At 38.6% G+C, this 1,130,293-nt stretch overlaps 31 protein-coding genes and 1 long non-coding RNA gene across 60 annotated transcripts; 14 read left to right on the forward strand and 18 right to left on the reverse strand.

Annotated features, from left to right (window-relative positions):
• Window positions 1–4,797: 4,797 nt before the first annotated feature.
• Window positions 4,798–722,506, reverse strand: LOC131429407 (nucleolysin TIAR). 8 transcript variants are annotated; one of them, XM_058593501.1, is made up of 12 exons: window positions 721,981–722,506; window positions 688,987–690,414; window positions 505,285–505,332; window positions 445,189–445,288; window positions 298,736–298,906; window positions 167,176–167,263; window positions 95,391–95,466; window positions 57,850–57,952; window positions 21,317–21,509; window positions 20,918–21,241; window positions 20,700–20,847; window positions 4,798–11,826 (listed from the first exon to the last, which is right to left on the reverse strand). In XM_058593501.1, the coding sequence occupies exons 2-12, from the start codon at window positions 689,110–689,112 to the stop codon at window positions 11,785–11,787; spliced, it is 1,419 nt and encodes a 472-aa protein (XP_058449484.1). In that variant the 5' UTR covers window positions 689,113–690,414; window positions 721,981–722,506; the 3' UTR covers window positions 4,798–11,784. The 8 variants fall into 8 exon arrangements, with proteins under 8 accessions (XP_058449484.1, XP_058449500.1, XP_058449517.1 ...); XM_058593517.1 differs by lacking the exons at window positions 298,736–298,906; window positions 721,981–722,506 and adding an exon at window positions 234,998–235,078 and having other exon boundaries at window positions 688,987–689,716; XM_058593534.1 differs by lacking the exons at window positions 298,736–298,906; window positions 505,285–505,332; window positions 721,981–722,506 and adding an exon at window positions 234,998–235,078 and having other exon boundaries at window positions 688,987–689,716.
• LOC131429443 (uncharacterized) lies at window positions 419,507–420,810 on the reverse strand. Its single transcript, XM_058593562.1, has 2 exons — window positions 420,532–420,810; window positions 419,507–420,473 (listed from the first exon to the last, which is right to left on the reverse strand). The coding sequence occupies exons 1-2, from the start codon at window positions 420,736–420,738 to the stop codon at window positions 419,532–419,534; spliced, it is 1,149 nt and encodes a 382-aa protein (XP_058449545.1). The 5' UTR covers window positions 420,739–420,810; the 3' UTR covers window positions 419,507–419,531.
• Window positions 722,507–723,081: 575 nt separating the features above from the next.
• Window positions 723,082–793,128, forward strand: LOC131429445 (GTP-binding protein 2). 5 transcript variants are annotated; one of them, XM_058593577.1, is made up of 4 exons: window positions 723,082–723,688; window positions 790,733–791,534; window positions 791,603–792,430; window positions 792,497–793,128. In XM_058593577.1, exons 1-4 carry the CDS (start codon window positions 723,582–723,584, stop codon window positions 792,770–792,772), a joined length of 2,013 nt encoding a protein of 670 aa, XP_058449560.1. In that variant the 5' UTR covers window positions 723,082–723,581; the 3' UTR covers window positions 792,773–793,128. The 5 variants fall into 5 exon arrangements, with proteins under 5 accessions (XP_058449560.1, XP_058449577.1, XP_058449585.1 ...); XM_058593594.1 differs by lacking the exon at window positions 723,082–723,688 and adding an exon at window positions 782,924–783,119; XM_058593602.1 differs by lacking the exon at window positions 723,082–723,688 and adding an exon at window positions 783,951–784,106.
• LOC131429525 (tubulin beta chain-like) lies at window positions 744,754–765,914 on the forward strand. The gene is made up of 5 exons (XM_058593703.1): window positions 744,754–745,209; window positions 763,703–763,937; window positions 764,008–764,237; window positions 764,442–764,609; window positions 764,927–765,914. Exons 1-5 carry the CDS (start codon window positions 745,153–745,155, stop codon window positions 765,233–765,235), a joined length of 999 nt encoding a protein of 332 aa, XP_058449686.1. The 5' UTR covers window positions 744,754–745,152; the 3' UTR covers window positions 765,236–765,914.
• Window positions 770,339–778,081, forward strand: LOC131429517 (tubulin beta chain-like). The gene is made up of 5 exons (XM_058593690.1): window positions 770,339–770,601; window positions 770,672–770,901; window positions 771,106–771,273; window positions 771,591–771,855; window positions 777,514–778,081. Exons 1-5 carry the CDS (start codon window positions 770,526–770,528, stop codon window positions 777,903–777,905), a joined length of 1,131 nt encoding a protein of 376 aa, XP_058449673.1. The 5' UTR covers window positions 770,339–770,525; the 3' UTR covers window positions 777,906–778,081.
• A 2,313-nt stretch (window positions 793,129–795,441) lies between the features above and the next one.
• LOC131429508 (evolutionarily conserved signaling intermediate in Toll pathway, mitochondrial) lies at window positions 795,442–796,983 on the reverse strand. The gene is made up of 2 exons (XM_058593679.1): window positions 795,931–796,983; window positions 795,442–795,866 (listed from the first exon to the last, which is right to left on the reverse strand). Exons 1-2 carry the CDS (start codon window positions 796,868–796,870, stop codon window positions 795,550–795,552), a joined length of 1,257 nt encoding a protein of 418 aa, XP_058449662.1. The 5' UTR covers window positions 796,871–796,983; the 3' UTR covers window positions 795,442–795,549.
• Window positions 796,984–797,020: 37 nt separating this feature from the next.
• Window positions 797,021–798,331, forward strand: LOC131429505 (uncharacterized). The gene has a single exon (XM_058593664.1). The coding sequence runs from the start codon at window positions 797,021–797,023 to the stop codon at window positions 798,323–798,325; it is 1,305 nt and encodes a 434-aa protein (XP_058449647.1). The 3' UTR covers window positions 798,326–798,331.
• A 94-nt stretch (window positions 798,332–798,425) lies between these two features.
• On the forward strand, window positions 798,426–805,868 carry LOC131429487 (S-phase kinase-associated protein 2). 2 transcript variants are annotated; one of them, XM_058593629.1, is made up of 4 exons: window positions 798,426–798,522; window positions 804,231–805,234; window positions 805,296–805,455; window positions 805,517–805,868. In XM_058593629.1, the coding sequence occupies exons 1-4, from the start codon at window positions 798,461–798,463 to the stop codon at window positions 805,701–805,703; spliced, it is 1,413 nt and encodes a 470-aa protein (XP_058449612.1). In that variant the 5' UTR covers window positions 798,426–798,460; the 3' UTR covers window positions 805,704–805,868. The 2 variants fall into 2 exon arrangements, with proteins under 2 accessions (XP_058449612.1, XP_058449621.1); XM_058593638.1 differs by lacking the exon at window positions 798,426–798,522 and adding an exon at window positions 804,119–804,158.
• Window positions 805,762–809,850, reverse strand: LOC131429497 (protein cereblon-like). Its single transcript, XM_058593651.1, has 4 exons — window positions 809,551–809,850; window positions 808,602–809,461; window positions 808,316–808,534; window positions 805,762–806,135 (listed from the first exon to the last, which is right to left on the reverse strand). Exons 1-4 carry the CDS (start codon window positions 809,603–809,605, stop codon window positions 805,959–805,961), a joined length of 1,311 nt encoding a protein of 436 aa, XP_058449634.1. The 5' UTR covers window positions 809,606–809,850; the 3' UTR covers window positions 805,762–805,958.
• A 137-nt stretch (window positions 809,851–809,987) lies between these two features.
• On the reverse strand, window positions 809,988–812,188 carry LOC131429477 (protein cereblon-like). Its single transcript, XM_058593619.1, has 4 exons — window positions 811,692–812,188; window positions 810,944–811,633; window positions 810,651–810,878; window positions 809,988–810,583 (listed from the first exon to the last, which is right to left on the reverse strand). Exons 1-4 carry the CDS (start codon window positions 812,103–812,105, stop codon window positions 810,137–810,139), a joined length of 1,779 nt encoding a protein of 592 aa, XP_058449602.1. The 5' UTR covers window positions 812,106–812,188; the 3' UTR covers window positions 809,988–810,136.
• A 4,570-nt stretch (window positions 812,189–816,758) lies between these two features.
• On the forward strand, window positions 816,759–818,193 carry LOC131429533 (dnaJ homolog subfamily C member 8). Its single transcript, XM_058593716.1, has 2 exons — window positions 816,759–816,963; window positions 817,026–818,193. Exons 1-2 carry the CDS (start codon window positions 816,910–816,912, stop codon window positions 817,758–817,760), a joined length of 789 nt encoding a protein of 262 aa, XP_058449699.1. The 5' UTR covers window positions 816,759–816,909; the 3' UTR covers window positions 817,761–818,193.
• A 4,633-nt stretch (window positions 818,194–822,826) lies between these two features.
• Window positions 822,827–943,496, reverse strand: LOC131429539 (segmentation protein cap'n'collar). 5 transcript variants are annotated; one of them, XM_058593746.1, is made up of 11 exons: window positions 943,008–943,496; window positions 941,626–941,897; window positions 915,055–915,225; window positions 914,884–914,956; window positions 861,352–861,470; window positions 860,498–860,947; window positions 838,758–838,916; window positions 837,694–837,906; window positions 832,530–832,620; window positions 825,049–826,271; window positions 822,827–824,975 (listed from the first exon to the last, which is right to left on the reverse strand). In XM_058593746.1, the coding sequence occupies exons 2-11, from the start codon at window positions 941,830–941,832 to the stop codon at window positions 824,610–824,612; spliced, it is 3,072 nt and encodes a 1,023-aa protein (XP_058449729.1). In that variant the 5' UTR covers window positions 941,833–941,897; window positions 943,008–943,496; the 3' UTR covers window positions 822,827–824,609. The 5 variants fall into 5 exon arrangements, with proteins under 5 accessions (XP_058449729.1, XP_058449740.1, XP_058449720.1 ...); XM_058593757.1 differs by having other exon boundaries at window positions 942,896–943,496; XM_058593737.1 differs by having other exon boundaries at window positions 942,864–943,496.
• On the forward strand, window positions 928,929–930,117 carry LOC131429562 (uncharacterized). Its single transcript, XR_009229439.1, has 3 exons — window positions 928,929–928,988; window positions 929,059–929,637; window positions 929,696–930,117. It is a non-coding gene; the product is annotated as an uncharacterized LOC131429562 (long non-coding RNA).
• A 6,183-nt stretch (window positions 943,497–949,679) lies between the features above and the next one.
• On the reverse strand, window positions 949,680–966,294 carry LOC131429570 (endoplasmic reticulum aminopeptidase 2). 2 transcript variants are annotated; one of them, XM_058593786.1, is made up of 11 exons: window positions 965,373–966,294; window positions 965,007–965,304; window positions 957,062–957,163; window positions 956,764–956,991; window positions 956,614–956,696; window positions 956,341–956,543; window positions 956,096–956,276; window positions 954,653–956,027; window positions 954,436–954,578; window positions 951,945–952,697; window positions 949,680–951,877 (listed from the first exon to the last, which is right to left on the reverse strand). In XM_058593786.1, exons 2-11 carry the CDS (start codon window positions 965,116–965,118, stop codon window positions 951,731–951,733), a joined length of 3,327 nt encoding a protein of 1,108 aa, XP_058449769.1. In that variant the 5' UTR covers window positions 965,119–965,304; window positions 965,373–966,294; the 3' UTR covers window positions 949,680–951,730. The 2 variants fall into 2 exon arrangements, with proteins under 2 accessions (XP_058449769.1, XP_058449777.1); XM_058593794.1 differs by lacking the exons at window positions 965,007–965,304; window positions 965,373–966,294 and adding an exon at window positions 960,297–961,723.
• A 4,871-nt stretch (window positions 966,295–971,165) lies between these two features.
• Window positions 971,166–974,990, reverse strand: LOC131429584 (GTP-binding protein Di-Ras2). Its single transcript, XM_058593806.1, has 5 exons — window positions 973,435–974,990; window positions 973,243–973,350; window positions 972,219–972,404; window positions 971,990–972,160; window positions 971,166–971,925 (listed from the first exon to the last, which is right to left on the reverse strand). Exons 1-5 carry the CDS (start codon window positions 973,507–973,509, stop codon window positions 971,614–971,616), a joined length of 852 nt encoding a protein of 283 aa, XP_058449789.1. The 5' UTR covers window positions 973,510–974,990; the 3' UTR covers window positions 971,166–971,613.
• Window positions 974,991–979,442: 4,452 nt separating this feature from the next.
• LOC131429592 (uncharacterized) lies at window positions 979,443–982,297 on the reverse strand. Of its 3 annotated transcripts, none has more exons than XM_058593826.1 (5): window positions 982,153–982,297; window positions 981,623–981,925; window positions 980,412–981,563; window positions 979,974–980,342; window positions 979,443–979,909 (listed from the first exon to the last, which is right to left on the reverse strand). In XM_058593826.1, exons 2-5 carry the CDS (start codon window positions 981,650–981,652, stop codon window positions 979,808–979,810), a joined length of 1,653 nt encoding a protein of 550 aa, XP_058449809.1. In that variant the 5' UTR covers window positions 981,653–981,925; window positions 982,153–982,297; the 3' UTR covers window positions 979,443–979,807. The 3 variants fall into 3 exon arrangements, with proteins under 3 accessions (XP_058449809.1, XP_058449802.1, XP_058449817.1); XM_058593819.1 differs by having other exon boundaries at window positions 982,130–982,277; XM_058593834.1 differs by having other exon boundaries at window positions 981,623–982,036; window positions 982,153–982,171.
• A 340-nt stretch (window positions 982,298–982,637) lies between these two features.
• Window positions 982,638–985,140, reverse strand: LOC131429612 (zinc finger protein 391-like). Of its 3 annotated transcripts, none has more exons than XM_058593855.1 (4): window positions 984,950–985,140; window positions 983,753–984,863; window positions 983,517–983,684; window positions 982,638–983,455 (listed from the first exon to the last, which is right to left on the reverse strand). In XM_058593855.1, exons 2-4 carry the CDS (start codon window positions 984,812–984,814, stop codon window positions 982,790–982,792), a joined length of 1,896 nt encoding a protein of 631 aa, XP_058449838.1. In that variant the 5' UTR covers window positions 984,815–984,863; window positions 984,950–985,140; the 3' UTR covers window positions 982,638–982,789. The 3 variants fall into 3 exon arrangements, with proteins under 3 accessions (XP_058449838.1, XP_058449829.1, XP_058449845.1); XM_058593846.1 differs by having other exon boundaries at window positions 983,753–984,893; XM_058593862.1 differs by having other exon boundaries at window positions 984,939–985,140.
• A 1,806-nt stretch (window positions 985,141–986,946) lies between these two features.
• Window positions 986,947–989,368, forward strand: LOC131429628 (zinc finger protein ZFP2-like). 2 transcript variants are annotated; one of them, XM_058593886.1, is made up of 4 exons: window positions 986,947–987,414; window positions 987,474–988,065; window positions 988,123–989,069; window positions 989,130–989,368. In XM_058593886.1, exons 1-4 carry the CDS (start codon window positions 987,176–987,178, stop codon window positions 989,272–989,274), a joined length of 1,923 nt encoding a protein of 640 aa, XP_058449869.1. In that variant the 5' UTR covers window positions 986,947–987,175; the 3' UTR covers window positions 989,275–989,368. The 2 variants fall into 2 exon arrangements, with proteins under 2 accessions (XP_058449869.1, XP_058449859.1); XM_058593876.1 differs by having other exon boundaries at window positions 987,474–989,069.
• Window positions 989,369–992,105: 2,737 nt separating this feature from the next.
• Window positions 992,106–994,366, reverse strand: LOC131429637 (zinc finger protein 883-like). The gene is made up of 4 exons (XM_058593897.1): window positions 994,299–994,366; window positions 993,975–994,236; window positions 992,328–993,914; window positions 992,106–992,264 (listed from the first exon to the last, which is right to left on the reverse strand). The coding sequence occupies exons 2-4, from the start codon at window positions 994,205–994,207 to the stop codon at window positions 992,147–992,149; spliced, it is 1,938 nt and encodes a 645-aa protein (XP_058449880.1). The 5' UTR covers window positions 994,208–994,236; window positions 994,299–994,366; the 3' UTR covers window positions 992,106–992,146.
• Window positions 994,367–998,147: 3,781 nt separating this feature from the next.
• On the reverse strand, window positions 998,148–1,000,407 carry LOC131429645 (zinc finger protein 883-like). 2 transcript variants are annotated; one of them, XM_058593920.1, is made up of 3 exons: window positions 1,000,056–1,000,407; window positions 998,420–999,994; window positions 998,151–998,359 (listed from the first exon to the last, which is right to left on the reverse strand). In XM_058593920.1, exons 1-3 carry the CDS (start codon window positions 1,000,286–1,000,288, stop codon window positions 998,203–998,205), a joined length of 1,965 nt encoding a protein of 654 aa, XP_058449903.1. In that variant the 5' UTR covers window positions 1,000,289–1,000,407; the 3' UTR covers window positions 998,151–998,202. The 2 variants fall into 2 exon arrangements, with proteins under 2 accessions (XP_058449895.1, XP_058449903.1); XM_058593912.1 differs by having other exon boundaries at window positions 998,148–999,994.
• Window positions 1,000,408–1,002,161: 1,754 nt separating this feature from the next.
• LOC131429655 (zinc finger protein 888-like) lies at window positions 1,002,162–1,004,422 on the forward strand. The gene is made up of 3 exons (XM_058593931.1): window positions 1,002,162–1,002,490; window positions 1,002,550–1,004,145; window positions 1,004,211–1,004,422. The coding sequence occupies exons 1-3, from the start codon at window positions 1,002,255–1,002,257 to the stop codon at window positions 1,004,356–1,004,358; spliced, it is 1,980 nt and encodes a 659-aa protein (XP_058449914.1). The 5' UTR covers window positions 1,002,162–1,002,254; the 3' UTR covers window positions 1,004,359–1,004,422.
• Window positions 1,004,423–1,011,291: 6,869 nt separating this feature from the next.
• LOC131429663 (electron transfer flavoprotein subunit beta) lies at window positions 1,011,292–1,012,553 on the reverse strand. The gene is made up of 2 exons (XM_058593945.1): window positions 1,012,374–1,012,553; window positions 1,011,292–1,012,185 (listed from the first exon to the last, which is right to left on the reverse strand). Exons 1-2 carry the CDS (start codon window positions 1,012,422–1,012,424, stop codon window positions 1,011,472–1,011,474), a joined length of 765 nt encoding a protein of 254 aa, XP_058449928.1. The 5' UTR covers window positions 1,012,425–1,012,553; the 3' UTR covers window positions 1,011,292–1,011,471.
• A 1,445-nt stretch (window positions 1,012,554–1,013,998) lies between these two features.
• LOC131429683 (3'(2'),5'-bisphosphate nucleotidase 1) lies at window positions 1,013,999–1,015,253 on the forward strand. The gene is made up of 2 exons (XM_058593979.1): window positions 1,013,999–1,014,420; window positions 1,014,475–1,015,253. The coding sequence occupies exons 1-2, from the start codon at window positions 1,014,172–1,014,174 to the stop codon at window positions 1,015,162–1,015,164; spliced, it is 939 nt and encodes a 312-aa protein (XP_058449962.1). The 5' UTR covers window positions 1,013,999–1,014,171; the 3' UTR covers window positions 1,015,165–1,015,253.
• LOC131429669 (uncharacterized) lies at window positions 1,015,224–1,017,515 on the reverse strand. 2 transcript variants are annotated; one of them, XM_058593966.1, is made up of 5 exons: window positions 1,017,360–1,017,512; window positions 1,017,083–1,017,294; window positions 1,016,811–1,017,021; window positions 1,016,307–1,016,640; window positions 1,015,224–1,016,250 (listed from the first exon to the last, which is right to left on the reverse strand). In XM_058593966.1, exons 2-5 carry the CDS (start codon window positions 1,017,215–1,017,217, stop codon window positions 1,015,275–1,015,277), a joined length of 1,656 nt encoding a protein of 551 aa, XP_058449949.1. In that variant the 5' UTR covers window positions 1,017,218–1,017,294; window positions 1,017,360–1,017,512; the 3' UTR covers window positions 1,015,224–1,015,274. The 2 variants fall into 2 exon arrangements, with proteins under 2 accessions (XP_058449949.1, XP_058449941.1); XM_058593958.1 differs by having other exon boundaries at window positions 1,017,083–1,017,515.
• A 3,025-nt stretch (window positions 1,017,516–1,020,540) lies between these two features.
• LOC131429693 (serine--tRNA synthetase-like protein Slimp) lies at window positions 1,020,541–1,021,978 on the forward strand. The gene has a single exon (XM_058594006.1). It carries the CDS (start codon window positions 1,020,664–1,020,666, stop codon window positions 1,021,948–1,021,950), a length of 1,287 nt encoding a protein of 428 aa, XP_058449989.1. The 5' UTR covers window positions 1,020,541–1,020,663; the 3' UTR covers window positions 1,021,951–1,021,978.
• Window positions 1,021,961–1,042,231, reverse strand: LOC131429686 (lysosomal-trafficking regulator). The gene is made up of 12 exons (XM_058593993.1): window positions 1,042,076–1,042,231; window positions 1,041,843–1,041,986; window positions 1,041,610–1,041,771; window positions 1,041,468–1,041,544; window positions 1,040,877–1,041,192; window positions 1,040,637–1,040,753; window positions 1,038,077–1,040,570; window positions 1,030,863–1,033,937; window positions 1,026,229–1,026,923; window positions 1,025,598–1,025,757; window positions 1,022,304–1,025,529; window positions 1,021,961–1,022,240 (listed from the first exon to the last, which is right to left on the reverse strand). The coding sequence occupies exons 3-12, from the start codon at window positions 1,041,751–1,041,753 to the stop codon at window positions 1,022,108–1,022,110; spliced, it is 10,437 nt and encodes a 3,478-aa protein (XP_058449976.1). The 5' UTR covers window positions 1,041,754–1,041,771; window positions 1,041,843–1,041,986; window positions 1,042,076–1,042,231; the 3' UTR covers window positions 1,021,961–1,022,107.
• A 3,451-nt stretch (window positions 1,042,232–1,045,682) lies between these two features.
• On the reverse strand, window positions 1,045,683–1,053,352 carry LOC131429703 (adiponectin receptor protein). Its single transcript, XM_058594019.1, has 5 exons — window positions 1,052,847–1,053,352; window positions 1,047,095–1,047,825; window positions 1,046,847–1,047,034; window positions 1,046,588–1,046,781; window positions 1,045,683–1,046,515 (listed from the first exon to the last, which is right to left on the reverse strand). The coding sequence occupies exons 2-5, from the start codon at window positions 1,047,823–1,047,825 to the stop codon at window positions 1,046,375–1,046,377; spliced, it is 1,254 nt and encodes a 417-aa protein (XP_058450002.1). The 5' UTR covers window positions 1,052,847–1,053,352; the 3' UTR covers window positions 1,045,683–1,046,374.
• A 2,619-nt stretch (window positions 1,053,353–1,055,971) lies between these two features.
• On the forward strand, window positions 1,055,972–1,069,020 carry LOC131429714 (leucine-rich repeat protein soc-2 homolog). Of its 2 annotated transcripts, none has more exons than XM_058594030.1 (4): window positions 1,055,972–1,056,131; window positions 1,058,447–1,059,494; window positions 1,065,414–1,066,777; window positions 1,066,847–1,069,020. In XM_058594030.1, exons 2-3 carry the CDS (start codon window positions 1,058,674–1,058,676, stop codon window positions 1,066,282–1,066,284), a joined length of 1,692 nt encoding a protein of 563 aa, XP_058450013.1. In that variant the 5' UTR covers window positions 1,055,972–1,056,131; window positions 1,058,447–1,058,673; the 3' UTR covers window positions 1,066,285–1,066,777; window positions 1,066,847–1,069,020. The 2 variants fall into 2 exon arrangements, with proteins under 2 accessions (XP_058450013.1, XP_058450022.1); XM_058594039.1 differs by lacking the exon at window positions 1,055,972–1,056,131 and adding an exon at window positions 1,057,769–1,057,895.
• Window positions 1,069,021–1,072,624: 3,604 nt separating this feature from the next.
• Window positions 1,072,625–1,106,509, reverse strand: LOC131429726 (lethal(2) giant larvae protein). Of its 4 annotated transcripts, none has more exons than XM_058594059.1 (10): window positions 1,106,443–1,106,509; window positions 1,105,581–1,105,855; window positions 1,089,546–1,090,176; window positions 1,075,670–1,077,488; window positions 1,075,153–1,075,601; window positions 1,074,948–1,075,093; window positions 1,074,594–1,074,890; window positions 1,074,064–1,074,536; window positions 1,073,866–1,073,974; window positions 1,072,625–1,073,786 (listed from the first exon to the last, which is right to left on the reverse strand). In XM_058594059.1, exons 3-10 carry the CDS (start codon window positions 1,089,627–1,089,629, stop codon window positions 1,073,597–1,073,599), a joined length of 3,567 nt encoding a protein of 1,188 aa, XP_058450042.1. In that variant the 5' UTR covers window positions 1,089,630–1,090,176; window positions 1,105,581–1,105,855; window positions 1,106,443–1,106,509; the 3' UTR covers window positions 1,072,625–1,073,596. The 4 variants fall into 4 exon arrangements, with proteins under 4 accessions (XP_058450042.1, XP_058450034.1, XP_058450050.1 ...); XM_058594051.1 differs by having other exon boundaries at window positions 1,105,581–1,105,806; window positions 1,106,443–1,106,495; XM_058594067.1 differs by lacking the exon at window positions 1,106,443–1,106,509 and adding an exon at window positions 1,105,923–1,106,393 and having other exon boundaries at window positions 1,105,581–1,105,806.
• Window positions 1,106,510–1,108,271: 1,762 nt separating this feature from the next.
• LOC131429750 (AN1-type zinc finger protein 2A) lies at window positions 1,108,272–1,109,576 on the forward strand. The gene is made up of 3 exons (XM_058594085.1): window positions 1,108,272–1,108,610; window positions 1,108,669–1,108,711; window positions 1,108,779–1,109,576. Exons 1-3 carry the CDS (start codon window positions 1,108,556–1,108,558, stop codon window positions 1,109,395–1,109,397), a joined length of 717 nt encoding a protein of 238 aa, XP_058450068.1. The 5' UTR covers window positions 1,108,272–1,108,555; the 3' UTR covers window positions 1,109,398–1,109,576.
• Window positions 1,109,577–1,111,843: 2,267 nt separating this feature from the next.
• Window positions 1,111,844–1,113,786, forward strand: LOC131429763 (uncharacterized). The gene is made up of 4 exons (XM_058594097.1): window positions 1,111,844–1,112,033; window positions 1,112,093–1,112,479; window positions 1,112,541–1,113,208; window positions 1,113,285–1,113,786. Exons 1-4 carry the CDS (start codon window positions 1,111,952–1,111,954, stop codon window positions 1,113,507–1,113,509), a joined length of 1,362 nt encoding a protein of 453 aa, XP_058450080.1. The 5' UTR covers window positions 1,111,844–1,111,951; the 3' UTR covers window positions 1,113,510–1,113,786.
• Window positions 1,113,787–1,117,760: 3,974 nt separating this feature from the next.
• LOC131429769 (eukaryotic translation initiation factor 3 subunit A) lies at window positions 1,117,761–1,122,233 on the reverse strand. Its single transcript, XM_058594109.1, has 5 exons — window positions 1,122,029–1,122,233; window positions 1,119,648–1,121,746; window positions 1,118,707–1,119,587; window positions 1,118,352–1,118,635; window positions 1,117,761–1,118,285 (listed from the first exon to the last, which is right to left on the reverse strand). Exons 1-5 carry the CDS (start codon window positions 1,122,075–1,122,077, stop codon window positions 1,118,233–1,118,235), a joined length of 3,366 nt encoding a protein of 1,121 aa, XP_058450092.1. The 5' UTR covers window positions 1,122,078–1,122,233; the 3' UTR covers window positions 1,117,761–1,118,232.
• Window positions 1,122,234–1,130,293: the final 8,060 nt, after the last annotated feature.

The following is a 1,130,293-nucleotide window of genomic DNA, read 5'->3' on the forward strand; positions in this document are numbered from 1 at the left end:
AAGTTTAGTAAGAATTTTGTAAAATTCGGATAAATCTCTAAGAATTCTGTGTTATACGTCTACGCAACATTGTAGACGAGTTTGTGAAATAATTCAAATGAAAACTGGAAAATTATGTCTATATCTAAATTTTACAAAAATAATAACAAAAGTGAATAAAACATCAAAAAGATTCTTCAACATTTTCGAAAATGCTGTGGTAATCTCTAAGACTGCTGTGTTAAACATTTACGAAAAACATAGAAATTCGTGAATCATTTCAAACGAATTTAAAAGGTAAACTACGAAAACGATAAAATAAATGTTTTGTTTATACTGTATTTTAGCATTACTGTCGCTCAGTGAAACATCCTCATAGCTTCAATACCACAATAATATACGTTTGAATACACTTTGATTTACAATTACCACTTGAATCCTTTTTAATATAGTTTGCTTATAATTATAATTGTTCAAAATTATTGAACATGCTCATTTAACTGTTTTATCGACAGTGTCAAAAGGGATAGAAAGAAAAACATTATAAATCTTATGCGTTGCTCTCGTTTCATTTATTTCACGTTGATTTCAACTCTATCGATGAATGCAAATCTAATGGATTTGATTGTATCCCAGAGAACACCCTTTCCGCTTTATCCAATTGAGCTATAGCTGTGTTTGAGTAAATCATACATTTTACCTCATAATATATTCCTTATTGGTACTATTTTTATGAAATTACAAACCTTTGTAGTTTATTCTGCCGGTTTGTAACAAGTGAAAAATTATCCTCGTGTATGATGTAGAGTTGGGACAAAATAATATATTTTTTCGATGAACCAATAATAAATTATTAAATCGAACGTGTAATTGTAATTCATTTTACAGTATGTATGATGGATCACAATGTATTGCTCGAAATCAGAAACAGGTACAAAAAAGTTCGATAAATCAACGATTTGTGTGTTTTTAGACTTTGTTAGGACGTAGCTAGTATTAAATATGATCAGTATCTAACAGGGAAAACAGATTGGAAAATTGACATGTGAAAGCAATTATGTAATGAAAACCGAACACGTAGCTTGTATGACTGTAAAGACTGTAAAATGAATGCTTTGATGACCAAGTATAGCGAAGCATGCTTGGTTTCGTCTAGTCAATTCGACTGTCTCTTCTTGTGTTTTCATATGCAGGGTAGTTTAATTGGTAAAACAATTTCCCCGGTTAGAAGTTAGCTACGGGTTCGAGTCCCGTCTTTGCGGTAACATTTGCGATGTTTTCATTGTACAATTGCATTCACATGTAAATTTTTTAAATTTGTTTTTCCCGTTAGATATTGTTAGATAAATATTTTGGGAGGCTTTGAGATGTGAGATAGAGGCTTTGAAAGTTTCGTGATGGTCGAAATTCCACTGTTGATGAAACCCGCAGCAGGCACAACGAAACGGTTACACAGAACAGTGTCAAAACTACATAAAACCGGGGCAAAATAAACGACAATATTATTACATAAAATTGTACTAGATGATCGGAAAGAGAAAGTGCGCGAGCTTGCCATAATAAGGTAAGATTCTGGAGATGAGAAAGATATCCTGCTGCTGCATTCCACACATACTTATTAAGGACTAAAAAGACGAACGCAAGCGCACTTCGAATTAATGTTAGACTGGGTCCAAGTGCATGGAAGGGAAGCTGACTGGGTCGGAAAGATCATGATGTCGGTTTTCTGGGATTGCTCAAGTATAGTTTTGGAGGCCTACCTCAAAAATGCAAGTATGTATTAGCGTGCACGAATGGAGTAAGTAAAGACCAAAATCGCTGTGAAATGGCCTTACATGAAGCACATGGGCATCGCTACCATGGTTAAAATCAGCAGTTTAGGGTTCCAATCACGTGCCCATCCACCAATCCAAAACCAGTATAGCCAAAGTAAGTTTGTATGGCCATATGACTAATATGATATACAAAATTAGAAGATGTTTTCCGCTCTCCATGAATCGGAGTAAGGTTGCTATCTTGGACCATTTTTCAGATTCTATCGTATCATCACAAGTCTTGTGGATTATTGTGTTCTATAAATGGACATTTAAAAGGTCTTAGACATGTGTGACAGAAATGGAATGACAGTAAACGTTAAGAAATGTAATACAACAATACAAATTTTATTCAAATACTCATAGATGATAGTTCCAGTGGGAAAGTTTCAAGCATCTGTTAAAGACGCCGGTGAAAGGCTTACCGAGAAACGAGAGCATAAACAATTTTCAGCAATATTATTTTTTATCGTGAATACGACTTACTTTACTATTGGGTGCCTTTTCAAAATTTACCCTCTGAGAGAGTGATAAGTTTTTGATCGTGAATATCTCTTGTTGTATCTAACGAATCAACATAATTTTTACTACGTGCCATCGGAAATACGATCACAATTTTATGATAAAATTTTCAGTTGTGTGACATCATCTCAAATAGTTCAGAATTAAATTTTTCTGAAATGTTCGGTATAAACGAGGAACAAAGAGGATAATAGGCGCGTTTACCTTTCTCGTATTTTAAAGCTCATAGCTCAGTGATCTGCGAAAGGATTTATATAATCTAACTAATAATAGAATCGAAATTTTTCAACTTAAGCATGTATAGAAAAAGCATTGAAGTATTTCAATAGTACACTATTGAAAAACCTGTCTCATTTGACCCATGTAAACAGCTGCCAATCAGAACGTGTTCTGAGGAAGAGAACAAAATATCTGCTGCTGTACAACAAATCGTTCGAGAAAATGTTCCGAAAGGTGTTTAATATCGTAGTGAGTTCCACAATTTGGTCCTTCTGAAAGGCAGGAATGAATCCCGTACAGCATTCGGATAGTTTCTTTCAATGAAATGCAAATCCGAAATGAAATAATCGAAATTAAAATTCTATATGCTGCTATTTTTATAGCCGTTAGAACCGCCCATCAGTGAAAAAGCTACAAACGAAATCAGGTAAAAACAAACCTCTCAACAAAAATTGGATCAGTTTGGATTCCATCGCCATGTATTTTGTGTCGTTTGCAAAACTAGTTTTGCTTCCGACAAGAGCGATTACGTCACAGCTGCCAGTCATTTGCATTGATGAAAAAGCAACGGTGGAGAGCATTACACAAAATCAGTCGTTCTAATGGCTCTAAAAGTTTTCTAAAGAGCTATTAGGATTTCTTGCTCGCAAATCGAAGGGAAATATTCTCAGTTTAGTGCAAATCTAGAACTGTTTGATTTGATTTGTGCACTTTTCGCTGTGTGAAATTCACAATAATCTAGATCAAGTGAAGCCTTCTTTGTTTTTGCGAAAAATGTGGAAAAGGGGAATGCTTGCATAATTCATACAATTGATCAACTAATTGATATTCGGAAGTGTTAAGGAACATGTCAGTTGTTTTCGTATTCACAACATCCAGTTATGTCTCTGACATTACCCACCCGCCTTTTTTATCTGAGGGCCCCTCCCGAAACGAAATCCTGGGTACGGGCCTGATAGAAGATAGAGCTGCTCTAAATGTGCATTAGAATGATCCAGTTGGGATGACGCGAAATATTTCGTTCATTGATTACAGTAGGTGGTTGGAGTATTATTAAATAAACCCATATAAAACTATACTACAACGATAATAGCCATTGTGAATTCATGTTAGATGGTTCAATAGAAATTCTTTATAATTATTTCAATCACTTCCAATTTTCTGTTACTACAGCATACAACAAATCATATTTTCTATGTACAATACTTTTTAGTTAAACAAAAACCGTGTAACATACCATAACAAATGATGTTACTACAACAGAAAAGATTTTTATGTAATTTGAACTATTACAATTTAATTACGTGGGAATTTCGTGAGTTTCCCTAGAAAATATAGTATCACTCAAAATCCGTACATCTACGGAGTTTTCCGCAGATTTGGCATCACTGGTAACGAAAGCTCTCAATATGGTGGATCGATTCGTATGTTGAGCATTAAATTTTGTCATGGCATGCTTAGCTACTGTCTGAAAACCTTTACAGACGGACACGGTGAAAGACAAATGCTTGGTTACCTGATTTAAGCTAGGATTTACCTGATTTAAACTGCATTCTCGTCCACCCTGGCTCTTTGTTCTCCCCAACATGAATAAATATGTGCCTGCAAGCAAGAGCAAACAGAACAGCAACCATAACAATTCAAATTCAACCATTTTCGTACATTTCCTGCCTTCGCCTGCGCCATTTAGTCGGTAATCGAACACCAATAACGGTATTTCACAATTTGGTACATCCTCTTCCCCCCCCCCCCTACTTCTCGTCACCCTTCACTATCACCCGCACCCGTTTTTCTTCGACAAATAAAACAAAACCACCGAGAGCAATAATTTTCAATAACGTTCCCCCCGCCATAATTGATACTTAACACATTTTTCCACGCACCGTAGATGACCCCCCCCCGTTCCATCGTTAGTTCGGGGTTATGCGGTTCTCCCTTGTTTCAGCCGAATTAAATCATTGATGACAACACCTTTCAGAGTTACGGCACCGCTACCTGATGATGACCAGCGTCCTTTTGTTCCGATATATCCATGCTTACCCTTTTCATTCCTCCTCCCCTCACCGTTCCCAGGGGGCCCATAACCGTAGAATCAGGCCGATGGGGGGGAATATGGTCGGTCACCGTACGACCATAACAATATTAACTAATAGCGAGGTGAGACAAACGATGCATGGCGATACTGATTTTCCGATTTTCCGGTTTTCCGTCGAACGTCGTTTCGTGGAAGAGGGCTGTCATCGAACACGTAGATTAATGATGATTCTCTTTTTGTTTACCATGTTTATTGATAATTTTCCTTTTCATATATAACGTTATTACTAATATATTTTTGTCTGCTTCTTTTGTTCTTCTTACTTCTCTGTTACAATAATTGTATCGTGAATGTGTGTGTGTGTTTTTTTTTTGCTTGCTCTTCGTGTGTCACTTATCTTTCTATTGTTTAGTTTTTCACATACTTTGCTTATCTTGCTGTTCGATTAAACCCAATTTATCGATTCAAATCATACACAGAGCACGTGGCTTCCAGTGGCGGTGTTTTATCTTTTACTTCTTGTTTCAGTTTTTTTTTTCATTTCTACACATTTTCCTTCTCGTTCGCTTTGATGAAATAATAGTAAAATGTAAATTTTTCACTCTTGATTTTTCAACGATGTTGTCGCTCGAGACGCCATTTTTTTGTTGCGTGATTTCCACCAATTCATGTCTCAGTGTTGGTTGCATTGTGACTTGTTTTTTTTTCATTTTTTCGTTCCGGATTTGTCTCATCTCTCTTGTTTTTTTTCTCTTCACTATTTGGTTATCAAATGGATATCAAAATGTTAAAAATCGTTCGTTTTTTTTTTGCTGGAAAAAAATATGACAAATCGGTTCCGTGCGTTTCCGTCCGCCAAATAATCGGATCTTTCGCTTTACTGCACACGGCATTCGAGTGTGAAAGTCGGCCACCGTGACCTCCGTCGTTTCTTGTAACGCTGTTTGCGTGTTCCATTCCGCTCAGAAAAGATGAAATAAAACACCTATCCGTTAGTCAACCACCGCACCGCAGTTTACGGAAACATGGAAATTGATTTCCATCATGTCTCGCGGAATGCTCGGCTGTTGCCGTCAATGGCTTTTGGTTTTGTGGAAATAAAACCAAAATATTTCGCCCCTTTCTCTGTCGACTTTTTATGTTTCTACTCGTTTTTTAGTTAATTTGATTTTTTTTATTTTCGCCTTAAAATCAATTTTCGTTTCTTTTTTTTTCTCCATTGTGGTTTATAACATTTTTTTTTTGGTTTGCTTAATCATTGTTGTTTTGTGCTTCTACATCTATACTGTGCATATGTTGTAATATTTTTTCTCCACTTAAGTCATTATTTTTTTGCTCTCTTTAATTTCTTGCCACTATTACTTGCTAGTTTTCTTGTAAGATATTTCTGGGAGTGGGGGATTGGCGTATATTTTATTAGCGCAACGGGAAAGAAAACTGTTCTCCGCGAGTACGAGCAGTTTCTGCTCGAATTCGCGATTTGTATGACGGCGGCCTGATAAAAATGTCTTGGTAGCAAGGGGAGGGGTTTTGGGGATGCGGAATTGGATAAGTTTTGGGGGGGAACGTAGCGGATACGAAAAAACAGAAAGCGATCGCCCACCACCGACGGTAGGAAAAAATTGCTTTCCACTGCGATTCGAAAGTTAGTTTTCTCTTGTCTTGTGAGTGATTTTTTCTTCTTCTTCTTGTTCTGAGCTATAATTGCATGCTATTGACTATGGTCTCGTTTAACTGTACTTGGTTGTTTGCTTATTTCTTAGTTATAAATATAGTATGTTTTTTTTTGGTTTTTGCTTTCGTCAAAATAATCAATTCATGCTTGTATATAATTCCTTTACTTATTCTCATTTTGTTTTCTGTTCATTTAACTTTTATTTCGTTATTTTGCATATTTTTTCTCCCAACTTGGTATGCTTCTCCATGCTCGTAATATATAGTTTATATGTGTGTTGTGTATATATATTGGTTTGTCTTTTTTCTTGTTTTGTTTTCTGGTAAAAAATGCCTTACATTCAATTCATATATTATTTTTTCATTATATAGATTATTTACCTTTCACTTGTTTAATGTATATATAATAAATTTATATTTCCATATCAGTTATGTTGTTATTTCAAGTATAACACTATAAATATACTCATTTTACTAATATATGGTTTTCCTTACTCTTCGTTTTAATATAATTTCATTAAAAATATGTATCCACAATTTGTTCCATCAATGATAATTGCCTCAATTAGTATGGAACAAACTAGACCAGACTCGGAACGGAAAACTGGAGTCCAAAACCGAAGAGAACAAGAGACGGAATAAACAAACAAACAAACGGGATTGGATCAACCAATTTCCGAACCAAGAGAAAAAAACACTCGTGCACACGGAAAAAACAGTAGGGAGTAGTAGATTTTGAATCTAGACTGGACAGAATTTCAAAAAACCGAAAATCCCGATATAAAAAAAAGGAACAAAGTACCTATAGAAAACCCAAAAACAAAAACAAGAACTAGTCAACAGCCAACATTTTTTTTTCTTCTTTTTTTTTGCACTAATTTCAGCTAAAATCACAGGATAGTAAGTGTGAGTGTGTGTTATGTTTTTTTTTCTCTCTTTAAATGTAAGTTTTAGTTTTCGTTCACTTTTTTTTCGCCATTGGTAATATTTTTCCTAAGAACAAAACAAGACGATAACACGATCGGAACACAGGGGACAGTAACAGGGGGATCAAGAATTGAACAATTTTTGTTTCTTTCTCTCTCTTTGACGATGTGTTGCAGCAATTGCTTCTGTGTAAGAATTCAATATATATGCTCTTCTAGATAGGTTTCTTTCGTTATCTCATTACTTTTTTTTGCATTTGCTGTTTTATTGCTGAAAATCAATTCTGAGTATGTTTATTGATTATTTTTGCTGTCGTTTTTTTTTCTTCTTCTAAATATTTGGTTGCTACAACAGTTCTCGATTGCCATTATTATTATTATTACGCTTTCCATACTTGCTTGCCTTCACTAGACTTGAATGTTTCGAATATGCAACTGAGAATAGTGTGGGTTCTGCATTCCGACTTTCGAAATTATTCAAATAATGCTGGGTGCAACTTACTCTTACGGCAGAGTGATCAAACTTTTCTTGTGTGGAACAAGCTTTATTTGATTTGAACGAGTTCGCTATATTTTTCTTTCCAGAAGGTTGATACCGTCACAACCGAAACTTGTAACATACATTGCTTTTGTGTATGTGTCTGTTGGTGTGGTGTGTGTGTATGTGTGTTTTGGCTCTATTCAATTATGATCTCGCCCACTCGATTGGTTTTAAGTCAATTTAAGTTACTTTGATTATTCTGTGTATTGTTGTTTTTAGTACTGATTCTGTTATTTTGATTATATTTACAATTTTGATTGAACGCCGGATGTGCGTACGCTGGGCGGAAACGAAACAGGCGTTATTTTTTACTCTCTGTTAACGGCTTTTAAAAATTATAACAAAAAAAACATTGTTGCAGTGCATTCCCGCCAGGGAGCAGGTTGAAGTCCGGAGAAAGTTGACAGATCTCTTGTCGATTTGAAACCAGCCTGCTGGGGTAATACTCAGTCTAACCCGGGACCTGTCGATTCTCCCTTGCCGATTTCCTCTGCCGAGTTCGAGCAGTTGGAAAAATGTGATCAAAATCTAGTACGGAATGTAGGGCTTAAGCTTCGCTAACAGCTCGGAATAAAACTGGAAAACTATTGTTTCGGTGCTCTATTGTAGGCTCTCTTTTTCCACGATCAGTAAACCGGGCTTTTACAGAAACATTAGGCGTAACTCTCATTTGATTTTGATTGTTCATGAAATAAGAGAACACAATTTGAGTCCAAATTGAAACCTTCAACTGTAAAAGAATAGCAATTCTCCAGAATGCGGTGACAACTGAAAGAATAACAAGAAAAAAAAAACAACAAAGAGAATCTAGGGAAGAAAGAGAAAAAAAACCCAAATTTACGCCAATGCCAGCTGACGGCTGCTACTATCGGCCTACTGTGTGATTTGGATTGAAAAATCACCGCACTAAAATGTCGTTCGTTGCTAATTCGCGGTTGCTACCGAACGCCTTCTCCCGGCCTACTGTTCTCACCCACGTGGATCAACAAACCCAGCTACCTAAAGGTTTTTAATTCGGTTATAGTTTTAATTGTGTGCTAGTGTGCGTCGTTTGTTTGGGGTTTTTTTCCCATTAATATAATTGTGGTTGTGGTATTAACGTTCGTTTTTCTCTTCTTCCTCCTTTTCACTGCTTATCAAGTTTTCCGCAGAATTCGCCGAATTTCCGAAAGATAAAAACTGCTCTGCACCGTAGTCTAATCGTAATTGTCACACTTTCGCTTTGTATAGGTTAATGAAAGGACATTCGATTTGAATAATTAAGTTCCACCTACTTACACGTTCCAAATGGTAATTTTTACCGTTTTCTTCCCGACATATCGTTTCCTCTATGTATAATATAAGATATGGTTGCCTCCTTTCAAAAAGTCTGGGAGTAATTTTCAATAGTTTTTTTTTGTTTTATTTTATTTTGCTCTGTTTTGTTTTACTAAAGCCAGAGGGTAGTAGTTCTACTAGAAGACTTGTTTGCATGGTTTGCTTCGATCATAATTTTTTGTTCTGGTTTTTTGTTTGTCGCTGTTGTTGTCTACACAAATTCTACCGAAAAAAAAACAATAAAAGACAATAGATACTAAAAAATCACCGAACATTTTTTCGCATTCCACCGCCAACTGTTTCTATTTTTCGTTTCGATTCGTAATGATTGAGTTGATAAAATACAGAGTTATACAAGTTTCAGGTATAGAATGATACTTGGCTTTCGAGAGAAAGTGGAAGTTGGAGCACGGACATCGGGAAGGGAGGGGAGTCTACTTCGATTAGCGTTTTTAAACATACAAAACGACTAAACTAAACCAAGAAACGGTTCGCCTGTCAAAATAGACAGAACCAAAAAAAAACAACTGGGGGCACAGTGACAGTTGATCAATTACTACTACACACACGGCTACTGGCTACTACTTGGTGTGTCACCACTAATTTAACACCCCGCGAACCGTTGTTTGCCTATCACAATTTTCGCGTGTAAAAAAAGCTGTGTAGAACGCACTAACAACCTAACTAGTGGAGCGATAGAGGACTGGAGGGAGGAAGCGGGAGAGGGCCGGTTTCTAACAATTGGACGAAACTAAAATATCAATCAATTTTTCAACCGTACATTTTCTCTAGTCGCAAGCGTATAACAAACGGGTTCAACAAAAGAAACACTAAAATCATGTGCGTTTATACCGCCTACTTGGTTAGATTTTTTTTTCGTTCATTGACTACTAGGATAGCATGGGGTTTACCGTCATGTTTTGTATTCAAAGTTATATACTTTTGCTTTACAATAATTGTAGTTCAACTTACTATATGTTTTAAACATATGTTTGGTTGTTTTGCTTCCTTTAGATTTAATTGTTTCACGTTTGTTTTTTTTTCCTCTAGGTAATTGCTTCGTGGTTTTATGTGGGAGTGTGTTTAATGTTGTGTTGATTAAACTTGATTTGCTTCACACTTCTTTGAATATTTAGTTTTCCATTTGTGTTCTTCTGTTTTTATCAATACTTGTCTATTCACTAACTTGTTTTTTTTATGATGGGAATTAAGGGGCCCACTTTTTTTTATCATTAAAAATAACATACTTAGTTTAGCCTATGAACAATCCTCATCAGCTATTGTGTCTGTGTCTGTGGTGTATGTATGTGTGTTTGTTTGTTTGTCTGTTTGACTAGAAATACCGGAATCAAATTGATTTGCTTCCCCTTATTTTGTCTTTGTTTGTTATTCTGACAAGTATTCGTTTAAAATAATTCCTATCTATGTTGCTTTTTTTTTCTTGGATGTATATGTATAAGAGTGTATTATAGATTTTCTTTCTCTGCATGTGAGTAGTTCAAGCTTAGGTTTCAGTTAAAACGAATTGGTTTGTTGTTTTACTTGGTTAAAGGTGACAAATCGGTATCGTAATGTGTCCCTACGTCTGGTTGTCTTGGTTCGAAAAAACGTAATACAAAACCAATACGTGTAGAAACTGATTGTTTTCGAATACGGTGTGTATTGCACTGATTTGACATTTTGAGAATCTGGGAATCGAATGGTAAATAGCGCGATTCGTTCTGATAACATACAAAACGTCATAAAAACCCTCGAAAATATAGTGACTCGAAATTTGAAATCAGTGGATTAATACTTCATCAATCTTGATTTTACTGTTCCTATGAGGAGTCGAAAAACTTGTCTCAACAGAACCCAACCATGGTAACTTATTTCCATAATCTAAACGGCTTGCTTTGATTATGCTACTAAGGTAACTACGGAGTCCGCTGTCTACCGACCAGCAGAACCAGTTTTCGTTCAAACACACACACACAGTGAATACTCCTTCCGTTTTACTTCCCCCACATTTTGATTTTGGACGATTCATTGCTGCGTGTGCATATGTTATAATATTAACATTTTTATGTTGTCTGCCTTTCTTACATGTCATGTCTCTCACCTGTGGCTAATAATGATATCATTTACTGTTTTTCTTTTGCTTTGCTAGCATGTTTAATTTAACTTTTTCTTTGCTTTGTAACTATATACAACATCACTATGGCTACTTCTTTCATTGTTACTATCTAAGTGTGTGTATGTGTCTTACCATTAATATCATATTTTATATATATATACCCTTGGGTTGTTCATTTTTTTGTGATTTTTTCTTTCTTTCTTTGGTACAAAGTACCACAATTTTTCTTTCAATGCATGCATGCCTGTATGTATAATACTTCAACATTTTTGATTTTTTTTTTCATTCTTTCATATATATGATTTGCATGCTGCTGCAATTTTCACTCGTACCACGAGTGGCAAAAAAGGGCAGCGAAATTCCGCAACACCACGGATCAACCAAGAGCAACCACCACCGCACACCACCGCCAGTCGACCTTTTCTCCTTCTCTTCATCACTTCACTTCACTTCACTTCACTTCTGGGTGGTACGGGGGAGGGGGGGCTTAAGTTTTTCATGGACAATTTTGATTGATTGATTGACGAGCGTTGTGTGATCGTGGTGTTGTTGGCGACTGATGGAGGAAGGGTTTCCGACGGGAAGGAGCTCTACTTGTGCTGTGGCACACAACCACACAGTGACGATGGCCATCAGGGGAGCTACACAAGTAGGCTTGGTGCTAGCCACTCATCGTCAGCTAACTGTGGATATACGAAAGAGAGACGAAACACAGAGAGAGAGAGAAAGAAAGAGATAGAAATTACACATGAAAAAGAGATTAGATGCAGTTTTTCGTTGGTACGAATTTCGATTTGGTGATGAATATTTTTCATCGGAAATAAAAACAAAACCTCAACTCATTTGGCATAATCAAATCAATCGAAAAAAATGGCTTAGTGCAAATTTACTACCGAAATACAAACTGAAGTTATAATGAAAACATGTCATCATGATCTATCCGAAACCCGATATTGAGGGTTCAGTTTGGTTTCTGAACGTTTTTGACGTGAATACGGTCTATTTCATTAAGCGGTGTTTTTTTTCAAAATTCGACCTGTGGAAGAATGGGTAGAACTTAATCGTGAATCTCTCGAATCGTACATAACACAACAACATACTTCATTCTCCATGCCATCATAGATATGATCAGCAATTTATGATTGAATTTGCAATAGTGTGAGTTGACTATAAACTTCTTAAAAATGTAGTTTTCTCCAACTTTTGGATTGCCTTTTTCGTACCCTCGACGACTGTTTTGAGGTAGTCTCAGTCTCGATGTTCAACTGGACGAGTTTAAAAGGTGAACACCATAGTCAGAAATCGATTCACTGTTCTTGTACTTTATGCGGGACTGGACGTCATGGTAAGGATCTTCTCCCATCAGTAACAGCAAAGCAAAGAAAACAAGTGTTCTGTAAGTAGCAGAAACTTTACGTCTGCTTAGCGGTTCAAATTGAACGCCGAGTTTTGCATAAAGCAGTTCAATTTGAACTGCTATGCACTGATGAGTCAAAGACGAAACGTAAACATATCAGTAACAGCAAAGCTTTTGCGTGATAAAAATACTAAACGCTCAGGTCGTTCTCTCGTTTGCTTTTCGGACGTCGTGGCGAGCAGTCGCCTGCAAACAGTAAAACCAGACCTTCTGCGTGGTGTAAAGCCCTTATTTGGATTTGGGTCGGATTCCGGAATTTGATTTTGACCTGGATTCTGATCCACCTAAATTCTGAACTTAATTCAAGGTATAGTATTTTCTTTTCAGAATTTACCCAAATAGCAAAAGAAACTTATTGAAATTTCAAGAGGTTCTACACTTGTTTTAGAATTATTTTTTTATGTTGGATAAGTTCAGAAAGATTTTTAAATATATTAATATCGGTTTTGCAACTTATCATTGTTGAGTTTTATACAATACTACCCAAAAAATCACTATAGAACAATTTAGGGCACATCTGAAACAATTGTGCAGCAAATCACCAACTTGCCCACGTTGCACTAGCAGTTATAGAACCTCTGCAAAAAAATTCACATCGTCATGTAAAAACGAAGTAACTAAAACAATTGTTCAACTTATCAAAAATTTTCCAAATGACTGTCATAATTGTATCCGACTCAATATATGCCAAAATGGCTGTATACCTCTTGTGAAGAAAAAAATAGTGAAATTATGCTCTCTGCAAGGCAAAAAATGATAAGCCGAATAGAAATCCTCGCAGTAAAAACTATTTTGCTGCCGAGTCCGCATAGTCTTGGTTGGCTCATGAAATATTAGATCAGTGTGTGCAGATTTCTTCATTTAAAAAAAACACAATTCAAAACCTGCAAATAAGTTGTTTCAGATTTATCTGCTTGAAATGAACGCAAAACTTGTCGACATGAGAATATTATCATAAAAGCACAGACTAACAGACAGGACACTCAAATTAGATTCTTTAACCAAATAAACGGTCATTTCGAATATTCCTTTAGTTGGGACAGTACTCGCATATGTTATGATGGCGCCACGTTACCCTATCAAATACATCGTGTCTGTCATCTAGACTGTGTTTATTTTTTTTCATTTACCAACCGAGTTGCCATTCATACAGAATTACCTGTAATGTATTCATTTGTATACCTCCATGCGAATTTCATGCAGGATACAGATTAATCACATATTGCCAAAACTATATACAGAATTGTGCCTACTTCTCATTCTACAACGCAATACAAAATCGAACCCGTTTTGTTACAATATTTACTTGCTTCTGGTCTGCCGCCACTTAATTTCGGGTGAAAATTACCAACACAATCAAAAATAGTCTAGATGAACAACGTTGAGAAAAATAAATGTTTACCTTCCAACATCGCTAAAAAAGTTAAATATATTATCAACGTAATCCAATAATTTATTGTGACGATTCATTATCAAATATTTCGATAAAATCAGGCAACCCTGCAAGCAGCTGATCGGTGTTGACAAACGAGGGGAGACCAACTAGTAAAAAAACTTTTTCGTAACACAAGGGGTGTACCGATAGTAAATAGTTCGCGCAGTACAATATAGGTGGAACTAGTGCATCACGAAAAATGATTTTTATAAGAATTTACTCATACTGTCATGTCTGTTAGTCTGTGATAAAAGTTTCAGAAATATACGCACTGAAAACAAAAATCAGATCAGATAATTTGTATTCGGTTTTCATCTCGCGAAAAAATGAATAGACCTGACATCACTTTTCAAAGATATTGAACGAAAAGTTAAGTTTATCATAGTTACATATTACCGCTTGAGCAACTTGTTTTTGCAACTAAAGCACATGGGCTCACCAAAATCTACAGTGCGTATCACAAATGTCGGGTTCACTAAGATGAATTACTAAACTGTATTGTTGTTTAAGTCAACTAGTTTGATAAAAATGAAAACAACTAACATATTTTGATAAAAATAAAAACAAAATCTCTCTTTTCAATATTTACATGTTTATATATCCTTTTATTTAGGTAAAATAAATCATTACGTTGGGTGAACCATTTTCTTTTCAACACACTGTTACCCTCGATGCCATATTGGAAAATATTGAAGTAAAATTCATTTCAAGATTTTTCAGATTAATTGAAACAACAATATGATTAAAATCGTCTGAAAAGGTGTATGAATGTTTGATAACTTTCTTATACATATTTTAAACACTCTCCCGATCATATTCATTGAGAAGAATATATTGTTTTATATTGGTTTAGTTGGAATTGTTTTTCAAGAATATATTGTTATTTTCATAGAAATTGATGTGCAATCATCAAAACACGTACATTCAAAGGCGCTTGAAAATTTTAGGCGTACGAAGACATGTTTCACCATAAAAATGCAGTTCGTTGTCGATTTTCTATTTGCTACAACATAAAAGATCAATTCTACAATATGTAGTATTACCATTTTTTTATATGTGCAGAATATTTTTAAAGTTCCATGTTTGTGTTACAAGCAGTTGTTTTTAAAATCAAATGTGAAATTGCTATTTTTTTGTTATCATCAATTCAATTCTTGTTTACATTACGTAGTAGTTTCCATGAGTTTCACAACTGTTTTTTCGCTGATTTAATTGCAGCATTTGTAATGGGATCGATGCATGAGATTTTGTATCAGTTGCACAATGATTGTGAAAAAATGTTCGTAGCAACGGAAGAACTTAAAGATATGTTGCACAACAAAGAAAAATTGCGCTTTTCCATAACACAACAGTTACTAGAATAGTAATATAAACTTATTTGATAAATAGGACAATCAGTAGAAAAATACAGGGCAGCAACTTAACGTGCTACTTGGGTAGTTCCAGAATACAGGTTTAAAAGTTAAAACTTAGACTCTGGAACTAAATCTTAATTTTAGACTCTGAAACTAGATTTTGGGAACTGGTTTCTTGACTAGATTTTGAACCTTAGTTTAAGCTCGGAAGTCGTATACCGAATTTTTCTTCAGAAATTCAACTATTGAGCAACATTCAAGACATGAATTCTAGATCTGGATCAAAATTTCAGATCTGCTACCGAGTTTCGGTGGCAGCAGACGTTTATCTCATTTTTCTTGAAGAAAAGAAAATGTTAAAATGTTCATATGATTGTATTTCCTTTCAGCGAACTCAGCAGCTGAGCTCTGCAGCCGAATTCCAGTCGCAGGAAAGATTTATCACAATTTTCTTGAAGAGAGGAAAATATTAAAATGTCTTTCTCCTTCCAGCGCTTTTATTTCTTTTCAACGCATCCAGTAGTTGAGCTACGGTCAAAATATTTCTTGAAAGAAAAGCAAATTGCAAAGAGATTTCACCTACTTGCTTAATTAGAAATTCCCGTCAAGTTCAACAAGAACTTTTTTGCAGTCGCCCAACAAACAACAGCAACAGTAAAAACAGACTTTCTGCGTGATGTGAAGATTTGGGTCGGATTCAGGAACTGCATTTTGAATCTGAGTTCAGAACCTGGATTCTGGTCCATCTGAATTCTGAACTTAATTTAAGGTTTAGAATTTAGTTTCAGATTTTAGTTCCACAATACAGATTCAAAAGTTAAAACTAAAACTAAATCCGAATTTTAAACTCTGGAACTAGATTTTTAGAACTGATTTCTTGACTAGCTCTAAATTCGTATACAAAATTCTGATTCAGAAATTCAACTTCAGAATTCTTGCACAAAACTCGAGATATAAATTCTAGATCTGGATTCTGGAACAAAATTTCAAATCAACACCCGTATTCCGGTGGGAGAAAAAAATTATCCCAATTTACTTGAAGAGTAGAAGATCTTTCTCTTCACAAGATTGTCTTTTTTATCAGCAAAATTAGCAGCTGAGCTCTGAAGTCGAATTCTTGCTGTAACAATTTTCTTGAAGAGAAAAAAAAACCTCAAATGTCTTTCTCTTCACCAAGTTCACTTTTCTTCTCAACGAATTTAGCAACTATGCTTCTGGCATGAAATTTCATAAAATACACTGAGATCTCTTTCTACGCGGGGGATACGACCTGCGTAAAAAACCGCGCAAATCAAACCGCGTAACTTCGGAAATCCGCGTAAAAAATATTAAAAAAATTTTTTTGATACCAAATATCTTAGAAATGCATGAAACGTCAAGATCTGGTGTAATCTGAACATTTTTTTTTGGAAAAAATGTGTCAAAGAGTTGAATTCCCGTCAAGTTCAATAAGAAATTTTTTGACACTTGAAAAAGAAAAAGAAAATTATTTTCTCTTCAACATTTTTGCGAAAGAAATTTAGAAAGACAAACAGTTCGAAACGATCCTGTGATTTTACATCTTATAAGATGCACATAAATGAAGCGTCGTATTTCACACAAATTTATATTCAAGAACATGTAAAATTGTGTGATTTGAAAACTACATGCCTTGAACTCAAATGAAATAAAATACAAAAGATCGATGGCAAACAGCGGGATTTGAACCGAAAAACTTTACATCACAAAGCACATCGTTAAATCGACTGAACCACAGAAACACATATCTGCTTGCTGAATAATTGATACATATTAATAATCCATACAGCGGTAATTGGTATCCGAGTGCCAATTACCCTCGGAACGTGTAAAATTCTGTGCGTGTGGAATATTGCGTAATTTGAAAAATCAAATAGTTATGAATTAAATCGTTTATAGATTTATGTCACAAGTAAAATTCATAAATTTTTTCTGTGCATTTCTTTTCCTTTAGAGATAAATTTAGTAAAACTTTTTAATTTTTTGTTTACGTAGGAGCAATGGAGGTATTATTTGTGAAATAGTATTTGCTTAAGGAAGAGTGATACTGCCTGCAAGAAAAAAAAAGCTACTTCGCCACCGTTTTTTAATTTTTCAAGGATATTAGCAAATCGTCTGAAATACCGCAGGCTAACTTTGAGGAGCTCTTTCGAATGACTTGGCAGCCCGCGACACTGCGGATCACATATTCGCGATAAGACAATAACTCCAGAAGTGTCGTGAATACAACGTACCCACGCATCACCTATTCGTTGACTACAAATCGGCATACGACACAATCGATCGAGAACAGCACTATTGTGACACGTAACCTTGAGAAGATCATGGAAACATACATCGGACTGAAAGCTGAAGCTAGGCGTATCGGACCGGCCATGAATGCGTCAAAAACCAAATCCATGAGAGGAAGAAGCTCTAGAGAACAAGTTGGATCGATCAAGTGGAGGGCGATCTACGAGGCATCCGGGCATTGAGTGGCGGACGACGAGTAGTCATGGATGTATGCTTGATACAGCAAAGGACACCCCAGGACTATACCGGTTAGGTAAGGTAAGTAAATATTTGGCAGAGGAGCTTATTAACTTTTAGATGAAAATAATATAACAAAACCGTTCAATTTACAAGTTCATACAACGTTGAGATATTTTGACTCAGGTAATATTGTAGAACAATCAACAAGAAAAAATACAGTAAATTAACCTATTCTATATAAAAAAAATATTATAGGTTCTCATCAAGTAACAGTTGAGAGTATTTGTAAATATGTTCCTGTTTTGAACCCTAAACTTTCCTGTTGATTTTCCCTTTTCTGGGTAGACTACTGTGTTCGAAATAGAGACGATTGTTCACAAACACGACCTTTTTCAATAAAAATTCACTTGTTTTCTTATCTGTATTTGTAATTATAAGGAGAAGAAAATCCTTAAATGTCTTTTTCTTTACAAAATTGTCTTTTCTTCTCGACAAAATCCGAACAATCGACGAGGAAGAGATAAAATTAATTGCTAAGATAAAATGTAGTTCAATGATTCTCCGCCAGATGGTTTTGAATGTTTCCTCTAGGTGAACAGAGCAAAACATCCTACGATCCACACCAAAAGTGTTAGAAATAAAGTTTGGGTTCTCATCCGATCAGAGTTACCCTAGCTGGGTTACCCTAGCTGGGTTCAGGAAAATAAGCTTGATGAGACTTTCCCGGATCTAGCTGGAGCTCGTTCTTAACTAAGATGAATGTATCTAACATAGGAAAATGCACTTAGTCGTTGGTAGACCGGAGCAGACAGGACTCGTATTAAGAGGTTAAAAATAATAAACTTTTCTGCCAAACATTTAAACATTCGAAATAGCTTCTCAAAGCTGAAATCCGGTTCTCGAACGGATTTCTTATATCCTTGCTAAATTTACGTTAACGAGGTAGTTGAATTCTTTCTTGTCGGCAGTACCCTCTCTTACTTTTGCTAGCAAAAATGCACAAAGAATACCGCTATTACTCCTACGTAGTATTTTTTAAAAAGTTTTACTGAATTTTATCTCTAAGAGAATTATCTTTCTGAATTTGTTTCGCAAAAAAATGTGTGAAGAAAATTATTTTACTTTTCATCTTTTGAACTTGAAGGGACTTCCAAATTAAGAAAAAAAAGGCGTAATCTCTTAGCAATTTTATTTCCTTTGAAAAATTTTCGTGGCCGAAATTCGGTTGCTGGTCACAAAATTTATTGAAAGAAAAGAAAGTCGCAAAGAGATATCGCCTGTTTTCGTATTATGGAATTCCCGGCAAGTTCAAGAAGAAATTTTTGACGGTCGAAAAAGAAAAAAAATCTTCTGGACTTTTTTGGATAAAATTTAGAAAGACAAATGATAGCTTCATACATGGCTACAAGAAATTTATATCGTTTAAATATAATAAAAATTTGAACGGTCATAGATTGCTTCCCTGAGGAACTCCGGAGTTCACAACTAATGAAGGATTTACACAGTTACCCATTTTTCCGGTCATGTTACAACCTGCCATATACCATTCAAGCCAATTAAGGAACGAACCACTGCATTTGAACAAAGCCTGTTTAGACATGAACCCGTGTTGAGTATCAAATATGAAATAACTGGAACAGTAGTGAGTTATGAAGTCCAGTACATATCATAATGCTTCAATTCCTCGATAGTATCGAAGATGTGATTTATCGTGTGGCCAACTAAGAAAGACACATTTTCCGCCAAAAACAGATTTTATTCATCAACTATCTTTCAAAGGCAATGCAATCATTCAAGCGCTTTCAACTATAACTTGCTTGTAAAAGGATTTGTCTTTTGCCTTTCGAATTGTCTTGGTAAAACAGTGTTTTTTTCTTTCGACATATGAGCTCGTTTTTCCTTGATTTTAACATTCAAACGATCTAGCAATGCAATGTAGTATGCGCTATTGATTGGGTTTCCTTTCTCAAGATAGTCGATGAAGATTATACCAAGTGCATCCCAAAATACTCAAGCCATAGTCTTCCCAGCCAACTGTTGTGCTTCTGGACGCTTCGAGCGTGGTTTACCGGATGCTCAGATGATAACCGTTTAGATTCCTTTGTGAAGTGATGTATCCATGTTTCATCCATTGTCACATATCGACGCAAAAAACCTGATTTATTACTCATAAATCACTGATACTGATAACATACTTGTTTTTGATGGACTTTACAAAGAACTCTCTCATGGCCAAAGGTTCATGCATAATTGTAAACACACTGCTTTCTGATATTTTTACGGCTTCAGATATCTCACGAAATTTCAATGTTCTATTAGATAAAACCATTTTTTGAAGTTTTTATGTTTTCTGGATTGGGCGGGGTGCCACATTTAAGTGGCCGTCACATTTTCTGGCTAATCAAATTGTAATTAAATTTCACACATGGTCTTTTGAAAGTTGATACTTCTTAAAAGTCAGTTTTACAACGATACCGCCATCTGTTTGTCAGACACAGAATCAGACAAAAAATCAAAGCTGGAAAAGTTTGAAGTAATCTTTTACAATCTTGTGTTTTACATTTCGCCTTTGATTAGTATTTCACGTTGAACTGCTAATGCCACCTTACAAATTCATATAAACCGCTGAGCACTAAAGAGTCGAAGATGAAACGAAACACAAATGAAAATAGTCATGTGTGCTTAAGCACAATTAGTACCGGTTTGAGGTATCAAAACCTTCCAAATCACTATAAAACTTCTCGGATTCCAGCTGGATCACTCTTCAAACATAAAATTTGAAATTAAAATATGTAAAAATCACTTTTCAACAGAAGAAACAAAAAATCTGTAAAAGGGTATGGATCGTTGGCTACCCACCTGAAATTGCTGCATCGGATAGGCGACAACTCCGGCTGCTTGCGGGAGGGCTCCACCGACTCCGGCTTGCGCAAGTTGTTGAGCGGTGGCAGGAATCTGGGCCTGAGTGGGGACTCCGGGCCAAGCACCTGGCAACTGCATGCCCATTCTGGACAAAAGCATCATCGATAAGAAAAACATATTTTTTTCGTTTCAAATTCACATCAATCCGAACTTACCCCATGTAACCCTGCTGGTAACCGGCAAACTGTCCATAGGTGTAACCTTGCATACCCTGAAGGAACTGACCCTGCAGCGGAGCAGCGGCCGGGGCGGGTGTTGTTGGATAGGTCGGTGCCGGTGGATACCAATAACCGGCCACCTGTTGTCCGTAGGCTGTGTTGAACGGGAATCCGGCCTGGCTCAGGGCTTGACTGGCCAGCGAGGGGGCGTTATTCGGGTCACCACTTTCCTTACCCCATGAGCACTTTACCGTTTGGGCATTGATTTCCGAGTTATGTACAGCGACAATAGCATGGGTTGCAGCTTCCTTGGTTGAAAATCTGAAAATTGATTCAAACAGAAAAAACCGAAATTCAAATTCCGATAAGATAACTTGCTTTCTATGCTGAAATTACCTCACAAATGCGTAGCCTTTATCCTTGAAGACACGAATCTCCTGAATGGTTCCGAACGGTGAGAATGTCTTCTGCAGGATTTCCTCACTGAGACCACCGGCCAGGGTACCTCCGACGCCACCGCAATAAACGGTGCAATTGGTCGGGCTACTTTGATTGTACACCTCGTCGAAGGTGAGCGGTTTAGCGTTCACTGGCGTCACGAAAAGGGGGAAGAAAGAAACAAGAAAAATTTGTTATTCATCAGTGGCTACTTTGATGGTGCGCGAATCAAGCTTCTGATTGGAAGAGAGAGAGAGAGCGAAAAAAATAAACGAGAGAAAAATTGTCGGTAGCAAAAAATGTTTCTGAAGAAGATTAAAATATATGTCTAAGTTGAACCATACAAAATATTATTTCTTTTCTGCATTGGCCTGTTTCACTTTCACGCAGAAGCAAAGATATTTTGTATGGAGCATTCACTAGAGGGAAGGTAGAAATTTGTACAGTTTCAGGAGGATTACGATTCGGTAAGCAAAAATTGAGATGCCGGAAAAAACAAGTCATAGTTTTGTATTGATCTTCCCATTTGCTCAGACGTAAATCTTTGCGGCTTTTAAAAATAAACTCCTGCCTTTGGTGGCGACTAGTCACAAACGTTTGTTTGGATTATGTTCGGTTGTATTCATATGAAACTATAGAATTGAAGGATGTTTATCGGATGGATGAATAGGTCATATGAACTTGTCATCGAGATCAACGAATGATCAGCACTTTATTGATGTAGGACTACGTCTTTCTTCACTATGCTCACCTGGGTGCATTTTCCAAATTCAAAATTTAATTTCTCAATAACTGAAAAAATAGGTCCCAGCAACGAAACATCAAAATCAATCGAATCTATAAATAGACCCTGTTACACGTTTGCTAGCTTCAGTTTATTATAATCCATGAACAGAGACACATCGAGTGCGCAGGCCGCCATCTACGTCAAGATAGTGGAACTACATCCAGCATCATTCAACTGGTGCTCCAGAGTCAATGGCGAATATGAGGATCCGTTCCTCAAGCTTAAACTGTGAGCAAATCTGTTGTTGGACGTTTGCAGTGTGAGTTTCTCAGTAAACAAGTGCGATTGCGTCATCATGCTGCTGGTTGTTTTCATTGCTACTGGGGAATTGTTCCTTATCTATAGATTAATAGTTCTAATAATAATAATAATAACTTTTTTGCAATTCGAAGTTAAAAATCATCAGTTTTATGCAAATCTAGAATAATTTGATTAGCTTTGTGCACTTTCCGCAGTGTAACGAGTGCAAATAAAGCTAGTATTTGGCTTGACAAAAATGTTCGAAGTGTAGAGTATTCCACAATTTGGTCCTTCTGAATGCCGGAAATGAATCCCGTACAGCATTTTGATAGTTTCTTTCACTTAAATATTGTGATGTATAAAATATTGAAATATATGCACGACTTGTGGTACGATTATATTTATGCAATGATTCCTTCTAGGTCAAGGCTCAAACTAACAAATGATTTTGTGAGGCGCCCATCTTCCTGGAATACAAACGTAATCGTCCGTAACAAAATAGTTCATTCCAAAGCTCTAACGGCTTCCCGGATCATCTACGCTTGACGGAAATCCCAAAAATATTTTCAAGTAAGTTCAGGCATATTGACTCTGAGAAAATGTTTTACACGGACGGATCGCGAATTGAAGAAGCGACAGGGTTTGGTATGTTCAACAATAATGTTTCGGCCTCATTTAGGCTTCAAGAACCTGCATCTGTTTATATAGCAGAGCTAGCAGCAGTTCATTATAGTTTGAGTGTAATCGTCACATTATCTCCAAACCATTATTTCCTCTTCACAGATAGTCTGAGTGCAATTGAAGCCATTCGCTCAAACATGACTGGCAAGACTGAACAGTTTTTCCTGGGCAAAATAAAACAGTGCCTGAACGACATATTGAACAATAATTATCTAATCACTATAGTCTGGCTCCCGGCTCATTGCTCCATTCCTGGCAATGAAAGAGCCGATATTTTAGCCAAACGTGGTGCTATTGAGGGTGAAATTTATGAGCGACCGATTGCTTTCAACGAATTCTATAGCTCGTCTCGCCAAAGAACATTTGCCAGCTGGCAAGCTTCTTGGGATAAAGATGATCTGGGTCGGTGGATGCACTCAATTATTCCGAAAATATCGACAAAGGCATGGTTCATGGGACTGGATGTGAGTAGGGATTTCATTCGTGTGATGTCCAGACTCATGTCCAATCACTACACGTTAGATTCACATCTCCTTCGAATTGGGCTCTCCGAGACTAATCATTGTGCTTGTGGCGAAGGTTATCGGGATATTGATCATGTCGTTTGGACATGCGTGGAGTATCGTGATGTCAGATCTCAACTAATAAATTCTTTGCGTACTCAAGGTAGACTATCCAATGTCCCAGTTCGAGACATTCTTGCTTGTCGTGACCTTCCATACATGAAACTTATTTATCATTTCATAAAGAAAATTGGAGTTTGAATTTAATAAAGGCCCCTTTTAAGACTTAGTTCTGATTCCAGCTGCGTCCATGAGTTCAACCAATAGCTAAATTAGAATAAAAATAATGTAATGATACAAACAAACTCGAAACCGTGTATGAAATTATCAACAAAAGGTCTGAAAATAACAGATTATTTTATAATTTATAGAAGTTAATCACTTGGTTCAAATAATATTTCCGAGCAGATTTCATAATTAATGACGAGTTACCTAAGATGATATTTAACTTATAAGAGAATATGTTTTAATAAAGTCAAAACGTTGTGACTATGTTAGAATTAAATTAGGATAAGAATATTATGTAAAAGTGATGCTACGGCGAAGAAAAACTTGAACTGCCTTAAGAAATAAACGTATTTATATAAAAAATAAAAAAAAAAGCTCTAACGGCCTTTCCAGGACCCAAAAAGTAACGTAAAGAACTTATTTCGAAAACTGTCTTAAACTGCCATTCTAATTACTAGAATAAAAAAGCATATGTTCGAAGCCGAATTGTCCATTCCAGGACTACAAAATCTTAAACAGTATCAAGTCGATTAATATCTATACACATTTTTTTTTTTTTATTCAATAATATAATATAATATTAAGGCACACTGCTTAAGCTCTAAGATGCCAAGGGTATTTACTAATCTTAATTATCGTCTAACTTAAAACTAGAGTAGTATCATTATGTAATATAGTATCTGGCGATCGGTAGTGGCCGGTGAATTGAATTTAGGATGAGATGATTCCAGATGGCGATGGTAATTTTCTATTTTGGCCGCATTCTTCGGTCCGTGTGGGTCCGCGGGAAACACCCCCAGGCTACGAAGGCCCGGCGGGTGGCCCGCATGCTGGTCATTGACTGGAGCGGTCTTCCGGTGATGGTGATGTTACGGAAGAGAATGAAAAAAAGAAGTAAATATTGTGGGAAACGGGGTAAAAAGGGGGTGTGGGAACAAAATGTTTGGAAACGACGAAGATCTAATTAGTTGCCATCGAGATGGAGAAGAAACAGGGAAGGGGGAACGAAAAAGTTAGTGACAAAAAAAAAGATCTTGTTAATTCCAATGAAGATGGTGAACAGGGACGGGGATCGAGAGCATCGGGCGGATGTTAGTGTCGAACCTGTAGGTGGAGATTATATTTTCTGAGCGAGGAATAACACATTACACTTGTATATCAATGTGTTTAAGGTACTGGTATATGAGAAGCATATATGAACTATCCCGACTCGCCAACACATCCCGAACCGGCACCTCAGGCGGTCTACCTCGGGCCCTGAGGGATTCCAGTAGCTTCGACCTGGCGTCACGATACTCTACGCACGACCACACGACATGCTCGATGTCCTGATAACCGTCGCCACAGGTGCAGAGCCCGTTCTCCACGATCCCGATACGCCGGAGATGTGCGTTGAATGTATAGTGATTTGACATGAGCCGTGACATAACGCGAATGAAATCACGACTCATGTTCATCCCCTTGAACCAAGGTTTCGTCGATACCTTAGGGATAATGGAGTGTAGCCATCGTCCCAGTTCGTCATTCGTCCATGAAGTTTGCCAACTTTCGAGAGTTTTCTGACGAGAAATACTGAAAAATTCATTGAAGCAGATTGGTCTTTCATAAATATCACCTTCCAATGCGCCCACTTTAGCCAATAAGTCTGCCTTTTCATTGCCCGGAATGGAACAATGCGAAGGGACCCAGACTAACGATATTAAATAAGACCGTTCAGATAAAGTTCTCAAATGTTCCCGTAATTTCTCCAAGAAATATGGGGGATACTTTCCTGGCTTCATTGCCCGGAGAGCTTCTATTGAACTTAGACTGTCCGTGACAATGAAGTAATGGTCTTTGGGCATGGTTTCAATGATCTCGAGGGTGTACTGAATAGCAGCTAATTCTGCGACGTAAACTGAAGCCGGATCACTGAGTTTGTGAGAAGCGGTGATGTTTTGATTGAAGATGCCGAAGCCTGTGGACTCGTTGATGTTTGATCCGTCAGTGTAAAACACCTTTTCACAGTTGACTGTTCTAAATTTATTATAAAAAATATTTGGGGCCACTTGAGGGCGCACGTGATCCGGAATTCCACGAATTTCTTCTCTCATGGATGTGTCGAAAAACACAGTAGAATCAGAAGTATCCAAGAAATGAGCACGGTTGGAAACAAACGAAGAAGGATTAATATTCTGAGCCATGTAATCAAAATACAAGGACATAAAACGGGTTTGAGAGTTAAGCTCAACTAACCTTTCGAAGTTTTCAATCACCAGAGGATTCAAAATGTCGGATCGAATGAGCAAACGATATGAGAGATCCCAGAACCGGTTTTTCAGTGGAAGAACGCCCGCCAGCACTTCGAGGCTCATCGTATGAGTCGATTGCATGCAACCCAAGGCAATACGCAAACAACGATACTGAATTCTTTCCAGCTTGATGAAATGAGTGTTCGCCACTGATCGGAAGCAGAAGCATCCGTATTCCATCACGGACAATATCGTTGTTTGATACAACCTGATCAGGTCTCCTGGGTGGGCACCCCACCATGATCCGGTTATTGTACGAAGAAAGTTGATTCTCTGCTGGCATTTTTGTTTCAGATACCTAATGTGACATCCCCAGGTGCCTTTGGAGTCGAACCAGACCCCGAGATATTTAAATGTGAAGGCCTGAGCTATGGTTTCACCCCCTAGTTGAAGCTGTAATTGTGCTGGTTCTCGCTTCCTCGAAAATACAACCAGCTCAGTTTTCTCCGTAGAGAACTCGATACCCATTTGAAGAGCCCATGATGATAAGTTGTCGAGAGTATCTTGTAATGGTCCTTGGAGATCGGCAGCTTTGGGTCCTATAATAGACACAACGCTGTCGTCGGCAAGTTGTATTAGCGTGCAAGATGTGTTGATACATTCATCGATGTCGTTTACGTAAAAATTGTATAAAAGGGGGCTTAAGCATGAGCCCTGAGGAAGACCCATGTAACTGAATCGTATTGTCGACAAATCACCGTGCGCGAAGTACATGTGTTTCTCAGACAATAGATTATGTAAAAAGTTGTTCAAAACTGGCGAAAGACCATGCTGATGCAGCTTCTCAGATAGAATATTTATAGAAACTGAGTCAAAAGCCCCCTTAATGTCTAGGAAAACTGACGCCATTTGTTCTTTACGAGCAAATGCCATTTGAATTTCTGTTGAGAGCAACGCAAGACAATCGTTCGTTCCTTTGCCCCTGCGGAAACCAAATTGTGTATCTGAAAGTAAACCATTAGTTTCGACCCAATTGTCTAGACGAAACAGAATCATTTTTTCGAACAATTTCCGGATACAGGAAAGCATAGCAATCGGCCGATACGAATTGTGATCGGAGGCTGGTTTCCCTGGTTTTTGAATGGCGATAACTCTGACTTGTCTCCAGTCGTGTGGGACAATATTACCCGTGAGGAACTTGTTGAATAAATTCAGCAAGCGCCTTTTCGCGGGGTCAGGCAGATTTTTCAACAAGTTGAATTTTATTCTGTCTAATCCCGGGGCTTTATTGTTACATGACAAAAGTGCAAGTGAAAGCTCTACCATCGAAAACGGTGATTCGTTTGTATTTGGTGTCGCGGCGCGGGTGATCTTCTGTTCCGGAACAGAGTCTGGGCATACTTTTTTAGCGAAATCGAATATCCAGCGGTTGGAGTATTCCTCGCTTTCATTCGTGGTGTTATGATTGCGCATTCGTCGGGCTGTGTTCCAAAGAGTGCTCATAGATGTTTCTTTCGTTAAGCCGTCTATAAACCGACGCCAGTAACCGCGTTTCTTGGCTCTAATCAAGTTCTTAGTTTTAACGTCTAACGCCGCGTAATTCCGGTAATTATCAGGTGTTCCATTTTTTCTGAAATTTTTATACGCGGAGGCTCTCTCCGCGTTTAAATTTGTGCACTCTTTGTCCCACCACGGGTTGGGAGGACGGATATTAGTTTTTGCGCCGGGTACACGTTTCGTCTGAGCTTGAATCGCAGTATCGAGAATCAAGCCAGCCAAAAACGTGTACTCTTCCTCCGGAGGAAGTTGTTGAGTTCTTTCAAGTTTCTCAGATATCGAGGTCGCATAGCTATTCCAATCAATATTTCGTGTGAGGTCATACGAAACATTGATTGTCTTCGATGGTTTTAAGCCGCTGGTGATTGATATTACGATCGGTAGATGATCACTACCGTGGGGATCAGGAATTACCTCCCACGTGCAATCCAACCGTAGCGATGTCGAGCAAAGGGATAAATCCAGCGCACTTGGTCTTGCTGGTGGTGCAGGAATCCGTGTCATTTCTCCCGTATTCAAGATTGTCATATTGAAGTTGTCGCAAATATCATGGATCATAGCTGATCTGTTATCGTCGTGAAGACAGCCCCATCCCGTACCGTGTGAGTTGAAGTCTCCTAAAACCAACGTCGGTGCGGGAAGGAGCTCTATGATATTACTGAGCCGCCGATGCCCAACCAAGGCTCTAGGGGGAATGTAGATGGAAGCAATACAAAGGTCCTTACCTTTGATTGTAACATGACATGCGACAACTTCAATACCTGGTATCGAGGGGAGGTTAATTCGATAAAAAGAATAGCACTTTTTGATCCCTAAAAGTACTCCTCCATAGGGATCATCTCGATCCAGGCGAATAATGTTAAAATCGTGGAAATTTAAGGATATTTCAGAAGTTAGCCAAGTTTCGCACAATGCAAATGCGTCACATTTCAGATTATTTACTAGAAATTTAAAAGAATCTATTTTTGGGATGATACTTCTGCAATTCCACTGTAAAACAGTGATTAGATCCGTGACCTCGGTGGATGATTTAGCCATCGAAGGATACAATCGCTGAGAGAAGGGGCCAATTTGCAGTCAACTGCTTCAAATATGTTTTTACTGTTGGCATGAAAGCAATTAAAATGCTTCTAAGAGGGTCTGAAATATTGAAAGTTGTAAAAATCCAGTCCACAACATCAGAGAACTTGATAAGTCCAGCACCTAGTTGGTTCTCTGGTATATTTTCTGGGACGCTTGGGGATTTCGTAGTCCCGGGAAGTCGTGGGAATTCCATCTCGGAATTGAGTTTTCCGAGACCAGGAGCTTTTTGCTTCGGCGTTGTGTCCCGATTCCCGTTAGCTGTAACTTTTCGAAGCCCTTCGGAAGACACCTTCGAACCCTTACTAGGTAGCTTATGAGAGGATTTATTTATTCTTTTCCTACAGCTATGAGGGACCGCCGAAGATGGACCTTCCAAAGGGTCGTCAGAATCGCTCTCGTCAGTTGACAAGCAGGCATATGGGTTCGTTGTCTGTTTAGGAGGGGTGGCACTTTTAAGCATCTCTGCGAAAGAACGCTTGGAGTGCTCCTTTAGGGAACGCTTCATTCGATCACCTCGCAGTTTGTAAGCGGGACAATCAGAGAGGTCATGCGGACCCTCCTTACAGTAGAGACACTTTTCAGCATCCTTACCGCAAGAGCCGTCCGCATGAGCTTCCCCACAGTTAGCACAACGTGGCTTATTGCTGCAATGGGTAGCTGTATGCCCCAGTTGTTTGCAATTAGTACAGTTCATTACTCGGGGTACGAATAGGCGAACAGGCAAACGAACCCGGTCCAAGAGGATGTAGTTGGGCAAAGCAGAACCGGCGAAGGTCACACGATAAGAGTCTGATTGGGGATAGGACTTTGTTCCATCCCCGGCGATCAATACTGAATGCAATCGCTTGCAATCCAGTATCTTGACATTCTTAAGTGAGGGGTCTTTGAAACAACCCGCCCCGTACTTAAGAACGTCCTCGCAAGTCAAACTCGAATCGGTGACCACACCGTCGATTTCTACTTCGCGAGCTGGCACGTAGACGCGGTACTCCCGCGTAAAAGGATCATTTTGAACGAGCTCATTAGCCTGTTTTGAACTGGTAAACAGGACCCTGAGCTTGTCTGGACGTATCTTATCAAAACTTTTTATAGTATTGTATCGCGAGGACAGGTCCCGCGATATTTTTAAAATATTTAATTTTTTTTCTTTCGATTTGGTCCGGAAATAGACCGCATAAGGACCGGCCGGTAGTGCGAGCCCATCCGGATAGCTCTTTATGCGAGACTTTTTATAGTCAAGGGAAGTCTCCATTTGATCATCGGGAACGGGGGGGTCAGAATTTAGACTAGACATGTTGCGGAGCTACCTCCGCACAGAAATAAGTGAATCGGGGAGAAATAGAACAGTCGAATGCAGGAAGGAAAAAAAACTAAATAATGATACTTAACTTAAATCCAACGGGGGCCACCAAGGCCTAGCCCTCGTCGATCGGCGTATCGCCGCTGCGATGGTGTGCAAAAAACCTCCGAGAGGAAAAAGCACACTCTTTTTTAATCCGCACAGTGATATCACGTACACCGCTGGGCCTGTTTTGATCGATCGAACAATCACCGGCTAACGGTACTGTTTCGATCGTCCGCTCACAACAATACACTGCTTCAGTATATAATGTGCATAAAACCTCTCACAGGAAAAAGCACTATTGTCTATTACACAATAGCGATCTAGTTTTGATCGTCCGGTCACTTTATCACACACGGCACTGGTTTTCAACGCTTTCGCAGTAAACACAAAGCACGTCCGTTCACTCGGAAGGTTGAAACGGCAATGATCTATACACATTTCTTCAATTGTGAAAAATGAAATCAAAGTAAGAGAAAAACAACGCTTCATAATTTTGCTCGAGCATCGTGAAAAACCGAACTACTCACCCGTCAAGTTGACGCAATTGGTGAATGTCAACAGCAAGGAAACCTGGATCGAAAGAAAATTGAAATCCGGAAACCGTAGAAATAACGTCCAGCAGTTTCAAACGGAAACTCAAGCACTAGAGTAGTAGCAGTAGAGAGTGATGTCTACAACTGAAAATCGAGCCGGTCTGTGGGCTTACAAGAAGGTAGTTATTCCAAACCGGATGATCCTGATTTTATAACCGTTTTTGTTGTTAATTTCCGGAATTTAATTAGTACTGCAGTACTCGGTAAAAATTCCTTATGACTCTTTTCAGTTTCGTATTATGATGTTTGATATCAATCATTTTGCTCATGATATTTCATGAGAAGACATATTTAATGATCATCACCGGCAATACATATTTATCCGTGCAGTCACGCGTTTAGATATTGATTCTTTTTTAGGTATTGTACGTTTATTTCAAAACACTCCGTTGAATGAAGAATGTTGAATCGTTTCATAGATGCATCAATTACCATTTCCGTCATTATGCGAAAACGTTTACCGTAGGACTACGTCTTTGTACAATGAAACCGTACAAACAGTGATGATCAGATTTTGAACATTTATAATTCGATGAATTTCAAGCAGATTTTCGATATCTTCACAGCTATATCTTGGAAACATGTCTACGCAACGATTCGAGAGGACAAAACTATATATCTTAAGTAGCAAGTGGTTGCAATTTTAATTATTATCAAACAATGTCCAATTTTCCCTGTTTACTTTACCATTATTGTGGCTTTCCTCAACAGAAAGGACAGTTTTGTAAACCGTAAACTTGTGACTTTCCTTCGGAATTCCGCTTCTCAATGTGGCTTTCATCGGATCACCGCTTTTTAATGTGGTTTTCACTTTTTACGGAATCATACTGATTCTATGCGAGGTATACGTGATACATATAAAAAATTACTGTTTAAATATTCAAAACAATATTTTACAATAATTTTCAAAATAGTTATGTAGTCCTACCCGGGTTGGCGGTTCAATGCATAGGGCGCTGGCCTAACCAGCCAGTAGTCGTATGTTCGAGCCCCGACCTGGCAGGATTCTTAGTGTCATAAGGATCGTAGTACTAACCATGCAATGATTATGTACGCTATGAATCGGCTGTCTGTTGAATGAAACAGAAAGGCCGAGTCCAACAAAAGGTATGTAATGCCAACGCTTTGCTATGTAGTCCTACGTCAATAGTTCGAACAACCCTATAGAGTTTACCCGAAATTATCTCGTAAATTAAATCGACATTCACGGTACTTTGAAGATAACGCGTAAACATAAACAGTAACGAAAATTAAGGTCTAGTAATTCTTGTACATCTGAAAAAAAATAGCTCACTGGACAACGCATTGGAAATGACAAGAAACTTCTGAGAACTGATTCAGGCGGTCAGCTTCTAGGCCGATTATGTGGGCAAGTGAAGTACATTTGTAGGACACCAAAACCTATTTCATGTGATTACCCGACTACCAAACTTTTTTTTGAGTTCGGGTCGGGTACGAATGGACACTTTAATTTTGTATCTAGTACGAGTAGGGTCCGTTTTTTTTTTAATTTTAGATCGAGTATTGGTTAGGTTCGGCTTGAAGAAATTGCATTCTCGACTATCTCTACTTAGTTATGGGTTACTGCACAGAGTCTAGAAGAGAAGGAATTAGTTGGATTTGTTGTTCTCTCTATCACGTTTGCACAACTGCAGGAGAAGCTTCAGTGGCTTATGTTTATGGCAGTTGAAAACAAATTGCTGTCTCAGTTGCAACATCGAAGCTGTTGCATTGAAGAAGTTATTGACAGATTTGATCGAAAATTCCCATCTAAAAGTGTACCGCTATTTCATTGTATTGCAGAACACTAGCGAATATTTATTCTTCAATCTTTAATTTTCACTTACAACGAACTGTTACATTTGATATCATATCGCATAAAAAGTGCACAACCAGTAAATTTTGTTACGAGACGCCACTTGGTGTAGTCAAAAAGGATTCGCAATTCGTTCCAGTCAACTTCCGGAGACGGGATGTGCACTAAAGATGATCGGGGTTTAGGTATTTGCACTCATAATTCGACCCGAATATGAACCCGACATGTACGGCTCGGGTTCAGAAAAAATGTATTTCGGGTTCGGGTCAAGTATGGGAGACAATTTATATTTATTTTTGATCTGGTATGAACTAGAGATGGTTTAGTAATTTCTGAAATCCAAACTTGATTCAATCAAAAATTGAAAATCTTTACCCGATCCCGAGAATTATTTTTCGAACCCGAACCCAACACGCACCCGATGAAAAATAAAAACCCTTACCCATATTCGACCCGAACCTGTCAGGTTCGTTTTTGGGTCGGAATTCAGGGTTCGAATAGCCGAAATCCGACCATCTCTAAATACAATTTTTTTTATCCCGGATCCGGGTCGGGTTTTCGGGTCTTGTTTTGGGATAGAATGTGCGAAACCAAACCATCTATAAACGCACAAAATCTTCAAATTTTTAAACTTGATCCCCACACCCATACCCGAAATAAAACAAGGGCTTAAAAGTCCCGGGCCTAACACAAAGATGGCGCTAGTTTTATTGCAGTCTCTTTTTTTCAGTTAATACTAACCTTTAAAAAACAGCTGTTAGAATTTCATGATATTCTATTTATTAGTTTGTGAGTTATTGTGCTAGAAGTGACGCTACTTTTGTTATTTTCAAAACAATAGATCAAAAACAATTTCGTGTTTTTTTCTGATTCTTGATGAAAAAAAAAAACCGTTCAAGTGAAGCAATGGCTTGAAGGTGTTATGGAGATTCCGTTCCATCAGAAGCAACAATAAAACGTTGGTTTGCTGATGAGGGCTCCAAATGAGGTGGTAACACCAGAAAACCAAAAAAAATCCTCAAAATCGTTCTTAATGATCGAAAATTGAAGTTCCGTGAGTTAGTTTTTCCATGTTTAAACGTAACAAACTGTAATTTTTGTGTCCATATGTGACAATGGATGAAACATGGATTCATCACTTCACTTCCGAATCGAAAAAATCGTCATCTGAGTGGACAGCGACTAGTGAGCCTCGTCCTCCTCTTTCATTTTCGGACTAGAATGTCTGAAACCTGATTATCTCAAAATGCAAATTTTCAATCCCGACCCGAGTCCGACATTTTTTTTCTTGGCCTGAACCTGGTTCGAATATATCAGGTCTGGTTTCGGGCTAGAATGTCCGAAACCCGACCATCTCAAAATGCACATTTTTAAACTTGATCCCGACCCGTACCCGAAATACATTGCTTTCAGAAACCAAGCCGTACCCGGGTTCGGGTCGGATTTCGAGTACAAATATCTGAAACCCGACCATCTTCATTCAGATTCGATCTGAAAAACCGATCCGATCCGAAAAAAAAAAATTTTTCCTGGACCCGAGCCTTTTCGCAACTCGTTCCAGTTATCTTCCGAAGACGGGATGTGCACTAAAGATGAACGGGTTTCAGATATCTTTTCATTTTTAAACGAGTACGGCTCGAATTTGGGTTTACAAATTTGCATTTCAATGGTCGGGTATTCGAGTCCGAAAATTTCGACCCAAAAACGAACCTGACAGGTTTGGGTTCTGGTTCGGAATCAGAAAAAAAATTGTCAAGTTCGGGTTGGGTGCGGGTGATGATTTTTATTTTCTATCGGGTACGGTCTAGAGATGGTTGAGTATGTAATTTCTTAAGCCCAAACTTGATTCGATCGAAAATTAAAAACCTTTATCCGAACCCGAATCCGACCCCTGCCCGATGAATAAAATCCTTACTCATAACCGTGCCGAACCTGACAAATTTTTTTTTTGTCCCGAACCTAGCCCGAAGGTTCATTTTTGGGTCGGAATTCGAGCTCGAATACTCGAAATCAGACCATATCTACGTACAATTTTTTTTTATCTCAGACCCGAGACCGAATTTTTTGTCTGGGCCTGAAGCTGGTTTGATTATTATATCAGATTCGTTTTCGAGTCTGGTTTCGACCCGACCCGACCTATACCCGAAATACTTTTTTTTTCTGTAATCGAGCCGTACCCGTCGGGTTAGATTTCAAGTGCAAATATCTAAAACCCGACTTTCTCACCCGTACCCGATCACAATCCGAAAAAAAAATTCCTGGACCCGAACCTAACCTGAACCTTCCGAGTAGGTTTTTGGATCGGGTATCGGGTTCCAATATCCGAAACCCGACCAAAATTTTGAACTGAAACCGGAACCGAACGCGACAAACATTTTTTTGCCTTTCTCATATAGAAAGGCTATACAATCACTGTGAAAACCGACTTTTGAACCAGCCGAAGGGCCGAATGTCATATACCATTCGACTCAGCTCGACGTGTGTGTGTGTCACAAATTATGTAACTCGATTTTCTCAGAGATAGCGTGACTGATTTTCACAAACTTAGATTCAAACGAAAGGTCTTATAATCCCATAGATCAGTATTGAATTTTATTCCGATATGACTTCCGGTTCCGGAATTACAAGGCAATATATGCAAATCTATGAGAAAATGCGCGTTCAATTTTCTCGGAAATTTCTCAACCAGTTTTTACAATCTAAGATACAAATGAAAGGTTTTGAGATTCTTCAAAATGTCCTCGGAAAGTTGATCCAGATCCGACTTCTGGTTCCGGTATTACAGCGAGATTAGTGAAACTTTTCAATTTCATGAGTATTTTTTGACAAGTAATGGCGAAACGAGAAGCACATTTTGAAAAAAAAATCTGGTAAATGATGAATTTAGTTGACAGAGTTGGTGGATTTATAAATCTACTTTGGGACTACTAGTGCCCGGTTTCCGCTTCCGAACGCACCGGTAATAGTGAAGAAAAGATCCAAAAACAGAACTCACTTCGATATCTCAGCAACAGTTAAACCGATGTTCTCAAATCATGATTCAAATGGAAGCTTTCGGTGTCTTAAAAGATACTGTGCAATTTCATCCAGATCCGACTTCCGGTCCCGAAATTATAGGGCAATGAGTATCGAAACTTTTCAAACTGTCTTACAAAATATTTCAAAATCGTTACGCACCGGTACGTACTGGTACGGAAGAAGAAAACGCACCCGCCTAGCACACAGCGAGCTTGGTTCAATTTTGTATAGCGTGCAGGGTTGCCACATTTTATTAACTTGACATAACTGTTTACAATCTGAAAAGGGGATGATAGTTTATACCGAAGAAAGTTTTTGATTTTAGTCAAGTTTCAACAAAAGAAACTTGACAGAATCTTCTAGTGATGTTTTTGAACATATAAGTAATATGGTAAAGGCATCATTACATCACTACGGATAATACGGATAATTTTTTTTAAATTTCGTTCGGATACGGATCGGGTCTAAGAAATTGCATACCCGACCATTGCCAGGGAAAATGAGAATCAGGATCGAAGCTGTCTCGATTTTCAGTTCAATGACGCTGAAACTAGGTTCGAAATTGGCTTCTAACAAACGGTTTGACAGCAGTTAAGGTGGAAATTAAGTTAGGTTTGGCATCCATTAGAGTAAAGTGACTACAAAAGGCTTTGCAGGTTGATTGCCAATTGTAAAAGGATTGTGACTCATTATCGTCTTACTCAATTAAATAGGTAATAATTCTAACTGGGTTTTCTTTAAATTCCAAACGATCGGATAAGCTGGTTATCCAATTATCGGTGTACTCGTCGCTAATCATCATCATTCTAGTTCCACAACAACAATAGATACCATGCGATATTATATTACAGTAGAGAGAAAAAAATGAGTTGCATACACACAGACTCACACACACATACCTAGAAAAGGGGGGACTTCGCTACGGGTTCAGATTTTCATCATACCAAAACGAGAACGGAGACATTGAAGGAGAGGCAAAATACTGACGGGGATTGAGAACTATTTACATTGGGAGCAGTACAGATGCGTAGTATGTCTGTCTCTCGTTAACAGTAACAATGAATGGAATGAATTTAGAGAATTGAATGGAGAAAAAAAATGCACCCAACAGTGTCAGTGGGACATGATTCAATCGACCAAATTGGATAACCAAAAAAAAAACGAAGAAAAAATAACACAAAGCAAGTGTGTATTCTGTGGACGTGTTCATCAGTGAGTAGGATTTTATTCCAATCTATTCGTAAATTTCACGTTGGATAGTGTTGATTGAAAAATTGAGAAAAAAAAGAGTGCAGGAAAAATAAATCACAAAATGGTGTGCTGCGGAAAGCAGGACGAGAGTGCGAATATATTTTCGACACGAAAGACCGAATTGATTTGATTATCTGTTCAAAAAAATTAAGTTGAACAGAGCAGGAAAGAAAAAAAAAGAGCAATCGACCAGGACCTAATAAGATTTCGGTTTGAGGTAGGATGGAAAAAAAATTGCAGGAGGTCTGTTGAGGAGGAAAGTTGAGGAAGCGAATCAAAGTAGCCCGGATTGAGGATGATAATGGCAATGGTGGTAGTAGTGATGTTGGTGCTGGTATTAGTAGTAGTAGTAGTAGTAGTAGTAGTAGCAGCAGTAGTAGGAATAGTCATTCTATTAGCAGAAAGAAAAAAGAAATAGTGGAAGGAAAAATAATTATAATTAATTTCAGCGGTAACATGCACCGTAAACTTACATAAAGCATATTCTGGCCGCGCGCAGGTAAATAGGTCTACGGATTTTTTTTCTAGTTTTTTTGAAACTTTTATTGTGAATGTGTGTGTTGAATTCAACTCAAGCATTAAAGCTCTACTGCAAAAAGGCGTGGGTAACATAAATAATGTCAGAATTAGTTCTTTCTTGTTTTTTTTTGTTGCTTTGGTTTTATTTTTGTTTCAGGAGAAAAAAATGAAAACATTTCAGGGTAGACATGAGATAATAGATTGGAGTTGTATAGTTTGAAAACAAGGAAAACAGGATTATAGACGTGAATATTAATTTGCACTGCTGAGGTGGTGCCCTTCTTTTCCATCGCTTCACATCCAAAGTCAAACTATAGCCGTATACTATATCGTTCTAAGTGCCGTAGTGTAAGCCTGAGAGTGAATAAGTGGTGGGGAGGAGGGGGAGGAGGGGGGGGGGGTTTGGAATGGAAGGTTTTCGTGTCTAGTAGCGTTCAAATAAAACGATTGCATCAAACTCGAAACTGGGGAACACTTGATTTTTTCTAATAAATTTTCCCAAACAACGCAAAAGGGGTTTTCTGCTTGATTTTATTGTTTTTTTTTTTTTAGTTTGGTTTCCTCTCCCTAAGCGTGTCCGCTTGCCAACACGGTGCTGCTAGTGGACGACGACGAGAAGCAACTTTTTCGGTTGTTTGGTCGGACGGTTGGGAGACAGGCCCACAGCTGAGAGTGAGAAAGACAGATAGATAGATAGTTAGAGAGAAAGAGGACCCGCATTTAACCGGAAGGATACGGATTCCGAAATTTTACCCCGATGAATAGTTGTCCACATACACGTAGAGTAGTAGCAGCAGAATAGCGTGGGACAGATAGCGGTAAAATGAGAACAGAGAACAATCTACTTTCACTAGGGTGGGAGGGGTTACATCAACAAGATTTATGTGTATTTCTGAATTTTGCATGAAGTGCACACATGATCGTCTTCTTCGGGATTGCCGTTGGGTAGAAAAGAGGTGGGCACTAATGGGGAATACACCACATTTAAAGCGACCAGAGCTTTGCCGGGAAAAAGGAATAGTTTTGGGACAGAGAAACGACACACAACAGTAACAACAACAACAAAAAAAACGGTATAAAAGTACTTCGTTTGGAAATGGGATCGCTTGACAGGATGGGCACATCGAGATCGTTATCCGGTCGTGCTGGAAACACATAAAACCATTCACACAAACACTCGCACAGACAGGCCTCAAATTGAGAAACCGAAGACAGGCAACAAAATTGCGGCAATGAATCGAATCGGACGGTTTACGAGGTTACAGAATTTATGCTGTTGATTGCATCCAATTGGCTTTAATGATAATTTTTCGACTTGCTTTGAAAGGACAAGACATTGTTTGGAATTTTTGGTTGCTCAAATCGCTTACATCCATTGGTTGGTTAGCTTTTTTCCTAAACATTCGAGTGAGCTTTCGTTAAGGAAATCGCAGTAGGCGTGCGAAACGGTCGCGAAAAGTTTTCGCTCCTGTCAAAGTTTCCTCCAACGAAATTAGCATTTATCAAGGAGTTTTCAAAGTGTGAATTTAGTTTTAGTGATTGTCTCGTGCAGTAAAGTCTTGTTTTTTTTACGGTCGTATAAACGCCTGGTGGACGTTGACCGTAGTACCGGCTCCTCAAAAAAACCTCTACGGGTAGGTTCAAAGATATTAGGGGAAAGGTGGGTCTCTAATTGTGAGCTCCTCTTAATGTTTACCACTATTTGCTTGCAATAAACATTGGGATTTAACGCTATTAACTTCATTGCATACTCAAAAATAATCGTATAAATTTACGTCTCACATAAAATTTAATACGTGTTAATAGATTCTGTCATCTCCCAAGACTTAACGGAATGTTTGAGTTTACGTCGATTTTTTCTAATGTCGGTTTTCATTGAAAAACACTGGTGGCGTGGATTGCAATATTCTAATGGTGTTCCATTACCATTGCTGCTCAAAAGTGCAAAACCAGAGCAATCCACGCCATGGAACGGAATTTTGCATCGGGATTCTAATCCTGAGTTCTAAATCTGCATTTTTTTACCTAATTTTTTGGGCTTGGGTTCTTGACCTGCAATTTGGATTTTGGGCTTGGGTTTTGGACCTGAATTCCGAAACTGCATTCTGATCTTGTGCTCCGGACCTGAGTTCTAAACCTGGATTCTGGTCCTGAATTCTTGTCCTGGCTTCTGAATTTGAATTCTGGACTTAGATTCTTGATCTGAATTCTGGATTCTGGAACTGAATTCCGCACCTGAATTTCGATCTGTGTTCTTGAACTGAATTTAGGAATTGAATTCTGGACCTATCTTCTAGACTTGTATTGTGGATCTGGATTCTGAACTCTGTACTTGGTTCCTGGACAAGAAATCTAAACCTGAATTCTTGACCTAAATTTTGTCCTTAATTCTTGACCTGGGTTCATGACCTGGGTTCTTGACCTGGATTCCGGAGCTGGATTCTGGATCTGAATTCTGGACCCTATTACTAGACCCGGATTCGTGACCTTAACTATGGAACTAAATTCTAGACCTGAATCGAGGTTCTGGAACTGATTATAGACCTGAATTCTGAAACTGAATTTTGGATCTGGAGTCTGGTCTTGGATTCTATACTTAAATCTGATATCTTGACTTGAATTCTGCACTTGGATTCTGAACCTAGATTTTGCACTTAGTTTCTGAATCTAAACACGGAACTTTGATTCTGACCTGAATTCTGAACCTTTATTCTGGACCTAGATTCTAGACGGATTTCGGGCCTGGATTCTGCACTTAGATTTAGAGATTCCAGAATTCCTTTGGTCTTAACTTATTGACCTGGATTCTGGACTTTGGAGCCGGATTCTGAATCTGAATTCTGTACTTGGTTTCTGAATCTAGACACAGGAATTTGCTTCTGAATTTAAAGTCTTGACCTGTATTCTGAACCTGAAATCTAGGACTGAATTCTGCACCTGGACCAGAATTTGGCATCTGAGTTATAAATCTGAATTCTAGACCTAAATTTTGGCCCGAGTTCTTAAACTGGGTTCTGAACCTGGATTCTTGATCTGAATACTGAGTCTGAATTCGGGACCTCAACTCTGGTCCTGGGTTCTTGACTTGGATTCTATATCTGGGCTCTGGACATGGATTCTGGATTCGAATTCTGGAACTGACTGAGATCCTGTACTAATTCTAAACCTGAATTCTTGTCCTGGTTTCCAGATTTGAAGTCTTATCCTGGTTTCTGAGTTCTAGACCTGTGTCGTAAACGAATTTAAATAAAGTTATAAATTATTTGTAAGCGAATCACAAACACGTCTACCGACTATCAATTTAGTTCACAGAATGAATGCTTTTCTTTTTTTTTTCTTATTCCAGTAAAACGCATATCCCCACTGCTATTTCAGTTTCCGTTCCGCGCTTTTCGATGAAACGCATATCCCCACTGCTTTTCCAGTTTCCGTTTCGCGCTTTGATCGATGGAAACGCAGAGTTATTTTTAACTCAAAAATCCCCAAATCGATTTCTGTCTGTGATTTCGGAAGCAGCGCTTTATAATGTTTTACATTGGGTGATCAATTGCAGTGTCACTTACAACTGTTATAGGGTTCTTAAATGTCACTTTTATTTTTGATTACCTATGTTCTATTTACTACATTCTTCCTCTCCTCTATTCTTCTAGTGCTAACAGTGTTTGCATACAAATTACTCTTCGATACAGGTTATTAAAATTAAAAAAAATATAGTGTCTGTACGGCTAACAAATTGTTTCACCAATAACATAACTCATACATGAATTTCATTCCGAAGATTCATTGATAAACATCTAGTTCTCCCTTATTGATAAGGAATTTTAAAGTTAAGCTTACCTATTACAAAACTCTGAATCATTCATATTAAAGCAAGTATTTATGATTGGCACCCCTGGATTGTGAATTAGAAGAATTAGAAGGACTAGAAGCGTTTGAAAATAATGCCATTTGGTTGCTGTCGCATTTCATTTTATTCAGTTAGTTCTTATTTGAAGCTTTTATGTTTGAAAATCAACAATACAGGTGATAAATAAAATTATCGTCATATCTCTTTGGCTTTTTGATCACTTCTTTTTTTCGTAATATTCTAGATCCAGTGTTTTCTGCCTGATTGTTACTAAGTAAATTTGAAGTATCTGATGCATGATCTGTAGTTGGACTTATGCCTTGTGTGAAAGTTTTATCATCGGATACATTGGGATTCATTGGAATAATGTCGTGTACCTCATTTGGCTGCTGTTTATTGGATAATATGTCAAAAGGCACTCGTTTGATTTCCTCAACGTTACGTGCATACTGGATACCCGATTTGCTCATAACAACTACTTTAGAACCTTGTCTGGCTATAACCTGGTACCTTTCCGTGGCAAAGGTAGGATCGATTTTACTTTTCTTGTGTTGGGCAAGTAGTACCGTATCACCAACGCTTATATCGGATTCCTTAGCTCCACGAATCGTATCCGCGTGCCTTTTGCTAATCAGCTTAGACTCTGCATCTCGTTCTCGCACATCTGTTCGATCAATTTCATTGTTACGATTCGTCCAAAGGCTAGGAAATGTTCCTCGGAATTTCCAGCCTACCATGAGCTCAAAAGGCGTAACTCCAAGTCGCGAATGTGGAACTAAAGTGTTATGTTTGTGCACGTATTCCTGTAAAGCGTATCTCCAATTGGTTCCATCTAATCTGGATGCTGAAACGGCTTTAATAATCCCTTGATTTTGCCTTTCTACTGATCCGTTTGACTGTGGGCTAAATGGAATAGATTTACGTATTTGGATACCTTTATCTTCCCAAAACTTGGTAAACGCTACACTTTGAAAGGGCGGTCCGTTATCGCTTTGGATTACTAGAGGACAACCCCACTTCTGGAAAATTTCGGATAGTGCTAAGTTTGTGTAGTCTGCTTCCAAAGTTCTCATTTCTACGACAGACAAGTAGCGAGAGTATGTGTCGACCACAACTAAAAATTCGCCATATCCGCATTTCGGGATCGAGAGAAAGTCAATCTGAATAATTTCCCAGGGGCCGTTGGGTAACTCTCTGTTTGTAAGTGGTAAAGGAGGATTACGTCTAGATAATTGGGCGCAAGTGTAGCAAGTTTTGACAAATTGCACTACATCTACAGACATTCGAGGCCACCAGAAAAACCCTCGCATAATGCGTTTCATAGCGACTTCTCCTACATGCCCTCCATGTGCTGATTTAAGCGCTTTTCCACGGAGTGATTTTGGCAAAATGACTCTATCGTCTTTGAATACTAAAGGACCCAATGCAGTCAAATTTTTTTTTTGTGCTTCGTAACTGCGTAACTCTGAAGGCCAAGTATTTGAATCAATAGCATGTCGCACAAGTTTCAGTTCGCTGTCATTTTCTGAATGAGATTCGATTTCAGTCCACGTAATCTCCATGCAACCAGTATCTAGTGCATATAGGTAATGACAATCATCATCCTCTTTGAACGGTTGAGCTTGCTGTGCTGCGGGTATTAAGCGAGACAATACATCAGCTACATTTTTATTTCCTGGAACCCGCTGAATGTTAAAATCGTACGGTTGAAGTCTTAATGCCCAAGCTTCTGCACGTGAGACAGCTCGTTTACCAAGACGATGGTTGCTTGCGAATATGTATTGATTCGCCTCTGCGTCAGTTCTGATTGTAAATGTTCGTGTTAACAGGTAGTATGAAAACCGTTCGACTCCCCATACCACTGATAGCGCCTCCTTTTGTGTCTGCGGATACCTTTGCTCTGCTGCTGTAAGAACTTTCGACGCACACGCTATAATTCTTGGCACTTCACTGTCATTGAACTGAGTTAACACGGCTCCGAGTCCAATGGGTGAAGCATCGACGTACAACTCTATGCGATCTGTTGGACTGTAGTATCCCAAGCGCTTTATAGAATTGAGAGCTTTTTCACGGAAAAAATTAAATTCTGTTTCTTCATTGTCCGTCCAGTGAAATTTATCAGAGTTAGCTAGTAAGCGAAGATATTCTGTTTTTGTGGCTCGATGAACAATGAACTTATCGATAAATGTGATAAGACCCAAAAAACTTTTAACTTCCGAACAGTTTTCAGGCCTTCTAAAATTTTTAATTGCGGTGATTTTCTCGTTTTCTATCTGCCATCCCTCGTTAGTCAAGGTAAATCCAATATATTTAACAGATTGGCTCCCAAATATGCATTTGCTTTCGTTGATTTTTACGTTGTGATTTATCAATCGTTTACGTACTTCTGCCAAATTTGCATCATGCTCAGTTTTTGTTTTTCCATATACTAGAATCTTTGTAAAGTTTCTTGGAACAAATCGGGTGCGTTGCACAGACCGAATGGAAGACGCACACATCTAAACATTCCGAATTCCGTGAAAAAATTAGTAAAATGTCTCGAATCTTCATCCAGCTCTATATGAAAAAAGGCATTTGATAAGTCAATCGTCGAAAACCACTGAGCACCATCTAATTCCGCAAGAATCGATTCTAACGTTGGCATAGAAAATGGTGTTCGATGTATATATTTATTTGGACCCCTTAGGTCAATAACCATCCTTATGTCGTCTTTTCCTTTGGGAACTATTAGCATGGATGAGCAGAATGATGTATCCATGCCGTCTCTCACGGGTTCAATAATATTTGTCCTTACAAGAGATTGTAGTCGTTCTTCAACAAGAGGTTTTACTGCCATTGGAATATTAAGAAAAATGTTTCTGCATGGTGGCTTTGTTTTATCATAAAATATTTTTACAGGAGGAACGTTGAATTTTGGAAAAGCCTCATGTATACCAATCGATGCAATTTCTCCAGCATACAGATGTTCATAATCCGAAACTTCATTACGAATGGGTACATTCATACCCAACAATAAAACGCTGTACCTCGTTGCGGTTGATCTACCCAACAGGGCGCGTACCTCACGAACAACGTAGAACTTTTCCAGAAATATGGGTCTGTCGTCTGATATGTACAAGTGTGCGTAGAATGTCGCTAATACAGCGATTTCTCCACTAGCGTATGCTTTAAGTGATCTATCGGTTTTATATTGTACATCGACTACCCCAATATTATATTTCGTGTTGGTGATAAGACAACGGAACATGTCTTCGGTGAATGTGTTTACTTGTGCCCCTGAATCAATAAGAAAATTACAGTGCATTCCGGCTACTTTAGCATTAATGAACCCGTCAAAAGTTGGAACTGTATTTTCCATTTCTTTGAATGGATTCTGAACCTGTATAAATTAAACAATTGATACTCATACTTGTTACTATTCATGGGGAATACTCACTTGTCCCACTAATGGATAAACAGCATCAGGTTTTATACCTGTAGTAATGCTGGAAGCATTACGATGTTTATAGTTTGTACAACCATCGAAGTTCTCCGTAACCTTACCTTTGGCTGTAACCTTCGAAGATATTTTATAGTATCGTTTTAAAATCACTCGTTGGTTAGCCAGTACCTGTATAATAATACTTCCCATTATTCAAGTGAACAATTTGAATTTACATTGTTTGAAGTAAAACATGTACTTTTACATTTCATCAGTTTTATTTCTTGTCATCGTCAGATGAAAAAAATAACAGATTCATTTTACTTGTTAGATCAAATCAAAATACGAATTTCGCATCAGTTATAGTAAATAATTCAATTCTGATTTGGAGATTTTAAAGTGTATTATTTATTGATGATTTCACTCACATTTTCTTGGTTCTCGTTGATAAGTTCTTCTTTCTCTATTGCAGCGATTTTTGTAGACGATGCTTCCAATTGATCATCTGATGCTCGTTTAAATGTTGAAATTGATTCCTTCGAGCGACAGGCTCGTTGAATGTGTCCGATACGCCCACAGTTGTTACAACTTTTGTCCTTGGCATTACAAACTGTAGCTGTATGGTACACACTATTGCATCGCCAACATTTATCACTGCGCGAAGATCGAATTGGTCCTAGATTCCTGTATGCCTGCTTGTATCCATGTTGATCCTTTTTATTTAATGCTCCACGATGATTATTCCAACGCATGCCGTATGGCTGAAGCGGTCTGTTTCTATTTGTACTCTCCGTCTCGCGAACAGACGCGACAAGTGGTTTGTCAAATTCACCATATTTTCTCATTACGAACTCCTCATTCAGTCTAATTGCTTCGATTTCTCGTACTTTGTCAACGAGATCTGTAAAACACCCCTTCCTATTTAACATTTTTAGAGCTGCTGTTCTGACATATTTATTTCTAGCGTGCTCTGCTACGGAAGCAACTATTTCTTCGAACTCCTTGTTGTTGTCGAACTCACAGAGGCGAGCAATACTACCAACTCTGGTAATGAAAGCCAAGTCAGACTCATCTGTCTTCTGTGTCATTAGAGCTAGTCTTCGACGCATTAACATTACATCGGAGCCAGAACCGAAATATGTTTTTAATCTGTGCATAGCATTTGAAAATGGTTTTGTTTCCGGATCTGGAGCATCCCCTTGAGACTTGGTATTTCGAAACAATTCAAGAAGATGTGTTCCGGCTTTTACTTTGAATACGGTAAATTTGGTAAACTCATCGTTTATTCCCGCTAATTTCATTGAATCATTAAGTAAATCCATCCACGACTCGAACGTCTGACGGTGTATTTCATAATCATCTATGGGCTTGCATTCCGGCACATTAATTGATGCGATTGAAAGCTGATTCATCGACGACATGAATTTTGACTCATCTAAAACCGACAAAGACGTTGCATGTCGTGTGCTCGAGAATCTATTTCCTTGATCAAACTCAACTGTACCGTTATCGACAGAATCAGAAACCGAAGGAATATTAAAACCTGCCAGAATTTCTTCATTCTGTTTACGGCTTTTATTTAGTTCTTTCAACAATAAAGCACTTCTATTTTTTTCTTCTGCTAATTCTCTAGCCAAGTCTCGTTTTTTTGCCTTCTTTTTCGATATGGAATTATCTAAAACAACGAGAAAAAAACAACCAATCAAATCATGTTTTTAATATCGAGACCTCTCGCTCGAATCATGAATTGAGATCTGCCTATCTGCCTATAGGTTCTTGTTGAGAAAGATTGAGAAGAGACCTCTCGCTCTACCTCCAGATATATCATTTCGTCATGTGATCCGAGACCTCTCGCTCAAATCTAATAGTGGATTCAACCACACTTTATAGTTCAAATTTCGTTTATTATTATACCTACCCACAAGCTGCGCCATGTCGTAAACGAATTTAAATAAAGTTATAAATTATTTGTAAGCGAATCACAAACACGTCTACCGACTATCAATTTAGTTCACAGAATGAATGCTTTTCTTTTTTTTTTTCTTATTCCAGTAAAACGCATATCCCCACTGCTATTTCAGTTTCCGTTCCGCGCTTTTCGATGAAACGCATATCCCCACTGCTTTTCCAGTTTCCGTTTCGCGCTTTGATCGATGGAAACGCAGAGTTATTTTTAACTCAAAAATCCCCAAATCGATTTCTGTCTGTGATTTCGGAAGCAGCGCTTTATAATGTTTTACATTGGGTGATCAATTGCAGTGTCACTTACAACTGTTATAGGGTTCTTAAATGTCACTTTTATTTTTGATTACCTATGTTCTATTTACTACAACCTGGACTCTTGGATTTTGGAACTGGACTTTATTTCTACATCTCAATTTCGGCCTGGGTTCTTGACCTGAGTTCTGAACCTGGATTCTGGATCTGGATTTTTGATCTGAATTCTGAATTGAACTTGAGCTCTGGTCTCAGGACCTGAATTCTAGATCTGAATTCTGGACGTGAATTCTGTAGCTGTGCTCTGGATCTGGATCCGAATCCTGGTGCTGACTGGGACTCTGTAACAAGATTCTGAACCTGACCTAGATTCTTGATTCTGGATTCTGGATTCTGGATTCTGGATTCTGGATTCTGAAATTCTGGATTCTGGATCGAGATTCTGCACTTGATTTCTGAATCTTGACAAGGCACTATGAGTGTTGGCCTGAGTTCTGAACCTATATTCTTGACGTAAATTTCGGCCTGGGTTCTGGACCTGGACTCTGGATTCGGGACTTCAATTCTGGTCCTGGATTCTTGACTTGGATTCTAGAGCTGGATTTAAAGTCTAAAATTTTGAACCTGGATTTTATGAATGGATTTTGGAACTGGATTCTGGATCTGAGTTCTAAACCTGGATTCTTGATCTGAATTCTGCACTAGAATTTAGAACCTAAACTCTAGACTTCGATTATCCACCTGAATTTTAGACCTGGTTTTAGGACCTGAGCTTTAGATCTAAGTTCTGGACTTGAATTTTGGACCTGAATTCTATACCTATGCTCTGGACCTGGATCCGAATCCTGGAGCTGACTGGGATACTGTACTAAGTTTCTGAATCTGAATTCTAGATCTGGATTCTCGACCTGAATCCAGAGTCTGAATTGGAGACCTTAGTTCTTAACCATGATTCTTAACTTGGATTTTATATTTGGACCCTAGAGCTGATTTCAAGATCAGGATTTTGGGCCTGTGTCTGGATGCTGGACGAGGATTCTGCGACTGGATCGTATCCCGTACAAGTACGCTGTGTACTATTGGTAGATATCAAATCATATCCCGCGTACTGCGTGATCTCACGTCACAAGAAACATTCACATTCATCGACCGATTCTCTCACCATCATTCTTCTTAAATCAACAACAGCTTTTACAATCTAAGCATTTTTAGGCAGCTTTAGTCCCATAGCATACAAATCTTTGCTCTGTAGAACCAACTGCACGGCAAACAATTGGCGATAAAATTTAAAATGTCCCAAGTATATAAAAAGAGTAACATCGGATGCCCAATCAAGCATAGCACGTGAGCGTGCGACAGGAGCCCAAGTATGAGCAAACTGGAAAATTGTTAAAGAATTCCTGTTTGAGAGAACGATAAAAATGTGAACCTTCAGAAAGAAACTATGCTGCAATTCTCATCAATCATTTTTCCTCAGAAATGGATCGTTGAAATTTGGACAGATTTTTTTCAGCGCATAGAAAAAAAATATATACACAGCTTTAGGTGCTTTAATTTTTCATATTTTTCATCAAGTGTAACAAGTAACTGTGACTGCACGGGGTGAGGCATCGTGTCATTTGTCTCTCTGCTGACAGCGTGACACCAGCAAACGTACTTGACAAACTAGGTGAAGGTAGCAAACCGACTTCCGTTTGCCATATTCGTCACAATCATCGTCGCTACTGGGCTGCGATTATCCTCATCAACCATCTTCCCATCGGATGAGTAGCTGCTGACGCGAATGGTGCCGGAAAAGAACAGCCCAAAATAAATCCCCCGGAGTCCCTCTCCGGTTCGGTTACTGAAATCCCAAAACGAACAGCCCAGATGAGGGGGAAAGGAAGGACCCGCCACTTAACACACGTAACGCAAGCCGGTTCGTGTCGTTTTGCTCCTCATCATCCAGCAAACAAAACCTGGTCACTAGAAAACCCACCGCCCGACCACCGGCACCAGTGAAGTTGATGATCGACGATGTCAGGTACGCCTTCGTGCTGTGTTATTATCGTTGACTGATAGTGCCTCGTCATCCCAATCCCCACAGTCTGACGCAGGCTGACGTGGTGATTGCTGCCAACAAGAGGTAGAGAGAACCAGACGAGATTGAATTAAATCGTGCGGAAAATTTGAAACATTAGGCGATTGTTTCCCTTTTTTTCTCTCTCCCTTCTGTGTAATCATTTGGCAAACTCAGCGGGAAAGTAAGTAAGGATGTTCGCAGGATATTTAACCATTTCGAACAAATAGCGGATTCGATGAATCCGATGAATGTTTTCTGTTTTTATTATTTTCATGAGCGGAATTCGGTATTGTGGTATCGACTCGTACTAATGAAGCCGGGATTAGATTCGCCGAAAGTTGCTGCTCTATCCGCTCGTCATGTTACTCGTTGATTGACCTTTCATTCGGGTCGTCAAAACAAATATTCAAAGCATGTGCATCATCAGTTCAGTCTTGCTCCAACCTTGGTCGTCTTCGGATATGAATAGAAAATGTGATGCGATTGGTGACGAGTGGCTTTCGAAGCGAGCACTGAATAAAATGCACTCGGAATAATAAAGTCATCTAGCAGATTTTGCAAACATTGGTTCTACATTGATATTCAAGATGCCGGAACTATGCAAGTTTTCAAGTTTGATAGCAAACGATGTCTTACTAAATGTTTAAATTGTCTTTGTTTCGTGAGTCGAATTTCGAAATTGTCATAATCACATAAAAAACACGTGACATGAATGAATTCAATAATATTTATAATAACTGATGGTTTGGCAAGGGATATGAAGCTGATGGATTCCAGAAATTCCAAGTTATTTCACTGTCAATACATGTGGGTGAAACAAGCATACTTACTAAGCAAAAGTCTCCACAACATGTCAAAAAGGCTTCACATATGAGTCAGAATTTTATTTAAAAAAAAATGCTTTGAAAATTGCCCTATTTAATAAAATTGAAATGATGCACCATAGAAATTGTTAAGAAAATTAGTTTTCTTATAAAAACTGGTTTTAGGAGACCCATTTACAAAAATACTATCATAAATTTAATCCAAGATTCGGGTATAGTGCCTTCTGCAAATTTGTTTGAATTTACTTTAAACACAATATGGAAATTTCAGAAATAACCTGCTACACATTCCTGGAATGAGTCATATACGGAATCCACTCAGACTGAGTAATGCGTATTCTTTCCGCTTAATAAGCTCATATTTTTCTGGTCAAGTGCTCTAACGAATCAACAAAACAGCTTGATCAGGAACAAGATATGTGATTTCGTTCACAATGGCACAATCGTCGTCTTTTGAATTATGTTAAAAAAAAGTAAGCAAAAAACAATTTATTAGTATCAGTTCAAGAAAACTACCCACATCTCTTTCGCATAACCGAAAAAAAACTACTGCAGCCAACGTTGGAAGCATCAAAAACTCAAAAATTCTTTACCACCAATTTTAAAACCAGAACAAAAAAAAGGTTAGCCGCTGCACAAAAAACACATTAAATGGCGACAGCCCTAAGCGAGTACCCTTAGTAGACGAGTAAAGAAAAGGCTGACTGCTGTGTGCTGTGAATAATAAACAATATCATCAACCGTTCCGCAAATACTCAATATTTTGCCTTCGCTGCCAACGATGCCGGCACCGTGCCGAACAAGCCGCCAATAAGGGTGCGTTGCAGAAGTGAAAAAAAAGAAAGTTCCTTGGAAGATACTCCGTTCCGGCAGGGGGGGGGGAGGGTAAGAGAACACGCGATGATACAAGAAAGTATAAATCCAAAGATCCCGTTTCCATCAAGCGAGAATATTAATTTTGCTTGTTGTGATTTATTAGTTACATAAAACAATAATCACGATATGATTTATTACCAATTTGATTTGAATACCGTGTCAAGAGGATGAAATAAACAGGGAGGGAGGGGGCATGCGTGTGGCGGGAAGATCCACCGTTATCGTGATTAGACACGCTAAATAGACGGGTAGGGGACGGGCGCGGAGATCGCAAATGTTTTCAAAAAGACTGATTAGGCAGAACCCTTCGCTTGCGAAGGCTTCTCTAATTAAATTTTAATTATCGGAATTTTCCTCACGTCTTCGTGAAATTTACTGAACCGGCTGGGGTTGGGGCACCGGTACTACAATAGACGAGACAGTGACGAATGACTCCTCCGGGAACGTGTCGCAAGTGACTTCAAATTAATCAAAATTTAGCTTTGTTTGTATATTCGCTTTTTTTGAAGGGGTGGTAAAAACAACGCCTTATCCAGTCGAACCCACCACGTATTCACAGTGCTAATTGAAGGAAAATCTATACGCACACCACCAACAACTGTCTGTTTGCAGCTTGTTGCTCGTAGGATGTCATGGTTTTACTTCCGCCTCATTTAAGTTCGCATCTCGTTAAAAAGCACAATCAATCATCCTAGTAGGCAGGATGAGAACAAAAAATACCATGCGCTTTCTGCAGTCCAGCGCGCTGCTGATGGAGACGCTTGGTACTTTTCGGAATTGAAATTGAACTTTCATCCTACAAAACCATTGACTTGAATGAATCAGAGAAGAAAAAGTCCGGAACTGGAAAATAAATCGGTGCAATCTCCCTAGCCCTCAGCAGTCGTAAAGCCAACAGAAAAGAATTCTACTCAGCTCAACAGAAACTTCACCATAAATTGTGAAAATAACAGAAACTAGTTTTAATTTCCCACAGCGGTGGCTTTGTATCGTAGACGTATGTCTCCCTCCCGGTTAGTGCAAAAAGGGAAAACAAGAAAATCATAATGTTAACAAAGCACTGCGAATTTATAAAGGAAAGAAAAATGCACTGCTCCCATGCAGTGTTGGCATGCATTCGGGAAGTCACTCCTAAGAAACGAGCGAATGGGGAACGAAGAACACACACCACCTCTCTTTCGCATTGTGGCCACCAGTCTTACGGTTACCAGCTGCTACGATACAGAGTACCTATTTTTTTATTCATCCGCGTGTAGGGAAATCCCGGGTAAAAAAGTTTGATGAGAAAAGTTGCTCAAGCTTGAGCAAATTCACGTGTATGTGTGTGTGTGTGTGCCAGCTCTGTGTTTGCGGTGCTGCCTGACTTTGCCATTTGTAATCCAGTTAAGAAGTGGACGGAGAAGATGACAAACGGGGAAGGAGGGGAGGGGAGGCTCCAAGATCTCCGGGAACTCCGGGCTATGGTGTGTTACTCGTTCCCATTTCGCTTACAGTTTCGCGGCTAAGTTTTTAATCTGTCAGTCTACTTTGTGTTTGTCAGCTATTTTATCACTGACAAAAGGCGGGGGGCCGGTGGTGGTGATGCAGTCTTAGGCAAAAATTAGAATGTGCAAGTGGTACAGCTGCTACCACCGCGCCTGTCATTGTTGGCTAGTGTGAGACGACGTTGACTAAGAAGCCCAATTTGTCCTGACTCGTCGACCGGAGAGTGCCTCTGATGAGACTTGGTTAAAACTTGCGTCAGTGCCAGAATAACGAACTGCACACTATGCTCGAAAGCAGGGCGCTGCCGGTGGGCAAACAATTTTTCTATTTCGTTTTTATATCCAATTCGATCTGATTTCCTATTTGTGTCCTGCACATGGTTCCAGTTTTGATTGCATTTTAGCTATACCTGTCGGTCCGAACCGTATCCGAGTTGCACTGTTTCTGAGGAATCCATCCTTTCCCGTCAATTATCAGCAATCCCAAACACAAAAAAAATGGAATTATTCGATTTCTTTGAACTTCGTAATAATAGATAGGATCGTTTCTTTTCGAAACTATTAGACTCGTACTCTTTTTTTTTGTTGCGTCATTAGACTAGCTCTTTCCTCTTTAGTCTGGTCAAGTTTATTCGATTTTGGGATGGCAAACAAAATTGTTGCAATAAAAATAATGAAATGAGTTTGGCGTAGACGCTTCTGGTGGAATTCATCTTTACATTTTTATCTGTTGACGTTACCGGTCGTTTGATGCGGCTTGCTACATTTTCCACACCCATAGATCGCCTGCCACTACTGCCATCAAAAACTACTTCATAAATTCGCTAACCTCACTCTCCTGGTACTTTTTTGCAACATTCTGATGGGACATGACGACGGAAAACTTTAGACCAGGAGTCCTATTATTGTTATTCGCTTCGATCTACGCCTGTTTTCCGGCTCGGTTGTGCGTCTTTCTGACCTTAACGAACTGAAATCTAGCCCGCACCACTTTCTGCTGGACGAACCAGACGGAAGAATTGGCCTTCTTGACCACATCCCAAATCGAAAGATTTGGATTACTCTACAAGCAATCTCCTACCTTTCTTGCAATCACGGGACTCAATTCCTCGGCTAGATCATTTAATGTCAGGCTCTCCCCGAATGATTTTCCACAACTGCGCCCACTCGATAACCACTTGAAAGTGTGTCATGAAATTTTGCACATGTGAACATTATACTTTAAGCTCGTGTTTCTCAGAATTTCATAAATTTTGATCCATACAATGGAAAGTTATTCTTCATAGTAAGTGTTTATTTTTTTTTTTTGAGTACAGTCTTCGATGTCATTAAAATCAAGGAGAAAGATAACTGGACCGAGATGGCTTCCTTGAGGAATGCCAGAAGTTGCACGAAACGGTGCCGATACTTTTTTATGTTAACCTGTAAATTTCTGCAAACGAGACACGAACGATGCAGTAATCCATATATGCCAAGTTGATCTAGCTCAGCTATTGAGCAATTTACAGAAATGGGTAGCAAGTCATCAGACTTCGGGTAGCAAGTCATCAGACTCCGATTTGCATAATAATTCGTCGAAGATTTCTGTACGAAAAAACATTTGTCCTGCCTTGACGTAAAGACCGATTGGGCGAATGTATTTTTGCATGCCCTTTCTTAGAATCGTAATTATTCGGAAATCGTAAATGGTACAAAAACGATTTCGGAGATGCATGTATGTGGTTAACCTTTTGTCCAAGCCCCATTATCTGGCAGTGGTTGACAGAAGAGGAGATGTTTCCATGTGTTTTGAACCCATTTCGTATACAGAGCAAATCATGTTCCGAGGTTACCGTTCCATCGACCAGATGTGGTAACGGAATGTTTGCATAATATGGACACAAACATTACAGAAAGACTTCCGATCGCTTGCAATTGGTAAGCAATTGACGCGTATTTAGATTATGTTCTTCAGTTTTGTATGAATAATTCCCATTTTCCAATCTTATCAGTATTCGAGTTTGCATTCAATGCTACGTTTCCTTACGTATCAAAACCTTTGTCTTCTGTACCAGCCAATCACACCCTTGGAACATAATATGATACAGGATTTTCAAAAATTTTCGCGTTCCAACTGAATCGTTACATTCTAACCAATTCGCACCCTCTCATTCTGCTACTAACGCAGAAGACGATAGCTCCCAGTCGACGCCGCACTATTGACCAGATGTCATGAGATGAGGCATGAGATAGAAACTTATGAGCACTTAGTTATCTCACATTTTGACGACTAGTACAGAAATAATTTCGGAGATTACCGAAAACTGATTGAAAACTCTAAAATATACGCACTGAAAAAGTTAGATATGTTTTTGGGAGTTCGAAAATTGGCCACAAAAAAAATTAGTAAAAATTTATTATAATTAAATTCTTCGTTGCAAAACAATCGATCAAAGTATGATAAAGATTGCTCACGCCAAAAAGTAGCAGAAATGTGTTTAAATTCTAAAGTAAATAAAAAATATAATGAGTGATAATGTTACTCAATTCTAGTATCAATTCCACGCAGGGAAGAAGTGGCGATTAATGCGCACCCGAACTTTTTGAAGTATTAGAAATAAAATATTACTCTTCCCAAATACGGAAAAACTTGAAACCTCAAATAAACGATTACAATTACACTGAGGTTTTTTTTGGAGAGAATTTTCAAAGTTATCCTGTTTTCTTGATTTGTCTTAGAATTTTTTTTAAATCAACTCTTCTGATACTTATTAAATTTTCGACTTAAGGAATTTTTTTTATTACACCAGGTCTCTGCGTTTCATGCCTTTCTAAGACATTTGGTATAAAAAATTTCAATTTCGAAAATCTCAAAATTCAAGTCCCAAGTTCATGTCAATTTTTTTCTGAGATTACACCAGATCTGGACTATCAAAAATTTCTTCAGCTTTGCGATTCTTTTGTATGCGGACTTTCGAAGTAATGCGTTTCGAAGGTCTTAAAGTCGATTTTTTCAAAATCTGGACGTTTCATTCCTAAGACATTTGGCATAAACCAATTTACACCTTTTTTATTTGCGGTATTTTACGCGGTAAAAAATGACCACAGTATATTATATTGGTTACGAGCATGAAAGTCACACAATGGTCGTGTTTTGTTCCTGCAAGGATAAGGTAATAGTGCGCACAATGAATCTTCCGTAATACTCGGAATACTCGATCATAACATATATAAAGCTTTTTTTCGGTGGCGTCTCGTGGCAAAATCCACGGGTTGTGCACTGATTATATCATATTTAACAGTTCGTTCTTAGTGAAAATTGAGGAATTGATATTCGCTTGTGTTTTCCAATTCAATGAAATATCGATGTATGGATGGGAATCTTTTTATTATACTTATATCGTATCATCGTAATTCGGTAATTTTTTTAAATCTGTGCTCGAACCAAAAATCAGTCCGAGCCATAACATGAAGGTCCCGCCACTTTTAGAGCGTTTAAAAGGACACTTTGTTTACCCTAACAATTGAAAAACTATTAGGAGCTCATTGTCAGTATGTGATTGATTTCAGAATCTGTATCAGCATATTCGGAATTCGTGAAACTCAGATTAATCTGTGAACCTAGAATCGCTGAAGACAGCAATTTGTTTTCAACTGCCATAAGCATAAGCCACTGAAGCTTCTCCTAAAGGTGTGCATACAAGTTCTCACAGAGCCAAACGTGATTGAGAGAACAACAAATCTCAGAGCTGTGCTTTATTCTCTTTTTGAATCTGAATCGAATAAATAGAGAAGCTAAAAAACATAGAATGCGGATGGGGATGCAGTTGATTCCTTCAATTCGCATAGTTGTGCAGTGCACAAGGTACACATAAGGACAAGACGCCACTGCTTTTTTCTAATGACAAATTTTATAATTATTGTTGTCGTATTGATAGGAAATTAACTGGGAAGGTGAAATGCACCCCACACTCTTATGGCGTTTTTCATTGAAGAATACTTCGCTTTTGATTGTTTTTATTTTCCTCAAAACGAAGACAATTACTACATTATGTGTATCCCAAAATACTTAAGCCATAACTTTCCCAGTTGACTGTTGAGCTTTTGAGCACTTCGGGCGTATTTCATCGACCGTAGGCCACTCAGATGATGATCGTTTTGATTCCGTAGTGATGTGATGGATCCCTGTATCATCCATTGTCACATATCGACGTAAAAAATCTGATTTATCACTTGTAAACATGGTTATGGTGTCGTTTTCGATCGAGTGTGAGTAAACGCGGCACCTACTTTCTCATGGTGATATGTTCATGTATAATTTTACACAAACTGCTTTTTGATATCTTTACGACCTCAACTATCTCACAAAATTTTAACATCCGATTAGATACAAGAAATGTGTGCATTTTTCCTAACATTTTCTGAAGTAACCACCTCACCTGGACGACCAAAACGTTCACCCATCGTCGATGTTTGTACGACCACGTTCGAATTGGTTCCTTTCGATGGAGCAGTATCAGAATAACAATTTTTAATCCATTGTGTAGAATCAAGAAGAAATGAAAAAATAAACACACGATTTTTTTTGAAAATGACAAAAGTAACTTCATTGAAATAACATTCATTTTTTTCTGAATAATCAAAATATGAAATTTTACGCACAGTCTTTTGAAATTCGGTTCTTCATGAGCGTTGGTTACGGAATTATAGGATGATAAGTGTTAAAAATTCAAGTCGTCCTTTAAAGTGGCGATGGAAAAAAAACCAGCAGCTCTTTAGTTAATGATCATACAAACTACCATCGTCTGTGCCTGTTCTGGAGATACTGGAAATAGAGATAAAAAACTAAAAAAAAAAGAAAAATTACACTTTCGCGTAAAATGACAAAATTTAAATTGCTTTGAAGCGTTAAGCTCAAAAATATATTCACTTATCCTGAGACGTTCGGCCGCAACGCATTGATTAGAGTTGCTGTTTTAAACGACAGAACTTCAACATGCCTTCATCAGAGTCGTGCTGCTGTATGTATTTTCTTAACATGCAGTGAGCCAAGTTTAAAACTCCAGAACAAATATTGCAATGACCGGTAGTGAGTAGTGCACTTTCCATTTCAAAGAACGCTGCCGAAAGTAGCGATCACGAAAAGATTTACCCAGGAAACCATCCGGTTCCGATCGGTTCCCAGTGGCCCTTCCCGTGAACACAAACAAAGAAAAAAAAACCTCGTAACCTCGTTCTTAAGGTCCTTTCACACCTCATTTAAAATTCCACCTTGCCGTGGCCTGTTTTCGTGCTCCGGCCGAGTACCTTTATTTGGACATCAATTTGTTTCGCACACCTGGACCCGGACAGTTCAAACAGCAAAGCGGAGGCAGCAGCCGCCGGTTAGTTGCATCGTCATTGCACTTAGCTATCGGCAAACCGTAGGGACAGCAAAACAATGCCACCCTTGAAACTCCTTTCACACCGGCAAACAATAATGGGGTAACTAAAAACAGAGAGAATTGGGAGGGGCGGACGAAAACCAAACAGAGTAAAGTTTACACACAACAGAGGGAGCTGCTCAACACCACACACACAAAAATATGGAAGGTAAAGGCATCGTCATACGGGGCAGTGACACACGGTGTTTGTGTGTGTGTGTGATTGTTTGTGGATAAAAGAGTGTGGGGGGCACAGCAACAGACTATGGAACAGTTGTTTTTTTTTGTTGTTGTTAAACAATTCACAGTGAGTGGAAGATTTTTTTCTCAGCTTGTCTCAGGTTCGTTCGAATTAGGTTCAGTCATAGAAGATAGCAGAGGGAGGGAATGAAATTTTACAACGGATTTGAACGGGGAAGGAAAATAAAAAAACTACCGGTACTTACATTCTGCCTTGGTAGCAGGCGGTTTTCTAGTGGCCCAGTTTGTCCTGATGGATCTCGATCCGAGCCATTGTCCGTTCATGGCAGCTATTGCATTTTCCGCTTCCTGTTTCGAGGGCGAAAAGAGAGAGAGAGAGAGAGAGAAAGGGAAAAATCATGAGTTTTCACAGCAATGAAAGTGAGATGGGACACTTAGGGATATGGCATTACAAAAGCTGATGACCTGACACTTGACACGCAACGCTCGTATCGAATGGTGCCGGGTGAAGTGTTCGGTGTAGGGAAGAGCGGTTCTGTTCGGTCCCTGGTAGCTAGCTTGTTCACAGTCAGGCTTTTAATATAAAAGTGCATCGCTCATCTCATCGTTGTCGTTGTCGCACTTCAACTTCACCAAGCACAATTGATGTACTACACTTGTATTTGAGCAACGTGTTTTGGGTTGTCCCCCTATGGTTCTGCCAGTAACGAAGACAAACTTATTCAAGTGGGAGCTGCAAAGGGTGACAATATTGTGACAAATACTTTTCCCGGAAGCTGTGCTTGGCTTTGTATCCCCTTCATTCCTTTGTTGTGGGGCTTCCGAAGAATGAGCTGACAGAAAAAGGATTGGGGGTAATGATAACTTAATCGAAGAAAACTTATGAGATTATTGATACAATAAAATTCACAACGGGAAAAAAATTCGTCGAAGTCAGTTGAAAATACTCAAGTGAGCAGATTTCAGCTTCACATCCGAGCACGTGCCACTCAATCTCAGTAGGCATGGTTGGGCGTGCTGCGAATCACAGACAAACGGACAGTCACGTAGTCATACTATTGTACCTTTGTGTCTATAGAAAACGCGTTTCCCCGCCGTTTGTTCTTTGGAGGTTAAATAATGAAAACTAGCACAACACTCTCGTTATGCACACTCTCTTGAGCCTTTTTTTTCATCATTCTTTTTTTGTTATTTTGCCCACTGCCAACAAACAAAACTAACAAAAAACAACAATGGCGATGATGCAACTGGCTTCGCTTTGTCTTCGTTCGCTGCTATGTATGTCATCTTTCTTGTCCCGCTTTAGTTTATCTCTATGGAACTTGAGTGCACCATCCCCAGGGTAAAATCTTCAAAAGTGGACTCACAATTTTCGACACGCTGAAAATTAGGCAATCAGCCAAGCTACCCCGGAAGTACACGATAGGAAACAAAATTTGTGAAAAGAAAAACATTTTACGCCGTAACACCAGAAAACAGTTGCCAACTGCATCGGGAAAGACCTTTTTTTTCTCTCTCCCGGCCCGGTTTCCAATTTCAGTTTCGTCCCATAATGGGAAGCGTTCGTTGCGCCGGGGACGGCAAAACTTGCAAACTTGACGGCAGCGACAGAAGGACACTTGTGTGCCGATTGGGTGCTCCTATTCGTTCGTTCTCTTGTTCTGGTCTGTGTCTTTTTTCGCAAACTGCTCACACAATTGCCGTTCGCGCCGCTGGGTTCATTTCTCCTTGAATGGCGACAGAGGAGTCAAATTCTAAACGCAATTTTTCACTGCAGCAGGCGGCGTGCGGTGTTCGACACAAAAGCAAACTGTAGGCCCCACCCACCAGGGGGCACGGTGGTGCCGTCGCTGTCGTCGCCGTCGTCATCGTCGTCGTCGTTGTTAATGGATTGTCAGTTGAAATTTTTTTCGGCATGCTTCGATGGGGATGCCTTCGTAACAGGTTCTATTTCAAATCATTTCTGGTGTGTTTTGTATTCTTTCGAACGTACTTTTTGTTCGCTCTAAATCATTTCATGTTTTGCCTTTTTCCCGTACTTTCAACTTCAATTTTTATCAAATTGGTTAGCTGTGTTTTAACTCATATGTTTGTTTGTTGACAACGTGTTCTGAGCACGCATACCATTTGAAGCACTCAATTATACGATGATAACATCTCAAGTATTAGCGAACAACCCTTGTAATAAACTTGTTTCCACACTTAGAATATAAATGTTGATGTCAATACAATTTCATAGGAAACAGTATTCTTCAATAGTTGTAATCGGATGGAGCAACGTCCGGTGAGTACGGTGTGTTAGGTGAGATCTCCTGTTTTTGCATTTCTAAGCAGTTTTTGACTACTGTTGTGCGCTGCTTCAATGGAGAATGATTCAATCTTTCCCTGTCTTGCTGTCTTTTTTCCTTCAGTACTCGACTCAAACGAATTAGTTGCATTCCGTATCGACCTCTTGTGACCTTGGTTTCAGTATATATCACATCTATCTGGTCCTACAAAGTACAGAGCATAAACTTGATATCGTGAATCTTCAGTTTCGCTGTCGAACTCATGCAATTGCGACATTTCAGTTTGGCTTTACAAGTAATTTACAATGATTCCACCACTCGCAGCCCCATGAAAAACCTCAGTGTATTCAGTTCCAGAAATAATTTCGGATTCTAAAAATGAGTTCAGTTCCAGAATTCTAAAACTAAATTTATGAACTTAATTCTGCTCTGAATTTGGAACCTGAATTTTGCCACTGAAAACTAAAAAGTTCCTGTCACACTTTAGTGTAGATATTTTGTTACAATTTTGGAAGCGAATCCGTAAAAGTTGCAATAATACGAACGATAATTGATATTCGGAAGTGTTAAGAAGCATGCCAGTTTTGTTCATATTCTTGTCCTCCAGTTATGACTCTGACATTACCCACCCGCCTTTCCTCAGCAAGAGCATTCTCGGCGTAGGTATTCGAGAGTATTTTATGAATTTTAGCGGATCTTTTCAATAAGACGTAGGACTTCCCGCAAACGTCGAAGATTAGATACAAAAACGGTTCGCTTGAATTCCGCACATCCCCGCAGATAATGAGATATGAACACGTACTCCAAACAGCAGAAACCACGATTATTTCAACGCAGGTCTACAATTGTAAAACTGACAGCTTACCTTTTCATTTTGCTCTCTTTGCTATTTTTCTTTTAAAAATTGGGTAATTTTGAGCTAATTTTTCATTGTCTCCTCTAAATATTCTGGTAAAAACGTTCTTGATCCTGTGGTTAGTCGGATGGCATCAAACCAGAACTATTTAGCGGGTGAGGCAAAATTCCTAATGCATAATGGTATTACATTTCTTTCGTGGAATTCGACCTTCTGTTTCAACAGACTACGCAGCCGACAGATAGCGTACAGAACCGTTGCATGGTTGATGCCACGATCCCACTGACACTAAGATAACATCTTCCAGGTCGGGATTCGAATATACGACTACTGGCTTGTAAGACCAGCGCATTGATGGAGAGTACACTGAAGTCTTTTTTTATGCGAGTTTACGCATAACTCTGAAAATTCGCATAAAAAACTCTATAACTCTGAAAATTCGCATAGAAAAACCGCATAACTCTGAAACTTTGCATAAAAAAGTCGCATAAAAAGACCGCATAAACATAGACCTTAGCAAGTCTTTTTTTATGCGAGTTTACGTACCGCATAGAAAGATTTTGGTCATTCAGGGTTTTTGGTACCTCATGTGTGACGATTTGTGTTGAAGTGCACATGACTAATTTGAATTAGATACATTCGCACTGTTGTGCTAAAGGCGAAACGTAAAATAATTCAAAGATTTGGGTTAAATTGCGCCGGAAGTGATGATTTGTAATAAACATTTGTAGGAAAACAAGGTTTCGGAATAGTTTTGTTCTTTCGATGAATTTTCAAGAAAGAAATAACGACGGATTTAGGTGGACGGGTATAGCGTGAAGGGTAAATCGATGCCTTTTACGCAGCCCACCTGAGTTCGTTTACCAACCCCGCACATAGGGTCAGAAAGTTTTCCTGGTCCGAAGAGGCGAATGACCTTAAGATTAAACCCTTTATAATATCAAACAAACGACGCATTTTGATTGAATTATCCGAATAACTTCTACGTTTTATGCACAGGTAACCTTACATCCTAGCAGCTGAATCGAATCGAATCGTCATTATACAACTGACAGAACATGACAGGTCCTATATGGCTACCTAGAGGAACTGCGCGTTCAATTTTGTAATGTTTTGGCTTACATTTATTTTTACATTTACAGAATCGAGTTGTGCTTTTGATCCGAGCATATTCTCAATAATTGACCTGTTAAAGTCTCTGTTGTGGTGGCAGTTGAAATTCGGTTGATTGGTGCAGAGTGCCATCTGCATATCTTTGACGGTGCTCTCAGATTCATGCATTCTGGAAATCGATTGTCCAATGTTCGGGTTTTTTCAACATGTAGTGAAGGTTTTTCCAATGTTCATATTCATTCATAAATTCATTTAACCGAGAAAAATCCACAGCAAATCCTTTGTGGCCATATAGGATATCTAAATCGGAATGTTGGCATTAATTTCAAAAACATTCTTGTCAAATCCATCTCGAAAATACAAATTAATTAGCGATTAGAAAAAAATAAACCGAAAGTCTTCATGTTGTATTTTAGAAATTCTATAAATATAAATTATTGATATACACTTGACAAGCGTGCACCAAAAGTATCTAAAATTCCTTCAAAAGTTTATGAGTAATAGCAAAATATTATTCACGAAATGCCACAAATTAATAAAATATTCCATCCCAGTTTTCCTCAACTATAAATCTAATCTACTCTAATTATTCCTTTTTGGAACCTGCAAATACCAGTGGAAACTAAATAGAACTCGCAGAAAAAGTTATTGTAGATTCAATAAATTCAATGAATTCTAGGTAATTCTCAGAATTTTATTAATTGATATTAATTGCAATTTGATTCAGCCAATGTTTTTTTTTTTGATACAACCAACATTTGTTCCAAACAATCAAGATCTAGTTAACAGCCTGAATCTACGATTTCTCAACTTAAAGCAAGATTGATAACATATTATTCAGCTCTTTTATAAAATGATGCATATTTGGAATCAACTAGATTATCGCTAACAAATACTGAAAAATTTCGTTATAGACGAGAAACTAATTATAATGAATGACTAAATCAATTGTCTTAAACAACATGCACAAATGTGTTTCCCTCATATCCATGGAACATAATGGTTTATAACCTATGCATATTACACTAACAAAACGTGTCACTGAAAGCATTCCTTATTTCTATGTGTAAGTTTTGCACGATACACTTTGTGCGTGGATTCGTTCAGTTCAAGTAAAGTAAGTCGAATTCACGAGAAAAAATTAAGGTTCGTTCACAGCTCATGTACCGGTAGATAACTCAAATGCTTGTGATAGGATTAACCACGATAGCGCGAGAGCTGAATTGGACGGATTTGGCTTTGGCTTCGACGTTCTGCTTGGAAGAGAATAATGTATCTATCTATTTGTGAAATTATTGTCTTCAAAGAGTATCTCGCCTCTTATGGGGACCCCCACAAGGGTGTCATCTTGGTCCTTTGATCTTCCTATTTAACTTTAATGACATGAATTTTTGTCTGGAAAGTGCACATAATGGTACATCCCAATGGTCTCAAAATCTTTTTCCATTTCAGCAACAAGTGAGGATGCCGCATTTCTTCAACGACAAATGGAGTACTTTACTTTACTAATTCTAGGTGCATTTTTAATACCTTTTGTTTCTTAGAAGCGTGAATCTGAATTCGCATAAACATAGATTCTATGTGTTAAAAGAGAAGAAATCGATCTTAACTCTTTCTCGAACTTCTTCGATCAACATATCATATCTACATTTTATCGCTTTTAAATACTTGTTCGAAAATTTTGCTATTTCAACTACTAACTACTACGAAAACAGCTTTTTGGTATAAATTTGTTAGTCCCATAGAGCGAATTTGCCTTCGGGTTTTGGATTTACAGAGTATCGAATGCGGTAAACCTTCAATTTTGAGAGAGTGTTTTTATAAAAAGGAGCAAATACTTCCAAACTATTCGGTAGGTTCTTATAACGGGTGTGTTTTAGGAGGTTTGTTTTTTTTTTAAATAGGGATTACTCTATTGTCTGAAAGTTGTTTTGACAGTGTAAAGTGACGTTTCCACTCAGTATTGTTTGGCAAATCATCATGAATGGGTTAACTCCAAAACAACGCTTCGAAATTGTGGAAATTTATTTTCCAAAATCAGTGTTTAATTAAAACTGCTTACAGCGCTAAACTATCTTCTGTGATGAGGATGCATTTTTGGTTGACATGCCGTTTTTGAAGCGAAAATTAGCAATGTATTATTTGGTGCGGTCTATGGACTGGTTAAATCATTGGTCCTTATAGCTTTAAAAATGAGGAAGGACGATACGTTACCGTGAATGGAAATCGATACAGAACCATGATCAATGAATTGTTGTGCATGTGGATGTGGACGAAATGTGGTTTCAACAGGATGGTACCACTTGTCATACTGCGACCGAAATAACTGACTTAATGAAATAACATTTCAACGACCACATTATTTCGAGAAATGGGCCGATGAATTTGACGCTACTTGATTATGTTTTGTGGAGATACGTCAATTCATTGGTTTATGTGGATAAACCAGTAACGATTGATGATGTGGAAATCATTATTCACAGAGTCATTGCTGAAATACGCTCTTAAATGGTGGCGGCCGAAAGTTGGACCTCTAGGAAGGCCTTTGAGAAAAATAGTCATGGCGGCCGAAATCATATTAATATGTTAAATGTCAAGAAATAAAAAAAATTGGTCATTTTATGATTTGGCATGAGCTTTATTTGGCTTTGTAATTTTTCCTTCAAATCAGCAATTTCTTACAAAAAAAAACCCTTCATGAAGGTTAAGAAGAAAAGGACATGTTAAGGTCCGAGGACAGAGGGTCGCGTGTTGAGTTTTAAATCGACCACGTGGCTCGCTCAGTTCCCTTTGCGGATCGTATTTCTCTTGTACTCTCTCGTATATGAGCAAACTGTACCGGGGTTCCAGCATACATTTTATTATTTTGATGAGAAGTTTTATCACATAAATCTATCGTATGGGTTGGACATTACATGGATTCCAATGAACAATGAAAAACTATTCAACTTTCACAAAGATTGAATGTCTGCGTGTTCGGCAGCCTTGTCAACCCATTTTCATTTCTCTCTCCTTTTTCAGAATGCTATCAGGAAACCAAAGCGAAAAAAAAATGGTGGATGCATTGAAACTGACTTTGTTTCACAGTAAAATACAAGACTTTGTGTTTATCGCGATAACATATATGTTTTTATGTACTAATCGCATCTAAACTAAATTATCTAGACTCTGTCACTGTAGATTTATGATACAAGCCTTCAAAGCCGAGATATTCGATGAACAAGTAGAGGTATGAATTTCCGAGCGTTCCAATTTTCAGCAGTCTTTCAGTCAGAAAAAAATACAACACGACCGCTAAACTCAATGAATCATTCTGAAAATTTCACAGAATATTATCAACTAAATTTCGAAGATATTGTCAGGTGGGTTTTCCTATATTCTGCACCGTTTCCAAGAAAATTTAATTTGAAACGGGAAAATAGCAAAAAACCTACCACTTTACGGTACTGTCCTCAGCCCTTAATGCTATACCTACTTTCCGGAAAAAAACGACGCATCATTCTCTTCCGCAGAAGTCGCTGAGTTTCAATAGGTATTGGATCTAGGATTCGTCATAAATTAGCGACACTTGACACAAAGAAGATCGTTAATTGTAAAGAAACTTGATGAGTCATTTTATTTAATTGAATACAACTCAGGCTTTGTAAGTTTTTCTTCGAATCACGGTGTCTCCATACTAAAAGTAAATAAAAATGCACTTACACTTAGCATACAACGATCACATAACTACAATCATAAAGAATTCATTCATTACATTTTCCGTGAAAACAAGCAAAAGTTTATTTGACGGAACCAGAAATTTTTCGCGTTTGACGCGCACGCCTGCTGCGATCGACTTTTCTTAATGTTTTATTTTAACGCGCCGCTTCGCAGTCGATTTATTGGTGCAGATGCCAATTGCAAAATAACTACTGACAAACGTAAGACAACTGACATGCGAAGACCAGCGTCTTACAGTTTGAACATAATTAATCCTAAAGTCAATAATTCCTATCTAAAATATTACCAGTAATTAATTACAAAATGAAAACAATCTCCGATGAACCTCATTCCAATGTTGATCTCAAAATCCAAATTCCACTAATCCTAATTCAGATCCGATTTCAGTTTTAATACCATCAGCTCGGAAACAATTGAGCACCCCTTTTATGATAGAGAATAAGCAACAGAAAAAAAGCACCACTAAAACGTGTTGACAGACAGTGGCAGCGGAAGCAGGGCTGCTCTGTTGTTGGAAGCGAATTGCAGTTTATTGCCCATTGTCGTCGTCGTTCCGGCAGGCATTCCATTTTCGAGGGGAGGGGGGGGGGGAGGGGGGGGGGGAGGGGGGCTTCTGACCGCAGCCCTGTAAAAAGCCTGGAATCAAAGACAGTGGGGGGGGGGGGGGGTGGTGGATGTTGTTTTGTGAATGGCATCGATGGAAAATGGCATTTTTCTTCGCGCTTTTGTGTGCCGACACGAATGTCATCCCTTTTCTCGTTCTGCGAAACTCGACGGAACGAGTTTTGTTCTGTCAGGTCAGAAACGTTATCGCTTCGTTATAACAACTACCAACAACGTGAAAGAATGCGAGATAAATGTCTATAAGCCCAATAAAAAGCAAACATTGGTCACTGGAAAGGTCTCGACTTCGAGTTTGTTTATAATGAAGCTTCTTCCGAAAGTTGTTCGTTTTCCGGCGGACCGGAAGTGCAGTTCCTCTTTTTGCTGTGTCGCAGACAATGTTATTTGACCGCACGACCTGGGGCCCCTTCTTGGACGACCGGAGGAAATGGAGCCTATTACAGCAGACGGTGCCCGTGGTCCATTGGAAAGTGTTGAAATTCTGTTTGTAAGTGAAATGATCCTTGAACTGAAAATGGAATAACTCCACTTGAGAAGAGCAGGCAGCTTGAATGAATAAATGATGAGATTGCTCCGCACTTTTCGTCTGCCTGCCCGAACCCGGTTCGATGAAAATAGTTTTGCAAGAGTGGATGCTGCCAGCTGCTGCTGTCCACCCGGCCTGGAAAAACCACCAACTCCGGGAACCGACCGAATTCACCGTAGTTGTGTTTGTAAATATTTAGTTTTAAATAAACATTAAAACACTTTGAGGCTGCGGAATTGCAGATGCAGCTTTTTCAGTTGCCATTTTTTTTTATTTTGGGTATGCTCTTTCATCTCGGTTTTGGTAAAACGTGATGGGCGTTGGAAGTTGAGGGCATTCAGAGAACTTGTATAGCAAGAGTAAAGTGAGTGGTTGTGGAACTGAACTCCGACTCACTTTTAGCTGTTGTTGGAGAGTTCAAATCAATTGAAAAATATATATTGCTCCCTAGTCGGTCGTCGCCGGAATTAGACATAAACAATTTCCGCAAGCTTGTGGTATGATGAATTTAAATGGAAATTCTATTTAAAAACAGTGATACTCGAGCGCTGCCATCAGAATTTTTCACAACCTCAATTTTGCGTTTTGTGTTTCAATAACATTTTTTTCGCAGAATTGGGATAAATTTAAACAACGGGCAAAATAAGGCTTGTTCGCGATAAAAGGAGTGTATCGAAAATAAGCTTTCCACATACATTTGTGCTGTACGCATGTATTTGTAATGGTTTTTTATGCTCAGATCACAGCATGCTGTGCGTTTGGCTGTCAGCTTTCGTTTGTTTACTTGTTTGTGCGGTTGAAATTCTGCGTTTTCAAAATATCGCGTATTGAAAAGGAAGTGAAAATTAAGGTTCTGGACACATGGCTAAAGGAGAAGGGTATTACTATGCGAAAATTGGCGAAGCGATTTGGAATTCATCATGCCAGTGTTAAAACCATCATTAATAAGTTTGGGAAACACTATTGTTTGGATGAACTACCAGGAAGAGGCAGAAAACCCAATTCTTCCTATCTGAAACTGGACCAGAAAGTGGCAGAAATCTATCGATCTGAGTATCTCCAGAAGAGATTGCTGCCTTTATATGAGAAGCATAGTACACCACCACTGTTTTGGCCGGATTTGGCATCGGCTCACTATGCCAAAACCACTCTCTATTGGCATGCGAAAAAGGGTATAAATTACGTTGAGAAAAATGTCAATCCACCAAATTGCCCTCAGCTTCGACCCATCGAACGTTACTGGGCAATCGTGAAGAGAGTCTTCAAGAAGACTGGTAAGGCAGCTGGGAACATGCAGGAGTTCAAAAAAATTTTGGGCTCAGGCGTCCAAAAATGAAGCATTATGAAGATGAAGTCGAAAATTTTTTTAAGAAAGCTATGGTCTGGTAAGCAATTTGTAGCTGCGGTAAGATTTCGAAACCCTTCATCACCACTGCTTCAATGAACAGCGAAATATACATCAAGAAATGTTTACAAAAACAACTTCTACCCATGATTCGAAGCCACAAGGATCCTGTTATCTTCTGGCCAGATCTTGCTTCTTTCCACTACTCGAAATCAATGGTAGAATGGTATACTACCAAAAATATCACTTTCGTCCCAAACCCCCAACCAAGTGAGGAATTTTGGGCATTAACGAAGGCACATCTTAGGAAACATGTCTCGGCAGCCGAAACCATTCAACAGATCGAAAAAGATTGGAAAAAAGTGTCAAAACTTGTCGCCAAGATGTCTGTACGGAATTTAATGAGGAACGTTCGCAAGAAGGTGCACCAGCTAGTCTACAATGGCTAAGTAGCAAATTTTGAGAATAGTATTCTGTTGTTGTAGTCTAATATTATCAGTATATCGAAAAAAATTTGAATATCTAACACTTGTGAATTATTTACAGCGAAATCAAAATGCATCCATACTTTCTGGGACGGTCTTTAATTAGGCAGCATGAAGAACCTACGAAGAGTCTGTGAAGACTTCTCTGCAACCGATGTAGCTGCTTTTGTCCAAGATTTTTTTTCGCAACTCTGGGCAGTTTTTCGGTACAATAGGGACTCCATTCGCTTTATACCATTCCAATAAATTCTTGGCATAGTGACAAGATGCTAAATCATGCCAAAAAAAGCGAAAGAGCATCAAAGCTGCGTAGGAATGATAACAATCGCTTCATTAATAATTCTTACTGGTAAATTTCATCACAGTGATAAAGCTTTAGTTTGCTCGATCGCAGCTGCATATTGCCTGCCAAATCAAATATTGTAGTCTAAATATGTTTGACGAATAAATAAATAAATAAATAAAAAAATATAAAGATCGTCCCCACACACCATATTTACCAGACAATGCTCCATCCGATTACCACTTACTCCAATCCATGGCGCATATCGATTCATGCGTCGAATCTGAAGAACTGAAATTTTTCCAACGTGGTATCAATTGAAAAAATAATGTTGAAGTGCAGGATCGCATAGTGATTTTTGAAAAGTAGAGAAAACATGCTTTACAATCAAATAGTATTGTACAGTGACAGCCCTTCCCTAATTTCCTTTCATAATTGCGCCAAATATTTTGTATGCAAGGATGAACAAAAAGTTTTAAATACCTTATCTGTGAAAATATATCTCTTATTCATTTTTTCTATAATTTAAACTGTGATTCTTCACTTATCAAAGTACTAAAAAAAATATAGTACATGGAACAAGAAGTTCAGAGTCTAACAAAGAAAACGTCGATTTTTTACCCTGAAAACTTTTTTTTTCTTCAGTATAATCTCCATCTAAAGCGATACACTTGACCCATCGGTCTTCCTGCAATTTGATGCCCTTTGAAAAAAAAAAAACAATTTGTCAAGGCCTTCAAAATAGGCTTCCGTTTCTGCAATGACTTCAGCATTCGACGAAAATTTTTTTCCCTGAAGAAACCATTTCAGGTTTGGAAATAGATAATAGTCGCTGGGGCCAGGTCTGGAGAAGACGGGGGATGGTGGACCGCAAATCATTCTACTTCACCGTTGCTTTTATGCATGAATGTGCGTGTGCTTCCATAACTTCGTGAAAACTGGAACTCGTCTGACAAACACTAGTGAATAGATTGTCATGAAATTTGGTATTGGGTCATCTAGAGGCTTCGAGAGGAGGTTCGAAACTATTCACGTTTTTTTTTGGTGAGAGGCTCAGGACTTTGCATTCGTTAGAAATCAGTTTTCATCGACAACAAACTTAAACGTTTAATAAGTTATTTATCATCAAGAACTTGAATTCTTGAAAATATAAAAAAATATTGTTTCAGCTGTCACTATCAATTGTTTTCAAAAGTAACGAACCGAATTAACGTCAATGAGTGCCAATCGACTTTCTACCACTTCTTTTTCGACACAATTTTTCTATGGATAACACTTTCCTAGTTACAACTTGAAGACTTGAAGAAACTTTGAAAAAAAACTCCCTTTTTTAAAACCAGTCGTGAGTCGAAATGGTCTTTCTATTCGTGCAGAAAAAAATGGTTTATTTTACAGAAGATGTGTGAAAAGTTGCATTCGAATTGGAACAAGTTTCTGCTATTAATGTTTTTCTTATGGTAAAAATTCAGATGATGTGACAAAATCAGTTTCCATGGTTACAAGGTAACCATGTCAAACCGTAATGGTCATGGCTTGCCATGTATTTTCGTTTCTAAACTGTTGAACTAAATATTAGAAGTATAGTTTGAAAGTTTGACATCACTGGGTATCATTGTTAGGTCATTTATAAACAAGTTGCAAAAAAAAACAAGAACAACTTGATTAAATTAATAAACCATTCAACCAACTCATCACAGCAGACACCCTTGAGGCTAGACCAATCCCCCTAGTCCTGTTCCCAGAAATGAGAGAAAAAAAATCAATAAAAATGGCATTTAATTATCTGCTGTAACCGAAAGAGCCCACGGATACCGGCTTGCACCAGATGCCGTCAGCATCCTCTAAGCCCCCACCGGGAGTAACGGGCTAAACAAGTTAATCCCACAGAAACGAGAGCAAAATACCGGCAAATTGATTCTTCATTTGCAAAACTTGTTCCGCTGCTGCTGCTGCTGCTACTGCTTCAATCTGTATTTCACCTTTGTACGGATATCTGTGCCCGGTTTTACGGGGGACGGAAGGCGACGAAAGGGAAAATGAGTTCAAAACCCTTCGGGAGTTCATTTACGGAACGTGTGTACATTATCCAGGATCAAAGCGACTGGAAAGTTGCTGCTCAAAAACTAAAATCCAACTTAATTCCAGCTTGCCAACAACAGCCCCAGTAGCCGCCAACCAACCAACTAACCAACGAACCGGCAATTTTCAACAGAACAAATTAATAATTTAAAACCCGGGAGGATAATTCCTGTATGGTTTATGGCAGATATATACGGTCTACAGCTGGCAAGCAAATCTAACAGCGTTCATTTGCTATCCTAATATAAAAATATACATACGCAACGAGACCTAACTTCAACGGAAAGCCCCACTGGAACCGTTACACGCACGTATTGAGTTCTGGTGCTTTGAAGGGCCAGTTTTGTTGTCGGTTTATTTCTTTTTTGTTGTTGTTGTTGTTGTTGGTTGTTGTTGCTCGGTACTCCTGTCAGCTGCTGTTGACCATGCTCTGAAAAATGCACACTGCTGTCATCCAGTCACTTTGCCAATGTTGCACAGCCCACCCAGGGTCCCTGAAATGTCATAAGGTAGCGACAGTTTACGACTGTTCGGAATTAATATTTCATCGTGAGGAAATGTGTTTTTCACGACCATGTATCACCGACATCGAGCGGCCTTTTTACTCACGCAAATATCCCCCCTCCCCGGGGTCACTATCTGTGCCGGACAACATTCCGTCGTTTCGAATTCGCGAACCGCGTCAAGCCGATCTCCTTACGACGACGAGGTGGATGACAACGTGTGCATTTTGAAAGCAGTAGGCGTTGCCAGAATATTTGTTTACCTTTTGTTTTTCGCAGTTTTTCTCGTTAGGTTTTGAAATAGTCAACATTTGAAAAACAGACAAGTGAAACAAGTATCAGCAAATCCGGCACCAGTTGAGCCTGGCGCCGGTTCTTTGATAGTTCTGGTAACCCGCAAACACAACACCGCAATTCAAACACAGGCTGCTGCTGGTTGACCGGCTCATCGTCGTCAACATCATCGTCTTCGTCGTCGTTGTTGTTGTTGTTGAGGCAGAACTACTCAACGCAACCTGTGAACTCGGTTCTGTGCAGGAGGAAAAGCGAAGACCGCATTCCCAACGGTCGCGCGATACTTCCGCAATTCAGCTTCGGAAATTATCATTTGAATATTCTACTAGGGAGCGCTTCCCTCTGTTGTTGTGCAATGCGATGCATTTGCAGGGCACCAACTGATGACCGACCATCCCCATTCAACGGACCATCGGAGTGCGGGTTTCGACGACGCATTCGTCGTCCCGCACTGTTTCGCGTTTTCAATTATTTACCGTTTCAATAATGAATCTCGCATGGAAATATAGTTTCAACCGCAGCAAACGGCATCCCAAAACGCAAAGGGCGAATGCGGCTGAACGTCGTAATCCATCTGTTTGTGATCCGATGCTGCACCACCGATGCTCACTGGCAGGTGGTGCCCAGTATCGATCCGAAAGCGTACACGTGATTGAATTAGAAAATGAAACAGGAACCATTTAAAATCGGATTCTGCCGTCGGTCGTGAGATCCATGACGGGTAATATTTCTGTTCTTGTACGCCACTGGGGACTGGGGAAAAGGTTCCCCACATGCGAGAATTCTTCGGAAACCTATGTCTGTCTGTGTGTGTGTGGATAGTTAAGCAAATTAGAACACTGCGAGTGTTATTTCTGCGCCAGCGGTGCAGATGATGAGCCTTCGTTTTCTCAATATTTAGACAAAATTAGCAAACGAATGAAAACTGGCAACAACTGGCAGTGTTCGCTGACGAACGAATGGACGTGGTCCACTGCTGTCTGTCTGTCTATCTGTCTATTTGGATAGCAGCCGGAAATCCCAGATCAGTAGGAACGACTGCTCGAGAAAGAAATGCGAACGGTGGTTGGTTATTAGTTGATTGCGGATCCGGAAAAATTTTGTTCACGATTGCGCTTGGTCGGCATATATTAGCGTTTTGCTTATCGGTTATGAGCGAAAATGATCCAAGCAGGCAGGGGATGTTCGAATTTTGATTTATTTATTCTACTAGCCTTTTCGAGACTGGTAACATTTGAGCAAAAGCTTCTTCTTCTTCTACCTGGGGTCAGGGGGTCATTTCGCCGTATGCCATTTTATCGGAAGGGTCATTTCACCGAATTGTACAATTGTCTCAATGTGGTATTGCGAAAAATTTAAAATAAAGAAAATATTTGATTCAGCATTCTTTATTGATGGAATTCTTCCGATTGAAAAACTAGCAAGCAAAGCCTTGGTACTACATTCCGGTAGTGGAATTTGACCTTCTGATTCAACAGGCTTCGCAGCCAATTCAGAGTTGTTGACTTTATTAACTACTAAGCAACAACGCAATCGGTTTAGTGTATTTGCCAGGCCAAGTTTCGCGGTAGTTTCCCGTTAACTGAATGCAAATGAAAAAAAATTGTAATGTCCGCGAAATAAGAAAAACTATTTACAAAAAGGCGACACATTTCCAATAAAAGCTCCACTATCGAATCACCCCACGAGAATAAGCGACGAGAAACGCGTATGAATTGAGTTCACGAATGAAATATATCATAAAAGATGAAAATCATTTTAGATTAGACTATTCTTAATAACCCAAGGAAAACATTCTCTCGAAGTGATAGTGTTCTGATAACTGAATTCCCGCAATTCGGAGAAAGAATCATCTATTTAGCCCTATCCCCTTCAAATTAAAGGTGTATATGAGGTACAATAATTGCTGTCGCGTTTTTTTTAAAACCGACTACGGATTCCGGAGATTTGGGTCGACTAGAAATATAAATTTGATACTCAGCAAAAAAGAAGAACCAATTGCTTCGATAGGTGATTGACTGAAGCTCTGTTAACCCCATTGGTTTCCAATCAGGGGAAGGTGTTCGGTTGCCGGCACCCCACCGTAACTTTTGACTGAAAGCAGATAGCGTCATTCCGACAAATGTCATGTGTGTGTGTAATAGCAGCACGTTCTTTTTGTGCCGAATTCCGGAGCAAACAGAAGCTTGTACTTTTTGCTGCATTTAAAACAAATTTTAATTGTGTGTAAAGCAACACAAAAGTTTTTTTCTGACTTTTTTTATAGTATCATATATTGAAAAGCATCAATCGGAAAGGTGAGTGGATTGAATATTTATGAGGTGAAATCGATCTATTTCAAATGCTATCAAAAGTTTCGCAACCAATGATTTGTTTTGTCATTTTCAAAATGTCTACCGATTTCGGTTACCGGCACCTCATTTTTTTCGACGAATCGTCGTCTACAACTTTCTAGAACTGCGCTATTCAACAAAAATCTAAGTACTTTGAGTTTGAATCTTCTTGTAGACAATGTTACAATTAGACATTCGATGCCGTAATCTTCGAACCTTTTTTTCGGATTCTCTATGCTCGAACCAATTATGGATATAACTAGCCCATTGCTAGAATGTGCTGCATATTCAATAACTGTTTCAATAACTTATACTTTCATTTATTGCGTAACGTTATCAAGAAATCATACCTCAGTTTACTGGCAAATTAGTTGTAATTTCCATAGAACTAAAAAAAGATGTAACGTAATTCTTTAGAGGGGGTTTCAAAATTTGTGACCTATCGTGACAGGGGGGAGAGGGGGGTTTAAATTTATTGAAATTTAGCGTGACGTAATTTATGCATGACGCCTAATTCCATTTTTTTCTAATGACCACCAAAAAATTTCTTCAGAAAATAACTGCGTAGTACCAAGCGAAAAAGTAGCATGTAAATGACAGTTGTCTAGCCGAATTTCAGCAAACGCATTTTCTGATTTCGGGATAATTGTTAATCGCCGATGAGTTCAGCACAAGGTTTTGCGAAATCTCTGCAAAAAAGATGCACTTTGGCGAAAAATCAGTAAATAAACTAAACGAATCTCGGAAAACATAATATTGATTACTGAACAATCAGTAAAATTGTGTGTGGTCGATCTGTCTCGGCATTTCACTTTACCGATCTCGAGAATTGGTTTTCAGTGTGCATGCTCGAAGCATTTCACGTGGATTAGTCATACAAGTCTTGTTGGAAGCACCAAAGACTGTAAGTGTAATAACTTTCCGACGTAGGAATGTTCTTTTTTGGAAATATGTTTATTTTTCTGTCAAATCTATAGAAACCTTTGCCTTCTTGCAGAAGTCAGGATCGATTCATAGTTGCTGTAGGTTTATGCTGGAGATTGATTTGTACTAGTCTAACAATAATTGATCAGAGTAATGCACCTGAAGACACCATTTAAATTGGCTGTAGCGAACCATGGAAGTTTTTTTTGAGATATTTAAATCTCATGAGTTGCGAAAAGTCGGAAAATCCACTGCTTCAGAGCTTCACTGAACACAGTTATGGCAACGCTGAAGATGTTTCGATCACGATTGACTAACATTCGGTTTTCATTTTTTAATATTCGGATTTCACGGCCCAGTGAGAATGACAAACAAGGTTCAACTCAAGTTGGCTTTGTTCCACCTTGCCAGTTCTTTGGGATTCGTATATCAGATGGACATAACCAGAAATAAATAAATGTAATTTCAAGCTATTTTCCTTGTAATACACAGATTTCAAAAGTCAGCTGAAATCTGCGCTGTCGCTGTCGAAAAAAAACCATTAATAAAAGGAAAAGAAGTGTTGATATGAGAAAGTAGGCATTTCCATTCCCTCTAAACAGTGCGTTCCTATCGGGTCCCATCATGATGGTGGTATTTTTCCAATAGCCTAACTCAAATCTTAATCAGACTGTTCGAAATCCCTTCACAAACCTTTTAGGGGGTGTTTAGGAAATCTATTCACACACAAACACAAGAAAGTTCCATTTTTCACTAATAGTGGGATCACCACTCAACAACCCTCCTTCTTCCGGTGCCTTTGGAATTACAAGGAATGGGCAAAGTTGACTGACTGCAAATCCGGCAATGAATCGGGATCAAAGCGAACGGCTTTCCACTTCCCACTTTACCTTACTCCGAGGAGAATACTACCATAATAATATGCTTATGATAAATCAACACTCCAGAAATATTTTTGCGGTGACTTGTCCGGAAAGATGGTAAGAAGGGTGAGAAACGAGGGAGGGGGAAGGTTACTGCGTCTATGAGCTGCGGCACTTTGTTAGTGAACGTGCAAATTCCATAAACATAACGACTTGACTGCTTGCCGGTGGTGACTCTGGTGGCGTTCCAGCTTTTAGATCATGGTTTTTATATTCACAGCAGCAACTCCTCTTTTGCTTGCAAGACTTCTTAGCGTTGTACCATGTGTGTGTGTATTTGTGTGTTTGTGTGCTTGAGAGACTTAAACGATGAGACGAAGAGGGGGAAAGAGTAGGGAGATTCTATGCTGTCATGTTTGCTGGATCTGGGCTTCTCGATGGAACACCATACTCGATAACTATTAAATCTGACACACGAGTATTTGCAGTCGCATTCCAGGAATTCCAAAAGCACGATGGTTTACCGCTGCTACACCTCCACCCCCCCCCCTCCCCTACATCTACTCCTCATCGACAAACCCCTTTGCTGCCTATCAATCCGGGGTGCAGACAGCGTTCCAGTTCAGTTGGAGCGAAGTGTTTGTGTACTCGTCTGTGGCCAGTAGAACCACCCTTACCCCGTTTGGCCCGTAACGAAGGTATTAATGTGTATGTTGGTGTGTGTGTGTGTGTTTGTAAGTACGATGAGCTCTGTTCAATGCCACATGTGCTTCCGAGCGAAATTGGTGAGAATATCAAAGTTGGATCCGGAAAACCAGCAGCAGTCGAGAAATGTATAGCGTATAATCCTTCGATGGGCAAACATCTCATATATTCGAATAAATATCTTTATTTGTGTATTTGCATAAGAATCTAGGCTGTTTTCTGAACGTTATTGGATTGCAAATAGTGTTATTTATGTTTGACGTGCTTCTGCAAATAGGGGTTTTCCTCGTCTCTGGCAGTGCAGTGCAGTTGTGGCATCCAGCATCAAACAGTGAACTGAAGAGTTCCTAGCTTTCCTAGTGTGTAAACGTGCATAAATCTCGAAACAAGAAGAGACCGACAGAGATAGAGACATAGAGAGAGAGAGAAAGAGAGAGAGAGAGAGAGAGAGAGAGTGAAGGAAAACGAAATCAGATAAAGACATACACATACCATTGGCTCGATGGCGATGCTAACTCAAGCCAGCAGCATCAGTCAGGCCAAGGATTCCACACACCACTTATAGTGTATCATCATCAACAACAACAACAACAACAACATCATCATCATCATCATCAGCAGCAGCAGCAGTAGTAGTAGTTGCTCTCGTGGTCCTCCTTCCGCATTTAAGCTTGCCATTTTGCTACCCTTCCATCCATCCATCCATCCATCCGTGGTCGGTTGATCGTCTTTTGCTCAATCCAACAAAGAGTTGAGTGAGTGCGAGCTGAGCATGGAGTGGAATCTTGATTACCCTTCTACCACCGTGGGATACTGGGCGACTTTTGCTTCATTCATCGGAATTTCTCCGCAAAGGACGATGAAGCAGAAGTAGTAGTAGTGGTAGAATAAGAGGAAAAAGATGAAACCCCGGCATCCGGACAACGAAGGAAAAAGGCTAATGTGCTTTCCTTAAAGCTGCACTTAAATCGAGCAAAATAAACGATCTATAATTTAGATTACACCACTTGAGAATTCCGCTGCACTCTGCTACTTGTGTGATATGGTTGGTTTACTTGATGCAGCAGCAGCCTGCCGGGAATCAAAAAAGGAGGGAGGGGGGGGGGAACTGGTTAGACGAACAACGAAATCCTAGAATCGTTTCCAGCTTATTGGCAAGCGTGCCGGATGACAGTGACAAAGAGCCCCACTGTAAGCCGCTGACAAATTAATGGGTTAACCTAGAGGAAAAAGTTTAAAGCTATATTTTAGTTCCGGATGGTAATCCATCTATGTTTTAGCGGTGTACTACTTCAGCTCACTGTTCGTCGAACGAAATGCTTAATTGATGGAATCCCGCAAGGTGTCGACCTGCAGGCATTTGGAGTGAGACTTTTTTTTCTGCGGTCGGATGCATTGTTTTGGACTGTGATTGAATATTTTGAAGGATCAATTATCTTTCTTTTGAAATGTTCCACACTTAGCTTATGGTCACGTTCGGTCGAGCCCCAAGAACATTTGCTCCAATTATTTGGTTCAATTGGAACTGAAATGCGCTACAATTTGGAAAGAACTGTTTCGAATATGCTTAAGAATTTCCCAATTAGTCGGAAAACTAGTTTTGCAGAAGAAAAACTTTGACACGAACATTTTTCACACGAACAGTTCTGGCAAGGCCTACTGTGACTCTCCTCTTCGAGTCACCGATAATTGTGATCGATCACGATAATAAACTGGGCAACGATTTTAAAAGCCACTTGTACTTGGATTTGAACAAATTCCTACAAAACATTATTGTATTATTTAACACGAGTTAAAAAAAGCACCCGATTGCTCTCGAAGCATGTCAACTTCAAAGACACACAATATCCAATATACTTTGAAACCAATTCGTCGAGACCCTTATAATGGTGCACGCTTAACTGAATTATTGAAGAACGATTGCAACTACAACAAACAGATCGATGGAGTTGTTCGAATTGTTGAAACTGTTGCCGAAATCACTGTTTTATCAGTTCGGTTTTACATCTCATCCAAGTCAGTCGATAAAACAAAACCGCTTACGTTGGAAACAGAAGAAACCAAGTACAGTATTGTGTAGTGAACAATAGACCTCGAAAATGAGTGAACCAAACAAACAAAAGCTACCGCCGACACGAACGAATACAATTGTTGTTGACTTTAGGTAGTGCAAAATTCGACCTTCAATACGAGAACTTGAAGATTTGCTTAAGGAGCAAATGCAGCTGGACATTAAACGTGTGCATTTACTTCATAATGCAATAAGACGAATAATGTTGTTTACATCCAGTTTTATAAAGAGTTGGATGCAATTCAATTCGCAAAAGACAATAACAATGTGCACTATGTGGAACACGAGAACATTAGGTACAACATTCCAGTATATATGGAAGATAGTGCTATAGAAGTGCGTGTGCATGATCTTCACTCAAGCGTCACCGATTATTATGTTCCCAATACGGAGAGATTCTTTCTATCGACAAAGAAAAGTGGAAGAACTTTTTTCCCGGTATTCTAAATGGCGTACGTTTATTACGCATGCGCTTGAAGAGGGCCTACACATTCTTATGTGACTTTTAGTCAGGATACAAGAATTCCGTACAAATCACTTGTTACCTATGACAATCAGATGGCCACATGTCAATATTGCCAAAAAGCTGTTCACTACGGTAAGCCATGTGATAAACTGGACAAGGAAACCACCACACCAAAGGACAACGGTGCTTCCTTCACACCAACCCCAAGCAACCCCAGTACACCTATGACAGTCGCCAACAACAGTGAAGCATCCCCTTCAACGAAACCATCCAACGTATCCCCTATAGAACAAAATACATCAGCTGCAATTAACAGCTTACCATCTAACCAACCAGCAACTGCAACCAATGTACAACAAGGCGCATCTACAGCAACTCTCAACGAGCCTAAGACTACGATCAACAAGGACAACGAAAAGAAAACGGAAATCACACACAACACCGACGATGAAGCAATGGATGATGAGATAAGCCGCGGACGAAGTGATCCCCGATCCTCGTTGGATGGAAATGGAAACTCATCTCCCCCTAGAAAAAGGGTGACAACGAGATCCAATAGCAAAAAAAAATTGTTAAGTAACAAAAAATATAAGCCAATCGACCACGTAAAGCTTTTACACAAAAAGGCCAGAATAAAAATTTTATTATATAAAAAAAATTGAAATTGTAAAAGAGTCTCCATAAGCTATCAAAAGTTTCACAGTATATAAAAATAACCACATTTTGGCTGCTTCAAAGTGGATGAGGAATTTTTGGCAACTTGAAGGTACAGAACAAGTTATGAACTGATGTTTTTGCTGGTCTGAGCTAAAGTACGTTCAGTTGCGTTGGGTGAGTTTTCAAATGTGGATAAACCATTCCCTCTTTCCGAACTTTGTGTTACTTGACCAATTACTAAATGCAAATAGTAAACATCAGAGCTTAAAATTGTCACGCATTCTCAATAAAAGAAACCATTCCAACAGTCTCATTTTCCATGTTTTACTGTCTCATTCGTAAATGACCGATACCAGAACAAACGAAGAGAGACGAAGCATTTTCGTTTCTCATCGAAAAAATGAGAGAGAATATTTGCCAACGTCACTCTTTCCTCTGTGACAAGACGAAACCAAACTAACGTCTTCAGGTAGCAACAGCAGAATTTCAACTCTCATTCTTTCATCGATGTATTGAAAATCTGTGACACTTGGCTATTAAAAGTGACTGAAATACGGTAAATCGAAGTAATTACATTCCAGAACTTCTTTGGAAACCAAAACTACTACAAATTCGAGCACCAACAGCTAAAACTTATTGTGAAACCTTTTTCTGTCGTTTTCAATTCTCACAGCTTTGGTTGAATATCGACACTGCATACTATGGGATTTTCACTGAAAAGTGCAAATGACTGAAAGGGCAAATGAAAGAAAAAACACAATTTTGAAACTACTGTCCCGCTTATGTCATTGACTGGACATGGATTTCGTTCTCATAGTCTGCAAGCAAAGCTGAAAGAGACAGTAATTTCTTGTCATTTTCGTCTATTTTTCAGTCAATGAAAATGACTTTTATTAGCTCTGGTAAACATCATATCTGGAAGCGATGACTATTTTTTTTCAACGACATATTTGATAAGGCACACCATCTTAGCTCTAAGATGCTGTAATCTGTTGATACAAAAGATGAGGAGGTTTTATGCCTACTGGAGACAGTAATAGATTGACAATAAGTTATCCCCAGTGGACTTTTCCTTGCTCCAGAAATAAAGAAAATAAAGAGACATGGTAGCTTAAAATTGTTAGTTGTAAGATCTACTGCCCCTGTTTAATGCTTTGGCTAAAAAAAAACGTGCTCAATCCACCTAGCAGTGAGATGATACCTTTTTTTTATCAATTCGCATGTGTTTTTTGCATGAATATTCTTGGGTGTTCATGACATTATTCTAATGTCCTTCGTTTTAAGTGGCCATTTGAGATTTTAATCACTTATTACTCTGTAATGTCGAAACTGCAAATCGAATCGAATTTGAATCTAAAAATGTAACAATCGATTAAATATTCCAAGATATGTCGAAGTAAGTTCCAATTGCAATAGTCCAACTTTAAAGCTTTTCGGGATTGTCATTTTCTATATCGCTCTGAATTTAAAAAATTCATCATTCTACAATTCCACAATCGATAGTCAGAATTGGGTAAAATTGGATTTATTTTAATTTGAACTTTTGTTTCTGAAATTCGATTTGGCTTTTTTTGAGAAACGATTCGATACTGGAACCGGAATTAGAAATTCGGTGTAGCCTAAGTCAGACAAATTCACCTGAATAGCTGTATAGTTTACATTTGTTTCAAAATGTCTGAAAACCAATGTAGACATCTTTGAGGAATCGTAGTGCGAATTAAATTTTTGGGTGCCTTCCGAAACGAAAACTGAATACAACCAAAAATTAAATAAGTTTATTTGGTTATCGACTATCCAAATCTGCTAACCCGATAAACCTGATTAATTTATGTGAAATAGACATTTTTATACTAATAACCCTGTATCTCCGAAACCGGAAGTTGGATCTGACTGAAAAGCAAGATGTTTTATAGAATCTTAAAACTTTTCATTTGAATCTTAGATGATTCTTAGATTTCATTTGAATCTTAGATCGGTTCAGCCATCTACGAGAATATCATCCTGTAGTTCCGGAACCAGAGGTCGGAACCAAACGTAATTCAGGAACCTTGTTTGGGAGTTTCATATGAATCTGAGTTAGTAGAAAACGGTTGAGTCATCCCCGAAAAAAATGAGTGAAATTATTTGTCACACACGCATTTGCTGATCTCGACGAACTAATTCGAATGGTATATGGCTGTTATGGTCTTCCAGCATTTATTGATGTAAGTAGTTTAAATCAATGTAATTGTGGAATTGCTTTCAACTCGAAAATGCTGATATCATCTGGTTTACATATGTCATATTCGAACGATTATGTTGCCAAAAACGAACCGTGCTAAAATCGGTCCGAGGCAAAATGTCATGAAAAAGGATGCTGTACACAGTGTTTTGGGTACTTAGAAACAAATGTATGTAACAGTATAAAAAATCGTGTTTCACGTTGCTCCCAAGCAATGCTTTGTCATACAGCGCTCAAAACTCCTACTGCTGGAATTAGGGGGGGAAAAGTCGCGTACACAAAAATGTCGATATTTCCGTTAAAAATGGACGGATTTTAAAAATCGATGGCTTGTTGGATAGGTATTACCGTACGGAGTCTAAGTCCGGAAACATATTCTGTTTCAAGGTCAATTGTGAAAATTTTGACATAAAACTTCGCATAACTCAAAAAGTAAACATCCGATCTCAAAACCATTCAATGGCGTTCAGGGTGACGGGGAGACCTTTCATTTGCGACCAGTTTGATCAAAATCGGTCCAACCATCTCTGAGATCTCGATCTCTTAGTTGACAACACACATACAAACACACACACACACACACGGACATTTGCTCAGTTCGTCGAGCTGAATCGATTGGTATATGACATTCGGCCCTCCGGGCCTCGGAAATTTTTTCTAAAGTTTGAGCGAATTCTATACCTATTTTTTATATATATAAAAAAAGGTAAAACAGTTTCGAAATTGTGTGTTATGATTTACTTGCATGATTCTATATACTAATTATCTGAATAAGTCAACAAAGCACGAATCAAAGCCTACTAGGATCCCATTGCAGTTGTCAACCAGTGGCAGACCTTTTTTCCCACACCCAACGAAGGGGAAGAATTCCGCAATCTATGCAATCTGACAGCAAATCAATGGCGAACAGGGGCGCAAATAGCGGGAGTGCTCAATTGGGTTTGGTGGGGACATACCATGACCGCTAACCGTGTATGTCACAAGAACAAATCAGTTGGGATGAAAAATGTATCCGGGAAAACCGCAGCGAACTGGTCGTAAAGAATGACATAAATAAAAATTGAAACAAATACTTAACTCGAGTGAGAATGGGTGCTGCTGCTCGTAGATATATTAGAAGGAAACGCGGGGTTGTTCGGTCAGACGTGAAGTGAAAATCAAGTGGCTGACGCGAGGAGCCGGTTTCGTTTCTCGACTCCCGAAAACCAAAATAAAAGGGTGTGTTCAGTAGTGTTCATTTGATCAAATTATCAATTTATATTACGGCCAGTCACGCACGATTTTCGGGTGGCATAAGGTTCATTCCCTTTTCCGCCGGGCATTGGAAAAAGCGAGTAAATTATTGACCGCCGTCGTCGTTGTCGTTCGCCGCCTGCCTTGTTTTCAGGGTTGCTTATCGCTAATTTGTTTATTCGAATTATATGTTCGTTTTGGTCGTTTGGTGCCTACTTTGTTTTACCGTTTTCGCTACAATTTAGACAAGCAAAAGGGAATTCCTAACAAGCGGCACCGCATTAGGGACGCGCCAAAGCGAGCGCATTAACTCCGATAGCCGTCGATTTTCATTGGTTTTTCTTTCGATATTCGGTCGCTTCTCCCGGCGAACGATAAAATTTATCGCTTTTAAACACATCAGACTGCTGCGAATAACGAGAATCATGGAAAAAAAATTGCTGGGGAAGTTCATTTGGAACAGCTGCCGCAGTCCGTTCTCATACATTTTTATTACCACAGCCTTCTGGAGGGGACGGATGGGAGATGGTGGCCGCCATCCGGGAGCCCGGATCACGGAACTCGGAAAGAAGAAATTGTGAACGATGTAATCTAGAACAATGATGATTCTTTTTCCACCGGAAAACTTTCATTCCAATCACCGTTGAGAGTCCCTTCGTTTCTTTCCCATCAGCCTAGCCCCTGCCTTTGGACAGCCTTCCACAAACATTTTACATCATATTTTGCCATCGTTTACAGCTTGTTTCAAATTGATACTTTTTACCGGCATTAATTCAATGCCATACGAAATAGTAAGTATGTGTGAATCGGGCAGAACATTTTCGCACTTGTTTAAAAACTAATTAACAATTTCGTTTCGGGTCATCCAGACGGGCGCATGTGTTCGACATAATGTAAAACATAATAATTGACAAAAAGTGCTATGTTTTGAGCTATTGGATGTTTTGCTTTGGTTGCGTTCGGTTTATTTGTTATTATTGTTGTCGGGGTGGTTCAACGAGGATTGTAAACGTGGCCACTTTTCGGCCGGTGCAGCTATGTACGTTAAGCAGGCCATGATTGTTGTTGCTGTTGTGACTGCCGCCGTGTGCCCCAACCAAACTGCTCGGCCTACTGTTGTGTGAATAATTTCATTTGAGAGTTACGTCGTTTCTCACGTCGACCGCCGGACTTCCCATCACCATCACAGCTAGCTCATGATATTAATTTCTGAATTATATATATATGTGTGTGTATGTGGGGGTGAACAATATACAGACTGGATAATTTCCGGCAGTAACGAGCTGTTAACATACCTACTTCGGGTGAAGTGCGTACATTGTTTAAACGGTTATCACTTACTGTCTGTCCGGTTACGGTTTTTGTGACTTCTGATTGAGACAACATCTTATTAAACAATACCATCGTTGTTATGATGTTGTTATCATACTTGTGTTACGATCGGTGGAAATAATCCACTTATGCTTCGCGTATATTCATTTATCACCGCAACAGCAGCGACAATACATAATACGATAGTTCGTCGCACGCACATGTGAATAAAACCGCCGCGCATTACCTCATATTTTTTTTGGTGCAAAATAATTCAAACCATTAGCGTCAACAGGCTCCCGCGCCTCAATCACCTGCCTAACAATGGATTGAACCGCCGTGTATTGTCGGTGGGATCACGATGATTGTATCAGCCCAAAAACACAGTCCCAGTCTGCCTTTGCGTGTCAAAGTTTTCGGCACACCTCATGAATTTGACAAATTAAATTTTCATTATGTGCAACGCCGCCACCGGTATGTGCAGAGACAGACAGAGACAGAGTGAGTGAGGAGGCACATAAACAAATATACGGTGTCATATGATAGCATTTCACGCCCGACGCTAACTCACGTCTCAATTTGGCACCGTGTTCCGTACCGTGTCATGTTGAATGAATTTCTATATCGGTGTACAACCCCACAGTAGGCCATTATTAGCACACGTCGCCATGGCAGTTGTAGTACAACACTCTATCACGATTCCGATCGTTGTTTGTTAGCCTTCCTGTGGGGGGAAAGATTTACGACCTGAGAGTTTGGACCCGGAGACCATAGCATGTCCGATGTCCGAGTCCGACGCACAAAATGTTGGCCACATTTTCCGAAGCATAAATTTGTCACTATTCGCTTCAAGCTTCCAATCGGGTATCCTTTAGTTGTGATGCGGTAACCGGTAACGATCATTCGTTAATTCTTCAGATTTAATTTAGCCGCCTACTATTGGCGGAAATCGTTCCATGAAATTAACTTGTTTTACGATGTTTACTTAGAACCAATTATTGTTCGACGGATATTCCCGTAGCGGGATTTCGGGTGTTCATATACGGTGCCCGCCGACATTAGTGTCAGCATCCAGTGTAACTTTGGAGAGAATACCCCCCCTCCCTTCCCCTTTCCTTTTTTCCCCAACCGATGGGAATTGCGAACTGTCGTGTGTCGTTAGCCTAGGTGACTGTCTCTGTGTGACTCTCGGCAGCCCAGCCCACAGTTCGAAACTCGTATCAGCTTACTGCGGCAATGGGAATTGTTCCGAAAATGAATGTCTACACTTTCGACTGGTACTAATTCCCAAAGCATTTAATTAGATGAGGTTTTCTTTCGGTCGTATACTCGTTTTGACGCGACACACCGAATCACATCAAAACTGGAAAAGAAACAAACAAACAAAAAAAAACAGTGGCTAGAAGCCCGAAAATGAGCTTCGTTTTTTTATCCTCTAGCTTCCAGTAGCAAAGCCCCATCACGTAGTTGAAGCGTTTAAGACAACCCCTCAACCTCCACAGCTCCCATTGCCGGCTGTGTTTGTGCGAAAATCCGCAAAGCTTTAACCTTGCTCTCAGTGCTCTACGGAGTAACGATGATGGCGGCAGCGTGGGCGTCGAAAACATAACAAACGAAACATCATTACAGCTTAGATACCATATTGAAAAGAATCTCGTTTTCGCTCCCCTATATTCTTGTCGGGTTGCTTGGATCGGATCGACAGCTCGAGAAGTACTCTGTTTGGGTTCGAGTGTGAATGGCTGGTTCGGGATTGCGAACAGGATTCTTCTGTTCGGCGTAGAACACAGCCCTGTCTGCCCGGCCCTGCCAGCCGTGCGAAACCGGGGAAAACAATTCTAGGAATAAATTTGCTTCAGATGGAGTGAATTGTGGTGTGGTTACTTTGATTAGACCTAATTTGGAACTCGAAGCGATGAGTTCTTTACGCGTATCGATGTCACCGGGTTTTCGAGTCGACGATAATTGGCAGTACGCTACTTAAAACACGTGGATCAATTTTGTGCTAGCAGAGGATTAAGTTAGGAAAAACTGACTATTTTACCATTTCACAAATGAGGCAGTTACCCGAATAAAAATATTTTTTTGTCTTATGTTGCTTGTAGAAAATTTAAAACCAGACCCATAACTGAAAAGCACGGCCTACTGTCAGATACATAGATAGCGTTACCAACGAAATTTCATTATGCATGAGTACCACCCTTCAAAAGATAGCTGTCAACATTGCGTGGCATTCTAATGTTTGATCCACGAATTACAGTGATTCCAAAGAAGCTAGTATTGATATTATCAAAACAATTGATAAGAAAAAATTGGTGTCGTTTGAAACTGTTTCGTTGAAAAAGCGGGTAATTTCGCCGAAAGGGTCATTTCTTTGCTTTAGTTAGGTCCGAACGAGCGGTAGCGTGGTCGGATATCACCCGAACCAAGAACGATATGACGATTTTTTTATTTCGATTATAGAGGTTTTAACCTTAAGGTCATTCATCTCTTCGTTTTTCTGACCCAATGTGCGAGGTTGGGAATCGAACTCAGGCGTGACGCTGTGTGGAGCGATTTTTTTTTCATTTTTACTATACCACAAACATTTGCCTGGTAGATATACCTATGAAAATGTGTTGATACTTAGTAGTTAATAAAGTCAACAAGTTTTCTTGGGAACCTCGTTCTGAGGTTCATGAATCAATCTATATTCTAGAGTATAAGAATCAATTTTTATTCAAGAATTACAATTTCAAATCAACAAAACGGGAGTTAACGCTATCATCTTTCATTTGTCTTCATTTTAAATCAATTCCAATTACGATATTAAGACAATTGCAGGATTCGGCGAAATGACGTTTTCGGCGAAATGACATTCGACGAAGTGGCCCATTCGGCAAAATGGCTTTCGGTGAAACGGCTTTCAGCGAAATGGCTTTCAGCGAAATGGCTTTCGGCGAAATGACCCTGACCCGTGACAGTGGACCTAAACGGGAAATTGGCGAGACAAAAATATTTTCGCTATTGAATTTTTTTTGTGGTGTGAGTTTTAACAACAGTTGTTTGTAGTAAAATGATGTAAAAAGTCATTACGGTTGTTCAATGTTTGGATTGAAATCTGGAATCTAATTTTCTTAATTGAATTTTAAATAGGTTGTGATTTACTGCAAAGCTGAAGAATTTTTTTTTCTGAGCAACTTTGCTGAAGAAGTAACTTTTATAACTCTTGAATCCAGATATATCGAATTTTCAGATTAAAAGTAAGTAAATCATTTTTACCTTTTTGTAAGTATACAAATCACGCACAGAATTCGATCTAATTTTAGAAAACTTTTCCAGAGGGCCGAGTATCATCTACCAATCGATTCAGCTCGACATACTGAGAAAATGTCTATGTAGTGTCATCTTTGAACCAATCATTGTTGCAGCCACGGTTTCCTGCGTGCTGGAAAAAATCTTATATGTTCCTGATCTACAAAAAAGGAGACAAACAAAATATTGCAAATTACCTCTCTGTGCTGGATCAAAGCTGTTTCAAAGAAATTTTAGTGGGGAACACTCTATTCCTTAAAACAAAAACATATATCTCTAATGATCAGCATGGTTTTTATCCAGGCAGATCTACAATCACTGAATGGACACCCTTTGTATTGAGAACATTGAACCTGGATCACAGATAGACACAATATATCGTCTGGTTTCTCTCAGTGGCTTAAATCATATCTCATAGGCCGAGTTTTATCAGTAAAGCAAGGAAATGTCGAGTGGCACCACTTCATTAATGAATCAGGTGTTCCTCAAGGAAGCAATCTCGGACCATTGCTGTATCCATTATTTTTAAAAGACATTTCTTTTATCATTCCAATAGGTTTTCGTATGAGGACGATTCGAAACTGTTTCTTGTTGTGCGATCGACAGCTGATTGCATAGAACTTCAACAGCACCTAAACAATCTCAATATTTTATCTATAAGTGTGTCCAAATGCTCTGTGATTTCTTTCACACGTAAAAAAAAGTCCGATAGGCTGGAACTACACTATTTCTGGGGAAACACTTGAAAGAGTAACTGTTTTCAAAGATCTTGGTATGCTTCTTGATTCCAGCTCTCCTTCAGACATCATTACTCGCATATAACTGCTCAGGCAAATAGAAAGGTCGGAACTTCCACCATACATTGAGCGCTGTCGTTTGCTGGACACACTAGACAAACGACGAAATATACTCAGAGCTGTATTTATAGCGCAATATTTATAGGACAAACTAATGCTCCTGAGATTCCCTCACAAATATGTATTAATGTCCCGCTAAGAACGCTTGGAGAGCGCAATTTCTTGCGCCTCATGAAAAACGGAGTATGGTCAGAATGAACCGATTAGGGCAATGTGTAATGTTAATGTCAGATGGCAAGAAATAAATAAATAAATAAATAAATACATAATAATATGCATATCATTGTCGGTAATATCAGATTTATATGGAATGCGTGAATATTTATTTAGTCAATCGTGTGATTTAAGATGAAAATCTAAAATTCAGTAGTGATGTGCCATCTCACGCTGTTGACAGCACTGCGAAGAGAAGAAGCAGGATACTGGTGAGATCATTTTTTAGAGATATATCACATTCACGATTTTCTTATTATTATTCGGGGAACGTTTGATCAATGGATCTATTTTTATTCGGGTTCCACGTTAAGTTTAAGACACGTGCGTGCAGATATTTCTTGCGACCGTGCTTCACAAGGGCGTATGAAAATATAGTTGAAGCTGCGAGGAGAATCCATTTGGTATTTTATTATTTTGGTTAGGAAGTAGATATCGATATTACTTCGTATCGGGTAAGACGTTGTTGTTCCACTGATATTTTGCCAGTACTACCGCTGTCTAGTGAAAAAACCTGTTTTAATCCACCTAGTGGTGTAATGATGCTTTTCTCATATCAATTATACCAACATATATAATACTGTGGTATTCTTCAAAATAATTTTGTTAGATTCCTTAATAGAATAACCGAAGTGGGTTTGTTTGACCGTCTACTGATAAAAACTATTAATTGGAGAAGATTTGAGGTCGATTTAGAAAACTTTTTACGGTTTTTCGCCCTTTTTGGTGATGGTATACAATTTTTAACACACTTTACCTTATATTTCCGGATCCGGAAGTCGGATCCAGATGAAATTCAGGAATTACGTATGGAACCGGAAAATCTTTTATTTGAATCTAAGTTTATGAAAATCGGTTGCGCCATCTATGAGAAAAGCCAGAAAACATATTTTCATTTTTTTGCACATTTTACCCCATAACTCCGGAACCGGAAGTCGGATCCAAACAATATTCAGAAATTTTGTATGGGACTACAAAACCTTTCATTTGAATCTAAGTTTGTGAAAATCGGTTCAGCCATCTCCGAGAAAAGTTTTCACATTTTTTTTGCACATTTTACCCCATTAATTTGAGATTTACTTTTCAGTTGTCAAAATGACTGCGAACAAGATGAGCAACGCGTCAAAATCTTGCTCGCGCATCATAAAAATCCATAAACTACTCGTACACAAACTAAGCAAAATTATGGTAATATCAACTTTTAGCAACCTAGTAAATATATTCGTAAAACGTTTAGAAATTCAAAAACCATAAGATCGTGAGAATGAGCATAGCATGTCTACCAGATTTCGATCGCGAAGTTTGTGAAGTGTGATTGCGTGGTACAGTATGATTAAAGCTCCGTTAAAATATCCTTTAAAAGGCTTTCTGGACAAGAAGAGGCGAGATGGTTGAGATTTTTAAACACTTAAGGCTGACGAAGTTCGTAAAAAAAATATCGTACATTTACAACGACAAGCGGAATCTTAAAAAGACGCGAAAGGCGGTTGTTAGTGGGTGGCAAACTGGCGTTCAGCGACGAGGGAGGCTTTGTGAAACTTCATGGAAGAAGTCCAAAAGAAGGCTCGCATCAACTAATAACGGAAGCTTGAGTGAACACTTTTTCTTTATTCTGTAGGGATTGAAAACAGAAACATGAACTGATTTTATTCTCTACTCTATAGAAAGGAAATATAATAAGTGGAATGCTGATTTTCGACCGGAGCCCCAAAGACTTTCGGAGTTATAATATACCATTCGACTCAGCTGGACGAGATCGGAAAATATTTGTGTGCCAATGTTTAGGGGTCATCTCTAATTTCCTAAAGCGGTAGTGGTCAAAAGTTAAGGTTTGAGGGTACTTTGACTTTGAGATTCTAGCAATTGAAAAAATAATTTGAATGCCAAATGTCTTAGAATTGTGATAAATTGTTTGAGATAGCACCATATCTACACGTTTCAGACTATTCTAAGACATTTAGCATAACAAAAATTTTCGATTTCGGAAGAAGTACCAGAGAGTCGATTTTTCTGAACGAAAAAAAATTCCGAGTTAACACCACATCTCGTCGTTTAATGCATTACTAAGACAATTATTGACTTCGGAAATTTCATGGCATCATCGCAACCTTGAAGTGAAAGAAGAAGCTGGTTAAATAAAAAGTTGAACCGATTTACACACATCCCTGTGAGAGCCATTTTTTTATCATAACACACTTTATTAGAAGTGGATTTGCTACTCTATTTGTGTTCTACCGATGGAATCTCAAACAGACAGATATACGTTTGTCCATAGATTCACGGAGAAGTCTTCTATACCGATCTATAGATGAATTTCTTCTAATCTGCAGATTTTTCTTTGTTTCGCTAGAAATTATGTACATAAATTATGTAAGAAATTCTCAATGACTCGTTTGTACAGCTTATGGATTTTAGCTGGATTGTGGGAACTCATTTGAAATAGCTTAATGTACCTTTTGTAGGTCGGTTAACATTCGATTCGGGACCATAGTAGAGCTCTACTATTCTGATTCGAAACCAGTAGTTCGTTTCATTCTGTCGATAGGTTTACTGCGAGTTTAGATATTTTGGATTTCTATTCTAGCAATGGAATTTCAAAATCATGGCCAGCCATTGAATACTGTATCAGGTAAGAAAAGTGATAAAACAGTCGAAGAACCCTTTAATTTGTTATGACTAGAGTAGATATTGTAACGGAAATACTGACCTAACAAGGGATTAAAGCTATGTCCGCTTAAAATCCGAAATAACAAAATCATCTGTATCTCGGTAGCGAACTGACGTACAAATAAGGTGATATACAATTAAAAAACAAATGTAACTCGTTGCACTTAAAGGTAGAAATATCAATACAAAAATCATTTCTCTTCGTTTCTAATGAAAATTCGCACTTTCTTCTTGATTCCTCCCAACAAACGCTGCGCATCGCCAGAGTCAACTTCCTAGGCACAGTTGTTCCACATTTTGGTCATCCGAGTCGCGTCCCGAGCCGTTTTTCCACTTTTCTTGAGCTTCATTATTGCCAAAAATCTCTCGATGGGCCGGAAATGCGGACAGGTGAGTCGATTTATGGTTTCATAGTGGCAACTCACCAAATCGAGCCGAAATTTCACTTTCAAAGGCTTTAATGAAAGGTAGCACGCGGTTTTTAAAAAAAATCCTCCTTGTACAGCTTCGAGTCAATTGTCTCATTCGTCACGACACTTTGGTCTTTTCTCCGCAGCTGCATATCCCTTGCCAAGTCCTCAGTTTTTTTGGCAAATTCGTCCATAAAAACAAACTCATACTTGACAGGAATATCTGCTCGTGCCGTCGCGATGTAGAATTTTCCGACAGAAAGCTGTCCGAAATCCAATTTGACATAGGTTTCATCGTCGATGAGCAGGCATCCTTGCTACTTCGTCAAAACCTGCTGGTATAATTTCCGAGCTCGCGTTTGGGTGACAAAGTTTTACTTCAACGCTCTGTTTAGTTGCTTGCTGGCTCGATAAAGACGATATCCTACTCGCAAACGAATTGTTCGTAGAGCAGTAGCGTATTTTTTGTGCGATTTCTGATAGTCCAGGGTTTGCTCTGGCGGTTCTCAACACCTTCTGGTTCAGCTTGCGGTCACTCAATGAGGCACTCAATCCACACTCTTTCGCTCCCTGGAACGTTTGAGCACATGATAACCGCTATGAAATAATTCTTGCAGCGGTCACTTTCCGTGCCGTTTCCGTTTTGTGCTGCAAAAAGTGATTACAGATTCCTAACTGGACAGAACTTTAGTTGTTGAAACTGAAGCATGGTTCTTCAAACTAGAGATTACATAATTAATTAATGCGAACGAGATCAATTTTCTAACAGAAAATATTATTTCCTGTATGAATTCAGTAGACAAAATCGAAGTTGAGTATTATAAATTCCAGTGGCGTCTCGTCCTCATGTGCACCTCGTGCACTGCACAACCAGGTAACTTGAAGGAATTAACTGCATCCCAATCTGCTTTCAATTATTCTGTTTTTATTCGATGAAAGCAAGTGGGGTATAAAATAATAAGGGATTTTTGTCACAGCAGAATGTGTACAAATTTACCCTAAGCTGCTTGCGCTTGGTGGTCAATGACAACTCACAGATCTTTTCATATCGCATTGCCGTAGCCAATAAGTGGAGTTCTGAACTTCAGCACTTTGCCTTGTACATCTCATCCAATATAAAATTTCAAACATCTCTTGTCGCAGTGTTAGTATCTTTTCCGTGCACATGAGCTACTGCGTAGATTCAAGAAGAGAAGGAATTACTCCGCTTAGCTCTGAGATTTGTTGTTCTCTCTGTCACGTTTGGTTTTGTAAGAACTTGTATGCCCACCATCAGGAGAGGTTTCAGTGGTTTATGCTTATGGCAGTTGAAAGCAAAATGCTGTCTCATGTGCAACGGTTTTATTGATGAAGTTATTGACAGATTTTCTCGACGTGCAGAGCGCTGAATTCTTATATTGTATCGATGATACGAAATAAGTTTAATAAAAAAAATACCATTCAAAAGTGTATTGTTATTTCGTTGTATGTAAAAACGCAAGTAAATTTTCATTCCTCAATCTTTAGTTTTCACTTACAACGAACTGTCATACCACATAATCAGTGCACAACCCGTAAATATGGTCACGAGACGCCACTGATAAATTCTTTCGTAAATATGACTGGTATTTCGCGAAGGTGATAGATTATTTCCATTTTGTCTAAGACACTCGAGTTTCCTCGTTCAGAACGTGATGTGGTGTCTTGATTTCAATCCCATAGTCTGCTGTTTGAGATTCTTTACTAAAAATCAGCTCTCAGAAAAAGAGTCTGATGAGTAGTCGTCCTCGCGTTAAGTCGATGAAGCAGCGTTATTTGTTCTCTTTCTTATTCTCTATCCGTCCAAACGTGATTGTGTGAAGCCACCGTCGCAATGTAATTGGGAAAAATAGATTTTCATTTGTATTTGAAAACGTTTGTATTGAAAACAAAGGACAACTTGTGCAAAAAAGGATTCAGTAATATGAGCCAGAAAAACCCTAAATAAGACATTTTGCATTGGATAACATTTCACGATTTTGTCTCATATTGAAACTACAAAGTAGCTAGCAAAAAAACAAAAGAAATATGACGAACACATCGACAACAAAAAGACAAAAAACGGAAAACGAAATCTATAACCGACGATGTGCCGTTCTTCGCTCTGCTGATAGAAACTGTCAAAGCAAAAACTAAATACACATAAACAAATAATTGATCCATTCGAAATAGAACATCATAGCCACCTTTGATTGAACGTCACGGAAAACGTTGTCCCTGGGTCAGTGTTGCCGAACGGAAAAGAGCAGGAGAAAAAATCGGGAAAAAAATGAGAAAAACTTGTACTGGCAGATTATTATTAGCGAATGTCGTGCAGCCACGACCAGCAGAAGCTCGTTCCGTCTTGCATCGTTCTTCTCCGGGCGCTTTGTTTTATCTATCAGAATAAATCTTGTAATCTTCTTTACTTTCTGTCGATTTTTCCGTTGTTGGCTTAAAGAGGACTAGATCAGAGAAGAGCAGAGAGCTACGTGAGATGAAAGTTCCTTTGACATGGCGCTTTTGTGTTGCGTTTCTTTTACCTTCTTTTGCCTTCCCTCGCGTACTGATTATTTGTTTTATATGACGGTATTTCCCCCACCTCTCGTACTTATCCTCCAATTAAAGTCTTGGTGGGGCTACCTCCTGCTCAATTCTCGTCACTATTCGACAATGTCTGTCGGTTTATGCTGTCGTCATCCCCGGTGCAATTCAGATCGGAAGTGGAGTTCATTTCTTTCCGACTTACTGAGCTAGGCTCGGGGATGGGGGGAGGGGAGGGGTGGTCAACTATTAGCCGGCAAGGCAAGTGCTGCCTGCAATTTTCCGATCTATTTTTCTCCCTATCTAGGATCGGTTACACTGAATCTGGCAACCGGAGATTTTTCTCCCTCATTGAAGCTTATGACACCGAGAGTGAGCAGCGCTTTATCACAGTATCTATCAGTCCGGTCCGGTCGTTATGGCATCATCGGACCGAGCCGCCTGCTGCGATGGACCACCAGACGACTGCTGGACAGGACCGAAAAAGAACGGTGAATGGTTTGTATTCCGTTTTAATAGAATGGTCAGATAAAGTGTTATGTGTTCATCGCCGTTCTCTCTGTATCAATCTGATGATTAGATGAAATTCGCTGTAATTTGATTCTGCCAGTTGGCTTTCGTACTCGTCCCGCGCCCGGTCAGAAGATGGTGGGAATGGCAACGGTATTACAACGACCATGGGTTGCCGAGAGAGAGAGAGAGAGAAAATGTGTAACCTAACCGCCAACCAGAGCCAATCATTTTGTGCTGGCCCTGCTCGATGGAACCGAGACTAACCGAGACGTGGGGGAGGTTTATTTCCCCCATCGTATCATTTTGCTCTGACTGACTGGGAACATCGCAGTGTGCTGGGGAACGGCGTTCGAGTGTTCAAGTGTCGTTATGATTGAGAAAAGTCACTTACCGATTTCTTCACGAACGACACAAAGCCATAGCCTTTGGATTTCAGCGTCTGTGGATCTCGAACTACGCGGCAATCTCTGCGAAAAAGGAAAGAGAGAAAAAAAAATTAACATGAGATTTCAAAAAAAAATCAGGTATTAGCGCACACCCTGCGTGATTCGAAAAAAAAGAGGAGAAATAAAGAAACAGCTCAATGCGGTGTGTACCGACGAGCCGACGTTTCTACGATATCTTTTATAATCCCGGCTGACACGTTCAGTCTTTGTATTTATTTTAACTCGACGGGGCTCGGATCTTACATGGCCAGGTCTAAATATTTGCGTCAACAATTTGCGAATTATACAAATAGAATCGAAATTGTTCCGTCGGTTGGGATGAGAGAGAGAGAGATAGAGAATAAAAAAAACGGGGAAAATTCCTACATTTCCATAAACCATAACTCGGGCTTAAATGGGGCTTCCCACCAATTCGATTTCGATCGAGTTCAATTTTTCGTTCTATCCTTGATGCCGCTAGCAATTGCCACCGGTTTATGCAAATAAAACCAACTTTTTCATTCACTTAAAATTTATTTTCTTCCCGTTCCGACTTCGACACTTCGCCGTCTTCTCGCCTCGCCGATAGAAGAAACAGTTGCTGCTTCCCCCTCGAGTATTTACTTGCCAGCTCATCACCAGATTGGGAACGGAATGGAATTGCCTCCCCCCCACTCCTGCCGAACTGTGAGTCGTTCGTTCGGTCGTTCTGCCGTCCGCACTTTGGAATGTGAGGATCAATCTAAGGAAACAGAGCACCCACCACCCACCCCACTACTTTCTGCAACCAGAAGCTAATGATAATTCAATAAACAGAAATGGAAAACTATTAGCTAAAGCACTCGTTAAATCTTCGAACACATCCATTTATCAAGTTGTATCTTTTTATTTTTGTTGGTGAGGTTGTTATCGCTGTCGGATTCTGGACAGCCCCTAAAAACTGACTGTTCACCACTGAAAGGGTGTGGAGGGGAGGTTAGAGACGGGTAACGGCGCCAGGACCCATTTATAAACTCTGACTGTAATTCAATTGTTCTTCTACCGGGTACTATTTTTATCTTCTCGCACAGTGTAACCTCGACGAATGAGCTCCCTGGGAAACGATGCCGGTAAACGATGACAAAGCATTCCCAGAGGATGGAACTCCTAGCGATGGAGTTTTACTGGTAAAACCGGGCGGGGATTGGAAGGTTGGGGGCAAGTGTGAAGAAATGGTTTCAGATAACAAAATGTGAAGGGATGTAAAGGGTAAATAAATGTTTTCTCCGAGCGATCGTTTCGTACTGCTGTAAGTAGTGTGTGCAAGTGCAAAGCAGGCCATGAGTTTTTCTTTGGTTTCTTCTGGCACCCGGAGAGAAAAGGCACTGTTTGCTTTGATGCAGGGAAAAGTATTGAACATATTCCATGAGGTTTGATCGTTTGAGCTGTTCCAATTTTATTCCTTCTGTTGTTTCTGTTTTTGTTCCAGATGACGTATCAAATCGTGACAACGTCGTTAGAAAGAATCCCGTGAACAATTCTCAGATCTGGCAAAATCCGGCGCGAATCAATTGTGACTGGTAATTTTCAATCAAAATAAAACTTCGATTCGCAGTTGTTCGATTTCAGTAAAGCTACACTTTTCTTTTCCAACGCTACTTGGTATTGAATCTGGTTTTCTGTGTTTTGGCATTATTAGAAAATTCTAATCTACAGAACAAAAACCAGTTTTAATCTAACTATTGATTCACAATTCTATAATTTGTCTAAAAATCTATCTATGCAAACACCAACAAATTATTCATGTATGATCTACGAAGTCTGTTCAAAAAGTTCCCGGAATTTTTTAATTGCGCGCGTCTGGAGAGTCCGGTGGTCAAAATTTTTTTTTATTGTGTTGGTACATATGTCCCTAATGTATGGTGAAATTTTCAGCTGTATTCATTGTTTACATTCTGTCTTGTAGCGGCTGGTGTAGACGTTTTTTTTGGAGCTCGGCGATTTTTGTTAGTTTAAACAATGGAAGAATTGAAGAGTCAAAGAATTTGTATTAAATTTTGCGTGAAAAATGAAATAAAGTGTAACCAAGTGTGCGAAATGTTACAGAGAGCCTACGGTGAGTCTGCTATGAAAAAAACAAGTGTTGGCCGCGAAGACGTTGAAGACGACGAACGCTCCGGTCGACCCAGCATGTCAATAATCGATGAAAATGTGGGAAAAGTGGAAAAAATGATTATGGATGATCGCCGAATCACTATTAGAGAAGTTGCTGATGAAGTTGGCATATTAGTTGGCTCATGCCATCATATTTTTTCAAATATTTTGGGCATGAAACGAGTGGCAGCAAAATTCGTTCCAAAACTGCTGAATTTTGATCAAAAAAACAAGACTTTAATCATGCCCCAACCTTCTTATTCACCAGATATCGCTCCGTGTGATTTTTTCCTGTTTCCAAAGTTGAATAGACCCATGAAAGGACAGCGTTTTTCATCGATTGAAGAGATAAAGGCAGAATCGCTGAGAGTGCTACAGAGCATTACAAAAAGTGACTATCAGGGGTGTTTCGAAGACTGGAAAAAACGCTGGCATAAGTGTATTATATCTTGGGGGGATTACTTTGAAGGGGACCATATAGATGTAGACGAATAAATAAATATTTTTTTAGAAAAATGAGAATTCCGGGTACTTTTTGAACAGACCTCGTATATACTGTACTTCAGATGAATAGAATGAAGTTTAGCATTAGTCTGTATTTTAATAACGTATGGGACTATTTTTGAAAGTCGTATTCACGTCAAAAATAACTCTCGATATGTAGCATTTTCTACATATCGAGAGTTATTTTTGACGTGAATACGACTTTCTTTACTATGGGGCGCCTTTTCAAAATTTACCCTCTGAGAGCGATTAACAGTTCGGCTGATAAGTTCGTATCGTTTAATAGAAACACACATTTTTTTGCCAACATTCGTTTTTATTATTCAACATAATTGCCATCAGAGGCGATACAGCGATTATAGCGATCTTCCAACTTTTCGATACCATTTTTGTAGTACGATTTGTCCTTTGCCTCAAAATAGGCCTCAGTTTCAGCGATTACCTCTTCATTGCTTCTAAATTTTTTACCAGCGAGCATTCTCTTGAGGTCTGAGAACAGGAAAAAGTCACTGGGGGCCAAATCTGGAGAATACGGTGGATGAGGGAGCAATTCGAAGCCCAATTCGTTCAATTTCAGCATGGTTTTCATCGACTTGTGACACGGTGCATTGTCTTGATGAAACAAAACTTTTTTCTTCTTCAATTGAGGCCGTTTTTTGAAATTTCGTCCTTTAAACGCTCTAATAACGCTATATAATAGTCACTGTGGATGGTTTTTCCCTTTTCAAGGTAGTCGATGAAAATTATACCATGCGAATCCCAAAACACAGACGCCGTAACCTTACCGGCCGATTGTTGAGGCTTTCCACGCTTTGGGTTCGGTTCATCGCATGCAGTCCACTCAGCTGACTGTCGATTGGACTCCGGAGTGAAGTGATGGAGCCATGTTTCGTCCATTGTTATATATCGACGAAAAAAATCGGTTTTATTTCGATATAACAGCTCCAAACACTGCTCAGAATCATCAATTCGTTGTTGTTTTTGATCGATTGTGAGCTCACGCGGCACCCATTTTGCACAAAGCTTTCTCATATCCAAATATTCGTGAATAATATGTCCAACAAGTTCCTTTGATATCTTTAGGGTGTCAGCTATCTCGATCAACCTCACTTCACGGTCATTGAAAATCATTTTGTGGATTTTTTTCACGTTTTCATCGGTAACAGCCTCTTTTGGACGTCCACTGCGTTCATTGTCTTCGGTGCTCATATGACCAGTACGAAATTATGCAAACCAATTACGAATTGTTGCTTCGCCCGGTGCAGAGTCTGGATAACACTCATCAAGCCATTTTTTGGTATCGGCGGCACTTTTTTTCATCAAAAAGTAGTGTTTCATCAACACACGAAATTCTTTTTTTTCCATTTTTTTCACAATAACAAAAGTAGCTTCACTCAAAATGCAATATCTCACAAACTAATAATCAGACAGCTGTCAAATTTATACACGTATCTTTTGAAGGTTGGTACTAACTGAAAATGGTATGGATTTAATTCTAGTGGCGCCCTCTCATAGAAACGATACGAACTTTTCAGCCGGTCTGTTAGTTTTTGATCGTGAATATCTCTTGTTGTATCTAACGAATCAACATAATTTTTGCTACGTGCCATCGGAAATATGATCACAATTTTATGATAAAATTAAATAAGTTGTGTGACATAATCTCAAATAATTCAAAATTAAACTTTTCTTAAATGTTTGGTATAAACGAGTATCAAAGAGGATAATTCATAAGGCGCGTTTGCCTTTCTATTTTTAAAGTTTAAGCTCAGTGATCTGTGGAAGGATTTATTTAATCTAACTACCAATAGAATCGCAATTTTTCAATTTAAACTGAAGTATTTCAATAGTACAATATTGAAAAACCTGTCTCATTTGACCCATGTCAACACCAGCCAATCAGAACGCGTTCTGAGGAAGAGAACAAAATATCTGCTGCTGTACAACAAATCGTTCGAGAAAAATGTTCCGAACAGTAGTAGTGTAGTGAGTTCCACAATTTGGTCCTTCTGAAAGGCAGGAATGAATCCCGTACAGCTTTCCTGATAGTTTCCTTAAATGAAATGCAAATCCGAAATGAAATAATCGAAATTCTATGTGCTGCTATTTTCATAGCCGCTAGGACCACCCATTTGTGAAAAAGCTACAAACGAAATGGATCAGTTTGGATTCTATCGCCACTGCGAGCAAATGTGTTGTGTGTCGTTTGCAAAGCTAGTTTCGCTTCCGACAAGAGCGATTACGTCACAGCTGCCAGTCGTTTGCATTGGTGGAAAAACAACGAAAAGAGGACAACGGTGGAGAGCATCACACAAAATCAGCCGTTCTAATGGCTCTAAAAGTTTTCTAAAGAACTATTAGGATTTCTTCTTCGCAAATCGAAGGTAAATATCCTCAGTTTAGTGAAAATCTAGAACAGTTTGATTAGATTTGTGCACTTTTCGCTGTATGAAATTCACAGTAATCGAGATCATGTGAAGCCTTCTTTGTTTTTGCGAAAAATGTGAAAAAGGGGAATGCTTGCATAATTCATACAATTGATCAACTAATTGATATTCGGAAGTGTTAAGGAACATGTCAGTTGTTTTCGTATTCACGACATCCAGTTATGTCTCTGACATTACCCACCCGTCTTTTTGTATAGTAATTAAGTTTAACTAGAACTACGGCTCAATTCAAAGTTTGGCGGATGGAAATATCTTGGGTTTATTTGCAACTGGAAATAAAATGAAAAGAAGTAGAATAATTACAATACAGAGAGCATAAGAATTTCTACAAAAAGTTACTTCGCTTGACAATATATTGAAATTTTTGATGGGATATTGGGTCACAAGTAGTGACTTTTCAGCCTTATTAAAATGACAATTATCATACTCAGTAACCGAACCGCAGATCCGGTTCGGGTACCATTATGCCATTAGGGTTTCGCTTTTCATTCGATCGTACAACGGTCCCGCGAAATTCTGGCCTGATTTTGCAAGCTGCCACTAGAGTCGGGATGCCATCTAATTTGTTCAAGAATCAAGTATATACATCGTATTCAGGAACTGACCCTGATCGTGAATACTTTTCTTTTTTTACCTGCATTTTTCAACTCCTTCTCTGTAAACTATCTATCAGAACATGACATTTCGACAGTACAAATAAAAAGATGGCATTTAGGTCAGTTGGTTTCTTGTCAAAACATTTATTTTTCGTTAACGGCCGTTAACCGATTCACCAAAAAGCCATTTTTTTATTCGAAACAACATTAATTGGTCGCACCCCCATCGAATAATTTCGACAGCACTGAAAAATTTAGACGCCTCAAAAGGACCTGGACCTAACAATATACCACCGATATTCTTAAAAAATCTTACTGAAGAACTTACACTACCACTACAACTTCTTTTTAAAGTTTCGCTTAATAAATGTACTTTTCCTAAAGCATGGAAATCTTCTTTTCTTGCACCAATATTTAAGGCTGGTGCAAAATCTAACATTCGAAGTTACCATGGAATAGCCGTTGTCTCTTGCATTCCAAATTTTTTTGATAAAATTATAAACGGAAAACTTGTAAGTGTAATAACTAACAAACACTATGGCTTTTTCAAATCTCCTAGAATTTGTGAGATTCACTCTGAACGTAATGGACGCTGGCAACCACACTGGAAACTTTTTACACCGACTTTAGTAAAGCTTTAGACCAGGGGTTCCCAAACTATTTTGGGTCATGGACCCCTTTACTAAAATTAACTTAGGCCTCAGACCCTCATCAACAAATTCCTTTGAAAATTCGATTTCTTTTTTGAATATTGATGTAAAATTCTTACCAATTTCTGCGGATGGTGAAATAAACACAACTTTTTTAGTGTAAATGTTTCAAATAACAACTTTTATCAAACAATAGTCAGTTTTCGTTTACGTCGACCTCCGCAAAAAGGATATCGACCGCAAGGGGTCTATATAGACCACTTTGTGAACCCCTGCTTTAGACTGTACTGACACACCATTACTTCTATAGAAACTACAAAAATATGGCATAGAACATAGCCTTCTGGAGTGGCTTGAATCATACTTGAGGAATCGTGTACAAGTACAAGTAGTTCGTTTCCAAAACATAAACTCTGAACCAATTAATGTAACATCTGGCGTTCCTCAGGACACTCACCTAGGGCCTCTTCTTTTCATCTTACATATAAACGACATTTCCTTCATACAAAAAAATCTGTGCTTATATTTGAAGAGGACATGAAACTCTTCATGGACATTAAAAAAAATATATATAAAAAAATGTACGCTGTAATATTCCAGAACGAAATCAATCTTCTCCACATTTGGTGCTGCAAGAGTCTACTCCAACTCAATGTAAAAAATGCAACTCAATAACTCATTCTATAAAACGAAACGAAACTCATTCTATAGACATATTTTTAAGAAATGAAATAGTAGGAAACAGTAAAATTGTAGATTTAGGTGTAACCTTGGACTCCAAGCTAACATTTGTGGAACATTACAACACAATAATCAATAAAGCAAATAGTATGCTGGGCTTTATCAAACGCTTAAGTCATAAATTTCAAGACACCTTATACTATAAAATTACTATATAGCACATATGTCAGACTCATTTTGGAATATTACAACCTAGTATGGAATCGACGAATTCACGAAGTACGCATTGAATAGATCCAAAAACCAATTTCTTTTATATGCACTTCGTAAATGAAACCAGACAGCATTTCCTCTACCATCATATGAAGCACGCTGTATACTCATCAATATACAAACACCTAGCCGTCAATAACGAAAATGTATTTATGGGGTAAAAAGAAAGAAACAAATCATTCTGCATCCCCGAAAGGATGCTGAACGACCTGCAGGTGCCAAAATGCACAGTTAATGAAACCTCCAACCCCGAGAGGATTTAGAGATTTCAGAATGCAGAACGATTCGCAGTATGTACGAGCAGAAGTAAATTCGGCACCCCATAAAGGATGCCAAACAATCTGCTAAAACCTATTCAAGGTCAATACAGGAAAGGATTCATTCACCACAGGAAGAACGATGAACCATTCTGACTATAGCTCCTCACCACATTTGGTTGGGAAACGATAGAATATCCTTTAATTTTAGCTCCGCATACACAGACTCAACCATGTATGGAGAACCAAAAACCCGTAGGATACGTCAATGCGGAACACATATCAGATACATATCAGATGATATGATGAATTGAAGGAATCAAAACACCGCTTGACTTGAAGAAATAATAAAAAAGATGGCTGATTTGTTTGACAGTACAACTGTGTCAGAAATGATGAGAGGTATTCGCTATAAAGTTCGCCATTCATCTATATATATAAAAATGCAGAGATCATTCTTTGTAATCGCATCACTTAAGAACGGATGGACGGATTTACATGATTCTTTTTTTGTTTGATCAGTTTTTACCCCCACCGGGTTCGTACATCAAAAAAATTAGAAAAACTTGCCGGAAAAGTGGGAAAAATCCATAAAGTTGTTTTGTATGGAAAATGGAATTTTCCACTAAAAATGTCGCCAATGATTGCTAGATCTACGATTGATGTTTGACGCGCAACGAGTTGCATAACTGCTTGACCGTCAAAGAAAGAATACTAGATCGTTGCAAAAATCAAATGATACCCTTAAGGTCTGAGGACAGAGGGTCGCGTGTTGAGTTTTAAATCGACCACGTGGCTCGCTCAATTTCCTTTGCCCATCGTATTTCTTGTACTCTCTCGTATATGAGCAAGCTGTACCGGGTTGCCAGAATACATGTTATTATTTTGATGAGAAATTTTATCACATAAATCTATCGTATGGGTTGAACATTACATAGATTCCAATGAACAATGAAAAAATATTCAACTTTCACAGAGATTGAATGCGAAACAAAAAAAGTGTTTATATACAATGAAACGTCTGTGTGTTTGGCAGCCTTGTCAACTCACTTTCATTTCTCTCTCCTTTTTCAGAATGCTATCAGGAAACCAAAGCGAAAAAAAATGGCGGATGCGTTGAAACTGACTTTGTTTCACAGAAAAATACAAGACTTTATGTTTATCGCGATAACATATATGTTTTTATGTACTAATCGCATCTAAACTAAATTATCTAGACTTTGTCACGGTAGATTTATGATACAAGCCTTCAAAGCCGAGCTATTCGATGAACAAGTAGAGGTATGCATTTCCGAGCGTTCCAATTTTCAGCAGTTCTTCAGTCAGAAAAAATACAACACGACCGCTAAACTCAATGAATCATTCTGAAAATTTCACAGAATATTCTCAACTAAATTTCGAAGGTTTTTCTATATTCTGCACCGTTTCCAAGAAAATTTGATTTGAAACGGGAAAATAGCAAAAAACCTACCACTTTAACGGTACTGTCCTCAGCCCTTAATGTTTTAGTATGATGCATCCTTTTCAATAAATAACTCATTTTAAGCAGATAAAATTTTAAATAGAGCATTATTTGGCATATTGTACTGAAAAAATGAATATCAACTTGCTCATCGACTTGATGAGCTAAGCAGATATGTAATTACAATTAGTGGCGGACATCATTTCATGTCACGTTATCTCATGTTATGTCATGTCACGTCATTCCACGTCGTGTCATATCACGTCGTACCATGTAACGTCATGTCGTCATATTGTTGGTCATGACGAAATTACTGTAATTACGAAAAACATGCAATTTTTTGCCAAATGTGTTTTCATAAAACGTCGAAATCTGATAATATCTAGATGAAAAATACCTCTCAGAGTTGGTTTAAAAAAAAACACAAGAACACTGATGAGTTTTCACTATTGACATGAAAAAGCATAAAAAAACGCAAAACTTTAATAAAAAATAATCGCAAAATTTTAGTAATTCGCATTAAAAAAGTCGCATAAGAAACTGTCCAGAAAAACGCATCAAAAGAGGCTAGAATGTAAATCGAGTATTGAAGAACGAAGGCGAATTATTTCGTATTCAAAGTATTGGCTCTCGCTTCCAATACATTTTATCCATGTCTCTGGCGATTGATGAATACCAACTCGAAAGCAATTTTCACCTTTCATAAACATTCATTAGTGTAGCCTTTTCCGTACATCCTCGAAAGTTAGAAAGTGCTGTTCTACCAGTGCGAGTCCCATCAATGAAAAGAGATAATAATTAAAAGGTGCCAGATCTGGTGAAGATAGCGGGTAGTTTAAATTGCAGTAAAACTCAAGTATGTCTATGAAAAGGACTTTTAAGCATTTTTTCCCACGGATTTTTATGTATTTCATTTACGAAAGAGCACTGGATCATACGTTCAAAATGAATATTTGCTATATGATGTTTAAATAGTACCAAAAATAAATAGAAAATGTGAGAAAGATTTCATTACACCTATAGGAGTTCCGAAACTAGACATTTCCGCAGGAATGACGATTAAAAATATACATATTTGAGACTTACTACTAAGAGTTTCCATACATATTAAGTTTGCTACTGACACGGCAAAATGCATTTTATTTTATTTCTACCGACTATATTCCACGGTATAAATAAAAACATCCTCGAAGTTGGTCCAATTTAAATCCAGTAAGAAGATCAACCTTCCGTTTACTTTCGCAATCTTCCAGTCGGTTGCGCATTCTTAAAGTCCCAGGACTTGCACAGAAGCACTTCTCTAGAGCGAGCGCGACACACACACAAAAAAAACTATCTTATTCACTACAATTTCGCCTTGGCGTACACAGACACACATACACCGTCACATGTACAATAACGTACCAGATCCTACACATTACTGGCCCCGAGGTTGTACTTGAACGTTATTGTTTAAGTAGGTATTATTTTCTTTGTCCGATTCGATTCATTTTTCTTTCCCCGACAGACGCGTTGCATCATCACCCCCCACCTTCCCCCCTTTCACAACCCGGCATCGAAAACTCCGGACTTGGTTCAAGTGTGGGTTGTGTTTTGCAACTGCATTCCCGGCCTGATGGCCGCGAGCAATAGAACACGAAAAAATGGAGGAAAGTTGGGAAAAAGTAAACTGGAATCTTCGACTCTGACAGACTAATGGGAAACTGGGGATCCGACAACGACGACGTCGAGGACGACGACGACGAATGAAAGAGGGAAAAAGTGAACAGCTACAGCTATAGTGAGTGAGAGCAGCGGAAGTGCTTGTAAACACATGGTAGTCATCTTCCTCATGTGAGGAATTTTCATCGTTTCCTTTCTAGCAGTTTCCAATTTTTTTTCTTGCTTTACCAGGATCACTTTAAGGCCTTCTCCATTGGGACGATGCTGTGAAGCATGTAAGTAGGAAAGAGTGTCGAGATGCCTTGATAAATTGTATCTTGATCCTCTCGAGTCCTTTCGGCAGCAGATACTTTCTGTAGTAGCAGCAGAAGCAGGAGCAGCAGCAGCTGTAGCATCAACAGGACCGCGGAGAAAGCGAAACGTGTTGATATGAAAGGTTATCCTGAAATTACTCTGGATGACATTATCCGGCTGGAAATTGCTTGATAGTTTCGTTGGTCGGGATAAGCACCGGAGCATCTCGTGTCGCAGCAGGTAGAGGAGAAGCCGGTTGTTGCTTTCCGTTCTCAGAGTTTTGGTTGTTACAAATTGCCAACCTGTCAAGGATGGATTTGCTTTCTCCCCCAGCCTCCCGCGCGAATGCCGGATGGATGTGTGAAAGTGAGACAGCTGGAGAGAAAGAGAACGACGACGGTATGATGATTGGAAGAACCGGTGAATGCAACCAAGCTCATTCAAGACGACAATAGTTACCAGTCATCACGTTTCGAGCTTAGCGCGTTAGGTGTCTAACAGTTGAAGAAAAGCTTGGCGATGGTGATGGGGATGGGGATGGAAGAGTTGGAGGGAATTAATTTGCAAACACTGTATCAGAGTACAGGTGTAAGCAGATTACACCGACGACTTACAAGCGAGTAGTGATCTCGTTTGTCATGCCGGTAGATGACGAAGGCAAGGCTAGCAGAACCGCTTGCTGTGAGTTTCGTCAGCTTTCCCGTGTGTGTGACGTTCGTGGTGCCGGTGGATCAAAGCAATCGTCGGTGGGATTCAAATAACTATAGACACGTGATTGTTTGGTAACGTTGGTAACGAATGGGAATGCACTAGAGCTGACTGATTTTAATATTTGAATATTTACTCGGTCATATTGAGAATACAGGGAGCATCCATTGGTGGAATAACGTCAAAATAAAAAAAAAGATGTTAGTGGATATCAAAACAGAAATAAACCACATCTAATCCGGGAATTAAATGGATTAAGCAGTAACTCGGTTCGTTTTTTTTCCTCTTGCAACCAATAAAGCTTCCAGTAACTGGAGTAGGAAACGGAATGGCGACGCAAGGCGGTCGGAACCTATTAGAAAGTCCGAGTGTGCAGTGAAAAGAGGAAGCTCCCATTCGGAATCCATTAGGCAATCTGATCGTCATAAATATCATGGATAATTGATTAATGCATGCGTCTGCCCGGGCTTCTGCTCCCGGTTCACGTCGTTTTTCAATAAATATGGATCAACTCACCTGGTACCCGGTTGGAAATGAGTGAGTGCGTGTGCAAAATCCGGTCAAATCAGTGCTGCAGCCAGTAGCAGATAGATATGGCAGCCACTTCATTTTACATATTTCAGTTTGTTTTATGACATCCTCCGTAACATCCTATTTGCTGCATTAAATATTCATAAACCCGAGCAGATTGAGATGTGTGCTCGTTCTGTATATTATGCCATGGAGGTCCTGTGCGCTCGTCGACCAATGGGAAAACGGGGGTCTTATCTTGTACTGGAATATACAATAGACACAGCCAGGCCAGAATGCGTTCCAATCCGAAGAGAGTGAATGAAAGCACACATGCATTATTCATACGAAATATTGTCCTTTGCCAGAGCTTTCCGGCCAGTCACTCATCGCCCCAAACCCAGTGCGCACAGATCAAGTCGTCCTTGCCAAACGCATTATCTGTCGAAACGGACATTTTATTGTGTCTCAATTATTGTCGACGCCATCATTCTTCCCGCTCACTCACTCCATTATGTTTACGCATCTGAACAGAGTTACAAGGCAGTGGTTACTGTGATCCACAAACGGCTTGTGTCAATTCCACCACTCCACTGTTTGGTTGATGATCGCCGTAGATAGTCCGAGAGTGCCAAGTGCATCGTATCGGGCAAATGGTGGAATGCAACCGGAAGGATATTAATTAAATTAAACTGATACAAAACAGTGTCGAAGCATAACTCAAGATGTTCTACCGTAGGCAGCAGGGAAAGCGGTATAATATCGATATGTATGCAAATGGGCCGATACACAAAGCATTTATCATTCTTCGCCTACGACCTCCCGCAGGCTTTTCACACAAACTAATCACCCGCAAACCAACCCGGAACAAGGTGGAAACCTCATTACAGTTATTGGTTATGTGCGGTAAACCGAACGGGAAACGGGTCCCGGGTGGGTTTTGTGGAAAGTACCGCGAAGATAGATAATGGATTCACCGCATTCATTGAAGCACTGATTATAGGTATTCGATCATTAAAGAAACAATAAATTCATATTAAATTTGATTATTACGAACAAATAATCATAAATTATCTAATTACGATCCATCAATTAGTGAAAGCTGTATTTCCCGGCATATATTAAAACGAAATTCCAGGGAGTTATTCGCCAGGTGCAGAGCGGAACCGAGTTTCTCCACATACGACCGTACGAACGAACGAACGAGGTAGTGACGCATTGCTGCCGATTTTCTGCGACGCGGTGGTAATGAGTTATTAGCCTCCCATTTTGACTTCCCTTTTCACTTCAGTCCACGGCAGTTCCATCGGTCGGGTTTTGTTCGTTGCTCGTTCATGGTTAATTAGCGCACTAATCCAATCCGTTGTCCGTGCTGGAAGAGGAGAATTTCTGTTGATTGGTGCGTGAATTTGGGCTGTTGGCACCACTACAAAACCGAGTGTGTTTTCCTAACTACGGCTCGACGGCACGAAAACTCGATGTCATGAGTGTCGATGAGCTTGCCAAGGCTGTCAAAGATATTCGAATCAACCGGTAATCGCTTTCCCCGTCGGAGATTTTTGTTCCACCCAAGTTAACCAACTGGCATGGAAAAATGTATTATAGTATTAACAATGCTTTGAAGCTTTATATTTGAAATTTAAATGCATAGAAGCTCTATAAGATTATAAAGTGCTTATATAAAATCTACAAGCATTAGTGAATATTCTTCTAGTGTTACTATCGAACAAGTATAACTCTATTATGATATCGATATATTACTTGGGTTATTTTTCTGCAAAATGGCGACAGATCGGTTTGTCTGACAACAAACTTAGCATGAACGTGGAAAAAACATTGAAATAAGGGGAAAAAATCCTCCAATTTTTCATCGCACCCAGATATAAGTGGTACGGTTCAAACAGAAGAAGTTGCACTTCAATAAAGAATGTTAGAGGAATTTGGTCAGGCGATCTGTCTCAGCTAAATAATTCGCATTTTCTGTTTTTTTTATCAGCACAGTTCACAGTTTATTCTATACATTCAAGCATTCTTACCACTTTCCAAAATTTGCAGGAAAAAAGAGTAGAATAAAAAAACCTAAACTGTCTTGCGCAAGATTTATGTATCAAAGAACGCTCACTCGCAACTCTTCACACGATTCAATAAGTGCCATCAAAGAGAGACGGATATCATCGCAGCAACAAAAAACCGGCATGGTTCATTTAACATAGAATAGACACCAGTGCGAGAGCGAATTTCTCTCGATGACCTGTCTGAGAATCAAAGGTTAGCTCGCTGCTGTGGGTATTCTCTCTGAAGCAACAAATGGTCGCTTATTCTCGTTTCGCGATCCGATTCTACATATATGGGTAGTTGATAGTTGCGATAGAATCATTTCACTATTGCCGCTTATTCTAACTAACAGATCGGCTGAAAAGTTCGTATCGTTTCTATGAGAGGGCGCCACTAGAATTAAATCCATACCATTTTCAGTTAGTACCAACCTTCAAAAGATACGTGTATAAATTTGACAGCTGTCTGATTATTAGTTCGTGAGATATTGCATTTTGAGTGAAGCTACTTTTGTTATTGTGAAAAAAATGGAAAAAAAGGAATTTCGTGTGTTGATGAAACACTACTTTTTGATGAAAAAAAGTGCCGCCGATACCAAAAAATGGCTTGATGAGTGTTATCCAGACTCTGCACCGGGCGAAGCAACAATTCGTAAGTGGTTTGCAAAATTTCGTACTGGTCATATGAGCACTGAAGACGATGAACGCAGTGGGCGTCCAAAAGAGGCTGTTGCCGATGAAAACGTGAAAAAAATCCACAAAATGATTTTCAATGACCGTAAAGTGAAGTTGATCGAGATAGCTGACATCCTAGAGATATCAAAGGAACGTGTTGGACATATTATTCATGAATATTTGGATATGAGAAAACTTTGTGCAAAATGGGTGCCGCGTGAGCTCACAATCGATCAAAAACAACAACGAATTGATGATTCTGAGCAGTGTTTGGAGCTGTTATATCGAAATAAAACCGATTTTTTTCGTCGATATATAACAATGGATGAAACATGGTTCCATTACTTCACTCCGGAGTCCAATCGACAGTCAGCTGAGTGGACTGCACGCGATGAACCGAACCCAAAGCGTGGAAAGACTCAACAATCGGCCGGTAAGGTTATGGCGTCTGTATTTTGGGATTCACATGGTATAATTTTCATCGACTACCTTGAAAAGGGAAAACCCATCAACAGTGACTATTATATAGCGTTATTAGAGCGTTTGAAGGACGAAATTTCAAAAAAACGGCCTCATTTGAAGAAGAAAAAAGTTTTGTTTCATCAAGACAATGCACCGTGTCACAAGTCGATGAAAACCATGCTGAAATTGAACGAATTGGGCTTCGAATTGCTCCCTCATCCACCGTATTTTCCAGATTTGGCTCCCAGTGACTTTTCCCTGTTCTCAGACCTCAAGAGAATGCTCGCTGGTAAAAAATTTAGAAGCAATGAAGAGGTAATCGCTGAAACTGAGGCCTATTTTGACGCAAAGGACAAATCGTACTACAAAAATGGTATCGAAAAGTTGGAAGATCGCTATAATCGCTGTATCGCCTCTGATGGCAATTATGTTGAATAATAAAAACGAATTTTGGCAAAAAAATGTGTGTTTCTATTAAACGATACGAACTTTTCAGCCGAACTGTTATGTGCATATGTTAGCTTTTGTATAAGTTGTGTCTATGAAAATGTCTGTAAATCCTTCACGCAAGGGTTTTGAAATATTGCAACCTAGTATGAGAGTTATCAAGTCGAATCATCGATTCGATTTTCTGCGACAATTGTCCACTTTCGATTCTCTCTTGGTAAATTCCACACAGTACCAATCATTATCAGACTGTAATTTTTTTTTGAGTATGAAGTGGAGCGAAGAAATGTAGAAAAATTCTCTCGCAGTTCATGCCTTGTGAGGATTGAAAATGTTGTATACAATATAGATAAATATCGAGCAGCTTCTGTCAAATTTTCGGCAATCACCAACACTGGGTATAGGATTTGATTTAAAAATGAAGATCCAACATATCGGTATTTCACGAATAAATGCTGCAATCTTGACTTCCAATGCCTCAATCGTTGCTGGTTCATCCTTGCAGACACGAGCCTTAGAATGGCTCCACAAGAAATAATCCAAAGGCTTTAAATAACAAGCGGCTCTCAATTTGGTCATTGTTTCGCGTGCCGTGTGGGATGTGGCACTGTCTTGTTGAAAACCACATGTCAGGCATGTCCAATTCTTCCATTTTGGGCAAAAAAAACCTTGCCATTCACAGTAACGTTCCACCCATCGTCGCCTTGGAAGAAGTACGGTCCGATGATGCCACCGGCCCATAATCCACACCAAACAGTGACTTTTTTGGGATGCATTGTTTCTGGCTGGTCTTCCCACCAGATGCCGCAATTTTGCTTGTTGACGTATCCATTCAACCAGAAATGAGCTTCGTCGCTGAACACAATTTTTCGATAAAAAAGCGGATCTTCTTCCAACTTCATGACTAAATTATAAATCAAACTATAACGCAAGGCACTATTCACGCGTGATCTGTCAAAAGCACTGTTAGCAAAAAGATACCAGTAAAAAAATCACTCTTCAGTTCTCTGTCTTTGTGATATTATGGAATCTGTGCTCGGAGAGTCTTAACAATCCGTTCTAATTCATGATAATCGGGAAAATTGACGAGTAGGGATCATTTCGCCGAAAGCCGATCTACCGAAATCAATTTCATCGAAATAGTCACTTCACCGAATGTGTTGTTTCGCCCAAAACCCGTTCCGCCAAATCCCATTTCATCGAAAGGACCTAATCATAGAATCGTTCTAGAAATAAAATGATTTCGGAAAAATAAAAATTGAACATGTTGGTGTTCACATTTTTTTCTAATTTCCAGAGAGTCGATTTTTTCCTCGAGAAAACACCAGATTTTGCCGTTTCGTACGTTTCTATGACGAAACTAGAAAATGAATCAATAAAATTAATTAATAATAATTTAATAAAAATAATTTAAAAAATTGTTATTTGAAATAAACTGTTCGGCGAAATTACCCGTTCGATGACACAATCTTCAGCAAAACGACTCATTTGGTGAAACGACTCATTCGACGAAACGACTCATTCGACATAACGGCTTTTAGTGAAACGGCATTCGCAGAAACCCACCAGCTTATATAATCTAAATATTATTCGCAGAATCGAAAAATCGTAATCTGAATGAAGGATACCGAATATGCTCAATGGTCTAATTGCTTGCTTAGAGCAAATTAAGTTCGCAGGTCTAGAAAATATTCAGTAATCATACATGAATATTTAACATGAAATTAAAGTTGGCCATTGTTTGTACTGCTCTAGGAATGCAACCACCAAACTCCCGTTGTTTCGGCCCTCTAGCTTAGCGCACAGTGTCCTTCATAACATATTTTATGTCCTAGTTTTATTACTTTTAATTTAAATTTTTTACCGCGGTTATTTCTGTTACTGCCGCCCGGCATGCTTTCGCTCCGAATGGGGCCCTTCGCCGGTGAACGAGAACAGCGTGAACGTGTTTTTAAATGGTTTCGTTGAAATTACCCCCACGTGACCGACTGAAGCCTGAACTGAACGGAACGGAACCGGCAGAAATGCACATGCAGATCATCAAGCCAGGGGCACCTGGCTACCGGCGGGATCAGAAAAGTAAATTACCACTGACGGTGTCGTCGTTCGGAAAACCACTGCACCAACACGACCGACCACCGACGAGCTGGCGCAGCTGGTAGGTGTAGTAAGGGACAGATCCATTAAGTACGCTCCAGACGAGCCGTCAACTTCCGTCAATGTCAACGCGGTACAAAATGACTACCGTCCGTCAAGATTAGTTTAATGATTTTCCAACGGGGCCAACAGGTTCTATGTGCATTTGTCCCCCTTTGAATTTGCCGCTAGTGTTGCTTGCCAGAAACGTGTGAATCACACTTCAAAACAAGTCAGTAGATCCCAGCAGACCGAGGGGAACATTCAACTTCAATGATCGTAATGCGACGAAAGTTTGAATTTATTTCCATCGTATTTTTTTTCTTTCAATAAACACAACACTTTTTCTCATTTTTAAATAACCTACGTTTTTCTATGGCAATCTAGTTGCCATCTTGGTTATTTTTTTTTGTTTCTTGCCTCATTTTGGATAGTCGGTTTTTATCCAGTATATCACAAACCAGAACCTTACGGTTATGTAAATTACTAGCATTGGCCATATTCGGTCTGAAACGAACGAACGAACGAACGAACGAACGAGGCGAAGGAAACCGGGTTTGGTAAACGGGAACATCTGGAACACCTGCTTCGTTTTCTGCTGCCGTAGGCCCCCTTCGGTAGTAGTAGTAGTAGTAGTAGGCTGTGGTTGGCCCTGGTGAGACGTTGATCAGAGTTTCTAGTAGAAGCATTGCGGAAGAAAAATGCAGAACGACAAAAAACGAACTAAATTAAAATGGAAATTTAAATATATTGCGCTCAGGCCCGACTGACGGTAGCGACCGGGACGAAGGCGAAAACGAAGGGACCGGTGTGTAACCGGTAGAAGCTGCAAATTACAACGCTTGTATTGCAAGCGTTTCCTTTTCGCATTAGAGTTGAACTTTACATTTTTTTTCGGTTTTCGAGTTTTCGAGGTGAAAATATGCCAGGTGTTTTTTTTCTCTCTCCGTCTCTTCAGCGGGTGCTGTTTCAAATTAGACTTTAAAATGCACTTGAGATGTGTTCTATCGTTGTTAAACTATAGACTAGTTCTGCCGGGAGCAAAGTAGGCCATCGCTATGTCAACAATGGAGCGTCGTGTTTTTAGTTTTAGCTGTCAACGCTGACTGGATGGTGGATTTGAATAAAAATTGAAAGAAAGCAAAAAAAAGAACGCATGATGGAAGAACCGGATAATAGTCGGAATTCTTACTGGTGTCTGCTTTGAGGACGACTCATTTCAGCAATCTCAAAAGTGCCTCTTACTCGAGTCGATATTTTCCCGAATTGACACGATGTCAGAGTCCATTAAGAAAAGTGCTATTGGCAGAAAGCACCGTTCTACAGTCGTCGGTTTCTAGTGTTTCTAGTGCTCTCTGGCGAGGAGAGGATGACGTTCGGTAAAGGATAACACAGAAGGTTGGAGGAAATGTAGTGAGCCCGCGAGATATGTACGTAGAACGGGAGAGAGAAAACCTCCGGTATTCAAATTCCGCCCCGTTGGAGGAAGGGGGGCAGAAAATGAGAATGAATAATTTAAGTCCAAATTGATACGATATGCTAATTTTGTCTAATGCGAAAAAGCTGATGATTGGCATTCGCTTTCTTGTTTTTCCGGAACGACCAGACACCATGGGAAGGGGGAGGGAAGGGGGAAGGGAAACGCGAGAAGGGAACACGCTGAAGCTTCTGGGCATGTAATACCATCGGTAAAACAAGCCACTGCCATTCGAGTAGGGTAATAAAGAAGAGAAAGAAGAGCTCTTCTCCGTGTCTTATTAATTCCAGATGAATTATCTCGCCATCGTGGCTATAAGTGAATGGAAGTGTAGGGAAAAGAGATGCTGAAATAGCTATTAAGGATACCTGGATAGGATGCTGCTACTGCTGCTCATCATAGAAAGTTTCAACAAGCGGCAGCCGTTTTCCAGCGAATTTCGTCAGCCAAAAACGCGACAAGACAACGGTGGAGGGAAAATATTTTACGATGCTTAAAATTCACGTAGTTAAAACTGATTTGAATATAATTGCTCTTGCGGAAAGTTTTGCACTTCACTTGGAGCCGAACCGAGCCACACTCACTCACTCACTCACTCACTCGCTCACTCACTGACTCACTCACTAGCGCGGCGCTTGTACTGATGTTGATCTAGTCTTCACACAAGAGCGAGATGGCAGAAGAGATAGAATTAGCATAGTTGGCTTTGGCTGGTTTGAGTTTCGGTGGTTCTACTTTCCGCGGTTAACTGCACCGAAACCGAGTATAAGCCCTCTTGGTATAATACAAACCGCCCCACTCCTCCCCTCGTTGCCACCAGCATCCTCCTCACCAACACCGTCATCATCATCATCGCGATGCTCCTCGATAGCAAAAGGTAAAAGTTATCTTCGGTTCTGGGTAATTGATAGTCTGCTCTGCGTTGCTTTGAAGTGGGATTCTTAGCAAATCCTAGTTCACAAAAGGCTGATAGCAGTAGCAGCATTTTACAACTTCTCTCTGGAAAATAGTAACGGGCAATCGAGCGGATAGGGGATAGGGAAGGAGGGAAGAGGTGGTTGGTAGGATCCATTGAAATTTAATGGTGTAATATTTTCGCCGTCCGTGTTTGTTTTTGCCTCACAGCTAACTTTCCACCGGTGAAAGTTTTCCGCACAACTTCGGGAGGAAAGTTTTTATTGATCTTTTGCTCGAAATGTACTAGAAAATTATTTTCGGAGTCAATTTGAAATGGCGTATTGCTTTTAAAGAGCATGTAAATAACCTTTTACGACTTCGGAATCTCGTCTATCGCTCAAGTCCCGGGAATTCGGACCGGAACACGGTGAAGATGCGGTGCGCTCTGCTTCAGACTGAGGTGCAGCAGCAATTCATCCGTCGTAAATCACGCCCGATTACGATTTTTATCGCACCTTAACTGGAAAACCAGCACCAGAATTCCGTTTTCTGTTTCCACACGTTTTTTTTTTCATTCGGGTCCAATACTAAAATGCCGGGAAGCAGAACAGATTGGTTCAAGCGGAACGCGTCTCGTATGTTTTTCCCCGAGGTTTGTTTTTTTTTTCAATTTTTGTGGTGAGCGAAAGCAAAATCAGATCAGATTTTTTCCACTATTCTTCTACGGAGAGATACGTCTCTGGCGAGGATACATCTTACTTTTGGATGGCATCGGTTGGAACACTGCCAGCATCGTAGTGAAACTAAGAATTTGAAACTGTATTTGAAGGTGTTGAGAGTGGTTAGAGCTGTTAGATTATGATGACGTCCAGAAATGCAATTTCGTTCTTTTCAGTTCAGTAAGTAGGACACTGAAACTAATTCTAGCGAGCAAAAGACGTGTCCGGAAGATGTACAATGAGGATTCTAGGAAACACGAAGGAGGCTTCCACAAGGATGACGAAACGAACGTGAAGATGAATTGGACTTCTATAAAGCCATTGGTCGAGATCAGGCAAGTTCGTTTTTGGTGAAAAAATTTCAAAAAAAAAATTATGAATTGGCAAGGTATTTGAAGCTGCGGATGAAAAGTTCAAACTTTTACCAACAGGGATTCTTGAAAATGTCTGAGAAGGTTTAGATCGAGAAACGGGTTAAATTTCTTTCGAAAAAGACATCAATTCTCAAAACTGCCCTCAATTCCATCCAAGAGAAACGTTTGGTAATTGTCAAATAGAAGTTAAGGAAAAGCAGGAGGGCCATTCGATATAATTGCGATATAATATCACGCAAAGGCATGTGAAATCTGCCCCCAAAGGGAATTCATATTGTTATACCACATTCAAAAGGTCATAGACTGGAAACAATTTTCTCAAAGTTTCAACCCTTCAACTGCCATATTGACGGAGCTAGGGTGGTTCTATTGATTTTTATTTTATTTGATTTTTGAAGAAACCGAAAAATTTGAAAAAAATCAGGTATATTTAAGGCATTATGGATTTCAAAATTTTTGAAGATGTATTTCTTACATTAGAAAATACTAAAAAATTTTGAAACATGTTTTTTCATTCTTCAAATTTTTCACCACCTTGGATTTTTTAGTGACAAATAAAGAATTTTTGGACATGTTATCATATGTTTAAAAAATGTGGACGATCACAATATTTGCTTTTTTCTAAAAAATAAATAACAGTCGACCATGCGTCCCCATCCAATTCTGAGAAGGAAACGCATGGTGCTTTGTTCTAGCAGTTATGCAACTCAAGTGCAGGGTCAAGAAATCAAAGTAACGAAAAGAAAGAAATGAGTTTCAACCTTTGCATAATACATACACGATCGCAGAGAAGCATCAACAGACTGCTGGCAGAGCATTCCGAAATGGATATGCGAATCTAAAATACTGCAACCAAGAGCATACAAGAATATTTTCTACTATCAAAACCAGACTCATGCCAGAGATTGTTATATTTATTGCTGTAAACTGGTTGTTACTTGCTGATTTTATTATGAATGGTATTAGATTTAAATGAATTTAAATTGAAGCTCAATATTTACAACGGCTAATTTTACTAATAAATTTAGTTCGCACCGAACTAATAACAGTTGTGCAACATACACTTAAAATTATTAAATAAAAAATTATGTTTTTCTCTTCAGGACTAAACTTTTCACTGAGAACTGTTTATGAGACATACAAACTGAAACAGTTCATAGCTTCCACCCGAATGCGCATCTACCTAGCCGAACACGCTTCCGAAGTGTGCTTGCGTTCATGTTTTTGGTCCGTAGTCAGCACGCGTGGTCGTGGTCGCGTAGTCAGCACAGCTTTCTGGCAAGATGATTTTTTCGTAGTACTAAACCGGGATTCAAGAACTAAGTTCTGGCCCTGGAACTGAACTGTGGACGAGAAACAAAATTCAAGACGTGGATTTTTGAACTGAGTACTGGATTTGAAACTATATACTGAGCTTGGATTCAGGAAATTGCATTCTGAACTTTCTGTTTCCGATTCCGGATGTACCTGGATTCCGGAACTGAATTTCGAACATGAAATCTGGAAATTAATGCTGGATCTGAAACTAAATTCTGAACCTGGATTCTCAAGCTGTATTCGGATCTGTAAATGATTAGTGTCAGTAGGATACATAGTACTAGCCATGCAATGAATCTGTACGCTTTCTGTTGAAACAGAAAGGCCAAATTCCACGAAAGGAATGTAATGTTAAGACTTTGCTTTGCTTAAATGATTTCTCAATCTGGACTCTGAAACTGAATTTCAAATTTGGATTCAGGTAATGAATTCCGATTTTGGCACTGAATTCTGGACCGGGATTCTAGATCTGAAAATAAATTCTAAACCTGGATTCTGCTTCTGAGTTAAAAATCTGGATTCTAACACTGAATTCTGGGCCTTGATACTTGAATATAATTCTGTACGTACTGAACTCTGGACCTGGATTCTAGAATTAAATTCTGAACCTGCAATCTGTAACAGAATGCTGGACCAGGAAATGATTTTTTAATCTGGATTCTGTTATTGAATTCCGTGTCTGGATTTGGCTACTGAATTCTAAAGTTAGATTTTAGAACCGAATTCTGAACCAAGATTCTGAAACTAAATTCAGTACCTGGATTCTGCTACTAACTTCTCAAGCTGAATTTTGGAACTATATTTAGGACCAATATTCTGCTTCTACTTTCTAAAGATGGATTCTGGAACTAAATTTTGGATCTGGAACTGAATTTCTAACTTGGATTCTGAATCTGGAAATGAATTCGGAATCTGGTTTCTTGAATTGAACTACGGATCAAAATTTTGGAACTGAGCGCTGCACCTAAGTTTTGGAAATAAATTCTGGTCCTACAGCTGCATTAAGGAATTGTATTATGAACCTGGATTCTGCTTCTGAGTTAAAAACCTGGATTCTGAAACTGAGTTTCAAATTTGGATTCTAACACTGAACTCTGGGCATTGATACTTAATATAATTCTGGACCTACAGACCTGCAATATGTAACTGAATGCTGGACTAGGAACTGATTTTTTAACCTGGATTCTGTTATTGGATTCTGCTTCTGAACTCTAACATTAAACTTTGATACCGTATTCTGAACCAAGATCCCGAAACTAAATTCTGAATCAGGAACTAAATTCTGAATCTGGATTCTGCTACTAAATTCTCAAGTTGGATTTCGAGATTAAATTTTGGATCTCGAGCTGAATTTCTAACTTGGATTCTGAATCTGGAAATGAATTCGGAAGCTGATTTCTTGAATTAAATTCTGGTTCTAGATTCTGGACTTGAATGCTGAACCAAAATTCTGGAAATTAATTCTAGTCCTAGAGTTGCATTCTGGAATTTTATTCTGAACCTGGATTCTGCTTCTGAGCTAAAAACCTTGATTTCCGAATTTTCATTCTAACATTGAATTCTGGACCTGGATCCTGGATCTGGTAATGGATTCTGAGTCTTAGCTCTAGCATATAATTCGGGACCTGGATTCAGCTACTGATCTCTGGATCTGGATTCTAGAATTGAATTCTGAACCTGCAATCTGTAACTGAATGCTGGACCTGGAACTGAATTTTGAACTTGGATTCTGGAATCAAATACAGAGCCTGGATTCTGAAATTAAATTTTGAACCTGGAACTGAATTCTGAATCTTGATTCTGCTACTGATTCTGCTGCTTCCAATTTCTAAAGCTGGATTCAGGAACTAAATTTTGGATCTGGAACTGAATCTCTAATTTGGATTTTGGATCTGGAAATGAGTTCTTAACCTGGATTCTGGAACTGAATTCTGGACTAGAAACTGAATTCAGAACCTGGATTCTGCTAAAGATTCTGGAACTGAATTCTTGATCTGGAATTGAATTCTGAGCCCAGATTTTGCTACTGAATTCTGATACTAAATTCAGGAATTGCATTCTGAGCTGGGATTCTGGATCTGCAATTGAATTCTGAACCTGGAACTAAATACTTATCTGGATTCAAAAAATGAATTGTGAACATGAATTCTGGAACTGTATTCGAATCCGGAACTGAATTCGGAACCTGGATTTCACTACTGAATTCTAACCTGAAATCTAGAACTGAATTTCAAATTTGGATTCTGGACCTGGATTCAGGAACTGAATTCAAGATCTGAAAATGAATTCTAAGCCTGGATTCTGGAATTAAATACTGGTCCTAGATCTGCATTCTGGAATTGACCCCTGAACCTAGATTCTACTTCTGAGTTAAAAACCTGTATTCTGAAACAGAATTCCTAATTTGGATTCTGGAAATGTATTAGGAATTATGATTTTAACACTAAATTCTGGACCTAGATTCTGGATCTGGAAATTAATTCTGAGCCTTAATTCTTGAATATTATTCTGGACCTGGATTCTGAAACTAAATTATAACCTGGATTCCGAAACTGAATTTTGAATCTGCAATCTGTAACTGAATACTGGACCTGGAACTGAATTTTGAATTTAGATTCTGCTACTGAATTTCGAATCTGGATTCTGGAACTATATTCTGAACCTTCATCTAATTTCTATAGCTGGATTCTGGAACTAAATTTTGGATCTAGAACTGAATCTCTAATTTGGATTTTGGATCTGGAAATGAGTTCTTAACATGGATTCTGGAACTGAATTCTGGACTAGAAACTGAATTCAGAATCTGGATTCTGCTAGAGATTCTGGAACTGAATTCTTGATCTGGATTTGAATTCTGAGCCCAGATTTTGCTACTGAATTCTGATACTAGATTCAGGATTTGCATTCTGAACTCGGATTCTGGATCTGGAATTGAATTCTGAACCTGGATTCTGCTGCTGAGTTGAAAATCTGGCTTCTGAAAATAAATTTCAAATTTGGATTCTGGAAACGAATTCCGAGTTTGGATTCTGGCACTGAGTTCTGGATCTAAAAATAAGTTCCGAACATGGATTTTACAACTGAATTCTCAACCAACAATCTTTAACTAAGTGCAGGAATTCTTAACCTGGTTTCTGGAATTAAATTCTGAACCAGGATTCTGCTACTGAATTCCGAATCTGGATTCTACTGCTGAATTTTAAAGTTAAACTCTGGAGGCGGATTTTGAGCCGGGAGCCCTCAAACTAAATTCTGATCCATGGACTAAATTCTGAAACTGGATTCTGCTTTACATTTCTAAAGCAGGATTCTGGAGTTATATTTTGGATCTGGATCTGAATTCAAAAGCTTCTGGTTTCTGGTTTCTGGATTCTGGAACTAAACTCCAAACGTGGATTCTGGAGCAGAATTTGGTATCTGGATTCTAAGGTTCGGATCAGGAATCGAATTATGAATCTAGATTCTTGAACTTAACTCCAAACCTGGAATTGAAATCTGGATTATGAAACTGAATTCTAGACCTGAATTCTGGGACTAAATTCTGGACCAGGAACTGAACTTTGAAAGTAGATCCTGGAACTGATTGCTGGACCCGAAACTGAATTCTGAAGAACCTAAAGATTTGGGCTGAACTTTGAACATGGAACTAAATTCTGGACCAGAAACTGAATTTCGAATCTGGATTCTGCTACTAAATTCTAAAGTTAGATTCAGTAACTGAACTCTGAATCTGGAACTGAATTCTGGACCTGAAGTTGAAAACTGAAACTGAAACTGGAATTAAATTCTGAGCCTGGATTCTGAAATTGAATTCCACAGCAGGATCCTGGAACAGAATTCTGAACCAGGATCCTAAGACTTAATTTTTAAGCTGCATTCTGCTTCCTAAATCTGAAGTTGGTTTTTAAAACTGAATTTTATATCTGGAACTAAAGTCCGAACTTGAGTTCTGGAGCTGAATTCGGAATCTGGATTCTAAATTTCGGTTCAGGAACCGAATTCTGAATCTGGATTCTGGAACTAAATTGGAACTGCATTCTGAACCTGAATTCAGTGACTGACTGCTAGAGTTGGATTCTGCTACTATATTCTGAAACTGGATTCTGCAACTGAATTCTGGTTCTGGAACTGAATTCTAAACCTGTATTTTAGAGCTAAAATCTGGATCTGGAACTGAACTCTGAACCTGGATTCTCATCATTTCTCAACAGTCGAACCATCATTTGGTTCCGAGAGTTTTGCAAACAGTTTTTTTTTATGATATTTTTAAACATTTTGAAAAACTCGAATTTTCGATAGCCATGTTTTGCCATCGGAGCACCTTTTAAACGTTCGAAACGATAAATTAAAACACTTTTGCATATGTACAAGCGATACAGCGAATCCGGACGGATTCGGAAAAACATAATTCAAATATAAATGCATTGGGATGAAAGCGTATTGCGTCACTCTCTCCATGCCGTGATTTATTAATCAAATGATGCACATCAACGGACGTGGCAAGCGTCGTTCTCGGCTCTCCAGCGTCTATCATCGGGGAAACTCCTCGCAGCACGTTGAGGACTGAACCGGAACGGTATTCGAAAATCCGTGGCGGCAGCTGCAACAAATCGAACCGGAGCCTGTCCTCGGTCCCGCCGGCACAGTGATGAGAATAGGCAACTCTCATCTCAATTATGTTTATAATTCATTATGCTTCCTCATCCGAGCTTACTACCATTTTGATTCCGGTCACACGCGGTTTGGCGGTGTTCTTTGTGTGTAGCATCCTGAATCTGTGAAATGCGGCAGTTGTATTCCTGCCTAAATCAAAATGTATTACTTTTCATTCGTCTTTTAATCAAGTTAAAAAAGCCACACCTTCAGTAAAATGACGTTTCCGCAAATCGAAACCGATAACAAAAGAGTAGGCTCTGACTTCCACTTTATTTAAAATATGTGTCATAAATTCAGAGTTGTTTTTCACGGATTGCTACGTCGAAATCGATTTTCGCTGGAATTGAAAATGGAATCTATATGCAAAACTGTAAAATGACTTTCGCACATCTCATCGCTCGGCTTTGGATTTTTTTTTCGGTTGTAAAAATAACCACTTTCGCCTACGAAGGAACAAAAATAAGCCAATTGTCCGACTATCAATATGTTATCAAGATTTATTCATCATATTTGCCAACACAAATCCTAATAAGCTTCCAGGCCCGACCCGAAAGTCTCCGAGTGTGTTGCAGATGGCGTTGCCAATCCTCCGGCAAACAAAAAAAAACATCGAAGAAATCCGTTTAACATGTAAATTTATTTATCCACCTGTTCGTGCTACCTAACCTACTTTTATCGTCCAGGTGGAGAGAAGCGGACAGCCAAAAATAAACGAAAAAAAACGGCCAACTCGGAAAGCAAAATTAAACCACTTTTCATAATTCCATTTCCTTCTTCGACTTCCTTTAGCCTAGAACCCATTCTTCATTTGCAGTCGACTTGAAAGTTGTGATCTACCGGAATCTACATTTTTTATCCTTGTATACGGTATCCTGCGCCCCTTTCGGGTTCGTTCGGAAGCAATCGAATGCAAAGCCCTTTTCGAGCAAATTTTCAATCCCCGGATGCGGAACGAACGAAGAATAGAACCACCGACCGACGGACCGACCGACCGACCGACGAAATCAGGAAAGAGCAAAAGTTTGCTTTAAATCAACGTATTTAACATATTTCTTTTATCGTTTAGTAGCCATAGTCGTGGTCGTCCCCTTTGCCATCTGGCTGAATGGAAAAGTTGTCGCCTACTACGACCGGTCTTTCTTCGAACTTCGATAGAAACGCGTCCTGTGTGTGTGTGTGTGGGTGTGTGAGCAGGTGTAGAAGAAGTAGGGGAGATTGGCGAGATGGACTTTACTTGTGAAGTGGTCTATGCTGGTCCGAAAAAAAACTCACCCCGTGCGACAACCATTTTCTCAATTTCGCATCGTTCGAGACTACAAAAACTACGGTTAGAAGAAATTGGTACGGTTACCGATTCTGCAGTCCTTTTTCGGTCCGAGAGTTTGGGCACGTGTCGGTCGGTCGGTTGGTTGGTGCCTGTCGCCGGATGTTTTCATTGTAATTGGATTTGAACTTTCAGCACTTTTGAACCGGGGAAGAGCGAGGAACTGGTGGCGAAAGTGCATGGACTAGTAGGATCATCACACAGTTACTTCTTGGTTTCGGGGTTTTCGGTTGGTCTTTTTGGTGCAGAGAAACAGTGCCGTCATCTCGACTGATCGACTCGTTTGGTTTTTGCATGAAAATGTCAAAAAAAAAAATAATTTAAAAAGTGTTCAGAGAGGAAACTGAAAAAAACCGAAGTGTCCCCCTTGATGTTGCTAACGTTTGTAATTCGTGAAACTGCTCTGCCATTAAGCTAACATGGAACTGTCGATAAAATTAGATATTTGAAGCATTGATAAAATGATTTTTTTGAATCTTCTCTACGTTTCGTTGTCGACTCGTCAGTGCATAGAAGCTTATGTAGAACAGTTATGCCCCTTAGTAGCTCAATATGAACCGATAAGAGAACGTAAAGTTACTGCAGAAAATGTTTGCCTTTCTTGTATAGAAATCACTATGAAAACCGACTTTTAACCGAGGCTATTCGACTAAGTTCGTTGAGATCGCGAGATGTGCACTTACCGAGAAATGGCGATGATTGGATCGATTTCAACCAACTTAGATTCAAACGATTCCCACAAAAAAATTCTGAATTTTATTTGGATCCGACATTCGGCTCTAGAGTTATAGGGTAATAAGTGAAAAAAAAATTGTGCACATTTCTCGGAGATGGTTGGAGTGATTTCCACAAACTGAGGTGAAAACAAAGGGAAGTGATTAACAAATGAAAGAGCAAGCAAATATTCAGATCTCTTTAGTTGACGATCATACCAAACTGGGTTGAAAATACCGGTTTCCGAAAGTACCGGAAATGATGATTAGAGGGTTCCGGGAAGTAACTTACTACGATAATCGGAGACAGTTCGACCGATTTTCGCCAACGTACATTCAAATAAAGGATCACATGATATCCCATAAATTGCTACCAGATTTCATCCGGATTCGGATACCAATTTCAAATTCAAAAGGCAAAAAATGTCGAACCGCCATTTAGGTGACGATACAGAGAACGAACATATGTAAGTCTTGGCCAAACGGTCTCCTAGTTTTCCGTACCGGAAGTACCGAAAATAATGGTTATTAATATCATGGAAACCAAACCCATTCTGATTTCTCAGGACCAACTGAACCAATTCCCACAAACTTAAGATCCGTTTTCCAATCTGTTTTCCTCGTTTAGATATTGATCAAATTTCAAATAAAAGGTCACACGTTTTAATCGGTTACTATGAAGCTTTATCGGAATCCGACTTACGGTTCCGGATTTATAGGATGAAAAGTGTTAAAAATATCAAACTGTCCTAAGGAGGACGCTGAAAAGGTAATACTTTGTAGGTTTATTGTTTTGAATATTACCGCTTCCGATTCCGGAAGTACCGAAAATGATGGCTAAAAACTAAAAAGTGGAGCTCATCTCGAAATTTCCGAGATAGTTGAATCGGTTTTCGCTAACTTAGTACTGAATCAAATGTTTATAATTTTTCGTTTGTACACGTTAAAGTAACATTATTTTATTTGTCATTCAACTTGTGGTTCCGAGTAACTTTCTAAAATTGGCTAGCTTTTCGATCGGATTTAAAAGATCCCAATACTAAAATTCATAAAGTGCTTTACTGCCGTTCTACGCATGATTGTCCCATGTATATAGGATATCTCATATTTTTTCACATATCATTTATTTCACCTCGGCTTTAGCCGTTTTGGTCGTTCATCGGGTGAAATTCCATAGAATATGGGACACTATTTTTCGTTATCAAAATAAAAAAGTTTCAACAGCAGAAATTGAGCGAATTCTGAAAAGTTAATATGTTTAATTATTTTTTAATTCATAAAGGTTTTTTCGGCTTATTTGCGCTCCGGCTTAACGTGGCCGTTAAACAACGAAAAAAGGTGGGTGGGTAATGTCACAGACATAACTGGAGGACGTGAATACGAATAAAACTTGCATGTCTGTTTCACGCTTCCGAATCGAATTTTTTTTTCTGCTTCGCTCCCAAAAGTGTAAAGATGCATTGAAGCTAAAGTTTGACTTATTGGCGACAAACGTATTCTAGCACACAATTGAATAACGCGAAACAAATGAAGGTAAAAATACAAATAACACTATAACAGTGTTATTACTCAGAGCCAAAAAAAAATTCGCATATGTCTCTGGGAAGATTTTGATGGTTCCAAAACGAACCGATTTGTGGAATTTGTCTGATTACAACTGTTGAGTACTTTTTGCCATAATTTTTCTTATCTACATCAGAATCTAAATTCTGGTCCAGGTTTCCGAAACTCGGAATCGTGATCAAGAATACTAATTTTCAGTTCGTGCTCGCATCTCACCCGACATAGTCGAAAATCGTTTACGGTCGAAACAACAGAAACAAAGACAATACAGAACAGTGAACAATAGAGTGTACGGAATGGTCAAATACGATTTAACAAAGCCTGAAACTTGGCCTACAAGACCGAATTCAATTTGTATAGATTCAAAGCGTTGCAAAGTTAGACCAGCGGCAAATGATATTGAAATCTTACCTAAAGAACGAATGCATCTAGACGCTAATAATGTAAGTTAGATTCAAATCAACAAGGCATCTAACTGTGTGTACATTATGTTTGAACGTGAAAGCGATGCACTTGCATTCGCTTCGGTTAACAACGAGGTGCACAGCGTTGAGTGTGACAACACTAAATACAAAATCCCTTTGCACATGGTGGACAATGCCATAGAAGTACGCGTGCATGACCTTCCCCCGTAGGCCACCGATAAGTTCGTTCGGGAGAATATGTCGCAGTACGATAAAATCTTTTCCATCGAAAGAAAGTATGGCTGAATTTTTCCCCGGCATCCGGAATGGCGTGCGAGTTGTGCGTAAGCAACTACGTAAGGCAATTCCATCTTACATCATTTGTGGTCAAGGTGGAACACGTCCGTGTAAAACGTTGATTACCTATGGAAATCAGCTGGTTACATGTCAGTTTTGTGAACAACCTGCACACTACGGTAAACCTTGCACTGAAACTGCGAAAAAGACATCTTCAACCAATGACAAGGTCAACCGTTCAACAATGGAAACTAGTGAGCGCAGTACTCCTGTTTCACCATCAAACCAACCAGCAACTGCAACCAATGTACAACATGGCGCATCTAAAGCAACTAGCAACGAGCTCAAGACTACGACCAACAAGGAAAACGAAACGAAGACGGACACCAACAACAGGCATGAGGCAATGGATGACGAGACAAGCAACAAACAAAGTACCCCTCAACCCTCGCAGGAAGGAAATGGAAGCTCTTCTCCTCCTAGAAAAAGAGTGACAACGAGATCCACTTCAAAAAATTCTTTATTTAAAAAATCGGCTAATTTGGCCACGTAAAGCTTGTAGGCAAATAGGCCTGAATAAAAATATCTTTAAAAAAAAAATACTAATTTTGGCACTGATTTTCAGAATAAAATCTTGAAATCTAAAAATAAGCTCTGAATCTGAATTCAGCCAATAAATTCTGAAACTGATTTCAGAAGTTAAATTCTGGTTCAAAAGTCAGTCCCAAAATTTAGTTCCGAAGTTCAACTCAAAAAATTGGTTTTAATATTGAGATTTAAAATTCCTAAGGATTGTATCAAAAATAAGCTGTCCACATACATTTATCTTGTACGCATGTATTTGTGATGGTTTTTTTTTATGTTCAGAGCACAGCATGCTGTGGGTTTGGCTGTCAGCTTTCGTTTGTTTACTTGTTTGTGCGGATGAAATTCTGCGTTTTCAAAATGTCGCGTATTGAAAAGGAAGTGAAAATTGAGGTTCTGGACACATAGCTAAGAGAGAAGGGTATTACTTTGCGAAAATTGGCAAAGCGGTTTGGAATTCATCATGCCAGTGTTAAAACCATCATTAATAAGTTTGGGGAACACTATTCTTTGGATGAGCTACCAGGAAGAGGCAGAAAACCCGGTTCTTCCAAGCCGAAACTGAACGAGAAAGTGGTATCTCTAATCATGAAGGACAAATCAATGTCAATACGTGATTTGGCCAAAAAAGCAGGAACGAGAGGCGAAATCACCTGAAGACCTACAAGAAGCAGAAAATCTCGAAACAAAGTGTAGAACAGAAGAAGCGCATGTCCGGATGCATGCGTTTTGATGGACGATGAGACTTATGTAAAGGGGGACTCAAAAACCCTTCCAGGTCCACAATACTTTACCGTCGTCGTTGGGGAGGATGTGAGCGATGCGGACAGATCGGTTCAAGTGGAGAAATTCGGTCGAAAGGTACTGGTATGGCTAGCAATATGTTCCTGTGGTTTGAAGTCGATGATTTTTTACACTACCGGATCTATAAATGCAGAAATCTATCGATCTGAATGTCTCCAGAAGAGATTGCTGCCTTTAAATAAGCAGCATAGTTCAAGAAAATTTGGGCTCAAACATCCTAAAAAGGCGACGCAACACTTGTCCGGAACTGAAATACACGTAAATTAATAAAGATTTTTAAAAATATTTACAATTCTCGGAGCAAGCAATTTTCACTTCATTCACCGGCATCACTGGCCACCAAACGTGTTTTTTTTTCTCTTCTTCAGAGGCTACTGCGATCGTGTTACACCGCAACGAAAACTACACTCGTTTTCTTCGGTAGTTCGGACGGATGACATTAGTTAAATGTTCGGCGAAAAAAAAAAAACAACCAGACCATTCTCGTCCCCCTCTTTCCATCCACCGTTCCTTAACCATTGCAGAACAAACACAAGAAGCAATTCTTTCGAAAGTTGTTACACGGGAAAAAGTTTTGATATAAGTAAGGGAAATTTTTAATGTTTATCCAACAAACCCAACTTGAATGAAATGGAGCTCACGTGGAAAATTCTCCAGATTGCTTTTGGAGCTTTCCCTTCGTCTTTTTTTATATCCACCTTCCCGATTAAACTTCTGGCAATGTGACATGAAGTTAACGCGGGGAGTATGTTCCAGGGGGCACAGGCACAGACTAGAGAGCCTGGTTTTCCCTTCCAGCTATTCTGGGACTTTACATTAGAAAGTTAATTTCTATTCTTACTTTCGCGGAAAATCCACATATGTGTAGTCGAAGTTCCGACGGTTTCGGGGTGGTTTAGGTACTAGCCATGCATGAAATATTTTTTTTTGTTATTGCTATGCAAATTGATCTGTGGGAAAAATTACATTTGCCATTATTGTGGAGAAAGGTTTTTCCAGTGAAAAAACCCGAGATGCTTCGCTTCGATAAATGCGGGTGCACTGAAGCGTGTAGAAAAATTCCAACTGCTAGGATATAGAAAATCGAGTCGATAATCCTAATTGAAAGCTGTTATTGCTGCTGTCAGTGTCCATCCATTCCGCGGAATGTATTGTCCCATTTCAAACCAATATCTGCCAACAAAAATCGACATTCCTCGGGGGCGCAGATTGCGAAGCATAGCTTCCTCCTTCTCCTCCTCTCTTTCAACGACCGGTCACCGAATCCACCGTTGATCGAATAGAAATAGCCCAGGGTAGTTTGCTTGCTACCTGCTGCTGCTGCTGCTGCTACTGCCGTCAGATTGAAGAGCACGGTGTCGGTATCGGATATGCATTCCAACACATCAAGCAGCGAATATCCGGAAACGAGCGCACGGACGGCTGCTGAAAACAAAAAAAAAACACAAACCGTTGCCAACAGGCAAGCATTCCATTTGTGCACACCGAAGCACTTTTTCCCGGCGGGCACTTCACTGCACTGCAATTCTTCTGCTGGCGAAAAATCACATTCCACACACCGTTTCGGGTTGTGGTTTCTTCGGAAGGTAATATTATCGATTAAGGCCAGGCGAAAATACGAAAATCCGAAAAAAAACATTCAGCTAGTGAAGTTTTGAAAAACCAAACCACAAATTTAACCAACCACACATCGTTTGTGTTTACACTCAGTGTTCAATCCGGCGAGGAAAAGTGAAAACTGACACACGCGCTATTGGTTAAGGCAGGGGAAAAAACAGGGTGGCCAAAATTCCTGATACGACGTCCAAATTCTTGGCCTACTGTGCGATCGAAGAGAAAAGCTGTTGTAGATGAACTTGAAGTGGCGCACAATTCAACCTCTGCCCGGGGAGGTGTATTTGCTCTTCTGGAACTGGAACTACTAATTTTTTTTCTGTTATGGGTTTGCAATTTTTTTAGAATTATCGTCGGTATATAAAACACATTCCTAGTGCATTTCCAGGTGGAACAAAAAAAACCAACAAACTCGGTAAGTGGTAGAAAAAGAGCGAGCAAAGAATCAACAAACAGTTTTGCTACCTCCGGCAAGGTTAGCCTCGTTCCGGAAGAACCATCCGTAACTATCCCGGTTTAGGCAATGGGGTGCTGGAGAATAGCAAAATATGCAAAAATCAACAGCCTGCACAAACCCATTTGAATTTTTGCTGGCGTTGGCTCGAACGGTGGCACAGAGGAATGCATTAAACTCTTCCTCCCCTGTCGTCGTTGTCGTCGTTCCGGGAATCGTGCTAGTCTTTTATCGTCTGTGTGTGTTTTTTTTCGGGTGTGTATTCTCGTCGTTCGACAGTGTGAGAAAATAAATAGAGCTAGAAAATTGTTGTTACCACTGCCAGTGCCTACCTCCTCCATGCGAGAGTACATTCGAGCGTAAGAGGAATAGTTATTTTTGACATCCGATATTTTTTTTTCGGTCAGGGCATTTCTTTTCCTGTCGCCACATTTTTAGCTCAACAGTCCGGCAGATGTAAACAGGCACAAACTTTTTTTTTATTACGAGTGGCATCACCAATGCACAAATTTTAGCGGGTGTGTTTGCAGATGAACAATATTTTTCTTGGCAATAAGGACCTTCTCGTGTGAGAATCAACACGAGTACGCAGTCTATTAAAACTAACAATATTCTAGAAAAAAAAACCGAAAAAAAACTTCTTGTATGGCAAAGAATGTGGGGATGCGATGCTAGAATCAAAGATAAGTATTTTATCCCCGAAAGCTGTCAAAAGCTACAGGAAACAAATTTCTGATTAAAATTTTTGTAACATCAAGACATAAACACAGGTAAGAAAAATACAATTAAAGTTTCCAAACAAATTGCTTGTATGGCAAGCGTTAAGAGAACGCGGCCTTGGTAGTAAAATGCCGTAACAAAAAAGTCCGAATCGAAATCGGAGTCCAAATTCAAGTCCACATACACGTTGAACTCCAAGTCTAAACCCAAGTTCAAGTACAACTCGAAGTCCAATTTGAAAGTCAAAGTCCAATTTAAAAGTCAAAGTCCAATTCGAAAGTCAAAGTCCAATTTAAAAGTCAAAGTCCAATTTGAAAGTCAAAGTCCAATTTAAAAGTCAAAGTCCAATTTGAAAGTCAAAGTCCAATTTGAAAGTCAAAGTCCAATTTGAAAGTCACAATCCAATTTGAAAGTCAAAATTCAATTTGAAAGTCAAAGTCCAATTTAAAAGTCAAAGTCCAATTTAAAAGTCAAAGTCCAATTTAAAAGTCAAAGTCCAATTTGAAAGTCAAAGTCCAATTTGAAAGTCAAAATCCAATTTGAAAGTCAAAATTCAATTTGAAAGTCAAAGTCCAATTTAAAAGTCAAAGTCCAATTTGAAAGTCAAAGTCCAATTTGAAAGTCAAAGACCAATTTGAAAGTCAAAGTCCAATGTGAAAGTCAAATTCCAATTTGAAAGTCAGAATCCAATTTGGAAATCAAAATTCAATTTGAAAGTCAATTTCCAATTTGAAAGTCAAAGTCCAATTTGAAAGTCAAAGTTCAATTTGAAAGTCAAAATTTAATTTGGAATTCAAAATCCAATTTGAAAGTCAAAATTCAATTTGAAAGTCAAATTAAAATAAGAAAGTCAAAGTCCAATTTAAAAGTCAAAGTCCAATTCGGAAGTCAAATTCCAATTTGGAAGTCAAAGTCCAATTTGGAAATCAAAGTCCAATTTGGAAGTCAAAGTCCAATTTGGAAGTCAAAGTCCAATTTGGGAGTCAAAGTCCAATTTGGAAGTCAAAGTCCAATTTGGAAGTCAAAGTCCAATTTGGAAGTCAAAGTCCAATTTGGAAGTCAAAGTCCAAATTCAAAGTCAAAGTCCAATTTGAAAGTCAAAGTTCAATTTGAAAGTCAAAATTTAATTTGGAATTCAAAGTCCCATTTGAAAGTCAAAGTTCAATTTGAAAGTCAAAATTCAATTTGAAAGTCAAATTAAAATAAGAAAGTCCAATTTGGAAGTCAAAGTCCTATTTGGAAGTCAAAGTCCAATTTGAAAGTCAAAGTCCAATTTGAAAGTCAAAGTTCAATTTGAAAGTCAAAATTTAATATGGAATTTAAAGTCCCATTTGGAAGTCAAAGTTCAATTTGAAAGTCAAAATTCAATTTGAAAGTCACAGTCCAATTTGAAAGTCAAAGTCCAATTTGAAAGTCAAAGTCCAATTTGAAAGTCAAAGTTCAATTTGAAAGTCAAAATTTAATTTGGAATTCAAAGTACCATTTGAAAGTCAAAGTTCAATTTGAAAGTCTAAATTCAATTTGAAAGTCAAATTGAAATAAGAAAGTCCAATTTGGAAATCAAAGTCCAATTTGGAAGTCAAAGTCCAATTTGGAATTCAAAGTCCAATTTGGAAGTCAAAGTCCAAATTCAAAGTCAAAGTCCAATTTGAAAGTCAAAGTTCAATTTGAAAGTCAAAGTTAAATTTGAAAGTCAAAGTCCAATTTGAAAGTCACAGTCCAATTTGAAAGTCAAAGTCCAATTTGAAAGTCAAAGTCCAATTTGAAAGTCAAAGTTCAATTTGAAAGTCAAAATTTAATTTGGAATTCAAAGTCCAATTTGAAAGTCAAAGTTCAATTTGAAAGTCAAAATTCAATTTGAAAGTCAAATTAAAATAAGAAAGTCAAAGTCCAATTTAAAAGTCAAAGTCCAATTCGGAAGTCAAATTCCAATTTGGAAGTCAAAGTCCAATTTGGAAGTCAAAGTCCAATTTGGAAGTCAAAGTCCAATTTGGGAGTCAAAGTCCAATTTGGGAGTCAAAGTCCAATTTGGAAGTCAAAGTCCAATTTGGAAGTCAAAGTCCAATTTGGAAGTACAATTTGGAAGTCAAAGTCCAATTTGAAAGTCAAAGTCCAATTTGAAAGTCAAAGTTCAATTTGAAAGTCAAAATTTAATTTGGAATTCAAAGTCCCATTTGAAAGTCAAAGTTCAATTTGAAAGTCAAAATTCAATTTGAAAGTCAAATTAAAATAAGAAAGTCAAAGTCCAATTTGGAAGTCAAAGTCCAATTTGGAAGTCAAAGTCCAATTTGGAAGTCAAAGTCCAATTTGGAAGTCAAAGTCCAATTTGGAAATCAAAGTCCAATTTGGAAGTCAAAGTCCAATTTGGAAGTCAAAGTCCAATTTGGAAGTCAAAGTCCAAATTCAAAGTCAAAGTCCAATTTGAAAGTCAAAGTTCAATTTGAAAGTCAAAGTTAAATTTGAAATTCAAAGTCCAATTTGAAAGTCACAGTCCAATTTGAAAGTCAAAGTCCAATTTGAAAGTCAAAGTCCAATTTGAAAGTCAAAGTTCAATTTGAAAGTCAAAATTTAATTTGGAATTCAAAGTCCAATTTGAAAGTCAAAGTTCAATTTGAAAGTCAAAATTCAATTTGAAAGTCAAATTAAAATAAGAAAGTCAAAGTCCAATTTAAAAGTCAAAGTCCAATTTGGAAGTCAAAGTCCAATTTGGAAGTCAAAGTCCAATTTGGGAGTCAAAGTCCAATTTGGGAGTCAAAGTCCAATTTTGAAGTGAAAGTCCAATTTAAAAGTCAAAGTCCAATTTGGAAGTCAAAGTCCAATTTGGAAGTCAAAGTCCAATTTGGAAGTCAAAGTCCAATTTGGAAGTCAAAGTCCAATTTGGAAGTCAAAGTCCAATTTGGAAGTCAAAGTCCAATTTGGAAGTCAAAGTCCAATTTGGAAGTCAAAGTCCAATTTGGAAGTCAAAGTCCAATTTGGAAGTCAAAGTCCAATTTGGAAGTCAAAGTCCAATTTGGAAGTCAAAGTCCAATTTGGAAGTCAAAGTCCAATTTGGAAGTCAAAGTCCAATTTGGAAGTCAAAGTCCAATTTGGAAGTCAAAGACCAATTTGGAAGTCAAAGTCAAAGTCAAAGTCAAAGTCAAAGTCAAAGTCAAAGTCAAAGTCAAAGTCAAAGTCAAAGTCAAAGTCAAAGTCAAAGTCAAAGTCAAAGTCAAAATTGAAATGAAATTCAAAGACAAAACCATAGTTCAAGTTAAAAACTGAGTCAAAGTTAGTTTGTGATAAAGTTTTAGTAGAGGTGGAACTTTTCCGCTCCTTTCAGAATTCAAATTTCAGCAGGAGCATGCTAATAGAATTTTCCCACATAACAAACTTTAAAATCGCCTCGATGCCAGCATTCAAGTGAGCAACGTAGCGAAGCTCTTCTCGTTTAGAAGAACATTTTACTTAGAAAGGACTTTTTTGTTGCAGTACTAAAAATTAAAGGCAAAATCACCTTTCAATTTGCGCGAATGGGAAACTAGTAAAAGATTGATTCTAGAAAACGGGACTAAATTAAAAACGCCAAATTTATCCGAAATCAAATTTTTTAACTGGATCTTTGAAGTTTCGAAGCATGGAGAAATGTTTTGGCAAAAAAATAAAACTGCCACAACCGTCAAAGAAACCCTTGGTATAGCAAGCAATATGAGAGGGTGGTGTAGTGGTGTAACGATGCCTTTCTCATATTACTTATATTTTCAAAAATATCACTAGAAGATTCTATATTTTTTTCAATCTTGAATGAAATAAGAAATTTTCTTTGGGTATGAACTAACATAATCTTTTCAATTTTAATGTGACAACCCTACACGCTATACAAAATTGTACAAAGCACGCTGCGAACGGAGCAAAGCCGCACGTACCGACGCGTACCAGTTTTGCATCGGCATTTTGAATGACGGTTTGAATGTTTTGACACTCATCGCCCTATAATTTTCGAACCGGGAGTCGGATCAGGATGAAATTGCACAGTATATTTGAAGACAATGGGAGCATTAATTTGAATAATGTTTCGTGAAAATCGGCTTAACAGCTGCTGAGAAATCGAAGTGGGCTCCGTTTTTTGGAGATTTTCTTCACTATTACGGTGCTTCCGGAAGCGGAAATCGAGGACTAGTAGTTCCCAAGAAGTTTTATATATTCACTAACAAACAAAATCTGCCAACTAGATAAATTTGACAATAAGTTTTATAAAAATGTGCACCTCGTTTAGCTATCGCTTGTGAAAAAATACTCATGAAATTGAAAATTTTCACTAACCGGAGGTCAAATCTGGATTATTTTCTCGGGGACTTTTTTTAAGAGTTTCAATTTGTTTAATTTGATTCTTAGTTCGTGAAAATCAGTTGAAAAACTTCCGAGAAAATCGAGTGCACATTTTCTAATAAGTGTGCATATATTTCCTTGTAATTCCGGAACCAGAAGTCGGACCCAAATGAAATGCAAGAAAATTGTATGAGGCCATAAGTCCTTTCATTTGAATCTAAGTTTGTGAAAATCGGTTCGGCAGTCTCTGAGAAACGTGTGTGGCGATTTTTTGATTTTAACGAAAAAACTGCTTGTAACTGAAGCAAAATATGTTGCGTTTTCAGAAACCTTTTTCTTAACAAAACTATCGATGTATACAAAAACAAACTTATTATTTGATAAGCAATATTAACATGTAGCCTTAGATCGAAAAATCTTGAACTAGAGTTCAGAAAATTTGTCTCAAGTGTGAGCTGCCATAGCTCTTTTGTATGACAAGCAAAATGAAGAGGCAGCGTTAGATTCTTAGAATGTAAAATTTCGCCATAACAACTGCAATCGTTTACAAAACTCCTCGCGTATTAACTCCTTGTAACTGAAACAAAATGTATAAAATGTATGCATTTTGATAAAACGAAATTCCTGCAGCAGAAGAAACTTCTTGTTCGGAAAGCAATACACTAAGGTTTTTTTTATGCGTTTTTTTATGCGACTTTTCTATGCGAATTTTCAGAGTTATTTTTTATGCAAATTTTCAGAGTTACGCGGTTTCTTTATGCGAAATTTCAGAGTTATGCGGTTTTTTTCATGCGGTTTTTTTTTGCGGTACGTAAACTCGCATAAAAAAGACTTCAGTGTATCAGGATTCGGTCCTAGAAACAAATTCTAGAACAAGAGATTTTAAAATTTGTTTCAAATGTGAATATATTCGCAAAAAAACTAGCTACCATCCGAGAAACTGCTTGTATGACAAGCAATATGAACAGGCAGTATTAGATTCTTAGAATGTATATTTTCACCAGAGAAACGGCCAAAGCTTTTAAGAAAATTTACGTTAACTCATTGTAACTGAAACCCAATGTGGATCCGTTTGAAGAAGTGTATTCTTATTGTATAAATCAAAATCGAAGCTCACGAGAAGAAACTTAGTATTATTATTATTTAGCTTAATTTTAAGCCGTTTAAGACTCTTTGAGTCGTACACCGGCGCAAAAGAAACTGACATGCATAAATAGAATTCGGTCGTAGATGCAAATTTTTTAACTGAAGTTTTTAAAATTCGTCACGAAGAAATTTTTTTACCAAAAAAAAACTTTCCAAGCTATTTAATAAATTTCTTGTATGGCAAGCAATATGGGGAGGTGAATTAAGAACCAAAATGTATATATTAGTACTAAAAACTGCTCAATCCTTCAGAAAATTTGCGAATCTACTCCTTATAACTGAAGCTAAATGTAATGTATTATTGTATAAGCCAAAATTGCCGAAGCTCATGAGAAGTGATTTATAATAATAATAATAATAATAATAATTATTATTATTATTATTTAGACTTATTTTAAACAGGTTTTAACTCGTTGAGTCGTTCACTGACACGAAAGAAACTTCTTGTATGGCAAGCAATATGAGGAAGTAGTTTCAAAATTTCAAATTTTGGTCATAAAAATTGCCGAAGCCCTCAGAAACTCCTTGCAGCTGAAGCAAAATGTGGATGCATTTGAGAAAAGGATTTCTTTTTGGATAAAATACAATTACCGATGCTCCCGAAAAGAAACTTCTTGTATGGCAAGCAATACTAGAATTCGGTCCAAGAAGACAATTATTGGTCTCTACATTCTTTACATTCGTGCAAAATAAATGGTTTATCATATTGGAATCCTATACAAGGCTCCATCCCGATCGGAGTATGTAAAACCTGATGACTTTCTACTCATTTCTAAGATTGTTCTATATAATAGCCATTTGTTTAAATGAAGAGAATTGAAAAAGGGAAAGTTTGAATCCATTTGCTGCAAACATTGCATTGTGCTGGGGCAAGAAGGATGGACTTTACTCTATATACGGAATTTTTTTTCAGAATTCAATTGAATTGAGTTCTGAAATTAAACCGAAAGCCAAAGACACATTTTCAAAGGAACTCTGGAAAGATATTACACAGACTTGCATTCAATCTGCTTCTCCTTTGACTAATACCAAAAAGCAGAAGTCTAACCACTCTCTCAGACATCTACCAGAAACACCATCGAATATACAACCATAAAAAAATCGCTTTTTAACACTTGATCAGTTCCGGTAGTTCGCATGTGTTGCTGATCCGGTATCTGTCTGTCCCCCTTGTTGAAACCCCAAAAAAACCCGCCCCCTGGTAGCAAATCGTGGGATCCAAACACACGGTGATGATCCTGGTATCGTGAGGGGGTGTGCGACCAAAGCCAAAGTGACAAATTGGCACGCATTTCTGGTTGCCGGTCGTGGCCAAACTAGCGAGGAAAAAATGGCATCATCATCCGGATATTATCGTCATAAAAAATTAGCCCTCAACTAAAACTGCCGACAAAGCTCCGTTTCGTTCCTGCTCGAGAGGAGATCGTAGTAGGCGGCGGCGGCGGCGGCAGCGGTGTCGCTGGCAGTAAAGAATAATGTGTCAACCTTGTCGAACCGCACCGCATGAATCACGACAGTCTCGGTGTGTCCAATCTTGATATCGACTGTTCGTTTTGCTCACACATCCTTGGAGAAGGGGGTGTTGCGAGGGAAAACGGCGTATCATTCTTTTTCCGGGAAACCGATAATGTAAGACAGAAAATTTATGATCCTCCTTCCCCCGATCACCCAGGTTTGTTTACTACGACGAGTCTGTCTGGATGGCATCGAATCGTAGGATCGGTGAGCAACAGTAAAAAGAAAACGCGACAATTTGATAATAGTACGCACTTTTTTTACAAATGATGATTTCTGTTCCATTTATTTCGGCACATTGCGGCTAAAGTGGGAGGGGAAAGCACCAGCATCACATGACAAAAAGCATATTTCAGCGTGACAAGAGTTTTCTCGGGCGAGTGTTGCTAGGTAACCAAACAAAAAAAAACATGAACATATGAACATGTTTATCATTTTGAATTTTGAATCAATTTCAAAAGTGATGACAGACTAATCGTAGTTGGCTGACGACGGAAATTAGTTCAGTTGTGACACCGCCGCAGTATTTACGAGATACCATCAAATTAGCTTAGTTGCTGATAATTTATTGCGGAAATAAATTTATTAATCCTTACACTCGAGCTATTTACTACGAAGGCGTAGCGCCCATAGTGACACGTGTATTGCGAATAAGTATGTCGCCGCCACTGCCACGGGACGAGGTTGACAGATGACGATGACAGCTCTGACAACTGACTCTTCCTTTACCGAAAGCAATAAAAGCAGGCAAATGGGTGTACCGGGCAAAAAAAACAGAACAGAACCATGTTCTAAAGAGATGTAGACCGCGTTCCTTCGAGTGCTTCAATTTCACGATTATTTTTACGACCACGGCATCCGCAAAGCGTCAAAAAGACGAAGAAACCAAGGTTCCGCGCTCGTAGGTTACAGGTCGTGAATCGCAGAACCAGAAACATGTAGTGTAACTACAATCGATTTACTGTCGGTAGGCATGGGAAATCATTTCTAGTTTATGGGCTTCGTATAAAGTATTTACAGTTAAGTTTTACATTTCGATGGGGATCTGTTAAATGGATAAATTTTATTCGCCCAGCCAGTGTTGCCAATAATGCAGATTTTCTCATATGTTTGCGATTTCATCAGTTATTTTGGATTTCGTAGATTGATCCGTCTCCAGTTGAAAGGAATCAAGGGACAACCCTTTAGGATGAGGTTGGTGATGATTAGTTCACATGTGACCAGAGGTTTTTTATTTTCAGAGGTTATTGAAGGATGAATCGATTAAAGACCACTGTAAGCAGCTTTCCTGTGGGTTTCGTTGACCTATCGACGTTGGTCGATTCATTTAATACTTCACAGTGCTCGAAAAAAGCGCGCACGGAATTATTGCAACACAGTTTATTTACTGAAAAATCTCACGTAATTATCGAATAAAACTTTAAATAGCAGAACAGTGTTTCACATTAAACAAGCCTTTATAAATTGGATCAATATTTGGAGGTTATTTCTGGAAAAGTCCTGATAGTTTCGCTTCATTCCATCCAAACAACGTGTACAGTCGTATTCGGTGCTTTTTTTTTTTCTTTCTAAATTTCAATCCTGTTTATTTGGTCGTTTTGAGTAGTGGCATGTGGCTGAATGCTACAAAAATAGTAGTTTTTCATGTTACTGCTTCAAAGATGACAAAATACGGGTTTCGGAAGCCTTCAGTCCTATAAATTTCATCAAGTATCGTAAATGTTGTGGCGAAAATTTCATTTCGCTATCCACAGTTGCAGATAGCCTGCAAAATGTGAAATTACTATGCGAATTTCAACATGGTCTTCTTTTTGAAACGATCATTTACTTCGAAGTTATCTCTTTCGGTATAAAACTGTGCTTTTTATCAGCTTCCGAAACATTTGATTTCCCTCCTGCACTTTTTACTTGGTCTTTTTAAATAGCAGCATGTGGCTAAATCCTACAGAAACAGTAGTTTTTTTTCATTGTACTGCTTCGAAGACAACAAAATACGTTCTTGGGAGCCTTTAGTCTTATAAATGCCTTCATTAATTTGTTACTATTTTGTAAATTTCACCATACATTGTAAATGTTGTGGCGAAAAATTTCATTTTGCTATCCACAGAGGTTCATAGAGCTGACCAAATAGTTCATTTCCTCGAAAAATCTCACGTAATTATCGGATAAAAATTGATTTTGAAGAACAGTACTATACATTTAACAAGCCTTTATAAATTGGATAAATTATTAGAGGCTGTTTCTGAAGAAGTCCTGATACCTTTACTTCATTCCATCCAAAAGAACGTGTACAGTCGTATTCGGTACTTTTGTCTAAATTTTTATCACCCATTATTTGGTCGTTTTGAGTAGTGGCATGTGGCTAAATTCTACAAGAATAGTAGTTTTTCATGTTACTGCTTCAATCACGACAAAATACGATTTTTGGGGGCCAGTCTTATAAATTTCATTATGTGTCGTTGTGGCGAAAATTTCACTTCGCTATCCACAGGTGCAGATAGCCTGCAAAATGAAAGATTACTCTGCGAATTTCAACACGGTTTTCTTTTTAAAACGATTATTTATTTCGGTGTAAAACTCCTGTCTTGGTATTAGTTTGAGGTCCACATTGACGAATGTTTCGTCACCAAAATTGTAGCTTTTTTCACACGTTGAAATGTTAGTCATGTCACATTCAGTAATTGCTTCTCTATTTGAATTGAGTTTTTTTTTCAGCGAGCAGTCGGGGGGCCAAATCGAGACTAAACGGTGGACGAGTAATTAGAAGTGTAATTCATTTGATTAAATTAAATCAGTGGTTTTTTTCTTCGACATAGAAGGTCGTTTTTCCTTGAGTTTCGCATTCAAATGATTTGACAACGCTATTTAGTATTCGCTATTGATTGTTTTTTCCTTTCTCAAGAAAGTCGATGACGATTATATCATGTACATCCCAAAATACTGAATCCATATGCTTTCCCAGCTGACTATATTTCTTTTAGACGCTCCGAACGTGATCCACTCAGATGGAGATCGTTTTGATTCCGGAGCGAAGTAATGGATCCATGTTTCATCCATTGTACGTCCTCAGCTATCTCACACGCAATTTCAATGTACTATACTTTCAAATACAAATTAGCGAGCTTTTTTATGTTTCATGGTTGTTCATCATCATATGTGTCTGTTAGACCAAACGAATAACAAATTGTTGTTTTCGAAGGAACAGAGCCTGGAATACACTTTTGATGTCATAGCTGAGCTTGTACAGTATGTTTTCATCAAAAAGTAATGCTAAACTAACACTCGAAATTGGTTTGAACTAATTGTTTTGGGAATGACAAAAAGTCGGATGGGCAATGTCAGAGACATAACTGTATGACGTGAACAGAAATAACACCGGCGTGCTTTTTCCACACTTCCGAATATCGACAATCGTATGTACTACGTTATTGATTGTGTACATTTTGCAAACTTTCAATGCTTCACTTGCAGAATTCTAACGTAAGTAGTAAAAAACCAAGATTTTGCCACTTCCGATCTGATGAGAAATCAAATCCCATAGTTCGAGAGCTAAATATCTTCACTAAGCAGATTACCCATAGGATACAATCCTTTTACTGAGACCAAAATTAGTCCACTTAGACAAAACCATGCGTATTTCCTAAGCATAGTAGATTTTTTGCAGTGCAAATAATACAGAGTGATAAATTCTCAAGTACCACTTCAGCAACAGATACTGCATCACATCGATTTTAGAATGTTTGTGGCGTTAGAAGGAAAGTAGAAAAAAAAATCTCTTCGTTCGCGGGTTTTTTACAATCCGAAACAACTACCGAGCAAGGGATGCTTCCGAGGGGGTAACCCTAATCGAAATACGGTATAAAATTTTTTATCTGGTAGAAATATATGCAGAATCGAGATGAGGATGGTTTTTCTCGAATGTTGCGTATTTCCACAGAATAAGATAACAGTTTGGCTGCTTGTCGGAATCTTGATCATTTTTCCCGAAACTCGAATGAACCAGCAGATTCATATTCTTTGGTTCAAAAAGGCGTCACTTCGAAATTTCAAAGGAGTAGGTTTGAGGTCAGTTTAGAATATTTTTTACGTTTCTTGTTTTGTTGTTACGCCCCTCTAAGTGTTCGTATTAAATTTTTAACACACTTCACCCTATAATTCCGGAACCGAAAGTCGGATACAGATGAAATTCAGAAGTTTTATAAAGGACTATAATACCAGTCATTTGAATTTTGGTTGGTGGAAATCGGTCACGCCACCTCTGAGAAAAGTCAGTATACATATTTAGATTTTTTTGGACATTTAACCCCGTAACTCCGGAACCGGAAGTCGAATCCTAACAAAATTCTGGAATTTTGCATGGGACCATAAGTACTTCAATTTAAGCCTGTGAAAATCGTACTCATCAGTACATACACGGATCAGGGTCATTTCGTCGAATGCCCTTTCGCTGAAAGCCGTTTCGCCGAAAGCCAATTCGCCGAAAGGGTCATTTCGCCGAATGACATTTTGCCGAAAGGCTCATTTCGCCAAATGATATTTCGCCGAATGACATTTCGGCGAATGGATCACTTCGCCGAAAGGGTCATTTCGTCGAATCTAACAATTGTTCTAATGTCGTAATCCAATTGATTAAAAAAAAAAACCACTTACTTAACTTACCGCTGCCGCTTCCGATAGGCTCAGAATTTAAAAGCAAAATTCAGGTTTGGAATCCAGCTCGAGAATTCTGTTCATACTCTGAACTTTTCAGATTTTTCAAAATCCAGGTTTCAAATTAGGTTTTAAAACTGAATTCTGATCTTGAATTCCGATCCTCAGTTATAAAACTTTTGTCGAATCAAAATTTTGTTCTGGTATGCAGGTACTGAAATCAGGAAAAGGATTCTAGAAACTGATTTTATTAATTGAATTCTTATATTAATTCCGGATTCCAAAGCTCAAATCTAATATTGAGTATCAGAATCTGAAGTTTCTGAAGTTGAATTCCGAGCATGAATCAATCAACAAAAATTTAGTTTCAAAATCTAGCCAAGAAACCAGCATTTTTTTATCATTAAGTTTATTTCATTCGGCTTCTTTGCACTTAAGCTCAACGCGCTCGTTAAACAATATTAAGTTATTTTTACGTTTCGTCTTTGACTCATCAGTGCGTCGGCCAGAAATAGTCGAAAACACGTTTTCGTTCGGCACGTCAGAAAAGACATTGCACTCCGTTACAAAACAAAAAGTGTTCAGGTAAGAAGCAGAAACTTTACGTCTGCTTAGCGGTTCAAATTGAACTGCCGAGCTTAGCACTACGCAGTTCAATTTGAACTACTCTGCACTGATGAGTCAAAGACGAAACGTAAAAATAATAAAAACGGTTATGTGCCCTAGCAAAAAATTTGGCTAACCCCTAAATGACAATATTAAGTGTTTATTTATTTTTTGCAGGATCTCGTTGTTATTTTGTTCCTTGGAGGAGAGGCGCTTACATTGCTATCCAGCGAATGAAGGAGGAGCAATGGTTCGCTATTCATGCTCCCGTCCATTGGTTCGGCATGACTGTTGTTGATGGAATATTCGTCGTTACGTTTTGCCCAGGCGTTGGGGAAGTTGTTAGTTGCAGCTAGGGAATACTAATGGTTTTGTTGAGGAGGATGATTCATTGTTGTTGTTGGCTATCTCCGAGGAATGATTCTTTAAAGTGAATGCACACATTTAATATCAAGATGCATTTACTCCTTAAGCAAACTTAAGTTCTCGTATCGAAGGTCGAATTTTGCACTACCTGAAATGAAAAATAATTTTATTCTTTCGTAGTGGCGGCGGCGGTAGCTTTTGTTCGTTTGTAGATTCACTCATTTCGAGATAGTTTTATTGTTCACTACACAATACTGTACTTGGTTTATTCTGTCCTCAACGTAAGTGGTTTTGTTCTATCGACTGACTTGGATGAGATGTGAAAGCGAACTGACCAGCTATTATTACTATTATTAATATTTAAAAAATATTTTCGATTCATCTGAAAATATCTTTAAAATTAGGTAATAATGTTATGGGATATGTTCAGAATTCATTTTAGAAATTCCATTCCAGTATAGCTGAATGTGATTACAGATCAAACTTCATGTCTAACGTTCAGTTGAACATCGAGTTGAGTTTTCCTAATTGCTTCCAAAAGATAGAGAATTTTTTTTCACGCCATTCATGGTTATCTCACACTGTTGAAAAAAATAATCACTAATTGTTGATCATATTGCTGATAGCATGAAGGATAAAATATGCTGTTACGTTTAGTACAACTTGAGATATTCACGTTTAAGTTCTACCCATTCTTCCATAGGGCAAATTTTGAGGTAAAGTGAGACGTATTAACGTCAAAAAATGTTTCGAAGTTGGAATACATACCGAAAGTTACACGTCGATTCCAAATTAAAAAAAATGGATCGCACGAAATTCCGAAAAACTTTTCAACCAATCACAAATCTACACGCAGAAAGTGTCAAAATCTGCAATATCTTCTGGCGATGCCCGTTTGTACGTTCGAATCGATTAAAACCAAAGCAATCCATGACCACGGTGGTGTTGTTTATAGAAGAAAATCGTTTGTGTTGGACAAAAATAGCAAATCCACGCTTGACTCACCAGCAAACATCAACTCAACGCCTACCACAATTTGGCCACGGCTACCGGAGTACCGGAGCTAGCTAGGTTCGGACGATTGCATGGCACACTCAAACAGAACAAAAATCATCCAGGCAGGCTGGTTCGGCTTATGTCTTCTGTCGTCAGATGCAATGCGGTTGGTTTGACCTGCTCTCCTCACCACTAATCCACATTCTTCCACTTCACTCCACGCCGAAACTAACTAATGGCATGTGGGAGTGTGTGGGACACGGTCAACTTCCCAGCCGGGGAAGAAAATTTGTTCAGCCATTTTCGGTTTTTCCGGTCAGAAAACCATCTCCCAAAATGTATCCACCACTGCCGCCGCTCGGGCACACAATGTGGCCCAAAGCCACTAAATCTCATATTCGTTGGTGGCAGTGGTAACTGGTTACCATTCTACTACCGCCTCTACTACTGCTTGTGGGGGACGTGCAGGGGATAACCGGCTTCCCTTTCATTCAAATTCGCACCGGTTTTAGCTCCGAAAAACTGTTTCTTTCCGGCTTCCCAACAACATCGTCGTAGTGACCCCGAGCAACGACGACATCGTTGGAAACAAATTTAGATAGCCCGAAAACCGCAGAAACCACTTTGTTGATGATACTAGAGGTGATTTTTCTGCTGCTTTGTTGTTATCGCCGTTGCTTTAGTCCTCCTCCCTACACTTGGAAGGGACCTCCGTTGGATCACTCACCGACCGACCGACCGACTGACTGGCTGCTCGATCCGATCCGGTCATGATGGCCAACTTGGATGGAAGTATTATTACATCAGCAGCTGCCGTTGGCGACGTTGTCTTTTTCCTTTACAGGGCAGAAAATCAACGCCTGCTTAGATTGTTGTTTGGGTTTTGTTGTTTTTGTGCTTCGGCTTCGACTCTCCGGTCCGATCCAGTGATGTTTCGTTACGACCTAGCCCTTTTTCGACGGATGGACGGACGCTCGTTTCTGTTTCATTAGGGAAGCTTGTTGAACTGTCAAGGGATCGGCCGCAGCGCAGAAGGAAAGATTTTATTTCTGTTGAATATTGTTCGAGTGTATGAGACCTGAGAGCGAGTAGATTGACGAGAAAAAAAAAACGACGACGAAAGAATATTATCTGCGCTTTGGTGGGGATTGCCTAGCAGAAGACGAAGAAGAAGAAGAATACGAAGAAGGAGATTTGCGGGAGGCTGCCGGTCTGCTCTGTTCTGCTCGGGATACAAACAATGGCCAAATTGACCGCTAAATCATTTGAATTTATGGCAACTGCTTCGAGTGAGTGGAAAGCCGGAGGGAATTTTCTCGTTCTAATAATTTTGGCCGCTCGTTTCAAGTGTTGATTGCTTTGATGGGGCCACCATTGACCTTGGCTGGAGTCGAATGGAATGAAAATGAAGCGTAAAGAATGTAGTTTATTGAAGTTGATACCTCGTCGTAAAGAGTGGGTGTAGTTTTTTCCTCAGCTTCCGAAGAAGGTTTGGAGAAAAGTAGATTTATTTTTCAAACAGTAAATTTTTGATGTGGCAAGGCATTTGAAGCCGCAGTAGATAATACTTTCATTGTCAGTGATGACAATTTTTCGCTCGCAGGTCTCAAATAACAACCAGGAAAAAGTGGTTCATACTTGACACACACACGAATGGCATTATAATCGAGTCGAAGAGGACGTCGACTTCGTTTCTCCCGAAACCAATATCGAAAGCGATTGGTTCACATATTAGATGCTCGGTACCTCGGCGACATTCGGCCCATACATCAATGCAATTCCGCCTTCCCGAAGTCACTCGAAGCCACTTACTCGGAGCGTGTGTCCCGGTTCGAATTTCCAATTATCCTGTACAAATGGAAATAACTCTGCTGCCATTCGAGAAGTACCGGCACAGTACGAGCATCGGTAAAACAATAGCCCAACAAGTAGCAGTAGTAGTAGTAGTAGGAGGTGATATCACCGTAGCACCGGTGTGTAGCAGCTCAATTTGAATCTTTCAACAGAAGCGGAAAACGTTGAAATATTAATTCAATTATGTACACATCAATAACATCCACAACGTACGACCATCCGGCGCGGACCGACCGACCGAACGAGCGTCTTCGAGCCCGGAGGCGGGGCGAGCGCCTGAGAAGGGACCGAGAAATGATAACAAAAATATAAAACACTGACATGAAAGATGAAATCAACTGCGGTGAATTTTGATTGATGGCAAACATAATTTGGCTCGGTCCTTTGTTCCAAAAAGTTGAGGAATTTTTCGAACCAAGACAAAACCGAAATAGGAACCTTGTCTCCCTCAGGCGTTTGATCTATTTTCGAGAGCTTCTGCATGTCTGACAATCCATCTTCGAGAAAACATGGAAAACAGCGCGTGCATACAGACGGCCAGAAGTTTCGAGAAGAAAGGATAGAAAACAATGGAAAATGTTCACCGAAAATTGGGTCCGCTCGGGACACTTTTCTCGGCACAACGGAAAACGACAAGCCCGGCTCGGCACACCGAGTAGAACCTCTAGAAAAAAAAACAGAAGAATGTCCGTTTTTTTTCGCTGGAATCCGACATGACGGTGGTTTATCGAAATCCGTGTTCATATCTGATGAGACTATCCAGGTCTGGCTCGTCCGGCCGATCCGGTTCGGAGAACAATCGATAGCGATGATGAAGGTCTGCTGCGGGACAGAACCAAAAAAAAAGGATCCACACAGCACCAAATCCTAGGTTGGAACGAATCACCAGACGAGCGCACTTGAAATTCTCGAACCGAATGCTGCTTCAACTGTCGCTATTTGGAGTTGATTTTGGCTTTGTTCTTTGCTGTCGTGTTTTTTTTTCTTCTTCTGTTTGTATGTTGAGTTTTGTCGTTTGTTGGAATCGGGAGTTTAGATACCATTTTTTGCAGCTACGGTACTCTAAATTTGATTGAATTTTAAAAGAAAAATTTAAATACTGTTTTCCATCACAGACATCAGAAAGCAATAGCCTAACGCATCACCTCTATCTTAGTAAACTTACGAATGGAAATAGAATCTATTGAGAAAAAAAATCATGACCTACTAGGTTTCTGGGAAAAGTTTGCAACTGCCACACCGAGATCTACACGAAAAACCAAGGAAAGCAGCACTAGGACGGAGAACAGCAAAATCGAATCCTAAATTTTCTGTCCATGAGATATCAGCAAAGCAAACGAATTAAAATTCGAACAATAAAAAAATAGATTTGATCGAACCCTTCGAAAGACCTCCTGGTCCGTGGCTACCACACACCATGAGGACCGACCAGAGGGACGTCGTAATCGAAAAATTGAGCTGAGTGAGAGGGAATGGCTGAGGTTGAAAGAATAAACCGACGTTGTACAACACAATGCAATCAACTTTTGAATGTTTACTTTTTTTGCTCTAATTCCCTGTTCGCAGATAGTACCTGACAAAGTGCTTGACTTCGCTTCGAACCACAGGAGAAAGTATTAGCTTTTTTAACTATCCTTTTCACATAGTTTAACTCGCCAGAAAGTACTAAGTACGAACCGAGCGACACATTTCCATGAAACTGTTACAATTTTAAGGGCACGATATTCCATTAGGAAACGAGGCCGGGTGAATAGGACACACACACATCACAACCCACATCACACCATCGCAGGGGTTAAGTTAAACTTCATGTTTTTCTAGCATTATTATTAGCGTGTATGGAACACTCATTCTACCAAACCGAGTACGAAAAAAAAGCGGGGAGGGGTTACATATCCGATGTGACAAGAGTTGTGACTGCTGCCAACACTGGTGAGAGCTGAGACACTGTTGCAGTTATTAGCCCAAGAACATCTGGATCGATGTGAACAGCAAACCGGGAGAAGGAGGCTACTAACTACCGCTTTCACCTGTGATTAGAGTACCACTACTACTAATAGTAATAGTTTTACGTGGGTCAAGTTTCAGTCCGAGTCCGAGAGTGAGAAAGAGTCAGAAAGAAGAGAAAAAAAACACAAGAAATTGAGAGCACAAACATTAATTTGCATAAAATTTACATACATAAATATTGCCATAAGTATAATTAAAATATTCCAATTATTTATGTGTGTTTGATGGGCGGATGGGAAACGATGGCTCCAGGTGGAATGGTTGGCAATTTACTCACGGGAGCTCTTCGGCGAAGAACGATTGGTTCATGCTGTTGTTTGTTATTAGTCGAACATACCCACTCTTGACTTCTGCCGCTGGTTCTGCGACTGGAACCGGCCTTAGATTCCACACCGGCTGGATCTCGGTAACATTAGTTTTTTGCACGTCATCGGTGTGCATGTGTTTGCCCGAGCCAGCCATCCTGCATGCTTCACGACGATGCAGCAAATAATTGATTTTGATAGTATTCCCATACTCCCTCTCCCTTACAGGTCCGATACGAACAGCACAGATGTTACTTTCTTGGTTTTACGAACTATATTTTCTTTAGAATATTTCATCTCTCTTGTCTATCAAAGTTAGACCAAAATTGAAATAGACTCGATAGACACATGTACCGATAAGATAATTTGCTTTTTCAGTTCACTTTCAAAACGTAAGGGGCATGCAGTGCCCCTGTTTTGTCATAGGCTCATACTAAGGGGAATCCTCTTTAACATAAATCTTGAATGTTGATAGTAATTTCTAAAAAAAAACCTATGACCATCAAGTCAAGTTTATTTCTATGGATCATTATTCATTCATTCCGTGTTCAATTCATCCCATAATGTGAACTGAACTATTTATTGAATCCTTTTCACTTTTTCTACGTTTCGTCTTAGACTCGTCAGTGCAGATCAGTTCAAATTGAACTGCTTAATGTAAACTTAAACAGACATCACCGTGTGCACCGTGTAAAATTGTTTAAATTTATTTATTATTTCAGGGGAGAATTGTTTTCTGTAAAATATGAATGTTTATGATTTTTAATATAAAGACCAACAATGTTTGATAGAAAAATTAGTTTTTACTTTTTATACTCGGAATTGCATTAATCCTTTTTTTCCCACGAGATTCCCGATTTTTTATTTTCGAATTCATTTTTACACCGCGATCTTGAATGAAATGTTGCTAACAATAAACTGTCAAAGTTAGGATTCGATCAGTGGCATGTGTCGGCAGGCTAAGCCCGTATTCGAGCGAGTTGCGCTGCGGTACGCTCCGAGCGTGCGGGTCGTGATTGAAAAATTCACTGCTCCGAAAGTATTATTCTTTCCACTCTGTAACGTTGCCAAGATTGAGTTTAACCCCTAAGGCTTTTTTTTCAACTAAAAAAAGAAAAAAAAAATAGAACTAAAATTTTTCTTGAATTAGTAAATCTGGAAATAGTTGCGAAACCTTCTAAGCCACACGCTGCATGAAAAACACTTAATACCTAATCCTTTAAGTATGACTTGTCGAAAAAATATAAGGAAAATGATCGATGAAATGAAAAATGTGAAATAAAAAAGCTGTAGAAAAACAAATCGATTCTGTCAAACGAACTAATCAAGCTTTTCCGCCTTCAATTTTGTATGCTTTCTATTCTCCTGCTGGGTAACGATATGTGAGATTTTGTTGTATCTCTGTCGCTGTCTACTTTTTTTTCAGCTGAATATTATGAAAATAACGAGTTGCTTTTTTTAAATCTTGCAAGATACGGGAGAAATTAGGCTTTTCTTTCATTTCTCTCAATTCCACAATTGAAAATTAGGTAAAATCACCACAAAAAGCCTGAATATCAAAGAATTTGGGAGTTTTTTTCTTGGTGGGTAGTGCAAATATTGATAAAATGATTAATTGTATCGAAAATGGCCATTCGACCAAAAAAGTTTGGGAACCACTGGTCTAGAACTATTTTAGAAAAACCCTTCTTAATCCACCTAGTGGTGTGATAATGCCTTTCTCTTCTTTCATAACAGTCTCATGAAAATATGTTTCATACATTTATTAAATAATTTTAGACGCCAATAGATTCAGATTGATTTGAGTAGTTCACAAAAGCATGCTTCAGTGTTTATGTCACACAGTCAGCATCATTTTTCCAAACTAGTGCTTGACATTTGCGCTGCCTATTTATATGAGAACAGTAATGCTAATCTAAAATAAAAAAGCCTTCTTAGTCCACTTAGTGAAATTTTCATATATCTTGAAAAATCACCATAGGGGGGAGTACATGAAATTTTCGAAATCGAAAAAAAATTTTTGATGCCAAAAGGCTTAGAATTGCATGAAACGTCGAGATTTAGTGTCATCTCGAAAAAAAAAATTTTTTGAAAAAATCGACTTTGGGACTTAGAAAAAATATGAAAATTTTTCTAAGTCCCAGAAAGTTGATTTTTTCAAAAAAAAATTTTTTTGAGATGACACTAAATTTCGATGTTTCATGCAGTTTTAAGAGTTTTGGCATCAAAAAAAATTTTCGATTTTGGAAATTTCATGTACTCCCCCCTATGGTGCTTTTTCAAGATCGAAAATTGTCAAACCTTTACCACCGGGCAGCACCCCTTAAGCACGTCCGATTTAGGTCAAATTTTGCATGAAGGCTTTTTTCGAGGTGCTTGAACTTTTGAGCACTAGAACTTAACGAAAATAGAGGTGATCCCAAAATTTTGGCACCCATATATATATATATATATATATATATATATATATATATATATATATATATATATATATATATATATATATATATATATAAGAGCGGTAAAAATCAACGTGTTTTGTCGGTTACGTCACTTATACAATTATATATCTGGAACCAAAAGTCACAACCATTTGATCTTCGAACTTGATCAACGGCCCGACAGTAGCTTTCAAACGAGCCCAAGTTTGTTAAAATCGGATCAGCCATCTCTGAGAAAATTGAGCGCGTTCAAATACAACGCTTTTTGTCGGTTACGTCACTTATACAATCATATCTCCGGGACCAAAAGTCACAGCCATTTGATCTTCGAACTTGATCAATGGCCCGCCAGTAGCTTTCAAACGAGTCCAAGTTTGTTCAAATCGGTTCAGCCATCTCTGAGAAAATTGAGCGCGTTCAAATACAACGCTTTTTGTCGGTTACGTCACTTATACAATCATATCTCCGGAACCAAAAGTCACAGCCATTTTATCTTCGAACTTGATCAATGCCCCGATAGTAGCTTTCAAACGAGCCCAAGTTTGTTAAAATCGGTTGAGCCATCTCTGAGAAAATTGAGCGCGTTCAAATATCTTCGAAAAGTGCACACACATACACACACACATACACACACACATACACACACACACACACACACACACACACACACAGACATTTTCCGATCTCGTCGAACTGAGTCGAATGGTATATAACACTATGGGTCTCCGAGGCTCCGTTCGAAAGTCGGTTTTTCCAGCAATTCTAATACCTTTCTATAGAGAAAGGCAAAAAGCCTTCTTAGTCCACTTAGTGGAATTTTCATATATCTTGAAAAATCACCATAGGGGGGAGTACATGAAATTTTCGAAATCGAAAAAAAAATTTTGATGCCAAAAGGCTTAGAATTGCATGAAACTTCGAGATTTAGTGTCATCTCGAAAAAAAATTTTTTTGAAAAAGTCGACTTTTTGGAACTTAGAAAAAATATGAAGTCCCAGAAAGTTGATTTTTTCAAAAAAAAATTTTTTCGGGATAACACTAAATTTCGATGTTTTATGCAGTTTTAAGAGTTTTGGCATCAAAAAAAATTTTTTATTTTGGAAATTTCATGTACTCCCCCCTATGGTGCTTTTTCAAGATCGATAATTGTCAAACCTTTACCACCGGGCAGCACCCCTTAAGCATGTCCAATTTAGGTCAAATTTTGCATGAAGGCTTTTTTCGAGGTGCTTAAACTTTTGAGCACTAGAACTTTACGAAAATAGAGTTGATCCCAAAATTTTGGCACCCTTATATATACAAGAGCGGTAAAAATCAACGTGTTTTGTCGGTTACGTCACTTATACAATCATATTTCTGGAACCAAAAGTCACAACCATTTGATCTTCGAACTTGATCAATGGCACGACAGTAGCTTTCAAACGAGCCCAAGTTTGTTGAAATCGGATCAGCCATCTCTGAGAAAATTGAGCGCGTTCAAATACAACGCTTTTTGTCGGTTACGTCACTTATAGAATCATATCTCCGGAACCAAAAATCACAGCCATTTGATCTTCGAACTTGATCAATGGCCCGACAGTAGCTTTCAAACGAGCCCAAGTTTGTTGAAATCGGTTCAGCCATCTCTGAGAAAATTGAGCGCGTTCAAATACAACGCTTTTTGTCGGTTACGTCACTTATAGAATCATATCTCCTGAACCAAAAATCACAGCCATTTGATCTTCGAACTTGATCAATGGCCCGACAGTAGCTTTCAAACGAGCCCAAGTTTGTTCAAATCGGTTCAGCCATCTCTGAGAAAATTGAGCGCGTTCAAATATCTTCGAAAAGTGCACACACATACACACACACACACATACACACACACATACACACACACACACACACACAGACATTTTCCGATTTCGACGAACTGAGTCGAATGGTATATAACACTATGGGTCTCCGAGGCTCCGTTCGAAAGTCGGTTTTTCCAGCAATTCTAATACCTTTCTATAGAGAAAGGCAAAAAGCCTTCTTAGTCCACTTAGTGAAATTTTCATATATCTTGAAAAATCACCATAGGGGGGAGTACATGAAATTTTCGAAATCGAAAAAAAATTTTTGATGCCAAAAGGCTTAGAATTGCATGAAACGTCGAGATTTAGTGTCATCTCGAAAAAAAAAAAAATTTTTTGAAAAAATCGACTTTGGGACTTAGAAAAAATATGAAAATTTTTCTAAGTCCCAGAAAGTTGATTTTTTCAAAAAAAAATTTTTTTGAGATGACACTAAATTTCGATGTTTCATGCAGTTTTAAGAGTTTTGGCATCAAAAAAAATTTTCGATTTTGGAAATTTCATGTACTCCCCCCTATGGTGCTTTTTCAAGATCGAAAATTGTCAAACCTTTACCACCGGGCAGCACCCCTTAAGCATGTCCGATTTAGGTCAAATTTTGCATGAAGGCTTTTTTCGAGGTGCTTGAACTTTTGAGCACTAGAACTTAACGAAAATAGAGGTGATCCCAAAATTTTGGCACCCATATATATATATATATAAGAGCGGTAAAAATCAACGTGTTTTGTCGGTTACGTCACTTATACAATTATATATCTGGAACCAAAAGTCACAACCATTTGATCTTCGAACTTGATCAACGGCCCGACAGTAGCTTTCAAACGAGCCCAAGTTTGTTAAAATCGGATCAGCCATCTCTGAGAAAATTGAGCGCGTTCAAATACAACGCTTTTTGTCGGTTACGTCACTTATACAATCATATCTCCGGGACCAAAAGTCACAGCCATTTGATCTTCGAACTTGATCAATGGCCCGCCAGTAGCTTTCAAACGAGTCCAAGTTTGTTCAAATCGGTTCAGCCATCTCTGAGAAAATTGAGCGCGTTCAAATACAACGCTTTTTGTCGGTTACGTCACTTATACAATCATATCTCCGGAACCAAAAGTCACAGCCATTTTATCTTCGAACTTGATCAATGCCCCGATAGTAGCTTTCAAACGAGCCCAAGTTTGTTAAAATCGGTTGAGCCATCTCTGAGAAAATTGAGCGCGTTCAAATATCTTCGAAAAGTGCACACACATACACACACACATACACACACACACACACACATACACACACACACACACACACACACACACACACACACACACACACACACACACACACAGACATTTTCCGATCTCGTCGAACTGAGTCGAATGGTATATAACACTATGGGTCTCCGAGGCTCCGTTCGAAAGTCGGTTTTTCCAGCAATTCTAATACCTTTCTATAGAGAAAGGCAAAACCCTTCTTAGTCCACTTAGTGGAATTTTCATATATCTTGAAAAATCACCATAGGGGGGAGTACATGAAATTTTCGAAATCGAAAAAAAAATTTTGATGCCAAAAGGCTTAGAATTGCATGAAACTTCGAGATTTAGTGTCATCTCGAAAAAAAATTTTTTTGAAAAAGTCGACTTTTTGGGACTTAGAAAAAATATGAAGTCCCAGAAAGTTGATTTTTTCAAAAAAAAATTTTTTCGGGATAACACTAAATTTCGATGTTTTATGCAGTTTTAAGAGTTTTGGCATCAAAAAAAATTTTTTATTTTGGAAATTTCATGTACTCCCCCCTATGGTGCTTTTTCAAGATCGATAATTGTCAAACCTTTACCACCGGGCAGCACCCCTTAAGCATGTCCAATTTAGGTCAAATTTTGCATGAAGGCTTTTTTCGAGGTGCTTAAACTTTTGAGCACTAGAACTTTACGAAAATAGAGTTGATCCCAAAATTTTGGCACCCTTATATATACAAGAGCGGTAAAAATCAACGTGTTTTGTCGGTTACGTCACTTATACAATCATATTTCTGGAACCAAAAGTCACAACCATTTGATCTTCGAACTTGATCAATGGCACGACAGTAGCTTTCAAACGAGCCCAAGTTTGTTGAAATCGGATCAGCCATCTCTGAGAAAATTGAGCGCGTTCAAATACAACGCTTTTTGTCGGTTACGTCACTTATAGAATCATATCTCCGGAACCAAAAATCACAGCCATTTGATCTTCGAACTTGATCAATGGCCCGACAGTAGCTTTCAAACGAGCCCAAGTTTGTTCAAATCGGTTCAGCCATCTCTGAGAAAATTGAGCGCGTTCAAATACAACGCTTTTTGTCGGTTACGTCACTTATAGAATCATATCTCCTGAACCAAAAATCACAGCCATTTGATCTTCGAACTTGATCAATGGCCCGACAGTAGCTTTCAAACGAGCCCAAGTTTGTTCAAATCGGTTCAGCCATCTCTGAGAAAATTGAGCGCGTTCAAATATCTTCGAAAAGTGCACACACATACACACACACACACACACATACACACACACATACACACACACACACACACACACACACACAGACATTTTCCGATCTCGACGAACTGAGTCGAATGGTATATAACACTATGGGTCTCCGAGGCTCCGTTCGAAAGTCGGTTTTTCCAGCAATTCTAATACCTTTCTATAGAGAAAGGCAAAAAGCCTTCTTAGTCCACTTAGTGAAATTTTCATATATCTTGAAAAATCACCATAGGGGGGAGTACATGAAATTTTCAAAATCGAAAAAAAAATTTTGATGCCAAAAGGCTTAGAATTGCATGAAACGTCGAGATTTAGTGTCATCTCGAAAAAAAATTTTTTGGAAAAAATCGACTTTTTGGGACTTAGAAAAAATATGAAAATTTTTCTAAGTCCCAGAAAGTTGATTTTTTCAAAAAAATTTTTTTTTGAGATGACACTAAATTTCGATGTTTTATGCAGTTTTAAGAGTTTTGGCATCAAAAAAAATTTTCGATTTTGGAAATTTCATGTACTCCCCCCTATGGTGCTTTTTCAAGATCGATAATTGTCAAACCTTTACCACCGGGCAGCACCCCTTAAGCATGTCCGATTTAGGTCAAATTTTGCATGAAGGCTTTTTTCGAGGTGCTTAAACTTTTGAGCACTAGAACTTTACGAAAATAGAGTTGATCCCAAAATTTTGGCACCCTTATATATACAAGAGCGGTAAAAATCAACGTGTTTTGTCGGTTACGTCACTTATACCATCATATATCTGGAACCAAAAGTCACAACCATTTGATCTTCGAACTTGATCAACGGCCCGACAGTAGCTTTCAAACGAGCCCAAGTTTGTTAAAATCGGATCAGCCATCTCTGAGAAAATTGAGCGCGTTCAAATACAACGCTTTTTGTCGATTACGTCACTTATACAATCATATCTCCGGAACCAAAAGTCACAGCCATTTGATCTTCGAACTTGATCAATGGCCCGCCAGTAGCTTTCAAACGAGTCCAAGTTTGTTCAAATCGGTTCAGCCATCTCTGAGAAAATTGAGCGCGTTCAAATACAACGCTTTTTGTCGGTTACGTCACTTATACAATCATATCTCCGGAACCAAAAGTCACAGCCATTTTATCTTCGAACTTGATCAATGCCCCGATAGTAGCTTTCAAACGAGCCTAAGTTTGTTAAAATCGGTTGAGCCATCTCTGAGAAAATTGAGCGCGTTCAAATATCTTCGAAAAGTGCACACACATACACACACACACACACATACACACACACACATACACACACACACACACACACAGACATTTTCCGATCTCGTCGAGCTGAGTCGAATGGTATATAACACTATGGGTCTCCGAGGCTCCGTTCGAAAGTCGGTTTTTCCAGCAATTCTAATACCTTTCTATAGAGAAAGGCAAAAACGATCTGATGTTCAAAATTTTCAAAATTGCATCAGTAGAAGACACTTTTCACTCAAAACTTTAAAAAAATACTTTTCATCTTCTCGCAGAGGCCTAATCTATGAAATGGCCCCCCACTTACTAAGCGTAAAAAATATTAGTGACCCAAAGTGGAACATATTTCACTCCCATTAACCGAGCTGAAACGTTCATCAAGCATTCATCAAATGAATTTTTTACCTTTCCAATGAACAGTGAAAACAAATTCAATATTCTTCACATGGATACCGGACGAACCATGGCCTACTACTGAGTGCCTTTTTTTGTTTCTTTGGTGATTGCATGGAATGACGGCAACAATAACAATCTTGTTTGGAAATCCGGGCGAGTGTTAATCAAATTTCCGAAGGCGTCGATTTTCGTGTAAAAACCATATACGGGAAAATGGTTGGGATCGGGACCCGTTTCCAGAGAAATTGTCTACCACGATAAATGACGGTCTTCACTGGCATCGTCTTCGACGTCGTCGTCGTCGTCGTTGTCGTTGTCGAAGAGATTTCCGTTTGGATGCTTGTCGCCCGAGAAGCTACTCAATCAGATTTTTGCTAGTTTTGTTATTAAATTAGTTTCCATCACACTTAACATCCCGGGCATAATATATCTTGATACGTCTTCGTCACCTATGCTGTGAGCGTGACACGGGATTAGCTGCTCGGGGTTTCATCAGTCCGTAGCTGCCATGCAAAGTCATCCCTCGGCCGTCATTTGCCCAAGCAAGCAAGCTGAGGTTGAGCATAGCAACCGCGTCGTACGTCGTCGCATGCTGCGATTGCGCTGGTAGTGAGAAATGTTTTCAAAACGTGTCTTACGACAACTGTCGGGCGGTAGGTAACCTAGTTACCAATAATTTCTGGCAGCAAATATATGTAAAATTTGTGCTTATCTCTCCGAGAGCGACGGAACAGGCAGGATTATCCTGGGCTTTAGTTGGCTTGGTGAGGATGGTGAAATCACTTTTAAAAGACGGTGAACCGGTGACGGATCCTTTCACCCAGAAAAAGGGATCATCTAAGCCGTACCCCGTGGCAAACGGTGGAACAAAGGAACGAACGATACATTCTGCAAACAGGGTTCGATGTTTACTTCTGTGTGTCATGATGGGTTGTGTGTCTTCTGTTTGCTGATGGGTGCAATGTGTGAATCATGGTTTGTTCATTCCGCAAATGAAGGCTGATTTATCTACCAAAATCAGCAGCAAATAAGGGGCGGTTTTTTGCCCTCCAGATATAAACAAGAAAATTGAGTTTTGTGAACTACCTAAACGAAACCCCATTCGTCAGGCAGCCCTCCCCAAAATATTCGGGATAGTGACAATTTCGTCGTCGAAGCAACAACGGTCTGTCGGTGTTGTCACCGGAATCATTTCTCATTCGGTGGGAAGGATTATGTGGCGGGATTACAACTGGCAACAATTAGCCCGTTGGCGCTTTGTTTGATGACGGAATTACGGGTGACTAGTGTTATCTAAGTAGGCCAATTTGGGCGGGTTTAACGTTGATGTGTGGTGTATTTTCCCGTTGCTAGGAGCACGTGATTTGAAAGTTGTTACCCTACAGAAAAGGGTCGAGCATTTTATGATTGACAAGTACATATTTTAGATCAGCTTTCTCGTTTGATGATGTTTTTTTTGCCTATCGAAAAACATTCTTATCTGCAAGATGAGAGGGAATTTCGTTTATACAAGAGGGAAGTAAAAAATGTGAGAAAACGTTGTATTGTAACACAACCCTCCATTTTCTGCATATCCCACCGGTGAGCTACGAAATAATCCCTCCTCCTGCTGCTGCTGTTGTTGTTGTTGTTGTTGTTGTAAGAATCAGTGAAAATTCCGAGAAAGCAATCATGATCCGTTCGTGTTAAGTAACAATTCGGCTCCCTGCATATAATATATTAGCATGAGATCCAAAAACCGTAGCAAATAAAAACCGTTTGACATTACCCAAGCCTCTGGTTTTAATTTTCTTCTACCGAAACCTTGAAGATGAATTTTATATACAAAATTACAAAATACAAAGAGGTTCGTGCCAAAGAAAATGATTTCGCATTAAAGCTTCCGTACGTGTCCGTTGTTCACCTTAAATGGTATTTTATTCTGTCTAAAAATATCCAACGCCCATTGACATTCAGAGCTCAAGAAGAAGCTACCGCGGAATGCAGACAGGTACTACAGGGCAGAATGGCACCCTACCTTTTTTCCAGAACTGCAGCTCACAGACACGAGACCCTGGCCCCGACTCGACGACGTTGGAGGTTCACACGCTTTCGGTGTTGTTACAACACTTCCACCACCATCCATCCATCCATCCATCCGTGCTCCCTGAAGGCCCCCACCCTTCGACGAATGTTATTTTATTTATATTTACGTTATGATACGTTCTCGTGTACATATATTTAAGGATTTTCCGTAACGATCGAACGTCTGCCGTTTTTGGGGCGGGTGTCAGGATTCACCCGAAAAACCACTTTGAAGCCTCGATGTGCGCCGTTCCTTTCCCAACCACAGGAACGCCCCGGGCGGCTCGGCTCGGCTCGGCTCTCCCATCAAAACGTGGTATTGATTTCGTTTATGTTTTTCATTTTTATAAACCTTCCGTTTTATAAACTCAATCCAACCCGCATCCGCCCTTTCGAAGTGAATGCCACCGCCGCCACAGCAGTAGGAATGTTTTCCGCGTCCCCCGCCGGGAACATTTTTCTGCATTTCATCGAAGCAATCCGCATCCAAGTAGGCGGTCGAAACGGGTAGTCGAAGTAGGCAGGCAGGCAGGCAGTGTAGGTATATGATTCAGTTTTCGCCTCTATATTATTTTTTGAGCGAGAACTTCGCCGTTTCCAAGCAGTCAGTCGGTGTAATACGATCATAGGAGCCATGTTTTTCGGTACTTTTCTTTCGAATGGCAAGGCAACGGCGGAAACCCCCGCGCCCGGTTTTCTGCCACAGAACTATAATATGGCAAATATTTATCAATTGTGAGAAAATTGAATTTCCACCCCTTCGGCCACTCGGCTTGAATCGACTCCCCGGGATGTGTATGTGTGTTGTGTGTGTGTGTGATGTGCCCTTGCGGTGGTGGGCAAAACCGACTGAAATGTCTAGGATCGGATTCTCCATCCACTATTACTACAAATCATGATTCGTGAGCGCACAGGATTTTCGCGAATTGGGACTGGGAAGAACCTTCGCCGAGCTCTCCTGTGTTCGCGTGAAATTCGTTTCGCCCAGAAGAAGTTGTGAGCTCGGCTTGGGAAATTAATAATCGTAAAGTATCCGGATGGTGGTGGTGCTGGTGGTGGTGAGGTTGGAACTAAAAGGGTTTCGTTTCTAGTTAGCTGCTGGCTGGGGTTGCTTTCGTCTCTTTCCCCCTCTTGGCCCGAATTCGAACGATTTTCTCCAAACTTGATTTTGAAGCTTTTTACAGATGAAGCGAAAAAGTTGGGACTGGCACGCATCAAGTATTAATGTGTGCGGTTGACAGAGTCGCCTCCCAACTAAGCGCATGTGGTTTTCGGGTGGGAGGAGTGCGAGGGGTCATGTTTTGGAATTAATGTATTCGAAAATTTAATCAGAAACTTGAAAATTTGTTAAACTCAGGCGACGGTTTTAGAGTGATATCTGCTCGGAAGCGGGAATTCCCCGCAGACCGCGATAATCACTGTCATCCGAAATATTCTCCTCCGACTGGTAAGGGCCGGCATTCGGTAGAATAGTGGTTCTCATTTATGAGCACGAATCATGTTTAATCAACCGAAAAGTGAAATACAAAATAGTTCACTTCGGAATAGCGTTGGAAAACTGGTCCAATCGAGTTTAGTAATATGAAATAACTGAGTATTTTTCAGCCCAAACCACTTTCTTTCAAACTAATGGAATTCGCTCAGAGAACAACCAACAGTAATAAACCGCCAAAAATATGATCAAGAACTCAACACAGATTCAATTTCTGTAGCGCATTTTTACTCCTACGAACTAAATTTAAAACTAACAAAGTCGCATCGCTTCTGGCTACAATTAAAGCTCAATGACATTCTTGAAATTGGTATGAGCAGAGCTTTGAAATTGTCACGCATTTTCAATGGAAGAATTCAACCCAACAATCTCATATTCGATTTTTTTCGTTGTTTTATTCATAAATGATCGCACCCGAAACAAACGAAAAGAGACGAAGCACTTTTGTCTCTCACTGTAACAGAAGAGAGTATCAATGCCAAAGTCACTCGTTCCCCTGCGACAAGACGAAACCATAATAACGACTGCAGTGAGAATCGATTGCATTTCAATTCTCATTTTTTCTTCGATGTAATGAAAATCTCTGAAGTTTGACTATGTTTAAAATATAAGATATATATAAGTTACATAAGAGCATGGTCACTGTTGTGAGAAAATCAAAAGACTAAACATGAAAATATTTTTGAATATTGATTTATTAGATTTCAGTTTCAGATTTTTAATAGAATTCTGTTCCAAATTTCAAAATCCAGTTCTAGAATTCAGTTCCAAAATCCTGGTTCAAAGTTTAAGCTTAGAATTCAGTTTCAGTTCCTGAATCCAGATCCCGATTTTAGTTTCAAAATCCAGGATAAGAAATCAGTTACAGAATCCAGGTCTATTATTCAGGTCCAGTACTCAGGTTCCGAATTCCGCTTCAGCCTTCAGGTTCCGAATTCAATTCCTAACAGTTCGGCTGAAAAGTTCGTATCGTTTAATAGAAACACACATTTTTTTGCCAAAATTCGTTTTTATTATTCAACATAATTGCCATCAGAGGCGATACAGCGATTATAGCGATCTTCCAACTTTTCGATACCATTTTTGTAGTACGATTTGTCCTTTGCCTCAAAATAGGCCTCAGTTTCAGCGATTACCTCTTCATTGTTTCTAAATTTTTCACCAGCGAGCATTCTCTTGAGGTCTGAGAACAGAAAAAAGTCACTGGGGGCCAAACCTGGAGAATACGGTGGATGAGGGAGCAATTCGAAGCCCAATTCGTTCAATTTCAGCATGGTTTTCATCGACTTGTGACACGGTGCATTGTCTTGATGAAACAAAACTTTTTGAAATGTCGTTTTTTTGAACGACATTTCATGAGGTCGTTTTTTTGAAATTTCGTCCTTCAAACGCTCTAATAACGCTATATAATAGTCACTGTTGATGATTTTTCCCTTTTCAAGGTAGTCGATGAAAATTATACCATGCGAATCCCAAAATACAGACGCCATAACCTTACCGGCCGATTGTTGAGTCTTTCCACGCTTTGGGTTCGGTTCATCGCGTGCAGTCCACTCAGCTGACTGTCGATTGGACTCCGGAGTGAAGTGATGGAGCCATGTTTCGTCCATTGTTATATATCGACGAAAAAAATCGGTTTTATTTCGATATAACAGCTCCAAACACTGCTCAGAATCATCAATTCGTTGTTCAATCAATTCAAATTCAAATCAATCATTTTGTGGATTTTTTTCACGTTTTCATCGGTAACAGCCTCTTTTGGACGTCCACTGCGTTCATCGTCCTCGGTGCTCATATGACCAGTACGAAATTTTGCAAACCACTTACGAATTGTTGCTTCGCCCGGTTCACAGTCTGGATAACACTCATCAAACCATTTTTTGGTATCGGCGGCACTTTTTTTTCATAAAAAAATATTGTTTCATCAACACACGAAATTCCTTTTTTTCCATTTTTTTCACAATAACAAAAGTAGCTTCACTCAAAATGCAATATCTCACAAACTAATAATCAGACAGCTGTCAAATTTATGCACGTATCTTTTGAAGGTTGGTACTAACTGAAAATGGTATGGATTTAATTCTAGTGGCGCCCTCTCATAGAAACGATACGAACTTTTCAGCCGATCTGTTAGAATTCAGTTTCAGAATCCAAGTTCGGAGTGCATTTTCAGGATTTAGTTATAGTTCCAGAATTCAGTTTTAGAATCCAGATTTAGATTTCAGTTCAAGAGTTCGGTTCAAGAATCCAGATCCATAAAAAAAGTTCCAGAATCCAGACTTGGAATTTTGCTCCAGAATCTAGGTTCTGAATGCAATTCTAAACCTCCGTTTCAAAATCTAGGTCCAAATCAAGTTCCGAAATTCAATTCTAGAAATCCATTTTCTGATTCGGAATTCAGTTCCTCAATTCTAATTCAGAATCCAAGATTTAGTTCTAGAGCTCAGTCCATAGAATTCAAGACCGGAACTCAATTGCAGAATCCAGTTTCATAATTCCGATTCAAAATTCAGCTCAAGAATTCACGTCTACCACTAAATTTTGAAATTTTATTCTATAGTCTAGGTTTTGACAGGTGCTCCCAACTCCTTATTTAGCTCTCGAATACAGGTCCAAAATTTAAGTTCAGAATTCAGTTCTAAAATTCAGGTCCTCTTATTCAGCTCTAGTTCATTTCAGGAGCAGGAAAAGGCCCAATGGAACTGGAATAATAATCTCTCACTCCAGCAGGCATAAAACCTCCTCATCGTTTATATCAACAGATTACGACAATCCAACAGATACATGTATGTACTTAATACTATCAATTAAAACTAATCCTAGCTAACTAACTCTGACACTAAACCCATTGGATAAACGATGGTGATTTTGCATTAAAACTAAAGAAGAAAAGAAATATGCTTTAAAATGGGAGGTAGAAGGAGGGAGTGGTGAATGAGAGTTGGCGAACGAAACGCGGTTAGGTTCGGCATGTAGATCTAATTAGTGGTCGAAAAAGATGGTGGAAGACGGTGCTCTGTCAAACATTTAGTAAAAGTGAATATTTTTTGGTAATTCTTGGTTTATCACGCTGAAATTTAATATGAAGAAAATGCTTGAAATTTATGTACGAGAAAATGATTAGACTTGATAGCAGAAATTAGATCATTTAAAAATTAAATCTTTAAAAGTCTGCGAGCATGGAAGAAGGAAAATGATTTGTGCTGTTGTATATCGTTGTAAGTTGCCTCGAAGTTGGTATAAACTAAATGTGAATAAATACTTCCACGACTTACGAAACAATTAAGATTGCAACTCGTAAGAAAAATTCCAACATTAAGCAAAGCTGTGGTAATGCCTTTTTGCCTTTCTCTATAGAAAGGTATTAGAATTGCTGGAAAAAACCGACTTTCGAACGGAGCCTCGGAGACCCATAGTGTTATATACCATTCGACTCAGTTCGACGAGATCTGAAAATGTCTGTGTGTGTGTATGTGTGTGCATTTTTCGAAAATATTTGAACGCGCTCAATTTTCTCAGAGATGGCTGAACCGATTTTAACAAACTTGGGCTCGTTTGAAAGCTACTGTCGGGCCATTGATCAAGTTCGAAGATCAAATGGTTGTGACTTTTGGTTCCAGATATATGATGGTATAAGTGACGTAACCGACAAAACACATTGATTTTTACCGCTCTTATATATAAGGGTGCCAAAATTTTGGGATCACCTCTATTTTCGTTAAGTTCTAGTACTCAAAAGTTTAAGCACCTCGAAATAAGCCTTTATGCAAAATTTGACCTAAGTCGGACATGCGTAAGGGGTGCTGCCCGGTGGTAAAGGTTTGACAATTTTCGATCTTGAAAAAGCACCATGAAATTTCCAAAATCGAAAATTTTTTTTGATGCCGAAACTCTTAAAACTGCATGAAACATCGAAATTTAGTGTCATCTCAAAAAAATTTTTTTGAAAAACTCAACTTTCTGGGACTTTATTCGCATTTGCAATTTTCATATTTTTTCGAAGTCCCAAAAAGTCAACTTTTTCAAAAAAATTTTTTTTCGAGATGACACTAAATCTCGACGTTTCATGCAATTCTAAGCCTTTTGGCAACAACATTTTTTTTTCGATTTCGAAAATTTCATGTACTCCCCCCTATGGTGATTTTTCAATATATATGAAAATTCCACTAAGTGGACTGAGAAGGCTTTTTTTTATTCTAGATTAACATCACTGTTCTCATACCAATAGGCAACGCAAATGTCAAGTACTAGTTTGGAAAAATGATGCTGACTGTGTGACATAAGCAAGCATCAATCAATTGGTGTCAGAATTGGTATCCGAAATTATTTAATAAAAGTATGAAATATATTTTCATGAAACTTTTATGAAAAAAGAGAAAGGCATTATGACACCACTAGGTGGATTAAGAAGGGTTTTTTAAATAGAATGAAACAACTGGAGAAAAATCTCCCCAAGAACAGATATTGAAACTGAATCTTCGGTGAAGATCTTTTCTCTGTGCCTATTGAGAGGCATCTAGAGCCGTAAATAACTCATCGTTCGTCAGGTAGAGATATTTGATGTTTATGTAATCATCTTTTTTCTTTTCAACACTGTATAAAATAATACTCCCTATAAATTGTACATTTTCTCTCATCATATTAATAAACATCCCTGACATTAGTCATTATAATGACTAGTTTCGTCGAATTGTCGGATATTCATATAACGTTAATGACTCATAGTTGTATTTTGGTAAAAAAACATCAACTTTTTTTTTTTTTTTTTTTTGTTTCAATTATAGAGGCTTTAACATCTTAGGTCATTCGCCTCTTCGGACCAGAAAATCTTTCTGACCCTATGTGCGGGGTTGGGAATCGAACCCAGGCGGGCTGCGTGAAAGGCATCGACTATCCCATCACGCTATACCCTTCCCAACATCAACTTCTTTTCTGTATTAATTCTTATCAAAAATACCCACTGACCACTAAAAACAAATCTTTCAAAGCCTATTAATTATCTGTGAAAAAATCATCGCCTACTTGATATGAAATATCACCCACTGGTGGGCACTACGAGCCCACTTTGAGAATCATCAAAAAATTCTTATTTAAATAGCATTCAGTTTGAACACAAACAGTTTCCATTATTCACAGAATGACAGAAAATATTTCGTACGCCACGATTTTAGCAGGAAATCTCCGAACCAACTAACTGCAACAAGCACGAAGCATACCGAAAGCATGGTACAATTATGTTAAAAGAACACGTTTCGGTATGAGAAACGGCACTCCATTTGTCTTTATTCGAAATGGGCCCGCTTTTTAAAGTTGCATTTGCGAGCGAAAAGTGTAATTTGCAATTCATCCCAATCCCACCCAATCCATAACTGGCGAAGCGGCGGCGACTGCCGAAAACTGATGGGTTTTAATTAAAAAGTTTTGCGAAACTGCTACTGCTGGAATATGTGCAAGGTGAGCGCACATATGAATTACAGTGGGATTTTTTCTCACGCTTAATTCAAGATTATTCTGTGGTTGGCTGAGAATATTTAAAGTTTGCCACTAAGAAATCGTGCTATCGAAAATTGTAAACATTTTTCTAGACGTTGCAACGTTGGCTTTTCATTTCATTCACTATTTCTCTTTCTGTCTCGTATAAATAAGATAAATTCGAAATTTCAACACTAGCTGCCGTCGAATCAAGTTAAAGAATCTGATCACTATTGATTTCCGGTCCCATATCCGGCCGAAAGTGGAAAATTGAACTGGAAGTTTCAGCCCACACACACACACACATACAGTCGCAATAAAATGCCATATATCTTGGCGTGATATCGGCAGCTGCCGGGCTTAAATTGACCACCCCGGGTCGAGCTCGATTTGACAGTTTAAGCATTTCACGATGCGCCATCTAGCGATCGGACAGTTTTGAAGATTTCGATTTCCACCAAACTGACCGATGGTGATGGGTCAGAGGAAGCCAGACAGTAGGCGCTGAAGATTCTATCGCAAGCTTTTCGCTCACTTTTCGGAATTCCAAAATGTCAACTGTGTGTGTGGTGGTAATGCGGCGATGCAGCAGGCTTTGCTTTTTCCAGTGGCGTCAGAGATAGGAGGAGAAATTTTCGGTACACTCTGCAATCAATTCAATAGTCTCTGATGGTGGGTTGTGATGGTAGCTACTTACGATATATCCCCAAAAGGAGCGAAGGCATCTTTCAGTGTCTGTGTTTCGATTTCCGGGCTGAGATCACCGACAAATATGTGATAATGCTCTGTAAGTAAAGAGAAAGAGAGAGAGAAAAGAAAAAAAATGGCATGAGATAACGTGGCAAGTGAAAGGATGTGAGAAATAAATTAAATTAATCTCTATCGTCTGTCTGACTGGCGTTGGTTGGCGGTCGACCAGAGGTCGGAGGTGGTGCCACGAGAAACACGAAAACAACCTTCGAAATACACGAAATCGTCGGCCGGTTTTTGCGGGGTGAGAAACCTTGTCGTAATATCCTTTCGATTGACTGTCTGATAAAAGGGACGGTTTAATAGGTGTTGAAGAATGGAGCTGCGAACCGTGGAACCGGAAAAAAGGTTGTGGCTGCCGGGCCGGCGGGGTGCTCGTGCAGGTAGATATGCGACCCGCAGTAAATGAAACAAGCTAACCGTCGTCGTTTATTGGAAACACGGGAAAACAAAATGAAAACATACTCGGAACGCGTTTTTGTTATCATTCGGATTTTGTTGTTGTTGTCATTTAGTTGCCATTCGTGTTCCAGTCGGCAGAGGTTTTTTTTTGCAGGACGAAATACAGGACCGTGATCGTGAAACGGTCGGAACTATTAGACCGGGGGAGATAAATTGAATGACGATATGTTCAATTTGTATTTAGATTAAACAATAACAAACTACCGATGGATGGAAATGGATGATGACGGGGTCACTCGGCGCTCAAAGGGATGCGGCGAAAACGTTGCATTTTCAAATGGATTCCGTCGTTTTCACGATTTTCACCCCACTTTCATTCTCGGCGTTGAATGATTACCGGAAAAAAGTTTGAACGGCATTGAAAAAATCTGTTCACCACACAAAAGTGCTAAGAATATAACAGTAGAAAAGTCATGTTAAAGTAACTTTCAAAAACGTTTTCACATTCACACGAAAATCGATCGCAGTAGTCGGTGACGAAAATGCATCAACAATGTCAAAGCATTTCCAAACATAAACGTCTTTTTAGTATTTTTTATTGATTTGGAGCTTTTGCATTTAGATTCGCAGGTCTAATTTTCTTGCATAAGCTTTCTTCATGGCCAAAACGGACAATTTACATCGCCATTTTGACTCTAGCTTTACTTTTGAGATCTTCGATTTCGTCAATATTTTTTCGAACATTTATTGAAGCTGCAAACTCCAGGACACTCAAGTCTTCTTTATGCGATTTTTAAGCGAATTAAAAAATATATGCGTTTGTTTTATAATGACGCAAGTTGTCGAAGTTGCGCGTCTCTTTTTGTCTTCCGAATGCATGTCGAGATCTTGAAAAAAATCGATTTCTACTCTTTGAGACTAGTATAAATTTCCTCCTCTTTAGGTACAACATAGACTCAATTCGCTTTGTATTATTCCAAAACATCTTTGGCGTAGTGACGAGATGCCAAATCAAACCAGACCAGAGGGAGAGTTTCAAGGCTGCTTATGAATGGTAACAATCGCTTCTTTAGACATTCTTCACGGTATATTTCCTTGTTTCACCGTTCCGGTAGTGATGAAGCTTTGGCTTGCTCGACGACCACAGCTGCATATTACCTGCCAAACCAAATATTTTTGTTCTGTTACATGGTAATATGAAAAAAAAACATTCCGGGAAGCTGCCGCAAATCTTCCAGCCCATAAGTTTCATCGTCCGTTATCATGAAGGAAAACTGCGTCAAATATTTGCGGTTTCACCTTGAACGACTTCATACCTTGCCAGGGCTTGAAAGTATGCACGAAAAATGGAGATATTTTTATTTTTGTAGTCACAGTACGTGTCGACCGATCTGGTTTCTTCTGCAATATTTGCTTCAATTCGGGTTCTACTGCTGATTCTTGAGATTCTGAGCCTTCCTCGCTGTTGTCAAACGTGTATCATAGAATCTGATATGTAACTATCTCGCATTAACGCAACTACGTTTTTACGGTCTTTTTGGTTCTCCACATTTGATTGAATCTGTGTATGGGGAGCTGAAATTGAATGATATTCTATCGTTTCTAAACCAACATGATAAGGAGCAATAGTCAGAGGAGTTCATCGTTCTTTCTGTAGCAGATGAATCCCTTTTGTTTCTATCCTAAAAGGCTTTAGCAGTTTGTTTGGCATCCCTAATAGGGTGTCGAGTTTGCTTCTGTTCATAAATATTGCGAATCGTTCAGCATTCTTCCGGGAATGCAGAATGGTGTCGCTTTTGTAAAATCTTAAAATCCTCTCGGGGGTTGGAGGTTTTATTGAATGTACATTTTGGCACCTGCAGATCTATTTTCTATAGCTTGATGAAAACTAGAACTCGTCTGATCAGCTGTTAATCAAACATTGTAAATCGAGGTTTGTGTGTATTTTAAGAAATACTCAAGCTTCAAATTTCGGGTCAGATCCGTTTCACAAAAATAAATTCATTTGGAAGCCATTTTGGTCACAAGAGTCATTTCGAAATGACCGTACAATCTAGAAATCTTGACTGAGGTCATTTCACCGAATACTGTTTCGTCAAAAATCGAATCGAGTTATTTTGAAACGAACGTAAAATTTCGATTTCTTGACTTTGGGACATTTCCCCGAAAGTCGTTTCGTTTTATTAAATGTACATTTTGGCACCTGCAGATCGTTCAGCATCCTTTCGTGGATGCAGAACGATTTGTTTGTGCTTAGGACACAGAACCGTTTTTACTTTTCCTTGCGTTTCGTCTTAGACTCGTCAGTGTCAGTTCTAAGTCTAAGACGAAACGTAGAGAAAAGTTCTCCAATATATGTTTCCACTCAGTCATTGCAAAAACTGAACTTAATTATGACGACTTTTCATCAAACCAATCAAAATTAATAAATCATAAGCTTCTTTGCAATTTTCTTACTAACAGATCACACAACATTTACACAATGAACAGACATACGTTCATCACTCTGCGAAATATTTCACGCTTGATGACGTATTTCCAGAGATACACTTATTTAGTGGTGTCCAGATTTTATCCTAGTTCTTTCTTTTTCAATTAATTTAAGGTCAATTTTTCGAAAGCTATTACAACGAACGACATTTCGTCGAATAAGTTATTCCTTCCTGAATTATTTCTAAGGAACAAGACTTCGAAACCGGTCAATTTCTGATCAGGCCCATTTGATTGATTCACTGGATGAGAAATTTCGGAATAACAAAAATATTAAAATTGATATCTAGTCCCATCGAAAGTCGAAAGACGAAATTCAGCTCCGCCGAATGAGTCGTTTCGATTCATCTCAACGTAACCGAAAAGTTTAAGAATTTCTTTTCAGAGAAATTTTCCCGAAAGCCATTTCGACAAATCGGTCGATTTTTCATAAATCATTTCACGAAATGATGCATTTTGAAATTATCTAAAATGTTAAAATTTTGTGAATAAATTTCGTTGAAAACACTTTTCCTTTTTATGCGGTATTTTTAGGGGAATTTTCAAGTTTTCTTGTTTCGTCTTAGAAATTTCGCATAGTTTGTGATAACGGTCAATAAGCCACCTACTACATGGAATGAGGTTTAACAAAGAAAATATCGATTTTTAATCGTGAAATTTTTTCATTCTTCAGTTTAATCTCCATTTAGAGCTATACACTTGACCCAGCGGATTTCCAACATTTTGATGCCCTCTAAAAAAAAGATTTGTCAAGGTCTTCAAAAGAGACTTCCGTTTCGGCCATGACCTCAGCATTCGACGAAAATTTATTTTCCTGGAGAAACCTTTTCAGATTTGGAAATAGATAATAGTTGCTGGGGGCCAGGTCTGGAGAATACGGGGGATGGTCCGTACAGCAAATCATTCAATTTTACTATTGCTTTTATGCCGAATGCTGAAACTCGCGTTTTTCTATAGCTTGATGAAAACTAGAACTCGTCTGATCAGCTGTTAATCAAACATTGTAAATCGAGGTTTGTGTGTATTTTAAGAAATACTCAAAGCTTCAAATTTCGGGTCAGATCCGTTTCACAAAAATAAATTCATTTGAAAGCCATTTTGGTCACAAGAGTCATTTCGAAATGACCGTACAATCTAGAAATCTTGACTGAGGTCATTTCACCGAATACTGTTTCGTCAAAAATCGAATCGAGTTATTTTGAAACGAACGTAAAATTTCGATTTCTTGACTTTGGGACATTTCCCCGAAAGTCGTTTCAACAAAAGTCACGTCACCGAAAGTCGTTCCGCAAAAATGAGTTGTATTGAAAGAACCTTAATATGAGAAACTTCCAAATCCCATTTCGTCGAACGGCATTTCACAGAATGAGCCATTTCGGAGTCAATGTGATAGAAACAGGTGGGGCAAACACAACTCGTTTGAGTTAGTGAAATTAAGTTTTCTTTGGCAAGCCAAGTAAAACTAATAACCACGTTATTGCTTTTGCCTCACCGTTCGGACTAGTTGGCATTGAATCATAGCATATTTTTTTTCAAGTTTTGATTTCTAACACAAGCAATCCATGTGGTTTGCCGTACCTGTTTATATCACATTGTTTCGGAGTGGGAAAAAAGGATACCTTTTGTTCCGGGTTAGTCTTTTTGAAATGACCTACAAATATTGGAATTTCATATTGGAGGAGGTAAATTGTGATCAATATAATTTAGAAAAATATACAGCTACTGGGAAACTTGGTTCAAGCGGTAGTCATCATTTCCAGGAACGTCCTCTCAGTGACAGTATTCATGTTTGATAGTATGGTTCAAAAATCTAGACTAGAGGCCGTTGGAGTGCGATCGAACCGGTGAAGCGCGTGTTAACAAGTCATAATCTGAAAAGTTCTCTAGTGCCCGTAGGAAACTGCCATAAATGAAATACACGGAACCAAATTCGATGCACAACTTCGAGTATGTCACTCAACAGGGGAAGTGCGTGGTGGGCCGGGTCACACAACGATCAGCCCTGGGGGTCCAAAAATTAAATACACGAAACAAATGTAACCACTTGTCATTTTGCGAGGTTTTGTTCCGGTTTTGTTCAACCGAAAATTTGGTTTGTTGCAATCCCCGAACGCTCACGGCGGGTAACACAGACAGGCAGACCTTTGACGCCCAGGAACCCAACACAATCCTCGGTCGGTCAACGGTTGGATCAACAGTTTCGATTGTGTTGGCGGCGGCGGCGACGACGCAGCGGTTTACCTCGTTTGTGTGTGCTTTTGAAAAGGGTGTATGCTTTTAATGCAATTATTTGAACAAAAATAAAACCGACAGCAAAGCCTACCATGTTTGTTTTTACTTTTTTTTCTTTGGTTTCTAGATCGTGCCTCAATCGGTCGGTCAGAGCTATTGGGGCGTATTTTTGTGCGCTTGGTGTGCGTGTGTTAATAAATACACAATTGTTTTGGGGATTGCACGAGTGGAGGAAAAAAGATCCATTCTGTGTTTTTTTTTGGCTTCGTTTGATTCTCGTTGGTTTGCTCGGGAAAAAGGGGTAGGGGTACAAACGCGAAAATTAAACAATACGCGAGAAGCTCAATTGTGCCGATGGCCATTCAAACGAAAACGAGTGTTGAATGGTCTGAAAACAAAACACACACACACACAGAAAAAAAAGTGTATCGAATCCTCAAACAAGCTCCGGCCTCTGTCGAATGGTCAGAGGAAATAGTTTGGCAGAATCCGGCGGCGTGTTTTTCAATTACGCTTTTTTACGGCTATTCAAAATGGATAATCAAGTGGATAAAGTTACCAGTGAGTGAAGCGTAACAGTTAAATCTGGTAGCGCGCGGGCAGGCAGGCAGGCACAGGATGATGGTGGTGGAAGGGATCTAAATAAAGCGGCATCCTACCCGTGTTCGTTTGTGCAGAGCACTGTTTGACCGATTGTGCGTTATGGGGCGGGTTATTGCCGGGATATTTCGCACGCATCGGAAATTTTTCGAACGTTTCTGGCAAAACCGACTGTGAGAACAGCTTTTCCCTCATCGAGGCATCGCAGAAGGCGACGAAAAAAATGTTTCATTAGAAACAGTTGCCTGCCGCCCCTTTGCTGGGGATATCCCGGCGAATCTAAGTAGGCGGTTGATAGTCGATTGAAGAACGATGGCATGGTGTCGCGTAGTGAAATGAATGACTTTTCATGCTTCGCGGTTCGACGCTTCCGGTGGTACTAAAACGAGACGAGCGTGAAAAGCCATTATGGTCACCGTACACGTGAAGGAAGCTCCAAAGGAGAACTGTTAATGCAGTTCATTTTTTCCGAATTGAGGTTACTATGGAAAATTTAAATATTTGACCAAGTAACCGAAATATAAAACGGTATTCATTCAGGCAATTTGTAATCAATTGAAGAGTTAAACTATGCGATACATGAATGAATTGGAAATAGCAACGAAAAAAAGAAACGATAAAGGATAAAATCGATATTTCAAGTGCGTCCAGTTGAAATACAGCATCCAGGACAAAAGGGCACCCTTATTTTTGAAATATACGACCACGATGTGTTCACCACAATTCTGCAAACGAAACACTATTCTGTCCGGTGATGGTCCAACCGGGGCCGAAACCGGAGCCGAAACCGCGTGCGCTTTGCTTCCCCGAAACAAACCCAACAGCATCACAACTGGCATCATCAGCATTGCCACGATGAAAGTTCGCTACACCAAAATTCAGCTAGGCGAAAGATTTTATTTATGAAGCCATTAATTATAAATTGTTACCGCCTAGTCTAGATCCTCTGGCCTCGGACCTGTTCCTTCCGCCGTTCATTCGTACTTCAATGAGTTTTGCTTTCCGCCCGTCCGTCCGTCTGTCGGAGTTGAATATTCCAGGACTCACTGTTGGACTTTTCGAATTGATTTGCCGAAGTATCGGAAGTTTATTTCAAATCAGCTATCAGCATCGGACTTTTCGCATTCGAAAGTGCAGTTAGGATAGGATCTCGATTTTCCAAAATCGCCAACGTCATCCAACAGTGCCGAAATTTTTGCATTTTTTGATATCATGGGCATTAAATTGGAAGATGGTAATAAATTTATTCATTCATATCAGGATTTGTTAGATCAATTCTCATACGATTCCAAAATTATGCGAAATGTTAAAACTTTTAGTTTTTTTCGAAACGACCTATCCAACGAAATTTTTTTCGGTAGTAGTGTGCCATCTAGTGGCTAGTAGTCATTACGGTGTTAACGTTTTTTCGGTGACAAAGCGCCATATAGCTGCAAATTGCAGAAGCCAAATCAACCATTTATGTTGGTTGAAAACAACGTTTTATTTCTCTAATTCAACTAAAAAATTAGTTGAGTGGAAATGAAGTGTGCCTTAGTTAAGAAATGACAGCACGTTTAATTGGTGAATTCAACTAAAAAAAATAACCAATTGAACAAATATTTTATTATTATTAAGCGAATTAGAATCAAAAAATTTAAATTGGCAAATGTAAGATTTTTTTAATTGTCTCAAAAAATAACTAACTAAAATCAGAAAATCAACTAATTTTTTCGCCAAAATGCTGATTTCGGTCTTTCCGTGCAGAGATCCTTTCCGTTGAAAGCCGTTTTACTGAAAGCCATTTCGTTTGATGGGTCATTTCACGGAGAACCCGTTTGACTAAAAGTCACTTCACTGGAAACTACTTCGTTGAAAACCAATTCACCGAAAAGCGTCTCGTTGAAAGTAATTCGCTTTGAAAGCCATTTGCTTAAGAACAATCCATTTTGCCGAAAGTTGTATCACAAAAAGCCATCTTATTTAAAGACTTTTCAACGAATTTCATGTTGTCCCTGAGAGCCGTATCGATGAAAATCGTTTCCATTTCGCAAGAACATTCTTCGAAAGCCGAATGTCGTTTCGTTGGAAGTTTTTTAGCTGAAAGGCAAAGCGGGCAAACGAGGCGGTTACAAGGTTTGTATGCAAGAGGCCGCAGCTTTCGACGGCGGGACGGCGGCTTTGTGACGCCGAGCCATCTTGGCTTCGGTTATGTGGCTGCGGCACATCAGTTATACAGGAGACATGACATGACTGACCCTTTCGGCGAAATGACTTATTCGACGAAACTACTTTCCGCGAAACGGCTGTCGGCGAAATGACCCACTCCCATTTGAAATTAAAAAAAGCCAAATGTCTTAGAAGTACATAAAACGTCAATATTTTGTGTTATCTCGAAAAAAAATGTTTTTTTGAAAAATCTCGCCATAGCAATTTTAAAATTGAAGAGATCGAATTTTTAGTTGTCGTCGACTGTCTTAGAATTGCATGAAATCTTTTCGAGGTAACACCAGATCTTCACGTTTCATCCATTTCTAAACCATTCGATATCAAAAAAAAAATTAATTTCAGAAATCGCAAAATTGTCCGAAGTCTGAGTAAAGATTTAAAAAAAATTTTTTTCGTGATAACACAAAATGTTGACGTTTCACGTACACTAAGGTCTATTTTTATGCGAATTTTCAGAGTTTTGCGGTTTTCTTTCATGCGGTTTTTTGCATTAAAAATGCCTTACTCTTCACTATACGGGGCCGGGGGTCAATAAATAGTTTCAAAAATAGCCGCGTAACCTTTTTACATCATAATTTTGGACGTTATAACTCAGTCATTTGTTGATGGATAGACATAATTTAACAACCAATAGATTCGGAAATTTTTAACTTGAACATGTATGGCAACGTCGTTTCAGTATTTCAATAGCATACTATTGAAAAAATGGTTAGAATTGACCTAAGTTTTCATCCACCAATCCCAGCTGACCAAATTGACGTCATTTTCTTGTTCGGCATAGGAGGCTTTGCGTCATGCATAAAAACACCGCATCATTCTGCGTAGTGTGAAGAGCAAATGCTGCAAATCATTTCTTGATTTCAGTTGATGCTTGACTGTGAATGAAACAAGTAGCTCGTCCAGTGAGTTCGTATCCAAAATTGGTCTTTTAAGTAACTTTGAAATCATCATATTTGACTTCCATTTAAGCTGAAATGTAGCGTCATAAAATGTGCGCAAAATTTTATCCGCCTCAGTTGCACGAACCGTCGCACAAAGCATAACAAGAAAAAACCGACACATAGAAACCAGAACTTTTTATAGAGATTGAGCGCAGTGGGCTTACCTCTCGTTATGTTGGCTTGTAAATAAGACTGGACGTAATGGATTTTTGAATCCTTCACACTTTGAATGTATGCTAGTTCAATCGTTATTTTTAGTGATTACTCTTACACTAGAGCTATGAATCACGAGTAATTATGAATGAGGTTATATGTTTATGTATTGACTAACTTGCTCACCACGTATATGCCTGAGTTTAGCAGCAAGCATGAATTCTTCTTCAAAAGAACGATTGAAGACAAGAGAATATTCAAGTATTTTTGATATCTTTGCCAGTAGTTCACCAGGCCACATTGTTTGTATCACAGGTTATATAAAAGTTATATTTTCAAATATTCTACATGAACGATAATAGTTGGCTAGTATTCATTTCATTCAGTAGCCTGTCAAGGTTGAAGTTTTAGTTTTAGTATAAAAATTGCTACAATCTGAAATAATACTTATTATATAATATTACACAGCCAAGCATTATTGCTTCAGCAACATCAGTGCATTGAGCTCAACAGAGTTGGACATTTTTAGCATTATAAATGACAGTTACTTAGAAAATAGACGACTTCTTATAATACCCATTTCATTGTATTCAACTCGTTTTCATTTGAACACAAAACCCAATGCTGCATAAATTCATAAATAAATTCGCATAAATTATTTGATATGCAATTTTTGCTCACGATATAATGCCACCGAGTCCACTGTGCATTTCTCACACCATCTCAATACGAAACAGCAGCGCGCAAGCAATAAAAAAAATGCGGAAAAGTTTTTGTAAATTTTTTCAAATTTCGGTTGTTTTGGCTAAAATTTTATAATTTTGAGTTGCATTTTCAGATTCAGATTCTGCTACAAACACTACTTTTCAAAAAATAGTAAAAAAAATAAAACACATTTCCTCTTGCTGTCCCAGAGTCCAAGTGAGTCGATTTAAAAAAAATCGAGATAACATTAGATTTCGATGTTTCAGATAATTCTAAGGTATTTGGAATTTTTTTTCACTTTCAGAAATCTATTTTTTAAGTCAACTCTCACATTTAGAAAAAAATTTCCAACTTTGAGTCAAGATTTTTCAAACAAGGAATTGTCGAAATAACACAAAATCTCGACGTTTCATGTAATTCTAAGACTTTTGATATCAAAAAAAAAAAATTCGTAAATCATAAGTTCCAGAGGGTCGCATTTTTACAAAAAAAAATCGAGATAACTGTAGATCTCGACGTTTCAGACAATTCTAAAGCATTTGACATCAAAAATTTTGTTTTCGACTTCGATCCCTTACCCATATCCGATTTAGCTCAAATTTTTCATAAGAACGTTTTTGAGCACTACCACTTAACGAAATTAGAGATGACCCCCAAATATTGGCACCCTAATGAACAACTACGACAAGGCATTAAAACTTACTATCAAAATTCGTGCTAGACGAAAACCTACGATAACTAGTTGAAAATAACATCACGACAATGGACTGGGCCGCACAATCCCTCCATATGCCAGCGCAATTGAAAATGTATAGAAAATTTTGAACTCCTAACTCGGGGAAAAACCACTGCTCGATTTAAAGCAGTTGCCACGCAAAATTTACTAGTGTCGGTCCATCAACTTCAACTTGAGAAAAGCAATCGGAAGCAAATCCAGAAGGTGTGTATAATGGTGTGTTGTTTTAAAATAAATAAATGCAAGCACACTTTTTTTAGCACTGTACAACTTGTTCTAGTTAAACTGATGATTGATCATAAGTAATGCTGGAAAGTATGGAACAATAGAGAATTAAAGTTCCTGTTTTTCCTTTAAATTACTTCATCGATTTATCGGTGCATAAGCAGTTGAAATTAAGCTACTTATTTCTACCTGGCAGTTTTATTTGAATCGCTTGGTAGAAGACAACTTATTAGACATTGACTTTTAGACAACTGTATCGACCATGTATCAAGTCTGCTTCGTAATCCTCACCAAAAGTAACAGAATTACTCTTCCGAAGAACTGTACGCAGTGACTTTCTTTTAATATTGGCGACTCTACAAATTTATATCCGCAAGGGCGGGGCTAACGAGAAGCAAACTATAACAAACGAAGAAGCGAATTGTCTCTTGTTTAATATGAGGAAAATCTCAATCAGTTTTTTGAGGGAAATATATTGATGCCAGGCGCGGTTCAATCCCTTTCCGAAATTAAAAAAATAATCATGTTATAAAAACTGTTCTCTATAAATATGACGAATTTTGCACCAACGCGAACGAATTCTGACAGCATCCTCTCTGATTTGATTGAAATTTTCTGGATATATGGACATTGTGTCAAAAAGACATTTTGCATACTTTATTTTTGCAAAATTGATCCAGTCTGACTTTTGAAAAGGGCTAAACATGTTCAACTAATTTCTACAGAAAAATTTTATACTAGTGATTTTCTCAAAATAAAAATGCTGGAAAAAATTCTTATCGAATTCTACACTGAAAAAAAAAATGATATTAAAAATTATTGATTTTGATAAAAATTGGTCCCAAGACAGGCGATAATGTTCCCTACCAACCGATCATACATTGCACAAAAGCGAAAAATTGAGGGATTCGATTAAATGTTTCTGAGCCATGTAAGACGTATCCACGTTGAAAACTAGAAATCAAATTTTCAAATAGACTGGGCGATCAGAGCGTCAGGTATCTAAACACAACAGTTTAGTTGACAAAAAAAAACAAGAAATTTGGACTAATGAGCGTTCGGATTACCGTTCAATGCCGGCATAAGTTTTATACCGGTATAAAGGCGATACCGATCTCGCCTTGACGGCATTCATTGACACAATAGAAGTAATTCTCGGAGCCACCTTTCGGTGAACCGATGGTCCATAATTATTGCCCTAATCCGATGATGCCGATCCTAACCAGCGAAACGATAAATATTTTACACACTGCACCAAGAGTTGCGAGCAGATAACGAAGCAGATTTATTCCATAAATTTTACTGGTCCCCTCTCTCTCTCTCTCCTGGGGAAGCTAAAATTTTACAGCTTTCGGATGACGCGTCCTTACTTATTTTGTGTAACCCGGCTGTTGAGGCTAGAGCATCGTCGTCATTCAAATTCGGTGATGGATTCGCGTTTCGCTTTACCAAACGAAAAACCAAAACCCATTTTTTGACAAGCCAACGACGAACAAATGCCGGCGAAATGTGTTTTCATTGAGTCACCCGGACTACGGAGACTTCTTCCAATCGTTACCGCCTACTGAGACCATACACCGCCGGTGAATGAATCAGGAACCGAAACGACACAATAGGGACAAGTTAAAGCCTTCGCCATTGCCATTTTCCATGCCCCCCCCTCCTCTCTTCCGAATATTTCAGATTTACTATGAGACTGGTTCTTTATTTTCTTCTTGTGGGGACGAGATAAGATAAAAAGGAATTTCACTGCGTGCCGTGGTAGAGTAAGCGACCATCGAAGAAGGGGGAAGACACAGGCTTAAACCGTATAATCCAACCCTTTTAGGCGGATATAAATTTGATAACAATCTCTGTCCTGACCCCCGCATAAATAGAGACACGGACATGAAATCATCTAGGGACCGGTTGACGGTTTCTCTTCGGTTCGTTCTATCCAAACAAACTCACAGCGAGAAGATTGCGGGTATTGCTATAAACTTAACCTAGCCCATTCTTCTGTGCTTTTTGTAGTCGAAAGAAGAAAAAAAAACGATTTCTGACTTTTTAGTCTTAGAACCGGAGAATCCAATCCTGAGGAAAGAGACCGTTCTCCATTGGAATAGAGCTTTCGAAAATAGGAATTTTCATGCCAGCATGGAGAAAACAAAAAATCCCGATGCTGTTCATTGCCTGCTGCCTGTGTCGAACAAAAGTCGAAGAAATAGTATTCAACCGTAAATAAGGTACGGCAGTAGACGATTTCAAACCACCCAGGAGAAGAAAAAGGAGGAGGAGGAGGATGGTGGTGGAACACATGTTCCGAGATTTTATGGAATGTTCGAATTTTTCGGCCCGCTTCGGTTCTTTCGGTTCTCTGTTTGCTTGAACAAAAGGTTATCCTGAAGGAGCCATTCAAGATGATTTATCACACAGGTTATGGGACCTTTAGGAAATTTTACCAAATTACATTTTCTATTTCAAATTCCTGACTAGAAGAGAACGAACGTCCCCCGCCCGGAACATGGACAATTAAATACGAATCCGTGTTGCCCCCCTTGCTTGCCCTAGCTTTGATCATTTGTAGCGATCCCTTTTTTCTCCCAGTCAGCAAAAACAAAAAAAAAAAAAGATAAACTGCAAACAAGTAAAATAGAACTCGAACCGAGCCGGGAACAAACCCCAGATAGAGCGAGTGGTGTTCAAATAAATGCTTTACTTTATTGCAACTCATTTATCCACGTTCAGAGGTACCTGTGCCATCTAGTGATCCATGGAAAAAAAAGCACAACGGGAACGGACGGAAAACTGGATCAGGGTTGGTATCTAAACATCACCGCGCTATTATGAGGGTACGATGAATCCTTTTCTGTCTTTTGTTGTTCCTCCACTTCGCGAGAATGGCCTCAAACCTGTAATGATGGTCAGATAACGACTTGCTTCCATCTCTCTCTCTCTCTGACCCATCATCCTTCCCCATCAAAACAAAACCGATCGTAAATATTCAAATGTGTTATACAGTCTGTTGGTTGATTGTACTTTTTTTTCCTGTTTCTTCCTCTTATTTCAATATCTCGACCGACCCGCCGCCGCGTTTCTCCCGATTGTCCAAGTCAGTGCAAGCAGAAAAGGACGCCCCCCCTGGAAACGGAAATGCACTGGGACACGGTCAAAAAACCGGGCTCCCATGCGCGAGAAGACCAAAACAAATAATAACAGTAATAAAATTAAATGAGAAAAAAAAATACGCAAACCGGTTCTCCATCCTAGTGCGTCTTTCCGGTCCGGCTGGAGTTAAATATTCATCTCATGTTCCGTGTAATGTGGAAACGTCATAACGGTCATATTTATGGCTGCAAAGTGGCACTCCGCCACCTGCCCCCTGCCACCCTCAACCGGCCGGATCTTTTTCCAGTAGTGTAAATTACTGGTGACCAGCGGTTCAAAATAGGACACGAAGGGAATTCATCCAAATTCGGAATTTACGCCTAGTTCGAGTCCAAGCCCATGCGCTTGAAATCGCAACAATTCTTTGAGCACAACTACCATTTGTCAATAGAAAAAACCAGTTTTCTAACGTTAGTTTCAGCAAAAATAAACCCTTAAGGAGTGTATCGAAAATAAGCTATCCACATACATTTGTGCTGTACGCATGTATTTGTGCTGATTTTTATGCTCAGATCACAGCATGCTGTGCGTTTGGCTGTCAGCTATCGTTTGTCTATTTGTTGGTGCGGTTCAAATTCTGAAAATTAACGTTCTGGACACATGGCTAAGTGAAAATTTGCGAAGCGGTTTGGAATTCATCATGCCAGTGTTGAAACCATCATTAACAAGTTTGGGGAACACTATTCTTTGGATGAGCTACCAAGAAGAGGCAGAGAACCCGGTTCTTCCAACCCGAAACTGGATCAGAAACTGGTATCTCTAATCATGAAGAACAAATCAATGTCAATACGTGATTTGGTCAAAATAGCAGGAACGAGTGTCGGAATGATCCAGCTTATCAAGAGACGAAATCACCTGAAGACCTAAAAGAAGCAGAAAATCTCGAAACAAAGTGTAGAACAGAAGAAGAGAGCAGCAACACGGGCCCGGGAATTGTATTCACGTCTTTTGCAGTGTCCGACGATTAGACTTGTGTGAAAGAGGACTCAAAAACCCTTCCAGGTCCACAATAATTTACCGTCGTCGTTGGGGAGGATGTGAGCGATGCGGACAGATCGATTCAATTGGAGAAATTCGGTCGAAATGTACTAGTATGGCAGGCAATATGTTCCTGTGGTTTACAGTCAACCATTTTTTACACTACTGGAACTACAAAAGCAGAAATCTATTAATCTGAGTGTTTCCAGAAGAGATTACTGCCTTTATTTAAAAAGAATAGTAAACCTCCACTGTTTTGGCCGGATTTAGCGTCGGCTCACTATGCCAAAACCACTCTCAATTGGCTTGTGGAAAAGGATATAAATGTCAATCCACCAAATTGCCCTCAACTTGGCCCATCGAACGTTACTGGGCAATCGTGAAGAGGGTCTTCCAGAAGACTGGTAAGGCAGGAGTTAAAAAAAATTGGGCTCAAGCGTCCAAAAAATGCGATGCAACACTTGTCCGGAACTTGATGAAGAGCGTTCGATCAAAAGTTCGAAAATTCGTGAAGGAATCACTTAAATTTCATCCGGTTTTCATTATGCTCAAGTTTAACCTCGTACAATAAAGGATAAATTTTTAGTTTGAATTAAATATCGTTTTTTATCATAATTTGAAAGAAAATATTGTAGATAGCTTATTTTCGATACACTCCTGAATACCGAAATCGAATCCTGGTGAAATTTACCAATCACTTGTAAAACTTGATAAGCGTTTCACGCTAACTCGAACAAAAGTTGGCAACACCATCTCGGATTTCAGTGGAAAAAAAGTATTTTCTAAACTGAAAACGAAAAGAAAAATTCCCATTAGAATTGCCAAATTCCGAAAAATGCAATAATTACGATAATTTCTTCCGTTGAATTGAGAAAATCGGCAAAAATGACAAGATTAAAAAACAGTTTTATGACATTTTTGCTCGCGTTAGCTCCACCCTTTTAGATGGCAGTTTGTAGTAATGCTGATATTTAAACAGAGCCATTTCACGCAGGTTGAATTAGTATTGCGCTGAATTGGCTTTGGTATGCAAGTGCCGATTTAATATCGTACTGTGGATTTCGTTGCAGATGGGGAAATTCGAATAATTGATTTTTTTTTAGGACCAACAAATTGACTGCAATGAATAAATTTTGATATCTTTTTCCATAGAAAGTAGCGATTTAAAATATGAAGAAATACTGAGTTTGTTTTTTGTTTTGTATTTTCTTTCAACTGTCGTCCATAAATTCAATTATTCGAGCTTTCAGAAAAGCGGAATTCGGATAAACGGAATTTAAAGAAATGGTAAAACTGAAGCTCGGAAAAGTCAACTCGTTCCGGGTGATATTTTTATCAGGACACGAATATTTTTAAAAATATCCAAATTAAAAAAGACGGATTGTTTCCAAGACCCTCCTTCAAAAATCATCCTTTCCACGCAGAATGAATGAAAAATCTTATCCAGCATTTTTGTATGATGAGTAAAATGTGATTATCGTTGTCTAATTTCGGATAAATCCACTAATTAGATATTTCTCAGGAATAACAAATCGATCCCAATATGATATTTTCTTCCATTGATAGAGGTAAATCTGCAGTAAAGTACTATAAGGAACGAGAAATCCCAGGCCTAACAAAGAAAAATCGATTTTTTATCGTCAAAACTTTCCTATTCTTCAGTATATTCTCCAGCCAGAGCGATACACTTTACCCATGGGTCTTCAAACATTTTGAAGCTCTTTGAAAAAAGAGATTGGTCAAAATGCCTTCAAAATAGGCTTCCATTTCTGCAATGACCTCAGCATTTGACGAAACTTTTTTCCCTGGAGAAACCTTATCAGAATTGGAAATTTATAATAGTCACTGGGGGCCAGGTCTGGAAAATAAGGGGGATGGTGGATCAATCCGTACCGCAAATCATTCAATTTCACCAATTTTTTGCACTGGTGCGTCTTTTTCCGTAGCTTAATGAAAACTAGAGCTCGTCTGACACGATCAGCTGTTATTCGAAAACTAGTGGATAAATTGTCATTAAATTCGGTTCGAAACTATTCCCTCTGTCTTTTCTGTGAGAGGCCCGGGACTTTGCATTCCATGAATCAATGAAGTAAAACTCTTCATAACAGGAAATTTTTCTAATTTTATCGAATTTCGCGACAGTTCCAAACAATGTTGGCAGCACATTCTCAAATTTTAATGTAACTTACGGGACATATAGAGTTCATCTCAAAATACCACTTTGCATACATCGATTTTCCAAAATCGATCTAGGCTCTGTTTTGAAAAGGTTTGGACTTTTTTCTCCAATCTGTTTTTCACTGTCGAAAAACTATAAATCCTACAAAATTTTCTAGTACTGGTGATTTTTTCAAAATTGGTTAAATTTTCAAATAAAAATACAAAAAAAAGTCTTAACCGAATCCTACACTGAAAAAAAAATCGAAATAAAAAATATAAATTCGATTCATGAAATATAACCTTTTTTTTATTTCGAGAAATCTTTGTCCTAAAAGAGATAATTCTGTTCCCTATCAACCGTTCATACAATGTAAGTATTAGGAAACAATGATTTTTTTCTATTAAATTCTTTTTCCGTATCAAACTGAATTTTTTCCTGGTGTCCTTTTCAAAAACTTTACTTAACTGAAAGTCATACTCATCCAATAATTCAATTAAACTTAATTTATGAGGCGATATTTGCAAAAAGTTAATTTTTTCTCTCTTAAAGGCTCTCATCTGTTGACACAAATGATAAGGAGGTTTAATGCCTGCTGGAGAGAGAGATTGCCAAATTTCATCTCCATCGGGCTTTTGGCTGCTTCAAAACAAAAATGGTGGTTTTTGTGAATCGATTTAAAATTTTGAAAATCGATTTTTTTCGGTGTATGATTCGATTACACTGAAGTTTTTTTTATGCGAGTTTACGTACCGTATTAAAAAAACCGCATAATTCTGAAAAATTCGCATAAAAAAACCGCCTAACTCTGAAACTTTGCATAAAAAGTCGCATAAAAAAGACCTTAGTGTACACGAATTTCATACCAAATCGTATTCGGAGCTGGCAACATCCTCTTAGATTTCAGTGAATCTTTCTGGACATATAGACTCTGTCACGATAAGCCTTTTTGCATACTTTAACTAAAATTGATCTAGATTGAAAAGGGTCAAACTTTATTTACCACTTTTATTAAATGACTAAATCTAAACATTATAAAATAAAAAAAAAATGAATGTTGCACTAGCGATTTTTACAAAATTAATCAAATCTTAAAAAAAATGCTGAAAAAAATCTTTACCGAGTCCTACACTGGAAAAAATCGACTTTAAAAATTTTAATTCGATTATTAAATTTTTTAAAATGTTTTTCTAACAATTTTTTTTTGCTAAAACTGAATTTTTTTCCAGTTTGTTTTTTAAACTGATTCTTTAAACAATCTCAAAATGAAACTCAATTTTTGAGCAGATTTCATACAATGTTCTACCGCTAGTCGTATGATGTTTTCAACAAATATCAGCACTGAACCAGAGAGATATTTAGTTGGAAAAACATATTTTTCTCGAAAGTGCGGAAATTTTTTTCTTAAATTGAACTCAAACCAGTACAAGAACACAAGAAGACAAGACAAGAAGACAAGAAGACAAGAAGACAAGAAGACAAGAAGACAAGAAGACAAGAAGACAAGAAGACAAGAAGACAAGAAGACAAGAAGACAAGAAGACAAGAAGACAAGAAGACAAGAAGACAAGAAGACAAGAAGACAAGAAGACAAGAAGACAAGAAGACAAGAAGACAAGAAGACAAGAAGACAAGAAGACAAGAAGACAAGAAGACAAGAAGACAAGAAGACAAGAAGACAAGAAGACAAGAAGACAAGAAGACAAGAAGACAAGAAGACAAGAAGACAAGAAGACAAGAAGACAAGAAGACAAGAAGACAAGAAGACAAGAAGACAAGAAGACAAGAAGACAAGAAGACAAGAAGACAAGAAGACAAGAAGACAAGAAGACAAGAAGACAAGAAGACAAGAAGACAAGAAGACAAGAAGACAAGAAGACAAGAAGACAAGAAGACAAGAAGACAAGAAGACAAGAAGACAAGAAGACAAGAAGACAAGAAGACAAGAAGACAAGAAGACAAGAAGACAAGAAGACAAGAAGACAAGAAGACAAGAAGACAAGAAGACAAGAAGACAAGAAGACAAGAAGACAAGAAGACAAGAAGACAAGAAGACAAGAAGACAAGAAGACAAGAAGACAAGAAGACAAGAAGACAAGAAGACAAGAAGACAAGAAGACAAGAAGACAAGAAGACAAGAAGACAAGAAGACAAGAAGACAAGAAGACAAGAAGACAAGAAGACAAGAAGACAAGAAGACAAGAAGACAAGAAGACAAGAAGACAAGAAGACAAGAAGACAAGAAGACAAGAAGACAAGAAGACAAGAAGACAAGAAGACAAGAAGACAAGAAGACAAGAAGACAAGAAGACAAGAAGACAAGAAGACAAGAAGACAAGAAGACAAGAAGACAAGAAAATTGAGTTGCTACGAAATCGATATTTATCATTGAATTGGTAGGATTTTGCTCCATGCCATTAATGCGACTAATCCACCATAAATTCATGAATGACATGAATCCACCAAACTGACTTCATCTTTTGATCCAATCAAAGTCTACTGGGTATTGGTGAAGCGAAACTTTGGAAGATTAAAGGAGAGACGAACGACGTAAGGCAAATGTCGAACATTTAACCAAATTCTAAAATTTAACCAATATATGTCATCTAATTTGGTTCTATTTCGATAACTGGAGCCGATTCACCACTCAATCGAAATTATCAATCCGACTTCGAAAATAATGAAAGTAAAAGAAAACTACTACTTTTAGCAGCTTTGGAAAAAAATAAAACCAAAACCGCAAGTAACAAACTGTGCAATAAAACTTCCAATATAATGCATTTCCTATGTTGAAGTTAAACCACAAAAAAGGCAACTCGACCCGTTCGTGTTGGTGCTGTATTCTAACGACTATCTATTACTGGTCTACTTCCAACAAAAACCAAAATCGGATATTTCCATATTTCCTCCCGTGTATAAAAATGCGAATCAGAAGTTAGAATTGCGCTCATCTCAACAAAGGTGTGTGTGTGTGTGTGTTTACTGTGCGATGGTCGATCCGAGTGTTTGCTGCACGTATGTCCTTTGGGTATGACACCGTTGTGGCCGGCACAGAACCCGTCACCGCGTCGTCCAGCTGGAGAGGATAGGGGAATGGGAAGAAGCACTAACCTGACCATCTATGGACCTCCGCCGAGTGATCAGGAGTGGGATATCCTAGGAATGGCTAGGAAGGCAGAGGCGCAGCAGACCAAGGGCCATTAATATTTTCCTCATTAGTAATTCTACAAGCAACGAAAAAAAAACCCCGGTTGGACGGGTTCGCCTTTTTTGCGCTTACTCAACCTCAACCGAACCGCCAACCAACCACCCGATCGCAGCAGGCGAAGAACCAACCGACCGACCGACCGTCGTTAGTATCGTCGTAGTTGGCCTCCGGAGCACGGTGACCCCCTTTCTGTAGGTGGTGGTGGTGGTGGTGATGTGGCGGCGGTTTTGTTGTGATTTAAATTAATTAATTGTGCTCTTTTTTTCTATTTTAGAGTTCGTGCCTGGGTTTAGCTGAGTTGGCGAACGAGCGCAGCTGGAGTGAAAACTAAATGGAGCAATAAAGAAGAAGGAAAATCACAGCGCAAAACACAACACCGCACCGCACCGCAGAGGCGGCGGTAGCAGCGAAATAACTCGACACCGAGGACTACTAGATCAGTGTGTGAGGGGTCGGTCATTTTGACTTTCGAGTTATCGATTCACTGGAAGGAGAAGTATGAAAATTTATTTATCATACAATCGGAGTTGGATAGACGGACGGACGGACGGGCGGTGCAAGTAGCAATTTTCTTCACTTTACCCCGACCAGGAAATTGTAGTGGCGCATTTAATGCACTGCTTCGATGGTTTCTTTTCCTAGGTTAGAAAGTTTCCCGGGAAAGAACCTTAATTACGCTGGTGCATAAATAATTCAACTGCCATCGAAACTAATTTGAATGAGGATTCCTAAGTAGCAAAGTGTCACTGCTGGTGAAACGTATTTTGATTTATGACCACACAACTTTTTTTATCGAATCATCTAATTAAGGGCATTTAGGAACGGTTGAATGGCTTGTTCCCGTACCGGACGTTTGTCGCAAGATAATGTATTCATTCCGCTTTTCATAAATTGTTGTAAAATCCTTGAAATTGGGGGCTTAATACTGCATACGGATAAAAGACACGCTATAATTTTACCTGAAACTAGTCAATAGTGTAATACTGATTTCGGCAAGGAAGCACGACTGTGGCTAAACCCCCCCAAGAAAATTCTTGTCTGGCAGGTGATCTGCAGAAGCGGCAAAATGAGTCGGCCCTTTTTCACATTTGACACCAAAAAAGGGATAAATTTAGAAGAATCAATGTCTACCGAAATGCCTACTGCTCATTATGAAGTCCCACGGAGTCTAGACACGGTTTTTCCTAAACTAATGATCAGTTTAAATAAGCTGCCATCTCAATGTGGTGAAAAAGTGTCCAGAAAAAAGGCGGGTGGGTAATGTCACAGACATAACTGGAGGATGTGAATACGAATAAAACTGACATATTTCTTTCTCACTTCCGGATAGAGATAATTTTTTGTATTAGATTGTGTATATTTTGCAACTTTCATTGCTTCGCTTCCAGAATTTTTACGATGCATCTTTACTACAGTACGACTAATTGACGGCAAACATATTCTACCATACAATTAAATAACACGGAACAAATACAGTTTTGTAGATTAAGATACTAGTAGAAATACTCAAAATCTTTTGGAAATATTTGAGTGGTTCTATAAAACCGCTTTGCGTAATTTGTCCAATGTTTATAACTGTTAAAATTCAAGAGCTAATATATAAATCTGGGGCACGCTCCAAATTCAACTGCAATTTTTTGGAATCTAGATCAAAAACCCAGGTCATAAATTTAGTTCTAAAAGTAAGGAACTGAAGTTATTTTTAGAATTTTCCAAATTGCGTTATAGAACTAAATTCTGAACCTGAATTCCAAGTCTTAATATAGAAACTGAACTCAGTTCCAGCATCTAATTCCAGAAATCATGTCCACAATTGAGTTCCAACATGTAGGTTCTGAATTCTTGAAATGAATGCTGAGACTGAATTGATGAATTTATTTCTAAAATTTAAATCAGGAATTAAAGTTTTGAATTCAGTTTTTAAATTATTCGGTGTTCAGACCCAATATTTAGTTTCAGAATCCAGATCAATTCATATCCTGAATTTTGTTAATGAATTCTGAAAAATCCTAAATCATATCTCTGGATTCGAATCCCTGAATTTGAAACCATTTTCAAAATCCTGAAATTGGATTCAGTTCTAGAGTCATAGTTTTATTTTTATTTTTTTAGTCTGTGATCTGGAACGAAATTTTGAAATAGAAGTATGAAACTAAATTCGGAACTTAAAACTACAAGAATCAGCCCCATGGGGTTGTTCGAGCCATTGATGTGGAACAAGGCAACCAAAATTTCTAATGATCGACATTTTCAATTAATCGTCACACTTTTGAATCCACAAATGCACGAGAATCTGCAAACCCAGAATATAGACTCTATTTGTCGTGATTTGAATGAATTTGTTTTGTAGCCGACGAAATTACATCAATAGCCCAAATGTATGCAATTATATGTTGGTACATGATTGCGATACGAATATCGATATTTAAGCTTCTCTTCGCCAAGCTTGTATTCAAGTTTTGTATGCAAGCAGTAATTTTTATAGCGGTTCTCTACCTTTCTGCGATTTCGATTGAAGTGATAAACGTTTTTCTCATTATCAATCGAGTTCATCTTATATAAATAAGAAATTATTCTTATGCACTCAAAAGCGATGCTTTCCCTTCGATATATCGCTTACTTCTTCAAAACCGTCGACTATGGCAGGGAAATCCGGTATGCCGGAGATTTTTTGCAGACAAAATAGGACACTGCTAGCTATTAATCATAATTTCAATGATATACAATTAAAAATACATGGCTATGAACATTCAAATCAATACGTAGAAATATTTCCAATCAAATGGTGACATAATATTAATAATTGATTCAAAATTGACTGAGCTGTAATTGTTAAAAAACCTGACCACATTTTTCTTGAGTTTCTAATAAATAGAAAACAAAAATGTGTTCCACATAAAAATTAACTTCAGAATTCAGGTGGACCAGAATCTAGGTTCTGAGATTAGTTCTTGAATTTAACTGAAAATTCAGTTCTCTACTACTGCTGGTTTACTGCTAGCCACGACGTCTGAATGCGAAGAAGAGCACCACCTGAGCATTTGAAGTTTTTACCACCTCATTACTACTGATGGTGGGGAAGAACCTCAGTACGATATCCAGTTCCGTCTAACGTACTAGAAAAAATGAATAATTCTCGGTCAAGATTTAACTATTACACTCGGCCAGTAGAACACCGCAACTGATATGTGCCTGACTACCTTAAAACCGTCGTCCTGGTGCGAAAAAGGCAAGCAAAGGAGATGAGTTTTCCTCGTTGTTTCCAAAAGTTTGAGAAAAAATAGATTTTGAGTTATTTATGGTTTTTTTACACTGTTGAAAATTTAATCACAAATTCCTGATTATACTTCTGATAGCATGGAGAAAAAATTATGTTGTTGCGTTAAATATAACAAGAGATATCCACGATCAAAAACTTATCACTCTCCCAGAGGGTAAATTTTGAAAAGGTGCCCCATAGTAAAGTAAGTCGTATTCACGACAAAACGCACGGATATTCGGTTATGGCATAGGTTCAAAACGATTCAAGAAGATCGAGAATCAAACTGACAACAAAAAATTGCTATCGCCAACCAACCAACCGATGGAACCGCATGGTCACTCACAACAAATGATTGCAAATCGCTTCAAATTTTCGCACTGACGCAAACATGAACATTCGCCATGAACCAGCCATGACGGAGGGTGTGAGAGAGAGAGTGTGTGCAAAGAAAAAAAGCATCGGGTTGCTTTGATATGTGTAAGTTTTCAAGTGGCTCGTCACCCACTCGAGTGCAATCCACTTTGACAACAACACGGCAAACAAACGCAGCTAGCCAGGCATCCAGCCATCGATGGAACGTCCGATTTGCGTCGTTTTTCGGTTTCCTGTTCCTGGTCCACTGTGTGTTCTTTCTTTCTTTTTTTTTGGATTCTGTTTTGTTTGGTCGTTCCACCGAAGACACTTGTCGGGAGCGGTCGTTTTGTTGATCCAGTCCAAAAACGGTCGGTGATGATGTCGATGCGTTTCTGTCACGAACGGAGAAATTTTTGGCAGTCACCAGTCGAAATGATGCCGGATATCACAGTGCCGGATCTGTTTTGCATTTTGGGGCCGCATGTTTCCCCTCTCGTTGACGGAAACGGATGCCTACAAACGTACAAACGTCTGGATGCGTCCCCAAAGGCGGGTGGGGGTTTTGTTGAGCGAACGTTGAAAATACATCGTCGCATCGCTTCTGATCGGTCGTCGGCAGCTGAAGTTGCAGTTCCACTGGGAGAAAAAATGAATAATAAGGAAAATATGCAAATTGCTTTCCGAAATATTTCCACCATGTGACGGGTCTCTTTTCGGTGTGCATGAGGGCGAGAACTAGTGTTTGTGTCAACATCAGAATTGTCGGCGAGGTTTCTCTTCCTGGTGATTTCCAGTTTTTTTTTTGGTTTTGATCTGATAAGGGAATCGATTGAAGAAGAGTATCGGAGGAAAAAATCTTTTTGCAATCACAACCAGCTTTTGGAGCAACGACCACCACTCTACTACCGTGGACCGTCATCAGAGGAGGCTTTGGCAGCTGCTGCTCGGTACGAAATTTAGTGCGACATTTTTCCTGGACTGCTGCGATTCCGGCCACTTGTGTTTGAGTGTCTGTGTTGTCATCCACAGAAAGGATATCCTTGCGAACAACGCAGCTTCCCAACGCCGAGTACTGAAGGAAAAAAACAAAACGGATGCTTTTCGGGGGCCTCGCGGTGGTACCAATTGTGAGTGTATTCCTTCTGTGTCCAAACGCAAACGGTTTTCTATTGTTGTAGCCACTTTATTCGCACCGGCTTTGTGGTTCGGCACGACCAATGTAGGTCATTCTTTCCAGTTGTTTTTTTTTCTGTTCCAGTTGGCAATTCTTGCTTCGTGTTTTTTTTTTGCTCGTTATGTGTCACCATAATTTACGGCAGAAACACAACATCGACGAGAGCCGTTTCCCAATTTCCATAAACCACGCGACTCGTTCGGTTTTGGTTCAGGCCGGCAACCAAGACAAATATTGATTAAAAAACCACCAGCCAAAAACAAAAAATATTGATTCGATTGAAACGCAATTGCATCATCATCCATTGTCGTTTGTTATAATTTGGACGGTCACAAAAACAAACGCAATTCTCCTCAGCTCGGACCGAACCGCACCTTCGCGCCATCCTAATGTTGTTTTCCGTTGACCGAAAGCTGGCGGGGAGTCAAACCGAAACCAACACTTATGGAAAATCGGAAACTCTGTTTATATATTTTGAGATAATTTTCATGCAATTTAATAAAATTTGCGAAAAAGAAGAAATGAAAAAAAAAAACAATTATGCGACGGCCAGAATGATACGCGGATTCGAATTCCGAAACAGGGCTTCGGGTGGCTTTCATTTGCCCTGTAAATGGCAGTTATACTGGTTTCATAATTAATTTCAAAAGCGGACACCGCAACGATGCGTGCTTGTTTCGTTTCGATGCATTCGGTTCTTTATCGGTTATTTTTTTTCGGTTTTCGTTTTGTTCGGGGTTTGGTTTGGTGAATTTAAATTAACTGGTTTCAGCGCGGGTTGCCACAATCGAAATAATCCTCGGGCCAAAATTTGGCAACAACAACAACGGCTTGCTTTGATGTCACGCGACAAAAAAACGCATTATAATGCCGTTCGTATGACGGCACTCGTTGTTTTCTTTCTTTTGGCCCACGCATTCAAATTGAATTGACGAGCCTGGGAAATGGGGAACTAAATTTGACGACCGGAGATTCTCTTCTCTGTCGTAAAAGCAATGAATGCACTTTTCTCGCTGCCGCCGAAGTGGTGGGGCATCGGTCATCTTTCTCTTTTCGACAACTCGTATAGTAATAATACATATCGTAGCAGGCGGCGGCGGTTTATTGAAGCTGGATAAAATAAAAAACGTAAACCGAAGATGGATGCTCTTAATCTCGCATATAAAATCAATGAAATTTTATTACGCTCACTGGCCGTCGCCGCCCGTTGACAGCTATCGTGTGCGGCATATGAAATCAGCGCTCTCCGAGATTTATCGCACCCAAGGAGGCAAGGATTCGTTAAATCGGTAACTACTGGTCGGTCGGTCGGTGGAGGGCTCAATCATCTGATAAATCACACCGACAAAATGGAGTTTCCTTTGACTACGGATGCTGCAGATGAATGAATGAAATCCGGAAGGAAATATAACTGAAACGACGGTAGCAGTTTCCGTTTGGCTGTGCCACATTCCGTAAGAATATTCGAAAAAGCTTTCAAACGAGTGTAAGATGTTTTCAAATTATTGGCAATCTTTATGGGATCCAGATAACGACAATGAGTCACAGTCAGTCACAGCAGGCTGCTGTTCTCCGTTGCCTAGTAGGCGATGCGGAGGGTGATTGCGTGATCAATAAAATCTGATCGATTCCAGTGATACGCTGAGTATCAGGCAGTAGGCGTAAACGGAAACGTTCTAATTGTGCTGTGGTGTTTGTTGTTGTTGTTGTTTTTTTTTTATTATTGAAGAATTTCATTAGGCTGATTAAAATTGCATTGCTCGGCTCACTTCTCCATCCTACAAACCACTGCGTTTTGTGGTCATTTAATGGTAGGTGACAGATGGATTGATTTAATTAATAGCCAACACTAACACGATGCAATTATTATGCGGAAAACGTATCGTTGTCTGGAATCTTGACAGGACAAAAATAATGATGCTGCATTCAACAGAAAATAAACTTGCATTTTCTCAGATTCAATGAATGTATGCAACTTTGCCCCGGGTTGGCGGTTCAAGGCATAGGACGCTGGTCTTACAAGCCAGTTGTCGTATGTTCGAGCCCCGACCTGGAAGGATTCTTAGTGTCAGTAGGATCCATAGTACTAGCCATGCAATGATTATGTACGCTAAGAATCGGCTGCGAAGTCTGTTGAAACAGAAAGGCCAAATTCCACAAAAGGAATGTAATGCCAGGACTTTGATTTGCTAACTTTTGTTCGTCAAAATGATGCACTTCGGCGTAAGAAGTGTTTTGTAAGTAGTAATAATAGTTTAGTTCAACATAAACTGCTAGTGCACTGATGAGCCGAAGACGATAGGTAGAAACAAGTTATACAATTTGTTTCGTTGTCTCAACGAGTTCGTGATTGAACAATTTAAAGAAATATTAAACAATTTATTTCCTCCACTGGTGGATTAGCTCGGCAATTTGTTAAGCATCGACAATTTTCTAACGTGAAAATATACATTTTTTTGTAAGAACAAATTATAAACTCATGTTTTATACAGTGAAAAATTCGTGCGCTTCGGCAACCATAAAACCATACTCTCTCTAGTAACAATGTTTTCCACACGAAAATTCCTAGTTACTAGAAAATTCTATTTATGTATTTTAGAATCGGCCAATAAGAGATTGAATAATTAAGTGCACACAAGTTCCTATCTCATGCCTGGTTTATATCGCCTTGGATATACTATTGGTGACGTGGGGAAAACATTGTTACTAGAGAAAAAAAAACTACCTTACTCTAGCCGGACAGTCTCATTTCAACTTGTTTTTTTTTTTTATATCTCCGAAACCAGAAGTGATAGCTATTTAGACTTTGAAAATTGATCAATGACTCAATAGTTGCTTCCTAACGAGCCTAAGATTCCATTTAATAACCATCTCTGAGAAAATTGAGCGAAGAGAAAAAAAAGTGTTTTGTCGGTTACGTCATGTATACGATTATATCTCTAGAACTAAAAGTGACAGCCATTTGGACTTCGAACCATGTTCAATGACCCAATAGTTGCTTTCAAACGATTCTAGGTTTGTTAAATCATTTCAACTATCTTCAAAATTATTAAAAGGTGAACGATTTTCTGATTTCTCTGATCTCATCGAGCTGAGTCGATCGGTATTCATCTCTATAGAAAAAAAAACAAAACTACGGAATGCTGGTAGTTTGAATTTTAGACACTGTAAATATTTTCCACGGTCGCCAAATGGAGAGTCACCACTCAAAAGGCCCTATCGCGGAAAAGGTCTAACACATTTAAAAAATCATTTATTTTTTTCTTTATATTTTCTTATAGTAAAAGATTTCAAGAATATTCTGTGAAGTTTTCAAGCCTATCGGAACAAAACTCAGCAAGTTATGGGCCTTTATCTTTGCTTATCACATACTGCGATGAAGTAAGAGCTCGGCACACAGGCCAAAATTTTCACTTCGATTGATCATCAAACTTGACAAAGATTCTGGAAATGTTTCCTTCGATTTTATAAACAAAAACCTTTGAACGCGTTTTTTATAGACAAAACCTTTGAACGCGAGCATGAACTTAGCGAGGCACCTCTCGCCCGATGATAACGCAAATAGGTGAATAAATTGTTGCTCATTTGTTACTAATTAGTTACGATAATTTTGAATTTGTTGCTCAATTATTATTTATTTTTTTTTGTAATACTTCGCTAAGTTCATATGAAGTTAGCGAAGCCACACTTTCAAATATGCTTCAAAACAAATCGAAGCCCAGTAAATAATTTGTTGCTATTTTGTTGCTAATTAGTTACAGTAATTTTGAATTTGTTGCTCAATTATTTTTTTTAGTTTTTCGAGTACTTCGCTAAGATGGTTAAAAATCGACTTTTGTTTTGGACCGGGATTTCTCATTTCATGTAGTAATAGCATAAAATTTGGCTTTTGAGCCACTGTGCATTGGTGATATACCGGCCAAAAGTAGTTGATCCTTTAAAGCATAACCTTGGGCAAATTCAAGTTAAATTATCTTCAAAAAGTGTATGACAAAATTGTACCGTACTCATTGAATTTTTTTTATATAGTAAATTGAAATGAACGACTACAATTCTCAATTTAGATTTTTATCATTGGCAAAACTAACGATTTGAGACTAGGATTGTAGGATTTTTAACAGAACTTAATGCTACGTGTTGCTTCACGTACTGTATGAGTGCCGCATTCTTTGTTTCGTTCAATTGTATTTCGCAAGTCGAACCAGGCCAAATTTAAATTTTTGATCTACGATACGGTTTCTAAAGAGCTTAAATTTTTGGGTGTCAAAGTTGATTCACGACAACGCGGAAGGAAGGAAATTTTTTTCCTTCACTGTTCTGTGGTGAAACATTCCATAAAATTTAACACTTCATCTGTCGACATCAAAGGGCCAGTTGCCGAAAAATGTTTGCAATCGTTTATTGATGGTATCGTTATTTGCGTGCTGCGATTCTACCGAACGGAGAGACATCATCACAGTCAAGATAGGTTTTATATTTCCAAGAGCACAAAAAAAAAATAAAAAAACGCGGAAGATTACAAATCGAGTGGCACCTCCTACTTCGAAAGTGCAAGGACATCAGGTGCCTCCATTCGCTCGGAATGCTTCGTAATGACACACTTAACTATCTCGCTCAGTTACTCAGTTACTTGACACCAGCCAAGTAGTGCCAAGTGACTGCTGACGATGCGGCAAAGGAGCGAACAAGTTACCAACTTCGTATCTTTATGTTGTTGGATTGGATGCTGCTGTACGACGCAGAGCGCAAAAAGGAACCGGGAACAGCCGCATTAAACCGAACTCACAAGGGACCATGAGGGCACATGTGTGTGTGTGTCTGTATGTGTGTTTATGTATGTGTGTCCCAGAGTGTACTCTAAACATCATCCGACCAGTTGAAGGAGAAAGTTTTGCGCCCCACTCAATAACATGTGTGTGTGTGGATGCTGGATGATGGTGAACTACTCTCTCCCAGCCTCGAAGGACCAACAAAATGGAAAAAATGAACTAAAGTGTCTCCTGGTGAAAGTGATACAGTTGAATGAGCCTCTGTCGCGAAGGGAACGGTTTTTTTTCTCGTTGTTGTTGTTGCCTTTCGGGGATGCTGCTGATAGTGAAATCTTCTCACCCTGGCTGCTGCTGCTGCTGCTGGCTGGTTGGTTTTCAAGGTTTTCAGCATCGAAAAGTTTTCAAGCCCAAAATCAATATTTTGAAATAATTGACACTGCTGACGTGACGGACGGACGGGGGGTGCCCCGGAGGTTTGTTTGTTTGTTTTGCACAGTTAATAAACTTCTTCATCAAGACGGTCCCGAAAACCGGGTCGATTGTTTTTTTTTCATTCGGCGGTTGTGGCTGTGAGTAGTATAAAAAGGAAGAAACCCTGATCGGAACAGAATATTTCTAGAAATCTAGTGTCTAGATCTCAGCTCTTCGATGTGTGCGCTAGTATTTAAGAAAATCGTTCTCACAAATGTTTCAGTATCGAACCGACTCGAACTCTGTGCGGTTCGATAATGCCGTGGAGATGGCTGCTATGCATATCAGCAACTGGCCCGTTTAAGGATTTGTTTTATGCGCCGTTCTCTTCTCACAAAAGACATTTTCATCGAAATTGCTCTGTTTCTTCGCATTTGAAGGAATCGCTTCCCATCATCAACTCCATCAAATTAAACGGTCCTTTTCAGAGCATCCAATTTTTTTCTTAAATTATCCCCAAAAAATATTTCGCATAGATTCAACTAAGTTAGTATGGAACACAAAATCACTACTGCCTAAATATTCAAAACAAATATTGTACAATAGTTGTGTAGTCCCACGTCAACAGTTCGAACAACCCGTTGTAGTTTATTTTATAAAATTTTCTTTTTTTCTGTCAATAACATCTTGAGTAGTAGGAAAGAAAAACGTCAATGAAATGAAGTTATTTATAAACAATGTTTTTTGAAGATCTTGCTGATTTTAAATTTAAATAAAACGCAAGCCAAATTATGAAATGGCAAAATTTTTGTTTCATTTGGTAGATAAATTTAACATTTAAATGTGATTCCGGGTATATGGTCGCCACGACTATTTTCCACACAAGTTATTCTTCAGCTTTGCAGAGCTGATTTTATTTCTCTCTCATTTTTCGTTGCGTTACCAGGAAACTGGAGTAGAAAAAATGGCGCGTGTACAGAAATCGGCTTACCTTCACATAAATAACATTTACTTCATTTTTATTGCGGCAACATATATGTTTTATGCACTAATCGCATCTAAATCAAATTATCTAGACATTGTCAGGATAGATTTTTGATATATGCCTTTGAAGGCGAGATATTTAATGAACAAGTTGAAAGTTGCCGTTTTTAGCTATGCAATTCTTCCTTCAGAGAAAAGACTTTCCCGACCGCTACAGTCAATGAATTATTCTGAAATTTTCACAGAATAATCTAAACTAAATTTCTAAGAGATTGTCAGTTGTTTTTTTTATATTCGTCATCTGAAGCGTGAAAATAGCCCTTTAAAACACCCTAAAACACACTTGTCTCCGACCTGAAGAGCGTAACGAGCGTGCTTTTGAACCACTGTGCAATGACACGTTCATTGTCGTTTACAATCATGTTTGATTTGTCCACATAGACAAGATACACAAAAAACCCCAAAACTGCTCGATTGGTACATGGTTTCCCGTGCAACATGGCATGTGGCATTGTTCTATGAAAAATACATATATAATCGAATTGAGTCCAATTTAAGCACTTTTAAGTCGTGGACTTTCCTCAAAAGTCTTTGAAGAAGGGAGGCAAAATGATACATTTGTTGGGAATCATTGGTAGAAGCTGGGTTACATCTGGTTCAGAACTAATTGACTCAAGTGGCACGTTCCTCGAGTTATTTGAAGATTTGTGCCTCTGGCTATTTTTAACGGTATTTTTAACGCGGTTTTTATACGATTTTTCACGCAGTTTATATGCGATTTTTAGGCGGATTTCCGAAGTTACCCAGTTTTTTTTACGCGAATTTTCAAAAATATCTTGTTTTGTCTTAGAAATGCAAGAAACAACGATATCTGGTGTTACCCTGACTTTTTTTAAAATCAGCTCTCTGATTTTTGGCTGCTCGGCCATCCATGGAAGTTGACCATCAATGTCAATTTCCCTCTCTGAGCAGCCTAGATAGCCGTGTAGTGTCGGTAGCGGTTTCCCAACTGGCTAAGAATAACGCTACGGTCCACCTGTACCGGTGGTATAAGTCCACCAAACAGGTAAGCCGTGTGGCATCCGGCGGAATTATTTTTTACCAAGAATTGATCCACTGGTTTCCTGTTCCATGTCGTAAAAGGCCACAAAAATAGGAACTCCTAAGTCAAGGTGTATTTCCGTGCCGATGGCTGAATGGCTGCAGGAGGTTAAACAATGCAGTCGTGAACGGAATATCTTGGGATTTTCCCTTACTGTGTTAAGCGAAGCTCTGGCACAGTGGACGACTTCTTTCTTCGCAACTCGTGGGATTTAAATGATTAAAACATTTAAAAAAATCCTTACATGGTTCGCTATAGGCGATTATAAGCCAATATATTTGGTTTCTTGTAGTTGTTGTACGGTAAGTGCTGGAGGTGGAGTGTTCGTTACTTTAATTGATAATGGTTAGAGTAGCACAAATCAATCTCCAGCATAAACGTACAGCAACTATGAATCTATCCAGACTTCTGCAAGAAGGTAAAGCTTCTTTAGCTTTGGTTCAAGAACCATATTTCCAAAAGGGAAACTTCTACGTTGGAAAATTCTTAAACCCAGTCTTTGTTGCCTTTAACAAGACCGGAATGACTAATCCACGTGAAATGCCTCGAGCATGCATACTTGCAAATAGTGCTCTCGATGTCTCTCTCATATCAGAGCTCACAACTCGGGATATTTGTGCTGTCACAGTTGGTATGACTACTGATGGCATAGACAGGAAATATGTCTATTGTTCGGCATATTTGCCGCATAACCAACCTTCGCCAAGCGATGACTTCAAAAAGGTTGTATCATACTGCTGCAAAAGTGATTTACCGCTTGTAATCGGCAGTGACATAAATGCTCACCATATCATTTGGGGCAGCACAGATATTAATTCGAGAGGCTCTGATATGATGGAATTTGTGAGCAGTACAAACCTGCACATAGTCAATGCAGGAAACCGTCCAACTTTTGCGAGATCTGGCAGAGAGGAGGTTTTGGACGTAACTCTCTGCTCTGATAGAATTGCGCATGAGTTGGTGAATTGGCTCGTCTCCGATGAGCTCGAACCTTCGTTGTCTGATCATAAGTACATATTCTTTGATCATTCAAACGTTAACTTTGATATTATCACATATCGTAATCCCAAATCTACAAACTGGGACCTCTATGAAGAGGGCTTGGCGACTAGATTTTACGGGTACCAACCAACAATTGAAACCCCAATTGATTTGGAAAATGTTGTCGACGAGACAAACTCACTCATAGTTGCAGCATATGAAGAGGCTTGTCCACTTCGGATTGTGCGAGCTACTAGAGGAACTCCTTGGTGGAATGCTGAACTTGCTAGACTAAGGAAACTATGCAGAAGAGCTTGGAACCACCGTCGCAGAAATGGGTCGGAGGCATTCGTGTTGGCTCGAAGGGCTTACAAAAATGCTCTTCGATCGTCTGAGCGAAGTGGTTGGAAAAGCCTCTGCACAAATGTCTCTAGTCTCAACGAGGCTAGCAGATTAAATAAGTTACTTTCGAAGTCTAAGGACTTTAATGTCAGTTTCTTAAGAACTTCAGATGGTGAACACTTGTCTGATGAAGGTGATGTACTTCACTATCTTTTTAACACTCACTTTCCAGGATGTATGGATCCATCACCGACAGCTCTTCCCGAGACTTTTTCAGGTAGTTACGATTCTTGGGCCCTTGCTCGAAGCGTTGTGACGATTGAATCGGTCAAATGGGCAGTTGAGAGTTTTGCTTCGTACAAGTCTCCGGGAAAGGATGGAGTTTTCCCAGTGTTACTGCAGAAAGGGTATGAACATTTCAAACATGTTTTGAAGAAAATACTTACTTTTAGTCTTGCGACAGGATATATTCCAAGAGCCTGGCAGGAAATAATTGTCAAATTTATTCCCAAAGGCGGTCGCGACACTTATGAGGAAGCGAAGAGTTTCAGGCCTATCAGTCTAAGCTCATTTCTTCTTAAAACAGTGGAACGCATAGTCGATCACTATATCAGAAATGTTAGTTTGGGCCTGCATCCGCTACATGGAATGCAACATGCTTACCAGCGTGGAAAGTCCACTACAACCCTGTTACATGATGTTGTGTACAATATTGAAAAAGCTTTCTCACAAAAGCAATCTTGCTTGGGAGTTTTCCTAGATATTGAAGGTGCCTTTGATAACGTGTCTTTCAATTCAATTCTGGAAGCAGCCCGTGGTCATGGCATACCTTCAAGTATCACAAATTGGATACACGCAATGCTTAGCAATCGACTTCTTTGTTCATCGCTTCGGCAAGCAGAGATTAGAAAGCTAAGTGTCTGTGGGTGTCCTCAAGGTGGTGTACTATCCCCACTTTTATGGAACCTTGTCGCTGATGGTTTGTTAAGAAAACTTAATAACCTTGGATTTCCGACTTATGGTTTTGCCGACGATTATCATATATTGATGACCGGTATAAGCATTAACACTCTCTTTGATTTAATGCAGCAAGCCCTGCGATCTGTTGAACAATGGTGTTGTCAGGTTGGATTATCTGTAAATCCGGGCAAAACATCAATGGTTCTTTTCACTCATCGTAGGATAATCACAGGAGCTCGTCCGTTGCAGTTCTTTGGTTCAGAGGTCACTGTGGTCGAACAAGTTAAATACGTCGGGGTTATTCTTGACTCAAAACTGAATTGGTCTGCTCACATTGACTTCAGAATTAAAAGAGCTTGCATGGCTTTCGGCCAATGTAGACGAGCTTTTGGAAAATCATGGGGACTCAAACCCAGATATATTCATTGGATCTACACAACTATTGTTAGACCAATTTTAGCATATGGATGTCTTGTATGGTGGCAGAAAGGAGAAGTCGCGACAGTTCAGTCAAAGCTAAATCATCTCCAAAGGATGGTCCTAATGGCGATGACAGGAGCATTCACGACAACTCCTACTGCTGCTCTAGAGGCGCTACTGTGCATTAAACCACTACATGTGTTCCTAAAACAAGAAGCATTATCTTGTGCATATCGTCTTAAGGTTACAGGGCTTTGGAACAGTAACCCATTAGATTATGCTACCAGCCACACTCGCTTGTGGTCTCAAATGGTTACGTGGGATGAGTATTTACTCGCTCCTAGTGACCTAACTCTCACATGCAGTTTTCCTTTCAAAACATTCAATGTGAGCTATCCTTTTCGTGAGGAATGGTTGTCTGGTTGTCTGGAACGACAACTTGATGAACACATAGTTTGTTATACGGACGGTTCTCTGTTGAATGGTCGTGCTGGTGCTGGTGTCTACTGTCGTGAAATGAGGCTGGAGCAGTCTCATTCACTTGGTAGATACTGTACTGTGTTTCAAGCAGAAATCTACGCGATTCTGTGTGGAGTACAATCGGCACTTCAGCAGAGGATCTGTGGTAAGCGAATTTATTTTTGTTCCGACAGTCAGGCAGCGTTAAAAGCACTCAGTTCGAATGACTCACGGTCGAATCTAGTGATCGCATGTCGAACTCAAATTGAAGACCTCAGCATTTCAAATGCTGTTTACTTCTTATGGGTACCCGGCCATTCTGGTATTACTGGAAATGAATGGGCTGATGAGTTGGCTAGAGCTGGTGCAACGAATGATTTCGTTGGTCCTGAACCAGCTTTACCACTTTCAACTAGTTGGATAAAGCACAAGATTCGTTCTTGGGCTGTATCCAAACATGCCAGCTACTGGCGCAGCTTGCAAACTTGCGCTCAGACAAAAGCATTTCTACCAGATTTAAATCTGAAAATGTCAAAGTGTCTACTGCATTTCTCCAAGCATCATTGCAGTATTCTGGTCAGAGCTCTGACTGGACATTGCAAACTCAATTATCACATGGCTACTATTCAACGTGCTGAGTATTATTCGTGTGATTTGTGTGAATGCGATTATGGTACTTCATATCATCTGATATGTAACTGTCCCGCATTGACGCAGCTACGTATCCGGGTTTTTGGTTCTCCATACATGGTTGAGTCTGTGTATGCGGAGCTAAAATTGAAGGATATTCTCTCGTTTCTTACCCAATGTGGTAAGGAGCTATAGTCAGAAGGGTTCATCGTTCTTCCTGGAGTGAATGAATCCCTTCTGTATTTACCTTAAATAGGGTTTAGCAGATTGTTTGGCATCTTTTAGGGGGTGCCGAATTTACTTCTGCTCGTACAAACTGCGAATCGTTCTGCATTCTTCCGGGAGTGCAGAATGGTGTCGCTTTTGTAAGATCTTCAAATCCTCTCGGGGGTTGGAGGTTTTATTAACAGCGGACTGTTCGGGACCTCGTAGAGGTTCAGAATTTACTTCTGCTTCCACTAAATGTGATCCTCAGCAGATTGTTCGGCATCCCTTAGGGGTGCAGAATTTACTTCTGCTTTTATGTGTTTTTGTGTCGTCAATTTTTCCCATCCTCCTAGTCCAACCCTTACCATTTCCTTTCAATCCTTCCCTCTTATATATCGGGAAAATGATGCTAAAAACAAATTGATGGCAAGGCACAAATCTCCAAATATCAAGGGGAACGTGCCATTTGAGCCAATTTGTTCTGATTCCTGATACCCTGACTTTTTTTAAAATCAGCTCTCTGATACTAGAGAATTTTTTTCTAAGGCTGTTAACCAATTCGCGGTTAATTTTAACTTTTGGTTAAAATCTGACACTCGAGCGGTTAATTTGATGTTGTCAAAAATAACCCTGCTCGAGAGCACGGTTATTTTTGACAGATCGATGGTTGTTTACCGAACCTAAAAAAATCTTGCGATGAAAATTCTAATATTATTTCTTTAGTTGAAATCATCACCAGGGGAAAATAAACCCAAATAATGGGCCGCAGTTTTAGCTAAATTTAACTACTCGACACAAAATCACCACTCAAGGGTCAGATTTCAACCAAAAGTTAAAATTAACCGCGAAACAGTTCACAGCCTAAGCCATTTGGCATTAAAAAAAAACATTCCGTATTCGGAAATCTCAAAATCAAGTCTCGAAGTCAATTATTCTCTAAAAAAATTTTTTAACATTACACCGGATCAAATCAGGGTCATTCTGCCGAAAGCCATTTCGCCGAAAGCCATTTCGCCGAAAGCCGTTTCGCCGAAAGTCATTTCGCCACAAGGGCCACTTTGCCGAATGTCATTTCGCCGAAAGCCATTACGCCGAAAGCCGTTTCACCGAGTCATTTCGCCGCCAGGGTCATTTCGCCGAATGACATTGCGCCGAATGGGCCACTTCGCCGAATGTCATTTCGCCGAAAGCCATTACGCCGAAAGCCATTTCGCCGAAAGCCGTTTCACCGAAACTCATTCTGCCGCCAGGGTCATTTCACCGAATGGGCCACTTCGTCGAATGTCATTTCGCCGAAAGCCATTACGCCGAAAGCCGTTTCGCCGAAAGCCGTTTCGCCGAAAGCCGTTTCGCCGAGTCATTTCACCGAAAGAGTCATTTCGCCAATTCCTGCAATCTGTTTCAATATTATAATTAGAATTGATTTAAAATAAACACAAATGAATGATAATATGTTAACGCCCGTTTTGTTGAACTACAATTGTACTTCTTAAATAAAGATTAATTTTTTTTTGTTTCGATTATAGAGGTTTTAACCTTAAGGTCATTCGCCTCTTCGGATCAGAAAAACTTTCTGACCCTATGTGCGGGGTTGGGAATCGAACCCAGGTGGGCTGCGTGAAAGGCAAATCGACTTACCCATCACACTATACCCGTCCCCCATAAAGATTAATTCTTGTGCTCTTGAATAAAGATTGATTCATGAACCTCAGACCGGATTTTTCAAGGAAACTAGTTGTTTTTAGAGATTACATCAGATCTGGACGTTTCATGCATTTCTAAGACATTTGGCATAAAAAAAACATTTCGTTTTCGAAAATATCAAAATCAATTTCCGAAATCGATTTTATCCTAAAAAAAATGTTTTAACATTGCACCGGATCTGGAAGTTTCATGTTTCAGACATTTAGCATAAAATAAAGTTTTACGTTCTTTTTTACACGCGGTTTCCAAAGTTACGCATTTTGTTTTGTGCGAGTTTTTCGACGCGTTGCGTATCCATCACTTAGTCGCTGAAGACATTTAGAGATAGGAAAGCGAATCCTTATTCAATTTTCCTGAGACTCATTCATCACTAGCTTAAATTTTTCGGTAAAATCTTCTTCTTCATCGGCGATCACTGCCGCATTGATCGCGATATCACCGTTATCGAAAACAGCAATATTCTCTTCCGGATACGATTCGGTGCATGATGTCCAATTTTTTCTCACATTCAGGTGAAGAGCAACAATTCTAAATTCTAATTATCAATTTCAATAATTGTCAAACATTGTTCAAACGTAAGTCGTTTTATGACGAAATAGAAATCAAACTGAATTGGAATTTAATCTGAAATTATTCAGATTAACTTCCCATGTCGAGTTTAAATGAGAGCTATCGGAATGGAGACTAGTCCCAATCCGGGCAGGCATTTCCACTCTCCCTGTCTAGTACGGTCCTATCGAAGGCCCTTTAAAAGGCCCTTCCGGACTCATTCATCCGTTGTAAATTATATATTTACTAATATTTTCAAATCTTATTTAAATTTTAAAGTATTTAAACAAGGTGACTAGAGGAAGGTTAAAATTATTCGAAAAACACAACAGTTTAACTGAGAGAACAACGGTAGGCAATATATACTTCTCTTATGGGATAGCATACGGTTTATCTTTTTGCTCTGCTAGTATCAGAGATTAAAATCATTGGTAATGAAGAGCGTTTTTCTCTGGTTCCAGGATCCGATTATCGCGTGGAACACATAAGTTTATTCCCCACCCGCAAGCCAAGGTTGGTTGTGACGTTAGCAATTACGAATCGTTTTGCGAACAACGGCTACAATAACCGTTGCCATTTTGACACCAATCCCACGGTCCCGACCACCCGACGAGAGAAATTCCAAAATTCGGATATGTGTTGCATTTGGGGATCGGTTCGTCTGCACACCCGGACGGACAGGCTCTAGAACCAGGCGCCGCCAAAGTAAAGGTACATTGCACATTGGGCTTCTCGGTTCGTTGAATCTTTTATATGCATCAGCCGTGTATAATTTTTCATGTATGGATGACTGGAAAAAGCACATCTAAAATTAATATCATCATCTACGGCTACCGACTACCGTCAAACCGAATGCCACACCGCCGCCGCCGCCGCCACTGCACTGCACTGACTGACTGTCGGAATCCAAGCAGGCGACGACTGGTTGGTACGAGCAACCAGAGCAACGTTGAACCGTCAAGCAGGCTCCCAGAGCCCCGGTACGGATTAGCCGGGCGCAGTGCCGGGGATGGATGACCGGTTGGTCCCCAGAGTCGACATTAGCAGCGGCACCTTGTGCAATTTTTACTCTGTATTCCGGGTACATAATCGTTTGCCGTGTGCATTCAAGCTGCAGTAGGTTCCGTCATGTACTTCGCTCTACTCGCTACGCCACTGCACATACGATGGTGGGAGCGGTGGGTGGTGGGAGCGGACGGGGAGAGGCTCTTTGTGTGGAAAGTGGACCGACCGACTGGTGGACTAAAAGTTGTAGGTACCATGGCATACATAAAACAAAAATTCTGAGGTGAGTTGAATGCGAATTTTATTTCAGTTTCTTTGCCACTTTTGTCCCTCCTCACCCCCTCCCACTTGGTCGTACAAAAAAAATGGAACTGAGTTTCGTCACCGAGTTTCACAGGAGGCAGTCGGTCTTCCACTGTCAGTCTGTTGCTGATGATTTTCTGATACTTGTTTTTTTCTTTCTCTTCACCACCGCGTTGTCTTATTTTTTTTTTCTTCTTCTTCACTTCAACTAAAAGCTGTTACAGATTTCGTTTGCACGAGACCACGGTGCGGAAGGCAAGATAAAGCACAAAATCTGGCTAAAAATTCTTGATTTCGGAACTCCCGTGTGCTTCGAAAAGCCACCGGGAAATGCAGAGCCATTCCCGAGCGGAATATATTACTTTCGAGGGAAGAAAATATCACTTCCCAGAGGAAATAAAATTGTTTAAAGCGGAAATACTTGATCCAGACTTGGTCCGGTGGGGGGAAGGAGATGTAAAGGAGATGAAGAAGAAATAACGACTCAACTGTGGCTTGGAAATCTGAGCAGGCAGGCTAAAGCTAAGGAGTGTGGTTGCTTGTTTTACATAATAGTATTTTCTGATATCAACTTTGCGGCCACGGGAATGGGACTTTGCGATGGTTTTATTTTCCGTTAGCAACGAGAGGAATAATAAACAAAATTTACTGTTACTTTATATCTCGAAGTGTTCCGGTTTTATTCATGGCCTGCTGAGACCAGACCGCTTTCTGCTATTAACTGACCCGAACTGTGAAATTGTTCAGGGAATTTATGCTCGTATAAATCATCAATCAGTCACAAGGCATTTTGAAAACGTTACTGAATTTCCGGTGGCACAAATCCAATTTATCCAAAATTCAGGTTGATAACTAAACGCCATCTGAATGCCATGGCAACCCAGCCAACTATGATTGCCTGCTCCGCTCCGATTCAATCGAATAATATTTTTCCGTTTTTTTCTTTTGAATGGGTAAAGCACCCGGAAATCCGGGAGTCGTCAACGATGACGAAAGTACTTCCGAGATGCAATTTTCCGGAAAATTTTTGGTGTCTATTGGCGTGTCCGTTCGCCGGACGATGACTGCTACCGGATGAATTTGCGGAAAAAGATTTCGCTTGGTTCAAACAATTTAAACTGATGTATTCGCTTCAAAAAACACGATGATGATGATGATGCTGATGATGGTGGTTTTCAACATAAGATGATTTTTCATCCTGCCCGTACAAACTAATCTTCATACTCATTTCCGTTTTCATGGCCATTTTGCACCGGATATCTTCTCTAATACGAGTCAGCGCCGAGTGGAGGGGCAAAAATATGGCGTGCTCCTTCCTTACTTTTATTCCGTCGTTCGTTTTCGTACGGTTTTTGTGCGGGCCATTTAGAAAATAAGCATAGTTCCCGCCGTCCGTTAGGGGAAACATGTGCAATGGGGCGGCAGGGGGTGGGAGGGGGGACCTTTTGTTGGCCCCAAAAGGATCTATGAGCACTCGTAAAAAAAGTCAAGCTGACAGCGAAAGTAGAGGATAACTTCCATTATCTATCTTTTCGCCAGTCGGCAGCCTCCCGAACCGAAAATGATTTTATGATAAAGTTGTACCCCCTGGCATAGTATAGTAGGCTGCGTGTAGCCTGGCCAGGCACACTTTGATGTTTCCTTCGTTCCCTCCGTACGTTCATTGAAGTCACGAACAGGTACGCGTTCTACGTTCTTAGCTCGACGAGGGAAATCTTTTGACAGGGTCAAATTATGGCGCATTATGATTATGATGGAACATCCACAGATTTACGACTATCATCAGACGGGGTTAGGCGTGTGTTTCGCTCTTCATTTCATTACACTACCCCCCCACCCCAGGCACCCGGGTCGCTTTTTGATTCCTGAGTCGTGATTGTCATTAAAAATTTCCTGGTAAACCCCGTCGACAAGCAGGAAACTGTATACCGCGCGAGGTACCGAGTTGTTTTTTTACAGCCAAAGTAGTACAAGAGAGTACAAAAGCCTAGGTGGATCGTAAAATATCAGTTACCACGGATTATGAATGAATTCTGCATGACGGAAAAAGGGCAGTAAAACGTAAATCCTTTCGCAGTAGGCTGTGGGCTGTGCGCGCTCGCGAAGGGTAACTGTCAAATTTATGTGTTTTGGATGAGCAAAGTGGATGAAGGTTGTAATGCTAGATGATGGAAAAGGTTACCGGCGGTAGTTCATATAACCTATTACGAAATGTTGGTTTTATGAAATCTGTTGGGATCACACTATAAATTTTCGGTTCTACCGAGAAAGTTTCCCCCACCCGTTCCGGACTCGGAATGAGTTCCGATGGGATTCTGAACCCTTTGAATAGAATGAGCCTAAAACGCACTGGAGCATAAATTTTTCATTGCTTATTTTAATACGGAGCTGAATTTTTCGTAGTTGTCACGCACGAATCTGCGGTATTCGGTGATAGTGAGAGAGATAATGGGACGCCTTTTCAAAATTTACTCTGTACAAGAATGGACGGAACTTTATCGCGAATATCTCTTGGTGTACCTAACCCAACACCATAGTTTTTTCTACAAGCTATCGGAAAATCAGTGTGAGATAACCGTAAATAATTTAAAGACAACCATTTCTAAAACTTTTGGGAATAATGAGGAAAATTCATCACGCTTGCTTGCCTTTTTCGCACCCGGACGACGGTTTTGAGGTAGTCAAGCACATTACAGTTCCGATTAAGAACAAACCAAGTATAAAGTGTGAAACGCTCAGGTCGCTGCTTTCATTTGGACTTCGATCGTCGGGAGCAGCAGTCGCCAGTAATGAGAGCACACTTTTAGAATGGTACAAAATCTCAAATGCACAGGTCGCAGAGTCAGTTTCCCTCCAAAGAAGATCGATTGCGTCATCCTACTGCTGGTCGTTTGCAGTGGAGCAAAATGCAACGAAAAATGGACAACAATCGGGAATATTATGCAAAATCAGTCCTTCTGATGGCTCCAAATTTTATCTAAAGAACTTTAAAGATCACTTCTTTGCAAATCGGTAATTAAAACCATCAGTGTTGTGCAAATCTGGGATAATTTGATTATCCCATTACCAAATTTGTGCATTTTTTGCCGTGCAAAATTCGCAACAGTTTTTAATATCTTAGAGGATTACATAATTTGGCCCTTCTGAATGCCAGAAATCCATCCGGTACTGCCCTTTGAAAGTTTCTTTCACTGTAATATTCAAATCCAAAATTAAATAATCGACTTCAAAATTCTATATGTTGTTATTTGGACCATAATGGTATACCCAAAGAATTATGCGAAATAATCCTTCACTATACTGTATACGGCTCATTTATCAACCAGTTGTAGTTTGTAGTAGAATTTTCTGCTGATTTGCTATATGAAATGTATAGCACCGACTCAGAATAGATTCGAACTCAACTCGTCACTCTCTATCAAGGACGCCTTCATAAAAAGTTTTTTAAGAACCACCATTAATTTATCACAAATAACTATACTGTTTATTTCGTAATATTTAATTGTATGTCAGAATGTTCAATGTAACTAATATGTACTTTAGTTTAGGTGCATCGTTTGAAATTCTAGAAGTGAAAAGAAGAAAGTTTACACAATTCACACAATCGGTCAACTAATTGATATTCGGAAGTAAAAAGAAAGAGTGTCAGTTTTGTTCGTATTCACGACATCCAGTTATGTCTCTGACATTACACACCCATTTTTTTCTATAACTCCGTTTATCGTGCAGTGAATTACGGGGCCGGGTGTCAATTAATTGTTAAAAAAAAAGCCGCGTAACCTTTTTTTCTGTCATTTGTTGATGGATTGATATAATTTAACAACTTTAAACTTTTAACTTAAACAAGTATATCAACGTCGTTTCAGTATTTCAATAGCATACTATTGAAAAATTGGTTATAATCGACCTATGTTTTCATCCGCCAATCCCAGCTGACCAAAAAGATGTCATTCTATTGATTTGTCGTGCACGGTTGACGGTTTCGATCGTTCCCTTCTGCATCGCAAGAACGTTCGCACAAAAGATGTATGCCAAATATGTGTATGTGTATGTATGTGAGTGTTCACTGCATTTAATTCACCGGTGAACGATTGGATTGTAATTATTTGTCATAGGATCACGATTCAAAGAAATATTCCTTCATCTTCAGACCAAAACGACAGCCAATAATACGTTCGAAGCGTCATTAGAAATATCAATAACTATTCTTCAACGAACTAGAAATGATTTCAAATTGCTCGTGAAGGATCGTGAACTTTTTCTAAGTTCATTTCGTCGAAAGTCACTTCATCAAAAGTTACTCCGTTAACAAACGCTCCGTTTAGAGTCATTTCGTCACAATTAACTTCGTCAGAAGCCACTTCGTTAAAAATCACAAGATTACACATGTAAAAGCTACTTCATTGAAAATCACTCCGTCGAAAGTCACTTCAAAAGTCACTTCATCGAAAGCCATATTGTCGAAAGCCACTTGTAATTTGCGTATGTTGCGTATGCTTATTCAAAAGTCATGTGGTCGAAATTTACTGTGTCAAAAATACCTTAATCGAGGCACACTGTCGAAAATCGGTTGCCACATTGTCGACAGTTTCGCCGCCAAGAATAACTTAGTTGTAAATCACTCTTACGAGATTCAGTTAATCAAAAATCACTCAGTCGAATTTCACATTTCCGAAGGTCATATTGAAGAATGTCACCTTGTCGAAAGTCACTAAAGGCATTTGGTGAAGTAACTGACAAAGTAATTTTCAACGGTGCGAATTTCGTTAAAAATCGTTTCATCAAAAATCATTTCATCGCAAGATACTAAATCGAATGCTCTTCTGCAAATAAATAATCACTCGATCGAAAATCACCTTGTCAAAAGTTGCTCCGTTAAAAGTCGCTGTCGAAAGTCACGTTGTCAAAAAAAGTCATTTCATCAAAAGTTATTCCGTTAACAAACGCTCCGTTTAGAGTCACTTCGTCAGAAGCCACTCCGTTAAAAATCACATGATTTAATGTCATTCTGGTCAGAAGTCACTTCGTTCAACATTTCTTCATCGAATCACTTCGTCTGTAGTCTTTGACTGTGTCCTATAATGCCAAGAATAATTTCGTTAAAGTCAGTTAGTTACAATTTTATTACACCTCAATTTTAAGTATTCAGTCTTTCGCCGGTGTTTGCAATGAAAGTCGTAGAAAGTCACTTCATCGAAAGGCGTATTGTCGATAGGCACTTGTAATTTCCGAATGTAATTTTCTCGAAAGTCACATAGTCAAAAGTCACGTGGTCGAAAGTCACTGTGTCAAAAATACCTTCATCGAAAGTCACGTCGTAGGAAGTCAGTTTAGTCGAATGTGACATTGACAAAAATCACATAGCCGAAAGTCACTAAAGTCACTAATCGAAAATCACTTCATCGAATGTCACTTTGTCGAAGGTCATTTTGTCGAATGTCACTTCATCGAAAGTCACACAGTGACAGAGTGACTTTCGAGAAAACTACATTCGACGAAGTGACTCTCGATAATACGGCTTTCGACGAAGTGACCTTTGATGAAGCGGCTATTGGTGAAGTGACTGACGAAGTAGTTTTCAACCATATGACTTTCAACGGATCGAATTTCACTTTGTTGAAAATCGTTCCATCAAATGTTACTTGATCGTCATTTCGTTGAATATCATTTCATGGAAAATCATTTCATCTAAGAATACTACGTTGAATGTTTTTCTGAAAAAGAAGTATTTAATCAAAAATCACTTGATCGAAAATCACCTTGTTAAAAGTCACATCGTCGAAAGTTACTTCGTCAAAATTTATTTTGTCGGAAATCATTTCGTCGAAGACCACTTCATCGAATTTCATCGTCGAAAATTATATCTTTGACATTTCGTCAAATGTCACTTGGTGAAGAGTAACCTGGACGAGCCTAGCCCCTTTATCTAACGACACTTTTTCGAAAGTCACTTCGTCGAATGTCACTTGAACGTAACTAGCTTGGTCCATTCATAGACAATCGACCTTGTTGAATGGTGCTATATTCAAATATCACTTCGTTGAAAGCCTTTCCTCGGAAAGTCACTTAATCAAAAGATACTCCATCAAAAGTCACTGTCGAAAGTCACGTTGTCAAAAAAAAGTCACATCGTCAGAAGATACTCCGTTGAAAAACGTTCAATCAAATAAAGTAATGCTATATTCGAAGTAGACCACAGTAAGATGGAATTGTACAATAAAATGAAATAGAATGGAAGGAATCAATTCGTTGAAATCGATTTGTTGGTCCTAAAAAGAACCGGGTAGTTACTTTTCTTCGTTGTTTTGTTAAACAAATGCGAAACGGACTTCCCCGATCAATTCTTTTACCGATGATTTCATTATCTCAGTATAAGAAAATTTTGTGATCAACTCTTGGGAATCGATTTATTGATCCTAAAAAGAACTGATTTATAACCTTTTTGCCTTTCTCATATAGAAAGGTTATGCAATCACTTGAAAAACCGACTAGTGAAAATTGGCCCGGAGGGCCAAGTGTCATATACCATTCGACTCAGCTCATCGAGCTGAGCAATGTCTCTCTCTCTGTGTGTGTGTGTGTGTGTGTGTGTGTGTGTGTGTGTGTGTGTATGTGTGTATGTGTCAAATAATCTCACTAGGTTTTCTCGGAGATGACTGAACCGATTTTGACAAACTTGGATTCAAATGAAAGGTCTCGTGGTCCCATACGGAATTCCTGAATTTCATCCGGATCCGCCTACCGGTTCCGGAATTATAGGGTAAAGTGTGTTCAATATTGTACACCGTCGCTTAAAATATTTTCGGATACAACAAACCGTTAAATCGTAATTTAGACTGCGTACTAGAAGAGTTTGTGTGTCATGTTAGTTGGTGGCCGTACGAACCGACTTTGGTTTGTGGAAATGTGGATGACTCATGCAATCAAAGCATTGTTTTATTCTATATGTTATACTAGTTAATGCACAAACAATCTCTTGGTTTGTTTCAAAAATCGAAGATATAAATTTTGAATGGAATACCACAATATTATATGTACATGAGAAAGGCATCATTACACCACTAGGTGGATTAAAACAGGTTTTTTTTATTAGCTAGCAATGATAGACTTATTTCTTGGATGCGAAGGACTAACCAAACGCCAATTAAAATATTTGCATCTTGAGTGGGACGGTCTGTGCCCTTAGCAAATTGGCACAATAATTCACTCGTTGGCTCGATTTATTCTCCCAGGGCCGAGTTGCTTATTTAAATGCAAGAAAACTTCATAATCAGTTATATGAATTTGAATTAAAGAATTAATAGAATATGGAATCGATTTGTTGGTCCCAAAAAGAACCGGGTAATTAAATTTCTTCGTTTCATTATTAAACATCGAAAAACATTTTTAACACGTTGACGGACAGTAGGAACAAGCGAAGTTCGAAAATTGACATTATATGTTTTTGTGATTTTTAGAATGTTAGAAGTATAGTTTTACTCTTTCTGCTTAAATAATAGTACCTTTAATTAGGTTGCGGCTATAACCGTCATGGCGCCAGCGGACTCTATACACTATGCTTCTACGTATACGCCAGTAAGTGCACATTTGTGCTGCTATAGCCGTAGTGTCTAAAAACGACCGTTTCGTTTTGGACGGCTATAGCAGTCATGCCACATTGTGAACTTCGCTTTGACGGCTATAGCCGCAATTGTCCGTCAACGTGTTAAGACATTTTCCTCGAATGCGAAGAACCAGTTAAATATTTTTAGAAAAATAACTGTAAACAATTATAATCTGCGCTTGCAAACTTCACATATTGGAAATCAGTTTTTAACTAATGCAGAATTTATGAAAGGGTTACACTGCGGGCAAAAGTATTACAAATGCACAACTTATTCTTTCTTGTTTAATTTTTTCACTACTGTTTATTCATCATTTAAATAGAATCTCTTTGGAATCGATGTGTAGAACCAATGTTCTCGATTGCGAAGAACCGACAAGTGGCCCAGCGAGCAAATGGAATATCATAATCAGTTCTTAGGAATCGATTTATTGGTTCTAAAAAGACCCGATTTATCGGTTATTCAAAATGACAACCATCGCTGTCAAACGTCCTATTCTGGAGCTATTTTTACCTTTTCATATAATGTTTTCGAAATAAACATGATTTCATCTTAAAAAAGGTTTTTGAATCAGTAGATAAGACGGGTGGATAATATTAGAGGCATAACTAGATAACACATTCGAATAGCGACAATCGTTTTTATAAGTTGATCAATTGTGTGAATTGTGCAAGTATTCAGCTATTCTCTTTAGTCTATCTTCACTAAAGCTCGAATTATTCATGTCAGACTTATTTAAACATACAATTGAATAAGGTATAAAAAAAACGTTTTCCATGTTGAACAGAAGAATGTAATAAAAAAGTTCGATGAGATCGATTTGTGGTTCTTAAAAGAACAAACAAACTGTCCGGTCACAGAGCTAAAATTATTACTGACGCTAGCATTTAATGCAAAAAAATATCTAAAATAGTTCTTTGGGATCAATTTTTTGACGATTTTTCGTTTATTTAGGAGCAGGGAAAACCCACTGGAGCTATATTGTCTGTCAAACTTGCTTTCCAACGAGCATAAAACCTCCTCATTTTTTGCATCGACAGATTACAATTATCCAAATGAAACATTTTGCAACAGATTACAATTATCTAAATGACACATTTTCAATATTATTAATACCAGTTAGACTAAAATTATATTAATACTGATTAGACTAAAACTTGTATTTTTTATTAGATGGAAGTCAAAAGCATTGAGACAATTATTGAACACGCAGCACATGTTAGCAAAGGGTTCGTTGAATCCGTAATTAGTTCTAGCGCGGAGAATCCGATGAAAAAGGTAGGTGCGAAGATTACGACAATGAATATCTAATTGTAATAGCAGTAAGAGCTTAAAGAAATCGATTCGGGAATTTTAAAAAGCAAATCTTCTACTGCCGAATATTTTGTAAAACTACTTCCAGTGGATCCTCGCAAACAGCCCACGAAGAGTAAATCTTCAAACTGATCTTCGCTGGTATCAGGCAAACCAATTAAACTGTCAAAATTGATACCGGATAGAAAACAGCATCCAGAATTGAATTAGTACTGACGATCTATTTAAATACTGCGTCATCACACGTTTACAATCGATAAGGCGGGTCTAATGAGAGCTCGTAATATCCCGTCATCTGATGCAAATAGAATCAAAACTGACATTAGCGTTTTGATGGGAGAATACATAAAATAGTTATTTGGGATATATTCTGGGGTCTTAGTAGATCCTAACTGTTTGATTTTTTCCATTTTTAACAAACGAAGCTCCTGTCACTGGTTCGGCACTATGCTTTTGACGAATAACTCACAACCGCTATTGAATGATTTTTGGCGTGTTTTTCATTGATTAGAAGAATGGATTCCTAGTATTCTAGATTCTTAGTGAAAAATATAAAAAGCAAACCCGTCCAGGCCGGGGCTCGAGCATACGACAAATGGCGCTTGTAAGACCAGCGCCCTACGCATTGAATCGCCAACCCGGGTTTAAAAAGTATTCAAGTTCTATAAGCAACTAAATATCGGTACTGTTTCCTAACCAGGCACGTTTTACTCGAAACCACGGCCTCGATTCTTCGCGAGCAATTTGTGAGCATTTCTAGCTCGTTGAACAAGAGTTACTGGTATTTCTAATGACGATTCGAACGTAGATTTTTTTATCCTAAGGATAAACGTTGAAAAATATTTCCTGAAATCAAATTTATTCATTTTAACCAGTTACGATAATAATAGTAATGATAATAGAAATAGTCCGAACGATCTTCTCTAAGGTGGTTTAGGGAAATGTGTGTGGAGAAAAAACCAACACCAACATCTCGATGCTGTGATTACACGTGCAAAAGTGCTACAGACATAAATCTGGGAAATAATCCTTTCAGTGCACGGTCAACAAAAGATACCAACACTTTCCATAAAAACTGAGTTCCTCCTGCTGATGCACGGAAGGTAGCGTTGCCAGTAAACTTCGTCGGAAATCACACAAAATTCATACAAAAACACTTATTCTTAATATCATCCGTGCAGCTAACCCCCACGGAGAGTGCGAAAAAAAAATCCGCCACTTTATCCCATGACGTGCTTGTTCAAACGAAATGCGAAAGTAAAAAGTAGTGGAAGAAAAAAAACTGTCGGTTTGGCTGAGCTACGACGATATGCAATGCCATTCACGAAGGTATCACACCGACCGTCAGTCAGTCAGTCCGTAGGAGATTACAAGCCACTCCAGCACCGACAACCGAACGAAAGAACGACTCAAACGACCGTGGCATCACACAGCAGGCCGCGACGATGTGAAATCTCAATCGCCTAGAAGAAGTAGCAGTAGCAGAAGTAGCAGCACGTCTGTCCAAGTTATTCCAACGCCATCCGAGTAAGCGGGGGACGATTTTCCACTTCACACTCGCCCACACTGCACTGCTGCGGTAAGAGACATCGCCTACTATGTGTTGTCGTAGTACGCATCGCATAGCTGGTGCACTTTTAACTTATCTCCACTTCCACGCTTCCTGTGCGGATGAACAAAGGAAATCCCATCTCAAGATAGGAAGCCATTTCCGCTTAATCGATGAATCAACATGTTCTTCAATCTAAAACTTTTGTCTACTTTTCCCATGGACGACGACGACGACGATGGCAGTAACACCAGTTAAATTCAGCTCCGAGCCCGCTACCTCCCGTTACTCTGACCGGTTACGACGCGATGACACCGAGATGACAACCATGATGATGCTTTGAGAGGATGCTATAATCTTCTTATAAGAGTATCAACAGCATTTTAAGTGCAACATTTTTCTCCATTTTTCCGCTTATTTTAAGCGCATCTCATCGCAGCTTCCAGTTGAAGTAGTAGTCGCAGTAGAGCAGTAGAGCAGCGGTGAGTGGTTGCGGTGAAGCTCTGCACAAAATGGACACCTTTGTGTTCGGCATGAGGATCCGATCCATCGAGTCTAGAGCATGGGGGGGGGGGAAGGACTCAGAAAACGAGCGAGAAAAATGATGCTTGATCACTTGCTGTTTTACTTTTAAAAGCTTCCTTCTCGCATAGCACGAGAACCGTTGCGCTGATGGAATCTCGGTCGGCGGGCATCCGGGCGGGCAGACGGGAATTCATCGAGGGTGTTCAAGTGCTCTCTTGCGTTGCTCTTGCTTGCACAAATAATGCAATACAAAATGATATTATCTAGAGCAGTAGTAGTAGTAGTAGCAGCAGACTGGCGGAATGTGAATGTGGAGGAGGTGGCAATACTGTTGAATCATTCAACAATGATTTAATTTTTCCCAAGCATCTCACTATTATTGTACCCTTGCTTTCACCGCCACTAGCTGGGTGATGCGGTGACTTCACACACACACACACACACACAGAAAGAGAAAGCATCTAGCTTTCCCGTTCGTTTGTTTGCTTTGCACTACTAGGCAGCAAGTGATCTAGGAACCGACGAACTTCACTGTGGTGTTTGATTCGCTTATTTGGAGGTTCGGTTGCTTGTTGTTACCTGGGCACTTTGGTTGCTTGGATGGAACGAAAGCAAGAGGTGGGGGGGGGGGGGGGGGGCTCCATTTGCAAAATCTGCTTTTCAAACAAAAAACCGGAAAGACCTCCTCTCGGTCGAAGCCGAACACTCCATCACAAGTGCAAATAGGATGTTGCACTCTTTCACCCAAATAGGATAAAAAGTAAATGAGAAAATGTGTTTTGATTGCACTTAAAGTTTTACTTTTCTCGATCCCTTCCCGCTCTCTCTGGCTTGCCTAAATGCCTTCGGTTGCAGTTTTCCACGAACGAACGGATGAAGAAATACAAAATCACAAAAGCTGTGAGCAAATGCAACTGGTGTTGTAACCCACACCCCGGGTGCTGGGAATCTGCAGGAGGACCTGTCAGTGGCAGCAGGAGCGAAATGTTCAAGTAGGTTTTCACCTTTTACACATTGTTATAACACTACTACTGAAGCTGTGTTTGGATTTTTTTTTTGCCTCTACTCTTCGACTAACTCCGTTGCTGTTTGTCTGTGCTGCCAATTAGTGCGGAATCTGTTTTCTTTCGCTCACTGAAGTTCGAAACCTCGGGGGCCAGCAGCAGCAGTTTCACTGTGAACAAAGTTTCACAAAACTTTTTGTTAGCTCATCCGGCAGCTTGCAGATAAACAGATGTAGTTATTAAAAATCTAATGCTTTTTAATGCTGCTACGATACGACTACGACTACCTGGTCGCTTCTGTTCCCTGTGTTTGTAAGAATCGTGAAACAAAACGGCAAGTACGAGGAGAGAGAGAGAAAAAAAAACAAGCAAGCATAAGCCACTTCGAAAACTTTACACATGAAGGAAGCAATGAGATGAAATATTAATGTGCTTTTCCCATACAAACACCCACACACACACACACAAACTCGCATATCGCAGAGTGCCATGCCGCGCCAAACCAAATCAAACCAAACCCAAACCAAGGCACCGTGGAGAGAAGAGAAGAGCTGGGGGATGTGTTTTTGCACCTCGCCGTTGTACGTGAATATATTTTTCACAGATCGTGAATAATTTATCACGAAACATGCAGTGGCAGCAGCAGTAGTAGAAGCAGAAGCAGAAGCCAGTCAACCACCACCCAACGGTGGTATGTTCTCGGGTGGTGTTGTATTTGTAAAGTATTTTTCTTTCCATCCGAAGACTCCGTCCTCGTCCTCGTCCACATTTCACACCGCACGGAGAAAAACAACAACAACAACAGATTTTTATACGTCGTACGAACATGTATTACCATGATGTCAAACACATGTTACCGAGAACGAGTTTCTTCGGAAAGTTAAATATGTGACACGTCAGTCAGAGTAGGCTCTGCCGCCGGTTTGGGAAAACAAATTGTTTATTTTTATCGATTGCGGGAATGGACACGGAAAAAATCGATGATATCGATATTTTTTCAATACTCGATTTTCGTGGTGATCATTCGAGCGATCACAAAATTTCTAGAAAGAAAAGAAAATTAGAAAAAGATTTCGCCATTTTTTTGCCATGTTTTTTTTTTTAGAAGGACATGGGAAAGTATCGCAAACATATTACAAAAGAACATTATTTTCATGCAAAAAGACTATTGGGACGAAGGTATTGGATCAAATGAGGACTTTATCAAAATATGGATTAAACAGGATGATAAAGACACATATGGTAGCGTACTAGAGGTAGATAATTTACAGAATAGGAAAACACCACAACGCAAAGAATGGAGGGATGGAGTAATAACGCAGATTAAGAAGGGAAACAATAACGTCATAGATTGCATTAGGCATCAGTTACAGATAGCATATGAGCGAGAAACGGAGGAAAAGGTAAAAACAAAAATGCATGAAAAGTACGGGAACTGGCTAAAAGAAGGATTAGAGACCACAACCTTAAAATGTCAAAGCGGAGAGTTATTGGAGCATGTAAGTAACTGGCTAAATTTAATGATTGTTATATGGTCATTGGATGGATCTTATGAGGAAATCGGGAAAATCTTCCAACAAAATGGAAAAATTATCAACCTAGTATTTAACGGAAGAAGTTATGATAGTTTTGTCCCGAAAGTAAGACATGAAGCGGAAAAGAGGATAAATACGGAAGGAGATAAAATAAGGAATGGAAATGAACATAAAACAGAAAGGGTTAACAAAGAGAAATTTTATTGGATATATGACTTCAACTCACATAACAGAATGAAAGTAAAAGAAATTGAGAAGGATGGCAATTGTTTGATAAGAGCTGTATTGGACCAGCTCAAAGGAGCGAAACAATATAATAATATCAAGGAAGAAGACATTAAAGCTTTAAGGGATTCAATTGCAGATCACATGGAACAACATAGAGAACGTTTTGAGCTTTTCATAATAGAAAGCTTGGAACAGCAAGGCTTTGAAAACTTTATAGAATACGTTAAAAGGATGGGTACTTGGTTAGGGTTTGAAGCACTAGTGGCTGTATCAGAAATGCTCGATAAATACATCATAATATATCAAGAAGACAGCCCAAGCTTGACGATCGGAATAGAGAAAACAAATGAAGAAGATATAATACGAATTTTATATACAGGTGGAACCGTCAAAAATCACTACGACAGCATAATGGATATCACACATGAACATTACAGCAACCCCAGCGAGGCGGATGAAAAAAACAGGGATGGGTCAAGAAAAATGGAAGAGTTAGTGGAATTAAAAAGTGTTGAAAAGCCAAATGAAATAGAGGAAAGCGGAATCAATAGAGAGATTGAAAACAGAGGAAAAGAATCCGAAAGGAAATTTAGCGAGGAGACCAAACGAAACCTGCAGAAAAGGCGGAAGGAAAAGGGAACAGGCACATTATCAGAAAAGAAAATCGAAGGAGGAATAAGAAGTACGACAATAAAGAGGAATAGAAACGGGGATGCAACGGAAGCTAAAGAGCAAAATGACAAATTGTTAAGGATTGCAACATGGAATGTTCGCGGATGCAGGAGACAGGAAAAAAGAGAAGAAATAGATGAAGTATTAACAGACTTTAAAACTGATATAGCAGCACTGCAGGAAGTAAATACGGAGGGAGTATTAATAGACACAAGGCATTACAAATGGCATGTTACACGGAAGGGGCAAAATAAAGCGAGAGGATTGGCAATACTTGTCAAGAAGGAGTCGAATATAGAGTTAAATGAATTAAGACAAATCAGCAAAGACATTTTATCGGCAAGTATGAAGATAGACCAGGGGGAAATTATCATAATAAATGTTCATGGACCCAACAAAACAAGCTATAATTTTCTAACAGAGATCGGCAAAATAGTTGACAAGAAACACATTCGAGATAAATTAATATTAGTCGGAGACTGGAATGCACAAATAGGTAAGGAATCAATAACGGAGGAGGATAGTAAATACATCGGGAAACAGTTAGGCTTCCATAATAGCAACGATAATGGAGAGGAATTTAAAATGTTTTTACATATACATAGACTAATAAACATATCATCGATGATAGGATCGGACATAACAACAACTTGGCGCAACAAGAGCAAGGAAAGCCAAATAGACCATATTGTTAAACCAATTGATGGAATGCTAGGGATAAGATCCATTAGAGGAAAATGGACGAGAATTGACACTGACCATAAATTGTTGATAGCAACAGTAAGAGCACCGGCAGCTAAAATGCAGCAAAAGGAAAAAAAAATTAAACAGATTGGATATTTCGGCACTCAAGGAAGAACCTGTCAAAGAAAAGTACCATAGAAAACTAAGGGAAATGCAAATAGGAATGGAGTGGGAGAAAAGTGACATTGATGAAGCGTATCAAATATTGACGAAGAAAATGAAGCAAGCTGCAAGTGAGGTCCTTAAAACTGAAAGGATTCCTTTGACTCCAAAGCGAAAGACAGCGCTAAATAGACTCAATCAGGCGATGAATAGAGCTAACAAATTTCCAGATATTCTTCCGTACAAATGGAAAGTAAAAAACCGGAAATGGGAATTCCAGGAAGCAGTAAAAGAACACAATGAAAAAGAGATTAGAGAATTTTATCAGAATCTAAGCGACTTGGACGTCGCAGTTAGAGCACGTAAATCTTATAAATTCTTAAAAAAGTTCTCTCAGAGGAAAAAAAGGAGCTATAGTTACATACCGAAAAGATTATGGGATGAGATCTTGAAGGAAAGCGAAGGACCAAGCGTGGAAATGACATCACAACATGATACTTGTCCTTTGACTGCACCACCAACAAGAGAAGAAATGAATGAAATAATACAAAAATCATGTAATGGAAAATCGGAAGGAGCGGACGGTCTGAGAATGGAACACATTAAGTACGCAGATGAAGAAACGATGGAACAGCTGAACATGATATGGCGCAGGATGTGGATGGAGAATGTTATGCCGAAAGATATGACGGAATCCATTCAAATACCAATACCGAAAATAGGCAGACCAAAAACAGTGGATCATTTTAGAAGGATCAGTCTCTGTAATGTGGGCTATAAGCCATACGCAAAATGGATTAGGAACAGGTTAAAAGAGTTTACAGGAGAACTGGATCTATACCAAGCAGCTTTTACGGAGGAAAGATCGACGGATGATCAAATTTATCTTGCTAGAAGAACTATGGAAGAATACTGGAATGCAGGAAGAAGGTTAATAGCAGCAACATTGGATATAAGGAAAGCTTTCGATAACATTAGTCAAAATTCCCTTAAAGAAGTGTTAATTAAAAGTGAAGTACCAACACATATCGTAAATAGAGTAATAAATTGTGTGAGAGAAGACAGGACAAGAGTGAAGTGGCAGAATCAGCTGTCAGAAGAAGTCAGAAGAGGAAGAGGCATTAAACAAGGGTGTCCATTATCACCATTTCTATTTAACCTGATAATGCAAAGTGTAATTCGGAAAGTTGCAGACAGTGTACCAGAGGTACAATTGATAAGAGAAGGAGTTCTCAAACTACCGTGTATTTTAGCATTCGCAGATGATTTGCTAATATTAGCAGAAAAAAAAAGTGATTTAGAAAAAGTAATACAGGCAGTGGAGAAATACCTAAGGCAAGTGGGATTGGAGATAAACAATACCAAAAGTCAAATTCTTATAAGAGTGCCCAATCCCTCAGGAGTACAGCCGGAAGAGATGATACTCAATGGGAAAGCATATGAAGTATGTGAAGCCATTAGATATCTGGGAATTTGTTTGACTCAAACTTTAAATCGCCCAGCTACTATAAGGAACAGATGCGCAAACGCAGTAAAATCAGCAAAAGTAATTGTTGAATTTTGTAAAAAATTTAAGCCAGATTGGAAAACAGGAAAAATGATGTACTCTACAGTAATAGCTCCATCCTTAATGTATGGTACAAAGGTAACCACACTCACCAAGAGAAATAGGCAACAGTTAGCAAAATACGAAAAACTAATTTTGAAAGACATTTGGAATAATTGTAAGACCGTTGAGAACAGGATATTTAATGTTAGAAGAGAATTAAAAGGCAAAACAATCAACCGAAGAGTTAGAGTGGGCAGACTTAAATATTATGGGCACATAATGAGAAGAGATATAAACCACCCGTTAAAATTGGCATACAATATGAAATTCAGGAGGAAGAAGGAGGGCAGACCAAGTTATACGTGGAAGGATTCCCTCATGCAAGATATGAGCAAGTATGAGGGAAATATAGAACAATGGGAGGAGTTAGCAAAAGATAAGATACAGCTAAAAAAGAAAGTGGAGCAAATTTACGAGAAGGTGGAAAGTGAAATCTCGGAAGGGGAGGAAAACCTGAACGATAATGACCAGAACCACTCCTAACAAATACGCTAAGAGTAAAGAAGAACTCAAAGAGCACCGAAGAGCAACAGAAAAGGGGGAGAGAAAAACAAATAAAACAAACCAATATTAAAATACAAAGTACACAACTGAAAAACAACTATACGAACAGAGAAGAGAAACAAACTAGGATACAGGGGACACGGAGACCTTAGTGTAGACAAGGAATCAGAAAAGAAGGGAAACAGCAAAGCATCTCTTGTAAGAAAATGAGCAAATAAGCGGCTACGTAAACTGTCCTGTAAAGTTATCGAAGAAAGCAATATATAAAGGAGCCGAACACTACAATGCTACAATGCCATGAAATTGCAGATAATAAGGTGCTTGAAGCTGGCTCTCTCAACTAGTAATAATTCCAATAAAAGAAATCTGTAACTCCTAAAACACTAAAATTCCAATGGCCCAGAAGCCTATAATTATAAACTGTATAATGCCCAAATTTCAATATTCGTAAATTCCGAATTTTTAAATTCCTTAATGTAAAAGTTTTTAAATTTCAAATATTCTAAATCTCTAAATGCCCAAATTTATAAATCTTTAAATTCTAAATTTCAATAATTATAAATTTCTGAAATCCTAAATTCCTAAATTGTTGTACCAAAAATTAATAAATTCCTAAATTCCAAAACTCCTAAATTCCTTAACACCTAAATTCCTAATTCCTAAAATTCTAAATTCCTAAATTCCTGAATTTCTAAATTATTAAATTCTTAAAATTCTAAATTCCTAAATTCCTCAATACCTAAATTCCTAAATTCCTAAATTCATAAATTCCTAAATGCCTAAATCCCTAAATCCCTAAACTCCTACATTCCTAAATTCCTAAATTCCTAAATTCCTAAATTCCTAAATTCCTAAATTCCTAAATTCCTAAATTCCTAAATTCCTAAATTCCTAAATTCCAAAATTCCAAAATTCCAAAATTCCAAAATTCCAAAATTCCAAAATTCCAAAATTCCTGAATTCCTAAATTCCTAAATTCCTAAATTCCTAAATTCCTAAATTCCTAAATTCCTAAATTCCTAAATTCCTAAATTCCTAAATTCCTAAATTCCTAAATTCCTGAATTCCTAAATTCCTAAATTCCTAAATTCCTAAATTCCTAAATTCCTAAATTCCTAAATTCCTAAATTCCTAAATTCCTAAATTCCTAAATTCCTAAATTCCTAAATTCCTAAATTCCTAAATTCCTAAATTCCTAAATTCCTAAATTCCTAAATTCCTAAATTCCTAAATTCCTAAATTCCTAAATTCCTAAATTCCTAAATTCCTAAATTCCTAAATTCCTAAATTCCTAAATTCCTAAATTCCTAAATTCCTAAATTCCTAAATTCCTAAATTCCTAAATTCCTAAATTCCTAAATTCCTAAATTCCTCAATTCCTAAATTCCTAAATTCCTAAATTCCTAAATTCCTAAATTCCTGAATTCCTAAATTCCTAAATTCCTAAATTCCTCTATTCCTAAATTCCTAAATTCCTAATTTCCTAAATTCCTAAATATCTAAATTCCAAAATTTCTAAACTCCTAAATTCCTAAATTCCTAAATTCTTGAATTACTAAATTTCAACCAAATTCTTGAAATTACTAAATTCTTAAACTCTCAAAATTTCTAAACTCCTGAAATTCTAAATTCCCAAATCCCAAATTTCTAAATCCTTAACTCTTGAATCTTGATATAAACCAGAGACCTTCCACTCAAACAAACGTCCAGAATTCTAAAAGTCCTAGAACCTAAAATCCTAAAAATCTAATTGGTTGAAACTCTAATGGTTGAAATAGAATGTGGCAAGTATATACATTATCACCCTTGTTCTGAATGACGACGTGGTGATTTTCCGATCGAATATGGTTCGATCGAATCATAGCCACCTTTGATTTTGCCAGCGTTATTAAGAATAGAAATGAAATACAATCGAAGAATCTATACGGCTCTATTCAGAACAAGAGCGTACATACACGTCTATGAAAAGCCATAAGAGTGGGTTAAGCGTCTGGATGCCTAAACGGAACGATTTAAAGCGACAAGTGCACTTGGGACCGATATTCTACATGGTACCATACGAAACAAATAGATACAGAATTGAATGGGAGGAATGACAGCTAAAGAGAGGTGAGTAGATGTGAACGAAAAACAGAAAAATAAAGGTATACTGATCACCGTATTAATTATAAACAGTATAACGAACGAACAATTTTGGCAAGTATTGACCATAACAGTATTAATAACACAGATAACAAACACATCTATGCAAAATAAAAAAAACTGCCATAGGTTCTAGCGGGAAGAAAAAGCAGTTAAAGCATCGGATTATGAAGGAGTAGGCCATAATGAAACACATACCCAAACACAAGGTGAGTGACCAATATATCAAGGCCAATAGATTACTATATTTAATAATTTATTAGAGCTTAATGCATTGAAATATTGAACGTCATTTTAACGAAGCGTGTTATATTATATTGTACTATATTATATTATATTATATTATGTTATATTATATTGTATTATATTATATTATATTATGTTATATTATATTATGTTATATTATATTATATCATATTATATTATATTATGTTTTTTTTATTCAATAGTATAATATATATTTTTAGGCACACTGCTTAAGCTCTAAGATGTCAAGGGTATTTTCAAATCTTAATTAACGACTAACTTGAAACTAGAATAGTATCATTAGATTATGTCGTCTCGAGCTTTCGAAAAAAGCTTTTAGCTGGCGTTCGGCAGTGGTCGGTGAATTTAATATTGCATGACTTCAAGATAGCGCTATCTATGGCCGCTTCCTTTCGGTTCGTGTGGGTCCGCGGGAAACACTACCAGGCTACGAAGGCCCGGCGGGCGCATGCTGGTCATCGACTGGAGCGTAGGACCGTAGGCGGTGATGGTGATGGTACGAAGAGAATGAAAAAATATTATATTATGTTATATTATATTATATTGTATTGTATTATATTATATTATACTATATTATATTGTATTTTATTATATTATATTATATTATATTATATTATATTGTATTATATTATATTATATTATATTATATTATATTATGTTATGTTATATTATATTATATTATATTGTATTGTATGGCATTATATTGTATGGTAGTATATCATAATATAGTTTAGTTCAGTTTTCTTGACGTGAGAGACTCTCAGCCGGAGACTGGTTCTTTTATGTATGGTGCAGTATATTATATTACACTGTATATTATTGAAACATACTATACTAGATTGCATTATAGTATATTATATTATTTAATCATGTATTGAAGTACATTTCATTTAAATATATTTATATATTCTATTATATTGCATTACATTGTATTATATTATATTGATATTGATATAAAACATTTATTATGGGGACGTAATGGGAGGGAGCATCAGGGCATCGGACGAATTGATGACTGGACGAGGGACTGTGGATAGCCAGCCCAAGTCACTTGAAGGAAACTTGTTTCCTTCTGAAGGTTTGACATGAATCTTCGCGCCCTTCTCAAACAAACCATCAGGCGGGTTCAAGCATGTAAAGCGATATGCTTCACCCATGCACTGGATATTATGGTTGGAAGAGCATCTTTTATTCCCGCGGAATATGTGTAAGTGACTCTGCTGATATATCCGCCCAACCCTTTTTGTTCGCTTTTCGATAACAGCTATAATAAGAAGGTGAATGGGTGAACTGTATCGGGTCTACTGTAAGTCTACCCGCATCCACTGGCAAGACCTTGAACTGATGGTGGCTTCACTTCACATCACATCACATCACATGTTTTTTTTTCTCATATAGAAAGGCTATGCAATCACTGTGAAAATCGACTTTACCACCGTGGCCCGGAGGGCCGAGTGTCATATACCATTCGACTCAGTCCGCCGAGATCACAAAATGTCTGTGTGTGTATGTGTTTTTTGTACGTGACAAATAATGTCACTCAATTTTCTCAGAGAGGGCAAAATCGATTTTCACAAACTCAGATTCAAATGAAAGGTCTTCTGGCCTCACACAAGTTTCATTTGGATCCGATTTCCGGTTCCGGAATTACAAAGAAATATGTGCAAATTTATGAAAACATACGAACTCCATTTTCTCGGAAATTTCTTAACCGATTTTCACAAACTAAGGAGCAAGTAAAAGGTGCTGAAATTCTTTTAAAAGTCTCAAATAAACTGATTCAGATCGGACTTCCAGTATTACAGTGCGATTAGTGAAAATTTCCAATTTCATGAGCATTTTTTCACAAGCGATAGAAGATACAAGAATACCGTGCAAATCACTTGTTACCTATGACAATCAGATGGCCACATGTCAATATTGCCAAAAAGCTGTTCACTACGGTAAGCCTTGTGATGAACCGGACAAGGAGACAATTATACCAAAGGACAACGGTGCTTCCTTTACACCAACCCCAAGCAACCCCAGTACACCTGTGACAGTCACCAACAACAGGGAAGTATCCCCTTCAACGAAACCATCCAACGTAACCCCTATAGAACAAAGTACACCAGCTGCAGTTAACAGCTTACCATCCAACCAACCAGCAACTGCAACCAATGTACAACAAGGCGCATCTACAGTAAATAGCAACGAAATCAACAGCAATACCACGGCAATGGATGATGAGACGAACCACGAACAAACTGCCCCTCAATCCTCGCAGGAGGAAAATGGAAGCTCATCTCCCCCTAGAAAAAGGGTGACAACGAGATTCAATACAAAAAAAAATTTATCTTAAAACTCAGCTAAATCGGCCACGTAAAGCTTGTACGCAAATAGGCCTGAAAAAAATATCTTTTTTAAATAAAAACGAGGTGCACATTTTTATAAAAAATCACTGTTAAATTCATCTAATTGGCATATCCTTTTATTTAGTGAAAGCACCGATAACAGTAAAGAAAAGCTTCAAAAACGGAAGCTCTTTTTGATTTCTCAGCAACGGTTAAGCCGATTTTCACAAATTATGATTCAAATTAAGGCTCTCATTGTCCTCAAGAGATACTGAGCAATTTCAACCAGATCTCACTTCCGGTTCCGAAAAGATTGTCAAAAGATTCTAATCGTCATTCAAAATGACGATGCAAAACTGGTACGCGTCGGTACGTGCGGCTTTGCTCCGTTCGCAGCGTGCTTCTCTTCAGTTTCGTATAGCGTGAAGCATTGCCACATTCAAATCTATATTTTTCAGGTGAAAAACATGCTAATTTGTAAATTATTTAGTTAATTTGTACCTACTTGTTAGTATTATCAAAAAAGTACACTTATCTCATATAAAAAAATTATGCAATAACTTGAAAAAATGACTGGTGCAGATTGGCGCGGAAGACTAAGTGTGTCATTCATAAAATAAAAAATCTGATAGTCCCATAGGTTGCTATTGAATTTCATCCTGCTTTTATAGGGTAAAGTGCAGAGATGCCAGGTAAAAATTTCAAATATCGTCAGACTGGGTTGCAAAAGTCTGTATATCGAAAGAAAAATCTGCAGTTTGCAAGTATGATACGCTAAACTGACTTGACCAGCAAAAAAAAAACAGGTTGCGACAAAAAGTCTGTAAATTTTGACGAAAGTCTGCGAAAAACTAGATTTTCGGAAGTCTGCACAACAAAAAATGTCTGCAGCACTAGACAAATTTGCAGATCTGGCATCTCTGGTAAAGTGTGTTTAAAATTGCACACCATCATTTAGAGCGACAATGCAAAAGATAGAATTCCGTTTTTTAAATTTGGCTCAAAACTGATTGATAGGCTATATTAGTTACTTACTAAACGAACCGATTTCAGCTATACTGGTTCCAAGGTACCGGTTCCAGAAGTACTGGAAATAGTGGTCAAAAACTCTAAACCATGACTCACTCAATTTTCTCAGACATCCTTTGCACGATTTCCACAAACTAAGGCTCAAATTAAAGTTCCTATAGTCTCATAGGTTGCTGTTTATTTTAATCCTAATCCGACTTCCGGTTTCAGAACTATAGGATAAAGTGTGTTGAATCATTTAGGGCGACGATGCAAAAAGAAATTCTTTAGTAACTTGAAATATCTTAGAAAACAAACTTTCTTTGGCTATACTGATATCGGTTTCTGGTTCCGGAAGTAGTAGTCAAAAATTCCAAAACGAAACTCACATCAATTTCTCTGATATGGTTTGAGATAATAATTGAAGGAACCCAAATCAGGGAAACAAGGTGGGTGGGTAAGTAATCGAAACACTAAACCGTTGATTTCAATCATGGTAGCGATGCTCATATGCTTCTGGTACGGTCATTTCACAGCAATTTCGTTCCTCAATCGCTCCATTAATGCACGAAAATACTTGCACTCCTGTTTTCAAGTAGTCCTCCAAAAAATGGTATACTTGTAGATGGCAATCCCATCAAACCGACATCATGATCTTTCCGACCCATTAAGTCTCCTTTAGGCACTCGTGCCGACTTCAGTCTACTGTACGATAGTCATGCTGTTCTCTAGCATATAATAATAAATTCTGCCAAACATGTATTCGAAGTGCGCTTGCGTTCGACTTTCTAGTTCTACATAAGTATGGCATACTCGCGCACTTTTTCTACCCAATCATCCAGTACAATTTGATGTATTATTAATATTATTGTCGTTTAATTTGCCCCTCCATTTTATGCAGTTTTGGATTGATTTCAGCCCCAAAATATTCATCACACAATTTTGTTTCTGTTTCTGATTTCGGGAGGAGCCAGGATCCCTCGGGCCCTCCCCTATGGGTACGTGTCTGGTTGTATTGCTTATGCCTTCTCATCGGTCAACATTGTTCGTACTTTCGATTGAAGAACTTGATCCGATCTAGCATGAACGTAAAATAATTTGTCAAGCTCGAACAAGGCCAAGATTATCAGGAAAAAAAACTGTTTTAATCCACCTAGTGGTGTAATGACGTCTTTCTCATAATATTCTTAACATCATAAATATTACTGTGGAGTTTGCAAAAACAACTGTTTATTGAAAAGAAATAGGACAGTTTGCTCGGAGTTATTCAAACAAAATCTATAAATCCTGTTTAACCTGTAGCTCTTGAACCGGAAGTAGAATTCACAACAAATTCAGGAATTCCGTATGAAGCAAAGCGGTAACCGTTTCGTGTTCTTTATAGCGAGTACAAAAAAAAAGAACAAAGCACGTATCGTTGTGTTTTCTTCTTCCACGTTGCACGTATCGATGTTGTATTGTCTGCTGGGAACTGGAATTATACCAATAAAAGACGATGAAACAAATGTGACATTCGAGTACAAATCTTTGCCAGACAACAATATTATACGCTATGAGACGAGCAACTATTGAACCAGCCCGAGACAATAATTGTAGTTGGGGAAAAATTGGTAAAAAAATATGATCTAGCAAGCTATTTGTGGCTGCGGTAAAATTTCGCAACGTTAGATAACAACTATTTCAATGAACAGCGAAAAACACGTCAAGTAATATTTACAGGGTTGCTACGAAAAAAAATCAAATTCAAAACGCGCGAAATTCGCGATTCATTTTAATTCTCCATTGTTTTCGATGTCCTTAGTAAATACTTTCTGATATACCGAAAATGTAAGTCAAAATATAATTGCAATTTTGTGACTTTGAAAGAAGCTAAACAGATTTCGGCGAAGACAATTTTTTAGCTTCAATATTATCTTGCTCGGCATGGTTTTCCTTCTCGGTTAGCAGAATTTTAATGTAGGCCTGTTCAAAATGATATGATTTAATCATTTGAATTTCAGTTTAAATTATTTATCGCCTCCTGTTTAGCTTTTGTTTTCTGAGACAGTACCTTCTCTTGTTGTCGAATTTTACTTTGAATATCTTTCTTTTCCTCCTCATCTTTTATTATTTTATTCTTTTATTTGGAGCAGGGATAAGCCTACTGGAGTTAGTTTCTGTCAAACTTGCTCTCCAGCAGGCATAAAACCTCCTCATCTTTTGCTACAATCATCCAAATGATACACTTCCTTAAATCTAGTGCTTCTATAGTAACTAAATCTAATGAGACAATAACATGAGGTACGATGTCTTAAAAACATTACGTGGTAAATGAAAGTCGAAAGAATTGAAACACTTGTCTATAACTAGTTCTAACAATCCGAAGAAAAAAATATCATCGAAGATTACGACGTCGAATGTCAAATTGTAGCAATTGCAATTGCTCTTCAAACATCGCGACGGACACCTGAAAAATCGAGATATCTCCATGGAAGACGTCGGAGAGCGAATCGGACAAATTTGCATTGAATCGCTTCATTGCGCAATACAAAGCTTACAAGCAATGTAAATCAGAGAATTTTTTAGTAACGCGGAAAATAAATCCTAATAGCTTAAGAGGCTTTGGAAATAGTAAACTCGATGTGCTGCTTAAAATTCAACTTGGAATCCAGAAGAACACCCAGGTCCTTAACAGACGATGTGCGTTCGAGAACAGTAAAAGTGAAATATTATAGTCGAACTTGAATTCAGACTTTTTGCGACTAAAAGAGATGACGGAGCAGGCATTTAGAACCATTTTGCTGATGTTACACCAATTAGTTAAATTTTCCAACTGTTCTTGTAGGAACTCTGTCAGTCATTTATAGATTTGATCATATGAATAATTTTAAAGGCATCGGCGAACGATAGTTTCAAACAGTTGATCGAAAAATTTAGGTCGTTGAGATACAATAAAATTATAAACGGTCCAAGGTGACTTCCTTGAGGCACTTCAGAGGTAACAGAAAATCAGTTAGATATGATCGAAGCCAATTCAAAAATGATCCGTTAAATCCTAGTCTATTTAACTTGGAGATCGTTATGTGGTGATTGATTTTGTCGAACGCAGCAGCGAAATCGGAGAGCATAAAATCGAAATTTTGAGAAATCGAAATGAGTTCTATTTTTGAAGTTTTTCTTCACTACTTTCGGTGCTTCCGGAACAGGAAAAGGGGGAATTAGTGGTGCCGAATTAAGTTTATATGATCACAAACTAACAAGTTCTGCAAGCTAGAAGAATTTATCAGACAATTTTAAGGGCATGGAATCTGTTTTTAATTATCTTTCTTAAAAAATTCTCATGAAATTTGTAATTTTCCACTTATCACGCTTTAGTTCCGGAACCGGAAGTCGAATCCGAATAAAATGTTCTAAAATTTTTTAGGAAACCATTGGATCTTTCATTTGAAGCTTAGTTTGTGAAAATCGGGTTTTCTCTAATTTTCACGTATTGCTCTGTAACTCCGGAACCGGAATTCGGATCCAAATAAAGTTCAATAGCAAACTATGGGACTGTACGACCTTTCATTTGAATCTTAGTTTGTGAAAATCGGTTCACCCATTTCGGAGAAAAGACATTTGCTCAGTTTGTCGAGCTGAGTCGAATGGTAAATGACATTCGATCCTCCGGGGCTTGGTTCAAAAATCGGGTTTCACAGTGATTGCATAGTCTATCCATATGAGAAAGGCAAAACAGCGGTCAAAATTCGAGCTTACAACTGGCATAGCATGGTTCCCTACTTCCTGAAACACCAACGCGATTGGAATTTTACTGAACTTTTCAAACCCACCTAATATTTCAATATATCTGTTGCATGAACTTGTCCTTGCATTGTCATGAATAACTCGAATACAGTCAGTTCCGCGGTTATGTCTCTGACATTAGCTACTCCTAGATTGATTTTCTCAATACCCACCTTATTGGAAGTAATATTTTTTCTTTCCTTTATTTCTAACCCTAATCCTAATCGCGGAAGAATCAAGTCTCTGATTCGTCCGTCCATCTAGGCGTTTATTTTTTTTGTGCTGTTCATCGTAATGCTCCATGCAACATTCCGACCCGACCATCACAAGTGAAAGACAGGTCAACTTATTCGCAATGATTAATGACAGGCAATTTCGCACCACGCGTGGCGAATGGGGAAGCTCACATATACACACATACGCACGCACAATCCCCAGCCATCACCGTTGTGATTTTCCTTCGACCACGCATAAATGGGAAAGTGATTCCCGGTAGCATCAGCATTACAATGGAGAATGGTAGACAGAGAAAAAAAAAGAAATAGGCAAAAACAACTTCCTGTTGCATGCGTTGTTTTTTTCTCGGAATCATCTTTCTCGGCTTGTGATTGTGGTTACGGGCAACAATCTGCCAAACATCGAAATTCGTCGATGCGATTGACGGAAAACGCAAAGATCCCTGATCTTCGGTTGTCAGCACAGTAGGCCATGGCACACTTGTCTGCGTCGCGTTACCGGGCGACAGCAACAGAAAGAAACTGATTTGTTGTCTTTATCTCGGGTTGCTTTGTCGATTAATTATTTTCGGTGTCGATAATGGGCCCTGGCTGTGTGTTCGTGACATTCCGATCGGTTGCCCCATCAAGACTATTCCAGCTTCGAATGCGCTTGAAAGTGAAGTCAAGAAGACACGACCTACACGACCGGATGATTGATGGAGGCTCTCTGATCCATGATTTGTATGCTCAGTGCGTGGTCAAGAAATATTAATTAACTTTTCGGCCATACGACGACCACCCACCCACAAAGACTTCAGAAATAGTATAATTTGAATAAATATTTGCTCACGGTGTCCAATCCGATGATTGACATGTTTCTCGTAGTAATCACTCGACGAAGAGGCATTCTGAAATTCTGTTGACGACTCACCTGAAATGAAACGAAAACAAAGACAAAAGGTTATCTTCCGGGTACCGAACAAAGAAATATTATGAATTCATTCTAAGTTCTAGTTTGTTGGATTCTTTCAGCAAATACTATATTAATGAAAACACACAAAATTAAAATACTTTACGCGTTCGGATCTCCGACTGCCATGAGAGAAGGACAGACCGACCACAAAACGATTCCGAAGCAGAAAGCAGCTTCTTCCCACACACCCAAACGGAAACAGTCCTCGAGAAGTTCGCTAAAATTCAAATTCTCAGACAGTTACTTCGTTTGTCTTCATATCTGCCATCACAGGGCCGTATTGTCTCTTGTGCATGGGCAAAAAGTCAATGCTCAAAGATCGTCTTACCCCTCGTCTCGGTCGTTTGATAGCTGCCCAAATGGAGTCAGTGCCTACTTGGTCGGAAGCACAGAAAACCAACCAACCGAGGGGCCTCTCGTCACGCACAGAAACAGTCGCCGGGCACAAATTTCAATTCCAAATATTATCATTTAATTTTCGGTTGGAAAAATAAACATTTTCCTTTAAATTATTATGCACGATCGAGGAAGGGAAAGTTCTCGACTTCATCAGATTCATTTGTATGTCAGGCGGGTGTGTGTTTCTCAATGCAGAAAAATAAAGTTTGTGGAAGGAAGAGGGAAGTCGTTTTTTTATGTAGAATGTGTGTGTGTGTCTTTTGCTAGTCATTGCTACCAAGCTTTGCGCATTGTCCGTTTTTTATGTTGTGTGTGTGTGTGTGTAATTTATGAATAGAATCACATGAGGCTCGAAACAATGTTATGTTTTGCCTCGAATCTACTCTGCTCATGTTACTGCAAAATAATTCGGCCTCATCTGTCCGACCGATGTGTTTGCGTAACAGAACTTATCATCAGAGATTTCTGACTTTCAAAACTCGCCTCTGTGAGAGGCTTTGATTCTAGTTGTACAGACTGGTCTCCAAGCTAGTATCACAGTATCCGAGTATGGGAAGTCTTGAAATAAAGAAAAAAACTTGGTATGGATATTCTGTCGCGTAATTGAGACCTTTGGTTTCAACAGACTGAGCAGCAGTCAAATGATTTTTGTGATAATTTCTTGAAACGTCGAAATCTAGTCTCGTACCGATTTTTTTTCAGAAAAATATCGACTCTCTGGAACTTAAAAAAAATTGAGATTTCGAAAACCCAGTCGATTTGAAAAAATTTGAACATGGAACTTAGAACTAGGAATTGAACATTGTTGATTGTTACATGCGTTACTTTTTTATGAGTTATAGGCGTTACGAAACGTCACATGCGTTATTTTTTAGTATGTTTTATGTGCGCTACGAAGCGTTACATGCGTTAATTTTTTGTGAGTTATAGGCGTTACGAAACGTCACATGCGTTACATTGTAGTATGTGCTATGGACGTTACGAAGCGTTACATACGTTACTTTTTAGTATGTTTTATGGGTGTTACAAAGTTACATGCGTTACTTTTTTATGAGTTATAGGCGTTACGAAACGTCACATGCGTTACTGTTTAGTGTGTTTTATGGGCGTTACGAAGCGTTACATGCGTTACTTTTTATGAGTTATAAGCGTTACGAAGCGTAACATGCGCTACTTTTTAGAGAGTTATAGGCCTTACGAAGCGTTACATGCGTAGCTTTTTTGTGAGTTTAAGGCCTTATGGAACGCTACATGTGGAGTACTTCAAAAAGTGAAACGGACTCGGGAGATAAAAATCAGGAACAGAGATCCGGGAGTTTAAAATTTGGATACGAAATTGGAATTATTTTGTTGGAAAAATTTTGAAATTAGAAATTTGAAATATTGTCAGAAAGTAGTACCGCGATTGGAATCATATACATATTCCCGTCCTGGATTTTTCCGGCGGCAGATCTCGCCTGGATGTTCCGGAAGAAGAAGAAGAAGGATAATAAATTCCTTGAGAAGTATTTGGCTAAGGAAAAGACGCACATTTTTATTTCCTGGACGATTTTTTTGTAGCTTTATTAGATTTTTCATTATAGCCTGTGGAAACAAGGCTCTTTTTTGTGAATGCGGAATTTCAAAAAATCCTTTCTCGAAAAACCCACATATTAAATTGATATAAAAAATACGTATCGAATATTTTTGATTGCATTACCGGAAAAAAAGAGATGGCTGATTTTGTGTGGAATGAAGAAGAATGCCTCCCGAAGCACATTTTCGCTCTTCTTTCGGTCTCACGAAAGAGACAATCTTTTTTGGGCGGGATTTGGCATCGTACCATTTCGCGAAACCGATGACGATGAAACCAACGATGTTGTTTTCGTGCAGAAGGAACCAAAACAGCCAAACTCGTTAGAATTTTGTCCAATCCGAGAAATATAGAAGGTCTTTGAAACCATATCCAAAAAAAAAATTTAGAAAGAGTGGATGAAGGTCTGTAAGAAAGATGGTGATGAGTGTTTGATAGGTAACAAGAAAAACCTTGCAACGTATGGACGATTGGTAAAGAACAGAATTACCTATCTTGGGACAAAATTCCATCCAAATCAAATTTGTAGTTCCGCTTCAAATTTTTACAATCGATTTTTTTTTCAGTGTACGACGCAATTCAGATATTTTTCTATATTTTTTATTCGAAAATTTTATTTATTTATCAATAAAAATCCCTTCATGGCCGAGGGGGATATTTTTTATTCGAAAATTTGATTAATTTGGAGAAAGTGTCCCATACAGTACTTGTTCCGAAAGTTTCATTGAAATCTGGGAGGCGGACATCGCCAGCACTCTTTCGAGTTGGCGCGACATTTATCAATGTGTAGAATTTTAAAAATAAATAAACAATGCAAATAAAACTCAATATTTCTTACGATTTGCAGAACTCAACAAGAGAATTAAGAGGGACACTCTTTTCATGAGATTTTTTTGAATGCGTTTTTCATGCGAATTTTCGAAGATATGGTTTTTCTTTTGAAGCTGTTTTTCAAAGTTTTGCGGGCTTATGCCAATTTTTCAAGCTTTGGTGTTTTAACTTTTAAAATGCACGAAACGTCGAGATCTGATATATCGAAAAAAAAAATTAAGTCGATGGTCAATTTTTCTAAATTACATTAGATCTTGACGTTTCATGCATTTCTAATGCATTTGGCGGCACTAACAAAAATTTAGATTTCGGAACTCTCAACATTTTGCTTAGTCCCAGTCTTTTTTTTTCAAGAAAATGTTTTTTTTTGCGGGATGAAATAATGACGACCTAGAAATGTTTTTTTTTTGGATTTTGATGCGAATTTTCTGAAAAAATTTGATGCGATTATGAAGGGCGAGCTCCGGAAAACAGGGAAGATCTTTAAGATCGAGATGGATTGAAATAAAGCATTTACTGTAAATTTTTCGTTTCGCCATTTGTGGCTTATTCATTGGAAGGATCCGTATAATGATTCTAGCTTATAAGAAGTGCTAGTGAAATAGTAAATTATTTACTATTTTTCGCAATCCCATTATTGATTTGGAAATTCCCGATGCATAAATATTGATTCAACTCATCAATCTGAGCAGGGCGATTGAAATCGGATTAAATCTTGTCTGATTTTTTACCATTTAGAATCTCTTCCCGCGCATTTGATACGAACCAGATTTCAAAGTCTCATTTTTGATTCTGATCGCACTCTCAAACACGCTTCACCGACAGTAATCTCAGTAGGCTGTGTTAACAACCCAACGCCTCTGAGCGGAAAATTCTTGGAAGCCGCCTCCGAATCCAGCCTGCCTACTTTGATTGCTTTGATGAACATGATGTAGAACCGAATAAACAGCGGATCTGCCACACCAGGAGCTTTGATGTGATTTTTCTGGTTTCTTGTTTCGATTTTCATGTTTGTCATTCAAAATATTGGAAATGCTGTCTGCCAGCATCGAAATGTTTTCGGTCACCGATATATTAAACGCAAGAGAAAATCAAACGCAACCGATTCCAACCTACAGCTATTTGCCAAACTTGCAGCAAGTTTAGAAATGCTTTCCCACAAACCAAGGCTGAAATTTGATTGTCAGTAAGCCAAAAATACTTTGACAACCGGAACACCGCACCAAACAACGTTCCTCCTGCCTTGCTCGTTTTCAAGAGCCATCATATGACACACACACAAGCACACCCACTCGTTATCCGCTGCTGAAAATGGTGTGTCTGTGTGCACAAGATGGAAGCTTTTCGCCTCAGTACAGTAGTCGTTAGTTAGTTGTCTACAGGCTACCAGTCTCCAATTGATAGCTTGATTCTTATTGCCTGATTCGGTCACACATTTCACTCAGCTTAATTCCTAGGATGAAGAAAATCACACACTCGAAACCACCTTCATCGGGTCTGGCAAATATCCGGACACGCAACGGGACTCTGCAGCGTACAAAACCGGAAAAGCCTAAGCCTACTGCGCCCAGTGGGATCCCACCGATGGTGGGATGAGATGGGATGGGATGGGATGGGGGCACTGTTTGGCTCTTAGCCTTGTTCACATGGCAAAATATCCGAACGTTTATTGACGGGACTTCTCTGCTGCTAACCCAGGCGTGTGCCAACACATGTGTGAGCTTAGGCGTGAGTTTTATAATATTTAGTAAATAAATATTTTACGTTTGAGTGATATTTGGGTGTGGAGCGGTCTTTGAGAGAGAGAGAGAGGGCGTCGGATATATTCAATTGAGTGTATTTACTCTACTAGTCCGTTCGAATGAGGCTAAGCTTTTCAACCTTTTGCAAAGATTATGAGACGGCATTTTTTGAGAAAGTTGGTTCCCCATTGCCAAAGATCTGATAAGGATTTACTGGAACAGGCCTCAGTGCGCTCCGATCCGGCCGGGAAGGATATAAATATTTTAGTTGTGTTGATTCCTTGCCTAAGCTGCTGTCACATTTAATAAACAGGCCGACGTGTGAGGAGCGATTATAGCTGATGAAAGCGGATAACCATAAAAGAAAAAGTTTTATTACGGGATTATTCCATTGATTAGCTTCTGATTCGAGAAAGAGAGACAAAGATCGAGACACATCGCGGAAGGTAGAAATTAACGGGAACAGAACAAAAAAATGTGTCGACAAGCACTCCACCTTAAACGAATCAAATTCTACATATTTAAGCATCAATTTATATTCAAATCACATATTCAGCATTCAGCAGCAGGAATTCACATTCCACGCTACGACCAAACCCATACTTTCCAATTATCTCTTCACCCGACTCTCTCTCTCTCTCTGTCTCTCTCCGACAATGATTGCGGCAATTGGATCACCATCGCACGAATTCACTTACGCCCTTTGAACTGTGCAACCGAAACGAACAATGCGGCCAGATGCTGCACGGCAATCGACGACAGAAAGCGAGAATGAGCGAAAAAAAAAATCCAGAAAGAAAGAATGAAATAAAGAAAGAGGCGACACCGCCTACTGTGGAGAGTCGGTTACGTCCTTTTCGCCATCATCGTCAGCATCGAAATCAGCATATAGGTAGAGCAGTCCACCCACGTGCTAAAGAGAGGACACCAACGAGACCAGATCACCGGATCAGAAGTACGATTAGAAGGAGGAGGAATGGGAGAAACCGGTGGTGAGACGGTGGTTGATAACTAGTCGAGGAAAGTGCCGAAGAAGCAGAAATCACACACAGCCAAGAGTGCAGTTAAATAAAGAAATAAAATGGAAAAGATACCAACAGTCCCCATTTCAGTCGTTCTTTATCGAAGCAACCCGCTTAAACGATTCCCGTTGATATCGGTTCTTCTCGTTTCATTCCATGGCATGCTATGCCATGCCATTCCGAACCGCTCCTGCCAGTGGTCTCTGCCAGGCAACAGGCAATCAACGGACGCAGCAACCAACGATACCCAAAAACCGAAGCCAACTTGGATCGGTGGTAACACAATCAGAAGAACGGGAGCCGAAGAGAAAAAAAAATACGACGGCAAAGTGGAAACCTTTATCCTGAAAGAATTTAAATGAAATTTCGTTCAATGCTAATAAAATTCGACCATTTTATAGGAACATACCCTTTGACTCCATCCGGCGATTCTCGTTCTCTACGGTTCGGTTCTGGATTGAAACGGAGTAGCAAAATCAATAGGTATCGGTATTGAGAGGGGGAGGATCTGACTTTTTCTTCGCTGTCGAATTTTCACAATTTATTTTCGTTCGCTGTTTTTCCCACATATTCAGTTTCGCGTCCGATTGTGGCTCACCTGCCTTCAGACCGATCCTTCTTCCAAAAAAAAAATAGACTTAAACGTTCGAAGACAAATCCGAGGCGGAAGGATTTCGTCTGGTTCCGGTCCGTAAATCCCGTTGGGTGCGAAAAAGGGTTCCTTCCGCTCCTTCACCCAGGCAGAGGCCATTCACATTCATTCATTCATTCACGTAGTTGACTGTTGCCGATTGACCGTTCGTTTGTCTGTGTTTGGCCGTCGTCGTCGTCGAGTGGGGCTGGTGTTCTGCCCTTTTGCGGAGTTTAACCATCCGTTGGAAAATTGGAAATCTTTCCCCATCCCATCTGAAGTTAAGGGATTTGACCGATAGCAGACGGTTTGACGGAATGGGATTTCGCTCCGAAACGACAACGGCGGCAAAGTTTGGTTTTGTGAGAATCAAATTCAGCGGAAAAAAGGTAGAAAATTCACAGGAAAACTTGGTCAACGTCAACGATTTAAATCGGTTTCTCGAGAAGGACACTGGTAATGGAGGTTTTACGGTTTATCGGATCGAGAATTTGGCGTGAGTTATCACCATTTAATTGTGAGTGGATAGAAAAATGTGCTGATGTAATGAGGGAAAAATCTCGTATCAAACTTTCATACAAACGCGCGCGCACACACAAACATATAAACATCAACACAGTACCGAAAATCCCATTGCACTCCTCCAGACCGGCCGGAGCCGTCGGGGCGTGAAATGCCGACATCCAGCAGAGTGTGGAATTGAGCAACCGACCGACCGTCAACAAAAGGAAGAAGAAAAGAAAAATCATTTTGCCCTCCCCTTCTAAGTTTCCCTTCTTCGTTATGCTCAACCCGACAATGACTATGATGAAGGAACGTCTCCCGTATGGTTTTTCTTTTCATCAACATTTTTATCGCAAACACTTGTGCCTTTTGTATTGATTTATGATTCGAACTGTTTCGTTTCTTTCGTTCAGTGCATTTTGACGCCCACTCGGAATAGTTGGCCAGGCAAAAACTAAGATCCCCGGTGTGTGCATGAACATGAGCAAACAGAAATCAAAGTAAGCCATGGCACGTTCCAGACCCCAAGTGTGGACCTCTGTGTGGATGTGTTTATCGTACTAAACTGATCCCACGTGATTAGACTGCGTCTCGCAGATGGCCTTGCGTCAGAAAGATGACTTCTCCAAGCATGGCAACGGAAAACATGGCGTCGGACGGGTTGCTGCAATCTCACTATCATATAAACATCACAAGCTGTTATAGCGTGCGAAGTGAGAAGCTACTTAAACTTTTTTTTTCGCCCGGTTCTCGTCTCGTTACTACTCCGACACTTTGCTCTTTGGCACCGTTTTCCTAGCCAGAGGTTCGTTCATTTTTTTTTGGCGACGAGTAGTTAAAGCCCCTTCTAGCCCGCTGTCGATTCCACTGCTGCACCCGACCGACTTCGGTAGAGCAAGTTCCTTTCGACACTTTTTTTCCGCATCGTTGTGCCCGGCTAGTTTTCTATTGAGTCTGGTTCTTTTATTTTTTTTTGCTCTCTCGCTGTCCCCCCATTGCCACGGCTTGTAACGTGAAAAGCAGTACCAAAAAGAACGGGGGCTTTATTATGGATTTTATTTTCTGCTTCCCGCTTATTATGGCACTTTTTTTTTGATGACTGCGACAACACCAGATAAGGGATTAATGGCGGGCAATTTCCGGACTGCGGGTTGACGAAATCCGGCACGATGCAAGATAGGGACGACCGGAGAGATAGCCGTCGGTTTTTTTTATGAACCTAGTGTAGTCCGGTTTCCACCGCCGTCGTCATCCAGCATTGTGAGTTTTCCCAGGTTATTTTTTTTTTGACTTCTTGCAGTTGCAGCACGGTTAAACTTGAACGAACTGCGGACATGCAACCGTCAATCTGTTTGAAACATGATGCCGATAAGTTTCCGACTTTCTGGGTTTGAATTGGATCGCTCTGAATAAAAGTTACCCGATAGAGAAGCTGTGTCGTTAAATGGTAGAGGTAAAAATTAAAGTGCCAGGATGCTTCCCTGAGGAAATTTTATTTCAAATTTTGGACACTTTACATTATAATCATCTTGAATCCGTCGACAATCATATTTTCATTCTGGTATTTGAAAATCATGTCTTTATCGTGAATGACATGATTTTTAAATACCGGCATGAAAATATGAATGTGAATTCTCGATCAATGGTACTAGTGTCCAAGATTTCGAACTAAATTTCCTCAGGGAAGCATCCTAGCACCTTAGTTATTACCTAATTATTACCTTAATTTATTTTATGTCGAGTATTTTTGCTCTTCTTGGGGAATAAATAATCACATATTTCTGCAAAGTTGGATTGTTCACTCTCTTCTCCTTCCACTAGGTTAAATGCCCGCTACTTGAGCTTAACGCTACCCATCAAAGCCTATGCAACATTTGCGCTATTTTTCTTTCATTTTCATCCACTCTTTATTCCAAAATCCAGGTCGATCTTGATGATCTTCCCTGTTTTCTGGAGCTTGCCCTTCATAATCTCCCCGAATTTTCCTATTTCGTGAAGCGGGAAACTTAACATAGAAAATTGACATAAAAACTCAAAAACAAAGAATAGCATTTTTCTGCCGTCAAACGTTGTTAATTCAATAATTTATCCCGAAAAAAAATCGACTGGAACTAAGAAAAATTTTGAGAGTTCTGAAATCGAAGTTTTTGATATAGGCATGAAACGTTAAGATAAAAATTGTTTGAAAATAATCGAAAACAGTCTCTGAGAGTCGACTTAAACAATTTTTTGTTCGAAATAGCACAAGATTTCTAGACGCTTCGACGTGCATTTCGAAGACAGAAGATAAAAATCGCATAACTTTAAAAACTGCTCTGCACTGACGAGTCTAAGACGAAACGTAAAGAAAAGTCTAAAAATTCGCTTGAAGAAAATCCGCAAAAACTTCGCATTATAAAAGTATAACTTAAAAAATGTCGCATGAAAATCGCATAAAAAGAGAATGGGTCTAAAAAGAGAAATAGAATTTTGTATTGATCATTTAGGGATTAACCTTATTTTGTGCTTGGACACATAACCAATTTCACTATCTTTACGTTTCGTCTTAGACTCGTCAATGCACAGCAGTTCAAATTGCATTGCTAACTGCAAACGTTCCTCATTAAATTTCGTACAGACTTCTTGGCGACTAGTTTTAATATTTTTTTCCAAACTGTTCCAAACTGTTGAATGGTTTCGACTGCCGAGACATGTTTCTTAAGATGTGCCTTCGTTAATTCCCAAAATTCCTCAATTGGTCGAAGTTTTGGGCAATTTGGTGGATTCATGTCTTTTGGGACGAAAGTGGCATTTTTGGTAGTATACCATTCTACCGTTGATTTCGAGTAGTGGCAAGAAGCAAGATCTAGCCAGAAGACAACAGGATCCTTGTGGCTTCGAATCATGGGTAGAAGTCGGTTTTGTAAACATTTCTTGATGTATATTTCGCTGTTCATTGAAGCAGTGGTGATGAAGGGTTTCGAAATCTTACCGCAGCTACAAATTGCTTGCCAGACCACTGCTTTCTTACCAAATTTTTCGACTTCAATCGATGTCTCGGACTGGTTTAACACTTGCCCTTCTCGCACCGTATAATATTGTGCTCCCGGCAAGGATTTGTAATCGAGTTTCACGTAGGTTTCGTCGTCCATGATTATGCAGTTCAAATTTCCAGCAAGAATCGTATTGTACAGCTTTCGAACCCTCGGCCTGATCGATGCTTCTTGTTTCGGACTACGTTTTGGTTGTTTCTGCTTCTTATAGGTTGAAACCTCCTTCTTTTGCTCGAACGCCTTCAGTTATCCAACTGAGGGTTAGCAGGACCTTTTTTTCGACCCGTTTTCGGTTTATCCTCAAAGGTGTTATCCTCACCGAACTTCCTGATTGCATTTCGCACGGCTTTTTCACTTACTCCTTCCATTTTTGCTATCTTTCTCAGTGACAGTCCGCGTTCTGTGCACCATTTGTACACAATTTTTCGACGTTGTTCTGCCGAAAGTCCACGCATTTCGAAACGAACTAATGAAAACGAATAAACAACTGCACAAGTGGTTAGAGAAGAGTGTAAACAACAGGACGCATCCATAAAAATTGACAGATTCTGAACCATTGCGAAATGGCAGCCGGTTTTGGTTGCGTCCATACTTTCTGGGACAGTCTTTAGCCGAAACCTGTTTTCGTTCGGCACGTCAGAAAATACTTCGGTGCTTAATACAAGTGTGTTACAAATAGCAATAACTTTACGTCTGCTTAGCGGTTCAAATTGACCTGTTTAAGTTTGCAGTGAGCAGTTCAATTTGAACTGGCGATGTCCGCCTCCCAGATTTCAATGAGACTTTCGGAACAAGTACTGTACGGGACATTTTCACCAAATTAATCAAATTTTCGAATAAAATACATATAAAAATATCTGAATTGCGTCGTACACTGAAAAAAAAACCGATTGTAAAAATTTGAAGCGGAACTACAAATTTGATTTGGATGGCATTTTGTCCCAAGATAAATTATTCTGTTCTTCACCAATCGTCCATACTTTGCAAGGTTTTTCTTGTTTCCTATCAAACACTCATCACCATCTTTCTTACGGACCTTCATCCACTCCTTCTTAAATTCCTTGTTGGTTTCAAAGACTTTACATGTTCTCGGATTGGACAAAATTCTAACGAGTTTGGCTGTTTTGGTTCCTTCTGCACGAAAACAACATCGTTGGTTTCATCATCATCGGTTTCGCGAAATGGTACGATGCCAAATCCCGCCCAAAAAAGATTGTCTCTTTCGTGAGACCGAAAGAAGAGCGAAAAGGTGCTTCGGGAGGGCATTCTTCCTCATTCCACACATTCCACACAAAATCGGCCATCTACTTTTTTTCCGGTTAAGCATTCAAAAATATTCGATACGTATTTTTATATCGCTTTAATATGTGGGATTTTCGAGAAAGGATTTTTTTTAAACTCCGCATTCACTAAAAAGAGCCTTGTTTCCACAGGCTATAATGAAAAATCTAATAAAGCTACAAAAAAATCGTCCAGGAAATAGAAATGTGCGTCTTTTCCTTAGCCAAATACTTATCGAAAAATTTATCAACCTTCTTCTTCTTCTTCCGGAACATCCAGGCGAGATCTACCGCCGGATAAATTCAGGACGGGAATATGTATATGATAGGTTACGTGGTACTACTTTCTGACAATATTGCTAATTTCAAAATTTTTCTAACAAAATAATTCCAATTTCGTATCCAAATTTTAACCTCCCGGATCTCTGTTCCCGATTGTCATCTCCCGAGTCTGTTTCACCTTTTGAAGTACTCCACATGTAGCGTTCCATAAGGCCTTAAACTCACAAAAAAGCTACGCATGTAACGCTTCGTAACGCCTATAACATACTAAAAAGTTACACAGTCACAAAAAAGTAACGTATATGATGCTTCGTAACGTCAATAACTCACTAAAAAGTAACGCATGTAACTCTTCGTAACGCCTTTAACATACTAAAAAGTAACGCATGTAACGCTTCGTAACGCATGTAACGCTTCGTAACGTCTATAACTCACTAAAAAGTAACGCATGTAACGCTTATAACTCATAACAAAATAACGCATGTAACGCTTCGTAACGCCTATAACATACTAAAAAATAACGCATGTAACACTTTTAACTCACGTTACAATTTTGAATTCAAAAAATTCGCATTCCCTATCAACAATGTTCAATTCCTAGTTCCAAGTTCCATGTTCAAATTTTTTCAAATCGAAATCTCAATTTTTTTTAAGTTCCAGAGAGTCGATATTTTTCTGAAAAACAAAATCGGTATGAAACTAGATCTCGACGTTTCATGCAATTATCACAAAAATCATTTGACTGCTGCTCTGTTTGTCGAAACAAAAGGTCTCAATTACGCGACAGAATTTCTATACCATTTTTTTTTTATTTTTAGACTTTCTATACTCAGAACCTAGACCAGTGAAATTTGTGATACAATCTTCGAGACGAGCCTGTACAACTAGAATTATTGAACTTATGCTATGGATCTGTTGCAGTTTATCGATGAAGATTATGATTTTACTACTTCTTTGCTGTGAACGGTCGTCAATCAGTTACAATCGTTGCTTTCATTCAATTGACGTGGATGGTAAATTTTTGTGTTGAGCCTTGATTAGCAATTAATCGAGGAAAAAACTACGTTCACGTAAACAGATGGAATGATTTTTCTGAACAACTTATCCAACGTTTGACGAGAGATAAAATTCCTGATTCGATTAGGTTTTCAGTCCCGGTTTTGAATCAACAGTACGAGGTACGAGAACCTACATCGTTTAGAAACCCTCCAATTAAGCAAATCGAGATCTTGAAAATCAATAAGTTCCAAATTTGCAAGGAAGTCCAGTCTTCAAAGTCTTATTCATATCTTCTAAGTCTTGAAATTATTTATATCTAAGAATATTCTTGGACAAGACATTTCTCGTGGTATTGAAAAGAGCCCAGCCTGAATACAAAGCTATAGACGGTTTACTTTCTTGTTTCTTTCGAAGTGAAACATTTTATAAGTTTCAAATTTGCAAGGAAGTCCAGTCTTCATAGTCTTATTTATATTTTCTGAGTTTTGAAATTATTTATATCTAAGAATATGCATGCACGAGACATTTCTCGTGGTATTGAAAAGAGGCTAGACTGAGTACAAAGCTATAGACGCTTCTTTATCTTTTTTCTTTAGAAGTCAAACATTTTATAAGTTCGAAATTTGCAAGGAAGTCCAGTCTTCAAAGTCTTATTTATATCTTCTGAGTCTTGAAATTATTTGTATCTAATAATATGCATGCACGAGACATTTCTCGTGGTATTGAAAAGAGCCCAGACTGAATAAAAAGCTATAGACGGTTTATTTTCTTATTTCTTTAGTAACGAAATTCAATGTGTGTACGAAATTTAACGGTTTTTAGGCACTTCTCGCAGCCCAGCAATCCCTTATCGAATCCAAACAGCTTTCGTTTTCAGTCCGAATGATTTTCTACCACTTCCTCATGAATCTTCCCGATATCCGGATTGAACAACGAATGTTTCGTTTCGGTGTAGATTTATTCCATGCTGACGAAAGCCTTGCCGTAACCCATAACAACAACAACAACAAAGAAAGAACGTTAAATCCTTCGAAAGACACAACTCGATCGAAAACTATCGTTTCCTTTAACCACTTAATGTCTTCCATAAATTAGGTTCTGACATTTTGCGGATGTTATTCGTAATATCGAACGAATGGAAAGGCCGAGTAGAATTAATTAAAATAATTGAATTTTCTGCAACTGTCTTGTCAGCTTCCAATCCCCACTTCTATCACACACACGCATGCATACACATACAAAGCTCGTCAGTTTTTGAATCGAGTTTGCAAAAGAAAAGAAAATCTTCAATTCTAACGACATTAATTTTGTCGTTTCCTCCCCACGGGGGGATAAGAAACGTGTCCCACCCCACTAGTGTAGTATCTGCATTTCTGGTTGACTGGTTCAAACAACCGCAGTTCTATTTTCAACTCCTTCGTTTTAAAGCCAACCGGGATTCCTGATTGATGACTAACCGACTTGCAAAATGTTAAATAGATGTCGCAACGCACGGGGAGACTCTTGAAGTCATAAATATATGCAATAATCGACAGTAATTTAGCAGAAGAAAAAAAAACGACACAATTAGGCTCAAGTGACACGTTCCCCAGGTTATTAGGACCGTTGGAGCGTTTAGCGAGCATTCGTATTTATTTACGATGTAAATGGGATTAAAACTTCTCGACTGCATAATAATAGATTTCCCTAATGGGCCAGCAACCGACTTGGACTACTATTGCATCCCTAAACGCTACTCGTTCGTCTCCCCCTCGTCCTTTTCTCAGTGTTGCGATAAACCCCTTTTTTCCCGTTCCGGCTCGATTCACGATTGCCAGTGATGCTGCCGATGCTGATGCTCAACAGGAAGAACGAATAAATATTCATCGATCAGTTTCCATGATTGAAGTCATTAATTTTCCTTTGAAATTTATAATCAAATTGAAACACTTTTCATTCAACTTTCCACTTCCTCGTCATCATCATCATCATCGGGCCGATTTAAGCGGTCCTCGTTGTTCGGCCAGTCAAGCGGAACCATTTCCGATTGATTATGGTTTCATTTAATGGTAATGATTTTTCATCTTCAATCAAGTACCGAAGAACGAACATCATTTCCCATTTCTGACCCGGATTTTTTTCCCTTGCTCCTCCTCTCTTGCTGATGATCAGCGTTAAATAATACATCTGTCTGTCTGTCTGTCGGTCGGTCGGCCGGTAGGTGGACCACAAAGACCTTCCGCACTGGCACAAACCATTTTTATTGTAAAGTTCGCATAGATCATTTCCCTCCCCTCCTTCTCCGGCCCGAAGCGGAAGTGGATAGAAAAATCCCTTGTTAAAGTTTTCCTCTCGAAATAAAAGACGTCGATAAAAGAAAAAGTAGCGACGGTAGGACGGAGAGGAACGGCGGAAGAACTGTTTACACAACACATGGCAAAAGAAAGCTACCCTCGGTTGTGACAGGATGTGAGTTTGTGTGCGATTGTTGGTGCGAAAATTTATGATTTAAAGAAAAAGTGCGCCCCAGATGAAATATTATTGAAACTCTTTCCGGAAGAACGCGATGATGATGATGATGATGATGATGATGATCATGGTAGGCGCTGACACGGGAAAATGGGGGACATATGAACTGGTTCATCAAACGAAGCGCGTTTACATTCTGCTCCGCTCATGGCTTGCTACGGTTGCTCTGCTCGAATGGATTGAGTCATTTCAGTTCGCGGTGCGATTCAGTCGGAACAAAGAAACAAATTTTCGTTCGTTTCTCAATGTTTTTTTTTGTTTTGAGAATTGCAAACTGAGTGTAAAACTGTTTGTGTGAAGATGGTGAATATTTCAAGGCAGCGGTGGGAGAAGTTTCACATGAAAACAAACTGCCTGCCGCTAGAAGTGAGCAATTGAAACGAAATTCACAGTCTGTCAATCGTTTTCCGGTTGTGGAGTTCCGACTCGTTTTTTTTTCTTCTGCCAGGTTTTCTCTTTACCAGGTTATCCTCCGCCCGTCAAGTTTGCTTTGCTGTTCGGGCCGAACGGGGGAAGATTAAATATTTGAACAGGTTTGCTGTGCGCCAAAATAACGTTACTTCTGCTTGATGTCCCGTAAGAGAACGGCAGATTGACGAGGAAATGTGCCTGTAGAACCAAACAACACACACACACACACAAAACAGAAATGGCGACCATCAACAGTATTTGCTGAATTATTCATCATAATGTTCGGCCAGTTTTCGGAAACAACATCGTCGTCGTCGTCGTCGACTGCACTCATTGATGTTTACCGTATTCGTTTCGTCGTTTTTTTTTTGGTTGGCCTCTCTCGTTGGTTGGGCTTTCAGACGAGTTCGGGCAGAATGAAAATAAAAACGATAGCATCGAAGCATAAAACGTCCCGCGTGCACCATAAACACAATTCCATCGAAAAGTCACTTCCGCTTCCACACGATCTACGTGCGTGTGTGAGAATATGTTACCTACAAAATCCTGCCGTAGTAATTTGTAAATATTTTATTAGACTTTACGACTCCCATCCTGATGATGGTTGTTGCCGATATCAACAACTTTGGGCCGTTTTGGTTCTCGAGGGGAGTGTAGGATGTTTTGCAAAGGCCATTTTTTAGAAAATTAAAAAAACGAGCCCACTACTGCCAGACGCAAATATTTTCGATGTATAAAAAGTTAAACATTATTTTATGGGTTTTTCTCCCGTTTTTTATTCTGACTCGGACCAGTCATGTCAAGAATTTTACCCAACCCCATTCAGCCGGCTGCAATTACCCGCTGGTTACAGGGTTTCGCTGTTGTTGTTTTTAATAACCGAAAAAAATGGCCTACAATTTTACGAGTAACATATTAGCATTTTTGTTTCTCTCGTGACGTGAAGTGACGTGTCGTGCCGTGCAGCGAACGAAAAATAACGGATCGGCTCGGGGGAGGCTTTACCGAGTGAAAAAACCTGTGTCACACTAGCTGTTACATGGCGCAGAACATTGTAGTAGCGCGCCAGCTGCCGGCCGCCGCCAGGTAGAATGCCGTTAATTGCGACCCGTCACGGAAATTTTAATTCATTAGAATATCGATATGCTGCGACTGGTTGAGGTTTTGTCGTTCCAAAGGTAAAATTAATAACTGTGCGAAATGGGAAATTTACTGCCCCAATCAAGTAGGAGGCCATGCTGAAAGCTCCGAATCGAACACGCCGTAACATATCGGGAAGCGATGGAGTTCATCATAGGCTACTTCGATTGATGCGCTTGTATTTTCAGTAATCTTATTCATAAATATTCTGACCATTTTTCACAGTCCTCTCCATTTGATTCCAGAATAAGATTTCCCTTGAAAAAGGCCATCAAAACCGGCCGAAACGTCGTACAATTTTAGAATTTTTTTAGAATCGTTTGCCAATTAAAAAGTGACTGAGGAAGCCGTGAATAATCATTAAAACGTTGAAATGAAAAATGGAATAGTCCGAGTCTCGATTTTGGTCTTCCCATTATTAACTTCGGTCATATAAATTGTGTATTTCGGTTCTCTCGAATTTTGATTTCGGTTTCTTTCTGGGTCTTGATTTTGGTCTATTTGGACTTGATTTCGGTCTATCCGGGTCTTGATAATTTCGGTTTTCCAGAGCCTAAAATTCGATCTCCCGGCTCAGTCTTACCGGGTTTGGATCTCTGCCTTAATCTTGATTTCTGCCTTTCCGGGTTCAATTTCAATCTTATTGGGTCGTCTTGATTTCGTTCTTCTCAGATTTCGATTTCGGTCTTCCAGGTTTTCGGTCTCTTCTCGTTCTTGATTTCGATCTTACCGAGTCTTGATTTCAGTCCTCCCGGATTTTGAATTCGATCTTTTCGGGGTCTTGTTTTCGGGTTTCCGGTCTTGATTCGGTAGTTCCGGTAGTTTTAATCTCTGTCTTCCCGGGTCTTAATTTCGATTCTTGATTTCTTGATTTTTCTCTACTTTGGAATAATTTAAGTTTTCTCGGGCCCTTAATTCGAAGTTTCTCTGGGTCTTAAATTCGGTCTTCCCGAGTCCCAATTTCGGTTTCCTCAGTCTTCTCGGTCTTGAATTCAGTCTTTACGTTGTTCTTAATATCGGTTTTCTTGGGTCCTAATTTCTAAGTTTCTCTGGGTCCTAATTTCGGTTTCCTAGGTCTAGATTTCAGTTTTTCCGGGTCTTAATTTGGGTCTTTCCGGGTCTTAATTTCGGTTTCTTCGGTCTTTCCGGGTCTTGATTGCGGTTTCCAGGGTCATAATTTCGGTCTTCCTAGGTCTTGATTTCGGTCTTCTTGTTCTTAATATCGGTTTTTTTGGGTCCGATTTTCTAAGTTTCACTGGGTCTTAATTTCGGTTTCCTCGGTCTAGATTTCAGTTTTTCCGGCTCTTAATTTCGGTCTTTCCGGGTCTTATTTTCGGTTTCCTCGGTCTTGATTTCAGTCTTCACGTTCGGTTTTCTCGGGTCTTGATTTCGGGCTTCTTTATCTAGATTTCGGTTTTTCCGCATCTTAATTTCTTGTGATTTCAGTCTTCTTGTTCTTAATATCAGTTTAAGGGGGTCCTAATTTCGAAGTTTCTCTGGGTCTTAAATTCGGTCATCCCGAGTCCCAATTTTGGTTTCCTCAGTCTTCTCGATCTTGAATTCAGTCTTCACGTTCGGTTTTCGCGGGTCCTGATTTCGATTTTCTTGTTTTTAATATCGGTTTTCCTGGGTCCTAATTTCTAAGTTTCTCTGGGTCCTAATTTCGGTTTCCTCGGTCTAGATTTCAGTTTTTCCGGGTCTTAATTTGGGTCTTTCCGGGTCTTAATTTGGGTCTTTCCGGGTCTTAATTTCGGTTTCCTCGGTCTTCCCAGGTCTTGATATCAGTATTCTTGTTCTTAATATCAGTTTTTTTTGGGTCCTAATTTCGAAGTTTCTCTGGGTCTTAATTTCGGTTTCCTCGATCTTGATTTCAGTCTACTCGGTCTAGATTTCAGTTTTTCCGGCTCTTAATTGCGGTCTTTCCGGGTCTTATTTTCGGTTTCCTCGGTTTTGATTTCAGTCTTCACGTTCGGTTTTCTCGGGTCTTGATTTCGGTCTTCTTTATCTAGATTTCGGTTTTTCCGCATCTTAATTTCTTGTGATATCAGTTTAAGCGGGTCCCAATTTCGAAGTTTCTCTGGGTCTTAAATTCGGTCTTCCCGAGTCCCAATTTCGGTTTCCTTAGTCTTCTCGGTCTTGAATTCAGTCTTCACGTTCGGTTTTCCCAGGTCTTGATTTCGATCTTCTTGTTCTTAATATCGGTTTGTTTTGGGTCCTAATTTCGAAGTTTCTCTGGGTCTTAATGTCGGTTTCCTCGGTCTTTATTTCAGTCTTCTCGGTCTAGATTTCAATTTTTCCGGTTCAGTCTTCACGTTCGGTTTTCCCGGGTCTTTATTTCGGTCTTCTTTATCTAGATTTCGGTTTTTCCGCATCTTAATTTCGGTTTCCTCGGTCTTCCTAAGTCTTGATTTCGGTCTTCTTGTTATTAATATCGGTTTTCTTGGGTCCTAATTTCGAAGTTTCTCTGGTTCTTAATTTCGGTTTCCTCGGTCTAGATTTCATTTTTTCCGGGTCTTAATTTGGGTCTTTCCGGGTCTTAATTTCTAATTCTGCTACTGCTACTGCTACTGCTACTGCTACTGCTACTGCTACTGCTACTGCTACTGCTACTGCTACTGCTACTGCTACTGCTACTGCTACTGCTACTGCTACTGCTACTGCTACTGCTACTGCTACTGCTACTGCTACTGCTACTGCTACTGCTACTGCTACTGCTACTGCTACTGCTACTGCTACTGCTACTGCTACTGCTACTGCTACTGCTACTGCTACTGCTACTGCTACTGCTACTGCTACTGCTACTGCTACTGCTACTGCTACTGCTACTGCTACTGCTACTGCTACTGCTACTGCTACTGCTACTGCTACTGCTACTGCTACTGCTACTGCTACTGCTACTGCTACTGCTACTGCTACTGCTACTGCTACTGCTACTGCTACTGCTACTGCTACTGCTACTGCTACTGCTACTGCTACTGCTACTGCTACTGCTACTGCTACTGCTACTGCTACTGCTACTGCTACTGCTACTGCTACTGCTACTGCTACTGCTACTGCTACTGCTACTGCTACTGCTACTGCTACTGCTACTGCTACTGCTACTGCTACTGCTACTGCTACTGCTACTGCTACTGCTACTGCTACTGCTACTGCTACTGCTACTGCTACTGCTACTGCTACTGCTACTGCTACTGCTACTGCTACTGCTACTGCTACTGCTACTGCTACTGCTACTGCTACTGCTACTGCTACTGCTACTGCTACTGCTACTGCTACTGCTACTGCTACTGCTACTGCTACTGCTACTGCTACTGCTACTGCTACTGCTACTGCTACTGCTACTGCTACTGCTACTGCTACTGCTACTGCTACTGCTACTGCTACTGCTACTGCTACTGCTACTGCTACTGCTACTGCTACTGCTACTGCTACTGCTACTGCTACTGCTACTGCTACTGCTACTGCTACTGCTACTGCTACTGCTACTGCTACTGCTACTGCTACTGCTACTGCTACTGCTACTGCTACTGCTACTGCTACTGCTACTGCTACTGCTACTGCTACTGCTACTGCTACTGCTACTGCTACTGCTACTGCTACTGCTACTGCTACTGCTACTGCTACTGCTACTGCTACTGCTACTGCTACTGCTACTGCTACTGCTACTGCTACTGCTACTGCTACTGCTACTGCTACTGCTACTGCTACTGCTACTGCTACTGCTACTGCTACTGCTACTGCTACTGCTACTGCTACTGCTACTGCTACTGCTACTGCTACTGCTACTGCTACTGCTACTGCTACTGCTACTGCTACTGCTACTGCTACTGCTACTGCTACTGCTACTGCTACTGCTACTGCTACTGCTACTGCTACTGCTACTGCTACTGCTACTGCTACTGCTACTGCTACTGCTACTGCTACTGCTACTGCTACTGCTACTGCTACTGCTACTGCTACTGCTACTGCTACTGCTACTGCTACTGCTACTGCTACTGCTACTGCTACTGCTACTGCTACTGCTACTGCTACTGCTACTGCTACTGCTACTGCTACTGCTACTGCTACTGCTACTGCTACTGCTACTGCTACTGCTACTGCTACTGCTACTGCTACTGCTACTGCTACTGCTACTGCTACTGCTACTGCTACTGCTACTGCTACTGCTACTGCTACTGCTACTGCTACTGCTACTGCTACTGCTACTGCTACTGCTACTGCTACTGCTACTGCTACTGCTACTGCTACTGCTACTGCTACTGCTACTGCTACTGCTACTGCTACTGCTACTGCTACTGCTACTGCTACTGCTACTGCTACTGCTACTGCTACTGCTACTGCTACTGCTACTGCTACTGCTACTGCTACTGCTACTGCTACTGCTACTGCTACTGCTACTGCTACTGCTACTGCTACTGCTACTGCTACTGCTACTGCTACTGCTACTGCTACTGCTACTGCTACTGCTACTGCTACTGCTACTGCTACTGCTACTGCTACTGCTACTGCTACTGCTACTGCTACTGCTACTGCTACTGCTACTGCTACTGCTACTGCTACTGCTACTGCTACTGCTACTGCTACTGCTACTGCTACTGCTACTGCTACTGCTACTGCTACTGCTACTGCTACTGCTACTACTACTGCTACTGCTACTGCTACTGCTACTGCTACTGCTACTGCTACTGCTACTGCTACTGCTACTGCTACTGCTACTGCTACTGCTACTGCTACTGCTACTGCTACTGCTACTGCTACTGCTTTTGTTTTTGTTTTTGTTTTTGTTTTTGTTTTTGTTTTTGTTTTTGTTTTTGTTTTTGTTTTTGTTTTTGTTTTTGTTTTTGTTTTTGTTTTTGTTTTTGTTTTTGTTTTTGTTTTTGTTTTTGTTTTTGTTTTTGTTTTTGTTTTTGTTTTTGTTTTTGTTTTTGTTTTTGTTTTTGTTTTTGTTTTTGTTTTTGTTTTTGTTTTTGTTTTTGTTTTTGTTTTTGTTTTTGTTTTTGTTTTTGTTTTTGTTTTTGTTTTTGTTTTTGTTTTTGTTTTTGTTTTTGTTTTTGTTTTTGTTTTTGTTTTTGTTTTTGTTTTTGTTTTTGTTTTTGTTTTTGTTTTTGTTTTTGTTTTTGTTTTTGTTTTTGTTTTTGTTTTTGTTTTTGTTTTTGTTTTTGTTTTTGTTTTTGTTTTTGTTTTTGTTTTTGTTTTTGTTTTTGTTTTTGTTTTTGTTTTTGTTTTTGTTTTTGTTTTTGTTTTTGTTTTTGTTTTTGTTTTTGTTTTTGTTTTTGTTTTTGTTTTTGTTTTTGTTTTTGTTTTTGTTTTTGTTTTTGTTTTTGTTTTTGTTTTTGTTTTTGTTTTTGTTTTTGTTTTTGTTTTTGTTTTTGTTTTTGTTTTTGTTTTTGTTTTTGTTTTTGTTTTTGTTTTTGTTTTTGTTTTTGTTTTTGTTTTTGTTTTTGTTTTTGTTTTTGTTTTTGTTTTTGTTTTTGTTTTTGTTTTTGTTTTTGTTTTTGTTTTTGTTTTTGTTTTTGTTTTTGTTTTTGTTTTTGTTTTTGTTTTTGTTTTTGTTTTTGTTTTTGTTTTTGTTTTTGTTTTTGTTTTTGTTTTTGTTTTTGTTTTTGTTTTTGTTTTTGTTTTTGTTTTTGTTTTTGTTTTTGTTTTTGTTTTTGTTTTTGTTTTTGTTTGACTGTTTGTCAACATTTGTTTAGTTTGGAAACTACTGAAAAACCACCGTTTCAGACACCAAAAAAACTGAATTAGTGAAAATCCTAATCACACAAATTATGAAAACTGCTGCTGACAGCAGTTTGCGCCAGTAGGCGCACCGAAGCGTTCCCTAGTGCACACAAATCGTCAGATTTCACCGTCCGGAATCCTAAACAATGCCGGAGTTTTCTTGGTCTTGCCAGTCGGAAAGCCTTGGATGAGCGATCTTTTCTTCCCTACAATCGCATGGAGGAATGAGAAGCGCCTATTTAACTGGGAACGAAGCAAAAACATTTTATGAATATTTTATATGCTTGTTGGGCGATTGGCACAGCACCGGGGAAAGTTGTTCGTTTTGCTATCTTTGCCTCGAAACAAGACATAGCACAGGAAGGGGCCAGGCGAAATCCTAGACGAAACCGAAACAGTCGAAACTTTTAGCCCAACCAGTTAGTGGTTAGAAGGGAAGAGGGCTGGCAGAAGCAGCGGCGTAGGATCTGGAACAGCATAAGCTCTTAACGGTGCCGCAGCGTGTAAGTCTATTACATGCGATGCAGATGTAATTTTTTATATACTTAACACTCCTCCTATTTCCGTCAGATTTTGGCCCTTGCCACCCGTCTTTTATTCCGACGATTTTCGGTTCGGCGAAAAAAAAAAATAAAACACCCGCAATCAGTCTGATGATGTGCACGGGCGGGGTATGATATGACTGAGGAAAAAAGGCGAACAAAAAAAAAATAACGATTGGGAGAAAGCAGCGGAAAGCAATGAACTTTTTGACTGGCGATTAAATTGCGGAATTGATAGCAGGTATTTTTTATGGAGGCCAACAACTACGGGCCCCGTTCGGTACGGGAGATGAATCGTTAAAAATTTATACTATTTCGAAATTGGAAATATTGGGCAATAAAACAAGTGCTTTCGGGTACTGGCTGCCATCGTCCATCGTTGACTATCGAGAGGAGGTGGCGGCGGTGGAAATCTGTGCTGTGACGGGTTTTTTTTTAATGACTGCAAATGTAACAGAACAAAAACAAAAAAAAAATGTGCAATACAAGCGTTTTATCCGGCTTGCAAAAATTGATTAATTGCTTAACGATTGGCTTTTTGTGCTTTGAGAGAGGGTGGTGATGATTTGTGGATAGCCCCTCGTGACTCGGTTGAATGGCGCGACATCGCAGTAGGCCACACACAGTCGAATGCATCCAGCAATTGAACTCCCGTTGAGAATCGTGTGACCTCGTCGCGCGCTCTCTCTCTCTCTCTCTCTCTCTCTCTCTCTCTCTCTCTTTTTCTCTCTAGTGATTACACCCGTAGCCAGCGCGTCAAAATCACAAACACTGGGTGCCTCACCGCCCTCGATAAGTCGTAAAATCGGCGAAGCCAACTACGATTGCGAGTCGACCGTAAAGTTTACTTCACTGAAGTGCGTGACGCCGAATGAATGGGCCCCGAAAATATTAAAGTGGGTGCCCAATGAGTCCAATGAGCGCCCGGAGCGATCGAAATGAGCCGCAGATAATTCAACCTGAATCGGGACAGAAATTGGTATCAGACATAACCCAGGGAACGACATGTATAATGACTTTGGGCAATAAATTATTAATATTTATCAATTTATATTTATATAAACATGCATTATATTTATTGCGCTTCTGCCACCAAAAGAACACAGGAATCGGATCCGATGGTGACGGGGTACTTGAGAGGAAGTGGGAAAGGGGGAGGATAGACGATGGCGGCAAACAGCATGGACGAGCACACGACACGATACGCAATGCAGTATTTACAACCTCGAGCCACCAGCCGGCAGAAAACACAGGGAGGCTTTTATATATCATCACGACTTTTCTCTCCTGAAATACCATTAATATGTCATATTTTTATGGGTTTATAATATGAGCAGAAACGAATGTGTGTTTCTCACTCCACTCGCTCGGAACGAAATGGCTGCCGCTGTTAGTGCATGTGTGCATGTCCGTGTGTGTGTGTGAGCGTGCATGTCATTGCATGTTTGTTTGTTTGTTTGTTTGTTTGTTCGGTTGGTTGGTTGCAGTTCCATTTTACCGAGACCATCGGCAAAATCGGAGTTGGAATCGAATCGAAAGGAAAACTCGATCAGCTTTCTATTCCGCTTTGGTCAGACCAGATAAAATTAATAATTTTCATTTTTCCATATCTGCTGTGGACAATGAACAAGCGGCAGCACCTCGTTTGAGTGCATTGGTTTTGCTGCTGCACACCTCTTTCAGTCGTGTTTGAACGGATTTTGCGAAACCCCCCTCTCTTTGGTACAAGGGTTGTAGGTGAAGAGGGGAGAGAGTATGCCGAGCGTGTCCAGTCATCAGGTCTCGCTTTTTAAATACAGCCGAGCCTCAGTAAGGTTCCGATATGTTTGTTGTCACACATCTGGGGGTTTTCTGGGGACACGAGGAAAACGGCTTTCGATGTTGCACCGAGCCGACCAACGTTCATCGTTGCATGTTTATTTATAGACCCTCGCATGCTACCCAATATCAGCAACAACAACAACAACAACAACAACAACAACGAGGGGATGCATAATTTTTCCAAAAGAATGCATGGATCGCAGCGGAAGCGGAAGAGGGTGTAGTGAGTGATGAAAGTGACCACGATACGATTTATTGGTCCCTTATGCGTAATAAATGGGACATGCAGCGTTCGTTTCTCCCCCTCCCCCACTCGGTTTCTGTTCCTCTTTGTTGTTGCCGTTCCCGTTAAAGGTTGAATTTAAAAGCTTGGATAGAAAAGCGATTCCCTCCTTTTTCGGAAGGAACGAGAGACTGGCAGCAGCAGCAGCAGCAGCAGCAGCACCGCTCAGTTGATCTCACTTGATGGGACTCCCACAGAAAACTCATCAATTTAAGGATTAAGCTATCAATTCATCAAATGAACATTTCGCTGGTATTCTAGGATTAGGAACTGCACCGCCACCGAAGTTTCGCGATGCGTTTTGCACGATGATGCCGCTCGGTAAAATGTTCGCCAGCTTCGGAGCTACTTTCCGTCGTGGCCTGCTGCGATGATCGGTTTTCGGTAGAATGATTAAATTTTTCATTTCGTTAGACGTTTTACTGTCAGGAAATGCTATTGGATCTCGCGTTAGCTCCCGTAATATAAGTGACAATTGATTGAATTAATTCTCCCTACTTGAGACGTGGAAATCGTTAACGAGGTGTCAATAAATAACATACACATGTCGTGGATCATGGGGCAGGTACGTGGTTGTTGTCTAATAGAGTAGCAGACTGGTGCTCAATTGAAAAGACGATTTATGGATCAAATTATCTGAATTGAATAACAAAACAAACTGTTGCCATCATTTTATTGGCTTTGAAGGTATATGAAAAAGATTAAGAAGAGGTTTCCCTTTTATCTGGATCTTTGAAATCATGTAATCAGTAACTTAGAGGTTAAAATTAATCCTTAAGTTTCTTCTAAGGGCATAAACCCAGTTTTACTTGTATTTTTCGTTTCGTCTTCGACTCATCAGTACGTTGGCAGTTTATGTTGTGCTGCTAACGCCACATATCGGTTTAGTATGAAACGATAAGCAGAAGTAATCCTAGTAACCTAACTCTCACATGCAGTTTTCCTTTCAAAACATTCAATTTGAGCTATCCTTTTCGTGAGGAATGGTTGTCTGGTTATTTGGAACGACAACTTGATGAACACATAGTTTGTTATACTGTTCTCTGTTGAATGGTCGTGCTGGTGCTGGTGTCTAATCTACTGTTGTGAAATGAGGTTAGATCAGTCTCATTCACTTGTTAGATACTGTATTGTATTTCAAGCAGAAATCTACGCGATTTTGTTTGGATTACAATCGTCACTGCAGCAGAGAATCTGTGGTGAACGAATTTATTTTTGTTCCGACAGTCAGGCAGCTTTAAAAGCACTCAGTTCGAATGATTCACGGTCGAATCTAGTGATCGCATGTCGAACCCAAATTGAAGACCTCAGCATTTCAAATGCTGTTTACTTCTTATGGGTACCCGGCCATTCTGGTATTACTGAAAATGAATGGGCTGATGAGTTGGATAGAGCTGGAGCAACGAATGATTTCGTTGGTCCTGAACCAGCTTTACCACTTTCCACTAGTTGGATGAACACAAGATTCTCGCAGCTTGCAAACTTGCGCTCAGACAAAGGCATTTTCACCAGATTTAAATCTGAAAATGTCAAAGTGTCTACTGCATTTTTCCAAGCATCATTGCAGTATTCTGGTCAGAGCTCTGACTGGACATTGCAAACTCATTTATCACATGGCTACTATTCAACGTACTGAGCATTATTCGTGTGATTTGTGTGAATGCGATTATGGTACATATTATAATCTCATATGTAACTGTCCCGCATTGGCGCAACTACGATCCGGGATTTTGGTTCTCCATACAAGGTTGAGTCTGTGTATGCGGAGCTAAAATTAAAGGATATCCTGTCGTTTCCTAACCAAATGTGGTAAGGAGCTATAGTCAGAAGGGTTCATCGTTTTTCCTGGAGTGAATGAATCCTTTCTGTATTCACCTTAAATAGGGTTTAGCAGATTGTTTGGCATCCTTTAGGGGGTACCGAATTTACTTCTGCTCGTACATACTGCGAATCGTTCTGCGTTCTTCCGGGAGTGCAGAATGGTGTCAATTTTGTAAAATCTCTAAATCCTCTTTCGTGGATGCAGAACGATTTGTTTTTTTTTATGTTTTGTGCTGTTTTCCCACCTCACCTACCTTTTTTTCTTCCCTTCCTATCAGGAATTTTTTTTAAACGTTTTATTGGAATATGAGTTAAAATTAAATTATTAAGCAATTCTGTGAATTTTGTGTAAGGAAAATTGTAAACCTACTTGTATTGTGTAATGTGGCAAAGGAACTTATATTCTAACTTACTAACTAATACAGAGAGCGAATCGATTCAATTGAAGATTGCATCGATTTTTGTCGGAATTTGCTTATAATATTATGTGACATTACATCCAATGGTTCTATATTTGTGAGTCTGTGTAACTCAATTGTACTAAACCAGGGAGGACGCTTCAAAATCATTTTCAAAATCATTTTCATTTGAAGCGTTTTCTTCCTGGTGGAACAACAACTTGAACAAATTGGTACTGCACAAAGCATGGCTGGTCTGAAAATTTGTTTATAAATTAACAATTTAGACAGAGCTTAGAATTTCTGTTTATAAGAGGATATAAGCATTTAATATATTTATTACACTTTGCCTGGATTCCTTCAATGTGATCCTTGAAAGTGAGTTTTTTGTCATACGTTAAACCTAAGTATTTAGCTTGATCAGACCAAATTCAATTCCAAGCCATTCAATTTGATAATGTGATTATTGTTTGGTTTAAGAAAAGAAGCTCTTGGCTTATGAGGAAAGAGCATATCAGAAAATTGATGAGAAGCTACGGCAAGGCACAAATCTCCTAATAACTAGGGGAACGTGCCACTTGAGTAAATTAGTTCTGATTCCTGATATTAAGTAACAGTAAGGTTAAAATACGTTCATCACAAGAAATTTCTTAGGAGATAAATGCACTTCGAAATTGAACAGGTGCATTTACTTCAGCTAAATAAAACGAGTGCCGTAATCTGCATTCATTTTTTATACAGATGCACTTTTGTTTACTACAAACAACAAGAACAACAAGCTTTATGTGGAGCATGGAAACATCTAACACAACGTAACAGTGTACGTGGAGGATCAAACCAAAAATGTACGTGTGAATTGTCTTCCGTTAAGCAACTTCCGACGAATTAACTCAAAGAATCATGTTACAGCATTGAGAGATTATTTTCTTTACATTCGTTGAACATGCATTAATATTTTTGAAGAAACATTTCATTCAAAGTCCGTGTCCAACATCATTGAAAAATTACTGCAGCAACTATTTTCACACTGCACACACTTTCTACATTTAAAATACTCAACCCAAACGTTTTTCTTCTCATTTTTTGTTACTTTGGGGAGGTTTTTCAACAAGAGGCACCATTCAACAAGAAATAGGCACCACAAAAACTTAAAAAAAAATCAAATGGAAACGTAGAGGTCTAGAAAGCGACATCGAGAATACTCTTTCGACCGTCTGTTTTTCCAAGAAAAAAAAACGAAAGTGTTGTTCGAAAGACGCTTTGTATCATGTAAAACACTTAAATTCATTTTTTTGAACGATTGCTGTAAAAAAAGTTGTGTTTTTTTACATCCGTTAGACCCTTCCCCCATAAAAAAAGGTTACACCTTCTTATGTGACTATCTGTCAGAGCACGAGAATTCCATGTGAATCACTTGTCATTAGCGATCCTCTGCGTGTTCCACGTGAACTTGAATAGTGCTACTACTTATTCCCTATTCGATAGTGAAGAGAGTGCCTCTTCCCAAAGAAATAAGAACTAAAAATTTGTTTTAGTGAACCTCACATTACTATTACAAAATTTGTTTCGAAACTACCAAAGTATGCGAAATAAAACAATTTTGAGTCAAATTTTTACACTCTAAATGACAATTTCGAACTTTTCGCATACCTAATTCTGTAATTGGAGAATTTCGCGCCAACTCGCACAAATGTTGACAGAATCTTTTCAAATTTGAATGAAACTTTCCGAACGTATAGACTTTGGCACAACAAGTCACTTTGCATTCTTTGATTTTTCAAATTGTATCTCAACTGTCTTTTGAGAAGGGTGAAATGTATTTAATCACTTTTTTTCAAATAATTATTGTCAAAAATGACAATGTCTTCAAAGTGATTTTCACAAAACCTGTTTAGTTTTCCAATAAAAATACTTAAAATTTTTATTGATTACCAAATTGGTTCCGAAACCGAAACCTGGGAATCGGTATAACTAAAATCGATTCGTTAGGCCGAAAACTAACATAACCTAAATACTAAAATAGTTTTGAGTCGAGTTGAAGAAACGAAAAACAAACCAACACACTTCACCCTCTAACTCCTGAATTTGTAGTCGATGGTAGCCTATGGGTGCCATAGGATCTTTCATTCGTGCCAAAGCTTTTTGAGAGCTTTTGACCACTATTTCCGGAACTGGGAACTGAAATCCGATATAGGCAAAAACGAACATGTTTGACCCTCAACTAACCAAGTCTGCAGAATTCTAGAAGTTTACGGTTAAGGAATGTTGCTATTTTTTCAGCGGCTAGTATAAAAACACGTTCCGGAAATTGATTTTTTAAAGTTTATCAGCCTGTAATTCCAGAATCGAAATCCTTGACTAAATAAAATTAATTAGTGTTTTATGAAATCGCAAGACTTTTATTTTGGAACTAAGATCGTGGAAATTGAGTGCACTTTTCTTTTTTTTTTTGACACATTCTACCTCGTTACTCCGCAACCGGAAGTCTGATCCAAGTGCAATTCAAAAGCAGTCTATGTGACTGTTGGACCTATCTAAGTTTGTGAAAATCGATAACGTCTATAGAAAAATCGGTCATTTTTTTGTTCGTTTTATTTCGTCTGTCCGGAACCGGCTGCTCGATCCGGATAAAATCCAAAAGCAGAGTATGGGATCACGAGACTTCAAGTTCATGTGAACATTCGAATTGGTTCAAGACAATAGAAATGAAAGGTAAACCAGTCATGACAGCTGGAATATGAATTACAGAATAAACATAAATCAATTGTTTTCTTTCAGTGTTCATTTTTAATACTTTGAAGCATATCTCAATACATCTCAAACAGTCGAAAATTATCGATGTAAACTTGCTGGTGACGATCGAAAACTCAAATGGAAACCGCCACCCTCTATTTATAGTTTAAGTCTGTTCATTCGAACTTGCTCACTACCAACAGCGAGCACAATGAAGGTACAGTTATTTAACTGACGATGCATATTGCGAGCATCATTTAACATTTATGCCAACAAAAGTCCAACGGAATGAATGGCCATGAATTTCATTTTCATCAAATAATAATAATAATAGCACGGACACACACACGTTTACACGCGTAAACATCACACTCTGAGCTAGTTTTACCCAAAATTTCATGAATTTTAACTCATACAATAAAAAGTTCAGTTTTAGCAATGACTGAGTGGAAACATATATTGAAGAAGCCAAATTAATGAAAAACATAAAGGATGATTTTTTGGAAAAAGATACGCTTCCGTGCATACGTGCTACAATTTCGCCACCCTAAGCCTTGTGGTAGACACAGTTCTAACACACGACTAGGCATGATAAAGCGTACATCGAACATGATCTACATCCTAGCCGTCTCACGACCGGTACCATACATCCAAACATCTTCTCTGTTCATCAAACACTAGTCTTCTCGCTCTATACCTATTCTCCGCTCAAGCACTGAGTAGGAACCTGCATAAGAACGCAGGTTCGAGTTCTGTCTCTAAGCGTATGTTTTTTCAAAAAATTATTTTTTCTGTAAATTTTTCATTCATTTGGCTTCTCCAATGTATGATTCCATTCAGTCATTGCAAAAACTGAACTTAGTAATGGCGACTTTACGTCAAACCAACTAACTTTTAATAAATCGTAATAAAAAGTTATTCACCAAGAAATCCATTGTGCATTTTTTCGAGTACACTAAGGTCTTTTTTTTGCGGTTTTTTATGCGACTTTTTTATGCGAATTTTCAGAGTTATGCGGTTTTCTTTTATGCTGTTATTATTATACGGTACGTAACCTCGCATAAAAAAAGACTTCAGTGTACAGTCTATAGTAAAATTCACAAGATCAGAAGCAGGAGTTACATTTTTTCGAGTACAGTTTTTAAACTAGTTCAACTATTTTTTTTTTGTGAATGTGAGAAATGCATTATTACACCACTAGGTGGGTTAAGACAAGTTTTTTTTTTCAATGGAATTGAATTAAGTGACTAAAATTATGCCAAACTAAGAGAGCCGCAATTGACATTCGATGCCTAACCCGTACTCGGGGGTAAAAATTGTCCCTCGGCTTCAAACAACCAAACAATTTCCCGGCCAATTTTGCCGACCATAATCTCCCACATTTCACACCTCATTGTCGGAAGAGAGAATGCGTAGCAGGGCATATTCAGTCCTGAAGGCAAGTGTGAACAGCCACAATTTTCCACTTCATTGAAAATCCCTCTAATCCGGTCTCTCAAATTGAAAATAAACCGAACCCTCGACTATTTATACTATGCCGTTTGTTGCGCCCGTGTTCGCACGGAAAATGAGGTGGGGAAGCGGGCATCTAATCCAAGTAGCCACCGCCGCCAAGCCCTCGATCGGGGTTCAATCGCAACAAAGCAGGCCACTTGAGGAACGTCATCAAGTGAGTGCAAATTGGTGCCCGCTAACGAAGCAACTTTTGGTCCAAAGCCCGAAAAGCTCGAAAAGTCGAAGGAAGAAGAGGGTAGCGGCGAGCGAGCGCAATTCCCTTCCGAAAACTAAATCCCACCCGAAAACTCCGAATATATATGCATAATGTAGCGTGTAATAATGAATAAATTGAATCTTGAACTATCCCTTTGAATAAATTCATGCACAATCTCACACACGACCCTGCCACCGGTTGTACTAAGCTCGACTTTCAACTTGGTGGTCTTCTTTTGAGGTTTCGTCCTTTGCTCGCCCCTCGGTATAGTAGCAAGTGGGAATTTAACAACCTAGAACTAAATATGAACGTAAACAACAATAACAACAACAAGAACAGCAATGACAAACCAGGACTGCCAACTGGAAGTAGAAGGCGCGAGCAGAGAAAAAACAGACAGACTCTATCGCCTTACCGCAGCAGCAGGCCTGTGCACTGCGGATTCAACCAAGGCCTGCTTTGTGGAGATCCCGTTTGCAGCGCAGCACTTGCAAGATGGAACGTGTTGCGAAATCCAGCAAAATAGATCCACTTTACTCGACTCGCTGTTGCACGCTGCCTGCTGATGGTTTTCCATGACTTACTCGTCGTTCACTACAGCAGCTGCGGCGTAGTGTGCTTACACACATACAACCGTCGTGGTGGTGGTGGTGGTGGTGGTGGTGGCAGTAGGTGGTAGGTATATTTAATATCTCCGTTCATTTTCAGTGCATGAACCGACCGGCAGCTGCTAAAGCGGCATCGTTGTGTATATTTTCGCAACTTTTTACCTACTGCTCTACTACTGTTGCGGGGCGAAGCATTATTTGCTTGCTGGGGCTCCACTGCTTGTTTACTGGCGAAAGGTGAACGTGGTGGGTGAAAACAAGCCGCAAGGTTCTGCCAACAGAAATAACAACAACAACAACAACAACAATGTAACGAGTGTAGCAGCGAGTGAGAGAGAGAAGAAGTAAAAAAAACGCCTGACTCGGTGAGCGAGTACAAAGAATTGGAAAACAACAGAAGGAGGTTAATGCACACCCGTTTCGCTCCACTTTTAAGCGCACCGCAGTAAGTGTCTTCCTTGTGAGAGAAAAATCATTCTTCTTTTTTTTTCTCTTCTTTTTGCTCTTTCTGCTGGTGCTTGCTGTAATGCTTCTTCTTCCGTTTCTGTACGGTTTGGTTGTTTTTTTTTATTATTTTAGCTCCTTGCTACACTGCGGCATCGCGGACCTGGACACGGACTGGTATCATGCAAGTCACTACCACCTCAACTACCCCCCCCCTTCACAATCCGATCGAGGCAGCCGAAGGAGCAATTTTGTGTTGCACGCTGCTGACACTACCCGCATGGTTCCACCCCCCCCCCCCCCCTCCCTCTAGATTCCGCGCGCGTTTTGCCGGCTGACCCCGTCCCCCCTCCTCCTTCATCGCATTCAGGGGTCGACAGGGAAATCTCGGCTTGTTTCCACCACATTCGCATTCACACCCGCTTCGCTCGGTGCTATGTTTATAATTTTAAAGTAGACTGCTTTATCTGTCAGGCGACCTTCTGCCCCCCCCCCCCCCCTTTCCTGGGAACCGATGGGTTACCGAGATTCCCGCTCAGCCCCGGAACGCGGAAGGATGATCCTCGAGGGTGTTTGTTTTGTGATTTCGGACTGCAGCTGGAACCAGTATGCCAGTAACAACAGAAACAACAGGATGATGAAACAATTGAGCCCCCCTCCTCTTCTTCTGCTCCCAACATTTCCACCACAACAGCAGGAGCAACGAAGATGGGCTTAATGGAGATGGCCGTTGTGAAAAAAAAACACTGGTCGGTGGCTACGGAAGGGGACGGGAGCGGTGCGGTGCGGTGCCACCGAGCAATTGCGGGAGATGATGAGAAAATCTGCGGGTTTTATGCTGATTATTACGAGTGTGCTTCTGACGGAGACGACGCGCAGGAGATGACTTTTCTTGACAGCGTAATGAATTAATGGTAATTGCATTCTTTTTAACGCGGTGAATTACCAAGCGTTTGCGTTGGTTTTTCCTTCTTTCTATCATCCGGTTGCCGCACAGCGAAGGCAGCACATGGTGTGTGGTGCTGCTAATTTGGACTGCAACCGTGATGGATGTTTGATGATTTTTAGCCGCCTTTTGCAACAGGGGTTCTAATTTTTGAAGGATTGAGCTTAGAACATCCGTAAAAGAAACATTATGCGCCAACTGCAACGAAAATCAAATCAAACACGATCTACTATTATTTTGGAAGGTGAAATTAGAAGAGCGAGTATGAAGAACTCGAGTGGCGCGACAATCCTAAAGGCAATGGCGAGATTGAGACAGGAACTTTTGTGTTGATGTTGGAAACATACATCGGACTGACGGTTGATTATTTAAGAGTTTCTGCTAAGTGTACATAATTAATTCTTTATTTTAACGATTCGTTTTTGACTCATAGACGGACATAGATTTAGGTAATTTTACAATGGATTCGGATCCACAAAAGTGTGCTTCACGCATTTTTTTGGGTCCTAATATGACGAATTTTGTACCAAAGAACAAACGCCAGGAGGAAATTATGATTTTATATTTTTATTTGAACAAATCCGCAGCCGAATCACATCGAATCAGAAATCACATGCAAGAGATTCGAAACCAACGCTTCAAAAACGAGGAACGTAGAAGACCGTCGAAAAATTACGAAGACATCGAATAGCGGACATTATTGGATGAAACGCAAACTCAAAAACATTTGGTTGCGACTTGAAATATATTTTCAGTTAGAAAGACCGCTTGAGAACCATGTAAAAAGCTCATAAGATGAGAAAACGGTTACTACATGAATTGAACGAATAAAAAGCTCATAAGATGAGAAAACGGTTACTACACGAATTGAACGAAAGACAAGCAAAAACAAAACTGGTAAATCGTATTTGAACGTTATTTTGGCTTCGGACTGGCGATGAAAAGTAGACTTATCTTGAAAATACCAAGTGCCAACAAATGTTGGCTTTGTCTAAGTGAGGCATCAACGTTAACATTTATTTAACAAAAACTTTCATATTACTGCTCTTACTAAAGAAAAAATGGGTTAAGTGGACCCGTTAGCAAAGTCACCTACGCACATTTGACGGGAGTTATGAATCTGGTACGATATATCAGGGTATTAGATTTCCTCACAGTCTGTCTCCTTACTAAGAAACAGTCTCAGCTAAATCGAAAGATTAACATGAAAATGCAAATAAAATGGAATAATTGAAATAAACATGTTATTACAATCCTTTCTAGAATTGCGAATATCCTCTCTGTTAATATGTTTTACATCATGCCGGAAATTCTCATAGTGATTGTATTGTACGGATTTAGGTATATCGAACCATGAGTTGAAACATATTTTATTATAAACTACGGTCAGAATTGTACAGAGATATGCTTAGAGGTGCTGCATGTCCCCTTACTTACGGAGCTAGATGCCACAGCGAAGGTAGCACATGGTGCATGGTGCTGCTAATTTGGACTGCAACCGTGATTGATGTTTGATGATTTTTAGCCGTCTTTTGCAACAGGGGCTCTAATTTTTGAAGTATTATTCTTAGCCGTTGGATTGAGCTTGAAACAGGAATCAAGGCGATCAAATACAATTCAATTCAAATTAAATGGTGTCTAAGAAATTTTTTCCGGAAACCGACCGCGCAGAGTCAGATCAAATACCAACCTCTTTTCCATCGGGAAGTCTTCTAAATTGTGTTGCATCACATCCGCAGTAGTTCAGTTGGCAGAGCGATTTCCCCAAATTGGAAAAGGTTGCGGACGGATTTATAACTGTCTCTGAAGCTAATAACTAAGCATATCTAAATCTGGCTTCCGGTCCTGAACAAGGTTTCCGGATCAGAATCAGGAATCACAACTAATTGGCTCAAGTGGCACGTTCCCCTAGTTGTTTGGAGAGTTGTGCCTTGCCATAGCTTCACATCAGCTTCCTGATGGGAAGGGAAGGATAAAAGAAACATGGAAGGGAATCGGGAAGTGGGTGAGGTGGGAAAACAGCACAAAACATGAAGGAACAAATCGTTCTGCATCCCCGGAAGGATGCTGAACGATCTGCAGGTGCCAAAATGCACCTGGTTAATAAAACCTCCAACCCCCGAGAGGATTTAGAGATTTTACAAAAGCGACAACATTCTGCATTCCCGGAAGAATGCAGAACGATTCGCAGTATGTACGAGCAGAAGTAAAATCGGCACCCCATAAATGGTGCCAAACAATCTGCTAAAAAACCTACTTAAGGTGAATACAGAAAGGATTCATTCACTCCAGGAAGAACGACGAACCATTCTGACTATAGCTCCTTACCACATTTGGTTAGGAAACGACAGGATATCCTTTAATTTTAGCTCCGCATACACAGACTCAACCTTGTATGGAGAACCAAAAACCTGGACTCTTGAAAGAGATTCTTTATCCGAATATGGATTCTGAACTTGAAGCAGAATTCAGTACTTATACTGGGAGCATGGGCTCTGGATTCTAGACCTGGAGTTAGATTGTGAACCTGAAAACCTGGCAGAGACCTTAACCTAGATTCTGGATCTGGACTTAGGGCCAGAATTCTGTTTTCTGAACTTCTGACAGAGTTTCCGAAACTAAACTTGGAACCTATTTTGCACTTGAACTGTGAGCCTGGATTGGATTGTGGACCTAAGTTCTCTAGGATTCCTCGATTCTAAACTTGAACCTAAATTATTGACAGAGATTCTAAAACTATACCAAAATTCTGAACCAGGACCCTGGAGTTGAATATCCGACAAGGTTTTTGGATCTGAATACTGAATTTGGACATGGTTTTTGAACCAGAATTCCGAACCTGAGGCAGAAATCTACACTTAAATACTGAACATGGATTTGGATTCTAAACCTGAACCTGATTTCTTGGCTTGAACTCTCGGTGAAAGTTTTATGTCTAAATCTGAAGCAGGATTCTAGAGCTGGATTCAGGATTCCAAACAAGATTTTTATCCCAAAAAATTGACTAAGTTACTGGGAATGCACCAGAATTAAGATAAAGGACCTGGTTTCTGGATCTGAGTTCTGGACATGCATTCTGTCCTTGGATCCTGATTCTGTATTCTGAACCTGACACAGAATTCTGAATTCTGTACACGATTTCTAAGCCAAGATCTGAATTCCAGACCAGGATTCCGTACTATAATTGAAACTCACAACCTGGACCAGAATTGAGTAACTTGACCTAACCTCTGAACATGAATTTGTGATCTGAGTGCGGAAGCTGAGTTCTGAACCTAAAATCGGAACTACGATTCTGGGCCGGAATTCTTAGTCTGAGTTTGAATTCTGGATCTCAATTGGACTCACATTCTGGACCAAAATTCTTGACTGTGATTTTTTAACCTGAATCTGGATTCTGCATCTGGATTTTGGAATTTAATTTTCAACCTGGACTTGAACTTTGCTTCTGGGCTAGAATTCTGACGCCGGCTCTTGACAGAGTTTTTGAACCTGAAACTAGATCCTGAACCTTGACTCTTCACCTGAATTTTGGACCTGGTTTCTTGAGCGAAAATCGGGATCCGAATTTCTGGGTTGTAGACCTGATCTCCTGTGTTTTGAAAATGAGTTCCGATCCCAGGCCTAGATTTTGGATCTGAACCAAAATTCGGAACCTGAATTCCGAACATAAATCTGAATTCTGGATTTGACCTCAGGATTCTAAACAAGATTTTGGACTCGAATTCTGAAAATCATTCCGACCATCTGGATTCTGAACGTGGACCTGAATTTTTATTTCCGTATTTTGTATGAAGTGAATTTGGAATATAGACATGATATGAATTTCTAATGAAACATAGAAACTAACAGTTCGGCTGAAAAGTTCGTATCGTTTAATAGAAACACAAATTTTTTGCCAAAATTCGTTTTTATTATTCAACATAATTGCCATCAGAGGCGATACAGCGATTAGAGCGATCTTCCAACTTTTCGATACCATTTTTGTAGTACGATTTGTCCTTTGCCTCAAAATAGGTCTCAGTTTCAGCGATTACCTCTTCATTGCTTCTAAATCTTTTACCAGCGAGCATTCTCTTGAGGTCTGAGAACAGGAAAAAGTCACTGGGGGTCAAATCTGGAGAATACGGTGGATGAGGGAGCAATTCGAAGCCCAATTCGTTCAATTTCAGCATGGTTTTCATCGACTTGTGACACGGTGCATTGTCTTGATGAAACAAAACTTTTTTCTTCTTCAAATGAGGCCGTTTTTTTGAAATTTCGTCCTTCAAACGCTCTAATAACGCTATATAATAGTCACTGTTGATGGTTTTTCCCTTTTCAAGGTAGTCGATGATAATTATACCATGCGAATCCCAAAATACAGACGCCATAATCTTACCGGCCGATTGTTGAGTCTTTCCACGCTTTGGGTTCGGTTCATCGGGTGCAGTCCACTCAGCTGACTGTCGATTGGACTCCGGAGTGAAGTGATGGAGCCATGTTTCGTCCATTGTTATATATCGACGAAAAAAATCGGTTTTATTTCGATATAACAGCTCCAAACACTGCTCAGAATCATCAATTCGTTGTTGTTTTTGATCGATTGTGAGCTCACGCGGCACCCATTTTGCACAAAGCTTTCTCATATCCAAATATTCGTGAATAATATGTCCAACACGTTCCTTTGATATCATTAGGGTGTCAGTGTCTCGATCAACGTCACTTTATGGTCATTGAAAATCATTTTGTGAATTTTTTTCACGTTTTCATCGGTAACAGCCTCTTTTGGACGTCCACTGCGTTCATCGTCTTCGGTGCTCATATGACCAGTACGAAATTTTGCAAACCACTTACGAATTGTTGCTTCGCCCGGTGCAGAGTCTGGATAACACTCATCAAGCCATTTTTTGGTATCGACGGCACTTTTTTTCATCAAAAAGTAGTGTTTCATCAACACACGAAATTCCTTTTTTTCCATTTTTTTCACAATAACAAAAGTAGCTTCACTCAAAATGCAATATCTCACAAACTAATAATCAGACAGCTGTCAAATTTATACACGTATCTTTTGAAGGTTGGTACTAACTGAAAATGGTATGGATTTAATTCTAGTGGCGCCCTCTCATAGAAACGATACGAACTTTTCAGCCGAACTGTTATTTAAACTCGTTCTCATTTGACCAATTCTTGGTCGTAACAGTACTTAAATAAAATTATATCAAACCATGCGTTGAAACATATTTTATTAAAAACTACGATCAGAATTGTACAGAGATATGCTTAGGGGAGCTGCATGTCCCCTTACTTACGGAGTTAGATGCCACTTGCGAGATTTTTTTTTTCACAAGCTGATTTCGCTGAGATTAAAAAAAAAACTTTACAGTTCCATAATTAACAAATCATCATTGATGAAAGTATCAGATTTTTCATTCTCAGATCGACCTTCAGCTCTATCATTCTGTAAAATTTGAACAATATACCAACAGAATGTTTGAGTTCATTGGTACGTTAATTATGTCTTATTATATTTTTTAACCTGCCTTATTCATTCTCCGATTATTATTCTCTTACTTGAGGGGCTTCTAAGTACCTTCAAACGTTAAGCCGACATTGATACTACAGAAATAAAAAAGGGCGTATTTTTAAGCAGGGAATGCGGCAGAAATCGGACTCATACCTAGACTACGACGTACGACCTCGAAACCAAAACTATATTCTTATATTAGCATTCCGCCTTCGTCTAATCAGTGCAATAACAGTTTATGCTGAACTACAAAAGTTGATTGATCAGAATACTTCAGCTCCTTGAGTTGCTTGCGGTGACCGGATGTGAACTTAGTTATTTCAATACTTTTATTCAAATCCCTTAGTTATATCGCAAATAAATATCGATAAATTTGAAGAGTCGGATTCAATAATTAAGACGGATTCGCCAGAACAATGCACATGTACAATATGACGTCTATAGCGATTAAAACATGGAGGATAATTCGATACAGTGAGCCAACTGACCTCCAGTCGTACCGAACAAATAAAATCCCAATTATCATCTGCTGGCTGCCTGTAGCAAATAAAGTATTTTTCACTGCGACCATAATTAGGTTGAAACCTGGGGTAGACAAATTTTTGAAAAAGGCGTACGTGTTTTAAGCCATATTAGTTTGAAACAATTTACGCTCAAAACTAACAGGTTCTACGGGAACTGTTTCTCAGAATAAGATAAGAAGGTATGTTTAGTAGAAATTAAAAAAAAGTATTCGCTGAAAAAATAAACTAAATTTCAGATATCGTCCAATTACGAAATGAAAATCCTTCTATGAGAATTCTAAATGTGCGCAGATTTCCTGCATATCTTTATGTTTAGCCTATCGTTTGTCGAGATACGGAGTTTGTGTAAACTTCCGACAAAAGTTTGCATGTGAAGCAAAATATTTTTTGTGATGATTGAATTGATGAAGCATTGCTCTGGACCTGAATCAATCGGATTACTTTATTTCCTGCCCAATCAACTACGCAGGTTAGAATGTACGGAACAAATCAAATGTTAACCTATAATACTGAACGAGAAAAAGTTTTTTTCTATCAAAAGTTTTCTTCGATCTTTAGAATCCAATAAAGAATTATTTGATTCGATAAATAATGAAAAAAATTTAATGAAACAACATTGCAATAGTGAAGTTGAAGTGGCCATTGAAGATAATATAGATTCTAGAGAAATTTATCGAATTAATGCATATAAACAAAATGCTAAGACCAACGTAAGAAACAACTGAAGCTGTTGTGACCTGCATTCGTTGAACTGCTCTGCTCTGCAAGAAACAAAGCAGGCGTCGGTGTCTGTCCCTCTTCACTCGTGTCAGTTTTCTTCAAGTTCATTTTTCAAGTGCCTACTAGGATACTAAATCCAAGCAATTATTTTCAAACTGTATTTAAAATCGATAATTCAATTCCAATTCCCATTGTTTTCTTCTCGAACCAACCGGCAATTGCATCAGTCAAATTAGAGGAGTACCAGTTTAAAGCTCAACCTACTGTGGCCAAGGCTTTGTAAATCGACTGCAACAATGTAACGAGCAGTCAGTACTCGGTCGGAGGAACGGAACGTCGGGAACGGAACGCACACGGTTGGTTTGCATTGTTTCAGACCGAACCAAAACTGCATGCCGAAGGAAAGTTGACCAACAAGACAGCAAGTAGCAAACGCAAGCCGCAACGAGAAAACGAGATAAGCCAGCTTCCCAGCTAGCTAGCTAGCCCACAATGATACTAGTTATAAAAGGAAAATGTTCACTAAATAACACAAAGTCATCTCGGTGGCATCTCGTTCACCGACTTCGCCAGCGTTCGCCTCCGTCCCCTCACGCCAACAGTGAGCCTCAAGTCACGCCAGCCAACCAGAAGAAGAACTCCATCCTTGCAATGTTGGGTATTTTCTGCAATGGATGCTTCTGCAGTGGCCTTAACGACGATGACGACGTGCCAGTGGTTCCGGTGGTCCTCCCGTAATTCCCATAACCTCTGACCGGTGTTCCCCTTGTGTCCGTCCGGAGGGGGGACGGTCTGAGAACGGGGGACTGGCAGGGTGGATCATATCCTATGTTTCACACCTTACCAGTCTATTTAGCACACACACACACGGAACTCGCATGTAGACCCGGATCGAAGAGTGAAAATTATAACTTGCAACTACCCACAACTACTGCTATCAGAAGCAAGCTGATGATGTGGGACAAATGAAAAACAATGTATGCCAGACCAATGAGAGAGAGAGGGGGGGGGTGAGAAAGTTTGTTCCGAGTACCCGAAAATGTTTTCGTATCGGAATTCTCGAAGGGGGGAAAGAAATTGGTTTAGTATAATTCATATGATGTGTCGTTTTGTGCGCAAAATTGTGGCAATTGGAAAAGGAGGAATGTGTGTGCTTTATAATGTGGAGGGTGGGAGCTGAATCTGTTTTGGAATTCTCCAGGAAACAGAGGAAGAACCCGAACACCGACTAGAGCGGAAAAGCACAGAGCAGCAGTGAGACTTCTTTCTCGAAGATTCAGCCGAGGGCATTGTAACTCATCCGTACGCTGTTCGAATAAAAGTACAACTAGAAGGGGGACATATTTCCTCCCGAATGGTTTCATATTCGTGATAAGAAGCTAAATTTTGTGGATACAGCAACAAAAATTGAAAATTGCTGAAGCTGTGACACTTCGCCTTCGATCTTTTGACCCGAAAAGTTCACGACGAAAATCCGTAAACCCTTAAAGCGATGTTTCATTAGAACAAAACAGACAGACCATGGTCGTCGTTTTGTGAAGTACAAATCTTTGTTCTTCGCTACAACAAAGCAACGTGTTCCAATCTGCTAAGCGAATCAAAACTTTGATCCGTAAATAATCATCAGAACAAAGCGTTTTGGCGAGAGAGCGAAACGCAACAACTAAGAAGCAACAACACAACACAACAAAAAAAAACTAAACAAACAGAAACGCTCTAGAAACAAAGCGAAAAGACTATAAAACTTCAACCTCCCGAACAATACATCGGAAGTTTATAGCAGTTGAAGGCGCACCCGCGCGCTATGCCGCAGCCTGCTTTGATGTCGATATGCTGGTTTCGCACCGTCGCCCCCCACCACCCCTCAACTTTGAAAGGGAAGAAACGAACGAATTCGCGAAAGTCGATAAGACACTTTTCAATCGGTTCTGTCACTTTTTTTGTTCGCCGCTTACTTTTCCAGATTCCGCTTCCAGCGAGCAAAGGACAGTGGTGCCAGATCGACGGAAAGATCCGTATATTTTACTATCACCATACTGAACATGTTTCGACTTGAGAAGACATTCTTCAAATTCTTGTTTGATTCATAATAAAAAAAATCGGTTTTCTTTTCCATATTTGATTTTGTCACATAGGAATCAATTCCAAACAAATTCATATTCTACGGATTCACACAATCTGATATGGATCAGACTTTGCACACGTCCCTAATATGACAAACCATTTATTTTTACTAGGATGAAAATTGAATGATTTTTGTATGAACTTTTTTTATATCACTGTGGCTTGGAAACTGTGATTTTTTCTGCCTAGGTTAGAAAAAAATCGGTACTTTTTTTCCCTAGGTTGGCACAATTTTCTTTGACATTCCTGTTAAGTTTGAGCGGAAAATGTCAACTAGTGTGTGTTTGGCAGCGGTTTGTTAACGACACAAAAAATTTGTGTGGCTATTTTTCCTATGGAAAAAAAATGGAACGACGAGTTTGCTTAAATTTTTGTGTTTCAAACGGAATTTCGGCTACGAAATCAGTAAAAATATTGCAGAAGTATTTTGGGGAGTCCACTCTATCGAGAAAGTAATTATTTGAGTGGCATAAAGCGTTCAGTAAGGGTCGTGAAAATCGTCGTGTTAGCATTAGAAATTTAGCACAGGATCTTGGCATCTCTTATCGATTGACTCAACACATTTTGGTTAATGTTTTGGGTATGAAACGTATCTATGGCAAGCTCGTACCGAAAGAACTTTGAAAGAAGTTTGTTTTTTGCATGATTGGGACTGAACTTTTGACAAAACACAAAACAAAAGTCATCCCTCAGTCACCGTATGCGCCAGATGTAGGGGGGCACAGGTGACTTTTACCTTTTTCCAAAACTAAAATATCCTGGATTATTCACGTCTTCTAGTTATATCTGTGACATTACGCACCCACATTTTTTTGCAGTTTTAAGTTCCTGATATAAAATAACGATGAAAATAAAAAGATATGATTATACGCATAAAAAGAAATAAATTTTTGATAATCATTTTGTGGTCTTGATTCAATCTTTAGTGACCTTTTTTCTAGAAAAACCCGTTTTCTAGACATTTACACAAAAAAAAAATAAATCACTCAGGCTTTTAACGAATTACTTAGTTTTTCAGAAGACACGAATCGCATGAACGTCGCATATGTCGATTTCAATAACAGGTTTAAAATGAAAATATCGAAAATTCAGACTTTTTTATATAATTTTCTGGTCAATTATTGAATTCTTGAATATGCATTTGACTTTTTCAGTATATAGGTGTTTTAGAGCTCCTATTCGATTTCCTACCATTTTGTTTTCGACGCGATTTTTCTACCAATGAAAAAATAATCCTCCGTTTCACAAAAAAAAAACAGTCCTAAACCAAATTGGTCTCTTCAATCCCCGCAAAGCAAATTGTCGAAATCCATCCAAATTGAAACAATTATGAGCGCGAACTTAGCGAGGCATCTCTCGCCGATGATAACGCAAATAAGTGAATAGTTTGTTGTTAATTAGTTGCGGTAATTTTGAATTTGCTGCTTATTTTTTTTTTTAATTTTTTTTGAGTAATTTGCTAAGTTCATATAAAGTTAGCGAAGTACTCAAAAAAAAATAAAAAAAAAATTGAGCAACAAATTCAAAATTACCGCAACTAATTAACAACAAATTATTCACTTATTTGCGTTATCATCGGCGAGAGGTGCCTCGATAAGTTCATACTCATGAAACAATTTGGTCATGATTTTGCCTACTTTTTTGCTGTTAATTATTTCGTCTATCTTTCTGTTCTTCAAACAATATTGTGTGTGTGTGTGTTGTTACGACTGAGCTCTTCTTACAGTATTTCAAGTAGGTAATAAATTCTGCCCATAATAAAGTAGTCTGCAGATGATTTCTTACAACTGGTATAATTTGCAAAATCTTTTTAGAATTTTTTTAACATCAGCCAAATTTAAAATTGAAAGAGATAAACATGAAAAGGCTTCTAACGAAGAGACGATGATTTGCAGATGATATACAAGAAATTTAAAAAAAAAAAGAGGGTGGGTAATGTCACAGACATAACTAGAAATCGTGAATACGAATAATACTGACATGCTTCTTTCACACTTCCGAATACAGAGATAATCGTTCGTATTAGGTATGTGAATTTTTCCACTTTTACTGCTTCGCTTCCAGAATTGTAAAGTACGACTTATTGACGAAAGAAATATCTACCATAAAATTAAACAAAACGGAACAAATGAGAGCAAAACAATACAACAAACAATGTTTTAGTAGTTCGATGTGGATTTACATGCTCAGTACAGGAAAACTTTGCATGATCCTTTGGGAACATTTTTGTTAATGGTTCTAAAATGAAACCCATTTACGGAATTAAACCGATGTTTACAACTGTTGAGTACTGTTTGCATCATTTACTTATCTATACCAGAACTAAAATTCTCAACCAAGATTCAGGAACTGAAACTGAAATTAAGAACTAAATTCGAAATATGGAATAGGCTCACAATTCAATTTGAACTCAACAAATATGAAACTGAACTGATTTTCAGAACCACTTTCAGTTCTAGACCTGAAATCTAAAATCTAGTTCCAAAGTCCAGGCTCCGAATTTAGTTTCAGCATGCAGGTTTTAAGTTCTAGATCTGAAACTAGAAATTAAATTACGAAACGGAATCCACGAATTGAACGCGTTCAAATTCCAAATATAAAGTCAAGGTCATAGTTTTTATCTCTGAACCTGTAATCTGGAACTGAATTCTGAAACTAAATTATTAGAAATCAGGTGGACCAAAATCCTGATTCATTTTTCAGTTCCGAAATTCAGTTTTAGAATTTTGTTCCAGCAAAGCAAATGCGAGTGCGGCCTTTTGTTGCTGCTATTGGCGGAAGGTCTTCATCACGATGTCCCAGTTTCGTGTAAAGCACAAAAAGATATGATCGAGTTTTGACCATGATTTACTTTTTATTGTCGTTCAGTTGAACATCGGAACTAATATGTGCCTGTGAGCGTTCAAAAACCGTCGTCGCGGATACAAGAAAGGCGATGAGTTTTCCTCATTGTTTCTAACAATTCGAGAAAATCAAGTTTATGAGTTATTTATAGTTGTTTAACACAAGTTTGTATATATCGACTGTTTTGGAGTTTTATCGGAAAAATGCCGCTTTCTCAGTCAAATGGATATAGGCAAACGATTTGTTTATAAAATTGCCCGACGTTTCGGCCGTTTTTGATGGCCTTTTTTCAAGGGAATAACGATTAGACCAAATTTCCCTTGAAAAAGGCCATCAAAAACGACCGAAAAGTCGGGCAATTTTATAAACAAATCGTTTGCCTATATCCATTTGACTGAGAAAGCCGCATTTTTCCGATAAGTTGTTTAACACTGTCAAAAATCAGATCATAAATTGCTGATCATATTTCTGAGGACATCGAGAAAGAATCATGTTGTTGTGTTTAGTACACCTCAAGATATTCACGATTAAGTTCTACCCATTAGTTCTTGGATTATCAGCGTATACCTTAGATTTCAAATAGTATCACAAAAAAAGTCTGGTGGTGTCAAATCGGATGATCTCGAGGGCCAGTCAAAATCACCGTTATTCGATATGACTCGTCCGGGGGAACAATGTTCGTAACAACTCGATTGTCAATCGAGCTGTATGGCATGTTGCACCGTCCTGTTGAAACCAGTAGCAATTCAAACCATTTTCACGAAGCGATAACGATCGCCATTAACTGTTTTTGTTGCTCCATCATCGTCTTGGAAAAAATAGGGACCAATATAGCATATCAGCACAAACACCACATCAAACTGTAACTTTTTGGTCGTATAGAGGGCTGTTCATCAGCGTTTTTCAGTGGCATAGAACCGGCAAATTTGGCTTATAACCGCATCACTTTAACGTGAAATGTGACTCGTCTGGCACGATGATTTTTCGCCAAAAGAGAAGAGGTTATTTTAAATGGAAAAATGAAGAATTTGAGCACGTTCTTTTGGCTTGTACTGTTCCATGGTAAAATTGTCTTGGAATGACGCGGTATGTCATTAGTCGAACTGACAATTCTGTCCAATGTGCCCGATGCTTACACTTTAAATGGCCCACCCTGTAGTATTAACGTTATTTAATTTCGATCGTTATATTATGACTTTCGAAGACATGTTGAAATACATGTTATTGTTTTTGAGTTATTTCATCGAAATAAAGTACAACAAAGCTGGTTCACATTACCGTTTTTTCTTCTTTCTTGAATGAATTGAAATAGTTAGTCAATAATTTAGAAAGCAGCTAATTTTGTGAAGCTTTCTATCCAATGGCACACCAGATTCCACAATTCAAGGGGAGCGGGTCATTTCGCCGAAAGTCGTTTCGCCGAATACCATTTCACCGAAGGTCGTTTCGCCAAATGGATCATTTGGCCGAATGGGTCATTTCTCCGAAAGGGTCATGTCTCCTGTAAAACTGATATGGCGCAGCCACATAACCGAAGCCAAGATAGCTCGGCGGGACAAAGCCGATTTTAAGACGATTTCAGGATTCGGCGAAATGACCCTTTCGGCGAAATGACCCTGTTCCCAATTCAAGAGCTAAAATTTTTCACTAACTAGTATATTACTGTTTGTAGTCCACTTATACAAAAATTGTTTGATACAAACATCCTACCGATGTGGGAATACTGCAGTATAATGAGTATTTTCGGTATATGAAGGAAAGTTGAGAAAACAGTGCTCCTCAATTGCAGGACATTTTTGTATACATAAAATTGCTGTCGAACGAGGGATGATTTATTTTAGACTTCTTTTTCATGAGGGATGTAATCAGTATCTCAAACATATTGGTTTCCACGGTAGGTTTTTAAACTGGACACTACTTTCTAATCGTGCACCATTACCTCTGGTGTGCCACAAGGGAGTCACCTTGGACCTCTTCTGTTTTTGCTTTATATCAATGATGTTAATCTCTCGTTGAAGTGTTTCAAACTCTCTAAATTAACCTTCTGTGATCACATCGTTTCATCCATCCAAGCAACTTAGTTTTATCTTTCGTTTGACGACATCGTTTGAAAATGACCACTGCTTGAATGCATTGTACTCGAGTTCTCGGCAGCCTTTTTTTTTCATCCGATTTGCTTTAAGTCAGTGGCCATGGTGAGATCTATACAACCTTGTCTTCTTGGACAACTGGACATAAACATCAGGCACAGAACTCTTTTCTCGTCTATCAGTTTGCTTGCAAAAACTACGCCAAGAATGAGCCAACCTTTAGTATGACTCGCATATTTAACTGCTGTTGTAAAATAATTGATCTGTCCCGTATAAAACTTTTATTTATTGCTTTTTTTAAAACTTGACCTATTTTAATATGTATTATAAAACCATTGTAAGTATTTCTTTGTATTAGTGTAATGTTACAACTGTTGTGTATTTTAATCATGTATTTTACTAGTTTTAAGTACTATCTTTTGGCTTGTGTTATATCTGTTGGTACAAGAGAAAAGAAGGTTTTGTGCCCGTTTGAGTGAGTACTCTAATTTGGTCAACTCCAGGGGGACTTTTTTCTGCTTCAATAAATGAATAAAATAATATAAATGAGTATGTTAGTTAAATTTTTAAGTTGTAGTACCACTACTTCGAGACCTCCCGGATCCGAACACGGAGGACCGTTACAACCAGAGTATGTGTAAAACCATGAAGACCTACAAATTTGAGCAAATCATGTGACAGGTTGAAATCGGTATTTTTTTCTCACTTATCCTGTAGTTCCGGAACCGGCGGTCAGATTCGGATGAAATTCAATCATCTGGGAATATGACAAAAGTATGGAGTGAGTATTTTTGTCAAATACAAATAGACAGACATTTTCCAATCTCGATGTTAAAATTTCGAACACTTCTACGAATAGATTAAAAAAAAATCGTTCAAAATATACTCGATCATCGCTTTGATTTTTTTGTCTACACTTTCGATCTATTTTCACAGTCAAACTAAAATCTACGGAGTTCACTTTGTAACAATCTGGCAGCACTGGTTCCGAGCCGACAGCAAAGTTTCAGTTCTGATTCGATACGTTCGTTGGTTTGCTTCGGTAACCCGTTCAAATTTCTTTTTGGCTTCATTGTTGCTACTTGCTCACATAAAAATAATCTTTACTGTGCACAATGTGCCCTGTCCCCTGTCCCTCCCAGACCTTCCTTCCTACTAATAGCTTCTTCAACGGCTGAAGTTTGCTCAAGTCTCAAGGTGCGGTTGGTTGAAGACGGAATGTCGAAGGGACGAGGGGGGATCGGTGACTGACTCCGGAGCAAAATAATGTTCGATAGCAATTTTTTTTTGCTCGTTCTCTGCTGCCGAATCCAATCCCCACGTTTGTGTGTTGAACTCAATTGGTATATACTATTGTGTATCCGCTTCTTTGATTCCCCTTTCCGATCTCCGCACTCCGAACCGAACAGGAGTCTCGTTAGTCAATGCCGGGAATTATCGGGGAACAGAACAGGAAACGCAACAGTGAAGAACGAACCAAACCCAAGAAAGAGCATTTGCAGCGGAAGGAAGTTTCCACGATGAACGACTCGAATAAATTGAATTTAAGTGTAGCAACCTACGATGCCATTTTTCCCAATCGTTTCGTTGTTGCGTTGCTACTACTCTTCTCCAACAGACGAACGACGAAATCGAAGCAACCTTTGCCAGCGGCTATTGCCGAGCAACAGGGGCGCAGCAGTTCGTCGAGTCGAGCAGACAGACACAGAGATTGAGCGCTTGTTGGAAGGTGTTTCGGTGATGCCATATTTTCCAATTGTCAGACTTGAAAGCTTACGACTGCTTACCGCTTCTTTCCCCCGTTCCTTCTTCTATCGGGGAATTTCTTTCAAACTTAAAGTGATTTCCGTTACCGAAGTGGATAAATTTCCCCTTCTCTTCTTGCATTGTGAAATATATCCGCACGATTCTTGGCACGTCGGGCGCAATTAAAATAATTTACTTTCACAGTACTTGGACTCCGAGTAACTTCGAAGCTCGTATCAAATTACTTAATCACAAGAACAAGAAAACTCAATTTTTTTTTTCGAAAAACATCTTCTTTCCCAACTCGGTGGTAGTCAATTTGCTTGCCAATAAAATAACCCGATAGCACTTGGCAAACGTAAAAAAAAAACAAATCGTCCCTTCGGCCATTCCAATCACCTTTGCACCCTATTCCAATCAATTGTGATTCTGACACTCCCGAACTCCGGCGTGAAGTTCGGTCGCTGAGGAAGCGAAGCCATAGAAAAAGTAGTAGCAGTCACACACAGAGAGTCACCCGAAACAGCGCAATAACAAAACAAAAAACAAAAAACTGAACGAGCTTGAATCGTTTTGAAATTGGATTTGTTCATGACTTTTGGCAATTTTGCCTCGTGTGTTTCGAGTTTAAGGGGCAGTTTAGCGCCTTCCGCCTTCTGGTTGAAAGCGTGCAGCGAGTGTGTCAGTTATTTTTTTTTTGTTTTTTAGAAAAATAACAGCCGAAATTTATTATCAACCATTGTTGGGAGTAATAATGGCGTACAACTTATGGTGCCTACCAACAGAGGGCACGCTAAGCAACCCGAAAAAAAAACCGAACAAAAACGACACACCGAAGTAGGCGAGGGAAACCGAAGCCGAGCGTCGTGTCGTTTGTCGAGTTCATGTGTATGTAATGTTGCCAAATTATGCCCCGCCGATAGGTTCAATTCGCCTTCGCACTCGGATCGCCCGATGAGCCGTGAGAGGTTGTCTATGAATAATTTATAAACTTAGACGTTTGATCCCTTCTCGCGCGCTCAAAAAAGTTTCTAGCGCTTCTAGCTGCCAACAACAACGGGGAGGGAAAAAGAAAAACAACAGCTCGCTGGAGAATGAAATAAAAATATCCATTATGAATTTGCTTTGAAATTGGATATTTATCGTTATCATTATACCGAACATTGATAATGTAATTGAAACAGATAAATTGTTCGAAAACTTGTATTCGAGCTTGTATCGAATCACAGTAGGCGTCGAGCTTAGTACGAGTGGAGTTTGATGCACAGTGGGCCAATGACAGTCATTATGTGGCCATTCAATTTACTGGCTGTCGTTGGCAGGCAGCTGACAAGTGAAGGCGGAGGAGAAAAAGTTTTAATTAAAGCTCACAAGTAAACTAAGTTCATGCGTTTTGGGTGAAGCAAGAAGACGGTGACAGGGGCGGTGGCACAGAGGGTCAGACATGTTGAAACCAGGTTCGGCTATTGCGAGCCCAAGCGTCAAACGCACTGTCATCAATTATATGCCCCGGAACGATGGGGAAAATATGGGAACAAGTGCTTGACAGCTCCGTAATGGGACAGAACGAATGAACCGGTCACCAGAGTTAATGAAAGTGCTTTCCGAGTTTGGATGATTTGTTGTTGTAATGGACAGGAAAGGTGTTGATAAGTGACGCTGAATGATGGAATAGTATTTTGTGGTAATGGAATGAAGTTGTTTGCAGTTAACACTCAATAATGTCAATGTTAATGAATTGAGGATTGAGTGGCCGTTCACAGTTCAGGAGGGTCCGAACATAGAAACTATCAAATTCAATTACGCGGAGGCATTTGCGTCGTTTCGGGGGAGGGTTGCAATTAGAGAGGTTTTCGAAAAAGAAAAAAAAACAGTGAAGCTGCTATTATATAATTGCAGATTTACGGAGTACGATGTCATCATCGAAAAGAGTTTCAAAACTACCCAGCTCATTACTCATTAAACTAGTAAAACAATGATTACAAAATAGGTAAATAATTTTAAAAATAGTTCAATAGAATCTGTACTAAGACGCTTTCAAAGCATACTAATAAAAAGGTCCCGAAAAAACTATAGACATAAATTCGTTTTTTGATGATCAGTTTGCTAAAAAAGTTCTTATTTAGCAAGCGATTGCAAAAAGATGCGGACAAAAAATTGAATTTGACCTAACATAAGATCTGAAAGAAAAAATTTACAGGGTTGTAAATTTGATTCGCTCGAGGACAATTCCATTAATGAAGCAATTCTAAGGTTCATAAAATAAATACAAACATGAAGATGGTGGTGGATGCACCCAATCAAAAAATTGAATACTTATTCCAGTTTAAGCGCATAGATTGTTTGCGGAAGAGAAAATGGATTTTATTTTGACCCTTTTCTAAACATTTTTATATGGCAAGGTACTTGAAAAATATTCTATCAAAGGTAAATAAAGATAAGGATAGTTTACACTATCAAATACAAATAAAAAGAAGATAGTGTTTTAGCCACATCTAATGCAAAAAAGTATCTATGATTGTATTCATATTACAGCTTTGTACTGAATCCATTTGCAAGCCACCGTTCCGATTGTAAATTGAGATTCCAGTGCGGACACAACCACGTCGACAAATCAATCCATTTTTAAGCGTACTATATTGAAGTAATGCTTTCAAATGAAGTTAAATGTGGAAAATCTATCAACAAATAACCGAGATTCAAACGCTTCACAACGGACCTGCTAGTTACCGGAAATCAAAATAAAAAGCTAATTGGTATTCAATATACTCAAGCATACACGGTCGGCAGCAGACGAAAAACGACACCGCAATCGGTGCAAAATCGACTATCCAGCGAGCCAATGGATATAACTTTCAGTTTTGTCATCTACTCGCTCCACAGTCAAACTACTTGCCTCGCTCACAGTCAAGTGTGTGTGTGGTTTGGTTTGATGTGTTTGGGCACATTCTCACTGAGGTCTCTTTTTGTGTAACTTCGAAGATCCACGTAGAAAAAATTCAGAACTAAAGAATAAAATTGCATGAAACGTCCAGATCAAGTGTAAGCTTAAAAAAAATTTGTTTGTGAAAATCGACTTAGGAACTGAAAATTTCGACCTAAAAATCGATTTTTTTATATCGAATGTCTTAGAAACGCATGAGTCGTCCAGGTCTGGTGTAATTCAAACTTTTTTTTTAATCGAAAAAGAGTTGACAAAAAAAATTCGGGATAACACCAGATCTCGATGTTTCATGCATTCCCAAGACAAAACAAGAGAACCACGTAACTTGGGAGATCCGCGTAAAAAAACGCGTAACTTCGGAAATTCGCGTAAAAAAAATCGCGTAACTTCGAAAATACGTGTAAAAAAGCCGCGTGTATTTACAGATTCCTTTCTGTGGTATAGCTCGTTCTGTCAAGAATGGTCGAGGGTGACATCATTATGGCAAGCTGTGCTTGGCTCGTGAAAACATAGGTCAATTCAAACCAATTTTTCAATTGTATACTACTATTGGAATTGGAATTTTTCAATTGTATACTACTATTGGAATTCGTAAACAATGTTGCCTCATACGTTTAAGTAAAATATTTCCGTATCGATTGGCAGGCAAACTATTTAAATCCATCAACAAATGACGGAGTTGTAAGCGTTCCAAATCATGACAGAAAAAGGTTACGCGACTAATATTCCAATTTTTATTTGACACCCGGCCCCGCATAGTGAAGAGTTAGGCCTCGGAAATCTTCCAAATTTCATCGTAGAAGACACTAATAAGCTGCCTTTGAAACAGATTGCAGGTATCAACAAGATTGGATGGTTTATTTATTTATTTGATTGGCGAATAAATCAAGCTGTGGTTGTAAAAATATTGTCTCTTCTTGAGATTTAACCTGATAATATAGCCTGGCATCAGTTTAAAGCATTTTAGTGGAAAATTGAGATCGTTGAGGTTTAGTAAAAATATGAATGGTCCCAAATGACTGCCCTGGGGTACTCCAGAACTAACGGCGAAGGTGTCGCCGTGCAGTCTTCAATTTTCACAGACATTTTAAGACCAGTTAAAATATGAATGAAGCCGATGTAGAAAAGATCCATGGAAACCTAAGCCTATCTAGCTTGTTCATCCAGTAATGGAAAAAATCTTTACCTCATGAATTCATTCCAATAGAGTAAGAAATTCCTCAAAAGTTATGATTTGTATTCCTTAACTCATAATTCATGCAGAAGGAAAAGCACGCGGGAGTGGATTGTTAGCTAGTCCTTCTCCTGTAGGCACAAAACCTCATCATTTTTTCAAGTACCTCAACTGTTGGTAATGTTTTAATTCCTGTTTAAATTCACCTAGTGGTGTAACTATGCCTTTCTTATATTACTCATACCATCATAAATATTACTGTGGAGTTCTAAACATCAACTGGTCATTGAATAGAAACAGGAAAGTTTGTTCGAACGTAATCTAACAAAGTCTAAGAAACGCAAACATTCTATAGTTCCGGAACGGGAAGTATTATTTCGTACGAATTCAGAGATTCTGTATGAGACCGTTAGAATTCCCATTTGAATCTATAAGTTTGAGAAAATCGATTTGGCTATCTTGAAGAAAAGCAAGGTAGATCCTTTTTGCAGTTTCTAACCACTACCTAATTACGAGGACCGGAATAGTTGGTTCGTATGACCAGCAACAAAAATGATATACAAATTGGACCTGTTTTGAACCTGGAGAAGCTCTTCAATTCGACGCTTTAGGTGGCGCTAAAAATTTTTTTACGCTCAACCCAGTAGTTCCGGAACCGGAAGTCGAATTCAGATGAAATTCAGGATTTTTGTTGGATTATAAGACCAACTACTTAAACCTAAGTTAATGAAAATCGACCGAACCATTTCGGAGAAAATAGTCTGAGTTTCATTCTGGAGTATTTAAACACTAGATTACGAAGTGCGAATTCGAACCAGTGAGTAATTTTTTTTTGTGACACGAAATATGAGGATTTGAGGCTTAGGAAATTATATATTCAATTTGATTTTTTTAAAATTCGGCTTGGTAACTAAGATTATTCGTTTCAAAGAAATCTTCAACAAAGGATTCTCACTTCAGAACTATTTGCGATAGATTAAAATCATACGAAATCAATGAACGCTCGCGAGCAAATGACACAACTGAGAATTTTGGTGTTCATATTGCACTACATCGCGAATGCATCCGACTGTGTTGGTAAGAAGCGAGTGTCTTTTGGTCTAGTTTGAAATCATCGGCAAACGACAGCTTCCGACACTTTACAGAAAAGTTAATAGATCATTGAGATAGAGTAAAAATATAAACGGTCCTAGATGGCTGCCTTGAGAAGCAACTTTGGCAATGCTCGACACCCGATCAAGTCAGAGTTTGAGTAGATAATGGTTTAGTTACTAACAATTATGAACTCCATAAATCCATTCCATAATGTCAAAATTTCACATCAGATGAAAAGATATTTTTGTTAACAAAGTTAATTGAAATGATTTTGTTTTAATATTCCTATTTACATAAGTTTGTTTAGTTTTTGTCAGTACTATTTTACCATTCGAACCCATCATCATTGATCCGTAATCAGTAATGAATGAGTATTTAAACAATTTGACCTATTCTTCTCCGGAAAGCACAAACTGCATTCCGAAGGACCGGGTTCTGTGTTTCCGGCTTTCCCGAACGCCAGCAAATAACTAATGACAACCTTCGGAATGCCAACAGCGAACGCCCATTTGGACGCCATCGTCGTTATCTGCAAATCGCTGGAGCTCACCAAAACCCTTCTTCTGATTCCAAACTCACAGAAGCAGTGTGTCACAGAAGCAGTGTCCTACTGCGACGATTGCCTTTGGATGACATTGGGCCAAGTAAATAACGCCAAAAATCCGGTCCCAATGTAGGTCTTTTATTACACTCCAGAGTGCAGTCTAAGTACATCCCTTGGATCCGTTCGGTCGTCCGTTGTTGTTTGGCCAGTGTCGCAAAACTCGGAAGGCCCATGAGGTGCATGAGTAGACGGCGGTCGCCAATAACGCGTCTCGCTGGCTGCACAAAAGCGACGGTCCGGTGGGATTCGGATGGTATTATTTTTTTTTACGGTCGGTCGCGGAAGATGTCTCTGGTAAAAGACGGCCCCCCATCCTTCTCTCTCGCTGTCTTTGTCTCTCTGTAGCTTTTTATTTGCACTAATAGTACAAGTCCGGACTACGGTTCGTTCGGACTAGGATTTTGGATTTCCATCCTGCGGCATCGGCACAGAAGGAATGAAAACTGGCTCTTCAAGGATCTATTATCGGGATCGTAATTTATGGACACAGCTTCTAGGAGTAGGAATTTTATATTCCGCTATTTGTTTTGCCTCTCTGTTAATGGTTTTGCACCGCAGAAGGTCGATGGCGGCTGGTTTCCCAAGGAGCTCTTTAACCGGAAGGGTACGAGACTGTGTGTTGTTTGCGTTGTGTTTCGAAACACAAAGCGTCGGCTGTTGGCGGAAAAGTGTTGAAGCAAGATTTTACATTCCGAAACCCCCTGGAGTGGGGGAAATGACTGCGGCAGACTACCACTAGTAGTAGCAACAAGCGCACACTCGGGAAGGGGATGTCGATTGGTCTACTCCATTGAATTCTTTGGATCCTTTTTTTCAAATCATCTTATCTGCTAATGAGAATCAGTTTTCGTTCGTTTACACGCTTTTCTTTCGTCGACATTTTCTGATGAGTTAAGCAGAATATTGCGCCATCTCGAGAAGATTTCCACTAGGAGAGGCCATTTTGAGAAACGACGCTAGAATTAGCAGTACCACATATAGAACAAACACTCGTGTGCAGGTTGTTTTTCAAGACGCTCATCAGGCTGCTAAATGGCTCGTTTTCCCTTGAAGTGTAAGAACCATTGATTTTGATAACACTTGTTTCGGAAAGGGCGGAGGAAAGGGGTTCGTTCCCTTTGTTTGCGTCGTTAAAGCGGTAGGCGGATTCATTAATTGATGCTGATAACAAGGCCTACTTCTGCTTTTTTAATGACTAGACATTTTCAGCATTTGCTGGAGTACATAAATTTCAAGGTATGTGTGAGCAGTCTTCGTATTTACTAGGTCGATCAGACCATCGGCAAGCTGACTAATCAGAATAAATGAGTTTTAAGTTGAAGATGGGTTATGGCCCTTTTAATACTAGAAGATTCCCTGGTTCGGCTTCCGGAAATTAATGAGGTTATTGGAGTGATCCGAAACTTTTACATTATCCGGGAGCAGAAATATAGAAACTGTTTAAAACGTCAAGCTGCTGTCGTCCCAAATTATACTAATATGAAAGCAAACCCATTGCCTTGATAAAATGAATTTTAATTTGGCTTAGTACCAGTCACCAGTGCCAGTGCCAAAGAACATAACGTAAAAGAAGAAGAACGATCGTCTATCCGGGTTTTTCCTTTATTTCTCGAGGAGCAAACATCAGGCGCGTATACAGGGGGGTGTTTTAGGGGTTCAAACCCCCTCCGAAACTCAAAAAAGTATGATATTATGTAAACTCTTTTTTTCAAATAAGTAAAAAATAAAATGAATAATTTTCAACAAACGACTCCACAATAAAAAAATTTCAAATAATTATATAAAAAGTTCCATTTGTATGGAAATTGATCAACATGTTCTGAAACACCCCCCGAAATTTTTTTCTGGGTACGCGCCTGGCAAACATCATAAAGAACAAACATAAACCAGCACTTTCGTCCCATAAGGCCGAAGACAGCACAGTCGGTGTCGGAATCCTAGAGTATTATATAGAAACTTACACACACACACATGCATACAGAGGAGAAGCCCAAACTGCTGGAAAGCACGCTGTAAAGATTTTAATATTTATCATTACCACATATCTTTTCGCCCGGTTTTAGTCCCCTGGAAGCACTCTTCCCAGCAGCAAAAGAAGTTTATAATGGCCGTATATTCCCAACTGTAGTAGGTTTCAGTACCACAACGAAGCAGGCCGAATATAGCAGCTTTTTTTTCGCTTCTCTCTCCCCTGTGGAGTCATGGCACACTACGACTCGACTGCTGCTAGTACTACACTGGCAGACTATAAAGAAGAGAGAGCCTCTGTTTGCCGATGCTCAACACCTGTTTCCATATGAAGTAGACGATAGTTTTCGTTTCAGTTCTTCCTTCCAGCACGAACAAAGAGATTTGGTGCTTAAAAAGTACAAATGAAGAAGAACATCAACCGGGAAGAGGAAAATCCAGAAGCATTATCTTGTATTTAATGGCTGTCTTGTTTTTATTTCAGCAATAACTAAAACATATAGTGCCTTTAAAAATGGAAGGGTTGGAGCTCTATTATTGTTTTCGTTTATTCCAGCAAAGGAAAGTGGGGGGAGGGGGAGTGAATTTTACGGGGCCAAATTGCCACAAGATCTTTAGTGCATTCCTTTTATGCTTTGCCTCGTTTCCAGTTGTCAGAACCGCGCCCGGTTCGTTTTTCTCGGTTCGCCCCATTCCACAGCGAGCGCACCAAAAGTCAAGCAGCACTTTTCTTCGAGCAATTTAATTTTCGCCCGAAACTTTTTAAATTATTTATACGAAAATTTATGATTTTCCTTTCCTAATTATGTGGGGAGAGCTCCCCGGGCGGAAACAAGTCTTCGGACCCAAGAAACCCCTTCCCTTCCCGTATCTTTTCCTGTTCGTGGGAGTGCGGGCCGCACGCGAACCATCGGCAGTAGCTACCAAAACTGCGAGGAAAAAGAGTTGAAAAGTTCCTTTCCTACCGTAACTATCCGTTAAGGAAGAACTATTTTCACTAGGCGACGGTGTGCTGGCGACAGGCATGGGGGGCCGGGGAAGTGGGAAACATTCAAGTAGGCAAAAAGCGGTACTGATGTTATTAAAACGCGATGCGAAAAACCGCTCGCTTTCCCGGACTAGTTTCGTTTCCCCATCCTCAATCGTTCCAGTCTCCGTCACCGAGTTCAGCGGCATCCCGGAAAACTTTCCATTGTTTGTCCCCTTTTTCTACGACCCGGGTCCCGGTCCCGGACCCGGTCGGTCGGTCGTCGCTGTACAAGTCGAAGTCCAAAGTCAGATCACCACCCAGCTTAATGAGGAAGTAAGTTTCCGTCTGACCGAAAAAGGACGAGGTACGGTGGGTTTGAAGGACGAGAAGAAGGGAAGAAAGCGTAGATTGGTTAATATCATAATTCATTTATTGTTATTCATTGCTGAGCAGCACTGTCAGTTGATGGAAACGTGGCGCAATGTGCAGTCCGATCGTAGTTGGCTGGTTGCTCGGTTTTGACAGTTTGCGATATACACTGAAAAACAATGTCGCCTTTTGAATAAAACGGCGTAGTAATTGCATGAAATTACAAGTAAAATCGGATGCAAATGTGGTTCTGATTGTCAGTCCAGTGCCATGCCGAACTGAATCGGACTTTGTTTGATACTTCAGAAACTAATAGCTTATTCAATTTTAGCGAACAAACTTTCTACTTAATTTTTTGACACACTGACAATTTCATTCCAAAGGGCTATTCCGAAGTATGTTAGAATTATCAAAAGTATCAAAACTGAGAAATGAACTGTCCTGTTAGGCATTCACGAAACAAAAGGGTAATAATATGGGACCTGACGCGTGTCCGTCATTTTTTATCATGACAACGCTCGGTCAAAAGTTTCCGATTCCGACCAAAAACTTTATGTAGAATTTCACTTTAAGGACAAAAACGGCCATTGTTGCAAAACGCAAAAGCAGTCGTCTTCGCAGTTGTTAAGCGGAAATTTACAAGAGAAATATCAGTTTGTTTGGAACATTTGTAAAACTGATGTGTTTTCTCTTGAAGATTCATCCAGCAGCAGCGAAGGAAACTGCTTTAGTGTTCTTCAACAATGGCTTTTTCTGAGATTGTAAGTAAGAACCCGGAAATAGAAAATAAAACATCTAACTGATGATTCTTTATGTACCAAGTTCTAGGTGCATCTCTAGTTCCGAATTAGCATAGAAAGTATATTCAAATTTAAATATTGCTTCTTAACAAGTTGAGATGGAACTATGAGTGAAGAAGTTCTGTGTTAAAGGGAAAAGATGGATTTTTTCATTTCTTTTATATGTGAATTTGACTTCCAAAGCTGGAATTACAGAGTGATGAGTGTTAAAAGCTTCGTTTTTATGAGTGACAATGCAAAAAGAAACAATTACTTTGAAGGTATTCAGTAAGATCTTCTAGTTTGCAAGTATTGTTCATCATTTATTGAACAAAATTCAATTTACAGATGTTTATCGATTCCCCAGAGATGCTTGAACCGATTTTTACAAAATTATATTCAAATGAAATGTCTTATATAATCCCATATGATCATATTTAATTTCATAGAGCTCCAATTTTCCGTTTTATTCATTGCAACGCGAGAGCCGTAATTCCTTATTAACAGATCAGCTAAAAAGTTCGTATCGTTTCTATGAGAGGGCGCCACTAGAATTAAATCCATACCATTTTCAGTTAGTACCAACCTTCAAAAGATACGTGTATAAATTTGACAGCTGTCTGATTATTAGTTTGTGAGATATTGCATTTTGAGTGAAGCTACTTTTGTTATTGTGAAAAAAATGGAAAAAAAGGAATTTCGTGTGTTGATGAAACACTACTTTTTGATGAAAAAAGTGCCGCCGATACCAAAAAATGGCTTGATGAGTGTTATCCAGACTCTGCACCGGGCGAAGCAACAATTCGTAAGTGGTTTGCAAAATTTCGTACTGGTCATATGAGCACCGAAGACGATGAACGCAGTGGACGTCCAAAAGAGGCTGTTACCGATGAAAACGTGAAAAAAATCCACAAAATGATTTTCAATGACCGTAAAGTGAAGTTGATGGAGATAGCTGACACCCTAAAGATATCAAAGGAACGTGTTGGACATATTATTCACGAATATTTGGATATGAGAAAGCTTTGTGCAAAATGGGTGCCGCGTGAGCTCACAATCGATCAAAAACAACAACGAATTGATGATTCTGAGCAGTGTTTGGAGCTGTTATATCGAAATAAAACCGATTTTTTTCGTCGATATATTACAATGGACGAAACATGGCTCCATCACTTCACTCCGCAGTCCAATCGACAGTCAGCTGAGTGGACTGCACGCGATGAACCGAACCCAAAGCGTGGAAAGACTCAACAATCGGCCGGTAAGGTTGTGGCGACTGTATTTTGGGATTCGCATGGTATAATTTTCATCGACTACCTTGAAAAGGGAGAAACCATCAACAGTGACTATTATATAGCGTTATTAGAGCGTTTGAAGGACGAAATTTCAAAAAAACGGCCTCATTTGAAGAAGAAAAAAGTTTTGTTTCCTTAAGACAATGCACCGTATCACAAGTCGATGAAAATCATGCTGAAATTGAACGAATTGGGCTTCGAATTGCTCCCTCATCCACCGTATTCTCCAGATTTGGCCTCCAGTGACTTTTTCCTGTTCTCAGACCTCAAAAGAATGCTCGCTGCTAAAAAAATTAGAAGCAATGAAGAGGTAATCGCTAAAACTGAGGCCTACTTTGAGGCAAAGGACCAATCGTACTACAAAAAGGGTATCGAAAAGTTGGAAGATCGCTATAATCGCTGTATCGCCTCTGATGGCAATTATGTTGAATAATAAAAACATTTTGGAAAAAAATGTGTGTTTCTATTAAACGATACGAACTTTTCAGCCGAACTGTTACGTTTTGGATTATGAAACAGTATGTTGATTTGACTGATATTCTTTGTACGCGTGTTTTTTTGTATAAGCGACTTTTCGCCTTATTCCAGTAGTAGGAGTTTTACGCGCTTGATGATAAAGCGATGTTTCGGAGCAAAGTGAAGCACGATTTCCAATACTGATTTATGCAATTGTTTCTTAGCATCTAATAGACTATGCATAACACCCTTTTTCATGACGTTTCGATTTTAGCACGGTTCGTTTTTTGGCAACATAATCGTTCGACCATACCACATGTGTTAGAAAAATGACAGTATTTTCAAATTCAAAACAATTTCATATTTATATTGATTTATACTGCTTGCAACAATAATTGCTGGAAGAACACAACTTCTTACACCTTCATACCATTCGAAGAAGTTCGTCGCGATAAGCAAATTTATGTGTGAAAAACAGTTTCATAATTTTTTCAAATGATCCTATATAAGGTTTCTGAAATTCATTTGGATCCGACTTCCGGTTCCGGAACTACTGGGTTGAGCATTAAAAATTCTCTACCGCCAACTTCTAAAGCGACGAAATGAAAGAGGGAAAAGTTCTTAACCAGGTTCGAAACAGGTTCATGTTGCCGGCCATACGAGCCAACTTCGGTTATTCCGGTCCTCGAAATTAGGTTTCGGAAGTATTGGGAATAGTGGAAAAAAAATCGAAGGCTTGCGGTTTCATACAGAATTCCTGAGTAGATAATACTTCCAGTTCCCGAGAAACGGGTAGGAGCACTTTTGTTGATTGAATTGGCTTTTTTGATCATTTGTTGCTTTTGAAATCGTTGGCCGTTAACGTGAAATAAATATTTCAAAAGCAACAAATGATCAAAAAGCCATTATTCAATACACTTCCTGTTCCGGAAATATAAGATGTTTGTGATCCGTAGACTTTTTTAGATTACGTTCGAACAAATTTTTTGTTTGTTGTTGTTGTTGTTTAAAACTCCACAGTAATATTTATGATGGTATGAGTAATATAAGAAAGGCATCATTACACCACTAGGTGAATTTAAACAGGAATTAAAACAGGACCAACAGTTGAGATACTTGAAAAAATGATGAGGTTTTGTGCCTACAGGAGAAATACTAGCTAACAATCCACTCCCGCGTGCTTTTCCTTCTGCATGAATTATGAGTAAATGAATACAAATCATAACTTTTGAGGATTTTCTTCTTCTATTGGAATGAATTCATGTGGTAAAGATTTTTTCCATTACTGGATATACAAGCTAGATAGGCTTAGGTTTCCATGGATCCTTTCTAAATCGGCTTCATTCATATTTTAACTGGTCTTAAAATGTCTGTGAAAATTGAAGACTGCACGGCGACACCTTCGCCGTTAGTTCTGGAGTACCTCAGGGCAGTCATTTGGTACCGTTCATATTTTTACTATACCTCAACGATTTCAATCCTTTTTCTATAATGTTATAAACTGTCTTTTGCTGACGATTTAAAGCTATATCATCAGGTTAAATTCCAAGAAGACAGCTTGATTTATTCGCCAATTGGTGTCAAATCAACAAAATAGCATTGTATACCTCAAAATGTTCTGTTATTTAATTTAATATTAACTATCAAGAAAGACTCCTAGATTTGTTCGATTCAGATCGTGTGAACTACCCGAGATAAATTATACTAAAACTGTTTATAAAATAGTTTAGCTAGCGAAATTATTGTCCTGGATTTTACCGAGCACGTCTTCAAGTTGACGCAAGCTATACAGATTTCTCCGTAGCTTCGGACAAGATAAATCTTTAAATAACAGTTGCCATGCTAGATAGGCTTGGTTTCCATGGATCTTTTCTTAATAGGCTTCAATCATATTTAACTGATCGCAAAAAGTCTGGAGTCTGCTCGACGACACCTCCGTCGTTAGTTCTGGAGTACCTCAGGGCAGTCATTCGGGATCGTTTATATTTTTACTTTACCTCAACGATCTTAATTTTCCACTGAAATGCTATAAACTGTTTTTTACTGACGATTTTAAGCTCAAATCTCAAAAAGACACAATATTTATACAACCACAGCTTGATTTATTCGCCAATTAGTGTCAAATCAACAGGATGGCATTGAACGCCTCAAAATGTTCGGTTTTTTCATTCTCTGGGAAACACTCGTTCATAAGATACGAGTACAACATTACGGCAAAAGTGCTGAGACGTGAATCGTTCGTGAAGGACAGTAGGTATTATTCTTGATGTCAAATTGAACTGTAAAAACACACTTTGTTCGTGTGCTATCATATCATGGTTACCTTACTATCAAATCGACGATGAGCGTGTCGAAGCTATCCAGCGAAAACTTCTTCTTTTTTACTCCAAGATCGCTGTTAACTTATAGGCTTGGGTCTATTACTTGTTTGTAGGTATTGCTCGAAAGCAGTTTTATCATCCCTTTTTGAGATTACCTTCCGCCAGAACAACTTTTTTTTTGTCTTCGATTTCCATTTATTTCTAAATATAATAAAACTATTGATTCTTTGTCCGTTGTTAGGCCCGGGACTTCTCGTTCCATGTAGTATTAGAATGAAAATTTAAGCACAGAACTTCACCCGAACTGTACAAACATCTATGGATGATAGTCTGTTTCAAACAACACAAACAGCATTTCAGATAGGATCTATCTACAGCAACAACAAAAAAAGAACATCTTTTAAATATTCAACACCACTTCCGTGTCGCAGGGTTAGGATAAACTAGCGAATTAAAAATTCCCCCCCTTCCCCAAAATCATGTAACAGCAAAAGGGGTTGAAAACCCTTGTCCCCGGGTCCGTGAATCAACCTCAAAAGGAAGTCTAGCACCGCCAGCAGTAGCAAAGAAATTTGCATCCTTTGCGCGAGCAAAACTGTTCCGCTGAATGGTTCCACCTTTCCTCCCCCCCCCCCTGCTGCTGGGCCGCACCCGACGACAATCCCAATTTCACTTAATTAGAAAATTTGAATTCAAATATTTACCTAAGTTCTCATTGGAACCGTGGTGCCGCACCGTCGTCCCCGCCGCCGTTGTCGTCGTCGTCGTCATCGTCGACGTCTTCCAGGGCAGCTTGACGAGGTTACCGCCGCCACCACCGCCGCCACTGTTCGCCGCCGTCGGGGGCAGATGCCAGTGGTACGAGGACGACATTTCTACCGGTTATTTCAGTTTCGAGGTTCAGTTTTTTTTTTCGTTCATTTGTTTGTTTGTTTGTTAGTTTTGTTTCAGTGTTTTCGACAGATTCATCAACCCAGGCAGGCAGGCATCGTCGCCGTCGTCGTCGTCGTCGTCGTCCGCGCGGGGGTGGGTTTTTCAACGAGGGTGGAAAAAAAAAAGAGAGAAAGAAAGAGAACGAAAGTTGCAGAATAGTTTTGTGTGATTTCGACGATTCTTCTTCAGTCGGTTTTTTTTTTGTTTGTATCATTGTGCTCGGGTGTGTGTATGTGTGTTTCTCAGCAACTCACAACCCGACTGCAAGACAGAAGTTTATTCAAAATTTGATGTAGAACTAGTTTGAATAGAAAAGTAAAACAATTGAATGCATTCAAGATTCAGATAGAAGAAAAGAAGTAGCTCGTTAGGAAGTGTTAAAACATACTCTCAATCTCTCACAACGGTTGAGGATTAAGTGTTGAAAAAAAAGGTAGCAGGGATCTTCTTACTTACCTGAAAGAGAGACAGAGATAGAGAGTAAAGGTCAATAGAATGCGTAGAAATAGTAGAAGTTGTGAACAAACGCAGTTCAAATTTACGATCAAAGTTCGAGTGCATTTAATAGCATAATAGCAACACGCTGCCAATTGGGTATCGTGTTTCCTTCAACAATCGGTGCCTTTAAAAAAAAACAAACGGTAACAATTCAATCAGTTTAAAGATAAGGTCATACAGCTACTTCAATATTGTCTCTCTTTCTTTTGGAAGAAGTTAAAATTTTAAGAAGTTAACCTCGGCAGTTAACTCGACAACTATTCAAAATACATTTCATACATGGCTGCCCAATACTTCGCTACTTAAGTTCAGCCGTTCGTAATCGCAAAATAGTCGGTTAAAACTGAACAACATGTGCCCAGCCGCAGGATGAAAACTTAGCACGGCAACTCACGAAACTTAACTTCCTGGTGGTGGCGATGTTGGTGCCAGAAGGCACACACCAAAATTTAAGATTACTACTCTGCTCAAGCTGCTGTCGGTGTCTCTGCATCCTGCACTCCTTCCGGTTACAGAGAGAGAGAGAGCAGAACGTGACGACGATATGCAGCCCCCCTCCCCCTCTTCCAAAAAAACCCTTCCTCAGCCTTGATCGATGTTGAAAATTAGATTTTTGTTAGCCAACGGCAAACAGAGCGCTTCAGTTTTGTGCAGTCACTTTTCTACTTAGCCGTTCTTCGTCGCGGTTTGTTTTTTATCGCTTCGCTGACTCGACTGCTGCTGCTGCAATGGCAGCAGCGTTGCCAATCAACAAGATACGGCGGCGGTGTTGTGTTTGCTGCACCCGACGATCAATTATTAACAGTTGCTTGACTTACTTGGATTACGATGATGCATTCCAAGCAGGCCACGATGATGATAAATTGTCACGTCTGACCGAGAATGTGGTTGTATGAGCAGCAGCCTGCGGTACGCGTTCGGAGTATAAATAACGGCCTACTATGACCTCTCTGACTCTGAATAACACAATCAACGCACAGGGTAGTGAGGAAGTGTTGGCAAGGAAGCAGAATCAGCTGGAACATAATTAGTTTCTGGCGGTTCGGTTGGTGGGCGGAAAGAAAACAAATTCTTTTTTTTTTGTTCTTTTTCCATTCAAACCTACCACCACCACCATGCGGCATGCGGGCATCTGCTGAATGGGCGGCCGTCGTAAGGGGACATATGGCGGTCGGTTGTTTTTTCCGCACCTTCACCATATTTGCCACACAAAAGGCACAGAACAAGTTGAGCTTTATGAAAAAGAGGGAAAAAATATGAGCAGGTCGAAAGTGTTTTGCAGGTTAATAAATTATTTTTTCGACTTTCGGGTTGCTTCCCAGCTGAATAGGTGTGATTTTCCTTCTGGCCGACGCGCACGGGCTCACAGTCACACAAACAAACACACACAGAGAAGAGAAAGAGGCCCGGAATGGTACGTGACTAGTGAGGCTGAGAGGCGAACAAAGAATGAAGCGCTGCTTTTCCGAGATGAAATAGGAATGAACTGCGAGAAACCGAAGCCGGAAACCGAGGAGGTGTGTGTGATTGCTGTGGCCAACGGAGGCTTGCTTTTCGGTAGTTAATGAATATTGCAGGCCGTCTGGAGAATTGGATTAGCAGGCCGTGAAAATGAACATGACTTCGGTATGCCGTTCAGAATATGGTTTCAGTGCAGCAGAAGTTACTGTTTAGCACGCAATGTGTTCATAATCGCAGTTGGCTTCGGAGAATTGGAGAAAATTGTATTTGTTTTCCAGGAAAAGGTCCATTCGTTAGGTTGAATATTACCGACATAAAATCATAAGAGCAATCGTGCTGCGTGTTGTCGCAGACTCCAATCCGTGCCCCAAACCTACAGATTACAGATCAACACACACACACAAAGAAAAAAACATTGTTTACATTCAGCTGAGTATAATCCCCGCACATCCATCTTACAATCAATTACCGAGATTACATCTCTATCCACAAAACCCCTTAGAATAGGGCCATTAGAATAATTGCTTTTATCATTTCTCGTTTTGGTAAAATCCACCACCACCGAATTGATCCTCACTGATCATCTTGATGGCGTCTTCGATCGATGGAGAAGCGCTACCGGGCAAACAATTCTTCAACTACTCACTCAGTAGCCTAGCCTGCGCCTACTTGGATCAAATAAAGCATAGTTTTCATTTCTTCGACCTCAGCAACCGATGCCATTATTTCACTCAAGATAGCAACCACAGGAAACGAAAAAGACGAAGAAAAAGTACAAAAAATAACAAAGTGAGCACTCCCGTGGCCCACTTCGAAACGCCCAGAGAGAGACTGAGAGCTCATCAAATATGCATTCGATTCGAAATTTAAATCCCGCCAGAACCTCGGTAGCTCGATTGAACCAGATAAGAAATAGCTTTTCCGTCTGATTGTCCATTTCTTTCCCGGGGAGGGGTTTGTTTACTTCCAGCGATAGACTGATCCTGCCCGGGGATATTCCGTCGGCGAAATCTGATCGTATTTACCCATCGTCGAGAGACGGCATGTCTTTCTCACGGGGCACATAAAATCATTCGAATTCGTAGTTGGTTGGTTTTTTTGGTAAATTTATTTTGCGTTAACGGACAACGTTTCGATGGTTTTTGGCTTCATCTTCAGGGTAAAACGACTACACTTTTGAGGTCTTTTTTTAACGATTTTCTTCATGCGGTTTTTTTACGCGGATTTTCCAAAGTTACGCGGTTTTCTTGTTCTGTCTTAGAAATACATGAAACGTTGAAATCTGGTGTTATTCTGAAGTTTTTTTTCAAGTCAACAGAAAATTTTCGATTAAACAAAAAAATTTTTTTTAGCTTACACCAGATCTTAACGGTTCAAGACATTTGGCATGAAAACAAAATCCGAATTTTCGGATTTCCGAAGTTAGTGGTCTCAAATTTTTCATGTTCCGAAGGCGTTTTTCTTTTCAAAATAAAAATTTTGACATCAAACCATATCTCAACGTTTCATGCATTTTAAGACATATGGCATAAAAAAATTCGATTTCGGAAATCTCCAAGTTCCGAAGTCGATATAAAAAAACAATTGGTTTTTGAGATCGCACCCGATCTGGACGTTCTATCCCTGTCTTCTGGTCTTCTTTTCGCTTCCTCTCTTCTAGTCTGCCAATCTTCAAATCTTCAAGTCTTCTAGTCTTTCAGTCTTCTAGTCTTCTAGTATTCAAGTCTTCTTGTCTTCTTGTATTCTAGTCTGTCCCTGTCTTCTATTCCTCCTCTCTTCTAGTCTTCCAATCTTCTTTAGATCTGCGGTTTTATACGCGGATTTCCGAAGTCACGCGGTTTTTTTGCGCGGTTTTTACGCGGTATATTTCCCCCCACGTTAAAAGGGGACTTCAGTGTACAAATATTTTCAAGAGAAATTTTCGAAACGGTAAAGGTTTTGACGAGAAACCAATGGACGAAAAGGTCATCTCTGAATTGGAAGCAACACAAATAAATCCCACTCGCTCTCAAATAAAATCGACAAAAAATCATTCAACGATTGTACTCTACTATTGGGTCTAAAAGTAAGTTAACAGTGATTGGTGGACTGTAAAAATAATTGGTGGACTGTAAAACAATTTCGATGCGAAAAACTTCACAACCGACTCGTAAGTGTACATAATTATGATCTAACTAGTGCGGGAACCCTATGGACACTAAGAATCCTTACAAGTCTTGACTATGACTGAGGAGTTTTAATATTAATTTTCTTCCGTGGAATCGTACGATCGGTTGGTTACAACACCGTTTCTTATTTATTTATTTTTTGTTGAGAAACGTTCATTTTCGAGGCCGTCTTTTAAGGTAGTCAATTGAAAAAACTTTACATTATTCACAAAAAAGGAAGAGATTCGTTGAGAGCTAGGTGAGGGCTCAAGGAAAAAAAATTGATGACTTTCATGAACGTGAGATTTAGGCATAGCCACATTTTCCGTCTGCTCAAGAAAGATTGAATCTTCAAGAAACGGAATTTGAGCCAGACACGACATAATTAAGTAATGTTAACAAGAAAATAAACTATTCTTTACGTTTGGTTTTCAACTCATCAGCAGTTAAAAGAATATAACATTACAATACCGTTCCAAAACGCGAATTTTCGGTTCAACGAAACCCATATGGAAAAAGGCGGGTGAGTAATGTCAGAGACATAACCGGATTGACGTGAATAGGAATTCTTTCCTCTAATTTAATGCAAATTTTATGAACAATAAATTATCTGACTTCACTCACATATCTTGAAGTTACCAAAATTTATTCAATTCAATACACGCAATGCATTTTTGCTCAAACGCCAAGTAGCTGGATGTTGGTTTTATTTGCACTCGTTTGGTGCGAAGTTCACACTGCCAACGAGTCTCGTAACTGGTTATTTTCGCTTCAGATTAGCATTTTTCATTTAGAGTTGAATAACTCTTATAGCTCGTTTGTAAACAATTCAAATTCTAATAAATTGGAAGTAAATCTTGCGCAGATACCGGCTCTTTAGGAAAACTGCCGTCGAAGCAAAACTGAACAACTCATTTTAAAATTTACAACCCAATAAATTCACGTGTAAAAATTAAATTCGACTCAAAAACGTTGACTCGTCGAAATGGTTCTTGAAATGATTGGACAAAAGCAATGAAACTATGAAAAAAAATGGAATCTGGTTGCGGGAAAGGACTCTGTTTAAATATTAGCATCACCGTGCATAGCCACATATTAAGGCGAAGCTGACGAAACAAATTTCGTTATCAATTTTTTTAGGTTAGAGTTGTGGGTTCTAAATGGAAATTTGAATTTCGAATCGCGTTTAAAAAAAATTACACAAGGATATCGGTATGTTTTTGGTAACCTTCATCAGTGCATCAATTTAAATCTCTTGTCGGTTTTTTATTTTGAGTTATTTAAAGTTGTCTCAAAAACTGAATTTTTGTTTGCATGGTTGAAACCGGGCATAAACAAATACTTTGAAGAAAATAAAAACAAGAGGTCATTTCGATCAAAAAATAGTATAATACCAAGGTAAAATTTTTTGCTGCCAAAAATTTTAAATTTAAATTCTTTTTAGAAGGAATTTAGTAACAATTTTTCTCGGTTACACTCAAATACTTGAAGAAAAGCTTAATTCTCGAAAAAAAAATTTCTGATGTCTTTTTTTTTGGACAGCTGAAACAAGTCAGCTCTAACGCAAATATTAAAAAAATGATCAATAAATAGACACGAATATTTAAACTCTACCTGAAATCTTCTATTCCGGACAGCAAGCCACTTAAAAAACAAGAAAAAAATAATGCTCGAGGAGCGATGAAAAAATTCCACTGGCATCTACCCATCCTAATTAGTAATTATTTTGCGGGACTACCAGGACTAAATAATGCATAATAGAATATTAAATGACCCGTATCGCATTTTCCTTCTCGGTAAAAACGGGGCGTTTTGAAGTGCTCAACAACAACAAAAGCATACCTTTGCATCGTGAACCGTGTTGCTCTTCCTTTTAACTGCCTGTTTTTCATTCCCCATCCCTTCGAGGAGGGGTATTTCTCTGGATGTATTTGTTTCTTTTTATTAAACTGTAAAAAAGCAGTATAATCTGAGCAGGAAATTCGCCGTGGTTTTTTTTAACTTTCAATATGTAAGATAAATTTGACCCAGGAATCAGGAATCAGGAATCAGAACAAATTGGCTCAAATGGCACGTTCCCCTTGATATTTGGAGATTTGTGCCTTGCCATCAATTTGTTTTTAGCATCATTTTCCCGATATATAAGAGGGAAGGATTGAAAGGAAATGGTAAGGGTTGGACTAGGAGGATGGGAAAAATTGACGACACAAAAACACATAAAAGCAGAAGTAAATTCTGCACCCCTAAGGGATGCTGAACAATCTGCTGAGGATCACATTTAGTGGAAGCAGAAGGAAATTCTGAACCTCTACGAGGTCCCGAACAGTCTGCTGTTAATAAAACCTCCAACCCCCGAGAGGATTTAGAGATCTTACAAAAGCGACACCATTCTGCACTCCCGGAAGAATGCAGAACGACTCGCAGTATGTACGAGAAGAAGTAAATTCGGTACCCCCCAGAGGATGCCAAACAATCTGCCAAACCCTATTTAAGGTGAATACAGAAGGGATTCATTCACTCCAGGAAGAACGATGAACCCTTCTGACTATAGCTCCTTACCACATTGGGTGAGAAACGAGAGAATATCCTTCAATTTTAGCTCCGCATACACAGACTCAACCATGTATGGAGAACCAAAAACCCGGATACGTAGCTGCGTCAATGCGGGACAGTTACATATCAGATGATATGAAGTACCATAATCGCATTCACACAAATCACACGAATAATACTCAGCACGTTGAATAGTAGCCATGTGATAATTGAGTTTGCAATGTCCAGTCAGAGCTCTGACCAGAATACTTCAATGATACTTGGAGAAATGCAGTAGACACTTTGACATTTTCAGATTTAATTCTGGTAGAAATGCTTTTGTCCGAGCGCAAGTTTGCAAGCTGCGCCAGTAGCTGGCATGTTTGGATGCAGCCCAAGAACGTATCTTGTGCTTTATCCAACTAGTTGAAAGTGGTAAAGCTGGTTCAGGACCAACGAAATCATTCGTTGCACCAGCTCTAGCCAACTCATCAGCCCATTCATTTCCAGTAATACCAGAATGGCCGGGTACCCATATGAAGTAAACAGCATTTGAAATGCTGAGGTCTTCAATTTGAGTTCGACATGCGATCACTTGATTCGACCGTGAGTCATTCGAACTGAGTGCTTTTAAGGCTGCCTGACTGTCGGAACAAAAATAAATACGTTTACCACAGATCCTCTGCTGAAGTGCCGATTGTACTCCACACAGAATTGCGTAGATTTCTGCTTGGAACACAGTACAGCATCTACCAAGTGAATGAGACTGCTCCAGCCTATTTCACGACAGTAGATACCAGCACCAGCACGACCATTCAACAGAGAACCGTCCGTAAAACAAACTATGTGTTCATCAAGTTGTCGTTCCAGACAACCAGACAATCATTCCTAACGAAGAGGATAGCTCACATTGAATGTTTTAAAAGGAAAACTGCTTGTGAGAGTTAGGTCACTAGGAGCGAGTAAATACTCATCCCACGGAAACATTTGAGACCACAAGCGAGTGTGACTGGTAGCATATTCTAATGGGTTACTGTTCCAAAGCCCTGTAACCCTAAGACGGTATGCACAAGATAATGCTTCTTGTTTTAGGAACACATGTAGTGGTTTAATGCACAGTAGCGCCTCTAGAGCAGCAGAAGGAGTTGTCGTGAATGCTCCTGTCATCGCCATTAGGACCATCCTTTGGAGATGATTTAGCTTTGACTGAACTGTCGCGACTTCTCCTTTCTGCCACCATACAAGACATCCATATGCTAAAATTGGTCTAACGATAGTTGTGTAGATCCAATGAATATATCTGGGTTTGAGTCCCCATGATTTTCCAAAAGCTCGTCTGCATTGGCCGAAAGCCATGCAAGCTCTTTTAATCCTGAAATCAATGTGAGCAGACCAATTCAGTTTTGAGTCAAGAATAACCCCGACGTATTTAACTTGATCGACCACAGTGACCCCTGAACCAAAGAACTGCAACGGACGAGCTCCTGTAATTATCCTACGATGAGTGAAAAGCACCATTGATGTTTTGCCCGGATTTACAGATAATCCAAACCTGACAACACCATTGTTCAACAGATCGCAGGGCTTGCTGCATTAAATCAAAGAGAGTGTTAATGCTTATACCGGTCATCAATATATGATAATCGTCGGCAAAACCATAAGTCGGAAATCCAAGGTTATAAAGTTTCCTTAACAAACCATCAGCGACTAGGTTCCATAAAAGTGGGGATAGTACACCACCTTGAGGACACCCACAGACACTCAGCTTTCTAATCTCTGGCCTACCGAAGCGATGATCAAAGAAGTTGATTGCTAAGCATTGCGTGTATCCAGTAAGGGAAAAACCCAAGATATTCCGTTCACGACTGCAATGTTTAACCTCCTGCAGCCATTCAGCCATCGGCACGGAAATACACCTTGACTTAGGAGTTCCTATTTTTGTGGCCTTTTACGACATGGAATAGGAAACCAGTGGATCAATTCTTGGTAAAAAATAATTCCGCCGGATGCCACACGGCTTACCTGTTTGGTGGACTTATACCACCGGTACAGGTGGACCGTAGCGTTATTCTTAGCAGTTGGGAAACCGCTACCGACACTACACGGCTATCTAGGCTGCTCAGAGAGGGAAGTTAACATTGATGGTCAACTTCCATCTAATCTGAGCAGGAAATTCGCCGTGGTTTTTTTTAACTTTCAATATGTAAGATAAATTTGACTCACTGAAACAGTTAAAATGTATTCCACATGGAAATTAGGCTACATTGCCCACTTGAACACTGTCCACAAAGAAATCAGGGATCGTTCGATAATTGTTACTTATTGTTCTCTCCGTCGTTCCAAAACACTTTCTGAATACTATTTGGCATAAAATCATACTTATTTTGCAGTTTTGCCATTATCGATTGTGTGTGAAATATGATTTGGTAGTACAATTTATTGTAGCAGAAAACAACGGTCTGCCCTAACATTACGAGTAAATCGTTCATCACTCACTTCTAACCTAGTCAGTTAGACAATGTATGAAAGAGCAAAAGAAAGAGCGAAGTGGTTCCAAGATCAATTTGCTTTTAGGATGAGGACAAACAAACACGAGACTGTTATAGATTTTATGGCGTCAGTCGCAGTGGAAGTCGTAGCAATGAAGATTAGTCCAAAAAAGGGATTGATTGCATTTTGCATTTCCACTCCCCCTACCCTATGAGTTTTTATTTCGGTGCCCACTAGGGTGCCAATGGGTTTTATGAGAAATGAATGACCGTAAAATTTTACAAAGCTTTATGATAAGGTATGTGAAATGTCCAAAATTGATTGTTTTTTTTCTAATGCAATATGTCTTAGAAATACAAACGTCCAGATCTTGTGTCTTGAAAAAAAATATAAAGGTAAAATATCAAATACCACATTTGAAACACGAGTCGAAATGATCTAAACTATATTTCAAAGCTATTGCGAATAAATAACCAGCAATTTTATCGAAAAGTCTCATCAAACAAAATTTTTTCCAAGTTTGAACGATATTCTATTAAAAAAAATACTCAATTTCGGAAATTTCACGCTCCCTCGTGTTTTGACATCATAGTCTCATATCAGGTTTAGGTAAAAGAAAGTCGCTCTCAACACCCGGCGAACGATTGAAAGGTCAAAGCCTGGGCATGAATAAATGGCATTTATAATAATAATAAAATCGCTCTTTTTACTTAAATTTCAAGACTTTATATTACATGTTCAGGATTTTCTAGTTTGGACCAAATACAAAACGGTGCTGTTCTATAATTTGTCACCTTATTAAGGGTCGCCTTATAACCTTTCTCATGATAGACTTGATTTCCATTGACGAAAGACTCTGGTAAATAATTTTTGCGGTCCTCTCTCTTGATGTCAATTTTCTACCATCAAGAACGATTTTCGGTGCAAGAATAAGATGGTAATCGCTTTGGTACCATTAAAACTTTCGAGTCAAACTCCCAGAGTTTCTGACCAGTCACTATAGAAGTGAGTGGCCTGGCGTTGTCCTGATGAAAAACGACTGTCGTTCGACTCTGGACCGTTTTTGATAGATCGCCGCCAGCTGTAAACGGTGCCGTTAAAAACAACAGATGTGAAATGGTATATTCCGGGTCTCCGGGTTCTTTCGAATCTTGGTTTAAAAGTCAGCCTCTGCTATGATTACATAGCCTCTCTGTATGGAAAGAGAAAATATGTAAAAAGTTATCTAGAAAAAAGTGCAGCGGAGGTTTATCTTTTGCTTTTGAAAATTTATTTGGTAGAATATACTGGTCATTCTTCCTGTTGTAGTTAAAACAGTTCAAAAGTGTAAACACAAAAGCTCTGTTTGGAAAGCTGAAATGTTTTGGGTCCGGTCAGAAGCGATATGGATTGATTCCCATTTGCGAAAAATTCTAGTAATTAATTTTAGCGGTCGGCTGTTGATGCCAGTTAATCGCTTGGTGCCATTGAACATTTCCAGTCAAACTCCCGAAGTCTCTAACGAGTCACTATAGAAGTGTGTGGCCTGGCGTTGTCCTGGTGAAACACGACAGCTTTTCTGTTGGTCATTTCTGAACCTTTTCTGATTAACCGCCGCCAGCTTAAAATAACCCAATTATTGACTGGAAGTGCGAATTTCGGTTTAAAAGTCACCCTATGCTGTGATTACGTATTCTTTCTGGTGGAAAAAATAAAATTTATAAAGATATTTAAATCCTGCTAGAGACAGAATTGAAAGCTTGATTATTTAGTATCAGTAGGCTTTCCCGTGTCTCGTAAATATAGTCAACTGAATCCCCAAAGTATTCGATATGAAAGAAAGCTTCGAGTGATTTCTAAAAGATGACGCCACTGTTAAATTTCAGTACGGTAGGAATGTCAGATTTCATGTGTCAGAATTGTCATTTTCGACAACAACAAAAAAAGTACAATTGAGGTTTATCATTTTCTTTTCAAAAATTTATTTGGTATATAATATATTGGTCATTCTACATGTCGTGAGTTGTTGAAACGGTTCAAAAATGTAAACACATAAGGTCAGTTTGCAAAGCTGAAATGTTGTGGATCCGGTCAGGAGTGATGTAGATAAGAAACTCTATAATACCACCCTTACAATCCAGATTTGGCCCCATGTGATTATCACTTATTTTGATCAATACCCCGAAATACGATCCTCGCCAGACAAGGTAATCAAAAATCGGCATTATTTTTACTAGAGCTCAATTTTTGTCCGAAATTAATATACTGACAGACAAAGAGGAAAAAGTTAGTTTTCGATCAAGAATAAGAAATATTTAACAATACAATCTCAAATTTTTGAGAAAGAAAAAAAAACACTGAATATTTTCTCTACACTGTATCTAGAGCCAATCGCTGATTTCAATTAGTAAATTAACGCATTTACATTCGAGCCTTGCCGGTGCGTTATGTGTTTTTTTTTAACGAAAATATTTCCAAAATTATGCGGTTTTCTAGTTTCGTCTTAGAAAAGTCTTCAAGTCGACTTGCTGGGAATTTTTTTTTCGAGATAACACCAGTGCATTTATGGATCAGATGGATTTTTGGATCCTTAGGCTGCATCATATTTAATTTTCGTATAAGCAAAAGATTCATACAGTTTCTCTCATTCTTCAGTTGAGCATGTACAAAGCACACCTAGTAATTGGAGTGCATGATAAATAAGCAAACAAAGCCAAACTAATTAACTCAACGTAAATATTGAGAGGTAGCTTATAGGTCCTTATTAGAAGAAAAAAAAGCGACAGTCATAAACATAAGCATACTCAAGTCTCTTTATATGTAACTTATACTTGAAAAATTTCAAAATAAATCGCTTTTGTTTAGCGAATTTTCAAAGCTATGCATTTTTTAAAACGAATTTTTCCAAAATTATGCGGTTTTCTACTTTCGTCTTAGAAAAGTCTTCAAGTCGACTGCTGGGATTTTTTTTTTCGAGATAACACCAGTGCATTTTGTTTTCCAAACTTTTTATGTGGAATTGATCAGATGGATTTCTGGATCCTTAGGCTGCATCATTTCGTATAAGCAAAAGTTTAGTGCAGTTTCTCACATTCCTTAAGGGGCGGGTAGGGTCTAACACTTTTGAAAAATCATTTATTATTTTCTTCGTATTTTCTTATAGTAAAACATTTCAAGAATATTCTGTGAAATTTTCAAGTCAGTCGGAACAAAACTCGGATAGTCATGGGCCTTTACTTTTGCTTATCTCATACCGTAGAGAAGTAAGAGCTCGGCACCCAGGCCCAAGATTTCTGTTTCGTTTGATTTAAAAACTTGACAAAACAATCTTGAAATGTTTGATTATAACAAATTATAAAGGAAAAAAATATGATTTTTTGAAAATGTTAGACCTAGACCCTACGGGGTCTCTTGAAAAATAAATTGTTTCAAAATTTTGAACGCGTTTTTCTCGAAAGCAGGTTTTGAAAGTCCGTGTCCATCGTCATGCAAAAACTACTGAACCATTTTTTTTTTCAAATTTTGCAAATACTTTCTACATATAAAAACTCAGATAACAACGTTTTCTTTTTCGTTATTTGTTACTTTGGGGAGCTTTTACAGTTACAAAATGGGGGATTTTTTTCGTTAAAAATCATAGTTTTCACTTTGAACAACCACCGAAAATTCAAAAAATAAAATAAATGAAACAGAAACGTTGGGGTCTAGAAAAACTTCTCCAGTAACTATGCTGCTTTGAATTGTTCACTTCTGATTAGTCTGCGCTGAAATCCAGTGGACACGGAAATCATTTTATTTTACGAAGTGTTCTCAAAAATACCTCTTCACCGATTTATTTCTAAATATTTTTCTACGAAAAAAGTACAAAATGTTGTGCGAATGATGCTTTTTGTCATGCATAACATTTGAATTTATTTTGTTGAATGATAATTCTAAAAAAATCGCAAAAATGATGATTTTTTTCATCGTTTAGACCCTACCCCCCTTAATAGAGCATTTTCAAAGCACACCTAGTAATTTGAGTGCATGATAAATACTATTTGAAACAAAACTTTTAAATATATATCCAAATTTGCACAGGTACTTTTTGCTATTTAGAGATGATCACATGCGTATTTTTATAGAGATGGAAGCCTAGCAATTGTCGTAAATATACCGACCTGAAAGCAGCGTTTGACCGTGTAAATCATACGCTCTTGATTGCGAAACTGGAGCGTCTAGGTGCATCGTCTAGTTTCTCTCAGTGGCTTAAGTCATATCTCGTAGGCCGAATTTTATCAGTGAAGCTAGGAAATGTCGAGTCACAAAACTTCGCTAACGAATCAGGTGTTCCTCAAGGAAGCAATCTCGGACCATTGCTGTTTTCATTATTTTTTAATGACATTACTTTTGTCATTCCACCAGGATGCAGACTTATGTATGCGGACGATTTGAAACTGTTTCTTGTTGTGCAATCGACAGCTGATTGCATGGAACTTCAGCAGCACCTTAACAATTTTTGTGAATGGTGCAATCTCAACCTCTTAACTATAAGTGTGTCCAAATGCTCTGTGATTTCTTTCACACGTAAGAAAAGCCCGATAGTCTGGAACTACTCTATTTCTGGGGAAACACTTGAAAGAGTAACTGTTTTCAAAGATTTGGGTGTGCTTCTTGATTCTCAGCTCTCCTTCAGACATCACTACTCGCATATAATTGCTCAGGCAAATAGAAACTTAGGTTTCATCATGAGGATCGCCAAAGAGTTTACTGATCCATACTGCCTGCGAGCGTTATATTACGCGTTAGTACGGTCTACCCTTGAAACCGCAGTGCACATTTGGTGTCCTTACGCCAGTGTTTGGATCAATAGAATTGAAGCAGTACAATCACGATTCCTGCGATTTGCTCTCAGATCTCTGCCATGGCGTAATCCGTCAGAGCTCCCACCATACATTGAGCGCTGTCGTTTGCTCAACATGGACACACTAGACAAACGACGAAATATACTCAGAGCAGTATTTATAGCGAAATTGCTGAATGGAGAAATTGATGCTCCTGAAATTCTCTCGCAAATATGTATTAATGTCCCTCCAAGAACGCTAAGAGCGCGGAATTTCTTGCGACTCGACTTACGAAGAACGGAATATGGCCAGAACGAACCGATTAGGGCAATGTGCAATGTTTTCAATAGTGTGTACGACCTTTTTGACTTTTGTGTATCTAGTATTGTTTTCAAGAATAGGCTTAAGAGACTCGGATAGAATATAAGTAGAACTTAATTATTTTTTAGCACTGGACAATGTTTGTATTCGTTAGGCTAATGTTTTTGAATTGTAACTATGTAAACAAATATGTAAAATGTTAAAAAAGATGATGGGTTTTTACGCGCATTTGATGAATTTCAAATGGGCTTTTCCCACTCCACCAAAAACTCCATTGAGATCAATCCAGGTCAGATGGAAAGAAATAGATAAATAAATAAATAAATAAATAAAAGGGAGGGGGGGGGGAAGAGCCATGCAAAAATTCATATAATTCATATAAATCGATACTTTTTGAAGACCATAGTCTTTAAAAAGGAGAGTGTAATGTTGGCAACGAAACAACTGGACGATATAATATCAAATTTATCAAATTTGGCACAGGTAGTTCTTGCTCTTCATAATTGATCATAAGGGTTTTTGGGTGGGAAGTGGTGGACGCAATCTAATTTGACCAGGATCTATACTTTTTGAAAGCTATAGATACTTTTTACACAACTTATATATGATTATAAGGGTATTCGTGAGAGGTGGATGTATTAAGCGACTATAAAAAAGGGGTGTAATATTTGTAACTTCGGAACTACTGAACGGATTGCTATCAAACTTGACACTAAGAAGTGTATCGAAAAAAAGCTATCCACATACATTTGTGTTGTACGCATGTATTTGTGATGGTTTTTTATGCTCAAGATCACAGCATGCTGTGCGTTTGGCTGTCAGCTTTCGTTTGTTTACCTGTTTGTGCGGTTGAAAGTCTGCGTTTTCAAAATGTCGCGTATTGAAAAGGAAGTGAGAATTAAAGTTCTGGACACATGGCTAAGTGAGAAGGGTATTACTATGCGAAAATTGGCGAAGCGGTTTGGAATTCATCATGCCAGTGTTAAACCATCATTAATAAGTTTGGGGAACACTATTTTTTGATGAACTACCAGGAAGAGGCAAAAAGCCCGGTTCTTCCAATGCGAAACTGGACCAGAAAGTGGTATCTCTAATCATGAAGAACAAATCAATGTCAATACGTGATTTGGTCAAAATAGCAGGAACGAGTGTCGGAATGATCCAGCGTATCAAGAGGCGAAATCACCTGAAGACCTACAAGAAGCAGAAAATCTCGAAACAAAGTGTAGAACAGAAGAAGAGAGCAGCAACAAGGGCCCGGAAATTGTATTCGCGTTTTTTGCAGGGTCCGAGTACATGCGTTTTGATGGACGATGAGACTTATGTAAAGGAGGACTTAAAAACCCTTCCAGGTCCACAATAGGTCAATTTAAGTGGAGAAATTTGGTCGAAAGGTACTAGTATGGCAAGCAATATGTTCCTGTAGTTTGAAGTCAACCATTTTTCACACTACCGGAACTAGAAATGCAGAAATCTATCGATCTGAGTGTCTCCAGAAGAGATTGCTGCCTTTATATAAGAAGCATTGTACACCTCCACTGTTTTGGCTGGATTCAGCGTCGGATCACTATGCCATAACCACTCTCATTTGGCTTGCGGAAAAGGGTATAAATTTCGTTGAGAAAAATATCAATCCACCAAATTGCCCTCAGCTTCGACCCATCGAGCGTTACTGGGCAATCGTGAAGAGGGTCTTCAAGAAGACTGGTGGGGCAGCTGGGAACATGCAGGAGTTCAACAAAATTTGCTCTTGACACTAATACTTCTTGTTCAGAGATGACCATTGAAACATTTTCAGAGGAAAGAGTGTGCAGTAGATGTCTTTAACATGAAGGGGGGGTCATGATAAAATTATCAAATTTAAAGAGAATCGATACCTTTTATAGTCCATCAATAGTTTTTGAAAAACTCAAATACAGTACAGATATTATTTGCACTTCAGATAATCCTAAGAGTATTTTATAAAGGGAAGGTGGCGGGAGCTGATAAAGTAAGGGTTTTATCTGAGGGGGTTTAAATTGTTTATATGATCGACCATAACTCCGAAACAACTCAAAAGATTACATCTAACTTGGTACAAGTTATTATAGCTGTTCATAGGTTGCTAAAATAAATTGGAAATTTTCGAAATAAATCGGATTTGTTTAGCAAATTATCAAAGTCAAGTGTTTTATATGTGAATTTTTCCAAAGTTAGGCGGTTTTTGATTCCGATGTTTCATCAGTTTTCAAGACATCTGGCAACAACAAAAAATTTAGTTTTGCGTTTTTTTATGTGAATTTTCAAAATTTTGTGATTTTTTTATGCGGCCCCACATAAAAAAAATTGAATGTAATAATCAACTGCTGACCGAACCAAGTACGAATTTCTAACAAAGAACTGAAATCGTTTTAATGACAGTGCGTTCCTAATGTTCAAATGGGCAAAGTAGCCTCGCATAGAATCATAGAAGTTCATGAGAAGTGTTACTTGGGAATTTCTGGGTGGGTGGCGTGGTCGTGGACGGAAATCCATAAACAGCAACTCCGGTGACAGCAACTCAACGGTCCAACGTTGCCGCGGACCACCAACTCACCAGCACACAAACCGAAAACCGGATGACCCACAGAAACCGTATAATCATTTCACAATTGTAATTAACCACTGACTGCTCGGAAGGAATGGATGAGAATCCAGCAGAGACTGGGGACGACCACCAAGCGAACAACGCATTTCCGCGCGGATGACGAGAAATCGAGGCGGGGGAAAAGGTGTCGAGGCCCATTTGAAGACTCATTCCAGTAATAACGCTAATAATAGGGACAATAATGGCTTCTTGGTTTTGTTCATTGTGAAGCCACAAAACACAAAACGGACGGGAAAATGGACAGACAGACAGACACTCGCACACAATCACATTCGGAGGCGAGTGTGGCGCGGCTCCTTTTGTCCATTTCATCTTTTTCTTTTTCTTTTTTTTGGGGCGGTCGAAAAAGAGCCTGGTAATAACCCTAATTAAATCAAATTTAATTAAATGTGATAATGAGTAATCAGAGCGAATAATAATTAAACGGGAAATTTGTTTCCTTGTTTGTGCCGGTCTGCTGGATGGCGATGGTGTGGCTTTAGGATTTTCAATTCCGCGTGGTGCCACTTAACGGTGAGTAATTTAAACGTAGAGATATTTTAATTAGCGAAAGTGCGAAAAATGACACTGGTGCAAAGTAAACAGATTTGTCATCGGCAGGAGAAAAAATTTTCAGCATCGCAGCAACCCGCCTGTCGGCTTGGTTCATAATAATAATAATAATAACACACACACACACGCACACAATTGGAAGGAGACGAAATAACAGTGTGGAGAAACTTTTGGGTTCTGGTTGTCAACCAGCTGGAGGACCGTAATTCAAACATCAAACCTCAATGGTTTGGCCTGTTGGGGTCATTTATTATTCAAGTCATCCTTCGATACACACACGGAGAATGCTTATTGAATATCAACAACAGAGAAAGAAAAAAAAGAGTAGAAACTTATCATCATTTCGGTCCTTTTTTCAGCCCTAGTCAATCGAGCACGAAACTAATTCATCCTAATTGAAAACCAAAGGGTGTGCACGAGAAAATCAAGCCCCGGGATTGCTTCGAATTGAGACGGTATTGTTTTTTTTTCTGCTGTTGTTGCCCTACTCGGTCACAGGTGGCCCCCATCATCATCGTCAGAAGTCGTCTAATTTCAGTCGTGTTTGTTCCCTTCATTACACTTCCAATAGATCCAATTTCGATTCGAAAAGAGTCAATCTAACCTTTTCCTTTTGCCTTCCGACCGGCGGCTTGTTGAAAAGAGGGGGTACATTTTTCAGCGATCAGAATCTTCCACACGTTTCGCAAACAAATGATGAATGAATGAGGAACAATTTTCCCACCAATATCCTCCTCTCTTCATTCTTTCCTTCTCCGGTTTGATAAAGAAGGAAAAATAACTCCGAGATCACATCTTCAATGTTGGCGAAAAATAATAGACCTTCCGACGTTATTTTTTTAGTCGTGCCCGCCACAACCTTCCCACCATCGGCAAACGGAAAAAAAGATGAACCATATGAGCACGGCCGACTCATCGAAGCAGGCGAAGACTGCATATATAAAATTTGATAATCCTGGAAGTGCTCTTTCCTGCAGCGTCAAAACCTACTATGATCTGCACAGCACACACCACACCGCCCCCGGTACGTACGTAGGGTAAAGTGTTATAATATGCCCCCCTTAAGAAAACATTGAGATATTTCCAAGTGTATTGATATATTTTCCTCAAGAATGTAAGTATTTCATTGCAATACGGATGAGGAACATAATTTTCAATGACTCCAATAGAAAAGATGAGAATTGATTGATATAAACACATTTTCCAAAACGGTCACATTCTTAGTTTTTTTCGCTCGCCTCAGACATAATGCCCCAGCAGCCGTAAAATATGTCTCACAACAAATCAGTGGTATGACACACAACAAAAGACATTTTATCCCACAACAATGATGCATTATGCTTCTTGAAATGTCCATAAAGTTACTGTTTTAAGATAATCAGTATGTCAAAGAAATGGCGGATGAAACATCTATTTAGTCGTAGCAAAACCTTACATCGAAAAGCTGTCAAATGAAATTTTTAGTTTTTTCATACTTTCCTGCAAAACGACAACCACCAAACTTGCATAGCAGAAAGATCCTACGAAAAGATAGTGTTAGTGATAAAACTTTGGTTCAGAAAAGTCTTTAATGCTTAAGAAAGGAAAGGGGGCATTTTGGTTAGCAGGGGCGCTTTATAAGACTTTCCCCTACGTACTAAAGCCAAAAAAAAGGGTAAGCCGGGCAGATGATATTTTCTTGTCTCGGCACAGGTTAGAAGCAGGAACAGCGAGTAAGATGGAGGTGAGAGAACGAAAACGACGACGTATCGGTTTCTTGCCTGGGCAAAAGTGAGGACGTGACTTGATCTCGTCTTTGGACGCCTCACGTCGTCGTCGTCGTCGTTGCTCCGGTTACTCCGGTTTGCTTCGGTTACTAAAGGGATCATATCACCTTTTTTTTGCTTGGAGGGACTACTTGGACTGTTTGGACAGTGAGGTATAACTGGAAAGGACTTGGTAGGGGCAGAATTCTTGCCCCCCTCCTCCTTCCTCTTTTCCTCCTTCTGCTTGAAAACTGATGAGATTGATGGAACTTATCGGTGTGCGTTTTTTTTTCTTTCTCTCTTTCGTTTGAGATATCAACGTGAAATTTTGAAGGTGGTAGCAATTGAAGGAAATCCAATTACTGTTTGCCGGATTTGGATTTTTATTTTTTGTTTGAAGTAGATTCTTGTTTTGCGTTTCATTTGAGTCGGAAAATGATCCCCGTAAAATAGAAACCGTTGTTTTTCTCCCTTTCGCTGCAAAAATAAACACCGCGAGTCGATGTCGGTGCGGATGGTGGAGGTCCCCCCCAGCAATGGATGGGTAAACCGCCGAGGCACTTGATTGACGATCCTCACTTGCAGGATCATTTTCAGGCGAGTTTTGTTTTCAGAATATAATAATGGTCATTTTTTTTGTCTTTCGCATGGAAAGATATATTTGGAGCATGGAAATGGCCACTGGAGTTGACACTTACTGTGTGTCTCTCTCCCTCTCTCTCTCCAGCAGGCATAAAACCTCCTCATAATTTCTACCAACAGTTTATTCGGTTCCAAATATACAATTAATCTGAACATTTTTGTGCTCTCGGAGCCGATTTTCACAAACTAATTTTCTAATTAATGTTATGGCCCCTAATAAATCTCCTGATTTTATTTTCGGATCCGACTACAGGTTCCAGAAATACACGATGATGTATATGAAGTATTTCAAGTTGTCATTCAAAGCACGAAGCAAACATCGTAAAAAATCATCTAAATTTGACCTTAAAACTAATTTAATTTGTTAGATGATGTTTACCCCTTTTTGTAGCTTATACTGTTAGTTGATACACAAAGAAACTTTTTATGTTTTCTTCGAAAAACCAAAAAAGATTATTTCGATGAATAACAACAGTATTTAAAATATTAGAATATGAGATTTTCGCCTATCTCTATAGAAAGGTATTAGAATTGCTGGAAAAACCGACTTTTGAACGGAGCCTCGGAGACCCATAGTGTTTTATACCATTCGACTCAGTTCGACGAGATCGGAAAATGTGTGTGTGTGTGTGCACTTTTCGAAGAGATTTGAACGCGCTCAATTTTCTCAAAGATGGCTGAACCGATTTTAACAAACTTGGGCTCGTTTGAAAGCTACTGTTGGACCATTGATCAAGTTCGAAGATCAAATGGCTGTGACTTTTGGTTCCGGAGATATGATTGTATAAGTGACGTAACCGACAAAAAGCGTTGTATTTGAACGCGCTCAATTTTCTCAGAGATGGCTGATCCGATTTTTACAAACTTGGGCTCGTTTGAGAGCTACTGTCGGGCCATTGATCAAGTTCGAAGATCAAATGGCTGTGACTTTTGGTTCCGGAGATATGATTGTATAAGTGACGTAACCGACAAAAAGCGTTGTATTTGAACGCGCTCAATTTTCTCAGAGATGGCTGATTCGATTTTTACAAACTTGGGCTCGTTTGAGAGCTACTGATTACAGTTCGAAGATCAAATGGCTGTGACTTTTGGTTCCGGAGATATAATTGTATAAGTGACGTAACCGACAAAAAGCGTTGTATTTGAACGCGCTCAATTTTCTCAGAGATGGCTGATCCGATTTTTACAAACTTGGGCTCGTTTGAGAGCTACTGTCGGGCCATTGATCAAGTTCGAAGATCAAATGGCTGTGACTTTTGGTTCCGGAGATATGATTGTATAAGTGACGTAACCGACAAAAAGCGTTGTATTTGAACGCGCTCAATTTTCTCAGAGATGGCTGATTCGATTTTTACAAACTTGGGCTCGTTTGAGAGCTACTGATTACAGTTCGAAGATCAAATGGCTGTGACTTTTGGTTCCGGAGATATAATTGTATAAGTGACGTAACCGACAAAAAGCGTTGTATTTGAACGCGCTCAATTTTCTCAGAGATGGCTGATTCGATTTTTACAAACTTGGGCTCGTTTGAGAGCTACTGTCGGACCATTCATCAAGTTCGAAGATCGAATGGTTGTGACTTTTGGTTCCAGATATATGATGGCATAAGTGACGTAACCGACAAAACACATTGATTTTTACCGCTCTTAGATATATTAGGGTGCCAAAATTTTGGGTTAACCTCTATTTTTGTTAAGCTTCAGTGCTCAAAAGTTTAAGCACCTCGAAAAAAGTCTTCATGCAAAATTTGAGCTAAATCGGACATGTGTAAGGGGTGTTGCCCGTTGGTAAAGGTTTGACAATTTTCGATCTTGAAAAAGCACCATAGGGGGAAGTACATGAAATTTCCAAAATCGCATTTTTTTTTATGCCAAAAGTCTCAAAACTGCATGAAACGTCGAGATTTAGTGTCATCTTAAAAAAAATTTTTTTTGAAAAAATCAACTTTCTAGGATTTTTGATAGTCAATTTTTTCAAAAAAATTTTTTTTCGAGATGACACTAAATCTCGATGTTTCATGCAATTCTAAGCCTTTTGTCATCAAAAATTTCTGAAAGTTCATGTACCAACACCCCCCTCCCCCACCCCTTAGTGAATTTTCAAGATCTATGAAAATTCCACTAAGTCGACTAAGAAGGGTTTTTTAGATTAGCATCACTCTTCTCATACAAATAGGCAACGCAAATGTCATGCGCTTGATTGGAAAAATGAACTACTTGAATCAATCTGAATCAATTGGTGTCAAAATTATTATCCGAAATTATTTAATAAAAGTATGAAATATATTTTCATGAGACTGTTACGAAAGAAGAGAAAGGCATTATCACACCACTAGGTGGATTAAGTGAGTGATTTTTTAATCAGAACTGACTTCCGATTCAGGAGATACAGGCTTATCGGGTTCACAGATTTTGAGAGTCGATGACAAAATAAACCTTTTTCATTTTTACCGGTATTCGGTTCGAAGGTATCAAAAAAATTTATGCAGAACACCCTACGATTTACTGATTTTTAAAAATTTCGAATCGATTGAAATGGTTAACAACCCACTAGGCGAATTCAACTGGCTTCGGCTACACCGATTTCCGAATTCCATTTCCGAAAGTATCGAGAATAGAGAAAGAAGACCGGAACGACTTTTATAAACAAAAATTCCAATTAAAATAAACTTATGGTCCCATACAAAATTCGTGAACTTTAACCGATTCCGACTTCCAATTTTGAAATTACAAGGTGATGATTTTTTAAAATTCCAACTGTCAAAGTTATGCAGAGTTGGTCTCTGAATACAGTTTCCGAAAGTACCATATAAATAATGACAAAAACTTAAACACTTCTGCATCCCATGGAAAGCTTAATCGATTGTCACACGTTTACGCTTAAAGGAATAATTTTAAGGTTCCATACAACTTCTAACTTCGTTTCGTCTTACAGTTCCAAAAATACAAGGTAATGAGTGTTTAAAATTCAAACAGTCAGTAAAATAATTTCATGAATAATTAGTATTCTAATTATTCATGAATAATTGAATATGAATAAATTGCTTTCGAGTCGCTACCGCACTCACCATATGCGCTCGAGTTAGCCCCCCAGCGACTATTTTGCTATCAGATTTAAGAAATAACATTTTGGAAAGATTTTGCATCGATTGGTAAAATCATTACTAATACTGAGGCGGTTTTTGAGGTCAAAGAGAAATTGTTGTATAAAAGTGGTGTAGGACGACCTGACCGACGTTTTATTTCTGCTTGACTAGAGATTCGTGTCCAGATTTCAGTAGACCGGATTAAATTAGTCTTGTAAGATATTTCATATAAAACCAAATTTCCTAAACTTTTAAAGCCTTAGTCTTTACTTTGTTATTTCATGTTCAATGTTTCAGAGTTTACCTGCCTTCCGTCAATCTAGTAGGCACCGACGAAAATCGATAAGTTTTACGATATGAATTCATTGAAATTGAATGCTAAATAAAACTGGCTTGCTTTGATGACACGAAACCCGTATAAAATGGCGTTGGCCAAGGTCTGTGAAACAGCGCAGACGACTACAAATACACTCGAGAATCGAGGCCAAATCTCGATGCGGGGTCGCTAAATCAACTTACAACCATCCACACCAGCCTTAAATTTACTCGCCCAATGGCTGTGTTTGGGCTTTACAAAATGAGAACTTCCTATTCCTCTTCCCTCTCCCCGCGTACCTTCTGTCCGATTTGTTCGAATTAGATACGATATGCGCGCTTCACAAACGGTCGTTCCCGGCGGTGGAGGATAGCTTCGAGTCCAGGCAGTCAGTGCCGAAAATGAAAATATGCCGAAACAAAAATCCTCCACTCATGCAAAGTAGCAATATATCATTTCTAATGACCGGCTGGCTCGACACTGCGCCCCCCACCAATTCCTACGTGTTTGGGATTTTGCAGGACAGAGCGTGTGCGTTTCGTTTGAATTTCAGAATATCAACCAGGATTTAAATTAGTTCCAATGTCGCCACGTCGCTTCTGGACGCAAGTAAATTTTGTTCCATATTTAGAAGAACCAAAGTTTTTTTTTTCCAGCGGGGGGGGGTGAGGCACCTTGGAACTTTAAGTATTTTGTCCTCCCTGAACTGTGCGTCACATTCTCTCTTGTTGTGCAAGAGGGAAACATAACTAATTTTCACCGTGGAAACAACTCAATCAAGCAAAAATATTATCATACTTCACTTCAACTAACAATTCGAAACTCGTTGCCAAAGAAAATCACGCTCCTTTCTCTGGTTGTGTTCCCGAACCGGTGCTGGTGTTGGTGTTGGTCGTGGTGGTGGTCTGTGGGTCCCTCACCAACACCAGTTCCGAACCCAACGACGAATACTGGCACAAAAATCCAAATAAATGCACTTAATGTTAGGCAAATAAATCATCTCTTTTTTTTGCCTCCCGTTCCAACTGGCAAACTCGTGATGCACTTTTTTTTATTCTATGAATTGAAAGTTTTTTTTTTGCAGAGATTCTTTCCTCTGCCGGATTCCGACCGTCCGTCCGTCCGTCCGTCCATTCGGTAGATGAACCAATCCCACGCGAATGCGACGTTTTTCGCTCCGCTCGACAGCGGCAATATTTCTCAACAACTTTTCCAGTCGTTATCAACCTCCCCCTCGCTTCCTCCCGGTTCGAACTCTCGACAATTTGATCGGGACTTAACAAAAGAAACACTCATGAATTTCAAAATAGTTTTTCATAATTAGATTTTATTTTAAATTAATTTATGGATGGTAATCTTGGCTCTCTCGTGTGTCAGTTCAGCCTTTCGTTGTGTTTCTCGATTGTTTTGTTTGTTCGCCTTCATTTTGCCCTTGTATTTAGTTGTCTTTGCTTTATTGATTTTCACCATCATGGCGTGCTATGTTTCTGTTGTTGTAGTGTTTTTTTTGTCTATCCCATTCACGAATGCTCGAGTTCGTTCGCCAAAAGTTTTTTTGTCGTTTTCAGAGTCGGCATTGGAGAATAAAAAAATATGAAAAAAGATGGAACTTTTCATGATCCTGCAGGGTCCTTCCGTGCCGCCACCACCTCCGCGGTTGCATCGTTCATTGTTTTCTGTACGAGTTCTTTGTTACGCCAATTGGCACGGGCCCCACGCGCGTCGCTTTTGATTCTCCCACACCCTCCGAAGTGTCACGCGACTGCGATGACGGCGACAACGAGAGCAATTTCCTCGTAATACGACTCTGTTGTCTATTTTACTGTTGTGCCCTGTGTTCGGGCGCTGTAGTGAGTGCCGTCGTACAGAGTTGTGGAGAAATAATTGTTATTAGTTTAATTTTCTGGCTCTATGGCTGGCTGCCACTAGATCGTTCCGGATTGATAGCGGGAATCAATGGTTTCTCTGCTACGGGGCGGGCAAGGTCGTGTCACATGTCGATGAACGATGTCGCCCGGCCGGATCCCAGGACCGCGAAAACGAGGAAACGAAACGGAAAACTGGTACTGGAAAATTTTGTACACTGGAAACCATGGAAGCGTGCCGATAATCGCTTGCTTTGTTTTTTTTTGCGAATGATTGAGATAGACGATCGGTCGGTCTTGAGCACATTCCGAGTTTTGTTGTTCGACAATTTGACATGTATTTTATTAAAATTTCAAATCAGCAAGCTTTTCAAAAAAAACATTCTTTCTTAGAAAGGGTCATGACAGAAAATCTAACGCGACTAGTTTCGAATTTTTTACTGACGCCCTGTAAAGTGAAGAGTCAGACATTTTCAAAGCCAAAACTATACACGAATTTGCTCACAAAACCCTGCTGCATCGTAATGGATGACGAAACTTACGTCAAAGGCCGATTTTCGTCAACTTTCGGAGCAAATGAATTGCGTTGCCCAATCTAAGTTCAATATTCCGGAGGATGTTAGATGGAAGAAATTAAACAAAGTTCTTGATGTGGCAGACGATTTGTCATCTCTTTCAGAACAAATAACGGTGCGATTTACACGTCAGAGTGCCTTATTAAGCGAATGTTACCATTCACAAGGAAGCACAAAGGATCAGCTCTGTTTTGGGTTGTTTTAGCATCCGGCTACTACTTTCGAAACACGTTGGTATGCTACCGAACCAACGAAGATACCATCAAATTCACCGGAACTTCGCAGCAATTGAAAAATTATGGATAATTTAGGAGACGGATCTTTGCAAATATCTTAAAACTATTTAAGTAGAGCCAGAGCTCGAAGAGAATTTATGTAAACCAACAAAAACAATAAAAAATTAGTTAAATGGAGTAAAACGGTGAATGGGTAATGTCAGTGACATAACCGGATTGACGTGAATACGAATAATACCGGGTACTGATGAAACATGACTCTGGAACTGAGCTCTGGACCTGAACCAACCTAAATCATGCACTTGCTTCGATTTCTGCTCAGTCAACTGCGCAGACTAGAATGAACGAAATATCAGGTGTACAACTTTGCTTCCGCCGTTTTCCGATAGATGGCTGTACCGGCTGAGGCAGATCAAAATACATAGATGATAATGCCTTTGAAGTGAGTGTGTACAGTACCTAACGAATTGTCATCGCCGTTTCAGTGACAGTTGTTCTTGTTTTCGTATTATTCACGCTCGAAAATGTCTGTTTATGTGCCCAATTCTCGCCATTTGCGGGAAGTTTTACTTATTTACTGTTATAATTCGAAAAAAAAATGCAGCTGAAGCGCATCGAATACTCTCAAAAACTTACGGTGATGCTGCTCTGAGTAAAAGAACGTGTCGGGAGTGGTTTCCACGTTATAAAAATGGTGATTTTAATGTCGAAGACAAACATGGAGGTGGAAGAGAAAAAACCTTCAAAGATGAACAGCTAGAAGCATTGCTAGATGAAGATTCGTGCCAAACCCAAAAGAGCTTGCCGAATCGTTGGGTGTGAGTAAGCAAGCTATTTCAAAACGTTTCAAGGCCCTGGGCATAATTCAGAGAGAAGGAAACTGGGTGCCGTACGAGTTGAAACCGAGGAACATCGAGTGCATGTGAGCAACTGCTTCAAAGACAAAATCGTAAGGGGTTTTTACATCGAATCGTAACCGGTGATGAAAAGTGAGTTCGATACGATAATCCTAAACGCAAAAAATCATGGGGAAAGCCCGGGCATACTACTTCGTCGGAGCCAAACCGAACATTCATGGCCCTAAGGTTATGATTTGTATTTGGTGGGATCAGCTCGGTGTGATTTACTGCGAGCTCTTAAAACCGGGTGAAACCATCACAGGAGATCGCTACCGAACGCCTGATGCGCCTGAGTCGTGCGTTCTGATGCGCCTTAGTCGTGCGCTAAAAGAAAAGCGGCCACAATATCAAGAGCGACATGACAAAGTCATCCTCCAACACGACAATGCTCGGCCTCACGTCGCAAAAGTGGTCAAAAAGTACCTGGAAACGCTGAAATGGGAAGTCTTACCCCACCCGCCGTATTCCTCAGATGTCGCCCTTTCTGACTTCCACCTATTCCGTTCGGTGGCACACGGCCTGGCAGATCAACATTTTCAATCCTTCGAAGAGTAGGAAAAATGGATTGCTTCATGGATAGCGTTAAAAGAGGACTCCTTTTTCCGAACCGGGATCCGAAAATTGCCGGAAAGATGGGAGAAAGTTGTCGCTAACAACGGACAATACTTTGAATAATACATCTGTAAGCACTTTCTCGCAATAAAGCTCTTAGTTTTGAAAAAAAAAAACGGCGGAAGCAAAGTTGTGGTGGAGCGATTACGTCAATTTACGATCAAAGTTGTCGCCATAACGATAGACTCACTCTTGCAATTAGAACAAACCAGTTTTTTGTACTTGGTTTTTTGAGCAGAATACTGACATAATTGTTCTGGGTTGGCGGTTCAATGCATAGGGCACTTGTCTTACAATCCAGTAGTCGTATGTTTGAACCACGACGTTCTGTACACTCTGAATCGGCTGCGAAGTCTGTTGAAACAGAAGGTCAAATTCCAGTACAGGAATGTAATACCGAGGCTTTACTTTACTGACAATATTGATATGTGGCCATCTGATTTTGGTAAGCGATCTGCGATTTGAGTGGATATTTTGTGACCCGATAGAAGACTATATAAGAAGGAAATTGACTTCTGTTTTTTTTCAAAGAAAACTTAAATTTCATACCCCTAAGATCAAATACGGCAGTGTTTGAAGTCAGTAATGGTAGAGTTTGTACCCTGAAGCAGTCACGTACCCAGAATGAGAGGGAGAGGGGGGGGGGGGTGGTTGAGGGCCCTGGCCCCTCCCGAAATCAAAATCAGATATATAATTATTTAGAAGACAATTGTAAATAACAAGATTGTAAACGTAAAGAGATGTAATACAGTAACAGTTCCAGTGGAAAAGTTTTAAGTGTCTGGTAAAAGCACCCGTAAAAGACACATCGAAAATAAGGTACATCAGCAATCTTCAGTAACATCATTTTTGTCATCTTTCGGCCCCTCCCAAAACGAAATCCTGGGTACGGGCCTACCCTGAAGTTCTCATGTGTCGATGATATTTGTTCGACAAATTTGCTAGTTTCGATCGTTATCTATTTATATGGGATGAACAAGCAACAAAGTCTTGATAATTACCAATTATTTCGGAGTAAGTTTGAATTCAATAACGTTGGGCTCCAAAATGGAAGAAAAAACTTGCTGCAGACCATTAATGGCACCATCATATCCGTAATTGTAATTGTAGTTAATTCCGAAGTTCTTTACTGCGAACGTTTGAGGAAATATGACAGAGGAAAGGAAGGAAAAAGGTTTTGTCATTAAATATATCAGCGAAGCTTAGGATGTTAGGAGATTCAACTATGTTGGTCGTTTCACGGTAACTGACCAAAAGCAAATCAAACAAATATGTGCTGTATATGGGAAAAAAGTTTGGCAGATAAGACAAGCACTTCTACGGACAGATTTCCATCGTTGGAATATAGGAGGAAAATCAGCGGTTCTTGATGGTTGCCCTGTGGGCTCACAGAGTCTTACATTTTGAACGCACAACGGTGATTTTTTCAACTATGAATGAAATTTGTTGGACGATTAACTGTATCACTGTATCGGAAAGATCGCGTCAGCTTGAATGTCTGGCGGTTTCTGTCATACACGATCGTTTAAGCATGGCCTGTACGAGAAAAGCCATTATATTTATCCTTTTTTATAAATTTTCACGCTATTGGCGCAAGATGTGATAAAAGCACGTTTGCTCGCCTAATCGATCAGCACGGCAGAGCAGTTTATCGCTTATGAAAACGAGTGAAAATGGCATTACTTTGATTGTATCGCTTGGAACATTCATCTGTTCTGCTTGACACAGTAAAAAAGTGTTCTTCAGTTTATTTCCGTTTGGATAGTAAAGAGTGTTAAACTAGTGGTCTTTAAACTTTTCGCGTCAGAATTGAAAGTGAGAGTGAGTGATAAGAAAATTTTGAGTTCTGAATTTTGCTAGTTATAGGAAACCTCACAGCAGGTAAAAAAACCGCAGCTTTACCGACAGCACACAGTGTACATGAACGATGCGCTGTTTGTGTTGAGCTGTAATTTTGCAAAGCACCTCAATGACAGAGAAGTTTTGTAACGCTAACACGAAGCCCAGTCGGAATCAATGAAGTATTGTGACCTGATTGCCCAATGATTCGCTCGGTGGCGCTTGTTTTAGATGATTTGTCGTTAGGTGATTTCGATTTGACAAAATGCGCCCTGGAATGAATTCTAAACAGGTTGTTTCATCGAAATATGTTCGTCTAATGAGGCAAATCGTTAGATGGGTCATTTTACCAAATGAGTTTATTTTGGTGAAAGTATTTTTACTCCATATTAGTCATTTTGCTTAATATTAGCAAAGTCTTGGAATTACATTCCTTCGGTAGAAATCGGCCTTTCTGTTTCAACAGACTTCGCGGTCGATTCTTAGCGTACAGAGTCATGGCATGGCTGGTACTACGATCCTATTGACACTAAGAATCCTTCCAGGTCGGGACACGAACATACGACAAATGGCTTGTAAGACCAACGCCCTATGCATTGAACTGCCAACCTGGGTTTCAATCTCCAACTTACTGGTGTCTTTCTGTCACATAAAGGCACGTTCGCAAGGATCGAAATAATTACTGGTTTATAAGATATTTATGCCGTTCGGTTTAACCCGAGCCTACCACGGTCTCCACTAACGATTTCTTGAGTTTCGAAAAAACTTACTCACCATCCCACCCACAGGGTAATGATATCGCTTCCAAGCTAGAAAACAAATAAACCAAGACAGATGTGGTTAGTGCATTTATACTTCCCATGATGCAGCGTCAGTTTACACAATTGAATTGTATTCGCGAATCTCGGCAAAAAAATGTATGTATAACTACTGAGAACTACTCGGCAATCCTGAATTTGTCAACTGTCAAATGAAACTGCTAAGTGGCATAACAGTTCAACCTAAACTGTAATGCACTGACTAGTCTAAGACTGTTCAAGGGGAGCTTCTCCTGGAAACGGAGGTTTTCGATCCTCAATTCCTAGCGTGGATTAAACTATGGATTCTCTAATTTTGAAGCTTGAGAGGTAGTTATTATTCTCTTTGAGTGACTGCTACAGTCATTCCAGAGATATGATTGCTCAAAGTGGGACGCAAAATTTTTCACGTTCGTGGCAAAGTTTTAGGAATCAGAATTTGCTGTTTCCTTTACTAGTGAATTTCTAACAAATGAAAGCTTACATTTGAACTGATGTAATGTTTATAACTTCAGCAAAACTATTTTAGGAATTCAAAAATTTCATAAAATTTAGTTCAATCAGTGACATTACATGACTGTTTAAGCCAAATTTAACCTTGTGCGGATAAAAATTTGAATCTTGCAATCGTGATCAAAAAGTTCCCGGAATCACCACCGTGTGGCGCTCTCAGTCATCAAATATCAATTGGACAAAGAAAACAAAAGTCAAATAGAGGTCGGATAGAGATGAACTACAAATAAGAAAAGCAATTAATCACGAATCCAAAACCAACAGAGAAAATTTTCAATAGATTTTTTTTTCAATTAAGTAATTTGTTTGGTTTACTCTTTTGGGTGCATTCTTGGAACCATGTTTGACCTAGCATGAAGTGATAAGAACTTTGCTACAACATTGGTATTAGTTTTAGTAAGCATTTGGAAGTTTCCCTTTTTACTGCAAGCTTTTCACAATTTTCGGTCAAAGCTTGGCAATTCAAAAAAAAATCAGTACTTTTGGTTGTTTTCTTACTTAAATTTGATAACTTTTTGCATTCACTTCAATATAGGAAGATGAAACATGTAAAAATAATTAGCCTTGCTCAGTTGTCTGAATTCCAAAAACAAAAATGCCCCAATGCCCTCGAACGGAATAAAAAAAATAAAATCTTGCAATTGCAATCCCACAGTAATTGCTCATGAAAAAGTCGACTTTTTATGCATCTTTTTTCTCTTTCAACATTTCAAGGAACACTTTGCCTATTATTTGTTACGCACTGTGTACTGTGTTTGTAGCATTATGCCTTTCAGACACATAAAACAATCTGTTTCTCAACATTAATGTAACAAAATACCTTCAGTTTCTAATAAATAGATCAATGAAATCCACACGCCGTTCAAGAATTATCGATGGATCTCGATAAATGGACTGTTTAGTGCGGTCTACCCGATCAGATGGTAATAACAGAATTATAACGACTGGAGTAATTTATTTCAGAAATATTTTGTAACAAATTTTTGCAGGTAAGCTGTTCAAATAACAAAAGTCATAACGAAAACGACTCTAGCAGGAACAAAATCGTAACAGATTTTGAAACGTTCGTATCACATTTGGATTATTGAATTTGATATAACCACATAAAAACTATATCACAGCACACTTTTAGCATCGTTTCAATTCTGAATTGTTGAATGATTTTTTTATTAAATGAATTATTTATTTAGTGATCTGGTTTCTTCGTTTAGTTTTTTGAAATTAATATTGTTATCATAAGTTTTAACTTTCAACTGTTTTCATGTGTTAAATATCTCAAAATAACACAGATTGTTATACATATTAACTGTTGATATACTTGTGTTATGATTTTGTTATGTGCATCTGATTGGGTATGTGCTGGTGGAATCATCGGTTCTTATTTCTTTAAAAATAAGGTAGGGTGACGCGTTACCATGAATGGAAATCGATACGGAACCATGATGAATGAATTTTTATTGCCCATCTTCAAGATATGAATGTGGATGATATGTGGTCTCAACATGATGGTGCCACTTGTCATCCTACGGCCAAAACAATCGACTTATAGAAAGAACATTTCAACGACAATATTATTTCGAGAAATGCGTTCGTTCGTGTGATTTGACCCCAGTCATTTTTTTTTGTAAAGATTTATGAAGTCATTGGTTTTTCCCACGGAAGACCGCTCCAGTCAATGACCAGCATGCGGGCCACCCGCCGGGCGTTTGTAGCCTGGGGGTGTTTCCCGCGGACCCACACGAACCAAAGAAAGCGCCGGCCATAGATATAACCAACGCCATCTGGAAGATTCATGAAATATTCAATTCACCGATCACTGTCGATCGCCAGCTGAAAGCTGGATTTTCAAAAATCCGAGACGACATTTTCTAATGATACTATTCTAGTTTTAAGTTAGTCGTCAATTAAGATTAGAAAATACCCTTGGCATCTTAGAGCTTACGCAGTGTGCCTAAAAAGGTATTATATTATTGAACAAAATAAAGTCATTGGTTTATGTGGATAAACCAGCAATGATTGATGCTTTGGAAACCAATAATCAACGTGTCAATCCTGGAATAGACCCTGAAGAAGTGATCGAAAATTGGACCTCCAGAATGGCCTTTGTGAAAAATAGTTGTGGCGGCCATATGCCCGAAAGCATATTCAAATATTAAATGCCAAGAAAATTTGACAGCATGAGATGGCATGTGTTTTATTTAAATTTCAAATCAGCAAGCTCTTAAAAAAACACTCTTTATGTATTCGAAGTTTTAATATAACAGACGAAAATTTCCAACAAAGTATCAAAATGAGAAACAATTTTGAACAAAAAGTTCCGGATTTTTTAAAAAAAATTTTTCTTTTCGTTTCGTCTTCCTTTCGTAAGTACATTACCAGTCCGAATTGAACATTGATCCTAACTTAGTAGTTCAACTTGAACCACAAACCGTTTCAACTGGACTCGTAAATCGCTGGTTTCTCGTCAAATATCAAATTTATAATAGAAAGCAAATCAATGTACCAAATTTCGATACGAGTTAAGTCTCTCGAGTAGTAATTTCTACAAAAATATTTCCAACAAGCATTCACGAGAGAAATAATTTTGAAAGAATTCGTTTACGAAATGATGATTAGGTATTTCTTATATTTTATTCGTTTTGTGCTGTCGGCATCTCAACTTAAACCACAAACAGTTTCGACTAATTCCGCAAATATTTACTTTACAGTTAGAAACAACTTTTAACACGTTTCGTTGATGAGAAAAAGACAATTTTTTCGTTTTCATATATGAAATTTTTAATTTATCAGAAAATTAGTTTCCGAATTGACTAAAACGACAACGAAAATTGTCAAATTGATTGGCATGATAAATGTTGATTTTTTTGTACTAATGACAAATGGTAGAATCGAACAATGATCGTAAATTGAACCAATTTAGTAGGAGAAGGAGTCTTAGAAGTAGTTCAGAAGTCAATTGACGAATTGACGAATGGGGCACTCACCCTGCTTGACGGAGGCTGCGAGCTGCTGCTGCAGTTGCTGTTGCTGCTGGGCCTGTTGTTGGGCTTGCTGTTGCTGCACGGCAGCCTGCTGTTGGGCGGCCGCTTGCTGTTGGGCCACAGCCTGCTGTTGTTGCTGTTGGGCGGCCACGGCCTGCTGTTGCTGTTGGTGCTGCTGGTGCAGTTGATGCTGCGGTGTTGTCTGGGACTGCGAGTGAGCCGGATGGATGGTCAGCAGTTTCGTCTCCGGGGGTTTGTGCGGCCCAACCGTCAACTGGGGGGCAGCACTGAGAGCCATCGTCGGTGCAGGCATCATCAGTGTTGACATTGTCAGCATTTTTTCTTCGCTCCGGTTCGCTTCAGAGGCGCACACACTTGACTGCGACCGCTGGCTACTTCCAAAACTGGCGTCACTCGATTGACGGTAAAGTCTCTAAGTCTCGCTTCCGCAAAATAATTGACTACACCAACAACCCAGCAGCTAGAGAGCTAACTGTCGCTACTGTTTTTAGAACCGTTAGCAGTTTAATGAAGGTAATTATTTCCAAACAACACTGCGCGAAACGAGCACGTCCTTAAACCCGAAACGTTCCTCTGGTTGCGGAAGCACGGCTGCCCTTTTTTTTCTTCCCCGAAACGTGCGCGGGGGTTCGGGTTGCACAGCTATTAAAAGGAAATGAAATGTAAATAATATCTCTGCACGATATGCACGATTATACGGCGCGATTTTTCTCGCGCGAAATGTTGTGACGGTTTTTTTTTCTGCTCGCTCGTTCTTCTTCGTCGTCGTCACCGTAGTAGGCTGCGGTGGAACAGGCGACAACAGCGGTATGGGTCTCGCTTCTTTTTCGCAGACACTTTTCCTTATCGTGGCCTACTATTACTCTGCTGCTGTGCTGCCGTTTAGTCCCACCCGATATATTTGAACTTTAAAGGCAAACTCGCGATATCTTCTTTTACTTCTTACTGCCGCGGCGAGGGGGTTTGCCTCCTTTTACGATATACTCTACGACGGACGCTGTTGGGTCCTCGGGGGCTATGATTTTTTTTATAGACTAGTTTTTATTATATGCCCGTTTATTATTTTTTTCCTTTTTTTATTATCCTCCCCTGCTCGTCATCCCGCAGTTTTGGGTGATGGAATGGCCCCCTTTTTGACTGGAGGAAATTCGGGTCAACCGGGCAAGCAAAGTTTTCACTATTTCTCTGCTAATTATCTGTACACAAATGGAGCAGCACTAACACACTTTTACTTCTGACTCCACTTTTGGTTTTTAAATCGAAACAAATCACCGAAAAAAAATAAGCGCAATAACCAATTAACCGAAGGTCGTCTTCTCGCGTAGAATTGAAGGAACACACGGATCACGGAAACAGCGAAGGATATCGAAAAATAAACTTAAATGTTCCTGACAGTTCCGCTTAATTTTCCTTTGTTCTGACTCTGAGATTTAGCCTTTTTTTTCACGTGGTCTTCTTCTGCTGGTGCCTTGACTGTTTTGTCCTGTCCGAAGAAAAGTGATACAGAGAGAGAGACTGAGTGAGAGTGAGAACGGGAAGAAGTGACAGGAAGGAAGGGACTGACTACACACTGTAATAAACACACACTGAATTTTTTTCCGACTTGTTTTTGTGTTTCGTGTGTGCGAGTATAACACCTTCACTGCCAGGTGGCCTCTTTTGCTGTAGGATTATTCGAGCTTAATTGGGACTGTTTCCGTTTTGTCCGTTCCGTTCAAAAAACTGCAACACCGAGATGTTCGACGCGACGAGCACCACAAAGCCTACAGAAGCCGTTTTTGTTCCGGATTTTTTTTTACTGCTTACAATATTCTATAAACATGTGTGTGTATATATGTATATAGGTATAAATTTTTATTAACGTACAGGAACTATACAGCCAAAAGCACACAGGGTCCTAACTAAATCGTACTAACCGTAAGGCGACACTGCTCTAACTAAAGCTCACCGACTGGTCTCAGACAAAAGAAACCTGCCGTCGCCGCCGGAAGGGCCGACGAATATCCTTCGCCCGGAATCGGGTTCCGGTGTTCGTGCCTCGGGTTGCGTCGGCGCACACTCGTCTTCGTCGTCCCTTTCGTCCGGTCGGCGGTCCGATCGGTTGATGAGCTTCGCGCGGCTATGTCCTCGTGGTTGGATCCTGTTCCACAACAACAATGTGGGAATCTCGAGGTGGTTGGGTTTACAACCGATCAAACAACACCTGGTTGCATTGGTGTGCGTGTGTGTTAGCGCACGAGTCGATGTCTGAGAGAACTTTGAACAACAACAAACCGAGCGTTTCGTGCTCTCCCCAACTGAACCGGTTCATGCCGAGCTTTATCCGATTGTGATTCGAGTTTCAACAGGCGGAGGAGGGAAGGGACTGGAAGCGGTGGTTGGCGAAACGAAGACGGTCGGTTTTAACCAACCGAGGGCAAAAGAACAAAGGAATCAAGTCGCCGAGTGTTGGCTGCTACTGCTGCTGCTTCTGTCACTATTCTGTTATTGATGACTATTGTGAAGACGGTGTTGCCACTCAAAACATGCGATGATTTCCACGAACAGGTAGTAAAAAAAAAACAATAGTTTTTGTTACAGCTTTCTATTTTCCAAAATATCGATTTTTTTTTTATTCGATCAACGTTCCTAAATTCACGCTTTCTACGTCTTTGCGAGAAAGCAAGAAAATCGAAAGAGTTGAAATTCAAATCTGGAATCCAATCGGGATAGCAGTACGTAATAACATGTCCCGAGTTTCACCCCGGGGGCAATGTTTGCCTTGGCCCCTTCCAATCGATATCAGATGGTTAACGAAACAAATTTCCTATTAACACAGTAGGCTACTACTGTCTGCAAATTTTCTTGTAGCAAGACAATGTAAGAAAATTATCTTCAATCTAAGCTTCATTGTCAAGGCCTACTACTACTACTACTACTACTACCTGCTGCCTGCTGCCGCTTCCATCACCACCGCTAGTTTCCAGCCCAACAACGTTCGGTAAACGGTTCCCAGCCTACTAGCGTCGGTTTGTGGTCGGCCGTTTTCACAATCTCACACACCCCCGAGATTGGCCTCCTTGCGAAGTGGCGGAAAATCCGATACCGACTTGATTGTGCTTTGTTTTCACATGCCTCTCGTCAAGCTTCTGGCGACATTCGCACAAAACAACGATTTACCACGTTGTTTTTTTTTATGTCCCACGTTTCTTTCTTCATTTTTTTTTGGTTTTCCTTCGCCTTCTTAGCTTTCACAACTAACGTGTGACTTGTGAGCTTGACTCGGCGTCATCTCATCAACGAAAAGTCTCCGGTTCCCCTCGTGACCACCCGGCTCACGACATCAAAATTCAACCCCCAGCCCCCTCTCGAACCTCATCGCACACACAAAGGCGACTTTTGCTCACCGAACACGAAGCACTCTATCTCACAGTCACGCACCCCCGAGAACGATGAGAAGCTTTTCCTTGTGCACGCACGCCACCCCCAACCGAAAGGCCCATTCCAACCGAGCCCCGACTCGTTATGATTCGAACAACTTTACATTTCATGGTTTACTTTGTTGGTGTTGTTGTTTTTGTTTTCCACTCGGTTTGGTTTCGGCAATTTTCTCGTTCTGTTCGATCAAAGCAACCCGTCGCCGTCGCCGTCGATGCTTTGGTCGTTGTGGGGTGGTTCGTGTGATGCTAACTGACTGTGTGCGTGTTCGCTCTCCAGCGGAGAAGAACCGGTTCCGAACGGCCCGAATCGGAAAAACGAAAACTAAACTTTTCGATGGTTTTTCGAAGCTTTCGTGAATAGCGGATAGCAGCAGGCAGCTCACATCCGACGCCGAGTTGTAACCGAATCGACAACAAAGCGCCTCAGCGGCTGGTGGTTCGTGCATTTCAACCCAATGACGACAGATTCTGAGGAAAAGTGACTTTTTTTCGCCCGTAATGATACGATTTTACGAATTGAATCTTCGAATAGTGTTGTAAACGAAACAAGGGGGAATGTGCGCCGTCGGTTGTTTCGTTCGGTTTCACTCATGAATGAATGAATGAATGTACGGCGCGATTGAGAAAAACTTTCGGATCCAAAGCTCGTTACTATTTTTTTTTAAATATGATCCCAACCAAATCTCTCTTTCTCTTTTGCATTTTCTCGCTCATCGAGACTCTCGGTCGTGCAGATCAACGGAAAGTGTCCGACACTGAAAGCCGGCTTCCGTGTTTCAAAACTTCCCATCTTCAATATTCGAATTCGATAATAAATTATTTCCAGTGATGACAGCACTTTTCAAAGTCATCAAAAATCCCTTCGTCATGTATGGGTATTTTGTATCCACTCCTCCTCTAGGAGTTTCACACTTCTAGGCGGACGCAGGAAGGTTTTTATTGGAATCTCCCTCAACTTCCTATATACCTACGCTTCTTTTTGGTTTGCTAGGGTGCTTCACGTAATGGCCGTAAGCGGATTGTGTGGTGCTACTGAAATAGGCCTCATAAAATGCAGTGGTGGTAGAGAGTTGACATAGACACTGTGTCTGTCTTCAAACGCATGGTCGTAAAGTGGCAAACCGTCAAGCGGGGCGAACCGGAGATGTTCCCGAGTTCCCGGTGGGCTGGGATTCTGTCAGATTTACTTCCACCGTGACTCGTATTTGAGTCCATACTTACTGATTAGTCCTTTTTGTCGAGTCAAAATATTTCAAGCAGTGCCTGAACGTCATATTGAATAATAATTATCAAATCACAATAGTTTGGATCCCGGCTCATTGCTCCATTCCAGGCAATGAAAGAGCCGATATTTTAGCCAAACGTGGTGCTATTGAGGGTGAAATTTATGAGAGACCGATTGCTTTCAACGAATTCTATAGCGTGTCTCGCCAAAGAACACTTATTCCTAAATTTCGACAAAGGCATGGTTCAGGGGACTGGATGTGAGTAGGGACTTCATTCGTGTGATGTCCAGACTCATGTCCAATCACTACACGTTAGATGCACATCTCCTTCGAATTGGACTTTCCGAAACTAATCATTGTGCTTGTGGCAAAGGTTACCGCGATATTGACCATGTCGTTTGGGCATGCGTGGAGTATCGTGATGTTAGATCTCAACTCCTACATTCCTTGCGTACCCAAGGTAGACTATCCTATTGTCGTGACGTTCCTTACATGAAACTTCTTTATTATTTCATTAAGTCCATTGGAGTTTCAATTTAAATTTTATTGTATGTTAGACTGTTTTCTTTTCCATGAGTTCAACCAATAGCCAACTATATGATATTGAAAAAAAGTGATGAACTGATACAAACAAACCTGAAATAGTTATAAGATCATGTACAAAATAAATGTATTTCATTTAATGTAATTTATAATACCAACTCGCTTGATAAAAACAGAGTTTAGATTAACTGATGAATACCAACATACTGATATGATATTCGAAATGTATTAGGTTTAAAGTACTATGTATTGGGGATGCCACGGCGAAGAAAAACTTATGTAAATTGCCTATGAAATAAACGTATTTACGGAAAAATATTTATTTCAAAGATAATTTTATTGTGTTGTCGTCGTTTGGCATTTCAGTCACATGTTCAGCCCAAGTGTTGTACTATTTTTCTTTGCTGTACGCAAAGATATACATGGTCTGAAGATTTGTCTGTAAATCTGCGGATTTTTAAATAAGCTAAAGACATGTTTTAGTCGCAGATTTTAAAAAATCACCCGACACTGTCAGAATTTACAGTCTTTTAAAATCGTTAAACATATTCCGTGAATCATGGTTCATACAGACTTTTTCAACCCTGTTTGAAATTTCCACCTAACATCTCCTGGTACGAATAATTTATCACTTCGTAGGGCCAATTTATTAGATTAGATGTAAATAAATCGAAACTACTCTCAATCTATTCTAATGATTATTGAAAAAAAAAGTTAAACTGTTCTATGACAGTGATTCCCAGCCTTTTTACATCACGAAATAAAGGTTGGGAATAGCTGCTCTATGATAAACAACATTTTTTTTTGTATCTCTAATTCCGGCACCAATAATAACAACCGATGATTTGCCGACCCTCGAACAGACAACTTACAATTTTTCATGTAAAAACACTACAAATTCACGCCACAAACTCTTAACGGTAACCCTTGATCTTTGTTGACGGTAACAGAAAGGCCAACCGGATGGGAAACTGACACATCAGTGGTTATCATTGGAATGAGTGACAAAAAAAAACTTTTTCACCTTTGAATTTGCCAGTCAAAATTGTTGTCTCGATAACATTTGCCATTAACTTTTTAACTTCAAACTTGCGCTCTTTGATTTCCACTGTATTTTTACCCTTGGTTCTGTACCAGAGATGGTCGGACCCGACCCGAACTCAACGGGTATTGGTTGAGTCAAGGATGGCTTTTATCGTATCAAAGAACGCTCTCTAGCAACACGATTCAATCAGTGCCATCAAAGAGAGACGGATATCATCGCAGCAACAAAAAACCGGCATGGTTCATTTAACATAGAATAGACACCAATGCGAGAGCGAATTTCTCTCGATGACCTGTCTGAGAATCAAAGGTTAGCACGCTGCAGTGAGGTTCTCTCTGAAGCAACATACGGTCGCTTATTCTAGTTTCGCGATCCGATTCTATACGGGCAGTTGATAATTGGGATAGAATCATTTAACTATTGCCACTTATTTCTAACTATGTGCATATAACCTTTGTATAAGTTGTATCTATGAAAACGTATGTGAATGCTCCACACAAGGGTTTTGAAATATTGCAACCTAGTATGAGAATCATCAAGTCGAATCATCGATTCGGTTTTCTACGATAATTTTCAACTTGCGATTCTCTCTTGAGAAATTCCACACAGCACCAATCATTATCAGGCTATTATTTTTCTAAGGGTCGTGAAATACTCAGAGTATGAAGTGGAGCGAAGAAATGTAGAAAAATTCTCTCGCGGTTCATGCATTGAGAGACACGATATCTTGTAGCATCTTCTACTAGCAGCTTCTGTCAAATTTTCCGCAATCACCAACACTGGGTTAGGTTCGGGTACAGAAAAGATATGTTTGTACGGTTCGGGTTGGATTGAAAATTTTTTCGAGTTTGAAAGAAAAATTAATCTCGGGTTCGGGTCGAGTACGGGGTAAAAGATTTTTATTTTCGATGGATCATCTCGACTCTGTACTTATTGCTGTACTTTTATCACCTGCACCTGTATGTCAAAAATTTCAACGAAATCGGTTATATGAAATTCGTTGATTTTCCATGAAAAGCGTGAAAAGGTTTTCCAAAAATGTGTCCGAATGTAATCTTTGTAGCCATCATCGATTTTTTTTCAGTGTAGGAGTCGATTAGGATTTTTGCAGTGGCGTCTCGTCCTCATGCACACCTCGTGCACTGCACAACTGGTCGAATAGGCTCTGTGAGGCACACATTCAGGAGAGGCTTCAGTGGCTTATGCTTATGGGAGTTGAAAACAAATTGCTGTCTCAGTTGCGACGACGAAACGGTTTTGATATCATACCATATAAGCAGTGCACAACCCGTAAATTTTGTCACGAGACGCCACTGGATTTTTTTCCAATATTTTTATTCAAAAACTTGACTAATTTTGTAAAAACTATTCATTCAACACTTTTTTGTAGGATTTGTCATTTTTCCGTCCAAGGCCATTAGAAAAAAAAATTGATAAAAAAAAAGTTTAGCCCTTTTCAAAAGACAGTCCAGATCATTTTTGGAAAAACAAAGTCTTCAAAGTGGTTTTTTGCAACAAAGTTTTTATCTACAGCAAGTTTCATTAAAATCTGAAAGGGTTTGTTCGAGTTAGCACGAAATTTGCCTATATATGTGTGTATGTCTCAAATAATATCACTCAATTTCCCCGATTTTCACAATCTCAGATTTAAATGAAAGGTTTTATGGTCCAAACGACTTTTATTGGATTTTATACCGATGCGACTTCCGGTTCCGAAATTACAGAATTAGTAATTACTTTGAAAAGAGACCATCTACGATCACGTTCAGCTCGTTTAGGCACATTTCGGTTGGCGTCGAAAGAAAAACTTGTTCTTCATTATATATCACATGGGCTGAGAAGTAGTTTTGTTGCAGTCGCCTTTTTCTCAGTTAAGGTAGCGCTTCGCAGTGGTCACGGGAGTTCGCTGCCTATCCCGGGGTTTCACGCACTTTACCCAAAATTGTGAGAAAACGGGGAAGAAAACGGAAATTCCAAGAACATACGATTCTAGATAACTAATTTTTCTATCGATTCGTATATAAATTGTGCCTGATAAACATTTTTATCGAAAGATTTCGTGCGAGTTATAAAAATAAATGAGTTTTTCCTTATTCTTTCGCACGCACACAATGTCAACGCATGTATTGGGGTGTGCAAAATGCCACATGTGGTAGACGCTAACAACATTTCTTTTGTTTTCGTTTTCCGTTCTCTCTGCGTAAACGTTGAATATAGATGAGTAGAAAATGTAAGTAAGTGTTACTACTTTGTAAAATAATTTCTATTCATGTTTCAGTAGAACCAGAAATCAGTAATGATTTTCATCGCTACTAGCTTTGACGCTTTGTTGAAAACGTAGCACATCCCTACAAATGCGAGTTGTTTATAGCGAGAAAAGGAAAAAAGAAAACCAAATTTTAACAAAACTCGCGAAAGAAAAGCTTTCTAACTGATATTTTTCGCCAAATGCATAGTAAAATCATTTACCTACAATCGTATGTTTTTGATTTTTCGTGAATCGGGTTAGTATTTTAGAAATTTGCAATTTAGGGTGAAATTTCGGCGACAAAGCAAGAGGAAGCAGTGAGTTGTCTTGCTTCGACCTGACCACGGCGAAGCGCTACCTTAATACTAACGTTTAAAAGACAGCCGTTAAAATTTCATGATATTCTATTCATTAGTTTGTGAGTTATTGTTCTAAGAGGGACGCTACTTTTGTTATTTTCAGAACAATGGATCCAAAACAATTTCGTGTTATGGAGATTCCGCTCCATCTTCCGACTTTAAATGTGGTCATAGAGACACCGATTATACAGAACGCAATGGGAGTCCATATGAGGCGAAAACATTTAAAAAAATAAACAAAATCGTTTTGAATAATCGAATAGTGAAATTATGACAGTTAACTGACATCGTAAAGATATCAAAAGAACGTGTTGGCTTTATATTGCATGACCATTTAACTATGAGAAAGCTCTATTCAAAGTGGGTACCGCGCTTGCTCACTGTTTACTAGAAACGAGAACGTGTTGATGATCCTGAACAATGTTTGGTCATGTTTAAATGTAACAAAATGAAATTTTTGCGTCGATATGTGACAATGGATGAAACATGGATTCATCACTTCACTCCGGAATTAAAACCATCGTCATCTGAGTGGACAGTAACTGGTAAACTTCGTCCAAAGTGCCCTAAGGCACAACAATCGGTTGGAATGGTTATGACCTCGGTATTTTTAGATGTACCAATACCATTAACAGTGAATATTATATTGCTTTTTGCAGCGTTTGAAAGCTGAAATTGCATAGAAACGACCACATATGGCAAATAAAAAAAATTGTTTCATCAAAACAACGCACCGTGTCACAAGTCAATCAAATCAATGACAGAACTGCAATTAATTGAACTTCAAATTGCTCCCACATCCACCGTATACTCCAAATTTGGCTCCCAGCGACTACTGGCTCGCTCGCCGGTAAGAAATTTCGCTCGAATGAAGAGGTTATCACAGAAACGGTTGCCTATTTTAAGGCAAAAGATAAATCATTCTACAAAAGAGGTGTTGAAATGTAAGAGCAGCGCTGGAATGATTGCGTTGCTCTTGATGAAATTGATGAATAAAGTCAATTTTGAACCAAAAAAAAAATCGTGTTCTATTCGTTAGAACCGAGATTTTGTAGCCTATGTGTTATCCTGCTGTCTTACTGTTTTACTGCCTTATCGACTTACTGTCTTATTGATTGTTTTACTGGCTTTTTATCGTACATGCCCCTGCAAATTTCGGGCAATTAGTGTATTCGGAGAAATCTCCTTATTTTGTGGAATTTCCTCACAAATTGAGTTTCATTGGATACTTGAATTATAATACCTTTTAGTTTAGTTATTTTTTTCTAGAAAGCTTTTCTTGTGTTTAAGGCAATAGTTATTTGGTTGTCGTGATTCGAAGTGGTTCTGGCCTTAACCTTCAACTGAACCTTATTAGCTCCGAAAATAGTGGAACCAAAAATGGTTGGTTAACTGGAATCTAATCAGCATGGGGAGAGATTGTTGAGAGTCTAAAATTAACTTTTAAAAACAAATCCAGCAAATAAACGAAATAAATGATATTTAAGAGCGGGAAAACTCGCAACACGTCATGATTTTGCTTCAGAAGCGCTGTCTGTCTGCCTTATTTTTCCATTCCGTAGACCACCGACACATCGCTAAATTTTCTCAACGCGAGAATGTGACGGCAGCAAAGTTACTCATGCTGAAAACATCAACAAAGTTTAGCAGCGCTAGCAAAAGCGCAGCCAACTTTGTGATCCGAAACCGGAGAAGCGAAAAAGACAGGAGGCGCTCCTCCAATCGCAGCCTACTGTGTTTTTGCGATACGACCGCGTGTGCGCCCGCCCGGGAGGGAACGAAAGTGAGGTCATAAACCATAAACCCAACACTGAAATTGATTTTTACCCTCGCGGTCCCCCTTACATTCACAGTATGACGACAAACAAACAAAAAAAAAAGAAAGAAAGACTTCATTCGCGCAAGATTTAACAAATTCGAAAAATTTGCAAAGTCAATTACCGGCAGCGATTTATGCTCCCAATGAGAGAGCAAAGTTGCCGCCGAGGAAAAATTATTATAACGACATGATAACAGATAACCGGTTTTGGCCCCTGCCAAAGTTTACACTGACTGAAATTGTTCCACTTTGGTTCAATGTGTGCTTGTATGACTGTGTATGCAACAAGCTGCCCCTGCCTTTCTTTCCACTTGTTCCGTTCCAAGTCCGGGCGAGAGAAGGCTGCGAGAAGCGTGTGCAATATAAGAATTTAATTTATTAAACGTGTTAGATCCGAAGATTTATAACTCAATTTAACCAAACAATGCAAATTTTCCACTACAACTGGCCCTCCGAAGAAGGCACGAGAGAACGGACGACGAACAAACGAGGAACTTCTGGCTGCTTTATAATAGACACTATTTGGCGAGAAGTCGCATTCATTCATTCATCCGTCCGGATGCCATAACCAGGGGGAAGAAGTTCCGACCGGAAGCGATGCAAAGACCTCGGACCGGTTGGATGGGTGGCGTTTTGGCGGTGAAGGCGTCGGCGTCGGCGTCGGTGGCGGTGGCGGTGGTACCAGTGGTCGGTTCATTTTGCCTTCATGCACTTGACTCTCCTTTTTATTAGCTTCCGCGCGTTATAGCCACGAGCTAACGATGTAAAACGACTATCACTTTAGCAACTTCCTATGGCAATTCATGTCGCTGCTGTGGATTGCACTGCACTGCTGCTGCTGCTGCTACTCATCGGAAGAAAACCTCCAACCAGGAAAACCGGGGAAAACCGTACGAGAGATCGGAGATAATCTATTCAGGAAAACTTGTTCCAAACTGTGCTTATTTGTTCGTCGCCGGAAAAGTCTCAGCAGTGTGTGCCACGTAAATTTCTTTGTTTTAGAATAAATTGTTCAAAGCTCTGGTTGGTGGTTGGCTTCTTGCGGGCCGCCACCGGGGAAAGGCGGAACACTCCGAAAGTCCTTATCGTCGTCCTGTCCTTTTGTCCTACCCGGGATGCGCACCTCGTTCACGATTCTTTGCCTCCCTCCGGTAGCCTCTCTTTTGGACATCATATGCAAATCGAGTTAGTCACATTTTCAATGCTTAAAGTAACAGATCGGCTGAAAAGTTCGTATTGTTTCTATGAGAGGGCGCCACTAGAATTAAATCCATACCATTTTCAGTTAGTACCAACCTTCAAAAGATACGTGTATAAATTTGACAGCTGTCTGATTATTAGTTTGTGAGATATTGCATTTTGAGTTAAGCTACTTTTGTTATTGTGAAAAAAATGGAATTTCGTGTGTTGATGAAACACTACTTTTTGATGAAAAAAAGTGCCGCCGATACCAAAAAAATGGCTTGATGAGTGTTATCCACACTCTGCACCGGGCGAAGCAACAATTCGTAAGTGGTTTGCAAAATTTCGTACTGGTCATATGAGCACCGAAGACGATGAACGCAGTGGACGTCCAAAAGAGGCTGTTACCGATGAAAACGTGAAAAAAATCCACAAAATGATTTCCAATGACCGTAAAGTGAAGTTGATCGAGATAGCTGACACCCTAAAGATATCAAAGGAACGTGTTGGACATATTATTCACGAATATTTGGATATGAGAAAGCTTTGTGCAAAATGGGTGCCGCGTGAGCTCACAATCGATCAAAAACAACAACGAATTGATTATTCTGAGCAGTGTTTGGAGCTGTTATATCGAAATAAAACCGATTTTTTTCGTCGATATATAACAATGGACGAAACATGGCTCCATCACTTCACTCCGGAGTCCAATCGACAGTCAGCTGAGTGGACTGCACGCGATGAATCGAACCCAAAGCGTGGAAAGACTCAACAATCGGCCGGTAAGGTTATGGCGTCTGTATTTTGGGATTCGCATGGTATAATTTTCATCGACTACCTTGAAAAGGGAAAAACCATCAACAGTGACTATTATATAGCGTTATTAGAGCGTTTGAAGGACGAAATTTCAAAAAACGGCCTCATTTGACGAAGAAAAAAGTTTTGTTTCATCAAGACAATGCACCGTGTCACAAGTCGATTAAAACCATGCTGAAATTGAACGAATTGGGCTTCGAATTGCTCCCTCATCCAACGTATTCTCCAGATTTGGCCCCCAGTGACTTTTTCCTGTTCTCAGACCTCAAGAGAATGCTCGCTGGTAAAAAATTTAGAAGCAATGAAGAGGTAATCGCTGAAACTGAGGCCTATTTTGAGGCAAAGGACAAATCGTACTACAAAAATGGTATCGAAAAGTTGGAAGATCGCTATAATCGCTGTAACGCCTCTGATGGCAATTATGTTGAATAATAAAAACGAATTTTGGCAAAAAAATGTGTGTTTCTATTAAAAGTTACGAAATTTTCAGCCGAACTGTTATATGCTCCAACTTTTCTCGGTGATAGCAGAACCGATTTAAACGTACCTAGATTTAAAAGACAGGTTTAGAGATAGCATACGAAATTCCAGCTTTTGATTTCGGTACGAATTCTGGTTCCGGAATTACAGGATGTAAAAAGGGTGGAAATTTTGATTATAAGTTTTTTTTGTTATAAATGACCAAAGACGCAATTTTCGTAAAAATTGTTAATAAATTTCTTCAGTTTATAGGTCTTGTTAGCAGGTGGCCACCAAATAATCTCACTTCAGTTTGACCGGTTCCCAGTTTTCGGTTCCGGAAGTATCGGAAATAGTGAGAAAAATATATAAAAATAGAACTCGCTCAAACTCTTCAGAAATTGTGAAGACCGATTTCCACATACTAAGCCACAAATGAAAGGTTTTACAGCACTTTACAAAGATTTTAAATTCTATTCGGATTCGACTTCCAGTTTCGATATTATATTTTATTCCAAGTAACGATGCAAATCACAGGAAAACTCTTCGGCACAGTGCTAAATCTAGTCCAATTCGTAGGAACTCATTCGGCTATGGTCAATCGAAACAACTTTGATTATACCGATTCAAAGTTTCAGGTTCCGGAAATAGCGGTCTAAAACTCCAGCACGGAATTGACTACCGATTTTTACCAACTCCGTTTCAAATGATCCACATTCCCGAATGACAGGGTGAAGTGTGTTAAAAAATTCAAATCGCCATTCAGAACGATGCTGCCAGGAAAAAAACGGAAATATTTTCTTTTGAGTTTGGTTCAAAAATGTTTACAAACGGAAGATATGTCCAGTTGCTAGTAGTTTATTCACAAATAACATTCATAGTTTTTTTTTCTTAGATTCATGAAAAGTATTGGTTTGTGATTTGATGCTGAAGATAATTGATGAACATGCACTTAGCGATGTACCCCTCGCCGATGATAACGCAAATAGGTGAATAATTTGTTGCTAATTAGTTACGGTAATTTCGAATTTATTACTCAATTTTTTTAGAACATTTTTTTAGTACTTCGCTAAGTTCATATGAAGCTAACGAATCGCCCCTCCCAAAACAAGCTTGAAAACAAGTCGAATCCCAATGTATAGTTTGTTTCTAATAAGTTACTAATTAGTTACGGTAATTTTGAATTGGTTGCTCATTTTTTTTAGTACTTCTCTAAATTAATATGAAGTTAACGAAGCACCCCTCCCAAAACAAGCTTGAAAACAAGTCGAATCCCAATGTATAGTTTGTTGCTAATTAGTTACGGTAATTTTGAATATGTTGCTCTGTCTATCCTACTATCCTCTGAGTTTCGATTTGTTTTCAAGCTGATTTGGTAGGGATACTTCATTAACTTTATATGAACTTAGCGAAGTACTGAAAGAAAATAGCAAATGAATTGAGCTACAATTTCAAAATTACCGTAGCTAAATAGTAACCTATTAGTAACAAACTATCCTCTGGGTTTCGATTTGTTTTCGAATGGTTTATTTAAAAAAAGAGCAACAAAATCAAAACTACCGCCATTAATAAATAACTAAATAGCAACAAATTATTCTCCTGTTTGCGTTATCATCGGCGAGAGGTGCCTCGCTAAGGTCATGTTTGTAGATAATTGCATTCTAGGATTTCATCATGTTAGCAGATTGATAGGGGATTATGGGATAAAACGCATCCACTAAGGTTCCGAAACTATAGGGTGAATTGTGTGTGAAATTGGAACCCATCATTTAGAGCGACGATTTTAAAATAGGGGAAAAATCTTCTAAAATCGACTCGAAACTGTTTCAATTTGTAGGTTATGATAGTTGTTTGCTAAACGTACTGACTTCGGCTATACCGGTTCTCAGTTCCCGGTTCGGTAGTGCTAAAAAACTGCAAAACGCAACTCCCTTGTTTTTCTCAGAGATCACAGGCTGAACCGATTTTCACAAACTTGGGGCTCAACTGAAAGGTTCTATGATCCAATAAGCTGCTATTGAATTTTATCCGGATCCGACTCGCGGTTCCGGGACTAGAGAGTGAAGACTGCTGAAAATTTCAAAACTTAGAACGAAACTGCAAAGAACGGGATTTTTTTTAATTTGGCATGATTGTTTACAAATTGAAAGATTATGTTAATTTGTGTCCAAATAATTTTGACTCAAATTTCTAATAAAATTTTATGGAAGAACCGCAATAAACTGAGGTTTTTTTACGCAGATTTGCGGATTTTAGAAGTTCCGCTGTATTTTCTTACGAGGATTTCCGAAGTTAAGCGGTTTTCTTGTTTTGTCTTAGAAAAGCATGAAACGTCGAGGTCTGGTGTTATCCCAAGTTTTTTTTAAGTCAACTAACACAGAAAATTTTCAATTTAAAACAAAAAAATTTTTTTTTTTATTACAAAATTTACCAGATATTTACAAAAAATTTTTCTGAGGTTATACCAGATCTGGACGTTACATGCATTTTTAAGATATTTGGCATAAAAAAAAACTTCAATTTTGCGGTTTTTTCGGCGTGGATTTCCGATATTACGCGATCTCAAGTTCTCTTAATCCAGAAGTCATTTATTGTCCAAATTTTTTTTTGAGAACATATCTCAACGTTTCATGCATTTCTAAGATGTTTGGCTAAAAAAACATTTCTTTAGTTTTACGTTTTTTATGTGGATTTTCGAAGTTGAGCGATTTTTTCGCGGATTTTTCAAAAGTTTCCAAACTTACGCGATTTTCTTGTTTTGTCTTAGAAATGCGTGAAACGTCGAGATTTGGTGTTATCCCGAATTTTTTTAAGGTCAACTTTAACTCTCTAAGTCCAAAAGTCGTTAATTTTCAAAAAGAAAAAAAAATATAGTCTATAACATATCTCCACGTTTAATGCATTTCTAAGCTACACTGAAGTCTTTTTTATGCGAGTTTACGTACCTCATAAAAAAAAGCATAACTATGAAAATTCGCACAAAAAAAGTTGCATAAAAAACCGCATAAAAAAAGGCCTTGGTGTACTTGTATAAAAAAAAAACATTTCTTTAGTTTCGCGGTTTTTTTTACGCAAATTTCAGAAGTTACGAGGTTTTTTTCCACGCAGATTTCCGAAGTTAAGCGGTTTTTATTGGGCGGGTTCTTTTTTACGCGGTACGTATACCCCTAATATCCTTTCAAACGCCGTGTTAATTTTGAGATACGCACGAAAAAAAAACTACGTCAATCCGTGGAAAAACGGTATTAATTCCAGAACTCTGTCAAAACATTCGAAACTACTGTAGTGTATCGCAAAATGGGTGACGCAGCATAGTATTTCTTCTTTCACCGAGGTCCAATATTGAAGAATTGTTTTTTAGGAAAAAACTTCGTCCACGAGGCCAATTTGGCACGCTCATAGTCAAAATCCAAAATGTGTTCACTCGAACAAAAGTAGGCTGCGTGAAAGATGATCGTCTTACGCAACTCGCTCTTCCTACGGTCGCCGCCTACTTCTTCAATTGGTTTAAATTTTCCATGGGAAGTTTGTTCGCGGATGATACAAACACCTATTTCAGAATCCAATGTGCTGAGAATTCTGTTCGAAGGATCTTGTACAGATGGAATGAACTATAATTTTTTTTTCATTTTGGTCACTTGTTGACGCGGGGAACGCAGAAAGGATACCGACATTCATCAAAAAGTCCTGATCTGTTGTGTTGACCACCATTCGTAGATTGCGTTTCCTGTACGACATCGAAGTTTCAATCAGACACTGTTTGTCGATTCGAACCGAACCGAACTCCTGCACGGTGTTCAGTTCGTCAGTCAAAAATGATTAGAACTAGTCGACTAAAGTTTCCCCCCGTTCCACCCTAATACAGAATAATTGTTCACTTCTCCCGTTCTATGACTGACTGAACAAACTCGCAGCAGCAGTTCAAGAATGCTGAAACGAAAACAATTCGCTGTGTTTGTTTGTTTGTTTGTTTTATGAATTGTATGTGCACCGGAGAGAGTAGTGCCCTGGACCCGGTGGTTCAAAGCTGCATTCGTAAAACAAAATATTCTCCACTTTCGAAACAACACAGGCCAGCAATTGCTTCGCTCAAGGGCTTGAGTCCTTTGCGATTGCACGAGCACGTAGTAATTGAATACGGTTACCGTTTAGCTGGCAGCAGCCGGTCCAGTATTATTAAAGCTGAATCGAATTTACCATCCGAACAAACCGGAACTCTTGCATTCACTAATCCAATATATTATAGTGGTTAACCACTTTAAGACATGAAGTTTTTGACTCTGATATAAGATAGTCATTTGAATATCTGTTGTACATTTTGAACACCCTCCAGGCTCGTCGCTGGGTCGGATTCCACAGTAGGAGGAGGAGGAGGAGGTGTGCACCGACCACACGGGATGAGGTTGACCACTTCCTCCCGAAGGGCTTCTTTTCGCATGTTTGGAGATAAAAAGGATAAGGCACAAAAGCTGGCACTACACGGCCGTACACACAAACATAAACAAATACCGCACCGAAGTGGTATCTGGGGCTAAAGTTATGCTCCACCGCAACGCCGTGCAGTACGAAGTCGAGGATGGCTATCCAGAAGAGAGAGAAAGATAGAGCGGCGGAACGGTGGAAGGGTTGGTCGTGAAACGAGAAAACGAGCCATTCTTGGCATGGCTTGCTCGTACTCAGCAGATACTTCCGGACTCTTCACCGTTTTCCCTGGTACAGAACACCATTCGACCGGTTCCCAGCCAGTTCAGGTCCAACGATAGTCTCCTGCTACGGAATACGGTCATGCCGGCTACTGCTACTTCAGCATTGATCGGATCGCAGCGGCCCGAGAAAATGCATTAACATAACCTTCTCATTTCCCGTGTGATCCCGAAGTGCACGCTGGAATGAATCCTTTTTCTTCTAGCTGCTGGCTGCTGCTACTCTTCATTATACATGCTGAAAATGTGGAACAACAAGCACCATTTGTATACACACATCGTTTATCGTTTCAATATGGTTCGAAAATTAAATAAAATGAGGAGGGAAATGTTGACCATTAGGCGCACAACACGGCAGGCCACTCTTACTAAGAGGTTACGACGACGATGCTGGTGTTGATGATGATGATGATGATGATAATTATGATGATGTTAATGACGATGTTGGAGACTGTGAAAAAAAATTCCCAGTGAGTCGACATCTGGAGAGAAAAATCCGATCGAATGGTTTCGGTTTTAAATCTAACAGGATTTACAAGCTATGCAATCCAATTCGATCGAAGAGATAAAGCATTCTGATTCATGCAAAGCATAACGAACGAAGCCTGTTGGTCAGTCTGGTGTCACTCTGCTGGATTTGTTCGATTTATGGGTAAAAAGCTACGAGCATTGAAACGCTTACTTGAGCAGTTTGCAGGGGAAAAAAAGTAGAATAAAAAATCTCAATCTTAAAAAAAAACTTGATAAAAACAAAGCCACTTGTAGAAACGTCGGACGGTAAAACAGCCGTTTTTCTTCTAAGAAGACGAATACATCACAATATTTCATTGCATTCACGATTGTTTTTTTTTTCATATCCTACTAAAAGTAAGTGAAATTCATTAGTGTGCATTTAATTTAAAAAATAATTTCGCAAAATTACCCGTTCGGCGAAATGACCCGTTCCTATTCCGGAATTAAATTCCCATTAAAGGTATTATGGTTCCGTCCAAAGTTCCTGAATTTTATTTGCATCCGGTTTCCGGTTCCGGAATAACAGGATGATAATCACCAAACAGGTTAAAATAATGTCCATAACTTTTTTTAAAAGATGGCTCAACCGATTTTTACCATCTTAGATAAAACGAAGAGGTCTTCAGATATCATAAAAATATCCTCATTATTCTTGATGTAATATAAACTGAAGCCTTTTTTACGCGGCTTTTTTATGCGGATTTCCGAAGTCACGCGTTTTTTATGCGAATTTTCAAAGTTATTCGGTTTTCTTGTTTTGTCTTTGAGCCACATGAAACGTCGAGATCTGGTGTAATATCAAACTTCCTGACACGTAGAAAATTTTCGATTTAAACCAATTTTTTTTCGATTACATCAGATCTCGACAATTCATGCATTTTTCAGACTTTTGGCATCAAACAAAAAGTCAAAAAAAGGTCCAAAGTCGATTTTTTTCAAGAAAAAATTGAGATTTCTCAGATATTTGGCATAAACAAAATTACCTTCAGTTTTGGCATAGAAAAAAATTTCCTTCAGCTTTTCCGCGAATTTTCGAAGTTACGCTGTACGTATCCCCGGAATAAAAATAGAACTCAGTGTATGAGATAATGAATAATATGAGAAAGGCATCAAAACAGTTTTTTTTTCAACATTAAAATATGATTGTCGATGATTCGCTTTCGGTGCCATTCGGTGCTGTAAACCTTAGAGTTCATCGTTTTTTCAACTACAAAAACCTTTGTTTCTCGGCTGCAGCTGCAAATACCTTTTCAAATCATATGTCTGTGTGGGCGAACTTATACGCAAACCCAATTTGAATCGGGAAGAAACATCTTTTAGAACACTCATCTTGTAAAAATTTTGGCCCAGAAATCAACCCTCATACCTGGGTTGCTTCTAATACATATTATGACTTTTCAAATCTACTTGATCAGTACATCCGTAGAAAAGCCTCCGAACCCGTAAATATAACATCGCTGGTTTACGAGCAGGCACTAACTGAACTGAAAATTTCAACCGAGCATATATATATAGAATGTGTTTGTAAATCCTCCCTATACAATATCGAAGCAGAATTGCTACTAAATGAAATGCGAGGTGTAAGGCAACGATCGAAATTGTTACATATTAGAAATATTTACGATAAAAGACTTATCACTCTTCTAGAGCAGGGGTTTTCAAAGTCGACCAGACACCCCCTGGGGTCGATATCTTTTTTTGTGGGGGTCGACGTAAACGAAAAATTGACTATGGGAGTCGACGAGGTCTAGAAATCGACCCCCTATTGTTTGATATAAGTTGTTATTTTAAATATTTACGCTAAAAAAGTTGTGTTTATTCTACCAACCGCAGAAGTTGGTAAGTATTTTACATCAATATTAAAAAAGGAAGAAATTGAATTTTCAAAGGAATTTGTTGATGGGGGTCTGAGGTCTAAGTTAATTTTAGTAAAGGGGTCCTTGACCCATAACACATAACAGTTTGGGAACTCCTGTTCTAGAGGGTAAATTTTGAAAAGGCAACTCATAATAAAAACTATCTATGAATAACTTCATAGCACAACTTCGAATTGTATCCATTTGCGAGTCACCGTTTCGCTCGAAAATGGAGATTCCGGTATGCACACGACCCCGTCGACAAATCAATCCATTTCTAAACGTTTTACATTGAAGTGATGCTTTCGAATCAAGTTGAATGTGGCAAATCCTTTGACAAACCACCAAGATACGAACGCTTCAAGTCAAGTCCGAAAAATCTATCACCGATTGTCCTAAATTGGCTTACTAGTTACCGGAGATTCGGAATCAACAGGTATTTGATATTCAATATACTCAAGTGAACACGGTGTGTGCAGCGGATGGAAAATGACATCCAGTGACTTTCAGTTTTGTCATCCACTCATTCCCGGCCATATAAATGGCATTTTTCATACAAAAATTTTAATGAAACCGCGAACTTTCCTGTCCAATACCACTCCCTATTTGTGAACCTGTCAAACCATTTTGTTTCAGTATCTCTTCTTCTACTTTGTCACATCCTGAATTACTTTCTCTAACTTAAGTTTTTTTTAACGATTGTCCAATATTTCTCGAATGTGCAGAATCGAGGGCAGTTGGATTGATTGAATATCACTATCGTAGTACTTCTCCGCTGTTGTGACAGCTTCGCAAATCAGATTAAAACTTTACAGGTCCATTGTGAGCTTTCATCTACGAAAGTACACGCTTTTTCCGGCACCTCTTCTTGCACGTCCAAAAAAACTCTAGTTCGTCACGAAAACCTGGGTTTTTGTCCGCAGCTGCAAATACCTAGCAAGATCATAAGTTGTCGCTACTTTGATTTGAATCCTTGCGTCAATGCCAGCTGGGATGAAAAAGGAGGAACAAATTATAGAAAAATTGACACAACGAAATGAGACAGGATATTTGGGAACTGAAAAACCACCGAGGCACGTATTCACATTTTTCTCTTGTTTAATAATGAGTATAGAAACTGGGGATAAACTGAATTTCTGAAATTCTAAACGATAGCTTGGCAAGAAAACACGAAAATCCAATGATAAATGTGCAAAGTTTTATACGATTGAGCTTCTAAAGCGAATCAAGATAATTTCACAGTAATCTCATTTTGTAATAAGTCACAAGAGGAATAATGAAGATAGGGATGTAGATTGGAATCTTTCAATTTATCAACGAACAAAAATGATTCAAGGTACATCAGAATATCATTGCCTCATTCCAATAACAGAAAATAAGATTGCTGCGAAATTATTTTCAACAGATACAGAAATGAACTATTATATTATATATAAATCTGCGAAAAATAACTTCAAATTGAAAATAGACTATACAATAAGTATTGGTAGATGAGAAATAATAAAGCTGGTTTGCAAAGCGACAATTGTCTTATTTTTTTTTTCTATATTTATATATCTTGAATATTGTACTACAGGAATAAAAAATCCCGCGCTTCGCAAAGAAAATAGGTGAATATATTTTTGTTGATTTACCAAAACCAAATTTCATGGCAATTTGATAGATGTGATTAAAAAATAGCTTATCGTGTCGGACGAATTCTAGTTTTCATCAAGCTATGGAAAAAGACGAGTTCCAACAACGGTGAAATTAAATAATTTGCGGTACGGATTGGTCCATCATCCCCCGTATTCTCCGAACCTGGCCCCCAGCGACTATTATCTAATCCCAAACCTGAAAAGGTTTCTCCAGGGAAAGAAATTTTCGTCGAATGCTGAGGTTATTGCAGAAACGTAAGCCTATTTTGAAGGTCTTGACAAATCCCTTCTTTTTCAATGGGCATCAAAATATTGAAGGTTGGATGGGTCAAGTGTATCGCTCTAGATGGAGATTATGCTAAAGAATAAAAAAGTTTCACAGTAAAAAACAACCGATTTTTTTGTTGTTAGGTCCGAGACTTCTTATTTCATGTAGTACTTTGCAACTTGAATGCAGTTCGCCTTATTATTGCTTCTGGAGAATCGCAACTAATTTATAAAAACTGTGATTTTTCTTCGATTTTGTTTTCAAAATATCTCGAAAACCACTGCTCCTATTGCCTTAGCGTCAAAGAATAATTTATTCAAAATATCACGAGGATTGCAAAAAAACAATAAATGAGGCGATGGAGAATCATAACTGAAAAAAGGCGTATTCTCATGAAATATCTACTTTCTCGATTTTGTTTTTATCTTATATCTTGAAAATAACTGCATTTAGGAAGTAGCTGTCTATGACTTTTTTCATTGAACGTAGCTTGCAGAATAATATCATCATTTCTCAGTCACTTTTATTCCTAGGTAAACATCGTTTTTAGAAAATCGTTAAAAAGGTTTTCTTCGGAAAACTTTTTATATCGATCATCTCTCAAGCTTTTTAAATATTCATTAGGTTTTTTTGTAATTTGACGTTTTTAGTTGGTATAAAATGAAAAAAACTACGAATTTTGAAAAATAAATTTCATTTTTGATTTTTTTGAAATATCGGAAGGTTTTTTTTGTTCAGTGTATGTTTCTTTAGAAAGTTCGATTGATTACCTACAGCTTCTTCCTAGGCACAATTTTCGTAGAATCTATAGATTTTGAATCGGAATTTTTTAGAATGAATGTGACTTAAAACACATACGTTCTTCTCAAAAAATTAGTCTCGAGTGAACGAAATCTCTAGACTGATTACACATGCAAAGTTTAATGCTAATCGAAGGGGGTCGTGCAGTTATTTTTTCCGTTTCTGAATAATTTTGGTGCAGAATTGCTCATATGCCAAGCTTCCTATCTTAGACCTTTGTTTGTTGCCTAATACATTTCCAGTTGTTCCAATTCGTCGTCTTTGCTAGATTATTCAATAGTAATTATTTTCAGAGTGAGTTAGTTGGCCTGCACAAACCTCCTATCTCTCTGAGTTTTTTTTGTGTATGTTTAGTTTTAACTAGGCTAGGGTTAATGGAGCCATTGCTCACTCGCAACCTCTCATTCAGCTACTACCACCGGAAGCCGCCGGGATTCTGTAGAACAAGAATGTAGGTTTTCAACTCAGTTTTGCTAAGGCTTCTAATAGATCGTTTGTCGAAATGAGTTCCGCTGAGGATCTTTCTATGGATTAATGTAAATGGACCGACATTATCTTACTCTGCGACAAGTTAACTTATTGATAAAATCTAAGAGATTCGTTGGAAACAACGGAGAAGATTACTTAACTGTTATAGGGACATTGTGACGAACCAACCAAATTTACTTGAATAACTAAATGAAACCACAGCATGAGTCCGAAACTTTCCTTCACGACAACGCTTGGCCACATGTTTGAGCACTACGGGCAAAAACTATTAGGACAAAAGTGAATAAAAATTCAATCTCACCCGCTCCAAAATCTAAGCTTGCCAGTATCCGACTTTCACTTGGTTCGGTCGATGCAAAACCGGAATACACTGAATTGTAGTTTCCGATGTACCACAATTTGAAAAGAAATATGTATTCAATTTTCCAATGAAAACTGCTTCCCTCTAGACCCGATTTATATGACTAGTACAGACTGTTTCTTCGAATACTAACGACGGCATTGATTAAAATAACTGACAATCAGAGTTACACGATAGAGCAAAAAATAAAAAAAAACTCGACTGAAGCTCTGCAATTGATATGTTCGGTTGCGGTTTCATTTGAATACCAGATTTGTCAAATGCAACAAATTATCCCGCAGCATTCTTTTTTTTTGTTTTTGATCAACCAGAAACTGCAGAGGAAATAATTTAAGCAAGCTTTTGTATGTAATTTATTGCATTCCGCATGGTGCAACATTCGGTCCAACGACTACAACTACTGCAGTGTAAAAATGCGTGTCCGTCACATTCTCGATCCCAGTTATTTGTAAAACAAATCAAAATGAATCCCGCAGTGAAACCGAATCATGCGTTATATGTAACAACAATAAAAAAATCCCATTTTCCCCCCCACCGTTACTCCTAGTTTAGGGCCTTAACCGTGGGAATCCATGTCGATTATAGTTGGAAATTTTCCAAAAACAATCGATCCAAACAAAGTAGCGTCCGTTATCGAGTGAACTGGTCATCAGGAACGGTGAATTTCTGCTTCGATTGTCAATCGAACGAATGAATAAACATGAAATTGAGTTCCGCGCAGTAGGCGGCGTTTTCGGAGATACCACAGAAAACCACGCGTCTCCATCAAACCGAGAGATGGTTGCTAGATGGGAGGTTATGATTTTTCTTTAACAATTTGGTATTCTAAACAAAAAAATAAATCTAAACCAAGCTACGATTTTCGTTCGAACCGGGATTTTAGTTCAAATCGCTCACCACTGTGCAAATAACGTACGTATTGGCTAAAGTTAAACAAAACTTGCGATAAAATTCCGGGTTTTTTTTTGTGACCTACGTCGGAAAATATACCTCAATTAACGATCCGATCCCATCTGTTCCATTTCGGATCACTACCCACCCGCATGAACCGCATGCATGTTTTCATCAACAAACAAGACGTACTCGCAATTTGAAGCTACACAAAAAAAAACAAACAACAAAAAATATGGGGTCGAGTCCGACCGATGGAACACGAAGTGCAAGCTCAGGCTGAGATTTTTAAACCTTCGTCCATTCCTGTTTGCCACACACACACACACCCACACCCTCCCATACAGAGAGAGAGAAGGAGAAGAACATAAATTATTGCTTAATGCTACATACTTCCATCCGAAACCTAACCGATCCGCGTCCACAGTATAGAATATTGCGAAGATTTACCGAATATTTCATAGAATGCGGGCTGCGGAACAAATTGATCCGCGCCACTGTTTTCCTTTTTTCCTTGTATTTTTGTTCGAAGAACAACATCACACCACGCACAATACCGACGACCAAACCAAACATAGCGGAAAGGATGAACGAACCAACGAACGAACGAAAAGATAACAGAGAGAAAGGAAGGATAACAGCGCTGGAAAATTACCGAAAAACTGTACCAGCGCGCACAAAAATCTGCATACAAATAACGTGTGCGCGGGCACACACACTCGGTTGACTTTTATTTATTCCACATGTGTACGAGTGGCGCTCTGGGTGCGGAAGGACGGGGATTTCAGAATTTCTAGAATTTTTTTCTGTTTCAACACCCCGGGAATAGCGCGGGATTTCCGCATAGTTTCGGTCAGTCAGTCAGCGAGCCAGTAGCCAGAAACGAAGTAGGCGGGAAAGGGTCAGCAGCAGCAGCAACAACAACGACGACGACCTCGACGACGTCGACAGGGATGAATGGCATTTGGGTGAGTTGTTCATGTAAACAAAATTTTTAACAGTTTGATTTATTATGGGAATTTACTTCGTGGGAAGGCGGAAGGGCAGGCGGAAACCGAATGCCGGTTTTGAATTCTCACGCTCACGGAGCCACTGCGGGTTTCGGGAAGAAGAGGAAGACTGTGATTTTCATAGCAACCGCGCATAGGCTGACGACGGACACTGGGTGAAATGATAATCACTGCATGGCTTGCTGCGATAAAATATCCACGAGAAAATCCGAGCGAGATAATTTGATGGCGGAAATCTCCGCATAGAAACCATGAAACCATGGTGTAATTGAGTAAGGTCATTTTATTTTTTTTTTTCGCTGGTCGCTAGTGCTTGACGTTATATTCTCTTTTTTTTTACTGCTATATGTTTTGGCACACTATCCCGGGAATAAAACTCGGGCTTACATCAGATTGGAGCAGCTGAATATTCCCGTTTACTGCGTGAATCAGTAAGTTTCCGAAAGCAACTGCAGCGCGCGCGAGGGGAAGCCACCAATGGCTCAGAGCATCCAGAATAAATGTACGCGTTTTACATAGAATTTATCGTCAACGATTAAATTTATTTAAAATAATCCACCAACGGGCGGAACAGAAACAGGCGTTGGTAAAGGGGAAGTTATCGGCGCCGCCACTGGCGCATCAGAAGGCACCAATCTGGTGGTAGGCTTACGTTGGAAACTGCACACACACACACACGGACGGACGGAAAGAAACAAATCAGCACTGTGTGCAATTTCAATCGAAAACAAAATTCTCGTTAACAACTGTAATTGTGATCAAAATCAGGAAAAATTGACCCACTTTGAGCTTGTGTACAATTTTTAACACGGGCTTGTACCCAGATTTGCTATCTGAACCTGAACATCGTACACTAGAGTTGTACATAAGTGCGTGAGCTTAAGTTTGAACATATGTTTAAATATCGAGTTAGTGCATTTCTATCCGTGATTGAAGTTTTAGGTGGATATTTTTGCGCGGTTAAAAAACAACGCGTTTCGTCGGTTACGTCACTTATATCATTATATCTTCGGAACCAAAAGTCACAGCCATTTGATCGTCGAACTTGATCAGCAATTTGTCAAAGAATATTCAGTAGTATGAAATAACCATAAGTAACTCGAAATTAAAGTTTTCTAGAATGTTTGCTAGGTAAATATTTTAAGTTTCATTCATTCTAGTCTGCGTAGTGGACTCGTTCAGTTCAGACCGGAATCTAGATCCAGTTCTGAAATTCAGTCTCAGAATCCAAACATCTACCAATCGATCTTTAGAACTTGATTCTAGACCTAGACTCGTGAACTTAATTTCGGAAATAAATTCTGGACTTTGATATGAAATTTGAAATAGAATTATGGAACTGAATTTGATGTTCAGACCAGAATTCAGTTGTAAAATCCCAGTGTGGAATTCAGATTTAAAACTCAGTTTTTGAGTTTCAAACTGAAGCTCTTGATTTCAGACCGGAATACAATCCATGATCAGAATTCAGATTCGAAATTCATTCGAGAATCAAGGTTTAGAACTCAGTTCCAGAATGCAGGTATAGAATTTGGTTCTAAAATTCAGTTCACACTTTTTAAAGTGCTACTAAATTCAGAAACAAGATTCTGAAAATTTTTGAACCAAGTTCCGGATCTGAATTCAAGAACTGCGCTTCGGAGCTGAATTCTGGAACCGAGCTTGAAAACTGAGTCCTGGACCGGAGTTCTGTAACCAGAGTTCGGAGCTAGGATTCAGGTTCAGAATTCAGTTCTGAACCAGAATCCTGGTCTAGAATTCAGTTCCAAAATTTCTGTTCCAGTTTGACTAAATTCAATTTGACGATCATGTTAGTTGATTTGATGGTCATTCGAATCGACTTCCAGTTTTTTTTTGCGCTTTTTCAAGAATTAAAAAAATACCAAAGTATAATATATGAGAATCTGAGTGATATGAGAATGGCATCATTATACTAGGTGGATTTAAACAGATTTTTCCTCTCAATGTCAACAATTCAAATTGGTTGAATATATCTTTTCTTTTACCAGTTCAACTAACACAATAGATAAATGACATTGGATTGAGTCTCTGCCAAAACTGACAGCATGTAAATTCGGACAATCCAATTGAACATTGTTTTATTTATTCAAAACTTTAGCCTTTCTTATTGAGATTAGAAATCTCAACAATAGTGAGAATATTTTAACGTGAATAAGGTCTTACTTTACTATGGGATGCGCTTTTCTAAATTTATCCTATCGGGCGAGTGAAAAGTTTGTGATTGTTAATATCTTTTGTTTTATTTAACGTATCAACGTGTTTTTTTTTTGTTCTCGTCGTCGGAGATAGGATCAGTAATTTGTATGAGGTAACCACAAACAACTCGAAATTTAAGTTTACTAAAATGTTTGATAAGTATAAGGGGTAAAAATTCATTAAATAATGAATAATGGGGGCGGTTTCAGAGGGTTTTTTTCACAAATCTGATTTTCTCAGAAACGGTGACGAATATCAAAAAACCCAACTGATAAGCTCTTAGAAAATTAGTTATTATTCTGTGGAAATTTCAAAATGATTCATTGACTTTAGCGGTCGGGAAAGTGTTTTTTTCTGAAGGAAGAATTGCATAGCTGAAAACGGCAACTTTCAACTTGTTCATTGAATATCTCGCCTTCAAAGGCATGCATCAAAAATCTATCCTGACAATGTCTAGATAATTTAATTTCGATGTGATTAGTGCATAAAGAAATAGATGTTGTCGCGATAAAAATGAAGTGAATGTTATTTTAGTGAATGTCGCGCCATGTTTTCTGCTCCAGTTTCCTGGTAACGTAACGAAAAATGAGATAGAAATAGAATCGGCTCTGCAAGGCTGCCAAACAAGCGGTTGCTTTATTGAATCGAGACACATTTTATGCTTATATATGTGAGTCCTATTCGACCGCTTGATGTAGTCAAACTTATAACCGAAAATATCAAAACTTTCGGTTTACGCGGTATTCGAGCTACAGTATTTTCAGCAAAATTATTCAGAATGATTGGTGCCAAATTTTATTTATATTATAGCGGGATTAATCCCTAAAAGTGAGATAAAAATATTAATTCAGTTCAGGGTCAACATAGGGGTTGAGTAACTTCGACCAAGTTGTGCAAAATGTTCATTCAAGTAGAGTAGAATTCTTGATTTAATGTATTTTCTGAAAAAGGTTCTCCTGAAACAGTTTTTGTAAAAAAAACTTATATATTTTGACTTTTTATAAGTTTTTCATCATTGAAAACTACACAACTTTCTCAAACAAACTATGCCACTATCATTTCAGTTTAATGAAATAGAATCATTTTTCATGTTTTTTTAGCTACAAAACTTCATTAATTCTAGTATGCGTATTTAACCCGTTCAGTTCAGACCAGAATCCAGGTCTAGAATTCAGTTCCTTGTTTTGAATTCGAAATCCAAGAACAGATTTTCTAATTCATTTCCAGAATCCAGATCTAAATTTTAGTTCCTCGTTTCGAATCTAAGGCCAGAATCGAGTTCAAGAGTTATGGAACTGAGACCGAATATTAGATTTTGATTCTGAGTCCGGATTTTGCAATCAAAATCTGGAACTGAGATCAGGATCTTGATTCTAGACCAGGACTGTCCAGCTAAATTTCGGAAATAAATTCTGATCCTGGAACTGAAATTGAGGTTCAAACCAGAATTCAGTTGAAAAATTTCTGTCCGGAGTTCCGAAACTGGGTTCTGAACCTGAAGTTCTTGAGCTTCAGATCAAAATCAAGGATCAAAATTCAGTTCCACAATTTATATGTATTTCCAGAATTCAGCTCTAAAATGCATTCTCTAGTCCAGGTTCAAATTTCAGTCCCAAAGTGTAGGTCTAGAATGTGGTTCAAAAATTCAGTTTTACAATTCTAGAAGTGTAACTGAATTCAGGAACTAGATTTTTCAATCAAACTCCAAATATGGACTCGAATTCAGTTCCAAAATTCCGCTTCACATCACAGGTTCAGTGATCAGTTCAACAATCCAGATATGAGTTTTAGAATGCAGCTTCAGAATTCAGTTCCAGAATCTAGCATTGAAATTGAGAATTCAGAATCTCAAATTCAGTTCTAGCATTCGGTTCTGAAATTTGGTTTCAGAAATTCAGATCCAGAATTCAGATTCTGTAAAGTCAAAGAAACTGAACCACCTCTTTTATTCGTGTTTACGTCTTGGCGTGACGAATGAGTTCAATTTAATGTCACATAAATACAATAATAAATGAAATGAATGTGTTCACGTCATCCGGTTATGTTTCTGACATTACCCACCCGTTTTTTTAAATGTTCCAAAACAAAAGTAGCTAATTTCAGAAAATCAACAAATTTTTTCGCCTGATAGCTGCTTTCAGTATCTCCGTGCCCCGTCAGCGGCGTGATACGGCCCCGGGATTTGCATAGACTCTTTTCCACTTTCGCACAACCCCGAAAAGCGCCCATTTGATCCGCACCATTATACCGTTGATCGATGGGTTCAGATCTAGCCGCGGCCTACTTCGTTCGCGTTTCGGTTGTTTTGGCGAAGTGCATCCCGTGCACAAATGTAGACCGAGAAATGACGTGAGTGAAATTAGTGTTCGGGAGTTGCTTCGGGACTGGAAATGCTAAGCAGTAAAAACACCATCATAAATACATCACAACAGGCGTAAACCAACATAAATTCATTAAACTGCGAACAGATTAGCATTGAATTATGTGTAGATTAGCTATGCTCTATGTTGATTTTCCCTTCGGCTCAACACACGTAACCACTTCACGATTGGATGCTGCTGCTGCTGCTGCCGTCAGCGGTCTTCAGTGCTTCAGTTTGCGATATACGTGAATATGCGTTCCATGTCGACGGAGTAGATTTTACCAGGAAAAGCCTATCCAACATTCTCCAGAGCGCTCCAATCTGATAGTAGCTAGCAGCTCCCTCGTACATACACGTGTATAGGAAAACATTAAATCTGACACGTTTGAACGTAATTGTTTTCTAATACCTCTTGACAAGCCGGTTGGAGTTCACCGGCACGAACTACTACTCCATTATACGTCGATTACGATCCGATACCGTACCATCAGACATGAACCGCAACAGGATAAATTGTTTAGCATGCACATATCGCCCGAAAAAAAACTATTATTATTATCATTTTCTCCCCACTGTTCCTGTAATAATTGATGATGGTTCATTCAAGCAGCTGGCCGAACAAGCATCGGCTATGTGATCGTAGTAGACTGGGTGAGCGGAGTGTGTTTACAGCTTTTTTTCAGGTTTCGGTGAGGAAAAACCCCCGAACCGCCAAACTCGCCTACTGCAATTACTCACTCTTGCAGAATGAAAGACTATTGCAAAACAGTTAACACCAGTAGTGAAATGTGAGAAAATTTGCAAAACTGGTTATTTTTTTTTTTTTCTACCAACTTGTTCTTCTATCACTTCCTACGACTGCCGAACCCCCGCACGCTCTCTGCCTTGGCACTTTCTAACAAACCCGATGATTTATCGAAGTCATTAAAGCGTTTAATTATTTTCTACTTTTCGCGCGCGATTCATGAGGATGCAAAACATTAGGGGAGGCCGGGGTGGAAAAGTTCCCGGATAGTATATAGCAGGAAACTTTTAGCCGAGCGCCTTTGTGATATTTTCGCTCTCTTGCGCGTTCATCGCCGCTTGACCAGAAATTTATTTTCTTCCGCATACTGAAGAAGCACTTTTCTTTCCTTTTGCTGTACGCAAATTCCTTCAGGTTGCTGCTACTCGCTGCTGAATGGTGCCATGTTCGGCCAGGACGAAGGTTTTTTTTTCTTCCAAGATACTATTCCCCGTTCTGTTGTTTTTCATACGTCCGCAGTTTTCCGGGACCGTTTTCGAAAGAAAAGTAAAAAAAAACTTTACATTTTAAAGAAAACGATTTTTCTTTCCGCTGTTCTTTGTTCCCGGTTTGGTTAGTGCATTTTTTTTATCTTCATTCTGTTATTCTGCATTCCGAAAGTTAGCGTGGAGATTCTCTCTAACGCTACTATGCTTTAAACTGAAAAATTCTAAACGCAATTTTTTAGGCAAATTATTTGCAAAATTTCCAGCTACAACAGACTCAAACTAAAAAAACAAATTTATTCGCGATTTTGTTTATCATTGCCACCTTTTTCTAATAAATAATCTATTATGTTAGTTAAGAAGTTTTTAATTCACCTAGTGGCGTAATGATGCCTTTACATGTTACCTATGTTACATCACTAGAAACTTTAGTCAAGATTTTTTTTTCCAAACTTGAATTAAATCAAAAACTTTCTTCTCTATAAACTATCATCACTTTTTCAATTTGTAAACAGTTATGTCAAGTTAATATAGATTTGAATGTGGCAACCCTGCACGTTATACAAAATTGAACTAAGCATGCTGTGTGCTAGGCAGGTGCGTTTTTTTCTTCCGTACCAGCACGTACCGATGCGTACCGATTTTGTATGACAGTTCGAAAGTTTTGGTACTCATCTGATCTGGATGAAGTTGTACAGTATCTTTTAAGACACTGAGAGCTTCAATTTGAATCATGATTTGAGAAAATCAGTTCAACAGTAGCAGAGAAATAGAAGTGAGTTCCGTTTTTGAAGCTTTTCTTCACTATTATCGGTGCTTTCGGAAGCGGAAACCGGGGACTAGTAGTCCCAAAGAAGATTTATATGTCTACCAACTAACAAGATCTGCCAAATAGATGGGTTAAGCAGTAAGTTTTATAAAAATGTGCACCTCGTTTCGCTATCGCTTGTGAAAAAATACTCATGAAATTGAAAATTTTCATTAATCGCACTGTAATACCGGAACCGGAAGTCGAATCTGAATCAACTTTTCGAGGACTTTGTAAAGAATTTCAAGACTTAGTTTGTAAAAATCTGTTGACAAAATTCCGAGAAAATTGAGTGCGCATTTTTTCATGCATTTGCACATATTGCCTTGTAATTCTGAAACCGGAAGTATGATAAATATGAAATACATTAGCGAGCTATGGATCCATACGGCCGTTCGTTTGAATCTAAGTTTGTGAAAATCGGTCACGCCATCTGTGAGAAAATCGAGTGACATTATTTGTCACATACACACACACGGACATTTGCTCAGTTTGTCGAACTGAGTCGAATGGTATATGACATTCGACCCTCCGGGCCTCGGCTCAATAGTCAGTTTTCACAGTGATTGTATGGCCTTTCTATATGAGAAAGGCAAAAACGTGCTTAATCCACCTAGCAGTGAGATGATACCTCTTTTTTTATCAATCAGCATGTGTTTTTCGCGTCAATATTCTTCGTTGTGTTCATGAAATTATTCTAATGACCGTCGTTTCAAATGAATTGTAATTAAATTATTCCTTGCAATCTTAACGTGTGACAATCGATTAAGCCTTCCATGAGTTGTAGAAGTGGAATCTTCTTTAAAGTTTTTGTCGTTATTTATGGTATTTCAGGAAACATAACCAGCATAACACAAAATAGTTCGTATGTTCATGAATTAGTGAGGAGTGTATCGAAAATAAGCCATCCACAAATTTTTTTTCCAAATTATGATAAAAAACGATATTTTATTCAAACTAAAAATTGATCCTTTATTGTACGAGGTCAAGCTTGTGCATAATGAAAACCAGATGAAATTTAAATTATTCCTTCACGAATTTTCGAACTTTTGATCGAACGCTCTTCATCAAGTTCCGGACAAGTGTTGCATCGCATTTTTTGGACGCTTGAGCCCAAATTCTTTTGAACTCCTGCATGTTCCCAGCTGCCTTACCAGTCTTCTTGAAGACCCTCTTCACTATTGCCCAGTAACGTTCGATGAGTCGAAGCTGAGGGCAATTTGGTGGATTGATATGTTGCTCAACGAAATTTATACCCTTTTCCGTAAGCCAATTGAGAGTGGCTTTGGCTTAGTGAGCCGATGCTAAATCCGGCCAAAACAGTGGTGGTGTACTATGCTTCTTATATAAAGGCAGCAATCTCTTCTGGAGACACTCAGATCGATAGATTTCTGCATTCATAGTTCCGGTAGTGTAAAAACTGGTTGACTTCAAACCACAGGAACATATTGCGTGCCATACCAGTACCTTTCGACCGAATTTCTCCACTTGAATCGACCTGTCCGCATCGCTCACATCCTCCCCAACGACGACGGTAAAGTATTGTGGACCTGGAAGGGTTTTTGAGTCCTCCTTTACACAAGTCTCATCGTCGGACACTGCAAAAGACGCGAATAGAATTTCCGGGCCCTTGTTGCTGCTCGCTTCTTCTGTTCTACACTTTGTTTCGAGATTTTCTGCTTCTTGTGGGTCTTCAGGTGATTTCGCCTCTTGATACGCTAGATTACTCCGACACTCGTTCCTGCTTTTTCGGCCAAATCACGTATTGACATTGATTTGTTCTTCACGATTAGAGATACCACTTTCTGATCCAGTTTCAGGTTGAAAGAACCGGGTTTTCTGCCTTTTCCTGGCAGCTCATCCAAAGAATAGTGTTCCCCAAACTTATTAATGATGGTTTTAACACTGGCATGATGAATTCCAAACCACTTCGCCTATTTTCGCATGGTAATACCCTTCTTACTTAGCCATGTGTCCAGAACCTTAATTTTCACTTCCATTTCAATACGCGACATTTTGAAAACGCACAATTTCACCCGCACAAACAAGTAAACAAACGAAAGCTGACATCCAAATGGCCAGCATGCTGTGATCTGAGCATAAAAAACCATCACAAATACATGCGTGCAACACAAATGTTTGTGGATAGCTTATTTTCGATACACTCCTTATGACGAATAAATTGAAATAGTTTATTTTAATTTGAATTTTTGTTTATTATAATTATTCTTTTAGCTTCTCCATTTTCGATACTTTTGGAAACGGAATTCGGATATCGGAGTAGCCCAAGTCAATTGAATTCTCCTAATGGAATGTTTAACATTTCATTAGATTCAAAATTTTTGAAAATCAGTATAGCCAGAGAGAAAAATTGTAGTGCGTGACACGTGAAATTTTTTATACCTTCTGGGAGCGAAAACCGAATTTCGGTAAAACTGAAATAAGTTTATTTGGTCATCGACTCTCAAAATCTGTGAACCCGATAAACCTGTATCTCTTGAACCGGAAGTCGGATCTGATTAAAAAACAAGCAGTTTTTATGGGACCATAAGAACTTTCATTTGAAAGTTAGATGGACGAAATCGGTTCAGCAATCTACGAGCAAAATAAGTGTTATTATTTTAATTTATGTAACTCCGGAACCAGAAGCCGGATTCAAATGAAATTCAGAAACCTTATATGGGAGCATACGACTGTTCATAAGAGTCTAAGCTTGTAGAAATCAGAAATCTCCGAGAAAAATTATTTTTCACACACAGATTTGCTTATCTCGACGAACTTCTTCGAATGGTATGTAGCGGTAAGAATATGTGTTCTTCCAGCAATTAATGGTGCAAGCAGTATAAATCAATATAAACATGAAACTATTTTAAATTTGAAAATACTGTCATCTTTCTTACACATGTTATGTTCGAACGATTATGTTGCCAAAAAAGAACCGTGCTAAAATCGAACCGTAATGAAAAAGAGGTTGTTGTGCGTAGTCTTTCAGGTGCTAAGGAACAATTGCATAAAACAGTATATTTACTAGCTCCGAAACATCGCTTTACCATCAAGCGCGTAAAGCTTCTGGAATATAGCAAAAAATCGCTTAAACGAAAATATCAATATCTGCGTTAAAAATGAACGGATTTAACCAAACAAAGGGCTTGTTGATAGCTATTACCGTGTGGAATCTAAGTCTGAAAACATATTTTGTTTACAAGGACAATCGTCGACAAGGACAAGATGTCGATGAAAATAGGAAACCTCACAACAGTTCCTTTTACTGTTAGTTCTGGGGTACCTCAAGGAAGCCACTTAGGACCGTTTCTATTTTTACTCTACCTCAATGATCTCAACTTCTCCGTGAAAAGGTTTCAAACTATCATTTGCTGATGACTTCAAACTATATCATCCTATAAAGGAACTAGAAGATGCACGCTTTCTGCAATCTCAATTTGACACATTCGCCAAACGCTTCCAAATGCTTCATTATATCTTTTTCCCGAAAACGCTCAATAATTACATATGACTATCATCTCTTGCAAAATGTCCTCAAACGTGAATCCTCGGTTAAGGACTTAGGTGTTATTCTCGATCACAAATTGGATTTCAAGAATCATGTCGATTATGTAATTTCGAAAGCTTCTAAACTCTTAGGCCACTACACTTCCTGAAGACTCTTTATTGTGCGCTAGTTCGATCAACATTAGAATACGCAGCTATAGTTTGGTCACCTCATTATCAAATCGACATCGACATCGTGTCGAAAGTGTTCAATGCGAATTCGTTAGACTTGCACTCGGCAATCTACCATGGAGGGACCCATTCAACCTTCCTAGTTACAAAGATCGCTGTCGGCTTATTGAGCTAGATCCGCTGTCTGTACGTAGGAACGTTTGCAAGGCTGTCTTTATTGCTGATCTAATTCAATCACGTGTTGACAGTCCTGATCTCCTACAATTGATCAATTTTGACATTCATCGTCGAAGTTTTCGTTCTCATCCATTTATACGAATTCCCCATGCTAGAACCGGATTTAATGAACCCTTTTCCAGTATGTGCCGTTTATTCAATAGCTGCTCACAGGAATTTGATTTTCATCTCTCTCGTAATGCGATACAACGATTATTTCATGATTCTTTATTGTTGCAGTTATAATACTAATGTTAATTCTTTCCGCTCGACCACCCCTTCGTTCTCTCCACCATCTCCATTGAAAACTAATAAATTCGCTCGTTGTAACTAATCCTGTCGTATCACTCCTCTTCTCCGCTCTTCATCGCTCTTCTCCTATCTTTTCGAACATTAATTAGATCTATATGTCGGTTCTAACCACGTTTGCTCGCCCTCTTTTTTTTATCCGTCTTCCACCATCTCATTAGATCTACATGCCGAACCTAACCCCGTTTCGTTCGCCAACTCTCATTCACCACTCTCTCCTTCTACCTCCCATTTTAAAGCATATTTCTTTTCTTATCTAGTCTAATTACTATAGAGTTAGTTAGCTAGGGTTAGTTTTAATCGATAGTATTAAGTACGCACATGTATCTGTTGGATTGTAGTAATCTGTTAATATAAACGATGAGGAGGTTTTATGCCTGCTGGAGTGAGAGATAATTATTTCAGCTCCATTGGGCTTTTCCTGCTCCAAATAAATAAATAAATAAATAAATCGTGACAGATATTGTCAAAAAAATAACAATTTTGACATAAAACTTCCTATAACGCGAAAAGTAAAAATCCGATTTCAGGCTGACGAAGAGACCTTTTATTTGCTACTAGTTTGATCAACATCAGTCCAGTCATCTCTGAAATCTCGACCTGTTCGTTAACAACACTCATACACACACAGGCAGACATTTGCTTAGTTTGTCGAGAGGAATTGATTGTAAAATTTTGTCTGCAAAAATTCAAAAAATCCTAATTAAGAATCTTCGTACATATCGAAAAATATGTTATAAAATAATCTGATTTGTACTTTTGGTCCCAATAATTTGCTCCAAAAAAACAAAGTACCAACCAAAACGACACATCCATCCGAAATTACAACGCCAGTCGTCTTCGTCCCTTGACTGGACGGACACAGGATTAGCGCATCTCGCCGACAGAACTGAGGCCATATTTTAAAACTGCACCCGATTTCTGTGCCACAGTCCTAACCCAATTCATCATAGTAAGCCAAAAAGTGTAGTGTGTATGTGAGAGCGAAAGAGAGAGAAAGAACAAGGTCGCCTATGAAAACGAAGCACGCAACGGCAAGGCCTACTACTGTGTGTTCCGTTGCATTTTCACATTTTAACCGTTCGGGTTGTGTTTGTGTAAGCTAGGTGTGGTCCGATTAGAAGCTGCTGCTGCAATGTTTTGAGTATGGGTGCCGTGTGGAGGGAAGCCTACCTAGCCTACCGGGACATCATGTGCGTTTTTTTTTATGATGGTACCACCACCTGCCCTTTCCCCTTTCCTTCTACAATTTCACCGCGAAACCCCATAGCATCATATCGACGATGGCATTCCGGAGATCAGATGGTTATGTTGATATTGGTTGAGTGGCAAAATAATGAAAATTTATTGTGCTTTTTACGGAATGCTACTACGGTTCTCCTTTTTCCCGGATGGAGTGTCATCCTGCGGTCCTATGTGCGTGTATGAGCTTTAGTGTGTGCGGCGCAGCAACAACAACAACAACAACAACGAAAAAAAAACGTATTTGAAAAGTGGATAAAACTATGTTTCCACCCTTCTGGCCTGACCCGTTGGCCTTCCGGAGCTACACAATGGCATCACCACCCTTCATGGTTTCACGCGTGTAGGAATTTGATGTTCACGGAAGCGTACTGCGTGCTGATGTCATCAGATTTCATCATGTTCTCCATTGCGATCTATCTGCACACGCACACGAACAAACACACACAAACACATGCGGTTGAAGTGGTTTGCGGTGCCAGGAACCAGGAGGATTCCAAAGGGGGGGGAAGAAGAAATGCTTTTTGGTGGGGACATTGGTCATCGTTGGATACACAAATACAACAGAGCCCCGGGAATGGAAAGCTGGACGACGGTGGAACATACGCAGTCACGTCCGGACTCGAGTAGAAACATGTGGACATGATAAATGTGGGCTACGGACGCTAAATGATCCGCGTGGACAAACGCGAAGATATGGGATTTTGTTTTGTTTTTGTTTTTGTCTCTAGCTATTTGATTTCACAAACTGACAATTATCAATAAGTAGGCTTTGCCTTTACGAACTCCCTACGCTTGGGTTCATATTTTCGATCGTAGTAGGTATTTTCATTAATTTCTGTTCTATTCTAAACGAGCAAAAGAAATAGCAAAACAAAGAAAATTGCTCACTGCGGAACTCATTTGCACCGTCTACCCTCGGGCGGACAACCGCGTAGCTGAAGTTCGTCTTGTTGCTGCCACCGCCGCCAGGTCTTGCCTCTGCTTTCCGAAACCTTTCATGTTGCGTACTTCTTCTTATATTTTTGCATACCGACACTGGCTGCCACTCAAATACCTCACGGCGAAAGAACTAAATTAGATTGATGTTTTTGTAGGTCTGTCCGTTGGCACCTGTGCTGCTGCTGGTGCTGCTGCCTCTATTCCACACAAGCACATGGCAGGCAACGGTGCGGTTACAGCAGATGTAGTCGAAGGTAAATCACCGAGATTTACTGTTTGCCGCTTCCAACGAGTTCCCTCTCTCTCTCTCTCTCTCTCTCTCTCTCTCTCTCTCTCTCTCTCTCTCTCTCTCTCTCTCTCTCTCTCTCTCTCTCTCTCTCTCTCTCTCTCTCTCTCTCTCTCTCTCTCTCTCTCTCTCTCTCTCTCTCTCTCTCTCTCTCTCTCTCTCTCTCTCTCTCTCTCTCTCTCTCTCTCTCTCTCTCTCTCTCTCTCTCTCTCTCTCTCTCTCTCTCTCTCTCTCTCTCTCTCTCTCTCTCTCTCTCTCTCTCTCTCTCTCTCTCTCTCTCTCTCTCTCTCTCTCTCTCTCCCTCCGATATGGTGATGGTCTTCCGGAGCGAACTTATTCATTATTAATATTTCAATTTGATTCGGAAACAACACCACGACGCTACTATGGGATGAAACGCGTTTATGGGACGCCATATCGAAGTTGACTTAGAACGGTGGTGAAATGAAATTTGCACTCTTTCGAACCCGGGGAAACCGTCAGAATGGGAACCAGGAAAACGAATAGAGTTGATTTTTGTTGGCTTGCTACGCTCGATGGGGTTGGTGAAAGTTGTTCATTTCATCGGTTACGGCGAAGCTAAGTTAGAGCCTTAGAGAAAAAACGGCTGGTTATTGTTTCATGTTTACAGTGGCAAATTATTCTCGAGTTATGCACTTGTATAAAATTGTGCATGCACGAAACATTCCACGTTGTAGTGAAAGAGCAACGCGGGTTGCGATTTAGAGGATTCGGTTATAGTTTCTCTTTCGGATCTGAAATTAGTTTTGAAATAAGAAGTGTATCGATAAGTACAGTTCAAACAGTTCAGTACTCTGAAATGGCAATATTTTTTGCAGCGTGTTTTGCGGTGATATGTTTGTTTACATGTCAATAACAGCTGCGCAATCGGTACGGTTTATCGTTTCAATGATGAGTCGAATTGGTCCAGAAACGCGAAAGAAAATTCTGCACACTTGGTGCTCAGAAAGTGGTGTCACGTACAACGAAATTGCAAAACGGGTGAAAGTGCACCACACTAGTGTCAAAAATATTATCGAGAAGTTCAGTAAGACCCTTTCCATGAAGGATTTGCCCCGATCCGGTAGGAAAACGGATCCCAGCCAGCTGTGCCGGGACTTAAAAGTGGTTGAGTACATCGGGAAAACCCATCGGCGTCGACGCGGGATTTGGCCAAGCAGTTCAACACCAGCATCGGAATGATTCAACGGATCAAAGTTCGGAACTCCCTGAAAACGTACAAGAAACAGAAGGTGCCGAAAAAGTCCCTGGTACAGCAAGTTCAGGCCAAAACAAGAGCGCGAAAACAGTATAACCGGATTCTACAGAATAAAAACGGATGCATCCTGGTCGACGACGAAACCTACGCCAAGGAAGACTCTCGAGCGCTGCCCGCACCGCAATATTATACGAAATCGGTGTACCAGGACCTGGACGACGCTGACAACACGGTGACGATGGAAAAGTTTGGGCAGAAGGTGTTGGTGTGGCAAGCAATTTGTACCTGTGGTTTGCGGTCGTCGATTTTCTTCACGAAGGGCACAATTAACGCCAAGATGTACGAGGAAGAATGTTTGAAGAAGAGAATGCTGCCACTGTACAGAAAGCATTAGGCTTCTCCTCATTTCTGGCCGGATTTGGCTTCAGCCCACTACGCCAACTCCGTTCTACAGTGGTTGTCAAAAAATAATGTACAATTCGTGGAAAAGGACATCAACACACCGAACTGCACGGATCTTCGGCCAATTGAAAGGTATTGGGCAATTGTCAAGCGGCACTTTCGGAAGGAAGGTACAGTGTCCCAAAACATGCAGGAGTTCATAAAAAAAACTGGACAGCTGCCACCACTGTGCAGAGTTTAATGAAGAATGTCAAGTCCAAAGTGCGAGCGTTTCACAGAAACTAGGATTTTCTTCAATATAATCAGTGAAATGCATAAAAATGTAATTTTTCTACAATATATCGAAAACTGATGTCAAAATATGTTTTTTTCAATGTTTTATTCAATAATCAATGTTGATAACTACTTTTCGATACACTCCTTATTTCTTCTTTGTGTAATGAAAATTCCCCCGCTTATGTGTTCAATCAGTGAAATGGGACTCAATACACTAGTTCTCGGCGAAATGATTGATCACTTCAAATGGCTCTTTGCAAATCGGTTTTCGAAGAAACTACATTCAGTCAAGCGACCCTATCTTTGAACCATTTTACCGAGTAAATCGATGATTATTTCTACAAAATGGTCAATGATGAATTGCCTATTCAATAAATTGAGCTTTTGGCGAATTCGATCTAAAACTTGATCAGAACTATAGCATGTCTAGTCTAGCGCCTAGAAACATGACATTTATATAAAGAGTGATTTTTTTGACTGGTATCTTTTTAGCAACACTGTTATTGACAGATCACGCGAGATTGGTGTCTTGTGTCATTGTCAAACTTGTTCATTTTGGTCTATAATTTAAAAATTATTCGCCATTTGGTCTGTATTTTAATCAGGAATGGGCGCTGGCAAAGTTGTGTTCAGCGACGAAGCTCATGTCTGGTTGAATGGATACGTCAACAAGCAAAACAGCCGCATCTGGAGTGAAGATCAAGCGTTACCGTGAGATGATTGATGATTTTTTTACCCTGACATGTGGTTTCAACAAAACGGTGCCACATCCCACACGGCACGCGAAACAATTACCAAATTGAGTTAATATCGGGCGATATGTACACAGAATAAAATTATGAATTTTACAGGTGACATAATTCTACAAACGATACAATTCATAACTACTTAATTTTCCAAATGACGCAATATTCCACTAGCAAAGAATTTTACACGCTCCGAGTGTAAATGTGCTTCTGTGATCTAATGTTTTTCGGTTCAAGTCGCGCTGTTGTTATCGATCTTTTTTTTTATTATTTCATTCGAATTCAAGTCATGTAATTTTCAAACCACACAATTTTCCATGTTCTTGAATATAAATGTGTGTGAAATACGATGCTCCATTTATGTGCATCTTATAAGATGTAAAATCACGAGATTTTTTTGAACTGTGTTAGGAAAGAGTTACTATTTTTTTTTGGAGTACTCCGCTAAGTTCATAAAAAGTTGAAGAAGTACCTCCACTAAACAAGCTAAAAGACAAATGGAAACCCAGTGGATTATTAGTTGCTAATTAGTTACGGTAATTTTGAATTTGTTGTTCATTTTTTTCAGTTGTTTAGCACTTCGCTAAGTTTATATTTATATGATAAACTTCACACGCAATTAATTAGGTTTAAAGTCCTGGTAAAAACTGACTCAAGATTGCGAGGTCTGCGACTTTCACTGTGTGAAATTTAACGCGGATCAACAACCGATTGACCGGCAAATTTTGTGTGGAACTTTCGCAGAAAATCAGATTGTGCTAAAAAAAATGCGACGGAAACGGTAATAGAATTCATCATTCAACTATTTTTCGGATGGGGCAGTTATTTAAAGAAAACCCAAATGATACTTAGGCGGGATTTTGTGCCAAAAAATAAACCGAAAGCAGTAGACATGGTTATGAGTCTACTCAAGCATCGGTGGAATCTTTTTTTTTAATTTTAAACTAACATCAGTAGGCTATGGTGCGAAGACGTTACCCTACCTACCGTTGCTGCCAAAGCTACCCTGATGAAAAGTTCTTTCCTCTTTATTACCTTCATTTGCCCTGCCTGCTAAATGCGTTATAATTGATTAATTACAATTTAATTTTCAATGTTGAGAAATCACTGAAAGCGCTTCTGTTTTTTTTTTTGTTAGCCTACAAAACTGTACCGTTTCTCGATCTCTAATTGCCGCTCGGAAAGCGCTTTGGGCGGGAAAGCCTAGAGCAGTGTATTTCTTTCGGAAACAATCACGGGGCAGAGAGGAAAAAAAACACACACAACAGAAGCAAACAGAAAACATCACTTGGAGCGGATGGGAACAGAACCAACAGCAACCGACTGAATTGTTTTTCTTTGTAACTACCCGCTATTTGCTCATTTTCTTTTAATGGGTTTCGGCCTTCACTGCTTTGAACCGTAGCGGCGCAGTACAACAACAGGAAAAAATAAAAAATAAAACAAAAACAAAGGCGGCCGGAGGTTTGTAAGTGTTTATCTAGAAGAAAGCAAAGTTTGCCCTGAGTTTTTTTGTTTGTTTTTCTCCTGCATCGGACGCCTGTCGTGGGTGGTGGCTAAATGAGAGTACTCAAAACTGCTGTAACTTTAAATAGTGATCAGACTATTCTACTTATTTTATGTTTCAAATGAAAAGCAAACAGCCACCAAGCTTCGAAATGGTGGGTGAAAAATGTGGTTGAATTTCGAACTTGTCAGCGAATTAACACTTCCCTTAGCCGACCAAAGCCTCTGTGGGGCAGAGGGAAATTACAACAAATTTCCATTTCGTCAGCGAAATTAACACTTGGAAATTGCCAGCTGGAAACGTGAGATGCCAACCCGCAGGAGAGAACAACACAAACAAGTCGGTAGTAGAGCAACAATTGTTCATCACGTACGTTTACAAATTGCAGCCGAAACGTAGTAGGCGAGGATTAATTACAGCCTGCCACCCACTCAGGCGGTTCGGTGAACGAAAAGAAAAGAAAATAAAAAAGAAAATATCACTTTGCCGGTTTTGTCGAACGAAACCCCGAGGGTAGCCCGGCGACCCCAAATTGCCGGAAATGAATGGCTTTTTCGACCTGGGCTAGCCAGGTTCCGTTTCGTCTAATTCTAGGCTCGCCGTCAACTTCGATGGATGACATTTCCCGGCATGCGATTAACATAATCATTCGAATGAAAGGGTAAGCGTCTTCAACAAATCAAACCGAATCGCGAAAAAACAAAAAAAAATCAACCGGAAGACCTAAATTCTGCTACTCTAACAGGTGGAATAATATTCCTCTTGATTTATTTGCTCGGCTCGGTTGTAGCGCGGTTTCCGACGGCAGGCCTGGGACCCGTGTACTGCTTCTTCCGCAAACGCCGCCAGTTGGTTGGTGTGTGTGTGTATCTTTTGGTGGTTTATTTGCTCCTTCCCTTTCCCGGAACATCGCTAACTAGTCCGGTCGCCTTCCCCTGGGTATTTCGTCGAAGAAGTTGAGCTAACCGGGCGAGAACGAAGCTACTACTAGTCGATTCGGTTTTTTTTGTGCCGTGCATATGAAAAAGAAGAATGAGCAAAAAAAAACGAACAGCCGAAGCAAGGGCGCATTTAGATGGAACACACAGATTTCCCCAAACGATACCCGGGGTTTCGTGAAGCGATGGGAAACGGATTTACTGCGAAGGCTTTGGCCCAAAGTAGGCTTTGGCTAATACAACCTGTGTATGTGTGTGTGTGAATTCGGAAGGCAAGTGAAGAAAAAAGCAATTCCCACAACCAAAGGCGTAAGCAAGCAGCAACCGGCAGCAGTAGTAGGCTTTGACTGTTGCAGCCGGGTGATTTCGAAGGTGCCAGAGCTCGACCAAGTGTTTATCAATCAAAGATGGCATGGAGTGAGACAGAGAGAGAAAGCGAGAGGGTTGTGTTAGTCACGTGAAAAAAAAAACTACCAACCCAACAACGATTTGAGCGATTGATGACGATAACGTCAAGCGAGTCGAGCTTTATCGTTTTGTGTTTCTTGCTCTGTTTGGTTTGTATTTTGTTTCCTTTTTTTTTGCTTTGCTTTGAGGAGAAGAAGAAGGAAAAATCAAGCGGTTCTATTGCTGTTCAACAAGCTGGCGGGAAGTGGAAGCATAGATTAGCAGATTAGCACGATTAGAAATGAGCGTCCTCAGGAAGGGGGGGGGGGGTCAGGATGGGGGGGGGGGGGTTTGAGTGCTTTGATATGATATTTTATTAATTGGCCAAAAGTTCGCGTTTGTTTGTTTGTTTTATCGTTGATTTCGAAGTCGAGAAGCCTTTTTGTGGTGCCGTGATCCGGAATGCAAATTCTATCGAAAATTGAAAATACTTATAACTGCTGGTAAACTTTGAAAAAATTTCTATATTTTGAAACCTAAACCGACCCGTACCCATTTTGAAATTAAAAAAAAAACCTTCTAATTCTACCTAGTGGTGTGATAATGCCTGTCTCTTTCTTCAATACAATCTCATGAATTTTTTGTTATCTTTTTCATTAAACAATTTCTGACACTAATTTGGGCTCATTTTTGACACACCCAGTTCAGATTGATTGTAGTAGTTCACAAAAGCGTGCTTTAGTGTTTATGTCACATACTCGGCATCATTTCTCAAACCAAGCGCTCAAATTTCAATTTTTTTTTTGAGTCCCAGAAAGTCGATATTTTCAAAAAAAAAAAAAAAAATGTTTCGACATAACACTAAATCCCGACGTTTCATGCAATTCTAAGACTTTTGGCATCAAAAAAAATTTTCGATTTCGAAAATTTCATGTACTTTCCCCGATGGTGCTTTTTCAAGATCGAAAATTTTCAAACCTTAACCGCCGGGTAGCACCCCTTACCCATGTCCAATTTAGCTCAAATTTTGCATGGGGACTTTTATCGAGGTGCTTAAATTATTGAGCACTAGCGCTTCACGAAATTAAAAGTTATCCCAAAATATTGGCGCCCTTATATACTATATAAGAGCAGAAAAAAACAACGTGTTTAGTCGGTTATGTCACTTATACCATCATATCTCCGAAACCCGAAGTCGCAGTCATTTGATCTTTGAACTTGATCGATGGCTCAATGTTAGCTTTTAAATGAGCCTAAGCTTGTTAAAATCGGTTCAGACATCTCTGAAAAACTTGCGCGGTAAAAAACAACGCGTTTTGTCGGTTGCGTCATATATATCATCATATCTCCATTTGATTCAGTTTCAGTTATCTCAGAGAAAATTGAACGGTAAAAAAGTGCACACACGCAGACATTCGCCGATCTCGTCGAACTGAGTCGAATGGTATATAACACTATGGGTCTCCGAGGTTCCGTTCGAAAGTCGGTTTTTCCATTCTAGAATCTTTCAATAGAGAAAGATAAAAAGCGTCACTCAGTCCGAACCCGTAAAGAATTTTTTTTCCGATCGCTATCCGATTCAAAATGAAAAAGCGGACGGGTAATGTCAGAGTCATAACCGGATCGACGTGAATAAGAGTCACACTGGCTCGCTATCGTAGAGCACGATGTCAACTCTGGCGAAAAAAAAGGTTAAAATAAGGATTTTTTGAGAAAAAAATATCTATGTTAATTTCATATAGTAAAAACACAAGCTTTCCAGTTTGGACATCAGTTCGCGGAAATCAAACATAAAATTCCAACAAGCCCAAGAATTTCGCAAATTCTGTGTTGGCTACTGCGACAGTTCCCGGTTCCATTCTCGGATCACTGTGCCGTAATCTTACAAAAAAATCAGGTTTGAACCAGACTCATTGCCCATCAAAGGGCCGTGGCAAGACCGGACACGGGGTTAAACCGAACCGCTCAAATAGCAATTATTTCGATCCATGGATTGACTTTGTGAACGCGCTTTCATGTGACAAACAGACGCCAGTTAGCTGAAGATTGACTTATGTTCGAGTCCCGACCTGAAAGGATTCTCAGTGTCAATAGGATTGTAGTACTAGCCATGCAATGGTTCTGTACGCCAGAGATGTCCATCTCCTCTGTGTGACGAAGAGCAAGTATAATTTCTCCCTTCGTTCTGACATTACATATACACAGGGTGGCAAGTGAAAGAGCGATTTCTATTTCCCGGTTTTTCCCGGTTTTCCCGGTGCGCGAGACTAAAAATTCCCGGTTTTTTAACATGTCCAAAAAAACATCGAGAGTTGAGATAAATAAGTATTTTTCGGGTATCTACTTGGAAATACGATTAAAACTCTCATTCACAGTTTGTCCAAACGTTCATCTTTTAAACTAACAGTACCACCCAGCCCAATGTATTCCATCTTTATTTTGTCTTCTACTTCGTCAGTAACTTCGATGTAGCAATAGGATTAAAACAAGAAACATATCTGGCCAACGGTGATAAAAGTGATCAGTATTGCATATCACGAAGGAATGAAGCATCAAAATTATTGTAATTTTCTTGAAAAATCAACACATTTTATTTAAACTTCTTGCTTTTTCCAATAATGCTCTTGAGCGCAGTTTTCACATCATATCCGACGATTATTGGTGGTGTTTTGTAGTTTTCCAGAAATATCATCAGTTATTTGCAAGTTAAATTTAAAGTCTTACAATTAAAATTGAAATAATTATTTTTCGAACTATTCAATCTCTTTCAAGACTACCACTGAATCAGTCCTTCAAAGGCTATCTGGAAAATCAGTCCTTCTTAAAACTTATGCAAGTTAGGAGTGTATTCTAAAAATCGGCAAAACCGTTCATTTCAAAGAACTGTCGAAAACTTGACAGTTGTGCCGAAAGAATTAGTTCTATTGAACCGTTCTTTCGTTTTTCTGAAACTTTGTATGTTTCTTCGAAAATAATATGAGAGCTAAAATTAATTTTGTAGTAAACGGATTCAATAATAGTGAGTACTTTTTGCATGTGTTCTACCAATTATCATTCTCTTTTGTATACATTTTCAAAGATCGCGAACTTCTACCATATTCCTCGAACCAGAAAACGTTTCGAAAGACGCAACTTATTTGTATACATACTCAAAAAAACTCGATTACTTTCATTTCTATCGAGAAGAACAAAGAGCTATCATTCTTCAATAAAGAACTCCAGGAGAACTAGTTCTTTTGGACCATTCGCGGACTGACCATCTCTAGTGTATTCCAATACTTTTTAGCTTAGTATAGTCTAGAAAAAAGTATAAGGTTAAAAATTAAAAATGGATGAACTAAAGAACAACGCTCCTCTCGCAAACCCGATTCCAGTTGATCCTTCTAACAACCAGTGGCGTCTCGTCACAAAATTTACGGGTTGTGCACTGCTTATGTGGTATGATATCAGAACCGTTTCGACGTTGCAACTGAGACAGCAATTTGTTTTCAACTTCCATAAGCATAAGCCACTGAAGCCTTTCCTGAATGTGTGCATACAAGTTCTCGCAGAGCCTATTTGACCAGTTGTGCAGTGCACATGAGGACGAGAGGTCATTGCTAACAACATATACGATATTCTTTCAGAGTTGGGTTTTGGCGAGAGAACAAAATCCCTCTAGAATTCTTAAAATATACGCTTGTCACTTTGGGAAAACAACAACCATCTATGCCTCCAGTGACTGATATGATCTAAATTTGATTCTCCTATCATCGACACTGAACAGGCTCTTCCGAACTCTGAAAAACCAGCTGTCAAAGAAGGAAATCAAATACTCCTTGCAAACGGTGGATAAAATGAAAGTCGACAGCTTTGTCGATTTTGTGAATCCTATTGAAATCAATACCAAAATTATTAAACAAGTATTGTTACAATTTGACATTACTGAGACAAATTTTGATGAAATTAGGGAAATCATTGGCTGGCAACTAAAAACACGGCTCCTAAGAAGTCTTTAAAAAAATATCCTGATGTTACTTTTACCATTATGCATATTTATTCTGAAATTTGAAAAAAAAACACTAGAAAAAGTCCTACGTGCAAATGACAGTTCGTCTTTCTTTTGATTATTGCCGTCCTATAGGCAGTCATTCTATCTTACACTTTGCATAGAATAACGACTTAAATTATCACCTTTCGATTTGCTTTTAAAAAAAATGTTGGAAAATACAGGAATACGCCGTAATAATTGAAAGAGAAAATAAACAAAGAGAAACTGTCATTTGCAACTGTCTTTTCTAATATTTGTCTAGATTTGATAGAAATCCTGCAGAAGCATCCAAATTATATTTATCCTTCATTATGAGCATTCATTGTGCTGTTATTGATGGCAACTATGAAAGCTCTTATTGATTTAAAATTGCTGAGGTGTTGGCTTCATGTTCAATGGATTGTGCACCATTGAACCTGTGAGGGACAATAAGAAGTTTCAAAACTTGTACAGAACTCCTTCATCTTTTCATTTGTTGTATCAGGAAAATCATGATGCTGAAAATCGTTACTAAGATTGGGACTAGTAAATTTTTCCCGGATTTGCACTAAAATTCCCGACTTTTTTCCGGTTTTTCCCGGTAAAACCGAATTCCCGAACTTTTCCCGGTTTTCCCGATTTTCTCGGTCACTTGCCACCCTGTACACACCGCTTTTAGATAGAGTATGCACGTATCATGAAAGCGCGTGTTTATTTTCTTCCGCCTCTAGCACTGGATCACACCAAAGCGCTAGCGCATAACTCTGAAATTCTCTGAGATGTTTTCACCGAAGTGTACATGCCGGTGAGCAATCTGGTGTACGGCACGCATGAGAGAAGCGTGAGTCACGCATAGTCAGCAAAAATTCAATTTATCGTTGAAATTTCGCATTTCCTTGTTGCGAAAAAGATTTTCATAGCATGGCCAACGCTATATTCTATAAATTAAAATAAAAATCACAGAAATTGATAGATTTTGATATTCGTCGTCGTTGTCTTCAACTCATCCTTTCTTGCGCATTCCTTCCGCTAGAACAATTATGGCCACAACGAGTCATTTGTCAGTATATGCCGACTGTTCAATCGCTGTTCAAGTCAGTTCGACTTTCATCTAACCCCTGATACTATCAGGAAATTGTTTTCTACACTACATTCTTACATTCTATAATCTATATTCTGTAATCTGTTGGTACAAAAGATGAGGAGGTTTTATGCCTACTGGAGACATAGTGATAGATTGACAATAACTTATCTACAGTGGGCTTTTCCCTGTTCCAAATAAATAAATAAATAAATAAATCCTGTAATTCCCGAACCGGAAGTCGGATCCAGATGAAATTCAGAATTCGGAAGTCGGATCCAGATGAAATTCATAAAATCCCTATGACCCTAACTTGAAACGCCCGAAAGACTATTTCGCTTCCCAAACAGCTAATTACTTTCGCGTCGTTTCTCTCGCACCGTGGCCTAGCTCCGTTTGTCCGAAACTGCGAATTTCCAGGTCGAGTGCGCATCGTCGTCACCGAACGAGTAATGTTTGATTTAGTTAGCACTAGATAATTGAGCGAGAGATAATTATGAATAATGGGGACAATGCAAGCGTCAGTTAAGCCGTGCCATGCCATGCCACATTCAGGAGAGAAGGGGGGTGGGGTGGCCTCCCTGTGAGCATTAAACCTAGCTCCGATGGGTCACCGATGTCAGCACTGGGTAAACTGCACAAACGGAAAAAAAGAGAAAGGAGGATAGGGGAAAGCCCGGGAGTTTTTGTACGAAAATCCGGGTGGCTTTATGTGTGTTTGTGTGTGTCCTGAATTTCATTTTGTTTGTATGGTGGATGACAAATTTTTCACCGGGCACTAATTTATGACCCCTGTGACTCAAACAAGCTGCCTTCCAGCCAGCTAGCCAGCGAGCAAGTCAGTGCCAGTGTGGATACGCCGTCAGCATCCGGGACTTGAATGGTAAATGTGGAGCGCGAGTTTTATCTGATTTCCGCCGGAAGTGTAAAAAAAATTACTGTAGACATAGTGTGGAAGTTTAGACAATGTGTGGTGGGTGGGTGGAAATCTGATGTCGGGGAATGGGAAACGGGGTTTGTTATAGAAATTTTGCATCCGGATCATAGCAACCGGGTTTCGCTCTAATTGTTGTCGCCTTGTTTTGTTTTGTTTTGTTTGAATAGAGAAACTGAAATACTGAATCAGGAGGCTATAAATAACTCCGCCTGATATCGTTTGGGCATTGATCAGCTCATCAATCAGCATAAATGGTGCAATGGAAGAGTAGTGCAGAGTAGCAGCAGTGGGAAATTTATTCCCTTTCAACGTCGCAGCGTCGTCGTTGGCTTGGCTTCTCGTGCAAGTGAATCGTAAACTATTGTAACACTCATTGATTTGAAAGCGAATTTGCTGATGTATGGTAACTGCAAGCGGTAATTTATGGGTAAGATTTCGGTCGGTGTGGGGGGGGCGGGTTTGCGGTCAGCGGAAGATATGATTCCAACACAATCGGATGACTCTATCGGCAGCGAGAACAAGACAATCGACATTGCCGCATCGTGCTGCTGATCGGGTTCCTTCGTTCACAGGCCATAAATTTTGACCGCAATCGCATTCATTATGGAATTGCTTCCGGTGCTGAAACCGTGTCGAACCAAACGGAATTGCGGATTCCGCGGACTTGAAGTCGGCGGCCGGACTAAAGCATTCTACAAACTACTTGGCGTCCGCTTGAAAACTCATTACAGTGGAGAAACCCCATCTGCCACGAGAAATAAACAAAAAATAAAATGAAACCCAAACCTCAATTCAAAAGCCAACTACGTTGGCTCACACAATAAAAACCAACTAGCAACATCTGACTTTGACCCGTCCATTAAAAAAGTAGCCTGGAAACGAACGAACGAACGAATTCAAACGCCGCTTGCTTGTTATTTCATCCCCGCTGACTTCCAGCGAACAACCGTTGCTGAACGGTGAAGTGGCCACTCGAACATCATCTAGCAAAAACAAAAAAAAAAGTATTTAGCATGTAAATTTTCGCCAGTAAAAACTTGACCCAAAGCGGTGTGCGCGTTCATTTGAATTTTTATTTAACGCGTGGTCCTTTTCTGCAGTTTCTTAGCACAACAACTGCGAAACTGGACGAAAATTATCATCGCTCGCTCGCAAATGCATGCAGTTCCAACCCAAGGCTCTGCCCAATTGGTTGGGTCGGTGGCGGCATCTTCTGATTCTGTTCTTCTGATGAAGCAAAATTGCAACATTAACGGAGCTAGAGCTAGCAGAGAAAAAAAAAGCACATCGACACATTTCGCCTCCTTTTTTTGTTTTATTTAAATGTTTGCTTCTCAGCAGATTTACATTTTTTTGCAATTAACTATCGCACCGGCGAGGCCTTCAGGAAGCAGGCCAGCAGGAGAAGGGACGGGGGAAGCGAAAAGAAAGATTTTATGCAACCCGTAATTATATCGTAGATTAACGCAATGGCGAATGGGGAATTTCCAAGTTTTCTGCAATTTTTTTTTTGCTCTGCCTACTTCGATTCGTATCCCACGCTACGGTATGTTGTTTGATAAATGCCGAAGAAAGGGAAGGGTGAGGGGGGCTACGGAATACACTTTTATTGCTTTCTGCTCTAATCTTAGTTGGTTGGTACGGTGCGATCCAAGAAGCAACCGGCTTGCCTGGTTGTTAATGCCGCGAACACAAACGTACAACCACAATAACAATAAATAATTAATAATGCATATGCGGGAAAATATTTATTTCCCGTTTAATTTCCCGTAGTCGTGTCGGGCCTCTCTCTCTTCATGTTTGTGCAAAAGTATTCGACTGTAATTATATTTTTAATTGTTGTTTCATTTCTTTACCTTTCCACCTTTGGTCGTGTAGCGTGTTATCTCTTAACTAGCACATTGCGGTGGCTGCTCTAGAAATGCGAATGAGTATCCCTACGACTGAAGAATAACGATTTGCATTGCCAGGTGTGATTTATGTGTTTATTTTTGTTTCCCCCTCATCCCAGCCACTGGTTAAGGGCTCTGAAGTACAATATAATTATTTGTTTTTAGTCTAATTTCTTTGACTTATGACAGGAATTTATGTTTTAGTCGGAACAATTGTGCTTCGTGACCTTTTCCGTTATTTCGCTGACCTGAATGGGACCTGATGGACGAATGTTTAACCATTCATTTTCCTGGCAAAGTTGTACGAAAGCTATCAACGGAACATGCTAAACATTATTGTTTTTTAGATTTTATCTAGCAGTAATATTTCGTCGAATTTCGCTTTTTACTATATGTGATAAGCAAAATCCGAATACAAAACCTAAACAAGTCATCAGTCCCATAATGTATGCAAAGTTAACTCTACATTTGTACGTTAATCAAGCTGCAACCTGAGAGGAGTGTCACCAAATTTCGTCTTAACTAAAAACATTTGTCAGTATTTTTTTAACAACTAGAAATTTACATTCGAGAGCTATCCTGCTCCTGATCACCTACTGGAAATGATTCCATTACGCGGATTGACCATACTCTCTGTTGACGTATTTGATCTGCCCGCGACATGCCCCCTCCTTGCGGTGATTGAATCCTCCGATGGCTACTATGATAAACGATGTTAAAATTGTGATTATATTTACTTTTTTTATGAATATAAAATAGGTACAGAATTCAGTCAAGTCATTTCTGTGTGTGCAAAATAAAGAAGCGTGGATCGCAAGAATGGCTTTCACCAAACTAGTTGCAAATGAAATGTCTCCTTGGAAATATTTATGTTATTGTTTTTGTTTTTGGATCTGATTATTACTTTCCGAGTTATACAAACGTTTATGTCAAAATTATTTAATTTTAATAAAACTAATTCGTCAGTAACTAATGTAACTAGCATCACTTGTTAAATTTATCAAATTTCCTACAATTCAAAATACTCAAGTTTCATAATATCCAAATTTAACAACTTCCAAACTTCCGTTTTCTCAAATTTCTAATTTCCAAGCTACTAGTTTTACATATTTCCTAACTCCAACGTCCTTTTCGAAGCTTTTAATATTTACAAAAATGTCCCTGAATTTTCTTTAATGTTTGTTGATTGCAATTTTATAACATTCCGGAATTCCTTGGTTATACTCTTCTAACAGTTCGGCTGAAAAGTTCATATCGTTTAATAGAAACACACATTTTTTGCCAAAATTCGTTTTTATTATTCAACATAATTGCCATCAGAGGCGATACAGCGATTATAGCGATCTTCCAACTTTTCGATACCATTTTTGTAGTAAGATTTGTCCTTTGCCTCAAAATAGGTCTCAGTTTCAGCGATTACCTCTTCATTGCTTCTAATTTTTTTACCAGCGAGCATTCTCTTGAGGTCTGAGAACAGGAAAAAGTCACTGGGGGCCAAATCTGGAGAATACGGTGGATGAGGGAGCAATTCGAAGCCCAATTCGTTCAATTTCAGCATGGTTTTCATCGACTTGTGACACGGTGCATTGTCTTGATGAAACAAAACTTTTTTTTTCTTCAAATGAGGCCGTTTTTTTTTAAATTTCGTCCTTCAAACGCTCTAATAACGCTATATAATAGTCACTGTTGATGGTTTTTCCCTTTTCAAGGTAGTCGATGAAAATTATACCATGCGAATCCCAAAATACAGACGCCATAACCTTACCGGCCGATTGTTGAGTCTTTCCACGCTTTGGGTTCGGTTCATCGCGTGCAGTCCACTCAGCTGACTATCGATTGGACTTCGGAGTGAAGTGATGGAGCCATGTTTCGTCCATTGTTATATATCGACGAAAAAAATCGGTTTTATTTCGATATAACAGCTCCAAATACTTGTGATTGTGAGCTCACGTGGCACCCATTTTGCACAAAGCTTTCTCATATCCAAATATTCGTGAATAATATGTCCAACACGTTCCTTTGATATCTTTAGAGTGTCAGCTATCTCGATCAACTTCACTTTACGGTCATTGAAAATCATTTTATGGATTTTTTTCACGTTTTCATCGGTAACAGCCTCTTTTGGACGTCCACTGCGTTCACCGTCCTCGGTGCTCATATGACCAGTACGGAATTTTGCAAACCACTTACGAATTGTTGCTTCGCCCGGTGCAGAGTCTGGATAACACTCATCAAACCATTTTTTGGTATCGGCGGCACTTTTTCTCATCAAAAAGTAGTGTTTCATCAACACACGAAATTCCTTTTTTTCCATTTTTTTCACAATAACAAAAGTAGCTCCACTCAAAATGCAAAATCTCACAAACTAATAATCAGACAGCTGTAAAATTTATACACGTATCTTTTGAAAGTTTTAATTCTAGTGGCGCCCTTTCATAGAAACGATACGAACTTTTCAGCCGATCTGTTAGGTTGTAAAACTTTTCGGTTTCGCTGACGACGTTGCTATCGGGACTCGTAGCTTTGCAAGGATGATGAAAACATACATCGGACAGAAATATGCTTCGGAACGTAAACCGAAAGAATTTTCGCTTTCGACGAATTGATTGCCAACTAGAACAAATGTTGGCAGCACCATCTTTGTTTTTCAAAATTAATTTAGACTGTCTTTTGAAAAAGACCAATTTTTTTTTTATTTTCGGCTTTCAGCAAGACTGTGCAATCACTGTGAAAGCAGACTTTTCAACCTGTCTGTGTGTGACAAATAGTGTCACTCATTCTTCTCGAAGATTGCTGAATCGATTTTCACAAACTTAGATTCAAATGAAAAGTCAGTCCTTAGATTCGAATGAAAAGTCAAACTTACCCAGATAACCAATAAGCACTAATATTGGCAGTAAAATAGCCTTTTATGAGCACCAAACATTCTTATAGCTCTATATCTGCAAACTGAAAGCTCATCTGTTGTAAATCAATCAGAATTCAGCTTTCAGAATGCACACTAGTCATAAATAAGCATTATCTATGAAGCAATATTTATTATCTATAGCTATATATTCAGGGTTGTTACGAAAAATTTCAAAATCAAAACGCGCGAAATCCGCGCGAAGTTGAAAACTAAAACACGCGATATTCGAGTGAAGCGTTAGACAACTATTTTTATGTAGGTGATACACAGATAAAAATACTTTGTGAATTTACATTTATTTTCATGTATTTCTGTTCAATAGTACTATTGGTTTACATGTCGTGTAAGTTTCATCTTTTCTTTCGGTGTACTTTACGCAGTACTTGAAAATTCACTTAAATATAATTTAAAAATCTGCATAAGTTTGTTATATGAACACAATAAATAAGTCCGCATACAGCACTTCACTTCGAGAAACCCCATGAAAACGATTTCATTTTTATTCTTCATCTTTTTCGATGCCCTTAGTTAAGGAGGAAGACTTTTTGCAAGCGTATGGGTAATGTCAACAATATGTGCGTAAAACCAATTCCGGCGCTTCTTTTCCTGATTATAATCAATAAATCTTCCATATGGTTGAAAAATAAACCAATCAGTTCATTCTGCTTAAAATTGCAATTCAAGAAAAGTGTCTTAGTTTAGAACTCTTCGGTTTTCCTTAAAACTGCTCGAGAAAAATTATCTCAGTTTCAGCTTACTTCCAGTGACACATTTGATTAGCAACAAAAACACATTCCTATATTGCAGAAATTTTTTTCGTAGCTTCTATAAGTAAACTATAAGTAAAATAGGAACCTTTAATTCAACATGCGAAAAGCAATGGAAATGGCATGTTGTCGTAAGACTATTTATTTTTCCGGAAAAATACGTTTGTAACAGAGAATATTTAGTTTTGCTTACTTTGTGTAGCGCAATCTAATACAAATGCTTTGAAGCAGTGTTGCCAACTTTTTTATTAGGGAATTAAAATATACATTCATAAAATGTAAGCAATTTTCCATCAAACGTTGGTGAATAATTGTTCAAAACTGATATTTCATACAAAATGTCAGGCTTAACGTTTGTTAAGCCTATTATATTGATTGAAACTCAATCCTGCAAGTCACTTTAATAAACTCGTTGCACTGCATATATCAATCTATGACATACGTACTGAATACATAAAATGTTCGTAATGCACAAATTACCAACACAAATTAGCTTGGTTTACTCTTGATCCTTAATTAATACTCTCTGATGTACGGAAAATGTTACGGTAAAAATAGAAATGCTTACACTTGTGATTTTGAAAGAAGTGAAACAGATTTCATCGAAAATATTTTTTTTGCTTCGACATCTTTTTGCTCGGCAAACATTTCCTTATTGGTAAGAAGAATTTAAAGGTAGACCACATCAGGATGATCTGATTCATTCTTTTTAATTTCAGTTTCAATTATAATAGCGCCTTCTTCTGTTTACTTCAGCTTTTACTCTGAATGTCTTTCTTTTCCTCCTCATCTTTTATTCTTTTATTTGGATCAGGGAAATTCCACTGGAATTAGTTTCTGTCAAACTTGTTCTCCAGCAAGCATAAAACCTCCTCATCTTTTGCATCAATAGATCAAAATCATCCAAATGATACATTTCCTTAAATCTAGTGCTTCTATAGTAACTAAATCTAATGAGACAGTAATATAAGAAACGATTACTTGATAACATTACGTGATAAATGAAAGTCGAAAGGATTGAGCTCGTTATATCCATAATTAGTTCTAACATAGGCATTCCGAAGAAAAAAAAATACGAAAACTACGACATCGAATGTCAAATTGTAACAATTGAAAGCTCTGTGTGCTCTTTAAAATTTAACTTGGTTTCCAGAACACCCAGGTCCTTAACAGACGATGCGCGTTCGAGAACAGTTTGTGGTATATTATAGACGAACTTGAATACAGACTTTTTGCTACAAAAAGAGACGACGGAGCATTTAGTGGCATTTAAACCATTTTGAAATTTGAAACACGAAAGTTATCGGCGAACGATAGTTTCATACACTTGATCGAAAAATTTGGATCGTTGAGATACAATAAAATTATGAACGGTCCAAGGTGACTTCCTTGAGGAACTCCAGATGCAACAGCACATAGTGAGGTTGTACAGGCTCCTATTTTCATTATCATTTCATTACCAGTTAAATATGATCGATTAAAAAATGATCCGTTGAATCCCAGTCTGCTTAACTTGGAGATCTTTATGTGATGATTGATTTCGTCGAACGGAGCAGGAGAAGTCAGAGCAACTATGTGTTATAAAATCCAGAACTATAATTTCAAACAGGTTCGATACAGCGCACAAAGCAACAATTCAAAGGTAGTTTTATACTATACCCTTGTTTTTATAGGATAGTGGAACCAACAAACTATTAGAACACTTGTTACCATATTATTGAAGAATCGCATTCCATTTATTACGTTGTTTGCATTATTGAATGTATTATTACTGAGACGATATCTTCCATCTGACATCAATATCCTTGAGTGCAAAATGTTGAAATAGCAACTTGTATCACTCGAGATCGAAAAGCATGAAATCGAAATTTTGTCCACTGAAGAAAACATTGGCTAGAACCGCCTCCTAGTAAATTTTAGTTTTATATAGGAGAAAATTCGGCCATCTCGACCAATTGCTGAAACGTTCGCCCATCTTTAATTTTTTAGGGTTTCATAAAATTCACAAGCTTCAAAAATTGGCAAAGAATTTTGTGGAATGATGTTTGTTGAAATTCGCGCGAAGTCCGCGCCATAGCATCAAAATCTTAGCAGAAACCGCGCCAAATCCGCGAAAATCGCGAAATCCGCGAAATCCGCGCGACCGTAACAACTCTGTATATTTTGCGAAAATCGGCCCTAATTCAGTCTCCAAAGCGATTGAAATGCCAATTAACGATTATTTGCAGTCATAATGCGGCATTAGTATATGCTTATTGGTTACCTGGGTAGATTCAAATGAACAGTCAATCCGAAATTACAGGATGATATGCAAAAAAACCAAATGAAAATACTGTCAATTCAATTCAGTAGATTCAACTGAGAGGTGATCAGAACCATAAGAGTAACCCGATTTTTATTCAAATCCAACTTCCTGTTCCGGAGATACGGTATTTAGAGTAAAAATGTCAATTTCAAGAGCATTTTCTCATAACTAATCACTTGTGATGAGTAACGAAATTTTTAAATTGTATAATAAATTTCTCTAGTTGCGAATCAAGATCGTCTAGTGCCAAATATACTGGATATCAAATTTTCAGCAAATCAAATTCAGATTATCAGGACGGACACACTTTGGTCCTTTTTTAAGTGGTTTTATGCGAGGCGACTTTTTTAAGCGGATTTTCAAAGTTATCCGGTTCTCTTGTTTTGTCTTAGAAATACGTCGAGTTCTGGTTTTATACCGATTTTTTTTTTAAAGCCAACTCTCTAACACTGAAAATTTTTGTTGTTTTTTTTTCAAAATTTTTTACATTAAAAAAAACATTTTCTTCGATTTTGCGGTTTTTTCTACGCGGAATTCCGAAGTTACGTCGTCTCAAGTTCTCCAAATCCCAAACAAAAATGTTCGATTTTGGAAATCTCAACATTTTTCTTAGTCCCAAAGTCGATATTTTTCTATTTTTTTTTGAGGTTACACCAGATCTGGACGTTTCATGCATTCCTAAGATATTTGGCCTAGAAGAATTTTTTTTTCATTTTGCTTTTTTTACGCGGATTTCCGAAGCTAAGCGTTTTCTTTTGCACGGTTTTTTATCCCAGTCCGCCTTCCGGTTCTAGCAAAATGTAAATTTTCAAAATTTCAAACCCTCATAGAAAATCTAATAATATCTTATCGGTTGTGTTCAGTCATACTGAATCAGTCTTTTATTTCAAGTCACCATTTAAATTTAAGATGCGAAAATATTTTGGATTTTTTTTCAAATTGGGCACTAAATTAGTCTGCCCTATCTCGCTTATTTGGAATATAGCTACGAATAAACCTAGGCAAATGTGCAGATCAGCAACTAAAGTCGTCTCGGCACTAAATCATCTCTGATGAATTGCAAATAAGCACCATCGTTGAAGAGTGACAGTCGGTAATTTTGGTAATTTGACATTCCCATTAGACGAAACGACTTTCGATGAAATAAGTATCGATGAACCGTTTGGTGCTGGAAAATCTCCGAACCATTTTAGTTCTTGTTGGTAAATGAAATCAATGAACACTTTCTTTCTTGTTTTAATGGTCAAATGAACGGCGGAGGGACAGTTGGTTCACTAATCGCAACTTCATCCATTGATTTTTTTTTCAATTTTGAATTTAACAGTTGGGCATTCTAAATTCGAAGCAAATAACGCGATTTCAATATTCCACATTCTGGTGCCCTTCCCAATGCAAATCGCCATAAAGCATTCTCAAGCCAAAAGACACGAATAATTGCAAGGTTAAAAACTTCCACATCGCCAACCGTAATCTACGTAAGAGAGCCCCGTAGGCTTTCAGTGTCAGCTGTAAAAGTGGTTCGGTTGTGTGTTGTTTGCCGCCACCGTCCAAGAAAACAACGCTCATCGGTTCATCCGGGAAATGGGAAAGGGTTGTTCGTTCGTTCGAATCGATATTCGAGTTGAATGCCAAAAAGGGACCATGTACGAACAACAACAACAATAATAGGAAAAGAAAGGCCAGCCATGACACTTTCACACTGATTGCCCAGATTCCTTTTGGCGTCCCTCTCAACATTTTCAGCTCTTTCTTGGTAATGATAGTAAGCGCCTCTCTTTCCCCTCCTCCTCCACAGTCACCAAAACGCACCATGAAAGTAGCTCATGCAAGGCTGTCGTAAAAATGTCATTTCTTATGAGACTGGCTATCATGGAAAATAACGAAATATATATATATTTCCACACACTTCTCCTTCTTCCGCTTGTGCTTGTACTTTTCTTTGCATACACTTGAAGCAGCCGGAGAACAACTCGGTGTTTCTTCCCTTCCCCAACCGCCTGTTCAACCGATTGTAGAATATGGGCGCGCTTATAGAAGGAACTGAATAATTCATGAGGACTACGATGAGAACACAGCATTTATGAGAAATGTATCCTTAAACAGACACAACTGCATGAGCGTATCAATCAGAATGAGGGAATTATAAAGGCGGAAACTGGGGGGGAGATATTCGATACCGGAAGGCGAACACAATTTTCATATGCAGTTTCTTCTTCACCAAAAAAAAAAACACGAGGAATATTCGCTCGTTCACTCACTCACTCACGCATGCTTTCCCACTCAGCTGAATTTTACGAGCACGGTTCGATTTCTTGCTTCAGCCGCCACGCCATTCGTGCATTGTTTCGATTTGCGAAAGGATAATAAGCATGTTTTTTTTTATTTTTACTGTTCCATTCGGGTGTTTTCATGTCTCAATCAGCCTAGCAGCCTACTAGGATTGCATTACAAGTTTTACTATGCGGGACCACCAACGGTTTCCAACTTTTCCAACGCCTCCTTCGATGATAAATGACAATTTTACGACGAGGCAGAATAAACAGCTACGTACTGTTCAAGCGTCCCCCGACAATCGAGTTTTGGTTTACTGGGGGGCCAATGATGGGAAAATAAATATTTGATTGTGACGACGAAGCAATCATCGACAGGCGGAACGTAGTCTCGGTTTGGTTAGGCCCGGATTCGATCAAGAGTCAGAGCAAGCATAAATAAACATTCCACGGAACCACGGTTTAACGAGTCACAAGGATAATAATCGTTTAATTTCCGTACGCCTTCGGAATCGTTGACATTTGCTGGTCCATCATTTGAAAACGGAGTTACGTTGCTTAAACATATAATTTAATAAGCAATCTTAATTTTTTGATTCCAAAGCATACCTTCATTGTCATCATTTAGGTACTTTAGAATTGCAGAAAAGATACAAAACTTACCTGGAAAGAAAAGACAGAAAAAATATTATGTTACTTTTATTATCGAAATTCAAACTCTGGAAAAGAGTGCAAGTAATTGTCGAAAGATGAAATAAATTATGGTAGAAATGCAGTCGGAATTATGACTAGCTGATTGATAATGTTAATGAAATTCTCGAATTTTTTACTTGAATATATTTCAACAACAGACCATGCCTCAAAGGCGGCACTTAATTTTTCTGTGTTCAGCTAGTTATAATCACTAGAATAAGGTCTTGAACAGTCCTGGTTTTCCCTTTTCTCTAAATGAGTTTGAATTTTAGATCTATTTTGCCACTTTGTTAATCTGTCCGAAATGCAATTTTACGGAAAGTCTAGGATGATTTTTTTTATTCATAATCCATCTTCCGCGGTTTCGGAATATATTACAGTCCGAGGGAGCCAAATCGAGCGAATACGGTGGATCGAGGAGCAATTGGATGCGTGAATCATTGATTGACACTAATTTTTCTCCATTTTTTCGCTGTCAGTGAAGCAATTTCCCTGTTGTGCATTTTCGACACCTCACATCAAGTGCTAGTTCTATTTTCTGACGTGTAACAGTGGAACCATATTTCATCAACAGTGATGAGGTGTCGCATCAGTATGATCAATCACGCTTCCGAAGTTTGCTCGCGTTTCCCAAAGTATTTATTCAAATGGTCTGTTTTTGCGTCAGCCATCTTTTGAGGTTTGAGAGCAGATAACAGTCCGAGGGAGCCAAATCGAACGAATAAGGTGAATCGGGAAGCAATTGGATCCGTAAATTGTGCGTTTTTGACATGATTGCGATATTTTTTTCAATTCAGGTGAGGCTATTTCTAAATTTTAGCCTTCAAACCCTTCAATAATGTACTCGCGTTTCCCATAATGTTATACCTTCTGATCAAAACTGACCCGGACTAAGTTGAAAAAACAATTTTTTCCATACCCTTGTCATAGACCTCGGCGGAATGGCCTTCACTTCCTTCAGCGAATTTCCTTCTAAGTTCTCGATCGAGTCATGGCGCGTTCCTCGGAGTGAATATTTTAGTTTTGGAAATAGGAAAAAAAAAGTCACAGGGGGCCAAATCTGGCGAATATGGTGGCTGAGAGATGACTTCCGTTTCGTATTTGGCCATCGTCATTAACAGAAATGGACGGACAAACAGCATGAAACATGAATGCTTTATGCCACTCAAATATTTGCGTTCTCGATAGAGTAGACTCCCCAAAACACTTCGGAAAAATTTTGAATGATTCGAAATTCGAAATTCCATTCGAACACACAAAATTTCAAGCAAACTTGTTGTTCAATCTTTTTTCATAGTGAAAATAAATAGAAAAAAATTGCCGTGTCGTAAACAAACGGCTTAAACTAAAACTCAAACAAAAATCAAATACGAAACAACCACCATGCTAGTTCTCTTCTAAAGCTTGAAATCGAAAACATTCTTACAAAGGAGATATGCGACTATTTTCATCCGAACGTCTTTTAGATGCGCTCTGACTTCAAAACACCTGGAAGCAAAAAATCTTGTTTGGCAAGCAATTTGTAATTACAGTCAAAATGATAGAATTTTCATGGCTTCTGGTTCCTCAAATCCTGTCTTTTCCGAAGCTAGAAATCATGAACATTTCAAGCAATCATCTGCTTTAATTTAATGAGTACGAAATTTCTGTTGAATATTACAGACTTCATATTTCATTCTGGAAATAATTCCAAAGCCGTCCGACCGTCGGTTAGGAAAAGAACTAGACATTGCAGTGAAACCAAAGACAACCTATTATTCTAGTAGGTTGTGTCCAGCGAAACCGAATGTTTTGTCCAAAAAGTAAGACACAAATTGAACCAAATTGAACAAAATTAATCAGGATGCAAGGAAACGACAGAAAATTCGTGACAATGTCAATAATAATAATTTCGTTTTCGTAAACAAACGATCTATTCCTCATCCATAGTTTGTTTAGAGGTGATCTGGCCTCGAAAGACGTCGACATGCTCGACACAAATCTGTTGTTTGGCAAGCAATTTGTAGCTGTGAAGAAAATAGAATTACTTTAGCTTCACAATCCGGAAAAATTATTCATCGGGAAACTTGAAACATTCGTTCAAACAATGATTATTCCAAATTCCCATAGTGATGAAGTAGCTGTGGTAAAAGCGTTTAATTTAATACATTCTGGTCCCACGAACGGGAAAAATTTACAATCGAAGAACTTTCAGAAGAGTTTATAAACTATTCTGAACCAGTTCGAAGATGATAGCTCTTTATGCCTCGACTTAAAAAAACTGTCACTATTTAAATTTGACCACACAATGAAGCGCTCAAAAAAATACGACGCAAATTTTTACTAACAAACACAAAACAAAATTTCTTTACTAGAAGTGTTTCTAGGCTATTCTGAAGTAAATTACTACTTTCAATGACTGGACTTGAAAAACCACTTGCCACTGGTAAAATTCGTTCACACAGTGATACAAAAAAATGGTGTCACGTAGATTCCCAAGAATTCCGAAACAGAGACCGATTCATGGATATTGAAAACAAGAAAACGGACCTGTAGAATTGTTATAGACAAGAAAGAGTTTCAGCGAAAATTAAATTTGACAGTCAATGCCGCCGACATATTGAATAATAAGCAATTATTTTACTTTAAAGAAAATTTTAATCTCTAATCTCTAAAGATGGCGAAGAAGTTAATATCCCGTGGAAAATTTCCTTGTTTGGCAAGCAATTTGTAACTGCGGGCAACCTAAACGTTCATTTTCTTGATTTCTGATCCCTTCAATCAAATTTTTCAATTGCAGAACTTTCCGAAATGCGTTTAGGCAACTATTACTATTACTATTACTATTACTAACACTATTACTATTACTATTCAAATTCGATTATTGATACAACATCAATGGCGTTACGGTGATTCCAAAGGAATACAACTCAGCCAGGCTCTTGCAACCTACTCACGAAGAAGACTAAATTGTTAGCAACAAAAAAAAACGTTTCCGCAACAATAATAATACAACAACAGTCCCGGGTTGGCGGTTCAATGCATAAGGCACTGGTCTTACAAACCAGTTGTCGTATGTTCGAGCCCCGACCTGGAAGGATTCGTAGTGTCAGTAGAATCGTAGCACTAGCCATGCAATGGTTCTGTACACTCTGAATCGGCTGCGAAGTCTGTTGAAACAGAAGGTCAAATTCCACTACAGGAATGTAATACCAAGGCTTTATTGCAACAAAAGTGATGAAATTTGTTAGGGCTATTGTGCCGAAAGGCAAAACAAAGTCAAATCTGAAGGCGGCAAGGAAGCTCATGAAAATCCAACCAAAATTTGCTAACAATGGCGTCGTTATGAAGAAAGTAATGTTTTTTTTTCCGGACAAATCCCTTGACAAGAAGTTCATTTAGAGTTTTTTCATGACCCTTAAAACCCGGAAAAAATATTTTTCAAAAAAAAAACTTTTTTGGAAAGCAATTTGTAGCCGCGGTCAAAATGATCACTAGTCGGGAATTTGTCTGCGTCGGAGATCTTCCCAAACAGTATGTTGGTTGTTGTATGTTTTGGTATGTTTTGAAGAAAGCTATGGTTGTTTTCGGACAAATTCCTTGACAAGAAGTTCATTCAGATGTGCCCATGGCTCTAAAACCCGGAAAAGAAATCAATATTTTCCGAAAAAAAATCGATTTTTTGGAAAGAAATTTGTAATCGCGGTCGAAATGGAAACCTTTTACTTTCTGGTGTCACTAACCGGGATTTTTTCTGAATCGGAGATCTTCTGAAGCAGTATATGGATTATTGCTTTCTATGGTTGGACATGAAATGCGATCAAGCATTGGTATACAGGGAAATTGCAAATAGACTTCATTTCTAGAGGAAATGTGCTGACAACGGACAATTACCGTTTTTTGAATAATGAAATCCTCGTTTTCGGACAAAATTCTTAACAAGAGATTTATTCTTCAGTTCTTCTAGAGGTGCCTGTGCTCTCTAAAGAGCCAATTTAGGACGCTGTTGTCCAGGTAAATTTCTTGTTTGACAAGCAATTTGTAACCGTGGTCAAAGAGGAAACACATTTATGATTTTCGGTCCCACGAATCGGCGTAGAATTTTCGGAAGCAATTACTGTCTATTTTGAAGTTGAATTGGCATGGAGTTACATAATTTTATTTAGATTTTTATTTATATTTGAATATTTTTTATGAGTTCTACTGATAATTTAAAAGTATACAAAATTAGTAAAAAATACAAAGTCTCAAAGGTCGGAAATATTCAACAGAAGATGTGACAAAACTGGAATCATAATTTGGGTGAAACTACCGATTACCGATACCGATTTGAATCAAGTTCATTTTTTGTATAGGGCGAAGGATCCTTGTAGCTCGAAGACTAGTACTTGTACAAAAATGTTGTTCAAGAAGAAATTGTAGAAAATCGCATAGAAAGCACTCTTAAAACAAATGCACTGACAAAAAGAATGAATTTCAGAGAAGTAAACAATTAATAATTCCAAGCTGTTTGCCAAATTTCAACTACAACTTGATGTAGCCATTCTCGAGATATTTAGACATGAAATTGAAACCTCGCCAAATAAGGATTATAGAACCCTTTTCGAAGTACAGATTCACAAAAACCAACGCAAAATAAACGAATCGACATTAATTATCATAAACTGCCTTTGTCTAGAGTCTAGACAGAGAATAAATAGATAGACTTCAGGAAGTATGCCATTAATGGGTTACCAATTGGAACCCATCAAAGCGTTTCCTTGTCTAGTCCGGCGAGCGATCTCAGTTTGAATAAGACTGAGGGTCCACACTCAACATCAATACTCCGCCCCGAAAAAGAAAAACTGGCTAGATATCAATTAATCAACTGCAAAGCAATCGCTGTCAGAGGATGGAAAGCTTCCCCAAAAAAACGAGAGAAGAGGATTTGTTTTCATTATTTTACAAGCTTTTAAGCCACCATAAAAGACTGACTCCTTCACCTCTGAAATAATAATACAACAAAAAAAAAACAAGCAAACACAGCCACAACCAACGCAAACTAGAACAATAGGAAGGAGAAGTATAGTCCGTCATAAACATTCAATCTGACAGGCAATTATTTTTTTTTCTTCACTGTCTGATGTTTTTGCTGGTTTTGTTGTTGGCAGATTATTATCATGATAACTTGGGCTTGCTTTCCATAGACGGATGATTATAATCTAGTATCGTTCATGGCCTACTGGATGCCGAGAATTTGGATGCGTATCCAATGGTTACACCTCGTCTGCTATTTTACTTACTGGGCCTTAGACGTATGAATAGAGGCCAAATAATCTATGGCTGCTTCAATCGAATAAACGCAGGATTATTATCGTCCTCGTCGGTTCCGCCTCTACGAATCAAAAAGATGAATGACGAGCGTAACATGAGGTGATTGCAGCAATTCTGCATCCGCATGGGAAACAGATCTCCAATTAATTCCGCCCGGATGGTGCAGCAGGATTGATGATCGGGAACCGGACTTCTCCACTGAGCCGTCATCCAGCATTTCTTTTTTTTTTTTTTTTTGGTGTGTGTGTGTGCTTTATTGCGCAACGTCTGTTCTGGTGGTGCATCATCCTCCAGCGAAAGAGTGTGACCTCAATGCGGTTACCATTCCTGGGGGCTATAATTCTGAAATTATTCCTTCAACCGCTGCCTGGTGCACTGTGTGTCTGTTATCCGGATCCGGACGAACGAACAAAGATGAATGGCGTGTAGTTTTAATTTATGGTATTTTCATATTTCATGTGATATTTCATTTTGTTCGGGGTCTGCTCAACTCGTCCTTTGCTCTGTTCATTTCTTCTTTCGGTTTGGTTACGCCGCAACGTGTGAATGCAAATTCGTGCCTTTTCGGGAGGCATCCAGCTGCTGCTTCTGACCTCCGCACGTCCACGCGCTAGCCTGTGGGCCCATTGAAGACCGTTCGGGGAGACAGGAAAAAAAAGTACTGCACCAGAAGAGATGAGTTCAGGAAACACTCCAGGAATTAGCATAAAAAATAATAAAATATAGTGTACGTATTATGGCGCGGTGCTACGCGTCTCACTATTTATGGCGTTTGGGGAAATATTTTTCCCAATCCCAAAAACCAGTCGAGACATGTTTCCTCTCCGCTGTAGCGACAGCTAGAAAACACACAATTTGGCAACTGTCTCAGTTCTTTTCCATTCCTTCGGCAAACTGACCGCCACACGTTTTCCATCCATCGCGGAAACTCACAAACTTGTTTTGACATGACGGGAATTCACACTCAAAAACAGAGTGCAGAGGCATGGATAACTTGGATCGCTTTTCATCGCTGTTGCATCGAAGCGAGTAACCGCATATCTCCAACGTGAACGACGCTACTACAAACGAACATAGTTGGCCATGTGATGTGATGGTCAACAGACCGGCAAAGAAACACCATCGAAACGCCAACCGCTAAACCGAAACCAAAAGTCAATTGTAATGAAGATCAAGTAGGCTGGGTTTGTTGGAAAACTGAGAACCGAGGAGACTTGTGGTCGATTTCCGAGGGGAAAATTATTTATGGCTCGCTGCACATAATCGAACTGCGTTCTTTCGTGGTGAGGATATCTGGCACACAGATTGAGTCTGCGAGAAGCTGGGATTTCTGTAGGCAACGGCAACGTTGTCTACTCATTTGACAACGCTTCTTGGTGAGTAACGGAGAAGAATTACTTTTCATTTGCGTAACGTAGATAATAAGAGGGCATTTGAATCCGGTCAATGAAAAAGTTCTGTTCGATTCGAATTCTACTTATTAATTGAAAAAAAAAATACTGATTAAGTACTGTAGAGTAGAAGAATTTTTACTACTACTACTTCTGCAAGTTTCATCGCATTTTTCGATGAGAAAATCACCGATTTGCTTCAATCAATCGATCCTCGAATTCGAAAAAGTCATGGGAATCAGTTACCAATTTCAATTTGTTTTTAGAATTAAATTGTCATTATAAATTATTCAACTTATCGGCATTGTCTGTCAATCTCCCTTTGTGCTAAATTTTTCTTTGTCGCAAACAATTCTACACATCTGTTTTTTTTAATATTTTCGTCAATCAGTCTCTGTTTCGGTATTGTAGATGGATTGCACTTCTTGAGAATCAACGTGAGATCATTGTTTTGGTACCATTGTGTAGTCGAATTTCATTAAATAAAGTTTTTTAAGTACATTCATAGAGAGCTGTCGTCTTTCAACTGTTTCAAAATAGCATATAAACGTTTCCCAAAGTGCTTCGATTGTAAATCTTCCCCTTTTGTGGGGCCAGAATGTATTGAAGAAAGCGCTTTTACCACAGCTACAAATTACTTGCAAAACCAAAGATTTTTTTTTTCGAAAGTATCAACCTCTTCCGAGGCCAGAGAGCTTCTAAGAAACACTTCGGACGCAGAAAAAATCCTTCGTTTGAGAATTCGATTGAGATTGTCAGTGAATTGTCGCGGAAATTTTCTCGGTCGTTTCATCTCATCCCTTTTTAACAGTGCTTTACAATTCGATTTCTGTCTTCTGTTTGGATTAAACTTTCGGCTTCGATTGAAATAGTCTCTGTATTCGAACAAGTTCTAGTTTAAGCAACCTTTGATTTGCTGCGATTTATATTTTTTTGTCGACTGTAAAACGGTATTGAAATTATGCTCAGTCATCACTCTGTCAATTTGGGATAATACAACGGGGAATTTGTACTCCCAAACCATACAAATGGCATTTATTATTTGAACGAATGTTTGCGGTTTCAAGTATCCGAATATAAAGTGATTACTTACGAAAACTCCGATTAATACTTTTTCTCCGGTTTTTGAAAGCAAATGAGTTTCCGTTTTGACCACAGCTACAAATTGCTTGCCAAACAAGACACTTTTCCTTGGGATATTGATCTCTTCTTCATCATCAGAGACCAGCTTTTTTTTTTCAAAGAAGTCCGAATGGGGAATAATTATCATGTTATCGTTTTCATCCGACGATTTCATTACCGACATTAACGACATTAATGTCTTTTGTAAGCAAATTTCCGACAAATTTTCTAGTGTTTTGTTGCCCTCAGGTTTAACGTGGTTTTGCATTTCAGTCTCACTTTTTTTGGGTTGCAAATCTCCGGTTTTGCTTGAAACAATCTTCGGAATTCGAATAAGTTTTTGACTTAGCTAATTCAAATTTTCGTTAAAGTAGAACAATTGTTTATTATTCAATATGTCGGTATTAACTGTCAAACTTCATTTTTGCTGAAACTCTTTCTTGTCGATAACAATTCTTCAATACCGTTTTCTTTTTTCAATATCCATCGATGGTCTCTGTTTCGTAATTCTCGATGGAATTCTTGGGAATCTACGTGACACCATTTTTTTTTGTACCACTGTGTGAACGAATTTTACCAGTGGCAAGTGGTTTTTCAAGTCCAGTCATTGAAAGCAGTCATTTACGTCAGAATAGTCTATAAACGCTTCCTAAAGTTCTTCGATTGAAAATTTTCTCGGTTTGTGAAACCAGAATGTAATAAAGTAATTTTTTACCACAGTCACAAATTACTTGCCAAACAATCTCTGAGATTTTTTCAAACTTCCAAAAGAACTTCGGATGAAGAATAGAACGTTTGTTTGAGAAATTTTATCAAAAACGAACTATTCATGATTGAAGACGAAGCAAGTGAACTTTTTCTTGGTCGTTTTACTTCATTCTTTTTGCCTTTCTCATATAGAAAGGTTATGAAATCACTGTGAAAACCGACTTTTGAACCGAGGCCCGGAGGGCCGAGTGTCATATACCTGAATCCTGAATATTATTTGGATCCGATTTTCGGTTCGGGAGTTATGGGGTAAAATGTGCAAAAAAGAAAATATGTGTTCTAACTTCTCTCATAGATGGCGCGACCGATTTTCACAAACTAAGGTTCAATTGAAAGGTCCTGTGGTCCGATGCGTTATTCCTGAATTTCATGCGGATCCGACTTCCGGAACCGGAAATATAGGATTTTTTTTTTTTTTATTCAATATTATAGTATAATTTTAAGGCACACTGCTTAAGCTCTAAGATGCCAAGGGTATTTACTAATCTTAATTACGACTAACTTAAAACTAGAAAAGTATCATTATGTAATGTAGCGGTAGCGGATTCTCGAGAAGCTATCGGTAGTGGCCGGTGAATTGAATATCGCATGAGGGTCTTCTATATGCCGTTGGCGAAGATCCATGTTGGCCGCATCCTTCGGTCCGCGTGGGTCCGCGGGAAACACCCCCAGGCTACGAAGGCCCGGCGGGTGGCCCGCATGCTGGTTTTCGACTGGGGCGGCCTTCCGTGGACGATGATGGTGATGTTACGGAAGAGAATGAAAAAAAAAGTAAATATTGTGGAAACGGGGTAAAAAGGGGATGTGGGAATAAAATGTTTGAAAACGATAAAGATCTAATTAGTTGCCATCGAGATGGTGAAGAGATAGGGAAGGGGTAACGAAAAAGTTAGTGACAAAAAAAGATCTTGTTAGTTCCAATGAAGATGGTGGACAGGGACGGGGATCGAGAGAATCGGGCGGATGTTAGTGTCGAACCTGTAGGTGGAGTTTATACTTTCTGAGCGAGGGATAACACATTACACTTGTATATCAATGTGTTTAAGGTACTGGTATATGAGAAGCATATATGAACTATCCCGACTCGCCAACACATCCCGAACCGGAACCTCAGGCGGTCTACCTCGGGCCCTAAGGGATTCCAGTAGCTTCGACCTGGCGTCACGATACTCTACGCACGACCACACGACATGCTCGATGTCCTGATAACCGTCGCCACAGGTGCAGAGACCGCTCTCCGCAAGCCCAACACGCCGGAGATGTGCGTTGAAGGTGTAGTGATTTGACATGAGCCGCGACATAACACGAATGAAATCGCGACTCACGTTCATCCCCCTGAACCAAGGTTTCGTCGATACCCTAGGGATAATGGAATGTAGCCATCGTCCCAGTTCGCCATTGCTCCATGAAGTTTGCCAACTTTCGAGAGTTTTCTGACGAGAGATACTGAAAAATTCATTGGAGCAGATTGGTCTTTCATAAATATCACCTTCTAATGCGCCCACCTTAGCCAATGAGTCTGCCTTTTCATTGCCTGGAATGGAACAATGCGAAGGGACCCAGACTAACGATATTAAATAAGACCGTTCAGATAAAGTTCGCAAGTGTTCCCGTATTTTCCCCAGGAAATATGGGGGATACTTTCCTGGCTTCATTGCCCGGAGAGCTTCTATTGAGCTTAGACTGTCCGTCACAATGAAGTAATGGTCTTTGGGCAAGGTTTCAATGATCTCAAGGGTGTACTGAATAGCAGCTAATTCTGCGACGTAGACTGAAGCCGGATCACTGAGTTTGTACGAAGCGGTGATGTTTTGATTGAAGATGCCGAAGCCTGTGGACCTGTTGATGTTTGAACCGTCAGTGTAAAACACCTTTTCACAGTTGACTGTTCTAAATTTATTATAAAAAATATTTGGGGCCACTTGAGGGCGCACATGATCCGGGATTCCACGAATTTCTTCTCTCATGGATGTGTCGAAAAACACAGTAGAATCAGAAGTATCCAAGAAATGAGCACGATTGGAAACAAACGAAGAAGGATTAATATTCTGAGCCATGTAATCAAAATACAAGGACATAAAACGGGTTTGAGAATTGAGCTCGACAAGCCTTTCGAAATTTTCAATCACCATCGGATTCAGGATGTCGCATCGAATTAGCAATCGATATGAGAGATCCCAGAATCGATTTTTCAACGGTAAGACGCCCGCCAGTACTTCAAGACTCATCGTATGAGTCGACTGCATGCAACCTAAGGCAATACGCAAACAACGATACTGAATTCTTTCCAGCTTGATGGAATGAGTGTTCGCCGCGGATCGGAAGCAAAAGCATCCGTATTCCATCACGGACAATATCGTTGTTTGGTATAACCTGATCAGGTCTCCTGGGTGGGCACCCCACCATGATCCGGTTATTGTACGAAGAAAATTGATTCTCTGTTGGCATTTTTGTTTCAGATACCTAATGTGACATCCCCAGGTGCCTTTGGAGTCGAACCAGACCCCGAGATATTTAAATGTGAAGACCTGAGCTATGGTTTCACCCCCTAGTTGAAGCTGTAATTGTGCTGGTTCTCGCTTCCTTGAAAATACAACCAGCTCAGTTTTCTCCGTAGAGAACTCGATACCCATTTGAAGAGCCCATGTCGACAAGTTGTCGAGGGTATCTTGCAATGGTCCTTGGAGATCGGCAGCTTTGGGTCCTATAATAGACACAACGCTGTCGTCGGCAAGTTGTCTTAGCGTGCAAGATGTGTTGATACATTCATCAATGTTGTTCACGTAAAAGTTGTATAAAAGGGGGCTTAAGCATGAGCCCTGAGGAAGACCCATGTAACTGAATCGTATTGTCGACAAATCACCATGCGCAAAATACATGTATTTCTCGGACAACAGATTATACAAAAAGTTATTCAAAATTGGTGAAAGACCATGCTGATGCAACTTCTCAGATAGGATGTTTATGGAAACTGAATCAAAAGCCCCCTTGATGTCTAGGAAAACTGACGCCATTTGTTCTTTACGAGCAAATGCCATTTGAATTTCGGTTGAGAGCAACGCAAGACAATCGTTCGTTCCTTTACCCCTGCGGAAACCAAATTGTGTATCTGAAAGTAAGCCATTAGTCTCGACCCAATTGTCTAGACGAAACAGAATCATTTTTTCGAACAATTTCCGGATACAGGAAAGCATAGCAATCGGCCGATACGAATTGTGATCGGAGGCAGGTTTCCCTGGTTTTTGAATGGCGATAACTCTTACTTGTCTCCAGTCATGTGGGACAATATTATCCTCAAGAAGCCTATTGAATAAATTCAATAAGCGCCTTTTGGCAGAGTCAGGCAAATTTTTCAACAAGTTGAATTTGATTTTGTCTAACCCCGGAGATTTATTGTTACACGATAAAAGCGCAAGTGAGAACTCGACCATCGAAAAAGGTGTTTCGTTTCTGTTTGATGAAGCGACGCGCATGATTGTCTGTTCCGGAACAGAGTCAGGACATACTTTTTTAGCGAAATCGAATATCCAGCGGTTAGAATATTCCTCGCTTTCGTTTGTGGTGTTTTTGTTGCGCATTCGTCGGGCTGTGTTCCAAAGAGTGCTCATTGATGTTTCTCTCGATAATCCGTCTACGAATCGACGCCAATAACCGCTTTTCTTCGCTTTAATCAAGCTTTTCATTTTAGCGTCTAATGCCGCGTAGTTTCTGAAATTATCAGGTGTTCCGTTTTTCCTAAACTCGACAAATGATGCAGTTCTCTCCGCGTTTAATTCTGAGCACTCTTTGTCCCACCACGGGTTGGGGGGACGGATGTTAGTTTTCACGCCGGGTACACGTTTCGTCTGAGCTTGAATCGCGGTGTCGAGAATCAAGCCAGCCAAAAACGTGTACTCTTCCTCCGGAGGAAGTTCTTGTGTTGTTTCTAGATTCTCAGATATCAAATTTGCGTAGCATTTCCAATCAATGTTTCGTGTGAGGTCATACGAAACATTGATTGTTTCCGATGGTCTTAATCCGGTGGCGATTGAAATTACGATAGGCAGATGATCGCTACCGTGGGGATCAGGGATTACCTTCCACGTGCAACCCAACCGTAGCGATGTCGAGCAAAGGGATAAGTCTAGCGCACTTGGTCTTGCTGGTGGTGCAGGAATTCGTGTCATTTCTCCCGTATTCAAGATTGTCATATTGAAGTTGTCGCAGATATCATGGATCATAGTTGATCTGTTATCGTCGTGAAGACAGCCCCATCCCGTACCGTGTGAGTTAAAGTCTCCTAAAACCAACGTCGGTGCGGGAAGAAGCTCTATGATATCATTGAGCCGCCGGTGCCCAACCGAGGCTCTTGGAGGAATGTAGATGGAAGCAATGCAAAGGTCCTTGCCTTTGATTGTAACATGACATGCGACAACTTCAATACCTGGTATCGAGGGGAGGTTAATGCGATAGAAAGAATAGCACTTTTTGATCCCCAAAAGTACTCCTCCATGGGAATCATCTCGATCCAGACGAATAATGTTAAAATCGTGGAAGTTTAAGGGTATTTCAGAAGTTAGCCAAGTTTCGCACAATGCAAATGCGTCACATTTCAGATTATTTACTAGAAATTTGAAAGGATCTATTTTTGGGATGATACTTCTACAATTCCACTGTATAACAGTGATTGTATCCGTGACCTCGGTGGGTGTCTTAGCCATCGAAGGATACGATCGCTGAAAGAAGGGGCCATTTTGCAGTCAACTGCTTCAAGAATGTTTTAACTGTAGGAATAAAAGCCATTATCAGGCTTTTAAGAGGTTCAGAAATATTGAAAGTAGACATGATCCAGTCCACAATATCAGAGAATTTAACAAACCCAGTATTTGGTAAATTTTCTGACTGATCTTTAGGGACTTTCGGGGGTTTTGAAGTCCCAGGAAGTGATGGAAACTCTTGCTCGGAATTTAATTTTCCAAGGCCTGGAGCTTTTTTCTCTGGTTTTTTGCCATCACTACCAGTTGTTGTAATTTTTCGGAACCCATCAGAGGACATCTTCGAACCCTTACTAGGGAGCTTTTGAGAAGATTTATTTCTCCTCTTTCTAATTGATGAGCTATGAGGGACAGCCGAAGATGTACCTTCGAGGGGGTCATCATATTCGCTCTCGTCAGTTGACAAGTAAGCGTAAGGATTTTCGGTAGGTGGCGTAGCACATTTCAACATTTCTGCAAAAGAGCGTTTGGAATGTTGCTTAAGTGAACGCTTCATTTTATCCGGAAATATAGGATAAAGTGGGTTAAAATTTGTATAGCATCACTGAAAATGGGGAAAAACCTTAAAAAAATGTCTAAATCGACCTCAAATCTTCTCCAATTGATAGTTTTTATCAGTAGACGTTCATACAAACCGATTTCGGTTATTCTTTTAAGAATCGAAGAAAATTATTTTGAAGAATACCACAGTATTATATATGATAGTATGATTGATATGAAAAAGGCATCATTCCACCACTAGGTGGATTAAAACAGATTTTTCTCAGTGTCATACACGGGTAAAAATCTATTGCCGGTACCATGATTTTTTAATCATGAAATCATGTTTTCTCATAAAATTTCTTGAGCAATATGATTGTTCTTGATATCAATCGTTTTGATAAAGAAATTATGACTTATTATTCAGGAGATTCATAATTTCATGATTTTTAATCATGGTTCCGGCAATATATTTTTATCCGTGTACGGTTCGATTTGAGTATCATTTCTTTGGACTGAACTTTTGGCTTCAATTGGAATATTTGAATAAGTTCTAGTATCAACTAGTTTTGATTTTCTGCGATTTCTGGGTCAAAAGGTTTTAGAATTGTATCCGGGCATAACTCTGTGAATTTTGTACAATTCAATGTGGAATTTGTAGCTCTAAACCAAACAAATGACATTTATTGTTTGAACGAATGTTTACCGAATATAAAGTGATTATTAACGAAAGTTCTCCGAATAACAATTTTCCTGGTTTGTGGGAGCAAAAGGGCTTCAATTTTGACCGCAGCTACAAATTGCTTGTCAAATAAGAGATATTTCACTAAAGGAACTTCCGATGCAGAATAGTTGCACGAGGCTCAGATTGCTAGTCAGTGATAGTTCTATTCGAGTTGAGTTCGTAAATAGTAGTTTTGTGGATTTGTGTATTGTGTCGGATAAACTAATATTTAATTCTTGATAAACAAACAGAACTAGTCACTAATTTCCACCTCAGACTAGGCCATTTTCACAGCATGCTTCGATTCGCATAAATTGCATAAAATAACAAGACTGAAATACACTGTTTTCATATGTTCCACTACCTGTTCTGTCGTTGCTAGATAATCTCCGCTTCGTCGGCACACGGCCACTGCAGCAATAGTCAAAAGTCGTGACGTAAACTGAATTGGCACGTTCCAACACAGTATCTCTGTCAAGTCAAGCCAAAACACGAGAGTCAACCCGTTCGGTGCGTTTCTCGTTGCATTTTTCGAACTTCGCATGTAGGAAAACTTTGCTGCAGCATTCCATTTTACCGGGACGGACTCCTTTCGCAGACCTCGACGGTTCCATCAACTGGACTGCTGCTGCTGCTACTGCTGAACCAGTCCGAGGCGAAACTAGTTGAAATTGTTTTAAAACAAAATTCTATTAATGTAGATATATGAATCGGAAACGGCGGCCTGCTGTGGTGCAATAATATAAATTTGTGCACGCAGTGTGGCGAAGTAGGCGGTGGCAGCCTGAGCTCGGTAACACAACAGTAGATAATTTATCCTACTTTTACTCTACTTGGCCTGCATACGGTTCATGGATTATATTCGCACTTCGTACAGCGCAAACTATGCAAAGAGGACAGCATGAGCCGATTTTCCGGTTTTCTGTCGGTTTTTCAGTTTTCGAAGTGGGACAGTTTTAATTGAGAACGGAATTCCTTTTTGGACTCACACGCAAGTCCACCCATTGGAAAAGGGAAACCCGTGCCTGTCATTTGATACGGGATCTATTATTCTGATACCGCGTGAAATTTCAGCGGGCATCGGAAAATGAATTCATTATATGTAGAATAATCGATTCTCCTCGTAGTTGTTGTTTTTGTTTTGCGTGTGTGCGATTTGCAACTGGTGATGAGCTTTGAATCCATTAACACCAGTAGTAGGCGCTGAAATTTACAACGACGCGAACGACAATTTAATCTGCTTGGCAACGACGTTCGGTTGCTGTTTTGGATACCGGTTTCGAAACGTCATCGTCGTGTGTTGTGTTTGAGAAGGTTTGCCCGGTAAAATTAACATTCCGTTAGCATTGTGCCAAAAACCACATTTCGGCAAGACCTCACCGTAGCAATAAAACGGGAAACGATCGCGGAATCGAAATAAAAACATACCTCCTGTCGGTCGTCGTCGTCGTCGTCGTCGTCGTTGTCGTTTCTGCACGGTTTCGCAAACGCAAACGCAACTCTTAATTCCTGCAAAACCACAAAAGGAAGCAGCACCTTTCTTGTTTCTCTTCTCAACAGGCACCGGGAAAATTCGGATCCGACATGCAGAGGAGAGCACATCAGGAAGCGTTCAGTGGCCCGAACGGATCGACTAATATGCTGTACTCTTTGGTCACACAAACTCTCGAGGTCCAATCAGCACACCACCGGGCCCATACACAGCGAGCTGCTGTTGGTATTCGCTTTTATCGCTTGCCATTTTCATCTCGTTCCCGGTGACGATGGCAAACAGCAGTCATAACCGTTATAATTCCTCCCCAGCCCCCGCGGCCAGACGGGGTTTGGGGTTTGCGGGAAGGCCCGTCGAGTCGACAAGGCTGTCATTGTCAACCCGAAAAGAGCGAACCAGAAAACCTTTTAATTGTTTTGCTTCCAACCAAGCAACTGGCCATTCCGAAGCGCCTGAAACTATACAAAACGAAACGCTCGTCGACGAACCCTAAATGGAAATTGCTGAAAGGTGGGAATAGTATATTTCTCGCATGTCTCAGTAGGCTCTGTTTTTCGCCACTGCCAATGGGGTACCGTAGCTTGATGAAGAAGCCTCTTCTGTGCACGGCTGTTGTGTGCATTAAATTTCAAAGCGAGCTATGTTTGCTATGATGCTCTTCGGGTGGTGGTTGTTGTTGTTATTATTATTGTTACCGACGCTTGCAGCCGATGATCAATAGAGTTTGAATAGCCTACTATGTATTATGGTGATCAGTGTCGGCAGGATTACCGCTGTTCCATGGTAGAATCATCAGCCTTCCTTCGATTTCGGTTCCCATTGTAGTAGCCGGACGACACTCTTCAGGTTGACGTGCCCCAAGGGTATTAAAATTGTTAATTCCTCCACAAAACATGATACATTCTCATAACTCACACACGTACACGGCGGCGGCGCCCGTAAGTGGAAAATTGTCGCATCACTAGATGAGCACCCGGAGACTCGGTTGATGCCGACTGGAGGCAAGTAAAGCTCCCAGTTTATGGTCCTGTTCATGGTCCTTTTTTTCTCTTTGCTGGGCAGCTCATTACGTTTTATTGCACTTCATGCGGGTAGACCATTTCGAGGAAGGTGTCGGTTGGCGCCGCACCACCAGCAGTAGTAGTTCGTTGTACATACAAAGAAACATGAAGAGGTTGACCGATAAGATTTGCCCTTTCTTGATCGTTATTCCGCCACGTATGTACGAACGTGGTTATGGCCGGGACGCATCCAAAGACAAAGGTGAGATATTCCACCGGAATTGAGGATGTTTGATTAAAGTTGATTTGCTAGCTTTTATGGACTCTTTCAATCCGATAAAGGTATTTAATGGTGATGCAGTTTTTTTGATTAAGTTGCGAAACAAGTTCTATCACGAAACGTTATCAAGAAATTGTTCCTAGGGATACTATCTAATTAGTTTTAGTTAGTTTAGAAATGCTATATTTAAGTGAAATGTATCATTTGGATGATTGTAATCTGTTGATGCTAAAGATGAGGAGGTTTTATGCCTGTTGGAGAGCAAGTTTGACAGAAACTAACTCCACTGGGCTTTTCCTTGCTACAAATAAACGAATAAACAAATAACTCTTGATGAGCGTGTTAGTTCTTATTAGTCCATTGTTTATTTGAAAGTTCCGAATATCAAGGGGGTAGAAAAAAAATTGGAACACTAACTTTAACTGACGATATCTCATCTATTATTCGATCGATTTCGAAAGTTTCATCACCAACAAATGTCACAAAAATTGATATTTTACAGAACTTTTTTCAATATTGAATTTGACACCAGCTTTAATTTCTAGAGAGGAATAATTTCAAATTCCTGTCATTTTCTCCGGTTTCGCTTAAAACAAACCTCGTCTTCGAATAAGTCGTCGCATCAAATGCCATTTTCAAATTGTGTTAATGTAAAATTGTCATTTATTTGTTTTTCAATTTATTGACATTTGCTCAATTTTGCTGAAATTTTCTCTTGTTACCAACAGTTCTGCATTACCGTTTCTTTAGTCTTCGACATTCAATTTCTGTTTCAGAGTTCTGACTGGATTGTTCTCCTTCGGAATCACAATTGCGCTATTTTCTTTGTACCAATGCTTGATCGAATTTCACTAGTACCCGATTTTCACGTCCAGCCATAGAAAGCAATAATCCATATACTGCTTCAGAAGATCTCCGATTCAGAAATCCCGCTTAGTGAGACCAGAAAGCAAAGTGTTTCCATTTCGACCGCGGTTACAAATTTCTTGCCAAAAAAGTTTTTTTTATCGAAATATATTGACTTCTTTTCCGGGTTTTAAGGGCCATAAAAAAACTCTAAATGAACTTCTTGTCAAGCAATTTGTCCGAAAACAACCATAACTTTCTTCAAACGCAATTGTTTTTTTTTTGTTAGTGAATTTTCGTCATAATATCTTGAGCATTTCTTTGCTTTTAGATTTGACCATTGTGTAGTCGAATTTAAATAGTGACATTTTTTTCAAGTCCATGCATAGAGAGCTGTCGTCTTTGAACTGCTTCAGAATAGCTTATAAACGCTTCCGAAAGTTCTTCGGTTGTAAATTTTTCCCATTTGTGGGACCAGAATTTATTACAGTAATCGAACTTCGATTTTATGTCCAGCAATAGAAAGCAACAATCAACATACTGCTTGGGAAGATCTCCGACGCAGGCAAATTCCCGACAAGTGATCATTTTGACCGCGGCTGCAAATTGCTTTCCAAAAAAGTTTTTTTTTCGAGAAATTTTTTTCCGGGTTTTAAGGGCCATGGAAAAACTCTAAATGAACTTCTTGTCAAGGGATTTGTCCGGAAACAAATATTACTTTCTTAATAACGACGCCATTGTTAGCAAATTTTCGTTGGCTTTTCATGAGCTGAGCTTCCTAGCCTTCAGATTTGACTTTGTTTTGCCTTTCGGCACAATAGCCCCAACAAATTTCATCACTTTTGTTGCAAACAGTTACTATTTTTCAATATTCGTTTAAGTAAAATAACGTTGTATTATTATTGTTGCGGAAACGTTTTTCATGTTTTCATCGTGAGTAGGTTGCGAGAGCCTGGCTGAGTTGTATCATTTTGGAATCACCGTAATGCCATTTACGTTGTATCAATGATCGAACTTGAATAGTAACAGTAATAGTAATAGTAATAGTAATAGTAATAGTAATAGTAATAGTAATAGTAATAGTAATAGTAATAGTAATAGTAATAGTAATAGTAATAGTAATAGTAATAGTAATAGTAATAGTAATAGTAATAGTAATAGTAATAGTAATAGTAATAGTAATAGTAATAGTAATAGTAATAGTAATAGTAATAGTAATAGTAATAGTAATAGTAATAGTAATAGTAATAGTAATAGTAATAGTAATAGTAATAGTAATAGTAATAGTAATAGTAATAGTAATAGTAATAGTAATAGTAATAGTAATAGTAATAGTAATAGTAATAGTAATAGTAATAGTAATAGTAATAGTAATAGTAATAGTAATAGTAATAGTAATAGTAATAGTAATAGTAATAGTAATAGTAATAGTAATAGTAATAGTAATAGTAATAGTAATAGTAATAGTAATAGTAATAGTAATAGTAATAGCAATAGTAATAGTAATAGTAATAGTAATAGTAATAGTAATAGTAATAGTAATAGTAATAGTAATAGTAATAGTAATAGTAATAGTAATAAATAGTAATAATAATAGTAATAGTAATAGTAATAGTAATAGTAATAGTAATAGTAATAGTAATAGTAATAGTAATAGTAATAGTAATAGTAACAGTAATAGTAGTAAAAATAGTAATAGTAATAGTGATAGTACTAATAATAGAAATAGTAGTAAAAATAGTAATAGTAATAGTAATAGTTACCTAAAGTTGCATTTCGGAAAGTTCTGCTATTGAAAAATTTGATTGAAGGGATCAGAAATCATGAAAATGATCGTTTAGGTTGCCCGCAGTTACAAATTGCTTGCCTAACAAAGAAATTTTTCACGGGATATTAACTTCTTCTCCATCTTTAGAGATCAGAGTACTTTTTTTAAAAGAATTTTGGATGCAGAATAGTTATCATGTCGCCTTTTTTTTCGCGACGCTTTTATTATTTATAGCGGCACTATCATCTTTTGTAAGCAAATTTTCGACGGATTTCATAGTGTGTTGTCTCACTTATTGAGTTGTGAATCTCCGGTTTCGCTCGAAACAGTCCCCGGAGTTCCGGAGAAAATTTTGAGCTCAGCAATTATTTTCAAATTTTCATTGAAGTATAATAATTGTTTATTATTCAATATACTGGCATTGACTGTCAAACTTCATTTTTGCTGAAACTCCTTTCTTGTCGATAACAATTGTACACATCCGTTTTATTTTTTCAATATCCATGAATCGGTCTCTGTTTCGGAATTCTCGATGGAATTCTTGGGAATCTACGTGACACCATTTTTTTTTGTACCACTGTGTGAACGAATTTTACCAGTGGCAAGTGGTTTTTCAAGTCCAGACATTAAAGGCAGTAATTTATTTCAAAATAACCTAGTAACACTTCCGAAAGTTCTTCGATTAAAAATTTTTCCGGTTTTTTTCTGAAACCAGAATGTAATAAAGTAATTGTTTTTACCACAGTTACAAATTGCTTGCCAAACAAGAGATTTTTTTCGAATTTCCAAAAGTAGTTCGGATGAAGAATAGAACGTTTGTTTCAGAATTTTATCGAATAGCAAATTCCGACTCAAATTCCGGATAACTTAACTGACCAGCGCTCCCATGACGACTGACGACTTCTACTGACAGGCTTTCGGTGTGGTTTTTTGCTGTGTACCCGGCTACGACTGCTCTTCGGCACAATTCTGCTGTTCGGCGCTCGCTTCATTCCAAAAGCGTGAGGTCTTCGATGTTTCTCTCCCGTATGTCTCTCTTCGACAAGTGTTGCTCAGAAAATTATGGGAAAAAGAAGAATGTTCCTCTTTCATCAGTGTTGGTGATTGCCGATAATTTGACAGAAGCTGCTCGATATTTATCTACATTGTATACAACATTTTCAATCCGCTAAAAGATGCCACAAGAAGTCGTGTCTCTCAATGCATGAACCATGAGAATTTTTCTACATCTCACGGCTCTTAAAAAAATTACAGTCTGATAATGATCGGTGCTGTGTGGAATTTACCAAGAGAGAATCGCAAGACAATTATCGCAGCAAATCGAACATACTAGGTAGCAATATTTCAAAACCCTTGTGTGGAACTTATACAAAGGTTATATGCATATAGTTAAAATAAGCGGCAATAGTAAAATGATTCTATCGCAACTATCAACTACCCATATAGAATCGGATCGTGAAACGAGAATAAGCGACCGTTGGTTGCTTCAGAGAGAATCCCCACAGCAGCGTGCTAAACTTTGATTCTCAGACAGGTCATCGAGAGAAATTCGCTCTCGCACTGGTGTCTATTCTATGTTAAATGAACCATGCCGGTTTTTTGTTGCTGCGATTATATCCGTCTCTCTTTGATGGCACTGATTGAATCGTGTGAAGAGTTGCTAGAGAGCGTTCTTCGATACGATAAAATGCATCCTTGTCTTTCATATCGATGCAGTAGTACAGCAGGAGATTATTTGTTCTCTTCCTCAGAAAGCGTTCTAATTGGCTGGTGCTGACACTTCAATGTGCAATGTTAGATTATATAAATCCTTCTACAGATCACTGATCTATGAGCTTTCAAATTCGAAAAAGGCAAACACGCGTCATGAGTTTTCTCCTCGTTGCTCCCAAAAATTTCAGAACAGTTTAATTTTGAACAACTGCAAATTTTATCATAAAATTATGATCATATATTTCCGATGGCATGTAGCAAAAATGAGGTTGATACGTTAGATACAACCAGAGATATTCACGATCAAAAAAATTATTACTCTCTCAGAGGGTAAATTTTGAAAAGGTGCTTCATAGTAAAGTAAGTCGTAAAAACGACAAAACGTGATTTTGAAAATAGCCTGAACAACTCCGTAAGAGCAGATCTTGTCAATAAGACCGCGTTTTCGGATAACGCAGGAAGAAAGCAGATTGTTTTTAATTTTAAAAACGATGATCTGCCTTACAAATTGCTTGCTCAATCGTCAGTTATTTATATTGAAAGCTCTGAACTATTTTCAATTTCTATCTTACCGTGCTTCAAATAAATTCGAGTTAAACATTCTACACATTAATCTACATTTTTCAATCTATTACTCGTGCTGATTGTGGGCTATTATTGATAAATAACAATAGGTTTATCGGGTCTTCGAAGACATTATCCCATTTACGGCATTCTATCGCTCAATTACCCCTTCTCAAAACCGGTTTTGGTTCCAATTCGCCGGAAATCAACCGTTGCCCACATGACACCACTGGACAGGTGGTGGCAGCGTTTCTATTGGCAACCAATTATTCGCAAATCAGCGGTTGCTTTGTTTGGACAGCACTCTCATTAGGCAGCACCGTTATATCAGTGGTTTCACGCACATTTGATGATTTAATGAACCAGTACGGTCCAACGCTGAAAGTGAATTGAATTTAACTACTATAGAAAATCTGTGCAATTTCGGTGCAACATTAAATCAATTTGTGTCGCTCCCCAAGTAGCAATTAAAACATGTTAGATTAGAAAAAATAATATAAGATGTTCAATAGGTGTCTCATAAGAGTATTTTATGTTTGGCAGGTTGATGTTGTTTCATATGAGCATTTCAAAGCATTTAATTGTTTTACAGTATTCTATTTCAATGTATTCCCAACTTTAAAATAAGATGTTGTTCTTGATAGTAATAAGTCCTTCTACAAAACAAGTTAGATATGTACTTTTGAGTTAGATGTATCATGCATGTAATAGATAGGAATTTCAGATGATTTTAATAACTATGTTGGAACATCGAAGATCTAGTTTTCTCTAAACATACCAAGTATTCAGACGATGTTCTATTAGTGATTTTAGCGTGTGTTAAACATCTTAAACTTAAAAAATATTTTTTATCTTGCAAAGGCTTGCGGTAGCTCAATCAGTTTTGTCGCGAATATAGTGCACAGTACATTTGGAAAAATGTTTAGTGATAATCACCTTTGGAAAAATATAAAAAGAAACGGTGCTTTTCGACTAAAAAAAATGCAATGATTAAGAAGGCATTGAATAATCTAGATATCGCTGAAAACAAATCTATTTTCACTTCGGAGGTGGATGGGAACAGTGAAATACCACAAATGGAAAACTCACACATCGTATCGTGGCCGGAATTTCAATCAAGTACGATGGAGGATATTGAAGAAGAATATGAAAACAATGATATCGATGATTCAAGCCTGAACAATACCTCATTGAAAAGTAATATCTATGATTTGCGAGAAGACTTAAAATCATGGGCTATTCAGCATCAGATCAAACACACTGCCATAAACTCACTTCTAAATATATTGAAATCAAACGTTCATGACAATGCTTTACCAAAAGATGCCAGAACTCTTGTACAAACACCCTCAAGAACAAATGTTTTAGTAAGCGAAGAAACAGGTGGTAAATATTGGCATTATGGCTTGGAGCACGCACTTATAAATGTTCTGTCAGCGAGTGAAAAACATGTTTTAAAACAAGTTTCTTTAAACGTAAATATCGATGGACTGCCAACTTTCAAAAGTTCAACATTATCGTTATGGCCAATATTGGTAAACATCCATGAACTTAAATTTATTCCACCTCAGGTCGTTGGAATATTTTGTGGACAATGTTAGAAAATTATAAAAAAGTATATTAAATATGTCTACAACACGTTTCTTCTATTTTTAGATAAGCCAAAAAATGTAAATGCATTCTTACGGCCTTTCGTTGAAGAACTAAATGTTGTGTTGCAACAAGGAATCAGAATAAGCAGTAATATTATAAAAGTTTCGTTGCGGTGTTTTATATGTGACACACCCGCTCGAGCCATGCTACGAGGTAATTAATAAATTAATCATACAATTTATAACTTTTGAAAAAAACTTGTTATCAGGTGTGATTGGACATAACGGATATGGATCATGTCAAAAATGCAAAACTGATGGAGAATATTCTCATGCGTTCGGAAAAATGATATTCCCACAGTTGGACGCACCCCTACGAAACGACGAGGAATTTCGAACAAAAGCAGATGAAGGACATCATAAGTTCACAAGCATTTTGGAGAATATTCAAGAATTAGATATGATTAAAGACTTTCCCATTGGTGATTCATTGCATTTGATTGACTTAGGCATCACAAAACGGTTCCTAAGTGGATGGAAAACTGGTACACTTATGTCGTTTTTGCTTGAGAAAACTGAAACTGACCCAGGGTAGTTTCATCAAACAAACGCTTTTCACGAAACTGTGTTGTTTACGCGCTTAGCAACGGCGGTTTGAGCAAACCTGATATAACAACCAGGTTCGAAACTGACTCGATTTTCAGTTCAACAACGTTAAAACTAGGTTCGAAACTAGCTTCAAACAAACGGTTTGGCAGCAGTTAGGGTGGAAACTGGGTTAGGTTTGGTATCAAGCGAAAACGACATTGATAACATGAAAGCCAAATGGTCCTCGTCGGAATCTCAGCAAGTCAGCAATTTTATGATTGGATGTAAAATGCCAAAGGAAATACTAAGACCAATTCGGGGATTAGAGCACCTTTCTCGATGGAAGGCATCAGAATTCCGAACATTTTTACTGTACATAAGCATAGTGGTTACAAAAAAATATTTTATCTGTTAGAACATTATCGAGCATTTTCTTCATTATTTTTGTGCTATACAAATCTGTGTTCGTCATGAGCAAAGCAAGCAGAATTATAAAATAGCAAAATCGTTACTAACAGATTTTCTCAGAGGTGTAAAAGTTTTATATGGTGAGCAAATGTTCTGCAGTAATATGCACAATCTAATCCATTTAATTGACGACGTGGAAAGATTTGGACCGTTGGACTCGTTTGATGCTTACCCATTTGAATCGAGACTATATTATCTCAAGAGAATTATAAGAAGTGGAAATTTGCCACTTTCTCAAGTAGCTCGACGAATAGTCGAAATCCAACAAAATTTATCTACTCAACCAGATTCGGACTTCACAAACAACGAACCTATATTGAAATATGAAATAGACAGAAAAAAATTACCTAATGACATACTTCATTATCTTCAAAAGCACCGACTACAATCATATGCCTTCTTAAAGCTCAAAACTTTCTGTATTAATATTAATTCCAATTCAGATTGCTGGATTCTAACAAAGAAAAACGAAATAATCAAGGTATCGAGTATTTTGCACAATAACCGCACAAAAACGATTTCATTATATGGCAATGCTCTCGAGAAAATTGTTGATTATTTTATAAAACCCATAAAATCATCCGCTTTGCAAATATATGCATCAAATGTAGAACTGAAACCTCCCGCAAATTACGCACTTAAAGAATTATATTCAAAAATGGTATGCGTCGAAATCAGAGAAAAGTGTTTACCAAAATGTTTATTCCTACCACTGATTCATACGCTACAACAAAACGTTTACAATTAATCTGTTCAATACTTATTACTTCAAGGCGTTTCATAATAAATAACTGAAAATACATGTTATTTTTCCAAAGATTTCTTTTATTATTTCTGAAAAATTAAGTAGAATTAGTTAAAGGTAGTAAGTTTAATATGATTCATTTGCTTCTACTAATTATCTGCATTAGATTCTGAGCTGCAACTAGTGTCACTCTTGCCATCGTCGTCTTGTGATTCTTCACTCGTAATCGAATTATTATCCAACTCATTTCTTTCCATTTTTATATTAGGGATAGCAGCGTCGTTTACATTCTTACCCTTTTTTGGCTTTTTGACTAATACATTTTGATTATCATCAATATTGTTTGGATTTTTACGTTTTCTTGTATAAGCTGCACGACCTCCTTTGCCAGACTCGAATCGTTTAATTTCTGTGTTTTTCATCCGTAGAAAATTAGAGAATGATTTATTATTACTCTCTTCAGTAAACTCGAAATCTGCCGCTCTTATGACTAAAAAAACGAAATGAACGAAATTTGGGAAGTTTCCTCTGAAACTTTCATTATGGCCACTATGACTGCCATCTGAATTTTTCATGAGTCTTGGATTTCCCTGCCAAGAAAACGGTTTGAGAATCTTTGGAGATAATATTTTACGTAGGAAGGTTTTAAAAAAGGGCGTTCCTTCACGCTTTCCAGTTAAATTAAATATCGATTTACAATATTTGAGTATGCGATTTTGAAAATTGTCGTCTTTTAACTTTTTTTCCAGTAGTATCAAATCTTCCTTTGTTTGTAGTGATAAAAATTCCTTACATCCTGAAAAACTCTCAGTTTCTGGTTTGATTGTAGTCCGACTTGAATCATTTTTTTTTGTCATGAATTTATCCATGTTGGCCATAAAATTTGTCATTTGCAGTGTAAGAGCTTTTATTGCTTTTATTTCATTCTCTATATCGTCGAGTCGATTTATTACTTCTGTAACATGACAACAACGTTTATTAAAATCGTTTTCATCTTCGGTTGCGTTTTCATTTAAAGCAGGTTCACATATTAGAGGCATTACAGCTCCATTTTCAAGTTGAATGTATTCAATGTTGCTTTCACAGATGATCTAGTTACAAGACATAACAATATTTTATTTTTATCGTATTAGTCATGACATAACTTACCTGCTGATCTGCCGACTGCGTTTGTGTGTGATGTGAAACGGAGAACGGATTTTCGGTTTCAATAGTCATCACGGAACCTAATGATGCCGCATCCGATAAGACCTGGTTTGATGGAACAGGTAAACTCGTAGGTAGCGCAACTTTAGCACTAGCAGAATCGAACAAAGCACAAGACTCCGGAGTCTGGGACACATGTTCGGCCGTCATAGCCGTAAACGTTTCTCTATTTTCTTCGGTAGAAACCTGCGTCTAAAACATATAATAAAAAAATAAAATTGTTCCTTATGTCGTTTTCGCTTGATGTCAGACCTAACCCAGTTTCCACCCTCATTGCTGTCAAAGCGTTTGTTTAAAGCCAGTTTCGAACCTAGTTTCAACGTTGTTGAACTGAAAATCGAATTAGTTTCGAAACAGGTGTTTATATCAGGTTTGCTCAAATCCCCGTTACTAAGTACGAAACCAAAACAGTTTCGCAAAAAGTGTTTGATTTATGAAACTACCGTGGGTCAGTTTCTGTTTTCTCAAGCGGAAATGACATTATTAATTAGTGTTTATCTTACCACACTTTGTAACTCATATGTGTTAGTAATGAATTTTCCTTTGCTTTTTACCGGATTCTTTCGAGTTCCAACGCCTTCAACATCCTCAGAATCCGTGATAATTTGTAATTCCGCCAATATTTTTTCTGCTTCAGTGAAACTATTGGCTCTTCCAACCACCTTTGCTTTTGTAGCAACCCAAGAAGAACCTGGCTTCGTGTTAGGATTTCTTGACAAAGAAACTAAACCTTTTGGAGGCCAAAAGACACATTTGTCACCGGTCCAATTTTCAGGAACAACTGTAAGCGAGGGTTTAGATTTTTTTCCCTTTCGGGTTTGCACTACCGCGAACATTTCACCACACGAAATTAGTTTATTCGAAAACACTTTCTTTTTATTTTTCCTTGAGTAGCTGTCAAAGCGAGAGCGGTGAACTGTGAGACAGTGTTACTGGTTTTTTTTTATTTTCGACTTATTAATCGGTTTATGAGTCCAATATACAAAAATATACACTTGATTTGCATTTTACAGTCTAATGCATAATTGAATTTTAACCTAAAATAAACAATCAAATACAAACGATTCTTAAAATCATTACTAACATGACAAGAATAACAAATGTTCTTATAATGTTTTATATACAGTATTGCACGAGTTTATTCAACGTTGATTAAACACATGTTCGATTAGCTTTCTTAAAGGAGTTAATGGCACTTTGGTAACGTAAATGAAACAATAAAAATGGAGGAGCGATTTTGTTATCATGAACAGTAATCGTCACAAGAAATGGACTCTCAAGTCTATGATAATACGATTATGTAGAGAGAAAATAATTATAAATGCTATTTTAGAAGCATGGTACAATTTCATTGAATTGAATATAAATTCGTAGTACTGATCATATTTGAAATGTTATAAAACTCTCCTGTAGTGACTGGAACTTAAATTATGGGACATACTGTTAAATGTCGACCGTTTCATTTATTAAATGGCAATGTTGATTTGGGGTTTTAAACGTCTTTTACAGCATTTAGAATTAGAATGGAAGTATACCTTTTCACTATAATCAATAATCTATTCTTTATTAAATGTTTTAGAACATAAACAATGCATAACAAATTTAATTTATCCAAATAAGTTATTAGTTCTAATTCAAAACAAACCTTTCCAAGTAGCGCGTCAAAATTCTGAAGGTATGATAGCACGTTTCACGGTAAAATATGATTCGTATGTGTTTTTAGCTCGCAAATATCGCACAATAATTTTATCTGTATTTTCGTATATTTATAATCACTAAAGATTTAGAGAGTTCTCGAAACTTCAAACTTTAACTAAAAACATTGCTGGAACATTATTCTTGGAAATTAAGTTCGATTCGTTTTTGCATTCAAAAATTAATTCGTTCTGATGTTTGTGATTGGATTTTAGCATTCCAAACTACTTCAGAAACATCTTCAACTTTAAAAGTGAAAATCGATCACATTCAGATAGAATCGCTTATTTCATCATTCAAAACATCCTAAATACGTGTTGAATCAAGTTTTTTCAACCAAAATAAATGTTCTTGGGAAATGTTCAGGAACTAGTAATAAACCAAGGAACTTGTTCTACATCAAACGTTAAACTGCGCTTTTTCGGTCATACAAAAGTACCAATACATGTTTTTTCAGCAAGCAAAACTTGTTTCACATCAAGTTCAACGTGCAATACACAAACAAAGTATGCTACTTGGGTCTCTATCTCTCTCTCTCAGATTACATACATTCATAAACAATGCAATCCAGGTTCGTTATTTCTCTACCTAAAAACACCCCTTTTCATTACGCATTTCAGCAAAAGGTTCGAAGCACTTTGAAACAGTTTGTCAAAATGTGTGTAAAATGAAGCATCCGTGGTTTTCCTGGTCCAAGTTGGTTGACACAAAAAGTGATGGTAGAAAAACTACCAAACTGCTCAGCTGGAGACTGACCGATTCGTCCCGGTTAGGAGACTGTGAAATGCATGTTCCCCTAGTTCCCAATCACGAGGAGGAGGTCGCTTGGTCGGTCTTCCACGTTTTGCCTGCCCGAGACTGCTTATTTGCGTTTTGGGTTGTGTGTATTTTTGCCTGTCAGCATATGCACACACTCGCACTTGCCCTCGCAGTCTCTGTCTCTGTCTCATCTTCCTGTGTCCTCCGTCGGGCTCGCACAATAAACGTGTGGTGCATGCATGCAACTCCGGTCCTTGCTGTCCTGAGCTACATCCTGAGCTTGGTGTGTGTCTGCATGAGTAAATGCGTTTTCGTACTCGGCTTACAGATATATTTCCTGTCTAGCTTTCATTCGATACAAGTTATAGCTGCTTTTAGCTGTCACATGTTAAAAAATTTATGGGAGGCTTTTTGGGGCTTTTCTACATGACCTCCCGTGGACTGCAACCCGATCCCGAAAAGGCCATATATTTTTGGCTGGCAGTGAATTTTCCCTGAACCGAGTGCACCCCGGTCATTCGGAGGAACCTTTAGGAAGTCATCCCCGTCGGTTGGAACTTTCTCTAAAATATATTGTATCAACATACGTAAGTTGGCAGACGCTTCCCGGTTCCCGGTTCCGGTCCTACTAGGCTATTGACCACGCAGCAGGCTGGCCAAATTGTATGCGTTGTTGAATGACCACCGTAGCCATTCCAGAGGCTCGTATCTCTTACCAGTTTTGGGAACGACCGGAGGAACGGTTCTTCTTTTATCTCTAGAATGGTCATATTTCTAAATTACTGGTACAATGCCACCAAGATGGCGTTCTTTGAACGTACATTTCAAATTCTAATGCTCATTGAATAATGTACGAACAGTAGCGACAGTAGTTTAAGTGGACACAACTTCGAGAAAGACAATCCTACATTTCTGTATTGTTCATTAATCATTCAACAAAGCGCACGAAAATCCTTTGAACTTTTCTAGTGACGTTCACCATTTGCAGCCCCATCGCAGTAGACACTGACAAACGTTTCACCAATTCCCGACTGCTGTAACACCGCCAACCACCACCGCCACCGTCCACAAGTGATGAGGTGTAGGCAAAGCTTACTCGCGCGTGAACTGCAAAACTAATGAAATCATGGCACTCTTTGCATCCTCTATTTACACCAGTTGTTGCACCAAAGCACAAACATGCACACATGTACACACAGAGGCACCACAAACAAAACTATCAGTCGTAAAATTTAGCGAAAAACCCATTGTGCACATCCCGCATGGAAAAAGTTCTCGCTTTTAATTTGTATCAACATAAACTTTCAAGAAATTTACAGTTTTATTATGCTGCAGTGCGGAGCTTTTTTTTTGTTTTGTTTCTTGCTGTTGTTGTTGTTGTTGTTGCTTTCCTACGGGCGTACGGGACAGCCCAGAAAAATCCACGCCATTTTCCTCCCCTTCGTCAACTCTTTCGGCGGGTGTCGTCCTCTTCGGTGCAGGCAACGACAGCAACAAAAAAAGAAGAAAGAAAAACAAAAAGCAAACCGTTGCTTGCCGTGCAGAGCAATTGCATGCAGATTTGGTCCGGGGCTTCGGGGAATGACAGACAGAGACAACAGCTGAGTGCACTTTTCCCCGTCGACTGTCGGAACATACCTGGGTGGAATACAAGTCGAGTCGGAGGTCGTCGGAGAACGTTGTTTTAATTTAAATCCTCCTCCTCCGTTTTCCCCCCCTCTCCACCATTTCCTTCTCCACAGCAGATTAGATGTTCCGGCAAGATTACAGTAGATTTTGCTTATAACCATCTTTTAACCCTCTAGGCGACGAACTTTTTTTCTTCTCTCTCTCTCTCACACACACTCTTTTTCTGTCTCAGTCCATTTAATGACACGTTCTGTACTTTACTATAAATTTATAATTTATGAGTAATTCGAGGGTTGTGTGTTGGTTCGTTTGGAAACCGCACCGGAATTACCGAGCTCAAAGTTCCACTGCTACAGGGTTAATCATGCCGCTTGTGTCCTCTCCAGCAAATGCTAATATAAAGGGAAATTTTTAGTAGTTCCTGGTTCGGTATCCAGATGCAACATCGGTTATCGCATCGTACAGAATAAATGATAACCGACTGTCCGGCGATCGTAGTACGATTCAAGAGACAAATTTTAAAACACAAACGGCACACGGTAAAACACCAGATAAGAGATAAGGTTGCCCCGGACGGATGAACACGAAGAACCCGACCCGAATACGGGGTGGTAAAGCACACAAAAACATGAGCACTTTTTTTTGTCAGCGAATTTGAATTAAGTTTTCAAATTAGAATTAGAAAATCGACTACGTCATGTAGTACCACAAACAAGTCATGCATTTTATGTTATGTCATGTCATGTCATACTATTTTTGCTTTTTATGCCGTGTCAAGACATGTTCTGTTATTCCATGACATTTGATGTAAAATCATGAATGTCATTTCAGAGCAAGTCATGACATGGGCATGTCATGTCATGCCATGTCATGTCATGTCATGTCATGTCATGTCATGTCATGTCATGTCATGCCATGTCATGTCATGCCATATTATGTCATGCCAGAACATGTCAAGTTTGGACGAATTTGAACAAATTTAGACGTTATTCTTGTCTGAACAAATCCAGAAAAGTCTGAACAAATATGAAAGTTTGAACAAATCTAGACAAGTCTGATCAAGTCCAGTGCTGTAAAACTTCATTCAATTCAATTGAAACTGAATGTGGAACACATTGACGATCTCTCTAATGCAGTAAACTTCACTCTCTGACACACACAATGTTTGCTGACGGCCCGAACGGGCAGCATTCAATTCATCACTCGTTTCTCTTCAATCGAGGCTCAGTGTTGATCTCTTGAAATGACAAAATATCTCTTTCAATAGTGTGAGAGCGGCCTTCAAATGAGGTTCATGTAAACATTCGAATTGGTTCAAGAAAATAGATGAAAGACAAACCAGATAGATGAAATATCAATCACAGAATACACATAAATTAATTGTTTCCTCCTTCAGTTTTCATTTTTAATACTTTACTTCATTTATAATTCTATTTGTTCGAATTTGCTTACTACCAAGAGCGAAGGCATTGAAATAGGTAGACTACTTGGCACTCGAAACTGAGCAAGCAAAACTTCAAATGACTAGATACGATTATTCAACTGACGATGAATTCCGGGAGCTTCACTTGAAAATGGCAGCAAAAGTCAAATGAATTAGTAGGGATATGCTGACTGTCTGCGGCCATAAATTTCATTTTCATCTTATTTTATTCGATTGAAAATGAAATTTTACCGCACTGATCAAGTCTAGACAAGTCTGAACAAATCTAGACAAATCTGAACGAATCTAGACAAGTCTGAATTAGTCTAGACAAGTCTGAACAAATCTAGAAAAGTTTGAACAAGTCTGGACAAATCTAGACAAGTCCGAAAAAGTCTAGTCAAGTCTAGACAAATCTAGAAAAGCCTAGACAAGTCTAGGCAAGCCTTGACACGCCTAGACAAGTCTAGACAAATCTAGAAAAGACGATAAGTCTAGTCAAATCTAAACAAGTCCGGTTAAGTCTAGACAAGTCTAGGCAAGTCTGGACAAGTCAGGACAAGTCTAGTCAAATTTAGTCAAGTCTGGTCAAGTCTAGATAAATCTAGACAAGTCTAGACAAATCTAGCCAAGTCTAGGCAAGTCTAGACAAGTCTTGATTAGTCTTGTCAAGTCTGAACAAGTTCGGTTAAGTCTAGACAAGTCTTGACAAGTCTAGACAAGTCTGGAAAGTCAGTCTTGACAACTCAAGTCAGGTCTAGACAAGTCTTGACAAATCTAGACAAGTCTAGACAAATCTAGACTAATCTAGACAAATCTAGACAAGTCTAGAAAAGTCTAGTCCAAATCTGAACAAAATCTAGACAAGTCCGAACAAGTCTAGTCAAGTCTAGACAAATCTAGAAAAGCCTAGACAAGTCTAGGCAAACCTAGACACGTCTAGACAAGTCTAGACAAGTCTTGACAAGTCTGGACAAGTCTAGAAAAGTCAGGAGAAATCTAGTCAAGTTTAGTCAAGTCTGGTCAAGTCTAGATAAATCTAGACAAGTCTAGCCAAGTCTAGGCAAGTCTAGAAGAGTCTTGATTAGTCTTGTCAAGTCTGAACAAGTTCGGTTAAGTCTTGACAAGTCTAGACAAGTCTGTACAAGTCAGGACAAGCCAAGACAAGGCTAGACAAGTCTTGACAAGTCTGGACAAGTCAGGACAAGTCTAGTCAAGTTTAGTCAAATCTGGTCAAGTCTAGATAAATCTAGACAAGTCTAGACAAATCTAGACAAGTCTTGATAAGTTTAGTCAAGTCTAGACCAGTCAAAACAAGTTTAGTCGAGTCTGGTTAAGTCTAGACAAATCTTGACAAGTCTAGAAAAGTCTAGGCAAGTCTAGATAAGTCTAGTCAAGTCCGGTCGAGCCTAGACAAGTCAAGTCTAGTCAAATCTAGTCAAGTCTAGTCAAGTCTAGTCAAGTCTAGTCAAGTGTAGTCAAGTGTAGTCAAGTGTAGTCAAGTCTATTCAAGTCTAGTCAAGTCTAGTCAAGTCTAGTCAAGTCTAGTCAAGTCTAGTCAAGTCTAGTCAAGTCTAGTCAAGTCTAGTCAAATCTAGTCAAGTTTAGTCAAGTCTAGTCAAGTCTAGTCAAGTCTAGTCAAGTCTAGTCAAGTCTAGTCAAGTCTAGTCAAGTCTAGTCAAGTCTAGTCAAGTCTAGTCAAGTCTAGTCAAGTCTAGTCAAGTCTAGTCAAGTCTAGTCAAGTCTAGTCAAGTCTAGTCAAGTCTAGTCAAGTCTAGTCAAGTCTAGTCAAGTCTAGTCAAGTCTAGTCAAGTCTAGTCAAGTCTAGTCAAGTCTAGTCAAGTCTAGTCAAGTCTAGTCAAGTCTAGTCAAGTCTAGTCAAGTCTAGTCAAGTCTAGTCAAGTCTAGTCAAGTCTAGTCAAGTCTAGTCAAGTCTAGTCAAGTCTAGTCAAGTCTAGTCAAGTCTAGTCAAGTCTAGTCAAGTCTAGTCAAGTCTAGTCAAGTCTAGTCAAGTCTAGTCAAGTCTAGTCAAGTCTAGTCAAGTCTAGTCAAGTCTAGTCAAGTCTAGTCAAGTCTAGTCAAGTCTAGTCAAGTCTAGTCAAGTCTAGTCAAGTCTAGTCAAGTCTAGTCAAGTCTAGTCAAGTCTAGTCAAATCTAGTCAAATCTAGTCAAGTTTAGTCAAGTCTAGTCAAGTCTAGTCAAGTCTAGTCAAGTCTAGTCAAGTCTAGTCAAGTCTAGTCAAGTCTAGTCAAGTCTAGTCAAGTCTAGTCAAGTCTAGTCAAGTCTAGTCAAGTCTAGTCAAGTCTAGTCAAGTCTAGTCAAGTCTAGTCAAGTCTAGTCAAGTCTAGTCAAGTCTAGTCAAGTCTAGTCAAGTCTAGTCAAGTCTAGTCAAGTCTAGTCAAGTCTAGTCAAGTCTAGTCAAGTCTAGTCAAGTCTAGTCAAGTCTAGTCAAGTCTAGTCAAGTCTAGTCAAGTCTAGTCAAGTCTAGTCAAGTCTAGTCAAGTCTAGTCAAGTCTAGTCAAGTCTAGTCAAGTCTAGTCAAGTCTAGTCAAGTCTAGTCAAGTCTAGTCAAGTCTAGTCAAGTCTAGTCAAGTCTAGTCAAGTCTAGTCGAGTCTAGTCAAGTCGGATTCAAATCCAAATCAAATTCAAGTTGAATCCACAGAAATTAGAAAAAAGCTTACGCTTGAGTAAAAAATTATAGCGAATATAGACCAAGGCGAATGGAAAACCAATAAAAATCAACTAGAACGAAAGTCCTCCGTTTTTTTTTGTACCCCAAAAATCACATCTCACACAAAAAAGTAAACAATCGTTCACGTTGTCATCATAAGCTAGAAAATTGACATAAATGAAAGCTTAAGAAGAAAAAACAAAACAAAGCAAAAATGAACCCAAATCCATCTGAACTGTTATTTTTTCATTCGAGAAGACGATCGTCACCACAGTCTTCCAAACCCTAGCTACTAGCTGAAGACAGTTCCAGTCGACAGTCTTTATTCCGACACCTTCAGTTCTAACTCACAAAGCAGGCCACGCCATCGAAGAAAACCGTGTGCATCTCTCGTTGGCAAACTGCGACTCCTTCTGTTGACGTGGATTGCTTCGATGAGAGCAGATGAAAAGTGCGCGAAAAAGAAAACGGTTACGCTGGCTGTATTGCACCCTCGTCGAATGGTTTGAATTTTTCATATAGGACCATATATTATTTTTTATATTTCATACATTTAATATTACGGAGAGCGCATTTTTGCCGCTGCTTTCGACACTGCAGTACCGCCCGCCTGTCGGCATGCAGCTTCCTGTGCATTCTCTTCACCCCTCGAGGCAGGAACGGGTTCGTTTGATGATGGAAAGAAAAGGAAATTTCACCCGTTATCAGTTCGGTATCAGTAGAAAAAAACTGCATGAAAATAATAAATAATGTGTTTTATATTAAAACACCAAATAGACGAGGAGGTAGCTTCCGTCTCTTGTTCATACTTTCTCTGTGTGCTCTGCAGCGAACTTTTCCAGCACCACGAACAGGAGGAGAAACGTGTGACTTTTCGGAGCCAATTTTCCGGAAGCCATCGCTGGAAGAATGCACCGTTGTGTGAAATTGGGAATAATAGATCCGAAGATTAAACGTTAGATCGTGGGAAAAAGCGGTCCACGGAGAAGACTTTTACGGTTTGGTGGTTCGTACATATTGGAAATTTCGCTACTTTATCTGATGTGTTATTTACGTGGCAGTACAAGATAAAACGACAGAATATAATGCAAAGTTTACTTCACAATTAGAACAGGGGAGTGGGGGGTGCGCAGATGAAATCCAATCAACGTTCGGAGCTCTATTCGCTTGACTCGCACCGCGTTATTAGATCAGTCTTCGGTGATAATCCAACACAGAGCCTCTTTCGTTTGATCTATCAATACACCTTACAGTCCGCGCCATTTCTTCAATCTCGGGGAGGGTAATTCACTTTTGCTAATCCAACCAACGTCCACAAAGTTTCCAGTGTCGTCCCCCTTTCGCCGGTTGAAATGAACTGAAAACCCCTTTTTCCGTATGCAAATTCAATTGAAAACGAAAAGTGATCCACCACCACCACCAACAACAACAACAACAACAACAACGAATAACAAATAACAAAACGTAGTTACCTCAGCAACCCGCGCCAAATGGTGATGGTTGATAACGAGACAAGTGTCACAAAGACTACTAAGATTGGGTTCTCTTACGACACTTTTCGAAACTTCCACCGAGGGGTCAAAAGGTGCACGTACATCCTCGACCCTACCAGGAATGGAACGGAATGGCCTTCGCTGGAGGTTCGGGCATTCGGTAGCGCTATGCCACACAGTCAGTTGGAACCGAATTTGTGGGGGGAGGCATGTTGGGATGGGGTTGACTCGGGGACGTTAAAAGGATTTTCCCATCAGAATTTTATGACGGGCATGCAAATGTCGCATTACATGACAGGCAGGGCAGAGCACGAAAGGACAGGCAGGCAGGCTGCCAGAAAGCACTATGAGATTGAAAGCCGAAACTAACACCTCCATTATGTCAATAAGTTTGGATTTTGTGCTCGACCGACCGACCGACCGACCGACTGCTGGCACCAGCCCCCAAATTCGGGATCTGCATGTTTCTACTACGAGGCTTTCGTAGTGTGGATGAGTGCGTGACAATTCAAGTGCGTCCGGGTAGAATCAAGAACGGATGGATGGAAAACGGAAACGTTTAAAGGATGTGGCCCTGGACAGTAAGTTGTAATGAGCCGGGAATGTCGGTGAATGTCTCCGTAAATTTGACGTTTCTTTGAAATCAATGAAATTTACATTTTTGATTATCAAAAGACGAGCTACATCATAAATTCATACCTTCAGAAACACTCAGCCAATTTTACAGATTTTTGACCAAATTGATGTTTCAAATAATATACAGTGAAAATCAATCAATGCTTTAGAAAAGGTTTTAGATTCGAATTTTTCTTCTATACGTTACATTCCTTTAAAAATTTTCATTTTTTCGCTATTTCATCTTTTCCTTTTGGTAAGTTTCTCGTTAGTAGTGAAGAAAAGTAGAAAAACATTTCATTTATTACCGTCATAGTATTATTATTTTTCCCAAGCTAGCTGATTTTCAGAATGCAAACTGATACGAATTTGTTCACGTCATAATCAGATGGATACCAAGACTACGGAAATTCAATAAAAAATTATGCAATTCTTTAACTAATTGTAGTAAATTATCAATGTAACGTATCGAATATAAGCTACCGAAGAACCAAAAATCAGAAGATCCAAATCAATCACAAAGAAACATACGAATCAGAAAATCCGAAAGAACAAGAAGAGTCTAAGAGTAAGGAGAACAAAAAAGTAATTCTTTCAGAAGAACCAAAAAAAAATAATAACAAAATGAATTTGAAAACCAGGAGCAGAATTGAAAAAGCAAGAGCTGTTAAATAATGTGAAAAGAACATGAAACAATAGAAGCAGAACATAAAAAATAAACGAGAATAAAAAGGTGAGAAAACTAAAAAAGATAGCAACATAAAAAGAACCAAACCAGCCGAAAGATACAAAAAAATTAAATATCGAATAAAAAAAACAAAATCAAACAATAAAACCCAAGAGTAAGCATAGAACCACAATTATGAATAAAATCATAACCAAAAAGATCCAGGTCAATCAAAAGATCAAGAACTAAAAGAACCAAAACAACCAGAAGTGTCAAAATCACCAACCAGATTACCTAAACTAAACAGAAATAAATATCAAATGAAGCAAAGAAAAAAACAACGAATAAACTAAAAAAATTGAAGGAACAAGAAAAAACCGTCTAAAATCCAAATGCATAAAAAATAAACAAAAGCATTTAAAGAAAAAAAACAGCAACACGAAAAAAACAGAAGTAATGAAACAACTTGAAGAACCAAAAGAACTAGAACAATAAGAGAAAAGAGAAGAACTAGAAGAGTCTTTTGTTTCTTCGTTATTACTGTTCAACTGATTTTTCTCGTCCCTCTGTTCTTCCGTTTCTCTTCGTTCTACTTATTTTTTTTAAGCATTATTATTATTATTTTCATTATTTTTCTTAATTTGGATCTTTTAGTCATTTATTCAATTGTTTCGATTTATTTTTTTAAATTCTTTGCTTCTTTTGTAACATAGAATACAACGAGTAAAACCGAAAGAACAGAGGGGCGAAAAAAACAAAACAACACAAAAAAACTTGCATAATAAAACGAACTAAAAGAACTCAATAAATCAGAAGAGCAAAAAAAAAAAAACAATAAATACATATAAGATATAAAACCATAACACCAAAAAACAAACATGAATAGAACCAGTAGAACCGGATGATGCAAAAGAACCAAAGAAGTTATGAAAAATTGAAATAATAAATCGAATCAAGTGAAAAACTAATTAATTCAAATTAACAAAATAGCTTCCAAAAACAAAGGAATCAATAGAACGAAAACATCCGGAAGAACATGGGTGTGAGAAAAATCAGTTGAACTGTAATAATCAAGAAAGAAAAGAACTAATAGAATAAAACGAACCAAAAGAGCAAAAAAAAAAACAACAGAAATATACAAGATATAAAATCAAAATATAAAACATGAATAAATAGAACCGTACGAACCAAAACAATCAGAAGAGCCAAAATCACCAACCAGATTAATCAAAACAAACGGAAACAAAACAAACATCAAATGAATCAAAACAAAAACGAATAGATTTACAAAATCGGAGGAACAAGAAAAACCATCTGAAATTCAAATGCACCAAAAATTAGACAAAAGCGTTTAAAGAAAACAAAACAGCGACACGAGAAAACATAGAAATAACAAAACAACTCGAAGAACCAAAGAACAACAAAAACATGTTCACCAACCAGATTAACCAAAACAAACGGATATAAATATCAGCTGAATCAAAACAAGGAAGAATAATTTTGAAAAATCGGAGGAACAAGAAAAACCATCTAAAATCCAAGTGCACCAAAAATTAAACAAAAGCGTTTAAAGAAAAAAAACAACAATACGAAAAAAACAGAAATTATAAAACAACTAGAAGAACCAAAAGAACTAGAAGAATAAGAGAAAACAGAATAGCTAGAACAACCAAAATATTCAAAACAACTGATTGAACTAGAAAACAAAAAAATGAATCGAAACAATTCAATAAATTACTAAAAGATTGAAAATTAAAAAAAATAAACAAAGGACCCAAAAAGCTTCAAAAAACAAGTAGAACCGGAAGAACAAAGGGAAAAGAAAAATCAGTTGAACTGTAATAATCAAGAAACAAAAGAACTAAAACAATAAAACGAACCAAGAGAACTACATGAACCAGAAGAGCAAAAAAAAAAACAGAAATATATTATATAAAACCATAAAACCAAAAAATAAAACATGAATGAATATAATCAAAAGAAACCCAATGTAACCAAAGCACCTAATGATTAAATTAGCAAATTGTAAAAAAAAACTGAATTATGGAACACAGAAAAAAACTAACTAAAAAACCATACAATCGGAATAGCGAAAAATGCTTAAGCTTCTGAAGAATTGAAAGAGCTAGATCAATCAACACAAACGGAAGAGAAAGTGAAATCAAATGAATTAAATTAACAAAATAACGAATAAATCAACTATTTTTTTACGATTCGTCTTCGACCAGTTCAAATTGAACTCAAACAGTTCCATTGGAAAACGCTAAGCAGACGTAAACTTAACGCTGTTTGCGAAACACTTACATTCAATTTTAACTGCTCTGCCCTGACGAGTCGAAGACGAAACGTAAAGAATAATTAGAAAGGTTATGTGGCCATAGCACAAAAAGGGCTTTTAACCAAACCTCAAAATAATGCGTAAATCAGAACAACAAATTATTAAAAAAAAAAGATTCTGAAAACTATGATAAAAAAAAAGAAAACTATGAAAGAAACAGAAATACGAGGAAACCTTAAAAACTAAACAATTTAAAGAAATACAAGCATCATAGAAAACAAAATCAAAACAGTTACAAGAATCAAAACAACCGAAAGAATTAGAAAACAAAACAAAAACTAAATGAAAAATTGAACAATAAATCTAAAAAAATGATAAACTAAAAAAATCGAAATAACAAAAACAAAGAACCAAAAATAGCGTTTAAAACCAAGGAATTAATATAACGAGGAGAACCAGAGAAACAGAAGGACGTGAACAATCAATTGAACCTCGATAACCATGGACCAAAATAACTTAAAGAATAAAACATCCCAGCAAACTAAATGAATCAGAAGAACAATGAAATAAACGAGAACTAAAAAAACATAAACCAAAAGTACAAACTCCAAATGCTGCCATAAAAACATAAAAAAACTTGATAAATTTAAAATAAACTAAAGCAGTACACTCTTTGCGCAAAAAAACACGTAACTTCGGAAATCCACGTGAAAAAATCGCAGAACTAAAGAAATTTTTTTTTGCCAAATATCTTAGAAATACATAAAACGCTGGATGTTTGGTGTAATCTAAAACAATTTTTTTTTGAAAGTGTCTAAAAATTGACTTGAAACAAATTTCGGGATAACATCAGATCTCGACGTTTCATATATTTCAGATACAAAACAAGAAAACCGCGTAACTTTGAAAATCCACGAGCCGCATAGAGAAAAACCGCGAAAAAAGACCTTAGTGTTCATGAATAAATTAGTAAATTAAAGACTGCGACTGACCTGAATTCCAGACCAGAACCAGGATTCTGGATCTGAGTTCTTTATCAGCATTATGAACCAAGGTTCCAGACCTGAAATCAGAATTCTGGGCATAGATTTCAAAATTGGATCGGAATTTTGAAACTGAATTCTGCAAAAGAATTTCGGTGCTGAATTAGGGATCTGAATTCTGGACATAAATTTTAAATTTCGATCAAAATTCATGATCTGGATTCGATATCTGAAATTAGAATTGGAATTCTGATCCTGAATTTTTAAGTGGAATTCTGGACCATAATTAGGACCTGGAAATAAATTCTGGACTGGGATTCTTGAACTAAATTTTGAAAAGTTGACATGAATTCTGGAATGTGATTCATGACCAGAATTTTGAATCCAGACCGGAATTCTAGATCTTCTAAACCTAAATTCGGGACCAGAGGTCTGCACCTGGAACAGAATGATAGATTTGAGCATAGGTTCTGAAACTGAGCTTGGAGTGGGATTCCAGACCTGAATTCCGGGGCAGGAATATGAAGTGGGATTTTTTCCCAAGATTCCGGGAATTTGATCTTGAATCTGAATTTCTGGAGCGGGATTTTGGCCCAAGATTCTGAACCGGAAATTTGAGCCTAAATCTGAATTTTTAACACTACTTCTCAATCTGGGGGTTGAACTCTGGTCTTGGTTTCAGGAGCTGAATTCGGAATTTGGACATTGGATTCGATATCTGGACCTATATTTAGGATCGGAATTTTGAACCTGAGTTTTTAAATGGCATTCTGGACCATAATTCCGAACCTGAAAGTAAATTCCGGGTTAGGATTCTTGAACTAAATTCTGCACTTGAAAAGTGGGTATAAATTCTGAAATGTGATTCTAGACCAGAATTCTAGAACCGGGAGTTCTAAATCTCCAAACCTAAAATCGGAACTTGAGGCCTACACCTGGAACAGAACTATAGATTTGGACATGGGTTTTGAATCTCAGCCTTAAACTTGGAGCGGGATTCCAAATGCCAGGATTCTATGCCAGGTTTATGAAGCGGATTGTGTTCCAAGATTCTATACCGGAAATTAAATTCTGAATCTGAATTTTTGGAGCGGGATTTTGGTCCAATTTGAGCCTGAGTCTGAATTTTCAACCTGGGCTTGAATTCTGGTCTTGATTTTAGGAACTAAATCTTGAATTTGGACATGGACTCTATTTAGGCTCCAAGGTTCTGGACCTGAATTTTGAACTCTTTCCGGGACCAGAATTCTGGATTCTGGACATGGATTTTAAATCCGGAAATCTAAACTTTGAATTCTAAATCGGTATTCTGTACCAAAATTCAGAACCTAGCCCAGGATTCTGAGTCGAGATTCTTGAAATAAATCCTGAATATGAAAAATGGACATGAATATTTTGCATCTGAATTCTGAACTTAGACCGGAATTACAGATTTGGATCAGGGTTCTGACCAAAAATTTTGGACCTGGATTCTGAGTCTGAACTCTGAACTTAAACCAGGATTTCTGACATGAATTCGGAACCTGGTTTCTGAAGAGGGATTCTGGCCTAAGATTCTGGACCGGGTATTCGAGCCCAAATCTGAATTTTGAACTGGAGTTCTCAACCTGGGGTTGAATTCTGGTCTTAGTTTCAGGACCTATATCCTGAATTCTAAACCGGGAATCAGAACCTGAACCTAGATTCAGGATTTAAATTCTGAACTTTTACATCCAGGATCCGAATTTAAAATCTGAACTCTGGGTCAGAATTATAGACCTGGATTCTGAACCTGAACCATACTACTAAACTAAATCTGAATTCTTAACTTGAGGCTCAATCCAGGATCTGGTTCCTAAATCTGATCTGGGATTGTAGATCTGGATTCCAGAACCTGGACCGCATTTCTAAAATTGGACCGGAATTCTGGACCTGAATTCCGAACCTAGATCAGAATTTCGAGCCTAATTTCTGAACCTGAAGCTGAATTCTGAACATGAATTTAAGAAACCTGGACTAGAATTTTAGACTTAAGTTTGGGATCTGTATTCTAAACCGGGAACCTAAATCTGAACCTGGATATTGCATCAAGACCAGAATTCTAAACCTAGACTATGATTCTGGGCTTTAATTCTGATCATGGGTCTGAATTCTGAATCAGGATTCAAATTCTTGATCTGAATCCCGGACACAGAATTCGGGAATCGGAATTCTGGATCGGGATTCTAGATCTAAATCCAAAACTGGGATTCCGCAGATAGATTCCTGATCTGAATTCTGATTCTGTGCCGGGAGCAGCATTGCGGATAAAAATTCTGAGCCAGGACAAGAATTCTGGTCCTAAACCGCACATCAGGGCTACTAACCTTGGATGCTGGACCTAGGCTTACTTCCAAGAACTAATCTGGAGGTGAATTCTTGAACTGAATTCTGAATCCTTAATTCTGGGGCTAAATTTTGGAAGTGGAACTTTATTCTGAACTTGGAACTAAATTTCATAACTAAATTACAGACCTGATGTTGGAGAACTGGAACTGAATTCTTGAATATTTTTCAGAGCCTAAACTCTAGACCGAGAATACTGGGGCTAAATTCAAAAGCTGGAACTGAATTCTTTGCCTAGTGTCTGGAACTGAAATTAAATTCTGGAATTTAATTCTGAGACCGAATTCTTCAAATGAATCCGGCTCCATGATTCTGATCTCAGATAATGGATCTGACTTTTGGAATTATATTTTGGGCCGGGATTTGGGATGGATTGCAGACCTTGATCGACCGAAATAACTGGCTAGAATGAGTTTATGCGTGAAGCGGACAAATTTTTTCGTCTTTACTATATTAGAACCATGTGAAGTACTTATTTGATTTTTGTATGTTACCAAAGGTCCTCAGAAGGTTGAACCCACCTAACATATGAAGGAATGGACATGACAAAGCACATACGCAGTTCTCATCCACAGTACTGGAGAATTTACTGGTTTTCTTCTGAACGCACGTATCACATTCTTCTAGGAATTTCCGTTCGACTCTTGTATAAAAGCCAACAATAAAGTTTTTCGTTATCGGACGAAATCGATGAACTTCAGGCTACCTTCAACCATTTATCAGCCATTATCCAACTCCTCGAAAGATCGCCGACTCAACCGACTGGGGGACTAGCATACGATACACCTCATCAAAACTTTGCCCAACAAGCACCGTTTCAAACACTAATTCAATAATCGACTTATCCTTCACAGCTGACCAACCAATTTTCCGGGATCTTCACTTTCAACCTTTTCACAAAACCGAGCAGCCGCTTTTCCTTCAGTAACTTCCGAAAGTGTTCTCATTCACAAGACGTCGACGACGAGGCCGAAAACTTTCCATGGCCAACTTGGATTCAGTGTGCCAAATGTTGCCTGCGGTTTGGGCAGGGCCCATGCGGTCTGTGTCTCCTTTTCTCCGTACGCCGGGTTGGCGGCATCTCCAGTGCAAATGGTGACCATGGGCTGCCTGCTTGCCTGCCTGCCAGTCCGTCAGAGCCAACGGCGACAAACCCCTTCCGGTGTGTCAGGATTTGGATCAGTATCCAAAGGGCAGAATGTGATACTTTATCAAACTCTCGAAATCAAATATCAAAGAAGCTGGATAGCGTCGGAAGCCAACTTCCGACCAGGCAGCAATGGTGCGTTTTATGTGTACGCAGTTGTTGACGTGAAGCGACCGGGTTTGGTGAGACAGACGGTGGAGAGAGACCATAATTTGCATATGTTTCACCAGATAAATCGCTTTTCTCACTCGAAAGAGATTCTGCCGGCTGCCGGCGCACTGCTGGACTGGAAAGTTGCTACCTTTTGCTGCGTGTATGAATATTAAAATGGTTCAATTTAACCTCAATAACTTTTCAGCACAAGTCTCGAACCTGATGTTGATGGTCGTCGCTCTCAATCTGGGCACGGATGAATAGATTCCCATCCCGGTGCAAAGTAATCCCTTTCGTGCGATGAGTGCAAACTCCTTCTGCCTCAGACTACGGTTCGGAGATCAATGTCGGCGGATGAAAGGAGGAGCAAGGCGACTGCTTTTATAAAGACAAGAGGGAATATTAAGTGATTATGGCGTCACATTTCCGACTAGGCTAACGAGGCGCACTCGGATAAACCCCATGCGTCACACAGGTCGGTCATCCACACTGGACTGGACCGGACGACTGAAATCCGAGCAGGTCATGCAGGACATTTTCATCTTCTACGGGTGTCTATTCACAGTAATCACAGTAGGCCTTACCGGTTTAGCTCTTCTAGGATGATGTCCGTCCAAGGAGGGCAATTTGGGTAGTAAAAATTTAATTTATCACCAAATCAAGCATCAAATTACACCGCCGACAAATTGTTATGCTTGTCATAATTCACATGCCTTTTTCCCTCCGTTAGCTTAGGGGTATCCTTCCTATGGTCGAAATCAGGACCGGTCACTCCGGACCGGATTCGTTCTTGTACACTCCCGGCTAATACTAATTAATGACTGGCACTTTGGGTCGTAAAACATTTCTTAGTTATTGTTATATGTTTGACCCTCCTTCCCTGTTTTCCCGACTTCCCCGTCCTGTTTGACTCCGGTGACAGTGCGGAATCGGAACCAGAGCAGAGCCTCAAACGAACCAGCGATGCGTTTCATTGCGCTTTGATGGTCAGTAGTACAGTACCGGGAAGCGGAAAATAAACGAAAAGTTGTGTGTTATGCTCTATGAATTAATTTCCGGTGAACCCGGCGAGAGTGTTTTACGACCACGACGACGACGACGAATATTCGTTTCCAGTTTATGTCTTTGTTTTACGAGTGATAATTGATGATGTAAGACGGTAAAACTGCAATCAGAGAAAGTCGATCGCCGTTAGTTTTGATACTTTCATGATAGTTTGTAAATTGTTTCTAAAATATGTTCTTTTTTTTGGGTGTTTATCGAAGTAGGCTACTTAGTCTAATAAATAACTTGGCAACGGGTTTTGCTACGGGAGCGTGTTGAAATACAGGCAGCAAAAAAAAAACTGGCCTACTTGTTTCTCGGTAGTGTAAAAGATTTTCTGATTTTGAAACGGCTTACGATTCTTTCTTACATTGAATTTGATAATTTTTCAATTTCACATCGATGAATCGAACTTTAGTACAATTTTTTTCAGCCCCGATTATATTCAAACTTTCAAACTATAAATTACAATTTTGAATAGCGTTTACCACTCTTTGAAAAAATTAATTTCATTGTTAATTTTTTGGGTGATTTTATACCCCGGACTGATGTCGGGCTTGATGACAAGATCCCAAATCCAGTGAATCTACTAACTGTTGGTACAATGACCCGATTTAAAATCAATGAGCATGAGAAGAGTGAAAAACTCATGACTCGTGATTACATTTATTCTAGTAAGAATGTTTTAATAATTCAACAAAGGCACGTTATTACGGTCGGTCCGAGAATTAAAGTATAGAATCCCGGTCCGAAACCCTGATCCACATCCAGGGTCTGAAGTAAGTCTAGAAAAGTGATTCATAATAACGATCCAGAATTTAGTTGCAGGTCCAGCGCATCCAGGTCTGGTCGTGATGTCCGGTTCTGGACCAGAATTCTTGTCCAGTTTCAGAATTTAGAAAGTAGCTCCCGACCTGGAATTCAGGCCCAGAACTCAAGGTCAAAAGTCCAGTCCAGAATCCAGATCCAGAATTGCAATCCAGGATTTGAATTCCGGTTCAATTCTTGAATTCAATGTCCAAGTACCGATTTAAAATTCAGGTCCAGAATCCTGAGTCAGAATTCGGAATTATTTTCAGCATTATTTCAAACTGGTTTCAAAATTTTCTCTTCTAAATTCGCCTCAAATTGTCTCGAGATTATGACTTAATTCTGTCCAAATTACAAGCACTCACTTAAGCTTCAAAATTGTGCCAAAACTGTCTCATTTGAATTCACTCAAAATTTAAAGAATTATCTCAAAATATCTTCAAAATCGTTTCTAGTCGATCTTAAAACTGTCACCAAATTGTCTCAAAATTGTTTCAAAATAGTCTCAAAACTATCACAAAAATGTTTCCAAATCTGTTTAAAAACTGGTTCAAAATAGTTTCAAAACTGTCACAAAGTTGCACAGATTTGTTTACAAAAGTTAAAAAAAAATGTCTCGAAAATATCTGCAAACTGTCACAAAACTGTTTTAGTTTTTTTCTTTCAAAAAAAAAAGTTGATTTTAAACATTCATAAACTGGTTCGGAATTGTTTAAAAACTGTAACAAACTCAAAAAAATTACTTTGAAAATTTCTCAAAAATTAGTCTGAATCTTTTTTCTAAAATGTAGCGAAATTGTTTCAGAATGGTCATTGAATTGTTTAAAAATCGTCCTAAAATAGTAACAGAATTGTTTCAAAATTACTTCAGAACTGATTGCTTAAAATTCTCAAAAAATTGTTTCGCGATGGTGACTTCAAAATTGTCTCCTAACTGTCACTTCTAAATTGTATCTAAAGTGTCTCAGAATTGTCTAGAAAATGTTTCAGAATAGTTCTAAAATCTTTTTGAAATCGTCCTGAAATTGTTGCAGAATTGTTTCAAAATTGCTTCAAAACTGATTCTTTAAAATTCTCTAAACATTGTTTCGAGACGGTGACTTCAAAATTGTCTCCAAACTGTCACATAGTTGTTACAAAATAGTCTCAAAACTATCACGAAATGGTTTACAAGTCTGTCTGAAAACTGGCTCAAATTTAGTTCGAAATAGTTTCAAAACTGTCACAAAATTGCCTCAAAATTGTTTTACAAAAATTTAAATAACTGTCTCAAAGTTATCTAAAAATTGTCTGAAAGCTGTCACAAAAGCTTCAAAGCAGTCTCTAAATTGTCATAAAAATGTTATAGAATCTGTTTCGACACTTCCTCAAAGTTAGTTCAAAATAGACTAAAATTAATTAAAAATAGTTTTGGAGCTGTCACAGCCAATAATTTCAACCAGTTTAAAAATATTTGAAAGATTTTCCAAACTTGTTTCTGAAATGAAATTAAATTGTTTCGGAAAAATTCTAAAATTGTTTCGAAATTGTTACAGAATTGTTTCAAAACTAATTATTTAAAATTCTCTAAGCATTGATGACTTCAAAATTGTCGCCTAACTGTCTCAGAACTGTTTTAAAATTGTCTCCAAACTGTCTGAGAATTGTTTCAAAATTTTTCTCTAAACTATTAAAAAATGGTTTTCAAATCTATCTAAAAGCTGACTCAAAGTTGGTTAAAAATAATTTCAAAACTGTTACAAAGTTCCTCCTTTTTTACAAAAGTTGAATAACTGTTTAAAAATTGTCTGAAAACTGTCTCAGAATGTCTATAAATGGTTTTAAAGTAGTCTGCAACATGTCAAAAAACTGTTAATTTTTTTTTCAAAGCAAAAAATAGTTAATTTAAATATTCATAAACTGGTTCGGAATTGTTTCAAAACTGTAACAAATTCAAACAAATTATTTTAAAATTTTCCCAAAAACTAGTCTGAATCTCCTTCTAAAATGTAGTGGAATTGTTTCAGAATGGTCCTTGAATTGCTTAAATATTGTCTGCTGGTTGTCTCAGAATTGTCTCAAAGTAGTCTCTAAGCTGTCTCTAAACTGTCTCAGATTTGTTTCAGACTTGTTTCAAAATAGGCACGAAACTATCACAAAATGGTTTCCAAACCTGTCTGAACACTGGCTTAATTTCATTTCAGAAACAAGTTTGGAACATCTTTCAAATATTTTTAAACTGATTGAAATTATTATTTGTGACAGCTCCAAAACTATTTTTAATTATTTTAGTCTATTTTGAACTAACTTTGAGGAAGTTTCGAAACAGATTCTAGAACAGTTTTATGACAATTTAGAGACTGCTTTAAAGCTTTTGTGACAGCTTTCGGACTTAAATTGAATCGAAATTGTTTAAAATTTGTTACAGTATTGTTTCATAACTTTTACAATACTATCTGTCCTAAATGATCTTAAAATTACCTCGAGATTGTATCAGCATTTTTTGAACTAACTCAAAACTCTCAAAGTTGTTACAAAATTATCACAAAAACTGTCTCAAAGTAGGTTAAAAATAGTCTTAAATTGGTTCGAAATTGTTTCAAAGCTGTTAAATGTTTTTTTCATAAATAGTTTTAAAATTACCTAAAAAACATCCAACCCAAACATGTTTCTGACATGTTTTTGTGTTGTTTCAGAATAATTCATTAATTGCTTTGAATTGTTTTTAGATTGTTGCAACATTGTTTCAAAACTGTCTTTCTGCAATTCTTTTAAAATTGCCTCGAGATTGTGGTTTCAAAATTAACCCCCAACTATCTTACAAAATCTGGAAATTATTTTGAAATAATTCAAACAGCAAACCTGTTTAAAAGTAAGCTCAAAATAGTGTTTAATTGATTCGAAATAGCAGTTCCAATATGTTTTGAAACTATTTTCAATTTTTTCCGACATTCTTTTCGATAATGTTCAGATAGTCCTTGAATTGCTTCGGAACTAGTTTGAGTTGTTATAGAATTATTTCAGAGTTAATTCAAAATAACTTCATTTAAATTTTCTTAAATTACCTGGAAATTGGGGATAAATGGTCTCAAAATGCACAGAACTGTCTTAAAACAACCTGAAACTCGTTCCAAAATTGCTACAAAACTGCCACAGAATTGTACCATTTTCACATGCATTTCAAAAAATTGGGCTCTGGGTAGCTGGCTACCACGAATATTTAGTGTATTTATCTTGAAACGTTCACATTATTAACATCAAAAGTAACAGATTTTCGTCAAATCTGCTTTTTATCATTTGGTTTAGGAATAGAGGAATAACACAAAAATTTCCCAAAAAAATAAAATAAAATTTAAGGAAACAGAAATTTGTGGAAACAATTTGTTTGGCACTTTCGTGGTACAGATATTTAGCAGAATACTAGAATCTAGTATATGGAAGTAGAAAAAATATTCTCAGTTAAATTTTCTGCCACTGGATCCGACTGTCCGACAAAGAATTATCATAAAATGACAATGAATCTGGACTAATAAATAATAAATCGAAAAATTATAAATAATCAGATTAGATTGATTGTATTTTCATGAAAATGAAGTCAGATTGAAAAGTGTTTTTTGGCTCTTTCGACCCGCCTGCATCCTGACACGCTCGTTTATGCTTATGCTCGTTATAAATAAAGGATTTTGAATTCAACGTTCGTTTCATACAATATTCCATGAGACTTGTCCTAAATATGCATAAATCAAATAACAAAGAAGAAAAAAGACATCAAGTGAAACGACTGGCCGGCCCCTGTTAGTATGCATACAGATGCGGCAGTGAGGTTCCCGAGAGCACTCTTTCTGCAGCCCGCCCGGTACAACAATGCCGTTTATGAATATTTAATATAGAACATGCCAAAGTACAGTTCTTCTTCTTCTTCTTCTTCTTCTTCTTTCGGAGTAAATCACAATCATGAACACAATAGCCTAGCTGTTGCCCTACGTAAAAGATACACGTTTCTTAAAGCGAGCGTTGAAAACACAAGCTTTTGAAAATCGAAAATTAATTTTAAAATCTTGTAACCGAAGTAGGCCTAACAAACCTAAGCCACGTGACAGTTTCATCCATCCATCCATCCATAGATCGAAGAAGGCCGGGTGTTCCATGTATAGTTTAAATTTAAAGAAATGCGATACGTGCGTTGCCGTCGTCGCCTACTGGAACAGCATACCACGACAACAACAACAGCAAGATTCCCACTGCCTGAAGGAGGTAGTAGAGGGGCAGATTAAACTTGAATATTTGATTGCGCTAGAAATTTGAAATTCTTTCTGTGTGCTTCCTGGAATTGACACGTTTATTGAGAAAGAGAATAATTAATGTGATGCCTTGTTTCTGCCCGAGCTCTTCACGTTGGCTGTGGGTGTATTAGAGCGAGACAGTATATGGTTCGCCGATTTTTGCATCTTTTTTCTTCTCACCTGGTTTTGCCCCACTCAGGAGGAGGAATACACTCGGGTCGGTGGTAAGTCACAACTTGTTTTGCTTCTCTGTTAGACAACCTACCTCCCACAGCCAACGAGGCGTTGCTCCACATTGCTCCACACTCACATGTGTGTAGTGGCGCAGTAGTAGTAGAAGATGGAAGGGAATATTAAAAAGCATTCCAGTCCATGGAGCCCGGAGAATAGTACCAGTTTTCAAATTGACCTGGACAGATAAAAGCAAAATGCGATGCTACTAAACAAGTCTCTCTGGCAAGGTAACACACAGAAACCGGAGACAGAGTAGTAGAGTCAGAGTAGTGTCAGAGAGCACCAAAAACCGCCAGTGAGGCGGGGCAGAGTGCATGGCAAATTGTTAGACCGCCCACATAAAAAAAAATACCATTGAAAGGTGCTACTTACTGCTAGTGTCCACCTTGGAGACCATCGGGTATCCGTTCGGGGTAATCGCCATCGTCGTCCCGGCTGTCGTCGTACTTTGCCAGTTGAGTGGTTTGGATTCCTTGGAAGAGAAGCAACAAACAAAAAAACATAGTAAATTATTCGTATTGGTTTCATTTTATTTATCTAATGGTGCCTGTGCATAATAAATCGTTTCGACTGAATTGTCATCGCAGTTAGAAGACTTTTATCACAACCTTCAATATTTTGCACTGATTAAACGTCAAAAAAAAAACTGGGAAAACAAAAAAGGGCACAACCATCTTCTCAACTCCAACCTTCGACGAATTGTGCAAAATTGCTCTTTTCTTCATCTTAGGTCGGATGCAGGAAGAAAGCACTACCTGTTTCGTAATTTATCAAAATTTATTATTCATGATGGGCACAGCATCGAAACACACCGTGCTGATAAGATAATTCGCTGCTACACGCTGCCGATCTACTTAACCTGCCCATCTAACTACGGGGAACCGGGCTCCTTCATCAAACGGAATGTAAAAAAAAAACTTTTCGATCATCCGGTTTCCGGTTCCTTTCCCGAATTTCACTCTAGCAGCGACTACCACTACTTCTACTGCTGCTGCTGCTGCTTCTGCCATATAATTTAATTTATGAGTAAAGCGCGCCATGTCTACGCGCGGGTCCGGGGTGGCAAAGGCCGAAAGTCTTGCATCGAAGCGCCTCTATTTGATCTAAATTATTCAGTTAAATGCTTCCCACGACTGTAATTAATTAGGACTTTTTGACTTTCCACTTCCCTTCCTTTCGTGAGCCAATCGTTCGCTCGTTCGCTTGCTATGCCATCGGATCACAGTTGGCGGGTATTTTTTTTCGTTCTGGACTCTTTCTTTCTCGCCGTCGCCATCGCAGTTTTCATCGGCCAGCCTAGCCTACTACGACGACTGCTGCTGCTGCTGATGCCACACTCCCGTTTGAGCTGTCATCGTTATTCCATCGCGACATCTTTTTTTTTTTGCTTGCTTGCTTGTCTGGCGGCTTGCAGCAGCAATAAAACAACACAAAGGGGATCCCAAATGCGGCAACGAAAGAACGCTCAATTTAATCTATTATTCGGAAATGGGTACCGGCCGCACTGGCCGGCCGGTCGGGAACCGGACACGACGTGGGGAAGGCGGGACGGAAAAAAAGTTCGGCAAGAGATAGTCTGATTAAATATTTAAACTAGTTGAAAGAGTTTTATTATTATTGTTATTATTATTATTATGATTACGATTATATTCAGCAGCAGTTTCCAGGAGGCATAATTTCCATCGAAAGTTTTGGGTCTGGAAACAATCGTACCGACCCCGGATGCAGTTATGGGTTTTTGTTTCTTCTGGTTTCGCCTCTCCGACGAGGCAGAAGAGCGGTACGAGAGGGGAAAATATTGACAGCATATGTGTTCGGAACCACAATCGCCATGAGCCATGTTTTTGTGTTGTTATTTTTCAGTTTTTGGTTCACCGAAAAAGCGTCGAGACCTCGTCGAGCCGAAACTAACCGAACACTACTAACAACAAGAGAAGCAGTAGCAGCAATTTTCCCTCAACGATGTCACGTAGGCTTGGCAGTGCCGTACAACTTTCCAACTTGAAATTGAAAACTCCTACTCTAGCAGAGTTTTGAATTATTTCCCCTACAGTCTACTGCAGGGTTCGATGCTTGAGTAGAGTGAAGCAGATTTCTTCAACCGAATCGTAGTAGTCTGTGTTATAGGAAAAAAAAACCTTTTTTTTCTCTCTCTAGTATTCAGAAATAGAAAACGTTTAGAATAATCTCAAGTAGCAAGAATAAATCCGTTTAAAATGAAATCGAAACCGCTTTTCACTTCGGTATTTTTACGCGGTTGTTTAAATGCTCACGTTTTGATGATGAGAAATGAACATGCTCACTATTTCGTATCTCATGCCTTTCCCGTGAGCGTAAGCACTATTAATGGCAGTAAAATAGCCTTATTTGAGCATCAAAAAAAAAATCAGAGCTCCATATGTGCAATCTGAAAGCTCATGTGTTGTACGGCCTTGTCACATCTCTTTGATTAGAATGCAGTCCAACGCTCGTAACAAACTAAGTAGGTCAGGCTTCATGAGCGAATCAGCGAGAGATTTTACTGCTTGACTGTTTTCTTCTTGATTAACTGTTTGACTATTTAAAAATACCACTTTTACTGATTTACTGATCAAATATTTTATCCATTAACTGTTTTACTAGTTTAATTTTTAATTGCTTTGTTGTTTGTCTGTTTCATTGCCTTACAATATTATTGTTTTATTGTTCTAGTTCTAGTTTGACGAGTTTGCTGTTTGACTGTATTACAGCTTTACAGTTTGACAAGTTCACTGTTTCGTTGTTAGCATATTTTATCGCATAACTGGTAAACTGTTTATAAATTCCACTGTTTCACTGTTCAAATAACACACACTAACATCTTTTTTTACTGCTACTGTGTTTTACAATTTTAATGTTTTACCATAGGGGAATATTCCAGGGTTGTCAGAGTTGGGCCATTGCTTTTTCTTTTATATGACACGTGCTGCCATCGGTGTTATATCATGGAAGCATTATCCTCAATGATAGCAAACTTTTCAGTGCATTGTTTGTCACGAAGAATGTTTTGTAAAAGTTTTGTACATTTGTCTTGCTTTTGGCAGTCCTAAAAGTTTCAGAATAACCGTGAAAAACAGCTCAAAGCTTGAACAAATATGATGACACCTTCAAAGAAAGTACACTGAAGTCTTTTTTATACCAGTTTACGTACCGCATAACTCTGAAAATTCGCATAAAAAACGGCATAAAAAAAGACCCCATAAAAAAACCTTAGTGTACATATTTCCATTATGTGGATAACCATTAAAAAGTTTTTCAAGAGAAAATATTATTTCTGTAACACGAACATGTTGTGTTTCGCGATTAGAAAAGAAAAACTCTGGACTCTGAATTCTGAACTTTGGACTCTGAACTCAGAAATCTGAACTCTGCACTCTGAATTCTGAACTTTGGACTTTGAACTACGGAATCTGGACTCTAAATTCTGAACTTTGGACTATGAACTCAGAAATCTGGACTCTGAATTCTAAACTTTGGACTCTGAACTCAGGAATCTGGACTCTGGACTCTGAATTCTGAACTTTGGACTCTGAACTCAGGAATCTGGACTCTGGATCCGAATTCTGAACTTTGGACTCTGAACTGAGGAATCTGGACTCTGAATTCTGAACTCTGAATTCTGAACTTTGGACTCTGAACTCAGGAATCTAGACTCTGGACTCTGAATTCTGAACTTTGGACTCTGAACTCAGGAATCTGGACTCTGGACTCTGAATTCTGAACTCAGGAATCTGGACTCTGGACTCTGAATTCTGAACTTTGGACTCTGAACTCAGGAATCTAGACTCTGGACTCTGAATTCTGAACTTTGGACTCTGAACTCAGGAATCTGAACTCTGGACTCTGAATTCTGAACTTTGGACTCTGAACTCAGGAATCTGGACTCTGAATTCTGAACTTTGGACTCTGAACTCAGGAATCTGGACTCTGAATTCTGAACTTTGGATTCTGAACTCAGGAATCTGAACTCTGGACTCTGAATTCTGAACTTTGGACTCTGAACTCAGGAATCTGGACTCTGGACTCTGAATTCTGAACTTTGGACTCTGAACTCAGGAATCTGGTCTCTGAATTCTGAACTTTGGACTCTGAACTCAGAAATCTGGACTCTGGACTCTGAATTCTGAACTTTGGACTCTGAACTCAGGAATCTGGACTCTGGATCCGAATTCTGAACTTTGGACTCTGAACTGAGGAATCTGGACTCTGAATTCTGAACTCTGAATTCTGAACTTTGGACTCTGAACTCAGGAATCTGGACTCTGGACTCTGAATTCTGAACTCAGGAATCTGGACTCTGGACTCTGAATTCTGAACTTTGGACTCTGAACTCAGGAATCTAGACTCTGGACTCTGAATTCTGAACTTTGGACTCTGAACTCAGGAATCTGAACTCTGGACTCTGAATTCTGAACTTTGGACTCTGAACTCAGGAATCTGGACTCTGAATTCTGAACTTTGGACTCTGAACTCAGGAATCTGGACTCTGAATTCTGAACTTTGGATTCTGAACTCAGGAATCTGAACTCTGGACTCTGAATTCTGAACTTTGGACTCTGAACTCAGGAATCTGGACTCTGGACTCTGAATTCTGAACTTTGGACTCTGAACTCAGGAATCTGGTCTCTGAATTCTGAACTTTGGACTCTGAACTCAGAAATCTGGACTCTGGACTCTGAATTCTGAACTTTGGACTCTGAACTCAGGAATCTGGACTCTGGATCCGAATTCTGAACTTTGGACTCTGAACTGAGGAATCTGGACTCTGAATTCTGGACTCTGAATTCTGAACTTTGGACTCTGAACTCAGGAATCTGGACTCTGGACTCTGAATTCTGAACTCAGGAATCTGGACTCTGGACTCTGAATTCTGAACTTTGGACTCTGAACTCAGGAATCTAGACTCTGGACTCTGAATTCTGAACTTTGGACTCTGAACTCAGGAATCTGAACTCTGGACTCTGAATTCTGAACTTTGGACTCTGAACTCAGGAATCTGGACTCTGAATTCTGAACTTTGGACTCTGAACTCAGGAATCTGGACTCTGAATTCTGAACTTTGGATTCTGAACTCAGGAATCTGAACTCTGGACTCTGAATTCTGAACTTTGGACTCTGAACTCAGGAATCTGATCTCTGAATTCTGAATATTGGACTGTGAACTCAGGAATCTGGACTCTGAATTCTGAACTTTGGACTCTGAACTCAGGAATCTGGACTCTGGACTCTGAATTCTGAACTTTGGACTCTGAACTCAGGAATCTGGTCTCTGAATTCTGAACTTTGGACTCTGAACTCAGGAATCTGGACTCTGAATTCTGAACTTTGGACTCTGAACTCAGGAATCTGGACTCTAAATTCCGAACTTTGGACTCTGAACTCAGGAATCGGGATTCTTGACTGAGAAATCTGGATTCTGGATTTTGGATTTTGGACTCTGAACTCTGAATTATGAACTCTGGACTCTTGACTTAGAACTATAGACTCCTCACTTCACTTTCACGAGAGAAAACGGACAATTTGGCCAAATATGGTGTTCCTGAAGATAACGCAACTGGAAAACACCATTGTTTCCAATGAATTCTACAGAGCGCTGCGAAGTCCACTATATGCTGTAATGATTGCATTGCGGTGTAATGATTACTTTGTTTCTTTGATTCTGATCTGAAAAAAAGATTTCTACTTTAGTGAGAAACTGAGCGAGTGTTCAGAAATAGCCTCTCATTTCTAGATCGTCTCTGATACACCACAGACGTTCCGAGAAGGATGAAAGTGTTGTACCAACGAAATCAAAAGACTCATCCCAACTGTCAAACAACCCTTCCATCTAGAGACATTCGACATTGGAGCTGAAACTATTTTGGGTGGGCAATTAACTTGCATTTAATTGATATGTTTAAGTCAACATTTGAAGGATTCTTATTTACTCAGACGTTGGACAATTCAAACAGTCAAATTGGGAAAGATCTAGTGATTCGATTTGGCTTGCAGCTGCCGCCATCGCTAACACATCAACCAATCAGCGCACAAATGTCGGTGGTCATCAATTAATAAAAAACACTCACTCGTGTTCCAACCGTGTGTAAACGGCATTACTCGTGTTGTCCATTTTGAGTTTCATCGGATTAATTAAATTTAATATTTTAGTACTGAGCCAAACCACGAGAAAATGAAAACATTTACCTGCACCTGTGTGGAATATCGTTTGGCAAACGACACCCTCGTACATGATTTTCCCTCCCACTTTCAGAATCCTCATTGACAACTGCCGAAACAAAAATAAACCTACTCAGAGGACACACGAGTCTTATAAATATGAATTGTTTGATCAAAAATGGTCCTCGGTTCGATTGGCACCAGTTATTCGGTCATTTCACCATTCCGACCGGATTGTATATTTTTCTTCCTGAAATAAAAAAAAACACACTTCTCCATATAAATAATAAATAACGAACGAAAACAATCCTTGCTGACAATGGGAAGAAACAATGAAACAGAAACGAAATAACGGTCGAACAACAGTTATTTTAATCCAATGTTAATTCGCAGTGATTAAAATTCCAAATTAGCCTGTGCATTAAATATTAATGAACGAATTTTCCGCGTATGAAACGTTTATGTCAATATTTTCCCATGAGTGCACTATTACTGTTCGCCCGACAGGGCAGACGACCCTGTGCCCTTTTATTCAGCACCGGGTGACGCACCGGGGTCCTTCCCGAGAGCCCCCGCCACCGCAGCATCAGCAACAGCAGCGTCGAGCTGCGGGAATAATCTCCCAAGGGTGGTGGAAATAATGACAGCAGCAGCAGCAGCTGGCAACGCCGAGAAATGCAGCAAAACAAACTCACCTGTCACCGTCATCAGGGGGATTAAAATGCACACACGACGACGAATCGCTGCGACGAAACAACAGAACGAAACGACAAACAAAAAAAAAACAATACATAAATCCTTTGTTTTACGAAAACCGCAGCGCCGCGTCGAACGAAGTAGGCTGTGCCAGCAGTGCGGAACGTAGCGCAGTGGGCAACCCGAATGTCAGCTTCATTTCGCGCGCGCTTGATGAATTAGGTAAGGGATAATGATTGTGGCTGGACTGCATCTGTTTGCGGTTATTGATATACTTGCCGGCCGCTTGTTACACGCTCTTAATGCTATGCCAATGGCTATTTTGTGAGTGGGTGGACCAACGCAACGAAACCGTGGGGTGGCTGGTCGAAGCGAACTGATTGGATGTGATGGCAAACGAATTAATTTGACTTGAAAGTGTCTCAGGCTGTTGTTGTTCGGGGCCGGAACAACAGGCCATGTTTGAGCACCGGCGACAGAATTTTTTTTAATCCGACAGTTTTAATTCGAACCGATCAATATTTGCAGTGTTTGTGAGTTTGACTCTGCGTTTGACCACATTTTCACTGGGTGGCAATGGTTTATAGAAAAAAAACAACTACCTGAATTAACTGATGTTGTTCGCAAATGTTTCAGAGCGGTTCATAAATCATAAATGGACGAATACATGTAAAATTAATTCAAACGACAAGTCACCCTTTCATATTCCTCCATATTAACTCATTTAATAAATTTTTATCTCATTCCATTCTCTATTGTCGATGTCAACGAGAAAGTCGAAGTCTTCTTTTTTTTTGCACTTTTATTCCACTACATCATGTATTTAATCACTGATAAAAGTAATAACTGATAAGTTCAACATCTGGAGAACATGCGAGTTCGAGAGCCCGAAGACTTCAAAACGGGAAAACCAAGTACTGGAGATTCCAGAGTCCAAAGTCCAGAGTTCACATTCCTGAGTCCAGAGTCCAAAGTTTAGAGCCCAGAGTCCAGAGCCCCGAACCGAGAGTCCAAAATCCAGAGTCCAGAGTCTAGAATCCAGAGTCCAAAAATCAGAGTCCAGAGTCGAGTCAAAGTCAAGAGCCCAGAGTCCAGAGTCCAGAGTCCAGAGTCCAGAGTCCAGAATCCAGAGTCCAGAGTCCAGAGTCCAGAGTGCAGAGTGCAGATTCCAGAGTGCAGAGTGCAGAGTGCAGAGTCCGGAGTCCAGAGTCCAGAGTCCAGAGTGCAGAGTGCAGAGTGCAGAGTGCAGAGTGCAGAGTGCAGAGTGCAGAGTGCAGAGTGCAGAGTGCAGAGTCCAGAGTCCAGAGTCCAGAGTCCAGAGTCCAGAGTGCAGAGTGCAGAGTGCAGAGTGCAGAGTGCAGAGTGCAGAGTGCAGAGTGCAGAGTGCAGAGTGCAGAGTCCAGAGTCCAGAGTGCAGAGTGCAGAGTGCAGAGTGCAGAGTGCAGAGTGCAGAGTGCAGAGTCCAGAGTCCAGAGTGCAGAGTGCAGAGTGCAGAGTGCAGAGTGCAGAGTGCAGAGTGCAGAGTCCAGAGTCCAGAGTCCAAAGTCCAGAGTCAACAGTCCAGAGTCAACAGTCCAGAGTCCAGAGTCCAGAGTCCAGAGTTCAGAGTCCAGAGTTCAGAGTTCAGAGTCCAGAGTTCAGAGTTCAGAGTTCAGAGTTCTGAGTCCGAGTCCAGAGTCCAGAGTCCATAGTCCAGAGTCCAGAGTCCAGAGTCCAGAGTCCAGAGTCCAGAGTCCAGAGTTCAGAGTCCAGAGTCCAGAGTCCAGAGTGCAGAGTGCAGAGTGCAGAGTGCAGAGTGCAGAGTGCAGAGTGCAGAGTGCAGAGTCCAGAGTCCAGAGTCCAGAGTGCAGAGTGCAGAGTGCAGAGTCCAGAGTCCAGAGTCCAAAGTCCAAAGTCCAGAGTCAACAGTCCAGAGTCAACAGTCCAGAGTCCAGAGTCCAGAGTCCAGAGTCCAGAGTTCAGAGTCCAGAGTCCAGAGTTCAGAGTCCAGAGTTCAGAGTTCAGAGTTCAGAGTCCAGAGTCCAGAGTCCAGAGTTCAGAGTCCAGAGTTCAGAGTCCAGAGTCCAGAGTCCAGAGTCCAGAGTCCAAAGTTTAGAGCCCAGAGTCCAGAGCCCCGAACCGAGAGTCCAAAATCCAGAGTCCAGAGTCTAGAATCCAGAGTCCAAAAATCAGAGTCCAGAGTCGAGTCAAGAGTCCAGAGTCCAGAGTGCAGAGTGCAGAGTCCAGAGTCCAGAGTCCAGAGTGCAGAGTGCAGAGTCCAGAGTCCAGAGCCCAGAGTCCAGAGTCCAGAGTCCAGAGTCCAGAGTCCAGAGTCCAGAGTGCAGAGTGCAGAGTCCAGAGTTTATTTAATCACTGATAAAAGTAATAACTGATAAGTTCAACATCTGGAGAACATGCGAGTTCGAGAGCCCGAAGACTTCAAAACGGGAAAACCAAGTACTGGAGATTCCAGAGTCCAAAGTCCAGAGTTCACATTCCTGAGTCCAGAGTCCAAAGTTTAGAGCCCAGAGTGCAGAGCCCCGAACCGAGAGTCCAAAATCCAGAGTCCAGAGTCCAGAGTGCAGAGTGCAGAGTCCAGAGTGCAGAGTGCAGAGTGCAGAGTGCAGAGTGCAGAGTGCAGAGTCCAGAGTCTAGAGTCCAGAGTCAACAGTCCAGAGTCCAGAGTCCAGAGTTCAGAGTCCAGAGTTCAGAGTTCAGAGTCCAGAGTTCAGAGTCCAGAGTTCAGAGTCCAGAGTTCAGAGTGCAGAGTCCAGAGTCCAGAGTCCAGAGTCCAGAGTCCAGAGTCCAGAGTCCAAAGTCCAGAGTCCAGAGTCCAGAGTCCAGAGTCCAGAGTCCAGAGTCCAGAGTCCAGAGTCCAGAGTCCAGAGTCCCGAGCCGAGAGTCCAGGGTCCAAAATCCAGAGTCCAAAAACCACAGTCCAGAGTCTAGATTCCAGTGTTCAGAGTTCAGAGTCCGAATCAAGAGTCCAGTGTCCAGAGTCCAGAATCCAGAGTCAAGAGTCCAGAGTCCTGAGTTAACAGTCCAGAGTCCAGAGTCCAGAGTCAAGAGTCCAGAGTCCAGAGTCCAGAGTCCAGAGTCCGAAGTCCAAAGTTCAAAGTCCAGAGTGCAGAGTCCAGAGTCCAGAGTCCAGAGTCCAGAGTCCAGAGTCCAGAGTCCAGAGTCCAGAGTCCAGAGTCCAGAGTCCAGAGTCCAGATTCCAGAGTCCAGAATCCAGAGTCAAGAGTCCAGAGTCCAGAGTCAACAGTCCAGAGTCCAGAGTCCAGAGTCAAGAGTCCAGAGTCCATAGTCAAGAGCCCAAAGTCCAGAGCCCCGAGCCGAGAGTCTAGAGTCTAGAGTGCAGAGTTCAAAATCCAAAGTCCAAAGTTCAGCGTATAAAGTCCAGAGTTTAGATTCCTGAGCTTAAAGCTCAGGATCTAGAGTCAAGAGTCATTGGTCGGTATCTCACTCGTTGTTTTTTGTCGAGTTACTACAAAATCATTTGCCGGACATTAAATTCTACAGTACAACATTACAATGAAACTACTTGATTAAAAGCTATTTTTTCGGCTTTAAAATGATGATTGTTTTCATTGGCCCTACAGTCAGACGATTGCTAGCGAAACTGTTTCGAACAATTTCAACAGGCGTCATTCTGCCAGGCAGGAAAAAATCTTCACCACGATGCATTGGATTCCATTTAACCCCGGAGTATTATTGTAACAAGACATGAGAGCAGAAAGCCTGAAATAGGTAACAAGTCATCAGACTTTATAAACGTCGACACACGTTTACGGTACTGACAGACAATTTATCTTGCGATTATTTTACATCGGTTAGATCAATTCGGGACCAAGGCAGAATTTCACAAATGACAGATGCATTACCGCATGCACTTTTTTCAGGTCGTTGAAACGCAGAAACTTTTAATTGTATACAAATAGAGTCCAAGAAGAAGTTGTAGGGAATAGATTGAGCAATGTAACAAAAACAAAAGCTAGAAAATTTACATAGAAAAAAAAACAAAATTAAAGAGAACTAGTCTTCACTACGTTCATTTTCAACGTATTGTAAAAACAAACAGCAAACAAGCAGGTCAAGGACACTCAAGGATTTATACGTTATTAAATTGGCAAAAAGTGGTATAAAGTAATTAGATTTTCATAGGTACACTGAGTATTCTGCAAACTGTTTGGGGAATAAATCCACTTTCTAAGAACGAACAAAAATCAATTTAATAACGAATCACAGCACGTTTCCAATGGAACATTATATAAACATTTCATTTTAAAAAACATCAATGTTTAGAATTCCAGAGTGACTTCGGTCACTAAACACTCATTACCAAGCAAGGCAACCAAACCGTCCAGCTGTTGTAGTTAGTTCAAAACGACCGCAGACCGAATTGCACGGCAAGCAAGCAAAGTGATCAGTTCCGGATAATCCCATCGGATCGCCATCGCATATCCATAATAACGGAAAAAGTTTGACCATTGGCCGAAGAAATATGATCACCATGGCGACCTGCGACAGCGCAGCATTCCAGTAGTATCTGCCGCCTCCCGTGAAGCTCGTTTGCTATTAGAAAATGTTCTGTAATTGTGCTTGCTACGCTCCAACCAGCGCACATAGTCTTGTGCTGTTATTGTTTTCATTTTTTTTTTTTGTTTTTGGTTCGCCTCCTTCCCACTTCTTCTGATCACCCAAACAGAATGGCCAACTTTATAGAGAATAAACGAAACAACAACGACGACGACGAAAAAAAAAACAGTACGAAGTAAGAACCAACCGAGTTCACTAGGACCCGGTCCAAAATAGCATTCGTGGGGCACATTAAGAGCAATAATTCGAAGCGAGTTTTGGTTATAAATTTCACAAAGTATAACCAACAGCCGTGGCAAGTTCGCACAAACCAACACACAAACGCAGACACGCTTGCACAAAACAAACGCACGGCCGGGAAAAAGCAGCAACATTTCGCCATAATTTTCATTAGAAAATAAACAGAAATTGCTGTAATGCCACGGAGACTGGTGGCGGTAGAAGCAGCAGCGGTTGTGGTGGTGGTGGCCAAAAAAGTGGTTTTTCGCCTAGGATTGGGGCGGAGGGATGAACTTTCCGGAACACAAAACGCAACGACGGCGCTGACTACTGCGATGCGATGATGGTTTGTTTCAAGCGCCAGTAGCAACAGAAAGCAAGCAAGCAAACAAGCAGGCGAGCGAGCGAGCAAAAGCAGTAGTTCGCAGCCGCTGCCTACTGCCAAAAACTACCAAGGCTAAGCGTGAGAAATTCTGAACTCTTTGTCTATGAGTGTGTGTGTGTGTGTGTGACTCTGTTTGTTGTTGCTTCCAAAAACCACGAGAGGGCGTCCATCGGAGTGCACTTTTTCGCCTACTGGGAGGGGTTCAAGTCAGGGACATACTGTGCGCGCTGTGACATGACGCCTGGACTCGGGCCTTGGGCCGAGGAGGCTTGTAAAAAGTTTTCATTTTATCATCTTCTTCAGCGGCCGGCCGCGTGGCTGTCGTTTGGATTTCGCGGTCGTATTCCGGTGGAGAACGGGGTCACAGCTGTCTGTTTGGTGGTGGTACTCGCTCTGCTTCCTTTCGTTCCCGTCGTTCCAAAGCTCTGGTGTTTGCTTGTGGGTCTCGTTTTTCATTATAATTAAAAGTTCGTTTTTTCCTTCGGTTTTGTTTTATTACTCCTCCTGTTTACTGTTATTGTTCTAATTCGAGTTTCGAACTGGTGGTCGTTTTGTTCGGGTTCCGCTAGTGGATGGGAATCATTTTCTGGCTTCCCGTTCTCGGTCGAACTTGGTACTAGTTATCTATGGAGGGCGGGTAAATTTGTGTATGTGTGTCTGTGTGTTTGTGTTTTAAATTAATTTAGAAAGTTAATTGAATTTCTGTTTTTCCTCTGCACTAAAAGCGTCCGAGTAATTTACGAATTAAGGAACAGTCAAGGTTCTGCTGGGTGGTAACAGTTTTAACTTGATTATTATGTCCGTGACGAGCGGCGTGGAAATGCAATTGTTCATTGGAAAAAGGGCATTCGAACTGTGAATCGGGAACATTTTATTCCGCCTGACGACGACGACGACGACTACTGGAAACTGCAATTGGTGAATATAAATAAGGCTAGTTTTTGCCCAATGCTGATTTCCTCATCAGTATGCATATTTTTTCTTTCGCAACCAGTGCAGTTGGTCAGATAGAAAACGGTACGCTTGCACTTGTGAGAAAAAAAGCAGGTGGGTAATGTCAGAGTCATAACTTTTACTGTTTCGCGTCCAGAGTTTTAACGGCTGAAATATGACTGGAACTGGCTCCGAAATCAGGTTCGGAATTCAGAACAATAATTTAGTTCTAGAATTATGGAACTGAAATCATTTTAAGTTTTCGAATTTATTCGTAGAACTGAATACTGAATAAATTATGGCACTGAACTGAACTCAGTTCCAAAATCTAGTTTCAGAACCCAAGTTTCGGATTCAATTCCAGCATGGTTAATCTGAATTCTGGAAATAAACTCAGAAACTGAATTTAGGAATTGAATTCTGGTTCAGAAGTCAGTTTCATATTTTGGGTCGGAGTTCACATGTAAAATTTTGTTCCAAAATCCTGATTTAGTATCCATATTTTGAATTTTGTTCCAGAATGAGAATTGAAGTTAGTTTCTGTCAAACCTGCTCTCCAACAGGCATAGAACCTCCTCTTCTTTTGCATCAACATATTACAGTCATCCAAGTGATACATGTTACTTAAATATAGTATTTTGGAACTAACTAAAACTAATTAGATGATAATTCCAGGAAAAATTTCTTCACAACTTGATCGAAAAATTTAGATCGTTGAGTTAAAGTAAAAATATGAACGATCCAAGGTGACTTCCTTGAGGAACTTTAAATTCCGAACTTAAATTGAAGCACTAAATTCCAGTTCCAAAAACCTAGTTCCAGAGTTCAAGTTCCGAATGCAAATTCCAGCATGCTGAATTTAGAAACTAAATTCTAAACTCAGAAACTGAATTCAGGAACTAAATTCTAAAACTGAACATAGGAACTAAGTTTTGAAACTGAATTCAGGAATTAACAGATCGGCTGAAAAGTTCGTATCGTTTCTATGAGAGGGCGCCACTAGAATTAAATCCATACCATTTTCGGTTAGTACCAACCTTCAAAAGATACGTGTATAAATTTGACAGCTGTCTGATTATTAGTTTGTGAGATATTGCATGTTGAGTGAAGCTACTTTTGTTATTGTGAAAAAAATGGAAAAAAAGGAATTTCGTGTGTTGATGAAACACTATATTTTGATGAAAAAAAGTGCCGCCGATACCAAAAAATGGCTTGATGAGTGTTATCCAGACTCTGCACCGGGCGAAGCAACAATTCGTAAGTGGTTTGCAAAATTTCGTACTGGTCATATGAGCACCGAAGACGATGAACGCAGTGGACGTCCAAAAGAGGCTGTTACCGATGAAAACGTGAAAAAATCCACAAAATGATTTCCAATGACCGTAAAGTGAAGTTGATCGAGATAGCTGACACCCTAAAGATATCAAAGGAACGTGTTGGACATATTATTGACGAATATTTGGATATGAGAAAGCTTTGTGCAAAATGGGTGCCGCGTGAGCTCACAATCGATCAAAAACAACAACGAATTAATGATTCTGAGCAGTGTTTGGAGCTGTCATATCGAAATAAAACAGATTTTTTTCGTCGATATATAACAATGGACGAAACATGGCTCCATCACTTCATTCCGGAGTCCAATCGACAGTCAGCTGAGTGAACTGCACGCGATGAACCGAACCCAAAGCGTGGAAAGACTCAACAATCGGCCGGTAAGGTTATGGCGTCTGTATTTTGGGATTCGCATGGTATAATTTTCATCGACTACCTTGAAAAGGGAAAAACCATCAACAGTGACTATTATATAGCGTTATTAGAGCGTTTGAAGGACGAAATTTCAAAAGAACGGCCTCATTTGAAGAAGAAAAAAGTTTTGTTTCATCAAGACAATGCACCGTGTCACAAGTCGATGAAAACCATGCTGAAATTGAACGAGTTGGGCTTCGAATTGCTCCCTCATCCACCGTATTCTCCAGATTTGGCCCCCAGTGACTTTTTCCTGTTCTAAGACCTCAAGAGAATGCTCGCTGGTAAAAAATTTAGAAGCAATGAAGAGGTAATCGCTGAAACTGAGGCCTATTTTGAGGCAAATGACAAAACGTACTACAAAAATGGTATCGAAAAGTTGGAAGATCGCTATAATCGCTGTATCGCCTCTGATGGCAATTATGTTGAATAATAAAAACGAATTTTGGCAAAAAAATGTGTGTTTCTATTAAACGATACGAACTTTTCATCCGAACTGTTAACATATGTATATCGGATCAACGGTTTAGCAGCTAGAGAATTTTTGTCGATTTAAACCACTGTGTTATGTTTTTATGCACTTATCACATCTAGATTAAAATCTAGCCTGGATAGATTTTTGATCCATGCTTTTGAAGGCGAGATATTCAATGAACAAGATGAAAGACGGCGTTTTCAGCTATGCAATTCTTGCTTCAGAAAAAAAGACTTAGTTAGGTTTTTTTTTATATCCGTCACCGTTTGTGAGAAAATCAGATTTGAAGCGTGAAAAATAGCCCCCTAAAACGCCATAAAACACACTGGCATCAGCCCTTGAGGCCATCGTCCAAGTATCATGCGCGCGTGTGGTTTTAGGAAATTTTCGATAGAAAATTTGAAAAATTTGCCGACACCAAAATTTTTTTTATCTCTCTGCGGGGTAAAAGAAGCTGAAAAATTCGGAGGATTTTCCGAGTGTTATCAAGAAAAGAGTTTTCGTGATCTTTTATAATTATTTGGAAAAATAATGCGATTTAATTTTTTTTCTTCAAATAAATCTTTTGGTGGCTACAAAGATTATATTTAGACACATTTTTTTATAAGCTCTACACGCTTTTCATGGAAAATCAACGAGTTGTAGTTTGATGATGTGGAAGTGCTCAATGAAATACAAATTATTTTGCAACGATGCGGATTTACTTCAGTTAATTGAAAAATGGATCTTATTCTGTGAAAAACTTAGGAAACTTTACGAAATTAACAATATTCCGATTATAAATTGAATTAGCATCGGTGCAAAATAATTAGTAGATTTGGTTGTACATGAAATTTCCGAAATCGAAAAAATTTATTTGATGGCAAATGTCTCAGAATTGTATGAAACATCAAGATCTAGTGTTATCTAAAAAAAAACTTCCACATAGGAAAATCTCGCCACCCGCACATTTTTGCATCGTGTCATCAGGTGGAGTTCAAGCGATTGAAAAAAAATCTCACGTCTTCCGAAACATTCTCGAATTACGTCGATAGTTAGCTACAGTTTCAGTCTTCTGGCTCAGTAGAATTAGGTAGCAAAATGAAAACATGTCACACAAAAATAATACATTATTTATCACTCAATATCACCAGCTAATGCACTGAGAATTTCTTCCTCTTGTCCATAGTCCATGTAGTTCAAAGCGCTAACGACAGCAAACAAACCCACGATAATAACCTCACCGATTTGACAACCAATCCAATTGTACTTCTTAATCACCGTTTCTTTCGAAACGGACGCACCGTCGCAGTAGGCTGCTAATGATAATTACTAGCGAATGCCTACCCGTTAATAATTCACTTTGCTGCCTACTTTGATGCAATCGTACCGCTTCAAGTCAAGTCCGTGTGTGTTTATCAATCGCGAAGTCACTGGGAAAGGCAAGGCGCACACACGGAGTCGTGTTTATTTTTCATGCCTACTAGATTTACCCCCTCGGCTGGCTCCTTTGATTACGAGTCGAGTGGACGGACGCAGGCGAAGGTCAGTTCCCCGGTGTGGTTGGTTGGTGCGTGTCTCACAACGTCTTTACCTTCAACAAGCACTTCCCACACTCTTTGTTCCGGACTTCCTCATAATACCCTCATTACAGTGCCGAATCTCATACCCGGCGAGGCGCACGGAGCGGCCGTCCTGGCGCGTCGAGTGCAATCGCATGCGTACTCTAAAGTACCTGCTAATGCACCCCTAACGACATTACACCACAGCAGGCCATGTCACGGGGGGTCGGACGGCTTTCACCTCTAATGCCTTTATTTAGCATACATGATGAATGGAGGCAATCACGTCATTAGCTTATGACACGATTTATGTGCACGACCCGACCGACCGACCAAAACCAGCCAACCATTCCGGCCACCCACTTTCGACTGCGTGCGGAAAACTTGACATATATGTGTGTTTCGCATCCCCCCTTTCAGGTCGTATTTTTTTTTTTGATAAGAGTAACGAGAGGCGTGTCGCATTGTTTCGTTCTTTTTCCTCGTATTTCCATTTTTTTTTTGTTACTCTTCCAAGCAACATACACCCAGTATTCGGTAGTATTTTTTTCAATTTCTGCCACGCTATTTGATTGATATGAAATGAGCCCTGTATTATTCACATTGGTGTTACGGACTCCTTTTCCCTGCCGTCACTAAAGCTAGAAGCTCCGGAAGGGGTCGGATAGCTGATGGGGCCGATGTTTGTGTGCTTGTTCGTGTGTTGTACGGTTTTTTTTTGTTGTTTTGTTTTCATTTTGCTCTCATGTTCCCCGCTTGCGTTCCGTTGTTGTGATGAGTTATGACTGGCTTCGTTCCCGTTTCAAGGCGCACGGGTTCCGTCGAGTCCCACCGGTAAGGGAAGAGTGAAATATATTCCTACCGCACCACTAGCAGCAGCAGCAGCAGAAGGTCACACCTCATTGTTCTTCATTTTGAATGATTGAGGAGGGGGGGGCGGAGTGGTTCTGCCTACTGCAGCAACAGGTTTACTCTTCCGAGGAAAGCAATCTTTTTTTCCTTCAGATTTTAAGTTTATCTTCTGATATTAACCCGATTGATAATGGTATGTATCATTCAAGTAAAACTGAAAAAAATCTGTCGCTAGGTGACTTCCTTTCAGTCTAAATAATTTTCCCATTAACGTACCAACCAACAGACACAAAAAACGTCCACATTCTAAAATTTTCGAACGACAAATTTCACCACCTAACCTACCGCATCAAGGTCTGAGTCCAAAGCCAAATGTTTCGCCTTTCGCCGTCCTCCCCCAGCACCCCTCTGGCTCAAGTGGAACCACTGCCAGTGACAAATTAACCTTTGAAAAGCTCCATTCCTAATAGCAGCTCACTTATTTGTCACGTGGAAACGAATAATAAACTCTTGAAAAGAGTGCAAAAAAAAAACAACCCCGAGTAGGTTCACCGACGGGAAATCCCTTTTTCTCGTTTTTCGGGCTCGGGTCTTTTATTTTTCCACGAATGTATAATGGCTCATGTAGAGAAGGTGGGGTGGGGGGAGGGGCAGTGCGACCCCCTCCCGCTCAAGCGACGGATGAAACATATGAGAATTATTACGAAACTCTGATCTGATGGCAAGGGGTCCGGCCGGGTTGGGTCGTAGGGGGGAGGAGTTTAGAGTTAGGTAAATAAAGTCGAGCAAATGCTAGACCAAAAAAAACCTGGGAACCTGGTTGTTTGGCGCGTTTTTCGTCTGCGAATGCAGGCAGGTATGAAGATCAAGTGTACGGAAAATGCTTCTTCCACCACGGAGCACATCCGGAATAATTTATGATTGCAAATTTGGTTTCCATTCTTCTTTCGTATTTCATTATTGTTATTGTTATTATTGTTTGAAGAAATTCTATTTTTTTTTGGTTCGAGAACGGAGGAAAGGTTGCACATTATTCCGCCATATTTCATACACTCAGCGACACCGACGCCGCCGTTTGGAGAAAGCAGTGAATTCACCGAACTCAGTCAGTAAGTGAAATGAAGCAAAACTGGGTTCCATCCGATCCAGTGCAGTGAAGTGGGGATCCGAGTCCGGGTAGAGTGAGGTAGAAACCAATTCCTTAGATCATAAAGCGAAGGCGAGGGGAACGGATTTGTGTGTACATATTTGAAATATTTTTCATATTTTGTCGGTCTCCGTCTGCTGATTGATGGCAAAGGAGAAGTGAGCAGCAAAACAAGGGGTTGGGGGAGATTGAGAAGTACATTCACCCTTTCTCGCATTCCGTCGGGACCCTTCTATGCTGTATTTTTATTCGCATATTTCAACGCAAGAGCAACAGCAGATTGCTGTTGTCTTTATAACATCACTGCCATTGGGACTCGTCTGGGATGTGGGAAAGAATTTCGAAGACCTTGGCGGGTTCGCGTCGTGGACCGAGCGCAAAAAAAAATATGCGGGACACGATGGAACGAAGATATGTAGAACAGCTGAAATCTCAGTTCGGATGCTGACTGCGTTCGGTGGTAGACAAATTTATCTTGAATGATGAAAGGATAAATCGAATCGGGATTATATCATTTTGGGGGAAAAAAGAACTCCCGTGGGAATATTACTAGAATAAACGGGTTAATTTTGTACAAGTCCAAGACCCAAGACCCAAGACCCAAGACCCACGACTCAAGACCCAAGACCCAAGACCCAAGACCCAAGACCAAGACCAAGACCAAGACCAAGACCCAAGACCCAAGACCCACGACTCAAGACCCAAGACCCAAGACCCAAGACCCAAGACCAAGACCAAGACCAAGACCAAGACCAAGACCAAGACCAAGACCAAGACCAAGACCAAGACCAAGACCAAGACCAAGACCAAGACCAAGACCAAGACCAAGACCAAGACCAAGACCAAGACCAAGACCAAGACCAAGACCAAGACCAAGACCAAGACCAAGACCAAGACCAAGACCAAGACCAAGACCAAGACCAAGACCAAGACCAAGACCAAGACCAAGACCAAGACCAAGACCAAGACCAAGACCAAGACCAAGACCAAGACCAAGACCAAGACCAAGACCAAGACCAAGACCAAGACCAAGACCAAGACCAAGACCAAGACCAAGACCAACACCAACACCAAGACCAAGACCAAGACTAAGACCAAGACCAAGACCAAGACCAAGACCAAGACCAAGTCCAATACCAAGACCAAGACCAAGATCAAGATCAAGATCAAATATGAGTCTATGTTCAAATCCAACTCCAAGTTTATTTCATGTCTAAAACCAAGTCTAAGTTCAAGTCCAAGCCCAAGTCTGAATCCATTTCCAAGTCTGAGACAAGTCCAAGTCCAATGGCAAAAATTATATACGTCCATGTTCCAAGTCCAACTTCAAGTCTGGGTTCAAGTAAAAGATAAATTCAAAGTCTAAATTCAAGTCCAAGTCAACGACAGAGTTAAAAAAAAATCTGCGTCCATATCCAAGTCCTATTCATAGTCTGAATTCGAGTCCAAATCTAAATCTGAGTCCATGTCCAAGCTCAAGTCCGAGTACAAGTTTTAGCTCAAGTCGAATTATGAATCTAAATCGAAGACTGAATCCAAATAGAAGTTTGAGTCCAAGTCCGAGTCCAATTTCAACTCTACGTTAAAGTCCAGGTCCAAATCAGGGTTCAGGCCCAAATCTAACTAAATGCCCTAATGTAAGTTTGAGTTCGAGTCCAAATCTGAATCCATGTCCAAGGCCAAATCGGAGTCTGGATCCAAGTCCAAGCCGGCGTTCAAATCGAAGCTTGATTCCAAGTCGAATTTTTAGACCAAGTCAAAATCCGAGTCCATGTTCGAGTCTGAGTCCAAGCCTGAGTTCCAGTACAAATCCAAATTGAAGTCCATGTCCAAATCTAAGTTCGAATCCAAGTCTAAGTTCAAGTCCAAATCGCAATCTGACTCCATATGCATGTCAAGTTCCAGACCAAATCCAAGTCCGCGACGAAATTGGAGTGTGAGCCGATGTCTGAATCCAAATAGAAGTTTGAGTTCAAGTCCGAGTCCAAGTTCAAATCTGAGCCCATGTCCCAATGCATGTTCCAGTCCAAATTCAAGTCGGACTTCAAGTCCAAATGAGTAGAATTTCAAGGCCAAGTTCATGTTCGAGTCCAAGTCCAAGTTTAAGTTCAAGCAGCTCGAATTGAAATCCAAGTCCAAATCCCAACCTGAGTTCATGTTTAAATCCTAGCTCAAGCCTAAATCCAAGTCCGAGTCGCAATCTGAGTTCAAGTCGATGGTTGAATCCAAATAGAAGCTTGAGCCTAAGTCGAAGTCTGAGTCCATGTCCGAGTCCAAATTCTAGTTAAATTCCAAGTCAAAGCCCAAGTACAAGTCCAAGTACCACTTGAGGGGAAATTTTAAATCTAAATCTGAGCTCTTGTCCAAGTCCAGTACAAAATCTATGTTCCAAAGTCTGAATCCTAATCCAAATCCTAGTTTGAGTTCAAGTCCAAGTACAAATCCAATTCCAAATCCATTCCATTTCCGACTCGAAGAGAGCTAAATTTGAATTTTTCAGTACCCAATTTCAAACCTTCAATTTGTTTTCTTAGTGTTAGTCAAAGTTAAAGTCAAAGTCAAAGTCAATGTCAGAGTCAATATCAAAGTCAAAGTCAAAGTCAAAGTCAAAGTCAAAGTCAAAGTCAAAGTCAAAGTCAAAGTCAAAGTCAAAGTCAAAGTCAAAGTCAAAGTCAAAGCCAAAGTCAAAGTCAAAGTCAAAGTCAAAGTCAAAGTCAAAGTCAAAGTCAAAGTCAAAGTCAAAGTCAAAGTCAAAGTCAAAGTCAAAGTCAAAGTCAAAGTCAAAGTCAAAGTCAAAGTCAAAGTCAAAGTCAAAGTCAAAGTCAAAGTCAAAGTCAAAGTCAAAGTCAAAGTCAAAGTCAAAGTCAAAGTCAAAGTCAAAGTCAAAGTCAAAGTCAAAGTCAAAGTCAAAGTCAAAGTCAAAGTCAAAGTCAAAGTCAAAGTTAAAGTTAAAGTTAAAGTCAAAGTCAAAGTCACTGTCAAAGTCAAAGTCACTGTCAAAGTCAAAGTCAAAGTCAAAGTCAAAGTCAAAGTCAAAGTCAAAGTCAAAGTCAAAGTCAAAGTCAAAGTCAAAGTCAAAGTCAAAGTCAAAGTCAAAGTCAAAGTCAAAGTCAAAGTCAAAGTCAAAGTCAAAGTCAAAGTCAAAGTCAAAGTCAAAGTCAAAGTCAAAGTCAAAGTCAAAGTCAAAGTCAAAGTCAAAGTCAAAGTCACAGTCAAAGTCAAAGTCAAAGTCAAAGTCAAAGTCAAAGTCAAAGTCAAAGTCAAAGTCAAAGTCAAAGTCAAAGTCAAAGTCAAAGTCAAAGTCAAAGTCAAAGTCAAAGTCAAAGTCAAAGTCAAAGTCAAAGTCAAAGTCAAAGTCAAAGTCAAAGTCAAAGTCAAAGTCAAAGTCAAAGTCAAAGTCAAAGTCAAAGTCAAAGTCAAAGTCAAAGTCAAAGTCAAAGTCAAAGTCAAAGTCAAAGTCACAGTCAAAGTCAAAGTCAAAGTCAAAGTCAAAGTCAAAGTCAAAGTCAAAGTCAAAGTCAAAGTCAAAGTCAAAGTCAAAGTCAAAGTCAAAGTCAAAGTCAAAGTCAAAGTCAAAGTCAAAGTCACAGTCAAAGTCAAAGTCAAAGTCAAAGTCAAAGTCAAAGTCAAAGTCAAAGTCAAAGTCAAAGTCAAAGTCAAAGTCAAAGTCAAAGTCAAAGTCAAAGTCAAAGTCAAAGTCAAAGTCAAAGTCAAAGTCAAAGTCAAAGTCAAAGTCAAAGTCAAAGTCAAAGTCAAAGTCAAAGTCAAAGTCAAAGTCAAAGTCAAAGTCAAAGTCAAAGTCAAAGTCAAAGTCAAAGTCAAAGTCAAAGTCACAGTCAAAGTCAAAGTCAAAGTCAAAGTCAAAGTCAAAGTCAAAGTCAAAGTCAAAGTCAAAGTCAAAGTCAAAGTCAAAGTCAAAGTCAAAGTCAAAGTCAAAGTCAAAGTCAAAGTCAAAGTCAAAGTCAAAGTCAAAGTCAAAGTCAAAGTCAAAGTCAAAGTCAAAGTCAAAGTCAAAGTCAAAGTCAAAGTCAAAGTCAAAGTCAAAGTCAAAGTCAAAGTCAAAGTCAAAGTCAAAGTCACAGTCAAAGTCAAAGTCAAAGTCAAAGTCAAAGTCAAAGTCAAAGTCAAAGTCAAAGTCAAAGTCAAAGTCAAAGTCAAAGTCAAAGTCAAAGTCAAAGTCAAAGTCAAAGTCAAAGTCAAAGTCAAAGTCAAAGTCAAAGTCAAAGTCAAAGTCAAAGTCAAAGTCAAAGTCAAAGTCAAAGTCAAAGTCAAAGTCAAAGTCAAAGTCAAAGTCAAAGTCAAAGTCAAAGTCAAAGTCAAAGTCAAAGTCAAAGTCAAAGTCAAAGTCAAAGTCAAAGTCAAAGTCAAAGTCAAAGTCAAAGTCAAAGTCAAAGTCAAAGTCAAAGTCAAAGTCAAAGTCAAAGTCAAAGTCAAAGTCAAAGTCAAAGTCAAAGTCAAAGTCAAAGTCAAAGTCAAAGTCAAAGTCAAAGTCAAAGTCAAAGCAAAATTCAAAGTCAAAGTCAAAGTCAAAGTCAAAGTCAAAGTCAAAGTCAAAGTCAAAGCAAAATTCAAAGTCAAAATCAAAGTCAAAGTCAAAGTCAAAGTCAAAGTTAAAGTTAAAGTTAAAGTTAAAGTCAAAGTCAAAGTCAAAGTCACTGTCAAAGTCAAAGTCAAAGTCAAAGTCAAAGTCAAAGTCAAAGTCAAAGTCAAAGTCAAAGTCAAAGTCAAAGTCAAAGTCAAAGTCAAAGTCAAAGTCAAAGTCAAAGTCAAAGTCAAAGTCAAAGTCAAAGTAAAAGTCAAAGTCAAAGTTAAAGTTAAAGTTAAAGCATAAATCAAATAAACATAGATTTCCCAGTGTAATACTAATGTAGTTGAGCAGCCCGTGACAGCAAAAGCACCGTCTGGTGGAGAATGGGTGCCACCGTCTGGTGGAGAATGGGTGCGTAAATGCTCCTAAAATGCATGCATAAAGTTGCCTGCGCATTTAACAAAACCACAGTAGCTAATGGAAAAAAGTACACCCGTTTCTCACTAGAGGTGCTGTTAGTGTCACCGTACAGTCGGAAATCTATGTTTATTTGATTTATGGTTAAAGTCAAAGTCAAAGTCACTGTCAAAGTCACTGTCAAAGTCACTGTCAAAGTCAAAGTCAAAGTCAAAGTCAAAGTCAAAGTCAAAGTCAAAGTCAAAGTCAAAGTCAAAGTCAAAGTCAAAGTCAAAGTCAAAGTCAAAGTCAAAGTCAAAGTCAAAGTCAAAGTCAAAGTCAAAGTCAAAGTCAAAGTCAAAGTCAAAGTCAAAGTCAAAGTCAAAGTCAAAGTCAAAGTCAAAGTCAAAGTCAAAGTCAAAGTCAAAGTCAAAGTCAAAGTCAAAGTCAAAGTCAAAGTCAAAGTCAAAGTCAAAGTCAAAGTCAAAGTCAAAGTCAAAGTCAAAGTCAAAGTCAAAGTCAAAGTCAAAGTCAAAGTCAAAGTCAAAGTCAAAGTCAAAGTCAAAGTCAAAGTCAAAGTCAAAGTCAAAGTCAAAGTCAAAGTCAAAGTCAAAGTCAAAGTCAAAGTCAAAGTCAAAGTCAAAGTCAAAGTCAAAGTCAAAGTCAAAGTCAAAGTCAAAGTCAAAGTCAAAGTCAAAGTCAAAGTCAAAGTCAAAGTCAAAGTCAAAGTCAAAGTCAAAGTCAAAGTCAAAGTCAAAGTCAAAGTCAAAGTCAAAGTCAAAGTCAAAGTCAAAGTCAAAGTCAAAGTCAAAGTCAAAGTCAAAGTCAAAGTCAAAGTCAAAGTCAAAGTCAAAGTCAAAGTCAAAGTCAAAGTCAAAGTCAAAGTCAAAGTCAAAGTCAAAGTCAAAGTCAAAGTCAAAGTCAAAGTCAAAGTCAAAGTCAAAGTCAAAGTCAAAGTCAAAGTCAAAGTCAAAGTCAAAGTCAAAGTCAAAGTCAAAGTCAAAGTCAAAGTCAAAGTCAAAGTCAAAGTCAAAGTCAAAGTCAAAGTCAAAGTCAAAGTCAAAGTCAAAGTCAAAGTCAAAGTCAAAGTCAAAGTCAAAGTCAAAGTCAAAGTCAAAGTCAAAGTCAAAGTCAAAGTCAAAGTCAAAGTCAAAGTCAAAGTCAAAGTCAAAGTCAAAGTCAAAGTCAAAGTCAAAGTCAAAGCAAAATTCAAAGTCAAAGCCAAAGCCAAAGTCGTCAAAATCAAAGTCAAAGTTAAAGTCAAAGTCAAAGTCAAAGTCAAAGTCAAAGTCAAAGTCAAAGTCAAAGTCAAAGTCAAAGTCAAAGTCAAAGTCAAAGTCAAAGTCAAAGTCAAAGTCAAAGTCAAAGTCAAAGTCAAAGTCAAAGTCAAAGTCAAAGTCAAAGTCAAAGTCAAAGTCAAAGTCAAAGTCAAAGTCAAAGTCAAAGTCAAAGTCAAAGTCAAAGTCAAAGTCAAAGTCAAAGTCAAAGTCAAAGTCAAAGTCAAAGTCAAAGTCAAAGTCAAAGTCAAAGTCAAAGTCAAAGTCAAAGTCAAAGTCAAAGTCAAAGTCAAAGTCAAAGTCAAAGTCAAAGTCAAAGTCAAAGTCAAAGTCAAAGTCAAAGTCAAAGTCAAAGTCAAAGCAAAATTCAAAGTCAAAGCCAAAGCCAAAGTCGTCAAAATCAAAGTCAAAGTCAAAGTCAAAGTCAAAGTCAAAGTCAAAGTCAAAGTCAAAGTCAAAGTCAAAGTCAAAATCAAAGTCAAAATCAAAGTCAAAGTCAAAGTGAAAGTCAAAGTGAAAGTCAAAGTCAAGGTCAAAGTGAAAGTCAAGGTTAAAGTGAAAGTGAAAGTGAAAGTGAAAGTGAAAGTGAAAGTCAAAGTCAAAAACAAAGTCAAAGTCAAAGTGAAAGTCAAAGTTAAAGTCAAAGTCAAAGTCAAAGTCAAAGTCAAAGTCAAAGTCAAAGTCAAAGTCAAAGTCAAAGTCAAAGTCAAAGTCAAAGTCAAAGTCAAAGTCAAAGTCAAAGTCAAAGTCAAAGTCAAAGTCAAAGTCAAAGTCAAAGTCAAAGTCAAAGTCAAAGTCAAAGTCAAAGTCAAAGTCAAAGTCAAAGTCAAAGTCAAAGTCAAAGTCAAAGTCAAAGTCAAAGTCAAAGTCAAAGTCAAAGTCAAAGTCAAAGTCAAAGTCAAAGTCAAAGTCAAAGTCAAAGTCAAAGTCAAAGTCAAAGTCAAAGTCAAAGTCAAAGTCAAAGTCAAAGTCAAAGTCAAAGTCAAAGTCAAAGTCAAAGTCAAAGTCAAAGTCAAAGTCAAAGTCAAAGTCAAAGTCAAAGTCAAAGTCAAAGTCAAAGTCAAAGTCAAAGTCAAAGTCAAAGTCAAAGTCAAAGTCAAAGTCAAAGTCAAAGTCAAAGTCAAAGTCAAAGTCAAAGTCAAAGTCAAAGTCAAAGTCAAAGTCAAAGTCAAAGTCAAAGTCAAAGTCAAAGTCAAAGTCAAAGTCAAAGTCAAAGTCAAAGTCAAAGTCAAAGTCAAAGTCAAAGTCAAAGTCAAAGTCAAAGTCAAAGTCAAAGTCAAAGTCAAAGTCAAAGTCAAAGTCAAAGTCAAAGTCAAAGTCAAAGTCAAAGTCAAAGTCAAAGTCAAAGTCAAAGTCAAAGTCAAAGTCAAAGTCAAAGTCAAAGTCAAAGCAAAATTCAAAGTCAAAGCAAAGCCAAAGTCGTCAAAATCAAAGTCAAAGTTAAAGTCAAAGTCAAAGTCAAAGTCAAAGTCAAAGTCAAAGTCAAAGTCAAAGTCAAAGTCAAAGTCAAAGTCAAAGTCAAAGTCAAAGTCAAAGTCAAAGTCAAAGTCAAAGTCAAAGTCAAAGTCAAAGTCAAAGTCAAAGTCAAAGCATAATTCAATGTCCTGCGAAACAAACACGAAAATGGGCTCGATGACAATATTCAAGTGGGCAACGTAGCCAAGTGTTTCTGGTTTGGAATGCATTCTATCCAGAAGCCTTCATCGTAGTAACTTATAGATAATTATAGGAGAGTGTTTTATTTAGATTTATTTTTCGTATCAGTTTAATTTTTGAGGCAATATCACGTTTTGATTCTAGGAAATGCCACTTTTGACACTACAAAATATTCAGCCCTCACAAGACGCCTTCGAAATCTTAGATTGTTGTGTTTTAAACGAACGAAAAAAAAGGTCTCCGGTGTTCATCGCTTCTAGAACTCAAAATCGTAAACAGTAATTCATCCCGGCTGTGAAGGTACGAATTTTCCCGGCAGGGACACAAATACTTTCACTGTAGAAAACAGATTTTGCCTTCCTCTCCCTTCGTTCCCTCTTCCGAATGTGCACACAATAAACAACTTCGGTTGATCCTCACAGCGCGTCCAAAAAAACCGTGCTGGGGAGTCTCACATTTTTGACTCACGTGATGTCGTAAATTTTGCCCTCTAGTGTGTGTGTGTTCTCTCCTATAAACTGAAATCCCTCGCAGCGTCACCGCCGCCTACTATGCCGTGTCTTTTGCTGGCCAACAATGATGAAGTCGTTGCTTCTGTTCTGTGTTACGACGACTAGAGCTTCACAGCCCCTGGAAAACGAAGTCGAAATTTTCTACCGCTCAGGAAATTGTATTTGTACACCGAAAATGTGCATAAATATTCCGCTTAGAATCCCGGTGCTTATTTCGAGTTCCCACTCCATTGACGCTCCCGTCAGCCATGAGCAACGAAACGTTTAGAGGTACGATTATGAGCTACAAGTGTAATATGCTACAAATTTGACCTGCACAGCCGCCTTCCCACTCCACCCACACTCGTCGCGTCGGTCGACGACGGTGTCGCGTGTCGGCGCCTACTGCGGGCAGCCGCCATCTAGAGCAGAACATTTCGATATAGAAAAAAAAATTCGCTTGCTGCGACAACGACAACGACGACGACGACTACCAAAAAACCGGCGACTTTCGGCAGCCAGAAAAATCAAAACGGCGCATGAAATCCTAAACTTTATCCCGGTAATCTTTTTTAATAACCCCAGTAAATTTGTGTATGTTTTCGGTGGTTGTTATTGCTGCAGCTTTTGTTCTTCTCCGGCTCCGTATCTACATGCTAAAAATTAGCTACTTCGTTATGGTAATATACTTCTAGGATTATTGTGTCCCCCCTCCCAATTTTCCTTTCCTAACCATACCCCCCCCCATCAGCAGCTTACAATGCGAGATAATATTTCGAATAATCTCCTGGCAGCCGCTTTGTCGACGCGCTATTTCAGTTCCCAGTGTCGTATTGCCGCTAGCTAGACGGCGACGGCAAATAGTAGTGTGTGTGGCTGAAGTTACGCGAGGCTTTCCACTTTCCATTACTACTGTTGGGAAATCCTTGCAAAAGAAATCGTTTCCCATTTTGGAGCGCTTAATTCCTGACAGTTAATTTTGTGCGCAATATGAAAATGTACCCCGTGAGCACCTCGGTGAGGCTTTTCGCGTTCAAGAAATCGGTCCAATTTTAACGATAGCGAATTGTTTTCATTTTTCATGAGCTCATCTCCAGTAACGAATTTCGCCGTAGAACGGCTTTATAAAATTCTCTTTGATAACTTAGTAATCACATCGAGGCTGTTATTATGATCCAAAGAATAGCCACCAGGCGCAGATGGAAACTAGTCCTCAAGAACGGATTGCACTCCGATTCCGACAAACAACGGTCGTGTCGGTTCGGCAAAATTGTAATATGACTGCTTTCTGACAAGATCCCGGGCGCACTGGAAAGTGGCAGGATTGATGATGGCATGATTAATTCATGTTTTCTAGTTTACCTTTCCGCTTCAAAGTAAACGCCAGCTAGATGATGAAGGCGTGAAAGGATGCAAATGATCAAAGGTGAGCCTAGCCTTTTCTTTCGTTCGTTCGCTCGTTCGTTCGTTCTTTGTAGCTTCGAGCAGTTATTCTGTTTACTGAAATTATCGCGAGCTACTGCCAGTGACGGGCCGGTGAAGTTTTGTACGGAAACATCGCCGTCATCCACCCCCGCCACCCACCCAGTGATCTGATGTAACAACGGAGAGAGAGCGTGATGAAGATTGTAAATCGAAGAAAAACAGAACTGATTTCTGAACCCCTTATTAACCAAAGCTTCAACCGTCTTCGATTCAAAGAAAAAAAAAGCTCTTAAAAAATTTCGCAAAACCAGGATCTACTTTCTACGAATTTGTGGTGGATTTGGATGAAATGCAATCACGAGAAACGCAAGGAAAGTTAAAGATTACTTATGCAGAATCCCAAACTTTCTATTCGGGACGATACCAAAAAGCTCAATTAATTCGTCTGGTTCGTCCCGCAGACAATGAAGCGAAATTCATGTCTTCTTTTTGTGATAAACAGAATACGATGGTCAAATTCCGCGATATGGAACTGTACCGCGAATAAAAATTGAAGAAATTTTTTTTTTGACGAATTTGGCATCGTGCCATTACGCGACACCGATGATGGAACCAACGATGTTGGTTTTTTGCCGAAAAAAGCAAATCAGCCAAACTCACCGTAACTTTGTCCGATCGAAAAAAACACGAAAGGTCTTTAAACCCGACAAGGATTTGAAGAAAAAGTGTATAAATGTGTATAAGCAAAATATAACAGTCTATAAATCTCATTAAAGAACCTCAATCGTATTAATTCCTTTGCTGATTCACATGTTACCAGGAAGGTTCAGACTAAATTTCTATTTCCGTTGTATATTTTTTAAGTTGTGGATATTTTATTTGAATCATTGAAACTTGTAAACTGTCACTTCTAAAAAATCGTATTAAATAAGAAGTCTTAAAAATTAGCAATTTAGTCGAAAAAGCAAAATTTTAGAAACTCATTTAGAATTTTTTCCCAACATTTCAATGTTAGGCTTGTTATGAAAACAATTATACAAGAAGATTCAAACTCAAAGTACTCAGATTTTTGTTGAATAGCGCAGTTCTAGAAAGTTGTAGACTAAACACGGGGCAAGTGTGTAGACTTATTTACTTCACGTTTCATCTTCCACTGGTCAGTGCATTACAGTTTGCATATTTTAATGCTATGCCACTTAGCGGTTCAACTCGAACCTTAGCTAAGAAGACTTGAAGATTCTGCTACTTGTAGAACACTTTTAACCGAAGAGCCATTCCGTAGATGACGTCCCGACTGTTGTTCAAACGACGCAATTCATTGGAAACCTTACTTCTATGAGTTTCATCTCTAAAGATCTGAAGAACGTGTACTTCTAGAAGAACTATAAGCAAATCATCATCATCAATCAAATCATCAAATCTATATAAAATCATCTATTGATTAATACCTTATGATAAAAAAAGAACCGGAATTTTCATTTTAAAATTCCCACGCTTGTCCAATCGGTAAACTTTTATTCTCTCAACGTTGGCAACACTTTTATACACATTCTGTCAAATTTTGACGCATATCGTACGATTAGTTTTTGTTTGGCGTCTATACAAAGAAGTTGAAAAAATTTCGTGTGGCGATTTTTATAATGGATGGAAGTTTAGAACAACGTGCGTGCATCAAATTTTGTGTTGCAAATGGATTTAAGTGTTCCGAAACGTTGAAAATGTTGGAAAAGGCCTTTGGTGAATCGTGTCTAGGAAAAACACAGGCATACGAGTGGTATAAACGCTTCAAAGGTGGTCGTACAAGCTTGGATCATGATGAGATCCCTGGCCGCCCAACAACATCTGTTACTGAAGAAAACATTGAATCGGCGAAGCAAATCGTGTTGCAAAATCGTTCTGTACCGATTAGAGAGATTGCTGTGTTGTTGGGCATCTCTTATGGATCAGCCGAACACATTTGAACTGATGTTTTGGGTTTGAAACGCGTCGCTTCTCGGCTGGTGCCAAAAAAAGCTGAAATTCACGATAATGCGCCGGCTCACACAGCGTTGGTTGTGTCGCAGTTTTTGGCCAAAAACTAAACCAATATCATCAACCAAGCACCGTACTCTCCAGATATGGCCCCGTGTGACTTTTTCCTCTTCCCCAGACTCAAATTGCCATTGCGGGGAACGCGTTTTGAGACCATAGAGACCATAAAAGAGAATTCGCTGCGTGAACTAAAGGCCATACCTTCGGCGGCCTATAAAACTTGTATGGAAAATTGGATCAAGCGTTGGCATGCATGTATTGCCGCAGGAGGAGAGTACTTTGAAGGCGATAATAAAGAAATTTATTAAAATTGAAATTTTGCGTTTTTTAATATCATTCCGGATCTTTTTTGATCATAAGGTATACTGTTTTTCATAGAATATTGAAGTTTTTCCAACTTCCTAACTTGGATCTTCTTCATTAAAAATTTCTAGGCTGAAACTAATTTAGAGTGTAATGTTCCCAAAGACACTCTAGACTCGAGTCACTGTAACTTTGATTCGTCATATTTTAGTCTCACTTTGTAGCCAAACTGCACAGATTTTCATTATATCGATGAAATAATTAGGATTGAAATTCGACTGATTCTTCTTGCAGTCGTTATGTTGGTTTTGCCTTGTCGTTAGGGAATGAGCGACGTTAGCATTGATACTCTCTTTTGTTACAGTGATAGACGAAAATGCTTTGTCTCTTTTGCGATCATTTACGAATGAGACAGTAAAAAATAATAATATGAGATTGTGGGATTGGACTTTTTTGTTGAAAATACATGACAATTTTAAAACTTTGGCCGGTGAAATCATTCACGGAGACCCAGACAGCTGAACGGCAAGTTGGCACCGAAAGAAAAGCGAAGTAAAGAAACTTCGAGAAAACGCAAGGAAGTTAAGAGGCTATTTTAAACGCAATCCAAGCTGTTCGCTTCGGAACGAAACTAAAAAGATCAATTCATTCGTCTGGTTCGTCCAGCAGACAATGAAAGCTCGGACTTCATGTATTCAAGGTCATAAGGGTGCAACGAAACGTACATGAATCCGGACGTCAAGCAGATCCTGAAGACTGTCCCAGAAAGTATGGACGCAACCAAAAACCGCTGCCATTTCGCAATGGTTCAGAATCTATCAATTTTTATGGCTGCGTCCTGTTGTTTACACTCTTCTCTAACCACTTGTGCAGTTGTTTATTCGTTTTCATTAGTTTGTTTCGAAATGGGTGGACTTTCAGCAGAACAACGTCGAAAAATTGTGTACAAATGGTGCACAGAACGCGGACTGTCACTGAGAAAAATAGCAAAAATGCAAGGAGTAAGTGAAAAAGCCGTGCGAAATGCAATCAGGAAGTTCGGTGAGGATAACACCTTTGAGGATAAACCGAAAACGGGTCGAAAAAAAGGTCCTGCTAACCCTCAGTTGGATAAACGTATACTGAAGGCGTTCGAGTAAAAGAAGGAGGTTTCAGTTCGGGATGTGGCCAAAAAAGTGGGCACTTTGAAGTTAAATGTTCTTCGTGCTAAAGAACGTTTGAATCTTCGAACCTATAAGAAGCAGAAACAACCAAAACGTAATCCGAAACAAGAAGCATCGATCAGGCCGAGGGTTCGAAAGCTATACAATACGATTCTTGCTGGAAATTTGAACTGCATAATCATGGACGACGAAACCTACGTGAAACTCGATTACAAATCCTTGCCGGGACCACAATATTATACGGTGCGAGAAGGGCAAGTGTTAAACCAGTCCGAGACATCGATTGAAGTCGGAAAATTTGGCAAGAAAGCTATGGTCTGGCAAGCAATTTGTGGCTGCGGTAAGATTTCGAAACCCTTTCATCACCACTGCTTCAAGGAACAGCGAAATATACATCAAGGAACGTTTACAAAAACGACTTCTACCCATGATTCGATTGTACAAGGATCCTGTTGTCTTCTGGTAAGATCTTGCTTCTTGCCACTACTCGAAATCAACGGTCACTTTCGTCCCAAAAGTACGGAATTCAATGAGGAACGTTCGCAAAAAGATGCGCCAGCTAGTCTACAATGTTCTGTTGTTGTAGACTAATATTATCAGTATATCGAATAAAATTTTAATATCTAACACTTGTGAATTATTTACAGCGAAATCAAAGTGCGTCCATACTTTCTGGGACAGTCTTTAGGCCAGAAGTCTATCCGGAAGCCTGTATGTTCCGGAGAAATTCCGATAAAAGAATTTTCCAATAACTATCTGAAGTGTAGCGACAAATTTACCAAACCATGCATATCGACTGGCACTATTAACGGCCACATATATATGAAGAAGAATACCTTCAGAAGCACTTTCGGCTTTTCTTCCGGTCCCAAGGAGGTGAGACACTCTGTTTTGGTCGAATTTGGCATCATGCCATAATACGAAATCGACGATGCAGTGGTACGAAGCTAATGATGATGGTTTTTGTGCTGAACAAAGCAAATCAGTAACACTCGTCAAGAAATTTTGTCCGAGCCGAAATACACGGAAGGTGTTCAAAACAGACAAGAATTTGAAGAAAGAATGAATAATTGTTTGTAATCATTCACGTTTCGCATTAGCAGATTACGTTGATCTACTAATGCCACCTCGATATGCCAATGCCACCAACATAATCCACTAAGTAGACGTGAAGTCTATTTGCTATTTGCAACGCACTTATTTTACACAAACGTGCTATGTCTGTTCTGACGTGCTGAAATTGAATTGAATCTGAATTGTTGGTAAGAAAAATGGCACAATTATTGGTTAGCAAAATAAAACTTTTTTTCTTTAAAAGTACACATCTTGCAACGTATGGACGGTTGATAAAGAACAGAAATATCTATTTTGGGACAAATTTTTTTTAATATAATTTTTAATTTTTTCCAATGTCTGGACTCCACAAGGATATTGTTCAATAAATTTATTTGGAAATTTGATCAATTTGGCGACGATGACTCGTACAACACTTGTTCTAATGGTCTTACTAAAATCTGGAAAGGTGTTGTCAGTATTCTTTCGAGTATAAAATTGTGTAAAAGAAATTAACAGAAAGGTGCACTCGATTTTTTCAGAGACCGCTGAATCAATTTTCACAACCCTATGTTCAAAGGTCTTACAATCCCTTAAACCACAATCGAATTTCACCCGGATCCAGAATTACAGAGTGAAGTGTGTTTGAAATTTTAAACCGTCATTTAGAGTGACAATGTAAAAACAGAAGAATTCATCTAAACTTAGTTCAAGACTGTTTACAAATTGAAAGGGTTAAACTGCTCAAATAAACTGTTTTATTCTTATTCAAGATTCATATGTTGCGGATGGTTTCTTTTACCGATACCTTTGAAACATCACCAAAATCTGAAATACTAAGGGAAAAGAAAAGAACACGCTCTCAGAATGGAAATAAAGTACAACATATTTGGTTCACATTTAGGTTATTTCTCTCTTCTCGAATGGATTAAAATATTTGGTCAATGCTTTAATAAGTAGCAGATCCCACAATTCGAAATATTAAAGGTCTTCACTAACTAGCCATTGTTGCCAAAAACAGAACTAGTCCACTTAAACCAAACCATGCGTCTTTTCTACGTATAGTAGATCTTCTGGGAATTAGAACTCTAGTTTGATTTCTCATTGACAATGACAGCTTCTCTCTACAGTTGCTGAATATTTTGCCTAATCGCAGAATGATTTCGAACGATGGCTCTGTTGGCTGAATTTTAATAAAATGTAGTACCATTACTTCAGAGTTCAGAGTAGTTCAAGACCCTTATTCCATCTACAAGGTAAAATATTCTTGAAACTCAATCATCAATGACCGTGGAGTAGTTAAAAAATATTTTAAAATAAATATTGACGATTCCGTGGCGTCATTCTCCATAAACCGATTCAAGTTGGTTTCTGATGACGAGTAAAAATGTTAACAACTGCTGGACAGAGATGCTTTTTCTCAACCTTAAATTTAACAACCTTGAAATTTTAAAATTTATCACATAATGACGAAAAATTAAAAATCTCGATAAAATACAAAATCATTAAAATCAGCAAATAGACATCCAGAGCCCGCTTTGATTGCGAAACTCGTTATTGCTTGCAATGCAGTCATTGATTTGTCGAGGGTTGCTTCGATTTTGCGATTTTCGAGTTCTGCTTCAATCGGCTCGTACGACACGGGAATAGGAAAAGAGTGCACCAATTCTCAACTTAACAAACTATTGATGAATTTAAAATGATAATGCACGAAGCTAGACTCGAAAAAGATTTCGTATGTCGACGCGAAATTTCGATTGAGATCTTGAATATTTTCAGTAACTTCGAGACTAAAAATTTACTTACAAATAATCCTTAATTGGAGACGACCTTGATAGTGGAAAATCGATGCTTGTTTCAAACTCAAGGAACAACAAAATTTTCAGACTGGGTTTCACCATGAAAAAAAAATGGAGCCAACACGTCAGCCTGCATACAACTACAACTACTACTACTACTACTACTACTATATCTCTCTCTCGTGCAGCAAATCTGGCTGCAAAGTAGAAAACTTTAACAGAATCCAGTTTCCCGGCGAATAAATGCTGAAACACCTTCCAACTTCGACTGACGCGTTCCGCTGTCAATTTCATTTTTCTCAGTGTCTCCCCTCTCCAGCTTACCAGCTTTGAACTATTATTTCTCCTATTTGTGCATTCGTCAACCCAACTCCTGCGCTCCTGTTCTCTCCACGTTCAGCAGACCACGCAGAGGCGCAAAAGTTGATCGCGATCGAACATTTTTCCTCTCCGACAATTCGATTTATTATTGTCAAGAGGGTATTCGATGTGAGCCATTGATATGCAACCGCATTTTATTTCCATCTTCTTATTCGATCCATAATATAGGCACCTCAGCTCCTCAGCTTCAGCCACCGTTCACTGCCTGGATTCCGTCCGCGTCCGCTGTCAGAAATACTCTTGTTTCCGGTCGCGGTGGTTGGTGGCGGTGTGGAGGGAAAGTCGATCCAATTTTCAACCGCAGCCACTTCTTTTTTTTTTGCCGCCGCAAACCCCTGATCGGAAATGTGTGTCGTGTATCCTGGTGAATACCGGCCATGAAGGAAGAAAAGAAGGCGGTAGGGAAGGAAGGAGCAATACTTTCGAAAACGACCGCGCCAACCATCCGATCGACTATCGACATACGAACACGAACGACAATTTCCTCGATAGCAGCTAATAGAAGAGGTGGAAGGGGGGGGACGGAAAAGAAAGGATTCTAGCACCACACATTTGCCACCGCATCAGTGCAGAAATTTGCTGTATTTCTCTCGTTTTTTTTTTTGCACAAACACACAGTGCATAAAGCCAAAGCGAATGTATTTTCAATAAGTTGATGCAGGAAGAAAAAAAAAGAAAGGAAATTGGACGATTTTTCCTCTTTTTTTGTCCCCGTGTTCTATTCACTCAAAACCCTCGTGCCAATTTGAACTTTAGGCAGGAGGCTGCGTGCCTGAAATTCTTTGGTTTTGGTTGAAGTGTCGTACGTATGGTGAGAAGGTAAATGTTCCGAAGCTAAAATCGAAACCATTTTCTCATTCCAAATAAAATTCCGACCCGTGGTCCGAAACAGGGCCCTACACCCTACCCTGCTGCCATCCGCCGAACACGTGAAGCAAACTTGTATCGCACGTGTATCGTGCATATTGCGGAAATAATTCCACAGTCATTCGCAGCTTGCTACGATTGACGACGATTGTGTCGAAGAGAAATGCTTCGCCCCGGTCGGCCGAAATCGTGAAATAAATTCAAATTCGCTCGAGTTAAAGACGTCTTCTCTCTACTTGTGAGGTTTTGTCATGACTAATGGCAGTACGAAATTGGCCAAATCGATTGGTTTGTGGGGAGGCGGTTCTTCCTCTACCGAAGCAGGGGATGTGGTTTGTGCTGTTGATGATGTTATAGATAAATGAATCAAAACATGAAGTGCAATCAATTATCTACCGGTTTCTTGTTTCACCCCTGTATCTTCTTATTTTTGTACCTCAAAATTAATTTACTCCTTTTAATACGTTTCGTCTGATTATTAAGAAATATATTGAGAAGAACTTGATTACATGATCATAAATTCGGAGAGAACTCTTGAGAGATACTTCTGCTACGGTTAACTCTAGTATAAAATGTTAAGCATTTAACGTTTATGGAAGTTAGTAAAATGTCAATGCTTTTTGGTTAAAAAAAGTTAAAACAACATGGACAACAATTTTCGTTCCGTCTCGCCGGCTTCGACTCGTCAGTGCATGACAGTTTATGTTGAACTGTTGTGTCACACCTAGCAGCTCAGTATAAACTGTAATGCACTGACGAGTCGAAGACGAAACGTGAAAATAGTGTCCGAATGAATATTGCAAAAAAAAACCTGTAATTGCCAATATGAGAAATTATTGCTAGCTTATTTTCAAATATTTTCAAACTATTTCCGTCGAAACAGCCAAGTAGATTTGTATGGCCATCAGCTAACAAGATTGTCGATTTCAAATTAACACTTCACATTTCTAATACCAGAACCGAAAGTCGGTGGATCTATCTAAAATTTCAAAGTAACCTATGAAGACATATGACTTTCAATTTGAGTCTAATTTTGTGAAAATCCCTATCCCGGATTATCGAAATGAGTTCCGTTTTTTAAGAGTTTTTCGCCACCAGTACTTCCGGAATCATGGACCGGGTACCGGTATAGAAAAAGCCGATTTGTCTGTGTCATCAAATGACAATATGTTAGACCAGTTTTTAGAATACAATTGCTTGTTCCAGTATTTTCCGGTAAATTCGAATTTTCGCACATTTTATGCCGTTACTCAGGAACCGGAAGTCTGATCCTGAAAAGGAAACCCTCATAGCAAGCTGACAATTCGATCTCACATTGTATACAATGATTGCAAAAATTAGTTCAGCGATGAATGAGAAAATCGAGTCCTTCTTTTATCCTGTTCCGGGCAGAACCGAAAGTCGGATCCGAATAAAAGTCACTAGCAGATTATGGGCCCAGAAAACCTTTCATTTGAATCTTGATATACGAAAATTGTTGCACCAGTTGCCGAGAAAATCGACGGCCAATCAATGCTAGCAAACATTGGTTCACCGGTGTCCGAGAAAATCGAGAGCACTTTTCATATTTTTTGCATATTCCATCTCGATACTCCGGAACCGGAAGTCGGATCCAATTGAAAATTCGTAGCAAGCTCAGTGACCAATAGAACTCATATTTTAAACAATGTTTTCAAAAATTAGTGCAGCAGCTTCCGAGAGGATCGAGTGCCCTGTTTCATTTTTTTCACACATTTTACCTTATCATTCCGGAACCAGATTTCGGATCCCGATAGGAAACTCACATTTCAATCCATAGTAGCAAAAATTGGTTCACCGGTGTCCGAGAAAATCAAGTGCACGTTTCCATTCTCTTAACATTTTTCGAAACCGAGAATCGGATCTGGATGAGATTTAATAGTAGACTATGGGACCATCCTAGCACGCGAAAATTGTTCATAAAGTTTCCGAGAATACCGAGTGCTCTTTTTTTCCTATTTTTTACACATTTTGCCTCGTTACTCCGAAACTGGAAGTCAGATTGGAACATAATTAAATGGTAATGAGTATGATAAAATTAGACCTTTCAAATGAATCTATTTCGGTTTACTAGACTCAGAGAAAATCAAGTGCACTTTTTACCCTGTAAACCCCGGAACTGAATTTGAATCTTAATATGCGAAAATTGTTCCACCATTTGCGAGAAAATCTAGGGCACTTTTCCTTTTCTTCACACATTTTATCTCGTTACTCAGGAACCAAAAGTCGGATCCCGATGGCAAACTAAGTGCCCATTAGAACTCACATTTCAATCCATGGTAGCAAAAATTGGTTCAGAGGTGTCCGAGAAAATCAAGTGCATTTTTTTTCTCCATTTTCTACACATTTTGCCTTGTTACTTCGGAACCGGTAGTCGGATCCAGTAAAGATTTGCTATTAGCCTTAACATTTTATCTCGTTACTCCGGAACAGGAAGTCAGACCTTGATAAAATCCCATAACAAGCAGACCATTCGATCTAACGCTTTGATCAATATTTCGGCGGTATCTGAGAAAAACAAGTACAACTTTTTTCATCTTTTGCACACTTTACTCTGTGAATCAGAAACCGAAAATCGGATCTGGCTAAAATTTAATGGCAAATTATGGGACCAAGCGATCTTTGATTTGAATCCTAGCATGCGAAATGGTTTCCGAGAAGACCGAATGCCCCTTTTCAGTTTTTTACACATATTGCCTCGTTACTCCATAACCGGAAATCAGATTCGAGCATAATTAAATAGCAGAGTATGAGATAATTAGACCTTTCAAATGATTCTATGGTTATTGGAACCGATTTAATAGTGTCTGAGAAAATCAAGTGCACTTTTTACCCTGTTAATCGGGAATTCAATATCTGGCTATGGGACCATGAGATTTTTGATTCGAAACTTGGAATTAGAAAATTGTTTAAATGATTTCCGAGAAGATCGAATTCACATTTTTATGACCACGTTTTGTCTACACGTTTTGCCTTGTTATTCCGGTAGCGAAAGTTGGATCCTGATGAAAATTCGTAGCAAGCTAACCAGAGCATTAGATCTCAGTAGATGCTTGCAAAAATTAGTTCAGAGGTGTCAGAGAAAATTGAGTTCAATTTTTTCATTCTTTTACACATTTTACCCCGTTAGTCTGAAACCGAAAACTGAATCTGGATGAAATTCAATGCCAGGTCTATGGGACCATAAAAACTTTGATTTGCATCTCATTCTACGAAAAGTGATCAAGCGGTTTCCGAGAAAACCGAGTGCACTTTTTTTCGCTTCTTACACATTTGGCCTCGTTATTCCGGAGCCGGAAAACGGATTCAGATACAATTTGAAAGCAAACTTGGTTACCATTAGACCTCACATTTTATTCAAAATTTGAAACACTGAAATGAAAATTGATCACCTTTTTTTCGTTGTTTTGCACACTCCACTTTGTTAATTCAACTTCGGATCTGGATAAAATTTAATAGCAGATTATGAAATAATCAGTTCTTTCATTTGAATTAAAGTTTATAAAAACCGAATGCACTTATTTTCTCAATTTTTAGTAGGGGCGGAAGTCGGATTCGGATAAAATTCAATGGCAGGCTCTTGAACGATTGATCCATTCTTGTGAATTTAAGTTTATGGAAACTTTTGGCGGTTTTCCGGAACTGAAAGCCGGATCCAGATAAAACTCCACAGAAAGCTATGAAATAATTAGACCTTTCATTTGAGTTTAATTTTATGGAGATGGAATGCACCTATATTGTATCATTTTTAGCATAATTAACCCGTTATTCCGGAACCGGATGTCGGATCTGGATAAAATTTAATAAAATATTATGAAATAATTAGATTTTTTATTTGAAATTTACGGAAATCGAATGCACTTTTGTACTTAATTTTTAGCATATTTTACCACGTTATTCCGGAACCGGTAGTCGGATCCAATTGAGTTTAAAGTTTACGAATCTCGTATGCATTTATTTCCTCCATTTTTTGCATATTTTACCCCTTTATTCCAGAAGATTAGATTAGATGTCGTTTATTTTACCCCGGTTTTAACAACTTAGTCGTTCCCTTTATTCCAGAAACCAGAAACCGGGAAAGCGGTTAAAATTCCATAGAAAACTATAAACTTATGAATGAACATATTTGTTCGATTTTGAGCATATTTGACCCCGTTTTTCCGGAAGCGAATAAAATTGAATACCTGGCTATGAGACTACAAGACATCTCGCAAAAATTCTTCCAACGATTACCGAGCTAATCAAGTGCACTTTTTTTCTCTCACCACTAGTGCAGCCGTTTGTTGGTTTCCATCAGTTTGTTTCAGAATACTTTCAGCAAAATAGCGTCAAAATATTACGCACAGAACCTGGACTGTCACTGAAAAACGATGACAAAAAATGCAAGAAGTAAACGAACAACAGAACAGAAGAAGGTTTTAGGCAAAAAAAAATTGAACGTTATTTAGTACGTTTGAATCTTCGATCCTATAGGAAGCAGAAACAGCCAAATCGGAATCCGAAACAAAATTCATCACTCAGGTTCTGATATGCGATGATTGCTGGGAACTGGATTTATACCAATAATAGACGATGACACCAACGTGAAATTCGATCACAAATCTTCGCTAGACAACAACATTAAAAGCTGTCAGACGAGTAAGTATTGAGCCAGTCCGAGACAATGATTGCAGTGGAAAAAATTGGTAAAAAATTTGATCTAGCAGGCTATTTGTGGCTGCGGTAACATTTCGCAACGTTAGAAACAACTATTTCAATGATCAACGAAATACACATCAAGTAAAATTTACGAAAACGACTACTATCCAGGTTTCAAAGCCACCAGAATTCTACTGTCTTCGGACCCGATCGGGTGTCTTGTCATTACGAGAAGAATATTATATCAGCAAAAATTTGTTATTTATTATTTGGTCCAAAAGACATGAGCGCATCAAAGTGCACGCAAATTCATTTTTGGATATTTGTATAACATGAAAGCGTTCGAGCAGAAGAAAATGGTTTTAGTCCGGGATGTGGTAAAAAAATTAAACTTCGATCCTAAAAGATGCTGAAGCAGCCAAGTACAATAATACAAATCAAGAAGCATGGACGACCAAATCGACGTGATTTTCGATTACAAATTCTTGTCAGACCACAATATTATATGGAGCGAGACGAGCAAGTATTGAACCAGTCCGTGACAACGATTCATGTTGAGAAAATTGGTAAGAAAAAAAATAGGATCTAGCAAGCTTTTTGTGGTTGCGGTAAAATTTTGTAACGTTTCAAAGCAAACAATTTTAATGAGCAGTGAAATACACATCAAGGAATATTTACAAAAACAAATTCTGTCCATGATTCGAAACCACAAGGATCCAATTGTCTTCGGGCCAGATCTGGCGTTTTGCCATTGCACGAAATCGATGGTAGAATATTATATCAGCAAAAATGTTATTTGGTTCAACAGACATGAACCCATCGAAGTGCCCGCAAATTCAACCCATTTGCGCAAGTCTGCGCCGAATCTTATGAAGAACGTTTATAAGAAGGTGCGTCAGCTAGTCTAATATTAAAAGTTGGTATATTCTAACTCTTTTGTATAGTTTTTCTACTATAGATGGACAATCCGTTCCCGAACGGTTCAAAAGAACTAGTTCTTATTTAAAGAATGATAGTTCTCTATTCTTTTTTCAAAGGAAATGGACTTCAATTCTTTAAGAGTGTGTACACATTAACCCTTTCACGACCATAAGATGTGCATGACAAAATATGTCAGCACAAGACAATATTTTAGCTGTTGGGGGTGTAAATTAAGAGAATATCACCAGAAAATAGCATAGCAGGGTGCACAAGTTTCCTACAATTCCATGGAAAATATGATTCTTGGAAATGAACAAAAGAAGAGTTGGGTTGGGTTATCGTAGACTTGCCATTACTATTAGATCAGCGGTCGATCTCCGTAGAGTTTGAAAGGTTTTTGAGGCAATTCCCGTCTCAATGATCCGCTAGACCATGGGTCTCATAAAACAAGCTTGTCCAGGCGAAAAGAAACTACCAGTTTCGAAGTAGTAGGCCGTGACGTGAAATCCAAGAAGCTTTTGGGAAATGGATGACGACGACGACGACGACGACGACGACGGGACGACTGACTTACGGGAGTGGTAGAATGTTTGTGACATATACCAAATGACAGAAATTCCTGACTGGCACCATTTCTGAATCTTTTTTTTTGTTTTTGAAAGACTGCAAAGCAAAATGTTTCAAAGTGTGAAAAACCAAAGAAAGCAGGTGCAAAGAAATAACTTCTGCTACTGCTTCTGGTAAACATTGTAGCAACATTTCACATTGTTGTAACTTTGTCGGAGGCAAGAAGCATGGATGCGGTTTTACGGGGGGCGGACAGGGCAGAGAAGTGCTGACGACGGGCGGTACATTCCAGCAGCGACGTGGACTGGAATGTGTATGTGTATTAATTTCATGCTTATGTGCAAATTCTTCCATTCAGTACATTTACTTGAGGTTTTCTGTTTGCAAATGAAGAATTTCCATACCGGTTTTCCACCACCGATTTCGGACCGGTGATGTCGGGTTTCGGAAGGAATGTGAAAGGATGGGGTATTTCGAGTCCGGAATGTCACTGCAAGGTTATTGTAAGGTAACTTGCACAAAGCACCCGCACAACTTGAGTACGATGTTTCATGAAAAATAAATATCATTGATCAAATTCGTCGCTTGATTGCGGTGTAAATTCTACCCACTTAGAGAGGTAAATGATGCTCGCCTAGCAGACAAATGAACTTGAGCGCCATCCCAGCTCAGTAATAAGTCAACCTGTTGTGTGAATCCTCGGAGCAGTAATTGCCCCCTAAATCCCAGAGATTATACGCGAATCGAGTGGTGAATATTAATTTTCTTAGCATCACATTCCAACGAATTCAAGCTTTTTTTTCGCGATGGGGAAGTAAGGTAAATGTTTCGCCCTCCGTGTCCCCCGTATTTCCGTGCGGCATTTCTCACGCCTGTCATAATTTGGATGAACAAAACTGCAGAGGCAGAGCAGCTATCGGTCTCCCACTGGAATTGTCCGGTAATATTTTTTTTCTGCTCGCCTATTCATCATCTCGAGGCAGCACCGTAGTAGGCACTGATGACGAGCGGGGAAACCAGTTCGGCAGTGGTTACCATCAGCAACCAACCAACCAACCGGTTGCCGCGTGTATCTACGCGATACTAGAAAGGCGTAGCCTCCTATGTTTGGATACTGTCGAAAATAAAAGGGGAAGAATGACGGTACTCAAGAGTGACGCTCCGGTGCCATAAATCATGGAAACGAATGCCAGACGCTGCAGCAAAAGCATAAATAAAAAGCATAATTTAGAACATCGTCGTCGTGTTAGAAAATTTCGGCCGTCTTGCGGGGGTGGGTTTCCACTAAAAACCGAAGCTCAGCACTCTAAATTTAGTACGTAACTCTCTCCTAGGTAGGTTGATCCGGTATCGACAGGCATGTGGTTTTTGCAATCTTGACTTCGACATGCTGACGAAAGCTCACTGCCTCTGAGGATTTTCTGTCTCTTTTTGTGTGTTTTAAGATCGAAACAAATTTTCTCCCAAATAATAATAATAATATTTGTATCTAAATTCATCTTGAGGCACAAAAACCAGATACCGACCACGCACATTATGCTAATGTGCGTAATTTTCGTGGAGAAAGATATTTATAGACTGCCTACGAGTTTGATAACAGAGATTTCTTATTGAGAATTTGGCATAAAACTTTTGAAAATATTTGAATGTGTAATATTGCCACAAATCAGTAAATTGAAGATTTTAATTCTCCGAAATCTTGGTAAAACGCTTTAACGGAACCGAAATTTGGTAAACTTACAAAGCAGCAAAAGGTTTTTACTGTACGAGACGAGTAGAGAAAGCGGTTAAAACTTGACTCTTTCCATGTAAAACGATCTTCCGTATTCCTTCGAAAGCAAGTTGCTCACGGACAACCAGCATTATATCCCAAAGGAATTAGGCTACGTTGCCCACTTGAACACTAAAATTGAGGCTATCTTCGGGTTTCTTGTTTTGAAATGGAATTCTTTTAACTGAAATCTTTTTTTAAACGAAATGATCAGCTCAACTTCTAGCATTACTTTTATTGAGTTTAATTTAATAATATTGCTATTTGAAAATCGAATTATTTGCTTAGTTATTAGTCAACAGACTAGTTTCGTTAGTGATTCAAAATACAAGGTTTTCGATACAAGAAAGGGTTTAATAGTAATTTCAAGAATATTCCGAGCTCTTCGTATGATGCATTGAGAACAAAATAGAATGGGTATCAAATTTACCTTTAAATCTGATAGATTCCAGTAAACTGCTAATGGTTGCAAGCAATTCCAGCAGACAATTCTAAGACAGTTAAAGGAAAACGTCTTTCAATCGTAGAAAAACGGGAAACATCGAGTTTTTTAATGTTTTAGAAGATCTTCGAAGAGCCTACTACTAAATTTGAAAATCTTGTGGTTGAAATACGAAGCATACAGAACAGGTTTAAGGTTTTCGGAAGGACAACCATTTTGTATCAGTAAATCTAAAACCATTACGGAAGCCGGAACTCTGAAGATAGAAGGTACAGGGTCCGGCACTCGAAGTGTAACCAATTAAAAAGGCCATAAATTCAGTTCGGAAAATTACTTTTACTTAATTCAAAGTACAAAATGTGTAAAATTAATACAAAATTCAGAATCAATTCACTTTTGCTCGATATGACCACCTTTTGCCTTGACTATGGCCTTGAGACGGTCAAAAAACGAATCGCAAGTTGCCGAATATGACTTGCAGGTATTTAGGCCCACTCGCGGACAATAACTTTTTTCAGCGCCTCGAGACTGGTGTATCTTTTAGTTCGGACTTTGCTCTCCAAAATGGCCCAAAGAGAATAATCCATTGGATTCGCATCTGGTGAATTCGAGAGCCATTGTGTGGACGTGATGAAGTTCGGAACGTTGTTTTTCAGCCATTCTTGGTTCACTCGAGCTTTGTGAGACGGTGCCGAGTCCTGCTGAAACGTCTGCCACCGACATGTTTGTCTGCCCACGGCTTCAAAGCAACCTCCAGAATACTTTCCCGATAATATGTCGCATTTACCTTGACGCCAGGCTCGATGAAAACGATTGGAGAGCGCCCATCTGCGGTTACAGCGGCCCAAACCATTATCTGTTGCGGGTGCTGCCTCCTGGTGGCCAATCGATGACTCAAATTCTCGTATGAACGGTCGGTCAAGTGAACCCTATCGTTTTGAGAGTTTACGAATTACTCAATTGGAAAAATTTTCTCCTCAGAAAATACAATGTTCGGAAATTGACCGCTTTCGGCCAAACGAAGCAACTCCTTCGCTCTCTCAAGTCATCAAGTCAAGGCAAAAGGTGGTCATATCGAGCAAAAGTGAATTGATTCTGAATTTTGTATTATTTTTACACATTTTGTACTTTGAATTAAGTAAAAGTAATTTTCCAAACTGAATTTATGGCCTTTTTAATTGGTTACACTTCGAGTGCCGGACCCTGTATATAAGAATCTAATAAAATAACAGAAGACTTAGATTCTCTGAACGCAGGGTGGCAATTCCCGGTTTTTATAGTAGGCTTAAATCGTTTCTGATTAGGTTTTGTACGAATATTCTTTTAATTCAAGCTTTATTCCATGTAAAAAAACGAAACATTATAATTGAAATCGCTAGTTGAGGATAGAAGTATTGTTCGAGTATCACGATGCATAAATTTTTTTGATTGGATTTTGGAACTAAATGTTTCAAATAAATTCTGAACATGGATCGGAATTGTAGAACTAAATTATGGAACTATAATTGAGGTTCAGCTAGATTTCAGTTCCTAAAATTAGGTTTTTTTTTTTCAAAATTCAGTTCTAAAATGGATTCCAGAATTGATTCAGAATTTAGTTCCAGTCAACTGTCTTCAACAAGTCTGAATCCAAAAATTGAATTCAGGAACAAGATTCTAGCGATTTTTCAACTAAATTCCGAATCTGGATTTTAGAACTTTCGAATTTCGGAGCTGAATTCTGAATCCGAAAATTGAAAATTTAATCCTGGACCGAAATTCTTCAACTAAAATTCAGCTTTTGATAAGAATTCAGCTAGAGAGGTCAGTGATAGGACTTTGAAGCCGGGTATAAATAAATGATATAAAAACTAGTAATAAGAATCCTGGCTTCGAATTCAGTTTCAAAATTCAGTCCCAGAACTCAGAATTTAATTCCCGAGTTCAGGTTCAGAATTCAGTTTCATAATCTAACATCAAAACTGAGTTTCAGAATTCAGCTCTAAAATTCGGTTCAACAATTCCAGGTCCAGAATTCCGATTATTTAATCTAAAAATAACTGAACCATCCTATTTATTAGTACTCACGTCATCCGGTTATGTCTCGCCTTTTTCGTAATGGGATTCTAAATCCTAAGCATTTCTCGTGGAATGTCCAGAAGGTATGAGTTCTTCATAATGAACTCTCCGTTGGTTTCTAGACAGTTTTATTTCCAAATAGCCCAACTAGTTTATCTTCTATGAGAAACCCTTCAACAATTTATTTTCAATTTAACATTTGTAGATTTTGATTCAGATAATACTACCAATACATTCATTCAGAATTTCAAAGAGAGCAATGATTAGTTCAACTGGTTCTATATGCTACCTAAGAACTAATCGAAATTGTTTTGGGAATTGTCGATACTGTCGGACTAATAATATTTTTCCCGGTTTGCACTCAAAACTTCCGACCTTTTCCCGGTTTTGCCGGTAATACCAAAATAACGACCGGGATTTCCCGGTCACTTGCCACACACTGTGAACGTACACTTCTGCAAACGGAAAGACCGACATTAGCTCCGCGCCTAGTTCGTAACACATGGATCAATAAGTCCCGAGACTAACAATGGAAACATTTTTTTTGCAAAATTTTTTTTTATTCATCAACATAATCACCTTTTGAGGTGATACAATGGTTCTACCGTTTTTCCAATTTTTCAATACCATGTTTATAAAAAAAATTATCTTTCGCTTCAAAATAAGCGTCAGTTTCAGCGATGACCTCCTCATTTGAGCCAAATCGCGGCCTCTTGCATACAAACCTGTAACCGCCTCGTTTACCCGGTCTACTACTCAAAGCTAGATTTCTTTGTTTTAATTAGGTCCGAGCGAGCAGTAGCGAGGTAAATAAAATACGGAATATTTCTGATGATGTTGAAAATATCCGGAATTAGAACAAAACTAAAATTGCTCAAGTCGATGAAATAAATTATATGAAGTAGAGTAACTTTAGGATTCAGTAATTCGTACGATTTTGGGTAAAATTCTGATATTTTGCTGAGATCTATTACATTTTTTTTGGCAGATTTGAGAAGTCTAGTTATTAGAAATTGGTACGAAAAGGGCAGAAAAAATTAAAACAAAATTCGATTAAAAGAACGGTAACTAGGCCTTATTTTATCAGGGTCTATTCAACTTAGCTACTGGTTCCAGTCCCGTCTTTGCGGTAACATTTTCATATGTCAGTTTTCCAATCTGTTCCCCGTTAGATACTGATCATATTAAAACATTCCTTCAGGTTTTGATTGAAGCATTACTCTTTATGAAACTTCCGAGATTGATACTCATAATAATATTTTTAGGCAAATTCAATGAATTCATTGATTTTAAAGCATTAAAGCAAAACATTTTAGTTTCAGCAGGTCATTCCCCAATGGTTAATAAAACACTTGAAAATTGTTACTATGAATATTCCAGAGAAATGGTTCGAGCTCATCGGGAAAAAATTCAAATATAAGAGATAAATCGGTAGATTAAAAATTGCATGCACGAGGCATTTCACGTGAGTTAGTTATGCCATTCTTATACGAAAGCTACAGAACTATATTTGGAACATTTTGGGACTTCTTCGGTTTGCACAAAGAGTACATATTTTGTTTTGATTTCTTCGCGTGGTGCCTTGGCAACATGAATCGGAGCTTTACAAAATCTGCAATGAGTTTCGACAGGTCATTCCCAAATGGTTAATAAAACACTTGAAAATTAATACTATTAATATTCGAGAAAAATGACAAGAGTCCTGATTCAAGTTTAATTTTGCAGAATCTTTTGAAGCTCTTGTTTCGATACTAAACAAATAGTCAAGAAATACTAGGGTACAAATATTTATGGGTCATCTCTAATCTCGATAAGCGGTAGTGCTCAAAAGTTTAAGCACCACAAAAAAGTCTCAGAGTTCGAGTTTAATCGGTTAAAGTTTAAAAATGTTTCATCTAGAAAAATCTAATGAAATTTCCGAAATCGTTAAATTAATGTCCTAAAATAGCATGAAACGTCAAGACCTGGGATAGTACCTGTGAATCCCAGTCGCCAAGTTCTTCTCATAGAGATTCCAGTTTGTAGATTTCAAACTACAATAAGTGGACAATATCTAACTTAACGTTCGAATGACAAAAACAAAAGCAGAAAGGCACAATTATGATCAGATAACGAAGGTTCGAGCTCATCGGGGAAAAATTCAAATATAAGAGATACATCGATAGATTGAAAAAAAAATGCACGCACGAGGCATTTCACGTGAGTTAGTTATGTTATTCATCTACGAAAGCTACAGAACTATATTTGGAACATTTCGGGGTTTCGTTTTGAGTTTCTTTCAAGTAAAAGCTAGTTAAAACTGAGTATCTGCCGACCAGAATAATTTTTGAAATTGTCACTACGATCTGCGTCAGATACGCTGGGTGGGTTGGTTCTTTTCAAAGTTTACAGCAGAACCCCGCAAGGATAACCATTTCGAAGAATGTTTCGTTGTGGCTTATTGAGCAGAACAACACGCAGCACTTCGGCAACAAGAAATTCGGAATATCGGGACGGAGCGTGGTTTGAGGAGGTTTTAGTAGCGCAATAATAATTAAATGCCACAAAATATATAAAGAAGTAACATCATCATCGCTAAGAAAAAAGCCATCCTCATAATTTCATCTCCCCCCTCCTCATTTTTACCACACTCACACAGCGAAAGAGACGTTCCACAGCCTCCGGATTGTTTGGGCTCTCTTCCGACAGTAAACTAACAGATCTTTTCGGTGCAGAAAGGCGAACATGTTTTTGTGGACTATTAAAAGAACACGGTACATTAGAGATTCCTCCAATAGCAGCGCGGTGAGGCAAAAAACTGGAAGCGCAAGCTCTTTCCGAAAGAAAGTAAAGTCAACAGCATCGTTATACTTTTATACAGCAGCAGCAGCATGCCCGTTGGTAAAACGGACAATTTCGTGGTGGCATTGCTTCTTGCTTCATTTGCTCTGTATGTTATTCTTCGGCTTTTTTTTTTCGTTCTTCTACTTCTACTTCAACCGAATCGCCCCCGCCGTCAAAACCAACCTGAGATTGGGGTTGTTAACTTTACCGCTTCCTCGTGCCACAATAGCCGCCGTTGTGCGGGGGAAGCCTTCATTATTAGACATAAGCTAGAGCAGTCCTTCACTCATTGCATCACAGTGTGCCATGCTCGTCATAGTTGTTGTCATCGTCACCCAACAGAAGAAGGAAAAGAAGAAAAAAACACCAACGAAAAATGAAAGCAAATTTAAATTACCATGAAATTTTTAAGACTTTCGGTCGTGTTCTCCGCCGGCCGCACAGTCGACTAACGTCTGCACTGAATTTATGACCGAGAATTACTTCATTATGTGGTAGATATTATTAATGTTAGATCGCAGCATGCGATGAGAGCGGGACAATTTCATTTCAGATTATTGTACGGAAGCAAACTAGATTGGAACGTTATGCCGCCATTAGCCTACTGGGATTATTGGTCTCGACATACGTAGCAGGCTTAGCTCGAAATATCTTTCCGTTGTACCTTCGAAATCACCATGGGATTTGTTTCTTCCGTCCCATCACCGTATTTCCTTTCTAATAATTGCTTTTCATCTATGACTGTCGTAAATTTCCTCTCTCACCTGCATTGATTCGGAGTTCCGTAGCGACAAACAAACGGAGCGAAAACAAAAATGCTGACGTTTTCCAGGTCGATCTCTAATAATCATCTCAGTCAATATCATCATCATCATCACTATCGACATTGACATCGTCATGATTGCGGGGATATGTGAGAGCTGAAAGTTGTTCTTCCCTTCCCTTGCTCTCTAGGAATCATTACACGCTTACCTTGGGTTTTTATTTTCATTTTATTATCCACCCTGTAATTTCGGCCATCAACCGACCGACCGACCGATGGAACGACACAGACCGTCCCCCATGAAGCAAAACGGTGAACGGAAGACGGCAAACGAAAACCCCTCACCACGAAAAACAGAAACGCCACCAGTCAGCCAAGGATTGGATTATTGTTCGGTAATAGAAACTTGATTGTCTAGATTCTCCCAGATGCTCTCTCTCCCCTACCTACATCAGGAGGAAGTTTTCTGCGCACTACACACTATACTCTATGCCGGCGGTGCTTTTTGATTCCTTATACAGTTGGACAATGCGCCGTGGTGGTCGGTGGGACGGCTGATGGCATATTTGGAAAATAAAATACAGATGACTGCTTTTGGCCGGAAAATGCGAAAAAGAGGTGTGCTGCGCTATTCGTTGGGAATAATAAATGCTGCACTGGCTTGTGAGGAACTGGAGAAGAAGAAAAAAACCCCGAAACGAAAGGTTCGGCTACCAGATAGTAGAGATTGTCGGGAACGGGAAGGATTATCTGATATCAAACTGTCCCTTTTTTCGCGCTCTAGGTTTTTTTTTGTTTGCTGTCATATTGAAACTAGTGGCGTTCGATAAAAACGAGAAAAAAAACATCTTTTTCGGGGTGGTCGTTTCGATTGGCTCAAAGACACCTGTGTGAAAAGCGGTTTAAAGCTGAAGCCTACACTTGAGAATGAAGAACTTTAAGTACCAAGGATTTGTTTAGAAGATTCTATTCAAATTCAAGGAATATCGAAACGACAACATTATTTTTCGGCATTCACCGAGAAAAAAAATCGTGTCAAACAAGTCGAATTTCAATGATTGGAAAGATAAACCGGAAGGCGCCATCTTGGATTTAAAGACGTTTTCAAATATCGTTTTGTATTATCTTTTAGTCGAATCCGTCCCGCCCTTGAACATAAATTTCTGGAATATACTTAATTTCATTCCAAAAGTAACCAATTCCTAAAGGTTTTCAGAAAATTACGATAGACCGGAAGACGTCATCTTGGAGTTTGAAACAACTTCAAACATCGTTTTTTGGGATCTATTCATGAGATACGTTTCCGAAATACCCTGTAATGTTTTTCGAGAAATTTTGATAGACCGGATGTCGCCAGTCCATGCCATTAAAGAATTTAAAATAACAAAGTTTTGGGTGTTCACAAGTTTCTATCTCATGCCTCCCTGTGAGTCACGTTCGGTTAATGGAGCGGCCTCGGTCGTGCAGAACCCATCCCAAAAAATTTAATTTAATTGATTTTTAAAATTTTCAAAAAAAAAATAGAGACAGATGAGATTGTTTTTTGGCATCTATTTGCCATATCCGTTCCAAACAGAGCACAGTAATGATTTTCGATAAAATTCGATAAACCGGAAGACGACTTGAAAAATCATTTCTTGAGATCTACTCATAAAATACGTTCCGAAAATATCCAACTAATTTCAAAAAATTTCGATAAACCTGAAGCCGAAACTAATCTAATTGTAGTAAATAGGAAGTCTTGTATTGTAATATTGTAATAAATTTTCACCATAATAAAGTTGTAGTTTCCCTTGAAAAAGGCCATCAAAAACGGACGAAACGTCGGACAGTTGAACAAATACATCGTCTGCCTCATACATTCGACTGAGAAAACAACAAATAAGAACTATTCACTCTACTTACAGTCGATATATATAACATAATAGGAAGACATTTCGGTAAACCGGAAGTCGCCAACTTGGAACTTGAAACATTATTTTCTGGCATCTGCAGATGAAATTCGTTTCAAAACTAGTCTAATTATCGTGATTACGAAGAAATTCCGATAAACCAATAGGCGTCAGTTTGGATTTAGAAACGTCTTCAAACTTCACTAGGGGAGCGTACCATTGGAGCCAATAAGTTCTGATCTTCTCGTCGAATCCGTACCCAAACAACGAAATTTGCTATTTTTTTTTCGAGGACGCCATCATCAAATTTACCAATCAAATCCGTTCAAAAAATCTCAATTTTCAATGTTTTTAAGGAATATCGGTAGACCGGAAGAATTTCCGAAAGACTTTAAACATTGCTTTCTGACATCAACTTGTCTTTTCCGTTCTGAAAACTTCAAATTTTTAATCATTACTTGGAAAACGTCAATTCAAATTGTGGAATGTCTTTCAGCATCGTTTTCTGGTCGTAGAACGTCAAGAAATATCAATAAACCGAAAGTCTTGGATCTTGAGACGTCTTCTTACTTCGTTTTCCGGCATCTACTGATGGAATTCGTTCCAAAACTAGCCAAACTGCAATGATTAGCCAAACTGCAATGATTAGCAAAACTGTAAATTTCGATACACCGGAAGTTGCCATCTTGGATTTTAAGACGTCTTCGAACATAGTTGTGTAGCTTCTACTTGTCACCAGTGATGGCATTTCACTAGAGTGATACACCAGTGTGTGAGTTTCGTTACTACACTGCGGATGCATTCGGTGAAGCTCCAGACAAAAAGGAAAGCGCACTTCTTCTCAGTGTGCATTAGTCAGACTTTAAGTGAGTGCTTGTGTTGAAAGAAGCATGAATCACTCTCATGTGCTCTCGCCTAAATGCACCCAAGTGATCACTGGCGCGTGATGGTGAGCGAACACTTCTGTGAACTTCAATTAATAGAGAGTAAATCTGGCCTTGCTAGAAAAATAAATTCAACGATAAATTACCTTTTTTATACTGATTTTTCGTGCTCAACGGTTCTTCTACGCAAGCCATACACCAGAGTGCTCACTGACGTATACACCTCTGTGAAAATATTTCCAACCACCTCAGAGAATTTGATAGCTCTGCTCTAGCACTTTGGTGCGATTCAGTGCTAGAGGTAAAAGAAAATAAACACGCGCTCTCATGATGCGTGCACACTTTATACAACAGTGGTGTATAAAAGTAAAAGAGAAGAGCTTTCGTTGAAGTTGCCAGTGCGAGGGGAGAAATTTTGCATGCTCTTCGTCACACAGAGGAGATGGACATCTCTGCTTGTCACATCCGTTCCAAAATTACCCAATGGTTTTCAAGAGATGTGGATAAGTCGAAAGCCACCATTTTGAATTTTTAAGTTTATTAGTCTATACATTTTTAGCATCTACAGCCTTTATCTTGGGTTTTGGAACTTTTTCAAACTTCGTTTTCTAGCACCTACCAGTCGAATCCGTCAAAAATTCTGTATTCTGAATTTTTTTAAAAGGAATATTGATAGACTTGAAGCTGCCATCTTGGATTTTGGAGCTTCAAACTTCAAACATCTACTCGTCATATCCGTTCCGAAAATATCGAATTTGTAATAATTTTCTATAGGAAACGGAGATCGCAATCTTGAATTTTGAAACCTCTTTGAACATCGTTTTCGGTCCCGAAATATAAATAAACTGAAAGCCGCCATCTTGGATTTTGAGGCATCTTATAACATCGTTTTCCGGATTCTGCTCATCAAACCCGGATTCAAAAATTCTCAACTCTTAGTGGTTTTTCATGCATATCGATAGACAGGAAGTCGCCATTTTGGATTTTGAAACGTCTTCAAACATCATTTCCTGGCATCTATCCGTTTCAAAATGGCCTTTACGAAATTTTGACAGATCCTAAGTCGCCATCTTGAACTTTAAAACGTCTTCAAACCGGGTTTTCTGCCATCTACTAAACGAATTCATTCCAAAATTCCCATTTCTCTATGGTTTTCAAAAAATATCGATAACCGTGATCATGGTTGATATACGAACAAATCATGATAGACCGGAAGTCTCCATCTTGGATATTGGAATGAGTTCAAACCTCGTTTGCTGACAATAAGTGAAGCTTCAGTAATTGAACAGAATCCGTTGTACGTGAGGAAATCTAGTAGGGAGAGTTTCACAGGTTCTGGATACTTGACATATGAACTAGGGATAATGAGGTATAAATTACTTAAGCTCGAACCCGACCCGTACCCGAAAGAATATAGAATCTTTACCCATACCCGTACCGAATCCGTCATCGAACCCGTAACCGAACAAAATTAAAAATTTCTACTCGAACCTAATCCAAACCGATAGATTCGGGCCAGGAAAATGTCCGAATCGGATCAGGTTTGGGTTAGGAAACAAAATTTCGAGCTTAGATCGGGCACGTGAGGAAATTTTTATTTTTAACTCGAATCTCTTCATGCAAATTCTTAAACCCACACGCGTTTAAAAATTATAAATTATTATCGAGCTCAGGGATTTTTTATTTTTAAATGGGTACGGATCGGGTTCGAGTTTGAGTACACTGAAGTCTTTTTTTATGCGAGTTTACGTACCGCATAAAAAAACGCATAAATCTGAAAATTCGCATAAAAAACCGCATAACTCTGAAAATTCGCATAAAAAAAACGCATGAGACCGCATAAAGAAAGACCTCAGTGTATTTGCATTTAGAAATGATCGAGTTACGGGTATTTGAACCCAAAACTTGACCCGAAAACGAATCCGACAGGCTCGGGTCAGGTGAGGAGCTCGAAAAAAATAAAAGAAGTTCGGATCAGGGTCGGATTTTTAATCGGTCACGGATCGGGTTCGGACTAGATAATTTGCATTCATCTATTAGAGATGGTAGAGTTTCGAGTATTTGCACCCGAAACCCAACTCGAACCTGTCGGGTGCACAAAAAAAATATATTGTGAAAATTAAAAATTTCTTCTCAAACCAGACCCGAACCCGTCCCGGGTCAGATTACAGAATTTCTGCATGCAAATTGTTAAACCCGAATCCAACCCGCACTCGTTTGAAAATTGAAAATTTTTGCCAGTACCCCGATTCAATCTCCTCGGATTAGGAGGTTTGGGTTCAAGTGCCCGAATCCCGAACAACTCCAATAAGAACCATTTGACCGTCCTGATAAATTGGGAAAGAAAAGAGACTGAGATACACTCAACAAAATAATGCTGGTTATTTTAAAAAGATCGTTGGTAAATTTAAGAACTCTCGTTGGTTCTTTTTTGCAAAGACCTTGGACTCTAATTTTAAGAGCCGAACAACTTTTATTAGAATTAATCCTCTAAATTTGAATCGTTATCTTTTTCAATGAAGCGTGTGGCATTGCTAAAAAGGATGTAAGCTCATATCAATATAAGAAGTTTTTGCTTTTCTTGTGAATTGATCATGGTTTTGTATTGACAAATATTTTATATTACACGGAAAGAAAATAATATCTAATAAAATTATATTTGTTGGAATTTGATCGTGAGAATTGATCTGGAAGTTTTCTTTTAGTTGCAATCTCCTTCCAAGAAATACACAGTACAAATAACGAAATTTACACGACATTAATTTTTTACAGTGCCATTCCATAAGTTCCTCAGATGCCCTGATGTCCTGGTGCACTCGCTCCAATTAATTTAGTATTGAAAGTAAGTTTATTAAGAAAATGTGTCTGCTCGATTGGCGTCACCCGGTGGATGAGCACGTATCCATCCCTTACAATACCATCACTTTCACGAACATATGACATAAAATATGCGAATGATGATGAAATTACAACACAGATTAATTTGACAATGATATATGGACTGGTGAAAAAATGATAGCATTGCTGACGAACCGCTATTCGAAAAAAAAATAATAGCGACAAGAAACGCGGACGAAGTGAGTTCATCACCACCCGGACCGGAAATACACATTTCAGTATAGTGAGAATTAATCCGGAGGTTTTCTTTCAATTCCTATCACCTTCAAAAAACTACACAGTAAAAGTAACTAAATTTACACGACATGTAAATAAATAATACTATGAAATAGACATCAGTTGAATTGAAAACCTGTCTTAAAACCATGATTGATGTAAAATTAAATTGGAATGCATTGATTTTTCAATTAACAAGGCTGTATAATAATAATAATCAGGACACGCGCGAGATCACCGAAGAAGACTTCAACGTTCAGGCCAATAAATAAGACAATAGATCAACCAAAGCTACAGTCTTTTGGAAACCCGAACAAAGTTGGAAGTGTCGACTCCAAAGACTGTCAAATTTGCTTATACCGTCACTTGGAGTCGGCCGCGATGCCAGAACGAACTGAGATGCCTTTTCTTACAGCAGCTGGTCAAGTAGTTCCGTATCGGACAGTACAACCCTCGCTTTACTTTCCTTATCGGCAAGTTCCCATAGTTGTTTGGAGATTTGTGTCTCAAAAAAAAAATGGCGGGTTAGTAATGGCAGAGACATAACTGGATGTCGTGAATACGAAAACAACTGACACGTTCCTTAACACTTCCGAATGTCAACTTATCACATTTCTCGCAAAACCAAAGAAGGCTTCACTTGATCTCGATTACTGTGAATTTCACACAGCGAAAAATGTACAAATGTAATCAAACTGTTCTAGATTTGCACTGAACTGAGGATATTTACCTTCGATTTGCGAAGAAGAAATCCTAACAGTTGTTTAGAAAACTTTTAGAGCCATAAGAACGGCTGATTTTGTGTGATGCTTTCCACCGTAGTCCTTTTTTCGTTGTTGTTTCACCAATGCAAACGATTAGTAATTGCTCTTGTCGGAAGCATACTATACATCTGCTCGCAGTGGCGATAGAATCCAAACTGATCCAATTTTTGTTAAGACGTTTCATTTTACGTGATTTCGTTTGTAGCTTTTTCACTAATGGGTAGTCCTAACGGCTATAAAAATAGCAGCATATAATATTTCAATGCCGATCATTTCATTTCGGATTTGCATTCCATTGAAAGAAACTATCAAGATGCTGTAAGGGATTCAGAAAAATGCCTTTCAGAAGGACCAAATTGTAGAACTCACTACGATATTAAGCACTGTTCGGAACATTTTTCTCGAACGATTTGTTGTACAGCAGCAGATATTCTGTTCTTCTCCTCAGAACACGTTCTGATTGGCTGGTGTTGACATGGGTCAAATGAGACAGGTTTTTCAATAGTGTACTATTGAAACACTTCAATGCTGTTGCTATACACGTTTAAGTTGAAAAATTTCGATTCTATTGGTAGTTAATCTAACTTTCTTTTATAAAATCCTTTCACAGATCACTGAGCTATGAGCTTTAAAAATATGAGAAAGGTGAACGCGCTATAATAATTATCCCCTGTGATACTTGTTTATATAAAATATTTAAGAAAAGTTTAATTTTGAATTATTTGAGATTATGTTACACAACTGAAAATTTTATCATAAAATTGTGATCATATTTCCGATGGCATGTAGCAAAAACTATGTTGATTCGTTGGATACAACAAGAGATATTCACGATCAAAAACTTATCACACTCTCAGAGGGTAAATTTTGAAAAGGCGCCCCATAGTAAAGTTAATCGTATTCACGACAAAAAAAACTAGTAAGCAAGTCACTTTGCTACATGGCGTTGTTATGGAAGCTGATACCAATCAAATGGGGACACACTTGTCGAACTCCTCTTAGTAGCAAAAATGCTCAAAGGAAAGAAAGCTTCTAGGGCGAAATGATTTGCTGGATTCTATAATGAGAGTTTGAGTGACCTATCTAGTGTCCACAATTGAATATCCCTTGTCAAATCAAAATCGTTTATGTCAATGAACACAGTAGCAAAACTTCAATTAGAAAACATGTCTTACATTCATTTCAAATGTCTTCAACTAACCTTCAAAGAAAACACGTAGAACAAAACAGCAACCCGCCACAAAATGGCTGCTGTGCTCGCCTGGCTGATGGATTTTGAAGTGCGCTGTGAGCCACAGCAGCAGCAGCAGCAATGCGTTTTATTTGTTTTATACCGTTTTCGTTTTTGAACCTAGACGCGGGCTACTCTGACTCCGAGTAAAACGAACACGTGGTACGCGCCCTAAACAACAACTCATGAAAAAAAGAAAAAATAAACAAACTCGGCTGGATGCGTGGTGCGACCCGAGAAAATTTTCAGAGCGAAACTACGCGATTGGAGTCCGATCTAGAGCGACCTCAGGTTGCTAAAACAAACATATCAAACGTTGTTTGGGCGACTCTGGGTCAGCTTTCGGGCTGCTCTGATCAATAAACGAAAACGGTATTAGTTGCACCCACAAACAAACAAAGAGTGCCTTGAAACTGTTGCTGTTTTCACCAGCTTATCCGGTCGGGTCGGTCGGTCGGTCGGTCGGTCACAGACCGTACTACTTTCTGTAGGCACAGTAGGCACTGTTCTCAGGCGATTTCATTCAATACGGCTTCCTCCTGAACATGTTTATGGTAAGTCATCGTCGTCGTCGCCTACTAGCTTGCTACCGTCTTTTACAGTCGCTGCTGCCTGAACCACGCTCTCTTACCCGACATCAGTTTCATACAGGGAGTTCGATCCCGCAGCTGGAGCAACGCAGGATTAAATGCTTGACATAATTTCTCATTATAATCCCCGGCGTTTGTGTTGCCATGTTTTCTTCTGCTAGCCGAGAAAATGTACCGTTTCTTGATACGAATTTGCAAAAGTTATTCTACACGACACACACCGGCTTTTCCCGGGCAATCGATGGTATCGGGAGAGGTAGCTGATGAGGTGGATTGGATGCATATGTGTAGATGCAAAAACTTACCAGCTGGTAGGATTTTCCTCTCGTTTTAGCTTTTCTTCTGTTTTGTTGAATTGTTTAAAGTTTTTGCCTCCATCGCCTGCATGTTTTGTGTGAAAGCTTTCACCCAACCCAGGCAGTCTGTCTGGGTGCTCTAAAATTTAGATGATCTGTTGTTTTGTCAGGGTCAATTGTGCGGGCTCTCGCTTCTTGTTGGTGCAAATTTGCCCTTCTGCGGAGACGAGCAAAATGTTCCGCAGCTGTTGTTGTTTGATGGTTGGATGCTGGCTTTATTTTTTCAGGTGTGGAATGTTGTCTTCAAAAGCAAGAAGTTTCATTTTTTATTCTTCAAACCACAAGAACTGCAAGAAACCCATCATGGCATGCAAACGAAATGTAAACAATGGAACAGTCTTCTGTCTGTCGTCTGTCAAAGGTATTTCCCGATGTCAGCGAGTCAATTTTCCACGATAAACAAGTGAAATTTCGTTTCGACTTTCGGAACCATAACAATAACAACAATCGAAAACAAATAAAACAAAAATCCGTTGAATTTCTTTGTTCTTGACGGCACACAGTTCATCACTTTTATTGTCCTCCCACGGGAGTAGTTCATCCGGTGGATTCGTTCCATCTTTGCCGGAGCAAAGACGGAAGCGACTTCCCCACGCCCGGAATCAGTCAGAGAGACAGGAACTCAATCCAGATGTTGATATATTATTTAAACAGTATATCGTAAGCTGTTTTTGCAGTCTCCGCTAGCTGGTTGCTAGTGGCTTCCGTCAGTCATTGGCGTAGCATCCACTAAATCTTCGAAGCATTGCTCGTTGGTTATCGTAACTATTTTATTACCTCGGTAACGGCGCATCTCAGTAGTAGTAGCAGCAGCAGCAGCAGCAGAAGCCATGGTCTCGTCCTCGTTCACAATGAATTACCCCTCAAAACAGGCACAGACGACGAGAACCAATGGAAAATATTCAAAAAGGCTACCATTCCGGGATGCGACCGACCACAACGAACCCAGGGAACTCTGACTGAGTACGAAAACCGGTGACTCCATCCGTTTCACCACCCCCATCAACCGTTTCTTTCTGTGAAGCCACCCCCGTAAAACGAAACAGATCCGGAAATTGAATCTGAAAGGAGAAAATTAATCCGGAATCACTGATGAGTTTCCCTCCCGAATGAAAATGAACTCCCCAGCACTTGGCGAGCATTCGATGAACTGTCGAAGAAGGGCAGGTAGAAGTAGAAGTAGAAGGAACCGGACCAGGATCAACCCACCCTAACTCTAGCTGCGGTCTTTCAAAATGGAAGTGTATGAAAAATTACTATCTTATATGGTTCTGACTTGGGGGACTGAAAGGTCCCCGTTTTGCATATAGAAGAAGTACCAATCATCGGAACACGGCTCCTGTATGCTCATTCAAGGAGTCGATGGGGTTTCGTTTGGTCGGCTTGGTACCTCATCGGGCATGTAGATATCAATTACGGCCGGGCAGGGCAGCTGTTTGTGCACGAGTTCATGCATGCACACACAAACAAACAAACATGCATGATGCAACCAACGGACGCTCACTTAAAATTGTACTTACGTGCTTCATCTTGCCGCCGCCGTCCAACACCGCCGTCGATGTGGAGAACTGTAATCAAAATGGAAGAGGATAAAAGTGGCAGAGGTTAGTGTGCTGGGAGAAAAATAAATATTGTGCAGAGAAATGAAAGCTTGTAGAGCCAGGTCGGATACTTGATCATGTTAGTTCTAATTATTTATTGAACGTCGAGAAAATGTTGGGGGGAAGCAAATAGTCTTGCTACGATTCCCACAATTGGCTGCCGGTCGATATCGACCAGGAAAATGCCGCATTATTATTGCTGGTCAGGGTGAAAATGGAAGATAAAACTATTTTCATTCGGATTGAATTTGTTGAAATCCGAATTCCCCGGAGCAGAGGAGAGAAGAAATGGGGGTTCGGATATGCCACCCTGCTAGGTGGTTCGATCGGTGACTGGGGAAATTAACGGCAGGCGATCATCGAACGGCAATCCAAGCAGGCGATGGAAGTAAGGGAAGAGAATTATTTTAACGCTATAGTGCAGAAAAGTAGTTACATTGTAAGCGAAGGGAAAGAGCGTTTTCTGCAGCAGCAGCAGCAGCAGTAGGCCATGATGGAAAGTATCGAGTCTCGATGAATGTCGGGAGGCCTGTGAAGTGCCGGTTTGTAACTGATTGAATATTATTTGCAAGCCTATGATGCGTATTTGCAGCAGCTTGGGGTTAAATGTGTGTTCCACAGATTGCAAAACGATTCGAGTAGTGAATTGGAAGTTGAGGTTAAATAGCTATGAACTTTTTTGACAATGAGAAAATGTTATAAGTTGGAGCTAAACCAAAGTTTCAGAACGAAAACTTATACTCCATTGGGAACTGCAACATTTTAACAATATACGTATTCTAAACAATCTACAAGAAATGTGATGATTGGGTAATTTTAATTGCAAATATCATTCAAGAATAGCACAAACAGAAGTGGTCCGAGATGGCTCCCTTGGGGAACACCTGATGTGATTTCGAAACGATTAGAATGTACAGTACAGTTCCGATTCGAAGAGAGGTTTTGGAATTCGATTTTTAAATTTTAGAAGTTCTAGAACTAAAAATTCTGGTTTAAACCAGATTTTTGAATTAAGGTTCAGAACTCAGGAATAGTGAACCTGAACCTTAATTCTGGAAGTTGGATTCCAAGCTGAGTTCTGAACCTGCATTCAGGTTTGAATCTAAACTCTAGTTCTAGAACTCTGAAAACTGAATCCCAGAATCCAGGCTCGGATGCCAGTTCCTAAATTCACATGGACTTGGGTTCTGAAACTGAATTTTGAAATTAAATTTAAAAACTATATTTGAGACTGGAATTCTGGAACTAAAATTTAGATTAAGACCAGAATTGAGATTCAGAATTCAGTTCCAGAATCTAGGCGCCAAATTCAGATGCATAGGTCAATTGCAGAATTCATTTTTTGAATTCAATAAAGAAAAACTTATTTGGTATCCTCAGTTCGGTTCAAAAATTCTGGTTTGGAATCCTGTTCCAAAATTCATGTAGAGTATTCAGTTCCAGATTCCAGGTTCAACATTCTTATTCAGAATTCAGTTCCTGAATCCAAGTACAAAATTCTGATTTTCCTCTAAGTTCTTAAATGTACATTCACAATTCAGTTCCAGAATCCAGGTCCTGAAGTTCAGTTAAAAAAATTCCGGCTTGGGATACAGTTCTAATTTTCAGGTCCAGAATTAAGTTATCAAATGTAGTGCCAAATAGCTAATCAATTTCTGAACAGAATCCAGGTTCATAATTCAGTTCTATGTTTAGAATTCAGTGTCAAAATTCAGTTCCCAAATGCAAGCTCATATTTCAGGACCTGAAATTAAATTCTGAAATCCGAGCCTAATTTTTGAAATTCGATTTTTAAACTAAATTCTAGAATTGAAATTCAGGTTTAAACGAAAATCCAGGTCAAGAATTCAGATCCAAGATCCCGGTCCAGAATTCCGGTGCTGAATGAATTTTTATCCAGAATCCAAGTCAACAATTCAATTCTTGAGTTAAAGTTCAGAATTCAGTGCTAGAATAGTGGACCTGAACCTTAATTCTGGAACTTGGGTTCAGAGCTGAATTCTGAACCTAAGTTCTAGAACTCTGAATACCGCCAAGTTCGAGTTTAGTTCTAGAACTCTGAAAACTGAATCCCAGAATCCAAGCTCGGATTCAAGTTCCAAAATTTACATGAACTTGGATTCTGGAACTGAATTTTGGCATTGAATTTGAAAACTATATTTTTTGGACGAATTCTGGAACTAAAACTTAGATTCAGAACAGAATTGAGGTTCAGAATTTCAGTTCCAGAATCTGGACGCAAAATTCAGATGCATAGTTCAATTGCAGAATTCATTTTCTGAATTTAGTTAAAAAAATTCGTATTTGGTATCCAATTCCTTAGTTCGGTTCAAAAATTCTGGTTTGGAATCCTGTTCCAAAATTCATGTCCAGTATTCAATTCCAGAATCCAGGTCCAACATTTTGGTTTAGAGTTCAGTTCCTGAATCCAAAAACAAAATTGTGATTTTCCTTCAAGTTCTTAAATGTAGATCCACTATTAAGTTACAGAAACCAGGTCCTGAAGTTCAGTTGAAAAAAAAATCCGGTTTGGGATACAGTTCTAAATTTCAGCTCCAAAATTAAGGTGTCAGGTGTAGTGCCAAATAATTAATCAATTTTTTTAACGGAATCTAGTTCTAGGGTTAGAATTCAGTACCAAAATTTAGTTTCCCAAATCAAAGTCCATATTTCAGGACCTGCTATTAAATTCTGGAATCCGAGCCTAGTTTTCGAAATTCGATTTTCAAACTGAGTTCTAGAAAGCCCGGTCCAGAATTCAGGTACTGAATAAAGTTCTAGATTTTTTATCCAGAATCCAAGTCAAGAATTTATTTCTTGAGTTAAAGTTCAGAATTCAGTGCCAGAATACTGAACCTGAACCTCAATTCTGGAACATGGGTTCAGAGCTGAATTCTGAACCTAAGTTCTAGAACTCTGAATACTGCCAAGTTCGAGTTTAGTTCTAGAACTCTGAAAACTGAATTCCAGACTCCAGGCTCGGATTCAAGTTCCAAAATTTACATGGACTTGGATTCTGAAACTGAATTTTGAAATGGAATTTAAAAACTATATTTGAAACTGGAATTCTGGAATTAAAATTTAGATTAACACCAGAATTGAGGTTCAGAATTCAGTTCCAGAATCAGGACGCAAAATTCAGATGCATAGTTCAATTGCAGGATTCATTTTCTGAATTTAGTAAAAAAAATTATTTGGTATCCAATTCCTTAGTTCGGTTCAAAAATTCTGGTTTGGAATCCTGTTCCAAAATTCATGTCCAGTATCCCGTTCCAGAGTCCAGGTTCAACATTCTGGTTCAGAGTTCAGTTTCGGAATCCAAATACAAAATTCTAATTTTCCTTCAAGTTCTTAAATGTAGATCCACAATTAAGTTACAGAAACCAGGTCCGGAAGTTCAGTTGAAAACAAAATCCGGTGTCAGGTGTAGTGCCAAATAATTAATCAATTTTTTTAACGGAATCTAGTTCTAGGGTTAGAATTCAGTACCAAAATTTAGTTTCCCAAATCAAAGTCCATATTTCAGGACCTGCTATTAAATTCTGGAATCCGAACCTAGTTTTCGAGATTCGATTTTCAAACTGAGATCTAGAATTGCAATTCAGGTTTGAACCAAAATCCCGGTCCAGAATTCAGGTACTGAATAAAGTTCTAATTTTTTTTATCCAGAATCCAAGTCAAGAATTTATTTCTTGAGTTAAAGTTCAGAATTCAGTGCCAGAATAGTGAACCTGAACCTCAATTCTGGAACATGGGTTCAGAGCTGAATTCTGAACCTAAGTTCTAGAACTCTGAATACTGCCAAGTTCGAGTTTAGTTCTAGAACTCTGAAAACTGAATTCCAGAATTCAGACTCGGATTCAAGTTCCAAAATTTACATGGACTTGGATTCTGGAACTAAAATTTGAATTCAGACCAGAATTGAGGTTCAGAATTCAGTTTCAGAATCTAGGCTCAAAACTCAGATTCGTAGCTTAGTTCAAGAATTCATTCTTAAACTTAGTTAAAAATTTTTTTTTCCTAAATCTAATTCCTGAGTTCAGTTCAAAAATTCGGGTTTAGAGTTCAGTTTCCAAATACAAAGTTCAGGTTAATAAATGCAGAATTCAATTATAAAAACCAGGTCTTGAACTCAGTTTCAGAAACCCGGTCCAGAATTCACATACATAGTTCAATTTCAGAATCTAATTCCTGAGTTCAGTTAAAAAAATTCTGTGTTGTTCCGAAATTCAGGTCCAAAATTCTGGTTCAGAGTTCAGTTCCAGAATCCAAATACAAATTGTGGTTTTCATTTGATTTCTTAATTGGTCGAAGTCTTCAGATTCATAGTTTAATTCTAGAATTGAATTCCTGAATTCAGTTAAAAATTTGTGGTTTGGAATCCTGTTCTGGTGCAGTTTACAAATCATGATTTGCACTTAAGTTCTTAAATTCCCAAAGTAGGATTCATAATTGAATTTCCGAATTCAGTTAAAAAGATTTGGTTTGGAATCCTGTTCCAAAATTCAGGTCCAATATTCAGTGCAAGGTTCCAAATTCTGGTTAAAATTTTAGCTTCTGAATAAAAAAAATCTTGTTTTCCTTCAAGTTCTTAAATGCAGATCAAGAATTTAGCTCCAGAATCTAGGTCGACAATTCAGATTCATAGTTCAATTTCAGAATCCAATTCCTGAATTCAGTTAAAAAATTCCGGCTAAGAATTTTGTCACAAATTTCAGGTCCAAAACTCAGTTTCAGAATCCAAGTCCGAAATTCTGGTTCAGAGTTCAGTTCCTGAATTCAAATAGAGAAATATTATTTGTGATTAGGTTCTTAAATTCAGTTCAAGAATCCAGGTCAAGAATTCAGATTCATAGTTCAATTTCAGAATCAAATTCCAGGATTCAGTTAAAAAATTCCCAGTTCCAGAACCCAAGTTCATGCTCAAGAGTTACATCAGATCAAGAGCTCAGTTTCAGAATTCGAATAAATATTTAAGTTCCAGAATTCATTTTCAGAGTCCAGATTAAACTCCTGAACTTAGTTAAAATTCAGTTCTACAATTCAGGGGCGGAACTCAGATTCATAGTTAAGTTCCAGCATCCAATTCCTCAGTGGAGTTAAAACAATTTGATATGAAATCCAGTTCCGAAATTCAGATCCAAATTCAAGTTCCATAATTCAGAGTTAGGACAGATCAAGAATTTAGTTTCAGAAATTTTATTCGGAGTTTAGTTTCAGAATTCTATTCTAGAATCCAGGTTCAGAATTCCGCTTCCGAATTCCGAATTCAGGTCCTGGAATTCCTAGGACTATGTTCTGGAACTGAATACCAAACCGAAATTCGGAAACTGAATTCTGTTTTTTTTGGTTCTAAAAGAATTCTGAAACTGAACTCCGAATCAAATTTCTGAAACTAAATTCTTGACCTGACCAAACTATGAATTATGGAACTTGAATTTGGACCTGCATTTCGGAACTGAATTTCAAGTCAAATGGTTTCAGAATTCAGTTATGGAAATCAGGTTCGGAAATCTGCTACCAAAGCTACTATATTACCGGTAAAAATGTCTGGACATGTACCTGTATTTACAATACTATGGGTTCAAATTCAGTTTTATGATAAGATCGGATCCTGTTCCAAGATCTGGTTCTGGAATTCCGATGTTCTTTCGCATTGCAAGATAAATGTACTCGTTAGTGTCTAACGTCAAAGAACTTGAACAATATTTGTTCTCACGGCACCCGGTTATGACTCTGACATGAACCACCCGACGTTTTTCTAAAACCGTATTGCACTGTTCTCCACAAAGTTTTCGAATCTATGAATATTGCATAATTGCTTTTCGACTATAACATTCATTGTTACGTTTAATATGTTTCTGAGTTCCTGTTTACTCTGAAGAAAAATGTGCTTTCATTAAAAAGTAGGATACGTACCGCGTAACTACGGAAATACGTGTGAAAAGAAACCGCATAACTAAAGAAATATTTTTCTTGGTGCAAAATATCTTAGAAATGCATGAAACGTCCAGATCTAATGTAATCTGAAAAGAATTATTTTTGTAATATATCGCCTTAGGAAGTTTTTTTAGATGTCAAACGTTTTTGAAATGCATGAAAAGTCGAATCCTGGTGTAACCTAAAAAAAAGTGTCAAAGAGTTGACTTAAAAAAATTCGCGATAACATTAAATCTAGACGTTTCATGGATTTCTAAAACAAGACAAAAAAACTGCGTAGCTTCTGAGATCCGCGTAAAAACCGCGTAGCTTCAGAAATTCGATTAAAAACGCGTAACTTCGGAAAAATGGGGAACTTCGAAAATCCGCGTGAAAAATGTAAATTTTCGTATTTAAAGTACTACGATAAAAAGTTCGTACTAAATTTAAGATATCTCTTGGCTTCAACTCATGCGGCACCCAATTTCCAACCTGCTTTGGGATAACTCCAGTGATGTTATCAGCTGTAATATTAATTAATTTCCGCTTTACCTTTCTCTAGAATAGAAAGGTAATAGAATTGCTGGGGAAAATCGACTTTTGATCCGAGCTCGGGAGACCCCTAATGTTATATTCCATTCGACTCAGCTCGACGAGATCGAACAATATTGTTTCTCTCCGCACAACTTTCTCGGAGCTGGCTGAACCGATTTAAACAAACTTAGGATCGTTTGAAAGCTAATATTGGGTTGTGAATCCAGGTTCGAAGATCAAGTGTCTATCACTTTCGGTTCCGGAGATATATTGGCATAAGTGACGCAACCGACAAGACATGCTCTCTTTCTATCCTTACTTTTTCTTCAGAGAGTAACAAATAAGCAAGTTCAAATGATTTATTGCTGATACTTTTGATTTCGAGAATGCTGTCGAATATGTGATGTAAGCGTTGAGTCACACTTTTCTGAACGAACCAAAGCGATCTGAATCAATTTATGTTAAAAATTGTCCCAATTCGTGTCAGTAATAATTCTAAGTTGTTTAGGAATCTGTTTAAACGACAAGAGAAAGACATTAGCACACCATTAGAAGTCTTAATCCTTCTTAATTAAAAAGGGTTTTTTTTTAAATAAAATACATAAATTTCCTTTCCTTGCAAATCGTGACTGTCATTTTATTCGAAATATTTTCCCTGGCTTTCTACAAAACTGCTCCATATTTCCGGTCATTTGTGGTTTTCTTGTCAGTAGAATTGACTGTCTTCGGTGTTGAACCACTGAATGAGACATTTTCGGGCATTTTTGGTACAGAGAAAGTGTATAACTACGTGGCCCTGCCAGAGATGATAGTCGGAAGGAGCCAGATCTGGTGAGTAAGCCACATGGTCAAACACTGAAGACTTTCCAGAGTTAGAGCATAGTAGTAGTACCAAAACACCTTTTTCTAGTCGGTGTTTCGCAATTGCTCGGCTCAGATCATTTATTTGTTTTATTATTTTAGTTTGTTTGACGTAAGGTCGTCATAACTAAGTTCAGTTTTTGCAATGACTGAGTGGAAATATATATTGGGGAAGCCAAGCGAAGGAGAAACTCACAGAAAAGATGATTTTTGGAAAAAAGATGCGTTTCTGCTTCTGGTAGAAAAGAGCGGACTATCAAACAGCCTTCATAGGATCTGTGGCTGATGATAGCCAGGCAGCGAATGGCACAGTAGAGAAGACAACAAGTGATTATAAATATACTCTCCTACCCAGTGCTTGAGCGGAAGAATAGGTATAGAGCGCGAAGACTAGCGTTTGTTGTCTGATGAACAGTGAAGATTTTTGGATATATGATACCGGTCGTGAGGCGGCTAGGACTTAGACCATTTGTTCGATGTACGCCGTGTCTACCACAGCTCAGGGTGGCGAGAATGGTATGCGTATGCACGGTTTGCAACGCAGGTTAGATTCCTGTCTCAGAGCGTATCTTTTTCCAAAAAAAAATCAACTTTTCTGTAAGTTTCTCATTCATTTGGCTTCTCCAATATATGTTTCTACTCAGTCATTGAAAAAACTGTTCATTTGTTATTGGTAACGAACGCCGTCGACAGTTTTACCAGGTTTAAACGGCTTCAGGTAGATCACACTTTCGCTTGCCGGAGTGGTTGTCGTTGGGATCGAAATTCCCCTCACATTTCACTTGTTCGATGTGCTACAGCACGAAATCGCCATTAATTTACTCGAGCGCATGTTGGTTCTCCGTTACTTTTTTTTCCTTTTATTGAATATGAAAAGCAATTTAATCTTCTACTTAAATCAGGAATGTTGACTGGAATTGCAATCAAAATCAATAGCAATAGTATTTCGATCACGGTTGATACCGGTTAAGGGGCATACAGCAACCCTAATTTTCCTATGCAAGAGCAAACATGCTCTTGCATAGGAAAATGCATGTATAAAAAACCACTGGGGTGTAATAAACGCATGATAGTTGAGAATTTTTTTCTATTCTGTTTCATAAGCGGCATGCAACAACCCTTCAAACCAAATAGATTTATCTCAATTAATGGAAGCAGCTATAGTTGTAGTTATGTTTTGTTCGCTATCATCCGATTGCGAATGACTTTCGTCCAATTACCGATTCCCAGAGATTACTTTTTAATCGGTTTTCGTATTCGAAATCTTTCACATTTTCAATTACAATATAAATCTGCATATGGAAAACAAAGCAGATATTCAAATTTCACTCAACCGAATTTCGCCTCCGGCGAAGGAGCTTCCCGACGATTCTTTTGCGATGTCCTGTCATCACCGGGCACGAATCGCAAACGATCGTATCAAATTTGTACCCCGCGGGAAGGTATGCTCGACCCAGATTATTATTTCGAAAACATTCAATCCTTAACTGTTCGGTGCTGGACTCTCTCTCCTCCCTCACCCCCCCATTTCTCTTTCGGTTCTTGTTGGTGAACCAGGGTGAAAAATTCTTCCAATACAGAAGCAGTAGCAGCAGCTGTCCTTGGATAAAACACACTCACAACCGTTGGCGCACCCCAAAAACGGTGAAGGATTCACCAGTAACACAAAAAAAGACAACATCACACAGCAACAGCAGACAGAAGGTTCATTTCCACTCCATCAGCAGCATGGCGAGTAGCAAAAATAATTTGATGATGTTTTTAATTACATCAAAATGGTCTTTCTCTTTCTGTTCTTGGATCCGTTGGTCGGTCCGTTGGTGGATGCTTTTGGTTGATGTGGTCGTGTTTGCCGCTGTTGTTGATGTGCCCAGGCACATACGATTCAATCCCGATGGTTTCGCATTCAGTGGGGCTAAAGGACCTTTCTTTCAACATGTGGTAAAAGAATGGTTGGAGGGGCGAGGGATCTGCCTGCGGCAAGATTCACTGCGACGATGTGCGAGAAAGGTTCAAAGTCACAGTCGTTAAGAAAAGCAATTAGCAGACAAAAACCTTTCCCAGTAAAGAAAAAAACGTCCGAAACCGAACTTCTATTTCTGGCGACGGGAGTTTGGTTTACTACGGCAGTGGTGTTATTTTCTATCTTTTTTTTTTCTTCGTCTCTTCCCTGGAAACTAGATAAAGCAAGTAGAATCGAAAACGTAGAAACAACAACCCACCAACAAAACAACAGCAACAGCAAGCCATGTGAAATTTCCGTGGGTACAAACCTCTTTCGGCAAAATGCCATGCTCCGCCCACAGCCAATCAGAATATTATTACGTGCAGTAGCGCCAGCGCCTACTACGGGACCCATTTCCAGAGGCAGGGGCAGAGCGAAAGGCAAAAGGCACAGCCAACATGTTGGCTTCCCGGTCCGAGTTTTCGACTGGTTTGTTCTTCCCTCCACATCCGAGACTTGACTTTCGTGGCCTGCTTGGTTTGGCTTGCATTTACCGGTGACCTGGTAGCTTTCCTTTTTTTTTTACTATTCCTACCGTCTTGTTGTCCTAGAGGCAAAGCAGTATCAGCAACATGCTCTGCTTCGTATATTTTTTTTTTGTTGTTGCTCTCGTCAAAAGTTGTTTCGTGATGAAAAACAAGGCCTGCTTCGCCAGCAGCGTTGGTAGCGTTCGTGCAATTTCCTACAAACTTTTTGTTTTGTTCGGTGCATTTCGGCTAGTAAGCTACGATGCCCCGTGTTCTATCATTTCGACTCCAGATGCCCTCCGGAATCTATTTTCGGACCGGCAGCAGCAGCAGCATCACAAGCTAACGAAGATGATCGCTTTTTTTTGTGAAACAGAAATTAATATTCAACCGGAAACCGACGACGACGGAGCGAATGCGATGCGATGCGATGCCCAGCAAAGGATAAGCTCGGAACCGGAACGGCTCAGCAGTCTATTTGTGCGAGAAAACCAGCGCCCACCGAATGCCGTTTTCTTTCGGAAAATAATAACCATAACGATAATCGACGGTAATAACGGGTAAGCAGCAGCAGCAGGAGCGCATAATTTCCTGACATTGAGCGTTAAAATATCGTTTAATTTCGTTGGACCACCGAAACTACGGACCTAGGGGCCCTTCTTAGGACGACTGTTTTGGTGGCGTGAATAGCACCAAAAATGGGCACGCAACATCTGCCCGAGGGGGTGACCATTTTTCGCAATTACTTGGGTGTAATTGAGAATATTGCAAAAATCCTTTCTACACTACACCGACTCCCTCCTTCGTTTAATTTTGAACTCGCGATTTTGGTTTTGGTTTTGGCTTCGTTCCCTGGGAGGGGAAGGGGGTACCAAATCTGACGGTAATCTGTTTAATTTGCCACAGGAATTAGACGTTTGAATTAAATTGGTCGCACGTAATGGTTGGAAGGGATTTTGGATTGGTGGATTTATTGGCCCTTGGGGAACGGGAACAACAAGGGTTCTCTTGTTTGGTTTTCTAATTGTAATCGGTTGCGGGATTTGGATTTGGTGAGATTTTCTAATTGTTTTCGTTCAGTACTTAAGGATTATCATATTTTTTACAATTAAACCCAGTCGTTGTAGTAACTTTTTATTAGGGCTTTAATTACGCATTAGCTTGGTAAGAAAAAGCACACAATTAACCAACAAATGAGACACAGCAATGTTCTAATATGTGATTATTTTTTATAATTTTTATAACGTCTTCGAAATACGCGACAAAATTATAAGAGTTTTTTGGATCGTAAAAAAAAGGATCGATAAATGTGAATGAATGTGAATGTTGTTTGCGATATGGGACCACACAAAGAGCAACGACCAAAATTAGTTTTGCAGCAATTTTTTGCCACTGTTTTTGAATTAGTTTTTTTTTAACTACTAATATTACTAATAAATTAGTTGAAATTCAGAATTTACTTTGCTGAACTAAACTAGGAAAGCTACTCGGAAACTTAAGAGTACGTTCACGCCCGGTCCGGATGTTTACCTTGCCGAGCCATTGTGTAGAATTTATAACCAGTCACTTGTTGAATCTCGATTCCCGGCGATTTGGAAACAATCGTTTATGGTTCCTGTTTTCTTAAAAAAGACAATAAACGGAATGTTGCCAATTATCGTGGCATCACAAGTTTTTCAGCCGCATTAGAAATTTGTGAAATATAGCTAAAAGCTATATTTCGAACGATCAGTTACCAAAAATTTTCTCCAATTCGCTACAACGTGTTCGTTTTGAACACTTAGAACACGGAGCGCAAGTGGATCTAATTTATACGGATCTTAAAGCTGCTTTCGATACAATCGTTCATGATATTCTGCAAGCAAAGTTATCTAAACTAGCAATTTCTGAGCGAATAACTAATTGGCTCGTCCGTTGCTACCCCCAAGGAAGCAACCTAGGTCCGTTGCTGTTCATTCTGCATTTCAACGACATATTACGAATTCTAAGGCGTGGATGTAAATTACAGCACACCGATGATTTGAAGATTTATTTCACCGTTCGATCTAACAGTTCGGCTGAAAAGTTCGTATCGTTTAATAGAAACACACATTTTTTTGCCAAAATTCGTTTTTATTATTCAACATAATTGCCATCAGAGGCAATACAGCGATTATAGCGATCTTCCAACTTTTCGATTTTTGTAGTACGATTTGTCCTTTGCCTTAAAATAGGCCTCAGTTTCAGCGATTGCCTCTTCATTGCTTCTAAATTTTTTACCAGCGAGCATTCTCTTGAGGTCTGAGAACAGGAAAAAGTCACTGGGGGGCAAACCTGGATAATACGGTGGATGAGGAAGCAATTTGAAGCCCAATTCGTTCAATTTCAGCATGGTTTTCGTCGACTTGTGACACAGTGCATTGTCTTGATGAAACAAAACTTTTTTCTTCTTCAAATAAGGCCGTTTTTTTGAAATTTCGTCCTTCAAACGCTCTAATAACGCTATCTAATAGTCACTGTTGATGGTTTTTCCCTTTTCAAGGTAGTCGATGAAAATTATACCATGCGAATCCCAAAATACAGACGCCATAACCTTACCGGCCGATTGTTGAGTCTTTGCACGCTTTGGGTTAGGTTCATCGCGTGCAGTCCACTCAGCTTACTGTCGATTGGACTCCGGAGTGAAGTGATGGAGCCATGTTGCGTCCATTGTTATATATACCGACGAAAAAAATCGGTTTTATTTCGATATAACAGCTCCAAACACTGCTCAGAATCATCAATTCGTTTTTGTTTTTGATCGATTGTGATCTCACGCGGCACCCATTTTGCACAAAGCTTTCTCATATCCAAATATTCGTGAATAATATGTCCAACACGTTCCTTTGCAAACCACTTACGAATTGTTGCTTCGCCCGGTGCAGAGTCTGGATAACACTCATCAAGACAATTTTTGGTATCGGCGGCACTTTTTTTCATCAAAAAGTAGCGTTTCATCAACACACGAAATTCCTTTCTTTCCATTTTTTCACAATAACAAAAGTAGCTTCACTCAAAATGCAATATCTCACAAACTAATAATCAGACAGCGGTCAAATTTATACACGTATCTTTTGAAGGTTGGTACTAACTGAAAATGGATTTATTTCTAGTGGCGCCCTCTCATAGAAACGATACGAACTTTTCAGCCGATCTGTTACTTGAGCCTGTTGGTGATGGTATGGCTGGTCTCTTTCAAATCTAGTGGCAGGTAGCCAAATCCTCCAAAAATTTACCACGCCTTCGTGTAGGGTTAGATATGAAATGATAAAGGGATTGTTTTTTTATGGAATCGACTGTTCAAAATAATCGACAATATCTTGAGCCTATTGGTGATGGTATGACTGAGGTCTCTCTCTTTCAAATCTAGTGGCAGGTAGCCAAATCCTCAACAAAATTTACCACACCTGTGTAGGGATGAGGGATGGTAGAATGCGTTTTTTCTTTCAGACACTCTTCCTTGTAAAGTTTTAAGATTCTTCGACGGCTACTACAAATCCCTTGCCAAATCCCGAATTTTCTAGTGAATTTATGAGCCACAAAAAAAGAATTTAACAATTCTGTCGAAATAACGTTTAAAAAAATCATTCATTCAAACTGTTGCTTCTGGCAGTTCTCTCCTCTACACTCCTAATAAATTCCCACAACTTACTGCGTTAATACCGTTTCATCGATAACAGTGCTGCCAGTTTCAACAACTCGGAAACTATTGTTTTGTGCAAAAATGGTGTCAAAGTAGAAGTTCTGAGTTACCAGTTGAGAACTCTAAAACGTATTTACAATGGAAAAAGAGTCGAATACAAGTTTTATCCCGTTTTCTCGTTGATTTCATTATTAGGTATGAAACTGCAGAAATCCCGCAGCGATTTTCGGGTGGGTAGGGGCTAACACTTTTAAAATATCGCTTTTTTCTTATAGTAAAACATATCAAGAATATTCTGTAAAATTGTCAAGTCTATCGGAACAAAACTCTGGAACTTGAAAATATAAAAAATAATTCTTGAAATGTTTTATTATTAAAAAATACTAAGATCCTACGCGCTTCCCAGAACAATAAATTGTTTCTTTCGATTTTATAGACAATAAACTTGAAACGCGTTTTTCTCGAAAGCAGGTTTGAAAGACCGTGTCCATCGTCATTCCACAAACTACCTCACCATTTTTTTTCAAATTCGGCCCACAGAAAGTTTAAAAATGGAAGCGACTCGTTCTAAGGATCAGGAATAAACCTACAAAAATTATTCAAGTCTCTGGATCATTTGAGAAGTACGATTATACGGGAGTTGGAATAATTGTTCTGGCTCTTTCGGTGAAATGGCATTCGGCGAAACGGTTTTCGGCGAAATGACCCTGATTCATATAAAATACCCAACCCCAACGTTTTCTTTTTCGTTTTTTGTTACTTTGGGAAGGTTTCAAAGTTACAAAATGGCAGACTCTTTCATGAAAAATCGAAGTTTTGGCTTTCAACAGCCCCCTCCTTAAGAATCTCTCACGAAATCTATAGATTTCCAATAATTTAAATTGGACAAAGGAATTTCGCATTGCATTTAGTGTGGTGTTTAGTAAGAAATCATGACAAATTACGGATCGAACGCGAATTGTATTTGACTGACGGCACTTGAAGTAGACAATAGGTCGTTAGGTGTTTTCAAGCTAGCCGCCGCCTTGGTTACCAATTCGAATTGATTTGATGCGGTTGGAATGAATCTGGATCAGGAATATGGGTAAATTGATATCCTACGAACCGTAAAAGACTATCAATATTCTTCTCTAGCACTAGCAAACCAATGATGAGATGCTAATCGAAATATGCATCTTTAACAAAATATAAATCACGGGTACCATTTCATTCAACCACACACCTAGTAATTTTTGGGCATGATAGGTTTGGATTGCATGATCATAACTCTTTCTACGTAAGAAACTGACACTTTTTCCTACGGAAGGTGTTCGCTCTTTCAGTTGGTCGAATGAAAATGGGTTTCCGTTTCGTAAAATTCAATTGGTTTGTTTCAGTTTAATTCAAGAATTTCATAACGACTTCTGATACGTACTCTTGTTTTTGACCACCAACGTCGAAATAGAGAGCGCACATGAAGCTGATCGCTGGTTTTGCTAGTTTTAAGTAAGAAAGAAGGCTCCAGTTGCACAGCAATGAAGTATATCATAAATTTTCCTGTTATATATTATACCACAAGTCGGCAACTCCAAACCACCCAAGCAGTTTGATGTTTCAACCCTCCACACGGTATTTGCCCGGTGGATCCCGAATGTAAAAGCTGGACCAACAGTCAACCAATCCCGAAACCATTCCGAAAATAGACGGCGGGGAGGGTCGGTCGGTCGGTCTTTTTCGGATGACAAAGATAAGGGAAAAATTAGAAAATAAATAAGTCAGTGTTAATTTACCCAAACAACACGCCATTAATTACGTTTTGTGCTGTAATTTATTGAACAACTTACGGATGTAATTATTGTTGAATTTTTAATTAAAACTACCTCCAGAATCGAGCGAGCGTTCCTCTGTCACCGTCGTTACCGCCTGATGCGATCTGGAGGGGGGAGAAGCTAACGTACGGTGGTTCATATTACCTACGTCGGTACAATCACAGACCGACAAGCCCGAATGAGACTGTGAAATTTATATCGGATGACCATACAGCAGCGTGCAAAACCCAAACACACCTGGACGGGTCTGGACTGGTCTGGCCGGATCTGGCAGCTGAGAAGTCAGGAACGAACGACGATGTGGCCACTTCCAGTCAGCTAGCAGAAGTAGCAGCAGCAGTTAGCAGGATGACACACGTTTTTTTTCTGGTCGGTTATTGAGGGGAGGGGGCTCAGTGCTTTTCCGAAAATGTCCCGGCAAACAATATTGCATTTGCACACTCTTCATTCTTAGTCAAATGGGTTTTCAGGATGGTTACAATTAGAGTTTGGATAGAGCGGACAGAAAGACACCACCGTCAATTTTGGGGACAATCTGATCCTTGAGTGGAATACAGCTGAGAGATGAGCTTTGGACCATTTGATAACCGGTATCGGTTGCCGGTGGTATTTTCATTGCCTATCTTTCGTCCATCATCGAGAAACTAAATTTCAATTTTCTATTAGACAAACATGACCATTGCGACCAACTTTGATGATTTTGAATTTGAAGCTAATGTTTAGAGTATAAATAGAAACGAATGTGGATTCTTCCCAACGTCATATTCAAGTCCAATTTATATTGTTATTATCATAATGTTAATTTCAACAAATACCCTACAGTTTTTTTCACCTAATTTGAACCGTTGTCATGAGTTCAAATGCTTTGTGAAAAATCGAGTGACGTAAGAAAAGATTTTACTCCTGACGTTTGAAATGGTATGGGTCAGGAGAACTCTATTCCTTCGTACGTGGTTTTCTGTTTGGACTCAAGGTATCTATGCAAACCGCTGGTCATCTACGACATTCAGTTGGCCACATATCAATATAGAACACAGAAAAAATGTCTATATTTGTGTACAATGGTAATTTATCGTCGTTTTATTCAATTTCAATACCCTATCCAAAATACACGAACCTTTCTCTCAAAATCACTCATGAGATCTAGTATAACGTTTGGACCAACACATTTTTGTGTTGAAATCGATTTTTTCTTCACGTCTTCCTTCGATTTTTTTTCATTAGAATATTTCCGGAGCGTCGGTTTCATGATGGCCCAGTACCGTTCACGAAGTTGGCCTCATTAGTTTTGTACCACTTAGAAACATATTTCGAGAGATGGCACGAGGCCAAATCCAGCCAGAAAAACGTAGGACCATTGTTTGATCGTTGAAGTGGAAGTAGGTGTGTGCCTATTGATCGTACCACATTGACAAACAAATGGAAAGTTCTGCATTTCACTTGAGCAATTTGATTTCCAGATCTATTTTTTTTGCAATTTTTGACATATTCTGCTTTCTAATGACTACAGGAATCCAGGAAGTCTGCTTTTATGTACACCTTTAAAATGAGCATAAACTAGAAGCCATAGTATTTGATTGAGGCAGACTTGATTAGTTGCAAACACACACACAGGCAGTTCCAAAAACATCACGTAAACATCTAACGCAGTGGAGGAACCTCATTTAGTCGCAATTAAAACAACGCGTAACAAATGAACCTCGCCAATCATAACTCATTAGAATATATAATCTGTTGTGGGATACGTTCGAGCCAAGCTGGATAAATAAAGCCGCACTATTTCCCGCTATTCAAGCCCCGGTTATTTAAAATTCAGAACACAATTCATATGCTTTCGTAGAACAAACAAAACATTTTATCGGTGCCAAAATATGAGCTTGGCGCGCGGGTTTGGCAAGATCGGATATGAAAATTTCAAATTACCATTATCGTCGTGATGGAGCTCGTGAAAACTCCTAGCGGAAAAATCATGAAACGTACGCACACACATAAACCATATTTACCATCCATCTACCATGTTCATCATTTTGTTCGGAATAAAAAAAAATTCGTTACAACAACCGTAAATTTTGGCCCTGGTAAAATTGGTTAAATCAACAAGCGAGCGCTGTTTGATCCAAGTATGCGACGACCGACCGTTCGTTCCCCGCCTGAGCCAAACAGCAAAACAGCCTACTATGATTTATTTTTTTTACCCGCTCCGATTGTCAGCAGCGACCAGGAGGAAAAAAAATCCCTACTTGATGCCGCCGTATCGTTACTGTGCGATATGTGAGTTGGCAATTTCTGCTTCGGATCCCCATCAGAGGAATTCATCAGTTTTGTACACGCGCGGACCGAGATATTCCAGCCGGGAGTAATTAAACAATTTTGACATATATGGCGTGTCAAAACTTTTCGGATTACTTTCTCCCCTCCGGCTCCTCCGGTCCGAATCGCAAAGCCGTAAATCAAATCGCAAGCCGGAGACAACGCGTGTGTGCATCTGGCAGTCCAGCGATGCCAGATCTAGGGATTTTGAAAAATTATGGTTACAAAAAATTAAACTGGTAAATCATTCTTAACATGAGTAACCAATGAGAGTATTGATTCGAATCATAACTTTTTCTATTCATTTTTATTTTTTTCGACTGAACTGTACATGAAAATTTATCAACTACTGGAGGATCGTGTGAATTTCTAGCCAAGTTCAATACGACTTTACGTCTTAACAAATGAAATTCATCGATAAATTCACAATTTATCAGCACTCGCAAATCAGCGGAAGTTCGGACAGGAAGACATCCGAATAAAACTCAGAAATATTTCGATATTCTTCGATATTATTAACGTGAGATTTTTTTGTGAAATTCTTGATTTGTTTTGAATATTTTCAACATCGAAAAACAATTCAAATTCTAATGCTTTTATCGTAAGATCGCTCGGAATTTAACCCATTTCAACATTGATTAGAACGACGCGAATAAACTTGAAAGGAAAATTGAACCCCGAAGTATCTCTTCGGGAAAACGACTATTCCTTCCAGTGAAGGATTTTTTCGGCAAGACGATTTCGTACGAACTTTTTGATAAGTGAAATATCAGGATATTAGCTGAGTGAGTTTCTCGTTATTATTTGAGAACTTCCAACATTTCCCGGGTGGTCTTCTGATACTTATTCAGATCGTCAAAAATGGTTTGTCTTCTGAATTCTTTTAAGAGTTGTTGTCATTGTCATTGGAATTTTATTCATATTCATTCGGAAACTAATTGAACGGGCAACACTCGAAGATGACTATACCTTTCTATGTGACTTCCGATCAAGACACACGAATTCCATGGAAATCATTTGTCACCTACGACCATCAGCTACGACAAACAGCCATTGCTTACAATGGTAAACCCTGCATCCACCATCAGGAAGAAATAAACGCAATAAGAGAGGAAGCTCTTGTAACGATGAACCAACCAACAACAGTGATACCGAACCAATGGACGAGGACGTGAATAGTGAGCCGTCGACATTTTCTTGAGTGCTCTAAACATGTTCAAGTTTGTTCTGGATGATTTATTAGTTCAGAAGATATTGATTTGGAAAGACCACATCTGTAGTTGTGGAAATTGAATGAACAACTGCATTCCATCGAAGATCACGAGGGTACCGAACGACTTCGGAGCCTTTATTCAAACATTTTCAAATTTCGACCAGCTGGTCGAAAAACTTTGATAAATTTTCTAGGAAAAGTTTTGATACTATTGATGGTATTGTGAGCAGAGTTGCCATTTTAAAATCTGTGGTTTAACTTGAAAAATTTGTGCACCATCTGTGTAGCATATTTGTGAAAATCTGTGGAAAACATTTTGAAAATCTACCATTTTAATGAAATATTCATAAAAATCGGTAGATATCTGTCAGTTTTGATAAAATCTGTTTGGCAAAATATGTAAAAAAAAATCTGTGAATATGGTTACTCTTATTGTGAGCACACTGAGGTCTTTTTTTACGCGAAGGGAATCGTACCGCGTAAAAAAATCCACGTAAACAAAACCGCAAAACTGAAGAAATTTTTTTGTAATATTTCAAATATCAACTATCCAACATCTTAAAAATTCATGAGTTCAAATTGAACTGCTTAGTGCATAACACGTTTTCGTTCGGCACGTCAGAAAAGACATTGCACTCCGTTGCAAAACAAAAGCGTTTTGTAAGTAGCAGAAAATTTACGTCTGCTTAGTGGTTCAAATTGAACTGCCGAATTTTGCACTAAGCAGTTCAGTTTGAACTGCTCTGCACTGATGAGACAAAGACTTTTGATTCCAAATGTCTTAGAAAATGCATTTCTACGTCGAGATCTAGTGTAATAAAAAAAATGTTTTTTTTATATCGAAAACTAAAAAATAATTTCATAACAATAAATTTGAAAAATAACTAATCGAATTTGTCGAAAAAGAGCAACGCAAATACAAAACTTCTCCTCTTTTGAGCCCAAGAATATTCGATGCCTTCGTGGGATTAGAAGCTATTTATTTCCTCATGAAAGGAATTTTCGGTTTTGCAAGTAGTAGTCGGATGGCAGCAAGTTGGAAGCAAAAACGAGAGTAGACTAGCTTAATATTCATGGCTATGAAAATCGTCATTGACCGAATCCGCAACATGAGGCCAAACGTTGTCGTGATGAAACATTATAGACTTGCTTCAGGTCTCACATTCTAGCTATTTGTCATAATAAATCTAATTTTCGTTAACAGTGATAAAACAAGTGCATTCGCTTTGAGTTTCCGCGTCACTAAAACAGCAGTATTGACCGGTTTTCGAGCTCTTTATTCTGCGGAATTGCTTCTTAGAAGCAAAGATATTGTTTTCGATTTTATCACAATTCTTTGATTGAAAGTCAAGTAAACGGCGAAATCAATGTTGCACATATTCTTCGTGTACCTAATTCATTCATCCATCTTCAGTGCGAATATCCTTACATTACTCACGCCCGTCTCGAACAACGTTGAACAAGACTATGGTATTAATACAGAAGAAAACGTTTTAATTTGACGATGATCGCTGCATGAATGTTCGTTCCACATTCGCGTTAAGTCATTCGGGGGTTTGTTCAATGCGAATCTCAACGATGTAGAAATGGTCCTCATACCAGCAGCGATGCAGCATCGGCTTCGTTCGTTCCGAATATACAACTAACAGATCGGCTGAAAAGTTCGCATCGTCTCTATGAGAGGGCGCCACTAGAATTAAATCCATACCATTTTCAGTTAGTACAAACCTTCAAAAGATACGTGTATAAATTTGACAGCTGTCTGATTATTAGTTTGTGAGATATTGCATTTTGAGTGAAGCTACTTTTATTATTTGATGAAAAAAAGTGCCGCCGATACCGAAAAATGGCTTGATGAGTGTTATCCAGACTCTGCACCGGGCGAAGCAACAATTCGTAAGTGGTTTGCAAAATTTCGTACTGGTCATATGAACACCGAAGACGATGAATGCAGTGGACGTCCAAAAGAGGCTGTTACCGATGAAAACGTGAAAAAAATCCACAAAATGATTTCCAATGACCGTAAAGTGAAGTTGATCGAGATAGCTGACACCCTAAAGATATCAAAGGAACGTGTTGGACATATTATTCACGAATATTTGGATATGAGAAAGCTTTGTGCAAAATGGGTGCCGCGTGAGCTCACAATCGATCAAAAACAACAACGAATTGATGATTCTGAGCAGTGTTTGGAGCTGTTATATCGAAATAAAACCGATTTTTTTCGTCGATATATAACAATGGACGAAACATGGCTCCATCACATCACTCCGGAGTCCAATCGACAATAAGCTGAGTGGACTGCACGCGATGAACCGAACCCAAAGCGTGGAAAGACTCAACAATCGACCGTTAAGGTTATGGCGTCTGTATTTTGGGATAATTTTCATCGACTACCTTGAAAAGGGAAAAAACATCAACAGTGACTATTATATAGCGTTATTAGAGCGTTTGAAGGACGAAACTTAAAAAAAAACGGCCTCATTTGAAGAAGAAAAAAGTTTTGTTTGTTTTGTTTCATCAAGACAATGCACCGTGTCACAAGTCGATGAAAACCATGCTGAAATTGAACGAATTGGGCTTCGAATTGCTCCCTCATCCACCGTATTCTCCAGATTTGGCCCCCAGTGACTTTGTCCTGTTCTCAGACCTCAAGAGAATGCTCGCTGGTAAAAAATTTAGAAGCAATGAAGAGGTAATCGCTGAAACTGAGGCCTATTTTGAGGCAAAGGACAAATCGTACTACAAAAATGGTATCGAAAAGTTGGAAGATCGCTATAATCGCTGTATCGCCTCTGATGGCAATTATGTTGAATAATAAAAACGAATTTTGGCAAAAAATGTGTGTTTCTATTAAACGATACGAACTTTTCAGCCGATCTGTTAAGTCCGAACACCAGAGCGATAATCGAACAAAGGCGAAGGAAAGCGAACGATGATCGTTGACGTTAGTTGCATTTTCCATATTCGAGCAACATTGGGCGAAATAATGTTCTAATGAGATGATTGATTATTGGTTCAAAACCTTTACGATGGAAAAAACTGTTTATGCCACTTCAACCATATTTTGAAAATGCATTAGCGCGCTTTTCGATATCACTCCGGTTCCACTCGTGCGACACTTGATTTCCAACCCTTCCGAAAAACCCCAAAGGTTTTGGGCGTAGGGAAATGGAATCCAATGAAGTAGCTTTTTACTCGTCTGGGACAGATCTTTAATTTCCCGTCTTAATTTCGACCCTCTGAAGAGAACGGACGAATTTCGTGCCAAATCGTATTCGTAGTTGACAAAGCTCTCTTAGATTTGAGTGAAACTTCCTGGATATGTAGAGTTTGTCATAAAAAGACACTTTGCATACTTTTTTTTACCAATTTTTTTTTCAGACAGATATAGATCAAATAGTATAGCACTGTCTACAGCAAGTTAAGACTTATGGCCAGGTTCCTCCAAAAACGTGTTTAAAAAAAACACTTACACTTAATTGTACTTTGTACAAATAAGAGAACATATATCAATTTTCATAAAAACAGCTGCTCAAGCTCGATCGATTTTTTTGTGGGAGTTCTCATTTCTTGGAAACCAATAATCGAAAAGCAAAAAGCAAAACAGTTTCATATTCTGTATCGAATTGTCCATGGTCGGAACTAGAATGAAATATTTCCACCGAGAAAAAACAAAATGGCGGTCTTTTTTTCGATTTTTTACACTTTTTTGGCACTGTTAATAACTTTTTCTTAAATAACAATGAATATTTTTGGTTGTAGTTCCGACCATAGAGAGACATCTAACGAGTAAAATGCCATTTGGTTCACATTGATACGTGCAATAGTTTTGAAATACGAGCGACACCCAATTGGAAAACCGAAAAGTTTTTATTCGCGACTAGTCGTGCCTGGGCGCGAACCGACTCCCCTTTGTTTTCTACTAACTTCTCGGTCGCGTGTACCCTCGGCACTAATTCTAAATAATTTCAAATCGTATTTTCTAGTAATTTACGAAAAAACATTTTTTCTATTTTTCGAAAATTGTTTAGAGGAACCTGGTCTTACTTTTCTATGGAGCGCCTTTTCAAAATTCGCCCTGTGGAAGAATGGGTAGAACTTAACCGTGAATATCTCGAGTTTTGCCAAACACAACAGTCTAATTGTTTCTCCATGTTATCAGAAATATGATCAGCATTTTATAATAATTAAAGTGTGATATATTGTGTCTCACGCTTCCCAAAACTTTTTCGATTGAAGTTTATTGAAATATTAATAAAATCAATCGATCGGAGCGTTTTGTTTAAGGAGAATTAGAATACCTACTCTCTATATAAATGATTCTAAAATGCGCACTACGCTTCTGAGTATGAAATTTTTTGTTCTTGTGGTGGATTTTGCATTTCTCTGTGTGTGAACAATTTTGTTAATTGGTTAAAATTATTTTTCAATTTTTAACACCTTAAAGATACTTTTTGAGTCTACACATTAGGAACTGGAGATACTTTTTAAGTTTAATAACTCGGTGCTACAAAATATAAGAAACTTAACTGAACTCAAAAAAATACTGCACATCCTGGTTGAGTAGCGGGTTGACTTCAACTTGATATAGAGTGTCAGTTAGACAAATTTACCCAAAAACCAGAGAATGAGCATAAAAATAGGGTCGCTGCATGCCCCTTAAATTTTATACCCTATTGTTAATTTTCATAACTTAACATGTCAAATTTTTCTAAATGGTGGAATGGTTTGATTCCGTTCGAAATCAAGATTGAGCTAAGTAATAATAAAGTATTTCCGTTTCAAGTCAAATTTTGATAGGCACAGCTCCCGTCATAATCAGCAGTCATAAAACATTTTATGCGGGAGAATCGAACTGTTACTTTTTCGAATTTATGTGCATGTTCATAGCATCTTCCGATTCGTTCAACTGTAATTCTAGCACCTTTTCGGATCGAAGTGTATTTTGCAAATCTTCTTTTCCATTTTCTGTACAATGAATCCAATAATACTTGAAGTCTTGGTTGCGGGTTTGCATCGGCTCGAGTTTGCTCATCAGGTCTGGAAATCGTCTTATTGTTCATAAAACTGTACACTGAGGTTTTTTTTATGCGGTTTTTTTTACGCGACTTTTTTTATGCGAATTTTCAGAGTTATGCGTTTTTTTATGCGGTACGTAAATTCGCATAAAAAAACTTCAGTGTATTAATATTTATTTATTGTTGGAAGTGTTGTTCTGGAATTAGCCTATTCATGATGATTTGCCAAATAATACTGAGTAGAGACGTCACTTTACACTGTCAAAACAACTTTCAGACCATAGACAACACTCGTCAAAACTCTAAATGTAAACGCAGAACTAATCGAATTCATCTCAATGCTACTAACAATATTTTTGAATTGAGTGTCAAAATTTTTTGATTTAAGAAAAAATCTAAACCAAAATCAGATTTACTATGATAATGCAGGAATGGAAAAATCTTGACCAGAGAAATTTCATTTCATTATCACTCGTGCAAAAATCACTTCCGATATTTTCATTTACGAAACAAGCATCTACAAAACTCTGAAGCTCGAAGTTCATAGGAGCAATTTTTGTGTCAGCGAAACTTGATGACGAATTTCGACCCGCAGAAATATCGCAAAATCGACCATCGAAACGGAGAAGAGTTATTGTAGTGACAAAAGGCTGTTCTTATTACACTGCATTGTTTAGAATAAACCCAATAAAACGCTATCGAGCATGGATTTGATTTATAGAAGTAACAGGAGCGCAGAATTTCGCATGTCTTGGACACACAGCAGGTGCAGCGTTTGACTGGCACTTCTGAATTAGCGTTGCGATAGCTTGTGCTCTTGTGACTTCTACGGATGATATTCAAGTTAAATTGAGTAAACTTTTAAAACAATCAACTAGCACGAACGATAATCTTTATTCGGAAGTATGAAACCCCACTATAAGTAGATCATAAAAGAATTCAAAACAAATGATTTCGATATATTTTAGGACTAGCTTTAGATACTTAGAATACATTTTCAACCAGCAAAAATCTACGGGGCTGCCATTGTGTCGATCTGGCAGCACTGTTTTGCGTTCCAGTAGCTTCCCATTCCGGCCGAGCGGACAACAAGGAACCAAGCGACGAAGCTTTTGGTGAAACGCGATAAATTTTTGCGATCTAAATATTTACCCGTCGAATCAAATGCCACCAGAGTGAGCTCTTGCCGAAGCCGGGTATCAGAGCACGTGGTGATCGGATTTTGGCAAACGCTGCTACTAGAATGTCACAGACACGATGGTGACGAATAGGGTTCTCATTTGGTTCATCTGATTGCATGACAGGGCAATTTTGAAACAAATTGTAGAAAAAAAAACAACGAAATTTCAGGTCAATAAACGAAATGGTTCATAATTACTTATCTCATCCTTGCACCTGAACCCAATTACTTTTTAAGGGCAGTAGACAAAGTTTTGAGCCAAATTTACCTCCCCTGTTAGATTTTATCCTTCCAATCAATTGTCAAGTACCTTCCCCCGCGATAAAATTGACGGTAATCGCAGTTTTGGAAACTGTCTGATTGACACACCACTGTTGGAGAAGATTGCACACATGATATATTGCCTCCCGATCCTCTGTCTTCTCCTGCCTTTTTTTTTAGTTCCGTGCATGTTCTTTCTGCGTTAGCACAAAAGCACATTGTACACAGAATTTTGAAAAATCACCAAACCGACGAGAACGACGACGACGACTACGACTACGACAATGCCATCCACCGTCTTTTTCCGTTTGCTGTTGTCGTTATCATCACCACCCAATCATGAGCGACAATCAACGTAGGCTGTGATGTGTCTGATATCCTTCACCGACTAAACAAAAGACGGTTTGCTTTCACTTTAGCCGTGACAAAAGCTGCTGGCAGCAGTACTTACCGACTAGCACCAGTAGTAGGCTGCTGCTGCTGCTAATATCCGTCTCCTAGGGAATTGCACGCCTGAATTGGCAGAGCCGTGCGATGAAGAAAAAGGAGGAGGAGGAGGAAGAGGCGACGTTGAAGAAACAAACGATTCCGCAGTGTAAATTCGTTGCTGTTGCGTGTTTGCTGCGGTGAAGGTTTACTTTATTTTTTTATTTATATTTTCGTTCCCTTCCTTTCACTAGGGAAAATGGGAAACTTTCGAATTATCTTCCCCATTAAAAGGAAAAGTTATGAAACAGTGGAAGTGAAAAAATGATTCGCAGCAAGCAGTCGGTTGGGTGAAGTAAGTTTCCTAAAAAAAATGAAACCCCATCCATGAAAGCAAAAGGCGGACCCGGTAGCTGAGAAGGGAAAAACAAAAAAAAAAGTTTTTCACTTTTGAGCTTCGCACTTCTGGGTTCTTCCTGTCTGTCTGTTCACTGCGGAAAGGCAACAATTTATTTACGATCGTCCGGAGGTTTCGCACCAATCGTCGACGCATTGTTTCACGAAACGGAACAACAGCATCCTCCTCGTCCCGTCGATTGTGTGTGTGTGAGTGTCCGCGACCATGTATGCAGGAACTGGCAAAACTTTTATATTTCAACGCGAAAAACAATTTGTGTGGCAGGAAAGATTAGCCTCTTTCGTCGGTAGGTATCAATGATCCCACCCACCCCGCTAGAATGCTAGAAGAAAAAACAATGGCCAGGGGAGGGGGGGGGGGGGGGGGTTAAAAGACTGTGAATGAAGACGACACCAGATGTGTCAGAAGGAGTCACGCCATGTTAGTTGATCAATTTTCCATCTTTTTACCCCTTGGCTGCTACTGCTACCGCCCGCCTACTTCGATCGGCAGCATACCGCACCGGGAGCTGTCAAATATCGGTGGCTGTGTGTGTGTGTGTGTGAGTGGGAGTGAAAGTATGCGGTCCCCGTTGAGCCCTTTTTCATCGCCTGAATTTTGAATTTTCTTTATTCAATTTACATTTTTCCTATACTCGCGCAGGCAATATATATTCTTTGACATAAAATAAAACTTTATTACCTTCTTTCAACGTTTTGATTTATAATACAAAAGATAATAAAAATAAAATTGAAAAGAAGACACATCTCGTGGAAACTCCTGCTGCTGCTGCCGGTGGTGCTGCCTGTGTGTTACCACTTCTGGTCTTTTATTCGGTTTTGGTGGGGGGGGGGAAGAAAAAGAAACCGGTGGGGAAAGATGGCGGCGGATGAAATCATCTTCGTCCTTCCGATCTTCTCAGTGGAATACCAGCAGCAGCAACAGCAGGAGTCAAGCTAAACAACCAATATGCATGATGGTAAGTTGAAGATATAGAGTTATTCGAAGCGCAAAAGAAAAAAAAATAAAACCGAAAGGAAGTCGGTAGTAAAACGCAACGGAGTGAAAAGGATGAGTGGAATAGTTGAAACCTGTTTTATCCCCATGAGATAAAAGTATGGAAAAAGAAAGACAATTCGGATCCCAGCGGGAGTGGCCATTCCAGCGACCGTTGCAGGCTGGGCAAAATTGGTTCTAGCGCGATGATTGCATACTTTCAGAAGTTACGTTTGGACGGAATGTCGTCTTCGTCGTCGTCGTCGTGGGATTCAACGAAAGTTGATTTTTAACCCGGTTAAGCTGAATCAAATGCAAACAATCCAATGTACTTTACATGAATATTAACTGATAAAAAATATCATGAATGAACATTCCCAAAGCAAACAATATTTCAGTGGAAAAAGTTTTCTTACGATTTAATAATATTTCGAAGCCGAAATAAGGAGAATAATTGTGGAAACCCATGCTGAAAATACAGTATCCCAAGACAAAATTATTCCATGATCCGACTAGTGAACAGATAAAAATTAAAATATTAATTTAATAAATAAAATAATAAATTAAAACTGTTCACTAGTCGGATCATGGAATAATTTTGTCTTGGGATACTGTATTTTCAGCATGGGTTTCCACAATTATTCTCCTTATTTCGGCTTCGAAATATTATTAAATCGTAAGAAAACTTTTTCCACTGAAATATTGTTTGCTTTGGGAATATTCATTCATATTTTTTTATCAGTTCACTAGTCATTCATTATTAAGAAAAGTTTTGCCTAAAAAATTCTGATTCGACAAACGATTTGCAGTTGTGGACAAAGTTTTCGTAACATAGTTGCAGTGTGCGCCTATAAACTCAAAGCTCTACGTGGCAGAGTGCCAGAGAAAACCTGGTTAAATCCACCTAGTGATAAAATGATACCTTTCTCTTAATATTTCTATTTTCACATATATTAATAAGGGATTCTGAAAACAAAATTTTTCATTGAATCTTGAATAATAACAATTAAGTTAGTATGGGCTAAATCTAGCATAAACTTTTCAATTTGCAAACAATTTTTAGTAACACTTTTGATAATTTTTTCGTGTTTTACGTAGTTTCTCATATTAGCCATATTTTTATAAATATAACTAAAAGGATTCTTGAAAAAAATTATTGAATCGTGAGTAAAAACAATAGTTTGTTTGTGCAAAAACTAGCATAACTTTTGTAAACACTTATGTACCAAAGAACTTAACAATTTTGTACCAAAGTTTCAGCAGCGTCGCTCTAAATGACAATTGAAAACTTTAAACAAATTTTACCCGGTAGTTCCGGAATCGGAAGCCGGATAAAGACCTTTCATTCAAAATTGTGAAAATCGACTCTGCAGTTTCGGAGAAAAGGAAATGAGATTTTCTAAGCCAAATAAAAAATCCCTTCTTAATCCACCTAGTGGTGTGATAATGCCTTTCTCTTCTTTCATAACAGTCTTATGAAAAAATATGAAAATTTTTCTAAGTCCCAGAAAGTTGATTTTTTCAAAAAAATTTTTTTTTTTGAGATGACACTAAATTTCGATGTTTCATGCAGTTTTAAGAGTTTCGGCATCATAAAAAATTATCGATATATCATATATCTGGAACCAAAAGTCACAAACATTTGATCTTCGAACTTGATCAATGGCCCGACAATAGCTTTCAAACGAACCCAAGTTTGTTAAAATCGGTTCAGCCTTCACTGAGAAAATTGAGTGCGTTCAAATATCTTCGAAAAGTTCACACACACACACACACACACACACACACACACACACACACACACACACACACACACACACACACACACACACACACACACACACACACACACACACACACACACACACACACACACACAGACATTTTCCGATCTCGTTGAACTAAATCGAATGGTATATAACACTATGGGTCTCCGAGGCTCCGTTCAAAAGTCGGTTTTTCCAGCAATTCTAATACCTTTCTATAGAGAAAGGCAAAAACAATATCCAGTTTTGAGGTTTGGACGGTTTGAAATATTAAGCACACTTCATCGTGTATTTTCGGAAAATAAAAAAAAACTGTCTATGGGCTAGACGATCTTTCTCTTGTGTCTAAGTTTGTGAAAATTGATTCTGCAATCTCTGAATAAAATGCGAGATATCATTAGACACAACTCAACTCGACGAACTGAGTAGAATGGTATGTAACACTCCGGATCAATTTTCCATAGTGGAGAATTTCCTAGCGATTGCAATAACATTTTAATAGGATAAAAGCTAAACACATTCCTCAATTCATTAAATCACGCATAGACTGTAAGTTTTCGTCTGATTTGGCTAGTTGCCACTGAAATCTAGAGACACTTCAGCAGTACCGCGACAACAGAGCTCACAAGTCCAATTATTCTCAAATCCACCCGACAGAGAAACATTATACGAATAAGACAGTGATTTTATGACATTAATTGCTAATCATAGCAGCAAAGATGCATATTTCAAGGATGGCTTTTATCGTATCAAAGAACGCTCACTCGCAACTCTTCACACGATTCAATCAGTGCCATCAAAGAGAAACGGAAATCATCGCAACAACAAAAAAACCGGCATGGTACATTCAACATAGAATAGACACCAGTGCGAGAACGAATTTCTCTCGGTGAACCGTCTGAGAATCAACGACTAGCACGCTGCTGTGGGGATTCTCTCTGAAGCAACAAACGGTCGCTTATTCTCGTGTCGCGATCCGATTCTGTATGGGCAGTGGATAATTGCGATAGGATCATTTTACTATTACCGCTTATTCTAACTATGTGCATATAACCTTTGTATAATTTGTGTCTATAAAAATGTATGTGAATGCTCCACACAAGGGTTTTTAAATATTGCAACCTAGTATGAGAACCATCAAGTCGAATCATTGATTCGATTTTCTGCGATAATTGTCAACTTGCGATTCTCTCTTGGTAAATTCCATACAGCGGCGATCATTATCAGACTGAAATTTTTTTAAGGGCCACTCATACTCAGAGTATGAAGTGGAGCGAAGAAATGTAGAAAAATTCTCTCGAGGTTCATGCATTGAGAGACTCGAATTATTGTAGCATCTTCTACCGGATTGAAAATGTTGTATACAATATTGATAAAAATCGAGCAGCTTCTGTCAAATTTTCAGCAATCACCAACACTGGCATATTCACTGTCCAGCTGGAAATCACACCGGTGAGAAAAATTTACAAATGAGTCTGCGATTCGAAAGAGCCAAAGTTAAAAGAAAAACTAAAAACATCGCCATCTACAATTCGAAGAAAGAAGTTAATAATTTTGCGCATCGACGAAATTAAATTAATAAAGTCCATTTAAGGACCAACAAATCGATTTCAAAGAACTGATCACCCCATTTTTTTCCGTAGACATAAGTGAACAGACCCAAAAATTAAACAAGTAAGCTAGCGAATAAATTTTTTCCATCGATTTGCTTGGTGAACCGTTCGGTCTAAGCGAGCAAAAATTTTTTTGGATTTACAAAGGAATCTGCGATTCGAAAGAGCCAAAGTAAAAAGAAAAATTCAAAAAAAAATCACCATCAATAATTCGAAGAAAAAGACAATAGTTTGGCGCATCGAAGAAATTTAATTGATATGTCCATTTAAGGACCAATAAATCGATTTCAAAGAACAAATCACTCCATTTTTCCCGTAGACATAAGTAAATCGACCCTAAAATAAATAACTAAGCCACCGAATGAACTATTTCTCCGATTTACTTGGTGAACCGTTCGGTCTAAGCGAGCAAAAATTATTTTAATTTTTTTTGCTATCATCGTTATTAGGTGTTAAACAAGTTATTTAAAATTATAATACTGAATAAAAAAAAATAGTTTAACTAATTGGTTCTTTTAAGGGTCAATAAATCGATCAATGACATTTTCCGCAATTAAAACACGAACGTTTTGGTGCACGTCCAAATGCATTCGATTTCTCTCTTTGCTCGACTTCAATTCGACTAGATTGCACCTGATAAACATTTCCAGATTTACACGGTTACCAATCATCATCTCAATTAGCAGTAACAAAGGCATTGCTAATCCAGTTCATATTCCATATGATTTTACAAAAAAATGTTGACTGGATTAAATACCAAAGTAGTATCTCTAGTATTTTGAATTCAATGGAAGAGTTCCCCCGCACTTGAAGAATATGACTTTCTCGTTTGTTCGATTCTGGAGGCCGTAGAATAACCCGAACCAATCAATTTCTTGGTCCGACGACCAAACCCTTGGTAGGACAAAGAGTGCTCAGATGCTAAATATGCAAAACAAAATGCTTACAAGACGTTTTTAAAACGAGGAGGAGGAACTCCCAGGAATTTTGAAAAATTCTTGGTTTTACAATTCAAGTACAAGAGCATACTACTTCGGGCCAAGAAATGTAGCTATTGGAGATATTTTGTAGATGGTTTGTCAAGAAAAACCTCAATGAGCAATCTTTGGAATACGGCCAGACGGGTGAGGAATCGTAAAGTACAAAATGAGAGTGAGGAATACTCGAGTCGATGGATATTTGACTTTGTTAGGAAAGTTTGCCCAGATTCTGTTCCTACGCAGAGCATTAATCGAGTCTCCTAAAAATAATAGTTCCATTGATAGCCCTTTTTCAATGATGCAATTTTCTATAGCACTCTTGTCTTGTAACAATAACGCTCCTGGGTTGGACAGAATTAAATTCAACTTGGTGAAGAATCTGCCTGGCCTTACAAAAAGACGTTTATTGGAATTGTTCAACAAGTTTCTTGAGCAAAATATTGTTCCACCTGGTTGGAGGCAAGTGAACGTTATCGCCATTCAAAAACCCGGTAAACCAGTTTCCAATCACCGTAGAAATAAAGGGACGAATGATTGCCTTGCATTACTTTCGTCTGCCATCCAAATAGCCTTTGCTCAAAAGCAACAAATGGCATCTGTCTTTTTTAGACATTAAAGGACCATTTGATTCAGTTTCCTTTGATGTTCTTTCAGACAAGCTCCATCAAACATGGTCTTGCAGCGGTTATAAATAATTATTTGCACAACCTTTTGTCAGAGAAGTGCATGTATTTTTCACATGGCGATTTGGCAACATTCAGAATTAGCTACATGGGTCTCCCGCAAGGCTCATGCCTCAGTCCGCTCCTTTTTAATTTTTACGTGAATGACATTGACAGCTGTCTAGTAACCCCATGTACACTAAGACAATTGGCAGATGAAAGCGTAGTTTCAGTTACTGGACCCAAAACTATTGATCTGCAAAAACCATTGCAAGATACCTTACACAACTTGTCCGTTTGGGTTGTTCATCTGGGTATCGAATTCTCTGCGGAGAAAACAGAGCTGGTCGTCTTTTCAAGAAAGCATGATTCCGCGCAGCTTCAGCTTCATATGACGAGAAGAATTATCGCGCAGGTTTTGACTTTCAAATATCAAAAAATTTCAAAAGCACGTGGAGAGGACACATTAGGTATCTGATAACAAAATGCCAACAAAGAGTAAATTTTCTTCGAACAATAACGGGATCTTGGTGGGGTGCTCATCCGGAAGATCTAATAAAATTGTATCAGACAACGATACTTTCAGTGATGGAATATGGATGCGTTTGCTTTCGTTCCGCTGCAAACTCTCATATTATCAAACTGGAGCGAATTCAGTATCGTTGTTTGCGAATTGCTTCAGGCTGCATACATTCGATTCATACAATGAGTCTTGAAGTTCTGGCGGGAGTTCTTCCATTGAAGGATCGTTTTTGGGAGCTTTAATCGCGACTGCTAATAAGATGTAAGGAACTGAATCCTCTGATTATTAATAACTTCGAAAGGCTAGTAGAGCTTCAATCTCAAACAAAATTCATGACAGTATATTTAAACCATATGTCACAGGAAATCGACCCGTCAATCTGCAAGCAACAATGATAAGAAGAGAAAAGACGTAGTTCAACAAGAATCTGTTTTTTTTCCATTCCATGTCTAAATATGTCAAAAACGACCTGTAGTATAATTTTCTAGTATCATTTGTTTTACGTTTCGTCTCGAAAATGCGGGAATCGTCAAGATATGATGCAATTTAAAAAAAAAGGTAACTAGGATATTCTCAAAAAGTGTAATTTTTTCAGAGATTCAACAACACATTTGATATAAAAAAATATTTAAAAAATCGCTTTTTTTCAAAAACTGCATTACCTTGAAAATTTGTATAAAAAACCGCAGACTTCAGAAAATTCGCAAGAAAAGCCGCTTTTGATATTCTCAGTGTATTTTTTTAATTTTTAATTCTAGATTTTCGATAAATTTATTTTAATTCTTGAAGAAACACTCGACATCTTACTTCGGTGTATATTATTTTAGGGCGATGCACAAATTTTATCCAATTTCTTCTTCGACATCATTTTTGCACAATTAACAATCTCCGAGCTACAATGATTAGAAGACGAACGACGTAAATCAACAAGAATCTGAGTTTTTTTTTGAATTCCATGTCTAAATATCTTAAAAACTCCCTGTAAGATCATCATTCTATAAGGTTTCGTCTTCGACTCATCAGTGCATTAGCAGTGTTTGTGTTGAACTTCTAATGCCACCTCGCGGTTAACCATTTTCTAGTATATATTTGACTATTTTTGATCAAGCACTTGAATGCAACTGAAAATTCTTTCCACTATAACTACTTGATTTTTCAAAAGACACGAACCACTTGAACGTCAATGGGTTAGCTTCCATAACAGGTTTACAAAATATCTAAAAACAAAATTTGGGAGGCGTTTTTTCATAGTGAATTTTATTAATTTTTTTGAAAAGCGTTCTACATTTATTTCAGTGCAAAGTTTTTTTTTAGTACGCCCAATGCTTCGTTTTCGACACTATTTTTCGAAGATACAACTATTTCAAGCAATTTTCATACAAAGGCACATTCGATCTTTATAAAAAGGGGCGGGTCAAAGACTTTGGAAAACTCATTTATTTTTCAAGAATTTCAAGTATGTTAAACAATTTTCAAAAATTGTCCGAAAAAAAACTATAGAAAACGTATCTCGAGTTTTATTGTCGATATTTTATAAACCTGTTATGGAGACTAACAACACAAACCCAACAACAAATCGACACCAGAAAACATATTCAGTTGTATTAAAAAATTCAAGTTATTGATCCAAAACAGTCAAAACTATACAAGAAAACGGCTAACCGCGAGGTGGCATTAGAAATTCAACACAAACTGATAGTGCACTGATGAGTCTAAGACGAAACGTAAACGTGGTACTAGAAAATAATTTCACTGGTTGTTTTTTGAGCTATTTAGACATGGAATTAAAAAAAAACAATCAGATTTATCTCGTTATTTCACGTCGTTTCTCTTCAACTCATAGTAGCTCGGAGGTTGTTAATTGTACAAAAATAATGTCGAAAAAGAAAAATTTTTGAGCACATTATAAATATCTACACTGAAATAAAGAGTCGAGTGCTTCTTCAAACATGAAAAAAAATTATCGAGAATCTAGAAATGAACAGTGATTGAATGATTTCCTTTTCCTTTTTTGTTACTTTGGGTAGGTTTTACAGCTTTAAATTGGTGGATTTTTTTGTGAAAAATCGTGTTTAAAGTCAAAAAAACAATCGCCAAAAATTCAAAACTACCCTAAAAAATTTAAAAAAAGCTTTTACTACAAAAATTTTGCTTGGATTTTTTGACTTCTGATAGTTTTGCACTGAGATACAGTGGACATCGCAAATCATGATTTTTAAAAACGTGCTCCAAAATACTTGCTTTTTCACATTATTTCTTATTTCTCAATATTGTTCCACGAATAAATTGCAAAACATTTGATTTTTGTGTTTTTTTCCCATCTGCTGTTAAATTCCATTTTTGCTATGTTAACTTGAGGAATTTCTCCATTGTGTTTTAAGTATTTTAGATAGCTTGAGAAATTCCAAAAAATACAAGAAGTATTGAAAATTTATTTCAAGTAAGCGGTTTTTAGAAATAATTTACTAAAATAATCTGTATTTTTCATCACAGTGCACGCCGTTATTCGCCCAGCCTAATCTTGAGGACCGGCACCCCGGTTGCTTGGATTGAATCGTAGAAGAAAAGCAAAAAAAAAAATAAACATTCCGATAAGCATAAGCATCACTCCACCACACTACCAGCAGATGAACGGAACGTACGTCGGTACACTGCTCCGATACGGACTCAAAAAAAACCGTGGCTAAACCCACAGAGCGAGAGAAACAGAAGTAAACGCGGCAAGCCAAGTGCAAGTCCTTCTGCACAACCGACCGCGCGTCGTACTGGAAGTTATGAAATAAACTGCGAAAGTGCACAACAGTGGCAAACACTCCACCATCATCACCACCACCACGTCTCCGTCCCTTTTCTTGCAGCCGGTTTTCTAAAGGGAAATCATCCTGGCGAGAAATATGGATTTTCTGAAAATGAGCCAACGCTGGACACTTCCTGTGCTGGCTGATGGGGAAAAGTAAAGCAAGCTTCTTGGGGCTACAACAAAATGTCTTTCTCGGATAGAAGGATATGGTTTAGCGGAAAAGGCAAGGCAAGCCAGAAGACACGGGTCGAAAAAGACACAAACTTAATGCATAACTTCTAAGCCATAAAATTTTGCCCATAAATATGAAGTCTTATGAGTGTGAGAGTGCGTGTGTGTGTGCGAGATCGGGTCCAGTCCAACTGCGAGGAAGTGGAAACTGTGTGTTTCCAAAGCCACCGGAAGCCAACCAAGCCCAGAGCAGCATACTTATCTAGAGCATTCTGTATCTGTGTGTACACAGACAGAGCATAGTAGGCCTTGGCCGGACGGACACTCGAGTTGTATCAAGCAGAGATACAGTCGTGCAGGAAAGAAAGCATGAAATAAAGCGCGCGGTCAGTCAGAAAGAAATATGTGCCAATGCAAAGCCCAGCGGATGTACGATTCGAAGAAAGATGAAAACTCTCGAGAGACTGAAGGAATTTATGGCGAAAACTGGGCTGAATTTGCTTCGCTTGGCAGATGACAACAGAAAAAAAAAATAGATGGTTTTGATGTTCGTCAAGTTGGAAAATGAAGTTTGTTAGCCGGTTCGGATGAATGGGAAAAAGTCGTAATATTAATTGGTTATGGACCCGGGCCAAACCGATTCGTAGGCGGAATCGTCTGGGGATAAACCGGAATGCGGCTTTATCCGGAGCAATTGCATTATCGGACATGAAATAGCCAATGAAATATTACGATAGCAATTCTATATCGAAAAAAAAAGGCTGCTCAGTTGTTAGAAGGCTTTTGAATTCCTAAAGTGAACATTTAGTGTAATTGAAAGTGCCCGTAGCAAAGCACCAAGTGAAAAGGAAGTGAAAAATTAGACCATTCAATTCTCGAGCTGTAAATGGAAGTAAACCAATATTATGTCTCCAAATAAATACCTCACCGAGATGCAGTTGCCGGAACAAATGCAGCATGATGCAGATGTACTTCCTTAGTACAGCAACAGAAGCAGCAGCAGCACATTACTTAATTGGATTTATTTAGCCCAGTATTTCCGGTTCCATTCTCGGATTCACTCTGTCTCTCGCAAGTTGCTCATCTCCTTTCGGAAGGAGATTAACCCAACCCGAATATCTTACTAGAGAAATGGGGACCTACTGCCCCCACCCCCACAACACACGAGCATTGTTCATTATTATCAAAATATGTTCTGCTGCTTGTAAAGATCTTGAACCGTGGTAGATTGTAACCGGAAAAGGGCCCTTTCTTCGGGACGACGGCACTGGCACTGTCACTTCCTTCCGTACGACTCTGACTGCTGCTAGCTGCTAAGTGTCTCCTGCACTCCAGAGCAAAGTAGAGTGCTGCTGTAAAGTACACATTTGTGATCTACCCACTTTCGATCCACTCAAGGCCCGGTTGCATCAGAATTGATCCAAAGTCCCCCTCTCCTACCAACCAACCAACGAACCAACCAAGGGAGGCTACTAAACAACCCGAATCCGTACACGAAGAGAACAGCAAAGGCACTTTACTTTGCAAGATGCAGCCAGAGGAAAACCCAAGCAAACAAAATATATGGAGCATGAATTTAATTTAATTGATCTCGGTCCATAAACACATGTTGTTAGAAGGCAATTAATTTTCTTAGCATTTTGCCGCATGGGTGCTGCCGCCGCCACTAACTGACTGCCACGCGAATACACGACCAAACACGACGCACACACACACACATACACACCACTGCCGGGACTGGGGCTTGGGTTGGGCTTGCGTTGGCAGTTGGTTTTCTGGCATCATTATTAGCTACTTTCCTCTCAATTAGTCGAAATGGGTAAGCCTTTTCCCAACCTCGAAATATCCCACACAAACACACACACCCCGTATTTGCTAAACGGACACTAATAAAAATGAAGCACCGTTCGATGTTTGGCAGATCCCTAGCCTCATTCCCATCGGCCACATTCAATAGCACTGTGGTACCCCGCGAATCTTAATAGGCTGTGACACCGCGACGTCGATTGAAATTCGCCAACAAACGAACGGTAAACCCACCCCCCTCGAAAGGCACATGTTCGGTGGACATCACAGTAGGCCATCGAGTGAGCGTGACAGTGGTGCATAACGACACACAGCGGATGCAGCAGTGGCGTTGCATGTTCTTGAAAATGGCGCACCGCGCTGCGGTACCCATGCACACGTGTGTGTTGTTATCCCGGGTCGGCCGCCACTTCGGTTCGGTTCGGTAGGATTTTCGATTGTGCTGAATTCGATGAGGCAAAGCAGAGAGGAGGGGTACAATTTATGCACACATTACGCATTAAACTATTTCACACGCACTCTGGTGGGTAGTTTACGTACTAGTTACGAGCGGAACCGAAACCCGTACCGCTTGCCAGAGGTGAATTTAGGTGATTGTACTGTCACTGCGTATTTCGTTCGGGTGCCGCAGGAATGCGATAAATAAATGGATATGAAGTTAATTTTCCCAATGATGTCGTCAGAAGAAGGATGTGCTTGCCCCTAGTAAAATAGTGAAATCTGGTTCCGGGAAAAATATGTGAAACATAAATAACTCTAATCTCACGATACAATATTTACCCGCCTACAAAAGTTCAACTTTTCATGTGGATCAAAGTTTATGGAAATTGGTTTGGCGGTCTCTGAGACCACTCGATTGTACTAGGTTTTTTAATTTATTAGCACATTCTACCGTTACTCTGGAACAATAAGTCAAATCCGGACAATATTCTATGTATAGACAAACAATTTTCGATTAAATTTTATGGAAATATGTACAATTTTGAATAAACAAAATGCTAATAAAATACATGCTACCATTCCCGAGATACGACGATTTTAGCTGCACATTTCTTTCTTCTGTTTTCTGTATTCTGTATTCCGTCTTCTGTCTTCTATTTTTATCTTCTATCTTCTATTTTCTATCTTCTATCTTCTATCTTTTATTTTCTATCTTCTATCTTCTGTCTTCTATTTTCTATCTTCTATCTTCGATCTTCGATCTTCGATCTTCGATCTTCGATCTTCTATGTTCTATCTTCTATCTTCTATCTTCTATCTTCTATCGTCTATCTTCTATCTTCTATCTTCTATCTTCTATCTTCTATCTTCTATCTTCTATCTTCTATCTTCTATCTTCTATCTTCTATCTTCTATCTTCTATCTTCTATCTTCTATCTTCTATCTTCTATCTTCTATCTTCTATCTTCTATCTTCTATCTTCTATCTTCTATCGTCTATCTTCTATCTTCTATTTTCTATCTTCTATCTTCTATCTTCTATCTTCTATCTTCTATCTTCTATCGTCTATCTTCTATCATCTATGTTCTATCTTCTATCTTCTATCTTCTATCTTCTATCTTCTATTTTCTATCTTCTATCTTCTATCTTCTATCTTCTATCTTCTATCTTCTATCTTCTATCTTCTATCTTCTATCTTCTATCTTCTATCTTCTATCTTCTATCTTCTATCTTCTATCTTCTATCTTCTATCTTCTATCTTCTATCTTCTATCTTCTATCTTCTATCTTCTATCTTCTATCTTCTATCTTCTATCTTCTATCTTCTATCTTCTATCTTCTATCTTCCATCTTCTATCTTCTATCTTCTATCTTCTATCTTCTATCTTCTATCTTCTATCTTCTATCTTCTATCTTCTATCTTCTATCTTCTATCTTCTATCTTCTATCTTCTATCTTCTATCTTCTATCTTCTATCTTCTATCTTCTATCTTCTATCTTCTATCTTCTATCTTCTATCTTCTATCTTCTATCTTCTATCTTCTATCTTCTATCTTCTATCTTCTATCTTCTATCTTCTATCTTCTATCTTCTATCTTCTATCTTCTATCTTCTATCTTCTATCTTCTATCTTCTATCTTCTATCTTCTATCTTCTATCTTCTATCTTCTATCTTCTATCTTCTATCTTCTATCTTCTATCTTCTATCTTCTATCTTCTATCTTCTATCTTCTATCTTCTATCTTCTATCTTCTATCTTCTATCTTCTATCTTCTATCTTCTATCTTCTATCTTCTATCTTCTATCTTCTATCTTCTATCTTCTATCTTCTATCTTCTATCTTCTATCTTCTATCTTCTATCTTCTATCTTCTATCTTCTATCTTCTATCTTCTATCTTCTATCTTCTATCTTCTATCTTCTATCTTCTATCTTCTATCTTCTATCTTCTATCTTCTATCTTCTATCTTCTATCTTCTATCTTCTATCTTCTATCTTCTATCTTCTATCTTCTATCTTCTATCTTCTATCTTCTATCTTCTATCTTCTATCTTCTATCTTCTATCTTCTATCTTCTATCTTCTATCTTCTATCTTCTATCTTCTATCTTCTATCTTCTATCTTCTATCTTCTATCTTCTATCTTCTATCTTCTATCTTCTATCTTCTATCTTCTATCTTCTATCTTCTATCTTCTATCTTCTATCTTCTATCTTCTATCTTCTATCTTCTATCTTCTATCTTCTATCTTCTATCTTCTATCTTCTATCTTCTATCTTCTATCTTCTATCTTCTATCTTCTATCTTCTATCTTCTATCTTCTATCTTCTATCTTCTATCTTCTATCTTCTATCTTCTATCTTCTATTGTCTATCTTCTATCTTCTATTGTCTATCTTCTATCTTCTATTTTCTATCTTCTATCTTCTATCTTCTAACTTCTAACTTCTATCTTCAAACAGATCGGCTGAAAAGTTCGTATCGTTTCTATGAGAGGACGCCACTAGAATTAAATCCATACCATTTTCAGTTAGAACCAACCTTCAAAAGATACGTGTATAAATTTGACAGCTGTCTGATTATTAGTTTGTGAGATATTGCATTTTGAGTGAAGCTACTTTTGTTATTGTGAAAAAAATGGAAAAAAAGGAATTTCGTGTGTTGAATAAACACTACTTTTTGATGAAAAAAAGTGCCGCTGATACCAAAAAATGGCTTGATGAGTGTTATCCAGACTCTGCACCTGGCGAAGCAACAATTCGTAAGTGGTTTGCAAAATTTCGTACTGGTCATATGAGCACCGAAGACGATGAACGCAGTGGACGTCCAAAAGAGGCTGTTACCGATGAAAACGTGAAAAAAATCCACAAAATGATTTTCAATGACCGTAAAGTGAAGTTGATCGAGATAGCTGACACCCTAAAGATATCAAAGGAACGTGTTGGACATTTTATTCACGAATATTTGGATATGAGCCGCGTGAGCTCACAATCGATCAAAAACAACAACGAATTGATGATTCTGAGCAGGGTTTGGAGCTGTTATATCGAAATAAAACCGATTTTTGTCGTCGATATATAACAATGGACGAAACATGGCTCCATCACTTCACTCCGGAGTCCAATCGACAGTCAGCTGAGTGGACTGCACGCGATGAGCCGAACCCAAAGCGTGGAAAGACTCAACAATCAGCCGGTAAGGTTATGGCGTCTGTATTTTGGGATTCGCATGGTATAATTTTCATCGACTACCTTGAAAAGGGAAAAACCATCAACAGTGACTTTTATATAGCGTTATTAGAGCGTTTGAAGAATGAAATTTAAAAAAAAACGGCCTCATTTGAAGAAGAAAAAAGTTTTGTTTCATCAAGACAATGCACCGTGTCACAAGTCGATGAAAACCATGCTGAAATTGAACGAATTGGGCTTCGAATTGCTCCCTCATCCACCGTATTCTCCAGATTTGGCCCCCAGTGACTTTTTCCTGTTCCCAGACCTCAAGAGAATGCTCGCTGGTAAAAAATTTAGAAGCAATGAAGAGGTAATCGCTGAAACTGAGGCCTATTTTGAGGCAAAGGACAAATCGTATTACAAAAATGGTATCGAAAAGTTGAAAGATCGCTATAATCGCTGTATCGCCTCTGATGGCAATTATGTTGAATAATAAAAATGAATTTTGGCAAAAAAATGTGTTTCTATTAAACGATACGAACTTTTCAGCCGAACTGTTATCTTCTATATTCGGAACAGGAACCGTGATTCTAAAGCAAGATGTAAGACCAGGATGCTGAAACTGAATTCTGAACCAGGATTTGGATTCGGGAAAGAAATTCTGGAACTGAACTCTGGACTTGGATTCTGGAACAGAATTCTGAGTCTGAATTCGAAAATCTGAACTGGAACTGAATTTTGAAGTGAAATATGAGTGCAGGATTCAGATGCGAAATTTCGAACCCGGATTTTGAAACAGAATTTCGAACCAGGAACAAGAACTGAATCCTTGACCCGAATTCGGGATCTGGATTTTTGAATCGAACCTGGTTTCTGGAAACGAAATATGAACCTGGATCTAAAACTAAGCCAGTGACGTAGACTCTGAGTTTGAATAATGGAATTGCATTTGGAAACGTGAACTGAATTCTAGAACTGAGCTCCGAACCATGAACTCTGCTCCTAGATTCTGGAACTGAGTTCTGAACCAACCTGGATTCTGAAATTGAATTCATAAAGTGGAATGTGAAAACTGAACTCTGGACCGTAATTCTTGAGCAGCATTCCAAATTTGGATTCTGAAATTGAATTCCGAGCCTGTATTCTGAGACTAAAATCAGAAGCTGGAATTTAATTTTTAAACTGAATCCTGCAACAGAATTTTGGATCGAACTCTGGACCTGGATTATAAAAACGAATTCCGCATCTGGATTTGAAACTAAATTTTCAACAAAGACTCTGGATCTGAAAAGTGGAATCGCATTCGGAAAAGGGAACTGCATTCTGGATTTTAAATCGGGACCGGATTTTGGAGCTGAATTCGGGGCCTGGATTCTGTAACTGAATTCCGAATTTTTACTTTAGAACTGAATTCTGGTCCTAGACTTTGAATTCTGAACCTGGATTCTGAAAATGAAATTAGAAGCAGGATTATGGAGCAAGAATCTGCAATTGAATTCCTAACCTGATTCTTTCAACTAAATTTAGAAGCTGGATTCTGCAATAGAATTCTGAACTTGAATTCATTATCTGCAACTGGATTCGGGAATTGAATTCCTAGATTCTGCGGCTTAAACTGAATTCTGGATTCTAAAACTGGTCTCTGAAACGGAATTCATAAGCTTGATTTTGAAACTGAAATAAGGAGTTGGATTATGAACCAGGATTCTGGAATTGAGTTCTTAACCTGAACTTTCAAGCTGAATTCGGAATCTGGATTCTGCTACAGAATTATGGACCTGAATTCTGGACATGGATTCAGAATCTGCATTTTAGAACTGAATTCTTAGCCTTAACTTTGGAATTGAATACTGCTCCTAGATTCTGAAGCTGGATTCTAAAACTGAATTCTGAAACTGGATTATGGACCAGAATTTTGGAATTGAACTCCATACCTGAATTTTTAAACTGAACCCTAAAGATGAATTCTGCAAACAGAATTATGGACTTGAATTCGAGAGCTGCATTTAGGAACTGAATTCCGAACCTTAATTTTGGAATTGAATTCTACTCCTAGATTCTGCAGCTGGAACTGAATTCTGGATTCTAAAAATGGTCTCTGAAACGAAATTCAGAAGCTTGATTTTGAAACTGAAATAAGAAGCTGGATTATGGACCAGGCTTCTGGAATTGAATTCCAAACCTGAATTTTTAAACTGAACTCTAAAGCTGGATTATGAAAACAAAATCGATAACATTAATTCGAGATCTGCATTTTGGAACTGAGTTTTGAACCCGGATTTCGTAACTGGATTCTGGAATTGCACTGTGAACCTGGATTCTGAGACTGAAATCAGAAGCTGGATTAAGGACCAGGATTCTGGAATTGAATCCTTAACCTGAATCTTGTAATTATGGACTTGAATTCTAATTTTTGAATTGAATTCTGGAATTAGAATTGGGGAACTGAATTCCGAACCCTAATTTTAGAATTGAATTTTGCTCCTAGATTCTGGAGTTGGATTCTAAAACTGAGTTCTGGGCCTTAAATTTTATACTGAATCCTGGACCTGGACTCTGAAACGCAACTCAAAAGCTGGATTATGGACTTGGATTCTGTAATCGAATTCTTAACCTGAATTTTTGAACTGAACTCTGCAAACCGAATTATGGACTTTGATTCAGGGCTCGAATTCAGTAACAACTTTCTAGAATTACATTCTGAACTTGGATCCTGGAGCCGCATTCTAATGCTGGATTCTGAAACTGAAATCAGAAGCTGGATTCTGCAATAGAATTCTGACCCCGCAATTTGGAACTGAATTTCGGAAACGGACTAGGGAACTGAATTCCAAACTTTAACTTTGGAATTGAATTCTGCTCCTAGGTTTTGCAGCTGAATTCTAATTCTGAAGTCTAGACTCTAAAACGGACCTCTGCAACGGAATTCAGAAGCTTGAATATGGAAACTGAGTTCAGTACTTGGATTCTGGAACTGGATTCTAAAACCGTATTCTGAAATTGAAATCAAAAGCTTGATTATGTACAAGGATTCTGGAATTGAATTCTTAACCAGAATCCTTAAACTTATTTCTGGAGCTGGATTCTGCAACAGAATTATGGACTTGAATTTGGAACCTGCATTTTGATACTAAATTCTGGACCCGAACTCTGTAACTGAATTCCGAACCTTAACATTGTAATTGAATTTTGTTTCTAGATTCTGCAGCTGGATTCTAAAACTGAACCTTGGACCTGGATTCTGAAACTCAGTTCTGAACCTGAATTCTAAAATTGAAATCAGAATCTGGATGGAAAGGGAATCCCCTGAATTCTTAACTAGAATTTTTAATCTAAATTCTGAGGCTTGATTCTGCAACAGAATTATGGACCTGAGTTCTGGACTTGAATTCTGGAACTAAAATCTGAACCGGGATTCGGAAACTGATTTTGGGAATTGAGTTCTTCACGTGGATTCTGGATCTGAGCCGACAGGAACGACGTGTTTATGACTGTGCAGGGTAGAATGAATGAACACTTATTCAATTTGTATCCATTTTTACTTTTGGACAAGAACCTAAAAAAATTTCTTGGAAATCCTCAAAAAATTATTGGTTCGAGAGATTGGATGTCTTAGGTGATGTTTTAGGTGATTCCCAAGAATCATCTCAATAGAAGTACGTCAATACTTCTATCTTGGATCTTCCTATCTCGGTGTGTGCGGTCTCGATAAGAAACTGAATTTTAAAATTCCTTTGGAATTAAAAAAAAATCTGGACCGGAACTCTGGTGCTGGATTCAGGACCGGGATTTGGGAACATATTTTTGGATCTGGAGTTATGGAGTTGAATTAAATTCTAGATCTGATCTATGGATCTGGATTCCGGAAATAAACTCCAAATCTGGATTCTAAAATTGAATTTTGAGATCTGGTACTGGATCTGACTTCTAGGAATCAGGGAATAGGAACAGAGTTTCGGATTTGGATTCTGGCGCTGGATTCTGGGGAGGGATTTTTAGTCTGAATTTTGGAACTGAATTTCAGGTCGGGTCTGAAACTGAATTTGGAATTTGAATTCTGGAACAGGTACCGAATTCTGGATCTGAATGCAGTAACTAGATTCTGTATTTAGGACTGAATTTTTGACAAAGACTCTCGATCTGAATTTGAAAACAGATATAAAATTCTGGACAGGGATTTGGGAACATATTATTGGATCTGGAGTTATGGAGTTGAATTAAATTCTAGATCTGATCTATGGATCTGGATTCCGGAAATAACCTCCAAATCTGGATTCTAAAATTGAATTTTGAGATTTGGTACTGGATCTGACTTCATGGAATCAGGGAATACGAACTGAGTTTCGGATTTGGATTCTGATGCTGGATTCTGGAGTGGGATTTTTAGACTGAATTTTGGAACTGAATTTCAGGCCTGGATTCTGAAACTGGAACAGGAACCAAATTCTGGATCTGGGTTCAGTAACTAAATTCTGAACCTGGATTTAGGACTGAATTTTTGACATAGACTCTGGATCTGAATTTGGAAACAATTTGGATCTGGAGTTATGGAGTTGAATTTTGAATCTGAATACTAGAACATGAACTGAATTCTAGATCCGATCTATGAATCTGGATTCCGGGAATAAACTCTAAATCTGGATTCTATAATTGAAGTTTCGGATCGGCATTCAGGAACGGGATTTCTGTCGTGGATTCAGAAGCAGATTTTTCGACGTGAATTCTGAAACAGAATTCTGAATCTGAATTCTGAAATTGTATCCGGAAACAGGAACTGATTTCTGGACGCAAAATCGCGGTCCAGATTCGGGACCAGGATTTTGAACTTGAAGTTTGGAACTGAATTCTGGGGTCTGATTTCTGAAACTGAATTTGAATCTGAATTCTAGAACGGAACCTGGTTTCTCAAATTAAATCCTAAACTTGAATTATGGAACTGAATACTGGACCTGAACTCTGGAACTAAATTCTGAACCTGGATTCGAGAACTAGGTTGTGAACTGAATTCTCCATCTGGGTTCTGAGAATTGCAGAAATCAGAATTCTTGACATAGACTCTGCTTCTGAATCCTGGACCTAAATTTGGAAACGGAAACTGTATTCTAGATGTGGACCTGAACTCAAGAAGTGAATTCTGGATCAGGATTTAAAAATTTTTAACCGGGATTTTGCAACCGTGTTCTGAACCTGGGTTCTGAGTCTGACCCAACAGAAGTGACGTGCTTATGGTGCACTGAATAAGAAGACTGGCTTAGTACACATCCTGTACTTAATGAATGAAAAGGATCAAAATTTTACATTGTCCGAGAACGATGACATGCACGCGAAAAGAGTTGTCCTCGTTGATTTTAGAAAATTCAATTATTAGTGCTCTTTACAGATTACATTGATATTTCTCTTGTTTAACTGTAGATGAATCGAGGATCAGCTGCCGCGTTTTTTTGACTTTCACCAACCTTTCCATTCTCAATTCTAGTGTCACGCTTCTTGAGAATTCTCGAGGGATCTGTACTGCTGGAACTCTTCATATGTGAGGTAACTTCCGTCACTCTGCACTAATACAATACTAATACCAGCCTACTACGATCATGCTTGATTTTGTCAACCCAGCTAAACGATAGAATTGAAATCGCCGACCTTTCCAAGATGCCATCCAAGCAACCATAACCTTAAATTCCAATCCCACCCTGACAATTTGATGGTGGTACTTGTGTTGGGATAAACAATAGCGTACATCCCAAATGTAAAGCATCTAACAACTGTGTTTGTTGACACAAACACAGTCACACACGAAACTTGCCAAACAATCAATCCCTTGGTTGGTTTTGTCCGGCCGAACTTTACAAATGGGAAGGTCCGGGTTAGATTATCACCACCGGGGAAACAAACCATGATCCGGTGTGTACCGATGTGATTACCATCAAATGTTTTATCAAGCGGACGGACACCTCGAACACCGGAATTGGCAAGTCCTGACCATCGCCACAACCGACGGATTTCGGAATGCGTTCGAGGTATATTTTGAGGATGTATTTTTTGAATAACAAAAGCCATAATAGGGTTAGGATTCTTTTCCATCGTCTTCTAAATGCGCTCTTTAAAAACCATCGCCCATAAAAAATAAAACAGAAATGACACGGGCCACGTTTCACCACCGCCGCCCCCGTCCCGTGCGTTTATTGCTCCCGGCTGTCGTTCACCAGAGCTGACATTTTTTTCCAATTCCGTCAGTGTCACTGTCACATCTCGTCACACGGGCGGCGGATCTCATCTGGTTGGTTCGGGCTCCGGGAGAATGAAAGGAAGAAAAAAACACACACAGGATCCGATCGGTACGATGGATCCCAAAACCACGGCCAGAAACAGAAATAGACAAGACAGGAGACTCTGGCTGCTCCGAATGAATGCCGGAGAATAAATCTAGCATCAATCTAAAACTTTATTAAAACCTTCGCTCGTAAAATAATTTCCCAACCCCGCGCGAATGCATTTCTAAGCTCCTTGTGCTTGCCTAGACGAAACTTTAATAGAATTCTTCCTAGCCAGGCAATTTGGAGGCTCGCTGAAAAGAATTTCGGATCTGGGAGATCTCGGCAACGGGGAGATTAGTTTAAAAGTTTTCCCTATTTTCTTCTTCCCCCTCTTATCGCAAATTCTTCCAACCCCCACACAGCTTCCAACTCGTCGTAAACCAAAGCAGATGATCGGTGGTATGCACAGGAGCTGGTGGAAGCTTTTTGTTTATGGCATCTTTTTTCTGTCTCTCTCTCTCTTTCTTTCACTTGTGTCATTCACATTCCCGCTTGCTTCTTTACTTTATTTCATTAGAGATTGAAGAGCTTTAATCCCAAATCGCTGATGAGAGACGACCGACGGCAGGCAAGTTGAAGAAAACCAAAATGTAGCATCGGTATTAGTTTTGTTCGGAATTTTTTTTCCTTTGGTTCGTTCGTCGTTCCCATCGGCTTGGCTTAACTGAGGCCGGGGGAGTGGGGCAGGGTGGGGGGAGGGTATGGGAAAATGTTTCCATTATCGTCTATTTAGTCGCAGTAAGACACGATGGCGGCGAGGAAATTGTTAGCGGAGTTTTAGAGCGGAAATTGAACATTGCAAAAATAGCGGTAACGACTGTCTGGCGAAAGTTTACTTCCCATCTTGGCGAACCAGACCTTAATCCCCTCGCTAGATCTTTTTTCCATTGAACAGTTTTAATCGAATTTCCGATGGAGACGCATGGTTTTCCTTGTGTGTTTGAGACCTTTTTCGGAGCACGCAGCATCTCCATCGAACCTATTGGTGGTGCGAATGGAAATCGTCTAGAAACATAATTTGGACATCTTTTCTTTTCTTTTTTTTTGTGTTGCCACTCCGAGTACAGAAGAGGCGAAGTTCGAACGGAAAGAAAAGTACTGCCATAAATTTTCCTTAATATCATTTCGTTTTATATTCTGCACATTTGAATACATTTTCATAATTAAAATGAAATAAGAAAAACTACGATACGACCGCCCAGTTCCTTTTCTTTGCGCCTGTGTTTATGTGTCTGTGTGCATGTTCCTGTCCACAAGTGACTCGCTGTCTGTGACTCGGCCGGATATTCTTGTCGCTATCTCTTGTACCGGCGGCTTGCGGAGAAACGCTCTCTCCGTCCGTCCGTCCGTCCGTCCGTCCGTTCAGATAGTTTTTGCGCTTTCTGATGAAATCGCAGATTGCGGCGAGAACTTTTTCCCTCCTGAACTACCGTCCACTCCCAGTCCAGTCCATGGGAACTCCACAAAGGCGGAAAGAAACAGAATCACAATGCAGAAATTTAAAGTGTTTTCCGGCTCATTCCAAGGTTAATAAATGTTTTCAATTCGAGCATTTAGTACGAAAAGTTTAACATGTTGATTCGTTGGTTTCGCAAAGTGAAGTTCGGCTGTAGACACAGTTGAAATGTGGGCGTCGAGTAAACTCACAACCCGAATCATCACAGCAAGCCTTGAAGGACAGTGACGAGTTTTTGTTTGCTGTCTGTCGTACTTTTTACTGTCTTCTTGGTTTTGAATAATATTTGATTCAACTTTTGACGCATGCTTGGATGAAAAGATTTCAATTTTTGCCTTTCTCATATAGAAAGGCTATGAAATCACTGTGAAAAACGGAGTCATGAACCGAGGCCCGAAGGGATGAGTGTCGTATTACGTAAAATGTATGATTTTCTCGGAGATGACTGAACCGCTTTTCACAAACAGTTTCAAATGCAACGTCTTTTGGATCAATTTCCACCCGGATCGAACTTCCGGTTCGAGAGTAACGAGGTAAAATGTACGAAAAGTACGAAAACTGGTCCTCGATTTTCTCAGAGACCGTTAAACCGATTTTCTCGAACTTAGATTCAAATGAAAGACCTGCTACTAAATTTTATCCGAGACCGATTCAGTTAGGCTTAACACATGGGGTGAAAAGTCCCGGACCTGACACATAGATGGCGCTAATTTTATTGCAGTTAATACTAACTTGTGAAAATTTCATGGGAAATTTCATGAGAATATTCATTAGTTTGTGAGTTATTGTGCTAAGATCGACACTACTTTTGTTATTTACAGAACAATGGATCAAAAACAGTTTCGTGTTTTGGAGACTCCGCTCCATCAGAAATGAAGACAAACACGAGAAAAGGTCCTAAGTGCAAATGACAGTTTCTCTTTGTTTATTTTCTCTTTCGAGTATTACGGTCCAATCAGCAATCTTTCCATTTAACAATTTGTTGGGAATGACTGGAATCTGCCGAAATAATTGAAAGAGAAAGTAAACCAAGAGAAACTGTCATTTGAACTTGGGACCTTTTCTAATGTTCATCGAGAAATAATGTACAGCAGTTTTGGGGTTTCCTATAACATTCGTAACTTGTAACTTGAATAGAAGTCGAGTGTAGTTTTCTGGAATAGCCTACTTTCATGTAAAAAAGTCTGGAGAATCGATTAGAAGAACCCACACTGGCCGCACGAAATGTTTTGGAGGCTATTTTACCCTAATTCCTCCAATATGTGAAATTTTCATCTAAATCACCGTAAAGTCTTACGCGAACCTCGTTGAAAGCATACGAAAACTATCTTATATTATGTAAAAAAAGTCTGTAGAACCGTATGGAAGAACCTGCACTGCCCGCACGAAACGTTTTGATGACTATTTTACCGAGATTTACAATAACACATCATGAAATGGAGAAATGGGGTAAAATAGTCACCAGAACGTTTCGTGCGGCCAGTGTAGGTTCTTTAATTCGGTTCTACATACTATTTTACATAAATTCAAGCTATTTCAGTAGACCGCACTCGATGTCTTTTCAAGTTACAAAACAAATACACTGAGGTCTTTTTTTATGCGACTTTTTTATGCGATTTTTTTATGCGAAGTTTCAGAGTTATGCAGTTTTTTTTATGCGGTACGTAAACTCGCATAAAAGACATCAGTGTACTACAGAAAACCCTAAAACTGCCAGGCATTTGGGGTAAAACGAGCGGGATGGCGATTCGTGTGGCAATTAAAAACCATTCCATGGAATTTCTTGGGTTTTTTTTACATAAGAAACACTCTTGTTTGTTGCCGTTTTCTATGGTTCCCGATTTCTTTGCGTTGGTTTGCTGACTTCAAACGTGGTTGTAGAGACACCGATGATGCAAAACGCAGTCGGCGGTCACACCAGAAAACATTTGAAAAAATGCACAAAATCGTTTTGAATAATCGAAAAGTGAAGTTGCCAACTCACTGACATCGTAAAGATATTAAAAGAACATGTTTTTGCGTCGATATGTGAAAATGGATGAAACATGGATTCATCACATCACTCCGGAATCAAAACGATCGTCATCTGGGTGGACAGCAACTGGTGAACCTCATCCAAAGCGCCCGAAAGCACAACAATCGGCCGAAAAGGTATTTTGGGATGAGCGTGATGTAATATTTATCGATTATTTTGAGAAAGGAAATTCCACTAACAGGGAACACTATACAGCGTTATTAGAGCGTTTGAAGGCTGAAATTGCAAAGAAACGACCGCATATGACAAAAAAAATTGTTGTTCCATCAAGACAACCCACCGTGTCACAAGTCAATCAAAACAATGGCAAAACTACATGAATTGAACTTCGAATTACTCCTACATCCACCGTATTCGCCAGATTTGGCTCCCAGTGACTACTGGCTTTTCGCAGACCTGAAAAAAATCACGTTATCGCTGAAACTGTGGCCAATTTTGAGGCAAAAGATAAATCGTTCTACAAAAGTGGTATTGAAATGTTAGAGATTACGTTGATGAATAAAGTTAATTTTGAACAAAAAAATGTTCATGTTCTCTTTCTAAGGTCCGGGACTTTTCAGCCCATGTGTTATTAAAATTCTGTTATTCAAAATTTTACCGTCGGTCTACAATGTTAAATTTTTAAAAAAGCAAGGAATTATGACAAAATGAGCATGTTTGTAAATCTAGCGATCACTCTACCTAACAACAATCGATTCACCGGACATTCATGCACAACAGACTCATAATAACAAACTATTTGCTTGGATTTGCATGCAATTAAAGTGAAGGCCCGTGTTCGATCTGCAAAAAGATAGTAGTTTAAAATATTCAGCAATACAAAAGAAACGTTTAGATGCATGCACGAAGCATTTCACGAGAAATATCTATAACAACCTTGAGGAATGCAACAAGATGTTAAGTTTTTAACGACTGTGTGTGGAATTATAAGCTCTAGTCTGTAACTTTTTCAGACTACAATATTATGTAGGCTATGTTTTTTTTTTCAATGTTTAGACCATTTTGGTGACATTTTGAAGGGAAATTTAGTCGTTTCGTCATATTCAGTGTCGAAAGAAAATACAGATGTAAATTGACTTGTATTTGGTAGGTAAAAATGTTCATACAATAATTAAATAATTCAATTGCCGGAAGCCAAATGATTCGAATTTGCGGTCAACAAATCTCTAACTATCCGGAGAACATATAAATGATTCTGTCACTTGAAATATTTCCGCTGGATAGCTCTATGCTATTCAACGCGACTGAAATTTTTCACATGTGACAAGTTCACAAAAAAGTCATCGATCCGAAGACTCACTGCAGAAAAGTTCAGTACAGATTTTTTGACAACACGATTCTCACTGAAACTGATTTCGCATGGTATAAAATCATTTGTGAAAAGTTCACTAGCGAACAATCTGCTCGATTATATTCAAGAGAAAAAACTCGCACATTGAATATATCTGAAATGATTCTCGAACAGAAGATTTTTGGGGAATGAATTTTCATAGCCGTTGTGTCCCAACCCTTTGCCGAATACATGATTGATAAATTAGCCGGTGAACAAAAACTGAACCTTTATGAAAATGTTCAGTGTGCGTAGGGGTTGTTGATAATTGCATCAATAGTGGTGATGAATTTGAATTTTTGTTCGGTACTACATCATTGATAAAAGCAGCAAGTGCTGTGATTCATAAAAGTTGTAATGGCAATAAAAAACATTAATTAAAAAAAAACAATCACAAAGCAGTTATGCAGCCATTGCCATGCCACTTAGCTTGAATAACGTACGCAGAAAAAACAGGAGCGCAGACTACCGGTATGCCAATTCAAACGCGCCATTCAATTACTGCGCCTACTGTGACTTGCTGACAATGCTGCGCTCCTGTTACTTCTATGAATCAAATTCATGCTAAATAGTTTTTTTTTGTTATTTGGTTTTTATTGCCGCATAATGTCTACTATATCGATTTTGATCGGTTCTTTTCGGCAAACTTGTCGAAAAGAACCAATCAAAATCGATGTAGTGAATAGTTTTTCATTCGGTTCAAACTAAACAGTACAGTGTAATCAGCCAGCTAGAATTAAAACAGTCCTTCGTCGTTATAATCACTATTTGGAAAGTAGCAAAAATAGTACGTACATCGACAATATTGCAGTCATTATTTCTCAGTTGCGAATTTATTCATTAGAAATTGTTTTCATTGATGAAAATATAATAATTAAATCTTGCAATGAAGCGTAGTGGAAATTTGGCATCGAAGTACCATTAGAGACTCTTCTCCCTTTCGATTAACTCTTTAACGATATTTCTTTGGGTGGAAATTCGTCATCAAGGTACGCTAACACAAAAAATCACTTGTGAACTTTGAGGTCCCGAGTTTTGTGGATGTTTTTTTCATGAATAAGAATATCGGAAGTGATTTTTTCAGTTAGTTTTTTTTTTAATCTTTTGAACTGATGTTTTCACGAGTGATAGTGAAATGAGCTTTTACTGATCATGATTCTCTCAACACTGATTCCACTATACTCTTATTCTAACCCATGCATACATGAGGCATTTCACGTGAATCAGGAAGCGCTGTCTTGTTTGAAACAGCAAAGTACTGAACTACACGAAAAAATGCCTTTCAATGAATATTGCTCTTGCTTCCAAGTTATGGAAGTATTGCCTTCCTGAAGAAGGCGCGATGAATTCAGAACTAATTGTACTATTTCGGTACTAAAATAAGAAAATTGTGCAACAAGATCAAAATTACCGTAACTAATTAGCAACAAACTATCCACTGGGATTCGATTTGTTTTGGAGCTTTTTGGGACGAGGGCTTCATTAACTTCATATTAACTTAGCGAACAATTCAAAAATATTAAAAAAATTGAGCATCGAATTAAAAATTACCGTAACAAGATAGCAACTTATAAATAACAAATTGTCCACTGGGCTTCGATAACATCGAAAATTTGCTCTAGAATACGATGAAATTGGAATTCATTTTCACGTTACGTCTTCGACTCAGTAGTGCACTGGCACTCCATATTGAACTGCCAATGCCACAACGCGGTTCAATATAAACCACTCAGCAAACATAAAGTTAATGTTACTCGAAAAAAAAATTTCGCACTGTATGAATAAGGAATCGTGAATTACCCAGCAAACGACCGCAACTAGGTTAAAGCCAGGTAGAAATAAATCATATTAAAAAAATCGTAAAGTTCCAGTACACTCATTATTTGGGGTAAAAATGTCTCTTTTTCATTAACCTGGTAATATCCAAAGATAATGTTACTTAACTAGTTCGTCCGAAACAAATGTTTTTATCCGGGGCTTGCATTCGAAGCCCTTTTGACAGACTGTCATCGTGGACGAAGCATGCTGTGCTTTTTTACGAACGACCTGATCCATGCTACTTCTCACAGTGACAGTTGGTAGAAAAGCTTTGCATGCAAGAACCGGATAAAAAATTTTTGTTTCAGAAGAGCTGGTTAAGTTTGTTGCATTCAAGTTTTTTTATTCGATTCTCAAACTTAGCTGCACTTGTCGGATTTTTGCATTCAGTTGTTCAAATCCAGGTCCGGATCTTTTTTGTGCATTCAAAAATACCTGAACGGACTTCCAAACTAAGTTGCACTTATTCGATTATTGCATTCTGTATCGGAATTCTGGGCTGGAATTCTAAACTCTGAATTTGGACCGTAAACTTGCACCTGGATTTTTGAAATTCTACGAGACGGTTAATACAAAGGCATTTGCAACCACAATGAGAGGAGCCTGCGAACGATTCGAGTCTGATTTGTAGCCTGAGGCAGCGACTTCACATGCAAACAGGAAACGATACCAGAAGGTGCGAGTAGCCGGGAAGAAATTGTTCACAGAGCTGAACTGAGAATGATGCGAGTTGTTTTAAAAAGATGTGCGTTCGGCGGGAATACCGAGAAACTATTCTGTGGTGGTCCTAGAGAACTCGTTCGGTCACATTGTGGAGACGGAGTGTGCACCATTTAAGACAATTATGTTTTCGGTGAAAATTTTCCGATTAATTTTCTCAGATTGGATTGACAATACTATTCGCTGATTATATCAAAAGGGCATAATTTGGCCCCCTTAAATTGACCTAACGTGCACCGAGTGAGTCGTGGGATTAACAGATTCGTCCGATAGTTCGATTTAGTTGCGGCAACAATCAAAACCGAATTGACACGACAGTGCAATCAATCGCTATCTAACAGCGCCCATCTGCATCGGTTTTACATCACAATGTCCGCAAAATTTAAATCACATCCCGCTTATTGAAAACGCATAAAATTTTATCGTTACGCAATTGTTAATACGTGGGGACATTTTTCCATCTGACCGCAATAACTTGCAAACCTCTCCCCTCGTCTCCCTTCAACCTTTTTCTGAGCCTGATACGATTATTCGGAATCCGCTTACGGCTCTACAGGAGTAGTTGAACAATCAACCAACCCCGAGCAGGTGTTCCGGTCGAGCACGGAAAAGGGGTAATAAAAATTCTAATACCCATATTACCACTCTCTGACTGTGACAGCAAAACGAAGAGGGGGGGGGTTAAGGTGGGCTACATGGCATTCTAGCTCTCTGGTCACCACATCAATAAAGCAGTCACTAACTAAGCCGCTGGGCACATCATCATCATCATCATCATCATCATCAAAGCAGGCTGTGGAATGATTATACCAACGGAAGAGGGTCGTACAAAAGTTCTGTCAGGTCAGGAAGCCGACCTCCGGGCTCCAACGGTGAAACATATTTCGTACGAATGCGTGTGAATGTGACCATCCGTAAACCGCCCAGATCCGGGAACGAGATCCGATAGTAATTAATGTAAAGCATCACTAATAATTATCGCTATTATTATTATTTTTGTTATTGTACCTAGGAAGGCATAAATATTTAGGCAATAATATTACATGTATGTTTTGATATAATTATATGATACCCCAGAGCTGTCATTATGAAAATAAAACAACATTTCCGACCCGCTGTAGCACCAGACGGTGGTTTCCCGGTGTTCATATGCGTGCCCTGTCCCGGGTGATGCTCGGAAGTCATCACATACCGGATCCCCTTAGGACCTTAACCAGTAATATACTCGCGAAGTTGTTCTCCCAACTTTGCATTATAGCAACAGTAGCAGCCCCGAAATTCAAAAAAAACACACACACACCCAAACGCGCATAAAGAGTAATTAATATAAATTTTGTACATTCGCGGAAAGCTTTTGCTATGATGGTCGCATTGCCTTGGCAACCGAATAAACAAGGTAAGCCTTGAACTTTCGAAGCCGTGTGTGTGTGGAAAAGTGATGATATTGTACTTTGCATATTCAAAGGTGTCAAACAGCGAATCATCGGCTAAATTTATGGATGCATGTCACGTGTGGACTTAACCGGTTAAATGTACGTAAGAAATTTCTGGTACTGCTTTAATTTTTGATTAGTCGATCGTTTCCAGATTGGTGGAAAAACTCTGGCACATTTCGAAGTAAGTTATGATCTACCGTAGACGTGTTGATGCATTAACATAAATTTCCACTTTACGGTGATGCGCGACGACGAACATCATTACTTATTAGCATCCACAACGAGGAGGATAAACCGACGGACGAAACGTTCGCGACTATCAGCATCCTCACGCAGTCAGTCACTGCCATCAAAGGGTGGGTGGTTTTGGGGGTTTTCGTCTACTACTACTGTAATAACGAACGCAAAATGTGCCTTAATCTGGTTTATTACCGCAGGAGCCATGTTTGTTTTTCGGGTGACTGTCAGGACGCCACTCACGCTCTTTTAATTATAATAAACATTGCGTCGAGTGTTTTTCCGTCCTACCTCTCTCTTTCTTTCGTTGTCAACTGAGAGTTGATAGCAGTCGCCACCACGCTTCACTGCCTACTACGATAGATAATATATTTTCATAAATTTTGGCGACTTTCCTCGATTTTTTTTAAATGAACAAAACTCTAACACTGAATTATTGTCGGCAAAGGGTGGTCAAGTTTCCGTGTTTGGTTACCATCAAAATAGGTGAAGGGTAGTGAGAAAAAATCATTTTTGTCATCATACTATGCATAAAAATCAGAAGAAAAAAAAACATGATAAAAGCAATCACCATTTATGAAATGCATTTAACGCGGCCTTTTATCTAAAACTAGCTCGATGGGCTCACCTTCATCATCCGTTCAAACGGAACAAAACGTGTCACACTCCAGAGGACTCACACGGGAGGAAATGGGAGTGATTGTGATTCAAAAAAAAAACTACCCCTAGGGCAGTAGTAGATATGCGATATACACACTAATCAAAGATTGACCATGTGACACTGATTGCTATCAGGTCGATGCTAGCCGGTGCTTGCAACCGCAGTTGGCTTTGTGTACTGACGTGTAACGTGTGTAACGGTCAGTCAATTATGAAATTTATGGTTTGTTTTAAATTTGAAATGTGCAATAAGTAGTCTGTGTTCTAGCTTTCAAAGTTACGTTAAATTCTAACGATGAATGCAAGTTTCTTATTCGAACGTAATCGACCAGTTTGGTATGAATGTCTATCTGTCTTTGTCTTTCGAAAAAGTAAGCACTTTTGGTTATAAAACAGCTAGCTTAAAACCACGTAATGACTGATTGTCCATTTCAAGTGCCATTTGCACAGTTTTTTCTTCGATCTACGCGAAATACATCACAGTTTCCAATTGTACTCCGAATCGGATGCAATTGATTTCTAGTCGACTGCTTCCCTTGCAGCCAATCCCTGCGCCCCTTAATAAAATTAGTTCTCGGGCAATTTTTTTGGGTGAACTATCAAAAATAGATTTGAATAATTTTCGCTCTTACGAGTATTCGTTCATGACAGCTTTGAAGGATCTGTTGGATTTTATGTCATACGAAAAGAAAAACTATATAGTTTCTCAGATTGATACTGAAGAAAGTGTTTATAGTCTTCCAATTCGGTCACTAAGACTCAACATTCTCCTTTTCGTCCGATTTGGTAAGCGATTTCCACTTGCGGCATACAAACAATGTCTCCACGCGATCGGCATGCGTTAGTAACTTGCGCGAGTTTAGTTATCTCTGCTATTTATAACCTAGAACCTAAAATGGCACGCATTTTTGAATCTTCAAAACTGAATTTTCACACTCTCAGGACTCATATGGTTGGCGTATAACACGACTCGAATTCCGGAATTGAAATTTTTGAGCCTGAATTCTGGTCCTGGCTCCTGGAGCTGAATTCTGGAACCGGACTTTTGCTGAATGATTATTTCTGAAATTCTGATTTCTAATCGAGATTCTTGAACTTGAATCTGATCCTAGATTCGCTACTGGATTCTGGTCCTGTTTGCTAGAGCTGAATTCAGCATTCGGAAACTGAAAGTGAATTCTGGACAGGGATTCGCTGCTGAATTCAGAACTTGGATTTGGGAGAGGAATATTTTAACATCGAGTGAAATTACATTAGTTTTGATTGCTTGATTTCATTGTCAGGGGATTTTATGGCCGCTTGTGTGGTGTGTCGTGGATGATGTCCTTCCGGTGTTCCTTCCAGGTGGTTGTGGTTGAGGGACCGCGAATCTTGCATCTGGATTCTGGAGCTGAATTTGGGAACAAAGACTTTATTCTGGATCAGGATTACGGAGCAAAACACAGGACCGAAATTTTTGATCTGTATTCGAGAGCTGGGGAACAGATTTTTAGACCGGAATTCTTAAAATAAATTCTGGATCGAGGTTCTGGTGCTGAATTCGGGATCCAGATTCTGAACCTGGATTTTTGAACTGAAATCTGAACCTGGATTCCTGTTTGCTTAATCTGAATTTGGATTCTGAAACTGAATCCTTAATCTGAATTCTGGAACTGAATTTTTGACCTGGCTGAAATGTTAGAAATAAATTCTGATTCGAGATTCTGGTGCTGGATTTTGAACGGATACATGAACCTGTTTTCTAGAGCTTAATTCCTGGAAGTGTATTCTGGACTAGGATTCGACAGCTGAATTCTGTACCTGGATTTTGGACCCGAACTCTGGACTTGAACTGAATCCTGAACCTGGACTCTGGAAAAAAATTGAATCTAGATTCTGGAGCTGAAGAATTCAGGACCGGGATTTTGAACCTAAATTAGAGAATTGGAACTGAATTTTGGACCGGAATTCTTGAGATAAATTCTGACTCGAGATTCTGGTGCTCGATTCAGGATCGGGATTCTGAACCTGGATTTTTGGGTTGAATTCTGTACTTGGAATCGGAAATTTGGTACTGGTTACTGAAGCTGTATTCGAAAACAGAGTCCGAATTCTGAATCTGAATTCTAATCCTGGTTCTGGTTTCAAGAGTCGAGCTTGGAACCTGAAACTAAATTAAAATTAAATTCTTGGCTAGGATACTGCAGCTGAAATCAGAACCTGGACTCTGGAGACATAGATTCTGGAACTCAATTGTGGGCCTAGAATCTAACCTGGATTCTAAAACTAAATTCTAATCCTGGATTTTGGAACGGGAATTTGAACCTGAATTAAGGAGCTGTATTCTGGATTCGGAATCTGGATCTGAATTCTGTAATTGAACTCGGGAACAGGAACTCAAATCTGGTCCAGACTACTGGAGCAGAGTCTTGGACTGGGATTTTAGATCTGTTTACTAGCTAACAGAGAATATCTTCGAAGCAACAGACCTGATAATATGCAAATCCTATGATTATTATCCGATCCGTACATCAGAACAGGAATATATCAAAGCCACATTTGTCGCAGATACTTGCTAGAATTTTTCATTATAACTACTAACCAGACCATATTAAAAATTAAAAAAAAAAGAAAAAAATCTTCGTAACTTTTCATCACGACAACGCACGCACGGAATAATAGTGGAAGGGTAATTCTATCAAACTCTCCTTGTAGAGCTCAGATTCGTTTCCTTTTTGGGATCTCAATACGAGAAATTTTTTTAGCCAGAAGCTTATGGTTTGTTGGATAAAATCTGTAGCATCCGGTAATAAAAATTTAACCAGTTTTTCACTACATAATAGGGACTAATCCAGTATGTTTAATTCTGCGATATGATCTGAAATATTATTTCGCTTGATTAATCGTGAATTTTTCGTCTTGAAATTAGGGAAAAATTATGTAACAATGTTTCCAAGAGTAAATTGGATTATTTTTTCGTGTAAATTCGTCTTACTTCAATATGGAAAGAGATCTATGGCGAGAAGTCCTTGCCTTTTCCTGTTTCAGTATAACACGTTCAAAATTGGGTTGGATGGCAAGATACCAAATCCCACCAAAATAGTATCAGAACTACGTGCGATTTCAGGAAGAATGGAAGATACTTCGTGAGGTACTCAACCCGGTAAATTTTCCCGTTATATTCTACCACATCCATGGATCGCCTTCCGAACAAACTAGTTCAAGGTGAATTAATCGTCTTACTGTAGTATGAATATCTGTAGTATGAAACGTCTTACATTTGCCGCGGCTGGGATCCACTAGAGTATTAATATTACCCATTATCTTTCTCCGCCCAGACCAGCCTAAAGGCCGTGTGGAATCAAGCGACAAAAAAATGTAGCCAAGAGTAGATCCACTGGGTTTCCTGCTTCCATATCGTAAAAGGCCACTATTGCAGCAGTTTCTCTTAGTCTATTTTCAGTTAACAGATTTTTCAATATGGAGCTGTAAAATATATATTATTGTCTCATGTTTTTGTGTTATGTCATTAGTGAGTTCAATTCATACCCGTCTCTCAATTCTAGTTCAGTTCTCGCGGTTCTAGCAATGAAGGTGTTCTTTTACTAACTTGGATTTAATTGAGAATTCGGGTTTCTAGTTCATAATGATAAGTTAACAATATTGTCCGTTTTCATTGTCATACCACCTTAGTTTAGAACTAATTCTCGGTCTCTATCTCTCGGTAATCGACTGCCTAGAGATTGAGGAAGAAATACTAGAAGTTCAGTCATCAGTCATTTGGATTATTTTGATAAAATAATACACTTTGATATCGCGGATTCAGTTAGTTTCGAATCACTCGACTACCGTCCTGAGAATTTGAACTTTACCTGATGTAAGTCGTTTTCAAATGAAAATATCGCGGAGTTAGGTGGTTCTTCTAGTCATTTAGGCTTTTTCTTCATGTGTTTCATATGAAGTGTAGTGTAATTAGCAAAACAATTTACCTTGATCAGAGCTAGCTACGGGTTCGAGTCCCGTCTCGGCGGTAACTTATTCATTGCATAGTTGTATTCGCAAGTCATTTTACCAACCTCGTTAAATACTGATCAAATTGAAAAACTAGCTCAAGGCGGCTTCACGTCTTAAAAACAACATATAAATAGGAATTTTGTAAATGTGTGCTCTATGTTGTTTATAATTTTCCCACCGAACTTGTGCGTGGATAAAAAAACACGTACTTTTTCCAACAATTTCTTTCCAAGTTATGACTCATTTCTTGAATTGCTCCTTGTAGTGTCACTTCAGTCGCATTTCATCCATCTGTCGAATATTTTTTCGCCTAAATTGCGGTTGATATCAAATATCACGTTCATCAAACAGCATTTTCCATCACCCAATTGAATGTGGTTCGCCTCGACATTGTTTTATGGCAACCTTTTTCTGCCTAAGCAATACCTCATCGGCAGAATTAATCACTTAGTCGACCGAAAATACAGGCACACTCACACACACATCGAAACCCACAACGACATAATCACGCTTCCCACTCAATTATTCATTTATTTCGGGACTGTCGACTGTCAACGACGCATGAAACGGTAAAATGTGACCTCACTCACAAATCATATTCCCACCGGAATAGTTGCCAGAGAGAGTGAGAGAGAAAAAAAGACGAACCACATTTCGTATAATGTTTTACGACATGTTTGCTCAATTCCCAATTTGCTACCCGCCGGATAAGCTTCGGCTTGGAGTTTCCGAATTCCGAATTCGACATGACGGCGGTGGATGACACAAGTTAAGACCAACTTTCCTTGCTGCTCGATAAACGCGCAACAGCACGAACAATACAACATGTCATCTACTGTCAACATTTTAAACCTTTTCTGAGAGCGGGCTCGGCGAATTTTATCCGAGTCAGAGAAAAAAAAATCACTTTCATCAGGGATACTTAATTATTAAAACCGGATCCCATTCCGAGGAGGACACAAAACAAAATGAACTCCGGGATAAGTTTAATGTGTCATGAAAACGAAAGCGACTTTCCCCATGACATTTTTTCTCCTCCTTCTCCTCCTCCCCAACCAACGCGCAACAACGTCTTCCTGTTTCTATGTATTAGCTTTATGCTAAACAGGTGTCGAACCGAGTTCCCCGGAATCACTTAGCTCCTTGATTTCTGTCTTTTCGGTTCTCCCCGTGGCCCGTCGTATTCGGGTTAACAAACGAACAACGTCTTCTTCTTTTTTTTTTTCGTTTTGGGAAGTTTTCTCATTACAAAAATTGCAATTCATTGGCTAACGCAGAAGAAGGTGAACAGTCGAGATTTGAGTGGTTTCAACTCAGCAAAAACCACGCTCCACCAGGGTGGGGAAGGCAGACGATTCGATGCGATGATGTTTTTCTTTTCTGAACACATTAATGAAGACACACAAAACAGTGGAACATGCCTTCCGGAAAATTAAACAAATGAAGATCCGCTCGGTGTCTAATTCTTCGTCGAGTGTGTTTTTTTTTGTCTAACTGAAAAATTCCGCTCTGCTGACTGACGGACGAACGTGCAAAGGTGAACCGGAGCAGGGAAGCAACAACAACAAAAAAAATAATCACTGAGATCATCACCAGCAGAAGAACACAAAATGGACCAAAGGAATGTAACGTGATGCGACAAAAAAGGGAAAATTGCATGATGTTCCATGATGACAAAAGCGGTACACAGAATACAGCCAGAACCAAGACACGGTATTAGATTTCGTCAACGCGAAAGTTCTCGGTCTTTCAAGCAACAAACCCCCTCTACCTCACGGTTCCGCCTCGTCCAGCGTTCGGTGGAATTTAAATAATTACGTTCATTTGCTTCACTTGTCGGTGGATGGCGCTGCTTTCTGGAAGGAGGATGCTAGCGGAACACACTACTGTCTGTTGTGCTAGGGTTTCCAGGAACGAATAATTTTCAGTCGGGTTTGGATTTAGATGTTTCATTCGGGGAAGCTCGGCGACCGGTGCCACAGGGTGGCACTCTGGAACCCGTTTTGATCTTATTGTTTATCAATGATATTTTCTGGTGGCGGGCGAAAGTTTATTTCAAGTTCTAAATTATTATTTCTATTATGTTTATTTTATTTAACTTCGGCCGAGGTACTACAGAAACATGAACTACAAATACTATAGTTTGATCGAAGTTTCAACTAGTAAAACCAACTATTGCCTAGAATGCAACACGATGGATTAGAAGTTGCTCGAAATATTGAAGAGAGGCATGCGGCAACCTAAATTGTTCGAGAGTCGAAAAGGTTTGAAAGCTATGAAGAGACATAGTTTGTAATACACTGAGGTCTTTTTTTACGCGTTTTTTATGCGGTTTTTTTTTCACGGATTTCCGAAGTTACGCGGTTTGTTTTTACCAGGATTTTTACGAGGTTTTTCACGTGAATTTTTTAAGTTACCCAGTTCTCTTGTTCTCTCATAGAAAGGCATGAAACTTCGAGACTGGTGTTTTCCCGAATTTATGATTTAAGTCAACTGTGACACTTTTTGATTTACAAAAAAAAAAATTTTTTTAGTTCACACCAGTTTTCGAAGTTTTATGCGTTTCTAAGACATTTGAAATAAAAAAAATCGATTTCGGAAATCTCTAAATTTTTGTCCCAATGCAGTTAAAACATTTTTTTCCGATACTACACCAGATCTAGCTATTTCATGCATTTCTAAGACATTTAGCATAAAAAAATTCTCTTGTTTTGCGGTTTTTACATGGATTTCCGAAGTTACGTGGTTTTTTACACAGGTTTCCGAAATGACTCGTTTTTTTGTAACGCGGTACGTATTCCCCGCTTTAAAAAAGACCTCAGTGTTATTGTGAAAGTAAGGAAACAAAAACAATGTCTTGAAATCGCGGTTTAGTGCATCCTACGTGGAAAGATGATTTTCTGGGATTAAACAATGTTTTTAGGCAAGCGTTCAGTTCAAATGAAGCGTGTCTGTTTGGGAAACAGAACTGGCTTTGTTCTCCGCACAGTCGGAGCATCCGGTGAAAGTAAATGTTTGCGGGTGCTTCTCAGGTCGGGGGTTTCGTTGTTTGCAGTTTTTTGAGCAGAAATTGAATGCTGCGAAATAACTGTAAATTTTCAAACGGAGCCAGAGAGCTTGGAGAAAATTATAAATGTTAAAACAGGGGTTAAATGAAACGAAAAAATAATAACAGTCACCATCATCATAAATAACTAAAAATAATTTTGAAACAGAATTCAGGAACTGAAATTAAGGTTCAAACCAGAATTCAGTTTCCGAATTCAGGTTTAAAATTCGGAAACTGAGTTCTGATTCTGAAGTTCTGGATTTTGAGACCGAAATTCAGGACCAGAAATCAGTTCCACATTTCTAGTAGTGTAACTAACATGAACATGAACTTAGCAAGGCACCTCTCGCCGATGATATTTGCCTTTGGTCGAATAATTTGTTGCTAATTAGTTACAGTAATTTTGAATTTGTTGCTCAATTTTTGTTGAATACATTGCTAAGTTCATATGAAGTTAACGAAGTACCCATTCCAAACAAGCTTGAAAACAAATCGAAACCCAGTGGATAGTTTGTTACTGATTAGTTGCTATTTAGTTACGGTAGTTTTGAATTTGATTTTTTGAAAACTTTTTCGAGTACTTTGCTAAGTTTATGTGAAGTTAATGAAGCACCCCTACCCTACCAAATATAAGATTGAAAACAAATCGAACATAGTAGATGGTTTGTTGCTGATTAGTTACGGTAAAGAAACTTATTAGCAATAAACTATCCACTGGGTTTTGATTTGTTTTCAAGTTTTTTTGATAGGGGTGCTTCATTAACTTCATATGAACTTGGCGAAGTAATCAAAAATATTTAAAAAAAACTAAACATCGAATTCAAAACTACCGTAACTGATTAGCAACTTATTAGCAACAAATTATCCACTGGGTTTTGATTTGTTTGGAAGCTTATTTAATAGGGGTGCTTCTTTAGTAAGCGGAGTGCTAAAAAAAACATTTTGAAAAATTAGCAACAAATTCAAAATTTCCGTAACTAATTAGCAACAAATAATTCATCTACTTGCGTGCATCATCAGTGAGTGTTCATGTAAGTAATTGAAAGCAGGAATAAGGTTCGGGAGAACTGAGTTTCGGAGCTGAATTCTGGATCTGAATTTGAAAAGTGAATCTTGGATCGGACCAAAATTAAGTTCCAAAATTCTGTTCCAGAGACCGGTTCAGCGATCAGCTCAACAATCCTGATCCAGAATTCAGCTCTAGAACTCAATTTCAGAATACAGTTTCAGGATTCAGATTCCTTAGCATCAAACCATCCATTTTACTTGTATTCACATCATCCGGTTATGTCTCTGACATCAACCACCCGACTTTTTGATTATAAACGTCTAATTAATAATCAGGGTTTCATTTTATTTTCGTATAAACAATTGAAACTAATCAAAGAATTCGTTTTTTTAACATCCAACTGGGGATCAAGATTAAAATTGAAAAATATGCTTTTTGGACCAGACGTCTATTGTCGAAAAAGTTGTTTGACCTGTTTTTCGACAGTGAAAGCAGGATCTGGAAGGTGCTTTTTATAAATAATCGACAACAATTTGCAGTTATTATACTTCCTGAATAGATCGAAGACTCTTCTTTTGGAGATTCTTTTGAACTAATTCCACCTATTTCAATGACCACAGAAAAATTTCTCCAATTTCGAAAATAATTGCGTAGTACCAAACGAAAATGTAAAACGCAAAGCAAATGCTGATTTCGGGATAATTGTTAATCAAATCTACTAAACGAATTTCGGAAAACATATTAATACCGTTAGCCCGCCTTATTGCCTGTAAACGAACAATGTCACGAATATCAAAGGCACTATGGCGAGGTAGTTCTGTGGCCTTGTTGAAAATTGCAAGGCGGATTTGGGTGGTCACAAGAGGTCGATTTGCTACGTGCACTCTTTCGCTTCGAGTAAACATTTTGCAACGATCTTGAACAGACAAGAAATTTGGCATATTAGAAAAATGCATCCAACACTGTCTATTAACGAAGAGACTCGGTTCTTTTCAGGACCAATTAATCGATTTCAATTAACTGTTTCAGATGTTCTTCCTCACATAAGTAGATTTATACTGTAAGAAAGAAATCGCGTCAGATTTGGTCGCATTCATGTCAATCTGGTTATGTTTCTGACATTACCCATCATCTTTGTGCTTTACTTATTGAATTATTTCAATATTTGCATAAAGATGGTTACTGACTCACAACTGAAAAGTTACGGGTTTGTCTAAAACTTTACATTAGATCGCAATTTTGGAATTCTTCTTCCATTCGAATCATTAGATTTCGTGATATCTTTACAGGTATCATCTCGAAAATAGTTGATTGCTTTGAAAGATCTTCAGAGTGAATTCTGGTTGTATTTAACAGATCGGCTGAAAAGTTCGTATCGTTTCTATGAGAGGGCGCCACTAGAATTAAATCCATACCATTTTCAGTTAGTACCAACCTTCAAAAGATACGTGTAAAAATTTGACAGCTGTCTGATTATTAGTTTGTGAGATATTGCATTTTGAGTGAAGCTACTTTTGTTATTGTGAAAAAAATGAAAAAAAAGGAATTTCGTGTGTTGATGAAACACTACTTTTTGATGAAAAAAAGTGCCGCCGATACCAAAAAATGGCTTGATGAGTGTTATCCAGACTCTGCACCGGGCGAAGTAACAATTCGTAAGTGGTTTGCAAAATTTCGTACTGGTCATATGAGCACCGAAGACGATGAACGCAGTGGACGTCCAAAAGAGGCTGTTACCGATGAAAACGTGAAAAAAATCCACAAAATGATTTTCAATGACCGTAAAGTGAAGTTGATCGAGATAGCTGACACCCTAAAGATATCAAAGGAACGTGTTGGACATATTATTCACGAATATTTGGATATGAGAAAGCTTTGTGCAAAATGGGTGCCGCGTGATCTCACAATCGATCAAAAACAACAACGAATTGATGATTCTGAGGAGTGTTTGGAGCTGTTATATCGAAATAAAACCGATTTTTTTCGTCGATATATAACAATGGACGAAACATGGCTCCATCACTTCACCCCGGAGTCCAATCGACAGTCAGCTTAGTGGACTGCACGCGATGAACCGAACCCAAAGCGTGGAAAGACTCAACAATCGGCCGGTAAGGTTATGGCGTCCGTATTTTGGGATTCGCATGGTATAATATTCATCGACTACCTTGAAAAGGGAAAAACCATCAACAGTGACTATTATATAGCGTTATTAGAGCGTTTAAAGGACAAAATTTCAAAAAATCGGCCTCATTTGAAGAAGAAAAAAGTTTTGTTTCATCAAGACAATGCACCGTGTCACAAGTCGATGAAAACCATGCTGAAATTGAACGAATTGGGCTTCGAATTGCTCCCTCATCCACCGTATTCTCCAGATTTGGCCCCCAGTGACTTTTCCCTGTTCTCAGACCTCAAGAGAATGCTCGCTGCCAAAAAAATTTAGAAGCAATGAAGAGGTAATCGCTGAAACTGAGGCCTATTTTGAGGCAAAGGACAAATCGTACTACAAAAATGGTATCGAAAAGTTGGAAGATCGCTATAATCGCTGTATCGCCTCTGATGGCAATTATGTTGAAAAATAAAAACGAATTTTGGCAAAAAAATGTGGGTTTCTATTAAACGATACGAACTTTTCAGTCGAACTGTTATGATAAAAACGTGAGCAGTACAAGATTAATACAAACATTTTAAAAATCAAGGTTTCTATTTTTTTGGAAAATTCATCATCGCCTTGTTCATAGAACATAGAACATAGTTCCCAAATTACCATAAGCATTAAGCGATAGCACTGAATTGGCAAGAAATCAACACTAACCTGACCTAAATGTCGTATTGTAGCATTAACATTACTTTTAAGCTGTATATGTAAAATTTAAATGCGTAGAAATACTGCTGTTACCTAGCATCTTAGTTAGCTTCATGTAATTATAAAATGCTTAGCTTTAAAGATGTAATGCTGTGAAAATTCATGTAGTGCTATTATCGAGCAAGTGTAATATTACTATAATGCTAGTATATTGTTTCCTGTTTTTTGTGGAAAATCTAAAGAATACATTACATGACCGTGAGAAAAAAAAACATTTTAAAGTGTGAATAATTTCCTCGAAGAACAGATTTTCATTCCTCTAACAGAGACCAAGGAATGGCTCTTATTGTACGGTAGAATATAATGGGTATGGACTGAATAAAAAGGTTGAACTTTATGAAACAAACTAATAGCTCTTGTTAATGATAAAGGAGAATAAAGAAATCAGAGGAAACTTTTTTTTGACAGCAAAGCCTTTTTCGACAACCTTAACGGCCCTTTCCAGGGCATCTAAACTTCTCAAGGAAAATGGTTTTGAATGTATTTTTTTTATTCGGAACACAGAAAAACTGCCGTCTAAATATTCAAAACAAAAATTCACAAATTTTGGTAATTGTTGTGTACTCTAACAATGTCTTTATTTAATTTTTTTAACAAATTTGATCTTTTGAAATGGTACGTTCGGAACGAGATCCAGCAGGATTTGAGTTTGGAAACCCTACCCGATTGAGCTATAAGTCCCAATGTCAATTCAAAAAAAACCCGAACCACACGTGAGTACGTCTTTCGTCCCCGCAAAAGAAGAACAGACGAATTGTCAATTTTTGCCAGCAAGCCATCAGCTTCGTCTCTCGTCGACTTTCGTACGATGGCGCGAATAAACGCCATGAGAGAACATCTTCTCTAAATGCTAAACAATTTCCAGTTCTCGCCGGGTTTGGGGATCGTGCCCCAGAGAGAGAGAGAGAGAGAGAGAGAGAGAGAGAGACAGAAATGAAAATTTTAAGATGATAATTAAAAACATCAACCGTTTTTTGCAAACCTCCGGGCTGCCACCCCCCTGGCCTCACCACCGCCACTTATCACGTTTTCAACGATCCTGCATCAACCGGACGGACGAACGAACGAACGCGGGACCTCCTGGCGATGATGATGAGAAGTGGGAAGCAGTTCAGTTCTGGTGCTGGAAAATTACTGGCTTCCACTTCGAGCAGTCTTTTTGGGCAAATCGACAAAGACGTTGGAAAAAGGTTTAACAGAAATATGCAAATGTAAGAGCTCCCATTTCTTGTAAAACACCAGCACATCTACTGGTGTTTCACGGTCCCCTTATCAAAACTTCTTATTATTATTATTCGCCCGAGTTTTCCCACCAGTCGTCAGTACCAAAAGCGGTTGATTGTGCGTTTCGCATCAAAACCACCACACCCCGACCACCACCCGTCGAACCATCGTCTAACTGCAGGCGAAAACCCATTCTCCACACCTCATTTCTCACTCCGACAGCTAATGGCCCCCCAGGCCCGGTGCCGGTGCCGAGAAAAGAGGTTCATTTTCAAAGACTAACACTCCGCTGATATCAACGCCGAAAAGGCAAACGTTCTCATCTAATTACACAAAGTATGTAGCGAAAGTCTTTTCATCCTCCATCTCCTCCTAGAATGGCTGCTGCTGCTACTGCTTCTTCTTTTGCTTTTGGTACTTGTGCGGGGTGCCTACATCCGGCCAAAAGGGGTGTGATGCGTGTTCCTACTGGTTGTTTGCTTTAGTTTTCGAGACTCCCCATTATCCTCATCATCATCCGAACGGCAGCAGTCGAAGCAGGCCTTGAAATTGAGTCCTTCACTTCGTCTGTCTGCTTGCCTCAGCCTGTTCTATCCAACTCAACTCACCACCACCAGCCTGCTGCGACCGAGCGAGGTTCTTTCCATCATCGAATATTGTCGCTGCTCTATCTCGCTCCGGCACACAGATGAATGATTTTCCGCATTTTCTGCAAACATTCGACCGGCTGTCGTACATCATAGCAGGCGAATATTATTAGCATTACAAATTAGCATTAGTCGATTAAATGTTTACATTGTACCATAGTGTATGGGGTTTCGACCGTAACGAAGTGGTTTGGTGGATTCGCTCGTCTCGGGGCTTGTGGTGTGGTGTCCCAGGGTTTCGAAACGTGTGGTGGCCAACGACGGTTGCGACGGTTGGCGGTGGGAAACATGCGTTTTAATAGCTATTCCGGGCTGTTTGTTCTGTACTATTACTGCAGGTGTTTACCCGGTTCGGCCTGTTGCGATTAATAGGCTGCGGATGTCGAAAGATCATATTTTATGTTCCGTTCCGTGAAATTTATTATTTTTTAATTCGAACTCATGCATCGCAAATTGATGACGGAGCAATAAAATCAATTTTCATAATCGTGTAGTAAATCAGTGGTGGTGGGACCCGGTTTCGGCTGGGTGGGTGTTGTCCCCCCTGTTACTAGCTTGGCTGGCCACTGGGCAAAGGGTAGTCGATGGTGGAGGAGGAGGTGTTGTCGGTGCATGTGTTGGGATTAGCTTTAGCTAATTTGAATCGAGCAGGCAGGCCGAGGGTTATAAATATTTCGATTTTGTGGGTTTTGTCACGTTTGTCGCTGAAATATGGCTTGCTGTGTTTTTGGTTTCCAATCGGAATTGGTATTGTAAATGTGTTTTCTTTTTCGTTTCCTCTTTTGTTAAACATAATTGCGAACTTTAAAGGTTATTTTTACCTCAGACCTTTTATATTATTTTTTCTAGTTATTTTCCTTATAGAAATGATATTTCCAATTTTTTTTCGAGTTCTTTTCTAAGTTCATATGAAGTTAACGAAGCACTTCTCCCAAATAAGCTTCAAAACAAATCGAAACTCAGTGCATAATTTGTTGCTCAATTTCACAAAGTTCGAAATACGGTGGAAGTAATTCGTAAGGTTGACATGATTGGCAATTCGTAAGGTTGGCATCCCTGGTGAAAATATTGAACTTTTGGAAATATTAAAGAAACCTCAATGGAAAGTATGTTTATTAATATATTTGTATCATTTAGCTTCAATGTCTTATTCCTAAAATTACGACTTTACATTACATAGAAAAACGCAACCGTCTTTCTCTGGCAATAACGCGAATATGTGAATAATTTGTTATTATTCAGTTGCGAAGGTTTCTGAATTCGTTGCTCAATTTTTTACGAGTTTTTCGCAAAGTTCATATCAACCAAATCTAAAATCTAAATAAGCTTGAAAACCAATCAAAGCGCAGTGATAATATTGTGTATAATAAGTTGCGAAGAACTCAAAGTTGTTCCTTATTATTTTATTTTCAATTTAACGGGTGCTTCGCAAAGCACATATTAAGTTTAAAAAAACAAATCGAAACTCGTTTGTTTGTTTCTAATCAGTTGCTGATACATTACGCAGATTTTTAATTTAGTACTTGAATGTTCATGAGTTCTTTAGTAAGCACCCTTCCGAAATAAGCTTGGAAACAAATCATTAACGAAGGACCTCTCCAAAATAATCTTAAAAACAAATCGAAACCGAGTGAATAATTTGTTTTTTTTAGATGTTGCTAATTAGTTGCGGAGAACTCGGAGTTGGTGCTAATTTTTGTTTCAATTTTACGGGTGCTTCGAGAAGTTCACATCAAATTAACAAAGTACCCCAGCAAAAAAAAACTTAAAAACAAACAGAATTTGTTTGTTTTGAATAAGTTGCTAGTAAGTTACGGTGATTTTGAATTTGATACTTATATGTATACGAGTGTATTGGTAAGCACCCATCCGAAACAAGCTTGAGAACAAATCGAAACCGAGTGGATAATTTGTTTCCTATACGTTGCTAAATAGTTGCGAATGTCTCGATGCTGTTGCTTGATTTATTTCTTTTTTTTACGGAGGCTTCGCTAAGTTCACGAGAAGTTAACAAAGTACCTCTAGAACTAAGCTTGAAAACAAATCCAAATATTTTGTTTCTAATTAGTTATTGACAACGGGAAGATGATTTTTTTAGAGTAGCTTCGCTAAGTTCATATGCAGTTAGCGAAGCACCCCTCAAACCAAGTGAATTGGTTGTTTATTACTGGTTGCTAATTAGTTACGATAATTTTAGATTTGTTTTTTATATGTTCACGAAAGCTTTGGTAAGCACCCCTTCCGAAATCAGCTTGGAAACAAATCAAAACCGAGTGAATAACCTGTTTCTAATTAGTTTCGAAGTTCAAATGAAAGTTAACGAGGGACCTCCCCAACACAAGCATGAAAACTAATTGAAATTTAGTGAATCATTTGTTTTTTATACGTTAATAATTAGTTTCGAAGATATCGAAGCTGTTGCTTGGTTTATTTATCTTCACGGGTGCTTCGCTAAGTTCATGAGAAGTTAACAAAGTACCTCTAAAAATAAGTTTGAAAACAAATCCAAACAGAGTGCATAACTTGTTTCTAATTAGTTGCAAAATTCTCGGTTTTATTTTTAAAGTAGCTTCGCTATGTTCATATGCAGTTTCTAATTGATTGCTAATTAGCTCCTCATTCGTAACAAGGCTGGAAACCAACAAGAACCCAGTGAAAAATTTGTTTCCAGCAAGTTGCTAATTAGTTTGAGAGAACTCGAAATCGTTGCTATTTTTTACAATTTCACGAGTGCTTTGCAAGGTTTATATCAAGTTAACAAAGCACCCCCACTAAATAAGCTTGAAAACAGAAACCGAAACGAAACCGAGTTATACACTTGTTTCTAATTAGTTGCGAATGTTCCTAGTTTGTCGCGCATGTTTTTCTGTTTTTACTAGTACCTTATTGAGTTAATATGAAGCTAATCGAAATCCGTTAATTATTTTTTTTTTCTAATTATTTGCTAATCAGTTAAAGTGATTTTACTTTGCTACTTATTTTTTTATTTCCACGAATGCTTCGCTAAGTTCTTAACAAGTTCACGATGCATACCATCGAAACAAATCTTCAACAAGAATTCGAAATCCAGTGAATAATTTGTTCGTACTTAGCTGCTAATTAGTTACGGTGGTTTTGTGTTTGGTACTCTTTTTTTTACGAGCGCCCCTCCGAAACAAATTTGCGCCTCTCCGAAAAATAGTTGCGAAAGCTCTGAATTTGTTGCGCTTTTTTCTATTTTTACGAGTGCTTAGCTAGTTTCCTATGAAATTAACAAAGCCTCTCCAAAATAAGCTTGAAAGCAAATTAAGGCCGATTTAGTTTTCTGTTTCTACTACGTTGCTAATTAGTTGCGGAGATTTCGAAGTTGTTGTTTAAGTTTTTTGACGGAGGCTTCGCTAAGTGCATATAAAGATAACGAAGTACCCCTCCAAAAATAAACTTGAAAACAAATCCAAAGATAATGGATAGTTTCTAATTAGTTGCGAACGTTATGAGTTTGTTGCGAATTTTTTTTTCAACTTTTACGAGAGCTTCGCTAAATTCTTAATAAGCTCACGAAGCATCCCACCGAAACAAGTTTGGAAACAATTCGAAACCCAGGGAATAATTTGTTGGTATTTAGTTGCTAATTAGTTACGGTGGTTCTAAATTTGTTACTCATTTTCTTACGAGCGCCCCTCCCAAACAAATCGAGTGAATAATTTGTTTCTAGTTACCTGCGGAGATCTCGAAGTTGTTTGTTAATTTTTTTTTTAATTTTTATCGGGGCTATTCGCTAAGTTCATACGAAGTAAACGAAATACCCCTCCGAAAAAAGCTTGAAAACAAATTGAAACCGAGTGAAGAGTTTGCTTCTAATTAGTTGCAAAGGTTCTGAATTTGTTGCGCATTTTTACCTATTTTTAAGAGTGCTTAGCTAAGTTATGAAGTTATTTTTTATTTTGACGAAGGCTTCGCCAAGTTCATATAAAGATAACGAAACAGTCCTCGATAAAACAAATCGAAACCTAGTGAATAAATTGTTTCTAATTAATTTTTGATTAGTTACGGTGATTTTTAATTTCCTACTTATTTTTGTACGATTGCTTCACTAAGTTCATATGAAATTAACGAAGCACCCCTTGGTAAATGATTGAAACCCAACGAATAATGTGTTTCTACTAAGTTGCTAATTAGTTTCGGAATCTTGGTGTTGTTACTAATTTTTTTTTATTCAGTTTTATGGGTGCTTCGCTAAAATCGAATGAGGTACAAGAAGCATCACTTCTGAAATAAGCATTAAACGAATCGTTTGTATTTGTTTCTAATTAGTTGCTCAACATGTTTCGTTAGGTTTGCATGAAGTTAACGAAGCACCCATCCGAAATAAGCTTGAAACCATATCGAGTGAAAGATTCGTTTTTAATTAGTTGCAAATTAGTTGCGGTGGTTTTTAATTTGTTACACATTTTCCAAAGTATTTTGGTAAGTTCATATAAATATAACAAAAAGCAGTATGAAAACAAATCGAAGCCCGGGAAATATTTAGTTTCTAATTAGTTGCGAAAGTTCAGGATGTATTACTGATTTCTATTTTTACCTTCCTCTATAGAGAGGTAGTAGTAGAATTGCCGGAAAACCCGCTTTTTGACCCATGCTATATACCATTCGGCTCAGCTCGACGATATCGGATATCGGAAATTTTTTTACGCAATTTTATCAGAGACGGCCTAACCGATTTCAACAAGCTTGGGCTCGTTTGAAATCTGGTAATAAACTATTGATCAACATCGAAGATTAAAGGACTACGACTTCTGGTTCCGGAGATATGATGATATAAGTGACGTAACCGACAAAACACGTTGTTTTTTTCACCGCGCAAGTTTCTCGTAGATGGCTGAACCGATTTCAAAAAACTTGGGCTCATTTGAAAGCTATTGTTTAGCCATTGGTCAAGTTCGAAGATCAAACGGCTGGATGACTTCTGGTTTCGGACGTAAAATCGTATAAGTGACGTATCATACAAAACGCACTTTTTCTCTCCCCTCAATTTTCTCGTTTATGCTGAACCAATTCAACAAAGTTAGGCTCGCTTGGAAACTGCTATTGGTTCATTAAACAGTTTCGAAATCTAAATGGCTGTCACTTACAGTTCTGGTGTTATAATTCCATAAGTGACGTATACGTCAAAATCATTACCACTCAATTTTCTTGGATATCGATTAACCGATGTCAATAATTTCAGGCACGTTTGAGACAAAAATTGGGCTATGGGTCGATTTCAAGGATCATCATGACTGACATTTCAAGTTTCGAATCGTACAAGTGACAAATCGGAATTTTTTTTTCTATTCGTATAATTATTTCAGATAGATAGTGGATCACGCTCGCTGATATGCTTGGTTTGAGCTTGAGAACAAATCTAAACCGAGTGAATAATTTTTTTATTATAATTTGCTAATTACTTGCGGAACTCGAAGTTGTTACTCAGTTCATATCAAGTTAACAAAGTACCTTCACCGAAATAAACTTGAGAACAAATCGAAACTCGTTTGTTTGTTTCTAAACAGTTCCTAATAAGTTACGGTGATTTTGAATTTTTTTACCTATTACATGTTTACGGGTGCTTTGGTAAGCACCCCTCCGAAACAAGCTTAGAAACAATTCGAAACCGAGTTAATAATTTGTTTTTAATTAGTTGCGAAGGTTCCGAAATTGTTTCGAATTTTTCTTTCTATTTTTACGAGTGCTACGCTAAATTCTTATGTAGCTAACAAAGCAACCATCCAAAATAAGCTAAAAAACAAATCGAAACCCAGTGAATAATTTGTTTCTAATTAGCTTTTGATTAGTAGCGAAGATCTTGAAGTTGTTGCGTGATTTTTTTTTTACGTTTTACGAGTTATTAACCCAGTGGATACTTTGTTACTTATTAGTTACTAACTAGTTACGGTGGTTTCAAATTTGTTGCCTAATTTTTTAAAATGTTTTGATGACTGCACTGAGTTCACATAAACGAACAGTTTGCCGCTAATTAGTTACGGTAATTTTGAATTCGCTGCTCAAGTTTTTTAAATTTTCTTTGAATACTTTGTTTATGCACTTATACGAAGTTTAAAAAGTACTCGTAAGAAAAATTGAGCAACAAAGACCAAACCAGCGTAACTGATTAGCAACTAAAAAGCAACAAATTATCCACCGGGTTTCGATTTGCTTTCAAGTTTATTTAGAAGACGTGCTTAGTTAACCTCACATGAACTTATTGAAGTACTCGAAACATAAAAATAAACTAAAACAAATTCAAAATTTCCGTAACTAATTAGCAACAAATTATTCACAAGATTTCGAGTTGTTTTCAAGCTGCTTCCACTAACCAGATCTTATGGGTCAGACGCAATGAAGATCAGTTCCAATAGATGGAAAAAAAACTAATGAATATTTGTTACAATAGGTGAGAAGAAGAACTTTCGTTTTGGTTCGTACATTTGTTAACAGTAGTAGGTAGGCATTTCCATTCTCCCTATCGAGCAAGTTCGTATCAGGTGACCCAAATTTTAAGTAATTGTAAAACTATTGCATGTCTCTGAACACTTGTTTCAAATCCTGGCCAATCGTGAGCATGTTCGTGGCAGCCTTAATTGTGTTTGAAATCTTGTTCGCAGGCCCCGAATCATAAAACAATCACGAAACGAATTTTCGTGGGAACGTTCCACGATACAATCATGATGGATTTGCCATCGAAAGTATGGAGGCAGGCAGTGCAGTGGAATCGATCCGTCTTCCAGAACCAATAACACTAAATTCACCTCCTCCGCCACCCCCTCCCTTGCAATTGTTGATCGGACCTCGTTAGCCTTCGGAATTCCACCATCAAATAGCAAACAAAAAAAAACTGCACCAAGCTGGTGGGGTTTTAGAAGGCGGGTATTCCTGTTTTTTCCCCCTATCTGTCTGTTCCCTTACCCGGTTCATAAATCTTTAAAATTAAATTTGTACTTTACTACCCCGCTCACGTGTCCGGCCGCCATCGTCGCAGGACCGGCAGCTTCTCCTGCAGGCACGAAACAGCAAAAGAAAAATAAACTAACTAAAAATCTAACATTTTTCAATACATTCCTCTTCCGGGGCAATTCCCTCCTCTGGACGGCTCAGGACGATTCAGATGCTGGGCGTGTGACGAAAGTGAAAGAAAAAAAAGCTGAAACCAACTGAAGCATGGGGTAACATATGTAAAAACGACCCCATTCTCTGTGTCGTCCTCCTCCCCTTTTCCTCCATCATTGCTAGAACGAAGAAAAATGTGGTTTCCCGCAGTATTGCATAAAAGCAGTCGGCGGGCCGCCTTCCAACCGCAGCTCTCACACAGCTTCTCACACGACGACGACGATGACGACGCTACTGCAGCAGTGTGGTGTGTGTCTCGGTTCCACAATTTCATCCAATCGTCCAAGATATTTTAATCAAACCCGGAGACGCTAGAGTAAAATAGTTGGCAGTCAGCAGAAATGAGGAAAGGAAAGGAAAGGAAAACTGGCAGGCGCGCGCTACGTTTTACATACCAACTGAAGGATGTCGCCAGTGTTGCCAGTCGATGGATTAGATTGAGCTAATATCGGAACGACGTCACGCGTTGGAAGTTTGGCAACCCTGGCGACAACCCAAAAACCCATGAACTGGGAACGTGAGACGAGCGAAACTGCGGAACTGCGTCTCTGAGTATCTGTCGCTTGATTGCGTTTTGATACATTGCCCACTGCTGCGTCTCATTACCTCAAACCCCCCCGTCCATCCGTAACACCCTCTTTGTATTGGTTTTAGTTTCTTTTTTTTTCGCTCTCGCTTCCGTGCTGTCCCAATTTGTATGCTACCAGGCTCAGTCGTCCTCCAAGGATATGTGCGGTTGCAGACCCGAGCCTAGCCCAGAAGATTGTGATTCACACACCCGGCATAGTCATGTCTTACAGTCAGTTCCTTTCGCCTGACTCTTTACCCCTTATCCGAACGAGTCCGAAGAGTTCTCCCTGCAGCGCATTATTCTTAGTTCGTTTTATTTGCCAAATGTTGGCCAAGCAAATTAACGACCCCGGAACGTGTTAAGAATTTTAAAACCGACTCCCCACCCTTCCCATCCATTATCCAGAAACCGACGCCAGCCAGCCAACCGACCGCCAGTCCAACTCGAATGAATATGTCGCAAAGTCCTGTGTTTCTCTGCTAGGCTCTTCCTTCCGCGACTTGGTCCTCATGTCCTCATAGTGGAAACCATACTGTGTTGTATAGCACCCGAAAAATTTCACTTAAGCGCGCACTTTTTTTCTTCCTCCTGCCTGCCCCCACCTACTTCTCCATTTTCATATGAACACGGCTAAACGATTCCAAACCACTGCTGCTGCAGTTGATGGTTTTCGGAGTGGGGAAGGATGATGATATGGGATGGGGAGGGGAAAAGAGGCACCGACGCGCGGCCACCATCGTTAGTCACAACGACGAGCGGCGGCGGGATATCTTTGATTTGCTATGTGCTGTGGTGAAATTAGGATTTTCCAACTTTCTATTGCAGCTGAATTCGAAAGTAGTGTGCATTTTGAGGAGACCGACCGGCTTCTAACGAATCCGAAATCCGGCTCCCCCGAGGGCTTGTTCCTTCTGCCTGCCAGCCAACCAGCCAACCAGCCAAAGTCGTTATTGTTGTACTTTGCGGCCGCTGCTGCTTGCTTGTACTACTGCAATCGGAAGCGACAAAATGGTGTGCAGTTTCTGTTTCTTTTTTTTTTCGATTGCACCTTCGGTCGATTCGGAGGCAAATTCGTGTGCGAATGCTCTGTTTCCTTTCCGTCCCGTGATTCAATTAGAAACGCGGGCTTGTTCACGGTTCTGTTTCCTGATTTTCAAGTGCCACAAATTTCAATCGTTTTGGGGGACTTACTTTGTTGTGTTCGGTTGGCACGATGATTGACGATCAGTGCTTCGGCGCTTCCGGGAAAGGTTTTTCACCGGTTCGGAAATGTTTGTTTGGGAATGGATGTGATGAATAGACTGAGGCGACAACAACACCATTGGTGACTGTCCCCGTCTGTATCACTCAAAGGAAAGGGTCGATAATTCACCTACTTAACGGGAGGACGACGACTCATCAGATTTTGACTTGTGATTCCGTCTCAGCCATCGATGCGATCATGACACCGTATTTGTTCTATTTATAAATGCTCTTTTGACATATTTTGGAGAAGTCTAGGAATGCCACCAGCGGGACATTAAAGTAGCTGATACAACTTACAACCGAACTTACAAAAATCCGCCTGGCCACAGTATGACCGACGACATGGGTAGGATTATTATCAGTTCATTCGTAAAATACGTGACGTAACTTGACTTAACTATCAATTAATGGCCAACAAATAAGCAATGTCTCGGAATCACATTCCTTTTGTGGAATTTGGCCTTTCTTTTTTATTAGACTTCGTGCCAGATTCATAGCGCACAGGATCATTGAGTGGCTAGTCCTACTTACACTAGGAATCCTTCCAGGTCGGGACTCGAGCATACGACAACAGGTTTGTAAGACCCAACAAGAAACAGCTTGGAAACGCTAGACGATGAGACAGGATAGCCATAAATGTAAGAGTTTTTTCTCAACAATAGCCAACCTTCTCCAATCCGTAAAACAGTTTTGTCTATTTCAGGGTTGTTAAGAAAAATTTCAAAATTAAAACGCGCGAAATCCGCGCGAAGTTGAAAACTAAAACGCGCGATATTCGGGCGAAGCGTTTATACCACTACACTGAAGTCTTTTTTCATGCGAATTTACGTACCGCATAAAAAAAACCGCATAACTCTGAAAATTCGCACGGAACGACCGAAATTAGCTCTGCGCCTAATTCGTATTATTGTTTTTGAAATATCCTGGACACAAACCAGCAATATTTCAATCCAACACGAAATTCTCATTGACAACTAATTTTGTTATTAAAATCAAAAAATTTGTTTCTATTTATCTATCACCGTCATTACTGAAGCACAGCACAAAGAAAACAAAAATGAAATTTGTTTTTTTAACAGGTTTATTAGCCAAAAACTCATGAGAAGTGTCAAAGCAGAACAATCCATTAAAAAGTTAAAAGGGACAGTCTTGTTGAAACTGCTTGCAAATTGTTTAGATGTTTTTCGCATGTGTTACGATATATTCATATATAAATTTCTAAACCGATATGTAAAAATGACGTAAACTGTTAGTGGAAAGTGTATTTATTCAGAATTTGTGCACATTTGAAGCGATTGTGGGTAATAATGTTTTTACGCGGAACAGTAAAGTGAGTTTCGAATGTTGCACTCTAATTGTACACGTCAAATGATGTTTTTTGTATCTTCTACGGTTTTTGTTTTCCGAGTGCTCAAAGTTTTCAGTGAGAGAGTCGATTTCGCGAAGTCGAATGAAGAAAACGACGATTTAGAAATAAAAGTTTATGTTTTGCTTATGTCATTTTCTCCAATACAACATCGTATTTATACCTGCCCGCGACTGAAATTTTTTTCGGTAGTAGTGTGCCATCTAGTGGCTAGTAGTTATTACGGTGTTAACGTTTTTTCGGTGACAGAGCGCCATATAGCTGCTAATTGCAGAAACCAATTCAACCATTTATGTTGGTTGAAAACAACGTTTTATTTCTCTAATTCAACTAAAAAATTAGTTGAATGGATATGAAGCGTGCCTTAGCTAAGAAATGACAGCACGTTTAATTCTTGAATTTAACTAAAAAAATAGCCATTTCAACAAATATTTTATTATTATTAAGGAAACTAGAATTAAAAAATCTAAATTAGCAAAAGTAAGATTTTTTTTGTCTCAAAAAATAACTAACTAAAATAAGGAAATCAACTAATTTTTTCACCAAAATGCTGATTTCGGTCTTTCCGTGCGCATAAAAAAACAGCATAACTCTGAAACTTCGCATGAAAAAAAATCGCATAATTGAAAATTCACATAAATAAAACCGCATAACTCTGAAAATTCGCATAAAAAAGTCGCGTAAAAAACCACATAAAAAAGACCGCATAAAAAAGACCTCAGTGTATTTTTGTGCAGGTGATGCTTCCAGCAGAACTAACAGTGAACAGTGAGCAATTCAATGCTTACAATTTTGTGAATTTGAAAGAAGGTAAACAGATTTCAGCAAAGACAATTATTTGCTTCGACATCTTCTTGCTTGGCAAGCTTTTCCTTCTCGGAAAGAAGAATTTTAAGTTAGACCACATCAGGATGATCTGATTTAATCTTTCTAATGACAGTTTCCATACAAATTATCGCTTCCTGTTTGGCTTTTATTTTCTGAGGCAGCGGCTTCTCCTGTTGTCGGATTTTACTCTGAATGTCTTTCTTTTTCTCCTCATATTTGATTCTTTTATTTGGAGCAAGAAAACGCTCACTGGAGTTAGTTTCTGTCAAACTTGCTCGCCGGCAGGCGTGAAACCTCGCCATCTTTTTCATCAATAGATTACAATCATCCAAATGATACATTTCCTTAAAATCTAGTGCTTCTACAGCAACTAAATCTAATCAGATTATAACATGAGGAACAATTTCTTGATAACATTACGTGATAAATGGAACTCAGAAGAATTGAAACATTTTCTTAATAAACGACACATGCTAGCAATGGGCTCGTTATATCCATAATTAGTTAAAGCTTAAGGAATCCGCAGAAAAAATATTTGCTTGAGCCGCATCCTCGTAAACTTTGGTTTTATCAAATTTACCATTTCGGTCAGCTCGACCTGTTGGCTCGATTGCTGAAACGTTCCCCATCTTTAACTTTTTGGGGTTTCATAAAACTCACAAGCTTCAAAAATATGTAAGGAACTTTTCTCGAACAAATGCCTCACAAATCTGAAATAATGTTTCTTGCAATTCGCGCATAATCCGCGCCATCGCATCAAAATCTGACCAGAGACCGCGCGATATCCGCGAAAATCGCGAAATCCGCGAAAACCGTCACACGACAGTAGGGCCAAACTACCAACGAGAATCACTTATTGATTACTTTCTTTTCCGGAAATTAACAGCAGGATCGACTTGTTCTGAATTGAAAGAAGCTCATATTAGCTTCATCATTTATTTTACCCGGATGGATACTGATTAATACAAGAATTTTTCAAGTCGTAACTATTAAACATTTATTGATAGAAAATTGTGTCGAAAAGGAAATGGTAGAAAATCTTTAAAATCTATATATATATTGTAAAAAAAAAGCCGGGTGGCTAAATCAGAGACTTGACCGGATTGACGTGAATATGAAAAAAAAAACAATTGCTAGCTGAGAATGAAACTATGCATTATGTACATAGTGAATTGTGAATAGGCGCGACCATTAGTGAAGTGAGACGTATTCCTCATAGAAAATGTAGCACATTGTTACGAGAATTCAAAAATTGGGGGACGGGTACAGCGTGATGGGTAAGTCGATGCCTTTCACGCAGCCTGCCTGGGTTCGATTCCCAACCCCGCACATAGGGTCAGAAAAATTTTCTGGCCCGAAGAGGCGAATGACCTTAAGGTTAAAACCTCTATAATCGAAATAAAAAAAAAATTCAAAAATTACCCGAAATATATAATAAAAAAGACGCGTCCCGAATTTTCTTTATCGATATTTTTTGAACCTGTTATTGAACGAAGTCTTCAGAAAAACCGCACCGAAACGTTGAGTGTTGAAACAAAAATATCAGTTTTAATACACTTTAGTGACGGAGATGCCAAGTTCTAAAGATATGTTGGATTTTGAATATTGCTCACTTTATGCGATTTTTCTCTGCATAGTTTCCAATTTATGCAAATCTTTATGCGAATTACATGAATTATGGAGTTCCCGAAGTCATTGTATTTAAGATATGTACGTTCTAACGAATGCTTCTCTTCGATTTCTATGGAAAACATCTTCGTACCCCATGTTGAATCATAACATCTATCATTACACTCTTTATTTCCAGTCAGTGATTGCAAACCATGATAGTTAGAAAAGCAAAACCTGCTTCTATCCATCTAATGGATCTCAACGCCAACGTCCCGGGTTGGCGGTTCAATGCATAGGACGCTAGTCTTACAAGCCAGTTGTCGTATGTTCGAGCCCCGACCTGGAAGGATTCTTAGTGTCAGTAGGATCCATAGTACTAGCCATGCAATGATTCTGTACACTAAGAATCGGCTGCGAAGTCTGTTGAAACAGAAAGGCCAAATTCCACAAAAGGAATGTAATGCCAAGACTTTGCTTTGGATCTCATTGAACATTATTTCCGGTCTTTACGGAACCGGAAACTGGAGACCGATAAAGTGGAAGAAGTGTGTAGAGCGATCAACTAACAAGGTTTACAGATTGAATTAGTTTTGAGTCCAAATTACTATATTCCATACCTTTTTTGCGTCGTCAATTAAATGACAGTTTGAAAAGTTTAACACGCACAACCAAAAACCAAACCAGTAGGCCTAGATTACTGATATGAGCAGTGTGGTACAATAATCACTCATAGCAGCGAACACGAATCAAAGCAGACAGTAGGCCTTGTCTTGTCGATGTAGAAGACAAAGAGCGTTCAGAAGAACGATCAATAAATTGTAGGCGTTACAGCATGAAGATCTGTTATTTAATTGCTTTTGATTTGTAAAATCATTCTCTATTAGTCTCTTAAGACTTCTTACTAAAGCGCACATTGTTTTATTTTTTAATTTTACATTTCGTCTTCGACTTATCAGTGCATAGCAGTTCAACATAAACCGCTAAGCAGACGTAAAGTTATCTTTACTTGAGACACTTAAATTGTACCGAAGCACAGTTTATTTACTGATGAAGGCTTGAATGTAGACAAGTAAACAAGACTTTTTTTTCGCGGTTTATGTTGAACTGCTCCCTGGCGTGAACTGTTCAACATGTCTGATGAATACGAATTAAAATGAAAATCGTTCGTATCAGTTGATTGTGTGAATTTCGTGACTTTTACTGTTTCGCTTCCAGAATTGTAACGGTGCATTTATACTAAAGATTGACTGATTGGCGACAAATATTTTCTACCACACAATTAAATAACGCGAAGCAAGTGAGAGTAAAAAATAGCATCATACAGAATTTTTATGTCGATTTTTTCATTTCGGATTTGCATATTTCAATGAAAGAAACTATCAAAATACTGTACGGGATTAATTTCTGGTCAGAAGGGCCAAATTGTGAAATTCTCTATGATATTAAACACTGTTCGGAGCATTTTTCTCGAACGCGAAGCAGTCAAATGCAGGCTTTATTCGCACTCGTTTCGTGCAAATTTCGCACGGCGAAAAGTGCACAAAGCTCATCAAACTATTCTATATTTACACTAAACTCATGATTTTATCTTCGATTTGCAAAGAACCAATCTTTTTATTTGAAACATAATCATCAATCCATACCAGAGGAACTGTGCTCCGTTTGCCCTACTTGATTACTGAACTCGAGATATTCTTCGAGTTAATTTTGAACAAAAGTTCTGATTATAATGTACGTATTGTACTGAATGATGTGCTGTAATTCTAACTGTATTTTATCTAACCTGATTTAGTGAAGTTTTTCCTCATCAAATACAATATTTTTATTTGTTGACCCACAGCCAATCGTATTTTTTATTTATTGGTTTTCAGATCGGTAATTTCAATGTTAGAAGTATTGTGAGCTCCAGTAAGTTCTGAGATCTCCTTGTGTTTGAAAAATAACTTTCAAGTGATCAAATAACAAGGTTTAAAGATTGAAGTAGTTGTGAGACCAGTTTAGATATATTTAACACGCACAACAAAAAAAAAGAAACAGACAGTAGGCCTTGCCTAAACTGGACGTGAAAAAATTTCTATCAAAACTTGATTTACGAGGAAATGATTCTCTCGAGCATATTCCAAACAATACTTTTATAAGTGTGTTACCTCAATTTCGTTAACTTGTAGGAAACAGTTCGTTTTTCCTTCGGGATTTATTTTTCACTTTGTAGAGTTCGAGGAAGTGGGACAGATAGTCAAGTGATTAATCTAAGGGCCACCATTGAAGCTCGAACAAATATGAACCTTCAAGGTGCAAGATCTGACGAATATAGCGGATGCGGCAGATGTTCCCAATCAAGCAGAGAAATTGTTTCCTAGACCATTTTGGCAGAAAAATCCCATGACATAAAATTCATTAAAATAAATAGAAAATGAATACTGACAGCAACCGCGGCGGCTTAAACCGAGAATCATTGGATCGCAAAGTACGCCCGTTAATCGACTGATCCACAGAAGCACATATCTGGTTGGTTGGTGTATTTCAATTCAAACAGTCGCACCTGCTAGCAGAATGCAAGTTACAGTCGGAACCAGTAAAATTCATGCTAATCTAACACTAAGTCTTCAAAAATGAAATTTTCCGTCATTTGATGAAGTGGGTCATTATGAGTTACATCGTATGAGGCATTATTGTAGAACTTTTTGATCTTTTCAAAAATTGAAATTGTTGTAACTCGTATCGTGTGTACTTCTGCAGGCAAAAAATGTTTGATTCTATTTTGCCCTGTCTCAATAGTTTGTGTATTAGAACAAACCTTGAACAATTCACACGATCTATCAACTTGTGAGAACGAATTTAGATGCTCAGAAGTGTGAAGAAACGTGTTGTCAGTTATGTCTCTGACATTACCCACCCACTTTTTCGTAGTGTAAAAATAGAATTTCGAATTTGAAATTTGAAGAAATTTAAGATTTCTTTTGCTTTTCCATCTGTCATTCATTCAGTTTATGTGGAACCCATTTTCCAATCTTTCGATTTTTTTCCATAGCTTTCAGGTGATCGAAAATGGCTTACCGAGTGACATTCAACCATTTGTTTTGTTTGTGTATAATAAATTTTGTCCAATATTGATTCCGTTATGTTTAAACTTTTTCGGTCGATTTTCACGTTTTCTTTTTCTGTTAAGAACATAACCATCCCTGTTTTCAAAAGTAGAAAACACTATTCACAACAAGACGGAACAATAGTTCGATGAGTTTCCGATGCCGTTTTTTTTTTAATTAAACAAGAAAACCACCACATGCCACAAATGCTCTTCATTTGACTCGAAATTCGTCATGTTTAACACGAACAAAAGTACATTTCTATCTGAAAACCAAGTAAGTAAATGGGACGTTTTAAAACGGCGACCTGCAACCAACACAAAATAGCGCTTTAGGTTCGAAACATAGTTGAATAGAATCATCTGTTGACAACAAAACGATATTTTAAAATTGCGCAATTTCTTCTAATGTTCGTTCATATCGCGCTTTCCCCATCGCTTGACGGTGGTTTCCTTTATAACTAATTAACTACGTACTGATAAAATGAACAATGATTTCGAGACGTCTCTCTTTTCTTTTATTCTATAGTCGAATAACTTGCTTAGAGTGAATTATAGTCTAAATCAGTAGCCTGATGAGTCATCGTACTTCTGTGAAGAAGGTGAAGCATCAGCATTTTTTCCCTTCCATATACATTTAGAGAAACGATCCTGTCAATTACTTTATTCAACTAAAAATCTGGATAAAGTATCGATTAGCGAAACAGTGCTACTACAGGATCCAAATATAGTCTCTGTGTGAGTTGTGAAAATAGTCAAAGATCCTTTAAAAACATATCAAATATTGAATGTATCTTCAACAACTTTTAGTACACCCACAGAAAAAGATTTTGTTCAAGTTTAAACCGATTTTATGAATGTAACAAATCTTATTACTTCACTACCGGTGGCCTCCAACTGGCAAAGTAGACAATCGAGTTCCACTGCCCACATGCAAACTTGATACAATGAATAGTAAAAGGGAAAAAATAATCAGCTCTTGTCCGTAATATGACACCGAAGCACCATCACCACTAGCAGCTACAGCAGCTACAAAAGACGACTGAACTTGGCAAAAGTAAAGTAGCTAAAATTCCACCGTGCCAGATGAAAAAGTGTGAACGAAATTCCAAGTTATCAGTTTACAGCATCAACATCAAACGCAGCAGCAAAAATAGCAACATGCCTCGGAAGTGTTTAAAGAAAGCATCGCTTTCCACAGCTTTGTGCAATACAATACTCTTCTGCAGAGCATTCCATCTTGGCCGGTTCTAGTTTAAATTTCCACCAACGGGGAATGGAACAACAACGATAAAAAAAAACATAAAACCCGAAGACCCGAATGCCAGTGCATCCGACAAGCCCCGGAATCGAGCATGGCGAGACATCTGTGTGTGATAGGAAAACAGTGTGAAAGCTCCGGTTCCGGTGAAAGTTTTGTCCCAATTTCACTGTGCGAAACAGCAGTGAAATATTTCACCTCCCAGAATTGGAAAGCTCAGCCGGACGTTGAAATATTTCGCTCAAGCACCGAAACACCACCCACTTGGGTGAGGCTGCGCGCCTTTTGTTAACGTTGGCCAGACCACCGCACCGGGAGAATGATAAAAGACTAAATTTGATTAGCAACTCCTCATTGCCATTCAACATAAATTAGCATTCATTTTCAATGTTTCCCGTCGTCATCGTCGTCGTCTGTCGGCGTTGTTCTGCACTGCATTCATCCGACTGTCATATTCTCGCCCCTCCCTGTCCCCTCATCTTCCGGGGCGAGCAACCACCAGAACGGGATCATGACCACGGAACGAATTGCCGAACGCCAAAATGACAACACAAAAGACGACGATTGTCAACTTCTTGTCGTGTTTTGTGGCGTCGGGTCTTCTTCAGTCAGATGCTGAGCCCCCCACCCCGACCAAAGGAACTGGAAACCGACGTCGATCAGACCAAAGCCAGCGGAAATCGGAAGTCGAATGATTTGTGCCTCTTTTGGATGCGGAAACGGGAGTGATGCGTTTTCTTTCACCGAGTGCCAGACGACGATGACACAAAACGTGAGAAATTTACGTCTACAAAGCGCGCTGCGGAAATCGACTCCCGGCCAAAACATCGTGCAGTGGTCGGATGATGATGACGGAACAATTTCTCCTTTTGTGGCTCCGTTTGTGATGCCACAAAGGGAGGAACTATTTATTAATAAGCCAGATGGTAAACCAAGACGACTTTGATTGACGGTTGGGGTGGGGTGGAAACAAGTATTACAAGAAAGAAAACGTTTTCCCGCGGTTGAAAAGTTTATTTCCAGAGTGAATCCACAACATTTCCATCTGCGGAAGGCTAGTAGCGTTTAGATTGGATCACATTAATCTCCAGCATGAACTAACAGCAAATATAAATCAAAGTCGGTGCAACAAATGTAAATCTAGGTCGCCCTTTGCAAAGGAAAACGGAAAAGCTTCTGCATTGCCTAATTCATTTCGGGAGAATTCTACGATAAATTCACGTGAAATGCTTCGTGCATGGACAATTGAAAGGGATGCTAAAAGTTCGGCTGAAAAGTTCGTATCGTTTAATAGAAACACACATTTTTTTGCCAAAATTCGTTTTTATTTTTCAAAATAATTGCCATCAGAGGCGATACAGCGATTATAGCGATCTTCCAACTTTTCGATACCATTTTTGTAATACGATTTGTCCTTTGCCTCAAAATAGGCCTCAGGTTCAGCGATTACCTCTTCATTGCTTCTAAATTCTGAGGTCTGAGAACAGGAAAAAGTCACTGGGGGCCAAATCTGGAGAATACGGTGGATGAGGGAGCAATTCGAAGCCCAATTCGTTCAATTTCAGCATGGTTCTCATCGATTTGTGACACGGTGCATTGTCTTGATGAAACAAAACTTTTTTCTTCTTCAAATGAGGCCGTTTTTCTGAAATTTCGTCCTTCAAACGCTCTAATAACGCTATATAATAGTCACTGTTGATGGTTTTCCCCTTTTCAAGGTAGTCGATGAAAATTATACCATGCGAATCCCAAAATACAGACGCCATAACCTTACCGGCCGATTGTTGAGTCTTTCCACGCTTTGGGTTCGATTCATCGCGTGCAGTCCACTCAGCTGACTGTCGATTGGACTCCGGAGTGAAGTGATGGAGCCATGTTTCGTCCATTGTTATATATCGACGAAAAAATCGGTTTTATTTCGATATAACAGCTCCAAACACTGCTCAGAATCATCAATTCGTTGTTGTTTTTGATCGATTGTGAGCTCACGCGGCACCCATTTTGCACAAAGCTTTCTCATATCCAAATATTCGTGAATAATATGTCCAACACGTTCCTTTGATATCTTTAGGGTGTCAGCTATCTCTATCAACTTCACTTTACGGTCATTGAAAATCATTTTGTGGATTTTTTTCACATTTTCATCGGTAATAGCCTCTTTTGGACGTCCACTGCGTTCATCGTCTTCGGTGCTCATATGACCAGTACGAAATTTTGCAAATCACTTACGAATTGTTGCTTCGCCCGGTGCAGAGTCTGGATAACACTCATCAAGCCATTTTTTTTTGGTATCGGCGGCACTTTTTTTCATCAAAAAGTAGTGTTTCATCAACACACGAAATTCCTTTTTTTCACAATAACAAAAGTTGCTTCACTCAAAATGCAATATCTCACAAACTAATAATCAGACAGCTGTCAAATTTATACACGTATCTTTTGAAGGTTGGTACTAACTGAAAATGGTATGGATTTAATTCTAGTGGCGCCCTCTCATAGAAACGATACGAACTTTTCAGCCGATCTGTTATTTACTAGTAAGCAACTACAGAAATGTGCAACAAGTATTCCGACTTGAAGTACTCCGTTCCGTAAGTGACTTTGAACCTTTGAACACGTCTTCAGTATGGCGAAACCATTTTTTTCGTTCGGATGAAAAGAAGGATTCGACTCAAAACTAATTTATTTTAGGGGTGAATATATTTTTCGCTTGAACCTTTGAGGCACGGAAACCGTTAATTGTAAGGAGATTTTGTCCTAGAAGTATTTGCATGAAATCGTTGGGCTGTCAAAAAACAATTCACACTAAAAAAATTTGCATACTTCTTCAAAAATTATCTTGAGAACGGCAAGCCAAGGTGGCAAGTGAATTGCCGATTTTATTATCCCGGTTTTCCCGGTTTTTTCGACATATAAATTGCCGGTTTTTGGAATAGGTTCAAATTATTTTTTTTGTGTACATATGATTGAAAATAAACCAATAAGGAACAACAATCCCAAAAACGGACGCTTGCTACTCTAAAAAAACAACAACAATCTATGCGTGTAATTTCAAAGCATTTTGTGCGAAGCTTCCCTACCTCCTTCCGGAAGTGAAAGTGGAAATCTATATCAGCTCGGCGGGAAAATTATAAACGGTATGATGGCACAGTGAATCTATCATAATACCGTCATTGCCAGGGTTTCGGCCATGGTACAACATATTGTCATATGGACAAACGATTTCAATGCGTTGAGGAGCAAATAAATCAAATGATAGCTGCAAAAACGCAATTATAAAGTTCTAAATGCTAAGTATCTCTCGCGGAGCAATCGGAAAAATAATTAGAAAGTGCGAGTTCTTTATGATGAACTCTCCGCTGGATTTTAACCAGTTTTATTTCCTAACAGCCCAACTATTTTATCTTCTATGAGAAACCCTTCTACAATTGATCTAGTTGTATTGAGTTGATTTTGATTCAGATCATCTACCAGCTACCATTCTAACATTCAGAATTTCAAATTAAGCAATGATTGGTTATATAACTAATCGGCTAGAATACAAATATCATATCGAAAGCAATGAGAATCATGAAATTGTTATTAAAATCGGTTCATCATTGAAGTTAGGAGTCTTTCAGTTCCAAAAGCTTAAACTACATTCAATTCTCCTTCATCTACATCAATCTCTACGTTCTTGTGACGTACTTTGTGATCCGATGTTTCTCGGTTCAAGTCGCGGCGATCGCTATCAGTATTCATTTGTTTATATTTCAATGAATTTCATGTCATGGAATTTGAAACACAATATCAAATTTTCTTGCACGTAAATTTGCGTGAACTACGACGCTTATATATATATGGGCATCTAATAAGATGTAAAATTACAGGATTTTTTTTCGAAGTGTGTAGATTTGCGAAATCATGAAGTTTTTCTATGCAACTCGAACCTCCTTTAAAAAAAAAACTTCAGTGCAATAAAAATAAAATGTATAGCGGTCTGACTGAAGATTTTGTCAGTTACCCAAATCAATTAACAATAAATCTGGAAAGCCGTCTGCAGAAGGTTAAGATTCCTGCGACAAAGTCACGTGAAATGCTTCGTGTATGCATTGAGAATTATAAACATAATATCTTATATTCCGGATAATAGTAGAACGCTATTTTCACTGCATTATATTTTATAAACGAACAATAAATCCACGTCATCGGAGTTTTATAAACAATCATAAATCCTTCATAGCGTTACTTCCATAATAATCATAGTTTGGGAATTTCAACAGAAAAATTTTTGATTTCAAGAAGCTAATGTGAAATGAATCCTGCATGCATAGTTGCAAGACATTACTAGCAACTATATCATAGATTCCAGTTCTTATATCAGGGAACACAGTTGTATTTAAAATTAAATTAAAATTTTTCCAGCTTTTATGGGAAATTCATATGAAATGCTATCTGCAAAGATAGTTCCGTTGTAGCATCTCTTACATTAAAGTGAATTTAATGGTTATGCTTCCATCAACGAACAGCTACTAGAAATCGATGAAGCCATCTGCAGAAGGCTTAAGTTTCCATAGCACTGGTTCGAAAAGTCTATTCCTTAGAAAAGAAGTACATTGAGGTATTTTGTGCGCGACATTTGAAATAGCTTTTTGAGTTTTTTTAAAGAAAAAAATTAACATTTAACCATGCGTCTCCATAGTTCTATTAGAAGAAAACGCATGGTGCATAACTACTAGCACTAATCACCATGCGTTTCCTTCTATTAGAGGTTCATTGAAAACGCATGGTTGATTGTTCATATATTTTTTAGAAAAAAATTAAACATTGTGGTTATAAAATATGAAACCGAAGCAGTTTTATTGCTGAAAAATCCAGAGTGGTATCAACTATGTTTAAAATTTTTGAAGTATTTTTTTAAGCAAGAAATACATCTGAAAAAAATTGTAAAGCTTCCTGAAAATGCATAAAAATCCCTGATTTTTTTCAATTTAAAAAATTAAACAAAATCAATGGATCCAACCAAGCTCCGTCAATATGGTAGTTGAATGGTTGAAGTTTGGGAAAATTATCTCCAGTCTAAGCTCTTTCAAATGCGGAGCATGTCTTCTGAACTAAAAAAAAAAACTTCATTCACAACAGTCTTTTGATGCTAAAATTTTTAATCGTGTTTTATGTAAATATTTTTAATCCCTGTGGATTATGCAGTTACGCAGTTTTTTAGGGACCCGAGTCACTCTTCTAAAAAAAATCAGTGTGATGAAAACAAACTGTACAGCGGTATGACTGGAGATTTTTTAAGTTACCCAAAACAACAATAAATCTATGAAGCCATCTGCAGAAAAATTGAGATTTCTGCGACAAATTTACGTGGAATGCTCCCTGCGTGCATCAGAATTTTTAAAATATCTTATAATACGAAAAATAATGGAACGGCCTTATGTTTTATAAATAAACAAATCGACATGATTAGAGTTTTATAAACAATAATTAATCCTTTATAGCGTTGCTTCCAGAATGTCCATTATTACAATTACACTGAAGTCTTATTTTATGCGAGTTTACGTACCGCATGACTCTGAAAATTCGCATAAAAAAAACCGCATAAGTCTAGCAACCTATATCAATAAATAACTATTTCGTTTTTATTTAAATTTTCGATATTTAAAATTTTTTTTAAATTATCGATATTTTAAAATTTTTGATATTTAAAAAAAATTGTTTTTTTTAAATTTTTTAAATTTTCGATATTTAAAAAAAATTGTTTTTGAGAATATACCAAATATCTCGACGTTTTTCGCATTTCTAAGACATTTGACATAAAAAAAAATTCATAAGTTTTGCGGTTTTTTACACAGATTTTCGAAGTTACGAGGTTTTTATGCCGCAGATTTTTTTTTTACGCGGAGCGTGTCCCGCGTAAAAAAGACCTCAGTGTACTCTGCAAAGAGCGCTAGCGGAAAGGTGAAGCATATGTAGCATATGAATTCCAAAAGAGGAACTTGTATCTCTGGAATATGTCGAACCTCGCATTCGCTTAAGTCAACCCGCCAAACTCACGTGAAATGATTCGTGCATGCATAATTGCAAGGCCATTATGCCATCACGAGCAACTATATCACAGACTCAAGTTCACATCTCAGGGTTGAATCTTCTGATAGATAATGTTTTACACAGCACAAATCTATTTCCACCATTATCCGTGTTTGATTTCGATGCATATCATATTGAAGCAAATTTATTGATGGTTATGCAGGGAATAAATTGAATACTGGAGATAGAAGGATCCGTACCCTGATTGGCGATTTTATCAATCGTTGCAGATATTTGCAGAAAGGTTAGGTTCCTGTAGCGGTTCGAAAATTAACTCATTTTTTCTTTGTCATTACTAAATCACGTGAAATGCTTCGTGCAACCATACTTGCATGGACAAGCAGAAAGATTAGGCTTATACCGTGTCAGTTTGAGAATCAACTTCTTTTACGTCAAATTTAAAATTTTGATTTGACTTTCAAACTAATTCACGTGAACTGATTCGTTAAACTATACTTGAAAGATATGCCACAAAAAGCAGCAGTTTTTTTTTTAGTTTCCATTATTCCTACTGTTTTTTTTTTTTTTTTTGATTAGTTACTGAAATACGTATTTATTTCTTTCAACAGGATTTTCCCGACAAATCCGCATCGTGCATATATTGCATATATTGAAAAGCATACAACAATTCTCTTGAATATAACAAATATTAACGCTTAATTGTGGAAAACCGGTTCTGTCACTTCATCACTTCACTCGGACGAAAAACAATTTTTCATACGGCAAACGTTTCATTGGAATTAGATCAAATCTTTTTGGTTGTCATCTTGAATCCTAATTTATGGAAATACTCAGAAGTGCATATTTCTATTCTCCATTCTCCAAAAATATAATTTTTAGTGTTTATTTCCAAAGTGGCCGATAGCGATTAGTATCGATATCGTTTTCGTAGGATACGGCATAAACGAAAACTGATTTTGGGGTCATAGAAAAAGCATTGATTGTCATCTTCAAAACCGGGAGCTTGTAGGGAAATGCAATCAAGGCTCAAAGAAGTTCCAATTGTAATGCACCATTGAAACATTGTTTCGTGAAAATAATTAATACTACAGATGGAATGTACAGTTGTCAGTTGTCTGAATCGACAGAAATTTTTTTTACACTGTGTCCTAGGACACATTGGGATATCTGGCACAGTAAAACCCGATGAATCAACAAATGAGGGAAGAAACGGACATTCAATGATCATCTCGTTTCTCTCTCAAAACGTTGTACTCTTCGTTGAGGAGGAAATCTGGAATTTGAGACAGAAAGACTGGAGTCGAGTGGCCGGCAGACCTTTCACAAATCAAACCTAGCATAGCGAACAATACCGACGTGCATATTTGAGCTGTAAACGCGTGTGTAGGGAACTTTGGAAATCCTCGAAAAAAACTGCAAAACTAAACACTAAACTAAACAGATCTGGTGTAATGTCGAAGAATTTTTTTTTTTTAAATAATCGACTTAAGGATTAGAAAAATTTTCCAATTTCTCAAATCGATTTTTTTATGCTAAATATCTTAGAAATGTGTGAAACGTTGAGATCTGATGTTCTAAAAAAAATAATTTTCACGGTCACGGTTCACTTTTCGGTGCATTTTGCTCCACTGCAAACGACCAGCAGCTGGAAGACGCTAACGCTCTAGTTTGAAGCGAAACTCAACGAAACTGCGAATGTCCTACAGCAGAACTGCTCGCTGTGCGGATTGATTCAATACTGAAGCAATTTTTTTGTGAAGGAATTTCCCTATTTTGTTTGCAGCTTTTTCATTTTGTCGTGAATACGACTTACTTTACTATGGGACGCCTTTTCAAAATTAGCCATATGGAAGAATGGGCAGAACTTAATCGCGAATATCTCGACTTGTATTAATGGTAGCAACATAATTCTTTCACCATTTCATCAAAAATATGATCAGGAATTCAGGATAATATTTTGAACAGTGTGCGATAACCACAAACAACTCAAAAATTAAGTTTTCTTAAAATTTGAAAACAACGCGGAAAACTTTTTACTTTCGCTTGGGTTTTTCGCGCAAGGACGACGATTTTGAGATAGTCAGGCACATATCTTCAACTGAATGCGTATAAAAGGGGAACCGTGGTCGAAAATCGATCATTTCTTTTCGTGCGTTCGATGGAAGCAGACGTCGTGGGAGTGGAATCATCAACCAGCAGCGACAGAGAATGCACCTTCTGCGTGGTTAATAAAAACCTCAAACGCTCAGGTCGCATCTCTCATTCGCTTGCTGGCCATCGAGGCGCGAGGACCAGCCAGCAGCAGCAGCGGGAGTTAAACTTTCCACCAGCAGCGAGAGAGAATGCACCTTCTGCGTGGTTAATAAAAACCTCAAACGCTCAGGTCGCATCTCTCATTCGCTTGCTGGCCATCGAGGCGAGAGGACCAGCCAGCAGCAGCAGCGGGAGTTAAACTTTCCACCAGCAGCGAGAGAGAATGCACCTTCTGCGTGGTTAATAAAAACCTCAAACGCTCAGGTCGCATCTCTCATTCGCTTGCTGGCCATCGAGGCGAGAGGACCAGCCAGCAGCAGCAGCGGGAGTTAAACTTTCCACCAGCAGCGAGAGAGAATGCACCTTCTGCGTGGTTAAAAACCTCAAACGCTCAGGTCGCATCTCTCATTCGCTTGCTGACCATCGAGGCGCGAGGACCAGCCAGCAGCAGCAGCGAGAGTTAACCAGCAGCGACGGAGAATGCACCTTCTGCGTGGTTAAAAACCTCAAACGCTCAGGTCGCATCTCTCATTCGCTTGCTCGCCATCAAGGCGAGAACCAGCAGCGACTGAAACTGGATTCTGAGTCTGTTATTGGATCTAAATTTAGGTCTTGAACTCAGGGTCCAGTTCTCTATTCCAGACTTCTATTCGGTTCTTCTTAAAACCATAATAATACTCCTAAAGAATTATGCGGAATTTACTTTACTGTACCTCTATACAACCCATTTTTGTCGTGAATACGACTTACTTTACTATGGGGTGCCTTTTCAAAATTTACCCTCTGAGAGAGTGATAAGTTTCTGATCGTGAATATCTATCGTTTTGAGACATAGTCTCAAATAATTCAAAATTAAACTTTTCTGAAATGTTTGGTATAAACGAGTTTCAAAGAGGATAATTCATAAGGCGCGTTTGCCTTTCTCGTATTTTTAAAGCTCATAGCTCAGTGATCTGTGAAAGGATTTATATAATCTAACTACCAATAGAATCGAAATTTTTCAATTTAAACGTGTATAGCAAAAGCATTGAAGTATTTCAATAGTACACTATTGAAAAACCTGTCTCATTTGATCCATGTCAACACCAGCCAATCAGAACGCGGTCTAAGGAAGAGAACAAAATATCTGCTGCTGTACAACAAATCGTCCGGGAAAAATGTTCCGAAAAGTGGTGAATATCACAGTGAGTTCCTCAATTTGGTCCTTGTGAATGCTAGAAACGAATGCCTACAGCATATTGATAGTTTCTTTCAATAAATTATGCAAATCCGAAATGAAATAATCGACAATAAAATTCTGTATGCGGCTATTTTTATAGCCGTTAGGACCGCCCATTAGTGAAAAAGCTACAAACGAAATCACATAAAAGGAAATCTCTTAACAAAAATTCAATCAGTTTGGATTCAATCGCCACTGCGAGAAGATGTGTTTTGTGTCGTCTGCACGCTTTCGACAAGAGCGATTTCGTCACAGCTGCCAGTCATTAGCATTGGGAAAAAACAACGGTGGAGAGCATTGCACAATATCAGCTGTTCTAATGGCTCTAAAAGTTTTCTAAAGAACTATTAGGATTTGTTGTTTGCAAATCGTAGGGAAATATCCTCAGTTTACTGCAAATCAAGAACAGTTTGCTTAGATTTGTGCACTTTTCGCTGTGTGAAATTCACAGTAATCGAGATCAAGTGAAGCGTTCTTTGTTTTTGCGAAAAATGTGAAAAAGGGGAATGCGTACATAATTCATACAATTGATATTCGGAAGTGTTAAGGAACATGTCAGTTGTTTTCGTATTCACGACATCCAGTTATGTCTCTGACATTACCCACCCGCCTTTTTTTTGCTGAATTTTGAAGTTGATTTTTTTATGTCGGATTTGTATATTTCAACAAATGACAGTATCATAACGCAACACAGAATTCATTTTTAGCTTTCAGAATCGATCGAATTGTGAATATTTCTCCGACATTGAACATGGCTCGGTACGTTTTTTGCGAACGTGAAGCAGCTGAATGTTAATTTACTTGCAGAACGGGGCACTAAAATGATGGAATAGAACTCTGAACCTGAAATTAAATTCAGAAGCTTGATACTGGAACTGAGGTCTGGATCTGAACCAACCGAAATGATACACTTGCTTTACTTACTGCTCAGTCACTTGTGCAGGGTAGAATGAACGGAATATGTCAAATGTGAACCTTTCATTCCTACCTAGTAGACAAGGTGAAAATGAAAAGCCGCTTACTGGATCAAAACCGAGTTTCTCTTTGATACTCGCTGATACAAAACATTTTAGAACACATTAATTTTGAAATATTTGTGGGAGTTTTATCATAGAATGCTGATCATATTATCGATGGTATGTAACAAAAATTACGGGAAAAGCCCGCTGGAGCTGAAATTTACAATCTCTCCTTCTCCAGCAGGCATAAAACCTCCTCATCTTTTTATATCAACATATTACTAAAATCCAACAGATATATTTTTTAATACTAAGGGCTTAATACTAAGTAAAATACTTTGCTACGATGGATACTACAAAAGATATTCACGATCAAAAACTCATCACTCTCTCAGAGGCTAAATTGTGAAAAGGTACCCCATAGTAACGTAAGACGTCAAACTGAAAAACTGAAGTTTTCTTTTTGGATGCCAAATGTCTTTCATATCACGTTTTCACTCTTAACCCGTAACAACTTACCTCCACAGTCGAAGCCTACGGGCTTAAAATAGAATTCACTCTTAACCGGCAACTTCATTGTATGAATAGTGTCTTTTTATGTGCTTCCTAAAAAATCCTTCTTCGGTTAATGCCCGAGACCATTTCGCTCAATTTCCTAAGAGATAAACCCGTTTAAAAATTCAGTTAGCATCGAAAAACCATCGTTAGGAGAAACTAAAAATAATAAAGCACTCAAACTGCTTCCCAGTGTTTCAAAACGCTTCAAAGAATAAATTTTGCAGTTAAACAAACTCCAAGTTATGTTTTCTTGGTGAAATACTGTAATGTAGCCCGCCGCAAAGACAATCTTATAAAATATTCAGTACACCGGTGATTCAAAGCATTGTCAAGCACCTCTCACCGTCATGCTTTTTACACATACTCACACAAAAAACACGATCATACTGCCGAAGAAACGCATCGCCGAGTATCGATCTGATTTGTCCTTGCGTGAAAAAACGCGTAACACGAACCAACCCCCTGCGGAAACCCCTTTGGGGAGGTTGAACAACTCATTTGAATCGTTGTTCCAGAAAACAACGAACTCTCCCATCACGCGAAAAGGTTTTTCCTGAACCTTTGAATTCTTTCTTTTTTTTTCTTCCGCCTCCACGACAAGAGGATAAGTAACTACTATCTGTGTTATGACTGCCGGCTAGCTCTAGCTTCGTGGGTTGGTTGGTTTGAAGAGAGGTGGATGAGCTGCGATTGCTATTCCTTATCGTGGTTGCAGGTGTTGAAATGGTAAATATCTTTATTACCAGCCCGAGCTCACGTACGACGACGACGACGACCGCGTGGAATGGCACACTGCTATCTCTATACACGTACGTGTAGACAGGACTGAAGTCCTCCCCCTCTCCCTACTCCCCTACTTCGCTTATGCTACTCTAACTCTAACCGGTGAATGGATGAATGAAAGGATATATGGAAAATATGTGTGGAATTGTGGGTGGCGAGCAAAGGAAAGGCAAATGATGAAAAAGCCCCGGCTGATGTGTATTTTTGCAATAAAAAGCCACATTTTTAGAGGTTTTGTGTCGACCCCCGGTGCTTCGGCTAGGCAGGCAGCAGAGCCCGGCCAGTGATTTTCGCGGGTGCCTAACAAAGGAGGATTGTTTTATTATTTTTATGGGGTACTCGCGCCAGTATTCAGAGCCAGTCACACTGCACTGTGTGTACAGTTCATCCATAAAATACGAATCTGCGGTGTTAGTTTTCGACTCCGGGGACACACGCGCGCGACTGGGCTGTGTCTGACTGGAAATGGTACCATTATGGAATTTGTACGATAATATTACCATATTCATCACACAAGACGCCCACCACAGACAAGAAGCTCGGTAAGCTACAGGAACGAAAAAAAAATCCTTGGTTTCAAGCATATTTCATCGCGTGTAATTCCCAACTTGGTAGTTACATTCCAGCGTGTAGATCGCAGTCAACCAACGGCCGGGTGTGAAAAAGCTCATCGTTATACGCGGTGACACACCTTGGCATCATGGCATGCTGCGAAACAACTGAAGCATTTTCGTCACGACCCACGACCACGGTTACGGCAGCAGCGACCGTTGTAGTGACAGGTACGTAAGCACTCACATTATTTGCCACCACCATATGAACGATTCCTTATTGTTTCTATTTTCTTTTTTGTTTTATTTCCACACGTGAACCCGGGAGTAGCCGGAAGCAGCTAGGAGGCTCTGACTGAAGATGGCAAAGAACACAACAACCAATCATCCAAGCATGCCACCCTCCACCGAAGGTTTCCCAGTTATTTTCACGCTTTCAGGGTAGACGGAAAATTTTCACTGCACACAGCATATAGTGAGAATTTTACGATATCAAATTATGAACTTGGCTCGTTCCACTGTTTCGCTGTTATTATTCTTTTTCTTTTTTGGTTGGATTCTTTCTTTTATGCTCACATATTGCCACACTGACTTGGTGTTGCCGAGCTCATATTCAATATTGTTATCGTTTGTTCAATGTGTTTCTCTTTCGGGAAAATTTAGGAATGTTGCCGGACGATGTTCGAAAATATGGGTTTTTATTTAAAATCTGAAATGAATGTTTTTTCCCTTAAGATGTGATAGGATAATTTTTCTTGTCTACTTATCAGTATTAGAATTCAGCTATGCCAGGTGCGCTAGTAATAATGCGAGATTTTCAGAATGGTTACTCTATTCAAAGTAGCTACATTCGAAAACCATGCCCTTTTTTCCATATTTTCACCAAGTCACGAATACCACGTGGAAAGAACTGTTCGGCTTTTATCGTGAAGCCATTTTTTCACTAGAGAAGTGCTACTGAGCAAGCGCTTGAAACATCGATGAAAACAAATGACAGTCGAAGGGGACCAAATCTGGGAAGTGTGGCGGATGGAGCAAAAATTCTCATTAGTTCAAAAATTATGTTTTAGCCGCTTTCACTGTGCATGCGCGGGGGTGTTATCGTGCTGCAATAATGACGATGAATTGGAATCCAGAATGGCACGAGAAACAAACCAGAATGCTTCACGAAACAAGAATTTTTCGATTCTGGTTCTTTTTTTCGGGCCATACTAGATTTAAAATCATTATTCGCCGTTCGTAAGCGTTTAATATTCACAGTTTCTCTGCTTTGTGCAGCTCACTATGGTAGTTTGCTTTTGTAATTCCACTAAATGCACAGTATCGTTTTTTTTTTCGAAGCTATTAAATGTTGCAGTTGATGTCAATAGTTGGCCAGGATCGACCCATTCACAAAAATAAATCCTTTTTTCCTCCCGTCCCGATCAGGCACAGAAAACCCTATGTTTCATTCGTGCCGTGACTATCGGATCGATCGGACGTAAATTCGGCTTTCTCCAATCGCGTGGTGAATTGTTTTATTCCGTTATCAAGGTCATTCCGTATTCTATTGTTTGCATCAGTGATAATTCGAATTAATCCGTTCTCAAGGCCGACTGTGAGCTTGTGTGAAGCAGCACTGCGTGCGGTACCGTTAGCCAGCGCCAGCGCTGGGCGCCGCGTATATATCGTTGTACATTAGAAACAGTGATAAATATATATAGTGATAAAAAGAGAAACGTTTCATTGGACAGTGTAGTGAGAGACAAAAAAAAGTGCTTTTTCCTGAAAGAGGTTTTTTGCACTCTACTGGAAGGAATATTTACCCATTGCCTCGGACTGGGTATTGGCAGCCGTTCACCGTTTTGGAGCTTAAGCTAAGTAAAACTTTATTTTCTCTGTTGTTTAATACCACTTCAATTGCACCCCGAATCTGACCGCACTGACACAAGTCCGTGACATGACAGGCGATATCAAATTGCCTGACCTTCCCCTTGATGATCAGATGGATGCTTCAGATGGCAATAAATCGCGCATTAGAAGCTATCCCGATGGGCTTGCACTCTCGGCCGGACCGTATGCGGTTTACATCCGGACCAAAGCGAATGGTAAAAAATTGAACCTTCTAAAACTTTCTAATGACCTGTCCTCGCGATACAATACTGTACAAAAAATTGAAAAAGTACGCCCGGACAAGCTTAGGGTCTTGTTAGCCAGTGCAAAACAGGCTAATGAGATCGTTCAAAGTGAGAATTTCACGCGGGAGTATCGCGTATACGTACCAGCTCGCGAAGTCGAGATAGACGGCGTGATCACCGATCCGAGTCTGACTTGCGAGGACGTTCTTAAGCATGGGGCAGGCGGATTTAAAAACCCCCTACTCAAGAACGTTAAGATACTGGACTGCAAGCAATTGCGTTCAGTATCGACCGCTGAGGATGGGACTAAGTCCTATATCCCATCAGACTCGTATCGGGTGACTTTCGCTGGCTCGGCTTTGCCTAATTACGTCCTCCTGGACCGAGTTCGTTTACCTGTTCGTCTTTATGTACCGCGGGTCATGAACTGCACCAATTGCAAACAATTGGGACATACAGCATCCCATTGTTGCAATAAATCCCGGTGTATAAAGTGTGGAGGGAGTCATGCGGATAACTCCTGCAGTGGAGACAATGAAAAGTGTCTCTACTGTAAGGAGGGGCCGCATGACCTCTCTGATTGTCCCGTGTATAAATTGCGTAAGGATAAAATGAAGCGTTCACTCAAGCAACATTCCAAACGCTCATTTGCGGGAATGTTGAAATGTGCTACGCCACCTACCGAAAATCCTTACGCTTACTTGTCAACTGACGAGAGCGAATATGATGACCCCCTCGAAGGTACATCTTCGGCTGTCCCTCATAGCTCATCAATTAGAAAGAGAAGAAATAAATCCTCTCAAAAGCTCCCTAGTAAGGGTTCGAAGATGTCCTCTGATGGGTCTCGAAAAATTACAACAACTGGTAGTGATGGCAAAAAACCAGAGAAAAAAGCTCCAGGCCTTGGAAAATTAAATTCCGAGCAAGAATTTCCATCACTTCCTGGGACTTCAAAACCCCCGAAAGTCCCTAAAGATCAGTCAGAGAATTTACCAAATACTGGGTTTGTTAAATTCTCTGATATTGTGGACTGGATCATGTCTACTTTCAATATTTCTGAACCTCTTAAAAGCCTGATAATGGCTTTTATTCCTACAGTTAAAACATTCTTGAAGCAGTTGACTGCAAAATGGCCCCTTCTTTCAGCGATCGTATCCTTCGATGGCTAAGTCACCCACCGAGGTCACGGATACAATCACTGTTATACAGTGGAATTGTAGAAGTATCATCCCAAAAATAGATCCTTTCAAATTTCTAGTAAATAATCTGAAATGTGACGCATTTGCATTGTGCGAAACTTGGCTAACTTCTGAAATACCCTTAAACTTCCACGATTTTAACATTATTCGTCTGGATCGAGATGATCCCTATGGAGGAGTACTTTTAGGGATCAAAAAGTGCTATTCTTTCTATCGCATTAACCTCCCATCGATACCAGGTATTGAAGTTGTCGCATGTCATGTTACAATCAAAGGCAAGGACCTTTGCATTGCTTCCATATATATTCCACCAAGAGCCTCGGTTGGGCATCAGCGGCTCAGTGATATCATTGAGCTCCTTCCCGCACCGAAGTTGGTTTTAGGAGACTTTAACTCTCATGGTACGGGATGGGGTTGTCTTCACGACGATAACAGATCAGCTATGATCCTTGATATCTGCGACAACTTCAATATGACAATCTTGAATACGGGAGAAATGACACGAATTCCTGCACCACCAGCAAGACCAAGTGCGCTGGATTTATCCCTTTGCTCGACATCGCTACGGTTGGACTGCACGTGGAAGGTGATCCCTGATCCCCACGGTAGCGATCATCTGCCTATCGTGATTTCAATCGCCTATGGATTAAGACCATCGGAGACAATCAATGTTTCGTATGACCTCACGCGAAATATTGATTGGAAATGCTACACAAATTCGATATCTGAGAAACTAGAAACAACACAAGAACTTCCTCCGGAGGAAGAGTACACGTTTTTGGCTGGCTTGATTCTCGACACCGCGATTCAAGCTCAGACGAAACGTGTACCCGGCGTGAAAACTAACATCCGTCCTCCCAACCCGTGGTGGGACAAAGAGTGCTCGGAATTAAACGCGGAGAGAACTTCATCATTTATCGAGTTTAGGAAAAACGGAATACCTGATAATTTTAGAAACTACGCGGCATTAGACGCTAAGATGAAAAGCTTGATTAAAGCGAAGAAAAGCGGTTATTGGCGTCGATTCGTAGACGGATTATCGAGAGAAACATCAATGAGCACTCTTTGGAACACAGCCCGACGAATGCGCAACAAAAACACCACGAACGAAAGCGAGGAATATTCTAACCGCTGGATATTCGATTTCGCTAAAAAAGTATGTCCTGACTCTGCTCCGGAACAGACGATCATGCGCGTCGCCTCATCTAACAGAAACGAAACACCTTTTTCGATGGTCGAGTTCTCACTTGCGCTTTTATCGTGTAACAATAAAGCTCCGGGGTTAGACAAAATCAAATTCAACTTGTTGAAAAATTTGCCTGACTCTGCCAAAAGGCGCTTATTGAATTTATTCAATAGGCTTCTTGAGGATAATATTGTCCCACATGACTGGAGACAAGTAAGAGTTATCGCCATTCAAAAACCAGGGAAACCAGCCTCCGATCACAATTCGTATCGGCCGATTGCTATGCTTTCCTGTATCCGGAAATTGTTCGAAAAAATGATTCTGTTTCGTCTAGACAATTGGGTCGAGACTAATGGCTTACTTTCAGATACACAATTCGGCTTCCGCAGGGGCAAAGGAACGAACGATTGTCTTGCGTTGCTCTCAACCGAAATTCAAATGGCATTTGCTCGTAAAGAACAAATGGCGTCAGTTTTCCTAGACATCAAGGGGGCTTTTGATTCAGTTTCCATAAACATCCTATCTGAGAAGCTGCATCAGCAAGGTCTTTCACCAATTTTGAATAACTTTTTGTATAATCTGTTGTCCGAGAAATACATGTATTTCGCGCATGGTGATTTGTCGACAATACGATTCAGTTACATGGGTCTTCCTCAGGGCTCATGCTTAAGCCCCCTTTTATACAACTTTTACGTAAACAACATTGATGAATGTATCAACACATCTTGCACGCTAAGACAACTTGCCGACGACAGCGTTGTGTCTATTATAGGACCCAAAGCTGCCGATCTCCAAGGACCATTGCAAGATACCCTCGACAACTTGTCGACATGGGCTCTTCAAATGGGTATCGAGTTCTCTACGGAGAAAACTGAGCTGGTTGTATTTTCAAGGAAGCGAGAACCAGCACAACTACAGCTTCAACTAGGGGGTGAAACCATAGCTCAGGTCTTCACATTTAAATATCTCGGGGTCTGGTTCGATTCCAAAGGCAACTGGGGATGTCACATTAGGTATCTGAAACAAAAATGCCAGCAGAGAATCAATTTTCTTCGCACAATAACCGGAACTTGGTGGGGTGCCCACCCAGGAGACCTGATCAGGTTATACCAAACAACGATATTGTCCGTAATGGAATATGTATGCTTCTGCTTCCGATCCGCCGCGAACACCCATTTCATTAAACTGGAAAGAATTCAGTATCGTTGTTTGCGTATTGCCTTAGGTTGCATGCAGTCGACTCATACGATGAGTCTCGAAGTGCTCGCGGGCGTATTACCGTTGAAAAATCGATTCTGGGATCTCTCATATCGATTGCTTATCCGATGCGATATCTTGAATCCGATGGTGATTGAAAACTTCGAAAGGCTTGTCGAGCTCAATTCTCAGACCCGTTTTATGTCCTTGTATTTTGATTACATGGCTCAGAATATTAATCCTTCTTCGTTTGTTTCCAACCGTGCTCATTTCTTGGATACTTCTGATTCTACTGTGTTTTTCGACACATCCATGAGAGAAGAAATTCATGGAATTCAGGATCACGTGCGCCCTCAAGTGGCCCCAAATATTTTCTATAATAAATTTATAACAGTCAACTGTGAAAAGGTGTTTTACACTGACGGATCAATCATCGACAGGTCCACAGGCTTCGGCATCTTCAATCAAAACATCACCGCTTCTTACAAACTCAGTGATCCGGCTTCAGTTTACGTCGCAGAATTAGCTGCTATTCAGTACACCCTCGAGATCATTGAAACCATGCCCAAAGACCATTACTTCATTGTCACGGACAGTCTAAGTTCAATAGAAGCTCTCCGGGCAATGAAGCCAGGAAAGTATCCCCCATATTTCCTGGGGAAAATACGGGAACATTTGAGAACTTTATCTGAACGGTCTTATTTAATATCGTTAGTCTGGGTCCCTTCGCATTGTTCCATTCCGGGCAATGAAAAGGCAGACTCATTGGCTAAAGTGGGCGCATTGGAAGGTGATATTTATGAAAGACCAATCTGCTTCAATGAATTTTTCAGTATCTCTCGTCAGAAAACTCTCGAAAGTTGGCAAACTTCATGGAGCAATGGCGAACTGGGACGATGGCTGCATTCCATTATCCCTAGGGTATCGACGAAACCTTGGTTCAGGGGGATGAACGTGAGTCGCGATTTCATTCGTGTTATGTCGCGGCTCATGTCAAATCACTACACCTTCAACGCACATCTCCGGCGTGTTGGGCTTGCGGAGAGCGGTCTCTGCACCTGTGGCGACGGTTATCAGGACATCGAGCATGTCGTGTGGTCGTGCGTAGAGTATCGTGACGCCAGGTCGAAGCTACTGGAATCCCTTAGGGCCCGAGGTAGACCGCCTGAGGTTCCGGTTCGGGATGTGTTGGCGAGTCGGGATAGTTCATATATGCTTCTCATATACCAGTACCTTAAACACATTGATATACAAGTGTAATGTGTTTATCCTCGTTCAGAAAGTATAAACTCCACCTACAGGTTCGACACTAACATCCGCCCGATTCTCTCGATCCCCGTCCCTGTCCACCATCTTCATTGGAACTAACAAGATCTTTTTTTTGTCACTAACTTTTTCGTTCCCCCTTCCCTGTCTCTTCACCATCTCGATGGCAACTAATTAGATCTCTATCGTTTTCAGACATTTTGTCCCCACATCCCCTGGTTTACCCCGTTTCCACAATATTTACTTTTTTTTTTTTCTTCATCTCTTCCGTAACATCACCATCATCGTCCAGGGAAGACCGCTCCAGTCGAAAACCAGCATGCGAGCCACCCGCCAGGCCTTCGTAGCCTGGGGGTGTTTCCCGCGGACCCACACGGACCGAAGGATGCGGCCAACATGGATATTTGCAAACGCCATATGGAAGACCCTCATGCAATATCCAATTCACCGGCATTACATAATGATACTATTCTAGTTTTAATATAGTCGTAATTAAGATTAGTAAATATCCTTGGCATCTTAGAGCTTAAGCAGTGTGCCTTAAAATTATATTATAATATTGAATAAAAAAAAAAAAAACCCTATGTTTCATCAATTTTATCAGTATCTTACGAGGAAAACTGATTGAAGAAAGCTACCGCAGAGATGGAACTCGTAAACAAATTTTTAATCCACCTAGTGGTGTGATGATGCCTATCTCATATTACTTATATTTTCAAAATCATCACTAGAAGATTCTGTCGAGTTTTTTTTCAAACTTGAATAAAATCAAAAACTTTCTATAGTATAAACTATCATCACCATTTCAATTTGTAACCAATTATGTCAAGTTGATATAGATTTAAATGTGGCAACCCGGCACGCTATATAAAATTGAACCAAGCACGCTGTGTGCTAGGCGGGTGCGTTTTCTTCTTCCGTACCAGCACGTACCGATGCTCACCCGTTTTTTCATCATTTTGTATGACAGTTTGAAAGTTTTGATACTCATTGCCCTATAATTTCCGAGCCGGAAGTCGGATCTGGATGAAATTGCACAGTATCTTCTAAGACACTAAGAGCTTCAATTTGTGATAATCGGTTTAACCGTTGCTGAGAAATCGAAGTGAGTTCCGTTTTTGGAGTTGTTCTTCACTACTATCGGTGGTTTCGGAAACGGAAACCGGGGACTAGTAGTCCCGAAGTAGATTTATATATCCACTAACTTACAAGGTCTGTCAACTAGATGAATTTACCGGCAAGTTTTATAAAAATGTGCACCTCGTTTCACCATCGCTTGTGAAAAATACTCATGAAAATGAAAATTTTCACTAATCGCTCTGTAATACCGGAACCGGAAGTCGGATCTGGATCACTTTTCGAGGACTTTCTAAAGAATCTCAAGACCTTTTATTTGCATCTTAGTTTGTAAAAATCAGTTGAGAAATTTCTGAGAAAATTGATTGCACATTTTCTCATAGATTTGCACATATTGACTTGTAATTCCGAAACCGGAAGTCGGATAAAGATAAAATTCGATAACGATTTATGGGACCTTTTTTTGAATATGAGTTTGTGAAAATCGGTTCAGCCATATCTGAGAAAATCGAGAGACATTAATTGTCACATACAAACACACACACGCGCGCGCCCGGGTTCGAGTCTCGTCACTGCGGCAGCTTTTTCGCAGTTATATTCGCAAGTCATTTTTGCCTTGTACAAAAACATGAAAATATGCGTACTAACTTCTCTTAGAGCTAGCGTGATCGATTTTAACAAATTTAAATTTTAATAAATGGTCTTATGGTACTTCTCAATTTCATCCGGATCCGATTCACGATTTGATATCACTTAAAAAGGCGAAGCAGAAAACGTAAGAAAAAATCTGAATCGACATCAAAACTATTCCAATCGGTAGTCATTATGGGTAGACGGTCAAACATAGCGATTCCCGGGTTCGAGTCTCGTCACTGCGGCAGCTTTTTCGCAGTTATATTCGCAAGTCATTTTTGCCTTGTACAAAAACATGAAAATATGCGTACTAACTTCTCTTAGAGCTAGCGTGATCGATTTTAACAAATTTAAATTTTAATAAATGGTCTTATGGTACTTCTCAATTTCATCCGGATCCGATTCACGATTTGATATCACTTAAAAAGGCGAAGCAGAAAACGTAAGAAAAAATCTGAATCGACATCAAAACTATTCCAATCGGTAGTCATTATGGGTAGACGGTCAAACATAGCGATTCCGGTTACTCTTTTAAGAATCCAACAGAACTATTTTAAAGAATATCACAGTATTATATGTAATAGTATGATTGATATGAGAAAGGCATCATTACACCACTAGGTGGATTTCTCGTTAGATACTGATAAAACTTAAAACTAGTTCAAGGCAGCTTTACGTCTTAACAAGACTAACTTAACAAATCATCTTTTGTTTCATGCGGAGAAAACAAAATTTCGCTGATCGTTTATCGCTTTTTCTGCTATCCATCATTCAGTTCATGGGGAATTCATTTTCTCACCTTCTGAATTGACATTACGATCAACGTTTAATTGCTCCGCAGGTTGTAACTTCGTTCCACAATGCTTGCGATTCAGCATCTTGAAATGTTTTGGCTTGATCTGTTCATTTTTGTGACTTTTAAATGTTCCTTTTAAGCTTCGACAAAAAATCCCGCCAACCATCCCGAAATGTCGATTTACAGTTTGGCTCTTTTGTCGTGGGACTATCGAATTTACTCTTTAAAATCTCAAGTAGATATATTCGGTGAGCCACCGAAAGAAGAATCGGAAATAGTTTCGGCTTTCCTGGTACTCTTTGGTCGGTTAAGGGGGATAGGGTGCAAAATTCGCTACACAAATTCGAACACGAATCTGGAAAAAGACCATTGAAATTCTTACATTCTTAAAAATAGAAGCGAGAAGGGTTTTACAACTCGAAAGTATGAAACTTTGAGCTACTCAATTACGGAACACCTATTTTGATAAATATATCTGATTTTATGATAACTAAATCGGAGAGTTCTCTAAGGTATCAATTATCCCTTGTATCTAACAAAAAAAACCTTCCAACCTGCATCATGAATTCGAAGAATTGCTCAGCAAACGACGGTTGTTTCACGCCAAAAAAATTAAATAATTGAATACAGTTACAAAACCAATAAACCTAGTCAAATGTGACTGCAGAATTTTATACACTTTTGGGTCCTCTTCCTCTCTCAACATCCATTTTTAAGATTTAGTTCCAAGTCGATTCGTCCAAATGGAATTTGTACTCACAAGCCATTAACTATAACTGTTACCCGAACGTTTTGAAACCAACAACTATACTTGTTTGTCATCAGTTAATTGTATGATTTAAAATTGTGAAATAGTAGAATTATATCATGACTGAAAATAAAATAAAACCATTTCGATGTTGCAACTAAGACAGCAATTTGTTTTCAACTGTCATAAGCATAAGTCTCTTCTGAAGGTGTTCATAGTAGTTCTCGAGGAGCCAAACCTGACAGAGAGACCAGCAACCGAGTACCGAGCTGAGTAATTCCTTCTCTTCTTGAATTTGTGCAGTAACTCATGTGCACGGAAAAGACCCAGATACTTTAAATTTTAAGTTGGATGTATTTGAGATGTGTGTGAATACACGCAAAGTACTCGAATTCAGAGCGGCACGGCAATGCGACATAAAAAGATCGTCTGATTGTTATTTACCAGCAAGCGCCATCAGCTTAAGAAGAATTTGTGCATACTGTGCTATGAACAAAATCGCTCATTATTTTATATTCGGTACCATCCGACATGCTTTCATCGAATAATTAGAGAATATAAAAAATAATTTAATGAGGATGGTGACAATTGTTGAATTTCTTAACATATATTCTTTCTAGTGCTCGAGCATACTTTTTGGACTGGAAGAAATTGTCAAAAACAAAGAAAACAGTTAAATTCATATTTCTTTTGACTGAAGTGAGGCATATTCCGGCAAAAAGGTAATATTTCTTGAACCCGCAACATACGACCAAACGTTGTCGTGACGAAAACTTACACAAGCGTCTTCTGTCTGGTCTCATATTATGGACGTTCTCAAAAGAAACCGTAAGTTCCTAACTGGATGGCTTCGATATTTGCACGGTTTGACAAATCGTAAGCCTGACACCCATCCGAAAGCGCATGCCTTTCAAAATAGAACCTTCGATTCGTTGTCTTTACACAATTTGCTTTTCGAAGCGCTAGGCAATTAATAAAATCCCAATAAAAAAAATGCTCAGATTATGGATCTCTGTATCAAACCTTTTAGCAAAATTCAGAGTGTCAATTTTTTTTTGTGGAACACACGAGAGCAGAAAGTTACAGAGGACCACAAATTACTATGACATAGAAAATTCAATGATCAAAGTCATTCACATATTCGTTTAAATTTGAAAAACACTCAACAAATTGTTCGTGGCCATTTTGGAATTCTAGATTTAGGTTAGAAATTAATATGATATAAGTTTCAATAAATTACTTGTCAAACCCGTCTCGAAAATACAAATTATACAGCGATTGAAGAGAATATACACAAACCGAATGACGCTATCTTGAATTGTTAGAATATTACAACTGCCTTAAGTCCATTGCACTCAATCATTGAAAATATTCCGTTTTTCTAAATGTCGATTTTACACGATACGCTTTGTGCGATGGTTCGTTCAATTCATTCGGTTGAAATTTCGCGCACCTTATTTTAGCAATGAATTTCGCCTTAATGCTCGTTCATACCAAACATTTCAGAACACTTCAAGTTTGAGTTATTTGTAGCTATCGCATACTACTGAAAATTTTAACATTAATTGCTGACGATATTTCCGATGGTATGGAGAAAAAATTATGTTGTTTCGTTAATTACAACAAGAGAGTGATCCCCACTCCGTCTCTCCATTGGAAACTAACTAGATTCGCTCGCCGAGATTAACCCGGTCGTCTCTTCTTCTTTCTCTTTATCTTCCATCATGCATTCTTCGATCACTAATTAGATCTATATGCCGATTCTAACACCGTTGTTAGCCCACGCTTCTCTACCAACCCTTTTATTCTATTCCCACTTTTTTCTTCTCTCTCACCTTTTAAGCAAGAGTACTATTACTGCCATGTAATGCTTGGTGTCATCAACTAGTTATAGGGTTATAGATTTTGTTTTAATACTTAGTTTCAATGCATCTGTTGGATCATTGTAATCTGTTGATACAAATGATGAGAAGGTTTTATGCCTGCTGGAGAGAGAGAGATTGCCAAATTTCAATCTCCATCGGACTTTTCCCTGCTCCCAAATAAATAAATAAACATAAATAAATAAGAGATGATCGCGATTAAGTTCTGCCCATTCTTGTAAAGATTAAAGTAAAACGTAAGTGGTCATTAGTTTAAATTTAAAGACATGACTCTGATATGAAAGCTTTATTTTCGAATGACGAATAATTTTCTATCTATTGATTTTATTTTTAATTTCAATAGACAACTTTTTTGTTTATTCGATATATTTTATTCCACAGAAAATTCAAATTACGGAATTCAATAAATAAAAATCTGCCCTAAAAATACTGCACACCAAAAACTTTATTTTCGCCCCAGAGGTTTAACGTTAGCATGGAAAGACAGATTTTTTACAAAAAAAATCTTCCGACGCTCTCCCTATAGACTTTAAAAATCAGGGAATGTGTTATTTTCATTGCAAAATTTAACGAGGAAGAAAACTGCAGAACGAGCTTAATTACTTTTCTACAAACGTCGGATCGTTTTACAGTTTTCAAAGTTTTCTTTCCAGTTAATGATATATGAAATCCGATACAAACTGAAAACCTCGGGTGCGAAAATATAGTTTTATCGATAAAATATGTTTCAACTCTTAAAAATGAATCAAAATGAAAACTGTCCCCACATTTTAGTCGGACGTTGATTGAAATTCAAAACTTATGACATTACAAAATAGCCCCGCTATTCTCAAACCCGCCCAATTTTTCACCAAAAGTTTCCAGCACCGCACCACGCTGCACTCTGCCTGCAAAAACCTCCGGAAGGCAAACCACGGACGGACGGCTGGCTACGTGGGACGTGATGTTTAACAACGTTTCGCCTTGGTATGGAACGCCGCAAGTTCCAATCCAAGCAACCGGTATGCGTGAGTAGATTGGCTAGTAGTAGCTCGCTATGGATGTTTTTACGAAACGCAGTAGGCGCTGTTGGCAAACAAAACTGCGCTAATACAGCAGCAGAGGACCGCCGAAGTACATCCAAACGATGGTCTTCTCTGTTTGTGTGTGTGTGTGTGTGTGAATGTGTTTTATCGAAGGAATATCTTTTCGAAAATCCTGATCACGACTGGCGGACGTGTGCTTTCGAGAAACTCCCGTTCCGGGGAAAAGACTTCCCCGGCAGAAGCAGTAGATTTTTCAAGTTTGCACCAACAACCGGCTAATATAGTTAATTATTCATCAGACACAGCTCTCAGTTCCCGGCGACGACGACAACGACTACGCCAACGAAAACGACGCCACCGAAAAAAAACGGAGCGGCAAAACTTTGAGTGCCTACTTAAGCATCATTAATCGTGTTATCAAAATGAAATCTACTTTTGAAACTCCTCTCTACGCGGGCGAGATTGATATAAATGAACTCCTGATATGTCGTTTAATTTTATTTAATTTGTTACTCCCCTCCTAACCGCCCGCCGGCGCTCACGGGTTTTACCACCGTGATTCCTCTCTAAATACTGGCGGATGAAGCGGTAGTTTGATGCTATCTATCTTTTCTTGGGATGCGAATGACTGCTTCCAATGACGATGGCAACGAAATCAAAGGAAAGGGGAGCTTGTCCCAGACGCGACTAAAACAGAAATATAAACGCGACACCGGTAATTGACAGGTTCAAGAAGATTTTCTTCTTGGGAGAAAGTCAGATTTCAGGAAATTGTCATAAACGAATGGAAGGATGAATTTAATTAACGTTGAACTAGTCATACCTGGTCAACTAGAGCCACCCTAGTAGCGTAATCTTCCACCGGTTGTGATGACTTACCTGAAAAAAAAAGAAAGAAATCATTATCGAACAAACATCAAAATATTCAAACGAATGCCAAAACTAATTAATCGCATTACGAGTTCATCTCTGCCTCACCGAATCGGCAACAAGAGACAAGAACGAGTAATTCAATTACGCATTCCAGGGCGCGAAAAATTTCGCACCCGCTTTGAACCCTGTGCCTAACCCCGGAATTTTATAAATCACCGCACCGGCAACGAACGAACGAACAAATGGGTAAATAAAACTACAGAACAGAACCGCTCAGCTGTAAAATTAACCAGAAAGCTTTATTTACATTCCTTCCCATCGGCGGCGGTCGTGGCCATATGCCGTTGTGTGAAGCAGCTTTAAAGTCTCCATTCCCGATGCGATGCGGCGGTGCATCGATTTTTCTATAGATTTTCCCATCACTGTTTTCTTCCGACGTTCGACACTCGGCGGAGATTCTCTCGCGAGAGTTAGTGTTAGTAGTTAGTGAAAACAGATAGCATTCTCTCACTTGTTCACACGGCCGCAGCCTACTGCGAGGATCGACCGATTCAGTCCATTCAAACCGATCCCGAACGTTGCACAGCGAGGTGTGGTGTCATGAAAAACTTGACGGTCCCTTGGTCGGTTGGTGAAATCGATTCGTCGAAAATTGATCAAACAAAACATCATGGAAATGTGAGAAAAAAAACTTCGGAGAAAAGTGAACATCAATCCGTCCGCGAAGTGGCATAGTGTTTCTTCTGTTGGCAGCAATCGTGACGAGGGGGTAGAAAAAAAAATCCGGTCGACGGATCAAACTTCGTTCCGTTCTATGTTTGACTCATGCACGCAGCAGACACAATAGCTTGTGGAACAGGAACAAAACAAAAACCGAAAAGTAAGAAAGCAAAAAGAACGAACAAAACCGGCAACCGCAAGCTACTACTCTTCCGAGAGAGGTGTGGCCTAGCGCAGTAGCCTGCTTCGATGCGATGCTGCCAACCGAACCAATAAAGTTTTCCGCCGTCAAAGGCGGAGTTGTGGCTCACAAAAATGTGTGCGACTTTTGAGGATGCACTTGGCACGGAACTGTACCACCATTTGCAGGCAGGCACCGGCCCGAACCGACCGAGAACGGACCGAAATAGTAGTTATGGCTCTTTGGCACTGAACTGCTACCACTGTAAACCGGAAACGAGTGTGGGATGCGGAGTTCCGGATACTTGAAACCGTGTGGGAAACAACTGCGGAAATCGGGACGTACTCGGAGCTTCCCCCGGTTCAATTCTAACATGCAGTAGTCAGAAATTTGTTGGTCAGACTGATGGAGTTTTCTTCACAAAAAAAAAATTTATTTTTAATCTGTGTTAGGAATTTAATGATTTAGAATTCTGCAGTTTTAAAAATATCGATTAGAAAACTGTTTTGAAAGTCGAGGGGGAAGGCAAAGTCTGTGATTATGGTAACCCAACATAGTTCTACTGGCCATTCTTATCAGAATAAAGCGCGCTTGAATCAAGGGTGTAATTATTTTCAACAATATTTAGCGGCAGAAACTTCGCCCTCAAGGAAACTGCACTTAAACTTGTATAGCATTGATGAAATTAAACCATTTGGTTCTTTTAAAGACCAAAAAATCGATCCCTGTTTTTTTATTTAAATACTAGCGTCAGCTTAAATCGGTATAAATTGAAAACATTTTTTTTTTTTGACCCCACCTCATTTCAATGAGGTAGAAACTGGTGGATGAATCGTATTGGCAGATTGCACACTTAACAGTTCGGCTGAAAAGTTCGTATCGTTTAATAGAAACACACATTTTTTTGCTCAAATTCGTTTTTATTATTCAACATAATTGCCATCAGAGGCGATACAGCGATTATAGCGATCTTCCAACTTTTCGATACCATTTTTGTAGTACGATTTGTCCTTTGCCTCAAAATAGGCCTCAGTTTCAGCGATTACCTCTTCATTGCTTCTAAATTTTTTACCAGCGAGCATTCTCTTGAGGTCTGAGAGCAGGAAAAAGTCACTGGGGGCCAAATCTGGAGAATATGAGGTGGATGAGGGAGCAATTCGAAGCCCAATTCGTTCAATTTCAGCATGGTTTTAATCGACTTGTGACACGGTGCATTGTCTTGATGAAACAAAACTTTTTTCTTCTTCAAATGAGGCCGTTTTTTTAAATTCCGTCCTTCAAACGCTCTAATAACGCTATATAATAGTCACTGTTGATGGTTTTTCCCTTTTCAAGGTAGTCGATGAAAATTATACCATGCGAATCCCAAAATACAGACGCCATAACCTTACCGGCCGATTGTTGAGTCTTTCCACGCTTTGGGTTCGGTTCATCGCGTGCAGTCCACTCAGCTGACTGTCGATTGGACTCCGGAGTAAAGTGATGGAGCCATGTTTCGTCCATTGTTATATATCGACGAAAAAAATCGGTTTTATTTCGATATAACAGCTCCAAACACTTCTCAGAATCATCAATTCGTTGTTGTTTTTGATCGATTGTGAGCTCACGCGGCACCCATTTTGCACAAAGCTTTCTCATATCCAAATATTCGTGAATAATATGTCCAACTCGTTCCTTTGATATCTTTAGGGTGTGAGCTATCTCGATCAACTTCACTTTACGATAATTGAAAATCATTTTGTGAATTTTTTTCACGTTTTCATCGGTAACAGCCTCTTTTGGACGTCCACTGCGTTCATCGTCTTCGGTGCTCATATGACCAGTACGAAATTTTGCAAATCACTTACGAATTGTTGCTTCGCCCGGTGCAGAGTCTGGATAACACTCATCAAGCCATTTTTTGGTATCGGCGGCACTTTTTTCATCAAAAAGTAGTGTTTCATCAACACACGAAATTCCTTTTTTTCCATTTTTTTCACAATAACAAAAGTAGCTTTCCTCAAAATGCAATATCTCACAAACTAATAATCAGACAGCTGTCAAATTTATACACGTATCTTTTGAAGGTTGGTACTAACTGAAAATGGTATGGATTTAATTCTAGTGGCGCCCTCTCATAGAAACGATACGAACTTTTCAGCCGATCTGTTAACTTGCATTCTGCTAACAGGTGGGACTGTATGAATTTAAATGCACCTGTGTGCTTCTGTGGCTCAGTCGATTAACATACGTACATGCGATCCAATGATTCTCGGTTCAAGTCGCGGCGGTTGCTATCAATATTTTTTCTTTTATTTCAACGAATTTCATGTCATGGAGTTTAGACACAATATTAAATGTTCTTCCACGTGAATTTACGTGAACTGTGACGCTCCATTTATGTGCATCTCATAACATGTAAAATCACAGGGATTTTTTTTTTTAATGGGAATGGCATGAAAATGTTGGCGGACCGATGGATCAAGTGTATCGCTCTAGATGAAGATTATACTAAAGAATAAAAAAGTGAAAAATCGACTTTTTCTTTGTTAGACCCGGGACTTCTCATTCCATGTAGTAGCACAGAGTCACAATAATAAAGACTAATTCATAATACGTTCCAATAAAATGGTAAAATTAACGACTTTTCTAAAAAATTTGACGGGAGTGAAAATTTTCCACGTCCGAAGCGCATATGAGCATCAACTTAGCGAGGCACCTCTCGCCGATGATAACGCAAATAGGTGAATAATTTGTTGCTATTTTTTTTTAATTAGTTATGGTAATTTTGAATTTGTTGCTCATTATTTTAGTACTTCGCTAAGTTCTTATAAAGTTAGTGAAGTACTCAAAAATATAAAAAAAAATGATCAAAAAATTCAAAATTACCGTATTTAATTAGCAACAAATTATTCTGCAGGCTTCGATTTGTTTTGAATCATATTTGGGAAGAGGGGCTTCGCTAACTTCATATGAACTTAGCGAACTACTCAAAAACATTTTAAAAAATTGAGCAACAAATTTAAAATTACCGTAACTAATTAGAAACAAATTTTTTTTTTCTCCATAAATACGTTTATTTCTTAAGGCAGTTTACATAAGTTTTTCTTCGCCGTAGCATCACTTTTACATAATATTCTTATCCTAATTTAATTCTAACATAGTCACAACGTTTTGAATTTATTAAAACATATTCTCTTATAGCTTAAATATCATCTTAGGTAACTCGTCATTAATTATGAAATCTACTCGGAAATATTATTTGAACCAAACGATTAACTTCTATAAATTATAAAATAAGCTGTTATTTTCAGACATTTTGTTGATAATTTCATAAACTGTTTCGAGTTTGTTTGTATCATTACATAATTTTTATTCTAATTTAGCTATTGGTTGAACTCATGGACGCAACTGGGATCAGAACTAAGTCTTAAAAGGGGCCTTTATTAAATTGAAACTCCAATTTTCTTTATGAAATGATAAATAAGTTTCATGTATGAAAGGTCACGACAAGCAAGAATGTCTCGAACTGGGATATTGGATAGTCTACCTTGGGTATGCAAAGAATTTATTAGTTGAGATCTGACATCACGATACTCCACGCATGTCCAAACGACATGATCAATATCCCGATAACCTTCTCCGCAAGCACAATGATTAGTCTCGGAGAGCCCAATTCGAAGGAGATGTGCATCTAACGTGTAGTGATTGGACATGAGTCTGGACATCACACGAATGAAATCCCTACTCACATCCAGTCCCCTGAACCATGCCTTTGTCGATATTTTCGGAATAATTGAGTGCATCCACCGACCCAGATCATCTTTATCCCAAGAAGCTTGCCAGCTGGCAAGTGTTCTTTGGCGAGACGAGCTATAGAATTCGTTGAAAGCAATCGGTCGCTCATAAATTTCACCCTCAATAGCACCACGTTTGGCTAAAATATCGGCTCTTTCATTGCCAGGAATGGAGCAATGAGCCGGGACCCAGACTATAGTGATTAGATAATTATTGTTCAATATGTCGTTCAGGCAATTAGAAACAAATTAACAGCAAATTATTCACCTATTTGCGTTATCATCGGCGAGAGGTGCCTCGCTAAGTTCATGCTCATGAAGCGCACGCCTACTGCGTTCGTTTTCCGAGAGCAAACCTGCGAACCTCAACGGCAAAAAATAGATTTTCTAAAAGCAAAAAAAAATATTTTAACTGTTACAGTGTGCATTTTAAAACTTTAGCTTGGATAAAAAAAAGACAATATTCGCTCAATGAGAAGAGTTCCTGAGGGATTGTCATTCCCGAAAATTTGCTTTTGGGAGGTCCAAATTCAATCAAATGTGCGTGTGCACAAAGACTTCTGACTCATTTTTTTCAGTACTTCGCTTCGATTTGTTTTGAAGCATATGTGGGGAGAGGGGCTTTGCTAACTTCATATGAACTTAGCAAAGTACTAAAAAAATCGTCAACGAATGAGAGCATGAAACGTTTACGGTGAAGCTGAGATCGTTGAGATAGAATAAAAATATAAACAGTCCTAAATGACTTCCTTGTGGCACTCCAGAACTAACAGCAAATGGTATTTGTATCGTGCTTCCTAATTTAATTAACTTCAGGTTATAATTTAGTTTCAGAATGTAGTCTCAGATTAACTATAAGAAAAATCTATTCTAGTTTCTGAAACTGGTTTCTTGACTAGATTTTGGAACTTCTTTTCATTCCGAATTTACATCCAGAATTTTGGTTCAGGTTTTTTATTTCAAAATTCTGGAACAAAATTTAGGATATGAATTCCAGAACTAGATGGTAGATCTGAATTTTGGAACTGCCTTCCAAAATAGAATTTAATTCCTGAATTCAGTTTCAGAACTGAATTACTAAATTCAGTTTCATTTCCTGAATTCAGAAATGGAATTCTGAAGCTAGATTTCGGAACAGAATTCAGTTCCTTTATTCAGGTTAGAAATTCAAGTTCAAAATTTAGTTCTAGAGCTTCTGGATACTGAAAATGAGTTCATTTTCATAATTCTAAAACTAAATTGTTTATCTGAACTTCGAACCTGACTCCGATTTTGCAACTAAACACTGAGCTGTTTCTTATTTCAAATTTAGTTCTAGAACTCAGTTTCCATTCCTGAGCCCTGATCCAGAATTTTGTTTCTGGTTTAAATAAATAAATGATGACAAAAAGTACTGAACAGTTGTAAACAACGGAGAAATTCCGCAAATCGGTTCTTTTTAGAACCGTTGAAATATTCGCAAAGAATTATGCAAAGTTGTTCTCTATTGAGTATGTAAATCCACAAATGGTTGCTGTATTTTTACCTTTCTGATACAGAAACTGTGAAAATCGATTGTTTAACCGAGGCATCGGTAGGGCCAAGTGTCATAGACCATTCGACTCAGTTCATCGAGTACTGTATGCCCGATTTTCACGATTCAAACGAAAGGTTTTGTATTCCCATACATACATTCTTGATTTTTTTTTGGATCTGACTTGATGAAAAAAACAATCATAACTGTTCAGTTGTAGCTAATATTGAAAAACTTAGTTGAGCACCGGAATTAGTTTGTCAACTCTTTGGAAGACAACACTCTCGTAGAACTGCTCACAGAAAAAGTTTGAACAAAAGAAGTGATTTTTTAGAGACACCCTAGTTTTACTTCGGAAAAAATTATTTAACTAGATCAAACAAAAAGCTAGGAAAGTAGCTTTTTCAGCAAAGTTTCTCAACATCAAATTTCCAACAACTTTGCGGTGAAGCGCAACAATTTTCAAATTCAATGAAGAAAGTTAGACTCCAGATTTTAATCCAAACATGCACCACCCTAATGGTCTTTCACATAAAACGGAAGCGCCAGTTGATTGTAACCAACACCAACCACAAAAAAAATTAATAACGATAATGTTTTCGACACACCAATTTTCCGTTTAGGACCACTGTGCACTGCGTAAAAGGTTATGCCAGAACCTCACTTTTAATTTATTATGGCAAGGTTTTCTTAGATTTCAATAGTAGTAGCCTGTAAATGTTTCTGTCAACGAACGCAACCTACTAAACATCGCAGCATGCGTCGTTTCCAGCCTGTTCTTTTTAACAACAAACCGCTATAAATTTCGTTCGAGAAAAAAAGGCGACTTTGTTTTTCTGCCAGAACAGACAAAATTCCATGACTGTATTTAAGAACTGTTGTGAAACAAACAAAAACAGATGCGTTTGAGTGAATTTCAAGTGCTTCCGGAATATTACAATATTACAGAATAACGACAAAAACTTGCTAAATTATCGCCAGTTCAACGTGAATCAAACATAAATCCGATTCCTTCACCCTAGAGCCCAGCATCGTTACTGTAAAATGAGGGAAAAAAACGAACTCCCCACGGGCGCCAATTTAGCAGATACAAATCTTTGACAAGAGTCGCCGAAAAAAAACACTGGAACTGGAAAAATCCAGGGTCCCAGTGTGCACCCACAATCGAAAAGACGAGGTTATCTGCCCGCCTTAATTTGATTGTAATTGTTTAACAGCAATATTTCAAACAGGATTTCCGCCAGTCCTGCGACGAAAAACTGTCCACTGAACCCAACCCTAGTAGCAAGGCCCAACGGTCCCTTTATCCAATGACGGGGGGTTCTGGTTTTTGTCGTTGTTCCGATTCTGTTTTTTTTCACTTGTTTTGGTGTGCGAAGCAGGACAAAAACTTTACCGATGCAGAACCTTTCCCGGTTGACGATCAACCCTTGGCGCAACCGCCACCGCAAAAGACGGAAGAAAGAGTTTTCACCAGAAAGGCAAAAAAAAGAACGAACAAACGGTTCAAACCGGCCCCGGTGCGAAAGGGCGCGCCTAACAAATGGATATAAATAGCACCTTTTTTTCCCGCAGCTTCTTCCGCAGTATGTCCTCATCTCGTTTGCATATCGTTTTTTGCGCACTTCTAATGAGACTTTTATAAATAAATGACTCGCCTGGCGAAGGAAAATTTTCACTTTCGGACGGTTCCCTTTCCCTTCTCGCGGGTCCACCTGATTTTCTATACGACATTTGCTGAAGCTGGTAGATTTTTTCAGTTCGCACCCACTTTTTAGCACTTTTCCACTTGGTCAGATAGAACAACGGAAAAGATTCCAACTGTGTCGGTGCTTACTTCACTTATCTTTGGATTTTTTTCCCTCCTTTCTTCACTCGCTCGTCCTGCACCTCTATTTTAGATTAAATCCTCCGGTGCTGCATGGCCACCGGAGTAAAAAAAGGGAGCCAAGTTTTCATCCCCGACGACGACGACGACGGTCCAGCCGAGTGCAGCAAGGCGTTAAATATTTCAGGATTATGTTAATTTTGCAATGTCTCGGAAATTTCCCGCTTGGCATTACCCGAAACCATCCTGCCAAGTCTGTCCATCCAACCAACGTTTGGCTGGCCGTTTTGGGTTGGCCACGGTCGCACTCTCCAACTCAACAATGTTATCAAAAATTGCGCTCCTTGTCAAGGGCAGATTTCGGGTGTTGTAATGAGCGTTCGCCAGACACAGCATCCCAACGCGAACGAACGAACGAACGACCGGCAGTCAAATTAGAGGCTGTTGTTGCTTGTTGAATGGCTTTTTGGTGGTTTTCACAACTGGGAACATAGCGTGGGAGGAGAAATCCGGCTGGTATGGTTGAGGTCTCACCCAAAAACGCCTTTAAATACTTTAAGATTACTCAACTGTTTGAACGTCGGCAGATGGAGATATGCTTCTAGTATGGAAAGACTGAAGAATGACATTTTAAAATGTTATTTACCAGGAGTTCCCTTCTCAAATCTTAAAAAAAAAACGTTTCCATTGGATTCCAGAAAGTAAATTTCTTCAAACTTTTAGATCGAACTAACCTGTCACAATCCGGTTGGCAGTTTCCGCGGGTGATAGCATCACACAAAAAAACCATTTTTGGAACCACACTTAACGTCGTTTTCACTTGAAGCTAAACCCAATCCAGTTCCGATCTCAACTACAGTCGTTGGGATCGGAACTTAGGTGAGTTTCCGTTCCAAATGAAAACGACTCTCGCACTCATTTGCTTTGAAAAACCTAACAGCTTTACTCACTTTCCGCCGGATTGATTGGGACGGAAAACAACACATTTAGGGCCATATTTTTCTTCAACTTTTTCACTATTAAACACCATGAGAACAACACACATTTGTCACCGCCTACTTGGCGGATTCAAATATGAAAATGCCAACTTTTAGCAGTAGCCATTTTCTGCAAAGAAGCACGCGGAACGCGAGAAGCCGAAACCTTCGTAATTTTTTTCTTTTCTCGGGAAATTTCCGAACAATAAAACCGAAATACCGAAAAAAATTTCAATGGAAACTTTTATCCATTTAAAATATTTTATAAAACAATCACGACTGATGGAAAACCAAGCAAGCGACGCACCGAACGTGTTCGAACCTGTTTAAACTGACGCCAAGATCCCGTCATTAGCAGCCCTTACACGTGACAATATTATTGTCAATCCAAAGTATTGTCAATACCGTCAATCCAATTGACTTGGTAACTTGAGTCCGCATTTTTCGAGAAAATCAAGCGTTTGGAGCTTCAAATATTGCAAATGAACATTGAAATATTGAGAGATGAGTTCATTGCACATATTTGGCAGTTTCCTCTCTGGAGAGAAAGTATTGTCGGATTGATGAGCAGTTTTGATTTCTTGACAATATTTTCGTCAATCCAATAGCGGCCCTTACACGATCATTAAAAGTGTCATTACTAAAAAGTAATGGCACTTTTAATGATCGTGTAAGGTCTACGAGTTCAGTAATGACACGAGTAATGATGGAATTCCGGATTTTCCATCATTACCAACATTATTTCTTCTTCTTATTTTTTTTGTGGAAGTGCTGAATATCTTTAGAACTATACGCGAAAAAATGGCAAAGTGTAGTTTTAAATTGTTAATATTTCATAAACCTTAACGTTTCAATGGCAAATCAAATTTATTTTCAGCTAAACGAAAATAAAAATATTGCTATTGCTATTGCTGGAGTAGTTACAAATACTCATCATTAATAATGAACGTGTAATGCTAAAAAGTAATGATGTACAGTAATGCAGTAATGACGAGCGTTTGAACAGAAGTGTCATTACTTAGTAATGACACTTTTAATGATCGTGTAAGGGCCGCTAATGAAGTTTCCACTACACGATCAAAAGTATTGTCAATACTCCTTGTATTGACAATAATATTGTCTCGTGTAAGGGCAGCTATTCGAACGGTATTTTTTTTCGAGCCCGCACTCCACAGCAGCGATACCAGATAGTAGTAGTGTCATTTCCATAGATTGGAATTTTTCTCGAAAGCGCTCACGGTGAAAAGCTTTTTTGTTTTTGTTCGCCAGACAAAACTTGTTTCCGTAGTGCTCCGTTGATATATTTTAATTTCTGTAGATTTCCGTAGAAAAAATCCAATTTCCGTAGACGGATCCGTAGATGCGTAAAAAATGTTCGAATCCGTAGAAATACGGAGATTTCCGTAGATCTGACATCGCTGCTCCACAGTCGTTGCCGCGTCACACCGATGTAAAACGATCGAACGGTTTTCAAAAGTACTACACGGAGAAAAATGGGACTAATTTGATATAACTAACTATAGGATTGAAACTCAAACTTGAATTGTGGATTTGAAATTGACAGAAATTTACCTAACTGTTTTTTCAATTCACTTTATCAAAAAAAAAATTATTTTCCAAGTTGTCCCAAACAAAAACGAGGTTAGACGCTAGTCATTCCCAATGAAATCAACCTTAAATATCAGTTGTAATCATCGCAAATATTAAACAACCTAAGTTTTCAGTTAGATAAATTTATGCTTCTTTTTTTCACAAACCTGTAGGCAGCTAGTAGGACTGCTGTGTTTGATATTGAAAATTTTCATTGATTTGTGGCTCAGATCACTTGAATTTTAGCTAGAATTTTTATAACATAAGTTTCACAAAGACTACTTCACATTTGAATCTAAGGCTGTGAACCATTTCACGGTTATTTCTAACTTTTGGTTAAAATCTGACACTTGAGTGGTTATTTGGTGTCAAGTAGTTAAATTTGACTAAAACTGTGGCCCATTTCAAAATTTGACGGACGGAAAGTCATTTGGGTTTATTTTCCACTGGAAATAATTTCAACTAAAGAATTAATATTAGAATTTTCATTGCGAGATTTTTTTCAGTGTTGGAAAATAACTAGCGATCTGTCAAAAATAACCATGCTCTCGAGCAGGGTTATTTTTGACAACATCAAATTAACCACTCGAATGTCAGATTTTAACCAAAAGTTAAAATTAACCGCGGAATGGTTCACAGCCTAAGTCTGTGAAAATCGGTAGGGCCATCTCTGAAAAAAAACGATAGGAGTTTCATTTTGAAGTTTTCGGTCATTATTTCCAGACTTTCGAGACCGCTGAAGCTGAAGCCGGTAACAATAACCTACAAATGAAAATAGTTTCCTGCTCAATTTATAACAATTTTTATGTTTGTTGCTTCATTGTTTTATGCGACGGTTTAAAATTATCGGACATCGTCAACCCGTTTTTCAGTCAATATTATTTTTCTTCGAAAAGCTCTTGCATTAATGTGAGCTTACATGCACTCTGTATAAAAGAACCAACAAACATTCTTCAAATATTCAGTGTTTTGTGTGTGTGTGTGTGTAAATTTGGTAGCCGTCAATTATTGCCAAACTTATCAGCAACAATTTTACTGTTAGCACGACAAAAGCGTTCAGGATTGAATTATGAATTTTCGAGTACAAATAATTATCCCAAAAGGTAAAACTGAGAAAATTAAGTATGCTCACCAACGCCTCTATCGGCAAAGAAGCACATATTTGAAACTATTTGCGGACAAACACTAGAAAAGGTACTAATTGCAAATGACTGTTTCTCTTTGTTTACTTTCATCTCTCTGACGCTTCACATAGAAGAACGACTGAAACCATAAATTTTCGATCTGCACTTTAGAATTTGTTGGAAAATACAGGAATAGGCCGTAATAACTGAACGATAAAGTAAACAAAGAGAAACTGTAATTTGCACTAGGGACCAGGCACGAATCCAGAGGAGGGGAGAGGGGGGGCTAAAGGGCCCTGACCCCTCCAAAAATCGTAGAAAGTAATTTCTAGTTTGGGATTTTCAACCACTATTTCCGGAATCAGGAACAGAAATGAGTTTTTTTCCATCAACTAACAAGATCTGCTAATTAGAAGATTTCATCAACCAGCTTTAGATAGCAATCGCAATTTATTTAAGCTCAAAAGGTTTTCACAGTGATTACAATCAATGTCAATATTGAAGGAAATGGTACTGAATGACCAGAAAGTTTCTTGAGAAAGTGTCTAGTATTTGTCCGCCAAGATGTCCTGCCGCTGGATGCTGCACTTGCCTGCTAAGGATTAAAAAGATGAACGCGAGCACACTTCGGGAGCACGTTCGCCTTTGCTGATGATGAATGAGTCGGTTGGTTACTGTTGACGAAGTCTAGATCCATTATTAAACGCCAGAGAACAGAATGATTAACCGACAATAGACTAAATCGACACGAGTGCTCCGAAGGCCTCCGGCCTACGGAGGCTAAATTAGGCGGAATGATCATGAAGCCGGTTCTTTGGATTTGTGTAATATATTGCATATATAAGTGTGCATTATTGGAGGGATTGAAAATCGGTTTTTCGAAACAATGCTTCATTTTGGAGTTCTGACCGCTACTTCCAGAACCGGAAGCCGGATTCGATTGAAACTACATACAAGTCTAAGAAACCATAAGACCTTTCATTAGAATCCATTTTTACATTTGTGCAAATCGTCCTAGTCATCTCTGAGAAATTAATTTATGTGAGTTCTGTTTTGGAGTTTTGGACCGCTACCAAACAGATATTTCTATTGTTGTAACGTCACTTCCACTGACGGATTTAAATTTCTATACTCCTCACCCTGTATATCCAGACCACAGATGCAAAGTAAAAAATTCAAATATATTCGTGCAGGGCTGAAAATGTCTGTAAACTCGAAAAAAATTCTTCGGACTCCAAGTTTTCTTCAAAGAATGATGCACGGAATGAGTATAGCGAACAGAAATAAAAGACCGCGGCAATTTCAAAAGTCTGTAAATTTTTACGGATCGACCATATGTTCGACAAATAATCAACATATTTGACAAACTAGAACGGGCAGTTTTCCGGAACCAGAAGTCGAAGTCAGTCTATGGGACTATATGATAAGAGAAATGTAAAAAATCGATCCCTTCCCTTCAACACATAAAACTTCTTGCTTCAATCTCTCATTATCCAATCCAAAATATGGGAGCATTTTACTTAAATTTCTAATTACTTGATCTCACTCTTAAAAATAAAACAAAAACAAAGAAATACTAATGGCACAAGAATCATCAGTTAGATGCTTTTTTTCTATTTGTGGGCCCCTCCCGAAACGAAATCCTGGGTACGGGCCTGCTAGGGCCCTTTTCTAATGTTTATCGAGATATATGAACAGATGGATTTGATTTCACTTATCGTTTCATAAAATATAGATATCGTTTTTCTCCACCTAAGCAAAGTCCTGGCATTAAATTCCTTCCGTGGAATTTGGCCTTTCTGTTTCAACAAACTTCGCAGCCGATTCATAGCGTACAGAATCATTGCATGGCTAGTGCTACGATCCTACTTACACTAAGAATCCTTCCAAGTCGAGATTCGAACATACGACAACTGGCTTGTGAGACCAGTGTCCTATGCATTGAACCGCCAACCCAGGCTTTATAATATAAATTAGGCGAAGAAAGTGAAGTATATTATACTTTTCAGCTTTACTTGAAATGGCTACATGATGCAGTGAAAATCGACAAGTGACATTAAATAACAAGTGTCTCGCTGAATGTCAATAAATACTGACTATACTGTTTGAAATCTCGGCAAACGGAATTGCTGGTCGGTATATTCGTTTTATACTGACAGGCTCAACGATATATTATTCAAAACTTGCACGTATTTTTTATCAGTTATTTCAATTTGAAACTGCGCTTCGTATGAATTATCGTGTAGATTGATACCAATGCTTTTAGAAACCCGTTAGGAATAATAGAAAAAAACATACGTCCTTGAAATAATTTTCATACGAGTTAGCTCAATGTATAAGCGGCCCTTACACGTGACAATATTATTGTCAATCCAAAGTATTGTCAATACCGTCAATCCAATTGACTTGGTAACTTGAGTCCGCATTTTTCGAGAAAATCAAGCGTTTGGAGCTTCAAATATTGCAAATGAATATTAAAATATAGAGAGAATAGATTGTTGCACATATTTAACAGTTTCTCTCTGGAGAGAAAGTATTGTTGGATTGATGAGCAGTTTTGATTTTTTTGACAATATTTTCGTCAATCCAATGAAGTTTCCATTACACGATCAAAAGTATTGTCAATACTCCTTGTATTGACAATAGTATTGTCTCGTGTAAGGGCCGCTGTTCGATTAGCGGTTTCTCTCACTATTAAAGATGGCGTTGATTTCGTTCGCGCAGTGAAGCTCAATTCCATGCGGGTTCGCCGCTTGCTTAGTTTTTTCGTTGTGGCGTCGTGAGTGTGAGATTTCGCGTTTTTCTTTGAAACATTCAATGGCTTCCATTATCAAAATTGAGTTCGATTAGTTCGAGGTTTCGCTGTTTTGGGTAACGAAAAAATCGAAGTTTCTTGTGTGGTTTTCCTCTATAGCTATTCATGTGCGCTTTACTTGAAAAATGGCTGCCATCGGAGGCTCACTTCAAGGAAAACCTGTGATCAAAAATTAAGATGGTGGAATGGTCTAAAAATGTGCTAGAAATTTATCAATTAATTTTCGTGATAAAGTTGTTAAAGTGTGGCTTTCATTATCCTTAACGTGTCACGTTTTTCGGTCAAAAAATACGGAAGTGCACAGAGCTTTCATTCCTGATATGTGTGCGAGTGAGACAATGTAAAGTGCTTTGGAATGTTCGGTGAAAGTTTATATCAGCCTGATTATTATAGCGATTTGGATCAAATATTTTAAGTGATCGTATCACCTACGGAAACTGCCGATCAGATTATCGCAGATTAGTTCAAATTAAGAGTTCAATTCTGTATGGAATCTGCTTGAAATATTCGTTACAACCTAAGTAACATAATTTAACGAATCGAGTTTTTTTTTCTATTGCATTTTGTTAGAATAGTTTCTCAATTCGAAGTAAATTATTCAAAAGGGCCTAAAAACCATGGACAGATTGACACGATAGGCCCTTGCGAATGTTACAAAATATAATCCTCATTGCTCGGCTTTACAACCTTTCACCCTAGAATGAATCGAAGGTTTCTTAATTCCATGATACAACCGGTAATCGGACGGTGTCAAGTGTGAACTATATAGCGTGTGAGGCAGAATTTTCTTTACAATATTATTCAAATCCTGAAGTGAGGATAAGTGAAATAAGAATATTCGAAAAAAAATTGAGCAAGTAACGATGAATCGCAGTCTACTTTCCCTTAAACGTGGAGGAGCCATTTTCTCGATTGCAACCCGCAAATGCGGATCTTTTCCCCGCTTCGATGGTAATAAATGTAACAAAATTAACCAATCTCAATATTGAATCGTCGTACCTTCTCTGTGATTGAATTTTCTTTCCACATTTTCCGGTTTCCGGCTATACCGGTGAACTATCGGAACTTGGGTCGGTTTGAAGCGAGCCGGAAAATACTGTTGATTTTTTTTTGATTGCCGTGTTCTATTGAAAAATTGACGCCGTATTCCACCGTTTATGGTTTACGTGTCTGGGATCCCGTCGGAGGCTCCGCTGACAGACAGGTAGGCAGGCAGGCAGCACCAGGAGACAGGCTTCGAGTGTGCATTATTAAAATTCCAATCCTTGATTATGATGTATCAAAGTATGAGCAAGTGTATGAAACGAAACCCACGTCGTAACCCCCGACGGTCGGTTCTCGTGCCGAACAGATTCTGTTTCAACGTTCCGACCTTTGCATTAAACATCGAATGGGTGAATGTGTTTCAGTTGATACGGATCAGGTGACCGGGCCGTGGTTGTTGTATGTTTCCCTCACTCTCTCTTTTCGACTTCCGGCATCGGAATTTACGGTGCGTGGCCTGCTTCGACCGGCAGAGAGAGAGAGAGAGAGAGAGAGAGAGATGCCACCATCGGATTGATGGTGATCAAGCAACTAATGGCGAGAATTTCGATTTTCGCCTGCATTTGACTTGGACGACCTCTTCAGACTAGCTTCCGTACCACGCATCAGTCGTTCGTTGAAATGCATGGACAAATGGGCGACGGACGGACGGACGACCGGGAGTGGAGTTGAGTAGAGTTGAGTTGTTGAGTGAGCGATGACGAGCAGTGCCAGTGTTGATGGTTATGACATTATGAATTCCATTTGAAAATCAATTCTACGAGCTAATTTTCTGTTGTATAAATATTGCAGTTTTGATTACTTCCATGCTACGAGTTATATGCTGCTTTCGAAGCTGCTTTATGGGGCCCCGTTCTGGTGCGGAGGGAATTGCATTCGAGAATGATGGATTGGATGCGCTTAAGGATCTGTCGGCTGAACGCATGTGTTGCAATGCGTACTCTGCAGTGTGCTGCAGCTCTGGTGATGGGCAAGAAACCGGTGTTTCATTTGAGAACTCAATACTTCAATCATATGTTGTAAAACATTCCAGTACAAGCGGTTTTGTTGATGCTAAAGTACTGTGCATACAGGCCTTGGGCCCTGTGAGGACTATTCAGAATTTGCTGGATTTAATTCAACAGCGAAATGAAGGTTCTACGAATGAAAATCTCATACGAATGCAATGATTTAAAATGTAACTATGTTTGCCGTGATTCATATTAAAATTCCTTATATAACTACACTTGTGAACACATGATTCCAAAACCGAAGTTCTTTTCCGAATCAATTAAAAAACAAGGTAAAAAAGGGGTAAATCATCTTTACATAAAAATTCCTGAAAATCAATACAACTCTATCAGAACTCGCTATTGTTTTCCTCAACACTCGAACTAACGTTTTCTAATCGAGTGAATTCAAGTATCCACAATTGCGGAACCGAAGAACCGGATCTGGACAAAAAAAAAACAATGAAGTCTGTGAGACAGGTTGATCTTTCGTTTGATTCTTAGTTTGTAGTAGAGTCTGGAAGTAGTTGCCAGCCCCTGCGCGATCGTTCCAGTACCCAACGGGAAACGTTAGATCAGTGGTTCCCAATCTACTCTGGTCGAATGCCCATTTTGAATGTGATATTCGTTCTACCCTCTCTCCAAGTAGAAAATAATTATTGAAATTCTCCGGCAAACGAATCATCATTTTACAGTTCAGGAGTGTATCGAAAATAAGCAATCCTCAAATTTTTCTTTCAAATTAAGATAAAAAACTCAAAATTGACCCTTTATTGTACGAGGTTAAACTTGAGCATAATGAAAACCGGATGAAATTTAAGTTATTCCTTCACGAATTTTCGAGCTTTTGATCGAATGCTCTTCATCAAGTTCCGGACAAGTGTTGCATCGCAATTTTTGGACGCCTAAGCCCAAATTTTTTTGAACTCCTGCATGTTCCCAGCTGCCTTACCAGTCTTCTTGAAGACCCTCTTCACGATTGCCCAGTAACGTTCGATGGGTCAAAGTTGAGGGCAATTTGGTGGATTGACATTTATACCCTTTTCCGCAAGCTAATTGGGAGCGGTTTTGGCATAGTGAGCCGACGCTAAATCCGGCCAAAACAGTGGTGGTGTACTATGCTTCTTATATAAAGGCAGCAATCTCTTCTGGAGATACTCAGATCGATAGATTTCTGCATTTATAGTTCCGGTAGTGTAAAAAATGGTTGACTTCAAACCACAGGAACATATTGCTTGCCACACCAGTACCTTTCGACCGAATTTCTCCACTTGAATCGACCTGTCCGCATCGCTCACATCCTCCCCAACGACGACGGTAAAGTATTGTGGACCTGGAAGGATTTTTGAGTCCTCCTCTACACAAGTCTCATCGTCGGACACTGCAAAAGACGCGAATACAATTTCCGGGCCCTTGTTGCTGCTCGCTTCTTCTGTTCTACACTTTGTTTCGAGATTTTCTGCTTCTTGTAGGTCTTCAGGTGATTTCGCCTCTTGATTTTTTGGCCAGATCACGTATCGACATTGATTTGTTCTTCATGATTAGAGATACCACTTTCTGGTCCAGTTTCGGGTTGGAAGAACCGGTTTTTCTACCTCTTCCTCGTAGCTCATCCAAAGAATAGTGTTCCCCAAACTTATCAATGATGGTTTTAACACTGGCAGGATGAATTCCAAACCGCTTCGCCAATTTTCGCATAGTACTATCCTTCTCACTTGACCATGTGTCCAGAATCTTAATTTTCACTTCCTTTTCAATACGCGATATTTGGATATTTCAACGGCACAAAGAAGTAAACAAACGAAAGCTGACAGTCAAACGCACAGCATGCTGTGATCTGAGTGTGATAAACCATCACAAATATATGCGTACAACAGAAATGTATGTGGATAGCTGATTTTTGATACACTCCTTTACACAAGATTCAAATATAAAATGGATATAAATGGTACAAAAAATATGAAACTATGGAAATCCTGAAACTAAACTTTAAACCTAGACTGTGGACGTGAATTCTGTGCCTGGGTTCTTGACCAGTATTCTGCCCTTGGACTGTCAATTTGGACTGGATTCTGGACCTGAGTTCTCTGGAATTCCTCAATTCTAATCTTGAACCTGACTTATTGACAGAGATTTTAAACCTAGACCAGAATTCTGAACCCGAATGTCCAAAAAGTTTATTGGAGCTGAAACACTCAATCTGGACATGGATTTTGAACCAATATTCTGACAGAAAAATTCCGAACCTGAAGCAGAAATCTGCACTTGGATTCTGAGCCTGGATTCGGATTCTAGACCTGAACCTAGTTTTTTGACTTGACACACTGACGCAGATTGTGAGTCTAAATCTTCTTGACATGCACCAGAATCGTGTACCTGGAACTTGATGCTGATTTTGGATTCCAAACCTGAATCTGGATTCAGGAACAGATATGTGGGCTTGGATGCTAGGTCCGAGTTTTGTAGCCTGATTAGGGATTTTAATTCTGGATCTGTACCTGCATTCTGGATCAAGATTCAGACTTTGGATCTGTATTCTAACCCTGAACCAGTATTCTCTGCTTGGATTCAGAACCTGGACCTGAATGGAGTAACTTGACCTAACCTCTGAATATGAATTGGTGATCTGAGTACAGAATCTTTGTTCTGAACTTAATTTCGGGACTTCGATTCTGGACCTGGATTCTGGAACGAGATGCTGGACCTCAACTCTTGACCTATGGATATGAATTCTGAAGTTGGACCCAGATTCTGGACCAAAATTCTTGATAGAGTCATTACCTGAACCTGGATTTTGGGTCTGGATTCTGGAAAATAATTCTCAATTTGGAGTTGGACCTTGGTTCTGGGCCAGAATCCTGATCCCGGATTTGGATTCAGGTCCGGAACTCCTGACAGAGTTTTGGAACATGAAACTAGATCCTGAACCTTGACTCTAGTTTCAGAACATGAATCTGGATTTCTGAGTGGAAATCGGGATCCGAATTCTGAGTTGTTGTCTACAATAATACTACGATTTTCTTTGTGGAATTGGTCCATTTTGTTTCAACAGACTTTGCAGTCGATTTTTGGCTTACAGAATCACTACTAAAAATTCGAATGGACTCGTGTTGAGTCTGGCAAGAGTAACCTTTCGGCCCTAACACGAGAATTTTTAATGTCATTTTTAATGATTACTCAGTAATGGATGGAGAATTCAGCATTACTGCCCTTACATGTTCATTAAAAATGACATTACTTTTTAGTAATGACACTTTTAATGATTGTGTAAGGGCCGCTATTGAACTGACAAGACGACTTTTATTTGAATCAAAGTTAGTGAAATTCAATCTCTGAGAAATTGGTGTGAGTTTGGGATTTTGTTTGACCACTTTACCAACTTGACTCTGATTTGTGACCAATCAAAAATGTCTGCTCGTTTAAGAAATTCGCGAGAAAATTCGAACATCCCTAAATACGCATATTTCTGGAAATACTTCATCAATGCGTGAAATATTTCGCAAACTGATGAATGTATGTCTGTTCGGTGTGTAAAATCAATTTTTGGTAATACTACAAGCTTTCAGATCGAAGATGACGTCGAAAAAAGAACAAATGCGAAAAGTAATTGTGTGTGGTCGACGTGAAAATCGATATCTGTCAGTACGAAAACTTGCCAAAAGGCTTGATGTTCCTGCAATCACTATCCATAGCGTTCTTAAATCTTTCGATACACATTCGACAACAGCCAGGAAGCCTGAGAACGGAACAAAAACGGATGTCAGGAACTATCAGACAAACGGGAAGGTGTAGGAAATATTGTAGAAAGGATCAGATCTTTCGGTACGTACTGTGGCTAGAAGAATAGAAATGTTTCCAATTTTTTCGTGCAAACTTTCAAGCACCGACAAGTTGTGATAGGTGAAAACTGTACCGAACCGTAATGACACGCACCGTAATGACGGCTGAAACTCAAACAAGTTGTATTGCGAATATTTAATGAAGTTTTCCTGCGTAATAGTGGACGATGAAATTTATGTGCTGGAAGACTTTAAGCAGTTTCCAGGAATGTCTTTTTATACTGCCATGCAACGGAACGGGGTAGAAGAGCGTTCCAGTTCCCCAACAAAACTATTTGGTTTGGCAGACAATATGCAGTTGTGGTCGAGTTATCCAAAGATTCGTCTCTACCGGAACGGTAAACAAGAAAATATACCATAGGTGTTGAACAGTCGTTCGCACCGCACGCGTATAGCTCTTGGCTCCTGGAAATTTTTTCCGGCCAGAGTTTCATTGATTCAAGGCTACCTGAATCACTAACAGTGTTTTTAAAGACTAACAATTAGTCAGCCTTTCTCAAGGCTATACAAAGAGTGATATTAGAGTGACTAAGAAATTAATCAGCCTTTTTAAGGCTAGCTAGGAGTCTAATCGAAGACTAATTTAGCCTAGTTAGTTTAATTTAAAATTTCATTCATTTCAAAAATGCCTGCGTCCAACCGGAAAGGCAACAAGCCTAAGGCTAAAAATAATTCAATACGGAATAAATCACAGTCCGTTATTCAACATTTTTCTAACAACATTCACGATCTTATAGAATCTGAATGTAAAAATAAAAGACAACGGACGGATTTCCCTTCCGCTGATCCTATGCCGTCTAACAATATTTACGAGATTCTTCCTGAATCCGATTGTAGCGACATAGAAGAAAATTCTTCAAAAATTCCCAAAATGGACGCTTGTCGTTCTGGGAAGAAACATCAATCTATGCCACCAGTGACGATGATGATTTCTGACTTCAAAGCTTTCCGTACTGAGCTTTCTACTTTTCTCCCGGAAGTAAAAGTCTCATTTCAAATCGGACGAAGAGGAGAATGTCGAGTCTTGGTGGATGGATTGGAAGATTACGAACGTCTTATTCGATATTTGTCCGAGAAACTTCACAAATTTTATTCATATGATATAAAATCAGACAGACCCTTCAAGGCTGTCTTGGAAGGCTTATCAAATGATCAAAGTATTGATGAAATTAAAAATGAACTTAAAGAATTGCTTGGTTTTGCCCCTTCCCAAGTAATACTTATGAAAAAAATAGCGAATGATACTTCTAAACCACGCTCTGGAATTTCCCATGAACTTTACCTAATACACTTCAATCGAAGTGATGTAAACAATTTGGAAACTTTAGAAAAAGTACGTTTCATTTCCCACATTATAATTCATTGGGAACATTATAAACGGCATAATCGTATTGCAAACTTAACGCAATGTCGTCGTTGCCAAGGCTTCGGTCATGGAACCAAAAATTGTCATATGGATATACGGTGTTTGAATTGTGGTAAATCGCATTCGAAAGACGTTTGTCCAACGAATGAAACCACTGATAAATTTCCATGTTCAAATTGCAATGGAAATCATAAATCCAATTATTTGAAATGTCCTGTCAGGGAAAAAAAATTTAAACGCTCGTTCGCTTAGACAACAAGTCAAATCAACGACCTTAAATTTACAGAACATACCTGAAAATTTAAAAAACCGTTACAAATGCCACGCCTAATTTTCCTAAGGCACTTATTTCTTCGAATTCAAAACAAAAAACAGGTACGCCTGCCAATTCGTCTTCTAACATTGACAGGTAGATCGACCTCGTCATCATCTTCTTCTAATGTCAGTTATGCTGGTATAACAGGTAGAAAACTACCACTTAATTCTTCTAATGTAAATAATCAAAACACAGGGCCGCCTTGCAGTTCATCTTCTAACGAAAACAATTTATTAATAGGTAGACCGGCCAAATCATCTTCTTCTAATGGCAGTCTACCTACAAATATTCCTTCAATGCCATTCGCTTCTTTAAATGAAGTCGATTTAGGCGATATAACTGAAAATAAAATTATCTACCTACAAGATCAACTTTTTCAAATGATCATCCAAATGAATTCGACTTCATCATTTTTTGAAGCATTTCAAATCGGATGGCAATTTGCAAATAATATTATAATGAATTTAAAATTTAACAGTGATGTTAAATAATTATTTGAATATTTTAAATTGGAATGCTCGATCTTTGAAATCGAGTGAAAATGAATTTTATAATTTTCTCGAAGTTCACAAAATTCATATTGCCATTGTGACAGAAACTTTTCTTAAACCAAATGTCAAATTGAAAAGTAATCCACATTTTGTGGCTCATCGATTCGACAGGTTTACTGGAATGGGTGGTGGAGTTGCCATTTTTGTCCAACGGCAAATTAAACATCGAATTTTACCTTCTTTCAATACTAAAGTTATTGAAAGCTTGGGAATCGAAGTTGAAACCATTCATGGAATTTATTTCATCGCTGGAGCATATTTGCCATTCCAATGCACCGGCGAACAATTAAATTTCTTTAAAGGCGATTTGCAAAAACTTACAAGATATCGATCGAAATTTTTCGTAATAGGGGACTTAAATGCTAAGCATGTCCAGTGGAATTGTAGGCAAAATAACAGTAATGGTAAAATACTTCATAATCAACTCTCAGCTGGTTACTTCACAGTTCTTCATCCCAGTAATCCGACTTGTTTCTCTTCCGTGAAAAACCCGTCTACAATTGATCTGGTTCTAACGGATCAAAGTCACATTTGTAGTGAACCGATTACACATGCTGACTTTGACTCAGATCATCTTCCTGTAACATTCAGACTTTCTAACGAAGCTATAATTAATCCAATTAGTTCTATATTCAACTATCATAGAGCTAATTGGTTGGATTACAGATCTCACATTGAAAATCATGTGGATCATGAAACTATTTTAGAAAATTCTGCGGACATCGACACAGCAATTGATAATTTGAATCATTATATTATCGAAGCTAGAAATCTTTCAGTTCCCAAAGCTCAAACTAAATTAAATTCTCCTATCATCGATGACAATCTTCAACTGCTCATTCGGTTGAAGAATGTTCGTCGACGACAATATCAACGTTCTCGTGATCCTGCTATGAAAAACATAGTTAAGAATTTACAAAAAGAAATTTAACATAGATTTATAGTTTATAGTTGAACAAATTAAACCATATTCTAAACCTTTATGGAAACTGGTTCTTAAGAAACCTCAGAAACCAATTCCTGCTCTCAAGGAAGGAAATCAAATACTTCTTACAAATGGCGAAAAAGCTCAAAAACTTGCTCAGCAGTTCGAGAGTGTCCACAATTTTAATTTGAACGTAGTGAGTCCTATTGAAAATGAAGTCTCACTGAAATATGATCATATTTCAACTCAAGTGTTATCACACGATGACATTATTGAGACGAATTTTGATGAAATTAAATCAATTATTAGGAAACTCAAAAACATGAACGCTCCTGGTAATGATGGAATTTTTAATACTCTTATTAAAAATCTTCCCGATGTTGCCTTGAGACTCCTGGTTAAAATTTTCAACAAGTGTTTTTCATTAGCTTACTTCCCAAAAAGATGGAAAAACGCTAAAGTAATTCCTATCCTCAAACCTGATAAAAACCCAGCAGAAACATCAAGTTATCGCCCAATTAGCTTACTTTCTTCTATCAGTAAACTTTTTGAAAAAATTATCTTGTTAAGAATGATGACTCATATAAATGAGAATTCAATTTTTTTACCAGAGCAGTTTGGATTTCGTCATGAACATTCAACTACTCATCAACTTGTCAGAGTAACGAACATGATAAAATCAAATAAATCTTCTGGGTTATCCACTGGAGTTGCTCTTCTAGACATAGAAAAAGCATTCGACAGTGTTTGGCACAAAGGTTTAATAGCAAAAATGTCTGATTTCCAGTTTCCTATTTATTTGATCAAAATGATTCAAAATTATTTAACTGATCGTACTCTTCAGGTTAGCTATCAGAATTGTAAATCTGAATTGCTACCCGTGCGAGCCGGTGTTCCGCAGGGTTCGACCGTAGCTCCAATCTTGTATAATATTTTCACTTCTGATCTTCCAAATCTACCCGTTGGTTGTCAGAAATCGTTATTCTGTGACGACACAAGTCTGTTAGCCACAGGTAGAAATCTGAGAGTGATCTGCAGTCGCCTACAAAGAAGTTTAAATATTTTCAGTGATTATCTGTCAAAATGGAAAATTAAATCAAATGCAGCAAAAACGCAATTAATTATCTTTCCTCATAAGCCAAGAGCTTCTTTTCTTAAACCAAACAATAATCACATTCTCAAATTGAATGGCTTGGAATTGATATGGTCTGATCAAGCTAAATACTTAGGTTTAACGTATGACAAAAAACTCACTTTCAAGGATCACATTGAAGGAATCCAGGCAAAGTGTAATAAATATATTAAATGTTTATATCCTCTTATAAACAGAAATTCTAAGCTGTGTCTAAAAAACAAATTGTTAATTTATAAACAAATTTTCAGACCAACCATGCTTTATGCAGTACCAATTTGGTCAAGCTGTTGTTCCACCAGGAAGAAAACGCTTCAAAGGATTCAGAATAAAATTCTGAAAATGATTTTGAAGCGTCCTCCCTGGTTTAGTACAAATGAGTTTCACAGACTCACAAATATAGAACCATTAGATGTAATGTCATATAATATTATAAGCAAATTCCGACAAAAATCGATGCAATCTTCAATTGAATCGATTCGCTCTCTGTATTAGTTAGTAGGTTAGTATATAAGTTCCTTTTCCCCATTACACAATACAAGTAGGTTTAGAATTTTCCCTACACAAAAATCTCAGAATTGCGGAAGCAAATAATGTCCTCGTGGTAATAACCAAATCATATATATAATAGGGCTGAAAAGTTACCACTTGTGGCTGAACACCCAATTTAAATCGTAATAATTTAATTTTAACTCATATTCCAATAAATAGTTATTTAAAAAAAAAGTCATCATATGGCTTCTTGTTACACACAAGAGAAACGTTATCTACGTGTACTGATAAAATTCACCCCTTCGGTGAAACTTTTTTTTTTGCATACGCTCCCAGTAAAGTATTCCGGATCGATTAACACCCAGAAAGTACATAAATCCTTGCATTATTGTGTTCATCTCTGGCACCCAATTCAAGCTTCACATTGCAATGCACCGTTTTTTTCTATTTCTTCATCTTCTCTTTCTTCGGTGATGATCCATCAGAAGGCAAAAGTCTTTAACAAACTCAAACAAGCATAAATTTCCAAGCTGACATGCAGTACGGTATTTATCTTATTGTGAAGTACCTCCGTCTCCATCCGATTCCGGAGTGAGTGAGTGAGTGGCACCCAGAAAAGCCAATAAAAACTTTATGCCATGAATTTAGGGCCGGGAATGAACGGTTCAACTCGAACCTGAACTCGGAATGGAGGGAGCAGGATTGGGCAGAAACCCGTGAAGCATATCAACCTCTCCGAGGCACTTTCTCTGTCTCCTGGGAAGCCGAAGGTAGGAGGTGTTCGCATGTGAGTTCACATGACGGTAGGCAGGCAGCCAGGCAGACACAGGAGCCAAGCGTATGCTTCCAAACTTTCTCCAGCTTCGGTCCCATCTGTTTTTTTCCTCTCCCTCCCTCTACTGCCGGACAAGAAACGAAGGAAAAACGTTGCCGCCAACGAGAGTATGTTGTCCTGAAGAGGCTTAATGTAAAAGTTAAAAGTATCATAAATTCAATGATGTGTTATGGAGATTTCCAGTCAGAGGGGCTTGCCACCATTCCTTTCCTATCAGAAGCAGTTTGACTTTTTGCGTTTCCTGTGTGAAAAGGGCAAGACACATTTTTCGTGTGTTTCCAGTATTGTTTTCACAAAGCATTGCTCTCGGTAGCCAAAACAGAGTAACCGAGAGAAAAAGAATAAAAAAAGGGTAAATATAATAGGGAAGGCAAGTGGCACCACCGTTGCGAATACACTATTCACTTTGTTTCGTAGTGCCAAAGAGGCGGGGGCTACGGGAAAAGTTATGAAAACTTTCGCCTATTGTGCGAGCGAAAAGTGTATAAAAGGTTTTTCGCCCATTCAACACACTTCTCTAGTGCCTCGGTCTCGAACATATCATAAGTGTGTGTTCCTTGCTTTCGTTTCTTCGGATGACATAGACCTCACCAAGGAACAGACAGAAGAAGAAGAATAAAAACTTCCCAGTTAGTTGATCTGGTCGGTGTGTGGTAAAAGTGCTTTTTTTCATGTGGCTTTGCTCTTTCTGCAATATTTGCTACTGCTTGCGGTGGATTGCAAAAATGTATGAAACTGGAAGTGTATTTTTTCTTTCGGTTAATAGTCTGCCCTACTTGAGATAATCAGTTGCGTGACAGTGGCAGAGAAAAAAAAAGAAACCACACACACACACACACACACAAAATGAATCGATTTCAATTAGAGTGAAAGGTTTTCTCCCAGATGACTCATTTGGTGGGAGTTTTGTCGTACAAGATTTATCGTTACCGGGTATACTAATTTCAAACTACTGGTAAACTGCCTGGAACCGCCGGAAGATGATGCACTGGAGTGTACGTGTTTTCACACAAAATGCTCACGGCTAAACCGTGCTTTGGCTAAACTTCTACCGGTCTCTAACGAGATTAAACCGAAACCGGAAAGTCCAACACTCGAACTGTGCATCCCGCCGGCACCACACAACAATAAACATGAAAACGCCCACTTGCCAAAGCTATTATAAACTATCTACTCTGGAATATTTATTATTTCGAGAAAGTTTCAACTTGCATGTATGCATCTCTATACATGCAGTGTCTCGTCCCCGTCTTTTCCAGAACGAACCGTAGTTTAAATGTTTTGCTTTGTCCTGCCCGACTGATCCTCTACCCATGGAAGCTATGTTCTGGTCTTTGTAATCCCTTCGGTAAGCCAATTCTGGTCGGTATCCGAAGCACCTGACTGTGGTTTTGCTGTCCTACCCAAAATGTGCCCACGGGATTAATCTGTCTTAGTTTCGAACCGGCAGCAATTCGGAAGTATGTGCCATCGACAGTAAATAGAATCTGGTGCATTCAGCTGAGGTGACACTCCAAGCCCGTTGAATTATTCTGAATCAGTTATTTTGTGGTTTCTGGTGAAAAAATTTCCGACTTATCAGTCTGTAATTCCAGAATCGAAGTCCGGATCCAGATAAAATTCGGTAAATTTTCATGAGATTGTAAAACCTTCCATTTGAAACAAAGCTTGTGAAAATTGGACAAACGGTCTTTTAGAAAATCGAGTGCACTGTTTTTTTTTATTGTACGGTAAATTCGATGGCGTTTGGTCCTCATGTGCGAGGTGCACAACCGGTCAAATTATAGGATTTAACTGCTTTATAATTAGATTCCCTGATTTTTCTATGAGAGCATGTACCGGATGGTACCGAATAAAAAAATAATGAATGATTTTATCCACAGCATAATATGCACAAATGCACTCTAAGCTGCTTGTGGGCCGATGACAGCCAAACGATCTTCTCATATCGCATTGCCGTAGCCCATACGTGACGCTCTGAACTCGAGCACTTTGCCTTGTGCACCGAAATTTAGTCACATCTCACATACATCCAACATAAAATTTCAATTAGCTCTTGTCGCTGTGTTAGTATCTTTGTTGAGAATTGTTGTTCTCTTTGTCAAAACTTGTATGCACAACTTCAGTAGAGGCTTATGCTTATGGTAGTTGAAAACAAATTGCTGTCTCAATTGCAACGTCGAAGCGATTTTATCGATGAAGTTATTGACAGATTTACTCGACGTGCAGAGCGCCGAATTTTTCTATTGTGTCGATGATACGAAATAAGTTTAATGAAAACTTTCCTTCCAAAAGTATATCGTTATTTCCTTGTATTGAAAAACACAAGCGAATATCCATTTCTCAATCTTTAGTTTTCCATTACAACGAAATGTTATATCACAAAATCGGTGCACAACCCGTGTATTTTGTCACGAGACGCCACTGGGTTCTAAATTTGAATCTAAATTTGTGTAAATTGATTAGCAAGTTTTAGGTTCAAATTAGAAAATTTTTACCTTTTTGCATCTACGCTCTCAACAACGGTTCGAAAGTTCTAGCACTAATCACCGAAAGTCGGATCCGGAATAGATTTAGGAGTTTTTTTTGTGGAACCATAATCAGTTTTGGTGATTGCCGAGAATTTGACAGAAGCTGCTCGCTATTTCTCTATATTGTATACAAGATTTGCAATCCGGTAGAAGATGCTACAAGAACTCGAGTCTCTCAATGCATGAACCGTGAGAGAATTTTGCTACATTTCTTCGCTCCACTTCATACTCTGAGTATTTCACGCCCTTGAAAAAAAAAATTACAGTCTGATAATGATCGTTGCTGTGTGGAATTTCTCAAGAGAGAATCGCAAGTTGACAATTACCGCAGAAAATCGAATCGATAATTCGATTATGCACATGGTTAGAATAAGCGGCAATAGTGAAATGATTCTATCGCAATTATCAACTGCCTTTATACAGGGTGATTTTTTAAGAGCTTGAGAACTTTTTTAAACAATAAAACGCATAAAATTTGCAAAATCTCATCGGTTCTTTATTTTAAACGTTAGATTGGTACATGACATTTACTTTTTGAAGATAATTTCATTTAAATGTTGACCGCGGCTGCGTCTTAGGTGGTCCATTCGGAAAATCCGCTTTTTTATCGACAAATTTTGTTCAGCGATGAGGCTCATTTCTGGTTGAATGGCTACGTAAATAAGCAAAATTGCCGCATTTGGAGTGAAGAGCAACCAGAAGCCGTTCAAGAACTGCCCATGCATCCCGAAAAATGCACTGTTTGGTGTGGTTTGTACGCTGGTGGAATCATTGGACCGTATTTTTTCAAAGATGCTTTTGGACGCAACGTTACAGTGAATGGAGATCGCTATCGTTCGATGCTAACAAACTTTTTGTTGCCAAAAATGGAAGAACTGAACTTGGTTGACATGTGGTTTCAACAAGATGGCGCTACATGCCACACAGCTCGCGATTCTATGGCCATTTTGAGGGAAAACTTCGGAGAACAATTCATCTCAAGAAATGGACCGGTAAGTTGGCCACCAAGATCATGCGATTTGACGCCTTTAGACTATTTTTTGTGGGGCTACTTCAAGTCTAAAGTCTACAGAAATAAGCCAGTAACTATTCCAGCTTTGGAAGACAACATTTCCGAAGAAATTCGGGCTATTCCGGCCGAAATGCTCGAAAAAGTTGCCCAAAATTGGACTTTCCGAATGGACCACCTAAGACGCAGCCGCGGTCAACATTTAAATGAAATTATCTTCAAAAAGTAAATGTCATGTACCAATCTAACGTTTAAAATAAAGAACCGATGAGATTTTGCAAATTTTATGCGTTTTATTGTTTAAAAAAGTTCTCAAGCTCTTAAAAAATCACCTGTTAGAATCGGTTCGCGAAGCGAGAATAAGCGACCGTTTGTTGCTTCAGAGAGGATCCCCACAGCAGCGTGCTAACATTTGATTCTCAGAAATGTCATCGAGAGAAATTCGCTCTCGCACTGGTGTCGATTCTATGTTAAATAAGTCATGCCGGGTTTTTGTTGTTGCGATGATATCAGTCTCTCTTTGATGGCACTGATTCAATCGTGTGAAGAGTTGCCGGTGAGCGTTCTTTGATACGATAAAAGCCATCCTTGACCATAATACGCTTCATTTGAATCTGTAAATTTGGAGTGAGTAACATTTTAAAGATTTAATCACTTTTCCAGTAGTTCTGGAATCGGAAGCTAGTCGGTTGGTGACCGCTCTAGCCAAAATCGATTTAAAAGGGCTATCAATCAGCAAGACCTACGAATAGGGGAGAGTTGGCTACCTTTGGCCACTCGTGTTTTTTCGAAAAGTATAGGAGGAATTTATTTGACGTTTTTATTGCAAGTAAATTGAGTAATTTCTGTGACCTTCATCCTAATTTCATCAAATATATTTGAATCATAAAATAAATTTGGTTGGCCTTAGGCAACCACTGATGAAGAGAGAGAAAAGGGAAAAAACGGCCCTGAAATGTACCAATTCGACCAAAAAACGTAAGAGGTCAACACCTAGAAAATCAGCAAAAAAAAACTCTAAGAGAATGTATTGCGTCATGTTCAGGAAGAAATTTCACTTCAAAGAAACATTTGTTCAATATTACTAGAAACAATATGAATTTGTGAGCAAATACCAGATTATTAATTTTTTTCTTCACAGGGAACAGTATTATTTAAAGTTTTATGAATTGAAACAATTATACATCCAATTATGATGGCAGTCGTAATTCAAGACACCCAGATAGGCCAGATAGGGTGCCTTGGGCCAAATATCAACAAATTCTCAAGTTCAATCAGTGAGTGTCTCGTGACAAAATTTACGGGTTGTGCACTGAATATTTGGTATGACATCAGATGTAACAGTTTGTTGTAAGTGGAAACTAATGGGAATTTTTTATTATACCTATTTTATTATATCGATTCCGCGCTCTGCACGTTGAGAAAATTTGTTAATAATTTCATCAATAAAACCGCTGCGACGTTGCAACTGAGACAGCAATTTGTTTTTAACTGCCATAAGCATAAGCCACTGAAGCCAAACAGAGTCAAAGGTGACTAAGAGAACAACAAATCTCAGAACTAAGCTGAGTAATTCCTTCTCCTCTTGAATCTGTGCAGTAACTCATGTGCACGAAAAAGACACTAACACAATGACACGAGATGTTTGAAATTTTATGTTGAATGCAATTTCGGTGCACAAAGCGAAGTGTTCGAATCTAAAAAATAATATTGAATGCGTAAGGAGATAACAGTTCGGCTGAAAAGTTCGTATCGTTTAATAGAAACACACATTTTTTTGCCAAAATTCGTTTTTATTATTCAACATAATTGCCATCAGAGGCGATACAGCGATTATAGCGATCTTCCAACTTTTCGATACCATTTTTGTAGTACGATTTGTCCTTTGCCTCAAAATAGGCCTCAGTTTCAGCGATTACCTCTTCATTGCTTCTAAATTTTTTACCAGCGAGCATTCTCTTGAGGTCTGAGAATAGGAAAAAATCACTGGGGGCCAAATCTGGAGAATACGGTTGATGAGGGAGCAATTCGGGGCCCAATTCGTTCAATTTCAGCATGGTTTTCATCGACTTGTGACACGGTGCATTGTCTTGATGAAACAAAACTTTTTTCTTCTTCAAATGAGGCCGTTTTTTTTAAATTTCGTCCTTCAAACGCTCTAATAACGCTATATAATAGTCACTGTTGATGGTTTTTCCCTTTTCAAGGTAGTCGATGAAAATTATACCATGCGAATCCCAAAATACAGACGCCATAACCTTACCGGCCGATTGTTGAGTCTTTCCACGCTTTGGGTTCGGTTCAACGCGTGCAGTCCACTCAGCTGACTGTCGATTGGACTCCGGAGTAAAGTGATGGAGCCATGTTTCGTCCATTGTTATATATCGACGAAAAAAATCGGTTTTATTTCGATATAACAGCTCCAAACACTGCTCAGAATCATCAATTCGTTGTTGTTTTTGATCGATTGTGAGCTCACGCGGCACCCATTTTGCACAAAGCTTTCTCATATCCAAATATTCGAGAATAATATGTCCAACACGTTCCTTTGATATCTTTAGGGTGTCAGCTATCTCGATCAACTTCACTTTACGGTCATTGAAAATCATTTGGTGGATTTTTTTCACGTTTTCATCGGTAACAGCCTCTTTTGGACGTCCACTGCGTTCATCGTCTTCGGTGCTCATATGACCAGTACGAAATTTTGCAAACCACTTACGAATTGTTGCTTCGCCCGGTGCAGAGTCTGGATAACACTCATCAAGCCATTTTTTGGTATCGGCGGCACTTTTTTTCATCAAAAAGTAGTGTTTCATCAACACACGAAATTCCTTTTTTTTCATTTTTTCCACAATAACAAAAGTAGCTTCACTCAAAATGCAATATCTCACAAACTAATAATCAGACAGCTGTCAAATTTATACACGTATCTTTTGAAGGTTGGTACTAACTGAAAATGGTATGGATTTAATTCTAGTGGCGTCCTCTCATAGAAACGATACTTTTCAGCCGATACGTTACAGTTAATTCCTTCAATTTGACCAGTTGTGCAGTGAACGAAGTGCACACGAGGACGAGACGCCACTGTTAGAACCCTTACCGAAACGGATCCAACTTCCGGTTCTGGAGTCGCACGATAATTTCAAACCGTCGTTTTTTCTCAATTTGACTTCGACGGTTTCTAAACTCAAAAAACTTATGCGTCTTAACGAACAAATCGAATGAATCAGTCAAAAACTAGAATTTTACGTAGTGGAAATAACACGCTAGATAGATGGCCCGTGAGCGGTCTCAACCGTTTGCCATGACAGCACAATTAAAACTAAAACGGCTTACTTCGATTGACGTTCGAACATTTGTTTCTGCGAAATCAAAAGATTCAATATAGTGATTTAATCAACTGCAAACATTTCAAATTGAAACCTTGAAAAATATAATATTTGAAATTTATGTTGACGCTTTGTCGATAAAACTTCCACTTTCCAATCGATATTCATTATCTAAACTGCCATACCTTATCTCTGGGGCCGAATTCGATTCCAAATTTCGCATATGTAGTAAAACAAATCCACCATTCAATTCATGCAATCATGAGAATGCAATACAATAATTTTCCATGTCTGCTCAACACCTCGCCCAAACACACAAAATTGTTGCTGTAAGCACCGTAGAGAATCCTAACCCGAAAACGATTCCAATCCGTCCCTGTGCGGGGGTGCTTCGGTCGTAACATGTTGTTTCACTATTGTCGATCCACCGAATGCCAATCTGTATCACAGTCCATCCGTTCAAAGTGCTATCAATACACGCATTACCAAGCCTCTCTTTTCCGCGCCCATTTCCCCTTTGCCAAAGTACAGTACAGAATCATACCAAAAACCAAGTGCTGTTATGCAAAAGCAATTAACCCTATTGCGCTGTGGTTAGGCGTTAGGATGTCGAAGCGAGTGCCGACCACCATTGTTTGCATTCTGCACAAAGTTCAATTTTCCGATGCCGCCCGAAAATGTCACCGAGTACCCTCCCCCCTCCCCCACCCAATCCGATCCATTCTAACAACGACGTAGAGACTCGTTTTCATCGAAACCGCCGCCGCCGCCACCATCCATCGCACATCTCAGTAGGCTATGAATGAATAGATCCAAGTAGACGGGGAACTGCACTGCAACGGAATGCAACAGCTCATTCAACGCGACTGGATGGAAGTGGATGGACTAGATTCGTTTCCATGAAACCATGCCTAACACACCGGGCGCAAGGCTTGCTTGGATGGTTGGTTGGTTGGTTGGTTGGTTGAATGAAATGTCCCCTCAGGGCTAAACAGGGCCCTATCTCGTTTGTTTCGCATGAAATATTCGATGAAATGTGTACATTGTCTCTGTTTGCTTTTCATTTATTTTAGTTCTAGATGAATGGAAAGGTAAATACCGAGACTGTCGCCGGTACCGCCGGAGGCCATTCGAGGTTCTTGCTTCAAGGACGGAAACTTACATACTTCAGATGAGCTGGGAGGGTTGCTAAATTTAGCACCCCCCCCCCCCCCCCCCCCCCGTGTTCCATCAGGCCAAGGAAACCGTGCCCGTCATCCTGAACATAGCAGTAGTAGTAGTCCCCTTTGACGGTGTCTGATTTCTATATAAAGTGGTGGAAGTGAGAGGCGTTATCTAGAGTGAGGGAAGAAAATAATTAGGGATCAAAAGTGAAGATAAATAGGATGCGGTCCCCGTAGAACAAGAGATTGCGGCAAAGTTTTCTTTTCTGCACCGCAGCAGAGGATGGCAACGTGGTTGGCTCCAGGGCAAAGGAGTGCTTATTACATCTTAGTCTTCTCGCCGGGTGAATGCGAGAACCTTAGCACTCCAGCACTCCAGTACTGCCTCTAGTCCGGATCAGACCCCACGCTCCGCACAGTATCCTGGCTGCCTGCGGGTTAGATCTTTGTATACTGGCTCCTTTTTTTTTCCACCAACGGTTTTCCAACGGACCGTGGAGCTGCACTTTTATGAGCTTGTAAATTTTTCATGACCAGACCAACGGTCGTAAAGTTACATTGCGTTGTAGAGCTTTCGATTGTTGGAAAGGGGCGAAAATTAGATTACTAATTTTGCTATAAAACATTTTTTAGACTCTGAACGGTTCATCAATCTACAACTGAATTTTAGTTAGATTTTAAATTAATTCCAACTATTTCTGTTGTAAAAACAACTCCGTTTTGACATTCCGGTTGTTTTGTCTGCACTCTGTTGCATATTCTAATTTTTCTCATTTATTATTTTGTCTTTCCGTTTCTCCACGGGTGCCGTTTCACGTGGTAACTAAGTTTATTCTACCGGGTTTTTTGTTTTACTTACAGAACTGTAACCGGCAGAGAAGCCAACGAAAGAACACAAAAAAAACGGTTGTAGAATATTCAAGTGCACAAATTTTACGGGAGAATTATGAAAATTAATTTAATATTCATTAGATTTATTGTAATTTTATACCGCATTAGTACATTGTCTGGTTCAAACTTTTTCCTCCGACGTTTCACGTGATGACACTTCGGAACCAGAAATAAAAGAAGATAAAACTGAACATTGGCAGACGGAAGCAGTTGAGCCAAACAGTAGAAACGTAGTGCAAAGACCAGTTTGCTGTCAATACCTCATAAAAGTTGTACCACCAACTGGAATCGTTTCAGTACCCAAAATTCCACCAAATCGTGATCGAACCTTTCCGAGCAGGAAAGGTTCTGCTCTACCCGGATATTAAAAAGCCATAAAAACTTGTCCCAAGTGCCAATATTGGTAAACTGGCCGAAGCGAACTTCTATCCACTTGCGAAAATGTCAGCATAATAACGGCTATAAAACGCTTTTCCTCCCCGTTCTCTTCCTCTGTGAAATCATCCCAAACTGCTGGGCTAGAGAGCAAAAGCAAAAAAAAAGCAAATTGTACTTGTGTCAGTTTTACAATTGCCCTATCCCTCGCAATACAACACGAATGAGATCAAGTGAGGGAGAGAACGGACGTCACCGGGTTTGGGTTGGGGAAAAAAAGGGATAAAGAACTTAAATTAAATTGGCTCTCAATTTTCGAGGGTGACTGATCGTTATTTAAATCTTACTTCCTGGATACGGGATGTGCATTCGTTTTCCGTTTCGCTTTGTGTATGTGCTCTGCTCGACAATCTCAGACAATCGTCCGGGTTGAAGCCAATTCTCGTGAAGTGGCACCCCCTTTCTGCGAGTGCGAGTAAGTACAGTGAAGTCTTCTACAGTGTGATTCACTCGGGAGCGGGAAAAAGATTTGGATTTCGACTAATTTTCGAGTTGTGTAATTTTCTAGATTTCATGCGGCTGCAAAAGATCGTTGATAAATAGCACAAGTAGGGGCGGTACCAGGTGACTTCCTTGAGGAACATCGGCTGGTGTTTCGAGTAGATTTGATCAAGACATACATTCACCGTTCTCCGTTGTGAAATTTCTCAACTCAACCAACAATTTCTGTTTCATGTCGTGAGAGGCGGAACTTTTGTCGTGAGAGGCGGAACTTGGGCGGAGAACTAGACGGCTGAAGGAATTTATTGTCAGCTGTTGGTTATATGTAGCTTATGGGATTCGTAGTGCCCAGTAGTTCTTTCACGGTTTTTTTGCAGGTTTGTTCCAGCTTTAAAAGGTGAAGTAATAAAAAATCGGATTTGAGACTAAACAAAAACCTAAGTTTCACAAAAAAAAACTTTCCATTAAATCTTGAAAGTTTGTCAAATTATCGTAACTTACAAACTGAAACAGCTCTGAGCCAAATTGAGAAGAAATTTTCCGTTATTTGCCTTATTCTTCACTGTATGGGGCCGGGTGTCAACTAAAAGTTTCAAAAGCAGCCGCGTAACCTTTTTCTGCCATAGTTTTGAACGATAATAACTCAGTCATTTGTTGATGGATTGATATAATTTAACAATCAATCGATTTGGAAATATTTAACTTAAACATGTATGGCAACGTCGTTTCAGTATTTCAATAACATTCTACAAACCAATCCCAGCGGACCAAAATGATGACATCCTGTTGATTTTTCGTGTACGACCGACGGTTTCGATCGTTGTTCTGTATCTAGAATTTCATATAGTAGCTTCTGCTTCTTTGCCATAGGAAGATTTCGCGTTGTGCATATAAAAATACCGCATCATTCTGCGTAGTTTGGAATTTGGCACAAAGAAGATTCTATTAATATATGCCATTTTACCATTTCAGTTTTCAGTCGCTGCTGGTTGTCTGTAAAGGAAACTCGTAGTTTGTGTAGTGAGTGGATAACAGAACAGAGTTATATCCAGTTAAACTGATAGTTGCGTTCGGGTGTGTTTGGATATTTTTTTACGTCTGCTACACATCGTGTTCGCTTGAGTGTATTGAATACCGATCAGCTGTTCTTGATCGTACTAGACGATGATATATTAGTAACTGAAGTTTCTAACTTCCTAAAATTAGCTTTACAATCCTAAATAGCGTTTCACAATAATTTCCCAATTTTTCCAAATTTAAATCTGTTGATAGGAGAGTTTTAAATTTGCATTTTTAATGTCATCATGATCGGTCAGGTCTCGTATTTTTTTTCATCGGTTTGAAATTTTAAACACACTTCACCCTGTAGTTCCGGAACCGGGAGGCGGATACGGACTAAATTCAATGGCAGTATTTGGAATCATAAGACCTTTCATTTGAGCCTAAGTTTGTGAAAATCAGTTTCGCCATATCGGAGAAAATGAAGTGAACCGGAACCGGTAACTGGGAACCGATATAACCAGAGTTGGTTAACTGACATAACCTACAAATTGAAACAGTTTTGAATCAAATTAAGAAGTAATATTCCCTTTTTTTGCTTCGTCGCGCATATATTTTGCAAATTTTTTACGCATATCACCTTGTAATTCTGGAACTGAAAATCTCATCCGTATATGAGAATTTGAGAAAGTAGGACTTTTATTATTATCAGTAGCATTTTATGAGAAAGTAGAACCTTTTATTGTGAATCAGAATTTGTAGAAATCGGTTCTACCATCACCCTGTACTTTTGGAACTGAAAATTGTATCCGAATAACATTAAAGCAGTAGGATCTTTATTGTGCATCTAAGTTTCTGGAAATCAGCTCTAGCAACTCCGAAAAAAATGAGTGCCTATATTCTGCTATTTTATTGCTATTTTTAACAATCACCCTGTTATTCTGGCACTGGAAGGCGAATCCGAGTAAAATTCAAATGTGTTCTATGGGAAAGTAGGTCCTTTCATATGAATTCAAGTTTATATAAATCGAATCAACCATCTCCGAGTAAATATGTTCAGCATTTTTTGCATCACCCTGTAATGAAGTAATGAATCCATGTTTGTGAAAATCGTTTCAACAATCTACGAGAAAATTGAGTGCAAATCTTTTGCAATGTTTTGCACCTATATCTGCATCATGTAATTTCGGAACCAGAAGTCGTATCTGGATAAAATTCAACGGTGTTCCATGGGAAATTATCAAGAAAATCGATTCACCCATCTCTGAGAAAATCCAGTGAATATTTTGTCACATACTCACACAGATGGTTAACCCGGCGAACGACCAAAATTAGGTTAAAGTCGGGTATAAATAAACGATATAAAAAAACACAGACATATTGCGATCTCGACTAACTGATTCGAATGGCATATGGACAACCGGTCCTTCAAGCCTCGGTTCAAAAGTCGGTTTCCATTATGATTGCAGTGAGTGAAAGGCAAAAATACTTAATCGAATATTCGATAAACTCTTTAAAAACTTATAATATTTAGCAATTTTTAGAAACTCTCGTAGGAAGCTTATGGTCTCTCACCATAACAATTAGAATTTCAAAAGAAACTCCCCACAAGAATTTTTAAGTGTAGCCACCGAAAATGGCAGAAGTGGCGAACGTTAATCTACAACAGTTAATAATTTCTGTAGAAAGATTGCTTCTGTTCAAGAAATGTATTATCTAAACATCGTTGTTATCGTCAAGAAACGACGGTTACGATTCCCACGTGAAATGCCTCGTGCATGCATATTAGCAAACAGTATCAAAAATGTATTTCACACTTCAAGGTGAAACTTTTGTCGCTTCAACTGAACATAGCATCATGAGATTGAATCGAGCAGTACATTTGAAGCGTTTTTTTAAATATATTTTTGCATTTCTTTGTGTGGCGTTATTTGTTGATTGGTTGCTCGTCGACAGTCAGTCAAGACTCGGATGTGGAATAGGCTTTGCTCCTTTTCGTCTCGGATCAGATTCAAGAATTCTTTTCATTGGGCTCCTAATTACATGTCTAGCTCAGCCGGCATCCTGATGAAATGCCCAGTTCGTCGTAGTCATCTAATATCTACTGTGCGAATGATAACTGCTTCACCAATTTCGGTTTAATTATGCAAATTATTCGACTTTCAATCGACGGATTGTGAAAAAAAAGAACCGGTAGGATATCGTTACTTCGGCTCTAAGAAATAATACCACAGAAAAAAATAGTTCGACAAATGTGCAATACTGCTGTTATAGCGACACGAAAACTCGAAGCGAATGCAGCTGTTTTTTTATCTTACACGTAATGTCCATCTATCGTAGACTGCAACTCCCATTCTAACTAACTGTTTTCGTATATGAGATGACTACTGGAGAAGTTCCTAATAAAGGGTGATTTTTTAAGAGCTTGAGAACTTTTTTAAACAATAAAACGCATAAAATTTGCAAAATCTCATCGGTTCTTTATTTTAAACGTTAGATTGGTACATGACATTTACTTTTTGAAGATAATTTCATTTAAATGTTGACCGCGGCTGCGTCTTAGGTGGTCCATTCGGAAAGTCCAATTTTGGGCAACTTTTTCGAGCATTTCGGCCGGAATAGCCCGAATTTCTTCGGAAATGTTGTCTTCCAAAGCTGGAATAGTTACTGGCTTATTTCTGTAGACTTTAGACTTGACGTAGCCCCACAAAAAATAGTCTAAAGGCGTCAAATCGCATGATCTTGGTGGCCAACTTACCGGTCCATTTCTTGAGATGAATTGTTCTCCGAAGTTTTCCCTCAAAATGGCCATAGAATCGCGAGCTGTGTGGCATGTAGCGCCATCTTGTTGAAACCACATGTCAACCAAGTTCAGTTCTTCCATTTTTGGCAACAAAAAGTTTGTTAGCATCGAACGATAGCGATCGCCATTCACTGTAACGTTGCGTCCAACAGCATCTTTGAAAAAATACGGTCCAATGATTCCACCAGCGTACAAACCACACCAAACAGTGCATTTTTCGGGATGCATGGGCAGTTCTTGAACGGCTTCTGGTTGCTCTTCACTCCAAATGCGGCAATTTTGCTTATTTACGTAGCCATTCAACCAGAAATGAGCCTCATCGCTGAACAAAATTTGTCGATAAAAAAGCGGATTTTCTGCCAACTTTTCTAGGGCCCATTCACTGAAAATTCGACGTTGTGGCAGATGAAATTATCTTCAAAAAGTAAATGTCATGTACCAATCTAACGTTTAAAATAAAGAACCGATGAGATTTTGCAAATTTCATGCGTTTTATTGTTTAAAAAAGTTCTCAAGCTATTAAAAAATCACCCTTTATTTTAGTTTTAAGATCTTACTAACAGAAGCTGCAGTTTTGTCGTGTGAACGGTATCAACACAGTCATCACGTGAGTATGATCAAGATATTCACGTGAAATGCTTCGTGCATGCATATTTGCAAACAGCACCAAAACTTCAACTACACTTCAGTCGTAAGTTCTTCAAAATGATTTAGACTCACGATTACATATTGTATCTACAACAGCTTTATGGCTAATTTCTTTGCACAAGTTAGGAAAATTTAGGTACACTAAACATTCGACCGTTTTGCGATAAACGAAATCGAACAAGACTATACGACTAAAGTGAGTTCATTATACACTCTAAAATGTTTCATGTAAAGTCTATTGTATATGACACAAACATGGTTTTTATAGTTTCCCTTGAAAGGTCTCAAAAATCGGGGCCAAAATTTCGCCCAAAACAAGAAATTAAATGGTCAGTTTTAGACTGAGAGGGAAGCCATAAACTACAATAACAATGGGTTTTTGGATCAAAAATAAAGAACGTTGCAAAAGACGCAAGATAGAGCTTGACTCAAGAAGCCATTCTCCTGCCTCACAACAAGCATTGGTGTTCGCCCAAGAGGTTGGAAATCGGGACCCGCACAAGTTGAAGCCGAGATATATTTAAAAGCGATGCTATATGCAGCGAAATTTTCCGAAGGAATAATAAAATAATTGCGTCATTACACGTTTACAGTCAATAAGGAGGGACTAACGAGTGCACAAGAAATGGCTCGGACTCATAGCAATTTAATCAAAAGTTTTTGATCCTATTTGCACTGGCATGGAAAAAGAATGATGATGTTATCTTTGGGACAGCTCAAGATATTCACAATCAAAAACTTTTCCCTCTCCGACCTGGTAAATTTTTGAAAAGCGAACCTTATTTTCTCATACCCAAAAAGGTTACTTTTCACTTCACCTAGTAATTCAGTTTTTCACTTTTCAAAGATCATATTTCTCATATTTCACAACTTAGTACTAGTACATCTTACCGATTTAACTTTATCCGCTTAGAAAGAATTGGTGACTAAAGTTTGAGACTGAATTAAACTGCTAAGTAGCGTTTGATTTATTGTGTACTGAAAAGTCGAAGACGACACGTAAATATAATCAACTTTTTCGAGTCCGGAGGCGATATAGTCGTCAACAGTCCCGATTAAAAACCGGTAATTAGAAATCCGGCAACAAGAATTACGGCCAAGCCTTAAATCCGCGTTTTAGAAGATTTCACTGTACGTTTCGGTTAGTCAGGGGAGGGGTCGGACTACCAGCAAACACTAGCTTGTTTGCCAGCCTGACTTTAATTTGATTGAATTTATCAATCTTGATGATCTCATGTCGGCTTTGTTTCCCCGCATTTTCCTTCCAAGGATGAACGCACGAATCAAAGCAATTGTTTAGAGTCGAGGGGCGCAGCACAACACTCGGAAGCAGCACAGCAAAAGAAGGAGAGCCAGCAGAAAAAAAAGGTTACAATTGAATCAAGTTCCCTTCGGTTCGGGCTCGGAACTGACAAGACTGGGAACTGCTGCTTTGTATGTCCTTTCAGTGGCCGTACAAACAGAGGGACTAGGAGCGAGCCAATTCTGTTGTCGGCTTTAACAAGCTTTTCAATGGCTATTACGGTGCTGTTTGCAGCTGTTGGCGATAGTGTGGTACTGCCTGAAAGCACACAAAAAACCGATGTTTATTTTTTTTTTGATCACGTTACTTGGTGGACCATGCCTTCCACTTGATTGGTGCCTTCTGGAGGCAGTGTTGGCAAAGTCAGCGATTGTTTCATTACACAAATGTCAAAACCGACTTCAAGCAGCTTCTAGCACTACAACGTGGCAAGGTTGACGATCATTGCAAGGCCAGAAAGTGGTCGAACTACCTAAACACATACTGTGTTTGGCAAGCTATTTGTAGTTGTGGTTAGATGAGAAAAATCATCACTACTACAGATACAATTAACCAAGAAGTTTATATCACCCAGTGCCAGCGAAAACGGTTACTCTCATGTATCCAAAAGCACACGAGTTCCGTTTTGGTTTTGGGCTGATTTGGCATCTTGCCATTACATCAATATTATTTCAATATTCGCAGTGGATTGAAACAGGTTATTTTTCTGTGCTTCTGGTTTAGATATAACAAGTCCGAATAATTTTTCTATGTAAATAAGTTGTCACGATGATTTTTTGTCGATTTTTAAATAAATAGAATGAATGTTAATTGTTATGTGATTGTGCTCTGGGTAGCCGACTACCCAGAGACTCACCTTTATGGCACAAAAAATAAATCATCATTATCTAATCAAAAGTTATAAAATAATGAAAATATGCAATTTCCTGTGAGCCACAGATCGTAACAATGCCGTTAAATTCACCGGAACATCCCGTCATTTCCGGACACCGATGGCAACTCCATCGGTGTCCGAGTCCTCCCCCGTTCTCAATAGCTTCCCGTTGGATCGACGAATGGCGGCGGTGATGATGATGACGATGATACTTTCGTCCAGAGATAAAAAAAAACTTCGTCAAACTTCAATGCCCATACCGAAGAAGGATTCGATTTTCGGCAGCAAGAGATTTTCGATCATTTCTCGACCGAAGGCTAACGATAGATGACGGCAGCAAGCTCTCGGCGGTGTTAGAACAAAGCCACGCGTCAAACCATCCGCGGGGACCTTTCGAAGCGAGAAGCAAGAGAGATGGCGAACGAAAAACTCGCAGTCGGGGTGAAATTTGAAGAAGCAATTTCCACCGTTTCATCAATAGGGTAGAAACCGGCATCGCGGATAAACGGGACGAAATTGATTCTTTAAATTTGATGTTTTACAGATGTTTTTATCTTTTGCGTCGATCGGATCACACAGATTCAGTCTGACCCTCGTTCCGTGCTCGCACCGAACTGAAACGGGTAGCGACAAGTTGGATGGAAAACGGTTGGAGTCCGGATGTAGACGCTTTTTTTCGGTGATTTCCGTCTCCACCTCCGAAAGACGCCGGCAGCCTGAGAATGATGAGAAGACGACAGATTCTGGAATATGAACCGAACACCGTCGGGAGGGTGGACATTTCTCAATTCAATGTTAATTGAAGTGGATGAGCTATTAAATTTAATTTCGTTTCGGCGAGTGGGATGAAAGAAGTTCTCTGCTAAAAGTCCTAACGGCTGGTGGTTGTTTGATAGGGTGGTGAAATTCCGGACGAGTCCAATATCCAATTAAATTTTATGATTTGATGGTTTAGAGTCAGAATTACAACTCTTCCGATGGTTAGATCACTATCAAACAAAGTCACCTGGAAAAATGTTTTGTGTGTGAAGAGAATTCCATGGCACACTTGGATCGTACTTCTAGAAGACGATTGCTATGATTTTGGACACCGCCCTAGCGTTCCGCCGCTTCAGTTCCGCAACACATTGGCAGCCGGATATCAAGCGGAACCTGATTGCCGAGTTTTGATTGGACCCTTTTTTTTCTCCTATCCATTCGTCTACAAGCTACTTGATCCTTGTCAAACTGTCGATGACTGTTGCGTTGCGTCGCTGACAAAGGTGACAAGGGTAATAAGATCATCACCATCTGGAGCCGTCGAACCTGCTTGGCTGCTGGTTTGTGATTGTTAATGCTGAGATACTTGACATCCGCCGGTAGGAAAATGATTTCGTCATTATTGATCCCATCATTTATTTTGTGACTTTTTTTTGTATTCAGTGAAAAGTCACTTGAATATTCGACTTCCTGGTGTGTGATACCGTCCCTGTTGATTGATGGGGATCTGTAATGACCTGTAACTTACCGGCAATTTATCAAATTTCAACATAATGCGAACAATGGCTGACAACCCGTTTCTAAGTTTTGCAGCAACAAAAACAACAACAACCACTACTACTACTACTACGAAACTGGTAGACGCATTAGTGCCAGAGCAGTTTTTTCCATGCAACCATAGACAATAATAAATGACTAGTACTTCCACTAGCTTCAACTACAGCGGAGATTTACAGAGAAAAAGAAGTAGTTCGATTTTCTTCCCTTGAAAATCCAGCAAAAACAACAAATGAGATCTTCTTCCTGCGAAATGTGTGGAAAACATGACATGGTATGTTTTGTTGGTAGCAGTTTAATCGTGGCACCGGTGGCAAAACTACTACTGCCGCCAAAACCCGAAAAACCATTGGTTCCCGGTCAGACCGGAGGTCGTCACAAGCGCAAAGTGAAACGAAACAAATAAATTCAACTGTGCTACCAGCCATCGCATCAAGGTTCGACTATCCTACTAGCTATATAGTGAGCTAGTGAATGGAAGCGCAAGCGGCACAGTTTTTAATGGATGTCTGTCTGTCTGTCTGCCTGCCTGTGAAACACTGTAAAGCGTGCTGCCAGTGCACATTATTTGCACGTGATTCCAAGCACGTGTTTTTTTCCTCGTTTCGCTGTTGTTTCTGTTCATCGCCTACTACTGGAGCGAACGGTAGTTAGCTGTTTGCTTGTGGATCGTGTTTTGTTGATGTTTGTGAGAAATGGTTAGCACTGGCGTTAGTTGTTTTCACTGCCATTCAGACTGCATTTCTTGTGCTGCCGGTTACTGGTTGTGGCTTGAGGGCTTTAAGGGTACAAGTTACTGTTAACATGGTTTCCGTAACTTAAAAGTTCCGTATGAAGCCAAAATTTTGTATTTTGAATAATTTGGCTTAAACAAAAACCACAACAAAGAGAAATTTTTAAACTCTAACTTTGTTACTCTCAACAATTTTAAGTCGACCTAACCACGTGAAATATCTCATGCATACATGGTTGCAAATAGTGCTAATAATTTAATGCTCTCAATGATTATTTATAAGAATTCTAGCAGACACCTTCACTTCATGAATATTAATATATCATATTCGTCCTGAACTTGGTGAATTTAATTCTAAAAGGAGGACTATTGTTATCAGGAATAGGAGTAAATTGATATCTTATGAACCGTTTAGGAACTTTCAAACCTTTCCGATCCGGCTCGGTATCGGTACAGCGAAACTGATCAATCAGGTGTGAATACACTCTCAAATCGGGAAAGGTTTGAATGTACTTAGATTTCTCCAACTTGGACACAGATGTCACCTTCTAACTAACATAAGAGTGTGAGATGTGTGTTTCAAGGAAGAGAACTGTTCACGTGAACCATTTCATCCAATCACACCTAGTATTTCTTCACGAAATACATGTAGTTCTTGTTTCCTGGATGCGTGCTCAACACTAGAAGGCCCAAAACTTAGTTTAGACCCAAATTGCTCAAAAGTAGTCAAAATGATTGAAAGAGAGAAAGTCATTAATATAAACTGTGACAGAATAAATAAAAGCTAGTTCAGTGTGCCTAAGTGCATATATCGTTAAATAAAGAATTAAAAAAGTTCACAGAATTTTAAGCAATCCTTCCATTGCACAGTGGTTCAAAAGCGCAATTTCACGCTCTTAATTGATAACTCATTAAAAACGTGGTTTTCAAGGACCAGTATCTTCAGCAAAGTTGCTCATAATAATAGACGCCATCTTTTGGCAAATTTTATTTATGTGATTAATTCCCCTAAAAGTGAGATCAAAATTTTATTTTAACTCAGGACCAACATAGGGGCAAAGTTACTTCGACAAAGCTGTGCAGAAAGTTATTTCAAACAAGTTTGCTGAAGGTACTGTTCTTGTAACTTGAGTGTAATTCATGATATAATGTATTTTCTGAAAAGGGTGTCCAAAAACCAGTTTTTGTAAGAAAACACATATATTTTAAATTTATATGAGTTTTTCAAGTTATACAAAGTTTTTCATCTTTAAAAACTACACAACTTTCTCAAACATACTATGATGCTATCATTTCAGTTTAATGAAATAGAGCAATTTTTCATGTTTTTTATAAAATTCTAACTTGTCTATTATCAAAAGGCGCAGGAAGGTGCAGATGAGACTACTTACATATTAAACTACTTCAAAAGAGCTTTCATACCGTGGTTGAATTACTCGTCTGCAGGCGAGATATGTTCTTTTCAAATATCCTTGTTCTTGACATTTGCAATGATTAGGCTCATCGTATCTCAGAACAGATTTCAGTATACATTCATTACTATGGTACTTGCCACAAAATATGATATTTTTTGCACATTGAAGTCTATAAATTGAATAGTTTAGCAACTGTTTTGTCGACACGACTTTTAAAAAAGCCATCATCAAATCGAATTAAGTTATGTCATCTTCTGGTAGAAAAAAGTATTATCAAAACTAATTTTTTAATTATTTGTATTTATTTTATGATAGCTGACAATGTTCTTGACCAGCTAAAAGACTCTTAGTATCGCTCGACAGATTCTTCTTGGACTGTTTTGGCCATTCGCGAATATTTGTAACCAAAGGATCCAATGAAACTAATTATTAATTCATGGGATCCCGATTCGTAAGTGATCTGGATTGCTCGCGTTTATAATACTCCCAACATCTGTATAAACTAAACTTCTTAATCATTATGATCAGTACAATATAGCAAGCGTTTATCGATATCCACTTTAATTGATGAATAGAGGATATCTATCCGCAGAGCTTTTCTATAGAAAAAAACTTACCAAAAAATACATAACGTAATTCGACATGATGATTGCCTTTTTTCCAAGTCGTGGCTTCTTATCTCACTTTCAAAAAACGTCGGGCAGTTACTTTCAAAAAACATCTGTTATTATTACTAAACTTTTCTATTTGTAGACTTTGATGTCCATAAAAACCTTTTATTGTGAGAGTTTCCATGGTAACGAATATATACTGAAATCTGATCTGATATACAATTAACCTTATCATTGCAAATGTCAAGGACAAGGATATTTGAAAAAAACATATCTCGCCTGCAGACGAGTAATTCAACCACGGTATGAAAGTTCTTTGGAAGTAGTTTAATATGTAAGTAGTCTCATCTGCACCTTCCTGCGCCTTTTGATAGCAGACAAGTTAGGATTTTATTTAAAAAAAATGAAAAATTGCTATATTTCATTAAACTGATATGATAGCATCATAGTATGTTTGAGAAAATTGTGTAGTTTTTAAAGATGAAAAATTTTGTATAACTTGAAAAATTCATATAAATTGAAAATATATATATTTTCTCACTGGTTTTTGGACACCCTTTTCATAAAATACATTATATCATGAATTACACTCAAGTTATGGGAATATTACCTTCAGCAAACTTGTTTGAAAAAACTTTCTGCACAACTTTGTCGAAGTAACTTTGCCCCTATGTTGGCCCTGAGCTAAAATAAAATTTTTTATCTCACTTTTAGGGGAATTAATCACACAAACAAAATTTGCCAAAAGATGGCGTCTATCATTCTGAGCAACTTCGCTGAAGATACTGTACCTCAAAAACCACGATTCTATGAGTTATCAATTAAGAGCGTGAAATTGCGCTTTTGAACCACTGTGTATTGGTTGAACTCATGGAAGAGAAAACAGTCTAACATAAAATGAAATTTAAATTGGAACTCCAATGGACTAAATGAAATAATAAAGAAGTTTCATGTAAGGAACGTCACGACAAGCAAGAATGTCGCGAACTGGGACATTGGATAGTCTACCTTGGATACGCAAGGAATTTATTAGTTGAGATCTGACATCACGATACTCCATGCATGTCCAAAATACATGGTCAATATCGTGATAACCTTCGCCACAAGCACAATGATTAGTCTCGGAGAGTCCAATTCGAAGGAGATGTGCATCTAACGTGTAGTGATTGGACATGAGTCTGAGAATGAAGTCCCTACTCACATCCAGTCCCCTGAACCATGCCTTTGTCGATATTTTAGGAATAATTGAGTGCATCCACCGACCCAGATCATTCATATCCCAAGAAGCTTGCCAGCTGGCAAGTGTTCTTTGGCGAGACACGCTATAGAATTCGATGGAAGCAATCGGTCTCTCATAAATTTCACCCTAAATAGCACCACGTTTGGCTAAAATATCGGCTCTTCCATTGCCAAATGAGCAATGAGCCGGGACCCAAAGCTTAATAGAGTAATGAGTAACACATGGATCAATAAGTCCCGAGATTAAAGCAGAGATGGCGCTCGTAGTAAACCAGTAACCACGTCTTTCTAGAGTACTAACCTTTGCTTGAAACGGGTCAAAATTTTAAGTCGATCCGACCAGAAACAGCTGAGTTATCGAGGTTGGAGTAAAGTCGTTTTGTAGTTTGTTTAAAAAATGGAAAAACCGAGTTTCGTGTTTTGATAAAACATTGTTTTTTAATGGGTAAAAACACCGTGCAAGCGAAACAATGGATTGAAAAATGTTATCCGGACTCTTGTCCATCCAAAGCAACGATTTGTCGGTGGTTCGCCGAGTTTAAACGTGGTCGTACCGACACAAATGACGCAGAACGCTTGGGTAGACCTGTGGAAGCCGTTACACCGGAAAATGTGAGTGAAGTGACAAAAATTATAATGAAAGATCGTAAAGTGAAGCTACGTGAGATTGCTGAGATGACATAGATATCATATGGAAGTGTATTTACTATCCTTCATGAAAAATTGAGCAATTGTAAGCATTTTTATTTTTACTCTAACATTTTCCGTACATCAGAGAGTAATAATTAACTAAGGACATCGAAAAAGATGGAGAATAAAAATGAATCCGTTTTCTTGGGGTTTCTCAAAGTGACGTGTTGTATGCAGACTTATTTATTGTGTTTATATAAAAAAATTATGCAGATCTTCAAATTATATTTAAGTGAGTTTTCAAGTTCTGCATTAAAATAGTGGTGTGATGCTTCGCTCGAATATCGCGCTTTTTAGTTTTTGGCTTCGCGTGGATTTCGCGCGTTTTGATTTTGAAATTTTTCGTAACAACCCTGAAAATGTTCTGTTTGAGTTGATTTGAAAAAGAATTCGGGATACACCAGATCTCGACATTTCATGCATTTCTAAGACAAAGCAAGAAAAACGAAAAACTTTGAACGACACTGCATTACTTCGGAAATCTGCGTAAAAAACCGCGTAACTTTAGAAATCCGCATAGAAAAAAAAATTGCGAAACTAAAGAATTTTTTTCTGATGCCAAATGTGTTAGAAATGCGTAAAATGTCAAGATCTGGTGTAATCTGAAAACAGATTCTTTGCAGAAATCGAAAATTTTCTAAGGATCAGAGAGTTGGCTTTAGAAAAATCGGGATAACACCAGATCTCGACGTTTCATGCATTTCTAAGACAAAACAAGAAAACCGGATAACTTGCTTTTAAAACACCGCATAACTCCTGAAATCCGCGTAAAAAGACCCGGTTTTTCACCACCAATTCTAAGATTGAGATACAATTCGGTGGAATTATCTCTTTGGTGAAATGACCTGTTCGGTAAAATGGCACTCGGTGAATTGACCCTGATCCAGAGAAAAGGCACAAGAAGACAGAAAGTTTTAACGACTTTCCCGAACATGGTGAATCAAGAGAACCGTGCAGAATCGGCTTAGTGGCAGCGCAGATATTTAGGAATAACTCCACTCTGAGCCACGATCAGCCGCAACTTGAATAGGCATCGCCTACAAGCAGTGTGATCCAAGTGAAAAAAAAAGCCAAAACTGAGTGAAAAAGCATAGGGATCGCGATTATTCGAACACGATTTGTTCGGATAAAGAATCTTTGAGTTCGAATGAAGCGTGCCTGGTTGAGAAACAGTACCGTATTCGTTCGACTCAATGTAAATATTTGGGGTGCACTCTAACCGGGAGTTGTACTGTTTGGAGCTTTTCTTACTCTGAATTAAGAAGCAGCAACGTGTCCGAACATTCCAAATGGCTAATAAGATCATGCTTGGACCTGATAACAGAAACTGAGTCCTTCAAAAGGAACAATAACCCGAAGTGCAGGTACTTGAAATTGGACGTTTTTTTTCTATTGATTTTCATCGGCGACCTAATTCGAATATGAACAACATGACCTGAATTATCATTATTCTGATTCGATACGGCAACTGGCAACCCGGAATGGGAGGGGGAGAACCGGGAGAAGTTTGCTGCCGGAGAGATTGTTGTTTCGAACCGGTGCACAGGTGTAGTGTAGTAGTCTAGTGCCGGGTTAAGCAATTAAAAGCCTCGAAATCATTGTGTGGAATATTTATGGTGATTTAATTTGATACGGTTGCATAATTATTGTTTGTTTGTTAATTAGTTATTTTCAATTCATGTACTTCCATCGTGCATCGTGTGCTTGCTGTGCCTCGAATCGTTCTGACATCGTTATGATCAAGCACACACGAAACGGGACCGAACGTTGGAATGACGTTGCTTCTGTCCTCTGCTTGCACACACGGATCCAACGTGTAACGACAAGCGGAGGCTGCAAGAATGGGATTCAAGCGGAAAATTACGGTTAAACAGTGCGGTGAATGGAATTCCGTCCGGTTTCTGGGGTCCAGTCCGGTCGTATCTTCGTACGATGGATGTATGGAGTCGTTCTATCCGTCCGTCCGTCCGTCGATAGTAGTACGGTCTAACGGAAGCATCTGCTGGTTGGTGGCCTGGACTCCCGGACTCCCGGACTCCCGGACAAATGGTACAATAGCTCATTGTGTATGTGTTTGTGAGGTTATTTAACTTGATTTATAAATTTAAATGCCAGCTTTTCCGCATTTTTTTTTATTCTTCTATGTTGCAGCGTAAGCTGACACTTTTTGGTCCGCATCCGGGATTATTGTGATACACAACTGTACAACAGTTACGGTATAATATTATATCGAATCGAATCGGAATATTTTAATATACATTGCCTAACCGGGGCGCACTTAACTTTCGTCGAACCAAAACAAAATGCTGGCACAGCTCTCCGGCAAATTTTCCCATCTGCGCGCCAATTCCGAATTGGCTGAAGCACTTTACGATTTATAGACTTTTTCTTTCCACTTATCCTCTATCCTCTATCATTACAGCGCACACATGGTGAAGAGACGACTATGGCTCACTCAATGTTCCTTTTTGGCCACCCATTTCAATCTCACATTCAATGGCCATACGAAATAAATCTTTCGTCTTTCTTCTCAATCTCGGTAAGTGAACCCTTCAATTCGCAATGAAAGCCCATAAATTTGGCTGCCGTCACTGCTTGTAGCCCGGCGGAACGAACGGCACTTCTGGCCGTTGTTCGTTGATCGCTGCCCCCGGACACAAAGAAGATGGATTAGAAAGGCCAGTTTGCCTTTCTTTCCTCATAAATCCAGTCGCTTCGAAGAAAAAGAAGAAGAAAAAAAGAAAGTAAATTATATCCTTAAACTTGACGGCGACAACCGCCCCATTCCCCCTTTTTCCAGTAATTGAATTGCACGGTCCAAATCTGACCCTCATTTTATGAACCACAATTTCACTTTAAATAGTTCATTAACACCGATAATTTCCATAAGCCCGCATTCCTCGGGTGCTGCAACGGCGAGCGATGAATGTGCCATCATCGTAGCAGGCCGAGACTAGCGGGAAAAACGAGCCGAACACTAACTGGGGAAAATTTTCGCCTCCGTTAATTTCCTTGGCCTCCTGCCGGCGGTTTTGTGAAAGACACAATGGGATTCCTTTGCCTTCCCTTGTCATGGCAACGAAAAAGCTGCTCCATTCGGCAGAGACACCGCAGCAAAAACTCAAGTTAAAGTTGTGATTGGCACTCGGCTGCTGCGATGAAAAACCGTAGATCTCTCGGTATTCTGAACGTTTTGTTGTGTCTATCCGACCTGCTGCTTCTGCTGTTGTTGTTTGTTGCAGGAAAGAAGTTTTCGCTGTTGCTTCCCAAATACTATTGTGATTCACCAACCGAGCAACACTATGATGCTGCTGCTGGTCTCCGCGACGGTGTAAAGAAGCGTAATGAAATTTGGTATTCATTAGGAAAATAATTTATGTAAAACCCTTGTACAAATATTTATTTTAGAGAGCAGAGCGGATTGAATTTATACTGGAGGGGGGTTTTTGTGCCACACTCTTCGACACTTGCAATGAATATACCAGCCGAATCCGCTTGAATTGTAATAGAAAAGTTTTTCCATTCCTCCGGATATGAAGCGCCTGCCAGAAGTGACTGGAACAATAGAACAACGTTCGAATGTTTTAGAAATGCTCATCCCACACATCCCCCCCCCCCCCCCCACCATCGAATTGCAGATGGTTCCATCGGTGTTTGCAAACTTGTGGGTGTGTTTAGTTTTCCGATTCGAACTTTAGTCCTGCTGGTCGCCCCGCAACAAAACACAGATAATAACTTGGCCTTTCAAAACTAGGGAACAAAAAACTCGTTCTCGTTAGAGTCCGTGGGGGGAAGGTGTAACTGACGGATTCTGCCAGAGCACTCGTAACCGTATAGCACTACCAGTAGCAGCAACATCATCCTGGGAAAACGTGAATCTTGGGAAAAATAATTTATCAAATTCTAAATTATTGTACATTGCTGCAGGACGAAATTCTTCACCAAAAACGTACACCGAAGAAGCCGGATACGAAGCGCCGGAGAGAGAGAGAGAGAGAGAGAGAGAGAGAGAGAGAGAGAGAGAGAGAGAGAGAGAGAAGCAAGCGCAACCACGTCTCGTTTCACGCCATGACGGGCAATATATTTCCATCGTTTGCTCGGCTGCTGCTGCTGCTAGTTTGAGGCCACGGAATAAACATCCAACAGAAAATACACATGAGAAAAACGCGACCCTGTTTCTTGCCGGCTCGGGAACGAACGGAACTGACAGTCAGACTGCGTCCTATCCTACTCGAACACTGGATAGACTAGACTGGCAACAGTAGTGCATCACCATTAGCCGGTATTTTTTTCTTTTTTTTTGGTCTGTGAAACTAACGGGACTGAAGGACGAAAATAATGATTTGCAACATGCAACATCGACGCAAGGCTAGGGATACGGAAGAAGAAAATTTCGAAATATTGAATTTGGAGCGATCGTCATGAGAAATTATACTTAGGTGACTCGAGTATTTTAGTGGTAGTGACAGACATTGCCCATGCTAGACCAAATACTACGCTTTGATCTATGGAAGGGAAGCGGATTATTATTTGCAATAATGTGACCAGATGATGATCCCGTAATATATCCTCTTTGCTTCCCTCGGGAGCCGAAAACGGTGTGGACAACATCGTCCAAAATCGACACACCTAGTAGTTTGGTTGCATGTTACATGTAGCTCTGAGCAGTTCCATCTTAGCTTTAGCATGCATTGCGCTTAAAATTTATGTATCTTCGACCTAGCTGAGAAATTTTTAGTATACTACTGTGGGCAAAAAGTAGTAAGACTTTTTAATTATATTTTGCGCGGAGACCTTATTCATCGAAATTTTTTAGTATGATGATGAACACGTCAATAAAATCAAGGAATTGATGCCTCGAGAATCGAAGATTAACAGTCAGTGACCTTACTGGGAACGTTGGAATATCGAAGGCATCAGTAAATATCATTTTGAAAGATCATTTGGGCCTAAAAAAAGTGAAAGCATGCTTCCAAAATCAATCTTTTTTGTGTCGAAAAACAGCGTTTTTTGTCAAAATTCAACCAGCATCGTTCGGCAATCACCGTATTCACCTGATTTAGCTTCGTTTGACTTCAGCAAACTCGAACGACCGCTCTGTGGAAACCGTTTTGAGTCAATTGAAAACATCAAACGTGAATCGCTACGCGCATTGAAAGCTATTCCGGAAATTGACTTTAACAACTGTTTCGAGGATTCGAAACAAAAAACAACGTTGGCACAAGTGTGTTAGTGCCGGGAGGGAATTACTTTGAGGGGGAACGAAATAGATTTCAAAGAACAAATAAAGAATTTTCAAATTATGAACAAAGTCTTACCATTTTTGGTCCACAGTAGATGCAAAATAATTTTGAACGCTGTCGTGTTCTCAAAATTCTGTATGTATGAATTACTATTTTCACATTAGATAGTGATCTGCAAGGCTAGCAGATCATCATTTTTGTACTTCATCATCAGTTAGTTCAGCTCATCTGCTAATCAGTTTCACTGAGCAAGTTGAGTAACTGGGCAACCATTTGGGTAGAGAAAGCTTCGCTTCGACATCGTAGTGTCAAGTGATCAGAAAATGTGCATTGAGCGCACGTTTAATATTAGAACCCACTGAAAGACGATGGGTGAGCTGTGATTTGATGTGTTTGTACATTAGGGTGGGACAAGATTGTATGGGAAAAATATGAAAAGGTTTATTTTCTCGCTCCACCAAACTTTTCGTGTTTCTTTTGGTTCCCTTAAGAACTATTCAAAATTTTAGCTCGATCGGTGAAACTATATTTCTGCGCTCGAGCTTTAAAGTTTGTATGGGATTTAGTATGCGAAAATTGATTTTTTGCTAAAAAATCGACAGGAGATCAACCTATAAACTCTAAAAATCAGTGCATGTATTACTTTCGTGAGAAATTTAATGACGAAGAAAACCTTCAAAGACCGTAAAAACAGTCCGACATTTGTTGAAAAAATTATTATAAACTGATAAAAAATCAAAAAATGGCTTATAATTCAATATATCTAGCTCCACTGCCTTGCCCATACTTGCATATCAGTTCCATATGCTGAGATGCCAGATCTGCAGATTTGACTGTAAATCTGCAGATTTCGTGTATAGTGCTGCAGACATTATTTGTTGTGCAGACTTTTTCAGACTTTTACTGACTCCAGATTATTTTTCGGATTTACAGACTTTTTCCACCCAGTCTGCAGATATTCCAAATTTTTACCTGGCATCTCTGCCCATATGAAAAATCGGCATGTCGAGAAAAAAACGATCAAAATTTTATTTCCAATTGTGCTACCTAATGCTAAATCATGGTATTATTACATGAAATATCGGTAATACACCTTTGCTATTCCAATATTGCAACAAATGAAATTATTGAAATTTGCACTGAATGGGACTGGCATGTGGGTTATTAGTATATGGGACAGACATAAGTTGATAGTTTTTTTTTACATTTTACTGAACAAACCCTCAACTTTTATTGCATTGTCTGAGAGTATATTGAGAATAGATTTCATTCCTCAAGTTAACCCAAAATTGGAGAAAATCGATATAGGACTGATATGCGAGTATGGGCAGTGCAGCTAGTAGTCGGTATATGATTTGACTTTTTTATTATTTGAATAAATAAATTTTTGGTGCCTTCAATAACTTTTCCAAAAACATTCCCTCTCTATCTCATATAGTTTAGAAAATATGGGCTGAGTAACTATCGTAAAGACATCGAATAACTCAGATCAACCGTTGAATCATATTAAAGGAAATCAATTCATATTGCATCCACTAGCAGCAGTGGTGCTAGATATATTAAGGAATGAGTCATTGTTTGGACTTTGTGTAGAAAAATTTTCCCAGTAGTTTGGATTAACCTTAACTAAATAACTTAAAATTGATGCCAAGTGCACTATTGTACGATGTTTCATTGCCTTCTCTGCTCGAAATTTCAAAACCAGAACAATCAACGCCACCAGTGTTTTTCAATAAAAAACGCCATGAAGTTTTTTAAAAGGTTTGTTATGAACTTGCGTTAAGCTGAAATTAGTGCAAAATTTAAACCACATGAATTGAACGAATCATCGCACAAAGCGTATCGTGCAAAACCGACACGTAGAAATACGGAATATTTTCATTGGATGAGTGCAGTGGGCTTACGATACGTTTTATTCGCTAGTGAAACTAACAACAACGACGCACAGTGGTTCGAAACTGAAGAAAGACGGTCAAAAGTCTCTACTGACGTCCATTAATTTTTAAGAGTTTACGTGTATTCGAAGAAGTTTTACAAGGTTATATAATGCTTCTTTCGAAAGTGGCACCTTAATATTTATTAAGAGGGTAGTACCGATTTTTTGAAAAAAAAATCGACTTTGGGATTTTGAGATTTCCGAAATCGAAAAAAAATTGTTATGCCAAATGTCTTAGAAATGCATGATACGTCGAGATCTGGTGTAACCTTCAAAAATACTTTTGGAAAAAAATCGAAAATGTCAGTGTGTGTCAGAGAGTTGACTTAAAAAAAACGAGACAGCACCAGATCTCGACGTTTCATGCATTTCTAAGACAAAAAAAGAAAACCAGATGACTGAAAATTCGCGTAAAAGAACCGTCTAACTTCAAAAATCCACGTAAAAACCGCGTTACTTCGGAAATTCTCGTAGAAAAAGGTGCGTGAAAAAATCGCAAAAAAACATGTAACAGAAACCTCAGTGTATTCTCTTTTGCAAATAAATTCTTCCAATATATTTTTTTACACTTTTACTGTATTTCATCATATATTGGTTATTGAAATTTTGACGTTTTTTTAATTTGTGTTGAGCTTTCGAAAATTTTTCGGGATTCTTAATAATTTAAACAAACTTAAACTTTTTTATTTCTTCTAGTATTAGGAATATCTTTTCCTATAAGTATTGTAAAAGTCAGCAGCATTAAGTTGCATATTTCGCTTCGGCGCAAGGTTTTATCTTAGGTAAAAATAGGTCAAATGTCGTATAACTTTACCATAGAGGAATACCTAAAAAAACTATGGGATTTTGAATTTTCTACAATAACTCCGAACAAAGTATTCAAAAAAAAAATAACTCGAAACAAGTTATGATTGAAAAACTGATTTTAAGGGGATTGCCATAAAAACCGCTTTGTATATCCGAAACAGTGCGACCTAGACTTTTGGTATTTTCGATAAAGTAAATTATCTTCAATAGTTCTAGAATTTTTTAAAGGAAATCACTTTTCTATCTCTTCAGGAAAAAAAAACTTTCTACTTTATACTTTTTTGTCAAAGTAGGCCATGAACAATTAGTGACAGAATCAGATTACGCGGTATATATTTGTAAATAATTTCTCAAAAGCAATTACCGGAAATATAGATTCGATTGAAGTTGAATCATTCAATAATAATAAGAATAATAAATTAATAATTGGAATAAATAAATTCACATTGTAATGCAAAAAAAAATTTCGGGAGTAAACAAGAATCTTTTTTTTTCAAAAAAAAGGGCATGAGACTCATACAGGGCTCATTCGAGACCATCATTGTACTGAAGGTAGTATGTTGCTACGTTTTAGCATTTAGGAGCACTAATGTTTCTTCAAACTTTCCTCATTTTATGACCTTTCAGAAACCGTATAAGATTAGTTTTGATCGATCTGGCGTCTGTTAAATATTAATATTAGAAGGTAGCTTTGGATGAAAAAGGCGGGCGAGTAATGTCACAGACATAACTGGACATAATGATTTGCGTAATTATCAACGATATTAAACACTGTTGCGAAGTGATTTTATAATTGATTTTCTAGTCTGTAGCAAAATTGCTCATTTTTCGTTACAGACCATTGCCTTTGGCATGATGGCAATACTTCAGTTAGCTGATTCCAACTATTAGGATATAAAAGAAGTGAAGAATTTTCAACTCTTTTTGCCTTTCTCATAAAGAAAAGCTATGCAATCACAGCTGAACCGTCCTGGAATCTATAGTTCACAACTGCTCTAGTGATATATGTGATTCTTAACTTGAGTTTATGTCAAAACGGTCTACGTCTGCTGGTCTCGTGTCATATATGTCTTATATTATTCGTTCATTGCTAGCTCAACTCAAGTGTGCATTATTGAAGCGATTGAATACCGAATCCAATTGCTTCCCTATCCACATTATTCACCCAATTTGGCATCCTTGAACTATCACGATCTCCTTGCGCTTATTTGTTTCAAAATATTAAGATATATCGATGCGAGTTTCATTTTGAAGGTTTCAACTAATATGACTTACAAATTGGAGTAAGAAGTTAAGAAGACTTTCCTGTTCCTCACGAGTCCAAACAAGAGAGCCACCTTGGACCACTCATTTTCATGCTATTCATGAATGATCTTTGCAGTGAATTCTAAAAATATATCGCATTATCGCAAATCCTTGTGGATTGGATTTTCGAAGGGATATTGAGAGGTTTTTATACATGTGTAACCGAAGCGGCACTCAGATTGTTTCGGATTACGGTCCAGAATTTAGGATTCAGTTCCAAAATACAGTTTTAAATATTAATTGCAGAATTTAGTTCCGGAATTCTAGAACGGACTTCTGAGCCTAGAGTCTAGATCAGAGTTCAGTAGTTCAGGAACTGAGATCAATTTCTGATTTAGAACTCAGTTGCAAGATTCAGGTTTAGAAATCAACTCTTAAATCAGGTTAGCTATACAGTTCCGCCATTCCGGAACAGAATTGCGAGCCTGAATTCGAACCGGAATTAAAATCGGTGACAAAACAGAATTCAAATTTCTGTTCTGAAACTCACTTCCAGAATCCAGGTATCAAAATTCTGGAAGCTCAGTTCGCTTTCACGTCTCATCCAAGTCAGTCAATAAAACAAACCAAGTACAGTATTGTGTAGTGAACAATAGAACGATCTCGATGAGTGACGAAAAAATACATTATTGTTGACTTCAGACAGTGCAAAATTCGACCTTCGATACGAGAACTTGAAGGTTTGCTAAAGGAGCAAATGCATATTGATATTAAAAAAGTGCTTTTAGTTCAATGCAACAAGAAAAAAAATGTTTTTTAACAGATCGGCTGAAAAGTTCGTATCGTTTCTATGAGAGGGCGCCACTAGAATAAAACCCATACCATTTTCAGTTAGTACCAACCTTCAAAAGATACGTGTAAAAAATTGACAGCTGTCTGATTATTAGTTTGTGAGATATTGCATTATGAGTGAAGCTACTTTTGTTATTGTGAAAAAATGGAAAAAAAGGAATTTCGTGTGTTGATGAAACACTACTTTTTGATGAGAAAAAGTGCCGCCGATACCAAAAAATGGCTTGAAGAGTGTTATCCAGACTCTGCACCGGGCGAAGCAACAATTCGTAAGTGGTTTGCAAAATTTCGTACTGGTCATATGAACACCGAAGACGATGAACGCAGTGGACGTCCAAAAGAGGCTGTTACCGATGAAAACGTGAAAAAAATCCACAAAATGATTTTCAATGACCGTAAAGTGAAGTTGATCGAGATAGCTGACACCCTAAAGATATCAAAGGAACGTGTTGGACATATTATTCACGAATATTTGGATATGAGAAAGCTTTGTGCAAAATGGGTGCCGCGTGAGCTCACAATCGATCAAAAACAACAATGAATTGATGATTCTGAGCAGTGTTTGGAGCTGTTATATCGAAATAAAACCGATTTTTTTCGTCGATATATAACAATGGACGAAACATGGCTCCATCACTTCACTCCGGAGTCCAATCGACAGTCAGCTGGCACGCGATGAACCGAACCCAAAGCGTGGAAAGACTCAACAATCGGCCGGTAAGGTTATGGCGTCTGTATTTTGGGATGGTATGCATGGTATAATTTTCATCGACTACCTTGAAAAGGGAAAAACCATCAACAGTGACTATTATATAGCGTTATTAGAGCGTTTGAAGGACGAAATTTTAAAAAAACGGCCTCATTTGAAGAAGAAAAAAGTTTTGTTGGTTTTGTTTCATCAAGACAATGCACCGTGTCACAAGTCGATGAAAACCATGCTGAAATTGAACGAATTGGGCTTCGAATTGCTCCCTCATCCACCTCATATTCTCCAGATTTGGCCCCCAGTGACTTTTTCCTGTTCTCAGACCTCAAGAGAATGCTCGCTGGTAAAAAATTTAGAAGCAATGAAGAGGTAATCGCTGAAACTGAGGCCTATTTTGAGGCAAAGGACAAATCGTACTACAAAAATGGTATCGAAAAGTTGGAAGATCGCTATAATCGCTGTATCGCATCTGATGGCAATTATGTTGAATAATAAAAACGAATTTTGGCAAAAAATGTGTGTTTCTATTAAACGATACGAACTTTTCAGCCGAACTGTTATATCCAGTTTTATAAAGAGTTGGATGCAATTCAATTCGCTGAAGACAATAACAATGTGCACTGAGTGGAGCATTAAGAATATCAAGTACAACATACCAGTGTATATGGGAGATAGTGCTATAGAAGTGCGTGTGCACGATCTACCCTCAAGCGTCTGCGATCCTTATATTCGCAAAACTATGTCCCAGTACGGAGAGATTCTTTCCATCGAAAAAGCAAAGTGGAAGAACTTTCTCCCCGGTACTAGGATTCCGTGCAAATCACTTGTTACCTATGACAATCAGATGGCCATATGTCAATATTGCCAAAAAGCTGTCCACTATGAGCCACTGGATAAGAAGACATCTACACCAAAGGACAACGGCGCTTCCTCCACACCACCTGAATAGCGAACCACTGCTCTCCTTCATTCGCAGAATAACAACGAAAGCGCCTCTCCTCCAAGGAAGAAAATAACAACGAGATCTAGCAATGAAAACAAAATATTTTTTTGTTAAACGGCCACTTAAAACCGAAGAGCGAGTGAGCCGAAATAGAAAAATATTATGAATAAATAAAACAAAAATCTAGGAGTGAATCTAAATTAGAAAATTCGATTCTGAACCTACGTTCTGGAATTGAATTCTGGAACTGAGTTCTAGAGTGACTCATTGAAAGCTTGCAAATTTCACACAATCAATCAACTAGTAAGTACGATTATCGATACTCGGAAGGGTAGGAGAAGCACGTAGGTTTTTTTTTGTATTCACGTCATCCAGTTATGTCTCTGACATTATTCAACCGCCTTTTTTCTCTGAGTTTTTTTCCTTCCATTTCTAACCGATGACAAACTGCTGTCAACTGTTTCAAACAAACGGACAGAATTCGTGTTTAAACTCGTTTGTATTGAATCATGCCAATAAATGCCAACGATAATCGAAATCTGCTTGTTCAAAATGTAGGAAATAATTGACCGAAATCATCCTTTCAAATCCGCTTTCCTTCCAGCTAAGATTTGTGGTGACCAGTCTAAAAAAAACGAAAAAAATATGAAGATAACTGCCCGTTTCGAGACACACAATTTTTCCTGCACGGACGGCACCGAAGTGGGAGATAAATTGAAAGATTGGGCCAGCTACATAATCCTTATGATTACTTTGGCACTGCCTGTCTCCATCGTGATTTGTTTTGAGCTTTCCGTCCCTCTACGGCAGGGGCACTTCATCATCTCCAGATCGAGCACGGATGCCACAGCCACAGAGTGCGATCCAACAAAGACCGATAAACCGCAACCATTACCGTGGTGGTGTTTGCCATCCGTGCCGAGGTGGTTCCAAGGAAATAAATATGAGATATGTGACAGGTCATCTTCCGTCTTTAACTTCTTGGGTTGGTTGGTTGGTTGGTTGGCGAGTGGGAGTTGAAGGGTCCATTGGCTTTGTGATTTTTACCTTTTTTTTCTCACGAGATACGTTTTGCTGAAAGATGTAGTGGAATTTAAGAGGGGAATGACATTATCCGTCAGCGGTAATTCTATTTCAATATCATCCTTATAGCTTTAAAATAAAAGGAAACACTTTGCGTTGGTTAGTTCTGTGCCTGAAATGATCGATTTACAGCATCTACTGCTTTCACTACGAGACGGAACCAACACAGGACATTTTTATTAACAACCAATTTCCCGCTTGTAAACGACAAGGAAATTGTGATAACGATAGGACGCCATCCGTCCTTACGGCCGTAAACCATCTTCGTGCTGCTTGGTGAGAAACTTGACCGCAACACATCACAGTAGGCGATGCAAACCGTTTAAGGGGTGACAAGACAACTCGCAGAGATAAGACAGCTACCGATTTATTTTCACTTCGCCTGCTTCGATCCGGAATACCGCAGTGGTTGAGGTTAGCCTTTTCCTACAGGAAACAAACAAAAATAACCGGCTCTCACTGGTACAATAAATAAACGATGCTCACGTACGCACCCAATTTGGCCTTATCGTGTAGGGGGCCATTTGCTATCCTATAAATGATTGCCGGGAGTGCGGGAGTGTGGCACGAGCCCAACTTATCACGGATAAAATCACGCGATTCGTCCGTTGATGGAGGGGAGTTCGTAGCCTGTCGAGACCGCAATGGAACAGTTCTTTTGATATTTCCCCATCCGCTGAAATGTAGATTACGCCCTGCATGGTCATATCGATTTCAGGAATCTCCTAGCTGTTGCTGCCGCCGGTGCATGACTGGCATTCGTTAAACAAGCGACACTCGCCCTCAATGGATTACACTTGGCGTACGTGAACTGCACATATGTATCGACTTAATGGATGATTTCATTCGCGGGATTGCCCGGTTGTTGGCCGCACTTGTGAACTGTAGTTACCCGGTCCTGTACCGGCTGTGGTCGCGAAGCGAGGCGGTTTTGTGCTCATTTGAATAATTTTCAATCCCGGATGTGATTGCATTTCGACATTTTTGCAAATGCTAATTATACGTACGCTAATTGAATTAATTTAATATTCAGTAGTTTGGATTATGGCAAATTTTCGGAGTGGGAAGCATTCAACATAGTTTTTCATTTGCATAAATTATCTTCGGCCGTTGATCCGCTCGTAATTCCTCATATGGTAAGGATCGTCCCACGATTGGGCTCGGGGTGGAATTTGTGATGCATATGAAAAACCGCACATTGGTTTACCTAAACCCCCCCTATATGTAGGCACGAAACTTTTGCTATACAACAAAATCGGATATGCAGCGGTTTATCTGAAATTTTAATAAGCATGACTCGGCCTGTGATTCACAGTGGAAAGTACTGGGCTTACAAGCCTGTAAACATGTGTTTAAGTTTCGACCTGGAAGAATTCATTATTTCAAAAGAGTTGTTCCACTAGTTTATTCTATAATCTTGCTGTAGAATCGAGTACACACACATTCATCAATTTGTGGAACTGCTCTACCAATTGAGCTACTATGGCGATGTAGATGAAACATAATGATGTTTATGAAACAGCCGGTTTCTGCGGTGTCTTTTCGTCACTTGGTATTTCGAATAAATGCGATCTCGTAATAACGTTCCTAGAGATTGGAATCATCTGCACTTGAGAATATAACGATTTCATTGAACTGATAAGATCGGCTTGTGAATTGCTTGTCACCTAGAATAAGAGAATCTGCGTTGACTTTCAAAAGTGGAGGGCTGGATTCATGAGTATAAAACAAGCAACGAAAATTTGCGAGAAGGATGGATTTAGAACTGCCGAATTTCGGTCTATGTGATGTGGATTGATTTTGTAGATACATTATTCTGTAATAAAACTGTTAAAAATCCGGAGTCTCAGTTGAGATGAAATAGCTTCGCGATTAATTTTTTATTTGATTTGATATGACGTAAAAAGCCGTCATAAACTTAATTTATCAAAACTAAACCAGGCAGAAATTGGATTCAGAAAAATAAATTAAAAAACAGAGACGTAACCAAAGTGGCAAAAATATTCAAAAAATATCTCACACAAACTATCCAGTGGATACCGAAAGTGTACTGTTTTGTGGAATGACGTCACCGGGCACAATTGGGTTACTTTCTGAGTTGTATTTCATCACACCACAGAATATTTCCCGAGGAGTAGAACAAAGTTGCAGGTTTGCGTTCAGTCTCTTGATTGTATATTTTCGCAAATTTTCATTAGAGCTATTCTGTTCATCAATCTTTTTGACATGAATACGCCCTTATTTACTATAGGACGTCTTTTTAGTCGCGAAGTGACTAAAACCTGGGTCCAGCATCATTCAACTGATCACGGAAATACGCACTCGAATCTATTCAATAGCGACTGTCCGATTTGCTTTCGCACTGACAAAGTTACAAATAAATTCAACAATTCTCAGCAGCAGCAAAAGCTCTGCATTCAAGGAAAGTGCACTCGAACTTGTTCAACAAACAACTAAATTCAAAATTTCTATTCTTTTATGAATCAAAAATCGATCCCGAAGAATTATTTGATATTCTCGTTCTTACTATAATGCTAGCGTCAGTATGAGTGTGATTCGCATTCGTGAACAAGTTGTGCTTGAGTAGAAATGCAACAGATAATTTCGGTAGCAAAGAAGTGAAAGCCCTCCCGATTACCACAATCAATCCACTAATTAAAATGATTAGCGATATTTTCAAATGTGAGAGAAGCATGACAGTTTCATTTTTAATTCACGTCATCCAGTTATGTCTCTGACATTACCTACCCGCTTTTTCTAGAATTTTAGTTTTTCGTTCCATTCCGCTCAAAAGCTGAATTGAAATTTTCCAGAATATGAGAATTTCAGACTCTGTAGGTAAAGTAAAAATATCAATGGTCTGAAATGACTGCTACGAGACCCATCAGAGCCCAATATATTGCGATAAGGCAGGCTGAGTAGTTAAAGCATTGGCGTCTTCTGGCCATTTATTTGTTCACAGCTCCGATTGTTGCAAAACTTTGACCTTTGCTACCACAACTGCAAATTGCCTACCATACAAAGGATTGTTGTTGTTTTCAATCTCCGGTTTTTCCTTCGTACAGAATCCCTTTTCTTTGCATGGTGGAGTAAAAGTTCTGTACTTGTATGCTGCGTAAATTATTCTACGTCGAGTCATTTCATTACTTCATTACTATGAAATCATTTTTGTAAAATACAACAACAAAAATTTGTGATCCGGCAAAGTTTTTATCATTCAACTAAGTCTTCAATCCCTGTTTATGTTATTGTGAACAGCTTTCCATTTTCTGGGCACAGAAGATTGTTCTTGTTCTTGTTCTTGTTCTTGTTCTTGTTCTTGTTCTTGTTCTTGTTCTTGTTCTTGTTCTTGTTCTTGTTCTTGTTCTTGTTCTTGTTCTTGTTCTTGTTCTTGTTCTTGTTCTTGTTCTTGTTCTTGTTCTTGTTCTTGTTCTTGTTCTTGTTCTTGTTCTTGTTCTTGTTCTTGTTCTTGTTCTTGTTCTTGTTCTTGTTCTTGTTCTTGTTCTTGTTCTTGTTCTTGTTCTTGTTCTTGTTCTTGTTCTTGTTCTTGTTCTTGTTCTTGTTCTTGTTCTTGTTCTTGTTCTTGTTCTTGTTCTTGTTCTTGTTCTTGTTCTTGTTCTTGTTCTTGTTCTTGTTCTTGTTCTTGTTCTTGTTCTTGTTCTTGTTCTTGTTCTTGTTCTTGTTCTTGTTCTTGTTCTTGTTCTTGTTCTTGTTCTTGTTCTTGTTCTTGTTCTTGTTCTTGTTCTTGTTCTTGTTCTTGTTCTTGTTCTTGTTCTTGTTCTTGTTCTTGTTCTTGTTCTTGTTCTTGTTCTTGTTCTTGTTCTTGTTCTTGTTCTTGTTCTTGTTCTTGTTCTTGTTCTTGTTCTTGTTCTTGTTCTTGTTCTTGTTCTTGTTCTTGTTCTTGTTCTTGTTCTTGTTCTTGTTCTTGTTCTTGTTCTTGTTCTTGTTCTTGTTCTTGTTCTTGTTCTTGTTCTTGTTCTTGTTCTTGTTCTTGTTCTTGTTCTTGTTCTTGTTCTTGTTCTTGTTCTTGTTCTTGTTCTTGTTCTTGTTCTTGTTCTTGTTCTTGTTCTTGTTCTTGTTCTTGTTCTTGTTCTTGTTCTTGTTCTTGTTCTTGTTCTTGTTCTTGTTCTTGTTCTTGTTCTTGTTCTTGTTCTTGTTCTTGTTCTTGTTCTTGTTCTTGTTCTTGTTCTTGTTCTTGTTCTTGTTCTTGTTCTTGTTCTTGTTCTTGTTCTTGTTCTTGTTCTTGTTCTTGTTCTTGTTCTTGTTCTTGTTCTTGTTCTTGTTCTTGTTCTTGTTCTTGTTCTTGTTCTTGTTCTTGTTCTTGTTCTTGTTCTTGTTCTTGTTCTTGTTCTTGTTCTTGTTCTTGTTCTTGTTCTTGTTCTTGTTCTTGTTCTTGTTCTTGTTCTTGTTCTTGTTCTTGTTCTTGTTCTTGTTCTTGTTCTTGTTCTTGTTCTTGTTCTTGTTCTTGTTCTTGTTCTTGTTCTTGTTCTTGTTCTTGTTCTTGTTCTTGTTCTTGTTCTTGTTCTTGTTCTTGTTCTTGTTCTTGTTCTTGTTCTTGTTCTTGTTCTTGTTCTTGTTCTTGTTCTTGTTCTTGTTCTTGTTCTTGTTCTTGTTCTTGTTCTTGTTCTTGTTCTTGTTCTTGTTCTTGTTCTTGTTCTTGTTCTTGTTCTTGTTCTTGTTCTTGTTCTTGTTCTTGTTCTTGTTCTTGTTCTTGTTCTTGTTCTTGTTCTTGTTCTTGTTCTTGTTCTTGTTCTTGTTCTTGTTCTTGTTCTTGTTCTTGTTCTTGTTCTTGTTCTTGTTCTTGTTCTTGTTCTTGTTCTTGTTCTTGTTCTTGTTCTTGTTCTTGTTCTTGTTCTTGTTCTTGTTCTTGTTCTTGTTCTTGTTCTTGTTCTTGTTCTTGTTCTTGTTCTTGTTCTTGTTCTTGTTCTTGTTCTTGTTCTTGTTCTTGTTCTTGTTCTTGTTCTTGTTCTTGTTCTTGTTCTTGTTCTTGTTCTTGTTCTTGTTCTTGTTCTTGTTCTTGTTCTTGTTCTTGTTCTTGTTCTTGTTCTTGTTCTTGTTCTTGTTCTTGTTCTTGTTCTTGTTCTTGTTCTTGTTCTTGTTCTTGTTCTTGTTCTTGTTCTTGTTCTTGTTCTTGTTCTTGTTCTTGTTCTTGTTCTTGTTCTTGTTCTTGTTCTTGTTCTTGTTCTTGTTCTTGTTCTTGTTCTTGTTCTTGTTCTTGTTCTTGTTCTTGTTCTTGTTCTTGTTCTTGTTCTTGTTCTTGTTCTTGTTCTTGTTCTTGTTCTTGTTCTTGTTCTTGTTCTTGTTCTTGTTCTTGTTCTTGTTCTTGTTCTTGTTCTTGTTCTTGTTCTTGTTCTTGTTCTTGTTCTTGTTCTTGTTCTTGTTCTTGTTCTTGTTCTTGTTCTTGTTCTTGTTCTTGTTCTTGTTCTTGTTCTTGTTCTTGTTCTTGTTCTTGTTCTTGTTCTTGTTCTTGTTCTTGTTCTTGTTCTTGTTCTTGTTCTTGTTCTTGTTCTTGTTCTTGTTCTTGTTCTTGTTCTTGTTCTTGTTCTTGTTCTTGTTCTTGTTCTTGTTCTTGTTCTTGTTCTTGTTCTTGTTCTTGTTCTTGTTCTTGTTCTTGTTCTTGTTCTTGTTCTTGTTCTTGTTCTTGTTCTTGTTCTTGTTCTTGTTCTTGTTCTTGTTCTTGTTCTTGTTCTTGTTCTTGTTCTTGTTCTTGTTCTTGTTCTTGTTCTTGTTCTTGTTCTTGTTCTTGTTCTTGTTCTTGTTCTTGTTCTTGTTCTTGTTCTTGTTCTTGTTCTTGTTCTTGTTCTTGTTCTTGGTCTTGGTCTTGGTCTTGGTCTTGGTCTTGGTCTTGGTCTTGGTCTTGGTCTTGGTCTTGGTCTTGGTCTTGGTCTTGGTCTTGGTCTTGGTCTTGGTCTTGTTTTTGTTCTTCTGTTCTTCTGATTCTGATTCTGATTCTGATTCTGATTCTGATTCTGATTCTGATTCTGATTCTGATTCTGATTCTGATTCTGATTCTGATTCTGATTCTGATTCTGATTCTGATTCTGATTCTGATTCTGATTCTGATTCTGATTCTGATTCTGATTCTGATTCTGATTCTGATTCTGATTCTGATTCTGATTCTGATTCTGATCCTGATTCTGATTCTGATTCTGATTCTGATTCTGATTCTGATTCTGATTCTGATTCTGATTCTGATTCTGATTCTGATTCTGATTCTGATTCTGATTCTGATTCTGATTCTGATTCTGATTCTGATTCTGATTCTGATTCTGATTCTGATTCTGATTCTGATTCCGATTCTGATTCTGATTCTGATTCTGATTCTGATTCTGATTCTGATTCTGATTCTGATTCTGATTCTGATTCTGATTCTGATTCTGATTCTGATTCTGATTCTGATTCTGATTCTGATTCTGATTCTGATTCTGATTCTGATTCTGATTCTGATTCTGATTCTGATTCTGATTCTGATTCTGATTCTGATTCTGATTCTGATTCTGATTCTGATTCTGATTCTGATTCTGATTCTGATTCTGATTCTGATTCTGATTCTGATTCTGATTCTGATACTGATACTGATACTGATACTGATTCTGAAACTGACTCTACCTCTGGCTCTGCCACTGGTTCTGTCTCTGACTCTGACTCTGGCTCTGACTCTGACTCTGGCTCTGGCTCTGGGTCTGACTTTTAGGTTTTTAGGTGGAATGAGTTGCAGAAAATTATTGAATGTCAAACAAAATGAGCTGTTTAAGACATTTAAACTATGAAAAGTTGCATTCCGACGACTCAATATTTTGAAAGTCTGAAAAATTGCCCTTATCGAATTTAATTTAGGGGACGGATTATTTAGAAATGAAGGAATTTTGAGTAGATTTTCGAAGATAGTAGATTGCGGTTCAATGCAATCAAAAATTCAACATTTCCACAAGAAATTTTCACCGAACAAAGCACAATCTAGACATTCAACGTAGAGCTTATTTACCCCAGTAACCACTAATCTTATATATGCATGCGTATATAAAGCAGACATAACACACCATTGTCTTACATCAGCTCTTTATGCACCAACGAAGCATATATACGACTTTGTGGTTACTCAAGTAAAGTCATTCATTTCGTTAGATTCCTCATTATTACGAGCAATAATAAAGCTGACTCTATGCACTTTGTGGGGATCAGCGAGAAACTATTGAGGGTTTTCCAATGCTCAATTGCTATCTGAATTTATTTTATTATCAGGATATGATTTTTTTTACTTCATTCCAACATTGATTTGAAGGTTGATGAGTAAGAATACTTATGATCAGTTCGTGCTCGCATCGCTTCCTACGCAGTCCAAAATTTCTTACGGTCGCGACGACAGAAACAAAGACAATACAGTGCAGTGAACAATAGAGTGTACGAAATGGGCAAATACAATTTAACAAAGCCTGAAACTTGGCCTACAAGGCCAAATTCAATTTGTATTGATTTCAAGCGCTGCAAAGTTAGACCTGCAGCAACCGAAATTGAAATCTTGCTTAAGGAACGAATGCATCTAAACGTTAATGATGTAAGTGAGATTCAATTCAACAAGGCGTCGAACTGTGTGTACATTATGTTCAAACGTGAAAAAGATGCAATTGCATTTGCTTCGGTTAATAACGGGGTGCACAGTATTGATCATGACAATGTTAAATATAAAATCCCTGTGTACATGGTGGACAATGCCATAGAAGTACGCGTGCATGACCTTCCCCCGCAGACCACCGAGGGGTATGTTCGGGAATGTATGTCGCAGTACGGAGAAGTTCTTTCCATCGAAAAGGAAGTATGGCGGAATTTTTTCCCGGGTATCCGGAATGGCGTGCGAGTGGTACGTATGCAACTACGTAAAGCAATTCCATCTTACATCATTTGTGGTCAAGACGGGATACATCCGTGTAAAACGTTGATTACGTATGAAAATCAATTGGTTACATGTCAGTTTTGTGAACAACCTGCACACTACGGCAAACCTTGCACTGAAACTGCGAAAACAAACAAAACAAACAACAACAAGGACAACCGCTCAACAACGGAAACTAGTGAATGCAGTGCTCCTGTTTCAAAAACACCTTCACCATCTAACCAACTATCAACTGCAATCAATGTACAAAGCGCATCTACGGCAACTGCAAATGAACCCAAGACGGCGATCAACAACGAAAACAAGGAAACGGAAACCGCTCACAACTCCAACGATATAGCAATGGATGATACGAGCAACGGACAAAATGACCTCCAATCTTCGCTAGAAGGAAATGGAAGCTCCTCTCCCCCTAGAAGAAGGGTGACAACGAGATCCAACAATAAAAAAATAATTTTATGTAACAAAAACATGGGTAAATCGGCCACGTAAAGCTATACGCAAATTGGCCTGAATAAAAGTTGTTTAAAAAAAAAAAAGAATACTTATGATGAGTAAGTCAAACTGTTTACCAGCATATTAAGGTTGACAGTAGAAAAAAACACCATGCGCCTCCTCCAAAACTGGAGCAAATCACGTCCATTAAATGGAAATGCTCAATTTTTCAACGCACAATTGCCGTCGATTCTTTCTCCAAAATTTCCTAAACTGCTTACCGGAGCGGTCGACCATTAAGTTTTTTTTTCCTTTTTAAACGCCAATTGATTACTTCGTTTGTGTCCAACGGATCCCAACGGTGAGATTATAAATCAACTTTCCCCAGCAATTTCCGCTCGGCTACCACTCAATTCAAAACATCAAACAGCTGTTTTTGTCACAATCAATCCTAATCAGAAAATTTACCGCCCAAGCCCGAACCATTTTCAACGCCTACTCTGGTTGTTTTTTGTTTTTTGATTTTTCTGTTCATTCCTGTCTCCTGTCGCTGGAAACAATCGGGAGCAAAAAAAAAGAAGAAACGTCACTCACCTTGCCCATGCTGTTCGTCGTCGTGTAGCCGGCCGCCGGATGCAGATGATGGTGGTGGTGGTGATTGGTCGCCGGAATGGTAGGCGTCCCGAGTCCGGCCGGGACCGAGAACGGAACCAGTAGCATCGGATTCAGTGCAGTCGGTGGCACTGGCGGAGGTGGAACCGCGTTACTGCTGTAGTGATGGTGATGTTGATGAACCGTTGTGGTGATTGTTGCTCCCGTCGCCGGTGTGAACGTGTATGCACCGGGGCTGGTCGAACAGGGAGACTGATTCGGTAGGGGCCTAATGCTGGCTAAATTGGTCGCTGCAAAGACGGGAAGAGGAACACGCGGTGGTCGCGGCGGAACCGGTGGCAACGGGGCTGGAAGATTAAGTGTGGTACTGCTGCTGCTGCCTGTCTTTGATTGACCGTTATTGATGGCAGAATTGGAAGAGGAACAGTGACACGTTGTCGTACTGTTGCTGCCGGTCGTGACCAGTTCCGACGGTGATGTAATTGTGATGGTCACCGGCGATGCTACCTCGTGATCGAAGGACGACTGGCTTTTCGATATGTTGGTACTGTACGGTGCTGCTGTTTGACGATGCACGGCCAGGGAAGATGATTTCGGTGCTTTCGGTGCAAATACTGCACACGGCAGAACCCCGACCAAGCGCAGCCCCACGGGGCTCGCGTCGGGTGATGCCTGAGAGCTTATTTTTAACGGTTTGTGGCTGTTGCCAACGATGTCTCACGGGTTTTCTCAAATTTTCTGCCACTCTACCAATGAACAACCGCTTCTAACCGGAGGGGGGGACACCACAATTGGGTCACACTAGCGCCTGCTAGACTAACTTCGAACGATTTATCACTCACGTTTGAAATCACTGTAATTTAACGATTCGATGGCACATTCTACGTTTATCCAAATTCTGTGGGCCAGGCACGCACACTTACCGCTCTTCCGGTAAAATTATTCGCTTGCTATCTTCACGATTCGAACGTCGCTACACAGCACAAGAAAAAAACACACCAGGCCTACTGTTGTCTTGGCAGCGAAGCCTACTAAGATTTGGTATGGCAAAAATCCTCGTCGAATTCACCACAGCTCGCCTACTAGAAACGAAACACCATCACACCTCGAACATAGATAAAACTTTCGGTTTAGTTGCTTGTAATTATTATAATTTAGCACGAAGGTTTGTATCCTTTCGGTGTTTTTCTCCGGCCGTGTGAAATAGCACGTGAAATAATTATTCCATCCGGCTTAGGGAACAACAAAACAAAATCATCTACACTGCGGGTTTGTGTTGGGTCTGTTGTTGGCACATCGGGTCTGGGTTTTGCTCTGCCGACGCTTGTTGTGATAGTTCTTGCACAGTTCGTTTCGGGCTAACGGCTTCTCTTCGGGTTTTAGTAGAACGAATCCGGATGACGGGTGACTCTGATTGTGAACCATGGAAGAAAAAGAATGAAACAAAACTATGTTATTAAACAGATTAGCAAAGTGTTTCAAGTTGGTTGAAACTTTATATGTTATGTCGCGTTTTTGGATTTTGATTTTTGCTTCCAGAGTTCCCATTTCGAGCTAGTAAAAGGAAACATCAGCAATTTTGGACGAAGCATCCTCTGCACTCTTGATGAAGGGGTGTAACTTTAAGTCATCAGCAAAAGATGGTTTTGGGCCTTCCAGTGAGTAGTTTACATTCTTAAAATACAGGATAAAAATCAATGTGCCGAGATGACTACTTTGAGGTGTTCCGGAAAAAGCCAAAAATTTCTGCGATCTCTAAGAAAAATGTTGGAAATTTTTTTCATGAACATTTCCGGCGATAGGCCTTAAACAGCATATAGTCAATCACCAGTTGAAATTTTGAGCTGTATATTAACGTGGAAACAGTTGAAATTGCAAAAATCACGGACCATAAAAAAACAACAGATTTAATTGTCATTAAGTCATTTAAATAGGAATATATTTCGAAAATTCTTCGAAAAAAAAACAATTTGCTTAGAACTCATGTAAATAACTCAAGATTTTATTGATTTGCGCCGTTTAAACAAGTCAGTCGTGATTCTAAACAGCGTATTTGATCGTATTTTACACCTTCCTGATCAACTGCTGGGTTTCAGCACGGGCATTGCTTTGAACCATTCCGGTTACATGTTTACGATGGTTGTCATCGTGGTTTTTGGAGATATCACAATCCAATAGTTCGGAGTTTCCTTTGATTGATCTTCACAATTTTCTGATCAGTTACCGAATCAAGATTGGGCAAAATCATTCCGGGTCATATGGTTGTGATCATTATCCGGGTCGTGTTGGTTGATTTTTTTTTAAATAACGCGACCCAAGAGGCTCAAGTTTATTCTTATCAATCTCTACAGCTTCCTGAAAAGATTATCCGGATATATTATCGCGATCATTTTCAGCGATTTTTATATAAAACACCATGATTCTATAATTCTGGTCAGTTGATCAGTTGCCGATTCCTAGTGGCCGTACGATCTTTCGGATCATAACCTCGTTGTGGCTGGCATCGATTTTTAGGGAATATTGTGGTACGAGAGTTCCTGGTTTCTCTTGATCAATCTCTAGTCTTTACAGAACAACTTCCATTGTAAGATTGAAGCACGAGCATTGAAATGAACATTCCAGACTGATATTGTAGTTTTCGGTGACATCTCTTGTATTATCAATACGAGTTTGGATATGTCCAGTTTTTTTGGAGATATCTCAAAAATTGCTATACGATCAGAATATCAGAGTTCTGGAGTTCCGTTGATCGTGCTCTACGTCGTCTTTGTCAGGCGCTGGTTCAAGGTAACAGTACTGATCTGATCTGTCAAGTTTTGCTACTTTTTGGCCTCGGAAACCCATAGTATTATATACCAATCGACTCAGTTCGACGAGATCGAAAAATGTCTCGGTCTGTGTATGTATGTGTGTATGTGTGTGCACTTTTCGATGATATTCTTACCGCTCAATTTTCTTAGAGATGGCTCAACCGATTTCAACAAGCTTAGGCTCATTTGAAAGTTACTATTGAGCCATTGGTCAAGATCGAGAGTCACTTTTGGTTCCGAAGATATGAAGGTATAAGTGACGTACCCGACAAAACGCGTTGTTTTTTACCCTTCAATTTTCTCAGAGATGGCAGAACCGATTTCAACAAAGCTAGGCTCGTTTGAAAGCTTCAATTGAACTGTGGATGAAGTTCGAAAACCAAATGGTTGTCACTTCTAATTCTAGAACTATAATAGTATAAGTGACATAACCAACTAACTGCACATTGTTCATCGGCTGGATTTTCTCGTAAATCACTCAACGAACTTCGATAAACTTATTTGAAAGCTAACAATTTCAATCAAATTTGGAAGGGTTATGGCGAATATTTCCGAGATGTAATGTTATATGTGACGTAATCGACAAATCCCAACGTTTTTTCAATGCATGCGTTTTATTCTCGGATATGAAAGAATCAATTTCGAAAGACAGACTCGTTTGAAACCTACACAGCAAAAAAAAAATGAAATTTACTGGTGACGCAAATCTACATATGACAATCGTAATCCGTGAAACGACTGAATTTTACAATAATGATATAATTATACGCCCGTATTTCAAGCAAACGTGTAAATTTACATGTTTTAGCACTTAAAAGTATGTCAGAATGAATTAAATATAGGTTATATTCACTGAAAAATTGAGTTATATTTGACGCTCATATATGTCGGTCTCAGAAGACGTAAAATTATCACGATTTTTTTTAGGTGTGTACTATTAGATTATTTGATTATTATTGGATTTGATTATTACTAAAACCCTGGATAGAATCATACAAATGTTTTAATAAGACTATTGAAATGTCACAAATGTCACATAGTCACAAATAAAGGCGGAACTAACGCGAGTAAAAAAACAAAAAGGAAAAACGACCAATGTTATTATTCCGGAATCGATTTTTTGCCCCAAAAAGTACCGTTCCATGAAACTGTTTCGATGCAAGACAAAGTTGATAGCTTTCGCCTCGAAAGCGACGGTTACGAATAGTCGTAACCTGCTTTAATATGATAATTTTCGATGAAAATTTATTATGATCTGTTGATTGGGAACTGGAATTGTTACATAGATGAGGTCCAATGGTGGAATGAGTCACGGATACGATTCGATTATATTTCCTCACATCAACGCTCGGCCATATACCATAATCAATTTGGATAATAAGGAGTGTATCGAAAATAAGCTATCCACAATTTTTTTTTTCCAATTATGATAAAAAACGATATTTTATTCAAACTAAAAATTGATCCTTTATTGTACGAGGTTAAACTTGAGCATAATGAAAACCGGATGAAATTTAAGTTATTCCTTCACAAATTTTCGAACTTTTGATCGAACGCTCTTCATCATGTTCCGGACAAGTATTGCATCGCATTTTTTGGATGCTCGAGCCCAAATTTTGTTGAACTCCTGCAATGTTCCCAGCTGCCTTACCAGTCTTCTTTCGATTGTCCAGTAACGCTCGATGGGTCGAAGCTGAGGGCAATTTGGTGGATGGATATTTTTCTCAACGAAGTTTTTACCCTTTTCCGCAAGCCAATTGAGAGTGGTTGTTGGTATAGTGACCCGACGCTAAATCCGGCCAAAACAGTGGTGGTGTACTATGTTCCTTATATGAAGGCAGAAATCCCTTCTGTAGACAATCATATCGATAGATATCTGCATTTATAGTTCCGGTAGTGTAATAAATGGTTGACTTCAAACCACAGGAACATATTACTTGCCATACCAGTATCTTTCGACCGAATTTCTCCACTTGAATCGGCCTGTCCGCATCGCTCACATTCTCCCCAACGACGACACTAAAGTATTGTGGACCTGGAAGGATTTTTGAGTCCTCCTTTACATAAGTCTCTCGTACATAAACACGCATGCATTTGGACAGTGTAAAAGACGCGAATATAATTTCCGGGCCCTTGTTGCTGCTCGCTTCTTCTGTTCTACACTTTGTTTCGAGATTTTCTGCTTCTTGTAGGTCTTCAGGTGATTTCGCCTCTCGTTCCTGCTTTTTTTTCGGCCAAATCACGTATTGACACTGATTTGTTCTTCATGATTAGAGATACCACTTTCTGGTTCAGTTTCGGGTTGGAAGAACCGGGTTTTCTGCCTCTTCCTGGTAGCTCATCCAAAGAATAGTGTCCCCCAAACTTATTAATGATGTTTTTAACACTGGCATGATTAATTCCAAACCGCTTTGCCAATTTTCGCAAAATAATACCCTTCTCACTTAGCCATGTGTCCAGAACCTTAATTTTCACTTCCTTTTCAATACGCGACATTTTGAAAACGCAGAATTTCAACCGAACAAACAAGTAAACAAACGAAAACTAACAGGCAAACACACAGCATGCTGTGATCTGAGCATAGAAAACCATCACAAATACATGCGTACAGCACAAATGTATGTGGATAGCTTTTTTTCGATACACTCCTTAAGAAATTTACTCTCACTCTTAAGTTCGTTTACTCACTGGTGAATATTTCGTCAAAATTCACCTACACAGGCCAAAGTTCTGAAATTTGTAAAACTGTAAACTAAAACTTGAATAATCAGCTGGATTATGTACAATACTCGGGTTGTGGTATATTCGACCTAACCAGCACTGCAACCAAAAAAATGTTATACTAGAAATCCACTCAAATTCATTAGAAAACAAGCCAAAAGTTTTCGTTTTCAAAAACTTTGACAAAAGCGAAAACATTTTGCGTCCAACGCACATTACGCCTAATGCGATTATCCGAATTGTGTCGAAAAAAGACAATCCAATCAAGAACCCATTTTGTATTTTGCTGTTTATTTTAGGATGCTGTCAGTTTCATTTGAAGCCCCGAAACACACTTCAACTTCAAGGGACCAATGTAACCTGGAACAAAAATTTGATCTGTTTCTGTCATCACCTTTTCATTACCTTTTAAGCTAGCACGATAAGTAGCAGAGCAAATAAAACAGTAAATTTTTGATCCACAAAAGCAAGACGAAAAAATTTAAGAAGATGTTCGAAAACATCCCCGAAAAAAAAACGATAACACGGTGATGAAGGGGGAAAACTTATTTTGTTGTTTCTGTTTCGACGTTTTCCCCAACGGTTGGTCTATTCGGTAAACCAAGGAGAAGCAAAGAAGAAACAAAGCAAAATAAAAGGCATCAATGAAGATTCCGATGGTCTTGGTTAATGGCTTCAGTCGACGTTTCGTGGAAAGGGGGAAACCGTTTTCAATCGGCAGAAACGGTCCGAACAGGTATCAATTCATTTGCCAGAAGCCGTTTCCTTCCGCCATGCGGGTGTTGGGATGGGGTGGCGTAGCGAATCGAAGGGGGGAAAACTCCTAGTTCCAGTGATTTAATGCTACACAAATGCGGTGAATGGGGGTGGTGCTGATGGAAACAACAAAACCTACTATTCCGATCGGTGTAACGAAAAAGGCACCAGGTGGTCGACAACGTTCGATAGTGGGAAATTGAAGCACCGCACCTGCTACTGCTGCCATTTCAGTGACGGTTCATTGGCAGTCAGTCAGGTTCACCTGTTGACTCGATAGTGAAGGTGTAAAAGTGTGGGAGTTGAACAGTGATGGGTCAGATTTATCTTTGTACATCATTGTGGGTCTTGTGGTTTTGAAGTGGTTTGTTGCTTGTTAGTTCCGTGTTTTATCGTACGACGGTACACCTTGAGATAGGGGAATTGGATTGCTACCTGATGAAGCTTATTTGTATAGTTGCCAGGTACCAGTACCAAGGAGTGTTTGTTGGGATAAAATCACATACTTTGCCATAAAACATGTCCGGACGGATGACGGTGGCATTTGTAAATGTTGAACATACCCAAAAAGAACAAATGTAATGAAAGATTACCGGCGGTTATTCTGGTTTACCGATGGAATACATTTGGACGTATTTGACTCATTATTTTCTCGACTACGTTGTCATCATCACTGTTGGTGTTTGTTAACTGTTTAAAAATTTTCTATTCAGCAAAGAATTTATTATTCATCGAAAAATATTCTGTAACGTTAGAAATGATATCGATTTCAAATCACAACTTCTTTGATCATTCTAGCACTGCTTCCCAAACTATCGATAATGGCAAATATGGGCTGATATCATTTATGAACAACTCTGAGTTGGCCATGATTTCCTAGGACCGACAAATACAAATCGTTATAACAGGCGCGTCAGTTTGAAATGTTGTTGTGTTCTCAACAGCTCGCGCTTAAAATCTATTTAAGTATAATTCGAATCTAAAACGCTATTATTTGAACTCATCTCTTCGAAGCGTTGTACACTCAAACCTCCATTTACGTAATAATTGGGACTTCGTAAATCGAATTATGACGCAAGAAAAGTTTACGTTATTTGGAATTTTCAACGTAAGAAAAGTTTTCCCTATGTATGTATATTATTGGATATTTATAATATAACTAGCTGACCCGTCGAACTTCGTCTCGCCAGAAGAATTGTCAAAAGACTAAGTGGTCAACGTTTCTCTCCATTATTTTTCTGATTTCTTAACTTACAATCAACGGAATTCGACACACACTCGCTTTAGCTCGAAAAGAAGAAATATCACCAAAGATTATTGTGAAAATATGTAACACCTCTGTTAAGCGAAAATTGAACAAATGCACAGATATCTATTCTGAACAGTCCGTTTTAAGGAATTACTCATACGTGAATGTTCACCCGACAGAACAAACTTCAAAGCAGTTTCTTATACACAAAAAATTTCTATTTTTGTGTTCGGTAATAATTTTTCCGGCAACGATCTGTAAAATACTATTTTTATTGAAAGATACGTAAAATTTACTTACGGTCATCTGTCAAAGAACTACTGAATATCGGAAAATCCTATGTAAAAGTTACGATTATTTATTATTTACTGACACGGTCTGTGAACTCTGAAATGTCATTTCTCTTAACGAACTCAGTAAAAGTTTTACCAATATCCAGAAAATTAATAAAAAATAATGAAGAATTTCAGTAATCATCACTAAACATTCAGTAGCAATAAAGATCTGTCAAAAAACATAATTTTCGGACGAAAAGGTGTGAAAATTTCTAGATTTGTAAAGAAAAAAATAGTGGTGCGAATTGATTGCTTGCGAAAAATAGATAATACTGATTCCTAGCGGTAATTTTTCATTTAGTGAATATATTCAAAAAGCCTTCTACAACTTATCATTTCTGCTCTCTAAAAATATGAAGGGTGATCATTTTATTTGAAAAAAATATTTCTGAAGAGCTAATTCAATTCAATTCATTCATACACGCAAATAAATAAATTAATCGGATGAAAATATGTTTTGAAAACAAAATTGCTCCTTCCTTTCATAGATCTCTAATACAATTTACCAAAAACAGTAATACTTTACGGTTCAAGACGTTTACATATTTTTAGGATTGTTTTATGATTTTTGCCGAACGTCGGTATTGAATGATGAAGAAGTCATTAGAATTATGACAGATCGAAGTTCATTGGAACTATACGGATCATTCAGCAAATAAAACTTTTACCGAACGAATTACCAGTCTGTCCAGCTGTTTGAAAGTGAGTAAAACTGTACCGACATCCGTAAAAATAATTCGGTGTGTACAGCTTTTAAGCAGCGAGAAATTTTTCTCAAAATCTGTTCTGTACTTTCAAGTTATCAAAAAGTACCATGCGTACTTTAGAGCTCTAATGAAGTGGATATTTTCAGGTACTGTGGAACTTTTGATTGCTTGGAGACGACGCTGAAATTGTAATTTGATATTGATCTTACCAGTTTGAACATTCTTCACAGAATATGCAACATGAAATGACAGTCTCAATTCATTATGGTAATTATCTTGAACATTGATATCTGATAGCCACTTACTGTGTGCGCATAGTCTAATCTAAATCATTAGAAAGAGAAATGCAAGGAAAATCTCTTAGATTGACTACACAAAGCATCTCGTTGCGCTCCAAACAATTTTTTCAACGGTCTAGTATTCTTTCATCCGACTCTTTTTCCTTATTTTTCTGATTACTTAACCTACAATCAATAGAATTCGATACACATTCGCTTTAGCCCAAAAAAGAAATATCACCAAAAATTAATGTGAAAATGTGAAACACTTCTGTTAAGCAAAAATTTATCAAATGCATAGATTGTAATCTCATCCTTTGAGTCAATTCTCTGAACAGAGAGCAGTTCCTTGCACAGCTTAAAGGCAGCGGGAAAGTTTTCTCAGAACTTGTTCTGTATGTTTAAGTTGCCAAAAAGTGCCACGCAAACTTTAGAGCTCTAATAAAGTGGATATTTTTCATGTACTGTGGACTTTTGGTTGCTTAGAGAGGCTTAGTATACTCTAAATCATTAGAAAACAAACTGCACGGAAAATCTCTTAGCTTGACCTAAACGCTTATACAGCACAAACTTTGCATTTATTTATTCAAAAATTTACTGATTTGTTAGGCCGGGATGGCCAATATTTATCATTAATCACAATTCATCAACAGGTAAATGATATCAGAACTTTTTCTGCTGCCTACAGCGGTTTTCTAGAAAACAGTCATATGCATTCCGTCATTGAGTCATTTGTCAAGTTTTAATACCCAATTAAGCACGTGGCTCTAAATGATGCACGGGAAATCTCCACTACTAATCTTTGCGCGCCAAACGATTTTTTCAACGATCTAGTATTCTTTTCTTCGACGGTCAAACACTTATGCAACTCGTTGCGTGCCAAACATCAACCGTAGATCTAGCAAGCATTGGCGACTTTTTCAGTGGAAAATTCCATTGTCCATACAAAATAACTTTATTGGTTTTTCCCACTTTTCCGGTAAGTTTTCCTAATTTTTTTGATGTACGAACCCGGTGGGGGTAAAAACTGATCAAACAAAAAAAAAAGCATCTCAATCCGTCCATCCGTTCTTACGTGATGCGATTACAAAGAATGATCTCTGCATTTTTATATATATAGATAGATGGATAACTATGGAACAAAAATTGTTAATATTTGCAGAAAGGGATGTTCTAGATCGCATAAATTTCCAAGATGACGACTTCCGGTTCATCGATATTTGTGACAAACCATCAGAATATGGGTATTTTCGGAACGGGTTTGATGAGTACATGTCAGAAAACGATGTTTGAGGTGGTTCTGAATTCAAAGATGGCGACTTCTGGTTATTCCTTGAAAAACCTTACAATTTGTATCGATATTTCTAAAATTGCTTGAATACTTGAATACATTTTTGAAGCAGTAACCTAATATCGGCGGGAGACCTAAATTATAACCGGATTAAGTAGAAAAAAGATTAAAATACCAGACAAACCAGTTACAGATTATCAAGACTTTTGAAACTGCTGATCGAGTACGATAATAAAAAAGAAATTCTGGATATAAAAAACTGGAAGAGATGGCTATGCCATCTTGGAATTCAGAACCACCTCAAACATCGTTTTCTGATATGTACTCATCAAACCCGTTCCAAAAGTGCCCATGTCATTAAAAGAGTTTTTCAAGGAATATCAATAAACCGGAAGTCGCCATCTTGGAATTCAGAATCACTTCAAACATCGTTTTCCGACATCTACTCATCAAACCTATTCCGAAAATACCCATATAGTAATAATTTTCATGGAATATAAATAAGCGAGAAATGATTTTCATTGTATGCACAAATCTCTTTTTACGAAGTAGGTTCGTTATTTGGAATTTTGTTCATAAAAAGAGTTCCGTAAAAAGAGGTTACGTAAAAAAAGTTTACGGAAAAAGGAGGTTTGAGTGTATTTGTATTCTTTTTTTCGAGCTAGAATCATACTCAGGGTGGCAAGTAACCAGGAAAACCTGGAAAGAAACCCGGGAATTCTAGTGCAAAACCGGGAAGAATATCACTAACCTAAATATGAGTAACAATTTCAGTATCATGATTTTTTTTATTCAACACGGATAGACCGAAATAAGCTCTGCGCCTAATTCGTATTACTGACAACTAATTTTGTGATTAAAATCAGAAAATTTGACTATATTTATCTGTCACCTTCATTGCTGAAAGACAGTACAACCCGGTGAACGACCGCAACTAGGTTAAAGTCGGGTATACGAGGTCTGTTCAAAATTTATTTATTTATTCGTCTACATCTATATGGTCCCCTTCAAAGTAATCCCCCCTAGATATAATACACTTATGCCAGCGTTTTTTCCAGTCTTCGAAACACCCCTGATAGTCACTTTTTGTAATGCTTTGTAGCACTCTCAGCGATTCTGCCTTTATCTCTTCAATCGATGAAAAACGCTGTCCTTTCATGGGTCTCTTCAACTTTGGGAACAGGAAAAAATCACACGGAGCGATATCTGGTGTATAAGGAGGTTGGGGCATGGTTTAAGTCTTGTTTTTAGCCAAAAAATCACGAATAAGCAACGATGAACGAACGAATTTTGCTGCCACTCGTTTCATGCCCAGAACATTTGGAAAAATATGATGCCATGAGCCAACTGATATGCCAACTTCATCAGCAACTTCTCTAATAGTGATTTGGCGATCATCCATAATCATTTTTTCCACTTTTCCCACATTTTCATCGATTATTGACGTGCTGGGTCGACCGGAGCGTTCGTCGTCTTCAACGTCTTCGCGGCCATCTTGGAAACGCTTATACCACTCGTAAACACTTGTTTTTTTCATAGCAGACTCACCGTAGGCTCTCTGTAACATTTCGCACACTTGGTTACACTTTATTTCATTTTTCACGCAAAATTTAATACAAATTCTTTGACTCTTCAATTCTTCCATTGTTTAAACTAACAAAAATCGCCGAGCTCAAAAAAACACGTCTACACCAGCCGCACCAAGACAGAATGTAAACAATGAATACAGCTGAAAATTTCACCATACATTAGGGACATATGTACCAACACAATAAAAAAAAATTGACCACCGGACTCTCCAGACGCGCGCAATTAAAAAATTCCGGGAACTTTTTGAACAGACCTCGTGAATAAACGATATAAAAAAAAGACAGTACAAAAAAACAAAACAAAAAATGAAATTGGTTTTATTAACAAGTTTATTAGTCAAAAATTCACGAGAAGTGTCAAAGCAGAACAATCCATTTAAAAGCTACAAAAAAATAGACTGCTTGCAAATTGTTTTGATGTTTATTTTCTAAACCGATATGTAAAAATGTCGTAAACTCTTAGGAGAAAGTGTATTTATTAAGAATTTGTGCGCATTTGAAGCGATTGAGCGTAATAATGTTTCTACGTGGAACAGTGAAGTGAGTTTCGAACGTTGCACTCTAATTGTATATGTCAAACAAAGTTTTTTGTTTCTTCTCACTTTCCAGGCTACGCCGTGTGAGAGAGTTGATTTCGCGAAGTCGAATGAAGAAAACAGCGATCGTATCCTGCCAATATAGAAAATACAACCGCGACAGAAAAATTCTTTTCGGTAGTAGTGTGCCATCTAGTGGCTAGTAGTCATAACGGTGTTAACGTTGTTTTTTTCAGTAACAGTGCGCCATATTGCTGCAAATGGCAGAAGCTAATTCAACCATTCTTATTGGTTGGAAAACAACATTTTATTTTTTTAATTCAACTAAAAAATTAAAAATCTAAATTAGCAAATGTAAGATTTTTTTAGTTGTTTAAAAAAATAACTAACTAAAATCAGAAAATCAACTTTTTTTTTTTGCCAAAATGCTGATTTCGGTCTTTCAGTGAGCAAGTGAAAAGTTGGAGGCAACGCCCAACCTAGCGTTTGAGCGAGTAGTTCAGCAAAAGTCCCATACAGGTTCTATGTTGAACAATCCATTAGAAAAAGACCAACACCCCATATCTCGTCCAACGATTTTTTAAAGAATTTAACAGCAGTTTCAAATCAATCAGAAAGCATCGGAGCTTTTCTTGAACTATGCTAATGATTCCCCCTTATTTCATCAGTAATGTCATCTTGCGACAATACTTGTGTTTTGCTCATATTTGTGTGCGATATTGATTTCAAAAGGACTCACAAAATTTGACTTTATTTACCGTTTGCAGGGAGTATTTAATTTCCTTTTTTGTGAGCTGCAACTGGTTTGAGAGTATGTTTAATTTACTTTTATGTTTAATTTTCTTTTGATTGTGGTCAACTATGGATGTCATAGGAGTATTTAAAGAATATTGATACCTACGAATGAGCCATTAATGATAGAAGAATCAGTCGAATTTCCCAAAACAATTTTAGGGTTCACGTTGCTTTCGGTATAAGATCTGCACCCCAGACGATTAGTTTACAGGTGGTAGAATATAGAACTAATTGAATCAATCATTGCTTCATTTGAAATCTTTAAAATTATTGGTAGGAAATCTGAATCAAAGTCTGCTTGATTAATCAGTTCACTATAAATGTTACAATGATATGCTAGATCCAGTTCAATTGTAGAAGGATTTCTCATAGAAGATACACTAGTGGGGCTATTAGGAAATAAAACTGGTTAGAAATCAACGAAGAGTTCATTATGAAGAACTTGTACTTTCTGATCACGTTGCTGGTTATTCCACGAGAAATATTAAGCATTTAGAACCCCATAAAGAAAAAAAAATATCTTGCTCGTTCTTTGAAAATTTCATTTGATTCACTTTCTCAATTTGCGAATGCCTGTAGGGATCGAAACAGTCAGGAGAGAATGCTGCGTGCTGGAGCTGGTGCAACGAATGATTTCGTTGGTCCTGAACTAGCTATACCACTGTCAAATTGTTCCATAAAACACAAGATTCGTTCTTCGGCTGCATCCAAACATGCCAGCTAGTGACGCATCTTGCAAACTTTTTTCCAAGCATTATTGCAGTATTTTGATAAGAGCTCTGACTGGACATTGCAAACTCAGTCCTCAGTGGGCTACTATTCATTGTGCTGGATATTATTCGTGTAATTTAATTGTCTAGCATTGACGCAATTACGTATCCGGGTTTTTAGTTTTAGGTTCAATTTGTATATGGGGAGCTAAAATTGAAGGATATTCTATCGTTTCTCACCCAATGTTGTGAGAAACTATAGCCAGAGGTATTCATCGTTCTTCCTGGAGTGAATGAATGTTTTCTGAGTTGTGTCGCTTTTGTAAAATCTCTAAATCCTCACTGGTGGGGCATTTTGGAAATAAAACTGGTTAGAAATCAGCAAAGAGTTCATTATGAAGAACTCGTAGAGCTCGAGGTGGATAAGTTATGTTTCAGCTTTGAAAAATACCGCTTTGGACCCATCAACCTGGTCACAAGGAATTTTATTTCGTGAGTTCGAGGACCATCGGGATCAAAAATTTCGGGAACCTTATAATCAATCATTACAACATATGTTTATGCCGAAATGATATGCGACTACCAATCTCTTATACTTATCCTAGGACAAATTGGGCTTTGATTCTAACATGCTACGTCAGTTTCGTTCATATCTTAATAATCGGCGATTAGCGCGCAAGATAAATGACCAAAGAGTTTATCGCTCCATCTGGGATTCCACAAGGTAAAGTCTTGGACGTCTCATCTTCCTTCTGTACATCAACGACTCGAACCCAGATTCATTCATTGGATCTACACCACTATTGTTAGACCAATATTAGCAATTTTTGTATGCTGACAGAAAGGAGAAGCTCATATGAACTGACCGTGGCTCTTTCGAAAGGACGTGGTAAAGCAACCGGCATTGACAACATCGGTTATCCTCTACTTCGACATATGCCTCCCATAGCCAAAAAAATTTTACTAGACAGTTTCAATAGGATTTGGCAAGGTGACCAATTGCCAGAATCATGGAAAACAGCCTTAGTCATTCCTATCCCAAAAAGAACCCAAGGAACCAGAACAGCCAAAGATTTTCGCCCGATCAGTCTGCTACCATGTATAGGAAAGACTCTTGAGCGAATGGTCAATCATAGACTAATTACTTTTTTGGAAGACAAACAATTGTTGGACTACAGACAACATGCATTCCGTAAAGGAATGGGAACCGGTTCTTATTTCGGATCTCTGGCTGAAATTCTTGCTCAGGCCATGGCGGATGGCCTTCACACTGACATGGCCGCCCTAGACATTGATAAGGCATACAATACTATGTGGCGCGAAGGCGTTCTCCGTCAACTACACAGTTGGGGGATCGAAGGTAACCTTGGATACTATATCAAACGTTTCTTAACAAATCGAAGCTTTCGTGTAGGTATTGGAGGGTATCAATCAGAGATTTTTACGGAAGAAAGCGGTGTTCCCCAAGGATCGGTCTTATCCGTCACACTATTTCTAATAAGCATGCAAACGATCTTCGAAGTGCTTCCTAAAGGTGTATATATTTTCATTTATGCTGATGATATTGTTTTGTTAGTAACCGGTAAAACGACCGGTCGAATTCGTATCAAACTACAGGCAGCTGTCAACGCAGTCAGCAATTGGGCAACATCCGTTGGTTTCCGCATTTCATCTAGCAAGAGTTTTGTTTCGCACTTTTGTTCCTCTTTTCACCGCGCCACAGATAGGCCAGTTCACGTCGATGGAATGGCTATTCCATTCATCAAAGAACCCCGAGTACTCGGAGTCACTTTTGATCGAAAATTATCTTTTATCCCCCACTTCAGAAAAATTAAAAAAGATTGTGACAGCCGCAAACGATTAGTACGTACTATCAGCTCTCGTCATCCAAGGTGTAACCGACAGCTCTCGATCAATATAAGCAAATCGATTATTTTCAGTCGTATCTATTACGGTATTGAGATTACTTGTACCAAGTTACAAGACCTAACAAATATTTTGGCCCCTACCTATCACGGCCCTATTCGTTCGGCTTCCAACCTTCTGCCTAGTACACCTGCGGAGAGCGCATGTGTGGAGGCTGGAGTCCTTCCGTTACGCTGGTCGGTGGCCTTGGTGGCTTTGCGAAGGGCTCTTAGCTTTCTCGCAAGGACAGCAGGGAATGGCGGGATTTTACACGATATAGCGCACTCTATTTACAGCGAGTTCACCGGACTATCCTTACCAAAACTAGCACGTCTTCATCGTACCCGAGACCGGTGTTGGTACGACACAGCTCCCGATACGGATTCTTCGCTATCTCTTTCAATTCGATCAGGAGCCTCACCGGCTCTTGCACAGATTGCGTACCATCAATTAGTCCATCGCCGATTTTCGAATCATGTCAAAATATTCACTGATGGTTCGAAGGCAAATGAAAGAGTCGGAATAGGATTAAGTGGCATTGAAAATGGTATAGCATTCCAAATGCCATCTTCCTGTTCCGTTTTCTCGGCCGAGGCAGCTGCAATTTGGTTGGCACTCATACGGAGACCACCTGACGTAGCGGTAGTCATATTCTCGGATTCTTTATCTGTTATTTCCGCCTTGAATTCCGGTGTATCTAACCATCCTTATATACAAACAATTGAAACCGTCTGTGATTCACTTACTACAATTTGCTGGTTGCCAGGACATTCGGGAATCCGGGGAAATGAAGAAGCTGATCATTTGGCCTCTCTCGGTCGAAATTCGCGATCATTCCTCACTACCGAGGTCCCAGCTGAAGATATCATCAAAAATTTCGACAGATGTATTCATAACCATTTCATATCACATTGGAGAAGTACACAGGGACATTTACAGAAGATCAAAGGAAACCTTGAAAAGTGGACAGATCGGGAATGCCGAATAGAACAACGGATTTTATCTCGATTACGTGTAGGACACACTAGAATTACACACCCTCATTGTATATCGAATTCAGATCCTCCTCACTGCACTGCATGTGATACGAAAATCTCGGTAGAACATATATTAATAAATTGTTCTGAATTTCACAACTTCCGCCTTCGGCATCATCTGCCATCATCGATTCGAGATGTGCTATATAACGATCCGGATAAAGAAAAAAATACTAATTCAGTTCTTAAAGGAAGCGAACATTTATGATACCTTATAGTCATGATACAACTGGCACAACCGTTTGTACCATACGCGGGCCCTCCGCCATCTCTTCGTGGGTTTTGGGGAGGTCGCCCGTAGCCCGGAATATCATTAACAAGCATAATAATAATTCTTGCTGAGTGGTACCATTTTACTGATCTAACCCATTAACATTACCGAAAACTAAGGCAACCTCATTAATCCATAATCTCTCACTCTATTTTTTACCGTTACATGATACGCTGCCTTCGCTAAAAACTATTGGTTTCAACGTACACCCACGAACCTTTCGCCTGACTTCCGGAGGTGTCAAGGAAACATCGCTGCAATCCAGAACACGCCCAATGAAACTGCGATATAGATTAATATGGTGATTCTTCGGAATGTCATGATTCCGACGTACAAATTATTTGGGACGAAATACCTTTTTAAAATCCAGTAAAACGAAATCATAATCCTCTATCTCTAACAATAACAAAGAAAAAAAAAACGAATTGTATCGATTATTGTGAAATGACATGTAAAATACACACTCTTCTAATTTAAGTGCAGTGAATGACCGGAAGGTTAAACTGCTAATAAAACAACAACAAACAAAAGGAGAAGCTTCGACAGTCCAAGCTAAATCATCTCCAAAGGATTATCCTAATGGCGACAACAGAAGTAATCACGACAACTTCTACTGATACTCTAGAGGCACTACTGTGCATCAAACAAGAAGCATTATCTTGTGCATACCGTCTTAAGGTTACAGGGTTTTGAAACAGTAGACTATACTACTAGCCACGCTCGCTTGTGGTCTCAAATGGTTACTTGGGATGAGTATTTACTCGCTCCTAGTGACCTAACTCTCACATGCAGTTTTCCCTTCAAAACATTCAATGTGAGATATCCTCTTCGGGAGGGATGAAGGAACGACAACTTGATGAACACATAGTTTGTTATACGGACGGTTCTATGTTGGATGGTCGTACTGGTGTCTACTGTCGTGAAATGAGGCAAGAGCAGTCTCATTCACTTGGTAGATACTGTACTGTGTTCCAAGCAGAAATATACTCGGTTCTGGGTGGAATACAATCGGCACTTCAGTAGAAAATCTATGGTAAATGAATTTATTTTTGTTCCGACAGTCAGACAGCTTTAAAGGCACTCAGTTCAAATGATTCATAGTTGAATCTTGTCATCGCATATCGAACTTAAATCGAAGACCTCCGCATTTCAAATGCTGTTTACTTTTTATGGGTATCCGACTATTTTGGTAATACTGGAAATGAATGGGCTGATGAAATGGCTAGAGCTGGTGCAACGAATGATTTCGAAAGCTTTATCACTTTCAACTGGTTGGATAAAACACAAGATTCGTTTTTGGGTTGCATCCAAACATGCATCCGAACTTTTTTCCAAGCATCATTGCAGTATTCTGGTCAGAGCTCTGACCGGACATTGCAAACTCAACTCTCGCATGGCTACTATTCATTGTGATCAATATTATTAGTGTAATTTAACTGTCCCGCATTGAAGAACAACTACGTATTCGGGTTTTTGGTTCTCCATACATGGTTGAAACTGTATATGGGGTGCAAAAATTGAAGGATATGCTATCGTTTCTCACCCAATGTGGTAAGGAGCTATAGTCAGAGTGGCTCATCGTTCTTTCTGGAGTGAATGAATCTTTTCTGTTTCTAGATTAAAAGGTTTTAGCAGATCAGGGGGGAAGGGTGCACTGCTTCTGCTCAAACATTTTGCGAGTCGTTCTGCATTCTAACGGGAGTGCAGAGTTGTGTCACTTTTGTAAAATCTCTAAATCTTCTTGGGGGTTGGTGGTTTCATTACATGTGCATTTTGAGAACGACTTTCGACAACAAAAGCAGCATAGATGAACACATGATCTGTATACCATTCGGATCACGGTTACGGTCACGGTCACTAAAATCTAATTGGCTTAGGTGTATTTTTGCTGTCCGATCCGACGCAGCTACTCGTTCGCATTTAATCAAACCATAGGAACTTAATATAAAAAATGAATCATTCGGCAGAATAACTTTCGGTGAAACGGCTACCGAATAAATAACTTCAGACGAAATGACCCGTTTCCGAATCAATTATTCCTTGAATTAGTTCTAGAACTTCTTCAATTAAAGATAAAACCAGTGAAACATTATGAATGCCGATTATAAATAATGTAATATAAGTCAAGTCCTAATTCGGAGCTACAATCACTTAATTCGACAACCTTTGTTGTAGAAATCGAGCTACCGGTTGATCGTCACAAAGACATGAATCATTACAACCCGTACCAAGTATGCAAGAATACTGACATCGGATAGCTAATAAAATACCGAAGAGCTTGAAGATCTAGAAGACCCTCTGTAGGTTTTTGTAGTACAAAGACTTCATAGTTGTCTGTACAAAATATTGAATAAGCTTTCGAAATATTTGACCCGTGGCTAACTGGTCCTTGTAAGTTACTAGCCATTTTTGTGGCATCGACCGCCCTGATGCAATACAATATTCGAAGGAATAGGCTTTATTACTCGCATCCATATTGTAGGGTATCGAGGTCAGCCATACAAGAAACCGTCACTGTCGAATTCTTAGCAATTTATTAACAAGACAATAACAACACTGCGTCTCAAACAACGTCGAATATAACTGTAAAAGACTGTAATATTTGAAATCTTAAGGTGATTCCTTAACATCTGAGATCAATCCCGCAATCAAGGCAGTGATCAAACCAACAAAATTCTTTCGAACCTGCAACTGTCTCGAACTAAAATTAACTGAAAAACAATGTAAACATCAGATTCCAACGACGAGAAAAACCCAAACTTCTTCCCGGTTATCCCTCAGTCATTTGTCAGTACACACCACAAACAATATTGCAAACAAGCTGCCAAACAGTATCAAAACACCATCAGAGAAGCCATTTACCCTCTTCCCCCCCGAAGGCTTGTAAAGACCAACAATTGCCACTTTTCCACTTTCGGGAAAATTTTTGCTTCCGGATTCCATCTGTTCGTTCAACTCGATTTTTATCTGCTCTGCCTTTCCCCTTCCGCTTTTCCACCACCGCAGCAGCCAGCAAGTGTCAAAAGCTCAATTGAGCGATTGAGATTCACACCGAAGTTCACCAGACAACCAAACAGATGCAGTGCAAACTAATAGTTTGCCGGAAGTTTGTGCCACTGCCGCCTACTGCGTCCGGGAGTGAGAGGCCCTAGGAAAGTGGCGCTCAAGCCGCCACTCCAAAAGTTATTGTTGTCGGTTTCGTCGAATGGAAGAAAAAGTTTCGCAATTTGTTATTTATAGCAATCAACGAAAGCGTTATTCATTTTTAATACGGTGATGCTGTGCGTGATACTTTTGGGAACGAGAAAGTCTTTCGGTTTGACAAAAGTTTTCCGTTTTTCACTCGTGAAGGGTGGGTGGGTAGCTTGGTTGGTCTTTCCATGTTTACATAGGTGTTTTTTTTCTTTTTCTTCTTCTTTCTTCCATTCGACGGCCTACTTCGTCCTACGAGTTCACATGACAGCGTGTGGGAAACAAGCATTTTACTGAAAGTTTGATTTCTGTGGGTTGCTAGGATGATGTGACGAAGGTTTGAATACATCAGCAGCAGAAGTTGAACAAAATTTGAAATAACGAAATAATTATGCTGCTGATGACGGGGGAAACATTTCGAGTATGGATAAAAAATTACCTTATTGCTAGAACAAGCACCTCTCCCGGCCTTAAGTTTTGCTACAACACATTAACCATTTGACTTGTTTGAAAGCGGAAGGTGACGGATTAATTTCCGCTTGCACTTAATCTGGTTAAACACAAAAAGTGCGCTCGCCTTTCAACCCGAGGCGAAAGCATTAAAATCGAGACATAGCCGCAATTCTATACTTGGTACAATTGCACTGCTCATACTTCATACGAGTAATTAAAAATAATTTTTCATACAGCAGCAGCAGCAATTCCCCTTTCACGACTCGAACCTCCAACCTTCATGTGCCACTTCGGCATGAAGGCGAACGGTCGCCATCGCCGCCGCCTGCTACGACGTGTAGAGCAGATCCATTCAAGCTGACGCGAGACTGCTGGATGTGAGCGTATCCGCTAGGAAGGAATGTATCGATTTTCTTTCAGTTCCAGCGTTTTAAATGTTGTACAATTTTCAGCAAATCTGCACCAGTTCCGCACCCAACAGCCAGTGGCTTTCGATGGTGGCAAGGAAAAGTGCACACAATATTTCGGAGAGGTTTAATGGATGGATTCAAGCAACGGTCCAGGGCGTCACGTTAGGCAGCGGTCAAGTGTTGCCAGTTAGGAATTGAAGCCATGAAAGCGAAGGGTTCTCGCAATGCGATAAGAAATTTTTTTGGGGGGTGATTGAGTGAAGCGAAGTGAAGAACAGCAATCACTGCGTGGGTTCAGAAGTGGACTGTCACAGTCCTAAACTCAACTTCTAAAAAGGCCTCAAGAAAATATTGAATTTCAACATGTTCATTATATTTTCTTAGGGTCCGATTTGTGATATCTATTTTTATTGTCATTTTCACATATAAAAGCAACTAAATGGCGGTTAAAGTGAAGCTTTTGAGATTTTTGCATTTAGCCTGATTTCAACAAGCTTCAAGTAACAAATATTGTTGCGGAAACTTATTTCAGACCAGTTTGAAACAACAACAAAAAATTATTGGATTTCGTTTTGTTCATTATTTTTTTTATGAGGAGTGCTTCGTTAGCTTTATATAAACTTTGCGAAGTACTCGAAAAAATACAAATACAACAAATTCAAAACCACCGTAACTTATCAGCAACAAATTATTAACCTATTTGCGTTATCATTGGCGATAAGTGCTTCGTTAAGTATCTATTAATAAATAAGACGGATGGGTAATGTCAGAGACATAACTGGATAACTTGAATACTAATAAAATTGACATGCTTTTTCCAAACATCCGAATAACGATAACCGCACGTATTACTTAAATGATTATGTGAATTTTGCAAACTTTCAATGCGTCACCTCCATAATTGTAACGGTACAGTTATAAGAAGGAACACACGAAAGCAAAAAAAATTACGTGGTTGTGAAGGGGACAACACCGATTACATCAAAAATGCAATGTTCAAATTTATTCCTAAATTGGAAAATCCCCACCAAATCGTTTTTAGCCATCTAGAATTTCAAAAATTGATACTACATTAAGTTCAATAACTTACTTGTCAAATAGTTCTATAGTTGGTTGTAGCTTCGATCGTTTTGAGTCAAACATTGTTGGTTTTCCATTTTTCGATAAATCGCGAATACTAGAATTTCAGTTAAAATATGGAATTGATTTTTCTTATTGAAGATGCAATTATTTCTTCCTGTAAATTTTAGCTGGTACCGATCGATTAGAATACAAAATTTCATTGATGTTAGTTTTGAATTCTTCGTTAAGCTCCGACACTCATAAAATTCTAGAATTTACTAGATGTTTTTGAGATTTTGTAGCAAGTTTAGAATTATTTTATCAGCTGCTCACTTCAAACGATCGAAGAACAAAATTGCATAGACATTGGCTTTGAATTTTACATGTATGCTACAAACTTCTACAAACTCAAAATTTCTATGAAAATACCGAAATTTTTCTATATTTTTGAGTAAACAGGAAATAGTTTCCCTCCAAATATTTTACCTGGTGCTAATTTCAATCGATTGGTTAACAAAAAAGTTCAAGATTTTAGCTTTGAATACCCCCGAAAATGCCAAAATTTTTAGTAGAAACTGAATCGTTAATTGTTTAGTACAAAGAAATTATATGTGTACTTAGTTTGGTCGTCAAATGGTGAGATAACTAAGTCCTCACAAGTCCCTATCTCATGCCTCCCCGAGCGTCTATGATGACATTTGGTCAATAGGACGGCGTCGACTGGGTGCTATCGCCTTCTGCGTTAGTAGCAGAATGAGAGGGTGCGAAACGGCTTGCAGGTTGAAGCCCATCCTAAAGTGCAGTGTTTATCATAGTATATTACAACATATAATTCTGTTGTTTATTACATCATGTATTATTATTATTATTATTATTATTATTATTATTATTATTATTATTATTATTATTATTATTATTATTGTTATTATTATTATTATTATTATTGTTTTTATTATTATTATTATTATTATTATTATTATTATTATTATTATTATTATTATTATTATTATTATTATTATTAGAAGAGCGTAACTTACACTGCGACATTAACTGTTATATTGTATCATAGCATATTATTTCACATATTATCGTCTTACACTATTTTATGTTATTATATACTATGTTGTATAGTATTATACTGCATTGCATTATATCATATTATATTGTATTATATTATATTATATTTTATTATATTATATTGTATTCTATTATATTATGTTATATTGTATTGCATTATGTTGTTTTTAATTATATTATATTATAGGCTTTATTATGAGTAGTACTACGTACCTCTGCGCAAAATATAAATTTGTTTTCCTTATAAGTTATCATTTTTAAAGTAAATTTTAACTAAATATCAAGGTCGTCACAAGGTGAGCTTGGTGCTCACTGGTTCCTGTTTCATGCCTACACGTGTATCTGTGGTGACAATTGGTCGATGGAATGCGTTGATGGCAGAATGAGAGGATGAGAAATGACATATAAATTGAAGTAATATAATATCATAGCATATCGCAACATATCATTTTATTCATGCTATTATTTATTATATAATTCATTGTACTAAATTATGTTGTTTTTTATTATTATTTTCATTATTATATTTATTGTTATTATTATTAATTTGTCATCAATAATAATAACATATATTATTTTTATAGATGTGGATATTATTATTGTTATTAGAAGAGAAATATTCTACTTCCTGCAGTATTGCGAAGATAGAAGAGCATAACTGACACTCTACATTAACTGTTATTTTATATATTGATTTATAATATATTATATTGTATGACATTGTATTATATTATATTAAATTAAAATATATTATACTATATTGTGTTATATTATATTATTTTGTAGTATTTAAGTATTATTATTATTATTATTATTATTAGTATTATTATTATTATTATTATTATTAATATTATTATTATTATTATTATTATTATTATTTTTATTACTATTAATATTATTAATAATATTATTAATAGTATTTCTATTGTTTCTATAAGTATTATTTTTATGATTATTATTATTATTATTACTATTGTTACCATTATTATAATCTTTATCATTATCAGCTACATTTTCATTTCCATACTAAACATTTCACTTTACACATATATTATTAAATTGTATCATATTATATTACGTCATATTTTGTGGTATTATATTATATTACATTGTACTATATTATACTATAATATGGTACAATGTTTGGTATTGTTTTATATAGTATTGTAATACATTTTTTTAATACACAATTATAAGTGTATTATATTGCATTGTGATGTATTACATTTTTATATTTTATGCATAATAATATTTTGTAATATTCAGTGTCGTATAGTGACCAAACTATATTATAATATATTATGGTATATTTTACTATATTATGTCACATAACATTATGATACTATTATATTCATCATAAAATATTATAGTAGACTATAATACACTGTACCATACGATTTTGCACCGTTTTATACTATATTGTGTTTTATTGTATTATACTGCCGGAAATTATATTTAAGTGTATTATGTTACATTATATAATACTATGCTCAAGTACATTGTAAGGGAAGAGGGATGGGAGTGCATCAGGGTATCTTACAAGTGAATGACTGGATGAAGGAGTGAAATGTCAACCCGATTCACAGGGGAAAGCTGTGTGTTTTCCCCAGAAGGTCTGAAATGAGTAAGACGCACCCTTCTAACAAACAAACCATCAGGCAGGTTTAAGCTGGTACAGCGAATTCTTTTATTATATGGCCGGATGTTATTGCTGGAAGGCGCCGGGTCCTCAAAACCCATTTTGGCCTTCTTAACAGCAGTAATATGAAAGTTATCTGATAATCAAATTCGGATCTACTGTAAGTCTACCTGCATCCACTGGTAATGCCTTGAACTGATGGTGGCTTCACACATACATACATACATACATACATACAAGAAATTATATGTGTACTTAGTAATATTCCAATTCTAATATACTAAAATTTCTGTGGAAATTTTTTTTTGCGATATTTTGAGAAAACTAAAAAAAAGTCCTTTCTTGTAGCTGGTATTAAATGCAGTCTATTGGTATTTGAAAATACAGATGCCATCGCTTTGCATGTCAAGATATGTCACAAATACAAAGTTTTCCATGACTTATATCTGGACTTTTTATTACTTATAAACGTAATTAGAACTTTTATTATCTAAATGTATTTGAAGGATGAGTTCATGTAAAAATTATGTTTTAAATGATCATAAATTTTTCAAAATCGGACTATTAGCGACTGAGATGTGGTAAGCCAAAGCAAGCGTTCCCATTTTTTTAGTCTTTGATTTAAAGTTTTCCTTAAAATTTTGGATAGACAACTCTATTTCTCATAACCTTTAGTAGATTTAATTCTCAATTAATTCACCATTCTGATGGTTATACAGGATTGCGCAAAAAAACTGAACATATTTTGTTCTCTGGGAGGAAGAAACCGAACACGGCATCGGAAAGTAGAAGAATGAAGTTTCATTTTCGTCTAGTAGTTTTCCATCATGGAACACTGGAGTGCCGCTCACCGCGTTTTTATTTATGACTCGTTTCTGAAGAACCAGTCGTACGTTACAATTACATATATATTCCTTGGGCCTTCAAAACTATTGCGAACATTTATGTCTGCCACGGACTGTTAAATTTTACTCTAATGGATCCAATCAGTTCCGATGGATGGATGGATCTGCGAAATGATGTTCGAAGAATTTGTCTTTACTGGATCGGTATTTTGTCAAACAAAAAGACATGATCCATAGATAACCATCACCAGAGCACATGAAAGTCATTTTCAGTTCTAGAAAGCTAGATGAGAATGACGAAATAACTTTCAGTCCTGCTCGCATAGTGTAAAACCAGAATCCATATTCAGTCGACAGTACGAGTTAGGCAGTCGTTTTGAAGCCGTGTTCTTTCTTTCGTTTTCCCACTCATTCACTTTTCGATTTGAATGAAAGCCAAACGTTGTACTGTATCGATATTCAACCGAAGCTTCTAGAATCGGTAGTGACAAAATCGATTTACAATGTTTTTTTTTCGGATATTTTCTCGTTTTTAATATTCTAGCGACCAAAGTGGAATAGTTAACGTTACTATTCGTAGTTTTGATCGCACTTTTGATCGACAAATATGACAGAATTTTGTGTACACTGAGATCTTTTCATGCGGTTTTTACGCGGCTTTTACGCGGCTTAGTCAGTTATCCGATTTTTTTTGTTTTGTATTGGAAATGCATAAAACGTTGAAATCTGTTGTTATCTCGAATTTTTTTAAGTCAACTCTCTGACACTTTACGTTTTTATGAATTTTTTTTCAGATTACACTAGATCTGGACGTTTCATGCATTTCTAAGACATTTGGCATCGATACGTACCCCCCCACATAAAAACAGATCCCAGTGTACTTTATATCGGGAAATTACATATCTTTCAATAAAAACTAAACATCTCAAATTCAGCGTCAGAGTCTTCGTTTTCATTTTTAATTCTTTTGTGAACCTATAATAGATCCCAAAGAACTGACTTTGATATTTTCTTCCTTTGAAATACTAGCGTCAGTATTAATTTAATTCTCACCGAACGCAGTTCAATTCGGACACTTGAACCCACACTCGACGTATCTTTTCAAAATAAAGAAGTAACAGTTAATACGATATACAGACATTTACCAAACATCAAGTTTTTGATGATAAATTAATCTTTTAAACACTAAAATATGATAAGATTCTGTAGACCAAAAGCAAGAAAAAACAGGGAGATTGAAATATTTCCCTGACCTTTAAAAAAAACACGCTCTTTTTCATCTGGTAAAAACTGTGAAGTTCTGCTGTAGTAGAACCAATCAGTTTAGCTAGATTCGGTTTCAGCGAAATGATATTCGAAGAATTTGTCTTCAGCGGATCGGCACTCGGGCAAACGAAAATTCATGATCTCATAGCATATGTGGTTTGCTTGCACCGGAAGCGTAATATTCCCTTACGAGTTCCGACTATCATACGGAGTATGGTAATGCTTCTAAAAATCCATTCTTTTGTAACAAATAAAATTTCAAGGGTAGAAGATATAGTCTGGAAAAAAATCGCACACCTAGTAAATTGGTTGCATGATAAACATAAATCGTAGTGACAATAGCAAATTATTTCAAACAATCATCTCGGCAATTCATCGTATTATATTGAATCATCCAACGTGTTTGTGCAGCTTAATACGACAGTTGTGTGCCTCATACAAAATAGGTTTCTCCGTCGTTTTTTGAAATCTACGTAGAAAAATCTGTTTTAATCCAACTAGTGGTGCTGCTTTTCTCATATAACTCATTGTTTCATTAAGGGATTCTTCAAAAAAACTTCTCTTTGAATATTGAATAGAAACAAATAAAGTTTGTTTGGGCATACATTAGCATAACCATTTCAATTTTAAACATTTTTAACCTAAGTTAATAGGAATTTTTCGTTTGTGCATTTTCGCTTTAAATAACTCTTAATTAAAATTTAAAACGTATTTCAACCTGTTGTTCCGGAACCAACAGTGAGATCCGAACAAAGGTCAAGGACAGTGTATTTCTATATACGTTTGACCCTTTTATTTGAGTATAAGTTTGTGAAAATCGACTTAGCTGTTTCGGAGAAAATTACTAGAGTTTCGTTTTTGACTACTATTTCCGGTACTTCCGGAACCGGGAACTGAAAACCGGCGTAGCAGAAACCGGTTCGTTTGGCCAACAGCTATCATAACCTATAAATTGAAACAGTTTTGAACCAAATTTAGAAGAATTATCCTGTATTTCCGGAACCGGAAGCCGAATCTGGATAAAATTCCACATAAACTTACGGAAACATAATACCTTTCATTTAAATCTGAGTTTGCGAGGATCGGTTTTGCCGTTTCTGAGAAATCGGAGTGATTTCCGGTTTGGAGCACACAAGCACTTTTCCGGTACCAGGAACGATGATTATATTTTGTCATAAAATAAACGTACCTGCCTAATAGAAGAATTATACGGTTATTGTAAGTATTTGGCTTGATTTTACCGTGTCATGTATAGAAACACGCTCCTGAAAATGAAACCTTTATACTTATCAGCTTGTACCTCTGGAACCGGAAGTTATATCCGGATGACATTTGGTAATGTTATATGAGGTTGTTAGACCTTATCTTGTGAAAATTGGATGAGCGGTCTCTGAGAAAATCGAGTGCACTTTTTCAATTTGTTTTTGCAAATTTTACCCCGCAACTCCCGAACCAAAAGTCGGATCCAGATGAAATTTAATAGCACGCTATGGGACTACAAGGCCTCGAAGGCACTTTTTCTTTATATTGTATTCAAACAGTTAATACTCTGAAATGGCTTGATTTTTTTTTCAGCGTATTTTGCGGTGTCATGTTTGTTTACATGTCAATAACAGCTGCGCAATCGATTGGTTTCGGTACGGTTTATCGTTTCAATGATGAGTCGAATTGATCCGGAAATGCGAAAGAAAATTCTGCACATTTGGTGCTCAGAAACTGGTGTCACGTACAACGAAATTGCAAAACGGGTGAAAGTGCACCACATCAGTGTCAAAAATATTATCGAGAAGTTCGGTAAGACCCTTTCCATGAAGGATTTGCCCCGATTCGATAGGAAAACGGATCCCAGCCAGCCCGGCCGGGACTTAAAAGTGGTTGAGTACATCAGAAAAAAACCCATCGGCGTCGACGCGGGATTTGGCCAAGCAGTTCAACACCAGCATCGGGATGATTCAACGGATCAAACTTCGGAACTCCATTAAAACGTACAAGAAACAGAAGGTGCCGAATAAGTCCCTGGTACAGCAAGTTCAGGCCAAAACAAGAGCGCGAAAACTGTATAACCGGATTCTACAGAATCGACGACGAAACCTACGCCAAGGAAGACTCTCGAGCGCTGCCCGGACCGCAATATTATCCGAAATCGGTGTACCAGGACCTGGACGATGCTGACACCACGGTGGCGATGGAAAAATTTAGGCAAAAGGTGTTGGTCTGGCAAGCAATTTGTACCTATGGTTTGCGGTCGTCGATTTTCTTCACGAAGGGCACAATTAACGCCAAGATGTACGAGGAAGAATGTTTGAAGAAGAGAATGCTGCCACTGTACAGAAAGCATAAGGCTTCTCCTCTCTTCTGGCCGGATTTGGCTTCAGCCCACTACGCCAACTCCGTTCTACAGTGGTTATCAAAAAATAATGTACAATTCGTGGAAAAGGATATCAACCCACCGAACTGCCCGGATCTTCGGCCAATTGAAAGGTATTGGGCAATTGTCAAGCGGCACTTTCGGAAGGAAGTTACAGTGTCCCAAAACATGCAGTTCAAAAAAAAACTGGATAGCTGCCACCAGGAAAGTCACAGAAGTAACTGTGCAGAATTTAATTAAGAATGTCAAGTTCAAAGTGCGAGCGTTTCACAGAAACTAGGATTTTCTTCAATATATTCAGTGAAATGCATAAAAATGTAATTTTTCTACAATATATCGAAAACTGATGTCAAAATATGTTTTTTTTTTTCGCTTTTTTATTCAATAATCAATGTTGCTAACTACTTTTCGATACACTCCTTACAACACATTCGGCACTCTGGGCCTCGGTTAAAAAGTCGGATTTTCACAGCCTTTCTATATGAGAAAGACAAAAACTCATCATGGTTGCTTGCATTTCTCGAACCAGGACGACGGTTTCGATATAATCGAACGAGTATAAAGGAAAAACCTTGGTCGAAATTAGGTCATTCCTTCTTGCGCGTTAGACGGTAATGGATCACAATTGATCCGGAGGTAAAATTTTTGTGCCTCTGAGATCACTGCCATCTAAGACAACTGACGGAAAACTGTATCCACTCGCAGGCATGTAAAATTACATGTCAACATGTTTCAAACCTGTATTGAATCAACTATGGAAATGTGTATGAAAAATTTTTTATCTTCAGAAGACAAATTAACCAAAAAAATCTAAGTGTACAGCCGATTTAATTTCATTAGTTCCGCCTTATTGGCTGCAAACGTGCAAAGACGCATTATTTACAGAAGCTTTTGCGTTCAGTCAGGGTCTGTATTAGAGATGGGGCGATCCATTCGCGAACGGTCCAACACAATTATCTCTTCTGGAACAGTTCACAGTTCTTTGTTGAAGAACGATAGTCCTCTAATCTTTTCAAGAGAAATAAAAGTGATTGCATTCTAGAGAGAATGTGTATTAATCAATGACGTCTCGTAACGAAATTCACGGGTTGTGTGCACTGATTATATCAGATGTAACAGTTCGTTGTACGTGAAAACAATAGAGTGATGGGATTTTTTATTAAACTTATTTCGTATTAAAATAGAAGAATCCGTGTGCTGCACGTCGAGCAGTAAAACAATCGATCAATAAAACCGCTTCGACGTTGCAACTGAGACAGCCAAGGATCCAAAAATCAGTCTGAGCGAAAAAAGCAAACGCCCTGCAGGACACTTTGTTTGCCCTAGCAATTGGATTACTTTTAGCGGCTCATTGTCAGTCTGTGATTAATTTCAGAAATCTGTGAAAATCTAAAATAATTTTTGAAAACTGCGCAACATACTCAGAATCTGTGAAACTCAGATTAATCTGTGAACCTGGCATCTCTGGAGACAGCAATTTGCTACGGGCAAGATGCGATATGAAAAGATCATTTGGCTGCCGTTGACTATCAAACGCAAGCAGCTTATAATGACTTTGTGCATATTGTGCTGTGGACAAAATCGCTAATTATTTTCTATTCGGTACCATCCGACATGATTTCAATGTTACTAGGGTGGTCCTCATATAGATTGAAATCTGAAATCTAACTTTCTTGATTGAACTCAAAAATGATTTTGTTGTACAATAAAGTTGTAGGAAATTTTATTTTGAGCAACTTTGCTGAAAAAAGCACCACTCTAGGTTTTCATTTGATCGAGTTATATCGATTTTCCCGAATAAAAGTAGGGTGGCTCCTGAAAAATCACTTATTTTGTTCTAACATTTTTGTGAAACGTTCTACGGAAAAGTTAACTTCAGAAGAGTTGTTGTACTATTCATTGCGCACAATTTTTCTCAACCAAGCTTTTTCATATGAACTACCAGTAAAAAGTTATGATTATTTTATCATCAAAAACTAGTCAAACTTCAAATATCAATATTAATTAGATGCCAGATCTATAAAAATGTATCCTATACGGTTCCTGATAGGCCATAATATAAGTAAAATTTTAAGAGAAAATTGGGTGTGAGTTTTTTAAATTTTTAAAATTAGTTTTAAAGAAAACCTTCAAAAAATTCAAAAATATTGCATAACTCTTAAACGCCTTAACGTATCAACATACTTCCTTCAGCAAAATGATAGTATCAAATTAGTTCTACAAGTGTTCCATACATTATCCTTTCGAGAAATGTTTAAAAGAGTAAAAGAAATAACACCCTTACAATTTTCTCTTAAATTTTTACTTATATTATGACCTTTCAGGAACGGTATAGGATACATTTTTATTGATCTGGCATCTAATGAATATTGATATTTGAAGCTTGACTAGTTTTGGATGAAAAAATAATCATAACTTTTTACTGGTAGCTTGGTTGAGTAAAATTGTGCGCAATGATTAGTACAACAACTCTTCTGAAGACAAGTCTTCCGTAGAATGTTTCACAAAAAAGTTAGAACGAAAATTGTAATTTTTCAGGAGCCACCCTACTTTTATTCGGGAAAATTGATGTAACTCGATCAAATGAAAAGCAGGAGAGGTGCTTTTTCAGCAAAGTTGCTCAAAATAGAATTTCCTACAACTTCATTGTACAACAAAATCATTTTTGAATCAGAAAGTTAGATTTTAGATTTCAATCTAAATGAGGACCACCCTAGCAACATTTTTCATAAAAAGAAGCGCCATTTGATTACAAACAACTTTTGTGAAGACACCAACTACAAAAAACTAATATTTAATAGTGAAAATATTTTTGTCACGCTAATTTCCCGTTTCGGACCACTGTACAATGGTATTAATAATAAATTAATATTAATATTAAATTAATATTAATAATAAATTAGTATTTCGAAATGGTCGTAGTTTTTAAGAATGCAACAGAAATTGTATATATTAGCATAAATCAAATAAACATAGATTTCCCAGTGTAATAGTAATGTAGTTGAGCAACCCGTGACACCAAAAGCACCGTCTGGTGGAGAATGGGTGCGTAAATGCTCCTAAAATGCATGCAAAAAGTTGCCTGCGCATTTAACACAACCACAGTAGCTAATGGAAAAAAGTACACCCGTTTGTCACTAGAGGTGCTGTTAGTGTCACCGTACAGTGAGAAATCTATGTTTATTTGATTTATGATATTAGCAACCTCTGAAAATGTGCACAAAAACGAACGATTGCTTCTTTAAATACATGCGGAAAAATTACTACATCTCCATTAAAAAGTATTTTTTACCAACGAAAAATAATCATTTTTTCATTAATATTCAGCTGCAGAGGCTTTGCATTGTTTCATGTTCTTTTAAGATCCAAACAAATCGATCCCAAAAGAAATCGATGTTCGTTTGCCTTGTCTACAGAAAACTAGGAGCTACGAAAGACCAAAATTTTACATATCTGGCAACACTGGTCACACATTGCATTTCAATGGTAGTCCACCAGGAGCAACGAGCATTGCAGCCCCAAGCTCAACAGCATCATCCCCCCATCTAGCTATTCGTAGGCAAAGGTGGAAAATTTATAATTCATAAACTCATAAATTCTAACGATTTCTTGTGCTGTTCAAATATTTATACTGGAGTCAAGATTGCCACCGTCGTTGCAGAACACAAACAAACCTTTCGTTCCGGTGTCCGGAGTTTCCACTCGTGGTAGATTTTGTAATGTGTGCTCGTTATTCAAAGCACTCGATATAAACCAGCGTCTTTAACACTTCTCGCTAACAATCGAGTCTCATGTTCACTTGCTGACACACTTTCCTGATGACACTTGAATTTGATCAAAATCTTAAATGACATCCGAAATGATCCGAAGATTCACCGAAGGTTGTATCCGTGTTCCGGGGGCGATGCGATACTGAAACACACAACAGCAACCAAGTGGCCACTTTCGAATTTGGCTTGTCACAGCGCGCGCTCCGCCACGCTCCGTATTCAGGAAGATATTCACCACACCACACAACAAGGTTCCGTTTTGGTGCACCGAATCAACAGAAGAAAACACGCCGCCTGCTGCCGTCCAGTTTATTTGCACTAACTCGCCTGCAGGGATTTGTCCGAAAAAAATGAGAACGGAAAAATCTCGGATTCGCACGCACTAACAGACGTCACCTCGCCAATGCTTATATCACACTAAAGTACGAAGGATCCTTGATAAAACATCCCTGCTTCATCCTGGTTGAGTAGTTTCTCCGCCGATAGCCCATCGGTTTGTGGGGTTAGAGGGAAAATTCCGAGAGCGTGCGCCTGCTCTCACAATTTCCCGGAAAATGTCTCACCAGGCGTACACAAGCAGCAGCTTTCACACGCTCTCACTCTCTTACCCACGAACAAACGACAACAGCAGCAACAGCTCATTCACAACCGGTATTCGCTTTCTCCTGGCCGATAGCAGTTGATACAGAGGCGGAGCTAAATTCGATTTGTCTCGTAGAACGGGAATAAGTGTAGGTTACAGTTAAAATCTGATTGAAATAAAGCATCAGTCAGCCATTTTGTTTCCGCCATTTATCGACGGATTGCTTTTTCCGGTAACAGCTGAAAACAAATTTCACGGAAAAATTACAAAAACAGGCTGCCCCCACTTTTGTTTATGTTTTCCACTGACGGCGCCACTGTCGAAAAACAAAACACGTGCTTTCCACCCGAAGTACTCTCGTCAAACGACGGTCCTCCAGCAGGAGGCAGTGAGCATTGGGACTTCACCGACTGCTGCCTGATGACGACGATCAGAGGCAGAGGATGAGCAACCGGCCGGCCGCCGATACAAAACAAACCTCCGCGTTGATTCGCACACCGAGAATTTCGCAGTGAATTCGGACGAACTTAATTATGGTCCGACAAAATCTAACACTTATCGGAGTGCATCCCGGGTGAGACACCAAAACGAAACAATTTGTTTCGTCCGACATCGATTATCGTCCAGGGAGATCCAGGGAGCCTATTCCCTCTCACATTCCGGAACTCTCGTGTATCGCGCGTTCCAACATGCCTGGTATTAGTGAAAGGCCAGGCGTTTCGGTAGAACACACATGGCCCCAGTGAATCGAGTACATTGGGCTGACAGTACCGCACATCGTTAGGCCGACCCGGACCGGCCGTCAGCGAAACTAACCAAGCAGATTCAAACGGAGAAATTTCAATTCGGTGATGGTGTGTCTGACAAGTGAAAATATGGTTATTTGAAACTGTGCCCGGCCACTTGTCCTGTCCGGGGTGCGATGAAGTGTGTTTCAGTTGAGCATAAAGTGTACTGTGACATGTGTAGTGAGTTTAGCCGGGAACGGGTTCTGAGTTATAATTCTTCCGTCCCAGCGAAACTATCCGGGTATGTAGTGGAGCAGTATGGAAATTGACATTCGAACCAAACAGTAGGCGACAACGAGTTTTTTTCTTTCTTTATTGTTACTATGGTGTCAACGGCTTGTTGATTTGATGGCACTCAATTAGTGTTCGGTCAATATGTGCCGCCTATTGAATTGACGTTTTTGCAAAGACATTGAGCATTTTTTCAGTTGATTTCCGAAACACGTTTTAAATGCTGATAATAGATTTGGAGTTTTGAATAAAATTGGAATGCTAAAATTCATCATCTTGCGACTATATAAATAGTAACTGAAAATTTTTGCAGAGCGGAAAAAATCTTCTGAAATTCATGAAATCACTGAGGTAGTGTTTCTTATGTAATAATATCGAAGAAATTCAATCGATTTTTTTGACAAGCTTGAATGTGGCAAACTTGAGTAGCCTGATTTTATTTTCCCATAACTTGGATAAGATAATATCAGAGACATAACCTCGAGACTGACGTAGGACTGCTGTCGAGCTAAATAAAAATTCTCTGTTTTAATACCACTCAAAATCCTGCAGCTGATACTTTGAATTTTCCGAATACGTTCTTTATGGTATTTATGGGGTTCTGAACAGGACCTTTTTTCTATCAGTTGATAATATCGTAATGCAGTCAATATTATTTCTCTTATGTTTTACACTGTTCAATGTATTTCACTCAAATACAAAGGGTTCGGAAGCTGAAAAGTCGGAGTAAAAGTTGTCCCGCGCTGGAACTGCAAAGAGTGCGAATTGATACAATATTGATACGATTTTCGTTAAAGGCTTTTTTTAAATGAAGCTATCTTTTCATTATAATCAAAACGGTCGCTCCTAACGCCCACAAAAAGCATTGAAGAAAATGTTTCTGTTCCCAGACGAACGACCACATTTAGGTTGGAGCCTAAGTTAAATAAATAGATATAAAAAAAAACATATTGTTGATTATATTATTTCGGATTGGCATATTTCAGCGAAAGAAACTAACATAGTGCTAATGAATTCCAACATTTTTCATTGGTTCATTTGGTTAATTTTTCTCCAACGCATGGCATTCACCGAAAAGTGAACAACGGAAAAAATCCAATGAATTGGCCCTTTTAAGGGCCATAAAATTTTCACAAAGAACTATAAGAATTATTTTCCAGTTGAAATATGCAAATTAGAAGTCAAACTATTAGTTTAGTGCAAATCCGTAACAAAATATTTAGATTTTTATAGCTCTGTGTGTAAATTTTATGGCTCTTAGAAGTGCCGATCAGTGTTGGTGTTTGCCGATAATTTGACAGAAGCTGCTCGATATTTCTCTATATTGTATACAACATTTTCAATCCGGTACAAGATGCTACAAGAACTTGTGTCTCTCAATGCATGAACCGTGAGAGAATTTTTCTACATTTCTTCGCTCCACTTCATACTCTGAGTATTTCACGACCCTTAACAATAATTTACAGTTTGATAATGATCAGTGCTGTGTGGAATTTACCAAGAGAGAATCGCAAGTTGACAATTACCGCAGAAAATCGAATCGATAATTTGACTTGATGATTCTCATACCTAGGTTGCAATATTTCAAAACCCTTGTGTGGAGAATTAGCATACATTTTCATAGACACAACCTGTACAAAGGCTACATGCACATAGTTAGAATAAGCGGCAATAGTAAAATGATTCTATCGCAACTATCAACTACCCACATAGAATCGGATCGCGAAACGAGAATAAGCGACCGTTTGTTGCTTCAGAGAGGATCCCCACAGCAGCGAGCTAACCTTTGATTCTCAGATAGGTCATCGAGAGAAATTCGCTGCTATCGCACTGGTGTCCATTCTATGTTAAATGAACCATACCGTTTTTTTGTTGCTGCAATGATATCCGTCTCTCTTTGATGGCACTGATTGAATCGTGTGAAGAGTTGCTAGAGAGCGTTCTTTGATACGATAAAAGCCATCCTTGAGGCCGATTCATTGAAATGCACACGACCAGTAACTATATTACGATGCAGATGCTATTTTCTCTGAAAGCAGATGAAGAATTCCAATGAAAACTGTTTGTCTCCCTATGGAAGCGAATGCTGAAAAAAAAAACGTGTTTAATCCACCTAGCAGTGAGATGATACCTATTTTTATCAATCCGCATGTGTTTTTTGCATGAATATTCTTCGGTGTTTAAGTTTTCATGACATTATTTTAATGACCCTCGTTTTAAGCGACAATTTGAGATTTTAATCACTCATTACTCTGTAATGTCGAAACTGCAAATCGGATCGAATTTGAATCTAGAAGTGTGATAATCGATTAAACATGCCATGATATGTAAGTTCCACTCTAGAGTTTACGGTAATTTAAGGTACTTCCAGAGCCGGTATTCAGGAACCAGCATAACCCAAACCGATTCGTATGGCCATATGACGAATAAATTACAACAGTTTTGAGTTCAACTTTGAAGCTTTTCGGGATTGTCATCTTCTATATCGGTTTGAATTTTAAAAATTCATCATCATGTAATTCGAGAACCGGAAGTCATAATTGGATAAAATAATTAATTTTTGTATATAAGTTTGTTTTAATTAAAATTTTTGTATCTGAAATTTGATTAGGCTTTTTTTGAGAAAACGATTGAGCTTTGAGAAACGATTTTATACTGGAACCGGAATTCTAAAAGCGGTATGGCCGAAGTCAGATAAATTCACCTGAGTAGCTGTATAGTTCACATTTGTTTCAAAATATTTGAAAATCAGTTAGGACATCTTTGAGAGATCATAGCACGAATTAAATTTTTAGGTGCCTTCTGATCGACAACTTAATACCACTAAAACTGAAAAGTTAATTTTTTTATCGACTATCCAAATCTGCTAACCCGATAAACCTGATTAAATTATGTGGAATAGACATTTTTATACAATCCCCGAAACCGGAAGTTGGATCTGACTGAAAAGCAAGATGTTTTATAGAACTTTGAAACTTTTCATTTGAATCTTAGATGATTCTTAGATTTCATTTGCATCTTAGATCGGTTCAGCCATCTTCAAGAAAAATGAGTTACACAATTTTGATTTCGTTTCACATATCATCCTGTAGTTCCGAAACCAGAGGTCGGAACCAAACATAATGCAGGAACTTTGTTTGGGAGCATACGACTTTTCGTATGAATCTGAATTTGTAGAAAAGAAATTTTCCGAGAAAATTAATTGAAGTTATTTGTCACACACGCATTTGCTGATCTCGACGAACTGATTCGAATGGTATATGGATGTTATGTTGTTCCAGCATTTATTGCTGTAAGTAGTTTAAAACAAAATAATTAAAAAAAATTCTGCCATCATCTGGTTTATATATGTCATATTCGAACGATTATGTTGCCAAAAACGAGCCGTGCCAAAATCGGTCCGAGGCTAAATGTCATGAAAAAGAATGCTGTACACAATCCTTTTGGTTCTTAGAAACAATTGTATGTAACAGTATAAAAAATCGTGTTTTCCGTTGCTCCCAAGCATTTCTTTGTCATACAGCGCTCAAAACTCCTACTGCTGGAATAGGGGGAAAAGTCGCTTACAGAAAAATTTTGATATCTCCGTTAAAAATGGACGGATTTTAACAGTCTATGGCTTGTTGGATAGGTATTACCGTGCGGAATCTAAGTCTGAAAACATATTCTGTTTTCAAGGTCAATTGTGACAGATACTGTCAAAAAACTGAAAATTTTGACATAAAACTTTGTATAACTCAAAAAGTAAACATCCGATCTCAAAACCATTCAATAGCGTTTTGGGTGACGGGGAGACCTTTCATTTGCGACTAGTTTGATGAAAATCGGTCCAGCCATCTCTGAGATCTCGACCTCTTAGTTGACAACACACATACGGACACACACACATACACACACACACACACACACACACACACACACACACACACACACACACACACACACACACACACACACACACACACACACACACACACACACACACACACACACACACACACACAGACATTTGCTCAGTTCGTCGAGCTGAATCGATTGGTATATGTCATTCGGCCCTCCGGGCCTCGGAAAAATTTTCGAAAGTTTGAGCGAATTCTATACCTATTTTTTATATATATAAAAATAGGTAAAACACAAAACCAAAATGGACTTCAAATCTTCATCAGGAGCTAAACTCATTACTGAACCTGTTTTGTGGAACTGAATTCGAGACCAGGATTCTTTTTTGGCTCTGAATTCTGAACCTGAATCCTAACACTGAACTCTGGACCTGGATTCTAATCCGCAGCTGAATTTTAATTACCGAATTCCGATCCAGGATTTCGTTTTCAAATTCGGATCCGGGATTCAGCTCTGAAGATCCAGAATTTAGTTCAAATATCTGCCGAATCTAGTTCCTAAGTTTAGTAACATTTCTAGAATTGTAGAACTGAACTTTGTTTACAAATTCTAGCCGAATAATATTTTAACACCATTCAATTTTACTATTCTATTCTACTATTCTACTATATATAGAATGGTGTCAAAATATTATTCCAGTGGAATTATTCTACTAAACGCTCAAGTGACAAATTAGTGACCAAATTCTAGACTTGCATTCTAGTCTAGAACTCCGAACCTGGACTCTGAGTTCTGAGTTCTGTTCCAGGATTTCGACCTGAAGATCCAGAATCTCTGATTCAGAAATTCTTAAACTATATTCTAAATCACAAATCCGGCAAGGAATTTCTGAACTGAATTCTGATATGAACCATTATTTCAGTTCCAGAATTCAGTTCCAAATTCAGATCCAAAGTCCAGGTCTCGAATCTATCCTTATATCAGATCCAGAATTCGGTACCAAATTCCGGGCTCAGAATCAAGTTTTGACATTCGGCTTCAGTTCCAGAATTATGGTACTTGATTCTGGGCGAGGAACCAAATGTTAGATCTGGGTTCGGGGAATGAAAAAATTATCAGGTATTGAATTCTGAAACTGAATGTCAGGACTAAACTCTAGAATTGGATTCTGATCTGGATTGAACGAGTCAACTACGTAGGCAAGAATGAATGAAGCATCAATTAGAAGGGGCTGATTTGTATAATGTTCCCCATTTCGCTTCAATGCAAACGACCATCAGCAGGATGACACAATCGTTCTTGTTTGAAACGAAACTGACTCTGCGAATGTTCCGCAATTAATTCAAAGTTGAATTCTTGATACTAGAACAGGAACTTAGCTCTTTTTTTTAACATTTATTTTACCAGTCAACCTTTCATACCTACCCAGCTACGAGAAAGGCGTCATTCTTCCATAATCGTTGATACCAAACATTTTAGAAACCTTTAATTTTGAATTTTTTGTGATTATGTCATACAACTGAAAATGTTATCATAAGTTGCTGATCATATTTCCGATGGCATGTATCAAAAATTATGTTGATACGTTAGATACAACAAGAGATATTCACGATCAAAAACTTATCACTCTCTCAGAGGGTAAATTTTGAAAAGACGCCTCAAGTCGTATTCACGACAAAAAGCAAATTTTTTAATAACATTTTTCCAAATAGGCGGTCCTAACGACTACAAAAATAGCAACATACAATATTATATATCGAACTTACATTTTTCAGTCGAAAGAAACTACTTGGGATTCATTTCTGACCGTTAGAAGTACTGAATTGAGAAATTTTCACCGATATTGCACAATGTTCGGTGCATTTTTCTCGAACGCAAAATAGCTGAATGTTGGATTTATTTACACTTGTTTGATGCGAATTTCGCATTGCGAACGGTACCCTATATTGATAATATTGTGATGGATTTGCACTAAACTAGTCATTTTACATCTGAATTGCATACATATTTCAATAGAAGAATATCTTGTGGCCTTTAGAAGGGCTGAATAATTGATTTTTTTTCCGTTGTCATTCATTTTTCGGTGAACATTACTCGAATGCAAACGAACTAAATGATGATGTAATCGCCCTGAAGCGAAACTCGCACTACAAACACTGCACTCAACAAATTGAACGGTGCACGCGATGAATTACAATCGTCCGTTTTCTACTAACGCAGGAGGCCAGGGAAGTGCTCGCAGTTTACTTTTCTGATCCGTCCGGCAGCAGAACTGCTCACAATGCGATTTGATTCAATACTGAAGTAATTTTGTGAAGGACTTTTTTTATGCGATTTCATACTGAATTTTGATGAAACAGTTGTTTAATGTTCATATTTCAAAGATAGGAATTATTACAATGCTATATGGGATCCGTTTCAGGCTTCCAGAAGGTTCGTATTATAGATTTCTCTACGACTTTGAATACTATCCGGTGCATTCTTTTTTGTAACACTAAGCAACTGAATGTTGATTTCTTTGGTGCGAAGTTTGTCCTGCGAGCTGTGAAAAAAATAATGATTTTCTCTTCCGATCCGCAAATTTTAACAGTTGAACTATTCTTATAGCTCTTCGGTAAACATTTATAGCCCTTAAAAGATCTGATTTGTGGAAATTCCTCCGCTGTTGTTCAATTTACGGTATACATATTTTGCTCCAATGCAAACGGCCAGCAGCTGAATGATGATGTAATCTGAAGCTAAATCCACACTGCGAACGTCCCACAGCAGAACTGTTCACAGAAAAACCAGTTGTTGTTTTTCTGGGTTTAGGATTGAGGAACGGAGCCTCATATTCGTCATTGACTGAGGCACCAGTTGAGTAATGCTGGGTGTAGCTCCACTGTCTTGATGTAGATGGCGGTCTGCGCATTAAATCGATTTTATGGTTTTTGTGTTTGGGCCTATTTTTTCACTATTTAAACAACGTTTACGTAATAAACGTAATAAATTTTACACCTTCTTCTATTCGTTTAGTGAAAGAATTGAAGAAAACACTCAAATAGGAATAATGTTATTGGGAAATCAAATCTGGAAAAAATTCGTAACGCTCTAGAGTGAGTATATAAAAGAAAGACGTAGTCCTTCGTCAAAAATTGTGATCTAAGGGTGAAAATCACCCTTTAATTTTGGTGAAACTCATTGGAAATTCACTGGAGATATTTTTTTAGTGTTCAGTTTTTTTTAAAGCTATTTATTCAGGCCTATTTGCGTACAAGCTTTACGTGGCCGATTTAGCTGAGTTTTTAGATAATTTTTTTTGTATTGGTTCTCGTTGTCACCCTTTTTCTAGGGGGAGAGCAGCTTTCATTTTCCTCCTGCGAGGATTGGGGGCAGTTTAGTGTTCAGTTATCAAGTGTTCGAAGAATCGAATGAAATGTCAGTAAATTTAATTCTATACGATTAGAATAAACTGTTACGTCAATCATAAATTCACATCACTTACATAATTTACTCCGCACACGAGTTGGAGGAATGGGCTATAACAATAAAATTTCCTCTCAAGTTTATAGATGTATCAATAAATTGGTTTTTGTTCGAGTATTTACATTTCCTAATACGCGTTAGAAAGTTACAGTCATGCAGTTGCAGAATCAGTATGTGTCATTTAGGTGAAGCGTAAACAAAAATACTTCTTTGAAAAATTTTGTTACGAAAAAGCGTTTTTGCTGGGAGTTTTTCTTCATTATTTCATTACGAAAGTCTCAGCCGTCTGTCAGAAGTGGTTTGCGCGGTTTATAAGTGGTGTTAATTTAGTTCAGTTTTCAGGTCTCTTCCGAGTGACCGGGACTCACCTACCGGAATGAGAAGGACCAATTCCTTCGACGGTTGAAAGATATTTCTCGAGTTCAAAAAGGGGTCAATTTATTCCGTCGTAACAAGTGCAAATCAGATTTCTTAATGGAAAATTCATATCTGCAATAAACCTAGACTTACTGTGAATCTGATTTTGTTCTCTCAACCGGTGGAAATTCTCGTTTTGGAAAATGAAGAGCGAGCCGGAGCGCCACAAAAGTTTGAAGATAAACATTTGGAGGAATTACTCGAACAAGATCTGTCGCAAATGCAAGAAGAACTTGCAAAATCACTCGAAGTTACTCAGCTTGCCTTTTTACAACGTTTAAAAGCAATGGGAGTGATCCGAAAGGTAGGCAATTAGATGCCGTATGAATTGAAGCCAAGGGACGTCGAATTCCGTTTATTCACGTGCATAAAACTGCTTCAGCGGCACAAAAAATGTTTTGTTTTTAATTTATTTGTACTGGCGATGAAAAGTGGGGCAACGTATATGGATAGTCCGGCAATGCATCATCATCTACGACCGTTGAGAATATGCATGGTTTGAAGGTTACGCTCTGTATGTGGTGGAACCTGCTGGGTGTGGTGTATTATGAGCTACTGCAACCGAGTGAAAGGATCCAACAACAATTTATGCGTTTGAGCCGTGACCATTACAAAAAACACGGTCACAATTCACCGATTGACACGACAAAGTATTTTTGCTACATGAAAATGCTCGTTTCACAGCAGTTAAAGCATACTTAAAAGCGCTCAAATGAGAAGTTCTATCTCACCCGCCGTATAGTCCAGACCCTACCGATTATTATTATTATTATTATGATCAACACTTCTCCGATCGACTCGTGGATTGCGGCCAAATCGGTCGAATTTTTGAAAAAGGTATCCGTGAAATGTCAGAAAGATGAAAAGATCTAATGGCTTGAATGTTGAACTCGTATCCTTTTCTTGTCAGTAAAGATTGAAATTTCGACAAAAAAACGACACGAACATATTTATATACCTAATACAAAGCTACTAAAATATGAGACACAGCAAAATCTGGCTTCCCTCGATCTATTATTCTTTCTATTTTTACAAAAATCCGGAAAATATCATTTTTACAAAGAGTTAATTACAACTCATTTCGCTTTCTTGCGAATTTATCAGTAAATACGAATTTGATTTGAACTTGTTAAGAACTTCACCTCGACCAATGGTTTTATAGGACGTTTGTCGATGAAGCTGCCTATAATTTTTCGGGTTTTTTTGCAACGATATCAAACTAACTAGAGATCGTGAAAGGAGAAAGAATTTGAAAGTTGTAGAGCAATAGAACTCAAGGAATAGCAAGGATGTGAAGAAAAAATGCGGAAAGTGAGACGTGACAAGAGTCATTTAAGTAAGCAGAAGGTTTCTCGTATCTAAACTTTTACCTTCTCGTCGTCAATGATGCATCAATGATGATCCGTATTCATTCTGCATTTTCAGGAAACATTTTTCGCTAACTTAATTCGGTTTAAATTTATTGGAAATTTTTGAGAACGCTGCACACGATCGATTAAGCCAATTTCCACGAGAAGTGCATTTGCTTTTACTGAACAAACACAATAACGAAGAATGCATTCAATTTTATGAGACGTTCAAAGTAATTTAATTCGTCAATAACAACAACAACTTGCACTACGTGGTATTATACTACAAAGACTACTACAGAAGTGCCCTCAGCCGATAACGAGAGAACCATTCGAATAATCATGCTAGAATGCGAAAAAATTCTTGCTTTCGAAAAGAGAGTATGAAAGAGTTTTTTCTCCGGTTTTCTAAAAGGCATACGTTTGTTATACACGCGTCCTAAGAAGTCCATTCCTTCTTATGTGACTTTTGGTCAGCAAACAAGCTACCAGATTAAATTGTTGGTCACCTACGACAACCAGCCGACCACATGAAATATTGTCTTAAAGCTGTTAGTTTTTGTAATCCCTTTGAAAAACAGGACAAGACAAAAAAACAAATTAGTCAATCATCAAACCGCGTAGTTATCAATAAAATTATTATCTGTTCAACTGTTTATTTTTATACTGGAAGGATTACTTAGAAATTACTAAATATTAGTACCTTACGCGAAAAATTGGAAAAAGGCTAACGAATTTTCTTTTGCAGTTCGCGAAATGAAAATCTGCCTAAAAGTTCCCACAGAGAAGTCACTCGAACCTGTTGCTTCTCCCATCCATTGAAATCGTTTATCCAATTAAACTACTCTGCATGTGTAAAGCCAATTGTCATGTGTTCGAGCCTCAACCTGTAAGGATTCTCAGAATCGTAGCACTAGCCATGCAATGATTCTGTACGCCACGTTGAAACATAATGGCCAAATTCCTCAAAAAGAATATTATACCAAGACTTTGCTTTACGAATTAAACGAGCAAAGATTCATAAAGCTTTTGAATCGATTACTATCCAACATAAATATAGTTTTGGTGTTTAAAAACTCTTTAAATTTGGTATTCAAAACTGATTATTTTTCTATGGGGATATGATCCGGCTTTTCATTCAACTAAAATTTACTCTTTTTCGTTGGACTTTATCTTAGACACAAATTCATCCCATCTCGAGGATGTCTCAATCACAGAGCATTTCCACGGGTGGGACTGACTCTCTCAGAGATACATTTCGCTAGTTTTTTTTATCGCTAGATATTCGGTAAAACAAACATTGCCTGAAACTGATACGGACTCCCAGAATTTTCCATCAAACAGTGTCCAGTGCTCAAATCAGGCTCAGACCCCGAGTGTTTCGTAACCGGTGGAAATGAATTCCTCAGCAGAGCCCCAAACTAGAATGCAGTCTCTTGTTAGATAAATGAACAAATACTTCGCAGCGAAGCGGAAATAAGCATCATTTTTCCACTTTACTAACTGTTGTGCGACCAGTTATCCAGCAGAAGAGCGAAGAAAGGGAAAGAGAGAGAGAGGATAAAATCCTACACCAACAATGCGAAAATCAGAGGAAAAAACACCTTGTTTTGTTGTAGAAAATTAATTCCAAACAGTCCCGCTTTCATCCGAGATCGAGTTTCTTTCACTGTATACACGTTTTTTTTATCTGATATTGCCATTAGATAACGATTGCGGCTGGCTCGTGTTGAGCTGGCTTCTTCGCTCCAACGGTTTCAAGGGCGGAGGTGTACGGTATCAGAGTGGAAATTCTTTCAATCGAGAACTTTGTCTGTGTAGCGCATTCAATTTCATTGTGCGCACCGAGGTGTGATGGGGGAATCGAAAAGAAATTGAATCTGGTTCAGAAACAGTTGTAATGAAGCGAGAATCGCGCCCAGCAGCAGTCCAAGTCGGTCGCTACGAAGGAAAACTTTTTTCTCAATCAATTTTTCATTAAAAAATATTTTCTACTTTCTAAATACTTTTCTTGCCGGCACCGGCAGTACTAGATTGCTTCGTACGTTCGAACGGGCAGAGCAAGCGTCTTTCGGCGTGTAGCGTAGCAGTTCATATCGGAGTTGGCGTTGACTGGCTGACTGGTAGGTCGGAACCTCGTTGTTGTGGACAACATTCAACACGTGGTTGGTAACGGGTATTCAATCGAAGCGAAATTTCGTGTTGATCATAGCTTACTTTGATGTTTTTCGAATCGGCAGTATGTTAAGGAAGAAGATAAGGGTTATGGAATTTGTCACTAATGGAAATGTTCAGAACAAAAAAAAATCGTTAGTGAAACAACCCGTGAAATTGCTTCTAATTTACTTTTTGATTGAATACTTAACGATAAGAAAATTGTAACCGGATCAACAGCATTTGCTGTTATTATAGGCATCTTATCCCAAAAGACGTAGAAACGAATTGTCGTCCATTCCCATTCACTTTTTTCTCGGAAGCATCGAAAATACCCCACAACCCATACGACACGTACCAAGCAGACATAAATTTGCAAATATTTACTCTAGACGTGTGTTATTTCTTTCCCAACACCGGCATCAATCAAATATTTGACCGGAAGTATACCCCCCCCCCCCCCCCCCCCTTCGCACCGGAATCCATGTTGTTATTACTATCGTCTCTATAACTGTCTCTTCGTCTGTGGTTCTGCCAGACTTCGGAATATCAATTCAACCGTCGTCTCGGCTTCGCACTTAGGAAACGTACCACCCGTCTCCATTTGGGGCTACGAAGCCGAACAGTTTTCGGATCTATTTGTAATAGACTGGGTAAATATTTGCCCAGAGGAAGCATGCTTCCATGCATGTCTAGTACCGTTCCCGACTAGGCAGTAGCCTAAAGGAGTTCTTTTTTTTCCGTGCCAAACGAAGAAAATCCACCCTTCTCATGTCGGATAAATAGGTTTAACAGTAGCGGTTTTTTTGTGTGGGGTAATCTGAATCCGGTATGCTCATAAAACACAGTAGCGAGAAGCTAATCTAACTCTAAATTAGTTCAATTCTGGAAAATGCAAAGATACTTGGGAAGATCCATTCTGTCGAATTTGTACTCAAGTTACAGTTAAGCTGTCATTCCGTTCATAAAAACAGAACGCAATGAATTACAATTATATTTTTTAAATACTCAAAATACTATTCTGAATCATAAATCACTCTTAAGCGTTCAAGTGAGTATGTACTCACTTTAAATTCGTGTCAAAATTCTACTAAAGACTGTCTCAGAAAGTATAGACGCAACCAAAAACCGCTGCAATTTCGCAATGGTTCAGAATCTGTCAATTTTTATGACTGCGTCCTGTTGTTTACACTCTTCTCTAACCACTTGTGCAGTTGTTTATTCGTTTTCTTCGACTTTCAGCAGAACAACGTCGAAAAATTGTGTACAAATGGTGCACAGAACGCGGACTGTCACTCAGAAAGATAGCAAAAATAGGAGTCAGTGAAGAAGCCGTGCGAAATGCAATCAGGAAGTTCGGTGAGGATAACACCTTTGAGGATAAACCGAAAACGGGTCAAAAAAAGGTCCTGCTAACCCTCATTTGGATAAACGTATACTGAATGCGATACTTGGTGGAAATTTGAACTGCATAATTATGGACGACGAAACCTACGTGGAACTCGATTACAAATCCTTGCCGGGAGCACAATATTATACGGTGCGAGAAGGGCAAGTGTTAAAGCTGTCCGAGACATCGATTGAAGTCGAAAAATTTGGTAAGAAAGCTATGGTCTGGCAAGCAATTTGTAGCTGCGGTAAGATTTCGAAACCCTTCATCACCACTGCTTCAATGAACGGCAAATATACAAGGAATGTTTACAAAAACGACTTCTACCCATGATTCGAAGCCACAAGGATCCTGTTGTCTTCTGGCTAGATCTTGCGGAATTTAATGAGGAACGTTCGCAAGAAGGTGCGCCAGCTAGTCTACAATGGCTAAGTAGCAAATGTTCAGAATAATATTCTGTTGTTGTAGTCTAATAATATCAGTATATCGAATAAATTTTAAAAACCTAAAACTTGTGAACTATTTACAGCGAAATCAAAGTGCGTCCATACTTTCTGGGACAGTTTTTACTTTTATTACTTGTAACATGACGGGCTTCGTCGATATGGCAAAGGCCGGTTTTTCAACATCTGCATTATCAACGTCCAGAAGTCCTAAGCTTTCGTTCTTTGAAGATGATGAGGACGCTTTCAACGAGCAACTTGAATGGGTACACGATCTCTGCCTTAGGCCGCAGTAATTCATTTCCTTAGACCGTGCTGTAGGCTTTTTACAAATAAAAGTCTTGACATTACATTCCCTTTGTGGAATTTCGCCTTTCTGTTTCACCAGACTTTGCAGGTGGTTCTTAGCGTACAGAATCAACGCATGGTTAGTACTGCGATTCTACTGACACTACTGATCCTCACTTTGAGTTTTGAGTATCGTCCATCGCTGATTACTACTTTTTTCCACCTCTCAGGTAATTTTTGAATTCCATCTCGCAAAAATGTCTCGTCTTCGAGGTGATAAAAGTTTGCTGCCAATTTTCGATTTCTGCGTGTTGCATCCGTCGAAACAACCAGTAATCAGAAGGAGCAATGTCAAGAGAATACGGTGGGTGCGGTAAAATGTCCCAGTTGAGCGTTTCCAAATATTTTTCAACGACTTTTGTGACATGAGGCCGAACGTTGTTATGCAGGAGAAGAACTTTACCATGCCTTTGTTTATATTCCGGCTGAGAATAAAAACTCTAGTCCACTTGTTATCGGTTCATAGTACGAAGTGTTCATACTCCTAACAAATTATTTACGTGTTTTTATTAGTTTATTATTTGTCGATAAAACGAATAAACTCCACACTGTAAGTGGAAAACGTGTCGAATAACATGGCCCTTCCCAACATGCCTGAGTAATTTTGTGATATGTTCATAAGAGTGATAAAGTAGGTACAAAATGTCAGCAATAAAAAGCAAGAGTTTTCCTTCAACTCTTGTACACATTCCACCGAAAAATTTCCCACTCAATCGCCTCAAAGGATTCCGGTGCCAGTGAGCCGAGGTTTTTCACGGTACACTTGAGAGAACACTCAACATGGGTATAACCTTCAAACTTCAAACTCAATGCCGGTCCACTTTGAGTTCGGCAGCATCCGCCGCCAAGCCATCACCACCTCCCCCCCTTCGTTCGTTCGTGGCATCCGGACGAGAGTACATTGAAGTGGGTGTTAAATGAAAATAAATTGAATGATGCTCGAGTTTCGTTTCAATTTCCCAGTTCGTCCTTGCCTGGGTTTCGGTAGCAGCTGATGATGCCCGATTGTGTGGCTGAGCTCAACTCGATTCGACTCGACATTATGGCCCCTTCCGAACGCTCGTTCTGTTGTGAAGTGTAGAAGAGGAAAAGTGTTCATCTGACCGTCTAAATATTGATTATTTCATAAAAAAAAGCAGCAAGATCGGTCGTTTCTCATTTGCATTTGGAAATTGTCTGCCCCTTTCAGAACAGAACTACGGTTGTGCTTTTTTTTATTGCTTCACCCTGTTGTACTCCAACATGCACTCATTCTAACCACCTATTTTTTCCGAACACACTAAAACTGAACAAAGCAAACAAGGAATAAGCGAAACGATTGGTTGATCATAGCCTACTGTGTCTACAGGGTAGATGTTTTAAAAGGGGCATGCATAAAATGAATGGAGTTGTCAGTTTCATGATTTACACCAGTTTTGCTTGCATAATGAAGATGAACTTCCGTAGGATGCAGAAAGGTTTTAAAATTTTGGCAAATCCTCTCTGAATGTCTATTGAAACGATTGAAAGGATTTATGGTTGATCGGATAGTTGTGCGATTCCGAATCAATTCAAACTAATCTTCCACTGTCAGTTTCCGCACTCAAGAGTGTCAGTGTCTACTGCCGAATAATTGATTTATAGCAATCGTCGTTGCGACATTCGACAAGATTCTACCCAAGCAATCACACCAATGTGACACCGAACAAATAGATCAATTAACAACCTTGTCGAGATAACATCATCGGCAGTCGTCATTCCTGTTGAGAAAACATCGACCAAATTCAGTCAGCATTTCGCATGTTTCTACCGTAACCGACGCCGGTCCAAAGCAACAATCTACACTTGTTACTGACTACAATAGACTCATTCGTTTAATTTATTGATAATGCAGAACTTGCTCGTCACACAACCAATACTGAAAGGGTCTGCACTCTTGCGGAACACCGTAATATCGGATAACCACAAGCGCGGCCTACTACGACCCACCCATGTGTGCCAGTGGCAGGTGACGAAGATGAATCGAAAAATGACCACCTCTGTTATTCATGAAGCTTTTGACGTATTCATCGCTCTTCATGATTGACGGTATGGGTGGCCACGTACCGATATCTAATCAAAACACACATGCGGTATCTCAATTTCACCTTACACCTCTTTCATTCGATGTTCATTCGGCTTTAGTTCTGTAAATACATACTGCTGGTGTGTAAGATTGGATCTGGTACTCAAAATCGGTACTTAAAATTTCCATTCTCTCTCTCACTTTGAATGAATACTCGAATCCATCGGTAGGCGTAAAAGAAATGCGCAAACGTGACAGTGACAGTGTGCGCCGGTGGACTACTTTTCGACCACACGATTATTGACGGTTATTGATGGCAGTGATGCCAGATTGACTCTGTCTTTCGATAAAAAAAAAAAATATCGAAAATGTCTAAGCCAGAACTCGAGTCCACAACCTTCTCCAAACCGAGGAAATTGTAACAACCTGTTCCTAATCGGGGACATCGTTCCGTCAGCTGAACTAATCGGGAAGTCTCGGCTTTTTGGTGTTATACGTTAAGAAAATAATTAAAAGTCATTCCCAATCACAAATCTAATTTCCCTATAAGCGCACAACTTCACAGGTTTGAAAAGTTTATTAAGGTACTGTTTTCCTGTGTCCTATGAACTCACTCAATGTACTGCTAGTTTTCAGTCAAAAGTAAAGTAAAATACAACTGTATTAAACCATGATCTTTATCTGCAAGTTAAATCATTTTTTTTTCAACACATTCGGAAATATTTCGTTTTCGTTTTGCTATCTGCATTCTTCACAATGATATACTCTCCACTTTACCCTAATTATCGTATTTTTTTCGTGCATTATTATAAGTAGTTTACATTTTATTATGATCACTCATTTCGCACTGTCTCGTGACGGCATATGAATCACGAGCAAGTCACATCGTCGTGTCGCACAATTTGATCCCAATTTTCCACACTGCCAGACAGAGAATGTTCTCATTTTATTTGATGTCCTCGATTTATTTGATCACTTGTGATTTCAAAACCACAAAATATTGGGGCGTCCATGAATATATACGAATGTCGAATCGTTAATATGATACTGACGTATTTTTTATGTTCAAAATTTATTTTTGGGATAAATTCTTTTCTTCAATATTTTCATTCGTAAATTAAACAAATTATGTGGTAGTCATCAATTCAATGTTTCACAGGATTTGTTATTTTTCAGTTGCATTAATTTTAACCAAATCATCGGTAAAAAGTTCAATAACAGTTCCTTTAATAACACAGTCTAGATCAATTTGAAAACAGTGTGCAAAGTGTTTTTTGTCACAAAGTCCAAAATGTTTGATTGAAATCCGAAAATTTTCTGCCAGTATTTTCTCAAGTTAGCGTGAAATGCATCTATAGGTTCCAAGGTAACTGATAACCGGGAACATAATCGCAAATAGATTTTCTCCAGTAAAATTGAAAGGCTCATGTAAAACAAGGACAATATCGTTTTTCTCGTGCAAAGGTAATCATTAGCTTCTTTTCCTATGAGAGAGTCGCACTAAACATTTGATAACAAAGCCGTTCACCTCGAACCCAGTGCAGTAAAACTTCATTCAATTTAATTGAAACTAAATGTGGAACACATTGACGATCTCTCCACTGCAGTAAACTTCACACTCTGACACACACAACGTTTGCTGACGGCCCGATCGGGCAGCATTCAGTTCATCACTCGTTTCTCTTCCAATCGAGGCTCAGTTTAACCACCGTTTAAGTAACAAAATAGTGTGAGAAATCCTTCAAATGAGGTTCATGTAAACATTCGAATTGTTTCAAGATAATAGATGAAAGACAAACCAGGTAGCTGAAATATCAATTACAGAATACACATAAATTAATTGTTTCCTCCTTCAGTTTTCATTTTCAATATATAATATATAATTCCATTTATAATTCTATTCATTTGAACTTGCTCACTACCAAGAGCGGAGACAATGAAGCGGATAGACTACTTGGCACTTGAAACTGAGCAAGCAAAACTTCAAATGACTAGGTACGATTATTCAACTGACGATGAATTCTGGGAGCTTCACTTGAAAATGGCAGCAAAAGTCAAATGAATTAGTAGGGATATTCTGACGGTCAGGGGCCATAAATTTCATTTTCATCTAATATTATTCGATTGAAAATGAAATTTTACCGCATTTCTCGAACCAAGTGCTAATGCGTCGCAACAACAATTTCCGAATGATTTTCGATGGGGCACAATGAGTTTTGATTGAACATTAGTTTCCCCAGTTATGAAATGGTGACAATTTCACCTGTATTCAGTCATGCGGAACGATTTTTCGTTAATGAAACTTAATCGATAATTGCAGCAAACCCGTAATTTTGCAAGTTCAGGTAGACTTTTCATATAGTTGAATTAAATTTTGTCTAAATCGGGAGAATGATTATTGCATGAGAAACCTGTTTCAATCCACTTAGTAGTGTAATGATGCCTTTCGTATATTACTTATATTTTCATAAATATCAGTAACATAATCATTTCAATTTGTAAACAGTCATGTCAAAATTTAGCGGTAATAATAACGAGCTTTTTGTCGGTTACGTCACTTATACTTATCTGGAACCAGAAGAGATTGCCATTTGATCTTCGAACTTGATGATTGTTTCAATACCAGCTTGCAAACGAATCCTAGGCTTTTTAAAGTCGTTTCAGCCATCTCCGAGAAAATTGAGAGGTAAAAAAAGTGCACGTACAGTAGATAAATTTTTTCCGTCAAGACAAAGGCCCGCGAGATAATACTTTCATATTTTATCCAGTCAATACCCTCTCTTAAATTCATCTTCTATAATTGGTAATTGAAATAATCATTGATAAGTGAATACTTCTGTGAGGATCAGAATACTTTCCATTGGATTGATGTCGAACAAAGAAACAAATCTGATGCACTTGGTCGTGAAGGAGGTCTTGTAGTTCGTGTCATTTTTAACTGAACTTGTTGCATAGGTTGTTGGTTGATCCTCTCTGATGGATTGGTTGTCATTGTAAGGAGAACCCCACTTGTCATCATGCAAATTACAGCTTACAATCGACGAGCAGATGAAAAATCTTTAGAGAAAATTTTTTGAATACATGCAAGCATATTGAATGCTTGTCGAGATTTTGTCGACTTACTTTACTAAGGGACGCCTTTCCAAAATTTACCCTCTAAGAATGATAGTGAATATCTCTTGTATTTAACGTATCAAGATAATTTTTGCTACGTGCCATCGGAAATATTATCTTCAATTTGTGATAACATTTTTAGTTGTATGACATAATCACAAATAATTCAAAATTAAAGTTTTCAAAAATTTTTTTGATATGTCAATTATCGCCCTTATTCTGAATAACGACGTATTGATTTTTCGATCGAATGTGGTTCAATCGAATCCTAGCTACCTTTGATTTTGCTAGCGTTATTAGGAATACAAATGAAATACGATCGTAAAATCGATACGACGTTATTCAGAATAAGGGCGTATGTCTATGACATTACATACCCGCAGTTTTTCCCAATTTCAGGAAAAAGATGCTAAATAATGTTAGGAGACCGGGGCTAGACCAGATTTGAGGTAAAACTGTAGGACTGCTGAGTTATATTATAAACTTTTATGTGACAGACAAACGCCAGGGATGACACTGAGTCAATTCAGTTTGGCGTCAATCGTATTAACGTCAAAATATGTACATATTTCACTGAATTTTTTTTTCGTTTTCTGATTTTTGGATATATTTGATTTTTGTGGATCGTAACGACGGCCTGGTTAGTGTTTTTGAAAGTTTATTTCGTACTGAATCCAGTGATTATTAGGTACTTTCTTGGATCACCTCGAAATACGAGACATTTTCTCAAGGTAGAATTCTTAAATTGCTTGAGAGGTGGGAAAAAGTAGTACCTAGAGATGGACGATACTTTGATTAATCTTTAAATTCATTGCATTTTTTTGCCCCAACAGACTGAATTAATTTGTACTACAGATAATAAAACTAGATTTTCTAAAAATTTAAGAAAATGTTCATTATTAGTTACACCAGGGGGTCGTCAAAAGGTGAGATAACTAAGTGCTCACATGTTCCTATATCATATCTTCCCTTAATAACATTTGGTCATTAGAACGTGGAACGCCAACGTAGAAATTGAAAATAGTTATGTGCACTTAGCGCAAAACTGGTTCCCATGCGGAACCAAAACCCCTTAATAACTACAATCTGTTGACGGGCCAGAACGCCGTAGTTTCGTTTCTTCCGATACGTTAGTAAAGACATAGCACTTCGGTGCAAAGTGTATACGCAAATAGAATTAACTTTATGTCTGCTCATCAATTTATGTTGAACCGTTAGATGGCGTTAGCAGTTCAACATAAACAGCTGACGCACTGATGAACCGAAGGCGAAATGTGAAAATAGAAAATAATTATGTGCACTTAGCACAAAATCGGTACCAAACCGCCTAAATAACTAGATTTTAATGATTGTACGTTATTTGAAAGGTTGGTTTTGAAATTTTTCTGAAAAATAATTTCGTTCAAATGACCCCCACGACTGGCTTGGCAGTAGTCAATCCTATCTAGCCAATTTTTGAAAACATTTTCAATTATTTCTGGCCTTATGTCATCAATAGCAACTTGAATTTCGTGCTTGAGGTCTTCAATTGTTTCTGGATGGTTCGCGTAACAATTATCTTTAACCGCTCCCCAAAAAAATAATCCAGCGGCGTCAAATCGCATCTCCATTTCTGTTGATTATTCGATTTTCAAAAATTGTTCGCATAACATCGATTATTTCGTTGGCGGTGTGACAACCGTATCGCCGTCCGGTTGAAACAAAACATTTTTGATACATAAATTTCATTTTAAATTCGGATTTATTATTGCATTTTTAAATTCGTAATTCTCGGTTGATTTTCCAGAAGGCCGTAAGAGCAAGTGACAGTTTCTCTTTGTTTACTTTCTCGTCTAATAATTACCAAGCGGTTTACACGTTTATCACTTAACTCTTTGCATAGAATGATGCTCGAAACGTTCGACTTTCAAACAGAACTGTGAAATCCAAGAAAATCTTTTTAAATCACATCACAATAATCGAAAGAGAGAGTGAACAAAGAGAAACTGTCACTTGCTCTTACGGCCTTCTGAAAAATCAACCGAGAATTTTTCGTAGGACACCCTGTTCGCATTTCAAAGCCCTGAGTAAAACAGTCAATATTCGTGACAATTCTAATCGATTAACAACCTCACGCACAGCTAATCGATTACAGCGTAATCGATTTCTTTCATAAATCTGCCATCACTACTCATAGCGCACTAAGATGTTTGCCTCGGCAAGAAAACATTCCATCTACCAGCACTGCTTTCACCATTCTCGAATAAACACGAAGTACAGCGACTACAGTTCATTTCGTGGAAAGCATGAGTCGCACTTTCTTGTCTTCTTTCAACACGACACCGGCATTCACATACCGGCGGCGGAGTGGTATGAGTGTCTTATGCCTCAATTGAAACCTAAAATGAAACGTGATGCGTAGCTGCGTGCGGCCGGCTATGAGTGGAAAAACATCAAACCGTTGCTTTTCGTTGGCCACTCACTACTACTACCAAGGTGGGATGGCAGTGCATGCCTACACAGAGTTGCCGGTAGTAAGCGTGTGCTGACGGACCACCCGAAAGCCCCCTCCCTGTAGTGTAGAGTGTGGATCGATGCTGTGTCTTTGCCCAGTAGCAGGTTACATTAGTTGATGAACGGTGCATACCAGTTGAGCGCGTGTGAAGCATTTTTTCAAACCAATAAATAGAATTAGAACATTAGTGGGAGCGCAACGTTCACAAAACCAATACACGCGGTCCATTAATTTAGTCCAAGTCCATCGATTGACAGTAAAACCGTGACAGTTCATCGGTCGGTTTTCTTTTTTTTTGTCACCGTTCGCAGTGTACTAAGCGGCGGTCCGTTCAAGTGCACAAATCGCTAATCTAATTATTATCTACGGTGTAATCGACAAGCTCGAACTACTAACCATCACGCATCGACGACATCATGAGAGAAATTGTGCATCTGCAAGCCGGCCAGTGCGGCAATCAAATCGGATCAAAGGTTCGTGTGTGTATGCAATAAATGTAGGGAACAAGAGAACAAGAGCAAACAACGTGCCCTGCCGGAAATCTCCGGGTATCGCAAGTAAAGCTGATCTCATATAGGTACAAAATGGGAACGATTTCTATTTTTGAATTGCATGAACGGTAAAATATGACCAGCAGCAGCCAGACGAGGAAAGCACGCAAGCGATCCTGATTAGTGCGATTACATAAGATGGTGTCATCTAAGCAAGCGCCTCGGCGAAGTGTATGATATCTTATCTAGTTTCCACCTTGTTGGTCCGAAGTCTGCGGTAAAAGTTGAATTATCGACGTGGCCAAAAACGGAAAGAAAAATGGAAGGATTTTTTTTTACTTCTTCAAATTAAGCCATCAAAGCAAACTGTAAAACCTGATTCCTAAACCTGGCAAATCGGAAAGCAAGCGCTCGGCTTGCCGTAAGCTCTTTTATGGAAAGGCCACTTTTTAATGCGCGCTATTTTTCTTCAATTAGGTGTTTTTTTTTGCTTTTTGCTGATGGTGGATGATGGTTGACGGTAGTATCAAGGGTGGAGATCGGTGTGTGGCTCGAAACGGTGAATGTGCGCAGCATAATCTGTCATCGTTCGCCAGTGGCTATGCTCGGCCACATTCCCACACTAGCACCTTGAATACAATAGTGTTTGACCTTACCCGGTGTGATGTTTACGATTACATTAACCGGTTGTAACGGAGTGTATGGTCGTTGTAACTTCCCATTAATACTGGATACCGAGCTAATCCTAAAATTTCAATGAGGGGGGCGTTTTCGCTCTGTGACAAAAAAACACAAAATGAAGTATTCATCAGGTAGCTTACCTCGACTCGTCAACCGAGAAACGTGGCACCCAGACAATTCTTCGGTGGCGAAATCTGCGGAAGGAAAATAACAAGCCTTCGAACCGTGACGGGTGCTACTGCGGATGCTGCTTGTCGTGCGCATGTTGAAATAAAAATATCACTAGAATTGTGCCACCAAAACGGAACGAACGAAGATGTTTGGTGATGAAATTAATTTTGTGTAAAAGAAGAGGCAGTAAAGGTTCGGTATGTAAACGGTGAACTGACAACTAACGATTCGAAATGGAATCGAAATAATGATGATTTTATCGATTCCCAAGAAAAATTTAGTTACTGAGATAGTTCAAATTATCACATCTTGTTTTCAACAGATGTAAATAATAGCTAGTTCAATGATGACTCTTACACCTCTCATTAGTCAATGATCGACATAAATTCCTCCCAATATATATCGTCTGCGATGAACAGATTTCGATGTAGTCAGTATCAATGCATTTGCTTCGACTAAGCTCGAGTTGAAAATGCTTTAAAATCCGAATCGCACGCTCAAATGTGTATCCTATTTATTGTTCCAATCAACATCTTCGAAATAAGAATACAAAACACCATAAACGAAAATCAAAAGCTAAAGTCTGTACTCGTCAAAAGGGGTGCCATTCCGATGGACAATTAGAAAGTCGATGTTTGATTTAATGCATGCTCATTACATGTTGTCTAAATCTAACACTTTGTTGAACAAATTATTTCTCTAGAATTAGGGTGAAAAAAGTTAGAACGAAAAAAACTGATTTTTTAACACCTTTTAGTGATATTACCGAATAACGAGTTAACGGTTACAGTTAGCGAAATGTTTTCTTCAGCAAAGTTACCAGGAATTGCAATGGCTACAATATTGTCGAAGACGAAAAATCTCTATCTGCCTCTAGTAAAAAGTTAGTTTTTCTATTTGTCTTCACTCGCGTGCTGGAACATGGTCGTTCATTCACGTCAGACCGCGTTAATAATTCCTACAACTTTGCAGAAGACACCAACAAGGAAAAGTTTATGGTAAGACTGCTAACTAATTAAAGGCATGAAATTGCAGTTTTGAACCACAGTGCGCCTATAATAATATGCAGCGCTTGAGCATCTGCCAAAAATATTACATCAACCAAAAATATCGGTACCGTGTACTGTTCTGAACGAAAACATATTTTGAGTCGAAGAGGCTTCGTTTGCGAAAAGAGATGCTCAATTCGATACTTCAAAAATAAAGAAAAGTGCCGCTGACGCCTATCATTTTGATCTCGGAAATGTTAGACATAACTGGAGAACGTGAATACGATTAAAACCGACATGTTTTTTTCAAACTAGATTGCTTCACTTCCAGAATTGTAACGGGGCATCTATACTAAAGTACGACTTATTGACGAAAACCAAAGGACACCATGAAATTTAATAACACGGAGCAAATAATCAGTAGAGGTACACTTCGCGTAATCCTTTGGGAATATCAAGAAATCAAGTCATGAATTCAGTTCTAGTATTATGGAACTGAACTCATTTTCCGTATTCAGGTTTCTAATTTAGTTTTAGAATTGAATTCCCAACTTGGAATTCGGAAGTAAATTTAGTTCCAAAATCCAGGTTCAAAATTTGGTTACGGCATGCAGGTTTTGAATTCTGGAATTATTTTATATCATTTATTTTACCCCGTCTTTAACCTTTTTAGCCGTTCACCGGGGGCTTCTGGAATTAAATCTTGAAATTAAATTCGGGAATTCAATTCTGGTTTAGTAGTCAGTTCTGAAGTTCGGATCTAGCTTCGTAGTTCAGATCTAACATTTAGTTACAGAATTCATAACTAAAATTCATGTCCAGTGTTTTTGTTGTTGAATTCTGAAATTGAAATTTTAAATCAGAATTCTGGATTCGAATCCTGAATGTTAATTAGGGATCTAAATTCGATTTCAAAATCTAGTTTCAGTTCCAGAATTAGGATTCAGTTCCAGAGTCATAGTTTTTAATTCTAAAGTTACAATCCTGAAATTAAGTTCAGAATTCTGATGGACTAAAATTCAGGTTCTAAATTCTGTTTTATAATTCACTTCATTCCTGAATCAAGTTCACTGGTGCTGCTGGTTGAAGGCGACTGGTCGTCATGATGTCTGAGAGAAGCGAATGAGAGCACGACCTGAGCGTTTGAGATTTTACACCACGTAGAAGGTCTGTCTTCGCTGCTGTTTGTGGAAGATCCTCACCAAGACGTCCAGTTCCGTCCAAAGCACAAGAAGAAATGATCGAACTTCGACCATGGTTTACCTTTCATACTCGTACAGTTGAACATCGGAACTGATATGTGCCAAACTACCTCAAAACCGGCTTCCGAGTGCGAGAAAGATAAGCAACTTTCCTCATTGTTTCCAAAAGTTTGAGAAACCCTCTAATCTAATGTTATCTAATTTAATCATAAATTGATGATCATATTTCGGATAGCATGGAGAAAGAATCGTAATATTCACGATTAAGTTCTACCCATTCTTTTACAGGGCAAATTTTTAAAAGGCGCCACATAGTAAAGTAATATGTATTCATGTCAAAATTGGGGAAGTAGTTCATTTTAATATGACCTTTCTATCATAGTACTTCACTTTATGCGAATACTGAGAGTAAATCATGATGACGAAAATTCATCGTTTTATTTATAGAAGCACATCTCTCTCCAGAGTAGAAATAAACTCAGAAACGTCAGAGAAAAAGGAGGGTGAGTAATGTCAAAGACATAGCCAAATGTCGTAAATACGAATGAAAAGGATTTTTGCCTCTTTCAAATTCATCACAAGAAGAGCATTCTTACTTGAACTTACCGTTTTACTGGTCCAAGTACCGATCTAGATCAACTTCCAGATCCTGGGACTTGAACTAGTCTTATCGTATTACTGGATCTGAACCCCATAATATAGTCCAGGTACAGATCCGGTTCCAGTTCAAGGATTTTGATCAACAGCATAATAAGTCCAGATTCAGGATTGCTGGTAGGTCCAAGTTCAAGACCACCATCTGGATCTAGCCCAGTGACAATGACTGAATTCTTGACATGAATAGGGGAATTAAAACCTGAATTCGGGAACTGAAATCTGAATCTAAACTCTAGGACTGAACTTTGGACCAGGATACCAAGCCGGAATCATGAAACTGACCTCTGAATCTGAATTCTGGACCTAAACTGTGGATGTGGATTTCAAACCAGAGCTCGAAATTTCGAAACTGGATTCGGGAACTGAACTCTGAATCTGAATGAAAGAACTTAATTTTAGAAATGAATTCTTGAACTGAATTATGAAACTGGATTTCAAACCAAAATTCTTGAACTGAATTCAGGAACTAGATTCTGAACCTGAATTCTGGACCTAGATTCTGGAAATATATTTTTGACCTGGATTCTCGAACTGAAGTTTCAACCCGATTTTTGAACTTAAGATAAAATTCTGAACCTGATCTCAGCTCCTGGATTCTATCCAGAAACTGATTTCAGTTCCTGAACTACTGAACTCTAATCCAGACTCTAGGCTCAGAAGTTCGTGCTAGGATTCCGCAATTGAATTCTGCAGTTTATTTTTAAACTGAATTTTGAAATTGAATTCAGAACCTAAAATCCGAACCGTAGTTTGGAACCTTCAGTTTTCAGCTGAATTCTGGTCTAGAATTTAGTTCCAGAACTCCAGTCTAGAACTCAGTTCTAGAATTCAATACCAGAACCCAGGTTTTAAATTTAGATTAAAATTACAGAATTAAGATTCATTTTCTGTATTCTAAAACTTGCAACTGAGTTGAACTTGATTTTAATTTCAGAATTCCGGTCTAGAATTCAGACTCAAAAGTTCGCAACTTAATTCAAGAAACTAATCCTCAACCAGGATTCTGAAACTGAATTCAGCTCCTGGTTTCTGCCCAGAAACTGATTTTAGTTCCTGAATTCAGTTTCAAAATTATGATCAATTCTAGACTCTAAATTCAGAAGTCCGATCTAAAATCCCGGAATTGAATTCTGGAACCAATTTCTAAAATTGAATTTTGAAACTGAATTCAGAACCTAATTTCTGGACCGGAATCGAGAAACCGAATTCTGGACCTAGATTCTAGTCCGAACTTGAATTTCAGTTCCAAAATTTAGTTTCAAAATTAAAATCCTGGATACAGGTATAGAACTCATTGCCAGAATTGTATTTCAGAATCCAGGTTCAGAATCAAGTTGCAGAATAAAGATTATAACCCTAAAACTAGGATTCAGTTTCAAAATTCCGCAACTGGATTTTGGACCTGTATTATGGAACTGAGTTTAAGAACGGAAATTTGGGCATGGGTTCGGCTCTGAAACTGATGTTTATTTCAGAATTGCTATTCAGAATCCAGATTCAGCATTCAGCTCCAGAATCCCGGAACTAAATTTTGATCCTGAGTTGAAGAAATAATGTCGGGATTCTGTCCAGAAACTGATTTTAGTTCCTGATGTAGTTCTTATTATTTCTTCAATTCAGGATCAGAATTCAGTTCCGGGATTCTCTAGAATCAGAGGTCCGTTTCTTGTATTACGGAATTGAATTCTGTAACCAATTTTTAAAATTGAATTATGGAACTGAACTCAGAACCTAAATTGTGAACCGGAATTTTGGAACTGAATTCTGGACCTGGATTCCGGTTTGAACCTGAATTTTAGTATCAAAGATCAGTTTCAAAATTCAAATCTTGGAAAAGAATTAAGAATAAAATCCTAGAATTAGGATTCAGTTTCTGAATTCTGAAACTGAATGTTGGACCTGTATTATGGAACTGAGTTTAAAAACGGAAATTTGAACAAAGATTTTTCTTTGAAACGAATTTTTAATTTCAGAATTGTGAATCAGAATAAAGATTCAACATTCAGTTCCAGAATTTCGAAACTGAATTATGTATCTGAACTCAAGAAATATTTTCTGAACATGGATTCTGGAACTGAATGCAGCTCATGGATTCTGTCCTGAAACAGATTTTAATGACTAAACTACAGACTATAGATTCAGAGGTCCGTTCTAGAACTCCGGAATTGAATTATGGACTAGCTTCTAAAATCGAGTTTTGGAACTGAATTCTAGAGCTGGATTCTGGGATTGAACCTGAATTTCAGTTGCAAAATTCAGTTTCACGTTTCAAAACACAAATCCAGGTCTAGAACTCAGTTCCAGAATTCAATTCCAGAACCAAAGTTCAGAATCAAATTCCACAATTAAGATTCATTTGCAGAAATCTGATTTTGGACCTGTATTGTAGAACTGAGTTTTAGAAAGGAAATTTGGGCGGATTCGATTTTAGCTTTAGAATTGCGGTCCAGAATTTAGTTTCAGAAATCCGGAACTGAATTTAAAAATTGATTGCTGAACCTGCATTCAGAAACTAAATTCTCAGCCTGAACTTTGGAAATGAGTTCAGAACCTGGATTCTGCTCAGAAATTGTTTTGAGCTCCTGAATTCCATTTAGAAATTAAGATTAGACATCCAGGTCCTGAGTTCTGGACTCCAGGTTCAGAGGGGTCAGTTCTTGATCTCCAGAATCGAATTCAAGAATTGAATTCTGGAACTAAATTCTAAACCTCATTTTTTTTTGACTGAATTCAGAGCCTTAGTTTTTGACCTGAATTGAATTATGGTTCTTGAATTTTAGTCCCATAATTTAATCCCAAAACGCATGTTGGAATCAAGATTCAGAGTTTAAACTCAGTTCGAGAAATCTGGATCTGAATTCTGGAAATAAAACTGAATAATCAAACTGAAACATGGATCTGGACCTGGATTCTAAATATGAATTCTAGAACTGAATTATCGCCCTTATTCTGAATAACGTCGTATCGTTTTTTCCCTCGTATTTCATTTTTTCCCAAAACGCTAGCAAAATCAAAGGTAGCTTTGATTCGATCGAACCACATTCGATCGAAAAATCAATACGTCGTTATTCAGAATAAGGGCGTATGTTCTGAATATGAGTTTAGTTCCAGAATTTGGGCCTATAATTCCAGTTCCAGAATTTCAGTGCATATCTGTGTTGGATTGGTCTACTTGCAGTGTTGAAATTTTCGTCAGTAAGAAGCATTCTAGAAGTAATTCCGTCCTCTTCGTGTTTTACACTCACAAAAGACCAAGTGTCTTGAATTTTAAAAGTAAAGAAAAAAATCCTATATTCCTTATATTTGAAGGAATTATCGATTCTGATGAAGAGCAATTGTTCTTGAAATTTTTAATTCACTGACTTCAAGATAGTCGTTGCTTCTAATTGGTTGAAGCTTCAAAAGACCATTATATTGAACCCAGCCCCAACTCGTTCATTGGAAGTGATTATTGAAGGAATAACGTACCGAATATGAGAACATGGCATTTTTCATCACGACAATGCTTTGCATTGTTGAAAAATTTAAGTTTATTCTGGTATCTTATTGAAAATTTTTTGTCCAAATGTTTAACATTTTGACATAATTCTAGTTGCAATAACGGTATTCTCGTGATAAATGGCTTATTTTGGATTTCTATGCTAAATTTGTACAATCTTGAATCGTGGATTGCTTCGATTAAAATATGATACACTGGTGTTAAAAGTAAGCTACCGTGTATTGAAGTATCGACATAAAATTATTCATTTTCCGGTAGCAGAACTAGTCATACAATTATCGTGTACGGTCTAATTAAGTTCAGAGGTGTTCATAATATTATTCGGCTAACAATGAGCATATGAATAAAATATTTTTCAACCTTGTTCGGTAATGTTTTTAGCTTGTAGAATACTATTATCACATCATTCAACGGGTTAACATTTGAAGTGGATCTTAATATTTAGCACAAATCTGAGTGCAACTAAAGTGCTGAAATCTTCGGCCTAAATCCTGCCTCGCCATAAACTAACCGAAAGGCGTGAATAATCCGCCTTCAACTAGTACACAATAGCAATAATATCGCATCAGGCAACCGCACGCACCAACAACTAATCAATAATAGAACTGGGCATTAGCCGACCACAAAATACCGGTAGACCATATTCTACTCTCGCTTCATAATCCGATTAATTTGTTCACTGCTCCGTGGAAACGGAACTGACAGCATAATGGTGTAAATCACTTAATGCTAATTAACGATTACGCTAAACACTTCCAATATAGCCGGCCATCGGACCAGGAGAGTGCGTCTTCTCACGCATTGTTCATACACAAGATCCGGATTTGCAGTTTCACTTCCCAGAAGCTCGCCAAACATCATTACTATATTCATTTCCATGTTCCATCAGCGAAAGCTGCTTCCCGCAAGCTGACGCACTCTAATATCCTTCTTCGCCCGAGAAAACGGTCGGCAACAAGAGGATCTGATACGGGAGAAAATGATGATATTGACAATGTTGTTATCACATGTTGTAGGGTGCGCTTATATGAAGACTATTTGCGAGGAAGCAATAAAGGACCTGGTGTGATTCGCATGGTTCGGAAAACATTTACTCTCGTGCTTATTTTTTGAGCAGAGGAGGAAGGCATTGTTTCAATGCCGGTATCATTCAAGCCAGGAATAATTTTCCTATGGGTTATTTTGTGATGAATTGCCGGTCGGATTTTGTCACTGCGCGAGCATTTAATAAGTGAGTGTTGAATGAATTTAATATTTTTGAACTAAGGTAGCTTTGATAACACAGGTGCTACTATGCATCAGTAAATTTATCTTATCGTGTGTGAGGGCGAAACTCTATATCGGTAGCATTGCGTAATCTTATTTTGAAAAGCAGTTGATTCCGCTAAGCCCCCCCTGACATTCGTAATCTTGGGCAGCTTAACAAATCTGAAAAGAACATAATGAAATAGAAACGATCAATTTACCTACTGATACATTAACGAATTTATCTTTCAAAAATCTGGATCTGGAGATAATTATTTTAATTACGGTTTGAATTTTTTTAAACATCACATACAAAAGAGTCCAAATGTCGAGTGCCGCATGGTAGTAAATTTGGGCCACTGCTGTTTCTAATATATATCAAAAATATTGGAATCTTCAAGTTAAAAAAAAACAGATAATTTACGAACAAAAGAGCCTAATTTTATCCACAAGCGAATGAATTAGTAAGTTTTTTTTCTACCAGAATCTCAATTTTATAATAATTTTGTTTAAACGAACTACTTACTTACCTGTGTTTATTTTCGGCATTAATTTTATTTTTTTCGATAACAATGTTGAAAATTTCTTTTGACCATGAGTCCAGTTTGAACTCGGGTCGACGGTTCAAATTGTAAGGCGCTGGTCTTACAAGCCAGATGTCGTATGTTCGAGTTCTGCCTTGAAAGGATTCTTAGTGTTCGTAGGATTGGGATTAGGGTCATTTCGCCGAAAGAATTATTTCGCCAAATGACATTCCGCCGAATAGGCCACTTCGCCGAATGCCATTTCGCCGAAAGGGTCATTTTGCGAATCCAGAAATCGTTCTAAAATCGTTATTAGAATTGATTTAAAATAAAGACAAATGAAAGATGATAGCGTTAACGCCCGGTTTGTTGACCTTTAATTGTACTTCTTGAATAAAGATTGATTCATGAACCTCAGAACGGAGTTCCCAAGAAAACTTGTTGACTATTAGCTACTAAGCATCACAGCAATTGCATAGGTGTATCTACCAGGCAAATTTATGTGGTATTTTCCGTTAATTAAGTGAAAATGAAAACATATCCAATGCGACCACGCCACATTGTTATGGTTCATGTGCTGTCCGACCTCGCTACCGCTACCTAACTAAAGCAAAGAAACCTAGCTTTGTAGGTTTGTATGCAAGAGGCCGCCACTTCCGCCGGCGGCTTTGTGCCGTCGAACCATCTTGGCTTCGGTTATGTAGCTGCGCCACATCAGTTATACAGGAGACATGACCCTTTCGGTGAAATGACCCTTTCGGTGAAACGACTTTCGGCGAAATGACCCGCTCCCGTAGGATTGTAGCACTGGTCATGTAATAGGTCCAATATACTTACGAATCGGCTGCGAAGTCTGTTGAAAACAAAAGGTTTAATTCCGCACCAGACTTTACTTTGATTTGAGTTCAAAAATTTGTTGAACGGTTATTCAAATAATATGAAACAGTTCCATAAATTTTCGTCGAAGAATTTAAAATTTGATTAAAAAGAGCTCATACAATTTGAGAAAATTGATGAAATATTTTTGAAATCAAAAGAACGATCAATATAATTTAATGTTTGAAAATGATTTCATGTAAATTTCCAATTTTGGCACACTCCCTCTAACATATCGGCCGGTATTTCACGAATAATGCTTCAATATTGGCTTCCAGTGCGTCAATCGTTTCTGGTTTATTCTTGTAGACATGAGCCCCACAAGAAATAGTCCAAAGGTGTTCATTCACATTTCTAGGCGGCCAATTGACGAGCCCATACGCCACTGCTTCGCGTGCCTTGTGGGAAGTGGCACCGTCTTGTTGAAACTACATGTTAGGCAATTCCCATTCCATGGGCAAAAAAATCGTCAATCATCACACTGTAGCGCTCGCCATTCACAGTAAAGTTCCGCCTATCGATGTCCTTAAAGAAATACGGTCCGATGATGCCACCGGCCCATAATCCACACCAAACAGTGACTTTTTTGGAATGCATTGGTAGCTCATGCAATACTTCTGGCTGGCATTCACTCCAGATGCGGTAATTTTGCTTTGCTATCCATTGAACCAGAAATGAGCTTCGTGAACACAATATTTCGAAAAAAGTGGATTTCCTCCAACTTTTCCAGCGTCCATTCACCAAATGTTAGACGCTGTAAGTCGATTCATGATTAAATTATAGAACAAACTGAACAAGCTTGACAATTACACAAGGCACAATTCACGCGTGATCTGTCAAAAACAGTGTTGCCAAAAAGATACCAGCAAAAATCACATTTTATAACCTGGATGACATGAATACGGTTCTCTTTTTGTTTTTTTTAGAAGAAAAGATTTAGATTTGCTGGAAAAAATGGCAGTATCTACTCACCTTTTAATGCTTTTTCAATACGCTCATTTTCTTGGATATCGAAAATCTCAGACTTGTTTGGTAGTCTAAACACTTCAGCATATTTATTCTTCGCAGATTATTTCATTTTTTCAATGTCGTCATCGAAGCAAGCGATGATCTATATCTGACTGTGATCAGGAAGCACTCAAAGTGAGCTTTTTAGCACGGGACTGCGTAATAAGAACAGATAAAAACAGAATAAATAAAAACTCTTTCAAATCCAACGCTTGGCAATCGTCAACAACGTGAAACAGCTCTTCCAGAAGTGACAGTTCGTGTCTGGTAAGTCAATGATGACTCGATGGATGACCCAATCTGTGCATCCATTGCTGCAATAATGAACAAACAGAATCAGTGAGGTTAACAAAAAAAGTTCAACCGGTTATTATTTTCATTGAAGTAAATTTATTCCTACGACCTTCGAGAAACTCAAATGTTCTGCCTGTCATATCTCGCACCGTTTCTAGTATTCCTGTTTATTCCAGCGGCGGTGACGGCTCGTGGACTGGGCCAAAATAGACGATAACCTAATTCATCTATCTGCGCTCTCTGCGGTGTTCCCTATGCCGGCCCAGATCTTCGCTTACTCGCCTTTATTGAAAAGGTTAGAGAGCGGGCTTCAACTTTCTCTGCCTTGCCTGTGTGCGGTACGAGGATAATGCGTTTCCTCTGACGACATCCCAGCTCGTTTCGGTGGGCACCCATTTACCAAAAGTTATTTGAGTAGTTTATTATCATTAGCCCGGTTCATTTGCGCACACCCCACCGCCAGCATGTGTTTGATGAGTCCGATGGCGAAGCCAATTATCATTCACCGAGCTGTGAAGGCGGGCGTGTTAATAAGTTGAACTTTTTTCTTTCTTTTGATTATTAGATCACCATGGAGTCGGTTTTCCAAGGGTTGCTACATAGACGAATGCGTTTTGATTCAAATGTCAAACCGAGCAAATTATTCATACTGGCTCGTGTTTTTGTTCTGCTTTGGCAGAATTCAGACGTTATTCCGCTTTACTCATGTCATGCAAAAATCGTATTCTGCAGCATAAGGCGATATCCTGTGGAACGACAAACAGAACGTTTCGAATGAGAGGAAGCAAGTACCATATTTCATATTACTGGAGAAACTCTGAGTATGACATATTTATTGCATATTTGAACAGGCGGGAAAACGACTTCTTTCTCCATTCCATTTCTACTGGTTGGAAAATATTTTCGTACGCCATTCAATATCAGATGAAAAATGCTTCTTTCAAGGGAGGAAACACAAGGTTTTCCGTTCGATTGTCTTTCGGTCTCCGGATTTTTTTTTTACTGCTGTTTGATTAGTAGGAATTTTACTCACTACTAGTGATAATTTTGAATACTTTTAAATTCAAAAAAATATCATTGAAAAATTTGTTACTAGATCACACTCAACCTTGTTTATTTGTGTTTTATTTTAAACTTTACAATCACAATCTGGGTTATTTGAATTTAAGATAAGACAAAGGCAGAGAGAGAAAATGAGTCAGAAAATACGTTTAACCCAAAATAAGCGAAGTAATCTGGAAACCACGGAATCGGATTAAATGATTATCTACTTCTTATCGGAAGGGTATCAAATTTCTTTTTGATCAGGTTTCAAAACTAGAAACAATCATTCCAGCAAATCGAAAGTTATTCCTCCAGTAGACTAAATTTATTGACTACCAGCTGAATTACCCGGCGTTGCCCGGTAATGTTTCGTGATGGCAAGGCCGCAAAAAGATTCTAAAAACTGTCCTGGCTATCTCGAAATACTCTGAATGTAGTTAAATCCGGCAACCCGATTGAACAATACTCCGTACATGTTCAGATTGCGCACGGGCAGTGTCCCATCTCAGATCACAGCATTCTCGTCAAATCGGGTCAGTTTTATGTTTTTCGTGAAATCCAATCAATTTTATCTTACATTTCCGATCAATTTTACTTACTTTAACGTAATAATCTTATTTGATATAAAATAGTATCTGTATTTGTCAAGAAGCTCGTTTCTCGTCTAATAAATGTTATACTGAGCTCCCCTGTTTTAGTGAACTTATTACAGCTCTCCTCCATGAGTATACTTACTTCTGAGTAGTGAAGAAAGTATCTGAGTTCGTCATAAAGTATCGATTCCCACCTTTCATACATGTGCCAAAAGTTTTGCGTAATTTGAATAACAATAGCAATACTATCTAGCACTACCTTGGAATTCTTATCCCTCTTTTGTTTTACGAATAATGGTAGATGAAAATTTGTTTTCAAAACCCTCTCCTTGCCGTCTAGATCTGCCAACCCCCTTCTGTTTGTCGAGAAATAAGAAAAAAAATGCAATAAACACCCCTTTTTAGAGGTACTTTCTACAAACTTCCTTCTTTTGATCACCTTTGCAATGAATATCTAACTTCGCCGAGAAAAATAAAAAATACCCTTATAACCTCTGAATTGCAAAAAGTACCTGTGCCAAGTTCGGGAATAATTTACTGAGTTGTTATATCGATCATCTTTAAGATATTGTAAATATCTGTGCCTGTTGGAAATTGTTTGAATTTTTGAAAAATTCGAAACATTTTGCCTCAAATTCCCTCTGTTAGCAAACGCTTACTACGACCCCCTCCCCCTCCCTAAATATCCTTATAGTAACATATCAGCAGCAATAATAGCTTGAGCCAAGTTAGGTGTGAGGTGCTGTAATCTATTAAGTTGTTTCGGAGTTATGGTCGATCATAAAAACAACTACCGTCCCTCTTTTTTTTTAAAATGCTCTTAGGATCACCTGAAGTGCAAATAATATCAGTACTGTATCGTTTTTTGGAAAATTCTATTGCCTTCACATTGAACCTTTTTTTAGAGGCACTCATTATAACAGTTCGACTGAAAAGTTCGTATCGTTTAATAAAAACACACATTTTTTGCCAAAATTCGTTTTTATTATTCAACATAATTGCCATTAGAGGCGATACAGTGATTATAGCGATCTTCCAACTTTTCGATACCATTTTTGTAGTACGATTTGTCCTTTGCCTCAAAATAGGCCTCAGTTTCAGCGATTACCTCTTCATTGCTTCTAAATTTGTTACCAGCGAGCATTCTCTTGAGGTCTGAGAACAGGAAAAAGTTACTGGGGGCCAAATCTGGAGAATACGGTGGATGAGGGAGCAATTCGAAGCCCAATTCGTTCAATTTCAGCATGGTTTTCATCGACTTGTGACACGGTGCATTGTCTTGATGAAACAAAACTTTTTTCTTCTTCAAATGAGGCCATTTTTTTTTAAACTTCGTCCTTCAAACGCTCTAATAACGCCATATAATAGTCACTGTTGATGGTATTTCCCTTTCCAAGGTAGTCGATGAAGTTATACCATGCGCATCCCATCTTTCCACGCTTTGGGTTCGGTTCATCGCGTGCAGTCCACTCAGCTGACTGTCGATTGGACTCCGGAGTGAAGTGATGGAGCCATGTTTCGTGTATTGTTATCTATCGACGAAAAAAATCGGTTTTATTTCGATATAACAGCTCCAAACACTGCTCAGAATCATCAATTCGTTGTTATTTTTGATCGATTGTGAGCTCACGCGGCATCCATTTTGCAAAGCTTTCTCATATCCAAATATTCGTGAATAATATGTCCAACACGTTCCTTTGATATCTTTAGGGTGTCAGCTATCTCGATCAACTTCACTTTACGGTCATTGAAAATCATTTTGTGGATTTTTTTCACGTTTTCATCGGTAACAGCCTCTTTTGGACGTCCACTGCGTTCATCGTCTTCGGTGCTCATATGACCAGTACGAAATTTTGCAAACCACTTACGAATTGTTGCTTCGCCCGGTGCAGAGTCTGGATAACACTCATCAAGCCATTTTTTGGTATCGGCGGCACTTTTTTTCATCAAAAAGTAGTGTTTCATCAACACACGAAATTCCTTTTTTTCCATTTTTTTTTTCACAACAACAAAAGTAGCTACGCTCAAAATGCAATATCTCACAAACTAATAATCAGACAGCTGTCAAATTTATACACGTATCTTTTGAAGGTTGGTACTAACTGAAAATGGTATGGATTTAATTCTAGTGGCGCCCTCTCAAAGAAACGATACGAACTTTTCAGCCGATCTGTTATTAACCCCCCTCAAATAGCCTTAAGACCATATTTGAGTTTTTAAAAAAGTATGGATGGTCATCAAAAATTATCGATTCTCTTTATATTATAAAAAAATGACATCCCCCCTTCTATGTTAAAGACATTTACTACACGCTCTCCCTTTTGAAAATGTCCAGCAAGAAGTATCTGTGGCAAGTTGGATAGCAATCCGTTCAGTAGTTTCAGAGTTATGCCGTTATAAATATTACACCTCCCCTCCCCTGTTTAAAGGCACTTGCTACATTCACCATCCATATAGTCATATCTAAGGTATGCAAAATTTCTCTATGGTCTCGTCAAATTCTATGATTTTTTTCATGACTCCCAATGTTAATGACACTTGCTTGCTAACTTCACTAAAAAAAACACGCTAATGACAATCTCAGAAGTGCAAGAAGTATCTGTGCCAAGTTTGGGGGCAATCCGTTCAGTAGTTTCGAAGTTATGCAGTTTTAAACATTACACCCCCTCTTTTTAAAGGCACTTGCTAAATCCTGATCCTGTTTGTTTAGTGTCTTTAGGCAATGATTCAGGGAGAGCTTTAGAGAAAAATGTATACACTGTAAACAAACTGTTGTTTTTATTTTGTTCCGCTTATGAAATTAATTTAATTATCGATTTTTAAAAATTTCATATGTTGTAGTTAACAATAAAAGAAGTTTAGGAGAAATCATGGACAAAAAAGTTGTAGTCTTTTAAAAACATTGATTTCTGATACCTGCAGAATTTTTTTTAGAATTTTTGTCGCATTATTATGACAGCACGCAAAAATTCAAATAAAAAGATACCAATCGAGATTTTGTTTTAGTTTTTGCTTTTAATGAAAATTTTCTGAAAACTTTGATTTTCTCTACTATCTGGATATTTTGAGTATATACACATTTAGATTGATTTCGTTTTAATTTAAAATGTTTATACAATGTTGAAGAATCGCAAATCAGTAATTCTGAATAACAAAGTATGCTACCATCGCGTGTTGCAGATTGCTGTAGTTCTATTATACCTACATAAATTGGAATAAATGAAGGGTTATTTTTCATTCTCACTCCAAATTATACTGTAGTTATAATTTTGTTCTAAAATCGTTGTTCCTCGGGAACGGTATCAAAATGTAACACATTTTTATTTAAAACTCTATCTACTTTCATAGAATTGCGTCAAAAATTATCAACAAGAAGTATATCATTATTTTCAAAAATCCAACGATTCTTACAAGATAAAATATTATTTCTCCATCTTGACTTAGCATTCAATGATCTTATTTTTTATGTTTCCCCGACTTTAACTTAACTGTGGTCGTTGGCCAGGGATGAATTTTTTTTATTATTATCTACAACATATCAAAACTGAAGACTTTCTACATATAGCCCCAATAGTTACTTAAAGAATTACCGAGGACACCAAATCAATCGGATTAACCGACCTAGAAATTTTTTCCTAGGCCCTTCTCAAAAGCTAGGCCAAATTGGAAACTGATGACACAAATTGTTCCTTTTGGTTAATTTGAGTCAAATCGACCTTCGAATTCAAATGCAATTTCACTTACGTTGTTTATGAACGGTCCCAACAGGTCAATATTCTGGAATCATTTGAGAGGTTTGGTAAAATATTCAATTTTTTTTTTATTGAAGACCGTTATAAAATCAAGAGGAACGAACGACAAAATAAGTTTTTACTAGTTGTGTGCTGAATAAAGTAACAGTTTTTCTAGTGTTGTTGCACTCTTCGATGTTACCCGTGGAGACCACATAGATAATGGCAATATTTTTCCATAGCCTACTGAGCACATCCGCCAAGTCCACACTTATTTGTTCTCGTGTAAAACTATTATCGAAGTGAAAAAAATCTGTTCGTTTTCAAGCAGAAAACGTTTGATATTATCGTTTTCCTTTCTTCTCTTAAAAAATAATTATTGCTTGTATCACGCATATGACCTACTGATGAGATCATGAAAACTAATAATTTAGCGTGCACCTGCCGAAAGGATGAATCATGCTACTTTTAAATATCGCTGTCACAACAATTTCCTCATAACAAAGTCCTTGGTCATGCAACATTTTCAAATAGCCTCTGAATAATTGAAACGAAGGAGGAAAAAAGTCACGATTTCTATTTGTTCAGACAAATCCATCCAGTCAGCGGGATAAATGTTTGACACTGTGCCCACCCAACCGAAAATCATCGTCATGTTTTCAAATTTTCCCGGAAAGCAACCGACAACCGTCACAAACACTGGAGAAACGAATCTCTCGATGCGGTGACAGTACCCGAAAAAAAAACAAGACGGAAATGCTAAACTGATTCCGATTCCCTACAGAGCGAGCGGTCGTCGGTCGCCCCTTTTTAGCTTGCAACCCACAGAAGTAGGATGTTGTGGCGAGCCAAAATCCTCTCCTTCCTGACTTGGCCTGGGATGACCGGAGGGGGGGGAACTTGCATACGTTCACGTGTCGATGCGAACCCCAGTCCGGTGAAGTATGTGCCCTATCTCAGCCTGCAGGCGACAGACGTCAGATGTTGCGTTTCCAGTTTGCTGCGATGGCACAATTTCTGTACGCCACCATCATCAGAGCAGGCCGGAACCGACGACGGTGACGACGACGTTCGAGAGCTAGAGTATTTAGGGTGGTGGTGGGATCGGTGGAAAATTAAAAACCGTTGTCGCTGTTTCGGAATCTACACTACAGCCACCGGAAAAAAGGGGCGCGCTTGTAGCATATGGGGATTTGTATGTTTAGCGACCGACCGACCGACCGGGTTGCTTTTGGTAAGGATTATACTGTGCTCCATTCACGGTAGGCGTCCGTTTCGGTGGTCATAAGCCGCGGTACGATCTTGATGTTAGTTTAGGAAAAATTGGAAATTCAGAGAGCTTTTGCGAATTTTTTTTTGCGGCCATCATGAATTATTCAAAACTCTTTCTTTTTTTTCATCCTGATATGTTTGTTAGTAGCAGTGACCGAACAAAAAAAAAAAAAGGTGCAAGACGTGTGACGGTTGAAATGAGAAAGTTTGTTCGAATGTGACGGGCTCATTGATCCAATCACTGACCATAAAACCTCGATGGGAGATAATCTGTTCGATTACTGCTCTGCGCTAGTCGAATGACGCTGTCGTGTGCCGCAATATGATTCATTTTCCGAGGAAAGAAAAACTTTGTACTTGTATTATAAATTAACATTATTTATCAATGAATATTTTTCCTTCCTTCCTTCGGTTTGATCTGATGATCTGTTTGTTATATTTTCAACCAATAAAAAAACGTCCAATCCATGTCCCAGGTGCAGCTTCCCCTTGGCTTGGACTGGTTTGCTCGAAAAATTATATCCAATTTGTCATCATTCTTGCTCCGGGGTAGCAAAGTCTTCCTGTTTCGCAAATACATACTTGCCTCTTGTTCTCTAGTGCCGACATTAATCCACGACCTGATGGACCTTGTTGTACCAATATGATACACCAATCGGCACCTTTTTCCTTACTCAATCGTCGTCTAGTTCTGGGAAATCATATCAGATGAGCATGGTATCGATCCAACCGGTCATTACCACGGCGATAATGACCTCCAGCTGGAGCGGATCGACGTGTACTACACGGAAGCTAATGGGAACAAATACGTACCGCGTGCCGTCCTGGTCGACTTGGAACCGGGTACGATGGACTCGGTACGACAGTCTCCGTATGGAGCTCTGTTTCGACCAGATAACTTTGTCTATGGACAATCGGGAGCAGGTAAGTTTGGGATTGGCTCCTATAAACTCCTATAAACAATGAATCAAAATTGGTATCTGCTTTCGGACAGGAAACAACTGGGCCAAGGGTCACTACACAGAGGGTGCCGAACTGGTCGACAGCGTACTGGAAGTGATACGCAAAGAATCAGAAGGATGCGACTGTCTTCAGGGATTCCAGTTGGCACATTCACTCGGTGGAGGAACCGGGTCAGGTATGGGAACACTACTCATATCGAAAATACGCGAAGAGTACCCGGACAGAATTATGAACACATTCTCCGTTGTACCGTCACCGAAGGTAAGTTCCATTACGGAATGATAATTTTTTGTGCGACTCATCATCGTGGTTCACCAGATCATTGAATGTTTGCTTGGGTTGGTAAGTGGATCTCAAAACCAAACTTTTCTTTTCTCTTTCCTCGTTCCATCTGCCCATCTGTCTGCGTCCCGCTACTCGTGAAACGTGTTTCATCTACCCACTCGACACGAACGTCCGGGATAGGTTTCGGACACTGTCGTAGAGCCGTACAATGCCACCCTGTCCATCCATCAGTTGGTCGAAAATACCGACGAGACGTTCTGTATCGATAACGAAGCGCTCTACGATATCTGCTTCCGCACGTTGAAGCTTACATCACCGACGTACGGTGATCTGAATCATCTAGTCTCTGTAAGTAATATTTTATGATTATCTTTTTACCCGACTCTCCGGGACTCTAGGTTTCCGACGTGGTACTTGAACCGTACAACGCCACCTTATCTGTACATCAATTGGTGGAGACTAGCGACGCCTCGCACTGTATTGACAACGAAGCCCTGTACGACATCTGCTACCGAACACTGCGACTGGTGGATCCAACTTACTCTGATTTGAATCACTTGATTTCAGTGAGTCAAAGTCTGCTACGTCTGACCAACCAATACCACTTAAACCAATTCTTTTGCAGTCAAAAATACAAAGCAATAACAAACTGTTCACTTTTGCAGATAACTATGTCCGGTGTGACTACGTGTCTACGTTTCCCCGGTCAGCTAAATGCGGACTTGCGGAAGCTGGCTGTCAACATGGTTCCATTCCCTCGGTTACATTTCTTCATGCCCGGTTTTGCCCCTCTGACGGCCAAGGGCTCCCAGCAGTACCGAGCGCTCAGCGTACACGAACTGACCGCCCAGATGTTCGACGCAAAGAACATGATGACGGCGTGCGATCCCAGGCACGGTCGCTATCTGACCTGTGCTGCCATCTTCCGAGGTAAGTTTTACTGGTTATATAGCATTACTTTAGGAGGGGGTTGAGCTTGCCCACTTCTACTCGTGTCGGCGGTGAATTCGGAACCTGTCGATACCGGGATACTCCTGGAATTAACTCCTGCCATCGTTTCTCTACGGGAGATTTACGTAATGAACCTTCGGTTTAGTTCTCGACCAACGTTTCCGATTCCCGTCTACGAATCCAGTTGGAGAATGGTTTCCACTTCACCATCACCTCGATGATCCTATCCAGTGCTACATCACGAACTTCTCGTCTAGTTGCCGACGAAAGATCTAGACTACAGCGATGGAGAGTTTTCTGATGGTACACCCAAATGAATGTCTAGATCGGTCCGGTGACTCCGTTTGGAGCATGGACGATGGATCTAGTGTACACCGATGGAAAGATCCTTTGCAAAGGAAGTTCTACTGGAAACTGCGCTTTCAATATCCGTCTACGAATCAAGTGGAAGGATCTCGCGGTCGGTTCAGCGACTCCGATTGGAGCATGGCTTCCAATTCACTGGCGCCCCAACGATCCTAACCAGTGTTACGATACCGATACACCGAAGCCTCCGTTCTCGAACTAAACGAGGGTTCGTTAATCGAGATAGTTCGTAAAAAAAGTTAACGTTATTTGGGATTTGGTTAATACAAATATCTTGCCAAACCACAAAAAAATCTTGCCTCCAAACCCATGAATACATGAAAGCGGCGCTGTTGTGCAGTGAATATAAAGATAACGACTTCCGTGTTAATTGATATTCCTTTTAAAACCTTACAATATAAGTATTTTCGAAACCGTTTTGATGAGTAGGTATCATAAAACCATATTTGAGGTCGAACCTGAATGCAAGATGGCGACTTTCGGTCTATTGATATTCGTTGAAAACCCTCACAATATGGGTATTTTCTGAGCGGGTTTGAAGAGCAGATGCTGGAAAGCTTTGTTAGATGTTGCTTTGAAATCCAATATGGTAACTTCCGGTATACCTTATGATCAAAAAAGAACCGGAATTTTATTAAAAAAACGCAACATTTCAATTTTTAATAAATTTCTTTATTATCGCCTTCAAAGTACTCTCCTCCTGCGGCAATACATGCATGCCAACGCTTGATCCAATTTTCCATACAAGTTTTATAGGCCGCCGAAGGTATGGCCTTTAGTTCACGCAGCATATTCTCTTTTATGGTCTCTATGATCTCAAAACGCGTTCCCCGCAATGGCAATTTGAGTCTGGGGAAGAGGAAAAAGTCACACGGGGTCATATCTGAAGAGTATGGTGCTTGGTTGATGATATTGGTTGAGTTTGCGTTGGAAATCATCTCTTTGGCCACATCAACACGACGCTGTTTTTGAATGAAATTCAGCTTTTTTGGCACCAGCCGAGAAGCGACGCGTTTCAAACCCAAAACATCAGTTAAAATGTGTTCGGCTGATTCATAAGAGATGCCCAACAACACAGCAATCTCTCTAATCGGTACAGAACGATTTTGCAACACGATTTGCTTCGCCGATTCAATGTTTTCTTCAGTAACAGATGTTGTTGGGCGGCCAGGGATCTCATCATGATCCAAGCTTGTACGACCACCTTTGAAGCATTTATACCACTCGTATGCCTGTGTTTTTCCTAGACACGATTCACCAATGGTCTTTTCTAACATTTTCAACGTTTCGGAACACTTCAATCCATTTGCAACGCAAAATTTGATACACGCACGTTGTTCTAAATTTTCATCCATTATAAAAATCGACACACGAAAATTTTTCAACTTCTTTGTATAGACGCCAAACAAAAACTAATCGTACGATATGCGTCAAAATTTGACAGAATGTGTATGAAAGTGTTGCCAACGTTGAGAGAAAAAAAGTCTACCGATTGGACAAGCGCGGGAATTTCAAAATGAAAATTCCGGTTCTTTTTTTATCATAAGGTATTGACATTCCTTGAAAACTTACATATGAGTATTTTCGGAATGAATTTGAAAAGTATATGTTAGCAAATGATGTTTGAGAACGTTTCAAAATTCAAGATGATCCACCGTATTGGTTTTCGAAACGACATCTAGCATAGTATTCCGGCAGCTGCTCTTCAAATCCGTTGTAGAAAATATCCATATTGTAAGGAATTTCAAAAAATATCAATTAACTGAAACCGCCATCTTGGATTTAAAAATACCTCAATCATCGTTTTCCCGAATCTACTCTTCAAGTCCGTTTCAAAAATATCATGATTGTAGTAGTTTCCATAGAAATCGTTTTCAATTTATGCAAAAAATTTATGTTACGAAGTAGATTCGTAAAAAAACGATTACGTCATTTGGGATTTGGTTCGTGAAATGAGCTACGTAAAGGGAGGTAACGTAAAAAAGCGTACGTAAACGGAGGCTTGAGTATACTTCTGTTACAGCACAAGAATGAGTGCCTAAGTCGGTCCGGCGATTCCGGTTGAAGCATGGCTTCCGCTTCACCGGCGGCTGACTGCTCGAAACCTGTGTTGGGACGGCTAATCGACTAGATTTAGCCTTAATCGACGGTAAGCTCCTCGACAAATGAAGTTCTTCCAGAATCAGCACTATCGACACCCTGAGATTCTGAGAATCAACCGGAAGGATACCTGAACCCGTCCAGCAATTCCGGTTGGAGAAGGCCAGACCTGAACTACTTCATGAGGGAAAAAAATCAACTGTTATAATATTCCATTCGACACAGTTCGTCGGGATCGCCGCAAAATGTACGTGTGTGTAACGCAAATGGATTTCCCCGAAGGTGATTGGACCGATTTTCACAAACTTAGATTCAAATGAAAGATCTAATTTTCCACAGAAAATTTAGTTATTTTCATGCAGATCCCATTACCGGTTCCGGAATTACGGGATGATATGTGTAAAAGTTTGCAAAAAACTATGCACTCAATTTTTTTTTTGTTTTGAGATTTTGAAACTGATTCTCAAACTCAGGTTTATTTTTTTTCGATTTTATCTGGATTTGACTTCCGGTTCCGGAGCTGCAGGATATGCAAAATATGAGGAAAATATGCATTTTCTTAGAGATGGCTACCGCAATTTTCATAAACTCAGAACGAAATGAGAGGATCTTGGTTCCCACAGAAGACCTGTGATATTTATTTAGATCTGTCTTCCGGTTCCGGAAGTCAAAGAAGCGAAAGAGTTTGTTAATACATTATTCTTATTTGTAAAACTCGTTAGTTGATGCCCAAATGAACTCAATTCACTTATACCGGTACCCGATTCCCGGTTCCGGAGGTACCAGGAATAATGAACAACAGCTCTAAAACGGAACACAAACAGATTTCTCAGAGATGGTCACTCCGATTTTCACAAACTTAGGTTCAAATGAAAGGTCTTATAGTTGCGAAAGTTACTGTCAAATTTGATTCGACGATAAATGTATAAAAAACTCAAATCGCCGTATTAAGTGACAGATACAAAAAATGTAAAAACTTCGAAACTTTGCTAAAGACTGTTCTACTTTGGAGGTTTTGTTAATTGAGGGTCAGGCATAGATTTTTCAAAGATGTCTCCACCAATTTAAAAAAAAATAAATTGAAATAAAATGTCATATTCCCAGGGCCGTTGAGAGAAAATTCGGGCAATATTACGGGCCCATAAACATGAGAATTACAAAACATTGGAGGATGGAAATATCATCGAATCAAAAGATTTTTAAAAACATTCTGTTAACAAAATAATCCGCCAGCCAACTTAATTTGTTTCGATTTTTTTTTGTTATGAACCATGAAAAAACAATTTTGTATCTTCCAATTTCCAGGAGGATTCCTCCCTTTTCCCCTTCCACCTCTACGGTTCTGCATATTTCCATGGGTGCCTATTAAATGTTATCTTTAATCTTTTTCCGGTTTCGGTTTAAAATTACAACCTTCGAAACCACACCTAAAACTATTCTTATTAGTTAATGGTCAAACAAACCGACTGTGGCTATGTGGCTGTGGCTAAACTGATTCCGATTCCCTACAGAGCGAGCGGTCGTCGGTCGCCCCTTTTTAGCTTGCAACCCACAGAAGTAGGATGTTGTGGCGAGCCAAAATCCTCTCCTTCCTGACTTGGCCTGGGATGACCGGAGGGGGGGGAACTTGCATACGTTCACGTGTCGATGCGAACCCCAGTCCGGTGAAGTATGTGCCCTATCTCAGCCTGCAGGCGACAGACGTCAGATGTTGCGTTTCCAGTTTGCTGCGATGGCACAATTTCTGTACGCCACCATCATCAGAGCAGGCCGGAACCGACGACGGTGACGACGACGTTCGAGAGCTAGAGTATTTAGGGTGGTGGTGGGATCGGTGGAAAATTAAAAACCGTTGTCGCTGTTTCGGAATCTACACTACAGCCACCGGAAAAAAGGGGCGCGCTTGTAGCATATGGGGATTTGTATGTTTAGCGACCGACCGACCGACCGGGTTGCTTTTGGTAAGGATTATACTGTGCTCCATTCACGGTAGGCGTCCGTTTCGGTGGTCATAAGCCGCGGTACGATCTTGATGTTAGTTTAGGAAAAATTGGAAATTCAGAGAGCTTTTGCGAATTTTTTTTTGCGGCCATCATGAATTATTCAAAACTCTTTCTTTTTTTTCATCCTGATATGTTTGTTAGTAGCAGTGACCGAACAAAAAAAAAAAAAGGTGCAAGACGTGTGACGGTTGAAATGAGAAAGTTTGTTCGAATGTGACGGGCTCATTGATCCAATCACTGACCATAAAACCTCGATGGGAGATAATCTGTTCGATTACTGCTCTGCGCTAGTCGAATGACGCTGTCGTGTGCCGCAATATGATTCATTTTCCGAGGAAAGAAAAACTTTGTACTTGTATTATAAATTAACATTATTTATCAATGAATATTTTTCCTTCCTTCCTTCGGTTTGATCTGATGATCTGTTTGTTATATTTTCAACCAATAAAAAAACGTCCAATCCATGTCCCAGGTGCAGCTTCCCCTTGGCTTGGACTGGTTTGCTCGAAAAATTATATCCAATTTGTCATCATTCTTGCTCCGGGGTAGCAAAGTCTTCCTGTTTCGCAAATACATACTTGCCTCTTGTTCTCTAGTGCCGACATTAATCCACGACCTGATGGACCTTGTTGTACCAATATGATACACCAATCGGCACCTTTTTCCTTACTCAATCGTCGTCTAGTTCTGGGAAATCATATCAGATGAGCATGGTATCGATCCAACCGGTCATTACCACGGCGATAATGACCTCCAGCTGGAGCGGATCGACGTGTACTACACGGAAGCTAATGGGAACAAATACGTACCGCGTGCCGTCCTGGTCGACTTGGAACCGGGTACGATGGACTCGGTACGACAGTCTCCGTATGGAGCTCTGTTTCGACCAGATAACTTTGTCTATGGACAATCGGGAGCAGGTAAGTTTGGGATTGGCTCCTATAAACTCCTATAAACAATGAATCAAAATTGGTATCTGCTTTCGGACAGGAAACAACTGGGCCAAGGGTCACTACACAGAGGGTGCCGAACTGGTCGACAGCGTACTGGAAGTGATACGCAAAGAATCAGAAGGATGCGACTGTCTTCAGGGATTCCAGTTGGCACATTCACTCGGTGGAGGAACCGGGTCAGGTATGGGAACACTACTCATATCGAAAATACGCGAAGAGTACCCGGACAGAATTATGAACACATTCTCCGTTGTACCGTCACCGAAGGTAAGTTCCATTACGGAATGATAATTTTTTGTGCGACTCATCATCGTGGTTCACCAGATCATTGAATGTTTGCTTGGGTTGGTAAGTGGATCTCAAAACCAAACTTTTCTTTTCTCTTTCCTCGTTCCATCTGCCCATCTGTCTGCGTCCCGCTACTCGTGAAACGTGTTTCATCTACCCACTCGACACGAACGTCCGGGATAGGTTTCGGACACTGTCGTAGAGCCGTACAATGCCACCCTGTCCATCCATCAGTTGGTCGAAAATACCGACGAGACGTTCTGTATCGATAACGAAGCGCTCTACGATATCTGCTTCCGCACGTTGAAGCTTACATCACCGACGTACGGTGATCTGAATCATCTAGTCTCTGTAAGTAATATTTTATGATTATCTTTTTACCCGACTCTCCGGGACTCTAGGTTTCCGACGTGGTACTTGAACCGTACAACGCCACCTTATCTGTACATCAATTGGTGGAGACTAGCGACGCCTCGCACTGTATTGACAACGAAGCCCTGTACGACATCTGCTACCGAACACTGCGACTGGTGGATCCAACTTACTCTGATTTGAATCACTTGATTTCAGTGAGTCAAAGTCTGCTACGTCTGACCAACCAATACCACTTAAACCAATTCTTTTGCAGTCAAAAATACAAAGCAATAACAAACTGTTCACTTTTGCAGATAACTATGTCCGGTGTGACTACGTGTCTACGTTTCCCCGGTCAGCTAAATGCGGACTTGCGGAAGCTGGCTGTCAACATGGTTCCATTCCCTCGGTTACATTTCTTCATGCCCGGTTTTGCCCCTCTGACGGCCAAGGGCTCCCAGCAGTACCGAGCGCTCAGCGTACACGAACTGACCGCCCAGATGTTCGACGCAAAGAACATGATGACGGCGTGCGATCCCAGGCACGGTCGCTATCTGACCTGTGCTGCCATCTTCCGAGGTAAGTTTTACTGGTTATATAGCATTACTTTAGGAGGGGGTTGAGCTTGCCCACTTCTACTCGTGTCGGCGGTGAATTCGGAACCTGTCGATACCGGGATACTCCTGGAATTAACTCCTGCCATCGTTTCTCTACGGGAGATTTACGTAATGAACCTTCGGTTTAGTTCTCGACCAACGTTTCCGATTCCCGTCTACGAATCCAGTTGGAGAATGGTTTCCACTTCACCATCACCTCGATGATCCTATCCAGTGCTACATCACGAACTTCTCGTCTAGTTGCCGACGAAAGATCTAGACTACAGCGATGGAGAGTTTTCTGATGGTACACCCAAATGAATGTCTAGATCGGTCCGGTGACTCCGTTTGGAGCATGGACGATGGATCTAGTGTACACCGATGGAAAGATCCTTTGCAAAGGAAGTTCTACTGGAAACTGCGCTTTCAATATCCGTCTACGAATCAAGTGGAAGGATCTCGCGGTCGGTTCAGCGACTCCGATTGGAGCATGGCTTCCAATTCACTGGCGCCCCAACGATCCTAACCAGTGTTACGATACCGATACACCGAAGCCTCCGTTCTCGAACTAAACGAGGGTTCGTTAATCGAGATAGTTCGTAAAAAAAGTTAACGTTATTTGGGATTTGGTTAATACAAATATCTTGCCAAACCACAAAAAAATCTTGCCTCCAAACCCATGAATACATGAAAGCGGCGCTGTTGTGCAGTGAATATAAAGATAACGACTTCCGTGTTAATTGATATTCCTTTTAAAACCTTACAATATAAGTATTTTCGAAACCGTTTTGATGAGTAGGTATCATAAAACCATATTTGAGGTCGAACCTGAATGCAAGATGGCGACTTTCGGTCTATTGATATTCGTTGAAAACCCTCACAATATGGGTATTTTCTGAGCGGGTTTGAAGAGCAGATGCTGGAAAGCTTTGTTAGATGTTGCTTTGAAATCCAATATGGTAACTTCCGGTATACCTTATGATCAAAAAAGAACCGGAATTTTATTAAAAAAACGCAACATTTCAATTTTTAATAAATTTCTTTATTATCGCCTTCAAAGTACTCTCCTCCTGCGGCAATACATGCATGCCAACGCTTGATCCAATTTTCCATACAAGTTTTATAGGCCGCCGAAGGTATGGCCTTTAGTTCACGCAGCATATTCTCTTTTATGGTCTCTATGATCTCAAAACGCGTTCCCCGCAATGGCAATTTGAGTCTGGGGAAGAGGAAAAAGTCACACGGGGTCATATCTGAAGAGTATGGTGCTTGGTTGATGATATTGGTTGAGTTTGCGTTGGAAATCATCTCTTTGGCCACATCAACACGACGCTGTTTTTGAATGAAATTCAGCTTTTTTGGCACCAGCCGAGAAGCGACGCGTTTCAAACCCAAAACATCAGTTAAAATGTGTTCGGCTGATTCATAAGAGATGCCCAACAACACAGCAATCTCTCTAATCGGTACAGAACGATTTTGCAACACGATTTGCTTCGCCGATTCAATGTTTTCTTCAGTAACAGATGTTGTTGGGCGGCCAGGGATCTCATCATGATCCAAGCTTGTACGACCACCTTTGAAGCATTTATACCACTCGTATGCCTGTGTTTTTCCTAGACACGATTCACCAATGGTCTTTTCTAACATTTTCAACGTTTCGGAACACTTCAATCCATTTGCAACGCAAAATTTGATACACGCACGTTGTTCTAAATTTTCATCCATTATAAAAATCGACACACGAAAATTTTTCAACTTCTTTGTATAGACGCCAAACAAAAACTAATCGTACGATATGCGTCAAAATTTGACAGAATGTGTATGAAAGTGTTGCCAACGTTGAGAGAAAAAAAGTCTACCGATTGGACAAGCGCGGGAATTTCAAAATGAAAATTCCGGTTCTTTTTTTATCATAAGGTATTGACATTCCTTGAAAACTTACATATGAGTATTTTCGGAATGAATTTGAAAAGTATATGTTAGCAAATGATGTTTGAGAACGTTTCAAAATTCAAGATGATCCACCGTATTGGTTTTCGAAACGACATCTAGCATAGTATTCCGGCAGCTGCTCTTCAAATCCGTTGTAGAAAATATCCATATTGTAAGGAATTTCAAAAAATATCAATTAACTGAAACCGCCATCTTGGATTTAAAAATACCTCAATCATCGTTTTCCCGAATCTACTCTTCAAGTCCGTTTCAAAAATATCATGATTGTAGTAGTTTCCATAGAAATCGTTTTCAATTTATGCAAAAAATTTATGTTACGAAGTAGATTCGTAAAAAAACGATTACGTCATTTGGGATTTGGTTCGTGAAATGAGCTACGTAAAGGGAGGTAACGTAAAAAAGCGTACGTAAACGGAGGCTTGAGTATACTTCTGTTACAGCACAAGAATGAGTGCCTAAGTCGGTCCGGCGATTCCGGTTGAAGCATGGCTTCCGCTTCACCGGCGGCTGACTGCTCGAAACCTGTGTTGGGACGGCTAATCGACTAGATTTAGCCTTAATCGACGGTAAGCTCCTCGACAAATGAAGTTCTTCCAGAATCAGCACTATCGACACCCTGAGATTCTGAGAATCAACCGGAAGGATACCTGAACCCGTCCAGCAATTCCGGTTGGAGAAGGCCAGACCTGAACTACTTCATGAGGGAAAAAAATCAACTGTTATAATATTCCATTCGACACAGTTCGTCGGGATCGCCGCAAAATGTACGTGTGTGTAACGCAAATGGATTTCCCCGAAGGTGATTGGACCGATTTTCACAAACTTAGATTCAAATGAAAGATCTAATTTTCCACAGAAAATTTAGTTATTTTCATGCAGATCCCATTACCGGTTCCGGAATTACGGGATGATATGTGTAAAAGTTTGCAAAAAACTATGCACTCAATTTTTTTTTTGTTTTGAGATTTTGAAACTGATTCTCAAACTCAGGTTTATTTTTTTTCGATTTTATCTGGATTTGACTTCCGGTTCCGGAGCTGCAGGATATGCAAAATATGAGGAAAATATGCATTTTCTTAGAGATGGCTACCGCAATTTTCATAAACTCAGAACGAAATGAGAGGATCTTGGTTCCCACAGAAGACCTGTGATATTTATTTAGATCTGTCTTCCGGTTCCGGAAGTCAAAGAAGCGAAAGAGTTTGTTAATACATTATTCTTATTTGTAAAACTCGTTAGTTGATGCCCAAATGAACTCAATTCACTTATACCGGTACCCGATTCCCGGTTCCGGAGGTACCAGGAATAATGAACAACAGCTCTAAAACGGAACACAAACAGATTTCTCAGAGATGGTCACTCCGATTTTCACAAACTTAGGTTCAAATGAAAGGTCTTATAGTTGCGAAAGTTACTGTCAAATTTGATTCGACGATAAATGTATAAAAAACTCAAATCGCCGTATTAAGTGACAGATACAAAAAATGTAAAAACTTCGAAACTTTGCTAAAGACTGTTCTACTTTGGAGGTTTTGTTAATTGAGGGTCAGGCATAGATTTTTCAAAGATGTCTCCACCAATTTAAAAAAAAATAAATTGAAATAAAATGTCATATTCCCAGGGCCGTTGAGAGAAAATTCGGGCAATATTACGGGCCCATAAACATGAGAATTACAAAACATTGGAGGATGGAAATATCATCGAATCAAAAGATTTTTAAAAACATTCTGTTAACAAAATAATCCGCCAGCCAACTTAATTTGTTTCGATTTTTTTTTGTTATGAACCATGAAAAAACAATTTTGTATCTTCCAATTTCCAGGAGGATTCCTCCCTTTTCCCCTTCCACCTCTACGGTTCTGCATATTTCCATGGGTGCCTATTAAATGTTATCTTTAATCTTTTTCCGGTTTCGGTTTAAAATTACAACCTTCGAAACCACACCTAAAACTATTCTTATTAGTTAATGGTCAAACAAACCGACTGTGGCTATATCAGTGCCCAGTTTCCGAATTTCGATATGTATCGGAAATTGTGTTCAAAAATTTAAAAACGAAGCCTGGTTCGATTTCTCCAATATGGCTTAACCGATTTTCATAAGCTAAGAGTCTAATAAAAGGTCTCATAGTCCCATGGATGACTGTTAAATTGCATCCAAATCCAACTTCCGGTTCTAGTGTTATAGGATGATGAGTGGTAAAAATTTCAAACCTTCTCCTGTATTCGGAGGGATGGTATGAAGGTTCTTCGGAGTTGTGATTCGTTTCTCAGCAACTCAAAGCTGAAAGTGGAAATGATTCGGCGTATGGGCTTCTCCTTCATATACACCTTGAGCCATGTAAGTTAAGGAACGTGTGTGGATTGACGAAAATAGTCACACATCTATGTAACTTTTTCTCATATCAGCGATTATGAATAAGGCATCATTGCACTACTGCAGGTAAATCACGATTTTTTTCCTTTCTCTATAGAAAAGTAATAGAATTGCTGGAAAAACTGACTTCAGAACGAATTCACGGAAGTCCAGAGTGTTATATACTGATCGACTCAGTTCGATGTATTAAGGTTTTTTGACTTCTATCAACAATATTCGGTATACAACGGACCACTTTTTGTAGTCTAAATGTGATGAAGTTTGTGCCAAACCACGAGCAATCTCAGACCGATAAAAGTTTTGTGTTTTCATTTGAAGAAATCTGCGCGTATCGTGGTTAAAATAATAGTCTTCACTAGAAAATCGACATAAATTTTCACACCCCGAAAACGCATTCGACAAGCAATTAGCCGGAGATAACAAGGGTGATTACAACCCCAGCCTCCGGAGTTTGTCCAACATTCAAATTACTACCGTTCAGGTATAAGACAGTCTAATGGTGGGGTAATGAGTGTTAAATGCTTTATATTCTTTTCACGTTCTTTACGCGATTTGGCTTCGGCTTGTTATCTACACTGCAGGCATGATGGCCTCTTCATTCGGGACTCGCACCAAGCGCGGCATCATGAAACGCCGCCGAATGGTATTTCTTTTGTTAACTTCCGCCCAAGCGGAAAAACGATGTCGCGCATTCCTTCGTCCTACCAACTCAACCCAAGCAATCACTGCTCTGTTTTGAGGTAAAAGAGCTGGGAGTGTAAATCCCAGCACCCTTGCGCGCCACGCCTGCCATAATTAAGTGTGGATGATCACAGTTGGCCCTGCCAAGCGTGTCTTGATTGGGGTTGGTGCCTGCACCGAAAATTCATGGCGAAAATATTTCAACACTTGCTCGATGGGGTGGGTGATGAACCGAAGCGAATGCAGTCCTCGCTCGTCGTTTTATCATCCTGCCACGACGGGGATGCAGAATATGCTCGCTCGCCGGAAAATCTTCGAACGGACCAGGAATGGAATTATGATAATGGTGAGATAATGATTCTGTTGTTCGATTCTAATTAACAGATTACAATGGGCCCATCCGTTTCGGTAGTGTAAGGCCATGGTTCGTAAAACGAAAGTAATAAATTATTTTATCGCAATTTCTTCCTCTCGATTTGTTTTTTTTTTTATTCCTGGGGAGCTTCTGATTCCTGGCTTGATTCGTCGTCTCAATTTTAACGATCAGATAATTATGATTTGATAGTGTTTGGTGTCTGGTTTCGGGAAATTCTTGTTCATTCAATTTCATGTATAATTTTTTTTCTTCTTCAGGTGTTATGTCTATGAAAGAAGTAGACCAGCAGATGTTGAACATACAGAGCAAGAACAGCAGCTACTTTGTCGAATGGATCCCGAACAACGTGAAAGTCGCTGTGTGTGACATCGCACCGCGCGGCCTCAAGATGTCGGCCACGTTCATCGGAAACACCACTGCCATTCAGGAGATATTCAAACGCATCTCCGAACAGTTCACGGCCATGTTCAGACGGAAGGCCTTCTTGCACTGGTACACCGGCGAGGGCATGGACGAGATGGAATTCACCGAAGCCGAGTCCAACATGAACGATTTGATTTCGGAGTACCAACAGTATCAGGAAGCGTCCGTCGATGAGTATGAAGATGGTGAGGAGGTACCGGAAGAAGAAGAGCATATAGTGGAGTAAGAGTACAGTTTTTCTGCACAGCTTCAACAGACATACGTTGCCTGAGAACCAAGGCGCGGAGAAATGTGTTCCATATATTATTTTACTGAAACTAAAGTCCCTACAAAAAAATGTTAGAAAATGGTATTTAAACTTGTTACAAATAAATATTGGCAATTTTAAAACAAAACCAAAAAGTCTGTTAATAAGTTTCAGCGAAAAAGTTTGGGGTTTAGAAAAACATTTACTTTTACTATACTGCTTTGATTCGTTGACTTCTGATTAGTCTAAGTCATGATTTCTAAGAAGCGTCCTCCAAACAACTTCTTCACCGGCTTATATCTCAATATTTTTCTACGGAAAAAATACGAAATGTTGTTCGAATGACAAAACATTTGAATTTATTTTGTTGAACGATAGCTTTTTTCAACCGTTAGACCCTGTGTAAAAAAGGAGCATTAATGATGAGAATCTGAAAAGTGATCTTTTCAGAACCATTACTTTTTTTCTGATTTTTTTTCTAGTACGATTAACACTTCACAATATCGACCAAAATTAGGCTCACTATTCGGTTATTTTCGCGGTAACAACTGATATTTTTTAGAATTCAACACGACTTCTTTCCGTATCAAAAAAAATTTTTTCTCAAAACCACTACTCTTATCATGAAGAATTATTTCTATTGATTCCTATTACTTTGTTATATTTTTAAATATGTTCGATGTGAATTAGTCCTTCTTTAGTAAAGAGACAGTGGAGCGATATTCGATATTCTGAAGCGCAAAAAAGCGTGCAAGATTTATTCATCTAATACTAACCTAATAAAAACATTTCGAATTTTAGTTCAATAGTGGTAAATTTAGATTCGATATTAACATCAAACAAACGTTTTAATTTTCCGAAGATGAAAACTATGTTAGGTTTGCCGGAATACATCAGTGTCGATACGATCCAGGAACTGACCATTCAAATGTCTTGTTCGCCAATAATCTTCCTATTGAAATTTACCACAGAACGGTGTTTCAAGGAATTGAGATTGTGTAGATAATTAACATTTAGTAGCACTATATAGATTTTATTTATCAATAGAAGGTCTGACAAGTTGGTTTCAAAATTAAATTTTATGTTGATATTTTTTGTACAAAATCCAGTCTGTTTTTCCAAATGCGTTGCATTAAATGAACATGATTGAGTTCATGGCTCCTCAAATAAGAAATCAAATCTGATATATGATCATCAATACCGATCGATGGATGGTCCTGCAACGGTAAATGTTCACGTTTTTCTTCCTCGCAATTTTCTTATTTAGAAATTAAAATCTTGTTTGTAAAAATCTGCAAATTTGACATCCCTGCCCGCATAGCGTTCTGGCTACCATGGGCAGCCATGGTCACCAGACGGCTACCGAAATTGTTTCAGTGACGGCTGTGAAATCAAATTTGGCAAAACATAGTAACCAGTATCTAAGTTAGCCGAGCGTTTTCATCTTTTCACCTTCGCTGAAAATGTCAAAGAATTCCATCGGTATGACAAACGGCTGGAAGCCACGTCTACCTCAGAAATCCTGGGGGATACGTTTGTATCGTTTAAGGTGTAAGTCTGGTAACGGTGAGGCAACCGGACACCAGAATGGCTACCAGCCGGCAGCCGTTAGTCAGCCGTCGGGCAGTCTAGCCAATGCGGGTGCTCACATCTTTCTGTTCATTTACCGTAGAGTGCCTATAACCAGAGTGACGACATCTCATCCGTAATGCTGGCAACAACTCAAAACGTTTAATCCGAAATGTTGACAGTTTCGTTCGCTTTGTATTGTGTTTGACAGGCCGTTTGCTCGTTTGGAACAAAGCTGCCTTTCCAAACGAACAGCTGTCGTCACTCTGGTTTAAGGCACTTTAATTTACCGCCCTGTCATATAGAAAAATGTGATCACCAGTTCATTCCGCATCGTGTCCGAAACCGAGGTTAACTATTATATCTATTTGATTTGAAGACAAATTCTCATCCTGGCTAACGAAAAACTAAGGTTGAGTTGAAGTTATTGGCAACGTATTTGTTAATTCAATCGTGTTTTACATTTATATCAAGAAAAATATTGATTCATTTTATCTATGATCTTATTTGTGTAATGACAACTAAGTTTATTGTTTGAATTAACCGTATCAGTATTGTTTCTTATAAAACAGAGAATTTTTCTCCCGTGGATAATCAAAAAAGTTTTCACGTGTTTTAGAAGGAAACACCTTCCTTGGGGTCTTTTAACAGTTCAAGTGTATGTATGTATGGATATATAAAAATATTATTAAACTTGCATTACATTACATAACACGTTTTTTACAGAAAATATTTTATGCAAGAATTTTATCGTGACCAGATTGATTGTGACATGTGAAAAATTTGATCGCAAAATAAATCGTTGCGTGAAACCAAAATTTAGTTTCTCTTTGTTTACTTTCTCTTCTATTAATTACCAAGCGGTATCCACGTTTATCACTCAACTCTTTGCATGAAATGATACCCGAAACATTCGACTTTCAAACAGAATAGTGATATCAAAGAAAATCTTTTTAATCACATCACAATAATCGAAAGAGAGAGTGATTAAAGAGAAATTGTCACTTGCTTATACGCCCTAATGAAAAATCAATCGAGAGATGATATCGACAGTCCCACGACAAAAGGGCCTAACTGCAAATGACAGTTTCTCTTTGTTTACGTTTTCTTTCACGATCTACCGGATTGATTTTATATTTGACGCCTTAGTCTTCGCAAAACTTTCAAGTTCAAACTACAAGCTTTCGATTTATATAGAAAACTTTCAAGAAGTTGCAGTAATGGCACCGTAATAATCAAAAGAGAAAGTAAACAAAGAGAGGCTCTCATTTGCAAAGGTCTCGTAGCAACCTTTTCTCCTGTCTATCCATGCTATCGACGAAAATCGGTATTTATATGTACGATTCCTGAATTATCGGTATTTTGGGAGTACATATCTGTATTGCGGTATAGAGGTCAAATGTCTGTATAAATACCGATATACCGAATACGGTATACCTGGCAACGTTGATGCACATGACCATCGGCCAATCGGGGTGGATATTTCGCGTTTTTTTTCAACGTCCTAAAAACCAAGTGATCCGATTCGAAAAAAAAATGAGATTGAATTCTCATGAATCTGTTTTAATACGCTATTTAAAAACTTTATTTTCAATCAATCGATTTGCATTTTAATCTTTTTGGGAGGTAGTGCCGTTTTGGGCAAGTTTTGAATATGATCAGTATATGTATCAGTATATGATATTCCTATTAATTTCAAAACGGTTATGATGATTCAAAATTTATTGGACATCATTTAGCTTTTATGTGCACTTTCATTGAAGTTTATATGTATTTTATGAAATATCAACTGCGTACGATCCATATGACACATCAATTGAATATGAACTGTGTAATGGGATGAGTTCAATCAGGTTTTTATATTGATTGTACATAATACTCTTATGGATTTCATCTACATTTTTAATAAAGATTATAAGTTTCCATATGACTTGTGAATTATAAGATGTGTACGATTTATATGACAAATACTACTTATTCGTCGAAATTTTCTAGGTTGGTATGACTGTCAGTGACATCTGTGCCAAGTGTCACGTCGAAATATTCACTAGTGTTTAGTCTGTCTTTCTGAAGTATGAATCGACGACACGACCAGGCACTCCGAAGAAAAATCGAAATAAAACGTGTCTGTTAGCGATTAACCACCAGTTACCACAAATATAGCGACCCCTTGATAATGATAAAAATATTCTTCTCGAGCAACACTGTTTAAGTTGCTACGAACTAGTTACCTAGGAACCCCGAATAAATAAACAAAACTAAGTTGAGGAACAGTTAAAATTATTTAACTTTTGGTCCCTCATTACCACTTTATAAGAGTAACTTAATAATGTAGAACGTGCAAATGTTACAGCCATCATGAGTGCAAGCTGTAATAAAAGTGAGTTCTTGAAATTTTATTTGTTAGCTTTCAATATAGGTATGTTGTGGTATATAAACATACCATGATTACGTTCCAAAAAGTATTTTGATATTACATCATTTTCATTCAGCTAACACAGATTTTACTCTTTGCAGTTCATCGTATTCGGAAATGATCTTAGAGTTGGACATGTACGGCACAAGGGTGATATACTAGAAAAGGGCGATATTCCCTAGAAAAACATTTGCCAATGTTCATTTGTCTAATAAAATTTTGCCAATACAATGAATAAAGGAGAATTGAAGGATTCGCTTAAAAATCATTCACTATTTTTATTTCATACTATTACGTACATTAAACTATCTGAGGAGAATGACGAATAAAAACAAAAAGATTTTCCATAGTGAGTCCAAGCTTCTGCAAAACATTCGATCATTTTAAGATCAGTTTAGTTTTTGGTATGTCCGTTTCCTTCAAGTAGATTTTATTTCAGGTATCATTATTTATCGTTAGTAGCATGGCATAATTATTTTGAATGCCGAATCCGTGTATTCTTTTCAAATACAGTAGTACTTCGTAGTCCCATCCATAGGCTAATTTCAAACCACAAATGTGGCTAAAATTACTACACCAAGACCGACTAATTGATCCACTGCTCTAACAGTAACTGTATAAAACGGATCTTCCACTTGAACCGATGAATCCATTCTAATTTTTTCGTAAAAATATACCCGTTTTGCAGTTTCATTTGTTTACATTTCATAAGTCTTCAGTATACAGTAACCAAGGTTATGGTAACTGTTATTCAAAATCAATAAAATATCATCTTATGTTGCCAGTTTGAATATTTTTCCAAGCGATTTCGTTTTGACATTACGAGTTACTGAGGGGTAGTTAAATTTGCGATACAGTTTTAATAAACGAGTGGCAGGTCGTGTCGTCGTATGAATCGTGCAACCGGAATTTTTCTGCGTTAATGCATTGATTTTATTGTAAATGAGGCAACACTGAAGCGATGCACTGATCAATTTTGCAACGCGCTCGCATAAAACGAAACGTCGAAAACGGTTTCTGGCAGAAACGGACACTGTAGAAGATGACGCGATTATCGTTGAATGTATTTTCGTAGTAAAGTTGCACAAAGGAACGAAATATTCGAGCGGAAAAGTGTTCCGTATCGGTTGACTAGGAAAGTGGCCGTATTGAAGTGTCTAGTGACCAGTCAGTGTTTTGTTTTTCAAGAGAAAAACTCGATAGTTTTGGTGAGTTTTGTAGTAGTTTACACAGTGGAAACAAATAATGGACACTTGGCTGTAACCGTGAAAAGTGACGAAATCGAAGAAAAAATTAACTTCAAGACGATGACTCGGGGTTCTATCGATCCGTTAAGGGTCCATAAACTATGGATTGCTTCGTGGAAAATCTTGCCGCAATTGGCGAATCAGATTCCCATAGCGTCTCATCAGATTGTTTATCAACAAATTTTGCAATGATGAAATTTCGATTTTTCTTATTATTTTTACATCAACCCCCTGCGGGGCGGGGTGGGGTGATGAACTGTGATGGGTAAGCTGGTATATCACCGAACGTTTATTTATTTTTAGTTTTCTGTCTTTTCTATCTTCGCTTGTTATGGTTGCAACTTGCGAGCTGCGGTGAAATAATGCACGGAATAAGAACTGCAATAAGAGTTTTTTGTAAACAACAGTATAGAATTTTTAGAACCATGTTGAGTAATGTTTCTTTAACCCGTTGATCCCTGAAAGCAACGGAAGTGAAGAATTATGGTTTAGTGAAAATAAATAGATTATCTTGCTTAAAGCGCTTACCCCGATAAATTTTAGATCAGATAAGCAGTAGACCATTTTCCCCCGAACTGACAAAGATCATCGATATAATAAACAATATTTCATATTTTATTATTTTGTTGCTATTCTGTTAATCTGCCTGTTTGCGTCAAACAGAATCAGAAGTAGCAAAATCGAAAAGCGTTGGCTTGCGTGTGTGTTTATTGTGGTAGCGAGCGGCTTCACGATATGTCAGACCCACCACCACCAGACCCCCAGGCAAACGCTAGGCGGTCTGCTTTGGTAGAGTACGAGCCGCGCCATCCGTCTTGCACATTATCCATTCATCGGTGGTGCAAATAAGTTGTGTTACCATTCTGTTTTCGGGCTGTAAAAGTAGGGCTCCGTGGCTGCATTTTATCAAGGTCAGACCTTTTCTCGTGGCCTAATCGGCTCGATAAGGTAAGGCAGTGAAAACTATCGTAGATCTTTTGTTGTTGAAATACGGTTCCTTGTATGTAGGGCTTAGAAAAAGCCATAACACATTTTAAAAGCGATTGAGCCCCAGCTGATGTTGGAGATTGAACTAATAAAATAGGATAGCAAAAACCTCTGCAAGGTCAAACGAATGGTTTTAGCTAACTACCCTTTTTCTCCCTCCCCGATATACCCCCAATGAAAACGTTTCTCTCAAGCATATAAAGTGAATCTAAAATTAAACTTTTACAAAATATTTATCAAAATTTGTTTTGAACAGTGAATTCACGGAACGCGCGTTCTGTTTGTGGTTTAGGCGAACTAAAAAACGTAAGCAAATGTACAAGGAAAGTGAATGGTCAGAGATCATGTATATTTACGTATTTATTCATTCATTGAATTAAATAACTTTAGACACAAGCTAAAAACAGCTGGCAGCAGTAGTCCCGCAAACCGAACTGCTGCCAAAACATCAATACAATCAACATCGACGACCGTTCTTTGCTTGCAGTTTGCTGTTGATGTTTTGTGAGTGAATGGCATAAACCGTAATCAGCTGTGCAGCTCTGTAAAGGTTATTTATTCTTTGCCCTTTCACGACGAATGTGTGTGGATTTAAGAGTAAGATAATTTTCATTTATGTGTTACCAAGTACCAATATTCTAACATGTTTTATTGACATTTCGTCGATAAGTTCTAGCTTAAATTATGCCAACAAGTATCGACAATATTCTTCTCGAGATACACTTTGGTATTCCTTTAGTACACAATTCTGCCACATGTACAAAATGCTATAGTAGTAGGCGTGGCGATATATTTGACAGACAAGTCATTGGTGTGGATTGTTTCGTATAGTCGATAGCTCAAACAGAATAACCTTATTTCGCACAGCTCTACTTTAAAGTTCTCGAAACAATTTTGCACTTTGCCTGACGTAGGTATAATTAGTTTCTTTTGTCATTTTGCTGGTCCCGTCCCTGTTTAGTTTCGGATTGCTGAAATTATCTTTGTTTTGTATATTAATGACAACAAAACGAGTACAGAAAATCGATTGTTTCAATACAGAATATCAGAGTTAAAGATCGAGGTGCTGGGGCCCACTAGGAGATTGATAGTACCTATTATCTTTCTCCGGATAGTACAAGCCTAGATGCTGTGTGGAATCCAGCGGAAAAAATGGGACAAAAATAGATCCACTGGGTTCCTGCTTCCATGTCGTAAAAGGCGACATTTGCAGGAGTTCCTTTTTTTCAGTTCTCAGATATTTCCAACGTTTCACTTCTGATTACTCTATTTTACTAAATTCTCTCTTCATTCAACTTATCAATTTGCGGTTAGCTTTGGAGAAAAGTTTTATTTGGTATGTTTCTTCTTCCATGTTATTGCTTGTCTTTAATGATTATAAATTGATTGATAAAAATCAACCAATGCGCAAATCCATTAATATTACAAAGTTAATAACAGAGATATTGAATAAATAATGAAAAAAATACTTGTTTGTTTGATAAACTAATATTTTTTCTCGGTAGCCGGCTGCCCAGATCAACCAAAATAACCAAATAATAACTTTAATTAATAATTAAAGTAATAATAAATAATTTAATTATTAATTAAGGTAATGAATAATTATTACGTGAAATCTGTTGACCTTTGTTTGGTGATTTAAAATGATTTTATAAAAATATTGAAAATATGTAACTAGAATGAATCTAAAAACTGAAACTATTTTGTCTTAATCCTATTCACTCGTTTATTTTGTAGCAGGTCATTCCATTTAGAAAAAAATGGAAGTTTTTATTCGTTACGCGATAGCATTTAAAATTTTCCTTCACGAATAAGAACTGTGAATCAAGACTTTCCGGGACTTCAGATCGGATATTGTTGAAACGTTCACTAGGGAAGTCAGTGAGTTTAGTGGTGCATCCGAACATACTAAGTCGCACGCTAATTCTACCATTACTGAAATTTATACTAACAAATATCCTTCTCCCGTGACACTTGTGGAGTGCGCAGTAGTATATACGGCCTCCAGTAACAACAAGTGTTGGACTAACATCCCTTCCCATTCCTTAGACGATCTACGTTCGGGCCTGGACGGCGCCGGTTCTGATCAATGAATTCTGGGGTTACCAGAAGATGTACGTTGATAGATGATTTACCAGTCCCAGGTTGGATCATCTAGAAATTCCCCGTACAACTTCAGCTAATCCCGATCTGTAACGGAGTGGCAACCAGGGGTGGTCGCTAAAGCTCAAGCTCAAGCTCAAGAATATCGGAGTTAAAGATCGCTATGTGACTGTTTATTTTGTCGTAGGACTACGTCTTTCTTTACTGTGCTCGCCTGGGTGCATTTTTAAAAATTCACGACACGAAAGTGTAACGAAATTACTCCAGATTTGATTTCCTTATAACTGTTTCCCTGATTGAGTATTTTCTCTAATTCGAAAACGAAAACGAATAGAAAAAAAATGTAATATTGTTGCTAATACCACGTTTCTTACGAAAACAGCACAGTGGTCCGAAACGGGAAATTGGCGTGACAAATATTTTCACCATTAAATATTAGTTTTTTGTAGTTGGTGTCTTAACCAAAGTTGTTTATAATCAAATGGCGCTCCTTTTGACAAAAAAAAAGTTACAAGAGTGGTCCTGAAATCTTCTTAATTAAACTCAAAAACGATTTTATTGTACATTAAAGCTGTAGAAAATTTTATTCTGAGTAACTTTGCTGAAAAAAGCACCTCTCTAGCTTTTCTTTTGATCGAGTTACATCAATTTTCCCGAGTAAAATTAAGGTGGTTCCTGAAAAATCACTTTTTTGTGAAATGTTCTATGGAAAGGTTGTTTTCAGAAGAGTTGTTGAAATAATTATTGCGCACAATGTTGCTGAGCCAAGCTTTTTCATATGAGCTACCAGTAAAAAGTTATGATTGTTTATTTTCATCAAAAACTAGTCAACCAATGAATATCAATATTCATTAGATGCCAGATCCTTAAAAATGTATCCTACGCGGTTCCTGAAAGTTCATAATATAATAAATCATTTGAGCGAAAATGGGAAGGGTGTCATTAGTATCAAGTTAGCTCTTCAAGTGTTCCATACATTGTCCATTCGTGAGATGAGACACACAAAAACTACAGCCGAAAATAGATGTTTTACTGAACAATTTTAACCATTTTTTTTACTATTTTTACCTGGAGCCGTTAGCGAACATATTTTTGTCACGCTAACTTCCCGTTTCAGACCACTGTGCATTGTTTAAACAGTGAAAAAATAGGTCCAAACACGAAACATTAAAATTAACCGAATCTATAAATAGAACTCGTTGCACGTTTGCTAGCTTCAGTCTATGATAATCCATGAACGGAGACACATCGAGTGCGCAGGCTGCCATCTGCGGCAAGACAGTGGAACTACACCCGGCATTATTCAATTGGTGCTTCAGTCAATGGCGAATATGAGGTTCCGCTCCTCAAGCCCAAACGCAGAAAACACCACAACTAGTTCTTTTGTGAGCATATCTGATGTTGGACATTCGCAGTACACTGGGGACTCTTCGGAAATCCCCGTAAAAAAACTCAAAACTAAAGAAATTTTTTTTTATGCCGAATGTCTTTGAAACGTCGAGATCTGCTGTAAAGTTGACTTAACCGCGTAACTTCGGAAATCCGCGTAAATAGAGACCCCAGTGTATGAGTTTCGCTTCAAACAAATATGCGTGCATCATCTTGCTGGTGGTCGTTTGCATTGGAGAAAACGAAAAGTGGACAACGATGGAGAACATTATACAAAATCAGCCGTTCTAATGGTTCTAAATGTTATCTAAAGAACTATTAGAATTGATTCTTTGCAAATCGAAGGTAAAAATCATCAGTTTAGTGCGAATCTAGAATAATTTGATTAGCTGTGTGCAATATTTTGCTGTACGAAATTTGCAACAAACGAACTATCACTTAGCTGCCACGCGTTCGAGAAAAATGTTCCGAACAGTGTTTAATATTGTAGAGAATTCTACAGTTTGGTCCTTCTGGATGCCAGAAATGAATCCGGTGAAGTATTTTGATAGTTTCTTTCACTTAAATATTGAGATAAATGAAATATTGTAATATATGAGCGATTGCGTCATCATCCAGCTGCTGGTCGTTCGCATTCGAGAAAAATACACCGAAATATGAGCAACACGGAAAAATCAATTAATCGGCCTTTCTAAGGGTTTCCCAAAAGACTATAGGAATTATTCTTCTTTGAAATATGCAAATCAGAAGTAAAAATAATCCGTTTAGAAAAAATCTAATGAAATGATCAGTATAGTGAACCGTTCACAGTGCGGACTGCGCATTAAACGAATGCAAATAAAACCAACATTCAGTTGCTTTGAGTTCAAGCAAAATGCACCGAGCAGTGTTTAATATGGAGGAAACTTCCACAATATGGCACCTTTATGGACTAGAAATGAATCCCAAATGACATTATGACAGTTTCATATCGGAAATCTTTCAGTAACTTTTAAAATGCTTTAGTTTTGAAAACCTAATATGGGCGGAGCTTAAGGCCATCGTCCAAGTACCATGCGCGTGGATGGTTTTAGGAAAATTTCAATTTTGAAAAATTTGCCAAAACCAAAAACATACAGACCTTTGAAAAACTTTTATCTATCTGTAGGCTGAAAATTCGGAGGATTTTCCGAGTCTTATCAAAAATAGCTCTGAAAAAAAAAGTTTTTTTTGATCTTTCACAATTATTGACATGACAATTTTTTTTTCAAATAAACCTTATGCTGGCTACAAGGATTACATTCAAACACATTTTTGGAAAAAAAAACTTTTCACGCTTTTCATGGAAATTCAATGAATTTCATATAACCGATGTCGTTGTATTTTGACGATTTGGAAGTACTAAATGATATACAAATTATTTTGCAACGATGCTAATTCAATTTATAAACAGAATGATGTTAGTTTTGTAAGTTTTCTAAGTTTTCCACAGAACAAGATAAATTTTTCAATGAACTGAAGAAAATCCGCTTCAGTTTGAATGTGTGTAATAATTGTAAAAGATCACAAAAACACTCATTTTTCTGAGCTGTTTTTAATAACACTCGAAAAATCCTCCGAATTTTTAGCCATCTTTATTCTGCAGATAGATAAAAGTTTTTCAAAGGTTTTTGGTTTTTTGCAAATTTTTTAAAAGCTTCATTGAAATGGCCTTAAAGCAGAAATGTAACCAATCGTTTAGTTGTATCTTTGTAAAAAATTGGTGAAAGCTTGAACATGTTTCAATACATGCAGGTAAAATACGACGCGGCAAAGGCCAAGAGGAAGTGCGATAACGAATGTTCGTGTAATTCGTCCAGGCCCCGACATGTCAATTCTGGAGCGCGTTTAGCGTCACAGAGAGAACAAAATACAAACGCAATCTTTTGAACCCGAATGGTCCTTTTCAATACTACAAATTTTAAACATCAAACGGTATCAAATCAATTGCTATCTATACCCATCTGGAATGCCTGTCCTGAGTCAATCTCGCGGTTATGTCTCTGGGATTATCTACTCTAAGTTATTTTTTAAATCTTTTATTTAATCTCGGTTTTAACCTGATTCATTGTCGCTATGTGATTATTTGTATCCCAAATTTCAGTTCGTAACAAAATTTACGGGTTGTGCACTGATTATCTCAACGTAAGTGAAAACTAATGATTATGGAATGGATATTCGCTTGTGATTTTCTATACAATGAAATGACGATATATTTTTGGTGTGGATTTTTTTATTAAACTGAATGCAATGTGAGAAGTGAAGAAACGATCGAAACCGTCGGTCGTGTTTGAAATATCAAGAGGATGACATCACTATGGCATGATGTGATTGGCTCGTCAAAACATAGGTCAATTCAAACCAATTTTTCAATGGTTTACTAAATTTTTACTATACTAAAACGACGTTGCGATGCAAGCTGCATTGATTCCGAATCGAATGGCAGTTGAATTATACAAGGCATTTTTTTAAGTCCAAAAGTTGTTGAAGGTCTAATAACTGGATTTTATTGCATTAAGCTGATTTTTCTGCAGTCTATAGTACCGAGTAAAGAGGACAATTCGTAATTTACACGGTTTAGCCACGGAAAAGATAGATTTGACGGGAATGAATCTTTCAATACGATAACCACGAAGGAAATCAACGAATGTTTGAATAGTGATCCAATTTCATCTCAAGTATCAGTACTACTAAAAAGGGCGATTGAGATCATCTCCCTCACCCAAAATTAAACAGAAACAGTGCTGATTAGACTAAATGAATGTGGAATTTCCGTTGAACGGTTATCTCTGACCGTTTTTCATGAAACATTATCGATGAACCCGATAAACACAGCTTTTCGAAATGACGAGGTGGTGAAGAAACTTGATAACAAAATGTGTGAGTGCTGTGAAGGTTTTTGTTTGTATTTACAATCAGTAACCAAAAGATATCAGAGCAGACCCTCAAAACATTTGTCACCATAGTCATCACAGCAGTGTTGTTATTAGGCCTTCAAAATGTAAAAAAAAAATTACATTTGTCTACTTGAAGATCTCCCACAAAATCAACTCGTTTTCGTTTTTTTTTTTTTGCAGGCAACCTTACTTCGTAACAATGAGCACCTTTTTTGATTTATTTGATCCAACCGCTTGTTCCTCCTCGACGGGTGGATGCGATCTCAGCGATAACATAAACAACAACCGCAATGAGGACGATGACAACGATGACGACGACGATGAGATGCTTCTGTCGTACGAGGAGTTTGTACTGAAAAACAAAAGCAAACAATCGGTGCCGATTCCGAACCGGGTGCTAGACCATCATCAGCAGTTTGTTCAGCCAAACTCACCAACATTGGCACTGATCGATTTCGATCTGGACATTCTACCTCCGGAGCCCCAGCTGGGCAATATCGAATATAAGCTGAAATTAATCAATCCCTCCAAGCAGCGATTCGAGCACCTGGTGACCCAGATGAAGTGGCGTCTGCGGGAGGGCAACGGTGAAGCGATCTACGAAATCGGTGTGTCCGATTCGGGGCAACTGCACGGACTCAGTGAAAGCGACATGAACTGCTCGCTACACACACTGAACCAAATGGCACGGAAGTTGGATGCTTCGACTTCGGTGCTTCGACGAAAGTCCCTCAAAGCTGGCCGATCCGTAGTCGAAGTGTTGGTTCGAAAAATTCCCGATGATCAACACAACATTGAAGTGCGGGTTGCCGTTCTCGGAGGAGCCGATGCCGGCAAGTCGACGCTGCTGGGAGTTCTGACACAGGGCGAATATGACAATGGACGGGGTCGGGCCCGTCTCAACATGTTTCGTCATATGCACGAAATCCAAACCGGGCGAACATCGTGCATTTCCCACGAAACATTGGGTTTCGACCAACAGGTAAATATCCTTTCCTATATTTTTTCCCTATCACGGATGTGACCTAATGAGTTCGACAATCAAAAAAGGGCAATGTAATTAACTACAAATACAACGAGATGATGACGGCCGAAGAGATAAGCGACCGTTCGACGAAGCTTGTGACATTTATGGACCTAGCGGGGCACCGTCGGTACATCAAAACGACGGTTTTGGCACTGACCGGATATTCACCGCATCACGCACTTATCGTAGTGGCCGCCGGAAGCAATATCAGCAACATGACGCACGAACATTTGGCCATCGTGCACGCTCTGGATATGCCGTTTTCGATAGTGGTCACCAAACTGGATCTGGTTCCACCGGACGAAATGCTGTTCGAATTGAAACACTTGCTTACTTCCGTGGGCTACCGCAAAGTGCCATACCTGATCGTGAACGAGGATGACGTGCTGAACGCGAATGCACACCAAAATGTGGAACAGATTGTGCCGATCTTTTGTGTTTCGAATGTTACGGGCGATGGGATGGAACTGTTGACGAAGTATCTTTACGTGCTATCGCCCGGAATCAGCAATTCTGAAAAGGAGAGACTAAAACAGGAACCGATCGAATTTCAGATCGATGAAATTTTCAAAGTTGCCGAAGTCGGCCCGGTGGTCGGTGGCTTACTGTCGAAAGGAGTGCTGATGGAAAAGGTTCAGGTTCGCATTGGACCCCTACAGGACGGGACATTCTACCCTGTGACAGTTCAAACAATTCACCGAAACAAAGCACCCTGTCGAGTGGTTCGTGCCGGTCAAAGTGCATCGCTTTCCTTCTATCCCAGTGACGATTTGCCACCGCTACGCAGTGGTATGGTGATACTGCCCGGCTATGAGGAAGATGACAGTGCCTATGGCTCCTACTTCTTCCAGGTAATGCCCCGCTACCATTATTAAAAATGGATCCATTTTCAAATTAGTCGTTTATTTCGTTTGAAGGCACGCGTCTCCGTCCTGTTCCATGCTACCCGGATCTACAAGGGCTTTCAGACTACGGTGCACATCGGAAGCATACGGCAAACGGCCATCATCGAAGGGATTATGGGAGTGGGAACGAACGGAATATCCACCAATCAGACTGCCTCAGTGCTGTTCCGATTCGTACGTCATCCTGAGTATGTTCGGCCAGGTATGCGGATATTGTTCCGCGAGGGTATTAGCAAAGGTATTGGGAAAGTGACGCAAGTTTTTCCGCTTAATGAAAAGATGAAATAAGTTTATTTTTTGTTTGTTTGTTTGACTACGTTGCCGGAAACGTATGATGAAAAGTCAAAATTTGACGATTTTTTTTTTTTTTGAAAGTTTCCTGCTACTCCGCCTGTACATAAAGACTAAAACAAAACCTGTGATTTCGTTATATTTAGTAGTGGATAGAGCTTTGACTTCCTTTTTCAGTACTTCAGAACGTTCGCGTTTTTTTTTTTTCAATATATACCAGTATGCGTGTACATGATTTTAAACTTTAAAAAATACTTGAAATCGAATATCGTTAAACATTTGTCATCAAGGACTCTTCTAAGTGTGTGTGAATCCTTTTATGAATCAATGAATAAAATGATAACAAAACATAATTAACTGTTCTTCAATTGTCAATTGTCGGTAGGTGATGAGCACCTATCGAAAGATTATTTCGTAAACCGCATTGAATCGAAGAGGTTCCGCCCTAACTGTTGTCAAAGTGTGTATTTCAAGTCAGTTTCGAACCAGATTTTTATATCGGATTAGCTCACACACGTGTGAACTAAACCTCCTAACTTATCGCTGGTCAGTTCCAGTTTCCTAAAGCGAAAACGATGTAAGATTGGCTACATATTGTTAGACAACTCAGGTTGTCAGTTTATACTCGCCAACACGAGAACGATTCAACTATGGGGATAAAAAATGATCGCAGTAGGCGTGCGCTCAGGACGTGAAATGTTTCAAATTGAACGTAGTGTTTTGCCTTAGGCAGTTCAATTTGAACTGCTTTGCACTGGCGTTTCAGACGAACCCCAAAATGACCATACCTGAATCGGTCAGTATAAGCCGAAAGCAAACGTTTTCGCTCGGAGTTTAAAAAAAAACGAGGAAAATAAAAATTGTTCTGTAAATAGCAGAAACTTATCGATTCAAATTGAACTGCAGAGTTTTGTTATAGTAGTTTTATGTTGATTTACATACTCCGATTGGCAGAATTTATTTATCTACACCAGAACTTAAATTTTGGACCAGGAACCGGAACCGAAACTTTTTTTTTATTCGATTATAAAGGTTTTAACTCCTGATCTTAAAATTCGACTCTTCGGATCAGAAAAACATTCTGACCCTATGTGCGGGGTTGGGAATCGAACCCAGGTGGGCTACTCACGCTACTTCCGTCCCCATCAGAAACTGAAACTGAATTCAAATCAAAATTCGAAATATAGAACAGACTCAGAATTCAGTTTCAAAATTCTAGTTCGGAATCCAGGTCAAGAATTCAGTTCAAACTTAATTCAGGAACTGAATTCAGGAATTAAATTCTGGTTAAGAAGGCAGTTCCAGTTGAGATTGTTAGGAGTTGAGATCTAAAATCCAAATCTTGAATTTTAATCCAGAATTCGGAAGTTGGAATCCTAAATCAGAATTCTGGATTCAAATTTTGAACATAAATTAAGGAAATGAATCTAGTCAAGAGAACAGTTCCAGAATTAGGATTCAACTTCAGAGTTATAGTTTTAATTTCTAAACCTGTAACCTGGACCTAATTTCTAAAACTGAATTTTGAAACAAAATTCTAAAACTGAAATTAAGTTCAGAATTCAGGTGGACCAGAATTACACATTCTGAGTTTCGAAATCCAATGTTCGACCTTTTCTCTCGTCCAATTCCAACTACCCAAAAGTTCGGATAAAAATGACTGATTTGGCTTAAGCAACTTACGAAGTTCATGAATAGAATTCTGAGTAGCCTGAGTAATTAATTAAATGCTCTAAGTTGCTTCTAAAATACATTGTTCAGCTTCTATGCAGCGAAAAAGTTCACACTTTCAAGTTCTCAAAAATTTGATTTATTTCACGTTTCGTCTGGTTTATGTTGAGCCGTTAAGTCGCGCTAGCAGTTCAACATAAATTACTACGCACTGATGAGTCAAAAACGAAACGTGAAAGTTTCTGTAACCGACCCGCACACGATAAATTTATTTGTTCTTGGTTTGAGACGGACTTCAGGTGCAAATATCATCTCTCTGCACATCCGTAAAGTGCTCAGTCATCATCATTAAGAATCCTAGATTACCGCTTGCTTTAGCTACAATGTGTTTCCTGAATGTATGCGGTTCGTCGAGAAGAACGCTAAGATCTTTGACGTTAGTCGATCCCACCAAGGACCATTCAGAAAGTAGTCGAATTGTAATGGCTTTTTTTCTCCAATCCAGAAATACAATGTCTTCTAATTTGCGGATGTTGTAGTGTAAATCTTGGTATAATCAACAGGCGATTGACGAGTACTCTCCAGGGAAAAGATACAATTGTTGAAGTACAACAAAATTATTAAAGACACCAAATGGCTTCCCTGTGGAATTCTGAATTCGGAAATGTGATCTCCAATTATAATTGTTCAACGCTGTTGTTGTTGTTTATATATAATTTACCACTTGCTAAATTTCCCGCACCCACAAATCGCTTGCCACACCAAAGTATTTCTTGGAAAATTTTTCGACGAAAAACTCCTGGCCGGGGAAATGATTGGCGTCAGATTCACTGTACGTCTCGTCGTCAATTACGATTAATTTCGGCTGAGAGTAACAATACTTTCTACTCCACGGTAGATTCTGTAAGAATTTTATTTGCGCTGAATCACGTGGAGGTCCCTTCTACAATTGGCGGACTGAATACGCGTCATCAAATTTTGCATAGATGGAAATAATTGATAAAAATTTAAATGCATATCAAATTGGTTATGCTCTCTATTTAAATAGATTTACATTTACATTATTAATTGCATTTACAAGATCCACTCATCTACAACTCCAGTTAAGTTTCATTCTGACGCACGTCCCCTTGTTTCTTATGCGAAGCGCCGGAAGCAATAACTTTAAGCTGGTCCGGTATCTGGGAAGTAAATTTAAACAACACAGGAAGATGTTCTAGACAGGGATTGCCGTTCTTCTCCAGTAGTCGTACCCAGGATAACAGTGAATCTTTGGTGGACGAACCAGTACAGCAAATGGCAAAAATCGTTCCATCGTCCTGCTCGTGAACAGACCTTTTGAGTGCTAACTTATTCTTCGGTGGTGGTGCTGAATGGGTCATACCAATGCCCAAGAAAGGTACTCGCAGTCGGCGAACATCTACAAAAAAATAATCGCATTTCATTAATCAAGTCACTACAATTTAAAAAAATGTTAGAAATACCATCCAGATCTTCGTCATCTGGCAAAGGGGGCGGGTTCGATTCGCTTTTCAGTAGAAAATAGTTTATTGATCTATTTCGCAGCCATATCAGGAAGGGGCCTTCAATGAAGACGGGTTTCTGCTTGTGTCGGGCAAGCAGTTCTGATTGTTCCGAACTCTGACCGCTAACGATCCACGTGTGATCAAGAGCTTCAGGAACATCCTTCGAATCGAACAGCGAAATCTGTGACAGCAAATCGACCGAACACATCCGTTCCACTGCCATTTTAGCTAGCTCCAGAGAATCATCCGGTACTGGGTTCGGTAACGGCCAAGGGGATAGATTTTTAAATTTTGGCATCCAGTACATCATCCGCCAGTACTTCCGCACAGGGTGACCTTTCTTTCCGAACACATTGAGCAACATTGATTCCATTTCGTAGTCTGGAATAACTCCATTGTCCTCCATCTGTTCCAGCAGATCGATGATTACCTGCTGCTGGCGCGGATAATGCATGAATTCCGCCTGGAAGATGTTGGTCGGAATAAACTTGCCCTTCGGCATCACCTCAATCAGAGCTTTGTAGACCTGAAGGTCTTTGTGTACCCCAAACTCTTCCATGTGCTTCAGGGCAGCATAAATAAATTCTACGTGATTCCTTCGGTGGACACTTTGCTGTTCAAATACCCGTACCATATCGATGTAGGTTTGTTTATCCCGTTTCGAAACATGCTCGAAAAATTGTGTTCTCAGTGCTAGTTTGGCCTCGGAACGATTTTCTCTGCTATCATCACCTTCTTCTGAAGATTTCTTAGAACTGGCACTACAAGCCCGAATCGTTGTGCGGGACAATCGATAGACGGTTCCAATTTGTTGCCTAATCAGTATCATTTGACCGGTGCACAAAAATCTGCCGATATCGAGACGAAAGTGAAGATCAAAACAAACCCGAACTGACATTCGTATTAAGCTTCAATTGCCCAGTGCCCCCATATGCCCTTTCTCTTTCGGCGGCAGAAAAATGTAACGCAAGTTGTAACGCTCCTTCCAGCTGATTAGAAGTTTGTTTATTTTTTTTTCTCGTTAAATGTTTTATTACAAAAGGCAAAAATGGAATCTAGCATTCAGCTTTGCATCCGAAATTTTCCTGAATCGTTCAGTGAAAGTGACATTAAAGAATTTCTCAATTGCTTTGGAATCGAAAGCGTAAAATTCCTCAAGCGTCGGAGCAAGATTACCACTATAGTAAACCTGCAGGATGAAAGACTGGCCGAAACGATTGTTACTCGACTTCATCAGCTCAAGATACTTAGCAAGCGCCTATCGGTGGAATATTATAGTCCACGGGAAGTGGAGATTGTTGATGTGGTCCCAGAAGAACCGACTCTCAAACAGACAGCTCAGGAAATGAGCAAATTTGCGAAGGCGCTCCACTCAGTTCATCCGGTGGATTTCAGCCAACCTCCGCCTCCCTATCTGAAGTATCGATATCCACGGCCAACACGGGAAATTATTGACAGTATATGCGTTGCACTAGAGTCCGTCCCCAAATTCTACACTCAGGTGCTACATCTCATGAACCGTATGAATCTTCCGCCGCCTTTTACTGATCGTGATTTGCACCGCACCGGCGTTCCTATAGAAAAGAAAGATACCGGCCAACAGACGGATATAACTTGTCTAACAGATTCCCTACTAGCAGATGGAGAAACCGAACTCGAATCAGATGAGGAGCCGACGCCAAAAATACCCTCAAAACATAAAATAAAACTTCAGCAACATCGCTTCAAACCGTATATTGTTTCACAGATTCTTCCAGTTACCAAAAATAATTTAGAGCAGAAAATGTTCGAAAAACCTGAAATAAAAAAAGTTCACCCCATTAAGATGCGTCTTCCGGAAGAATTGAAATTGAAACAGGTGCCGTCGGATCGACAAACAGTGAATGAAACAGTAGCAGACCAGCAGGAAATTGTAGAACTTCCACCCGTCGACTCTAACAAACTGTCAATCGTCACCGAACAGGAACTGCTGTTCAACCGAATCCCGCAGGACCAATTAGTCGAATTACCCATATTCAAGAATTATTCTGCCGGCGAACCATCCAACAAACTGTACATTAAAAATCTTGCCAAAACTGTAACGGAGGACGACCTTCGGCGGATCTTTTTCCACTTTTCGCTCACCGATCCGCAGCGGGAAATCGACATCAAATTGCTGCGTAGTGGCCGCATGAAAGGCCAGGCCTTCGTTACCTTTTCCTACGCGTACGAGGAAGATCTGGAGCGGCTAAAGGAGAAACCGATCGAACGCGCACTGCGCCTCACCAATGGCTTCATACTGAAGGACAAACCGATGGTAGTGATGTACGGAAAGAGTGGTGCGGGAAGGGAGAATGAGAAAGTGTTTGCCTAGTACTTATACGACTGTTCATTTGCGTCTCAACGAGTAGGGGACGCGCCAAGATTGTTCGTGAATACACGCCGCGAGGATGACGAAATTGAGTAAAGCCTGCGATTGCGTAGCAGCTGGATGTGTTAATTTTCGCTAATGGAATCCAAAAGGAAATTTAAGCGCAAGGTCGTGAATGGGAATCCGTCGGCATACAAGAGGTGAGTGTTTGCATATTTCGTCAGAATACTCGAGAGGAAGAAGAATCCTAGATAAGGTTAGAAAGTTGCTTGTGATAAAGAATAAATATTAAATCGTGCGCAATTTCCTACATATTTTTTTGTAACTTCGAACGGTCTTTCACATTGAATAGTCTTACACGCTTTGGGAGCGCATTTCATGAGCACCAACTATCTGCTCGAAAGTGCAAACCCAGAGCAATCCACGCCACCAGTGTTTTTCAATGAAAAACGGCACTAGATTGTAGATGAAACTAGGCAGTGATCCATTTCAGTGTAAGTTTAAAAACATCAGTTCCGAAAGACCTGGAGTCAATGTTGTTAACTAAACTCAATCCAAAATCTAGTCAGGAAACCAATTTCAAAATCTAGAATTAGGATTTAATTTCAGAGTCATGTTCCGATTTCTGAGAATGTAATATGGAACTAAATTCTAAAATTAAAATTAAGCTTAGAATTCAGGTGGACTAGAATCTAGGTTTTGAATTCAGTGCCTGGAACTAAATGTTGGTTTCGAACCAAAATTTGGGAACTGACTTCTGAACCAAAATATAATTCCTAAATACAGTTTCAGAATTAATTTCCAGAAATTCGGAATTCCAGTTCAGAATTCAGTTCTAGAACTCCCGGATACTGAAAATGAATTCAGTTTCATAATTCTAGAACTGAATTCATGAACTAAATTTTTGATCCGTATTTCGAATCAGAATTTAGCAACTGACTTCTGAACTAGAATTTAATTTCTAAATTTTCAGAACTGAATTTCTAAATTTAGTTTCAAAATTAATACCCAGAACTCGAAATCGGAAGTAAATTCGGAATTTGGATTCTGGAACTAGATTTTGGAATTGAATTTAGCTCTCTTTTTCAGGTTCGGAATTCCAGTTCAGAATTCAGTTTTAGAACTCCCGGGCACTGAAAATGAGTTCAGTTTCTTAATTCTAGAACTGAATTCTTGATCAGTATTTCGAATCAGAACTTCGTAACTGAATTCAGAGTCAGTTTCATTTTTCGAATTTCGTTTTTGAATTCAGTTTCAGCTCCTTGGTCCAGAATTTCGGTTCTGGTGTGTATGAATAAATGATGGCAAGAAATACTCGAACAATGGTAAACATCGGATAAATTTCGCAAATCGGCTTAGAACCATTAAAATATCCTCAAAGAATTTTGCGAAGTTTTCCTCTACTGAGTATATAAATCTCTAATAAAGAAACTAGTATAACATGGTCTATTTTATATTCTTCTACTCCCATTTTTCTGTATTATTTAATTGTATGGTAGAATATGTTTGTCGTCAATAAGCCGTACTTTAGTATAGGTGCATCATTACAATTCTGGAAGCGAAGCGAACGATTATCTATATTCGAAAGTGTGGAAGAAGCATGTCAATTTTATTCGTATTCACATCATCCAGTTATGTCTGTGACATTACCCACCCGTCTTTTTTTTTTGGAACAAAATAGTTAAAGTTAAAGCTAAAATAGAGCTTCATTAATTCTACGCAGTGGACATCAGGACGCCAATCTATTGTGGGGGATAAAATTACCAACGAATTTCACAAACTGTGGTAGTGCTCGAAAGCTTTAGCACTTCACAAAAAGTGCCATGGTTTGAGGCAAATCGGACCATAGGAAGAGGACTTTCCGATATCAGAAAATGTACATGAAATTTCCGATAGATTTATTATGCTTGAAATAACCGTATAATTTCTAGAATTCACTTAAAAACACAAAACAAGGGAAAACAATTATTAAAATCAAGATTTGTTATTATCAGAAACAATTTTTTTTAACTATCGACTCTGGGACTTTTGGGGTTTTCAAAATCGAAATTTCATTTTTGATACCTGTTTTGGTTTGTAATTTTAGTTTTTATCAGTTCAACAGCTTCCATCCAATGTCCTATCGCTTACCAACCGTTAGTCTTTAAAACCAGCTAACTAACTTCTGGAAAAACATATTTTCTTTTACTCATAAATCAAGTTAACAAATAGTCATTGATAAAAACATCTGCATTGGATTTTTGAAGTTCATCGTATGAACAGAAAACCTTAGTTGTTTTCTGTAACGCTTAAATTTGGAACAGATTCGTAAGCACGTAGCTCCTAGAACCACTGATGGCTTTTATCGTATCAAAGATCTCTCACTAGCAACTCTTCACACGATTCAATCAGTGCCATCTAAGAAAGAAGGATATCATCGCAGCAACAAAAAAAACCGGCATGGTTAATTTAACATATAATAGACACCAATGCGAGAGCGAATTTCTCTCGATGACCTGTCTGAGAATCAAAGATTAGCTCGCTGCTGTGGGGATTCTCTCTGATGCAATAAACGGTCGTTTATACTCGTTTCGCGATCCGATTATATATGGGTAGTTGATAGTTGCGATAGAATAATTTTACACGCCGCTTATTCTAACAATGTGCATATAGCCTTTGTACAGGTTGTGTCTATGAAAATGTATGTGAATGCTCCACACAAGAGTATTGAAATATTGCAACCTAGTATGAGAATCATCAAGTCGAATCATCGATTCGATTTTCTGCGATAATTGTCAACTTGCGATTCTCTCTTGGTAAATTTCATACAGCACCGATTATTATCAGACTGTATTTTTTAAGGGCCATGAAATACTCAGAGTATGAAGTGGAGCGAAGAAATGTAGAAAAATTCTCTCGCGGCTCATGCATTGAGAGACTCGAGTTCTTGTAGCATCTTCTACCGGATTGAAAATGCTGTATACAATATAGAGAAATAGCGAGCAGCTTCTGTCAAATTTTCTGCAAACACCAACACTACCTAGAACCAACATTATTTTTTCTCCTTCGGAAGCAAATAGCACGTTCATGATTGAAATGCAACTTAAAACTTTCTTTTATTTTAATTTTGTTTTTTTTTTGCCTCTGGAAAAACCGACTTTCGAACGGAGCTTCGGAGACCCATAGTGTTATATACCATTCGACTCAGTTTTTTTGTTGAAGTTTGCAAAATTTTACCCATTTATATCTTGAGTTTGCATTCTAAGAAAATCGAATAAAAAACGAACAGCGGTGAACGTTCTTTCGAAACGATTTTTGCAAGATTTATCAGCACATTTCGTATTAATATTTATATTTTTATATTTAATTTTATTATATTTCTACTCAAAAAGTCATTTCGATAGTCCCACGACAGAAGGGCCTAGCTGCAAATGACAGTTTCATCTTGTTTACTTCATTCTTTCACGATTTACCGAATTGATTTTTAATTTGACGTCTACTCTTTGCAAAACCTTTAAGTTGAAACCCCAAGCTTTCGTTTCGGCAAACGACCGCAACTAGGTTAAAAAACAGGCTTTCTACTCCATACGTTAATTGCTAATTACTGATTACTTTGCCAAACACCGTTAAAGTTCTTACACACATTGAGTTCTTTACTTCGATGTCTGTTCTGTTGTCGCAAAATAGTCTTCCATGGCGAGGATCGTCGTTTTTTTTTTTTTAAATCAGAATTGTCAAAATGAAGAGATGAGTAGTCATAAGTAATCCAGTAGCTACCAAAGTGTCCCAGAAAATGCAAAATTTCTAGTGCGATTTCAACCACGTGGTTTTATGAAAAGTTATAAAATATCTTTTTTTTTCAATTTCGTTGAAGAGCTTTGATCCACAGTCCAAAAAAATGGATCATGACGGGACTTAGACTTAGACTATTCACATATATCCGGTCCGGATCAGTGCCGACACGACACCGTGCACGGATACTGATATTATTTCATTCATTTTCTATGCGCGCATTCACACCTATCCGGCACCATACCGCTTCAGTGCAGCTCGCCGTCAGTGTAGCGTCCGTCCGGCAAACACAAATTCGTCGTCACCGATATTTTTTAATTTTCACTGAAGTTGGTATGTCACTGCATTTGCTGTGCCGGAACGGATACAGCACGGAAACGGAACGGAAGGGTTCCAATAAAAAAAGAACACTGACGGCGCACTGAAGGCACTTTCACTGAACCGTCACGGAACTGAAGTGTGTGAATAGTCCTTAAATCGTATGATCGGTGTACGAAATGGAGCATTTTCGAATGCAACAGTGGCGTATCGAGGAAATTTGGCGCTCGGGGTAAGAAATAAGAAAAAAAAAATAAGCTGAACTCCATCTCCGGAAAGATGACTTGAACGCGCAAAAAAGATCCAAAGGATTGATTTGCCGCCCCTCTTAATAACGTTGCGCCCGGAGCGAGTGTCCTTTTCGCCTCCCCTAGATAGCCATTGAACATGCGTGATGTGTTTTCATGTTCATTATTTTGCCTTTTTTTGGCATCAATCAATTGGTACATTTTCATCAACACAGTTTTACAGATTCATTCAAAATCTTGTAGCAACGATCTATCTTATAGTTTGTATGTGCATTACAAATAAATGTAGCCTGGTTTCCTCTACACACTTAAAATTTCTTGCTGAATCTCGGCAAAAAAATGCCGAGATTTGCACAGCCGAGTGCTCGGTAATCGTCTCGGCAAAATGTATAATCACTGAGAATCTCGGCAATCCAAAATTTGTCAACTGTCAATTATTGCCGAACTTGTCAGCAGAAGTTTTGCTGTCAGCTCGGCAAAAGTTATCAGGAAGGAATCATGAATTGCCGAGTCATCAGTAATCGAAAAAAGGAAAGATATTTTGTTATTTTTGTATGAAATTAATATCAGCAAAAGCTAATGTTGGTGAAAGGAATATTTTATTGATGTTCATTTCAATTCAGCAAACCACAAAAGCGCAAACACCAAACGAAAACATCACGGCTAAAGACAATTGTGTCTAGTGCTCCTCACCTCACCTGTAAATAAGCGGATATAAATATATATGCAAATTAGATAGTTTTCGATTTTACTTATCTTTTAATAAAATATACAAATCTTCTTCCTTCATCCAGTTTAGATGTTTTCCAGTTCCACGAGCAATGGCGACGTGATGCTTGGAAAATCTAAAGGAAACATTAAATGACAAGTGTCCAACCGAGTTTCAGTAAAAGCTAAGTCGCTATTCGAAATCTCGGCAAACGGTTTTGCTGATCTCGGTATATTTATTGTTTACTGACACGTTCAGTATAATATTTTGCCAAACTTCAGCAAAAGAACTCGCTTTACCGAGATATCAGCATAGAACTTTAACGATTTTCGGAAAGGAGCATGTTAATTACTGAATAGTCAGTAAAATTAAGTGTTGCCGATATAATTCGGCATTTCATTATGCCGAGCTCGAGAATCGGTTTTAAGTGTGTAGGAAAAAACACAGTGTTTTACACTCATTTTAGCAGTTAAGTAAAATTTTCATGAATTCCATGTGTTTTCGATGTACATGACGCTAAAGTGCAAATTTGTATCAGTTTAGCATCCATAATGGACGGGACGCTTCAGACGAAAACTTAAAATGTGTTTCAAAACCGTTCAATTTTTGCTCAAAATTTGTCTAATCAAAAATATCAGGCAACAAATTTACGACGTTTTATTCCGGTGTACAAGCGTTACGATTTTGGTTCTGAGGTGAATATGGTTTCGTGGTGAACTACGCAAATGTCAAAAAATAATCGGCGCCATTCGTGTTTTCATTAGTTCGCGATCGATAGTTTCTTGAATTGGTAGTGAAATTTCTTCAAAAGATCGCAAGTTCTGGCTCAAATCAATGTTTTTAACTTTGTTTGTTCTAACAGCAAATTTTTCCGATTTGACGTGCGTAATGAACAGTGCGAGCGCCTGCTAAGAAACAGTTTCCGATCAAACAACTGCCTGTCGCAGCTGGGACTGGGAATACTCGTGCAAGAGCAACAGGAAACTGCGCCGGTATCGGACAAAACGTGTGCCATAATGTCCAACAGTAACATCAATTGTCCTAAGGGGCGCAGTCCATTAGCCAATGTATCAAATCAAACAAAAAGCAATAGTTGTTATTCTTCTGCTAATCCAACAGCAGGCCCGATTCCGAACAGCAACAGTGAAACCAATCTGAGAAAGTACGTTGGTTTTTTGAATGAAGAAACATTCTTCTTATATCGAAGACGACCGACAAAGCAAACAAATTGTATCGATTATTTTAATCGGCTATCAGACGAAATGATGCTCCAGATATTCCGTTGGTTGCCGAAGAAGACACTTATGCGATGCAGTCAGGTTTCCAAGCGCTTCAACCGAGTGTCTCAAGACGAGACCTTATGGACACGGTTAGATCTCTCCTGTAGATCCCTTCGTGAAGGTGCTCTCGGAAGAGTGATCTCTCGAGGAACTGTGATTTTGCGATTAGCACAGACACAAATATCTCATCCGGTGTTTGCGATGAATAGTGAAGAACCTCAACGTCTAACGAAGTTACAGTTTCTAGATCTAAGTATGTGTTCGATCGAGCTTAACACACTCCATGAATTGCTCTCTAACTGCAAACTTCTGCGGAAACTGAGTCTCGAAAACGTGCCACTAAATACAAAATGCTGTCAGGATATTGTTTGCAACGAAAATCTAGAAGCGCTCAATCTGACCATGTGCGAAGGCCTTAAAGATTCCGATGTGACCCTGCTGATGCAGAAACTGACTAAACTGCACAGTTTAAATATTTCTTGGACCCACCTCGACCGACTGTCGGTGGAAGCACTTGTGAACAACATAACGCCCTCATTGTTGCGACTAAATGTCGCTGGTTGTCGCCAATCGATGAGTGATACATGTAAGTCCAAATGCAACTTTTCTCATTATAGTTTAATTCATTTTATCTTGTATCATTGTAGTACTAGAAAAACTGATAACTCGGTGCCCGGATTTACTCGAGCTGGATCTCTCTGACTGTACGCAGCTAACCTCGCAAACCATAACACTAGTTTGTAAGCTGACCAAGTTGGAATATCTGTCATTATCCCGCTGTTACAACATCAATGTCACTTCCTATTTGTAAGTTTGTTTGATTACTGGTAATAGTTTGAAATTAACTGACAAAAAATGAACCTTTCAGGCAGCTGAGCGACATGCACTCGCTGCTGTTTTTAGATGTATTCGGGCTCTTGTCCGAACAAGCCATCACAATGCTGCAGACATCGTTCCCCGGCGTTGGAATCAACAAATTTATGCATAGTTCGGTAGCACGGCCAACCGTTGGCACCCGGAGAACCTCGATCTGGGGGCTCCGAACACGGGACTGATGGAATCGGCAAACTACATTGTAAAGACTAGATCGGATACTAGCTAATTGCTTAGCGATTAGAGTTCATACTGATGTTTTATTTAATTTCACGTTCAAAAACAAATGCACATCTACGCCTAGGAGATGATAAATACAATAGAATGAATACTTTTATTTCATAGAATCCTTTCAGTGTGTAAATTTCTGTTACGGTTACGGTTGGTTCCTTATACAGTCTCGATCGGTTGTAATTTGCTAGCGGGATTTAAAAAAATTATGCTACTACACTGACATCCTTTGCGAGTGGTTCCGACTCGTTGTCCGCTGGTTTTCGGTTCGACGTAGCCACCCGGATGCTCTTGGCGGACAGACCGTAGAATTTTTTCGGCTTGTAGCTACGCTTGGTGGCCACAAACTTCCATCCGATGTGGTTGTTACATGCGTTGCAAATCTGAAATGAAACAGTAGACGTGGATTTATTTCACTTGGATTTTTTTCGTACTGTCGTCGACATCTTAATTTCTGTGAAGACCAGGTAACATGTTCAAGAGTGTTCTAGTTCGAACTGCATAATTTATGAGTTACAAAATTTGAATCTGACAATTATAACCAAAAAAATTGCCAACCTAAGCAGTGAACATGCTTTGAATGTAAAAAAAAGGCAGTGTTCGAATAAATAGAACTAAAACTGCTATTCTAGTTCTAGATGCATAATTAATAATTGCAGTTTTAAAATTTAAATCTGAAATTTTTAACAAGAAAAACTGGCAGCCCCAGCAGTTCAAATATAGTGTACTCGCTTGAGGAGCAAACTTTTGCTTGAAAAAAGAATACGAATACGGTTGAAAAAAAAAACAAATTAAAACGTCAGTGCGTTCGTTTCGTAACCATGCGAACGCTGTATCAAAGAAGGCTGGTGGAGCATCGGGTTGCGAGAAAAACTAGATTTCGAAAACACGTGTTTGTCTGAGCGGGATCCGAATGTGAAAATGGAAAATGATGTGCGATTCGTTTCTATTCGTAAACTGGGACCTCGAAGGAAAAAATTGGTCTATTGATGACCACCAGTGACGCCAAAGTAGATATGGTCAAATGTTCAAGGGTAGTTTGAATGATGCATACAATAATGTATTAGGTAGGTCTAATGGTACTTTTTACATGTGGATTAAAGTGAGTGTTTTCGAAAATTTACATTTTTATAGTACAAGAAGCACGGACAGCCTTCCTCATCTAGAATCACCGGTTACTTAACAGAAGTGTGATAATATTAGTCGTTTGACTACATTTCCGGAAATAACGCTATTGGTAAGCAACAGGTATGTCGTTGAGAAAACTGAAACTGACCCAGGGTAGTTTCATCAAACAAACACTTTTCACGAAACTGTTCTGATTTCGCACTTAGCAACGAGGGTTTTAGTAAACCTGATATAAAAACCACGTTCGAAACTGACTCGATTTTCAGTTTAACAACGTAGAAACTAGGTTCGAAACTGGCTTCAAACAAACTTTGTTTGACAGCAGTTAGAGTGGAAACTGGGTTAGGTTTGGCATCAAGCGAAAACGACAGTAGTCTAATTCAAAGTCACGTGGAACTGAGAACAGAAAAATTTCCATCATCGCAAGGCGTGCTGTAATGGGAATGTACAGCTTGGTTAGGGCATTAATCGAACATGCTTAAACCAACGGACAAGACACAGTCCGAGATCTACAGCACTAGGTAATCGAGATGGCCGAGTTTTGAGAAAAAGTTGTTTTGGAAAGGGGTTAAGATTTTAATTTTTTCAATGTGTACGGACCGAATTTGGGTTTAAGAAATTGCATATATACGTGATCGGATATTAGAATCCAAACCCCGATACGACCAGTTTGGGTCAGGTTCAGCTTTAGGGAAAAATCGGGGTCGGATCGAAAACTGGTAGAATAATATTTAATCGGATTTAAGAATTCACATAGTCAACCATCTATGTTGCTCAAAAACGCTCATCAATCCGATTTTCAACACTGAAGGTCATCGGTAGCGATAATAATTTTAACTACACACGAGAAAAGTCAACAGTATTTAAAACAACAATATGTTTAGTTGTCTATCAAACCAAAAAATTGTTATTTTGAATGAATAAATTCATGTTTTCTTATTTCTGTGTTAAGCTATACTGACCATACTCGCATATCAGTCCCATTATTAAGTTCTAAACATTCACAGCATACTGTATAGTTAGGAAATATACAATTTATTATCTTGATAGAAAACTTGAGCAGAAAAGTGTTGCATTTCAGTTATTTTTAATGAAAGTGAAATACGCCCTACCTACAAGCAAACAGTCGTTCCACCCATCGATTCGCCCGTACATTTGCTAGCACTGTACATTCGCCGTGGAGTTCTACCTTGCCACCATTCTTGGCTTCTGCTACGCCGGAGAACTTCTTCCTTTTAATGAGTACCTCTATCACCCCTAAGAAAACCCACCCCCATAGCCATTGATTAATTCTTCTCACGATATTATGACTGCTCGTATGTCACTACGTTCGAACGATTACGAACGTACTTCCGTCAAAATTAGTTTAATACGAATGCCAGGTCGGTCTGATAGTCCGGATGCAAATAGTCCTTCACTGTCGAGAAATACTCACCGCGATCTGCCACGAATAGCCAGGGAACCAGCTGAACTCCGTTGACGGTTTGCTTGTCGTGCGAGTCGTTTTCTGCACCGTTCTGTACACGGTCAACGTTTCATGAACGAATCCCGATGAGTTGCAATAGCTTATACTAACACCCTGTTTGGACATGGCAAACATATCCGCATAGCTAGCGATTTGGCGGTCGCACTTTTTGCAGCAAAATGCACATGTCTGTGAAAGAGAAAAAAAAGTCCTAATTATTCTCGAACGAGAGAAACTTCAATCATACATAACATACGTAATCAAGAATGTTGTTAATCAGCAACATCCGGGTGAGAACAGAGTTGGAATAAAAAAGCTCCTTACGATCGGATTCGCTAAGTGGAATGTTTCTGGCAAGCCAAAAGGACAACATTACCGGATCGGCAGTTGGAACGGATTCTATCTGAAGAAACGCCAGGAAGCGTCCAACCTTGCTCAGAATTTTTTCCGATCCGTACTGATCGTAGACAAACTTCGGCCAGACGCTGGATTGCGCCGCCAGCAAACGATTCCGATTAATGTTGTTAATTTTGACCATGTTATTTGTACAGAAGTTCATTAAAGGATCCGGTAGTAGCACTTCCGGTAGGATTTTAACCTGAGCATAATAGTGGGCACGGTCTTCACGTCGAACCGATCTGGTCAGAGAACCATCTTGCTGAGGAACGAGTTCGAATCGTTGTTGTGCTACAGTCTTCAGTACTATTATTGATTCCCGTATGTCTTTTCCGCGTACCTGACATACCACTCCGAAGATCCGTTGCCGGTAAGGATGCTCCCAGAAAACCAACCCAATTCGGTTACTTTCGCTTCGCCCATCAAAATTCATTAACGAATTGGTCAGTATCAGTGGAATCGTCTCGCCTGGGTATACTATCGAATGATGGCCACTGATCGGAATGCGGTGGATTGATCCGGGCTCTAGCCGTTCGAGGCTGTCGACTCTCTCCAGTTTTCCTAAGTATGTATGCTCTGAGGGTAGTTGTATATTGTACGTCAGTTTAAAACGGCTTCGATGCCCATCCTGAGAATTAGTAGACGGCCCAGCAAAGACGTCATGCTCCTGTCGACGATCGTTCAAAGGTACGCGGTTGACCAACTCGACATGTTCGTCATCTTGAAGATGCCAAAAAGAAAATTTGATTATTGCGTTTTACTTTGCAGCCCTTCACGGTGAAGGGAACTCTGCTCATGAAACTGCTTACCTTGCTGGTGCCAACATTTGAACTTAATACTAGTATAAAACTGTCGGAAACACATTTTGTTAATTGTATTTCAAATATCACCCAATGCTACCGTAGATTCCATTTCAGTTTTTTTTTCTCTCAAGTCAACTTATAAAAATACTGCATAGCAAACACCCGTCCGTCTCTCAGTCGTAATATAAAGACAGCACTGAACACCGGTCCCACAGTAGCAGTCTCATTTTAGATAACCAAAAGTACGTCAGCTGAACTCACTTCTTATCGGGTGAGAAAATCGCAACATTTCTGTCAAAACATTTTCTTCCACCTCGTCGGGTGATTAGAAATGCGCATGGGCGCAGCTCAGTAATTTGTGCCAAATTGCATCAGAGGCAATCAAAATCAAAAATGCGATTTGTGTTCAAAACAGTCTAGACAAACAACCAGCGTTAAAATGATTGTTTATGTATTTTTGATAGAACATTTTATTCAACTAAAATCGATACGACAGAGTTATTGCGTATTAGTGAGTAGTACAAGACCGCTGCGATCTTTCTGAACAATAAACAGAACGAAAAAACCTTCTTGGTTCAATGAGAAGAAATTATTACTCTGTCGCATCCTGAAATCGATCCTCATCCTCTTCTTCTGCTGCTGCTGCTGCTGCTACTCCATCTTCTACGTCCACAACCTGACCCAGTTCAATTGGTGGCTCAGCGGCATTAACCACATTGCCCCGCTCTTCTTCCACCACATCCATCACTTGGTATATTATATCGAAGCTACTTTCTGATTCGCTACTGTCCCGCGAACCCCGTCGTCGTCGTCGTCGTCGCATGATTTGTCTCTGAGCGCCACTTCCACCATTATCGCCATCATCATTATCATCATCATCATCATCATCATCACCATCAGCGATGTTTTCCGAGGTAACTTCAACGGTCGAATTTACCTTGATACTGCTGCCTGTCAAACCGTAGAAACTTACTGGCAGATAATTTTTCTTGGTGGCCACAAACTTCCAGCCCAAATGCTGTCGACAACTGGCACAGAGCTGGCGAGACGAAATTTCGTTAGGTTCTCGGAATGTTCGTTCGATGTACTGAAAAAAAAACACTTACCGTAATTTGCCATGCGTAACCCGGAAACCAGCTGAATGCCGTCGAGGGACGGTCCACAACGAATGTGGAATTTTCCTTGGTTTTGTAGATGGTCAACGTTTCATGAACGTATCCGGACGGATTACAGTAGCTCGTCTGGACGCCCTGTTTGCTCATGGCAAAGATTTCATTGTAGCTGGCGATTTCGTTTTCGCAACGTTTACACATAAAATAGCATGTCTGGAATCTCTGAAATACAACAGCGATTTAGAAAAAAGAGAGTCCGAACCCAATATTGTCGCAGTATGACTTACGTTGTCTAGTGATTTGTTGATCACCAGCATACGACTGATAACAGCATCGGCCTGGTAGATCAGTCTTCGATCTCGTTCATCAATGGGAACATTTCTTGCCAGCCAAAATGACAGCTTGACCGGATCGCTAGGAACGCTAGTAATCTTCAAAAACGCCAAATACCGCTCGACCTTTGCCAGTACCTCCTCGGTCCCGTACTGATCGTAGACAAATTTTGGCCACACCATGACATGTGACATGAATGACTTGAATCGGTGTGACAACTCTTTCTTGTTGCTGAATGCATGGCGCTTCATTAGATTCGAGCAACTACTCAGCAACGGATCAGGCAGTAAAATCTCCGGTAGGATAAGAACATCTGCCCTTCTACCAGCCGTGTGGCGCACCATGCGAAACCTTTGCAGTGCGATGGTTTTCACCACAATCGATCCACTGGTGTCGTGATCGCCTCGCTCGAATACTTGACAGGTTACGCCATAGTAAAATTTGTCAGGAAACGCAGTTCGAAAAATTAATCCGAACTTTACTCCATCCGAGGGGTCGTTGCAATTCAGAGTAGCCTCATTCAAGATCATTGGGACAATTTCTCCAGGAAATACAATCGAATGATGGGTACAGATTGGTAGACAGAACACTTTCCCTGGCTCCAAATAATCAACTCCTTCAACACGCTCCAGTTTGCCAAGGTACTGAAAAGATATCAATATGACTACGGTTGCATTTTAAGGCATTACATCGCTAATTTACGGCATGTTCTGTTGGCAGTTCGGTATTGTAAGTTGCCGCCGCGGTCAGCTGCTGCTGCTCTCGGCTATGAATGTAATCGTCAAACAATCGATCAGCATCCGAATCGTCCAACCCATTTTCAGACGAATTGTTAGATCGTTCAGTGCTGCTACTGTCACTGGGGGCATCAGCTTCCATCAATTCCTGCTGATCTGAGCTACCTTCTTCTTGATCCGAACCTCCCACTGGTTCCTCAACAATTGGACCATCGTCCAGTTCCTCCTGTGCCTCGTCGTCATTAACCGAAACTTGCACAAACCGCATCCGACTCAAACGCTGACTGTGTCCCTGATCTCGCTCCGGCAAATTTGGCAGTTCCACCGGCAGAATCGGAACCTCATCGGACCGATCATCGACTGTCTCATCGTTTTCCATTGGTTTGAAAAGTTTTTCCGAAAATTTCACAGAAAATTTTTTCACTCCCTTTGTTGACAACGATACTACTGTGGTAATTTTTGTTTTTGTTGAAACGCATGGTTGCCAGATTGATCAAAACATTCGTTGGTTCACAGGATGAAAAATATTCAAAGCATTGTCAATACCAACGGGCAAATCACTCTCAGGTTTGTCTGAATTATGATTTAGTTTAGAAAAATCGAGAAGAGATGGCCACGTTATCGAAATGACTGAATGAGCAATGAATTCTTACTCGACTGCACGATTTTTCAGTGCTCGATCGGTTCAGTGCTAGAATTTTCGCCTGAGTTGGCTGCTCGATCAACCCGATTGACAGTGGCACCGACGACACGACCAGGCACTTCGAAGAAAAATCAGCATTAAAACTGTTCGCTAACGATTCACCGCCAGTTACCACAAATCTAGCGACCCCTTGTAAATGATAAAAATAATCTTCTCGAGCAACACTGTTTAAGTTGCTATGGACTAGTTACCAAGGAACCCCAAAACAAATAAACATGTTTTGAAAGCGGTGGAATAGTTCTATTAGTGTTAAACTTTGTTCAAATTAAGCAGAAATGCATTTAAATGAACCCGATTTTCGGAATTTAATCGAAACTAAGGATGAAACCAACGAACGAGGACAATGATCTGCTTCCAGCGATTCATCCGTACACTTCAACTGCTAGCTTTTCTGGGCAGTAGGATTCGGTGTAATATACCGGTGTCAAAACTGTTTTGTGTCGGTTGATTGCGCAGAAGTGGAAACAGTATTTCACCTTGTTGGCCACTATTCGAGGATTACTAGTGGAATTCCACAAAGAAATCATTTTACCGTACGTTATGTAGGTACCGCAGAGCTCTAGCCTCGCTCAGCTCATTGTCGGTCATTTCCATGTCTTCCTTCTCACACAACGGTTTCAAGTCAAGCCCTGAATTTTGAACTTGGCTTTATAAAAGACATAACTCATACTCCTCATTTTTTACATTCCGCTCGAGTCAGGTAAATCCATTAAAATGTTCTGTAATATAATCACCCCGATTCTGCAATCCGACGGATTTGTGATACGAACGAATCTACACTTTCGTTCGAGTTCGAATTTTGCATTCTTGATTCCGTTCGACTTGTATGATTCGATCGGCTCTCGTTCGGGAACACTTGAAATTTCGAACACTAACCATCAAAGCTGTCAACACTAGTTACACGTTCTATATTATTTATATTTTCCATTCCTTGGTAAACGAAACCGTCACACTTGTATAAACAAGTTAGAACGATTCTAAACCGAGCAGAAGTCGTACGTACGCAAGTCGATCGAGTAATGTTCGAAAATTTAACAACTCGAACGAATGATATTCGAGTTCTTACCCAACTCGAACGGAATGCAGAATGGAAATTGCACATTCGATCGGAATATTTCGAATCGATCGACGTACAGAATAGGGGTGAATAACCGATCTGAAATTTATTTTGTTTACATTCATCTTGCCTTCGATATGCAGTAACCAAGGTTATGGTGACTGTTATTCAAAATCAATAAATATATCAACTTGTGCTGCCAGTTTAAAAAAATTCACTACACGCTTAAAAATAGTTACTCAAAAATGAGTAAGATGTCACTCATCTACAGAAAAAGTGGAACAACTCTAATTTAGAGTAACTCCGGAGTTACTCAAATTTGAGTTCTTCCACTGGAAACGATATTTGGGTAAAATCTACTCATTTACTGAGTAATGCTTTATTTGTACATGTACCAAAAATAGAATAACTATCACTCAAATTTTGAGTGAATTTTTTTTTCACATATACCAAATTTACAAAAAAATGCTCCTTTTCTGAGTGTTCCCCTGTATTAAAATATTAAGTAATTGAACTCAATGCTATATCAAGTGGTGGTTGCTTGGAGTAGTGTGTTAATCGCAAATTAACATACATGTCAGTTATGCTCAGGCACCAATCATACACTTATTCCTCATAAATGACATTTGAGCATATTCGGTTTCATTCTAAAGCACAACACGGAGTTTATCATTCCGGTTTTTGCAGACACAACACCGGTTGTGTTGAGCGACTCACCCTCGAAATACGCGATCTCACTAACAAAATATACAACCTGTTGCTACAAATGGTTATTACAACTTTCAGACTGATCTTGCGAATAGTAACAAAAAAACGAGTTATTGTGTTAAACTCAAATTTAGAGTAGGAGTTACTCAATATCATTGATGATAACTACTCAATTTTTGACGTTTCCATGTATCATTAGAAAATGAGTAATTAGTACTCAAACTTTGAGTAACTTTTTCTAAGCGTGTAGCCTTTTCGATTTGACATTTCCAGTTACTGAGGGGTAGTTAAATTTACGATACAGTTTTGATAGACGAGTGGCAGGTCGTGTCGTCGGTGGCACTATAAATGTCATTGAATATTCGCTCATTTTATGAATGTGTTGGTGTAAAAGTTGTCCCTGGTTGGCGGTTCAATACATAGGACGCTGGTCTTACAAGCCAGTTGTCGTATGTTCGAGCCCCGACCTGGAAGGATTCTTAGTGTCAGTAGGATCCATAGTACTAGCCATGCAATGATTCTGTACACTAAGAATCGGCTGCGAAGTCTGTTGCAACAGAAAGGCCAATTTCCACAAAAGGAATGTAATGCCAGGACTTTGCTTTGGTGTAAAAGTTAGGCGATTTAAGCTAATTCACTACACTCCAGCTATACAGGAATGATTGATGCTGACTAAGGTAGGCCGTTTTGTTAATTTCCAGCGAATTTCAACAGTTTATGCTGGAATTCTAAGAAGAACTGGTTACTTACTAGTTATGTATATCCGGAAAAACTGTTTTTCAATTAAAAATAAACTGAAAATCAGTAAGAAAAGCCCACAGTCCGCATCTTCTCACTAAATTCCGACAGATTTCCGAATCAACCGGTTGTAGGCCAAATTCATTCGGAATCGGTTGCTGCACTGGAGTTTCGGATTTGATTCGGAATTCATTATGATTTCCACATGGAATTCCGAATGAAAATTTCTCGCCGATTCGGAATTGATTCGGAATCCATTCGGAGCTGATAATGTGGGTGTGTGAGATTAGCGAGTGATCAAGATTGATTTTTTAGAGGTGCAGATGTTTTTTTTACATATTTACGTCACCCCGTGATTTGATAATGTAACAATCGTTTTATCCCAAGTAACCACGACGCATTATAACTTTACATTAATCAGACCCTGTCAGCTTGGAGCGAAATCAATCTTTAGTTCAGCAACGCCATCGAACGGCATCACATTTAACATATCATGTCAATCGTATGGGTGTGGAGTGCTGCTATTTTGGCGCGCACCAATTTGGCATTTCTCTCCCTCACTTCTATGTACGAGATTCGATGCGGATTCGCCTGAGGGCGCCATGTTCGCAAAAAAGGATGTTGCCAATTATATGTTCGGGAAATGTGAGAGCTGAAAATCTTGTTAATATGAAGTCTGCATTAATTCAGCTTTAAAAACTCGTGTAAGATTTGATTAAATGCAGCTGAGTTACACATGTGTTTACAATGCTTTTATAAAGCTAAAAAGGGCAATTATTAGACTCTTATACGATTATCACTCTTGTAGTTATTATTAAAGTGTCGTTACTCCAAAATATAGCATTGAATGTCGATATATAGCACGGCGAAAGGTTGTTGTAAAATAATGCTCAGCTTCGTTTTGAATGCAAATGTAATGCACATTGCTTTAAAGTATATAGGATTAATTACACTAATACATTAACAATGTAAAAATAGAGTTGTAAATGTGCAGTGATGTAATGAATATGGTTACTTGGGATGATTCATTTTGAATAAATTTGTATTTGAATAATTGGGATTGGATTGGAATGTTTTGGAATGACAGTAGGATTGTAAAATAATACAGACTAGTGTGAAATAAGAGCGACTGAAACATTTAAACCACTTGAAGTTAACACTGACAGATTTTCTGACATAATTTCAAGCGAAGTCTGCTAAAAATCTACATTTTCAAAATGTGTTTCCTTCTGTACATTTTAAGTTTCTAGATATCAAATACACTTCATTTGGGCTTCAGAAGTTTACGCATAAATGATAAGTGTGTCGTCACCTTTTGATATAGAATACTTTGCACATAAGAATAAAGTGCTGAAGCTGCATCACCCAAAATAATGGCGATTTCGACGACATCTGCTAATGTTCGCCAACCCACTGAGAAAGTAGTTAGATCTTGATGAACGTTGAGGGTTTATTGGACGACTTGGACTGAACGAAATACTAGTTCAGTTTCTTGCAACAATTTGTTGTTTTTTATATATGAATTGTGTGAAAAATTGGGTGTTTTCTTCACATAAAAAATGTGTGGTTATTCTAAGCAAAGGAGAAGTGTTCTAGAGGTATGTAATTCTTCTTCAAAGGAAAAGGTGAGGACGGGGATAAAACTCATCATGTTGAAAATGATTGGATTTTTCATTGCATCTAGAAAATTGGAATGTATTTAGAAAAAACACATTTGGAAAAAGTTTTGCCTTTTAACAGTGTAAGTAATATGCCCGCTGCTATAAATATCTGCTATAAAACGTTGCGTTCAACTCAAGTGTTGGTAGCGTTTGCTAAGCGTGTACACAATTCCTGACCGACGGCCGCTTGCATCGAATGTGTCAAAAGAAGGATTTGAATGTTTTGCTTTAGTTTTCAGCGCGACCCCAGCTAGTTTTTTTTTCATTTATCTGTCCATTTCCACGGAAAAATCTGGGTCCCCAGTGAACGAAGGCAATGTCGCATAGTTCCAGCAGCGAGGAGCAGCGTTTCAACGCTTTCTACAGTGAGGTAAGCAAGGAGCTGTTTGCGAGTGTGTAGTTCGAACGAATCCATTCTGTGATTGGTTGCAGGTAAAGCAAATCGAGAAACGAGACTCAGTGTTGACGTCTCAGCAGCAGATTGAACGGTTGCTTCGTCCGGGTGCAACGTATTTCAATTTGAATCCATTCGAAGTGCTACAGCTGGAACCGGAAACTCCAATTGAGCAGATCAAAAAGAAATACCGCAGTTTGTCGATTCTCGTGCATCCGGACAAGAACCCGGATGATAAGGATAGAGCTCAACAAGCGTTTGAGGTCATAAGCAAAGCGTACAAGGTTCTGGAAAATGATCTTACCCGTAAACGTTGCCTGGAAGTATACGAGGAGGCGAAGGGTAGAACTGACATGATGATTAACGAGAAACGAAAAAAGCTGCGTAAGGATGGGAAATCTGACTTCATTCCGGAAGATGATCCAGCCAAATACAAACACGCCGTCTACGTTATGGTTATGAAATTGTTTGCGGATATGGAACGCCGTCGTCAGCAACTGGATGTTCGCGATCAGGAAGAACGCAAGCGAAAACGTGAACAGGAAATTGAAGAAGAGGAACAACGTAACTATCAAAAGGAATGGCAGAAGAATTTCGAGGAATCTCGTCAGAATCGGGTTACTAGTTGGCAAAGCTTCCAAGCAAATGCCTCTACTTCGTCATCTTCTGCTGCCACGTCATCGGCGATGTTAAAACCCGAAAAGCCGAAGAAGGTCAAGAAAACTAAATACACTTCGTTCAACCCACCCAAAATCAAGCCGGAATCGCGATAAGCCACGACAGGGATTTTTTTTTATTTTTTTCACTAGTGCTTATTCATTCCTGTTCTTCGATTCTACAGATTGAAGAGTCAAGGATATATTTTTTTTTCTGAGTGATGAATGGAAGCGAACCTACACAAGCGACACGATTATTGTTTGATACTTTTAGAATCCCGTACAGATGTCGAAATTCGTCTTTTATACTATCCTATTTAAGGCATAAGAAGGAAAATAATGCATTTTTCTATCGCACTAATAACGTATTGCTATCTAGCTTTGGTGAGATAACTACGAACCGATTGCGATAGCCAGATTTAGGTTACGGCGATGCAATCCGAAACAGATGAAGCAGTGTAGACATGTTAATGCACAGCAGACGGCTTGAAATGTATTACGAAATAAGACAGAATTTACATTAGTAATGGAATACAACAACAAAATACAATCCGGAGTTGTTTTCTTTTTGGTGTCCTTTTTCGTCTTGGACGAGACGTTGCAGTTGATGATTGAAATAAATCTGCCACAGTTCCATTTCAACAAAGGAAATTTTTCCGTACTGCCCATGTCTCTTCGAAAGTTATTCTAAGTGATTGTATACGCGTACCCACGGCACCGTCTTCAACGTATACCGGGATTTTGTATTTGGCGTTACCTTATTCGACACTGCGTACGTTGATATTACCCGAAGCGAATGTTTTCGTATCACGTTCACATTTAAACCTAATTACATGCTCAGTTTATTGTAGTGTTTCAATATTAGCTGTGCGTACGCTGTTGCAATTTTAGTTCTAAACCATTCGTAGTTCTATTTCTATACCAGTTTACCGAAAGCCCTTATTCTCCGCTAACCAAAAAGTCTACAGGGTCCTATAATCGAGGTACTACATCGAAACAAACAGATAAATTGATCAAAATTACAAACATATTTTTTCACTTTCACTATAAAATAAATTGTGTCTTGTAGTATTTTATCCCAGTCTGTTGCAAAATGGCGTGTTTTTCCCTTTCTCATATAGAAAGGTTATGCAATCACTGTGAAAACCGACTTTTGAACCAAGGTCCGGAAGGGTTGACCTTCATCTACCATTCGACTCAGTTCGCCGAGTACGCAAAATGTCTGTATTTATGTCACATTTTTTTGCGCTCACTTTTCTCGGAGATGGCTGAACCGATTTTCATGAACTTAGATTCAAATGAAAGGTCTTGTAACCCCATACAAAGTTCCTGAATTTTATGCGAGCCCGACTTCCGGTTTCATAATTACAGGGTGATATGCGCGAAAATAATGGTAATAAGTGAACTTACTTTTCTCAGAGACGGCTTAATCGATTTGCACAAATCTAGATTCAAATGAAAGGTTTAATTGCTCCATACAAAGTTTCTGAATTTTATTTAAATCCGACTTCCGGTTCCGTAATTCGAGGGTGATGAGTGAAAAAATTTATATTTCTTATTAGTTCCTCTATTTTTTCAGGGATGGCGTGATCAATTTTACCAAACTTAGGTTCAAATTTTAAGGTCCCAGAGTTCCGAACAAAACTCTCAAGTTTATCAGAATCTGATTTCCGGCTTAAAATGTGTTAAAATTTTGATACCGACACTTAAAGCGGCGAAACGAAAAACGTAAATCTATTTCTAATCTGGCCTCAAAGCTATTCCAATTATATATTCCAAAACGGCTTTTACACACTTTTCTCAGCGATAGCTTGACCGGTTTGCACAAACTCAAGTTAAAATGAAAGGTCTTATAGTCCCATATTGAATTCCTGAATTTCGGTTCCGGAATCACAGGATCAAGATTGTTAAATAGTCATCCTAAAGAAAACGAAGTAGGTTCACTACTATATGTACTTCCAGCATCGGAACCCGAGAACCGGTATTATCGAAGTACGACCACCAACTAACATGACGTACAAACTCTACTAGTTTTTATTCGAATTTTTTAGATTTTATACGATTTTGCCATCGTACTCTAAACGACGATTGAAATTCTTCCAATAACCGAACTTTTGTGAACACTGATTGTCGTGAAACTAACTGTCAAACAGTTATTAAAATTTCCAGTAAGTGTCTTTTTATCAACCAAACGAACGAAAAAAGTCTTGAGGAGTTCATCGAATGGATTGAGGTATAGGTGCTAACGTTTTTAAAACATGGAATTTACTTCATTCGATTTTGTGTTGTTTTTTAAATTCAAAAATCCAGAATTTAAACCAAAGGAAAACCAACAAACAAAAGATTACCGAACAATCCGCTAGATCCATTTGCTTTACAGTTTACTGTAGCTGTTTGACAGTTCAGCAATTACCGAACGATCGGTAATCAATTTAATTGCTGAACTGATTCCCGAACGCTCAGCTGTTGAAAATTCGGTAGAAAATTACCGAATTCTGCGATATTTTCTAAGTGTGTAACAGATCGGCTGAAAAGTTCGTATCGTTTCTATGAGAGGGCGCAACTAGAATTAAATCCATACCATTTTCAGTTAGTACTAACCTTCAAAAGATACGTGTATAAATTTGACAGCTGTCAATAATCAGTTTGTGAGATATTGCATTTTGAGTGAAGCTACTTTTGTTATTGTAAAAAAATGGAAAAAAAGGAATTTCGTGTGTTGATGAAACACTACTTTTTGATGTAAAAAAGTGCCGCCGATACCAAAAAATGGCTTGATGAGTGTTATCCAGACTCTGCACCGGGCGAAGCAACAATTCGTAAGTGGTTTGCAAAATTTCGTACTGGTCATATGAGCACCGAAGACGATGAACGCAGTGGACGTCCAAAAGAGGCTGTTACCGATGAAAACGTGAAAAAAATCCACAAAATGATTTTCAATGACCGTAAAGTGAAGTTGATCGAGATAGCTGACACCCTAAAGATATCAAAGGAACGTGTTGGACATATTATTCACGAATATTTGGATATGAGAAAGCTTTGTGCAAAATGGGTGCCGCGTGAGCTCACAATCGATCAAAAACAACAACGAATTGATGATTCTGAGCAGTGTTTGGAGCTGTTATATCGAAATAAAACCGATTTTTTTCTTCAATATATAACAATGGACGAAACATGGCTCCATCACTTCACTCCGGAGTCCAATCGACAGTCAGCTGAGTGGACTGCACGCGATGAACCGAACCCAAAGCGTGGAAAGACTCAACAATCGGCCGGTAAGGTTATGGCGTCTGTATTTTGGTATTCGCATGGTATAATTTTCATCGACTACCTTGAAAAGGGAAAAACCATCAACAGAGACTATTATATAGCGTTAGTAGAGCGTTTGAAGGACGAAATTTCAAAAAACGGCCTCATTTGAAGAAAAAAGTTTTGTTTCATCAAGACAATGCACCGTGTCACAAGTCGATGAAAACCATGCTGAAATTGAACGAATTGGGCTTCGAATTGCTCCCTCATCCACCGTATTCTCCAGATTTGGCCCCCAGTGACTTTTTCCTGTTCTCAGACCTCAAGAGAATGCTCGCTGGTAAAAAATTTAGAAGCAATGAAGAGGTAATCGCTGAAACTGAGGCCTATTTTGAGGCAAAGGACAAATCGTACTACAAAAATGGTATCGAAAAGTTGGAAGATCGCTATAATCGCTGTATCGCCTCTGATGGTAATTATGTTGAATAATAAAAACGAATTTTGGCAAAAAATGTGTGTTTCTTTTAAACGATACGAACTTTTCAGTCGAACTGTTATATGACAATACGGGCCAATTTTCACTAGTCAACTAGGTTTTTCAAGTGATTGCATAACCTTTCTATATGAGAAAGGTGAAAACTTGAAATAATTTCTAAAATCGCCTTAAAACTATTCCAATCGGTAGTCATTGGCAGTAGATGGCCAAACAAATTAATTGCGGCCTTCCTGATTCCCGGTTTTCGATTAACGAACGAAAGTTTTAGCCATTGACTCAAAAATAGATCTTAATCCCTTTTCTCGAACCGGCTTTGATTATGCCGGTTCCTGGTTTCTGTAGGTTATACCAGTTTACGGACAATTCTTTTTGTTTTTCAAGAATCAAAGAAAATTATTTTGTAGAATACGTCACATCTATATATAAGAATATGTGAGATATGAGAAAGGCATCATTACACCACTAGGTGGATTAAAACAGGTTTTTAGAGTGGACATCGGTTTCCAACATACTCCTCACTACTACTAAAAATGACGACTTTTATACATCTTCAAACTTCAATCGTGTTAAGCATAAGAATCAATGAAAGATAAGAACGTTTCGGCGTCATTACAATCAAAACGGAGATTAGTCTTCGAATGTCTATCACGGGTGATTACAGTTGGTTACGGTCTCCTAACAGCATGTCGGCATAGGTTCGTGATTATTCTGGCAATCGAATGTTCTGCTTATTCACGAGCTGTCAAACACCGTCAAAATTAGTTGAATGCATTCTTATGAAAACATTCACACACAACGGAATGACAGACGGACCGTCTGAATCCCGCATTAGTCCGACCCGACTTCGACTATTCTTCTGCTTCGGTTATGGTAGAGCTGTAAATGCTCAAGGAGTCCGCATAGTTTTGATGCATGGATCGTTCATATCTTACTGCCACTCTTTCCTAAGATAAATTTGAACAGTCGAAAGCGGCAGCCTAGGCATCAAAGTAAATCATTTTTTCTTGCACCCAGGAAAAAAACAATAAATTCCGAATCAAATGTCGGACGATTCAACTGAAAGTCTGTGGACGATAATCTTAACAAACTAACCTGTAAACCTGCTGCCGACTTCAAACTCATCACAGTTTTCTACTAGTGAAGTGACTAGTGTTAACTATACTTACAATGACTACCGATGAAGGCCTCGTCGTGTCGCACATTATTCCGGCGTAGAGCGAATGAAAAATCCTTTTTATTAAATTCAAACTATACTCTCATAAATCGTGAATATGAAATGACGTTGAGAACCGTACGCCACATCAAAAAGTCAAACTGCTGCTGGCAATGCCTACTATGTTTCTTACAACAGTTTAATTCATTATTTTGAAATTCTGTCAAAAGTGTCTGTTGTCTGGTGGTTGGATGGAAAATACACTGAACACATAAAACCAAAAAATTGTTAGATTTTCATAGATTTTATTTCTGTATAATATATATATTTACACAACAATAGCAATCTTAATAATGCCTTAGAAGTATCGCTGCATTTTCATGTTTGCTTTTACATGCACTTATGTTAACGGTATTCAAATTTCATTCCAAATAGTTTTGTTTTTATCAGATATTCACCCAGAAATTACATACCTCCACGTTGTTTGTTATTCGTTAAATTTTCAATTAGAAAAAAAAACAACACACTGCTCTCCAGGTGTTATTATTGTTCAAAGAAGAAGAGAAAAGGAGTATTAATGTACGAAGAAAACGGAAAGATTAGTTCAACCAGGCACAAAATACCAACCAATGATAACTAAACAACGATGCAACCAGAAAGCGGGGGCGGGGTAGTTTACCCCCTCCACTCTACCTAGAGGCTTACCAGATTAACGCTAATTATCAATTAGATACGTTTATACTGTCTATTGAAGAAACGACTTGCTTTTTTCTTTCCACCTCATTGTTACGCACTAAAAGAAGCTTTACTGTTTGCCAACTGTATTCTGGATTTGGCTAAATTCAATCACTTTATCTTTAATCCAGAATGTGTTCATTTTTTTTTGTGTTTTAGTTTTTTGTTTTGTCATTCCTACGAACTATGTACAAAATAAGTATTAAATAATATTATTCATCACAAACATATTTTTTCGTACTATTTGTACCTTTTGATTTTCCGCTGATGCGGTTTTCCTGGGTAGACTTTTGTCCAATCGGAAGCGTGTATCTAACTCTGTAATATTGCATGCAATTCACACTTTCAGCGATTTTTTTTCCTCTTTCAAGATTGGATCGATTAGTAGTACATTGTGATGTTCGGTTTTTGTTTCTCAATTTTGTTTTTGTCTGAATTTTGAATCCCTACCTTTGATACATTTCATTACTTCACAAGAATTCAACAAATCTTAACCGAAAGAAAAGAAATAATTCTATAAATCACTTTGATCAAAACAATGTTGAACAAATCGGGAATGTGTGAAATTTCTCTGCACTACCTCTTTACACCGCAAGGTAGAATCCGAAACTGTGTATGGGGGTAGAAGAAGTTCGCATGAATAAGTGGTGTATTCCGCGCGGATTAATCCACATTTAACGCGCTCAATATGAGCGCATCCAACTGGACGACGCACCGACATGCAGAATTGTTCCGAAGATGTTCTGTTTCAGGTTTTGTTTTTGTTCTTCTGTGTTTTGCTCGATTGTAACGCTGTAGTAAAACTTCAACGTCTGAGAGTGTGTGAGTTGAGTTTGTGAGTGAGCCCCGCTACCAAAATTAGGTTAGATTTTTTTTTCCTTAGTAGTACTACTCTCTTCTAGGGAATCAGACGAAAGTAGAATAGAAATAAAGATGACCTCAAATGTCCCTACTTAACTAACACACACGGTTCGCTCCTTTCACATTTCGATTTAGTACAACAACGTCTGTATCTCGGTGCAGTGCAACACATGTCAGTAAGCACGTAAGGCGAATCAACGCTAGCTAGGACAGGGGATGTTCTATGTTTTCAAGGGTCTTTAAATGTTCTTAAATTCCTGAGGTACGTTCGTGTGTGGATGTGTTGTGTGTGTGTGTTTCTGTCTGTATCTACTTTACTCTGTTTTCTGCTTCAATTTGACCCTTCGGTTCGTGTTTAGTTAGAACGGGTTTCTCAGACAGATTCAGCAGAGCATCCCGCTATGGATTAGTAAAACAACGGTGGCCACTGATGGTGATAAGGATACCGTTGGTAGTATTGTTGCAACCGGTCTCACTCCTTTGTACGGTGCTGGCTCGTGTTGTTGGCGCTTCCGCTAGATGGTGTTCCATTGCTTTGGTGGTGCTGACTGCTGCTATGGTGTTGCGGATGATGTTGATGATGGTGTGGGTGGTGGTGATGAAGATTTTGGTGCGAATGTTGTAACCCACCACCACCACCAGCAGCAGCGGCTGCTGAAACTGAATTCATTCCTAACTGCTGCTGTTGTTGCTGCTGCTGCTGGTGATGACTATTGCTTCCAGCTAGATCCGGTTGGCGATCGATTCTACGTGGCACCAACACAACCGAACCATCTGCACTCTGCTGCAGACTGTAGTGCTCCGGAGAATACAGGTTACCCTCGCTGTCACGTAGGTTCTGTTTGGAAACATTGAATCCGGATGATTATTCGTTCGTTGGTTGCAAAAGTGAATTTTTCAACTGAACTTACCTGAAACACGTGACGGTGCAGGGCAGCAAATTTGTCCCGTATTCTCTTTCGCTCCGAAAGGACGACATCCTGATCGTGCAGCAACCGTTCCTTGCGCATTTTCATTTCCTTCACTTCGTCGGCTAGTGAAACGATCTGGTCCAGTTTGCGTTTGCGACAGTTTTGAGCAGCGACCTTGTTTTTACCACGTCGCCGAATGTCTCGGATTAGCGAAAGCTGTTGTTCGTTCAGATCGTACTTCGACAGACGTTCGTTGAATTCGTCCATCGGTAGATTTATGATGTCCTGCACCGCAATCGGGATCTGAAGGTTACGGGCGCGCTTTTCATCTCGAGTCAGATGTTCCTCCTCGCTCTTGCGGATCCGTTTGTCTCTCGTCTGCGGCTTTGGATTGGCACCGTTGTTATGCGGCAATGTGTAGGTGTGGTTATGATGAATCACGTCATGATGAAGACTTCGAGCTGCAGAAGCAGCGGACGGATTCTGACGGGAAAAGTCCAGCGAGTACGGATATTTCATATCCACTGAGGATAACGGATTATGAGCACTGGTTTGATCTTCCTGTTTCGTAATCGGCCCGACCGCACCTTCCAAGTGGTTAAGCGATGTCGGTGTCATATAGTCGTATTCGTACTTGATCGGTATGCTGGCGTTTAATTGGGCTTGATGATCAACGCCTGTGGCCGGTGTGGTATTATTCGACGGCGCCAGCGCCGGAATCGTTGTGTTCTGTTCCTGGAAGTATCTTTTGGCAAACATGTGGTGTTTTTTCTGGGCTACCGGGGGTTGTCTTGATACATCGCCGAGTCGACTGCTGCTGTTGTAGCTGTAGTCGAACGGTCCTCCGTACTTGTTATGGTACTCCTGTGCGGAATCGCTTCCACCGTCACCCCACTCACCGTCGGATAGCGACGGGACGCGTTCCGATCCCATCGAAGAAACGGCACTATCACTGGATGCGTCCAGCCGATCTCCGGAGGTTGTTCCTCCGGTGGTAGCTCCGTTCGGACCATGACCACCACCGTTTGCCGATCCGGCCAGAGATGTTTGCATGGCACCGGCTGCGGCTGCAGCCGACGCAGCTACAGCAGCACTGGACATCAGCCCACCCAAGTGGGTCGAATTGTTGAGACCAACCACTGAGCCTCCGCCGACGGCACCGCCCAGCACGGACGAATTGCTGCTACTCGTATTATGCTCCAGCATGCGCATGGTGTACATGCCTGTATTGGGAAGAGATAAAAAGGAACAAGAATTTTGATTAGAATTTTGATATATTTTCAATAGGTTACAAAAATAAGGATGCGATGGAGGTCTCACACATTTATCAAAAAATTTCAAAAAAAAAAAACTTTTGCCCAGTGCGATTACTCGAAGGGGGGGAATTTTCCACCGCCATCGTGTTGTATGAATCATACTGGCAACCGTGCTATTGTAACGAAATGAAAATTAATCAACAAAACGGAGTAGGCCTTGTTTAAATCACACGTGAAAATTTTGCTGCTGTCGAAATTTTACTAGATTCTACGTTGGTTAGTCAGAGAAAACATTTTAAAAGAGGACCAATTTAGTCGCTGGTATTATCAACATTTAGTGATAAATATGCCATAAATTCAGTTATCAATCGGAGAATTTGGCACTTAGGCCAAGGCAAACCCGCTCAGAAAAACGAGAATTCGAATGAATTGAAGTGTGAACCATGCAATAAAACGAGAAGATGAAAAGTGCGTATATGCAGGTAAATTTGGTGAAACATTACCAGATAACTTCTAACACTGCGAATAGTGCGGACTAAATCCTAATTGCTTTCAGGGCTAATCAATCTTATTGAACGTATCAACACTTGCAACATGTGTGTTTCTGCGAAGTATATTTGCTTGTGAGTGCACTGCCTCAAATTGATTACGAACGAAAAAACATTTTGCATATACTTTTGTGAAAATAGTGACTTTGTGGGAATGTAATGATCGGGCACAGTAGAATTAAACGGTACAACAACAGTACTATTAGTGAAGAAATAATGGAATTTACACGACATGTAAATCAGTAGTAACATGGAATACACAGATAATAATATTTACATCTATTTCCATGCACATATTAGGAGCAGGAAATTGAATATAAAGTTACTCCTCAGATCTTTACTTTTCAATTTACTTTAAAAGCAAAACTAAGCATAAATTAAAATGTGTTGTATAATTCATTGAAAAATCATGGCATTTTTATTTACTTTTACATCAATAATGGTTTTCAATCAAATTTTTGTTTCAATTCATGTTTATCTCAAAGTATCATTGAATGTAACGTGTAAATTTCATTACATTTTTCTGTGTAGGTATGGGTTGAATCGAAAATTTGATTGGAAACCTTCATCAATGCAAAACTGAATTCGATTGCAATAATTCTTCAATGAATATAACTGTATCTTTCAATTAACGCTTAGTCTTGCAATTAAAGTATATTGAAACGTATAGAATCGTAAAGTAACTTTATGTTCAATTGCCTGCTCCAAATATGTGCATGAAAATAGAAATAAATTCACAAAATATTTTTATCTGTGTGTACTTGGGAGAACTTTTCAGAGCTCTGTGCCACTCGGCCTGTGATATACAGTGAAGTCTCCTACAACACGTCTCCTCTGTTCGAATTTACTTATTAGTCAAAAATTTGAAGCCATTTGATCCGGCAATGAGTTGGGAAAAGCTCCCTCGGGGACAATGTGATAGTGAAAGAATCAAGAAATCCAAAAACGTATTTGTTTGCTCCAGGCATTTCACAAGTTTTGATTATGAAAATATATTCATGAAAGAAACTCGTAAAAGGTAAAAATCAGCTGATAACTGAAATTGATTTTTCTTATACCTGCGTTTAGTAATATTAGGAAAAAATATGAAAGGGCATACTTTTCTTTACGTTTCGTCTTAGACTCGTCAGTGCAGAGCAGTTCAAAATTGAACACCTTAGTGCAAACTTAAACAGTTCAATTTGAACCGCTAAGCAGACGTAAAGTTAATGCTATTTACAAAACACTTTTTCAATTGGCACCGAAGTGCCAGTCTTACAGTCTTTTCTGACGTGCCGAACGAAAACGTCTGTTTTCAGCTGGCCGATTCGTTCGGCACGTCAGAACAAACACGGCACTTCGGTGCTAATTGAAAAAGTGTTTTGTAAGTAGCATTAACTTTACGTCTGCTTAGCGGTTCAAATTGAACTGTTTAAGTTTGCACTAAGCAGTTCAATTATGAACGGCTCTGCCAGACAACTCTAAGATGAAACGTAAAGAAAAGTAAAAACGGTTATGTGCCCAAAGCACAAACTTAGCAAAACCCCTAAATGATCATATACGAATGTGCAATTAAGAAGAAATCAGAACACTCAAGATGACATTCTTGTCAAGGAATTTTTCATGACTGAACTATTTTAATGACGTATGGAAGATTCAGAGGCCGAATTAATCACCGGTGGTTCTGAAGCCTTGGATGAATTGTTGGAGGAGGCAGATGGGACCGAATATGTATTTGGTTACATTGTCCGTAGCCTTATGAAGGATTTTCCAATAATCGGAAAAAGAACGGAAGAAGTTCTTGAAAGTTCTAAAGACTACTTCAACCTTCTCAGGAATCAATGAATGTAACCAATAAAATGAATAGTTTTTTTTTTCAACTATCTACATAACATCGAAAGTGGTGATTCTGAACCCATTGGTTTTGAAAATCCTATAGATTTTGAGAAGCAAATTTTTGAATATTTCAAAAAACAATTGCCTGACATTCCTGATATGGATTGTATGCACCCATATTTCTAAAAAAAATATTAGGATAAAACATGATACAAAATGAAGCGGAATACCAAGAGAAATTCAGCTCAAATATCTGATCATGTAACGCAGAAAATAAGAGATTCTACGAAGTTTCGATCCTTGGTAGAATTATAATTAATGTCTTAATTTTATAAAAATAGTTTTATTTTAAACCGGTTATTAATATACGTGTCTTTTGACAAATTGAGTAGGTACTACTTAAACAATTTTTAGTTATTTTCAAGAATTCAAGTTCTCGATAAAAAAGAGCCAATTTATCACTAGAAAATGATTTTACAGATTTAAAGCGGTAAGTTGACTGCTGGAAATATTTCTCCTAGCAGTAACCGCTCTCGAAATTCAGGCACGAAATTAAAAAAACGCTGTTTCTTGCTCTTTTTCCTCTAATCGGTGTAGCACAGAAGCTGGTATTTGAACAAAAATGGCGTCGCAGAAGAAGTTCTAAGTAATCGGAAAAGTATAAACAAAAAAAAAACAGTGAAACATTTTTTCAAGGATTAAAAAACTAACCGCAAAAATCAAACTAAAAAATAAAAATCTCGATGATTTTTTCATATTTTTTTTCTTTTTTAAACTTAATGCATATTTATTGGTAATTTGGTTAAAAGTGAAAAAGTTAAAACTGAAAAAAAAACAATTAGACATATTACCGCTTCTAATGGAAAACAATCATTTAAACAATAAAATATGAGCAGAGCTCTGATTGAATAAATTACGGGTAGCGGTATGTTTCATTTGGAAGTACTATATCTCGAAAACGGTTACTTTTAGAAGGAAGGTCACTGTGCGTAAATTTATTGATTTTCGTGTGTAGAATTATACTGCATTATTTAAATGTTTTCAATTCCATCAGAAACTAAAAGCTGAAAAAAAACAAAAAAATATTTCAGCTGTTATTTTTCAATTCAAACTAACCAAATTAACAACAGATATAGATTTTAAGTTTACGGTAAACATAAATAGGAAGACATTTATAATATTTCATTTTTTTCAATGATTTTTTACTTTTAGAAAGATTTTTTCAATCCAAGAGTGTCCAATCGATTTTCTAGCACTTCTTCGCGACAAATAAATGGTTTGTCATATTGATGCCTTGTGCAATATTTAATTCCAAGCGGAGTTTTATGTGAAGCTTGATGACCTGATTACTCTGGAGGTGCATTTTATTCATAGATTTCTTAGCAGTGAGCCTGGTCGTTGGTTTTATGCAGTTTTTAGTACGAAAAAATTGCGAGCTCACATTAGACAGAAGAAAACGTTAGGAAAGATATTAAACCTCCTCATTTCAAGCAGGCTCACAGAGGCTCGTATGCTGACAAAGCAAAATATAAAACATGGTGCCTTCTCCGAAGTTGAGCTATTGCAAAATCTAACTTGAATTCTATTTTAGGTTAAGATAAGATTAGCTGTTACGCATCGTTCATTGTTAAGGGAACATGTGGAATGGAAAAAGAAAACTATATACTAGTTACTAGTCGAATTTGACAAAAATTTTAGTTCGTCCACCGGATTACATCTCTATTTGAATCCATTTCCGCACCTGTAATGGCAGCTGATTCAAAATTAGTAATCACATGGTCACGTGTTTTTACCTAGACACATATATGGTGATAGCATCGTCTAATCGTTCTCGCTCCGGTTTGTCTGCAGTCAAAATTCGCCGAAAATCAACGAATGAAGCGAACTTAGACTCAGAATTTTCACATCAACTCACTACGAATTGTTTACTGTTACCATGACACTTCACAAAATCGGGCCTGCACGTTTTACACTCGATCGAATGTCATTGCCTGCTAGGCTTGCAAAATCTGGAAAATAATTCACTCGATTCAGTTGTTATTCTCTTTCGCTTCCACTGCGCTAGCCGATTCACTTTCCGTTCGATTCGTATAGTAAATAGAAGTGACTTGCAATCGTGTAGTGGTAGCTCGACACAGATAAGGCCAAGCCCCAAAAATCACGCGATAGTGATCTTTCTTCTCAGGTTGCTGCCAGGATTGGGGTTTAGATGATGCAGCGGGAACCGAATAATTTACACTGGGGTAGATTCCAGTCATGAGGCAGGTTTCTGAATCATACCAATGTTGTCCATAACACAGCAAAGAAAAACCTTGACCGTTGGCAGGCCACAGCGGAATCACTCGTAAGAAAGCAAGTTCGCTTCCCGACCACCACCAGCACCAGGACAGACCACCATGTCTATAAATTCGTAGAAAAGCACCGTTTTCGTTATCTTATCAACGAGCTATTGTTCACTTTCACACATACAACCTTGGGTGACAGGGTTGCGTTATCAGCTTTTTATTGCCGGCAGTTCCGTTGCTTCGCACAACCGATAGACGATTTGATCACGTACTCTACTGTGACTGCAAGAGCACTAAGAATGATGATGTGCACTTATTCGAGTGATGACATTCCAACTTCACTTCCAACTCTCATTACGATTCTTGCAATGCGAAATAGTTCTTCTTTTGCCTCCGATCGCTTATCACTGTTAACTGCAACGGAACGCGAGTTCCAGTCCGTTTTTTTGTGGGCGCAATTGAAATTTGATTTTGATAGTCTAGCAAATAACTGTAGGTGAATTAAATGTAGGTAGCAAAAACAAAAAAAAAAATATTTCACTCGGAAAGAAAATAAGAACAGCATTCGAAATGATCCGATTGAACTACGATCCACGAGGAAAGAAGTGAATAAATTCGGTCTCCGTGGATTGCACACACCTATCGTGACATGACTCAGCATTTAAAAATAGTAAACACGGTGTGTAACCAAATCTACACCGAAAAAATACTTCTTGATTTCGCGAGTAATGTTTTTTATTCCACCGAGTGAATCGTGCTCTCTCCGATCGAGAACCTACACAACGGCGCGCACTGTACGGACTTTCTATGCGGTACAGCACGACATCGACTAGTGCCGGGGACCGACCGGGGCGAGTCGTGTTCTCCCTTTTTCTCGTTCGGTTGTAGTGACCACCGCTACACTCTCGCAAGAGACCATGCCGCCACCCGGTCGGTGTGTCGGGAACTAGGGAAAAATTTGCTTTTACGGGGAACTGCTGAGTAGGCGAACATTTTATCAGTCTTTTCGTCCAATTTCAATGGGGCTCACCAACCCGTTCGGGACAACCGGATGAAGGTATTTGATTTTTGTTTAATAAAAATCCTGATTCAGAATTGGTTCTTACGAAGTAAAACAAACTAATCTATTACAGCAACGGAGTTCGATTATCGGAACCATGACACAACTTGCACCACTGCCCTATGTTTACATGAAAGAGGAAATTTTACTGGGAAATCAAAATGCTTAACACACCACGTATTTTGTTTTGTTTTGCGCTGACATCGCAGTAGACTTAGATATCGCACACAACAGTCGCGTCACCGGATGGCCGGTTGTCAAAGCAACATTGGTAGTGTTGTTGCACTCGAAGAGTACGGTTCGCTGATACGGAGTTAGTTATCAGCACGACAAACCCGGAATCGCAAATGATTCTCTATACGAGCGCTTGTGCTGAACCACACGGATTGTCAGTTTCGGAAAACCCAATGAATAATTTGTTTATTTCATTTTTTTTTTTTCAGAAAATGTGAGACCAGAAGCACCAAGTTGATGTTCTAACCTCAAATACTGCAATGAGAACATTGACGCAACTCACCTTCGTTCACTGCGATGTCCATCAGTTGAAGATCGTCATCCAGAATCGAGTTGAGGAACCCATCGGTGTGATTCATTTCCGATGATGCGTTCTGGAAGGAAACATAGAAAGGGTTCACGTTAAAATTGTAGTGATACGAACAGCCCACATTTTAATTGGTTTGGCGTTAAAAAGTGTCATAAATTGTCGTGTGGATGTTACCCATTAGTTAGAGTGAGCTCTGCTGTCTCTGTTCGATAGATTAACGTTAAGAGTGAGGTGAAAATAGGTTCATCCGCTTCGAGTTTTCGCGTTGAACTATTTTTTCTGTAGTATTGCTTCTTAGAGCCGTAACAAAGATATTGTATACGATTTTATCACAATTCGTTGATTGGTAGTGTCGTAACTGGTAAAAAATTATGCGATGGTACAATAGCTCTATTTAAAACTCAATAACAATTGGTCTATGTTTTTAGTTTTTCCAATAAAAAAAGCTATATAATCACTGTAACAAAACCGAGTTTAGAAGCACAATGCTCGGAGGATCGAATGTCAAATATGATTCGACTCAGTTCGTCGAAATCACAAAACGTCAGCGTGTATTTCAGATGGTCGGGTATGCAATTTCTTAAACCCGACCCGTGCCCGCAGATACTGATCAAATTTTAAACCAGCTCAAGAAGGGGAGGATCGTTGCAGAAATAGTTAGTTGATAATCAAACAAACTCAGTACGACTCACTACTACTCCAAGATTCCGGAAGTACCGGTAGTCAAACGACACCGAAACGGAACGCATGTAGACTTCTACGAAATGGCTGAACCGAAACTGAATGGCACAAACTTAAAATGAATGGCACAAACTTAAAATCAAGTCTTGTGGTATCATAATAAATTCGAATTTTATTGAATTTTATCCGAATCCGACTTCTTGTCACTGACTCACAAAGAAATGAGTTTTAAAATTTTAAGTACTCGTATAACTGCCAACTTCAAAATTATTTCAAATTTGGTCTCTTTAGTTGATTGTTAAAAACAAATTCATTTCTGCTATATTTACCGTCGACTTTCGGCTCCGGAAGCATCACCAATGGAGATCAAAACACACCAGAAATGAACTTACAACGATATCTCTGATAAGGTTGATCCATTTTTCCACAAGCTTGTGCTTAGGAAGCCAACGGTTACTATTAAATTTTGCTCAAACCCGAAATCCGGTTCCGGAGTTACAGTGTGATGAGTATTAAAAAAATTCGAACAATGGTTTAAGTAGTGATGCAAAAAATATATAAATTTTTCAAACAAATTCTCAACACTGGTGCTCATTTTCCGGTTCCACCTGAAGATGTGACGAAAAAAATCTGAAATGGGGATTAGATCGATTTAATGAGAAAGGCATGATTATACCACCAGATGCATAGAACAAAACAAATTTTTAGGACAACTATTTGATTAGATCTATCCATCAGTTGAAAAATAACTACAACTTTTTCCTAACTTTTTGGCAAATTATGCATTCCGAGCAAAAAAAAATCTCCTATTTTGAGCCCAAGAAGTTATCGATTTTCTTGATTAAGGTAAGAATATTCTGCCTCGGAACAAGTGATTGTCAGATGGTGCCCATTGTGGACAAGAAGGCGGGTAAAGTAGAATTTTCATCTTGCTATAATTATTTCAATTTTTTCCTGTCCGAACAACGTCATGATGATTATGAACTCGTGTCGCATTTTCTTGCTATTTTTTCTTCAAACCCCTTTTTAGTTTAGTTTTACAGCACACAGAAGCAGTTTGTAGTATATGAACCTCAAGTAAATCCATCACATGCAGAGCATCTACGCCAATATCTTGCTTTCTATATCGATTTGGATATTTCATCATCAAACTTCGCTCATTCCAGAAACGAAACTCAAATGATCTCATCGTATGGAGAACATCTAGGTCAACATTTCGATTCTTACATCGATTTGACCTTTTCAGCATCACGATTTCAAAACGGTTTCTAAGTATAGCACTCCTAAAGCACATTCAATGTTTTCGGTTTCAACTAGTACGGCACCTAATTTTCAACCTTTTGAGTTTGAGTCTCATTTTTTAGAACGCAGTTTTTTTGTGCCACGTCGTCTTGCGTCTTGTGACAGGAATCCTCCTTCTTGTCTTACTTGTCTTCAAAAATTGCCGGTTTTCTTAAAAACCTCAGTGTTTCGACCGAATATATGTTAATTAAGGGGTTATAAACCTTTCGGCTCGAGGAAAGGATCGAATTTGTTTTCATTAGATTTAAATTTTATTTAAAAACATATTTTTCAATTTTTCAAAGAGTTAAAAAGCATGGAATAATATGAGTTTTGCTATACTTGCGAAAAAATTTTAGTCAATGTAACTCTGTTTTTGATCAATACACTTTTTTCAGCGATTTTTAAATTTTTTCCCCGCCCGAAAAGTAATTTCCCGGGAAGTCTACAAAATACTTCTTCGTGGCACCGAGCTCCAAAGTATTCCTACAAATTTTCTTCATTGATCAACCATTTTCTGAGGTTTGAGAACAGATAATAGTCCGGCATGGCTTTTTGTTCAAGTGTTGTTTTACAAAGTATTTATTTAGCAACATTTTGTAAAGCAACACTTGACCAAAAAGCCATCTTTCGATAAAATACAACAAAGCGGTCGTACCGCCTTCACATTCATGTTGTTCTGTTGTGTGTAATAGGGGAATCAGGTTACATCAATTACCATTCGACGTCTAAAGTCCACCCTATTTCGCAGTAACATGACCAAACACGCTCCCGCAATGCACTCGCGTTCGTGTATTTAGTCTTCAGTTTGCATGCGGGGCACCTAGCTGCACAGAAAAATATATCAAATAGTGACGTGTGCTCTCGGTATTGTCGTATGTTCGAGTCCCGACTTGAAAGGATTCTTTGTGTCCGTAGGATCATAGCACTGGTCATGCAATTGCCAACTGCGAAGTCTGTTGAATCAGACGATCAAGTATCGCAATGTAGTGCCCGGGATTTGCGGGAGCTTACGGTCGTTTTGCCTATCAAAAATACTGTTTTATGAAATAACGAAAATCGGTTTTGTTTTTCACACTTAACATTATGCCGGACATGTAAACCGAATCGACTGTCAAAGCGAAACAAATGACTGTGTCGAGTTGAAATTTAACACATCTGTCTAAATGTGAATGGACTGCTTGGAACTGTTATCCTTTTTTACGATTACAGCGTAGTTTTGCTTAGTTCAACTCTAAGCGTCTTTTTCACTCCTTGACTGGCAGCCTTGTATTTGATGGACATCAGAAATAATTTTAAAAAAATTGGTAACTGATTTGTAATGTATCTAACATTTTTTTTTTCAAACTACAGGCAGCCGGCTGCCGAAAGAAAGAGCAAAAAAGGCTACCGAGAGAAATAGCAAATTTTGTTGGAATGATTTGCTTGGGATTTTTTTCTCGAACAAACTGGTTCACACATATCTGCCTACATGCGGATGTACTGCAAGGAACCATAATCTTTTTCTACGACTGCAGCGTTTATGTGCGGCCAAGAAGGCGATTTAATATTCACCATTATTGCATGAGCCAATATGAACATGAAAAAAACAAAGTTCAACTATAAACGTCCCTGTCTGTTAATCTAGATTCTTGTGACCGATGGACAACAGAAATTTTAAAAAATGACACTAATTTGTAATGTAGCTAACAAAATGTTTTTTATATCATTATAATTTTCAAGCTATAGGCAGCCGGCTACCGAGAAATAGAATTTTTTTTGAAAAGATTTGTTTAGTATTTTTTTTTCTAAAACGAACCGATTCACACGAGCAACTATGGGTCTTGTTAGGTGGTAATACGACCAAAAATTCTACGATGTCTAAACCAGTGCGAATTCAGACTGAGGTATTCAAAGTACTCGATGCCCACTCAGACAATATAATTCGTATTTTTCCCGCATGTTGTGCGGGATCTGTACGACAGAGATCCCAAATAGGTCAAATAAATGCGTTCAGTACGAAGATATCCTGTCCTACTGCTCCTTCTCAATAATATAACTTTTATTCCATACATAAAACCAGCTTTTGGTGAAAAACCTAGTGGTGTAATGATACCTTTCTCATCTCAAACCAACTATCATATATAATACTGTGATGAACTTCAAAATAGTTTATTTTCGATTCTTGAAAGATTAATCAGAATAGGTTTAGTTGATCGTTTACTGATAATGACTGCCGATTGGAGTAATTTTTTTGCCGTTTTCTGTTTCGTCTCTTTAAATGATGGTATAAATTTTTTACCACACTTTACCCTATATATCCGGAACCAGATTTCGGATCCAGATGAAATTCAGAAGTTTTGTACGGGACCATAAGATCATTCAGTTTAAGTTTAATAAAAAAAATCGTGCATAAATTCAGTGGATCATTAGAAATGATAACATTACTGACGAATCGTTATACACTGGGATCTCTTTTTACGCGGATTTCCAAAGTTACGCGGATTTCCAAAGTTACGCGGTTTTTTTTCGGCATCAAAAAAAAATTTCGATTTTGGAAGTCTCAAAATTTTTCTATGTGCCAAAGTCGATTTTCACAAAAAAAAATTTTTTGAGTTTACACCAAATCTGGACGTTTCATGTATTTCTAAGATATTTGGCATCAAACAATTTTTTTTTAGTTTGGAGGTTATTTTTACGCGAATTTCCGAAGTTACGCGATTTTTTGCGCGGTAAAAAGTAATGAGAGACACGTACAGGTTGAGATCACCGCCACCCAACATCAAAATATTGAATATATCATTAGTTTAAAATGTTACCAATACATAACTAATATTTCAATATATTAAATTAATAAAATTTACACAATAAATAAGACTGATATGCGGGTACTTTGCATATGGAACAGACAAGAGTAAATATTTTCTCGCATTTTACTGATCAAACCCGCAATTTTCATTGCAATTTTCGAAAGTATATTAAGGATAGGCTTAAATTCATGAATTTTATTCATAATTTGTTCGAGGTATGCATGATTTCCTGATGAGAATTAGAATAGCATATTTTTGAGATGTTCCATTATAGAAGTTAGTGTTAGTTCTTTGATTTACAGAATTTCTTTCCAACCTTATGACGAGAAAAGTAATCAAATAGAAGTTCACAAATTTGTGACAGTCAAAAAAAAAATAAAACTTACCGAGTAGTACATCATTTCGTGATCCATCTTGTACCCGGTAGCTCCCGCGTCCGTTTCCGAAGTGGAGTTCGTTAGGTGCATGCTGGTGGCAACGGCCGAGCCCAGGTTTGGACCGTAGTGGGGCTGCGTAGGTCCGATATCCGCCAACGATGCATTCTGTAGAACGGCCGCATGTGTATGGTACTGGCCATGCTGCGGGATGGCACCGGTGGACTGTTAGGAAAAGCAAACATTTTTTTTACAATTATTACATTTAGCAGGACATTTGCAAATCATGACTAAATTCAGGAAGGCGAAACAAAGCCACCGAGAATTGCAGGTTGAATTTTTTGACCCAAAAAGGTCAACCACAACAACAAAGACCGACAGGAACCGTTGCCGTGTAGTGATTGGCAATCAATTTGTGTGTGCGTTTTTTTTTATCTCAAGTTAACCCGTGAGTAGTTTGTAATTCAAGCAAAGCAGCTTCTGTGTAATTTTCGATGGAATATTTTCGCATATTGAATCAATTAACTTCGATGATGGAGGGAGTTCACGCGAATGGGAGGCTAATTGAACTCCTTCTTTTATGGCACTGCTCGGCTCATTAACTCCCAGAAGAACACCATCGCAACAACAAATAACACGCTGCTTGTATTCCTCCCTCGAAATCCAACTCGTGCGAAAACAAGTGCATAACGATTGTTATTGCTCTGGTCCCGGAACTGAAAATTTGGAGGCAAATTGAAGACGTATGGCTTATTATTTGGGTTCTCGCAAAAAAAAAACATGTGCCTCGCTAATAATGCTTTCAGGCTACCCCGAGCGTACGCCGTCGTGTGTTCCTGTTCGTCTAGACGGATGTCCTTGATAAGGATTCTACGTCGCAAGCGTAAATTTCCGGCTCCGATAGATAGATCTTACAGCCATAAGTGACTTGAGTTTTTTCTTTGCTTTAAAAACCGAGCAATGACAGATGTGAAATGCAACCCCCCTCAGGTGGCTGTTTCTGCCCTAGCCTAGCCTAACCAAGCCCAGTAGTAAGATCGAATAACTTAATGACTTAAAAGGCCGATATCACTTACCTGGTAGGAGTAGTGAGGCGGATAGTGCGGATGTGGATGCGCCGGGGGCATCTCGCCGACTCCCATGCCGACACCCATGCCCGGTGGAAAGCTGAGCAAGTTGGCCAGATCCTGCCAGCGCTGTTCCACCGAAACTGCGCGGCTCAACGGAACACGGGACTGTAACAACATCAACAGTGGAAAATTATAATTAAATTTTGGTTTGAAAGCTTTTTACTGGTGGGAGTTCGTATGTGAACCGATGCTAAGCGATATCAAATAAGCGTCTATGTGACGACGCTGTGATAATGATTATTCCCCGTTTTTTTTCTACTTCTAAGATACTATTTTTAAAGGTTCGAGTGGCAAAAATTATAGGCCACCCGGAGAGTGAGTTGAAACGGATGATACAGTAGCAATTAGTTGCCGGGATTTTTATAACTCACCATTAATTCTAGATTTGATAACATGGAATCACACAAAATACACATACTTTTGGCGAATATGCGTTACTTCGATCTTCAATAGTTGGTGTGTATTGGAAAGAGGTTGATTAGTGGGAGGGTCGGGCATTGGTGGGTCTCAAGTTCGCATCGAGTGGGCGGCAGTTGAATATATAGAGAGAGAGAAACAGCGATAGCAAACAAACGGCAACCGCTTTTAGTGGCCCAAGGGAAAAGGCAAATACAAAAGGGGGAAATAATTCTATATCATTTGCTTCAATTTTCAAACGGTGAAGGTCATGTCGCACTACGACAATTTAAACGCACGTACGTTTGTGTTTCAAATGATTCTCTCTAAAGGTAGTTAACTGCGTTGTCGCCACGGTCACCAGAGCGCAGAGATGTAATAACTATAGAGTTGTTGCGGTAGTTGTCGTTATGCTCCTCCAGGCCCTATGGCCCAAGTGGTCAACTCTCAACCCGATGCCCAGTAGCAGTTTTAGAGTTCGAGGTCTCCAAGACCTGCAATTTTGTACATTCCATTGTGTTCGAACCTGTGTCGTCGCCAGCCGGGGTTCAGGTTGAGTCTTGAACGGTTACGGTTGTTATGTACTGGGTCAAGGTTCATTTCCCGGCTGCCAAAATCGTGATCGATCGAGACGAAATCCAGCATATTTGTATAGTGGCCCCTTCTGTCATATGAATCATGCATATTAGCATTCACCATCGGAAGACAAACATTGCGTGCCAACGAGAACCTCGAAGCAATGTTTCCTCTATTAGTTCCACAAAAACAGCACCTGTCCCGATTCATCCGCCAGTTTCATCAGTATGTGTGTGTGTTCGGTTTGGCTATGCGGTTGCGTTAATAGGCTGTAATTTCGCAGCATTTGCTGTCAATTAAACTACTGCTCTGATGGCAGTAGGCCGGGGCCTGTAATTACACATCCGCGTAAGTGCGGCCGTTCGTTTACTTGTAGCAACGTGCGTGGCATATTCGAATGGGAACTCATTTTGTGTTGGGCCCTGCAGTTCCTCGAGATGGAAACATTCAATAATGCCCTATCTAATCCGAAACACTAGCGATATGATAACTGTTAGGTGTTAATTTGATGATTAGATGGTACGAAAATGGTTCTTTATGGCACTGTTTTCATTCTAATGGATATCGATTTCTTTGCAAACTGTGATTGTTCTAATAGTAAAAAAACAATTGAACAAGTTTTATTCATCTGAACTCTTCCAGGAATGTTCGGTACTCTATTTCCAGATTCGGTATTTCACACGTAAAACTTGTTAGCTGCCATAGCCGATTAGTTCGCTAGCAACGCGACGCGAAAAAACTTGATTTATTTAGAATCAAACAAACTTCACCCGTTACTACGGTAACGCAAAACAAACGTGGTATGGCATTAGTTTTTCACAGCTGCACACTCATTAAGAACGTAACTCAAAATTGAGGACACGCCACTCAATTTCATGAAAATTGAACGAAGTCTGAACTTGAGTTACCACCCATCTACTCATTGTTGATTTTAGGGACGAAGCTGTCAAAATTTGAGTTTCTTGCACTCGTGAAGAGAAATGCTTTTTCGCTTATATTTAAAGCGAGAGGAGTCGAAATTAAACGATTCGATAAGAATGTTCCTAAAATGGAAACGCACTAAACTGTACAACGCAGTTCAAATAGGGGATACCGGAACTAAACCGGACAGCTTAAATATAAACCAATTATTTTGATCCAAGGACTAACTTTGTAAACGCGCTTTCACGTGGCAGAAAAACGTCAGTGTGCATTGTAATGGCGGTCTGGTTAGTGCTTTCAAATGTTCATTTCGTGCTGAATCCAGTGATTCGATTACGTGGAAAATAAAAATAATTAAACCGGACAAATATGTGGGGCACAGTTTTCGATTTAGAATTCATACTTGGAACTTTATATTCCGGTTTAACCTGGCGGTTCCTAGTACAAAAAAATGCTTCACTAAAAGCTGGTTGTTACTTTTCTTCTGACTAATCGATATGTCATGAAATTTCACAATGAAATTTCGCACATAGTCTGCTGAAAGGTATAGATAATGTGGGTAAAAACTTAGGTCTAATGGTTTTTTGTTCAATTTCCAAGCAGTGTTCGGTTCAGCCCCGGTCTCCCCTACTATTTTCACTCAAATGTACGAAAACTCAACGCTTACTTTGATGTATGAAAAAATGCTAGAGAACACATGGCTAGATTAAGTTTTACTCAAATTTTATCATTTTGTTTCAGTTTATGAGTGAGTTCAGAAGTCGTAACTCAAACCATGATTTAAGCTCAAAGAGCGTGATGTGGAATTTTGACAGCAGATTGTTAAGGAAGATCGTCGCTTTAAGTGGTTAAAGTTTTGATACGATTCATTGGGATTTAAGAATGTTGTGACTTTGGACAACTTTACGGAGAGGATAAAAAGAAGATGTACCAAACAGACAAGTTTAATAAATTTACTAGTGAATTCCTGATTTGGCAAGCAATTTGCAGCTGCGGACTTCTTTAGTTTTTTTTTAATATTTGAATTCGAAGTTCAACAAGGAAAAACTTATTCTACTGTTCATTAAATCGTACAAATTTTCGGCTCGATTAGGCTATCTACTGCTACAGTAGAGAAACACTTCATCAGAATGAAAAACTGAAATTGACCCAGGGTAGTTTCATTAGACAAACACTTTTCGCAAAACTGTGTTAGGTGAGAGATTAGTTAGGTTAGAAACTAGGTTAAGTTTGGTATGAAGCAAGAACGACATAAGTTTTTTTGCGAGTTATTCCACAAGCGATTAGATTTCTGTACTGAGTTTTTGCGGTTCTGATTTCGATTTAAATTCCAAGATTTTTCAGCTATTTTTAGTAAATATAAAACATTTTTCTAATAATATTTTGAATTCACTCAACCTTACTGTTTTTTTTTGTACAATGTAGTTTGATCTCAGATTTTCCAAAAAACATATGCAAGTATTGTTTTTCAAGCGACATGAATTTTTTGGATAATTCCAACGCGAATGCTTTCAAAAATACTATAATTTCAATCGATTCACCGAAATGTAGTCTAATAATATAACACAATAACACACTCAATAAGTCATGTGACTGACACACAGATGGCGCTATCAAATCCATATGACGTTTATGAAGTACTAACTTTCAGTAGACTATGTGCGAAATTTCATGACATATCGATTAGTCAGAAGAAAAGTAACAATCATTTAAGGAATACTATTTTTTTGATTTTCATCATTGCTTTTTTTTTGATTTTATCATTGCTTCTTAATGAGAAAAAAAACCCTGTAAAAGTTTAGTAATGGCTTCAGAAGTGTTACCCGGACTCTGCTCTGTCGAAAAGAACCATTTGTTATTGGTTAGCTAAATTTAAACGTGGTCGTCCAATAAGAGGTGGTTATTTCAGGAAATATTTAAAAAAGTTCAAAAATTGGTTATATTTAATCGTAAATTGAAATTACGTTATAAATAACATATTTTGCTTCGATGTGCGACAATGGATGAAACATGGATCCATCATTTCACTTCGGAATCGGAACGATCATCATCTGAGTGGACTGCAGCCGGAGAACCAAAGGTTCCCGAAGCGACCAAAGGCAGGCCGGTGGTCATCAAAAAATAATTATTTTACAGAACTACGCTGACAGATAAATTAAGTGAAGATAACGTTTTGCAAACAAGAACAATCACAATAAATGTGTAGTTGAACACAATTATGTTGAATATGAGAAACAACTACCTCCTGTAAATGATAACTACCTCCGAATTAGAGCAACAGTGCTGAAAAAAAAAACGACGGAGATGTGGACAGTGAACTAATTGACCCTCAACCATGGTTCGGAGACGCTACGGCAGAGCTCGAAGAAGAACTACAATGAGATGCACGTTTTTCCAATTCACTGCTAGATTTATTTCAATTTCTCACACAAGTAAATTAAAACAAATTATAGTATAAATTTTTCGTTGAATAAATTGGTCACGTCCGACAGCTCGGCTTTGGATTTTTTTCCCAGTAGAAATCTTAGCAAGTTTTAAATCAAATAATGTACTGAAATATGAAGAATAGTGTAACTAACATCCTATCATCGCTTCTGGAAATTTTTGGTTCAGGTTGAATTGATGAAACGACCTGTTGTAAGATATCCATTTGATTCGAAAGTGGTAAGTTCGACCTTGAAGACAAGGAGTGTTTCGAGAGACAGAAAATGATTAAGAATGAGAAATCGAAGACCTTGTTGCATGAAGATCCGTCATACGGCATCATTGGGTGTAACACACAGTACCATTTTCTTGCGCCGGTACGCATAGGGAATTATCCAAATGGTTGGAAATTAGGTTCCGTATAAGTCGATATCCAGTGATCAGTAATTAACTTCTACTGAACTAGAAATAGCTTCCATAGTATTGTAGTCAAAGAACATTGCGTCGTGGCTTATTTTAGAATTTTGTTTTGCCTCATCAATTAGTAACTCTGAATGCGAGACTTGGATCCGGATAGAATCAAAGAGTAGTTGAGGTAGCTTTAAGATTCCTATGTAAGTTCCGTTTCCGAGTCTTTTAAATTTTTACCTCGGGGTGCGCAGAATCTGGTATTTTTACGATATTTTACGCGGATTTCTGAAGTTACGCGGTTTTCTTGTTGTTTTTTTTTCTAAGAAATTAACGAAGATCTGGTGTTATCTCGAATTTTTTTAAGAGTTGACTGACACTCTGTTTTTATTAAAAAAAAATTACGAGATTATACCAGATCTCGACGTTTCATGCATTTCTAAGATATTTGGCATAAAATATCCCAAAGTCGATTTTTTTTCTAAGAAATGTGTTTTCTTTTAGTTTAGCGATTATTTGACGCGAATTTTCGAAATTACGCGGTTTTTTTTCGCAGATTTCCGAAGTTACGAGTTTTTTTTTTCACTGTTTTTGTACCCCCGCGTAAAAAAGACTTCTGTTTAGTTCAATTCAAACGGTTTTAAGCACTGATGAGCCGAAGGCGAACCGTGCAGAAATTTGAAATAAAATATGTAATTTTTGTACAAATCAAAAAAACACATAAATGATCTTAAATTGTTAAGATGCAAATCTTGTAGCGCGGAAATCGAGTTGACAGAATCCAAAGTGCGTTGTATACAACAAAGCTGCATTTCGTAATTTTCCATCGCGACAACTCTCAGCCATATGAAGCGGCCGGGGATAAAATCAAATCTGGATAATAGTAGATGCAAACATCGACCTCACTCGTTATGTTGACCAAACCACGGAACTAGCCGTGTGCAAATCGCTCTTAACGGAATACGATTTTGTTTAGGTAAAATAATTGAAAATTGACTAAAAAGATGAGAAATTTGTTAATTTATTGGAAACTTATTTCTAGATTTGTTTTTTGTGTGTTGGTAGAATTGTGTTCAAAAAGATTCGGAACGACCTTCAATAGTCAAAAACTAACCCTACAATTTTCTACTGCACGGTCGTTTTTCTTAGAAACTTTAAAAGTTTTTTCACTCATCCGAGTTAAAAAACTTCGGAAGCGGAACAAGGATCCGGGTCCCGTTTTCAAATCGTTCGGCTTTGTAACGTCCTGAATCAAGAATCAATTTAATTTTTTATCGACTTCAAATCATTCAAACTCGAATCTCGCCACTCGGAAAACGGAACACACATCGGGATAAAACTCAAGCTGGAAACTATGGATGATGAGGAATTTAAATCTTGAGAATCGTGGTAGGCTGTGCTTTTGAGTAAACATAGCCGTTCAATATGAGAAAAACAAAGGCTTACTTTGATCCACCTATCGGTTCCCAAATCTATGACTGACAGCACCAAGACTGCTCTGGCCAGGGTGGATCTGAATGATATTTATTAGCAGTCAACTTGATCAAATGAAATATTTTTCGATTTTAAAGCAAGTATTCATACTGTGAGTAAAATACTCAAAAAAAAATAAATTTTTAGATTGCGCACCAAAAATGCCGCATACGTCATGAAACCATACAAACACTCATCCCTGAAACTATTTCTACTCCCTCTACGTAACGCACGAAGCCATCAGTACACCAATTAATTTTGAAATTACACACAAATTAAATAATTACTCCACGGCGATGCTTTTTTTGTTGCTGTTTGCTGACCCTGCTGACGAAATCTGTTCTGGATATTCCAAGTCGTACTCAAAATCCAAGAGCTCGCGTTCTGAAGCTTCACCATACCACATCATCACAACACTCAGTCAAGTGTAAGTCCAGCCAAATCGACCACGAGCTGAGATGCGAGTACAAACCGAGAAAAAAAACGCCAGTGCAGAGTCCATTAGCAAAAACCACAATAATTCCTTTTAACCGTACAGCTTACGGAAGAAGCAAACAGAATAAAAAAAAACACCTCAAATCTTGACTCAAACGACAACCTATGAGTAGCTCCAACAAAGAAAGAAACGTTTTGATTGATTACAACAATCGAGTGTGTTAGTTATTATTATTGAGTGAGTTTTTATCGCCGCCAATTCGTCTCATAATTACGCATTCGAACAACACGACTGCCGCTGAGAACACCCTCGACAAATGACAGTCGATCGTTAAAGCATTACTGTGATTGTTTCTTCACTGTTTCTTCAGTGGGCTCCTAGAAAGCTTCCAAAAAAGTTCGTTTGAGGACCGCGGATGGAGCAAAAACAATACAGGATGAGACTAAATTTGAGTCGACACCAACAATAAAACCGATAAAAAGACCCGAAACCGTTGTCGTCGTCGTCATCAAGGAAACCCTGGAATATTCACTTGTTAGTACATCTTCTATGCCGTACACAAGTTTTTTTTTTCCTACTACAGTAGACTGTGTCCAAACAAAGGTCACCGTCGTAAACGTACTTACGTTCGTACGCAATTAAACCGTGTTATGATGAATGCGGATACACGGATGAAGCCCATGCAAAGAGGGACGGTGAACGAATTTTTCATCTTCAATTTGATTCACTACCGAATGCTGATGTGCTGCCCCTGGTGGAAGTGTCCACTGCGATACTTACATCGAAGGAGGCACCGAACAGCTCCAGGTTAGCATGTTCTAACGCTATGCGGATTCCGAAATCCGTCGCCACTTTGTTTTGTTTTTTTTTTATGTTTTTATTGAACCACAACAGCACTAGTGTTCCGGTTTTCTGTTGTTATGATTTCGTTTTTTTTTTGTTTGCAACTATCACGAATTAAAATTTGAGGCGTAATTTTACATCGAATGTTGTGTCACGATCACACTTCTTCGATCGAAAAAAAAACCAGTTGAGATCCGTAGCACGCGACAATGACCGCAACTAATGTACGAACGCACGCACGCACGCACTGACGCAGTAGGCGACAAGATGAGGAAAACGGCGTGTTACCATAGCACAAGTCAAACTTAAACTAAAAGCTTCTATTCAGCAGCAACCTCGGTCAAGGTATCAATCTGCTGCTGCCGTTGCCGTTGCTGCTGCTTCTATGCTATTCAATCAGATGGAGGAAGAGGACGAGCCGAGATGGACGGACGGACGAGACGGTTGAGAACTCATAACAGCCACAAAAGACGAGTCGACTGTGGAAGTTTCGTACTGCACGGAAAGGGGCACGGATCTCGTGGTTTCGTTTGCTGGATGTAGGAGCTTTAGAGATGTACATTTCGATATTTTTTGTTTTGCCACTCGACAATATTCCCAATAACACTAATTGATTTCTACGTACCTTTGGATTAATAATTTTGAACACGAAAATCTAGCAAAGCAAGCTTAGGAACCCAATCATTTCGAACAACCCCAGCGTAAAATGGTTCTTAACATTTTTTTTCGGGGGGATGCTACTCAGCGATTGCTTCGACAGAGACCGACACTTTTTTTCACGTCCGTACCCTTCCATTCTCAGTTGCCAAGCAACGCATTCACGAGCGTTGATTGTTTCGTTTTTTTTTCGCTTCATACCCACCAGCATCGAAGTATTCTGCCCCAGCGATCGAAGCAGCCTAAAGTTCTTGCTCCCGCATCCTGATTGAAGCCAAGTAAACGACTTCAACGCTTGCTCAAGTGGTGAACTCACGACCGAACGAACCGAGGCAGCCACCTTCTCATACCTCACAGCCTACTTTGCTTATAAAAGCTTCACGCAAATAGTTTCGGCATCAGGAAAATGATTGGATGAAAAAAAAAACCGAACGACCCCTTCTCATTGCGAGCCGGCGACTTGACGCGACGTGATGCGGACCGGTGACTGACCCTATTGTTGTCCGTGTGGAAATTTATCCACACTTGACTTCTTCCTCAAATGTTCGCGTGGCGATCTTCGTCAACTTCGATCAATCGCATGCAAATCGGCCACAGTCAGGGACACCGGAATCTAGATTTTTTTTTGCATCTACCTTGACCATACGGAATTGAGGGTGATGGAGGGTTCCTAATTAGTGTGTAGCAATTAGCGATTAGGCTTTGCTACTGGTCGATTCGCAGGTATTTCGGTTTTAATGGGCTGTTTTGAAATTAGCAACCATATGATTGATAACTGCGCTAGCGTAGCACTGGAAGCTTAAAATTGATCAATCTCAACACTCTTTTTTCATCGAACATTGAAAATACATACAATTACTGCATTTTAAATGTGCGTATGTAGTATAATGGCAACTGTTTGAACTTGACCTTTGCTCTTCAGTTGTAAAAATGGTTTCGAAGCGTCAAAATTTTGCTCTCGCATTCCGAAAATTCGGACTACTCACATCCCAGGTTGGCAGAAACGTTGATTGTGGCCAAATCAACTGTTACCAATGTAATAACGGGATTCGGAAAAAATTTGTCGACAGTCAGAAAGCCATTTCATTGAAAGTTATCTCGCCAAGTGAGTCAATTTGCCAGAAATCAGTTCACTGGATGGGTCAATCTACCGAAGGTTAGTATGCTCATTTCACCGAATGAGCTAATCCACAAAAAAAAAACGTCTCACTGAGTGAGTCAATTATTTGGAAAATTTGTTCACCGAATGGATCAATCCACTAAGACAAAGTTTCTGAAGGACAGGTAGACTGAATCGCGTGAAAAACCGGAGGCCATACAAAACGGAAGCCTTTTCACCAATTGGGACAATTAGAAGAATATCATTTCGCCTAGTGGGTCAATTTGCTGTAAAAGCTGAAGGCCGTTTATTGGAAATTGCAAACTGACAACCACCGAGACTCCTCACCAACAGTGAATCAATATTGGTAAAACTGCTGAAGGACATTTCGTCGAAGACCATTTGGCCGAATGGATCGTTTCACAACAAACCAAATGGGTCATTAGGACGAGTATCAAATAAATCTAGACTTACTCTGAGGTTTCGAGATATTGGAGATGTAGATATTCAAACCAGTGTTGTTGTTCGGAAGACGGGTAAATTGATACCTTTCACGCAGCCCAATTTTGCATCTGGGTTCGATTTCCAACTCCGCACATAGGGACAAAAATTGAGGCGATTGAACTTAACTGGATTTTTTAATAGTTATCTAGCTTTAAGTATACCGGCCAAAACGAACAAACCTAGACATATGTGACAGTAGTCGGCGCAAATGACGGGTCTTCTAGGCTCCCAGAGTATTCGGTAAAACCTCATCTTAATCCATCTAGTGATGTGATAATGCCTTTCTCTGGCTATTCAAACAGTTTTATTAAAACATATTTTTTTCGCTGGGATAATTTCTGACACAAATTTGGGCTCACTTTTGACACAAACTGATTTAGATTATATCGGTTGCTTCAGAAAAGTGTGACTCAACGCTAACGTCGCATATTCGGCCACATTTTCAAAACCAAAAGTATCAGAAATAATTCAACTCGATCATTGGTTACTTTCTGGAAAAAAGGGCGAATAGAAAAAAAACACGTTTTGTTGGTTGCGTCATTGATGTCAATATATCTTCGGAACCAAAAGTAACAGCCACTTGATCTTCGAACCTGATACACAATTCAATACTAGCTTTCAAACGAGCCTAAGTTTGTTAAAATCGGTTCTGCCATCTCCGAGAAAATTGTGCGAAGAAAAAAAAGGGGTTTTGTCGGTTACGTCACTGATGCCAATACATTTCCAAAGTGACCAAAAATGACAGCCACTTGATATTCGAACCTGATTTACAATTCAAAACTAGCTTTCAAACGAGCCTAAGTTTGTTCAAATCGGTTCAGTCATCTCCGAGGAAATTGCGCGGTGGGAAAAAAATTATTTTGTCGGTTACGTCACTTATATCAGTATATCTCCGTAACCGAAAACGACTGCCACTTGATCTTCACACTTTGCTCACAACCCAATACTAGCTTTTAAACGAACGAGTTTGAAAGAATTCAAAAAAATTGTGCGGAGAAAAAAATCTTTAAAAAAGCACAACTAGATTTTTCCCGTTCTCATCGAGCTGAGTCGAATGGTATGTAATACTGGGTATCTGGAGCTCCGATCAAAAGTCAGTGTCTTCAGCAATTCTATTACCTTCCTATAGAGAAAAGCAATAATGCACTAGACGGACAGCTCTATTCTGAGAATGCACCCTTTCGACGGATTGACGTTCGATCAAATGACCCCCAACCGCTAGATAGTGACTATAGAACTCAACTCAATATTGAAAAAAAGAAAACAAGGCTAATCGGTGAATCTGGGTAGTTTGGCAATTTTATGAGCTATATTAAAATACATAACAAAGAGGTCATTCTACCGAAAGTCATTTTACCGAAAGCCGTTTCGCCGAAAGGGCGAATGATTTCAAACAAATAAAAATGAAAAATATCTATGCAATTGATATTACGTTTTATCGACCCATTGAAAATCTTGCCGGAACGGAATTAAGAATAAAACTGTTCCGCCATGATTTTTTTTCATTGATTTAACTTCTCATATTGATTTTCAATTCCCAGAATGGAATTTTGCTTTTCAGGCAAAATTTTGCCAATTTTTTCCGGTATCCGCTCAGTAAGCGAGCATAAAAAAAGAGAATTATATTTGCATCCATTTGATGCTAACATAGCAATTAGGCGGGGCCGGTCGATGATAATTTTTGAACCCGATAAGCAAAATTTTCGCTTGTCATTCGAATGGAGACTGAATACATAAATGGTTTCAAGTTATCAAAAACAACTGAAATAACTCCATAAAAGAGAGCCGCTGATTCTAAGTTCTGTGGAGCTTGATGGCTAATGGCAAATCATTAGAGCAACTTTTTCTGTCGACGAGAAAATTCACACGACATACGAATTTTCTTATTACCAAAGTTTTGTCTCCAGCCATGAGTGAAACCTATGGTCAAACAGAGCAAACAGAGCTGAAACAGTGCGGGGGGCTGGTCCGAGCCGTCAACAACACAATTGAAGCTCACAAACAACAGAACAGTTGCAAGCTGCGGCCTGTCATGCAGAGCCGTTACACTTGAGTTGAGTTCCCCCTCGACCGATCCGGGACGACGTCCCCAGTCCTAGCGCAGTGACAATATTTACTCAACACATATTTCGTAATTTGTACACAAATGTTTACCCTGCCGGGTCAAGTTTCCCACACTCCGAACCGAAGCAACGCACATCCTTGTTGCTTGTTCGGTAGGCATTCCGAAATGCACTACTTGGACCAAAGGAGCAAACATTGGCCAGCCCTACCAACCGGCCTCGATCTTTTATTCAAGGATGCCCTCACTTCACTACTCAATCAACTGAACGCACGGAATTCGTGGAAACAGGTTCTGGAAAAAAGATTAATTTTTATAAACGTGAACTCGAAAACGTTTTAAAATAACAGAGCGCAAAAGTGAGCAAGTCGAAGAGGCCTTACAAGTGTTTTCTTTAAAAACACTTGTCGATTTAAAAACACAAAATTTCCTGCATTTTCTCGTCCTCCACCGTCCGTCCCGGTCCAACGATCCAGTGCTCGCTGTCGGACTGGAGTGCTCTCCGGTTGAGATCTCTCAGTCTGTTCGTCTCCGGTATGTTTTTTCACCCAGCCCAAGCTCCGCTTCATAATTCCGTACAAAACCAAAAAGTATACATTCTTAGCATTAACTTCTCTAATGATCAGGTTCGGAGCGAGAGAAAACTTTTGTAGGATGCGATCAGTCCACAATCAACTCTGACTTTGTTTTTCTTTCCATTCCTTCGTCGAGAAGACGTTTTTTTTTTGTTGGTGCTCTCCCTCTAATTTTCCCTGCCACTTTTCGTGCGTAATTAGGATTTCAAACTTCAGAAGTCAAAAGAACATCGTAGAAGGCGACGACGATCGAGAAGTTACACACCACAAGCTTGCTTGCCTCCTTCCATCACAGCAACCCGAAAAAAAAACCTAACCTAACCTGCCAGCCAGCCAGAGTCACTTGTCTTATTTTTGCTTCCTTTTTACCCATTTTTGGCTAGTGTACACACGAAAGTGGGAAAAAGCAATTTACCATCTCTGATTGCTTATTGCTTTTAACAGGTTTTTTTTCCCTTCTGCTCTCAATCATCATCCTTTTTCTCGGTATCTCCGTGCTTCATCTTGTCCGAGATGGCGAAGTCGGCGGCAAACGGGTGGAAACCTTTTTATTTATTGTTTTATTATTTTACAACACAGGTAGTGGTTTTGTGGTGTCTTTTCTGGTGACCCGCCGAAACCAGAGGGGGTGCGAAAAACAGGACACATTTGAGGGTATGCGCAAACACCACCGCCTGCTACCAGGTTCAGTCAGGTCCTGCCGCTGTGTCGTGTTATTTTTTTTATGGAGGCTTAACCGGTCGCCAATTTCTGGCCGGGTTAGAGCCTATGATGACCAGCAATGTCAAAGGGTTGTGTGTGACGTCTCGACGGGATATGTTTTCATGTTCGCTTGTGTTTTATAATATTTGTTGTTCTTTCACCGGTTTACCGACCGAAAGGCCAAAAAGCCAGTGCAGTAGTTATGGAAATGCTAATCTCCATTCCCCGCACACAGGTTGTCTGTCTCGGTCGATTCGGTAGGTAAAACACCGGTACGTACTGACACTGTGCAATTTCGTTGCTACACTTGAAAGGATTATGAGAATTTATCCTCGACACTCCGCTTTGGCTGTGGGTTTGGCTGAATTATCAATGGACGAGGTGATAATTTATTGCTTGCGAAAAGAATGGGACTTTTCGGAGAAAATACACCTAATGATGACAAAGTCAGGCTTTGTCCGTATTGTTCAGAGGGGAAAAAGTGTCAAACGTCAAACGTTAATGCCGAATCTGCTGATCTGGGAGTTCACAGCCAACTGAGTTTAATTGAATTAATTTCCGGTGATCTTCGAATCTCGAATTCACAAAAATATGGATCAAATGAAGTGGTATTCTTTATTACCAGATGTGTTTCGTTGTGATGATGCTTTTGGCGGAATTTCATAATGATTTCTGTTGATTCACTAATAAGAGTAGCTTAGAAAATGCTATTTTGAAAAGAAATGTTAATGCTTAACCTACTTCGCGGCAGGGCGACGACTCATCAGACTCTTCAATTGGAGTCGCGGATTTTTTGTTCTAGGTCTAAGATTCGTTTCTAGAAAACATTTCGACAGAAGAATAGAATTGTGAATCCAACTGCCAGACATGGTCGACGATTCAACACAACCAAATAAATGAATGAACAAGTTTCAAAAACTCTCCATTATTTATTGATTCCTCTGCTTAAAACTGCAACTTTCAATCAACTTTAACTTTCACAACTCTGTTCATCATTCTTAAAAACTTCCAAGGCTAAATAATGTTCCAGTGTCCACTAATCCACAAGATCAGAGATGTCAGAAATCTGCAGAGTTGGCATCTCTGAACAAAAATAATGCACTACTGCACGAGTTCAGTACAATTTACAATCCAGACAATGAATTTACGTTTTACTGAGCATAACACGAAATTTTCACAGTTTCTTCAAATCACACTGAATTGCGCTTTTTGATCGGTAAATTGCACTTGAAAAATATAAATTTGTCGAACAATTCTTCACATTCGAAATTCTTTGACAGAAACGAAATGCCTTCGCGTAGGTCGCGAAAACACACACGCCTACTGCGATTCAATTCGACATACGAATGTTTTTGCAGTCGTCGAAAAAATTAGCCTACACTGATAAAAATTTGTAGGGTCGATTCATATGTAAACAGCACTTCAATTTAATGTGCTTTTTCATTTCAATACATAACCCTAGCGATTTGTTTTAAGATTTCATGTGCAAATTCACTAAGATGCAAGATGAAATTATTTCATGAGCATTTCAGATAAATGTGGAATAAGTTGCACTAAATATCAACAGTTTTTATACTCATTTTAGGAGTTAAGTAATTGTTTTCATTAATTTCATGTGTTCTACAAGTAGTGATAGTTCAAAAGCTTTGTACATGATGCTAGCGTGCAAATTATTGTCAATGTAGTTGGAGAGGTACGGCACAGACTCCTTGCAAAAAAGCAAGAGTTTTCATTTTCGCGTGATTGAAAACCGGGGTTTGATGGTATTTTTGCTTAGGCCCTTAAACTAGCAAACCGATGATGAAAATGGTCTTCTTTGTCCATGAAGAAGCTTATGACGGATTTCGCGCCAACTTGAACATGTGTTGGCAGCACCCTTTCAGATTTGATTGATATGTAGACTTTGTCACAAAAAGCCACTTTGCATATCTTGTTTTTTTTTTAATTGATTTAGGATTTTGCTTTGTTAACCAATTTTTTTTTTCAAATAGTTTTTGTCGAAAAATGTCAAATCCTACAAAAATGTTATTCTTGTGATTTTTATAAAATCAGTCGAATTTTCCAATAAAAATACTGACAGAAATCCTTATCGATTTCTACACTAAAAAAATAACTTCATAAATTTTAAATCGATTTACAAAATAAACATTTTTGTATTTGATTAAATTTTGTCCCAAGATAGGTGATCATGTTCCTTACCAACCTTTCATACATTGCAGGATGAGCACATTCAAGGGAAAAAACCTGTTTTAATCCACCTAGTGGTGTAATGATGCCTTTCTCATATCAATCATACTGTCATATATAATACTGTGGTATTCTTCAAAATTATTTTTCTTCGATTCTTAAAAGAATAACCGAAATAGATTTGTTTGACCGTCTACTGATAAAAATTATCAATTGGAAAAGATTTGAGGTCGATTTAGAAAACTTTTTACGGTTTTTCGCTCTTTTCAGTGATGGTATAAAATTTTTAACACACTTTACCCTATATTTCCGGATCCGGATGTCGGATCTTGATGAAATTCAGGAATTACGAATGGGACCACAGGACCTTTCATTTGAACCTAAGTTTGTGAAAATCGGTCGCGCCACCTATGAGAAAAGTTAGAACACATATTTTAATTTTTTTTGCGCATTTTACTCCATAACTCTGGAACCGGAAGTCGGATCCGAATAATATGCAGGAATTTTGTATGGGTCCACAAGAGCTTTCATTTGAATCCAAGTTTGTGAAAATCGGTTCAGCCATCCCCGAGAAAAGTTTGTGCAAAAAACGTTACATACACACAAACGCACATACACACATACACACACACAGACATTTTGCGTACTCGACGAACTGATTCGCATGGTATATGACACTAGGCCCTCCGGACCTCGGTTCAAAAGTCGGTTTTCACAGTGATTGCATAACCTTTCTATATGAGAAAGGCAAAAAGTTTTTCTGAAAAAAAAACTGTTTCTCGACCAAATTGAATTTGTTTATCCAGTGTCTTTTTATCGCAAACTAAACTTAATTTGTGAGACATTAGCAAAAAGGATCAGTGCTGGATAGGAAAAAAAATTGCTAGAAAAACTTTTTTCCCTTCAAAATGCCCATCCTACAATTTATGGAAGGTTGGCAGGGAACATAATTATCTATGCCGGGACAAAATTTTATTCAAATAAAGAATGGTGTTTTTTTGTAATTTGATTTAAAATTTTAGAGATCGATTTTTTTTCAGTGTAGAGTTCGATAAATACGATTCAGTATTTTTTTTTAAATTACACTAATTTTGTGAACATCACCAGTACAATAATTTTTTGTAGGATTTGTCATTTTTCGACTACACATTTTGCAAAAAAAATTGTAAAAAAGTCTAGCCATTTTCAAAAGACAGTCTAGATCAATTTTGGAAAAACAAAGTAAGTAAAGTGATTTTTGTGATAAAGCATATGTGTCGAGAAAGTTTCATCTAACGGATCGGATGCTGCCGAATCCGAATACGAATTGTTGCGAAATTCGTTTATTCGATTCCTACACTGGATAAAAAATTCAATTTGAACAAGAAAAATTTTTGCAAGAAAAAATTTTTTTCCTCGAAAGTGAATGGTTGATAATCCTCACCCATCTTGGAACCAAACTTAATAGAAATTTTAAAAAAAATTGTTTTGTAAATCGATTTTAAAATTTCTACGGCATTTTTTTCAGTGTAGGCCTCGATAAGCTTTATTTCAGTATTTTCATTGGAAAAATTAACTGATTCTGTGAAAAAACCCCTGGTACAACACTTCTTTTTTTCTATTCGAAAAAAAAAATAGAAAATTAGTTCAGTTTTCGATAAAGAGACACTGAAAAAAACATTCAGTTTGAGCAAGAATATATTTTTGTTAGAAAAACTTTTTTTCGTTGAAATGCCCATCTTGCAATGTATGAATGGTTGATGGGAAGCATAATCCTAATCTATCTTGGGACAAAACTTTCTCAAAATTTTATAATGTTTTTTGTTTGTAAATCGGTTTTTAATTTTTAAAGTATTTTTTTTTTCAGTGTAGGAATCGATTCAACATAAACTGCTACGCACTGATGAGTCTAAGACGAAACGTAAAATCAAGTGAAATTGGTTATGTGCACCTAGCATAAATTAGGGGGTAAAAGCTCTTTACCTCTCAAACTTACCAAAATCTGTACGGCTAGTAAGCCGAAACTTGTTTCGTTCGGGACGTCAAATATCAAAGAAGTGTTTTGCAAATAGCATTAACTTTACGTCTGCCTAGCGGTTTATGTTGAACCGTCAGGTCGGAGGTAGCAGTTCAACATAAACTGCTACGCACTGATGAGTCTAAGACGAAACGTAAAATCAAGTGAAGATTAAATGATTTTGTGAAAATCACTAGCATAACATTTTTTCGTAGGATTTGTCATTTGTCGACAATAACTATTTGGAAAAAAAAGTTTAATCCTTAATTTTGGAAAAACAAAGTATGCAAAATGGATTTTTGGGATAGTCTACATGTCCAGAAAGTGTCATTCAAACCTGCGAGAATTGCGAATACGATTTAGATCAGACTATCAGAGAATGTCTGCTTACTCTTCCTTTACTTTACTACAGAAATATTCTATTAACATTGGTAATCATCGAACAATTCACAAAGAACGAATTTTCTTAATAAAAAGACATAATTCATCAAAAAACCACCAAACAGTCCGCTATGTTTTTCTTATATTTGTGCGCCATTCGTTCTACTCTCATCACCAACACCAAAAAACTAAATGGCCCTTAAAAATTCTCAATCATTTTTGAAAATATATTTCGCATTTATAGAAGATACATAAATAATCTTGTTTTAATCCACCTAATGGTGTTATGATGCCTTTCCCATACCATTCATTATATCCTGTATATTACAGCAAGAATAATCAAAATGATATAAATTGAAAAATTTTAGAACCCAGTTTTGAAGACTTCTTTTCCATAATACTACTACATTTAAATACTACATTTGAATTTAAGTTGATGATATTTGAGTAAATAAAGTGAGCTCGATTTTAGATTTTGACCACTATTTTCGGAATTTCCGGAACTGAAAACTGAATGCCGGTAAAATGAAATTCGGATCATTAAACCATCAGATAATATGAACTACAAACTGAAGCCCAATTTGAAAGAATTTCCAAATTTTTCTGTACCTTCGATGTAAATGGCGCTTTGAAATAAATTACGGGTCCAGTGTTACTAAAACCGGTTTGTATGGGCATAAATGAACATGACCTACAAATTGGAACAGTTGCGAAAACAAGAAGATATTTCAAATTTTCTATGACGGTTTAACGTTTTGAAACCTTGTGATGTTAGAACTGGAAATCGAACATGGATATTTTTATGGGACTATCAGACCTGTTAATTTGAGTTTGATTTCATGAAAATCTGTTTTGAGTTTATGGCTTTGATATGCAAACTAGAGAATTTAGTAGCCAATTAGCACTCTTGAAATTGATATGTTTGGTGCATATCACCCTGCAATTTCGAAACCGGAGGCCGATTTTCAAATTGAATTGAGGAACTTTGTAAGGTGTTCGAGACTGTAAGAACTTTAATGTGAATCTAAGTATGTGAAAATCGGTTCAGCCGTCTCCGAGAAAATTGAGTGACATTATTTTTACTTTTTCGGTGCATATCACTCTGTAATTCCAGAACCGTAAGTCGGATCCAAATGAAATTCAGGAACTTTGTATGGGACCATTAGACCTTTAATTTGAATTTAAGTTTGTGAAAATCGCTTCAGCCATCTCCGAGAAAACTGAGGGAAAATATTTGTCACACACACAAACACATTTGTCAGTTCGTTGAGCTGAATAGAATGGTATATTACCATCGGACTTCCGTGTCTCGGACGAGAAGCCGATTTTCACAGTGATTGTATAGCATTTCTGTATGAGAAAGGCAAAAAATTACCACAGTGATTCTGATAATTGTTGTGTAGTCCTACACAGATAAAAATATTTTGTGAATTTACATCTATTTTCATGCACATGTTTGGAGCAGGTAATTAAACATAAAATTACTTTACAATTCTGTACGTTTCAATACAATTTAATCGCAAAATAAGCGTTAATTGAAAGATACAGTTATATTAATTGAAAATTCAATGCAATTCAATTTAGCTTTGCATCGATGAAGGTTTTCAATCAAAATTTCGATTCAACCCATGTCTATTCCATGTTACTATTGATTTAGATGTTCCATCTATTCCATGTTACTATTGATTTAGGTGTAAATTTCATTATTTCGTTCTGTGTACGTCAACAGTTCAAATAAGCCCAGAGAGCTGTCTTTGGTACACCGTTCGGAATAATCTTGTGATTTTACATATTATAAAATGCACATAAATGGAACGTCGTAGTTCACGCAAATTTACATGCAAGCAAATGTAAAATTGATTGACTTGAAAATTACATGGCATGAAACAAAAAAAACAGGTAGTAACCATGACTTGAACCGAGAATCATTAGAGCCACAGAAGCACATATAAATTTATTACAGTTAGAGTCTGTAAAATCTTTTCAAATTCTTTAACAAAAAAATCAAATCTATTCCAACGCAAAAGGGGATCTGCTTCGGAGGAAATTGTTTAAAAAGCAATGGTTTGGTACACCCAAACCTCCGTTTACGTAAACTTTTTTTTACGTTACATCTTTTTACGTAACTCTTTTTACGACAAAAAACCCAAATAACGTAATCTTTTTTTACGTTGAAAATTCCAAATAACGTTAACTTTTTTAACGAACCTACTTCGTAAAAAGAGGTTTTTTGCATACAATGAAAATCGTTTCCTGCTCATTTATATTCCATGGAAATTACTACAATATGGGTTTTTTTGGAACGGGTTTGATGAGTAGATGTCGGAAAACAATGTTTGAGGTGGTTCTGAATTCCAAGATGGCGACTTCCGGTTAATTGATATTCTTTGAAAACCCTTACAATATGGGTATTTTCGGAACGGGATTGATGAGTAGATGTCGGAAAACGTTGTTTGAGGTGGTTCTGAATTCCAAGATGGCGACTTCCGGTTTATTGATATTCCTTGAAAATCTTTATAATGTGGGTATTTTTGGAACGGCTTTGATGAGTACATGTTGGAAAACGATGTTTGAGTGTAACGATATGAAGAGGAACTGTTTGTTGCTAATTCAGGTCTGCGAAAAAGTCACCAAAATCATTTTAAAATCTAATTGTTTGACTCATTAGTTTTTTGTGATTTACCGGAATGAAATAATGTGGAAACTATTCAATAGTTCAGGGATTGAAATCAGTCAACAAAAACGAAAATAACAGTTTTAACAGCAGTTCAAAACTTGAATCTATTCAAATTAATCATATTTACTACAATACTGAAAATTAAATATTATCATTTCTTTCATCAAACAATGAACCTTAAAATGTTTACATCGAAGCATTTTCATCAATTTATGTATTTGTTTGACAGTTCGATTGTAAGTGTCAAGCTCATATTATGTTGAATTTGGAATAAAGTTCCTGAAGTTTATTTGAAACAACTTTCTTCCTAATGTTGACTCGTAAAATCCATTCCGAAAGTAACAATATTATAAAGTATTCGACAGTAAGTCATAATTACTCAAACAACATTTACTAAGAACTGTTCTTTAAACCGGTTCCGAAAACATTCGTTTTGCAACGGGTTTCGAGAAACACCATCTTGGATTTTGAAATGACTTTAAACATCATTTTCCGACATCTATTCATCAAATCCGTTCCGAAAATACTCATATCGTAAGGGTTTTCAAAAAATATCAAAAAATCGGAAGTCGCCATCTTTGAAATTGATGCTGCTTAGAACATCCTTTTCCTGTAAATACTCATAATTTTCGTTTCATAACTATCCAATATATTACACATATCTAATAATACATATACACAAGGAAAACTTTTTTTACGTCATAATTCGATTTGCGTAGTCCCGATCATTACGTAAATGGAGGTTTGGGTGTATTATATTTCTTTTGTGAAATTTGACCTTCTGTTTCGACAGACTTCGCAGCCGATTCAGAGCGTACAGAACCAATGCTTGGCGGGTGTTACGATCTTACTGACACAGAGAATCCTTCCAAATCGGGGCTCGAACATACGACTACTGGCTTGTAAGACCAGCGCCCTATGCATTGAATCGGCAATCTGGTAGGACTTGGAAGATACTTGTTTACGTATGTTCATATCTCCTTCTATGAGAACACATTCCTTATATATTTATTGGGATATTCCAACAAAATCAAAGAGTTGAATGCAAAAAATACAGGGCTTAAATCTGGGAAAACATTTTCGAGAAGGTGCACCGCACATGTGCACTGTGTACGGTGACGCTCTAGAATCACCCTACGTACTGGTCTCTATTAGATCCATCTCTCTTCATTATAAATGGAGGTATTTGACTCAAAACATTCGCAATTTTACGGATGAAAGATTACACAAACAGTCCCTAGTTAATTTCCACGATTGCTATAATTGTAATGAAATTAGGCATACTTGTTTACTGTTATGTGACCTGGGAAGGATGATAAAACAATCCGGTAGTCAGACGAAAAGTAAAGCTAAAATTATTTTCGCTCACCTGATGATGATGGTGGTGGTGATGGTGATGGTAACCGCTCTGTCGCAGGGTGCCGTGCATCCCGTGGCCATAGTTTTGCATCGGCTGCCGGGGATGCTGAAAGTGCCCCGATGACGTTTGGATCATCATATCGCACAGTAGATTCTCTAGATCATCGGCTGCACTGCCGGCGGTTGTGTCCGACTCGACGTCAACGGAGATACCCTGATCCTTTTCCGGCGTTGATGTTCCCAATTCCTTGAGCGAGGAGTCTGTACCACTTACGAGGCTACTGGTGTCAGCTGCAGAGGAACCGAAACTAGAATCACATGAACCACTGGTACTGGCGGCAGCACCTTGGCACAGTTCATCAGCCGATGTTTCGAGTTCCCGCTCAATTCGTTTGACCTCGGACTCCTCTTCTTCCTCTTCGGCGGTTGTCTTCGTTTTTGCACGCTCTTCGTTGGTTTCCTGCATTAAACAAACATATAATTTATTGGTTCTCGCTCCCTCACACAGGCACCGGCTGTCCACCCGTCGGTCGGCACGCAAATATGTACATTTGCCTTCGCCGTTCGGAAACCAAAATTAACAGTAGTGTGATTATGGTCGATAGTCTTGTCAGTTCCAGTGGTCATCGATAATTTGCTTAACCTCACCAAACATTAAACATTAAGCGCCAAGTTATAGGTTCAAAAGGACGAATTATACGTTAGAAGGAAGGGAAATAGAATTTTGTGTTCACGTTGTTCTAACCCCGTGCAAAACTAACAATTTACTTTTAAGGGGAAGCGGGAAGATTGCGTGTGTGTGCCGACCGATCGGTTTGATAACTTATTTCAATCGACGGGACGGTTTTGTGGTCACATTCTCACCTCACTGCTATCGTTGATCAGCTCCGGAAGGTTGAGTTCCTCGGCAAGGAATAAATCGGCTAGCGGCGGTGGAAGCGTGGCCTCACTGTCGACGTCCGTGACGTTGAGTACATATTCACCTGAAAGATTGATGTTGCAAATGCAGAGAAGTGGGTTGAAAAAAAAAAAAACGCGTGGCTTTGTGTAATTAATAATGCATGATAAATGACAAGGGGTGACGGGTCGATTATGATACAGTGTGTGTGTATGTCAATACTGCCGCTGCGAGGCGACAACGAGATCTAATTGAATGTCGATACGATATCCACAAACAATATCTTTTTTTTTTTCAAACGGTTGTAGGATTGGTTGTTTAATGTGATTTTTGACCAGAATTGGGTACAGTTTGAAGTTATTCAAAATATTACTTTGATGGATGACCCTTGAAATCAATATTTTGAAAACTTGTTTTGCACCGGGCTACTTGAATTGTGTTTCCCAGCAAAAAAAAGAGGAAAAAACAATTGTGCGAAAATTTACCGTCACAGTAGGAATCGGTAGTCTTATAAATATAGTGATTTCCCTTGAGATTTAATTCATGAAACGAAACAAAACAAGCGAAAAATTTCGAATCCCACAAGAGATTCCCATGCTCTACACCAGCTACAGGCACACTCGAAATCACCTGGCCCTTGTGTTACCGGGTTGATTCCGGTTCTCAATGTCATCGATCCACCACCACCACCGGCGGTGGAAAGTGATGACTGGAGGGCTTTGCCACTGCACTGGCCCATTCATTGACTGGTCCAAAACTTCCGACTCATCTCTCGCAGCTCATTTCGCTCTGATTTCAATTGTCATCATCCTTTCTCCCTCCGGGTACTGGTGCTACTACTACTATTTGGAGAGTCACACTTCTAGCCCAGAAGCGTCATCAGCCGAAACCTGAGACCGTTGAGCTCGTTGTGGTTTCAAAATTCAGCAAGTAATACACCTCTAGTAGTAGTAATAATGAAAATGAAACCTTCCCGTCGCCCAGCCCCATGCCATGCCATTCCTGAGCGGCCTTAAATCGGTACCCAAATCAAGAAATTCGTGTAGTCATGGCGCCATGAATCAACATAAACAACCCATTCAAAACCAACAACAAACATCGACAGCAGCATGCCATGGATGCGCACACAACACACAACGCTTATTTCAAGTGTGTTGTGAGCCAGGAAAAGCATGGCATACTTTGCATAACAGCTCCAGCTCATCACAGCCGCATACACGATCATCGCATCGGCAGGGATCACCAAATGTGCAGGTGACCGTGATGAAGGTTGCGAAAAATTTTCTCGACTTCTGTTTATTCTCCTACCATCAGGAATGTGCTGCGTTAATAGATCGTTTCGCGCGAGTTCTAGAAATGCTGAATTCCACCGTGCAGACGTCGAGAGGCCTTAAATTTCTGTACAGTCATCAAAATAGAGTTTTACGATACGCATTGCTCTCTGCACCACACTTTCCGCAGATTAATTCCCCGTGAGTGTGTAGAGGCAAATTATGCAAAGGCGCGCACCATTCCGATTCCGACGGATCGGGTGTGTTGGGTGGGTGGGTTTTGTTCGGTTTGTCTGTGATTGCCCAGTAATAGCATAACACATTTCGAATCTTACCGTAGGTTAGTTTTAATAGCCTTAATTCGATACTTTTCACCTGTGCCTCAAACCACCCCCCTTCACCCACGGGTAGACATTCGGTTGTGAAGCTTGTTGAGGTGTTGAAGTGGCCATACTGATCTTGACATTGCCAATGATTTCTTTTGAATTTTCGAGGGCCTCCGACCGACCGGGTCTGTTGTGGCGGATGAATGAATAGATTTTCTGATTTGAGTGGACTGGGCTCGCAGTGCATTTCCGTGAAATCGCAGCAAGCCTGTCTGAAATGTCGTTTTTTTTTGCTGCACGCAAAGTTGAAATATTTCAACAGTGCTTGAAACATCAACAACGTAGAATATGCTGTCGATTGATTGACTCTTGAGGTTAGCAGAGAATTTAGCAAACCTGCCACACATTTGCCGCTTGTCTGTTGTTTAAAAAAGCGATTCTACAACCTCTCACCCATCGATCTGGCAGTCTCTCGGAGCTGGAACTATTTGTACCTTGTCACGATCCTGCTGCTATCTGTCTTGAAGGAATCTTCACTCCTTCACTCAGTCTCTCGCTCCCACGAGCCAGGTTTATCGGTTTCTTCGCATCTTCTTATCGTGCTGTCCGCGCCACATTCTTCGCTGTCTCTTTCATCTGCTCTTGTGGCACCTCGCCTAGCGAAGGCGACGGCTGGCGGAACTGGCCTGCAAGCTGAAGAGTGGAAACATAAAGGAAAAGCCGGCCTCTGCCTTCTCATCTGTCTGCATCGCCTTTCATCGGCACCACCAGAAAGCATCATCTAGACTAGAAATTATGTCGAATGCTATTAATTTCTCTGCTTATTGATTTCGATCACAAGATATCGGATTCATTATTAGTCAATTCTTTGGTAAAAAAAGAAGAAAAAAAACGTTCCAATGCATTCCGACGGTGCGCCGTCTTATTTTTGAGATGCCGATGGATTCTTTTGGCCGGTCCTGGACAGCAGCGAACCCGATAATCGTGATTTGTACTTGGTTGTTGGTTGGAAATGCAAATTTCGATTTTGTTTCCATTTTAAGCCAAGTTACAAAATCTATTCGAAACGAGAATGTCACGCAACCGACCAATTTCGTCAGTCTCTAATTACGGGTAGCCTGCTCTGATGCTCTCGAACAATGGTGAGAACATTTGGCACAACAACAACTATTCCATGGCTTCCTACGATCAGAGCTTTATGGTAGCTCTCTACTGATACGATGTGAATTTCTTTGCAGTGAGAATAAAATATGGAATAACATCGAGACCCCGTCAACGGGCGCCATTTTCTTTGTTAGTCTAGCGCACCTCTACACCGACATGTGTGTAGTCAATTTATGTTACGGCTAATTTTTGTCCATTTTCTCTTGTAGACCTTCTCTTGTTTTGCGCCACATTGCGTTTGATGAAACCGAAGATGGGAAATAATATCCAAAAGTATAACAAAACGGCCAAAACAACAACAACAACAAGCAGCGAGAAAAAAAACTCAGGCGAGGTGGAGCCCCCCTTTAGTCGTTCAAGAAGGTAATAAAAAAAACACAGCGTGAACCGAAAATAAAAAATTTAAAAGATGGTCGTAGCTTCAAATGGGAACAATTCTGATGGGTTTTCGTTGCGTGTTCTCTGTTATTAACCCTGTGTGCGGCAGCCATTTCGGCATTGGCCACCAAACCCCAGAAACTGGCAGACGCGCTCTAGAACTTGGAACGAACAGAGCGACGACGACGATCGTCCCGGTTGTGCCATGAATTCGTATTTATGTATACGCTCTTTGGTTTCGGTAAGTTTTACGGAACGGTACCGTAAAACAAAGAAGACATAATTGCGCATACGGGAAGCCTAATTCATTGTTAGTATATGTGTTAACTATATTCAAGAGGAAACCAGCAAAATTTCATTGGAACTGGGCCGCTTTAGAATACTGAGTTATTTTTCGCGTAAACACAGTAATCCGCAGTTTGAAGTAACATGTAACTGGTTGATTGCTGACAAAACACTGTTTGAAAAAAAATAGCGACAAGGGACGCGGACGAAGTGAGCTCACCACCACCTTTTTTTAGCTTTTATGCTGAAATCGACGAACCGTAACACGTTTGAACTTGTACACGACTCGTGCGACTAATTCGGGTATGGTTTTGATTCCTTAGCCATTTTCTTATTTTCCTACAGTTCTTGCCAGTTATTAAGGTTGCGCTCTCGTGTACAAAAAGATTTTCATTTCTTGGATACCACAGGCGCTGACAGTAAGCTTCTTTGTAGAAGGGTTTAGTAAAGCTGATGCAGTGATACTGAAAATGCTTAAAAGAGAACCGTAATCATCGAAAAAATGAAGCACATTGTTAGAAAACTAAATATGCTAATATAACCTGTTACATATGCTTGTGGTTTTTTTTACTATGAAATGACCTCCCTCTTGGCACTTATAATAACGCCAACAAATTTATTTTTAGAACAATTTCTTGTATTAGAAATGACACATTTCTCCAACACAGAATGACAAAAAAAGCGATTTTTATGCTGCCCAAAAAATTTTTGAAAATTAAAAATCTGTCAAATTTTACATTGAATAAGTGAAAACCCATTTCGGCAATTTCCATTTAGGGTAATTTCGAACAAAAGCCATTTCGCCGAAAGCCGTTTCATCGAAAGCCATTTCGCTGAATGGGTTATTTCACCAAAAGGGTCATTTAGCCGAATCCATCAATTGTCTTAATATCATAATTGGAATTAAGTTTAAATAAAGACACACGAAAGACGATAGTGGTTATGCTTGTTTTGTTAACCTACAATGCTACTTCTGAAATATCTTATATTTAAAATAACAAATAAACTCATTTCGCCGCGTTTAATCCAGAAAGACTTGAATATTTTTGAGCTTGATTAATTCATGATCCTCAGAACGGAATTTACAAGAAAACTTGTTGACTTTATTACCTATTTAGCATCAAAACATTTGCTTTTGTGTATCTACCAGACAAATGTTTGCGGTATTTTTTGTCAACTGAGTGCAGATGAAAAAATAAAATCTAATGCGGCTTCGCCATCTTCAATTATCCAGGAGGCAGAAAATCGAATAAATAGTTTCGATGAATAGCCTATTTAGTAATGTGATGCATTCGAAATTACCCTTTCGGCGAAATGACATTTTCGGCGAAATGACCCTTTCGGCGAAACGACATTCGGCGAAAGGACATTCGGCGAAACGTCTTTCGGCGAAATAACCCGTTCTCAATCCGTTGTTCCGAGAAAATCCTTTTCTTCAGTTCTTCTGCTTGTATTGTGATTGTATTTGAGTTTTAAAAAGCAAACGCATCAAAGAATATTTTCCAGTTTTGTTTGCCGCTCACTTACTAGAATGCGAAGTAGAAAGATATCCATTTCGCATTCTATGTAGGAAGTATATAAAAAGATTATTTTTAACTGGTTTTGGAAAGTGGCGCACCCTCTGAGTGAACAGGAGATCTGTTTTTTTTTGCAAAATGCAGAAAACACTCATTAATATTCGGAGAAACTTTTTTCGATGAGTAGATGAATTCATAATGAATGAATTCTAATAACTACATTTCTTAAAACTAGAACTGAATTGTGATAATTTCCAGGAAACTGTTTAAGATGCAGTGAAGTCGGTATGAAATTTGCCAAGATGATCGTCACAACGCATTAAAAAGTAGTACAGCAAAAAAGAGTAGGCTGTGCGTTGAAGCTAATAAAAGAAAATTTGTCGCGTGACATTTTTATTATCTTGTACACACTTAAAACTAATTTTCTAGAGCTTGGCACAGTAAACTGTCGAATGAGAACGACAACGCGGTAAATTTTACTCGTTGTTTTGTAATTGATAAGCTTTATTCTTAGATTCGTTAAATATGTTTCCAGATAGTTCGATAAAGAATGTTTCTCTCGTCGATATAAGTCAAAAAAGTCCGTGAAATTTCGCTTATGTAAGCTTGTCACTTCAGGTGGTTTGTTCATTGCTAATTGCACTTCGTCACCATTTTTTCGAAAAAAAATAGATTATGTTTGCACTACACTAGGGTTCTTCCGATTTTTAAAGTCAATTCTCTGACTTAGTAAAATTCAGACGAATATGTTTTTAAATTATATCAGAACTTGACGTTTCATGAATTTCTGAGACATGTGAAATCAAAAAAAAATTTCAATTTCGGAAATCTCTCAAGTCGAATTTTTCAAACAAATTTTTCTTGAGATAACATCAGATCTCGATGTGCCACGAATTTTTGAAGACATTTGGCAACAAAAAATCTTTACTATAGTTTAGCGATTTTTTACGTGGATTTTCGAGAGTTATATACTATTCGACTCAGTTCGACGAGATCGGAAAATCTCTCTCTCTCTCTCTCTCTCTCTCTCTCTGTGTGTGTGTGTGTGTGTGTGTGTGTGTGTGTGTGTGTGTGTGTGTGTGTGTGTGTGTGTGTGTGTGTGTGTGTGTGTGTGTGTGTGTGTGTGTGTGTGTGTGTGTATGTGTGTGTGTGTGTGTGTGTGTGGGTAGGTGGGTGTATGTGTGTGTGTGTTTGTGAGTGTGAATGTATACACTTTTAAAAGATATTTTTACCGCTCAATTTTCTCTGAGATGACCGATTTTAACAAACTTAGGCTTGTTTGAAAGCTACTAACTTCTAGTTCCGGAGATATAGTGCTATAAGTGACGTAACCAACAAAACGCGTTTTTTCAAATATTTTTAAATTCCAAGAATAAAAATAAACAAATCTTCGAATTCCCAAACCCCAAAAAAGAGAGATTCCCCCCTTTCCTCTCGACGACCCTAAATTGAAGAACTAGTGTTGACACGAGTGAGACAATCTGTCTAAAGTCGGTCGAGTTTTTATTTTAGTTTCGCTGATAAAGTTGATATTATGACACGTAATTTTGGAACGATGGGGGAAACATACATCGGACTGAAAGCCGAAACTAGGCGGATCGGATAGATTATCAGTGCGTCGAAGACAAAATACGGAAACGAACGAAACTCTAAATAGAAGACGAATTATGAAGACGGCGCGTTACTACTCAATAATTCCATAGAAATCTATGTGAATATTTTCGCAATGGGTATTTTTTATGCTCACCACAAAATTTACAATCATGTCTCTTTTGCCCTAAATCTTACTACGAAAAACTGACTGTAAAACTCTGAAAAAATACGGAGCGGTTTCTTGAGTCGACCGAATAAGAAAAAGTCGCAGGGAGCCAAATCAGGTGAATTCGGTGGTTGCTGAATGGTATTCGTTTCGTTTTTAGCCAAATATTTACGGATAACGATAGCATTGTGCGACTGTGGATTATCGCGGTGCAAGGTCCACGACTTGTTTGCCCATAAATTTGGTATTTTTCGGCGAATTGCATCACGCAAACGTCTCATAACTTCTCTGCCATCTCTGTAATAGCCAATTTGCGGTCTACGATCATCCCGTTCGTTAATTTTGATGATGTTTTCGTCGGTTTTCGATGTCGATGGCCTACCACTCACGGCCACTTCTGAAACATTCGTGCCATTGATAAACGACTGTTTTCTTCAGAGTATCGTTGCCGAAACATTCTTCTAACATTTGCAATGTCGTCGCACTATTGAAACGCAAAACTTTTTAACGCAAAATTCAATGCAAACTCGTTGTTGCAAATTTAATTCCATTTTGAAAATTGAAAAAAATCGAGGACACGCTCAATCGAAGATGTACTCAAAACAGCGGAACTTTTACAAATACCCAGGTATCAAGCTGAAAATTTGATAGAATATCAATGATAAATTTGGCAACCTAAAACAAAAATTTAATCGGGTGACTGAGAGCGCCACACGGTGGTGATCCCGGGAACTTTTTGGTAAAGGTAGTATAATGGGAAAGACAGTACTTGCTCGTTTAACCCATTTTACTTTCTTTCATATTACGAAAAGAGGTTGATTGCGGTTGTTTAAAATCGATTGATATTACGTAGAAACCACTAAGTACATTACAAATAGATGGTAAAACGGTATAACATGATTCCTATAACATAGTCATTGAATATATTTAGACTCTACTTTAAAGGTTTTCTACGTACTATCAATTGATGTTAATCAGTCACAATCAGCCTCCATGGCACTAGACATTTATTTATTTGGCAAGCGATTTTAAGCTGTGAACAAAACAAATGGGTAGACAGTGTTAGAGACATAAATGAAAGATGTGAATTTGAATAAAACTCACATGCTGCCTTCACACTTGCACTCGATTTTCTCAGAGACCGCTGGTCTAATTTTCACAAACTCCGGATACGACTTCCGGTATGGCAGGTATGATTAGTTGATGACCGAAATGCGTTGATTTGAGGTATACTGGATCATCGTTCCTGGTTCCGGAATATCGGAAAAAATGATCCAAGCCGGAAATCACTCCAATTTCTAGGAAACGGCTGAACCGATTTTCACAAACTCAGATTCAAAACCAAACGAATAATTCCTATAAACCTGACTCATAACTTTTTATAAATTGGAAATGTTATGCTAGTGTAACGAACTTTTTTACTTTGAATCCCTTTGTAATATTTATTAAAACGTGAGTTATATGCGAATGGCATCATTACACCACGAGGCGAATTAAAACGGAGTTTTCCCTACTAACACATGGATCAATAAGTCCCGAGACTAACAATGGAAACAACATTTTTGTGCAAAATCTTTTTTTATTCATCAACATAATCACCTTTTAGGGTGATATTTCCAACGTTTTTTCAATTTTTCAATACCATGTTTATAAAAAAATTAATCTTTCGCTTCAAAATAAGCTTCAGTTTCAGTGATGACCTCCTCATTTGAGCCAAATCTTTTTCCCTGGAGCATTTTTTTAAGATCAGCAAAGAGCCAGTAGTCACTGGGGGCTTAATCTGGCGAGTATGGGGGGTGGGGAAGCAGATCAAAGCCCAATTCGTTCAATTTCGTCATTGTTTTCATCGACTTGTGGCAGGGTGCATTTTGTTCTATCGAAAGCAATCGCGGCACCCACTTGAAAAAAACCTTTTCCATGCTCAATTTTTCATAAAGGATAGTAAATACACTTCCATATGATATCTGTGTCACCTCAGCAATCTCACGGAGCTTCACTTTACGATCTTTCATTATAATTTTTGTCCCTTTCTTTCACATTTTTCGGTGTAACGGCTTCCACAGGTCTACCCAAGCGTTCCGCGTCATTTGTGTCGGTACGACCACGTTTAAACTCGACGAACCACCGACAAATCGTTGCTTTTGATGGACAAGAGTCCGGATAACATTTTTCAATCCATTGTTTCGCTTGCACGGTGTGTTTACCCATTAAAAAAACAATGTTTTATCAAAACACGAAACTCGGTTTTTTTTTCCATTTTTAAACAAACTACAAAACGACTTTACTCCAACCTCGATAACTCAGCTGTTTCTGGTAGGATCGACTTAAAATTTTGACCCGTTTCAAGCAAAGGTTAGTACTCTAGAAAGACGAGGTTACTGGTTTACTACGAGCGCCATCTTTGCTTTAGTCTCGGGACTTATTGATCCAAGTGTTATTAGCTAATGTTTCAAAAAGTTTGCAAATTGAGATAAGTTGCATAAAAAATTAACTGAAACAAAATACACTATGACGAAACTTCTTGAAATTTTTAAATGTAAAATAAGTCGGGTAATTTCGTAGCATTTTTCCTAATCAAACTTTCCTATTTTTTCCCATAAGACTATGAAAAAAAGCATTGACGACAAATCACGAACAAAAAATTAATGTTTGCTTTCTAAAACTCGTGTGACCAATAAAAAACCGTGCGAAAAGCCATTTTCTTTCCATTTTGATCCGACTTTCAACCAACAGCCAGCCTACTTTGATTGCCGGCAGGAATCAAAATTCTGACACAAATTGTTCATGCCAACCATCAGCAGCAAATCACCACTCACTCCGCAAGAAGGAATTCCTTTCAGACCTACCCGTTATATTCTAACCAGACTCCAATTTAGCCAATTACTGCCTCCGTCGCACAATGACTCTCCCGCATATATGTATTTTTCTTCTTCTTGTTTTTTTTTTATTAATTTTTATATGTATATTTCTTTGCGCTGACAGACAGAATCGGTTCAACGCGCAGCGCAGTAGGCTGGACGACAAACGGACAGTCATATGTGAAATCGTCCGTGTGCGGGTACTTTGGCAGAGATGCCGCTGTTCGAGGGTCGAAATTACCAAACAATTATCCTTTCTTCTGGTTGTCTCGACACGCGGTTGCCATGCAGAAAAGTCGGTGACCTGGGCAAAAAAACACTGACAGTTATTACGCCCGTTATAAATTTTCCACCTTCGGCACGACAATATTGCAAACGTTGACGCGGTCCGTATGCAGTTTGCAGTGCTTGGTCTGAAAGCTTTCGTGAATTGCAATGTGGGAGGGTACGGATGAAAGCTTTCCCCTCCTCCCGATTCCAAACTGCATTATAGCGCTATCGACACAGTTTTGCGCTCATGTTCATGAAAGAATAAAAAGACAGACGCTCGTTCGCTTCAGTGGCACGGGACGGAAGGGAAAATAAAATAATAATGGAACCCTCACTCGTGGGACGGCCATTTTGTTCCGTAATTACGCTCTCGTGGTGAATGGTGTCGGTCGGTACCGCTTGCAAACTGCGCTTGGCTTGCTGCGATGACTCGAGAGTGCATTGCATGCATGTTGCCAGTCGCAGCCGATAGGGATCAGCGCAGCCAGTGATCGCACAATCCAGCTGCAGTGAAAAAAAAAAGAAAAATGGTGTTCGAAATCATTTGCATGAACACATGCTGGGTCACCTACACGGTCATTGTAGGCATCAAAAAAGCCGATGGCGCGACGGTTTCAAGTGTCGCAATGGATGTCGCAGAGTTGAATCAATTTGAATAATGGAGAAAAATTGTTTCTACTTTTGAATCTTTTCCCAGGATGGAAAACGACGCAACCAACAATCGTCTGATCAAACAACAAGACGCAAGATATCCGATTACGCCAAAAACCGAAGCCAAATTAGCTGTCCGGCCCTCGCGGCGAAAGAAGTGTTATCGGTTCGATTAAAAATCTCATTTCCTCATTTTTTAATAAATCTTTGAAAAGGGAAAATGTGCGCCTCTCGTTCGCAAACTTTCGGGGAATCCAGCCGGATGATGATCGGATGGCGATCGTGTAGTAGGGGAGCCGAAATTAAAAAAAAACACACACAAAACCATCCACCGAACGGACGGACCGAATCGAAGCAATCGTGCCGATCGATGATCCAACGTTTAATGAAAAGAGCCCCGTAACAATAAGATGTAAAGCGCCAAAAAGTGATCAAGAAGAAAAGCGGTGCACCGCGTAGAAGACTGAAGAAGAAAAAAACAAAAAAAAAACAAAAAAGAAGCAACGAATGAGACTGAAAAGAGCGGAAAAAAACATGGATGAAGAGACGAAAACCGAATAAACCGAACGAGGAAAAAAGCTAATTTAAGAACATTGGTGTGTTTTGAAGTTGAAGGTTATTTTCATAATTGAATTTTTTTATGCGGTAAAATTTTTTCGGTCTCGTTGCGTCCGTCTCGCTCCGTGGCCGGTTGCCACCGGGTGCTCGTGCTAAACAAAACTCTTCAATGCTGTAATTTATTTACGGAAAACTATGTACTTTTGGGCGACTGGAGCGCGCCACAGAGGATCGCACACTTGATGCGTAGCCGCCGAACTTGAACAACAGCCCGGTCCGCCCAGTTCCCTCTTTCCTCAAGCGTTTTTATTTTTTTTGTGTTTTGGTCTCTTCTCTCTCTCTCTCTCACTTGTCGCTTGTTGACTCGATCGTTGTTGTTACTGTTTCGGGCTTACCCTCAAGCACCGATGGTCGTTACTTTACAGCAGGGAACAGCAGGAATTGGTTAATTGAAACAAAAGCTACGTACGTCCGCTCGATCGATTGACCGCAGCGGACAGAGACTTGCCCGAGCAAATACTTGAGACAACAGACGACGAACTCATTTCTTGGGCTTCTGTTTTGCGTTCCAAGTGGAAGCGTTGACTTTGTGGGTAGTCTCCTTGTTTGGCTGAGGATCAAGCGATTTTTTGATTTTGTTAGTACAGAAATTTAAAGATGAGCAACTTGAATTAGTTGCCAAAATTGGATAAACACTGCTAACGATTTGTTTTTTTTTTTTCCTTCCAATTATCAGGGCACAGCAGTTCAAATTGAACCACAAGTGCCATTTAGTGGATTTTTTTGGGAGATCAGAAGGCACTTGGCGCATTAATATCTCAGTATGATTTTAGTAACAAGTTCGGAATAGAATTATTGAAAAACCTGTCATAACCGCTTAGTGGAACTTTCTTTAAAAAAGCTGATCATTGAATAGACAAATTACGCGTCAACTAGAACAAATGTTGGCAGCACCTTCTCCAATTTGTGGACATATAATTTCCAAAAAATCAGTAAATATTTTCAATAACTGAAAGAAATCCATATCAAATATTGCACTGAAAAAAATTACTAAAGATTTACAAAAAAAACATTTTTGATTTTGATAAAATTTTGTACCAAGATAAGTGATTATGTTCCCTACCAACCATTCATACACTGCAAGACGGGAATTTTCAAGGAAAAAAAGTTTTCCTAACAAGAACTTTTTCTTGTCCAAACTGATTTTTATCCAGTGTCTTTTTATCAGAACAAAGCTAAACTGAAAGCCGTAACCATCCAAGACTCCAATGGAACACAATTTATGAGAAAATGGTACCGAATGAATACCTTACCCGATATTACCAAAAGGTATCAGTGCTGGATAAGAAAAAGTTTTTAATAGAAGAACTTTTTTTCCTTCAAAACCCCCATCTTAAAATAGATGGAAGGTCGGCAGGGAACATAATTTTCTATGTAGGGATGAAATTTCATTCAAATAAAATTTGGTGTTTTTTTTGTAATTTTTATGATGAACTTTTTTCAGTGTTATTCGAAAAGTAGATTTATTTTGTGAACATCTTTAGCACAACAATTTAAATAAAATTTCATTCAAATAGAAAAATGTGTTTTTATTTTGTATTTTACTTCAAATTTTTAAGATTAATTTTTTTCAGTGTACAATTCGATTAGTAATTTTTCAGAAAATTAGACTAATTTTGTGAACACACATCTAGAACAACAATGTTTTGTAGGATTTGTCATTTCTGTACTGTAATTGTTTGCAAAAAAAATGGTAGAAAAAAGCCTAGCCCTTTTCAAAATACAGTCCAGATAAATTTCGGAAAAAACGAAGACTTTTTGTGATAATGTCTACAAGCTGCCATCTCCGAATACAATTTGGCACGAGAATCGAGAAAAACGATTTTTTCAGTAAAAAGAAAAGATTCTTTTTACTGAAAAAATCGTTTTTCAAAATTTAAAGTCAATTTACAAAAAAAAACGCAATTTTCAAATTCAATGGTAGGATCAATATGTTCCCTTTCAACCGTTCATCTATTGTAAGACGGGTAGTTTTAGATTCAAGGTTGATTTTTTTTCCAGTGTAAAATTTGATAAGCAATTTTTCAGTATTTTTAACCGAAAATTAGACTAATTTTGTGAACATCTTCAGCACAAATATTCAAATAAAAATTGGTGTTTTTTTGTAATTTTACTTCAAATTTTTTTCAGTGTACAATTCGATTAGTAATTTTTTCAGTATTTTATTCAAAAATTAGACTAATTTTGTGAACATCTTTAGTACAACAATTTTTTGTAAGATTTGTCATTTTTCTAAAGTAATTGTCTGCAAAAAAATGGTAAGAAAAGACTAGCCCTTTCCAAAAGACAGTCCAGATAAATTGAGGAAAAAACGAAGGCTTTTTGTGATAAAGTCTACAAGCTGGCATCTCCGAATACGACTTGGAGCGAAATTCGTCTATTCGAATCCTACACTTGAAAAAAAAAATCGTTTTCCAAAATTTAAAGTCGATTTACAAAAAAAAACACCATTTTCAAATTCAATGAAATTTTGTCCCAAAGTAGGTTCAATATGTCCCCTTCCAACCGTTCATGTATTGTAAGACGGGAATTTGTGGATTTAAGATTGATTTTTTTTCAGTGTAAAATTTGATAAGTAATTTTTCAGTATTATTAATTGAAAATTAGACTAATTTTGTTACCATCTTTAGCACAACAATTTAAAAAAATTCATACAAATAAAAATTGGTGTTATTTGTAATTTTACTTCAAATTTTTACGATCGATTTTTTTCAGTGTACAATACGATCGATCAGTGTACGATTAGTAATTTTCCAGTATTTTTCTTCGATTAATTTTGTGCACATCACTAGCACAACAATTTTTTGTAGGATTTGTCATTTTTCTACTATAATTGTTTGCACAAAAAATGGTAAAAATAATCTAGCCATTTTCAGTGCAGATGAATTTTGGAAAAAACATAGGCTTTTTGTGATAAAGTCTACAAACTGCCATCTCCGAATACGATTTGGAGCAAAATTCGTCTATTCGAATCCTACACTAAAAAAATCGTTTTTCAAAATTTAAAGTCGAGTTACAAAAAAAAAACACAATTTTCAAGCCCTTTCCAAAAGACAGTCTACACAGAAAAAAAATTAGATTTACAAGGCATGTAAATCAATAGTACTATGAAATAGACATCGGTTGAATCGAAAATCTGAACGATATAAAATTATATTGGAATGCATTGATTTTTCAATGAACAAGACTGTATGTTTCAAAAAAACGCTTAGTAACTTTCCATTCAATTGCCTGCTCCAAATACGTGCATGAAAATTGATGTAAATTCACAAATTTTTTTAATCTGTGTAGATAAATTTTGAACAAAAAAACAAAGCCTTTTTGTGATAAAGTCTATATGCTGCCATCTCCGAATACGATTTGGCACGAGAATCGTCTATTCGAATCCCACACTAAAAAAAAACGTTTTACAAAATTTAAAGTCGATTTACAAAAAAAAAAAAACAATGAAATTTTGTCTCATTAACATGCTCCCTCCTTTCCAACCGTTAAGACGGACATTTGTAGTTAACAAAAGTGTTTCTTACTCTTTACTTTTCTTGTCCATTACTGATACTTTTGGCAAATATCGGGCAGCTAGCGATAAAGTATTCTCTGAAAGCTCCTCACAAATTGAAATTCAATGAATTCTTCGATGATAATGACTTTTAGTTTTCGATGCAAAAGCCATCGAAAAACCAGTTTCTGTTAGAATACCTTTTTTCTTTGAAAGTGCCCATCTAGCAATACATGAATGGTTGGTAGAGAACGTAATCACTTATCTTGGGGCAAAATATTATCAAAATCTAAGTTTTTTTTCTTGGAAATCTTTTTTAAATTTTAAAAGTAAATTTTTTTCAGTTTAAGACTCGATAAGGATGTTAAACTATTTAAAAAAATGAAGACAGTCTAGATAAATTTTGGAAAAAAATAAAATATTCAATGTGACAATTTGGGACATGTCCAGAAAGTTTCATTCAAATCTGACGCAGAGTGTTGCCAACTGCGAATACAACTTAACACGAAGTTAGTCAGTAGTAACAGAACAGTTTGTTTGTGCGTAAACTAGCCTAACCTACCAGTAGTTCTGCAACCAGAAGTCGCATCCGGATAAATTTCAGTTCCAGCCTATGCGACATAATACCTAAGATTTTGAAAATCAGTATGAGTATGCAGTATGAGAGAATGAAGTGAAATTTTTTTTCAATGTTTTTCACCACTATTCCTGATACTTCTGAAAACGGACTCCTGGGGAATGGTATAACCAAAGTCGGTTCGAATGCCATCAACAATTTTGAGTCCAATGAAGAAGAAATTTTTCCGTCGTAGGAATTTTAAACGCTTTTTGTTCAGTCCTTTCGGAACCGGAAGTCGGATTTGGATGGACCATAAGACCTTTTATTTGAACCTCATCTCAGAGAAAAGTGAGTGTAATTTTGTAATATAAGACCAAGTTGATGAAAATCGTCCAAGTGATTATAAAATCTTTGTATATGAGATAGAAAAAATGAAATAAAAAAGCGGTTGTTAATTTGTCCAGCGTGTATTAAATCGTGACAACAGGAGCTCCTAGTAGGCGTAATGTTCAACGTAACCTAAGTGGCACAGTTTTGAAACTGCGCATACGCCTACTTTGATGTCGCAGACCTGTGAACTCACAGCGAATCGTCTTCTGTTTGCTCCGGCGATATTAGAAAAAATACACTAGATTACTTTCAGCTCGATTTAGAACTTTGTATCCGGTAGTAGTTCATTAATAGTTCTAGCAACAAAGTAACCAACTATATAGTTCCGATTTATAAGCACTATCCATTTAGAACTCACATTTGACTCCATCCACTTCAAATCGCTCTCCTCAGTCGTCAGGCGTAAGTCATTGTTGAAAAATCCATCATAATCAGTGAGGCCGCTAATGGAATTTCAATTTAACTGCCTCGGCATTCTCCGGCATTCTCGGCCACGTTGGCTGCCAGCTCTCCCAATTGATATTAATTAAAACTGTGATCACTCGTAATTGACACTTCAGCGTGGTTCAAAGTTTAAATTAAATGTTCGTTCAACCGAAACGAAATGTTTTACCGAAGCTACTAGGAATGCATTTCCCGAAAAAAAAACCGATAAACATTGCCGTTTGAGAGTAACTTTTCACTGCGAAGCAGCGGGGAGTAAAATACAGAAATTTTTCTATAAAAATTAATGAAGTTAACGTTACACAGCAAAAATGGTCGAACAATGAAAATTTTTGCTCCTGTTCCAGCTCGGAGCAGCAGCGAAATCTTCCACCGTCGAAGCGGATCCTTTTCGGGTTTCCTGAAACTGTTTCGATCCAGCAAAGCTGGATCTCCACACTCACGTATTTTCCGTTTTTCGCTTCAAGAACGTCAAAATTGTATGACTAATGATTGTATTTTCATAATAATAAAGAACGCTCGCTGCTCGTTTGCTCAAGGCAAGGGAGAGAATGAAAAAAAAACGAAAAAGCCTCCGACGAGGCGTCCCTTGGCGGCATTATGGCGTACGCATTGAGTGAGTATGTTTGGACCGACATTACCGGCCAGGCCAGCATGAAACGTAGACAGCGTTCCGAAGTTCTCTCTCTCTCGCTCTCGCCTTCTGATCCTCGCGTGAAGGTTTGATTAATGGTTACGCGCTTCGTTCGTCGAGGACTTCCCAGACCCGGGAGGGGCGAATCAAGAATATTCTATCCAATACAATTATTTTCATTATATTTCATATATTTAAATTGTATAGAGAGCAAACCGGTGATCAGTGCCGGAATGGCGAGGAGAAACGAGAGAACGGGCGTATAACAAACTGAAATTAATGAAAAGGCAAAAAAAACGTTCTTCGGGATACATTTTGTAGAGGGGGAATTAAAGACACACAATGGCAACCATTCATTCAACGGGTCCATTTTTCCCCGGGGAATTGAGATGTCTGCTGGGACGCTGGAAGACCACAAAATCCAGCCGCCTGACTCCGTCCCGAGCTGGCTGTCATTTCGATAAAGTTCGAATGCGGAAAATATGGAAACTCCGACATCAATAGAGAAGCTTAGATTAGATCTCCGAGGTTCAACTGAAACGTGCTTTCGGATAGTAAATTAACCTTATTGATAGATTTGTCAACAACCGACCGAGGGTTGAGATGCGATTTGACTTCATAGGCAAACTGCTTTGTCACCCGTTGCCTGTCGAATCCATTTCGACAGTGATTGGGTCCTAAATTTCTATGCGGATATTTATATTGGCTGGAATATGTTGAATGCTACTGGTTTGGTTATGTCGAACGCAGTTTTGTTAAAAAAAAAACAGAGCAGTCATATAGTCGTCAAAAATAAGCAAATTGCAGTCAATTTAACACGAATCTATTGAAAAGTACTACACAAAAAAACATTCAGGAATTAAATTCCTGCGTCGCATCCAAACTGGAAAACTACAAACCTGAGTCACTTAACGATCTGTCATTTCACATTACCAACAAACGCGCGGGAATAATGAATTCAGTCGTCGCCTACTCTGACAAGGCGCGATTTTTTTCAAAGCTTCAAGCTCCTCTCAAATTGTTACCAACTGCTAAATAGTCATATCGAAGTAGGCGATATAACGGAAAATAAATGAAGCTTTTTCAAATGATCATCGGAATGAATTCGACTTCAGCACTTTTTGAAGCATTTCATGTTGGGTGGCAATTTGCCAATAATATTATTATGAATTTGAAATTCAACAATGATGGTTAATAATTTTTTAAACAACTTAAATTGGAATGCTCAATCTTTGAAGTCGAGTGAAGATGAATTTTATAATTTTATCAAAGTTCCCAAAATTAATATTGCTATTGTGACAGAAGCCAAAATTGGATAAACACTGCTAACGATTTTGTTTTTTTTTGCCTTCCAATTATCAGTGCACAGCAGTTTAAATTAAAACCACTAGTGCCATTTTGTGGATTTTTTTTTCGGAAATTTTATGTACTTTTTCAACCGTGACGTTAAAAATTTAAAATCAATTTTCAAAAAAATAAGCATTTTTGATTTTGATAAAATTTTGTCGCAAGAAAAGTGATTATGTTTCCTATCAACTATACAAATGCTTTCCTAACAATAATTATTTCTTGTCCAAACTGAATTTTTTATCCAGCGTCTTTTTATCGAAAACAAAACTGAACTGAAAGTCATAATTATCCAAGGTTTCAATGGAACACAATTTATGACAAAGTTACACCGAATACCTTATTGCTAGTTGCTCGATATTAGCAAAAAGTATCGGTGCTGGATTTTTTCCTTCAAAACTCTCATCTTATAATAGATGGAAAGTTGGTTTTCTATTTGGGATAAAATTTCATTCAAACAAAAAATGGGTGTTTTGTAATTTTACTTCAAATGTTTATGATCGATTTCTTTCAGTGTATAATCCGATTAGTAATTTTTTCAGTGTATAATTCGATTAGTAATTTTTTCAGTATTTTATTCGAAGGTTAGACTTATTTTGTGAACACATCACTGTGAAAACCGACTTCTTTTGTATTTTACTTGAAATTTTTAAGATAGATTTTTTTCAGTATACAATTCGATTAGTTATTTTTCAGTGTTTTTCTTCGAAAATTAGACTAGTTTTGTGAACATCATTAATACAACAATTTTACTATAATTGTTTGCAAAAAATATGTAAAAAAAGTCTAGCCTCTTTCAAAAGACAGTCCAGATAAATATAGGAAAAAACAAAGGGTTTTTGCGATTTAGGAAAAAACAAAGGCTTTTTGTTCCAATGAACCGGCGAACAATTAAATTTCTTTAAAGGCGATTTGCAAAAACTCACAAGACATCGACCTTAATTTTTCGTAATAGGGGACTTAAAGGCAAAGCACGTTCAGTGGAATTGAAGGCAAAATAACAGCAATGGTAAAATACTTCATAGTCAACTATTTACAGTTCTTTATCCCAGTAATCCGACTTGTTTCTCTTCCGTGAAAAACCCCTCTACAAATGATCTGGTTCTAACAGATCAAAGTCACATTTGTAGTGAACCGATTACACATGCTGACTTTGACTCAGATCATCTTCCTGTAACATTCAGACTTTTCAACGAAGCTATAGTTAATCCAATTAGTTCTATAATCAAGCTAATTGGATTGAATACAGATCTCACATTAAAAATCATGTCATGTTGCACATATGCGAGACAGCATGGAGAGAAATGTAATACGCAGAGCGAGACACGTGGTTATACGCGGCCTCAGCCCTTAAGTCAAGCTCCTGGTAATGATGGAATCTTTAATATTCTTATTGAAAATCTTCCCGATAATGGCTTGATTGAGAAATAATTATTGAGGAATTTTCAACAAGTGTTTTTCATTAGCTTACTTTCCTAAGAGATGGATAAACTCTTTTGAAAAAAAAACTTATTGAGAATCTAAATCCGAACTGATACCCGTACGAGCAGGTGTTCCGCAGGGTTCGAGCGTAGCTCCAATCTTGTATAATATTATCACTTCTGATCTTCTAAATCTACCCGTTGGTTGTCAGAACTCGCCTCATAGTCTAAGAGCTTTTTTTCTTGAACCAAACAATAATCACATTCTCAAATTGAATGGCTTGGAATTGACATGGTCTGATCAAGCTAAATACTTAAGTTTAACGTAATTTAAAATTAACTCATATTTCAATAAATATTTATTTAAAAAAAATTATCAAGGACTGAAGCTAGCAAACGTGCAATAAGGTCTATTTATAGATTCGGTTGATTTTGATGATTCGTGTTCCGACTATTTAAACAAGAAAAATGCATAGTAAAGAAAAATGTAGTCCTACGTCAAAAAACTGTTCCGTACCGTGTACATATATACGATGTTTTACATACCCAGGATTATTAGGAAAAAAAGTTCGACATAAATAGGATAACGGTTTCGCGAATTACTCGACTTTTAATCACCGATTTGTGATAAAATCGGATGCAAAATCCTCGCTTCGGATTCAAGAAAAAACCACCTAGTGTTAAAAACAGTCTAGAATTTTCAGTTCATTTGAGTTAGTGAAAATCGATTCAACCATATTTGAGAAAATGTTCTCGGAATTTGCGGAACCAAAGACAGGATGCATTTGGATCATTAAATCATTGGATAATATGAACTACACACTGAAACATTTTTAGTCTCAATTTCAAAAAAAAATCCAAAATGTTTGGCACCTTCGATTCAAATGGCGGTTTGAAATAAATGACGGATCAAGTATAACCAAACCATCTCGTATGGCAATGAACTAATATGACCTACAAATTGAAACAGTTTTGAGTTCAACCTAGAAGTTTTTTTACGATTTTCTCTGACGGTTTGAAATTTTGAAAGTTTATTACCTCGTAATGTTAGAACCAGAGGTCGGATTTGGACACATTTTATGGGACTATCAGTCCGGTTAATAGGAGTTTTATTTGATAAAATTATACAAATGAGTTTATTTGGCCCTAGGCTACCTTGATCTGCGAACTAGAGAAATTTACTAGTCAATTTAAGGAATTCGCTACTCATCACATGGTTGTTTACTTATGAAAAAACCTGTTTTTATTCACTTTGTGGTGTAATGGTGCCTCTTTCTCATTAACATTTCACGAGAAATCGATGCATGTTTCATATTGGACATTTTGGATAACTGTTTCCGGAACAGGAATCGAAATACTGTCATAGACGCAACTAGTTTACCCCATAGCTCTGGAACCGCAAATCAGGTCCAAAAACAAATCAGGAATTTTGTATGAGACCACAAAACCTTTCATTTGAATGTAAGTTTGTGAAAATCGGTTCTGACATCTCCGAGAAAAATTAGTGCATAAAATAAACGTAACATACACACATACACAAACAGATATTTTGCGTACTCGACGAACTGAGTCGAACGGTATATAACACACGGCGTCGGTTCAAAAGTCGGTGTTCCCATTGATTGCATAACTTTTCTATATGAGTAAGACAAACCTACTTTTGAAATTGATATTTTTATTCTAAGCAACCTAACTCTGGAACCGGATGTTGGATCTGAATAAAAATCGGGATATTCTTATGGTATCTGAAGACCTCTTACTTGAATCTAAGATGGTAAAAGTCAGTAAAAGCATCCTTTCATTTGAATCTAAGTTTGTGAAAATTGCTTCAGCCATCTCCGAGAAAATTTAGTGACAATATTTGTCACATACCCACAGATATTTGCTCAATAAGTCAAGCTGAACCGACTGGTAAATGAACGTCTAGGCTTCGATTGAAAACTCGGTTTTCGCGGTAAATTACATAGCCTTTCTATATGAGAGGCAAAAATAGTCTGACAAATGCAATTTTTCTTGAACCAAAATATTGTAATGAGATAGATTTTGACTGAAGCCATTTCACAGAAAACCATTCCGCTGAATTCCGTTTCACCGAAAACAGTTTCCTCTGAAACAAAAGCAATTTCGCTGAATGCAAGTCACGTCGAATGTCGTTTCAGCGAAAGCGATAGTTTTACTAGAAGTCGTTTCGTCGAAAGCCGTTTCACTAAAAGTATCACCGAAAAACGTTCAACCAAAATTCAGTTTAACCGACGTTGAAAATCGATTCGCTGAATGTACCATTTCGACGAAAGTCAATTCAACATACGAGGTTTCAAATTGAATTAAGCACTGATGAGTCGAAAGCGACACGTGAAGGAAAAATCAATCAAATTCAAAACGGCCGGAATTGTCAACATTGGTGAGGGTCATGAGTACCAACATGACGCCACCAAAAGATCAAAAATCGAAAATTAAAAACTATTTCAACAAACCTCGTACAGTGTTTCAGTTAATCGAAGAAGAGGCGAGAAAAATCACACCTGTCTAGGTTTACTCGTATTTACCAGAAAAACTGTAGCCTCCTAAAGTTAAAAAATTGATTATCATAGATATATCCATTTTCAATGTTGTCTTTTGCCGCGTAATAAAAAAAAACAAGAAATGAAATGTATTTGCAGGAAATTGAGAACAATCAACCAGTGAATCTACTAGTGATTAAACAACTTAACAGTCTACTGGTGATCTAAAACAAACTGAACGATTCATCGAATTCGAATAATGATTGCGATCAAGCGAGTGACATACGCATAGTTTTGTCAGATTGTTCTGAGTTTATCCATTTCAATATACATTGACTATACAAAAAGAATTAAGACAGGAGGGGATAAGCAAATCAAAGTAGCCGAGCTACAGTAGATGTTTTTCTACACCCCAACGTTTCTGTTTGATAATTTTTTTTTAATTTTTGGTAGTTGTTTAATGGGCGGATGGGGCCAAACACTTTTAAGAAATCATTTTTTTTTTGTTTCAATTATAGAGGTTGTAACCTTAAGGTCAATCGCCTCTTCGGATCAGAAAAACTTGCTGACCCTATGTGCGGGGATGGGAATCGAACACAGGCGGGCTGCGTGGAAGGTATCGACTTACCCATCACGCTATACCCATCTCCCGAAATCATTTATTTCTTTTTTGTGTTTTCTAATAGTAAAACATTTCAAGAATATTCTGTGAAATTTTCAAGTTTATCGGACAAAACTCCGTTATGGGTCTTTATCTTCGTTTTTCTCACACTGTGAAGAAATAATAACTCGGCGCATAGGCCCAAGACTTCTGCTTTGATTGACTTGAAAACCCCAACCTTTTTCTTTTCGTTGTTTATTACTTTGGAGAGATTTTACAGCTACAAAATGGCGGCTTTTTTTTGTGAAAAATCGTATTTTTCACTTTAAATAAACACCAAAAATTAGAAAAAAAAGAAATCAAACAGAAACGTTGGGGTCTAGTAAAAATTCTACTCTAATTTTGCTGCTTTGGTTTGTTCACTTCTGATTAGTCTGCGCTGAGATACACCGCAAATCATGATTTTCAGGAAGCGTTTTCCACGAAAAAATTACAAAATGTTGTTCGAATGATGTTTTTTAACATGCAAAACATTAGAATTTATTTTGTTGAACGATAATTCTTAAAAAAAATCGTAATTTTTTCATCGTTTAGACACTACCCACTCTTAAAGAAAAAAAAAACAACGAAACGAAAAAACCGCCATTTTATAGCTGTAAAGCCTTCCCAAAGTAGCAAACAACAAAAAGGAGAACGTTAGGGTCTAGTAATTGTTACATGTAGAAAGTGTGACGTTGGACACGGACATTCAAAACCTGCTTTCGAGGAAAACACGCTCAAAGTTTATTGTCTATAACTTTTAGAAAATAAATTCATTTTTCTAGAAAGCGCATAGGGTCTAACACTTTCGTAAAATCATGCTTTTTTGCATTTTGTTATAAAAAAAACTATTTGAAGAATGTTTTGTCAAATTTTCAAGTCAATCAAAGCATAATTTTATATGAGTCTACTCGCAGGATTTCTTCAAAAGAAGATTTTTGAATAAAAGAACTAATAACAGCATCGTGAGAATTAAAAAATAATGTTGAAAATCCTGTTCTTATTTAAGGAATGTAAAACTTTTACAGTTTAATAATAATAATAATAAAAATAGATATTTCTAAGTGATATTATTTAAAGGTTGAAAGTTAAATATGCATACGAAAAAATTACCTATAAAACACGTTCGGGCGTGGTAATCAAGTTTTTCGTTATAGTTGTCCTTTTGTCTTTAAATATTCGATTATTCAGTATGGTCTCTTAAACGCCTTGTACAGTATTATTTGTATTCCTAAACACTTTTTTTTTCAAACAAACAAATCACTTATTTCGGTATTTCACTGTTCACATCGAAATCGCTTTTCGTGATGATTTCATTTTCCCACGGTTTAGATCACATTTCTTCGAAATCACGCTGCACATCAACAATGATTTTCCAAAACGCAACACCCAATAGAAATTCTGATTTTCATTCTACATTGCACAATTTCAGCAAACACATTCGGAAAACCTCGATATCGGAGGAGCTTTTCACTGCTCCTTTTTTTTGTTGGATTCTTTTTGGGGGTATACCAAATTTCCTGCTTCTCTCGTTGTACAGCAGCACACAAAGCACTCGGGGTGATGCGACACCGCAACCAGACACTCGAGACCCGTCGCACAGAACTCGAGAAAACCGTACCAAACAATGTAAAAACTCGTGTAATAATGACTACACAGGAAAAACTCCAATCGACTCACAGCTCGAAGCGTGAAATCCCGAAGAAACGCGCGCGCGAGGCAACCCCAGCAAACAGCGAAATACGCTCATATACTCTCTACTATCCGAGTAGGCTGCGACGGAGTAAATGATGTGCTGTGGGACCGACGAAAAAAGCTCCTTTGGCTTTGGTCTGGGATCGCGCGCACCCGTCCACCGTCGGGGTCTCTCGATTATGTGTGCGAGAACGAGTACACTGCATATAAAGAGCGGATTATGTACCCACTGTTGTTCGTTGTGTGGAAGCTTTCATGGGTATATATGAGGCGGAACGAACGAACGAACCCAAGAAGAGCCCCGTACTGTGTGACAACACTTTACCACCATCATCAGCATCATCATCATCATCGCCATAAGCTCTAGCATAGCGGGAGAGACTGGAAGGAAAAATGTTCTCCCCGTACAGCAAGCCATGAAATTTATTCGGATACAGAATCGAGTTCGTTGTCACGAGGGTGAATCTGATGGTGGAAGTTTAGGAACAGAGAAAGTTTTAAATAGTTATAAAACGTTCATTTAAAAATGTGACATCAAGAGCGAATTTTACACGGATTGAGAAGTGTAGTTCTAGAACTTTGGGCCCATTGCTGTCTCAATAAGCGTCAACTCAATTTGAAGTTCAGTGTTTCGAGTTACGCTATTTATATTGATAAACAACCACCCTAGCAACGACACTGTCCATTGCCAGTATCCATATAAAAATCCAGCATTCGATTACGACCGGACTGACGACTGGCGATGGCAGCAACCGCCTCCACACAAAACGGCCCGTAAGTTCTGAACAGTACGAAACATTAATCACCTAGCGCCAGCTTTGATCAGAATTCTCTCTGACTACTTACAATCGTCGTACATAGGCGGTAGAGGGACCCCTGTTTAACCAATACTCAGACCGCCGGTTACCACCCCAGCAAGCGTCGACGGCAAACGAGTGAATGTGTGCATGTATGTTCGCTTCACCAAAGGACGGAACACCATGGTGGAAACGCAGCAGTCCATGTCCATGTTCGGAATAAATGGAAGTCAAAGCGCGTCAGAATGCCGACGACGGAGGGCGTGGCTTTCGCCGAGCTTATGCTAGATCAGAGCGAATGCCGCTGCTGTCGGGTTTTGGTTTATGTTTTATTGTCATTCTACGGCCGCTGGTATGTTCTATACTCGGCTCGGCTATCACCGTCGTAATATGCGAAAACATGCGTGTTCCTGGCTGATGTGTTGTGTGAAGCTGCTTTTTCGTTGGCTTTTCTTGTAAATAATATGATTTTTTCTACCAGCTCGTAGCTTGTGGCCTACATAGCCGTATGGCAGAATAGAAAATTACAACTCTACCAACAACAACAACAATGCAAAACAGGGCAACAATAACGGCAATCAAAAGTCGTTCCTTATTCTCGGGCTATCAAGGGAGGTGTTACATAAGTCAGACGTAGAAAATTGAGGTAATATTGATCCATTGTGTGGATCACGAGCTCTCGATGATGGAGGATTTGAATCCAGTCAATTATGATGTTGTTGAGTTAATGAGTGCCCTACTTAGAAGTTTTCTAAGGTTCGACTGTATAAAATTGAGACATTGCAGGTCAGAGTCACTTAGACTTCACGATTGGTGGAAATTAAAAAGCTAATGATTCTAATAAAGTTTACAAGACTTAAAATTTTAAATGAAAAATATGCATGAATTTTCAAACTAACTCTTATCGTCCCGCAATTCTGGAACAGAAACTCAATTCAGGATGAAGCTTGAAATCGTCTCGAAAATCTTCAGCTCATGCAAATAATTCTTGCCATCTATAAAAAAAACGAGTTTCTGAAACTTTACTCCTAATTGGCACACTTCAACTTTAACTTTATTCTGCAAACCAGTAACTCCGGAACCGTTAGTTTGGATCATGAATATCTAATAAAATTCAACAGCAGCTGATATTTGAATCTAAGTTCAGTCAACTCAAAAAAGAATATGATGACCTACACATCATTGTTTTATAAAATCTCGTACACATCGAGATATTATCCGATTTCGACGAACTGAGTAGAATGGCATATGGCACTTGATCCTTTGTGGGGAAAATATGAAACATTTTCTCTCGGGAGCTAATGGGTTGAACGGAATTTCGAAAAACCAAATTTATTTAATTGTCATTGCTTCCTCCATCGTAGAAACTCTTCACGTATTTTTGAATCACAGATTCATAAAATCATGGCTCAACTTTACCAGGTGCTGTAATTAATTAGTAGAGTTTCACGAAAGATGGCGTTATCCAGCAATCATACTAGCAACTGACATTTCCATTGAAAAGTGCCGCAAGTATTCGAGGAGCATGCTCTCGCTTAGCCAATATGCACGGGTAGAGTTCCAACTTTAAAAATGAGTCAAAATTTTGGGAAAAGAGTGCTTCTCCATGATGAATAAATTAAGCGAAACACTTACATTGATAGATATAAATTCAGGCGTAATTTTGTTGTGATGGCCTTCTTCGTAATATAATTTCAGGCGTTATGTTTTGAAATATGAAAGTATTCCAAATATGGTATAAGGAAAGATTTTTTTACGCGTGATATATTTTGAGAGCTCTTGAATTTAACTAATGTTCGAAATACTATGGTTTCAAATAGTGAAAGAGTAAAAAAATCGTCTAAGGATCAATTTTTGAAGAACGCCGTCTTTAATATTGCGTTCTCTGAACAGTTTCTTTAATTCGACGGTGTTAATATTTTTATACATTTTTTTCGGGTGGGGCTCAGAACACGTTGATCAATTTCCATACGTATGGAAATTGTTGGAAACTATTCATTTTATAATTGACTAAATATATAAAGAAAAGAGTTTTCATAATATAGGGGAGACCGGGGCTAAACCGGACACTTTGGAAATTCAGCTACATTTCCCAATTTGTAAATTTGGGAACAATATGCATTAGTTTTTGTACCAAGTCGCGTAGACCGGAGCTACTTCATTGAGCGCGAAAAAAATGAAGCCTGGATTCTCTGTTGGCTTCAACCTTTCGTCAGACTGACGTCTCAACCTCCAGCTAACTTTACAAAGTAAATCCATGAATCAAAATAATTGCTAGTTTTAAATATATTTAATCGGTCCCCGAGCCCGATCTACCTTCGGTCTACCCTAATAATTTCTTTAGTTTCAGAGGGTTTGAACTCCTGAACCCCCTCCTGTATACGCGTCTATTTTCATGCGATTTTTTTTTCTTCGGTTCAACAATATTCAGATATATTTATACGAGAACGTTTCAAAATGAAGCGGTTTTTATACGAGGCATTTGAAAATGAAGCGTGAAAAACAAGGAACGGTTAATGGAAAAAGTTCGAAGATAAAGATTTGATGACATTGTTCGATGAAGAGCCAATAACTTCTGGTGACAGAAATCGTCGCGACAAAGTAATTTTGCATTATGACAATTCAAGACTCCATGAAAATCGTCAACAATAATTTGGAAACGCGGAAATGGGAAGTTCAGACTCTCCCGCCATGTTCACCGGACATTGCTCCATCCGATTATCGTTTGTTCCAATCCATGGGGAAATGACAAATTGACTATATGAAAATTAACAACTTTATACCTCGGTGATCATAATGCTTCGAAATAAAACCAATGTTGCTCACACAGAAGGAATTCAAAAAATTCTGTACTTTTTAGGACCATCCAATCCATGATAAAAAACTGATTTTGAAATTTTCTTCCATCGAAATAAGTAAATTTATAAAACAACAATCAATTTAGTAATTTATTTCTACAGTTATAAATTACGCGCACACAAAAACAGCTAGTAGGTGGTGAGCTAGTAGATGGTGAAAAAAAGCGACTATAGTATAGAAATCGTCAGGATAAAGGTTATCAAAAATTATTCGGAAACGCTGAAACGGGAAGTTCAGACTCTCCCACCATGTTCATCGGACTTTGCTCCATCCGATTACCGTTAGTTCCAATCCATGGTGCATGACAAAATAACTACACGGAACGACCGAAATTAGCTCTGCGCCTAATTCGTATTACTGTTTTTGAATTAGTTGATTCTAACAACAAAATTTCCAAAATAACTATAAAATTAGTTAAAATGTAGAATTTACTGTGCTGAAAAAAACTCTTATTTTTAGAGAATGTGTTTAGTTGGCGAATATTCTGGACACAAACCAGCAATATTTCAATCCAACACGAAATTCTCATTGACAACTAATTTCGTTATTAAAATCAGAAACTTTGATTCTATTTATCTATCACCGTCATTACTGAAGGACAGCAGTGTCAAAGCAAAACAATCCATTAAAAAGCTAAAAGGGACAGTCTTGTTGAAACTGCTCGCAAATTGTTTAGATGTTTTTCGCATGTGTTACGATATATCCCTATATAATTTTCTAAACCGATATGTAAAAATGACGTAAACTGTTAGTGGAAAGTGTATTTATTCAGAATTTGTGCGCACTTGAAGCGATTGTGCGTAATAATGTTTTTACGCGGAACAGTGATGTGAATTTCGAATGTTTCACTCTAATTGTGATGAAGGTTTTTTGTATCTTCAAACCTTCCGAGCTGCGCCGTCCGGTGTACTATTTGTATTCGGTTTTTGTTTTCCGAGTGCTCAAAGTTTTCAGTGAGAATGAAGAAACAGTGATTTAGAAGAAAAAAAATTCAAAAAGATGTTTACGTTTCGTTTATGTCTTTTTCTCCAACACAACATCGTATTTATACCTGCCAATATAGAAAAGACAACCGCGTCTGAATTTTTTTCGGCAGTAGTGTGCCATCTAGTGGCTAGTAGTCATTAAGGTGTTACCGTTTCGGTGACAGGGCGCCATATAGCTGCAGATTGCAGAAGCCAATTCAACCATTCATATTGGTTGAAAACAACATTATATTTCTTTAATTCAACTAAAAAATTAGTTGACTGGATATGAAGTGTGCCTTAGCTAAGAAATGACAGTACGTTTAATTTGTGAATTCAACTAAAAAAAATAGTCATTTCAACAAATATTTTATTATTATTAAGGGAATGAGAATAAAAAATCTAAATCAGCAAATCAACTAAATTTTTCGCGAAAATGCTGATTTCGGTCGTTCCGTGTATATAAAATTTATGAATTGAGGCCTCGGTGATCATAATGCTACGAAAAAATACCAGAAAAGTGACAATTATTTTTATCCTGATTTGTAGCAACTGAACTATCGCATTGGAACAACACCGAGAGAATTTTAAAAAATCTGTACTTTTTAGGACCATCAAATCAATCATGAAAAACTGTTTTCGAACTATTTTGTATTGTAGTTTTGCTCCTTTAAGATCCGTCTTATTTCATATAAACGTGTGATGACGCGAATATTTAAAAAGAGCAACTAGTATCAATGTTAAATTGATTTCCACGGTGTTGTAGTTGTGTAGCCCCATTTCTTATTAACGAATGTTGGCGAGAAAAAGAAATGAGTAAAGCCAGTGATGACTGTAGAAAAATTATATCTTCTAGAATTCTCACCGGACTACATACATCTTGGAATCGTCAGTGAAATATAGTCTTGTGATGAAAAACTAGGATTTTCTTTAGATGAGAAGATTCTGCTGCTGAATAATGACACTGATTTGGTGCGAACGGTACTCAAAGCTACATCAAAATCATCATTCGAGTACTAAATTTTTCGTTTTTGATACTTGTCGATTCGGAAAATTTGAGAAAACCTAACTCTTGACTTATATAATTATCCCACGCTGCTGAAATTTAATCATAATTTTCAGACAATTTTTCGATGGTATGGAGAAATAATGATACCGGGTCGGGTTAAGAAAATCTTCGTCGGGCTTTGATCGGAAACGGATTTATTATTTTTAAACGGGTACGGATCGAGTTCGGGTTAGCAAATTTGGTCGGGTTTCGAGTGTTCGAACTAGATACCTGGCCCGAAAAAGAACGCAGCAGATTCAAGGCTGGTTCGGTTTCAAAAAGAAAACTGTGTTTCGGGTTAATAATCGGATCGGGTTCGAGTTTTGGATAAATTTATTTTACGGTTTCGGGTATACTTGGAGGTATCAGAAATGAGAATTTATTTTTGCGATTCAGCTTGGGGTTATAAGTCCAAACCCAACCCGTACCCGATCAAAATTAAAAAAACTACTGTTCCGTACCCGAAATGAACCCAAGAATTTTTTTCCCAAACTCGAACGCGATCCGTACCCGTCAAAAAAGGAAAAATCGTCACCCGTACCCGACCCGAAACCAACAAACATTTTTTCTGAACCCATGCAAATACTCAAAAACCAAAACACGAATCTTGGTGTCATACAAATCTTGTAGGAAAAATGTGTGTTCAGAGGATTTTGCGACGGAAAAGTAGTTATATCTCGTACTGGCAAGAATTACGGATAGATGAAAAAAGACGAAACACTTTGAGGCGTTTAATATCATCCTGTTCACTTGACTTGACCAATACACGGCCAAATGCAGTGATAACTGAAGAGAACATATGTCTTTTACAGCAAAAGATAGTGTGTAGCATTTAAATGAAAAATTGCGATCATTGAAACAGTGCAAAAATATAAGTGGTTCTAAGTGACTGCCTTGAGATACAACGATGCTAGTGCGTGAGTCACTAACAATAGTTGATTTTCGACAAAATTCTTTACAAGCATTCAAGAAAAAGTAGTTCCCACAAGTTCGCATAATCCTTCTAAATAGAATCATCGACTTAGACTGGCTCAGAAAAAAACCGTCAATTAATTTATTGGTTGTAGACTAGAAAGTACGGTCGTTCATGAATCACTATTAATTTAATTGACATTTAGGATACTGATTCGATAAAAATATCAACCAGAATTGAGTGTGTAGTGTTTCATCATGGACTCAGATTGATTTCAGTATGTTAATACGAATCAAGCTGAAGTACGTACGACTATTTGGCTAAATTGTCCAACGAAACCATAGTAAATTTATTCTTCATAACCATTTTTCTGTGGGACTACTGTTCCCGGACTATTCATTATTTATGGCAGTCTATTCCCAACAACAACAACAAAATAAAAAGAACGGTTTCGCTTAATATGGAGAGGAACCAATTGCTGATAGAAGTCATGCACGTAGGAAACAACAAGATTAGTAAAACGGAAAGAACTGGTGGCAATCGGACGGGAAAAAGAACTCGGCACTATAGGGGTGAAAAAGAACTCGGCAGAAGAAAGCGACCGATGGAAGGGCAGAAGGGAGAAAAAAAGAAGAAGACGAAGCAGAATATTATACTGATACGGGAAAAAAGAAAAGAACACGCACAATGTGCCGCCATTGAGATGAAAAATGAACGCAAAATGAACTTGCACATTTTTCCTTCTCGTTCGGTTTTACTGGCAGGATGATGGAAAAGCCGCTGCTCGCAGGCGCGTGTGGAGTGAGTGCAATGCGGTATAATATCCCTATGTGAGTAGATTTGAAATTGCTTTAACTGGATGGATCTATTTCCTTTGCCCGGACGAGTCGAAAGCGGGTGCGCATGTTTCATTTTACCATTAACGAGCAGCGACATAGTATTAACGGTAATAGCATGTGGAAATATTGGACTAGAAAAACTTCTTGCGATGCCATCACATTTCACGAGACCCACTTGGGCACCACCGTTGTGTGTTGGGGAAATAAGCTCTATATATTTCCCCCTGTTCCATCCCATAAACCTATCACTCATAGAGAAGTAGAAACATTTATCATTCCGTCCACTTGCTTTTCCCTGATCTAAAATGCATTACGAAGAATGAAATCATTTTTTTGTTCCTTTCTGTCAGTTTCGATAAAAAAAAAATTAAATCCTAGCAAGCGAGCTTCCGGGATTCATCAGTTATTCACAAAGCATTCCAAAAATGTAGATGTCTTCTCCCGGATCCCAATTCCACATGCCAAACACCACCAAACAATCGGTCAGAGTAAACAGAATTATTATACCTGACTCGACGCCACCTGTAAACCTGTTACCCCTTTTCGAAGAGTACGATTATTGCGCACACGGAAGCTGCCACCAAATTCCGGAAAGTCATTTTAAAATGATAACTACTTTTCTGGGACGAGGAAAACTTCCGTCTCATGATTAGATGCTACTTTTCTGCCGTCATGCAAAACCAAGCAGTCCAGCCAGTCCAGTTCTATGCTCTAGAACCGGGCGAGGCACCGCAGCTTGTGTTGAACCCAAACCCAAATACACTGGTGGCGAAATGCAGCGTCATATGGTTAGTGGGTGAAATGAGCCCCGTGCAGTCGAAAATTCGGCTTACTGCGATCACCTTTGGGACGGTAGGTGTGAACTGCGTTTCTGACTTTTAGCCCTCTTGCTTCAACGTTTTTTTTTTGTTGTTTTCTTCACAATCATTCCATCCAAATTAGGAGTGCCTAATAGAATTATCCACGCGGTGATGACAGCTGATGACGAATGGAGGAGAAGGGCTTCCGAAACCATTTTCCAGGTACGTGACGTGTCAACCTAGGAAACCCGGTGACAGAGAAGAAACATAATAACGAAATGTGACCAATTTGCCGCTAGCATCGGAAAAATAATGAAGTCATCCCGGGAGTTGTTTGTTTATTCCCAAACCCTGGAAGCATGTCTTTTTTTTGAATGTCTTTTAATTACATTTCGAAAACAAAAAGCGATAGTTGTGATGAGTAGCTTGAGCAGTTCTCGGATGAACGCAAAGCAGCACAAAATTGAAGCGACGACACGACCTGCCACTCGACTATCAAAACTGTATCGCAAATTTAACTACCCCTCAGTAACTGATAATGTCAAAACGAAATCGCTTGAAAAAATGTTGGAACTGGCAACACAAATTGGGAAATTATTGATTTTGAATAACAGTTACCAGTAGCCTTGGTAACTACATAAGGAATGTAAACAAAAACAAGAGATTCTCACTTAAAACGAAACCACTGAGTGTAGTTGGTTCGGTGGCAGGTATTAAATTTATTATTTCAGGGAGTTTTGAGTCATTTTGGCTTATTTTTTATTTAATTTGTATCTTTTCTTTAATAAACTGGAACAATTTCGTCGCTGCCACGAAGAGGAAGGCTCTATTTATTTCATATTCGCAGCTAGAAAGTTGTATTGTCGGGTGGTACTGAAAGATTTGCCTATGGGTACACTTACAGCGCGAAACTGTGTTTGGATAGGGAATATTCCAACGAACTTGGAACTAAAAAAAATGCTAAAAAAAATTATTTTATGCAACTATCGTAAACAATGTTTTTTATTGAAAAAAGTTTACTCGTAGTTAAAGGACATATAAACGAAAATTAAAATAACATGATATTGAAAAAATCGTATGTCTTTTTCTAACAAAATCAGAATGAAAATCATTAATTAGTAGCAAAAGTTATTAAATCATGAAATAAAAATATGTATATTTTGAAAACAATTCAAGAATATCTTTCAGCCATTTTCACCCTGTACATAGATAAAAGTATTTCAAAGGTCTGTATGTTTTTGGTTTTCTCAAATTTTTCAAAATTTCCATCGAAAATTTTCTAAAACCACCCGCGCGCATGGTACTTGGACGATGGCCTTAACTGCAATTAGAAAAATTAAATTTAATAATAAAATTCAAGCACTCTCCTGCACTAAGCTTTATCATAATTTGCATCGATCATTATTCAAATTATTTACTTGCTCTCCGGAATTCACTAAATAACCGGAAAAGACACAAAAATTCATGTCGGTGGAATTATTGCACAACTATTTCAAACTGTTTGTTTATTTATTCTGGTGCTCCTTGGTAACTAGTTCATAGCAACTTAAACAGTGTTGCTCGAATAGTTAGTTTTTGTCATTTTCAAGGGGTCGCTATATTTATGGTAACTCGTAGTAAATCACTCACGAAAACTTTCTATTCCGAATTTTCTTCGGAGTGTCTGGTCGACGACACGACCTGCCACTCGTCTATCAAAACTGTATCGTAAATTTAACTACCCCTCAGTAACTGGAAATGTCAAATCGAAAACGCTAGTGAATTTTTTTAAACTGGCAGCACAAGTTGATATATTTATTGATTTTGAATAACAGTCACCATAACCTTGGTTACTGCATATCGAAGGCAAGATGAATGTAAACAAAATAAATTTCAGATCGGTTATTATATTACGGAACATTTTTAAGGATTTACCTGACTCGAGCGGAATGTAAAAATTGAGGAGTATGAGTTATGTCTTTTATAAAGCCAAGTTCAAAATTCAGGTCTTGACTTGAAACCGTTGTGTGAAAAGGAAGACTTGGAAATGATCGACAACGAGCTGAGCGAGGCTAGTGCTCTGCATAAAGTAAGGTAAAATGATTTCTTTGTGGAATTCCATTAGTAATCCTCGAATAGTGGCCAACAAGGTGAAATACTGTTTCCACTGCTGCGCAATCAACCGACACAAAAGAATTTTGACACCGGCATATTACACCGAATCCTACTGCCCAGAAAAGCTAGCAGTTGAAGTGTACGGATGAATCGCTGGAAGCAGATCATTGTCCTCGTTCGTTGGTTTCATCCATAGTTTCGATTAAATTCCGAAAATCGAGTTCATTTAAATGCATTTCTGCTTAATTTGGACAAAATTTAACACTAATAGAACTATTCCACCGCTTTCAAAACATGTTTATTTGTTTTGGGGTTCCTTGGTAACTAGTCCATAGCAACTTAAACAGTGTTGCTCGAGAAGATTATTTTTATCATTTACAAGGGGTCGCTAGATTTGTGGTAACTGGCGGTGAATCGTTAGCGAACAGTTTTAATGCTGATTTTTCTTCGGAGTGCCTGGTCGTGTCGTCGGTCTGGTCGTGTCGTCGATTGAAGTCTTCCAATGTGCAACCTGGCAGTCGGTCGTTTGTAAATTTTCAATCATAGCCACCCTGCTTGAGCAGCCCACGTGCGTTATTGGCAGGCCAACGGAAAAATTTTTCACTACACATTCAATCGATTTGGCTTCCAAAATTTTAAGAATGCGAAGTGTGTTATCGATTAATGTCAATATCGTTTGCTCTAAGAACTTTTTCTGAGCGAAAGAGTATTGTTTGTCTTGTAAACAAAAGAATAAGATTTCTACCAGGTACCAGAATTTGTACGCTGCGTAGGATCAAAAGAGACGGCATATATCGCGAGGTGCTACACTGCAAGCATCGCATTTGATCGCCACCAAGAGCAAAAGCACTGTACCTGGGGTCAGGTACAGCAAGTGCAGTGGTGTTCACAACGACGGCAGAGCAACTGAGATAGCAGTAAACGACAGAAGACTGCCAATTGGAAACAGCAAAAGACTGCCAATTGGAAATCGTTGGAAGAGCTTCACGTCGTTCTTCACGATAAAGGAACAGAGACATCAGCTACAAGGTAGATTTAATTTAATTTATTTTTTATTTCTTATATCTGAAATTTTACTAAACATAAGTTTTTATTTTGGTATTATTAATTTACAAAAAAAATTTAATGTAATGGATGATCTCATGGAAGATCATCCGAATCCGATTCCGGATACTAGTAAAAGTTTAAATACTCCGAGGGCTAAACATTATCCACAGGGTACCACTGGGCCATGGATAGTCTATCTTCGAAAAAAAGAAAAGATTTTAAACTTGATGCAAATTACAAAGGATTTGACATCACATTTCTCTGAAGTTAAAGAAATCTGTAAGGTTAATAGAGATAAAATTCGAGTTGTAGTTAACGACTTGAAACAGGCAAACGATATTGTAACCTGTAAATTATTTGCTATTGAATATCGAGTTTACATTCCATCGAAGGAGGTAGAAATTGACGGTGTTGTGACTGAAGCAAGTCTGACAGCAGATGATTTACTTAAAAATGGAGTTGGCCGTTTTAAAAACTTCATGCTTGAGGGAGTTAAGATACTCGAGTGCAAACAATTGTACTCAGCATCTATTGTCGATGGAAAAAAGTCTTATCGTCCCTCAGATTCGTTTCGCGTAACATTTGCCGGATCTGCATTGCCTAGCCATGTCTATATCGATAAAATTCGTCTTCCTGTTCGGCTTTTCGTACCGCATGTTATGAATTGCACGAACTGTAAAAAATTCGGACATACAGCTACTTACTGTAGTAATAAGTCCAAATGTATCAAATGTCAAGGGCCTCATAAGGATAATCTTTGCGATAAAGATGTTGAAAAATGTGTTTATTGTGGGGAAAGCCCTCATGATGATCTTTCAGTGTGCGCTGCATTTAAGCTGCGTAAAGACAAAATGAAGCTTTCTTTAAAAGCACGGTCTAAGCGCACATATGCAGAAATGCTCAAAACGGTCATACATGTCTCCCCTTTGGAAACCGAAAACGGTTTTTCAAATCTTGCGGAGCCAGAGGAATCTGACTCTGACGGAAATAGTGAAGATACCTCGTTTGTCACTCCTCAAGGGTCTGTTAAGAGGAGATTAACAAACCACAAAATACCAAAAAAGACACCTAAAATTATACCTTCAAAAAAAGATCCCCGTGTTAAAGCTAAAAAGCCAAATTTAAAACCAAAAACTGTGCCTCCTGGTTTGTCAAATTCACAAACCAATCCAGGAACTAGCTCAAGAAAAGACAATAATCCAGTGGGCTCCATTTCACATTCACCAACAGGATTACTGAAATTTTCGGAAATTGTAGAATGGATTTTCGCTGCATTCAATATTTCTGAACCTCTAAAGACCATCATAACAGCATTCCTTCCAATAGCTAGAACTTTTTTGAAACAGTTATCAGCTCAATGGCCAGCTCTTTCAGGTTTTGTATCATTTGATGGATAATTTATCATCCGCCGCAAATGATTCAATCACTGTCCTGCAGTGGAATTGTCGAAGCATCATGCCAAAACTTGATTCATTTAAAGTTTTGTTGCATAGTCAAAAATGTGATGTATTTGCTTTGTGCGAAACATGGCTTACATCAAACATAGCCTTAAATTTTAATGACTTTAACATTATACGTCTCGACAGAGACTCCCCGTATGGTGGAGTGCTTTTAGGAATTAAGAAATGTTATTCCTTTTATAGATTAAACATTCCTTCGACTTCTAGCATAGAAGTTGTTGCTTGTCAAATAAACATTAAAGGAAAGGACATTTGCATTGCTTCGGTATATATTCCTCCAAGAGCTCAAGTTGGACAACGACAGCTTAATGAAATTATCGAAGCCCTTCCTGCTCCACGTTTGATTTTAGGAGATTTCAATTCGCACGGAATGATGTGGGGTTCCGTTTACAATGATAGCAGATCATCTCTAATATATAATATTTGCGACAATTTTAGCATGACGGTACTAAATATGGGTAGCATGACACGGATCCCAAGACCTCCTGCACGTCCAAGTGCATTAGATTTATCTCTTTGTTCGACTTCAATTCGACTAGATTGCACCTGGAAAGTATTTCCTGATTTACATGGTAGCGATCATTTACCAATCATCATCTCAATTAGGAGTAACAAAGGCATTGCTAATTCAGTTAATATTCCATATGATTTGACAAAAAATATTGACTGGATTAAATACCAAAGTAATATTTCAAGTGTCTTAACTTCAATGGAAGAGCTTCCCCCACTTGAAGAATATGACTTCCTCGTTTGTTCGATTCTGGAGGCCGCAGAACAAGCCCAAACCAAACGATTTCTTGGTCCATCGTCTAACAGAAGACCTCCAAATCCTTGGTGGGACAAAGAGTGCTCAGATGCTAAACACGCGAAACAAAATGCTTTCAAGACGTTTTTAAAACGAGGAGGAGGAACTCCTCAGAATTTTGAAAAATTCTTGGTTTTAGAAACCAAGTACAAGAACATACTTCGGGTTAAGAAATGCAGCTATTGGAGACATTTTGTGGAAGGTTTGTCAAGAGAAACCTCAATGAGCACTCTTTGGAATACGGCCAGACGAATGAGGAATCGTAACGTAGGAAATGAGAGTGAGGAGTACTCGAATCGATGGATATTTGATTTTGCGAGGAAAGTTTGTCCAGATTCCGTTCCTACGCATAGCATTGTTAGGGAGTCTTCTTCAAATGATGATTCCATTGATAGCCCCTTTTCAATGATGGAATTTTCCATAGCACTCATGTCTTGTAACAATAACGCTCCTGGATTGGACAGAATTAAATTCAACTTGGTGAAGAATCTGCCCGACCTCGCAAAAAGACGTTTGTTGGAATTGTTCAACAAGTTTCTTGAGCAAAATATTGTTCCACCTGACTGGAGACAAGTGAAAGTTATCGCCATTCAAAAGCCGGGGAAACCAGCTTCCAATCACAACTCATATAGACCCATTGCGATGTTGTCCTGCATCAGAAAATTGTTCGAAAAAATTATTCTACGACGTCTCGACACTTGGGTCGAGACGAACGGTTTGTTGTCAGATACTCAGTTTGGCTTCCGTAGAAATAAAGGGACGAATGATTGCCTTGCATTACTTTCGTCTGACATCCAAATTGCCTTCGCTCAAAAGCAACAAATGGCATCTGTATTTTTAGACATTAAAGGAGCATTTGATTCAGTTTCCATTGATGTTCTTTCAGACAAGCTTCACCAAAATGGACTCCCAGCGGTTATAAATAATTATTTGCACAACCTTTTGTCAGAGAAACGCATGCATTTTTCACATGGCGATTTGGCAACAATCAGAATTAGCTACATGGGTCTCCCGCAAGGCTCATGCCTCAGTCCGCTCCTCTATAATTTTTACGTGAATGACATTGACAGCTGTCTAGTAACCCCATGTACACTAAGACAATTGGCAGATGATGGCGTGGTTTCAGTTACTGGATCCAAAGCTATTGATCTGCAAAAACCATTGCAAGATACCTTAGATAAATTGTCCGTTTGGGCTGTTCATCTTGGTATCGAATTCTCTGCGGAGAAAACAGAGCTGGTCGTCTTTTCAAAAAAGCATGATCCCGCGCAACTTCAGCTTCATATGATGGGAAGAATAATCGAACAGGTTTTGACTTTCAAATACCTCGGGGTGTGGTTTGATTCCAAATGCACGTGGGGAGGACACATTAGGTATCTGATAACGAAATGCCAACAAAGAGTAAATTTTCTTCGAACAATAACAGGGTCTTGGTGGGGTGCTCATCCGCAAGATCTAATAAAATTGTATCAGACAACGATACTTTCAGTGATGGAATATGGATGCGTTTGTTTTCGTTCCGCTGCAAATTCTCATATTATCAAACTTGAGCGAATTCAGTACCGTTGTTTGCGAATTGCTTTAGGCTGCATGCATTCGACACATACAATGAGTCTTGAAGTTCTGGCGGGAGTTCTTCCATTAAAAGATCGATTTTGGGAGCTTTCATCACGCCTGCTAATAAGATGTGATGTGCTGAATCCCATGGTAATTAATAATTTCGAACGACTAGTCGAGCTTCGATCTCAAACAAAATTCATGACAGTATATTTTAACCATATGTCACAGGAAATCAACCCTTCAAGATATATTCCTATCCGTGTCAGCCTCCTAAATGTACCTGACTCAACTTTATTTTTCGACACATCCATGCAGCGCGAAGTGCGTGGAATCCCGGACCACCTACGCTCTATGGAAATCCCAAAAATATTTTCAAGTAAGTTCAGGCATATTAACTCTGAGAAAATGTTTTACACGGACGGATCGCGAATGGAAGAAGCGACAGGGTTTGGTATGTTCAACAATAATGTTTCGGCCTCATTCAAGCTTCAAGAACCTGCATCTGTTTATATAGCAGAGTTAGCAGCAGTTCATTATAGCTTGAATGTAATCGTCACATTATCTCCAAACCATTATTTCCTCTTCACAGATAGTCTGAGTGCAATTGAAGCCATTCGCTCAAACGCTGCTGGCAAAAATGAACCGTTTTTCTTGGGTAAAATAAAACAGTGTCTGAACGACATATTGAATAATAATTATCTAATCACAATAGTTTGGGTTCCGGCTCATTGCTCCATTCCAGGCAATGAAAGAGCCGATATTTTAGCCAAACGTGGTGCTATTGAGGGTGAAATTTATGAGAGACCGATTGCTTTCAACGAATTCTATAGCGCGTCTCGCCAAAGAACACTTGCCAGCTGGCAAGCTTCTTGGGATAAAGATGATCTGGGTCGGTGGATGCACTCAATTATTCCTAAAATATCGACAAAGGCATGGTTCAGGGGACTGGATGTGAGTAGAGATTTCATTCGTGTGATGTCCAGACTCATGTCCAATCACTACACGTTAGATGCACATCTCCTTCGAATTGGACTTTCCGAGACTAATCATTGTGCTTGCGGCGAAGGTTACCGCGATATTGACCATGTTGTTTGGACATGCGTGGAGTTTCGTGATGTCAGATCTCAACTAATAAATTCCTTGCGTACCCAAGGTAGACTATCCAATGTCCCAGTTCGCGACATTCTTGCTTGTCGTGACCTTCCATACATGAAACTTCTTTATCATTTCATTAAATCCATTGGAGTTCCAATTTAAATTTTATTTTATGTTAGACTGTTTTCTCTTCCATGAGTTCAACCAATAGCCAACTATAGGATATTGAATATAAGTGGTGAACTGATACAAACAATCCTGAAATAGTTATAAGATCATGTACAAAATAAATGTATTTTATTTAATGTAATTTAAAATAGCAACTCGCTTGATAAAAACAGTGTTTAGATTAACTAATGAGTACCAACATACTAATATGATATTCGAAATGTATTAGGTTTAAACTACTATGTATTGTGGATGCCACGGCGAAGAAAAACTTATGTATATTGCCTATGAAATAAACGTATTTATGAAAAAAAAAAAAAAAAGAATAAGATTCGGAAAATGGTAATGTTTTACCTAAAATGGAACAGAGCGAGAACTCGCAGTAAAAAAACAGAAAAATCGATTGTAATCGAGCACTGCTATGAAAAAAAAACTTATCCCAAATAAAATTGAAATTAGTGAAGCAAAAAGTAAGTGTTTAGGTTGTTCAAGATTATCAAACGGCTTAATGAAAAATTATTTGAAATGGTGTTGGAATTTGCATTGGAAATTTAGACGAGGTAAAATAGCTTGTACACCGTTATGAATGAAGAAAAGTAAGTCAAATTAATCTACAAGACACTGCCGAAAGCAAAGCTTAACACTGTAAAGCGTGTTGAGGATGGTGCGGAATTCGGACAAGTAAAGTTTTTGAAAAATTTTATGATTTGGCAAGCGATTTCCCAGTGTGGTATAAAATCATCATTTTATTCACGACTGCGAATATGAACACAAAAATGTACCCAGAATGATTGACTTAAGAAATTAATTCTGACACTTATCTGAAAACATAAAGCAAAACCTTGGTATTACATTCCTTTTGTGGAATTTGAGCTGCTGTTTCAACAGACTTCGCAGCCGACTCATAACGCACTGAACTATTGCATGGCTGTTGGCACTAAGAATTCTTGCGGTCGGGACTCGAACATGCGACAGCATACCAACTCGGGATCATAAAACATAAAAGTCCAAAATGTTTTTGGCTTAATTTGGCATCCTGCTACTACGCACGTACCACCTTGGAGCGATATCAACAACACAAAGTCATCAATCGGTGGATCCTTCTAAGCGCCCACGAAAAAAAATCTGCTGCAAAATTTTGGGCTTCGATGAGAGAAAAGTGGCGGACGAAGGATAGAAGAACGACTGACCAACAAGTTAACCCCTTAACGCTCGAGGGAAATATGTTTCCCTTCTATGAAAATCGTTATAGATTCTTCAATTACTATTAAATCGATGTTTTTTTACTGAATATTAAAGAAAACTTTTTTTCCAAGGCGACAAATGTGTTTCTGAACGAATAAGTAAAAAGAACTATCAATCTTTATTGTCATTTAGGGGTTTGGTACCTCATGTGTACCGTTTTGTGCTAAAGTGCACATGACTAGTTTTCATTTTTTTTTACGTGTCGCATTCAGCTCATCAGTGCGTCAGCAGTTTATGTTGAACTGCTAACGCCACCTAACGGTTCAACATAAACCGCTGAGCAGACGTAAAGTATTTGCTACTTACAAATCACTTATTGGCACCGAAATGCCATGTCTATCCTGACGTGCCGAAAGAACAAAACAAATTGACGACATACTGGCCGCCAACAGATTGTAGTCATTTAGGGGTTTCGGCACGTCAGGATAGACATGGCACTTCGGTGCCAATAAGTGATTTGTAAGTAGCAAATACTTTACGTCTGCTCAGCGGTTTATGTTGAACCGTTAGGTGGCGTTAGTAGTTCAACATAAACTGCTGACGCACTGATGAGCTGAATGCGAAACGTTAAAAAAAATGAAATCTTTATTGTACTGAAAAAGTTAAACATACTTGAGAAAAGCAATTTCGGCTGTACTCGTACTGTAGTGAAATTTGTGTGGAAAACGTCTACGTCAAATTACATGTAGATATCTATTTTCTTCAAACAACGATAATTCCTATAATAACAAATATTTCTATTATTCTCTTGACGAGTATAGAATTGTATTTTTTTCTGGAACTAGATTCAAATGCAATTTATTCGAACATAAACCTGCACAGCTATTTACTTACATTTACATATGACAACTGTCAAATACCGCTTCTATAATTGAGATTCTAGAGTTTCGCAAAAGATGGCGCCACAAATATATTTTTTATATATTTAGAATCCAACTATACAATTCCAGAAATTGACGGCAGAAAAGGTGGCGAGATCTGGATCGACTTGTTCCGATTTCGACAAAACTTTATGTACAAACCATTAATTTTGTATGGCAAATCATTATTTTGCTCAGCTAGGGGACCATCAGAGATTATCGGGTTTCGGTTATTTGTACCCGAAATCCGACCCGAACCCAACCCGACGAGCGTTGGTCGGGTTCGGGTACAGAAAAGATATGTTTGTCGGGTTCGGGTCGGGTCGGGATTTCTTGCATTCGGTATAGACCACGTGGGACTATCTTGGTGTCGTGCATGTTCAGTTTAGTTGTCAACGTAGGAAGATTTACGGTTTTGTCTTATGCTTAAATTACCGTAATGTTTCCTTGCTTCTGAGTCATTCCCACAAAATTGCGACATTTGGACTTGACTTCAAAAGTTTTACGAAATGTCTTGTCAAGTTATTTCTCTGTAAGAGAATGCTCGGCTTAGGTATTCGAGAGCATTTTATGAATTTTAGCGGATTTTTTTTTCAATAATAAGCAAAACTTACCGCAAATATCGAGGAGTCTATGCAAAAACGGAACGCATGAAAACCGCACATCCCGCATATAGTGAGATATGATCACGTACTCCAAACAGCAGCAAACCGTGTTTGTTTCAGTTCTACAATTATACATTTTACAGTTTAACTTTTCATTATAAATTTATCGTAAGCTTTGATACTTCACTGTAAAAATTTACATTCCATATATTGAGTCTAAAAGTGAATTCCCAGTTTCTATTTCTGTAAAATTGGAGCTTTTCTAATAAACTACTGAGCGAGAATATCACGTCTCTTGAGCCCAAGAAGCTATCGAGCTAATAGTCTATTCTCCAGCCTAAGGTGAAGCGAATACTGGCAAGAACGTTCTTCAAACTAAGTGTAGTCGGATGGTGTCAAATCTGAACTATTTAACGGATGAAGCAAGTTTTCCAATGCAATCTTATCTAAATAGTCATCTAGAGGTAAGGTTACAATAAACCGGTTTGTACTTAGCGCACATGGCTGATTTTGTTTTTACGTTTTGTCACTGTAACTCTACGTCTACTTAGCGGTTTAAGTTCAACTGCACAATGGCGTTCACTGATGAGTCGAAGACGAAAAGTAACAAAAATCTATATCGAGCATAGTCAGGATGAAGAATTGCAGGACCGTATCTTTTTTTGTTTGTTTCAATTATAGAGGTTTTAATCTTAAGGTTTTTTGAAGGAATTCCAATGCATTTGGGTGCAGAGAAATGCGTTTTTGTGCCAAGTGCTATAATAAGACTAACTCTACTCCATCAGACACATTCCCTGAATTAGTAAAACAATCAATCCACGCTTTAAAAAATTGCGGTTTTCCGGAACTCCTTTCATTTCTTATGTAAAAATCATCACTTTTAAGGGGCGGGTAGGGTCTAACACTTTTGAAAAATGATCTGGAAGTTATGGACCTTTATTAATGGCTATCTAATTCTGCGAAGAAGCAAGAGCTCGGCACACAGGTCCAAGATTTCTACTTCGATTGACTTAAAAACTTGACATTCTTGAAATGTTTCATTATAATAAATTATAAAAGAAAAAATATGATTTTTTGGAAATGTTAGAGCCTGGAGTAATAAATTGTTTCCATTGATTTCATAGACAAAAAACTTTAAACGCATTTTTCTCGAAATCAGGATTTGAAAGTCCGTGTCCATCGTCATTCAAAAACTACTGCACCAATTTTTTTCAAATTTTGCACACACTTTCTACATGTAAAAAACCAGACCCCAACGTTTTCCTTTTCGTTGTTTGTTACTTTGGGGAGGTTTCACAGCTACAAAATGGCGTATTTTTTGCGATAAAACGTAGTTTTCACTCTGAGCAACCACAAAAAAAATTTAAAAAAAATCAAACAGAAACGTTGGGGTCTAAAAAAAACTTCTACTCTTACTATGCTTCGTTCATTTGTTCACTTCTGATTAGTCTGCGCTGGGATACAGTGGACACCGCAAATCATGATTTTTAAGAAGCGTCCTCAAACAAGACCTCTTCACCGACTTATTTCCCAATATTTTTCAAAGAAAAAATTACAAAATGTTGTTCGAATGATGCTTTTTATCATACAAAACATTGGGATTTATTTTGTTGAACGATAATTTTGGAAAAAATAGCAAAAATGATGATTTCATCGTTTAGTAAAAGTTAAGTATTTTCCTGCTTCAAGAAAAATTACCTGAATTTAAAGAATGTAAAAAGATTTTTAAATTGGATAAATCGAAACAGTCATGCATGTTGGATGCAAGAGTTTTCCACTTTCCGTTAAGTTATCAACAATGTGGAAACAATTCTTTTAATCATTTCCGTAAACTTTTTGGTCAAAACTCATAGAAATTGTGGCCGTGGATTATTTTAAAAATGACACTTCAAATAATGACTAACAGCTCTAATAAAGTGCAATATTTGCTACAGTTTAAAATGATCGTTATGACCGCAATCGATTTTCTGCAAGATCGATTGATAGAAGCTCGATTTTTTTTTCAAATTGGCAATCGGAAGCGACTGTTATTGAAGTGGGGGATCACAGCAACCTCATTTTGTTCTGATCAATAACAGCGTAACAACACACACACGAGAGCACCTACGGCCTCCTACGATTAAATAGAAGACATTTTCATATTTTTCGCATGTAGGCCACAAACGGAAATTTATCAAAACCGTCGCAGTAGCCCCCCCCCCCCTTTGAGCTTCAAGAAACGAAGTTTCAACACATTTTCTTCGGCCAATCGCACCAATGGTCTATATAATCGCGAAATGTTAAGAACCGGAGGCACCCTTCCTCGGAATGGCTTGGCTTATTGATGAAACTCGACGAAATCTAATTTCTCCCTTTTTTTGGAACGGAGGCAAGCCGGAGTTTCTACACCCATGTTTGTGTTCCCATCGGACCGCGGTCCGACAATCCCCGAAACCGAGCACCCCGGCGTGTGACGTTGATAGATGGTTTCAGCGGCGGATCGCCTATCGGACGACCAGGCTGATGATGAATAGATGGTTGGGGGTCGCCGACCGGAGGGGGGGGGGGGGGGGGCTCTGCTCGAGGTTGGATAGAAAACTCATTAACCATTATCATCGCGGGCAATCCACGGCACGCGGTGCGGCAGCACTCGGATCGGATCGGCTCGGTTCGGTTCTGCAGTGTTGTTATTATTTAGAAGTAGAAGAAAAAATTCCAAACAACAGAAAAAAAAATGAGAAGCAAAACCACCAACCAGCAGCGAAACATGGCTGAGAATTATTAGCGATGTAGTGTAACAGTTTTTCATGATGGGGGCGATATCATCTTTTATTTTTTTCTTCTTCTTCTACCTCATCCACCTCGTTGTTGGTGCCCATGTTTGGGTTTATGCCATCATCGGTTTCACAGCCGCGCCAGGTACACGATAAGCATCTTAACATTATGCTTTTTTCGCCTCTTTCCTCCGTCTCATTTTACCCAAAAGACACCAAAATCAAGATACGAAGCAAAAATGAATAATTAGTGTGTGTGGCTCGACGGATTTAGGTTTTTTCTTTTATTTTATTTTTTGTTCGAAAATGGTTTAGCCTCGTAATTTGTAAAACAAAGGATTACCGAAGCGGGGCGAAAAGGTGATGTTGTTCCCAGTGACGGCGAATGTTGAAGGGAGACTTTTCATCACCAAGGTATTAGTTTTGAATGGAGTGAAATATTGCCCTCAATTCATTTGCATTTGACGAAAAAATCAAAGATCCCGAGTGGCTTCCTTGTGCAAATCCGAATATCAATTTCATAATTCTTTCGAGTGGTGGTCGAACGCGTCACAGCCGTCAGTATGAAATCCGAAGAAATTTCAACATGTTTTGATGTCTTCAAGAATAAACTTGAAGGCTGGGAGGCGAAGGAGAAAATATCTTGCGGACATGAGGCCGGGTGAAATATTCCGAGAAGAGCAGCCCAGCAGCGGCTTGTCTTAATTGCATGTCTTGAAAGGCGAAGGAAAGCGGCGAGATATCACAGTTTTGTGTACACACACACATAGCATTTATACGCACATGGAGAACTAAAACCGAGCATAAAATGTGAAATAACCTCGTCATGATTTGATTATTTTTCAAATGCGGGGAAACTTTTGCCCCCCATAATTCATCATCGCCATTGCGGCACGCCGGCAGATCCGCTTGGCGGTTCGGGTTCGGGTAACAGCGTGCACTGATTGGTTCTTTGAGTATGGACGGAGGCGGCGCACAGAAAAAGACACGTTAGAGGGGTTAGGATCGATATGTGTTTGGCTCAGGGTTCGAGTGGTTGGCAGTTGATGTCACGCGGTGAAGTTTTGATTGGATCACAGAAGGATATATGGGAAAGTTTGCCTCAGCTATGGAACAAACGGTCGTTCGATTATTCCGTGAAAAGGTTTAATATCTGCTCACAATGGGATACTAATAACTAATGAATCCCCAGCAGCGGTTGTTGTGCCGTGAGCAAAAGCACGCATTCGAGATTCGGTTGATTCGACGATTTATTGAACAGTATCGCGTTTATCAATCTGATTATGGTTCGAAAGCGGCTGATAAAGTTGAGAATAACATCAACCACAGCTGAAATGTCATCATTTTGTTGACGCTGTGGCCAGCTCGTAATTGTCGACAATATTGAAAACCGGAAAATAATCGTACCCAAAGTACGAGTAACTATTTGTGATGTGTCTCGATTATTCTACTACAAATTTCTTTTATAGTAATAATCAATCCCACAAATCCGACAGTACTTGGTCTGATTTGTTTTCGTCAGAAAAATCCGTCACATGTGAGGAAATCCAGAAGAGTTTTTTATATCAATTTGTACTGACCAAAACTGTCCTCTATGCATAACACTCGACTCATGGCGTCAACTGTCATTTCAGTTCTTTTCAAAAATATTATAGAAATTATTAAAATGAACGATTTCTTCCTGTCTTGAAAATCTTTTCGGTTGATGGCAAAGCTAACTCACTTCGGCTGCATTTACTGGTTCCCGGTTTGCAGTTTCAAAAGTCCCAGAAAAGAGTAGGCTGTTACTTCTGTGTTTAGCCTTGGCAACGCTAAGTGTTGCCCGGTGGATTTGACGTTTCCATCATAAAGTTTGATATTTTTAACCTGAGCTCTATTCGTTTTGTTTACAGTGAGAGGGAAAACTTTTCCTCAGCAAAAAATGGTATTGAATCATGAACATTTTCGTGCAATGATTTATTTCGATTTTCGTCTAGGTTTATCAAGATAAAAGTGCTTCAAACAACTTAGTTCGACTTTTGGCAGTGTAGCACCATCCTATGCGACTGTGAAAAAACCGGTATAACGAATATAGTCGTCAACCAAAATCAATTGTTTTGCCAAAAAATTTCGAAACAAAGAGTATAACAGAAGAAGCGAGCAGCAAGAAGGGACCGGAAATTGTATTCGCGTCTTTTGCAATATCCGAATGCATGCGTTTTGATGGACGATGAGACTTATGTAAAGAAGGACTCAAAAACCCTTCCAGGTTCACAAAACTTCACTGTCGTCGGATGTGAGCGATGCGGACAGGTCGATTCAAGTGGAGAAATTCGGTCGAAAGGTACTGGTATGGCAAGCAATATGTTCGTGTGGTTTGAAGTCAACAATTTTTTTACACTACCAGAACTATAAATGCCAAAATCTATCGATCTGAGTAACTCCAGAAGAGATAACTACCTTTATATAAGAAGCATAGTACACCTCCGCTGTTTTGACTGGATTCAGCGTGCAAAAACCACTCTCAATTGGCAATTGCGGAAAAGGGTATAAATTTCGTTGAGAAAAATGTCAATCCACCAATCTGCCCTCTGCTTCGACCCATCGAACGTTACTGGGCAATCGTTAAGAGGGTCTTCAAGAAGACTGATTAGGAAGCTGGGAACATGCAGGAGTTCAAGAAAATTTGGACTCAAGCGTCCAAAAAATGCGATGCAACACTTGTCCGGAACGTGATGTAGAGCGTTCGGTCAAAAGTTCGAAAATTCGTGAAGGAATAACTTAAATTTCATCCGGTTTTCATTATGCTCAAGTTTACCTCGTACAATAAAGGATCAATTTTTAGTTTGAATTAAATATCGTTTTTTATCATAATTTGAAAGAAAAAATTGTGGATAGCTTATTTTCGATACACTCCTTATTTGAGCACCCAAAACGTCGAATTGATGGGCCACCCGCCGTATAGTCCTGACTTGGCACCTAACGACTGCCATTTGTTCCCTTCCGTGAAGAATAAACTACGTGGAAAGCGATTCAATACTGCTGAAGAAAAGTTCAAAACCATGTTTCGGGGCTACCTCAAGAGTGGAAAAATGTTATGAAAATTGGTTCAAGCGTGTGTTAAAGTGTATTAACAATTTGAAAAACACTAAAACGTAGTAGATTTAATTTAACTTTGCAGTCGATTAGAAGCGACCATTTAATTTTAGCCGGATTCATGATTTCCGTAAATGAAAGTTCTAGAGAACAATTAGAAATTGAGACCGTGTTCTTAGATGTTTAAACCGATCACCATAAAATCAAAAATTCAAATGAAGGTTACACATTAATGGGTTTTTGTTGAATCCAGGTTACTGAGGTTCAGAGAAAAATATTTACTTCTACTTGTTCAAAGTCTTCGACAAGGTTCCTCACCGTTTTGTCTGTTATTTAGATGATTGAAGAAGAATTACATATTTTAATTGTAAATAATGAATCTACTCTACCCCCAGGTATTTTTTCCGTCTCTCGACTCTTGAGTCGATTTTTAAGGGGGAGACACAAAAACGATTAACTAAGTTTGCAATGGCCTTATTTGAGTTTATTCTGCAATGAAATGACAGCAAGCAGTATAATAATTTCAGTATAGTTCAAATTAGGATGCCAATATGGTAGGTCATCTCTAATTTCGTAATGCTCGAAAGTTTAAAAACATAAAAAAAAGTCCCGATGTAAAATTTGAGCTAAATCGGATATGGGTAAGTGGTGCCGCCCTGCGGTTAAAATTTGTGAATGTTCGATCCTGAAAAATCACCGTAGAGAAATCGAAGAACTGTTTTCGATACCAAATTTCTTAGAATTGCATGAAACGTCGAGATCTGAGAAATTTGACATAAAAAAATAATTTCTTTTTCAGACCTCAAAAATCCCAGTCGATTTAAATTTTTTTTTGTCAAGATGACACTAGATCTCGACGATTCATGATATTCTAAGACATTTTTCATTAAAAAAGATTATGCTTCATCTTTTTTTTTATTCAATAATATAACATATTTTTAGGCACACTTAATGAAAATGTGCACCTAGCATAAATTTGGGGGTAAAAAAATATTTTTTCCCTTTCAAATTATCATCGATATCGGAAATCTCATGGCTTTTCTATCCGTAGAATCATATTCTATTGTTTGAATGACTATTTTTCATCAGAAACTGAAGCTCGTAAAAGGCTTAAAAATTATTGCAGCAATAACTTTTTCACTTTTAAACTCAAACTAATCATTCTTACAAATACAAATAGACGTTTTTTAATTTGGGTTTTATTTCTTCTAAATTCTTAATTTTAAAGAATATATTCGATTTTTTCAGTTTTTTTAAGAATGCTCAATCGATTTTCTATAACTTCTTCTTCGACGCCTTTTTTGTTGTAATTAACAATTTCAATTGTCATTCCTGAGTCGAATTGGTTTGTTATATTGAAGACATGGGCAAAGTTTTTATTTTTAATCAGAGTTTCATGATATTCTAAGAAATTTTTCGATATCGGAAATCTTATGGCTTTTCCTGAGTAAAAAACCATTCGGCCTTCTTTAAGTCTGATTAGTGAAGTAGTCAAATGTTAGGAACCCGATAAAATAATTTTCGGCTCGGGATATTTACGCTTATCCCTCACACTAGAAGAATATTTAGTATTTGGGAGCGAAACATTTCTAAAACTAAATGTCAAATTAAAAACAATCTAAATTATGCAATTTAAAGATTGAACGTTTACTGGAATGAGTGATGGAGTCGCTCTTTTTTTTTTGCCCAACGTCAAAACAAACATTCAATACTAAGTTTATCGAAGGCTTCGGCATCGAAAAACGAAATCGTTCTTATCGCTGAATGACATTCACCATTCCAATGCGCTGGTGAACAGATAAATTTCTTCAAAAGCGATTTGCAATAACATCTGAACTTTTCGTGGAAGAGGATATAAATGCATTTCAAGTGAAATAACCAGAAACTCTCTGTTGGTTATTTTTTTTTTACATTTTTATTTCCAAATATCCCAACGTGTTTTTCTTCTGTGAGAAACCCTTCTACAATTACTCTGTTCCTAACTGATCAAAATCACATTTGTAGTTAACTGACTTGTTATGCTGCTTTGATCCCCTTCCAATAACATTCAGAATTTCAAATTAAGCAATAATTATAAACCCGAGAGAAACATCCATTTATTGAACAATTAGTGTACCTTTTTCTACCAGGTGTGCCAGTTAATAATGTGGGATTTTTCCAAGAGATGCCCATGCAAACAGAAATCATTGCTGTTTTGTCAATTGTAACTTAATGGCCCTTATTACCGTTCTCACTTCCACTTTCACATTCACTTCACTTACATGTCACTTCACTTGATTTTACCTATTACCAGTATCACGCATACTGAAGTGATCATTGTAGTGGAAAAAACTCATTTTTTCAACAAAATGTTAGTGGCGTGATGTTCATAATGACATCAAGTTCATCCAAATAATTACTTTTGCCTTTGAAGCGACTTCCGTACTGAGGACCTACATTCACTTCACTTGATTTCCATTGTGAAGTGATACCCATAATAAGGATCACAGTCACTTCACTCGGTGTAGTGACACCGGTAATAAGGGCCAGTGTCATGCACATTTCGTGAGGTGCACATGTCAAAATTCTTGCCAAATGAAGAGCTTTTGCGGGAATTGTGGAATTGTTGGATCATTACTTTGTTTCACCCCAATGCTGTTGAAGTTTACGGGGAACATGTTTTATCGGTCGCGATTTTTTAACATTGTTTTAAACGATTTTGAAGTGAAAATTTCAGTATGAATAACAAAACACGCACAGGTCATTCCCAAAAACTTGAAAATGCCGAATTGCAAGGATTGTTAAACTAAGACAAGACCCAAAACCAAAAACAAGTGGCAGAATGTTTAAACGAGACGGAAAAGATCCAGAAGGTGAGAAAATGGGTTCCTAATAAGCTGAATGAAAGACAACCAAAAGCAAAGAGCGAAATTTTGCTTTCCCCATGTGGAATCAAGAGTTTTTTCTCCGAGGTAGTGAAAAAAGATGAGAAATGAATTTATTCTGAGTATTCCAAGCGCAGCAAATCATGGGTCGACTCTGGCCAATCATCGACATTACAGCAAAACCTAATCGCTTCAGAGAGAAAACGGTACTGGGCATTTGTAGGACCAAAGAGGTGTCTTGAGGCTACGAGTTTCTCAAACCATGTGATACTATAAATACTAATATCGCAGCCGACAGCAAATAAATCAAGCATTGGTTGATAAACGAGCAGAATACCCCAAAATTGCATAAGACAAAATACTTCTAGGGACCCGATTGAATGGAAAAATTTACCAAATATGGCGAAAACACTATTTGTTAACTTTTTTCCTTAAACCAAACAAAAACCACATCATCAAATTAAATTGTTTAGAATTGACTTGGTCTGATCGAGCAAATTACTTTACTTTTGCTTAGCGGATTGTGTTAATCTGCGAGGTGGCATTAGCAATCCAACATAATCTGCTAATGTTAGAGCTTAAGCAGTGTGCCTTAATATTATATTATATTATTGAATAAAAAAAAATAATCTGCTAATGCACTGATGAGCTGGAGGCGGTACCCATGACATACTTAACCCTAAATGGAAATTATTTAGGTTTAACATATGATAAAAATCTCACTTTCATGTGATAAATATATCAAAAGTTTATATCCTGATATGACTGGAGTTCTAAGCTCTTGCTTAAGAACAATTTCTCACTTCATAAACAAATATTCAGACCACAACTCACCATTAAATGTAATAACACATAGAATAATAGGTAAATTTCGACAACAATCGATGCTAATCGAGTCTCTTCTCGTCCACAGATATTCATACTTAATGATTTTTCTTGAAACAAAAATCACAGAATTGCGTAAGCAAATGATGGCCCAATACCAGTTACACCAATTAATGTGCTGAATGTGAATCATGGCATTATACTAGGCATTGCCGATATCGATACGGCAATAGATTATTTAAAACATCAGATTAAAGTTCACTTTTTGCTATCTTCGACAACAATCTTCAACTGTCCATTGGTTTGAAGAACGTTCGTGGATTACATTGTCAACGTTCCTGTTATGAAATTCATAGCTAAGAATCTACGAAAAAGAAATGAAACAACCTTTCTGGGGAATTTTCTAAGATTTTAGCGAAATCTTCGTAACCAAATAATTAGCTATTTGAGAGTCTTCAATTGTTCAAAACTTCCGTAAATTTTACATCACTGAAAACATCTCGAAGCCCGGCTGTACCCAATTCTGTTTCAACATCTTATTACGCAAAATTGCATGCAAGTCTGTACTAACACACACAGAAACTATCTCGTACTTACCCGTCTCGGTATCAACTGTGTACGACAGTCCAGCCCATGGATCTTCTTCAGCTTCCTGCTTATCATCTTTCCTCTACAATCCAATTACACCGAGAAAAAAACAAGAAGAACAAGGGGAAAAAGTGTCTCAGACTATATTTCACAACAACATGGCCTCGGTCGTCGTCTCACCTTATCTTCACCATCCTTGATCTCCAACAGCACTTTGAGTTTCTCCAGATCATCGGAGCTGTTGGCGCCTCCCTTGGCTGTACCACTTCCGGCTGCCACTGCGGTCGGAGCCGTCAAGGTGAAACCCAAATCTACGTCCTGCTTCCAAAGCACCTCGATCAGATCCATTTCCTGAAACGAACAAAACAAACAAAGTTACAAATTAAATATCGTCGTTTGATGATCAGCAAACAAGGCTACGATGAGAGCCGACAATCGACCGTGCGGCTCTCTTTGGGACCGAAGTAACTGCGAACCTCTTGACTTGGACGCATTTGTCCCACTGACGATTTACTCCCGATGTAATGTGACTTCAGAAAACTCTCCCAAATTATTATCGGAATCGAATTACACTACAACGAACAGTTTAATCAGATAATAAAATCCAGAATGCGAATATTTCCTTTTTCGTCCACAACACGTCCACGACACGTGAATTGCGAAACACTATTATTAGTCGTAGTCGGTTGTATTCCAACCGCCCTCGTAGAGTAGACAGTATCTAGTGGAACAAATTATTTTTTTTTGCTTTCGCAAAAACAATTTAAAGCAGGGAGATAAGCGGTTATCACTCGGTTTCGGTCCTACTCGACACAGCACTGATAGCAGCACCTTCGAAGTGATAACACAACAAACACAGACACAACACGATCTCACGAAGCTGTACCAACAGATAGCAATAACATTTCCGAATTTGACAATCAACCGAACGTTTTGAACGCAAACTTGAATACTTGCCACTAGAGTGCCTATAACCAGAGTGACGACATCTCATCCGTAATTTTGGCAGCAATTCAAAACATTCCATTAGCTCTACATTGAATTGACAGGTCGTTTGCTCGTTTGGAACTGGGAGCTGTCATTCCAAACGAACAGCTGTCGCCACTCTGATTATAGTCACTCTACTTGCCACTAGTGTTGGGAACACTTTCTGTTGGTGAGTGGTGTTTTTCGATGCTGCATCCGAGATTGGTATTGGGTTTTGAGCTTATGACACTACTTTTCCGAAGAACGACGACTCATTAGTCTCTTTTATAAGTTTTGCGGAGTTAAAAATTGAAAACGTTTTACCGACTGCACCATTCCTGTCAAATCGAGATTTCAATCTCCTGATTTTCGGTACACACAGAACGTTTCGTAATTTTTCCGTCAAAGCACACGTCTCATCACGAAAAATAAATAGACAAGTACATCTACTTAGTATAGAATCGCCACATAATTACAACTAAAGACACTTCAATTATTGCATTTGCTATAAATGAACAATTTTGACGGAAGCGAAAATTTTCACGTCCGACGCGCACGCCTACTGCGATCGTTTCAAGTTAGTTAAATCGAATACAAGTGAGTGGTTCGAAAAACCCTCAAAGTCCAAGAGAGGCGATGTTTGGAAAGTTAACATTTGTTCCAGATCTAGATGTTGTGTGAAGAAGTTTCGTGATTTCGAAAATTCCACCATTATGACCGTTAGTTTGAGCATTCTTGAGGGCCCTGGATATATGTAGGAACTATACTAATGCCGTTTTTGCTCTGGTTTTGCACTTTCGATCAGAAATTGGATGCTGTTTCATTGTTATTTCTGCTCGAAAGTGCAAAATCAGTGCAATTCACGCCACCAACGTTTTTCAATGAAAAAAAAACGTAATTGTACCTATCAAGCGGGTTAGGATAAAAAACTGATCAACTTAAATTTTGCGCAATTTAGCCATTCTCAGATGCAATCACTGTGAAAACTGACTTTTGAACCGAGACCCATAGTCTGCTTTTGAATTTTACCCCTATCGAACTTCCAGTTCGAGAGTAACGAAGTAAAATGCGAAAAAAATTTAACATAGTGAACTTGGTTTTCAAAAAATCAAAATAAGGGAAAAAATCTTCTAAATTTGGCTCAAAACTGTTTCAATTTGTAGTTTAACAGTTCGGCTGAAAAGTTCGTATCGTTTAATAGAAACACACATTTTTTTGCCAAAATTCGTTTTTATTATTCAAGATAATTGCCATCAGAGGCGATACAGCGATTATAGCGATCTTCCAACTTTTCGATACAATTTTTGTAGTACGATTTGTCCTTTGCCTCAAAATAGGCCTCAGTTTCAGCGATTACCTCTTCATTGCTTCTAAATTTGTTACCAGCGAGCATTCTCTTGAGGTCTGAGAACAGGAAAAAGTCACTGGGGGCCAAATCTGGAGAATACGGTGGATGAGGGAGCAATTCGAAGCCCAATTCGTTCAATTTCAGCATGGTTTTCATCGACTTGTGACACGATGCATTGTCTTGATGAAACAAAACTTTTTTCTTCTTCAAAAGAGGCCGTTTTTTTAAATTTCGTCCTTCAAACGCTCTAATAACGCTATATAATAGTCACTGTTGATGGTTTTTCCCTTTTCAAGGTAGTCGATGAAAATTATACCATGCGAATCCCAAAATACAGACGCCATAACCTTACCGGCCGATTGTTGAGTCTTTCCACGCTTTGGGTTCGGTTCATCGCGTGCAGTCCACTCAGCTGACTGTCGATTGGACTCCGGAGTGAAGTGATGGAGCCATGTTTCGTCCATTGTTATATATCGACGAAAAAAATCGGTTTTATTTCGATATAACAGCTCCAAACACTGCTCAGAATCATCAATTCGTTGTTGTTTTTGATCGATTGTGAGCTCACGCGGCACCCATTTTGCACAAAGCTTTCTCATATCCAAATATTCGTGAATAATATGTCCAACACGTTCCTTTGATATCTTTAGGGTGTGAGCTATCTCGATCAACTTCACTTTACGGTAATTGAAAATCATTTTGTGAATTTTTTTCACGTTTTCATCGGTAACAGCCTCTTTTGGACGTCCACTGCGTTCATCGTCTTCGGTGCTCATATGACCAGTGGGAAATTTTGCAAACCACTTACGAATTGTTGCTTCGCCCGGTGCAGAGTCTGGATAACACTCATCAAGCCATTTTTGGTATCGGCGGTACTTTTTTTCATCAAAAAGTAGTGTTTCATCAACACACGAAATTCCTTTTTTTCCATTTTTTTCACAATAACACTCAAAATGCAATATCTCACAAACTAATAATCAGACAGCTGTCAAATTTATACACGTATCTTTTGAAGGTTGGTAATAACTGAAAATGGTATGGATTTAATTCTAGTGGCGCCCTCTCATAGAAACGATACGAACTTTTCAGCCGATCTGTTATGTTAGTTGCTGGTCGAACGAACCAATTTCAGTCTCGGAAATAATGGTCAAAAACTCAAAAACGGAACTCTCTTTATTTTCTCCGAGACGACTGAGTAAATTTTCACAAATTTAGACTCAAATGAAAGGTTTCTATGGTCTCATTGACTGCTATTGACTTTTGTTCGGATACGACTTCTGGTTCCGGAACAACAGGGTGGACCGTCGTGCAATTAAATTAAAAACTTTTTACCGTCGTGCACTTAGCTCAAAACTTTTTATAAATTGGAAAGGTTATGCTCAAATAAACTTTTTTGTTCGTATTGAGAGATTCAATTGAATGTTTTTTGAAAATATTTTTTATTTTTTTTTTATAATATTTTTGATTACTAGTTATACGAGGAAGGCATCATTACGGGTTTTTCATCATGCATAAAAAAATGCAGCGCATCCGTTATTTTAAAGACTTGTACACTGGATTGTGCCATCATAATTTTACCAATTGGCATCAAATCAAGAATGGTTAACGTGACAAAATTTTCGTTCGAGCATCGCATAAATCCAAGCTACCCACCAACTACGGGCTAAATTCATAAATGTGGTCAAATCAACTGTCCCCAGCTAATGAAAATGTTCAGAGATCAATTATGCACAGCTTGAAAAAATGGATCCGAAAGGAATCGAAAGCCGAAGGTGGCGAAAACGTTAAAAAGAATGGTGAACTGTTTTAAGCGGAATTCCCACCTTTTCATCCCAGATGTAACCGAGATCTGATGCAGAAATGCACGTTGTATTTCAGTTCTATTTTTGGTTGGATTTGGTATCTAACCATTAAAGAAAAAAGGGTATGAAGCTCTGGTTGACTCAATAGGAGAATACTTGATTGTGGCCGGAGCCCCAGGAGGACGCCAAAACCGCGTTCTACAAACAGGGAAGTGAACGGGGAAGTTGTTGTAAAACTTTTTGAGATAAGTCAACAAAAAGCCAAGCAACTCGCATACGATCACTGCGCAGCACCGCTTTAGAAAAAAAAAAAAATGAGCATTTTTTGGCTCCCTAATGGCCAATCATGAGCTGTGCAGTAGATTGTCAATGCGATTGTCATGTGCCCTGAGAATCGGTGACGCTAAATGAGAAAAAATACCTAGCTTAAAATTTAGAACAGAGTAAAATTTTATACCAGTAATGATATTAGTATTCATTTGTTTGTCTATACTAATACTAATAATAGGGACATTGTGTTCGGCATTTATGTAATTTTTGATGAGGGACACATTTTTGTTTTCTATATAGAAATTCACATTGTAGCAAAGCAACGGGTTTGTAAAGAACTATGCTTCCAGTGTCTAGATATGGGTCAGTCGCAATGAAAATCGTCGAAATAGAGTTAAGTCCTAATAGGTGAAGAGAAGAGCACGCCATTTGTTTGCGTATTGCTAATCGTAGGAAGTTGGCATTTCTACTCTCCCTACCCAATACGTTTCTGTTTCGGTGCCCTGATGGTCCACAGATGTATAGTAAATGTAAACCATTTTTCAAAATGGAATTCGAATCTGTTTCTCATAAGCGGGTGGACTAATTTTCACAAAACAACAAAATTACAACTAAATTGAAATCGGAAATATAAAATTGAAATTGTATTTTGACGACCAATCACCAAATATTTAATATCATATATGCTTTAGATAATTAGAAATGTTTTTTTTTTTTGACACACTACTGCTTATATTCGGTTAATGCTGAAATTATCAAATGTCAAAGTTATAGAATTATACAATACCGATACAATAAGTGGCGCACCCTGCATAATTCGTTACTATATTCAAGTTTTGAACTCAGGAGAAATTCCTAATAGCGATGGCAGTGATGCGATTAGCATGGAAGAGTGTACCTTGAAAAGCGTCTTCTGCCTTTCATAAAAATGTACAACTTTGGCTTGATCTAGCATCCTGCCTCTAGTAAATTTTATGCCAAAATATGAGAAATTTCACCAAATTATCCGGAATTTCGCCCAATTGAAAAATGCTGAACGATTATGAAGACGGAAATTCGCAAACATTCAACATTCATCAAATGGAAGTTTGAGCATAAGAAAATGTTATTTAAAAAAAAAAAAACAATGAGAAAATTGCTTGAAACAAAATGTGAAAGGTGCAGGATTCGGGATGTGATACGAAATGGAATAAATCATATTTTATGAATCCTAACTTATTTGTAATTTTTCATACTCTGAAATTTCCAAGGAACCACGATAACCTGTTTGATTTTGGAGAGTTAATATGTGTGAGAATGGTGAAAACACTTGAAATTGAAAATTTTACCCAAAGTCAGATCTCAATGAAATTCGGGAATTTTCTACGAAAATTTGAACGTTGAACCTCGAGTTGGTATAAGCTGTTCACCATAAACTGCTAATGCACTAATTAGTCGAAGACTAAACGTAAAGATATAAAAATAAGTCATGTGCACTTTGCCCAAATCATAACTCATTAAGCTGTCGGAGTACAATTGCTCCTTTTTATTTGGCGAGATTTAGCATCTTGTCGTTGCGATAAAAAAAACTTCAAAGGAATTGTATACCGCGGAAGACCCGCCGGTCCTGGGAGTGCGCCAAAGGCCTAAACTATTTCAACGCATCATATATTGCGATTGGACTAGCGAAAAAGAGGAGGAGAATTGTATACTTTTCAAGAATTTGTAAAATTGGCGAAAACTCAGTAAATAAAAAAAATGATTTTGTACCGATCTTATAATAAAAGGCTTTGCGATCGCTGTGAAAAGCGATGTTTAAACCGAGGCTCAGGGGAGCGAGTGTCTTGAACCATTTGACTCAGCTCGTCGAGATAAGAAAATAACAAGAATATGTACTCGATTTTCTCAGAGATCGCTCGGCTAATTCTTACAAGCTTAAGTTCTAAAGAAAAGTCTTACAATCCCATCGATTTTTTTCAAATTTTATCCGGATACGACTTCTTCTAATCGAAAATCACTCCAATTTTTCAGAAACCGATTCGCACAAAATTAAATTCAAATGTAAGGTATAATAAGTTGATGAAGAATTTTGTCCGGATCTGGATTCCGGGTCTAGAATTCCAGGGTAATGAGTTTTCAAATTTGCAACCTTCATTTAGTCGAGCGACTATGCAAAAATCAATTTTATGTATAAATTTGGCGAAAAAGTTGGTAGCCGAACGAACCGTTTCCGGCTATACAAGTTTCCAGTTTCCGGTTCCGTAAGTACCAGAAACAGTGGTCAAGAACTGTAAAACGAAATTCTGTTCATTTTCTCAGGGGCGACAGAACCGATTTTCTCAAATGTAAATTTTCCTAGATTTATCCAACGATTTGGGCTTCTCTGCATGAGCGGAAAGGTATATAAATCCATAAGCCTTTTTTTGGGGGTCGTTGTTCTTACGTTAAACAGGTGTAGTATCAACACTTCTGTTTTTTATAGTTTTTATTCTTCTGTGCAATATTCTGTGGAATATGGTGCAATCAACGTTACGACCTCGTTACAGTGTAAATTCACTGCATTGCTTTGAATACTTGAACTCCGACGGAGAAAAAATCGTTAAAATTGGTCAGTAAATTTTTGTACACTTCTGAACTGGTCTGTTGAAATAGAAGGTCAAACTTCGCTTCGAAATGTAGTAACCTGCTCTTTTTGCTTGACAAAGATTTATATTGTAAATGTCAGCCTAAAAGTTTGATATCTTTTTCGACTATCAAGCTGCTGCAAATTGTTTCGTTTGCTCTATATTTAGTCTGACAAAATACGGATTCATATAATCAACCCCATTCGATCTCCTTAAGAGGAGACAACGACAAATATATACTCATAATGTGAACTAATCTGCATCGGCATGACCACCAGCAGCAACCAAAAGTGTTGACAACAAAATTAACAAACCGTCAAAGTAAGTATCAATGACAACAGCAAAGACCCGAAACGAAATCGATAGCAAACACACCGGGCAGTGCAGGTGCGGCCAGTCTTTTTTTGTCTACTATTAGCATCAATTTCGCTATGACTGAGCGTCTGCAAGTTCCACTCTAAACCATGAAGTGGTTCCAGCCAAAAAAAAACCTAATTCAATCCAATCAAGGAAGAGGTGTGCGGCGATGTACGGAAAAGAAACAACGAAAGCCACCGGCAAAATCGGGTAACTTGAGGCTCATTTTAATAGGCTCAGAATTAGACAGATTAAAATTAAATAAATATTCAGGCACTGTATGTCAAATGATTTGTTTGATCTGAACAGGACCCCCTCCCCCCTTTTACCTCGAATTTCCTCGACCGAGTTTAATATGACGGAACGAGTCTATCTATCTTGCTCAAACTTCCAATCCATCGCAACGCAAACGTGATTAATAACAAAGAGAAAAACTTTTATACAACATTGCCATGGATACACATTCGGGCACCCTTCCTCCATCAATTTGGCTGCTTCTTGACACAGGGATCTACCGTTGCTTATGGTAGTCCTGATATCCACTCACACATACAGTTAAACGAAGCAAAACATAACATAATGGAATGGATTCACGTAACCATTTTCAAAAGAGAACCGAACACAGTATAATTTATCACTTTAGGCTCCTCCTCTTAAGGAGTTTGAACGAGCTTCGCAAGCGGTGCCATGGTAGGGCAAAATACATCAACCACACTTGGCTTGGCTTGCTATGTTGTACATAGAAGAGGCGGGAGCGAGATGGAACTCACCGCAGCATACACCGAAAACGAAAAAAAAACAAAGCACCAAGCTTTTCGTGTAGTAAATAAATAACGCATTCCTCGTTCGGTTTTGTGTTGGTGAACGGGAAGTAAGCAAAGCACACTTTGAAGACCCGTGAAAAGCTATCCAATCACTTCAGGCATCGCCCCACCTTCCCCGCAGCTTGCTTAGACCGACTCTAGTTTTGTGCTTTTGTCAGTATGCTTTCTTTCGGATGCGAGGGGGTAAAACAGGATACTGCGGGTGAAACTTTGATTCAATTCGATAATTACACTCAAGTCGGTAGGCGATTTTTATAGAACGATTTCCATGCGAATTTTAAATTGTCATTTTTTCAAAAAAAATATTTTTGAGGTTCTATTAAATCACGACGTTTCATGAATTTTTATGCGATGATCGATAAAAAAGAAGAAAAACGTTTTAACGATTTTCTAAGGACGATGTTCTTTTTGGATTGAATATGTTTGAGTAATGAAATATTACACTGAGGTCGCTTTTTACGTGGAGGATGCGTACCACGTAAAAACTGCGCAAATAAACCGCGTAACTTTGGAAATCCGCTTAACTTCGGAAATCCGCGTAACTTCGGAAATCCGCGTAAAAAAACATCAAAACTAAAGAAAAAAATATGTTTATGCCGAATATCTAAGAATCCAGATCTGATGTAATCTAAACATTTTTTTTAAATCGAAAATTTTGTGTCAAAGAGTTGACTTAAAAATATTTAGGGATAACACAAGTCGCAGTTTCCGCGAAATCCACGTAAAAAACCGCATTTATTATTATTTGTGCAATTTCGAATCAATTGTTCTTTGATGCAAGACAATTGAAACAGTTGTTTTCGATATATTTTGAGAATAAAATCGAAAAACAAATACACGTATTTTTTATAAATTTGGGTGCAGTTTTCCATGAGCAATAATAAGATTGAAAGAATAATTTGTGAAAAGTAATAAGACCATTGTCGTTTTGCAAACCCACTTTAATATTTCCCATTGGCACCAATACTCATTACAGTTGTATATTTTCATGTTTTGATTATCCGAGTATGTTGAAAATTATTTCGTAGTAATCTTAATAATCACCCTTATTCTGGTTAACGACGTATCGATTTTTCGATCGTATCTCATTTGTATTCCTAATAACGCTAGCAAAATCAAAGGTAGCTAGGATTCGATTGAAAAATCAATACGTCGTTATTCAGAATAAGGGTGAATATAACTACAGATAGATGCGAATATTCGTTTTTGGCCGCTTTTGAAGGTTCTCACCGACCGGTGATGGATCCAGGTTTTATCCATTGTTACATATCGACACAAAAAATTCGGTTTGAAACGGCAAAACATCTCCAAACAAAGCTGGGGATTAACAACACTCTGTCGTTCTTAGTCCACCGTGAGCAAACGTGGCTCCCACTTTGATAACAGCTTGGTAGTTGACCATGACCTTGTTTATGCTAAATAGTACAAAATATTCAAGATGTAAACTATCGAACACAAACGATTTGTTGGACGTTTTTCCCGGTTTCCGGTGTAATTACCTCATTTGGCCGAGCCAAATGTCTGTTTTTTTCATCAGATCTTATTTGTCGATCACCAGAATACGTAATAATAAAAGGTGTTTTTCTAAGAGTTTCATGATTTGAAATTTAAATATAACATATTTTTTATTTGGTAGATAATTATTTGGCATTTAACATTGAAATATGATGGCCGCTACGACTATTTTTCACAATGGTCATTCTGAAGGTCCAATTTTCGACCACTTTTTCAAGCATTTGAGGGCGTATTTCATAAACCAATCGCCCCTGTTCTGAATAACGACGTATTGATTTTTCGATCGAATTCTAGCTACCTTTTGCTAGCGTTATTGGGAATACAAATGAAATACAATCGAAAAATCAATACGTTGTTATTCAGAATAAGGAGTGAATGACTCTACGTATCCCCACCACAAATAATCGAGTGGCGTCGAATTACACGAACGCGAAGGCCAATTCACTGGTCCATTTCTCGAAATAATGTTGTCGTTGAAATGTTATTTCAATAAGTCGATTGTTTCGGCCGCAGTATGATAAGTGGCACCATCCTATTGAAAGCACATTTCGTTAACATATAATTAAGATTTGGCAACAAAATTGCATTGATCATGGTTCTGTATCGATTTCTATTCACGGTAACGCTTCGTCTTTTTGAAGGAAATAAGGACCGAAATAAGAATCTTTTTATTGAAGGAAATAAGGACCGATGATTTCACTAGCCTATAGATCGGACCAAACAGTACATTTATCGGGATGCATCGATAATTCTTCATTATATTCAACCAAAAATACGCCTCATCACTGAAAAGAGTTTTGCGCTATAAATAGTTTTAATGGAACACTGATTTTGAAAATAAATTTCCACGATTTGAAAGCGTTGTTCTGGAGTTAACCTATTCATGTTGATTTGCCAAACAATACTGAGTAGAGACGTCACTTTACACTGTCAAAACAACTTTCAGACAATAGAGTAATCCCTATTGAAAAAAAAAACTCATTAAAAACACCGGTTATTAGAGTGCAATGCGGCAAGACAATCGTTAGAACGCAACGCAAAGCAACTGGAGAAACACTTTATATTCCCACGTAATTTGCTTTTAGAGTGGAATAGACTATACTATCACTGGACTACGCAACATAGAATCACTAAAAAAATAACGAATACAAATTTTGAAATACTCGAAAATACTGCCCTAAACGCAAAACGAAGTTTTCTTACATCGGATGTGCGATGTTATTTCTGAAGTCATTTACGTCTCAATTTCGGATTCATTAACGTCTTACTCTCCCTTCCCCTATAGTGCAAATATACAGTTGAAAACAACAACACAAACTAATGTGGGAAAGCTCTCGACTATACACAGCTGCACGTGCGTGCGGAATAAAGCTTGCAAGGTTGCATTTTCGAAACACAGATGGCGATGGTGTGCGAGCAGTTCTCTTTGCTGCAGTACGGACGCTTCGCCTCCTGTCATGGGTTAGGAAATTTTATTACTTTGACACCGTACTACTCGCGATGGTTGATGGTAAAAGTCCAGATTAGGTTGCCTAATAGAAGATTGTATGATTTTAAACTCGATACACTGGAGGTAACATTTTTTCTTCTGACGTCGCCAAGGTTCGGGGAACAGTTTTTCGTTAGACCATAAATTTTCGACTTTATGCACTGCTATGACCGTTGCATTACACGTGCTGTAGTTAAACCGGTCCGCGGAAGCGCGAAGGAAAATTTGCAAATCGAAAATTTCTCTCGCCTTACCAAACCACGTCGTGTCGGCCACATTAAATTGAAAACATGTCAAACACAAGTTCTAAATTGAAAACAAATCAGCAAATCAGCTGTTCATCGCCTACTGCGCAACTGACGGTCTTTGTTGTCAAAATGCACTTCTCGCAAATCGGCACCGCACCGACTAAGAATTTGTATAAACAGTTGCTAATGGATCATGTTTTATGTTCGATCGTTCGATCGATCGGTTCGTCGGATCGGTGAGCCACTAATGATCATAATTCACCGCATCTTGATGGTGGTTGACGGTGAGTTTGACAAATTATCTACGGACAAATATCGATCAAAATACCACCCTCTTAGAAGTTTATTTCTTTGTTTAGAACACGAGTATAAAAGATTCTAATAGTTATTTGACAGGCTAACATTGATTTTGATGAGTAACAACAAGGCGGTCGGAGATACAGACACAGAACCGATGGTTAGTGATTAATGAAGTGCAAGGAGACAGTGAAAGTGACCTTTTCAGAGATGCCTACTCGAATTGTCAAGTGCACAGAGGGAAATGGGCGCATCGCTTGCTGCGATTGTGATAAATGATCGCACGGACGGACAAAACCACAAAATTGTTGTTGGCCACAGCCGAATAGCGATAACAGACACCAGATAAACCAGAATAAGGCAAGGGCATGCTTTCGCCGCCGCCGCCGCCGCCATCAGAACAAAAACACGTGGTGCAACATTGAAATCGGACCGTTTGAAGTGGCCATCATTGGCAACGATCGATTAGTCATTATCGAATTATTTAGGAATGGAGAAATGAGACACGAATTGACTGAGAATTTTTCGACCGTCAAGTTCATATTTCACCGACTATTCAGCTATTCAAAATCCAGTAAACTGAACAAAGGCTGCTCGTTAATCTTTAACCGGGGACGTTAACTAGGCCAGTGCAAGACACCACCGCCGAAGGATGTCCGACCTGGATTCCATTTTCAAAAATAATCGCTAGAGTATTTTAATTGACTGCTTACTACGCAAGCTACTTTTGACATGTGCACAAATGTTGCAGTAGGCCCTGAACGCTGCGCGGTTATTGCATTTGTAGTACACACGACGTTGATTTGTGCGGTAAACACATTTCTCCTGCAAGACGTCGTTGGTACACGAAAGGCAGTTAATTTTATTTAGAAGCTGCCGTTTTTCTTTGTCCAAAAAACGAGAACGCGAATAATTTACCTTTTAGACTGAATTCGCGCAGATTTTGCCTTTCTTCTCATAGACAGTCTGTGTCGACGCTGATCTCATCTTATCCACCACCGCGTGCACCATTGCACATGCACCAAAAACACCCGGCGCTGCGTTGCGTTTGCAGATGTAGAGTGTAGTAGTAGCGCAATCAGGACTCAGATCGTCGTGGCGGTGGTGGTGGTGGTGGTGGTGGCGGAGTATAAACAACCTACTTTCGCACAAGTGAGGTTCGCAGAAAGGTCATGACAAGGAAAAACAACAGCTTCGTCACAAGGTAGCGATGATCCAATCGAGATCAGTAATGTTTGATGGAAAAAGTCATTGATCTCTCAGTTCCCAGAATTTCGCCAACTAACCGACAGAATACATTGACCCTGCCGTGCAGCAGCAAGCGTATTTGTCGGTACACTCAACCCGTGCTTGTTTTCGGGGTGTTTTATATCTGCGTTCTGTTTTTAGTATACACACAGGCAACCTCCCATCGATCGAGCAAAATGCATTCACTGCGACGAAACGAAACCAAAAAACAAGCACAACAAACCAACGCGAAAAATCGCCGGTTTATATTTTTATCTCACAGTGCAGGAAAAAAAATCAAACTATATAGATTTGCTTTCGGATTTTTCTCTTTGTTTACATGTTCAGGGACGAACGGAGTGTTTTTGGAGTGTTTCAAACCGGCAAAGAAAAGCTATAAAATATTGACGTCCTCCGAAATGACAGTGTCACCGCAGTCGACCTCGAAACGGTCGTAGTAGGCAGTGCCGCCGGTTAAAGCAAACAAGGAAAATCCCTGACAAATCAGCTGTGACCTAGCGACAACATAGCGATGACATTTCCCACGCCACGCTCGCTGCTCCCACGTGGAAATTTGTTATGGGACGAAAATTCGGGGACGAGCGAGGAACGGACGATGGGATAAAATTTCCCCGGTACGAATCGGGAAGCCCCATTACGAGCAAATGAGTAATTTTAGTGAATAGAAATAAGTTTTGTTTGACAAATTGGAAAGAAAACATATGGAGAAAAATTGGGAAATAATTAAAATTGCGTTTGATCTTAGACAAGGCTTACCAGAATGGCAAAAAGTAGGTCGCAAGTGGAATTTGACTGTTTTGTTATTATTCTTGGCTAGCGTACGGGAGAAGCTTTAGAGAACATGACACTCATTTGCTTATTTGATTACAACAATCGAATTGACTTGTATTCTTACATATAAGTACAAATAATAGTACGGAACACTCCGCCAAATTTTCGAGGACACGTTTTGCAATATGCGATACACTGTCGGAATGACGTGATGTACCTGAATAAACTTACGATACATCTGGCCACACTGCACGACAAAGTAAAAAAATTAATTCGTTTCCATAGATACGGTACAAGGATTGTGTTTGTTATAAAAGTAGAAGAAAATTTCATCATTCCAACGTAGAATTTCAGCTACGCAAGTAGTTTGAATAAGGTATGTTACTGGTGAAATATTTTAAACCCAACAACCTACAAAAAACGAAAATAACCGTTTTGTTCCTTAGAGTACTTGTGCCGGTGTTATTTTCAGAATTGAAAGATCGCCGAACAATGAGTTCTTTGGATTTACACAATACTGACCGCAAATCAGCTCCATTAGAAATAAATTTCACGTAAAGTGCAAACATTAAAACAGAAATGCATGAGCTGAGCTAAAAAAGTTGAACTCGGCGAGTCTGAAATAACGTAGAGAATTTGTTTGACAATGAAAAAAAAATGACAGAGCTCGGGTGAGCATAGACGACGATCTGAAACAAAATAAAAATTACCTCGGGTGATGAAAAAAACGATAAGTTTGAGTGAACGATCAACAGTGAGTTGTTCTACGAACGCCTCAAGTATGAAGTATGGACGGAATAAGCATATTTCTCTCTCTAACTTTTAAATACAAAACTGGGCAAAGCTAGATGGATGACACAGGGCATAACACAAACTTTTAATCCAGCTGTTCAAAACCTTCCACAATGTTGGTTCGGACATTTGCCTACTTGAAAAATGAGAAAAGCATGGACCGGTTGGATCCGCGGTTTTGAACATGTCATGACAGCGTCGATCATTTTTGACAGCTCCATAAAAAAAGGCGGGTGAGTAACTTCAAAGATATAACCGGATGAGGTTAATACGAATAAAAGAATCTTTCAGTGCTAAATATTTTCGAGTGTAATGCGAGTTGGTCCTGGCTTCATTACTGATGCTGGTAAAAGCAAAGCAAAGTCTTGGCATTACATTCCTTTTGTGGAATTTGGCCTTTCTGTTTCAACAGACTTCGCAGCCGATTCTTAGTGTACAGAATCATTGCATGGCTAGTACTATGGATCCTACTGACACTAAGAATCCTTCCAGATCGGGGCTCGAACATACGACAGCTGGCTTGTAAGACCAGCGTCCTATGCATTGAACCGCCAACCCGGGTGCAGGAATCGTTATACAAATGTTAATTAACCTTATTGATAATAGTATATGGAACATGATATTATATTAATTAGTTTGTGAGTTATTGTGCTAACAGAGACGCTACTTTTGTTACTTTCAGAGCAATGGTTCAAAAACAATTTCGTTTTATGGAGACTCCGATCCATCAGAAACAACAATAAAACATTGGTTTTCTGACTTCAAATGTGGTCGTAGAGACACCGATGATGCAGAACGCAGTGGACGTCCAAATAAAGCGGTAACACCAGAAAACATAAAAATAATCCACAAATTCGTTTTGAATAATCGAAAATTGAAGTTGCGTAAGTTAGCTGACATCGTAAAAAACGTGTTGACTTTATATTACATTAGAGTTTGACTTGTTTGGCCATGTTTAAACGTAACAAATCGGAATTTTTGTGTCGATATGTGACAATGGATGAAACATGGATTCATCACTTCAAAACGATCGTCATCTAAGTGGACGGTAACTGGTGAACTTTGTCCCAGGCGTCCGAAAGCGCAACAAACGGCCGGAAAGGTTATGGCCTCGGTATTTTAGGATGTGCGTGGCATAATATTTATCGAATATCTTGAGACAGCAAATACCATTAAAAGTAAATATTATATGGCGTTATTGGAGCGTTTGAAGACTGAAATTGCAAAGAAACGACCGCATATGGCGAAGAAAAAAATGTTCTTTCACCGTGTCACAAGTCAATCCAAACAATGGCAAAACTACACGAATTGAACTTCGAATTGCTCCAACATCCATCGTATTCCCCTAATAACCTCATTGTACAACTTCTGGGTATTGGTATCTTTCTTGCAGTCGAATTCTTCTGATGGTGCTATATCATAACAACTCCTATCCTGTGTTTCGATTAAATCGCTATGTTTTGATCGAATGTGAAAATTTGCGTTCTATTTTTCGATCGAATGATGTTTATGCATGGAAAACTCAATCTCAATCGAGATACAGAATGCAATATTTCGCATTCGATCGAAATACCGAATATGGGTGAATATCATAATCCAACAGCCCTAATTGTTCTCATCACCTTAAAATGCAGCTATCGATTAATTGTCTCTCAACGATGATTGCTTAATAACGCCAATTTCAACTAAAGGTAGGCTAAAAGTAAATTGCGACAAAAAGACCTATTATTCGTGACTCTATAAGTTTGAAAAGTCCATTGACTGTTGCTTTACAGTATTTATATTGAAGCCTAAAAGTTACAGTTTTAAATGGATGATTTTCTTCATTTCAGTTCTCAGTTGTGAGCCAGGTTGGTGGTTCAATGCATAGGGCGCTGGTCTTACAAGCCAGTTGTCGTATGTTCGAGCCCCGACCTGGAAGGATTCTTAGGGTCAGTAGAATCCATAGTACTAGCCATACAATGATTATGTACACTAAGAATCGGCTGCGAAGTCTGTTGAAACAGAAAAGCCAAATTCCACAAAAGGAATGTAATGCCAGGACTTTGCTTCTTCAGTTTCAATGAAATCTTGAACCTTCCTCTTGATGGACCCCATCAACGCCCGCACAGTGGATATGGATACAGAATCAGTGCATTTCTTCAAATTTGACCAAAACTTCTAGTTATCTTTAACTGCATCGGCGCTTCATCGAAGTTGCTATTTCGAAATTGCTCAGTATCAGTATCGATCTTGTCGACAGAATACCACTCCGGAACGACCTTGAAGTAGTGGCAGCTGGCCAAATCTTGCCAAAAAATTAAACTATCCCAAAGCTTGCCGATGAACGACAATAAACGCTTTTTCAAGTATTTTTCGATGTAAGCTTGGGATGTCAACAGTCCAAGTCTACTTATACTCGTACATGATCCTTAGAGACGAGCTTGCCGTAAACTTATATGGGAAAAAAACTCACTAAATGTATCTTGTTTAGAATAAAAATTAGTACGTATCAAATACAAATAAATCAATAAAAGAAAAAAAAACTACGTAAAATCAACAGCTTGGAATGTCAAGTTATAAAGACAGACTTCCATAAAATGAATAATCAGTGCCGGTAGATGTTTGATAGTTTTTATAATTGGACATACAAAAAATCTGGAAAAATGATGCGACAATATTCAAGCATTTTCCGTACACATCTTGGAAAAAATGCATTTTTATTTAAATAAAAAAAAGGTCCATTCGTAGATCCGTAGAAAGTACAGAAATCCATGGATCTACGGATAAATCCGTAGGGTTGGCAACGCTGGCTGTCAATAGTTGATGACGTGACAAATAAATCCATTTTCAGGTCACAAACTGCAAATCGCTTGCCAAATCATGTTACCCACGTCCAGTCGAAATGTAATACTTTTGACCGGAAAGCTTTATTGATTTTTGCTTGATTTTAGTACTCTAATTTAAGTTCGGAATTCGTATCTAGAATTCTCATTCTGAAAAAAAAATTCAGAATTCCGAATCAAAATTTAGAATGTGAATCTTGAATTCATTCTAGATTTTGGATCAAAATTTTAGACCTGAACAAGATTTTGGAAACTGATTTCTGAACCTGAATTTAACTTCTGATTCCAGTTTCGGAGTTCTTTTCCATAATTTAAATTGAGCATACTGGAATTGAAGTCGGTACTTGGCTTCGGGAACTAGATTTTGGAACTGGATTCAGTGCTTCAAGTCAGGTTCGTAATTCAAGCTCAGTATTCAATTCCAGAATTGAATTGGGACCTTTAAATCTGAAAATACTCGCCGGTAAGAAATTTCGCGCGAATGAAACTGAGGCCTATTTTTAGGCAAAAGATAAATCGTTCTATAAAAGTGGTTTGATGGAGATTATGTTGATGAATAAAGATAATTTTGAACCAAAAAAATCGTGTTCTCTTTGTTATGCCCGGAACTGTTCAGCCTATGTGTTACTCCTAATTACACCCACTATTATTATTTAGTGTACATTTGGCTACGGGTTACCACAAGTAGTGGCTAGTGAAGATTTCCCGGATGTTTCTGTTCTGTTCCTACGCAGAGAGTTATCCGCGGGCCTTCTCCGAGTATTATTCCTATTGACAGCCCCTATTAAATGATGAAATTTTCAATAGCACACTTGTCATGCAACAATAATGCCCCTAGGTTGGATAGAATTATTTTTTCTTTCGATGGAATCAAATGATTCTCGACAAGAAAGTATTCTTGGTAAACGTTTCGTCGATCCATTTCCAGACAATTCTAAATTCCAAAATTGTGCAGACCCTCGGACGGACCAACTCAATTGACACCTCGCATACGGTCACATTCGAAATGAATCCCATCGATGTTTTCTGATTTACACTAATTATCGAGGTAAAAACAGTCGCCCCAGCAGCCATTTCTGTCGGACGAGGTAAAACATCATCTCGCAGACTGTCGTATCAGTTGAAAGCAGCATCGAATGAATTATTCAATTCGATGTCTTAACACGATTGTCCGCCTCGAAGCTTGCGAATCGGATCGGTTTACTTTCATTGATGGTAAAATGCTCGACCAAACCAAATGCGTAAGCGTTGTGCATTTTTGGGCCTTGCCATAAAGCAAGGAAAACCAGTTGTGAGAGAAATAAAATCAAAAATAAAAAAAAAACATTACGTGAAAGTGAGACTTTCGTCTGCCTCCGAATTGTAGGAAGGAGAAAAACATTTTCGGTAGGCTCTACTCATCTCCAATGTAAGGGAAAATGATCCATTTGATACACTTACCTCTCTGGTAAGCTCAGCAGTCAACGGCACTTTCTGTTCATCCTCGTTGTCAGGTTCTTCTTTTTTGATCGGCAACAAATCTTCAGCGGGTTCCTGTTTCACCTGTACCCCGAGGGCGCCGTACTGCTTGCAGTTCTCTTCATCATCACCGTCGTGTTCGCTTAACTGTTCCTCCTTGACCAGCACCCGCGGGATAGCATTCTTCTTACGAGCATCGCATGCCTGACAGCACTCGTGCGAACTGCCGGCCTCGTCCTCTGTTTCGAGCTGAGGCTCATGGAAAGCAGCAAAATTTGCCGGCTCGAAGGGTAACCGCAGCAAATCTTCAAACATAGCCGGGGGTTCATTTTTCAATGGAATCATATCCAGTGCGTAGGTGTTGATTGGAGCCTCCCCAAAATCGTTCAGATCTGCCATGTTCTGCTCCAGGATTGAATTACTATCGGCGAATGGATCCGAGCTGAGAAAAATTTCCTCTGCATCGAAACTTTCAAAGTTTGGCAGAAGCAACGGATCTAGGCTGACGGTTGTCGTCGAATTAGGAGTGTCCTGAGTTGCTATCGGAACCGGAGAGGAGGCTCGCGCCGCCGTAGTTTGATTGCTAGAGTTAGAATTCTGGATGTTGAGCAGATAAGCCTGCAGGTCAAAGTGCCTGAACGGGACATTGTATTGCGTGTCAAACCGGGCTAGGTCCTCGATTATGGATGGCAAAGCTTTCCGGTTAACGTAGGTTTGGTCGGTGAGCGGAGCAGCGTGTAATTCTAGCTGCCAGCCACCAACACCGGTTCCGGCCAGGCGCGTTTCCCAGTGCAGATCCAAAAAATTCTCCGGATCCACCCTCAGAAGACTGAGAGTTAGCGCCAGATGTAACAACTGTTCGACGTAGTTTTTCTTGTGTGAGATCATTGTTTCCCCTTTTTTTTTAATTTTAGGCCGAATCAAACGCAAAAAAGACGATATCTTTCTCTTAAAAACAACGCAAATTTTCAAACGCAAACAAAGCCACTGAGATCATTGACTTGAAGAACGACGGGTGTGAGATGTGTATGAATAGGGAAAGAATAAAAAAACAACACAAAAAGTGGTCCGTTTGGGCTACACTCTATGGGTATGAATCAGTCTTTTTCATGATTACACAGCACAGCACTACCAGGTGTGAGTGTTGCTTCTAGCTTTCATCAGATCTAGGCTAAAGGCTCTCTTGCAGCCAGTCTCTGATAATTACTTCCATAGTCAACTTGCACTGACTTAATTGCTGACCATTGATATTTGGATTTTGCGAAAAAAAAAGTTTGCGATCACAATCCACTCGATATAAACAGTAAATTCATACTGTCCTCAATTTTCTTCGCCGTATTTGCACATAGTCTCGCTGGTTACACCGTTCTCCGGTGTTTCATCATCAAGGCCCTCACGACTCGTACTTGGAACCCGCAGCAGCAGCAGTACTTTTATGGTCAACCTGAGAGGATTCGAGATACTGCTCTACTGCAGCTCACTGGACAGGCTGGGTTTTGCGTGTCTCTACTTCCATCCACTGGTACTGACATCCACTCGATACGTCACACAGCGAGGTTATTTGTTTGTCCGTCTTCTACCCCTCCCTCACGGGACTTTAGTAATGCTCGTGTGTCTTTCAGCCCGTATCACCCGGTAATTACCGTCAGGTAAGTAATGTGCAGCAGTACATGGAATTGCAAATAACACCACTCCTGGATATCGATCGATTCACAGTCAATTTTCTCGATGATCTAACCCCAATCAATTATTCAAAAACACTAGTTCTGTCGTTTATCAATATTGTACCGATAACTTATCAGAATAAAGCCCACTAAATTTCACAATCCAATAGAAGGTTACTGCGTGTTGAATCACCACTCTCTCGCTGCCATGATGACGGTTTTATTCTGACAACAAAACACTAGTTTTATATCAAAACATTAACGTAGTAAGCCATTACTGCCATTAGCCCCCCCGTTCAATGACTCAAACACCGAAAGAAGCTTCCAGTAGTTCTTCCAATCATTCACCAAACACTGTTTTTCCTTCAGTATTCTGGACAGCCAGATGTTCCTTCTGCCAAGCTCCTGTGTTCACTTTTTCACTCAACACCGGTTGTCGACCTGTTCAACATTAGCGAAGGGAGCAGACCACCGAACGCCAACAGATTCGGAATCGTTCTTACGCGTAACTTTGGTGATCGCGTTCGGTGGGGCAAACGAAAGATTTCGCGACTTTACACACTTTTCTGCGGGTTACGATACGATACTCTCGGATGCGAGAAAAACTTTCCTTTATTCCTATACGGTCTCGAATCGCGATTTCCATCCGTCCTCTAACCGTGCACAGCGTAATGAATAGTCATCATCACCGTCGTCGTCGAACCATCGCGACGCTGATCCAACACGCACACATTGGTCTGTGCACAGCGACTCAGGGTTGCCACATTTAAATCTGCATTTTTCAGAAGAAAAATCTGTAAATCTGTATCGGGAGCTCAAAAACCTGCATTGAAAATCTGTATATAGAAGTGATAAGAAATCGAAACACAACGGAATGAAAAAGTCTTTAGAACCCAAATTTGAAGAAACCAAAACTTTTCTTAATCTGAATTTTATGATTTTGTAATTGAAAAAACGCTGGAAATTGTTTTTTTGCGTTGGAGCCTCTCGAAATAATGATTTGACGAAAAACTTTCGAAATCCAATCTGAAAGTGAAACTTAATCTGATTGATCAATTGGCAATCTTTACGTTATGGCCGAGGCCATCATCTTTTCATCTTATCGGAAGCAATTTTTGAAAGCATAAGCAATTACGCTACACTAGTTGTAAATAAAAGTAAGCAATAACAAATTTTTATTAGCAGATAGAACATCTGTGTTTACTGTCTTTACTCTTTTATATTTAGTTTTATCCTCTTCTTAGAATTAACACACAATCAGGATAATGTTTTCACTTTGAAAAAATAATCAATACCATTATTTAATATATTTTAACTTGATCTTTATTCAATTTTTAATCCACGCTATCAAAAATCTGTACAAATCTGTATTTTTTGCCAAAAATCTGCAAATCTGCATATACAGAATCTTGGTCACAAATTTATCTGAAAAATCTGTAAAATGCAGATTAATCTGTATATGTGGCAACCATGACAGCGAGTAGCAGAAACGTCACTTCTGTGCTGACACTGACACTAACGAAAGTGAAGTGGCGCTCACGCTGCCGAAACGAATCAGCATGGATAGGGTGACTAGTAAATTGTGAGGTGTTAACCCGCATTCGTTAATTACATATCTCGCGTTTTTCCTGATAACGGCCAATAAGCAAGAAGGATTCGGAACTCGCTGAGAATCAGCTATAACACTAATCGAAAACGAAATGTTTTCGCTTTCGCCTGGTGTTTAAATTAATATTCAAACGATGGATGTTGACAGTTGGCACCCGTAAAAAAATAAACCATTGATTTTACAGCATAAACAATTGATTCTCAATTACATATATGGGTAACAATACATTTTATTGTATCTTGACAAGATTTTTTTCATTTCCAACAATTCAATATATTGTTTCTACGATTCTACAATTGAATTTATTGTACACGTGGTGTTTCAAACAATATGCAAACAGTACATATGATTGTTTTCCAAGAAAACATGTATGAGAAAATCTTATGATTTGAATTGTTACGATACTTAACAACCTATATATTCTATTGTAAAAAGCAAGTTAACATTTAATTGAATAGTGTATAACAATACATTAAAATATTTTTCAATGGTCACAGCCAAATTGTGGCAGGTTTTGTAACAGTAAATCGTATTGTTTTCCTACAATATTTTTTATTCGGGCAGTTATTAGAATAACGCGTGATATAGGGTAACAGAGGTATTTTGGCCACTTCATATATTTTGGCCCACCTAACAAACTTTATCGATTTCATCGGATTTTATCGATGTTAAGTAACTCATTTTGCATCAGTTTGAAGCTAATCACATTAAATTACCTATTGCGGAAGGGGTTTTTTAAGATATTACAATATTTGGTGGATATTTTTATAAAGTGGGCCAAAATAAAATCAATCCTAAAGTGGGCCAAAATACCTCTGTTACCCTATCACGTGTTATTATTTTTTTTTTGATAGCGACTTCCGAAGAAAAATTGCAAGAGAATTTTAGCGGATAGAGTATAAATTTTAACACCAAAGCGGAAATGTTTTCTCTTTTCTCTTTTGTTCATTGTTATGACTAAATCTCAGCGAGCACATAATTCTTTTCGTTGAATCGTCGATTTAAACAAGAAAGTTCATTGGGCATGAAATAGTACAAACTTTTCAGTTTGTAAATAGTGTTGAGCCAATTGTAGGAGATTTTTTCTATGTTTTGCATCGTTGCTCCAAACGACGGTTTGAAAGTTTAAACGTCGTCGTTTAAACCCTTATAACCTCGTAATTCCGGATACGAAAATCAGATCCGGACAAAATTCACTAGTTTTGCATATAATTATAATACCCTTCATTTAACACAAATTTTTAATTTTTTTGCGCGCATCACCTTGTAATTCTGGAAATTAAAAATTTAAATTTTTTTCCATTTCTACTAAGTGAGATAAATAATAACTTGTTTGGGAACGAAATTTATACATTTGTTGTTCTATTTATTCAATGTAGTCCCCTTTTAGGACAATATACTTATTCCAGCTATTTACAACTATTTGATATCATTCAAAAAGCAAAATTTTTAAAATACAAAATTATACAGTGAAACTTTTATCAAAGATCTGAAACTAGAATTATTTAGCAAGATTTCGTTTCAATGTGGGAAAATAACCATCGAACTGTCTAAAATAACTCTGCTTTCTGGCAGAGATGATAAATATTTTCATCGAAAATTTGTCCTACTCTGTATAAAAAAGTCTGTATTTATCTGTATTTATTAATAAAATGAAATTTTTGTAGAAAAAATGATGTTCAAAGATGTTATTCCAACAGATTATGATTATAGAATGAAAGATTCAATAAGTATTAAATTCTTGTTAAAACCACAAGCTTTAGATTTATATTGGAAACCTTCAAGAAATTGCTGTTATGGCTTCGTGATAAACAAAAGAGAAATTGAACAAAGATTTAGGCTTTTTTATAGCGGCCCTTACATGAGACAATATTATTGTCAATACAAGAAGTATTAACAATACTTTTGATCGTGTAATGGAATCTTGATTAGATTGACGAAAATATTGTCAAAAAATCTAAGCTGTTCATCAATCCAACAATACTTTCTCTCCAGAGAGAAACTGTTAAACATGTGCAATAATCTCTTCTCTATATATTTTAATATTCATTTGCAATATTTAAAGTGCCAAACGTTCGAATTTTTCGAAAAACTCTGACTCAAGTTATCAGGCCAATTGGAATGATGGTATTGACAATACTTTGGATTGACAATAATATTGTCACGTGTAGTGGCCGCTTATAGTGGGACTATCAATTTGTCTGAAAAATTTTCTAGTTTCTAAAATATGCTTCGAACATATTTTTAATATCATGTTTTTTTCCAGACATATTTCAAAACTTACAGATTTTATAAAGTGCCGACGCCTTTTTTCTTGTATTATAAACCAATTTCGTGCCATTTTTGTTTGTGGGATCGCGTATTTTATTTAGCTGTTTATGTGTATGTACTGCAAGAGTGAGTTGCTTTTTTTTTCAACCAAAATCGGAATGATAAACTGTGCTCTTAGTTGTGCCACCGATGCAGATGTTGTGTTCCAGAGAGCTACGTATAGTGCTTCAGAATGGGAACGAAGGTGTGCTAAAGTGTGTCACTGAGGAATAAGTGTCTGATTGTTGTCTGTGTGGAACATTAAATAAACATAGTAGGTTTAGTTCATGTATTCAATGTCAAATATTCAATATTTATGCATGAGCAATTGAGTACAATTTACCCAAACATCGTTTCCAGTGGAAGAACGCAAAATTTGAGTAACTGAAAAATTACTCTAAAGTACGATTCAGACGGTCTGTCACCTTCCGTCACCATTCTTATAAAGACATTCATACATAACGTCACCGGCACGGAACGTCTTAACGGACGGAACATGTGAACGTTCCGGTAAAGAAAGTATCAAACTAATTCTGACGTTCCGGTGACGGTGACGGACCTCAATTCCCGGTTGATTTTTCATTAGGGCATCTTTCGATTATTGTGATGTGATTAAAAAGATTTTCTTTGATTTCACTACTCTTTTTGAAAGTCGAAAGTTTCGGGTAATTAATAGAAGAGAAAGTAAACAAAGAGAAACTTTCACTTGCTTATACGCCCTAATGAAAAATCAATCGAGAATTTAGAGTTGTGCCACTTTTTCTGCAGATGAGTGGCAGGGATGCCAGGTCATTTTTTCAATAATCTGTGATCAAGCCAAAAACCTGTCTGTGCAAAATCTGTGCACGTTTCCCCGTTTCCATAATAGCTGATCGGAATCATTTTGGTAATCAAAAAAAAAAAAGGTCTCACTATTTCCTACCGCTCTGTAAGTTTTGGTGCTAAACTGTGATCAATTTCAAAAATCTGTGATCGATTTCAGAATCTGTGTAAATCTGGGACCATTTTCAGAAATCTGTGAAAATCTGTGCCATTTTTTTAAATCTGTGCAAAAGTTTGAAAATCTGTGAAACACAGATTAATCTGTGAACCTGGCATCCCTGGTGAGTGGGTTCTTGTTCATTTTAGAAAAACTTTTTTCAAGCGTGTAGCATCTTTGCTGTCAAATAAACCTTCCTTTGAGAAATTTTGTGTGTCGTTTTCCATTTAATTTAATTCAAAACCATACAGCATTCGATGTATACAAAAGTGACTCAAAGTGCAGTTATTTAAGTTTAATGTTAAATTTATACTTCAATAACATTGGTAATGAATCTGAAAGAAATTTAATGTGAGAAGTTCATTTCGTGCACGGTTTGGATTTGGATTAAGATAATTTTTTTTCAATATTCGTGGTGTCACTAACGTGATAGGCTAAAGGCTAACTAACTAACGTCACTAACGTGATAGGCTAAAGGCTAAGCCTTACAGGTAATTCCAATTCACGAATCTGTAATTATTTTGTCAATCGTGCAAATTGAAAACGTAAATTTTTAGGGCAATTCAATCCTTCCAAGGGCGATGCAGTTGCGAGTAGGGTAACGGAGGTATTTTAAGAAGGAATGGACCACTTTGTGTAGGGTTACAAGACTTTTCATTTGAATATAAGTTCATGAAAATCGGCTCATACAGACACATACAGACATTTTGCGTACTCAACGAACTGACTCGAATAGTATATGACACTTGGCCCTCCGGGCAGGAAGAAGGTTTTTGGTGAAAGTGATTCGTGGCTCCTCAAGAAGTCCAATTTAGAAAAAAAAGCTGCTACCACAAATTATGCTGAATATGCTATCAGATGCGTTTGGATTGTTCATTGGACATCTCAGCAAAAATATGTAATTTTCAAAAGCCCCAGAATAAATAATCAGGGGCAGGAAAAATTATCCCAGGGTAAATTTTACTCTTAAATTTAATTTCGAGCAAAAGCGTCATACGATCAAAGTCCTCAATTTTTTGTTTCGCATCTGCATCTGGTTTGATCCATCGAAAAAGGCATTTAACAGTCCAAATAGCTATACAAAGTTTTTAATTCGAGAATATTTTAGTATTAGTGCAGTTCGGACATACGGGCGTTAATAGTATTACCGGTTCTCAAAATACACCAATCATGCAATTCTAAGGAGCTTTCAATGACTTCAATCTTTCTAAACATTTTACGTAATGCTTTGCATATGTATTTGCGATCTGACGAGAGCAAACACGTTCATGTGTTCAAATCGTCGAAAACATTAACCTAAAGTTAGGAATATATTAAATCATAACCAGTTGAATGGGAAATGCGTATGTTTTTGAATGAATATTCAACAATCTTACCTTATGGTTATACTTGTTGTAGCTGAACATTGGCGATTGGCTCCTACTATCGCAGTTGGCCATGTTGCTGTTGCTAGTAGTATCAGCAATGTTTTCAATGGGTCGGTCAATGACAGCTACTTCTAAACCGTCGTCCTTTAGCGAAATCGTTTCAGGGTCAGGTGTGAGCGATTGCATTCGCGGTAGATCTTCATACTCTAACGCCATATCGGGTCATCTACGTGGGGCGTCTATTGCTGGGTGGTGTTGGCTTCGGTATTATCACCTGCAACCTGTAGAAGAACGAAGGAAAAACGTTTTAGGGAAACACCACAGAACTGGTTGGGTAAGTCTGGTTGCCCGAGGATTTGCCACCTCGATTCTATGCTAGGGCAAATTTGTCAAAATATCAGCACGATTTCATCATTCGTGGCGGTGCGGTGTGTGTTTGTGTTTTGGAAAGCTAAACCAAGCAGACCGACGTTAAGGGGGTCAGTCGATCTGATCGGTTAGTATACTCAAGAATTATTTTCTATTGTTGATTGGCGGTAGTAGAATAAATGCCCATTAAAAGTTGAAGTTCAAGACCAATGCCATTTCTGTAAAAACTGAATCCAATAAACGAACTATCACAGAATAGCAACACACCAAAATATGGAACTGCTTGCGATGATTTTAGGTTACATCTTATCGAAGATCTAAATATGATTCGATTTCTGGAACAAACCGGTAAATTCATTTAAAGTATTTACGTTTGGCTGCGCGAAACGAAAACAGTGTTTGCATTGCTAGAAAATGTGCTTCATTAGCGCCCGGAAAGGTGATATAAATACTTAACTCAGTACTACTACAGCTTATCCGCTCGGGATACTTATCTCCCTAGCAGTGTTTGAAATACGTGTAACCAATTTTGGTGAATGAAAAAAATGATAATTCTTTTTATTTGTTTTGTTTTCAGCACATCTTAAAACAATATCTCCCAAACGATTGTTGGCCTAGCTGACAGCAAATGGTGAGTAGGTACAAAAATTTATATCATTAGTAGTATAGTTTCTTTTTCAGTGAGCAATTTTTCGAGTTTATAATATATGCACTGATAATACCACAAACGTCTTAAAAGCTTCCTGTTCCAGAATATTGTATACTACTCTGATGCAAAAGATGAGTCAGAATTGCCTTTCACAACACTGCCTCCACAGTTCCACTGGCTGTGCGCTCTAAGAACAGTAAAGTATCATTCGACAATAATCAATACGTACACAGAGGAGTTCGTTTCGAATCTTTCACTCACACAGCAAAACAAGGGGGTGCTGAAAGCAATGATATCAGCACCACAGGCTCATAACCAATCCTCGGGACCTCAGCACGCACGGTTAAACCCGAGGAATATCCAATCCACCCACCGTTTGACTTGGAACACGTTTCCACTCGTTGAGCACTTGGCCGAAGGACACGTGGACTTGCAATTGAATTTTTCTACGAATGCAATAATGTGATGCTTGTGTAACACTCAACTACACTCCGGTTTCTTGTTTTTCGGGGGTATTTTGTGGTTGTCGTACACTTCACACGGTCACTGTTCGCCTAAGCTTTGAAAATTTCGATCTGTTACTGCGCGGTTGTTTTCAGCACTGACGAGTCACGGAGCTTATTATTTCTGGTTTCGCGCATTCGGCTTGTTCACAAAACAGAAGTGTTTTTATGTCTTTTTCAAGTTTTTTTTCGTCTTCACTGTCTACCAAGCCACCGACAGCAACATCGTTATCGTTTATCGTTGGGCTAAACCAAATTTTGACGTCAGAGGAACTCGTTTTTTTTTCTCGCCGGATCGCACGGGCACCGGTTTTATGGGACACCACGTCGTTACTTCGTTTGCGATTGGAATGATTCAAGTTGGAAGCTAGTATTTACTTCGTTATAATTAGCCGTTCGTTTCGGGGTGTGCGTTTAAGTGTTCCAATGGGTTAGATGATAACCAAATCGAACTGACTCGGGGACGTGTGAGTGTGTGTGTGCCTGTCCGACTAGCACTAGTAGTATTCAACCGTGTGTTTGGGTTAGTGACGAGATACACTAATTTGTTTTTGAATGCCACTGTCGCCTAGAAGCAAGTCTCGCGCGTGTCGTTTCTTGTTTACGTTTAGTTCTCTACGTTCTTCGGCGCTTTGGGCCTTGCTATCCAGTTTCATTTATTTGTTTTTTGGCTGCAGCTTTGTTCCGGTTTGTTCTCTACTAATCACAGGCATTGAGTAGCGATTGGTTGTTGTAGTGGTAGAAAAAGCTACGTTAAAGCTATCAAGTCGCTTAGACGAACGTTTCTTCATTCAACACTGATATGGACACGGTGATAACAGATCAAACTCGTTCACATCAAACTACCTTGCGAACCACAGGATCGGTCGTTAGTTTTCAGTTTGGGATGGTGTTTCCGAAAGCCGAAAGCGCACTTATCTAATACTATATGGAGAACCTCAAATTCTCTCAAGTTCAATATAACAATTGTTGTTTCTTGCTCTGGCAACCTTAAAACTTTTCGTATTCGAATGTATTGTCAATTGACTAAAAATGTTTCAACCGCTTATCTATTCCTCATATTTAAAAAAAAATATTATTGAGGGATTTAAGAAAATAAACTTCTAAATCTTGAATAGGAATAATAAAGTTCTCATATTACTTATTTTTCCAAAAAAAAAACACTAGAACATTCTGTCAAGAATTTTTTTTTCAATATTGTATAAAATGCAAAACTTTCTTTGGGTATGAACTAACATAACCTTTTCAATTTGTAAACAGTTACGGCAAGTTAATCAGAATTTTCCTTTATTTTGCATCGTCGCACTAAATGATTAAACACACTTTACCTTATAGTTCTGGAACCGGAAGTCGGACCCGGATGAAATAAAACAACAACCTATGAGACTATAGGAACTTTTATTTGAGCCTAAGTTTGTGGCAATCTATCAAAACATCTCTGAGAAAATTGATTGAGTCTCGTTTTAGAGTTTTTGACCACTATGCCCAGTACTTCTGGAGCCGGGAACTTGGAACCAGTACAGCCGAAGTCGGTTCGTTTAGTAACCAATATAGCCTACAAATTGAATCAGTTCTGAGCCAAATCTAGAAGAATTTTACACACTTTACCCTATGATAGCATGATGAAATTCAATAGCAACCATCACGTAAGAACGGATGGACGGATTTACATCATTCTTTTTTTGTTTGATTAGTTTCAACCCCCGTCGGATGCGCACATCAACAAAATTGAGAAAATGTACCGAAAAATTGGGAAAAATCCATAAAGTTAGGGAAATGGAATTTTCCATTGAAAAAGTTGCCTATGCTTACTAGATCATCGATAGGTGTTTGGTGCATACCGAGTTGCATAAGTGCTTGGCCGTTGAAGAAAGGAATACTAGATCGTCGAAAAAAATTGTTTGGCGCGCAACGAGTTTTTTTGTGTGGAGATTTCACATGCATACTTGATCCACGTGATTCTTCATTTCGAGCCACGTGCTTAATTGGGTATCAAAATTATTGCTTACTAATGTCGTTTTCGCTTGAGAAAACCGAAACTGACCAGGGTAGTTTCATCAAGCACTTTTAACGAAACTGTGTTGGTTTCGAACTTAGCAACGGGGATATGAGCATACTTGATATAAGAAAAACAGGTTCGAAACTGACCCGATTTTCAGTTCAGCAATGTTGAAACTATGAATTGAGACTGCCATTTTATATTTCATATTCTGTAAAGAATGTTCAAACTGGTTAGATCAATATTAAATTAAAATTTAGCTGAAAAACATCCACTCTATGAGAGCTATAGGGGGGAATTTTTTGACAATTTGAACGTAAAAACTAAACTCTGGTTAGAACGCAAATACAAAACTCTGGTTAGTGAGGTTTTTTATCGATTACCGGAGGCAAGAATCACAACTGGAAGAGAAAACGTCCATTATGTCAAAGCCATTTGAGAGGGATGTCTGTTCAGTACATTGACTGGGATGGGATGACAATCTGTGCATTTGTAGAAGTATTTCACATCATCACATTAATTTTTGATGATATTTCTATTTGGGCTATAGCGAATGTGTGTCGAATTCCGTTGATTGTAGGTTAACTAATCAGAAAAATAATGGAGAGAAACGTTAACTACTTAATGGTTTGACAACTCTGCTGTCCGAAAACGTAAATTCGAACAAATAATTTATGGGCATGTACTTTAAATCCGTTAAATTTGCTATACAAGAAACTGTCATCCAATATTTAATTCTCGCTCTTTATCTAGTTATTTTCGGTGAGTTGCAATGCAATTAGAAAATCATGGTTGGGTCAAAATCTTGCTCAGTTGTTGTAAAAGGTTTTAAAAGAATTTAAAAATGACTATTATATTACTTTTCGAAAGAGGTAGTCATTTTTGGAATATTTACAAAGCCCTTATAAATTTTAGTTAAAACTTAAAGGCATTTGAATTGTTACTTCAGAATGTTCGAGCTGTTGACGTAGGACTACACAACTATTGTCAAAATCACTGTTAATTTCTTTTCCTCATATCATTATTTGTATCACAGTGAAATATACTTTTAATCAATTATTTCAGCGCTTTCAATTTCCCGAAAAGTACCGTTAGTTCGTTTATGTTGATGTTAAGAGGAGCTGGGTCCTCATAATTCATCTCGAAACGAAAGACACCTCGAATGGGTATAAAAAACCCAAAATGTTCACATTCTGCCCAGTATTCAGTCGTCACGGAGATGGCAGAGTTCAATTTGAACTGCTTAAAGCACTGATGAGCCGAAGGCGAAACGTGAAGAAATTTGAAATATGTGTGCTTTTTTGAACAAACCAAAAATTCCAAAGGATTCATGCCTGGAGCATCTCCCGGCCAGCCAAGAACGGTGACTTTTTTCTTTTCTTAATACGTACATAAACGTAGCAAACAGTGACATTGTGCACCGCGAATTTTGAATCATTTTTTCACAATTGGAAATAGTAACAATACTTCAGCGAAATATTAATTACAAAGCCCAGGTTTCCAGGTATTTTACTTATACGCAAATAATTTCAGTCCAGGACTTAGGGAGGTGTTAACTAAATCGAATTCTGATGACCCATTTCGTGTACAGAGCAAATCGTGTTCCGAGGTCACCGTTACATCGAACAGCCCCGCTTAAATGCAATGTTTGCATCAATTGGATTCAAACGTTACAGGAAGATTATTTCCAAATGACGTTTTTTTAGTTTTGTATAAATAATGAACATATTAAGATTTTACCAATGTATTAAAATCTTTAGTATTCGGAAGCAGCTGATTATATCCTTAGGGTATAGTATGATATTGATTTACTATATTTAAGAGGAGATGAAAAACGCTAAAATTTTTTTTTATACCAAATATCTTAGAAATGCATGGAACGTCCAGATTTGGTGTAATATAAAAAAATTGTTTTGTAAAAATCGAATTTGGGACTTAGAGAATTTGAGACCACGTAACTGCGTAGAAAAAACCGCAAAATGAAAGAAAATTGGTTTGATGCCAAATGTCCTAGAAATGCATGAAACGTCTGATGTAATCTGAACATTTCATTTTCTAAGTGTCAAAGAGATGACTTAAAAGAATTTCGGGATAACACCAGATCTCGAAGTTTCATGCATTTCTAAGACAGAAAAACAAAACTGCTTAACTTGGGAAATCCGCCTAAAACAGACCCCAGTGCATATGTATAAAATTCAATTGGGTCCTAGACCTCTCATTTTAACCTATGCTTGTGGACGGGTATAGCGTGATGGGTAAGTCGATGCCCTTTCACTCAGCACACTTGGGTTCGATTCCCATCCCCGCACATAGGGTCAGAAAATTTTTCTGGCCCGAAGAGGCGAATGACCTTAAGGTTAAAACCTCTATAATCGAAAAAAAACCTATGCTTGTGAAAATTGACCGAGCGATCTCTGAGAAAATCGATTGCACAGTTTACCCCGTTCCTCGGGAACCGGAATTCGAATTCAAATATAAAATTCAATAGCAGGCTACCGGGCCTTTAATTTGAATCTTAGTTTAAGTAAATCAATTAAGGGGCGGGTAGGGTCTAACACTTTTGAAAAATCATTTATTTTTTTCTTTATATTTTCTGATAGCAAAACAAGAATCAAGAATATTCTGTAAAATTTTCAAGCCTATCGGAGCAAAACTCTGGAAGTTATGGGTCTTTATCTCATTTTACGAAGAAGTTTAAATGTTTTATTTCAACAAAAACAAAAGAATTTTTTTTTATGTGCCTGACCAATCATTTTCAAATTTTGCACACACTCTCTATATGTAAAATACCAGACGCTTTCCTTTTCCCTTTTTGTTACTTTGGAGAGGTTTGACAGCTACAAAATGACGGATTTTTATGTGAAAATCGTAACTTTGAACAACCACCAAAAATTTAAGAAATTAAAAAAAAATCCAACAAAAACTTTGGGGTCTAGAAAAACATCTACATTCTGATTTGATTTGTTCACTTCTGATTAGTCTCCGCTGAGATACCGCAGATTTCTAAGAAGAGTCCTTGAAAATATTCCTTGACCGCTTTATTTCTCAATATGTTACTTTTTCACGAAAAAATTACTAAATGTTCAAAAGATGCTTTTTATAAGGCAAAACAATTGAATTTATTTTTTTGGAACGATTGCTTTACGAAAAATTCTCAAAAATCTCGGGTAATTTTTAAAAAGGGCCTATAAGCAAGTGACAGTTTCTCTTTGTTTACTTTCTCTTCTATTAATTACCAAGCGGTTTCCACGTTTATCACTCAACTCTTTGCATGAAATGATACCCGAAACTTTCGACTTTCAAACAGAATAGTGATATCAAAGAAAATCTTTTTAATCACATCACAATAATCGAAAGAGAGAGTGATTAAAGAGAAACTGTCACTTGCTTATATCCCCTCTTGAAAAATTAACCGAGAAATAGTGTTATTTTTCATCCGTTAGTTTCGTTAGACGATCTCAGTAGGCGCGTGCAACGGATGCGAACAATTCTCGCCCCTGTCAAAAAGTTAGACGAGAATTAACATATGCTCGTTCTTATACAAGTTGTAATAGCAAATTCAGCAGCTAGAAGTTCTATATGGAAGATCTATAATAGAACAGAAACTGGAACAAACATATCCCCAGCAAGCCGTTCTAGTTTTATTTATTCGACCAGTTCTTCTGTCAAATTTAAAACTGCTCTACGATGCCGTTCTATCTTTTGTATATTTGAAACACGAGTAAAGCACTGCTGTGGCTCTGCCAGTTTTTCTTGTTATAAAATTCAGATTTAAATTTTGTAACTGACATAAATTATGCATCTAGAACTAGAACACTACTGAATATGCCCTAAGAAACAAAGTCTTGAAGTTGAAGTGAATTTTTATTTATTTTTCGTGATTCAAAGGAAAAATTATAAAAGCTAAGTTGTATTCAATGAGACTGGCTCATGAAGTCGCTTTATCATTATCGATCTTCTGTGTGTTAAGTTGGTGATTTGAACTAGTATTCATGGAGATGGGATTCTCGATTTGACAGAAATAGTGTAGTCAGTGAGATTTGTTCAAATTTTTATTTCCTGCACTTTGTGCTTTTATTTTTGGTTCCATATTATTCCATAGTCGTATCGCTAGCTTTGAGCGAATCCTAGACCTCATACCTACCCGAATCATCAACTCCGCGACTACCAAGGGAAAAGAATGATAAGTCGTCGTCCTTCCGGAATGTAGGTGAAGCATTATTATTTCCTCTGCTCCTTATCGTTTATCCTTACCTATGAACGATGGAGATAGAAGCGGCCGACAATGGTAGCCATGATGCTGTTGAAATGTTCAGTAAACATGATATCAGTGTGCAAGAATTTGAACCACAAATCAAGAATCACGATACTGTGCAAGTTCGGTCGATTGACCTAATATTGACCACTTATCGTCTCATCATTTGTTTTCGTCCAGTCGCCCAGTCTCCGACTGCGTGTTATCACTGGCAAATGCACTGAAAATTCGGTGGCTTAGTAGGCTTCGGTTAATCATTCCGACATTTAAAAAATAACAACCACAGAGTTACAGATTGAAGTGTTTTATTAACTTTCTTTTTTTTTGTTTGGGTTTTGACACACTATTTTTTACGACACGCTTTTTTTGGGGTTTCCCGGTTTGTTGTTTGACCATCTTAGCTTCTGTTCTGCTAAACGTTTCTTCTCTGTTATTTTTTTTTTGACGTCGAAACAAACTACTCTTCTCACATATTTGTAGTACAACTGATTATAAGTACTGAACATCATTGTTTTGACAACTGGATGTGATCTTGTTTTTGTTTTGTTTTTTGTTTTGTTTGCATGTACAGTAACAATATGGCACAAACTTAGCGCACACAAAATGCTGACTTGACTCCCTCCCTTTCACCTGTTCAGTACTGTTCTGTTGATTGATATCCAGCCTCTAGAATTGTTTACTCGAAATAACTGAAAAAATATTTTTCTCTGAATTGCAGAATACTCGTCCGTATTAGTGTGTTTGGTTGGTATATGTGTAACTGTATGTTAATGCGTTTAATAAGCGTATTCAATTATGAACTAAGTTTATAATATGCTTTTTTTGTTTTACTTGAAACGTATTATATAGATATTGCTACACAAGTTACAATGAGCATTTAAAGTTTGTAAAAATCTATTACAGATATTGCGAGAATGATTTTTGTTACTTTGCATTGAGGAGAGCATCCGTCTGACTTAGAGAGTTAGTAGTTTAGAGTTTTTCATTTGTAGTGAGTGAGGGGGAAATGTTTAGAACGGGAAAAGAGAGAACCAACAAATGTAATTATAGTATACTCTGATACCGAACATTAAATCGCAATGTATTTTGTCCGTATTTTTTTTCCGTCATCCATTCGTCACATAACGTTCCTCCTTCTGGTAACTTCCAATTTCCGTAACGTAAATATATCTGAGAAACGACTTTGCCCCTATAGGTATAGAGAATAGAGATTCTGATTTTAATACTGTTTCTTGTTTTTTTTTCTTCATTTGCCTCCACTCAACCGGAGCACCGTAAATTATAGATATCACACACCAGTCCACCAAATATGCTGCACCCTCATTTCATGTCACGTGATATTACGTAGTAGGAAATTATTGTTGGAGCATTGCGAGCTTGTTTTTTTTTGTTTTTGTTTGCATGATCTCTTCTTATGTACACGCGTACAAAATCAAACCAATCCTTTTCATTTCGATTAATGTATGATGAAAAAATAAATGCCCACTACTCTGTGGATAGAACACGGACAGGGGTAATACTCAAATCCATTTCTTGATCACAGACAATTGACGCTTGTCCGTGACTTCTGTCTTGTGCTGAATAGTAGAAATCAAAAAAAAATCGAGTACACTTCTATCGAAACGAACTAGTCTTACATATTGAACCTGATCTACTCTACAATCCATTAAATGATCATCCATCTACGTCTTTCTTTATACGAGCGCTACACTAATAGATAATAAACTTGTATTATGGTTACGTTATGATACAAATCAGTCCTGCCTTTTATAGTTGTTTTACGTTTTTATTTTGATGGTTTTTGTTTTTAGGCAAATTGCAATTGCAAACCAAGATGCAAACGAAAAGGCTTGCTGGTGGTAGCTGCTATTGAAACACAGTTGGAACAAAACAGTGTTACTCTTTAAGAACCTCGAACGACTGTACCGAACAGTTTGGAAGAGATGGTCTGTTTTTCCTGGATAAGACTACAAAAAAATTCTACTGCCGGAGATTGTACTACCAATAAATGCATGCTGATTTTTTCACCCTTCATGATGACATCTGTTTTTTCGCGCGCTGTCTCATAATTCATAACAATCATACTTTCTCGCCCGCACGTGTAAGTTTTCATTTTGTGTTTGCTTAGCTGACTACTACTGACTTAGCTCATCATCACCGATCGTCTGCCTAAAGATTCGAAAAGAAAAACTAAAAAAATAGATTTATGTATATCATTGTTTTGTGTGTCCAATTTCTGCTACACGGGTACACCTAGCTGCTGCTGCTGCGAACTGATCGCTTTGTTTCAGTAAAATTCCTTTTGGTTGTGTGTGTGTTGTTTGGATTGTTGTGACTTATCAAAAGTGGTACTTCTTCTCGATCCAGTTGTAGATGGATGACTGCGAACGGCTGACCCATTCTACGTTTGACGCGACCATGCTGAGAGTCATATTGAGAATCTTCATTCCCGGTCCACCTCCGAAGCGTTCCACCAGGGATTTTAGCTGGAAGAAAACGTTCAAAGCTTAGTTGATTTGAGGTTTTAGAATTTAGAAGCGAATTTAGACTTACCTCGTCATAGTCGAACTTGGTCGAACCGTACTGCGTAATGGCGGATATCACACGGGCAAAGTCGACACTTCCTCTTCCGAGTTTAGACTGAAAGTCGAACCACTTGGCCTGCAAGAACCGGCAGGCCATCGCTCCTCCCGTCGGGGTTCCGGCTATCGCTTCCAAAACCTGCACTATCTCCGTCACTGGCAGTGTGATCACGTGCGATAGTAGTCGATTCTGTAGCCAGGCATCCTTCGTAACTCCCAGTGCTCTGAGCAGTTCCATTCGCTCTTCGGAACCAACATCGTTCTCCTTACGCATCACGTTGTACAGTGCCCAACAATCCTGCCAATAGCGAATCTCTCCCGACAGTACCGAACCAATGTAGGCCACCGATCGCAAGTTTGGTGGGATATTCGTCTGATCGTTCATCAGCTCCTTGGCGTTTCGGATCGCATCCGGTTCCTCCCAGAGTACCGCGTTCAGCAGCACCGTCGGTCGAAGCAGTTTCAGCTCTTCCTTTCCGGTATCGTTCCACGTTAGTTCCTGTATCGATTTTGCCAGATTCTGTCGGATGTACTCGGCCAGAACCAGATAGCATTCGGAGTATTTCAGGATTTTGCGCCATTTTTCCAGATGCTTCAAACCCACCAGCACAGGACCCCAGTCCTGTTCCTTCGGGAAGTACGATATCAAATCCATGGCGAAGTCACACGACAACAGATTGGCGTGACATAGGGTGAAGATGTCCGATACTAGGCCGACGCGATCCTGAAATGTAATAGAGATATTCGGTTTTAGACTCATAGGTAGTTCACATTATGTTACAAACTTGTTGATTTAGCTCGTTCAAATCTAAGCAAACAAAATTGTTCTGTGTATACCCAGTGAATGGTAGGAAGAAACTTTGTTTTATTTCACGTACTGATCTACCTTTTTCATAAACACTTTCTTATTACTGTGAGACTCTTGCCCTTCAACTGTTTGAATAAAAAATCTGAGAAGCTCACGGCTGATTTCAAGTAAGGAGTGTATCAAAAATAAGCTATCCACATACATTTGTGTAGTACGCATGTATTTGTGATGTTTTTTTTTATGCTCAGATCACAGCATGCTGTGCGTTTGGCTGTTAGTTTCGTTTGTTTACTTGTTTGTGCGTTTAAAATTCTGCGTTTTCAAAATGTCGCGTATTGAAAAGGTTGTGAAAATTAAGGTTCTGGACACATGGCTAAGTGAGAAGGGTATTACTATGCGAAAATTGACATTTCATCATGCCAGTGTTAAAACCATCATTAATAAGTTTGGGGATCATTATTCTTTGGATGAGCTACCAGGAAGAGGCGAAAAACCCGGTTCTTCCAACCCGAAACTGGACCAAAGAGTGGTATCTCTATAGTCATGAAGAACAAATCAATGTCAATACGTGATTTGGCCAAAAAAGCAGGAACGAGTGTCGGAATGTTCCAGCGTATAAGAAGACGAAATTCCCTGAAGACCTACAAGAAGCAGAAAATCTCGAAACAAAGTGTAGAACAGAAGAAGAGAGCAGCAACACGGGCCCGGAAATTGTATTCACGTCTTTTGCAGTGTCCGGATGCATGCGTTTTGATGGACGATGAGACTTATGTAAAGGAGGACTCAAAAACCTTTCTAGGTCCACAATACTTTACTGTTGTCGTTGGGAAGGATGTAAGCGATGCGGACAGGTCCATTCAAGTGGAGAAATTCGGTCGAAAGGTACTGGTATGGCAAACAATATATTCGTGTGGTTTGAAGTCAACCATTTTTTACACAACCAGAACTATGAATGCAGCAATTTATCGATCTGAGTGTCTCCAGAAGAGATTGCTGCCTTTATATAAGAAGGCATAGTACACCTCCACTGTTTTGGTCGGATTTAGCGTCGGCTCACTATACCATTTTTTACCACTCTCAGTTGGCTTGCGGAAAAGAGTATAAATTTCGTTGAGAAAAATATCAATCCACCAAATTGCCCTAAGCTTCGACCCATCGAATGTTACTGGGCAATCGTGAAGAGGGGCTTCAAGAAGACTGGTAAGGCAGCTGGGAACATGCAGGAGTTCAAGAATATGTGGACGCAAGCGTCCAAAACATGCGATGCAACACTTGTCCGGAACTTGATGAAGAGCCTTCGATCGAAAGTTCGAAAATTCGTGAAGAAAAAACTTAAATTTCATCCGGTTTTCATTATACTCAAGTCGAAACTCGTACAATAAAGGATCAACGTTTAGTTTTAATAAAATATCGTTTTTTATCATAATTTGAAGGAAAATTTTGTGGATAGCTTTTTTTCGATTCACTCCTTATGTAAAGACTGTCCTCGTGTAAAATGCAACACTTTTTTTTGGGTGAAACTTAACTTTGGGTAAATCTGGTTTAGAGTGTAATGTTTTCATGTGTCAAATTTCAAAATGGTTATCGAGATGGTTAGCTTCGACTAGAAACTATGGACACGGTAATTTTCTTCTTCCGAATCTCTGATACCAACCTGTGTATTGAAGATGTGATGATTGATGTGTAGCTGCTCCACCAGTTTAACCCAATTATCATCGTCGTACAGAACCCGATAGTATCCGGTTTGCTCATGGTTCAACTTTACCCATTTCGGAGAGTGATTGATTGTTATAATAGCTGAAACAAAAACATAAACAAAGTACAAATGCAATGGATTTCTTTCCCACTAAATTTTACTAAACGCTACTCACTTCCGGTCGTGTTGAACCATATCGTTTCCGGCAGCTGTTCGCTATTGCTGGTAACATAACTGATCGGGAACGTCCAGCGGGTTCGTTTCTTATCCTTACCGGTGGCGGTCGTCGGAGCCACTGTCGTCGTGGTAGTCGTCATGGTACCATTCTCCTCTTCGTTAAGATCATCGTAGATAGCTACGAATTCGGCCGGAGCAAACGGTATCTGGGTAACGTGCAGTTCGTCACCTTGCCGTGTTACATTTAGCAGCGGAAATCCCGGTAAATTCGTCCAAAAGTTCATCATCTCTTTAACGTTCTTACTGTTGTTGACTTGCTTGGAACAAATGGACCACAGGTCGGTTGGTTCCGCTGTTTGATACTTGAAAGTTTTCAGAAATTTTCCCAAGCACTGACGGAAGTGAGATTCACCGATGGCTGATTGTAGCATGGCCAGCATCGAAGCAGATTTGTCTATGTAGAATGCTTCGTTGTTGCCACTTTCGGTCGTTCCGGCGTGGACACTTTCCCAGCCTTGCAAGGCATCAACATCCAGTGCTCTTGTCGTCGTTTCAATCAAGAAAAGTTCATTCATCGGCCACAATGGCCGAATCGGAGATAGAATGAATCTGCTTAAATACTTGATGATTCCTTCCCAGAGCCAAACGTGTTTCCAAGCTTTCGGAGAAATCAATCCTCCGAAGTATTGCTTCACAATTCCTTCGGAAATCTTTACAACCGACATGTGGTACTCTTTGGTGGACACGTTCTCTGGCGAATTGAGGAACGACGTCCGACAAACAATCAATCCGAGTGCACTCGTTAGATCACTATTTAGTGTTGGCAGTGCGATAAAGTCCAGCTTTGACAGTGGGTATGCCACACCTAGCCACTGTTGCAGATACTCCAGGATATCTCTGGACGTGTGCAGCACAAAATTGCCCTTGTCTACGCAGGGTTTAGGTGCATAGAAAGAATAGGCCGGTGCCGTCTTGATATCCAGAGCATCGTTTGCGCTCGTGTGATTGGTGTCGGTTCCATTTCCGTTCTGCTTCGAGTGATTCCCCTGAATTACATTCTCGGCCACAGCTCCGGCCGGTGTGGTCTCATTTGCTGCACTCGACGATGGTTTCGTGGTTGGTTGATTGTTCGTTAGTTTGAAGAGGTTCTTCGACAGAAGAACGGCAGTTAGATTGCGGAAAGGTTTCTTCTCGGCTTTGGTTAATTTGGCCGGCGATTTGGTTGGTTCCAGCAGTGGCTTGTGCGTGTCCTTCGTCACATTAACGGTTTGATAAATGGGCGATGGATCCAACATTTGGCGCTTGAAATCACTGATCACCCATGCGATCGAGTCCGGTGGCAGTGGAGGGGTTTCAGCGAAATCGTCACGAAGCTGTAATTCGATAGGTATTCGATTTAGAATACAAAAGCTGTTACGACCTTACGATTCCAGCTACTTACCAGTCCGGTGCCCATGTAAAATCCAACATCATCCGTATCCTGTACTATCGAATTCGACAGACCTATGTGGAAGCGATCCCGAAACAGTGATATCCTGAAGGAGGCCCTCAAATGTGGTTCATCGAAGCAGGGAAATGCTTTCCTAGCACTGCCAGGTCGCAGAACAGTTGCTGCCAAAATTCTAGAAAATTGAAAATCATTCCATTAATTATTGGAAGTTCCCTTCTGATACGACTGATAGTTACTTTTTAATGTCCGGCTCTGTTTCGAATTGATCCACGAAAAATCCATCCGGTTCCGTAATCATCTTTGAGTACCATCGAATACTGAGCGTGTAGTTGGCCTTCTTTCGCAGTTTGTCTCTCAACTCGATGTACAGCTGCTGTCTTGGTGGATACTCCAGTATTCGTAAGATCTTAAGTGCATACCCTTTCGGTCCTACCAACGCCTGTGGAGATGAGAAAAGTTCTTCCAATCATAATAATTAGAAACAAACAAATCGATGACCGCAACTATACCTTCTCTGTGATGTTTAAATCCTGTGCGTGGAGTACTATAAAATTGGTCTCTTTTTCAACGTAGAACTCCACCGTCACTTGACCTGAAAGATTGGACAAAGATAAACGTATTTGTTAATGGAAAAAAATCGAGCATCATATCTGGCAAACCTTTAACATCCAGCGTCGTCAAATTGGGATGGATAGTCAGCATGTACCGATTCGGGCGCACATTGTTGGGTAGCGAGAGCAGCAACCATGGAAACGGCTGCCCATTGGTGGCGATCGGTTGGAATGGTTCCGAACTGTTGTACCCGTCCTGGATGTAACCGGGTGGAATTTTTCCCGCACAAGGGCACACGGTCTGTGGTCCCGCATAGGCTATCACCAAGGCGGTAGCTGTCGGATGAAAAACGAAAACTCACATCAGAACATGGATCGACTTTGGAGTCCGTTCAGCGCATTTTACCTAGCAGGGTTCCCAACACAATCGCTGTCACGCATAGTGCGCGTTTCTGGGAACAAACAGCTACTCCTTCTCTCACCGGTCGGCCACTGGTGCTGTCACCTCCTGTGCAAACGAGAACGTTTACATTTGAGTTAATTCGATTCAAATCTCATTTAATCACAATTGTCTTCATTTTATGTCGTCAAAAGGTGAGACATTGAGGTGCTCACAAGTTCTTATCTCATGTCTTTCCGTGAGTCTATGATGTCATTTAGTAGACAGAATGGTATCGGTTTGATGCTATAAACTTCTGCGTTAGTAGCTAAATGAGAGGGTGAAATTGGAAAAATAGTTGCCACTCGATTGGGGCGAATCGACCCGTTAGTGTTCTCCTGGCTTCTTGTGAACGCAAGACCGTCAGATAATCCTCAGAAAACACAAAATTTTACTTCCGTTTAAATACTCGCGTCTCGACACAAAGGCGAAGCTAACGTTAACAAATGAATTATATTGTATTAAAGGCTCTTTTGGAAACTAAAACACCCATTTTCCAGCATTCGGACTATTGAATTTTTTGTTGAACTGTGCAGTTTTAACAAGTTATGTATATATCATTAAACCTATTTGCTCTTATATGGGTAGAATCAAATTGTAGTTGGTTAAAAGAGAAAAAAATCCCTTTTGTTCCACTATATCAAAATTTCTTTACTAATGACACGACACAGCTTTTTACCGCCTTCATCAATGCATTAGTTGTTTTTTGACATGAATACGTCTTACTTTATTATTGGGTGCCTTTTCAAAATTTACCCTCTTGGAGAGTGAGTTTTTCATCGTGAATATCTCTTGTTGTATCTAACGTATCAACATAATTTTTGCTACATTCCATCTAAAATATGATCAGTAATTTGTGACGATTTTTGATATGAATACGTCTTACTTTTCTATGTGGTGTCTTTATTTTGAATATACCCTCTTAGAGGGTGACTGGTTTTTGAGCGTGATCATCTCTTGTTTTATTTGACGTATCAATTTTTTTCTCCTCGTTATCGAAGATATGATCAGCAATTTGCGACAGAATTTTCAATAGTATTAACAATCTTAAATAACTTGAAATTAACGTATATTAAAATACTTGATGAGTAAAGTAGGTAAAAATTTAGTTGACTCATTTAGTTGAACTCTGAAATTTAGTTTCAGAATTCAAGTTCTGATTCTTTTTATATTTCCAGAAACCAGATCTAAAATTCAGTTCCTCGTCCAGAATCCAAAGCCAGAATCGTGTACCAGAATTCTGAAACCGAAACCGAATTTCAGAACTTGATTCTAAGCCAGGATTTTGGAACCGAATTCTGGATCTGAGATCAGGTTCTTGATTCTAGACATGGCCTTTGAACCCGAATTTTGGAACTAAAATCGAGGTCTAGACCAGAACTCAGTTCCAAAATTCCTGTCCGGAATTCAAATTTAGAATACAGTTTAAGAATTCTGAACCTGATGTTCTGGAACCTCAGACCGAAATCCAGGAACAGAAGTCAGATCCAAAATTTATTTGTATTTCTAGCATTCAGTTCTAAACTGCATTCCAGAGTCCAGATTCTGAGTTCTAGTCCAGAATGCAGAAGTCTAGAATTTGATTCCGAGATTCAGTTCTACAATTCTAGAAGTGTAACTGAATTTATGAACTATATTCGGAAGATTCTTGAACTATATTACGGATCTGGATTGTAGAAAAGCATTTTTGAGCTGAATTCTCAATTTGAAAACGGAAATTTGGACCAGGATTCTATAACTAAAATCTATTCGATTTCTGAACTCCAATTCCAGAATCCAGATTCTTTCACATCAAACAAACTGAACGATCCATTTTATTTGTATTTATGTCATCCGGTTAAGTCTTTGACATTGGCCTCCCACCTTTTTTTCTTAAAACGATTCAGTTCATTCTACTAACTACTAGTATTTGGCTTGATTTATCCTTTTTCCGTGTCATGTATGAAAACACGCTCCTGAAAATTTTGATACTTATTAACCTGTAATTCCGGAACCAGAAGTTGTGTCTGGATGAATTTCGGTATATGGAGTTATATGAGGTTGTATGACCTTTCATTTGAATCTAAGCATGTGAAAATTAGGCCTAATTGAAGAATTATGCGGCTATTTGAACGGCTGAAAGCAAAAATCGGATAAGTGCAACTTAGTTTGGAAAACCCGTATAAGTATTTTTGAGTGCAAAAATCGGACGTTTTTAACTTCCAAACCGGAAAAACAGATCTTCCACGATTCAGATACAATTCCTGTTATTAGACTTCTATTGACTTCAGTTATTGACATCATATTAATCTCAAAGATAGCATTTCTGAATACACCTGTTATAGCATCTTCAAAATCTGAAGTTGTTTCTAACTCTTGAATGATGTTCATTGGTTCGTATTCAAAAACTACGTTGATTTTATTCGACCAAACCAGCTTAAATGTTTTCTGGAATGTTTGCGCGGTATCGCACAACGCACACTAGTTCGAATGTAAACTTTCAAATGTTAGAAATTCACTCTCATTTACTAGAAAATATGCAAACAGTTTTCTGTTCTATATTTTGACAGAAGCGAAACAATATTACTTCCGACTCACACCACACGCCTACTGCGATTCCAATCTGTGTTCGTATGAAAAAGTCTTTGCAGCTTTTCAACTGGTAATTTGATTAGCAGCCCTTACACGAGACAATATTATTGTCAATACAAGGAGTATTGACAATACTTTTGATCGTGTAATGGAAACTTTATTGGATTGACGAAAATATTGTCAAAAAATCAAAACTGCTCATCAATCCGACAATACTTTTTCTCCAGAGAGGAAACTGTCAAATATGTACAATGAACTCTTCTCTCAATGTTTCAATGTTCAGTTGCAATATTTGAAGCTTCAAACGCTTGATTATTTCGAAAAATGCGGACTCAAGTTACCAAGTCAATTGGATTGACGGTATTGACAATACTTTGGATTGACAATAATATTGTCACGTGTAAGGGCCGCTATTCCTTTTTATGAACGGAGTATATGTAAATACTTTTTTTTGGCAATTTCTAACCATTTTAGCTTATTCATAAACCAAATCACTTGGCTAGTATAGGTCGAAAAAACAACACAAACTGTGATGCACTGACTAGTTGAAGACGAAGCGTAATAAAATAACGTCATTTGTTGCCGTCAACTATTAAACCATTTCCGCTACAATTAATATATCATGTATCACCTGTAAGAAACGCCACATCGTCGGAATCGGGTTCCGTCATGCCTATCCGTTCTCGTCGCCAAATCTTACTGCCAGGGCCACCGCTTCCAACAACTGACACTTTGACGGGCCCCCCCGGTCTGTGGTTTCCAGCCAATCTGACGACGCGTGCACTATCTTACTGTAACCGAAAATAGGGACGGCGAAAATCATCCACCACCCGCCACAAACACCCGCACCACCCTCGTACTTATTTAGCAAACTTTATTAGCGATTGTCCGATCTTATGAAAATCAAAGTAGCGATAGCTTTTATGGTTGACAGGAAGAGGACACCAATCAACCTAATTCCTTGGTCGCATTAAACTTCCGCACTTACTGCTGCTGCTGCTGCTGCTGCTGCCTGTTTGTTTGATAATGCTCTTCTCTTCGACACCCTTCTTCACTGAAAGCTGAAATCACGAGCGCTGGTGTGAAAACAGTGATACCGGTTCTCACATGAAATGTTGATAAACACAACGCACGGACGCAGCAGAAACACATGGACACGGTCACTCACCACACGCACACACTGATACTGGTACCCTTTTATACCTTTTCTCTTTTCCTTTCCTCTTCTCAATATTATCCTGATACTGACACATGTCCTCACACCACGCTTTTCCGACTACTGCTGCTGCTGCTGCTGCTGCCAGCGATAATTCTTTCCCGACGATGCCTGCTTCTATGCGTTCGGCGCTGACAATCGTCCATTTTAGATTCGCATAAATTCAATTTGTTCTTCCGCTTCAAGCTGCTATTTCCCACTCGATGAAGTCGTAGTTCAAACAATCTTGCACGAAGTGCATCCTAAATTTGTAGTCATTACTGTATTATCTCAGATGGTGTTAACAAGAACCATGAATAATGTATCCTTGCATCACTAATTGCATAAAAGCATGCAAGCAAAATGATTATCTTCCGAGATTTTTTTTTTGATTTGTCAATAACTAAGCTGGCAGCTCTCACTCGTTTTTCACTACTTTTCATCTGAGATTTCCAATTCCATAATTCACGTAACTTTGTACTGAAGGTAACCGAACGGAGAAAAGTGTACTTTCTTCGGTTTCTTGACGCTTTGACTAACTACTAAAAAACATTTTTCCTTTGACTACAGACAGGCTCCGGCATGGTGACGAAGGATTAGTGAGGCACCACTTTCCCAATGTAAATCGGAATCGTTGACAATGGATAGAAAATGTAGCGCCTAAACGGCTGCTTTGCTATTTCTGTGCCTCCAAGTACCGGGGTAAAATGAAAACTAATATTTTGTCTAATGAAAACGGGTAAAAACGGACGGAATACGGAAAAAACGGAACCTCTAAAATATTTCGTGCGATTTTCCGAGAAAAAGAACACACACTCACTGCAAGCAGCAGCAGTTCGCTTGAGTTACCGGTCGCACTGTGAGAGAACGAGTGGAATATGTGTCAGCTTTTGACAGCTGTCTGCTGCGCATGTACCGTACCGTCCGCCGTTCCATCGCAGTCAGCGGTGCTCGATGGTTGGTTGCTATTGCTGCTGCGACTACGAGTGGGTGGATGGGTTGGTTGTTTGGCTGGGTGAACAAACCGTATCTCACCCACTCACCCCGCTGGAAACTCATCCCGCTACGCAAAGCGCGCACTTGCTTTCCCTTCGGAGATTGAGATTGTCGGTGTGAAAAAGACGCGAGGTATCGCGAGGGATGAAACCGGAGAATCTCAACCAGGTGAGCCGAGGTTCCGACTCCAACGCGAAAAGTCCGAAGTTCGAATTATTTTTGCTTCCCGTTGAATATTAAGTCATCATTGAACAAATCAAACTGGAATAGTTGTTCATCAGGCGGATGGCGGTCTCTATTTGCAGACATTCCGGATATTGTCCTTTGGGATTACTTTATGACAAGGGTGAGCTCTTGTATGCTCGTTGAAAGGGTTTTATCCAATGGCAGTAGAGGTGAAAAACCATTACACGGGGTAACATGGCACAGTTAGACCCGGGGATTGTGTGAATGAATCTATCGTGTTTTTATCCAGCAGATAGAATTATTTTAAATTGTGAACTAGAGTTGAATTGAGAAACATAAAACTAATTCCTTGTTATTTTTTATTTCCAATTCCTTGTTATTTTTTATTTCTACCACTGATGGGTCAAAATTCGAAATGTGGAATTCGACCTTTCTGTTTCAACAGACTTCGCAGCCGGTTCTTAGCGCACAGAATCATTGCATGGCTAGTACTGCGATCCTACTGACACTATGAATCCATCCAGGATGGAGCTTGTAAGATCCGCGCTCTACTCCGGGTACCGCTAACTTAGCATAGTAGTTTACTCTACTGGAGTATCTTGATTTTAACACTTTCTTTAACGAAGCTATGTGGAGGTTACCAACAAATATTGGTGACAGCATTCGTTTTTAATTTTTATATATTATTTTAATTTTATTACCATCATTATTGGTTTTGGTCTTGGCCTTCATCTTGTTCTCGTCCTTGTTCTTGCTCTTGCTCTTGCTCTTGCTCTTGCTCTTGCTCTTGCTCTTGTTCTTGTTCTTGTTCTTGTTCTTGTTCTTGTTCTTGTTCTTGTTCTTGTTCTTGTTCTTGTTCTTGTTCTTGTTCTTGTTCTTGTTCTTGTTCTTGTTCTTGTTCTTGTTCTTGTTCTTGTTCTTGTTCTTGTTCTTGTTCTTGTTCTTGTTCTTGTTCTTGTTCTTGTTCTTGTTCTTGTTCTTGTTCTTGTTCTTGTTCTTGTTCTTGTTCTTGTTCTTGTTCTTGTTCTTGTTCTTGTTCTTGTTCTTGTTCTTGTTCTTGTTCTTGTTCTTGTTCTTGTTCTTGTTCTTGTTCTTGTTCTCGTCCTTGTTCTTGCTCTTGCTCTTGTTCTTGTTCTTGTTCTTGTTCTTGTTCTTGTTCTTGCTCTTGCTCTTGTTCTTGACCTTGTTCTTGACCTTAAGATTAAAGCCTCTATAATCAAAATACAAAAATATTGGCATTGTTAATGCTTAAATTGTTATTCAGAATATTCTACTGTGCGTTGTAAATACGCATTGTTTTGTCGGTGTATGATGATTCCGTTTAGTACCGAGGCTCAGGATTTTAAATAAGATAAGTTCTATTCTCGCGTATATTCTTCAAAGAAGCGGCAACTTTTAGCATGTAGAAAATTCGTGAAATGTTCATCTCAGTTCTGTACTGAATGACGTGGGGTTAAGGGTCCAGTCTTGGATAAGGTATTGTAAACTCATAACATCTACCAAATTCAATCTTTTTTATCGGTCACCTGGAAATTAAATTAATGATCTTATATGTTGCCAGTACACAGAAGGAAGACAAAATTATTATCGACAGCCATCAAAGTATGACCTATCTTAGGGATTTGTGACGAACTACTAAATGGCATAGCAGTCGAACAAAAATTGTTATGCACTGACGAGTCAAAGACGAAACGTAAAGTAGATAAAAATGGTTGTGTACCTCAAGCACAAAAATGCATTCATTCAAATTGTCCTGGATACAAGCTTAAGAACTAGACATTGTAGAAACACTCCACTTCTCGAACGACCTTTAACCTTTAATATTGATCATGTAATGACAATCTCTAGGTTTGACGCTTCCAGCATTCTTCACAAATCATTGTCAAAATTATTTCTGGTGTGTCTCTGAAATTCATCCCTTCTTCTGGAATTCCACCAAACAGTCATCTCGAACCTTTGATTTTCCACCTGTATTCTAACGATGAAAATAGTATAGTGTGCTTGTAAGATTCGACATTCTTCGTCAGTCTACATAGTCTAATATTATCAAATCTTTCGAGTATTCATGGACCTAATAAAATTACCTCAAACATTATTTAACCAAAATCTGAACATCACCGAATATTGTTGCATCGAAATAAAAACGAAAGTTCACCAAATCACGCATTCCATATCCTTTATTCCATGAACACAGATGTCATCTTACTCAGAGCAAACGGAAACAGCAAAAACAAAAAAATACAAGAAGATCCTTTTATTGTTGAATTACGTTCTACCCATTTTCAACACTCCAGGAACGGGAAGAGTAGATACTTAGGAAAAGTGTGTCACCACTTTCGCCATCACATTAGTCTCTACCGGAGTACTCTTCAAGGATGCCACTTGCTATCCGGTTGACCCGATTCGTCGTCGTTTTGAAAGAGTGAACATTTGCGGTACAGAAGAAGATACGGCAGCCAACATATAGAACTAATCTTGTGTGAGCGGATGCTCGCCAGTTTGCGATTTTAATTGATAAAAACCTCCCTCGAGTAATGCAATTTCGAGTCGTGCTTTTGCTTCCTACTGTTCCCCATAATGCCTGCCAGCATCGACATCGGAAAAAGGAAGTAGGCACTGACTGGCAATAGAAGCCATCAGTACTTTGGAGGGTGGTTTGCCCCTGCTTGTGTGCGGTGTCTGTTGTATGCGACACACGAGAAAAAAAAAGCACACAATTCACCCTCAGTGGCGAACGTTTCCATGGTCACAGCCGTCGACGCTTGCCAGCGCCGACTATGCTTTATTTATTATGATATTTAGAAGCATGGTAACGACCTAGACGAAAAGTGGTGGAGAATGAAACCACCGTTCTGTCATCATCCATGGCTCGGCATATGAAAATGCCATGCATTATGTATGAATGTCATGGAAATTGGTGTGAAATAGTAATAGCGAAAGCAGATAAAAATATTTAATGCTTACCGTATTTGTTAATTCCGTTGCGTTTGTTTTCCGACTGTTTGTCGATGCCACCGAGCGGTTCCAGCTCCATACTCTCGGCCATTGCCACTTTGTAGTCATTTCGGCGCTTCATGTTTTTTTTCACTTGTCCTGTCCTGGTTGTTGATTTTCCCTAAAAATTGTGCTTTGGTTGTTGTTTTTTTGTGTGTTATAAAATTGTTGGCCCACTTGTTGTTCTCGGCTGTTGTGCAAATTTCGTTTCTCTACGTCTAGTGGGATAAAATTTGTAGTTGTGTATATATAAATTGTCGATATGATTCTGAAATGGCGACATACAATCAGAGCTGTGACCTTTGCGTTGCTTATCGGAAGCAGAATGAAACTCACATTTGTGTGTATATTACTTGCTGAAGCGAAGATATCGATTTGATATGATGATTACTTTGAAAGATATACAATAGGCATTCATGCGAAGAAGCGACACCGTAGAGTGATAAATATTGTTGATCTTTTCTCCTTATATTACGATTACGCACGAATAGATTCGCACGTCTCCTCGGATAGTAGGACTTTAGGAATAGGTCGCACCTTTTTGCGTTATCTTTTTTTTTCTATAGTTGATTCTTGGAGAAAACCAATTAAAAGTTCCAAAGGCACATCAATTTCCTAGAGATGGGTATAAAATACACCTTCCAAAAGGGGAGCTACAGTTCACAAAATGATTGTTAGTTTTTCACTGCACTGATACTGACTTGTCAAATATATTTGATATATACATAATTTCTCTCGAATGGCCGTCTACTGTTCTATCCAAAAAAAATGTCACTTCGACGGCTAGAGAATTATTCTACTGGCACCATTTTTCACGAATAACTCCAGTCCAGTCTAATAGCGATGCATGGTATATCGACAATATAAAATGAGATGAAAAGCTGGTAGCCGACAGTAACCCCTACGGCAGCTCCGGAGGGTGGGTTATTTATACACACATTCACAGCTACTGGGAGATCAGCCCTACTATACAAAGTATGATAGCCACGGACTTCTTGTTTGTACACTCCAGTTTCCGAACGGAGAGATAGAGAAGGAAAAAAACATTTACTTTTCAGCACTTTTCTCGGCCGAATCCTGACTTGAATCCATTCTTTTCTTTCGAAACTCGGCAAACTCGGAGTTTCCCGTCCAACTAGGAGCAGAATCCTGTAGACTAATCCGCAAAGTTCACTAGTTTTTCACTGCATGTCACAATCTACTCTCCACCAGAGAATCACCGTGATCCTATCTGCCGTTGCCGATGGGTGGATAGTTCGTCCGGTTGGTTGGTGGTATTGATTTTGTTCCGAAGGATAACAACAAATGGTGCGCATGCGAACCGAAGGTGGCCGACCGGAAGGAATGGTTCGTACCCTCGATAGGTGGTGGTAGCCGGTGGTGAGTTGTTGCAAATGTTCAAGCGGCATCTCGCTTATAGAAATTATATTCGATAGAGTTTGTTTCCAGGCAAAAATGATCGTCAAGAATTCTGTTTAAAACCGATCATCTTCAAACCAAAAAAGAGTAAATGGACCTTAGGATTTTTAATGTATATTTCTCTATAAATTTACTCATTGACGGTGCTAGATGTGATAAACAGCTAACTCATTCTGCCACAATTACAGATCGCCTGCCAGACAAGCAACATTTTGGTGAATAGGGAAAGATTCTTTTTTTCGAACAATCTCAATGTAGATTTTTCTCTCGTCCACGCTGAGTACTTGAAAATTTGTTTCCATATTTCATGAACGTACAGGCAAATGACTTGTAAAAAACAGTTTCCGGAAGCATCATCAGGCTGCGAAGTTCGTTAAAAGTTCTATTAGCAACCTCAGCACATCTTTTGACTTCGCGGCTACCATCCGTTATTCTATGTCATGTTATTCTATGTCACTAGTGTTCCAAGATACATGAGACCATTAACTCATCAACGTCGTATCAACTATCCCATCAATTTCCACTTCAGATCAATCGCCGTTTAAACTTCTTCGGTCTCTGTTAGCCAACATGAACTTCGTTCTATTAGTAACAAGAGCTTATTTCACTCTTCTAAAGGGTGATTTTTTAAGAGCTTGAGAACTTTTTTAAACAATAAAACGCATAAAATTTGCAAAATCTCATCGGTTCTTTATTTTAAACGTTAGATTGGTACATGACATTTACTTTTTGAAGATAATTTCATTTAAATGTTGACCGCGGCTGCGTCTTAGGTGGTCCATTCGGAAAGTCCAATTTTGGGCAACTTTTTCGAGCATTTCGGCTGGAATAGCCCGAATTTCTTCGGAAATGTTGTCTTCCAAAGCTGGAATAGTTACTGGCTTATTTCTGTAGACTTTAGACTTGACGTAGCCCCACAAAAAATAGTCTAAAGGCGTCAAATCGCATGATCTTGGTGGCCAACTTACCGGTCCATTTCTTGAGATGAATTGTTCTCCGAAGTTTTCCCTCAAAATGGCCATAGAATCGCGAGCTGTGTGGCATGTAGCGCCATCTTGTTGAAACCACATGTCAACCAAGTTCAGTTCTTCCATTTTTGGCAACAAAAAGTTTGTTAGCATCGAACGATAGCGATCGCCATTCACTGTAACGTTGCGTCCAACAGCATCTTTGAAAAAATACGGTCCAATGATTCCACCAGCGTACAAACCACACCAAACAGTGCATTTTTCGGGATGCATGGGCAGTTCTTGAACGGCTTCTGGTTGCTCTTCACTCCAAATGCGGCAATTTTGCTTATTTACGTAGCCATTCAACCAGAAATGAGCCTCATCGCTGAACAAAATTTGTCGATAAAAAAGCGGATTTTCCGAATGGACCACCTAAGACGCAGCCGCGGTCAACATTTAAATGAAATTATCTTCAAAAAGTAAATGTCATGTACCAATCTAACGTTTAAAATAAAGAACCGATGAGATTTTGCAAATTTTATGCGTTTTATTGTTTAAAAAAGTTCTCAAGCTCTTAAAAAATCACCCTGTACTTGGTGGGGTAAAAAGTAACCTCCCAGGAAATTTTTAATGTTGTTCAACGGAGCTCTTTTTAGGTCGATTTGTTTATTCCAGCGATTTTTCAACTTGTTCCCGCTCGAAAAATAATGTTCCGGACGGGCTGAAAAATATTTCTCTGTGGTGTCGAAGATCTTCTTGCGTGAGCTGATTTTTTTTATTGATGAGCCATTTTCTTGGGGTTTTGGTACACATAATAGTCCGAGAGAGTTAAATCGGGCGAATAAGATGAGTGGGCAGGCAATTAAATTACAGCCCTAAATCGTTGCTCCTGTGTTCCGATGCACAAAATTCTTTTCCCGTTCTATGTGAGACCATTTCACAGCGACTTTGGCTTTTGATCGCTACAACAATGCGTAGTTTTATTTTATTTTCGGTGTAATCAACGAAAAGTCTGACGAAACAGTTCCAGAAAACCTTACCGATCCATTAAACTTGCCTATGCTGCATTGAAACACTCAATCTATATTCTAACGTGTATTAGTAGATTCAAGTTTCATCAACAGTTACTACTCGAAGCCAAAAATCCATCCGATTCCACATCAGAATTGACAAACACGCTTCCGAAGAGCACTCGCAGTCGTAGTTTTGTTCTTTAGTCAGCATGCGTGGCACCAAGTAGCAGAATTCAACTGTCTCATTATCTCGCCCAAAAAAAGTCGTGTGCACTCAGTCCTAATCCAACACCATCACCGCCATTTCGTGAAATGATTTCCTGTAATTTTGAAATTGTATAGTGATAGTGATCGGTCGTCACGACATTTCCGAAACAAATATTTCACGGTGTAAGCTGAAGGAACACTAGTCCTATAATATTCATCCAATTCCTATTTGGTTTCTTTCTCCGTTATGCCGATCGAAAAAAAAATAGTTTTAAGAGATAACGAATATTTTTTCCATTTTTTTTCATGAAACAAAAAACGGTTGTATCGTGCTGAAGCTTGACACGTCTGTTTATTTAGATGGAAATAAACCAACTTTCATCGACAATCGCTTTGCCACAAGCAATTTAGATGAAAATCTCTTCTAAAATAATTTCGTTAAAAGACATTTCACCGGAAAACGTTTCGCTGCAAGCAATTTCGATGTCAATCTTTTTATTAAAAAAAGTAATTGCAATTTCGATGAAAATCATTACATCGAAAATCGCTTTGTTAAGTGAAATTTAATCAAAAATCGTTTCCCCAAAAACAATTTCGATGAAAACCTCTTCTTAAAAATGTAATTGCATCAAAATGCACTTCGTTAAAGGATGTTTCACCAAAAAACGTATGTCCACAAGCAATTTAGATGAAAATCTCTTCATTAAATAAGTAATTTGATCGAAGTGCGCTTCGTTAAGAGAGATTTATTCGAAAATTATTTCGCCACAAACAATTTCGATAAAAATCTCGTCTTTAAAAAGTAATTGCATCAAAAATCGCTTCGTTAAGGGATATTTCACCGAAAATCATTTAGACCCAAGTAATTTCGATGAGAATCTATTCTTTAAAAAAAAGTAATTGCATCGAAATGCGCTTCGTGTTACCGAAAATCGATAAGCAAAGAACAATGTCGATGAAAATCTCTACTTGAAACAAGTAGTTGCATCGAAAATCGCTTCGTTGAGAAACATTTCACGGAAAATCGTTTCAGCCACAAGCAAATTCGATGAAAATCTCCTCTTGAATAAAGTAATGCATCGAAAATCGCTTCATTCAGAGACATTTCACCGAAAATCGTTTCACCACAAGTAATTTCTTCTTAAAAAAAGTAATTGCATCGAAAATCGCTTCGTTAAAAGAAATGTCACCGAATATCGGCACGAACCAAGAACAATTTCGATGAAAATCTTATCTAAAAAAATGTAATTACGTCGAAAATCGCTTTGTTAAGAGAAGTGTCACCAAAAATCGGTTAGCCAAGAATAATTTTGATTAAAATCTCTTCTTAAACAAAGTAACTGCATCGAAAATCGCTTTGTTAAAAGACATTCAACCGAAACCCGTTTTGCCACAATCAATTTCGATGAAAAGCTCTTTTTAAAAAATGCAATTGCACCGAAACCAAACCATCATGCTCTAAGTTAATCATATACTCAGCTTTTTCCTAGAGAATAACACAAACCTCTTCCACTGCTCTACAATCAACGCCAATAACATCAATGTGGTCCTCAGAGGCAAGAAGCACTATCTTGACTATCTTGGTTTCATCCAATCGTTTCAAAATCACCAAAGAGGTAAGATTCCGCAAGTTGTATTCTCATAACTTACCAAGTAGTTGATGCATGGACTAGATTTTCCATCGTAAATTGTTCTTTTTGGAAACCCTCATTGGTATTCGTTTGCAGTCTGCAGACTGGACAGGATGAAAATATGACCCCGAAAATTTCGTTTTTTGTTGTACGATTAGTATTCAACATTCTTTGCGGATCCAAACTGATGAGTAGAATATCTAGAACTGATTGCCGATAACATCTAGAACTCACTTGGCATGTACGTTGTACGTCTTAGTATAGAATGACATGCACTGCAAAGCGCCATGAGCCTTCTTCACTCCTCCTTCACAGCCGTGGAACTTCGATACCAGCTACCTTTCTTCCAATGAATTTACAGGCTTGTTCCACCTCGATCTGTCTATTTCTTCAGGCACTACTTGTCCTCCTCGAACTTCTCGGAATTTAATCAATAAAATGAGTTCAGAATTATGACAGCAATAACTTACACGGTTTGTTTTGGTTGGCAGATTGACACCCAGCAACAGAGTATCTATGCATAGTCACAGATTGCTACGATTTAGCAAAATAGATTCGGCTGTCATGACCAGGTGTCTGTCATGACGTTTATTTGTTTCCTGTTAACGATGATGATACGGACAGGTAGTAATACAGGCAGCTATATCTGATCTACGGAAATCTCCGTAGATCTACAGATTTGGAGAATCAATAAATTCGTAGAAAAAATTACGGAAATCGGAATTTTTCCACGAAGATCTACGGAAGTTGGAATTTTTCTACCTACTATTTGTGTTCGAGTCCCGACCTAGACGGATTCTTCGGCTGTGGACCATCTCGCGAATTATTTAAAACAGGGTTTTCATTGAGTTAATTCGCATAAGCATTTTTCGAACATTTCCGAATAAAACAGATAAACTGGGATTTGTGCTGGTTTTAATTTAACGATTTATTCAAATTTATTGAATTATACCGAAGCAAAATATATATAATAATTTGCTATATTTGCTAGTGATTCTTTATGGCATATCATGAAGATTAAGCGTCTGCTTGTTACTACGTTGCGTTATAATTTTAAATTAGCACTATTATATGTACATAATATTTTTTTATAGTATATATATAAATATAATTATGGTTGTATAATATCATTTTCCTTGACCATTATTTTGTTTAATCAATTAAGTTGTTTAGCGTCTAAAATCGATTTAAAACCTGATAATGTGTGTGTCTCTTTTTCCTCACCTTGTATGAATCTTGCTTGTTTTTTACGTTCGATTTTTTTCGATTATTTGTTGTCTTGTTTGTATGCTTTCTAGTTTTGTTTCCGTTTTACTCGATAAATGGTGTGTGTGTGTGAGTGTACATATCAACAGAATTACATCACTTTGCATTTTTCCTTAAGACTAGCGCTACCCTCACCTTCAGCTCCACCTTCTGCCGCGGCTCCCTCCTTCTTGCTCGTTCCATTAGCTTTATCCTTTGGCTTCTCCTTCTCCTTCTCCTTTTCTTTCTCTTTCTGTTGTGCCTTCTCCTTTTCCTTAGCTTGCTGTTTCGCCTTTTCTTTCTTCTCTTTCAAAAGTTTCTCTTCCTTCGCTTGTTCCTTCATCATTTTTTTCTTGTTTTTCTTTTTATTTTTACCGTCCAGCTGCAGCGACACGTTTCGGTTTTTCTCCATGTTGAGCAATTCCTGTTTTAAACAGAGAAAATATATGATCATAAATTGATTTGTCATATAGTCGTAGTTTGCAAACCTGGAACAGCTCAGTGACGTTGTGGTTCTCTTTGGCCGAGGTCTCCATAAACGAGATCCCCCAGGTGGCGGCCTCCGTCTGCCCTTCGATGTTGGTCACCTCTCGTAGTTCCTCCGGTTCATCACATTTGTTACCCACTAGCATTACCGGTATCTGGGAGATTTCTTCGCCCTGGAAGAAATTGAAGAAGTAAATTACAGCATTCGAGAAGCAGGAAGCAGTGGCGTACTTTCAACTCGCGAATTAAACTCCAGATCGGTTTCAGCTCCTCCAGGCTCTGCTTGGAGCAGACCGAGTACACCAGAATGAAGGCATGGCCTTTGGTAATCGAGAGCCGCTGCATGGCCGGGAATTGATGGGACCCGGTCGTGTCGGTGATTTGCAAGGTGCATATATTTTTGTTACAACTAATCACCTGGAAGATAGAAATTTGGTATCAGAATTCAACAATTAAGCAATTAAGTCTAGAATGTGCATGATTAAAACAGAAAAAAAAATCAACCTATAAAACATTTGTGGAATTTCATAACAATGGAATTTCAGATGATGGAATTTTTCGACACAAATTCAAGCTTCTTTGTAAACAAACCCAACGGCATTGTGACAAAAGTGGACAAAAAATGTGTGTCTTCTCTGATCCCACAATGAACCATGAAAAGCACCGCCTCCTGTTCTTTCTTCATTCATGATTCGAACGATGCGTCACAGCGTGATGTCAGCCGACTTGTTTTATCAATGAAATGCAATCATCATTCTGCTGGGATGAGAAAAACGTCACAAGCACAAACGCGTAGCCTACTCTGCGACAGTGGAGAACTGCAAACACAGGCAACGGCATTTCATTTTACCACGAAATTTTGATAGGATCATGGAATTGGGTAAAGTATCTTAGAAATTTTCTTAGTAATATAAACTTTGTTTTGAAAACAAAAATTTTCCGCATCATCTTGATGCAAACTGCCGAATTTTCCTCATCATCATCATCATCATCATCATCATCACAATCCCCAAACATTGCCCCGCATTCCTCCATTCCACACACACACCACACTGCGACGTTATTGCCGCCCGATACCCAACACCCAACACCCTTGGGCGGACTTTGTCAGGACGCGGCATGGCAATTCGGCAGACATCAATCACCACAACACATGATTATTACTACCGATATCACTTGCACTTTACGATACATCATAACGGTATTACTAGAATTCGGTTGGTTGGTAACAAAAAACCTGCCTCCCACCCATTACCTGTCTGTATGTGTCCTCGATGGTTGGAATGTAGCTTTCCCGGAATGTTCCCTTGATGAACCGGAGAACCAGCGAACTCTTTCCGACACCTCCAGCGCCAAACACCACCTGAGGGTTTTGGAAAGGTAATTAAACACGTTTCGCGGTCCTGTTTAACGCATTTCATCGTCAAAAAAGCAGATAATTACTCACCACTCGGTAGTCGTTGCTCTGTTCTGGCATTTTTATATTTTGCAGAATCTTCTTATTATTCCTATCGTCACCCATTTTTGCCGCAGTTGGTTAGTTGGTTTGGGATGAGGGGTGATAAGTTTTGATGGTGGTGGTGGTGGTGGTGATGGTGGGAAAGGATACGTTGCTACACGACGCCTGGCAGCAGTAACAACGCAACGACGGCAATAACAAAAAACAACAACAACAACGAGGGATGCTCAGTAATGATAAATGTCTTTTGTGGAGACAACCCTAGGCACAACCCAACGCGAGCCCGAATGTGGAAACCCGAGCCGCGAAACAACCACCAACAACTCCACTCGTGTGTTCGACTTTAGCCAGGACCACTGCGTGCGTGTGGAATCGCTAGGCGGTCACAACGGTGACGATTAATCGCACTTGTAATTCACGATGCTTCTTTCACTGCTTTTCCCAAGCTCCCAGTCCCCTGGGTGTTTGTTTCACCGTTCTGCCACACTCCCGTCTCGCAATTCAACGATCCATTTCCACGGCCATTAGATTTTGCACGCATAAAAACTTGCTTGGTTTTGGTTTCTTATCACTAAAATTGTCTCAACAGTAACGAATATATCGTACGCTTAACATCACGTACCAACAGAACAAAAAAGAATTCGGATTACTTTGATCCTTTTTTTTCCTGGGCTATTTTTCCGTTTTGTTTCTTCGTTTGCTTTTAATTTTTATTTTGTTTTTTGCTTAAAAATTCGATGTTTCTTTAAGGACGAATGTGTAGTTCCTACGCATAATAATTCATGTTTATATCGCTTTATTACTAAGGGGCGCCCCTTGTCTGTCGCGTTCTCTGGCACACCAATCCCCCCGGTGGAAGGGAAACTTTGATCCAATCAACAGACAAGTCCCCTTATTACACGCATTCTACTCGCTGGTCGCTTAGTAATCCGAATCGTTAAGCGATAATATTTGTTGTTTTATTGTTTCGCTTGTGTGTATTTATTATTCGCTGTAATCCATTTCTCAACAATCAGGCATTCTTGTTGCTTTGTGTGTGTAGGTGTGTATGTGTGTATGGGCTTGCACTGGAAAATCCAGGCTTTCTCACAGGCGGTGGTTTTCCGTCGATTAGTTACTATTTTCCATTCCGCGTGTGTTTCTTTCTAGCGATTTTCGAGACAGCTTACATTTTTTGAAACAGGCAAACATAAATCCAGTCTCCTTTGATTCACTCTTTTCTCGCTTTTCCGTTGGGTTGAAAACACAAATTTTCCGTTTCGTTTCTGCTCTTATTTACACGACACACAAACTGCTTTTTGATAAACTATAAAACTTGTTACTCCACAGATACGCAACGTATACAGCCAGCAATGTTCGATTTTATCGGGTGCAACATTAGATTGATTTGCTGGTTGTGTTGTTTCGGTACTTTTTTCTGGCGAAACTTTATGTTAGAGAAGTAATAGAAGAAAATTATTGAACATCGAAGTTTTTTCCTTCTCCAATGATGGATGACTTTTTCGCTTATACCTTCTGACTCGAGACCTTCCTGGGGGTGTATTAGTATCGCTAAAGTTAGTATCTTCGTTAGGATATCCCGATGGCAGCCAGCACTCATATTGCCTTACAACCCATGAGGATGAGAGAGAGAGAGAAATAGTAGGCGTACGAAGCAACAGAACACAGAAGTCCCCATAGCAGCCCCACGACGATGCCCATATGTGTGTGGGTGTGTGGGTGGGCAAACGGAAAAGCAACAACAACGCTCAGTTGGTCGATAACACGCATACGCCGCGCGTTCTCCCACTTGGATAAAGGGAGGGATAATGTGAGCAATGTGAGGGACACTGCACCTGAAATGGTGCTTAGGTGAAAAATTCACAGCCACTGGAAGTTAACTCATTCGAAACGACCAGTACTGATCATCAGAAAATTTTCCTGGTTAGTTGTTTATCGGTTGTCATGGGTTACCACACTTATTCGTTTGAAGCAGAATCGATGGAGGCGCTTGGTGAAATATTCAACGAACAGTAGCGTTCAGTTTTTGACGTGATAAATGAGCAGTACGAAACCGAGTGATTGAAGAATTATACAATTTTTTGAACAAAAAACTTCATTTGTATCAAAATTGCAACCGATTTTTCAATTGAACTTAATCATACAGCACCGTAAATCTTCTTCTGTAACCTTTGAACCGTATGAGTTAAAAACCTGCAGATTTGAGATAATGTTGTTTAAGGTTTATCGTTTACATCTATCAATTTGTCATAATTATTCATACAGTAATATGTGCGTGATAGAATTTTGTACACTGACAATCAAAATCCAAAGTCGTCCTACCGATAGGTCGCCAAATAGCGTGGAATTGCAAATACGACTATAGCTCGTGTGATTAGAACCATTAACCGACATTTCACAGTCAGATCAAATGCCAAGTTCTTTTCTAGCGGGAAATCTTCTAAGTTGTGTATCATAACATCCATAGTAGTTCAGTTGGCAAAACGATTTCTCCGGATTGGAGAAGGTTGCGGACGGATTTATAACTGTCTCTGAAAGCTTATGACGCTAGTTTTTGGATTTATTATTATTTTCAGTTTTATCAGTCATAATTTCAGACTGTCTTTTCGTTGGGTAATGGAGAAAAGTTCAGCATTAGGCGTTTTTTCTTGTATCGTATGTGGACAACACAATGATTTTCCAGAGCTAGCTCGAAAGTAACTTTTCGAGTGTTTTCTAGTTCTGCTTTTACTTCTGGTGTGACAGACAAAAACGAAAACATTTTAAATCACCCTGACAGAGACCTTAACCTAGATTCTGGACCTGGATTCTACGCCACAATTCTGTTTTCTGAACTTCTGACAGAGTTTCCGGAACTAAACTTTGAACCTTTGTTTCACTTGGACTGTGAGCCTGGATTGAATTCTGGACCTGAGTTCCCTAGGATTCCTCAATCCTAAGCTTGAACCTAATGATTGACAGAGATTCTAAACCTAGAGCAGGATTGTGAACCAGGTCCCTGGTTTTGGATATCCGATAAGGTTTCTGGATCTGAATACTGAATCTGGACATGGTTTTTGATCCAGAATTCTGACAAAGATTGTGAACCTGAGGCAGAATATTACACTTGGATACTGAGCATGGATTTGGATTCTAGACCTGAACCTGATTTCTTAGCTTGAACTCTCGATGAAGGTTTTGGGTCTAAATTTGGAGCGGGATTCTGAAGCTGGATTCAGGATTCCAAACAAGATTTTTACTCAAAAAATTTGGCAGAGATACTGGGAATGCACCAGAATCGTGAACCTAGAACTGACCCGGATTCTGAACCTGAAGGTTCAAAAACATAACTCTGGACTTGGATTCTCGGCCAAAATTTTGAAGCATGATTAAGGACCTTGATTCTGACCTTAGATCCTGATTCTGTATTCTGAACCTGATACAAAATTCTACCTGAATATGGACCTGGATTCTGTACATGGATTCTAAGTCAAGATCTTAATTCCAGACCAGGATTCCGTACTATAATCGGAACTCAGAACCTGGACCGGAATTAAGCAATTTGACCTAAGCTCTAAACATGAATTTGTGATCTGAGTGCAGAATCTGAATTCTGATCCTACAATCGGGACTTCGATACTGGGATATGAATTCTGAAGTTGGGCTCAGATTCTGGACCGAAATTCATGACAGAGAATTTTTACCTGGACCTGAATTCTGCATCTAGATTCTGGTATTTAATTTTAAACCTGGACTTGAACTTTGGTTCTGGGCCTGAATTCTGACTCCGGAACAGCTTTTCAACCCATGGCAGAGTTTTTGAACCTGAAACTAGATCCTGAACCTTGACTCTCAGAACATGGACCTGGACTCTTGAGCGAAAATCGGGATACGAATTCTAGGGCTGCATTTTGGACCTGGGTTATAGACCTGAACTCCTGTGTGTTTTGGACATGAGTTCTGAATTCTGGATCTGACCTCAGGATTCTGAACAACTCGAATACTGAAAATCATTCTGACCATCTGGATTCTGAACCTGGACCTAAATTTTTTCTATATTTTGTATGAATTGAATATAGACATGATATGAATTTTTAATGAAACATTGAAACTAGTTACACTCATTCTTATTTGATAAATTCTTGGTCGTAACAGCACTTAAGTTTTATACTTTCGTTTTCTTTCTCACAAATCTCACAAGAATTGAATGATGCACTCGTCACATCTTTTTTGCAACTGATAGAGTGCAATGGAATTGGTTTTCGCAATTATAAATTACCCACATGTCTATATAAAATTGTCATGAATACATTTTACTCAGGGCCTTTCTCAGAAAAAAATTTGAAGTGTCGAAGCCCACTATATGCGACTTATTGCCCATCTGACCTGACGATTTTGAGTTTACTGCCCACTGAGAATAAACTAATGCCCACTAGTGGGTTGTAGAAATCAGTTTGGGAATCACTGCTTTACACGAAGTTACTCACCAAATCGCGTTGCATCGTGATGTCCAGACTAATGTCAAGGCCGACTTCCGTCAATTTCCTGAGCAAATTATACACAGAAATAAATAATGGAATTTACACGAAATGTAATGCAATAGTAACATGGAATAGACATGGTTTGAATCGAAAGTTTGATTGAAAACCATCATCGACGGAGAACTAAATTGGCATGCATTGAATTTTAAATTAATAGAACTGTATCTTTCAATTACCATCTAGTTTTGCGATCAAATGTTGCATGAAATCCAAATATGTGCATGAAAATAAATGTGAATACACAAAATATTTTTATCTGTGTAAGTTCGATGTTCTGGAGGAAGTTTGAAATATTAAATTATCGAAATATGCAAAGATGTTCATAACCTGGCAGGTAATTTGCGGATGATGTGAAATAACTGTTTCACTTCCACTTTCAGGACATTCAATTTACACGGAAGTGTTTCTTGCCATTCACAAAAGATTAACTTTGTTTTGGCCTGATTTGGCATCCTACCACTACGTTCAAAACGGGTTTGAGTGCTAGCGCGCCTACGGAGTCAATTTTGTACCGAAAGATACGAACGCACAAAATTCACCGAAACTTCGGGCAATTGAAAACTGTACATTTATGCAATTGGAACAGAGCTGCAGAAAATTGTTGTACAAACTACAAAACCATGGGAAAATCGGTTGTACAAAATTTAATGGATGTAGTGAAAAAGAAGCAGTGAACGTTCGGGATGGGAGACGAAATATAATAAAATAAATTTGTTCAATCATTACTGATAAGTAGTTCAAGATTCACTGTAAAATCCAAAAAATCCCATAATCGGATTTTCTTTCGGGTATCATTTCATGCAAAGAGTTGAGTGATAAACGCGGAAACCGCTTGGTAATTAATAGAACAGAAAGTAAACAAAGAGAAACTGTCATTTGCTTATACACCCTTTTGAAAAATTAACCGAGAATTCTAAATAGTTCTGGTATTTCAACTGTCACGCGAATTCACTGCCTACTGCGTTGACTTGGAATAAGAACGCTTGAGGCAGTGTGTTGCTTACTGTTACCACAGCAACTGCCTGCACGCAACTCGAAGCATGTGGTAAAATTGGCTATTGCCATTGTAAAAGACTGTGAATCAAGCTATGCTCTTGATTCTTGGTGTCTTTGTATTCGATGGTGCGCTCATTATCTTTTACGTTCAAAACACGGTTTTTGGGGTTTGATGACTTTCATTTTTCTCTTAGCAAAAACGTCATATTTTTCAAAAAATTCTGTCTGTTGATTTCGTTGGGTACGAAAAAAAATATTCAATCTATTTTTTATTCTCAGAGAATTTTGAATAATAATAACAAACTTTAAAGAATTAGAGCTCAATAATCACCTCTTGCCGATCTTTTATATCAGATAGAAAAACCATCTTAGTTTAATACATTGACGCGAAGTATAATAAAAATAGGTGCAATCGTTTCGAACTTTTGCAGCACTGTAACTGAAATATAGCACATTTTCCCTATTTTTTTCTCAATAATACTGCTTCTATGAACCAAAGCGAAAATACATCGACCGATTACAACGTAATACGTTGACTATTGGTGCTGGTTGGTTTGATTGCTGATGACTATTGGTACGATTCCCCTATATTCCACAAATTCTTTTCTTTCTGTTCGAAAAACAATAGTCATTTTTTTTTCTATTCTTGATAACAGGAATATATATGTTTATCACCGCTGATAGCATCTCTAATTGCATTCTCTCAATCATTTGACCTACCAAAAAAATGCTACTCATTTAAAGCTTGAAACCTGTGGGCATAACTCGAGCGAAATTGTTCAGTGAAATCTATAGTTTCGTGGTTTCCTGCAAGCCAAGGATTTTCCCATCGCTTTGGAAGTAGTTCAGCTGTAAATCAAATTCCGCAATGTTTTAATAGAACTTAACTTCTCGATGGCATCCGCTTTTTCCATAGAAATTCCAATGCAATACGAGAATGTCAATTCCTGTAAATAATTTTTCTTGTGAGTGCAATCGAATAGACATGAATATCATGGTCGGTTGTTCTACCCGCAATCGTTGACAGTTAACCGTAACCAATTCAATCGTTTCGTTTGTCAACCCTCTCAGGTTGATCAAATACAGCCGTCGCAGCCGAATTAGTTTTCTGGTAATAAGATCCATGCAATTGTCGTCGAATCCGGTTTTATTGAATTCCACGTGTAGTGTTTCTATCATCGGACAAGCTCTGGTTATAAACGAAATCCCTTTGAACGTAACTCCCGGGCAATGTGTCAGATAGAGCTCGCGCAACTCGGGAAGATCCATCGTCAGGAGCGAAGCGTCGGACATGTCACGACAGCTATATTTCAACATTTTCAATCTGGGAAGCGTATCGAAGCGTGCCACGCTTTCGTTCAATATTTCACGCTCTTTCAGCTGCAAATTCAGTGTTCAATTAAAAAAAAGGCCTACTGCTATGAAAATTTTTTCCACCATTACACTTACCACAAAATTTTCCAAGTCCAGATATTCTACGTCCTGTATTTGTTTGAGCAGTGTCTGAACAACCACAATATCCCGCATCAATGAGTCGTCATCGACATCCTCAAGATAGAATCGTTTCATATTAGGAAAGGAACAGAAGATCGCCGGCGAGATGAGCGGAAACGTGACGGACAGTGAGAAATCAACGACACTCACGAGGGAAACTGTTTCATCCCAGGCACGTACGTCGTACAGCGACATCGTGAGCTTACGCAGATGCTTCAGTTCGACGAATGCTCTACAGTCATGGATACTCTCGGCGATGAATTCGAGTTCTTCCAAATCGAACAGCATTCGCGGAATGGCGGCCACGGCACGCAGTGACAGCTCGGAACCAATTTTCAACGTTCGCAAGTGTGGCTGCTGATCGAACAGCTGGATGAGAGCCTCGGTAAAGTCGTCATCGTTCCCACCGCTTTTGATGTTCAATCTTTCCAATTTTAGGCTCCCGAGAGAGTTCAGATACTGCAGGAATGGTTTCATTTCATCCACCCTCACGGTCAGCTGACGCAGTGTACTCGCGTGAGGTTCGAGCAATGGTTTCAGGTGATGAAGTTCTATTTCGAAGCGTTCCAGTGCGATGTGGTGTAAAGGAGCAGCCGACAGTGACGAAGCATTTCGCAGGATAACATAGTTTGGAAGAGTTAATTTAAGGGATTGGAGATTTTTCAGGGACGATAGATAGAGCTCGGGGTTCTGAGGTTGCGGAGCATACAGATCATCTGATTCTGTAGTCAGAGAAATTTCTTCTAATTTGCACAGGTAGGGAAATGTCTTCAGTATTGGTTCTGTTAACTGCATTATTTGCAAACTTAAAGATTTGAGACTCGCTCCACGATGCTGAAAAAAGTCGATATATTCAGGCGAACTTGCATGTTCTTCGTTGGCTATGGTGATTTTGTAATTGAATTTTGGAAAAGGATTCATTGCTTGCGACGATAGTAGAGCAGGAAGCGCCATTAGTTGATGAGTTACCGGGTGTACTGGTTTTATGTGAATCAGAACATGTTTCGGAATTATAACAGTGAGAATTATATTCTTCCAAGAGGAACAAACCAGAGCCGTACTTTCCAAATCTTCCACCGGTAAAAATAGGAAGATTTTCTCCAACAGCTGTAAAACAAATCTATCTTAGTTTAATGCTGGTTGCTTGTTTTACTGAAGCGAATTACCTCGTTAGGGAAATTTTCAATATGCGTCATGTTTCGAAATGCTCGGGTTTTCCTAAACTGCGCTATTATTTGATCAATAATTGAGGGGAAGATCTGAAATTGTAGTGAATGTCGACCGTATTTGGCATGTTTTCGTTTTGACGTCGAATCAACAGGTGCATTGTCACACGAATTTCAATTGAAATTAGATGAGGTGTAGATTGTAAAATTGTTTCTGGTTCTACTAAGAAAAAGTGCAGTGATTTGTTCGTAAGCTTCGGTGATTGATTGTTGATATTATTTCATTTTTTTATTCACTTTCGTCTAGAATGAAACAAAATTTGATCACTGATCTGGGCATGCGCCGTTCCGACCGCAAAAATCTTCAAATGATTCAGGGGTTCTTTCAATTTCCGTGATACACCTTGTGAAAATCTATAATTTGTGTCTCACGTAGATTAACGTTAAATACAATCAAAATATAGAACAAAATTCAAAAAAGGACGGGTCTGTTTGGGTATCGCTTACTTTGATTGAACATATGGTTGTACCTTCATAGATGCAAACAACATATTTCCATGAAGACGACTTTTGTTATTTCCAGAGCTATATCGTTTCTACTACAGACTCTCATAATAACAGACTGGCGAATACCTCTCAGGGAGCCAAACGAACCGTCAAACTTCCATGCTCTAGCCATAAATCACATAAACATAGATTTCCCAGTGTAATAGTAATGTAGTTGAGCAACCCGTGACACCAATAGCACCCATTCTCTGGTGGAGAATGGGTGCGTAAATGCTCCTAAAATGGATGCAAAAAGTTGCCTGCGCATTTAACACAACCACAGTAGCTAATGGAAAAAAGTACACCCGTTTGTCACTAGAGGTGCTGTTAGTGTCACCGTACAGTGAGAAATCTATGTTTATTTGATTTATGCGCTAGCATAGCTCCTAAGAGGTATTCGCCAGTCTGTTACTATGAGAGTCTGTAGTTTCTACTGGTTTGTTCCTAAAGGCTGTCTAGATAAATCACTCATTCTTTTTTTGGTTTGATTATAGCAAAAATTTTAATCTCAATTATAGGACACTTTAGCAAAATAAAATAAGCGTATACAGAGCCTATGGAGCTAAAATACTGTGCAGTTAGACATCGAAAACATCGACGGTAACATCGATTCTATCAGAGCTAGAAATTGTGCGCAGCAAAATGATCCTCGAAGTCGGTAACCAGCGCCGACGATAGTCCCTCGAGCCCTTCCGTCAGTATACCGTTGAGCGTGTCCTGCGTGTTATCGCACGTCGCCGGCAGTGACGATTCCTCATTGCTCGGCACATCATCGTCAATATCCTTCTGATGCACCGTTTTCAGATGAGTCCGGAATCGAGTCTTCAGTTTAAAATTCCGCGGGCAATCGCCGCACTGGTAGACCGTAGGCTCGCCCGTCTTTTCGCAGTGGACAAACTTCTGGTGGGTCTTCAAAATGCCTAGTGTGGTGAACGCCTTGCCACATTTATGGCAGCGATGGTTCTTCTCGCTTCTGTGCGACAGCAGATGTGTCTTCAGTGAGCTCTTCTGGGTAAAACGTCCACCGCATTCGTCGCAAACGAAAGGTTTCTCCGATAAATGGCAATTTTTGTGATTCTTCAAATTGGACTGCGTCGCGTAGCTCCGCGGACAGACATCACATTTGAAGGGTCGATCTTCGGTATGCTTCGATAGCATGTGAGTTTTTAATGTCTGTGACTGAGCAAACTTCTTCCCGCACAGATCACATTCGTAGGGACGAAGTTTGTTATGAATTCTCGTGTGAACATGCAAATTGCTTACATTAGAAAAAGCTTTCAGACAGACCTGGTAACGAAAACAGTAGAGTTTAGAAAGCAGATCGTTCTGTAGGAATACAAATACTAACCTGGCAGACATACGGTTTTTCATTGTTATGAACACGTTCGTGTAATTTCTTCGAAGACTGCTGATTAAAAGTCTTGTCGCAGTAGCTACACTTGTAAGGTTTCTCCAAAGTATGTGTTCGGAGGTGAACCCTAAAATTTCCAGAACTTGTATATTCAGCTCCACAGATCTTAAATGACATATTGAACGAGTTTACTTTTTCTAATCAGACTAATCTAATTTCACTTAGCAACTAACCTTACAGCGAAACGGTCGAATATTCAAATGCAGTCGTTTGTGGGTGTTCAAACTCGATGCCTGAGTGAAACTTTTGAAGCAAATATCACAAGCAAACGGCTTCTCCCCGGTATGGGTTCTCATATGAACCCGAAGGTATACTGGTTTCGAAAATTCCCGATTACATATTTCACACGCGTGTTTCACGTTGGCAGCTTTCCGTCTCTTCCTTTTTTTGGTCTTACCCGATTTTGCACTTATAATCGAATCCATCGAACTTTCCTCTTGCATCGTTTCATCTTTCGAAACCTTCGGAACTGATTCCGGTGGCGACGATTGCTCTGCGTTCAGTCCCACTTCCAGTGAACCGATCGATTCCATTTCCTCCATTCTCTCAAGCTCAGGTTCATCGATTCGAAGACTGGTTCGCGTTTCAGAAGAACTTTCACTACTACTTGAAGTACTGTAACTGGAACTGCTATCGTCAGATCCTTCACTGCAGCAGTCACTCGAATCACTGCTTCCACCATCATCACCATCACCATCATCATCGTCATCGTCGTCATCTTCATCATCTTCGACATCGCTATTTTTCTCAGCGGAGCTATCATCCTCCGAACTTCCCCTGCCATCTTTTCCTGTAGTTCGATAAACGGCTGCAGCCCCAGTGATATTCAAATGAAAGCTATTGGCAGTTACGATCTCTGTAGCCGACTCTTCCTCTCTTATCTGTGCACCAGTGGTCATAGTCAACTGTGGGTCCGGTCGCTGTCTCTGTACAACTTCGTTCATCATCGATCCAGCAATCACCAACTGAGTAGAGGAAGTCACCGTGGTTGTTGTGGTATTGACAGGAAACATTTGGCTCTGTGAAATCGGAAAGCCTCCGTTCGCCTTTCGTCTTCGTCGCATCACTTTATTATATTTGCTGATGCATTTTTGACAGATCGGTTCCACCCGTCCGTTGATGGGGATGATCTTTAGTTTAAATACAGTCTCCAAAAGCCAGACGTTGCTGCCATCGCACTCGATGTAGTCCATGCTCTTGTGAAGCAGTTGACACAGTTTGCAGAAGTGAACCATTTTGATATCTTTGGTTTATTGCTAGTTACTTTAGTAGTTTGTAGATCACCTACAAAATAATTAATTTAAGAAAAAAAACCTTACAGAAAGCGTCCAATAAAATCGTGTTGAATTCATTTTGTACAATTTGTTTACTTTAGCTCTAGTGAAGCTCGATCGTGATGAATTAGTGTGATGTACAACTTATTAACACTAAACGTTACATACTATGACTAGAACTTGCACAATTTTGATTTATTTCAGTGTTGTTCATTAATTATAAGCAATTTTCCATAAATTCGGAGAATTCAAACGAATTTAGCGTTTGTAAACAAGACGCCCATCACTGTCAGTCTGTGGTCTGTTCTGACTACACCGAAAAAAAACCTTATACTGTTTTTTGACAGTCAAACACAAAACTAGGGTAATGGCGTTATTTCATCCAGAATCTCTAGCGGTCCTTACGCGAGATAATTTTATTGTCAACATCGTCAATCAAACTCTTTTTCGCAAATTTCGAAAAAAAAATTAAGCGTACGAAGCTCATAGTATCGCAACTAACGCTAGAAACATTTGTAGATAAAATCAGAAACAGAAACGAAAAAAAAAATTGAGAAATATTATGGTGCTGTTGATCCTGTAGAATACACCTTTACAGGTTTTGAGAGTTACGTGATGATCAAAACGCCACTGCCGATGAAGCATGCAGCGGCAGGCCGCACGAAGCAGAACAGAGTCAAAACCACATAAAATGGAGGATGAAACCTGGGTAAAATAAATGACAATAATTATAATACATAAAACAGTAGTTTTTGAAGCTATATACGTTACGAAGTTTTTTGAGGCCTATCTGAGTCAACGCCTGAGTAAAAGTACTATGGATTTTTTTCCGATTATAGAGGTTTTAACCTTAAGGTCATTAGCCCTCTTCGGGCTAGAATAACTTTCTGACCCTATGTGCGGGATTGGGAATAGAACCCAGGTGGGTTACATGAAAGGCATCGACTCACGCCATACCCGTTTCCAATATGGAAAAATGTTCCATTCGACGAAGCGTTCCACTCGATAGTATTGTGAGATGGATAGTGTTACTTTAAGTTAAAGAAAGCTAGAAAGCATTGCATACGATAATTTTCTTAAATTGGGGGTTACAAATCATATGAGTTATTTTGTGGAAATTATGAATGTTAAAAACCGTTATAGGGGTTTGACTCTTTCGGTAAACGAGTTACGATGCGTAACTTTCAACGATGGTATAAGTGTTACGAAGTGTTATATACGTCGCTCTTTTGTAAGTTATAGGCGTTACGAAGCGTTACAAGTGTTACATTTTTTTGTAAATTATAAGCATTAAGCGTTACATGTGTTACTTTTTTGTATGTTATAGGCGTTACGAAGCGTTAAATGCGTTACTTTTTTGTAAATTATAGGTGTTACGATGCGTTACTTTTTGTAATTTGTAGGCGTAAATTACTTAATCTTTTATTCAATTTGTACCTATTTGTTAGTGTTATTACGAAATCATGATAACGATGCTTTTCTATAAAAATACACTTATTGCCTTTCTCATATAGAAAGTTTATGCAATCGCTTGAAAAATTGACTAGTGAAAATTGGTTATGTTAGTTCATACCCGAAGAAATTTTCTTATTTTATTTATGATAGAACAAAAAATTTTTTCACAGTATCTTCTAGTGATATTTTTGAAAACATAAATAATATGAGAAAGGCATCATTACACTACTAAGTGGATTAAAAGAGTTTTTTTTGTTTAATTTTCAATTTAAAATTTTCCTATTGATTTGAGCTCTTGCTGAAAGTATCGTCACTAAACGAGCAGCAGCGCTTCTGCTCTTCATTTCAACGTCAATGTGCCACTCGTGAACATGTTGCCTATCAGCACTGTGAACAAATTCGGTTTTATTTTCTACCGTGGAATAGAAAAGTTTTTTTTTTGTAGAAATGTTCTTTATGCTCTCTGCATTACAATTATCATTAATCATTTTACATACTGTGCCAACAAAAATCCAAATAACTAACAACGTACAAAATTAACTAGGTTCTTGGTAAAAATTGCTTACCGTTTTCAATCGGTGTAGATGCTGGCAGTTTGCGTATATAAAGCATTAGATTATGTTTGACAGTTCGTTATATACATATCAAACATTAGCATTACATAAAGCAAGAAAGTATAGTGCACCTGTCCTGAAGACAGTTTAAGAATCAAATTTTAGGGAGTTTCATTTTGTGCTCCGGTTCAGCGATTTCAATGGTAATCACGAAATCTTCCAACGGAACGATGAGCTCGTCGTCCGGTATAAGCACTTTCTTTGTCTAAAACGAGACATATCAGTTGTAACTGTGCGTCGAAAACACCTCATCATGCCCTGCGCCGTACCTACTTGCGGTTCCTCGGATGGAACCTTTAAACTTTTTCCTCGCTACGGATTACTCTCGGAACGATGGTTACAGGCAATCCAGGTTGGCACTGGACTGCAGGTTGCAGTTGCTGAAGCCCAGGAACTTTGCCAGTACGAGATTTGCGAGCAGCACTTTGCCGTCGTTCAACACGAGCAGTCGGATGAGTATTGGTATCAGGAACCGACGCTGTTCACCCATTGGTAAGTAGAGTGATATTCAGAAATTTGAGTTTCGAAAAAAAACTTACTGTTTGTTACAGTAACGGTGAACTTTCGGAAGTAGCTAGCTGTCGGCTGTGCTTGAACTTTCACCCGAGCTCCAATATGATTGCCTTAAGCAGTGTCCTAGATAAAGAGATCGTTACGTCATTTTTATATAAATCATTGAACATTGCCTTTAAGGATGATGATTTCCTGCAAATGGTTTGTGGTGAATGCATCGTTCGTTCCGAAATATTACAATCAATCTGGACATCGTTCCTCGCCGCAGAGCAAAATTTCATCAATATTGTAGCAACGGCTCAAACTTGTGCACGAGAAATTCACAGCAAAATTACTTTAGAACACCCACCGATCGATTCATTCATTGAGGAAGTAGAAATTGACACACTGCCGGAATTGAGTACCGTTGGAGAAGTAGATGACAAAGCATCACACCCAGAAGAACCTTTACCCGATCCATCCCACGAAGAAACAGAAACCATCGATCGTAAAGCTACTAGTACCAGATTCAAACAACCCACCAAGCGAAATGAGAAAAAGGCTCTGCTGAGAGCCGTCATCGGTAGAAAGTGCTACATCTGCGTAACGGTGTTCGAAGACGCCAATGAGTTACTATCGCATCTCACTGAGGTACATGCCAACAACTTTGGGTACGTTTGCGGTGAATGTTTCCTAAAATTTCATCAGGTCATCTCATATAATCGTCATTTGGGGCGTCACGAAGCCAAAGAACGACCGAACAAATGTAGTATCTGTCAACTTGGATTTTCCTCCTGCAATCAGGTAAAAGTGCATGAGAAAAAGATGCATGGAATTAAAAATAATGCCAAAATACACATTAAGAAGGTTTCGTTAATAAACTGTAATATGTGTGATAAAACATTCAGGGGTAATTCGAAACTGAATGTTCACATTCAAAGCGTTCACAACAAACAACTCATCCCCACCTGTATCCTATGTAACAAGACTTTTACTGCTAAATCGAGTTTGGAAAGACACATGCTTCTGCATACTAACGAAAAACCATATAGTTGTAACGAGTGTTTAATCAGCTTTAGTCGTTCGGTTGATTTACGGAACCACATCAGAATGATTCACGAAGGCATAAACCCATATGTTTGCAGGGAATGCAACGAACAATTCAGGAGCTATCATTCTCTTTATATGCACCGTCAAATTGTTCACTTGAAAAAACCTCCGCCGGCCGCTCCGTTCAAACCATATCAATTGATCTGCAAACTTTGCAAGCAAATTTTCAAAAAATCTACCGAATTGATCGAGCATATTCAACAGAGTCACATCGAAGAAACGTACCCATACATACAATGTCCCAACTGCCCGAAAACATTTCTGTCTCAGCAACTTCTAAATCATCATAAGGAGATTCACACGGATCGGTACCGTTGTAACTTCTGCGGAAAGCGTAATCCGACTATTCAAAGACTGCAAATTCACATCGAGAACAAACATAATGACGTGCGCAAGTATGACTGTACTCACTGTATTACCAAATCGTACAAAACGGCATCCGCACTGCGAAACCACGTTCTGACGCATACCCACGGGAAGCAGTATAGGTGCGACATATGCCACAAGAATTTTATGAGAAAAGATCAAATGATTATTCATCGACGGTAAGTTAGCAGTAAAATAATTTCTGTTATAACAAATGCTATTTTCAATATTATCGACAGGATTCATACCGGCGAAAAACCATTCCAATGCGTAGTCTGTATGAAACGTTTCAGCGACGATGCCTCATACAGCAAACACAAGAAGCGCTGTCGCTTCTTGCCAGTCAACAACGATTTCAATGCTATGGAAATTGAATACTGTTAATCAGTGATACCAAAGTAGTGCTATTATACCAAATGTACTGAGGGATTTTTAGTGAAATTCTACTAGATTTAATAAATTATCAGTATTAATACTAGTCATGTTTTCTTTTATTTTCATTTTTTTTTACTCCCTGCGAAATATGCAAGGGTGTTTTTTAAAGAAAAAAATCTCGATGGGATCTTTGATCTATGATGACAGAGAAGAGAGGAATCAATGAGCTTTTGCTTCTGAAGTTAGTAGCCTAAAATCGTCCATCGAGAGACAGGGGACCACAGGAAAAAATGTTTTTCAGCGTTGGAAACCCAGCCTCAAGCGACTACATCATTCAGAATGTCCGAAACACGGGATCGGCTTTTATATAGAGACTTCGTTTTTACTGATAAGCTTCGTTAGTTGTCACTACCATTTTAAAGGTGGATTCTAGAGAAATGTTTTTACGTTCGTCAGATCGAGAGATTTGGGACAATGGGATGTTGGGAAAGGTAGTGCATTCGATGTCTTGGGAAAAGTTTGCTGTTTCATCGGAACCCAAACGGAAAAATCTGTTTTAGAATTTTATACGGAAAGTGCTACCAAAAATCCTCTGTTTTGACAGAGAACATATTTTTTTGTCTAAGAATAGAAACAAGACGACCAAGTCAGATGTCGTACGGTCGGGCTTCGACCTGGGAGACAATAGTTTCGGTTGTTGATATGAAGGACAAGATCCTACGAAAGGAGGGGAAAAACGAAGCAAATCAAGATATCTTTAGAACAGCGCTGCAGAAATGCTTGGAAAATAATTACTTCACTGATAGGTCGAAGGTCCAGAAACTGCTTCTGATATCGAAGCCAGGGAAACCCCACAACGAGGGATCCAGCATCATATAGACTAGAGGATACCTTCGGTAGGCTCCTGGAAAAAATATTCTTAGTCTGGCACAATGCTTAGAGAATGAGAGAAATCTATCAAGCAAGCCGAATTCCGTGAATGGGTCTCGACGGTGGCAGTTGTTTAAACCGTAGATAAGACATCCAAACAGGTTATTAGGTTAGGAAACAGGTTCTGCGCCGTTGTAACGATCGACATCGAAAATGCTGACTGGGAAGCCATTCATGTTGCGTAAAATGGACTGCGAGTCTGAATTACAATAGTAGGGGAGACCGGGGCTAGTTGGCCGAGTTTTGCTTTCGGAATTGCTGTACTCTTTCTGATTAGACTTTTTGATAAACGCTTGGCTCTGTCATGAAGATACACCTTTCGAGCACATGTGTGATTTTTTCAATTCCTGAATAAAAATCAGAAAAGCAGTTATTAACAATCAAATGCGGAGGAAAAAATCGGCCAACCCCAGAGCCGGGATAGGATGGCCGAGTTTGAAAAATATGTGAAAAACATTAATTGTATCAATAAACGTTTTCATTTGTTAAAAAAGTTAGTATGCCTTTTTTTATTATGTAAGTACGTGAAAACTGTTTTTTGAGGGTTTTTCACAATTCTGGAATTTGTTTCGGCAGCATTAGTAAGCTTCCATTCTACCTTTTCCTCTATCAGCGTTCACGCTCGGGGTTGGGTCAATTCGCGAAATGTCAGAAATTCGAAATGCTCAATGTTTTGATGGCTTTTGATTCATAAAATATTGGAATCATCTTTTCAATCGACAGTTTCCAACTTTTAATGATTCTAATCTCTTATTTCTATTTGTCAATGATTTGATTTATTTCCATTACTTATTACTCATGTATATTTTTCCTCATAATCATAAATATAAACATACAATCCAATTTCGTCCAAAAAAGAGGAACATATCACGAATATCCAAGTGCACTTTACTCTAAGGTAAAATTACAACTCGGCCAACCAACCCCGCACAAAACTCGGCCAACTTGCCCCAATGAATGATTTCGAGAACAATCACGATTAACAAAAATAAAAGTAAGGTTATACTAAAAACCGATATGCCGTTTTGCAAATTTTTAAATACCCTTTCCAATGGTGCTACGTTTTTGGAAGTCAAATATAAATTGATTCACGTTACACATATTACTTTACAAAAACAGAAATTTACTCACAAGTGCCAAAAAAAAAACTCACTCCTGCATAAACGACAACACAGAAACATCTAAAATTACGTCGGTACGTGGGTGACCTAATGCTCCACCAAAATCATTATAGATGTCACCACTGCGCATAATAGCCTTATCAGAAAAGCTACTCTGCAAATCGGCCGTTCGGCCAACTAGGCCCAGTCTCCCCTATATGAAAATCATACACTTTGTGATGTTTTTTTTTTTTGGTCCAATTATTGGCCGAAGTCTGACAAAATTAGTTCTGCCATACACAATTTTAAAACCGCGGACAGCCTTCTTATCAATCTAGAAAATAGCTTAATAAGAATTGACTAGAAATATTGAAGCTCGGGAAATAACACAAAAGCTCGTATCCATGGTAATATGTTGTTTGCATCCATGTTCAATCAAAGTAAGCGATACCCAAACTAATGCCGTTTTCTGGAACTGGATGGGGATTTGCTTCAAGCGAAAACGACATAACTCTTCCACTTTTCAATTTGGATCTTCGAACAGATCGGAATTGTAATTAAATCGTTCTTACTACCGAAGAGTAATCTAGGAATACACGTGAGACACAAATTAGACTTTTACACCAACATTGTATTTTTTTTGTGGAATTTGACCTTCTGTTTCAACAGACTTGCATGGCTGGTGCTACGATCCTACTGACCAGGTCGTGGCTCGAACATACCACCTATGCATTGAACCGCCAACCCGGGCCAGATCAACGTTGTCCCACCCCAATGACCAGTTCTAATCAATCAATAATTTTTTATGGCTTACTTTATTATCTAAATCTTTCATCATATCTGATTAATTGCTACTCGGTTTTTGCTTTTAACGCTTTGCAGATCTTCTTGTGCTTATAAAATGTTCCATCGTCACTGAATCGTTTGAGGCATCCGATGCATTGGAACGGCTTTTCCCCCGTGTGGAGACTGAAAAAAAAAGAAAAAAATGAATTTTCGATCAAAAAAAGTCAAACCGTACAAATGTCCTACCGTCTGTGAATGATCAGTTCACAGTTGCGCGAGAAGGCCTTCTGGCAAAACTCACAATGGAATCTCTTTTCCTTGGTGTGAAGCCCGATATGTATCGATAATGCACGTGTGGTGTTGTACGATTTTCCACAGAAATGACATTCGAACTTGCGCCCGTCCGGGTGCTTGAGGTCCATGTGGTGCTGCATCTGTGTTCTATTAGAATAGCGTATATTGCATTTCGTGCAAGCATATTTATCAGTGTGAATTGGTTTATGTTGCGATAGTTTCTGCGCGGATAGGAAGGTTTTGGGACATTCCGCACATTGAATGAAAGGATATTTCTCATTGTCGTGTTCCTGCTTGATGTGCTCGGCCAATGCACTGAGCTTTGGGAATGGATCGTTGCACAGTTTGCAAATCTCAGATCGAGCATGACGAGATTTAGGACGCTGTCTACCTAAATGAACTTTTAATCGATGGAAATACAAAGCTTGAGACCCTCTGTACTCTTTGCCACATTCGGTACAAACGTGTGGATTTTTGCCCTCGTGGACTAAGCTCTTATGCTGTCGCAATAGCAGCAATCGTCGATAGCTCTGGTCGCATTGATCGCAAGCGTACGGTTTTACGTCCGAATGTGAAATCATATGCCGCTCGAGACTACTTCTGGTAGTGAAAGTTTTGCTACATATGTCGCATTTTGGTATTCCTATTTTCAGATGAACTCGCTGAATGTGATCATTGAGTTTGCCTTTGTGGCTAAACTTGTGGCCGCAAATCTCGCAAATTATAACTGATTCTTTTTGTTCGCTCAGTTTGATCTTGTGGTTCGCTCCATGGATCATATTTTCATGAATTTTTAACTGCATAGTTGATTTGAACCGCAGTGGACAATCACTGCACTTGTTTGGCCTTTCCGTTTCATCGTGCCGGCTCAGATGGCGATTGTACGTCGTCAAAACGGGAATATCAATTGAACATTCCTCACATCGATAAACAGAGTTCGTGGTATGCGTTTCTGTAAGATGCGATACCAACGCATTGGCATCCGGGAAAAACTTAACGCAGATGTAACATTTTCGCTTCAAATTGTCCATAACAGTACCAGGTGGTTTCTTCCGTGGTCCCCTCTCATGTTTTGGAATTCGACCTCTTCGAGTTTTCCTAATCTTTGGAGACCGCTCTGTTTCTATCGGTTCCATAACATCATCATCATCATCATCGTGGTTATCGCCGGGTAATTGCTCCGGATCAAGCCAATCCTCCAAATACACTTCTTCTTTGACAATATTATCCGGGGATAAATTAGGTTCTTCCTTTAAAACCACAAAGCTATGTTCCTGGGCTGTTCGTATCAACTCATGGTATGCGAGTTCGTTAGTAATCGAGTTTTGTTTAATTTTCATCGCTATCTCAATTCGTACTAAACATTGCTGACAAACAAGTGTAAAAAAATCGTCATTTTGGAAGTTTATATTGAATAATTCATCAATATGGCATTTAAGCTGCTTCTCTCCAACGAAAGAGTCCAACCCGATCATTGCATCTCTGTTATAGAATTCCAAACACAGCCGGCAACAGCTGACTTCAATGCAAATCCCGTCACTGAAAAAATAAATTTCCGAAATGAAATAACAAAAACTGACACAGACAGTTAGTATTTACCAATTCTTAAATATGCTCGGCTCTCGGTAACCAGAATCATCGAGTATGGAACTTTCCGCCTTTGGAAAGTGTGAATGACAAATCTGCAGATGTTCTAGATCGTATACAGATTCTATTACCAATCCGGTACCTACTTGAATCGCTTCGAGCCAGCGTTCCGAGAGCATAGAAACTTTTGGGAAGCGCATCAACTCTTCCCCGTAGCTATCACAAGTTGGTACAATGCAGGACATTTCGAATGCTCCAGACAGCTTATCAAATTCTGAAAAATCGTGACTGAAATGTATTTTTCTTTTAAATAAATAACCACCAAAAAAAACGTACAAAAATTTCCAAGGAGACATTAACACCAGAGATGCCAGGTAAAAATTTTCTAACATTTTCAGGCAGGGTTGAAAAAGCCTGTGAATCCGAAGAAAATGTCAGCGGGCTTTCATTTCTCTATAAAAAAAAATACACAGAAACTGGCTTGAAGATAAAAAAAACGGGGCGGGTTATTTTAAAAGTCTGTACATTTTAAGAAAGTCTGCGAAAAGCTCGATTTTAAAAAGACTCCAAAAAAGTCTGCAGCACTTCAGAAGAAATCTGCAAATTTGCAGATAAATCTGCAGACCTGGCATCTCTGGTTAACACAAAAGATGTTTTCGTTAACTGTACCCACGGTGTTGAAATGAAATGGTGATCACACCGGAGTTGCCACATTTCAATCTGCATTTCGCGGTTAATTTTAACTTTTGGTTGAAATCTGACACTTGAGCGGTTATTTTGTGTCGAGTAGTTAAATTTAACTAAAACTGCGGCCCATTTCAAATTTTGACGGACGGAAAGTTATTTGGGTTTATTTTCTGCTGTAAATAATTTCAAAGAAAGAATTAATACTGGAATTTTCATCGCAAGATTTTTTTTCATTGTCGGAAAATAATCATCGATCTGTCGAAAATAATTATGCTCTCGAGCATGGTTTATTACATCAAATTAACTGCTCGAGTGTCAGATTTTAACCAAAAGTTAAAATTAGCCGCGAAATGATTCACAGCCTTAATAGGATAAAAATCTTTAAATTAGTATCGAGTGATCAAAAAGCGGCATTGAAAATCTGTATATCAAAATGATGAGGAATGGAAACATGAAGTAAGAAAACAAGTCATTAGAACACGAATTCAAGGAAACCAGAGCTGTTCTTCGTCTGACGTTTATAATGATGTAGTTGAAAATATCTTGGAAGTGATTTTTGCATTGAAGCGTTTCGGAATGATGATTTGATGAAAAATAAAGAAAATCCAATCTGAAACTGACAGTTTCTTCTTGTAAATTTTCACTTTCGTATATAAATAAATAATTATCAATATTTCCTTTTTAACTACCATACCAAATAGCATCGGAAATGTCGAACCTATTCAAAACATTTGCGTGGGTTAGATTCCGATTAGAACAAAACTGTAAATTGCCAATCGCAAAACTAGGTGCGGTATTAGAATTTTTTTTCCACTTTGGTAACTTGTTAAAATTGGCATGTTTCATACTTTTTGCATAACAGTTATTGTTGCTTTTTTCATAAAGAGAGGCTATACAATCACTGTGAAAACGGACTTGTGAACCCGGAGGGTCGAGTGTCGTATACAGCGACCATTACACGAGACAATATTATTGTCAATACAAGGAGTATTGACAATACTTTTGATCGTGTAATGGAAACTTCATTGGATTGACGAGAATATTGTCAACAAAATCAAAACTTCTCATCAATGCGACAATATTTTCTCTCAAGAGAGAAACTGTTAAATATGTGCAATGACATCTTCTCTCAATATTTTAATATTCATTTGCAATATTTAAAGCGACAAACGCTTGAAGTTTTCGAAAGACTCTGACTTAAGTTATCGAGCCAATTGGATTGATGGTATTGACAATACTTTGGATTGACAATAATATTTTGACGTGTAAGGGCCGCCTACCATACGTGTGCATGTGACAAAAATATGCACATTTTTCTTCTTTTTTTGTGACAAAAATATACACTTAATGTGAATAAATTTCTCTATTTCATGGGTCTAGTAAATCGACAACCACATAAACTCATATCGGATATGCCTGTCCCCGAATTCGGTTCCGAAATAGTGATCAAAAACCACCAAAAGACTCACTTTTCTCCGGGATGGCTCGACCGGTTATGTCGAAATTAATAAACCCACGATAACGATTTTTACCTGAAACGTGCCACACTTAGATTTTTTTTCCCGAATTTGGGCAAAACTTTGCCGAGATTTGAACAGCCGAGTGCTCGGCAAACATTAAAACAACTGATATTCTTGGTATTTTTCATAAGGCCGATAATTTGATTTTACCGAGATTTTCGGTTTAGAGAAAACTATAAATTACCGAGATCTTCGTCGCTTTTGGAAACAAATTACCGAAATTATCGGTATTCAAACATGTGAGCTAATGCCGAGATTTTAGGCAAATAATAAAACCAAAATTTTAGATATAAAATAAATATTCCAGGTAAAACTCGCTATCATTGATTTATTTATTTTAACATTCTGTTGGCTGTTGTGCTTATAAGCTAAGAAATGTAAAATAAGAAAAAATATGTCCCAGGAAGGATATATTGCCAAACATGTACGCCGTAGAATGGATGCACTTCCATGTCACACAATTCGATTTTCCGCAGAAAATCAGATTCCGGCTAAAACGAAAGTAATGGCTCAATAAAACATTGAATATTTAAAGAAATATATCATACCGGAGCACAATCAATTTCAAAATCTTTATCCTGTAAGAAGGCTCTGGGGGATTTCTTGCTACGAACAATCGTTGAACATTGAACAAATTTGTTATAATTCTCGCTGTTTTCGTTTCAATTTTTATTAGCAATTAATTCCACATATGAGCACATGCACTCATTTACATCACTCAGTTTTGCACTGGATAAAAATGGCTACTTCGATGAATCACCGAATTTCGGTTGTCTAAAAGTTGTTTACCGTGATTTCGATAAGTTGATATCATTAATTTGCCGATTTCGGTAAAACGACCAATTGCTGGTAAACACGGTAGTACACAAAACCGAATATCAGTATAACATTTTTTATTGCCAAGAAATCGGAAATAATAAACCGAGAATTTTGGAAAAAGCTATTTTAGTCGAAATTTCAGTAAAATATCGTTATGCCGTTCGTTCTTAGCTTTTTTTCGCCGATATCAAAATTAAGTTTGTGTATTTTGTTATTAAAATTTAATTTTAATTATTTGTCAAAAATCTCGGCAATAATCCGCATACATAAAAATCGAAAATTTCGGTAACTTCTTTCCAAAAGCGACAATGGTCTCGGTCTATAAATTAGTCTTTCCGAAACCGAAAATCTCGGTAAATGCTAATTAACTGTCAGATGAGAAATGCCGAGTGTTCCAGTTATTTTATAGTTTGCCGAGCACTATTCATATCTCGGTAAAATTTTGCCGAGATTCGGAAAAAATCTAAGTGTGATATTACTGCTTATGAAATCTACCCGACAATAAACTCTACCAAGACAAAGTACATGGTGACTGGTAGAGAACGGGGCAGCCCAAACGGTGTAGAATCTGAGGTGGAGATTGTTGGGGTACGAAACGAAGTTGTTGACGAGTTCATAACATATCTTGGAACACTAGTGTCATGCGTTAATGATATTAGCCACGAGTCGAACGAATTGTAGATTTCCAGGATACTCGATCTTGAGTAGCCGTGCTCCAGTCGCTTTGTACTTCCGCTGCGCGCGCATCTTCTTCGATTGTGCACATCCAGTGAGTGCGAGGTCTACCCCGCAGTCGACTACCTCTCTCGGGTTCTCTGCTGATCATCACGGAGGCCATTCTCGATCGATTTTTTTCTCTTTCGTGTTTTTTTATTGTTGCTGATTTGTATTGTTTAATAAACGATAAATTCCGAGGAATCCTCCTTTACTGAATTATTATTCTCATACGCAGGTGTCTACCAGTAATTTTTTTGTGTATTCAATAATGTACAAATAGATATTAACAATAAAACTTAACAAGAAGGGTAAGAAATTGTGTGGCAATTTATGTGTAACCTTAGAAAGATTGAAGCGCTCTTTCATAAGTTCATTTAACAAGGCGTTCAAAGAAATATTAGCGTTGGTCTTGGAGCAGTGGAAGGAGAATAGAATTTACTACGCAAAAGAAGCAACGATTCACGATTTTATTCAAAATAAATATACGTTCACATTTCCTAATGGGTAAAATCTTCCTCACCGGAGCCATAAAATTGTGGCTCGCTTTTTGCTTTCATCGCTTTACAGATCTTTCTGTGCTTGTAATACGTTCCATCATCACCGAATCTTTTGAGGCATCCAACACACTGTAGCGGTTTCTCTCCCGTGTGAGTACTAAAAGAAAAAAATATCCATATAACACTATTCGAAACAAGAATATCCGCGTAATTCCACCGTCTATGAATGATCAGTTCACACTTTCGTCCGAAGGGTTTCTGGCAAAAGTCACAAATGAATTTTTTCTTCTTAGTATGAAGAGCAACGTGTGTCGTCAAAGCACGTGTAGTATTGTATGTCTTCCCACAGATCGGACACTGGAACGTACGTCCGTCCGGATGTTTTTTGTCCATGTGGTACTGCAACAATGCACTATTGGTGTGTCGTGCACCGCATATAGTGCAAGCAAATTTATCCGTGTGGATCGATTTGTGCTGATACAAACGCTGAGAGTTGATGAAAGTGCGAGGACATTCGGAACATTTGATGTACGGATAATCATCGTCGCCGTGTTCCCGTTTCACATGATCGATTAGTTCGCTGATCTTTTCTAGGCGTATGTTGCAAAGCTTACAAACTTCAAACTGTTGATTTTGCTGTTTTGCTTCTTTTCCTCCCAAATGAACGTTTTTCCGGTGCCAGTACAGCGCTTGGTAGCCTTGAAATTCTACGTTACATTCGGGACAAATGTGCGGATTTTTGCCTTCGTGAACCATACTCTTATGGTGTCGCAAGTTCAGCAATCGTCGAAAACTCTCATCGCACTGATCGCAGGCGTATGGTTTTTCGTTCGTATGTAAAAGCATGTGTCGCTCGAGACTGGTTTTGGTCGTAAAAGTTTTGCCACATTTTTCGCATTTGGGAATTCCTACTTTTAGATGCACTCTCTGAATGTGATCATTGAGTTTACATTTGTGACGAAACTTTTTGCCACAAATTTCACACATTATTTGTCTTTCTGCTTGTTTACATTTCTTAATTCGGTGGTTGCCTCCATGAGTCGCATTTTCATGATGCTTTCGCTGCATAGGCGAAACAAATCGCAGGGCACAATCGTTGCATTTGTACGGTCTTTCCTTTGCATCATGTCGGCTTAGATGACGGTTGAACATGGTCAGTACAGGTATGTCAAGTGAACATTCTTCGCATCGATAGACTGTATTAGTGGTATGTATTTCCACTAGGTGTGATAATAATTCGCTGGCATCCGCAAAAACAGATACACAAATATAGCATTTTCTTTTTATAGTGTCCGCAACTCTGATAGGTCTCTTGTTCTTGATCTTACATTTCACAATCTTCATACTTTTGGTGCGATGGTTTTTGTGATCTTGTAGAGATTGGTCGCTCACATCCGGCTCCCAGTTACTATCCTTTTCGTCGATATATAGCTCCGAATCGAGTGAATCTTCCAAATGAACTTCGAATTTTACAATGTTATCAGGAAAGGCTTCCGCTTCGTGTTTTACAACCTTCGAAGCTTGTTCTTGCCCAATCCGCACTAGTTGCTGATATGCAACTTCCGTTGCAGCAGTTTTTTGTTTGATTGACAAAAGTATTTCAATTCGTGCAAAACACTCATGACAAATGAGAGTTAGCAGATCATCATTCCGAAGCTTGATGTTGAATAATTCGTCGACATGGGATATGAGTTGTTTCTCTCTAAGACGAGATTCCGGTTCGACCATGTCATCACTACGATGAAATGCAAGGCATAAACGGCAACTGCTAACTTCTACATAACTTCCGTCACTGCAGTGAAATGATTTATGTTAAAAAGTGACACATCATATCTATCTTACTGTTCTCTCACCAATTCGTGAATTTACTTGGTTCTTGGTAATTACAATCCAATAATGAGTGCTCCAAAGTTGTAACAAAGTGCATATTACAAACCTCGAGATGTTTCAGATCATTAACGGTTTCAATTACAACTCCGGAACCAAGCTGAATTGCATCGAGCCATCGTCCGGCGAGCATAGCGTCGTCGGGAAATCGTTTCAATGTTCCGCCATAATCGTTACAAGTCGGTACAACACAGGGCATGTTGAACGGTTACTATTCAGACCTTTCTGTTTCTTACCAAAGTATAAGCACAATTTAGAAGACAACTTTTCTCTATGCCTTCTGTAACGAACTGATAAATTCGACCCATAGGCCATAAATAAAACTGCCAGCATTTTTACTAGTCAAAATTGTTTTGTCAACATAACGAGGGGTGGCTTAGAAGTGAACTGATCATCGCTGCTGTTTTTATCCTACACTGATAAAAATCGACACGTACACGTAGTTTTTTACCCTTTAATGCACGGTATATGACGCGGTACATTAATTATAAATGAAAGTCATTTCAAATCTAATTTTTAAGAAATAGTATTGAAACCTATAGATTTTACACATGGATTTCATCTATCAAACATCAGATTTATTCCAAAAGTTTCACACTAAATATTCAGATGGCTAATAATCACTTATAACGTAAAAATGCATATAAACTGACACAAGTACTTAGATTTTAACTGCTTTTATTATGGTATGATTTATTTCATGTAAATAAAATTCTGTACATTTGAAGGAGAAAAACTATTTTCGTTTTCGTTGACCGATAAAAAATTCGTGCATGAACTGAATGATGTTGTTCGACGATTTACAATTTCAATTTCTGGAAACGTTTCATGAGGCATACAAGAAAATAAAATTTTTCTTCATGAATTCACAAAAAAATTGTAATAGCAAGTGACAGTTCCGATTGACTTTTTTTCGATTGTTTTATTGCGATTATGTAGATTTTCATTTAAATGTGCGAATCGTTTAATAATTAATAAAAATGAAAATTAATAAAGAGGAGCTGTCGTTGGCTAATATGTTTCTTAAATCAATAATTTATTTGAATACACTTTCTGTCAACAAACTATAACTTTTGTGGTTCAAAGACTGTCAATCTGCCTCACGAAGATTCGTGCCACCATTTAGTTTAAACCTTTTAAAATAGTTGTTTGACACTTAATATGTCCGCAATTGTCAGATAATATAAAGGTCACTGAGAAGACATATGCATCAATATAACGATATTTCAAAATGACATGTTATTATTTCAAAAATGTTGTGTCAAAATTCAGTGTAAGCTACCAAAAATAATTTTTTGCTAATTTTTCGGAAAAAAAATTAAATGCGTTTCTTTTCAAACTTGGAACATAGTTTCTTGGTATAAAATGCTTCCCCCTACGTTTTTGATTTTTTTCATTTTCATATTATGATAGTTTTTCACCTCAAAATTGGCGGAAAATTTGGCGTAAGATTTGCGTAAATATGCCACGAACTATTAAAAAATTAACTTGAGAACGACGGAGGGGGAGAAATAACTCATACTTTAAATAAATTTAAGAACACTTTTGATTTCACTCACTAATGCACGAAATAGTTTATTACGCCGATCAAATGGTACTTTCACATGCGGGTTGAACGCTTCGAGATGTATGTCTCTTCGACAACGTAATCTTTTCCTAGTTGAGACACAAAACAGCATGAGCCGTTTGGATCCATATGCCGAAAATTTAACGAGATTGCAGATATTTTTCGTTCTAAATTTCATAATAATTTAGTTTAGATAGTTTGTAGTGCTTATTTATTAAGAGATTTATTGTCCGATCAATCATAAAGCAATATATAAAATATTTGCTAAATATTAGTTACTATTACTCATACATTTGCAGTGTTAAAATTCCTCCGATCTTTTTTCTTACTCTCAAAATTAGATTGTTACAAAGCATTTCGAATGCGTAGACTTTAAAACATATTTCCATTTGTGATTTTGAGTTGGCATCCCTGGTTGGAATAACTTGGCAAAATCGGACCCCTTGGTAGTTGACATTTTCAATCAGCAATTCTTAGCGTTGGTCTTTTCATGGACATCCCTAGCTGAAGCTATAAATATTGTCATTAAGAAGCTGGTCGGAGATTGCTGGAGGCAGGAATTATCGTTCATTTCTACGTAATTTAGCGACAGCGCAACATGCCCTGTATTGTACCAACCTGTGACAGTAGCTGCCAAGGAAGATTGAAACGATTTCCGAATAACCATGCCTTAGCGGAACGTTGGCTCGAGGCCGTTCAGCTTGGTTGTGGGGTTGGAATACAAACAACCAATGATTTGAGTTATCTTGAAATTTGTGATTTGCACTTTCAATCATCGGATGGTGCAGCTTTGAACGAGTGTAGCTATCAGGAACCGAGTAGATTTACAAACTGGTGAGTAACACGTTTGCATTTCCTATTTGTTTTCCTCTATTTCATAGTTTTCATTGCAGTGAAGGAATCTACGTGGAAGTCAGTAGTTGTCGATTATGTTTGGCCTTTCATAATAGTGCCGATATGGTTCATATAAAGTCTACGCTAGGCGAGACAGTAATAGCTTCCCATGTTGCAGAATATTTCAACATTACTTTCCGGAATAGAGACATACTGCAGTTAGTTTGCCAGGAGTGTCTTGTTCAAATCGACATGTTAAGTACGGTGAAGCAAAGATTTGCAGAAACGGAAAACGCTTATCAACAATTGGTCAGGATGGGACTCGAACAAGAACAGTATTTAGACATCAAGATAAAATTTGAGCAGTCACCGATGGAACTTGTAATGGAAGATGTCCCCCCTAGTGATTTTTATGTCCCGGAAACTGTAGCACAAGAAGGTAGTAGTGAGGACTATAAACCGGAAGAATCAGAGATACTAACAAAAATGCGCAGAACTAGGAGAAGAAGAAATTTGAACAAAATTAAAAAGGATCAAAAACGGGGAAGTTCTAAACCGCCGATAAATTTGGTAGACAATGCGGAAAGAAAGTGCTATATTTGTGTAACGGTATGTGAAGATGCTAACGATTTGGTGCTGCACCTGACAGAAAAGCATACATCCAAAGAAGGCTATCGGTGCAACGAATGCAGTCTGGATATCCCTGGATTAGCGAAATATAATCGCCATTTAAGTCGACACGACGAAACGGAACGGCCTCATAAATGCAATGTTTGTCCGTTGCGATTCGCTTCACTTCTTCAGTGCAAGAGTCACGAAAACAAGATCCATGGGGCGAAGCATGACGTGAAGGAAGCTAAACACTCGGAAAAGGTGAGGATTTGTGAGATATGTGGCAAAGAATTTACCCATAAGGGTAGGCTTAAAGATCATATTCGGAAGGTGCATCTGAAGGTTGGAATTCCGAAGTGTAGTATTTGTAATAAAATTTTTACGGCCAAGAACAGTCTCGAACGACACATGCTATTGCATACTAACGAAAAACCATATACCTGTGACCAATGTGGTATGAGTTTCCGGCGCTTACTCAATATGCGGCACCATAAGAGTATGGTTCATGAAGGAAAAAATCCACATGTTTGCACCGAGTGCAATATGGAATTCAAGGGCTATCAAGCATTATATTGGCACCGACAAAGTGAACACTTGCAACGCCCTAAACGGGAAATGAAGAAACCGGCATGTCAGATCGAAGTTTGCAAACTTTGCCAATTGCGCTTGGGCAAAGTTAGCGAATTGGTTGAACACATCCAGCAGGAACATAGTGGCGTGGAATATCCGCTTATCAAGTGTGTGGAGTGTCCGAAAACATTTCTCACTTCCAGTCGGTTGTCCCAACACAAATCCGTGCACACGGATAAGTACGCCTGTAAGCTGTGCGGTGCGCGACATTGCGACAATCAGCGTTTGCAGTTTCATATGGATTCGAAACATTCGGACGGTCGCACGTTCGATTGTCCGACTTGCGGCAAAACTTTCAAAACGGAGCGTCATCTCGCGACGCACGTCGCTCTGCACACCAAGGAGAAACGGTTCCAGTGCGAGTTTTGCCCCAAAGTCTTTGGACGAAAGTGTCAGCTGATTATTCACCGACGGTAAGACGGTCTACTTGTGATGGATTAGACGTTTGGTTAGGAATAAATGCGGATTTTTATTTTAGAACTCATACAGGAGAGAAACCGTTTCAGTGCATTGGCTGCCTGCAGCGTTTCGGCGATGATGGAACATTTTGCAAGCACAAAAAACGATGTCAAGCGTTTATTGCGAAGAACGAACAGCAAATCGTCCGGATGGAGGGGGAGAATTGAAAAAAAATTAAGGTACGTGTCGTGTGTTGGTTCTGGTTCGTATCGTAATATATATGCATCGCTCCAAGAGATTTACCGATTGGATTGTATTCCTTATAGAGAAACGCCATTTTAAGTATGATTCGATATCAACGATTAGCGAAGCAAAAGAATTGAATGATTACCGAAAAAAAAAACAACCTAAACCTCTAAGAGCAAATTCAGCAGCTAGAAGTTCTATATGGAAGATCTATAATATCACAGGAACTGGAACAAACGTATCCCCAGCAAGCCGTTCTAATTTCATTTATTCGACCAGTTCTTCTGTCAAATTTAAAACCGGTCTACGATGCCGTTCTATTTTTTTGTATATTTGAAACACGAGTAAAACACTGCTGGGGCTGCCAGTTTTTCTTGTTATAAAATCCCGATTTAAATTTTGTAACTGCCATAAATTATACATCTGGAACTAAAACTCTCCTGAACATGCCCTAATGGTAGGAATTTCCAATTTCAATATGTTTTCACTAGAAAGTTCGGGTATGTTTGGAACTCCCCAAAATTAGGCATCTTTAAATTTTCAAAACATTTATTGTATAGTAAACGACTGCAGTATGGACATTGGGGAAGACCCATGCAATTTAATCGCAGTCTTTCTAATCAAGGATGCAAATTGCCGATCCCGTTTACTACTGTAGTCTGTTTCACTACATTTACATTTTACAACATTCGTGCGCTACGACAGTAAAAATAAAATTCTATTATAGTGGCCGAGCAAAGCTGTACCGCGTTAGACTGCAGACAGAGTAGAGTCCAAAAGCTGAGCCGAGGTGGATACTAATCAAAGCGGAAAATGTACTTACAGCAAATCAAAGGGACCCCGTCAGAGTGAGAGATGAGTCGATTTCTCGCTAGTAATCTGACAGGGTCCCTTTGATTTGGTGTTAGTATCATTCCCGCTTTTGGTTTTTTAATGTCAGTCATCAGCTTGGTTCAGCTTCTCGCGCTCACTCTGTCTGCGGCGTTAGAAACTACAGCCAAAATCACAGCCGCTTGAAGTAGGTAGCGACTCTATCTTTCTACATTTTACTGTCTCCTTGGTAACGGAAAACAGTAAGCGCTGCACGTTGCCTGTATTTTGCGTTATTTGAAAAAAAGTTTTATGAAAGATTTTTCTTTAACGAAATATGTGTTTTATATTTTTGTAACTATTGCAGAAATTTGTTATTTATTCGGTCACAGAATTATTTGTCATTCTCATGAAGAAAAATTAAGGAATCACTGTGAGAATCGCCTTTTGAGTAGCAGCTCATAGGACCGAGAGTCTTTTACCAGTTGGAATCAGTTCGCACAGTGGCTATGTAGAGTGCCTATAACCAGAGTGACGACATCTCATCCGTAATGCTGGCAACAATTAAAAACATTCCATTAGCTTTACATTGATTTGACAGGTCGTTTGCTCGTTTGGAACTGGTAGCTGTCATTCCAAACGAACAGCTGTCGCCACTCTGATTATAGTCACTCTATGGCTATGTGACTAGTCAATGAATAATTCAAGTTTTTTGGACTTGTTAGCTGCTGGACACGTAAACTCAATTCGCCTGTACTGGTTCCAGAAGCCCCGAAATGGATATATAGACCAACTTCGGATCAAATTTCACCGACTAATAGTGATGGCTTCGAATCCATCATACAAATGATTTAAAAAATGTTTGAAAAACTCGTTTGGAATAGAAAATCGAAGCGATCAAAACTCTTCCTATTTTACGGATTCATGATTGTGTGGTCCACCATGAAATGCAATCATATACCAACCATACTTAGTATTACACAAACAGGTTCGAGTTATAGCTTTAATCAAATAATTTTTAACCGGTATCGCTTGCATCCTTGTTTTCAACAATAATTTACATTACAATAGTTGTCCAATGTCGTCCGCCTGCGTTGGTTGAGTCAGTCAAATCTAAGCTTGCCTTTACTGGAAAGCGAAATCCCTTTTTTTTTATTTCGATTATAGAGGCTTCAACCTTGAAGTCATTCGCCTCTTCGGGCCAGAAAAACTTTCTGACCCTATGTGCGGGGTTGGGAATCGAACCCAGGCGGGTTGCATGAAAGGCATCGACTAACCCATCACACTATACCCGTTCCCCTCGAAATCCCTTTTTTTATTTCACTCTGCATATAAAATGATTCTGTAGTCAGTGGTAAGGTTCCAAGCGTGAGCTTGAACCCAACAATAAATAATAAGCAGGAATCTGTGAAAGATAATACTAGTGTTGGTTTTCGAAGGGAATATTTAATATTATTTATGAGATATTAAATTTTATCATTTCAAAGATCATCCACGAATAACACAAACAGAAGTAGTTTTAGCTGGCTCCCTTGGGAGACCAGGTGTCCGGGTGTTATGTTGAAAAGATCGAAGATGCGATAAGAATAAATCTAATTTAATGACAAATCAAGGAATCCAACTTCGTTACAATTTTACAACAGTTAGTAGAAATCAAAATACCCCGCATCGATTTGCTATCGTTAACTAGCTTGTCAACCCGAGTCGAAACGTAGCACATTGAGTTTGGAGTAGCTAAACGCTTTCTGAAAAACCAATGCTGATCAGTTGTCAGCTGAAGGGTAAAAAATATCTAACGACATAAGCTTGACAACTTTTGTGAGCCTGCTAAGAATAGAATTACCTCTGTAGTTCGTTGCGTTATGCATTTTCCCAGGTTTGTGAACTGGCACTACAGCAGCTTCTTGTCACTTTGCAGAAAAAAACCATTTTCGATCCACCTTGTGGCGTAATGATGCCTTTCTCATATTGCTTATATTTCCAAAAATATCACTAGAAGATTCTGTCAAGAAATTTTTTTTAAACATGAATAAAATAATTCTTTCGGTCTGAACTAACCTCACCTTTTCAATTTGTAAACAGTTATGTCGAGTTAATAAGAATTTTTCTTTTTGCATCGTCGTACTAAATGATTAAAAACACTTTACCCTGTAGATCTGGAACCGGAAGTCGGATCCGGATGAAATTTCACAGCAACCTATGAGACTATAGAAAACTTTATTTGAGCCTAAGTTTGTGGAAACCGATAAAATCATGTCTGAGAAAATTGAGTGAGTCTTGTTTTAGAGTTTTTCACTACTATTGATTTTTAAGTTTATGAGTGACATTATTTGACACATACTCTCACACAGACATTGCTCAGCTCGATAAACTGTGTCGAACACTTAGCCCTCCGGAACAATTTTCACTAGTCAATTTACCAAGTGATTGCATAAACTTTACATATTTTTCACCTGAAAATATAGATTTAAATGTGGCAACCCTCCACGTTATACGAAATTGAACAAAGCACGCTGCGAACGGAGCAAATTCGCACGTACTTACGCGTACCAGTTTTGCATCGTCATTTTTAACTACGATTTGAATGTTTTGACACTCATCGCCCTATAATTTCTGAACCGGAAGTCGGATCTGGATGAAATTGCACAGCATATTTTAGGACAATGAGAACTTTAATTTGAATCAGATTTCTGAAAATCGGTTTAACCGTTGCTGAGAAATCGAAGTGAGTTCCGTTTTTGAAGCTTTACTATTATCGGTGCTTTTGGAAGCGGAAACCGGGGACTAGTAGTATCACTAGTCTTTATGCATTCTCTAGCTAAAGTAGTTTTATACACTCTCTAGCTAGCAAAATCTGCCAACTAGTTGAATTAGTAGCAAGTTTTATAAAAATGTGCAACTCGTTTCACCATTGCTTGTGAAAAAATACTCATGGAATTGCAAATTTTTGCTAATCGCTCTGTAATTCCGGAACTGGAAATCGGATCTGGATCAACTTTTCTGGAACTTGTGAAATAATTTCATGACGTTTCATTTTCATCTTAGTTTGTGAAAATCGGTTAGGAAATTTTCGAGAAAATTGAGTACACTTTTTTTCCCTAAATTTCCACATCTTCTATATATATAAAATAATAGCGAAAAAAGTGTGTGTTGCTAATGTTCTCTGGTATGCGTGGGCCGATCTTCAAATGATTTTTTTTGTTCAAAAGGTGACGTTTATGCGGAGGTTTTAGGCTATAGTACACAAGGATTATTCTTCGAGAAAGTGGAGAAAATCTAGAAAATCATTTTGTATGGAATAGGAAATTTTCCACTCAATGCGTGCTAGATCTTCGATGATTGTTTGGCGCGTATCGAGTTATGCAATGCTGCTGACCGCTGGAGAGCAAAATATGAATACTAGATTATTAATAAACCGTTTGGCGCCAAACGAGCTGATTTGTGCAAAAATTTCACTGAGCCTACTTGATTCACGTGTTTCTTTATTTCGAATCACATGCTCAATAAAGTGAGGGCGCCAAATGAACAGCATACAGGTTTAAATTTTCCGATATATAAATTTGGGTTCAATACCGTGAAGTCTAATTATAAAATGACCAAGAAAGTGATTAACATTTTTTTATGATTCGTTGTTTTCCTAAAATTCCAGAAATGTGAATTGTATCTTCTTGATAGATATTATTATTGCTTTCACAATGCACTGAGACAACAGGATCAGCACACCTCAGCTGCCACTTCAAATTAAGACCGTTAACTCAAACACCAAAACGGCTCTCTACTTTTTGGAACGATTCCATTCGATTTAGAAGGATGTTTTCTGTTTTTTTTTCTGCCTAAATTTTTCATAAGCATTTCCCGAGCATTACCTTTAAAGGATTTTTTGGACGGGATTTCGTGTATTTTTTTCTCGAAACGTTCTCCAAATTTCGTCAATTGCTTCAAATTGCAAGTTCGGTTATTTATTTGAGTCCAAACGTCTTCAACAGGCCCAAACACGATTCGGATTATATCAAGCCGGAGTACTTCGAGTGGCTATGAAGTTTCGTCCAATTTACTCGAACCATCCCGTTTGCCTTCTGTTTTTAAATTTCATCAATTGAACCGAGATTTGGGAATTCATTGACATGTTTTACCTATTCGAATGATTCACTTTCTTGCTCATAAACCGTCAAACTGATTTTGGTTGTATTTTGCGTGAATCATTTGGGACTTTTAAGAGCAGGAAAAAACTGTTTTAAAGTGCGGTGTACGTGTGTACCTGAATTGTGGAAAAATGTTGAGATCGAATCAAAAACAATTGTCAGATTGTCCCCGGTGAACGACCAAAATGGTTAAAGCCGGGGTAAAATAAATGATATAAAAAAAATTGTTAGATGATTCATTTTTACAGAACACTCTACCATTTTACTTAACTTATCTCGAGCAATCATGAGGGTCGTTCGATTATTATAATTTAAGAGTATTCGAAATAATTTCCATCCTAAGATAATTTTTGAGCTGTGAGAAATTCACAGAGACAGCTACAGGTACAGAAATAAAAGGAACAAGTACAGAAGCTAAGCTCAGAAAAAAATAAAGGTACAGGAACAAGTGCAGAAAGTACAAAGCCAAGTACAGAAATGAGAGAAACAAGTATAGGAAGTACTGACACAATTGAGTACAGAAAAAGGTACAGAATGTGCAGATGGTACAGATATAAGTACAGAAGTTACAGGACCAAATACAGAAAATACTGGAGCAGGTACAGAAAGTACAGGAACAAATTTTGAAACAAGCACAGAAAGTACAGGAACAAACACATAAATTACAGAAACAAGCACACAAAGTTCACAATAAAGTGCAGAAAATAGAGGAACAAGTACAGAAAAAAGTTTAAAGTTAATCGCAAATGTTGTCGAGACAACAATTTCTAATGGCAAATTAGAAGAAGAAAACGTTTTCATTTCACGCATTCCAATGAAGCCCACTGCTATGCCATTTCAATTTGAACGTCATTTTCTCATCCGTTTAACTTTTCTATCGTCAATAATCGTTATGAGTCTATAGCGTGAATTTGGAGTGTTTTTTCGAATGGTAAATTGTACGCTGCCTCTTTGCGTTTCGGCAATCCATCGGTTTTATATATTTTGTTCTGTTGTCCGCGATATAAAAAGGTTGGGGCCACTATCATAGAGCATTATAATGATATTTTTCTTCAATAATCATTAAAATTGATAAGTAGTTTGATTTTCTACATCTAATCTAATATTATTGCGCTACGAAGTGTGCAGGGGTCCGCTAGTTTTTTTTATAATTCCGAAACCGGAAATCGAATCCATGGTTCAGTCATTACTGAGAAAATCGAGTGACATTATTTGTCACATACATACACACACAGACATTTTGTGATCTCGACAAACTGAGCCGAATGGTATATGACATTCGGCTCTCCGGGCCTCGGTTGAAAAGTCGGCTTTCACAGCGATTGCATAGCCTTTTTATATTAGAAAGGCAAAAAACATGCAACAAGAGAGTTTTTGTTACTAAGACTTTTTTTCATTTTTCGATAAAAAGCATATAGAATTACTGAAATCGATCGTAGCCCCTGATGTTATAATTCATTCGATTTAGCTGGTGTAAATCGAAATCGTGTAAGTGACGTATCCGACAGATTACAAAGATATCTGTCTGCTCAATTTTCTCGTAAATGACTGAGCCGGTTTCGACATTATTAAACCCGTTTGAAAACCATTATCAGGTGATTATTCAAGCTCCAATGTTATAGGCACGCTACATCCTATATTTTATTGCTACTAGAACATATTGCATTCAGAATGTATAGATGAATCACTCAGATAAACAAAAACCAACTACTGCAAGCAGACGATCTTGATAATTGAACCCAACAAAACATGAAAATAGTTCCGTATTGAGTATTTACTCAATACCTTTGAAATAATTATAATATTTATATCACATATTAATATAACAATGTTCTATACAAACCAAAAATGTTTCGGTGTATGATTTCTGTTTTGGAACTAATCTAATTAATCAATTCACGCTTATTGGGACATGTGATCAGTGTGTATGTATAGTTCAAACAGAATAATAATACATTCAAATTAGAAGGAAGCACTCGATCGTTCGTTTATTAGTGAATGTATGTTGACTTCACTACAAACATATTTCAACATTTGTTTTCTAGTTGTTTCGTAATCACGATGATGATTGGAAAAATGCACTTTGATATGGACACTGTTAAAAGCTTTACGAAACAATCACTCGGTTTTTTCTCTACGGTTCTACTTAATGTGACCACCGTCGCGCAGTTTACCCAGCAGGGTGTCGACATCCGGTACAATCGAACCGGCTTGACGCACCGGTGGATCCTCAACTGATACGATTTCGATTCGCGGAGTGGTATCCACTCCGAGATCCTTCGGTGCCAACTTTTTGATGGGTTTCTTCTTTGCTTTCATAATATTCGGTAGCGTAGCATAGCGGGGAGTGTTGAGACGCAAATCAGCACTGATCACGGCTGGCACTTTGGTCTTGATTGTCTCCAGACCGCCATCGACCTCACGTACCACCGTTAAACCTTCGCCGGTTTTTTCCACCTTGGAAGCAAATGTAGCCTGGGGCCAATCTAGTAAAGCAGCGGTCATTTGTGCGGTTTGATTACAATCGTCATCGATGGCCTGCTTGCCCAGGATCACGAGATCTACTTTTTCATCCTGGGCCAGCTTGGCTAGAATTTTCGAGACATGAATCGGTTGAAGCAAATCGTAATCCTTTCCGGACACCTCGATATGAATGCCGCGGTCTGCTCCCATGGCTAATGCTGTTCGCAATACCTCTTGCGATTGAGTGGGACCGACCGACACGGCTACGACTTCCGATGCGATCTTCTTCTCCTTTAACTTGACTGCTTCTTCGACTGCAATCTCATCAAATGGATTCATCGAGTGCTTCACGCCCTCAGTTACGACACCGGTTTTGTCCGGCTTTACACGGATCTGGAAGAATTGATGGAGATACATGTAACATTCATGACTAAATCGGTTCTGAGCTTTCTTGCGCAATTCAAGGTTAACTCATTTATGGATGATCTAACAGACTGACTCCAATGGCTGTGCTTATCAGCACAAAGAAAACGCTTATCTCCGGTAGATACAATGATGATCTGTCGACTTCATTTTCTTACCTTGACGGCATAATCGATCACTCTCTTAACTCCGACCAATACACGAGACATGATAGAAATATCTAAATTAGCAATTAATTCAGAACTAGATTGCAAATATTCCACCAACGAACGGATTCTCCGATCGGACGTTCGAACCAGCAGTAGGTATCTGTTGAATAATAAATTAAGGCACCAAATACGTGTTATACCCACTGTAGAATGAGTGAGGTAGTAGCGATTCGTGTGTATGAGAAAGCAGGATAGAATGGTGCAAAGGTTGATTGGCAGCAGAATTACAGTACAGGGATGCCAATTATCAGACTCGTTTTACTGTTTTAAATGAGAGTCACATTAACATTACATTTACAATTGCTGCAATTGACTGTACTATCATATGTTGTAATGAACATGTGATATCACGGAGAGGAATGGGGTTTGTTTGAAGCAACTAAGGCTAGTCCCAATAGTCATCCCATTAGTAGAGTCGCCATTTTATTTTGCTGATCACTCGACTTTTAATCCACGAATTGAGAAAAAAATCGGATACTATAGCCGACGAGAAAATTCGAACAGAGACAGCAGATTTAACTGTAAATCATGGTTTTCGTATATGAGATGACTACTGCAGCAGAGATGAATGGGGGTTGAAATTCAAACTCGCTCTTTTATGGAAAATTGTTTATTTAAAACGACTTGTTTGTATTAGAAAATTGTTTGATGTTGACTTAAATGTATTTTTAAATTGATTTCGAATAGCATAGATGAAGATCGAAATTAAGGTTGTTAGAAATTGGAACATAGGTCAAAACAGCTGTCGCTTGATCAAAATTGCTTAGTTAGTTTTATTAGAATGAGAAGAAAGTTGAAGAAGCGTTTCGAACACAGATTAAAAAAGGGAATTGTGTGTAACGATTATGTTATAGAACACTTTCCGTTGCATGGAAGGCAATGTAGAAATCACCATTTGATCAGCGTAATCAACTATTCCATGTATAATCCAAACCATATTCAAAAACAAGTAGAAGAGACGTATTGCTGGTCAACCACAGATAGTAGTGAGTAAACGTTTAGGTTACGAATGACCGACCAAGATCAGAGGGTCAATAGCTGCTCTTCGCTAGCCACTAAAGGCACGGATGCTTTGTAGATTGTCCTCCAATTGATCGATCCACCTTGCTCACTACGCTCCTCTCCAGCTTGTTCAGCCGAATTAGATTCAAAACCCATTTTCACTGGACTATCTCCAGACATTCTAATGTCATGCTCATCCAATCGCAGCCGTCCGATTTTAACTGTCTGTACGATGGTGGCTCCCCTAATAAAAATACAAAATACGTTCGTATGTGTCGTTTTTCTGTTTTTAATCTTTTCAAAGTTCTGTTTTTTTTTTGTCCAATTATTTCACCACGCAACAACATAATTCTTTCCTTATGTCATCAGAAATATGATCATTAAAAATAAATTAAAATTTAATTTAATTTACGACAACCTCAGTCCGCTGGCAGCACTAGTCTGAATGACATTCAAAAATTGCTGAAATATTGTCTTCTCTTTCCTACTTAAAGCGAGCGCTGTTTAGTTTCTCACATAACCAATACCTTCACAAATGCGTTGCTTCATGACAGCTGTGAGCTGACCCGTAGAGTACTCGCTCTTTCCAACAGGCCACTTTCGAGAGTCATCAGCTGCTTGACGATCGTCACTGTCTTGTTGTTTTGTTTATCTACATAAAACAGTTTTTTTTGTTGGTTTGGTGAATCTTGCATACCAGTCTCCCTGTGCTGTTTTCCTACCGTAAAACTCAAACGGGAGCAAAATGGCCTGCGGAACCGTTGCGGCACCCTTGATGATGCGAATAGTTGCCAGTTCGATTCAGATAGCTGTGCGTGCTGGCCGTATAATCCGGGATGTCATGGCCAAAGGTGACCTAGGCATTGTTGAGAAGGGTAAGGATGATCTACAAACCGAGGCGGACCGATCGGCCCAACGATGTATTGTGGCATCGTTGACGAAGCTTTTCCCTAATGTGACTATCATCGGAGAGGAAGGAGCTACTGACTTGAAGGTTCGATTTAATTCATTTGGGCTCACTAGAGATATTTGAAGATCGTATTTTTAGGTTCCGGACGATTGGCTTATATCGGAAGTCAATACAGAATTTCTCGAACGTAACTCATGCCCGGAACCATTGAAACAAATAAAGGAATCGGATTTAGTTATTTGGGTGGATCCGCTGGACGGAACGGGCGAATATACACAGGGCTTCCTGGAACGAGTCACTGTTCTGATTGGTATTGCGGTCAATGACCGCGCCGTGGGTGGTGTAATTCATCAGCCTTATTTCAAGGACGACAAGGGACAGTTGGGTCGAACGATCTGGGGTGTGCAAGGAATCGGTGTTGGTGGATTCACTCCTAAACAGCCTCCGGCGGATCGTTTCATAGTGACCACAACAAGATCACATTCCAATGCGATAGTGCAAGCTGCTCTGGATGCTATATCGCCTGATGATGTCCTCAAAGTAGGCGGAGCTGGTTATAAAGTTTTACAGCTGTTGGAAGGAAATGCGCATGCTTACGTGTTTGCGAGTGCTGGTTGCAAAAAGTGGGATACCTGCGCTCCTGAAGCAGTGTTGGAGGCTCATGGTGGAAAACTGACCGACATACTGGGAAGGCATTATCGTTACAATAAAGATGTAAGTTTCCCGAATACTAGTGGAATTCTAGGGTCGGCTAAAGGCATTTCCCATGATGAGTTACTCGGCAAGTTGCCAGACAGCGTAAAACAGGCGATGAATAAAACACAGTAGACAATTCGTCAATAGAAAACTACTAGTACAATTAGTCAAAAGTGACATTTATTGACACAAATAAAACCACACCTTACTGGTTAAACATACCCATACCCGACGTTAGTGTTCTACAGCTTAGATTTAGGTTTCTGGAGCAGTGCTCTGAGGTCTTTTCGTAAAATTTTTCCGCTCTGATTTTTCGGAATTGCCTCTACGAATCGAACGCCTCCGTGTAATCTTTTCGCCGGAGAAGTTCTAGCAGCAACGTAATTTTTGATTTCTTCTTCATCGATCGAAACGTTGTCCTGTTTGACGACGAAGGCCAACGGAAGCTCCCCTACCATGTCATCTGGTAAACCAACCACAGCGGCATCTTTCACCTTCGGGTTGGTCAGCAAGATTGCTTCGAGTTCGGCAGGTGGTACCTGGTACCCTTTGTACTTGATCAGTTCCTTCAGACGATCAACGATAAAGAACTCCAAATCCTCGTCAAAATATCCGACATCACCGGAATGCAACCAACCGTCCTTATCGATCGTTTCGCCGGTTGCTTTTTCGTTTCCGACATAACCCTTCATAATTTGCGATCCTTTGAAGCAAAGCTCCCCGTGTTGGTTAGGCCCCAACGTTTTTCCCGTTACCAGATCAATCACCTTAGCAAATGTGCCCACCTGGACTTTCCCCACGCTTCCCGATTTATGATCATCTCCATTCTGAATCAATGTTGCAAGTGTAGTTTCACTCATTCCGTAGCCCTGTCGAACATATTGAACGTTGAGCCGCTGCTTTACCAGATCTTCGGTTTCCTTGCTCAATGGAGCTGCCCCACATAGCAGAGTATGGATACTGGATAGATCGTAGCTATCTACCAGCGGATGTTTGGCTAGAAATACGACCAACGGAGGCACCACAAAAACCAATGTACACTGGTAATGTTCTATGCAGCTCAGAAAAAGGCCTTCTTCGAACTTTGGAAGTGAAACCAGTTTCATTTTATTGCTGATCACGTTAATAAGTGTCAAACAACCATACGCGTGGAACCAGGGTATAACTCCTAGCAGCACAATTCCTCCAGGTGGTGGTTCCAATAGTTGCGAAGTTTCCCTTGAAACAAAAAACGAGTTGAAAAAGTGCAACAACAAACACAATGCGACACCTACTTCAACAGTGAAATGCTATGAATCACGTTGGCTTGAGTCAGTTGTACTCCTTTGGGCAGTCCGGTTGTCCCCGAGGAACACATTATCAACGCCACATGGTCATCTATGTCCACCGGGCAAATGTCAAAGCTCAGAGGGTTTACGTTCGAAACCGGAGCTTGGAAGTCGTCGTACAGCTGCACATCGTTCGGAAAAGGATTTTCTTCGCCAAACAGGATAATTCTTTGAACGATGTGTCGATTTTTCCGGGCGGCCGCCACTACCCGGTCCACCGAGTGTGGAGAGACGAATATTATTTTCGGCTTGGACAGGTTGAAAGCGTGCTCCAGTTCACCTGCGAAGATAATAGACATTGTTATCAGCTGTTCTTTTGTTTTTATTAGATGAGGGGTGTGGAATCGGTTTATTTCTTATCATGTTTGTGGTGCTAATTCTGATAGCCAATAGATGCTATCAAGTATGTATTAGATTACACCGAACAGTTGATAACAGTAGAAAACTTACGTTCGGTGTAAGTCAGATTGATAGGGGCAACCGTCGCTCCGAGGAAAAATGATGCAAATAAGACCGGTGGGAACTCGAGTCGATTTTCACTGATGATTCCGACGACATCTCCAACCTTTATCCCTGCTTGCACTCGTAGACATTCACCCAATCGAGCGGCTTGTTCCAGCAGGTCCAGGTAGCGAAGTTCGGTGCCGTAAATTCCATCGATCTGCATTGTGAGGAATACGATTAACCTTCTGTTTAGGTCATTTGAACTCGAATGCACTTACAACAGCTACGTCGTTTCCGTTGAGCCGCAGCCGATTTCTCAGGAATGCTCCCAACGAACCACATCCTTCGGTAAGATTCTCCGGTACGGGCCCTCCGCTGATGATGTATTGACTGTTTTCATCTCCGGAATCCATCACTTGACTTGAGAGTGGCAAATCACAGCGGACCTCAACTGTGTGTAAATCTTTTCAAGTGCTTCAACAAGCAGCGACTAAAAAATTAGCAATCAGCTCAGCACAGTTTGGCGTGTTTGAGAGTAATTAGGTTTGTTATCACCGTAGCACTTATCACACACGAATCCAGTTACGAATCATCTACCCTGGTTAACAAGTTTATGCGAGTAAAACAACACAGTTTTTGACTCAATTTACAGTGTGGGGCGTTTGATACCAGCAAATATACAGGGATGACTCGTTTTAACGAACACCGGTAAATAAATTGTTTATATTCTATATACCGATATTTGACGATGATTTAGCGATATGCAAATCGCATACTGATATCATCATATTTTCTACTGATGCTTAGGATATGACATTGGGAACTAATTCCATTACAGGGAATGATAAAGAGTAACTCTATAGAAATGTTGATTCACCGAAGAAGGATGACGACTCATCAGACTCTTCCAAAGGGGTTGCGGAGTTGGTGATTTTGGTCTGGACTATGATATTTTGTTTATCAAGTCTCGGTCGTACATTATTTAAAGAATAAAATTTTTTTGTTGAAACTACCTACCGAAAACACTGAATGTGATAACTGAACCATAACAATCATTGACAAAATAAAGAGAATCCCAATAAACATCACACGGACCTTAAGCTAGTTAATTTCTGTCGGTACTTTAAGTGTTTATCACCCGGATTCTGTATCTCGAACGAATCGAAACATCTGGACTAAATGCTACCAAACTTCCACCCTGTATGGGAAACTCAACCTCAATCGATATACATTCTATCGAAACATTCGGACTAACTCGAAACACAGTAAGAGTATGCATAGTTTTGGCCGCCTCATAAATTTTTAGATCCGTATGTGTCTTCCATGTTTTCTTCGTTTTTAGAATAAATGACATCCTATCCAAAACTTGCAATTAAAAAACAATGTTGCAGAAATAAAATTGCGAAAACTTGTATATGGTTTGAATCTTGCGGAAGTAATGCGCAGACCCAAAAGCAAAACCTTGGCACTACATTCCTTTTGGGGAATTTGGCCTTTCTGTCGAAGTAAGGGAGCTATCTCGGTCCACTATTAAAAATCTATCACATCATCGCAAGTCTTGTGGATTGATGTGCTCTAGAAATGGACCATTAGAAGGTCTTAGACATGTGAGACAGAAACGCTAAGTTAAACGTTAAGAAATATAATGCAATAAGCTCCTCAGTCACAGTCACAAATTTTGTTTGAATACGGTAAAAGGCGCACCGAAAATTATGTACATAAGAAATTATCAGTAAGGTCGAAGGTCCCTATAAAATGCTGCCACATTTATTGGCTTGATACCTATGATGAGTAAAAGAAAAATCATTTTCAGAAGTAATCGAGTCAATCAAACCGGCAGTTTGAAGGCGCTGAGCGAATTCGATAATATACAGTATCTATGGTAATCTGATTTTCTTTTATCAGAGTTGCCAGTTATGTAAACGATATGACAGTGTACCGCATATCGCAAAACGTGTCCTCGAAAATTTGCTGGAGTATTCCGTATTATAATTTGTATTTGCTGTTACTATCAATACCATATTGGAACATGTTTAAAAGAAATGTTTTCTAGATTTTACAGGCTCATCAAAATAGCAGTTTCATCAAAATAATCTGAAAATTTGTAAGATTGTTTAAAAATATCTTATGCAAATTTTAAACACCAGCACTTTTCTGTTACTGCTTTTGTAATGTGATTGGTGCATGAGATTTTGTATAAGTTGCACAATTATTTCAAATAAAGCAGACAAAACTTTGAGTTTTTTCAAATGAGTTTTTCAACCGATTCTTCATACGGCTATGTAACTATGAGCGTATCTTTATTTTTTGATTATTATTTTAAATAGTTTCACAATTGTTTTTCCAAGCTCATATAAACGACCGTGAAATGTATAGAGTAACGGAACCCCAACTCATCTCAGCTTAATTAGTTATCTCATATACGAAAATCATTAATTAGAGTGAGATCTGTCGTCTTTGCTCGACATGTTGACTTCAAGAATAAGATGAAATTAGAAGCATTAGCTTTTAGTTTTCGTGTCCTTATAACAGCAGTAATGAACAATTTCTGAACTATTTTTCTGTGGTATTGCTTCTTAGAGCCGAAGCAAAGATATTGTTTCCACAATTATCACAATTCATTGATTGACTGTCGAGTAATCGGTAAAATTAACAACATGGTGACTGTACTAATGAGATGACTATCGGTACAATAGCCCTATATTTGAGCTTTGTCCGTATTATGCGATGTCGTCAGTGTGTCCGATCGAATCGGCTTGTTTTCTATTCGAAAATGATACCTAACAAAATAACGTTATATTTAAATTAAAAATCACAAATACCAGTATTTCAAATTCATTTGATTTATTCGAAAATTATCGCTTTAAAAATTTCCACACACTCTCATTGAACATAACTCAAAATTGAGTGACACATCACTCAAACTCATTAAAAAGTGCACGTACTCTGAACTTGAGTTACCACCTATCTACTCATTTTTTAATAAAGGACGAAGCTGTCAAAATTTGAGTATATTTCACTCAAAATAAGGAATAAATATTTTTTTCACAATTTAAGTGAATTTAACTCAAAATTTGAGTTTTTTGCACTCAAAATAAATAAATTCTTTCTTGTTAAGGATTCCCTAATTAAAATCATTCTTCTCTCTTTTAAATAGGAAGGGCAAAAAAGTGATTGAAAATTGTTCAATTTGGCCGCATTGGAGTCAAACTGAACGATTTTGATATCCTTATGTAGGATCTCTCACTTAGCATAATTGAAATCACAAAATTACTATTGAACACATATGTGATTGATGATTCATGATTTCAAAGCCGGATCTAGGAACGGTGATGAGAAACGATGTATTCTTGCATTCTTTAATTCGATAAGAATATTCCGAAAATGAAAACGCACTGAACTGCTAGAAATATTTTTTCACTCAAATGTTTGAAAACTCAACGCTTACTCTAATGTGTGAATAAATGCGAGAGAACTCATGGCCTTAGTAAATTTTACTTAAATGCATACTCAAATTTTGACATATTGTTCCAGTTTATGAAATTGAGTTTATAAAATTAGAGCAGCACTGTTTGTAAACATAATAGTTCCTACAAAAAACACGTTGTTGTGCGTACTATCAGTTCATTCATGCTGTAGATTCCAGATCGCAAACCACATGGAAGGGTAACTCATCAAATGCTTTTTATATGCAGTTGCCATCACGCACACACTCAAGAAAATTGTGCTCAACGATAAGAAACGTCAAATCAAAACCAGCTGGTTAATTTGGTTGTTTTTATAATAAAATAGGCGACTTAGACCGATACCGGTCAGTTTGTAGAATAATAAAAAAAAAAACAATAGTTTAGTCAAAGCTATGCCAATGTTGCGGATTGTGATTCCCAACTTCAAACCGGTTGGCTGTGGCAGCCCAACCATCCGACGGACACTATCATCTGCTCTGTATATCACGGGCGATAAGGCTAAAGAACAGTATGCACCTTTGGTACCGTATTTAGATTTCCAGACGAAATTGGCAAACCTGGACCGGCTGGAGCATAATCTGCGGCTTCGACGCTATCAGCTCGATTTCGATGCCCTCAAGCGACAGTGGGAATTATATCGGTCGATCGAACTACGCAAACGGGACATCGAGACCCGGCGTGTGCAACTGCGAGACCTAATCGCGAAAGCTACCAGCGACGACGAAGTAAAACAATTAAAAATGCAAGCGGTTTTGGCGAAAGAAGATTTAAAAAGCTTGAAGGAGAGCGGCTACGCCGTAGCAAATGCTTTTGTAGCGAACAAGTTTCTTGGCATACCCAATGAATTACACGAGCGAACGCCAACGGAGCAGAAAGTAGTACTGTTCCGAAATAGTTCCAACAAACCAACTCGAGATAACAGTATAGGGAAGGAGTGGTTAGAAGAACACAGTTCAACTAGTTTCTACATGACTGAAGATGCCGCTTTGATGGACCTGTTCCTACCGATGACCTGTTCCTATGTATTTCAGGAAGCCGGTTTTGTTCTATTCTCGAATCCGGATTTCGCACGGAGTGTTCTGGTGGAAGCTGCCCGAGTGGATGCCGACTCAATTTATTTGATAAACGAGGAAGTAGATCTCGAGCACACTCTTAATCGACTGCATTTGTGTGGTGGAGGTACGATGTTAAGCTTTCTCGGTTATTTCACGAAGCTTTCGGTGTTTCCGACGGCACTGCCTCTCCGGCTGGTGACAGTTGGTAATCAGTACCATAGGGAAAAAACTCAAACTAGAGCTGTTCAAACAATGGCGGTAGCAACGCAAGAAACGGAAGCCATCCGGATTTTCGATGACACGTTAGAACTGTACAAGCGCTTTTACGATAGGCTAGGAATAAATTACCGATTAGTGTTGATTCCTGCCCCTGATCTGGATCCTGCAGAAGCCTTGCGAGTTGATGTGGAAGTTTACAGTCCTGAGATAGATGATTACATCAAAGTTGGCGATCTTTGCTACTATTCCAATTTTATCAGTAAACGCATTGCGTTCAATTACCACGAGGGAAAAACGCAAAAGTTTCCGTACATGGTGTCGGGAACCGTGCTCGGCAGCGTCAATCTGATAAAACTGCTTTTGCAGCATGGTATTCATTTCAAGGATTTGAAAGTTGTAGAATAAAAGTATGATGTAGAATATAAAATATATTACCTAGGTTTTTTTTCTTCAAACAAAAACTGTTGATAAAAATCATTAAAAACTCTCAATGATAATTATTGAAAATACACTTTTAAAGTACATTTATAATCACTGTTCGGCTGTTGCCGCCTAAGTTTATTCATTCGATTGAGCGACGGATAGGCAACTCGAGTATCTGCGGTGATGCTCCCGGGAGTCCCTCGGATTTCCACGTTTGAATCACATTGCTTGTGGTCAGTAGGACCAAATGCTGGTTCCTGGAGTAGATGATACTGTGGCGATAGGAAAAAAAAACATTAGAAATTCATTGTTTCGACAATCGATCATATAGTTACCATTTCAACCCAAAAACATCATACGGATTGGTTGTAATTTCACGAACCATCGCTAGGTTCCAGCTGCTGTATAGCCGTATTATGCCATTGTCTAATCCGACGGCAATGCAGTTGACTCCGCAACCTTCCTTCACTGCCGTATAGCAGAGGGCCGTCACGGGGCTTTCGAGAAAGACGTGTTCCACATACTTGGCATTGATCGTGTGCAACCTCAACTGATCACGGCTCGACGACATCGATACGTTTACATAATCCAAGTTGTAGTTCTCAGTAACCTCAAAACTTTCGTCGTCTACCAACGTCGAAGATTCACTCGAACGGCTCAAGCCAGTTCGGGATTCGAGTCTCGAATGAACGGTCACTATGTCCCCCAGAGTAGGACTAATTGCAATCAGGTGGATCTTCGAATTAATCACATTCACCGGTCGAGGAATCTCTCGAACATAGCTCAAACTGTTGTAATCCCAAATAGCCGCACTACCATCCATACTGACGCTGACCACGATCTTGAACTCCGTCGATATCGCAATGCCGGTTATCTCTGCTCGGTGTTTAATCAATATCACTGGGAAGTTCCACTTAATGGGCATTGTGTCTGACGAGTCATCACTGTCATCGTCACCTTCTAGCTTTCGTCTAAGAGTCGCACTTTTTCGATCGAACCAGCGTCGAAAAGAACTCGATCGCGACCGTGTCACCGCAGGGCGGATGTTATGGTTGAAGAACGATACTTTGCGGATCTGTTGCTGCTGAAATACGGCTATTCGACCCGACTGATGACCGAACCAGATATCGGTACAATAGGGATCCGTTCCACAGGCGGTGATCGGATCCATACTACTGTTATAAACTATTTCGTTCGATTTGGCATCACATTGTTGTACTGATCGATACCGGATAACATCGTCCAACTGGCCCCAGTTCACTACGAATTGACTCTTCGATTGCTGCCCTTGGAAAATGTTAGAATGAGAGGACAGTCCAACTATTTTGTTTCCATTCAACTGGACCATGGTTGTCATATGAGCCATCATAGTTCTCATGTCTACGATTTTGGGATTTGGAAGAGCCGGTGATCCAGCATACAGGCCCCATTTCAGTCCACCTACACTGTCCAACACAGCGGGACAATTTGTTGCGGTAGGCCCCAGCAGCGCCAGTGGATGTGGACTATCAAACAGTTGCCTTGGCATTTGACCGTACGTTTTGACCATTGTTTCCAGTGCAAGTTTTTCCACTGGATCTTCAATATCGGAAGCGGTAAAATTGGCATACGTCGCCGGATGAAACACGTTGATTGCCTCAACTGCCGCTGATCCAGTTTGTTTGTAACCGAAAACCAAATCAATCCAGTGAGATATTCGTTTCCGAACATGATCGGATTCCAGTGCCTGCCGATGAATAAGCACAAATAACCGCGAGGAATTATTGCACCAACGCGGTAACTCGACATGGTTTACGGGTTCGCCGGACTGTCGAACGCCGAAGTCGAAACATTCCAAGTTTTCCAAAAACTCGGGAAAACAGAAAAACTCCGGTATCAGTTCTTTCACGTCCGTCGGTGAGTCCCTGCTCGCCAGATTCCAAGTGGTCAACAGTGAATGAAAAGTTCTGTCCGGAATATCAAAACTGTCGTCTTGGTAGTGCAGAAATAGTGACGTGAAGGGAAGCATCCGCACCAAGAAATGCAACACTGTGCCAGAGTTCGAGTAATGTGAACTGTAGTGATACGGTTGGATCTTCCGTTTACTGATGCAATCGTTTTCCGTTTGCTTCAAATAATTGAAATTGTTTACATAGTGCTTCTCCAGATCTTTATACTGAACCGCTATCGGTTTCTCCAAACTACGAAAACTCTGTTCCAGTAGGAGATCCAGTTTGTCGTTTTCGTAATCGGCAAGGATCCAAGGAAACACCGGATACTGCATAAGATCATGATAGCTTCGGCCGGATATTTGATTCAAGTGCATCAGGTACTCCCAGTTACTGAGGCAACCATCCCTCCAAAGTTGCGTTTGGACGTCCAACTCCTGTCGGCCTTCCCGCTGAACAAGATCCTGGAAGAATCCGGCAAAGATCTCACGTTCCAATTGACGGTCGAATACCAGAAACAACGATTTTCCACTTGTGAGAAAAATCTCCACGGCCGTTTCCAGATGCTGATAGCGCTTCGTCCAGATCTTTTTGATACTGTACAAATCGTAAATATCGAGATCACCCGTAGTTGGACTCAACACCAATTCCGTGCTGGTCAAAATACATTCACTATCCAGTTCCTGTTTGGGTGAGATCTGTCTAACCAACGACGTATACAGGACTTGATTTTCCATCGAATACTCTTGACTCCTATTTTTCGGAATCAAATAGCTCAGTAAAGGTTCGGTTGTCAGTCCACCGGTGCATTGTAAGTCCTTCTGCAAAAATCGTTGGTCCACAGTCAAATGACACCGTTTCAGTCGTTTCTGTGACATATCGGGACCGTGCGTATCATCCATCTCCCACGAGTTTGGATATAAATTCGGATTGAACCATGGAGCGTCTTCATGCGTCATTTGATCGATGATCTGTCTCCATTGATTGAAGAACTTAAAGTCACTATCCTTCTTCAGTTGAATGATCAGTTCCTTCCGTAACCGATTCTGCTTCTCGACAATATTCCGGGTAATCTCCATGGCGGCAACCGTACACGAGTGGATCAACTTTTCCTGCTTGTTGATCGACTTCATTATCGTTTGTTCCTGATCGTTCAAGTTGACTGTTCTCAGATAGTCGAATTCCTCCAAGGTTTGCGGCAGTGTCCACGTGCTGCTGTGTGTACCTTCGATCGCCTCACAAAAATTGTTAACATACTCGAGATCGTCAAGCGACATCTCCTTCGAATTGAGCAACAGAACACTCTGACTGAACACTTTCAACATCCGGGTATCGCAAATTAACGACAGATAGTTTCCTCCGTCGATGTACTGACTCAGTTGCTTGATGGTGTAGATCTTCAGATTTACGGGACGCTTCGGAAGTAGACACCAGAGGATAATATTGCCACCACGAGGGTTGCCATTCAACGTTCGATTCATGAGACTCTTGATCAGGGACACTTCGGCCTCGGATACCGAGTGATTACCGTCGCAATTGGTGATGAAATGGACGGCCTTGTCGTGAATTTGATTGTATCGCGTTTTCACCTCGGCTTTCGGAATGGTACTGCCCGGTAGGTCGACGGTAAAGGCTGCAATAGAAGAGATCGTTATCGGTTAAGAGTTAAGTTCAGCTCAAGCATTAGCAAGATAGACTCACAATTGTTCTTGTGACCGATAATCGATTCCGTCGGACGGTAGATGAAGAACTGAAGCAAGTTTCGATACAAATAAGCATGCAGATCGCGGACACCACGGGTCACTTTCGGGTTTTTGTGTCTCTCTGCCAATGTTAAACTGTTGATCAGGTCCCAGAATGGCTGCAATGAAAAGAATAAGTTTTTCCTGACGAAAATCTGAACTACTTTAAAAGGAATCCTTTCCCACTGAAGCAGTGAAGATTATTGATCTTCAATTACAGATTCGGTTTCAAGTTTCCTTTCCAAAAAGCCTAGATAACGATTCCCAACTAGCTAAGAATAATTCTACGGCCAACTTATCCCGGTGGTATAAGTCCATCAAGCAAGACGTGTGGAAACCGACAAAATTATTTCAAAGGAAAATTGATCTACTGGTTTTCCGTCCCATGTCGTAAAAGACCACACAACAGGAGCTCCCAATTTTATATACTTTACGTTTCGTCTGAATTGCTGATGGAACTCGAGTATCGTAAGAGGATATCTTGGGCCTTGCCCTTGCCAAGATCACTATCTCGGTCTGTTTCTCGTTGGCAGTGATGAATAGCAAAACGTTAACAGAAACCCCCAAAATAAATCGCAATATTTACTTACATTTATCAAGTAGGTGGACACCAGCGCCCTGTGCGCGAAATTCGTGACAAACTCCAGGTAGCTGTTACAGTTACTGACATGCTCCAGCTGATCCTCTCTTTCGTTCATTTTGATGGCCGTTTTAACCACCGTTCCAACGAGTCCATTCTCGATCATGTACTGGGCCACCTTGAGTTGTTTCATGCCAATGTAGTCCACTAGATGCAATACGAGCTGGAAAAGTCTCGGATCAACGTGGGCCTGTGGTAAAATCGACAGCAGCACGTTCAGTCCACTCTCCTGCACCACATTGATGCGATAGTCGAGCAACGTGGATTCCAACGATAACGTCGAGTTACTTTTGGTGATCCACCGGAAACAGCAGTTCAACAGTTCCACGTTTACGCTGTGCGATCCAATCTGGTTGCCCAAATGGTGCCAGAAGATTTTGAACTGCTCGTCGGTGTAGTTCAGCACGGATGGAGCCCCGAGAGCCCGGTCACTGATCACCGCGATCAGATTGATGATCATTGCTCGAATCCGAATGTTGGAGTTATTCGCCAGGATCAGCAGTGTTTCGATTATTTGATTTTCCGCGTTGAAAAATTGCTTCGCTTCCTGGTCCGGAAGAATCAACAGAAAATCGCACATGGCGCGTAGGAAACTCTCCTGAATGAAGTCGTTACCGGTGCCGAAATAATTCTGCTCGAAGAATTCTGCGATGGAAAAAAGCAAAAAGTTCGTGATCAGTCAAATTGCTTCATGATTCGTCTTCGACTCATCAGTGCTTTAGCCACTTAGTAATTCAACTTAAATCGCTAAGCAGACTCGAGTATCACTCTTAGACTAGATATTTCGTTTTAAAATAATCGTTGAACAATACCAGAAATTAACAGAAATCAGAATCGACTTGAGTTGAAAATGGAATCATGATCGACTTGGATGAATCTTTGCACACATTTTCAGTATGGCAAACCATTTGGATGGAGATACCAATTCGACTCAAGACTGATTTAAAAAAAGGTATGTTTTGTTGCAAGAAATTTTTTTCAAATCGTAACTCGAAAACTGTTATTAACAGAAAATGGTGTTGAGGAAAGAAATCGATTGAGCACTTCAAAAACTTTAAACTGTAAAAAAGTTTCGAGGTTTCTCTCGAAACCATGTTTTTTTTTCAACTAGATGCCCAACTCGTATTCCAAAACTATTACACTTATCAACATGAACCAAACGACATTTTACTCTTCAGATGGTCCGGTCTCTTTGGTTCGTACTACAACTAAAAATATTCATTGTTACGAAAGCATGTTTAATAATGTTATAAAAAATTCAAAAAAGGTCGAAAATTAACAGTCCGCCATTTTGTTTTTGTGTTTCGTTCCAATATTTCATTGTAGTTTAGCCATTTTGTGACAGAATTTGGAACTGTTTTGCTTTTTGCTTCTAGATAATTTGTTTCCAATAAATGATTGGAACATTTTTTTTTTCACAATAAAAAGAAATTTAAAACAGTACGTTTTTTTAGTAGCCTGTCACGATGCCAGTCGTGCCTTCGAAAAATTAAGTAGTTAGTAGTTACTAGATGATCGGGTTGGAAATTGACGTTTGTCGGGGATTTTAAAAGGATACATGTCGGGTTCGAGTTGAAAAATTTGATCGGGTTTCGGAACTTTTGTCGGGTTCGGGTCGGCGACGGGTAAAGATTTTTATTTTTTTTATCGGAATGAGAAAGTAAACAAAGAAAATCTCTCATTTTTACATTCGTCGTTTTGAACATTCAATACAGAATTAATCACTGAAACGTATTAATTATTTTTACGTTTCGTCTTTGACTCATCAGTGCAGAGCAGTTCAAATTTAACTGCTTAATGCTAAACTCGGCAGTTCAATTTGAACCACAAAATTTAGCTAACCCCTAAATGACCACACCTGCATCGGCCAGAAATAGTCGAATACACGTTTTCGTTCGGCACGTCAGAAATAACATTGCACTCCGTTGCAAAACACAAAGTGTTCTGTAAGTAGCAGAAACTTTACGTCTGCTTAGCGGTTCAAATTGAACTGCCGAGTTTAGCACTAAGCAGTTCAATTTGAACTGCTCTGCACTGATGAGTCAAAGACGAAACGTAAAAATAATAAAAACGGTTATGCGCCCTAGCACAAAATTTGGCTAACCCCTAAATCACTGAAACGTAATTTTACAGGTCAAACGCAATAAACTGACTCTTGGTAAACTTTCTTCTAGTTCTCGAAATATTTAGATAAGAAATATATACACTGAAAAAAAAGTCGAACTAAAATACACACAAAAAAAAGTGAAAACTCTTGACGAATTTCGCGCCAACACGAATAAAAGTTGGTAACACCCTCTAAGATTTAAATGAAACTTTCTGGCCATATAGACTTTGATATTTTTGCTTTTTCTGCTGTTTTTTGCTATTTTCACTTTTTCCGTTTTTTTTTTTGTTTTGCTCTTTTTCCTGTTTTTGATTTTTTTGTAATTTTCTAAAATTTTGGTAGTTTTACTATTTTTTGCTATTTTTGCTTTTTCTGCTGTTTTTTGCTATTCTCCCTGTTTCTGGGTATTTTTATTATTTCTAACTATTTTCGCTATTTTTGTAATTTTCTTAAATTTTTGATAGTTTTACTATTTTGTCTTTTTCTGCAGTTTTTTGCTATTTTTCCTGTTTTTTTTTGCTATTTTTGCTATTTTAAACTGTTTTCGCTATTTTTCATGTAATTTTCTTAAATTTTTGATTGTTTTACTATTTTTGCTATTTGACCTGTTTTTGGTAATTTTTTTTCGCTATTTTTGTAATTTTTATAGTTTTACTTGTTTTGCTTTTTCTGCAGTTTTTTGCTATTTTTTCTGTTTCTTTCTGTTTTTTTTTTGTATTTTTGCTATTTTTAATTTGTAATTTTTGAAATTTTCGATGTTTTTACTGTTTTTTTTGTTGCTATTTCTGCCGTTTTTGACTATTTTTCCTGTTTTTTGGTATTTTTAACTATTTTCGTTATTTTTGAGATTTGTGATAGTTTTGCTATTTTTGTAATTTTAGAATTTTTTGTAGCCTTACATTTTTTGCTATTTTTGCTTTTTATGCTGTTTTTTGCTATTTTGCTTTTTCTTCCTTTTTTTTGCTATTTTTCCTGTTTTAGGTATTTTTGCTGTTTTCACTATTCTCGGCGTTTTTTTATTTTCTAAAATTTTTGATGGTTTTGCAATTTTTCAAACAGAAAAAGGTTTTTTTTTTGCTATTTTTCCTGTTTCTTTGGTATTTTTGCTATTTCTGCTTTTTCTATTTTTCCTGTTTTTTATATTTTCGCTATTTTTAACTATTTTCGCTGTTTTCGTAAATTTTGATAGTTGTACTATTTATGATATGTTTAACATTTTTGATAGCTTTACATTTTTCTACTATTTTTGCTTTTTCTGCTGTTTGTTGGTATTTTTTCTGTTTGTTTTTGTTATTTTTACTTTTAATTTTCGTTGTTATTTTCTTAAATGTGCTTTTTTGCTATTTTTGTACTTCTCCTAGTTTTGTTATTTGTAATACTTTGGACTTTGGACTTCAGCCTTCGAACTTCGGCCTCATAATTTCTGATTCCGATGTGAATTTTAACTTTTTGTTTTCAAAATTTTTTATTACATTCCCTACTATCCCTTCATACATTACGAGACGAACACTTTCAAAAAAAAGTTTTCCTGACAATAACTATTTCTTGTACAAACTGAATTTTTTATCTAGTATCCTTTTATCGAAAAGTAAACCAAACTAAAAGTTATAATCATCAGAGATTTCAATGATACTCAATTAGTGAGAAAATTTTACCGATAGTTGCGCAAAAGTATCAATGCTGGATATGAAAAAGTTTTTGTTAGAACAATTTTTTCCCTTGAAAGTGCCCATCTTATAATATATGGAAGTTTGGCAGGGAACATAATTATCTATTTTGACACAATAAACGAAATTTTGTGAAGAATCGTCGAATTTTTCAGTGTAGGATTTGATTAGTAATTTGATTAGTAATTTGTTCAGTATTTTTTGTTCGAAAATTAGTATAATATTTGAAACATCATTAACACACAATTTTTTTTTGTAGGATTTGCCATTATTTCACTATAATTATTTGCAAAAAAATAGGTAAAAAAAAGTTTAGCCCTTTCCAATAGATCAATTTTGGAAAAACAAAATGAGCAGTGTTTTTTTTATGACTCGTCTATTCAAATCCAACACTGAAAAAAATGATTTTCAAAATTGAAAGTCTAGATTTCCACCATTTTCAAATTTAATGAAATTTTGTCCCAAGGTAGGTTAAATTGATCCCTTCATAGAAATTTTCTTTGACACCATTTTTTACAATTAACAATTTCCGAACAAGAGTGGTGAGAAAAAAAAATGCACGCAACTTAAACTCACTCTTGAGTCGAATGGGTCTCTCCATTCGTGAATAACAAATGGTTTAATCGAGTATGTAAATTCTGATAATATATTTCTGGAATTGCTCCGTTATGTTCGCCTTCGACGCATCAATGCAGCAATAATCTAGAAAAGAAAATGACATTCCACCGTGGACTGCTAATGCACTGATTAGGTCGAAGACGAAACGTGAAGGAAATTGAAATTCTGAATAATCAGCTATCAAATACTTACTGAATTTGGTGGGAAGTGAATGACACGCTCGCTGCAGATCCCTTTCGACGCACATCTTCGGCGAAGAGAATGTCTCCTTGGGGGTAGAGCAAACCCGTATCCCGGGGCTTTGCAAACGTCTAACTTTGTGTTTTTCGCTCTTCCAACTTCGTCTGCGTATTTTGGTATCTGCCAGAGCCTGGTTCAACTTTTCGTAGTTGGATTCGTATTGGATTGAACTTTGTGGAGTTTTCTGCGAAGATGGCGAATTGAAGAAATTCGAATCGACACTTCTGTTGCCAAGTCTGTTCATCTCGATGAAGCTGGTCGTTGACTCGAAGCTGACGTTGTTCGAGTTTGATAATGCCAGTGGAATTGCCTTCCGAAGCTGGGAATATTTGATTCGACGCTCGCGTAAGCTCAACCGTTGAGCAAGTTTGTTGTCGGAATTCTTGGAGGTGGCGCGGTTCGAAAAGTGAGGATTTATGTTGAAATAGAACTTTTGCCGATCGTGCGTCACGTAGCTGTCGGTTGGCTTGTGCATCAGAAGCAGTAACTCAATGATTTCTTTTAGTAAACTAATTTTCGGTGGAGTATTTGATAAAACCGAAATGAGGGCAACTAGCGAATCAGCTGCCGATCGTGATATTTTCACTGTTTTCTGCGGAATCACGAAATTAATTCGGCAAAAATCGATCAAAGTGGGAACCAGTCCGGCACCGGCCAGTCGTTTGCAGTTGTAAACCATTCCGGGATGTTTTTCTCGCGTTACCGTGATCAGCACGTCAAATACCAGATTAAGGACTTCCTCCGACCGTTCGATCCATATTGGAAAATTTTCGAAAAAGAATATTATTAGCTCCGGGTACCGGACCCTGGCTACGGAGTTTACCAAAACACAGTAGGTGTCACTACGACGTGTCAAAATCGGTTGATCGAAGGCAACTTCCAGGAAGGCAGCGAGTACACAAATTTCCTTCTGACATTTCCTGTTTTTCAGCACGATTCCGACCAACTCAAGTAGATCGCGTTGTACGAATTCGTTGTAAAAATCGTGATTATCGTGAGCAACTCGCAACAGCAAGGTGAGTCCATTGGCATGGATTCGAGCTGAGTCCGATAGTTCAACGATTCGTGCAAAGGCAAACAGTATTGTGCTGATTCCTCCGGAAAGCAAAATCGATTTCTGCAGCGAAGAGTTTTCCCTAGGTGTCAGTCGGGGTGAAAAGCTTAATATTCCTAGGGATATTTTTCCATAACCGGATTTGGTCGCTATAAACACATCCGGTTTGTGAGCAGCCAAGCAACCCACGTACGATCGGTGCAGTAACTGTGAACCGTTGCCCAGTTGGAGATCATCTATCGTTAGTTTCGAGAGGTTCAGCATTCCGTAATTTGGAATCAATTCACCTTCCCCGGCTAGACCTGTCAGGTGGACCCAGTTCGGTCCGAGGGCATAGATGTTAGCCATGATGGAAAGATCTGAAATGCATTTTTTAAACAGCTGCACGTTCGACAACGAAAAGCTAAGCGGATGATCGTCGTCAACGCCAACCCGATGGCCAATGGCAATTATCGGTAGAGCAGTATCAATGTGAATCTTACACGGATCGACAATGGTTAAACTTTGCTGTTGAGTTCCGTCCAAGGTCACGACAATGGCGATGGAATTGTCCAACTGACGAACCGAAAGTGCCACCAAACACCAAAGATTTTCCGACAGCTGGAGGTCTTTCAGCGTGAACTGTTTCGAGTCTAAATCGTAGAAATAATCATCCGACACATTGGTAGTTGCCGCCCCTTTACCGGTTTGTAAATATTTGTAACAATAGACGCACTGCGCTCCTGCCACATCGAGTCGAAATCCAAGAGTCATTGGTTCCGTAGACCGTAGAAAGATTTTGTGGCTCCACAGATGGGAAAGTTCTTTGGCACAATTTTCGCAACAGGTTAAACCCACGGCATTACCCAGGTACAGTTTTGTATTGACACTGGAAATGATGCGATCCGGTTTGTTGAAACGCACGGTAAACTGTCTTTGGCGATTTAAAAATATGGACACAATTTGTTTTTCACTGCCCACCGATATCAAGTGTGTCATCGTGAGTCGATTGCTATCCTGCTGTACCGGGTCCAAACGGAACCAGGTGGTTGCCGTAAAACCTTCGGCGTTCCATGGCGAAAAGTTGACATAGTTCAGTGGGACTATCATTGCCGAACTGGTGAACGCAGACCGTATGTTGAAGTAGCGATGATGTTCTCGAAGGTAGTTGATTTTTTTGGACAGTAATATATCACAGGTCGATACCCGGGTACTGTCATCATTGGGATCGGGGAATTGTAACTCGGTGTAGCATTCCAGCTTGAAGTTTGCATCCACCAGGTTCATCAATTTCGTTAGGATCAAATGAACCGGAGGATCTTCCAGGCTTAGTATTTGAAGAAATTTCGAAAACACTTCCGGACTATCCAAATCGGTAATCAACTCCAGAATTGAGGTTTGCAGTTCCTTCAGTTGAAGATCACTTTTCTCCAAAATCGGTCGAAACCCTTTGATCAAATACAGCGAACCACCCAAATAATTCTTGATCCCGTTCAGTTTCAACACCATCTGGGCGAGCACCGAGCTCCAGTTCTGCGGATTGGTAGCACATTTCTTCGACAGTTCAATCAAAATGTCGATAACAATTGTGCAGACATTTTGATTTACCCTGGTGTATTCGCCCTCGCGGGAACGCCTATCACCCTTCCGGTTGTACACAATCGGCATGAAATGATCATTTTCCGCATCACCTTCGTAACCGTCGTCGTAGGCAGTGGTGTAACTTTCATCCGTTGAACTGACGTCATCGTCGGCACTGGAAATCTTTTGCACTCCGAACGATGACACTGGGAAATAATGCTGCTGCTGTTGCTGATTGTGATCATCCACTATTTCGAAATTTCCACATTCACTACCACGCACTTCGGAAATTTTCAACAACGACTGAAGCACATTCATCACATTTTTCGTCACCTCCGGGGAGTCCCAGCTGTCGAAAGCTCCACTTAGAATAAGCTTTTTCAGTTCAATCAAAGCGGATTGCATCACGGTTTCTGGAAAAGAAAACAACAATTTTTGATTAGTCTCGAGCCGATTAGTGCTGCTGCGCGTTTCCTCCCCGTTACAAGGTTCGACTGATGGAAACGAAGCGGGAAAAACAGATAGTTAGTAGTTAGCTGTGTAGCTATGTCGAAATGTTTATCGTTTACAGCGCTACTGCGTGCACACAGTTGGACGGACCAGCGATAGCAGTTCGTGGTGACCGTGAGCTTTTCGAAGGCTTCCCGCTCCGCTTGGGAAAGGTGTTCGGTGTCTCGGATGCAGTGGAATGGAATTAGGGTGTTCCCAACTAGTGTGTTAAATGTTATTCGAAATTTTCTTTTGTTATTTATAGAAAATAATCTGTTTATTTTAGAAGAATGAAGAGATTTACCAACCCAATTCGGCAGAACTCCACTCATACTCTGAATTTGCCAGACCAAAGCGTGTTAAAATTTGTATGTCTCACTTCTGTGTTCACAAGAGCAAGAGAACACTCCAGAGCTTCAATCCGCGCTGGATACTGATACTGTGAGAATTTTACTGTTTTTCTGTCACGTGAGGTTCTATTTCTGAGGATTTGTTACACAAACCTATATATCTGCTATTTCATTTGTCAGTCTTTTGCCTTTCTCACAAGGAAAAACTATGCAATAGGATGTCAATGGATTGTATGGGAAATGAGTGATCGTAGAATTTTACAAAGCGGTAGTTGGTAAAAGATTTAGCACTCCAAAAAAAAGTCCTTATGCAAAATTTCCGTTTAATTGGACATTGGTAAGTGCTATTCCATCGCGGACAAAGTTTGAAGATTATCAATCCTAAAAATATCAAATACCAAATGTAAAATTCGGATCGAGATTTTGCATAAGACGAATATTCAGATATTTCATTAAAAAATACTGTTTTAAACTCAAGTCTCATCATCAAACCAAACAGTCCCTAAACTTCGAACGAGGGCCATTACCATGCGAATCAGTTAATCGAGATCGCAAAATGTCTATATTTGTATATAGTAACATTTTTGGCACTCACTTTTCTCGGAGATGACTGGACCGATTTTCACGAACATAGATTATATGAAAGGTCCTATGGTCCATACAAAATTCCTGAACGGAATGGCAGGATAATATGCGCCACAAAAACTAAAAAATGGGAAAACTTTCCTCGAAGATGACTGACTTAATTTTCACAAAACTCAAAATCTCAAGACCCCATAGAAAATTCCTGTAATAAGTTTTGAACCGTCTTTCAATTATTAGAGCAAAAATTTCCTTTTCTCCGAAGGGAAGTGAATAGCAGAAATTTCCTTAAAAGTGATTTCAAAATTTGTCTGATATGTAGATCCTGTTAGCAGACGACCAAATAATCCCACTTTAGGTATTCCAAATTTTGTACATGGTTAGATGAAATTATTTGCACAGTCAGTTTCTCTCAGTACACACATACAAATGAGCCCTGTATATGAAATCCAGTGATGTCACGTTTGTAGATTTATCTTTGAAATTACAACATTTATGGACCCGTAAATTTTTAGGATCGTCAACCGGTCAGTCGCCACTCACAAGTCCCTGTCTCATGCCGTTACGTGTCTCTTATGATGACCGACGTCTACTGGGTGCTACCGCCTTCTGCGGTAGTAGCAGAATGAGTGGGTGCGAGCAAGTAAGAGCGCGATAACCCAACCGTAGGCAGAATTAAATAACTGTCGCATGTGTTGCAGTTATGTGGGATGGCAGATAACAAAGAAACTCTTACGATGTCCCTCCGGCGAGACAAGCGGTTGGGACACTATGAGTTGCAAACTAGCAAATTTGATGCCGTAGCATTGCAGGAACTTTGTTGGACGGGACAGACCTTCGACCAGAGCAAATTTTCGATCGACTGCAAGAAACATCGAAATTTAGTCAAAGATAAACTCAAGAGTAGAATCAAAGATAAACTCAAGATTACAATGTCCCATACGATTCATTGAAAATTTTTGAGTCAGTAATCGTGAACCAGTTGGTTCAGTAATAATGTAATTTTATTGACCCTCCGTTAATAAGCGTCGACTTGTTCCGACAAAATGCCATGGAAACAATACAAGTTACAAAGGAAGCACACATATGTTTACATTCAGCACATAATGATTTCTTGCCACAACTAACTTTAATGCATGGGATGAGGCAATAACAAATTAATTAATTCTAGGCAATGGTTCTGAATTGTTTTTACTTTCTTATTGCAAGAATCACTGGATATAAGGTAAAATTATTCAATATCGTTCATACTGTAATTCGATATTTTTCCAAATATAAACAATCATTGTCATAGCTACGGCGCATCTAGCGATCAGACGCTTGTTGTTTTGCTTCAAAATACTGAAACTGACAGTGAACCGAGCTCATCGAGAGGTCCTATTCTAATGATACATAAGAAATCGCAAACTACTCCATCTGGAGTTTATCTTTGGTAGAATGTCCCATATACGATTAATTGAAAAGTAGTTTTTGCTTTCTTATTGTAAGAATCACTGGAAATAAGGCAAAATAGCTCAATATCGTTTATACTGTAACTTATTATTTTTCCAAACATAAAACAATCATTGTCATAGTTACGACGCATCTAGTGATCAGACGCTTGTTGTTTTTTTGCTGGCGTGTCAAGTTGACAGGGCTGGGACCTATATAGAGCTCTATCTCGCCCGTTAGGTTATGTGTTTGATTATGTTTTTATTCGCGATTATTATTATATTCGATCGTAAATGGTTTTACAGTGACTCCAGATGATTGTTGTTTTGCTTCAAAAGACTGAAACTGGCAGTGAACCGAGCTCATCGAGAGGACCTATTCAAATGATACATAAGAAATCGCAGACTATTCTATCTTGAGTTTATCTTTAATTTAGTGTCTCGCGATTTTTTAATTTTTTTAAAAAATTTGCATTTATTTGATATCATCTTGAGACTTTTGCTAACAAATTTGCAAGTGTTTTGTATACTTATCCTCAAACTTAACAGAAATCCGGTAGAAGAATTAGAGATGGTCGGGTTTGGGGTATTTTTACCCGAAACCAGACCGGAACCGGAACAAATATATTTGCCGGGTTCGACTCGGGTACTATTTTTCCATTTCAAATGGGTACGGGTCGGGTTCGTGTTCAAAAATTTGGCCGGGTACCCTAAGTATTCCAATATCCAGAATATCCGAAATTTTTCGCGTTCGGGTCGGGTACAGATTAAGATTTCTTTTACCGGGTCAGATTTGGAAAGCGAAATTATTCTCGGATTCGTGTAGGGTACGAGTGAAAGGTAATCCTTGGGATGGATTGTTCAACATAAAACCTTCATGGGATAATAAGTTGGTTTAACTTTCTCGCTGAACCTCTTGCTCAAACGCAAAATTGGGCATTGCATCCTATTTTTCACTTGCTTAATAAAAAAAACATTAAATTTGTTACTCACATTTGGGCTAGTAATATTTTCCCGGTTTTGCACTAAAATACCCGGTTTTTCCACCCTGGTTTCATATTCGGAGTATTTTAATTATCACAACGACCTCCCTGAATTGTGAAAGCTTTTTTGGTGAATATTGATAATTTATAAATATATTTTTCATCATAAACTTGTTCCTGATTGTTAGTTTTGATACCGATTTCTCTTGTTTTGCTATTCTTTTTGGCTCCTCAAAACGGTGATGGAAGAGAGGAATATTTCAATTGGCTAAGCATTTTTCTATCAAGACGCAAAAGAAAATGACACAATCATAGCAAGCCGTGTTAAATCGCTTCAAAGTCATGGGTATGATTCAGAAACCACGGAAAGAAAGCAAGTGCCGTAATACATTTTATTAGGGTCCCTTCGATAATTTTGTAATCGAAATAGGAAAAGAGAAAAATTCTAACAGCGCAATAGAGTTGATGTGTGTTTTTAGTATAAGGTGCATCAAAAAAAAACCTTAAATTTCAATGACCTTGCAATGCATAAACAAATCGCGTCGCTGAAGGCCTTCGTTAGCAACGAGCAAAAAGAATAAGCTGTAACAACGTAGCAACCCTAACCGCATGTGAAGTGAATTATCCTCGCACGAGCACCAAGTCATTTAAAGAAACCCCACACCAGAGGCAAAAAGAAAAAATATCAAATTACCACATCCACTCTCTCAAAACTCACCTAACCGGTTGCTCTTTTCCACCAGCAGCTGAAATACGCTCAGAATCAGTTCCGCCAGCGTGGCCAATCGTTTGCGAATAAACCCACTGCCGGTGAGTAGTTGGCGAACTTGCTCCGGCAGTTCCTCATAACGGGGGTGGGATTTCATAGCAACGGGCAGATACTCGTTCATTAATTCCGCCAGCAGATGTTTGATATTGAACATTTCCATCAGTGACCAACTTTTCTCCAATTTACCATTGGTTAACTGTAAAGCCTGTTTCGGGAAGCCATTTAAGGTTGTTAGTTCATGCAAGAAGGAATATTCTTCGTCTATCGCTTGATCGTCGGAAATGGTCGACGCGTTACAACTGTAGAAGAACTCTTCGTCGCTCATTTGGTTATCGATCAGTTTATCGTTGAAATGAAAGATGTTGAGGATGCTTCGACGTTCCGGTTCAGAACACTCATTGATGACGTCGGTTAATTTGGCAGCCGAAAGCATCCTGTCCGGTTTAGGTTGTTCGTGGTAAAGAAGCAGACTGAACAGATTGTAAGCAACCGAAAGAAAATTTTCGAGGCCATCGAATTTGTCCACGAAGGAATCGTAAAAACGATCATTCACCGTTAGAAAATATTTGACTAGCTTCCAATGTTCGATGTAGAGCTGCAGAACGTTGGCGGTCGATACTGGTTTCAAACTGACCGGAACATTTTTGCTGACCGTGTCTCTCAAATCTATTTGCACGTTGCTTGTTTTAAGTAGTTTGAAAAGTTGCCCTATATAATCGGACAAATCCTTCAGGTTATCCAACATGATCCTGACTAACTGTTTCTCCAGTCCTTCTAGTTGATAGGAACTTCCGATGCCCATTTTCAGAATCAGCCCAACTTGGTAGACGAATTCCGCTCGTTTTGACAACTCCTCAAGCAGCTGTCGGTTCTCTTCGGTGAAAAACGTTTCGAATATGCTCACATCTCGCAAACACCTTCCCACGATCACCAAACAACTGTTAACAATCTCCTTGGTTGTGTCGTTCAGATTTTCACCAACAAAGTCAGCTTTTTCCGTACGCAGATGAGGCAACACCAACTCAAACAGTACAAACTTACTCAGTCGATGCGGAACTATTTTGATCGTTTCTTGAAGGTATTTGAGCAAATTTGGCATTTTTGGACGGTTTTCCGATTTGCCAAAGGCTTCGAACAGTTCCCTGTGAACTTTGGCGAACCGCTCGTAGAATTGATCATTTAGTTTTTCGCCTTCACAGCTTTCGCACGTAGTTCGGGCAAAGATGGAACTTGTAATGCTGCGGTTGACAAAATTTAAACTGATCCGTGGGATCACATCGTCTCCGGTGAGCTTTAGGAGAATTTCGAGTGTTCTGATGGTGGCATTACAGCAGCAGATTTGATTCGCCGCGAAGAACTTGAGCAACGTGCGTTGATCGGTGTATTTCACGATAGGGAAAATATTGAGCAGAACGTTCTCGAGGGCACACACGTAAGCAATTCGTGAGTCTTGCCGCGAGTGATGTAAACGGTACCGAGTTTTGTTGGGTTTTTTCGTGCTCATTCGATTCGGCGTTAGACTAGTGATGAAGTTTTGAAGCATTTTCAACAGGATGCCAACCAGTTGGGGTTGACAGTTGCTGTGTGAATCGTGCAGTTGACAGTAGACGTGTTTGATTATGTCCAGGTTGCTCTCCAGTAACCGAAAGATGGACAGAAAAAACTGTTCACTAACGAGATTTTCAGCGTAGTTTAGAAATACCTGATTCACCGTTGACACTATTGTGTAGGTTAGGTTGTAGATAAAATCACAGCCAATAGGATCTGCGTTGTTGCTGTGCAACTCACTTCGCAGTAATTCCATGACACCAGTCGCAATCTGCTTCAGGTTAACGTGGTCGCTTTCGAGGGTGTCCAGAAAAAATAGATTATTCAGCCCAAGCATCAGTATTCCCAGTAGCTTATGCCGTAGGATCAACCGATTCCTGGAATTTTCTTCCAGCATTTCTTGCTGATGCAATCGTTCGATGGCCATCCGAAGGCAACTGATCGTGACGGATTTCTCGTCTATGGTAAGAATGTTTTCGTGCAGCACCAAACTTTCGAGCAAATTTAGTATCGTTATCGTGAGTTGATCCTGTGATAGTATCGCTTTTGAAGTCTCGTTAGTGGTCTCGCTTCGATAGTCAACAATTTTGAACGTTGGCAACACGAGACATTCGGGTGAGGTAGGTGATGATGCTAGTAAACAACGCGTAGGTGAAAGCGGGGTTGTCAGCGTTGGACTTGAGCACTGAATAATTTGCGAAGAACTTAGGTTGAGCGAGTTTCGCTTTGTACTGCTCCGCCAATCGCCATTAAATGCGCGCATTTTAAATACTTTCAATAGTTGTTCACTGTATTCTTCTGCGTATTCTAAATCAGCTTGATGTGATGTGCACCACCTTCGTGTGGGAAGAATTCCGATAAGCACATTAGCAAATTCACGACCATTAACAATGTCCTGGAGTGGAATAAAAGATAAACCTTCATTTAGTCAAGTACTCGAATTTTATAATTTTAAGATTACTTTAGCACCAATCAGTTCCAACGTCCGCAAAATTTTACCCCCGATGCCGTTTAACAGAAAAGTTCTCAAATCCTGACAACGATCTTCGCCAGATTCTACCACATGAACACCTTCGCACTGCGAATAGAACACAAAAACGAGAGAAAGTGAGTTTAGTTTGCAAACCCCGTACACAACTGCCACTGCGATAAGATATCAAATGTGGGGCTTGCGGTTCGTTACCGTGCATAAAATAGTTACCTCGTTATCGTTTTGGTCATGCAATAGTAGTGGATTCGCGACTTCGTCCACTCGTGTAGTGTCGTCTGCAGTAACAACAGTGTCAGGTGTACAAACGTTACTCGGTTGCAGTCCAGTTTCGCTCCGTGCCGTCGCGTATGTTGATGCCGATGAAAGCGAAGACTCTACGGATGGGGTTCGCCTGCGAGATTCTCCCGTCTTGTTGGTAGTAGTAGTAGTAGTAGTAGGGGCCTTCAAGTCTTTTGACGAATCGCAGATCTCGTAAATAAACAGTAACAATTGTCGCGATAAGACGGACGAAACAGCTTCCAAAGTGCTACGGGTAATACAACAAGGAACCAAAATGTTTAGTGCATGGAATTAATCTTCTGAGTAGAATGATGAAATCGGTTCAACGAACATTACATCATGAAAGTAAAACGAACAGCGTGCAAAAATGTGCAATTTGAAACAAAATAAAAACGATTGAGATTAACTATGACTAAGTACTTCCGGAACATAAACCTGCCGCTCGCGATAAGAACATGAATCCCATTCACCGATAAGCCAATTGATTGGCTTCACACCAACCGCTGATAGTAACATACTCACTTTGATCGCTGAAAGTGCATTCGCTGTTCATCATTTAGCTTATCGAACTCATACAGAAAAAGCTCCAAACGTGCAGTCTAAATGTACGATTAAAGAGAACGGGTGAATTATGTGTGTTTATGAAAATAAAGACGCAATTTACCTTTCTGCCTTTATCGACTACCACACCGTTGTTGTCATCGTCACTCGTCACGTAGTTCAACCAAAGCTTATTGATATGTTGATAATCATAGGAAGCATCCCCACACAAGGTTACTGAACCCAAATTTCCGAACGAAAACTCCATCGCTGATCCTGTTGGTTACTGTTACAAACAATCCGATAAATCTCATCTAACATAAGCCAATATTGTCCGGTCGAAACCTGAGTACATACTACGAATATCATTGGTTAATGTAATCCGCAAAGTTTCACTTGCGATTTCTTCTGACTGATCCTCATCATTCGAGTTGCTCGCTGCTACTGCCGCTTCGTTTCGTTACTTCTTTTGTCTTTGCTGAAGATTGCTCATTCGATCAGCTGTTATTGAAAAAAATACAACATTCGAATGCTAGACGCTTCATAGATTTTCTGGAACGGAAAAAATTAACAATTCAACCTATTCTTACCTTTTCACTCGGCACAATTTTTTCCCAATCTCACAAAGAAATAAATGAAGTATAATTTCATAGCAAATGTTCGATTTAAATTCCGTTGGAAGCAATTAGCAATTGTTTCAGAATAAAATTTCCACCATTACTTGTTTTTTTCTTCTACTTGACAGGTTGATTTAGACAGCTGCTTTGTTTTGATTATCTTTCGTCCCTTTCATCTTACACTCCAAAATTCATTATCGTTCACACATACTCACTTACTTCGAGCCTGAGGAACTCAATGGAAATGAACTTCAGTTGAGTTTCCGAATCTATTGCATTAGTGTGATTCATATTTATCTACAAGAAAGAAAAAAAAACAATTCTGTATAAAATGTTCAAAACGACGAATGTAACAATGAGAGATTCTCTTTGTTTACTTTCTCTTTCAACTATTACGGTACTATTAGCAATCCTTCTTTTCAATTATTTACCGATAATAACTAAAGCTATCTTTTATTCTGCACTGAAGAAATTACCGAAAAAAGCAGGAATATTTCTTAATAATCGAAAGAGTAAGTAAACAAAGAGAATCTCATTGTTACATTCGTCGTTTATAACATTTTATACTGAATTATAGATTATTGGCATACAAAATGTTTTACACTTCAGTAGAAGGGGTTGAAAAAAATATTGTAAAACTAATTCAGAAAATTCGCAATTATTGGTTTAATATTTTCCGAAAAACCTAAACCGGTCCTTTGGCATACACTCAAAAAAAGAGTAGTGAAAATCATACGCTAAATCTTATGATGCATCTAAAATCACCTTCTTTAAAAAATTAATATGCAAAATATACCTCTATTATCATGTTTATGACTCTGCAATATACATCTCATCTATCACTATTATAGTTTTGATACGAACAACTTATGAATTCCACAGTATACGAGAAAAGTTATGTTTGTCATACAAATTTCGCACAATGTTCCTAAAAATTTGGACCAAATGGTTTACAAGACGCATCAACTCACGCGAAAGTTGGATTTAAATAATAATACTGGTTCACACGAACCATGTGTCTTCAAAAAACACATTAACTCTCGAGAATTGAATTCAGAGTGATAATCACGTTTTTAATATCTCCTCGACGCGTGGTCAAATTCAATTTACAAACAAAAAAACCTGTTTTAATCCACCTAGTGGTGTAAAGATGCATTTCTTTTTTTTCATTTTCTCTCGTATATTACAGCAGAAATTCCCCAAAATACTACAATTTAAAATAGTTTTGAAGATTTCCGTTGCCTAATACTACTACATTGATATACTACATTTGAATTTAAATTAGTGAAAATCTATTCAATCATGTGAGAAAAAGTCAAGTGAGCTTAATTTTATTACATTTAATTACTGGTGTTGGTACCTCTGCAACCAAAAGCTGGATAACGGCTAACTGACATTCGGACATTTATTTACGATTCTCTATGAAGATTTGAATTATGGAAAAATGTACTAGTAGTCGAACTTGAAAAAAAAATCAGCAGATCTTTTATGGGATTATCAATGGTTGGTTGATTTGGTTACCGACTCTCATGGTCGGTAAACTAGAGAAATTAACAAGCAAATATAAAGAGGTAGCTTATGAAAAAATTGATTGAAACTGCCATTTTTACACTAATCATCCTACCTCCGGAATCAGAGGTTTAAGCCGAAAAAAAATTTGTAGTTTGTGGAAATCGGTTCAGCCATCTCCGAGAAAATTAAGTGACATTTTTTTCACATTTTTAATGCATAATTTACACATTTTTGATGCATACCACCCTGTACTTTCGGAACCAAAAGATGGTTCCAACATGAGACCTTTAATTTGAATCTAAATTCACACACACACACACACACACACACACACACACACACACACACACACATACACACACACACACACACACACACACACACACACACACACACACACACACACACACACACACACACACACACACACACACACACACACACACACACACACACACACACACACACACACACACACACACACACTTGATCAGTTCGTCAAGCTGAGTCGAATGGTATATGACATTCGGCCCTCCGGGCCTCGGATCAAAAGTCGGTTTTTGTATTGTCTATTTCTTCGTGTTTCGACTCATCAGTGTGCCATCTCGCTTCTAGCAGTTCTATTTAAACCGCGAAACGCGCTTTTTACACAAATCAACAAAACCCCTGAATGTTCACATTCTGCAACGGCCAGTAATAAGCCGTCACTCGTTTACACCTGAGACGTCAGCAATAATATTGCGTCTGTGCAATATTATTTAAGGGTTGCATAAATAGTGCAAACTTTGCGTTTGGTTAGGGCATGTTCAGGAGTGTTCTAGTTCTAGATGCATAATTTATGTCAGTTTAAATTTAGAAATTATAACAAAAGAAACTGGCAGCCCCAGCAGCGTTTTACTCGTGCTTAAAATATAGAAAAAATAGAACAGCAACGTATACCAGTTATGAATTTAACAGTAGAACTGTTCGAATGAATAACTTAACGACTTATTCTGAACTGCTAGGCGCGAGATGGCAGTAAAACTTGAACTGCTTTAAGGGCATATTCAGGAGTGTTTTAGTTCTAGATGCATAATTTATGTCAGTTACAAAATTTAAATCTGGATTTTATAACAAGAAAAACTGGCAGCCCCAGCAGTGTTTTACTCGTGTTTCAAATATACAAAAAAATAGAACGGCATCGTAGACCAGTTTTAAATTTGACAGAAGAACTGGTCGAATAAATAAAACTAGAACGGCTTGCTGGGGATACGTTTGTTTCAGTTTCATTTAAATTATAGACCACCCATATGAATCTCGCAGCTGCTGAATTTGCTCTAAGCACTGATGAGCCAAAGGCGAAACACGAAGAAATAGAAACAAAATATGTGCTTTTTGCAAAAAAAAAAAATCATATTATCATGCCTACCTAGATTGAATCATGCTACGCTTCTTTTTTGCAATTTGCGATTATATAATCATACTAATAATTACTACCTTTTTGAATTCGCATGTATCGATCGCATTTAAATGCATAAATTATCATATTAAATTGTAACTACTCTATCAGTTGTAATGTCGAAAGCTTGCACTTGTCACGCAGATTCTTTGATGTGCAATGAACTTTCATACAAAAATTCCAAGCCATGACTCTGCACTGGCACTGGCCCCGGACGCAACGTTTTTAGGGCGGCGGCAATCAAATCATGGGGACCTTTTTTCTGCTCGTCAGTTTTCGGAGATGGAGTTCCGTTTTTTTGCTCACTAAACCAACGATGGTGGTGGCAAATCTTATTTTGCCCCGGGTGCCAAATTTCCTCGGTACGCCACTAAACTTTACCGTATTACAACAATTGTTTTATAAAAGCTTCTCAATGTATTCTCCTGTGAAGGTAAGCTTTGATAAACCGATACTTTTCAGCCTCTGTGATATTGATCCATACCAATTTATTGAACAAATAAATGAAATAACTAAGACGATCACCATCGATTTTTATTGATTCATTCAATGACTAGGAATTTGAAACCTCCGTAATTGAAAGAAGAGAAACGTGAGCTTTCGGATAATTTTTAGAATCAAACACGTGTGTTAGCTCAAACACTTCAAAGTAGTTTATTTTTGTATCGTTTTTGTTCTGCCCGGCGAACCATCAGATATTCTTATTAAATTATATATTTTTACCTTTGTTTTCATTTTTTGTGTGTTTCCTTTGCTTGTAATATTCAGTAGATTATTTTATCTTATCTTAATGTAAATTATATCCATACACAATTTTGTAAGTTTTGTTTACTCCTATATGTGATTTGTTTCATGTTGAAAAGTGATTCCACTATAATGACAAATACTAATGTGTTCTTACAGGAGACTTTCATACTGATTTTCGGCTGGATATTTTTAATAGCTTTTTTTTCAAAGTATTATATGCAGTGACGTAGGATCACAAACAACAACTAATTCTCTTGCCAAAAGAATACTGTTTTCTCAGTGATCCTTCATTTTTTACATAAATATTTGAATATGCTTAGAACAACTGTTTGAAACTCCACATTTTCTTGAACCTCGATGAATGTGCTCTTTTCCAGTCAACCACGGAAAGAGTATAGAAGAAATTACAAACAAAATATATGAAACGAGAAAATTGCTCTTCTTTTATCTAAATATTCATATATATTATTAATAAGTTTTGCGTCTATGAAAACAAACATGAGCTGGAGCAAGGGTATGGGGAACAAAATCAACAGTTCGTGACTAAAGCCTCACTATTCCGAACGGCGGGTATCTCAAAATCCAATCGCCGGATGCTGGTGAGGAATGTCGCACTCGCCTACGGTCACTCGGTACATGGCCATCTCGCTGATGCCGTGGTAGTGCACGAAGGCGGCCACAAGTACCAGGACGTGGAAAATTTGATGCGATTGGAACTGTCGGTTAAGTGAAGTCAACACCATCAATTATGCTGCAAAGCGTGAGAAAACAAATATGATGCAACTTACCCAAATGTCACATTTTCCCGGGAACCATCGTTCGGGTACTCGCAGGGCATAGAACATTGCACCCAAAATATATAACAATCCCATCAAAATCAGCCATCCAAGACTAGCTTGCGATATTTTACTGAACCAACCTTCCATCAGGACGTAGTGAATAGCAGGAATTATTCCGGATAATCCGAAGCTCATAAAAACACCTATCAGAGAGAAATTCACCACATCAGTGTAAATGGGGCGATGACCATTGAATCATTCTACTTACCTGCCCGCAGCGGTCTTAGATTCGGCTGAGAGAATTTGTCCCATAACGATGTGATAATCGAAGTCATACCGAGAACAATCACCACCGTTAGGTAGATCAGTTTGTGCTTGTAATGACAGTAGAAACCGTAGTAGAGCCAAGGTACGAATGATCCCATGATTAGCAGAGCAATACCGCAGTAGTCCAACCTGATCGTGAAGCAGCACACGTCAATATCGTGAAGGCTGTTTTAAAACAAAGTTACTTACTTGGAAAACAATTTGCCAACCATCTCCGAGTGACAGCACAGCGTATGGAAGGCAAACGAAAATCCTAGACACACAATCGCGCCGACGAAGAATGCCATAAAAATCAACTTCTCTTGCAGTTGCATCTCGAACGAGGGACGTGTCAAGAAGTACATCGCAACGCCGATAAACATTACGCAGCCTAACAGATGTGTCCAGATATTACCAGTTTCGGTGTGAATGCGGAAGATCGATTTGAAGCAAGCACTGAACGATGGCAATGGTGGCCGGTGGCCTTTGTGCAGAAAATCATTATCCTGTAGCCAGGACGGAAGATGTTTAAAATGGCACACCTTCCACGAAGCTTCCCACACTTTGCGCACAAATTCTTCGGCTTGCTCGGCCGCATTGTGAGCCAGTGCTCCCAGGTCAATTTCGTCGGAGAGAACGCCCGCCTTCAGGACTTCCGTCATTTCCGCCTCCAACAGCTGGGTGTCTTCTGGTGTGGACGGAAGCGGACAGCCCACGCCGTCATCCTCCTCTTCCTCCAGTTCGTCATCGTCGTCCAGCAGATCGATGTCCTCGGAAGCAAGCGAATCCTCCTCCTCCGGTGTCCAAACTCGTCGCTTACGAAGCGTGAAATCTACCGGATTGAGAATATCGTCATCCGATATCGGACGCCTGGTGGGACAAGCCAACGTGTCCAAAGTGGTGCACGGTAGTGGCACATCCAGCTCGTATCGTGACGACATCTGTAAAGGTGGAAGCATTGTTAGTGCGGTTGTTGTTGTTGATAATTTAAACTTATTTCACATCACTAATTGATTTGTTTTGTAGTCGTTCGGTAGAATTTGCGTAGTAGAAAGTGGCTGTGTTCGAAGGAATGAACGGAGGCCATGAAACTGCAGTAAAATATTTCGCAATTTACTTACACGAAACTATGAAGCATCTAACAAATTCACATTTCATTTGAATGGAAATGCTTAACAATAAAAGTAGTATCGCAGTGTTCCAAAGCGGCTTAGGGATTGTCATGACCTACTATTCGATTAAAAAAAAGAAAAGTCTCTACGCATTATTGGAGCGTTTGAAAAAAAGTCTCACAAAATAATGGGTTGGTACACAAAAGAGCATAGCAACTATGACTAAAATCAACAAGTTTGGGATACATTTGTTTTCCCATCTTGACAACACAATTCACTGACCGTTGGCAACCAGTGCGTATTCATCCCAGCAATCGTTTGTGAGACTCAAGATTATTTCATTATTGGTAACAATCAAGTTAAGGCCATTTTCTAAGTACTCTACGCCCGCGTGATTTTACGGAAATATCGATCGAAAATTTGAAAAATTTGTCAAAACAAAAAACGTACAGTCTTCCAAAAAAAATATTTTTCTGAAGGGATTCGAAGAATTTTCCGAGTGTTATCAAAAATAGCTCTAAAAATGTGTATTTTTGTGATTTTTCACAATTATCTCTAAAAACAATGCGATGACATGTTAATATTGAGGCTATAAGGATTACATTCAGACAGATTTTTAGGGAAGATTTCCAAGTTTTTCATGGAAATTCAAAGAATTTCATATAACCGTTTTCGTTGTTTTTTGGCGATCAGAAAGCACTATATGAATAAGAATTGTTTTGTTTTACAAAATGCTAATTCAATTTACAAATGGTTTTCTAATGGCGTTTTCGTTTTTAATTTGCACTACACCGGTGCAGTGCTACACTGAGGCATGAATAAACGAACAAAAATGACGAAAACATAAACAGTAACCATTGACTACAATAAACGATTCCATTGCACAGAGCTACACCAAACTTTTGATGAGTGTTACACCAGTGGTACCTATCTGTGCAGAAAAAGTGTAGTACTGGTGTAGTGCAATTGGTAAAAACGAACGGTTTAGGTGCAGCTTTCGCTACACCGGTGTAGTGCAATTTAAAAACGAAAACGACATAAGTTTCCCACAGAATAAGATCATTCGTTTGTTGCAGCGCTCCAGTCTTCAAGTAAATTGAAATCGAATTGTTGACTCGTATTTTAATCATATTGATATAATTCTACAATTATATTTTAGTTTGTTATATGCAATTACACGTTGTTCATCGGATATAAACTTATTTAAAAAGTTTTATTTATTATATTTTGATTACCTCATATATGGCATTATATACGGTAGAAAAACACGCACTGTTCAAACATTATTAGTTGAATGATGTAGCAGTAAAATGGTTCATTTCATAATCAATATAAATACAAACCATCGTTCTATTGCTTCAAATCTGATAAATTTATCTGCTCATGTGTAAAATTTTGCATTGAAAAACAGTTTTGGATTGTTCTGGCTTTTCACTTCTGATAATCTACTGTTTTTCACTGCAAGTTCTGCTAGAAAGTGCTAAATTGGAACAAGTAAGTGAACAATAATTTCTAAGTGACATTTCAAACGGAGGTTCGATGAATAAGTTTAGAATCTTACTGACATAGAATTTAAAAAAAAGCATCCATGTTATTACACTGAGATCTCTTTTTACAAAAGGATACGTACTGAAGAAAAAAATAATTTTATACCAAATATCTTAGAAATGCATGAAATGTCCAGATCTGGTGTAATCTTGAAACAAAAATTGTGTAGTAATCGACTTTGGGAGAATTTGAGACCGTAACTTCGGAAATCCACGCAGAAAAAAAGCTAAATTGAAGATTTTTTTACGCCGAATGTCTCAGAAACGCATTCTTTTTGTTGCAAAAGTCGACTTTTGAGATATCCGAAATCGAGTTTTTTTATGCCAAATGTCTTAGAAATGCATGAAACGTCGAGATCTGGTGTTATCTAAGCATTTCTAAGACAAAACAAGAAAGAAGGCTAACTTTGAAAATTGGCCTTAAAAAACTTCGATAATCTGCGTAACTTCGGAAATCCGCGTGTAAAAATACCTCAGATAGTCTGAGCACAATCGAAGCTATTCGCTCAAACAGGATTGGAACCGTTTTTCCTGGACAAGATACGAAAATATCTGACCGAATTATTGAATAATTTATTATTACTTCATTCCAGGCAATGAGAGAGCGGATAACTTTGCCGAGTGTGATACCTCTTGAGGGGAAAATTTATAAAAAAAATAACGCAAAATTGTATGACAACGATTAATTAATATCAAATGAATAAGAAAATTGAATATTCTGTAAAATTATCACTTCAACGAAGAAAAACTAATACATCATGTTTTTAGGCGTGGAACATAATTTCGAGAAGATTATGGAAACATACATCGGACTGAATTCGAAACTAGGCGGATCGGATTGGCTATCAATCGCCCTTATTCTGAATAACGACGTATTGATTTTTCGATCGAATGTGGTTCGATCGAATCATAGCTACCTTTGATTTTGCTAGCGTTATGGGGAATACAAATGAAATACGAGCGATGAAACGATACGACGTTATTCAGAATAAGGGCGAATGTGTAGATGATAGACATACATAAGACGAAGTGGCTCCAATGAAGAGACACTAGACCAAGGGTTCCCAAAGTGGTCGATATCCTTTTTGCGGAGGTCGACGTAAACGAAAACTGACTATGGGGGTCGACGAGGTCTACAAAACGACCCATTATTGTTTGATATAAGTTATTATTTGAAATATTTATGCTAAAAAGTTGTGTTTATTTGACCATCCGCAGAAATTGGTGAGTATTTTACACCAATATTAAAAAAGCAAGAAATTTAATTTTCAATGAAATTTGTTGATGGGGGTCTAAGGCCTAAGTTAATTTTAGTAAAGGGGTCCATGACCCAAAATAGTTTGGGAACCCCTGCACTAGACGATAATCGAAATGTTTGACGAACTCTTGTTTGCGAGTTTACTGGTGACGATCGACCGAAATAGAGAAGCGTATTCTAGAAATAAATCGTGCGCACTTTGGACTAAGGGAAACCCTTTGGTTCTTTTATATGATCACGAGACCTGAAGGACTATGTTGCCAGAGGATCAACACGCCTTCAACATTTCCATAAGAGAGGTGCTGTGAACAATTTATGGTGGAATATTTAATATTAGGACCATACAGTGTCTGTTGATTATACCTAAATAAAATGACAGTGATGGGCTGAGCTTGTCATTAGTCTTGAGAAAATGGTTATTAAATCCGACGACGTCCGTAAGTCAAGAAGAGGGCGACTTACGAAGTATTGGAGTCTTGAGTGGTTGACGAATAGCCACTACGAAACGAGCTCCATGAAGACGTTTACTAGATGCAGCAAAAAACATCACAGCACTAGGCTGATAGATAAGATGTTAAGATGTCTTAAAGCTTAAATTTTAAAAGCGTCAAAATTGTCATCGAAAATCGGGTTACTGTAATACTCCGGCAAATCGTTAACACTAGAGTACGACTCCTCCACAAAATAATCACCTCACGTAAAATTGTTCACAGCTCATTTGCCCGAACCATTTAGAATAAACAAGAAATTTGTGGAGTTGCTTTTCAGCGTGTAACTTTTACGGGCTGTGAATACTTCGTACGATTTTCAATATGGCTAGAAAATTCTCCCCGGGATGCTTCGATATATTTTCAGGAATCTTGATAGAAACTCGCATCGAACAGCGCGACGACTGTTTTGATAGTCGGGTTTAATCGTTTTCTGTTTGCATTATTATTGCATGCTAACAAACTAATCGCGTGCCTGTTTCCAGTTGTCTAGATTGGCCAAAGTGTTAATGCTATCAATAAATCTCCAACGAATGACCACTAGGTTAAAACCGGGTTAAATAAACAACTTACTTTAGCGATAGGTTTCTAATTTCATCACACCATCGTCGTCAACAAGTCAACAAAAATGAGATGTGCAAAGTGTTCTGTTCTCGATGTAACCAACCAACACTGGTTTGAAATTTTAATTACAGCTCTAGATCAGTCATTACGAACAAGTTCAAATCGGTGCTCACTGTGGGCACAGTAAGGCTAGTTGGCTCATGATTGAACTTGAAATTACCTCACTTCGATGCCCTGCAATAATTTCGGGCCGGTTTCTATGAAGCATTGCAACGTTATCTGTTTTCCGTGTATTTTCTTCGATTCCCAAACACTACGATAACCCGTTAACCTATTGAAACATGTTGCTTCCAAATGCATTACTACTTCGCTCTATCGCTGTGTCTGTTACTTGGCCGTATAGATTATTGCCTCGCCTCACTTTTCGCCCTCTCTGGGTTGTGCGTCAGACTTATTCTGACAGCGTGCAGGACTTATCAAAACCTGCATAGGCCACGTGATTTCACTAGGAGACTAGCGAATGCTAATCCGGAGCCCATCGATTTCAATGGTGGTTGCACAGTAGGTATGTGCTCTATTATTAATTTACGTCAACGAAGAACATCGGCGCCCATAAACAATTTGCTGCATCAATGACTATGTTGGTTCATAATTTAGATACATTTTTCATTACACAATAGTCATCAACATTCGAGCTAGTACTATTTGTGTTTGAGGTTTTACGTAGGAAGTATGCGTCTAATATTAAATACCAAATAGAGATTTGAATAAAGTATCACCAAAATTCACCTGCATATTTACGATCAAGGGTACGATTACGTTTTCAAGAGTATAACGGGATTCCAGTTGTGCGAAAACAATTGGTTTCTGAAACTCCAATACAGTTATGCATTAGTCAGAAACTTTCACCACAAATAGATATTGAAATTGAAAAAGTGCATGTTTATCTTCGATATGTAATAGTAAAAGCGAAGCTGTCGTATGATTAATTACCTTACTACGCTTTAGCAATTAGTCCGTTCCTACCAGCAGTCACTATGAATATTGTAAATCTTGTAATTTGAAACCGTCCGTATCACAAATAGTTGAAACAGTGTACGCTTCTAGGAATTCATCTTCACTCCACCGCACAATTCCGAACGGTCAATCTAAACGGAAGAACACCGATCTGACCGAAAGTAACTCAATTGATTCCCCACTAGTGGAACCACACTACCCAATATCTAATCAAGTATTAACGCGTTACGTGATTCGGGAACGTGATATTACTCTTCTAATTTTCACCAAACAGTATTACGAAACACTCGTCACGTTAACCGAATGCTGCAACTGTACGGTCGGATGACAGGGTTTGTAACACTTCTAACAACTGTTTTCTTTATTAAAACAAAATGCGTGTCCGATCGACAAAGGATTCTATTCTGAAAAGGAAAAAAATAACAGAGCCAGTCAGCAGGGAAAAATCGATTGGCGAGAAAATTGTACACACATTTAACGCTTTGACGTACAATGCCAGTGGCGAGTATTCGAAAGTGGGGTGGTTTTAGTACAAGATTTGGTGCATACACAGTAAAAAAAGTTTTCGCTTTTCACTTATTATTATTAATTTAAAGTTTATTTATACCCGGTTTTAACCTTACTATGGTCTTTCGCCGGGGATCGCTTTTCACTGAATTTATTACATTAACAGATAACATTTCATAACTAAACATAATTCAGTTAGCTTCTAATTTCGTTACAAACGCGTTGTCGTTCAGAACAAGTAGAGAATGATTACTTGAATATAGTACGTTGATAGTGTGACATCTTCGACTATTCCCTCTTCTGCACGTCTAGCAAAAAAGTGAATTGAGCAGATATTTATCAGTTGAGGCTTTAAATATGCCGCATTATTGAGTTTGTGGATATTTATGTTGATATAATATGTATACTAAAATTTTATTGTAGAATTCGAGGCAAACTAACGAGATTTGCACAGTCGAGTGCTCGGTAATCGTCTCGGCAAAATTTTTAATTACTGAGAATCTCGGCAGTTAACTGTCAATTAATTATTGTCGAACTTGTCAGCTAAGCTAAGATTGGGGAAAGGAGGTATTTTGTTAATGTTTCTTTAAATTTTGCGTACAGAAATGATAGCAAACCCCAAAAGAATACATCAAAGCTAAAGACTTTTCTAGTTTCTAGTGCTCCTTAATGCCTCTACCTGGAAATAAGCAGATATTTATAAGTATATATTCAAAGTACATAATTTTTTATTTCACTTATTAACGAGATATAAAAATCTTTTTCCTTTATCTTATTTATGTTTTGCAGCAATGGCGAAAAGCAACAGATGACAAGTATCTTATCGAGTTTCAGTAAAATCTTACTCACTGTTTGAAATCGCGACAAACGGAATTGCTGATGCTCAGCATGATATGCCAAATGCAAAAAACGCACTTTACTGAGATACCAGCATATTACTTTAACGAATTTCAGAAAAAAAGCACGTGGATTACTGAACAACCACTCCGTCCATCCAATCAGAATTTTTACTTATCAAAATTTTCATTTTTAGTGTAATTTTATATGTAAAATAGAAATATAAAATTTGATGATAAAACGATACTGAATTTTGCAATATAATATTTTTTTGTTTCGAATATACACTATGAGGTGATTCACTGGTTGGGCCAGAAAAGTTTTCTGATCCTATGTGCAGGGTTGGGAATCGAACTCTGATGAGCTGCGTGAAAAGCATAGACTTACCTACTTACCGACTTACCGCTATACCTGCTCCCAGGACCAAAACTTAACTTTCTGTACTAATCGATTGAAATCGGAGGCAGAGCATATAGTCGGGTGTTCCGAAATACGAGATTTGTAACGTAAACATGTTAAAAGTATTCAAGATTCACGCGTTTGTTCAATTATGTTCAGGGTTAAAAATATTTATGTGCGGAACTCATGAGTCGAAATTTATCATGTTTAATTATTGAAAGCTTTTGAATATATGGAAAGGCTTACAATTTACATAATTAATAGAAATATCGCAAAACAGTAATACTTTTTTATTGATTTCTTGCATTTAAATTTTAATTCACAAGAAGATTGATATTGCTACTAATATTTCCAGGGACACCAGCCATCAAGTAAAAAACATACAATCAGATTTTAAAATCTGAGTGGACGCATCCCAAATAAATAAATAATTTTCCGAATCGCGTTGAAGATAACGATCATTTTATATAAATATTGATTATTTCTGTTAACAATTTATGTAAAAGTTTTCCCTAAAATATAAGGAACCTCCCCTAAATTAAAAAAAACCGTTTCCACATTAGAAAAATAATCTGACTGACTAACAGACTTAGAATTGATACACTGATAAAGGCTGCTAACAGTACACCGGAATACTAGTATCTGTGTCTGTTACTATTTCGTGACATTAGTGGCAAAATAGTAGATTTTTTATTATAGTGAAATTAAATGAAATTTTATTTCTTTTAAAGCGTTTTTAGTTTATTTATTAATGCTGCGAATTGTTCCAACGATATAAGATTTCCATACACTGAATTTCAGTGTCAATCATTCAAAACTGTTTCAAATGCTTTAATCTCTACATTATTTACGTCTACTTTTCAAAAACAGCATTTTAGAAACCTAATTTCATTTTTAATAAATATCCATGATGATTCAGTGCTCGCATTACAACTACTGCTTATTGCAATTTTGAACGAAAAGTCAATATTTTCTATCCAGCGTGGAAACAGATTAATACGCAAGTTTAGCTCTTCTCTCACTGTTTTAAGCGTCAGTTGCAGCAATGTTATGGAACCGTTGACAAAATCTACGGAAACTCTTTTTTTTTCTACCGAAATCTACGGAAATATGAATTTATCAACGGAGAACTACGGGAACAAGGAATGTTCAAAACGTTTGATTTTCTCGGTAAATACGAAAAAAATTACCTTGCCGATTGGTTTGATGAGTCTGTTTTTATCAGTGTATCAGAGATTTTAGTACAAGCGTTTCTTTGACTGCTCATTAATTTCTCTCTTTCTACTATAAACAAAAATAGAGCGGAGCACCATTTGCGATAGAATGGTTGTAGCTCAAAGAATCACTGAGGCTGAGATGAAATCAGTCAGACCAGTTCCGTAAGTAATCGCGTGTGGTCGCGTAGTGTAGCTCTTTCTTTGACTATAGTAACTGGCAGCATATAAATGGTTTGTGTGGTAAAGTGTGTGCAAAAATCAAGTGCGAAATAGTCCAGCTGTGATTAACTACTCCACTTTGGTGAGTTTCATCTACTATTTAATCACTGGATGGGTGTTTCTTGGCTGGAATATGTTTGCTACTTCGAAACAAACGCAGCAAAAATTTCAACCAGCTTTTTCTGAAAGGTTTTTTTTTTCTACTAGCAGAATATATAGGTACCTACTATTGGTACGTTTATAATAAATGAGAGTACGCTCTTGGAGCTAAGGTTCTACACTCACACGGGGAATGTTTTAATCAATTTCAAAACAAATAGTACGTTTAGTGTTTTCGCATTTCAAAAGCGAAAAAAAACTAAACAATTTATAGTATCTTGTGATAAGGGCCTGTATCAGCTCATGGTTAACTAACGACCGAGGGCGTGCAAGCCAATTGTTGAAAGTAGCAAATCTCAAATCCTCTAAAGAACATCTTTGGTTCTTCAGCTCGATCGATGCAATCATTAGCAAAGATCTGTAGCGTGAAGGATAGTTTCTTTTTGTTTACTTTCTTTCCATAATTGCGGAACTATCGACGTTCATTTCCTCTACTCTCGTTCTACGCATAATTGTCCCATATTCTATGAGATTTCCTTTATATATACGAGACAACTGTGCATGGAACCGCAGTCTAACTCTTTACATACAATAATGACTAAAACAATTTTCGATCTTCATTTGATATGGGAAAATTCAGGAATGTGTCGTAGTAATTGAAATAGAAACTAAACGAGGTGAACCGCTCATTCACATTTAGGACATTTCATAATGTGATTAAGATTTTTATTATAAAAAGAAATTAAAAAAAATGTAATGCAGCATTCTTTTACAGTTCGTCAAATATACAAAACCTAATACCATTTTGAAACAGTCTCACATTCACTTGATTCGGTTGTTCGCATAAGCAAGACTTATCAAACCTAGTGCATAAATGCCATGTCTGCTCAGTTTGTATTTGTGGCAGTCAGCAAGCTAGATTTTGGCGTTTTAAAATGAACGTAGTTTCATTATTTTCTGAAAACCCTTTATTTCATCTTCGTTTAAACGTGGCATAGATATTCAAAAGTTTTGGTTTGTGCATTTAACTCAAATTTCTTGATTTTACGTTTGTCTTCTACCCATCAGTGCATTAGCAGTTTATATTGAACGCCACATTACAATTACCTAACACCGGCACTTTACAGTTAAGAAATGAAACTTCGGTGCTTTGCAAATAGCATTAACGTTACGTCAGCTTAGCGGTTTATGTTGAGCCGTTAGACGGCGTTAGCAGTTCAACATAAACTGTCGATGCACTGACGAGTCGAAGACGAAACGTACAAATAGGTGGTCATGAGTGGCATATCCGAATTGTGTTTGAAAGCTTATATTTATTTCGTACTTTTGCCGTTTAGCAATTCGTAAAAAAAAAATCAAATTACAAATCGACAATTTTTGTTAAAAGTATTTACATTCTCCTACAAGTAGTGTAGCGCACCGAAAGTGGGTACTTAGAGGTTTGATTTTCTTAGAAATGTTCCGCCCTTGACTGTTACCGTAAAACACGAAACATTTAGACTGGACGAGAGCGTCTTATTGAAAATTTATTGAGCTGTAAGTAAAACACACAGTAAACGTGAGAGCACGCGAGCGAGAGTGAGAGTGAGAGCAGGAATCAGTGCTGTGCTACTGAGTATCATTCATTTACAACCATCAGCTTCAGCAGTCAAAGTTGGTGGGTGCAAGAGAAAAGTGATTTTTCTTTCTTCAGTGTCAAGTTTAAGGCAGTTTGCAGTGTCAAAATTGATTCATCGATCCAGATCAGGTACAATATGCTTTTCCTACTGTGGTAGATTGTAAAAGAATATAAGGTGCCACAAAACGCAAGCTTTTGGGTGAATAAGATTAGACATACAATTTTATTTCTGGTATGCAAAATGACGTATGCGAGGAAGTGTTTCTAGAGGATGAGGAACAAAATTTTCCTCTCCCGTTTTTTTTTGACAGTCGCAGGAGACACTCGAATCGTACGCCCGAATGACCATGATGTTGGGTGGTGTATAGTGCAGTACGAAGGCCTTTCCCCGGTGATCGATGCCAAGATAGGAAAAGTCGGATATCCTCTGAGTCATGTTTTGTATATTGTAGAGGTTTTTGAACCTTTCCCTGGCTCGAATTTTAGACCTTTGAAACGGAACAAGTGTCTGGTGCTATCCGCTGCAACAGCGGTCTCGAATAGATCATTGAGAGTAGTACAGAAAACGAGATTTTTTTTTTCTAAAATGAATACAATTTGAAGGTCAATGTCGCACCCGTTTGGAACAATTTACATAGTAAGAGAAAGTAATCAGGTTCATTTTTTCTTATTTTCTGCAGGTTGAATCAATTACCGCCGTACCAGAAATTGATAAGAGTTACGATTATCATTTCCTCCCGAATATGGATTACTGAATAGTTCCACATATGAACAAATAACTGGAAGTTTTATGCAGTGAATCACGTAGGGTGGGTTGTTGTAAAAAAATAACAGATCCAATCAGTTCAGAATCAGCCGTGTTTAAAAACAGGTTGAATCACTAGAACTCACACACACGGTGCAAGGCATGAATTTGGGAAGTTCCGCAGGAACAAGCAACTCCGGTCATACCAGCAGCTATACGGGCGCCAGTAGCAGTGGTTCGGTGGCAGGTGGTAGCAACAGCAGCAGTGAAATGCCCGTCGAAATACGACCGAAAGTCGTCACGGTGAAACATCCCGAATCCAATAAACCGAAACCGACGACCAAGAAGGGAAAGGCCATCCAAGCCGATGTGGATGTAATCAAAGAATTTCAACGCTGCAAGGAGGAGAACATTCAAAGGCTCGATTTAAGCAAGTCCTCCATCACTGTCATTCCGGCATCGGTCAAAGACTGCACCAGTCTGGTGGAGTTCTATCTCTATGGCAACAAGATAAGTTGCCTTCCAGCAGAAATTGGATGCTTATCTAGTTTGAAAACTTTAGCTCTAAATGAAAATTCTCTTACTTCACTGCCCGATACTCTACAGAATTTGAAACAACTGAAGGTTCTGGACTTACGGCACAATAAGCTTTCCGATATTCCCGATGTAATCTACAAGCTTCATACGTTGACGACCCTGTATTTGCGCTTCAACCGTATCAAAGTGGTAGGAGAAAACTTGAGGAATTTAAGCAACTTGACGATGCTCAGTTTGCGGGAAAACAAAATTCACGAGCTGCCAGCGGCCATTGGATATTTGATTAACCTGACGACTCTCGACCTTTCCCATAATCACCTGAAACATCTGCCGGAAGCGATCGGCAATTGTGTGAACCTAACGGCGTTGGATTTGCAGCACAATGATCTGCTGGACATTCCCGAAACGATAGGCAACCTAGCGAATTTGATGCGGCTAGGACTAAGGTAAGAAAATTTCAAAATGTAAGCTCAATTGTAAACTGCATAAGGACTTTTCGAGGTAGAAGAGTTGTTAATTTCGTACATTCGCTATTCTGTATCAGTGTGGAAACGATTCGTTCCAATAACTGTTATTGTAAATTTAGGCTGTTCTGAGATCACTTTAGATGATGCCGATTGATGGTACAGCAATTAGGCTCTATTGTCAGTTAATTTTCGTTTATAATTCAATGAACTATCAGCTGAAAGCTCGCTGTGGTTCAACATCAAGTTGCCAAAAGTAAAAATAAAGTTATTTCTCGAAAAGTCGTATATTCACCAAAACGACATGCTTACTCGTTGAGACTGAATTGACAGTCAAATGATTAAAATAAATTCGAGGTAGTCTTCGTTTCAAGAAAACCTGAGAAAAACGATTTATCGACAGGCACCTGGCACTAGAGTGAATTGTGGAAGCATGAGTAAGGGTTTGTCGTTAACCTGGAAGAACCACTTGAAATTCATATCCATTAGCAGTAAACCAATGATCACAAAACCCAATATTGATTTGTTCACTTTTGCAAATGCCATTGTCTTGGATCTATTTTAGGATGTGAATTTAGAAGTTTTATTGTTTTTATTTTTGATTGTATCATTGTAGATCCGTTCTAATGAACAGATGATGTTAAGTATCATGAATGTACAACAAGCAGAATCCATTCCAAATGATCGTAGAAAGGCACTCTTGAACCCCATCGTCCCGACGCGTAGATTTTCTTACATTTTATTTTTTTTTATTAGGAGAAAAAAAGCTCATTAAGTTGTAAAATCTCTTATTCTTTTGCATCAACAGATTACAGTTATCAAAATCACTTAAATCTAGTGCTTTTTTACAATACCTAGAACTAATTGAACAGTAACTTTTATTTATTTGTCGTCAATCAAAAGTAGACCATAAGGATAATTACAATAATCGTCTTAAATTAGTAAACTATTCTAAATAGATCACTAAATAATGTATAATTTAGTATGAATTAAATAATAATAATTAGCTCACCGAATAGAACTGAAATATTGTTTTAGTTTGTTTTTTTTTTTGACATAGTGAAATCGACAGCTTCTGAATGCTTGTTGTATACAGCCATCAATTGATTTATTGGCCCATTTTTTGCATAGTTTGTTCGCTGGTGGTTTGTAATAAAAATATTTCGATTTCTTAAACGCCGAGGTGGTATGTAAAAATTTAGTTTGGACAGGAGTTGACTGGAATCTATGTGATTCGAGACACTGTCATTTACAAATGAGACCATTGAAAATTCTTTTAATGTTTGAATACTGATCAGCATACAGCGGGCTTTACAGGACGGAAGAAGAAGTCTTATCCAACCTAATTTTACGAAGTGCAAATAACAAAAATTGTTTTTGAACTGATTCAATTCGATCTTCCCATGTGATTAAGTAAGGTGACCAAACTAAGCTACAGTATTCTAGTACTGACCGAACATAGGCAATGTATAATGTTTTAATTGTATACGGATCGTGAAAACAGTAACAAAATCGTTTTATGAATCCTAGCATGTTATTGGCTCTGTTTATGATTGTATTATAATGGTCAACCAAAGTCATTTTAGAGTGTAGTATTAATTCTGTCGCATTTTTTAACTGTTTGACTTCCAAGAGTAAGTATCAAGTCAGGTGTATTTCGTTTTTTACTGAATGTTATTCTACTACATTTTTGCACATTTAGTTGAAGAAGACTTTTGTTAAACCATGTATAAAAAGAAAGAATTTCTTCTTGATAAACCTTGGCATCCTGACTTTCCTCTATTTCTAAAAATAGTTTTATATCGTCTGCGTATATAAGAATTTTTATTTTTTTTTAACAAAGGAAATGTCGTTAACAAACAAGACAAATAAAAGAGGACCTAAATGAGATCCCTGGGGGACCCCGGAACTGACGTGAATGGGGCTCGACTTTTTACCCTTAAATTTTACAATTTGTTGACGATTTGTTAGATAAGATTCCAACCATTTAAAAAGACCTGACAAGATTCCCAATTTCTGTAATTTGAACATAAGCATCGGTATGTCAACACGATCGAATGCTTTGCTGAAATCTGTATGAAGAGATTCAATGTAATTTTCCTTGTCCATAGCGATCAGGGTATAGTGGACGAATTCAAGTAAATTAGTAGTAGTGGAACGTCCTTTGAAAAATCCATGTTGCATGTGAGTAATTCTATTTTTAATTTGACTAAACAGTTTGTCATTGCCGATCGCTTCAAAGAGCTTCGGAATGCAAGAAAGAATGGCAATCCCCCGACCCAAGTAGCAATCCGCAACTAGTTCTGATGCGACTAAGTCCAAACTATGTTGCAACAAGAGCACGAATATGTTTTTTTATGTTATACTGGCTAAAACAAGGTGACAGCAATGTTTCTTCATAACCTAACCAGTTACGAAATAGTTATTTAGGTTTCAAATCACCACATCTTTTTGTCATATTGAATTAATAATAAATTATAAGCTATCGTAACTTAATCCAAACATATCTTTAATCGCAACTTTATTACTAGCTACTAGTTGAAAATAAGTTTATTAGACTCCAATATTGGCAACCCGTAACTAGTTCTGATACCACTTAGCCCAACTATGTTGCAACAAGAACACGAACATGTTTTTTTATGTTATGGTTAAAACAAGGTGACGGCAGTGTTTCTTTATAACATAAACATTGAACTAGCTATCATTAGTAAGTTATCGTTACTTGATTCTAACATATCTTTAATCACAGTTTTAGTTTTAGCTACAAGTTGAAAAAAGGTTGCGAAACCATTATAAATACGTAAGCGTATATGTAAATCGTTACTATGTGAATTGATGTAGTAATAACTTAGATATTATGAAATTATGAAATATAGTTATCGGTAGGTTTTCCCAACGTTATGATAACGAAAATGCAAACAAAACAACCTTTGTTGGCTTGAATATGGCGAATACAATATGGAGTCTCAAGAAGTGTATGAAACGTAAATAAAACCAGGAGATTACTTTTTTCCAAACTACTTTTTGCCGAAAATAGTGAAAGGCAGAATAATCATTTTTGTTCTATGCACTGTCATATATACGAAGAAAATAATATAGGGATTGAGCATCGATTGTGATAATATTATAACTCTCATGATATATGAATTTAAAATGATAAGAAATCACTCTAATTTGAGCATTCTGAACATAGCGTTATTTTGTTGTTTATTTTTCATATCTTTATAAACAGATTCTGATTGAAGGCGCATGAAAAACAGTTAAGTAAAATTGAATTCCGCTCGACAGTTTTAAAATCGTTGTGAAATTTGTACCTTGTATCAAGTTTGTGATTTAAAGCACTCTCCTGCTTTTTTATTGAAAATAGAAAAGTATTCTGGATTCATTCAATGTTTATAATGTCGATGGTGACTAAGTTTCAACTAGTTTACTTGGAAACAAGTTATTTTCAAGTTATGAAAAGATAAGTTATTCTAGTATGGCATTACAACGTAACGACAACTTATTTTTAGCTGAATTAACAACTAGTAGAAACTGCGCTTTTTGAGTCATGCAAGTGGTTAGATGTTAGTAACAATCACTCAAATATCTGGTTGCAAACTAGTCACAAACAAGCTAGCGTAACAAAAATTGTTACTTGGGGATAGTTGCATATGTCTGCTTTTTCCCATTTTTGAAAATTTGTATAGGGAAAGAGTTTTTCCACGTATCTGGAAAAATTCCAGACTGAAGCGAATTATTAAAAAGCCAGCACAAAGGGGTTGCAAGATCTAATGCTATTTTTTCATAAATGTGGGTGGAATCCCATCAGGTCCGGCACTTTTAGAAACATCCAATTTGTTTAGGGCATCTATTATGTCTAGCACTTCGATTTGATTTACATTAATATCTTCAGTAAACTCTGGAAAGAAATTAAAATATTCACGATCGCGGTCATCTTCAGAAAACTTCGTGTAGATTGAATGTTGAAAAAATGTAGCGAAAAGATTACAAATTTCTTGTGAGTTATTACCAATGTTTTCCTGTAGATTCCTGTAGATAAATTCTTGACGGAAAGTTTTCTGATTTCAATTTTTTTCTAACATAACTAGAGAATTTTTTTGGGCAAGACTTTATTTCCTGTTCAGTTCTTGAGTTATACTCTTGAATACTTGATACTGCATTCATCAATTGCTAAACTTAGTTGGTCACAGATGTGTATGTAATTCGATAAATTGTCACTATTATTTTCTCTTTTGTACTTTTTATGAGCTTTTTGTTTTCGATTTCTTAGGTTTCTAATATGCTCGTTATACCAAACAGGATACTTTGAATTATTTTGTCGCCTAATTATCTTCAATGAGGCATCCTCATTTATTATGTCATACATCAGCGTGTTGAAAATATCGATCAGCGTGTAGAAAATATCGACATTTCCTTCGTTTCTAAGGAGTTCTTACCAATCTATTTCTCCTAGCTTACGACTAATACTATCATAATTTGCTGAGTGTTTTGTTTTTGGGTTGGTTTTTATGTAGTTTTCGTTTGAGAAAACTGTTACTGACCCAGGGTACTTGGCAACCTGAGGTGTGAGCAAACCAGGTTCGAAACTGACTCGGTTTTTAGTACAATGACGTTGAAACTAGGCTCGAAACTGGTATCAAACAAACGATTTGACAGCAGTTAGAGTGGAAACTGGGTTAGGTTTGACATCAAGCGAAAACGACTTTAGATTATCCTGTGTTTTCTGTTGATAAGCTTCAAATAATTGTTCATTTGGACGTTTGTATGAGTTATTCATCGCCACATGTTTTATTTTTTCGAATATCAGAGCGGATATTTTTGCAGATTTGCGGAAGTTGTATGATACTGCTTCAGTTATTTCAAGAAACTGGTGAGGAGTGGTGTATGATGAACACATTGTTGGACTAGAGGAACTAGATCTTTCAGATTTGAAATACCATTCAGAATAAGGGTGAATGATTGCGAGGCGAAATGTAAAAGACACAAACGAAAAAAATATAGTCGGTTGATCATTGCAACCAACACATATTCAACACCTGATGATCCTGGAGGAATGCTTAAGTGACTTTTATAGCAAGAGTGAACGGCGCAAGAGAAACTGTGCTCAGTAACTTGGTCCATTGGCCAAAGACTACCATCGAGCTACAGAATGCCGAATTTCGTATTCGATCGAAACAATCCGATTCGAACGAAATACAGAATCGGGGTGTACATAATCGGGCAGATTGTATGGTTGGTTGATTAAACCGAAGAGGTACAAAATCATTCGTCGAATTTTATCCCGATTCAAATTTCTGTTCCGGAATTACAGGGTGAAGTGTGTTTAAAATTACAAAGCGAAAAGTTGGCTCAAAACTTCCATTTGTAGGTTATGCTTGTTGATAACTGAGCAAATATTTGTTTTCATTCGAGAGTCGAAAAAAGCGATATTCAGCTAACCAGAGCCCATTTTGTAGAAACAAGAAATGAAAATTATAGAATGATAGTATTGTGTTCATAAAAAAGGTGTAAAAATAATTGTGCAAACTTACCGAACATTGTCAGCATCGTAACGAGCCTGATAAGTGGGCATAGTGTCCAGATTGGCGGCTCAATGCATAGGGCGCTGGTCTTACAAACCAGTTTGAGCCCCGGCCTGGAATGATTCTTAGTGTCAGTAAGATCTCTAGCCATGTAATGATTATGTACGCTATTAATCGGCTGCGAAGTTTGTTGAAACAGAGAGGCCAAATTTCACAAAAAGGAATGTAATGCCAAGACTTTGACGTTGGGTATAGTGTCTCTTCTTGGAAGTCTTTAACCAGTCCAATGCATGTTCCCTCCATGCCTACAAACAATGTAATAATTAGAAATAAAACCAACATTTTGACCGTTTATTTTTTTTTTCATCCTTCACAGATACAACCAGCTGACATCGATTCCCGTTTCGCTGAAAAACTGCACCCACATGGACGAATTCAACGTTGAAGGCAACGGCATTAGCCATTTGCCCGATGGTTTGCTTGCCAGCCTGAGCAACCTGACCTCTATCACCCTATCCCGGAATGCTTTCCACAGCTATCCGTCCGGAGGACCTGCTCAGTTCACGAACGTCACCAGTATTAACATGGAGCACAATCAAATCGACAAAATACAGTATGGAATTTTTTCCCGTGCCAAAGGACTCACCAAACTCAATATGAAGGAGAACGCACTTACCTCGCTACCGCTCGATATTGGAACCTGGACACAAATGGTCGAACTGAATTTCGGTACCAATTCGCTAACTAAACTCCCGGACGATATACACTGTCTGCAGAATTTGGAGATTCTCATTCTGTCCAATAATTTACTGAAACGGATCCCCAACACGATCGGCAACCTAAAGAAGCTTAGAGTGTTGGATCTGGAAGAGAATCGATTAGAATCTTTACCCTCGGAAATCGGTCTTCTGCATGATTTGCAAAAGTTGATTCTTCAATCGAACCAACTGGCTTCCCTCCCTCGCACTATTGGCCACCTGACCAATTTGAGCTATCTTTCCGTTGGTGAAAATAATCTTCAGTATTTACCGGAGGAAATCGGTACACTGGAGAACCTCGAGTCGCTCTACATAAATGACAATGCCTCGCTAATAAAACTTCCTTATGAGCTAGCTCTATGCCAGAATCTGGCAATCATGAGCATTGAAAACTGTCCTCTCTCCGCTTTGCCACCGGAAGTGGTCAGTGGAGGACCGAGTTTGGTGATACAATACCTAAAACTTCATTCGCCGTATCGACAGATGTGATTTGTTTCGACGGCAACGGTGAATGCCCTCCTGATGGCGTAAGAGGAATTGATTTGAATTAGAACACCCACTGGAACTTCTCTTTGTTGCAACCACACCCCCTCCCCATCAAAGAGTTGTTCTATTCGGGATGTCTGTGTGTACGAGAATACGATTGCACGACACGAGCAAACGAGTTCTGTTTTTTTTAACGAAAAATATAGAAATATGAAATAAAATCAATGTGATTTGAATAAAGCTTTAATAATATTGCTACTAAAAAAAAGGAGGCAGAAGAAAAGAAGAAAAAAACATGGTTTAGGACAAAACACTAATATTTGTAAACAAAAAATTGACGTGTTTAAAACACAACAAGTGGATCCGTTATTTAAACAAAATTGTATAGTTGATGTGTGTAAACAAACCCATTTGAAATTTGGTGTACCAAATGAACGGAATTGCTGGGACGGTCCGTTTGAACGCAGAAATCCATCAGTTTTTTTTTTACTTGAAGGTAAATAATTTCTCTTCACATCTGAATGTGAATTAACAGTAACAAAACACTATTCAAAATAATTCGCAGATCAGATCTAATGCAGTACTGGATGTGCTATTATATCACGGTGTTCTGGCTGGCATAATTCGATTGCAAACGTTTGGACAATTTAAATGCTAGGTAAAATTCGACGAAAGCATCAATGCTCGTAGATACCAGCTGTCAACGAGACAAACAACAATAACAACAACTGATGTTGGACCACCCAGCAAGCAAGAGCGCCAATGTGACGTTATTGGTGGGCAGAGAGGTATCGAGTTTCCTGCATCCTTTTGCATGAAAGTGTTCACCGCCGAGGTACAACCCAGAGAGAGACAGCATGAACAAACGTTAGCAACACCGACAACATGACTCTTATTTTGTTCAACATTGAAATGAAAACAAAAAGAAAGGTAAAACCTGTATGTTTCGTTCACACATTTTGCTGAATTTTGTCAGATGATGGGTGTAATGAAATTTGATCTCATTTATTTTTGGATGGTAGACCTTCTCTGTTGACGCATTCATCAACATTTAACACAACTATGTATTAGGAAGACAATGAAGAGACGTCCCCGAAAGGGTCAGTTTTTTTTGCGTGCGAAACTTTACAACTGCTTTTGTTTTCTAATCGCAATTAAAAAGTGCGTTTTTTTACACTACCGCTAAAACGACGAATCGATCGATTTTGAAGGACAATCGTTTTTTAAAAATATTTTTTTTTTCAAATTCCGTACGACGAACACTAAACTATATACTGTTCTACACATGTTACTGTGGTTAATGTTAATCACCGTGTTAGATTGAATATGAAGAAGAAATTACAAATAATCACAAACAATATATTTTAAGGAGATGCTCAAACGTGTAATTATCGTTTCCACAACGCAAAGTTTTGATCTAGTTTAATATACGAAGCGCATTTATTTTGTGTTTTAGTCGCTCTCTTGTCGACAGAGTGAGAAAAATGGTCGGTGAAAAGTTATTTAGACATGGAACGAACTGCAACGAATTTATAGATGTTATTTAGAGCGATGTTGCTTTTTCAATCTAATAGGTGATTATAATTGGTAGATCATTAAGTTTTTTAATGTTAGAGGGTTTTTTCTATTCATTTCCCGCAATAGAACTAGATAATTGATGGGTAGTAGTGATTAGAACTGCTTACACCTGTGCATGACACACTACACACAAACAAACACACACATATACTCAATATTAGAGCGAAAGTTTTGTTAACCTTTCTAGTCAGATACAATTGGAAAATGTGCTTAAACGGTACCGATAGTAAGATTGAGGTAATATATAATGACTTTTGTTTTCATTCTAAGAGCAAATGAGCAAACTGCTCCGACAAGAAAATGGCCTAATAAAATTGTAGTAATGGGAAAACAATGTGCGAAAAGTATTACAATAACAGAAAAAAGACCTTGCATAAAAGTTCACAAATTATTGTACACAAACTTGGTATAAACGGATTAAAACTGTTAATAAAACAGGTGTTTCAATAAGAAAAAAATGAATCGTGCGTAAAAACATTAAAAAAATGTGTGTTTAAGGAAGCATCGCTTCAAGATATACCCAAACGACGCTGCAAATATAGAACAGAAACCCATGCTGTAGTATTGAGGGAAAAAAACAAAAAGATCCCACAAACTCTGTAGAGACATAAACTGACCTTAAAAAATAATCAACTTTAAAACAAAACACTATATCTGGAGAAGGCAGGAACTGGTGAAAATCATCTTTAGTTTCAGGACGGCTGCGAAGCGGATAGATGATGTAGTAGGTAGTAGTAGCTCTTGAATCCTGAATACAAAACTTACAACGAGATAGGAGTCTAGTGCCATGTTGTGCATTCGTCCGGTTAAGAATGGTCCGGCTTGCCTGACAACAGAGGGCCGCCACCACCCATCGACCGGATGGATACCGAGTTTAGATTTCAGTTACTTCCTAAGAAGCATCACATTAACCAAGGCTACAAATAGAGGTACGTATTTGTTCGATTATTTTCATCAGAGACATTTATTCAAACGAGCCAATATATGAGTGGAAATAATTTTAAGTGGGAAAAACAGAAAAAGAAACATAATACGCACACAAATTAAGTATTCAGAAGAATGACGTTGGAAGTAATGTTTAATAATCACAGAAATGCTATTCAACAAACGAAAAAAAAACGAGAAAATAAAATGTATGTACTGTATAGTCTAATTATATGACTGTGAAAAAAAAGCAGTTTGTTTGTTTTTATTCGAAATTTTCCCTAGAATTAAAAACTATCTCTGGATCAACGAAATACTGCCGTTTACTCTTATGACTTACTCTCAACGAGTGCCGAGTCATTCGAAATTACTCTTCAAAGTGAATGTTGATGGATGGCTTATTGGCCGTTATAAAAAAAACGCGTGAATTATTCTTCGGAAAGATCACAGTATGCGTTGATTGAATGACAGTTAGAGCAAACCTACAACTATCTGACGGCAACACTGTATAGAAATAAAATTTCTACAAACGGTCCGGAGAACTACGTCTACACCGATTTCAAACCTAGTTTCAACGTTATTTTAAAAGTTTCGTGGAAAGTGATTATTTGATGAAAATACCCTGGGTCTGTTCCACCCGTATACGTATGGCTGCCAGATGGCTGACTAAACTCTGCCAACTGGAATAATATGGCTGGCAGACATTCTGGTGACCGACTGCCTCACCGCTGCCAGATATACAACTCAAACGATACAACCGTATCCACCAGGATTTTTCAACATTGAAATCTTTGACATTTTCAGCGAAGGTGAGAAGATGAAATCGCTCGGCTAACTTAGATACAGGCGACTTTGTTTTGTCAAATTGGATTTGACAACCGTCACTGAATCAATTTTGGTAGCCGTCTGGTGGCCATGGCTGACCAGGTAGCTAAAACGCTATGCGGGCAGTTTTCTTACATAAAAACGACACCATTTGAAAAAAAAAGATCCGGCGTTTGGAGCGAATTTGCTTATTTAATTTGTTATTCACACTTTGTCTGGAGTGTATATAACTATGAATCTTATTACCATAAACTCAACGATGCGTGGTAGGTGCGCATTGTTTTGTCAAAGTGACACATTAAAATCATACCCAGATGATACACGGTTAATCGATCTCTGCAAACCAATATCAGAACCGTTCGCACCGTAGTTGGAACATCGCACATTAGCATTAACTTCGTTGAGCAAAACGGGACAGGTCAATCCTACCGTCGAAGATATCTGCTATTATCAAAACGAGTGATAATTCTCGTCGCACTAGTGTTAGTAGTGTTTCGAGACCGATTAGGATCGTTCTACGGTAATCGGCGAAGAGCGAAGCGAACAGATCTGCGTTCCTACTTAAAACGTTTTTTTTGAACTCATAAAAAAATCTCTAAAAAAACGAAACGGCGAAACAACATTTTAATGAAACTTTGGCTAAGATAGCTTTTGAGCTGAGCTGAGCTGATAATATTGAACACACTTTACCTTATAACTCCGGAACCGGAAGTCGGATACGGATGAAATTCAGGAATTCCGTATGGGACCGAATGACCTTTCATTTGAATTTTTATTTTTTGTTAAAATCGGTTCAGCCATCTCATCTTTGACACACACACACACGATGTCGAATGATATATGACACTTGGGCAATTTTTACTAGCCGGTTTTTCAAGTGATTGCATAACCTTTCTATATGAAAACAAAAAAAGGCAAAACATGCGGGCATTGGAAGGCTTATAAAACACGGAAGACTACAGTGAGCTGGACATGCAGCAAGAATGTCAGAAGATAGAATGCCCCACGTGATGCTCAGCAGAGAACCTAGGAGAGGTCGGTGACTGCGGGGTAGACCTCACAGTCGAAGAAAATGCACGCGCAGCGGAAGTACAGAACGACTGGAGAATGGCGGCTCAAGATAGAGTTTCCTGGAAATCTACAATTCGTTCGTATTCCGCAGATGAGATGTGCACCATTAAAGTAAGTAAGTAATTTCCATCGGAAGCGAAATCTTCATTAGGGTACCAATATGCTGGCGTCAGCTTAAAATTCGTAAAGCGGTAGTGCTCAAAAGTTTGAACAGCTCAAATAAAGTCCCTATGGAAAATTTGAGCTAAATCGGTTATGGGTAGTCGCCATAGGGCGATCTTGAAAAAACACCTTAGTGTGGTACATGAAATTTTCGCAATTGAAAAAAAATTAATGCCAAATGTCTTATAATTGTCTGAAACTTCGAGATCTAGTGTCATCTCGAACAATTTTTTTTTCTAAAAAATGGGACTTTCAAATACTAAGTATTTGTTATCTAAAAACAGTCTGTCATTTAAAAAACAAATCATGCAGTTCTAAGACATTTTCTTCAAGATCGAAAATTTCAAAACTTCAATCACCGGGCGGCAGCACTTACCTACTTAACCGATTTACTTGAAATTTTGCGTAGGGTCTTTTTTTTGAGGTGCTTAAACTTTTGAACACTGCCGTTCTACAAAATTTGAGATGACACCAAAATATTGGCACCCTAATTTACATGGATATGTAGACGGGTGCGAAAGCACCATCTTCTAAGTTCCGTAATACTAAACGAAAAAACCGTTTCTGAACTCGTTCAATTCGCATGTAACTAATGAAGCGTTCTCAAGAATAGGTCTAACGAGTGAACGGTATGATGCCTTCAAGCAATGAGGATCTTTAAAATCCTTAGCGATTTTTTAAATAAATCTCAACTGACGTGATGCTTTCGAAATGATCAGTGATCGATGAGAATCAAAGGTCAATTTTTCATCCAACAATATTCCTAAATCGCTCACCTGGTTAAAACTCAGAGTCAAAATAGAGCCACCAATAATGTAATCAAGTTTTCAAAATACGATGAAAAGTGATCTTCTGACATTTTGCCACGTTAGTGATGAGTTTGTTTCTGTGACACCAATCAACGAACAATTCTAGTAGATATTGTAACTGCTGGCAATCCTCTACGGTACAAACTACGAGATACAATTTTAAATCGTCTTCATGAAACCATTTCACAAAGCAGAGGAGACATCGTTGAAAAGCAATACGAAAAATAATGGTCACAAATTGCTGCCTTGTGGAATCCCTCATTTGTTCGTAAATTGAGATGATGTGCAGTTATCCAACTTCACACATAAAACCATCCAAGGTAGAATGCAGATGGATGACGGGGAATGTGAAGACCGCGTATGAATCACGAATTGCAACAGTTAGCAGTTGGAAGGCTACAATGGACTGAGTTTTTATCGTTAGGATGCCTGGCCGTTGCCGAGTGAAAATGGTTCATGAATCTGATTCGATTGGAACACGAGAAGGAGCACAGCGACCAAGATGGATCCTCTATATGGAGAAAGATCTAAAAAGTATTCTTGCCTTGAATGTCTCGCGACAAGCAGCCAAGAACCAAACTCTAATTGAATACATATGATTGATACAGTAATGCTGCTAAGTAAGGTAACAAACTTCGAAGTGATGACGGAAACATACATCGGACGGAAATGCATGGAAGACGAAATATACGAAAGAAAAAGGGTTTTCACAACGGATATTAATAGACACCGACGATATCGAGGTTGTTGACGAATTCGTGCGTTTGGATTGATCGCCATACGTGTTAGCAGTAGAAGAATACAAAGGTGCGTTTTAGCAGAGGTGATCGTACTTTGGACTCTGAAAAAAAACACCCTTGATCGAGAAACTTTGCTTTGGTCGACTGAAGCTATTATTCAGTCGAGACAATCTGATCCAGTTAGGAGCGTTCGGTCTGTTTTAGAATATAATGATCAGGTAAATACGTTCACAATTACATCACTAAAACTTAATAGACATTTATTCATGATCTTTATTAATATTATCTTAGTACTCTGTAAATTGCATCCAAAATACGGTTACAACTAGATTATATATCATGTAAATACCGATTGTGTATGAATCCCCTGCATTTTTACTCCGCTGCGTGGAATTTGTATAAATTAAACCAACGACACGTACACAATATGATGGTCAAACGTTAAAATATAACTCTTGATTTGATTGCTTCGTCTCGTGTGTAATTGAACTATTAATACTTTTGACTTTTTCAGCAAAATATGAACAACAGAATCCAATAGCCGACAGTCGCAATAGTCGAGTGCCGTGTTAAAAGAAATGGTTTTTGAAGTGAGGGAAAAACACTATTTCCCGAAATCTTGCAGCTTTCTTAAAATAACAACATATTCAGCTTTACTATAAATATGCTCTAAAGAATATGTTTGAATACCGTCGTTGTTTGTAAAATCGTGTCACGACTTGAAGTGCGTGATAACAGTTCCATCAACAGAACATCTTAGAAAGGCATCTATCGGTTGTCCTAAATATTTGGCGTCCATAGTCTATAAAATTCATTGGAGTCATTGTCATACCTTGCCACATTTTGCATACCAAAAGCTCTAGCAGTTAATATTGTTTACTTTCCAAAACGGACAAAAATTCTACATACTTTGCATTGCTAAATGCTTCCGATATTTCGAAAAAAAAAAAGAAAAAGGAAGCAGGTTTTGTATTCAACATTTCCTTTACAACAAACATTGTCTTCTGGAACGTTTGTCAGTATAAATTGAAAACAATCTGCGAAGACAGATGGTTAAATAATATTACTTACCGTTCTGGATCGCGTCCACAGATTTAAAAATAATATTAATAAACTAACTCAAACTTGAACAACGACAACAATCATGGTTCTGTGTGGTTTCGTCGTTCGTCACTCGTCTCCACGTAAAAATAAAATTAACACTTGTTAAAACTTGCTTTCCTTCCGAAGTAATGGAACCGCTCCACCGGCTGTGATCGCTGCCTTATCCGTTGTCGTCGTCGTCGTCGTAGATGAGGTGGTGTTGTGTTCCCCATTGACATGGCCAATACCATGCTTAACGGTTGTTATTACCGATTTGATAATGACCGAGTTGGCTGCCGTTTCTGTCGAGTCTCTGTAATTGCAAAACAGAAAACCGATTCAACAGTTAGAGATCCATTCGTCGTCCAATATTGATAGCATCCAACGCTTACCCAATGTGCTTCAAGTCCTTGATGTTAGATGAATTAAGGGCGGTAATTTCTGCCGTTTTTGCTGTTGAGGCTACATTGTTCGAATGGGTGCTTAACACCGACAGGCGACCTGTGGCAAACGGAAAGAGTACGCTAATTTAGTCAAAGTATTCTTCTTTCACAAAAAGCTATTGATGATTCCTAAATGCTAACACTTACCCACGATCTCCTCGGTGGTGGTCGAACAGAGTGTCGTAGTCGTTGAATTCAAATGATCGCGTACTGAATCGATGGTAATGTCTCCGATCGAGCTGGTAATTGTTTCGTTAGCTTTATTTGGTGACGCATCGTCTCCATTGCCAACACCGTTTGTGAGACCTTCACCGGCAGCTCCGGTTCCGTTGATGGCCGTTACCGCAACCGAGAGTGGTGTCGTAAAGTCCGGTGATTTTTCGCCTGCTTCAGAAGCTGCCTTAGGAGAACTCTGACCGGCTGGTGGTTGCTGATCCATGCCATCAATGGGAGGATCGGCTACTTCGATATCTTCTTCCGCCTGAGACCAATCCTCAAGCTCGATGAATCCGGTAGGAGAAATAATTTTCGAAGTGGAAAGTGTGATTCGTTGTACCTCGGAAGAGGACATCATGTACAGGGCTTCGCCATGATCGGTGAAGCAGAGAGAAGAAATTCCACTGGAAAAGAACGTTGGGTTTTATTCTAGTGGTAAGATAATTCGTTGTTATTTTTACTTGATGTCCTCTCGTCGCACGGCAGCTGCATTAAGTTGGCGTTTCAACTCTGGAATCGACAGCACCAGGCAGTCTCCAAGATTGGTCAAACAAAGTAGGCTAATTTCGGAATGCGTGATTACGTCCGGTGCCGTGGCAGTTTCGGTGGCACTACTGGTGTTCAGTGCTTCAGCCGAGGGCGATGCCGATGTCGCCGTCGCTTCGATTGCTGGTCTTGATCCCGACTTCGCAGGACTGTGCTGTAGTTGTTGTGCGGGAACACTACAGGAAAACGTCGCAAAAGCAATACGGCGTACCCTATAATGGAACGGTATTGATTTTATTCAGAATACAACAACTATTTGAAGAATGTACCGTGCTCCTTCATGTGCCGTCAGTTTGTACTTGTTGACTGGTTTCAGCTGTGGCAGAGAAAATACCTTAAACTGTTCTTCCGATGCAATAAGAACTCTGTGGGGTCCTGGACCCGGTGTCGATTGGAACTCAAGAGGAACTCCATGCTGTAAGAAAATAAAATAATGGAATAAAAAACAATTAACCCGAAAGGTACTGTGCTTACATGATCGAAAATTGCAATGCCAATAACTGGAGCACGATGCTTGAGTTGAATTTCCTTCGCCAGCTGGCCGGTGATTGGTTTTGGTGGCGGAACATCTCCATCAACATTTGCCTCATTACTCTGAACGGGTGGCTGACGTGGCGGAACATGCAGGACGAACACCGACACGCAACTGGAATTCGTTCCGGCCCACAAAGTCGGAATCGTGTGTTGTTGGTTGGTAACGAAAGTCTGCGCAAAGGTCAAGCATCGAACCATCGAACCCATTCCGTCATCGACTGGACGTGCTTCGATCTGTCGTTCGATGGGACGCGTTTCTGCAGGAGTCGTAGCTTGGGCACCCGGATTGTTGCGAGTGGAACGACCCTTGCGCAGCCGACGGAACGACTCGCGAAGAGTCTTTTTGAAGGACTTACGCCGGGAAAGAGTCTCTCCGGCACCCGTTAAATCTGGGAACAAATAGAAAAAAGAAAACGTGATCATAAAAATGGAACATCCAATATTCAGAAATTCATACCATTTGGATTAAGAGTACACTTGTGCAGCACCGGATTCTGGCTGTGATAGTCGAACAAAACTAATCCGTGGGCAGTTCCGGCAGCCACCAAACTCCATTGGCTCTGCACAGCGATGCATGTCACTGCGGCCGGTGGCAGTACTTGTAAGACACTGGTGAAGTTCACCCCCTCCAGTATCGGTAGATTTTCCTCTAGCAATTGTCGTTTGACCTTCAGTTGATCGTGTCCCTTCCAAACGAATCCATCTCTATCGCATACCAAATTCATCGTCGTAACCTTCAACGGTCCCGGTTCCTCGGGGTTAGCATCGAAGTTTGCAACCACTACATTGCCAGCTGTTCCGGCAATCACCAGCGTTCCGGTTTTAGGGCACAGTTGCACTTTCTTCACAGCTAAACGAGGATCATCGGAATACGGATCAAACTGACCGGCTTTTCTGAAGGGCGGTTCCCCATCGTCCAATTGTTCGGTGGAAGTATTGAAATGATTATCAAAGTCGTCACTGTTACTGAAAAGCGGAGACGTTTTAACGTGTAACAGTGGAGTCAAACAAACTTCAGAACAGTTCCAAAATTTAACGGATCCATCCTCGTGACCAGTAATTAGAATGTCGTATTCACTGCGTTCTTCTTCGTTGCTTTCCGGAATCGATCCACCCGTGATAGGCCAAGGTTTGGCACTGTAATCAGCCAACTGATTTTCTCCAGCACGCAAAATTTTCTCCAAAACTTCAGAAGATACTTGCGATACCAGATGGTTACAAGTGACGGCAGAAGCATGCAGTGAATGAAGATATGGTGCATTTATCTGCGGAATTGTTTCGTCAGTCAAATCGTAAGCAACTAGCTCTTCCTCCAGTAAAACCACCAGAACCTCAGCTTGTTCGGGATGTTCATCGTCAAAAGTTACAAAGAAATCGATGACTTTAGAAGTGAAATCGAAAGCCAGCTTAGTTCCATCGCGGCAGTGTACGGAAACACATTGATGTTCCCCGTAGGCGGATCTTGGCATACCACCAGAGAATACAACCAGTTCATACAATCCTCGTTTGCCCCGAATCAATCGATCTATTGCCTTGCATGGGTCCGGACCGTAAGGAACATACTTCTGATTTTCCGGTGGAATAACACTGTCCAAATCCCATGTCGCAAATGAACCGTCCGCGTGATACCATGTGAATTGGGTACCGCACGGAGATATGAACAAACCTACGCTTTGACCATGTCCTGGTGAAATGAATGACTGCTTAACGTTATTTGCCTCCAGGTCCCACAGAACGGTCAAGCCTCGATTGTAGGCGATCAACAGCTGATTATTGTTTGTGGGTAGCTGCTTAACCGATTCGATTGCACCCGGGTTCAATTTATACGACTGGGGCAGTTGTTCCAAAACCACATCATGGTAGATAACCGGTTCACGTACGGAAAAACTTTTGATATCAAACTGATACACGTTACCGCCTTCCGTTCCGATCCAAACCGTGTCCTTCATGTACGAACAGCACAGGGAAGAAATCTTCTTCAGCTTACCATCGAATGGAAGCGTTTTGATAGGTACCAGTACCGTTCCGGTCGGTTCCCACAAAACCAGCTGATTTGAGGCAGTCAACGACAGTAACCGCCCACTTCCGGGAATCCATTCGAGCAGCTGAACAACGGAATCCGATGCATTGGTTGTGGCCGGATGCTGACCGTAAAACTCGACACCGGGTTTGCCAAACACTTTTATGATGCCACTATTGGTTCCGATGGCCATCAACTTGCTTATCGAGTCGTATGCCAATGCCGACGGTTTGTTGGGGAAGCCATGCTGAGCAGTCTGAAAATTGAGAGACAGAAAAAAACATTTACTTATTCATCATCATTCAAGAAAGGAAATATGTTTGATTTTGATGAAGCCCGTCCCGACAAGATTATTAAACCAAAAAAAAGGCACAACTTTGAACAGAAATACCTACAGCACAGATAAGCAGTGCCTCACAAGAACCAATGAAACCAACTTTTGATTATTGTTTCGCATTACAAAGGCTGACAAAGGTGTTACTTTTGACGTGTTGTGTACAAAAGGTGGAGACCTCAATTAGAGCACTTGCGAATAATTATGAGTGTTTTGTTGCACTTGTACTGATAAGAGTTCAATGAAAAAAAAACTGCTTGTAATAGCCGATGGGGCTTTTTTCGCGGAGGCGTGTTCCTCGATATTTCCGACATCGTTTTAAAGGCAAGTAAAAAAGATTGATGACAACCGGGGTTAAATAAATGCATATCACACACAAGATAGATGATTCAATTAATTTAAGCGTGCTCACGTACGAAAACTTATTGAAGAATTTGATGCCATGAATATGGCAGTTCAGAGGATACAAAAATATTAACAAATTATTCTAAAATCGTTCCACTTAGGGCAAAATTGTAGTAATTGAATTTCACATTTACATTTTAAGCTAACTGTACAATAACCCATCTTCAAAGCGATTGTATGTTTCAGTGGATAATTCTTCATCCACACCTGGATTCAATTAATTAATGAAGCATTTTCATTCTCATTTTTTGGACATTATTTTTTTCTCAAAAATTCTATATAATCGTAATAAACCCGCCGACAATCTCGTATCATCCCGTGGTTCCACGATTCTGCACACTGTCGTAAGATCGGCATGCTTCAATTCATCTAATGTCACAAATGCATCAGATATAATGTCGACTGCAGTCTGTTTCATAAGATCATATTCACTGTCGTGAGCAAAAGTCGGGAAGTCATCGAACACGTATGGAGACTTATGGTGATCCTTCTCCAATGGTCAGAAGTCGTGAACGCTGGTTTCAACATTCCAAAATAAGCCATTTTAAAAATTGTAAACAAAAAACGCACATCGAATCGGTTGTATAAAATTACTTATTTGAAACGTCGAAAATATTAAAATCAAGACAACACAGAGTAGTGAATACATGACCTTCCCACGCAAGTCAATGAACATTACGGTCGAGGAAATATGTCACAGTACAGAGAAATTTGTTCCATCGTAAGAGAAGTGTGGCGATCCGGAATGGCGTGCGAGTCTTACGTATGCGACTGAATAAGGCAATTCTATCTTACGTCATTGGTGGTCATGGCGCAAGGCATCCTTGTAAAATCGTGGTTACCTACGAGAATCAGCTGATTACATGAGTTTTGTGAACCATCAGCTCACTACGGCAAGCCCTGCACTGAAACTGCGGAAAAGACATATTCAATCAAAGTCAACCGTTTAGCAACGGTACCTAGCGAATCCAATTATTTTGGTTCAACAAACAAAAATTAATACAATCACCGAACAGTCTTTCTCTCCTAAAGTATCAGCTACAAACTTTGTGCAGCAAGAGAAACCCATTTAAACTAACATCAATTCGAACGCTTCGAACAGTACTACCGATGATCAAGAGAGTCCTCCCCAAAACAACAACTCCGAAAAAACACTATTAGCAAGAACAACATCGATGACGGAAAAATGGATGAAGATGCGACTTGCGAGCCAACGTCCCCTCCACCTTCCCAACCTATGGTGAATAGGAACGAGAATAACTTCCCCGAGAAAACGGATTACAACAAGATCCAGTAAAAAACTCATTTCTTTAATCAATTCATCAATCAATTATAAATTATAATCAATTTAATAGGATAAACAAGATCTGTTTAGCTTTTTTAGGATCATGAGCCGCATAAAATAAACGTACAAGTAAAAAAAAATCAAATTTCATTCAAATAGGTCAAGTATTTACAATTAACGTCCTATTTCTAATGTTTATTTGAATCCCTTAATGTGGTTTCAAATTGCCTTTGATTCATTCAGACTTTTAGTCCACTTGTTTTGATAAAAACCGTCTGTAACATTCCTTGCATTATCCATATATTAGCATTTTTCATCTCATTGAATAATTCGATGTATAATGCAAAATACGTTATAGGAGTAAGAGTAACTGTTTGGCTATAAATAATTTTCCTATTATTATGCTGAGTGTTTTATGTAGGTGCGTCTAGAGGAAATATATTCAATTGTGTGCAATATCATACTATGTCCCAAGAGTGTAATTGGCTGCTTCCGAAGACTGAATAATTAAATACGATTGATAAGAAATATGACATAGGATGCAAACTGGAGTATTTGCAAGGGATCGAAAGTTTCTATTTAATGTTTGAATCCATTTGATACAAACATTGACCTGTTACCTCAGAACACGATTTGCTCTGTATAGTAAATGGGTAATCGGAATTCGACTAAATTAACGCCTTCCTATGTTCTGGACTAAAAGTTACTTGCATGTATAATCAAAACACATAGAAGCATCTTTTTTTTCTGTAAACCGCCACCAGAGAGTGGGACTTGGGACAGCTTAAACACACACACATTAACCAAACACGCGAAATTGATCGAAGACTACAATCATTATTGGACGAAAATGATACTCAAATGATGGCAGTTGAATGTCACTTGGCAAGCCTGAGAGCCATGAGAAAAATTCAAAGGGTTGGAAAATGAGTTCCACACTAACTGAACGATATACAGATTAAAAGCGAAAAACTCCGGGTGAAATGGTCTTTTTACATCTTTACTTTTTACATCGAGAACAAAGAACGCCCAAAATCTTGGGTGCAAAATTGAGATTTGAAGTCTTGCTAAAAGAACGAGTTCACCTAGACGTTAATGATGTATGTGAATAACCATCAACATCGCGTGCAAGATCGAATAGACTGCTATGTTTGTGTTGGGGCCCGAAGGGAGTAGTGTAATATATTTTTTTTGTTTTCAATTTCAGAGGTTTTAAACTTAAGTTCATTCGCCTCTTCGAACCAGAAAAACTTTCTGACTCTTTGCGCGGGCTTGGGGATTGAACCCAGGTGGGTTACGAGAAAGGCGTCGACTGACACATCCTCTGAACTTTTCAAATCCGATGAAACAGGTAATATCGTTCGCTACCGTCAACAAATGATCATTTTGAAAAATATAGTAATCTTAAATACGGCAATTTCATTCTACAGCATGGCTAAAGTGGTCAAAGAAACTGTTTCTTCGCTTGATTGGGAATTTCAACCGCACCCAATATGTTCACCAGATCTGGTACCTCTTTTCAACACAAAAACACGTACTGGCTGGGAATCATTTCAAAACTTTCGAGGATGTTCGAAAACGGCTCGATGTTGGGATGTCAATGAAAGGTAAAGATTTCTTTTTGGATGGTATCCTTCAATTGCTCAAGAGATACACGAAATGTGTTGAAAACGAGACCCAAATAGGGAAAATATTTCGCCATTGTTCATGAATACTTGTATCTTGATATAAAAAAAAAACATTTTTTTTAATCTTTTAGCGTTTCTTTGAATCAATTCTTTAGTGGGACTATCGGTTAAGATAGTAGAGCGCCAGTCACAATCCAATAATTCGAGGCGTTTTTGGATGGTTTTTATGGTCCCAATCAAAAAGAGTCATCTATAATTTCATAAAGCAGAACTGCTCAAAAGTGTCTCAAAAAAGGCCTTATGCAAAAATTGAGCTAATACTTGCCCGGATGCCACCCGGTGGTCAAAGTTGATGAAATTAAAAAAAAAAAGAATATTTTTCTGATACCAAAAATCTTAGAATTACACGAAACGTCGAAATGACACCAGATCTCAAAGATTCATGCCATTGTAAAAAAATTCAGCATAATTTTTTTTCGACTTCGAAAACTTAATTCGACTAAAACCCGGGCTCGCAAGTTGTATCGGGAGTATTTGACGAAGTTTTCCTGCGTGATAATGGACGGTGAAGCCTATGTACCGGAAAACTTTAAACAGCTTCCCGGAATGTCTTTTATACTGTCATGCATCGGAACGGCGTATAGGAACATTTCAGGATGCAGAAAAAGGCCAAGTTTCCCAAAAAATATTGGGTGTGGCAGACAATATGTAGCGGTGGTCGAGCAAACCAAAGCATCACTATCACTACCGGAACGATAAACAAGGAAATATACCGTGAAGCATGCTTAAAGAAGCGATTGTTACCATTCCTGCCCAGTTTCCTCGCTATTCTGGCATGATTTGGCATTTTGTCACTACACTGGAGAATGGAATGGTATAAAGCAAATGAAGTCCATGTTGTAGCGAATGAAGAGGAGAATCCACCTAACTACCCGGAGTTGCGATCTATCGAGCGGTATTGGGCTCACGTAGAGAGAGAACTCTCAGTATAAACAAGCTACAACTATAGAAAAATTTCAAAAAATCTTAGACAAATGAATCGATTGCAGAATAACTGTAATTACTTTAAAGATGACTAACATTTAATTTTTTAATTCATTTAAATGAATAAAAAGTGCAACCAACTAAAAGCGATTTTTTTCAAATTTGATCTGTCCACATTTTGTCACGAACCTACCACCTATTTATAAACGGAAATGTGTAGGAAGCGTGTCAACTTTATTCGTATTCACATCATCTAGCTATGTCCCTTACATTATCCACCCGCATTTTTAAATCTGTCATTCGTTAGGAATTGATAAAAAGTTAAACTGAAATGAAGACGACTTGCCATAACAAATAAAATAAATTATTCAAGTTGGATTGAATAGGCATCGTAGTTAAACCTCTTAAAATTTAGAAACCTGAAATAGGCTTAGGACGAAACCCCTCCTCTCGCATCGTACACAAACTGTGACTATTAATAACTTCTTTCCCAGCACAGTTAGTCTACGTGGTTTATGAACGATTCCCTCACACCATTGGGAATAGAGAAATATCGGTCGTCTATCAAAACATGATCGATTTTGGAGCGTGTTTCACCATTTGGGGTCCCTAGGCGTGTTTTCAAATATTCCTGCTCGTGCATGAAGATATGTGCTACAGATAGCCGTTGGGAAATTGATCACCGTTAGGGTCGTTATCGATGGCAGAGGACATAAACTTAATACAGGATCCGGCACTCGAAGTGTAACCAACTTCAGACCTTCGAGCCTGGCGTCAAGGTAAATGCGACATATTATCGGGAAAGTATTCTGGAGGTTGCTTTGAAGCCGTGGGCAGACAAACTTTTCGGTGGCAGACCATGGACGTTTCAGCAGGACTCGGCACCGTCTCACAAAGCTCGAGTGAACCAAGAATGGCTGAAAAACAACGTTCCGAACTTCATCACGTCCACACAATGGCTCTCGAATTCACCAGATGCGAATCCAATGGATTATTCTCTTTGGGCCATTTTGGCCAGTCTCGAGGCGCTGAAAAAAGTTATTGTCCGCGAGTGGGCCTAAATACCTGCAAGTCACATTCGGCAACTTGCGATTCGTTTTTTGACCGTCTCAAGGCCATAGTCAAGGCAAAAGGTGGTCATATCGAGCAAAAGTGAATTGATTCTGAATTTTGTATTATTTTTACCAATTTTGTACTTTGAATTAAGTAAAAGTAATTTTCCAAACTGAATTTATGGCCTTTTTAATTGGTTACACTTCGAGTGCCGGACCCTGTATATGTGTTTATGAGCTATAAAATGGTACGCTAGTTGTATTACTTTAGCGACTATTGTTGTGATAGCTTTTTAGATTTATATCAGTTTGTAGTGTGTTCAACATTTGCTGAAAAAATTTCAAGTACAGTTTAAACTGTACTAAAACTGACAAATTAAGAAATATTTAAGTTCATATTCGTCCACAGTAAAAAGACGATAAAAGTATTGATATTGATATTTCCTAATCAATATTCTAGTAATTGAAATTGAAAGTGACACCCATCACACATTCCGGTTCGACCGGTCGGTCGGTCGCTCACGGTCTTATCTAAAGCTTTTTATCATTTCCAAGCTTTCGTTTCAACGTCAAACTGTTTACCGAAGCCCGCTGATGTGTTAGTTATCAAATATTCGTAATTTTGATAAAGCACAGCACAGTGAAGGAAATCATAGAACCTGTAAATATAATAAAAATTTTCTCCACCTGTACCGAGACCTGGTTTGCGCACTCATGTTATCTGGCCGAATGGGGGTTTTGAATTGAATAGTATACTTTTTGAGCCGGTGTCAATATATCAAAATTTAAAAATGATGAAATGTTGGAATAAAGACCGCTAGATGATGACCTCAAGTTTATCCACATCCAGCCCTGATCTAGTCTGGCTTGCAGTAAACAATCTATTTGCGCTTTCCAAACTGACCTCGATCTGGGAGAAGGAAAAATATAATCATTATAATAGTATCAATTTCCTTGCTTCCCTAAAGTGCCAAGCACAACCAAACGAACGATGTCTTCATAGGTGTGGTACCTCAACAAGCCCAGTCAATGATTCAAACGCGAAGCTACAAAACAACGAACGGTCTCCGGTTAAGGTTTATCATTTCTTGTACAACAAGGTGTGGTGTCTGTTTCTGTTTCCTGAGCTTACATACTTCACCCCGCTCTTGAGGATCCATGCCAACTTCTCGTCACACCCACATGCAACCGGCAGTGCTGGGCCGGTATGACGACATGCTCGAACGAACTCGAATGGATGTATATTCTGCTGCTTCGGCATACATGGAGAAAGAGATGTGTGCTAAAGGGCTTTCGGAGAGATTTCCCGTTCTGGCTTCAGGTTTAGATATTCAAATTTCAAACCAGCTTAAATCTGTTACTGCGAGGGCAACCTGCATCATGTAACGGTACTCCCGCTGGGCTCGGAATCAGTCTGCAAGAGACAGAAAAGTTCAACCAGTCGCAACATGGTTCTTGTTTTCATTTTTTCGCTCTCCCAGTGAAGTCTTTTTCTTGTTGAAAGTTCTATCTGCCCGCATCTGTATTAATAGGTCGCTATTAATTAGACATCTTTTACGAAAATCTCGTTTCCGATGGTTCATGCTATTGATGATCACACTACTGTTGAACTGATGAAAATTTCATTCGACGAAGCAATTGTTGTAGGATAGGGGTTATACTGTAAGTACAACAACCTCGATGCATGAGCGAAATTTTAATCGTAAATAAACAAAGTACAAAGTTTTTTTTTTCTTTCTTCAACATACCACATCGTCTCGAAGCTTTTATTTAACTTCTTTTTTATGTTCTATCTTAACCCAACTAGTGGTGAAGTTTCTTTGTTGAGACCTAAAGTTCAAGCGTTTAGTTGGAAGCTATTAAAGTGTTTTTTTTATGAATCCATCAAACCAATATCTGTTCACACGTGGTTCGGCAACAGAGCATGTTGGAGATGTTGCTCGTCGAGTTTTATGCTTATAGTAAATAACCAGCTTTACAGTCTTACTTCTTGGCAAAGCCTTTTGATCGAACTTTTCTTCGAATATGGTCCATCATCTTTACCCCATTTTTTCAACAAAGTTACGCCATCTGTCAAACCACCTCGGCTTTATCGAAATTGAACATGAACCATTTAACAAAGTTCGTATCAAAAAAAGTTATCAACCCTTGCTGTTTCATAAAAGACTGACTTAGACCGCAAGTACAGAATGTTTGATCAGCAAAAAAGGTTTTTTTGGGACTTCAATTTTTTTACCTTTCAAGTCAGTATCATCGTGAGTTCGGATGAAGCCAATTCTTAATATCGATCAAGTGGAATGGTCTGCCATTGCAATGCTGACGTAAATTGAATGTGATTCTATTTTAGTCACTATCGCGAATGCAATCAATGCTTTCAAATATACAAATCTGTTCCCTACAATACTCTTAATACTATATTCGTCGAAAGTGCGCACAAATTCCAATAATATTTTTAATCGTATTCCTAGCTTTGAAATATAAAACCAAAACAGTGTTTCACTGAGCAGACATAAAGTTTCTGCTACTAGCATAACACTTTATTAGTTTACACCGAAGTGTAATGTCTTAGCTGACGAGCCGAACGTAAACGAGGCTCAGACTATACTGGCCGATTCAGGTAGTAGTCATTTAGGGTTTATTCCCAAGTTACGCGGTTTTCTTGTTTTGTCTTAGAAATGCATGAAACTTCAAGATGTGGTGTTATAGCGAATTTTTTAAGGGGTTACACCACTGTAGAATTTTTAAAAGATCAACATTTTTTTTATTGCAAAAGGTCATGTATGATCTTAAAAATAATATTCCAAAAGATGAAAAGAGGGAAAAATTTCTAGACGTCTTAATTTCGAGTTTTGCCGCGACACTCCAACTATTATACTCCAAGCGCCTTCTGTGTCTCAGAACCACGTTTTTTGAGCTGGCCGGAAACATAAGTCAAGTGAATCTTGACCAATCGATTCAAAAATTTTACAGAATATTCTCGATAGTTATCTCCAAAGAGGTATGTAAGAGTTTTTAAAAATGGTGAAAATTTTTTTATGAACAATTGTGATAAAAAAGGGCTACCATTTTACATAAAACCAATTAATTAAAAAATCCCTACGTACCTCTATGCACACTGTAATATGAAATTAGAAAATGTTTTGTTTTTTGTTCTAGCTCTAAAATTGCGGGAGCTGAATTTACGGCCGTCAAAATGCAGCACTTTGCGGAAATTCCACCAAGCCGCCATTTTGTTTTTAAATTTTTAAAACTGATCATTTTTTCTGTACTTAAATATACATATTAAAAAGTGCTTTATACAAAATTCGGATTACTCCATTTTTTTGGATCCCAAAATAATTCCCTAAAAAAGTCCTCTTTTTTTCTACAGTGGTGTAACATCTTAGGTCAACTCTTAGACAGCTAGAAAATTTTCGATTTTTTTCAAAAAAAAAATGTTCAGATTACGCCAGATTTCGACGTTTCATGCATTTCGAAGACATTCGGCACCAAGAAATTTTTTTTGTGAGATTACACCAGATCAGGACGTTTCATGCATTTCTAAGATATAAATTTTTTTTCTTTAACATTGAAGAACACGTTAGTTGATGACCAAATACATTTAATTCAGTTATTCCAATCCCAAAAGTACCAATAAATGTGATCAGAAACTCCAAAATGAAATTGTAACGGTTTTAGTTAAATTATAAATCGCTAGAACGGTTATAACAAGCTTAGATCCGAACGGAAAGTGTTATGATCCCATATAAAATTCCCAATTTTTTCCTAGATCCGACTTCCGGTTCTGGACTGACAAGGTAATGAGCGTTAAAAATTTCGAATCGTCGTTAGGAGCGTCAAGAGGAAACATTTAAAAAAAATCTGAGCTGTCCTCAAAACTAAATAAATTTGTTCATTATTTTTTTTTTGCTGGCCACTCGAACCGACTTCGGCCAAACTAATCCCCGGTTTCAATTTCCAAAGGTGGCAGGAGTGGTGATCTAAAACTTTGATTGCACAGCACAGATTCAAATGAAAAGTCATATCAGACTCTCATAAGAACCAATTGGCTCAAGTAGCACATTTCCCTGGTGATTACAAGATGAAGCTTGATTAAAATTTCGAGCCGTCATTTAAAGCGACAGAGTAAATAATGCAAATTCTTCTGAATTCTGCTCAAAATTGTCTAAATTTTTTAGGTGATGTCTGTCAAAGTTTGTAGGTAATTCCCAAACAAACTTATTTGTGTTTTTCAACAGTCAAGCAGCAGTTCGTGTACAGATAAGTGAAATAAAAAAATGGTATACTTTTCTTATACACTTCTATCTGTTTATTCCCAGATAGTCGTTTGAATAATAGTCGTTTATTCAAGCCCTGCTGGAACGGAGGCGGGTCATTTCACCGAGGGTCATATCTTGCTGAATGGATCGTTTCACCGAAAGATTTTTCGCCGAATGAAACATTGAGGTATTCAACTTTAGCAGTCTTCTAAAAAAGAACAGCTGTTCTACCAAAATACCAAAACCAGTGGTTGAAACGTCGGGTATTAAATATATCTCGATATTTCATGAATTTTGAAGACATTTGGTGAAACAATACAAGTACGTATCCTCCGCGTAAAACAAGACGTCAGTGCGATCGCTCCAAGTAGAATAAATTAGCCTAATACTGATAACTCGCGCCAGTTTCATCCACGGAAATCGAACCTATATTTGTCTCATTCAACTGAGGTGATTAGTGCCAATATCTGTTTTTTACCTTGAGGACAAAAAAAAACAATTGAGCTAACTCAAATGAGCTGAATTCAAGCAGAGTTTCAATTCCTGGATTGAAAATTTTTGTTTTGAGATTGAGATTCGAGCTTCGCCGAGATTTTTTTTTTTTGTTGGGAATATGATAGTTGATCATAGTCACAGATGATGATCATTCATTACAATGACTTGAAGTTGTATGGGAAAAAGTTGATAATTACTTATTATCTAAGTAAGCTGGCACTCACACACTGTTGACCATCGAATTTGCTCGATCAAGTATCCGAAGAAAATCTCAATACAACAACTTATCCGCTGAGTGAAGTTTTGCTCTCTCCAATCTCTTTCTGGGGGTGATTCATCGTTTCGTTCGCGATCATCGGTTCAGGTGTACCTACTCTCTGCCATTCTAACGGCACGATGAATCATACACAGGTCGATCGGTCGGTCGGTTCATCACCGCTATGTCATCGGGAACGCACCGCCAATAAAAGTATAATGTACTGCATACTTTAGTAGAAGCGTGCGTCGTGTCGATGCTGTTGCAGTGGGCTGGCCGGAAATTTATCACAAAACCTCAACGGAATTGTCCATATGTGAACACATTAATATTAAATAATAACACAGGTGGGAAAAGTTCACACACTGATCGTCAGTTTTGATAGCTGAACGTATGGCGTTATACGTACTTGTCGATTCTTCGGAAAGATCACAAATAACCTCCACTCGTGCGAAATATTATGCTCTATTCGATGGGGAATAATTACGCAATAAATAGAACTACAATTTGTTCATAAGTTTTCACTGTCGATCACGTTGAATTTAGAATGAGCAGAGTAGTAATAATTATGTTCATTAATTTTCCTACTGTAATGCGTTGTAAGTTTCGAATACATGTTTCGTTTTCCGTAGATGAAAAAAACTAAAAAGAATACAAGTAACTTCTACAAGCGACCGTCTGATGGGCTCACCTAGTTCGAGTTAGAACCGGTGAAAGCGCCCCATACAAGGTTCGAATCTTCCTCCAACATTCGACACTTGGTTGTGAAAGTTCAATTGGGCCAATCTTAAGCGATTGTCGTGGCAAAGGCAAACCGGATTTTGTTTCCATGGACTCCGTGTACCCATCCAGTTCGGTTTCTAACGGAACATTTGCAAATCGTCCCACCTTCTCACGTTCTGAGATTCATTTGATCGTACCTCCAACTAGCCGTAATAGAAAATTGCGAGAAATGATGCAGTCTCAAATAAAATTCTGTCATAAGAAAGCGAACCAGTGATGATTCGTTCGTTTGACGGAGTCCATATCAAAACGGTTAAACTTAACCTCCGTTACGTCATTTTCCCGCAAAGTGAGGCAAAAATGCAATTTTGGCTCAATTACGGCTGTGCAATTCTAGTGGGATTAATTATATACAAAATACCATAAAACACATTTCCGTGTGTTCGCGAAAGGGTCGTTACCGACAAGTGGAAAATCAGCACCGCTGTTATCAGTCAGTCAGTTTTATTGATTGTTTATAGAGGGATAAACAAACGGAAAGTTTTATGAACCGCTTGATTCATCATCGTTCGGATTCGCAATGGTAACTGATATAGAACGGGAAAGCCATTTCCAAAGTACCGACTGCTCTTGGTAAACTGAATAGTAACAAATGTATGAAATCATCTTGAATGTTAGGTGTTAGGAAGAAAAAAAAACGATATTTTTCCCATTAGTCAACACAATCATTGGAATCAATCGAGGAAATCCATCTCTGACATTGATACCCTCGGAAAAATTAAAACAATCCAATAACCTTCTGCTGAACCCGATTATTTATGAACATTACTATTTCCCACTATTGCCGAAAGCAGCAGAATTATGAAGTAATAGGAAAGAAAAAACCACTTACCCGCCGGAATGCAAATAGTTCCTTCTGTAGCTTCTGCCGTTCGGCCGAAGGTTGTTGGCCTTTTCCACGTATGAATTTCAACATTGCTGATGCTGTTTCTACTTCTGCTCTTTCTAATCCTCAAGTTCAAGTCTTTCGTAAAGACTGTAGTTTTCTTCCGCTTTTCGCTATTTCTCGTTTATTAAACAAAATGCACACCTAAACATAAATAATAAAAAAAACACTACCAACACTACGCCGTTATTATACTTCTGCGGTCAGTTTATGGTACAGCATCTACTTTTCGTTTCGTGTCTTTCGTCCCGCTCGTTTCGCGTCAATGTTTGACCATCCCGGGGCACAGCACACACCACGCTCACACTCCGGAAGGGTGTTAAGACGCAGCCTTCGGGATCTCAATTATGAGCTGGAAGCTTCTGCTGATGGCTGTTGAAAGGTTGGCTGCAGACCCGATCGAACAGCAAACCAAATGCAAGATGATGGTGATGATAATGATGGTGAATCGCAGCTAATGGATCGGAGTGATCTTCTTCCAGACATGGAATCATCCGTACTGGACCACGATTCGGAAGGCAAGGCTAGCGGAACGCCACCGGTGGTCATAGATTGGGTACGTGGTACGTGGGGTTTTCTAAAAATACAGTAGAGAGAAAGAAAGAGAAAACAAAATTAATACGATGTATCAATACAACATCGATCAACCGATCGATCATTGCCCTCCTTCGCCTATGGATGGGCGAAATAGAGTGGGCAGATTTCGTTCTCTTCAGTCGGTAATCGTTGAACTAGAAACGGTATGCGCAAGCCGTAAAATGAAATTAAGAAAGAATTATCGAGTATTTTTTTAAAAAAAATCTGTTTTAATCCACCTAGTAGTGTAATGATGCCTTTCTCATATCAATCATACTATCATATATAATACTGTGGTATTCTTCAAAATAATTTTCTTCGATTCTTAAAAGGATAACCGAAATCGGTTTGTTTGACCGTCTACTGATAAAAACTATCAATTGGAAAAGATTTGAGGTCGATTTAGAAAACTTTTTACGGTTTTTCGCCCTTTTCAGTGATAGTATACAATTTTTAACACACTTCACCCTATATTTCCGGATCCGGAAGTCGGATCCAGATGAAATTCAGGAATAACGTATGGGACCACAGGACCTTTCATTCGAACCTAAGTTTGAGAAAATCGGTCGCCGTCATCTATGAGAAAAGTCAGAACACATATTTTCTTTTTTTTTTGTACATTTTACCCCATAACTCCGAAGCCGGCAGTCGGATCCAAATAATATTCAGGAATTTTTTAGGGAACCTCAAGACCTTTCATTTGAATCTAGTTTATGACAATCGGTTCAGCCATCTCTGAGAGTTAGTGCACTTATTTTCACAATTTCTTGCACATTTTACCCCATAATTCCGGAACCGGAGGTCGGATCCAAATAATATTCAGGAATTTTGTATGGGACCACAAGACCTTTCATGTGAATCTAAATTAGTGAAAATCGGTTCAGCCATCTCCGAGAAAAGTTAGTGCAAAAAAAGGTTACACAAACACACCGAAAGGCATCATTACAACACCAGGAGGATAAAACAGTTTTTTCGATGAATAAAAACATAGTTCAAGTGGGCGGATTAGCCTAATCATTTTGTGATAAAAAGTAAGCCTTCTTCGTTGGTCATAGTAAGCTGTCATGCTATGAAAAGACAAAAAAAAAGTATTCTTTTTTCGGATTTTCACCATTATTTCTCAGTAGAAATGACTCACGTTCCGATCAGTTTCGGTCGTTGTTTATGTAAGATATTTTGCTGTTTTGCCTTTCTCATATAGAAAGCTTATGCAATCACTGTGAAAACCGACTTTTGAACCAAGGCCCGGAGGGCCGAGTGCCATATACCATTCGACTCAGTTCGTCGAGTACGCAAAATCTCTCTCACTCTCTATCTGTGTGTGTGTAACATTTTTTGCACTCACTTTTCTCGGAGATGGCTGAGCCCATTTTCATGAACTTAGATTTAAATGAAAGGTCTTGTAACCCCACACAAAGTTTTTGAATTTTATTCGAATTCGATTTTCGGTTCCGAAATTACAAGGTGATATGAGCAAAAAAAATGAAAATAAATGCACTTACTTTTATCGTAGCCTTAGCCTTAGGCTTAGCCGATTCTCACAAACTTAGATTCAAATGAAAGGTACAATTGTCCAATACAAAGTTCCTGAATTTTATTTTGATCCAACTTGCGGTTCCGGAGTTACAGAATGATTATTGAAAAACTCTTATTTCAAATTACTTCACCACTTTTCTCAGAGATTTGATCCAACTGATTTCAACAAACCTAAAGTCCAATTAACAGTGTCATAGTCCCATACAAAACTTCCAAATTTCATCCGGATCCGACTTCCGGTTCCGGAATTATATGGCGAAGTGTGTTAAAAATTGGATCGGTAGTAATTGTCAATAGACAACCAAACAAGCCGATTCCGGCTATGCTGGTTCTCATTTTCTGATTTCGTAAGTAAAATAAAATAATAAAAAGTAAATTTTCCAAACGTGTCTCAAAACTATTCCAATCGGGTGTCATTGTCAGTAGACGGCCAAACATCGATTTGGCTTTCCTTGTTCTTGGGTTTTTGTTGAACGACCGAAGAATGTAGCCATAGACTCAAAATTCCAGTAACCTTTCTCATACCAACTTCGATTATACCGGTTCCCAGATTCCGGTTTCGGAAGTACCTCTTTTCATTTCCTCAGAGATGGCCTAACCGACGTGAGTACTGTTTCACTCTATAGGTTATACTAGTTTTGTTTTTCAAGAATCAAAGAAAATTATTTTGAAGAATACCAAACATTCATACATGAGAATATGTGAGATATGAGTAAGGCATCATTACACCATTAGGTGGATTAAAACAGGTTTTTTTAAGTCTAAATTTGCGAAAATCTTTTCTGAGAAAATCAAAAGAGTTTTTGACCGTTATTTCCGAGACTTCAGGAACAGGGGACTGGGAACCGGCATAGCTGAAATCGATTCGTTGGATCAGAAACTAATACAACCTATGAATTGAAACAATTTTAGTTATAGCTCTAAATGACGGATTGACATTCCATACACACTTAACCCTGTATTCCCGGAACCGGAGGTCAGATCCGGACAAATTCTACACTTACTTCTTCGTATCCAAGATTCACATCATATTCCACATTCATTCGTTAACTACGTGTGTTCTTATATTGATTATTACAAATTTTTTATCAAATACTATTCCAGAATTTACCAAACAAATTAAGTGTATCTCAAATAAAACTAGCTAACAGCAAATAAAACGACCGCAGCAACAGTTTTTCGAAACGTTTGCCATGCAATAAAGGTGTACCCAAAATTACAGCTATGTTCTGCATATTTTTGGTCGCACGCACCTGTTCCCAAAAAATAAAAACGGTTATCAGCGACAGGCAGCCGAGCAACATATTAAAGAGCTGTGCTGATTTCGAAATCGATTGCATGTGTGACTAACGGACGGAGTTTTAGGTGTGGTTCATATCTTATCACTAGATTTATTTACTTGAACCCAAAACATCCATGATAAAATTAAGACAGGTATAGCGTTACAAAAAAAGGTGACACTATCGAGCACAAGATCTATTTCACGCCCTGACTGTTCTATATAAATCAAATTGAAACGTTCTGAAATGAGGTTACCAGAATAATAATCACAGTTAATCGACAACGAATCAGTTCAAATGACAGCTTCATACGCCAACCGTACCGTCGTAATAACGCATAATTTTCAGAACATGGTCACTGACCATCATCTGAAGAAGGTACTCTCACAGAAACAACACGAAAAGAACAACAAAAACAACCAGTGAAAAATAACATAAAGAATGAGGGTTGCCTTTTTCTAGCGCGGACAATTTCCGGTTGAAATATGAATGCATTTAATGCTACAGACTCGACCCGGTATGGCTCCGGTCGCAACCATTGAGCATAAACAAAACGGCTTCTTGTTTGCCAAAAAGAAGAAAGGAAGGAGAACGATAGAAAAATAAACCCTGAAAAAAATGCATAAAATGAAATTTTATTCTCATCAATGTCAACTTAAGCGCTGAAGACCGATATCACCTTTTTACAGCAGAACCAGTTGCTCATATCTTCAACTAGTGAGTGTAGCATTTTTACAAGACTTCGCTAGAGAAAAGGAAAAAAGTGCCGGAAGTAACTAACGTACAAGTCATTAGCGTCTACCTTTGTGCGAAAAATGCATTTTCGTTATCGCCCGCCGATGTTCCACTTACTTATCTGTCGACTGTCGGTTCTATAATCAATTACAATTTAATTCACTAAAAATAAAAATGAATCACTTACTTTTCATATCTGTTTATTTTTTGTTCCTACGTAAGATGTGTGTGTGTGTGTGTGTGTGTGTGTGTGTGTGTGTGTGTGTGTGTGTGTGTGTGTGTGTGTGTGTGTGTGTGTGTGTGTGTGTGTGTGTGTGTGTGTGTGTGTGTGTGTGTGTGTGTGTGTGTGTGTGTGTGTGTGTGTGTGTGTGTGTGTGTGGAGTGTGATTCGTTCGTGTGAGCTGAATCTGACATCCCACACACGGTCGACTTTCACGTTGGACCAACTGCAATTGTGGGGGCGCAACAGCCTTTAACTGTCCCACCTACATATCGTGGCTCTCGGTTTGAGATGAGCCTCGGTCTGAAGTTAGCAATGAAAGTTGAGTTAGTAATGAAAAAAAAACTATCTTTAACTGCTTCTTCGAACATGACTCGATGCATTAAAACACATTCATTGAAATCAGATTTCGTGGGGTTCGTGAAAGTTTTGGCTTCGAAGGTAATTATTTCGTCATTGTTTTCTTAGTGAGTTTTACTTCTAGTTCTAGAATTCAAAGAAACCTTTTTTTGACGTGAATTCGTCGTTTTCCGATCTGCTTTGTGCAGTGACTCAGTTTAGGAGAAATTTTTGTGTACCGTTCTCACTGAGAAAGTGTCAAGGTTTTAGGTTTCTGGAATAATATTTGATTCGAAAACGATGTGGTAATCAATTTATGAACACACGTAGCTAACGAATGAATGTGAAATTTGATGTAAACTTTGTATACGAAGAAAGACATGTCTGACTGGACATGTCATAAGAATGCCAATCGTCGATTTTTTTCAACTAAGATTTAAATTGTAAGTCTTGTGGTCTCATACTACTGTTACTATTGAATTTCATCTGGAATCGACTTTCGATTCGGGAGTTATGGGGTAAAATGTGCAAAATTAACTAAAAACGTTTAATCGATTTTCTCTGAGACCGCTCATCCAATTTTTATAAACTTAGATTCAAATGAAAAATCTCACGGTGTCAAAAAAAATTCTTGAATTTCATCCGGATGCGACGTCCGGTTCCGGAGTTATAGGGTAAAGTGTGTTATGTCGTTTTCGTTTTTAAATTGCACTACACTGGTGTAGCGAAAGCTACACTGAAACCGTTCGTTTTCACCAATTGCACTACACCAGTGCTACACTTTTTCTGCACCGATACCACTGGTGTAGTTTGGTGTAGCTCTGTGCAATGGAATCGTTTATTGTAGTCAATGGTTACTGTTTATGTTTTCGTCATTTTTATTCGTTTATTCATGCCTCAGTGTAGCACTGCATCGGTGTAGTGCAAATTAAAAACGAAAACGCCATTAAATATTGTACACCGTCACTTAAACCGGCGGAACAAAAACCGCAAAAAAAATTCTAAACTAGAATCAAAACTTCACAAATCGATAACCATTATCAGTAGGCAACTAAACAAACCGATTCCGGCTATCCTGGTTCCCGGTCTCCGGTTCCGGAAGCACCGGAAATAGAGTTCCAAAATGGCAAAGCACAGTTTCATTCTATATGTTATACGAATTAATGCACAAACAATCCCTTTGGTTTCTTTCAAAAATCGAAGAGAAACATTTTAAATGAATTTGTATTTGAATCTCTGATATCCAGGAGTACCTACAGTACAATGAACGTTTTCTGAATCCGTTGATATACCGATTTGACTTTAAAGAAGGAGTCGAAGAAGTTCTCTGAGTTATTAGCAATTAATATTCTCGGTTTTACAATCACTATCATCCGATCTTTACAGTAGTGTCTACAGGTTGACGCTATTGACATATTTGCATATCTACAGTTTTTTTGTTATACAAATACAAAAACATCCAATAACTATTGCTTAATTCATCAGACTTTGCCTTCAGTGGCGATTAACTGGATTGTATGTATTCGGGAGATGTCGATGAAAATGAGAATCGGTCCAATAGTTTTTTTCCTGTCAACTCTGGGGTATCTCCAGGTTGTCATTTAGGGCCGTTTATATTATTACTCTGCTTCAATAACACCAACTTAGTGAATTGCTTCAAACTATCATTTTCTTAAAAGAAAATCAATTCTAATCTCAAGCAAAGCCTTGGTATTACATTCCTGTAGTGGAATTTGACGTTCTGTTTCAACATACTTCGCAGCCGATTCAGAGTGTACAGAACCAGTGCATGGCTAGTGCTACGATTCTACTGACACTACGAATCCTTCCAGGTCGGGGCTCGAACATACGACAACTGATTTGTAAGACCAGCGCCCTATGCATTAGAGATGGTCGGGTATCGGGTATTTTACCCGAAACCCGACCCGTACCCTTACCCGACGGGTTTTTGGTCGGGTACGGGTAAAAATTTTTATTTTCAATCGGGTACGGGTCGGTTACGGGTAAAAATTTTTACTGCTCACTCGGGTACGGGTCGGGTACGGGTAAAAAAATTTATCGCTCACTCGGGTACGGGTCGGGTACGGGTAAATTTTTTTTTGGATCGATTACCCGACCATTTGTACTTCACATAAATATGTTTATACGTTGACGAGATTTTTTCATTGCAAAACAGTTCTTCCGAAAAATAATGGTTTTGATTCGCGCCTAGGACCAGACCTGTCAACTGCCATCTTTTTCCAGAAAAAAACATTTTTTTCTTCATTTAAAAAAAAGATCAATCATAGTTACGTGAAAAGTTATGTGAATATTTCCCGCCCTACTTTGTTTATAACATATTTAATAAGACACACTGCCTTAGCTCTATGATGTTGCGGTCGGAATCTACTTTTCTCGTAGGTTTCAATGGACTGTTATTTTAAAGCTGTTTAATGCAAAATCCAGTAAAAATTATTTGATTCATATACTGCCCATACTCGCATATTAGTCTCATATCGATTTTCGCCAATTATGAGTTAGCTTGAGGAATGGAGTCTTTCCTCGATATACTCTCAGAAATTGCAATGAAAGTTGAGGGTTTGTTCAGTAAAATATAAAAAAATATCAACTCATTTCTGTGTCCCATATGCCAAAGTACCCGCATATCAGTCCCATTCAGTGCAAAATTTCAATAATTTCATTTGTTGCAATATTGGAACAGCAAAGGTGTATTACCGATATTTCATGTAATAATACCAAGATTTAGCATTAGGGAGCAAAGTAAAGTCTTGGCATTACATTCCTTTCGTGGAATTTGGCCTTTCTGTTTCAACAGACTTCGCAGCCGATTCTTAGTGTACAGAATCATTGCATGGCTAGTACTATGGATCCTACTGACACTAAGAATCCTTCCAGGTCGGGGCTCGAACATACGACAGCTGGCTTGTAAGACCAGCGTCCTATGCATTGAACCGCCAACCTGGGACCAGCATTAGGGAGCACAATAAATAAAAAAAATCGGAAATAAACTTTTGATCGTCTTTTTCTCAACATGCCGATTTCCCATATGGGACTGATATGCAAGTATGTGCAGTATATAAAATGTAGTGTAGTACTCATATCACATTCAGATACCAGAAAACTGTTATTTAAAATATTGGTTGGAGATTTTCAAAATTTTCATAAAAATCATTAGGATTCTTACCATAAAAACATGAACATTTATTTCAGAAAATCTGCATAGAAGTTCTTCTTATTCTGCACTTCTGGGTGGTGTCACCTCACTTGAAATGGCACCGATTGATGGCACAGCAAGTTGGGCTATATTGCCAGTTAATTTTCGTTTCTTTTCACTACAAGTGAAAATCTCGATGCGTGACAACGTGTAGTCGCAAAAGTAAGGGTGAAAATCTTTTCTCGCGAAATACTCAAATTTTCACCGTGTTCACTCGTTAAGGGTTCCACCGGAGATAACACAGAAGTTCAATGGCTGTAAAAACCACCAGCTACCGATAACATCGTGCGTGTGGGTTTGTGAGGCATAGTTGACAGATTAATTTAAATCAAAATCATAATTCATTTTGCTTTGTAGTAAAAAATTGTAACCAAAAAAATTTCCTACGAATGTTCAAACTACTTACACTTGAAGGACTCACTGTTCACCATGTTCAAAATTGAATTTTTCACATCGGGAATACACGTACATTGTTTGATTCTTGGGTCAATTCACGTAAACGAACTGATAACACACTATTCATTTTAGAGGATGTTCGCATAACATTCATTTTCGTCACGTATAATACTCAATTTGACAGTTGGAACTATTTTACGTGATTTTTCAAGTGATTCGAATGTGAATTTTTATTTGTGTGTCAAGATAATGAGCACGCTTACTTGTGGTTCTAAAGAATTGGATCAAAAGTCGCACTGTTTCGTAAAAACCATACCTACCCAAAATTGAATACAACGGGTATTACGACATTTTGGGTAAATATGCTTCTCGAAAAATTTGAGTTGATATTACTCCCTTTTGTTGACATTTGTAAATGAGTATAATGTACCAAAGACATTGAAAATCTACAGGGTCCGCCATCTAATATTTATTTTTGAACTAGCGGTTATTTTGACAGAAACTAGTTGTATCCTTCCGCTGAACGAAAATGGATGTGTATACGCTTGAGGACCGCGTGAAAATAGTGCAGTTTTACTTTTAAAATCATGGTAATGTTGCGGAATGTGTGCAAAAAAATCATCTTCTCGGGTGAGGCACATTTTCATCTCGGCGGGTATGTTAATAAGCAAAATTGTCGCATCTGGGGACGGAAAACCCGCACGTCATCATGGAGAAGCCGATCTCAGAGAGTGACGGTTTGGTGCGGATTTTTGTCTGGCGGCATCATTGGGCCTTTTTTTCTTAGAAAATGAGGCAGGAGCCGCCGCCACGGTCAATGGTGAGCGGTACCGCGCCATGATTTGCGATTGTTTCTTCCCGTTACTTGAAGAGGAAGACTTGTACACCTTTTGGTTCCAACAAGACGGCGCTCCGTGCCACACAGCCAACGCTACGATCGATCATCTGTGCACAGACTTCGAAGATCGAATTATCAGTCGAAATTCGGATGTCGTTTGGCCGCCTCGGAGTTGTGATTTGACACCGTTAGACTATTATCTTTGAGCGGCTGTCAAATATAAGTGTTATGTGGACAAGCCAGAGACAATTCAAGCCTTGAAGGATAACATTCGTGCATCCATAGCTGAAATAAAGCTGCACGGAACGACCGAAATTAGCTCTGCGCCTAATTCGTATTACTGTTTTGGAATTAGTTGATTCTAACAACAAAATTTCCAAAATAACTATAAAATTAGTTAAAATGTAGAATATACTGTGCTGAAAAAAACTCTTATTTTTAGAGAATGTGTTTAGTTGGCGAATATTCTGGACACAAACCAGCAATATTTCAATCCAACACGAAATTCTCATTGACAACTAATTTCGTTATTAAAATCAGAAACTTTGATTCTATTTATCTATCACCGTCATTACTGAAGGACAGCAGTGTCAAAGCAAAACAATCCATTAAAAAGCTAAAAGGGACAGTCTTGTTGAAACTGCTCGCAAATTGTTTAGATGTTTTTCGCATGTGTTACGATATATCCCTATATAATTTTCTAAACCGATATGTAAAAATGACGTAAACTGTTAGTGGAAAGTGTATTTATTCAGAATTTGTGCGCACTTGAAGCGATTGTGCGTAATAATGTTTTTACGCGGAACAGTGATGTGAATTTCGAATGTTTCACTCTAATTGTGATGAAGGTTTTTTGTATCTTCAAACCTTCCGAGCTGCGCCGTCCGGTGTACTATTTGTATTCGGTTTTTGTTTTCCGAGTGCTCAAAGTTTTCAGTGAGAATGAAGAAACAGTGATTTAGAAGAAAAAAAATTCAAAAAGATGTTTACGTTTCGTTTATGTCTTTTTCTCCAACACAACATCGTATTTATACCTGCCAATATAGAAAAGACAACCGCGTCTGAATTTTTTTCGGCAGTAGTGTGCCATCTAGTGGCTAGTAGTCATTAAGGTGTTACCGTTTCGGTGACAGGGCGCCATATAGCTGCAGATTGCAGAAGCCAATTCAACCATTCATATTGGTTGAAAACAACATTATATTTCTTTAATTCAACTAAAAAATTAGTTGACTGGATATGAAGTGTGCCTTAGCTAAGAAATGACAGTACGTTTAATTTGTGAATTCAACTAAAAAAAATAGTCATTTCAACAAATATTTTATTATTATTAAGGGAATGAGAATAAAAAATCTAAATCAGCAAAAGTAAGATTTTTTTAGTTGTCTCAAAAAATAACTAACTAAAATCAGCAAATCAACTAAATTTTTCGCGAAAATGCTGATTTCGGTCGTTCCGTGTGCATACAATCGAAAATGTATTAAAAAACTGGACCGACCGTATGGCGTACTGTAAGGCCAGCCGAGGCAGTCATTTGAATGAAATTATATTCCACAATTACCCGGAAGGATTGTACTTTAACATGAAAAAATAAACTTTGAATTCGGATGAACCGTTTGTATTTTTTTTACAAGTTTAAAAAAAAGTTACATTACATTATTCATGCTTCACAGTGTATTTATATGTTTAAAAGTAAACAAGCATTTTAATGTATTTTTCTTACCAACTAGAGCCTAATACGGCTCGATATCTAAAACACTTTATCTTTTCCATACTGAATTTTGGTAAAATTTTTACTACTCATTCGGGTCGGGTACGGGTACAGGTAATTTTTAATCGGGTACGGGTCGGGTACGGGTAAAATTTTTTATTTTTTTTCGGGTACGGGTCGGGTACGGGTAATTTTTTTGTATTATTGATCGGGTACGGGTCGGGTACGGGTAATTTTTTAAATTTTTAATCGGATACGGGTCGGGTACGGGTAATTTTTTTTGCTGAGCACTCGGGTACGGGTCGGGTTCGGGTATAAGAATTTCTATACCCGACCATCTCTACTATGCATTGGACCGCCAACCCGGAATCTCAACAATGATCATTGATTGATTACGGCCGTAGGATGATAACAAAACTTGATTTCAAAAATTAGGTCAACTACGCAATATGGAAGGCTTCCCATCTCTTTGCTTCATTTTACACTCCGAATTTCTAAGATTTGTTTAACATACAGTACTTGATGGCTCTTTATTGTGCTCGAATATGTAGCTGCTAACGCTCGAATATGTAGCTATTGTTTGATAATCTTATCAAACTGACATCGATCGTAGTAAAACTTTTCACACTGTGCAATCTACCATAGAGAGCCCGATCAGATGCACATAACAAAATCATAACACAAGTATATCCACAGTTGATATATATATATATATATATATATATATATATATATATATATATATATATATATATATATATATATATATATATATATATATATATATATATATAACAATTTGTGTTATTTTGAGATATTTAACAAATGAAAACAGTTGAAAGTTAAAACTTATGATAGCAATATAATACCAAAATCAGTTATGATGTTTTATTTTCGTTTGCAAGACTCATGATAACGTTCATTAATTAGAAAAATAAGTTCTTAAGTTGCTTTATATCGAAATATAATGATCAGAATTTCAAAAAACTAAAACAAGAAAACAGATCACTAAATAAATAATTCATTTAATAAAAAAATCATTCAACAAATTTTGGATTGAAACGATGCTAACTTTTAGCATAGCATATAGGCTGTGATATAGTTTTTCTGTGTTAAATTTGCTATCTAATTTATTACAACTATTGTTTTTTTTTTTTTTGTTTCAATTATAGAGGTTTTAACATCTTAAGGTCATTCGCCTCTTCGGACCAGAAAATCTTTCTGGTCCTATGTGCGGGGTTGGGAATCGAACCCAGGCGGGCTGCGTGATAGGCATCGACTATCCCATCACGCTATACCCGTCCCCTCACAACTATTGTTATAAATTCCTGCGCTTTCGGACTTCTGTAGTTATAGCAAATTCAATAATAATTCTGATACAAACGTTTCAACATCTGTTCAAATTTTGTTCCCGCTAGTCTTTTTTGTTATTATTTTTGTTATTTTAACAGCTTACCAGCCAAAAATATTTCAAAATTTGTTACAAAATATTTCTGAAATAAATTACTCCAGTTGTTACAATTCTGTTATTACTATCTGATCGGGAGATCTCCTGGACTCACTGTTTGTTCGCAGGAATGTTTCCCAGTTTGTTACTTTTTTCATCGCAGATGTGTTACAATTTTGTTTCGACTACTCTAAGGTAGGTCAATTTAGGTGTTCATCGTCAAAGTCTTCGTTCCATTTTTAGGTATTCCTCTTGCAAGAAATAACAAAGGTTATAATGAATCGTTCTTCATCATGTGACATTTATTTAATCGTTACTATAAGAACTTTTGACTCCCATTTTCTCGATGTGTGATAAAACGAGTATTTGTAATTTCTTAGGTGTAAAATTTCACAAACAGATGCTATATATAATATTTATGTTGTGAAACTTTTCATTCTTCATGTAGATACTATGAATATATTAATATAAAAAATAGGGTTCTATGGCGTTGGAGAATAAACTTAGAAAATTCAAAGCTTATTTTTCAATGTTTCTTTTAAATAAATAAATAAAGAACATTCAGAGGATATAACGTATGAGAGAAGCACTTCACTTTTCGACTGCAGTATTCTCGTCGACTCAGACGAGCACCAATATAAAGTGCCACGTAGATGAAGCTTGTCAAAGCAGATGACGATTTGTTTATTTGTTTAATTGTTCATTAGAACAGTTAGAGAATAACTTGAAATTGATAAATTACGTATTCAAGATACATAGAATAATTTCAAGAACCGTTTAAAGTCATTGGAGTACGATAGCTTTAACCATTTTAAGATATGTTAACATCGTTGATGAAGATCAGGATCAAAAGAGATCCAAGATGACTTCCTGAAGATATCTCGGACACAGTGATGAAAGATTCAAAATTACTGACTTTTCATCGTTCTTTGAATTTTTACTGATATTCCGCATCCAACAAGATATGACTTTGACCAATCAAGAAAACATTCGTGAAAACTAAGCTCCAATTTTTCTAAGTATACTTATCAGTATGATTTTTTTAAATGAAGCAAACAAATCGGTATAAATATTGTCTATATAATTCCCTTCCTCCATTTCCAGGAACGTCAGGGAAGTATACCAAACAAGAGTCGCGTTTGCGAGCATCTGAGAATCACATACTTTTTGAAATTCACCATATGATCCGCAAAACATTGACGGAAAACAAAATGCATAGCTTTGGTATATCAGCTGGTTTTTCAAAGTGCGAAACCAACATGAACTGCTGCTCATCGAGAAAAACATCAACGAATATTGTAAGTTTGGTTTCACTTCCTATTTAGGAATGTATGTTTTCCGATCAATGACTGACGATTCGTTAAATTGTTGGTTAATCTTCGAAACGTATGAAAAGCTCCCTATTTTCTAGCTATTTTTACTAAATAAATCAATGAAATAAGAGCTCCGCTCTTTTTCGATTTTTTTAATTCTATGCTCCTCGCCTGAATTAAAAAAGTTACACCCTCTTGTTTATTATTTCTAGTGATGACAAGTTAGGAAAATATTGGAAATAATGAAAAAGAAGTAGTTTCGCTATATTTTCTTAATAATTAAAGTATCGCCGCCTATGTTGGCGCGAAAATGAAGAGTAGAACTTCCGAAAAGAATGCAATGATACTTTTTTAATGATTTGAAAAAATGTATTCGAAAGAAAGAAAAATTTATTTTATTTGCTTTTGTGAGATTATCCCTTCTTTGAAAAACAGTTGGTACAAACATTCACAAAGCTATAAATATGAGAATCGGGAGGAACTATTGGGGAGCCCACTAGAAAACGGGTGTTTAGGGAGAGTGAAAATGCCACTTTTCGATTGTAAACAATACATCGTCGAATAATGAGCTATTCTCTACACCTACTAGGTTAGAATCTCATTAGGACTGACTTATAAGTAATTTTTAAGCCTACACTAGATCACCTATCTCTTTTACATCTTATATGCAAAGTGCCATTGTGATTCTATGGAAAAACATCATTGAACAATTAGATGAATTAAATGTATTCTTATCATACAACAATATATTGTATACGTGGAAGACAAAAGTGCCTTAATTTAGCGAATAGCTTGATCACTACGGAGCATCTTATACTCAAGGTCACCGGTGCGGTAAAAATAGTATTCATGAAATACGTTAACAAAACACAGAAGAACAGTTGCTCGTGTTGTTTTCATCACGGCTTGTGCGATAGTATTTTTTCTTATTGGATTTATGTGGAGCGAGTAAAACGCTGTGTGCTATGCGTGGAATGTGTCAATATCAAGGAAACTTTCAACCGCCGACCGAGACGAATCGATTGATCAAAGAACTAGTAGAGCAGTGCTGGATGTTGCCACTTTGATTATTCTCTCCTTCTGCGTCGTTTTGACACTGACTAAGGGAGCGGTGAGAAAAAAAAACTTGTTGCGCCGGTATCGGGATGGGTGTTAAATAGATTATAAAACCTGAATATCTTTGTTGTAGTAGGCACGAGGGATGAGATCATACCTTTCTTCATGCTTGTGAAATACTCACACACATACATATATCAGGTACGAGAAAATTTTAATACAAAAATGCGATAGAACTCGTGAGCGGACTAAATTAATGAAATGATAATAATCGCAGAAAAAAAAAACAGATAACATAGCACCCAACCAAGTGTAGTACGATTGTGAGCTTCTCGCATAAATCCAACAATTGTCTTGTAGATTGAACCTCTAAGGGTAAAAGACGACCTTCAAATAGTAGCTACACTGCCTCACGCCAACGGAACTCCAATCTCGACTGCATAGTTTCACACCATAGTTACATAGTGAATGTCGTTCTGACATGGCCGATGGTTGATTGCACTACCGGTGTGAGAAATGGAATTCGATAGCCACACGAAGCCACGCGAATTCATGTATGTCTAGTCAACGGCACCGGACGGCTGGGAACGTTAAAACAAAAACAAAGCAAGATAGTACCAACGAGTCCCCAGTGACCCATTGTTGTGACACCCTATTGCAGACTATTGATGACATGCACCTAAATGGCTTGACATGTTCAAATTACAAAAAGTTCTTTTTTTCTGCGATGTCGTGTCTGTTGTTATCTGTATTTTGCTTTCAAATTAAAGCGGGCACCCGTATTTTTTATTTTGAAATTTCCAATTCATTTCTAGTTGTTGCAACGCCTATGAATTTCAAACCATGCGATCAATGTTTTCAAAATAAAATTGAGTTTTTGCCATTGCACCATTATATGTTAACAATTACAAGATTTTATTTTTTACGTTGCATGGAAACTAGAATGAAGTCTTAGTATCAGTAATTTGTAACAAGTTAAAAGCTGATAATTTGTCACAATAATGCAAATGTGGTTAAAATACTGCTTTATACAACATTACCATTTTTTAATCAAGTGATATTTTACCTAATACCTAAGTTCTATATGTATTCAAACCTCTGGACTTTCGGTTCAGTCTACCCACATCAAAGTATCCAAATGCGGTCGTTATGACAGAAAAAAAAACTGAAACCTTGCAGAGATCTCGGCTTGAATTCATTCAAATGCCATTTTATTCCAGCATTTTTTTCTTGTAAAATAACAGAAGACAACCCAACATTCTAAAGTGAAATAATAAAATGAAAACTTGGCAATTTTTCAAAAGAAAAAAAAAACTAACCCACCTGTTTGGTGATTTCAAATCTGCACTGGATGTGACGATCTTACGTTTAGGGGTCTTTCACAAATACCACACTGCTGTTTGGATAAGTGTCTACAAATGTCACTGGATTCATAAATAAAAATAATTCCGATCGTCTGTTTTCACTTGTTTCTTTTTCTGTATTAGGCACTTCCGGTTCCGGTACTTTTTGTGTATGACATTCCAATTAGTAATGAAATCCAGGTAGGCTATGAAAAAAAACCGCACGATATCTTTCAATAAATTGAAAACCAAAACCTGGAAAAAAATTTATGAAGTGGACCACACCCAAGGGTATGAAATTAATAAATAAAAAAAACACTACTATTTAAAAGTTCTGATTGTCACTTTCTGGATCGCGACCCGAATGACACGATTTTAGTATGCAAACTTTTGCTCGTGGGTTCCTCGCAAGCAGTACGTCATTTGATTGTTTTCTGCACACCTTCCTCACTTGCTTTTTTCACTTGTTGGCACGTTATCCACGAAATAATATCCACAAAAGGTAACCGAACCGAACCGACTCTGGACCCAACCGGTACCGTTGTGTGGCAGTCCAATATCCTCGAACTCACACCAATGCAACCGAACACTGAATGGCGTTTCTTTCCCTGCTTCTTCCAGCTTGGCAAGCAGCGCAAGAGAAGGAATATAAATGCACCGTTCCTTCGGGTCGACAGTAACCTAGCAGTTGACACTTCTTAGGCAGAAATCCGCATAAACTATGCATTTAGTTTATCCGAAGCCAACATAGCCAACAAACACATATTTTTCTCCGGCCGGCTTTCAAAAACTGTAATACACTCACTCCCGAGCACAAAAAAGGGTAGCAAATAATGACTAACCAGACAAAATAACAACGCGTCCGACACTTTCTAACGCTGGCGATGAACTGTGCGGAACCAAAGTTGATGTCGAAGTCGATATTATTTGTACACTTTAAAAACAATTTACCCAAACATTGTGTGAAATTTAGAAATTGTTCAACTACACATTATATTTTGATTGAAATTCGGGATATTTCACAGTTTTTCTTCTATTATATAAATTACCAAGCGGTTTCCACGTTTATCACTCAACTCTTTGCATGAAATCATATCCGAAACTTTCGATTTTCAAACAGAATTTTGAAATCCAAGAAAATCTTTACAATCACATCAAAATAATCGAAAGAGAAAGTAAACAAAGAGAAATTTGTCACGGCCTTCTGAAAAATCAACCGAGAAATAGAGAAAACTAACAAAGAGGAAGTCACTTGCTCATAAAGCCTTTCGGCAGAGATTAGCTTAAAATTACAAAGTCCAATACAAAGCATTGATCAATATTGGATCAGTAATTGTGAACTAGTAAATTCAGTGATACACTGCAACAACAATAATTTTGGTATCGTTCCAAGTGCTGTAAAAAATTTTCGAGACATTTGTGCCGAAATGGTAAAGTCATTTCAATATAGTGCAAATGAAAGCTGCTTTGAAAGAATTCCAATTGTTTTCACTAACCGCTTTGAAAAAGAAATTTCAGGGAACTACAGTATATCTCGAGAACAGAAAAATATTGAGTCCGGTATTTTGTACATCTAAATTCCATTCACATCTATTGAGAATCACATCGAGGTTGTTACAATTCTTTTTTTTTCTTCATTGTTACGTGACCTAATTCACCTTCCGTCAGAAAACATTGAACCTAAGCATTGTGATAACAATTCACTCAAAATATTTTGTTGGTATTATAGATTTTAAAGCTTCGTATAAAGAGTTAACTATTTGTGATTTTTCTTCTTCAAAATGAGGATAACAGCAAAGTTAGTTGAAAGATTTCCCAATTTCGTTCATATTGAGATTTCATTCGTTGTTAAAAAAAATAGTCACTGCTAGCGATCAGACGTATGTTGTTTGTTCTTGAAATTATAATTGAACGGAAACTAACGGTAAACCAAGTTCATCGGTGAGTTATATTCAAATGATAAATGCAAAATCACAGATTTTTTATTTGGAATTTACTACTTACGTGCTATTCTTACACAGTAGCCATTTTATAAATATGTTAAAACCACGGTTAAAAAATAATTAGTATTTCCCGATTTTCTATCAAACTTCAAAACATAGACAGCAAAAACAACAATGTTGGAACATTACGTTGTGATAATTTGAGTTTCGTTTGAACTGTCTAGCTACTTTGAAAATACGTTGAAAATTTGCAATTTGAGAATACAAAACGAATTACGAGAGGACTTTCTCGTTGCTGAAGAGTACGCATGTAACTTGAAAGTTCCCAGCGAATGTTTTCGCTACTTAAGAGCAGAACCAAGGCGGAATACTATATTCCAGAAGCTAATTAAAAGTTCGTTCAGTTGCGTCGCGTGTACTTTCAAGTGTGGGTAATAACACAGAAAAGGGTTTGGTTAGAATGCTATTCATGTTTCTGTCATTTCTCTGAGATTTACTTTAGGTAGAAGCAAATTAATTGTAAGACCGAGAATACTAAAAAATTCATTAGTTTCAAAAGTAGAGAAAGTACATATTACTGAGTAGATTAACAGTTAAAATATGTAATAAATTTAAAAAATTCTTTTTTGAGTAGGAACAATTTGTCGTGCACTCATGGGAACAACGGAAAATGGAAAAAAAAGACTGCGGTACCGCACTCGTACCGCTGTAAAATTTGATTATTGTGCGTTTGCATTTGAATGATTGGTGGAATGTCAGGAAATTGTCATCAGCAACCTTGCGAACTCATTGTGCAGTCATTGATATAAAAAAGAAGGAACCAAACAAATTGTGATTAGTCACACATCAAGCGTAATTTTGCGTCATCAATTTTTGGATTCATCTACCATATTGTGGAGGTTTTTGAGATATAAGAGAAATTGAACATAAATTTTATGCAATCTGTTTGTTAAGTCTATAAGTGATAAGGATTTCTAATAACTTAGTTAATATTTGCTACATTCGAAGCACAATGGAATTTCCAAGTTTGGGTCAACATTGCTCGGAAAAGTTTTGCAACAAACTCGGTAAGTTGATTCTACGTAAGCTTGCACTTGCCATTCGATAATGAAATATTCTTCCCAGATTTCCTTCCTATGAAATGTGACGCTTGCGGTGCAATATTCTGGTATGCATCTGAGTCTCCTTCAAATTAAATTCTAGTTTCATCATTAATTGCATTCTATGTTTTACAGTTCGGACCACTTCAGCTATCAAACGCATTCGTGTCCTTCGGCTTATAAAAAAGATGTACAAGTACCGATATGCCCACTTTGCAGTGAGCCAGTTCCTACAGCACGAGACGTTTCTCCGGACGTGACTGTTGGAGCCCACATCGACCAATTTTGCAAATCGGAGAAGAAAAAAATATATACCAATCGTTGCACTTTCAAGAACTGCAAGAAAAAAGAGTTGATTCCGTTTTCCTGTACAGTTTGCAAGCGAAATTATTGTCTCAAACATCGTCATACAGCGGACCATGAATGTTCAGGATCTTCAAGTGGCTTACCACAACGTAGTTTAACTGCCCAAGCAGCACTTAACAGACAACAGCAGCTACTACAAAAGGGTACTGTCAGAACCACCCAAAATCCACAAACAATAACTAACAACACTAGTCACTTGGAAGCGATCCAGGGTAATATGTCTGAAGATGAGGCTTTAGCACGTGCTTTGGCGCTTTCACTGCAGGAAGAGGACGATGAGCGGACACGAGCCGCTCGGAACAATGAATCGGAAAATGGAAGAACGGGCAATCGCAATGGAATTGTGGTTGGAGGAACCGGCACTAAGGACAAGTGCAATCTCTCGTGATTGTTGACCGTCAGCTGGGAGCTTGACAATCTATCGTTACTTTTGATTACATTCATAGTATACCATATATCGACATTTTCCAGATCTTTGTTTTGTATTCTGACGCTTTAATATATGTCTAGTATCATTGGGTAACAATTATATCAGCTTAATGAATAAATGGAGATTACTTATCAGAATTTCACTGAGTATTTTGTATAGAGTTTTAAGTTTATTGAAACGTTTGGATATAATGTGAAAAGAAGGCTGCATAAATGCGGAAAATAGATACGCATAATTGCAGAGTTTAGTACGAACACTTCTGAACGCAAAATATGCGAGGAATGGATTTTCTTTTCGACGCAAAGTTAGATAAACACTTCGATTTTGTATTTCGATTGAGTCCGATTTTTTTCAATACAAAAGCATAATTTAAAAAAATGCAGATTGGAAAATTCACATGCGATCCAAATATCCCGAATCGATTTAAATGCATAATCAGTATAAAAAAAACAACATAATTCATGGTCCTCGCATTCGAAAATATTTTCAGCAATTGGAGATCAAATTTCTGTTAAATGAAACTTTTGGAAGCGTTACTTTTTTTGACAACTATAGGTGCTACGAAGCGTTACACGCATTACATATTTGTAAGTTAAAAATGTTACGAAGTGTTACTTGATGTAAGCTTTAAGCGTTACATGTGTTAATGTCGCGTTACATGAAATATTTTTTTGTCAGCTAAAGGTGTTATGAAGCGTTACATGCATTACTTGTTTGTAAGTTATAGGTGTTACGATGCGTTACGAAGCGTTACATGCATCACTTTTTTGTCAGCTACAGGCGTTATATGCGTTATTTTTTGTCAGTTACAGGCGTTACGAAGCGTTACATTTTGTCAGCTATAGACGTTACATGCGTTACTTTTTTATTATTAATAAGCGTTACGAAGCGTTACATGCGTTACTTTTTGTCCGCTATAGGCGTTACGAAGCGTTACATGCGTTACTTTTTTGTAAGTTACAAACGTTACGAAGCGTTACATGCGTTACTTTTTTGTCAGCTACAGGCGTTACGAAGCGTTACTTTCTTGTTTGCTATAGGCATTATGAGGCGTTATAGGTGTTTTCACTTTTCTGCAGTAAATCGTTACGCTTTCGTAGAAGTAGAAGGGGTTACAAATACACTTACTTTTTGGAAAATCAGTAGGGGGTTGAATAAGGCAGTGTAGCACTGACTATATTCGCTCCAATTTGAATGTAATCACGGCATGCTTTTCTGCCCTACACCGGAGTAGAGCCACCATTAAAAACGGAAAACGCTATTAGTCTTTGTCAGTCTGAAAAATAGTCTGTACATTGAATTACAAATGATTCGTCGAAAACCTATTCTATACTTGTGCTTACAGCAAATGAAAATTGAAAATTAAACTCAATACACGTAATTTCTTGCATTTCGTCAGAGGTATGTTTGAAACAAACATTGCAATATGGGGAGATTGATTGACATAATCATCTCTGAATACCATTTTATTCTCTATACAAAATGAGTTGATGAAATTCTGTTTAGCTATCACCAAATCCAATCCTGGAATCTAGTAATTTGCAAATGAAACCTAAACACATTGGAACATATTCTTGCTTTTCTCATATAGAAAAGGATATGTAATCTCTGTGAAAAAAACACTTTTCAACCGTGGCCGAGTACCATTCGACTCAATTTTCTTGCAGGTGGCTAAACCATTTTTCTCAAAATTAGATTCAAAAGAAATTCACCATATATACCAACAACAAACGAACAAACTTAGAATCAAAAAAACTTATAGTTCCATAGAAAATTCGTGAATTTTATCCAGATCCAACATCCGGCTCCAGAAATACAAAGCAGTAAGAAAGAAATTTTCATTTTCTTAGAAGCTTTTTTGACAAGTGACGATGGAAAATGGGGATCGAATCTTTAAACTGATAGCTAAATTAATACAACTGGCAGACTTTGTTAGTTGGTGGTAAGTTGCCACTGGCAACATAAACTTATTTCGGTACTACCGGAATCCAGTTTCCGATTCCGGAAGTAATGGTGAAAAATCCAAAACTGTTTAGTTCGGATTAGAGATAGCAGAATCGATTGTCAATAACTTAAACTCAAATGAAAGGTCTTATAGTCGCATATGATGTTGTGTAATTTTATTGCCATCCGACTTCCGATTCAGGGATTACAGAGCATTTTTATCAGAATATTTCGAGTCGTTGTTTAACAATACTCATAGAATAAATAACAATTTTTAAACTTTCCTGTCGGCCTGATAGGCAGAACAAATTAATGTTTAACTGTAAGAATTGCTTAAAACACAAGTGCCTTTGAATATTTTGTTCATCTCACCCAACTTCGTTATCTCGACTTTAAAACGCGTTCGCTCTCCATTCATGTGTGCTCAAAATCCAACCGACGAACGTGCGAGGAGCATAGAAAAACGATTGATAGTAGAATTTCCAATTCCTACCCGTCAGTATCAGTAATCGTCCCGAGGAAGCAGCATCCGAATCCGTACACAGCAGCAGTGATCGACGCACGCACGATGATCAAGTCACGCTTAAAGTTACTAATCGCCTTATTGTTGATCAATTGTTCTCTTATCAGTACGGTCCGATGTGACGACGGTATTTACGTTCAGACATGGACATCTTATTGAATCATTCACAATTTTGCTGTTTTGTAGATACATCGTATACCTCATCGGAAAATGTGGACGAACATAACAAACATGTTGGCGAGAGCTTGATTTCGGGACAACTGTTCGCCATAATCGATCTGTACAAGCAGGAAGACCCCGTGGGCTTACCCGGGGCAACCGTTCCCGATCCGATGCCCATCCCGGAAATCAAACAGTCGTTTTCAATTGCCAAAATGCATATGAAGAATGTACTAGCATACGGGTTATCCAAGTTTCGCATCAAACTGCTGAAGACGGAGTTGCACACGATGAAAGTTCAAACCGGTGTTCAGATTGACGAGATGTTGGTAAAGGGAAACTACACCATGAGTACATTCTTTAATCGAGCGGAGGGTCCGTTCACAGTAGTGCTGAAGAATGTGCTAACTAAGGGTACGTTCACAAGGAAAGGTTTATGAAGCCAATATTATTGACAAGACCTTTATTTCTTTAGGTAACGTTTCACTCGGTGTTGATCGGGACGGTAAAGTTCGAACGCAGGATATCAGCTTGGATATTGCATTCGATGATATGTCGATGGACTTTCAGAATCTTGGTTTCATGGGAAGTATTTTTCAGAGTGTGGTCAACTCGGCGTCTAATTTGGTGTTCGATACTATCAAACCATTTATGTTAAGCGAGGCGTACTCCAAGATTCGAGCGGAGATCGACACGCGAGTGGAGAACGTCACTACCGATAACAATATACTGTTTCCGAATTCTATTTCTCCACTGGATATGGCTATCGGAGAAGCCCGAACGCTAGTGCGTAGTAAAAAGCTAGATCCGTACTTAATCCCAGACTACAATACGACGGCAGGAATATTCGAAATGCATACCGCACATACATGGATTAGAGGCATTTCTAGCTTCTACCGGTACGGAGACATTGGAATCATAATGCAGAACAATACGGTGGCACTGACGATGCAAATCGGTACGCAGAAGATTATGGGTTCGACCCAATGGGAGGTATCGGTGGGTCGCGGAATGGTCACCCGTGCGGGACAGGCCCAGTTTACTGTTGAGCACATCAAGGTAGCATTCGAAGTTCAGCAGCCTTTGGATCTACGGAAGAAACCGAAACTGAACGACATTCAGCTGGAACTGGGTAACATACAGGTGCGTATACTAGCCAGAACTGATGGACTTTGATGTAGCGTTGAAATAACGGAGCTCCTTTTTCTTCTACCAATAGGTACGTTGCGATGGTGCGGGTACTTTGGATTACGTGGTAGAAGCGGTAGTGAATATTCTGCCCAATCTCCTACGGTACCAGATTATGGATGCAATCGAAAATCCACTCAAAACTCGTGTCCAAGAAAAGCTGGACTGCATAAACGTAGAACAAATGGTAAAAAAACACGTGGTTGAATATGAGAAGCGTGGATTTGACATGGAAATCGATTTTAAAATTTGTTAGCGGAGGAAATTTGTAAAATTTGTTTTAGGGAAGTCAATCACTTTTTTTCGAATAATGATTAAAATGAAATAAATAAAAAATTATTGAACTTAAATTTGGTTGTAGCGAAAAACATATGATTTCTATCCGCAGCAGGGCCGCTGAGAGAAAATTCGGACCCGGAGTGGCTGCAATATTACGGGCCCCTGAACATGAGAATTACAAAACATTGTGAGCATTGGAATATCACCGAATCAAGAGATTTTCAAATACATTATTTTAACAAAATGATTTGCAAGCCAAATTTGTTTCAATTTTTTTGTTTTATTGTAAACAATGAAAAAATGGCCCCCTGAAAAAGTTGATTTTTTTGATTCAAAATTAACTTCAAATTCAAATTAAATTATCTCCATCAAGAGAAACACAATCATTTCAGAGCTGCTATAACATTTCAGTACCACTTTTGTATAACGGTTTATCTTTTACCTCAAAATAGGCATCAGTTTCAGCGATAACCTCTGCATTCGTGCGAAATTTCTCACCGACGAGCATTTTTCAGGTCTGCGAACAGCCAGTAGTCGTTGGGAGCAAAATCTGACGAATACGGTGGATGTGGGAGCACTTCGAAGTTCAATTTAGGTAGTTTTGCCATTGTTTTGGTTGACTTGTGACACGATGCGTTGTCTTGATGATACAAAAATTTTTTTCTTTGCCATATGCGGTCGTTTCTTTGCAATTTTAGCCTTCAAATGCTCCAGTAACGCTGTGTGCTCGCGCTTTGGACGAGATTTTAATTACGGAGTGAAGTGATGAATCCATGTTTCATCCATTGTCACATATCGACGCAAAAATTCTGGTTTGTTATGTTTAAACATGGCTAAACACGACTCAGAATCATCAACACGTTCTCGTTTTTTGTCAATAGTGAGCAAACGCGGCACCCACTTTGAACAGAGCTTTCTCAAATTCAAATGCTCATGCAATATAAATCTAACACGTTCATTTGATATCTTTACGATGTCAGCTAACTCACGCCACTTCACTTTTTGATTATTCAAAACGATTTTGTGGATTTTTTAATGCTTTCTGGTGTTACCGTCTCATTTGGACGTCCCATGCGTGTGAAATTAAAACACGAAATTGTTTTTTGCTCCATTGTTCTGAAAAAAACAAAAGTTGCGTCACTTTTAGCACAATAACTCACAAACTAATGAATAGATTATCATGAAATTTCAACAGCTGTCTTTTAAAGGTTAGTATTAACTGAAAAAAGGTGGCTGCAATAAAACTAGTGCCATCTATGTGTTATGACCGGGACTATTCAGCCCATGTGAGTACTCCAAGGTTGTCCAACAAGAGGTGTAATTTTGAATAACCCGTAATTTCAGCAAATTATTCTTTTGAAGCTGTAATTTTTTGACATTTGACAAGTAGAAACTATATGCGTTGAAATCAGTGTTGGGAAAATATCCAAATTTCGCAAGTGATTTTCAGGCAAAAACTATCACCGATCAGAAAACTCACTGAAAAAAAATTCATTACTGACGCGACGCAAACGCGATTCTCACTAAAACTGATTTCACTGCGCCAAAAATCCGTTGTGAAAAGTTCACTTGCGTACAATCTCCTCGATGATATTTAAGGAAAAAGTTCGCACATTAAATATATTTTAAATGCAGTAGCAGTATTAGGAACTAAATAATCATGGTGGCAAAAATGCCTTTTTGGATGTTTTCATTTTCAAAATTATTTTACATTTGAAGAAAAAAATTACGTTTTCGACAATAACCTTTGATCGACTTGAATTTGAATTTCACCAGAGTTAATGATTTGAGACCGCTAAGCAGTGTAAAATTCAAAGTGATAACGAAACAATTTACTAAGCCATTACTTGTTGGTTTAGAATAAAAATTTTCGGCTTTCAGCAGCAAATTGTTTTTTGCCTTTCTCTATAGAAAGGTATTAGAATTGCTGGAAAAACCGACTTTTGAACGGAGCCTCGGAGACCCATAGTGTTATATACCATTCGACTCAGTTCGTCGAGATCGGAAAATGTCTGTGTGTGTGTATGTGTGTGTGTGTATGTGTGTGCACTTTTCGAAGATATTGAACGCGCTCAATTTTCTCAGAGATGGCTGAACCGATTTGAACAAACTTGGGCTCGTTTGAAAGCTACTGTCGGGCCATTGATCAAGTTCGAAGATCAAATGGCTGTGACTTTTGGTTCCGGAGATATGATTGTATAAGTGACGTAACCGACAAAAATCGTGCTATTTGAACGCGCTCAATTTTCTCAGAGATGGCTGAACCGATTTTAACAAACTTGGGCTTGTTTGAAAGCTACTGTCGGGCTATTGATCAAGTTCGAAGATCAAATGGTTGTGAGTTTTGGTTCCGGAGATATGATCGTATAAGTGACGTAACCGACAAAAAGCGTTGTATTTGAACGCGCTCAATTTTCTCAGAGATGGCTGATCCGATTTTAACAAACTTGGGCTCGTTTGAAAGCTACTGTCGGGCCGTTGATCAAGTTCGAAGATCAAATGGTTGTGACTTTTGGTTCCAGATATATGATGGTATAAGTGACGTAACCGACAAAACACGTTGATTTTTACCGCTCTTATATATATATATAAGGGAGCCAAAATTTTGGGATCACCTCTATTTTCGTAAAGTTCTAGTGCTCAAAAGTTTAAGCACCTCGAAAAAAGCCTTCATGCAAAATTTGACCTAAATTGGACATGCTTAAGGGGTGCTGCCCGGAGGTAAAGGTTTGACAATTTTCGATCTTGAAGAAGCACCATAGGGGAGAGTACATGAAATTTCCAAAATCGAAATTTTTTTTGATGCCGAAACTCTTAAAACTGCATGAAATATCGAAATTTAGTGTCATCTCATAAAAATTTTTTTTTGAAAAAATCAACTTTCTGGGACTTAGAAAAATTTTCATATTTTTTCTAAGTCCCAAAAAGTCGACTTTTTCAAAAAAAATTTTTTTCCAGATGACACTAAATCTCGACGTTTCATGCAATTCTAAGCCTTTTGGCATCAAAATTTTTTTTTCGATTTCGAAAATTTCATGTACTCCCCCCTATGGTGATTTTTAAAGATATATGAAAATTCCACTAAGTGGACTAAGAAGGGTTTTGCCTTTCTCTATAGAAAGGTATTAGAATTGCTGGAAAAACCGACTTTCGAACGGAGCCTCGGAGACCCATAGTGTTATATACCATTCGACTCAGTTCGACGAGATCGGAAAATGTCTGTGTGTATGTGTGTGTGTGCACTTTTCGAAGATATTTGAACGCGCTCAATTTTCTCAGAGTTGGCTGAACCGATTTTAACAAACTTGGGCTCGTTTGAAAGCTACTGTCGGGCCATTGATCAAGTTCGAAGATCAAATGGTTGTGACTTTTGGTTCCAGATATATGATGGTATAAGTGATGTAACCGACAAAACACATTGATTTTTACCGCTCTTATATATATATAAGGGAGCCAAAATTTTGGGATCACCTCTATTTTCGTTAAACTCTAGTGCTCAAAAGTTTAAGCACCTCGAAAAAAAAGGTTCGATCTTGAAAAAGTACCATAGGGGGGAGTACATGAAATTTCCAAAATCGAAAAATTTTTTTGATGCCGAAACTCTTAAAACTGCATGAAACATCGAAATTTAGTGTCATCTTAAAAAAAAATTTTTTTGAAAAAATCAACTTTCTGGGACTTAGAAAAATTTTCATATTTTTTCTAAGTCCCAAAAAGTCGACTTTTTGATAAAAAATTTTTTTCGAGATGACACTAAATCTCGACGTTTCATGCAATTCTGAGCCTTTTGACATCAAATTTTTTTTTCGATTTCGAAAATTTCATGTACTCCCCCCTATGGTGATTTTTCAAGATATATGAAAATTCCACTGAGTGGACTAAGAAGGCTTTTTTTATTTAGATTAGCATCACTGTTCTCATACAAATAGGCAACGCAAATGTCAAGCACTAGTTTGGGAAAATGATGCTGACTGTGTGACATAAACACTGAAGCATGCTTTTGTGAACTACTCGAATACTGGTGTCAAAATTATTTAATAAAAGTATGAAACATATTTTCATGAGACTGTTATGAAAGAAGAGAAAGGCATTATCACACCACTAGGTGGATTAAGAAGGGTTTTCTTATATCTGCTCATGGCCGGTGAATGTTCCGAGTTAGAGAAAGAAAACACAAACTATTTACTTTGGTTCCCGTTTCGGATGTAAATCACGATGGACTAACTGATTCATATGCTATTTATTCCTTTATTGAATGATTTGTTAGAATAATATACTTGGAGCTTGAATATTTCCGCAAGTTATAAAGGGGTATACTTTCAAATCTTCAAACAGTATCTTCCAGTAGCTAGATAACGATGTTTCATCTAATCAAGTTTGTGTGTATTAAAGTTTGTAGTTGTTTTTTTTTTCAATTCACATGCAACAAAAACTAAACATTCCTCCAGTTACCATTTATTCGTTTACCATTTGCCTTGATGCTATGAATATCGGCGTAAAATATTTTGAGTTTATTGTTTGTGTTATTCGAAACTACCCAACTAAAAATCAAAGGCTTAACAAAGCTAGCTCAAAAACAAACAAAAAATAACTGAATATAAAAAAAGTATTCCGTGCTATGAACTAAGTTTCTGTAAATTTGTTAGAATATTTGAAGTGACCTGCGTATTTATTAAAAGACAACATGGTCTGTCAGCAATTTAACGATGTTTGACGTCCTGCCAACCGTCAGCGTCAGGACCAGTGTTACGAGCTGCAAATGAATGAATCAACATCGGTTAGATATCGGAACTGCGCCACAGGTCAAAATGGAACTTACCTTCTTTCGGTCGCTCCTCGGTGCCACGGCGTTCATCACGGCGATCATCTTTCGGTTTGGGAGCCGGTTCCTGTCGAGCTCTCCAGCTGCCACCCGAGTCGTCTCCACGTCCACCAACACGCCGTTCATCCTGTCCCGTACGCCACATGTTGTCTCGATCCCCGTCGCGACGTGGACCTCCACGATCATCGCGTCTATCACGGCCGCCGCCAAAGTCCCGTCGATCACCTCGGTCACGATCACCATCGCGTCGCAGTCCTCCACCACCGGTGCGGTCTCCATCGCTGTCAAATAGTAAGATAGAATAATGGAGGATATTGTGTGCCTAAGAAATAGAAAGAAAAAAAGAACCTACCGCATCGGTGGACGATCCATTCGTCTCATTGGACCACGATCATCTCGCTCGTCACGATCACCACGTCGCATCGGTCCACGATCATCGCGATCGTCTCCTCCACGACGAATAGGACCACGGTCGTCTCCGCCACGACGAGGGCCATCACGATCTTCTCTAGCGTCATCGTCAGGGCCCCTACGTCGCCATTTATATGCATCATCACCTGCAGGTCTCCTATCAGAACCAGCTCCTGAAGCAGCAGCAGCAGCACCGCGACCTTCCCGGAAGCGAGGTTGATAGATGCCTTCCTTTTTAGGAGGTTCTTGATGTCCAGACTCAGCAGATGCCGCTGTGCCAGCTGCAGCCGTTGCTGCCGAGCCTGCCGCTGACGATGAAACTTCATTTCTTTTATCTCTCCAGGAATCCCTGAGCCGTTCCTTTTCTTCCTCCAACTTTCTATCAACTTCCTCTTCTTTGGCGCGTTGTTTTTCCAACGCCGCTTTATTTTTCTCCGCTTCTATCCTTCGCTCTTCGGCTCGTCGTTCGCGTTCGATGCGTTCCTCCTCTTCCTTCTGCTTGCGAAGCTCTTCCTCGACTCGACGACGCTCCTCCTCTTTCTCCCTAATCCATCGCTGACGGCGCTCTTCGCGTCGTTGTATAACCCGCTCTTGCAGACGACGTCTTCGCTCTTCTTCCAACTCGACGTTGAAAGCCTTCAACTTTTCGGCAAATTGATTACTTCGTTCGCCCTTCAGTTTCTGCCAGAATATCTCCCTGTCAGGCAACATGCGGCGCAAACGTTCCTGAACTGCTTCCGCATTCTTTCGCTCGGCGATGGCCGCTTCTATGCGCGTTGCTTCCTGCTTTTCCCAAAACTCTTTATCCTGGACCAATTTGTTCTGTGGAATAAAAAACAATTAGTAACCGAGAGAACTGCGCGATTCAACGTCAAAATCTACCTCCAAGTATTTCTCGATGAGCGGAATTTCTTCCAGTCGTTTTGCCCGTTCAAAGTAGTCGATCTTCTTTTCCTGCGATTTCAAGTTATTATCATGTGCCTTGCGTTCCTTCACCCGTTCCTCTGCCTCCCGTGCGGCAATTTCTTCGGCGTTCATTTTTTTAATATCTTCTTCGTCGTATTTCTTCAACATCTTCTGACCGCTGGCGGTCTGCTTAATCTGATCGATCTTGTCCTTCATGTTACGCTCTTTTATCATCTGAATTTCATTCTCGTGTCGCTTTCTCTCGCGTTCCTCGTTTTCTATCTCCAGTCGTTTCATTTCGGCAAGTTTCTGCTGTCGAGCGGCTTCCTCCTGCTGTCTGAGCTCTTCCTCTTCTCGCTTCAAATTGACTCGCTCGATGTATTCCTTGCGATCTTCAATCTTCTTCTGTCGCTGCAGAATGCGTTGATGCTCTTTGACCATGTTTTCTTCGTAGTGTTTCACCATCTGCGTCCGCAACCTTTCCCGGTCACCCTTCTTTCGGTTGGGATTTATAGCAGCAATCGCTCGGTGCAAAACTACCGACATGTTGACCAGTTGCGAACGAACCTGCTCCGAGGGCATCGACTGGAGTGTCGGTCCATCCGGATGATCTTCCCGTTGACTCTCGCTCAAATCCGTCCCGAAATGGACGCTATGGTTGCGATGGTCAATCGTGATTTGCATATCATTATGACGGACGCAATCGACCAAAATGCGTTCCAAGTAAAAACTATTGGCAAATTTGGCCAACGCCAGGAAACGTGAAAATTCAATGGATTGATAAACCTGAGACACTTGACGAACCAGTCGTACCAGAGTAACGTCCTGGAGAGCTTGAGAATATTGCGTATATGGACTGTTCTCGTCGGCCGTAATTTCTTCGATAACACCCTGAACATGAGTGCACAGATTCAGTGGATCGAATTCAATCTCTAGCCAACGATGCAAATTCTGGAATTGCGGAGCGGCTAGTTGTAGAACGTTCAAACGCAAAAGTTCCTTCAGCAGAGAAGCACGCGATGGTGGCTGCTGTAAACCCAACAAAACAGCCAACTTCTGAGCTTTCTCCAGTGGACTTTTGTCCGTTTCAATAAAGCGATCAAACTCCGGATGAGCCGACGGAAGCGGAATGGCCAGCGTCGCAATCAACACATGTGACGTCATTCGTTGTATTTCTTCCTGGGTGACATTCTTTTTCATATCGCGAGAAAGTTGAAACAATTTAAGCAAAGCCGCAGCATGGAATAATTGGTTTCCAGCCTTCCAGAAAACCATAGCCAATTTCTGATAGTACAGCGCCATTGTTTTCGGCATCGGAGTTTTCTTCGAGAGAGACATCAGCCCGTGTATATCCTCGATTGCCTTATAAGCTTCAAGCCACAGTTCCATCTGGATGGCACAGTCCAGCTGATGGAGACGAGTATCCAGATTCAACTGCTGCGTCTCAGGTTTCGAAATACTGACATTTGCCGTCTGCGAACTAACCTTGCTGATGTCCTCCAAGTGCTTTCTTAGTTTCTCGCACAATTTTCGAAATTCCATCTTACGATTATACTTCAAGCAAAACTGGAATGCCATTTTTGCAATGTCGTGGTACAAATTCTCACAATGGGAATTGACCTTCAACAACTCCAAACACTGGCAATAACTTTCCCAGAGAAATTTTACCCATGGCAATAGAATCGTTCTATCCGAGCGATCCTGGGCATCTTCACCACACACGGCACTCATCAAAATCGACTCCGGCGTGGCCAAGTTGTCCAAATCGTCATCGATCTCCAGAATTGCCTGCGATGACTGCTGCTGAGCGGCTTCCGTGCGCTCTTCTGCCATCTTCAGATAACCACGGATTACATTCTCCAGTGATCCGACATTCACAAGTTGGAACATGTTGCGGTACTGGAAGAGACCTTCCTTGGCAATGTGCGACTTCTTTAATTCCACACAAAGGTCCAGATACTTGAACATGATTGGTTCGATAACCGATTCCGACCATGTATAAGTCCATTTTTTAATACGGAATACTTCCTGCAGGGTATCCAAAGCCCGAGCGGGTTTACCCACCTCGATGAATTCTGGAACAAGTAACAACAACAATAGCAACAATAAGGTGATGTCATAAACAATCGTTCAGGTTATAATCGGAAATACTGCTAATGAGATAAATAAGTACAACTAAAATGGCTCAAAATATCCGTCTTCAAATTCATGTATTACGTAGACTTCAACACTATCAAGAAAATTGTACAAGAACTAGAACAAACATAACACAAATTTGCAACGTGTAAAACCCAACTACGATGAAAGCCACCATATTGGAAAACGGAAGATTTTGGGATGCTGCCGAATGCACTTACCATTCGCGCGCTTCAGGGCGTTTTCCGGTCGCTGCATGTATCGGGACATGTTGGCATTCGATGCGTCGGTAGCTTCTCAGTTACTTTTGATTCGATTTTGCACTAATGTACTCCTGTTTCTGGCGAATTCAGTAATTTTTCGTTAGAAAAACTTTCACCACGCAGCACTTTGCGTTTTTTGACAAGTCTTGAAAGAACCCGAGCACGATTGGGATCGCTGACGTTTGGACAAGATGGTGAAAAGCCGGTAGCTTGACAGTAAAACGATCATACCCAGTAAATCCGAACATCGGACGAATCGTGCAAGAAAGCTTTTGATTGCGTTTCGAGCTTACATAGTGTATCGGTAGAACAAAAGAGTGAAGAAATACCAAAACAGAGAGCGGATGTCTGATACTCAGGGGATGGGATATGTCGGGGTTGGATTTCCAACTCCGAACATAGGGCCAGAGTTTTTCTGGCCCTAAGAGGCGAATGACCTAAAGGTTAAAGCCTCTATGATCAAAACAAAATATTGTATTTCACACCCTATTGGAGAGACGTCGGCTCGAAAATGCCTTGTTTGATGTTCCTTCGCTCTGTTCCTATAGCGATACATAATGTAAACATAAAGCTTTTTTAGGTCAGCGCGGTTGATGCAAATGGTGCAGAATTGTCCGATGACGGGCCGATCGAAGCGCTATGATCGGCCCTATATCGTGCTCAATCGGTCCGATAATCGGACCGATGATCGGACTTATGCGGGTCTACAAATTTCACTGGGTAGAGGAACCGTGTTGTACACTGAAACGAATTGGTGAAATAGCAATTAATTCTTGATTGAATGATCTAATGGCGTTTTCGTTTTTAATTTGCACTACACCGGTGCAGTGTTACACTGAGGCATGAATAAACGAACAAAAGTGATGAAAACATAAACATTGACTACAATAAACGATTCCATTGCACCAAACTTTTGATGTGTACTACACCAGTGGTATCGGTGCAGAAAAAGTGTAGCACTGGTGTAGTGCAATTGGTAACAACGAACGGTTTCAGTTCAGCTTTCACTACACCAGTGTAGTGCAATTTAAAAACGAAAACGACATAAGCAAATAACTTTTTCTATTCGTATAGCTTCTCTTATATTAATTAAGAGAGTAAACAAAGATAAATTGTCACTTCATCTAGCCATTTATGAGATTAACCGTGTAATGCCAGATGATTCGTTATTTTTTGTTGAGGCTTAGTCACCACAGTAAACGAACAAGAACAACTATTGAAAAGGAGGATTATTCCGAAAATTTTAATATCGGCAGTAGTGATTGGCAACATTTTTTTCGTTTATTCAATAATACAAATAGATATCAGCTATAATGCACGAATATCAAAAATGCATCGAACACCAATGATCAGTGCTGTAAAACTTCATTCAATTCAATTGAAACTGAATGCGGAACACATTGACGATCTCTCTAATGCAGTAAACTTCACTCTCTGACACACACAATGTTTGCTGACGGCCCGAACGGGCAGCATTCAGTCATCACTCGTTTCTCTTCAATCGAGGCTTAGTTTAACCACCGTCAGTTGATCTCTTGAAGTAACAAAATATATCTTTCAATAGTGTGAGAGCGGCTTTCAAATGAGGTTCATGTAAATATTCGAATTGGTTCAAGATAATAGATGAAAGACAAACCAGATAGCTGAAATATCAATCACAGAAAACACATAAATTAATTGTTTCCTCCTTCAGTTTTCATTTTTAATACTTTACTCCAGTTATAATTCTATTCGTTCGAATCTGCTTACTACCAAGAGCGAAGGCAATGAAAGAGCTACACTACTTGGCACTTGAAACTGAGCAAGCAAAACTTCAAATGACTATCAACGATTAATGAACTGACGATGAATTCCGAGAGCTTCACTTGAAAATGGCAGCAAAAGTCAAATGAATTAGTAGGGATATGCTGACGGTCAGCGGCCGTAAATTTCATTTTCATCTTATATTATTCGATTGAAAATGAAATTTTACCGCACTGCCAATGATCATCATTCACTTTCCTTCGCCTTTGTTCGATAGTCGTTCTGATATTCGGATTTTTCGTATATTCGAGTGCGAACGAAACCGACGCTGCTTCGTTGCTCGCACGAAGATCTATTCCTTGCAGTTGTTATTCGCATTGAACATACCCCCGAATGACTTAACGCGAATGTAAAATGAATATTCATGCAGCGATCATCGTCAAAACCCAATTCACGATGATCGTTCGTGCTGTCTTTGAAACAAGCAAATTAAGACGTTTCCTCCTGCATTAGTACCATTAGAGCAAATTCATCAGCTGCAAGATTCATACGGGTGGTTTATAATGTAAATGAAACTGAAACAAACGTATCCCCAGCCATCCGTTTTAGTTTTATTTATTCGACCAGTTCTACTGTCAAATTTAAAACTGGTATACATTGCCGTTCTATTTTTTCTATATTTGAAACACAGATAAAACGCTGTTGGGGCTGCCAGTTTATTTTGTTATAATTTCTAGATTTAAATTTTAAAACTGACATAAATTATGCATCTAGAACTAGAACACTCCTGAATATGCCCTTAGTATTATGTGTATGTGATGAACCATATCCCAGCACTCTCCCATTGATGCTACCTCACGAGATATGATGAATTTATTAGATGAAGAATGCTTCGCGAAGAATGGAATCCAACGATCATCGCAGTGACGCTATTCGAACCAATTCGAAGAGTAAAGTAAATGAACGAATGACAAACGAATGTATAAAACGAACATGTATACCAGCAGCGAAGAATGTATAAGTAGATTCGGGTTCTCTACGATTATTGGTTATTCATTTTCACCTTTCTCTCTTTCGTGCAGTGAATATATCATAGTTGTTAGAGACAAGCATGAGTATAGACAGGATATTCGCAGCGAGGAAGGGTGAATTAATTAGTTACACGAAGAATATGTGCAACATTGGGTACCTGCAATAAAAGTAAACTCGAAGTTGAAGAAAATTGATTTCAAAATGATTACTGCTACTTTTGTTTTAGTATAAACTACGCTGAAACATGGAAAATTTTCAGAAATGTGTGAAATTGGGTAAGATTTGGTTTCTTTCGGACTAACATTTTTTTTTTAAATTGAAACCAGTGTATGTTGGTTGGTTTTCGAGTACTAGAATGTTTAGCGATCGAATATGCTATGATTTTTCGAATAAATTTGCCTGTATTTATAAGAAATGACGACCTACCGATTTGACAGCGCTTGCTGAAAGTATCATCTCTAAACATACAGTGCCTCTACATTTCAGTTTGGCGTCATTATGCCAATTATCTTTCGGCTGATGTTGAGATTATTTTTCAACTAGTCATCATTTGCCTGCAAATACTCTTTAAAGTGGATAATTAACCCTTATTACAGCGCGTGAATTTTTCTACTTGGAACGTAATTATTCTGAAGTAGAAACGAAGAAAAATTTTAGGTTGCATTAGTATCAGTAATTGTGAAATTTTACCAAGCTCGATGAATATTTCATTACATTCAAACTATAGTTTTTATTAGATTAATGGATTTATTATACGAACATTTTTAAAGCCAACGTTAGTAAAAATCTTGACGAAAACGAACAGGAGGCAAAGAAAACGATACGTCAATGTAGTCCGTCTTCTCTCACTCAATATCATCTGTTTTCCGAGCGGATATATTATCGTACAAATTTCTTTGGAAAACGGCGAAGTTCAAATTGATTTTCAATTGATTATGCATTTCGCATGGAATTCCCAGTGAATCTATTGTATACTGAATAAAACTACTACATTTTCTGAAAAGGCCCTTTTCACAAGTCGCACCAGAAATCAGGAAAACGATACAAAATAGGGAAGTCATCTTTAGTTCAACTGGCTCCACATGTTTCGTCAAGCCAAACGTCAATCGTGCCGGTTTCATCTTTTCATCTTGTGGCGTGTTTACGTACCAAAAAATGGTATCGCAGTTTTAGGTGTTGAATTGCGTAATTCGTCCGAAAAGTTCACTGAAAAACGTTAATGTAGTGTTTATAAGTGCGATCTTGGATTACGAATCGGAACTTGCCGAAGGTGTGGTATTTTAAATTCTAAGATTTTACAAGGAACCTTTCGCCTGTTGTTTAGCACTGGTAAGTGTCTCATTTGCTACTTACAGTATGGATAGACAAGTTTCAAATTATGGAGAAAGTTAACCTATTTTGTTCTTCCAGCTGCGCAAACGTAGTTTTGTATTTGTTTTTATCAGTGTTTAAATCAATACGTTTTTTTTTTGGAAACCGTTTCCCCTCATTAATAGGTCTACGTATTTGTTTAACGAAGTGACAGTGGTCGAAAAAACATTCCGTTCGGTTTGTGTAAGATATAACACAATATTCTAGTTTTGTTTTGTTTTGTTCACCATCGACTCGTTCATGCATAGAGGACTATTCAAACCTTTCTGGTCCGGTGCAGTACCAATACGAAATGGTGCCGGACAAGTGTGAATACACCCATTGAAGAGTGTGGAAGAATGTTTGCGTCCGTGCACGGAACTGTCGGCACTTAATAGGACCGGGAAGGTTTGAATAGCAGTTTAAATTAAACAGCGTGTGACCACTTGACAGTTTGACTGTTGTACCAGGACTACATATTTCCGGATTTCTTTATGTCAAACGACTTAGCCCCTTATCTACGATGATATAAAAAATAACTGTCAACTGTATTCGATAGATGTCTAATCTAATCACCCTCTTTTCTGCCTTAGCATTCAGCATGGGTGAAATCGCTAATACAATGAACTTTGCTCAAAGACGCATTTCTAGTGCAAATTGATTTTATTACCAAGCTAGATTTATTTCTATCGCAAAAACAATTGATAAGAAAAACAAACTGAAAGCTAAAGAGTTGAAAAAGGGGCCTGACATAGTTATCAACAATACTTTTACCCGGAGCTCATCAGGATCACAGATCCGATCAGGGTACATCAAATTGGTACGCAAAGATTTATTTCAAACCACAATTTTGCTTGTATCAAATAATTTGGGTAGTTTTCATGGTCATTGTAATCTTGAAGTTTGAGTATTTGTAATCTACGTTCATGTTTTCATCATCGTAAATACATTTTTACCGAGAAGAGTCTTCACATATGCATTTCAATGACCTTACCAAGCCAGAAGACTAATTCCACGCACCTGATGAAATAAGCCTTGAATGACCCAATCGACAGGAGATTGTCTGATTCCCTCTTGTGTTTGGTATTGTTCAAATCCAATTGGCCCGAGGATCACGTAAGGAGGTCACCAACTTTAGGCTTATCGCAATGTCCGTGCGGCGTTCAACTTCATCAGTGTTCAGCGTGGAAGATGTTCGAATTCGATTTGCGCCAATGATAGTAGAGTAGAGGATCACTTTATTTGTTTTGGTGTTTTTTTTTTCCTTTTCGCTATTATATACTTACTGATAACCAGAGGAGTCCGCTCGTCGAAACGTTTTCTCGTTTGCTGTTGTTTATTAATTGTTGTCGGGGTACGACTTTGACCACTTCTGACACGGGATGGCGTGATTTATGCCGTTCACCATCGGCGTGTGATCTTTTGTGTTTGTTTGTTCCTTTTTGGCGAAGAAGCAAGCAATCAGGAAAGAGGGCTGGACGCTTCAATTTCATATTGGCCATGTCCATCTTTCTCTCTCTGTCGTATTCTTACTGTCACCATTACAAACTCGTGATTGGTCCACTAGGGATACTCGATTGTTACTAGTTTTTAAGTTTTCATACCCTGAAGAATAAAACATATTGATCATCTGCGATTAAGCTCCAAATAATGTATTTTTAAACATAATAGTTCGCTATTCCTTATCATGACGAGTGACATGCATCAAAACTTGTAATCTCAAAAATTATTTTATTGAAAAAATTAGAAAAACTGCAGAGTTTACTTTGAAAAAATTCATAATAACACCCGATCTCGACGCTTCTAAGACAAAACAAGAAAACCGCAAAACTTTGGATATACGCGTAAAAACGCATAAATTCGGAACAAACAATAGTGTAATAAAACATCCATTACCCACATTTGACAACACATCGCTCTGCGAAGACCAACAATTGTCTTTGGAATAAAGCTGTATCTTCTTCGCTACGAATGATGATTTTTGACGTCATCAGCAACGAGGACTCTCCAGAGAAAAGTCGACGTCGTTGAAATACAGTAAGAATATCAAAGGCCCGAGATGGTTACCCAGCGAAATTCCGGTTGAGGCTGAAACTCTTCTGAAATGTGATCGCCGAATTCGACTACGAAATCAAATGTGCAAACTATCTACAGTCTTGGTGATAGGAACAAAGTTCAAGTGAAGAATTGAGCGAAGTGAAACAGTGATACAACAACAGACTATTGTACGACAAAGATCAATAGTTATTGAGTTCCTGGAGAGCAGAATTCAATAATGAATATGAGAATTTTAAAGCAGCGGTCCATCTCTACCTAAACAAGGCAAAAAGCTGCAGTTGAACGAATCGAGTAATGCAATATACATGCAATTTCTGAAAGAACAGGAAGCGATGATTGCCAAATTCGCGGCTGTGAATTAAAATATCCACTGTTAAGCACAACAATCTTAAGTAGGATGAAGTGGGGAGATATGCCGCGCTTTTCTTTAAATTCGGATAAAATTAACAGGAAGTAACGAACCGTTACTGTGAATATTTTTAAAAATACTATAAACATTACTTATTAATCTAATGTATTTGTTAGGAGAAGAATCAGTGATTGTCATAATAAATTATTGACAAAAGAAAAAAAAAAACTTCTGGTGAGAAGCTACTCCGTATAGTGAGATTCCACTTGTGAATCACAGAATGTAGAATCGAAAATTGTGAAGAAGAAAAATTGAAACTTTCTACTGTCCTTCTTTGATACATTTCATGGCTGCTTCTAAATTTTCGGATGACCGTAGATTTCACATTACATTAACCTTTCTTTTATATTGGGTAGGTATTCTGCATGCTGTAATTAGGAAACAAAACATTCCTCGATCAAAAATAAAAGGCGATACTATCCCATAGTTTTAATGCGGCGTCTCTACCGGTTAGTAGGTATAGACACAGCTTTATTCCAAATAATGATGAAAGAAAAATCTTTGCCTGTGATTGAAAAAATATCTTCAACAACATTCTATCTGGCACAACGATAGGTTATGTCATTATTTTGAGATAGGACTTCAGTAGGCCTTGTGAGTAATCGGGCAAAGCCACATGTACACCCAAGGATATCAAAACTTGTCTATACCGACTCGAAGCAACCCTAGGCACGTCTGCTACGGTTAACAACGACATCAACTATCCTTAACAAAGAACACCTTGGATGAAAAACATACAACGAAGCTTCCAACGACAACAGTTGTAGACGAAGATGCGATTAGTAAACCAATAGCCCCCAAACCTCTCTGGATGGCAAAGAGATGCCCTGTCTTCCAAGAAAAACAGGCCCTGTTTCTAAAGACATCTGTATCCTTCTTAAAGACTAGCTACCATGCCGACCCTGTCAACTTGGAGCGAAATCCATCTTCAGTTCAGTAACGTCATCGCACGGCATCACATTCAACATATCATGTCAATTGTATTGGTGTGCAGTGTTGCTATTTTGGCGCGCACGATTTTTACATTTTTATCAACTACTCGTATGTACAAGTTTCGATTCAGACTGGCCTGAGGGCGCCATGCTCGCAAAAAAGGATGATGCCAATGATTTGTTCGAGAAATGGGTGAGCTGGATATCTTGTTAATTTGATGTCTTCGATACCATGACTACTTCGTCTGTGATATGACTACTACGTCGTTTTTTATTCGTGAAATCAAACTACAAGACATTTTTTAAATTATTATCGTTTCTAATAATGGATAAGGAAAAGTATATAGATAACAAAGGCGAATGATAAAGAAAACAGATATACAGGAAATGTAGTTCAACAAGAAAAAGATATACTTATTTTGAATTAAATGTGATTCGCAGAACAGTTAAATGTCGATGGAATTTATATAAGATAAGAAGCTACTGGCTACTTATTCCTGGTATGACATGAAAAAAAACAGAGAAACTCTACCAATTTTAGCCGTTGTCAGATATCGGTCTTTAGACAAGTTCTGTCTGGATACTAACGTTATCATTCTTCTACTGGACTAAGGTCATAATATGAAATTCAATCAAATTTATACTAAAACTGGCACATTGTCAATTTGCTTGTTTATTCAAATTGCTGGGGTCACTTGG

This window comes from Malaya genurostris, chromosome 1, assembly GCF_030247185.1.
Source record: "Malaya genurostris strain Urasoe2022 chromosome 1, Malgen_1.1, whole genome shotgun sequence".
NCBI lineage: Eukaryota > Metazoa > Arthropoda > Insecta > Diptera > Culicidae > Malaya > Malaya genurostris.

Bases quoted from the DNA above. Each gene is read 5' to 3' on its own strand.
- LOC131429487 (XM_058593629.1), top strand. From the start codon at position 798,461: ATGGAATCCAAAAGGAAATTTAAGCGCAAGGTCGTGAATGGGAATCCG. The intron at 805,235-805,295 runs GTAAGTCCAAAT...GTATCATTGTAG, and splicing joins CCAATCGATGAGTGATACAT to TACTAGAAAAACTGATAACT. The intron at 805,456-805,516 runs GTAAGTTTGTTT...TGAACCTTTCAG, and splicing joins ATCAATGTCACTTCCTATTT to GCAGCTGAGCGACATGCACT.
- LOC131429517 (XM_058593690.1), top strand. From the start codon at position 770,526: ATGGACTCGGTACGACAGTCTCCGTATGGAGCTCTGTTTCGACCAGAT. The intron at 770,602-770,671 runs GTAAGTTTGGGA...GCTTTCGGACAG, and splicing joins CTATGGACAATCGGGAGCAG to GAAACAACTGGGCCAAGGGT. The intron at 771,856-777,513 runs GTAAGTTTTACT...TTTCTTCTTCAG, and splicing joins CTGTGCTGCCATCTTCCGAG to GTGTTATGTCTATGAAAGAA.
- LOC131429645 (XM_058593912.1), bottom strand. From the start codon at position 1,000,288: ATGCCCTGTGTTGTACCGACTTGTAACGATTATGGCGGAACATTGAAA. The intron at 999,995-1,000,055 runs GTGAGAGAACAG...ATTTCACTGCAG, and splicing joins CCAAGTAAATTCACGAATTG to TGACGGAAGTTATGTAGAAG.
- LOC131429655 (XM_058593931.1), top strand. From the start codon at position 1,002,255: ATGCCCTGTATTGTACCAACCTGTGACAGTAGCTGCCAAGGAAGATTG. The intron at 1,002,491-1,002,549 runs GTGAGTAACACG...TTTTCATTGCAG, and splicing joins CCGAGTAGATTTACAAACTG to TGAAGGAATCTACGTGGAAG. The intron at 1,004,146-1,004,210 runs GTAAGACGGTCT...TTTTTATTTTAG, and splicing joins CAGCTGATTATTCACCGACG to AACTCATACAGGAGAGAAAC.
- LOC131429663 (XM_058593945.1), bottom strand. From the start codon at position 1,012,424: ATGTCTCGTGTATTGGTCGGAGTTAAGAGAGTGATCGATTATGCCGTC. The intron at 1,012,186-1,012,373 runs GTAAGAAAATGA...CAATTCTTCCAG, and splicing joins TGATCGATTATGCCGTCAAG to ATCCGTGTAAAGCCGGACAA.
- LOC131429637 (XM_058593897.1), bottom strand. From the start codon at position 994,207: ATGTCCTGCATTGTACCAACTTGTGATAGCTACGGGGAAGAGTTGATG. The intron at 993,915-993,974 runs GTAAATACTAAC...TTATTTTTTCAG, and splicing joins CCGAGCATATTTAAGAATTG to TGACGGGATTTGCATTGAAG. The intron at 992,265-992,327 runs GTAGGACATTTG...TTTTTTTTTCAG, and splicing joins GAACTGATCATTCACAGACG to TCTCCACACGGGGGAAAAGC.
- LOC131429508 (XM_058593679.1), bottom strand. From the start codon at position 796,870: ATGTCAGTTCGGGTTTGTTTTGATCTTCACTTTCGTCTCGATATCGGC. The intron at 795,867-795,930 runs GTATTTCTAACA...ATTTTTTTGTAG, and splicing joins AGATGACGAAGATCTGGATG to ATGTTCGCCGACTGCGAGTA.
- LOC131429628 (XM_058593876.1), top strand. From the start codon at position 987,176: ATGCCCTGCGCCGTACCTACTTGCGGTTCCTCGGATGGAACCTTTAAA. The intron at 987,415-987,473 runs GTAAGTAGAGTG...TGTTTGTTACAG, and splicing joins CCGACGCTGTTCACCCATTG to TAACGGTGAACTTTCGGAAG. The intron at 989,070-989,129 runs GTAAGTTAGCAG...TATTATCGACAG, and splicing joins CAAATGATTATTCATCGACG to GATTCATACCGGCGAAAAAC.
- LOC131429525 (XM_058593703.1), top strand. From the start codon at position 745,153: ATGAGAGAAATTGTGCATCTGCAAGCCGGCCAGTGCGGCAATCAAATC. The intron at 745,210-763,702 runs GTTCGTGTGTGT...ATCGTCGTCTAG, and splicing joins GCAATCAAATCGGATCAAAG to TTCTGGGAAATCATATCAGA. The intron at 764,610-764,926 runs GTAAGTAATATT...TCACTTTTGCAG, and splicing joins ATCTGAATCATCTAGTCTCT to ATAACTATGTCCGGTGTGAC.
- LOC131429570 (XM_058593786.1), bottom strand. From the start codon at position 965,118: ATGAAGCGCCGAAATGACTACAAAGTGGCAATGGCCGAGAGTATGGAG. The intron at 954,579-954,652 runs GTGAGTAGCGTT...TTTTTGTTTCAG, and splicing joins ATGGTTCAACACGACCGGAA to CTATTATAACAATCAATCAC. The intron at 952,698-954,435 runs GTTGGTATCAGA...ATTACATTTCAG, and splicing joins ATCACATCTTCAATACACAG to GATCGCGTCGGCCTAGTATC.
- LOC131429714 (XM_058594030.1), top strand. From the start codon at position 1,058,674: ATGAATTTGGGAAGTTCCGCAGGAACAAGCAACTCCGGTCATACCAGC. The intron at 1,059,495-1,065,413 runs GTAAGAAAATTT...CATCCTTCACAG, and splicing joins TTGATGCGGCTAGGACTAAG to ATACAACCAGCTGACATCGA.
- LOC131429686 (XM_058593993.1), bottom strand. From the start codon at position 1,041,753: ATGGAGTTTTCGTTCGGAAATTTGGGTTCAGTAACCTTGTGTGGGGAT. The intron at 1,041,193-1,041,467 runs GTGAGTATGTTA...TATTACCCGTAG, and splicing joins ATGCACTTTCAGCGATCAAA to CACTTTGGAAGCTGTTTCGT. The intron at 1,040,754-1,040,876 runs GTAACTATTTTA...TTCTATTCGCAG, and splicing joins ATGACCAAAACGATAACGAG to TGCGAAGGTGTTCATGTGGT.
- LOC131429769 (XM_058594109.1), bottom strand. From the start codon at position 1,122,077: ATGTCCCGATACATGCAGCGACCGGAAAACGCCCTGAAGCGCGCGAAT. The intron at 1,119,588-1,119,647 runs GTAGATTTTGAC...TTTATTCCACAG, and splicing joins TCATCGAGAAATACTTGGAG to AACAAATTGGTCCAGGATAA. The intron at 1,118,286-1,118,351 runs GTAAGTTCCATT...ATTCATTTGCAG, and splicing joins CGAGGAGCGACCGAAAGAAG to CTCGTAACACTGGTCCTGAC.
- LOC131429703 (XM_058594019.1), bottom strand. From the start codon at position 1,047,825: ATGTCGTCACGATACGAGCTGGATGTGCCACTACCGTGCACCACTTTG. The intron at 1,047,035-1,047,094 runs GTAAGTAACTTT...CTTCACGATCAG, and splicing joins GTTGGCAAATTGTTTTCCAA to GTTGGACTACTGCGGTATTG. The intron at 1,046,782-1,046,846 runs GTAAGTAGAATG...TCTCTCTGATAG, and splicing joins TCTAAGACCGCTGCGGGCAG to GTGTTTTTATGAGCTTCGGA.
- LOC131429683 (XM_058593979.1), top strand. From the start codon at position 1,014,172: ATGGCCTGCGGAACCGTTGCGGCACCCTTGATGATGCGAATAGTTGCC. The intron at 1,014,421-1,014,474 runs GTTCGATTTAAT...TCGTATTTTTAG, and splicing joins AAGGAGCTACTGACTTGAAG to GTTCCGGACGATTGGCTTAT.
- LOC131429445 (XM_058593577.1), top strand. From the start codon at position 723,582: ATGAAGTGTGTTTCAGTTGAGCATAAAGTGTACTGTGACATGTGTAGT. The intron at 723,689-790,732 runs GTATGTAGTGGA...TTTTTTTTGCAG, and splicing joins GTCCCAGCGAAACTATCCGG to GCAACCTTACTTCGTAACAA. The intron at 792,431-792,496 runs GTAATGCCCCGC...TTTCGTTTGAAG, and splicing joins ATGGCTCCTACTTCTTCCAG to GCACGCGTCTCCGTCCTGTT.
- LOC131429443 (XM_058593562.1), bottom strand. From the start codon at position 420,738: ATGACGGCCGAACATGTGTCCCAGACTCCGGAGTCTTGTGCTTTGTTC. The intron at 420,474-420,531 runs GTAAGTTATGTC...TCTTGTAACTAG, and splicing joins CGCAGTCGGCAGATCAGCAG to ATCATCTGTGAAAGCAACAT.
- LOC131429726 (XM_058594059.1), bottom strand. From the start codon at position 1,089,629: ATGTTGAAATTCATACGTGGAAAAGGCCAACAACCTTCGGCCGAACGG. The intron at 1,077,489-1,089,545 runs GTAAGTGGTTTT...CTCAATTTTCAG, and splicing joins AACTATTTGCATTCCGGCGG to ACTGCTCAGCATGGCTTCCC. The intron at 1,074,891-1,074,947 runs GTACATTCTTCA...GTTCCATTATAG, and splicing joins ACGGCACATGAAGGAGCACG to GGTACGCCGTATTGCTTTTG.
- LOC131429669 (XM_058593958.1), bottom strand. From the start codon at position 1,017,217: ATGGATTCCGGAGATGAAAACAGTCAATACATCATCAGCGGAGGGCCC. The intron at 1,017,022-1,017,082 runs GTAAGTGCATTC...CTCACAATGCAG, and splicing joins ACGGAAACGACGTAGCTGTT to ATCGATGGAATTTACGGCAC. The intron at 1,016,641-1,016,810 runs GTAAGTTTTCTA...TTATCTTCGCAG, and splicing joins CAATCTGACTTACACCGAAC to GTGAACTGGAGCACGCTTTC.
- LOC131429539 (XM_058593729.1), bottom strand. From the start codon at position 934,575: ATGATCTCACACAAGAAAAACTACGTCGAACAGTTGTTACATCTGGCG. The intron at 838,917-860,497 runs GTGAGCGAAAAT...ATGTTGTTACAG, and splicing joins ACCACCACCATCATCATCAG to TCCCGTGTTCCGTTGAGCCG. The intron at 832,621-837,693 runs GTAAGTTTTATT...GTTTCCTTCCAG, and splicing joins ACGAAATGATGTACTACTCG to AACGCATCATCGGAAATGAA.
- LOC131429477 (XM_058593619.1), bottom strand. From the start codon at position 812,105: ATGGAAAACGATGAGACAGTCGATGATCGGTCCGATGAGGTTCCGATT. The intron at 811,634-811,691 runs GTAAATTAGCGA...ATATCTTTTCAG, and splicing joins AACTGCCAACAGAACATGCC to TACCTTGGCAAACTGGAGCG. The intron at 810,584-810,650 runs GTAAGTGTTTTT...TCGTCTCGCCAG, and splicing joins GTTACGCATGGCAAATTACG to CTCTGTGCCAGTTGTCGACA.
- LOC131429407 (XM_058593495.1), bottom strand. From the start codon at position 332,835: ATGCTGACAATGTCAACACTGATGATGCCTGCACCGACGATGGCTCTC. The intron at 298,907-332,501 runs GTGAGTGCCCCA...AATAACCGGTAG, and splicing joins CGCAGCCTCCGTCAAGCAGG to AAATGTCGTCCTCGTACCAC. The intron at 11,827-20,699 runs GTGGGTAGCCAA...GTATATCCACAG, and splicing joins ATCCGATGCAGCAATTTCAG to TTAGCTGACGATGAGTGGCT.
- LOC131429592 (XM_058593826.1), bottom strand. From the start codon at position 981,652: ATGACGCATATTGAAAATTTCCCTAACGAG. The intron at 981,564-981,622 runs GTAATTCGCTTC...TTTGTTTTACAG, and splicing joins TTGAAAATTTCCCTAACGAG to CTGTTGGAGAAAATCTTCCT. The intron at 979,910-979,973 runs GTAGAACAACCG...AATTATTTACAG, and splicing joins TTAACTGTCAACGATTGCGG to GAATTGACATTCTCGTATTG.
- LOC131429693 (XM_058594006.1), top strand. From the start codon at position 1,020,664: ATGCCAATGTTGCGGATTGTGATTCCCAACTTCAAACCGGTTGGCTGT.
- LOC131429763 (XM_058594097.1), top strand. From the start codon at position 1,111,952: ATGATCAAGTCACGCTTAAAGTTACTAATCGCCTTATTGTTGATCAAT. The intron at 1,112,034-1,112,092 runs GTATTTACGTTC...GCTGTTTTGTAG, and splicing joins TACGGTCCGATGTGACGACG to ATACATCGTATACCTCATCG. The intron at 1,112,480-1,112,540 runs GTACGTTCACAA...TTATTTCTTTAG, and splicing joins GAAGAATGTGCTAACTAAGG to GTAACGTTTCACTCGGTGTT.
- LOC131429750 (XM_058594085.1), top strand. From the start codon at position 1,108,556: ATGGAATTTCCAAGTTTGGGTCAACATTGCTCGGAAAAGTTTTGCAAC. The intron at 1,108,611-1,108,668 runs GTAAGTTGATTC...TATTCTTCCCAG, and splicing joins AAAGTTTTGCAACAAACTCG to ATTTCCTTCCTATGAAATGT. The intron at 1,108,712-1,108,778 runs GTATGCATCTGA...TATGTTTTACAG, and splicing joins GCTTGCGGTGCAATATTCTG to TTCGGACCACTTCAGCTATC.
- LOC131429584 (XM_058593806.1), bottom strand. From the start codon at position 973,509: ATGGGTGACGATAGGAATAATAAGAAGATTCTGCAAAATATAAAAATG. The intron at 972,405-973,242 runs GTAATGGGTGGG...TCTATCTTCCAG, and splicing joins TCGAGGACACATACAGACAG to GTGATTAGTTGTAACAAAAA. The intron at 971,926-971,989 runs GTTTGCAAACTA...TGTTTAAAACAG, and splicing joins ACGTCACTGAGCTGTTCCAG to GAATTGCTCAACATGGAGAA.
- LOC131429497 (XM_058593651.1), bottom strand. From the start codon at position 809,605: ATGTGTTTCCGACAGTTTTATACTAGTATTAAGTTCAAATGTTGGCAC. The intron at 808,535-808,601 runs GTATGTTATGTA...TCTCTTTCACAG, and splicing joins TTAACAACATTCTTGATTAC to ACATGTGCATTTTGCTGCAA. The intron at 806,136-808,315 runs GTGAGTATTTCT...GTTTCATTTCAG, and splicing joins GCTATTCGTGGCAGATCGCG to ATTTGCAACGCATGTAACAA.
- LOC131429612 (XM_058593855.1), bottom strand. From the start codon at position 984,814: ATGGTTCACTTCTGCAAACTGTGTCAACTGCTTCACAAGAGCATGGAC. The intron at 983,685-983,752 runs GTTAGTTGCTAA...ATGTCATTTAAG, and splicing joins TTCGACCGTTTCGCTGTAAG to ATCTGTGGAGCTGAATATAC. The intron at 983,456-983,516 runs GTTAGTATTTGT...TTTCGTTACCAG, and splicing joins AAAAACCGTATGTCTGCCAG to GTCTGTCTGAAAGCTTTTTC.
- LOC131429533 (XM_058593716.1), top strand. From the start codon at position 816,910: ATGTCGCATAGTTCCAGCAGCGAGGAGCAGCGTTTCAACGCTTTCTAC. The intron at 816,964-817,025 runs GTAAGCAAGGAG...GATTGGTTGCAG, and splicing joins TCAACGCTTTCTACAGTGAG to GTAAAGCAAATCGAGAAACG.
- LOC131429505 (XM_058593664.1), top strand. From the start codon at position 797,021: ATGGAATCTAGCATTCAGCTTTGCATCCGAAATTTTCCTGAATCGTTC.